The 1,153,433-nt window shown below is 39.5% G+C and overlaps 28 protein-coding genes across 58 annotated transcripts in view; 13 read left to right on the top strand and 15 right to left on the bottom strand.

Annotated features, from left to right (window-relative positions):
- Window positions 1-6,991, top strand: part of LOC137276876 (insulin-like growth factor-binding protein 7) — a 20,795-nt gene extending 13,804 nt beyond the window's left edge. The window contains exons 3-4 of the mRNA XM_067808523.1: window positions 1,804-1,999; window positions 6,923-6,991. Of these exons, the coding sequence (XP_067664624.1) occupies window positions 1,804-1,999; window positions 6,923-6,979 (253 nt within the window). The 3' untranslated portion in view covers window positions 6,980-6,991. The remainder of the gene's footprint in view (window positions 1-1,803; window positions 2,000-6,922) is intronic.
- Window positions 6,992-39,019: 32,028 nt separating this feature from the next.
- Window positions 39,020-58,457, top strand: LOC137278099 (potassium channel subfamily K member 18-like). 3 transcript variants are annotated; one of them, XM_067810216.1, is made up of 3 exons: window positions 39,020-39,176; window positions 53,497-54,082; window positions 54,998-58,457. In XM_067810216.1, the coding sequence occupies exons 2-3, from the start codon at window positions 53,662-53,664 to the stop codon at window positions 55,828-55,830; spliced, it is 1,254 nt and encodes a 417-aa protein (XP_067666317.1). In that variant the 5' UTR covers window positions 39,020-39,176; window positions 53,497-53,661; the 3' UTR covers window positions 55,831-58,457. The 3 variants fall into 3 exon arrangements, with proteins under 3 accessions (XP_067666317.1, XP_067666319.1, XP_067666318.1); XM_067810218.1 differs by having other exon boundaries at window positions 39,042-39,176; window positions 53,592-54,082; XM_067810217.1 differs by lacking the exon at window positions 39,020-39,176 and adding an exon at window positions 50,144-50,200.
- On the bottom strand, window positions 40,238-43,683 carry LOC137278903 (nuclear transcription factor Y subunit gamma-like). Its single transcript, XM_067811403.1, has 2 exons — window positions 43,085-43,683; window positions 40,238-42,767 (listed from the first exon to the last, which is right to left on the bottom strand). The coding sequence occupies exons 1-2, from the start codon at window positions 43,681-43,683 to the stop codon at window positions 40,238-40,240; spliced, it is 3,129 nt and encodes a 1,042-aa protein (XP_067667504.1).
- A 3,641-nt stretch (window positions 58,458-62,098) lies between the features above and the next one.
- LOC137276875 (solute carrier family 22 member 6-A-like) lies at window positions 62,099-73,115 on the bottom strand. The gene is made up of 10 exons (XM_067808522.1): window positions 72,985-73,115; window positions 70,082-70,479; window positions 69,601-69,831; window positions 69,086-69,282; window positions 68,461-68,694; window positions 67,769-67,903; window positions 65,260-65,348; window positions 64,404-64,524; window positions 63,278-63,350; window positions 62,099-62,852 (listed from the first exon to the last, which is right to left on the bottom strand). The coding sequence occupies exons 2-10, from the start codon at window positions 70,463-70,465 to the stop codon at window positions 62,673-62,675; spliced, it is 1,644 nt and encodes a 547-aa protein (XP_067664623.1). The 5' UTR covers window positions 70,466-70,479; window positions 72,985-73,115; the 3' UTR covers window positions 62,099-62,672.
- Window positions 73,116-74,385: 1,270 nt separating this feature from the next.
- Window positions 74,386-108,049, bottom strand: LOC137278098 (protein lingerer-like). Of its 4 annotated transcripts, none has more exons than XM_067810212.1 (25): window positions 107,970-108,049; window positions 104,563-104,714; window positions 99,728-99,802; window positions 98,443-98,559; window positions 97,369-97,819; window positions 93,124-93,160; window positions 90,410-90,528; window positions 89,059-89,126; window positions 88,200-88,414; window positions 87,103-87,217; window positions 86,214-86,426; window positions 84,944-85,098; window positions 84,348-84,558; window positions 84,035-84,143; window positions 83,129-83,775; window positions 81,909-82,056; window positions 79,992-80,092; window positions 79,549-79,617; window positions 78,876-78,969; window positions 78,034-78,209; window positions 77,266-77,350; window positions 76,396-76,482; window positions 76,081-76,136; window positions 75,703-75,873; window positions 74,386-75,262 (listed from the first exon to the last, which is right to left on the bottom strand). In XM_067810212.1, the coding sequence occupies exons 2-25, from the start codon at window positions 104,677-104,679 to the stop codon at window positions 75,170-75,172; spliced, it is 3,729 nt and encodes a 1,242-aa protein (XP_067666313.1). In that variant the 5' UTR covers window positions 104,680-104,714; window positions 107,970-108,049; the 3' UTR covers window positions 74,386-75,169. The 4 variants fall into 4 exon arrangements, with proteins under 4 accessions (XP_067666313.1, XP_067666315.1, XP_067666314.1 ...); XM_067810214.1 differs by having other exon boundaries at window positions 78,034-78,206; XM_067810213.1 differs by having other exon boundaries at window positions 79,549-79,614; window positions 107,970-108,045.
- Window positions 108,050-114,044: 5,995 nt separating this feature from the next.
- Window positions 114,045-117,762, top strand: LOC137278902 (dentin sialophosphoprotein-like). Its single transcript, XM_067811402.1, has 5 exons — window positions 114,045-114,063; window positions 114,984-115,279; window positions 115,689-116,174; window positions 116,346-116,432; window positions 116,863-117,762. The coding sequence occupies exons 1-5, from the start codon at window positions 114,045-114,047 to the stop codon at window positions 117,760-117,762; spliced, it is 1,788 nt and encodes a 595-aa protein (XP_067667503.1).
- Window positions 117,763-129,229: 11,467 nt separating this feature from the next.
- Window positions 129,230-182,722, bottom strand: LOC137278097 (microtubule-associated protein futsch-like). Of its 3 annotated transcripts, XM_067810209.1 has the most exons (5): window positions 182,467-182,656; window positions 139,232-139,330; window positions 137,316-137,342; window positions 133,166-135,772; window positions 129,230-133,123 (listed from the first exon to the last, which is right to left on the bottom strand). In XM_067810209.1, exons 1-5 carry the CDS (start codon window positions 182,612-182,614, stop codon window positions 131,292-131,294), a joined length of 4,713 nt encoding a protein of 1,570 aa, XP_067666310.1. In that variant the 5' UTR covers window positions 182,615-182,656; the 3' UTR covers window positions 129,230-131,291. The 3 variants fall into 3 exon arrangements, with proteins under 3 accessions (XP_067666310.1, XP_067666308.1, XP_067666309.1); XM_067810207.1 differs by having other exon boundaries at window positions 129,230-135,772; XM_067810208.1 differs by lacking the exon at window positions 137,316-137,342 and having other exon boundaries at window positions 129,230-135,772; window positions 182,467-182,722.
- A 22-nt stretch (window positions 182,723-182,744) lies between these two features.
- LOC137278100 (ubiquitin-like modifier-activating enzyme 6) lies at window positions 182,745-261,397 on the top strand. The gene is made up of 35 exons (XM_067810219.1): window positions 182,745-182,802; window positions 184,453-184,511; window positions 186,597-186,691; window positions 187,411-187,439; window positions 190,785-190,879; window positions 200,637-200,748; window positions 207,191-207,271; window positions 209,475-209,597; window positions 226,535-226,658; window positions 227,177-227,286; window positions 231,666-231,728; window positions 241,873-241,949; window positions 242,664-242,730; window positions 243,482-243,628; window positions 246,107-246,171; window positions 246,438-246,516; window positions 247,638-247,715; window positions 248,272-248,349; window positions 249,787-249,835; window positions 250,206-250,235; window positions 250,918-251,023; window positions 251,324-251,429; window positions 251,593-251,682; window positions 251,887-251,967; window positions 253,437-253,565; window positions 254,138-254,189; window positions 254,346-254,409; window positions 255,294-255,363; window positions 255,713-255,784; window positions 256,352-256,472; window positions 256,894-256,973; window positions 257,402-257,643; window positions 257,775-257,862; window positions 258,557-258,651; window positions 259,011-261,397. The coding sequence occupies exons 2-35, from the start codon at window positions 184,471-184,473 to the stop codon at window positions 259,129-259,131; spliced, it is 3,060 nt and encodes a 1,019-aa protein (XP_067666320.1). The 5' UTR covers window positions 182,745-182,802; window positions 184,453-184,470; the 3' UTR covers window positions 259,132-261,397.
- A 2,106-nt stretch (window positions 261,398-263,503) lies between these two features.
- Window positions 263,504-302,901, bottom strand: LOC137278095 (uncharacterized). 6 transcript variants are annotated; one of them, XM_067810205.1, is made up of 20 exons: window positions 302,465-302,901; window positions 295,827-295,910; window positions 294,740-294,853; window positions 292,916-292,972; window positions 291,003-291,236; window positions 288,024-288,067; window positions 287,468-287,611; window positions 286,225-286,294; window positions 285,297-285,450; window positions 284,403-284,444; window positions 282,978-283,052; window positions 282,524-282,628; window positions 281,689-281,742; window positions 280,687-280,722; window positions 279,970-280,011; window positions 278,421-278,474; window positions 274,879-274,974; window positions 270,417-270,593; window positions 267,371-267,427; window positions 263,504-266,222 (listed from the first exon to the last, which is right to left on the bottom strand). In XM_067810205.1, exons 1-20 carry the CDS (start codon window positions 302,534-302,536, stop codon window positions 266,044-266,046), a joined length of 1,890 nt encoding a protein of 629 aa, XP_067666306.1. In that variant the 5' UTR covers window positions 302,537-302,901; the 3' UTR covers window positions 263,504-266,043. The 6 variants fall into 6 exon arrangements, with proteins under 6 accessions (XP_067666306.1, XP_067666303.1, XP_067666302.1 ...); XM_067810202.1 differs by having other exon boundaries at window positions 267,371-267,643; window positions 302,465-302,660; XM_067810201.1 differs by having other exon boundaries at window positions 267,371-267,643; window positions 278,421-278,516; window positions 302,465-302,650.
- A 13,787-nt stretch (window positions 302,902-316,688) lies between these two features.
- LOC137276873 (rRNA N6-adenosine-methyltransferase ZCCHC4-like) lies at window positions 316,689-333,072 on the bottom strand. Its single transcript, XM_067808521.1, has 12 exons — window positions 332,956-333,072; window positions 326,922-327,132; window positions 326,282-326,471; window positions 325,378-325,469; window positions 324,828-324,909; window positions 323,712-323,928; window positions 322,610-322,713; window positions 320,830-320,945; window positions 319,853-319,928; window positions 318,655-318,778; window positions 317,895-317,961; window positions 316,689-317,119 (listed from the first exon to the last, which is right to left on the bottom strand). Exons 1-12 carry the CDS (start codon window positions 333,026-333,028, stop codon window positions 317,035-317,037), a joined length of 1,437 nt encoding a protein of 478 aa, XP_067664622.1. The 5' UTR covers window positions 333,029-333,072; the 3' UTR covers window positions 316,689-317,034.
- Window positions 333,073-337,076: 4,004 nt separating this feature from the next.
- Window positions 337,077-417,376, bottom strand: LOC137278094 (fibrillin-2-like). Of its 2 annotated transcripts, none has more exons than XM_067810199.1 (66): window positions 416,892-417,376; window positions 408,969-409,057; window positions 407,017-407,109; window positions 406,555-406,647; window positions 405,239-405,436; window positions 404,442-404,567; window positions 402,157-402,282; window positions 394,883-395,038; window positions 387,179-387,337; window positions 379,174-379,296; window positions 376,931-377,053; window positions 376,308-376,433; window positions 375,743-375,865; window positions 375,371-375,496; window positions 374,621-374,827; window positions 374,099-374,224; window positions 373,857-373,982; window positions 373,222-373,344; window positions 371,947-372,087; window positions 371,097-371,150; window positions 370,222-370,350; window positions 369,900-370,046; window positions 369,333-369,395; window positions 368,259-368,384; window positions 367,429-367,557; window positions 366,773-366,898; window positions 366,357-366,482; window positions 365,454-365,576; window positions 364,982-365,107; window positions 364,241-364,372; window positions 363,680-363,799; window positions 362,194-362,316; window positions 361,413-361,538; window positions 361,071-361,196; window positions 360,768-360,890; window positions 359,935-360,111; window positions 359,459-359,527; window positions 359,091-359,216; window positions 358,308-358,433; window positions 357,027-357,194; window positions 356,506-356,553; window positions 355,832-355,957; window positions 355,056-355,184; window positions 353,481-353,606; window positions 352,714-352,836; window positions 352,370-352,495; window positions 351,848-351,973; window positions 351,319-351,444; window positions 350,327-350,479; window positions 350,100-350,165; window positions 348,021-348,146; window positions 347,423-347,542; window positions 347,022-347,144; window positions 346,781-346,900; window positions 345,464-345,589; window positions 345,089-345,238; window positions 344,652-344,735; window positions 344,118-344,243; window positions 343,797-343,919; window positions 343,370-343,489; window positions 343,054-343,182; window positions 342,413-342,526; window positions 341,878-342,000; window positions 340,526-340,628; window positions 340,030-340,351; window positions 337,077-339,620 (listed from the first exon to the last, which is right to left on the bottom strand). In XM_067810199.1, the coding sequence occupies exons 1-66, from the start codon at window positions 417,014-417,016 to the stop codon at window positions 339,255-339,257; spliced, it is 8,598 nt and encodes a 2,865-aa protein (XP_067666300.1). In that variant the 5' UTR covers window positions 417,017-417,376; the 3' UTR covers window positions 337,077-339,254. The 2 variants fall into 2 exon arrangements, with proteins under 2 accessions (XP_067666300.1, XP_067666301.1); XM_067810200.1 differs by having other exon boundaries at window positions 344,682-344,735.
- A 30,864-nt stretch (window positions 417,377-448,240) lies between these two features.
- Window positions 448,241-482,927, bottom strand: LOC137278901 (eukaryotic translation initiation factor 3 subunit A-like). Its single transcript, XM_067811401.1, has 3 exons — window positions 482,542-482,927; window positions 453,937-454,129; window positions 448,241-448,483 (listed from the first exon to the last, which is right to left on the bottom strand). Exons 1-3 carry the CDS (start codon window positions 482,925-482,927, stop codon window positions 448,241-448,243), a joined length of 822 nt encoding a protein of 273 aa, XP_067667502.1.
- On the top strand, window positions 464,547-976,578 carry LOC137278103 (organic cation transporter protein-like). The gene is made up of 10 exons (XM_067810221.1): window positions 464,547-464,606; window positions 961,072-961,417; window positions 962,810-963,041; window positions 965,058-965,247; window positions 965,848-965,980; window positions 967,294-967,394; window positions 969,124-969,341; window positions 970,507-970,621; window positions 972,599-972,671; window positions 973,069-976,578. The coding sequence occupies exons 2-10, from the start codon at window positions 961,106-961,108 to the stop codon at window positions 973,306-973,308; spliced, it is 1,614 nt and encodes a 537-aa protein (XP_067666322.1). The 5' UTR covers window positions 464,547-464,606; window positions 961,072-961,105; the 3' UTR covers window positions 973,309-976,578.
- Window positions 533,584-568,712, top strand: LOC137278105 (uncharacterized). Of its 2 annotated transcripts, XM_067810224.1 has the most exons (4): window positions 533,584-533,823; window positions 534,619-534,691; window positions 549,741-549,841; window positions 567,395-568,712. In XM_067810224.1, exons 2-4 carry the CDS (start codon window positions 534,668-534,670, stop codon window positions 567,774-567,776), a joined length of 507 nt encoding a protein of 168 aa, XP_067666325.1. In that variant the 5' UTR covers window positions 533,584-533,823; window positions 534,619-534,667; the 3' UTR covers window positions 567,777-568,712. The 2 variants fall into 2 exon arrangements, with proteins under 2 accessions (XP_067666325.1, XP_067666326.1); XM_067810225.1 differs by lacking the exons at window positions 533,584-533,823; window positions 534,619-534,691 and adding an exon at window positions 549,577-549,655 and having other exon boundaries at window positions 567,395-568,707.
- Window positions 594,383-696,238, bottom strand: LOC137276872 (kelch-like protein 9). Its single transcript, XM_067808520.1, has 6 exons — window positions 696,105-696,238; window positions 691,845-692,404; window positions 681,926-682,097; window positions 606,331-606,513; window positions 596,277-596,429; window positions 594,383-595,076 (listed from the first exon to the last, which is right to left on the bottom strand). The coding sequence occupies exons 2-6, from the start codon at window positions 692,130-692,132 to the stop codon at window positions 594,622-594,624; spliced, it is 1,251 nt and encodes a 416-aa protein (XP_067664621.1). The 5' UTR covers window positions 692,133-692,404; window positions 696,105-696,238; the 3' UTR covers window positions 594,383-594,621.
- Window positions 707,831-721,510, top strand: LOC137276871 (organic cation transporter protein-like). The gene is made up of 10 exons (XM_067808519.1): window positions 707,831-707,880; window positions 708,367-708,685; window positions 710,931-711,161; window positions 711,672-711,868; window positions 713,778-714,092; window positions 714,770-714,904; window positions 715,599-715,684; window positions 716,189-716,309; window positions 717,071-717,143; window positions 721,247-721,510. The coding sequence occupies exons 2-10, from the start codon at window positions 708,377-708,379 to the stop codon at window positions 721,397-721,399; spliced, it is 1,620 nt and encodes a 539-aa protein (XP_067664620.1). The 5' UTR covers window positions 707,831-707,880; window positions 708,367-708,376; the 3' UTR covers window positions 721,400-721,510.
- On the bottom strand, window positions 728,851-738,915 carry LOC137278093 (organic cation transporter protein-like). Of its 3 annotated transcripts, none has more exons than XM_067810196.1 (10): window positions 738,642-738,915; window positions 737,540-738,000; window positions 735,588-735,818; window positions 734,818-735,014; window positions 734,274-734,609; window positions 733,848-733,982; window positions 732,740-732,825; window positions 732,123-732,243; window positions 731,666-731,738; window positions 728,851-731,437 (listed from the first exon to the last, which is right to left on the bottom strand). In XM_067810196.1, the coding sequence occupies exons 2-10, from the start codon at window positions 737,861-737,863 to the stop codon at window positions 731,237-731,239; spliced, it is 1,704 nt and encodes a 567-aa protein (XP_067666297.1). In that variant the 5' UTR covers window positions 737,864-738,000; window positions 738,642-738,915; the 3' UTR covers window positions 728,851-731,236. The 3 variants fall into 3 exon arrangements, with proteins under 3 accessions (XP_067666297.1, XP_067666298.1, XP_067666299.1); XM_067810197.1 differs by having other exon boundaries at window positions 737,540-737,876; window positions 738,642-738,807; XM_067810198.1 differs by having other exon boundaries at window positions 737,540-737,871; window positions 738,642-738,807.
- LOC137278092 (ARL14 effector protein-like) lies at window positions 744,784-749,762 on the bottom strand. The gene is made up of 3 exons (XM_067810194.1): window positions 749,472-749,762; window positions 748,770-748,891; window positions 744,784-748,411 (listed from the first exon to the last, which is right to left on the bottom strand). Exons 1-3 carry the CDS (start codon window positions 749,646-749,648, stop codon window positions 748,195-748,197), a joined length of 516 nt encoding a protein of 171 aa, XP_067666295.1. The 5' UTR covers window positions 749,649-749,762; the 3' UTR covers window positions 744,784-748,194.
- On the bottom strand, window positions 755,789-761,342 carry LOC137278091 (ARL14 effector protein-like). Its single transcript, XM_067810193.1, has 3 exons — window positions 761,155-761,342; window positions 759,700-759,830; window positions 755,789-759,175 (listed from the first exon to the last, which is right to left on the bottom strand). Exons 1-3 carry the CDS (start codon window positions 761,323-761,325, stop codon window positions 758,959-758,961), a joined length of 519 nt encoding a protein of 172 aa, XP_067666294.1. The 5' UTR covers window positions 761,326-761,342; the 3' UTR covers window positions 755,789-758,958.
- LOC137278090 (uncharacterized) lies at window positions 764,264-784,060 on the top strand. Of its 2 annotated transcripts, none has more exons than XM_067810191.1 (8): window positions 764,264-764,371; window positions 767,184-767,265; window positions 776,952-776,987; window positions 778,375-778,480; window positions 781,417-782,350; window positions 782,856-782,994; window positions 783,222-783,278; window positions 783,572-784,060. In XM_067810191.1, the coding sequence occupies exons 2-8, from the start codon at window positions 767,238-767,240 to the stop codon at window positions 783,697-783,699; spliced, it is 1,428 nt and encodes a 475-aa protein (XP_067666292.1). In that variant the 5' UTR covers window positions 764,264-764,371; window positions 767,184-767,237; the 3' UTR covers window positions 783,700-784,060. The 2 variants fall into 2 exon arrangements, with proteins under 2 accessions (XP_067666292.1, XP_067666293.1); XM_067810192.1 differs by lacking the exon at window positions 764,264-764,371 and adding an exon at window positions 764,714-764,775 and having other exon boundaries at window positions 783,572-783,772.
- LOC137278088 (amyloid-beta A4 precursor protein-binding family A member 2-like) lies at window positions 792,345-928,671 on the bottom strand. Of its 12 annotated transcripts, XM_067810179.1 has the most exons (19): window positions 928,596-928,629; window positions 927,290-927,380; window positions 922,865-924,477; window positions 913,418-913,605; window positions 900,509-900,618; window positions 899,296-899,421; window positions 895,567-895,650; window positions 894,952-894,966; window positions 888,334-888,639; window positions 885,620-885,732; window positions 882,816-882,861; window positions 872,467-872,618; window positions 853,521-853,607; window positions 851,918-852,082; window positions 813,141-813,323; window positions 812,339-812,551; window positions 802,306-802,425; window positions 800,669-800,809; window positions 792,345-797,114 (listed from the first exon to the last, which is right to left on the bottom strand). In XM_067810179.1, the coding sequence occupies exons 3-19, from the start codon at window positions 924,410-924,412 to the stop codon at window positions 797,043-797,045; spliced, it is 3,669 nt and encodes a 1,222-aa protein (XP_067666280.1). In that variant the 5' UTR covers window positions 924,413-924,477; window positions 927,290-927,380; window positions 928,596-928,629; the 3' UTR covers window positions 792,345-797,042. The 12 variants fall into 12 exon arrangements, with proteins under 12 accessions (XP_067666280.1, XP_067666279.1, XP_067666283.1 ...); XM_067810178.1 differs by lacking the exon at window positions 927,290-927,380 and having other exon boundaries at window positions 928,596-928,671; XM_067810182.1 differs by lacking the exon at window positions 927,290-927,380 and having other exon boundaries at window positions 882,831-882,861; window positions 928,596-928,671.
- LOC137278102 (eukaryotic translation elongation factor 2-like) lies at window positions 934,799-947,642 on the top strand. Its single transcript, XM_067810220.1, has 15 exons — window positions 934,799-935,160; window positions 936,431-936,645; window positions 937,609-937,805; window positions 938,061-938,287; window positions 938,855-939,100; window positions 939,215-939,328; window positions 939,729-939,867; window positions 941,631-941,826; window positions 944,143-944,281; window positions 944,388-944,507; window positions 945,158-945,409; window positions 945,590-945,799; window positions 946,267-946,449; window positions 946,571-946,703; window positions 947,141-947,642. The coding sequence occupies exons 1-15, from the start codon at window positions 935,158-935,160 to the stop codon at window positions 947,332-947,334; spliced, it is 2,568 nt and encodes an 855-aa protein (XP_067666321.1). The 5' UTR covers window positions 934,799-935,157; the 3' UTR covers window positions 947,335-947,642.
- Window positions 976,579-1,017,540: 40,962 nt separating the features above from the next.
- LOC137278900 (type I iodothyronine deiodinase-like) lies at window positions 1,017,541-1,017,888 on the top strand. The gene has a single exon (XM_067811400.1). It carries the CDS (start codon window positions 1,017,541-1,017,543, stop codon window positions 1,017,886-1,017,888), a length of 348 nt encoding a protein of 115 aa, XP_067667501.1.
- Window positions 1,017,889-1,024,728: 6,840 nt separating this feature from the next.
- LOC137278086 (dolichol kinase-like) lies at window positions 1,024,729-1,045,001 on the bottom strand. 2 transcript variants are annotated; one of them, XM_067810175.1, is made up of 14 exons: window positions 1,044,951-1,045,001; window positions 1,044,130-1,044,280; window positions 1,043,414-1,043,495; window positions 1,042,940-1,043,040; window positions 1,042,313-1,042,402; window positions 1,032,723-1,032,896; window positions 1,031,643-1,031,809; window positions 1,030,684-1,030,731; window positions 1,030,100-1,030,297; window positions 1,029,496-1,029,711; window positions 1,028,812-1,028,974; window positions 1,027,565-1,027,663; window positions 1,026,493-1,026,570; window positions 1,024,729-1,025,701 (listed from the first exon to the last, which is right to left on the bottom strand). In XM_067810175.1, exons 2-14 carry the CDS (start codon window positions 1,044,245-1,044,247, stop codon window positions 1,025,568-1,025,570), a joined length of 1,668 nt encoding a protein of 555 aa, XP_067666276.1. In that variant the 5' UTR covers window positions 1,044,248-1,044,280; window positions 1,044,951-1,045,001; the 3' UTR covers window positions 1,024,729-1,025,567. The 2 variants fall into 2 exon arrangements, with proteins under 2 accessions (XP_067666276.1, XP_067666275.1); XM_067810174.1 differs by having other exon boundaries at window positions 1,044,130-1,044,276; window positions 1,044,951-1,044,991.
- LOC137278087 (uncharacterized) lies at window positions 1,035,308-1,040,963 on the top strand. Of its 2 annotated transcripts, none has more exons than XM_067810176.1 (3): window positions 1,035,308-1,035,560; window positions 1,036,865-1,036,930; window positions 1,040,350-1,040,963. In XM_067810176.1, exons 1-3 carry the CDS (start codon window positions 1,035,308-1,035,310, stop codon window positions 1,040,700-1,040,702), a joined length of 672 nt encoding a protein of 223 aa, XP_067666277.1. In that variant the 3' UTR covers window positions 1,040,703-1,040,963. The 2 variants fall into 2 exon arrangements, with proteins under 2 accessions (XP_067666277.1, XP_067666278.1); XM_067810177.1 differs by having other exon boundaries at window positions 1,035,310-1,035,542.
- Window positions 1,045,002-1,046,355: 1,354 nt separating the features above from the next.
- LOC137276870 (eukaryotic translation elongation factor 2-like) lies at window positions 1,046,356-1,070,171 on the bottom strand. The gene is made up of 15 exons (XM_067808518.1): window positions 1,069,986-1,070,171; window positions 1,065,250-1,065,521; window positions 1,062,596-1,062,780; window positions 1,059,854-1,060,047; window positions 1,058,738-1,058,971; window positions 1,057,874-1,057,987; window positions 1,057,438-1,057,576; window positions 1,056,157-1,056,352; window positions 1,055,247-1,055,385; window positions 1,054,817-1,054,936; window positions 1,054,199-1,054,450; window positions 1,052,066-1,052,278; window positions 1,050,676-1,050,858; window positions 1,049,629-1,049,761; window positions 1,046,356-1,048,777 (listed from the first exon to the last, which is right to left on the bottom strand). Exons 1-15 carry the CDS (start codon window positions 1,069,986-1,069,988, stop codon window positions 1,048,587-1,048,589), a joined length of 2,568 nt encoding a protein of 855 aa, XP_067664619.1. The 5' UTR covers window positions 1,069,989-1,070,171; the 3' UTR covers window positions 1,046,356-1,048,586.
- A 9,648-nt stretch (window positions 1,070,172-1,079,819) lies between these two features.
- Window positions 1,079,820-1,122,080, top strand: LOC137278085 (fanconi-associated nuclease 1-like). Its single transcript, XM_067810173.1, has 16 exons — window positions 1,079,820-1,080,316; window positions 1,081,423-1,082,664; window positions 1,083,849-1,084,055; window positions 1,084,606-1,084,746; window positions 1,085,402-1,085,606; window positions 1,086,399-1,086,533; window positions 1,087,237-1,087,335; window positions 1,088,153-1,088,287; window positions 1,089,706-1,089,934; window positions 1,090,603-1,090,764; window positions 1,090,951-1,091,110; window positions 1,117,357-1,117,553; window positions 1,118,052-1,118,150; window positions 1,118,450-1,118,578; window positions 1,118,858-1,118,963; window positions 1,119,600-1,122,080. Exons 2-16 carry the CDS (start codon window positions 1,081,428-1,081,430, stop codon window positions 1,119,647-1,119,649), a joined length of 3,291 nt encoding a protein of 1,096 aa, XP_067666274.1. The 5' UTR covers window positions 1,079,820-1,080,316; window positions 1,081,423-1,081,427; the 3' UTR covers window positions 1,119,650-1,122,080.
- A 6,987-nt stretch (window positions 1,122,081-1,129,067) lies between these two features.
- LOC137278084 (uncharacterized) lies at window positions 1,129,068-1,150,569 on the top strand. Its single transcript, XM_067810171.1, has 15 exons — window positions 1,129,068-1,129,187; window positions 1,133,858-1,133,951; window positions 1,135,451-1,135,564; window positions 1,142,442-1,142,668; window positions 1,142,966-1,143,168; window positions 1,144,286-1,145,292; window positions 1,145,415-1,145,579; window positions 1,146,563-1,146,727; window positions 1,146,895-1,147,074; window positions 1,147,332-1,147,482; window positions 1,147,776-1,147,946; window positions 1,148,246-1,148,409; window positions 1,148,561-1,148,683; window positions 1,149,096-1,149,278; window positions 1,150,447-1,150,569. Exons 2-15 carry the CDS (start codon window positions 1,133,904-1,133,906, stop codon window positions 1,150,495-1,150,497), a joined length of 2,952 nt encoding a protein of 983 aa, XP_067666272.1. The 5' UTR covers window positions 1,129,068-1,129,187; window positions 1,133,858-1,133,903; the 3' UTR covers window positions 1,150,498-1,150,569.
- Window positions 1,150,570-1,153,433: the final 2,864 nt, after the last annotated feature.

Raw genomic sequence — 1,153,433 nt, 5'->3', positions numbered from 1 at the left:
ACATGTCCTAGATATAGGAATTACCCCGTGTTCGTGGATGTCAACCCCAGGTAACAACAGTTGGCCATCGATCAGTTGGACAGACTGTCCTTGATGGGAAACATTCAGAAGTTCTTGGACCTTACATTCTGAACCCATACCCCATAACATTTCATTTTCTTATCGGTTCGGTTCACCCGTATTACATTAAAGGTTATCGATAAATGTGAAGATATATCTGCGCAGATGTTTCTTTAAACAAAGGGCATTCTCTTTTTGTTATTCAAATCAGACTCCACTGACATTTTATGCGTGATTTCGACAACAGGTGGGATTTAATTTGTGTCCGATTAAATACCGAGTGTTCGAGTTCATGCTTTGGTCACATACGTATTTAAAGTTAGAGCCTTTTGAAATGCACTTGTGTTCGGTAAATATCGTGCCTGACTCTAAGACATTAATCAATATCATGTCTGAAACTAAGACATTGTTTTTGTGTAATTAATACCATTCCTGAAACTAATTAAGATATTATATCTGTTTGATTAATACCTTTTCTGAAACACTTGTCTGTAACTGAAGCATTGTTTCTGTGTAATAATATCATGTCTGAAACTAAAGAATATCTATTTTATGCGTAATTAATACCTTATCTGAGACTAAAACATATTTCTGTGTAATTAATACCATGAATTAAAAGGCAGGAATCTTTTCTATCTAAATAATACAACGCATGAAACTGAGATGTTGTTTCTGTGAAAGTAGCTTGAAACTAATACATTGCTTCTTTGCAATTAATCCAAAGTCAGAAACTAAGACATTGCTTCCGCGCAGTTACAATCTTGTCTGAAACTAAGACATTGTGTCTGTGTTAAATACCTTGTCTGAAACTAAGACATTGTTTCTGTGTTATTAATACCTTGTCTGAAACTAAGACATTGTTTCTGTGTTGTTAGTACCTTGTCTGAAACTAAGACATTGTTTCTGTATAATTAATACGATGTCTGACACTAAGATGTTGTTTCTTCGTAATTAATACGACGTTCGAAACTAAGATATTGTTTCTGTGCAATTAATACGATGTCTGAAACTAAGGCATTGTTTCTCTGTAATTAATACGATGTCTGAAATTAAGATATTGTATCAGTGTAATTTATATCATGCATTAAACGAAGATACTATTTCTGTGCTATTAGCACCTCGAATACATTACAAAATCTGAACTAGCAAAGTGTTTTAGATACTTTTCCCGTTAGGAATACCAAGTCATCCGATGCCTAGCTCTCACGAAAGCGTTCCTAAAAAGGCATTTGGCTCGCTACGAGGCAACTTCTTCTATATATTATCTACGTCTTCCCTATATCCTGTTGGCGTTTTACATTTAAAATGGCTCATGTAAGCTTTCCTGAATGTGACTGATGATGTTCCTGTGCTTAAGAAACACCTAGCGTTATCACTTATTTCCAGTGATCATTCTTAAACTTGTCACTGTAACTTAGCCTCAATGTTGGAATCAAGTTTGTCTGATTGTAGAGACTGCTTGTTATCTGGCACCAGCGTTTTATATGTAATGTCTATACATGTTACATTGACAACATGTGTACCCGTATCCTTCTTCCTTCCTTCTTAACTGGGCTTTAGAAACCAACGTTAAAAGAATTGTCCTAATAATGTCAAATTCATTAAAACCATTTTTCAAAATATTTTTTAAACATCATATAGGAATGAAATACAAGAAACCAAACATAAAAATCCCCTTATATATTTGACAGTTTAGAAAAAGGCGTTTATATATATTTATCCTTATGTCTCTGTATGTTGCAGCGATGCAGCGGAGGTCCGGCGTGACTGTCACGGTGACTGCCAACACACGTCCTGCAACGCTTGCACCTTTCAGCGGGAACCTGAATGTCCAGTCTGTCGGAAAGATGACTTCAGATGTCTTAAAAAGTTTGGCAAATGTATAAAGAAGCAAACCTGCTCAAGGAAACGATATCCCTGCAAATGGAGGAAATTGAAGGTAACCCTGTCAACATAGTATTATATTTTTAATTAATCATACGTGTAGATGCCGAAAAAAATATGCTTTGATTATTTAAGAATGAATTTCAGCAATGAAAGGAAAGAATATCCCTAGAGTCATCGAGGAGAAAACCGCCTCAAAGGCGTTTAATTAAATGTTTACGAAAACATATTTCCCGAACTGTTTGACGACAAACTATGTTCCGTAATCCGTGGAATTGCTGTCGTCAAACATGAAAGTGAGTTGTCCTACAATCAGTCAAACCTGCCCCCGACCCTTGCCATCCCCGCTACAAAACGTCAGTCCACTGTGATGGCAAGAAGCACAATCAACACTGAGGCATACATGGATGAGGTATTCGGTGTGTGCTAAGTGATGGAGCGGTAGCCCCGTCTCATTCGATATACTCTACTCACTCTCTAGTGTTTACCTGAACGTGAGAGGGGAGGAGAAAACAGGAGTCACTCGTTCTCAGGGTACACCCCGAAATTCTTGATTCCGATCAAGCAATGATGTCTAATTGGCAGGACAAATACAAAAGCCCTAACCAGAAACGCCAGTGAAGATTCCAGACATTGCTGGAATGCGCCACGTCTCGCAGTGTCAACAGTTGAGTAACAAGGCTCGTCGTGTTCTCACGATGAGCAGGTCGGTCGAGAGAACAGGTTGTCGTCTGCTGCCCTGGCGATGTCGTCTGCTGCCCCCAACAATGTCGTTTGGCCCTTGGACAACGTGGAGTTGACCACGACAACAAACAGGGGGAGCGGCTTTCATTCAAGCCGTTGTTGACGGACATGGGGTTGATTTCCCTTCGAAATGTGTTTAACATGTTGAAATGGATTTTGTACCTGTTTTGCCAGCTAAACTCAAAAAGACCTAGGCTCGTAATGTTAGCTATGGCCAGAATACTCTACAAGTGTTAGAATATTGTTCCACGAGATTATACATTATCATTGGTCTCTTTATCATTTTGAGTGGCGAGGGGAAAAGTATGTTGTACCGAACACGAGTGATCATATTGATACACTTTCGAACTTGAACCAGACAGGTAGTTAACTGTAAACGCAACCCCTTTAAATACTAATACAGAGTTTCCCAACAATTTTCTGAAATTAGCCGACATTAAGTGAAGTTGATGATGCAACCATTAATCACTATATGACACAGAGTGTAACGAGATACGTCTCTACCGTGCCACCCCAGCCCTACTGCTGTCATCTGGTCCCTCTAACACAGCAGCAGACCAGATTACTACAGCTGACCTTTAATGATCAGCCAATTCTAAACCCAGGTGGGGAGTCATTCCTCTTCATCCCGTGGTACTATTCAAACTTCTATGCAAATTTTGCTTTGTCAGCGTAATTTCTATGTTCAGTATCTTCACTGTTTTTAGTTCCATCCATGTGCATCACTGTGATTACAAGTTCACAAAAATAATCTGTCCTCGTGTTCTAAAGATTTGAATAAAAGATTTTCAGTGTTGTTAATAAGTTCAGATTATGTATGTTGTCGGGTATAATCAACACTACCGACGTATTACAGATTTAAGTCTCATGAGTTCCGTTATGCCTGTACATATCCCTGGAGCGTAGCGTCTCCAGAATACGTCCGGGGCTGTATCCGGTGTCGAATTAGTCACTTGTTCCCCATGTCTCTCGTAAACGACTTAATTGGGATCGGATGTCCAAGTAACAACGGGTATGCTTCTCATTTAACAGTATTGATGTGCCTGTTCCACATAGACACTGTTTGTAGAATCTGTTTGTAAAGGTGGTTGAATTCCCGAAGTTGCCATGAAGAGAGCATATTTGGATGTTCGGTGCAGTGCTTCAAGTGTCATTGAAAGAAACGTCTTGTGAAGTATTTCCTCTCTAGATATGAAACTAACTGAAGTAAATAGTGGAAGTAAGGTTTGCTCACAACCAAAAATTTAATCACTTTCCTGTGTATGTAGAGCTTTGCTACAAAGGCTGCATTTTGGTTTTGTGCGCGCATTGTTCAGAAAGGAACAAATGCAGATATACAGTAACCATGTAAACATTCTTACATATTGATTCACGATTAATCAACGATGTAAGGGAATATTTAGGTTTTTCTTATTATTGATTTAATCGACATTAACAATTAAGCAGCAAGGTGAGCAGAAAGGATATGTATTGTAAGAAACTTTCATGTCGACTCAGCCATGTAACACTATTTGTGTAACGTATTATTATGTAATGCAGAGCAGTAGAATAAACACATAACTAAAGCATACAAATCTCAGTACCATTTGTCCTTGTGTTGTGGAAATCGCAGTTAATTGAAAATTATATACACCAGCGGAACGCACCTTTTGTATTTAAGAAACGGCGAAAAGGATAGTGAAAAGAAAGAATATTTCTCAGTGTTTCATTGATGAGAAAGTATTTTCCGAAATGATTTATTATACTAAAAACAAAAGATTTAGACATCAATAAATGTTATTATTTTAAGCCATTTCAAAAGCTCATTTATTCACTTTACTTTAATTACTTAATGATTTATTTGACTGTTGTTAGATCAATGTTTTGGTTTGTGAATGAACCAACAAATATTATTTGGATAATAAATACTAACTGAGGGAGGGACGGGTTCACGAAGAAAACTGCGGCTATAGCGAGACGTTATGTACATGGCTGCAGCGTACCTGGCAATCAATCAACATGTTTCAATTTAGTTTGGCAGGTTGTATATAATAGGACACGATACATGTCCTCGTTGTAGTCAGACAGGATTGTAAACATTTCTGCAGAAAATGGAAACATGGCCTTTTCTTTGGCAAGAAGAAGCTAGTCAAGGAGTCGCGCCTCCCAATGTGCTTAGACAACACTATCCTCCTCAACATTGAGCAAATACTGCCTGCGGTGCAAGTCGTTGATGTTATAAACACATCTGTGAAACACAGAGTTTAATTACATTGTCATGTCATCGTCCCCTTCTTTTAGATACGACAAATTAATTATTTTAGGGTTTTAAAATGTGATTTCATACTCAATGTCCACATTTTTATTTAGTAAACATTCGTGACTGTTAAAACCCGTTAATAAGGACGATGGTGTCCACACTGGAGTTTTATGTTTCTAGATAAAGAATTCTGCTTTCGGAGTAGTGTCTGGTAGTATGTGTTCCTGCAACAGTGGTCCCGAAGGTGGGGTTTTCTGTGTAATGTATGGATATGTACTGCGTATTATATATGTGGACATAAGCGAAGATCAATTTTATGCGTGTTCCAAAGGTGTACCTTATTTGTTAGTCCCGTCACAGTTTATTGTGTACACCATGTATTGTTTAAATTCGTAGGTTTGGGATAAAGGTAAAAGTCTGTCTCACAGCTCCTGAGCCACAATCTATTCCCCACAGACTAAACCTCTCTGCAATGTTAAAGCTCCAAATGAAGCAGGTCTAAATTTCCCAAGGTTCGATGTTCCTTCTCAGTGGGACACCTTTTCAGTTTTAATAGAATTATTTTTGTTTCTATCATTTATATATATACATCTGTATACATCTTTTATATATTCGGAGACTACACGTCTGTCTATGCAAACACCTACACATGATCTACTCATATATTTACCAAAAGCCAGTGACCCGTTGACAATGATTTGTACGTTGTTTCACGCAAGTGACTTAAAAAGTGTGGGCTACGTGAAGCAATGGCTGATAGCATGAATAACAATTTACACACTCCAGTATCATCTCACGCGTCAGGGCACACGTTTTATATAACCGGACCCACATTCTGATAAGGAATCCACAACGTTATTGTGTTCCTAGACTGGAAGTCGCGTGTCTTGGGCCTGATCCATGGCAACGTTGCCAATAACGTGTGCAGGCCTGCCTATCGTCGTCAGCTAAATGATGGGCGTTGTAACTATAATAAACCATTACATTGTTTAAAACTACATAAAGCCTGTGAGAGATTAGTTTACATTCTCGGCTAAGTTACGACACGTAAATGATGGCTTTTGATAAGTTTGGCTATGATCAAAGGCTGGTGGCAAATCTGCCCCTCCTCACTTGCCTTCCTGTAACTTCATGGACAAGGTATGCATAACCAACAGGTTGTTGTCTGATATCTGTGAGCGAACAGTGGCACCATCCATAGTACCATTGACTGTGTACTGTCAGGGGACAACAGGTCATTCAGACCAAGACTATGCTCGTGGTTGCCAATGCAACACTATTTCAGAACTGGGTGGATGAATGAATGAGTGAGTGAGTGAGTTTAGTTATATGCCACCCTCAGGGATATTCCAGCTGTATGACAGCGGCCTGTAAATAATCGAATCTGGACCAGACAATCCGATGATCAACAGCATGAGCATCGATCTAAGCAATATTGGGAACCGATGACGTGTCAACCATGTCAGTAAGCCTCATCACCCGATTACGTTAGTCGCTTCTTACAACAGGCATGGGTTACTAAAGATCATTTCTAGCCCCAATCTTCACGGTTATTTCACAACTTAACTACAACAGTAACGGGCATTCCACTTTGTTCAAACTTTCCTTCAGCCTTCCTGAGATTTATAATGTTCTGTACTCATGTCATGCTCATTTGTATCTTGTCTTTATTGGTTTTTCTTTTTACTTGTCGTTTAACACCGCACTCAGCTATTTCCAGCTACGTGACGACAGTCTGTAAATAGTTGAGTCTGGACCAAACAACCCATGCAGTAACTGACACCATAACCATCTGTACAACTGGGATCCAATAACGAACCTGACCACCCAAACCCGTCATCTGCCTCTTGACAAACGTGTCTTCAATAACCTGGATCTTCACCTAAAGACGTCAGGCCAAGAAACCAGAATCATTATATTCATGTTTAATAAACGTACTAATATACAATGAAAAAAAGTATGGAACTTAGGTTAATATATTTTATTGTTTTTCAGACTCCAGAGAAGGGCAAGTTCGTGTGTCAAGTACCTCAATGTCCAGACGCTGCTTGAAAGAGGTGTGGGGAATGCGTGTAAATCTCCACTCTCGCTTGGTGCTAATCATGTGAAGTTATTGGGCTCACCGCCCACCAAATAACAACGCATTTAAGTTGGCCCAAATCGTTGGCCATGGCTACAAACTTCAGTTCACGTTGTCCCTTTCATGCTTAGCCATTGTCTTATTTGTCGAATGTTATGCAGTTTAGATCATTGCTCGTATGAACAACTTTGCTGGGACAAGCCATTAATACAGATTTCGTGACCTCCTGCCAGATGGACTTGGATGAAGTGATTATGACATCTCGGGAACACCTGCCAGATGGAGCATGTAATAATTACGTTCCGATGCATCTGACACGTGGTACTGCTGAACGATGAAATGATGATCACATAGATGGCGGACCATTCACATAGCTTGCTGAGGGGTGAAGTCATCCTGATGGAATTTCAACTCTTGGACACGTATTTGCATAGGGGACAACAGTAGTAGATCTAGTAGATCTGTTACATGGCATGACCATTAGAGATAGACCCCACTGCCGTAAATTCTCCTTAAAACATCCTTCAGCAACTCCGCTGTCGGAAGCCTTCTATTAACATTAACTCCCCACTAAACTGCACAGAGAACCAACTTCATTTGAGGACCATTTATTCCAATGCTTTTATCACGCCATGCCATGATGTGTCGTTCAGTGTCGCATGTGCTCCCACGCGGTTCTAAGCTGAAAGGACCAAGTTCAAGAATCAGTCGACAGTAAAATGCCAGTCAGACAAACGCAGAAGGGGCGGACATTGTGAGATGAAGTAGTTGGTATTTTGTTGTTATTGTTTGTATTTATTTCAGAGTTGGCCCGTTCAAACATTAGATGAACATTTGTGGTTATTGTTAAACGCTGTGTTCCTTGTTTTGATTGTGTCCATTGTAAGTGGAGGATATTTTGTTTTCGTGATTGTTCTACTGGAAAACGATGGAGAGGTATCCTTACAATAATCATTTGGAATCAAGTATAAACAAATCTCTCTGTTCTGAATCGAATGGTACGTTCGCAATTGGAACGTTACCAATACATACAACCAAGGATATTTGGCATTTCTTGTACAAGGAACATATTCCGTGACTGAGTGATCTGGCATGAATAGGTGTTTGGTAGGAAGCATATATTAACGGATCGTAATCTGTAAAGGTCAGTAAGACTTTAAATAGGTCCGGCGGAAGGTCTTTTAAAATAAAAATTATTTTCATGTGTAAATACACATCAATTAATGGTTGATTTAATTATTATTTTCTTTCACAAATTGTGACTGGAGGTATTATCTGTACCAGTGCCCCCTATATACACCTCCCAACAGATGTTACCGTGAGGTCGACATATGGTATGTATCACAGACACTTTAATTGACACCTGTAAGTACAATATCATAAACATACACTTAAAACGTGAAGGTTGATTGAAAGTGTGCTAGTCCATAATAGCACGATATGATGTTCCTGCCCGGGCTATTTCTCAAATATCTTCAAGATATCATACTTTGTTGTTTGACAGCATTAGATGCATGATAAATTCACTATCAAATATTTCCTGAACGTTTTGACAGGAGAATCTGAAAGATTATGCTTGCCCTCCCCATCCCTGTTCTTGTGGAGGAGAACGTCCTGATAAGCCCCCCGCTAATTCCCGTTAGCTAATGTGCCAGCGCTAATAAAGTGCCACGACAGCAAGATTATCACAAGTTTAGATAAAACATTCTTTGAGGACATTATCGGTTCTGAATCACCCTAATGCCGGGGTTTTCAGTGAACTAGACTATTTATAAGCTTTTATCAAATGCTGGGGACTGGGGAAGCAGCCATTACACATTCTTCAACGCCAGATTAACAGAAACACGGAGGGGTAGACTTGCTTGGCGTCTTACGTGCAACAAATCAATTTCAATTAGTATTGTCGCCTCTTGTACTCTGTTTCATCGATTCCTGTCAGATTGTGCACTTTTTTACTTGACCTGGAGACACCATGTCATTCTGTGTTTCCTGAGCTGCCAACTGACTGTGAAGGAGGACAGGAGTTGAACAGAAGAGTGGCAACTCCTGACTGAAGCGTGACACTTCTGTACAGTGGGTTCATGTCGAACTATCTTGAAGTTATGTGTTGGGGGATCATACTGTTATTGCGACATCAGCTTCATTTCTCCTTCAAGGAACACTGATATACTGTGATATGTAATTGCTTAGCATACTTATTACCAAATGGTTTGTAACTGTTCTTATGTTTTCTTGCCTTTAAAACAGACAATTTCGTTTTTAATTATCAGTTTGTGATCTGATTATTGGACTTGGAGTGAATGGCGGTGTAACAATTTACCTGAGTATTCAGATGGGTTTGGATAATTCCACACTTTCTTCTTGTGATACAGTTCTTGTTTTCAGTGTCTCAAGAGTGACTGATATGTCCTTTTGGAAAAAGGTACATTTACGGTATACTTGTATTTAGTACATGAGGAGGATAATTAACAGCAAACATAACATTGGAGATGCCCAATAACCAGCGCATTGCACCCATGTAGAATCAAAATTATGGAATGCGTCGTTAGTTCGAAGGGCTTAGCCTCCAGGCGTTCCCATTTGAACTTTACAGAAGAATGCAACTTATAATTTCCATGCGCTTCGAAATGGCTCTGAGAATGTAAAATTTAATGTTTAATTTTCATAACTTGAATACACTGAAATCGTTTGTAACCTGACCTACCTTTATTTTATGTGATGTATTATAATTATTCACAAGAGTAACACATCTTTGGTAGTTCTGTTAGAAGGTTTTCGAGTCATGTCTGGTTTTGTTGGTTGTTGCAAGTATGTACATATGTCTGCATCAACAATGCAAATCTGTTATATATTTCAATAAATCATGCTCCATTCAATTTCAATATTTGTGTTCTATTTCACGATTAACGTGTCTTTATACGGTCCATTTCAATCCACCCTGGGGTAATTTGAAGTGTCGTCATTTTATGTGTGCACATATTCATATATACATGGAAATAAACTGCAGCCTGTTCGAGTTCAACAATTCCCCGTGATGCACGATTTTGTATTGCTACTCTTCGGCTAGGAGATTTGTTAGAGACAGAATGAGGCTTGACATTTTTCACGATAACCAGTCTGTGCAGTCTGGATAAATTTATCTAGTCTTCAGCTTTTTCAGGCACAATATTCGCTTTCCAAAGGCCAGGTCCATAGTAGTGTCCCTCTTTAGCGCGCGGAATGGAAAACGTAAGACAACCTGAATGTTGGAAGTTCGGTTTTGGTGGGAACAGCCAGCACAGACAAAGATTCGTATGCCAGTGATTAAAGAGCACAGCTTCAACTGATAATGGCATTCAGAGATGCATGTGTGAATGAGTGTTATACACTAAACATTTGGTTCTGTGGGGCTACCACATGGGCAGCAACGTGGCCGTGTTGACCCTGTGCATGCACAGGCCAGATAGGAATATACACACACGTGCGTGCTATCTGTAGGTCGGTTTCTTGTAGGCTAAGGCTTAGTCCCTGAATATATGTATAATTATGATAGTAATAAATACACCCATTTAACTGAAAAGGAGACCCAGGGAGACCAGCTATTTCAAGCCCGAACCTGAATCTAAGGAAATCTAGACTTGCTTCATTTAAGGCTTTAGCACTTTAGAAAAGGCTTGGCAGTAGGCACAATAATGTGGTTCAGGGTCCAGGTTTCATGTTGCTACGCTCCACACGGAAAGACACGACGAGAGAACTTTAGTCCATCCTGAACAGTTGTCTTCTAGGATAAAACATGGGTCATCAATATGACTCCTAGACTGAGGTTTACGTAGTAGATCCATGAACAATGTCCGTTCCAAATGACATTTTGAAGTTTAGCAAGTAAATACTTTACTGTTATTTAAATAGGTCTGTATCGGTGTAGTATCGGAATACTATGTTAACAATGTGTCAGCACATGAAAACTAGCAATACCTTAACAAAGATAAATGATTAATGTCGAAGAAAAATGCTACGTTTTGACAAAAAAGCATTCTCGAAACTTTAGTTTTCACGGCAAATGCAGTAATTGTGGGTGCTCACTTTCCCTTGCCGTTTTACGTTACACGAAAACTGACACCCTGTGTACGGAACTAACCCTTTAAGCAAAAAGATTAGCTACCACCTAGGAGGTGTAAATTAGCTTAGTGATCTGGCAACACGACAGAGAACAATCAACAAGCAGCGAGTCGTGAATCAGACAAATTCCCCACCCGATCTCCCATTATCACGACCTCTAGGAATTCTCACCATATGAATGCGCCCCTCAGAACAGGCCTATTTAGCCACAAGGTGTTGGCTTAGGCCCTTAACTATTCACGCGAGCAAATCTAATTACAAGTAGATTAGGACCTACAGCGAGCATCATTACCGAGTCTATGACCATTGGTGTGACCATTGTCCACATGTGCCCGTAATGACCGGTTTGTCACCCACGTGAAGTAGGGGCGTGACCAAAGGTCATTTGTTGTCTGTTGGGGTGTTGGTAAATTCAATGGGACTTCAAGCTGGTGTGACTTCACAATTAGCTTAAGTTGGTTCGCACAGTCGATGTGTTATGCCAGGCCAAATGTTGAAATTCTTCCAAGAGTTAGCTTTACTTGGGTGACCAACAAGAATTCCGTATAATTTGCTGGGTGGATAATTGCAGTGAGGTTTAGCTTTGTTAACGAGAACAGACTTCTAGGCTAATTTTGTTTGTTCATTTCATTTACTCTGCCAGCACGTGTTATAGTGTGTTGTGGTTTCTGCGACATGAGAACGAGGCGTGGAAAGGGTGAGGTTACGTGTACTGGCTAGGATTTAAATCGTGTACATCCTTAACTGACGGCTTTTGTCCGGATCAGAATGTCCATTACAATACAACACATGAAATGTATGTTTTCTCAGTCGTGACACACAATAATCTACAATGATATATGTTGCATAACTCCAAATATTTAGAGCAGTTCTCATAATCAGATACTATTAAGATCGCATCTATAGGGATCAAAACGTTTCACTATCATTCTGATGACCGCGGCTACAAGCTCATAGCATAACCATCAGTAGACTGAAATCATTGAATGCATGATTTGAACCGTTTTAATCTTGCAAATATGATTTCCTTATTGTTTATGATTCAATATGAGAATTAAATAAATGATGAGGTATCCCAGTATGGACCTCAGCTGACCACAACATTTGTATGATAGATGCAGACTACACGTGCTTCTGGCATGAAGGCCGTAAATGTTTTCCTGTCGAGGATACCATTTTTGCCGACAGTGTGTGTCATATATGTCTGTCATAAATGTATATAAACAAACTCTACCATATATATGTCTGTCATAGGTGTATATAAGCAAACTCTACCATAATATATATCTGTCATAAGTGTATATAAACAAGCTCTACCACATAAATGTATGTCATAAGTGTATATAAACAAGCTCTACCACATAAATGTATGTCATAAGTGTATATAAACAAGCTCTACCACATAAATGTCTGTCATAAGTGTATATAAATAACTCTACCATATATATGTCTGTCATAAGTGTATATAAACAAACTCTACCATATTTTATGTCTGCCATATGTGTATATAAACAACTCTACCATATATAGTATTCCCAGAAATTATTGAGAATCATGTTGCGTCATGTAACTCATTACGTTTATTAACTTCTGGCGTGTTACTTACATAAACATGTTAAAACATCATCCTTTTACAGTCTCAGTCTTGTTTTAGTACTTTGTTAGACCTCCTCGCTCAGCAATGCATGCCTGAATACGCCTAGGCACACTACCCATCAAAGTTTGTAGGTAATCGTGTGACAGGGTATCCCAATATTGGACCACCTCGGCCTTCATATCTTCAATATTTCTCAGTCCCTTTTGGTTTATTCTGTCCTTCATGACTCCCCACACATTCTCAATTAGGTTTAGGTCTGGGCTGTAACTGGGCCAGTCTAAAACTTGTACATTTTCGGACGACAACCACTGTTTTGTGTAGCGCGCAGTGTGTTTTGGGTCACTATCATGCTGGAAAATCCAATCATCTTCATACAATGTTTGTGCTGTCGGAAGAAGGTGACCATTTAGAATGTCAACGTATCTTTCTTTTGTCAAGTTTCCCGTGAAAACACACAATGGCGTCACTCCGCGAGCCGATATGCCACCCCACATGTGAAACTTCGGGCTATGTTTTGGTCGCTGGTTGATAGGTTTGACAGTATCTTTGGTCCAAATTTTCACCCAATTAGGGAAAAGCCAAACAGAACTTTCATCCGAAAAGATAACAGTATCCCAATCTTGATTTTCATGAGCCCACACCAGTTTAAACGTTTTTCCTTTTGTGCATCTTTCATTAACGGCGAGGGAATTCCACGTTTTTTCACCCAATTAAGTCTCTGTAATTCCTGCCTAACTGTTTCATTGCATACCTGAGGACTTCCTCTGCTAATCATTTCATTTCTGATGTTCTCAACACTTTTCAATTTGCCCCTACTCACAATCTGCCCAAGTCTTCGGCGATCCACAACACTGAATTTCCTAGGCCGACCTGCCCCTGCTTTGTGCTCTATCCCGGTTCCTGTTTGAATATTCTTCAAAGTTCTGTATACTGTAGACAGAGGAATACCATGTCTACAAGCTAACACTTTAGCATCAGCCTCACCCCTTTCAAAATCATCTAGAATGAGCTTTCTTTTCTATCTTGCTGCAATTTCTGCCATGTCAACACAGGAAGCCGTCTGCTCAGACAAGGGAGATAACTCTTGACGTAACGAGCTGCCTTCTAAGCATTCAAGAGTTGTCTCCCTTATTTAGTATGCTTAGTGCATAGTGAAAGCCCTTTTTCCAATCTTAGCATCATTAGAAAAAAAAACAAAGATTTTCTCAATAATTTCTGGGAACACTGTATATGTCTGCCATAGATGTATATAAACACCCTACCATATATATGACTGTCACAAATGTGTATAAACACACTCTACAACGGACCCTTTTACCTAGGCAAATTTAGGATCTTTTACCGGAACTTATTTTTATGCTAGACATCTTTGCACTTTTCCACCAGAATCTGTTCTTACGATTTGCATGTTTACTGTACCTGTGTCTCCTAATACTATTTTCAAAAGTGATTGTGGCCATCGTGTTTTTGAAACATTTAAAAGACCACTTTATTAACAAAACACTGTGTACTCGCTCTAAGCCGAGTCTCCTATCTTTTTATATATAGTTACTATTGTTGACTTTTTTCCCCTTGATATTTTTCCTGTTACTTTCTTTCCTACATTCTAGATAATATGATACCCTACCAGACAGCATGTTTATTCATAGACACAAAAGTGTACTCAACGACATGTTTGTTGCAGTTCTACCCTAAAAGCCCCATCCACTTTATCAAGGGAGGAGCTTATACCTGGTATCGTTAGGACCTTAGACGCAAAAGAAATTGTTTCCTTAGCAGATGAATTGCTATGTATTCTTTTGCGATTTATCACAGAAAGACATGGACAATATATTACATTAAGCAATGACATGCTATTTCTATCAGCATATAACCAGTACTACAGACATGGACGTAGAAGATGGTCAACGGTTCTTTGAGGTTTTATTTATATTTTTATTGTCGATAAATATTTGGGGAAAAACGATAACGATATTTCAACGACAAAATGTCGGTCTAACCGTTAAGGAAAAATCATATCCTTTCAGAACACTTTCAGCATATCACAAGTAAGCTACGCGCGCTTGATAAAATTGTTTAATATACATTGTACGTGACACACTCATCAAATTACATGGGTAAAATTAGTTTTAAGGACACATTCTAGCAAGTGGTGTCAGATAAAACAGTTTCAATGGCCAACTGTATGAAAATAAAGTGTCTATGACATGATGCCTTCGATTGGATGATAAGGTGGCTAGTTATAGCCACACTGCCCGCAAATTTGAGGATGAATATGGTCAGTTAAATAGATTTTTCTCGTTCATGCAACATCTACGTAACATACGGAGCATCTTGTTCCGAACAGTAAAATCAGTCGTCTAAAGTGTTCCTTTACCCAGTCGTGGTGGTTAAACCAAGTGCAACATCATCCTCAGCCCAAATAGGATCTGACTATTATATAAATGACTGGGTATGCTCTGCTCGAGACGTTAATCTGGTGGTGTCACTACCCGACAAACTAGTTCCCCGTCATTCTGCCAGAACACAGACACTGGTCCACACAAATTCTCTCACCATCTGCTCTTACCAGACGTTCTGTGGGGATCCCTATGCCCTCTGCACCCCCACCCCCCCTCCCCCACAGACTACGTTCACAGACCTCCCACCACCCTGGCCAGCGCTACCACCACCAGCAAAACCTGCAATCTACAATTATCATTCCAGTGGGGATAAGTACGGCAGTTTGCGCGTAGCAGTGGCCCTATAAACTACCTGTATCAGACTGTAGATACTACTTTTGTTACTGAATAGGGTTTTATGGGATTGTAACGTTAGTCTAAGTGTTAGGGTCGACATTTGGCAGATAGATGGCCGATACTGTTGCTTTCTTGCTGTCCGTGTTTGCCTTTGTTGAGCGGAATCTACAATCCAATTACCCAATTGTTTGGACGTTTCTCACTGTTTAGACACGTGTATGTAAGGGTTGAAGAACCCAAGTCCTGATTTACTACCTCCAACTCCCAGAATGGGTTCTCAACGATGGAGCGCCCGTCACACAACCTTCCGGTGAACACACAGGTATGGGAAACACTCACAGCGCCATATAACAGTGCCAGACAGTGAGACAATGCTGTGGGCAGCCGGTGTATTCCGATCCTCAACCAGACCTGTTCAGGCATCTCTTTATTCCAGGTTCACTCACTGATATGTATTCTTCGCCAAATCCACAGTTAATTCCATTAAAGAAAAAGTCGTTTCTGATCAACTTATTTCAGTTTAACACTCTCTTTAACCCCCAGGGCAAGGGTAACGTTCTGAGTGAGTCAGTGAATTTTGTATTTCACCGTTTTTTGCTCGGACTACTGGAACAATCTAATTTACATATTCTAAATTGTTGCCAAGTCATTTTATTCAAATATTATCATCAAAAACATATAATATATATATTGTTTGTTTAATAAGCTTAAATTATATCCTGTTCAAATTCATAAGGGTACATTTTAAATTAAACGAACTCTGTCCTCAAACACCACACCACACCACACCACACCACACCACACCACACCACACCACACCACACCACACCACGCCACGCCACACCACACCACACCACACCACACCACACCACGCCACACCACGCTACACCACACACCACACCACACCACACCACACCACACCACACCACACCATCACACACCATGGTCCGTGGTCACAGAAGCCGGGCCAGCATTACACACTTTACGCACTAAGGTGTTAAGATATCCTCTCGTGAATCTAATACATGTAAGGTTCTTTTTTCTTCGGTGTTGGGCGTGTGAGAGTTGACTCGGTGTAAATAAAAAATAGTATTTTTTATTTCAGATCGACAATTAAAGTAGAGACAGTCAGGCGAAAATGAAAAAGGAGTGCCCTTAGATATATACGAAAACGCACGCCATGACATATGGTATGTCTGAACCTGCCTTTGCTGAAATAAAGGCAATCTTGTTGGTGTAGGTATTTTGTAATTGCACATTTATTACCTTTTATCTGCCACCTTTCTACAGTAGCTACACGAGGATTGCTTGGTAGATATTCCAAACTGTGACTGTACCCAAATACCCCATAGCTCATTCTGCATTCCGTACACTTTCCTACAATTAAATTTATTTGTTATTTCAATTTAACTGTGCGATCCAGGGCGGCTGACAACGAAATCACTTCAATTTATCGCTAGCGATGAAATAATAAGCGACTGGTTGATAAGCTTACCACTTTAAGAGTGGGTACAGCGCAATGTTCTTCTGTACCGGAAATAAACAAATTCCACAGTAGGAGCATCGCCCCACTAATTGTGCATCCTTATCCAAATAGATTATCGTACTTTGAGAATCTTACCAAAACTTGTTACGCATTTAACTAGTGTTTTTGTTCGCGGACCCCAATGATCGACCTCTGCCCCCCATCTCCGAGACAGGGCGATTCACCATACACCTACGTAATGCTTCTAATGGCAGCGATCACTTCCATTAACATCTCGTCTGGTTGTTTTATCGGGTGAAAACCGCTGTCAAGTTTGATATGTTTTCAGATACACTAACAAGAGATATGTTCAGGGAGTATCTCACACCATCATGGAGGTCCCGCCGAAACCTGCCAGTCCAGAGAGCACAGACCATTCCTATCCGCGATTCTGCCTGCGTAAGACTAATTAATTGGGAAGGTTTGATTGTAACTTTAGTGCAAGATTAATGCAAGATTAATTGAATGTTTTAAGATAAACTCTGTTGCTGAACAACGTGCTGGTTGTTTATGCAGCGCTCGCATCAAGAACATGGCGGCTGTCATCCTGCTGTCTCTCACAACAAATATGAGAAATTGTTGTACAGATGAATCAAATGGCATTGTCTGACTCAGATCCCAGCAGAAATACACTGCTGTGTTATTATACATTGCTCGATTTCGCTTCTAATTTCAATCATGAAATTTCTCTAACGACCTTAACTGCTCAGACTGCACTGCGTTGCCATCAGAATGGCAACATCTTTACATCAGCATGCTGCTTAATCACACAACACACGAAGTAAGTTGAAATGGGAAAAGAATTTCGACCAATGTCTAGCTGCCCTCCATGAACTGAGTGTAGCTGTTTTTAACAAGGTCTCAAATGGCATAACCTCCATATGTAAATCGATTTATAAGTGTTTTCATAAAGGTATGTCTAATATGACACCAGTCTATTAACGAAGGAAGAAATCTTGACTTGACATGGCTGTACAACCTGAAGCACGTCTATTTCCCATCAAAGTTCCATAACAATCCGGCAGGGAGATACGTAGCTTGCTCAGGAGCAGTCGCGAGATCCATGTCCCCTGCATCAACCACAATCTTTGCTGTGATGAACCAAGAGCATCTTGCATCTAAGACCAAAGGATAATATTGCAATATGGATTATCCAAGGTTTGAAGGACTTGCTTACATTTCCATAGTCTCAGAAAATAATCAAATCCAAAGCTGTTGACACACTTGATGCTGAAATTATCACCATTATCATATACGACACATAAGGGAAAACCTCACCCCTTTATTCACAGGGATATAATTGTAAACGTGGGAATCACAGACATGGTTACCTGGTCTTTAAGACAAACACGAAAGTAAGTATCTCCTGAAGTTTACTAAGAAAACAGTATGTGATATTTTAGATTTCCTGACAACATGGACGTGAAGATGGGGGTATTTTGGTTATAGGCCACTGCAGACCAGAGAGCATGGATATGGCGCTGATAAAGAAGTAGGGAACAGGAGATATGGGCACCTAGGATCTAGGTACCACACAGATATGGAACAATACACAGCGGACTGCTGTGGGCACAGATGACTACACCCACCACACGTATCTCTTACAGTGAACACACACACACACACACACACACACACACACACACGTATATATATATATACGTACGCACGCACACACACACGCACGGTCACATTTGCACATTGTGTAAAGCTTGTTTCTTGTGCCCTCCTTCGTCAGGTCCGCATAAAACCATACCCGCTTGCTCGCTCGCTCACTCACTCACTCGTTATTGCATGTACACCGGAGGCACACTATGTTTGGATTGTCATTTTACTACTACAGGTGAAACCCACGTTTATTTGGGCGATACTGGAATGGTATAGGTTCCATTCGACTCCAAGGACCTGCTGATCTATGGAGGGGAGGAGATCTGAACAGCGAGGAGTTTCTGTGTCTACAGCACTACTTCATCCCTCCTTCGTTAGCACTTTCAACAACAATGCCATACACTCACTATATACGCTTTAAGCATTTAGATGGGATGTTTATAGATGATGATATTCTTTGTATTCATTATGAAAAGGTAAGTAAATATACATATGTATATGCGTATCTTTTGTATCATCGAGAATACATGGTAAGTTCAATAACTGAAATATGTTTGTAAGAGAATTAATAAACATTCTTTAAATGTGTTTATTGTATCGTATACCGCAGTACTTATCAGTTTATTTCATCTGTTACTGAGAGATAAAACATAAACCACAAAGACATTTTGACATAATGTTATTTGGGAGCTCAAGTGGCTTCCAGTAATTTCACTGGGGGGCTTCGTAGGTAGATTGTGCCTACGGTGGCTGCTCCGAAATCAGACCTTTAAACAAAATTAGGCGACTTCAGGTACCGGTTTAACCTTACATTTAGTGATCGTATCGGTAGATCCTATTTCGGAATTTCATAACAACGTAATTTTACAGTTCCCCAATGCACGTTTTGCTCGACATTTACGAGAGGGCGCGGTATCACGATCAATATTGGCTCGGCATGCTCCGGAGGAGTGTGGGAGGGGGCAGCTAATATTTGCATTCTTAACATTTAGCAAACAGCGGGTGAGAGCAAAAGTTGGATTTGTTCCGAAAACAAATGGGAATTAGGTGTATTGTTCTGTTCCCCGTTCACTTCTGTTTGCTTAAGTCCGATTTTAGAATTTTCCAGTCATGTACTGGATGCAAATATGATGATGATATGATTGAAATATGATTGGTTTACATTTACTGTCCCACTTTATCAAGCTGCGGCGGGTATTTTGTTTCAAAAAGAAGACTGTACATGTTACGCTACTTTGTAGATAGCAGTTTCTTCATATAGTTCCTGGACATTACAGTGCTGGTTGTTGGCCTTCTCATAAGGCGAATACTGAGTGAATATGGTGATGTGTTGACAAAAGGTAGGTTTAACATACAGGGACAGCACCATAAAAATGTTCAGTTGGATTAACGTGGGATCAGAGGATATGCTGATGACAAAACGTTAGAGCGAAGTTTTAATGGTGTTAAAGCCATAGTAGAATATCTCATCCAGCCCCATCACCACACCTTCAACGTACTAGATTTAAGTTTAACAAAACTTACAGAGGTTTGTAAAAACAGAAATAATCACTAAAAATAAACTACCAAACCTGTATCGAATATGACATCATCAAGTAACCATTTTCACACATTGCTTCAATATATACCGCCTTGAAATAATAACATGGTTGAGTCGATTCCACGATATTGATCGAGTGTTTTCTGTGAGTAACTTTAAGCTAATAAGTTATTAATTATTAATATTATTGCCCAAGATCTTTTTTGTATAAATCTTCTTTTAATCTTTTACACACAACGTTTCGGGGTCAGTTCATATCCCTTCATTAGGGAAAGCTGAAGATACTATCAACTGAAATGACCCCAAAACATTGTGTGTAGAGGAATAAAAGAGGATTTATCAATGAAAGATCTTGGTCATCTATGACAACTTCTACATGCCTCTAAAAGACATTAATATTATTGTTCATTATTCAAAGAGATTCTGAACGTCTGTATTGACAGAAACGACCATGTTATTGATGGATACGACAACTACGACGATACGACATTTATTGATAGATGAACTTGATATCGCACACCTGAGACTGCTGCACGAATGCTCAAGTGTCTGGCAAAATCACAATAAACAGACAAGCTGCAAGAGCGTTACTTTCAACACAATTCAGTAATGGTCATGAATAAACTAAATACAGGCCTGGAAGAACCGGAAACGATGGTCAGGAATAAACTGGCATAATGGTAAGGAATAAACTAGAATAATGGTCAGGGACAAACTTGAACAATTGTCTGCAATAAATTAGAATAATGGCCAGGAACAAACCACAATAATGGTCTGCAATAAATTAGAATAATGGTCAGGGACAAACTAGACCAACTGTCATAAACACATGAGAATAAACTAGAATAAAGGTCAGCAATGAATTAGAATAATGGTCAGGAACAAACTCGAATAATGGTCATGAACACATGAGAATAATGGTCAGGAACAACCTAGAACAATTGTCTGCGACATAGTGGAACAATCACAGTGGTCAGTCATCACATATCTCTTTCTTGTTTTTGTTAGAGAACATTTAGCAATCTGTTTAACAATCTTGGTATATTCTTGAAAAAGCGATTCTTCTAATCACAACATCAACAAAAATTATGAAACTCTTTCAGTTTCATTTCAGTTTCCTAAATTAATTATAAAAACATCAGTAAAGAATATAATATAATGCTTCCTCATTAAATATCAAACATATTTCTTTCATTTTCCGAGTCAGCTGTGTTTTTGACTGATTCAAGTTTTTTGTACTAAAGAGGCATTATTCAATACACTTTTGTAGCCACAAGGATGGACAACTGGCACCAGTGCAAGGAGCCTTGACTATTATAATACAGCCTATGGTGTGAACGTGCCGGCTTTATTTAACAGACATTTAAAGTGGAGTTTGAGTTCAAATGTGGAACTATCAGTTCTGCAATAATCAATATTTTTTAATCAGTATTTGATTGTTTTTTCAGAAAGCGGAGACAGGCAGCGTCTAGCTGGCCACAGTGCCCGGATGTTCTCACGGAATCCCAACACAAGGACTTCACGCGGCCATTTTGTTCTACATCAGACACACGCTCGAACCTTCAACCCACTATTGCCCTGTCACTACCTAATCTACATCATGTGAACCACAGTCGGCGACCTTGTATCAGTCAGACCTTGTAATAACTTTACCCCTACGAATTTGTATGGTACAGACTCCCCCAAACAGTTAATACCGGAAGACATTCTCCACTAACAGACATGTTTCCCACCACTTCCGGTACAAAGGCCCCAGCATATACTTTTTGATCGTACTGTTTATTTCTCTTGGAGGACACATTCAAAGAATTACAGAATATCGTACTGGTCGTTTGTAGGTTAATGTTGTACTCAACATTATTCAAGTCATATGAAAGCGGCAAATTAATGATCGAAGCGGTCTTAGTGTTAAGACATTCACAAGTGCCATACATTAACATTAGCTTACGGCTATCTTAACGAATAAGAGCTTCGAAAATCTAGGCCCTGGATCTTAACCTTTCAACATTGTGAATACCGATGCGTGTCTTATTTTGGAGAGTATATAATTCTGGTATTATATCGGGGATGGTGGGACACGCAGTTGACAATCATGTACTATATATAGGTAGATGTCTGTAACTCATACTAACCTTCACTTTGTCGTTCAATAGATAAATGATGTCCATATCATTGCATGTAATACACATAATTATGTCTCTACCCTCTCCAGTGAGTCCAGATTTATGCATTACTTAGCGTTCTTAATTTTATATGTGATCTTCCTCCAAAAGTTGTATATAAAATGTCTCCAATAAATGTAATTTATACAAACCATTCTCCACCTAAAAACAAATACGGATAGCCCGTCAACCCTGAGAGTGGAACGTCTGTGGTTCGATTCTGGCCGCGTCTTAACCAAGAAGATGGAACTTGTTTCGCGGGTTGAACAAGTGAGGATGCAACGATTGAGCGTGATATCATGTAAAATCATGTGTGATATCAGCTGAGAATGATCATGAATCTCAGCTTTTAGTCCATTATGTTAGTAAATATTCCCTGGGGCGCCATCACAAACCAGACAGACACAATACGTGTGGTTTGTTTAAGAAGACTTCTTCAAATTGGCATTTGATGGATGTCCCAAACGATTCAAATTTACATTGTTAGTCTCGATATTTTAGGCCTGGTCACAACGTGTAAAGGCATTTGTTTTGTTCAGTTGGAGTCAGATTTAATTAGCTTCTATTTTAGCAGACAATGGTGTAGCACACACACGCACACAGATGCATACACGCGTGCGATCACACAAAGCATCACGCGAGCCCTCTATCCAGGACTACATAACTCAATCGTAGATTTTCTCATGTGTATATATATTTGCCAGCGCGATCATATTCATCGTTATGTAGAGACTGATGAATAGCGCATGAGTAAAAGAAAGTTCTGTTTTTCAAATTGTCAGTAAGACACACTCATTTTCAAGAACAGACACGTGCGGAGTCTCATGTCACTGTTACCCTCCTAACGAATTCCTAAAGAGAGTGAGTATTTCTTGGCCCCTGCATGCAATCACGGGGAATAATACACAATATTAATCTACCTTAGATGGATCTACTTGCATATGGCCAACCGCAGTGCAACTTATGACTTCCGCGTCTGGAAATAGTTCTCAGTATAAATATTTGGTCCCGTTAACTACCAGCCCAAGCCCCAATTTCCCACGAAATATATTATCACATGACTCCTGTGCTTATTCAAGAACCTGGGATTTGTTCTCTCCCTTGGTTCACGTCAACATGTTGCTCGCCTGCCCTGGTGGGGTGGGAGTCGCCGGGAAGATTGTGCAGTATTGGCAGATGAGATCAGTGTGGTGAGCTTGGGGCTGGCCGGGTCATGTGTTAAAGAGGAATCTTAACGTCAAAGTGTTTATCAGACGGTACGAAAGAAGACCATGGATGTAAACATGATTGCAGAAAACACAGTGCCACGCAGGCGTCGTTCGAGGAAAAGTTCCTCGCTCTCATGCCACACTATGGCCGCCGCTAGTAAAAAATTTTACGTACGCCTCTAGGACGTCTGTTCGGGGTGTGACTAACACACTGTGGCTTCACACTCCCTAACATTCCAGTTACATAGCGACAATCCATATATATTCTAGAGCTAGTCTTATAAACCAGTGAACGATGTAATGAACAGTATTTAATGCACCACCGGTAGGTCGACACTGAGTCTGAAGCTGAGTCAGCCTGGGCTCATTAGTGGTCTTGTGCGATAAAACAAATGTTTCGAGATTACGATAGTAAAAAACTGAGTATTCAGGACATTTCCAGTTGAATTTGAAAGATCGTTATTTGTTGGAGTGCAGTAGCATACATACTCGGGATACAGTGACAGAAATAGGTCTTACTTCCAGACATGCATGACAGTCACCATTGTACTAGTTCAGCCTCCATCGTTCGTTTTCCTAACTTGGCAGATTTCTTGTTCTTGAAAGTAAGCTGATGAAATGGCTCTTTTTGTTTTGTGCCAGTGGATTCACGAAGGGTTGAGGAGATTGGATCTTGACTATTATTTATAGCTACAGTATGAGGACGAAGACACACGTGACTGAAGCCTGTTTTACACATATGCTTCATTGACAGTAAACAACCCTTTGGGTTTCGTTCTTAAATTCCACTGTATAGGGTTTATCTTGAGAGTGAATTACGCCGCCCTTAGCAATATTCCATCAATACCACGAGGTGGAGGAGGGAGGGAGGGAGTATGGGTGTCACATCAAGTACCCTTCCTTGTGTGGAATAGAACCCAGGTCTTCGGCGTGCCGAATCAAAGCTTTAACCACTAGACAACCCCACTGCCTACAGTAAGATGAAACACTGCCAGACAAAGGGAAGTAACCACCCTCGATAGACAGTTGCTGAAACACTGCCAGACAAAGGGAGGTAACCAACCTCGATAGACAGTTGCTGAAACACTGCCAGACAAAGGGAGGTAACCACCTTCTATAAACAGTTGCTGAAACACTGCCAGACAAAGGGAGGTAACCACCATCAATAGACAGTTGCTGAAACACTGCCAGACAAAGGGAGGTAATCACCCTCGATAGACAGTTGCCGAAACTAACCAAACAGGAGATTCAGCAGTCATGGATTTGATTGAAGTTGTGTTTTGGAAATATAGTGTGCAGTTTTTCATAGTGTGCATCTGTTTTCAGCATTGTAAACTTTTAACACCATCTAACTTTTCAGTCAAAAAGTCAATTCCATGTTTCAAGCGTGTACCTTTTTTGTCTAACTACAGGGTAACCGTCTGTCAAAGTAGATGTGAAGGATGCAAACCAGTCTGAGTGAAGATTTAAAGTTTCAGTTTGAAACATTTCAGTGTAAGTGAATTCCATATAACAATAATATTGATGTTCACCCAAAAAGTAAATGTTGTGCCTAGGTCCACCTAGGTTCGTCCAACAAACATGGTGCTACTTGCATACGACATACGAGATTGGCGATGATGGACTTGTCATGGTATAGCGACACATCAACGGTTCTCATACTTCATTTTATAACGACGTTCCAGTAGGTCATCTCCAGTAATCAGAGTTGGTCTTCAGAGCAAATTCTGGCTTGTGTTTCAAACAACCAAATTACCAAGTTAGAAAACGATATCTAAGTTTCAAATTTTGCTGTTTTTTTCCCCCTTTTTCATTCACTCGTCATTCACTCGTCTTTCATGCATTTACCTGTACATTTAGCTAGAAGCTAGATACTTTCATGACTGATGATTTTAACAGTTATACATGTACTGCCTTCTTCACAAAGTCGACTGCAGATTAAGCCAATCAGCAGTTACACGTCTGACTTGACAATGTGGCATAGCAACGTGTTTGATCGGGAGATTTTACGACGCTTGGTATTGAATCTAATAGCAAAGTATTGTTGGATAGATGTAGAGGTTGTCGTGTTTCTGTTTCATATACAGGTAGGTCTGTTGCTGGTTTAATGTAGAGGTAGGTCTGTTACTGTTTTGATATAACGGTAGGTCTGTTACTGTTTTGATATAACGGTAGGTCTGTTACTGTTTTGATATACAAGTAGGTCTGTAGCTGGTTTAATGTGGAGGTAGGTGTGTTGCTGGTTTGCTATACAGGTAGGTCTGTTACTGGTTTGATATACAGGTAGATGCCTTGCTGATTGATATACAGGTAGGTCTGTTACTGTTTTGATATACAGGTAGGATGTGTTGCTGGTTTGATATGCAGGTAGCTCTGTTACTGGTTTCATATACAGTTTAGTGTGTTCCTGGTTTCGCATACAGGTAGGTGTTTTGCTGGTTTGATATACGAACCGATGTGTTGCTGGTTTAATATAGAGGTAGGTCTGTTGCTCGTTTAAGATAGATGTACGTGCTTCTGATACAAACCGTCCTGTGCATCAGTTATCTTGTGTGGTCCATGTGCTGCTGATACATACCGTCCTGTGCATCAGTTATCTTGTGTGTTCCATGTGCTACTGATACATACCACCCTGTGCATCAGTTATCTTGTGTGGTCCATGTGTTACTGATGCATACCGCCCTGTGCATCAGTTATCTTGTGTGGTCCATGTGTTACTGATACATACCGTTCTGTGCATCAGTTATCTTGTGTGTTCCATGTGCTGCTGATACATACTGTCCTGTGCATCAGTTATCTAGGCTGTTCCATGCGCTACTGATGCATACCACCCTGTGCATCAGTTATGTAGTGTGGTCCATGTGCTTCTGATGGATACCGTCCTGTGCATCAGTTATCTTGTGTGGTCCATGTGCTTCTCATACATACCGTCCTGTGCATCAGTTATCTTGTGTGGTCCATGTGCTGCTGATACATACCGTCCTGTGCATCAGTTATCTAGGCTGTTCCATGCGCTACTGATGCATACCATCCTGTGCATCAGTTATCTTGTGTGGTCCATGTGCTTCCCATACAAACTGTTCTGTGCATCAGTTACCTTGTGTGTTCCATGTGCTTCTCATACATACCGTTCTGTGCATCAGTTATCTTGTGTGGTCCATGTGCTGCTGATACATACCACCCTGTGCATCAGTTACCTTGTGTGGTCCGTGTGTTTGTGATGCATACCACCCTGTGTATCAGTTTTCTTGTGTGGTCCATGTGCTGCTGATACATACCACCCTGTGCATCAGTTACCTTGTGTGGTCCGTGTGTTTGTGATGCATACCGCCCTGTGCATCAGTTATCTTGTGTGGTCCATGTGTTGCTGATACATACCGTCCTGTGCATCAGTTATCTAGGCTGTTCCATGTGCTACTGATACATACCGTCCTGTGCATCAGTTATCTTGTGTGGTCCATGTGCTGCTGATACATACCACCCTGTGCATCAGATACCTTGTGTGGTCCATGTGTTTCTGATGCATACCACCCTGTGCATCAGTTATCTTGTGTGGTCCATGTGCTGCTGATACATACCGTCCTGTGCATCAGTTATCTAGGCTGTTCCATGTGCTACTGATGCATACCATCCTGTGCATCAGTTATCTTGTGTGGTCCATGTGCTGCTGATACAAACCGTCCTGTGCATCAGTTATCTAGGCTGTTCCATGTGCTTCTGATGCATACCGCCCTGTGCATCAGTTATCTTGGCTGTTCCATGCGCTACTGATGCATACCACAGTGTGCATCAGTTATCTTGTGTGGTCCATGTGCTGCTGATATATACCGTCATGTGCATCAGTTATCTAGGCTGTTCCATGCGCTACGGGCCTTCGGGCTCAGGGAACATAAACAAATACCGAGGGTACATCAACCCATGCCCCACTCGTGACCAGGGAACAACTCACAAGTCGTTTTCGTAAGCAGTGTTTATCTCTTGTCATCTATCACAAATAATTGAAACACAATAAATATGATTCTCTGAAAATATTGCATGTTGATATGAAAAACGATTTATTGACTGATTCTGTCAACGTTACCTAGGATATTGAGTGTTTGTTTGAAATTGAATAGGGATCCGATTGTAAAGCTGGGCATTGATCCGAGCTACCAATAAGTATATGCCAAGGGACAACATCATGGAGAACGCTGAGATACACTCGGAGGAAAAGATGCATGCATAAATAGGTCTCGAAACATTAGATATATAGAAGGAGGATGGAAAAGTCCACTTGTAGCTTAGGGATGATCTGTCAGATATATACGAGCAGGGAGAAAAGATATGTATATGATTAAGGGGAGAAATGTTAGATATATAGGAAGGCGGAAAGATAGATATATAGGAGGAGGGTATAAAGATATATATGACTAAGGAGACAAATGTTAGATATATAGGAAGGTGGAAAGATAGATATATAGGAGGAGGGTATAAAGATACATATGACTAAGGAGACAAATGTTAGATATATAGGAAGGTGGAAAGATAGATATATAGGAGGAGGGTATAAAGATACATATGACTAAGGAGACAAATGTTAGATATATAGGAAGGTGGAAAGATAGATATATAGGAGCAGGGTATGAAGATACATATGACTAAGGAGACAAATGTTAGATATATAGGAAGGTGGAAAGATAGATATATAGGAGGAGGGTATAAAGATACATATGACTAAGGAGACAAATGTTAGATATATAGGAAGGTGGAAAGATAGATATATAGGAGGAGGGTATAAAGATACATATGACTAAGGAGACAAATGTTAGATATATAGGAAGGTGGAAAGATAGATATATAGGAGGAGGGTATGAAGATACATATGACTAAGGAGACAAATGTTAGATATATAGGAAGGTGGAAAGATAGATATATAGGAGGAGGGTATGAAGATACATATGACTAAGGAGACAAATGTTAGATATATAGGAAGGTGGAAAGATAGATATATAGGAGGAGGGTATAAAGATATATATGACTAAGGAGACAAATGTTAGATATATAGGAAGGTGGAAAGATAGATATATAGGAGGAGGGTATAAAGATACATATGACTAAGGAGACAAATGTTGGATATATAGGAAGGTGGAAAGATAGATATATAGGAGGAGGGTATAAAGATATATATGACTAAGGAGACAAATGTTAGATATATAGGAAGGTGGAAAGATAGATATATAGGAGGAGGGTATAAAGATACATATGACTAAGGAGACAAATGTTGGATATATAGGAAGGTGGAAAGATAGATATATAGGAGGAGGGTATAAAGATATATATGACTAAGGAGACAAATGCTAGATATATAGGAAGGTGGAAAGATAGATATATAGGAGGAGGGTATAAAGATACATATGACTAAGGAGACAAATGTTAGATATATAGGAGGGTGGAAAGATAGATATATAGGAGGAGGGTATAAAGATACATATGACTAAGGAGACAAATGTTAGATATATAGGAGGGTGGAAAGATAGATATATAGGAGGAGGGTATAAAGATACATATGACTAAGGAGACAAATGTTAGATATATAGGAAGGTGGAAAGATAGATATATAGGAGGAGGGTATAAAGATATATATGACTAAGGAGACAAATGTTAGATATATAGGAAGGTGGAAAGATAGATATATAGGAGGAGGGTATAAAGATATATATGACTAAGAAGACAAATGTTAGATATATAGGAAGGTGGAAAGATAGATATATAGGAGGAGGGTATAAAGATACATATGACTAAGGAGACAAATGTTAGATATATAGGAAGGTGGAAAGATAGATATATAGGAGGAGGGTATAAAGATACATATGACTAAGGAGACAAATGTTAGATATATAGGAAGGTGGAAAGATAAATATATAGGAGGAGGGTATAAAGATATATATGACTAAGAAGACAAATGTTAGATATATAGGAAGGTGGAAAGATAGATATATAGGAGGAGGGTATAAAGATACATATGACTAAGGAGACAAATGTTAGATATATAGGAAGGTGGAAAGATAGATATATAGGAGGAGGGTATAAAGATGTATATGACTAAGGAGACAAATGTTAGATATATAGGAGGGTGGAAAGATAGATATATAGGAGGAGGGTATAAAGATATATATGACTAAGGAGACAAATGCTAGATATATAGGAGGGTGGAAAGATAGATATATAGGAGGAGGGTATAAAGATACATATGACTAAGGAGACAAATGTTAGATATATAGGAAGGTGGAAAGATAGATATATAGGAGGAGGGTATAAAGATATACGAATGTATATGACAAAGGAGAGAATTGTTAGATATATAGGAGCAGAATGGCAAGATAGATATATAGGAGGAGGGTATAAAGATATATATGACTAAGGAGAGAATTGTTAGATATATAGGAGCAGAGTGGAAAGATAGATATATAGGAGGAGGGTATAAAGATATATATGACTAAGGAGAGAATTATTAGATATATAGGAGCAGAGTGGAAAGATAGATACACAGACAGCTGATAGTAAGAATAATACATGGCTAGGCGTATTCAAAGGCGGGTTAAAACATGAAACGCTTCATTCCGCTTGCCTGCACCATGACTGTTACTCATGGTTACACACATCGGCCTGCCCATCTACCGTGTTTACCCAGTGCTTTGCTGCCGAGGTACAAACCTGTACTAAGTCATGGACACATTTTGAAACAAAATAACATTAAAAAACATAGTAGCATTCATACTAGAAAATTTATTTCCTACTCTGTGCATGAAACCTGAACTGATTAACAGTTGCATGCACCGGAACGCTTACACCGGTAATCCATTAAATTGCTTATCGATCTAGATACCCCTTTCATGGTTTGCGACAGGAGTGTTTTTGTTTTCCGGCGAGCACAGAGTATCAATCAAGTTGTTTTCATATTGCGTGATAAAGAATGGACACTAAACATTCCTTTATCAAGTTCTATATATCGCTCATGGATATTCCTTCCGTCCACTCTCCATCAATGATTCATTCAGTCTACGTTCGTCGAAACAATATATGTTTGTGTGTGTGTTTATTGTTTCGTATTTGTTGTTTTTGTGAGCGTGCGTGGACGTGTGCGCGTGTGTGTACATGTGCCTGTGTGTGTGTGCATGTCTCTCTCTCTCTCTCTCTCTCTGTTTCTCTCTGTATGTATGTGTCTGTGTACATGTGTTTATCTGTCTGGACAGGGTGTGGGTGTGCATGTGTGCGTCTCTCTCTCGATGTCGCTCTGTGTGTGTCTCTGTTTGTGTCTCTGTTTACGTCTGTCTGTCGCTCTGTCTGTCTGTGTCTCTGTTGTGTATGTCTGTGTGGAGACTTCACCAACCCGTCTCGGTGGCCACTATTAACTTCATCATTGATCGTACAATTTCAAATTTAGATTTATCATTTCTGATCTGATTTTCTCCCGGCAGACGGAAGCAATGAAAGTTATGAACATTATAAAACGGTTCATTGCAGCATTTCCTCGCGGCACGCCGACGTCATCTGCATAGTGGCCGCCACTGAGATAGTGTTAATGTATCGAACCAACGTTATATCAGGAGGTCGTCATTGGTATTTTAATCTAAAGAGATACACTATATGACTGCAGTTCTCAGTGTGAGCAGCGAAAGTGTGAGCTCCCGAAAGCGGGAGAAAGCAATGCTATTGATTTGAATGTCATCCAGCAATTATATATTTATCAACACCCCGTTTTGTTCTATCACAAGTTTTGTTCTCATAGTGACAGGTCTGCACAGCGTTTCTAATCTCGTGGACTAGTGTAGCCGTGCATACGCCATCATAGTTAGCCTGTCTCATAGTCGTTGAACCACATTATTTTCCCTACAGTCTGGCCCTCCCTGCAGTGATAAGGCTCTAAATAACGCAAGTCTACATTTCCGTAGATTCAGGTGAACCTCTGATCTTTCTGGGGTTTTTTTTCAATTAAAATGGTTCATTTGTTTCTATCAAATTTATATACATGCACACACACACACACACACACACACACACACACACACACACACACACACACACACACACAGAACATAAGATAAGATACATAACATAAAAGTTAGTAAGTGAGTATGGTTTTACGCCTCTTTCAGCAATAATCAAGCAAGTTCAGAGCAGGGGACACACATTCATACATACACACACGCACGCACGCACGCACGCACGCACGAGCACACACACACACACACACACATACATACGTACATATTTATTCAGAGACTTAGTCTACATCATCTCAGTTGGTACACCGACACCAGACATTCTCAATATGAGCACAACGAGCGCCGCGCGCATCTAACCGTTGTCGTCATCAGCCAGATGACGTCATTTTGAATCTTTCTCGCTGTTTGCGATTCTTTAGTGTATAAAGGGCGTATTCTGATCTGAAGACCCAGAACAAAACCATTATGCAAGGAGCGTTTTTGTAGTGATATATTCTTGCCCAGTGCTGATCTCGATGTTGACGTTCATAGATCAAGGATATTCCACTGAAAACCTTCGAAACAGGACATATTTGCGCAGTGCGTCGACAAATATGGCGTCATGTGTACTCTGCCTGATCTTGCCAGTTTGTTTGTAACGACATTACAATCTAACAAAAGTTGCAGATCTACAATCACATTTCTGTTCATCACAATTCTGAATGTTGATGGCACAACCGTAATTTTAGCTATTCCTACGCTCTCTCACCCTGTCGTTGCGGACCACTGCATATGCATGTGTAGATAGATAAATTGAATATGATTTATACCCACTGAATCAAATAATGTTATTGTTAGATACGAGCTACATATGCGACATGGAAAAGATTAATTGCGATCACGTTGATCAGGTAAACCAGGCCATTGCCGTGCCCGCTATGTATTTGCCGTGTCAGATCGTGTAAATAGAATAATCCACCATACAATCCACCAGTTTCATCCTCGGAACGTAAATAGGGCAATAATACCCAGTGTATGGAAACTGCTAATTCTGGGCAAGTGTGATATTAATTTTCTCCCCTGCCTCCACAGCCGCATGCATTGTGCATGGTGTAAATGAACCTTGACAAAGTCCATTCTCTTCCAACACACGTGACACAACCATGGCACGGCAACTGACAGCATGATTGATGCTTCGAAGCCTGTCACACTATCGAGTGAATTCTCCCCAGGTTAATAACATTTGATAAGGTGATTAGACAGTTATCTAGCTGTTTGTTGTGTGTCAGTGCTGTGATGCATTGTGCAATCATGTCACGTATAGAACATGTAGCGCACTGACCAGTGGCCTGTGTAATGTGTCATACAGGATGACAGTAATGACTTAGGCTGATCAGTTTCATTGACTTTGGTTTGTAACTAGGTTGATCGTAAACGGGATGACTCCTGCCAGGGATCTACTTGTATGTACACTGGACTGACTACTTTACGTACCCACAAAAGATATATGTGTGTATGTGTATATCTGGGCTGTTTCTGGACATGTATCACAGACCAGTAACGCTGCAGTCATCCACCCACACATGTATACAAACCTGCGAACGTTCTTGTATACACACCTGCCAAAATTTGTGTGTACACATTTGCCCACATTTGTCTGCGGTCAGCTACCACCAACATGTTTTTGCACATGTCTACATTTATATATTTATTCAGTCCAGTGCACACACACACCAACATGCGCACACATGCTTTTAGATCAAACACTCCTCACATACGAAAACAAACGCATACGAACACACACACACAAACACACATAAACACATTACTAGACTTGGGTCATTAAGACAAATCAGTCACCATCAATTAATGTCAGGAAAGGTGGTTTTTTTCCATTCAGTCAGCTTTCAATGATATTGTTGGTCCAGCAGCTTACCATATTGTAGGATGCTTCTGCAATCCTCCACACAGTATGTTCGAATACATCAGTCTAAATATTCCTCACTGGCTGTGACAGATGCCTTATGATACTGTCACCGTCTCTACATGTCCCCTTTGGGGACGTGGCTGCCGTAGCCATGATGTCAACGTACGTTGAATCAATAGCAGCATGATGAAGTCCGAAATGACACGGCACCGAGGCGACCTGCTATCGATCTTTCACCTATAGATATATCGTGTTTCTCAATTCATATTTAGGTCCACAGGAAAACAATAAATCGGTAGTGTTGTTTAACACCAATCGCTTGTCAAACATACGCCACATTTAAGAGGATTGAGCAGCCAATAGGGTCAGTCGATAATTAGACTATTTACAACAGTCTGTGTGCGCAGTGTTTACCTCCATGCACATGAAAAGGTTCACCTTATTTATTTCATCAAAATCAACATATGGGCGTACTTCAAACGGTTAGCAGGTAAATAATCCCGCTGCCTATATGTCACCCACCTTGGTCATCTCATCCATCAGATGTAAGGTACCTTCAATGCATCATCTCCAGGTAACTATGATCCAGTGATTTCATTAAGCAGTTGCCAGGTACCTTTATTAAATTATCGGGTAACTATGACCCGGTGATGTCATCCGACAGTTACCAGGTACCTTTATTAAATCATCAGGTAACTATGGCATGGTGATGTCATCAAGCAGTTGCCAGGTACCTTCAATAAATCATCAGGTAACTATGACCCGGTGATGTCATCAAGCAGTTGCCAGGTACCTTTATTTAATCATTAGGTAACTATGATCCGGTGATTTCATCCAGCAGATGGTAACTACCTGTTTTACCATCCAGCAGATCAATGCCCTGTAGATAGATGATGGTGTCACCCACCAGTATCATTCTGTTTACATGCAGCCGACGATGCACGAACCGCCAAGGTGTCATATTCACTTTGTACAAATCCTGGAAGGAATATGCATGTATCACTACATCTCTCAGTGTATGGCAACGGGAGTAAATCGATTTAAAATAACGAGTGATTCATTGCATGCAACTGGAAAAGTGTTAAAGTTGCTGCTGAGGATGAGAAAACGGGGGCTATATCAGACAAAGACTTTAAACATAGTTTGACCTGCAGTAATAGAATTCATATCAACGAATATATCTGTATATCTATTCAACCGAGAGCCCATCGACTGTCTTTGGTCCGTATCGGAAATGTGCCAGGTAACATCTCCCCTCTCTTCCGATTCAACAGCTTAACCTGGCTTTGTTTTCCTATAGAAGTAGATACAGGAGGGAGGCAAGTGGTCGGAAATTTGAATACCTAAGACTAGACAACAAAAGGGCAAGAAGCATTCGTGTTCATCTGATGATTCAACCGTGAGGAGCAGCAGCAATGATTATTACGTGCAAACATTATACAAATTACTCCCACAATTCTGTACATCATACACACAAATTGAGCCACATAATTCTGTACATCATACACACAAAATGAGCCACACAATTCTGTACATCATACACACAAAATGAGCTCCTCAAATCTGTACATTATACACACAAAATGACTCCCACAAATCTGTACATTATACACACAAAATGACTCCAACAATTCTGTACATTATACACACATAATGAGCTCCACAATTATGAATGTTATACACACAAAATGAGTCCCGCTTTGTTGTATAGTATACACTTATACATATATATATATATATATATATATATATATATATATATATATATATATATATATATATATATATATATATATATATTCTGCAAATTCTTTGTTGTTTTATATCTCTGTATTGACATGGCATAGTACATCTATACAAATATCTGTCGTTTACCGTGACAACCTATTATGCAATTATGTACTTCTGTCCATTACAGAAACGAGTCACGAGTAATGAGCAATGGCGGTACTATAATGTTAACGATAGTGTTTAAGAACATATTTTGGGGACTTGTACTGAAATATGTACGTATATATTCTGTTTACTCATTTTGTATGCATAATGTGCATAATTGTGAGGCTCATTGCCCAGTTGTTAGAGGCGGTGTTTAGAATACTCTTTTGGGGATTTGTACAGAAATTTGTTATTTATATATTTTTTTTAATATTGAAAAAGAGGAAAAGCGTCGCAAAGATTCATCAACACAGATGATTACACTATCCCTGTGTCTGTAAGTAATACAACAAACTAGAAAAAATGACGTTCCATAGTCCAGTGTTAATATTTAAACGGTATACGGGAGGAATCACAATTAAACGATTTAAATCGATATGTAGTTTAGGTACAGTATGTATTGTTCTGTTACACAAGACGTGATCGTGAATAAGAACCAACCTATTGGACTCTATTAGTCCGACCGTTTTTCGCTACAGAAATATACATGTGTAAGCACATCGACCCTACTGATAGACTATATTTCTTCAGTAATTAACATCTAAAACCTATAGTCAAGCGATCGACTTTTACACAGAACACAAGACGGCAGACCAGCACGTGGGATGTGTATTAGTGACCAGGCAACCGGTGTACACATCGTGTCCTATACGAAGACAATGGCCCAGGGGATATAGAATGGCATATCATAATAATGAGGGACTTCTATTCATAGAGACCGTACATTGTTACTAAACTGCTACACTGTAACCTGGAAAATTCGTTTTATTTCGCATCCGTTTTTCAGATTGTCAAGCAAAGTATAAACAATAAATGTTTATATCGCCTGTTATCCCGCTGTCGTCCCTCACACAGATGAAGGCTTCTTATAGGTCAATAATTGATGAAGAGAGTGATGTCCGAACAAGGATATATTACTCACTTCCAATATTAAAGAGTGAAGGTATCTTGAGGCTGTCAATCGACACTTTGTATCAATAAACATCATATCTTGAATGTATGGAAAACATGTTTAAGCAATGTTCCTTACATTAAATGAACGATTTACGATTTTACATTTAAGAGAGGCACCCTTAGAAATCAGAAGAGTCTTAAGATGATGAGTATCTTGTGCACTCACCCCTTTGGTCAGTGACACTGTTACTCTGTGACCTTGTGCTTCGTATAAAATTCATGAAAAAGGCTTGTGGAATCTACTGCCATTCATGGATTAAGAGTCGTTAGAGCTCCAGGACAGTCCGTGGTCGATGTTGTCACCTGTACACTCTCATATCCAAATCGTCCTATGCATGTTCTATTGGATTGAGGCCAGAACATGCTGGCGAGTCCAAGTGGTCAACACCTTGCTGTTGCAGATAAGCAGTAACTTTTCGTGCCCGGTGTGGTCTCGCATAATCGTGCACACCTGACGACACTTTTCATGTGCAAAACATGGAATGATGTTGTGTTGGGGCTTATGATTTTATGGCGTTTTGCTAACAATGTTTCGTTTTAATGACAAACTGTAAACATTTATCCTAACCTAAATTGATTAAACATTTCAAATTCTTTTGTCTTTGAGTTTGGTGAACAATTGTTTGCAAGAATACAAAAATAGTTATCTACAGAAATGACGAAACTTTAAAGGTCACATGCAACCTTTATGCATGCCCGGAGTATGAGGTGGTGAGCATCAGTCTAACCTTGGTGGTGCACACAAACAAGTAAACAATCTACTGGTTATATATAAAAAAACTTGTTGGTCATGGTAAGCAGCCTCTGTCACAGTGAAAGCTCAATGTCTGGTTTATTGACATCTATATGTCTGCCTGCCTGTCTGCTAGAGACAATATGCAATACACAGCTTCAGTCATTGACCACATCCAATTTTAACTTTACACATGACTATACGCCATAAACAAAATAAATTGATTTATGACTCGTGCACCCGAGTCCTGTCTCTGTCACATTATGTAATTAGGCAGGTGTGATTCTTGTACACATGACATGTTTTTATGTCTGTGGGCTGCAAACAAATTACATCCATTTTTTCGGATGACTGGATCTGACGGAAACTGGTGCAAATTCTTATCAGTTTCAAGTCCATACTTAAACGGCGCATCAAGTACAACAAAATAAGTAGTTATCCATAAAGAATCTTACTTTCTTGTGACTCGACATACTTCTAAAATGCCCATCAAACAGATCATCTTTCTGTACACACAATGAGCCCTCAGCGTATCAGCAAATGAACCAGTCAATCAGAAGCCTTCGTTACACTTGAGTGCACGCTCACCCGCTATGACTGGGTCTTCCGAGGGCTTCGTTTCGAGGGAAGTAAGCCCAAGTAGAAAATATTGCACTTTTGAATCGCGATTGTACGCTTATAATTTTGTTTATTTGTATTTTTGTCCACTCCATTGAGGAAACGGGCACATTCCATCCTTCTCGACTGAGGCATGCACAAAATACCAACCTTCTCCCTGATGAATTAAACATGTACCAAACCATCAACTCCCTGATACATCAAACACGTACCAACCACCAACTTCCTGATACATCAAACACATACCAACCATTTCTTCCTAATGCATCAAACACGTATTAGCCTTCTTCTCCCTGACGCATCAAACACGTATCATTCTTGTCTTTCCTAGTGCATCAAACACGTACCAACCTTTTCTCCCCTAATGCGCCAAACACGTACCAACTTTCTCCTCCCTGAAACATCAAACACGTACCAAATATCTCTTTCCTAATGCTTCAAATACGTACCAACCTTCTCCTCTACTGGTGAATCAAACACATCACAACCTCATCATCCACTCTCAATGAAGCACCCTTCTTCTCCTCTGAGATACATACACATCCAACTCTTCTCCTACCCTGAGACATCAAACACATTCCAAACTGGTCCTCTCGTAAGGAATCAAACACTTCCCTAGTACCTTCTTCACTTTCAATAAAGCAAATTCAGACCTTCTCCTCCACTCTCAATCAAAAACATCCCAACCTTCTTCTCAAGTCTCGATCAAATACATCCACACCTTCCCCTAACTTGAGGCATCAAACACATGTCAAACACATCATTCTCCCCTTAATGCATCAAAGATATCCCACCAATCCTCTCCTAGCGCCATGAATTACATCACGCCTTTTCCTACCTAGACATCATGTCACGCCTCAAGAACTAATTCAAAGTATTATGTTTTTACTGTTTTTGAGTGTTTTCAGTAATGTATCGCTGTGTAAGTCTATGTTAAGAAATATTTAGTTAGGTTATGGAGATTTCAGTAGTTGTGTATAATATCTGTGTTTTACGTGTTCCAACTATCTATAAATAACGCCGATTACATGAACTCACCACTTACAGAATGCATTGTGATCAACGCGACAAGGTAGTCAGCTGATGCCGTAGAAAGCAGTACTGCTGGTATACTGGAAACACTCTCTATATCTGCCACGTCTATGCATGATGAAAATGGCTGACAATTCCAAAAATCGATTTAATGATAAAATGCAACCAACAAATCTTCAGGTGTCCAAGCCACGTATTATTTCATCCCTACCCCGAGAAACACACTTTCTCTTAAATGCTCTCTTATGATGCAAACTTTCCCATGGGACATTAGTTTTGGGTAGATGAGAGCCTTGATGATTGTTTGTCAATTGTGGGAACCGGTCTTTGGAATCGATACATCTGGTGACGTCGTCGGCACCAAGGCGACCGAGTCGAGCTCGCTTGTCGGCAGCAGCAACATCGCGGAAGGTGCATGCCAGCTACCCCGGTAACACTGTATTAGAGAGGGTGGACTTTCGCAGGGGAACCAGCAACAACCCTGTGATTTTATATAATTTGGGGAAGGACTTATCGTTATAGAGCCTTTGGTAAGTATAATTAAAGGAATATATTCACGGGTATATATATACATGTTCTTTACGATTACGGGTAGACTCACTGTAATGGCGCATTTTCATACGAAACAGTTCGTTCTTGATAACCGTTTCTCTGATTCTGTGATACTGAAGGTATCAAATAATTGAATTTTTGCCCACAAACTATTTTGGTAATGTTTCTTTATTTTTATTTTCATTTAAGAAAATACTGATACGTCGTAGACAATATTTATAAGGTGTTTCATGGTGCAAACTAACTTCTAGCTTTATATGATATGCAGTTTAAGAGTTCCGGCGTCGTTTATTCTTTGCTTTTGGACATTCCTACCTTACTATATATATATATATATATATATTTAGTATACATGAGCAGAGGTGGTTAAATGTCAGTAGAAAGGTTTGGTTGTCTCAGAATCCATCTTGAATACATTAGATGTTCTTGCCATGTATCTCTTTGAGGATGTCTCATTCTCATCTTGTCCTGGATGGAGACCACCAATCACACCCGTTTAAATTATGACGTCATAGTTGACTTCAGAGAGAAGCGATGTGTTGGTATACTGTGGACACTTTATATTGATATTTATACCTTACTTCGCGCTACTAATCTGAAAACACTCCAAAAGGACATGAAGAGAGAATTGGTCAGTGGATGATAAAATCTTACGTCATAGTGATTGTTTTTCGCTTGGACAGAAATGTTGTACTGATCTTTATTTCTTCAATTAGTTCTAGTATATAGCCCAAACCCCTCTCTATAAAACTGTATACCCTAACCAACAGCGTTGGAGGTGGTGTTTTTAGCTTTTGGGGGTGGGTGGAGGTGGGTATGTGAAACCACCATATGTAATTATTGTGACAAGAGCGTAACAACATCAGAATTGTTTTGGATACAAGGACATTAAGTTGTGTTATGTTGACCGTAGTATGAAGGTTTTGAACTACTTTGCTTCATTGTCAGTGTGCCACGGATAGTCCTATCGAACACATGAATAAAGCATACACTTCAAAATGTATAGACCGCCTCTACACTGACAAAATGCTGTACAGTGTTATCGGCTCATGTTGCAGTGAGGTAGTGTGTAGGTGTAGTTGTTGCGGTGAGGTAGTGTGTAGGTGTAGCTGCTGCGGTGAGGTAGTGTGTAGGTGTAGTTGTTGCGGTGATGTAGTGTGTAGGTGTAGTTGTTGCGGTGATGTAGTGTGCAGGTGTAGTTGTTGCGGTGATGTAGTGTGTGGGTGTAGTTGTTGCGGTGATGTAGTGTGCAGGTGTAGTTGTTGCGGTGATGTAGTGTGTGGGTGTAGTTGTTGCGGTCATGTAGTGTGTGGGTGTAGTTGTTGCGGTGATGTGGTGTGTAGGTGTAGTTGTTGCGGTGATGTAGAGTGCAGGTGTAGTTGTTGCGGTGATGTAGTGTGTAGGTGTAGTTGTTGCGGTGATGTAGAGTGCAGGTGTAGTTGTTGCGGTGAGGTAGTGTGTAGGTGTAGTTGTTGCGGTGATGTAGTGTGTAGGTGTAGTTGTTGCGGCGAGGTAGTGTGTAGGTGTAGTTGTTGAGGTGAGGTAGTGTGTGGGTGTAGTTGTTGCGATGATGTAGTGTGCAGGTGTAGTTGTTGCGGTGATGTAGTGTGTAGCTGTTGCCGTAAGGTAGTGTGTAGGTGTAGTTGTTGCGGTGATGTAGTGTGTACCTGTTGCCGTAAGGTAGTGTGTAGGTGTAGTTGTTGCGGTGATGTAGTGTGTAGGTGTAGTTGTTGCGGTGATGTAGTGTGTAGGTGTAGTTGTTGCGGTGAGGTAGTGTGTGGGTGTAGTTGTTGCGGTGATGTAGTGTGTAGGTGTAGTTGTTGCGGTGATGTAGTGTGTAGCTGTTGCCGTAAGGTAGTGTGTAGGTGAAGTTGTTGCGGTGATGTAGAGTGCAGGTGTAGTTGTTGCGGTGATGTAGTGTGTAGGTGTAGTTGTTGCGGTGATGTAGTGTGTAGCTGTTGCCGTAAGGTAGTGTGTGGGTGTAGTTGTTGCGGTGATGTAGTGTGTGGGTGTAGTTGTTGCGGTGATGTAGTGTGTAGGTGTAGTTGTTGTGGTGATGTAGTGTGTACCTGTTGCCGTAAGGTAGTGTGTAGGTGTAGTTGTTGCGGTGATGTAGTGTGTAGGTGTAGTTGTTGCGGTGAGGTAGTGTGTGGGTGTAGTTGTTGCGGTGAGGTAGTGTGTGGGTGTAGTTGTTGCGGTGATGTGGTGTGTGGGTGTAGTTGTTGCGGTGATGTAGTGTGTAGGTGTAGTTGTTGCGGTGATGTAGTATGCAGGTGTAGTTGTTGCGGTGATGCAGTGTGCAGGTGTAGTTGTTGCGGTGATGTAGTTTGTGGGTGTAGTTGTTGCGGTGATGTAGTGTGCAGGTGTAGTTGTTGCGGTGATGTAGTGTGTAGGTGTAGTTGTTGCGGTGATGTAGTGTGTAGCTGTTGCCGTAAGGTAGTGTGTGGGTGTAGTTGTTGCGGTGATGTAGTGTGTGGGTGTAGTTGTTGCGGTGATGTAGTGTGTGGGTGTAGTTGTTGCGGTGATGTAGTGTGTAGCTGTTGCCGTAAGGTAGTGTGTAGGTGAAGTTGTTGCGGTGATGTAGAGTGCAGGTGTAGTTGTTGCGGTGATGTAGTGTGTAGGTGTAGTTGTTGCGGTGATGTAGTGTGTAGCTGTTGCCGTAAGGTAGTGTGTGGGTGTAGTTGTTGCGGTGATGTAGTGTGTGGGTGTAGTTGTTGCGGTGATGTAGTGTGTAGGTGTAGTTGTTGTGGTGATGTAGTGTGTACCTGTTGCCGTAAGGTAGTGTGTAGGTGTAGTTGTTGCGGTGATGTAGTGTGTAGGTGTAGTTGTTGCGGTGAGGTAGTGTGTGGGTGTAGTTGTTGCGGTGAGGTAGTGTGTGGGTGTAGTTGTTGCGGTGATGTGGTGTGTGGGTGTAGTTGTTGCGGTGATGTAGTGTGTAGGTGTAGTTGTTGCGGTGATGTAGTATGCAGGTGTAGTTGTTGCGGTGATGCAGTGTGCAGGTGTAGTTGTTGCGGTGATGTAGTTTGTGGGTGTAGTTGTTGCGGTGATGTAGTGTGCAGGTGTAGTTGTTCCGGTGATGTAGTGTGTGGGTGTAGTTGTTGCGGTGATGTAGTGTGCAGGTGTAATTGTTGCGGTGATGTAGTGTGCAGGTGTAGTTGTTGCGGTGACGTAGTGTGCAGGTGTAGTTGTTGCAGTGATGTAGTGTGTGGGTGTAGTTGTTGCGGTGAGGTAGTGTGTGGGTGTAGTTGTTGAGGTGATGTGGTGTGTAGGTGTAGTTGTTGCGGCGAGGTAGTGTGTAGGTGTAGTTGTTGCGGTGAGGTAGTGTGTAGGTGTAGTTGTTGCGGTGATGTAGTGTGTAGGTGTAGTTGTTGCGGTGATGTAGTGTGTAGGTGTAGTTGTTGCGGCGAGGTAGTGTGTAGGTGTAGTTGTTGCGGTTAGGTAGTGTGTGGGTGTAGTTGTTGCGATGATGTAGTGTGTGGGTGTAGTTGTTGCGGTGATGAAGTGTGTAGGTGTAGTTGTTGCGGTGATGTAGTGTGTAGGTGTAGTTGTTGCGGTGATGTAGTGTGTAGCTGTTGCCGTAAGGTAGTGTGTAGGTGTAGTTGTTGCGGTGATGTAGTGTGTGGGTGTAGTTGTTGAGGTGATGTGTGTGTGGGTGTAGTTGTTGCGGTGATGCGGTGTCTAGGTGTAGTTGTTGCGGTGATGTAGTGTGTGGGTGTAGTTGTTGCGGTGATGTAGTGTGTAGGTGTAGTTGTTGCGGTGATGTAGTGTGTAGCTGTTGCCGTAAGGTAGTGTGTAGGTGTAGTTGTTGCGGTGATGTAGTGTGTGGGTGTAGTTGTTGCGGTGATGTAGTGTGTAGGTGTAGTTGTTGCGGTGATGTAGTGTGTACCTGTTGCCGTAAGGTAGTGTGTAGGTGTAGTTGTTGCGGTGAGGTAGTGTGTGGGTGTATTTGTTGCGGTGATGTAGTGTGTGGGTGTAGTTGTTGCGGCGAGGTAGTGTGTGGGTGTAGTTGTTGCGGTGAGGTAGTGTGTGGGTGTAGTTGTTGTGGTGATGTAGTGTGTGGGTGTAGTTGTTGCGGTGAGGTAGTGTGTAGGTGTAGTTGTTGTGGTGATGTGGTGTGTGGGTGTAGTTGTTGCGGTGATGTGGTGTGTAGGTGTAGTTGTTGCCGTAAGGTAGTGTGTAGGTGTAGTTGTTGCGGTGATGTAGTGTGTGGGTGTAGCTGTTGAGGTGATGTGTGTAGGTGTAGTTGTTGCGATGATGTAGTGTGTGGGTGTAGCTGTTGAGGTGATGTGTGTAGGTGTAGTTGTTGCGGTGATGTAGTGTGTGGGTGTAGCTGTTGAGGTGATGTGTGTAGGTGTAGTTGTTGCGGTGATGTAGTGTGTGGGTGTAGCTGTTGAGGTGATGTGTGTAGGTGTAGCTGTCGCGGTGATGCAATGTGTATGTGCAGCTGTAGTAGTTGTTGTGGAGAGGCAGTGTGCCTATGTACATAATGCACCCGTGCTAAGATACAGCTGTAGCTCAAATAGAGGTGTAATGCGGAAGTGAACCTGTAGTAATTAGAGTACAATATAGATGCGCTGAAAGTAATATCTGGACCAGCAGACGAATGAGTGATTAGAAGTATGGATGGTCACTAAACGCTGACAAACAATCAGCACGAACTTCCCGGCAAGATTCGGGTCAGAATTGATCTTCAGTAACCCATGCTTGTGTTAAGAGCCGAATAACGGGGTCGAGTGGTCTGTTGTCACATGTCATCGTATCCCAGTTGTGTAGATTGATGCTCCTGCTACTGATCACAGGCTCTATGATTTACAGGCCCCAACCATATAGCTGGAATGCTGCCGATTGCGGCGCTAACCAACAACCAACCAGTACGAGTTAGCCGATACCCGTCAGCACCTTAGACTAGGAGCTTCTTGACTGGTGGTCAAGCGGGATATCACCTGTGTCACTTCACTAACAAAATGTGTATTTACCACGCCCATCCTGAAGCAATGCCTACTTGAGCTGCATGCATAACTTCCTCTATAACAGTTTATGTTTCTGCCCTGCAGTTCACAGCCTATCTCAACATTGTTAATATAGATCATTCAAAAAGACTAATCCAAACAACCTAATGATCTGACATTAATCAATCCCATATTCAATGAACCGGATGTTCTAATAATCGATTGTGCATGTAGCTAGCCCGGGACCTCCCTGCACGAAAAATATTAAAGTGGGGTATTGATTGCCAGTAATTGCCCAGTAACTTGTTGTCTGTGAATTATATCACAATAAGACAGCAGCAATGTCCTCATACATAAGATGGATATCTTTCAACTTTGACACCATATAAGAGGACAAATCATTCATAACTGAAATTATATTGACGATAAAGACTTAAACAGATTTCTTTAAATACACCTAACGTTCAATCAAATTATTAAAAGATTGAATAAGTCGTCAGTCAAAACGAATTGCCGTATGTTACTAGTGAAACTATTCCTAGGAGGAAGGACGGGTGTGTCATGTTGGGGTGTCTGGTGGGAAGCTTTGTGGGTGTGTTTGGGGAGCTGGGTGGCTGTGTATGATCTGTGTTGGGGTTGTAGGGTGGGGTCATGCGTTAGGTGTGGCATTTGGTAGTTGGCCCACTTGGTCAGAAGCCAAAGACCCGCCAAGACCACTGATCATGGGTTCGATTCCGAGATGTCTCTGCGTATGACCCTTGCGTTACGTCCCTATCGTCTGCTGTTAAGAGGTAAAGCCATATCGAGTTACATCAGTTCGCTTATGATGAATACAAACTACACCTGAAAGAGCAGAAACAGCTAGTGACCATAACACTGCCTATTTACTAGCGCACACATAGTCCAGTGTGTGATGTCTTCATTCAGCAATATTCATCACACTGGGGTTGTTGTTTATTAATGTACTATCGTGCCGCTACTTCAATGCTTTATGTTATGTATGTTTATTGCAATATACACTTGCCTTAGTGGCGTCTGACACTGGTTGAGCAGGCCATGCTCACCAGTGAGTGGCGTCAGGACATGCTCACCATTTCGAAGTACAGTGGTTTATCCTATGCCTTTCACTACTACTTCGGGTTGAAATGATTGAGATTGGTTATAATCAGACTTCGGCGGGTTTTGTTGTACATCACAGTTATACTTCACTCACTTGCACATAGGATTTGTTTCGAAAATCAACAACTCATTCGATATGGTGAAACTCAAACCTTATCTGCACCAATTATTTAATATTCAGTTTTCTTACAAATTAGAGGTAGCAATGTTATAATGGAGAAGTTCTATCCTCGCAGTTCGGTTATAACGCGTGAGTGACAGAAATGGTTTTAACTCACCAATAAAGAAGATGTCTGGCACCACCGAGTAGTAATCGTGAGATCAAAAATAATGTCCATGATCTTTCATTGCACCGCGTTAAGTAGGTCAGTAGGTGGCGTCTTATACGTGACAGATCTGTCATAAACATAAACAATATCCACTCGATTTCCAAAAGAAACTTGCAAGTCATTTCCTGTCATAAAACACCATCTGTTCTATCTAAGGGTAAATTATGGGTCGAAAACAACTCGAAAAAACACCAGTATGACACAAAAATGGAAAGGAAAACATATCTTTGAAGAGTTCTCAACTGTTTAAAAACATGATTATATATACCTTAATATCCTGAAACACTGCCACAAAAATCAATGTTTTATTGGACCTAACGATGCTTTTAGCCTGATTACGTACTTAGGAGGACCTTTGTCATTTTGTCACCTGTTTTAATGATTCAATTTATTCTTTGTATAAAGCTCTCGCCTATGATAGGGGAATGTGTGTTGTGATGCGTATTTCGCAGAAATAATTTACCAGGGGACGGTGAACGGCAAGCCTTTAGCATTTGTTTTCATTGTTTATTCCTGACTAGTTGATCAAACTAAACTGGAATCCTTTTATACAGTTTGACAAAAGGTCCTACAAAATGCGTAACCCATCCTTTTGTCACAAACCCTAGGCCTACGTCACACTACCATTTCAATCCGGAAGTCCTGTTACAACAGATTCTGATAATCACATTTGTTGCATATCATGAATTATTCTGCAATGTTTAGGAACAATATATCCCTCGTCGAACCTACACGTGTTGTTGAATTGCAACAGACGCGACAACTCATTCACAGTTGTCGAATATCAAAGTCTTGGGTGAGCCCTGAACCAGTTGTTTCGGCCCTTTTAACATCCATCACAAAACCAGATTCAATGTAAGTGCATGATGTGTCCTTTCACCTAGGATGTAGGGGTACATGAGTTGGAAATACTAACAGGGATGGTGTTCGTCATCGTCTGGAATGAATTAACACCCGCATTGTAGCTAGTAAGTTTATTTTTACGTCACGACGCTTGACTGCCATTCAAGGAACAGATTCTAGCCTCAGGAGCTGACGGGGATCGGGTCGCTCCTGCTGGCTGGTTGATTGTTGGTGGCACCACACTCAACAGTATTCCAGGTTAATGCTGATGATCTGTAAATAATCTAGACTGGAAAAGACTATTTAGAGATCAACATCATGAGCATCGAACTACGCTGTTGGGATACGATGACATGTGTCAACCAAGTTAACGAGTCTGAACACACGATCCCGTTAGTCGCCCCTGACGACAAGCATGAGTTCTAACCAGGACCTTCACAGGTCACCTACATCGTAAATGTGAGTTTTGTTGTAACGAGTCATCATAGTAGACATGTGTCGATCGAGTAGACAAATAACTGTACTTCGAGCATAAACTAATAGATTCTTCTGACAGTTACTAGTATTAAATTAGCATCTCTTCGAGTTCGAAATGCTAAAATGTTACATCAGTATCGGAGTGTGACTGATACTTTGCTTACCCATGAGGATGATAAAGCCAGTTAACTTTGAGTGACGTGCGGATAATAGAGGGTATGAACTATTGGGCTTTCGTGTAGGCATCATCCAAGATGTACGCATGACCAGTGTATCAACATTTAAGCGAAATGACGTAAATACTTAAAGAGTTGTTTCTTGGCATGTATCACCAGACAAATTCTCCAGTGACGTGCTCAACAATGAGGCATTATTTCCTCGCAGAAAAACAGCCCAAACAAACCAAACCTTTTCTTTCAGTTCCACTGAATCGCTGCGTCGTATGTCTCTTCTCTCTCCGGTGTGACACTGTTTACTGGTTGTCAAGTCAACCATCAATATTTTATTGTTTTCTTTTCTCTTCGAGTCTGTAAAGATCATGGCAATGTAAAACTGTTTTCATTGAACCTGGCTCCTTATAATATAGTGTAGTTTGTCCGTATTTTTTATGAAACTGTTTACGGGTAGTGAGGTCAATGACTATTAATAACCATCTTATAGTGGGTACAATGTATCACGTGGCTCTTTCAAGAATTATAGGAATGTATATGTGATATTCGGATATAAGCCAAGAAGAAATATTCGATGAATATTATACCGGTTTGATTCGATTTAAAGATGGAAGTCGGGTTATAATGTATTCTGTGACGTTCTGAATCTCTTGTACCACCGCGACACTACTAAATACTGAAGACAACATGGTACCGTCAAAGAGTGGCAAAGCTGCCTTAGCACACCCCTCAATGTAATACTGAAGGGTGCCAATGTTTAACTGCACAACAAATAGACAGGGTCGAAGAAATACGAAAACGGCGTTTAAACACAAACAAACAGTAAGACAACTGTACACGACAACGTCGGCGGACTCTGTGAACGTTACAGACTTGCCGTACACCGGACAGAGTAAAATCTTTCGAACCTGCTTCAGTTCCGTGAACTGATCTTGACACATTAACATGAATGCCAAAGACACCAGGCATGGGTAAAGTAACTCTGGTAGATCGGTGACTGTTAGAAAGTGGTTTTAGTAGGTTTGATGAGTAATGGCTGATGCTAAACTGTGGCCAGGATGTGCATCAATGTACAGAGTGGGGTAACCATTTTACGGGGAATTTATGGCAAGCAATGGTCAAAATGGGTCATCATCCGTGGCAAACTGAAAGTGCATCAATGTATTGGCGGTCGGGTAACCGTTTGGAGAGTAATTTATGGCAACCAGGGACCCAATTGTGTCATCTTCCATGGCTATCTGAAAGGCCGGTTCCAAAGTTGACGTTATTCAATCCCTGGTTGTACCAGTCCTTCTCATACAGCCATGTGGAGCGCTCTTACACCACGACTGCAACGGTTGCACGTCACTTGAGATGACGTCAACATAACAGAAACGACAGCTGCAGTCATAGCCACTTCTGCAAATATCTGGTGTCTGTGTACCAGCTCAGATCAGACCATTGGAAAATACCCGCTTTACTCACTCTCAATGATATTTGCTGTAAGACTGAGACCCCCACATTCATGCATGTAATATCGCGACTAATACCTCTTGCCACGATCAAATACGGATCTGTGGCGACTGTGCATTGTAAAGCCAAACTTCTTTTTCCATAGTCATATTACCGGTATTGTCATGACCCGGCGTCGATTTCCAACACGGGTGCAATGTGTGAAGTCCATTTCTGGTACCACCAACATGATATTGCTGGGATATTGCTAAAAGCATTGTTAAAACGTACTCACTCCCTGCCATACAACTGACTGCAATGATGTCACGTTTATTATGGGTGAGCGACCCTCTTGAGTTAGTAGTAGGCCAGTGTCTTCGTATTTCCGTTGTTCCTCTAGTTGCACAGTCCCGGCCGGCATTTCAACTGTTATTCATATTTAATGACGTCGTCAAGGTAACAAATTGAAAGTTTAAATGTCAAAGAGAAATGTGGAGGGTTTAAGGTCTCGTATTTACTAAACGTTAAGATATGACCTTCAAAAAAGTCTTGTGTTACCGATCAGTAACGAACACCGTCTGGTACACCTATTGGTAGGTTCGCAGAAGCATTCACGTTAAATACTTTGTATTCGTCGCCTTATACCGGGTCTGCTTAAAAGCCAGATGCATTCAGAACACACTATGCCTCTACGAATATCTGACAAAGAACCACACAAGAAACTGTAGTCTAAAGGCGTATCATTTATTAATATTTAAACTAGATATCCCACTGCAAAGCCAGTCACTGCCCGGGTGCCTGGGGTAATGATTAATAGTTTAGATGAATATTTATTTTAAAATATGTAAATAACAGACCGGGTCGTTTATCTAGACTTGCGTTTATGGGAAGGCTACAAATCCATGGGTTTTGCAGCCAGCACAGTCTTGGAGCAAGGCTGCGCCACTCAAGACTGAAGGTAACCTGTGTGTACTACGGTTCATGCACTACGCTGAGTGCACTTTTGTGTGAAGTCAAAAGGGTAAAGTACAAACATGACCAGTGAAGTGTAAAGTGAATAAACCTATCGACAAAAATCTTAGCATGTCAAGAGATAAAAATCTTGTTAGGATAAGAATGAAACTTCCAAACCTTAAAAGCGTCTTTCCAGAAAAAATAAACCTTTATCATTTGGATTCTAAAACGAGCACATTTTTATTGTTGGTATTTGACATATTCTCTGTCCTTACAGTTACGGTTTCGAAGCAAATGACATGACAATTATTTGACAATGCTATAAGTATCATTCGTTTAGGTAATGTACCTAATGATATTGTACATACATCTGAAAAGAAACCAAATAAAATAGCAGTCGTGCCACCTGAAAACAAACCATGATAAGAATTCATTTGAAGCTAATCCTGCATTAGCATCATCCATGTTCTCCATCTTCTGCGCGTGAAACCCCAACGTCAATACTGTATCCCACAGATCTGTATAGCAGGGACGTGGTATGAATATTAATTATGGATTACAACTCCGGTCCGCGACAGACTGTATGTTGCGTTCTGTTGCTATGTTTAGGCCCACGGTGACATGCCATTGCCTAGTTGATGGTAGTAAATTCCCTTATATACTCGTAACCTTGCTGTGTTTCAACATGGACGATGTACACAGATCAAGGGGCATGCCCTGAGAAAGATGTGTGAGTACCATCGACGTTTATCACATTATTGTAAAGAGAACTTAAGGGAGTAACTTCTTGCCTGCGAACACTGTATAGCATCTATCAATATCAGGTAGTCCGGGCGTGGAAAACAAGACGGCGTGTTTCCAGGGACAGAAGCAAGTAAACATCATCATATCGTTAAGTTGTGTTTGACGTTGGTTATTTAAGTTGTTAAGCTTCACTTTCAATCGATACTTTTTTGGCCTCGTAAGAATACTTTACATATGTTCAATAATATTTTGATGCATGAGTGAGTATGGTTTTACGCCGCCATTGGTAATATCCAGCAGTATCAGTCAGGTGTGGAACTGCAGGAAATGGACTTTGCTCATTTGAGACAGACAGACAGACAGACAGACAGACAGACAGACAGACAGACAGACAGAAGGGGGGCGTTGAGGGATTTTTCTGCTCGTTTACGTTGTCTAATAACATGGTCTGGCACTAACCAAAACTGTTGCATTTTGTTTCAGTAATGGTAAAAACAACACTACAGTTTCACACAGTTGTTCAGTGGTAATCGATATCTAAATGATTCAAGACTTTATTGATCTTTAAAATGCGATGTTTGTTAAACATGATTTGAGTCATGTTATTTTTGCATGAATAGATCGCGGTGATCGGACAAATGCGAACACTATCTACAACTGCAGAATAATCCTCTTTTCAACAAAACCGATGACAAATACTTCTCGCCGCAAGTATTCAACCCAGACGCACGCAGAAATGTTACACGACACTACAAAACCGCCTGATCTAATTCAGGGACGTGGATAAATGGTGTTTCTTTCTACTACTGACAAAGAAGATCTTGCAAGTTAGTCAGCCAGTTAAAGTTAAACAAGCAGCATGCCCTGCACTCATCCTGATTCAAACTTTAATCTGTATAAATTTTTCATCCAGCTCAAATTCGTTTTAAAATATCGACGTCAACGTTTCCAAGACAACCAGTGATCCGATTTCGTTCTATTTCTTGAATTCAGTTGTGTTTCTTGCTACCAGTTGATATATGATCAATTGTACGGCTATAGTTAGAAGTATCAGCCCGAAATGTTTCATTGCGAAGAGCTTATGTCCTCCTTGTAAAGAAATAATAGTTTTTCGCGTTGATTTAAAGCGGATTTCTTTAAAATCACAAATTTTTGCTTTCAAGTCTTGTGAGCCCCGCAAACACTGTCGTCCGTTTCTTGTACACATTGCCAAGCTCGGTGTGTGCCTGTTCCTCTCAGATATAATGTACTTCGTGCTGCAGTGTCGATCCCTTCTTGTATAGACTAGCCCGCCCTTATCTCTGAGCACATGGTAATGATGGCATATGGCAGATGGTGGCTCTGCCTTTAGGTTTCAAAACTTAAAATAAGCATGTCGGGTATTACGCTTGCAATATCTTCGATATATATTACTGATAAGTGGCACCCCATCCCCACACTACACACATCTTCATGTCATGTTCAAAACCAACGAACACTCATCTCCCAGAATTTTAAGCATAAAGTTTCAGATACTGAAATATACAAAATTGATTTTCCAAACCCCCACCTCCCTCGTACACGTGTACAAAATTAATGACACAACCCTTAAATTCATCACCACCACATCCCAGTCATAACTGATGAACGGTCCCTTATATATTATGCTGACAAAATCTATATCTAGATTAATCTATAATATATCTAGATTAATCTATTATTACGTTTATGATCTGTTGATGTCAAATGTTAAAACAGACAATGTGTCCAAGTTATGTACTTCATGTATACATATTACGTGTAAAGATAAAGACTAGACATGTCATTTCTTCATTTTTGTGCCGGTTGTTAAGTACAGATAACAAGCACAAACGTGAAGCCAAGTGTATCTACTACCAGGATGTTTGTACGTTTATCAGAAAATCAGAGCAAGAAATATCAGCTACTGACCTGTCTCTACCAGTAGGAAATAAATACAGTGTAGTTAAAGAAAGAGATAGTCCATGGACTCCTGTATTTCCATCTTTTATTTGAAATTCTGTATGTATTTTTCAATGTGGAATAAATGCAACTAGAGACATTTATACGAATAGACCAGGAAATGATGTGTTTATATCTTTTTCGGTTTTCCGTTGTTTTCTTTCATACCTAAACGTAATCAAACTGGAATTTGTGCCAAGGCATAATTCATTATTCTCGTGACACAAATCAAAACGTGTATTTGTAAAAGTTGCACAACTAAATATTTACTCTTTTTCTACAAAACGATTAAAAACTCCAATGAAACTCCTTCTGCTATGTTACTGACACAGACAATGTGAAAAAAGTGATGACTAATATGGTCTGTTGTTTAGTTGAATTAATGCATAATAATATTTATATTCCACGCCCGTCATTCAATAATCACTGTAACATAACACATGCATGGTCTCTTGAAGTTCATCTAATTACCAGCAGCCTTGAGAATGTTTATTACATTGCATTTATGACACTGTGTATTCACATTTCTTTCATTCAATTTATTTGATCATGATACATTCACAATAACTAGGTACATTTTTATTATCAAATACACGTCATGATACAAGTGTTGGCAGACATAAACATTATCTCAACAGAAGGCCATTTTGCACCATGCATCTGAAGAAGAATAACAAGACCAAATATATTAATCAGACTTTCTTCACGTTATTTCACTTCTACATCTTCTTAATAGTAAAAATCATTGACATGAACAAAACGAACGGAAGCAACATGGATTTGTGACCAGAACAACATAAATAGCGATCGTGTTTGATTTCTTATTTGACCTGTAGCTGTATCAAGCCCTTAGATCGTATCCTGCATTTACAACAAGCAATATAAACGTGTGTATTCACGCGTACCCTTATGCTGACATCATTGAATACTATACAATAATATTCACACACAAGGAAAACGGAAACACTCTAAGTACAACTTCGGCCACCTTCGGCGTTGTTCGTGGTGTGCTGCCGCTCTGATTGTCGCCATTTGGCCTCTAGTGTTGTTATTGCCATGGTGAGGTATCGTCGTTCGATCCCATCTATTGATTGCTTTATCCCGTGCCACGGGCCTAAACAATATATGTCTCGCTTGCCTTGATGGAAAGATGGTTCACAATAAATATTTATCCTTTGATAAATTGGAGCTGAACAAACGGTTCCAAGGGAACGGAATCGATATTCTCTTGTTTCTGCGTACAGCATATTAAATTATTCAGGACATTTCCTTTAGCGTAAGATGTTTAGCTGTACAGGTCACCATGTGTATTCTCTTCTTCAGGTGTGATCGGAATTTTCATCTCTGGATGTAGAGGTTTACAGTATGAAGGACTGACTATCAGTAAGGTATTTTCAGTAGTTGGATTACGTTGGCAGGTAACATTTGCTGTGTCCGGGAGCTGTCAGGCGCTGTGTCTAACATAAAGATCACCACAATTCAGTGAAGATGGGTACGAAAAAGAGGGACGGATGTTGCAAGAAGTTCATGAAATTCCTGTTCTCCCACGTGGGGTTATGTGCCATGGTGATATTATACTGTGTGGCAGGAGGGTTTATCTTCGAGCATCTGGAGAAGAACAACGAGCAACAAATCTGCTATGAATCAAGAAACGAGTATACACCGATGGAAAACAAAACCATCGACTCCGTCCTGAAGATCTTCTCCGACTACGGCTTTCCCAACGACAACAATCGACTCCTCATGGAGGTCCAGATCCGCAGTGTGCTGGAGACGTTCCGGGACAACACTCTGGCCATCGGCTACGACGGACGAGTCTGTTCTGACTATGGCCTTCCTAATGGCCCGACATACCAGTGGTCCTGGCCCGGGGCTCTCATGTTCTCTGTAACTGTCATTTCAACCATTGGTGAGACTAAATTTCATTCATATGAACTCCATGTCCAAATGCTCATGTACGTTAAAGAAACTTGCCTGTTATATAAAGTTAAAGATGCATAGAGGGTGCTATGCAGCATTTTTTTCAGCAAGTACAAATAGATGTAAACGTTCGAACAATGCAAGTAACTATATAACAATTAGTAACCAAAAGAGATGATGGATACAGCTAATCACGCGAGTGGGCTTTGGATGGTAAGTGTCATGTACTGACAATAAACAGTGTATACCATAGTCACGTAGTTTTATTCCTTTTGAACCAGGAATGCTGAAAGTAAGACAAGCGTTGATACAGATCGAACTGAAATTTGGTTTTAGAGAGTATATTAATTACTGTTGGAAAAAATTAGTTTACTCATAGGTTTTCATGGCGGTGTTTAAAGTACAAAACTGACTCTGTCCTGGAATGGCTTTTCTAGCCTGTGAGACCGGCATAAAGGCATGAAATGAAAGTTCTATGCCTCATGTAGTGACAAATAGGAACGTGTTAGGTCGTATTTTGAGCTAAGTATTGACATTAGTGATCTGCTAGCACAGTACAGTAACATATCCCTACCGTCCTCACTATAGCGCTCTACTAAAATACTCACTAATAAGACAACGATATTGAAGAATAAGGACCAACTTTTATATCATAATTTCATGAAATGTATCACTTACACCATCCATTTGCACTATATACTTTAAATATATACTTTAAAGTGGTGGTTTTGAATGGTTGCCAGTGGTTGGATACCCATAAATGTTTGTTTATTGTAAGATATTTTACAAGATGGTTTCAGAGTAGTATTTTCCATGCTCGGAATAACTTTTAAAATGTGAAACGTTAAGACGGAATGCATTTATCATACGAACCTGCGATATATATAATCCTTTTTCTGCTTAGGGTATGGTCACATCGCTCCAAAGACAGTGTGGGGCCGATTGGTATGCATCGCCTATGCAGTTCTTGGAATCCCACTCATGTTGCTGTGTCTCGCCAACATCGGAGACGTCCTTGCAGACATCTTCCGCTTCATCTACGCAAAGATTTGTTGCTGCGGTTGCTGTCGTCGCAAGAAGAACCCCAGGACAAAGGTCGTCCAGATCAAACCGATGCAGCGAGGGGGAGAGCAGGATCCAGCATGGAAGACGGATAAGTCTAGTGAATTCTCTCGCATTCCAACCAAGTCTCCGACAGGCAGTACCGACACCAATGGCAACGACAAGAGCAGACCTCCTTCCAAAACCAGTCGACCGGGGTCACGGGTTCCAAGTCCCGGAGGCAAGGCTGTAAAGATTGTTCCTCTCGACCTTAAACACATGAATCGCCCACCGCCAATGAAGAATGACCCCGTAGTCCTGGACGACGACAGCGACGACGATGACGATGACTTGGACGAGAAGAAGATAACTGTCCCACTCACCATCACAATGATCGTCATTGGGGGTTACATTTTCGGAGGGGCTGTACTCTTCGGTCTGTGGGAAAGCTGGGACTGGCTTCAGTCTGCCTATTTCTGCTTCATCACTCTCAGCACCATCGGCTTTGGCGACGTCGTTCCTGGAACTGACTTCGAGAATCCACAAGCCCAAGCGCAACTAATTCTCGGGGCTATCTATGTCCTGTTCGGGATGGCCATCTTGTCCATGTGTTTCTCGCTGATGCAAGACGAGATCATTGCTAAATGCAAGTGGGTGGGTGAGAAGCTTGGCATCCTGGACAAGAACGAAGACTAATACTCTTTTCTTCTCTGAAAACTTTTCTGTAGCTGTATACATCAGCTCTCAACAAAATCTCAGAACTTTTTAACATTGAAAGCGGTACTACTCGGGACAGCAGCTTGATGGTCGTTATCGTCCTCACAATCATTGTGAGGATCAAAGGGAATCTCTTTGACTGGACAAGAAGCGCAGGATAGTGAGTACCCGCACAATGTCCGATGTGCCTCAAACTGTGGTCTAAGTGATTGGACAGAAAAGCATTTTTGTGATTGAAGATCTGTGAATTAGAAATCCAGAGATATGTACTGGAGTTCGCCCAAAGCCCCTTATCCGTCCATAATGTGTATAAAACCAGATGGAAGGAATTATAATTTACGTGAGCTGTCTCGGGTCAATCCCCATACCCTGATTTTTCCTGTGCAACTCATTACGCCGCACTTAATGGAAACTAGGAGTACCTCACGTATACCGCTAGTAATTATCTATGACTTGTAAGCCTATTCCCAGAATCACCCCGGTACGTCTCTGTTTTCTGTTCCTCTTTCATTAAATATTTGTTGGATCCTTTAGACAATTCAGATTTGTAATGGAAAATCTGCGAACTTGTTAAAGACAAATTGTAGTGAGGGAAAGAGCATGGTATGGGTTCATCCTTTCGTAAACATGTTGTATTTGATTTTCATTTCATAATTAGTTGTGTGTCCATTCACAAGATATGCCTAATCAGATATTACTCTTGTGTGAAAGGTAAATGAATAATACATTAAGCAATGCTGGAAAACACACCAAATAATAGCCTTATTTTGAAGACGCTGTTTCTGATATCGACCTTGGCAGCTGTTTTTTGTTGAAACGGTTGTTCTCGGTTTCGTAATGCACAAGTAACAGTAAGGAAACAATGCTCGGGCATAACTACAGGATCTCGAGAAAACCATCATCAAGAGATGAACATAAAGCAGCTTCGGTAAACACTTGAATTGAGTGCACAATTTTGTTACGACTGTTGGACATCTTAGTTTCATCACATCGAAAATGTGTTCTGTCCTTACGAACATTATAAGAGTATCAACTTTGATTAAGATTTCAACTTTGTAACTGGAAATACGTCTTATGAGGACACATGGCATAATTATACATTCGAATAATACACATCCATGATGGTACCAACTGTAACAATACACCATGGTATTCTGCTCCGACCGTGCCTCAAACCACCTGTGTTCGTTACGCTCTATGTATGTTTTACATAGCGAAAAACGTGCGTAAGATATATTCCATTACACTTTGAAATAAATTGTTAAAGAGCTACACGACAAATGTAACGTGTGTTCATATATTATTGTAGTGTTTCAACGTTTAAGGACACATGATTAATGCCGTGTGATTATTCTCTGTCAGCTGAGGACTCCGATTGGTATTCTGGTATAACAGAATACGTTCTTTCTATCTGATAAACATTTCATTCCATAGACCTTTTTATGTACATATTATTTACATCGTAAGAGAGGTATACCTTCAAACTACTGTATGAGATTGTGGCATAATTTATATTTGCCTCTGTACATAAGTAATACATTGTTTGAATTCCTTAAAATACAGACATTAAAAGAAGAGATATCTATTTTTTAATTGCAAATTCTTTATATACTTTGACAACCGTCCATATTGAAACATTTTTCTTTTAACTTCACTGCTTCGTACGTTCCTATGCACATGTCATGCGATTTTAAGGGCTTGCCTCGTTTTGAATACTGCTGGAAAGGGAGATGACTGCTATCATTTTGTGGTATATCGTGCTGAACGCTGACAACTGACGTAACTGTTTTATAATCACGCTACCATGGATATAGCGGTATTATTGTTATTGTTAAAACATATCCCACGACACATGAACAAGACAAACAAGTAACAAAATGATGTTGATAAAGTGGGGATTTAGTTATATATGTCCCAAGTTTGCATTCATTTTAACTTATCTGATTTTTTGTTCAATACATGTTTCGGACTGTGCTGTAAGTAGTCTTGTACAAAGTGATCATGTTCCCTGTAAATGTGTACACCATGACTGTACTCTTTTATATTTTCACTGCTTATTGAACAACACTTTATATTGATACCTGGTCGCAGACTGCTGATTTTACTGTTAATCGTCAATGCGTTACACTCGCAGTGTGGTATTGTGTATAACGTCCATTCCTCTACTTCGATATTTAACATTAGAATTGTGTTCTTGACAGTGGGTTCATGACTAACCCATAAACATAAGTTGTTTTTCACCCTGACACTGTTATTTTTACACGTAGTTACCCAAACATGGTTAGTAGGGTGTGCAGGTAATACTGACCTCAATAACAAGAGAAAAATGGAATTTGAAAACGGGATCGTCGGTAAGACGTTATATTATTCAAAAAGTAAACTCCTTCAATGTGTGGTATAAAATTACAAACCGTCGGTTTTAGAAAAAGCTTTGCACATGTGATGCTAATTTATTTCTCATTTAGATTGTTTCAGAGTGATCAGTATATGCCTCCGTGGGTGTTGCATCTGTGAGACAAACCAAGCTGGTTTTATGCCTTTCCCGCAAACCTCTTCTGTCTGTGATACGTGTGTACAAATGTTACAATAAAGTTCATATAACATTTCATGTGACGTTAGGTTGGTTTTGTTTTGTTTGATTGTTATGATTTTGTGTTGTTTTGGGGGGTTTTTTATGTCACGCCCTTTAAACGGGTGTCCGCTTACTGTGGCAAAGTGTTGTCTTTTTCTGACAACTTTCTGGCTCAACCGTGCCTAGAACACAAGAACATTGGTCCAATCCTAGATTACTGGTGAGCAAAATCAACCATTTCCACTATTCACTCCTGGCATCTCGGTGTTTTGGAGAGGAGAAGATACGAGATATGTCCCTATATGTCCTGTTGGAAATCTGTCAGCTGTACATTTGAAAAATACACATTTTTCGTACAAACGAACACAGGCTCCATTTTAAGTGCTAACTTTATAAAAAGATAGTAATTATTATTATTTTAAAACGAGTTTATACAATGTTCATACTTGACGGAGTTGCCGATCCTGTGTGGTTAAGTAGTACAGGATCTGGTATACATGGCACAAGATCAGGTGACAAAGGATCTGTTTGGGAACAAAACGGTAAGTTCTGAAGGATCTGGAGTGGCCGTCGAAACGTTAAGAAACAAAGGATCTAGTGTGGAACACAAGAGCTAGTGACAAACGATCTGGAGGACAGGAATGGCGATAATCATGATATTGGACACAAGGGTAAGTTACAAAAGATCTAATGTGGGCGGCGAAATGTAAGAGACAATCAATCTATCTGTTGTGGAACAAGAGGACAAGTAACAAAAATGCTGGTGTGGAGTGTAAGTGACAAAGGATCTAGTATGGACGGAGGAAGGCTACGTGACCAAGGATCTTGTGTTGAACACAAGAGCGAGTGACGGCTTAGAGGACGGTGTATTGTATCCTGCTCACAATCTAAGGTGTTTTACTTTCAATGCAGAGTGACAAATACCATCTCTGTCTGGTAAATGTACCATAGCAGTATATAAAATATTGACTATGAGTGTGATTGTGCTTACATCAGCTACTTAACATCGCCCCGTTTTGTGTAAATATGAACTGGCGGAAGTGTAAAGTTGAAATGGGAGTTTCCTAAAACGTTGGACTATTTCAATAAACGAAACTCAGATTTAAGGCAATTAACAAGGAAGTTAATCCAAATCGTTTTTCGAATCAACAAATCGCCCTGTTTCAATATCACTGTTATAAATATTTACATTAATAGCCCATCGATAAAATGCTAAACGTCTTCCATGAGGTTCGGGTAAAATACACCAAGTTCAACGTGGCTTTTCAAAAGAGATGCATTAAACATGACAGCACCTACACACCGTCCTTTACAAATACTGAAGTTCAATACGTATACAAAAGCATATTGATTTTTGGTGTTTAGTTCCATCAGAAAGGCAGGTATACGCAGACCGGGCAATGGTACGTAATATTTAATTGCCTTGAACTGGAAAAGACTTGAATAATTCAAAGACAGTTATGTGTCGCTATGACAACATGTGCTGAGGGAAAATCAATATATACAAGGGACATCACTGAATACCCGGATATATGAACAGTTTGAGTCCGGATGTGACATGAATATAAGTGACATCTGAAGACTAACGAGATTTGGACGAGACTTGAGCTCATGTGGTTCTGAATAGATCACGTTTATCGTCATTTGATAGTAAAATAGATATCTATGGTGAGGTATATATTTTGGACAGTTTCTGACGCTGTTTTATTACCTGACTTCACTTTTGTTTCAGTTAGGTTTTCTCTCGCAACGCTAATCATTTCCCTCCAGTTACAGTTTGTTACAAAGTTTATCATTTTTCAGTACAAACGAAAGACAAATCAGCAGCGTGTCTCTATACTTGAACAAGTGTTCATCACTGATGCAAAAGTATTGGAAACATGTGTGAAAACCTCCGGATATGGAGAATCATTTATTCAACCCCGGTATCTCGCATCATAGATGGTAGCCCTCGCTGAAGACCTTTAGGTTACAAAAGCATTACACTAAATAGACCCCACTAAAGATCATGTACGATCCATACGTATTCCGCTCGGATATAGAGGATCAAATTCATCACCCAGATGTACAGGATCACAAGCACCATCCCGATATAGAGGATAATACATCGTCCAGATGAAGAGGATCATTTACACAACTTTCATATAAAGAATCACATACGCAACCTTCAGAAAAATGATCATATAAACAGTCTTCAAAAAAGAGGATCACATACACCACCTTCATGTACAGGATCATATACATAACCTTCATGTAGAGGATCATGTACACCAACTTCATGTAGAGGATGATATACACAACTTTTATGAAGACGAGCATAAACAAAACCGTCATGAAGAGAATCATATACACAACTTTCTCGCAAAGAATCACATTCACTTTCAATTAGAGGATCGTATACACAACATTCATGAAAAGGATCATATACACGACCTTCATGTTTGAGAATATATACACAACCTTCACGTAGAGGATCACATTCACAACCTGTGTGTAAAGAGGTTCATATACACCACCTTCATGCGGAGGATGATATACACACCCTTCATGAAGAGGATCATATACGAAACCTTCATGCAGAGGTTCATATATACAGCCTATTTAATGAGGATCATATACACAACCTTCATGTAGAGGATCAAATACATAACTATTATGTAAAGGGCAAGATATACCACCTTCATGTAAAGGATGATATACACAAACTTCATGAAAAGGATCATATACCCAGCCTTCATGAACAGGATAATACATACAACCTTCATGCAGAGATCATACACACAGCCTTTTCAAAGTGAAACATATACACAACCTTCCTGTAGAGGATCATAGGCATTGCCTCTATACGGCGGATTACATGCACAACCTGTATGTAAAGGATCATATACACACCCTTCATGTTACGGATCATATACACAACCTTTATAAGAGGATCACATACACAACCTTCATGTAGAGGATCATATGCACTACTTCTATAAAGCGGATCACATACACAACCTTTATGTCAAGGATCATATACACAGCCTTTATAGGAGGATCATATACACAACCTTCACGCAGAGGATCATATGCACTACCTCAATAAAGAGGATCATATATACAGCCTTTATACAGAGGACCTAATGCACCACCTTCATGCAGAGGATCATATACACCACCTTTATTAAGAGGATCATATACACAACCTTCACGTAGAAGATCATAACACACCTTTTTCTTGCAGATACGATAACCACACTGTGGGTATCACCGAAATCTAATACAACCTACGTCTTAGTCAGTGAGTGAGTTTTATGCTACTTAAGAATAATTAGCGAGACAGTGTGCCAATTTTTAGAAATTGCTTCCACTGGGACATTCTTTGCACCTTCGTTCTGTGTCTATAGACAAGCTTATCATCGGCTGCATATTGAAGGGGCTGGTCGAGCTTGACGAATCCATTACGCAAGGTTTGCAGAATTGTGGCATTATATTGTATGCAATCAATCGTATAGTGATAGAGGGTAGAGGAAATTATCAGCAATCAATGACGATGTCAATAATCCATCACAATGCCTGGACACCATTGTTTGTGTTGCCAGTCCCCGAGGCTGTGTTGGATGTAACAGAATTCCATCCTCATCACAGCTGCTGGGATAAGATGAACCAACTGAAACTTGTAGTCACAAAAGGTTTGAAGTGCACAACATTTAATTATCACAAATCGCAAACGCAATACAGAAACAGATCAGATGCGGAAATTTCGTCTCAAACTTCGGGTATTCAACAATCGGTATACACAGCACACACATGTCGGAGGGGAGACAGGTATTCTATATACAATATAATACGGTCAACAAGAAGGCAACAACAGTTAATGTAAACAAGAATGGTTGGAGGAAAACATTACCGAGATGTCATAATGTCATGTCATATATAATGTCTATAGATTACTGGATGTGATTAATGCATATCTTGACATTTCTCATACGACACCTTTGAATCCCTGATAAGCTTGTAGGCGTCACGCTTGAACCCTTTCAGTCGAATATCAAATTAGTCTTTGTGACTGATTACACAGAAAACCACCACCACAGCAAAACAAATGAACTATTCCACGAAGAAATAAACATGACTAAGAAAATGCTGTTATCATGAAGTCGTTATTGTTAAAAAAGGCAACAAGCCTGTACAAATGCCAGAGTGTTATGAATGTCTCCTCAAAGAGGTCAGTATACAAACATACAAATGCAGCATCCTACGACTGTCACATCCTTGTTTCCACAAAGACGGGAGTTCGGGTGATTCCGCCTGGGTGCTCCACTTCTTTGATGGTATTTGGAAGTTTCTTCTCGTGGGTTTCTGGTAGGAAGACGGTGGCGACTGCGACGATGAGGGTCATGACGCCGAACACAATGATGGGGGCAGTCTCGGACGTGTGCTGACCCTGTACACAGGTTGTGTGACTAATTCATACACCTTCACAAAAAACCATGGGTACTGCTATTTTTCACTACGTGTTTATAGCAAACATGCCCAATATCAGTCTTTACACTCTTCACTTGTGGAATCAGGAAACCCTGACAATCAGGAAAATCGCTGACAGTGAGTGGATTTAGGTTTACGCTGCTTCCAGCAGTATTCCATCAATATCACCCGTGGGACACCAGACATGGACTTCACACACTGTATCCAGGTGGGGAATCGAACCCGGATCTTTAGCGTGAGGATTGGACAATTCGAGCTTATGTGAACATACATCTTACACCTATTTAGTTTTGCTGTGCCTGTGCCATACGTGGTATTTTTGCTCATGGAGTCTTAAACATACAGTGAGAGAACTATATGGTTGTATTTAAAGTCAACACCTACCAGTCTGTTTATCTGTGGTGCAACAACTCCACCCACACGAGTCCAAAATGCGCATGTGCCCATACCAATATTTCTACAACATAACGTTTTGACAGCAATAATTATTTCAGACATGAACACATAATTAATAGTTAATGAGAAGCAGTGTTATATGAAATGGGCAACAAGTCATAATTTAGTTACCACCAGTGAGAGGAAGGATGAATAACATTGCAAGAAATGTATATTAGGTGTTCTGTTAGTATTAAATTGTATATCATGTTTCTCTCTACTCGCCATCTCTTATGTCAGCCTCACCTGATGACAGTCGTGTACACTTCAGATGTATGCAGACGTATAAAAGCAAAGACTGAAGACAACTTAAGACATCGTTCCACCTAATGAGCCACTCAAGACGCTCAAGGACAACACATCCAGACAGATGTCGAGACAATGAAGAAACAGCTAGGAAATCAGTTCGGAGAGCACACAGCAAACTTGTCTTCATGGACTGCGTCTTCATTTGCGTGCACGACGTGCACGTGTCGTCCCACAGTGCCATGTACGTCACTTGATCAGAGGTATAGGAAACGTCAGAACGGAGATAATCGATCTCATGTTTTCTGACGAACAGTGGTTCGTTATTGACTTCCATGACGGATGAAATCGAACACGGACTCGACTTTCACTGTTACTTATCGTGTTAATCAGCAAACTACATGCGTCAACCATGACCTTTCCCCTTATTCAATCTGTCAATATGTTTGGCAGCGTACTGGACAACGACAAAGTCAATCCACCTGAGTGTGAACTGAACAAACAAGGTGCTGCTCTCACTGATGAGTGGAACACCATGGGTCAAGGCCACATTGTCTGGCCAACGGAAGTGATCTTACCCGATGATGTTAGTGGCGTGGCTGCAAAATGCATATTCTGAATATGACACCTTGCCTCTTTAACGACCTACTGCGCCACCATCTCATCACACCAATAAGTAGAACTATCAGATCTGATCGACTACTCCCCAGCTGATATCATCATATCATGTCCATGAGCTAGTCCTCCATGGACAGAATATATGTTTTGACGATACTTGCAATCCCCTATGTTTAGCACAGTCTATATACGGTTAAAGGGACCCTCTCACCTGATTACAGTTGGGTACACTTCAGACGTATACATGAATATCAAACTGAACAGTCCGCCCACAGCGAATCGTCCAACTATGGCGAAACCAGTTGATAAGAGTGTCATGTCAACACCGGAATCTTAAAAACAAAAATACGTTTTGTGCAGGCGATATATATTTACTCAGCAATTTCATTTATTTTAATTCAGTTATAAAAGAAAACACGTGTCTAAAGATATATTGATTAGTGGTGCTTTATAATGCATAAAATAAACATTTTACCTTTTTCCTTCATAATGACATATTAAAAGTACACTTTGTTGGGTTTGATTTTCCTGTCTCGATGGTTATAGCCCGGGAAAGACACACATAAGAAAGTTGAAAGTTGAAAATTGTGTGGCCAACCGGCCAAGGTCATGGCTGACCGAACGTATAAATGTGGCTCTCCCGATAATGCGCTGTTAGCTAATCCATGTAACGGTTAATAAAGTGAAATATTCGTTATGTAAGATTTTCAAATCAAGGCTTTCCCGGACGGACACCGTCTCGATCATTCCTATTGCTGTCCATTAGTCAGCTCTGCACTGGTGCGACATCACTACGCGTGATGAACTACTTACCAGTGAGTAGAACAAGTGCGAGAAATACACCGTAGGTAGTTGCGACTGAGCAACAGTTTGTCTTTTAACTGTCTTCGTGTTATTTGTTTCTAGGCCTCCATTTTTAGTTATTTTTTATTGATTTCTCAACATATCGTATGCTTTTGTACACAAAACTAATTGGTTTGCATCAACACTGTCTGTATACTGGCAAAATATGAGGGAACAATGTGGGTTTCATTAATTCATGTTACAAACTAATGTGAAAGTGTTACCCGTCTCTCCTGGGGGCAACGCCCCTGCTATGATGCACGTCACAGCAGCCAGCAAGGCGAAGGAAGTGATCGCAACTCGTCGCTTTATTCTGCAATGTACAACAAAGTCAATCCACAAAATATGTATGGCCAAGAAATAGGGGTATATACTGACTTCATTGATATCCCAGTGATGGATATGAAGTAGACCTATGGGGTAGTAAAAACACTGATATCCCAGTGAAGCATCAAGGTAGGCCTTTCGAGGTGCATACTGTATTCATTGATATCCCAGTGAAACATTAAGGTACACCTATCCGGGTGCATACTGTCTTCATTGATATCCCAGTGAAGCATTAAGGTACACCTATCCGGGTGCATACTGTCTTCATTGATATCCCAGTGAAGCATTAAGGTACACCTATCCGGGTGCATACTGTCTTCATTGATATTGCAGTAAAGCATTAAGGTATACCTTTTGAAGTGCATATTCACTTCACTGATATCCCAGTGAAGCATTAAGGTACACCTATTCGGGTGCATAGTGACTTAATTGATATCCCAGTGAGGCATTAAGGTAGGCTTATCCGAGTGCATACTGACTTCACTAATATCCCAGTGAAGCATTAAGGTAGACCTATCCGGGTGCATACTGTCTTCATTGATATTTCAGTGAAGCATTAAGGTAGACCTATCCGGGTGCATACTCACTTCACTGATATCCCAGTGAAGCATTAAGGTAGACCTATCCGGGTGCATACTGACTTCATTGATATCCCAGTGAAGCATTAAGGTAGACCTATCAAGGTACTTCACTGATATCCCACTGAAGCACCAAGGCAGACCAATCAGGGTGTATACTGATTTCACTGACATCCCACTTATGGATATAGGGAAGATATATCGAAACGTATAAAAGAGTAATTTAGTTAATTAATTAGGCACAAATAACGGTTAGGTAATTCTTTTGCTTTCAATCGAGAGTGACTGAGTGACTTGTGCATGGACGGTATGACGTGATGTGATACTGCACAGACAACGCCAACGTGTTAGATCGCTTTGAGTTGTCGCAGGTCGCCGAATTGCAGTCGGTTCCCATCATATACCCTTGCAGATACAATACCGGGATAAAGCTGGGGAGATAAAAGTTACCAGTGTTCGCGTGGAAGCAACATCATTCACAGAGTGTGTCCTTTCCTCACTAAAGTACATAGTAGCAGCTTTTGAAACGTGTAAAATCTGGTACGATACTTAGATGATACATATTCTGTTATCTACCTGCTAAAACATTTTCAACGAATTATATTTGGCATTTGGAAGTTGGTATTCAAGTATAAAATATTGATGGCGTCAACAAAGAAAAAGCCCAGAGACTTCCTAATATTTTGTCTTATAAATGAATACTTGATGTCTCAAAGTGTCCTGAAACTACATTTGTTATAACTGATTAATTTAATGTGCCTTACAGTTCTTTACCTCTATCACCTCACTGCTAAAAACAGACATAAATCAATGTTATCACAAATATCCAGTACAGATAGCTGAATCAGTCGATATGTACCTGTATCAATGATTGTGATGTTACAAAACATGTTACGTATAGTCCAAGCTGAACAGCGAGTCTATGCTGTCATCCTTGCAAGTGTTTGTATTAACTCCCTAGAGTGGCAAGAAAACCGGTTTAACGTCACACACCAGCGACACTTTTACTCCAGCATGTTAGCACTTTGTTCAGTTTTACGATAGGAGACATAAGCCGTCAGTTGTATAAGCCATACAACGTATAAGCCATCTTAATCCTGTTGTTCATACGACAGGCTGCCTGCAGGAAGGTCGTACATATAACACATTAACTGAGACACTATTTACTCCTAGCATAAAGGCAATATATATAACGGTGTATTACCTGTAGCTGCGTAATACATAGTCTGTAGTGTATCAAGATATATCTGCCATTCCTAAATCAGACGATTTAATTCATTTAAGATCTGAGTGAAAATGGTGTGATTAGTAAAATATGAATAGAGAAAACACTGGATCTGATACTCTGCCAAGACGTTATGAGATATAACCTATAATGCAACACAATGATTTGGAAACGACAACTAGTTACCATACAAAAAATTAGTCCTATTAAATCAGGTAATCAGTGTCACAGGCAGGCGCGGCTAATCTTCTGGCGGATCGCCGTAATGTTTGCGTTGCTGCGCAGAACAGAACATATAGATTTGGCGTTGTGGTGGAGCTGTTGTGATAAATAAGGGACTCGCATGTCATGATTTGATGACTTACTTCACCACGACATACACGGTTGGCCCGGTGCTTAATCATGACAGGGTTGGTGGGGTAGCGTAATGGTTAAAGATTCCGCTCGTCCCGCTGAAGACACGGGTTCGATTCGCCACCGGAGCACAATACATGAAGCCCCCAGCCGTGATATTGCAGGAATATTGCTAAAAGCAGAGTAAAGTCTTACCCACCCCTAACTCATCATTACATATATGTGACACACAAAGCTGTTTGAACTTACTTCACCATGACATAAATATCCATGAGGTAGGCAAGCATTTCCACACAAGCTCCAATGAAGAAACTGAGGTACTTGTTGCCAGCCAATGATGTGATCTTGAACGTTAATCCATAGTAACCAACTGCAACTGCAAACCTAGATCCATAAAAAACAGCATTGGTATAACCGATTAGATTAATGACTGATTGAATATTCCGTCCGATAAGAAATGTCAACGAACCTCATCAATCGTGCGACAGGAAGATGTTAATCATGTTTAAGATGTTTATTCAGATATTCATGGCAATATTTTATATTGTTTGGTGACAAATGTGGTTCGAAAGAGCATTATAATCTCCATATATAGAAGAGTTAACAAGTTATAGCGAAAGGTGGTAAACATTCGATTCAGACCAATGGGCGAAATAGTTCCCACATTTTGCTGCATTTTGAATGTAGACACATGATTCATTATTAAGTTGCTAATGTGATGAACATATTTATCAGACCAATCTTGCATGATTTACAAGTGTGGTTTAACTAAACAAGTTGGAGAGAGTGATATATTTACAAAATGACTGGTCAGTCGGTCCAGTCTCCATGGATATTTACTGTCCCGACTGGACTTGTACTAGCCGCAGACTAGCGGGGAAGCGAATATTTCGAACACTGAATGCCGGAGGTCAACAAGTTCGAAAGATAATTTTAATCACCATATGTAGAAGAGTAGAATACTTCGCTTCCTTATCTGAGGAGTCTTGAACAGATCTATGAAGGTGTATTGCTGTTGTGAAGAAGCTTCTTTGGTTTCCGCCACAGAACGCACCGATTCCCAGGATTCTGTGGGGAAGACCTTCCTGTTGAAGGTGGTTACCTTTGTGACGTACTTCTCCGCATCCTCCAGTCGTCCGTGCATGATCAGCCAGCGCAGGGACTCATGTATGACGCTGAGGTGTGGCAATAACAAGTGGTAATCCGTTTAAGATGATATTCATTACCCATTATCATCTTAAATATAACATGGGTTTGTGTGTAAAAGGTCTTACTCCTCACTGCTGTTGATCTTCTTGTCACTACATATGAATACAGACTTGATCTCGTCACTATATGGCTGGAATAATGCCGATGTGACGTCAAAATCCAACTCAACTCGTAATGTATATGGTAATTAGTGGTGGCAGATTTGTGAGGGGATAGGGTATTGCTATTTTTTCATCTTGACATGAGTTTTTGTTTGGTGAAACCAGTTCTTTCTTTTGTAAAGGTTCTATCAAGGTTATACGTCAGCTTTCAGTCAGTTGATGCCATGTATGAGGGTAACCGTCTTCAGTCACCTACCATATGTAAAACAGCGCCAAACTGCTTGGGAGGCTGATTGCCAGCTGAATGTAGCGCCAATCGCGTATAAGATATGCAAGCGCTGCAACTGCAATGACACTTCCTCCCCAAAAACATTCCAGAATGGCACCAGCAAAAGACCTATAGGCCGGGACAAACATCTCAGCTACAAGAACGTAAGTACTTATCTGAAGTCCCTGCAAAGAAATTGCGCCAATGACAATGACTATTGGAGACAATTAAAGATGTAGTGTTTACCACCGAATGGAATAAATAAGAGAGGTCTTGTATTTTCATCCTTAGCATAGTACTAACATGTTCTTGGTGAGCAAACCACAGTCAGAAGCTTGCAAATAATTAGGTATATGCAAGTGGAAGTAATTAATTTGACCTAACCATCAAAGTTTCCAGTTAAAGGTAGGGTACACAAACACCAACGGTGTCTATGCTTGTGTGGACTAAATCTTACATAGTGAATGTCAAGACAAAAAGTATTTGAATGGTTTTTCATGCACCTGTAGAAAGATGCCTTCCACAAATCGGAGACAGACAAACCAGGTATAGGACGGCACAAAGTGTATTCCAAGACCGATGGCCACGGGAGCATACAGAGTGGCAAGCATTATGGGTCGGCGGCCAAACCTGTCAGACAGGTACCCGAACAGTAGTCCTCCAACCATCACTCCACAGAAATAGATTGTCGTGGCCAGGCTTCGTAGGCTGTCGTCATCACATACCAAGTCCCACTGTCAATAAAGTGGGTTAATTCTACATGAACAAGAACAGAAATCATTGAAAAGTTTTAACTCCACTAGATTGTCTGGTCCAGACCCGATTATTTTAGTGAAAATACAAAATATTTAGCTATATTTTTTCACTAGCTGTCAGGGTTTTCTCACGCATGTTGAGTGGGAGATGAGAATTGAGAGAATGACGGGTAACATGTCAACCGCAGCATTCCTACTGTATGATAAACGTAGCTTTCCTATCCCGTACCTCCGTCCCAATAGTTGTCTCCCGTCCATCCGGGTCATACGTCCATTGGCCTGGCTTACAGTCCAGGGTGAGGTTGACACCATCTTCCAGGAAGAGTTTTGTGTCACACTGCCCATATTCTTGACCAATGACGGTCTTATTGATTGAATTATGAGTAAAGAAAGAGGTATTTCCGACGGCGTGACAAGTGTGTGCAATCCGAGCGCCAAAGAACGCCATGATGACGTGGTTAAACACCAGTGGACAGTAGTTGAAACAGAGCAGGATGAAGACAAGTATTTGGAATCTTCCTGTTTTTCCCAACTCGCCAATCAGTTCGTCCATCTTTACACTCAGTGGCGACACCTCGTCATCTGTGGCTCCAGGTTTATCCACGGTGGCCATTTCTAGTGTGTTTTCTACAAATATAGAGAGCAGTGTCACTGCATTTACACTAATACCATTTACCAAGAAGTGGATCCTGGCAGCACGTAGCTGTTAAAACGCGTTAAACCTTTGTGCATAGTTTGCCCTGTAAATACGTCACAGCCTGCCGTGGCCATGAGAAACCCGGAGATCGTGGTAACGGAATGAGTGAGTATGTTTTGATGCCGTTTTAGCAATATTCCAGCAATTTCACGGCGGTTTACACAGGAAATGGGCTCAACATATTGTGCACATGCAGGGAATCGAACCGGGTCTTGAATGTGACGAGTGAACGCCAGCACTAGGCTACCCCATCGCCCCTCTATGTAATCGAAATGTACTGAGCAGAGTTGTACCAGAAACTAATGATCTCTGAAAATATTTCGGTTCGTAACAAAATATAGATGTATTCAGACGATGTATTCAAATCTATGTGATTGCTAACGGATTTTCATATCGACACATCGACATGTACACCTCGTAAAAAGCAACGCACCACACATTTTAAAGTCAAATATGAAAATGTAATTTCACTTTTTTTTAAACTACAAGTATATATTTAATATACTACACAATCTGTGTAATATCAAAAACACACCATGTTCCAAGCTGCACGTGTATGCTTGCATTCACCATGATTATACCGGGAGTCTTGTTTGCTAAAAACGCAGTATGGACATAGCCTCTTTTGGTGCATGTCATGTTGAGATACACAACTAAAATCTGATATAGGACATATATTAAGCTTTATATTGACCAACCAGTGAAATGGTTAAGCGCCCAGTGCCTCTGAACCAAAGATGGCAAATTACTCATTGGAGCACAACTGAACATTAATCACGCTGTCACCAACAGGCTCATACGTGAGTGGGTGAATTGAATTCTAGGCCTCACTAAGCAATATTCCAGCTATATGGCGGCGGTCTGTAAATAATCGACTCTGGACCAATCAATTCAGTGATGAACAACATGAGCATCGGTCTGCGCAAGTGGGAACCGATGACATGTGTCAACCAAGTCAGCTAGTCTGACCACCCGATCCCGTTAGTCGCCTCTTACGACAAATATAGCCGCCTTTGTGGTAGGCATGGGTAGCTGAAGTCCTACTCCACCCCGGATCTTCACGGGTCGGCTCATAGGTATTACTTCCGGTGGAAAAAACCTAGAGAGATCTGGTTGTTCCAGAAAGACCAATGACAGGTGGTCGTACCCCATTCCAGACGAGGCCTAAATTCTACCTTTTCACAGTTGCGACATGCATGGCCAATAAACTGCAGTCAGGGGAGGGGAGAGAGAGAGAGGGGGAGGGGTGGTTTTTTTCACAGTACAGTAAAATTGACCTCATAACAGTTCGCGGGACACTAAATGGACAGAGGCACTAGAACTTGAACCTGGACGGTACTATTGTGCCTCGTTTGGATAACTATGGTCTCGCCACACGTGCAGTATTCATGGACGATATTTGTAAATCAAAACGCGGTTAAACTGTTGTTCAGCATCTACAACCCAAAGCCACTGAAATACCAATCCCACTGCGCATTTGTTGGACATTTTGGGACGTAGGGTGAGAGCAAGGGATCCTCCAGTTCAGAACCTTGAGGAATTGACCCAATCATTACATGAGCGACAGAAGTTCCCTTTAACGTTGAATCAGATGTCTGGAGACCAGAATGCGAGTGTAAAATGTTATATAAGTGTGAGGCGGTTACACCAGATACCGTGTTTGCAAGTCGTGGGATATATGCTCTACGTCGTTCGTGTTAATTTTGAGGATAGTTCCCTCCAAAGGAATGCAAAGGAATACTAGAATGCATGTAGAAGCTTATAACTGCAACGCCTGAACCTCGCCAGTGTTGGTGTTTTGAACCAAGTATGTATTCATTCGCGTATTTTCTTGGTGTCCGTTAACCCACAGGAACCTTGCCGAATCGGAGATAATGTCTGTTTTCTCTTATAAACATGAACATTCCGACATAATGAACTGCTAGCATACAGGAGAGACTTTATTAGCTGCACACTGAAGCAACCATATGCTAAACATACCTGGATTGCTTCGTTCACTATTGCTTCCGTGTACTTTGTGCGATAATGGTTGCCATGTTCCTTTTTTCGACTAACTTGAAAATGGTTGCCATGTTCCTTTTTCCGACTAACTTAAAAAAATGTCAACGGGGAGACTTTCTTCCATGAACTGGTAGTTTATAGCACTGTAAATACTTTATAAACTACCTGTTGTCAGGTAATATAGTGATTTCTAGGTATGATGAAGGCTCTTCATTTCCATTTTTTTCAAGGAAAGTTAAGAGATTATGTTAAAATCTCTTATGTATAGTTTTATATAGAGACAACGGATGTCTTACACTGCTGTAATCAGTATCGTTTTTGTCATTCACTTAGTCATGACTACATACATACACTTGACACAACAAAAGACTAGTTTTTGCTAATAATGCGACACAGAGATGTTACAACAGTCAACTTACTGCAGTTCAACTTACCTGCCAATCTACAACCTCACGGGCAGCATTGAATGAAGCTGTCTAGGTTATTGTGTTGAGATATAACAAACACTTCAAGTGCGGACACTTACTTCTGGGGCACTTGCTTACACAATGTAAACACTCATATACAGGGTTACAACTCTTATCTGGAGTATAAACAGCCAATGTAAACAAGGTTGATGAGTCACCAAGTCTGAACAGCCTGTGTTTTAAGTCCTTTCTCGCATCCAGCATATGTTGCTCAAGGTCATTTCTGAACCTGAACCATATAAAGAACACTAACATTTTGGTAACATATGCTGTCAAAATGATCTGACCGATATGCTCAACATAGAAAAACAGGAAAATTCAGGCCTCACTTCATGACATTGTTCATGACACTTTCCAAGAGTTTATAAATCGAAACACATAACCTCCATAGGAAGATTACATAGCATGACTGAAACTCAATATATTTCAATTTGAATATTTCTTACATTGGAACACAAGCTAGTCCTCTATAAAGGAATCTATGTAGATATATTCAAACCCAAAGTCACCAATTGTAGGGCTTATAAAGTACTGACACTTCAACAGCAAGCGACCTTTAAAAATTTGAAGGTGGTCTGTTCTCATGACAAAATACCCCAATCACTGCTGTAAAGACAAAAACTTGCCCTACCCTTCCCAACATCGAACTGAAAAAAGGGGCTTCACTTGAAAATGCTTCCAAGTTCAAGCACAATGAACAGACGAACAGGGAGTATACTACACCATCGAGTGATGACTGAAGGAGCAGTTTGACCCTTTAGAGAGTACACTTAAAATACAAGTAGCACACACACATGAATTACTTTCAAATGATCATCAATTCTAAAATAATTTCAAGAAATGTACAGATACATCTTGTACTGTTTGATTAAGTATGTAATGTCTGACTCAACTGTACTTACTGCAACCCAAATGATTCTGTTCAACAATTCAACGTGCAAAACTAACTGAAGATGAGACCATCAGAGTAGGACACATCACACCAAAACATGTGATACATATGTTAGCATCCAGAAGTTACCTATTACATCAAGATGATACTGATTGTTCACAACCCTTCCCATGTATGGTCTTTCCTGCTTTTACAATTTGGTTGGGTTTTTCGAAGAAAAGATACTTTATGGATAACAATTTGTTTGCTGTATAACACGATGTGATGATTCAGCAGATTCCTGTGCTTGATTCCTGCACAAGTGGATGTAACATTACAAGATAATACAGAAGTTGTCATCCATAAAGTAGCTCACCTTTCTGGTTTCTAACTCCAAAATGCTAATAAAAAAATTACACAGAGTTAGTTTCCATGGAACTATTTACAATGAACACAAAGGACTTCCAATGAAGGCCAAGAACACAACACAAGACAGATTTGTACACACATTTCATATTTTATTACTGACACATTTTGAAATATTTATACTGTAGCTCTCTTTTTTAAAAAGCAAACCATTCAACAAATGATATAAGACAGATACACATAGTGGGATGACTCAGGGCTAGTGCTAAAATTCCTATGTTCAAAACTTGGCTAACGTACAGACACATGCACACCAGAGATGCCAATGTTTTTATACACAGTGAGCTCTTCAATTCATCGAGACGTGACCCTTTTAAGTATATGATTTAAGGAACTGGGCTGCACCATGAAACAGGAGGAAATTAGGAGCAAAGCATGTATAATATTAATACTTACATCATTTTTACAAAATTTATTAATGAATAGGTTATCAAACTCAACATTGATTAGGCCACTTTCAACGTGGCTACACACACAGTTCATGGTTCTCAGTCCAGATCCATTAAATGCGATTCTTGACGACAATGTAAGGCACCATCGCACAAAATCTACAATCTTCAGAATTCCTCATGCTGTAGTGACATTTCCATGAAACAAATAAAGTCAGAATCACCACATAAAAAATATGCATAAACTTGGAAAAAAAAAAGCAAAAATGACTGTACATACGAAGTAGTTTATGAATGCTTGTGCCTACAAGAAAGTATTGCTACAACAGCGCTATTCAGATATGACTCACAGCAGTCCTCAGGATATTACATGACGTATTTCGGTACAAACTTTTCCACAGCTCAAGAGAAATAAATTGAAACAGGAACCAGACAGATCCTCAATATCCAGGGTTGACTGTTCCTCTCAGTTTGACCCCCAGTATGTTGTGTATGGCTTGGTGCCCCCTTTAGCCTGGGATGTAGCTTGCTGCGCTCTGGCTGACCCACCAGTTGAGTCCTAGCGAGCAGACATAACGCCAGCATTAGTTACTCATGCACTAGGCTGTCAAAAGTCACAACAGAAAGCAGAAGTAAGTTTCATGTATAACTTGCTATACCTCCACCTGATGTGATATGTTACAAACCCATAAATTTTTAAGTCACTTACTACTATATCATCAAGTCTAATAGTTAATTTACATTAAAAAAACAAGAAATCTATAAGTTAAACTTATGTCCTTAAATTGGCATAAAGTGATTAGCTACAAGAATCAGAATAACCAATTCCATGGGTCTCCCATAAAACTTAATTAACTTTTCCACCTTCAACACAATTTTTAGAGTTAGATATAAAAGGGAATATATTTCACTATATTCATTTCAACATATACAAAGGCTGCCAATATAAGAAAAGCTTTTTCTCAAGTGGTTTCACAAGTCAGAAGATAGTCTGCTTACCTGCTGCAGAGGATGGTGCAGCATCTGAGAGTGCGGCTGATGTGGCATCATGGGGACAAAGGGAGCCGCTCCATATGGCGTTGTTGGGGCACCCATGGCTCCAGCCTGGGTTGCCATTGGCAAGTTAAACGGTGGTGGAGTGCCAGCATGGAACGCTTGCTTATCAAAACCCTAAAATAAATATAACTGATTTAAGTTCTTGTGAAGGAAAAATTAAGATGACAACACAAAACAATACACACCTTGTCAAAACATGACATATTTTGTTCAATGATATGTTTCAAGAGGGAGAGATGATAACACTTATCACTCAAACGTGATCATTAAGGGGAAGTAACCTTTACTATTTTGTAGAACATTCAAATTTATCAAACTAACCTGCGTGTGAGTTTTGTTATAGGCTGAAGAGGCAAGGTCTGCCCCTGTTGCTGACCCTGTAAAGATGCAAAAATCAAAGTCAGTTATCAATCAGCAAAAGTGCAATAGTTTTAAACTTCAAAATCCTAAACTTTGCATGATACTATGTCCTCAGGATTCAACGTTGAAGAAGGATCGTGTGACTGCAAAAGATTTCATTCAAATCTTTCATTCTCTCACAGCCTTTAACTTCAACTTAATTTTGAACCTTGACCATACACTGAATTATTTTATCCAAAGCAAAAGCAAATTTCACAAAGTAAAACAAATGCCCACTTGTGCCTGCTGCTCCCTTTGCCTGTGTCTGTGTGGCTCCATAGCCTGTCTTTGTGAAGTCTTGTGCTTGAGTCAGATCATCGTAACCTGAAAGGATTCAAACAACACTGTTATTCATCAATTATATTTGCTAGAGTTCTCCAAACACAAGAATTAAGAATTCAGATGCCTGATACACATTACATGAGAGAACAGCTGCCATTGTCACCATGAAACAAAATTCTCTAAAACAAAATTGGTTGGTAAACGAGGTTGGATAGTTCCACAAATCAGACCAGCTACATTCTAAAGGCATATTTCCAAAAAGCGTTCAGTCAGTGTAGAAATGTAACTAACTTACAGGAAACACTTTTGAACTCATGCAGAATTAGCATTTTTCTGCTGCACATTATCATATGGTGCAGGCTAGTCAAAAAGTTTTCATTGTTTAAAAGTAGCACAGCTTTTACTGAAACAAACAGTAATTGTCTGAATTGGGCAATGCTTTCCTCAAATAATTCCAAATATATATATCTTAGGTGTTCGTATTCCAAGGATATTAATTAAAACAATTTTCTGACAATTTTTTCAACATTTTACTTTTTGAGAAAAGGTAAATGAAACCAATACATTGATTTCATTTTGATGAATAATTGCTTACTCATGTCTCTATGATTACAGAATTGTAACCTTCCCTAACACAATTTACCGGACAGATTGAAGATACACTCAAGGTCAGGTAAGTGAGAGCCACAGCTGGTAGCTGGATCAAACTAGTTTAAAGTCTCCCCTAAACTCATGACTAATTGTATGTAAGTATTAACTGGTCATGCTTCTACAAAGTCTTTTCTCTTGTAACAGAAGTCACTGACTATAAATGAAAGCACTTACCCTTTGCTGTGTTATAACCAAACGACTTTTGGAATTGGTTGGTTGCTGTGGTTCCAGCATGAGCAGTGTTGGTCACAGGAGGCATCTGGAATACAACATTCATTTGACCACAAGAACATTTGTTACTCAGTTATCTAGATAATGATGTCAACAGAGTGTGCAAGTTACAACATTAAGTCAAAATACATTTGCAATACTTTGACAAGAACCAATTACACAATTAAACTCATTGTACAGCATTATAATACCTAGTGGTGTATCACAGATGGTCATTAAACTTGTTAAAACATCTGACCCAACATGGTTTATACTAAACATCCATCATCTGGTCATAGTCAGGAACATTACTCTAGGAGTAAGATATTCAATTAAAACCATGGAAAGAAGCTACACTGAATGGTCTGATCCTACACTAGCATGGAGACTTGGAATAAGCAAGAACAGAACTCGTCAAAATTTGAGGATAAAAAAAAAGTCACACGGATTCATGCGCTTAACATGTTAACGTAAGCATTCCTGAAACAGTCTGAAATTCAGTATTGACGATCATGTAGGAATACATCTCATAACAGACTAGATGAGAGCACAGGGGAATAAGCTATGCAATAATCTGACCTCTAATTGACCCCGTCGAATGAAAGGTAAGAGTTGGTTAATCCCTAATATCCAATTTCTATTCACTCTCAGTACCCATTATGACCATTTCAAGCTGCTTTATTTTTACAACAATCAGAGGGTGCTTATGAAGTTGCCTTGGACTGTACTCACTGGAAACACAGTAGGGTACTGGAATCCTGTTCCAGGGAGCATCGAAGGGTAGTAGTATCCGTACTGCAAGTTGATGAAGGGATGGTGAGCAGACTGGGTGGATTGCTGCTGAGACGTGGGGTTTGGGGATTGAGCATCTACCCGGTTCAACTTGCTGCTGTCTGTTGTTCCTGCTACTTTCAAATCAAAATAACAATTTGTTAAACAGCATTGTTACTTTTTAAGAGGAGGTATTAATTGAGAGAGATCATATGACATATCAAAGGATATACAATACACAAATTTTCACAATATCACAACCAAAGGAAGTCACAAATATCTCTTCCAAAGATGCTAGTTTGCAAACCTGAGATGTGGAAAATCTTACAACTTTGATAATCAACCTTATCCATACTTATCCACCAAGTCACACCTTCATGAATGTTATTTGCCATGTTATCAGAAGGCTCAAAGAGTGAGATTCTCCCAGGATCAGATAGCTGACGTTATATGCCTTACAATGGTTTTATCTCATTGGGTCTTCTGGTTTTAAAGGATTCTCAAACAAAATTTCTGTAATCAATTTTCAAGGTTTTACTAAACATAATGAAATCTGAACTCCACTATGTTGCCACCAATTAATATGTCTGATCATATTCTGTTATTTCCAGTACAGTAACAGGGTGTTAATGGAAGGCAAGAGGCAAAACATCATTTCAGAACCTCAGAAGGGTACTCTGACATGACCTTTCTGTGCCACAGCAATAAAACTATCTGCTCCACAAACTCATTTACAGAAAATCCATTATGAAACATCAACAATTAAGCTGTTTATCTCAAATACGAGATCCACTGCTACTAACCTGAGTATGGGACACTCCCAAGAGTTGCACGGTCCTGTCCTCCTATTGTTGAAGGCACAGGGAACCCACTCATATCATAGTAGCTGTTCGCAGCCTGAAAGATCATTAATAGTGGTTACTCACTGATATCCAGTTTATACATATGCATGGATGGCAATAGAAAAAACCTATCTTCAGGTGATAACTTAATACTGTGTCATCAAATGAAGGTGTTGAATTGATCATTTGAAACTAAATTAACTGAAATTGGCAGGAAATTGCCATCCCTCCATACGCAACAGAAGGCGTTTCGTCTGAAGATAACCTTTCACTACTGGGTCTTTGTCAACTTACTGACAAACATATTTTGTAGAACATAAACTTTCTTTTCCTCCCAGATTTTTGTCAATATAGCTTCAAATAATCATACAAGTTAAATTAAATGAAAACTAAATCAAAATGTAAAGGTTCTATGGATGGTTGTCATTTAAGACTGCTTGGCCATAACCTATGTTAAAAATCAATCATTTTTGGGCTAAACCATTGCAAAAAAACAAAAAAAAACAAAAAAAACAAAACAAAAAACAACAACAACAAAAAACAGAGAAAACCTTAAAGAACCATACGATCCAACTTAATTTCAAGCATTAAAGAGTTTAGGGATAATTAGTATGCAAAGTGTTTTCAAACTGACCAGTGGAAGTCGCTGCTGCAAGAGCTGGACATCCTCGTACCCTGGGTACAGTGGCTGCTGGATACTCTGCTGTAAACACACACACACAACCTCATCAGTACTTCCAATACTCCCTGGCAGAATGTGCATCAAAAACATAGGGCCTAATAGCCACTAGCAGAATATTACCATGGCTACATGGAAAATTCTAAGGTGACAGTTGTTCATGTTCGCTTAGCCATGTTAATCTAAACACAAAAATGATCAATACTGACTGATAGAAACTAAATTTCTACCTGAATCTCAACACGCTCAAATCAGGCACTGCCATGAATGTACACCCACCATTTTCAAGCAACTCGCCCATTTCAATTCAGGAAAACAATTTAGGAGCATTGGTACTGAGACTAATAAACAAACCCACACTGACAGATAGTATAAATGTAATCAGGTTTTATACTTACACTTGGGTTACTGACATAGAAAGGAGGAATAGCACTCTGTCCAACTATGTACTGATGACCTAGGAGTGGAACACCAGGTGGAAGATTGGGAGGGGCTTTTGCTGCAAAAAAATGGTAGCAGTTAAGGTCTCACTGTAATTCATCAAGCAAATTTGATTTAGGAAATTTTTCTATCATGAATGACTTCAGAATTACAAATGACTAGTTTGACTGTGTTTGACTATATTAACGCTACCTTGGACTATCCTAATACTTAGAAAGGTTGTACTGTCATTCTCTGATATTGAACACAAATCTACCTGAAAGCATACCATGTTATTCTGCAATTGCTAATTCTATTGACACCACTTATGGTATCACAGTGTTTCATTTTGGTCTTCATGCCTGTGAGTCAAAATGACTCACTACAACTTGAAACACCGAGTCAAATTTGATCAAAGTGAGTGAATATAGTTTGCCTTGAACCTTTGGGGAAAAAAAACCAGAAGTTTTACTTGTATCATGAACCTTAATTTCTGGCTGACCCAGACTGTCAAAGATACAATTTCAAACTATTTAGTTACTTGAACACATGAAGAGTTCAATCCTTGCACTTGCACAAATTAGATATTCGATTATAATCGAAAATTCATTGGTTACCCTTTCCCAATGCGATAATCAATTGCTTAGTTTCATAATCGATTGTTGCTAATGATTCTTCCAACATCAGTACTGAATAGTGAATACCAAAATCAGACCACAAGACATTAATAATAATTTCTATCTGTATCAGACACAGAAATCACAATTATATTGTGTCAACTCGCGCCTCAAAAAGAGGTGCAGTTGACAGAAAATTGATACGTATATATATATTTATATTGTTTTGCTGAATGTCACACCTATTGGAGCTGGCAATCACAACGAACAGGAATGTGTATTTTTGCATTATTCCATGTGTGTACAACTTCTGCTACCATGTTCATGTGGGTGCATTTTTCGTTCCAATAGCGATAATGCCAATTTCACATTATTCTCAATAATCATGATTATCACCCATAGTGTATGGTCTAGTTTGTATTAACATTGGTGAAAACGTGTCAAATGGCATGTTCATTTTACCTCATGCCTCATGCATACAATTTCTGCTTAGCATGTTCACAAGGGTCTGCATAACCTTAGTGTTGATATTACATAATTTACATTCATGGAACAAAACCTCTAAGTAAAATTACACAGTGCTATGACAGATTTCTCTCCATAAAATAATACTTTTTGATATTATATTTCACTGATCACTGCCTGAGAATTCATACTGTTGTACTGTTGGGTGTGTTTTAACAAGATTGCCAGGACCCATATGCATCTCTATGCCATCTCTGGCTCTATATACAAGACAAATACACACAGTATTCTTAATCACTGCAAATAATACAATCCATAGCAAAAATGTATTTGAACTGAAAAGGTAAATAATCTTGTCTAGTGATGTTTAACTGCAAATTTTACATCTTCACTGAAAAAGTCATTCTCTCTTGTTGACAATAAAAGGAAATGCATATTGTTCATCAACGGCTTATTGATTGAAGATTGAAGAGCAAAATCCCAAGTTCATGGCAACACTGATACATGTACAAAATTTAAGAAAGATTTGACGACTTTGACATATGTTACTGAAGAAAATGCTGCTCTTGTGTGATAAAACTCAAGCTTGGACATATTCCTATTCAGGAAGGATTCATAACAAACAAAAGCATAATGGACATTATTGGGTCTTATAAATCAACATGGTCGTCCTCTCTATTCAAACACCCTTGGTACAGCATTTAACTCACAACCAAACATGTCTTCACTACTTGGGTTTATAAAACTACTCATTGCTCTTTTCGATCTTTCCTCCTCCCACCTACCTACAGACTGTTTTCTGAAAGTACTTACTACTTGACGGCAACGATGTACGCGTTGAGCCTGACACAACTGATGAGATAGTTGTTGAAGCTATCGTTGACGTAACATTTGCAAGCGAGGTGGCGGAAGTCGTTGTCGGATGGCTGGCAGCAGTTGTTGATGTTGTTGTGTGATCAAACTGAAGGAGCAAATTTTTCATCAAGTCATGTTTCAGGCACTGTACCTACCTTTGAGTAGTAGACAAGGAAAAATGCCACTCATGTCCCATTCTTTTCAACAAACTGTTGCAAACTCACTTTCTGCAGTATACACAAATATGACAAAATTGCCATGAGTATCTATTGGTCAATCACATTCAAACTTCAAAATCAAGTGAACAAAGAAAGCTATGATTAAAAATCTAACGAGTAAACTTGAAAAAAAGGCCACCATGAGTCATGTTTCAGCTACTGTACATCGTGGTGTGTCAGTGTCAGGGTGAAAACCACTAAGATGAGTGTGGTGATTAACAAACGGGAAGCACAAGCAAGGTCAACTAGGACTGTACCCATAATCTGTGGTTCTGCACTCCTTAGGGACTTGACTGTGAATTGCTGTGCCATAGGCTACACATCCCTTTTCTAAAATACACTTCAATGTATTCTGAACTCTTTCAGTGAACAATGTCCCTTACGTATGTCAGCATAAATGATATTGTTAACTATCGTACAGTAAGTTCAATTTGGGCTACAATATTTATAGTAACTAAAGCCCATGTCATAATCTTAAAGCACTTGACTCATTTTCTAGACTATCTATCAGCACTGTTAAATTCTAAAACCATCATTTGTTTGCCTAAACAATTCTGGAGACCTATTTGGCCCCAGAATCCCCTCTGGAAAACTGAAAGGTAATTGTCATTTAAACAGACAAGATTTATCTGTCAACAGACTACTGGGATCCTTCTGAAGCAGCATGTCGTTAACAACACGTTGTGTGACGATGCTTTATATCAACACATACATATCCAACTGGCTCACTTCAAATGACTCTTTGTAGACAGGTATCCAGAATGCAAGGTGAACTCCAGGGATTCCATTATCTTAAAGGTACACATGTAACACCATTCACCATACTGTGTCGAACACTGAATATAGGGCACTGGGACACATGAATGATGCTCCTTTCTCACCAACACATGAGGGACACAATGACTCACAAGACATTCACCGAGCAGGTTACGCACAACACTGTTACATCCTTAAACTTACCTGGGCGCTCTGGTGAGTGTCAGCCATTGAGTCTTTAATTGACATGTTAGACAGAGTGTCCCCAAGTTTGTTTGCAGTGAGCGGCGAGGTTTGCAGATTGGACTGGTGTCCAGATGAGGTGTAGGACTTTGAGTTGTAGCCAGACACTGATGCCGACTGAGTCTGTGAAGGGGGGGAAGATAGGCTTGAGGCCTGGTTCTGATACGCATTGGATGAGTTCGTGCTCGACTGCCGTGCAGAGGACGGTTGCGAGTCTCTCAACTGGTACGATGAACCAGTCTGCTGCCCTTGATATGAACCTGTTTGTGTTGATGAAGGATAAAGAGAGTTCTGGGTAGCTTGGCTTGACGAGTAGTTCGTTTGACTCTGGAATGATGCTGCACCGGCCTGGTAGCTTGGATACTGGTTTGATGCAGATTGGAACTGGTTGGATCCAGATGAATACTGGTTCTGTCCAGTTTGATACTGATTCTGACTAGGCTGGTACTGTGATGGAAAGGAGCTACCTTGTGTACTTGTCGTATATGCCTGTGTATTGGACAGTCCAGAAGGCTTATGTCCCTGATAGCTTGACGACTGGTATGTTCCTGATGACTGCACAAATGAACCCAAACTTGATGAATCCGATTTCACAGTGGAAAGTGAACCTAGAAAAGAAAAATAATCCAAGATTTTGTCATACACTTGGTGTATGCAGATGGAAATACTTGGTTGCATTTTTCAATAACTGGCTGCATTTGCACATGCCTTAAAAGTGAGTCCTGATGTGCGTTTGCAAACAACTCGATGTTTTTATCACACTTTTCTTTTCTTGCATCACAATGGATACATTTTGTCAAATTTCAGATAACAGTGTGATGTTAAATACAGATGAACCGTCTGTACAAAGATGTAAACTGTAATTACCCTGAGCCAGTGAAGCTGCTGTCTGCCCCTGTCTCTGCCCTCCCATCAAGGGGCTGGATTTCATATCAGTCTGTGAAGGAGGGAATGGTATAGGCTCTGGGGGCGTCATCTGAACAAATACCATTTCAAATATTAGTTAATGATACTTAAACATTAACATACTGCTGCGTACACTGAATTAATGAATTAAACGCATCTATATGATAATATTTTGAGAGAATGCATGGGAACTAAACCAGAAAGATTTTATTTCATAAGTTTCAGAAATGTCTCTCTCTTGAGGTTATTTTCTAATCACGACAGATGGCCATACCTTTGTAGGCTGACTGAGTGGTGAGGGAGCATCTTTCTTTGGTGGTGTTGTATTGTAAGCTGTGTTTTGGAACACACTCGTTCTGGGTGAGGAGTGATCAAGACCACTCATTGCAGGTGGCTGTTTGCCAGGGGACGACATCATTGTCGCAGACATCACAGATTCAGAGGATTTGCTCGATTGAGATAAATGGTTATTCATTGAAACAGCACTGAAATATAAACATGATAAATAGATATGGATATAAAGAGAAGAAAAAGATGACTACGATTAGGATAAGACAATTATGACTTTTATTGTTGGTAGGTTATTTTCAAATATGAAAATATCTATATTTACACATGACACATGTACTGCTGAGGGTATAACCCAACCTTTTTGGACACTGAATTTTGGACCTGATGTCCACTCAAACAGAACTGAAAAAAAGTCCAACAAAAGGGATTTTATCTCAGCCAATGACTGTCATTACTACCAGGGAAGCACAAATGACCCATTTGTATTTTTTTATAAGTGGCTTAAGTAAATCAGTTCTCTATTTAAATAAGGTTACATGTAATAGAATAGACAGACAAGAAGTCAGATCCAAGTTTTACCTATTTTGGGTAGTTGTCGTGTAACTGCTTGCAGTAACAGAGTCTGAGGACCCAAAACTGAATGGAGATGAGGAATCAGCTCCAAAGTCTACTCCAAACTGAACATCCAGCTGTGGCATCACATGGCCTGGCATTTCTACTGCTGATGCCGGAATCTGAAACAAACGCTCCAAATAGTAATTTTAACGCTCTTGCTTTTTGTCTCTGTAGAATGGACCCATGAAGGTCCCGGGGTAGAATAGGCCTTCAGCAACCCATGTTGTACTACATGTCGTACTACTTTTTAAACTTATAATACACTATCATCTTACACAGAGAGCAATTCTATACCCCAAAATGTATATAAAAGCATGATAACACAATATAACTTTTGATTCCTTTTCTCAGTGCAAGAACATTATCAAGGATGAAAATCCAGAAATAGCAAGTCACAGAATCCATATTAATTACGTATCAATTTCTGTCCTTGGGAATGGCTGAGACATTGCACATATATGGTGTTTTAGAAGTTTATTCAAAAGTATTAAGATACGCAAAATATATGCTTGTGCAAATGCAGTATCAAAGAAAAAACAACTGGAAATGTTCCCTCTCTGGCATGTCTAAAACATGCTCGTGGCTGGTTGTGTTAGGACATAGGGAGCACCAAAAGAATGTAACCACATTTCTTAGAACTCATTATAATAATATCTTCTATGTAGAGTCGTTTAATATATAAGCTGTGTCAAAATGGCCATTACCATCTTGTATATTGTGCAATGATGCTTTGTTGATTTGAGGGTATTCCATATGGAACAGTACTCACTGGACCTGTATCAGTCCATAACATCTCCCAAGGGTACTCCCACAGGGTACTGTCTTGCAGGCCATAATCATTCCTCAGTTACGACTATTGTAGTCAAACAAAGGACTTCTTAGAAAACCTGTGTACACCTCATTCATTGCCATTGCCAGTTTACTTTGTGGAGAATAAACTTAGTGAATGTGCTGCCACTGATCATTTGGTACTCAAGATGGTGTATTGAAGCATCACTGAAATCTTTACATCTTCACAAGAAATTACAATTATCAAAATTTGACTGAAAGATGTCCTTGGGGCAAATAGATGATCATGTTTCAGAGAATCAAGGCAAATTACAACTGAAAACATGTTATTATCAAATCATACACATTGAAAACAATGTTATTATCAAATCATACACAATGACAAAAGACAAGAGAAAATATGAAAATATGACATATGCCCATTAAATGTAAATGTAAATAGTACCTTTGATGGAGGAGGCAGCTTGCTTCTCTGCGGTTTAGGCCGCTGCTGCAGTGCCTGCTGTACATGCGGAGGCTGCGATGACATCTGTTGTGCTGCCAGAGACTGTGCAGATATACTGCTTCCCTGCTGCAAGTTTTGAGAATATGAGCTTAACCCACTAGGTGCAGCCTGTGATTGAAGATTCGAAAGGTTCGACCTTGAAGAGGATCCAATCTGCAATTACAAGAACACTTCTTGTAAACACAAAACAAATACGAAAATCAGTACATTTCTTGTAGAGAGTATTTGAGACCAGATGAATTAACATAAAGTGGACATTCTAAAGCTTTCTAAAACTTTAATGAAGGTTCTGGGGTATCAGAGTGTCATTAAACAAACATGGCTGCCAGCATAATGTTTGAATGCAAAAGGAAAGACAGTGTTATCAGACAATAAATATCAAAGTGGTTAACAGTCATTGTAAACCAAAAGTCACTGTGTTCTGTAATCTGATTGGTTGAAAAACATGATCAAATGGTATTAGATTCCCGGAAACTGCAAGACTATTCACTGTGTATTTACACGTAAACAATTGTTTTGTTGCGTCATCAACAGTGGTGACGTCATTCAAATCATATTGTGACGTAAAGTTAGAATGACGTCACAAATGAGCAACTCCAGATGCTACCATGGGAACCAGCTGAAACGGCCAGCTGATGACACTTCACTGCTGTACCCCTACTCGATGTAAAGGAGTGCAGACAGTAAAACCCCTTTAGTTTACTTTTTTGTTTACAATGTCGATAAACATCATGTGTTGGCCAATTTCCGGGTGTTATTGAGTATTTGAAGCATGGGAATGCATTTGGAACCGACGGCGTTGATGTTTATATCCTAAATGCATACACACCCCAATAGTGTTCTTGATAGACTCTGTGGCCTGTTGGTTATACTGGGCTATCAAGTTATCATTTGCTTGCTGTTGTTGCTGTTCTGCCGTCTTTAACAAAGTACCAAGGTCCAATCTGTGAAAAATCAGTCAATAATCATAAGTTTTGTGAATAAAATGACATCCCTTCTCGAATTCAGTTGTTCATATCAGATCACTGGTATCAAATATTCATGTTTTTTCTTGCTCAAAATGGGATGGTTTACTTCAATTTGGTTGTTATTCATCAAAACAAGACATGAACAATGGTATATATACAGTGACAGCACACACATATTGGAGTTAGTTTTAATGGTAATGTGGCAGGGATTGGGAAAGATAACTTTGACAATGGGCCTTTTTCAGGATTATAAGCCATTTCCTGAAATTTAGAATGGGCCACTGCCCTTGTATCAATAGTAAACTTCCAAGTTTTAATGGGCCATTTTTCATTCTAATGTGCAAAATGGCCCTTGGCCCCTGCCTTTCCCAATCCCTGATGTGGTAGTGTCATAATACACGACCACAGTCCACAAGGCCACAAATGTCAACTATTTTGTCAGTGTTTCACTCTATATATTAAATAAATCACCAGTTTGCTTATTATTGTATTCATTATTAAATATTTGTAACATGTATCATATTAGCCTCATAGTGGATTCACTCCACATCTATTATTCATGCAATTTTCCTGCTGTTTACAACCTCAATTTCTTTAACTGTAATAACATATCATTAGCAGGTATGAACTTTGAACTTTGTAGCAAGTTTACAAACCCATAAACATTTGTAACCTTAATTCAGTTTACCTTTTCCTTAAAAAAGTATTTTGATAATATGAATCAACAGTGCCAGATAAACCATTTCCTGAAAACCTGCATGGTTGAACATTTCTATTTACAGTTATAAACAAAACCAAGCTCTCGAAATCTTTTTATCACAGTAGAAATTGCATTACAACTTTGAATGTATGTGGGAATTGAAAATGAAAATAGTTTTGATATTGGTTCTTCATACACATTTTTTACGAAAAAAAAATCATTGAATTATGAGGGCAATTTGAAAGCAAAAACCCTGACCTCTGTCCCAGTGTACTAGGCTGTCCAAGGGAGTTGGAAGTCACAATTGATCCAGGCTGTCGAAGAGGGCCTTGCTGTCCCATTGAGCTTGGCATTGGACCAGACTGTCCAAGAGAATTTGACTGACCCATGGAGCTGGTGATATCATTGAGTGGAGAAGGTGCCATTGGTTCCTCTTTCACTGTTGATGCTGTGAACACCTTTGACTCTGTCAGCTATGAGAAACACAGATAATCAAATATCTTACCTTGAGACAAAATCCACAAGATGATATTAATCGGAACAAAGGCTTGTCAATCACATAATTTGCTGTCTTCAGAAAAAGGAAACTAATGGTAACAGTAAGCATCAGAGCTATGGATAACATTTTTGGTCATTGAGTTGTGTACCCGTTTGTGTTCATCTCAAATGGGTATCCTAATTTTCCTTTGAGTAACCAAATAAACAGCAAACACTGTAACTGGGTATCTTTTTGCCATTTTCCAATAATTGTAAAACTATAATAAATTTAAATGTTGGATAAATGTTTGTTTTTTGTATCTGATCTGTAATATGAGAAACAATAAGAAAAACTGCAAGTTGCTTAGTTCATGAGTTGAAATTTAGAGAACTCAATATACCTCAGTTATTTTATCAATCAATGCATAAGTTTTGACATTTTTGTGTGTATGCATGCAAGATCAAATTTATGAAGTATTTACAAACTTTCAAGATAGACTGAATAGGAACTTACATAATAGACTTAACAGGAATTGAGTTTCACATAAACATTTGCATAACTTACACAGATAATCTTAACCTCTGAAAAACAGCATTTGTATCAAAACAAAATCTGGTGGCATCTGATGTTTCCACTTACCGATCCCTGCCAAGTATCATCATTCCAGTCTTCAGATGCAGGGGCTGACTCCCAGGTTTCTCCCCATCCTAAACAAACCAAGAGTTAAACGTATGTAATGGATAGTTTATCAAATATCAATGCAATCAACGCCAAAAACTAGCATTGTAAGTTTACAGGTATTGAATAGGAAACAAATGACAGTTTCTAAACATTAGTCACAGAGAGGTCTGTTGTATTACCAATCCTCTAAAAATTGAAATTCTAATACATATGTATCCAAAGAGGTAGAGAATACCAATGAATAAATAACATGGAAAAGTAGTCGTCCAAAGTATGCTGACACCTACCATAATACATGAAATATTACTGCAAAAATACCCACTGCAACCTTTCAACCCTTCACAATGTTTTTCAAATTATGCAAAATGATTATGTTGAAGTCAAATAGCAAGAAAAGCATTCTCAATCCCAGAAAAGGACACTATTCACTATGATTACCATACTGAGAAAATAGTCTGGTTTGTACAGAGATACCTGCAGATTGGGAACAATAACCATGGCAGGTGCCTTGCAACTTCAGATACCGGTGCCAGGGAACACGTCATATTTGGGATTTCACTTTCTTAGTAAAGTACAAATTCTAGTACTTTTTTAGGTTGTTCATTTCGAACTCGCACCCTCAGAGTCAGGCACCTAATCACCAGCACACAAAGTCAGCCACCTAGCCCACTCAACCACCACGACTTTACTAAGAAAGTGAAATCCCAAATATGACCTATGTTGCATTTGCCCACTTTCTAAATGGCATCGTGTAATCACCGGTGTCAGGGGTTCAGATAATTTCAACATCAGAGTACATACTCCTTATTTTCTTAGAGCACAGAAAGTAATTTAATGGAGTATCAGTGATCTTGTGTTTTGTTTCAAGTATGTACCACAATATTGCTACTTTAGTGTAAACAGGCCAATGAACAATACAGCAAGACTTTTTCAGATAATCAATGTAAATGATTCTCAGACAGTACATAATTGTTGTGGTGCATGTGGTACATTTTCTAAATTATTTCCGACCACATTGCCACTATCATGCATATGTTTTATCCATGCATATGCTGGTACAGCCATTATCTGGAACCCTGAAGAATACTGCCAATCTGAATAATGTCTACAAAGAGTTTTGCAGTGAAACAATTCCTGCTTCACTGAAATTGCTGGAGTGGTAAGGTACCTCTTCAAAAAACACGACAGACAACTGTGTCACACTAGGCATCCTCTAAATGCTAACTGACACCAACTGTCACATTTAAGTTCAAAGCAGACATCCATTTTTGGATTCCAGTTTTCTAGCTATTGCTTTTATTAAACAAACCTGCTGGTTCCTTGTCAGCATTCTCTGCAGTTTCATTCGTCCACGTATCAATCTGAGGCCCTTTATCAAATCTCTGTGGACGGCCTTCAGACTTAAATCCTCCACCACCTCCTCCTCCCCTACAATGTTAATTTTATCACTTGCAGACACTAAAAAATAACAGCATATATGTACACCTGAAGTTAAACCTTCCTTCTCATACTACCTCCATCAGCTCCAGGTAGACAGTCTACTGATGAAGGTCAGGCAAACCATGTACTACAGTACTAGCCATATCATATCTGTGAATTATATACAAGACAAAATACTCATTTAACAATTCCACAAACTATCATATATACAACTGGATCTGCTGATCCTCTAAAGACAGTACAATGCTTACATACACACATGAAATTTCGACTTGATTCTTTTTTCGGTCAAAACTTTGGTTTTATGGCCCTCATCATTATTTCACACGGTACACATGGTAAAACATGGTTATCCATTGAAACATACATATTGTTACATTTAAAAAAGAGATTGGACAAAACATTTCGGTAGTCACATGCATGTGTTTCTGTATTTACACAGTTTTGCAATACTATCTTTAGATGTGTTTGTTAATAATTCCAAAAATTTCAACATACTTGGTTTCCTCCAAAAACAAGGTTTAATCAGATGTTTTTTAAGTACTGTATGTTTTGGACAGATTAAAACAAAATGGTTTTCATCTTCAATTATATTTACTTTATTTTTCTTACAATAGATACAGTATCTTTTTTCCCTCTCAATATTTTCTTAACACCCAGTTTCAATTTTTTATTTATGACACAGAATTTGTAACAGTTAAATACCTAACACTATGGATGTAAAGCATTGACGTATAGTTCATATCCAAATTCACATTTAATTTGATTGTATAGCCAAAATTTAATATATGAAGCAATGTCATAAAGCCACTTTTGAAGAAAACAATCAATTAAACATTGCTTAAAAAGACAACAACTACTAGCGTCAACACATACTAGGTCACACCAAAGACATCCAAAATCACATATAAATTGAACATTTTTAACATGGAACATGTTTCTGACCCCATTATTACACTGTGATAACAATTCATAAGTTAATTGAGGAGGCAATTTGATGTACTTTGCAGTTTGAACTAGTATTTTACAACCCTTTAATCTATTAATATGTACAAAGGAAAACGACCTAATTCATCATATACAGCCATAATAGTAACATTGTGATGAGCTTTAAGGATATTTTTACAAACATTTCAATGTACACAGTCAACTGCAATTGCATTTTGCGAACCCGACTTCACTACCACAGTGCATAGTAGATGTAACAAAAGAATCAAACAGACCACAACATGTTTTAGCAGAGAAGTGAACATTTCTAATGTTATGGAGCAGAACATTCATAGCTATTAAACCTTTACCAGCAAACAATTTGAGTAAATCCAAAATTACCTGTGTATGTAATCATATTACAAAAGCAGATAAATTTATCTACCACCTCAAGCAGCATAATATTAAAACACCTATGTTCATCCTGTTTTAACTTTTCGTCTCTTGCGGAAAACCATCACTTTTGCCTTCATACTATTAACTTGCAGGTATCAGTGACTACAGCATTCATACAAACTTTTCAGAAAATGTTAAAGTCTATTTGGCGATTCAGTAAGCAAGAGTATGTCATCAACAAACAGTATAAGGAACAGATTAACATATTGAATCCAAAGTTCACTATCAACATTTTCTTGGATTTAAATAACAGGCCATCCCTATAGAAAAACACTATCAAAAGCCTTTGATAGGTCAAAAAAAAACACAATAAAGGCGTGCAATTTCTTGTGAGTGAGTGAGTTTTACACTGCACTCAGCAATATTCCAGCTATATGCAGTGGTCTGTTAATAATCGAGTCAGGACCAGACAATCCAGTGATCAACAACATGAGCATCGGTCTGCGCAGTGGGGAACCGATGACATAAGCCAACCAAGCCAGCTAGTCTGACCATCCAATTTGGTTGGTCACCTCTTACGACAAGCATAGTCGCCTTTTATGGCAAGCACGGGTTGCTGAAGACCTTTTCTACACCAGGACCTTCACGGGTCACAATTTCTTGTTGATAAATAATTTTATAATCCAAACTGAGCATCTGAAATGACGTTACATTCCAGGGGCTCAAATTAAGTTTTTTTCAAGCGTGCCTCATGGGCATTGTCATGAAAATATAAGTGTGCCATTTCAGTTTTAGGTGTGCCATAAATTCATCATCTATTAAACAGAACTTCAAATCATTATACGACTTAAAGTGATTGTAAAAGTTGTAACATTCACTAATAAATCATGAGTAATGAAACAATGGTAGGTAAGTACTTTTGTTTGTTTTACTGACCTCAAACTTTGAAAAGACATTGAGCATTAGCTGGCTGTCCAGTGTGTATATTTATCATTAGTCATTGTTCATAATGTCACGTTAAACCATTTGAAAATAAAGGCATAAAGGCACACTGGTAAGAATTTAACTGTGCCATTTCAATTTTATATGTGCCACCACTGGGATGGCACAAGTAATTTCGATCCCTGCATTCATTAGACCATAACATTAGTCTCCTATTCAATAGGGAATACATGTTTGCAAAGCCACAATTAATTGTGATAACATAAATAGTATCACTGAACAACTGAGTTGATGCACTATAAGTATTTAAATGCTCACCTTCCTCGACCTCCTCTTCCTGCAAATCTGCTGTTACCTATGGGAGACAACATATTAAAAAAATGACAAAAAATTTCTTAAAGTCCAATTTAAAAGTTTTACAATTTTCTTTTTCAAACTATATTAGAGTAAAAACAAAAAAAAAGGCAAGTCTTGTGACTAAAAATGTATCTCTATAAGTAAGCAAAAATTAATGTTTTTACTGAAAATAAAGTAAAGAACAGCTATTATGAACTTGAAGGGACTAATAACATTAGTCTCAACTGTAACTTATAGAACACATCTTACTAAAAAAAAGTACAAGTGGCGAGAATCCAACCTATTGTTTGTTACAAGTATGCTATTCATAAACAAAAACGTCTTTTAAATTCCTTTAGAGTCAAGAATTAAAACAAACTATACTGAAAAAAATGTTCTGGATACTGTTACGCCAAATGTATCTTGCAACAATATTTCAACCATTACATTATACATAGTGTGACAAACTTTGTAAAGCAAAATACTAAAGGTAAACCAACCTGTGGTTTTAGTAATATTACTGTTGACACAATTAGCCATCAAATAGGCAACAGCTGTAGTTAATGAGTGAGGCAATATTTCATCTATACATCGACCAGAATGATTAATAGTACATTTTAGGCTATAATATCTGTCAACAAAGGACAATACAAGAACTACTTCATCACAGATTTATACACAAAACCATCATTGAAAAATAAAACTACCAGTGAAACGTAAAACAATACATAACACAATACAAAAAAAGATTGCTAGGTCGTAACACAAAAGACAAAGGTGCCTTTCAATAACTTTGCATGTGATCTAACTGGATTTACACCGTCATAGCACAGACAAACATAGCTTTGGATTATAACATATATTCTTTGATTAAAACACTGGTAGAGATGAAAATAGTTTGAATGACATCATATGTTGTTCACTGGTCACAAGGGTGGCACTGGTTGATGTACCATTGATATTGTTTATACAAACATTGAGGGTACAACAACCCATGGGCCCCAAGGGACCAGTGATCAGCATGTTTATCTTACCGAACACCTCACTGTTAATTTTAAACTTTGAAGCATGGGTATTGCATTGTACGCTTCAGTCAAGCGGTGTCATTAAACAATTCGAATCTTGCATCATCCTGGTTTGACTACAAACGTCGTCCTGGTTCGACTACATTTGAATGTTTTGTCAAAATTTATTTAATGGGATGCAAGTCGACACAAGAAATACAGATTTAGAGTTATCTCCCTTCTATCAATTTGCATTCACGAAAGATCATGCATGATTCAGTGTTACTTGACATAAAGAAGTACTACCGAGAAGTACCAAATGAGTTGCCATTGGCAGAGAAGTACACCGCAAATTACCCCATTTGAAAGAGGGGTACATCGAAAATAATAGAAGAGCACTTCTTATAATATATACCTTCATGGGGAATAATAATATGGTACTTTACTGCTATAAACAATCAGTTAATAATCATATAAAAAAGCATGCTCTGTATATCCAATTTATCAACAAGTCAATAATCAAATAAAAACTACTGCTAATCATTCACACATGATGACTAGAAATATTGATCCACTGTAACTGAAAAATCAACAGTCAGGCAGGAACATTCTCTGATCATATCTTCCCATGTAACCTCTGTTCTAGTATGACCCTTTCATGTTGCAAGCATTCAGGATTTGTGATTGTTGCAATCAGATATAGTTGTACAACCTGCAACACTGTTTTAATAGTGATTTGCAAAGACCTGATAATTTCCATAGGCTTCAGGTGAACCAAAACCTCATCACTTACACAATCTGCAAAGATTCTTCCAGATAGAACTGCTGTAAATTGTAATGGCACCTAAATCACTATCTGTGACAATGAAGAAACTAGCAGTCATGTCACTGTAACATCCACATAAGTAATCTGCAGGGGAGGGATATTTGTGGCCCTACTTTCTATTGCTAGTTTCTGATTTACAGTTGAAAATATTGCATACTGATCAACTAACTCCATGGTGGCTACCATACTGGATCAAAGTCAATAGAAGATATGTTCTGATGGGATAGAAAGAAGGGAGATAATTTGTGTTGCGATATTTTGCCGCCAAGGAATACAATATGGGAAAGTATACAGTTGAACCCCGTTTACTCGGACCCCACATATCCGGAAACCCTGTCTTAAGGACGATTTTTATGTTTAAACGTAAAACACAACTTTGCAGATTCTGGTACCTTTCGGTTTGCACTTACCGAAACAAATCATAAAAAATGCCAATTCAACCTATAAAGTTGAAAAAAAAACGCGATGAAAAAAAAGCCCGCGAAGTCGGAGTTCAAACGTTTCACTAAATTCCCCCCAGCGCTGGGGGGGGAAACTGGTTTCAACAGCTGTGCTGCGCTGTGTCCATAACGCATGCGCAGTGAATAGTTTCGCGGAGCTTGAAACAGTATGCATGCCCAACGTCTGAGGTCGTGAGCAGTAGTCTAATCTTGGTTGTGTACACAAACAAGTAAATAATCTACTCGTTACGTAAAAAAACTTGTTGATTGTGGTAAGCAGTCTCTGTCACAGAGAAAGCTCAGTGTCTGGTTTATTCACACATATATGTCTGCCTGCCTGTCTGCTAAAGACAACATGCAATACACAGCTTCAATCATTGACCACGTGCAATTTGAACTTAACACCTATCAGACAATACGACATAAAGACAATCTGTTGATTTATGACTCGTGCACCCGAGTCCCGTGCCTGCCACATTATGTAATTAGGCAAGTGTGATACACATGACATGTTTTTATGTCTTTGGGTTCCAAACAAACTACATTCATTTTTTTCGGATGACTGGATCTGACGGAAACTGGTACAAACTCTTGTCAGTTTCAAGTCCTGCTTTGTACTTGGACGAATGACAGATTCCCGCCACACAGTAGTTTACCATCTCTACTGAGATGAATTTTTATTGGATCGAGCGCAAATTCAGAGGACATGTATTTTCCAAACCTAACATCTCTATATACATTCTTCATGGATAACGACTTTGAATTCTTTTAGTCTATATGATTTTGTTTGACAACAGTATATGAATCCATACTGAAACGACACATCAAGTACACAAAAAGAACTTGTTATCCATAAAGAATCTTACTTTCTTGTGATTGGCTATACTTCTAAAATGCCCATCAAACAGATCATCTTTCTGTACACACAATGAACCCTCAGAATATCGGCAAAAGAAACATCCAATCGGAAGCCGTCGTTACACTTGAGTGCATATCCACCCACTATGACTGGGTTCGGTCTCCCGAGGGCTTCTTTTCGGGGGAAGTAAGCCCAAGTACAAAATATTGCACTTTTGAATCGCAATTGTACGCTTATAATTTTGCTTATTTGTTTTTTGAAAAGCAGCAATGTATTTTATATGTCATGAATAAGTGATAAATGTGTTTTAATTATGTTTGATTTTTTGGTTGCATGTGACCTTTAACTGGTCCCCACGCTTCTGGACCCGAACGGCGAATTTTCAAACCAATCCCATATAATCCTTATAAATCGACCCCTGCTATCTGTTGTGATGCAAGTTAAAAATAGCCTCCCACATGATCTAAGTCATGTGATCCCACCCAGAAGTTTACTTTCTGCAGTCAGTATGAGTTCGACGAGATGTAATATCCCAGTGTTAGGGGTTTTAACACGACGATATAAGACAAAAACATCATCTTTATCTTACCATCCAAAGCTCCACATGCTACATGATTACATCTGAGACAACCTGACAAATGGTAACCTGCGTTCCGCCTTCCATGATTATAGGTACACTTATACGTTATGATGATTCACTGTTATTACTATTGACTGTTGATTTACTGATAGACGCACATGAACATTTTTTGCTTTTACTTAATTTTCACATTTTGCTTGTTTGATTCAGTTAACCGGATGTCTTTTTGAGTGAAACAAAACGTCCAGATAAACGGGGTTCGACTGTATCTGCTATGGCCAATGGAGCATCTTCTTAATATGACATCCTCAAATCTTGACTGACAGCCCCAAAAGAGGTCCCCAGTCTGTAGTTGGATTTATTGCATGTACTTAATTAATGGTTACTTGGCTGAAGTTGTAAATTATGGGGTCAAGCCAGAAAATAAAATCAAAACTTGGCACTCCAAGAAACTTCTAAAGATATTGCTATGAAAAAATAAGAAGAATGTTTCTTACAAAGAGAACAGGAAGTTTTACCTCTACCCCTGCCTCGTCCTCTGTCTCCACTTCGCTCACGCCCAAAACCACCAAAGCCATTTTCCTTGTCCCGGAAACCATCCTGGTCTCGGTACCCATCATGATCTTTATACCCATCACCATCTTGGTAGTTGCCCTTTCCACCACGGTCACCAAATCCATCTCTGTGCCTAAATCCTTCATTATCGCCCTCTGCGTTTCTTTCACCATACTGATTGTTCCTGTCTCTCCCCCGACCACGAGCCAGACGTGGAGGTGGTCCTCCATTACGACGTCCACGTCTAGGAGGGCCATCATGTCTGTTGTCCGGTCGGTCATCATCACGACTACGATCTCTTTTGCTGTCTGATTTGTCTGACACATGATTTGCAACTGGTTCTGTTTTCGGAATGGGAACTGATGCATTATTTGTTCGTTTCTTCTTTTTACTTTGCTCAACTTTCCATTCTCCCTGCAAAAAAATGTTGATGGGTTAAACGTGGGTTTATGGCAATTCCAGCCAGCAATTTATGCAGAAGGGACAAAAATTTTAATAGAAGGGAATGTCATAAAATTACAACTATTATCTGTATCTTGTACTTATGCAATACTGAGCAATAGTCTCGCTGCAGTATACCTGTTGCCTGTAAAGTACCAACCATCATAAACATGGACCTTGCCAGAACAATGATGACAATATTGACATACATGTATTCTTTACACAAATGAGCACAAAGATAGGTTGCTATGATTTTTTGTTGAGCTGGGTCTGCATTACTGTCATCAATGTCAAATATGTTCTGTGCAGACACAAAACAGAGATATCACTCAACAATGTCTATGCAAAATCCTCTGTGGTCTACTAGTTTGAAAATATCAAAAGGCATCAGCTTCTTTAGCAGTAGGAACACTAATATTATCTATTGTAGTATACTCAGGTAACTAGTGCATGTTACAGACTGATGATTCCTAATCCATACTTGGCAAAATAATATGATAAACAGTAATTTTGTTCTTGTCATTGAAAAGGTCTCCCCAAGTATAAGTTTTGCCTAAGTTTCATTGTAAATCTGAACATAACTGGTTCCCTCCTACCTGAGGCTCATCATCCTGTTCTTCCAGCAGCATGATAGCAGCTCTTTCAAGATCATTCTCGCAGTCATGAAGGGCGACAGCCACTGTGTCCTCAGACTTACCAGTCATCTCCATCAACTGAAGAATTCAAACACAATTGAATGCCTCAACAAAGTTTATGCCTCAAAATTGCATAGTACTAATGGGCCTGCTGTGATAACACAAAGCTTCAACATATCTAAGTTTTTAACTAAGTTCAAAGTGTGGGGAAAATACACGGTGCCTCACCTGATTTGTATAATCGCAGTACAAAATGGCAACAGTAACCCACTGCTTCCAGTGTTGACAACTAACAAAAATACCACTGTGAAACATAACTAAATCAAATCTTCAGTGAGTTTAAAAAACAACTGTCACAAGGAAAAGAAACAACTAACCAACTTGAAGTGAACAAAGTCATTCATATATAAACCTATTTCCTGCCATTGAAAAGAATGACAACGAAATGAGACATTGGTAAATATCAACTGCTTTCACCACCTGCTTGGAAAACTCGTGAGGGCTATCAGAATCAGCTGCAACATAGCCTTGATCAACAGAAATCAGGGGTATTGCAAAACATTTCACCACTAGACCTAACCAAGTGCCAAGTTTCATATCAAAATATTGGATAATTACTAATTAACAACATTTATATATTATAACACAAGGAATGTGATGGGCAATATCCAAATTCATCTTCAAACCTCTTGAATGGAAACAGGTGAACAACAACCAAATTATGTAGCACACTGACTTATGTCAAACACTGTCAAATCAAGGTCAAAATACAAAATATTCCAAAACGGAGTAATGCTGAGACCCACTACTAAACTACATATCTACTCAACTTCGCAACACTTTAAACATACGATTAACAACAGCCTTTACCACTGCACTAAAGTGTAATAACATAACAAAAGTTTGAATTTATGACAACACTTTCTTCCAACAAAAAGTCCTGTTTCCCTCCAATTTCAGACGAAGTCAACCTTGCAATTGAAACGCCAAAAATATTTTATTCAGAATTCTGAAACTATCAAAAGGAATCACTACACCACTAGACCAATCTATGTGTCAAGTTTGGTGAAGAAATATTGAACGGTGTTAGAGTTCTGCTCCGGAAAAATGAAATGTGCACGGACAGACACATGGACGGACAGGATGCATTTTTTATACCCCCTGCAAAACGCATTGTGGAGAATAATAAAGGCTTATCGTGGTTCTTATTTATCAAATGACACACTGTCAAGAACAGAAAACATACCTGGCTTATGGCGGCCAAGTCTGCATCATCCTGTCCAGAAGTGATCTGTGCTATTCTCATTTGCTCTTCTGTGGGCTGCAACAATTTCACAAGTTGAAAATTAAGTGTTCAAAACAAAAAATTTGTTTGTAACACATATCTCTTCCCTGATGTGTTTCGATTATTCAGTAAAAACATATGATCAGATATTCTGGATTTCACTGCAAAAATGACTGAACGCATGCAGAAAAAAATTAATGTTTCAAACTGATAGATTGTGTTATCACACAACATTCAAGTAATTATCAAATCTTACAGTTCACAAAACCACATCATTTGATTACTTTAAAGAACTCCAGTTTGTTGTTCACTTATTGAGAATCCCAGACCCTTAGTTTTATAGGTCAAGTTAACAAGTCATAATGATTACTTCATCTGGAGACAAGGAAAAAGTCCACATTCATATTACCATGGCAACTGAAATCCCTACAATGTATCTAGGGACAGAGCCATATATGCCGCAAGAAACTTGCAAAATTACAGGCATGAAACTTGAGAATGGATGCGAACTATTGTAAGGAAAGCAAAAAGGAAATGTTTAATCACTGATACTGCTTCTGAAATTGATTATAAGTTGAACTATCTGACACTGATTCTGTTAAAAAATACCCTGACATGATTTAAAGATGATTCATGCTGGCTATTTGAGATTTCAAACAATAACATCCTGTGAACATGATATTTTTCACACCAACATCTAAAAACAATTCACACCTTCAGACGAGGTGTCAACATCCCTTCTCTAATAAGATAAAAATGCATGGCTGCACAAACATATAAATTTTCGTGAAAGATTATCAAAAGATTAAGCACAGATAGGGTAAGGTCTGGATTTGGAGGGTTAGTCGACTTGAAAAGAGTGATCAAGTTTAGTTTTACACCACAGTCAGCAATATTCAAGCTATACTGGCAGCAGTCTGTAATTTTGTAAATAATGCAGTCTGGACCAGACAATCCAGTGAGCAACAGTACGCGCATTGATCTGCAAAAATGGGAACCGATGACGTGTCAACCAAGTCAGCGAGCCTGACCATCCCAATCTCATTAGTAGCCTCTTAAGATAAGCGCAAGTCACCTTTTGTGGCAAGCATGGGTTGCAGAACACCTATTCTACCCTGGATCTTCAGAGGTCACACTTAAAATGAAGTGTATCCAAGTTCTGTATAACCTTCTGAAAATGTGTGTTATGTCAACTAACCACATCTTGAGATAATTATATACTTAAAGGAGGCCTATTTATTTGTTCTAATTTAAAGAGTTTTAAAAGCTGCAGTCAGTATTAAACAAATAAAACACTGTCCAAAATTTCCACTGTAAATATAGTGTTGATGAATCACTTTTTCTTGTATTTCAGAACACTGCTGCGTTGAATACAGGAGGTACTTCAGTACAAGTCAAGTAAATCCTGAATGTCAAAACTGAGACTGCAATTTGGTAGAATCTGAGATTCTGCCAGAAGAAATTGCAATCGGACCCTCTACCAGCAGAGATTGTGACTGGAGAGTCTGGTGGTTAAGTCTCCAATCCTACTAGTACAAACTACAAGCAGAGGCTCCATTAAATTGTCAATTTCCAATTCAGCTGGTAGAAATGCTACTTTGTCTGTGGGAATAATAATATGAATTTTACTCAGGTATAGTTACAGACACATTTATTACACAATTTTCTGATTGCAATCTCTACCAGTAGGATCGGAGATTCTACCAGTTGAGACTCGTATCGCAATCTCTACATGTACAGACTCCGATGGCAATTTCTATTGGTAGAATCTCTGATTCTACCAGATTGCAATTACCCTGACACTGAACATATGCAACATGTCAGTATGTAAGTTGTTCGTAGTCACTAAATAAAATCATTCCTTATAATCATTCACTGTCAGGGATTGGGACAGAAAACTTCGACAATGGGCCTTTTTCAGGATTATTAGCCATTTTCTGAATTTAGAATAGGCCTCTTTACTTGACTCAAATGGTAAACTTCAAAATTTTAATGGGCCATTTTTCATTTAAAAGTGCAAAATGGCCCGTGGCCCCTGCCTTTGTGAATAACTGAAATTAAAAAATTGTATCCAACAGCTTAATCATGTATCAAGTACATCAAGCATGCATGGACTACATGTAACATGGCAGTGTTGAAAACATGGCTTGAAACACAATGGGTCTAATAACACAATTGTGAAAAGGTAAAGATTTGAGCATCATTTGCTATTAAGAGAACATAAGAACTTTTGTTAAAAGCAAGTGTCAAGAACTCCCTTCCCATAAAATTTCAAAAACTTTGGTTGGTTTGTGTGTAATTTATATCTGATCTATAATGAGAAAGATAAGAAACTAATGAAAGAGTGCAAGTTGCCAAGTTCATGTGCATGTGCAGTTAGTTTATCTGTCCTCAATAATCTCAGTCTGTAGCACATTGTGACATGGGTCTGCTTACTCCAAATTCAAGTAGGGTTGGTAACAGCAGGGATTGGGAAAGGCAGGGGCCAAGGCCATTTTGGACATTAGAATAAAAAATGGCCCTTTAGAATTTTGAAGTTTATTATTGATACAAGGACAGTGACCCATTCTAAATTCAGAAAATAGCTTATAATCCTGAAACTGGCCCATTGTCAAAGTTCTCTGTCCCTATCCCCGTGACTGGAACTAATTAACCTGTATGCAAGCTAAGAATTGACATTTTTGTATGCATACATGTAAGATCAAATTTATAAGACTACTGTGGCAAGTGGCTTTTAAAGAAATGTTTGAACCCCTGGTACTTGTACGTAATAGATTTAATAAGAATTGAGGTTTCACAATTAACACTGATATACAGCTTATCTGTACCTCTGTACATGCTATGTTGCATCATGTGTATGAAGCATGTTAAGAGAAAAATTATAACCGCATGCATGTATAAAACATGCAGACTTTATTGTTAATTAAGAGTACAAATTACAGGTAAACATGGGAACTATTTGACAATAGTCTTCTGCATTACATTACCCAGCATGCAATTTCACCACATGATGGCATTATTTTTCAGGGTTTTATTTGACCTACGAACTATGGGTCCATGAGATGCACATTGCATCACTTTAAGTAAGATGGTCTTGTTTAGTCCTAAAATGATGCAATGTACTATCCTCTAAAATTTCATAAATTCTAAGGACCAATAAGAAGCAGTCTGTCAGTTTATGTATGGGTTACACTTTCATCAAACTTGCTTTTCTGATGAGCAGAAAAAGTCAATGCATCACTTTAAGTGAAAGAACAAGAGAAAAGGACTTTTGTTGAAGACATGAAATCTGCAATTAAACATCACTAGACATGATTATTTACCTCTTGAGTTCTAATTTGTTTTTCTTAGACGTAGTATTAGATGCAGGGATTAATATTACCGTCTCGCAAACAGCGATTTAGTTAAAACAAATTCAAATGACATGAAAGAATTATTTTGTAAAACAGTCAGTAGAAAATATATTATCTGCACTGTTATTTTACCAAGAGAATTACTGTAAATCACGAAATTTTTGTGCCATGATATTTTTGCAAGTGGCGACCACCATACGTTTTTACGTCATGATATTTTTGCAACTTGCCTAATTCTCAAAACATAGATGAGGGACCAGTTTAGTCAGTGTTGGCGAAGCTGTTGATATCCAAATAAATGTCAAGAAACCTATCCACGCAGACTGGATGGTCTCGGCCTTTCAAACAGTCTCTAAGAAATGTGTGTTGCGTGGTTGGTGCCTGTCTGGACTATCGGGCGTACTGACTGAGTGACTTTTGTTCAGGTATCCTTGTTTGACATGTGAGTACAAGTAATGCTAGTAATTGGACATTTTTGGCGTCGTTGTCATTGCTTATGGTATGCATTGTATAGATCTATTGTTAATTATATGAACTGGTGAATAGTAAAGCGAAGATAGGACAGGTTGTTTGCTGATTATTCATTGCATTCTACCAGTGAACTGCGTCATATTTTTGCGAGCTCAAGTTATTCGCAATTTTCGCAAAAATATCATACTTCCAAAAATTTAATGATTTCGGTATATTGTTGCTATGTGACATTTTAGAAGGTTTGTTCCATAAATGTAGCCATAACCATGGTTATACTGCAGCACTTTGGGGTGTTATCACAAATGTTTATGAATGATTTCACATGGTTTCACTATTTCCATCATGAAAACAGTATATGTAGTCACCCGAACCTTACCGTACCAGCTGTGAATGTAAAAATGCTGGCATAGAATACATGTGTTTGAGTATTAGAGGTAAGGATTATTGGTAAAAATGATAAAATAGTTACGAAATAAGGTGGCAAACTCATAAAATAAACATCAAACAGTTTACATGAAATCGCCCAGTTACAATAAATGTGACTGGATATCAAAGAAATTACACATATATATCATTTCCTATCAACAATACTTTTTCCCCTCAAAGAGTTGAGTGGATGCACTATGTGGTTGCTTGGAATAAGATAAGCCGAAGGAACAGACTTCACGACAATCAATATAAACATTACTTCATGACATTTTGATAAAGATTCATTGACTAAATTACGAACATAAGATCAGATACACAAAGAACATATTACTAGACAGTGTTAACTAGAGTATCTACTTGCATAGTTCAGTATGGATTTCTTGACTTCTTCTGTGAACTGATCATGACAAGATGAACAATGATTAGTGGTTCAGCTTATGTATGTAAATATCATTTTGAAACTAGTTACACAGGTTAAGTTAGAACCTTGGTTAAGCCGCGAGATCAGCTTGTGTGATGTATGAAGCCAAGCCAAAATATTACCTGTACTTTGGAGGGTGGTCCATCTGATTTGGTCTGTGTCTGGTGTGCTGTGGCTTTAGATTTGTCCTTACTAGTCCTACTGGTGGCACGCGAGGTGCTCACTGCTGCACTCATCATATACAGTATGTACAATGTTTATGTACAAGAGGAATCTGAAAGAAAAAGAGCCAGGTTATAAGCTATAACAATTGAATCAGTTAATTACTGCTTGAAGTTGGTTGCAAGACCATTATGAAAATAATTTTCTCTTATTTAATCTAGTCTTTCTATTTGCAAATGTATCCCAGAAATGCTTACATTCAAAGCCCTATTCTTTGAATGAATGCATTACTGAGAAGTAACACAAACGTACAAAATATACAGAACCTATAAATTCAACAAGAGAACCCCCAAATGTTTTCAGATGATTCTAAGGTGTGCCATGCTACTTTTCTACTTCAAGGAGAATTCATTCAGTGAAGACCAGCAGTAACAGATGACCATCAGGCAGGGGAAGTGTAACACTGTTTTCATAAAATACTCCAAAAGGCAAAATGGGTTCAACCTGGACTGGGATTTTTTGTTTATATACTACCGACAGAAAATAAGGGAACCAAGAAATTGAATGTAGATGACTTTGACTGTGACAGGGTCCGTTATCGTGGCGTATCTCCCAAACGCAACATCCAATGACAATGGAATTTCGCATAATGCATACCCAGCACGTGCTACACGTGCATACAGAAGTTAACTCCTGTAAATGTGCTACACGTGCATACAGAAGTTAACTCCTGTAAATGTACTGGAGAAGTCGCAATCACTCATGCAATAGAGATTGACACTTACTGACAGAAATGCCTCTGAGGCAGTATCTTGGTGAAGCAACAAAATGGAGAATTGTGGGGATGATAGAGGAAGGGGGGGGAACATCATTATGTGAAGTTGCCCGGCAGATGGGTAAATCAAAAAGTGTAATTTCACGCCTGTGGGATAAGTACCGTCAAACGGGTGGGGTTGCAACGAGACCTGGGCGTGGTAGACCAAAATCAACGACACCACGACAGGATCGTCTCATTATGTTAATTGCTCTACGCGATAGGTTTAAATCGGCCCCTGCCATCAATAGAGAATTCCGCACACTCACTGAAAGACGCATTTCAACCTCAACCGTTAAAAACCGACTCTATCAAGCTCGCCTGAAAGCAAGACGGCCTTTTAAGGGTGTCACCATTTCAGCTCACCATAAGCGCCAAAGATTGGCATGGGCTAGGCAGCATCTGGGATGGGCTATGCGCCACTGACGTTACACCATGTTCTCTGATGAGTCAAGGTTTTGCCTACGATTCACAGATGGCAGAAAACGTTGGCGTCGGAGCGGGGAGCGATATGCCAGAGCAGCAATTCTTGACCATGATCGATTTAGAGGTATAGTGTCATGGTGTGGGGTGGGATTACACATGACAGACGATCAGATTTGGTCATCATTAACGGAGCCATGACTGGTCAGCGATACGTTGACCAAATATTGCGTCCTGTTGCGGCTCTTTTGGCTAGAGTTATCGGCCGAAATTTTGTATTCCAAGATGATAATGCAAGACCACATCGTGCCCGATTTGTCTCCGCTTATCTCAGACAAGAAGGTATCCAGACATTGGACTGGCCCTCTGAGTCCCCAGACCTGTCCCCAATTGAACATCTCTGGGACGTTCTTGGTCGAAGGGTGTATACCAGGGACCCAGGACCCGCCAACCTGGCCCAGCTTGGTGCAGATCTCCAAGAGGAATGGCGGGCAATACCACGGGCAACCATCCGGAAATTGATTAACAGCATGCCATCAAGGTGCCGTGAATGTGTTGCCCAACATGGTGGACACACCAGATATTGAACTTGACGCCTAAAATTAATTTAGTGGATATTTAAAGCAGTTTCAAATTCGCTATTATTTCATTAGTTCCCTTATTTCTTGTCGGTAGTATAGTTCTTCCTTACATATTATCAGGGGAATGGTAAGCAAGATTCCAAATTGTGGGTTTTTCACTAGCTAATTTGCATTTGACTCTTTAAAGTTTGTAGACATGTACAATGACAAGGCTTTCATCAAGTCACAAGTTTATGCACACCAGATATTATTTGCCCAATGGTACTGAAATAATACCAGGTAACGTAATAATGGCATTAAAACAAAAATGACCATTTCAAATACATTAACACGTTGAAACATGTTACACAAAATGTTATCAATGTGTGTGACATAAGGTAGGACTTCAGCCCATATCCCACTAAATTTTAACTGATGAAACACTTCAAGTGGCAATTTTAGAAGTCTTTCAGTATGTTAAGATACAATTAAAAAAAAAAAAAGTCTCATTGTTGTCAGATGAGGAATATATGTACATGTATTCAGGTGTCATAATTTTTCTAGAATAAAATTTAAAGGGGGACTACGGGTGGAAATCTTTCCTGACATAAGTCTGGTTAAAGTATGATGCTGTAACTTGAAAGAGCAATCAAGCTTAACGACGGACACAAGGTCAAGAGGTAATGTAACAATTCCCAGCTTATACATCTTCTCACATCACTATTTGCCAGTTTAAACACAAAACAGAAAATGGAATCACAAGACAGTAGGGCACTCTTTCACATCTGCTTCCTTGTAGACTAGACTAGTGTTGATTGAAAAAGATATATCCAACGATATTACTTAAAACTAAATCAACAGAACATAATAGTAACATCAGCGTGATACATGAACCATTTTCTCTTCCATCGACCTCAATCGTAGGCAGGTCAGGTGGGTGAATGATATATACACTTTTCGATTTAGCGTATCAGCTGACGAGCAGAGATTCAATGTGATGTACTCCACGTGCTCATTGATATTACGGGGAAATCCCATCCACGCAGTTTACATATTGCAGCACATCGACTAGCTTTGATACCTGGAAATTTCGTGCAGTAAATATGATCATCAATCATTTAGTCTGGTACACAAAAACATATACTGTGAAATTCAATCGAACATGGATTTTGACATTTCCTCCATGGATTGAGCTACCGTCAGCAGAAAATAGTTCCTTCAAAACACTGTGCGACAACTGACAGTAAGGCGGAGGACCCTTCGTAATTTGTATAATTTAAAAAGTTACACTGGAAAGCTCCACACCTATGGTCTTACAGTTCATCTAAACGTCCTTCAATGTATAAATGTCCGTCGTCAGACAACAACAGTGATGCGTGCCACCATGTGACGCCATGCTGGATTTTTACACAAATTTCAATCACGCACAACCTCAAAAATTGAACACATATCTCCCAACAAATAACCAAGGCGTAATCTTTGTGTAGTGAGGTTTCGTTAAAACCCACAAACATGTATCAAGATATGATGTTTACCAAATGCTGCTTATATGAAAACAGAGGAACTCTACCTGGAAATGCGCTCACAGAAAGAAGAGGGGTCACGTGACTCAAGCAGAATTCGCGCCGCCATATAATATTTGTCGGAGATGACGTCATTGTGGAATTCCCTTATATATGTTTGTTTTTCGTTAAATAAGACAATCTTTTTATTCAATTTAACAAACAGAATGCCTTCCATTCAACTGTCGATTGTACCCATTTACTCATGTACCGCGTATGAATCGATTTCTCATTCTTCACATTTTACGGAAATTGTCGATCCCAAGAAATAGTTCCCTGTATTGCCACGAGGGGCGCTATAACAGGTGCGCCTTTGTTCATACATGCAACATCGTCTGCTTGTTGCAACACATACTTTGTCATTAAGCCATTAAAACGACAATGGGGAAATAGCAGCTTTGTGCTAACGAGGCATTAGAAATAAATAGCACTCCTTTAACTGCAGACTGAAAGTTAAACATTTTAATGATTATTAGGCGCTCTCTGCGCGTATGAACATTCTTAGCCATCTTACATAAATTTTTAAATAATTAACTCCTCAGTGGCGGTGCTTATGAAATTGAAAGGTATCGATTTCTATTTTATTCCAACCATTTTACCGAAATATCTGCTACCCTACTGCCATGTACAGCTAATATGTGTATATCACATGTGTATATAAATGGTATTTTTTAATCGATGCTGGCTTTAGTGTCTTTGCCGTACGTAAATATATATTTATTTTTCCTCAAAAAGAAATATTTTGTACTGTATGTCATAAGAAATTCATACAGTATGTCCACAAGTCAAGCATCGAAGATTGTCATCCACCCATTTGACTGACAACTAGTTTCTTGGTTGAATAGAGCCAAGCCCGCTTATTCTTCCCTGGACAGCAGTCCACGCCATTGAAGCTTGTGTAAGCCATGCAGTCTCTCAAGGCCGCCATGCGACCGACGGAGGCAGAACCCAGCAATAGCTCACTAATCACGAACCTCGTCATGGTTCCCATTGGTGCTACTTAGGTCAGCGTAATTAGGGCTATTGAATGTGGGATATTGGAGTTAGGTGTTACGATGTGGTCGCCGTTGTAAACACGTTGTATAGATTTCATTGTTGGTTTGTGTAGATCTCTTGTGTATTCATTTTTAATCTACACTTTCAGACGTGTTCATTCATGCGTACATACATACATACATACATACATACATACATACAATACATACAATACATACATACAATACATACATACATACATACATACATACATACATACATACATACATACATACATACATACATAACTTGCTAATATTGTGTTGCTATGGCGACAAAATGTATATGCATTTATATCTCACCCGATGAGATCACGCGCCACGCACTTTGTCCAGGGACAATTTACTATGCTGACAACCGATCGAGTGACTTAAGGGATGCAAGTTGAGCTACAAATCAATAATGGACATGCCGCTACCCTCCCCCACCCTCCACCGCACACACGCGCCCTTCCCTTGTTACAAAAAATGCTCTTTGAAGAAATTTGTTAACGTGAGGTTAAACTGTACTGCCGAAGTTGTTGGTTATGTATGGTTATGTGGATCATTTACATAGCCATGATGTTGTTCAGGGGATGTGCACACACGCACACCATTTCTGTCACACCCCTTCAAACACCACCCTACACTCTTTTTGTCCTGAAAGTTCTTTACATATTACCATCGTCATGAATATGTCTACAAGTTATGATTATGCCAAATGTTTTGGTGAGTATATAGAAAAGTGGAAGAGAATAATGAAAGAGTTTTAAAAGTTCTGTTCCTAAAAGGAGCACAGGCAGAAATTTTGGTTTCAGTCAAACCTGTTGCCAAGGGAATGCCAAAATATTTTATTCAGAAATACAAAACTACCAAAAGGCACCAGTATACCACCAGATCAAGCTATGTACCAAGTTTGGAGAAGAAACTGTCTTAGACTTCTGCTAGCACCACCACTAATTTCAGTCGAAGTCAAGCGTGTTGCCATGGAAACACCAAAAATATTTTATTCAGAAAGCTAGAACTACCAAAAGGTACCCGTACCGCAAAACGCTTTGCGGGGAATATTTACCGTTATCACACGCATACATGTGGTGCGTCTAAACGCGGAAGTAGCGAGGGTTCAGTATACAAATGTAGCCATTGTATGTGCATCGTTTTGCATGACGTTTTTATAGCGCAACAGCCCTTGGTGTGTCATCCATTATGGCTTCCATACAGGAGATTCTGCTGATCTGAACTCCATTAATCTTTGTCTGTCGTCACTCATATCATACATATTGTTGTTTAACATACGATTGCCCGGAACCAACTCAGGTGATGGCCACGAATATTTGCAATAATGTCTAGTCTGTTTATGGCGCACCAAGTTGTACATTGAACAAGTGTATGATGGTGACTTTTACACAGGTCTTTGGATCTGTGTTCTCATCTTAGTGGGGCAGTGTGGTAGCCCAGTTGTAATGCATTCACTCGTCACGCCGAGGACCCGGGTTTGATTCCTCACATGGGCACAAAGGGCATCGAAGCATGTGTATTATTACTACCTGTTTTAGCACGGATATAAATGGATAGTGTCAAGACCCCAGCAGTGACAATATCAGCCCGTAGCTCGATGCCCGTTTCTGCGTTACAAGCCCATGTGGAATTTATTGTGCCAGTGAGCATATGAATCTCCCGACAGGAAACTTGCTATCCTTATGCATCTGTTTATGCAAACACGTTCTGTGCTGATGTTTCACATCCTGCATACAAATGTGCTATTGTCCTGCATGTATATATTACGCTCATACATATATCCTTATACTCCACCCCTACACATTAAGAATATATGCCGCTTGAGATTAATTGACTGGTGACACGCTGGAAGGGAGATAACCCGTCCGAATTTAGGCACACGTCAGCCTGAAATCTGCGTCAAATGAATGTTTTGTTACCTCTGGTTTTAACACTTTATACACGTATAACATAATCATTTTAAGTAAGTAATGCTTTCATTTTCTTTCTGCATTTGCTTGAACAATTACTTATACTATATTGCCATCGAGCCGTGTGAGATCCGCCGATCTTGGATTCCTGTGTCAGCTTCGCCCAATCATAAATGAATGAATGTCTTTACTTCCCCTAAGCTGAATCCAAAAAGACAAATACCTCATTCACAACACATCACATGCATTAAACAAAATGAACAACGTTTACTGTAACATGAAGCCATGTGCTGCGCTGTTCTTTAATGAATAATGTACAATGTACAATTTGTGAGCAGTAGGTAAATTGTGTTTAGTAGAAGTACATCAAATGTTTCTTTAGATTCTTTACGAAGTGAGAAAATGGCAGCATTATGTAATCCCATTAGTCATGGTCAGTTGTGTCAGTGAAGGCATGTATATCAGTGCCGAGAAACAAGGACAGCTTATCATCGTCGTCTAGCACATCTATTTTTCTATATATACCAACATCAAGTTTGTCAATGTGACAGGAGAAGGAATTATTAGTGTCAGACAGGGATGATTAGCAATGCACGAAACTATTGTCAGTTATAGTCATGGTAGTGCTACATTGAATACTGTTACAATCTATGATGCATTATTTGTCTTAAATGTCATTTGTAAACGTTTCTAACTTTCGCGACTGAGGCCCATGCCCCAACACAAAGCTGACAAGGCCTGAATACCCTGGTTCGATTCCCCACATGGTTGCAATCCGTAAAGTCCATTTCCGGTGTCCCCCGTCATTATTTGCTGGACTATTGGTAAAGGATGCATTAAACGTAACTCACTCTGTCTGGCAGCTGATCTTCCTTCTGACGACCCTTCATAACATGTACATTTCTAGGTCCCCTACATATTCTGTATGTATGTAAATGTTTTTCTTAAATTCAAAGAATTATAGTCTGGATTACAGAAAAAACGGACAAGATGTACCGAACAGTTTCTATATCGACAAATGCTTGGTGGTCAATGATACGATGAACTCTCAGGCCAGAAGCTGACAGTTAACTGCATAATGCTGTGTGTGAGATGCGATATGGGACACAGTTGAAAGCTGTGGTAACTACCTTTTGCATGAGTGTCCATTGCTCTCCTTCAACAAACTTATTGATTACTCACGTTGCCTCTGTATGTTACCAGTAGCTCTCCAAGGAATATACATGATCACATCCTGTCTTAAACTGCTTGTGATTCAGCTATGCACATACAGAACGTCTGACGAATATGCACTTTAACATAAACGTTTATTCTGCGAGAATCCTTCATCGATCACCGTCTTTATATAGATTGGCATATATAAAAAATATATTTATGCCACTAGTTACCGTTGGCTCTTGATATATTGTGTTTGACTCTTACACGAGACTGAGAGAAAGAGAATTAACCACCCAATATACAATCCGATTACTGGGGGATATTCTGACATCCCTCCTTCAGTAACATCAAATCGTGCTGGTCTGCTATTGTCGCATACTTCGATGTTCCAGCTTGATGACGGCTACTTCTGTCGCACAAGAGATTGATAGTATGAGCAACTATCCAACGAGGGGCATGCAACCTGCCTGCATGCTTATCCGAGTTGGTCAGGGCAACACTTACCACGGATCAGAGGCGACAAAACTGCTAACGCACTCTCTCACTTATATTTGTATCAGAATCCATATGTTAGTCACCTCAGAGAGTTTCTTCATGTAGTACTACACATCTGTTGACATACATTAGCTACCTCTGTCTGAGAAGTCCTATCGAACGTCATATATAGTCCGTTGTGGGTACCCATATGTACATGTGACTTTCTGTATCTTATACTTGGGCGTGCGTAATATAAATGAACATACATAAACGAATTAGTTCAAGATAATTATAATACAGAGAAATATCCATTCACAATTGCTTGGACATCCGGAAATGGAAGATTATCACAACAGAAGTCGACCATTGATCAAATTTTCCCTCATACGCTGTAAGAAGTTCTGCACACATCATCGACATACATTCCAGCTTTCGAGCAGCTTCACAAGGATACTTCATGCACAGTGCCAAGTGCCAAGACCCCGCTGGACCCACCTATGCCGTACAAAGGATGTAAAATCGTGGAATTTTACTGCTAATAATGAATGCTTAAAAACATTATAGTCTCGATGTTTGTTTGTGCCGTGTGTAGTCTGTGACTCCGTAATCTGAGTAAATGAATATACGAGTAGATGTGTATAGTAAAGACTGACATGGCAGCTCCAGTGAATGGAATCGACCACACTTGCAGTATACAGATCCCTATCTCTAAGCTGAATATGTATTCACCATGCTGTCTGAGAAAGGAGAACAGGCGCTAGATATACAACCGCAACGTGTGCGTTGGTGATAATCGTTTGATGTTGGGGTTTGTCCTTTGTTCGGTTTTCCTTTTGCTTTGTTTTTCAGATTTTTATCCATGAGGTAGCAAAAATAATCACAAACTGACCATAATATTTGATTATTATCCTACGTGTTTCCCTCTTTTTCCTGCAGTAATAGCAATATTTGTGTCGTATCATGGGTGATTGGGCTAATGTACTTTCCACTGGTAACTAGCGTGTCTGTATTAGTTGACACTGTTGCACAAGAAACCAAGAGACCGGGTAATTTTCGCCTGAAAACCCGTCGGAAAATGATCACTGCCGATTGGGATATATGTCACAGTCTATATGACAATATAAGCAGATATGACAAGACCCTTCGGTATTGTTAACACTAGATGAAAATTCACATCATTACAACTTTACACGATAACAACGGAATGTGTTCATACTAAAGTACGTCACAACTAACAATATCTATAAGTTATATGTCAGTAGGGAAATATGCAGGGAAGTAAGAAGAAGCATACATGTTTTCATGTCGACAAAATTATACATAAAGGCCGAATTCAAATTTGCGGGGTACGCAATTTCCCGCAGTTACTTACCCTTGGCATAGGCTGCGTTGAACAAAAGGGGTCGCCCTGGCGACGTTACTGTGGAACATGATGTCGCGCTCAAGAAGCTGCATAGTCTTCTCCCTACAGGTTATCTGTACTTAAACTAATTACAACAGCTTGGTGATGGACAGACAAGAACTCGGTAAGTCTCAGTTCTGTGATCTTTTAAAACTGATGATGATGATGATGATGATGATGATTTGGAGATTTTACGTGCGCCTTCCGTGTTTACTGTAATCTTCGCTAGTCTTCACATTCAGTGCATCTTCTCGCCTATATCTCTATGCAATGTATTGTGGATATACTGGATATATACTAGTAGTCTTTTCATGATTGAAATAAAGGAAGAAAAGTATTGTTAACCATCGTTGATCGTATCAGCTAGACGTCGAACAAATCTTTGGATTTATTTTGAATGCGGGTAAACTAGACCGTTTTAAGAACAGAAACATATCTGCATTAATTCTGCGCAAAGCCTGTCGGATATTATCCACAGTCTTTGATCGATTTAATAAGGTGTGGCACACAAACTCAGAGAATGAAAACGGTTCAATTTGCAAAAGAAACCTTATGATGCCCCTTATCGACCTCGACACTTGTCTTGTTAACATTGTCTTTTGAAGGTCGGTACATCCACTATAGCTTGCCTTATCGACCTCGACACATGTCTTGTTAACATTGTCTTTTGAAGGTCGGTACATCCACTATAGCTTGCCTTATCCACCTCGACGCTTGTCTTGTTAACATTGTCTTTTGAAGGTCGGTACATCCATTATAGCTTGCCTTATCGACCTCGACGCTTGTCTTGTTAACATTGTCTTTTGAAAGTCGCTTGCTTGCTGTGTTTTGTATATTACACAGGTGAGAGACAGTTTTACGCCGCACTCAGCAATATTCCAGCTATTCTACACCTCCCCACTTCTCAAAAAGCTGTATCCACCCCTGACGTGGAGGTAAACATACAGTTGTTCACACGCCCAGGCCAACATATGTGTAATCAAGTCGACAATGCTAAAAGTTATGGTTTGTTTCAAAACAAATTTTCGTGTTTTTTGTCGCCAGGAAATTCTCCGATTCTCACGGATCCAGAACTGCCACCAGATTTTGTGTGGAGTGTACAGACGCAGCTCTCCTCCCAGTACCGTCCTCTGTCAGTCTCTTTCTCAACGAGTGTGATTTGTAACCCGCCAGATGACTTTAGCGATAACTGTACCTGGCCCAGGATCAGTCAACCTGAGTCCATTTATGCACCCGCTGTGGAACGACGTTGGACGTCCCGGGAACAGCCCGATATCCACAGTACAGCAGCTCAGTGGCCATTTTCTGGTGACGAGTCCGCAGTTCACTTCAGCAGCCAGGTGACGTTTACAAAATTAACATTTATTTCAGCAGATCTATGCGTCCCTAACTGTCTCTTACTCACACATATCTAAGGTACAAAACGCTCACACACATGCATGTAAGAGCTATGCACTTAAACTATCACACATAGTCGAGAGATTGTAAGTCTCCATATTCATTCATACACAGGGTTTCGACCAAACAACACATTACCGAATTAGGACAGAGTAAAACTGCCAAATAAACTTACAGCCAGTGCTACTCCAGATGTTACAACCAGCGACTTTACCCAAAAGTTATCCAATAGTTGATAGTGCCCAATACATACAGATCAGTGTCTACAAAAATTACTTTGACCCAAGTAAGCACTAACGTTTTGGGCACTTAAAAACTTAAAGAAAAGAATAATACTCCAAATTATTTCAGAATGGCCCTGGAAGTAACTCCTTCCGTGATGACTATGCATCACCTTTTCTGTCATCAAGATATCAGGATATGTATGAACAAGCAAGCAGAGATTTAGATCATCTTGCTCCAGACTCTGAATCTGCGAGTTGCTCCAGGCATGGTCAACCATTGCCTGTTCTGACAACTGCATATCAGGACCTGTATGAGAGAACCAGATCAGAACTGGATAATTATTCACCTAGTGATCAGTCGGACTCAAGTAATGGGCTACAGCCATCATCTTCCTCACGAAATGACAGCAGAAATAATTTGGAGCGTGACTCCAGACAGGGGCATCAGCTATTTGCTCCTGGTGATTTCCCAGAGGAGGAGGATTCGTCCGGATCAGACTCAACCCCTGAACAAGCTCCTTACTGTGATAGTGGCTATGATGACAGCGTTTCTGGAGATCACAGACCTGAAGTTAATGACCAAGGTGTTATTCTACATCCACACCAACCAGGTGTGAGTATGGACAATAATGTCAAAAATAATCTGTATCAAGTGTTTACTAATTTACAGAGAGAGAGAGGGGGGGTACTTCAATACAGCCTGTAGGCTAAAACAGTTATGATGAATAATATGACACAGTATAGGATATTAGTTACGTATCCACATCTCTTGATATTTTTTCAGGCAATGTACAGATGTGATATTGAGCAAGTCCTCCTGCTAGAAGTAATCCAAGTTGTGCCACAAATCGAGGAAGTGCAAGCCAGCCAGGTGAGAGGAGGCAGTACACGGGGTATATAGCTTGACGTAGCTTGTGAAGACCATGACTCCTTCACTATTCCTGTGGCCATGAATTCGTGACTTCAATCAGTATTTATGATCATTGGTGTTCCATGTTATTGCATGAAACCAGTAACAAAGAATTTCAAAGTACTCTATCAGAATTTCTAACCTCGTTTTTTTGTTTTTGTATGAGAGTATTTATGCATTGGTGGACTGTATCAGTAATTATTCACTTTTCAGATTGCATGGCATGTACCATTAATACAAAATCACCCTTTTCATCAGAGAAATGCGTCATCACAGGTAATTAAGACACAAAGCATAAAATAATGTTGCAATGTTTCACTAAAACTTCCTTCATTTTCCAAAAGAATTGCTCTGATTAGGCTGCCACTCAAAAGATACATTGCATTTGCAGACCTCCCAAGTGGATCTCACCCTCAACGGGACAGCATGTGAGTGCTGTTCGACACAGGGTGCAATCGAATCCTCCCTTCACAGCTTCAACAGCTCTTCAACCTGCAGATTGTCCCATGAACATAGCATTGTGAGCAATGGCCATTTCACTGAGAATATCAATCTCAGAAGCTTTAAGGACACTGCGCCAGCAACACAAGAGCACGAAATCTCTCCCATTATTATCAGATCTGATAGATCTGATAGACAAGACGTCTCCACAAGTACGAGCAGTGATTCCAACTCTGTTGCTTTCTTTCCACCCCAAAACAATACATGTTCAATTACACTGTCTTCTCAGAGATGCCATTTTGGCGATGATATGACAAAGATGGTCCTTTCAGCTAAGGAGAACAGTGGTATAGATGGAGTCTATACTGATTCAACAATGTCATACACCCCTCCAGAATCAATCTTTGCAAAGAGAGCTCACTCTGAGATAGAAGCTGATGATGAGGCAACGTTTGATGGATTTCCTGATACTGGCCGAGGTGACAGAATGCAGAGAAGAAAGAGCAGAGTGAGAAGAAGTCGGAGGGACAGAAATGAGATAAGGATCATCAATGGAATCAATAGGCACATACAGGAACCCTGCAACAAGCTCCTCCTGCCTAAGAGAAAGAGAAGTCTGTCCCCCTCTCAAATGGATGTCAAGAGAAGAAGGGCAGATGTTGATGGATATCAATGGCCACCTCCAAAAGATGTCAGAGCTGAAACAAATGATTGTCACCGGACACAAACATCTCGACATGCCACCGGATCTAAGAGTGACTCAGATAGAAGTATCCGGAAGATACTGGGAGGTCCAGAGTCATCAGCCTTGCAGTCAAGGAAAAGGAAACCCAAAAGGTCAAACTGTTGAAGATGCAGCAAAGAGGTCAAACAAAGAGGACGTGGCCAAAAGACCAAAGGAAACAAACAGACGTCTTTCACAATTTGCTATCTTAAGCATTATAAACTATAGTGAACTATGCAGGTTATGGTGTAGTCATTCCAGTCAATTTGATACATCTAAACTAGAAATACATTGTGCATATTTTTAATTCATTCTACTAATTTACTTCCTTGTGTGTGTGTGTGTGTGTGTGTGTGTGTGTGTGTGTGTGTGTGTGTGTGTATCTTTGTATACTCCAAGGCAAAAGTTTGTGATTAACTTGAAGAGAGATACTGTGTAATCGAATTAACAACTGATATGTTTATGAGACTTTTTTAATATTGCAAGAAAATCACCCCACAGTAAAATTGCAAAAGGCACATATTTAAACATTTCTGGGGAACAATTTTAATGAATTTCACAGTGAGAGAGGAGTCGAAATGAGCATTCACTCATGCTGGACACCCGCGCCTAATAGAGCCAGCCAAACGTCGCCAGATTTCTTGTGGAATGGCATTCCATATTTGTGGAAGCAAAACGTTTACACCCAGCATTCGTTATCCCACCCCAAACGACCATTCCACCGCTGTCAAAACGGTCGGCCTCAAGGACACAGTTCCTAACGTAACACCATGTCAAGTTTAAGTTCAAGTATGTTTATTCATGCGTTTAGGCCGTTGGCTCATCTACATGTACATTGCATTGAATACTTCTTACATAATTTTGACAATAATCAGATATTCAATGATGTTTGCCTTCTTTTAAGGCTATGTAACATATATTTATATTCTTTAAATATTAGGGTATCATTGTCTGTTGTCATGAGGAGTTTAAACTTGAAGATATTTGGGTTACTAAAAAAACACAATGGGAAATATCATTTTCTTAAATCATTATAATGTTCGCACACAAGCAGAAAATGATACTCGTTTTCCACGTCTAATCCACACAGTGGACATATTCTTAAACAATAGTCAACATTCGACCATCTGCCTTCATTCACGTTTAACTTTAGTAAACCAGCTCTTAATCTTGTATATAAGGTACGATATTTCTTTATAGTAATGTCACTTAAGTATTTTTTCTGGAGATAGAAGACTTTTGTACTCTTTATATAATCTATATCTTGTGCTATTTTGTAGAACTCCATTCCAATATTGATAAAACATGTTTATAGCGTTGAAGAAATATCAACTTATTTCCAACTGATTGGCCAATCCATACAAAACCAAATCTATGACTGAACAACAAAGGACGTATTGATGAAGCATAGTTTGTGTATGAATGTTTGTTACGGCCATTAGCGCTGTGCAAGAGGAATCCCGACTCGTCATGTCTCCACACAAGTGCTCTCCACCGCAGATGTTTACAGCACTGTAGACGTTGGTGACGTACTGTCAAAATTTTGTCAGGCAGGCCGTCTAGCACGTATCCCGTGTGCAGTCAGACGCCATCGAATGGCCTTTGGTGATATGCTGGTGACACCAGAAACTGTTCTGGCTATCAGTTGGACTGGTTGGTATCTTTGAGTGGTTCGAATCCAACGATTGCTGCGTGGCGTGGTTACGACCGCGTTTTGCTGATAACGTCTCCATAAGCCGCATATGGTGTTTCCTGTGCATGGCTGTGCAACGTTGCGCTTGAGTGTTCCAGTTTCAGGAATTCCAATTGCCTTTCACGTTCGTTTTGACCCTTCGAAGCCTTAGCAATGATTTTGGTGACAGTAATTCAAGAATTAGCTCCCCACTTTTTAAAGGCACGTTTTATGCCTTTTTTCCAAGGACAGCAACAACAACAACAAAACAGGGTCCAGTTTGGGTTATGGATTACGTGTATCATAAAGAATATGAAAGTGCGTTCAATAATGTTTTTCATTTATAGAAACAATTGTGTTGATCACACTATCCTTTGCCTTTGAGTATATTAGAAGCTTTCAAAATCGTTTGAACAGATCTACATTTGAAAGCAGGACAAGCTGAAAAAAAATTGTTGTAATTTTGTTTATGATATCTGATAACGTACATTGGTTTTGTTTTATATTTGATTTAACAAAGGTAAACCGTGCAATACAATGAGTGCAAGCATGTTTGTGTGAGTGCTGGCTAGTGTCTGTGCCACTGTTTTATATACTAGGCAAAGTAAACCATCTGAAGCGATTACTGCTTGGAATTTTCAAAAGTGCCTGTGAAAAATGTGTGCGTTTTCAAATGTGAATGGTACCAAGTGTTCTGGAAATGTTAGAACTTTAATTTTTACAATAAATGTGAGATACATAATGGTCATGTACACAATGAAATAAATAAGCAACTTACAACTTAAATGTACAAAAACATTTAAAATAATAACTTCAGAAAAAATTACAACTGTTTATCAAGGTTTAATATATTTACATATGTCATGAAACAAAGGAAAAAATATTCTTACCCTTTACACATTTTAGTGCTATACTTGTCGGGGTCTATTGCTTCAGACAAAAGTGGCTAAAAAGTTAGTTGCATATAATGGATTGTATACAGTCCGGAACAACACGAATAAACCTTTTCTAAGTGTAACGTTGTGTTGAATGTTGTTTTCTGAGGATATGCTCATTCTGCTTTCACTGCCGCATTTGACAGTCATTTGGTTGCCTTGAAGGTGCGTGGTTTTATCTGCAGGTTTATAGAGGAGAATAGCCAAAATACGAATGTCTGAGTCACAGTATCATACTGGTCCCAGTCATGTGTCTGGGTCAGTCTTCCCTTTAGCAATGTTCCAGCAGTATCATGGCGGGAATCACCAGAAATGGGCTTCACACATTGTGCCCATGTGAGGAATCGAACCCGCGTGTTTGCCGTGACGAGCGCCACTAACCACCAAGCTATCCTGCCGCCCCTAGCCAAACGTGAAAAGCCACAGGCACGACATACAAAGCTGGTGTAATGTTCCCGCCTATATGAGATACTTTCACATCACATATCTCCTTATCTGAAAACCGTGTTAGACTGTGCACTCAAAGATATTTTCAATTGTTAAAGACAAAGGTCAATATATGTAATCCAACGACTGACATCATGAGCATCAATACATGTAATTGGGCTGCAATGACATGCAGTCACCCAAACCATGTACACACCTCTTACGACAACAAGATGAGTACAGAACCTAACCGAAACATGTCGAGGCACTGTATCCATTAGCTTCAACCTCCTGCGATGTTTAATGTTCATTATCACACCCCACGGTCAGACAGGACAAACCGTCTTGGAAACCACTTCCCCTCTTTGAAAAACAGCAATGTTTGAATAATCTCTACATGAGTGTGATGAAGCAGTGAAAAATCACTCGAATTGCAAGAGACCAAGAGTTCAGCTGAAGGATGCTTATCTTCCTTTTCACATGATAAAGTGAGTGAGTTTTTACGCCGCTTTACGCAATATTACAGCAATGTGACGGGAGGGGACAAGGGAAATGTCTTCACACATTTTACCCATCTGAGGTGAACCCGGTTCTTCGGTGTGACGAGCGAATGCTTTAAGCCCGCTGCCAAATTTCCACATTACAAGTAAGAGCTGTTTGTAGGTACAAAAATGCAAAACTTCCCTCCCTTTGTATTGAAATGGTAAATTTGGGACTTGCAAACTCGGCGAAGTGTGTTGAGTTTTACGTCAGTGCATGCCAGTGGTACAAGATTTAACCCCACACAGTGTCCCAAGCCGTTTGCTCTTGAAGGGAGTTAAATACTAAACATCGTTAAAAAACCATTGAGTTGTCTCCCTTGGACCTTTAGCACAACGCGCACCTTCACGGTACATATAACTGTCACAACTGTTCCGTGGAAGGCAGTAGATAAACGTAGCTAGAACTGGGTGTACAGAAATCTAAGCAACTCAAGACTAACGTGGGCAACTCCGTAGCATACATTTTGTCCGGCATGAATCCTTACTGAGGGGACGCCAGGGTAGCCAAGTGGTTAAAGCTTTCGCACGTTACACAGAAGCCCCGGGTTCGTTTCCTACATGGGTACTATGTGCCAAGCCTATTTCTGGCGTCCACAGCCGTGATACACTGACTTCTAATTCCCTGTTTCATAAGAAAATGGTATTTACAAATGAATTTTAATTTTAAACTTCAGTAATACCGTATTTCTATACTTTATGTGGCGGCTTATGCAGCATACCTCAACTTTGGAATCACGGACTGTGTTTGATGAGGTCGTGAAATGATTCACAATGCTTCTAGCTCACTGGTCAAACCTGTTATGTGTATTTAGCGCTTTTTCAGCGAAGTTCATTGACGCACAATGACGTTGATGTAATATCAGTTCCGTACCAGACCGCCAAACTTTTCTAGCGGCAGAGCCTCATTTTGAGATTTCCACGATTTCCAGGTTTCCGTTTGTTAGAGCTCGCTGTACGACAGAGCACGCTGTACGGCGTGTTTGCAGGGATTTTGCAGTATACAAGTGCTTCGACTTATCAAATCAAAATGGCATAGTCTAAAAATTCTGGACTGGTAATCGCATTAAGTTGCGCAATAGAACGGAACCCAGTAAACAGGTAACGAGACTGTTCTGTAATCAATATTTTGACATTAATGTGCGGATCCCGGGTCAGGCCAAGCACGCTCCGCGTGATTCCGTCACCTAGATGACTGCGTATACCTCATCGTATCCCGGCGACATGGAACGCTGGTCATAATATCAACCACTCTTTTGTCTGGATCGAACTAGATTATTTACGCAGTAAATACGGATGCATATTGTGCAAAACACGACATAAATAAATGCCATACTTGTTCATATAAGGTTTTGCGGATGGAATATTGCTAGTGTTATAGTCTCATACAAAAGCAACAACTCGAATCATTTTAGTGTAGGCTAGCACCCGTAGTCTGTTCCTCCGCGAGTCAGTGCGGATTATTCACCGTTTCCCTAAAAGGTTTTCGTAATTTGTGCCCAAACATAGTTTGACAGGTCACAGCTAATGTCCTTAGCAAGTTCTGAAAGGTATCTCAGTTATTTCCCGGCTTTGACGGGACGAAAGACATACGCGTCGCTACGTTATTTACTAACCAAGGATTTCTTGCCAAAAACGCTGGCTACTCTTTTACAGCCTGTCTGGTTCCTTGTGTTCAACAACAAATCACGTGTTTATAAAGAAGTAAGAAGACACCATCAATGTAATCCATTGTTATGTTTTACTCAGGTTCTGAATAACCGATCGGCTGGAAGACCGAAAATACATTAACAGCTTTTTGTTTTCATTTCAAAAAAGTCAGCATACATGTCTAATTCAAATGTTCACGACAGCCAATTTCCCACAGTTATTTATCCTTACCATAGGCGGCGTAAAACAATACGGGTCATCTTGGCGAACAAGATGTCACGTGTGGAAAGGTGCTCGCTCTTTATTTTGCTCAAATTTCAAACCGAGTTTAACGCAACAGCTTTTACAAAATAAAAACAGGACAAACAGCTATCCACCAATCTCACGTTGTCTCCTATGTGTAAGTTTACATCACTTTCACCTCATTCTGGGAAATGTATTTTCCTGCGTTTTCTCCAGTTTGAAAAAAAACTCTCTCTCACTTACGTCAGAACTCATGAGTTTGTTTCGAGAAATCGGGGCCAACTTATCGACTTTGTCTCCTTTTTTGTCATACACAAGTATGGGTCATTCCATTCTAAATTCTTATGGTAGTAGGAAGGACATGGGATGTGCAATCATTTGTAAAGTTGTTTCTGTAAGGGTGTGCAACTAAGGGCACCTGTACCTTAAGACACGTGTGACAAATGGGAGGATACCCGATGAATTGACAGGAAGTCGGGAAGTTCCTCATCTTCTGAAAAACATTTTCAGTGAACGATCGTCACCGATTCAGAGATTTTACGTGCGCCTTCTCACGTGTTCTGTGCCATTTTTATAACTTTTGCGATTCCAACATCCTAGTGCCTCTCCTCACGCGAGTACATTGTATTGTAAACTGAAGATCAACTACATATAATATGTCGAGATTATGTTTAGATAAAAAATGCCGTTTTGGTCACGTCATGGAAGGGACATTTACACAAATGAGTTATACTTCCAGCCATGACACCGTTATTGCGATACGTTTAATTAAGGTACACCGTGTATTTACTGTGCAGACTACAACCAATGCGTCAGTGCGATGCGATGCGATCCGATGTGATTAAAACAGATGCTGCATCTATTTTCATCACATCGCATTTAATTCGAAATCGCATTGGATTCTAGTTGTATATAATACCTTATATGGCCTCTGGTTATATATAAGTGTAACTCCTATGGCAAGTAGATGTATGTAATTGATGCTGTCCATCTGAAGCAGTATTTATGTATAAGGAGTATTAATTTTTTTCAATATTACAAATGGTGTGCAGTCGTGAAAACGCAACAGTAAAACGCATGTACTGTGGAGTGAGCACAAAATCAGACATCGATTCACGTGTCTTAGTGTGATTGTCTCCCTTAGACCACATCCCAGTCCAGCGAATATCGTCATAGTCTGAATCAAAAGATTACGATCAATATTTGTGGCAAGGAATGCAGAATGAGGGACCCCAGGCACGGTGTACATAACATCCGAAGGTGGTGTACACGTGACTGACTGTATAATGATAGATACATTAACATCACACATCTGCTTATACGCATTCAACACCACATTCTCTATAGATAAAGAGAGAGGTCAGTGCATATAATTTCCGTGGTCCAGATAATCCAGTGATTGACATCATGAGCATTGCAATTGAGTTGCAATGACACACAGTCACCCGATCCATTTAGACACCTCTTACGACTACAAGACGAGTACAGAAATGAACTACAGTGTGCCGCTTCACCGCCATCTGCATCATATGTTCATTAGCTTCATCCTCCTGCGACGGTGTCCGTTATGCAGTCTGTGTTCCGTCATGAACTACGGGTTACTTTGACCCCCACATCCCGCAGTCAGACAGAACAGACCCTCCCGGAAACCACTTCCATTCTTTGAAATGCTGTAATGCTTGAAATAACACACGACAGATCTCAACACGGGTTTGATGAAGCCGACAAACGTCATATTACAAGACAACGTACAGGAATCCACAAATGACGCTTATTCCGTCTTTCCGACAAAACTGTCTCCACGCACGGTGAGTAACACCAGGAACCTGCGTCTTGTTATACGTCTGGCTAGCTATTATCAAAACGTCCGTAACTCTACGAACTTAGACTACACGTAGACTACGATCAAAGTTAACAATTCTTAGGGTCACGAAAGTTTCGAGAATAAGGGCCCTGTTGACATAAAACACCAGGTAAAAACGAAAGCAATATCAAACAGATCCGTTTTCATAGCAATGTTTCAGACCTTATTCTCGCTCGGATGGAACGTTTTGATGCATAAAAATGTCTATTCAAGACAATATTTAAATCGTATTAGTTTCAGTCTAGGTCTTAGTGTTTTCCCAATGTTTAAAAACAGCTGATCTTATTCAGGAAGATCTAAAGATCTAGCTGGTCTCCTATGTTGGAACGTAGTTTCTACATCACAGGCGTTCAGTAGGCCTTGGCTCGGTATTCGGGAAGGTGTAAACGAGTGTATGTGTTATCATGTCAGATGTTTAGCTGTCCAGATCTGATAAAGCTTTTGTATGAAGCTGGACATATCTGGCTTGGAACTGCGTGTTCGGAGTGTTGGAGTGTACGTGCAAGTTCAGGTTGGATGTATATCTCTTTCAAATACTTAATACTTTTATTTCGTTCGTTACGTTTTGGGGTCCATGCGTTTTAATGTAACACCACCATTTACTGTCGCCGTTTGTGTTTCCAAACATGACGTGCTGTTCTTAACCACCCACGTTTCATATTAATGGGGTTCTGCAGGGAATGTACTCGCGAGTACAGCGTACATATCCCCCATATTCTACTGGATCTCAAACTGGCTGTAGTTACGTCTGCTTGGTGCTACTTTACAGCCGTGGCAAAAAGAAAACATGTCTGCAAGCAAGGAGAATATGCATGCCAGATCAAGCCGAGATAGGGAGTTGTCTAGGTGACGATGCTGCAGGTATTTCTGTCTGAATGTGTCGGCTAGTTGTGTGTTTGTTTGTTGTTTAACATCACTCTCGGCAATATGTCAGCGATATGATAGCTGCTTGTCAAGTATTGGGTCGGACCAGAAAAACCTATGACTTCTATAATAAGCATCGCACATTCCAATGTGACTCAAGCCATGTAGACCGCAAGGAATTCGTTGTACTGATCTTTTTGTCAGTCGGTTAAAGCATAAAGATAAATGTACTATTTTTGGAGGGATAGGTATTTTAGGGCTTTTGACATTAACTCAATGGGCAGGTTGAATTTGAAAACAAACCTGGCCTTAAAGCTTTCGCCTTTAAGATAATGCAATGTGTCTCTTTTCAAGTATAGCCCTCAATGCTTCTTTTACTGTTGGGCATTTTAACCGATGGCAAATATTTTCATCATAAAACCATTTGTACTGCCTCTTCATAAAGGCAACTAACAATATTGATGATATTTTACTCCCAGTTTATTTGTGGACCAAAACCAGATTATTATTGTTGTTGTTATGACAAAATGACTTTACTGTCTCCGGATCATAACAATATTTACCTGAAATTTTCCTCCCGGTTTGATGTTTGAAAGGCTTATGAATCGTTAAAGGTCACATGCAACGTGAACACAACTTTGCAGATTCTGATACCTTTCGGCATGCACATAAGTACATATGAGATGGTAGTAACCATATATATATGTCGCCAGGCTAGGGTATATTGCTTCAGTGACATCTCTGTAGTGCTCCATAGCGGGAACTCCTGCCACCAAGAGAAGGCATTACCCACCAGTAGTCATACATAGCTCAAGGAGTCCACGCCAGAAGGCATGGCAAGTATTTCGCATGTAATCACTTCGAGATAATCAAATACTGTGGACATGACTTACAAGGACAACCAATGAAATGCGTAAACAAATCCCAGTGAAACGTGTTTAACATAGGAACCGGTGTTGAATTGTCGAAAAAAGATTCCCTTCAAAATAGCCTTAACTGTTACAATACCAGATGACCTAGACTAACAACTGGTCTCTGAAATGAGCATATTTTGCAGCAAAAAGTTCGTAGTAAAACTAACATAAAATATTATGAAAAGGAGCCCTGAGACTTTCTTCATCTCCTGAAGCTGTGGAAATCTAGATTTGCCACATTTTCTAGACTTGCGTAGGCCCTCTTGGATATATTTGCTTCAGGGCCTGTATGACAGACTGCATTTGACCCTTCAGTAAGGTGACCTTGCCCTGAAACGCTTGATGGTTATATATAAACAGATAAAACGTTTTCTTGATGAATAGGTAAAGATGACGATGACCTCCCAGTTGGCGATCGTGATTTCAGGTTATAATTAGGACACAATAAACAATTTATCCATTTTCTTCTGCACTGTGAGACAGGACCAATTATACAAAATTGTATTTGTATTAAACATTTATTGGACACCAATTGAGTGGATATGAGCAGCAAATCGGCAAGTTTCGTGTAACACTGTTTCCACGTCTAGGCCCTGTTTCATCCAATCAAGAATAAAGCGATCGCATATGGCGAGTTTCTGCGCCTGCTGTTCATGCAATGATGGGACACAGGGTTTTTGTTATGTGGCAGGCAGGGGGTGAATGTGCAATTTTCAATGCACTGGAAATTAGCTAGAGTAGAATCAGATGGAGACGGTTCAGCAAGTATGTTGGCAGATTGAGTGATTGAGTGAGTATGTAGTTACACACCGATTTTAGCAATGTTCCAGCGAGGACGGGCACACCCGGAAAGGGCTTCACACATATACATGTACTCGCAACAGTGAAAACGGGACCTGATGAAATCCCATTGAAGATATATGGATATATGTCTGTATTGAACTACCAGATCTGGCGTTGCTTTGTTGTTGGTCAATTGATGCACTCACCAAGAAGGGTTAGAAATGATTGACATGCCATCCTATCCCAGATCGATGCTCATGACGTTGATCACGGGATTATCTGATCCAGAAATTACTTCAAGTCCATCCCAAATAGCTGAATATTGCTGAATGTGAAGTTAAAATGACATCTAGAAACATCTATTCTGTGACCAGTGGAGTAATTTCCAGATATCCCAACAGGCTAACGTGGTTTACATCTACAGACCTATCCACCTTAACCATCCTTCATTGTCTCAAAAAGAAAATGGTGACTTGAGAAAAAAAGAACAGTAGTCTAGGTTGTTATTCAGCACTTATCTATATCACAACTAAATAGGACCGCAATGGTGAAGTATGTAGAGCGTCCACAGTCCGCTCTGAGGCAGAGTCGCATAGACTGAGCTTGATACCTCATCCTTGCTTTGCGCCCTGCGGCGGGGGATAATTAACTGACACTTGGTTACAAACGGAAGTAGGCTATCTTTATGTGTAATCAGATTTCTCCTGGTATCTGGTTGGAAAAAATATATATTGATTTGAACATGTATCCCAATATCACGAAAAGAAAAATACACAAACACATTTACTGAACCTGTGTTAACTTTAATGGTAGACATCTGAACCAGGGTCCTCTTCCACAATGCGATCTTAGCCATACAATGATTGTAATTCCCATTCTCCAGCACAGGCTTAAGATAGCCGTAGCGCTAAGATCGGTTTGTGCAAGTGGGCCTAGGACAAGTCATTTCTTCATGAACAAGTACTTAATCCAAGCGGGTGGAGTGTTGGGATACTTGGGTATGCTGTAACCAACAACTAAATAGACTGGGTGGTCAGGCTCGATGTGATTGATCATCATAGCCAGGCCCGTGTGGACTGTTGATAAAAATGTAACTGACTGGATGATTTACATGTTGATACACAGTGGAAACGTTTAAAGTTTTTGCATTATATAATATGAAACGAGCCCTACACAGCCATATCCACACAGGATATAAGGCCAAACCACTGGAGTTCGAATCACTGTTTGGACAATAACTTTGAAAAACAATAATCCAGACTTTTCTTAAGTTGTTTTGATATGTTATGATTACCTGCTGTAGTACTGATAACTAATGTTCACCCTACAACTGCTCAGAAGGGTTCAGACAACAAGACAATCTCACTCAATTTAGTGATTCCCTGAATGCACAATGCCATTTAGACAATGCAGCATATGTAATATCTGGGATTACACATTCTCAGTAAATTACAGATCCTAGAACTTTGTACTTCTGTTAGATCCAGAACCATCCTCGATTCAAACTGACACTTTCCAAACCAGACACCTAAACTGAGACACCTTACTGAGAAAGTGTAATCCTACACATAACATACCTAACAGGGTGATTCTCATAATCTCATAATAAACAGATCAAGGCAATCCTGCACTGGCTGTTCATAATAAACATCCAGCTGTTGTCACTGACATTATTCTCAAAAATGAAACAAAGAAGCTCTAAGTAATTTTTCGAGCATCTTTATTTGTCCGGCATTAATAGCCATACACTGATGCAGAAGAAAAATTCAATAAAAGTACACAAAACAACAATGCAGAAAAAAGCTGTACATCACACATTTACTATCCATGGAGGTATGAAAATAAACAAACTGGCACATATGAATAAAACAAAATCTACAGCCTTCACAAAGGAATTGATTCACATGAATGAAACTGAAATACAGGCAGGAAAACATAATGGTCCATGAGTTATCCCCCCTTGTGGATTTTGTCTCTGGCAGTATGGTAAATATGATTTCCTTGATGTCTATAATTAGAGTTAGGATAATACTGTGTAAATTCTAATACTATTCTACCCCTGAACTGCTTTTGGTATACCTTGGATATGAATGTATTAGCTGTAAATATCTTGATCTTGGATGAAAGGGCACATAAAGTAAATGCCACTTGTGCAAAGGGAGACAACCCAAGAAGAACAACAATTACTTAAGTAAAGTGTGTATTGAATGGAAGCACATAAAATGTGTTAACGCAGAGTAGCACATAGATGAAACTGAGGGATAATTGCACTATGTTGAAGGTGAGAAGAAAACCTAGATGTCTTCTCCTATAATACCTGATCTACAGTTGCTGTTACATGATTCAATCAATTTCAAGAAAAAGAGAAAAAAGTTAAATGAAACCCTCACTCAAAGGACAAGTTTCCCTATTACCATTCTTTCTAATTTCTCCAATCCAGACATGATGTAAAGAGTTTTTGAAACATTAAAATATACTAAATACTTATGTTACAAATAGTTTTCTAGATGAATGACAATTAAGGAGAAAGACTTTGGTGTCACAAAAATAATTACAATAAGAGGACAGGTTAAATGGTGTCTGCATATTAAGTACATAGAACCTGTTGAAACACATGAAAAGAAACATTTTATATTTTACAACTTCATGAAACAGTAGTTGGACATTTCCCCTTTGTTTGGAATTTTATACAATATACATTTTCTTTGCACTAAGTCAAAACTGACATACTCAGTAAATATCTTTCTCCCAACTTTTAACTACCACTTAAAATATGATGTTAGGTTTGTATTTAAGATCAACATAAAATTGAAATCAGTTAACTTTTACTCAATCACAAACATACACTTTGACAAGTAACCAAGGTTACAAACATTCATCTCAGACCAGTAAAACAAGAAAGTATTTAACAATAGTGTGGTGAAATTCAGTATGTAAGTTAAAAGACAAACGTTTTACAGATAGATTAAACTAGAAGTTAAAACTGCAGACTCAGCAATGTTGGCATATATTGCAGGGTAATCATTGACTATGTTGCACTAGAGTAGATTATGATGAACATATGGTGCCCAAACATGGTCAGATTACAAAAAGGCATCACAGATGTGCAGAATATTGTCTGTACAAACAAGACATTTGCGTTGTAATCAGATATTATTAGAGAAAGCTTGAGGTCACACCATCAAATCTCCAGGGTTAAAATGGCTACAATTCACCTACATCCCAAGTTTCGCACCAAAACATACTTTTCAAAACTATACATTTCTGCATATAGATGGCTCAAAAATGGCTAGCATCTTCAAAAGCAAGGTTTATACAAACAATGAGCAAACTCTACATGGCACTTAAAGTCTTGAACTAAAAACAATCTCTGGTTTTTCGTACAGTTCAGTTCTTTGCTCCCATTCTTGCAAAACATGACTATATCGTGGCATAATATGTTGTGTTGAACCTGTTGTATTGTCTCACATAGGCAGACAGGTGTCTACAGCTGACCAAATACAAACAATACAGGCTATAAATATATTAAATACTTAGGCAAAGATAAAAGCCAGGAATATTGTGTCACAGCAGCATTTAGATCACATAATTTGAACATAGCAAGTCACATACAACAAAGGGAACCAAAGGACCTCACACCCATGTTCACATCTGGCACTCGTACTTCCCGCCAGACTGCAGACGCTCGTGGCGGACATATTATGTCATGTCTGCCCAGTGACATCAACCTCCTATCTCTAATTCAAGTCTTGCAAAGAAACTGCTTTAGAATTCAAGTCTGTAAGCTGAACAGCTGGTTTCATGGTCCTGTAACTGAATGGTGCAACGACTAGCTGAAGGGGCAACATCAATCTTCAACTGTCCCAGATCTTCCTTGTGGAGTCCCATCCAATGACGAAGGGTCTCATTGTCATAAGTTGGAATGACTGTCACTTCTAGGTCTTTGTCCTCCCAAGTCTTCTTAGCTTCCAGCAAGGAATTAAGGATCTGAGGATTAGGGGACAAAGCGCTGAGAACATAATAACGAGCACGGATCCTCTTGAAGAACTCTACATCACTGTAGGCAGGGTCTCCATGGTTGGGGATATAGGTGAGGTCGACATAGAAGGCAGTGAGAGGGGGCAATGGTGGGCCACGACTACCTGAGGGTGATGATCTGCTTGTAGCAGTGGCAGGACGACGGGAAGGGGCAGGGGCAGTACGTGTTGTCTTTGCAGGTTCAGCTCGAGCAGGTGCTGTGGCAGGGCGAGTACGGGTAGGTGCTTTGGTAGTGGCAGGGGCAGGTTTCTTAGGCTCTGCTTTTTTCTCTGTTGGTCGTGCTGTTTTAGCCTTGGGTTCTGCTTTGCTTGGGCCATTTGCTGTTTTATTAGGGGTGGTTTTAGTTGTAGCTGAGGCTGGACGTTTCTCTGGGGCTTTCTTTGCTCCAGTTGAAGATTTTGAAAGATCTGCCTTTTTAGCTTCTGCAGCCTTAACTCCATTCTTGGAAGTTTTTGAAGCTTTTGTTGTCTTTCCATTGCTAGGACTAGCTGACTTACTGTCATCAAGAGGAGGTGGGGATGGCAGACCCATAGGTTGTCCCCATTCGCTGACAGGATCAAATCCTTCTGGTTGCTTCTTGTTTTCTGGTTCAAATGGACTTTGATCACTGAAAGGATTCAATGAACCTTGTGTTTGTTCTGCTTGACTGGTCTCGTCAATTCCAACAAATGGGTTCTGTCCTTGTTGGTCTAGGCTGTCAAAGGGGTTTGATGATGCCTCCATGCCCCTCATATTGGCAGGGGGGCCTTCCACACCAATTAAGTCCTGATCAGATGAACCATTAACGACTGCATCTTCACTCTTTTGTGAATTACACTCTCTTGCAAAGGACTCATCAATATCTTTATCATCATCTGGTGTTCCACCATCAATTGAATCAGTGTCATCTCTGATATTGCTGTCATCTTGTATGTCACTAGCTACTGCCGAGTCGGTTGCTAATGATTGTGGATCACCTGTTTGGTTGTCAAAGGACAAACTCTCACCTGGTGTTGGTGTTTCATCCTTTTCAAATGCTTCTGGGATGTTAGAGGATTCCTGCTGTTCCTGTTCCCTTTCAATGCTATCTCTCTGAAATTCATCATGCTCTGGACTCTCCTCAACCCTTTGGATTTCATCAGCTTCCTTCTCTGGTGATTCTGATGCCCTGGATGCTTCTTGCTGATCAAAATCTGCATATCTCTCATCAATAGGAGTACTTCCTTCGGGTGGTGCTTGATCAACAATACCTGTTAGAATTTCCTTTTCAAACCCAGACACCTCAGCCTCCTGCTCCTCACTTGATCCTCTGGTTTCTTGTGGTCCCTCTTCATCTCCTAGATCAACATCTTTCTCATACACAAAGGCATCTGGATCCCTCCCTTCAGCTTGGTCCATGTCAACTTCCTCCTCCTCATCATACATCCCCACCTCTTCCATGGATTGTTTATCAATGTTAGGTTTCTCTTCTGCAACGGGAACAACCTGTTCTTCCTGTCTTTCTTCAAAATGGTCCTCTTTCTCTTCTGCTTCTTCTGTTTCTGGAGAGGAATGAACAGGTTCCAGTATTTGCCCAACTGGTTCTGGGGACTGTACAGGTGACTGTACAGGTGACTGTACAGGTGACTGTTCGGGCGACTGTTCAGGCGACTGTTCGGGCGACTGTTCGGGCGACTGTTCGGGCGACTGTTCAGTTGGCTCAGGGGACTCTCTCACTGGATCAGGCAATTTATCAGCAGGCTCTGGAGTTGGGTTCTGTTCTAGCTCAACTGATTCTTCTCGGGATGGATCTTCTGCAAGTTGCTTTTCTACAGAATCACGTCCTGACTCTACTTCTTCATCCTCCTCTTCTTCCTTGATGCCTCCCATATGTCTTCCATTGTCATCGGTGATACCATACTGTATGCTTTGTTCAAGAGAAGCATTTTGACCTTGCATAACAGGAACAACATCTGGCTCTTGAGTGAATTGTGGAGTTGGTTCCAGAGGGCTGTCATCACCTTTAGAGAAAGAAAATCCTTGTAGCTCTTCAGTTGGTTCTGGTGAAGATGGGATTTCTTCTGCTGGGTCTGTATCATCTTGTACCACAGGTTCTTCAGAGTTGGGCACAATGTCTGGATCAGCTGTAACTGTATCAGCCTGAGATTCTACTTCTGGTAAAGCCTCTTTCTGTGGAGTTGTTTCCTGAATAAGATCGGGCTCAGAAACAAAATGGGCTTGGTCAGGTACTTCAACTGGCTCAGGTAAAGACTGTGGTTGCTCAATCTCCTCTGGTTCCTCAGGTGTACCTGCTGGTGACTCAGTTGCAGGTTCAGTTGGTAACGATCCATTAGCCTCTTCAGCTTCATCATCATCATCTTCATATACACCTAATTCAGCCAGTTTCTGTCTGTCGTATGGAGGCTGGGCATCAACCGGGGTTGTATCAGGGGCAGAGTTGACTGGTTCTGCTTCATACTGAACTGGGTTAGGCAGAGGTTCTGGTGAATCAGTTTCTCTAACTTCTGACTGAAGTGCTTCAATTTGCTCTGGCTTCATTAAAGGCATCTCATCAACCTCTGGCTTGGGTTCTGGTACTGCAGCATCACCATTGATATGGTTGACCAAAGGTTCTACTGGGACAGATGTGTCAATCAGACTACCTTCTTGTGGTGGTGTATTCACAAGGGCAGCTGCAACAGGGACAATTGGTTCCACTGGACTCTTAGATGGAGAACTGGCACTCTTGACTGAGCTCTTTGAGGGGCTGGATGAAGTTGAGGATTTTGCTTTGTCTGCCTTTTCTCTCTCCTTATCATCCTTTTTAACATCCTTTGACTTGGCAGTCTTTTTATTGGTATCCTCCTTAGCAACCTTGTTCCCTTTTGAAGCAGGGCTAGTCAGAGGTCTGGATTTTTCTGGTTTAGGGGTCTCAGACTTTCTTGGAGATTCTGCTTTGACAGGAGTAGAACGTGCAGCAGGCTTAGATGCTCTGACACCTCCAGTGGCTTTCTTTGGTGGCTGATTTAGATCCTTCTGACAGCAGCTTGGATGTTTCAGGAAATTCAGATGCTTAATCCTTTCTAAACCCTCAATGATTTTGTTCTGGGGTGCATTTCCTGGGAAAAAAATTCTTGTGATTTTCTCAGTAGGATTAGCAGGCCTCCACACCAGCAGGGCACAGATGGACAACATATTGGGCAGGGGGAATTGTTGGTTGCTACCAAAATTGCTGACCTGTTTATTCCACTGCTGGTAGAACTCCTTAAGCTCTTTGCTGTCTTGGACTGGGTTCAGGATGAACATATCAAGGGAGCCATGACCAACTTTATGGTAGAGATTGACTGGATCCTGCTGCTGGCCAGCCACACTGCGTGAACATGGGTGTGGGAACTGGCCCAACTGCTTAGAGTACTCAATGATTCGATTTCCTTCTTCAGCCAAATTGATTAACAAACTAGGCTCTTTGTCTTTAAGATTTTCAACACTGGGTGCAGGTGAGGACCTAGTCTTCTCACTGGAATTCAGATACATAAAGCCTATTTCTGGATGTACATTCTCAACGCTCTTCCTTTGCAAAACTGACCCAAGCCCAAACAAATTATCAGTGCCCAAATGGGTTAACAACACAGCATCTATCCTATCCAAGTGTCTGGTGAAATCCCAAAAACAGGCTTTTCTATTGTATCCTCCATTGACAAGGAGACTGAATCCACTGATACCAAAGAGAGCAGAGTCTCCTTGACAACCAGGGAATATGTACAGAGTGGGTTTATTGAACCTAATGTTACCAACAACATCAGATGAAGACAGCAAATTGTTGAGACTCTGAGCCTTAACAAAGCTACTAACATAGGCAGTAAACTGAAGGACTCCATGGACACTGTCTAACTTCTGGGGTGGGTTCACCTTGATCTTTAAAATCTTAGAAAAGTCCTGTTTGTTGATACTGGCACTCCAGTCACCATCTGCCAGACTGTAAAACACAAGGTTTACATCCTCTTGTTGTTTCAAGGCATTTTCCACATCAGTATCTTTGAAGATGTGGACAAAGTTGCTGAAGGTGAAGACATCATCTTGCAGGACCCAAGCTCCAGATCCCTGGAAGGCATGTCCAGCATACAAGAGAAACTTCAGCTGACAGGCAACCTTCAGGAAGCCTTTCAGGCATCGGCGGACTGTCTGGGCCTGCGGGTTTACCAAGATCTCCACAGCAACATTGTCAGAGCGATGGCGGATCGTCCTCTCCCCTGAAACACATGGAAACAATGGTCAGATAAGACGGTTTCTGTTAATGCAACACTGGATGCTGCATTCCATTACTGCAAACCAAAATTCTTAAAGAAATTTTCTCCCCTTATCATGAATAGCAAATCTGAAATAATGAAATGCAGAGTCAAACATTAGTGATATGACCTAACATGTATGATTGAACAATGGCATGATTTGTTTGTGGTTTAACAATGCACTCAGCAATATCCTAGCAATGTGGTGGTGGTCTGGACCAAACAATCCAGTGATCAACAACATGAACCTCAATCCCAGAATCGGGAATAACACAACATGTGTCAACCAAATTGTTGTGCCTGACAACCTGATCCCATAGTTGCCTTTTATGACATGTGCGGGTTGCTGAACACCAATTCTAACCCAGATCTTCACAGGCCAGTCCTGGCATGAAATAAATTTAAGTACTAAACAGTAAACAAAAGTAACTATTTTGCCAAACTTCCTCCAGATTCCATAGTTATATATATTTTTTTTTTTTTCATGTAACATTTAACTTGAATAACCCAATCCTTTCAAGGAGCACAGAACTGATTAATTCCATGGATTCCATCTTATACTATATGCGGTTTGAAGGAAATAGACACAAAAAATGATGCATATGAAATGACATTACCAGACAACATACAGTTGAAAGCATTTCACTCTCACACTCAGTATTCTCTATAATAGAGAATAATATCTTTCAAATATCACTTAGCATTTCACAACACCAAAAGCAAATTGTCTCAGTTTTGGTTGAGATTCAGGTAAGTAAAAAAAAAGAAGATGCATTTTCTGCAGTTTCGGCTAATAACTCAGTGACTGTCCACGATTTGTGCTATGACAACATATACTAGTATAGAACTTAGAATTAAACCGACAACACCAAGTGATTATATGAATTAATCCAGTCCACATATTGATTGATTTCTTTGCACACAAAAGCTTTAAACACATTGTAAACGGACACTGAAAAGAGAGTAAGAAAGCATATTTTATCATTTTAGATGGCATCACACTTATCCCTTTCACAATCTTGGAAATTACTGGTAATGCAAAACAAAATTTGTTTTGATTAATGACATTAATTCGGGAAATCTGAATTGTTAGTTGGACATTGAGGGTTTTGAGATAAGAAGCTTCAATATGAGATGATGTTAAAAAAATGAACATGAGTACTTTCATTGAACATAAGTACACAAATAGCAGAACATGCATATTTGAGACTCAATTTTAACAGACTTAAATGTGACAATGCTACAAATATGTATATAAATGTAAACACATTCGAGAACACTCTATTTTAGCTTCTCAGAGTAACTGACAAATCAAAAAACATATTGTAAACTGAAGGCTAACAGATGGCATGAAGTCTCATACCAACCTGACCAAATTACGTAGATCATACTAACATTAGACCCTTTCATTTGTACCCACAAGAAAAAAAACAAAAAAAAAACCATGCTTAAGCCATGCTATACTTGAGTCTTGTAACGCGTGCAGATGTAGTCCTGACTCACTTACCTCCCTTTACCTTCCCTGCATCGTCAGCTGTTTAAATAGGGCAAGGCAAAGCTTAGCGCTTGATACTAGTTCATAACTTCACATGCTATTATAAGTGATGAGGTGAGCAGGAAAAGGCATCAACAGAGTTATCGGAATTTGTTTCTTCCACATAACCATGTTTGATGATTTTTGTAACAATTTTCAGTTGACGCTGTTATCAATTTCTTCATAAATTTTGAAAAAACATTTTGATGTTTCAAAAACTGTCCCATAAAGAGCAGAAACAGCTTCCAATTAATTCTTTTAAAATCATTCCAATAACTACTTTGGTTTTCCTTGTTCCTTGATCACATGCATTCAGAATCTGTAAACTTGCAAGAATGAACATGATATAATGAATTGTATTGAAAAATGGCTGATATTACCACTCAGAAAACAAATATCCTGTACAACCTGCAGCCAAGCGAATCTTGTCCCATTCCTGTACTCCCAGGCACCTGCATTTGAACTTAGTTCACCCACACCCAACTGGGAACAGCTATTGATTATACCTGTTTACCTATGTTAGATCTGTACAATGAGGACACAACAAATAATGTACGCTACTTTTCATCAGCTTCCATGTCAACAGTATTGATTCATGTTTTCAGGGCCTCGATCTCTGGAGTCACATGTAGCTTGCAAGTGTAATAAAGGTCTGTCAAAAAGGGCAACACTAACTGTGTAGAAACTACTTTTAAAAATGGGCAACACCAATAGTGTAGAAACTGTTTCATGAAACATAAAATTGACAACCCTTATTGAATACTGTTCTTTTAAATTCAAATGAAAGAATAAATACCAGTAAAATCAACTGCTTTTAACTTTCCCTAAAATGGATTAGAACACCCCAGATGCAATAAGGCAACCAAAATCAATATAATAAACACAATTTTTTTGTTTGCATCAAACCAACATTTGTGGTTCAAAAAGATAGCATAAGATTATTACATCTTACAACAACCAGGCAAAGATATGCGACATCCTGGGATTATCAGTACCGTCATCCATTGCTAATTTGCTTGGAAAGTATTTTTTTTTCCAAAAGAGTAAAAATTCCTTTTGTAATTTGTCCATCTGTGAAAGTGAAAGACATGAAAATGAAAGGGGGTACAAAAACTATAGATGTATACTAGGTGAACTGTCAAGACATGTGATAGTATTTCTTCATACACGGAGACTAACTAGTGGGCATCCCAAATGTCTGATGAAACCGTCATAGGTTGCTGCAACAGCTGTCAGTCTCAGGTTAAGCATATACAGTGCAAGCTGTCTAAACCAGCACTTGTAAGGACTAAAGAAATACTCTGGTTTAGATAGCCTTCCCGACTGTAAAACTGACAAGATAGCTACAACTAGAACTGAACCAGTTTTGTCACTCTCATACACGTTGTTTTATCACATTTCTCTCATTTACAGCACACGTTGACAATAAAGCATGTCAAATCGCTAATTACTTGTACAAGTATAACCATACTGAACTAAGATATTAAATTTTCTTTGTTAGCAACAATGTAGTTTTAAAACAGGATCAATAGGTGACAACACACATCCGACTGATTCCTTCCATTGATTACTGTATTTAACACATATTCAGTCAACTCATTTTATGCCAAGATCCGGAAATGACAGCTGCTCTGGATTGCAGAGCTTTTCAGTGATAACAATGTACTTGTAATAAACGGGACTGAGACTTAATGCCAGTGTTGACAACTTGCTGCATTGGATACCTGCCTTTTCTGACAGCTTCTATTCTAAATGAAATCCCAGATTTTCAAAATGTCAACTTCAGATCTGCACAATCCATTCGTTTGTGAGACTTGACTGACAGTTATTGCTTCAACCTATGACTAAAACTCCATACACAGTTATCATTTCATGGGGAGACAACTCACCATTGGGACCTTCCTCTCCCAATGAAGCCCTGTTGGCTATCTGTGAAAGCTCTTCATTGATATCAATCCCAGTGGTTTCAGTGTCCCAGCATTTGAATCCTGCAATAAGATTGAGAATAGTTAGAGATATTCATAGACTCTGTGTAATCATATATTTTGCCCTAATAGACAAGAATGAAGTGCAGTGATGTAAAGTTGAGCTGAGCTGAAGAAATATTAGCCCTACTATTGAAAGTATGATAAAATGTTCGCTGAGATACACAAATTAACTTTGTCCTATTGACAAGAATGAAGTGCAGAGATGTAACATGGAGCACACCATTAGAAGTATCATAAAATGTTTGCTTAGATACGAAAACGAACTTTTCCACTTCAAAACAATTGTCTTTTGCATGAAATATGCGAATCACACCATTTGTTTGCAGGTGCTGAGATATATCACAATGAGGAGATCACAAGACAAATAAGCTATTTGAGAGCGGACCCTGTAAAGAATGATGTGCACCTGAACATCAACATCACGCCGACTCCACCAAACATTTCACTCACATCAGACATAACAGTTTGTTGCCAGTTGCTATGATAGACCTCACTTGATAAACTAGCTGACTGAACAGCTAGACGATACCACAATTCATATGTTACAATGTCTGACTAACATTTATCACATTCTGAGGAACTGGGAAATATTATTTGCATGTATTTCCCCCCATGAGGCAAATGTACTGTATGTTATTCTCAGCTACATGGTTTTGCAGATTGTTAGTGAATTTCTGGAAGTGTTATCAAGATAGAAACATGTGACACAACAACCCACATGGCTGTCAGTGAGTGGGATACACATTGATCCTGAGCAGTGACTCACAGCCAGGGAATTTCTATTTGTGTCCGTTTAGTCACACGATGGTCCTTAACAATGGAGGCTACCTGGGACAGATCAATACAGTCACTCTTTACTACTGGATTACTGCATAGTTAGATTTCCATGACAACAAATTGATGAGGAAAAAAAGAGCAATCAACATTAAGTAATGCAATGATATTTCACTGTCTAGCAATGCTAAGACATTTCATATTTACCAGGAGCATGGAATATTTCAACAAGACTCTCACTGAATAGATTTTCATAAAAATTACAGCTTTGAATTTAAATAATCTAATCTAGCCTATATAGTTTCAGATGGAAGTATTTGTGTTTTTATTTGTGTCTGACCCTCAAACAAGTCTATATAACAAGGCATGAGGTAGGAAGGAAACAACAACAAATGTGATATGCTAAAGCAAATACGTAAGATTCAACTTAAGCATGTACGAAACAAACATTTCTAACTGACTTCAATCCAACATTGACCAATGTTCAAAACGTGGACATAAAACCAAAATGAATCTCACTGTAAATATGTATGGATTCCAGCCCACTAGATGCATGATCAACACATACAAGACAAAAGCCAAATGTTACACTTGAGATTTGTTGAGTGGAAGCCCGACAAATGACCATGATTGATGGCCACATTGTTGATCCCTGTCCTGCCATATGCTACCAGTGCCTATTGAGGTTTGTGTTGTTGTGATATCGGGACAATAATACCACAAGTTTTAATAGTACTAAAAAGATAAGCGCCATGTAACTTCTGAGAAAGCCATTATCTATGAACATCTGCAATCTTTCAAGTCTAATGCAAGATTCGATATATGTCAATCTATCAACGTCAAACAAATCTGTATGAAATCCTTGTGTGAGTCACTGTTACCCTGCCCCTTTAATCATTACCTGAAGTATCAGTTATATCAAGGACTGAAAGCGTGAAAAATACACCATTATAACATTCAGCAATCTCAAGTTTTAAAGACAATCCATGAAGTTTCTGATTCTCCCTACTGAATATGTCACTGTGATATTAATGTCCTGCATCATTTTGTCAATATGTGACTAGACAGGTATCATATAACAGATGTTGATTTGAATAGACTGACATCAAGAAGTACTTAATGTTTGTAACAAACTGTCTCAGTGGATCTGTGTATCAAAGTACTCAGTATATCTCTGCTGGAAAACAACCCCTGTAGAATATACACAGGGAAGAAATGTCTCCTTTACATCCTTCATCTCGTTACTGTAAAATACAGCTCATGTCCATTTGAAATCAGATATGTAGAAGTGCAGTTTCCATTCTGACTCATACATGATGACGTAAGAGCTCAGTCAGAGAAAGTCAGATATGATTTCAACGACAACATTTTGCTTGTATCCAGAAGTCTGTCGTACTTCATTTCCATTTCTTTATCGTGTTTATGTATGTGTTGGCTAGGACAATTAAATGATCATTTCAAGGCTAATCAGGTGTTGATATTTATACTGCTAGCAAGCCATCCCAGGTAGGTCATGTGTGACTGACTCCTGATGTCACACATAGCTTCCAGATAATCATCAGTTGCTGCTTGTATGTTAATGCATTATCAGTCTTCAAACCCTACAAGCACATTCCGGGACTAGTCACTGTTAACCACCTGTATGTCTGTTAACGCCCCTCCTCTGACAGCCTTTCCCCAAGAAAGTTTTAACTTTCACTTCATCATACAGTCTCATGTTTCTATGGAAATTACATGTTAAAATAAACCCAAATGGCAGAGGAGATGATCTTTGAAACAAAACATTTTGAGCGCAAAAGGTAGGAAGAGTTTTGCGATGAAACATTGAATGTTTTGAGCTGTGGTATTAAAAAGGAAATATACTTCAAGACATTAACTATACAGACAGTTTTCACTTCAGTGAGATCAAATAACAACTACCCTCCATACACTTTAACAAAGGATCATGTTCAATGAATGTTGAATAAACTTCTTCAGAATGGTACTGTTTGCATGACACCATTACACCCCACAAAGTCATATCACACCTAGGGAAGTATATGTTGACAAGTATACATAATTCATTCTTGGAGGGCTATAGAAGAAATTCTACATACTGTCTGTTGGCTACAAGATAGGCAGGTATATACCTCCTGCCTGACACTGTCAATGATCTCATGTATTGTGTATATGACTGACACTTACAGAATGAGTCCATTCATATTTATGGAGACATAATTGCACGATGGTAGAAACTACATCCTACAGGAAGTGTCTCAGAAATGCAGCATGGCATTGCATTCTTTTCCAGAAATCAACAGAATGTCTATACAGTAGGTGTGATTGTGCTAGGTATATACAAACTGTCAGATGCAAATTCCTGTCAACACAAAAGGTATGACTACTTATACGGTTCATCTAGACAGGCCACACAGACACAGAACGTGGTGAAAGCAAACTAGCATATACAGAGCCCTTTAATTCCTGTCTTCTTCAAACAACTCCCAAACAAAAAGCAAACTTTGCAAGAAGGAGAAAAAGCTGAAAATAAGGTCACTTAGTTGTGCACAAAAAGTCTTTTCATGTCTGGGAGACCTGACCTAACTCTGAAGACACTGGCTCAGGCTAGATGACTAAGGCTTGTTGTATCTTCAAACTCGTTTGTTATCAGACAATTCCTGTTATTTTCAATTCAATTAACCCACACAAATTGTACAAAAAGAGGAAAACAATCAATCAAACATTCACGTCTGATTCCATGAATGGAACCTGAAACCAAACAATCCTGGATGAAACTGACTGGAGGAACATGATACACTTTCAGCACTTGGCTTGACAGTATACTCAGCTAAAGAAGTTAAAAACCACAGTTTGTCATGATGACAAGTTAGTCTGTCAAGGCTGGTGGGTACTGCGCCACACAGGCTGCCAGGTGGGTAAGTTCTTTGTGAGTAGTGCATCGCTGGTAAGTGTGATACTGGGACGGTAACATAACAGCATTTCTCCAGACCCGACAGAATAAATCATAGAGGAATCCACATAAAGTCTAAAATGCTTTGGCAAGGACAGATCTCAGTTTTTGAAAGCTATCGCGGGCTCAATTTGGATTTTATTTCCTAAACATGACGAGATACACTTTATAATAAGAAGAATATATTTCTGGAACTAAACATGATGATATATACTTTATAATAATAAGAATATATTTTTGGAACTAAATGTGATGATATATACTTCATAATAAGAAGAATATATTTCTGGAACTGAAAGTCTAACAGATTAGTTATATAGTTTGTCATTAAGGTAGATAGACCACATATCATGTGGAACACTTAGACTGGACCTGGGAACCAAGCAATCAGATGTCGAATTCATCTGGTACATCATGACTAAATCAGTGTTACAACTGCTAATCTTACGCTCTCCTTCTTTATAGCTGTACAGAATATAATGCAAAGGGTGGAGTTGTATGAAGAAATTTTTTTCTTTTTAACTGTAATGACAGACAACTAAATCAATTTGTGTACTGCGTCATTGTGCACTGCCACCATCAGGATGTCCTTATCAATCAGCATGCATAAAGGCACTATGACCTTTCTGGTGTACAACTGTAGGCTGTTTGCCATGGACATACTGTGTGTACTCATCTCATAACCTGAGGCAAGTCATGCAGCATATGTCATCATAGAGTAATGTGACATGTAATTTGGTGCAGCCAGCGTGCTATTACTTTAGAGCCATATTGTCATTGTGACTTTGATTATGATATCGTTATTGCATGTGATGACTTTGCTTAGGCCAAACACAAACTTCTTGTTTGTTTCAGAAAACGCTATGGAAAAATACACTGACAAGGGTGTGTAGACATTCTTGTAAAACGATCTATATTGGACAACTTTTGATACATCTTTTCAATCCCAAGAAAAGTTTCAGTTAGATGGTGTTACCAGTAAGCAGACTGTTCAGCCCCTCCTGATCCATAGTAAGAAGATGTGGCAGAAGAGTGAGTGAGTGAGTGAGTTTAGTATTACGCCACACTCAGCAACATGCCAGCTATATGGCGGCAGTCTTTAAAATAATCGAGTCTGGACCAGACAATCCAGTGATCAACGACATGAGCAACGATCTGCCCAATTGGGAACTGATGACATGTGTCAAATAGGTCAGCAAGGCTGACAACCCGATCCCGTTAGTCGCCTCTCACGACAAGCATAGTCGCCTGTTATGGCAAGCATGGGTTGCTGAAGGCCTATTCTACCCCGGGACCTTCACGGGTCTGTGGCAGAAGAGGTTGTCACACTGGTACTGAAATGAATGCCCTACCTACCTTGGCCACCTATACTTGAGACTAAATGTCATCTGCAGGCAGTCAGGTTAGAATATAATCATCATTCAGTTAACTTACGGGTACTTTCTTGAAAACAGTTATTGTACAGCTATAGGTTTGATCATTTAGAACAAAGGAATAGTCTCACCTGCATCTCACAGTTAACGCTATCAAAACACAACAACACATACCTAATATAACTACAACAAAGGTACTAGTATGGTTTTACTCCTTCTGACATTTGACATTTATACCAAAGGAATATGAAAACACCTGGTATTCACATACATTCTTAAAAATCGATCTAGGAGGAACCAAGTCAATCACGTTGCCCACTTTTGGAAACTGCAATGCTTACAGGATGAGTGTGTTGACTTAAATCACCTTAAGTAGGTGTAGAAACCTATCTTGTAACAAAAAAAGATGCAAATCTAAACAAAACTGACTGAAAAGGAAAGCTGACTAGTTGTTCACATTCAGAACTGTATGTATCATGTAGATAGATATAAAACATCTTAGCCACCTCTAGCCATGACTGAAGTTGTTGATATTTAACAAAGGAGTAATTATAAAGGATATAACTTGTTAATTGCAGTTACTTCTAAGGAATACATTACATAAAATAAAATTACATAAAATTCTGAACAACAGACATTTGTATGCCAAGTGATGTGATTCTTCATTGCTGTCTCATTACCATCCCCAATGAGTCAAAGAAGAAGTCATTATGAGGCCATTTTCTTTCCTCAGCCAATTGTTTTCCACCTGCATGCCACACACTTCCTGCTGCCTCATCACCTGGTTCTTGGCACTACGTCTGCTATTTGGCCAGACTCCCAGAAACTGGCCTTCCATCCATGCCTGCACTCACACTGCCACGTAGCAACATGGCTTTCATCACTCCCATTCACCCAGCCTCTCTTCCATGTGGTACATGAGGCAACTACCACAAGGGACAACATGGCTTATCTGACCAGAAAACTATCTAATTCTGACAAAATTTATCAGGAGATGTGTATTTTGAACTTGGAAGCTGCGCCTAAGATTGAGTGGTAAAGACAGTGCTACAATGGCTGTTAATGTTGTATAATGTACGAAGCACTCAAATGGTTCACTTTTCAACCTGGGTGCTTCAGACCTCTGCTTGTAATCAACACAGATCCATGAAGGAATCTAGAGCAGTGATTAACAACATGTGGCCGTCAGAACCATCTCAAGAAGAACTAAAACTCACTGATTTAACAGAAGCATTCTCTTTCATGAACAAATCTAATTTCACCACTTAATCAGTTAAAACAGTTTCAAAGAGTTGAAATCTTGCATACCTAGTCAGAACTTTAATGTTCAATCCAAGCCATGGACCTGGCTACTGAGGACATCACAATAATGTGATTGACAAATGACATTAGTGTAAGTGATCACATGCTTACGTAAACTGTGGCTTGTTTGGTGTGTTGGGACTTTGCTCACTATTCCTGATTCAGTGTGTCAAATTCACAAAACTCAGTACACAACTACTTCACTGTTGGTATATAGCTGCTGCCCAAAATAACAACACTTACTTCAACATCAAAGGCTGAAGAAGAAACATCTATTCACACACTCAAGAATCAGAGATGTTGGAACTCTGTTAATGCATTTTCAAATAAAAACATCTACAACTCTGAAATGAAATAATGGACATCTTTGAGAAAAAACATATGGCATTTGCATTCTGAAAAGAACCAAACTGTTTTTGGTTAAGTAGCATCATACAAATGGTGAAACTTTAAATGTTCTTTATATAAAGTTTGATATTATTGAGTGGGTTTTAAATAAAAAAGATTTATCAAATTGTACATTAACACTTTCTGTTTCAACCGATAGCACTGATAACTACATAATATCATTCACATGGTGAGTATGTTTAAGTTAACATGGACAGTCACCACATTTGCAGAGAGTGCTGTTCTCAGAATCAATGACAATCTCTATAACTAGACACATGAGTTATATATAGTATAGCCACTACCAACACAACAGCTTGATACACGTTGTAATGATCTATTGTAAGCATAGCTTCAATGGGATAATAAAACATCCATCGTATATGACTAATGTGCTAATATATGATATACAATACCCATTTTTTTACATTTTGAAAAGCAATCTACCAAGCATGTACAATAAAGATTTTATGAGCAATACCAAACACTGCTGATGGCAGAATATATGGTTAAGTCCAATATATCTGAACAATCATAATTAAATGCACATGGAGCAGCGCCACCTATATGTGTGTCATGCGTTATCCTGATTATCTGACTGCATCTAGACTTGCATCTAACTCTTTGAAATTTGTCACTAATGTAGGGGAGTGTGAGTGAGTGAGTGAGTTTAGTTTTACATTGCACTTTCACAGGTCCACTAATGTAGGTATTCTTCCAAGTGGGAAGTTCCTTCTCCAGATACTGTAGTAACAGTTTGGTACCCCTATTGACATCAGTAATCACAGACAATAATTTCACACTTGATGATGAAAACCCAGTAGGTGAGGTATATTCTGGCACAACGCCTTTGGTTTGGTGTGTTTCTGACATGAACAACATAAATATAATGACTCTGAAACAAGGAATGCCATAGATATTGTCAGCAGCACGTGTATTTCCTCATGATTCTTCTAATACTAGGTTGATAACAGTGAGCTGCTACAAAATGTCTAACAATCTGACAAGTGTGGTGTAAGTAGTGTCAGTACCTGAAGGAACACATGATTTGACAGAGATTGCATCTGTGAAGTCATTATTACAAGAAGACAAGACATCAATATCCCCCTCAATGGCAAACATCCTTCATGAATATGTCTACAAGTTATGATCATGCCAAAGTTTTGGTGTGAACATAGAAAAGTGGAGGTTGACTAATGAAATTTCTGCTCCTGAAAACAGTGCAACCACCAATTTTCTCTAAGTAAAACTTGTTGCCATGAAAATGCCAAGATATTAATCAGAATTAAATAATTTCCAAAAGGCACCAGTACACCATTAGACCAAGCTATGTACCAAGTTTGGTGAAGAAATAGTGAATGGTTTTATAGTTCTGCGTTATAAAAGAGCACTACCAACAATTTCAGTTGAAGTCAAACTTGTTGCCAAGGAAATGCAAAACATATTTTATGCAGAATCCCAAAGCTACCAAAAGGCACCAGTACACCACCAGATCTATCTATGTGCCAAGTTTGGTAAAGAAACATTGAATGGTTATAAAGTTCCGCTCTGGTAAAGAGCACTACCACCGACTTCAGTTGAAGTCAAACTTCTTGACATGGAAAAGCGAAAAATATTTTATTCAGAATACCAAAACCTATCAAAGGGCACCAGTACACCACTAGACCAGTCTACGTGCCAGGTTTGGAAAAGAAATATTAAACGTTTTTTTTAAAGATCCTCTCTGGAAAAGATACATGTGCAGGTACCGATGGACAGACGGAGCACATTTTAATACGCCCCCACCCGGCAAAACACATTGCGGGGATACAAAGCATGATTTTCAACCATAAAACATAAATATTTTTGTACTGGTTACCTCGGGTCAAAACAGATGCTTAATAACTGTCACTGTCTTGAAACCCTCCATTAAGAAAAATATTTCAGATTATTACGTCATTTTCCAATTTATCAATTAACAAACAATATATCACTGCATTATTTCGGTTCTCTGAAAATCACCTGCTGTCATTAGTGTCATTAACACACATATTTTGCACATATCACAAAATAGACACATACGTTCATGAAAATGGCAAGACCATAGCTATGTTTTTCTAAGGGAGGGATCAAGCAAGAAAAAATAATGACATACAGTATTTGCTGGATATTACCAAATAATGAAAGATATGAGTTATATTCATAGATTTGTGTTAGCTTTGCACAACATACAAACACTTGAATTATTTCGGATAAACTACATGTTCCTTATTCACTGTCCAGGAGATGTTCTCTGCTTGGCTCAAACTTTTGGCCTCAGCCATGACCTAGTCCACAATTCAGAATGAATGGGATGACTAGCATGTCATATAAGCACAATACAGACAACCTTGATAGGAAAAATAATTCCTTGCACACTGAACAGGCGCCCCAGTAAGATAGGAGACTCTGGACCTGAACCTGAGAAAATGTAGACTTGCTTCATTTTATTATCTCAAGAGATAATGAGAAGAATGATGCATTTCTAGGACTGTGAGACAGACTTAAACCACATTTCAGTATCATTTCCACTACCCATGATCAGGTACAGGGTGCAGAGTAAGCTGGGTACCAGACACAGGAACACTATCTTCTGAAAAACCTCTGGAATGGTTTACAAATATAATGTGGAAGGTAAAGAATACAAACTTTCTCTCCACAATAATAAAACTCATAGATGTTGCATATCTCTGTGCCTAACATACATAGTGTTTGAAACTAAGCAGGGTGTTTGGGCTTGCTTCTGTAGTACTTCAATGTAGGAACCCCTCACATCTAGAACTTTACCACCGAGGTTATGAGAATGATCTCTTGACTTTCATTCATAATTTCAACACAGACTACATTTGCACACACTACTGTTTGAAACCTAGTCATTATCATATCAATCCATTTATTTTGTGTTATGTGTGACTGTTGGGGGAAAAACCCCTGATTATGTTCTTATGAACGTCCTGCATGTATTTCTTTCGACACAACAGCACCTGGTGCCCATAACCGCTTACGCTGGATCCCTCATAAAAATCAGATTGGCCAGAAGCAATGTCAGCTACTCAATCAATGACATAATTGTCACCTGTTACAATGCCCAATTTGAGAGAACACAGGGAAGACAATGAAATATTCATACTGCTGACCACTGCTTTTCTCCCAGTGGCAAGACACAATGGAGGGGTTAATTTTCTCTATGAATAAATAATCAGTCCTTATGTTTAGGGTGGGTGTCTATCCTCCATTGGAGACTCTAATTTATGCCATTTAGGAATTACCTCTGATTCCCTTGATGTTCCCATAACAGACATAAAGGTCAACTAGTATGGCAGCCATGTTTAATGTACCTCTGGACTGTCAGTTCAGGCTTGTAGATATAGGCGTGATAAGTTTGCCTCTGACCTTTCAAAGACTGTATCTATGAAATAGTAAATGCAGACAATATGTCTCAGTTTAGAATGGAGGATCTACAACCACAACTGAATCTGAATCAATGAATGTAGAGCAATCCATCAAATATAACATGTTGTTGTTCCACAACTGATTATCAGGAGCACATTTATCTTGGCAACAGATGGACATATCCTAAGAATGAAAAGGTAAAATCTCTTACTGTTGGAAGACCAAGATTGAACTGAAATCATTAGATGTAAGTGTGTCTAGTTTGTTTATTTCCACATACCATTGCTTGTGGAGAAAGCAGTTTGCAAATCAACCTGCATCGCCAATGTTATGTCCTACTGACAGAAACAGCACTCATAGACACACACTGAAGTCTATACTTACCTAATTTCATCCGGTGTAATTTGAGGATTTCTGGACATAATCTGTGATTTACATTCCATTTCCATAATTGTGTTTGGCAATGACTCCTATGAGGGCCATTTGCTGAATCTCCTGAATCAATTGTTACTCGAAACTAAAACCTCAGCTGGGCAAAACTGCACTTCAAAAGCTGATTAACCTTCATTTCTTAATGAGCATAAATCTTGATTAAAGCAACTCTTTGCTTCAAATTTATGACTATTACAATATTGTAAATTCAGCATAAATCAACCATCATAACAGTTATAATATAGTTAGAGTGACGGAAGAACTCCAAAATTGGTCACCCACCTCACACACTATTGGCTCATTCAATTTCAAGGGTTATGACTCTCATTTACATTCCATATCAACAAATTAATCAGTTGTACACCAGTTTGAAGCTATTACAAAGACTTGGCATTTGACTTGTATTGAATTAATAATGTGAAAAACAGCAGCGTCCAATTTCCTTAACATCATGTCCATTGTTTGACTGGACATCAATGGACATGAGACCGGTGGTCACAGCTGACACTGCCTTTCACACCCAGACTGCCAGACACCAAGCTCATGCTAATAGCACCTTCAATTCCCAATCACAATTACCACAAGATTCAATCTGGACAAAAGCCAAGTAACAAATTACCAAATCATTTACTCACTTCTGGACAAAGAATTAACTTGACCAATAACACAGGGCAAACTGATTTCATGAATATAGAAACACTATCAACTGAGAGGAGGCACACGGGAAAATTTCATGAATAACTAAATCCCGATGGTCTAAATTGCAAGCGTCAAGGTGACAATCACCATTTGCTAGCAGAGGAAGGTGACAACATAACAGATATCTATGCATACAGATAGCCTAATTTCCACAATTAATACTAATCAGAAAATGAAGTATGCAACATTACACTCCCTGCTAAGTAGGTCATGCTTGACCAGTGGCTAGTAACCTGAGAGGGTGGAGTCACACTAACACCTTCATGTGGAGAAATCAGGACACGGTGGAATAGGCACTAGGTATACACACTAGATTACTTTGCGTAATGTCTACCATTTGTACAGCTGATACTGATGGCAACAGATGTGAGAGAATTAATATTCAGTTAGAAATGGATACCAAACTAACCAGCCACTGAACAGAGACATGGTGATGGATATCATGGAGCACATGCCAGCCTCATAATAAACCAATCCAACTTCTCCACCAAACCTGCACATATCCCTATAGAACATCAGGAATTTGAGAGAGCAAACTGAATTATTTCCACTTCTGAAATGCACTCATATATTAGTACATCCTTGGATTGTTGTTATAATGCAGCCAAGCTACCAACTCTCAAACATGTGAAATGACACAATGCTCCACTGAAGCAGAATTTATGTTTCAAATGTTAAATTTTGAAATCCCAAACACACAAATTGATCATCTGTCCTTAAGTATCTTCATTTGTCCACGTTGGTCAGCCACTGTCTTCACATTTTTCTTGTTTGGTTGAAATGGTGCAAGTGACATTTCATTAACTCTAAATTACACAGTGGCCCAGTAATGAGAAGTTTGCTTGATGGCCTCTTATTACGATCAAGGGTATCATCAATATTTTATGAAGGACAGCAATTACTGCCCAAGGCAACCACAACTTATCTTGCCATCTGTACAGATATTAGCTATTTGTGTGAAACACTATACTTCAAGTGGAAAACAATGGCAGATGGCAGAGGTATGTCAGCTCTCAACATGTTCCAGGGCTCCTAGATATCAGACTTTGCTTCACTGACCAGGGCACCATTCTTGCAAGACAAGTGAAGCTACCATGTCCAGTGATTCTTGCAAGTGAAGTGCAGGTATCATCCCTACCAATTCCAGACCAGCAAGTCCAATGAAGTTACCATGTCCGGTGATTCTTGCAAATGAATGGAAGTTATTCAGCAAGTCTAGTGAAGCTATCCTGTTGAGCAATTCTTAGAGTTTAGTATAACTATTGGTATTAAGATCAATAAAGTTATCGATATTAAGACCAGAAAATCTAATAGTGAACGAACCCATTAATCCTTGCCTTTTGCTTTTATGTCCTTCGTTGAAATGATACACTTGTACTGTAGACACTGTTAACATGATTAAACATCCTCACAACTATGGTCACCATGTTGTTTATGAACCAGACATTAATTTTGTGATGTAACTTTAATTGGACTATGTGCAGACTTCTTAGGTCAGCCACAGGACCATTATAATCATTTATCTCTAGTGAGTTGAGAAGATGAATTACTAACAACTGGGGCCTCATTTGTGGCTAAATATCCAGCATCAGGTACTGACAATTAAGCATGGTATCATTATTAATACGAGTTCATGGCCAAGCATCTGATCAGCCCAGAAATACAGAAAATCATCAGGTACATTTGTCAAAATCTGGCCTGTGTCCAGCTCCACACACTAGTCCACTCTCCAAAGGATGCAGGAAATGGCTTTCCAGTAAAACTACATCATTGATGAATGTTGTCTTGTCATGAAGGAGGTTGTATAAAATATTGATGATCAAAGTTCTCAGGGAGTGAAAGAAAATAAAGCAACAGTCACTGAGGTTAAATGGCATAATCACACACACAATTATCCTTGGTTCCTTTTCCAATTAATTAGCAGCATTGTAAAATAATAACATTTTCTTGGGAGATTGCAAGGTTAAACACTACTTATATTTTGAACTATCACGATCATGTATCTAACACAGATAACCTGTAAAAACTGTCGCCATGAAGTGTGTGTAGAAAAATTTCCCCTCCTGTTTCCAATCATTTGCTGAAAGGATGATTTATCTTTGTAACTCAGTTGAGTTGGAAGTACTTGGATTTGATCAATCATGGCAAGCAATTTGCTTCAAAACTACTTCTTTCCTGAAACATTCACTCAACAGAAGTTCCTCATGGAAAAGGAAGGAATTGTTGCAAAAGTCTGTGAAAAGTGATCACTCATGAAAAATTTATAGGACAGAGAGATCATTGCAGTTAGATTGTTGCTTTAGAATCGCATCCCAGGATCCTATGAACTGACTCTAGCAGACAGGATGCTGAGAGTACATGTTCAGTCCTGGCTTGACACAAACAGGAGAGGAAAACATACATAAGAGTTATTGAAGCCAGATGGGGCACATTGGCTAGCACCAGGTTAAGTCTTGCAAGGAGATAGATTCAGGGCCACTGGTCTAATGAGACTTGCTTGAGATTTCCTTGACTGGTGCAATAACATGTTAGAGAATAGGGCAGTCACAAGGCTTGGTAAATGGTATACCAAGTGACAAATGTCTCTTACACATAGACTTCAGGCATGCTGAAGATGTGTGCAGTGCAGACCGACAGCTATATATGTTACATCTAGACACAATGTTGACCTGATGAAGATGTTAGTTTCAAACCTGCTGTAGGCATGGTTGCATACCAAGTGACAAGAGTTACATGTTTAAGGTAGACTTGCTGTTCTCCTGTGTTTGTCAGAGGTTCAGTCAACTTGACCCACCAACTGGTATCTTGCGTAATAGGTCTTCCAGTGGCATTTGTTGACATTGTTCTAATTCTACACAGTGATGTTGACAACGTGTAGGAAGGATAGGTATTTGTCTTCTGCTTCTCCTAAACATGACGTCTGCTCATTGTACCACTTCATTCACAACAGTCTGTGGCAAAGAATCAGTCTTTCAAAACTGTGTTTTCAGCTTACCATGGCTGACTTGGAAGGAAACAACTATTCATTGAAGGGGTCCAAACTGAACACAATAGCCATTACTTACATCACAGCGGCATCTCCTGAATGACATTCCTTCTCTTCACCCTGTAACTGTTCGGCTGAAGTATGGTTCGCTGGGGGTTTCAGCTTCATCTCACTTACTTTCACACATCCGTAGCCATATTTCTCTGTCATCAGTTACTTAATTATTGAACTGGAGCTGACATTATGTTGTAACCAACCACAGACAGACCTTCATATCTTCACAGACATCCAGAGGGTCTTTCTCTCTGCAATCATTCTATGTCAGCCCTAACTGATTGAGTACAACCGATTTAACATAGAGGATTCGAATATATTACACCCTAAAGTGAAACAGTACTATATGACCCATGGTCATTGAAGGCATGGGTGAGCTGAAGTGCATGGGTATTTGTGCCTGACATGTGGCAGATGAGGTTGTACTCTGAGGTCTTGATGTCACTCCTAGCCATGGCAACCAACCACTGAGCTGTTTTCCAGCTAACATTGCAATGATCAAATTTGTTCCAAAAAGCAAAAAGGTAGGTCTCAAATATCCTGTTTCTTTGCAGCTTGTGAAGACTGTGACCTATATTATAGCCATGAAGTGAGGGGAGATATAACATGCTGGTTTGGGAAGTTACATGCATCAAGAAGCACAGACCCTGGCAGAGAGATGGCTGCTGCACAATAAAACTGACGAGTAATAAAATCCGAGCAGAAGAAGAATCCTGACCAGAGAAGACAATGACAACAACACCATTGTTTCCAGATTTTACAGTTAGCCTTGTTTGTAAGCAGTGATCTCTATTCATAACCTCCAACTATTCATAGCCTATGAGGTACTGTTGGGGTGTGCTGCATATCACTAAACAGCACTAGGCATGTTTATTGTAGACCTCCAGTTTCGACACAGCATGACAATGTGGCAGACATGTGTAACTGGTGCCTACAAGACGTATACTCTACCCTCTACTGCAAGGAATTGCTTCTTTCTTCAATACCAGGCTGTAGGTTGGCAGAAATGTCAACCACTTACATCAGGCTATTTGTGATGACCTGGGTACCCATGTTCAGCCCCTCTCTAAAATGTAATCAGATCATTGTGTGGGTGGGTCTGTGAGCTACATGGAAGAAGGGAAGGGGAAAGTTTGAGTGCGCTGCCATAGACTAAGGCTTAGTCTCTGAATATATATAACTTTGATAGAAACAAACAAACCCATTTTAATTGAAAAGGAGCTCCAGGGAGATCAGGGATTCAGAACCTGTACCTAAGGAAATGTAGACTTGCTTTATTTAGAGCCTTAGCACTGCAGGGAGAGCTAGACTGTAGGCAAAATGAGGTTCAGGGACTGTGAGACAAGGTAGAGATGCCATTAACATCTACTTTTATCATGATGATAACTAAAATGGGCAGTGGCTCAGGACAAGGACTTGAACACAATGACCTGAGGTACCCCATTACAATACAACCTTATAAGATTACATAAAATCTGAGCTGTTCATTGGGAAAACTGACCAGTCCAATCTGGACACTTCCAGTCTGAACACCATCCACTAGGCAGCTCTTCTGCCATATTTTCTACTCTAGCATATGCCTGATTTGTGAGTGAATCTGTTGTAGTCTTTCCTCTTTTGAAAAATAAATCCTGTATTCCTCTTTTCAAACTCACCTCCATAACGATTTTGTCAAATAAACGCTCTATTTTTAACAGAGTCAGAATTAAATATTTTCAATTATAAAACAAAATACCAAGGGTTTCTGAAATGCAGTAAAGAGAAAGTCAATGACAGCCAACACAGCACACTCTCCCTGAAACAAGAGTCATTCTACCAGTCGGGCATCTCATGACAGAAAGGTATCTTTCATGTTGTCAGTAGCGGAACCTCCAGAAATAACATAAAGTATGTAGGCTGGTCATTAAGATTCCAGGATCCTTGTACTCTGATGTGCCACAAGTATTTATTTATTATACCGGAAACATAAATGAAAAACACTTTGATAAATAAACACAACACCTGCCATTGGCCATGGCAGATAATGAGTAATCGGATGGCAAATGAAGACACATTTATCTTGGTCAAGACAGCCAATGTGATACGTTTGTTCTAAAAGTCTGATCACTGAGAATGGATATTCACCCAGTGTTAGCAATCCAAACAGTATGGATGAAGTTTACAAAACTGTACAAAAGCAGCTGGTGCACCAACTATAGCATTGTATTATCAACACCATCAACTTTGTTAACATTACCTTGACTCTGGGAATAATATGATGCATAGCTGGATAGATACTGGACAAAAATAGTTAGGGATATTTGTAAATTTTGAAATTATGAACAATGATGCATTTATTGATGACATACTGATAAAATAGCAGTCATAAAAATACCAATATCCCTAACTTGTTTTGTCCAGTATATCAATTTGGCTTCAGTTATAAGATTTCACAAACACAGGAACAGATGTACATGGCTTTACATGTATGTAAGTAAAATAGGAGGTGAAATGGATACACTGATGGCGTTCTTTGTATATATGATATTGTTGGAATAAATATTTGATAAACATTCTGGGCATCTGATAGGGTCTGTGGCTGTATGAATATGTGGTACCACATGATATATTTCAAGATGGACCAGCTGGCCAAGAGTTTATTTCCTGAGACTTGATGGAAGTGTGCCACATTCACATTCTGCTGGACATGTTAACACAATGCACAACAGTAATGTGGAAACCTTAGCATCTACCTGACTGACAAAACAATTATTTCAGAGTCTGGAATTTAATTCAGTTCAGATGAAAACAATTTTATCCTGAAATGCAATATTTATATTAACAAGAATATCTAGTGCATGACCGTTGAACATACAAGACAAACCAAGTGAAAATACAATTTTGTTAAACTTTTTGTCATAGCATGAGCAGAAATATTAAGTACATTTAGCCACAAAAACACCATTAGAATTTTCTGCTACATGTTAAACATCATACAGTTTATACTCCTACTGGATTTACAGCCACATTTCTGATAAATTGTTAAAAAATATACATGTTCATGTATCTCACAAAGATTAATGCTACTGGAAAACATTTTGATCATGTTACCACACAGACTGGAAAGATAAGGTCCTGGTTCAGGCTAACCTTGAACTATCAATCACTGGACCCAGCATTCTTTTCACCAGCACAGCCAAATACCAGGCACATAATGAACTACACCTAAGTACAAGGTGCAAGTCTCTGGCTGCCCTCTCTGGCTATTTTCCACCTGATTTATTGTGACGCACTGACATGCCAACCCTATGTAAAGCCTGTCCTTGACCTAATAGTGGGAGCAAGTGACCCTTTCACCATCCTGCTCAATGATTCCCAATGCCCATACCTGGGGAAGGTTAACACAGAGTGACACGTCAAGCATCAGCCCTGCTCCCAGATTCCTCCTCCGTCCAAGGTCTGTACCATGAGAGAGGGTTCACCACTTACACCAGCCCTGCCTCCAAACTCCCTCTGCCCAAGGTCTGTACCATGAGAGGGGTCAATACATACACCCAAGGCCTTCCCCCAGACTCCCTCTGCCCAAGGTCTGTACCAGGAGAGGGGTCAACACATACACCCGCGCAATGCCTCTAGATACCCTCTGTCCAAGGTCTGTGCCAGAAGAGGATTCAACACATACACCAGAATTGCCCTCAGACTCCCTGTCCAAGGTCTGTACCAGTACTCTGTACGGGAGGTAGCATCAAGGTAGGGAGCTGCTATGCTATTCATCAGATCCCCACTAACGACACATAGAGCTCTGTACCAGGGAGGGAGAGGTTTAACACCTTCAGCAGAGTTTCAGAGATACCTCTTGGCCTGTAGATTCTGCTGATTACTAACAACATGTGTGTAAGTGAATGCCATGCTGCCAAATTCAACTGTTCACTTCATTAGTTTGAAACTACTGATAAAATACTCTTTGGAAAGCATTATAATTCCCTACAATCAATGTAGGCAAGTTCAGGTTTACAGTCTGGAGCTATACACACACTGGCAATGGGTCCACATTAGAGTTGTCAATGAACAAAGAATAAAAATGATGTTTCAAGGACATAATCAAATAAATTGAATAAAGGAATAAATCAAATGAACAACTGTACTCATAAACATTGTGAAAATGTACATTATAAATTATTTTTTTTGTGTGCAGTAACATAATGTAACACAAGTGACATCCCTGCTTTCAGTGCATTGAACTTCACACTTAATATGTTAATACAGTAGAATATTTACATACAGCATTACTGTCAAAGGTCATAACCTAGCACAATATGTCCTCTTAGTTCAATAATTTACATACAGGTGGTGATTGTTTACTTAACACATTAAAAATCGCATGATTATACCCAAAACGTTTGTCGAAATCTTAAGCTTTTGATTACGAGGGCAGTATCCATTGCCGTGATGTGATTGGCTGCCTTAGGTCACATGCATGATTTTGACTAATGATGATCCCTAAAGCAGACTGTACCGAAAAAGTGTCATAAGAAACCAATATTTATGCGACAAAATTGCTTCTTACAATTCCAAAATACTCCTGGCAATTTTGCAATGTATTATTGATGTTCAGAACTTTCGAACAAATTATGCTGTGCTCCCTATGACTTCCATGCTTCTTGAAATTCTGTTTTGTTCCTAAGAGAAAAAGGTTAGAAGCATGCATGAGTGGCTGCGTGTTGTCAAGGTTAAACGTGTATCAAGATCAAAACCTTTCAGATACCCATTGTATTTCATACCCACTGTTTCCAGACAACGCTTAGAGGGCACTGTAGTCAGGGGCGCTTAACTCTTACTTGTTTACGACATCTAAGAGAATGATCGCAAATGCCACTTGAATTTCCTAAACAGGGACAAAATTGCAAACAAATATGTCACTGTTTATTCCATTTTTTTTTCTCCCATGTAGTGTTTGCAGAATAATAAGCAAATATCAGACCAGTCTGCTGGAAACAAAAACAGCAATTCCCAATTTTTTTCTATTTCTAATTTCAAGAAATGTAGGGTCAGTGGGGGTTGTAATCTAAGCTATTAAAAAACGGTGGTCTAATAAATATTTTACCACCATGTTGATCTTTTTTCCACCAATAATCCTTTCCTCCGATACTCAAAGGGTTATAGTTATAGGTTAGGGTTGGGGTTATGAGTAGGTTAGAGTGGAAACATATTTTGGTTGTGTGAAACTCATCTGACATGAAACAGTCATGTTCATGTTCTAAGCAAATGATCACTGTTGTTGTTCCAAAGGTTAATGATAATTGTCTTCGGTTTATGTTGTTCTTCATGTAGAATTCAGCAATATTTTGACAGTTCTTATTGACACATTTTCTCATGTTATATGGCATTACCAAAACAACTGACTAATGTGTGTCTGTGCAGCCTTCACTACCTGGTGTTGATGCTATGTAACAATGGGGACCTTGCTGTCAACACTGCCCAGCTGCCAGAGCAAAGTGAACTCCTGCAGGGTCAACACTGACAAGTCTTTAACTCCACAGTCAAGAGCAGGCACAAACTGTATGGCTGGGAAGGTACCAAGTCAATATGCTGGCTGTTTTATTTGCCACATGGTCTGAGAGTTCAAGCATATCATCAGTGTTTGATGTAATCCTTTGGTAAAGGTCTTGAGACTACAAACACAGAATACTATTTACATCCCATTGAGAGGCGTGCACTGCTTTTCTAGATGCTGAGAGGCATTTTAGATAATCTGGTAGTTACAAGTGATCCTGTTAGGCTCTCAGGACGAACAAGTCTTCAGTATCAAATGCTTGTCATTAAGGAGAGTGTAAACAAGGAGAGCATAAAGGAGGATCGGGTGGTGGTCTGTTTGACTGAATCTGCAGTGTCTTGCTCTGATGGGATGATCTGATATTCATGAATATTTCTATCAACGATTTGCTTGGTCCTAGCCTCTTTTTCCCCTGTCTCATGTTCTTAAGGTTGAACAAAAAATACATTCAATTGCAGAATGAAGGCAGACATACACAGAAATAGTTTACTGAAACACACATTACATTTACGGCATGTTTACTTAAAAACGAAAATTAACAAAATATATGAACACAAATATGTATGTGAGTACATACACGGTACATCTGTATTTGATAATTTGAGTGCATTATTGTCTAAAAGTGGAAACATTGTGACATACATTATTTATAAAAGTTGATGACAATGTCTGCCAAAATGTACAAAAATCATTTTCATTAATTTTTTAAAATCTTTATCTTTAATTTTATAGTTTTGAGGACTGTTTGTATAGTGATTTTATTAAGGTTCTAGAAGTCTGGAGCAGCTTCCAAATTTTGCATCAACTTTGGTCACTGTCTAGTTGTAGTTATGTCTGTGGTAACTAAGAGCAGCAATGATTCCTCAACCAAGCATTTGCCAGTGCCTCACTGGACTTTTTGCGTGCGTTAGCCCCGTTTGTTAAAAGGTGAAAAATGTTTTCAGATCTTAATAACTGACTTAATGTTAGGTTTTTTAATCCTGTAGTAACCTACCAAGCCTCTCTGATGCTGTGGTTTTGACAGGGTTTACAAACAGAGTCCATGTTTGTGAATGATGATAAATACATTTGATAATCACATTGGCTGTGTGACTGTTTGCCAGCTGCAGGAGGCAGCAGGAATGTTGGCAAGCTTCCAGGAGGCACTGCTCCACTCAGTCCCTACCAGGACCAATCCACTGCCATCCTCATGCAACATAGCTTCTGGCCGACCCACAAAAACATATCTTGACTGAGAAGTAACTGAACGATTTCCTAATGCCAATATTTATGTACTGAATATTCCAAGCTAAGTAGATGAACACAGCTTAGTCTACAAGCAGGATAGTCAGTCAATGAAGCCAACCCTTCATTGATGAAGAGAACATGGTGACTTCCACAACAAGGCAGCCTAGCTGTCTACACAAAGGAATGTGGGATGAGGCTAGTGTGCCAAGTCACCATGAGCCATGTGATTAGCATACATACACTTCTTCAGAACTACTCAGTGTTATACAAGATGGAGAGGTTTAAAACCAGATAGCAAAATGCTTCTAGGCAACACTAATAATAGTAATATTCATGACAAATCTCTTTAATATTTACTACAAACTATGTTCTCTAAGCTCTTGTTGATATGTTATGTCATGACTAACCTGGAAACTCTTTTACTTGTATTAACAGACTGATTTTTCACAAGCTGCAGCATATAGCATGGTGGACAGTGGCCATAATGATCATATCTAAGACACCTTGACTATGACCTCACATCAGAAGTATTCTCTATCACTTTACCTCACGGATTTAATCTTGACAATGAGCTATTCATCCAATGTCAGAGTGACCTCAGGAAAAGATGGTAATGTGTGGGTGCGAACAAGGTATTGTAGGGGCAGACAGAGGCTCGACAGGAATCAATATTTGGGGTCACTATGATCTGCTTCTCTTGTAGTCAGAGAAATACTGCCAGCTTCTCAGACAATAAACACGCTAGCCATATCGACATGTTTCCACCCTTCTTAAACATATAAATTAACTGATTTATTTCTATCACAGAACATGAGACGGACTGAACATTCAAAACCTTTCACAATCAAATTCCTAACCTTTAAACTTTCAATTCCTTGAACGTATTAATTCACAAATAAAAATAAAATAGGGAATAAGGAACATACATCTGCAGAAATCATGAATACAATTTTTTGTTTTGAATGACTGCACTATCTATGTTTGTAAATCAAACAGTGTGTGGTCGGACATCTCTCTCTTCACTTGTCATCAGAAGGCATTACATTGATGTATAACCTCTACATGATGTATAACCTGACAGCTTAATGAGAAAATGTAATACAGACATGTTTTCCTTCACTGGCATAAACACACAGATACTGATAGACATTAACCTGAAACAGAAAGACAATGTTATTCATGAGATATGGTCACCATTGTGATGGTAGTCGTCCTGTCACCATGATAATTCCCTCTCACACCAACACAGATTTAAATGTCAACTCCAGATGACATGGATGATTGTGACTGTCATTATGAACAAGCATGCAGATCTCATCATATATGACTAACACATGGTCACTATATTGTTTGGTTTATGCTTAACTGCCTTGTATATTGACAGCCTATTATATTATGACTTACTGTATCCTGAAGTGAACATTTGACGACAATAGTCATATTTGAAAATATGAAAAAGCATCTGGAAGCATTCAACAAAGACTACAGTTTGAAAGCAAATGTTCCACAGCCTAATCAAGTGAGAACACATATTGAAAATTTGAACATAAATTAATCCGAGTACACATCAACCTAGCCAGGAGCCTGATTCAGGGAATGGATTCTTAAAGGCAATAAATCTGAAATGAGTGAAAAAAGACTAATTTTACAGATAAGACAATATCCCTCATGACCCATTGAGAATTTTGATCATTACAGCTTTCAGTTGTACTGTCTCTTAATGTACATTTGCAACTTCACCAACTATTGATATTATCACACTGCTCAAGAATGGGTTTTTCAAATATTATCAATATGTTGCTATATCTTTGTATTGAACATATTAAAAGCCCATAAATTGCCAGCATACTACATGTATGTATATATGAAGATTCCTCTACTACAACTGAGTCAAAATAAAATAAAAAATTAATATACTCTCTGATTGATACATCATGCAATGAATATGCTTTCCATGTGATGAATTCAAACATACATGATATCCATAGATTGTTCCGTCATTTCACTGTTGAGTTTGACATGCTTTCTATAGTAATAAATGCACAAGTTCTTTCAATATCTTCATGGCATCTCTATGGACTGGTCCCTACTGTCCTCTCTGGCATCCTACATTACATTGCGTCATCATGTGCCTCTACTTACACATTGATTATACACTTTCCCAGGATGCATGTAAGTGTATTTCTATGTACACCGATCATTCAAGTCAAATGTCATGGCATAATTATAAAGCCTGGGAATCCTAAGGGATGATTGAAAGCAATTTGATGAAGCCCTGAGCATTATTAATTCAGAAACTTCCAAGATATAATAAATCATGTTTGCATGTGCCAAGTGTTGTCTTCATAAAAATCATTAAAGAACCTGAAAAATTTACTGTGCAATGAAACTTGAAAGATAATTTCCATATATTTCTGAACTACTAGACAAAAGGTATAGTCAGCTAACTTCTTACAGAGCTGTGATTTGGACCTAATGAGCTAATGTCACATATCGCAAATGACTATAACATGTTAAAATGCTGATTTTAGTGAATAGTTTACAGACAGCAGGAAGTTGTTATGAGTAGATGTTGACATGCATGAAAGTGGAACTTTCTGGCCCAATTCACACACTACAGTACATGATGGAAAACTTTTATGTGAATTCTGTGCACAATACACTGTCTTAGTAGTACACTACATCTATACTGGTTTCCATTTTGCAAATACAGGGACAGATACTAATATGATATAGATACATGTACCATTAACACCATTTTGTAACATGACATATATAACATGTATATGTAAACAGCTTCAAAAAGGATGTGGAAGACAGTATGACCTATCATTATTGCATCATAAAAAGCTGTTGACATGTAAGGAAACACTGTTAGCAAAAATTGGTAGTGCTGCCTTGCAAAAGGAAACAGAATGCCTTTGTACAAGAATACCCAGGAATGGGATTAAGTGCTACAGTCTATTTCCTTGAAGTTGTCAAAAGAAAAATTGGAATACCCTCTACAAGCAAGCTTTTATGAGTGTACTGACTAAACAAGTCCAAGGGTTTTTACTTCCTTTTCCTTCTTTTTCAACAGCATGATTTCCATCTTCTCTCAAATTTAAAAAATATCTAGGAAAGAAGTTCATTTTCTTCATGAATTGGTCAAATAGAAAATAATAATTGTAACACATTTCATAAAGACAGCTGTACAATGCAAAATATCAGTATAAGGCATGTGATTTCTTCCTGGCCTCATCTGGACTGGTATTTGTGAAATACATGTGCCGTGTGATGTAAAGTTTTAGACTACAGATGGCTGAAAATGGCTTTCTTCAGCAGAACATTCAAACAAGGTCCTGAAATATCTCTGCATATTTTAACCAATAAGGTATATACTCAAGTCATATCTCCTAAGCTGACACAATGCTCACTATCAACCGTTATGCACATATATTACCTCACAGTGGAGGAAGCACCTGCCATGACACAAATGTTTATCAACTAGTTACTTCTTGATATAAAGATAGCGTCATGACACTACTCAAGGACTGAAGAAAAAATGATTCACCTACAAGTGCTGTACAACTTTGATGATTGGAGAAACAATTCCTTGTACCTTTGATTGTGAAAGATTGTGAAACTGCAGTAAAATAAATGACAATTTGAATATCAGTAGTTTACACTGTCATGGATGGTTTCAATAGAACATAAACACACACAATCAAAAGCACTATCTATTAACTGTCTGACATTATTCAGATGTACATTAAGCACACCCAGGAACTATATGATCCTGAGAGTTGCTATCCTTAATATGTGACAAAATGAATTCTTAAACAATCTATTGATCCTTCAAGAGGTGCACCCATTAGGTTTGAGGTCATGTGGATTTAACCAGTACACTTGCATTATAAATAAGGAAAATGGCATTATCATGCTATTGTAAATCTCTTAGAATGACAACACTACTATTTAGTAGTATCAACCTGTGTAAGGTAATCTTTATCATAGTTCTATATCCCGCTGGCCTGGCTGAACACAAATGTCAAAAGACATGTGTCTACCAAGGTAGTACATGTATCAGTCGAGATGGCACATGTATCAGTTGAGATGACATATGTATTAGTCGAGGTAGTACATGTATCAGTTGAGATGATATATGTATCAGTTGAGATGACATATGTATCAGTCGAGATGGCACATGTATCAGTTGAGATGACATATGTATTAGTCGAGGTAGTACATGTATCAGTCGAGATGGCACATGTATCAGTTGAGATGACATATGTATCAGTCGAGATGGCACATGTATCAGTTGAGATGACATATGTATCAGTCGAGGTAGTACATGTATCAGTCGAGATGGCACATGTATCAGTTGAGATGACATATGTATTAGTCGAGGTAGTACATGTATCAGTCGAGATGGCACATGTATCAGTTGAGATGACATATGTATCAGTCGAGATGGCACATGTATCAGTTGAGATGACATATGTATTAGTCGAGGTAGTACATGTATCAGTCGAGATGGCACATGTATCAGTTGAGATGACATATGTATTAGTCGAGGTAGTACATGTATCAGTCGAGATGGCACATGTATCAGTTGAGATGACATATGTATTAGTCGAGGTAGTACATGTATCAGTCGAGATGGCACATGTATCAGTTGAGATGACATATGTATTAGTCGAGGTAGTACATGTATCAGTTGAGATGACATATGTATTAGTCGAGGTTGTACATGTATCAGTTGAGATGACATATGTATTAGTCGAGGTAGTACATGTATCAGTTGAGATGACATATGTATTAGTCGAGGTAGTACATGTATTAGTCGAGGTAGCACATGTATCAGTTGAGAAAGCATATGTATCTGATGAGACAGCACACATATTTGTTCTGGCAGCACATGCACCAGCTATGTAAGCCTAAGAACAGACTATAGTCAGGTGATATGTAAGTATTTCAACAGTCATCTGCCTGCAGAGCTGAAATAACTTGCAGACTTTCAAAACACCTGGCACAACTGTGAGTCATTCCACAAGCTCCTCGTACCAGCAAAGATAAATAACACCCAGTCATTTAGTCTGGTACAAAATTCTCTTGCCACAGGTAAATAGAACTTAAACCTCAAGCTTCATTCAGTGATTGCTGGAGGCTGCAGACATCAAGTGATTGAGATCTGTCATATGAGTAGACAGTGTGCAGGTCTCTCATTTGGCTATGCTTCCACTAATGACTTGTCAGTATAGGTGCCTAAGGTTAACACTCTTTAAATACAGATAGTTGGGAATGCAATTTCAGAAGAGAGGATAAGTAAAGATTTATTAAATTTTTAGCATGGGCTTCATGTTAAACTGCTATGGTTTAGTACAGAAGTCAGCTCAAGTTGATTATTTACAAGCAACAGCAGTTCATGTATTAAAAGATTTTGTATTTAGTTCACCCACCATGAACTGTTTCAACAATTGAACATTTGACCTTCCAAGTTATCAACATCTCACTATCTGCTGCCTATTCAAAGCAATCACAGAACAGAAATGATGGAAGGAGGGGTGGGCACAGCTGGTGGGCGACCATACGTTCCAGTGTGTGCTCCAGTGCTCTTCTAAGCCCTTGCCTGGCTATGTGAATTAGCCATGTAATGGTGATAGCCAGATGCACAATGCTTTCTCCTCTCACCTTATGCCTGTACTGTGACCTGACCTGAAGGTCAGACAGGGTCAACAGCCAGGTCAGAGGTTAAAAGCCAGCCTCAGGGGCATTCGGTAAAGGACTGCTTTAAGCAGGAGGAATTTAACAAATGTTCCCCTTCATGTTTGTGAGTGAAGCAGCCTTTTCTGAAAGTTTACCACAGAACTCTGTGTGCATGAAGATATTAATCAACTGCATTTGATATAAATTAACACATCTAACATAACACTTCCCTGTGTGTAACTAATGTTGGTTTAACCATAACAAGCAAGCAATGAACCAGTACAATTCTCCATAAGCAGTATATAGGTCAGTCCTCTGGAAACAAGGAAGGAAAAATATCGGAAGCCACTACTTGCATTCAGTTTAACTATCAACTAACTTGCTGCAAATATCCATGACTGATCATACAACCTCTTCCGAACAGGACATGGAGTAATCAGCTGTCTGCTTAAACAATGGGATTTTTAGATGACTAAGTATAAAGGTTGTTTGCAACAGTCATGGGTTTTGGTCACCATGCAGGGAGCAGCATCATCTCTTTACAAGCACTCGGATAATAGCTGTTAATTATCACTCAACAAGTAAATGCACACCCAAGTAATGAGATCAGATTGCTCCTAAAGTTAACCTCTGCCATACTAAGGGTCAAGGTCCTTAGTCAGAGGATGTTACAGACTTAGGCAGGGTCACATTCATTGATGGTGTTTGTAGTAGAAATGTTAGTCTTTTTGTGATGCTGACTGTTTCAGTATAAGCAATGGATGTAGCTGTGTCAGTATAAGTATTGAATGTAGCTGTATCAGTATAAGCATGATAAGTAATGGATGTAGCTGTATCAGTATAAGTAATGTACATCTTTCAATGCTTCCTTGGTTAAGAAAATCTCACATAGTGGTGTCTGCTTTATGGTGCTATTAATGGTGATATCTGTTTATATATCCATGACAAAATATCAATCATAGTGTGATCACATAAGTACATAAGTTAACATCCATGCATGGGACTGTCATCACCCCGTGTCCCATGAAGTCTGGTGGATGATGATAATAATATACATCATCTTTCCAGTATAGTCAACTTGTTGCTGCCTTGTACCATCTCTCTCTGGACCCTTATTCTAAAAACTTTCATAGCCCTTAGAATTCTTAACTTTGATCAAACGTTTGGAGGATAAAGGCCCTGGATGATAAATACCAGTGATGATGTAACATGCATAATGACCACGCACAGACAGGAGCTGTATGATGTGACAGACATCAGTGGTTGTGTGAGAATCAAATGGGTTGGACGTGAATGGAGGCAGTTTCCACCACAACCGCTGACCTTCAATTACAACAGGCAATTGTTGTGTGTTACACAGTCTGATCCTGAAGTGAAAGCAGCTCATTCTCACAAGCAAAAGGCTGGTGTAGAACATATAAAGCACTGTTATTTAGGGCTCAAATGTTACAGAGATACTGTATACATTTTGAAGATTTTTGTCCACCTGAAAGAAAGCACTGCTGATATCCCCTGTGCTGTGGGCATATGAACAAGGGTAAAGAACTGAATGACTATCAGCATGAAATGTATGTTCTGTCATGCATAGAGTACAAGTCATTGACAAAATATGAATGACCTTCATTTCTATCATTTAGCTGAAAGCAGAAGCAATGGGCGACACCTCTATTGGCAATAATAAAACACTGATTCCTCTTAAATGATGGGGTTTGTTGTAAACACCTGCATAATCCTTGCATTAAAGGTTGTGTACTGTGACAAATTATGATGCAGAAACATTTCTACCACCCATATGTTGTCCACAAGGAACATAAGCTTAAGTCAAAAGAATTTCAAATGAAGTATACCTGATTCTTGTGTTAATGGTAGGTAACAGTATTGCATTTCATCTTATTCTCTTGAACTTATCAAAGCACAATACTGCCATTAAATTTTTCACATCATAACGGGAGTTTATTACACACAAAATTACAACACATATAGCATGATCAGCAAGATAGAGTTCAGTCAGGACATTTCTGCCTGGAATAAAATTGTGCAACCCACAATATATCAATACCTCCATGACAACTATTGATTATCCTGGGGAGAAACTAGACAGGAAGTACAAAGAATCATGAATGAGGTAGTTGAGCAACAGATATTGTTATACTGTTAGCTCACTGTAATACCTTTACCATACATTGTCAAAATGACAATGATATTCACACACATTGTCCATGCAGCAACTTATTGCTGTAACCTGTCTTCCCACATTAGGAGTTTCTATGTATGCTTTTCATAAATAATGCATGAAAGTTGACCTAGTGCTCAGCCATGTTATGACATTGTTAAGGCAACTAATTGCTGATCAAAGCAATCAGGCATAGCCACTACCAATCAATATGTCTGAACTAATATAACCCAGCAGCTGGTCAAATTGCTGTTGCTCACCCATTGATAAATTGCTACCTAGGATGTGATTAGTTTATCAGCAACTGATGGGATCTATTGAAGTGAAGGCTTGGAACTCAACCATGTGAGGTGTAAAACTTCATGTTCTGACAGCATTACATCATGTCAGTTTTAAGTAAATGGAATAGTGTCTTCACTAGGTGACTTTCCAGCTAGGCATAAACAAGTATTTTTCTTAACATGCACATAGGGATAGAGCTAATAAGTGATTTATGTAAATATTGAATGGCAGTCAGTCATGTTGCTCATTGGAGACTTTAAAATCACCTACACATATCAGTAAGGTTCTATGTACTGCCAGATGTACTGCTTAATTATCCAACAGTGCCACATACTACCAAAAAATCTAATTATCCAACAATGCCATGTACCCATAAGAGTGAGTGTATTTTTATGTCGCATTCAGCAATATTCCAGCTATATGGCGGTGGTCTGTAAATAATCAAGTCTGGACCAGATGATCAACAACATGAGCATTGATCTGCGCAATTGGGAACCGATGACATGTGTCAACCAAGTCAGTGAGCCTGACCACCCGATCCCGTTAGTCGCTTCTTACGAAAAGCATAGTTGCCTTTTATGGCAAGCATGGGTTGCTGAAGGCCTATTCTACACCGGGACCTTCACGGGTCGTACCCATAAGAGGGTCAAACAGTGCCATGTACTACCCACTTAATTATCCAACAAAGCCATGGTGCTACCCCGCTACAAGAGAATCAAACAGTGTCATGTACTACCAACTTAATTATCCAACAGTGCCATGTACCCATAAGAGGATCAAACAGTGCCATGTACTACCAACTTAATTATGCAACAGTGCCATGTACCCATAAGAGGATCAAACAGTGCCATGTACTACCATCTTAATTATGCAACAGTGCCATGTACCCATAAGAGGATCAAACAGTGCCATGTACTACTGCACCCAACACATCAGGAACATATCTGTCTTCTCAACTGCTACAAGTCCCAAACCTTCTGTGTTTTTACACAACACAAGGCATCATCAGCTGGGCAGGCCATCTCCAGGTGTTAAGGAGAAGGTAACAGGGAGGGGGAAATTCATCTGTGAGGGTTCTGCTAACCAGGGAAAGTATGAGTCGACAGATCAGGTATCTGGTGATACCTTATCAGCCACACCAGCAGCAGTCTTCTCTCTGGGCTTTGGCTTCATTCATAGTTAAGTGAACATCAGTATAATGCTCCTCTTCCCCAACATATCACTAATCAGAAACACTATTGACAGGACTCTGCACTCCATTTCTCTTCATGGCATCTTTACAGTTACATCTTAACAATGACCGGTGACAGTTTTTCCACCAAGATGACTTTGACAATATATCTTCGCACATTTATTCTTTTTACAGATGAGGACATACTTTATGGATGAGCAGCTTTTTCATTCCGGTGATGACTCTTGTATCGTTGTCAAGTATCGTTGTATTGAAATGTCGCATCACCTTAATAAAGAGGTTGTTTGTCCACAAAGTTTGTCTTTACCTGACTCTCCAACGAATAAAAGTGTGACCCAAAGATGTTATTCTTACAGTTTGAACACAGTTTCTTGAGAGCTAAGTGAAATTACTAGAGCCAGCTGTGCAACTCTATTAAAAGAATTCAATAATATTGATGGTACTCTGAAGTCAAATTATCCTGACAACTTCCCTCTCTAAAACATGTAACCAGCAGAAATATCCATTAAGGCTCTGAATTAGTGAATATCCATAGACAGCCATACTATGAGTAATAGACTCTTAACATGCAAAGCGATCTATCATCAAAAATGATTCACTCTTTTCACAATATTTAATGAATTGCATCCAGCTCAATGAACATGCTTAAGGATATTTGTACCCTCTTCAAGTGTACCTGATGGCATTTTTATCAGTATATTGCTGGAGATGTGAATTATACAGAATCACCACATCTCAAACTGTCAAACTTAAACCTCTATCAAACAGCATAGCGACCTAACAAATTTAAAATCTTATTCAGCTCACAGCTGTTATACAAAGTGTGAATCTGGCCTTACTGAATAAATCTGTTGAAAAAACTGTACAAAACAGGGTTTCAGGAACAAAAATTTGAACTGCAGGGACCAAGCCGAATTAGAATGATAAGTCGACGTAAGTAAACAACTTGTCTGGGTACAAAGACTGTCACACAATGGTCCCCTCCAGGCTTTAAACTCGAATTGGGGGTAAATATTAGACACCTTTCATCAATGGTGCAGGAGTTGGTTGTATTCACCAACAACTCTCAATTCTTACATGCATCAGGTATTCTCATGCGTAACCCTTCAATTCCCTAGCTTCTTCTTCATCATGTGACCCGTGAAGGTCCCGGGGTAGAATAGGCCTTCAGCAACCCATACTTGCCATAAAAGGTGACTATGCTTGTCGTAAGAGGCGACTAACGGGATCGGGTGGTCAGACTAGCTGACTTGGTTGACACATGTCATCGGTTCCCAATTGCGCAGATCGATGCTCATGTTGTTGATCACTGGATTGTCTGGTCCAGACTCAATTATTTACAGACCGTCGCCATATAGCTGGAATATTGCTAAGTGTGACGTAAAACTAAACTCACTCACTCACTCTTCATCATGTATTCCTGTATTTTGAGGGAGCATCAAATGAACTAATTTCTGAGTTCTTGAGGCACTTGGATACTGATCATAATGTTCACTTACCATAACCAGACCACACATTTTCATCCTCATGCAGGATATACACTTCAATATACAGCTGATTTACAGGTATGTTCACTACATCAAGAAGACCTATTAATGTTGACAGATATACATTTTGTTAACTTGATATACCTGTGATATGCATGAGGTTTCTTTATAAATAATAATACTTTAGGCTTGTTTGGAAAAACATTTTCAAAATCTACAAACAATATTGCATAAAGTTCCCCTAATCAGGCACATTAGATTCTAGATTGTGCTCATTCTTTGCATGCAGGTATGACACCAGCTGTAACACCACCAGATTTTCTTTCCAGAAACTTTTTTGACCACACTGTCATCAAAGATATCCACTCGCTTTCTTTCCATCAAATTCTAAGCAGTTTCAAAATATTTCTATCTGTTGGAGGCAATTTTTCCCTGTCTGACTATATTTTTCCTGTCTGGGCTGGAGTCTTGTTTCCTAATCTGGTTCAGGTATGTGACGAGGCTACACAAAGGTGTTGCAGTCTCCCTAAGCAGACAGGTGCCTTGTGTTGTATTGCAACATGTACTGCCTGCACTTTGGTCAACAGGAGACACATTTTAGACATTGACAAAGTCTTTAATAGAAAAATATTTGATGACGCTTAAGTGTGTGTGAGAAGTTTTACACATTTTGAAAGCACTTTTTTTTTAGTGAAATCCAGTATCTTCAACAAGTTGAATCTAAACCACGGGTAGGTGAGGCTCATGTCATGAAACTGGTAGTATGATACAAGTATAATAAAGTGGAAATATATGTGATAAGGTAACACTTTATGCATGATATATATGCAAGTGTTTCCATCGCTCTATTAATTAAGGTACACATAACAAACATACTGACCAATACTGTGTACAAATAATATAATGAGTTCCACTCATATTATACTGAATTATGAATGTACACATTTCAAATAATTCAAATCCATCTTTGTATTAATCAGCCTGAATAGTATGTAAATTCAACAATCATGATGATTAATATACAGTGTATTTAACTATGCAAGCACATTCCTTCACATTTGACCAACATCCTATCAAACTCAAATATAGTCAATCTCATTTAGACTAGAGTTTAAAACAAAATACTAATATTATATACATTTTTGTCTGTAGCATTACCTTATTGCTGTTCATTAAAAAGTTTCTAAAATGAGCACAGAGGACAAAATTTTATTGATCACTGTTTCTCATGGTATAGATGTAATATATTTGGTATCTAGTACATATACCAATTTCTCGTCAGGAGGACTTTAATGCAGGTTGATGCTACAACAGATTAAGAGCCCAAAATACAAAGCCTCAGGCATATCACAGTGAGAATCCAGCATAGATGAAACAATTTGAACACCTCTGTCTGTATGAGTGGGGAAATCACAACAGGATACAAATCCTCACCTAACTTCATCTTAAGCATAGATGTACCACCTACTGGCATCCATGAAAAAGCCACAAACATATTAACATTGCTATCTTGAGTTATTCAAGAGCAATCATACCTAAATTTCTCAAATTCAAATTGGATTTAAGTAAATCTAAACAACAACATTCCACACACACACAAAACATTGGTACACCGATGTAGCTGTTTACAAACTGCATTAAGTGCACAGTGTGGTGCTGCAATCTTACAGTCTGAGACTACAGGAAGCTTTTAATGAGTCACAGAGAAGGAATCTGGGCTATCTGTAGCTGGCTCACAACCATACAATGGCCTCTTGTGATCAAAACAGCTAAATATCTGGTATTTAGCACTTACATGGTTATTACCAATCATTAATTGCTAATTGCAGCCCTTGTTTGTGGCCCTATCTGCATATTCTAACATTATACCACATACCACTTGCTTCATGTACACGCGTACACATCATTATATCTGCAATTAAGATTCCTGTGATGTTTTTGGACAAAGTGTGACATTCTAACTTTAACACAATTATTATCCTCAACATGGGACAGTGACAAATTTGTTTGAGTCTGACACATTAGTTCTAGTACCAGAAGCTGTACAGTATGCATTCAGAGTGAGTATGGTTTTACGTCACTTTCAGCAATACTTCAGCAATATTACAGCAGTGGACATCAGAAATGGGCTTCACACATTGTACAAACGTGGGAAACTGAAGCCAAGTGACAAGTGAATGGTATAACCATTACCTTTCCCCACCATCCAAGCTATTTCAAAATCTAATGGACAACATAACCCACTCTTGGTTTACAGGTTTCATTGATAGACATGTGTGAGGCTTGAGGATAATCATCAAAAGCAACACACATCATTACAAGCTTGATGTACTCAAAATGTAAAACATAGTTGACCTCGAGGTAGCCTACTGAACCTTTAAACAATTTGTGACTCAATACTGATAGTCTGCTGGGATGATGTGTGATTATTAAGTCAAATATTCTTGGCTATAAACTTGAGGTGAACACACATTAGGACAGGTTGTTAATGGAAGCTTATCACCAGTCCACTGTGAGGGTGGGTCAGGGTTGCTCTTTACCTCCCTGTTACTTCCTCACACTGCCTGTGAACTATCTTGACCACCTGAGGTCATACTATCTGGACATACAAGCATCGGGTTTCCCTTCCTGTAGATGAATACCTCCCACCCCCACAGCTACCTAGCCTTGCTGCAAGGCTGTACAGAATGATAAGTATATAGATTATAGCTATTCCATAAAAGAGACAAGTTTAGATAAGCAGACAGTTGACACCAGTATGTAAGAGGGATAATTCTTTGGTTTTACATTAATTTTAGACTTTGTGTACGCATGTGCAGAGCGTGTAAAAACATCTTCTGGTGAAATTCCGCACTAGTCATAAGACTCATATGCTTTACCAATAGTGAAAACACATTCTAAAGAAAACGAAAATCAAAACAAATATACAGTTTTATGTTGAATGCAACTTATCTTAATTCTTTTGTGAACCAACCACAGGGAATAGTGAAATAAATAGCTTGAATTATGTCAATAAGTTCTTGTATGAACACATTTCGCCACCATTTTCCCCACATCCCCTTCTCACAACTAACAAACACACATTTCTGATGCAGTTGCAGCCAAAATAGGACATAAATAACTGAAAAGCATATGCAGATCGATGTATTTAGTCAGCTATGGCACGAAAATAATTATTATTGAATTATGTTAATCACTATCTGTAAACATAAGACCAAAGTGGAAGTCTGCCAGTAGATATTTTCACACGTTCTGCGCATGCGCACGGCGAGTCTAAAATGAATGTGGAACCAGCGAACGCGTTCTTTTCATTTAGAACTTTTTTTTTTTAGAAATTTTCCTTTAAACTATTATGCATTATCTTAGTTACATGTGCAAGTCCAACAGTTACCCACCAAGACAAATTATCAGATGAATATGTTGTAGAAGTCAAAGCTACATATGTCCGAAAGACGAAAGAAGCTAAATTAATACTTATAGTAACTCATTCGCAAGGTGAATAATATCATTAATACATCCAATTCTTAGGTCATTCATTGTTCAATGAACTCAGTACAGTTTCAGATTTGTACAAGATAAGCCTTACAATACTTTAACACTGAATTATGACATACTACAAATCCCCTGGAAATCTCATATTGGATGGAAAACACATTTTTAATACTGGGGATAACCTTGGAAAAGCAATTACAGAAATACATCAGCATTTTATTTCACAACGATTGCCCAAGCATCTTTCATCAACCAAGCATGTATGGAGAAAAAGCACCCGCAGACTTGGTTGTGGCCAATGATGGTTTATGCTGCTGCCGCACCAGTCATGTGGGCAAAACAACTCCCAACACTGCTGTGCATCAACATATGTGTCTAGACCTAACTTTGCAAAAACTGACTAAATGCAGAACAGTGAAGACAGACTCTCTTTCCAGAAACTCAAGGCTCTCCTTCCCTTGCGTCTCCTCCAATACACTGATCCTTCAAATACATTTGAACAGATACTTCATTGGGCAGCACTAAATACCATATTGTAATGAAAGCGCCACATTTCCTTGACATTCTTAAGCACAGGTAATACATCTCCATTTGAGTATAATTTCAAATGCCAATGATACTTGAGAAACAGTCCTCCACCAAACTGCATCAAACATCTAAGGACATGCTCCGCCATCCCCACCCTCATCCTTTCTCCCCCTCCCTGCAATAATCTCTACCAGATGTTAGCTGGCCTCCACTGTTGACGAAGCTGAAACTAGAATCCTTGTGATCACAATCAAATTGACAAATTCTCTATGTAAAACCTGATACAGGCGTGATCTGTGAACTACTAATGCACAAGAGAATTGCTAGTAAGGAGAAGTAACTGCTCCCAGATATTTACATGTGTTTTATTCTAGTGTACGGATTCAGCTTATGACTTCCGACCTCACGGAAATATACACCACAACCATGGCAAACATTTGCACTTTTTCAATGCATTTCGTCTCTCCGCTTTGAGCCCAGAAACGAACCCTGGAAGCAGTAGAAGCAGCAGTTAATAAGCTCATAACCTTGGTCAGCATACTTTCTTAAACTTTGAGTATGTCTACCACTGTATGCTATAATTGTCACTTCTACATCCTACTTCTAAGAAATATCAAACTTTGTCTTCATGTAATGAAATTCTATAAAAAGACTCATCAAAATTGTGTTCACTTCCCACACTAAAAAAGCATTTATGCCATGCACTGACACCTCTTCTCACGCTGTGCATGCAAAGTTCAAGATCAAAACAAATATCTCCTCATCTGTATTCTGTGCAGATACATGGTGGGTGAGGTTAGTACATTTCAACCCTGAAATAGACAACTATCTTGTGGCCTGCGCTGCCAGTCTCTCAGGGGCTGAAGAAGCAACCGAAACAATATCCATGTCTTTGCAAAAAGTGATGTACTACTACAACATTGGCCTTGAAGCATATGAGTGAAATGCCTTGATCTTGACCCCGATGGTTACTCTGTGTTTTACTATGTCTCTGGCAAACTGCACTGGTTGTACTAGAAAGTCTAATGCATTGCATAGTGATGCTGGCTTGATAGATTGCTTGGCATCCTAATCAAGTGGCCTTGGACAATGGGAATAACATCAATCACCAGTTTGTCTTCTTACAACTTTATCATGTGCGTATCACTCCCATTGAGAAGATGTTAGTGTGCAAGGTACTGAACAACAAATGTGAACATGAAAATCGTACTTACTGGATTAATGATTCATTTACAAATGTACTTTTCAGAAAGCTGAAACCACAAGTTTTGACAGACTGCCATGATGTACTATTAGAAACTGGCTCCTGGGTACAGTTATATATACCCCTGTTTTATGGCAGGTGTAACCTTAATATATAAGAGGTATCCCTCACTACAAAGATTATCCCACTGTATAGATATGGCCCACCCTGCTTCCCAGTGAGTCATAGCTGGCTGGGATACAACAATCTCCTCTTCAACAACAGCTCTACCCTACAAATCTGATGTACTCCTGACAGATAGCTGCTCAGCCATAAAAGGAATGCGGTACATGTTTATAGACTGACATTTCCCAAACATGGCCGGGTGGGCAGTGTTTCTTTCTTATAAACCTGCAATATATTTTCAAAGTGTCCAATAAAATAAAATGTTTCACATTTCATAATGCTGTTAAAATGTGCCATATTAAGACATGCTAAAGAGAATATTTTGCTTGAAATTAATGCTAAAATGACTTCAGTAAAAATTGAACTGGATTAATCTGTGTAAATCTCCCAATAGAATATAGAAAAGTAGACAGAAATTTGAATGTCAGCAGTTGTCCATGTCTTGCCACTAAAATCTGGCCAGCACCCCTATATTGTAGTGTGCAGTATGAAAATCTCTCACTGATTGATTCGTGTCACAATATACTGTGAAGTAACGCTAAGCTATCTCTTTCATGATCACAGGTGAAAGTAACATTATGCTGCAGGTGTGGTATGAACAAAAAAAATGTTGGATGTCAGGGTGACATGGTGCCATAATTTCAATGGGTGCAATTATCAAGCCCTTGCCTGCTACTTAGATCTAAATGGGCTTACAAGAGTAAGGACACAATGACCTGGGACTTGGAGAGAGGACTACACCATTGATAAGGTAGAGGTCATCGAATCAAGCCCTGCAGATAATGCATTTCCCTAGGAAAGGATACAACAGATATGTCCTGTACTACAATATTAGTCACCATCTAGCTAAAGAATAGTATGAGCGGTTTCCCCGTTAGAGATTAAACAAACATGCATGATCCTTAGGCACATGATTAACACAAAGAATTAAAAGACATAAGCAGCAAGGATCATATTGCTCAAATGGATAAAATATTATATTAATGCCATCATAACAATATTAATGAAAAGAAATGATCAACATTAATCTTTATTCAAATTGCACTGCATTGCAAAAAACACATCAATGACATATGAAAGTTATGAAATTAGTCAGTTCTGATGTGCACATGAATTGCATGTCAAAGGTTATACCTTAAGGACACTTCTCTGCCCTAAATGAAATAAACATGCTACTGGTCCCATTTGCACAGCAAAGTTACAAGAAACAGAGGAAATAGTTGACAACATGTATAAAAGAAACGGCAATCAATTTGCATCATCTGTAGCAAGCCCTGTCAAACAATGATACAAACGACCACTTGATATGAATGCTCTTGCCTCAAATCAATAATTGTTACTGCTATTGTTCCCACAAGGGCCTGTCTAGACACTCAGTCACCAGGGATACAAGAGAGATGGGCATGGAAATATAAAAAAATACCCCAATATTGATTTTAACTATCATCTGAATTTACTGACCAGGGTGCTTGGTATCAGAGTTTCTATTTTTGTTGAGATAACTGACACTGACGTGCAGCAGACTGGAAAGGGCTAACTACAGCTACAGTCCTACTCAGGAAGTGCATCAATGAAGGGTTAACTACCAGTTACAGTCCTACCCAGGAAGTGTATCAAGGAAGGGTTAACTACCAGTTACAGTCCTACCCAGGAAGTGTATCATGGAAGGGTTAACTACCAGCTATAGTCCTGCTCAAGAAATGTATCAAGGAAGGGCTAACTACCAGCTACAGTCCTACTCAGGAAGTGCACCAGAGAAGGGTTAACTACCAGCTACAGTCCTTCTCAGAAAGTGTATCAAGGAAGGGTTAACTACAGCTACAGGCTTACACCGGAAGTATATCAAGGAAGGGTTAACTACAGCTACAGGCCTACATCGGAAGTATATCAAGGAAGGGTTAACTACCAGCTACCATCCAACTCAGGTTTAATTGGCATTAAAGGATTCAGATGAAGTGAACAGAATCTTGGGATGTATGCAAACAGACAAATATTTTACTTCAAGTACTAGTACTTATAATACTTGCCTGATTATTTTTTTCCTCTGATGTCACAAAAGTCATGAATCAAATGGACAAAAAATATCACTTCTTTATGCTTAACACGTTAATGAAATTAAAATAAATAGTATTTCAAGTGAAAAATGTTCATGCACATGCCAAACTGAAGCGTCACATCCAAGTCTGTTAGTTCAGCTTCAAATGCATTAAGATGCAACTTAAGGCCTTGCCATCAACACAGACGTCAAAGAAATGATGCTAAGCTTAGCATCACGCTTGCATTACATTCATTTGATATATGCACCTTGAAGTTGATTTGAGAATGAACCTTCAACACAGAAGTCATGAATCATTCCCTAAATATCTGTTATACATAGTTCATTAATGAGAAATTTCCTCAGTGAATTCCAGAACAAAGGCGTACACCTCATATTTCACATATTGCATCATTGGGCTGCTGGATCTTTTACATATATACTATTTGCTGAAATATGAAACAATAAATCCAGTCAACATTAGCCTGACTGGTGTAACCAACATCTGTTCATTTACATCAGGCAGCATAAATTACCCTGCTAAACTTGTACATATGGCTAATACACTGTTATATACTACCTGCTGATTGCTTCACCATGAACATGGGGTTTGAAAATCACTGATGCATTGCTGACAACAATGCTGTCCAAGGCTTTAATGACACAGCTCATGAATTCAGCCCCCCTGATAAGACTGATTAAGTCATTGTGACCCAACCACAGTTTTCAATTTCACCATCTGCTCCTTGATCCAAATCTGTTTGTGAATTAGAAATTTGGAAACACATTGGACTATACATAGAAACTCTTGCTTCCAAGTACAACCCAACATGGATGTCACTATCTGTTAAATCAACACTTTAAACATGCTATCAAACCCAATTATCTAATCCGCTTGGACTGTTCACACAAGACATCCCTCATAAAGCAATTAGCTGAAATCCTGGCAATGATGATGCCCATGATACTCTAACTCTGAGCTGTCAGAGGCTACTTAAAGTAGCAATATACACCAGTAATCTGATGTTAATCTCAGTGGGGCTTATCTAGTCCTGATATACTCCCACCCAGACTTCTCAAGACCTTGGCCTCTTTAGAAATGATACCAGTAGGTCTCCCTGCCTGCTTCTCCGGGAGTCAGTCAAGCCACATTGAATTCAACCACCAACAACTTTTCAGTATGCCATGATCTTTTTTTCAAAATTGACTAGTCTTGCATAGATCTCAAAGGTTTTGATTAATAGTTTAAATTCTCATACATAAAAACTCTGAAAGAAAAAAAAAGAACATATTGCTTTCAAACAGAAGGGTGTCCCTAATAAAACTAACAACATCATATATCCCATCTAGGCAGGTCAGTGTACTTGTTCTGTTAGGGCAACCTTGCAAGCTGCACATAGTTGTAGCGTTCATGCTTTCCAAGATATATACATTGTCTCATAAATTCACAAAACATTGTTGCACAACAGATTTATGGTGTTGGCTACAGTGTTAAAGTGACATTTGGTGGGAAACAGAAGGGATAACAATCACCTTCTGCATAATGATTGTTTGTGAAAGGGAAACACAATGTCACAAACAATCTCTTCTGTGCACACAGTGGAAAAAAAAATCAATGTTTTCACAAATTTCAAATTTTAGTAACAACTCCATTAAACTGAATGAATCATGCGATTAACATGGCACATTTTCAAGGTCATCAGTGGTGATTAATATCAGGATGTTATCACCCCTTCCCTCTCCCAACTGAACATCCTTCTGACCCAAAAATATGTCACTGGTAAAACAAACACTCCACTCCCCTCCCTGCCTTTTTCTGAGTCAGGATAATATTACCGGCAGGCTTCCAACTGCCAGCACTACAATGCAGGGCTCCCTTGTCTGAGTGAGTGAGTGACTCATACTTGCCATATAAGTACTATGACCTCATACCGGCAATCTGTAACAACAGTTAACACAGGAACAGGCAGGCCTCCATGCAATGCAGCACATAAAAACTTGTCAGTTGCAAACTGCAGAGGATCAAAAATGTATATTTCATTCTGTAATGTTGTGCTTGTCCACTGATAATGACCTCTGTTGCTGATAACCATATCAATATTGACAGAGCTTGTTTTTTCCTTTTAAAACAAGGCTGCTGGGTGTGTAAATATTTTATCTCTGGAATGAAGCTGCCTCCATAATCAATGGTAATCAGGGCAGCAATCAGAATACATAAATGACACATTGCTATAATTATCTGTTACTCAGAGCTGATAGCACTACATGAATGCAGTAGCTGCCTCGATTCCAATGTTGTGTGCCAAATGTTACCACCAACAATATCACACATGTCAAAATGCATCAATACCATAAACATCTAACTGATACTGATCACAAGCTAGCTTCTTGACTCATTAAAATGGACTTGACACAAGACTGAAAATTTAAATTGCAAATTTCCAGTTTTGGGTAGTATTTCATCTAAGAAGTTGTATTTTCTGAGAGGTACAGTCAATATCTGCAAGCTCTGGTCAACAAGTACACAAACACTGCAAGCAACACCTTTGTCAATTTCCACATGGCACACAGTTTATTCAAATAATGAAACTCAAAATTCAGACATGGTTTATCCTTTGAGCTTTGAAAAATTGGTTCAAATGAAATAAAATCTGACAACTGATAACAGGAGGAATTTGAATAAGATTTCAATACTAAACAAACCAAAAGTTGCACTGAACTAATTATGACAGAATCCCAAATCATAATGATCACAATTTCCACTTCTAAAATTAGAGGAACTTGCAAGAATTATTTACTGCTGTCAGTGTGAATAACCAATATGAGGTACATGAGGACAGAGGTAATTGTTTCATTCACCTAGATATTATTAATGCAGATTTATACAGGATCCTGACAGCTGGCTCAGATAAATTGAACAGAATTGTTTCCTATTTATAATGTAACAATGACTATTGTACTTTGCACCGGAGCATCCACTCGAATTTTAATCAAATGATAAATATTAACATGGATAATGTGAATTATATAAATATGTGAATACTGAATAAGTAAAAGAGATGATGAAATAGAGCCAATCACATCTGTCTTGTCAAATATCTTGAAAACTGCAATATTAATAGTCAAATACTTTGATACCTACTTACTAATTATTGAAAATATATATTCATTTAAAAAATATTATTACAAGCTGGGTTTGTTATTATTAATAATATGTTGTGTCTGTACCTTGGCAAACTTCAACGTCTGTGCCCTACCATAATTATCTTGGGTAGGAGAAACTGAATGGTGCAGGAGAAATAATAAATTATGATAATCGCCTGTCTGTTGAAATTCTGTTTTTCTCATTCACTGAATAAATGTCACTTCTTTGCAAAAACATGCCTCAATAGCTGACCCATTTCTGTGTAGCTGCAACAAAAGTGGCAAAAGGAAATATTTCGCTAAACTGGTTTGTTTCGACCATTGTTCGCATGATAGTCCCACTGAATTAAGTATCTGGGATAAATGTTATGCGTGACGCATTTACCGGTTTCTAACTGGCCTCTTTTTGAAAATTTAAAGTCTAACTCTACATTTTGTCAAAAAAGTAATCATTTCAAACACATTCTGTAAAATCCCTACTTAAAAACTACTGCAGTCTAGCTTGCCATTGTGCGTCTGAAAACCGACACCATTCGGCTGGTGCTTGCATGCTTGCCGATTCCTGGCAGTACTCAGAAGCGGCTGTCAAACTCGACAACACATTTTTTAAATTCCTACCTGTCGTGATTTCGGCCAAAATCAAATTCCTGTGTTCATCGGAAATGGGTTCTCCAATAACCAAAAGCAAAGCAGCTTTGGGTGGCTGTGAAAAGCCCTGATCATCCGTTTCGGACATCGACATGCTATCCATTGCATCCGTCGCCATTCCTCCCCACTGAATGTGAAGCCTCTTCGCTCGCCGGCTGGAAGGACGGACACCTTATTTGTAACGGAACGTTTCATTGGATATAGAATCGACGGTAGCGAATCGCATAAGGCGTAATCGATTTAGGTTTCACTTCCGTTACCGGGAAATTACGGAAAGAAGCGATAGCTGGAGTGGAAACACAGTTGGTGTGTATGACTATCTTGATGATCATGACATCGTGTCTAACAATTTATCAAAGTTGTGCGTGTGAACCATGTCTTGTCAGGCTACATGTGATGTAACTTCAACGACACCTTGCGTGCCGTCTTGTTACAAGTTCCAAGTCACTCGTCAATACCACTGGCACTTCGTTATGTCTCTTGCAGTTGTGCAATCGGTTGTACTGTTATATCAGGGATAGTCTATATAGGCTCCCTGGTTATATGAACGAACTGGCACACATCCACAAAATGAAATATAACATGTTATATCTTATTCAAAATATCCAGATATTTTATCATTTTAAGGTACAATTTGTCAAGCTGGTAAACACACCCACAACGTGAAAACCCCGATGTGTGACACAGGCGGATACTACAGTCGAGCTTGGGGATTTTTTTAGGAAGGAAGGGTGGGGAGAAGAATGTGCGTGTGAGAGAGAGTTGGGGTGCACAATTTCTATAATTGTCATGTATATGCATTAAGGTAACTGTGCTGAAATTTTGGTGGCAATTAGACAAACACAAATGCAGAAATATTTACCGTCACATTACCTGTCATCATGATTCCATTCTTTCTTTATTTATGAATATTTGAAGGTAGGTGGGACGTACACTCAGGCACATCCCATTAAATCAACCCTTGGTAAGCATCAAAGTATGACCACATCAGATGCACAGTATCGGAAACTATGAGAGATTAACAATACACATAAAGCCTGTCCTATAATGGCTGATGGCAACTGAATTAATTCCCGTAGTTATTTACTGAGTCAGCACTGAAGTGATGAGTAATTTCATACAGTTTTGAATGCCTTGGTTTCTGTGCCAGACACATTTTTTTTTTAAATATTCGTTGAAAAGACGAAGAAATGTCACCTCATGTTCAGGAGGCACATTATGGTTCTTTTTTTTGTCTTTATTACCATCAAGGTATAAAACCAGCCTCTGGGCTGGTTGGATGTAAAATTTGCGGGCCCTGACCAAAATGTACCTGCCCACCAAATATCTTCATAAGCATGTCTAAATTTTACCCTGACAGTCAGGCAGACCCATGAAGGTCCCGGGGTAGAATAGGCCTTCAGCAACCCATGCTTGCCATAAGAGGCGACTATGCTTTTCGTAAGAGGCGACTTATGAGATCGGGTGGTCAGACTCGCTGACTTGGTTGGCACATGTCATTGGTTCCCAATTGCACAGATCGATGCTCATGTTGTTGATCACTGGATTGTCTGGTCCAGACTGGATTATTTACAGACCGCCGCCATATAGCTGGAATGTTGCTGAGTGTGGCGTAAAATTAAACTCACTCACTCACTCACTGACAGTCAGGCAGATGAAACTGAGAAACTGGCAGTCTGTGATGAAAATAACCTGTCCTGTGCGGTCATTCAGGCAGGTATTTCAAATGCTGTTTTCACTTGTAACTGTAGTAAGACAGCAGAAACATTATGTACCAGTTAGTGTTAAAAAATAATGAGGTTATCTTTGTCTCAGATCCATGAGATTTACTCCTTTAATATTTGACTCTTGGCCCCCTTCTTAAATCTTGAATGTTTAGTGTTAGGTTTTTACAAGAACCTGTATGCCATGTGATGTCTCTTTACATTTTTATTATACTGCCTTTATGGTTTACAGGTTGAATACAAAGAATAGATGATGGCATCAGAAGTTGAGATTGATGATACGCTCTACAGGTAGGTCCTATATCAATGAACTTAACACTGCAAATTCATTTGTTCAATAGTATTTGCCCTTGAGAATGAGTGTCCTGATTCATCCTGATGTGTTTGGTAATGAAATTTGAATTTTGCATTCTGTTGGTACTTGTTAGAATAAGTCTTCAAAAAATTATTCTTGTCATAGGAGGTAACTGAATGGATTTGGTAGTTAGACTAGGTGTGTCAATATACCCCAGTGGTGTATGACATTGGTGTTATATTGGTGCTGTTTGCCTGGTCAGGCTTTATATACTGCTAGAACATTGAACTAGAATATTGCTTAGTGTTAAGTAAAACAACAAACTAACAGAACTAAAAATAATTTGTTATTTGTTTAGTTTGTTGAGGGATTCAATACATATGTGCATTTTTTTACCATGCTCTTAAATCTCTACAAATATACATTCAAGCCTAGGTATTGTCATTTTGTTTGAACGGAAGATGGAAACACTTTATCATGCATATTTCTCCTCACGATGAATTTTTTGTTGAAATCATTATTAGTTTTCTAAATGTATATTCCAAACAATACCTCTACAGTTGTTTACAAAAGATGAGGTAAGAGGGCCACTAAGTAAAATACTTCTTTATTAGAACCATGCCCATCTTGTAGACAAGTCATGTATAAACAATGATAATGTTTTAGACTTACTACAGGAAACAAAATGGCTTATATTTTGGCTGAGTTTACTTTATTACTAGTTCAGTGTTGCATCCTGGCTGTATGATTGCAGGATTCCCCCCTATTAATGTGCATCTCCTGCAAATAATGAAAATTGCTGTGTTATCTGGCACGCAATATTTAAAATTAAGCATCTGGGTAACATGTATGTCTTGTGGTTGCATTTACATATCACAAATCAAAAGTGTCTATTCTAAATAATCAAACAAGACAGAATTTAATGTTGATAAACACTTTTGTTAAACCAAACCAGTTTCATTACTTTCTCCCTTTTAACGACAGATACCCAAGCCTGTTTCTTCACCTATGCCTTTTTATCCGTTTTGGATATGTTAAGGTGCAGTATAATCCACAGGTTTACTTCAGCCATTAAGGTGTTGCATATTAAGCAGCTCGGCAACTTTCGTAATTTCTTTAGATTGATGATAGGTTGAAAAAATCACAGTCTATTGTCAGACTAAAAATAGCCTGGAACACAAAGGGTATGTTTCATAATAGGGTAACATTGTGAACAATACACTGAAGTGCTTTCAAATAATCCATATAACATGTTATATTTTTACGATCATTGCATCAGAACTCATCTTGAAAATCATGTGCGTGTGTACAGCTAATTACTATTTCCGCAGCTGTATCTGAGACAAATACACATGATAATGTCAATGCCTGCATATATTACAATGCAAGGCAAAAACAAATTAAAACTGAAATGGTAGACAGTCTTATCTAGTGATGTCTAATTGCAAATTTACTGTCTTTACTGACAAAGTTGTCCTCTCTTGTTCGTTTATGCAAAGTGCTTTGTATTGTCATTTTCTTACCCCATGAAAAAAAGTTTCATGAAAGTGTAACTGGTAGATAAGCTTACCCCTTTGAACAAACTGCTGTTTTTTGGCTTATGTACGGTAAAATGCGTTAACTAGAGTTAGACAGCCACGTGACATGAAAGCAATCTATTGTGGTAGTGGATAGTAAGCATCAACAAAAAGTTGCGCTTCTGTTATGAGGATTAATACCTATCTTTAGTCAGTTTGTGTTCCCATATGTTTGGTGTCAGATCCTCTCTTTTGGAACAGTTAAGGGGGATGCCCTTCTTATCCCCAATTCCTGGATGTCTCTAAATATACCAGAATCAGAGCAGTGTATGGTCATACAATATTTATAATTATTATGAGGTGAAAAAGAGAACTTGTAAGCAATTGAAACAAAATGATGAGGACAAATTTATGAAAGGTATCACCCAAATTTAGTTGTTAAAAATTGTTAAACAAAGATGTTTTGACATGATGGTGAGTTATACACATGGCCTGAGTGATGTATTCGGGTTAACCACAGTAAAATGTGAAGATTTGATATACCCTGAGTAACTTATATTTCAGTCGTCAGCGTTATGTTCTTGGAGACAGTGCCATGAAGAGGATGGCCAAGGCAGCAGTGCTCATATATGGCATGGGTGGACTTGGAGTAGAGATAGGTGGGTACAGATAGGATCCTCATCTGAAAGTTGTCTGACTTGTGGCAATAACATTTCTAGCGACTGTTCAATATTGATATCCCCCCAACCAGTACAGAACATATTGCAGTACAAGGCCTTCGGTTCGGTTTTCGTGAGATGTCATCATAATGTAGAAAGGAAAAGAAACGCTTAGATTTTGACAAAATGAAAAGGTTTAAAAAGGTTAATAAAACGTTTGTTCAAAATCTGAAAATTAGATTTTTAATTACATTATGGGCAAAGGCAAATACCAAAGTTTTACTTATACTGCGGTATAACATTTTACCTCTACTCTGGACACCTGCAAATGTTTTGTTTTCCGTGTCCATTTTTGTCCACTTGTGTGTGCAGGACACACATGTACATGCTAGCTGTCATCTATATCTCTTACATTGATATGGCTGACAGTTTGTTTGGCTATTATATCTGACTTTTCAGATCTTCATGTTGGTTTTCCCATTTTGTGTTGTATGTTTTCATCCATTGTGACGTTTGCAACACAACCTTCTGAGGACTGTTTGGAATATATCGTGAAAGAAAATGTTAAAGTTGACTTCTTATGAAGACAGGTGATTTATGCAAGGACCAAGTGATAAGGAACATACGGAAGTATGCATCAGGACTCAAGTTTTGTGGTATATGTACTTATATGTGGCACTGATTATAACATCATTATAATTGTCCATTTTTTCTTGCAGCAAAGAACATTGTGTTGGCCGGAGTGAAGGTAAGAAATCTGACAATTTAAAAATCATTTTCTTCATAAACTCCTACGAATGACTGTCAATTTGTTCAACTTGTTCAGAAACCCCATTTTTTGTCAAGGGACAAGTTAAATCTGAATTTATTTGGGTGTTTTTTGCCAATAATGAAAAGTTGATTAGACGTTAGAACAGTGGTCGTAGATAATCTAAATTATCTCACTGATTGCCACATACTCCTGTATGAAGATTTGAATGCTTGGGTCGGGACAGGAAATCAACCTCCAGATATGCAAAGTGAAAACTTAAATGACTATTGTCCCGGGGATCAAGCAGTCCCTGTAAATGCTAGATTTACAAATGATGTTTATGTAAACAGATGTGGGAAATTTTTGTTAAATCTATGTGTCACTTTTAACTTGTAAATTTTAAATGGCCGGATGGAAGGAGATACTGTGGGGAAGTTTACTTATATTTACTGATATTTCCGAGAAGGGTTGTAGTTTAATTGATTACGTTAAATCATCACCTGGACTATTTAAGTATTTCTTGAACTTTGATGTAGGAAATAGAATAGAGAGTAAACACATGCCTTTGATTCTTAGGTTTACTGGTCTACGTGAAAAACTGGAAACTAAAGACGTACGTGCAAGTACATTCAAGTACAGATGGAATAATGATCATGTTAGCATTTTCAGTGAAAACATATCAAGCATGGGTCTGCATTTAGACACTTTCATAAATGCCTTTGAGAAGGATGTAGATTTGGCCATAGAGTCATTTGTAAGATATTTACTTGATGCTGCAGACTGTATGCAAAAGAGAGTGTCTGTCATTCCAAAAGTATTCACATTTTATGGACCAGAGTGTCATAAGGCAAAAGAGGAACCTAAGCACAGTCTACGCATATTTAGATGAAACGGAAATTCACTGTGCGAAACCCAATACTGCAGACTCAGAAATTTGTATAAAGGTTTATGTAGACAATGGAAACGTAAATACCAATACCACAAAACAAAGAAACTATATCTTGCAAGGAACAATACCACAGTATTTTGGAGGGAGCTGAGAAAGATTTCAAAGCTTAAATGCTATCCGAATAGTAAAACTAAAGGAAGATGGTATGATCATTTTTATGCACTTTTCAATAGGACAGATAAAGCCGAACCAGATGCATTGCTCAATTTAGACCAATCTGTAGAAATGGGTGAAGTTGATAAGGTGATGCTCGAATCCATCATAACCAAGGATGAACTTCACAAGGCTATACAGCATATGAAAAATGGTAAATCTCCAGCTGGTTTTCGGAAGGACTATTCAGCTGTTGACCTCATCTTCACATTGTATGCCACCGTCGAGAAAAACCTATGTCGAAGAAGAAAAAAGATATACTTGGCTTTCATTGATTTTAAAAAAGCTTTTGATTTTGTAAATAGAGATAAACTATGGACATTACTCTCACCATACGGTGTAAACGGCAAAATGTTACAAGCTCTTAGGAGCATATATAAAACAGTAAAATCGTGTGTCAGGGTACAGTCTGAGCTAACGGAACATTTTAACAGTCTATTTGGATTACGGCAGGGTTGTATGCTGAGTCTAAAGTTATTCTCATTATTTATAAACGAGCTTTCTGTAGAAATCACAAAATACGGTAAGCATGGAGTCCAACTGTTTCCAGTATGCTAGAAACTCTAATGTTGTTGTTTGCAGACGATGTAATTCTTGTGTCAGACACCATTGGTGGTCTTCAGTGTCAGCTAGACACTTTAAAATTGTATGCAGATAAGTGGGGATTAACTGTAAATTTGGATAAATCTAAAGTCCTTATTTTTAGGAGAGGTGGGAAATTAGTGGTCAAGGAAAATTGGCTTTATAATAGGAGAAACACTGAAACGGTAAACAGCTACAAATGCCTAGGTTATAAATACATGTAATTGTAAACCAAAAGTTACTGTGTTCTGTAATCTGATTGGTTGAAAAACATGATCAAATGGTATTAGATTCCCGGAAACTGCAAGACTATTCACCGCGTATTGACACGTAAACAATTGTTTTGTTGTGTCATCAACAGTGGTGACGTAATTCAAATCATATTGTGACGTAAAGTTAGAATGACGTCACAAATGAGCATGGGAACCAGCTGAAACGGCCAGCTGATGACACCTCACTGCTGTACGCCTACTCGATGTAAACGAGTGCAAACAGTAAAACCCTTTGGTTTACTTTTGTGTTTACAATGTCGATAAACATCATGTGTTGGCCAATTTCCAGGTGTTATTGAGTATTTGAAGCACGGGAATATTTCATTTGAAACCGGCAGATGCCGTCGGTTCCAAATGCATTCCCGTGCTTCAAATACTCAATAACACCCGGAAATTGGCCAACACATGATGTTTATCTCCTAATTGTAGTCTCAGGCAAGCGGTCTCAGAACTTGCATCCCGTAGTAAAAAGGCTTTAGTGGAATTAAATATAAACATAAGGAAATTAGGAACAATACCCTTTGAAGTATTTTTTGAAATATTTGACAGCCAAATTCAGCCAATATACTTGTATAGGTCAGAAATATGGAGATTTAAAAGATACGACAGCCACATACTTTGCTCGCATGGCTTTGGATTTGTCTGGTATTCACAAGCAGTCGGTGATCCGTGTGCTTTTATTCACATTTGTAGAGAAAGCTTGATCAATATGTTTTGTCAAGATTGGACATCTACACTTGAAAAAGCTCATATTACCGGTTATGTGCTCAATACTTTTTTTTACAAAAAATACAGTACCGACACACTTGTAGATATATTTGCTCTGCTATTTCACTTTGGTGATGTAACTAAAGGAACAATGAACTCATGCAGACTGGTAAATGCTGAATCCTTTAAGAACTGTTTCATGTTTTTATACCTGTTTCGAAGATGTATATTACTATGTATATGGGCCTGTGGCCTTCATACGTAATAAAGACTTTGATGATGATGATGATGATTATGGTTGTTTCTTTTGTAGATGGATGTAGATAAAGCAACTAATAAGCACCAAATGTAGCTGCTTATTTGGGTGTTTTTGAATTTAATGTACACTGATATATAATACTGAGATAACTGATGAATCATAAAATCAAAGATTACAATTTCTAACAGTTAACCCCTAATACATTCAGACAGATTCTGTAAGTATTCCAGTGTCTTCAAATGTTCCCCAGAGTGCATGATGTCAAGACAGCACCTTGCATAGATTGTGGTTGTTTATCTCTCCAAAGCTGGTATATTCCATCAGGATGTCCTCCAACAGAGTCTTTATGTCCTGTTTTTACACCCCACAATGAGTGTATTCCTCCAGCTAGACATTACAGATGTCTCATTTGTTTCCAGTCGCTGACCATCCAAGACAGGAAGACAGCCACTGTAGCAGACCTGGGAACTCAGTTCTTCCTGAGAGAAGAGGATGCGAGAGCTGACAGGAACAGGTGAGACTTAGTGGCACTTGTTTCCTTGGTGACAAGTGTAACACTCTTACATCACACACTGATTGATTCTTAGTCAGTTCAAGCGGAGTAGAAAAATCAACAGGATGCATCTAAAGTGTGTTGTATTAAGATATATTCAGATCTAATTCAAAGCTTCTTGTGAGAGCTGACTTGGTTCCTCATCTATGAGGGAAGAGGGCTTATTTTTCAGTAATGACCATGGGTTATGTTATATCCAACATAAAAAACGACCAAAGATATACTTTAGATAAAATTTCAGTACTTGGTATTCATCAATGAAATCAGCTGGCAACTGACGCTACATCTTGCATGCGCTACCCGTGCCCTGTATGTGTCTTCACTACCCATCATGTAAGAAACACATGGTTCATACCAAGAAACAATCTCATTCTTCACAGTGATCCTTCTTAGCTTAGTGGATAAAACCGCCAAGCAAAGGATTGGGGTTCGAAACCTGGTGTCAACACTACATGTTGAATATTGTCAATGATGTCATATTTTACAATTATGTTCAGTGATGGTAAGACAAAGTCATATCAATCTTCAAAACAAGTAATAATTCAAAGTTCCGGGGCAGAGGGACATGACTAAGATAATGCACGTGTCAGATGGACATAATTTAGATAATTGCCCGAGGAAGCAAGATTGTATCAGATTTGAGGTATATTTCAAGAAAAAGTATCCGCAAAGAACAGTAGAGTGATATCACTGTCAGTTTTTAAGTGTATGAGGATGATGTTCTGCACTTGGATGCAGGAAGTGTCATTACGTACAGATATTCAGTGCCAAGGTTCCTGCATGTGATGCACTGGTGCATATGATGATAGCTTTCTTTTATATTCTGAATTATACTCCACACAGCAACATGCTACTTATTGTATCATAATTGATCTGGCAATACTTCAGTCACTCACTGCAAAACCTAATACTGATGGTGCCCCAACTGTATTGTGATACTGACACTACAGGAAATGACAGGACACTGTGTGTGCACTCTGGGGCACCTTGACCATGGCACCTTCAGGTGCTTGGTAAGCATTGGCTTGTCAGGCATCTAGTCATTATACCCACCACAGATGGAAATATTACAGAATGTATTTACTGTTTTTTCACAAGACTTCAGCAAAAAGAACATGATCCGTTGATTTTGCACACACCCTCTATCATCTCATGTATAACATGCACAAAATGTTCAGAAATACAGAAGACAAGACCATGTGTAAAACAGTAATTCACTGTACAAGGCTGGAAACTTCAAATGCAGATAGTGATATTTGTGCTCTACATAAAGCAGCCTTTGCTGTTTGTGTCTGAGAAGTGGTCAATTATTCCTTGAACGTTGCATGTATATGTCTTTGTTAGTTCTGCAGTTGACTAGTTTCTCAGGCTGGAGTATTGGTGGTTAAGTTCGAAGTACTGCAGAAGAACCCAGCTGCCATGTGAACTGTTACACCTGCTACCTTCAACCCATCACAATCAATGGACATTTACAACAAACACCAAAATGAATAAAGTTATTTGATTTCCATTCCATTGTTATTTGATTTCTATTCCATACTATTGTTTGCTATTTTATGTACAAACATAGAATGCTTCCTACCTCACATTTTCCAACATTTGAATGGCAAATCAAGCAATTTATTGTGGCCTCCAGATGATTTTGTAATGTGTGTTTGCATCAAGTTTCATGTGTATCAAGTTTAATGTTACAACACATGTCATTGTCAGAGTGAACACATCTATCTAGCTGAAACTCAGTCTGTAGGAAAAGTGGTATATTGCATGCATTTATACAAAATATGTTTTCGGTGTTTTCGGAGTTTTCCATAACTGGTTTGTTTGCATAAATTACATTTTATGTTTGTAGGATGCTTCATGGCCATTTTCATATCTTGACACTTTTGTTGAAACAAACAAAAAGACAGACTTCAGATTTGCTGTAGTCTGTCAGCATGAACTGTGATGTCTTGTCCTTCTTGCTATTGTCCAATGGGCTTTGTTTTTATTGGTAGTATGATGTACTGTCATACCTTGAACAAGTAAGAATATAATCTGAAACATTGTGCCCATCACAGTAAAGAAGTTGACGTTGGCCTTATGTCGTACAGAGTGTTTGTACTTCCACATGTAAGGATGCTGAGTTGCCTGCATCCAGTCTGGACACCAGACATTGATTTCTGACAGTGTTGTGAGACTGCTTCCACCAGTGGTTTGCACGGTGTTGACACAGTGTGTGGTGTTGGCCGTTTCCCACAAAGCTTGGTCATGCAGTTGCATGCTATGCATATTGCAGTAGATGTCTCATCAGACCAGCAACAACATTGCTTCAGCCAAAAATGTCACCATGCCACAGATCATATTGTGCAGCAGTGTCAACACTTTCGATGGAATAAATTTGTAACAACCCAATTAACAAGTAATCAGTAGAGTTTTACCATTATGTCATTGAGCATGTTGAGTTTTGTCTGTTTTGTCCACATCACACTCATTCATCTGTAGCAAACTTTTGCCTTTTCAAAGTCTCCACTGAATTGATTTCATCTTGAAATAGAACCTGAAATGTTGCCAGTTTACCAGTCAGCTCTACTTCCAATAAAGTCCTGCATAATAGAATGGACTGACTGCAAACTGGTATTGTGGCCAGAAACACACTCATATAGTTACCTGTGTAGTATCTTACTGAATGTGGTTGTAATGGAGAAACGTCATGTAGTTACATTTTTTATCATATTTTGACATCTTATTGTGTAAATGATTAATAAAGAATATATCTACAACACTAAATGGTATGCAGGTGATGTACAGACCGATGCCCAAGTTAGTGTAGTAACTGGCAGCAGCACCTACTGGTAAGCTGTCAAAACTATTTTCTTGCAGAATTTGTCATCAGGGTCTAATAGAGACTGTAGTGAGGCCTTGGGGCAGTAAAAGTCATCAACATCTTCCCTTACTACCAACAGAATGGCAAGATCATTTGGAAGAATATCCATTCGCTCAGACATCTCTGCAGAGACTTAAACCTAGTTTCTCTGTTGGAGTGTAACACTTGGAGCTAACACCCTCAACATTGTTCATCTAGCCGTGTATGGTGGGGTCATGTGGGAATGGTCGTCTTCACTGCAGTCAGCAACATAACAACTGTCATGTCAGTAGCGAAAGCTGTTCTGAAAACTTGAAGGATGCAGTGGTCAGCGGTGTGAGCAACTGTGGTGTTAGAGCGATACACATGCTGAAGCGGAGAGTTATTCTTTCATTGTGGTCACCCATCCAAGTGACTTCTTCGATCTAGGGTAGAATATGCCTTCAGCAAACCATGCTTCTCATAAAGGGCAACTATGCTTGTCGTATGAGGCAACTAACAGGATCGGGAAACCTCGCTGACTTGGTTGACTCATGGCATTGGTTCCCAGTTGAACAGATCAATGTTCATGCTGTTGATCACTGGATTGTCTACACCAGACAGGATTATTTACAGACTGCCGCCATATAGCTGGAATATTGCTGAGTGGGGCTTAAAAGTAAACTCACTCACTCAAGTGAGTTATTCATAGCAGTCTGTAATACCTCTCTAAGATCAATCAAAGTTGAGTTCCTTTGCGAGAAACATGTAAACATATAATTCAGAACCACCACCTATCTCTATGACATCATTGTCATAGGTCCTGCATTTTGTCTCTCAGTCATAGTACTCATACAACTATCCACTGTCTCTATGACATCATTGTCAAAGGTCCTGTATTTTGTCAGTTATACAATTGTCCACTATCTTTTTGTCGTGATATGTGTTCACACAAGAAGCATAGCATAGTGGCAACCAGAGATCTATCCCAGAAGTGTGTTCATCAAACAAACATGGCATAGGGGCAACTTGGTGTTTGCCTGAGATGTGTGTTCACACAAGCGTGGCATAGTGGCAGCCTGATGTCTACCCAAGAAGTGTGTTCACACAACAAGCATGGCATACTGGCAACCGAGGTCTAGCGAAGAAGTGTGATCACACAGCAAGCATGGGATGGTGGCAGTTGGATGTCTACCTGAGAAGTGTGTTCACACAATAAGCGTGGCATACTGGTAACCTGATGTCTACCAGAAAAGTGTGTTCACACAAAAATCATGGCATACTGGCAACTGGATGTCTACCGAAGAAGTGTGATCACACAGCAAGCATGGGATGGTGGCAGTTGGATGTCTACCGAAGAAGTGTGATCACACAGCAAGCATGGGATGGTGGCAACTGGATGTCTACCGAAGAAGTGTGATCACACAGCAAGCATGGGATGGTGGCAGTGTCTTTAAGGTTTAAAAATATTCATACTATGTTGGAAAATCACATGATTATATACCTCTGAATGACTTTGATTAACCAATCACAATCCAGTATTTACTCAAGTCATGATAGAATTACTATTTACATGGACCAAGGGAAATGTTGCACAAATATTCCCGGATGGCATCTGTAGTGTGTTAGTCTCACATTGTATCAGTTAATACTAGAAATGACTTACAGTACTCTGAACAACAGCTTCTGCATTGTTTCACAGCTGATGTTGCAGATACAGCTTGGTAGAATGTCCATACCAGTAGAACTGTTCATTTTGACAGCCAAAATTCTGAATCTCATTCCATGATAAATATAGATATACTTTCAACCCAGTGTGTCCAAAATGACTTGAGTGCTCCTGGAAGTGTTCCAACGTGTGTGATGTGCAGGATGACAATGGGGAATTATTTCAGTGTTCTCTTTTCTATCCTGAGACACTCAAGGGGTTTCAGCCTTGATTAATCTATCACAAGTTCACTCAAGATAATGCATTGTGCTTAATGTTCTGGGATAATTAGGCCATTAACAGTGCCCATAATTATCCTCTTATAGTAGAAGTTGAGGAAGCATCAGCATATGAATACAGACTTTGGTAATACTTTGGTAGTACAAGCACAACTCTCTGCATGAAGTGTGTCATTGCCTGTCCTTGTTAATCCTACTTGTACAAAATCATGCCATTTCCACAGGTACTCATTTTAATTTTGTAATATGCTGGTTTTAGGAATCATGGTTTAAACGATGGATGCTTTCATGTTTTGATCTTGGTATACATTACCAATTATTTCTCAAGCGTTATATGTGAGCTTATTATTGTTCATACTTTGTCTAACTTGGATAAGATTTTTGTGGAATATCTACCCCACAGTGAAGTGTAGGGGATATTTGATGCATGATGAAATAAATTTACATCAAAACACATTGATACAAGTCGCAGGAGATTTAGAGATAGTTGTTACGAAAATGTAGTGATATCAGTCACCCTGGTCCATAGTGTCTCAGTCTTCCTAGTCAGTGACCTTCTCAGTCACCCTGATCCATGGTGTCTCAGTCTTCCTAGTCAGTGAACTTCTCAGTCACCCTGGTCCATGGTGTCTCAGTCCTCCTAGTCAGTGACGTTCTCAGTCACCTGGTCCATGGTGTCTCAGTCCTCCTAGTCAGTGACCTTCTCAGTCACCCTGATCTATGGTGTCTCAGTCTTCCTAGTCAGTGAACTTCTCAGTCACCCTGGTCCATGGTGTCTCAGTCCTCCTAGTCAGTGACGTTCTCAGTCACCTGGTCCATGGTGTCTCAGTCTTCCTAGTCAGTGACCTTCTCAGTCACCCTGATCCATGGTGTCTCAGTCCTCCTAGTCAGTGACCTTCTCAGTCACCCTGATCCATGGTGTCTCAGTCTTCCTAGTCAGTGACGTTCTCAGTCACCCTGATCCATGGTGTCTCAGTCCTCCTACTCAGTGAACTTCTCAGTCACCCTGATCCATGGTGTCTCAGTCTTCCTAGTCAGTGACCTTCTCAGTCACCCTGATCCATGGTGTCTCAGTCCTCCTACTCAGTGACCTTCTCAGTCACCCTGATCCATGGTGTCTCAGTCTTCCTAGTCAATGACCTTCTCAGTCACCCTGATCCATGGTGTCTCAGTCCTCCTACTCAGTGACCTTCTCAGTCACCCTGATCCATGGTGTCTCAGTCCTCCTAGTCAGTGAACTTCTCAGTCACCCTGATCCATGGTGTCTCAGTCCTCCTACTCAGTGAACTTCTCAGTCACCCTGATCCATGGTGTCTCAGTCTTCCTAGTCAGTGACCTTCTCAGTCACCCTGGTCCATCCATGGTGTCTCAGTCCTCCTAGTCAGTGAACTTCTCAGTCACCCTGATCCATGGTGTCTCAGTCCTCCTAGTCAGTGACCTTCTCAGTCACCCTGGTCCATGGTGTCTCAGTCCTCCTAGTCAGTGACCTTCACAGTCACACTGATCCATGGTGTCTCAGTCCTCCTAGTCAGTGAACTTCTCAGTCACCCTGATCCATGGTGTCTCAGTCCTCCTAGTCAGTGACCTTCTCAGTCACCCTGGTCCATGGTGTCTCAGTCCTCCTAGTCAGTGACCTTCTCAGTCCATGGTATTCTGAGTCCTCCTTTCCAGTCTTGTTATTTTCACTCATTATCAACATTTCATTTCTTCACATAGGTAGAGTGTGTGAAGCCCATTTCTAGTGTCCCTTGCCTTGATATAGATGGAATATTGCTGAAAGCAATGTAAAACCAAACTTGGTGACTGACTCAATGACCTTCTTGGTCTCCCTAATCATGATATTCTCAGGTTCATGCTCAGTTGTAGTCCATGTCACCCCAGTTTATGATGTTTAAATGTCCCTGACTGTTTCTGAATCTCCCTAATATATAATTATTTCAGTCTCCCTGGTGAACAGTATTCTTATTTTCTCTTGTCTGATATGTTCCATCTCCCTGGTGTGAAATATTTTCACTCTTCCAAGTCAATGTATTCTGTCTTGTGGTAAACATATTCTTGGTAATATAATAAGAGATATTCCCAGTTATCTATTCATAAGTTAGTATGACCTATTTTTCTTGCTTCAGTTGTGTTTGTAACAAATTAACATTGTGCATGTTGTGTGAAAATTCCAGATATGCAAGTTAATCTGAATTATTGACTGGCCTAAATAGCCACATAAACACAAGGATGTAGAAGCCCTGAATTTCAAATAAGCCTTTTTTAGACATTTTATGGTAGACAAACTGACTCTGGCAAGGTGGCTAGTACCAGTTCGTGTGCATAGATAAGCTACTTGGTTTTATGTTGTGGAAGATGAGGATTGTGGAGGAGCATCACCCATCCTGTTGCATCAATTATTTTTCCAGACAGGAGGTTATTGTTTTTCTATTGATTTTAGGATGGGGATCAGTTTGTAATGGTGTGAAGGCATTTTAAATTCTGATATGGAGTTGAGGAACATGGACATTAGAATTGGTTTTGCATGTTTACACCTTGATTCCACGTTCTTTAATGTTACAGTCCTGTTCAGTGAATGACAGAAAAATAAAGTTAACATATGCATGGTTGTTAATGCAATTTTTCCAATCGCTTTTGCAAAAGGAAATAAGATGGCCAGAATAGTGTGGCGTTATCTGGAGATGTTCTCAAAACTTGGGGGTTAAGTAAGTTAATTGTAAAATACCAGTGATAATTTGCTGAAATGCAGAGATGTGAAGACTAACTGTGATGCTAGACAATGTGTAGAAAGATACAGATGCTTAATTTTATGTTTGTATGGAATTCAAAGTCAAGTTACACAGTGAGATATATTTGACAGAAAAGTGGTACTTCATCTGTTCTTCTAAGTCTACTGCTTTGTTTTATTACAAAAAGTTGTTTGTGACTTGTATTTCTAGTACTTACAGTCATTGTTGATATCCAGGGTCTGCAATATTCAAGGAAACTACTTAATATATAATGATCAAAGCAGTGTGCAGATTCTGGTCGACTAAACTTTAGGTTTTACTCAAATTCTACCTTGACATTTTCACACTCAGCTTTCCTGTACATATGATCAGCACGGATTTACCAGATCCATTGCATGTCCACATGCATAAGGCATCACATCTTTTAGTATCAACATCACTGATACAGTCACGAGGACACTCCACTTTTAATGTTTGAGATTACATTCATTACATATCCCAGTGATCTGCAAAGGTTTTCTTCAAGAAAAAACTGGTTCAAGATTTGTTGCATATCTGTGTACCTTTTTCACAGCATTTATCATCCTGTTTGTGCATAACTATCCGATTTTCATCCTGGTTTACATCTGTGAAAATGCTTAGATCTCACTTGGCTTGAGAATAACTGTCTTTACATATCATATCGCATGCTACAGATATGTGGATATCTTGTTTACATCTTGCATATCTGATTTATAGCCAGGTATGCATATTAATTACACAATCAGTATATTTCTCTTGGGAAAATAATAGTTTGAGATTTTGCATCCAAATTCTTTTCTGTTATATTTTCGGCATGACCTTGATATGATCAGCTTGTATGCTACTGATACCAGATATGAATTATATTTTAGTTTACATCTGTGGTCAGCCAGTATGCTACTGATGGTTGATATCTGGTTTATATCCTGATTTACATCTACAATAAAGCTTGTATGCTACTGATATCTGGATACCTAATTTACATTCCAATATATGGGGGAGCACCACATGGCTGGAACGTGATAATTCATGATTGCCAGTCATACTCCTATTAAGTAGTCCTACAGTCCTGCCAGAACAATTACTCACCTGTAGCCTATTTTGGATGCCACTAACATCTATTATTTTACTCTGGATCAGGCCAAATTGGACTTCTGTATAATCTGTAATTAGTAATCAATGTTGGAAAAGCTCGAACATCCTATAATGGCCACACGGAAGCCGTTACCTAGTTACTGTGCTCTGGTCTGGGTTGTGTTTTTTACCTTATCATATTTGTGTGAGATAATGTGATTATTGGTGCTGGATTGACACATTGTACAAGTGTACATCAAGATGAGGCGGATCTGCTGCAAGGTGCTTGACACTGGACAGAGGAATACCATGTAGTTTGTGGTCTACAGCTGGGCAGTGTCCATGATTAGCAGGCCCTGGTGCAACATCACCTCTTTGGCAATCAACAATAGGAGTTTTCATCATAATATGTCTGTGCTTTTAGTTTCAATGCTAGATGTCATGTGAATTAAATGAAAACACATACATGATCCAGTCTATTACAACTTGTTGTCTACCGTTTACTGTTAATGGTATGTAAATCATCACGTTATAATAGATCATAATTGAGCAACTACACTGCCTCCCAAACAGATGAATATTTTGGTCACACACTAATGTTCACAGTAGGATTCATAACTACTGACATATTTGGTACAGTTCATTAATGAAGGAGGGTCATGAAGCATCATGTCATATTGCAAATAACAGAAACCAGTTATTACACAGAATACAGTGGATGTGACCTGACTGTGCCACATCATATCCTGATGTCATTGATTGCTGCTCATACTGTCCACCACTGGGCTTCTGGCCAAGGGTTAATGATTAGCTACACTCACTCTCTCGCTGATGCAATGATATTCTCTAGTCCTTATGGGTAATGACCTTGGGGAAGCATAGTGGTTCTGCTTCAAGTGCTTGTCATGCTGAAGACCTTGGTTCAATTCCCCACATAGGTACCATGTGTGAAGCACATTTCTGGTGTCCCCTGCTGAAATATTGCTAAAAGTGGTGTAATACCAAACTCGCTCAGCTCAGCTCAGCTCAGCTCAGCTCAGCTCAAGACAGCTCCACTCCACTCTACTCCTCTCTACACCAATTCCACTCACAGAGGAGAATGCAGAGTGTTGTTTTTTACCCACAGAGCTGAGGCCTGCTGTTCCCGCCTGTCCGAGCTGAACCCCTATGTCAGCGTGGACACCTGCACTGACAGTCTGGATGAGAACTCTGATTTGTCCTACTTGAAGCAGTTCCAGGTGAGTGCCCAGACTTACCATGTTTGATTGTACAATTAGTGATCTGTCACCAAGCAGAGACCTGAATACTCCCAGTGAACACTCATGAGGATTAATCAATGCTAATAGGTCCAGTTATTGAATATTAGCCCATTACATAGAGGAATTCTTAATGGGTGCATTGGTGTTTTATTTTGTTTCATTTTAATGAACAAAAAGAAGTTTGTGGATTATGTATCTAAATATTTTTTACGTTGTTATGATGTACTGCTGGTTTCTTTCAGACACTAACCAATACATAGATACATAGACAAAAACAGTGTCATTGACCATTGGTCCATCAAACTATGCAATTTATTGAAAAGAATTTCTTCAGTTGTGTGAGGAAGATCTGCTAATTTTTAGACAGGCCTGACTGTATTTGATAGAGTCAATGTCATTTGTTCCCCTTACTGAAAGTCAAAAAGCTTTTCAGCCTGGTGTTGACCTCAGACACCACTGAAACTTCATATGCTTGTCCCCCATGCGAATGTACAATAAATACACTCACCCCTTTGGAGCATTTCTTTCCTGCCATTATGGCCACATGACCAGCCATGCTTGTCTGTCTCTCCTTCATCGCCCAACAAGGATGGTTAGAGGCACACTTGGGTCCCAATACGGCGTTAAGTTTTTTTTGTTATTTTGGTCCTATAATCCAAATTATGTCGTATTCGGTTTTTGTATTGTATTTATTGTTATCTTTATGTAAAATTTATAAAATTTCTTGTGTTGTGGACACATTTTTCCATCAGCTAAGTTGATGTAAAATATGGCTGTCAGTGGTTGATTCGCATGTAGTATGTCCTTCATGTGAACCTATTTGTTCTTCTAGTTCTACTATTCGCTGTGAACTTTGCAAAAAATTATCTGATTCAGAATCTGCATCATATATATATATTCTGTTCAAAGGTGTGCAAAGGACAAACGAAATAGGCTCTCACTAGTCTTGTTTAAATTGGTTTATTCTGCGTCTTGTAACCACATGTTGTTAACAGCTGACATCCATCATTTTAGTGATCAGCTAGACATACCCTGGGGGCATGGTCAAGATACCAGTGAATTGTCCTCCAGATCTCAGACGAATGGAGATCATTTCAACTTAAGAAATTGAAGTCGTCTTCGTCAAAGACTAAATCACTTCCCGACTACTTCAAAGTCTTTCAGCGATGAGATTATCCCTCCTGACAGATGACATATCTATGATGAATCTCCACTGCTTCTCGCTGTACAGATTTTCTGCATGCAGGTTCAACGAGCAGCGTCTACTAGACCTTCAGGAGCTATGTCTACTACACTGCATCCTTCAGAGAGTCTACTATCTACACAGACATCATTGTCTACTCTCAACACGTCAGATGCTTATGCGAACCAACAGCCACTACCTGCACCACAGTCACTGGACACCAGCCTCTGGATGTATAGATGAGTTTGGTTTCATCAACTCACGGAGTGCTCGCCCTCACCAATTGCAGTCTACAGCTGCAAGCATTCACTGTCTGCATTCCCGGTTCATTGGAGACACCGTCATTCATAATCTTCATCAGATACAGACTCATGTAGGAAAGGGTGAAAGACTCTCATAGAATGGTAGTCATTCCAGGGATACTTACAGACAGGAGAACCATGATAACACTCACTTCCCACTCACACATGCATTCATGGAAGGACGGAGATGGACATCGCCAATCTTCATCACTGGAGGAAGCCCTCTTTTCAGACTCAGAGATTACATCATGGATCACGAATGGTTTGGACTAAGTCACACCTTCGAACTATTCCAATGAGGCTCATACCTACATGATGAGTAAAGAGGACATTGATACTTTCTCGTTTCCTCCGAATCTGCCGATATCCACCATCCTGGAAACTTTGTCTACAGCCTTTCAGAGTATCAACAACAACACATCCTGGCCTTGGGCGCTTGTCGATTCCCACTTCAGCATATGAAGCCCGTTATGAAAATGTCCAAAGTAGATGATTCATACAAGTTCATCAGTGAGACTTGCAACAGATCCTACAAAGTAGGATACAACCTCTTGGCATACTTTCTTTAGACTCTCACATTCCAGGGCATTCAATGAGGCTCTCATTTCCAAATTCAACAACCTGGAGAATAATCAAGAAAGGGTTTCAACATCTTAACATGTTAGATCTCATTGCTCTGCAGGACAATTTGAGACCATATCTACTATGTTGGACTTACCGATCAAATGTCATCACAAGGACCTATTTACTAGAGTCGTTCTATAACATGGTCGCACCGTACTGGCCAGCGAGAGATTAATTCCCAATACTCATTGAGGAACTTGACTTACTACGATCGTTCAAGCTGGAAGACCAACAACACAGATTCAAGGCTCCAGCTTCGGATTTATATGTCCTACTACAACACCTCACGAGTGATGTCTGTGAGCCATTAGAACGGGCATCGCTTGCATTATTGACACAGAAAATGCTTTTTCTACTCACCTTACCTACAAGTCCACAGAAATACATGCTCTGGACTTAAGTCGCTCATGATTCGACTCCAGTCATTGTGAGATTGTACATTTAAGACTGAGATGGGATTTTAATGCTAAAAATCAACTGCCTGGACAACCAGACAGACAGTTCCACATCCCTTGATTATCTACAGTCCATGGGCCACATGATACACAAGAATTATCATTATGCCCAGTCAGAGCGTTGAAAATATATCTCTACCTTACTAAGACAAAGGGACAACACTTCAAGTGCCTGTTCATCCCAGTATCTGCTGAGACACCTACAACATCCTGTAACACTGTCTCAGTATGTATGAGAGCCGTTATACTTAGGGTCTACAAAGCAGCAAGACTCAAGCCTCTGCAAGCCTCCAGTCCACACAAAGGGAAAACATTAGCGTCGACACTTGCTCTACACCGAAATTGCTCATCATCAACTATAGTGGAAGCTGCTTTTGGAAATTGAACATGGTGTTTGCCAGTCACTACTTACAGGACATCTCCATGGAGGACATTGCTGGCATTCACCACTTTGGGCCACTTCTTTCACAACAACTAACTGTTCCACAAAGGTGCCAAGTTTCACTCACCCTTTTATCACGTGACTTGTTGAGACCAAGACTTTCAACGGAGTATAGCGGTTGACAGTCCATGCACACATCTTGAACAGGCTAGCATGAGTTATTATGACCCTGTACTTGTAGTGAAGATACTTGTACATGAATTAGGGTCGTGATTGGTCTTAATTGGAAATCTTGACATACAGTTGCATTAGACACTAGCATGACACTAGGTGCTGTTTTATATATCATCATGTTCCAGTCAACGAATGCGAAGAGACAAGTTTTACTGGATTTGATCACCACCATCTCAAAGATGAATATTGGAAGAACAGGACCAAACTATTGCCGTTATAGTTCCCGAAAGAGCGGGAAGTACTGACCGTACAACAGAATCCAGCATGGCCTGACCCACTGCTGTTTCCGTAGGATTCTGTGATCATGATGTGCATGATGAAGATAAAGAAAAATAGATAATTTTCTGAATAACATTGACATTTTATAGTTATCCTCTCAGGCACACTGAATTCCCAATAATTCTTGTGTCGGGCTTATGAGATTCGGAGAGAGTGGCAAGCATGGCGGGTCATGTGACCATAATGGTGGGAAAGGGAGGCTTCTGGTGGGTGATTTTATTGTATGTCAGCTTCAAATAGAAGGGAACTTATGGGATTTCACTTCAAGTGTTCCACTTTCTTCGTATAGAAGGAGGAGATAAACATAATAAGCTAAGTCAGGATAAGAATAAAATATCAATTTTATTCAGAAAATTACATTGTAAATGTGGTTTGTAGTGTTTAGTGGGACTAAACATAAACATTCTGCTCTGTACAGTACTGCCCTTGTCTTGACTAAGGTCTCAAATTCTATTAGAATGTATGTTTGATTCTGTGAACTTTTGTAAAACTGCCTGACTGAGGGATCTTTGACATCATACTTTGTACAAATTATGACAGTTTAGCATTCATATATAGAATATTGAAATATCAATGCTGCCAACAAGCTGGCATATGCAGGTGAACTACAGTACTATGATAATGTGATGATTATGCTTAGTGAAGTGGTGACAGTAGTGAGCAGACAGCCTCTGCAGCGAGTGTAGCATAAATGTCAGTCTGGTAGATAATGCTTATTAACATGTATATCTGCATATATGCCAGTTTTGTTCAGTACTTCATTGTCAGCACTTTAGAAATGTACATGTAGTACAGTGGAGAGTGTTAATTGCAGGTGGTGTGATCATTTGCCTCATGAATCATTCAGCAACTTTATCCTGTAGTATAAATAGACATCAATGTTTCTGTTTTTAGCCAGATACAAGAATAATTACTTTGAAGAGCTTTGGGCAAAATATTTCTAATTGCTACAGTTCATTAAATTTACTTACAATATGCACTTTAACAGGTGGGAATTGACAGGTGGTACACTTCTGATAAACAATGCCTTTCAAGAATTTTGTCAGTGTTCCATGGGGCTTACTGCAAACAGTTTGACCTTGTTCTAGTTTTGTTGGGCTCATTAATCCCAGATCCCCTCTCTTTGCAGTATGGCACAACTTGCAGTAGTTGTGAGCATCTTGCCTAACAGGGATGGCAGACTAGACTAGGGAGTTGTGAGTCAGTGGTCAGCAAAGACTCTCATCCATCGCTCCTCTGTCTGGAGGCTAGCATTAATGCTTCAGTCAGGCACCATTTGTTGATTACCCTGAGAAGTCCAATTCCCACCACAGGTTGTACATTACAGATCAATGTCGACAACAGACCCACAGATCATGCAACACTAGTAATTAATGAGACTTTGACTTCGTTCCAAAATAATTTCTCTCATCCTTCAGGCAACTTCTTAATTGTATCAGAACAGATGCTTTGATAGCTTGTTAAGACGATTCCTAGTTTAAAAATTCTTGGATATCTACTGCTTTTAGTTTTCTTTGATGTCCTCAGGAACAGTTTGAAGGAAAGCATGATTTGACTAAACTTTGATTATCAAAGTTGTTTATTTGTAAACATTTTACTACACCATTTTCCCAAATGTATGTGATTGGATCACCTTGGCAGCTTCCAAAATGCTTTTGAATGCTGAAATTTAAGTCATGTGATATCTTTATCAAGTAAATTTAAGTCAGGGACATCAATCATCATCAATGGGGCTGATTTGGTGAGCATTTAGGGCGGAGTTAAATATGCTGGCCTGATGCTCGAAACAGTCCTTGGTAACTGATAATGTTCCTTCACCGACCTTGTTGATACTGGCTGTGTTGTAATTAGCATTTTGTGGAGATGAGTCACTTTGTTTAACACACCAGGTCACTTAATGATCAGTTGATAAATCTGGTGAAAAGTAGCTCTTTAGACTTGTGGGTATGTTGTAATTTAAGTAAACTATGCTCTGCTGCTCTAATGTCAGTGCTGCTTGTTATCATGTTATCATTGATGAGACTAGGATGTTAGTTATTGTGATACCAATTGAAACTACGGCAACAAACTATCGTGATGGCCAGTGTGATATCATCGCATGAATTTAGTGATGGAGGTTCATGAATTGTGGTGATAGCAGTTATGACGTCAGTTCATGAACTTTGGTGATGGCCATTCTGACTGCAGTCATGGCTGGGATGATATCAAAAGTATACAGTAGGCATGGTCATTGTGATATCTCGTAGTAATCTGTACTTAGGTAATGATATCTTTTGTTAACTGTGCTGACACTCAGTTTGATATCACTGAGGATGCTAAGTATGGTAATTCTGCTCTTTGATAAAAACAACTCTTGTCCACTTGTCACTTGTTAGCATCCCACATTTTGTATGAGTATCAGCTTGACCTGGCAGACACGGTATAGAGTTGTGTCCCTTGGCTATCAGGATCCTACAGCTGGGACAGGTCCACATTTTTTACCCAGGTACCCCACCTCCTACAACCCTACCTTACCTGTTATGTTAATTCCTGACAGGAGGACAGGAAATTTGCAAGAAATGGTAATATATTCATCAGCTCAGAGGCTTAAATATTGTCGTGCTGTTCTACTCCCCACATGGACACAGTGTGTGGTGTGTGCCCATTTCTGGTGTCTCCCATTGGGAATTTTGTTTGGAATATTGTTAAAAGCAGCATAAAACTGAACTCACTTTCTCAAAATAGCATCAAAACAAAAATCCTTTTTTATTTTAATTTCCTGACTACACTTCTCTTTCCAAACCATGTTAGTATCACACTAGATAGCCAGGGTAGACACTAGATAACCAGGGTAGACACTAGATGCCAGGAAGGGGTATTCTTCAGTTTCAGCAGTTTTTGCTTAGTTCTACCCCCTGGTATGTGCAGGGAGTTTAGAGACTACTTTGGTGTGTTTTCACCTATATTTGTTACGATTTTTCAGTGCATCATCCTCACAGAGTGCCCATTGCCTGTTCAAGTGAAGGTCAACAACTTCTGTCGGGAACAGACGCCTCAGATTCATGTGAGTGTATTTTTTCTTATCCCTGGACATGATAGTCTAAATGAAGGATGAAGACCAGGGCCCGTTTCACAAAGCCTTCTTACCGGTCCGACCTCGTAAAGCAGGTCGTAGATCACCTCTTACTTTTTTTTACCCCGTTTCACAAAGACCTCATACATTTACACGGTGTTGTAAACAGCCCAAAATTTAGGACCTCGATTGACCTGTCGTAAATGCTTTAGGAGGTTGTAAACACTATTCAGTACAAAGATGGCATCAACGATTATGGTACTGCAAGTAATTAAAACACACCAACTTTTAAAGCCTGAGAAATTTTGAGACCAGTCGAACGTGCTCGACACTCTGGATGATTTTGACATGATGTCGAGATATAGATTTCCCAGGCATGTTGTTTTCTAAATGTGCAGAACGTTAGAGACCCACCATTTTTGACACAACATGAAATCATGATTCACAGCATTATTTGATGTACAGTATGATTTCAAATGTGAAAATCGGTCAATTACTATGACTGTTTAATTTGAAAAATAACATGCTATTGGTCACTGATATAAGTTTTTCATGATATTACCACTGAAAAATCTGAAACACTGCCGATGAATCCAGAATCGGTTCGGATGCTTTCGAAAATATAGTCACACGAACTCCTGTGTGCGCTTTCTGCCATATTGGATAGTGTTTACAAAATCTCGTGTCACGAAGGCCGGTATTGAGACGCCGATCACATCACGAATATTCCATAGTCAGCTGTGACAAATGCATCAGTGAATTCCCCATACATGTTAGGTGGATATTACATCTGGTCTTTGCCACCAATACCAACAGTCTAGATAAAATAATACGAAACATATTGGGTGTGAAAACAAAGACTGCGCTAGTTCCAAATGTAAAGAAACAAAAACTCTGATTTTACAGTGTGTAGCAGTTTATAAAAAAAAATCCGACATCCAGCTGGCTATTCATTGCTTTGAATGGCTCAATATGTATGTATGGAAAGAGTATCATAGCAGGAAAGAGGAAATTGAAATTAAATATAATGCAAAGATTTGACATAAGTAATTGTCAAAATTCCTGTGCAGCGTGACGCCTTAACAGAACCAAAATCATGCAGAACAACTACAGTAATTATCAACATTTCTGGCTTCTTCTCTTACAATGAAAACGATGAAAACATATAACAACACACAGATAGTCAGAGTCACTCTGATTACTTACATATCATATTTATGTTCAAACGATCCCTGAATCCAGGGAAGAATCCTCGCAAAATCCTATGCACCCTTCCTTGTCAGCAAAGTCACCATTTTGCAAGAAATCAGTCATCGGTTGTCATGTCATACGTCAACACTGTTGTACATATTAGGCGATTTCTTTGAGGTGAAGGTCGGATGAACAAGAGTAAACAAAAAAGTTTCCGATTACACTTTCAATACTATGATGTATATTTTGCGTATGGTTCAGATATTTTTTCATGAAGCCAATTTCAGTATCAACCTTTATCCTTGTTCAATATCACAACATACATGGATATAGGGTATACATTTTCATTCTTTGAAAGGTTTTGATTGATTGAAAACAAGTTATGAAAGAAGCTGACACATTTAGAGTAGCGTATTTAAACCTTTACACAAGTGTTAGTAGATCAAATGTGGTCATAACGACAACATGTACTTTTGTTCCTCTGATGTGCAATATTCAATACATTGGGACTAATATTGCAGTTTCTATTTGGACAAAAACCTTGGGAATAACAAGGTACGCAGGTGCCTGTTTGGTCTCGCTGTATGCGTTGCTATGCGACAAGGTACCTCTTAAACGTGTACAACATGGATTTAGGGCACCGTGGTACGACATGGATGTGACGTCTTTGTGAAACGGTCGTAAAGGAGTTCGGAAGACGGTCTTAAACAAGGTCGTATTGGCTACAACCTCCTAAATTTAGGAGACTTTTGTGAAATGCAGCCCTGGTTTAATTTTCCACATGGGTACAATGTGTGAAGCTCAGGTCTGGAGTCTCGAGCAATGATGTTGCTAGAATATTGCAGAAAGTGGTGTAAAACCATACACACTCACTCTTTGATAGAGAACTCTGACTGCAAGAGAACATTTGTTATTTGCCTAGAGTTGCCTTCTCATTAGGAATTCACATTTGTTTAAAGAAAACAGACATTCACATTGTTTCATGGGCAGTGCTCATTTTCAGTTCATCTCGTCTGACGTGTATGGAGTCTTTGGCAGTGTCTTCGTTGACTTTGGGGATGAGTTTGAGGTTGTTGATGCCACTGGGGAAGAACCTAGGGAAGTGTTTGTCAACAATATCACCAAGGTAATACTTTTTTCCCATTCCTTTAGCCTGGTTGGTAGCCAGGTAGGTTGTGCTACCCTAACCTACTCTAACCTCTAAACTTTGTTGACACATATCATCATATGTCAGTTTGGATAGATTGATGCTGATGCTGTTGATCACTGGATTGTTTGGTCCAGCATGGATTGTTTACAGTCTGCTGCCATCTTGCTGGAATATTGCTGAATGTGGCGTACAACTAAACTCTCTCAGTCACTCATTTCTGGAAATCTTAAGTAATGTGTATTTACATGTTGCTGATTCAATCTTAGACAGTGTGTTTATATGATTATTATTGAAATGTATCTATTTACCTGTTGATGATATATTATTGAAGTACATCACAGCTTGAAAGTTTCTACCTATTAAGTAAGTAAATGATACAGTTAATATGATGTCCTGATTTATGCTGTTCCACTGTAATTATTTTGTTTGGGAGTGTGACATTAAGACTTGTGATCAATCAACTTGGCATTATCAACCTGCATCTCTGTGTAATAAGGCTTGATAACAAGGCTGACATTTTGGAAGGGAGTTAGGCTTCTATGGCCCAGTCAGTGGAATATATATTTCGGGCACATTTTCGTGATCTGTCTTAAACATTTGTTTGTGTATGTATACTCTCAGATAAATGTATTTTTAATTAGAAAAAGTATATTCCCACAAGTGAACATGTTCAGCACAGGAACAGTGGATTCTGTCTAAACTTGACTATTGGTGCAATACATGACACAGAGGTCCAGAATAGTGAAAAGTTGTGTCCTGTGCTCATGTGGCATGAACATATTGGTTCACAGAGAAAAGGCACTCCATATTATTCCAGAGTTGGCTCCAGTATTCATAGTGTTCATAAGTAACTGAAAGAAGCATCTGCCATGACTATTGATCATTCTTATGCATCCCTTCTAACTCATGTTTTGTGAAAATTGTAAATATTTACTCCGAGTAATAGATGCAAACACGACTGAAGATTAGTGATTGTCCATGCTTCTTGTGGAGCATTGATTGTTTTACATACATTCCATGTATTTATCAGGATTGTCCAGCTGTCAGAGATTGTACAAAGAGCTAGTGCAATGCTGTGTCTGGCAGCACCAAATAGTTTGTCAGAGTTTATTGACGAGGACATCCTATAGAGGATGTGTGAGTGAGCTGCGTGACAAGTTAATCTGGATTAGAGAGCATCATTTGGGGATTACTGTTCCTGTTTCCTACAAGTTAAGTCTATAAGCTATAGTGAAGAAAGTCCAGAACAGATTATTTAGATGTTTCTCGATGGTGAGTTAAGATGGTGAATTTAGGGACTGTAAGTTCCTACTGATATATTGACAGAGATTCTAATTCAACAGAATCCGCTTTTGACAGATTCCACTTTATAAGCGAAGAGGTTTTATGGCTGTCGTATTTGCCAAAATCAGAGGCCTGCTCCAGCAGACACTCATTTACCAAATTTAGACCAATCTGCAAGTAATCTTTGTTCCAATGAACTTTATTATTTATATACAGAAACAGGCAGATAATTTTCAGGAACATCAACAGAGTTTTGCATCAGAAAGGTTTCAGGAAACCTTGTTATGAGGTTGAATCCTGTATCCTTCCGCACTCATCATTCCGGTACTTGTGCTTATGGATTTCACTGAAAATGTCCAAAACTTCCATTTCCAAACTGAGTCAACAACTGAACACTTGTTTCCACAACCCAAACTCTTCACTAACTTACTCCAGAAGTCAGTCTGATGTGAGAGATATATAAAATCAAGGGGATTGTTATATATCCTACTCACACAATACAATGTGGAAAACATTGCCTCGAAATAGTTAAACCAGAATCAGAACATATCATGATGGGAACAACCTTATCTCAAAATGATGGCCCCTGGAAACATGGTGTAAATGGGATTTATAAATGCTGTTGTTCACAACAGCAGATCTGTTGTCACATCTGTGTAGTGTTGTCAATAATTCATGAGATCAGGAGACCGTACATAGTGTTAATTCATCATATCCTGCATATGCCATATTTATCAACTTTAGAATTCACTTGAACACAAAGCACATGCCATCAAGGTGATTTAGTGTTTTGGGTAAAAACAATTTATATCAGAATTGAAATATACCAATATTGTGTTAGTTTGGTTGCAGCCCATTTCTGGTATCCCATGTGATATTACTGGAATATTGTTAAAAGCGGCATACACTCCCTCACTCAATCACCAATCAGTACATCAATTATTTTGCACATTTAAGATTGTTATAGTGTTACACTTTGCTGCAGCTGATTGCTATGGCCAAATGTTTTTAAGTTATGAGAAAGTTTGAACAGTTTACAATTGAGGTTTCCTGCTGCCCTCCTTCTTCAGTTTCAGAAACATTTTCTTGATGACATTTAACAGTCAAACTGCAACAAACAACACTTTTAACAAGTCAAGTGTGTGGTGTATGCCTCTGTTGATGAAGTTTGTGTCAGCGCATCAACAATGTTGACTGGATTGTAGTTGCTGTAAATATAGTTTGTACTCTGCTGCAGAAAATATTGTATGACCTCCGCAGATGTTGGGAGACTTCAGTCCCTCCCATCACAGAGGAGTCCAAGGTGTCCATGTTGTAGCTGGCACTAGACATCAGTGTACAGATCTTCATCACTAGGTCTGTCAGAAACATGCAATCATATCTCCTGTTCCTTAACATATACTTAAGATAGCTTTGTACAGTGGTACCCTGGTCAAGTTTAGTTATCTTTGTACAATGGTACCCAGGTCAAGTTTAGTTATCTTTGTACAGTGGTACCCTGGTCAAGTTTAGTTATCTTTGTACAATGGTACCCTGGTCATGTTTAGTTATCTTTGTACAGTGGTACCCTGGTCAAGTTTAGTTATCTTTGTACAATGGTACCCAGGTCAAGTTTAGTTATCTTTGTACAATGGTACCCAGGTCAAGTTTAGTTATCTTTGTACAATGGTACCCTGGTCAAGTTTAGTTATCTTTGTACAGTGGTACCCTGGTCAAGTTTAGTTATCTTTGTACAGTGGTACCCTGGTCAAGTTTAGTTATCTTTGTACAATGGTACCCTGGTCATGTTTAGTTATCTTTGTACAGTGGTACCCTGGTCAAGTTTAGTTATCTTTGTACAATGGTACCCAGGTCAAGTTTAGTTATCTTTGTACAATGGTACCCTGGTCAAGTTTAGTTATCTTTGTAAAAGTCTTTGTATCAGACTCAGACTATTCTGGAAAATATGTGATGTCAAGAAGTTTGATATGGTCAAGGTTAAAACAAGCATGGGGTCATCATGCCATGAGCAGGGGTCTGTTACCATGCCAGCATTAGTTTAAAACACTGAGTGGATGTTGTTGTACTGCCAGATCAGCAAGATATACTACTCTAGTCATTAGAGTCTGATCTATTAAGCCAAGGTTTGAACAAACCTGGCTTTAGCAATGATCCACATTGTCTGGGTGAGATGACACATGATGAGCCAAGTAACACTGTAAACACCCAATGTTAGTTTCATTTTGCCCTTGTGATGAGGACGATGTTGCCAGATTCTGATCCAGAATTGCAAGTGATGACAACTTGTCATGCCAGTTTGGGAAGTATTCAGACACTCCATGAGTCACACTTTAATATGTACTCTGGGAAAGAAAATTTAACATCAACTGATAAAAACATACAGCTATGTTCTTAACTACCTTAGGGCTCAAGGATTTTTTGGTTGATGTCCTACGTGTTTCTTCCTGTTTAGGCATTTTGCAGGCACTGTGGTATTATAGTAATTGAAGTAGTTCACTAATCACATGAAAGACCTAGCCTCAATTCCCAATGTATGCAATCTGTGAAGCCCCTTTGTGACAGTGATATTGCCATAAACTGCATACAACTATTATCTAAGCATCACTCATATATCGTACCTACAAGCAGGAGTAGGCAGTCTTAAACATTACAAGATGCAGGACTTTTTGACATATGCGTGTCTCTTAGTTCTCAACATTCGTTGATTTTTGTTGCTATGAATATTTGATAATTCTGTTTCTATGGTACTTTGGGCACATGTGGCCATGTATCATGAGGGGTCAAAACACTGTCTTCTCCAGTCAGGATACACCTTAGGTTTGAATCCTAGTTTTATCTTTATTCTGACCTTACGTTTGTCAGCACCTTTATTCATCACTCTGGTTTCATAACTACCAATTTGCCTGCAAACAGCATCTCTTTGTTCCCTGAGGTAACTGAATGTCATGTAAGTGAAGTAAAGAGGAGTTAATAAACCATCCCCTGTTTAATGCTCATAATTGTCTTGTTCTTCTATTCTTTACCTCATGTTCCTTCAGTTCCTTCATGATGTGTATGTGAATGTATTTAAATATTATTTGCTACCTAATGAAATGCATGTCACCAATTATAACAGTACTTTGAGCAAATGCATTGATTGTGTCTGTAGCCCACAGTTGTGGACTAGTTGTTTTGATAAACTGGAATCGTTCTGCCCACACATTTGGCTGTTTACCATCCTTGAGTAGTCAGGTGACATAGACGTAGAATCTACATTGCAATCAATAACAGACTGAAGGCGAGTTAAAGAGACATAGATTCCATTGACAGATCTCTCTGGAAGTACTGGTCTCAACAAACTGAGTCTGTAATGCCATTCTCTACTTCACATGATTAGACACCAGGAGCCACAGCGACACACAAGCAGCTTGCAACCCTTGCCCCATTAAGTTTTCTTTGAAAAAATGTACAGTTTGCCCAATTTGATTCAGCTCTTGAGGAGACTGCAAATTAGGTTAAATGTGGTGATTTAGGAAGATAATTGTTCAAAACTAAGTCCGTTTTGTTCATATGTTTCTTATTTTGTTAATTTTATCATCACTAATGAGAAAAATAATAAATATTGCAGATAATTCCAGCACAACATTGGTTGATACTCAATTTCGATTGACTGAGAGCTCATAAAAAAACCTATGCTTAAATGGCAGTTTCAGGACCGCTGATTAAAGTGAACGATTCACCGTATATGAATGCAATCAATTTGTTGACCCTTTTCTTTGTAAACAAACATGTCTGCGATTTCTGCCTCAGCAGTATGTTTGAATGTTTTTGAAGTAAAAAGCGAATTTCTTGCCCCACAATCCCATTGAAGAACCTTTGAAGCAGGAAGGTTTGTCAAGAATGCAAAGGCGACAGTATTCCACAATACTTCAGACCCGGTCTAGATCTAGCCGGCTTGACATCTACAACACAGTGTTAACCTGTCTACTTCCGTTTGGCTCATAGTGCCCAGTCCTTCCAATTCCACTGTCCAAGTTTTCCATGTCAGGTCTCTTCCAAATTGGGAATAGCAGTGTGGTTATCAACAATTATTTCTGTGCATAAAGTTAGCAGCAGCTAAATTTAGTGAGTTCTTGGCTTGAATTGGGGAGAGTCTATTGTCATACAATACAAGGGAGAATAATGATTCTCTTAAGAAAAGTCTAATAATCACATTTGCTCACAGTATAAACAGTAATGTTTTTATATATGTGTGTGCTACTTGCCACAAATACAAACATACTGGTTCCTGAAATCAAGCATTTGTGTTGGTGGAAATGTCTAATTTTGTTCATTGCACGACCTGTCCCACAGCAGGATGATTCTAAGCCAATTCCATTTTACGCCTTGTGTTCTTCTGCAGTTCTATATCATTGATTTAAGACCGATAAATAGTAAATTTTTGGAAACAGTAATTAATCTTCAAAGTACTGGTGTATTTACATCTAAACATGAGGTCACAGTTACATGAATGATATATGGTTCAGAGGTACACAGTTGACTCTAATGTGTGAACATGAGGTTACAGTTGGATGACTGATATATGGTTCAGAGGGCACAGGTACACAGTTGACTTTAATGTGTGAACATGAGGTTACAGTTGCATGACCCTGATGTATGGTTCAGAGGGCACAGGTACACAGTTGACTCTAATATCCGAGCATGAAGTCACAGTTACAGGATGTAGCATTGTGGGTGAACAGGTACATTGTGTATTCATGAGGTCAAGGCTACAGAGAATCCATTGAAATCTGATGAGGTCAAAATATGCTTATTAAACACTGATATCTGATTTTTATGGCACAGTTAAATCGTGTAATCATGAGGTCACCAGTGTCGGGAATTGGAAAACAAATTTTGATTATTCTAGGACTTGTGGTGAACGATTATTAACTATCATAGAAATATCTACGTTTTTAATGTGATTGCTAATTTAAGAGTTTTTCTCCAGGTGTTTTCTAAGTAATGTTTTTTATAGCTAATACCATCACTGTTTATTTACGCAACCAATATTTTGAGTATGTCTCATTATGTTCACAATAGATGTAAAATTTATTTATAGTGAGTGAGTTCAGTTTTACAAGTCTGGACCAGACAATCCAGTGATCAACAACATGAGCATCGATCTGCGCAATTGGGAACCAATGACATGTGTCAACCAAGTCAGCGAGCCTGACCACCCAATCCCGTTAGTTGCCTCTTATGACAAGCATAGTCGCCTTTTATGGCAAGCACGGGTTGGTGAAGGCCTATTATTACCCATGTGGTACTTCGTAAAGGTGTTTCATAACCTTTGAGTGATACAATACAAGACACTATTATGCATGACAACTTCTTTAATTCTTTAAACACGACGTTTCAAGGCTAATTCTTGCCCCTTCGTCATCACCTTCGAGTGATTTGATTGGCTAGTGCGTGAACTTTGACATTACTGGTACTACTTTCACCACTCATTCCATTCATGATTTTTAATCAAATTTTCACACCTGAGAGCATGTAAAATGAAAACACTTTATGGAATTAGATAAAATTTTATTTCATTTAGTGTGGTTACTAGCATTATTTTCAATTCTATAATAACTCAAGTTTCTGTAATAAAAACAAAAATAAAACAATCTATAAAAATACGTAAACAAATACGTCTAGTAGGCCTCTCATGAGTGTAAACAAATACGGTGTCGCGGGTAAAAGTTATTGATTTCGTCAAAATTGACGGACAATCGGTTGGAAGAGTTCTGAATGTTATCGTGTATGTTGTCAGGACTGCACAGTAACACACAACATCAAAAGACGAGCGGCGCTCTTGCATCTCTATCACTGCCACTATCAGCCGCATCCATTCACGTGCTCCCGCACAAACATATTGTCACTGCCATGCCTCTCGTGGTAATCTTATGTAGGGGTCAGAAGCACTTCCTAGAATCTGAACACAATAATCTTGAAATCGTGTTCGTTCGAGGTTGTAGGTTGTAGGATTCAGATCCAATTTTCGGTGGAGTCTTCAACATAACCATCGAATCTCGACAAGTGGGAATTCTAAGCCGACATGAGAAGGCGTCACTGGCATCCTGTGCAAAGCGTCACCGAATTATTTACAGTAACTCGTCCTCCGATGAAGAACATTAAGTTAAACTATTTGAGACATACAGTTCCCTATTATTCACATTCATCTTTGCTGTTGAGTTTGCCGCTCCTAATTAAATGCTCTCTATAATCTTCTTCTTTGTGAACACTTATCAACATGACGACTAGCCCGACAGTGATGGCTGACGAACGTTCAGGCAAGATATAGGTCACCTAGTCAAGTTCAAAATATTTACACTTCGCAAGTGTTTTGATGAATTGTTTTTGAAAACAAGTCCTCAACTGAAAAGAATTACATTTTGATTACGACTTGATTCTGTCTTAATGTGTTTATTTTCTTGTGATTAGGCACCATATAGGCAATACATTGCCTCTACACAGCGTACATTTTCATGGAGTGAAGTGGTTGACATTCCTATCACCAATATGATGTATTAATCCAAGTTACATGGTTCTATATAGGAAAGCAAAATATTGCTTTATTTTAACGATATTTTCACTTTTGAGAATGTGGGTAATAAATAGGATACAAAACTCGTTCCCCTTTCATATCTAAAGCTAAAGCTCGTGACAAACCAAAATTATTTCACTCGGGACATAAACTTGATATGAAAGGGAAAGCTAGTTTAATATCCTATAATTCTATCTTGGGACCTTCACGGGTCAATTTGTTCATAGACAGGTAACAGTAGTATTTACCGTAGTGATGAATACAAACCTGAATACAATATGCATAGCTTTATGCAGTTTGTTCATGAATGTTTGTCAGATTGAATGGTCAGTTTACTTCAAGTGTGTTATAGTGAAATGACAAAATTCTGATTAATCAAAGATGTGTTTTTTTGCAATCAATAATCGTTTCTAATCCTTCTTTTGATGGATTTTCAATTATTTTCGATCATTGGAACACCAGTAGAGGTCACATCCTTGGGTTTATATTAAAGGAAGTATCATCACAAAAGCTTAGGTTCATTTTCAAGATTTGCCATGGTGTTTTGACTTCCTGTACACCGGAGGTATATAATGAGCTTTCCATCAGTGCTAGACAGTGACTATCTCAGTGTCAGGTGTGTCTCATTATCAGCTGTTTCAATGATAGCTGTTCTTGTCCAACATGTCACTGAATCCCATTATATGTTCCTCTACAAATAGGTCATGTGGAATAGAAACAGTAGGGAAAATTCATTTATAAACAGTTATTGTAGCTGAAAGTGAAAGACTCTGGATGTTTTCAAAACAGATACATAAGAATGATGCTATAGTTTCTGTTGTCAGCACAGGCAGAAGACTGACTCCATCCAAGATTTACATGACTCAGATCAAACAGATTTAACCTTGAAGCTATCTAAGATATCATGTGCTTTTTGTTTGAGTATCACATTAGTTATTGTGTGTATCACCTTCCTATTTTCTAACCTTTCCCTGCACGCGTCACATGACTTCCAGGTAACTTCTTTATTACAGTAGATAAAAATAAATTACAAAAACAGCAACAAATAAAGGAGCTTGTGGAATACATTGCTGAAAACTTGGATTCCTGTTCTCATATTATATTCGTGGGATAGATTATTGCTAATGGTATCAACTAGGGCTGGTCCAAATTTTCAACCCAGGTATCCCCCTTCCTTTTACCCAACCCTACCTGGATATCTATTATCTCAATTCCTGACATGAAATTTGTAAGAAAAGGCAATATACTCTTCAGCTCGGAAGCTAGAATTCCAGTTTTTCAAAATCTTAACCATGTATTCTCTTCCAATGATGTGACTGTATTATGTCTAAATACTCAAAGAAAATAAAGCCTTTTAATCATGAAAGAATAACATATACCATAATCTGTTGGCCACATGATCATAACTGGTCTGGGTATTTAGATGGGTACCTGGGTCCAACTCACTAACCACTTGTCCAGGGTATCTGGGTTACCCATCCAGGCTGTGGTATCTAAACCAGCTAAATGTGTCTCAAGAAGGGTAATACTTGCATGAATCCTTGATGATGCTGTCGCTATATTTGTGGAACTACTCATTGTGAAATCTGGCTCATGACATTCACCACTTGATGTAGAGCAGCTGTCATATAACCTGAATATAAGCAATTATTGAGTGTAGCAATTTAAACAACAAACAAATGAATTATGAGGTTCCTGTTTTATGTCAGGATTCATTATGTAGGTAGACATACTGAGGATTATAGGTAGACTAGAGTCATTTGTCCCTGTGTGTTTTGTGTAGAACAAAGATGATTGAACAGTCTGGATGTTTGAATCCTATCTGTTAGTGTGGAACATAATTTGTTGACAGTTTGGACATTATGTTCTGTCTTTTGGTGTAGAACATAGATGATTGAACAGTCTTGATGCTTGAATCCTGTCTGTTGGTGTAGAACATAGTTTATTGACAGTCTGGACCTTGGACCCTGTCAGTTGGTATAGAATATAGTTTATGGAACAGCCAGGACCTTGGACCTTGTTTGCTGGAGTAGAACATAGTTTATTGACTAGTCTGGACCTTGATACCTGTCTGTTGGTGTGCAGTAACAATGTTAGAACAGTCTTGATTCTTGAATCCCATCTCATGGTATAGATGATTGAGAAGTCTTAACCTTGAAATCATCTCTGTTGGTGTAGAACATAGATGATTGAGCAGTCTGGACTCTTGAATCAGCATGCAGCTGTAGAACAGGATGTATTAATAGAGATATTGATCACTCAATCTGTAACAAATGCACTACATTGTCTTTGCTGCCACAATAATTTCTGGTTCTCTGTTAGTATTACTCAAGAAAAGTTTCTGCAAAATATGATCCACCAATCAAATACATTTCTTGTTAAGATCTCTGTAGACTGACAATGTCCTTGTTTATTAATTTGACAATCTAAATATAGACATGACTCTACATACATGATTACTAGGTTTCTTTATTTACAAAGCATTACTGCTGAGTGGGCCATTTTTTGTTTAAGGTGGCCTTTCCTTGTTTGGCATCCTTTACACCTATCTGTGTCAGCAACACCTTTGGTGCCATTCTCACAGACATGATTTCATGGACAGGTGACAGTCCATTCTTACTGTCATGATTGATCCTGTCTTCCAGTATCGGGAATGTAAACATTGAAATAGTTATACATTCAAGTTTCATTATTTTATTAAGGTTTTAAGTAACTTTCAGCTTTATTTCATAAAATGCATCCTCTGATTAAATGAATGCATAAAGGTTTAGTATGATGAATATCTTCACCACTTCGGAAGTCAACAAGTTTGGTCTCACTACTGTAATCTTCTGAAGTACCCTAATTTCGTTAGTGTATGTTTTCAGAGTACGTGTATTGTGCAAAATATACATAAAATGTAAAAAAAAAATATACATAAAATGTAAAATTATAAAGATCGTGTAACCTCCTTAACAGTTGATAATAGGTATGATAAAGAAATATAGATGCAATAAATTCTGACAAATTCTTACTGTATCATTCTCTTCAACTGTCACCTAGTGAAAAAGAAATTTCATCATTGTGTTACAGTAGTAATGTGTAAAGTCTGATCTGTCTCCAAAAAAGACCAGTGATCAAATCAAGAAACCAGCACACAAAAATTAAATCAAGTAATTTATTTGCATCCAAACTGTTTATGACAAAATAATGTACACCACATGTACTCCAGTATCAGAAGGCTAAGGATTGTGTCCATAAACTGGATGACTGATATAAGCCTAAGAAAACAGGATTGCTCTCCAATAACATGTGACATGGTGGTGACTGTCATGTGGAAACATTTACCATCTGAACAAGTCGGAGGATTTGAACAGAGCAATACAATAGGCCTTAAGACCTGAGACACATTTAGTTTCAGTTCACAGGATCGACACATATACATCATTTCATTTTATGTCTTGATGTCAGTGAATTTACCAATTTCTCTTTACTAGTTATAAATGAAAGTGTCTGGCAGAATATCTTTGAAAATTAACCTGTTTTGTCATGCAAGTCTGTAGACAGAAAAGTGTTTCTTCTCAAGAATGGCCCAGAGTAGAAATTCCACTTACTGCGTGAATAAATTTTTCATTCAACCAGAGACATTGTGTAACACAATTTCAGTATTTTTTGTTATGGCTACCATTACAATAAGTTTCTTTGTTAAAATGCACAAATACAGTAAGTACTTTTCTCTTAACAAATGCTTAGAGGAAAAATAAATATGAGGGTTAAAAATAAGTGCTTTTACAAACAAGACTTAGTGTTGACTCATTAGTTGGAGAAAAAGATGAGGTGATAGGAACAGTGTTGTTTTTTCTTTCAACCTGGAGTGTACCAGTTTAACAAAAGGGAAAAAAGAGGCAAAAATTATTGATTATCGGAATTATATTTACCATGGGTTGGTCTCTTGTTCTCTGGCTTGGCCTCTTGGTTTGGTCTTCGGGGTAGCTGATTGTCTTCTTAGGATCTGCAGTGTTGGTCACTACTAGGGCATTTAGGCTGTTTTCATTTAATATGAAATGCTGCCATGTACATCTTAACAAAAGTAACATTTTTTCATTTGCCAATACAAAACCCAAAACCATAAAAGTACATTATCTGATTTCCCATTTTTGAAATAGGGTTAAAAGTAACCTACATATACAGCTGCCATGATGTTTTTACATGAGGTTCATAAATACCAAGTGCAGAACAGTCATTTTTATTCTATCTATTGTACAATGCCTTTAAGAGAGAAAGTGTGAGAGCGAGTCAACATTTTAATGCAGTTGCAAATCTGCTCAAGTCTTTGCTCCCTGAAAACTGCAATACCCTTTCAGAAGTAATTCTGTACATTATTATTTCTGATAGACTCAGAGTGCATATTGTTTCATCGTCATGACAGGTGTTATGCCTGTGACATCTAATGTCACCCGACATGTTGTACTTGTGCCAGCTAATATCACCACAGGTGTTGTACCTGTGCCAGCTAATGTCACCACATGTTGTGCCTATGTCAGCTGTTACCACAGATGTTGTGAGGTGTACCTGTGTCAACTAATGTCACCACAGGTGTTGTGCCTGTGCCAACTAATGTCACCACGTGTTGTGCCTATGCCAACTAAAGTGACCACAGGTGTTGTTCATATACCTGATAATGTGCCTGAGCTAGCTAATGTCACCACAGGTGTTCATGTGCCAACTGTAAGCATACGTGTTGTGATTGTCCTTACTCATGTCGTCACATTGCTGAATGCTGCAATATGTTGAACTAACAGACCTGCCTATGAGTTATCAAGAATGTTTACAGTCAAAAATAAGCGCTTTATGGTCAGTGCTTTAGTCTGAGCTTTCATGGTTTGACAACCTCACTTACCGTACAGAATATAAGGTCATTCAATAATGTTTTGTAGAAATATTGATCCACATGTAAGATAAATCTTCTCAATTTGATGAGACTGGAAGTGATGTTGAGATCGAATTTGTCAGGAATTTCCTGTTTTGGTATTTAGATAGGAAAGTAAATAATTGTATTAGCCAGATTAGCACTAAGTCCATTATGTCAGACATCATGTTTGTGGGATTGTCTACTCAGGTGCCAGTATTGGTCGCAGGATGATGTATTTCACCTGATATACGCACAAGCTGATCATCAGGACCAGTGTTGTTTGTGGAGATCACGCCAGACAGTACTCCACCACCATGTGTGTGCCTGTCTGCAGCACCAGAAAATCACACAGATCAATTACATTGATGACTCACCTGTCAAACGTGTCGATTTCTTTGATTTCCCAGGTGGTGGCTTTGATGCAGTGATATTATGTTTGAAGTATGTCACAGAGTAAATTTAAGTCGCACATAATTTTTGACAGGTAAGAAGGGTGATGTAAAGGTTAATTACTACAGACACAATCGGGTGTCTTGGCAATTACCTTTTCATGTTTCATGGGTGTACCTTGTGTCAGTTTTAGGCGTTTGTTTTGTTTTCTTTGAAAAAACATTAATAATGTCTTTGAAGGTTAGATGTTACTGTAAGAAGATTACAGTATCATTTATTCTTTTGCAGTTTTATTACATGTTGAGATTTTTGCTTTGCATTAGACCCACATGGCTACTCCAGATTATGTTCCTTGAACACTGTGATTCTGTGGAGATCTGGGGAAATCCTCCTTCACTCATGATTCAGTTGAGATTCTTTGTCATCATTCGCACCTTTGACTAATGTGATTCTGTGAAGATTACGGGTCAGTATTGGATAATTCTGGACATTGGAATCTGTGTAGATTCTGGGACAGTATTTAGATTCTTGTGGACTTGGGAATCTGTGGGGATTCTGGTGCAGTATTAAATCCTTGTGGACATATGAATATGTGGACAGTCAGGGCAGTATGACATCCGTATGGACATGGGAATCTCTGGAGATTCAGGGTAGCATTAGATCCTTCTAGACATAGGAATCCATGCCAGTTTTGGCAGTACTGGATCCTTTTCCTCAGAGGAACTTGTGGAGATTCTGTGTCAGTATTAGATTCTTCTGGATATAGGAATCCTTTTAGATTTGAGGATTGCCTTTAGCTCCAGTGGTCACAGTCATGTATGTCCCAATGTCTTTTGTTTGGGATAGCATTGACAGTCAGTTGTTTGTTTACCTGTTCATTCCCTCCACTTTTCCTGGATGGAGTTGACATATGACTGACAGGATAAAAGAAGTCATTCCTCCCTCTCCTCCTTATGCACAACCCATGAATCAGTGAAGTTATAAACTCCATGGTTGTCACATGTAAGGTACAGATACAGGATTTCATTACCCATAGAAACTATCAAATTTGTTTTTGAATTCAAAGAAGACACATTGATGATTCTCTGATAGATTCCTCATTGAACAGTATGCCATGTTTTCCATTACATACAGTTGATTGCAAGTCATTATAACATTTGTTTTTCAGATGATTTTTGTGTTCCTTCTAAGACAAATGATGCAACTATTGAAAGCTGTTAACTCCCCAGAGTTCATCACAATCTATGATAATGTGTACAGTAAATCATGGATAATTCAAATGCATGGCACTTACTGTATAACCCATTCATTAATTGCATAGAACTGGCTGTCATCAATAGCAGAAAATCAATAGCGCACAATTGTAAGCATGAATTATTTAATCATAGAAACAGATAAAACCAAAATTAATTACATAGATATTAAAGAAAGTTGTGCTATGTTATACATACTAGCTACAGTTAATCACCAAAGTGTAAAGGTCCCACATTCTGAGGTTATGTTATGGGCTGTTTATCCATAGTGATATTGTTCCAAGTATGTTGTCAATGTGTTGTGGTAGCCATAATCAAATGTTTTCTCTTAAAAAAAACAACAAAGTCAGAGAAATATGGTGTCACATTGTGTTCCATCACCAGAAAGTAAAAATTATGTTTTGTGCTTTGGTTCCTTGGTTTATGCTGAAGATTTCTTTCCTTGATGCAACTTACTTGGATGACATTCCAGAGATTTTGTGTTGTTTCAACTGTGACAAGTACTACATGACTCTAGGCTTGTTGTGCATCAGCTTCAGGAGGCTTGAGTTGGTTGATGTATGAATCATCAATCAGGACAGCTTCATGAAGAATAAAACACAGCGTCTGCTTCAGTCAGTGAAGGGATGGTAGTACAAGCCCAGATATGTTGAATGCTTCAGGCTGATAAGTGTACTCAGTCAGAACTTTGAAAAAATACACTGAATTAATGCAATATCAAGCTGACCTGTTTGGAATTGATATATTGGTACCAAGATAACACACTGGTAGCTTTAGGAGACCATATAAATTGATCCATTGAAGTCCCTTCCAGAGCCTCCATTCACAAAACATGAAGATGATCGTAAGTCACATAGATAAACTCAGTGCAGTGTTAAAGAATGGGAGTTAAGGTTAACCTTAGTACAGATTACTTTGAGAAAGGACCTCCTGGTCAAGTAACTTTCTAACTTCAGGAGATGGGTTAAGTTGACTCAGTGGTAACTTCAGGAGATGGGTTAAGTCAACCTATTGGTAACTTCAGGAGATGATTTGAGTCGACTCAGTGGTAAGTTCAGGAGATAGGTTGAATCAACCTAGTGATAACTTCAGGAGACGGGTTATGTCGCCCTAGTGATAACTTCAGGAGATGGGTTGAGTCGACTCAGTGGTAAGTTCAGTAGATGGGTTAAGTTGAACCAGTGATAACTTCCGGAGATGGGTTGAGTCGACTCAGTAGTAACTTCCGGAGATGGGTTGAACTGACCCAGTGGTATGTATAGGAACCTGTTGCATATGACCCAGTGGGGACTTCAGATAGAGTTGACTCATAGGTAGCCCAGGAGCATAATTCAGGCAGTGTTGAGATAGTTCAGTGGTTAATTCAGGAGACGCATTGAGGTGGTGTTTGTGTTGGCAATGGAAATGACAGACACCTTTAATTCTTTCTTAAATTTGATGAGGATAGTTAAACACTGATGTCTGAGGCTGTTCTGTCTGGTGGTAATAACATGTGGCTTCAGATTGGTGTCATGGAATAGACCTTAGGCAGACAGTTACAACCTTCACAATTAAACAACTGAGAAGGATATGAGTTACTTCTTTTCTGTTCAATTATTTTCATGACTAAATAAGTATCTGTCCATGCTTTTTATCCCCTGGTTTGATCAGCATGATCCATCTGTCCAAAGTCTGTTTTCTTTTTTGTCGATCTGTTGAATATTTCATTTTGATATTTTTATATGGAGTCAGTTGAGTGGCAACTGTAAAATGGTGCCTTTCGATGCTTAGGGATTTCGGATGTTTTTGTGTATTTTTTGTTTTTGTTTTCATGATAACAAGTTATACTTATGCTCAAAATGAGGATAGAGGTCATTTCTGGAGCAAAACACTATCACTTGGATTTTTAGATTTTAGGGCTTTTTTCACTTGTTGAACTTTCCTGAACCTAATTCCAAAACAGCTGAGTATTTTTATTCAGACTGGTTGTCCAGCCTGGTGATGAATTGTTAATCTTAAAACTTGTAGGGTGTGTGACCTGAACATGTTGTAGGTTACCCCAGGTGTGCGACCTGTACATGTTGTTGGGTACCTCAGGTGTTTGATCTGTACATGTTGTAGGATACCCAAGTTGTGCGACCTATACATGTTGTAAGGTACCTCAAGTGTGCAACCTATACATGTTACAGGGTACCCCAGGTGTGCAACCTGTACATGTTGTAGGGTACCCCAGAAGTGTGACCTGTATATGTTGTTGTGTACCACAGGTGTGTGACTTGTACATGTTGCAGTGTACCCCAAGTGTTTGGCCTGTACATGTTGTACGGTACCCCAGATGTTTGACCTGTACATGTTTTTGGGTATGACTTATACATGTTGCTTGGTATCCCAGGAGTTTGACTTGTACATGTTGCAGGGTACCCCAAGTCTTTGGCCTGTACATGTTGTAGGGTACCCCAGGTGTTTGACTTGTACATGTTGTAGGGTACATATTACATATGTGTTATTGACCTGTGCATGATGTAGTCTTCTTCTAAGTTAGTAACATGTGTTTCTTTTGTAGGCTACCCCGGGCGTTGTGACATGCCTGGACAACCAGATGCATGGCCTCGAGTCTGATGCCACAGTAACATTCAAGGAGGTCAAAGGGATGACCTCACTCAATGGTCAGCTTTTCCAGATCAAAGGTAAACTTCACCATGTGGAACAGAATAAGACTGTTCTTGTTGATTTGAAATAAGACTGTTCTTGTTGATTTCTCAAATTTGTGATGGCTTTTGGAATGATTCTCCTACATGCCTAAATTCTTGGAGTGCTGTTCAGATCAGCTTGGAAAGATGTTTTAATTGTTTGTTGAGTGGTGGAGTAGCCTAATGGTTGAAGCATTTGCATGTCACACTGAAGATTGGGTCAGATTCCCTATGTGGGTACAATGCGTGAAGCCCATTTCTGGTGTTTATTGCTGGGACAGTGCTAAAAGTGGCATAAAACCCATTCTCTTTCACACAAGTATGCATGCACATACACTCTCACACACACTCGCCCTTGATTGTTACCATGGTTAAAACTTAGAATTTGAGATTTTATTATTATTTTTTTTTGTCTGTACATTTGGTTATTCATGAATTGGTTAATTTTCCAACATCGCAGCAGCATTGGCAACATTGTTGTATGACAGATTCAGATACTGACTTTTGTGTTCCAGTGTTAACACCATACACATTCAGCATCTGTGACACATCTGGGGAGGAACACAAACCATACGAGGGCGGAGGAATCATTGTTCCTGTCAAACTGCCAAAGAAATTCCACTTTGTAAGTTTTTCACCAGGACCCATGTGACAAAAGTGTCATTAAACTGGCAACTTATGGCACTGTATGGCAAATCAACATCATCTAAATTATTAAAATTATCTTAAATAAATGAATCGATTGCTAAATCATTTTAACTCCAAATCTGATCCAGTGGATGCTATAATGCTCCTCGGGCCTGAAGATACTCCTTTACTGCCAGGGGCTTAGGTAGCACAACAGTCCTCATGCTGCATCCATCAGACATGCCAGAATCACAATCATCATAGGTGTCATTCCTTGTGCCTTGAATACTCCAGTATAAGCTGACACATTTAGACAAAACTGAAATATTTTACTGTTCATACTGGCCTTAAACCCAAATCACCCATGAAGATCCGGGCTAGAGTTGGTCTTCCGTAACCCATGCTTGTCATAAGAGGTGACTAAAGGGATCACTCACTGCCTTGACTGCCACATGTTATTGTATCCCAATTGCTTAGATTGATGCTCATGATGTTGATCACTGGATTAGCTGGTCCAGACTTGATTATTTACAGACCACTGCCATACAGCTAAGATTTTGTTGCATACAAAACTAACACTCACTCACTTAATAAACCCAAATCATTCAGATTCACCACTGTAAGCTCTTCAAGAACATAAAGTCATTTTTCCCAATGACCAGGTGAACCAGTCCTAATTATTCAAGCTGCATCAGGCCAACATTGATCTATAATAGAGTACATTGTGCCAAACAAACGGAGTTAGATATGCCCTGAACACATTCAGCACTGAAGTGAATGAGTGACTTAAGTGAATGGTTCAAATTATGTGAAGTGTGTAGTTGCCTGTACATTTACAGTGTAGAGGGTTGAGCCTGCAGGCTTATTCTCTCTGTCCTCAGGCCTTGAGTTGTCTCTGATAGAACCATTTACCTTCACCCTTGGCACTCACACCATTTAGCCATCTTGACCATCATTTAGCTGTAAATTGAGGACATACTTCTAAGAGGGTTTGTGTATAGATGAGAAGCTGTTGACTGGGAACCTACCACTGAGAGTATTATGGGCCCAGATAATCGAGTTGATGCATTAACTGAAACTGTTAGCAATTAGTGACTTTTGAAGTATGTTATTAATTTTATTTGGCCAGAAGTAAATCACTTTAAAGATGTTGAAGGAGACTTTTGACACAGAAAAGCTTCTGTCAAGGATAAGTTATCAACTGTTTGTCAGAAAGCATTCTTAAGACTTTCTTCGAAGGCATCTGAAACAATTATCTGTAGGCTGGACAACATTTTGATGATAACAGTTTTGTCCCCTTCATCCCTGTTCCTTAGTGACAGAATGAGTTATGACTAGACAATTTGACATCATATCTGTCCACCCCAGAAACAGTTTGCATTGAGAATGAAAATGTGAACACACAACGCCATATAGAAAGAAGTCAAATGGGTTTACATTCGGGATTACTCTCTCTCAGTAAAGTACAGATTCTAGTACTGAAATGGATGCACAAGTTCATCTTTTTCCAGAGCAGAACGTGAAAACCATTAAATACTTCTTCACCTATCTTGGTATATAGATAGGTCTGGTGGTGAACTGTGCCTTTTGTATATTTCTGAATTAAACTATTTCTTGCATTTTTGTTGAGGTGGACACCATAGTGATACTTTCTGGACCAGAACTTTCAAACTGTTTATTATTTCTTCACCAAACTTGGCACATAGATAGGTCTGGTAGTGAACTGGTGCCATTTGGTAGTTTTGGAGTTCCGAATAAAATGTTTGTTTCTCCATGGCAAATTGACTACGACTGAAATTGGTGGTATTGCTCTTTATCTGGTGCAGAACTATGAAGCTGTTTAATGTTTCTTCACTAAATTTTACATCTAGATAGATCTAGTGGTGAACTGGGTATTTTTTGTTTTGTATTTTTATAGTTTTGGATTTCTGAATAAGATCTCTTATTTTTTTTTTGCATTTCCATGGCAACAAGTTTTACTTTGACTGAAATTGGTCATGATCCTTTCCAGAACTTGAACATCTTTCTCTAGTCTTTTCCCACTTTATGGGTATTCAAAAACCTAATGACATAAATCAACTCAAGTGCCAGTATGAACCACAGTGATCTACATCAAACCCCCCATACATTTGACAGTCATAGCTAGCTGACATATTCATGAAGAGTATTTTACCATTGCAGGAGAGACTGATGACTTATCTTGTTACATTTCCTTTTGACTTGAAGAATATAACTTTCTACAAACCGATTACTTGTTGCTTATGAATGTTTCAAATTCTGTCAGCATTGTTATGCCGAAAGTCGAAGTTGACATCAGTTTCTTAGAATGCAGGTCTTTGTTCAACCACTCCAAAATTTATCTAGACATACCGGGAAGTCAATACTAGTGAGGTAGTCACATTTTGCTGAGTGACTAACACCTTTTTTATGTCATTGCTTGAATATTTGACAGCCAGCTGTGGCCTTGTGCTATAAATGTAGCTGTTACACCATGTTCAGTGGCAGTTGACGATGGCCTCCAACACGGATATTGGGAATGGAACGTGTGAATGGTAGCTGGCATTGTTATCCAACAATGACATAAACGTGCTGCTTCAAGGATGTCATTGGTTTCCTACGTACATCATTGTACTGTCCTTCACATATTACAGGAGTGTTTGTTGACAAGGGTCACCCTGACATGGACTGTGTTACCTGTTAAATGCAGGTCCAGATCAACAAGTATGGCCAGCTAATGCAGGTTTACATGAAAAATATACAAACAGCAGAATATTTACAATCACTACTGTAATTTGAGAAACATTGCATGTCCATATTACATCTTTTATACATGTACATTACATTTGGCAAGGACGTTTTCTAGAAACAGGTAATAATTGTGTGGCACATAGTTAAACTGTGTTCTCTCTCTTTGGCGCAATTATGTTGTCTTGGAAGAATATCATCATGATCTGCTCCAAACTACAGATGACTCACCATAGTCTCCATGTTGTTATTTATCCACATATCCATTTTAGAGAAAGTTTTCTCAACATATTTTGAAGCTAGCTTGTAGGATATTGTGTGTGTATCGGGCTGTGTATGTACCACAAAAATAGGGTTTATTTACAGAGAGACATTTTATTTGAAGCATGCTGTAGCAATATTACCAAGACAGTGTTCTGGCGCTGCTAATTCCCTGCTACTCTGTTTACTGTCCCTGTCTGCTTCTGTGGAAGTGGTAGTGGCAAGGTAGCACCCTAATCCTCCCTCCTACTCTGTATTGATCCATGGGCTTGAACCAAGGGTTGCTGTTACATGTATTTTTACATGTCTGTGATGCATGAGGCCGTATAAGTGTATGTTATTCTAACAACAAAATTGTGGAGTGGGTCTCACCTTAGATGATATTATGATGCTGACAAAATAGTTCTGGAATAGATAGTCATTGTAGGAGAAGCAAGATGTTTACTGCATCAATCATAATCTTTAAAACAAATACATCTGGAATAAGATGCTCAGTATGAATTGCCTTTACTATCACAGAATAGCCAACTATGCTCATTATGAATTGCCTTTACTATCACAGAATAGCCAACTATGCTCATTATGAATTGTCTTTACTATCACAGAATAGCCAACTATGCTTAGTGTGAATTATCTTTATTATCACAGAATAGCCAACTATCTTCAAATGAAATAAAGTGAAGCTTAACTTCATTGAAAAATACATTCATTAGTGGTAAAAAGAATTACAGGCTTATAGGCCTTGGGTCACTGGGAGATGACACGGAACATTTGGTCTATAATAGAGTACAAGTCCCAAACCTGCTTGTAGATCTGATAAAGGAGCCTATTAACGCTGATGACAACAATATCAGACTGATTTTGGACAGCATAATTCAGCACTGTATAATCCAGTTTCAGTATGACAGGACATGTTTTGTTTACGAAAGCATTTGAGGTTTGAACAAATCCTGTATAATCAAACGTGAATAATAATGGAAAATTGTTGAGCTCTGTTTTATGTACAAAATAGGCTTGGTCACTTTGGGCACCAAACTGGATCAGGTATTATGTGATGCTGGTTGAAACCACAGCAATATTCCAGCAATGTCATGGTAGTCTGTAAATATTGAGATCTGACAGTCAACCAGTAACCAGTGCTATACCAGCAAGAGCTGGCACTTGTCCTATCAGGGCGCAACAAGTCACCAAGCATGTCTACATGATCGTCCTCTCACAGTCATGGAACCAAGACCTATTTCCCCACCAAACTTCCCCCCAAAAGACAAGAATGTTCCCTGAATCCAGTTTAGGTTTAGTTGTAATATTTGCAACAGATGAGGGTTTATTTTTTGTTTATATCCGCTCAGACATGTGTCTTTCCCTTTCCAGAAATCTTTAGAGAGCCAACTCACTTGCCCCAGTTTGACCATTCCAGATCTGTCCAAGTTCCAGGTGAGTTGTGCATAACTTTGAAGAATGCTTCTTAGGTTTTGTAGATAGAGTGCCTGCCCACATCATCATCAAATATGTCAGCAGATAGTACATGTTGTTATGTTCTCTGGATCTCAGTGCAAAGGAGATAAAACAAGGACTCGATGATGTGGATTCAAGTTTACTATGTGTGGTAAGGTATCCATGACATGTCCATGTCATTAAATGTTTCATCTCACCTTGTTGCTTTAATACCACCAGACACCATTCACCCAGAGTAACAGCTCACATTTACAAGAGACCCATGAAAATCCAGGATAGGTCTGATCTTAGTAATACATACTTGTCGTAAGAGGTAATTAATGGGATCAGGTGGTTAGGCTCGCCGACTTGGTTGACACATGTCATTGCATCCCGTAGATTGATGTGCATGCTTTTGATCACTGTATTATCTGGTCCAGACTTGATTATTTATTGGTATTGATAATATTACATCTTCACCATATGGCTGAAACATTGCAGTGTGTTGTAAAACTAAACTCACTCACATTCACACATAAAGCAGTTGGATTCAATAAAACAAATAATTGAAAGATACATCAGATGAAATGTAAATGTAAATATGTGAATATTTCAGATGGGAATAACCAGAAGTTTCAGCTTTAAACCAGTGGCTGAGTGAACATATTTTTCCATACATCTGACATGAAAACCAAATTTTTTTTGGTCATTTCACATCTAGTAGAATTTGTGCATACATCACTTCATATAGATCGAAAACTATTGAAGTATTAGTCACTCTTGATTAGTTTTGACAGGAGGCCCAGTGGTATGATGATGGAGCATGCATGCTGTTATGGTTTGAATACTGCTGTTCATGGATGACAGGACATAGCATATGATTGTGTGATGGTAATGGTGGGTTGTGATGACCTTCCTTCAATGAGCAACAGATGCAATATTTTACTTGTTACACTCTATTCTACCTGGAGATGTTTGGATCTTGGACAGATAAATACATGGTGTTTCTAGTACAATGTCCACAGCAGATGTGGGTTGATACATACTTTTTGAGACAGGTATTTTATAGGATATATACTGTCGACCAAATATAAGGGAACTAAGAAACTGAATGCAGCAAATGTTGAGGTTACCATAGTGTTACATCCAACGCAACAATGACAATGAAATTCCACATAGTGCATTACCAACACGTGATGCATGTGCACACAGAAGTTAACGTCTGTAAACGTATTGGAGAACTCACAATCATTAATGCAGTAGAGTTGAACATATGCTGAAAAATGCCTCTGAGGCATTATCTCAATGAACAAACAAAATGGAGAATTGTGGAGATGATGGCATGGCAGACATCACCGGGACATTCTCAGTCGAAGGGTGTACGCGAGGGACCCCTCTCCCGTCAACCTGGCCCAGCTTGGTGCAGCTCTTCAGGAGGAATGGTGGGCAATAACATGGGCAACCATCTGGAAATTAATCAACAGTGTGCCATCAAGGTGTCGTGAATGTGTTGACACGCCACACCAGATATTGAACTTCATGCCCATATTTGATTTAGTGGACATTCAGAGCAATTTCACATTCACTGTCATTTCATCAGTTCCCTTATGTTTTGTCGGTAGTATATATATGAAACTCTTATTGCATTTTATTGTTTGCTGTATCCTCCCCATGTCTGTGATCTGCTACACTGTGTCCTGTCCCTATCTGTGATCTGCTACACTGTGTCCTGACGCAGTCTGTGATCTACTGTGCTGTCCTGATCCTGTCTGTGATCTGCTACGCTGTGTCCTGTCCCTGTCTGTAGTCTGCTACATTGTGTCCTGACCCTGTCTGTGATCTGCCACACTGTGTCCTGACAATGCTGACAATGTCTGTGATCTGCTATACTGTCTTGACCTTGTCTATGATCTGCTACACTACGTCCTGTCCCTGTCTATGATCTGCTACGTTCTGTCCTGTCCCAGTCTGTGCTCTGCTACGCTGTGTGATGACCTTGTCTGTGATCTGCTATCCTGTGTCCTGACCCTGTCTGTGATCTGATACACTGTGTCCTGACCTTGTCTATGATCTGCTACACTGTGTCCCGACATTGTCTATGATCTGATACACTGTGTCCTGACCTTGTCTGTGATCTGCTACATTGTGTCCTGACCCTGTCTGTGATCTGCTACACCGTGTCCTGACCCTGTCTGTGATCTGTTACACCGTGTCCTGACCCTGTCTGTGATCTGCTACATTGTGTCCTGACCTTGTCTATGATCTGCTACATTGTGTCCTGACCTTGTCTATGATCTGTTACACTGTGTCCTGACCTTGTCTATGATCTGCTACATTGTGTCCTGACCTTGTCTATGATCTGCTACATTGTGTCCTGACCATGTCTGTGATATGCTATGCTGTGTCATGACGCTGTCTGTGATGTTACTCTGTGTCTTGACCTTGTCTTTGATCTGCTACTGTGTCCTGACCCTGTCTGTGATCTGCTACACTATGTCCTGACCCTGTCTATGATCTGCTACACTGTGTCTTGACCTTGTCTATGGTCTCCTACACTGTCTCCTGATCTTGTTTGTGATCTGCTACACTGTCCTGACCCTGTCTGTGATCTGCTGTACTGTTTCCTCACCCTTTCTTTGACCTGCTACACTGTGTCATGTCCTGCCTGTGGTCTGCTGAAGATAAGTAAATGAACATATGAGTTACACACTAATGCAGACATAAATGTTAGGGTACATTTTTCTGTAATAGATTGCACAGGTGTATGTTACATATAGCTAACAAAAAAATTCTAAGATGCTTCGTGAAGTGATGGAAGGACTTGAGAGTACTTCAAGTACATTTTTTGACTTTATGTCACACTGAACTGATGTCACTATGCCATTTGAGCCTGATGAGACATACCCTTGGTAACTTGCCACTTGTCATTAACAGCCTCTAACATTGCAACTCCCCCCACCAGTTAACACTGTTTCATGGCCTGCAGCTGCTTCAGTCAGCTAACTGGGCCTATGTCCACAGTCCCACAGAGCATCCGTAGAATGTCATGTGACATCTCAGTTTAATGCTGATGTACAAATCTAAACTTTCAGAACTTTTTATCACTTGTTCAGTTGGAGGGGCAGACACCATCAGCATGTCTGAGTGTTTTAACCTTATAAGAGTCCAGTGTTATTTTGTGCTTTATTACAGTATACCTGAGGGTAGACTGAATTGTATTTGTTAAGTCGAGACTTCAAGTCATCAAACATGTGACGTTGGTTTGTAAAATGGGTCAAGATCATATTTTTATTTATAGTTATTTGTAACACATCTTATCCAAACCTAGAAATAGTATCATTAAATGGGAAATGTCTTGAAAAAGATTGCAGGGGGCACTAGATTTCATGTTTTAATGTCTTGCAATAAACATGTGCTCCCAACTCTCTCTGATGCAATTGAACAAAAAGCCCTTTAACTCCTGTGTTAAGGTAGCCAGGGGCTTGGGATTTTATTTTCAAGTTGCCTGATGTAAAACATGAAGTCAAATCTCAGATGATCCCATAATATTGGAATTGATGTCATAAGAGTGGAACACATATAATTTTGGCTAAGTGACATTAAGTAACATTAGCCTGGAGCCAAGTACTGCCTTCCACGATTTTGTTTGCCCAAACTAAAGGTAATGGTTTTGCATTAGAAATGTAGTAGTATGTTATGATCTAGAGGGCTTTCTGGAAATAGAAAGTTTCTTTAGTTTTAACATGAGGTTTTGTTACTTACTGCTAGTTATGCATTAGGCCAAGTAAAGAAGATGTTGTGGTTAGGAGTACATTTCTTTCAAATTTAGGGTTTTGTTTTTTTGTTTGTTTGTTTTTTCACAGTTTGTTTTAAAGTAAACTACAAACTAATAACATTTATCAACATGAAATTGTTTATTCAATCAAGCTTGCAGGCATCATGTCGACTTCTCTATCAGAATGACTAATGTCCATCAGTGCAAGGAAAAAAACATGGTATCTGAAAGCTTATTTTATTCAATCTGAAATAAAATAGGATTGGCTCCAGAAGTCAAGGGTCTGTTAGGTAATCAGAGCCACAACAATTTTTTTTATGGCATTAGGTCTTTTGTGTTCAGGATGGAATGTTATGTTACAATCAAGAGGATGGGTTACTTAGGGGTGGATGTCATTGGCAAGCGTTGTGACTTTACACACGTGATAACAGAACATTTTAAGTGTGGTTATTGACATATATCAACACACTGACCACCTTAGCCTTGCAGAGAACATAAGTAATGGAAATTGATATATGTTTACACATTGCTCACAGAATTCTATCTGGTTTAACAGATACACAGGTAAATTTTCCAACCAATAACCTTGTCCTCTGTTCATCATTCTAGTGCAGGTAAAATCACTGTATGAAATGTGAGTGTGTTTGCTGGGGCATCATCCTCTACAGACTTTACTAAGGAAATGTATACTCAGTTTGGGCCAGCCTTGATCCAGTGCGACATGCTAGGGATTGTGGGACTCTGACTGAGGTGGTGTCCACTGCTGTAACGTGGTGCTTGCGAGTGCTGACATTGTCGTTGGTGTCAGTTGTATGGCTTACGGTCATTAACAATGTAGGGGCGGTGGGGTTGAAGACCCTGTTCGATCCCTTACATGGGTACAATGTATGAAGCTTATTTCTAGTGTCTCCTGCCCTGGTATTGCTGGAATAAAAGTGGTGCAAAACCACACTCACTTACTCAGTCACTCTCTCACTCACTCACTTTAACATTATACACATTCCATGTACTTTTTCCCCTTTGCCCTTCACTAAATTTGGAGTAACATGTGTTTTATGCCACGTAGCAACAGAAGTCAGTGGTATTGGTAATTGAGTATAATCGCCAGGTAAGGTTTTTGGACACATCAACAGAGGTCGAAGCTACTGGCAATTGATTATAATGGTTAGGTTATTGGACACATCAACAGAATTCGGTGGTACTGGTAATAGAGTATAATGGCCAGATAAGGTTTTTTGGGGATAGCATCAGAGGTCGGTAGTACTGGTAATTGAATGTAATGGCCAGGTAAGGTTTTGGGACACATCAACAGAGGTCAGTGGTACTGGTAATTGAGTATAATGGCCAGGTAAGGTTTTTGGACACATCAACAAAGGTCAAAGGTACTGGCAATTGAGTATTTTACCCAGATAAGGTTTTTAGACACAGCATCAGAGGTCGGTGGTACTGGTAATTGAGTATAATGGCCAGGTAAGGTTTTTGGACACATCAACAGAGGTCAGTAGTACTGGCAATTGAGTATAATGGCCAGGTTAGGTTTAGGGCACATCAACAGAGGTCGGCAGTACTGGTAGCTGAATGTAATGGCCAGGTAAGGCTTTTGGACACATCAACAGAAGTCAGCGGTACTGGTAATTGAGCATAATGGTCAGGTAAGGTCTTTGGACGCATCAACAGAGGTCGGCAGTACTGGCAATTGAGTATAATAGCCAGATAAGGCTACTGGACGCATCAACAGAGGTCGGTGGTACTGGTTATTGAATGTAATGGCCAGAGAAGGTTTTTGGACACAGCATCAGAGCTTGGTGGTTTTGGTAATTGAGTATAATGGCCAGGTAAGGTTTTTGGACACATCAACAGAGGTGGAAGGTACTGGCTATTGATCATAATGGCCAGGTTAGCTTATTGGACTCATCAACAGAATTTGGTGGTATTGGTAACTGAGTATAATGGCCAGGTAAGGTTTTTGAACACAGCATCAGAGGTCGGTGGTACTGGTAACCGAGTATAATGGCCAGGTAAGGTTATTGGACACATCAACAGAATTTGGTGGTATTGGTAATTGAGTATAAGGGCCAGGTAAGGTTTTTGGACACATCAACAGAGGTGGAAGGTACTGGCTATTGATCATAATGGCCAGGTTAGCTTATTGGACACATCAACAGAATTTGGTGGTATTGGTATCTGAGTATAATGGCCAGGTAAGGTTTTTGGACACAGCATCAGAGGTCTGTGGTACTGGTAACTGAGTATAATGGCAAGGTAAGGTTTTTGGACACTTTAGTAGTATCAGTAGTGACTGATACAAGTCAGGTCAGGTACAATCACAGGAACAAACATGAAACCACAGTCACATGTTTGGGCTCCATGAAAGAAATCTTTTTCACTTTAAACTCAGTACCCATGAGCTTCAGCTGTGATGTGTGAAACCTCTGTCACAAACAAACTTCATAGATCTACAGCTATCATTAGTATGTTGCTGCATCAGGGCTACCAAATGATGAACAAATCATTGAAACTGAACTAATGTACACTGAAACAGAACAAAAATCACCAAAATAGGAAACTCTGAAAACTGCAACAATATACTCTAAAACTGAAACAAATGCTCTGAAATGGACAACTAACCATTTGAAATGGAAACAAAACTACAAGAGAGCCCTACAAGAGACAGTTGCCAAGTGTACAAAACTGCAGTCATAGCATCCTAAAACGGGTGGCGGTGGGGTAGTGTTGTGGTTAAGGCGTTCACTCGTCACGCCCGATTCCCCACATGGGTACAAAGTGTGAAGCCCATTTTCTGGTGTCCCCCTCCCCCCCTCCACCCTCCCCACGTGATATCACTGGAATATTGCTAAAAGCGGCATAAAACATGACTCACTCACTCACTCACTCATAAAACGGCATAAAAAGATGTCGAGGGGAGACAAACAGTGCTGGAGTATCACTGAGAATGTTTGGTATTGGTGAGTTGCTTTTTGCCTGCGATATGGACAATGCAACTCACTCACTTGAAGCTGTGCAATACAAAACTGTATGTTAAACTATATGTTTATATATGTCTCGCACACAAACTCTTTCATGTGTGCATAACCTGAAACCACATTAAAAACAAACCTTTTAAGAGTTAGCTAATATGTGAGTTTTGTTAAGAGTTAAACTTTGTTAAGGGTTTATGAACTAATTTTCACAGTACCCATGTGCATATAAAGCAGAATCAGCCATTTCCTTGAAGAAAGGGGGTTATTCACCAAACATACCTGAGTTAAGCCAAATTTCAGAATACTTCAGTCAGTGTGTGTCTGTGAACTGAAGGGCTTTAAAAACAGCATGACTGATAGTTAATCACATCTAGGATCACAAGGATGGCTGTGCACAAGATAAACAATGCTAGATGCTTGGTGAACATGGGTGATTGATGGAAATTGAACCAGTGAGATTTCACTTCCAATGTCACTCCATGTAATGTTGCATGGACAGTCGTATTTCAGAGGAAATCAATGGCTGAGGTCAGTCTGACCTGACGCTAACACCACTTCCAGGAAAACTGTTGAAGTTTCGGATGTGTCTGAATGGTGAAATATGTTTCATGATCGATATCACTGAAGGCAGGACTTGTGCATTACTCCATGTATTCAGTGCATTAAGTCAGTATGCTTAGTGCTTTGATTTGTTTTATTGCTTAAGACTGGCAAAATATTTCCATAATCCCAAATATTTTCAATAAGTAGATTTGAGGTCTTTTATGAAGATGTTGAATGAAGTATCGATGAGGGGTAATCATCATAGAGGATTGTAATACTGGTTAACTTGGATTAGAGTGCCTGGTCAGTCAGTACATTATATATGGAACATCAAAGTGATAACGTGCAAGACCAGCGTCACTGGCACGTTAGATGCGGGATAGAATAGGTCTTCAACATCCCATGCTTGCCACACAAAGCAACCATGCTTGTTGTAAGAGGCAACTAACGGGATAAGGTGGTCAGGCTCGCTAACTTGATTGACATGTCATTGGTTCCCAGTTGCACAGATCAGTGCTCATGCTATTGATCACTGGATTGTGTGGTCCAGACTGTTATCTACACTCTGCAACCATATGACTGGAATATTGCCGAGTGCAGTGAAAAAGTAATGTAACTCACTCACTCACTCACTCACTCACTCACTCACTCACTCACTCACCCAGATCAAACTGACTTGACTGAAACACCGTTCAAACAATAAACCAAACTCACCGTAAAGGATAAACTTTGTGCCATTCTGTTTCATCTACGGTCGTGGGTGGGGGGAGGCCCAACTGATATTGGTGGCCTTACATCAACACAGCACTGAAAAAGTGTGGCTTCTGGATGATCCTGTGCCAAGAATATATGCAAGCTTCTATACTGTGACTAGACAACTGGTACCATTCTTTATCATCAATTACCTCATTGTATGTCACCACAGTAAACACCTTAAATGTTACCTCTGATATTTCTCTAATTTCAAAACCTTTATTTTAATTATGTGTCATATTAGGATCAATTCCTTAAACAACTATGAATCAAGGCTGAAATGAACACTAATAACTATCTGTAATATAGATGATGAGTCTTGAAATTAAGTATGGCTTCTGATTTATGATCAGTTCTGTCATGTTAATTGCATAGTATCAGAATAAACCAAATGGATTTGCTTTCAATGATTTATGTAATATGGAGGCATATAGCAATGGTACTTCATACTTTACAATGGGATTCTTCCTTGTTTTATTGATTTTGTTAAATGCATTTTATATGTAAACTAGAACACGAAACACTCATTTCTAAGCTGTTCTTTGTGGATTTGGAAGACCCACATTCCACATGGACAAACTACATGCTGCTTATCTGTCACTGTTTGTGATGGACATGTAGCTGAGTGTTTGAACCTGTCAACCACAGGATGATCCACTTGGATAAGATGTCGAAAAAACTACAGATGAATTTAATTACGAACAATAGAGTTGTCCTTTTTCTCTTTTTCCAAGTTCTTTGAAGCTGGATATTGCTTCTGGAATAATAATTGACTGTCTTCTGTCGTGAAAACATGTCATTGATATGGACAATGTGTGTTTTGTGTTTTCAGATCAACCTGACATATTGCCATGATTAGTCTCCGTAATATGAAATTGTTTTGGCCCAAATAACTGATTAATCTGTCATTGGTGCACTCTTTGCAGCTGTACAGATATCTTTTGCAAGAACAATTTCCATAGAAATCAATTCCTAATGTCAAGATGACTTTGGTGAACTGTTTCATCTGTAGCTCACTGGAATCGAGTTCTGTTTGAAGAGCATCATTGTCCCAATACTGCCCATATACTGGGCACATGTCTGTGTAACAGTATGGTCCTTGCAGGGCTAGTAGATTGTCGGAACTGGGAATCCCTTTTCATGCATGTAAATGTTTCAGGATAATTAACAAGTTTAGTATGAACTGTATGGTTTCATTTGTCAAATGAATTGGGAGTTATTGTGACAGAAATTTTACCTTAACTATTGTTTCAGAAAATATATTTGTATTTGTCCTATTCTGTGTGTTTATAGAAGCATAATGCCTATAAGTGTTGTGAGGCTCTACTTATGGTACTTAACTGTTTCCTGGCTCCCTTTGCATGTGCCAACAAACATATATTCTAGAACCATTCTGGTTCCAAATTGTGCGACTGCCAGTTATGACTTTACTGTACCGAACCAAGTATACAACCATCTTTGGCTGTCACAACTGTCATAATGGTTCCCTAATTTAGTGATGGTTTGATTGGAAATTTGTAATTATTGTTCCTGCAAGGATTATCGGTTCGTTATTGTCAGCTGATAACCTTATGATCATCGGAAAAGGTACGAAACATTGTTCGTCACCTGAAGGACTGAACAGCCTTTATACACCCTTATCAGTGTTATGTTTACAAACCATTCTGTTCTTATTCACCATATTGAGTGAGTTTGGCAACCTTTGGTTGATACCATGAGTATCCATGTTAGGAAAGTTTCAGGGTAGAATGTAGTTTGCCAGGTAATAATGCATGGGAACCTGAGACCTACGTCTGTTTCAAGATGAAACCTTCCACTCAAGCTTAAGGCCCTATCACTGTGTGTGACACAGGTGATTACATTGTGTTGTATTCTGTGAAAGTACAACATTCTTCAGTCCAGTTATTAGCTTGGATAATCCTGTTGTCAAGAGTTATCCTGAATTGATGAATTAAATGAATGACATCCAAGATGTATGAAAGCATGCGGCTCCTTACACACTCATCTTTATCAGTTGGGTTTTTGTGAGACTTGTGACAAGATCATTAATGTTGACAGATGTGCTGATTATTGATGCTTCTCTGCCTTCCAGGCTCCTCCTAATCTCCACCTTGCATTCCTTGCTCTAGACAAGTTTCTGCAGATCAACAAACGACTACCCCATATCTGGTGAGTTGAAGCTAAACGTACATGTTAACTAGTATGGAGTCCTACATAGATAAAAAAAATTAAGAATAAAAACAATATAATAATTCTCATCATTCATACTTTGCTGTCCATTTTTAGTTTCATGAAGAATATGTTCAAGAATAGGAATAAACACTACACTGACCACTGACATTATACTGGCCTGGCTGAATCCAGAAGTAATACTAGATAATCAATACCATTCATATTTTACTGATTCCACGGACCTACAACAAACATCAGACAGTCAACACCATCCTTGCATGTTTTACTGATCTCAGAACCACGACAAATGTCAGTCAACACCATTCTTGCATGTTTTACTAATCTCACTGCTCTACAGCAAACATCCGTTGACGCTATTAATTGTAGACATGTCACTGTAGTCTTTTGTGTTCTTTAACCTCTTTTGATCGACCAATACATTTAGTGTTTGTGTTATATTCTCGTTTTATCTATATTTGAGTTTTGTTGTTTCACCATGCTCCAGCAGTCGCTCAAAACACCTTTCCCCAGCACAGTATAGATCTCCTCCTCAGAACGCACCAAACCAGTGCTACCGAGACCACTAGGTCAAGATGCTTGTACCCACCAATGTCATCTGAATTTCTTCAAGGGCCCTGTGATTCCACCTTTTTGTCAAGTCTGATCCAGGCTATTTACACTAATGCAGTCTCCCCATTTACTCTGTTGTAGGTGTGCTAATGATGCCTGTCAAATCATCTCCATGGCAACTGACCTCAACAAGCAATTGGAATCCAAGGTAATATTGCTTTTGGGACAATGTCTAAACACAAAGGGTCTTGGGCTAGCCTAATGGTATAAGCAATCACTAGTCAAGCCAAAGAACCGGATGATATTCCCAACGTGGGTACTGCCATGTTGTTGCTAAAGGTGTCTTGAAACAACACTCAGTAGTAAACATTGTATAGAGAATGTCTAAGTAAGTATTTCTACATTTAACCAACCCCATGTAAGTGAGGACATTTTTACAGTGGTGTAGCTACCATTATGCTCATGATTGTTGCTAAAATAGTCAGGCAAGCCCTCAGTGCTACCTAATATTAGAGCTTTGCAACCTATCGTGTTCACAAGAAAACAATTGGCTTGCTACGCACCTGTTTAAGGTTTTGTGGCATTTGTCTTCACTGTGAAGATCTGGGTGAGAATTGGTCTTCAGAAACCCATGCTTGTCGTCAGAGACAACTAACAGGATCAGGTGCTCAGACTCGCAGACTTAGTTGACATATGTCATCTTATCCTAGCTGTTTAGGTCAATGCTGGTGCTGTTGATAACTGGATTGTCTGGTCCAGACTTGATTATTTACAGACCCATGCCATATAGCAAGACTATTGCTGAGCTTGGCATTAAACAATCAACTGACCGAACCCAATTTCACAGTAGAGTGAATTTCTTTTGAGACATTGATTCGTCCTGTCAAGGGACAAAGTCATCCATCCCCTAGGTCATAAACTGAAGACAAACTGTAAGTTTAATAATCTGCATGTTGCAGGTTGCAGTCCTTGATGAAGATATTCTTCGAAGAATGTCCTTCACCTCTAGAGGCTGCTTGGCAGTGCTATGTGCAGCTATTGGAGGATTCGTGGCCCAGGAGGGACTCAAGGCTCTGACGGGGAAGTTTACCCCCCTTAATCAGATGGTTTGTTGACGCGCATTGACCTCGTCATTTCTGCTTAGTACTGTCCAATATTGTTTAAAATAGTGTAAAAGAATTCATATTGTCTGTTGTAATGGTTTGAGATAACAGAGAGAATTTTCAGAAACCAAAGAGAAATACGAGAGATATTTGCTTGTCGTGAATGCAGCACTATCAGGGTGTATGTAAATATCAGTGCTCATGCTGCTGGAGGTGAAGGGGTGACAACTCAGATCTTCCTCATTGATCTCACTGTCCCCATGGGGCTCTGGGATAGCCTAGTGGTTAAAGTGTTCACTGGTCATGCAGAAAACCAAGGATTGATTCCCAAATAATGTGTGAAGCCCGTTTCTGGTGTCCCCCTCTGTGATATTGCTGGAATATTCCTAAAAGCTGCGTAAGACTAAATTCCCTTCCTGTCCCAGTCTGGGTGGGTATCGGTGTAGCAGTCACACCTTGAACTATACACTGACTCCATTTTACTCCTTATCAACAGCAGTGAAGTGAGGAATCTTCAGTGGTTTGTTGCTGATATGTAATCAGGAGTGAGCTGACACCTGTGATGTAAGATGCATGGAAATAAGACTTGATTTGGGTATTTCCAAATAGTTAGTTAGCATCCTGCCTTTGTAATTATGGAAGTTGCAGTTTAAGTGAGACCAGTGTTTGTGAAGTGAGATGAAGCTGTTGGTTTGTAGATGTTATTCATTATTTATTAACTGTTCAAGTCATCAGGGATATTTTATGCCAATCTAATTTGGATACTTGGAACCCTCGAGAGTTCAAGATAACTTGTAATTCTATTTACCAGTTTGACAGATCCGAGTGCTAATGGTGATAAAAATAGATGAAAATTTCAGTGGAACTGATAGGTGAGTTCAAGACAGCCCGGAATTGGACAAGTACAACTTTTAGGTGCAACAGGTTTTTGTTTTGAGGTATTCAGTGAATAACGGGGGTAGTCTTGTTATCGGTATCAGTTAATCAGGATGTTTTGCAGCCATGACTAGCAAGGTTATTTACCAGAGAAATTGCCGTACCAAAATACCCCTTCAGTATGTCTTGTACAATTCAAAGAGAAAATAAAAAAGAGGTAGAATTTAGATTATATTTTTTAAATATCTTTTTCTAAGAATGTGTTTGATCTTTTCTGAATCTTTGATTCGTAAACACTCTGGTTGCTGTGTTTGGTTTTAGAAAAAAAGGATGAATCGGGAACTTTACACTAGTAACCTTGTCATATTTTTCTGATCTTTTGAACATATATATGGTTTCTCCTTGATCCATGTATGTCATGAATGAACTCCAATTTTTCATTATGACAAAAGATTTGTCTACAAATAGCCTGTGTTTGATGACATATGATTGAATTTCGTCACAATTCATCTGAGTGGTGATCCTGGGAACATGTTTGCAATGTTGTAGCATTAGCTAACATGGTTTGTAATGAGTCCACATGTAATTGGGTTTGGGAGTTTGTTTACTGACAGATTACATTAATAAACCTTGACCACAGCTTGCACAAGCAGGATTTTTTTAGGCACTGTTATAAAGATGGATGTTGTTATGAACTTTATCTTCAGAGGAGTAATGTTATAAATCTCAAATATTTTGTCATAAGCACCCAAAACATACCAGTAAATGTTTGCCAAATTCAGAAGGAAGGCATTTTGATTGTTTGTTCCAATGTGACTTATGGAAATATCACCATAATCGACCACCATAATCGAAGCTGTCGGAGGGTTTGTGTTTTTTCAGCCTGATAGGAGCGTACTGGTAATTAAGTTGTCAGCTGCTTGATAGACTTTCTTCAGTTATGGATGTAAAAGTGTGTATGGCTTATACACTGTATGCATAAAGATAAATATTTTAAATACCTTGATTACATCTATTAAACTGTCATATGACATTTGAATAAAATACTTCTCTATGTCTGTCTGTCAGATAAACAAGATATATATATATATTATATACTGTACAAATGAAGCTCCAGAATCTCTAGACAACTGGTTAGGCATTGAGTCATACATCCTCGATATTTCAAGGGTATACATTTCAATAAATCTCCACGGCGTCCTGGATGAGTTTACTTTTGTGATGAATTTATTACCTTCCTTGGCTGACTTTTTATCCAATCAGGTGTCTATGCTGGGAAATTGAACATACCAATCACAACTCATTTTCACTTCTTAAATTATCTAAATGATTAATCTTTGCAACACAAATCATGCCGAGGTATGCTGAAAGGGGTAGAAGGAGTTCTTCCATATATTTTTAAAAGTTGCAGACCTGTCAATTTGTCTGTATGATTTCCCCCCAAATCTGAGTTGCACTGAAAACAAACCTTCAAACGAAGAATCTACAAGTTGGGATGTTTATTCATTAATGCTGTATTTTGTTTACCTGAGTAAAGCATAAATATGGCTGATATTCCTGTGGGAAACCTTGTTAGTAAATCGGTGCTAACTTGTTGTCTTGCAGCTCTATCTGGATGCCATGGAGGTGATGCCTGGCCTCGATGCTGATAAGCAGCAGTTTCAAACAAGGTATATACTGGTACTACACAAGTCCATACAGGGTATATATGTTGTATCAGAGCTATAAGCATGCATCAGCTTTGCACTCCCAACCACATTTACAGTGTCCTTTCTTGTTGCACCTATTGCATCTAGTCCCCTGCTGCGATATTGTTGGAATAATGCTAAAAACAGCATCAAACCAAACTGACGGGCTGGCTCCCTCCCTCCCTCCCTCACTCACGGAATGTCTCATTCTTCTAGTTTACACTGAATGCTTGTATCTGTTCAACCAGGGGAGACCGCTATGACCTGCTGAGGGCTTGTGTAGGAGAGGATATATGTCAGAAGTTGGCCAATATCAAACTATTCATGGTGAGTGTGGTCTTATATGTACATAATCTTTGTCTTTCACATCCCTAACAAGAGAATCTTGTCAGAATAATCTCAGTGCAAACTAATTCGGTCCTCAGGCAAACCTACTGGGGTATTTATATATGTGAAGTGATGTTTGATCTCAGATCCACTGATAGAGTGAGTTGAGATTTGTAGTCATTCTGGCAATACTGCAGCAATGTCATGACTAACACATTTCACCCATTTATAATAAGTAGAACATTAGGTGTTAGGAGACCCTTATTGTTTGTGTTCCTGACGCATGCAGTTTCCTTCTTCACTTTAACACATGTTTAGGGCTATGTGTCCCATGATCAAAGAGAATGAAGAAATTACAATATTTTGTGTCAGGGTGTGTATACCAATATCATGATTATACTAACATGTAGTTTGCTGTAAGACGTGAACAGTAATCTGATGCTCTTCTTCCATTAAGTCCTTGTTATTATTGTCACTGTGATTGGTGTTGAATTTAGATTGGGAGACTCATTATAGCACTAAGACTGCTATGTGGCATGCACTTCATGAGTATTTAAATTATTTCTGGATATGTCTAACTATTGATTGCTGTTTTCTTGTAACATGAATAGTCATCATGGAACTAGGAAATACTTGTGTCAGGTCATTCAAGAACTGTCTTCAGTGAGGGACTTACAGTTAAACCATGATTTCGATGAGATTATCCTGTAAATTTCTGATTTCCTTTACTACCTTTTTTGAAAAATAATCAATATATGACATCATCTCAACAGTGATGCATATGGGCAGCATTAGGAGGCACATGTCCAAATATGCCAGGATACACGTCTCCCAGTGCAGGAGGCTTACCTTTACACTTTACTTTGTAGCACCTTTAGTGGAATATGTACTGGAGCTAAAAGATGACCACTCAAGTGTGAGCAGAATTACAGATATAATAGAAAGTAATGGCTTATGTCGAAAGGTCTGGCTGCTGGCAAAGGGAGATAACACATGTGGGAACACATGGCCTGGAATAATTGCTAACTGGACCCTCCAGTGGGGTGATTAATCTGTCTATTTGTTGTTTATTACTATGATTAATGTTATATTGCAAAGATTTAGCCTGTCAATGTTGCCAGATTGGATGTGGAGCTATTGGCTGTGAGATGCTCAAAAACTATGCCTTAGTGGGGATTGGTTCTGGAGCTAAGGGCAAGGTAGGTCAACACACTTATCTTATCTCAGGTCTGTCTTATCCACACAATTAACTGTCTTGAATCAGATGATATAATTGAAATAGTGATCAGTGCAGTATCAGCTCTTGTAATCTAATGCTAGTATTTTTATGTTTTATCTGTAAAACTGCCAGATTGAATGTACCAATTTCACAGTATAAATTCAGAGGTTGATATATACTAGGCACCATTAACAAAGGTTAAAATGTTATATAGCACATGTAGATAAAAGATTCTCAGAAATAATGGAGTGTCATCATAATGTTTAATGTTTTGACAAACATGACACATCATGACATACAAGCAAAAAGTTTAAACAGCTCTGACAAACAACAGTTATAGAAAAAAAACTCCCAAAAATGAACATTTTGCTGACAAACATGAACCTCTTTGCAATTTGTTCTCATGCTCCTTATCAAGTTGAGAAAGCTTGCAGAATCACATTCCATTGCTCTGCTGAAGCTCTGTGGAGTCCTAGGAGATCCTATGAACTATTCTTCAGATGTTAAAGATAAGTAAAACATATTTCTCTTTCTAGATAACCATCACTGACAATGATCTGATAGAGAAGTCCAATCTCAACAGACAGTTTCTATTCAGACCTCATCACATCAGGGTAGGTGGCAGTGCTCTCTCAGGTATAGTCAAATGTCAGTGTGCTGGCTGGTGATATCTGAGACAAGGCATAGTCCAAGCATAATCCACAGTTCTACTTATGTTGTATGTGTCTGATATGCCTTAAGAGTGTCACTGAATCTCAAGGAGATCTGTTTCTTGTCAGTTTCTTAGGCAGTTACAGACTGTGTCTGATGTTATTGAAGATGTAATACAAGTTCTTTGTATTTACAGCCTGTGTCTGGTGTTATTGAAGGTGTAATACAAACTGTTTGTAGTTACAGCCAGTGTCTGGTGTTATTGAAGGTGTAACAGAAACTGCTTGTAGTAACAGCCAGTGTCTAGTGTTATTGAAGGTGTAACAGAAACTGCTTGTAGTAACAGCCAGTGTCTGGTGTTATTGAAGGTGTAACAGAAACTGCTTGTAGTAACAGCCTGTGTCTGGTGTTATTGAAGGTGTAATACAAACTGTTTGTAGTTACAGCCAGTGTCTTGTGTTATTGAAGGTGTAATACAAACTGTTTGTAGTAACAGCCAGTGTCTGGTGTTATTGAAGGTGTAACAGAAACTCTTTGTAGTAACAGCCAGTGTCTGGTGTTATTGAAGGTGTAACAGAAACTGCTTGTAGTTACAACCTGTGTCTGGTGTTATTGAAGGTGTAATACAAACTGTTTGTAGTTACAGCCTGTGTCTGGTGTTATTGAAGGTGTAATACAGACTGTTTGTAGTTACAGCCAGTGTCTGGTGTTATTGAAGGTGTAATACAAACTGTTTGTAGTTACAGCCAGTGTCTGGTGTTATTGAAGGTGTAATACAGACTGCTTGTAGTAACAGCCTGTGTCTGGTGTTACTGAAGGTGTAATACAAACTGTTTGTAATTACAGCCAGTGTCTGGTGTTATTGAAGGTGTAACAGAAACTGCTTGTAGTTACAACCTGTGTCTGGTGTTATTGAAGGTGTAATACAAACTGTTTGTAGTTACAGCCTATGTCTGATAATATTGAAGGTGTAACAGAAACTGCTTGTAGTTACAGCCTGTGTCTGATGTTATTGAGGGTGCAACACAAGCTCTTTGTAGTTACAACCTGTCTTGTGTTATTGAAGGTGTAACAGAAACTGCTTGTAGTTACAGCCTGTGTCTGATGTTATTGAAGGTGCAACACAAGCTCTTCGTAGTTACAACCTGTCTTGTGTTATTGAAGGTGTAACAGAAACTGCTTGTAGTTACAGTCTGTGTCTGGTGTTATTGAAGGTGTAACAGAAACTGCTTGTAGTTACAGTCTGTGTCTGGTGTTATTGAAGGTGTAACAGAAACTGCTTGTAGTTACAGCCTGTGTCTGGTGTTGTTGAAGGTGTAACACAAGTTCTAGCTTGATTTCCATTATCTTTTCTTCTACATGGCAACAGGAAATGTTTGATTTGTCTGTTCATGTTTCAGAAACCCAAGTCCACAACAGCAGCACAGTCTGTCCTGGACATTAATCCAGGTAGGTAGAAACCGATGACAGTCTTAAGTACTTAGATCTTGCTTCGGTTTCAACCAGCCTGATTTGTGTCCTGCACATTTTACATGTCACTGCAGCAATGAGACACATGACCTCGCCCCGAACTCTGACATGCTGTTTGTGAAATGCACTGTCAGCACTGTTGTTCAATTGACCTAACAGTGAAACAACAGCAGCTGGGAATTACCAGGTGGTTCTAACTTCTTGTAAAGGAACGAAATGATACAGAATATACAGGCTGTGCATCCAGTCTGCAATGGTTAGAACTGATATAGACAACATTGATAGCTGAAGTGTCATCAGAATTATGCAGTCAGTAAGTCTAATGCTCATCTTGCTTTGTTTTCTACAGCATTGAAGATAGAAGCACAGCAACAAAAAGGTACGTTTTGTCCAGACTATTACTTTGTATATCCTCTTGGAACTACAGCATGCCTTCATCTTACATGAGTTCAGGCTAAGTCATGCTTCTGTTCAATGACACCTCATGCGGTATCCACATTTGACTGTGACCAGTGATAAACATACATTTAGTGTGGGACAAACAAATTAACTGATCAATCAGAAGAACATGCTTGATGATATTCGTGATACTGTGTTTATGTATGAGTTCTTTCTTGGTTTTGATTCCCTTATTTACAGGTCCACAACATCTCTGTGGAATATTGCCATTAAAACCAAAAAACAAACAAACAAAAATTACTTCTTAAACTTTTCTAACCCAAGCTTGTGGTTTTCATTTAAATGGCAAACATCTCTCACCTTCAGATTTGCTTTCTTTCCTCATTATGAAGTTGAGTGGTGTGACTGTAAAGATGTCCATAGTGATATAAATCTCCCTCCCTCCATGTCACATGACACTTCTCACAACATTGTGAAGCGTAAATGACTTATAATCATCGCAAACTATGTTTTTCATTCCACAGTCCTCCCACCTAGTCTCTCCAACATGTCCTTCCCTCCTTTTGTTAAATGACAGTTCTGAATGAAAGCTAGTAATATTGTCTGAGCGACACCCAGTGGAAGCAGCATCGGAATGTATATGTTGTCCTGTATCTCCCCAGTGTGCCCCCAGACAGAAGAGAAGCTGTACAATGATGCATTCTTTGAGAGTCAGGACATCGTGGTGAACGCCTTGGACAATGTGGAGGCCCGTCGCTATGTCGACAGGTGGGACCTTGCACTCATGTCTCCAGAATGGAGCATTTTCAGTCATGGCACATTTGCCATATCACATACACAGTAGACTCATATGCCGAAAGTGGTATTTTTGAAAGTTTCATTCTGAAGTGTAAGTGTTTGCAGAAATTTGAATAGCATTTCTGCAAGATTGTGTCCATAGGCATCGATGAAATGAAATGAACAGCAACGATTGAAGAAGATTATGTGTTTACTTTCTTGTATCAGTCTCAGGCATTGTACCACATGTGATATTTCTCACATTCTAGGACATAGGTTATTTCATTTCAGCCGCTGCGTGACAACCCAGAGACCTCTCTTAGAGTCTGGTACAATGGGAACCAAGGGTCATGTACAAGTGATTGTACCTCATCTCACTGAGTCCTATGGTAGTCAGGTGAGTATCTGACTCATAGTCTATATATAAGTCATGTAAGTCATATAAATCACTCAGCTCTCACTTCAAAATGGCCTGTCAGCTATTGACTTACCCACACTGTCAACACCTTCCATGGTAAATATCTTGTTTGATTCTTGTGTGATTTCCTTGTACATTACAGAGGGACCCGCCTGATGAGGATTACCCTTATTGTACAGTCAAGTCATTCCCTGCCACCATAGAACACTGTATACAGTGGTCCAGAGATAAGGTATCTGCTATATTGACACTGTCAGCAGGAAAACACACAATTGTAAAGGATGTTTTAAAATCAAACGTCACACAGTGTACACACATCCTGTTACAGTAGTGATGTATAAGGTCCATGGGTCCCGTGTCTACAGGTTGGCCCGATAGGATGATCTGTTGTCTTACATCACAATAGAATCATCAGTATTGTTTTCTTTCCTTTCAGTTCGAACAACTATTTGTACAGAAACCTAACCTATTTAATAAATTCTGGTCCATGAACAAGAATGTGGAGGAAGTTGTAGAGGTGAGTTACTTGTTAATGCCTTAGTGAACATAGTATTGAGATATGCACATGGTACAGCTGTGTTATTGCCACTGTACAATGTGTAGGCTGATATCACCGCAGTATTGAGATACGCATGAGGCAGTGGTACAGCTGTGGTATTGCCACAGTATGATGTGTAGGTCTGAAGTTACAGTATTGTGATACGCATGTGGCAGTGGTACAGCTGTTGTTTTGCCACAGTATGATGTATAGGCCTTATGTTAACACAGTATTCAGATACACATGTGGCAGTGGTACAGCTGTTATTTTGCCACAGTTTTATGTGCAGTTCTGTTTTGTCTTTTCTACTGGGCTGCTCAATATGTTAGTCCCAGGCAAAGTACAACTGGCAAACACGGACAAACAAAGTGGAGCATCAACCAGACATTTGACCTGTGTTAGCAGGTGTAGTGTGACAGGTGAAGCACATGAATGTCTTATGAGCAAGGCGCGCACAATCAATTTCATCGTCATGGACTGCACATGAACCAACCTACATCTGCTCTCCCTTTCGCAAACCAAATGGGATTGTTCATTGCCATGCACTGCCTACTTTTTGTAAACACCTTCTCTGTGCTGGTCCAACTTATCCTTGTTTGTCGGTAGTTACAGGCTGTTGTAGGTATATGTTCATCAAAGTGAAGGGAGTAGTGTCATATGACTCAAATTCTTCCAACCTGCTGCTGGTATCATCTGTATATGGACCAGAGGCCAAACATGCTGAATAAAGACATTGAACTAAACTGAATGGTGTCACGCTGAAAAAGGGCAGGGGTGTGTCATGAATTCCATGTGTTTCTGTTTATGCAGGTATTTGACTTGATGACAAAATGTGACACTTTTGCCAAGTTATTTCATATTTCATTCACGTGACAGAAAGTCATCTGAGCACATGTCATACTTGTTGTCAGTTGTTTTTGCCCTCTGTATGCAGAAGAATATAATTGGTACTTCATGTGTCCTTTCATCCTTCCGAAGTTGTTTTGTTTACAGAACAAAATTGAAAACTGTTCAATATTTCTCAACAAAATTTGGTAGATATATCAAACAGATTAAAGTGGTGCCTTTCGCTATTTACATAATTTTGTGATTTATATATTTCTTGGTTTCCATGGAAACATTTTGGTTTTAGTCTCAAAAGTGAGGGATAGGCTTCATTTGTGGAGCACAACTCGAAAACCATTCAGTATAATACAAGAAGACTTGGCAGATATATCAAACAGATTTTGAAGTGATGCCAGTTGCTATCAACAGATTTCAGACATTTATATTTTTCATGATTTTTCCTTGGAAATTATTTGGACCTCATCTGAAACAATCAAGCTAGAATTTAAGTAACTGTCAGATGAGTTGTTCTTTCAAATGTGTTTCAAATGTGTTTTGTTATCTTGTGATGACTGTTGTATCAGGAATACATTGAGTACTGATGTCTTCTTCTTCCTCTGCAGACACTGCTGCAGGGCAACAATATAGAGAACTCCATCAACATAGCCAAGCTATCAGCTCAGAGGGCCTACACCTGGCCAGAGTGTGTCTCCCTAGCTAGAATCAAATTTGAAAAATACTTCAACCACAAGGTCAGTGGGTGAGTGAGTGTGTGAGTGAGAGAGTGGATTTAAGCTTGCTTTATAGAGTTTCAGTTTGGTCCTGATTGTGTCTAGGTTGATTGCTTGATATGGTTGTATGGTGCAAGGATAATAAGGACGATTGTGACCAGCTCACTCCAGCTCTTTGTGTGTGTGTCGGCACCTGAACATGACTATGTCACCTCCATACCATAATCAGTGTACAGATTTGAACAGTTTCACTATTTTATTATTAATATTTGCTGATTAGGTTGGTCTTTTCTGCTCTTTGAAGAATAACCCAAATTTCAGGTTATCATGTTTTTGTGTCAAATTTCTGCATGAGTTTAATACTAACAGCAGTCCTTATTAAGATTCAATACAAATTGACATTCTGAACAAAAATATATCTTTGGTAACTTGTTTATAGTGTAACTCTTGAGTCCATGGCATCCCATGCTTCAAACTGTTGATCAGCTGATAACAATGTCGGCTGACTGTGTGTCATGGTGTTCTGATGGGGTGGATCAATATTGTATAGCAGTCAGTCATTGTCAGATATAGTCATATATTGTACATTGCAGGCCAAGCAACTACTGCATGCCTTCCCACTAGACACCAAGCTGCAGGATGGAAGTAAGTTCAGCTTGGACAAGGAAATACATTTCTCAGTTTACCTATCTCTTCAATGCAGTTGTTGCTGATCCTATTATTTTAGATGATAAGATGATTCATACGAGCCAAGCCATTAAAGTTTGTAGTTTTTGTGATGCATATATGTTCTGGTTGCAGGCCCATTCTGGCAGTCCCCCAAACGCCCACCAACACCCCTGGAGTTCAGCCCTGACAATGAAGAGTAAGTGCCCCTGACTAAAGCCTTCTCCATTGTACATCTGGACTGTAGATCATGAAATTATACAACATGCTTGATATCCCTACAGCTTAACACATTATTGATGAGTGTAGCAATAAGCAACTAACACATAAAATAAATGGCAGGGTTCAGATGCAGAAGTGTTTGGTTACCAGCAACTGATGCAAATCATGCTTTGACATTTTCAAATACAGCGCACTTTGTCCAACTCAGACTCTGCCTTTCTCGGATTGCTGTATAAACGAGACTCTGTCTTTCTCGGACTGCTGTATAAACAAGACTCTGTCTTTCTTGGATTGCTGTATAAACATGACGGAACTTATGGTCCCGAAGTAATCCTCCTTTGTTGTCATCATGAAAAAACCCTGTGTCTCGGATTTTCATTATTTCTGGTTTTGGACCAAGGTGTCAGCCCATAAAGGTAGTTACAAGTAAAAGCATTGCTTTAGAATCTGGACTGCACAGGAAGTCTGCTTGGCCAATACACCTTAAACAAACTACCCATTGATTGGTTTTGGTATATTGTCTTATCTACTAAGTCCACTTGGCCAATACACTTTGACTAAACAGCCCGTTGATTGGTTTGCGTATTTTGTCTAGCAGTAAATGCGTTTAATTTACCTTTGATACTATTAACACCAATTTGTAAACTGTAATTGAGATGATCAGACATTGATGTAGGAAATTACTTTGTAACTTGGATCGGTGTCTAATTGAGAGTTCTTACTTCATCCTAAGCTGGTCAGAAATAGACAGAGTGCACTGTAGTTATATTTTGTAGCTGACTTTCCATTTAGTTTCTCTCTTAATGTGTGAACAGATATGTGAGATACAGGACCATGTAGATGCCTGACGTCTGTTTGCAGGCATGTGCTGTATGTGGCGAGTACAGCTCGTCTGCTGGCGGACATCATGGGGGTGCCATGGCGGAGAGAGGTATTGGGGGATTCATGCTATCTCTAGATCAGATATATCCAAGTACACAACCCAAGAGCACATCTCAGTGCAGCTTTAATATTCTTCAATTCTGTCTTTTAACTTAACCATTCATAAAAACAATAATCGGAATATTTTGAAGTAATTGTTGATTCTCCATTTATAGACAGCCCTCTGTTTGACCAGATCAACCAATACAGAACTTGAAAATGATATGTATGATCCAAGACAGGGAAAATAATTGATATCATTAACAATTTAGGTTTGTATCTCTTAATAGAAATAATTGACCTGCTGTTCTTGCAGACATTGATGACCTAGTTCTCTATTTCACTGACCACTTTTGCAGGACTTGGAGGCAGCCAACATTCTGCCATTGATTGCCAGTGTGACAGTCCCACCATTCTCACCATCCAGCAAGGTAACAAAAGTTACCTCCCTTTATCTGTTTTGCACTCCTTCATAGGTTTATATTTTCAAGACATGTTTCAGTAAAAGTAAACATGAAAGCGTTACATTTTAAAGCAGTTATGTCAGTTATGCATGATTGAGAGACACTAAATGCTAATGGCAGGGTAATTTGGAAAAAGATTACGTTGTCCAAGATTGTAAAATCTGAAGTTTACATAGATTTCAGAGAGGTTTGTATGCATCACATTCTCTATAGAAAGAGCAAACTAAGGATTAGTTTCCATTTGGACTTTCCATTTATTGAGAAATACCAACCACTCTTTAGAGCAAGGTAGAACATAAGTGATGATGATAATACCTTATCTGGTGGTTGCTATAATGGCCGGACATGCTGAAGGCCCATTCTTGGTACCTGCCTGTGTGATCAGGTTGCTATAATGGCCAGACATGCTGAAGGCCCATTCTTGGTACCTGCCTGTGTCATCTGGTTGCCATAATGGCCTGATATGGTGAAGGCCCATTCTTGGTACCTCTATGTGTCATCTGGTTGGAATAAAGAGACTTTGGATGTGTTCAGAGGATCGAGACTGATGAGACTGCAGACAAGTCAACTGCCGAAGAAGATATCAGCGGTGATGAGGTTGTGAAGGCAGGTCAGAGGTTAAAGGGTGTATGTCAAGCTGGGAAAGTCACAGAAGGTAAGATTACAAGTGTCACTTCAGTTAAAATGTTCATAAGATTGTTCTTCCTTGAGATGTATGGACAGTGAAGCCCTGTTAGCCCGGACCCCGATAATCCGAATGTCTTGCCTCCCAGAACATTTCTGCTTGTTACCAATGTATGCCTATTCAATTTCCTTGCTAATCTGGAAATTCGTCTTTTTGTAACCGGATGCTGAGTAGCTGTAAGCCTGTAACCAATCAGTAAAATAAACAGTAAATTACTTCACAGTCTGTCTGTTACTTCTGTAAACAACACCTCCCAGTGCTGTTTACTTTACTGGCTCAGTCAGTGGGAATAAGCTTCATGTTACAGCCCTGAGCAACATGTTACCTGTAACCGTGTTTCATGTTACAGCCCTAAGCAACATGTTACCTGTAACCGTGTCTCATGTTACAGCCCTAAGCAACATGTACCCTGTAGAATTTGAGAAGGATGATGACAGTAACAGCCATATTGACTTCATTTCTACCTCAGCCGTGAGTATCCTGGGATGTCAGTTTATCAGTTTGTTGACTAATCAGTCATGAAGAGAAATTGTCTGGATTTACATATTATGGGAGACAGCTGCCCTGGAATCATGACGTTAGTAACTGATTATATTTCATAGAAAATTTGAGAGAATGTATTATGTGTATAATGAGGTATGTTTCAAAGAGGACCAAAACGGAATTACTGATTATGGAATGAGTTTCTTGTAGTTCTGACTGACAGTCTTTTTCAAAAGGTAACCTGTTAGAAGCAGACCACTAGTAACTAACGAATATCACTCCTAGCAACTTACTCTGTCAATATTACTTTACAGTTTTATAACATGATGGCTGATTCTTTTCAATTGATTTGTACGGTTTAAGAAGTGACTCACATCAAAATTTAACAGGAGACTTTAACATATTTTTCTTTGTAGAACCTACGTGCACAGAGCTACAATATAGAGACTTCAGACAGACTGAAGATAAAGCGTATAGCTGGGAGGATTGTGCCAGCCATTGCCACCACCACTGCTGCCGTGTCAGGTCTGGTTTCAATAGAACTACTGAAACTGATAGAGAGGCCATTCATAGAGAAGTACAAGAACTGTTTCCTGAACCTTGCCCTCCCTATCATGCTGCTGTCAGAACCTGGACCAGTGGAGAGGACAGTCATCAGGTGACAACACACATAGTGCACTTAAGCTTTGTAGGAATGCTTTTATTTCTGGCCGTTTGGAAATGTTAATGTTTGTGTACAGCCTGTACTCATGCCTTATATTTTGTAAAGTGACACTTGTCATATTTCAGGGAGGGGGTGTCCTTCACCATGTGGGACAAGTGGGAGGTCCAGGGCAACAAGGACTTTACACTTCAACAGTTTCTTCACTACTTCAAGGTGAGTGAGAAAATGAAAAGGAGTTGTGATCTATCATGATTCCAGTAGATCATAGCATGTCAGTTTAATGTAAGAGAAAGGGATCCAGGTCTCAGGAACACATCGTTTGGTAAAACCCAGGAACATGGGTATAGTGATGACAGACATGGAATCCGACATGGGAGAACCACTTTATCCTTCGGTCGCAGAGGTCAGTAGCCGAGTACTCAAGTGGATCTACTCTCTCAGTCTACATCAAGTGGCACAGGAGGACCTGTAGTTGAAGGTGCTGCAGTAATTGCAGAGGTGTGTCCCACAGATAGGTCAGAGTAACTTGTGGGTTCGAGTCTCAAACTTGCCTGATCATCATCCTTGATCTGTCAGCCAGATATTACATTAATAATCTATATCAACTCTTTGGACTTTTTCACCACACTAAGCTGACACATTGTTTTATCTTATGCACAGGGGAATACCCATCTCACTCGCTGGCCTGGCATAATTATTGGGCTTTGGTATCAAGGAATACACTAAGATCACTCCTACAATTAGTAAAACTCCAGCTTCTGAGTGTGGAGCTGCAGTGATCCTGTTTTTTTAAGGAGGATCATCTTAGTGTAGACAGACTGGAGTGTTGATGTCAGGTCAACCCTGTTAGGTGCTTGTCAATATTTAAAACATGATATGAAGCTAGACATGCTATATTTAATTCCAGGAGACATATGGTTTTGAGGGTTCCTCCGTGGTGCATGGGGTGAAGATGGTCTACATGCCAATCATGCCTGCCCACAGCAAGCGCCTCAACATGACGTGAGTAACAGTATCGTGAATGTTGGCAAATGAACCCAGTGTAAACAAGGTTGTTTGCTGTTAAAAAATCTAGTGTCTATCATTCTAGGGGCAATGGAATGGCTGTTATCTATGAAACTACTATTAGTCTAGTCAAGCAGCTACAGATGTGTGTACATCACTATGTTAGTGGAATAATCTGAAATGTGACAGTTAGCGCCCAAAGTATTGAAGCTAAACTATAACTGATGACAGTGGATAACATGCCCATCTCTCTGATCTGATGGGGAGATGAGAGACTTAGACGATTATGTACACTTAGTATTGCCTCATTAAAGATGGTGTTGATTGTGAATGTATGAACCAATTCTTCACTACAGCATGGTGAAGCTGCTGAAGCCATCAGCCACCCAGAAGTATGTTGACCTAGTCGTGTCCTTTGATGATGATAATGATGAAGATGTGCCCGGACCACCTGTCAGATACTACTTTGGATTGTGATCCTGATGCAGTCTCAGGTAGCTTCTTGATAAGCTCCTTAACAATACATGACCATAGTGGGATGCTCTGTTACCGGTGTGGGACTTTCTGTTGCCAGTGTTGGACACTCTGTTACCTGTGTGGGACGTTCTATACCATGTGTTGGACGTTCCGTTACTGATGTGAGACTTGGGGATCGTCATATCTGCTGTGTGATATGCAATGTATTGATAGTACTTGACACATTATTAATAATATATTGTGATATTTGATGAGGACTTCTGTTGCATGAAATCATTTCTCTCATCTAACAAGAGTATCCTTTTTTGCTTATTCTAAATGTTTACATAACACCAAGTCAAGTAACCATCAGACTTGATGGGTTATTGCAGCCTGGTAAATATTCCCTTTCCGAAATCAATACAGAATTATCATGAATCGACACATGGATATGTATATCATGTGCTCTGTGATCAAAAGATGTTTCCAGTGCATGCATAAGTAAATGAGAACATCCCTAGTGAGAAGTGAATGCCACTTCCAGCGGGCCAGTAGTTCACCAAGCATATGCCAGGTGGTGACTGCAGGACACAAGGGTATATGTCATTAAATGAAATGGATAGAAACCTTCAAAAGAAATATCCAGTGTTTAAATATTTTCTTGAAACATTAATTTAAACAATCTTCATCATTAAGTTGCTGATCATGTTTTCAAATCCCAGTATGTTTGAGATTTTCATCCTTAGCACCATAAGCCATGCTCATCAGTTTCAGTGTAGTGGTAACATTACTTTAGACTTTATTGTCAGATATTGAATGTACCATTAGCAAAGACCAAGCTATTCACACACTTTGTCACTGTAACTGGACCTATGTCCTCTCCTTATGTGGGTGGTCATACCTTTACATGGCCTCATCAGTGCAGTTGCCTCTACCATCATATGGTGATGGTAGTGATGGATTGTTCCTGTGATACATGTGTACTTGTCATCCGGAGTATGATGGATGACTAGTGAGTAAATGTATATTATTGTTATAGAGATTTTGATATTTTATAAGCCTGTTGACACTGTAGAGAATCATGCAAACAAAGCGTCATGTGCAAGATGACCTGCGTTAGATTATCATGTAATGCAACTCTGAAAAGCGTTTACAAGTTAGAACACTGTCGAGGAACAGTATTCCATATTTGCATTTTTGTTATCCACCAACCTTAGACTTGTCTGACAACAGCTTCATTATCTAAAGGTCCTTGTATAATTTATGAGAAATTTATCCCTGTAGCATGTGAAACATGTCAATCATTTCATAATATGACTGAGTTTTATGGATCATGATTTGAAAAATGCATTCAAGGGAACTCTTTCCCAGTTTCCAAAAGTCTGTAGTTCTGTCTAAAGGGAACATGTATACCTCTGTAGGTTTGTGTCTTAAGACATTCGTGGGTTCCATACATGTCAATAATACTTATATACATGTTTTATTCATCACACTCTCTAATGTTTTTTTTTTATAAATATTACTTTTCAAAATATAGACCATGTGTAAATCAAATGACAGTGGAACTGTTTGATGTAAAATTGCCATTGTTTATTTTGGCGTTGGTGACAGTACTGTTTTCTATGAGTATACTTTAGGTGTTTAAATGCTTGTATGTTAAACATGGGCATTAGTTAATGTATTTCACGTTCATGTCATATTGATGTAGTTATATATTTTGTCTTTATGACATGAATATTCTTTCATGAATTTTTAGAGTTGTACCATCCTTATCCTCGAACCTGCTCTACAGTACAAGGTTCAGTTGGTCCCTGTTGTTGCACTATAGATAATATACAGGCAGTCCCACGTTCAGTTGCCAAGATTGTGATTCTGTGATGTTTGCAGTGATACATGTACAACCTCACTAATTGAAATATATTCTAATCTCATAAAATAGCCAAGTTACCAGTACTTCAGAGTTGGATTATTGGGTATTGATCCGCATCGCTGTGTGTGTTATTTCTAATATGTTGTGTCCACAATAGTTTTTAGGCAAGCAGTATTGAGTGTTTAGTTCTGTAAAAGTCCAGTATAGATACTGTGCTTTCCATACAGTCAAGTTCCACTTCCTTCCAGTACAAGTTTTATTGTTATGTAAGAGGGATGCTCAATACAAATTGTGTAAGCTGTTACTATTATTATTCTCACTGTATTTGCCAGAATGTGCTTTTACAGAAGTTGTCTCTGGATGTGTCTCTGTATGGTTTTGTATTGCAATGATTGTTGTATAAAAATCTAAGCTAACTGATCTGCTTCTGTTGTGGTACCCAGTCCTTCACCCTGAAAACCTAACAGCATTCAAAAGCTACACCCTTCTGCTTGAAGAAACACTTGAACAACACTCTACAAAAACCACTGAACTGCTCAGCATGTACAACTACATCTTGAGGCTTTTCAAGACCCTGTAGCAACAGCCTACTAGAGCCTAAACAACACCATACAGCTTGAACAACACCCTTCAGCATGAACAACACCTGACAGCTTGAACAACACGATACAGACTGAACAACACCTTACAGTTTGAACAACACCCTACAGCCTGAACAGTACCCTACAGCCTAAACTACACCCTACAGCTTGAACAACATAGCACAGCCTTAACAACACCATACAGCTTGAACAACACCCTTCAGCATGAACAACACCCTTCAGCATGAACAACACCCTTCAGCATGAACAACACCCTGCAGCTTGAACAACACCCTACAGACAGAACAACACTCTGCAGCTCGAACAACATCCCGCAGACTGAACAACTCCCTCCAGACTGAACAACTCCCTACAGCAACACCTTATAACTTGTACAACACATTAGAGCTGTAACAACTTCTTGCAACTAGAGAAGCAACCTACACATTGAAAAAAAACACACCAACTGGAACAACATTCTACAGCTTAAACAGCATCATTTGAATGGTTAGACCGCATCATTGATGGTTCTAGACAAGAGATAACTTTTCTTCAACTGTAAGTGCACAGTATTTTCATGCCACACAGTTCAGAATGCAGCACCAGCTTATATGGAACAGTCCACTGTCTTGGTGAGTAGCGCAGGATGAGCCTGAAACAGGTTCATTACTGAAAAGTAACTTCTTCCCTTTCAAAATTGTTTTTACTATCAGTTACTACTGAATATAAAAACATGTTTGTCACTCAGAAGTTTTTGATTGAAACATACTGTATTCATTCCGGAAAAACTCTCGCCCAATCAAGAAAGTAATGACACATTCTTACATCCATGATCACATTGACATTAGTGCTCCAATCATTCTTGATGTCTCTTTGACGAGAATGTTAAACTCAAGTGTTTATGAAATTCAACTGTTTTTATATTGCATCAATCGAAATTTCATGTTTCAAAGTAACTAATATAGCTTCAGTTGTTTTTTTTGTGTTATTATTTGGACTATTCCATTATAATGTGTAGGTATTATTTGGACTATTCCATTATAATGTACAGGTATTATTTGGACTATTCCATTATAATGTGCAGGTATTATTTGGACTGTTCCATTATAATGTGCAGGTATTATTTGGACTATTCCATTATAATGTGCAGGTTTTATTTGGACTATTCCTTTATAATGTGTAGGTATTATTTGGACTGTTCCATGATAATGTGCAGGTTTTATTTGGACTATTCCATTATAATGTGCAGGTATTATTTGGACTATTCCATTATAATGTGTAGGTATTATTTGGACTATTCCATTATAATGTGTAAAAGTAGTAGTTTATCTGTTCATTGAACCATGAATGTTGTTGTTCAAAGGCGAACTGCCTGTCTGCGTAAGGGAAAGACACCATATGAAATGGCACATTTAACATATTATGCAAATTGCAACAGTCAAATGGCAATTTAATTCTTAAACATTATTGTGGTATTCTAAGTTAAGTATTTTGATTCTTGCTACTCTGCACTTTAGTAACTTATGCTGTGTGTGGATTGTTTCGTATCAGACACACACAGAACTGTGTGGGTCCATTGGAGCTGTCAAATTTTAAGAAATTTAGTGTTAAAAATTATGACAGTTGTGAGCCTCAGGATTTCAAATGCCTGTTTCTGGTAGGTAGGCATTATTTGTATTAGACATGTCCTTTTGTGCTAAACTGACATAATGCTGAATGTGCAGCGATGTGCAGTGTTTCTACACAGCTTGCAGTATCCAGCTTGAGCTAGTTGTCCAGTGTATGTTGAATAAGAGCCTGTCCTCAACCTTGAACGTAGAACAAAAACTGGGATCTGTACTTGGAATTCCTCATGCCATCTCAAAGTGATTCAACAGTCATAGCTTATAAATTTGTCTGGGAAAATTTTGGAGACTTTAAAACAAAAAACAACAGTATGTCATTGGTTTCAAGTTTTATTTATTACAATGTTTACACATAATATGCCCCGTCAGATTTTTAGAAATTATGAGACACAATTCTGTATTTACAATGATGCACAAAGTACCCAGTATATGTACATCGGAGTACAAGTTTTTACACATCACCTTTTCATTTAATACAATTCTGATATTTCTATTTATCATTCAAAACTGACTCTCACAGTAGATCAAGCAATATCTAAATTGCAGATACTACAACAACTGAATTGTCATCGAGCTACTACATTGTCAGTTAGTGACTTCAGAATGTTTTGACGTCACTAAGAACCGCTGAAACTGCTAAGCCATCACAACATTGATGACGTCACAATGCCATGACCTCAGTGAGATCACTGCTCAAGAAGCGAAATGGCAATTATGTGTTCAGATAAATTCATTCTTTCACTGATGAAGAATGATTTTGGATGACAAGTAAAATCTCAACATCATGTCTTCTCATATCAAATATATCAACACTCATAGATTAAAGTAAAAGGACCCTCAGCATGCCTTGATATCTGTAACTTGGATCAGGTCATTTTGATATACTAGTATTTGAAATCAGATGACTCCTGGTTGAGATTCTCTATCTCACCGTGACAACATTCCTGCATATGTGGAAGTATACGTGCATCATTACAACATATTTATACAAATCAACTTACCTAAATATATGTGCTATTTCAGTCTCACTTTAAAAGTCATGTAGATGATAGTTTTGAGTGTGTATTTGGTTCGTCTAGGGAGACCTCCATCAAGTAAAACAAATCTGGACTTACTGTATACATATGGGTTACTACAGTATTTAGCAACCCACTCACTCAATGTAATTACTATTCTGGATGCTCTTCTGACAAACCATCATTTAGAATATTACTTGAGACAAATGGAACAGAAATGTTGAGAGGTGATTCTGACAATGCTGGAGATGTGGCTTGGTTGACTCACACACAAAAACATCACACACACTTTACCAATCAGTCGTGTGTATCAACGTCACACAGTACAGGACACACTTTACCAATCAGTAGTGTGTATCAACGTCACACAGTACAGGACACACACTTTACCTGTCAGTAGTGTGCATCAACGTCACATAGTACAGGACACACACTTTACCAATCAGTAGTGTGTATCAACGTCACACAGGACAGGACACACACTTTACCGGTCAGTAGTGTGTATCAACGTCACACAGGACAGGACACACACTTTACCGGTCAGTAGTGTGTATCAACGTCACATAGTACAGAACACACACTTTATCAATCAGTAGTGTGTATCAACGTCACACAGCACAGGACACACACTTTACCAGTCAGTAGTGTGTATCAACGTCACACAGCACAGGACACACACTTTACCAGTCAGTAGTGTGTATCAACGTCACACAGTACAGGACACACACTTTACCTGTCAGTAGTGTATGTTAACATCCAGTTCCAGGACAGAGTAAACTGATGCCAGTTCAGCCAGTGATATTTCAACTGAGAGTGACAGTCACTTATACCATGAAGTGACCCATATGGCATCTACTCTACACAGTAATCCTGGTTGTGTCACTGTGCATATCACAGAAGTTATTTGTCTGCATTGTACTACAGACTATAAAATATCAAATTAAGGTCTCTGTACACAATATACAGGGTTACCTATAAAATACACTGGAGAAGAGTACTGTAAGCTTTTATATGTATACCTATCAAGATATCATCACTTGATGAAGCCTTATTCTCTTGCTAAACTGAAATACTAAGATTTCAGACATTCTTTCGTGTGTGGTGGCGACAGAATCAGGAATAGGATTCTTATATCTCCTTCACAGATATTTTTACAAAACTGAGTAGTGGAAAGAATTAACAAACTAATATTTTTTATTATAAAAGTGCAGTTAATGAGTCCACTGCAGTCTGATGACAAACATTAGTTTTTTTTTGTGAACCATTATCACTGTATACATCTTGAAAACAGAACAACCAATTGAGCAGCACTCTGGATGTACAGTTGAATACAAAAAAAGTCTTCTTTTTTAATCATTTTCTCACCTGAGTGATAATTTAAGAGATTTCCACATAATGGTGCTCAGCTCTACAGTTTGCATGTTCAAATGCAACGTCATGATAATGACTATATAAATTGACATTTGAATCCTCAGAGGTGATGATATGTGCTCATTTTATCCAGCCCTTTCAGGACTCCTTGTTTATCACAATACATCACAGTCCTTGATACCATCAGTTCAAGGATGATCTCATCACACCTCAGGACCTCCTCCCATATGGCCATCCTAGGTCCCACCTCAATGGGAAAGTCAGTCATGCTTGAACCACCGTGCTTCTTGTGATGACACAAGTCATGAACTATATACAGGTTTATACCCAGATAAATATGGTTCTGCAGATTCTTCACTGATGAGATGATTTGCCTCAATCCATCTGTAATGGAGGTACTTGGACTGAGGCAGCTGTAAGTGCTGACTGTGAGTGACCCATGTTGTGCACTGGCAATGTACAGAAATCAGTTACAAATGATCTATGGGTTCATAGAGGACATCGTCATACTCCTCCTCCTTCTCCATGGGGCCTTGTGACACAGGGGATGTAAGTACAGCCGACGTTCTTAGGGCTGGATTAGTTGGTCTCGGTCCACCAGCTAACATCATCTCAAGACGTGCCTTGATTCCTTCCTTGTCTGTAGCCCCTGTTGCAGAACAAGGACACACATACAGTATTGTAGACAAGGACACACACTATTGTATACAAGGACTCACATACAATATTATACACTGGAACACACATACAGTATTGTACACAAGAGCACACACAGAGTATTGTACACAAGGACATACATACAGTATTGTATGCAAAACACAGAGTATTGTACACAAGGACATACAGTATTGTACACAAGGACACACACACACTATTGTACACAAGAATACATACAGTATTGTACAGAAGAACACAACAGCTCACTTTTAACATCATGGAAAGGTTGGTTTGTTTGCTGTTTAATGCCCCACTCAATTTTCCATCTATATGCTGGCAGTCTGTATATAGTCAAATCTGGACCAAACAGTCTAGATGAAATCTGTACCAAACAATCTAGTGACCGTGATTTGGATACAATTACAAGTGTCTGCAAAGTCAGCAAGCCTGATTCTGTTAGCCGCCTTACATGGGTTGTTGAACAACAATTCTAATTTGGAAAGAAAGGCTCCTAAATAGCTGAGTAAATCCATATATTCACTTAGCCTTGGAAAACTCCATTTCATGTGACTGATGAAAGGCATAGGTTCTACACATGACATTCTGTGAACCATTGTACATATTCTCTTTTGATTTATCTGTGTAAGACTTGTGTTAATATATGTCATTAAGATGTCATAGACATTTGCAGAAATGGTATATGACATGTTTCATATGACCCTGCCATCTTTGAAATGAGACTACACCCTGATATTAATTATGTCAAATTGGAGTACGTTGGAAACACAAAGACTCCTCTAAAGCAAATGGTACAATTGTGGCACAAGCCCATTGTATAGCCACTGTTTGCCAGGAACTATTGAACACTGTGTGATTTATGCTTGGGGAAAGAAACACGACTGGGGAACACTTGGAACCCATTTCAACATCTCCATCAAAACATCAAAGACAATTTGCGATGTTGCTGCAATGACAATCATTTTGTAAACAGGCTCTGAATGCTGTCAGCGTGATGGATACCTTTGCTGGGATAATTTCATGAACAGGTGTCATGAACACATTTCATGTGTCATGAACAGGTAGGAGGAACTGGAGGTCCAGCAAGTTCTGCAGAAGACTTAAGCAGAGATCTGTACTCACCTGAATCTACGGAACCATCATCAGAGGCTGTGTTGGCAAATGATACACTCTTTCCATCTGAAAGTTGGAGAGCAACAGCATCATCATAGTATTCTTGATCCACAGTGTTGTCAGACTCAGAGTAGGAACGCTGACAAGACGAGTTGGCCCCAATAGGCTGGTAATGCTGGTCTCGTGCTGAACTACTGCTGTAACTACGCTGAGGTACTTGTTGACGGTGAGATAGGCGAGTTTTGTTAGGATTAACCAGTGCTCCATGACATGTTAGTGGTGCTGTTAGAAAACAGGTTAAAGCATAGCAGTGCTCAATTGTGGATGGTAGTGTTGTTAAGAAAACAGCGCAGTTAGTCACTATCTAATATTTTCTTGTTCTAATTCCTGATTTCCAATACAAGAAACATTCCATATAGACACAATAAAGGGTTTACACATGGACAGTACAGGGTATACACTGGATATCACATGGACAGTACAGGGTATACACTGGATCTCACATGGACAGTACAGGGTATACACTGGATCTCACATGGACAGTACAGGGTATACACTGGATATCACATGGACAGTACAGGGTATACACTGGATATCACATGGACAGTACAGGGTATACACTGGATATCATATGTGCAGTACAGGGTATACACTGGATCTCACATGGACAGTACAGGGTATACACTGGGTATCACATGGACAGTACAGGGTATACACTGGATCTCACATGGACAGTACAGGGTATACACTGGATATCACATGGACAGTACAGGGTATCCACTGGATATCACATGGACAGTACAGGGTATACACTGGATCTCACATGGACAGTACAGGGTATACACTGGATATCACATGGACAGTACAGGGTATACACTGGATATCACATGGACAGTACAGGGTATACACTGGATCTCACATGGACAGTACAGGGTATACATTGGATATCACATGGACAGTACAATGTATACACTGGATCTCACATGGACAGTACAGGGTATACACTGGATTTCACATGGACAGTACAGGGTATACACTGGATATCACATGGACAGTACAGGGTATACACTGGATATCACATGGGCAGTACAGGGTATACACTGGATCTCACATGGACAGTACAGGGTATACACTGGGTATCACATGGACAGTACAGGGTATACACTGAATCTCACATGGACAGTACAGGGTATACACTGGATATCACATGGACAGTACAGGGTATACACTAGATCTCACATGGACAGTACAGGGTATACACTGGATATCACATGGGCAGTACAGGGTATACACTGGATCTCACATGGACAGTACAGGGTATACACTGGATATCACATGGGCAGTACAGGGTATACACTGGATCTCACATGGACAGTACAGGGTATACACTGGGTATCACATGGACAGTACAGGGTATATTATTGCGTGGAAAGTGCAGGGGATACATATGTTCACAAGTTAATTTATTCCCATGATTACATAGGTTATATCTAATGTTATGGTAATTCATGATGTCATCCAGTCTGGTGCTCACTACTCACACTAAGGGTAAAGTGACATACAAATGCTTACCTGTAGGTTATCAAGGCAAAGATGATAGCCAGATAAGACTATCAATACTCTAACAGTGAAAAGTATCAATATAAACAGAGGGTGATGAGTGCACTTTGAGAAGCAATCGATCTTTGATTACTGATTACTCACATCACTACACTTTATTATACAAGCATGAACAAGGAAAACCTTCATCATCCTGCACCCGATGAGAGACGTGAATCATTCACCATCTGCACCTGATGAGAGACGTGAATCATTCACCATCTGCACCTGATGAGAGACGTGAATCATTCACCATCTGCACCTCATGAGAGACGTGAATCATTCACCATCTGCACCTGATGAGAGACGTGAAGTATTCATCATCCTGCACCTGATGAGAGACGTGAATCATTCACCATCTGCACCTGATGAGAGACGTGTAGTATTCATCATCCTGCACCTGATGAGAGACGTGAATCATTCACCATCCTGCACCTGATGAGAGACGTGAATCATTCACCATCTGCACCTGATGAGAGACGTGAAGTATTCATCATCCTGCACCTGATGAGAGACGTGAAGTATTCACCATCTGCACCTGATGAGAGACGTGAATCATTCACCATCTGCACCTGATGAGAGACGTGAAGTATTCATCATCCTGCACCTGATGAGAGACGTGAATCATTCACCATCTGCACCTGATGAGAGACGTGAATCATTCACCATCTGCACCTGATGAGAGACGTGAATCATTCACCATCTGCACCTCATGAGAGACGTGAATCATTCACCATCTGCACCTCATGAGAGACGTGAATCATTCACCATCTGCACCTGATGAGAGACGTGAAGTATTCACCATCTGCACCTGATGAGAGATGTGAATCATTCACCATCTGCACCTGATGTGAGACGTGAAGTATTCATCATCCTGCACCTGATGAGAGACGTGAATCATTCACCATCCTGCACCTGATGAGAGACGTGAATCATTCACCATCTGCACCTGATGGGAGACGTGAATCATTCACCATCCTGCACCTCATGAGAGACGTGAATCATTCACCATCTGCACCTGATGAGAGACGTGAATCATTCACCATCTGCACCTGATGAGAGACGTGAATCATTCACCATCTGCACCTGATGAGAGACGTGAAGTATTCATCATCCTGCACCTGATGAGAGACATGAATCATTCACCATCTGCACCTGGTGAGAGACATGAATCATTCACCATCTGCACCCGATGAGAGACGTGAAGCATTCACCATCTGCACCAAGTTTTCTCAAGTTTTGGTGACAGTAGTCTTCAGACACTTCAGTAACAGCAGCATTGGCAACAAACTACTCATTTCTTTCAGTTTTGACAACAAACCCTCGTCTTGTCTATCGCGTGATAAACAAACAAATGACTGATTGGTAAAATAATAATCTCTGTCACAATTTCTTATATCTACATTAGCCAAAACACTTCCTGTGCTTCTACATGTGAGTCTACATGTAAACATACCCTTCTTGTTGGGTCCCCCAGTAGGTTTTAATTTAATATCAGCAAGCTGTCTTTGGAATCCAGTCATGGGTGAAGTTTTCTTCTTCGTGTTGTTATCCTGTTCTGGAGGTTCTGGGAGAGGCCGTTGTGGTGTCTGGCTGGGTGACACGAGGGTTGGGCTTTCACTTGGAACTGGCACTTAAATAGTAGAGTGACATTACATACAGAAATAGTACAGTGTATGCAAGTAAAATGACATAATAGTCAATCGACTTAAGAATATAAAACATGCAAATAATCTCATATTCAGCTAAGAAATGCACAATGAAGAGAAACTTTAAACATTATTCCTGTTATGGATGTATTATAAAACTCAGTTACCTTCAGTGTGAAAAAGAGTTGCTTGATTTGAACTGGTAGTATGAAAGTAACAAGTATGCGAGGCTGTTTTCATCCGCCACAAGTTTACAACAATATTCCATCTATATGATGCAGGCAAATGACTTATTATTATCAGATCATCCATAGTATGAGATCAGGAGGGTCAATGACACAACAAGGTAACAATGCCATAATTGAACCTAGTCATCAAGGCCAACTGTTCAATCTTGTTACCAGTAGTCTGCATGCATGAGTTGCTCTAATCCAGACCCTCAGGAGTTGATAGCAAACAAAGTTGAAATGAACAAGAAACAGAATAGATTATCAGGATGTGTTGTCACTTATGCACCACAAGATATTTAGTATTCTTTGTGCTAATTTTGAGAGGTGAATGTTTAAACCATTTATGCATAGCGTCCTGGATTTTCAATAAATTTTGTGAGCTGGTTTCTTTCGGCAAGCTATGAAAGGAATAAGGTGTCATTTTGCCAGTAAATAATTTTTTCCATACTCTTTTACACTCCAAAAGAGTGTCCCATAAATGGTACAATATGCAGATGAGATGAATTAAATTACATAATTTATTAGGTTTAGGTCGTGGGTGATCAACATCTTAACTCTTAAAATTGACTTTTGATGGAGACATTAGACACAAGATATTACGTAAGTTTCACCTAGCTGACACCTAAAGTAATGTGTACAAACATCACTGTACGTGATCGTTATTATATTGACACTGGCATGAATCAAATGATTGCAATATTTTAGTTAGATAATTGTTAGAATTCACAACACTTCACAAACAACTAAGAATAGACACAGTGAAGAAGAAATCTAGTCACATATCAGTGGGATATACAGCAAGATAGTTGACAGTTAAATAAACTTCATAAAACCAAGGCCTGTCTCACAAAGTCAATGAAGCTAAGAACATCTATAGAGAGAATACTCCGGTAATACATTCAAGAAGCATACACAATTATACATAGGATGAGAAGAACATTGTGCTTTTAAAGATTCATGCTGATTCCAAGACAGTTATTACAGAAGTCCAAGAACATTCATGCAAGGTGTAGTACAGTGTATGCAAGGTGTGGTACAGGATATGCAAGGTGTGGTACAGGATATGCAAAGTGTGGTGCAGGACATGCAAGGATTAGTACGTGACATACAAGGTTTCGTACAGGGCATACAAGGTGTGGTACAGGACATACAAGGAGTAGTGAAGGACATGCAAGGAGTAGTACAGGACATACAAAGAGTAGTACAGGACATGCAAGGAGTGGTACAGGACATACAAGGAGTAGTACAGGAGATGCAAGGAGTAGTACAGGAGATGCAAGGAGTAGTACAGGAGATGCAAGGAGTAGTACAGGACATACAAGGAGTAGTACAGGAGATGCAAGGAGTAGTACAGGAGATGCAAGGAGTAGTACAGGAGATGCAAGGAGTAGTACAGGACATGCAAGGAGTAGTACAGGAGATGCAAGGAGTAGTACAGGAGATGCAAGGAGTAGTACAGGGCATACAAGGTGTAGTACAGGACATGCAAGGAGTAGTACAGGACATACAAGGTGTAGTACAGGACATGCAAGGAGTGGTACAGGACATGCAAGAAGTAGTACAGGACATGCAAGGAGTGGTACAGGACATGCAAGGAGTAGTACAGGACATGCAAGGAGTAGTACAGGACATACAAGGAGTAGTACAGGAGATGCAAGGAGTAGTACAGGACATACAAGGAGTAGTACAGGACATACAAGGTGTGGTACAAGACATGCAAGGAGTGGTACAGGACATGCAAGGAGTAGTACAGGAGATGCAAGGAGTAGTACAGGAGATGCAAGGAGTAGTACAGGACATACAAGGAGTAGTACAGGAGATGCAAGGAGTAGTACAGGACATACAAGGTGTGGTACAGGACATACAAGGAGTAGTACAGGACATACAAGGAGTAGTACAGGACATGCAAGGAGTAGTACAGGACATACAAGGTGTTGTACAGGACATGCAAGGAGTGATACAGGACATGCAAGGAGTAGTACAGGACATACAAGGAGTAGTACAGGAGATGCAAGGAGTAGTACAGGAGATGCAAGGAGTAGTACAGGACATACAAGGAGTAGTACAGGACATACAAGGAGTAGTACAGGACATACAAGGAGTAGTACAGGAGATGCAAGGAGTAGTACAGGACATACAAGGAGTAGTACAGGACATACAAGGTGTGGTACAGGACATACAAGGAGTAGTACAGGACATACAAGGTGTGGTACAGGACATGCAAGGAGTAGTACAGGAGATGCAAGGAGTAGTACAGGAGATGCAAGGAGTAGTACAGGACATACAAGGAGTAGTACAGGACATACAAGGAGTAGTACAGGACATACAAGGTGTGGTACAGGACATACAAGGAGTAGTACAGGACATACAAGGTGTGGTACAGGACATGCAAGGAGTAGTACAGGAGATGCAAGGAGTAGTACAGAAGATGCAAGGAGTAGTACAGGACATACAAGGAGTAGTACAGGACATACAAGGAGTAGTACAGGACATACAAGGTGTGGTACAGGACATGCAAGGAGTGGTACAGGACATGCAAGGAGTAGTACAGGAGATGCAAGGAGTAGTACAGGACATACAAGGAGTAGTACAGGAGATGCAAGGAGTAGTACAGGAGATGCAAGGAGTAGTACAGGACATACAAGGAGTAGTACAGGACATGCAAGGAGTAGTAAAGGACATACAAGGAGTAGTACAGGACATGCAAGGAGTGGTACAGGACATGCAAGGAGTAGTACAGGACATACAAGGAGTGGTACAGGACATACAAGGAGTAGTACAGGACATACAAGGTGTGGTACAGGACATGCAAGGAGTAGTACAGGACATACAAGGAGTGGTACAGGACATACAAGGAGTAGTACAGGAGATGCAAGGAGTAGTACAGGACATACAAGGTGTGGTACAGGACATACAAGGTGTGGTACAGGACATACAAGGAGTAGTACAGGACATACAAGGAGTGGTACAGGACATACAAGGAGTAGTACAGGACATACAAGGTGTGGTGCAGGACATGCAAGGAGTAGTACAGGACATACAAGGAGTGGTACAGGACATACAAGGAGTAGTACAGGACATGCAAGGAGTAGTACAGGACATACAAAGTGTGGTACAGGACATGCAAGGTGTGGTACAGGACATACAAGGAGTAGTACAGGACATGCAAGGAGTAGTACAGGACATACAAGGAGTAGTACAGGACATACAAGGAGTAGTACAGGACATGCAAGGAGTGGTACAGGACATACAAGGAGTAGTACAGGACATACAAGGTGTGGTACAGGACATACAAGGAGTAGTACAGGACATGCAAGGAGTAGTACAGGAGATGCAAGGAGTGGCACAGGACATGCAAGGAGTAGTACAGGACATACAAGGAGTAGTACAGGACATACAAGGAGTGGTACAGGACATACAAGGAGTAGTACAGGACATGCAAGGAGTAGTACAGGACATACAAGGTGTGGTACAGGACATGCAAGGTGTGGTACAGGACATACAAGGAGTAGTACAGGACATGCAAGGAGTAGTACAGGACATACAAGGAGTGGTACAGGACATACAAGGAGTAGTACAGGACATGCAAGGAGTAGTACAGGACATACAAGGTGTGGTACAGGACATGCAAGGTGTGGTACAGGACATACAAGGAGTAGTACAGGACATGCAAGGAGTAGTACAGGACATACAAGGAGTAGTACAGGACATACAAGGAGTAGTACAGGACATGCAAGGAGTGGTACAGGACATACAAGGAGTAGTACAGGACATACAAGGTGTGGTACAGGACATACAAGGAGTAGTACAGGACATGCAAGGAGTAGTACAGGAGATGCAAGGAGTGGCACAGGACATGCAAGGAGTAGTACAGGACATACAAGGAGTAGTACAGGACATACAAGGAGTGGTACAGGACATACAAGGAGTAGTACAGGACATACAAGGAGTAGTACAGGACATACAAAGGGTGTTTCAGGCCATGTAGTGTGTATATAAGAAAGCCAGGAAGTAGGTAGGGGAGACAAACGTGACAAACCTTGTTTGTTCAAATAGCTGAGGTCACCTAGAATTCCCAGATTGGGAACAGATTTAGCTCTACTTGTCCATCGAGGGTGTAACTGTTTAACAGCGCCTGAAATTTGATAAATGACCAGAATTCTTAATGTTTTATTTCATCACAACTGATGTCCTTCATTTGTCACAAGTTGAGATATATACTTGAAATAAGAACTGTTCCCTCAGGATTATGGTTGTCTTTTATCTGTGGGTACCAATGAGTTATATCAGGGACTATTAAATAAAAATGGATGTTTTAACAATGTATGCTTTTCCTCCATCTAAATGCACATAGTCCTCCTCTTCACCTTCGAATTCTACTTCATCGTAATCAAAGAGTAAAATCACAGGCTTCATCTGATCAGACAGATTTTGCAAAACTCTTCAAACAAAACATTAATGCCTCTAAGAATAAGTCCCTCCAAGAGATATAGCCACCTAACTGACACTCCATAGTGAGGCACAAGAGTTTCAAATCCACAGTAGCAGCTAGATCAGATGGTTAAACCTAGCCAATCATTTATGAGCCGTAAAGACAACTTGAAGGCTGTTTGGGTGCTCTGCTCTGAAGAGCCTGTAACACCTACTACCTGAAGGTGGTGGCCGATTTCCTCTGGTGGGAGACACGAAAGGCTTGGAGCGGACCAGATAATGTTGAGTCAGTTGGCAGGTGGCAGGAATTGCCTATGGCACAACATACATGGGCCCTGCTGTCAGTCCCTACCGTTTCCAAGACAGACAAATCGCAGCAGCAAGTGTCCAATTTACAGATTGCTACCTGGGCACAGGTTCAGACCTCAATCTTCATCTAACCCTGGTGGCTCAAACAACTTCAAAGGCTGACGTAAATGATCTAGACTTTTTCCTACCTCCAGGCCAGGGGGTAAGGAATATTGACTAAGATCAGCCAACCGTTACTCCTCTTCCTTACAACATGGACTTGGAAAGAGATTATGAATTCAGATACTCATTTACCCCTACATAGCAGAATACAACAGAAATGGATTCTCTCGGTCATAGAACAGGGCTACCTAACACCATGGGACACTCTTCCGACATTGACTTGTAGCCCCAGGGGAGGCCAGAAATTTCAACATTTAGACCCATGCTTGACAGCATCACCTCTGGAGATAGAACAGAAGAGAGCTATAATCAAACTGGCCACCCAAGACACATCCACGGGCTTTTACTCTCCAGTTTTCCTGGTACCCAAGGACACAGAAGAGATGCACATGATCCCAGATCTCAAGATCCTCAACAAAAATAATCTCAGGACCCTTCTGTTTGGCAATTTGCTAGCACCACAGTGATTATGAACCTGACTATAGAGATTCTAAATCACAGACAAGTGACTATCCATGATTATGTGGACGTACTCCCCAGCAAGGAACATCTTGACTCATGTTCCAGAAAAATAGGCAAGATTTATCATTCGTATGTTCACCCATCTAACAGTCCATCTGGACAAGTCCAAACTTAAACAATCAAGTTTTTGCCAGCGATCCTACACGGTTATCCTTTATCTAGTCACCACCAGAATGTTGGATAGCCATTCAGGGCAGGACATACTCTGACTACTCAGTTCCCCTCAAGTGTCAGTATGATCATGGATGCCACAAATAGGATCACTAACTCTTTCTGGACACTATGGGTGGATCCGTCTACAAATTTTAATAAACCAGTACAGGAACTGTTTTTCTGGAGTTGAGAAAGAGCCTCTATGGAGGACAAAGGATTCCAATGTCCTGTCAGGAGCCCCTTTCGTCCATTTCTTCTAAGACAGTTTATGACAAAATGAGGAACAAATACATGTATTGTTGATAATTATTATTACAGTTACCTTTGGATTATGGGATCTAGGTGATCCTACCTCCCTGGTATCTATTGCAAAAGATCATTAAGACAAATAATGGGGTTTTCAAATATTCCTGTTGTGACATCACAGCTAAGGGAGACAATAACTCATCTACATAGGAATGCCATTAGGAATAACTATGACCTTTTCATTTACATTTCTGTATGTGTCAGTGGTACCCATGCTCGGACAAATTTAGGCAACCATACTCCAGAGGCAGGCTTACCATAAATTACTACCAATAATGTAATTGTTCCTATATACATCATCTATTTCTGAAATAAAACAATTTACAATACTGTATTCACTATACACAGAGGTAATATATGACAGAGGCAGATATATACAGATGTGCATTAAACATGTACTGGTGCGATATTAGTACATTTAGCCCATTGTGTACATGACAAATAAGCCTATACATATATATGAGCAGTCACATCATGTGCAAATACTTATGAAGTAACACAACCATTTAACCAATAAGGAACATACAATCTACAGTGATGAATAAAATTCCAACATGAGCTTTTAATAATATACCCACTGTCCAGAAACATCTCACTTTTGAGCATATGGTTACAATCTGTATAGCAGTTAGGTATTAGTCAGAGTGTTTTCCCAAACTATGCATTCCTTTTAATAACTAAATTGATCACTTGTACTGTACATGTACCTGAGTCAAATACCAACAAATTGGTTGGTATTCACATGGGCAAGTGTGCAACATCATATGCATTGTATTAATTGATTGATGGTTCACTATTAGGTGTAAGCGTTGAAGTATAGGTACAGATTAGATCCAGGAATTCTAACACTTTCACACTGGACACAGCTGAACTGGGCCTGTGGTTACTTGGGTGTGATGTTAGAACTGTCGTCATCACTGATGACAATCTGATAGTTGTTGAGACTGCAGGTTTTCATGAAACCAGGTAATTTGAACTGTCACCACATATAAGCAATATGGGACGTATGCATTCTAAGATACTAGTTTTCAGAAGACGGTAAATGCAAGTCCAGTGTTAATTATTACATCTATTATGAGATATATATACATAATAAGATACTTAATGCATGATAACTTCTTTATCATATGTGATGCAGTATTTCGGAATAGATTCTGATTGTCACCCTTGTCTGATAACCATATCTTGTGACAAAACAATCTCAAATGCATTACGTTGAGTTCTTCATCTCATCTACCTGTCCCAGACACAGGATTAAAAACAGATACCATAATAAATTTGTTAATGCAGTACCTGACTAGCATAGTTAGTGTGAAATCTGATGTAAGTAAGCATGATTATCCATTCTGTGTTTGTAAGTAATCTATATTTCTACTGATCACTTGGTTTACGGTTCACAACTGATATACAAAGAATTGGTTGCCAAAACAAAACCATTACATTAGAAAACACTTTTAATTGATCTGTAAAATATTTGGCATTTGTCTGAAAAATTAGATCACAGAAAATGCATTTAATGAATTTATATAATTCCCTCCCTCTAATTATCAATAATCTGATGACTTGCCAAACCAAAAAGAATATTTTTTCTAAAGTTCTTTATAGGTTGGCAAAACCATAAACCAAGCACTGTAAAAAGTAGTTAGGTTTATGGGAAAGTGAATGGTGAAGAATTAATTCGTGCAACTGCAGCACTACCTTGTGTTCTGATGTCTGCTGCAACATGCAGGTCTGGCTGGCTCTGTCGACGTCCTGGCAATGTAGTCATAGTGTTTGAGAGAATTGGATTGGACACTGTGTTGAACAGTATTTCAGTTATTTCACAACATTTGATATAGAGGACAGGGACATGCATGGTGATATTGGATCCATGTGCGTTTCATGTAATCATGATGTTGTAGTCCCCCATTATAGAATACAAGGCTACCGTGGGCTGGGTATTCAACAGCACTTTCAGCATGTTTCTTGGAGGATGACACACAGAAACCTGATCACACTAAACACACCATTAATTCACTTAAATACATACGAGTACATGTGTGGTGAGATTTGATTGTATGGGAAGCAATGTCAAATTGGTATTGATGCAGTGAATCCCTGGATGGGAAGTGAACCCCAGATCTTCTCATATGAGGTCAGACACCTTGTCCACATAAGTACAGAAATAAACACTGTCAGCAGACAGACAAGGTAAGGATATCATCTGCAAATAAGAACTGTTCCCTCACGATTATGGTTGCCTTTAATCTGTCTTACTCTGGCTCTCCAGTGAGATATCACTTCTACCCATCTGGTTCTCTAGAGAGATATCACTTATACCTTACTGTCTCTCCAGTAAATTATTCCTGCCTCTCCACTGAGATATCACTTATACCTCTCTGGCTCTCTGGTGAGATATCGCCTATATCCTACAGGTTTTCTTGTGAGATATCACTTATACCTTACTGGCCCTCCAGTAAAATATTCCTGCCTCTCCACTGAGATATCACTTATACCTTCCTGACTGTCTGGTGAGATATTGCCTATATCCTACAGGTTCTCTTGTGAGATATCACTTATACCTTACTGGCCCTCCAGTAAAATATTCCTGCCTCTCCACTGAGATATCACTTATACCTTTCTGACTGTCTGGTGAGATATTGCCTATATCCTACAGGTTCTCTTGTGAGATATCACTTATACCTTACTGGCCCTCCAGTAAAATATTCCTGCCTCTCCACTGAGATATCACTTATACCTTTCTGACTGTCTGGTGAGATATTGCCTATATCCTACAGGTTCTCTTGTGAGATATCACTTATACCTTACTGGCTCTCCAGTAAAATATTCCTGCCTCTCCACTGAGATATCACTTATACCTTCCTGACTGTCTGGTGTGATATTGCCTATATCCTACAGGTTCTCTTGTGAGATATCACTTATACCTTACTGGCTCTCCAGTAAAATATTCCTGCCTCTCCACTGAGATATCACGTATACCTTTCATCCTCTCTAGTGAGATATCACCTCTACCCATCTGGCACTCAAGGGAGATATCACCTCTACCCTACTGGATCTCTAGTGAGATATCACTTCTACCCTACTGGCTCTCTAGTGAGATATCACTTCTACCCTACTGGCTCTCTAGTGAGATATCACTTCTACCAATCTGGCACTCCAGTGAGGCATCACGTCTACCCAACTGTCACTCCAGTGAGATATCAGACCTACCCTACTGTGTCTACTGTTTCAGTTCAATGTTTCTTACCACTAGGACAGGGAGGTGGTGGTGCCTGCCCAAGCTTGCCAACTGAAACACAGAAACAAACAGTTGATAGCTTTGGACATTGTTGCAGTATATTAACATGATCTACAGGATGTATCATAAGTGAATACTGGATATGCAGTGATAATATTGTGTGACAAAAAGCAATAGAGAATTACTCTATACAATACCCACTGCACACCTGAGGTGTGAAGATGAGGCTGAGAGTGAGACTGGACCTAGCTCGGTGACTGCGTCTGTTTGCAGTCTACAAGAAGCCTAGGTCATATGACCAGGAAAATTCATATCTGAACACAGTTGCCAAGCTTGTTGCCATAGCTAGGCACACATCAGTGCAAACGTACACAACAATTCACATCATGATTTGGTTTTATCATTGGTAAGCAATGACGTGCTCAAGTAGATTCGACTTAACTTGGCATAGCTACAGGATAGGCTAATGTGTACCTACCCAAAATAGGTACAAGATTAATCTTGGCTCCTAAAATGTGAATGATCGTCAGGTCTTGTTGAAGCTACCTGATTTAAAATGCAATAGTTTTCATTACAGCTGCCAGGTAACAATCTGGTGGTTAACAGCATGAGCAACATACCACAGTGAGGCTAAACAAACCATCAAGTTTCCGGTTTGGAACTGACCATTCATTTAATTGTAGAGGTGTTGTCATTTTGCAAGCTAACTTTGTCTACTGTACCTACCTTCATCAATTTCATTGTCGCCACGCCGATGGTGATCTGGGACAGGAAAAAGTTTACCAGCTGAGTATATCTGGCATACATGTGTATAAAACAAAACAGTATCAAACAGCACGAGCATATTATAATCACAAGCTGTTTTGTCAGCTTGTGTACCTGTGTTCACTCATCCTATACATACAACGTTACTGAAGAAATTATGCACAAAAGTCTTGCCTGTTATTTTCTACCTTACTGTTGTGAAATAATATATCCCATTGTTTCTTGTGTCAAGTCACACTCACAAAACAGTTATATCTGGAACACACTGTCCAGTGATATGAGTACCTGTCTAAACATTTGGAATATGATAACATGCATCAACCAGGTCTGTCAGCCTGACCACTCAGTCGTATTAGTTGCTTCTTGTGACAAGTGGGTGGTGGGGTTGCCTGGTGGTTAAAGCAGTGGTTCGATTCCCCACATTGGCACAATGTGTGAAGACCACTTGTGGTGTCCTCCTGTGTAATATTGCTGGAATATTACTAAAAGCAGTGTAAAACGCAACTCACTCACTCACTCACTCTTGTGACAAGGTCCGGATATCTTCTGTAACCCATGCTCGCCGTAAGAGGTGAATAATGGGATCAGTTGGTCAGGCTCTCAGACTTGGTTGGCACATGTTATTGGTTCTCAATCACACAGATCGATGCTCATGATGTTGATCACTGGACAGACTCGTCCAGAGATAATAGATAATTTTCAACAAATTATCTCCCGTGATATATAACCTTGGTAAACCACTGATGACACTTATGATCCAAGGTCACCTCCTGACCTCTACCATACAAGGAAAACATTTCTCAACAATTCAGCAATTAGGTCAGCTGATTCACTTTAATGCCATGCCATTGGTGAAAGATGCAAGAGGGTCATAAGATAAAGTGCAAAATCAATTACAATTTTGGGTTGTTATACAATGATATTGATACTGTGACTCAGTGAGCCTACCAGTTCTGTCCTTACCATATCTGTAGGGGTCATACTGGTTAATGGCGGAGTCCAGGTCACTCATCACGTCTGGAAAGGAAATAGATTAATATAATTTTGGGGACAAGTCCAGATTAATCAATTCTGGATCAAATGAAACAGTGAAGAACTGGATAAGTTCTAACTTTCATCTGGGCAGGATGGCACACATGCAATGAGCTCAAACCTAATACTACTATCGTCATCAGACCTACTGCGATTCCACTGGAAAATATATTCCACATTTTCCCTTAGAATTCATACAGTGATAGTTGAATATAATAATCATTTTGATACCCATTGTTAGTACTGCCTTCAATGGTGTTAGAATGAAGCAACAGTTTACAGCAATATCTTGCCTTCTTGAACCCGACTCCAAAACGTGTGCGCTGAGGGAACAGTGAACAATGTAATTATCTTACAAAACGCCTCAATATTAATTTTGAACTATTTGAAGCACAGGCATTGGATTATAATAGGGAGTACCAGAGTTGGGTAACAGCCCAGACATTACTACAACGAAGTATTAGTATCAGCATTTCCAGCAGGTAACATTAAAAATGTTACCCACTTGTAAGGGGGTGCATTGATTGGCTCAGCCAATCAGAAAACAACATTTGTTGTGAGAGTTAAGATAAAACTATAAGTCTAAACTACTACTTTCAGTCTGACCCAATGTTTTCCAGTTGTCACATAGCAAGTTCAAACCTCATCTTGCGGCTTTCATGTTATGTGCAAATACCAGTAGTAGTGACTAGCAAAATGTCCGACAAGTCGCTTGAAGCTGTAGACATGATGAGGTATCATGCTACATGTACAGTGTGTCTCTCACTTGCTGCTCTCACTCCTTGCTGGACATGGTCAATGCTGGACCGGGGCCGGTGACCATAGCCTGACACTGTTCTGACGCCATAACCACTCCCTGGACCTCGGTTCCCTAGAAACACAACAGCTCCATTTTAGTTGCACAACCAGACCTTCTCTCTGCTACACCACAGTGTATCAGTGACCGTAATTAAACAGAACTCTAGTGCCCCTACAAACGTGTTAAGACTTTACTCCATCCACGGGGGATGAGACGTGAGATTCAGTAATTATATGCCACATCAGTGTATAAACTTATCATTCGATCCCGTTACTCATCTCCGTTATGACAACCATGGATTGGAGATCAGTTCTAACCTAGAACTTCATGGGTTTTATCTGGAAGAGCATAAAATGAATAAGGAGCACATCTACTGAGTGCATACTGAGAAACCGTGAAACCGAGTATGTTTGTTACACACCTGGGAAGGACTTTTGGGGACTCCATGTTGAATGTCTGTCCTTTAGCTGCATGTTTCTTTCTGGCTCTTCATAATCTGGACAAAATAGTAGACTGTGTTAGATTATAGCCACATTCATGTCCCCATCCACACCACACCCTCCACAACATCCACTTCCAAACCGCGCCCGCCACACCCTCTACATCCAAACCATACCCACCACAAGAAACACACCACACCCTAGACAACATCCACATCCAAACCACACCCTCCACAGCCTCTACATCCACATCCAAACCATACCCACCACACCCTCTACATCCAAACCATACCCACCACAAGAAACACACCACACCCTCCACTACATCCACATCCAAACCACACCCTCCACAGCCTCTACATCCACATCCAAACCATACCCACCACACCCTCTACATCCAAACCATACCCACCACAAGAAACACACCACACCCTCCACTACATCCACATCCAAACCACACCCTCCACAGCCTCTACATCCACATCCAAACCATACCCACCACACCCTCTACATCCAAACCATACCCACCACAAGAAACACACCACACCCTCCACTACATCCACATCCAAACCACACCCTCCACAGCCTCTACATCCACATCCAAACCATACCCACCACACCCTCTACATCCAAACCATACCCACCACAAGAAACACACCACACCCTCCACTACATCCACATCCAAACCACACCCTCCACAGCCTCTACATCCACATCCAAACCATACCCACCACACCCTCTACATCCAAACCATACCCACCACAAGAAACACACCACACCCTCCACTACATCCACATCACATCAGCTACATGCAAAGCAAAGACGATGTCATGAAAGGTCAATAAGAGTTATGGTCATAACATCAGTGTGGATGAGGTATAAATTTTCAAACAGAGGCAAGAAAGACAACACTTTCAAGGATATTATAACCAGATAAGCACTAATGCTGAAACAATTACACAATGATTCACTCTTTGATAAAATGCTGTAGCATTACTTACAAATCAGAAGAAACATATTGTCAGTGTCATTACAATCCATATGCCATGAAAACCATTTTCAGTTTTTGACAGTTCAGAACTACATTTCACATACATTTTCTTTATTGAAATATTAAAATCAACAATGTGTTCAGTTAAATGCAGTATGAAGTGATGGTGATTCTGACATGATCAGTAGATAATACAGTCAGTATATCTCATACAAATATCGGTGACCTGCAGATGGACAAGGGAGACTGCCTATGCGGGAAGAAAATGTAGAAAAGGTGTGCACTGATCTGATGGCCCTCTGTGCAATGATCCCGAACTGAGTAACAACAGATCAAATGAGAAAATGAGCCTGAACCCTCACCTTCTGCCTGTACAGAATGTATGGAGGTGGGGCGATGGTAGGACTCCACTTACCTTCAGCTTGATATTCCTCCCCACTGTCAGGATTTGTCTTTTCTGAAGGGTAAAACACACAGAGTAAGATGGAAACATCAGTAACTAGATGGCCTTCTAGTGAAGTGTGAACACTCTTGCATGAACATTAAACAAGAACAGCAGATCACCAACTGCAACTGCAGCACAGGCGACTACAGTGCAGCACTTCATTGTCCAAGGCCAAAGAAACCCAAGTAGACAATAATGTCTGATAACAGGCCCTTCGACTCCATAATGGGGACTCATCGAAACATATATTGTTGAAATCCAACCTTCTTGACAGAGGTTACTTGATAATGCGGAAAGGATTTTGCTATTATACATGACAAAGAAAAAGATATTTCTAATAGATATTTTAAACATTTGTTGTTATGATTAAAATTATTTGTCATCATTTACTTATATGTTACAATACAAAATATATTGGATGATACCTTGATGGGACTGGACTTGAAACTTGACACATAAAAAACCCCTCGAAACTATCTTCCTTAAAAAATACATAGTTAAAGAATCTATGTGAGAAAGACCTGTTGACCACAGTGATGGAGATGTCTGAGTGTGTGATACAGACCCTGAACCAGATATACCCAAACAGCCCATGCAAGTCTGTAACAGTTGTCAAGTCTACGTTACATCATGTTTGTAATGTATGAACGCAAAGAGCCTGTGGGCTACTGGTTACTGCATGACATTAAGATATTGTAATAACTGACCTTATCTGAAATAATTTCATTAGAGACACAAGTCAGTCTGGGCAAAGACAGTGGCGTATCTAAACGAACCTAGTGTCTACAGCTACAGTATGAGCACAGGATAGTTTTAGTTGATTATGATATGCTGTATGAGAAAACAACGATGTCTTTCACATACTCCTGTCAATATAAATGGCATAGTCTGGTGGAAACTTTGGTGGCTCCAGTCCCAGAATCTTCATGTCGTTAGTGATGAGGGGCCGAGTGACAGCCTCTCCCGACATCATGACAAAGTAGTCCATGACCTCCGACAGGCACAGGATCGACTTGTGCTGAAATATCAGTATACAGGTACTAGTATATATTGCACGCATCACCATCACGTCTGAGTAGGTCCAGTTTCATTTACCAAGCTCCATGTGTGACTTGCTTGTTATATACATTAGGTACATGGCAAAACAAATAGTTTTGATGAGTCCATGATCCACTGTGAAATTATTTTCAATGTGCTGCTATTAATTTGATGTTTGTCACCACACCTTAAATTAGTACCAGAGAAAGAACTTCTAGTGGCCGTGTGGACTGGGCATTACTTAAATGATACATGTGAGTGAATGAATAGTACCAAGGTCCAGATCACAAGAGATCGTCATCACTACTCTTCCGGAGATAAAGGATGATCACGAATAAGAGCACATGACGTATTATGACAAATCATCTGCTGGTCACACTTTGTCCATAATGTAATGGTCAGTCATCATACATATCACTTCTTACAACGAGCGCGGTGGTAACGTGGATATATTCATCAGCTGGTCATACATTGTCTACAATATAATGGTCAATCTAGTCACTTCTTATAACAAGCATGGTGGTCACGTGGACATATTCATCAGCTCGTCACACATTGTCTACAATATACTGGCCAGTGTCCAGTAACTTCTTACAACAAGCACGGTGGTCAGGGGGACATCTTCATCAGCTGGTCACACATTGTTCACAAGATAATGGTCAGTCTAGTCACTTCTTACAACAAGCACGGTGGTCATAGCGACATATTCACGAGTTGGCTAACATTTGACATCAGTACGATATCTTATACTCACTGCATTTTCCACATTGATCTTGAACCCTTCCGCGATGCGGATCACCTCGAAATGGTTGAATGGGTTCCCTCTGACAAAAATTAAAATATGTAACATCATTATTCGAAATATAAAAGTCATTATTCATAATGTAATTTCTGACAAACATAAAGCAAACTCATTATTCATGATATATAATCTCTGGCAAACATGGTGTAATCTCTGAGAAACATAATTTAATATCATTATTCATAACATAATCTCTGACAAACTTAATGCTATCTCATCTTTCATAATGTAATCTCTAAGGCAAACACGCCCATCACGCTGAAGAGCCGGGTTCCATTTCCAACATGTATGAAGACCGTTTCTGGTGTCCCCCACTGTGATATGACTGGAATATTGCTAAAATCATACTCACTCACTCTAACAAACATAATGTAATCCCAATATTCATAATATCTTTGACAACCATAAAATAAACTTAATGAACGAACAAATATGTTATCTCATTATTTATAATCTAGTCGTTGACGAACATAATATAATGTAATCTCTGACAAATATGTAATCTAATTATCCATAATCTAATCGTTGACAAACATAGTGTAATCTCTTTCATGATTCATAATAGAGCTTCACAAAAAAGTCTTCACATTGAGAGCGACATGGTAATCAGACAGCATATACAATATTCCAGCAATATGACGGTGTTAACACATTGTAGAGGTTTTATCTAGCAAGTACATCGTATATCAGCCAGTATATCAACATCAATACACTGTTTGTGAATAGCATTTAGAAGTGACACACATGAAGTTTGTCGTCTAATGGAAATCAGTTTCTGCAATATGAGCTACATGTTTAGGAGTGCATTCGCATACCTCCATCCCTTGCCCGTCCCTTTATCACTCGAAACCATGGTCTGCTTGATAAGGAGCTCGAGATGAGCAATATTATTTGTGAATTCCTTGATATCCTTGTGCCTGATCTGATTTTGACATGAAATTACTGTTCAGAGCAGCACGACACCTACAGAGCATATTTCACATGTACCTCAGTAGTCTGTCTAACAGTCCGAACCACATTATTTTCCCTACTGCCAATCCCCCCCTGTAGCGCTAATTAGCCCTAAATAAAGGAAGTCTGCATTTCATCTTGTACAGGCTGAATCTCTGGTCTCCCTGGGGCTGCAGGGGCTCTTTTTCAATTTAAATGGTTTTTGTTTGTTCCTATCAAAATTATATAAGCGTTAGTGTAGTACCTCGTGTGCTCCATCTTCTTTGTGATGACGTAACTGCCAGTGTTACGGAAGGTGACACTCTCTCTCATCAGTGTGTTGCCATAGTTGCCACCACTGCTAAGAATCTTCTCAGCAATATCTCTCGTGATGCCAGAAAAGAACCATCTTCAGAAATTCAAAATAGTGTAGCCAAAATTAAAACAATACCAATCATGAAATAAAACAACCCCTTGAAATATCTAAACAAATCCCGATATATTCACAAAGACATGGATCAAATGATTTCATATACTTCCCTACTGCGTGAAAACATAAAGTTTTACTTTCAGCGGAAATGAAAAAAAAAATTACTTTCACAAAATTATTCCACATCTTTCTGCAAATTCAAAGGCATTTCCTGAGGAAGAACACATAAATAAGTGTTAAATCTCTTTTTTAATATTTGATATCTCATTCACTGAAAGTTACCTGTATCCTGTTTCAAATGAACACTGTTGTCGCTTATCAATGTGGGTTATGTTTGTTCAGGTTCTTTCAATAGTTTATGCCTCAAGTAGGTGAATACATGTATACTCACGTTGGTATTTCGCTGTTGTCTGGATCCCTCCAAAATCTGTGCCTCTGAAAGATCAGGAATTATTTTAGTCACAGCTACCTCAGTGTCAAACAAAAGACACGAAGTTTCATCTAACAATTTATGAACATTACGATTGTTAAATAATATGCCATATATTTCATAAATACACACTGTGTGAGTCAGTTGGATGGTTATAGAATTTAAACACTTAAATGCCTCTAGAAGAGTCTTCATAATAAATCTACTGGGTTTCTTAAGCAGGTCGGATCTGAACAAGACAATCCAGTGATTGTCACCATGCAATATAATGACAGAGCAAGTGTTTATAAATCATTATGAAACGATCAAGATACCAGGTTACCAGGTATTCGCGAAGAAAACGTGAGTGTATCCTGCCCCACCCGTAATACACGTCATAAACATATTCTAGGTCTAGTCATTTGTTCCGCGGCAATGATTCGGGAATATATGGTCTAAGACAAAGTGGGGAATCGCATCGGTTATCATTTCACGATGCACCAAATTTTGAAACTTCCTCCACATGTCCACACGAACAGAGCACTTTGAACCAGAGTGGCATGGCGCTCTCGGAAATGCTGATAAAAAGAGCATTTTCGATTGAACCCCCAAAAACCACGAAATGCGAACACCAGACGTCGAAGCTGTTGGAACATTGCTGGACACAACAGGGAAGTTGTAAATGATAAAATATACACCCAGTCGTATAAACTGAACCAACTTTACTTTTGTAGCTCTGGTGATTCCAACCATTCTCTTCTACTTACTGAGTTAGTTTAAGATCGATTGTTCCATAGTCTAAAATTAATAACAAATGACACAAAAAATCAAAACAACGTCAGTGCAGATATTCACAATGTGCTTCAAGTCATTTTGGAACAACGGGAAGCTGTGCACAGTCGGTGAGTGAGTGGATGAGTATAGCCTTGAACCACTTTTTGGATAAGGCTTATTCCTACAATATCACAGTGGAGTACACAACACTGTACATGACGTGTTTATGGACAACGTCTCTATACGAAGTTTCAGAGCTAATTCTTACTCCTTTATCAGGTGAATGCTGAGTCAGAAAGCATGGACATGAAAAGATAGCAATATAATGACAAAGCCAATTAGATATGGTTAGATAACAATATATTGTGATGTCAAATGGAAGAGTGGGGGTGAGGTATGTTAATGTACAAAGATAACAACAGTGTACGAATACATAAAGATGAAGTAGAAGATGTTAGCCTTTAAAGAGTGTCATGTATTCATGTTGGTCTAAATTCTAAATGCCGTTCAAGAACACCAAATATGGGTTTCAATATTGCGCTCATATGTGGAATTGAACTAGGTAATCGGTGTGACTAGCAGGCACTTTAGTCAGCGGGCTTCTTCACTGCCCTGACCTTCGCGGGACAGCTTACGTAACGAATTGTTCTTTTACAAAACAAACAAACAAACAAACACCAGTAAAAAACAAACTATGACCATCTATACCCTGAAGTGATCTTAACCTCTCATAACCTTGTTTTAAAAATACATATGACATTCTATACGCTTAAATGACTCCGACCACTGAACAGTTTAGAATGAAACAACTATCTGTGTGCTGGATCTGCCTTTAACAGCCTGATGTTCATAAACTTATGCTAATCGGACAATAAGCCCGTTGTAGGCCTCTTCACAGGGCTGTCTACACCATCAGGACAAGCCTAATACACCTAATGGCATTGCTTAAAATACTGATTATACTTGTGCTAATGATTGCTGGCCTACTCATCTAGTGTTGTGGGAAGTACTACTCAAATTCTCAAATCTGCAGTTGTCCAGTTGTTGGATTGATACTGAAAACAATGTGCTGATCTGTGCTTTACAATTTAACGCATGCAACCGTCATAATGTTTTTGTCCGCAGATATTACATAAGGTATACAAACTAGTCTATAACAGGTTCTTATGTTCCATATTGTTTGATTTGAAACACGCCTGTCTGTTCCGAGCCATAAACTAGTCTTGACGTGACACACTAAAGCTACCCAGCAACAGGCAACAGCTAGCAGCAACAAAGCTGTATCACTGCACACACCAATCGAATTGTTTTCAGACTTTATATTGTCATGTTTTTGAGTGGCCACATGTACATGGCTGTTACTGTGTCCAACCCTATATTGCCCAATCCCTCAATCTTACCTTACCCCTCCTACCACTAATTCCCCATTACACCCCACTCTACCCCTCATACATCTATTACCAATCTCACCCCACTTTGCCCCTCCCACATCTATTCACAATCGTACTCACTCTGCCACACCTACCACCGCCACGCCGCCGTCTATCCACAATTTCACCCCACTCTGCCGCTGCTCCCTTTCTAATTCTATCTCCCACTACTTTGCCTCTTCCATGTTTGACCACAATCTAACCCCTCACTCCACCGTCCATCCATTTAACCTATTTAAGGTACTTTCAACTTCTATAACTTTACCTTCCACTTTACCCTTCAATTAACTTTCAGGGGTCGACCCAGTTTCCTACACGTTCTCCTTGCCCAGTTCCAACACGGCCTGAACTTCAACACTCATGTTTCATTCCACCACTTTCGCTAGGACACCGCCAAGTCCTTACCCTTATGTTATTACCAAACCCCAATTGTGCATCTCACAAGGTAAAGATCTTACCTGTTTCTCATCCATATTGCGAATATGCTAAGGAAATGAAACAGGTTGAAAGTGCAACCAGGTTAAGTAACTATAGACCTGCGACAACATCTCAAGAATGAATACTAAATGCTAGGATGTGTGCAAATGTAAATGTATTGTGTTTTGCAATGCATAAAACGGCTGCCGATTCAGAACAATACACAATCGTCTAAAATATTTGAGTTACCCCTGCAAACAGTGGGTCACGCACGCATAACCATCCTGCAACGAGGAAGTAAACACGTAACAAACATCTCTGTTATGACATGCTCACTCACTATCATTGGTCCGCCATTGTCCAGTGACAATTGCGACTGGCTGTCGGGGAAGATAGAGGTGATGCTGTTGTCTGGTGAGGAGAAGCCTGTGCCCACACTGCTGCTGTCAGGGGGCATCCGAGAAGAGGAGATTGGAAGAGGGGGGTTCTGGGACTTGCCCCTCACGCGTTGTATGTCGTCCCGAACCTTCTTAATCTGACCCGGTAGAAGGTCAAGATTATCAGAAACATCGCCCTTCAAAGAAAAATAGATATATTAACAGCGTGCAGTTGTCTGAACAGTGTCTGTCTGGCATCAGGGTATTGGGTCTGTGTAATACAGGGCGACAGTTCACATTGTAGGATTGAAAATGATAATTATGTATGCGATAAGGTTAAAAGGACCAATATAGTTTGGTTTGGCTGCTCAACGAACAATTAAGTCGCACTGATACAGACTTTGTTTGTGATCAGTTAGTAGGGAGCCCCCGTGTAGCCTAACCAAAATGAGTGAGTGAGTGAGTGAGTGAGTGAGTGGGAGGGTGGGTTGAGTGAGTAAGTGAGTGTAACGCCGACCAGTAAAGTTGTTAATGAGTCAAATGCACATATGAAGTACACTAGACTTATGAAACATTTTATTTGGTCACAACAGGTAATTTCACTAATATTTAAAGACCAGCATTTACATTTAGTGAGAATGCTGGTCGCCATGACGTTCTTGAGGCAAACACTGAAGTAAGACATACTGGCGACCACAGTAGTCATACAGTGGGGATCTGTCTGTGTCCATATGCTACTACCAAACACTGCCACTTCACAACTTCACAACTTCCCCATATGTGCACATGGGAATCTTTCCACAACGTTACGGAGCCATTGTAAATCGCTGCGGCGTTCCTTTCGTGGACTGTTTTGCTCATATGTGGGTAAGCCATGACAAATGTGAGGTCTTGAAACAATCTATAATCTTACACACAGCAGGTGCATTTCATTTCTCTTGGTGAAATTTGTTAGATCGGTAACTATTTTATGGAATAGACAGGTTCTACGGTCCTGGCAGAGTCATACTGGTTAGGTTCAACAACAGCTCAACCCATGAAGAATTCAATAACCCATGCTTGCCGAGAGAGGCGACTAACTTGGGATGGAACAGGATAACAAGGGCGAGTTCTGCATATTTATCAGGCTTTTTTGTGGACCACATTGCTGCCAAAAGGCACAACTTAAAGTCATTAACTAAGGTATAGTCATTGTCTTTATCACTATGAGAAAAGGAAAAAAAACAGGTGTTTAAATTGTTATTTTCTATGACACCCAGAAAATTTTCATGGTTGTACCACGTGAGGTCCTAGGAATCAAAGTCACAGGCATAAAGTAAAACCGCATGTAGAAACAATGAGACATGACCTCATGTCTTTTAGATACGCTGTGTGTGCCTAGGAGAAACCATTTATAGTGTCCTCCGCTGTTATGTTCCTGGAATATTTCTATATTTCTAATTTCTCACTGTCTAACTCGCACTTAAAGCGTTTCTATAACATTTTCCTGAATGTATTGAACCAGAGACGGAAGAGGATGTCATGAAGTGTCATGTGTAATTGAATGTGTATTGAAAAAAAATTGTTCGTTGGATAATTTTCTGCATATTGATTTCTTTTCACTATTTTCCTGTTGACAATCAGTAAGGATGTGTGTGCATACGTGTGTGTATGTGTGTGTGTGTGCGAGCGCGCGCGCTCGTGTGTGCTAGTTGGGTGTGGACGTGCATGCCCCCCACCCTTGTCCTGACACATTGTGAAATGACCATTGAAACACGGGTAACAATGAAGTGTGCAACCTCCCATCCCCCCCTTACCTCAATAGTGTGCGTCCCCCGTTTCTCTAAAAGCTGTACCCCCACCTGCACTGTGTTGTAAAGCTAAATCAGATTCCTACCTCCGAGAGTCCAATAATGTATGCCTTCCATAACTCCCGTTCGCTAAACTTGGCTGTCTGAAAGAAAGGATGGTAAATACAATACTAGTCAAAGATAAAGGCTAGAAGAACAGGCTATACCGACGTAATTGTTTTTTTTCAGATCTGTCCTTAAACAACCAGAGGCTGTATCGAGGAATGGAACGAGAAATAATTTACATATGTTTTGTTATATCAACAGTTATTTATTCACAGCCCTGTGACGTTTATAATAATTCTATTTTATTTGTTTGGTAAGCAAATGCTCCCCAGTCTCTCAGGTATGGTCTAAATGACCACGGGAGAAGACACTATGACAATACCACTGTTGTTATTGTGACAGGTGTTGTTGTTTTGTAATTCTCAAGAAAATCAATAACAAACGTTGTGTTCAAAAGAAAATGAAACGGGTACTCCGGTTACGCGACCCCAATCATCCCAACTTCCTGGATGCACTGAAGTAAGTAATATACATGTATATAAGAAGACAGGCCCGCTTCTTCCTGGTTCGCTGCAGCCAACGTTTGAGGGGTCTCCACTTCCTGCTTAGTCTACAGGAGAATAGTGTCATCTGTGTGACGTCTGCGACTGCTGGCCTACTGAAGCTTGTCCTCACACCTGTGTAGGGGTACTTTGTAACAGATCCCCTTTAAGGTTTGTTTTGCTATCCCGAGGAAATACGATGCCTTGCAGGAGGGGACTCGCATTTTTTGGAATGAATACCATATTATATTTTCGGCGTCCACTGACAAACCAGAATATACTGATCTGCAACGCTTGAGACTCTGATGGACGGTTAGTTGTTGTATGCCTCACAGAAGTAGTGACTCTTTAGCTGTAATTTGAATGAGTCCAGGTCATGATTAGATCTCAGGTGTAGCGGAAGTTCATTCCACAAGTTAGGTCCGGCAATTTGAAAACAACGAATATATCTGACAGGTTATCATGTTGGAGATGAGGGGCTTGACTGTGGAGACACTTGAAGACAAGCAGGACAGCTTTGTATCTGATTCGCTGTGGCGCTGAACAGCAGTGTAGATGTTGGAGAAATGGTGTGATGTGGTCATGTCTCGGCGTTCTTATCCATTATGTTATCTCTTCAATGCATGTTTCCAGCACTGTCAAAAGGTGATAGTGGATAAATGGATGCTTTCACCGACGTAACATCTACCATGTATGCGTGCGTGCGTGCTTGTGTGTGTGTGTACCTCGTTAATCGACGTTCCAGAGGGGAAACAAGCAAGCATCTATCTTGGTGAAAAGCTGCTTCACCTCACACTGATTTTGAACTGGTGCGTATATCCGCCACCCGATGAAGTCTCAAATGTTCCCCTAGGGGCCAGGCTGGACTTATGGCGGACCACGAATGTAGTCGATCCATTTTCACTGATTTCCGTGCCCTGTATGAGACTGGTTACCGTCAGTGGTTGTGCTAGTTTGGAGTTTTCTTAAATATAATCAAATCAGTAGCCACGGTGATATCACGGAAACCTTTTATACGGGGCTGTAGGGTAGCCAAGTGGTTAAAGCATTCGCTCGTCACGCTTAGTACCCGGGTTCGATTCCCCTCATGGATACATTGTGTAAGCTCATGTCTGCTGTCTTTCGACGTGGTGTTGCTGGAAAATTGCTGAAAACGGATCAACACTCAACTATTTAAAAGGGTAGTAGACCTCTTTTCACGCGTTCACCCACAGTGCTTCATGAGGGATGTGATTAAAAACAGCAGACACGACATATTCGGTAGTTGGATCGAAGATTCGAAGAGCTACGATTTAGCAGTATTTTGCCCAACATGATACTCACCCTAAACTTGTTCAGCCGTTTGGTGGTGTACAGGTCGAATCTGTAGCCCTTCCTCTCATCACTCTCTCCTGTCCTGTACTTGGTATCAGAGCCAAGCTGAAGCACGCCAATATGCTGCAACAAAGGAAAAACAGGTCATCTACACCCTCATCATGTTTGTCTGTGGTCGGGATATATTGCCTGGAAGTGAACCACTTAGCATTGTCTTGTTTCAAACAAACGCAAACATTGTTATGTACGAACATCTTTTAATGGATGAAAACATATGTGGAAAATCTTGAAGAAAAGCAACGATCTGAATGTCGGTGGTGTTACAGAAATATAAGAAGAGTGATATTTTGGAGGTGATTTGGAACATATGGAAGCTTTTAAACATATGAGATGTAGTCTGCTTTTGTGCAAAAATAGCAAAATGAAATAAAGTACACCTAGAACTGAAAACAGCCTTGAATTCCATATACACAGAGTTAGGCTGTAAAAAGCACCTGACACTAGCCATGCTCAATAATGCTCGCAAAATATATATCTGGGTTAGTTTGTTTTCCGAAGTCTCACTTCGAGCAAATATACAAGAAAGTTATGATTCATGTCACTATACTTCCTCTTTATGTAGTTCCTTTGAATCTTGCTTTAACGTTATTCGGTTATTGGGTCAGGCGAATTCCGTTTACATATATTATCCAGGTACTTATGTATTGTCATGTACACCTGCGTCCTCCTACCTCTACACGACCCGTGTAGACCCGATCTTCTGCAAACCATACTTAAGAGGCGACTAACGGGATGTGGTGGTCAGGCTCACTGACACATGTCATCATATCCCAGAGGCGGAGATCGAAGTTCATGTTGGATTGTCTTGTCCAGGCCACCTGTCCGATTACTAACAGACCACCGCTGGAATAATGCTGAGTACAGCATAAAACTAAACTCTCTCATTCACTATGTATACACAAGGTGCTGTATACTGGTGAAAGAGTCGTAAATATCCACCAAGTCCAACCTATGAAGCCCCAAATACACCGTTTACAAATCAATGCTTCTTGCAACGGATCCTTGTACGTCACATGTCTTGTGACATGATACTTACATTTTCTCTGCTTGTCTCCTGGTTTTTGAAAATATACAGGGTGAATTCCTTGATCACGCACCAGTACTGGACCCACTTGGAATCCTGGAAGAAACAAATGCCCTTGAGAATACACAGGTACGGAAGGATCGCGCGGTACAGAGTAAAGTGGTGCCAGCAGTAGACCATTTCAATTATTTGAAATAAAACACCTGCATTATAGCAATCAAAGTCTTATTTGACAACACAACACTTGAGTCGACTTCTCCCTAGTAGGCTAGAACCCTAGGTGTACCCGAAACCATACATGGAACATTATTATTCCCCATTGATCTATCTTGTTTCCTTGATATTAACACGATGTTGATATGAGCTACCCGAGTGACGTCAAGAGTGCTCTGCACGTCAGGGCCTCGTACAATCTCAGCGTCAAGACGATAGTAAGTCGAGGTTAATCTATTGGAGTTAACGTTTTGTAGGCCAGGGACCAGCGTTTTACACCACTGAGGACAGCGCTTGTACTACTATACTTCCATGTAAAGCATTACCATATCTGATACAGCGTCTGTAAAATATTGTAATTACGATACACAGAGGCGGTGGGTAGCCTTGTGGTTAAAGCCTTTCCACACCGAAGACCCGGGTTCGATTCCTAACGTGAGTACATTGTGTGAAGTTTCTAGTCTCCACAGCAGGAGATATTGCTGGAATATTGCTAAAAGCGACGTAAAACTAAACTCACTCAAGTTGCACTTTCTACGGTGAAATTCTATAACAAATCCAAAAGGCTGTTTACTGTCACTGAAACATATGTGTAAAACAAGCTTTAACCATGTATGTCTTCGGAGATAACCTCATGTGTTCTTGTAGTGCCAGTTGTAATGGGTATAATCTTTGGCTACACAATGCACTGTTCCTATATCCTGTGATTTTTACTCATGTTTTTGATGAGCCCCACATGACCTGTCATCCGGTTTTCCAGCGTCAGTAATATTTGGGCCTATATTTAGAGTGCATTTCAAGTTCGTAGAATTGAAATGAAAAATCGCAGAATTCTCACTGACACTTTGGGGTATAAGCAAATCCTACTTGGCAATGTTTCACAAACCCGGTAGAAGAGGCGTCAACATCTATGGGTTAAAAAGTGAAGCAATTGGATTGACTTGGAATGAAAACTTTGAAACACGGCAGCGTTAACATTGGATTATTGAACAGTTTTGGGTGTCGTCGGCAACAGCCCGTACACGATATTCATGTTCAGTGAAGCTTTAAGGTATCTGGACACTCCCCTGGACCAAATCACTCAAAATGAATTCATTCTGGGATCAAATCTTGAGAGTGGTTTCAACGTTAGATCAAGTCACTCCCCTCGGGATAGTAACACACACCCTTTGCAGGATGAAAACACTCCCCGTGTCGCTCTCACGACTCCCTGTATAATATACATGTGCATTATAATGTACAGACATATGTTTTCTTCTTTTTATGTATGTCAATAAACACAACAACGTAATTTGTTGTTACCGGAAGACTTAGTTTAACTTATTTGTATACAGTGTGTGTATCGTTAGTGCTGTTGACATTTTCAGCGTGTTTATGCCACACGTATTCCTGTTACGGGCAAGCTCACCTGGAGCAGGTACATATCACAGGTAGGGTCGTATATTACGCCATACCGTTATCGTCGTGCCTCGTGACGTTACCCTCAACACAGAGGTCACGGGATATTGTTTCCGGAAGAGAGCATTGCTCCTCCTTCAAGACAGATCCTGTCGTAAAGACAGTGGAAACGTTGATTTATATGTCACCTTTTAGTGTTCCCAGCCGTGATAGTGCATCTATACTAACAGACCGTATATCAGTATGTGATAATTCACTATCTGAACAGTCAGTGTCACGTTAAAGGACACTTCAAAGTCAATCAGCTGACAGGTTTATCAACGTAACGCGTCCAATACACGACCCTAGTTCTCTCCACTGTAGACGTTGGTGGAACTATATGATACCACGATATTAAGGTGCCCTACTTGACAGACGAATCACCCTGCAACCAGTAAACTCTGTTGTACTCCCTCAGTCTACATGTTTGCTTTTCTCACGGACGTCGATGCTACAAATACAAGGGCTGGCAAAGATGTATTCCCAATGAAGGAATCATAAGAGTCAAATGATGTTTGCTTCAGTGGGAAGGGATCCATACGGATCGTGTGTTGGATGCATTCCATTTAAACAAGAATAATTATATTTCCATTTGAAGCAATCGTATATCATCGGGGTTATGCCCGCTCGGTATATTTTTACAGTCCAAGTCTGACGTCTGAAAGTTTGAATGTTTATCACTTTGTATAGTGATGACCAAAGGTCATAATCGGACAGTCTATGTGTGTGTGTGTGTGTGTGTGCGCGCGCGCGCACGCGTGCGTGTGCGTGCGTATGTGTACGGAGGGATGCATGCAGCAAATATACAGAATGTAAAGTTAAACGGGAACATATATAGCCAAGCAAACAAAACACAGGGACATACTGGTATCCGTACTCCATATTTTTAATTTAAAGGAACACAATTGTTCTAGAACTCGTCTGAACATGAATGTACAGTGACAAGGATGGTTATTGGTATGTTTTCAGTGCAAGTTTTAGATTTCCAACATCTGCTTGGGAGAGAGCGGTAAAATACAGCTTCTTTGTGAACACAGTAGTGAAGAATTCAAAACAAGAGTAGTTAAACTTCACACCTGACGTCGTGTAAATGGTACTAGTTGTTCGATTGTGGTAATGTATTGTCGGTGTCATACGTGGACATTGCGACACTGTGTATAGTCTCCCTGGTACAATTAGTTGTCATGGCGCGCGACAGTCGACCTGTATCGGTACGGTCTACTAACGCCAACAGGGAAAAATTGCTATAGCTGAGTAATAGCTGAAGTTTGTTGTGACAGCGATACGTTTACCCGCACACAAGTGGACTGTTCCATTTAGTGTGCACTAATGCCTACATTGAGATTAGGAGAGTGAGAAATAGTTGACCAGTTTTATTTTGAAAACATACATGCATGTGATTTTAGATGAGCCTTCTCACAGGAGGGGGAGACTAAAGAGTAGAATGAGCGGGATTATTCAAAGTGAGCAGGAGCTATACTTGCACAAAGCGGTTTTAGTGTTGAGAAAACTGTAAGCCTATCCTAAACTATCCTGGCGTAATGTCAGGAGTGAAGCGTGAATCGCAGAACACGGAGATTTATCTCCCCTGCCCAGTTCAGTTATCTCCCTTTCTTAACAAATACCGCTTAAATTAGTTCTGTGTCCTAGGACCTGTATGATGACATAGTGACTGCGACGCAATTATTTACCTGTCAACAGACGCGGTACAAATCAAATGCACAATTTGCTGTATTCCGTCTTCATTGTGAGTGTGTACAATGACAAACATGCATCTGGCGCTCAGACACTGATCTGTGCTTTCCTTATCAAGTGATGACAGCATGACTAACCTCCTTTGCTTCATTAACACGCCAGACTGTACCAGTTTTATAAAGCTGAAAGCACCTTCATTTTGCTTTAAAGATGTTGTCACATAGCAGTATTTTAATTATTGAATACATTATCATAAGATACAAAAACATGCTTTGTGGATCGGGAAGACTAATTGTTGATGGACCCTTTTGCCTACAGCGCTTGATTGGATTGTTACATTAGTGGAAATACACTCAAAGTTTTATTAGGAAAAAAATCTCAGCCCTACTTATTTCGCCATCCGCCAAATCCACATCCCTTTACCTACGTATCTGAACCCACCTCACCCCATTTCTCAATCACATTTCCGCCTTCATACTCTCCCCAGAACCTCACACTCACTTATGTTCCCCATTCACTTCTCATCTCCATAATCAAGTTACACTCCTCTCTCTCACATCTCACTGCCCACCCCTACCCGTTGTCCAAGGACTAATCCCGACTAGCCCACACCTACCTCTCCATCCTCACCCACAACCACATCATCACCAAGCAACAACCGCATCCTCGCTCCACATACAACCACAACCTCTTCCTCGCCCCCCCCCCCCACCCCCCCCACCCCCACAACCATATCCTCCTCTTCGCCCCAACAACCCTCCACACAACCACATCCTCTTCCACGCTCCCCCCACCCCCCACACAACCATATCCTCCTCTTCGCCCCAACAACCCTCCACACAACCACATCCTCTTCCTCGCCCCACCAACCCTCACACAACCACATCCTCTTCCTCGCCCCGCCCCACCAACCCCGCACACAACCACATCCTCTTCCTCGCCCCACCACACACACAACTACTGTTATAGTAAACAAGTTTTATATCGAACATAGAGGACCACTAATTCCCATTCGTTACAACCGTAGTTTGTTATAAACGTAGTTCACGGTATACCATTTTTCATATTTTAATGTAACATGACATGCGCATGGGATTTGTGATTGCAGGTCTGACTGTCAAACTCGGAAGGATATTCCAGATAACTGAATCAAATACTATACAGTAAAATTAACCTAGGGTAGCCTCGTGGTTAAAGCGTTCGGTCGTTGCGCCGAAGACCCGGGTTCGATTCCCCACATGGATAGATTGTGTGAAGCCCATTTCTGGTGCCCCCCAACCCCCACGTTATATTGTTGGTAAACCCACTCATTCAACATCATAGTATGTGTGTGTGTTCTGTGGACATGTGTATAGGAAGCCATGCTCTTTTATCAGGGCCGGTGACCTTTGTCACTTTGTAACTTTACAGTCCTTCAGTCTGCAGTGTATTCAAATATACCAGATATTTAGTCTTTACTTTAAAACTACAGTAGAATCTGAATATCACCACGTCTGCCGTATACTGCTACAAATATCTCCCGTTTATACAGCAAATCTTTCTGTTGTATCCCTTATTAGAGTGAGGATCATGTCTTCAGTGTCTAATACTCACATGTGTGAGTGGTATGCTGAACAGGATAGTAATCGTCACTGTGTTCAGTGAAATACCTACACCCAGAACCGTCGTCGTAAATATAAATAAAAACATAGGTGGTAATTTTGATAAATTACAATGACATTTTATAGCCTTTCAAACAAACAAATCCCTCGTCCCAAGGACGGGGGTCGTTATGCCACCCGAGATATTTACAGTTAATCTCTACCTATAATTTATTATACCTGTGCTGACATAATCAATCAATATTTATAATGAGCTTATATAGATACATATCTAGCTACATGCATGAACTGTTCTGATTTGTGAAACGGCGGAACTAACTGTCTCACTTGTCAGATAAGACGATCACTCACAACAAGAATCGGTGTCTCGTCAGAACAAATCCCTGTCACACCTCCCCCAATGTCTCCCGCATACACACTTTGTGCTCTTATACTACAATTAGTCCCTGGTAGCAAAAACCAGACTGATTTTTTTTATTGAAAAGGAGTCCAGGTGAGTTGGAAGATTCAAATGAAATCGAGACTTACTTTGTTTACGGCTTTACCATTACAGCGAGGTGTGTGTGTGTGTGTGTGTGTGTGTGTGGGGGGGGGGGGGGGGGGGGGGGGGGGGTAAGGCAGAAGGGAAATTAATGTGTTTCAGGGACCGTGAGACAGACTAGCCTTATACCTACAGTGGCTCATGTAACTACCCCAAGTGTCACGATGTATCCTGCTATGTTATATCACCCAATGCTATGGTATTAGCGAAAGCTCAGTGTTTGTCTGAATGACCCAAGTAGGTAGGCTGTGATATCACATAGATGTCAACTGTTATTACAGAGGAATTTTCCGGTAGATGAGAAAAGGAACGTGTACTATATACCGCCATTATTCAGTCATCTTAGTTCTTAACAATAGGCTTTGATATCAACGCCAGCCACTCCGCTCACCAAAACAGGTTTCTCAACTGTTGCTGTCCCGTAGCCTATTTTTCATGTCAAAGGAGACAAGCTTATGTTTTCAGACAGACTTGAAAGCTGGTGTGTAATGGTTCACCCACAGACTGTTATTAATCTCGCTCAGTCAACATAGAAACATAGGGTCAGCTCTGGGTACACACGAACTATGTACAGTATATAATTAGACGGGTGAGTCGGTAAATGTTTAACAGAACTAATCATGATCAAAACCTACAACAGTATAATGCACTGTAAACGCATTGCCTTAGGTATAAAACTACGTGTAAGAAAACGGCAGAAGATGGATCGTCCTGCATGTCAACGTTAACATGTTGGAGTGAGGCTCTGCTGTCATACACTGATAACTGTGGTACAGTTAATATTGAAGACATACAGATATCCATGTTTGACAGTCGGAAAGGTGTACACATTTCACGTTGTACTGTTCATTAAGATGAACATATAGACAAGAGAGATGGAAGTCGTTGATGTTTGTAGATATCCAACACTATTACTTGTCAATATTAACACGCAGCTCTTTGACACGTATGTGAGAGAAATACAGCAGATACAATAACATCGATGTGTGAAACGGTCTCAAAATCAAATATTATGTGTCATTGGTTTTCTTCACTCATTTCTAAGACACAAGTTAACAGAGTTCAAGGGTTCGACGTTAAACATGCACCTTTAGCGCTTCCCAGCCAACTGCTTGCCACAACATAAACAAACATATACCTGTCAGATCCTGCGTAATACTTACATATGTTCCCTTGTGTTGCAACCATCCCTCTATCAGCTTGTAGGGACTGGTCGATAAGTTCACGTAATCCATAGTGTAAGAAGCTGCCCGACTGAATATAATATCCTCACTTGTTAGAATAGAATCCCAAGACTTGCGGTGACCGACGTCGCATGTTTCTCAATGCGATCCACTGAGCGTTTGTTCAACGTGAGCTCACGACCAGGAAGTGAAACGCCGAGAATAGACCTGAGCTCTAATCGCACCTATGAGCAGGTAGAGACATACCTGCAATGTTGGAGGAACTAGGGACAGATCGAGACCGTCCATATCACCACCAATCGGTCCAGGTATGGTGGGTGTTAGAATAAAAACGTGGGTATCATAAAAGGCACGGAGAAAGAAGATGTCCTTGCGGGATCGTCACCTGCGTTGGAAGTCTCAGGCGGAAGATATCTAGAGCGGAACTTATTCAATATGTAGATCTTTAACTGGAGGGCAAATACCGTCCGCTCGTGTACTCGTTATAAGTAGTACTTCGTGGTAACGCCGAGCACTTATACTTTGTTTCATGTCATAGTTGTTCTGGTAGACAAGTGTTTGAAGGAACACGTGCTCCAGTAAGTCAGAAATTAATGTGATTTTGTGATTTCATAACATGGCTATTAATCTCCTATCTAGAGGGTATACTGTCACAGTGTACCGGTATATCAGTTCATATGATCAGCGACCGGGCACGCCTCCAGCACATTAACAAAACCATTAATAGCTATTAATTAGAATAGACAAACACGATATATGGAACAAATTAAAACTTCCTCAATAAAACACATTAGAGTATCAGATCAGGCATGGCGTGTGAACCAGCTTGCCACCATCTGTGTGTATATGCTTCATGTGGAAGTTCAAAGTGCAAGCTACATGCTATATAAATTGTCACGTGTCTATAGTTGCAGCAAAGCTTTGAATGTGGATATAATGAATGCTCCTGATTTAGTCTGTTTCATTTTCATTTCAGCTTTAATTTTTCTTGTTTTCTATTTCCTAGTGGCAGTCAGTGCATGCAAATAAATGCCAGTCAACCTTTGTTATGATCAAGCACTTACACTGGATCAACAAAACGATTCCCTGTGATAATTAACATCAATGGATGGACAAGCAATGAGGATCTGTTTTGTTTCATTACCCTTTCCGTTTTTACCCAACTTCCGTCACTGCGGTTAATCACCTGAATATCAACAAGGCACAATTTTATTGCAGTTAATCTGACATTGTTGACTGGCACAATAAAGTAGGGCCCACCCTGAGCTTACTACTGATCATACCCTTAGTTCCAGAGCATTGGAACAGAGTGAGTGAATGAGTCAATGACTGAGTTTAGTTTTACGCCACACTCAGTAATATTCCAGCTATATGGCGGAGGTCTGCAAAAAAATCGAGTCTGGACCAGACAATCCAGTGATCAAAAGCATGAGCATCTTTCTACCCAATTGGAATACGATGACATGTGTCAATCAAATCAACGACACCGGCCACCCGATCCCGTTAGTCTGTCTCCCTTTGCGACAAGCATGGGTTGATCAGCTATGCCCCGGATCTTCGTTGGTAGCTTACAGAAGGTGACAGAAAATACCGCTTAACCTGAAATTACCTGACATATTATTGTAGACCGTGTTGAGTACAGTACCATCCGCTAAATCGATTCAAAGTTTGTCTTGGTCTTCACAAACATTACCCCATTTTGACACATGATAACTATAGGCTGTCTGTCGGAATCTGACATTACTGCAGCCCCTCTTATCTGAATCTGGTCCACAGTTTGCAGACTGGACAATCACATATTAATAACAATTAGCTCATAATATATGTAACATTGTACTCTGACAACAAATAATGTGTGATCATGTTTGATGAATGTAAAAACAGGTTTTGTAGCTGTGCCTAAATCCGGTGTATGTTTGTTAAGGGACAATATGGATAACAGTGAACCGCGGGCGACGGTCAGTGACGATCGGGCTAAACACGTACATTAACAATGTTCCTTTAGAATTGTGTCTGCTTTCTCTTGTTACATCTTTCACCTTCTCTCGGCTTTTCGTGGCTTTTCGAGGTCGACCTTGGTCTAATCAAAATCTAAACATCTACAGTACAAAATCTGAACACGTTGGGGATAAATAAGCGTTAAGGGAAACTGACAGGGTGTCTCGAATTACGAGCTGTAGTGTTGCATGTACCCACGCACGAACACACACGCACGCACGAACACACGCACACACACACACACACACACACACACACACACACACGTACATGCAACGTACCATAAGAATTCACACATAGATAAACCTGTAGCATTTGATGTGAAAAACGAATTAGCCGATATTCCGCACGAATTAAGTTTTGAAACAAGCTGCCAGTGTTCACCAAATCCCGAGTGAAGTTATCAAGACGAGTGGACTGGGCTTACACACTGTAGCGGTGGTGCCTGTCGGTATCTTTTGTAACTCAGTAACATTTAGAAATCTATGTGTTTTCAACGTTCAATATGATGAGTGCACAAGCAGTAACTGAAATATTCAGATGGACACGGCAAACCTTTAAGTGTACACCCATCTGCGGGAGAAAAGCAAATGTACTTTTATTAGCTATATCCAAAGGACAGACTGAAATGAGCCATAAAACAGTAGTTCACTGTTCACTTCCGTCCAGTATTAAACGAAAGAAAAACATTTCTCCACATTTCTGCACAGTACATCTGGGGTTCTTTTTACTATATATGGACTGTAGACGCAAATTGCAAGTACTTTTATTTCCAAGTCCGAGTTAAACTACAGTAACATGAAATGTGTCATAAGAATTCCCGCCGGTGGTTCCGTTGGGCAACACAACACAGCCTGCAGTAGAGTAGAAAAAGAATTTAATTCTGCGTTAACCCTGAAACAACAGAGTGGCGTTAGTCACTATTTACGAAACTGAAGACATATTTGTAGTTTCCAATATTTAGCAACCGGAAGAGATTTGTCGATTTGTTTTTCAAGGCTACCGAGCAAAGTATGCAGGCAAAGTTTAAATTGCTCCAATCTGATCTCATTCCTTGACGTCAGGTAGGCACAGATTGTTTACTAACATGTGTGAAATTAGTCTTTCTTATCTGAAATCGATATAGTTGTTCCGTAATTGCAACCAATAAAATACAAGGTCGAGCGACGTGGATGATACCATGATGCCTGTATATCCTACCAACTGGAGAATGATTCACCAGTCTGACGAAAGCCCTTGTCGTCTGCACGTGATTCATGGCAGAACACGTGAATATTGTCACTGTTGTACAGCTACGTTTTTGACAACCATCCTGTTTTCATATGGCTGATTTACATCGATGACATCGCTGGATGTCACACAAGGCGTGTTTTATCTCCAACACTATGATCCTGTCACAACGCTTCTTGGCATATTGGACGTACTGGGGACACTTTAGGACGTCGTGTACGTCAAGGTTTTTCCTGAATCAATCACCTTGGCTATACGCTAGCCTACTCTCTTTACCAGCTGGTACTTTTGGTTAGTTTGATTCAAGGATGGGGCATAAATATGTGGAAACACATCCACTGGCTGGCTATCCCCACAACTTCCCAGTGTTCGGTTTACCTAATTTTACTCCACTAAAACATTCTTGAAATCATTGAAGTGAAACTGAACTTGACGTTATTCTTATCATATTCTACTAAGCTACATATTATTTTCAAACTTCAGTGCGATGCATTTCAATTGGCTGCCAGAGTGCTAAGGAACATACCATCGACAACAAGAAAACAAGATGTTGTGGCATTGTCCACATGTATGCTTTCTTAAGAAGCGAAGATAAAATACCTAGGGATTAGTTGTCAACAGAACTGACTCATGCTAAACATTATGACGGCAACACAAGTATTCCGTTGTTTATGTCGTGTCGCACGCAACCTGTTCATATTCAGCTGACAGGTGTCACGGGTATCTTCCCAGGTGTTCCATGTGTCTGATCCTGGGCCCCGTTCCTCAAAGCGGACATAACACCAAGACTGTCGAAGGTCCACGTTAAAGTTTGAGAGTTACGATAATCTTAGCTCTACGATCGCTGAAGCGATCCAATGAAGCAGACCAGCGCTACTAGACTTTCGACAGTCATAGAGCCTCGTTCGATTTGTGAAACGGGGTCCCAGGCTTTTCACTTCTTACTGTGATGTAGCTGGTGTTCAATTACTCCTTAAACCCTGTATGTACCTGTGCTTCTATTGGCGCATCTGGAGCAGTCGGCTATGCAGAGTTGCCTATCACAGTCTTGCCAGCATCCGATGATGAAGGTATACACATGTTAAAGCAACATTAACCAACCCGCGGAGAACGTTTGCAATGGGGCTTGTTTTTTATAAACAGTTAATGTTATGAGACAGTATACATGTATATCTCACATTCTGCATTCTAGGATTACATGTTATGGGGTATTTTATGCGAAACGTGTTGTGTCTTCAGTCATGCCTGGCTGACAACAGACTGTACATGTATGTTAGTTGTTGACAACACAACGTGAACACAACAGACGTCTTGAGTTTCACAAACAATGCAAGTCTGTGCTGAGTGACCCACTCTACATTTACATACTGAACACACTGGAAACATAAGAAATGCAATTTGATCAAAGCAAACTGTTGGTTTACGATCCTTCACTGCAGATCAATGGGAGCCGTTGTACGCATGGGTTACCCGACAGCAAAAACATCGTCTTCAATGAAAGAAGACATTTACTGCAGACACAAATATGTGTTCACTTGTGCATGTGTTAGTCATAACGGAGACCTTTGAGGAATGCTACTGTGCACGTTGATTGCTTGCATGTAAGAAATTGGAATTAATTCTTCTATTAAATATGGATAAAATATTATCACAGATATATCCAGGTTTTCGGAAATGACTGTCCATATTTCATATCAATGGTATGAAGACTAAGACTGAGAGTGTCTGTAGGTCCTGGAGTCTCTGCCTACTCTCATGCTCAGAGATTTGGAGCGATTAACTATTGACGTTTTTTAGATCTAACCGAACGTTAGATAGGATAGGCAACCTAGCGGAGACTTGATGCAGTATATATTGTCTGTCACACAACCTTTCCATAACCATTGAACTACATCAGTGATCGAGACAACTCCAAATATGGTTGCTCGAAATGAGGAGACAGAATTGGATGACACGGCCAAGCTTGGTTAACGTGACCCAGAAAAATGGACCAAACCACTGGTCGATATTAGAAACAGTACCCACGCTGTCAATGTCAACGAACCTGACAGCCCCAGCCATTTTGTCGTAGCTCAGGAACATGGAGCCGTTTCACAAAGTTATATTAGCACTTCGACTGTCGTAAGTAAGTCTGTGGTACAGCATAGGGGTTACGATCATCTTAGTGCAACCATCTTTGTGAAATAGGACCCAGCACGGGCTGATCCGGGCGATTTGTAAGCCTGGACCCCACTGTGGTTGTTCGACAGAAGTCGATAATCGTCTGCCGATATACAGAGGAATGGCTTGTCTGGGTGCATCTGCCTCAGGGTTACCGGACTATGAACACCGGCTATTGTATTCATGATATATAGGCATTCACAGCCTTTATACAAATACAAAAAAGTAAAAGATTTAGCATTGGAAATGTGACTAATTGACAGCACCCGGCACTTAAAACACCTGACAATATTTCTACTTCTCCAACAACCGTTTGACTAGGTCCTGTTTTACCTTAATGAAATTGTAAACATTTTCTAGGTGTGATACACAGCCAGTGACGACAAATAAACAACTACGCCGCTGGAGACGTGACTGTCTTGGCTTCAGATGGTCGCCTATGTGACAAAATGCTGAAGTGACAGTGGCCGTCCCGTTACACAGGAAACTATTCCAGTGCTGGCTCGGCGGTTTATCTCTTACATAGTATGACTCCTGTAGAAGTAAATACTGGGGGAGAGGGAACACAGTGACATTGAGACAAAATAACATTACACACACAGACGTGCAGCATTCCTCTGAGAAAGCTTCAGCCAATCCACAGACGGAGAAAAAGATGATTCTCATTAACAGGTGTTAAGCAGTATACCAATAAGTACACAACATACTAAGCCTGACACGGACTTGAAGAACAACGTCGAAACAATAAGCTGAAACCAATCATTAATTTCACATGTGTCTTTATCCTTAAATATACTTGTACAACACTATTTCTGTAGTTTAAATGCCTCGGTAAATTTGGCTAATATTACATGCTTAAACATCCCCACTGCATAGGATCTTAAGTCAATAAACAGGTAGGAGCAGGTAATTATCGTTGCTGCATGCATGCAATGAAGTTCAAAGTAACACGCTGCAAATGTCACAAATTTCCTAGGTTTGTCATAGACGCCCCTCACAATCACCATAAAAATACACACAAAAAAAAAAACTAACATCAGCTGATACAATTATCCTCGCTAAAGCGCCGATTGAAATAACCCCAAACTATTAGACATATTGTTTAGAAGAAAAAGATATAATTAATGAAGATTTTTATGGATATCAACTTCTTTATTATGGGGACACAACGTTTCCGAGTTAATGCTTACTCCTTCATCAGGTGAATGAGAATGGGGTACAGAGCTATATTTATATGTACAGGTAAACAATAACAAAGTATTAAGAAGAATGAGTTAACATTCATTAGTGTTTACACAGTCCACCCGTGTACATCCTTTATCATCATCCCTATCATGTACATCATCCTTAATCCTCATCCAATCAATTGTATGTCATCACCATTAGCCTCCTTAATCCCCAATCATGTACATCGTCCTTAATCATGTACATCGTCCCCATGTGTGTTATGTAAACATAATCTTACCATTGGCTTCCATCATTGTTATCATAACTGTCGGCTCCCTATCAGTGCTTGTTTATATTGGCTTCCACCTTTTGTTAACTCATTCTACTTGTTACTTTGTTATTGTTTACCTGTACATATAAATATAGCTCTGTACCCCATTCTCATTCACCTGATGAAGGAGTAAGCATTAACTCGGAAACGTTGTGTCCCCATAATAAAGAAGTTGATATCCATAAAAATCTTCATTCTTATGTATTTCACTTCTAAATGCCCTTAAAAAACTTGAAAAAGATATTGTTTTTGATGAACATTTGATCCCAATGTGATCATACTGACGAACAACTTTCGTCGGTGTTGATGTGAAATTGGGCATAAACGTCCCGGATGCTACTTGGGGTCAAGTCTTTCCACAAGCCAATTATGAATGTGTATCATTATGAATGAGATTATTGGTGTATCTGGACCTTGATGTACGAGATTATGACCTCTCTGGACCATGATGTATCAGATTACCATTACAGTGGTTAGAGATTGTTGGTGTATTTGAACCTTGATGAACCAGATTGTTGGTGTATTTGAACCTTGATGAACCAGATTGTTGGTGTATTTGAACCTTGATGAACCAGATTGTTGGTGCATTTGAACCTTGATGAACCAGATTGTTGGTTGTTTCAAAGGCATTTAGAAGTTGGAGGAATCAAACTAAAAGTGCTTTATCCAAATTTTGAACTGATGCTTTGCGTTCTTTTAACCTGATAGCCAGTGGTCGACCAGTTTCACCAATATATGTCTCTTTACAATTGCATTGGGTCTGGTAGATGCATCCTGCTGGATTGTTGCTTTTAGGTGTTGTTGGCCCTCGTCCATTAGCTGATAGTAGCGTTTTCAGGTTGGTGTCGCTACGGAAGGTGACGTCTATTCCTGTTGTTTTCTTGATGAGACGGCTGATGCCAGGACATTAGTTAGGAACGCCAATGGCTTAAAAAAACGAAAGCTCCTAGAAGCCACTGCAATCAAGCGGAACAATCCCTCAATCAACAGAGATGGAGGTGTTTACTTACCCAATGCATGGAGCCACCTTATCCTCAGTGACTAATCCTTATCCAAACATCTTTACCTGTAACTCGTTAACCTAATCAACAAAAGCCTGCACACCAATCAGTTGAAGCCTGTACATAAGTTGAAGCCTGTACATCAATTAATAGAAACCTGTATATCTTGTTACCCATTGTTATCGGTCTACTGTTATGTGTATATATACTACAACCCTTTAGTTTTACCCTCACCTCACCTGAAGAAGAGACTAGAATCTGTCTCGAAACGTTGTGACCTTGTATAATAAAGAAGTTGAACCATAAAGCACTCTTAGTCAGATTGTTGGTGTATTTGAACCTTGAAGAACCAGATTGTTGGTGTATTTGAACCCTGAAGAACCAGATTGTTGGTGTATTTGAACCTTGATGATCCAGATTGTTGGTGTATTTGAACCTTGATGAACCAGATTGTTGGTGTATTTGAAACTTGATGAACCAGATTGTTGGTGTATTTGATCCTTGATGAGCCAGATACTTGGAGTATATGATTCATGATGTAGACTGGTGGTCTGGACCATGAATTCCAGACTGTTAGTGTATTTGAACCAGTGTGTGTGTTAACCATGATACCCAGATTGTTGGTGTGTTTGAACCAAGACACCCAGGATGTTGGTGTTTGTGAACCATGATACCCAGATTGTTTGTGTGTGTGAACAATCATACACAGATTATTCGTGTGTGTGAACCACAATACCCAGATTATTGGTGTGGGTGAACCATGATACCCAGGTCTTTGGTGTGTATGAACCATGATACCCAGATTATTGGTGTGTGTGAATAATGATATCCAGATTATTGGTGTGTGTTGACCACAATACCCAGATTATTGGTGTGGGTGAACCATGATACCCAGGTCTTTGGTGTGTATGAACCATGATACCCAGATTATTGGTGTGTGTGAATAATGATATCCAGATTATTGGTGTGTGTTGACCATGATACCCAGATTATTGGTATGGGTGAACCATGATACCCAGGTCTTTGGTGTGTATGGACCATGATACCCAGATTATTGGTGTGTGTGAATAATGATATCCAGATTATTGGTGTGTGTTGACCACAATACCCAGATTATTGGTGTGGGTGAACCATGATACCCAGGTCTTTGGTGTGTATGAACCATGATACCCAGATTATTGGTGTGTGTGAATAATGATATCCAGATTGTTGGTGTGTGTGAACCATGATATCCAGATTGTTGGTGTGTGTGAACCATGATATCCAGATTGTTGGTGTGTGTGAACCATGATATACAAGATTATAATCAGTATGGACCATAAAGAATCATACTATGATCTCCCTGGAACATGATGTATTAGATTATGATCTCTCTGGACTATGATATACCATGTTATGATCACTCAGGATCATGATGATCAGATTATGATCTCTTTGGACTGTGATGTGCTAGGTTATGATTTTTCTGGATCATTTTGTACCAGATTATGATCTTCCTGGATCATGATGCATCAGATTCTTGTTCTATCTGGACTTTGATGTACGAGACTGTTGTTAAATGTGAACTTAATAATTGTATTTTGAAAAGCATATCGTTATTGATTATAGAGTTCTAGCACACAAAGATCTACCACATCTGATAAAGCAACAAACTCATGGTAGAAAGAACTGGCACATCATAATGTGGTCTATGTCTCCAGCACCAAGGTACATGACCTGAAACCGCGTCAAGGCACACCCCTGTTGCTAGAATATGTGTGGCACACTTTGTCACCTTTGTTTGGAATGTCAATATATTGCACATCATCAGACGTCACCACTTATTACGTCAATATTTGGCAGCATCAAGCCTTGTTGAGCTAGTGGGCAGATGCAACCCATCCCTTGTATGTCATCCAGTAGATCAGGAACACAAGACGACACATGATGTAAAGGCAGTTACCATGAGACAACCATCAAAAACTATCCAGTCATTTTCACTGTGACTTGGTACATAATTAAGAGGAACTGCAAACCTTATATGTCACCAATTTATTTACAACTAATCTGTTTTCTCTGACCTTCACTTAGAGAATCTGTCCAATGTCGGGTGTAGTTATACAGAAAACAAAATTCTTTGCTTCACCAACCTCTGCCAGCCTGACATTTGATTGATGACTGACTACAGGCGACAGACTACCTACCTACAAGGACATCACATTGCTCCTACAGGGGTCAGACAGGGAGTATTACATGTCTCCAGCACAAGTCACAGTAACACTATACTGTCACAAGGCAGCTAATTTCATGGTTGTACTTTCTATGTATCCCTGTTGTTGTTATTGTATGTAAAATGATGAAACAAATGTTCACCCCAAAAACTGTGTGCCCCTTCACAATAGTTACATGTGATCTTTGTACCGTTGCACAATTGTTGCAACACAATGTGATCCTTGTACCATAGCACAATTGTTGCAACACAATGTAATCACTGTACCATGGTACAATATGTTCGACAACATGTGATCTTTGTACCATGGCACAATTGTTACAACACAAATGTGATCCTTGTACCATGGTACAATTGTTGCAAAGCAATGTGATCACTGTACCATGGCACAACTGTTATCCTTGTACCATGGTACAATTATTGCAACACAAATGTAATCCTTGTACCATAGCACAATTGTTGCAAAACAAATGTGATCCTTGTACCATGGCACAATTGTTGCAAAACAATGTGATCTTTGTACCATGGCACAACTGTTGCAACACAATGTGACCCTTGTACCATGGTACAATTGTTGCAACACAATGTTGCAGCTACAACACAACATGACATGTATTACAGATATTTCCTCTGTTGCAGTCCACTCAGCTTCACATGGTGAAGTATGGCCAAGACATACTGGAAGCTGATTGTACCACATAGCACAAAATAGATCATTAATACCACACATAGTGATACTTTTTTCACAGATACTTTTGAAGATATATTATGAAGTGCCCAAAACAAACAACAGAAATAAACCCTCTATCTTTACATGACAGCCATCAGAAACATGACACACATTTAGTGGCATCAACTATTCACATCAAGCACACACTGGGGAATCAAACTAGAGCAAAACTGTAAGCTGATAACATCTACCTAGTGCAGTTCCAAGAAAATAATACATTTATATGGTGTCACAGAAACAATATCGTTTTCAGTCATCCCTTGTCACATCTGACATATCAGTCATGATACGGCTAAAATATTGCCAATATCACTTAAAACTGTCACTCATTCACTCTGATAATGTAAATCAATAAAATAATGCTTGATAATAATAAGATACTTATTAATGTGAAAAATGCAGCCCTATCTGAAGTGCATTAATAAGTCTTGCATTATTATACTGTCCTTTGCACTCATATTGTCATTTGGGTCACAAAAGCCTAGTGAACAAAGACAAATAATTGATTCACAAATTCCTTTACTGACTTTGAGACACTGACATTATATTATGTGGAAAATGCATTCCAGGACTGAAAGATTGAGCACTAATCACTTAAAGGGGCACTGATGCGGAGCCAATAATGCTTCTCGCCAACGGTCTAATTACGAAAGCAGACCGCAAATTGGTCAGCGCCCACTCCTTCGACCGTGACGGACAAAGGAACTGGGCTCCTGTCCATATTAGCAAAATTTCTTCACCCAAAAGAGTCAGGAGGCCGGATGCCCATCACATGCCATTTGTTTAAAAATATCCATGGTATTCCTTGTCTGATCGTAACCATATATCCCAGCAGTGTAGTTCTTTTCGGATGCTTGGATGGTATACTTACTGATCCAATTTGATCCTATTTCTGTGTTTTTAACCTCGATATTTAATCATGTTACATGAAAATATGATGTCTACAGGCACGTAGCAAGCCATTTGTTTCAGTACGGAAGATTGCAAAGCTTTATATTTAGGTAGTTTTGAGTGTTGGTTGAGCTGTGATAGCAAATAGCATACGTAAATTTTGGTAGCTGTGGTAGCTACAATGGTTTATTATTTATGATAATAAAACACACAGTTGATTTATTTGAATTCGTAAACAAAAAACGATGACCTTGGCTTTGGTAGAGAAATCTGAAAATTGTCTTACGTAAAAAACACCTTATTTCACTTATTTACCAAAGTACACAGCAAATGCCGGTGTGTATTCCTTATGTAACGAAATTCCGTCGGTATCCTCAAAACAGTTTCGGCCCATAACTGCTTTCAGACTGCATGCGACACAGAGATTACATCTTCCTTGCTGTAACTCGCGTCTGATGGTGTAAACCTACACGTGTTATTTGTCATCATTCTCTTGATGGTCAATTCATGAATTTATAAGAGGTATAATTAGTAGCAACACCACTCGGTTACTCAACAAAGGTTCCCATTTGGCATTTCTCCTGTCTGGAGTAAATACTCAACATTATAAATTAAGGTCTGTAATGGCAAATTTATTGTATGTTATGTAATATGTGCATGTAAGTGATGCAAGAGGGTTTATCAGCTGAGTTACAAAAACAAACATCGATCAAAGGATTAACCGATAACACACTGATTGATTAGTTACTTTTATCTTCTAGCGGATTTGTCAAAAGGCAGTGTGTGTAGATGACTACACCCTGTCGTAAAGTGTGAGTGCAAAAACAACATCCTCCCTTCAAAGAATTAACCACCCTTGCGTTGATTGATTGATTGCTCAATATTGGTCAATTAAATTACTTAGAATAGTGGACATCATACAATTAGTTGCCAGGTGTGCTATCTTGGGAGACCAATGAGAGGTTTATCTAGTTTTCACCAACGAAAGACGTGAAACGATGTGTTACTTTTTCGCAAATGAGACAGTTGTAAGACACGAGACACAGAGCAGGATTATTTACCAGCTGCAGATGAATGGAATACGATTTCTTTTACGTGGATATTGATGGATACATTCCTGAACAAGGTAGTAGCCTGACACTGTTGCTATAAAATTAGTCTGTTTTACATTCATTATTTGCATTTTGTTTTAATTTATTTGTTGTAGCATTCAGCAGAATCTGTATGACAGAAAACACACACTATATCGCATATGTGTGTGAGATAGGATCCACATTAGCAATCTATACAATGTATAAATGTTGTTGTTATGTTAGAAATTTACTATGAGTATAAACAAATCGTGTGTTCTTTTATTAATTTTCAGAATCATACAAATATGACAATAAACTAATTAGGGTTATGAGACAAAATATAGAGACGTACATTGGCTTCGTTATTTTTCCGTCCTAATAGTTTTTTACCATTTCTACCACTGGCAGATGATTAACCTTCAAAGTGTTTCATTTGTTTTCATAATACATTTGTAATGAAGTACAAATGACTTCACCTCAGTTGATCTGTCTATAATTAAACTATCAATTGCGCTTACGGACTGCGCAGCAGAGGTCACGAACCAGTCACGAATTCTGGGATATCATCCGGGTACTCACGGGAAAAAAACAATAACAAAAGTTTACACCAGTCCACGGAAATTGCTCCGCATCAGTGCCCCTTTAAGTTGAGTTACTAGTACTCTTTGAACAACTACTTTCTCCTATGCTAAACTCCAACTCTTTGCTTCGAAGTGCATGTGTGTTCATGTTGAATAGTGTACTTTGCTATTTTTGCTCTGGTTTCTGGAGAATAATGGTTGTTGTTTGCTTCATTTTGATGCCACGTCTGCAGTGAGTGAGTGAGTTGAGTTTTACGCCGCACTTAGCAATTGATCTGCGCAAATGGGAACCGATGACATGTGTCAACCGAGTCAGCGAGCCTGACCATCCGATCCCATTAGTCGCCTCTTACGACAAGCTGAGTCTCCCTAAATGGCAAGCATTGGTTGCTGAAGGCCTATTCTACCCCGCACCTTCACGGGTCCACGTCTGGAGATTACATGATCTTCTGAAAAGCAGGTGAGGTTGTAATAACATTATTTGCTGCCTCTAAACGAGCAGACTTTTCCCGGAGTATCTGCAGTAGCCAGATCAGGAAGAGCGACAGTTACATGCTTCAGCATAATTGTTATGTGCAGTATGATGCATGATACATCTTCCAAATACTTTTGTATGCTACTTGAGTCTGAAACATCACAAACAGAGATCATCCTCTCTACTGTCAATTACTAGTACTAACAGCTGAAAGGAAAGCTGTCTTTGATCCAATGCCCCAGTGTTCAGGGGGATTAAGATGGATCAATTATATGTCCGAAATCAGTGAGCAAAGTCATTTGTGAGTCAACAATGTCCTGATTTGCCCCTTGCAATAACAAATGCATGAATTTTCGCTTTTAGGTTTGCACTCACATTATTTAATACATGCATTATTTTATTGATTTACAATATATCATTCACATCAATAGTTTACTGAAGTTTTCATGTTAAAAACAATTTGAATATAAAGGACCCAATATTCACAGAACCATTTGCTCATAAAACTGTCAACAGTTTATGGTTTAAGTTAACAACTTTGTTGTGGTGGGGGATAATAAACTCTGTTCAAAGTATTACGATGAACTGGAAAAACTAATTTGTATTTTTTTGCATATTTCTTAAATTACTTCATGAATCTTTGAGGAACATGCATAAGTCAGTTGAAATAATCCTGAGACTAAACAAAGAGGTTCTATTTAAATTACTTTCTTTTTCCTGTCTTTTTTCTTTTCTTTTTTGGTGACATTGCAGATGATGACTGGGATGATAATTCTTTCTTTCTTTTCCTGGGAAACAAGAAGATTAAGTGAAACAAATCTCAACAGAAACAGCGTGTAAATGTAACATGCAGTTTCAAAGATTTTACTCAGACTATAAATATTGATAATGGTCTCCTGCTGGCGACACTGTGATGACAGACTAGGTCATCTACTGTTGATGCCATCCTTCTGATGATGTGTATAATGAGAAGCCTGATCACCTATGCATACTGGTTTCATACCGGTTTCTTAATTCATGTGGACACAGCATGTCACTCATTTTTGATGTAGTGGTCAGAGCGTCCGCTCGGAGAATAGAAGGTCACGTTTTCGATTCCCCTCCACATCATACTGAAAGACTGTAAAATATAGTACTTGTTGGTCCCTGCCTGGCGCTCAGCATTTATGGGTACAACAAGGACTGGTCACCTTGAAATCAGTATGATGTGTCAGTACAACTGCGGCATGTTACCTCAGGGAGGTAGCAGATGTTTAAGTACGACATTAAACCCCATTTCTCTTCACCACTACACTTTCTGAAGCTGACAGTCTTGTGACTGAAATGGTCACCTTTTGATATTGGCCCTTACTCTTGAAACATTCGTAGCCCTCAGAAATTCTTAACCTTGATCATAGTCAATGTGTTAAGAATAGGCTTATGAAATTTGTCAGGGTAAGAACGTTTTGAGACCTGTGATTGTGACAGGCCTCTGACACACCATACCAACTACTAATGACAGGCACATTAACTACTGGGAGTAAGTTGCAGCAAGCTGAGTACAGATATCCCCCTCTCCCTTACCTGTTTGACAGGTGTCTCAGGGGGCAGTCCCTCCTCTTGTGACCACTTTGTCCACATATGTGGCACCCTGCAATAAGACCAGGTCAATGAAATATTGTCTAGATATTAATAGTAATAATAATATGGGCTGTAACTCCTTCCAGATCTGGTATGGCATTCATTGGTCCAAGTTATGCGTCAATCTGTCTGGAATTCTACTTATACAAGCCTCTTTCTCATCATAACAAGAAGCATGTCACACAATGGAATTGAAATGTGGTCCTCTAGCTGATATCTGACTCACTTTACCTGTGGTTTTGTACCTGACACCACAACACTTTACCTGTGATCTTGAACCTGACATCTGACACACTTTACCTGTGATTCTATACCTGACATCCGACACACTTTACCTGTTCCTGACATCTGGCTCACTGTAACTGTGATCTTGTACCTGACATCTGACACACTTTACCTGTGATCCTGTACCTGACATCTGACTCACTTTACCTGTGATTCTGCTCCTGACATCTGACTCACTTTACCTGTGATCCTGTTCCTGACATCTGACACACTTCACCTGTAACCCTGTACCTGACACCTGACACACTTTTCCGGTGATCCTGTTACTGACATCTCACTTTAACTGTGATCCTGTTCCTGACATCTTACGCACTTTATCTGGGATCCTGTTCCTGACATCTGTCTCACTTTACCTGTGATCCTGTACCTCACATCTGACTTACTTTACCTGTGATCCTGTATCTGACATCTGACTCACCCGACTCTCTGTTTGCTCCACACTTGTGGTCCTGTAGCTGACATCTATTACATGTACTACAGTGCACCCAGGAGGGCTTCACACAGCGTTGACAGATATCACAGTGAATATAGCTTGTTCCATCCTACAAATACAAAAACATACTGCTGTGTCTTTGAATCACTGATTTTGCAGGTATAAATTGTATTGCATCAAACAGATCAAGTTTACCTGACAGCATGGCTTAACAATATCCTATGAAGGTATTTGTACACTCTTTTTGTTGACTGCTATTATTATCAACACAGCATGCAACTAAAGGAGCTTAACTGACACACCCAAACACTGCATACAAGTAAAGGAGCTCCCTTACACATCAACACACTGCAGGCAACTAAAGGAGCTCCCTTCATATATCAAAACACTGCATCCAACTACGGGAGGCTTCTTGACACACCCAAACACTGCATACAACTAAAGGAGCCAAGCACTGCATGCAACTAAAGGAGCCAAGCACTGCATACAACTAAAGGAGCCCAACACTGCATACAACTAAAGGAGCCAAGCACTGCATGCGACTAAAGGAGCCAAACACTGCATACAACTAAAGGAGCCAAACACTGCATGCGACTAAAGGAGCCAAGCACTGCATGCAACTAAAGGAGCCAAACACTGCATGCAACTAAAGGAGCCAAGCACTGCATGCGACTAAAGGAGTCAAGCACTGCATGCAACTAAAGGAGCCAAGCACTCCATACAACTAAAGGAGCCAAACACTGCAAGCAACTAAAGGAGTCAAGCACTGCATACAACTAAAGGAGCCCAACACTGCATACAACTAAAGGAGCCAAGCACTGCAGGCGACTATAGGAGCCAAGCACTGCATACAACTAAAGGAGCCAAGCACTGCATGCAACTAAAGGAGCCAAACACTGCATACAACTAAAGGAGCCAAGCACTGCATGCAACTAAAGGAGCCAAGCACTGCATGCAACTGAAGGAGCCAAGCACTGCATGCAACTAAAGGAGCCAAGCACTGCATGCAACTAAAGGAGCCAAACAATCCATACAACTAAAGGAGCCAAGCCAAGCACTGCATGCAACTAAAGGAGTTCCCTTGACACATGCAAACACTGCATGTAACTGAAGGAGTTACCTCAAACACATGCAAACACTGCGTACAACTAAAGCTCCCTTGAGAAAAGGGCAACATTTATACCTTAGAGGGACAGCGGCCACACTTGTCACAGTGCTTGTTCTCCTCAGCAGAGTACCGCTCACACATCTCACACCACCTGAAACACAGTCACGTCTTGGTAGTTAGACGCCACCTGCACTCTGGGGATACTCAGTAATCCAGCTTTACATCCATTACATGTTGACAAATAGCACTAACCTATTCACCACATGACTTTTCTGAAACTATCTTCAGTCTCAATTATGCCTAAAAAAGCATGCCTTGCGCCTACACCAGCAGTTTGTATGGGCAACTATTTACAATGCTGTTGTACTGCAATCAAAAGCAGTCCTCATGGATGTGCATGTAATACCAGCCAACTATTCAGTCTCAGCAAAATGGAGGCCTCACAAGTTTGACACAGATGTGGAAAACATTCTGTAATACTTGGCCAACTGCCATTTTTAATACATATCCTTCTGGCAGTGAAAATAATCCTAATAACGCTGAAGTAACATCTTAGTTTCAAACATGACACAACTTAAGAACACAACACACTACTTCATATTCATGACATATATGTTTGGGGGAATCTTAATGCAACAAGGATGTATAATTAGAGAGATCTATAGATATTCTTCAGATGTGTTACTATCAGAAAGCTAAACATCCAGGGAACTCTTCTCCCTAGAGTTCTGCTACACAAGTATTCCAAGTTATCACAATTCCTGTATATCAGACCCGTGAAGGTCCCGGGGTAGAATAGGCCTTCAGCAACCCATGCTTGCCAAAAAAGGTGATTGTGCTTGTCGTAAGAGGTGACTAAAGGGATTGGTTGGTCAGGCCGCTGACTTGGTTGACACATGTCATCGGTTCCCAATTGCGCAGATCAATGCTCATGTTGTTGATCACTGGATTGTCTGCTCCAGACTTGATTATTTACAGACCGCTGCCACATAGCTGGAATATTGATGAGTGCGGCATAAAACTCAACTCACTCACTCCTTCCTGTATATCACCTGTATCCCTGGTTGCTAGGTAGCGGAATCTGCCTTGCAGGTAGGTTGGTGAAGATCCTCACTGGGGATCCCTTCTTCTTTTTCGCTGAGAACAAGCTGTGGTTGTCATAGTCAACCTGGAACAAACTCACACTTGCTACTCATTACAATCATGCCAATGTGAAAAAATAAATCTCTCGCACTACACATGAATAATGACATCCATAGAAACTTGTCATGTAAATATATTATCGGACTGGACACAAATAATATCAGTAACAATGCATTTCTGATTAAAGAATAAAACCATTAACCAATGTTGTTTGGTCAAGAGTGAGTGTGTGAGTTCAGTTCTACGTAGCACTCAGCAAGATTCCTGCTATATGGTTGGAAATAGCAGAGTCTGGACAAGACAATCCAGTGATCAACAGCATGAGCATTCATCAATGCCAATGGGATATGATGACTTGTCAAGTAACTCAGCAAGTCTGACTACCCAATCCCATTAGTTGCCTTTTATAAAAAATCATGGGTTGCTGAAGATGAAATATTACCCAGATCTTCAAGGGTTCTGCTTCATTTTGAATAAAGACACGGCTTATGTTAAAAATTTGTTTGAACTGAATGATTTCAGAATACAGCATTGGAATGGCCTGAGCCTTAAACCTTTCAAAATGTCGAATTTGTCAGCCTATTTCAACATTCACAGCCGTAACCACAAAATCTATTCAAGGACAACACAATATAAGCCATGCCTGTCATGCTGGAATGCACCATACACACATGTACAGGCCAGATCAGGGTATTATCTGACTTATCACAAAAAGTGATATTGCAATGTGTAAAAGGAATCAAATTTAAATTTCAGTTTCTAACACAAACATAGAAGGTAGTGTCACATGAATGAAAAGTGAGGATCTGCAAGGTAGTTTTATTTATCTCACAGTGTCTCCTCAACAGTATCTAAAAGATACAGAGATACACAGAAGTATGTATTCAATAAGAGAGTAGGACAAAAACCCATACCAACCTGACAAAATCCTATAGGACAAAATGTCTGCACACTGCAGACAAAATCTCAATAGTATGAAAAATGACATTAAATTTATTTTGAAATAGATATTTTCAGTTTTCTTCATAAATAAGCAGTACTGACAATAAACACTAATAACATGATTCAACGAAATCTCATTAGATAATGCTTCACTCTGGTATACTTCCATGGTGCGTGTAATCATCTAATCATCTTCCTTGTTTATCTTAACTGATGTACACAAACTTCTTATGATTCTTATTTCATTGGTTTCTGTCCTGAAAACATGCTATTTAAAACTGATAAAAAAGGGTAGCAATAACATATAAAATGGGATTTTGTCATTTTGGAGTGGGAATTTGTTCAAAGAAATTTTGTCCAGTGGGTCTTTGTCTGGATCAGATTTTCTTTATCCCCCATTCAATAGACTGTCCGTGTTACACCTCATACAGCCCACTCGAGCAATCTTCAACGCACGTCTTCTACAGGAGACCCTCAGCCCTACCTATAGTCTACCATATGCAGGGCAGTGTTCTACAGGAGACCCTAAGCCCTACTTCATAGTTTATCATATGCAGGGCAGTGTTCTACAGGAGACCCTCAGCCCTACCTATAGTCTATCATATGCAGGGCAGTGGTCTACAGGGGACCCTAAGCCCTACCTTATAGTCTACCATATGCAGGGCAGTGTTCAGCAGGAGACCCTAAGCCCTACCTTTTAGTCTAACATATGCAGGGCAGTGTTCTCTAGGAGACCTTAAGCCTTACCTTATAGTCTAACATATGCAGGGAAGGTATAGCATCTGTGATCCTCTTCTCCAGGAAGTAAGGGAAGAACCACAGCACCGGAACAGTGACAACCTCTTCCTCACCTTCAACAAGAACCAACACATCATAACTCATTGTTTAAGAAGTAATTCACATGGCAAAATTAATCAATGTGTAGTATCATCAACCAATACAGAATGTGAGCATCTAAGGGAGGTAACTCTGTAATACAAATCGCAGCATCTTAAATCAGAGGCTGTCCATTCCATGAGCTGTTGTGATACATCTGTACTAGGTGCCACTCAACAACATCAACACGATAGAATTGTTTCGGTATCTCTGATATTCAAGGATATTTTAATTGGAGACAAAAAAATGGAGTTCACAGAACACGGTCCATAGAACAACAGCAAAGATTTTCTCCACAGAAAGCTGCAACAGTAAAACACTTGATGGCTTCTGATACCAGATTTCTCAAGAGTAATACTCTGTGTTTCCGTGTGTTGAGTGATACGCATAAAAACCTTCATCAACAACCTGCACAGGGTTGGAAGTTTATCAATACTTTTACATACAGGGGTGACAATACAGAAAATTCAACATACAATATGTATCGCAATGTCTTGGAACAACACAATTTTATGCACATCACGATATGTTATCTTCAGTTAATTTCTTAAAAACATACTTTCTTATATCAAGTAACAGTGTAAATTTTGACATTACCATCATTTTCTTGTGAAAATTAACAATTTTAAGGTCAATGATACTTATCATTATACGTAAAAAAAGGTATTGACATATTTATCATCCAATAGAGTATCACCATTATCAGTACTACAATATATTGTTAGAACTCTACCTTTACATGAATGTACAAAATGAAGTGAGATAGTGGTGTATAGATGCCTGGTCTTTCAGTCGCATCTAGTGTGTTCACTTGACGCTGAAGGAACAATACACATTTTACTTTGCTATTTTCAACTGCAGTGAAAACAACAAGAAGTCTCAATCTGGGATTTGAGACCCAAACCAGTGGATGACAACTAAACTGACACCTGTGAAGACTGGATGACTTCATGTGAGACATCACTGAACCCACCCTCGTCCTGAAGAACACAGTCAGACATGATCCGAGACATGGTCCTTGCCAGAGCTTCTACCATTCCCCCAAATGGAGGATCTGTTATTATGGCAATGTGTTTTTGGTGGCTTGGAGTTACAAAGTCTTGATACACTTGCTCACTAGTTCCTGAGTCAAAGAAATGAAAGTTGAACATATTGAAGCGGCAGAACTGTGAAGATGAATACACCTGCATCTGGAACATACATAAAGAAACAATGTCATCAGCACACATGAGTCAGTCAAGTCACTGCAGTCATTTCCATGTGTGACATTGTCTCTTGGTAGCCATTTACTGCTGGATTTATATACATCATACGCATGAGAATACCCACAAACAAAGATGGTCTTCACATGTCTTCAATCTTGGACCACCAGTTGGTTTGGGCCTTACCCCACTTAAATCCTGGTATGTTACATAAACTTTCAAGCATTTAACCAGTAAAGCAGGAAACACAAGCTGCGTTCATAAATACCATATAATCGCTAACTGGCAGATTTATTGGAATGAATTTGGGATACCTACACTTAATACATCTTAACTACTTATTCAAATTACACCAACAAAGATACATTTATCTAAATTAGCTTTGAAAGTTTGATGGACTTAAACACTTGCTGGAACCATCAATATAAGGGATAAGGGAGGTAACCCAAGAGCATTTCTGGTTTTATCCCAGTTCTCAGCTGTATGTTAATATTGCTGGAGAACACACTGGGCTTAATTGGCAGTGCTAGCAAGTGTGAATAATCATTTAACATTTATTTTGAATGAAAGTCTAGAGCATGGACCTTTTCAAAATTATTTGTTTCATATCTAAGATGGAGATATACAACAAACTAACAATTTGACAGGCATCAAAATATTCATGCCAGTACAATATCGAACAGGGAATAGAAATTCACATACTATTTTTTATTATGTCAACCTACAGATATATAATAAACAAGCAATTTCTATGCTACTCAAAAAAAAAACCACAGGTAGAGACATCTATCCCACATCACAAATTGCCTGATTTCTGCTGGATAGCTGGAGTTCAGTTTTACTACTGAAGTTCATATCTAACTTTACATAAATCATTCTGCACATACATATCTTGCATCCAGATCTAGCAGCAGGGTCTTTCTTGAGTGGCCCTTGGATCCACTTCTATTGATGATCGCTTCATGTATTCTGAAACAATCCAACAATCAGCACCTGTGAATCTTGGTTAGGCTTGGATTCTGCTGCCTATTGTTGTAAGAGGTGACTAACAGGATTGGGTGATGAGATTTACAGACTTGGTTCATGCATATTATTGTATTTCAGTTCTGAGAATTGATACTCATGGTATCAATCACTTAATTGTCAGTTCCAGGCTTTACTATTTACAGACTGTTGTCATACAGCTGAATGTGGCATTAAATGACAACCAAACAACACAGAACACGAGTCACAATATCCCTGCTGACATCAGACTGTAATTCAGTGGGGAGAGCTAGGTGTGGACAAAGTACATGAGAGACACGGGCCTGCCAGAGCCTGCACAAATTACATCACTTAGTGAGTGAGTTTGGTATTACACTGCTTCTAGCAATATTCCAGCAATATCATGACGGGACTACACATTGACACATCAAGTGATTCCCCTTATCAGCGTACCTTGGAGCCCCAACACAGAGTACATGGGTGACACCAAGTTTGTCCAGGGTCTGTAAGGTGAATGTGACAGCAGAACTTGCAAACAGGTATTGCTGAAACAGACAATCTCAAAAATGTTGAAAGTAACCTACAATATACTGATACACAATTCTGTCTCCAGTGCTAACAGTGACCTGCAGCGTACTGACGCACCCCACTCTAAAATGCTAATACATAGTGACCTACATACTACTGACACACACCCCTCTCTCCAATGTTAACAGTGACCTACAGTCTACTGACACATACCACTCTCTCCATTGTTAACAGTGACCTACAGTCTACTGACACATACCACTCTCTCCATTGTTAACAGTGACCTACAGCCTACTGACACACCCCTCTCTCCAGTGTTAATGGTGACCTACAGCCTACAGACACACCCCTCTCTGAAATGCTAACAGTGACCTACAGCCTACTGGCACACACTCCTCTCTCCATTGTTAACAGTGACCTACAGTCTACTGACACACCCCTACAGCCTACAGACACACCCCTCTCTGAAATGCTACCAGTGACCTACAGCCTACAGGCACACACTCCTCTCTCCATTGTTAACAGTGACCTACAGCCTACTGACACACCCCTACAGCCTACAGACACACCCCTCTCTGAAATGCTAACAGTGACCTACAGCCTACTGGCACATACTCCTCTCTCCAATGTTAACAGTGACCTAGAGCCTCCTCACACACCATGCTCTGAAATGTTAGTGCTGACCTACAGCCTACTGACTCACACCAGTCTCTCCCATATTAATGGTGACCTACAGCATACTGACACACCACTTTTTCAAATGTTAATGGTGACCTACAGCATACTGACACACCGCTCAAATGGTAACAATGGTACGTTGCCTACTGACAGCATATGTCTTGTTGTTGTTGTGTGGCTGGAACAGCTGTGTAGGATGCTGGAGTAGAGAACATGAAATATTTGTCTTCAGTGTGTGACCCTTATGTTCCTTGTGTTCCTCTGGCAACAACAGAAGATCACATGTGTGGCAGTAGACACGGGCAGAATCAAGCAGCTGTGTGTTTTGCAGACGCTGACATCTGTAACAAAACACTGGCTACAATAATGTGAGTCCTACTTCTCCCATAAGTTGCCCACATCAACTTCAAGACAAATCTGTAAGTAATCTTCATAAATCACTACTTCTATGTTTCAAAATTTACATGACCACCAATAATTTCTTCTGTATATAGGATTATTAACACATGACAGGGCAGATGATGAATATTATTAACCTAGTAAATATTAACTTTGTTCAAATATGGATGAAATTAAAAGAAATGTTTAACCTCTGCTACAGAACGAAAACACATTATTGCCAGGTCCCTGACTTGAAGTGGTTATGATCAAATGCTGCAAATCATACACAATATTTACAAATATGTAGGAACCATAATGAACAATGCATGCTGGGAAGTGTTGCTGAAGAAAACCAAATCATTTACATATCCTATAGAATTTTTCAAATTTTGTTATGAAACAGCACATACCGATTCCACAGATCATCATGGGAATATCTGGTAGAATTTCCCTTGTTAATTAGCTTGCGTTCCTCTATCTTCTCTTTTGATATCTTTTCATCAGCATACTGGAAGAATTGACATTGTTTTCTGTCTCTGAAGGCCGAGCATGCGAAGAACTTTCTCTGTTTGCCTGGCTTCTCTCCATCCTGGTCATACTTGATGAATAACAGTGCAGGTCCTGAGGGACACAATCAACATGACTTGTAATGTGAACTTGGATGCATCCTGGTTACCATGTGAGTGTGTTTTGTATATCAACTTTGTTATGTAACATTGACCATGGACTGGTATATTAATGCTTTGTCCCTTGCTGTACTGGTCCAGGTCTCCTAGCAAATGATGCAACTGTAGCAGCGCTGGTATCAAAATTGTTGCATATCTACGTAATAATGTAAAATTTGGCAGCATCCATTGTAGAATGGAGTATCTTCCTTGTCCCTTGTCGTATTCATATTCATTCATATTACGTATCACACTATTAATACAGGTATATGTTCCATCCCATAAATATCCCTTTTAAAACTTTTAAAATATTTTGACTTTGGGGTAAATGGTTTGCTATATCTTCCATGCCCTGATCCTATTGTAAAAGTGCTTGATATAAATATGTATCATTGATGGTGATCTGAATATATCCTCCATGTATAAAACTCTTATCTCTATGCCATGATGCACCTTGTTAAAGGGGCACTGATGCGGAGCGAATAATGTTTCTCGCCAACGGTCTAATTACGGAACCAAACTGCAAATTGGTCAGCGCCCGCTCCTTCAACCGTGACGGACAAAGGAACTGGGCTCCTGTCCATATTAGCAGAATTTCTTCACCCAAAAGAGTCAGGAGGCCGGATGCCCATCATATGACATTATTTAAAAATATCCATGGTATTCCTTGTCTGATCGTAACAAAATATCCCAGCAGTGTAGTTTTTTTTCGGATGCTTGGATGGTATTGTTACTCAATTTGATCCTATTTCTGTGTTTTTAACCTCGATATTTAATCATGTTACATGAAAATATGATGCTTGGATGGTATAGTTACTCAATTTTATCCTGTTTCTGTGTTTTTAACCTCGATATTCAAATATGTTACATGAAAATATGATGTCTACAGGCACGTAGCAAGCCATTTGTTTCAGTACGGAAGATTGCAAAGCTTTATATTTAGGTAGTTTTGAGTGTTGGTTCAGCTGTGATAGCAACTATCATACGTAAATTTTGGTAGCTATGGTAGCTACAATGGTTTATTATTTATGATAATAAAAACACACAGTTGATTTATTTGAATTCGTAAACAATAAACGATGACTTTGCCTTTGGTAGAGAAATCTGAAGATTTTCTTAAGTAAATAAAAAAAACCTTATTTCACGTATTTACCCAAGTACACAGCAAATGCCTGTATGTATTACTTATGTAACGAAATTCCGTTGGTATCCTCAAAACAGTTTCGGCCCATAACTGTTTTCAGGCTGCATGCGACACAGAGATTACATCTTCCTTGCTGTAACTCGCGTTTGATGGTGTAAACCTACACGTGTTATTTGTCATCATTCTCTGGATGGTCAATTAATGAATTCATAAGAGGTATAATTAGTAGTAACACCACTCAGGTTACTCAACAAAGGTTCCCATTTGGCATTTCTCCTGTCTGGAGTAAATACTCAACATTATAAATTAAGGTCTGTAACGGCAAATTTATTGTATGTTATGTAATATGTGCATGTAAGTGATGCAAGAGGGTTTATCAGCTGAGTTACAAAAACAAACATCGATCAAAAGATTAACCAATAACACACTGATTGATTAATTACTTTTGTCAAAAGGTAGTGTGTGTAGATGACTACACCCTGTCGTAAAGTGCGATTGTAAAAACAACATCCACCCTTCAAAGAATTAACCACCCTTGCGTTGATTGATTGATTGCTCTTTATTGGTTAACTAAATTACTTAGAATAGTGGACATCATACAATTAGTTGCCAGGTGTGCTATCTTGGGTGACCAGTGAGAGGTTTATCAGCTTTTCACCAACGAAAGACGTGAAACGATGTGTTGCTTTTTTGCAAATGAGACAGTTGTAAGACACGCAACACAGAGCAGGATTATTTACCAGCTGCAGATGAATGGAATACGATTTCTTTTACGTGGATATTGATGGATACATTCCTGAACAAGGTAGTAGCCTGACATTGTTGCTATAAAATTAGTCTGTTTTACATTCTTTATTTGCATTTTGTTTTAATTTATTTGTTGTAGCATTCAGCAGAATCGATATGACAGAAAACACACACTAGATCGCATATGTGTGTGAAATAGGATCCACATCGGCAATCTATACAATGTATAAATGTTGCTGTTATGTTAGAAATTTACTATGAGTATAAGCAGACCGTGTGTTCTTCTATTAATTTTCAAAATCATACAAATATGACAATAAACTATTTAGTGTTATGAGACAAAATATAGAGACGTACATTGGCTTCGGTATTTTTCCGTCCTGATAGTTTTTACCATTTCTGCCACTGGCAGATGATTAATCTACAAAGTGTTTCATTTGTTTTCATAATACATTTGTAATGAAGTACAAATGACTGCACCTCAGTTGATCTGTCTATAATTAAACTATCAGTTGCACATACGGACTGCGCAGCAGAGGTCACGAACCAGTCACGAATTCTGGGATATCATCCGGGTACTCACTGGAGAAAAACAATAACAAAGGTTTACACCAGTCCACGGAAATTGCTCCGCATCAGTGCCCCTTTAAACCCATAGAATATTGATTATGAACCACCTTATTTCTATGTCTTGATGCCCTGCATGAGTAGCATTTCATAGGGCCTGTTATATTCCATTGGATTCCAGTCTTTACCTTCAAATGTTTATATATCTATCCTGTAATGTAAAATTATGCATTGTTGTTCATGGAATGTTACATCTCTTCTGCCTGGAACCACCTGTATAAACATTCTGCATAACTGACGATATTGTACATAGCCTTGTTGTACCTGTACTATAAGTTCCCATGTAATGTAGGGGTCATATTGTACAATGGGCTCTGTCTTAAAAAACTTTTGCATATTTACTATAGATTGCATAATTAGGCATTATTGACCGTGGAACGATGAATTTCTCTTGCCTGCATATACATGTGTAACTATTTTGTAAACCGTCATATAACTGTATTTGTAAGCTTCTGTATATTGTATGGACCATGTATACACAGGGCCGATGGCCCATACCATTGTGCAGAATACAGAGAATAATAAAAATACATCAGAAAACACACTTGAATGACAACCCATTTACAATGTATATCATTCTTAACTTCTAATATAAATATCATTTCATCTGCCACAAACTTAAAACATAAGCATTGTAAGTGCATATGAACATGCAACATCACACAAAATATAAAGCTGAATTTTCAACCAATTACACTTGGTTCAAATTAGCTTTGATAAATCTATTTGTAAATCATAGATCTATTTTGAAGATAGACTTGTTTAAAGGGGCACTGATGCGGAGCGAATAATGTTTCTCGCCAACGGTCTAATTACGAAATCAAACCGCAAATTGGTCAGCGCCCGCTCCTTCGACCGTGACGGACGAAGGAACTGGGCTCCTGTCCATATTAGCAGAATTTCTTCACCTAAACATTCGGGAGGCCGGATGCCCATCATATGCCATTTGTTTAAAAATATCAATGGTATTCCTTGTCTGATCGTAACAAAATATCCCAGCAGTGTAGTTCTTTTCGGATGCTTGGATGGTATAGTTACTGATCCAATTTGATCCTATTTCAGTGTTTTTAACCTGATATTTAATCATGTTACATGAAAATATGATGTCTACAGGCACGTAGCCATTTGTTTCAGTACGGAAGATTGCAAAGCTTTATATTTAGGTAATTCTGAGTGTTGGTTCAGCTGTGATAGCAAATATCTTACGAAAATTTTGGTAGCTATGGTAGCTACAATGGTTTATTATTTATGTTAAGAAAAACACACAGTTGATTTATTTGAATTCGTAAACAAAAAACGATGACTTTGCCTTTGGTAGAGAAATCTGAAAATTTTCTTACGTAAAAAACCCTTATTTCACGTATTTACCCAAGTACACAGCAAATGCCCGTGTGTATTCCTTTTGTAACGAAATTCCATTGGTATCCTCAAAACAGTTTCGGCCCAATAGTGTTTTCAGGCTGCATGCGACACAGAGATTACATCTTCCTTGCTGTAACTCGCATTTGATGGTGTAAACCTACACGTGTTATTTGTCATCATTCTCTGGATGGTCAATTAATGAATTTATAACAGGTATAATTAGTAGTAACACCACTTCGGTTACTCAACAAAGGTTCCCATTTGGCATTTCTCCTGTCTGGAGTAAATACTCAACATTATAAATTAAGGTCTGTAATGGCAAATGTATTGTATGTTATGTAATATGTGCATGTAAGTGATGCAAGAGGGTTTATCAACTAAGTTACAAAAACAAACATCGATCAAAGGATTAACCGATAACTCACTGATTGATAAATTACTTTTATCTTCTAGCGGATTTGTCAAAAGGCAGTGTGTGTAGATGACTACACCCTGTCGTAAAGTGTGAGTGCAAAAACAACATCCTCCCTTCAAAGAATTAACCACCCTTGCGTTGATTGATTGATTGCTCATTATTGGTTAACTAAATTACTTAGAATAGTGGACATCATACAATTAGTTGCCAGGTGTGCTATCTTGGGAGACCAATCAGAGGTTTATCTGGTTTTCACCAACGAAACACGTGAAACGATGTGTTACTTTTTCGCAAATGAGACAGTTGTAAGACACGCGACACAGAGCAGGATTACTTACCATCTGCAGATGAATGGAATACGATTTCTTTTACGTGGATATTGATGGATACATTCCTGAACAAGGTAGTAGCCTGACATCGTTGCTATAAAATCTGTCTGTTTTACATTCATGTTTTGCATTTTGTTTTAATTTATTTGTTGTAGCATTCAGCAGAATCTGTATGACAGAAAAAACACACTTGATCGCGTATGTGTGTGAAATAAGATCCACATTGGCATTCTATACAATGTATAAATGTTGCTGTTATGTTAGAAATTTACTATGAGTATAAACAGATCGTGTGTTCTTTTATTAATTTTCAGAATCATACAAGTATGACAATAAGCTAACTAGGGTTATGAGACAAAATATAGAGACGTTTTCCGTCCTAATAGTTTTTTACCATTTCTGCCACGGGCAGATGATTAACCTTCAAAGTGTTTCATTTGTTTTCATAATACATTTGAAATGAAGTAAAAATGACTTCACCTCAGTTGATCTGTCTATAATTAAACTATCAATTGCGCTTACGGACAGCGCAGCAGAGGTCACGAACCAGTCACGAATTCTGGGATATCATCCGGGTACTCACTGGAGAAAAACAATAACAAAAGTTTACACCAGTCCACGGAAATTGCTCCGCATCAGTGCCCCTTTAATCTGTCTAAACAGGCTAATACATTACTTTGTTCTAACCTTTCATGAAACATAAAAGTTAGTATTCTCAACAAATGTTTAAAAAGACTGCTTTTGTCTGTCTATGGTGAAAGAAATATTTCACTGCTATGTGTCGATGTACATGCAGATGTACAGAGCTGCTGGCTGGGTTTGAAGCTTAAAAAATGACTCTTTCATTTCTTAGGATATAGGAATCAAGTTTGTCTGACATGTTTTTTGAAAATACTGAAGAAAGTTTGAGCTATTCGGTCATAGTGTATATTCAGTATGCCAGTTTCTTATCAAATAACAAGAGAGTTTTTTTCTTCTTCCACAAATGAGCATGGATGGTTGGTACTGATGTGTATGATTCCCAGTGTATCATATTTCTAAGTTACCATATTTACTGTAATTTGTAAAGTTTGAGGCGGATTGAACGCTTGATTACATCGATAATCATAATGTCGATTGCCTAGCCGTAATTAGCCTGTATTATACAGGCCTTACCATGTGGACAGGACGGTACATCCACATCCACTGTGTCTAGAATAACGTCAACATTGCTGATGTTAGCCGACATCACAAGCGACCAAACACACGTGTTTTGACAGAAACTTGTAAACTTCCGGTAAGGGAAGTCACTCTCATTTCATGCTGTTCAAAACAGCAGACAAGTATGCTACTGGTTCGTAGTTCAAATCTTAATATATGCTTTTTTCATTCTTATTCCACAATATATTCATGTTTCATGAATTTCAGAATATGTCGATAACACACAGCACTTTTTATTGCCTATTTTATTTAGATCTATTGTTTTTTGTATATCTACAAAAATAATTATGAAAGAAAGTCAGTGGATGAATTTACGATCTATGAGAAAGTTAATTGCGAACTCTCAATCTCATAGCAAATGAGGGCTGAACATTTGCTTGCTTAGAATATTCCAGGAAAAAAAGTTTTATTAATACACAATAGTGAAATCCAGAATAAATGAAACTTACAAGTATGAAACCCAGATTCTACAAAGTTCAAGACACAATTGTTGATTTTTGCCTTGAACTTACCTATGTTATACTGCATATGAGGAGCTTGTGTTATAACAGGTCAAAAGGCCAAAAGGGATGAAACTGGAAAAATCAAAAGGGCCAAAGAAACGTCAAAAAGGGCCAAGGGAAAGTCAAAAGGGCCAAACTTTCAGAAAATATAAAGATAAGGAGAAATTACTTACATGATGTTGCGGTAGTTCTAAACATCTCAGAGTGTCTCAATGTTGTTTAGTTAAAACATCTCAGAATCTTTTAGGTGTATAATAGTCAACCATGCAACTGTTTATTTAATGTTTACAAGAGGTTTAACAGGCACTGGTGAAAATTACACGACTCAGTAATCTAAACATAATTAATGTTTTAAATAGTTGTGAATGATTTCGTGACTCAGAATGCTATTTAAGACAAACATGAATATGTGTAAACACCTATAGCCTGTTTGCAGTGAAAACATACTGATGAATTTCACGCTGAACCAAAAATTAAATTGAATAAAGTGAAATTAAGATTGTGAATCCTCATGATTTTTTCTTGCCAGCTGAACATGTAAGTCTCAGAATGTTATTCAACTTAGGATAAAAGTTGTTTAACAACCAATCAATGATTTTAATCGCTAATACTAGTTTGTATTAGAAGGGGATATGCACATAAATGAAACACGGAGAACAAGTACGGTTGGTCTAAGTTAACACTCACCATGTACCACAAGTGCAATTGTTTCCCTATTCCAACCACCGCATTTAACACCTTGTAATGCAAAACAATGACAGCCATTTGCATCTATGATCATTTGTTAAACAATTTTTATCATAGGATTAATAAAACTTGGAGATTTAAATGTTCAGTTGGCAAGGTAAAAATGTGAGTATTGGCAATCTCAATTTCATTTTGTTGCACTTTGTTTAATTTACATTTTTGTTTAAAGCGAAATTCATTGGTACGTTTTCACTTCAACAGACTATGCTTGTGGTTACAGGTACATGCAGTATACATAGACAAAGTATTGTTTCTGTGTATGCCTCGTTCACCACTGCTGTGAATGGGTACCTTGTAAGGATGGGTAAGCCACGATAACTATGTTAACTCAGTGCACCGTGTAGCCCCAAGAATTGTATGATCCTCAGGGAGATGAGATTGATAATATGAAGTCCGTTGAGATTGACATCCAGTGATCGAGGGAAAAAATACCAGTGCCATGAGCATGTATTATTGTATGGATATATACACTATTAAAATATCCTATAATAATTATGAGCATTTGAATTACTTATGAACATTTCAACACCTGAATGTATGATGATTACACTGTGTTTTATTCCTACATATTGCTACAGATATAATAAAACATATAAAATATATATTAGGTTGTATGTTCTTATTTGGATTTGATCTATGGCCCTTTGACTTAAATCTATGGCCCTTTTGACTTTCCTTTTACCTTTTCGACTTTCTTTGACTTTTTCAATATCCTTTGGCCCTTTTGACCGTTACAGCAATGCAGAAAATGTTCAGACTCTGGTTACTTTTGAACAAAAAGGAATCGCAACTCACATCTGGCCTGCATGTGATGTCTTTAGGTAATATCTACAAGTTTTATCTCATAAAAGATTTAAAAATTTTTTTAGATCTTATATTTCACTTTATGTATGTAATCTGCATCTGGTATCCCTTCCATGTGTTAAAAATACTTATTGCCAAGACTTCTGACCTGCAGTTTGATAGTACATTGTTTCCATAGATATTAGGTGACATTGCTGATTGTGCTTACCAAGTTACGCAGCTTACTAGCAGCTCATGTTTGTTATGATGATGTTATGTTGAGATGAGGGCCTTCCTGTTTCATCCTCGTTATCTCCAGGGTATATGTTCCAATGAATCTCCACTATACTCTGGATGCCTCAATGGCTCAGCCCAATAAATGTATTACCTCCCTTGGCCAGTGTTTTATCCAATCAGGTTTGTTCATTGTGAAGTTTAGCACACAACCAATCACAACTCACTTTTGCTTTTTAAATTATCTGACCAATTAAACATGGCCACACTAACCATGCAGAGGTTGTTTGAAAGAGATAAAAAGAATTCTTGTATATATATATTTCTAATTTTTTTTATCTATCAGTTTGTATGATTTTCCCCAAATCTGAGTCGCATTGCGCACAAACTTTCACAGCTGCTACCGCTATCTTTGTTGACACTAGCATGCATGGTTGAAATTGTGGCTTAGCGGACTGGCTACTGTGAGAATGCAGAGCCAGCAAAGGGAGGTAATAAAATTATTGGGCCGAGCCATAGATGCATCCAGGATGTGGTGGAGATACTGAGGATATTCCTTCTTGTGAGGCCTTGTATATCACTAAAAACAAACCATTACTCTTGCTTCAAGTTCCCCAAGCATGAAATTGCTAGTACAATGCAGATGACCGATTGGAAATGTTTTTCTTTTACTGAGACTGTAACAATGTAAAGTAGTTCCTGCAGCAGCTGCCTTTCGAATATTGTTACTGATTGTTATTGATTCAGCAGATGTAGAAAATTTTTACACATGTGATTCCATAAATATAAAACTTGAACTCTTATAAGGGAATATCCGGTCATAGTTATCATACAAAAGGTGAGGTAAAATGGGGTTTAATGTCGCACTTAAGAATATTTCATTCATATGACGATGTGCATGTATGAGTGTGTATTTGTGGCTGTTTGTACTAGTCCAGATTTAAGCTGGTTTTATAGTGCCAGCTCACTGAGATACCTTGTGGCATTTAAGTATGAATATCCTACACTGTACTGACTCCGAGCTGACCAGTCCTTGTACCTGTTAGTGCCGCGTGCCGGGCAGGTACCAACAAGTATCATGTTTTAACGTCTTTTGGTAAAACAAACCCATGACCTTCCGCTCTCAGAGCAGATCTAACCACTACACCAGTGATTCACCACAAAGGCTGTAGTAGGGCAGTCTTATGAAACTTACTTAGTGACTGGTGTGGAAGTTGTTCTAGGGTGAGGCATGTCTGGGAGGTACTATATTCCATGTAATGAGCTCCCTGCTGCAACAAGTGTCCCGTCAATGTTATGCCTCTAGAGCAATACTTATATGATATTTATAAGAGAGACAGTTTGGTGTGTGGGGAAGCTTGAGGTTATGCATGTCTTAGATGTTTTCCATTTTTGCTAAAACCATGTACATGGACATGGTGCATGCAATTTAGATATATAATCAAGATTTCTCATCCATCATCATAGAATTCTTCATGGAAAGGGACGCAACCTTTGAAGATCCCAGTAAAAATTGATCTTCAACAACCTATACTTGTCATAACAGGCAGCAAACAGGATCAGATTGTCAGACTTGCTGACTTGGTTGATACATGTCATCTTATCCCAAATGGGTAGATGAATGATCTTGCTGTTGATCACTGGATTGTCTGGTCAAGGCTTGAGTTTTTATAGACTGATCAGTATATACTGTAATGTTGCTGTGTGTGGCGTTAAACAAGGAACCTACCAACCAGTGCAATTCTGCATGGCAAACTGATCCCCACTGTTCCTCTGACATTCAGTGTATAGTAAGGACAAAACATGACATCCGTTTTTCAAAGTTTATTTGCATAATGATGATGGTTAACTCGCATCCTCTTTATATCACTACATTCTTACATTCAACTAATACAACTGGATTAGTATTGTACAACATCACCCATGACTCTATCACAAGGTTTGTAAAGCTGGTATAATCTTTGGTCCAATTGGGTAGCATTGTATCAGCATGGATGATGGAATGCTAGGGTTTCCATAGCAATGTATATTATTCTAATTTTGGCCAGAACAATCTCTTTACTTTTTATTGTTGTGTGATCAAGGTTGAGGTTTGAAATTCTTGATAGGCTCTTTTAAAAGAAAGAAATTGTTTATATTTTTATCTTTTCTTTCTGAATGCTCTAATGAAAAGCCCCCAGTCCACCAAATAGAAAACGTAAAATAATCCGTAAAAATTCCAGCATTGATTATTTTACTTAATTCTTCTGTATTTACAAGGTATTGACTTGATAAATTTGTCCTGCCCTTATTGAATAACATACTTTATAGACTGAGTATCTGAAAATCACAAGTCTGTTTGGCCAGTATGATTTGTAATGGACTTCACTTTGAAGTTTTTGTTAAGTCAGAATAAATGCATTTTCTAATATATGATGATATTATTAGGACTTACACAAATGTTGATAGTATATCAAAGAGTTACAGTATTACAAATTGTAATTATGGCATAGCTTTGAACAGTACTGGTATCGTGTGTTATTTTTATACAAAGAAGTGTTAATATTTGACTTCATGGAAGCAGTATCTAATGAGAAGGAAATATGTATCTTGCATTCATGCATTCATGCATATCATTAAGGCACATGAGACATCTTGACTGTAATAATCAAGTTTTAAAGAAGTGTTAAATTTGAAATGTTGTCACTCTCAGATGAGCATGGTCATCTGTTCTTGCAGGAAATAATGAAAAACTAAAATTTGCGCATGAAATCTACAATTTCATATCACAGATTTTACTGTGACTCCATTTTGTTTTGCACAGTGCTTGAAATATTCCGTTAAACAGCTTAGCACCCTTACACATATGAAACAAAGACATAAATACTTGTGAATGGGCTATCATCTCGAGAAAGTACTTCATATATATATCCATTGAGACACAGGGATATGTCCATAAACTGCCATGTGGGTGTATACCACTAAAACTATTTTTCTATTGCAACTGAACAAGATATGTATAACTATGAAATAACATACACATTCTCAATGAAAATTGCAAAGTCTATAAAATGTTTATACTCAGGTTCTATGCAAGCTAATGTTTAGGGAATATGTACAATAAAGATCTTAAATGGCTACTTATAAGTTTTTTGTATAAAACTTACTCATCATAAAGCTAATAAGGTATACATATATATGTATAAAAAATCACTATATAGACAATTTACAAGAAAGCATTTAACTATAAATTATCTACAGTATATACTAGTACAGTTGTATAATCATGCACTAAAATTGTCAAATGTCTTATAAAATGTGTGATCTGACATTTTTGTTGTGTCTTTTCATGACATTTTCAATTTCATTATAGTTTTAACTTTTTGTATCACAACATATGTTAAGCCTAGATTTCCTGTATTGATCCAAAAAATGCTGGAATTGATTAACAAATTTTGTATATCATACAAAATGAAACTGTTTGTTTGGTCAAATCAGGGTGTATTTTTATGCAAATCCAAGTAAACTGTAGTTTTTGACTGGTGGAAATATTTAAATTCACTATGATGGTATAGACTTGACTCAGTATTAGAGAGCAGTAACTTCAGTAAACATCACGTGATAATAGCAGCAGCAGTTGTTGTAATGTTGTGCTGACAGGGTCGTGGAATCAGTTTCTCATTACATTAGTAATGAAACATTCAAACAATAATATCATGGTTTGATGGCAGTGATAAACTTTTGTGGTATATTGGTGTCCATGCTTCTCAAACAGAGCCTTAAGTCTGTTTGGGTCAACTTTGCTAAGCTTGCAAGGTTAAAATCTGTTTGGTACTTAAGTGCATAAACATTATTGTAAGGTCAAAACATGCACAAAATATAGATTTCTTTTTTAAACTTAGTGTTGCAAAACGCTTTATAGGGTGTTATATTTCATTAAAATATTATTCTGATATCTTTTTCTTTCCTAATTGATGTTCATACACCCTAGTCCAATGTTGTAGAGGCTCACAGCACATGAATTTCAACATGTATTGAATAGGGCTCCAATTGTACATCCTTGTCCTTGCTGTCCTCTCTGTGCTTGGGCTTACATTCAATTACTAGTCTATACTCTCCTTTCTCACGTAACCGACGAGTAAAATGTAAAGAGCTAATTCCCTTCTTTTTATGCATTGAGAATATTCCCTCGTCATTTCCACTCATGATGGTATACACCACATTGTTCTGGAGAGCCCGCATAGATGGCAGGACTTTGATGACACGAGCCTTCGGTCGAGTTTGCTTCCGCTTCAGATAAAGGATTATAGGTCTGAACTCAGGAGTCTTGACGTCACCGGGTGGGGTTGTCACATTGACAGCTTTGTGCTTGTGCTGAAACAGATTGGAATGTAAAGCGTAGGGGTCACAAATTATTAGTCATGTCAACACCAGTCAATGCTTCAGTCACTTCAACTCCATGTCAGGATCTAGAGGAGAGTAGATGATTCGTCTCAAAGTCAACTTGGATTTACCTGGTGATGATTATGACTGTCACTGTAGCTGGAGAGACGGACTTCACTCCTTGTATCACGTTTACTTATTATACTTAACAGACATAACAAATTAGCTGCAGGCTTGTTAACTGGCTCCAAATATTATCACCTGAAGAATGGGCAACGAAAAGCCCAGAAACATTGTGCACACAATAAAGAGAAAAACATTGCTATCCATAATATTGTCTTATACATAAGTCTCTATTTCCATTATATTTTTCTCAGTTAAACATTAAAACTGGACTCACGCTTCCGAGTTTTCTACGTTGTAAATATATATCCCTCTTTTGCCTGGTTCTATATTTCTCCATTTCAGCCTCAGGATTCATCTTAAACTTGTGTATGTGGGCATCCAAGTCTTCTTCCTCATTGTCAAAGTCTGGCAAACTTCTCTTGGCTCTCTTGCTGAGAGGAAGATCACCAAAGTCATGGTCACACTGGTAGCATCCTTCTCCTGGAGGAAGCTTCCCATCTGAGGGGCCTGCCTCATGAGGCAGCTGCACCCCCTCAGGGTACACCCTCTCCTCTCTGCCACTGCTGCCAGGAGGGGTGATCGTCGAGATGCAGTGACTGAAACATCACAACCATTGCTTACAGACAGTTTGGCAGCACGGAATCTGGGCAAATTTTCTTATGTTACTCTATTTCACTCATCTTAGATAATACTAATAATAAGTAACAAGGTGACCTAATTTCAGCTATATCTTGATTTTGTTTGTGCCTGGATGCTGTGTACATACATACCCTTGTCCAATCGGTTGGTATCCATTAGGACACCCACAAGAGAAGCCCTGTGCGGTGGGAGAGCAGCCAAACACACATGGGTTGCCGCCACAGGCATTGGGGTCTGAAACATGAGCAGTATTGGACAATAATGTTACATAACATGTAGGGAGGTTGACCAAATATGTGTTAGTACCAAACCACCACACTTCCATCATGACATGACCAGTCCCTTAAACAAAAACCCAAAATGTCAATACTGTAACATGTTTAAGTACCATTATCAGTATTACGATCTCCTGGCCTGCTGTTGATCTTGTATGAGAAACAAGTACCAGCTGTATGGTGTCCAGTCATAGAGTATACTTGTTGAAATCCATAATCCTACCTCTAAATAATATGTGATGTGACTAGCCATTGACAAAGTCACAATCAATTGACAGCCAGGATAATCCTGGAGCAGTTAATAGGTGTGTGAGTGAGTGAGCTTAGTTTTACGCTACACTCAGCAATATTACAGCTATATGGTGGGTCAGTCTGAATAATCAAGACTGGACCAGACAATCCAGTGATCAACAGCATGAGCAATGATCTATGCAGTTGGAATACAATGACATGTGTTATCCAGGTCAGCAAGTCTGACACCCTGATCTCGTCAGTCGCCTCCTAGGACAAGTATGGGTTACTAAAGATCAATTTTAACCCAGACCTTAATGAGTAAGTAAATGGCTACTGTGATGTGACTGACAGAGGGACATTCTGTCTGATACTGCCAGTATAACCCACAGCTGTATCCTGTTTTAAGTTGCAAAACAAGTGACTTTGCAAAAAGTATCCTGTTACATGTATTTGATTTGCCACTTTTTCAAAAAGCATATTTCAATCTGATGAATGGTGCGCCTTGGTCTTTCGACTTTGCCATTTACCGAGGCACTACATTCCTAATGGTTTGTTTCAACAAAACCAATGGTGAAAGACACAATCAATAATTTCTTAATGCTGTATCAGCAATTTTTCAGAATATGGTAAAATGCTATCGCTCATGTGGCTAAACATGGACTATTTACTTACCACTTTCATTTCTGATCAAGCTGCTTGTATGAGACCATTAAGGAAATATTCCACATAAACATATTTCTATTCAAACAATTCTAGTTTTCCAGTGTCAAATGATGATAGTGTTTAACGAAAGAAGATATGCAGGCAGGACCCAACAAAAAGATCTTCTACCAGTTTTTGAAGTCATCTCACAGGTGTACTTAATGGTTACTTTCCCAGTAGAAGCATTGGATAATGGGTTGTATGTTTTTAACTTGTTTGTACAATGGAGTTACGTATTGTATAGTATTTATATCTCCTCCTATGACACATACCAACACAGGTAGACATCTGCATGTCAAATGTCTGTCCGCCCTTACACTGACAGTCGAAACTGCCGGGTAAGTTGATGCAGATGGCGACGCCACACAGGAATTGGTCCATACATTCATTCTCATCTATAGGGACAACAGTAACATGGCATTAGTTCATGTAAATACTTCTTCATACAGATTCCTTTAGTCTGATGTATGTTAAAGCATTAGTTAGTGGCTCAATGAAGACATGGGCAAGACTTGTTCCTGTCTCAACTGTCACTGTCTTCATCATTTATTTGTTCATAGTCTGTCTATATGATACACAATGTCACATGAGTGGCACATATAAGTAAAACTGGTGCTATGCTGCATGATAAATTGCTATGTAAAACATACAGAAAGGCTGTTGTTAAGAGTTTACAGATAAATTGCTACGTAAAATATACAGAAAGGCTGTTGTTAAGAATTTAAAGGATAAACTGCCATGTAAAACATACAGCAAGGTTGTTGTTGTGAGTTTACAGCTAGTGTGTTGGAGGTAAGTTGTACTAACCGTAGCACTGTCCACTGTAGTGTTGTGTGTAGCCTGGAGGACATTCACATCTGAAGCTGCCTGGTATATTCTCGCACTCACCCTCACACTGTCCATCCTCACACTCGTCCAGGTCTGGACACAAAGAAAACATATCTGCTCATCGCTTGTATCTTGAATAGTTCACAGTCAATGCAATGCATTCATCAGGTTCATGGACAAAGCACTTGTGATTATATCATCAGTGTCAGGGGAGTAGCTACCATTATGAAAAATGCCAGGTCTTACACATGATTCCTGCTAAAAAGGTTGGGCAAGTCGCCAATACTATCTCAGTATAAGATGTTGCAAAATATCTGGCTTAGATGAAAAAACTGGCTTGGCATGTACCTGACTTTACTATAGAAGTATTTTTTAGGTAATAGTCTTTCTGTTATCACAGTTCACAAATATTTCCATGAAGGAGCGTACGTTCAGTTACTCATCACCTGAAACTCAGTTTCTTTAGAATGTTTGATCAGTTTTGAAAGATGACTGGAACGATAGTTTCATCATGATGGATGTTAAGTATTTTAGGCAGATTATATATGGGTCAGATGTCGTTACTAAGTTGCAATGCCTTTCCTAATATCTTTGATACCTGTTTTTGACAAGATACTGACCAATGCACTTGGTGCCATCCTTGCTTGTCCTGTAGCCCCGTGGACACTCACAGCGGAAGCTGCCATGAGTGTTACGACAGGTCCCAACAGGTCCACACAGGTTAGGGGAGTCAGCACACTCATCAATGTCTGCAAAGAACAGAATTGGGGCTTGTGAATCTGATCACAGATCTGTGTCTGCTGTTTGTAGTTCTATCAATGGGTTATCTCACTGATGCAGTCTGATAGTTTAGTTCACTTAATTTTTCATTTTATTTTAAGAGTAGTTGATAAAGTTTTGATATTTTTTTAGAAAGGAAATTTATTCCTGTATCACCATCACACTGCCTGGTCCTGCCTTTCCTGTAGCCTGTAGGACATTCACACTCGAAGCTGCCAGGAGTGTTGACACAGCGGTCCCGGCAGTTGTGCTGCATCATTGTGCACTCATCAAGGTCTGCAATGGAGGTCACTATGGTACCATTATCTGACCTTACTTTCAGTGGGATGCATGTAATCTTCTTTGAACATTATTTTAGCAATACGACAGCAAGTAATCTATCAATGGAAGGAAGATGTGAGGAGGTAAAACCTACGAGTACAGGCAAGGAGCTGATTACAAACGGTCTTAGCCAGCTTCCGCCTCTGTCACCGGATCCTGGCTGACAAATCTGTTTTCTTGTGAATAGTAGTAATATATATGCAGATAGTTAATGGGACAGTAACTGAATTTATAAATCCTAGAAAATTGTTTGTTCCCTGACCTCTGCACGTCTTGCCATCAGGGTTGAGAACATATCCACGAGGACAAGTACATAAGAAGCTTCCATCTGTATTCTGACACGTGAACTCACATGGCTTGGGATCAAGCCGACACTCATCAATATCTGTAATCAAGGGAGATAACTTTGAAATAGTGTTACTATTATAAATACTTAAAATGATAATATATATATCTGTATAATGGGTCAGATAATAACCATTTCCAAGATTCCATAGTTTGAATGTGTTTGTCTATCCAGATTCCTCAAAATGAACAGACAAAATCTGTTCTTACTGCATGAAGCTGTGAACTATATACCTACCAATACATCTCTTGCCAGATGCATCTGTCTTGTAGCCTTTGTTACAGACACATCTGTAGGAACCCATAGTGTTCAGGCAACGGCCATTGGCACATGCATCGGGCATATCTGCACACTCATCAATATCTGAGGTAAAGATGTGAAAATACAGAAAGAACAGTCATCAATGATTCACAAACATCTATGCCTATAATGGAATATATACATAATATACTAGTTTCAACAGCACGGACATTCTCCTGTGAGCATGTATAATGACAATAGGTTTTGGTAAGGCGACATTATACTGAGAGCTGAAGCACCAAAGGTTCCGTAAGCCATCAACATACTCAGTTGCCCTAAATGGAACATCTAAAATGATCAGTTGTAAATCACCCTGTAAGCTATATTGGCAGCTGATCCTACCTATAAGGTTCCGTAAGCCATTAACATACTTAGTTGCCCTAAATGGAACGTCTAAAATGATCAGGTGTAAACCATTACTATACTCAGTTGCCCTAAATGGAACATCTAAAATGATCAGTTGTAAATCACCCTGTAGGCTATATTGGCAGCTGATCCTACCTTGTCCATCTGGAGTGTAGCCAGGGCCTTGGGGACACAGCTGCTTGTACTGGACTGGAAGCACATTGCATACAAAATGAACATTGAAATAGACAGTGTCCAAATAATCATGCAAAGAGTCCCTCAACAGCAATTAATTCAAACCAGTCATCTTAATACACTCTTGGATCATCAGGCCATATCACTTGGGCAAAATGCAAGATACTTACATTCATATCTGACTTACATGACAGACAATTCTTGAACAGGATAACAAACAGAAAGGACAATAACTATTTAGCTATAGTGATCGTGTATGCAGTATCTTAAGTGCATGTGGTTAAAAGTGAGTGGTCACTATTGTTCTGCTATTTAGGACCCTTTACACAACCTGTGCCCCACCCTCCACAGGAAGCCCTGTGACCTACTTGTGTTGACAGAGGGGCACCTCTCACAGCCTGCCCCCCATGCAGCTGCCATGGCACAGCAGCACTTGGCCTTGGTTGTCCGAGATACGGTTGGTGTACGCACACAGCGGCCAGCAGTCAAGGACGGGTAGCAGAAGTCTTGTCGGCGATCTGTTTCAGAGGATACTATCTGATATTTTGTCTCAACTTAAGATTATCAACTGTTGACACTGTAATATTCTTGAAGACTTTAACATCAATGCTCATTTAGGAAACTCAACCATTTTAGCCAAATCAACCATCACATAATCTGTCTATGAACAATTGCTACACCTTCTACAGGAAGAAAGCTTATTATCTCAGCAAGTCCAGACTCAAAACTGAATAACATCTCACCAAGACAAGCCCTGCCATTGGCACTAGGTTCATATCCACGGTTACACCTGCATCTGTATCCACCCCTTGTGTTGATACAGCGGCCATGCTGACATAGACCACGCTGAGTGGCACACTCATTTATATCTGTAAATACAAATAATCAAGTTACAGATACACAAGGTGGTAGTCAAAGGAATTTTTCCAGATAATTCTAGTTCAGTACATTATCATGACACAGAAATACACTATTCTTATCATTCTTATTATTATCATGCATCATAATTAATTACCTGAGTAAAGCATGTGACTGAAGTGTCTACAAATCATTATTCAGCTGAACAATAAAATATTCATCTTAACCATGTATTGTTCAGGTAGATAACCTTTGTACTTGAACATAGATCCATTGAACAACCACCTCCTGTGCATGTTGATCCCTCAGTAACCATCCCACCTGACCACAGATCTTTCCACTTACCATCATACCCACCACATTAAATAAGCAACTTGATCATCTGGCAGTTGATCTGTCTGGCCTAAACACTGTTCAATAGATTACAACATCACATGTAAACCAGTGTGTCAGATAACCAGCTTACCTCAACATTTATGTGTCAGATGACCATCTTACCTATACACTTATGAATCACATAACCAGCTTACCTGTATAGTTATGTATAAGACAACCAGCTTATGTGTACATTTATGCATTGGATAACAAGCTCATGTGTACACTTATGTATCAGATAACCTGCTTACCTGTACAGTTATGTATCAGATAACCAGCTTACCTGTACACTTATGAATCAGATAACCCACTTACCTGTATAGTTATGTATAAGATAACCAGCTTATGTGTACACTTAGGCATTGGATATGCCGCTTATCTGTTCACTTATGTATCAGATAACAAGCTTACGTGTACAGTTATGTATCGGATACCCAGCTTACCTGTTCACGTATGTATCAGATAACCAGCTTACCTGTACAGTTATGTATCAGATAACCAGCTTACCTGTACACTTATGAATCAGATAACCCACTTACCTGTATAGTTATGTATAAGACAACCAGCTTATGTGTACACTTATGCATTGGATATGCCACTTACCTGTTCACGTATGTATCAGATAACAAGTGTATGTGTACACTTTTGTATCAGATAACCAGCTTACCTGTACAGTTATGTATCAGATAACCAGCTTACCTGTACAGTTATGTATCAGATAACCAGCTTAGCTGTACACTTTTGTATCAGATAACCAGCTTACCTCTACACTTATGTATCGGATAACCAGCTTACCTGTGCACTTATGTATGAGACATCCAACTGACCTGCACACTGATCCATGCCGACCTGTTTGAATCCCTCCGGACACACACACAAGAAGGAGCCAATTATGTTCTTACAGTCATATTTACAGTTGTTGGCAGGGGTCAAACACTCATCAACATCTGGAACAAGTCACATACTTGTGTCAGTACTGTTTTATGGAACAGTAAAGTGTAATATGTTTCTTTAGTGATAGGACATTGTCTGCACATTTACTCCTTCATCACTTCTTCACTTTCTCACCTTCACAATGGACACCGTCATCGGCCACTCTATATCCCATGGGACACACACAGCGGAAAGACCCAGGAATGTTCAAACAGCGGAAAGCACAGGAATTCAATGGACTGCTACATTCATCCACATCTGGAAGTTTTAAAACTCATATTTCACTGTACAAAATGATACAGGGAGTCAAAAACAGAAAAAAGATACTTTTGATAGACTATATTTTACATATCTTACACAATAATAACAGAATAACTTTTGAATGTCTTCAGCAATCAGCAACCTCATTTTACAGTATATGTTTGCCAATTTACGTCTCAGTACCAAACAGATAGTACTTCAAGAAATAAATGTGATACACCATATGGAATTTTCTGAACTTTTCATAGGTTTCAAGTTGGACAAGGAACTGATACCTTCACAAGTCTCATGGGGCCCTGCAGCAAAGCCCTGCCTGCATGAACACTGGAAGCTGCCTTCGGTGTTGGTGCATGTACCATTCCCACACATAAATGCATCCTGACACTCGTTAGCATCTGTAGTGGGAACATTTAACTTGTGGAATTAATTCCAATAATCATTTTACAGAACTGAGTTCAGACAATTTTACTGATTTAAATTCTTCTCATATTGCCTAGCCTTTCATGAAACAAATAATAAAATAAACCAACGTAACAATCTCTCTGTAACTTCTTTGCATGGCATTTTGAGAAGCAGAATTGACAAATTCTTTTATTTCATAAGTGCGACGTTTTGATACAGATTATTATACTGTTGTCATTTATCTGTATGTGTTAAGTTTGAATTCAATCTACTCAAGTCTCATAATTCTAATAGGTCAGAAAGTTCAAATGACAATAATTACCACTGTCTATACTAGTTGATGTGATGCCCCTGCCTTGTCACTGTGCTATTTGAAGTTTTTAGTAAAGTATTTCTTTCATAATCATTGTTAGCATTGTTAAAACACATCCATGATATGTCCTTTTTCTGAACATGTGCTGTCCTACTTACCAATGCAAACCAGTCCTGTGCTGTCCAGAGTGTAGCCAGCACGACACTCACACCGGAATGAACCATCCGTGTTGACGCAGATACCATTAACACATACACCGGGGAACTTCAAACACTCATTCATATCTGAAAAGAAACACCATCACTTTCTCTTCTATGCCATATCTGTTTATCGAACATGGACTTAAATAACTAAATGGGTTTTCTTACCCCAAAATATGAAAATTTACTCATTGGTGTTCTCCACAAATACATATTTATTTATTTATTTAACCAAATTTGAGTGATGGGGTTTAAAGCTAGCATGAAGTGAGACTAACTTTTGTCAATTCAAAATTAACTACTTCAAGATCCTTAGATTTGGATGTGATAAATACAGTTTGTACATATTTAGTATTCAAATGATTCACACTCTAGTTGTTACAAATATCGCACATATGATGTTCAAAATGTGTGATATTTTGACACTGTCATTTATCATCCATCATCAGTCACTGTGTTTATCATTCCTGACAATATAACACAACTTACCTTTCATGGAAGGTCAGATGGCATAACCAAGTGGTTAAAGTGCTTGTTTGTCACTGGGTTCCATTCTCCACATGGGTACGAGGGGTGATTGATGAGTTTTGAGCCTAACAAAACATAATCCATTTGATATGATACCTGTTTATTTCTCAACATAATCACCTTTCAGGTCTACATACTTTTGCCAGTGATGCTGAAGTGCCATTATGCCACTTTTGTAGAAGTCAACTTCTTTGCTAGTGAATAAGTTGGTTACTGCTGCAGTGACGTCATCATTGGACTGGAAATAAGTTCCCGCTAAATGTCTTTTCTGCTGAGGGAACAGATGATGGTCTGATGGGGCCAAATCAGGTGAACAGGGTGGATGTGAAAGAAGTTCAAAGCCCATTTCATGGATTTTTGCCATTGCAATCATTGCCGTGTGAGCTGGAGCATTGTCATGGTGATAAAGGACTCGTTTTGTCAACTTTACACGTCGTGTAGCTTTGATTTTCTCTCAACTGTTTCAAGAGTTCCACATAGTAAGCCCCGGTGATGGTATGACCTTTAGGAAGCCAGTCCACCATGATTACGCCTTCAGAATCCCAAAAAACAGAAGCCATGATTTTCCCAGCTGCAGGAACTTACTTTGCCTTCTTTGGAGTAGGAGATGTGACATGTTTCCATTGTTTCGACTGTTGTTTTGATTCAGGCTCAGAGTGATGGACCCATGTTTCATCCATGGTAACAAATCGTGTGAGAAAAGTCTCTGGATCACCTTAAAAAAGCTTGAGATTCTCCTGCTCTCTTTGGTGCTTCTGATCCGCTGACAAAAGTTTGGGGACCCATCGAGCAGAAACCTTGTGCATTCCTAAAATAACAGTCAGAATGAAATGCACTCACTCCTGAGAGATGTCCACTAAGTTGGCTATCTGTCGCTGTGTCACTCTTCGGTCATCAATAACTGTATCCAGGATTTGCTGGACCATTTCTGGCATTGAAGACACAACACTGTGGGCCAGGACGGGGTTCATCTTCAATGCTCGTTCGCCCACAGTTGAATTCTGCCATCTTTTTTCTGTTGCATATGATGGGGCATTGTCCCATAGTGTAGATGACATATCCTAAAAAATCTCAGTTGGTGTCAACCCTCTCTTCCAAAGGTACTTGATCACAGCTCGTTTCTCTTGTTTTTCCATTTGTAGTCACCAGGTGACCCCCTCTGCAGTCTTTCCCTCTGCAGTCTATACCTTGCTCTCTCTTAAATAATGCGTCAAATACTTCCACCTTTTGTGTTTGTGGCTCCTCTTGATTGCTCTATCAGCACACCAAATGATTTCATCTGTACCACACTCCTTCAGTGGTAGGCTCAAAATCACCCCTCGTACAATGTGTGAAGTCGATTTCCAGTGTCACCCACCGTAACATTGCTGGATTATTGCTAAAAGCAGCATAAAAACTCACTCACTCACTCACTCACTCACTCACTCACTCACTCACTCACTCACTCACTCACTCACTCACTCACTCACTCACTCACTCACTCACTCACTCACTCACTCACTCACTCACCTGTCATGACCTTCTCTGGAGTAATAACATAGCCTTGACCTTGAGGACATAAGAATTCGTAGCCAGCTGAAACACAGAAAAACAATGGATACAGAAGCCTCAAAATCCCTTCAGTTAATGATACACAGTATAATTATATGTTAGAAACCCAGGAGGTATATTCCTGCCTCCTGATCCTCATCATCCAATTTACTTACGTTTAACTTATAAATAAAGCAGAAGATTACCTTCTCCAGCACGAGGACACACCTCACAGTCAGAGTATGCTCCCCACGCCTGGCCCATGGAACAACAGCAGTCAGCCTTTGTCATGTTGAGTGGCTTGGGTGCCAGACAGCGACCATTGTCAAACCGAGAGAAGCAGAGTCCACTTCTCACATCTGAAAAATGTTGCTAAGGAAATGTAATTTTCTTATTTTTCTTCTACCCGACCTTTACTATAAAAGAAACCTTTCAAAATGCCTCTTTAGACCACAGGACCAGTGAGTGGACAATAATTAATGGCCCAGTCTGTACTTCACTGGTCCGAAATAAAATTTGTAGATTTACTATCAATACAAAATTCACTGGTCACTGTGACCACTGCAAACTTTCTTGGTCCTGATGATTTTTTTCTAGCCAGGGACCACAAGATCAGTGTAGCTTTTGCACACTGATATAATGCTACAGTCCTATATCCTACACGAGACAGATTGTCATGAACTTTCAAATCTCTCTTGGGAGACAAAGATATTTTAAATGTATTTTTTTATCCATAAATATAGTATATTCTCATTAAATAAGCATTAGTCGAGCGATTCCTGTCTAGTTTTGAAATACTTCCATTTTGCATGCAAGGCAAAACAACAGCTTCATATTAAAAATACATCCTGAATAAGTAATATGGAGGTACTGTTAAAAAAACTTAATATGTAAATCCCATCATGTCACATTTCCTACGAAAATATCTGCACCCTGGCATTTGTGGTTTTAAAGAAGAAAACACTTTCCAAATTACTTGAAGAATGTATATTTGTTTGAAGTTTCATATGGTAATATTTCATCCAGTTCAACTCTCTTGGCTTTGTTTTCTCTTAAACAAATTTTCTAAAAAATTAAGACTTTTACAAATTCTCATTTTTGGAGACCCACTTAAAAGAAGTCTCAAACAGAAGTTCGGGTTGACAACTCTGTCTCTGAACAAGATGACCAAGCTACCAAGCTGAATGTGTGATCTCACCTCTGCACTTCTGTCCATCCTGGCTGAGGACATAACCTGGTGGACAGGTACAGACAAAGCCACCGACAGTGTTGCGACAATCACCGTTGTAGCAGATGTTGGGGATAGTGCGGCATTCATTAACATCTGGAACAGAGGGGAAGAACAGTGATGTAAAATTGTCTTATGAAGTTTCAGATTTAAAACTTTCTAATGATTCACATTCAAACCCTGTACTCACCTACACATTCATTCTCTCAATACTGGCCACATGTTCACCTCACTATCCTCACTTACACATTCAACCCCTGTTCTCACCTACACATTCAAACCCCGTATTTACCCATACATTCTCATCCTGTTCTTAATTACCAACACATTCAGTGCCCTGTATTTACCCATCCATTCTCATCCTGTTCTCACCAACATGTTCACCACCCTGTATTTACCCATACATTCTCATCCTGTTCTTACCAACACATTCAGTGCCCTGTATTTACCAACACATTCTCATCCTGTTCTCACCTACACATTCAACCCCTGTACTCACCCACACATTCATCCCCTCTGCGAGACTTCTGGAAGCCTTCTAAACACTGACATAAGTAGGAACCCTCAGTGTTCTGGCAGGTGCCCCGCCTGCAGGTGCCACTGATCTCTGCACACTCATCAATATCTGAAATGAACACAAGGCAGAGGAGCATGTCAAACACATCCACTTTGAATAAATGATGCACGTTTGTAAGAGAAATCATTTACATACTACAATAATATCAAAGGTCATCCAAAAATGTGTGCATTAAATATCAGTTACTTACTGCTAAGAACTTTTGCCAAACAGACTGGTCACCTTTACTGAAACTAAGAAGGTCAAGAAACCCCACATCTTTTTCCTGATTTATTATCATTGACTCAGACTTCAATCAGACCACTGTGAGAATTCTGAAATGATTTGCAGTCTATCCACCAAATCTTGATACGGTATGTGAATATTTTTCAACAGTAATTCCTTTAATAGTTGAGACCTGACCTGAAGCACATTTTGAAACCTGTACAGCAGTAAGTATCCTACCTCTACAGTTCTGTCCATCAGAAGACTCTGTGTAGCCTGTCTGACACTGGCACCGAAAACTGCCAAGTGTGTTCTGGCAGCGGCCATTCTGACAGATCCCCATCAGCATGCGACATTCATTCATATCTGTGGAGAAAGTGTGAGAAAATATCATGTAAAAGGCGTGATCTGAGGAAAACACTCTGATTTCAGTTGTTCTTACTATTACTAACATTCAAGGCAAGCAGATGCTGATTGCTGAAACAAGATACTTGCTTGACCTAATGTCAAACTTGTAAAATCTGAATATGTATAATTTAAAACATTAGAAACAAGCCATGTTGTGAAATGTTTGCATCTATTACCAACGCAGTCTCCTGACTCTGTAACCTGGAATCCTCCATTACAGGTACATCTGAAGCTGCCGATTGTGTTTTGACAAGTACCGTTTCTGCACCGCCCCGGCCACACCTGGCATTCATCAATATCTGGAAGAGGTAACATGGAGGTGAAGTTCCATACAGATGGGTTTCAGGAACTGCTGATGACAACACTGACAGGTTAGCTTAGGTGAGGTAGAATGGAGTTAAGACCAGATAGCATTCAGACGCTGACCCAATATTGGCCCAATGTTTACTAACGTTTGTACCGTTTTGTACTCGTCATTGAGATACCATACTGCTCTTTAGCGTAGATACCTGTCCAGTCACATCAGACTGCCACCAAGCCAACCAATCCTTGTCTTATCCCATAATTCCTAGTGACAAGGCAGGGTAACAACAAATAGCATCTTATACCATCTCTTGGCATGACAGACCAGTTTGGTTTAGCTAGGCATTGTATATTATGCTGGTGTTAAGATCACCATACTTACTGTAGTTGAACATAAAATTATATAAGCATCTCATCATTCTTCTTTAATCTTGACTTCAGCTTTTGACTGGCCAGTATCTTATGCCCAGGACTATATTCCACCATGATACATATGTTGTTCAAAAGTATATTGGAATTTGAAATATACCCAGTGTCAGATGAAATGGAGATTAATGACCTACTTTACATCTGATATGTTGACGTGTATATTGTCATAGGAATTGAATTAGGATAACACATGAAATCCTTGAGGACATACCAGAACAGGAGTCTCTGCGTGAAGACAGTCGGAAGCCATCGTGGCAGATGCAGCTGAAACTACCAGCAGTGTTGACACAGTCACCATTGCTACAGACCTCCGGATCTTCCAGACATTCATTTATGTCTGTAACAGAGAGGTCATTTTCATCATAACACCTCTATCACCTCCACTACTCTCTTTAACTTGTCCTTGGTGAAGTAATAATGATGATAATAATATTGGTAAAATGGCCATTTATAAAGTGCCTGTTTCCACATGCCTGAGCATGTGCACTAACACATTATTATCCCAGAAAACCCAAGTTGCCTGTAAGGCGCTAGAAGGTTATAGTCCATCCCACCAGGTACCCATCTTTTGCTAATGAACAGAGGCAATTTTTAACAAACTCATATGTTGAGATGGAACAGTACTTTGAATCCAATGCCCATGTTTAGGAGGGAAAATTAAACAAGAAAAGAAACATCTTGACCTGATTTCTCGAAACAAGCTTAAGTTTTAACTCAAATCTCAAACTGAGGCTGACAATTTGAAACAGTTGAATTTTTACCTCAACTGCATTTTTCTGGCTAAACAACTAAAGAAATCTGTCCACCAAACTCAAATTGTCTACTATGTTTGAGCTGGATACCACTTTCCTTTCATTCTGTAAAATGCATGTTCCTGCATTTTCACAAATTTGAGCAAAAACTTGAACTTAAGTAAAAACTCAGACTTAAGTTTGTTTCAAGAAATTGGGGCCTTGTTCTATACTCACACGCACAAGAAATGCAAGTGTTTTTATCCAAACAGGAACCAAACTTGGACCTAAATGGATATGCGTGCTTGGCATACAGTGAAGCCTGATGGTGTTATCAATAATTTTGGCTGCATTTTGAAAGGCCCAAGCAAAAACACATCAATAGAAGGAATCACCATAATACACCATATCAATGAACATATCTCATGAAATCCAACTTGCATGATTTCTCACCATCATTAGTGGGTACGAGGCTGCACAAACATTAGGTCAGTTACTCCTTGTTTAACAGTACAACACTTAACTCAGATTGACATAAACCAGGCTATCAGACATTCAGAAGTTGGAATCTCTGCCCAAAATGGTGCCCGTTGTTCTGATATACCAATAACCATGATATACTGTATCCAGCATCAGTACAACACTTCAAAGACCACAGATGACCTTCATTGGAGCGGTCATCCAAGGATCACAACCCCTCAACAAGTTCAGCACATTACACATCAACACCAGTGAGATCCATTCTTGTCAACCCCTTTACCTTTTAAAAACTTAATGATGTCATCATTCTTGGTAGCCAATGAAATGCCATTTTTGTTTATCTGATCCTGTTTGCATTTCTTGTCTTTAATACTGAAAATAACATACATATCTTCTTTATTCTTGACTTACATTACTTTTGCGTGCGAGTATAACACAGATATAAAATGATCATTATCTAATGTGCAAGGTCATCTGCGACCATGTCTCTTGAAATGTTTAGTTCCGGGTAAGTCCTGACACTGGCATGGCCTTGTAGAGTGATGTTGCCTCAGTGGCAAATCTGTGCTACTTACCCTGACAGCTTCTCCGATCCGGCTTGAGTCTGTAGCCATCACCACAGGAACACTCAAAGCTACCTTCCGTGTTCACACACACAGCATTGCCCACACAGGGAGACAGAGCACCACGGCACTCATCCTCATCTGAAGAACGTGAGTGAGTGAGTGAGTGAGTGAGTGAGTGAGGGAGGGAGGGAGGGAGGGATAGGGAGCTGTGATGCCCCAGCTCTGAGCTGTGATGCCCCAGCTCAAATTCATGTACTTTCTTACATATGGATGACTGAAGAAGAATTAAAGCTATAAACGGTCGCACTACAGTAAGTAAGTGAGTTTAGTTTTAACATGCACTCAGCAGTATTCCAGCTATATGGCGAAAGTCTGTAAATAATCAAGTCTGGACCCGACAATCCAGTGATCTACAGCATGAGCAGCCTACAACCTGATCACCCCATCTCATTGGTCACCTCTTATGACAAGCATGGGTTGCTGAAGGCCAGTTCTACCCTGGACCTTCACGGGTGGTCAGACTACAGTTGCAGGAAAGTCAGACATGGCAAAGATGGTGAAACTCACTATGACCAGCAAGGCAATGGTGGCAAAACAAGGATAACATTCAATGTGAATGTGAGATTTGAACCCATGATTATTCGATCACTTGCTAGCTAAGTTTGCATGAAGCATGACCAATTGAAAACCTTTACAGGTGTATACAATTATATGTAAACTCAGATTTCAGATGAAACTAACTGATAAATCTTATTGCCTGTATATCTTCTGTGGTGGTGATTTACCTTCACAAACATGGGTTGTACGGTCATACTTGTAGCCAGGATAACACTGACATCGGAAACCAGTCTCTGTGTCAATACAGCGGCCGTTCTCACACAGACTGGGGAGTATCCGACACTCATTGATCTCTGAAAAACACAACAATATTCTCAGTCTTAACTGAGAGTTTGATAAAAGTGTGACATTATGTGTTGTGGGAGATTCATCTTTATGATGTTTCTTTCTTGACATTAGTTTATGGAAGGAGAAGTGAACTTCGGCCATCGTGGGGATAGGCTGATGTGAATAGCCACAGTTTAATACAGTACTGTATCAAACTGATGAACAGCTTGCTGTTGTTTGGTTCCAAGTTGGAGCTTTTCATTTTCATTTTCAGAAAGGGTTTACTTGTGGTTCAATATTCAGTGTTTTTTCATGCAACACTCAGTGAACTTTCTATCCAGAATGAAAAAATTCTATCCACAAATCATTGTTAAATACCTTTATACAGACTTACTAATTTTTGAATGTGCAAAGTCTCTGTCACTTGATTTTGCAAACAGTCACTTAAAAAATGTATTTATACACTGTGTTATCATAATCTGTCTGTGTGTTTTATGGCTTGGGTGAAAGTTGATCAAATTTATCTGTACATGTATGTGGCAACAACTTTTGTTGCTGAGTATATATAACTTACTGTCCATTCCTCCCATAGGGCTTTCCACACAGAGTTGTCTGTATTCTCCTGTAAACAATGAACACATCACAATGTCAGCCATGTGGTATTGACCTGTGGACTTTCAGTTCTGAAGATATTTGGAGTCGAGCTGGGCTCTTTGCAGGAAAGGCAACTGCTTTACTACTGGACCTCCTCTGATGCTATATTATTGCAATGTCAAGCTTAACCAACTGGACACTGCTAATGTTTATCACTGATATACTATGTGTTGTTATGTTGTCCTCTATTAGAATGATAGATCAACAACTAATATCACTGTTATCTATGTAATGCTAGCATCACTTATGGGTGTTCCTCAGTGGGCAAGGCTACAAATAGCATCAGTGTGCAGGGCTACTAACAGCATCACGTACAAGTGTTCCTCAGTGGGCAGGACTAATAACTGCATCACTTATGAGTGTTTCGCAGTGGGCAGGGCTACTACCAGCATCACTTACAAGTGTTCCTAAGTGGGCAGGGCTACTAACAGCATCACTTACGAGTGTTCCTCAGTGGGCAGGCCTCGCATGGACCATTCCAGGCAACACCAATGGTACAGCAGCACTGTCTCTTGGTCAGCTGTTTGGACATGGGCTTCTCACAGATTAGGTGATATGGTGGCCGTGTTGTGTTCAGGTACTCCATGTAGCAGTTGCCCTTCCTCATATCTGAAACACACAACACACAACACCTTGTCAGTATCATACAGATGCACTTCCTCATGTGTGGAATAAACATATATCTTGTGTGGTAATAAAACTAGTACAGCAAATCAGTATCACATAGGTAGTGTATACACCCTCCTTTTTAAATGAAATACATATAGGTGATCACGTGAGTGTGTTTTGGGATGGTTAGTATCCTGCACTGGGAATAAACATTGTATTTATACATAGTGTCATTCTTACAATAAAATAAAAAAACAATATGATTTCACTAGCCACAGACCATGAAACTAAACTTCCCGAGATGTACCTGCATATCTATGACATCACAAATATGTAATACGTGACGTCACAAGCTTGGTGACACAGTTTTCTACTGATCACTCATTTGACTGCATTACGTCATGTAGTTCCCAGTCAGCTTTTTTGCTAAAGAGCGTATTGTTGTAAACAAATATTAACTTCGTTGGAAAATGACAAAAATCGTTTGGAATTTGGGAATATTTCAGTTAAACTTTTGAACAACAAATATTATGTTCGCAAGGCATTTTGCAAGTGCACTTGTCAACTGACAAAGTGTCAAACAGTTTGCTCGTTTGCAGTCAGTCGGGCAACTGGAGTTGGTATCTTCCGGCCCCTGTGCCATTCTAACTTCGTAACCAGTCCCATCTATCATTACGATACAACAATTTTCTCTCATCAAGGCACTCGCAATACTATAACCACGGCCGTCAATCTGGACATGATCGCCATAATAGATGGGCGTGACACCACGTTTGTTAACAGTGTGAAAGTAGTCCCTAAAATTTGCATATGACCTCTCTAATTTGCATCGGTATCCATATATGACCCCAACGGATACCGAAAATATCCATTGGTTTTATCCTGCCGAGAACACTACCCATTGTATAATAAATACATGATATCTTGTCAATATGACATAGGTAGTGTATATACACCCTCCTGTTCAAATGAAATACATACATGACATCTTGTCAATATCACATAGAAAGTGTACATACACCTCCTGTTTAGATGAAATATGCACATGGCATCATGTCACTTAGCGAGTTGAGATCACATGCCAGTATGTTAAAAATATTGTTCAGTTCTTACCGAGACAGTCACGGCCCCCATCCATGGGTTCGTAACCTTCAGGACAGATACATGTGTAGTTGCCCGGGGTGTTGACACACTCACCCCTGCCACACTTCCTGGGCCCTGTCCGACACTCATCAATATCTGCAGCACAACAGTATAGATGTGTAAGTAAATACGTGTTTCCTGCAGTTTGCAACCAGTAGCATGCAGGGTTTATACTGTAGACCTGACGGATATCACTAAACAATGAATGTGACAGTCTTAGTACCCATTTCTGTTGTGGTACTGATACAGCAGCAGCAGCAACTTTTAACATAGTTCTGTAGTATGAAAAGCTATTTTGTAATGTGTAGTTCACTGGATGAACTTGTCCATGGCAAACACACAGTGATTTATACATGAGCTGGAAACAGATATCATTGAATACAGCAGCATTAACAATGTATCATGGACTGACAAATAATCTGGTTTCTTATATTGATTGCAACAATTTGGATGTTAAGGCAATTGTTTTGTTGTATTAACTGCTTTACAGAATCTTAAATTGCAGTTTGAATTTGGGAACAAAAGAATATGACCCTATCTATTTATTCACATTCTTCAAAGTGTCATTTGCATCATTTGGTTTGAGGTCTTTCCTTCATCAGTATTGTAGTTTAATGGTTTAGGACACACATGAGAAGGAAGGCCAGCGCTAGGAGTGCGAGGTACATCATTATCAGACTAGATAATGTGTCTGAAGCTTAAGCAACACATATGTTCAGAGACAATGAGAGGACAATGGACAACTGATCGTACCCACACATCGGTGCTTGGTGCTGTCCAGTTCTAAACCCTCAGGACACACACACACATAGCTGCCAAATGTGTTCTGACATCGGCCTCCATCACAGACATTGTCCACTTCGGCACACTCGTCAATATCTGCATCATCAACCATTACATTATACAAGTCATACAGCTGCTCACATGTCCAAAGAAACATTGGTCGACACTTTTCTTTAACCATTTTAATTTATTTTTATTCAATTTGAATATATTTACAACATACATTTTAAAATAGTTAATTTTGCAAACTTATGGTTATAGTTTTCCTCATTCTCTGTTAGAGCTTCTTAAAAAGAAAGGAGATTCCACTGATGATTGTGTGCTGAGCATCCACATACCTTCCACCACCAATGTGATGGTGTTGGGTCTAAACCCTGGGCCTCCGGGACACAGAGCATTGTATTCACCTGCAACACACACACAAGTTGTCAAAAAACATGACTGGAAGCAGCTAGTACTTTCTGTTAGGTACGTCATCTGCATTTCTGTATGTACATGCGTTTCAACATTAGTTTTGATCAGTTCATACATCATCTAAGAAATTCAACTGTCATGTTAGATAAGTACATACATACCACAGATCAGTCAGTTCTGGCAATTTCATTGTGTTATTATTAGATTGAGTAAACCTATGAATACCAGTGGCATTTATATGATTAAAAGTGGCCTCTTTGTAACTTGTGTAGCCAATGGCTGGCAGAAGTGAAATAAGACACAATGCAATGTGGGAGATCAAACTTAACATTTGAATCATATCAGTACACTAAAATGTTTAAGACGCCAAGACAAGAGTGAAGAGGTTGTTACAACTAACTTGTTCCATTCCTGGGGCATATCTCACACAGTCCGGGGACATCACCCCAGCCCTTCCCCACAGTACAGCAGCAAGTTGCCCGTGATATGTCCACCGCAATAGAATCTGTACACACCACCATGCGGCCTCTGCGGGAAAACTGGGGAACACCCATATAGCAGGAGCCCAGTCTCTTGTCTGGAGATACAAAGACATGGTCTATTATTTGTCTGGACATACAAGGACATGGTCTATTACTTGTCTGGACATACAAGGACATGGTCTATTACTTGTCTGGACATACAAGGACATGGTCTATTACTTGTCTGGAGATACAAGGACATGGTCTATTACTTGTCTGGACATACAAGGACATGGTCTATTACTTGTCTGGAGATACAAGGACATGGTCTATTACTTGTCTGGACATACAAGGACATGGTCTATTACTTGTCTGGACATACAAGGACATCGTCTATTACTTGTCTGGAGATACAAGGACATGGTCTATTACTTGTCTGGAGATACAAGGACATGGTCTATTACTTGTCTGGACATACAAGGACATCGTCTATTACTTGTCTGGAGATACAAGGACATGGTCTATTACTTGTCTGGAGATACAAGGACATGGTCTATTACTTGTCTGGACATACAAGGACATCGTCTATTACTTGTCTGGAGATACAAGGACATGGTCTATTACTTGTCTGGACATACAAGGGCATGGTCTATTACTTTTGCTTAACTTTTGCAGAATTCAAGGCTGATTATTCCGTTATCCTTGCATACATATTCTGTGATGAAATGTTACATTTAAAATTAGAAACACATACTACAGTAGCAATTCTCACCTACACATCCTGTGCCAGTGGGGTTGAGTTCATAATCTGGGGGACACTGACACAGGTACCCTCCCTGGGTGTTGACACAGGTACCATACTGACAGTTGTCTATGTTCTGGCACTCATCAATGTCTGAAATATGTACAATACACAGAGTGGCATCACAGCTCAATCAAATTGAAACAACATGAAAATGTGTAGCCAGCAATATAAAATAAAATGCAGTTATAGTAAAACAGACCTATGTGTGAACTGTGCATGATTTCTGAAAGCACAAAATCTCATCATTAAAACAGAATGACTCGAACTTACCTGTACAGTTTCCTCCTGAGTTGTCTAGCTGGTAACCTTGGTTACAGACACATCGGAACATTCCAAACACATTTTCACAGCGGCCATTGACACATAAGTTGTGGAACATGTCACATTCATTAATATCTGGAAAACAGGAATTATCTGTTTGACAACAAAACACACACTGTTTACCTAATCATAAATATTGGCTTCTGTATGAAAATATGGATATATATTACTGACTCTAATGATGAAGAAAATTCACACTGACAAACATTGTTTTGAAACAATAATTTCATGACCTATGACGAATGTTGAATCACCTTACCAGAACCAGTATCTGCATGCAATCTTGCTTACCAACACAGGCACGTTCATCTTCAGTGGGGGCAAATCCCATGTCACATTCACACCGGAATCCTCCAGGGTAGTTGTAGCACTGACCATTCTCACAGAGCGTCACATCCAAGCTGCACTCATCGGCATCTGAAATGAGAGAATTGCCACTTGACCTACTGAAACTCCCAAACTTCTGAGTTCCTCTACAGCAGCATGATTAAAACACAAAGATTCCTTCCTTATTACACCCCAACACATCTACTTCAGTCCAACACAATCTCATCTGATTAACTGCTCCTCAAAAACTCCCACTTTGGTACACCCTAAACTCCCCTGGAACAGTCTCAACTGCCCTATTTTATTACACCCTAAACAGACCACCTCTTGTATGATCATTAAACATAGGGGTCAAGATTGGTCAGAGATGCGGGAAAGGGTCTCAAAAAATGCACATATTTCTGGTGGGTCATGAAAGAAATGAACATTTTATTATAAAACATAAAGAAATATGCATTCAGCCTTGTCAGAGAAGGTCATGCAAAAATGTACAAGGACAGATGGAAGGTCATCCAAAAATATGACAAGCATTTGGGACGTTCAGCATTTTCAGTCCATTAGACAAACTCTCCCTACTCTCCCTTGTTATAAATGTACATGTCAAACTTGATGATGTTAGTACAAACTAATTTCACCAGCTTCGCTTATACACAACACATCCCCCCACCCCTTCAAGTACATAATGTTTAGAGTTTAGAGATTCAGCCTCTAGTTATACCCATGACAAAGAGTGATATCTACTGACCGATACACTGGAAGCCATCACCAGAAAAGCCTTCATCACAGACACAGCGGAAACTGCCTGGCATGTTAATACAGGCTGCATCACGGTCACATCCACCATTTGCCCGGATACACTCATTGGCATCTGTTAAAAACACATATTACTGATGTAAACTTAATATATAGGACATATATATTATTCTGTGTTTTGGCTCTGTTAAAAACTTGATCAACCATTATATACTCCTGTAAAATTCCCAGATCTGTATTTACATGTCATGAGTCACTTTTCTCAAGAGTTGCTTGATAAATATCTCTCTTAAAAGCCAGGAATGAATGTAAATATATCTTGATTCATATTCATTGTACACTGAAGCACACTCACTGAAATTATCTAATCTTTTTCCGCTATTTTAGCAACATGTGACAAACTCTCACCACATAATTACAATCTTACACTACAATCTTTGTATTTGTCCATGCTCAGTTTTATTCAGCCTGGGTTGAATGTACTTATATTTACTGCTAGACACATATTAGATGATCCTGCCCACTAAACGCATTTGTGACAAGACAGGCGGTACAACAAATTGGGCGAGTACACTTGACTGCTACAGGTAGCTTGACGATTATGCACATGCAATACATGCTAACCGTGACATGAAATCAACACCGCTACTGATTAAAACCTGTCTCGCTACTGTGTAATACGTGTCTCGCTACTGTACTGTTTGAATACTAACCATTTCTCTGGAACCAGTTATATAAATTTCCAAGACATGTATTCCCGGTCGATCACCAGCGGAATTATGGACGAAAATCAGCCCGTACAGAGAAATAGGAACAAAATTATGGGATAAAAATATTTCCCCCTTGCAACTCTGATTTAGTCACCACCATTCAGTAACAGATAACTTTTAACATATTAAATAGTTAAATGAAACACAATTAACTATATGTAGTTATTATCTATCTAATATTTAGCAGACTAAAAGTCAACTTTACCCATTGAAACAATACCACATATTCCTTCGAATGATAAGACTGCAATTTCAGGCATAAGATACTGATATTCCACGCTAACCTTTAGTTAAGACAAAGACAAGTAGATGATTGGGACATTGACAAGCATTTTAGATATTCAACAATTTTGTTAAAAAAACCCCAGGAAAATGTCATTTGCATCGTGAAATGGATTGGTGGTCCTGAACATATTTGCTCAGTATATTGTGTTGATTCAATTCGTTGGGATTGTACCTGTTCCCAAATCGAGTGTGCTATAACAATTCATGCGTGAATTGCACGGGGAAAATGAACTTCTCGATATTTATCAGACAACCTGTCTCCCTCTTGTTTCAAGTGGATCGTTCTCTGGGGCGTTCCCAAGTATGCAAATTGGGGTCATTTTCCAGGTCGTGGATCATCTTATATGTGTTTGCCAGTACAGCATGTGTGGAATCCTTGAATGTCACATTTTGTTTCTAGTGAACATATACTTGTATGTATACCTCTACATGTGAATCCATCCCCTGTGAAGCCAGGCTTGCAGTCACACTTGAAGGAACCTCGTGTGTTGATACAGACAGCGTTACTGTCACAAACATTACCCTCCAGACACTCATCGTCATCTACACAGCATCACCAAACAAAAACATTGGATTCAAAACTGTCATGGGCCAGAATATATAGAACCATATTGGCAAAGTGCTGGTTCATTTTATCTTTTTCCATTGTAAACAGTATATGGAGGTTGAAGCATTAAATATGGTGATAAAAACAGTTAAGTATACTGATGATGTAAGGTGGTGAAGGTTCTAATCTAAATACTTTCAAAGCATCATTCAGACACAGGCACTATTCAACAGCTAGAACAGTGTGCCCCAACTCCACACCATAGCCTCCGGTAAGCCTCAGACTGGGCCTGTACTAGATGAACACATTTTACAGAAATATCAAATGTTATATACTGACAAAAACTAGCGAAATCTACACTTGCCACTTATTTTGGACAAGCATAGGCTTTCTTGTATGTGTTTGTTTTAGGGTCTGTATGACAGACTGGGTGGTACCTGTACATCCCGGGTTGCCAGTTTCCTGCTTGACGGAGAAACCAGTGTCACACTTGCAGGAGAAGGAGCCTTGGGTATTCTGACAGACGCCAGTCATACACAGGTTCTTGTTCAGCTGACACTCATCCACATCTACAACACAATACCACACTCTGTAGACACTCCATCACAGGAGACATGGTGCTGAAGTGAACATGTATTTGAAAAGAATATACATTATTTAGGTGAAATTAGTCTACGATGATATAACGGAAAATTAGAAGAGGTGTATTCAGACAGATCTCTTAAGCCCTTTGATTCAACTGTAAAGTCAGTATCTCAAGAGAAAACATGTTTTTAATAGATATCAATGTGTATTTCTCTTGGCAAGGCTATAGATCCAGACATATCACATTAGGAAAATCATGTATCAAAGAATATTCACATTGACAGGATATACGTTCAGATGTTTAACAATAACCATGACATCAAGACATATTCATAGAGACAGACACATATCAAACCAGATATATAACATATTCACATCTGGACTCCAGACACCAACCTTAATGAGGTACTGCTTCTTCTCCAGACACTTCTCCAGGGACAAAGGCAGATATATGAGCACAATACAACTCAGACTTTCTAAATGGTATTGTGTATTAACAAAGACACTTGCCAAAACTCCAAAAACTACATGCCTTGACACAAATAGGCACATACATGAAGACAAAACACTTACCTTGACACAAAGACACTTACCAAGACATTGCTTCTGGTCCCGGGATGGGGACAGTCCACCAGCACATGCACACCTGTATGAGCCTGGCTCATTGATGCAACGACCTCCTTGACAGATGTCAGGTGTTTCTTTACACTCGTCAACATCTACAACATCCCCATCACAACATCGTCAGTAAAACAATGTATTTGAAAGGATTTTGACATACACCAAAGAACTTTGATACTTTTTGTCTAAATGAGAGAAATATTAATGAATGCACCTTTTGATTCATTCAGAATTAAAACCTAAAAAAGTATCATTCAGCTTTGAATCAGGCAGGGTCAATAATGATCAACTCAGAAAGATTCTGGAGAGGGACGAGGTGTGAAGTCACCTATTTTTGATAAATATCCTGAATAGATACAGTTTTAGTTGACAGATGTAATTCTTAAGGATGATTTCATGTTCTTCTTCACAATGAAACAAAATGCAGCACTGTTTTGAGGGTACCTATGCAGGTTTTGCCATCTATCATGAGGAGATAGCCACTTTCACAGCCACAAGAGAAGCTGCCAGGAGTGTTAACGCATCGATTCATGCACCCTCCATTACGTTCACGGCATTCATCAATGTCTGAAAGAATACAAAATCCACTGACATTAAATAGTCCTACATATCAGGTCCATACATGCTGGCTATAGTATGACTTGAGAAAATAGTACACAGTTATAGGTCAACTTTAATGTCAACCTGCATATTCTTCCACTTGCTGATATAGCTGTGAAGAAATACAACATTGCTGGTATTTTGGCCAACAATTTTCACACTCACATATTGGTAAATGGTCACTGTCCACACTCTCATTGATTCCCAAGGTCAAGGTTTTCATGTACTATTATGATGTTTAAATTTCACCTATACATCTGGATCTGTGACTGGACTAGGATGATTGTCCTCACCTATATTAATACATACCAGGAAACCAGGAAACCTTCCAAAGGCACAGGATATCAATTAACATAATAATCGTTAATGAAGCCCCACATTGTATCAGTAAGAAGTGCTAAAGTCAATGACATACTGCCCTCTAAGAATGAGCTCTTCTCTTTCTCTACTATCCATCTGAAAGTGTCATGAGTTTCAATTAGGAGATAAACATCATGTGTTGGCCAATACGCAGTGAATAGTCTTGCAGTTTCCGGGAATCTTATACCATTTGATCATGTTTTTCAACCAATCAGATTACAGAACACAGTGACTTTTGGTTTACAATGCCCCTTCAGCATTCTCTCAACCACAGGTAGAGCGGTGTCCTATATGTGATCTTGTCTACATTACCTCTGATGCTTAGATAATGAGGTCATTGTGACAATCAGAGATACTTGTCATTGTGCCTGTGAAATAATTACTGACCAACGCATGTAGTCTTCAGGTCATTGGTCTTGTAGCCTTCAGAACAGATGCACTGGTAGCCCCCCATGTAGTTCTCACAGTGGCCATTGGAACAGATTGAACTTGCTGATCCACATTCATCCACGTCTGAAACAACATGGCACATGTTAGTGCTGAACAGACACTATGCCCTGCAGGAAAAAGGCAAACATGATGATAACCTGAGCCATCAGGTCCTGTTGATTGTCAGTACAGACCTGTACAAGTGGCACCATCAGGTCCTGTTGATTGTCAGTACTGACCTTTACAAGTGGAGCCATCAGGTCCTTTTGACTATCAGTACTGACCTTTACAAGTTGAGCCATCAGGTCCTTTTGACTGTCAGTACTGACCTTTACAAGTTGAGCCATCAGGTCCTTTTGACTGTCAGTACTGACCTTTACAAGTTGAGCCATCAGGTCCAACTTCATGGCCATCAGGACAATCACATTCATAACTTCCCGGGACGTTGCGACAGGACCCTCCCAGACACAAGCCTGCATTCTCCTCACATTCATTAATGTCTGGAGAAATTGAATGGTAAAACCATAAATATTCTAGTCACATGAGTCAGCATCTGTTTTTGAACTGAAAACATAAGTTAATAACAATGATGAGTTTTATTCCAGTAGGTGTATACATTGAAATACTGGTAATACAATTTAATGAATTTTTCATGATGGGAGCAACAAATATCTAATGTGAAATGTATTCTCACATTAAAGGATGGTTATGATAAACTCAAATACAACAATCTTAGCTTGTTATAACTGTTCTTTTCAATACACGCTTGAAATACAAATCATGTGGCCAGGACAAAAGAAATGTTTGTTTTGTTTATTGTTTTACCTCTGTCAGTTCATTATAAGTATGTTAATTAGAAACAAAGTTTACCCTACATATATTAGAATTTTAAGTGTCTTTGATCAAAGATACCGTGCTGATACAGAAGAAGATGAGAAGGTTCAAGATGTGAGTATTTCAATAAACCTTGGTAATCTACAATTCATTGAGTGACTGACAGAGACACCTGTCCAGTTTGACAGAAACTCACCAACACACATCTGGTTCATCATGACACCCCTGAAGCCCTCAGCACACTCACAGCGGAATGTCCCCGGCATGTTTATACACTCGCCTAAACCACAGATCTCCACAGAGGATATCAGGCACTCATCAATATCTGGAATCAGGAACAACACAAACAGGTATATGTAACAGAGATTGGAAATGATATGCCATAACTGGATTTGTTTCAATAAAATCTGATCCACCACCTGAAACTGATTGCATTGGAGGAAAGTTTCTCCATTTTGTTTGGACACAATGCAACCCCCCTGCGCTTCACCAGTGCAGACTCAGTTGGGTAACCTAGTGGGCACAATGCAACCCCCTGTTCCACACCAGTGCAGGGTCAGAGGGTCAGTTGGGTAACCTAGTGGGCACAATGCAACATCCTGTTCCTCACCAGTGCAGGGTCAGAGGGTCAGTTGCGTAACCTAGTGGGCACAATGCAACATCGTGTTCCTCACCAGTGCAGGGTCAGAGGGTCAGTTGGGTAACCTAGTGGGCACTATGCAACTCCCTGCACCTCACCAGTGCAGGGTCAGTTGGGTAACCTAGTGGGCACATTGCAACCCCCTGCTCCTCACCAGTGCAGGGTCAGTTGGAAAACCTAGTGGGCACAATGCAACCTCCCTGCTCCTCACCAGTGCAGGGTCAGTTGGAAAACCTAGTGGGCACAATGCTTCGACCAAGGTTCGATTGCCTACATGGGTACAATGTGTGAAGCCTACTTCCAGCGTCCCCCATTGTGATATAGCTGGAATATTGCTAAAAGCAGTGTAAAACCATACTCATTCACTCACTCACTCACTAACTCACCAGTGCAGTTGAATCCTGTGTCATCCTTGGCAAACCCAGGATTGCAGGTACAGACGAAACTTCCCATCACATTGCGACACTTTCCATTCAAACACATACCAGGAAACATTCGGCACTCATTGATGTCTGAAACACACCAAGCAGACTCAAAAGTGGTCAATACTAAAAACGAATAAAAAATTCATAAACAACAAAATGTTGTGATGAACATGTCTTGAAGCAGCGTGCTTGTTATTCACCGAGTGGCTACATACTGACATATCTAAAGGTAATGAAACAGAGGGCAAGTCACTCCTCCTCCTCATTATTTCCATGTCTTGGCTTTCTTAGTACTGTAAATACTAGATTTATTCACACGTTTTCTATACAAATGTATGGAATTGTTTATTGATGTGAAACATACATCCACAATAAGACATATTTTTACAGGTACATTCAATGGAAGGGCACTTCCTGAGTAGGTATAGCTGTAACAAACATCTTTTGGATGTTAGTGATAACAGACTGTATGAATTAATGATATTTCTGCCTCCATCAGAAGTGGGTATACAATTTCTGATGTGGAATGTAATATGGACTTGGTACTTGCATGTCAGACACATGGTGTCAGGCTGTGTCAGTTTCAGGAATAGGAAAAAAAATACAGTATGTCCATTTGGGAGACTAGATACTAGATATTAAAAAATGTGAAATGTTTCTCAGGCATTGGCACATCACGTTTTCATTGCCATTTCAAAAAATAATGATGACTTGGCCATCCCGATCATCCATTTAAGTGTCTGTAAGAATGAGTGTGACTGAACTCATTAACATGTTCTAAACTTCCCAACTGTATTTCTGAAAGAAAAAAAATAAAAAGGGTTCCTCCTTTTTCACCACTTTTTCTATCAAAAATACATAAAAAGTCCTACCGCTCCCCATCACTTTTGAAGAAAATGTGCCTGAGAAACATTTAATTTTTTATGCAGACTTAGTCTATCCAGTGTGAAAGGTACCGAGGTCTGACTGTGAGCAACTTGTACTTAACTCATGGTATCTACCTCTGCCATAGACTCCATCATTCCACTGACCTACCTGTTGGTTTGTCAGGGTCAGGATACATCCCTGGGCCTCCATTACACAGCTCCTCATACTCATCTGCAATATAGACATCAACTTGATGAGGAGTCAAGTCATGACGCATGTCACCTGCCAACTGCTTTCCCTACACCGAACCCACCCAAGTCATCACACATGTCTCCTGCCAACTACATGTTCCCCACACCAAACCAATCCAAGTCATCACACATGTCCCGTGTCACCCACCTGTTCCCAAGCCATTACACCTACCATCTGTCACTCACCTGAACTCCACACTGTACCCACCTGTCATCATCAAGCCACCACACATACCACCTGTCACCCACCTGTCATCATCAAGCCACCACACATACCACCTGTCACCAACCTGTCATCATCAAGCCACCACACATACCACCTGTCATCATCAAGCCACCACACATACCACCTGTCACCCACCTGTCATCATCAAGCCACCACACATACCACCTGTCACCCACCTGTCATCATCAAGCCACCACACATACCACCTGTAACCCACCTGTCATCATCAAGCCATCACACATAACACCTGTCACCTACTTGTTCCTTTCCGTGGGCATGCTTCACATCTCTCTCCCCAAGCTTTTCCCATGGTACAGCAGCACATATGTTTGTTAAACAGGCCCATCATTTCACGGGCACAGAGGCCTCTGTTGTAATCCAAGTAACACTGAGCCTTCCTGTTGTCTGAAAGTTCATGTAAACACAGAAAATGTAAGAAATTGAAAAAAATGACTTTCATAATTCATAACATTCATGAATCAAGCTTAAAGGTATTAATATATTGAATGAGATTTAAAGTCATAAGATACTGAATATTTGAGTATTGACATTGATGAAGTGTTGCATCTTCATTCCTCACCTACACATCTGCGTCCAGTAGCGTCCAGATCAAGGCCAGCTGGACACGTACACTTGAAGGAGCCCTGGGTATTGACACACTCGCCTCCACTCCTACAGATGTTGGGAATCACCTCGCACTCATTCACATCTGTCATAGCAGATATAATCATTTAAACTACCATTAGGCAAAAATATGACAGATCTACAATATCATTTCTGAAAATGTTTAAGACGGTCAATAATGACATAATGGAACACATGTATTAGAGAGACCTCACTTCTCTATATTTCAACAGACACACTCTCGTCTTTGCTTGACACACTCTAAAGCCTCATACACTCAACATTTGACCACTGACTGAAACGTGGGTGAGTTAGTGAAGTGTTTAATTCAGTACATCTGTCACAAATAATGAATTGAACAAAGCAGAAAAGAATTGAAATGACACTCATAACTTAGTGTCATTGGAGATTCACCAGACTGGTGAAATATCATTCTGGATGACATGTTTTGCTGGTTCTCGTCATCAAACACACAGTACAGATATCTCACTTCTGAGAAGAATAATCATCTAATGAAATGTCTTAATTTATTGATTTGAGGCATTTGTGTCTGTTTTATTTCATGTGTATCCCATGCTATCCCATGTTGTCAGACTAGTTGTCAGTTTGCTGTCCAAACTAGACACCTGTCTTCACACAGTCCATCACTTGATATAATCACAAGCTCATAGATTAGGAGATGTTGCATTTTTTCTCTCTCTATACTGAAAATAATTTTACTTGGTAACATTGGTAACACAAATCTTCACAAGTATGTACTTTGATTGCTAGTACTGCAGTAATTCACCAATCACAGAGGAGGAAGATGTATGTGCACAGATGTGTACTCACCACCACAGTTCAACCCATTCGTAAAGGCATACCCCTTTGGGCATCGCAGTCTATCTGGAAAATCACAAAATAACATTTTACATTTCATAAGTGATGTTGTTACTAGTATGGGAGAGATTCTGAACCACCTCACCTGAGGGAGAGATTCTGAACTACCTCACCCAAGGGAGAGATTCTGAACCATCCTAAGCGAGGGAGAGATTCTGAACCACCGCACCCGACCACATGTGAGTGAGTGAGTTGTGTTTAATGCTGCTTTGAACAATATTCCACTTATATCATTGCCTAATGCAGGAGGAACATGAGTCAGGTCTCCTACATTTACTACTTTGGCATAATGCTGACAAAACATCAAACCCACAATGATCATGGTCTGGTGTCTCCAAGGGAGGCAACTCTGTACAGTGAATTGTGGCACCATATGTTGCACCATGCATATATCCCATGCTTGTAAAAAGTGATAGTGTGACTATGTCAGGTGGACACAACGTATCCCAGGTACTAGTAGTTGCTGCCTTACTGTATGAACTTATAACACAAAGAATATGTGATCTTGATTACATAGTTGAGAACAACATAAAGGCACAGTACTTTGCAAAGTACGTCATACCCACATCCCTTAGCTGATTGAAACAGTCAATGGAATATAATGTCTTCTATTTTTTGTGTGGCTGCACATTAGTTTTGCGGTTTAGTTCAGTTCTGTTATACAACTGGATCTGGAATTGTAAGTGAGTTGACTTTATTCTCAGCCATTTCTGTTTGTGTATGCTACATATATTGAGTCACTGGTACATAACAGCCTCAGATCTGTGCCCATGATGACCATGAGATGTAAGTGTGTTCTTACTGTCAGGTGGGCACTGCTCGCAAGGACTTCCCCAGGCCTTCCCAATGGTACCACAGCATTCAGACTTGAGCATCATAGTGCTGAGGCTCCTCTCACATACACCATTTCTGTACTTTAGCCAGCATGCTCCACGTCGGTTATCTGTACAGGCACAAGTGGCACAGGTAACTGACAGTGCACAGATACATAACACACAGACAAAACTAGATTAATGAACATTATTACCCTTAGACAAATTTGTCGAATTCTGGTTGTCAATAGCCAATGCATATGAAAGTCATGTAGGGGGATTTGCCAGGGTGTACATGTTGCCAGGTTTTTGTGTTTCATTTCTCATTTAACAATCAAATTCAACCTTTTATCATAAAGTAAGCAATCATGAGTTATCTCCAGAAAAAATCATGGTGAAACATTTTGAGTCTCAATCTGCTGAAGATTAAATATATGGTTTTAAGGATAAGCTAAATAACGATACTTCAAGATTAATAAATTCATCACATGGTGTTTTGAAAGTGTGTACAGGACTGTAAGACTCCTCAGGAAATATGGAATTTACAAGGGTCTTACAATCACATACACCCTTTTCAAAACACTGTGTAACTAATAACAGTCATAAAGTGCTCTGCAGCTGATTGTAGGATGACAGTCACAGTTCACAGTAAACAATCACTTTGACGTAAAGTCAACATATGACACCTTAAATATCAGATAAACTCACTCTCAAAGGCAGTTGGCAGTTGGGATTCTTTTTAAAAAAATTAAACTGAGCACATGTATTTATTACTGATTTTAGTTTAAATGATGTTTGGACCCAGAAACCTATTGAAAATATATTTCATATCAACTTAGTTGCAATGACTACATGTTACAATGGACAGAAAAACAATGAATCAGCTCTCCTATGCTTCAAAGGGACATTGTTATTATCATCATTTGGGTAATTATATTGCATTATAGTCCATCCCACCTACATGCATGCTCAAAGTGCTTTGTTTTTCCCTCAATCATTTCAACTCCATGGGGAACATACAACTGCTAGGCTGTGTACTTTACATTAGGAGTTGGGACAACACTGAAAGTGTAGGCACACAAAGCTAACTCCAAGGTTTTTACACCCGTCACATGTGGGCTAGAACTTGGCACCTTAACCTCACTGGAACACTGTAAAAGTCACCTTAGACACCTTAGTCACCCACCATTGTGTCATAGATACAGATCCTGCTGTAGTTTTTCACCAGACAAATCATTACACCCAGTTTGTACAGCTGCTCTTACCAACACAGATCCTCTTGGTGGAGTCCAGCATCGTGCCTGGCCTGCTGCATTCACACCTGAAGCTCCCTACAGTATTGATACAGTCACCCCCAACACATGGGGAGCTTTCACACTCGTTGATATCTGAAACATGAAACATGTAACACTAGGTGGATCTGTACAGCAGTAGTTAGACAAAACTGAAGAAGTCAACTTGAACCACCTACAGAGACGTATACTCTCAACACCCTAGAAAGAAAACATTTGATTTAATTTCTGCTTTGAGACAGGACAGTAAATGCACCATTGTTTTGCATGTTTTGTTTTACATACCCATTACCAGTATCAGGCTCAATTAGATCTTAAAATCTCCTCACTGCAATCAGTCTTAGGGACATGAGTTTGTCTGCATATGTTTCTCTTGTTTGGAGGGAAACAATAGCCATAATTACTTCCATAAAGTTGCTTTAAAATCCTACAAAATTGCTCCTGCTCCAGTTCCTTTGGTTGGACAATATTAAAAATGGCAAAGTTATGTTAAAAACATATTCTCTCAATTCTGGTTCAAACATGTGAATACCTTTAACAATGTTACCCAGCAAAGAGGCAATGTCCCCGACAATGCTCATTAAAAAAAGAACTGCCTTGCCACTGACCTTCACACATTCTTGAGCCATGGTTGAAACGGAGTCCCTCTGGACAGATGCACCTGTAGCTCCCTGGCACATTCCTGCACTGCCCCCCATCACACAGCATCAAGTTGATGTCACACTCATTTATATCTACAACATAAAACACACACGGTTTCAATGATTATTTCATTTAGAATATCTTCAACATGTTCACAACATAGAAAGAGTGTGTCAGCCAACAAGACATACCGTACAGCATGGCCTACCTGAACATTTCCTGCCTGAGGCATCAGGTCTGTAGCCATCATTACAGATACACCTGTAGCCCCCATCCAAGTCTTCGCAAGCCCCGTTCTGGCACACGTCTGGTCGTAACTTACACTCATTGATGTCTGGAAACCATGGAAACAAAGCCATGACATATCCTGCAACACCTAGTTCAGGACATTCAACTGAAGAACAGACTACTGATGCCAGCATTATTTAAACCATAACAACAGATGCTGAAATGTTTACTGAAAAGGGGAACCACAAACATGGTGGTTAACTTGAACCAGTTCTACTGCAGCAGATCTTATTGACAGAAGAATATTTGTTGAGAGGATAGTTCATGGTTGCTCAATGAAACACTTTCAAGTCTGATAAAACGAGAGAGAGAATGGTTTCTGTGAGTCTGGAACATGTCCTCACTGATGGCAAAAAGGAAGGTATCTCAGATGATTCTTTTGTTTGAACCTACAAACAGTTTTGTATATCAAATCATTGTGTGTCAGTTTACTATCACTCACTCTTGCCGTCATGATCCCTGCCCTTCCCATGGGTACACAGTTCGATGAACTCTGGGTCCATCATGGTGGGGCATCTCTCACAGTTCTGTCCCCAGGCCAGGGATTCGGCTAGGCCACAGCAACATGTGGACTTGGTGACCAGCACAGAGTAGGGATTCAAACAGCGACCATTCCGCACCTCAGGGTAACACATGTTCCTCCTTGTATCTGAAGGAATACCAGGTAGATAAATCACAGAATATGTACATATGTAAACTATTTGGTTACACTACATCTAGATGCTTTTGTGAAGTCTATGTAACTAGAATACTGAATTTGATAACATTGTCCCAATGTTGTTTGACTGCTAGGCCTTCTCATGTATAGTTTTCTGTTTTGGAAATAAAAATTATTGGTTTCTGTGAGTCCTTGAGTCTTTTGTTCATTAGATAGAGAGGTATAGTGACAATGTTTATGTTTTTTTCTCACTACTTTACAATTACATTTCTTTCAACAGAAGGTCAGGGATTTGATCTCCTACCATGTCATACTAAAAGATACATCAGGGGCCTGTTTCACAGAGTGCTATGACTGTTACGTCTAAGTTAAAGTACGAGAGTAAGATGACTTCATTGTAATGCAAGTTTTATGGAATGGGGCCCTGTAAAACTTTTCACACCACATGTATTGCAGTATCTTTTGTGAGATTAGATATACTGAATAATACAGAAGGCGGTGTGTTGAGAAAGCTGGAGAAATAGAAGTAGATACCTCTGCAGGTCCTTCTGTCTTCTCCCAGGGTGAAGCCTCTTGGACACTCACAGCGGAAGCTGCCCTGGTTGTTGATGCACTGACCATTCACACACTGGTCAGGGCCAAGCGAGCACTCGTTCACATCTAGAGATGAAATAAAAAGGTCAAAGTATTATCCTGAGACGACAAACTGTTCCATTTATCGGTTTAGCAAATAAATACTGGTACATTTTCATATATATTCTCATATCTACATATACAATTGTCATTTGTGTTACACACAGTTCCCAAAACAGTTACATGGTAGATATATGGAATGGGGTTGCACACACTCACCTATACAGACCTCCCTACTGGGATCTATGATATAGCAGAGATGCACACACTCACCTATACAGACCTCCCTACTTGGACCTAATATATAGCCAGGGTTGCACACACACTTGAAACTGCCATCCATGTTGATACAGTTCCCATTGGTGCACATCCCTGTTGTCTTACATTCATCATAATCTGCAAAGACAAGAACACAATCAATACATCACTAGGTATAATGATTAAAAGTACATAGACAGTGTACACTGAGCTCTTCAGCCACCATGTAATTGTGCATACGGTCATGTGCAGACATGGAAGTAAAAGCTGCTTTAGAATGAAAAGGCAATGATGTACATTGAGACTTAATGATCAACCACATTGGATAGACTTATATACGATCCCTAAGATCAGACACCTGCGCGTAGATTTACATGACTTCAAACAGTTTTCAGGCTCCATCCTAAGAAACAGCTTGACACATTTAGAATGAGTTGTCTGCACATAACTAATAGATATATTTATGAAATAATTTTCAAAATTAAAAGAAACCTTTTACCAAATATATATGCCATACCTGCACTTTTTTCAGTTCTTGTAGATGTTTACAAAATTGATATCTCCGTCTGCCTTAACTCACCTAGACAGAAAGCACCATCTGGTGACAAGCGATATCCAGGTAAACATTCACAGCGATAGCTGCCCTCAGTATTCACACAGCGACCATTTTTACATAGTCGACCATTTTCTGTGCATTCATTAATGTCTGCAAAGAATTTTCATTAATAAAAGGTAATTACATGTATGTATGTATACATTCACCAGTGACCATAAATGATTTACCACAAGAAAGCTTCATTCTAAATATGATAGTATTTCAAGGCATATAATAAGTCTTGTTCTCATCGACTGTAGATGTATATTTATGTGAACCTCTCCAGAGACATATTTAAGACCCAAGTATGCAGCAAATAACTAAAAATTACTAGTAATAATTCAACATTTTGTCATTTCTCAGAATTCTTAAAATGGCATTTAAAAGAATAACATTTCTAACCATATCATGCTATATTTTATTAAAAAGCCTTCCCAAGGTGTTTGGTTCACAGTCAAAGATGAATCCCTGTTGCTGTTTTGATGGTATCCTCGAAAATAAAGTACTTTGACGGTTGACATGTCAGTGTGTCAGTAATGGTAATGCTATCTTTCAAATTCATATCAAAAACATCTTGTTTCTACAGATAATGTTTATATGACATATACCATAGCAAACTTGTTGGTTTGGTGACTGTTTAAATCCGGCATTACAGCGACACTTGTACGATCCATCCATGTTGAAACACACCCCATTGGGGCACATACCCTCCTCAGCACATTCATTCATGTCTGAAACACAAGTCAGCAAATATACAAAGGATGCATAAATCCTATTAAACTCTTCCGAGTTCAAAGTGTATTTGTCAAGTTGAAATTCGACTCTGTGGTGTAAGGAGTATAATACATGCATTATTCAAAATATACAATCTATAAGATACAATAACATAGTAATCTTTCTTCATTAACATGTTATTGCAAAACACAATATTTTAAAATCAAGATTAGCTAACAGACATCCCTACGGCGGTGTATTAGGGCCACAGTGAACAATTTTTTGGGTGTCACTATCTCCTACGTAGCACTTACTATCTCCTTCATAGGACTTACTGTCTCCATATGTAGGATTTATTATCACCTACGTTGGACTTAGTATCTCCTAGATAGGACTTACTATCTCCTACATAGGACTTACTATCTCCTACGTAGGACTTATTATCACCTACGTAGGCCTTACTATCACCCACGTAGGACTTACTATCTCCTACTTAGGACTTACTAACTCCTACATAGGAGATAATAAGCCCTATGTAGACGATAGTATTACTAACTAGGAGATAGTAAGCCCTACATAGGAGATAGTAAGTCTAACATAGGTGATAATAAGTCCTACGTAGGAGATAGTAAGTCCTACACAGGAGATGTTAAGTACTAAGCCCTACGTAGGAGATAGTAAGTCCTACATAGATGTTAAGTACTAAGTCCTGCGTAGGAGATAGTAAGTCCTACACAGGAGATGTTAAGCACTAAGTCCTACGTAGGAGATACTAAGTCCTACGTAGGAGATACTAAGTCCTACGTAGGAGATAGTAACTCCTATGTAGGAGATATTAAGTCTTACATTGGAGATAGTAAGTCCTACGTAGAAGATAGTGACACCAAAAACATTTTTCACCGTGGCCCTAATACGCTTCCGTGCATCACAGCATTTTATATATAAAGATTTCAAAATTTCATATAAGGCAAGACCAATTTTATTTCTCGTTGTATGAATCTTGCCTGCTGTAGTTTTTAAAGAATTAGGGGAAAAAATCAAAATCAATTTACACCACTCAAAAAATTAAGTCCTGATGTTTTTATTGGCCAAAAATGTAAACTTACAAGAAATCTTTTTTTCTACTGTATTCTGCCCCTTAAACACTTTATAAATTGCCAAAAGTACAATACTGTAAGTATTTAGAAGGAATATTACTTTGACTGAAGATTTTATTTACATTGTTTGCCCATTCTTGCCTTTAAGTTTACTGAGGAAGTAAAATCTATAAAATTGGTATGACCTCATGAAGATAAATACAACTTGAAGATAAATTGTAGTTAAACATGTTTACAATCTTACTCTACAATTTTTGCCTTCATGCCATATGCATTTTTAGTTGAAACTGATATCTATTTAGTTCATTTCATATTCTCTGTACATCTGGAATATCATTATGAATGTTCCAGGAAATGTCTTTCCATTATCAAGTGGAATATTCATTGCGTGTTGATTTTGTAGTAGTTGATATAATTAGGGCACCTTTTGGCAATGGGAAATTTCTTATTTCAAAGTTATGTGGCAGCATAAACATTATCTACAAAGCTCAAGTGACTGACAACTATCCTCCTTCGGTATGATAAACAACAAAAGAATTAATAAAACAAGCAAAACATGGCAACTGTGCAAGCTTCAATTCAAAATGTAACACAGATAATTTTTGACCAAAATATATACTCTACCAGATGTATACTGTGATGATCAACACCACCACTATAAAATACTTGGTCATGTTAGAATGTAAAAAGTTACAAATGAGCCAAATGAAAAGTATTGCATTTAGGAAGTTATGTTGATGTTTGTGCAACCTGCTTACATTATTCCTGACATATGTCTGTACTGTTATTGACTGAGACACCAAGTCAGGGTTTAACTTACATATTCCACTCAGGCACATTACCCTAGGTTGTTAGTGCTTGTTTAAAACTCTCACTGTTCAGTGTCTGTCAGAAAGTAGTAAAACCACACCAATGTACACTTGGTGTAATCAGGCAGGATCTTGTCACCAACATTTTGGTGTCTGGTGCTCTATGACAAGCAGATGGCAATGGATTCAGGCTGTCCATAAATCTGCATGAGGTGTGAATGATTCGCTTACCTGTGCAATATGAACCCGTCTTTGAGAGAACAAAGCCTGGACTACATTCACAGGTGTAACTTCCCTGGGTGTTGACACAGCGTCCATTGCGACAGATTCCCTGCTGCTCACATTCATCAATATCTGTAGAAATAGGGAGAGATTCATCAATATCTGTAGAAATAGGGAGAGATTCATCAATATCTGTAGAAACAGGGAGAGATTCATCAATATCTGTAGAAATGGGAGACATTCATCATTGTCTGTAGATTGGTGCACATTCATTCATAGCTGTTGAAATGGGGAGTCATTCATCAATAATTGTAGAAATGGGGAGTCATTCATCAATATCTGTAGAAATGGGGTGACATTCATCAGTATCTGTAGACATGGGGAGACATTCATCAATAGCTGTAGAAATGGGGAGACATTCATGAATAGCTGTAGAAATGTGGAGACATTCATTAGTGTCCATAGAAATGGGGTGGGGGGGGGGTCACATTCATCAATAAGTCGTCCATCTAACACATTTTTATTTTTGCAGCAAAACAATTAGTCTTGGCAGCCACATGAGGTGATCTGCCTCAGCTACATTCTACAAGACATTTCTATAGTTGATCAACCAGTTTCATCTTAATCATCCAGGATGAAACTGAGCTCATAAAGGAATAGGATTTTGTTGCTATTTCCTGAAATCTGCAATATTTTGGTACATTATTCTTTCTTCTCTAAATCAAGTGATTGAAATCCACATTATAGTTTGGCTCACACTTCAGTTTTGAATGCATGTAAAACTGTCAAGCCAACAAGCACTCCAAAAAACATACACTCCCATAACACCTTGAATACAGATCAAGTGAAGCTGACATTGCTCAAAGAAAGTGACATTCTAAGCAAAGCTGACATAAGAAATATGTGTAGCATTCAACCCCACATCATTAAAAAGACCTGTATTTTAATTCATTTTTATCATGTAAGCTATAAGAAATGATCACTTTTTACAGCATTCATTTGTAGCTAATAATATTTGAGATTCATTATCTTCAGTTTTGTTATTGAAGATTTATGCTTTTACCTGATTAGAAACATTACGCTAATGTCAGTGATTCTGTAATACACATTGAAACTGAGATATGTCATGTTATCCTCCCAGACAGCTAGCAATATAAATAGAGTTTCCTTTGAATGCATGACTATTTTCATGTGTAAGAAAATTAAAACCGAAAATATTCATCCATTCCTCATGGATGAACAAAATCTAAATGATGTTGTTTGTGCCGTAATTCAATTTCAACTGAAATAAATCCCTCTATATAGGCTTGAATCTGACACAACTATCGACAATAATAATTTGAAAAGAAAGGAAATATGTTCCTTAATCAGAATCAAACACTTTAGGACAGACCTGTGTCAAATATGTTCACATTTTCTGTTATTTTGCACGCAGATGAGTCTAATATGTCTAGGACTGCAGCACTAAGGTAGACATTATGTCAAGGATGTCACTGAAATAAGACACATTACAATAGATATACTTTGAAGAGGAAACTTGAGTTTTCTTGGTTCTAGTTCTGGAACTTAACTTGAGACATATATTGCAACTTTCTCCAGTAAACAACTTTTTCCATGACTGAAATACTCCTCAGTTCATGATATCTATGTTGTTGTAGACTCAGTTACCCTGCAGGTCTTTTCATGACTTAACAACAGTTAGGAAACAACACTTGCCATAATCAAAATAGGGGGAAAGTGTGTGCTGTAGGTACTGCATGTGATCAAACATTCATGGAATTAAAGCATTACTGGCGATGGGTCCAGGGAAATAAACAATGAACAGACAACTATCCATTCTTAAAAACAGGAACTTGCCACTACACATATCCAGTTACCGGAAATGAAACATGTGAACTCTACATAATAATCTATAGAAAATTCCAGGAAATGTTGTGTATGTATAAACTCTACATATTGAAATAATTCCCAAAAAAGTATTTTGGTCAAATGCTTCTAGTTTGGTAACAAGACATCATTATTTACTGCTGCCAAGATCTGTACACCACTGGGGACTGATCTCTGACAGTCCAGCCAGGCCGGTTGTTCCCTTTGTTGTGTGTTTGCTGTGGGTAACTGAAGGATACCCCAGAAATCTCTGGTTGTTGCCTTTGTTGTTGTGTTTATCATGAGGGTAACTGAAGGATATCCCAGAAATCTCTGGTTGTTCCCTTTGTTGTGCGTTTGCTGTGGGTAACTGAAGGATATCCCAGAAATCTCTGGTTGTTGCCTTTGTTGTTGTGTGTTTGCTGTGCATAACTGAAGGATATCACAGAAATCTCTGGTTGTTGCCTTTGTTGGTGTGTTTATCGTGTGGGTAATGGCAGGATATCCCAGAAATCTTGACTGGTTGACAATTGATGCTAAAAATTCCATAAGTGCAGTTTTTAGCATCAGGTCTTTCATCACTCTAATCAACAAAGATGAAATAGTTTCACCTTAGCTTTCTAAGATCAGACCAGAATCATCTGGAATATCTGTAATGGCATCCAATGGTCACCAGCTGTCCTTTTTGTCTACTTGTTTAGGTTGATGTTAATTAATTAAATGTACACCTTGTGCCTGCTAACAGTGCCTCAAAGTCTATGCCCACTGTCCTTACTGACTGTAATCAAGTGTTGTCAGGCTGCTGTGTCAGTGGTCAGCTGATGAGACCAAGTTGTTGGTGGTGGTGAGGGTGGATTGAAAAAAGAAAGGTGAGGTGAGGTGAGGTGAGGTGAGGTGAGGTGAGGTGAGGTGAGGTGAGGTGAGGTGAGGTGAGGTGAGGTGAGGTGAGGTGAGGTGAGGTGAGGTGAGGTGAGGTGAGGTGAGGTGAGGTGAGGTGAGGTGAGGTGTACAGAGAAAATTAGCTGGGATGTCAAGATGAACGACACTTACAAATATTAGTTGTTGTGTGACGTATGGCAAAAATATAGATAAGCTGAAATCACTATACAGCCCAGGTGTATATAGAAGCATAGTTCAGCTGAAATCACTCTACAGAAATGCGTCCCAGTGTATATAGAAGTTTACCCAACCTGAAACTGAATGAAGAGTAATTTGAGCCACCTGACACATGTGTTTCTTCAGGTAAAACAGCAGGTCTGTACAACAAAAGCTGTTCTGGAGTGCTGATGTCTGTTGCAAGGAAACAGATGCTTGTGTCGTGTACTGCACAATAGTACTGTCTAGACACTATGAACCTGATTACAGGTGTTAAGCAAGGCCCAGCACGTGGGAACACTGACAAGCAGCTATGCATGATAAATGATGGTCTGTCACTCCAGACGAAGCTCAGACCATAATTAAAACATCCACAAAAGTAGCAGTAAAAACTAGCAAGCTTGAAGATATTCCACATATTTACAAAGGGATTACCTCATACAGCAAGCAGACACTTTGCAAAGAATTATTGTATGTGGTTACCACCTAGTGAATGAAACTGTGCAGTGCTTGGTGTCTTCCATTCCACAGGGATAAGCATAAGGAATGCACACAGTATTGAAACATATACACAGTATAACAGTTTGCACACTGATTTTAATTTGATATATAGAAAAGAAAATGGTTCCTTGAATACTCCTTAAATTTCACATTTGAAAAACTGTCTTACATTTAGATGTTTTAAAATATGAGTGAGTGAGTGAGTGGGTGAGTGGGTGAGTGGGAGGGTGGGTGGATGGGTGGTTGGGTGAGTGAGAGTGATTGAGTGTCTGCATGTCATGGGCTGGTGGCAACAGAATTTGATTTTACTTACTTCCATCTAGCCTTAGGATGAGCAAATGCTTTATTCAGCATTCCATAAACCAATTGTTGAATGTAATTGGAAAAGGCCAAAGAAAAGATTGGAAAAGAAAGACCTGTGTCTGTTTAAAAACATCAAAGAGTGGTTCATGTCACCAAGACCATCTGGTAGAGTGGTTTGTGTTACCAAGACCGTGATAACTATGTCTTGGTATAGTGGTTAGTGTCACCAAGACCGTGATAACTATGTCTTGGTATAGTGGTTAGTGTCACCAAGACCGTGATAACTATGTCTTGGTATAGTGGTTAGTGTCACCAAGACCGTGATAACTATGTCTTGGTATAGTGGTTAGTGTCACCAAGACTGTGATAACTATGTCTTGGTATAGTGGTTTGTGTTACCAAGACCGTGATAACTATGTCTTGGTATAGTGGTTAGTGTTACCAAGACTGTGATAACTATGTCTTGGTATAGTGGTTAGTGTCACCAAGACTGTGATAACTACGTTTGGTATAGTGGTTAGTGTCACCAAGACCGTGATAACTATGTCTTGGTATAGTGGTTAGTGTCACCAAGACCGTGATAACTATGTCTTGGTATAGTGGTTAGTGTCACCAAGACTGTGATAACTATGTCTTGGTATAGTGGTTAGTGTCACCAAGACTGTGATAACTATGTCTTGGTATAGTGGTTAGTGTCACCAAGACTGTGATAACTATGTTTGGGATAGTGGTTAGTGTCACCAAGACTGTGATAACTATGTCTTGGTATAGTGGTTAGTGTCACCAAGACTGTGATAACTATGTCTTGGTATAGTGGTTAGTGTCACCAAGACTGTGATAACTATGTTTGGGATAGTGGTTAGTGTCACCAAAACTGTGTTAACTATATTTGGTATAGTGGTTACTGTCACCAAGACTGTGATAACTATGTTTGGGATAGTGGTTAGTGTCATCAAGACTGTGTTAACTATATTTGGTATAGTGGTTAGTGTCACCAAGACTGTGATAACTATGTTTGGGATAGTGGTTAGTGTCATCAAGACTGTGATAACTATGTTTGGTATAGTGGTTGGAGTCACCAAGACTGTGATAACTATGTTTGGGATAGTGGTTAGTGTCATCAAGACTGTGATAACTATATTTAGTATAGTGGTTAGTGTCATCAAGACTGTGATAACTATGTTTGGGATAGTGGTTAGTGTCACCAAGACTGTAATAACTATGTTTGGGATTGTGGTTTGTGTTACCAAGACTGTGATAACTATGTTTGGGATAGTGGTTAGTGTCACCAAGACTGTGATAACTATGTTTGGGATAGTGGTTAGTGTCACCAAGACCGTGATAACTATGTCTTGGTATAGTGGTTAGTGTCACCAAGACCGTGATAACTATGTCTTGGTATAGTGGTTAGTGTCACCAAGACTGTGATAACTATGTCTTGGTATAGTGGTTAGTGTCACCAAGACTGTGATAACTATGTCTTGGTATAGTGGTTAGTGTCACCAAGACTGTGATAACTATGTTTGGGATAGTGGTTAGTGTCACCAAGACTGTGATAACTATGTCTTGGTATAGTGGTTAGTGTCACCAAGACTGTGATAACTATGTCTTGGTATAGTGGTTAGTGTCACCAAGACTGTGATAACTATGTTTGGGATAGTGGTTAGTGTCACCAAAACTGTGTTAACTATATTTGGTATAGTGGTTACTGTCACCAAGACTGTGATAACTATGTTTGGGATAGTGGTTAGTGTCATCAAGACTGTGTTAACTATATTTGGTATAGTGGTTAGTGTCACCAAGACTGTGATAACTATGTTTGGGATAGTGGTTAGTGTCACCAAGACCGTGATAACTATGTCTTGGTATAGTGGTTAGTGTCACCAAGACTGTGATAACTATGTCTTGGTATAGTGGTTAGTGTCACCAAGACTGTGATAACTATGTCTTGGTATAGTGGTTAGTGTCACCAAGACTGTGATAACTATGTTTGGGATAGTGGTTAGTGTCACCAAGACTGTGATAACTATGTCTTGGTATAGTGGTTAGTGTCACCAAGATTGTGATAACTATGTCTTGGTATAGTGGTTAGTGTCACCAAGACTGTGATAACTATGTTTGGGATAGTGGTTAGTGTCACCAAAACTGTGTTAACTATATTTGGTATAGTGGTTACTGTCACCAAGACTGTGATAACTATGTTTGGGATAGTGGTTAGGGTCATCAAGACTGTGTTAACTATATTTGGTATAGTGGTTAGTGTCACCAAGACTGTGATAACTATGTTTGGGATAGTGGTTAGTGTCATCAAGACTGTGTTAACTATATTTGGTATAGTGGTTAGTGTCACCAAGACTGTGATAACTATGTTTGGGATAGTGGTTAGTGTCATCAAGACTGTGATAACTATGTTTGGTATAGTGGTTGGAGTCACCAAGACTGTGATAACTATGTTTGGGATAGTGGTTAGTGTCATCAAGACTGTGATAACTATATTTAGTATAGTGGTTAGTGTCATCAAGACTGTGATAACTATGTTTGGGATAGTGGTTAGTGTCACCAAGACTGTAATAACTATGTTTGGGATTGTGGTTTGTGTTACCAAGACTGTGATAACTATGTTTGGGATAGTGGTTAGTGTCACCAAGACTGTGATAACTATGTTTGGGATAGTGGTTAGTGTCACCAAGATAACTATGTTTGGGATAGTGGTTAGGGTCACCAAGATAACTATGTTTGGGATAGTGGTTAGGGTCACCAAGATAACTATGTTTGGGATAGTGGTTAGGGTCACCAAGATAACTATGTTTGGGATAGTGGTTAGGGTCACCAAGATAACTATGTTTGGGATAGTGGTTAGGGTCACCAAGATAACTATGTTTGGGATAGTGGTTAGGGTCACCAAGATAACTATGTTTGGGATAGTGGTTAGGGTCACCAAGATAACTATGTTTGGGATAGTGGTTAGAGTCACCAGGATCATTATAACCATGTCTGGTAGAGATGTTACATTTTATAAAGACCACAAGAATAATATCTGTGAGAGTAGTGACATATTGCTAGGACCACAATAACTTCAAGTAAGCTATAACTGAAGTTATATTTTATGCATGTATTGTCCCTGGATATATTATAACTTTGTATCTGTAAGTAATGATGAAAATTGGTATATGTGATAACCTATCAGAGCAGATTGATTGACAAACTTAAAAATAACTGACTAATCTGTGATTAATATGTGACAGTTTACAGGAAATAAAGGTTCCATTCAAGTACTGAGTGAGTGAGTTAATATTTAATGTCACATCAGCATTATTGTAGCCATATTGTGACGAGGACAGTCTTGTCAAACAAAGAAATATATGGATATTATAGAAAAGCCTGTCGACAAATATCAGCAAAACCACCAGAATATCACAATTAGAATTAAAACTAGCATGGAAAGTTAAAACTAATACCACTATTTGGACAGTACAATATATAAAGAGTGTTTCCTTTTCAAACCTGTTGCATGTACACCATTTACTATACACAAGACATCTAGTTTTCATCTCAGCTGAGAACCTATTCAACTGGGTGGAGCAGTTTCTCAGGCAAAGTATATTTGGATTAACATTGGAAAAAATAAATAGTGAAATAAGTTTTACGAAAAGAATGTTCAAACAATTCTGAGGGAGAGGTGAAGTTTTGTGAAACGTGATTTACTACTGAACCATCTGATGGCTTTGATAGTGAATTTACATGGGAGACAATGACAGCTCATGAAATCCATTACAATTAAAAAAAATTAGGGCACTTTTGTTATTACTTGAAATACTTCTAATGTTAGGTCTGTTGCATTAACTTACACACAAGAGTGTCTCTATTTACAAACATCTTCATAATTGCAGTCGAGGCCATAAGAAATATGTCAGATATATATGTTATTGGATTGATAATTTCTGAGCTCACAGCGTGTCTGGGATGGATAATGTCATTTCCAGTATAAGTCTAGATTTTGTATCCTGTGAAATTTACAGATTAACCCAACAAGGCTTGAGCTTGACTGTGTGACATACATATAAGGGCTTAGATTTTCGGAGCTTTCATAAGTTCATGTTAATGTATGGCATTTATGACTATCTTAGCGCTAAGAGAGCTTCGAAAATCTAGGCCCAGAGTTATAGTAAGCAGACAAAAAATGTTGTTCACGAATTGCTTGAATCAAGTCTGCCTGGATTTCCTGGAGATACTACACCAGTGAACCTACCTATACAGTTGTCATTTGACTCCCTGTAGCCTGGGTTGCATTCGCAGCGGAAGGAGTTTGGTGTATCAATACAACGGCCATTATTACACAGCATGGTGAACTTGGCACAGAACTGGTCAGTGATCGGGAGACCTTTTCGGCACAGTCGGTCATAGGAATCTGAAGAGGAAGAATACTGGTTAAATATGCCCTAGGATAAACTGTACCTAACAACAGAATCAGTTTGCCATGAAACAGAATTACATGACCCGGTTCAAAAAATCTAAATGAGATGGGTGAGAGAATGGTACAACAAGGCGAACCAAGTGTGCATAGCTTCAATCAATGATTTGGGGACCTCTTTGCTAAATAGATAATTTCACAAAATAGAGATGCAAACCTTCATGAAAATCAATTTTCCCATGCTGGCTAATATCTGCTCACTAGGAAAAAAACTAGATTGAACGAACAAGAGTAAGTGATAATGTACTATTCTTCTTTAACTAACACTGTTGAGTTGAGATCATAGCACAATGTAAGCAAGTCAACAACAACTGATGATTTGTCCTACCACTAAGAATTCTGTCTTTTAGGCCTGATGGCTCAGTAATTATATATATTTTTCAACTTGCTCCTTTTCATCTCTTTGTGGTCCGGAAGCTGAATTTCCGGATGATGAAAGTGGTTGCTTGTGTAAATAACTCCTAATTGTTTTGAAGATGAGTGTTCAATCTAACAAGCTTGGAGCTAATAAGCCTCTCTGTTCCATAAAGTCTCTCTTACAGCATTTTTGTTATGAGAACATATTCAATAATTTGCAAAAAAGAGAGTTGGGAACACCAACATGTGAACAATTACAGGGTAACTGCTATCAGATGAAATATGTCTCAGTCATTGTACGCTAGTTAATGAAGATCCCGAGCAGTTCTTATCAAAAGATTTTAAAAATCACAAAGTTTGTTATCAGAACCACAAAAGGGTTTGCAAATACTTGCAGAAACAGAGGCATCAGAAATTATACCATGGCACCACATATATCCTGTGTGATAGGATAGCCAATGGTTTTCTCAAATGCTTGTTCAGATAAAAAGTACCTCCCCTGTGTCTGTGTTAATGAGTGTTGTGCTAGTATGTATTTCAAGTGCCTTAATTATATCTAACCAACAACATGTGTATGAAGCTCATACAAAGATGACAGATAAAAACATGGGCACAAATGTGCAGAATATTAAAAATAATTTCAGTGAACTTGACCTTCTGTAAAAGTTATGAATATTAAAGGGGCACTGATGCGGAGCGAATAATGTTTCTCGCCAACGGTCTAATTACGAAATCAAACCGCAAATTGGTCAGCGCCCGCTCCTTCGACCGTGACGGACAAAGGAACTGGGCTCCTGTCCATATTAGCAGAATTTCTTCACCTAAACAGTCGGGAGGCCGGATGCCCATCATATGCCATTTCTTTAAAAATATCCATGGTATTCCTTGTCTGATCGTAACCAAATATCCCAGCAGTGTAGTTCTTTTCGGATGCTTGGATGGTATAGTTACTGATCCAATTTGATCCTATTTCAGTGTTTTTAACCTGATATTTAATCATGTTACATGGAAAATATGATGTCTACAGGCATGTAGCCATTTGTTTCAGTACGGAAGATTGCAAGGCTTTATATTTAGGTAATTCTGAGTGTTGGTTCAGCTGTGATAGCAAATATCTTACGAAACTTTTGGTAGCTATGGTAGCTACAATGGTTTATTATTTATGATAATAAAAACACACAGTTGATTTATTTGAATTCGTAAACAAAAAACGATGACTTTGCCTATGGTAGAGAAATCTGAAAATTTTCTTACGTAAAAAACCCTTATTTCACCTATTTACCCAAGTACACAGCAAATGCCCGTGTGCATTCCTTATGTAACGAAATTCCATTGGTATCCTCAAAACAGTTTCGGCCCATAAGTGTTTTCAGGCTGCATGCGACACAGAGATTACATCTTCCTTGCTGTAACTCGCGTTTGATGGTGTAAACCTACACGTGTTATTTGTCATCATTCTCTTGATGGTCAATTCATGAATTTATAACAGGTATAATTAGTAGTAACACAACTTCGGTTACTCAACAAAGGTTCCCATTTGGCATTTCTCCTGTCTGGAGTAAATACTCAACATTATAAATTAAGGTCTGTAATGGCAAATGTATTGTATGTTATGTAATATGTGCATGTAAGTGATGCAAGAGGGCTTATCAACTAAGTTACAAAAACAAACATCGATCAAAGGATTAACCGATAACTCACTGATTGATTAATTACTTTTATCTTCTAGCGGATTTGTCAAAAGGCAGTGTGTGTGGATGACTACACCCTGTCGTAAAGTGTAAGTGCAAAAACAACATCCTCCCTTCAAAGAATTAACCACCCTTACGTTGATTGATTGATTGCTCATTATTGGTTAACTAAATTACTTAGAATAGTGGACATCATACAATTAGTTGCCAGGTGTGCTATCTTGGGAGACCAATCAGAGGTTTATCTGGTTTTCACCAACGAAAGACGTGAAACGATGTGTTACTTTTTCGCAAATGAGACAGTTGTAAGACACGAGACACAGAGCAGGATTACTTACCAGCTGCAGATGAATGGAATACGATTTCTTTTACGTGGATATTGATGGATACATTCCTGAACAAGGTAGTAGCCTGACATCGTTGCTATAAAATTAGTCTGTTTTACATTCATTTTTTTTCATTTTGTTTTAATTTATTTGTTGTAGCATTCAGCAGAATCTGTATGACAGAAAAAACACACTAGATCGCGTATGTGTGTGAAATAGGATCCACATTGGCATTCTATACAATGTATAAATGTTGCTGTTATGTTAGAAATTTACTATGAGTATAAGCAGATCGTGTGTTCTTTTATTAATTTTCAGAATCATACTAGTATGACCATAAACTAACTAGGGTTATGAGACAAAATATAGAGACGTTTTCCGTCCTAATAGTTTTTTACCATTTCTGCCACGGGCAGATGATTAACCTCCAAAGTGTTTCATTTGTTTTCATAATACATTTGGAATGAAGTAAAAATGACTTCACCTCAGTTGATCTGTCTATAATTAAACTATCAATTGCGCTTACGGACTGCGCAGCAGAGGTCACGAACCAGTCACGAATTCTGGGATATCATCCGGGTACTCACGGGAAAAAAACAATAACAAAAGTTTACACCAGTCCACGGAAATTGCTCCGCATCAGTGCCCCTTTAAAGCTCAAGGCATACGAATTCTTATGAACTGTGACTGCTACTGCTTGGGAGTTAATGCAATATGTGAAGAGTAAACGCTCCTACTCTGAACTTGGTTTCCAAGGTGGCACAGTGCTTTTGTCATGTGGCAGACATGAAGCAGCTCCACATTTCAACTCACACTTGTACAAATTATGGAATCATATCCGCCATAACCCTCATGCAGATGTTGAGGTTGATGATACGGACAACCTTGTTCCTTGCTGTCATAAAGATTAAGCAGCTTTGGACCTCAGGCGTAATAGTGTTAAGTACAATATCTTTCAGTGATGTGTCTGTGAATGTTTGAGATCCGCTCAAAAACATCAAATATAAAAACAACATATATAGCTCACTGGACTAAGGAATATGAGTCCTTTTTCTAGATCAGGGCCTGCTTACCATCTGACTTGCAGATTCAAGATACACTGTCTTGAATAGGTATATACTGGGGCTTACACACACAACACTGACTTGTACACCATTTGGAGCAGGGCATATACTGAGGCTTACACACACAACACTGACTTGTCCACCATTTGGAGCAGGGCATATACTGAGGCTTACACACACAACACTGACTTGCATACTATCTTGTCTCATTTATTATTATGTTCTTTTAATCATATGGTTTACAAACTGATCTTACAAACCCTTTTTCCCTATCTGATCGAAACATTGTTTTTCAGACGAAAAATAAGTCAAACTGTCATTTCTCCTCCTATAGCACTAATGTTAGATTTTATTTTCAACAGACCATGTTTCAAAAGAGCAACTAACAGTATCAGATGGTCAGGCTTGCTGACATGGTTGCCACATGTCATGACATCCCAGTTGTGTTGGTTGATGCTTATAATGTCAATCCCTGGATTGTCTGGGAAAGACTTGATTATTTCCAGACCATTGTCATATAGTTGGAATATTGCTGAGTACTGTGTCAAACAAACCATCTCCACCTCTAGCAAATTTGTCTGGTTAGGAAATATATTTGATGATATGAAAATTTAATTGATAACCTATCCATTTTGCCAAAGCTGCTGGCATGTTTGTTTTAAAACAAAGATGATACTTATCAAGACAAGTATTCATTTTCAGTGCTTGTAAGGTCCAGGTGATGTTCAAGCATCCATGCACACTTCCCCTGTTGTCTGTTGCAATATAATCCCTTCATTAAAATAAGCCAAACACAAACACTCAACAGGTCACAATTTAACATAAACAGATAAGAGAAAACAAAGGGAGATAATTTCATTTCAGTGTCTCCAAGAGTGATCTCCCTTGATCAACTCTCCAGAAAAAGGTCCTGTTCTAAAGGTAGCAGAAGACAAAATCAAAGACATTTGAAAAGAATGCAACAAGTGTTTTAGGAAAAACAAATTGTCTACATGGTATGGACTTGCTTGACAAGGTAATGGATGCCGTTATATCTTGTAATTGTCGGAAGATATTTAGAGTGTTAAATAACTCAAAAAGTACATGTGTCATACAGATAATCTCCGTTTCAACCATCATGAAACCAATGCCAAATCAGTAATTAACTGCCTCAGAAACATTTAGATTTATCAAGATTAAGATGGTTAAGATGGGGGGGATGATGGCAGAAAACTCCATTTTTTTAATATGGCATTTAATGGATCAACCTAGGTCATGTTTAGCATAAATTGATGAATTGTACATCATTTGTATCAATGCACTTACACAATGATGAATTTCATTAACAGTCAATAAACTTACATATGGTACTTTTGATAAATGAATGCAGAAAATTTTTTTATCATTTACATATGACTGTAAAATTCAGTATTCTGCAGACCATTCAAAACTTTTTAATCTCTCAAGAAATGACTATCATTAAATTACCATGTATTGTTGGGTCTGGGCAGTCAGCCACATATGAGAAATGTGACATAGTGACATGAATTAATGTTAATCCAAGCCCTTTTGTGTTTTATGAGAAACAACAATCAGTTCTGCATTACATGTTACATTTGTATAAAGGAAAACAGTAATCATTACATTTCAGCTTACTGGGTAAATATGCTGCAAACCTGATTTTAAAAGGTGGTATTATCTTTAAGTGAACTCTGATTATCAGAATTGGTGAAACCTGGTGAAACCAAGGACCATTCAGTAGTTTATGCAAAGCATTGTCTTTTTATGAAGGTTTATGTTAATTTTTTTCATTGTGAAAATTTTAATCATCTTATGTTTAAGATTTTAAAAATACTTTCACACTAATCATCATTCTTATGTAACTGAATAATCTGTAGGCCATAAAATACAGAACATATCATGCACTACAACATGTCATGTTAATTCCTAATGACTCTAAGACTTACAGCTAGTGTCTGAAATGAACATATTTTACAGAAAATAAAAGTTTTTAAATTGAAATTATAAATGCAATAAAAAAGAGCTCAGAGGTTTGAAGTTGGGGAAATCTAGACTTGACACATTATGTAGACTTGTGTGGGCTTTCTTGGATATATTTGCTTCTGTGGCTATATAACAGACTACTAATGACTGTGTTTAAACAGCATAAAGCAACAGGGGAAGTGTGCAAGGCCTCACAGAGAGGGTCAATAACGTCCATGACCTTAATTTTAGAGATACCAGTAACAAGAGATTAACCATAACCAACCTTTAACACAAAGTTTTAAGTGATTTTTTAAGAGACAAATTATCATCTGTCTGAGTAAACTAAATTCTTTTCAATTCTTTTGACACAAGTTGAAAGAGGATAACATGGCACATCCATATAGAATGCCAATTCTACATATTGTATAAACTTAGATTTTGTAGCGATTTATCTGTCTTCATAATCAGAATTTCTTTCTGGCTTGTTAACATTTATTTTTATACCTGGCCCTCAAATTTGCTTTCATAATAACTTGATATATATTTAGGTTACTCTATGGTAGGAGTACGAATCTTTGATTTAATAAATGAAAATAAGATATTTCTCAGTTTGACTGTAGTAAATGCAAGCGTGAACAACTGTCACAACTTTAGGGTTTCCAGCTATAACAATAATGCAAGCTGAGGATAACAGGTTAGTGTAGGAAATGTGGAGCCAGTTTGTGAATGTCAGTTCTACATATAAACATGTCAAGTTATATCTTAAACACAGATGGCTCAAGGGACTTAAAGGGAAAATGGGGGACAAGGGTCAGTGACACACTGGGCACAGATGTAGTTCTGTTGCAGAAATTTTTATTTTGCAGAATGTCATTCACATCACATGCTGTGCCTATAGTGGTGGGCAATCTTAGCATGCTGCTGTGGTGAAATACTGAAATTATTTCCACATCTCAGAATGTCATTGTTGAAAACACCTACTCATGGTTGCCCTCATGTATAAAGATGTAGAGCTACAAGACACACATGTTTCACAGACATGGTGCTTGTAGTGACATGAAAGAACAGTAGTGGAACGTATGATGCTCTGAGAGACTGGGGTAGCCACATGACCGACACTGACCACTCAGGTTATACAGGTTTGCTACATTTCACCAACTAACAAACACATTGTCCCCACTGAAGACTTTACTGTGTCTTGAGCTTGCTATGAAACTTTTGAAATGTTTTCTGAAAACATCAGAACACATTTTGTGCAATAAATATTGCCACATGATGGGGATGAACAATACTTTTAGTCACTTGCAGTAAGTAGTTTGTCCTCTAAAATGGGAATGTTCACTTCAGTACTGCATTGGACAGTTTTCTCACAGTGTTGCACTGGACAATTTTTCAGCTTCCTCCACAATACCTAAAGGGATAATGCTGTTACTACAGCAGTGCCTCTCTGGACAAGAAAACCCTGTTGTTGCCATCTCTTGTCATGGAGCAGAATATAGTTGGGGATTGTTTGGAACTTAATTCAAACTATAAAATAAGCCTTCAAATAAGATAGATAGAAGTGTGGCTTGTGGGTCATCAGAAACTCTGATTAAATGTCAAATTAATACACACAAAAAGTCCCTGCATTGGAAAATGTTATTTATGGAACACATTTTACTTGTTATGTATCTCTTAGATAAGACTGCAAAATATCACACAGGAAACTTTTAAGAAAACTTGACACTGCACACACTATGCCATTGTAAAACATGAAGCAAACCTAGTTTGTAGACCAAAGTGTCACGAGCCACCAGTTCAGCCTGTGTTTGATACAAATGCAACGTTTCACCACAAAATATTATACAGAAATGCTCTAGAAATGAAAGAGGGCAGAGAGATGGACAGACAGCAGGACACAATGAAGGAAGGATGGATTGAAAGCTCCCATTCCAATATCACCCTCCTTCAGGATATGGTGTAATAAACTAAGGGGAAAAAGAAAGAATGTTGAGTGTATTTTATGTCCGATTGTGAACTGTTATTAAACTTGATAACATATATTCAACCATCAGGAGATATGGCACATCATGCACTTACTTGTGTCCTTAAGTGGGCAAGGCTGGCAGTACTGCTCCCCTGTTCCCCAGCCTTTACCCAGCATACAGCAGCAGTCCTGGAATGATGTCTTCTCCGAGATGCGACTCTGACAGTTCAAGTTGATGACACTTGTGTAGCAATAACCCTGTTTCACGTCTGGAAAAAAAGAATTTTAAGTACCAATTACAGATGACATGGGTACCATTACAATGACGCTACCATTATTACTACCTACATCAATTGTTTCAGTTGTATCATTGAGTGACTGCTTGGTGTGAGAAGAAGGCAGAAACCATGAAATGTAACCAGGGCAACCAGGATTCTAGCCAACAGTGATGGGTTTCTGGTTCTCCTGAGTGATGCAACTCCACACACCAAAATGGTTGTCTTAAGTAAATAGTTATGCCTCATCATGATAAGTCACTGATACAACTTAAAGAATAACTGCAATGTGTTACTATTATTATCACCTTCTTCATATTCCAAAGTCTTAAATGAATACTATATAATATATAAATGACGAAAATGGACACAAAAATCAGAAATGATGAAAATAGAAATAAAGTTTACATGTCTGTAATGGTGAGATTCTTGTCAAATACCAGCTGATGTGTACATAATGTGACTGACAAGCTACTCCATCAGTGTTTGTTTCAGACAAAAGGACATGACAGAAATCATTCATTGCCAGGTCTTCCTCCTCTCCTCCATTATTGTGTCATGTCATCAGGTATTGTGATAAAAAGTCTGAATATGATGTACTCAGTTTCAGCTCAGTCACTGGTTTTTAATGGTTTTTAGCAACATTCCAGCAACATCATGGATGGAGACATAAAAAATAGGCTTCACACATTGTTCCCATGAGAGGGATCATGCCATGTCTCAGGCATGATGAACCTTTGCTTTAACCACAAGGCATTTTTCAGTATTCTGGAACTTTTTGTTTTGATACTATTTTACTAGGATGAAAATGTTAAAACATGTTTTGTTCCCACAATCAGATAAATGTCTCAGAGGCTTTGTTAATGCCATGAAACCTGTTTAATTTCACTTTGAAAAGGTGTTGAAAGTTGATGGGCAAGCATCAGACAAGCAACACTCCATGTTATAACTTAGTTAGGCCCTCAGTTCTAGTCAGATAATACTGAAACTGATTTGTTTTTAATCTAAATTTACATCAGTTTGTATTTCCAGGATGGTACCTCACATATTATTACTTTAAACAGATATTCACAAACTTAGATTACTTGAAGAATGTCACTAACATTCCCATCTAACATTGGAGACAGTGTAGAACATATCTTGTGCATGTCATCTTCATTCTAAGTAAAAGCTGTAAATTTACTTAATCTGAATATCTTTCAACCTATACCAATATTTGATACATGTCATCGAATCGCAATTGTGCTCGATGTCAAAACTGGAACCATATGTAGTTGTTCCTGTTAACAGATTGTGAGTGGTATTGTGTATCGTGAAATAGTCATTACTGTGTATGCTTGTTTCCTTTACAACACAATCAAGTGGATCTAATACAACAGTATGACAGTTCTGTCAAGAAAATGACACAATGCGGAATGGGATATGTTTCTGTATTGTAATTTTCACCAGCATAGGTTTCTGTATATAAAAACATACCTGAGTCACTGATCTATTGTTCCCATGCTGACAATGACCTCTTCAGCATTATTTACAGACAACCAACACATAGATGGAATATTGCTGAGTGTGGCATTAAACAACAAACAATCAATGACAAACTTTGTCATATATTAAACCTATTGCATATTATTTATGTCTTCTGCAATCATAACAAGTCAGAAATACATGGAATACAACTAAGTTACTCTATTTGGCCAACCCAGTAATTCGAATACAAAACAGACGTAGAATATCAATAGCATTGTGTAAAAAAAATAATCTTGGAACTTTTACTTCATCTGGAAGGATCTAAAGATGTAATAAACTTCTGTATAAGAAAGGATGAGGAACATGACACATACACCAAACTAAGTACATTAAAGATGCAGACTGTTAGAGTCACTAATAGGATACATCATTAAACACAAAATGAAATTTGGACATTGACACGTCTCTTAAAATATCCAAAATATTTACTTATTTACTTCTGAAAACTTTCAGGTGACCCTCACCAACAGTTTATCATTAGTCTATTATATGGTCTCTGCTTGCATCAGTAATATCTGTTTCCCTATTTGAAACAATCAATCATGACACATTACATAACAATCAAAATATTTTGTTAGGGATGTGAATTAATAATATTTTATAATGTTTTATCCTTGCCTTTATGTAGCATGTCTAACATGTTTGTGTAATTCTATATGGAACATGTTTTTCACATTGTTTGTACTCTTTAATGGAATGTATTGCAATAAGCATTACCTGTCTCATCTTACATGCATACACAAGGTAAAATCTGACAATTACACAATGATGGATGAACTGTCAACACCTCCGCCCACCCTGCCCACACATTCACCAGTATTTAATCATTACAAGTTTGGAACAATTAACTGGTAAATATGATACATGGAAATACACCCATGCACTTTGCATTCCTTTATTTCAAAGTGGGAAGAAGATCACTGCAGTGTATTCATATGGAATGTTCCTCAACCTGACATGACTGATGGTTTGTGTCTTGCACAGAACCATGTAAACTGGTCAACACCACAATGGCAGTGGTGAATGAAATGAATACCATTAACAGCATTAAATCATTCTAATCCTTCTTACGAGAATAACACTAGCTGAGAATTTACATTCCAGAGAAGACATATTTGGGAAAAAATTGAACTTCAAATGTTTTCCATGTATCAAATGATATTGTTGTAATGGAAGGAGAAACAAGGTTAAGAATGTATCTAAACTTTGCATTGCTACAACTACAAAGTACAGCTGCTTAGATTTTGTGTACTTGCATATATACTAGCAGACGAACAAGTTACAATGCATCATATATTGTGATGAATTGTCATTAACAATCACAACGTAATATTTGGTTATGTGTCCGATCAATGTTTTATCTGAACAAATTCATTGACAAATGAATATCTGATTTTGAAATGATAAAGAGACACTCCCTGAAAGAAGGATGGTGTAAAAAGTCAGTATTGGGATTGACAATCAGGCACTGATACAGGTTAGGCAACTGTGGTGAAATGAAGACACCAGATAATTGAAAACTGCTTGGGGATGTTGGTCTCTGACAAACTCATGCTTCCAAAATTGTTTTGATAAATACATATTTCTTTACCATACTGCATTACTAATGTGAAATACCAATCTCTTCTGCCCATCAATATAATCATTTGCAGAAAATAAAGAAAGCTTGTACCATTTGTATAACTTTTTCAACCCAGATATTTAAGTTAAAATATATATATTAACAACAAAGCTATTCTAATTTGAATCCTTATCACAAGTGTGGAAAGGTGAAAATGAGTTAAAACATATATTTGTTATTCTGTCAATAATTTTGCAAAAGTAATATTCTAGTAATTTTAGTTTTGAATGGGGGATCTAGTTATCAAATACTGATTTATATTCGTGTCTTCATATAGTCTGTGGCAGTGTTTTACATAGAGTTGTTAAGAAGCACCAAGAATCTCAAAGAACCATTTCACTAAAAAAAGTGCTGTGTGCGGCTTGCAACCAATTGTTATCCTGTATGCAATACATTAGACTTTTTTAAACCCATATATAATAGAATAGGATACATTGTTTATTTTGCCATTGTTGCTAGCTGCATTGTTTTAAAATGAAACATTGTCTTGTTTGTTTAATAAATGGAAAAGTGTGGATGAACATAAAACTGGTTGGCCTTGTATGACCCATTGTTTTAACTTACGCTTTATAAAACATACCTATTTCCTATTTCAGTGGGTGGGATTGAGAAACAAAGGCACATTCATATATGAAGTCTTATACTAAATAGCCAAGGTTGCTGTTAATATGTTTGGAATTGAAAATCAAGAGAAACCTAAATGGAATGTTTTAAAATCCCAAATTTTAATGTCAGTGCAGGTCAAACACAATAAGAAATATGGCGACAATAATAACTTAGGAATGTTTTTAGTCTTGAAAACCATGTCTACACTGCAGTGTCGCAAACTGTTGACAGCTTTTATGTAACTATGCCAAAGGGTATGACAGGACACTTATGAAAAAGCTGAACTCAAGATTCTACAGAAATGCTCAATGGAAACAACGTCAAGCTTTGCTGCAGTATCAGGAAACTCCACCCGTGATAGGTTTTGTGCCACACTTAGTAAATATGACACAGGAAAATAGTATGAAATGGGAGGTTGAATTGCTGCCATATGCTTCTTCGGTGTATCCAGCTCAGGGATACAAAGCATACAAAATATCAAAGCACTTCCAATAGAGCAAATATGGAGGTTAGAAGGTCACAGCACTGTGTCGTACTTCTCTGAAATGTCACCCTACATAGACCAACCCTTATAATGGTCTCTGTATTAAAACACAAAGGAAGGGCAAATTGCAAAGTTTTTGCCAATATCACACTATCAACACAAGAGCCACTTTGCTACTTATACATATCACAGGACAAAACTGTTATGTGTTCATGGTGCCTGTATGGACAGACATTCCAGCTACTCAATCACAGTTTCATGGAATTGACTCAAAGGTTTAAAACAATCTTAGAATGAACTTGAATGTATCTCTTCCCTGACCTATACCTGTAGTGTAAAGCACAGTGTGACCCTACTTAAAACTGGTTTCACGCTTTGAAGGATTTACCATATACAAGGGGGTATTAAAAAGTTCCAGTTATCACCAAGAACTTATTGAGCAATCAGGATAAAAATTTTGACTGTAACATCAGTGATCCTAGTCTAGTTAATGGACCAAGAACTATCTATTTCACTGTATCCAGTCTTGTGACATTTACTCCTACACACCAGTAGCCCAAATATTGGAGAAGATTGAGACATACAGTGCAATTAAGTTTCTTGCACTTAAAGGGCTGCACTGCACCACAAACTCCCGATGAGATGGAATCTGTTTATGGTTATGATAGTCCATCCTATGACACTGTTGAGAGATGGAAATGGAATTTCCAAACTGGTCACATGTCCCTCACAGATGCGCCAAGAAGCGCATGCCCCTCTCTGACTGATGATATGGACATGGAACAAAGTCAAGGAAGTGGTTTGCCATACAAAACAAATGGTTATGCATGAGACTGACTTGAGTTATAGAACATTATTCATAACGTTGCCCGACTGTACATGTCCAAAGTGTCAGAATTCCTTGCTTACTAACTCTCCTTCAAAGACAGACTCTACGGAACATTTCACAACAGGCATTGGAGCTTCTTTAGCAGGATGAAGAGGATTTCTTCAGAGTTTTGTAACCATGGACGAATGTTGGGTCTATTTGAATGATCCAGAGAAAAAGAACCCACTTCTTGGATGTCATTTTGGTGACACAAAAGGGGTCATTCAAGAGGTAGAAGGTTGGTTTTCTATGAAATCAGGGGACTTTTTTTCAGCCAGTCTGTGCAAGGTCATGAAACAATGGGAGAAATGTGTAACTCAAGATGGTGGCTATGTGATAATTAGAACTTTTTGATATCCCCTTATGTCATGTTCTATGCATTTGGCCTGTGCCCTTCACACACAGATACAGTCTTGCAATGATGGCCTCAGACATGAAAAGGGCACAGAGAATTTAGGTTTAGTTATCATCAAAATATGGAACTTGGAATATTGTTAATAAACAAAAACCATATATGATGCTTTTATAATGAAAGATGACAAATTTCTTTGAGTTGTAGACAGTGAATATGTGCTTGAGAAAAACACTACCTTCTCCATGAACTTTCAACATAAGAGTTTCTAACATACACTCCCTCACACAATCATAACCTTTTCTTGTAAGATATGTGCATTCATAATTTTCCCACATTCAAAATTTCTTCCCCTTCCATGAAACATTAGAATGTCTAAAGCCCTGTGAAAAGGAAATAAAGTTTAAAGACACTATAGTCAAAAATATGTCTTTTTCAACCTGAAAGTCATGAAGATCACATACTACACATACAAGTTGTATCTCATTTCTGGAAAACTCATGCAATATGTGGCAATGTAGGAAAGCCAGTGCCCTCAAACAAACCATATGCTCCTAACATGCCCCCATTATTACAAGGAAAGGTTCAGTGACACGTAATGACTAACAATCTAAGAACTGGAAGTTTACATCATGAAGTCTGTGAATTAGTTCTGCTTAGTGTATTTTCATTGAATCTGACCATGTTCAGAATGGAGCTACACAACAGAGCATGTGTGAGCCATCTAAAGCTGAAATGGGTTTCCTAATTTTATTTGACCTCTGACCTGGATGTGTCACATCCCTCCATTGTAAAGAGCTTCCCCTAAGAGCCTGAGGTTTAACTCTTTAGAACCATATTAACACATTTTCAATGCAACACCCAAATCACAAGACCCATGGGGTTAATGTTGTTTTTACAATCCATGTGTTTCCAGTACAGGAAGTGAAAGAAATGAAAACAGCATGCACAATTGCATGTAGCATGTATCCGCAGGTGTATACGCCATATGCACTTTGCCTTGAAAAATGCCATTAAAATAGCTGAAATTGTTCCCCTAACTCTGACTGCCCACACCTTATGTAGTTTTTATAAGAAGGGGAAATAACCAATTTTTCAACACAAGTAATACACCTGAAAAGAATCACCGGGGGTTACACAGGCAAGGGATAAATGGAATGTTGCAATCCCTTAGCGGAAGTATGCAGTTACTTACCCAGTTCACATTTCAAAGTCTGGACATGCAAAGCATGAAGAAAGAATCGGGAAAGCATAGCATGATTGTCAGAATTTACTATGAATTGCCTTGAAGTATGAGCTAAAGCATCACAGAAATTCTGGTGTTTTCACCATCAGCACTATTCCTTTGACAATGTTGGGAAAGTGGAAGATATGACACTGCTGCATACCCAATTTAAAGTTTACAGTTCATTCAGTTCACTTCATACAACAATGCAGGAGAAAAATGCCCTTAAAGCTGTACCAGAAAGTCATAAGACCAAGAGATTTAATTGACTAAAGACAATTATAACATACTGTCTGATGAAGTAATTTTGAGGAAAACTTGAAAGTCTGATGGATAAAAAACAAATTTGAATGGGTAGATGGAAATAAAATCAGTGGTTTGTGTTTCCTATTTCTTCCTTGATCAAGCATTTAGGAAAAATTTACTTACCAATACAAGAAGAACGGTCAGCATTTGGTTCATATCCACGGTTACAGGTACAGAAGTAACTCCCTTCTGTGTTTGTACACTGTCCATTCTCACATATCCGTGGAATGATCTCGCACTCATTTATATCTGAAAATAATATCACAGTGCTTTTCATTTCCGACATTTACTTGTTGTAGTTTCTGGTAATCTTAACAGATTATGTGGCCCTGATAACCATGGAATCAGTTTATCTTTACCATGGTCATCTGGTTGTCTTGTTTTCTTTTTATGTTTAGAATCAAGAGAATCACATTCTTCCTGGAAATGGTAATTGCAAAAAGTGTTTTACTTGTGTAATGACCATGGTATTCAGTAGCAAAATTTCATCTGCTAATTTTCATATTAAATGACAAGAGGTTTTACATAAATTCAAGGCTAAGGTAACATCTTCAGTTACAAATACTAAAGAATTCTTTCACAGATCATTTAACAAATTCCAATTCTAATGAGATCATATTAAGTTTAGACTTTTGATCATTGCTTTTGGGGGTTTTTAACCAATGACTTTAGGAATACAACACACACACATAGATATTGGTTTTTAACGAGATTACTTTAATAGAATAATTTTCAGCATTATTTTGACATGCTGTGAAACAAGAAACATTAGCAACTAGACGAGGCCATTTCTGCTTGTTTGAGTGATGTGTTGCTACAGCAGCACGCACTTTAAAGAAGGGCAGTGGTGACAGTGATTGAAGACCCTGTTGAAACTTGTACATTTTAATCTGCTAGCAGTTCTAGATGTATTTAAGAGGGAAACATGAATACCTGTGAAGATTATGAAGACTGATACCTGTTGCCATTGGAGATAAAGAATTGTTAGCAGTGTGTCTCTTAGGGAGGATATGGATGAACTAATTAACTCTCTAGTTACCTGTATTTACAGTTAAATACCATATTACATTTAAGTAAAAGTATGGAGAAAATGAAAAAATCTTTCTATTGCTATATTTTGAAAGAAAAGTTCACATAAAGAGAAACTGCAGGGTAAATTTCCTCACTGTGAGGAAAATAAATATTCATTTATACCCAAAACACTACATAAACCCTCAATCCATGGAAATCATAGTAACCCAATCTTTTGCATTTGATTCAGTGCACTCCAGATTGTGGGGTCAATGTCTTGAGCATGCACTTGTGTATACACTCCACACAGAGACGCCCGATTCCAGACTGACTGTAACATGTGTTCCACTGCAGCCTACAGGCAGGTTCCTGGCCTTATCTGCATTGCATCACTTGTATGACATGCAGATATACATTCAGTTTGCAATGGGTTTTCCAGGATAGGATCCATTAGGATTGTCTGTTTATACAACAATAAATGGCTTTTGTTTTTCTATATCAACAGGCATTATTTTTGGAAACACTAAACTATTACCATTAAATCAGCTTTGGTAAATAGAAAACAATATCACACTGGGTAGGGTATTGCTTGTAGTGGGTTTTCCTTACATGTCAAATAACATGGGAATACATGCATGACTGGTACATGTCTCTTGTCTCTTGGAGGCTTGGTTTAAGGCTTATGTTAAGGATATATACAACAGTTAGGATTCTTCATACTAGTGAAGGAGGCATGATTACCTCAAAAGATGTCCAAATATTTGTTGAAGTGGCACATATATTTCCATCAATACATGTAAAGAGACATTCTTCACTGTCTTAATTCTAAAGAGTTCTGCCAAAGCAGGCTTTGAACAAAGGTACATACCAAACGTATCCCCAAAACAATGTTCTGATTTTTGCTTTTGTAAAGGTTGTAGGATGCACTGAATTCAATGTAAATTTGTAACACAAGATGTTTGGAACAGCAATACCCTAAACATGATTTGTTTTCACATTTCACAAACCTGTCTGGCAGCAATAAAAAATGTATCCTAGTGCATATACCAGTATAAATAGTATAGGTATTGTTTAACAAGAATTGAACTCTCCACACATTTTTGTTAGCAAGTCAATGTGTTCAGTGCCATTTGCTTATAGTTTATCAAGGACTAAAAATCCATGAATCCATAATGAAAGCTTGCATTACATTTGATGTGATATATCATTTGAAATGTGACTGAGAATATAATGTTTTCTCTTTCACACAACAGATATCTAATGTGTGTCCTGCATGACTCTAATGAACAGGTGCAATGCCTTCTTTATTCACATTGTTTTGGGTCATATTATTTCATTTGGAGTCTGCAACATAATCTGTGTCACCATTTTTGGTGTATGGAACCATTGCCTCTTACCTTCACAAACTTTAGTTATGGGGTTCTGTGTCTGTCCCTCTCGACATTCACAGCGGTAAGACCCCAGGGTGTTGACACAGTTGCCTCCCACACACAGACCAGGGATAGCCTGGCATTCATCAACATCTGCAACAATAGGAATCCTTTACTCCTGCTCTAGGATAGTGGTGAAACTAATAGCTTTCATACAATATTGTTCTTCTTCATTGTATAAATCATTTTAAAAACTGTAAAATGAAGCCCCGCTGAAGTCATTATTTTTCTGTTGGGTGCAACTTGCTTTGTGTTCATTTTCAGCATTTATTAATTAATCTGATAAAAAATGGACAAAACCCCAAATGAATGGAAACTTTCTTCACTGAAGATATGAGCAGAAGGGTTTATGAAAGGCTTAAGATAACCACCAGTATGTCATATGTATTACATTACCAAAACGTATGCCAAACAAAACCAAAATTTATCCCTGAATTGACGAACATTATAAACAACATTAAAAGAAACTTTTGTATGGATTTATTCTTTCATAAGCACATCAATCTCAAATACTGTCAGGTCAAATATGATGTAGTAATTTAACAACAAAGCAATTATTTTTTCCAAACTGGAAACCAAGTTTAGAGACCTGACATATCAAGTTTTTGTGTGTGTATGTTGGGTCATTTTCAGTCCTAGACTGACTGTTCTATTAGATGCATAAGATTCCTACTCTCAACTGAATTTATTTCTTTGTCTAAGGTTCCCAGAGGTTGTCCAAGTCAGTCATCACCCTCCCAACAAGTACATGTGCATGTACTCACCTATACAAGTATCTCCCTGGGGGTTGGGGATGTAGCCTCTTCGACAAGGGTGGGTTGATGTTGGGCACTGCTCACATGGCCTTCCCCATGCCTTACCAATTGTTGAACAACATAGCATCTTTGTGCACACAACACCAGTTAGCTGTCCCCGACACATGTTGTTGGATATCTGGGTGAAACAGGGCCCGGTTCGATAATCTAAAATACAGACATAGTAGAAATGGAACAAAATATCTGAGGACCAAATCTTTACTATTATTTCACAACTATAGCTAATCTGTTGAAATGTTGTTAGTTAAAGAAACTAAAGCAGCAACATAAACAAATTGTGCTGTCAGCAATCGTATTCAACTGTGCACTGATACTAAACTCTAGCACTGGCCATATGAACTTATTATATCTAGTCCTCATGAGAAGATACAAACAAGCGGTTCAGCTCCACCAGTCTTAAAAAGGAAACAAATATACAGTCTGTGGAAACTGTGGATATATTGCCAGTTGTAATATTATTAATAGGGACAGCTCAGTGAGATGTACTGGAATATGCCTAATGACATAACCTCACTTTGCTTTCAGCTTTACACCTTCATATCAATGATCCCATTCATTCTTGTACTGACAAACCTCATACTGAGAACATTTAGCGTTTATAGAGTGTAAAGATTGAACAGACAGTATTTCAGGGATTTACTCAGAACAGGAGGCAGTAAAGTGGACATGAATGGTTAACTCAAGATAACTAATATTGCCAGATAACAAACTTAAAGTTAAAATTTAATAATTAATGATTTGTTACAATCTGAAAATAAAAGAGATTTACAAAATGTACCATGTCAGCTAAACAGCTAACAGGAAAACACTCTAATGGGTTATTAACTTGTGTATATTATGCATTCAGGTCCACCCTCTTTTAAACACAGATGTGCACAAATATGTGAGAATGTGTTGAACACTTGCAGTGAAACTCTTTATACATTTAATGCACTTAAGGAAATTAGATCTTTGCCCACATTACCTACGACAGTATTAGAACCATGGAAAAACTCACAATGCTCCATTACAACATGTTTCATACACCCACACTTACGAAAAGAGCACAGGCGAATATATAACTTTACATATACACATTACTTAAGCTGTGTTACAAAAACTGTCACAGTGTAAAGATATCAGTTTTAACATAAGTGCAAAACTTGCAAAACTTGCTGTAAAAGAAAGGACTTTTTAAAGTTCCACAGCATTTGGACAACAGTTTCACAACAGGCTTCCTGCATATTTATCGTGGTTATATGGTTGATGCTAATTGATAAGCTAACCTTGCTGACATTGCTTTCCAGTAAAACCATATGGACATGAACACCGGTCTTGCCCAATGCACCGTCCACCATTCATACAGGGCTGATTACAAGCTGTAAGGGAAAACCAAAGGAAAACATGTTTATGTATTCTGTAAGAACTCCATAACTGAGTGGTGGTTAAAGACTTGGGGTGGTGATTATGAATCATAGTGAGTGTAGTTCAATAAAAAGTGTTTTTTGTAGGGTTAAGCAGAGATTAGGGACTATCAAAATGTTAAAACTTCTCAATTTTGAAAAAAATTAAATAGAGATTAGAATGTGCAAAGAATTTTGTAATATATCATGGAAAGAGACAGAAAGAAACACAGAATTTATTAACAAATTCAATCATTTTCACTAACAGAGAGCAAAGCAGAAATATTCCCATACATGTGCCACATCCTGACAGAGCTAACGCATACATCTGAAAGTATATCTTACGTGAACAGGTAGGTCCAATTTGTCTGTTTTGACACAAGCAGACATTTGGCCTCATACATCGACCACCAGGTCCACAGCCAGAAATGCAGATAGCTGCAATACAAACACACATTACACATCATTGTCAGTTGAATGGCTGTAGTTATGTCAATGCTGTCTTTCTTTAGGTTGGATTGTTTTTTTTTGTAATTCATATTATTTGTTTTATAAAAGGGAACACTGTTTTTGAAAAGCATTGTTTACTCCAAGGCTAGAGCATAACCATCATCTGTTGCAGTGATGACTGTCTTAATCTAATGAAATCTTATCATTTTGACAAAGAAAAGAGTCTGATAGAAAATACAGCTAAGTATCGGATGAGCCTATAAGAAATAGCGTGGCAAAAGTTGTATTACCCTTTCACTACTTACCCAAATGAGGCAAGTGAAAAATAGAAAGCCCACAATACATTACATATTACTTTACTAACTGACTTTAGATGACTGTAATACTATATAGCTAATAGTCCTAAGCTGTATGTTGGTGAATGTTCGACAACTATATATATGATTGGTGTAACATTCCAGTATATCATTAGGCACCTGTATATAGTGACAGTGAAGGTAGCTCCTACTAAATCTCATTAGGTGTGTTGTCTTGGATGAGGGAAATACGTTTCTTATGCAGAGTAAACACTGTGGATCATGTCACATTTGTCATGAACTGTATTGTGAGTACAAAAATTGCAATATGTGAAAATTCATTAGGATTCTTAAGTTTGTACTGGAGATAAGCGGGCTGAAACAAGGTAAGAATGTGTGAAGTCATTACATGCTTCAGTCAATTTTATTTCAGATTAATTCATCCAGAATACACATTTTGTGCAGGTTCCATGTTCCACATCTAGTTTCATATGTAAGCATATAGGAGTTACTGTATTTTCAGTAGGAAAATATCCCTGAAAGAAGAATGAAAACACAACCTAATGCACAAGCCAGTTGATAATGTTTAGCACTTATGTTCCATCAAACTGGTCATTGAGAGACTATACTTTTGTCCTTTTGAACATGGATCATTACCCACCTTAATAATGTGTATCAATATGATCTGGAGTAATGACCATAGATTTGGACATTGGAATGCTTATGAGAGTAAAATTCTGTTAAACAAGTTCCCCCTTCTGTGTATACCATTAAGAGAGACTGGCCTTATTTTGCTATTTTGCTTGTTCTCCTAACATAGGGAGAAGTCTCAGAATATGTTTTGATTGCATTTCTTTCAATGTATACTCACAAATATATTTTGACATATGGAAAAAAAAAAAAGTACATTCCAAAATCTGACAATTTCATACATGAAGTTTCTTCATTTTGAGAATGAAAATATTTTAGTCTATGAGATCTCACAAGAAAAGTCCATCAGATGAAAAGTAGCTATTCCATGTGGTGTTTTGTAGGTCCCAAATACCTGGCATTTGTGTGGTGGACCAGCGGTCAGTGATTGCTAGTCATCATCATGGTGCCATGTTTCACAAATCTCATTTTCTCTCAGTCTCAATGAAATCACTGGATGGGTATTTGCCAGTTCAGATCACAACTTGACGAATTGCTGTCGAGGGTGTACAAAAGACTTTACATTGGCAGGTGATTTTCAAAACCAATAAATGAGAAAGGAAACTGTAATTCTAGCTTGAGAATTCCTTGTTGCAACTTGGTTAAAATTGGATTAATATGTTTTGTAGAAATTGGAAATACCAGTCTTCTGTTAATTCAGTTTCATAAGATACATTTAGTATGAATTAATTCACAACACATGATGACAAAGCCTGCTTCAGAGGGTAGTGACCACAGGGTATGTCGTCAGTGCACTCAGCATTCCAAGTCAGGAATGTGGACTACTTCACAATGGCTCACAGAGGGAAAATGTGTGTCGTGATAATATTGATGTTATGACTGATAAACATGTGTACTCACGGACAATGCATCTCCGACTGTTCTGGGGCTGAGACCACCCTGGGCAGCACCTTCTCTTGAATCTACTGGGGCCTGGACACGTGTTCCGTCTGAAATAAGAACAACCTGAATTTGTTGTTGAAACAAGACATTGTCCATTCAAGATCACCATGCCAAATTCGAAAGCCAATATCATATTTTGTTTAGAAAGATGTACTCGGGATGCTGTTACAAGTGTGAAGGATAGAGAGGTAACCGGACTGAAAACATCACTGATAAATAGTTTGCCAATAGTTGTACTCAATTCACTTGACTGGTGAAAGTACCGTGTATATTTTGGTTGCCATTAAAGTGCCAGACACATACACTTTCCACCTACATACATGCAAATAATATCATTCATATGGCTTTGACAACTCATTGAGTTGTGAGAATCTTGGGAAAAGGATGAACATTATTCATGTTTGGGGACCATGAACATAAATCTACAGCATATGCCACTCTTCTGGATTTGCAACACTAAAACATTACAGAGCTTACATTCCAAACTGGAGATTAATAAAATGTAAAAGTTTCGAAACATCCAATGCTTCATAAAAGATAGGCCACTTAAAGTGAATGAGTGAAAACTGCTAAACGCCTGATCAGCAATATAGCAGCAATTCGCAACAAATGTTTGTATTTCACAATGAACCGAACAAAAGAATCTCTCAGTGTCAATATGAAAGTTTTTCTTTCAAATTCAGTGCCTGGATAAAAGTCAAAGTTGGCCGTAAAATTGACTCGTAACACCCAGTACATATATATCTCTTCAAAAGACAGCCAAGGCGTAACTACCGAATTTGACACGTTGATATTGTCGCGATGATCAACCTTGGGCAATACCCATAGACAACAGATCTCACGATCCGTATATATATATATATATAGTTGCTGCTTGTCATTTTGGTCAATCTGTTTGCGAAAGAGGGAAATTCAGAACAAACGAGTTGTTAAGACGTTACACATAGATATAATACGTGGGAAAAACTGGTCATTGAGGATTTGATCGTAGTACTTGCAATAGGTTTAATAGAAAACATTGCCCAAATCATATCAGGAGAGGTTCAAAGCCCTACTGCTTCTGAGAAGACTTGACCTAAGGGTCTGTAGCCATTAAAAGGTACTGAGACACAATCCCAATGCGAAACTTTTACATATGTTCCGGCTATGTCAGAGCTTTTAGAGTTTTGACATCCGACTTTCACTGCACAGTTGCTTAAAATCATCCATTTTGTTGGTCAGATTTGTGTATTTCAGTACTACTTCAACGAATCCTTGAAAACTATACAGATTCAATATATACACAGTTTTGATCATTTAAAACGATCAGATAAAACAACGTTCGAACCGCCCTCATCCTGACAAAGTGGGTGATAACAGAGACCATATAATATATGGTCTCTGGTGATAATTATTATTTATATATTTATAGCTGTAACACGCCCCCCTATGCACATAACAGACTTCAAGACAATATCCTGGTAAAATGTGCATGTCATTGATATGACTACATTGATTTTTCTCGATGATAGTATTATCGAGGAACGTATACGTTGGCTGAATGGAATTTATTGAAGTTACGGCTAGGACACGGCTGGAAATAATGAAAACCTTACAAAGACGTTTCTATCTGCACCTCACGCTACGTTGTGTTCGTATATCGTTCGGTGAACAGTTTAATTCTGTATTTGAAGCGGTAGTTTAGACAACAAGGAATAGTATGCACCTGAAATAGATTTTATGGTAGTTGAAGGCTTCGATAATACAGCGCGACCGTTCGTGACATGATGCTAATTTAATTCGGTCCTTTACGTTTAGTCTGGAGATTTGGAAGCAGGTGCTCCAAAATTAGCCTTAGTTTGTGTATGAAAGCACCAGCTTTTACATCCCTATACAAACAGAATTAATTACAACGTATGTGCTTTTCCTTCAGTGTTTTATCGTCATTGTGTATTTACATCAATGTGGTATCGTGTCCTAAATAATCTTATGCGTAATGGGAATGCTGGCGAACAGCTGGCAAAGCAATGCAACTTAAATGGAATGAAACGTTACTGTCAAGTGTCATTAAAAAGTGCTAAATTTATTGCATGCCAAAAACAGTTACGCGGAAATGTCGTCAATATTTGCGCCAATTTCACGCTTTTTCTAAGATCACTTTACTGATTTCCTTTAGAATTGGAGCATTGCTATTTTATCAAAGAAAAGGTTAACACTGTCACACATAAAAATCCAAATTTGATTTCCTTAACATTCTACATAAACTTCCTCGTCTAACTCTTCAATACCAGGGAATATCATAAGCTGGGATTATCAACATAAAATATACAAATCTGTGAAAGATAAAATCAGTCTTAGTCAACCCTTGTTATGTTGACAAATGTTGTAATTTCGTAACATAACGCAATACAAATATATGTAATTCAACAAAGTGATTTGTAAACTTCGCTAACCAATTTCACACAACTTCATTACAGCACCAGAAAAAATGACCAGATTTTATCATGGCCGCTGTGCAGCCACATTTCTCCTATTTCCTGGGCTAGCCTTCTCACACCGGAAAATACTTGAAAACAGCAATCAACCACAGAATGTATGCCGTTCAAATAGTCATGCTGACATTTTGTTTATCAGGCTATGATATACAGAGCTTTAAAATACGTATTTATGAACAGAAGGGTGGATTTGTATATATGTACGGGATCTGTCCAGGCAAAACGACAGACAAAAGTTTGGCGCCCAATGATTAGGCATATTGCATTACATTGCAAGAAACCAGTTCACAAACATAAAACATATTGTCTGAATGTGGATTAATGTTATAAAGAACTGAAGAAAACAAACGCCCTTTCATTTGATGTTCAAAATTTCAATTAACTCTGGTGATAATGCACAGGATGGTGGTTAACAAATGACATCATTCCTTATTTCGTGAAGATAACACCATACCCCTGGTAATTACACACGCCTTCGCACACTAACTGTATTATTTCTTAGCGACTTGTGCTGTTTGGTCACACCCTTTTATAATCAGTGTTACATAGCATAGACAGGTGTATTAGTTCTTAATCGTAACAAGTCCGGCAAAAAATTCAATGAGTATACAATTCTGTATTGGGATTTACGAATGGCATCATGTCAACAACTATATCTTTTTGTCGATGCAATGTCATGATATTTAAAATCCTGTTACCACGAATGAATAGGTGAATGTTGTTACACTGCAAGATTCATGTCTTTAGAAAATCATATATATTCAAGGTTAGATAAACCACTGGTGGATGTCATAGGCAGCCATCTATTCCACCACAGTCGATGGCTCTAAATCAGCATTGTCACACGTTCAAATTTCAGTCCTCAATGACGTCCCGCTCATGACAAGAAGGCTACAGCCCACGGAGGCCTGACATCCTTATCGGGCCCTTTTAAGTGTGCGGTTTCATTACATATAGGTGTAAACTTCAAAATCTGAGGAAGTAATATTTGTATTGTACATGAAGTCAAACATTTGGGCATACGCGAGATAAAATCATTTCCTATAACGTCCGTTGATACTGATGACTTCTAAGAATGGGGTAACTAGACCAATGAAACAGACCAATACATTTCATAACCGCGTGGAGCGTGTGAAAACATATTCTATTGAAAAACTAACCAGGTGCAACATGTCACAGTGACCTTTAGACGATATAAAGTGAACCACATTCTGACCTACTTCACTAGCTTCTTTGGAAGTCATTTGCACAATTTTCCACGCTCATTCTGAGAACAATGTCAGGATCAAAGACCTGCCCCTCCCCTTCCTCATAGTTTCCTTTCTGACAAAGTACGTATAATGTCAACATAGTAATAATATCATCGTTCGACGTATTCGTGCCAAGAAAACAAGTATCCTGCACGCCGAAATATACTTTGGTGGTCCAGAGGCACGCCTTTGATAATCGGGATATACTGTCTTAGTACGTAATGAAAGACGATACACCTTTGAAATGTACCCCGCAATCTCAATATCACATTACCTTTAAAATCGTGGGAAATGTCCATAGCATTAGTTGGTCATCTTGATCCTTGAGTGATTCTTATAAAACAATAAATGTGCCTACACTGAACGGGAATTTCCTTGTGATAATGGTAATGCCAATAGTCATTTAGGCAGCTCGGTGTACCAGCAATTACCGTATGTATTATTTCAGTTTTTAAACATACAAATCCATCAAGTAGAATGTCGGCTACACAATGCAGGAATTTGTCCGTTCATTCATTAAAAATGTGACCAAAGAGTGCGTCTTAGATAGGCCAACAAAGATACATGTTAATCCTTTTTTGCAAAATTAGTAATAATTAAAAGGCACGACGTAGAGGTATGCATGACTACGTGTATGCTGCAAGTTATGTTGATCTCATTTGTAGACAACAGTGACCATGTATTTGCTAAACTGTCAGCCATTTTGTCCATACATGACGTCCTGACAAAAGGCCGTCGTCCATAGACAGGCATACTATTCAAATATACAATGAAACTAATAGTAGCATAAAACAAATGTGTTACTGTCGTTGTGGTATTTGAGTGAGCTAATATCTAACGCAATATCGGCAATATCTCAGTCATATCGTGACGACAACAATTCATAAACTAAGAAATTAAAACATTTGGAAGAGTAAATCATGTCGACGATGGACAGTAAATATACTAGTGTATCACACGCATGAACATAAAACTAGCATGCAAAACTAAGAATTTCAGTAAAAGAAGAAAATACGATATAAAGCACGGGCCATAGATCGCCAAGTACTTAAGGTGGATCACCATACTAGGAACCATGGGGACGTACGTTACCTTTGTTACCTGCATGGACCCTACCTGGACTATGGTGTTTGAACCTTTACTACCACAATGATCAAAGATGAGAAACAGTTAAATGACTATGTTTCGACCAGATGTGCCCTGACAATGCTATGTGAGCTCTAATAGTTTTCTCCATAACACGCCTGACTTTTCAGTTGACGCCAGCAGGGTTCTGGAAGCAGACTTACATGCTGGTCATAAGGCTGGCACCTGTTGGTCATCGTGGAGTAGTTGGTCGGTGTTTATATCCCAGCATTTAGCATGAGTACCCCCCGGGGAGAAATACTGGTGTCTTGTAACGAGTCACGAACACAAGATCACACGGTCACTTAAAACGGGCGACAAACACAGGACTGGGAGGTCAGTCAGATCGAGACCTGGGCTTGACTGCGTCGCCGACTACAATAACCATCTCAGAGTAACATTTCGCGTGGGTAGCGTCTTACTCTAGTGTACGAGGAGTCCACGAACTTCTCACTTTACTGTTTGCCTAAACGTGTGCTTGTACTTTTAGATTCAGATTCAGCAAAGAAAACTGAGTGTTATTTGAAATATACTGGCGCTGAGGTGGAAATGTGCGAGCGCATATTACATGGTGATTTGCGATTAAGCATTGCTCACTATACGTTGATGCGACACTGTATGTTCACATTGTGATGATGACACACAATGCTAAAGATGTCGATACAGAAAGAGGTGAGTGAGTGACTTAAACTTTATCGTCACATGGGCAATATTTCAGCCATTTTGTGACGCGACAAATCGATATTATACACAAGAGTGTATGATAAGTGGTAAAAATCTGTCAATGAAGGACAGCAAAACAACTAGCTTATCACAGATAGGCAATTAAATCTAAAACAGTTTACCTACAGAGGACGAAACAACTGAAGGTAGATCACCATACCAGGGACAGTTGGGACTTATAGTACCTGTGCTACCTGAATGGTCCCTGGTTGGATTTACACCATCCATTCAGCCCCTGGCGGTTGTAGGAAAATGTCGCCATAATTAAAAGAACATATATACTACGATTAAGAATAATAGGTGATTTAAATTGAACTTGAATGCTTTGGGATTTACGTGCCCTCTCAGGAGGACAATAATTTTGAAATACTTCAACCACCCTTTGAGGGCACAGCCACTAACAACATAAGTTACTAATGTAAACTATCTATCACTAAAATACATCGATCTAGAGAAATTCTTATATGAAGGTATTTTGAAGCGTATCTTTGGTAAGATATCAATAAAGTTGTAGACTGCTGAAACAAACTGTAAGAAGTTATTTTCTGTTGGACTTTTTTTTGACACAGAAACAACATTCCATGCATATACACTTCAAGAAAATCTCAGGTCAACAGGAAGACGCTAAATCAAAGTTTAATCTCACTACAGATGACTTGACCTTCAGGCTGTAAACTCCGAAATGCGAATCTATTGCTGGGGAATCACCCATTAATTGTTCCAGCACAGTTATGTTTCCATAGCTGAAGAAATGTTCCTTTCATGAAAACACTTCAAAGAAAATTGGAACCAGATCTCTGTAATCTTTGCAACGCGGTAATGTAAATATTTATAATAACATCTTGCAGCTTCTTGATTATGTTTTATGTGTAAAGTTTGACCCTAAACGCGTTGCTCACGGTGTACTAAATACGACGCAGTGTTAAAACACGAACTCATGTTTTTAAGTCTCACTTCGACCATAACAAAAATAAGTGGCAACAAGTAAGGAATTACGCTCAGCAAAACAACAGTGTTTTTAGGGCAACACACAATTTCATGAATAACAATTTCTTGTTTATTGCATTTGGCGACGTTTCGAGGCATATTATTTTGCCGCTGGAGTGACTCAAACACTGTGATAAGAGGGTATACATGTATGGCGCTGTGACAGGATGTATGTACATCATAACTCGTACAATACATCCACCACTGACGATCCCAAGACAAATACAACAGACATACAAGATCCATTCTGTTGGGGGTTTGGTCCTGGTTGTACGTAGATTGTAATTATACAAACAATGAAACCTGTTCCATCGTTCTACTTTAAAACATGATATTTGCAGGATTGCCAAGATTGTTTACGACAGAATCTTTTCTCATGTTTGGTGTCACACACCTGAAAGGGACTGTGGTCATTAGTTTAACCTTTCCAGTTCTCGACAGGAGGAACTTGAACTTTCCTTACTCCTTACGTATAAACAATTGGAATGTTTTAATCTTAAAAAGTAGGAACTATTTTTGGCAATCAGCAATCTTTCTACTGAAAAAAATGTATCGACGGCATCTGTAAACGGTTATGTGAAGTCGTTGGAAGATGACAATCACTACCATATGATACGTATTCTGAAAACAAACGGGACATTAGGATATGACATCTTACTCTGAATGGACATTAGCGGAAATTATCATGTTATCCTCTATAGAGATATCATCCATATATGCTGAGTCAGCTTGTATAGGTAGGCTAGGACAGAAGCTGTTAAGGCTACGAGAATATATATACATGTACTTCTTCTTGACGTGCAACAACACTGCGGAGTCAAGTCCTGTCTAAGTTTATGAAACAAATAAACGACAAGGTCCCTCATGACGCATTCGTACATACAATAACACTCACAACTTTTTCATGATGTGTTATCAATACAATAAGACAATACAAACTGCATGTATAAAATATATGTGAAATGTAGCCCAGTCACATCGTTTATGTTTCTTGCATGATTGTCCTGGTCGATACGTCTTTCGGAACTTTCGGTAGAAATTACAAAAAAATCTTTGTTTAGCTTCGATGCATGTATGAAACTGTCAAAGATTGGTAAATGAACACCATATGGTCATGAAAACAAGATTCATGAAAACAGGTCTGACATGTAATACTGTATAGGTAATGTTATGTTTGCCTGCACGTAAGAGAAGCGTTCACTCAGCTGATTTTATTATCTCCAGAAACCCATAGACGTTTATTTAAAGTTTTTAAATATTTAATGATAACATTGCTCCGTATATTAAGTAGGTATGCCGTGTATAATTTCCTTGATGCTTACCCTGAGGGGCCATCGTTCTGAATCTGACTTCTTCGTTGCGACGATGGTTTTCTGCCTTCAACTTGCACCACGACCAGCAACAGCAGCAAAACGAACATCGTCACATCTTCCAGCAGCTTCATCATTTCTTACACAGATGTCGAACACTCAACTCCAAATTGAACATCAGCGAAGTTCCAATTCTCATAGACTGTCACCGTCAATCATAAGGGGCCACTGTGGCTAGCCAACAAGTGTTTGGGGGTATAACCTATCGACACCTGCTAGCACTAGAATAAGAACCTAAACAGAATGTCTGAAGAACCGAAGCACCCCTCTACAGCCAAAGAGCCCAGTAGACCGTTGGTTAGAGAAGGAAGCAGGACTCCCTATAGAGGGAAACCAAGCGTTCAGTTCACCGCAAAATGCCCCAACGACGATAAGATGAAATTCCCCCACTTGGGATGTGTAAACTTCTCCGCTGGAGGCCTGGCTGTTATCAGGGAGACTTTCACTGAGGTGGCATGCACGCAGTTAAGCTGTTCGTAGGAACTTGCCGGAGTAAGACCCCTCACTGCACGCTCGCTAGCCCAACAAATTTGAGAATGGCTGCGCCCTCAAAATTTGCTGAGGCCCGTTTCTTACTCTTACCCCCATGCCCTGAATAGCCGAGTCGACTGGCTTTCCACATGGAGTAGATTAGCTGATAAATTACTCGTAGGGTACAGCGCATTATGTCAACATAAGCCTATTCCCCCGTTCCCCTTGAGGAATGCGAGCAGGGGGATTTGCAAGGGGAACTTTTAAGAACAAATACCGGGTAAATTAAATTGGTTGACATGTTATTGAAGATAACCACTAAGAATCTGGTTGAGAATGTTGACTATGGGAGACCCGTACGTATGATGTAGACACATGCGCTGATACGGTATATGTATTGTTACTGAATCCACCTCTGTGATTATGATAATGTCACAAAATAGGGAGTTCAAGTGAAATTCCTGAACGTGGTTCCATAGGTTCATTCTGATCTGTTGTTAGCAATTAACTTTATCGTTCTGAACTCGTAGACCATTAATTAATAACCATAGATATTCCTATTCGCCTGCAGGCGCTAACGACAAATTACATTTAAACTACCTATTTTTGAATGTAGATGTAAGTATGTGAGTGAGAAGGTGAGTGGGTGAGTGAGTGCCCGTGTGATATGGTCTCCGAAGCTTTCAGCAATATCCCAGCAATATCATGACAGAGGACACCAGAAATGGGCTTCACTCACTATACCCATGTGGGTAATCGAACCCAGGTAGTCGACGTGACTACCGATCATGGTTTAACCTCTAGGCTATTCCACTGCCCTATGGGGATGCAAGTGATACACAGGGACGCAATCACCCATACAGCAGACAGAAACACAGTAGCACCAGGTTCAGTCAAAATTTGCTTATCAATATAGCGTTATACATTCTCAAATATTTGAGTTTAAGTTTAGTTTACATTAGTATGCTCCCAGGACTAATTTTTCAATCGGAACAAAGCCTCTTCAAATAAGTTTGGTAAAGAGGCAGTTTGTCATACAAACCCTGAGACAAATATACTCATGGTGAAATTATGTTAATGAACACTTGTACATTCATGAGTTCCTTTGTTCGTTACCATGAGTATATATATGCAAGTTTAGAATGCGCGACAAGTCTAATTTTCAACGAGAGATAATATACTGAATATTTATGGTTTTCACTTTTTTCTAAACGCATAATTTGTTAATTAAAATAGAAACGAATGCACAACAGCCGATGACCCTGTGGTAACATACGGCTAAGTTCCCGTATATGGAATTGCGTCTCTTTTGACAGATCATATGTTGGAGTTTCAGTTTCGATATAAACAGATCCATGTCTTGGAGCACAATCCCCATGGCAGGCGTAGTCTGCAAATTGATTATTGTCTATGGTCTGCGTACGTTTCGCACACATTTGCTAAAACCCGTTTAAACACAACTCGCGGACGCACAGACGCACTCAAGCAACAAAGCCGTTATTCGTTATTGTTTCTCTACTACTGTTAATCTGGCACTATATAATTCGAACTCTGTACTTTATAGGTGCTGTCTGTCAGGTTTTCAGTCGGTTCTTTTTCGGCAAACTCTTACTGTACGTAGAGAGGCCATATATAAAGAAGTGTCATTTACAAAACAAACACTCACTTAATCATTAAAAAAGCATCAACACAATTATATAGTTTGAAAACAAATTTGTGTTATTTGAAATGCAATAATAACATTCAACAATCAGCAATTAATCAAGGGTCACAATAACGAAACTTACCGAGTAAGTGAATGTGAAATGGCGCTGAATAAAATGTCTTTCCTGTGTATGTCCTTGGAATGATTTGCTAATCTCTATACTGGACACTCTAGAAGACCCTCTGGTCCATCCACATACATTGTAAAAGAAAATGCATAATTGTTCTGAATTGTGATTCTGATGGAAATTCAATTTGGATACATTGGAGCATTTCATGGTTATCCAACACAAGTATAATAATATTGGATTGAGTAATTCGTCCACTAATTATCCCCGCAACGAGAAATGATATTATATGTATGTACACACGGCACTGTTATGTGCATTGCATCTGTACCTAAAAAGGAGAACTAGCGGAGGTACATGTGGTGAATGAATGAAGGTAAATGGAAGAATGAAAGTAAAAATGTGTGAAGTCCGTTATGGCACTACTTTATCATTCTCAGCTATATGTATGTGTGGCATGAGGTACCGTAACCAAACATCTAGTCACTGAAATGAACATGTTTTATAGAAAAACAGTTCTTAAATTATAATCATAGTATGCAATGAAAAGGAGCACAGAAACATTTTTTTTCACTTTCAGAAACCGTGGAAATCTAGGACTTATATATTTACACATATTCTAGACTTGCATGACAGATTAGAGACTTCAGTGCTGAGCTCAGTATGGCAAGACCACCAACTGCGTCGTATTATTTAATACGCGTGTGGACTGCTTGTGTATATAATGGTGTACATTTATATCTATTATAATATAAACCTTATTTTTGGCTTGTTTCTCTTTCATTCCGAATCTGAATGACACCATCCGCCAATGACGGACACAGCGTGTTTTCTGTGCTGCCTACACATCTCTGCCACACTATTTAAGTGTCTTGGACTGCTTTTCAAAGAAAACGATAAAACGAGTGAGTGGGTTTAGTTTTACGCCGCAATCAGCAATATTACAGCTATATGGCGGCGGTCTGTAAATAATCGAGTCGGGACCAGACCATCCAGTGATCAACAACATGAGCATCGATCTGCACAATTGGGAACCGATGACATATGCCAACCAAGTCAGCAAGCCTGACCACCCGATCCCGTTAGTCGCCTCTTACGAAAATCATAGTCGCTTTTTATGGCAAGCATGGGTTGCTGAAGGCCTATTCTACCCCGGGACCTTCACGTTTTGAAAACGATAAAACCACCTATTGAATTGGAAATGTTTTTTGAAAACCGTTCGTTTCTGGTATATCACCTCTAACAACAATGATTAATGCAATGAAACACATCGTAGGTCCAGCAGGTGGGTCTTTACAGCACAGCAGCACGGTGATGGTATGGACGTATTACGACCACCACAGACCGGCCAAGTCACGACGTCCCATCGATGTGGTGAGCCTCTAAAGTTCCTGTGTATATGTCCCCACTGCTGTCTATTGATCGACCGGCACAGACTCTGTCTTGTCTGCCACATAGATGACCATAGACATTTGAAGATGTTCTATACGGTGGCAGGTCGAGTGAGCGTGACGGGAAGGACACCATGGATATGTCATGAACGCTGAGTTCTGTTTCACCCCAGTAGGGTTGAATATGATATTGACCTGTGGGAACAGCGTGTTACCTTCTTGTTTGCTGATGACGCATGGTATCGTCCCCTGTTGCCATGAAATCTTTTTCCGCAGATAACTCAGACTGTTTATCTCCCGGTGTTGATGTTTCATATTCTTTGTATATTTGACTACCCCAACTGTGTAATGTTTGACGAGCATGGATGATAACAACTCGTGTCTTCCTTTCACTTCACTAACCAACCTACTGCATGGCACCTGCACCGTCTCAAAAGAGTGTACATCTTTGATGCTTTATAGAACTTTTTGTTCCACTCAAAGTCAAGGTCATTACGAGATGGGTTTTTCCGATCCTGTAACTGTGAAGAGTCAATGACATCACCACCGGACAAACTCACTGACACAGACAATATACCTAGCCCTACACTTTCCCTCTCATTCACTGAACTGTTTTGGACAAATCCCCTTTCCCTGTTGCTGTCGTAGTTTTCGGCCTAACAGTTTTCTTTAAATATTACCGATGCTTTTTCTCCCCAGTATTGTTATGTACACACCACTGAAAACCAGATGTTGTTGGGTGTGTTTTGTTACCAACTTCACTTTCCTGTAGGCAGGTTATTAAAACTCATTCACAATATCGCAATGTTTACGTTCCTCTGATCGGTGAGTTTTAAGATAGTTAAGGAAACTCAAAGACTATATTGACAAAGAATCCTCACATAAGATGATGATAGTATGGGTTCTGATGCGGAATAAACATATAGTGCTTTCAGTTTCGAAATTAGTTACAATTTAACTGGACTAAATTCAGTATTTCAAACATCACACTGCGCGTTCAGTTCCAAAGACAGGTTAGCTACCCTGAGACAATTTCCGACAAACTTTGCAGAATTAATATAAATCCACGATCTAACTTAAAGTTAATTGTGTGAGATATCCCAGTTACGCTATATTATTTTAACAATGTTACATTTTAAAGCAGTTATAATTATCTGTTGGTTCGTATCAATCTCTCCGAAACAGAAGCTTTGGTTATTGCCCGTTTTACCTTGAGCTTCAGTGGCAATTGACCTTCTGATACTGTCTCCCGATAGCGTTTCTTTTCAATCAGACAGGTTGCTTGGTAAGGAGGCATGAACCTTCATTGTTACTATCCGAGTGACATTGGTACGCTTCTGTGTATGAGACACGTGAAGGTCCCGGGGTAGAATAGGCCTTCAGCAACCCATGCTTGCCATAACAGGTAACTATGATTGTCGTAAGAGGCGACTAACGGGATCGGGTGGTCAGGCCCGCTGACGTCTTTGACACATGCTACCGATTCCCAATTGCGCAGATCGATGATCATGCTGTTGATCACTGGATGGTCTTGTCCAGACTCGATTACTTACAGACCGCCGCCATGTAGCTGGAATACTGCTGAGTGCGGCGTAAAACTAAACTCACTCACTCACTTCTGTGCATGAAATGCACAGTGACATGGCACATAGATGTAGAATATTGCTATACATTATCGAATGAAAACAACATTATTCAATATGATATTAAAGTCATCTACCCATAAAGCTGCCTGCTATGAATAGAATATCACCTTTATGTTATTTGGAGCCCGAGTTATGTTGGAAAGCACTGGTACTGAACGCGCGCTAAGATCAACCTGAACTATGCCATAAGCCAAACAGAGGCTATATATAACAGTTGTGGCGGTGTTAGAAAGCGTCAATGAACGTCGACATTAGTTATTTTCAGGCCGCTTCAGTAAGTCTAACGGACTTAAAACGAATGATCGTCATAGTACAAAATCAACCACAAAATAGCAATTTTTGCCAATACGATAATCTGTGCATAATAACGGAAAAAATAGAACGATTTGCAAAAACATATCAAGTCTTGCAAGTAGGTGCAAAGGAAATAATGGCTGTGAAATGTATCATGAATGGAGCACTGAAACGTATTGATGACACAAGTGTAAACATAGCCTGTCCTGCTGGTGACACAAGTGTAAACATAGCCTGTCCTGCTGGTGACACAAGTGTAGACATAGCCTGTCCTGCTGGTGACATAAGTGTAGACATAGCCTGTCCTGCTGGTGACACAAGTGTAAACATAGCCTGTCCTGCTGGTGACACAAGTGTAAACATAGCCTGTCCTGCTGGTGACACAAGTGTAAACATAGCCTGTCCTGCTGGTGACACAAGTGTAAACATAGCCCGCCATGCTGGTGACAACAGCCATTCACCAAATTTGCCTGAAACACTATTTAGTGTCTAATGCTACACAGCAGTACTCCTTTCACACGACGGCTGCCTGTAAACAAACCAGACAATCAGGTGATCGATGGAACAGATTCATCTTCAGGGGTGTGGTATTGTTTTGAGAAAGTAACAACAAAACATCTGTTGATTCGTCTGTTTTATCATAAAGCAATACTAACTATACTAACTGTATCCAGACGCTAATCTAACCAAGTGGCAACATATCTTGGCTGGCAGTTGTACGACTTGCACAGGTAATCAAATCCCCATATCTTTGGTTCCTGTTCTCTTGCACACTGAGCATTCTGTAATGGATGAACTGAGTGTGCTTCAGATCTAAACACATAATGCCGTTTAGAAAGTGCTCAAACGTAACACATGTTTGGGTTTGGGTTGATCTCGATGAACGACCGGACATCTGAGGCGGGCACCAGGACAGACCAGCAGTGGAGCCCAAATTTTACATTTTAATGTTTTGATTTGGGTCAGATATTTTCTCGTTTTGATGGTTAATTGGGCTCCTTGTTGAACAGTGAGTGAGTGAGTTAATATTTATCGTTACATCGGCAATATTTAGCCATATCGTGACGAGAAAAAGCAATAATGACATAGTAGAATGAACGAATATAAGAAACTAAAACCCTGTTGACGAAGAACAGTAAAACTACTAGTATATATCAGAGATATCCATTTAAGACTAGTAATTGAATATAAAATAGTTTCACTATAGTGGACAATACAATCTAAAAATGGGCCATAGATTGCCAACAACTGAAGGTAGGTCATCACACTAGGGGCACTTTTGAACAGAATGTCTGTTGGCACTGTGTGGCTAATTTCAAGAAATATTTCCATTGGGCATTTCAACGGATGCACACAGTTTGATTTATTACCTTTTAAAGAGGAATTTAATGTTAATTGGTGTATGTTTTGTATCGTCGTAATACAATTTGTTCATTACTGACTGATCTTGTACATCATTTTGGATTAAAAGCATTCTACCTTATTGTACTGATCTCAGTTTCAGTATTCCCTCTTGACATTCTTACTTGATGTTGTTTATTTCTTGGAACGTACCGTTATGTCATATATGTCGTCGCAATACCGAGGATTCACTGTCTGGGTATGAAATGTCATAGGTAAATCTTTCTAAAAAGTTCAAAAACGTGAGATGTTAAGAATTAAGATTCTATTTTTTGTACACATCGCATTTCAGCTTCAGTACACAATTGGTGAAAAGGACACAGTGTGACAATAATAGCATATCATCGATCTCCCGGTGACACTATACTGACATAAAGCACTTCTAGCAAAGGCCGTTACCAGGGGATTAGACAGACCCTATATCTCTCTAGAAATGGTCGATACAGGAATGTCAAGGTGTATAGTACTGTAGGAAATAGACCAAAAAAAACCCTTTTTTTCAGTTTATATCTACAATTTATGTAAATTTAGTTGATATGCGCCGTGTGTGTAATAGGAACCCTCTGGGAGGCAGCCCAGTGACAGTTAAATGCAGGAGTATATCTCAGTGTTTTCCTGTTCATGCTTTATTATGGACTTTGTGTTGTGTAATTTTAATACATGATGGAAACCTACAAACCAGCGGAACAGTGTACACTCTTCTTCGGTTCAGTGGTATTTGTCATCTCTTTCAACAAAATATGACACAAGGCAATAATGATAACTTATTCTGTTAGATAAAAAGTAACAAAAATAAGTAAAACAAATTATAACAAAACTGAACAAAAGTAGCCCTTTCAAACTCACTTAACAAAAACTAAACCTATTTCCTACACTACATTCCTACATCTCCTTAATTCCTAACGCTAATTTCTCCTCCAACACACACTACCTACATATTAATCCCGTAAAATATACTATATCGTAATCTATTTTTCCCACCCGACTACAGTATAAAACTACATAACAATACGAGTCCTAAGAGAACAAACCAACCCTAACGAGCCGTAAGGAACATCCCCGTATAGGCAGTGGACTTACTTACTGGGAACACCGATATGCAAGACAACGATATCAGTCGCGTCACGCGCTTATATACCCCGTGAGCTAACCTCCCAAAAGTCACAACAAAGTGTTATTATTGGCATGCAACAATAAACAAGTTCACTGCGGCACCGAGCACCTTCCGTTTCCGCACCCAACATCTTGTCGTTCCTCGAGAGACCAGCGGCTTGATGGAAGGGAGTGTCGGCTTTTCTTCTCCATCTCCCTCAGACGGATTCTCCCTGGTGACAGTGGTGGTGGTGGTGGTGACGACTGATGGTCGAAAGTGGAAGATGCTCCTGGTGGACAAGTGGCATTTGCAGTGGCATGATCCCTTTTCCACGTAGCAACTCCTAACTGGTCTGAAGCAAACTGAAAGACCTGCTGCATAATTTCCTGTAACCACTTGACATATTCAACTGGACAACCTGGACCCTGTTTCCCTGGTGGTCATGACATCATTGGGAACCCTAATCTCCCGTTCCTGTTCACTACAACGGTATGCCACTAGAAGATAAGGAAGATAACCATCCCAATCCAAAGTTCATGATCAGCATAAATGGATAACATCTGCTGTAGTGTTCTATTAAATCTCTCTACTATACCATCTGACTGTGGTCAATAAAGAGTGGTTCTAGTCTTTTTTTATTTCCAACAACCTACAGATTTCAGCAAACACATTGGACTCAAATTCTCTTTCGTGATCTGTATGCAACTGTAGTGGACAACCAAAATGACAAAAGACAAAAGACAACATAAAAGACTTTGGAAATCAATTTATCTGCAACAGTGTCTGCTGTATAGTTTGGAATTGCAAACGCCTCCTTCCACTTTGTGAAACAATCCCAACAACCATGATATACTCATTTCCATGACAACTGATGGACAGAGGACCTACAATGTTGATTGCCACACAATGCAAAGGTGAGCACATTTTAATGGCTTCAGGGGAGACTTTCCTTTTCCAGAACCTGGCTAACACCCAGCACAATATGAAGAAGACTTGCACCAACGTTTGATGTCCTTAGACATTTTAGGCCAGAACAACCTGTATTTGATAGCTTTTAGAGTTTTGTACCGTCCTGATCTGTTAGTATGTACAATGGCAGTAGCAACTAACTGTAGTTGGGAACCAAAGAAATCACACTCATTTTTCCTGTACAGGAGCCCATTTTGAACAATGAAGTTATGCCACTGTCTCCAAAGATTTTTAGCCTCAGCAGAATAATCTATTTTTTCTCCTTTGGATGGTGAAACAGTGCTCTTTTTCAATAATTTCAAAATAAGTTCTATACCTAAATCAGCTTCTATTCCTTCTCTAGTTCATCTCTAGTCCAAACAGGTAACCAGTTTGGAATGCTATAAGATGTATCAGCATGAGATGGTGGCAAGATACACCCACCCGACTCATCTGAAGACTGGCCCCTTTCACTAACAGAAAGTGGAGCAACTCTGCTAGTTACAACAACTCTGAAACTGTCAACGTCAGTGGAACACTGACTTTCTATAGAATCAGAACATTCCTGAAAGCCACATTTCCAGACTGGTCTACGGGACAAACCATCAGCATTGCCATGCTTAGTGCCTGAACAAAATTGGACCTGGAAGGTATATGTTTCAATGACATGTAATCCTCTCACCAAAATTCCCTCTGGATCCTTAAAGTTGTTCAACCAGTTGAAGTGGAACATGATCTGTACGGACCAAGAAACGTAACTACAATTAGCAATTCCCTCTTTGTAGTGCAATAATTCCTCTGCACTGGACCCAGCCTTTTACTGGCATATGCTAAGACTTTTTCAGTCCCATCATGCACTTGAGAGAAAACAGCTATCAAGAATAAATAAGCCTTCTTCCCTTGGAAATGACAAAATTTATGCATCCATGAGACACTGTTTTACCCGGGTAAATGCTTTATCACATTCCTTACTCCACAAGAAAGCAACACCTTTCCAAGTGAGCCGATTCAAAGGAAAAGCTATTTGGGAGAAATCTGGTATAAAGTGTCTGTAGTACCCTGCAAGTCCGAGAAAACTACAAACCTCAGTATCATTTTCAAGAATAGGCTAAGTTTCGATGGAACTGATTTTATCAGGATTACGTCTAATCCCTTCTTCTGACACAACGTGACCTAGATACGCTACCTCTGTTTGAAAGAGTGTACACTTCTTAGGTTTCAACGTCAGGTTTGCCCGTCGTAATTGTATGAAAACGATCCTCAGATTTGCTAAGACATCATCAAAATCTGACTCAAAGATGATAGCACCATCAAGGTAACACACGCATTTCTTTCACCTAAGGTTTCCCAAGAACTTTGTCCATGAGCCTTTCAAATGTAGTGAGTGCATTAGTTAAACCAAATGGCATAACATTAAACTGGTACAACCCTACATGCAGAGCAAATGCAGGTTCATGTCTATCCCTAGGATCCATGCTTACTTGCCAATATCCACTAGCCAAGTCCAGCGTGCTGAACCACTTGGAACCCCCTAGAGTCTCAAGCGTCCCATCAATATGAGGTAAAGGATATACGTCCTTTGTACTGACAGAATTCAACTTTCTAAAGTCCATACAGGACCTACTACTTCCGTCTTTCTTAGTCACTAAGCAAACTGGAGCTGACTATCACTAAGCTCTATGACAACATGTTACAACATTCTGTCAATTTCTTCCTCTATCACATGTTTCCTACTCAAGACACTCTTCTAGCAGGAAACTGCTCCACGTGTGTCTATTTTATGAGTTTCCACACTGGTTTGCCCTAACTTCCCATCCTAACCATCAAAGATATCATCAAACTCAGAAACCAAGTGAGTCAAAGCCTGTTTCTATTCAACTGAAAGTGTATGTGAAGTTCTGTCAATCAAAGTGGGCCGCAAGTTCCTTTTTAACTGTTTCCAGCTCTTGATCTTGACTCTCTACCACCTGATTAACAGCTCTAACTTGACCAACTAATGATAAGCTGTTCAAAGATATGCCCCTATTACTAGGGTTTAAAACTGAAACCACAACCTTATCACCCTTTGGTCTGACTAAACTCCTAATCAACAAAAAGACCTCTACTACACGACTGGTTGCTTGATTCAATCAAACCACACTCATGAGAAAATGAACCTACCATTTATCACTCAATAAACCTCTCTGCACCTTCAGGAACAACAACTTTGTCTGTATGCGAGATATTAAGTATGCGAGAACAGCTGTGAGTTTTCTGTTTGTGAAGCTTAATCTTTCCCTGTGGAGTACTAAGTACCTTCTTTCTGATCTTGATTTCACAATCATATGTCTCAAAGAAATCCATACCAATGATGTCCTAGGTCTGCAACCAAAAACTCTTGCACAAACTGTGCTCTACCAACAGTAGACTCAAATGTCGCACAACCATACACATTAACAGGAGCACCATTCGTTGTAAAAATGTCCCTCTCAACGACATTCAAAGTGGAATCATCAAGACCCAACTTCTGGAAATCCTGATATGACAGTCTTGAAACATTCAAACCCATATCTACAAGTACTGCATATCTTTGACACAATCTTTACATCCAGAAAAAGACAAGATTTACCTCTAGTACTACTACTAATACAACTGGCTCTCTACACTAGAATGACTATCATGACTACCTCGATTCCAGCCTCACTCAGTTTCCCTCATTAGCTTTAACTACAGCTGATCCAGGTAAACCTAATTTAGCCTTTAGCAGTTATCTTTCAGGATCCTGACAAACACCCAAATCTCCAAGGCCTCTGAAGTGATTTTGCAATTTTTCCAAACACTGATCTATCAACTTGACCACAGCATCTACAGTTAAAACCTCATTTGACACTGGATCAATAACCATGGCAACACAATCACACGTTTCAGGTTTCTTACTTTTGTATCCCTCAACTGCCTCAAATTCTCCACCATGAGCAATAGTTTCCTCTAACGTTTGGGGATGTACAAGTGCAATGTGTCTATTCATATTGAAATTCAACAGTCCTGTCAGAAACTGATCTATGAAATGTGGCTCAAGAGAAACAAAGGTGTCTTCCGGGTACGCCAAAAGTGTCAACCTACACAACTGGCAACCATAGTTAGATATTGACTCATCGTTACCCTGTCTAAGATTTCTAAACTCGCATCGAAAAGCCACACTTCTTTCTCTAGGGCTGAACCTTTGAGTAAGTACACCTTGTCACTACAGAACTGTAATAATGTATGGCTAGTAGGAAGTTATTGAGCAGTACCTTGTAAACACATGGTTGACTGTTGTGCACTAGACCAATCATTCCATGCAGCAACTTGTTCAAAAGGAACGATGAAATCCGACCAATGACAACTTTTACCATCACAAGTATCTGGTCTAACTTCATGATGGATAGGTTTTGCCATGGGTGGTTGCCAAAATGGACTACAAGTCACTGATAAACCTTATCACCTGCCAAGCAAGAATCAAGCAAAGTGTATTTGACAGCCGACTGGGAACTAAACCTGCTGCTGAAGATGCCCTCTGGTTGTGTCTAAGGAAATCATTCTGTCTGTGAAAACCTGTATTTGAAACACTAAAATGTACAGAACGACTATCTGGTCTATCACTTCTACCATAATCAGATCCTTGATGGAAATCTAAAACTGGTTCATTCACATTTCTACTAACATCTACTAACACTCGGGAGTACACCAGAAGAAGCAACGTTTTCTCCCAAAGGAGGCTCAACCTGATCATGAGATGTGCCAAAAAACATGTGACCTTTCAGATGCCATCATGTTTGACAGCAGATGCTGAAATACCAAGAAAACTATACAAATACACTTCAGAAAAACACTCTACAAGCAATAATCTGTGTCAACAGGAAAAATCTGTTTGATGAAACAGACGTTATTTCCCTTCAATAAAACTAAAAATACCGCAACACGTTACCAATTCTGTTGAAGAATTTTACTGCCAAACGTGAATAGTAAGTAGAATGAATACTTCTGTCAATACAGTACAATAGGCAAAGATGTAACTATAAGCCACCTATTCTATTTGTTTACATTATCAAAACCGCGTGTATAAAAAGCCACTCAACCCGTTGATAAATAAACAGAAACAACCCAAAACACCATAACACTATTTTTATTCCACCCACCATCTTGCAATTGTTTCTAAAATATAAATTTCCCGATCTCCTACATGTGTAATATCTGTTAAAATAAGTTCGGCCTGACTGCAGTTCCTGTGGTAGGGAGATAGGAAACGTGAGAAAAGAACTTCACTGAGAGATTAATGCAGAAAATTCAAATGAGCAATGCGGTCTTTTTCAAAGTCCCAAGCGGCTTATTTGGAACAGACCATGATCTTATGCAAATTAGTGTGCGTTGATACTGTATTACAAACGACACTCTTTAAAATGGCCATTTTGACATTAGACTTCATTATAAACGATATCTGATGTAAAATGATAACTTTCATGTTGAAACAATTAAGGATGTAGCCATACCATAGAGCTTCACTATCACTATAAAATGAAACAGGCAGGAGACGTCGTCTCCAAAGCAAAACCAGGACGGGTATAGCAGAAGATGATTGCGGTCGATCTGGGGGAGAGAGATATCCTCTAAGATATGATATATGATATGAATATGATATGATATGAATTAAAGTAGTGAAGTAAACGGCTTATCCTAGCATATATAACATTATCTTACCTCACACATAAATGTTGCTGTCTGATTGGTTGAGCGCTGTTCTAAATATATTATTTTCAATGTACCCCCTGTACAAGCGAGGTGCATTGCAATACACCCCCTGCCAATGGCAACTGATCTGGTACTTTGTGGTAGTTATTCTTTTATCTCGAATAACATTAAATGAGGCATGATTCACCGAAATTACCGATGTTTTGCGATTGGAAATCGATGGAAGGGAGATAACTCTAAATCTGTTTTTCTTGTGCTGTCCGAAAAATATAGCGATGGCTACGAAAACATTTGACTCTCTTTCCAATAAATAAAATTTGACAAAACGTTCAAATGTCCCTGTGGATATTAAGGATGACAATTACATCGCCGGGACAATACCTGAGCGGGAAAAACAGCAAGATGCAAGAATCGTTTGATTCACACAGGTTGACTGAAGTGTACAGCCCGATACCCATGCTTCAAACAGTTCAAAATCAACATTGAGATGTTCGGTAAGATACATACGTTGCTCCCTGGTCCCTCGGGGACCATGAGTTGAGGTACCCACGACGTTTGTTTTCGCCCCTCATATACACAAGTAATTTCACAGAAAAATGTTTTGCTTAGTATCAATAGTACTAAATTTCTCCCGACATTAGGAATTTTAGAGACCAACGGAAATCTGTATTGGAAAACGTTGTGCAAGAACATGTAACGTTCAATCCATGTTTTACCATGTACCTCTATGTAACTGCCATGTAAATATCGGCAACATTACTATGTCTTACAATGAGACAATGATCCGTTGCATACTTGCAATGCTCTTGCTGTGATGCTATAACATGATGAAGTAACGCGCGTTGAATCGAGTTATATGAAGCTTGTGCGTTGGAGTTAAAATGCCGCTTCTTGAGATTGCTGCATTTTGGAAACAGTGAGTGAGTGAGTTTAGTTTTACGCCGCACTCAACAATATTCCAGCCATATGGTGACGGTCTGTAAATAATCGAGTCTGGACCAGACAATCCTTCGGAAACAGTGGACACAGTAGTGGTAGTTATAGTCATGGAGCACGTGCCGTACAATGAAACTTATATTGAACTTAGGGTAAGCCTCAGTATGGTTTTACGAAAGGCAGATGTAAAAAGTAATCAACCAATATCACTGGATGTAATTGAAACTGTTATGTGACAATAAACTTTCGATGGTAAATTTGTAATATAGAAGTTATCATTATAAACGATGCTCAATCGGAGCATAAAAGAGTATTATTTCAAGTTGTTTTCCACCTTTGTTTCTCTTTTGAGAAGGTATTTAGCTCTAATTAGATATATTTGCCATTTGTGGTAAATCCATATTGTGATGAAAGGAAGCACGATGCATACTTCTGCGAGGAAATTTCTGAAATTACGATCATTGTATGTTTTGTTTTGCAAAGAACAAGTTAAGATTGCAAATGATTTAAATTAATAAACGTAATTGTTGAAGCAACTCGTGAACACGTTTCCGTTATATAGAACACTTTGAGATGCCTGTTATCACTGATATGTTGTTATTGTGAAAAAAGTGTGGCATTTTTGTTAACTCATTTGTGTTCGGTGGATAATGAGACTATTTTCATTGAAATTCAGTATTCATTGTGAAGCTTTATCGATGCAACAACAATCCTGGCAAAAATACCACGACCAACAATCTCTTATCTTTTGTAAGTGTTTGATCTATTAACCTACAGCTACATTGTAATCGAAACTTCATTCTGAAAATGGACAAATGAACGTGAAATATGAGGAATTCACATTTCGAAAATGTTATAGTTAAAGGCCAATGCCATTTCTGTAATCATATTAAACTTCTGGTGAAGGCAGAATGCGACTGTGAGACTATGTGAGAGTCAGGTGTTTATTCCTCACTATCGGTCAGTGATGATTCTAGCTGTTCGCGATATTTTCCGCGCATCCTTCCTGTTCTGCTACACACATACAAACACATACACACGCACTTCAATTGTCCACCCTAAAAGGACATGACACCTTGATTTGGGGGATGGAACTTACTGAAAGGATCCATAGACGCATATGACATTTGAAGGCCAAGATCACGTTGATTCATTCAGCTAGGTATACCCTTTCAGGGCCACCTTGTTTTTAGCAGTATGTTCCTGCCTCGAAACAGTACATGACAGTGTCGCAGAGGCCCAACTGCAAATGCACTACAAAGGAGAACCATTCCTAAGAACGGTCGTTAACTTCCCCAACGGCCGGACCACGACACGACGGTATCATGCATCACATGTGATGTTTTGGTTTTGGTCAGGTTTGTACCAGATTCAAGAGCAAAGCATCTTCCCGACGAAAAGTGCTATTCGAAACGCGACAATGCGACAAATGGCCGAAATGTCGCGTTGTCGCATTGTCGCGCTTTGGTTAATTTTCGCCTCATTTTGCTTGTTTTTGAGAGGGCGACAACGCGACAATGCGACAACGCGACAATGTCCATTCTCGGATTCCATACCAAATAGCCTTGGTTTTCACAAGTGGAACACAGTTATGGATTATGAAATGAATTTACTCAAAAGAATTCTTTCATGGAATCTTATATAAGATTCGGAGAAACTATATTAATGAACAACTTCATTATTCAGGTAATGCGACATTTCAATACAGATTCTTGTCAAACGTAGTCACACTCAGATAACAACACACACACTGTATCGGAACGTCCCATCACATGAATAAAAACTCATTCATCCATGAAGTGTCTCCAAATTTGATTCACCAACTTCTAAATATGCCACTCAAAGAAGAATACTGTATACGTGTGAATCCCGCTTGTTCCAAGTGATATACGACAAAACTCAATAGCAAACAATCCGACCTCCCAGATACAAGAAAACATGCAAATGCCTCAGCTGCAACATTCACTGTCAAATATACAGACAGAAAGAAATCTGACTGGCACCATTGCATGTGCACAACCCCATGTCGTTCTTTAAATATATAAAATGGCGATGGTTTTATATGTCAATCTACAAAGATGAATAAGATTACGAAGGAATTAATTGCCCATTGTAACTGAGACACTTCAAATCATGTACCGAGATATTTTGGACATTACATCCGCAAATGTCAAATAGCCTGTCAAGTTAAAGAACGCATAGCTGCGATACAATCAAGACGTCAATAAATGTATTGTAAATTGTTAAATCAGAAATTGAATAATCATACGACGGCAACAGACAACCAGTGATGATGGCATATCAAACAGCACAAACACGGCAACTCATTTTGACTAGAGTAACGATTAATGGCAAAATGTTCTTATCAGTGTACTTACATTCATAACTTATTTGTTTTCATTTACCCAGGATATCTTTCAAGTCCCTTGAAGACTTCAGATATATAATTATTTTTCACATTTAGTATTACCAATATTATGCTAAACGACTTTACTCAGATGGTATCCTCATAAGTGAAATCTCCCCACTGAAAAAATGGAACGAGGACAAAATCCCTTGAAGATATTTTATAAGGTATTTGAGCAAAAAATTGTATTCTTTTCACTGTCACATGGAAATAATGACAGCTGAGATTGTCTTCAATTTATTGAAATAGAATGTTACATGAAAATAATCGGGCCTAAACCAGACGTAAACCAAACTAAAAACGATACGTTAACTTTTCTTGCAACTGCTGTGTGTGCGCGCGCGTAACACACACGCGCACACACATAAATACACTCACTCACTCACACGCACGCACGCACAAACGTTTAAGAAATATATCAGTTTTACTCGGTAAAAACGCCAATGATAAATGCTACTATATGACCGGTACCTGTGGTTGAAACTCGACGGCTTCAGTCAATGAGCAGAAATATCTGATCAATCCAGTATAATGTGAAACATCAACTGCAGTTTTTTATTTTGTCTCGAATGAGGCGTCCTTTTCAAAATGCAGCGAAAGACGGTATGATAAAATAATGTCAGAAGTATTACCACCATTGTAGTCACAGTGCCACTACTGACATTTTTAAAAATCAATTTTTACCGTTCTCGTACATGTAACCAGCACTGGAGGCGTGAACTGGCAACATTTTTGTTTCAAACGAAATATTGTTTGAAAAACACCTTGTGATATTGTTACATTTAAAATATACATTTTCAGATTCCTGTTACATTTCCTTTCTCACATTCAGGTTTGTCGTGCACATCGTGCTGGGTGCCACTGATTTTCAGCCATCCATTCCAACAGTATCTGTACGTTTCACGGTGTAGCCCAATCGATAATGTTTCGGCAAGTAATCAACGCTGTTTACTTCATAGTACCAAAAATATATGTATCCTAAACTTCTGCACGTTTCTACAGTGGCTTGTTTAAGACCTTTTTTCTAATTTTTGTATTTTGATGTGTTCTAATGAACTAAAAATTCCAGACTGCCTACGTAACTGACAAACGTGTGGCAGAATATGAATGTAGGCTTAAGAAAATCTTAAGTTTATGAATTAACGATCGTAACAAAGTCAAAGCAACCACTACTTTTGTTGTGCCTGCCCTCTGGTCTTGCTGGTTGTACTGTAATTGTCTGATGATCCTCTTGTGAAGCATCCTAAATTATATGATGGAAACAAGGCATTTCACAGTTGTCTACAAAGAACCAATGGTGCTGGGCAGAGTGCCAACGTGAATGTGTTTTGTCAATGGTCTGCACAAGTGGACAGTAGAAAAGAAAGTGTGAAATCATGCCAAGTGCCAAATCATGATGGACTCTGTGAACGACCGCTGAACACACTTTAGGTGCAGCGCTTTGAGAAGACTGTACTGTACGGCTCAGAATATGTAGACGGAACATGGCAATTTCAACTTTATCAGGAATATGTCGACATAATCAGACGTGCCACAGACGTATCCAAGCCAACAAACTTGATATTATCGAATAAATGGACTGACATGAATATGTTCCGGCTCTAGGATCTGATGTTATGTATGCTTGTGGTTTTGATTCAAAGTCCCACGGTACGGGCGTCATGGAGAAAAGCAAATTGAACAGTCTTAGATTTCTTCGCCAACATGCCAGACCTTTTTAAAGATTGTTTTCAAAATTTTATAAAACAAAACCATATTTATATCATGAACTTTCTATTTTCTTTGATCGACAAGGTTCGTGATAAACAAGGTAAATATGCAGACCTCGGTTATCAGATGTCACGCTTGCACCCCGTTTACCACTTTGACCGACGTTCATATTGTTCTTGGTGCTTTATGTTGGTACCTAATTGATCATATAATGTCAAAGTTATTTACTTTACAGTATTAAGACCTGTCCTCCTTTACGGGAGTCCTTATCATCAGTTTTCAGGGGGTTATTATAAGTATTTCTCTTAATAAAAAAAACCGAATCTGATTATTTCAGTTTTAAAGCAGTTTGCTTCCCTGTCATCTTGTAACTTCATACTTTTCAGAGTTTTATAGCTTTGTAGAGTCAGGTGTACGCTTTGAATTGTACGAATAAACAAGTAGATCTGATGGCCGCAATTACTTGTTTAACTTCGGGAGAAGCCATACGCATGGTGTCATCGAGACAACTAACTTCCAAGATCTAGTGTAGATGTTGCAGCTAGTTATCCCCGAAATTAGATACTGCAGTGTGGTGTAATCAGACGCAGTGCGATAGAGTAACTATTAAAAAGGGAACATTTTTCTGTTTTGCCTGGATTAATTCCAAAATAGTGTATCATATCCAGGAGGAGATCAAAGGAAAGAAAAATCCAGAGAACTAATATGATACGTCAGGGCATTTGAAGGTTATTTTATGCCTAAGTCAGGACCTCCGACTTCATTTATAACAAATAACATAATCGCCTGAACGAAATACCCACGTCCAATATCTAGACACTGCAAACCAGAAATAACAAAAAAACCAACACAAAAATATAGATCACTTTATTTGATTACTTTTGGTCTTGGTAGACTAAAACATGTAGCCAGTAAAATAATGGATTTTCCATAAGACATAAATTTCCAAATCATTAATCCCGTTAACGTACACCTGATAATACTAATAATATTTCAGTGTCTTGGTTCGTAATGCTCCCTACTGGTCTTGGCTTCACCTCAAAGGGGAACGCATTCCTGCTGAAAATAAAACAATAATTACGGAGAAGGGGAAACCAATATATATTCGCAAGGTCTGAGAAAGCTCGACATAGTTTAAGAGAATAATAATATATGTGGTCATTAATTTACGGTGAGACAATCCTAGCTCTTCTTCCATGATGTCACAAGAGATACAATAGTTGTGTTCATGACGGAAGTTAGTCTTACAGCAGCAGTACCAAAGTTGGAATAACCCTCTCAGTATTAACATAATTTGTGGATAATATGCAGTCGAAAGTAAACCTAAGTCACATCCCATTATTCATGTTATCCGTCCTCATATCTTTGTTCTTACCACAAAATCGGCAGGGCAAAACATTATATTTGTGGCATAGCTCAAGAAATACACTGAACATGATGACTACTAATTATGTAAGGACTTGTATATCCGATTAAAAAATAGATTTCAGGAAGAATAATACCAAAATGCTTCAATGTACGTGAAAATGTATTGTACGAAAATACATCAAATATACATAATATATCAATTAAGTTACACATTTCATGATTATTTTCGTCTTCTATTAATACATCGTCAGCAACGTCGTTTGATACAGATTATATATTTTATATAAATACTTTTCTTGTCTGAGGAACTTATACGCCGAACATATACGAATTCTCTAGAAGCCTCCACTACCAAATGTAGCTGATATGCAAGATATCAGGCTCCGCCTGAACCGAACTCATATGGTACACTTGCAACCAACTTGGACAAGGATATTTGTGAATTCCCACGATGAACGTAGCGGATGGGGTACTCTATGGTCATTGCAGTAAGACCGTCTGCACATGCTGAGGACAAGGGCGCTGTAGGTGACAGTGCTGCAGTTGTAGTGACTGAACAAGCACGTAGAAGAGATGCATTCAATTTCCCGAATTCTGCTGGGGAAAAACTGTTCTCCTAGTATTCTCCACCCATCTTGCTGAGCACAGTGCCAAGGCATGGAAGACTGTGATGAATAGTGTCCTTGTATCAATGTCCGTTTCGAAACCACCTGGAGATCATCTTCATCATAATAATCCCCTACGTTGACACTGGGTGCATGCTGGGCGGTGTTGTTTACTGGGAGTGCCGACGTTCCAAGTATTAGCAAGATGATGCACACCTGTGGCTGCAAATGGAAACAACAACAGTGATATTTAGTGTTGCAATCGATCTCATTATCTCATAAGCAAACTACTATTTTATTTTAGTGTTTAAAATGCTTGTGGTGGAAGAAGAAGAAGGTCCGGGGTAGAATAGGCCTTCAGCAACCTGTGTTTGCCATAAAAGCCGACTCTGCTTGTCGTAAGATGCGACAAGTCGTTTCTAAATGTAACAAAACAACAGAACATCACATTTTCTTTTCTTTTAGTACTCACATGCATCAACAACCTGAACAGATGACTCAGATGAAAATTGACTCTAACCAATTGTTGTCGATATCAATATTTGTGAGATTTCACCCAAGTCCCAACACTAGTGAAAAGTCACCAAAGGAAATGTCTTTCTTGGGATGATAAGAACATAGTTCATACAGATATGCATCTTTTTCATAAATCAGCTTTAAAGAGACACCTTTGGAGCATATAAATACACAATGTGTGTGCAGTGACCACAATGTCATGAACCCGTGACTATTGCAGACATCAGGAGGAATTTGCAAACCTAGCCCATCAGTGACTAAAATCACGCTGTATGTTCTTGTTTTTCTTCAGGGGAACATTTAAGACAACCTTGTCTGAATATATGTTCTCCTATCTGGGAACATCTTGGAACAACACTGTTGGTTGGTGAGACATATACCTTTCTTACTGGCATTTTCGTTATATTTGTATCGTTGTCTAACATTCAGATATTTGTTTCATCTACTAGTTGGAAAACAGTTTGTCATACACTATGTAGTAACATAGCTGATGTAGTGACTTGAACTTTTCCCACTCTCACGATATAGCAGGACTGATAGAGCGCAGGTACGAGTTATTGTTTCCGCTACCTAGGCTTGACACACTGAAAGGCGATACCTTTTTTTATCGTTCTCCACAAATGTATTGTATCAAGCGCCAAAGATCAAGGTTTCACTCGTATCACTGGATAAATTAAGGAAACGGACTCATGCTCTGGTGAGTGGTAGTGTATATTAATGTAGAAACGTTAACTCGTCCATTGTGATATGCAGCCAAGCGATCATCAACGTTCATTCTATATCCATTTATGCCTTAACAATGCATTCCAAAAAAAGGTTAAGCACTATTCATCTGAGATAACTCATATGATTAATGGTGATAGTAGTCCTTTTTAGTAGATGGTTCTCAATATATGTGGCTGTTTAAGCAATGCCACTCAATTTAGATACATAACCCTTTAGTTTTTTCATAAATCTCTTAATATAATTCAGTGGCATTCATGTTTTAAATTATAAATTTCACTCAGGGGGGTTTAACTGGTGTTCTCGAAAAGGTGAGCGTATTTTGCACACAAGTGAAACTGATCACAAACACATGCAAGGACAAGGCAATTGTTCACCCAACAACACATAACTCAGGTCAGTTTTGAGAATTGCACTGGACATTGTCTTTGCACTAATGGGTCAATTGGCCGTGACGTTTTCCACGTGTGTTCCATAAAGCGCTTTTGAAACTTTACTGGGACTTTTAGTTTAGAAATAAGCTTTTGAAGAAAGCTTTTGAAGAGGAGTTACATGACCCTCTTCGTAAACATTTCAGAGAGAGTTTGCACCTCAAAAGGTGAAAAATGTAGACTCCAAAGACAGATGCTGCTGGAATAAAACGACATAAAAGGAAAAGTGGTTATTAGAAGGTTAAAGACATTTCCCTTATCATGCAGTTACTGGACGCACAGTCTTCATGCAACTGTGATAAGACGTGGTGATTTCGTTCGTCTCCTGTGTTTCAGATTCACTTGTTGGTAATCGTTAATAGCTTAATCAATCCCTTCTTTCGAGTTTAGCAATCCTCCCTGAAATGTTAGATTATCAGTAAGCTCTCCGTGCTAACACACTGCCCTAAACCATCTGAAGATACCGACGTAGCAGTACCTAGCGTCCCTGCGTTTAGTAGTGTGCAGCGTTTGACATAATCTGGCTCTGTAACAATGCTGAAATGATAACAAGCAAATTTTTCAGGAATATAATATGAGAAACTACATGGTAATAATTCAATGAAGTCAGAATTAATATTTATGAATTTAAAAATGCCCAAATCATTTAGGTTCTTTTGGGGATAATGGTTCCTTTTTATTATAGAGATTTGGTGACAAATTTCCTGAACACAATAAAACATCTTTCCTCGAAGTGATTTTTGAATCCTGTACAAAAGACCAATGTATATACAGTCAGGCCGCGTTAGTCCGGACCCCGACAATCCGATTCCCGCGATATCCGAACAGTAGCTGGCTGTAACCAATCTTGTTTACTATATAAACTCATTACCTGTTGATTCATTAATCCGATGCTTCAGTCTCCGTATCCGAACGTTAATTAGCGGTAACAGATTGGCTAATTACACATGGTTTTGCTTCATTAATCCGGCGGTACATCAAAAAGGTTCGGATAATAGTCTTACCTCGTGCGTGTCTGTGATTAGCGCTGGTCGACATTGGCTGACTTCAATTGTATTTGTTAACTGAGGTGACACCTCTGAGTTGAGCATGTCATTAGTTTGTGATTTTAATCAGTTAATAGGTTTCACTTTTGTTTAGTTAGAGTAATACCTGTCATCTTTCCTTGCTGTATAAAATACCGATCGAGACAAAATGAGGTCAGCTGCACTTGTCACCTGTCAGTCACAATGGCAAGTCCCGCCCCTAAGCGTAAACGATGTGAAATTACTGCCGCACAAAAAAGAGAAATTTGTAGATACAAAGAGAAAAATCCTAAAGCCAGTTTTGATCTGATTAGTAAGCATTTTGGTCAAGAATTCGGACACTTTATCGGCAAGAGCACAATTCTTTGGAGATTTCTTTCAACACAAGTGAGTATCTTGAGAGTATATAATATTGATGCATGATTTTGGTAAGATTTCAGCCACAGTTAACATACTGGCCAAATTATTTGATCAAACTTGTCGAAATAGAACTTTCATCAAAATTTGGTATTAATGCAACACACGTTGTCAACTTGCGTAAATCCCGTTTTATGTAAGCTCAGTTTGTACTACACTCATTGGCGGGATCTGTTGTCGATAACATACAGCGACTGAATAAGAGCCTTGGATAGGTGACCGTGTGACATCTTGGCTCCTGGGGGTTCCTTGGGCTTCGGTCCTCCCCCACAACTAAGCACATGTGATACATGTGGCTTCACCTAAGGCAAGTGAGAGTGTTCAAAATTGCCTCTGTTCACCCAGCAGAAAGTGGGTATCCTGTGAAATAAGTCGTGAGACTATTTACCTTCCACCGACCAACAAGCAGCGAGGATTGTCCGCAGTAATAAGGATCAGATTGTGTGCTTTGAGCAGGATATCTACCCTGGAAAAGGCACATTAAAACTACTCCCAATATTGTTATTGTAAGAATTGTTTTCTTTGTTCACAAGCAAATAACGAAAATCGAAAACACGAAAAACGAACCCACTGGAAGTTTCGTATCTCATATTTGTTTATCCCAGTATCAAAAATACTAAATTGGCACATTATGACTCTGTAAATATTATGTTTCAGAATCTGGTGGGCCTCTGGTGGTGATTAGTACCAAGTGTGCAAGTACATCGACATGCAAATTGTTACTTATTACTACTTTGTGTTGTATGTATACACTGTATGTATCACACTCTTTGACTGTTTACTTAAGAGATCGAAATATAGGTTGTGTGCAGCTAAGCTTCAATTCATAAATGGAACCATAAAGATCCGGGTTAGAATTGATCTTCAGTAACTCATGCCTGTCGTAAGAGGTGAAGGGGTTTGGGTTTGGTTGACATCGACCCCTGAAGGTCCCGGGGTAGAATAGGCCTTCAGCAAACCATGCTTGTCGTAAGAGGAGACTAACGGGATCGGGTGGTCAGGCTCGCTGACTTGGTTGACACATGTCATCGGTTCCCAATTGCGCAGATCGATGCTCATGTTGTTGGCCAGTGGATTGTCTGGTCCAGACGCGATTATTTACAGACCGCCGCCATATAGCTTGAATATTGCTGAGAGCGGCGTAAAACTAAACTCACTCACTCACTGGCATATATCATCGTGTGCTGAATGTGCAGGTCGAGTGCTTGTCGTAAGAGGCGTCTAACAGGATCTGTGGTCAGGTTCGCTGACTTGGTTGACATATGTCATCGGTTCCCAGATGCATAGTGTTGATCACTGGATTGTCTGGTCCAGACTCGATCACTTACAGACAGTCGGCATATAGCTGGAATATTGCTGAGTGCGGTGTAAAATTAAATTAACGTACTTATGGTACCTTCAGCAACGTTTCAAATGAGGTTCAGCAGGGAATATGCTACACCGCTTGATGGTTCATTCACACAATACACATATGACGAATGGATAAGTGAGTTAAAATTTAAAGTCACGTCGGTAATATTTCCGACCTATCGTGACTATTCCTAGCTATATATTACGGATAAAGTTTAGACTAAAACGTCAATCGACAAAGGGCAGTAAGCGAACTAGACCATCACATACATTGAAACTTAAATCATTACTATACAGACCAACACAACAGGAAACGGGCTACCATAGGGACTTACATTAGTTCTGCTTTCTGCATGGATCCTTTCAGACACTATCGATTTAGACACATTTAATAATGTATTGAAATAACACGTATTCCACGATTAAGCATTTGTATATATGAAAGTGTTTTGAATGACGTACCCTCTTGGGGATGGTGATGGGAGTTGAAACTGGGGATGACGGTCAGTAATATCGAGGCACAGCAACGAACAATAATCATATACTACCTGTCAGTGACACCTTTCTGTATATTGCCATATCTACTTTGGACAATGCACCAACGTCTGAAAACAATGTCTTCAAAATCTGGTTTGAAATCCCAACTACGTACCACCAGCAGTTGGTTTTACTGCATGTAAGTTATTAATGCCAACCTGAGTGTCCCACATCTTTTGCATTCGATCCTGGATGTAACTTCTAATAACAGGTTTGAAATCACATGTTTCGGTAAGGTGTATCAGAAGTGGTGTACCAGATCTGTTGAGTGCTGCTTTAGCAGCAACATAAGCCCAATCGTTACCAATTGCAATGAATCTAACATTACACCTACTACGACAGATGTGGACACTAGTGAACAAATACAACTAGGCGTGTTTCATGTTCAGAGGCGAAGGTCTTACCACATCACCGATAAATCTGCATTGCAATTGTAGTCAGAAAATATCTTTCTAGATAGGCTGGAAGGTCATTTTTTATTAACAGTGATATTTTTGGTCTTTTTCCACCAGAAGCAGAACTCTTTGAAACGTTCATCCAGGCAACGGTCGATCGGTGAAGGGTTACCTTAAACCCCTTCAACAAGGAAAAAAACCAACCAAACAAAAAACATCATATATTCATACATATTTTGAGCCACATATGGACTCGGTGGGGTTTTGTGATCACCTACAGACTTGTATTATTGTATCGCACATTACACATTGTGTTACACGGTGTCAAGAGATAACGGAGGGGAAACGTTAAGATCATTTGCACCATACATGATCCATTTGTGTGACTTAACAGGAATCGTGGCACATTCACGTTTATTACGATCAAAAACGAGGATTAACATAACCGCTTCCAATTATGTGCTACACATACACAGTGTGTTCTTGTGTGTGAAATCAGAACCTGGAATGATAGCTTTTGTCTTATAGTAAAAGTGTTGCCAAACTACTATGTAATAGCTAAACCATAGCACATAGTAATAGCTAAACCATAGCACATAGCAATAGCTAAAACATAGCACATAGTAATAGCTAAAACATAGCACATAGTAATAGCTAAAACATAGCACATAGTAATAGCTAAAACATAGCACATAGTAATAGCTAAAACATAACACATAGTAATACATAACACAATCTGACAAACTCTGATACATATTACCGTTTGAGTATTGCATAAAAGAATATATAGAACTTTTATCTGACATACCAATCATGAAAGTTATTTGGATCTTACCTCAGTGCAACCGGCCATTCTGAAAGACTGCTATGGACAACAGATCACCACGACGATTGTTTAGGAAGCATTATATATGCTAAAACATGGTCACTTGACAAAAGAAATTCGACCCAAATCTACGCCCACTTTCGCCCACTGACAGACAATAGCAGCTGGGAGACGGCATCACTTTTAATATATTCACTTAATAAAGACTTTTATTACCAAACCTGATAATGTCACCCATGCATTAAAGCGTATGTAATTTGAACAAAGTATATCTGGTCCATGAATATCTTGATGCGTTACATGTCTGCGATAGTGTCTCATGATTTGAAAGTATCAACTTAGACAGACATTTGACCTTGTCGCTGTTAGTTTGCAAAACATGATACAACAACATGTAGATAAAGACTTGCTTGTATCAAAACGTGGGTGGTGCTTGATTAATGATTGGTTTAAAACGGAACTGCGAACGTATCAAACTATTTCTTTTTTGTAGCAAACTTCATAGAATTTTTTACTGAAATCCCAAGTGAAGATTCAAGTCTGATGTGGTAACGATTCTTGCTGTGAGAGGCGACTAACTGGATTGGGTGTTTTTCCCTCACGTGACTAGATAAATCTTCATGATTTCCATCACTGGATTATCTGGTAAAGAACATTCGATTCGTCATACAGCTGAAATATTGCTGAGAACGAGCAAAGTCGTGTTCTTAAAGTAATGAGGGAGTGAGTGAGTTTAGTTTTACGCCGCACTCAGCAATATTACAGCTATATGGCGGCGGTCTGTAAATACTCGAGTCTGGACCAGACAATCCAGTGATCAACAACATGAGCATCGATCTGCGGAATTGGGAACCGATAACATGTGTCAACCAAGTCAGCAAGCCTGACCACCCGATTCCATTAGTCGCCTCTTACGACAAGCATTGGTTACTGAAGATGAAAATTCTAACCTGACAGACTTTTCAGTCTATAATTTATACCTAATGTTAATGTATGACTTGTAATAGTCACGACAGGACAGTTCAGGTGTATGGAGTGAACGAACCACCACACAGTGTGCCCAGCCACATTTGATGTGTTTGTGAAGGTACCATAAGTGGATGAGTTTAGTTTTACGCCGCACTCAGCAATATTCCTGGTACATCGTTGAAGCTTAGCAGCACCCAACTTATATTTCAGCCTTGTAAGTGACCAGACAAAGAATGTGGCATATATACGTACATTAAAAGCAGCTATAAGTAACAAATTGCATACCGATGTACTTGCTGTTGAATTATGCAATTGATACGAATTCACATTTCTTATAATAAACAATCAGTTAAAAATGAGTTCGGCGAAAACTGTTACCGAAATCGGTATCAGCATGAATAACTCAGGAACCGTGTTCAAGTAGAAATTAGTACAAATTACACAAATCCCCCTCTAAAGCCTTACAAACACATTACTAAACATCAAAGAGCACAGTGTTTTGCCTTCGTGCGAAAAGCTAAATCTTAAAGATCGCCCTCCTACGAATGAAGCTTTAGAACACAAGCATAGGTTACAGAAAATCAATCTAACCCGGGTCGTTAAGGGTTAAGCAATGACACCACCGAACACTGTTGCAAGTACCTATTCTGATATGAGAAGAACATGGTCAGGAACCGTAAACATTAATATTTCTACTGCTTACGATTAGAAAGAAAGAAAAGAAAAATGCCATCAGAAAGGAGTTATTACAGAACCCGGCATATGTCACTGAAAATGGGATAAGAATGTTTGTTTATGTTGCCACACGCAGTCCAATGCATTTTCGACTTGGTTAGGTTGCATAAATATACCACTTGTTCAACTGTTTGTAAGAGTCGATGTTACTAATGTACAGCCTCTACGAATCATTTATATTCTCAAACTGACAATACGCGCCATAATTAATCGGGCCTTAAGTGAGCTTCTTTGCCGCTCGAATGTCAGTTTACGCAGAGTGTACATTTAATCATGGCAGTTCAGGTAGAATGAAGTTGCACTCAAACGTAAAATATTACATGTGTGGGTGTTTTTAGTTCAGTCATATATAGCACAAAAGGGAAAACACGACCCTTAGGATGAATTAACACAAAAAACGTTTCATCTGGGGCCAAATTTAGACAAATAATGTATCACGGTATATACAGTGAACATTTCACATGTACGGACTTAAGTCCCTTGATATCAAATGTGCAGGTGTTAAATTGATACAGATGTCCGGGCAGCATGTATTTAGTTAACAGAATTAAGGAGTAATACCTTTAACTCTCTCTCTCTCTCTCTCTCTCTCTCTCTCTCTCTCTCTCTCTCTCATGATTATGAGATATATAACCGTATTCGTACATTCCATACGTGAACTGACAATTCACGGTGACAGTCTCTGTGATGACAGGCACTCCTGTAGTGTTGCAGCGAGCACCTGTTTGTCCACCAATGATAGACAGGTGAGCCATATAACACATACAATAGCCGCATGACGTTGGAAACTTCCGGTCTTGAAGACACTGGTGCCTCTCTTCCCCTCCAATTTATTAAGTAAGGGCAGTTTTCTGGTAAATGGCAAATAGTACGTTTGACACATTGAACGTCACTGGCAATAATAGGTTGTAGATAACATATTGAAGAACATCGTAGCCAAGTATGCTAGATTGCCCATAGAACGTTATTGCGCTTCAACATAACGCCCACAAAATATCGGAATGGGAACATACTCTCTCTCTCTCTCGCTCCCCTGTCTCTCTCTCTCCGTGTCTATAACAATGTTCATCGTCATTCTTATCAGCTCTTATCAGTTCGCATGTACCACGTATACAAACGGTGGCACACAAGCTGAGGACATTAGCTAATTCACCCATAAACACAACTATCAGCAATACCTTCATGAAAATAAACCAAACCACGCGATTCAGTAAGACAGAGGGACTACAGTTCACTCAGACAACATTATTGCAATCTGTTGATAGAGGTACCCGAAGAAGCTGGAAGTAGTGGGTAACCAACGATGACAGAATCTTGGATTCCTGCATATTTGGATACCATGGGCTCTGGTATTGCCATACTGGAATAGTCTTCATTCTGACTGTTTTCCGAGAAACGACCGAAGAATAAACTTCCTGTTAATCTGAGCGTTCACGTTTCCACTCATGTCAAGACGTCTCGAACATTGGAAACATTTATAGGCCATGTTAAGTCAATTGCTATAGCAGCGTCTGGATGACACTTCAGAGCACATTCCGTAATCGATTTACTGTTCCTACATGCAGCAGACTATGGAACACAACATATCCTATCGTGTTGTTGTCAGTGAAGACAGTAAATGCTCTGTCACGGCATGTGCTGCTCCTTTATGTGATAATCTGGTGTGTGTGTAGGCTGTCCCTGTACAACACGAGCGGTATCATGGAGCTTCAGACGCTCTAACAGCCAAATGGGGGCAGTAATGATAACATAGTGGTTAAAGCGATCGCCGTTCACACTGAAAGCCCGGGTTCGATTCCTCATCTGGGCACATGTGTGAACCCCTTTCTGATGTCCCCTCGAGGTGATGGTGCTAGAATATTGCTATAAATGACATGAAACTAAACTCACTCAAGCATCTGAAGAGCATATTGTGTGAGTAACAGGTACTACGGCGGGTAGTCGCGAACACCTGTTGCTATCTATGATTTTAATGATCCATTTATAAAAAACCCAAGAAAACAAAACAAAAACACCTTATTTGTGAGTTGTTCATGGCTGTTTTACATCTGCCAACAAACAGCTTATATTTTCTTGTGACATTTGAGCTTAGAAATAAAGCGTTAATGAAATGTTGTATTCATATTATACTACACCTATGAACATTTGATACAGTGCAAGCGAAGCACATAACCTCACGTTTCAAATCGCTAGTTGAAGAAACTCTGAGATGTTTCTGTGTTACAATTTGGCTATGAGGTTAAGTCTCACCATGAGTGGAAGAGACTGTCATTGCATAATGCTGCATCAGCAACTTTGTTAGAATAAAACAAAACTGTGTTCCTTAATTACACGAGCGCATTGTAAACACATTTTGAGCCATGCGCCAACTTTGGAAATGTCCTTCACATCTGAACTAATAAATCTTTTCGAATGGTTTATTGGGGCTTAAATAACATGTAGCCCGAATCAAACTGAACATGACACGTCCTTTGAAAATCTTAATGCTTAGGGCATACATATTTTGTCAGTCAAAGTGGGCTGTGAAATATATGCACAATAGGCTGGAGATGATGGAATATGTTTCCGGTTGAAAGGACAGTTGAAGATACCGTCATGGAGCTTTATGGATAGTGCTAGACAGACCGGTTAGGCATACGTCAGTGTCTCCTGTCTTGTGTCTTCTGTCTCCTGTCGTCTGTCTTCTGTCTCCTGTCTTCTGTCTTCTGTCTTCTGTCTCCTGTCTTCTGTCTTCTGTCTCCTGTCTCCTGTCTCTTGTCTTCTGTCTTCTGTCTTCTGTCTTCTGTCTCCTGTCTTGTCTTCTGTCTCCTGTCTTCTGTCTTCTGTCTTCTGTCGTCTGTCTTCTAACAATCGATATAATCGATTCGCCTCCTTAACCAAAAACAGAGATTCATTTAGATATAGAAATAGACCTACCAGCAGCATGGCGTTCAGCGTGTAAGGAAATACGTATAGAAAATCATGTTATATTCAAGCCTCACTGATACAGGCATAAACCTGAACGCTGCCACATTTCAATATCTTAAAACTGATACAAGCACACATGCCCTTAAAACGAGGAACTAATACTGACACGCTGTTAAAACGGGGAACTGATACAGGCACACATGCCCTTAAAACGGGGAACTGATACCGGGATGCCCTTAAAACGGGGAACTGATACACGCATGCATGCCATTAAAACGGGGAACTGACTCAAGCACACATGCTCTTAAAACGGGGAGCTGATACAGGCACACATGTCCTTCAAAACGGGGAACTGATACAAGCACACGTGGCCTTAAAACGAGGAACTGATACAGGCACGAAAGCCCTTAAAAAGGGGAACTGATACAGGCACACATGCCCTTAAAACGGGGAACGTGTGAAAAAGTTACCAGAAGGTGTAATGGTAAATGCATGGTTCCCTTAACAAAATGTATGGTGATGCATTGCTATCTGGACACCTTCATATTTTATAAGCTCCTCGCGACATGTTTGATTGGAACAAACATTCCCATTGTAGTTCATGTGATCCATCTATGCCAGTATTCCTGACAGTTTTTATCTCAAATGCTTAACCGAACTATGTTATTTTGACCTTGACCTCCATAAAGATTCATTTGACACGAGATTTGTTAAGAAACTTGTCGATGTAAGCATGCTTCAGATACTAAATTTGACAAATATGTGAACTAAACTCTTGGCATTGCACTTAATACAGAAACTAACCTGTTATACTCATATGTACTATTCCATAGCATGCTTGGCTTGACCTTCCTATCAAGTAAGTAGTCACTTACAGTCGAGATATATGGAGATTATCAAGTTGTGATATTGTACCCACAATTTTCGGGACATTGGCACAAGGAGAAGTATGTAAGAATACACACTTAAATAAAAGTGGAAATAAAGGAATGGTAACCGTCATCCAACGACACAACTGCCACTTCCTCTGACTAGTATTTGATACTGATATAAATATCTTGACATATTTCTGTGGGAATAAGAGCAAGCAACTTGATTTAAACAATCGTATGTCGAGGAATACTTGAAGCTGTTTGATCATCTGACAGCGCATTATCATTACTGCTGGAAGACTGGAATGTCATTCCAACAAAGCGCATTTCGCTTCATTTAACGTACACAAAAGCCACTTAATCAGTTGGATACTGCGCTGTAAACAGATGTCTGCACATATAATAATGGTAAGAGAAAAAGATCACCACTGTTAATTGGATTTTTTATTACGGTAACACCTCCACACATCCACTGTGATACACAAAAGGTATGTACTTTTAAGTTGCTTCTATACTTACAAGTCACAAAATCTGTTCTAACGTTATTTAGTATTCAGGTTCGCTTTTTTTAATTTCAAGATAATAAGTTTAATGCTCTATGGTATCATTGGATTTTCTGTTCATCACTTGGTTTTAGTGTTGGATCCAACAACAGATACTTATCTTCTCAGGGGAAAGGAGTGGCGGGAGGTATCGGTAGGACGGGAGCAGTGTTTGCAATATTTTAATTTCCCAGTTGCCCATTAGGGCCTGTTGCCGCCTGCAGGCTTTAAAAATCTACAGGCCCTGAATGAAATCTGGAGGCCCATCTTTGTCAAACTACTGACAAAACTCAAAGCAGACTACGCTGTGTACAGTTGAATGTCTACACAATGAATGAGCAAACCTTCTGGCACAGAGAGACGTTTAAGATTTGTTAAAATCTGGTTAAAGATATACCTATGCGCAATTGCCAGGATGTGAAACTAAGTTATCGTAACAAGACGGATCATCGATCATTCCCGAACATTCATAAATGGGAAAAAACAAGGGAGTGATTCCACATCTGAAAAAGAATACAGAAAATTTACTGAAGACGACACGGCCCACAGATGTTTGAAACTGCCGGGCAGATACAATAACTTGCGCCCCGGAGGCCCTGCGATTTATCTTCTGTAATCTGTCTGTCGTTAAGGTTATCACTCATGTGCAAAGAGGTGTGAATACCTAAAAGGCTTTATGTGCATTGATGATAGTTATGAAACTCCCCACTTGTTGTTTTTAAATATTCACTCTGATGCTGAATCTGTTGGTACATACAAATTAGGGAAAACCAGAACAACACATTTTGCAACTCTATTGCAGTTTGACGGTTTTTCCTGAATATAAATCGGTGATAACTGGATTTGGTCAGAGAGAGAGAGAGAGAGAGAGATGGGTAGATAGATAGATAGAGAGAGAGAGAGAAGAGAGAGAGAGAGTATGTTCCCATTCCGATATTTTGTGGGCGTTATGTTGAATCGCAATAACGTTGTATGGGCAATCTAGCATACTTGGCTACGATGTTCTTCAATACGTTATCTGCAACCTATTATTGCCAGTGACGTACAATGTGTCAAACGTACAATTTGCCATTTACCAGAAAACTGCCCTTACTTAATAAATTGGAGGGGAAGAGAGGCACCAGTGTCTTCAAGACCGGAAGTTTCCGACGTCGTGCAGCTATTGCATGTGTTATATGGCTCACCTGTCTATCATTGGTGGACAAACAGGTGCTCGCTGCAACACTACAGGAGTGCCTGTTATCACAGAGACTGTCACCGTCAATTGTCAGTTCACGTATGGAATGTACGAATACGGTTATATATCTCATAATCATACGTCTGGCTTGAGATGTGAGTGAGTGAGTTTAGTTTTACGCAGCACTCACGTATCGCATCATAAAGTGAGTGAGAGCAATTTTCTCGCTATACAGCAGGATACAGAAAAGGTTTGCAAGACACAAAACTCATAGATTTTCAGTATAGATTTCTACAAGGTGCTATTTATACTAAAAGAGAATTGCTTAAAATGAAGAAAGTTGATAGTAGTATATGCTGTTTCTGCAAGGATATAAATGAGACTGTTTGTCATGTGTATTGGGAATGCCAAGTGACACAAACATTTTGGAGAAAATTACAAATTTGGCTCAACAATTCATTCCCTAATCCATTTCACTTTACAAAACATATGGCTTGGTTTGGTACTCTACACCGAAATACATTACTAAACCATATCATCATTGCAGCCAAAAGACACATTTACATATGCAGTATTAAGAATATACATCCTGATATGACTTCATTTACAAAAACCCTAAAAGAAATATTCTTTGTTGAGAAACATATATGCCAAAAAACTAATAAGATAGATCATTTCAGTCATAAATGGGGCCCTCTTTTCGCAGTACTTGGATAAATTTGAATCTTCCTATATACCTACCAATCACCTATATTAACCTGTATATGCCCATTACCAAAATGTTGATATGATTTCTGTATATCATCCATCGATATGTACCTGTGTTTTGTACTATGTGTAATCACATGAACCAATAAAAAAAAAAAAAAAAAAAAAAAAAAAAATTCTCGGTATATGATGGCGGTCTGTAAATAATCGAGGCTGGACCATATAATCCAGTGATGAAAAACATGTACATCGATCCGCGCAAATGGGAACTGTTGGCATGTATCGCCCAAGACAGCATGCCTGACCACCCTATCCCGTTTGCTGCCTCTTACGGCAAGCATAGGTTACTGAAGATGAATATTCTAACCCGGATCTTCACGGGTCGGATCTTCACGGGTCCCTGAGATGTTTTGGCTCGTATTTATGTGTTCATAGATATGTCTCTGTGTATATTGTTGCATATGTGTTAGATGCATGAAGTTAATGCATTGATAAGATATATTTCTATTAACTAGTAGGTCATGACTAGTATATATATATTCAGTTAGTATATATATGTTCAGTATATAGTATATATATTTTTTCAGTTTAACATTAGCTACCTTCCCCTTTCCGTATTGTTATTTCTGTTTTGCTTAATAACTGTTTCTGCCGATCGGCTGGGGTGGGTAGTTGTTGGTTTTATTCTATGCTGAAGCTGAAGCAGGTGTTGAAGTTGACTGAATGTTTCTATTCAAGCACTTTGCATTCAAATGACGATTCGAGACTTGCTGAAAGCCTTGTGCGAGGGAAGACCTGCTTATCTTGCGACGAAAGTTGGTGAATGTGGGGATCAAATCAGTATCGTGTCATGTGGTAGGTCTGTCCGAGCACCACATTCCTCCTTCTTTTCTGCCCGAGCTCTCATTTCTGGTATCAGTGAGTGTAGCCAAGGGAGGATCTAACAGATGACCTCAAGAAGCCATGATGAAATCCCTGCAGTGTTGGGCAGCATTGCTGAGTCAATTTTAGTACGACGTCGAAATAAAAAAATCCCCAGCAGATTGTTTGCCAGATTGTTTGCGGGAAACCGAGTGTGTCTGAATACCTTAGCAGACGTTACTATGAGAATCCTTGAATCTAGACCAGATCGGTGGACACCAGTCCTGATCAAGGACTCCCATTTCTCTGAATGTTTGTATTACACACACGAAGTCTTTCCAACTCTGCTGATTGCAGCTAAACTAGGCACGTGAAACCCTCTCAAGTAAATCTTGTCCTTAGTACTAATTCGGACTATTTGTATTATCAGGATGGATGGATACCAGGGGTTATCTGTTTGTCTTCACCTTAGTGATAACAACCACTGATTGGTCCCTGATTGGTCTCACATGGAGACGCCAACCACAAGGCATGTCAAATTCAAATCAGTGATCTACCTTCTGTTATTGGCGATCTGTGGTCTGTTTTTATATTGTATTTGTCTTGTGATATTAGTTTTAACTTTCCACGCTAGTTTTAATTCTAATTGTGTATTCTTGTTGTTTTGCTTCGTCGACAGGTTTTTACAATAAACATATATTCCATTTCAGTTTTAAATGTTCTCGTCACGATATGGCTAAAATATTGCCTTTGTGACGTTACATATTAACTAACTCACTCAATGTTTCTTCGAACAGATCGGACACTATAGTAAGGTAATAACACACAAACAGGATGACAGATGACCTCAGTTGCCCAGTCCTCCAAAATCAGATATAGCAAAATGCAAAGTCAAATTTTTCAAGACTATAAGACGATAATAAATACTTTCATTATCTTCTATCATTCCCTTTCTTTAAAGACTGTATGTGTACATAACATCTGTAGTTTCCTGTTTTGTCAACGTATTGTCAGTTTAGTCACCTTACAGCCTGATATCCAGACATTAATTCAACACCGATCTTCGATTTGTATCCAGTTGCTAAAGTAACAGCACCATGGCAGTTACCACATCAGTCCTCCGCCTTGCATCTTGCCATGACCAGAAGGGAAAGAGGAGAATATACTGCCCGCCCAGACTTGTGGACTTCAAATGAAAAAAATATAATGTATTTATTTTAGAATTGTTTTGATGTTCATTTAGTTAAGGACACTGACACCAGCATCTACCGAGTAGGCGTCTTGGAACTTCCGGAAACCAGTGCTGATTGTGGTTTCTACAGCAGCTTGATTAACCAAAGCGGAATCTGTCCGCAGATAGCACAGGACAATGATAATTGTGATTTGAAGCCTCGTGGATTGTGACAGTGTACGGATTGTTTCTTTTTCGATGAGACGTTGAACTGATCTTCTGGAAAAACATGTGGCTCTTCATAGCCAGTTGTGCACTGTCTGGTCGGAGATTCGGAACAGTCCAGGGATTTGAGTTGCTGTGGATGATGCGACCGTGTTGTCTAGACGAAGATGCCACACCTCATGCTACGACGCTTGTCCTTGTAAACGACCGATGGCGTTGTGTCGTTGAGCTTCTGTCGGTTTCCTAGTGGCTTTAAGTAATGTTGGGAACCACTGATGGGGCTTTTTCAAAGCCGACAGTCACAGGCTTCAGCTCAAGGTATTACATAATTTCATGATGCATTTCATGTAGGATGCATTTTAGCGATTGACTACAGACGTGAATGTAACGTTATGTTTTTGTTTAACGTTTCTTTTTCAAACGTTTTGATGTCGGCAACTTTTCCTCCACATGCTGGGATTCTGCGTGGATTGGTTTGCGTCAAATATTTTCCTTAAATTCATTTGTTTCTTACAGCTACATAACAAACGTTCGTTACATTCGTTCATCAGGCTTTATTACTGGCAAGAACAGCTACACATTTTGGCATAATACCGATAGTTCGTCTTAGTGATAACGACAAGATTCGTTTGAGAAGGGTTCAAGGCCCAGTTTAGTCTGCAAACAACAGTTGACTTTACAATGCATGTATTCTGTACACGTGAAGGTCCGGCGTAGTATAGGCCTTCAGCAACCCATGTTTGCCATAAAAGCCGACTCTGCTTGTCGTAAGATGCGACTAACGGGATCGGGTGATCAAGCTGGCAAATTTCATCGCTTCCCAATTGTGCAGACCGATGCTCATGCTGTTGATCACTGGATTGTCTGGTCCAGACTCGATTATTTACAGACCGCTGGAACATTGCTGAGTGCGGCGTAAAACTAAACCCACTCCCTCACTATGTCAATGATGTACAGTTTACAGAATTCGATAAGCGTGTTAATAAGGAGTATTTTCACCCTTGGACGCGATGGTAGCTTTAATGCGTGGGGCACATGGTATAATTCTCAGAGGATCTGATTTGTCAGAGAGTACCAACGTTTTATAATCGATTCTCAAAGCTTGATATAGGTGTGCCTATGGCAACTTTTGTCACCAGTGATATCCCAGAAGGACTCATGAACTCATGTCAGGAGAATTTCATGGCCAGTCAAGCAGCGGTACCCCTTGGGTAGCCAAACAATGCCGTGTGGATGTCGAATTATGGACAGGAGCGTTATCTTGCTTGAATACTATATTTGAGTGAAAACGAGACACTCACAGCGTTGCGTGATATCATTTATGATTATTTGTTGGTAACTCAAACTGTTAAGGGTACCAGGGCCATCAGGTGACAAGAGGCCCCACGCATGGACTTGGGGGTGGATGCTTTCACGTGCGTTGAAAGAAGTAATGAGGATACCTGTTACTGAAGCATCTAAATCTGGATTCGTCGGTGAATACGATCTGGACACCACAATGCTTATGTGCCATGGCCCAGAGACGTCCGTTGACGTAGACGTGTGTTCAAAAATGGTTTCCGGCTGGGTACGTAGCATTTGAACTCAAACACTGATGTAAACGTCTTAACACAAACATATGACTGATACGTCGGCCTAAAATATCCTGCAGCCTACCCATGAAGATGTTCAGAGTCACAAACCTGTCTCTCAGGCACAATCTTCAATGCTAGATGTATATCGGGCCTGTCGAGTCATTTATGATAATTTGCATTACCAGTTGCCTTGTATTTCTGGTAGAGCTTTATCATGCCCTGAATGAAAGCAGTTTGAATTTTGAAGCCATGATCTGTAGCACATTCTCCCAAGCCGTTCTCAACTCTCTGAGGCTAATTATTAGAGTCCTTTCAGCAGTTGTTCAGTATCACCATCTGGCCATGATTTCTGATGAACAGAAGCTTTGACGATACAGTGTACCCAGAGCAAGATACAATATCAGTAAACCTTCAAGCATTTTACATTACGTGACATGGTACTGGGGCTCTATCAGTGTGAAGAGCTATGTGAACCATATGTGAACCATTGTGATTACTGAATTCCATTTATTTCGTGTCTCTGTGCGATAGCCAGTGATATAATTATGGATGTTTTGGTCATGCATAATAGGGTGCTTATTGCAAGCTAATACCAGCCGTGGTCAGGTTCGCTGACTTGGTAGGCACATGTCATCGGTTACTTGATTGTCTGTTCCAGACTCGATTATTAACAGACCGCCGCCAAATAGCGAGCCTTACCACCCGATCCTGTGAGCCGCCTCTTGTGACATTTTTAAAAGAAACGTCGACGGTACCCCGTGATATTATTATGTTTTCATCATAACACCCCTACACTCTTGTTGTCGTATATTAGAATACCGACTTCTAAATGCCCCTCAAGAACCTCACTCCTACACTCTACTACTCATTATTATGTGTGTATATTTATAAGAAATATAAACATATTCCTGATTCGTGAATAACTTTCTATGTAGGCATAGGTATACACGCCAATGTCACGCCTAAAGCATGAATATACATGTGAAGGAAACTCGTTTATGTTGGAAGTGGGGTTACATCAGCTTTTATAGCACTATCTGAACTCACTCAACACATTGTTGAACATAGAAAGAACATATCATCTGTCGGATCTCTCAAATAAAGTGGATAAGCGTTAAGATAAAACTGAAAAGGATGTTGAAAAGTGATGGTTTTGGTATTAGGAATCGTGTTTCTGATCAAAATATACGAATAACGAATTTGCAGATGCGTTTAAGAGATCTGAAACATATTCTCTAAGAAACAATCTCATCTTCTTTTGTTATCTTGGTGATCCTAAGGAGAGTCGTGATAGAATATTGTAAATGACCTTTGATATGAAACTCTGAAATCCACACTGCTTCATCAACAAGTTGTGACCCGGTCCACAGATTAAGCCTGTAGGATTCGGCCTCGACCCTGGAAACCAACACAAAACATTTTATGGATCTTTCAAATCAGTTGCAGACGGGTTTAGAGAAAAATGAAGCGCGAACATCCTCCCTTGTGATTTGGAACGTTAGTAGATTACACAATAAGCAAGTAAGTCTTCTGTAACATTTTAAAGAAATTTGGAAAAAATATGTTTAATTGAAACCTGGGCAAAGGATAATGAAGATTGTAATGATATCTTCATGACATAAATGCTACCAATCAATACGCTCTACTTAAACACTTTTATCGTTAAAGTGGGGTTAAGCTGTGTATATTAAGAGTTCGTACAAGTTGGATTGACTCGGTATGTTATAACTCTAATTGTCCATTTATTGCAAGTTAGATCATATGTTGTGATGTCAACTCCAGGACTGGCAGTGAGTTAGACGATAGTGAAGATGACAGCATCACACACCTGCCTCGGGAAGATTTTATGTGCGATGCTACTCACCCATCACCTCCACCTACCAACAATAAGGATGGTGTTGTAAATATACTGGCCAAAATAAGTTGGGCATATTGGTACTTTTATGATTGATATCTTATCGGTGTGTCAATAAATAAATACACCACTATTCATGTTTTAAAAATTGACATATATTCCTAAATATCTTTGTCCACTTATGGAAAAAAGTTTCTAGATTTATGCCCACTGTTCAGTATCCAGATCGTCTACTTGTGTTAACGTTCCATTCCTTTTATGGACAGAATAATAATGTATGTTCTCTTGTGTTAACTTCCCATTCCCCTAAGGGAAAGAATGATAATATATATTCTCAAGTATTACAGTACTCTGATAGACTGCAGTATAGATGGATAAATATGAATATCCTAATGCTATGCAGTCAGATCCCGTGAATAATCTGTGTTTATTGCTATTACTTTATTATTTTCACAAATATTATGCAAATATAGTTGCATAATTACTGATGTGAACATGAATTCCTACCCGACGCGAGTGTACATACTGTTTAGTTCATTCTGTATTGCCATTGCATGTCGATGTACAAACACACTGAAAATCATTAACAAACAATTAAAAGAACGGTGTGGCATCTGTGATTAAGATAATATTGCTCTAAAACCGGCTTAAACATAACACAACTGATTCAGCCCACACTGTCAAACCATATATATATATATATATATATAGAGAGAGAGAGAGAGGGGGGGGGAGAGAGAGAGAGAGAGAGAGAGATAGAAAGATAGATAGATAGATATACATACACATATATCCATACACACACACACACACACACACACACATATATATATATTATATATATATATATATATATATATATATATATATATATATATATATATATATATATATATATATATTCATATATATACAAACACGGTGATCCACTCAGTTGACAAAATGGCTAGGCAACAAAAATGACTACTAGTGACGGGCAAAAAAAGTGAACGTTACAGCAGTGCCATGTCTTCTGTTCTCTTCGAGCTCGGGCTGTCTCGACCATCTGCAATGGCTGTATTTAAGTGACCGTCAGCGTTATGAAGTCTTTGAACAGCATATATGATTCCATCAGCTTTTCGTTTCATTTATGCTTAACTATTTTGTCTGTATTTTAGTTGTTCGTTAATTAAATTAAAATTGCGAAATATATGTTCATTCTACAATGAAGTGTTTGGCTGATGTCATAGTTTCAGGAAAGGAAAGTTATGTTTATTGAATTTTAATACTGTTAAAGGCAGTTACATCCTGACAATCCTTGAAAAAAAGAAGTTGTTTTGTGAATAGTTAGTGAATGATTTACAAGTCGGCCTTTTAACCCAATTTTATAATTACTTAAAAGCCAAATGCACACATATATTTATCATTCTAAAGTTTAATATCGTAATATTAAAACTTCGAAATACACGCTATTCTTTCAGTACCTGAAAACCATCGTAGAGACGTACTGAAGTTGGTGAAGCGTCTTCAGAGGCAGATTGTCTGGTCGAAGGGAAATAACTCCACAACTGTGTATCCTTTTAACGTATGCTTTGTGAATAATGGAACGTGACTGCTTACTGAACTGAACGTGTTCAAAACAGTCATGTGTTTGTGTTTGTGTTTGTGTGCATGTTTGTGTGCGTGTGCGTGTGCGTGTGCGTGTGCGTGTGCGTGCGTGCGTGCGTGTCTGTTGCTTCCTGGCATTTTCAGCAAGATACTGTTCCTGTGCAGTATATCCTTTACCTGTCATAGTATGCCTTTCATCACATTTCATTAAAAAAATTCTGTATTACGTTTATCCTGTTCTGTTCAACTAAGGTCGCGAAGATTGCGGACAGCACATCTGACAGATGATCAGTACCAACATACACCTAATTACATAAAATTACAACAAACATTAATAAATAAAATAAGGATTGCCAGGGCAATGACATAGACTATTTCGAAACTGAAGGCATATTGTGCAATACCTAATGATAATTAACAATCCAAATGACTCCAAAGGACAAGACAGGCAAAATAAAGAATAACATACGAAACAATAAAAAAAATATTCATTGGTGAAAAGATAAAAAATATAGCATACACATGATCGACTTTGTTTGGGGTTTTTGGGTAGCATGAACTGCTGCTACATCATGAATCATTCAGTCATCTTCATAATCAAGTGGTCTGGCAATGCTGCACACATACAGATGCACACTATCTACTCTAGGACGACAGACTGGAGAAATGTCAAGCATAAAATCATTTTTCCTTGGAACTGTAAATGTGTTGATGTCATGGCTGATCATAAAGATGGCAATCTTTCTGACTGACTTATCTTGTTAAGTTGCAATGAGTAACCTCAGTGAGTGAGGACCTGAAGACATCGTGCAGGCCTATATTATGTAAATTTCTGAACTGTCAGATAAATTTGATAATACAATGTTGTATGTTAGGGCTTCAGCTGAACAAAAAACAATGTACAGATGCATATATAGAGATATATCTAAACATATTTATATAGTGTAATTCAGGGCATTATGCACTGATGCTAAATTTTAAACAAAGGAAAACATGAGAAAAACATTTGGTAAAAAAAGCAGGAAAAAATAATATTTCATACAAAATTGATGTTAAATAAATCAGAAAGCAGGAAATAGAATCTGAGGGCATCTAATTTAAAAAAAAAAATCTAAATGTTCTAAATGTTCGGATGGTGCGCGGGCCACAACTCTAAATTGATACGATCATGGTAATTCTACCTGCATTGTTGCAGTGGCCACAGGGTGGAATGGTAGTTTGATTCACCATTTGATTCAGTTGTCAGCAAATAGAGATAGGTACATTTTGAAAAGAAACTGTGACATCACTATTACATAGTAACGTAACAGCCTTAAAATATATTAAGTGACACCCCAAATATGAACAATACATACTTCATTCAAATTCTATTCGTGTCTTTGAGCTATTAAAAACCCTTCTTGCCACCATCCACTTTTAAAAAAGAAACTGTTTATAATCTTGCTACTGGTCAATACGACATCGTCTTCTGTTGGTTGCCCGGCCATGATGGCATTTCTGGCCGATGGAGGAACTAATAAATCTGTGACACTGCACCTAGTCCGGATTTAAGTACAATAGGAAACCCTTGGGATGAGATTCAAAGAAGACTCAACTAAGGCCGAACTCCATCAAGCTCTTTGCAGAGTATGGACCCATGTCCCTGTGGTTTCATCAACCGGCTAATTTAGCCATGTACAGACGATGCAACGTCGTCACCTGAGGCCACACACTATACTTACTTTCAGTTATCTTATTGCTACAATTTTTGTGCAAGTCTAAATATAATTCACAAAACTAGGTTAGCCATAATTGTCAGGTTTGAACCCTATCCTCCGTTTTGGTTGTTATTTAGAGCGACTTAAGGTGTGTGCTTCAAGAAACATCTTTCGGTGTGACCAGAGAGACAATATATGTGACGTTTCTTTTTTGGATCTGCTTAATTTACAGGATGTTGCTGGCACCTGTGCGTGTAGTTCAAACATTGAGGCTTCATCAATTTATTGTGACATCGAAGGCCCTGCAAAACAAACATCTGCTGGGTTGAATTCACATTCTTGAAATGAATCATATGGCCACATGGGGAGTATTAAGGCCCACTAGGCTAAAACGAAAAATATGTTACATCTATTTCACCAAATACTACACAAACTCTACGCTTCCATTTCATCGCCAATCATTTTTCGTGAGTATTCTCCCTTTGACCATTGACTGGCTCTTCCGGTATTCTGTTGTGAATGTCTCTGAGCACGACTCAAATCACATTCACCACTACACTGAAAGTGATTTCGTTCTATGGGCTATGTTATGTATGAATTGCTTTCTATCATATTTCTCTCATATATGATATGTTCTAAATAGGAGATAAATGAAAGTGTTTGTATGAATACTTGTTTTAGAAAACAACATATGAATAACATACTCCCAATGAAATGAACATCTTAATCATGCGGGTGCATGGACATCCACGTGAGTATGGAAGATCATGACCTCAAAATCGAGGAGACCTTTTCACGAATATGTATAAAGAGGTGCTTCTTTCCAAACGTGCTCTAATCGGATGACATCTCCTCGGCATTTTTTCATATACGTGTAGTATTGAATTCCCTTCACAAATACGCAAGGTTCAGCGATGTACACTGTTATAATGTATGGTCATTCATAGTAGATGTTTCGTTCTCGTGACAAACTTCAATATAAGTCCAATGTTTAGTGTTTGAGTGCACTGTACCTATTCGTGACACTTTCAGTCCACAACTGAAAGATCGTGGAGTAAATACCCACCAGAGTTCTGAATGAATCACATTTTGTGTGATACAGCAAAATGGTTATCAGTGGATGTTACTGAAGCCACCTGCTACTATCAGGTTGATTGAAAGCACGATGAAATGTGTCATGGGCATATATTGCGATAAATATATGATGCAAAGTTTACAGTGGAGTCCTTTCAAATATCATTTAATATTTGTAATGTGTTTCAGGTGTAAACTGTAATATGGCTTAAGGGTGTACTATCTATTTCATCTCAGATGTGATAAGTTAAATGTTAGAAAAGAATATTTCCGTTCTTTTGTGGGCATCTACTGACAGTGGAATTACGTCCATTTTCCTTCTGAGAAAGTAACTGTTATGTAAGCAATAGATTCACCACCCGAATTTGCTCTAGACATATGTCATACTTTCCTTTTGCATTTCATTAATCGCGGGCAGAGTCTACCATGATCCAGCATTAAACAGCGGAAAAGTCATTAAACATGGAATACGATTTTTTCAGCAAGGTACAAATTTTAGCACATATTTTGCTCCCATCCTGGATTCAGTACCAAAACTTTTAGTGTGAGGCATGTAATCGCCAGTACACAGTGTCAGCAACCTACCCATCCATCCTGGCTTCCATAAAATTGGAAGTATGACAACTAGTAGTCCATATCTAGACTTTCTGCTATCCAAAATGGAGTACATGTTACATTTGGACACTTTCTAAATGTATTCATAGCTATAGGCCACGAGAAAGTGAACTATTTTGGCATGACCGCCCTGTTTACATAATGCACACACTTTCGGATAATGGAATTTCTTGGCCTATACTGGGTGGTCTTTTGGGGACCAGAGTTGATGCCAAATCGTGATACTGAGGAAATCATTACTTTCACTTCCTCTGATGAACAGACTTCTTGATCTTGAAGAGACCCAAAGGGTTCGGTATGTTTTCCGGTTTCAGTGATGCAAGAATGCGAGGTCATATCTGCCATGTCTTAATCTTGACAAGTTTGTCAACGTGAATAAGTTGCAACCCGGTGAGAACAACACTATTTTAAAGTGATGGGAATTTCCTCCTCATCTGACACTTTTACGCCATGATGGGTAGAGCCACCATTGTACTAGAAGAGCTCGCCATATGAATTCTGTTGAAGTATTTTGATATAACTTATTGGCAAGCATGAGTTCGAACATATTCACATTTGGTTGTGAGGCATGTCTTCCAGCCTCAGGAATTGCTTTACCATCGTGAACAAACTTTCTGAACGGGGCATTTTCTTCCCATGCACAAAGCCGTTTTCGAGAAATGGGGTGAGGATCTACCCCAGAGTTTACTATTCCCGAAAGAATAACCCAATAGACATGTGCCACAATAAACATGAGTGAATCGGCGGTGCCAACAGCCACAACCATCCAGGAACTCTCGGAGACACATGTTGAACAAGGTTTACTTCTCAGAGAGATACCAAATGGAAGTAGTTGCCAAGCAGCTACAATGTACTACAAGACGCACAACTAGGCATACTGGCGATGTTTACCCACGCCCTTCCTCGTGTGACATGTGGAAAAGTCATATATAGTCTGGTTCATAATTATTGAGAATTTTTCTTCTTACTTTGAGCTATCCTAACACCTCAACTAATTCACTGATACTTAAAACTAAGTAATGGTATAAGGGAGGTAACTCATCTTGGCCTACTGAGTATAGTACAATTAGAGTTACCTCCCCTGAATTTGTAGCAGACGTCATTTTCCTCAGCACTGTCAACAATGTCTGCTGAAGATAAAAGAAGGTTGATTTTTGAGTTGTGTAATCAAGGAATTGATGATGTAAATACACTGGCAGAGAGAACAGGAACTCCTCTTTCTACTGTGTATAGGATTAGGAAGAAGTTTAAAGAGGGAAAGGATTTTGGGCACCAGAAAGGAGCAGGCAGACCCAGAAAATTGGACTTCTCAGATCGCGTCCGGCTGGGACTTTGAGCGTCTAAAAAGCAAAGGGCAAGCATCTCCAACATCAGGTATGAAATGATAGAAAGGGGATCAACAGTTGTATCAAAATCTACAGTTAGAAGAAATTTGATTGATCTTGGATGGGAGAAAAAGACTGGAATTCCTTCTCCTCTCATGAAACAAGAACATAAAGACAGGTGTGTTGAGTGGTGTTTGACACATGAAAACTTTGACTGGGAAAATGTGATTTTTACTGATGAAAGCTCAATATGGGTATATCCCAATAATGTGAAAATATGGACAAAGTCTGCGTCAGCACCGTTGTATCGACGACCTAAATACAGCCCAAAGTTTCATGTATGGGGAGGGATATCCTTATTAGAAACGACCCCGCTGTGTGTGTTTGAGGGAAATCTGACAAGTCAACGCTACACTAACATATTAGATAATTTTCTCCTTCCAAGTGCACATGTGTTTTATGGAAATGACTGGATTTTGCAGCAAGATAATGATCCTAAATACACCGCAAAACATGCCAAGCAGTGGTTTCAGGAGAAAAATGTAACTGCATTACCATTTCCTGCATATAGTCCTGACTTAAATCCCTTTGAGAACATTTGGGGGATGATGAAGGAATGTGTGAATCAAAAGGGGTTGACAAAAATTGAAGACATGAAGAGATAAGTGGTCCGATACTGGGACAGCATAACTCACGAGACACTAACCTCTCTGATAAGAAGTAAGCCTACCCGTCTTAGACTGTGCCGTGAAGCTCAAGGAGACTTGATAAAATATTAAATTGTTACCTACACAACATGAAAAGGTCAGTTCACTTTCACAATACATTCAATTTTATCTGATTTGTTCTCGTTTAATGATATGAAATGCTTTAGCTATTCTCAATAATTTTGAACCATACTGTAGTTAATGAAATGACCCCAACTGTTTATATACTCCTTCTCTCATAATTCTGATCATTCTTCTTCTTGCCAGTCACGACCTTCATTCAAATTTACGTACTTAAATTTTCTCTGTGTTATTTGTAGTCCCTGCATTCTGATTGGCTGAATTGGGTATGCTGTATTGCAGTCATTTCCCATTGACAGCAATATTTGAAATGTAATCTGGAACATTATGTAGAGCCATTTTGTACGCATTATAATGAAAACCGATATGCAATAAGTAATAGGTTTATGACGGATATGTGATATGCGGTATGTGATAAATAGAACAGCAATGGCACGTGCTGCGTTCCTGCCTGTTTAGAGTTTACCATCGTGTAATCTACAACTCAGCCTGTGTAGTTACACTGCCCTCCAACGTCTCCTTATGGGTTTATTAAAAATGAAATGCTCTGAATATGACACATGTGGGACAGAATCCTTATTCCATAATCATCTAACCCCATGGTATGTGCCTCCAAGAACCTGTGGTAATCGTAGGTGGCAAACAAATGGGTAGAGCCGTCAGGAACGGTAACTTACTTGTTTGACTGCACACACTGTCAGTCACATGTTTGTCAGGTCCAGCCTTTAATACAGTTAATCTTTACATATTATATATCATTCGAAAATAGTACTTGCTTTCAAGTAAAATGATTATGAACCAGGATCACTGAGCCAGGTTCAGCCGGGCATTGTCGTCTGTCATTATTATCATGTCATCATTATTTTTTTGGTCTCAGTTACCCGTCATGCGCTGTATTTTTATTACACGTGAGTAAAGAAACTAAACACGATGCCATTACAGATGAAAGTGTTATGTGTTAAAGTGATTTCTTATAGTAGAATTTCCGTCGTGACAGCGCGTTATCTGTATATCAATTCATCCATGGGTAATAACGTTTTGCTCATTATTCGTGTTAGCTGAAACTTTGTATGTGAGCTACGTACATTTCAAAACATGTATCAACTATACAAGACATCTGATTACGTCTTCCATCAGTAAAGTAAGAATATTGTTACAGATCATATATTCATCGACGTGAAATGGAATCGCATTACACGGGCATGAGCCGAGAGCAGACGTTTAGACGAGTCTCAGATTCCACAGATGTAACTATGTTTCAGGTATTGAGTTTCGAGTTCTAGTCGGCTGAAAAAATATATCATAAATTTATTTAAATAGTAGGCAGTACGTCAGAACCGGCAGTGAGAAACACGAAATGAGGCAATGGTTTCCTGTTCCCGTTTCCGTTTCCAGATAATTCCGCCTCTGTGTTGTACACTCTTTGAGCATTCAATACCACGTTTTGCGCGGTTTTTCCGATTGTGAACATTTTTAAGAATAGCCTTATCGTCAGATAGTCAGTAAAACTTCAGTTTTAGTATTGTACATGGCAGTCTAACTTATTGAAAATAAATCTGTGATTATATTAAACCGTCTCACTTAAAATGTCTCACTTCAAGTGTCATACATTTGGACAGGGCAGTTCATCCCCTGTTGACAAGGCGTAATATTCTACTCATACAGTTTCTTATGAACTTTCTGGATTTATGTCGGTGTCTACATGTAGATTTTGTCGTAAGCCATGCCATGTCTGTTCTGTGTGTAGAAGACACGCTCGTGAAAACAGTCATTGTTTTCGTTTTTGTTGGAAAGAATAACTTACCTTTGTAAATGATCTGTGCACTCCATCAGCTTTTGGTGGCGGTTCCAATGTTGAACTCATTTGGAAGGAAAATGGTCTCTTTAAACTCATGACAAGTCATCAGCTAACAGGTTTTGGTAGAGGATTTGTGTGGGTTTACTAGTTCCCCTCTTCGTCTTGCGATGAAGTGTCTGGGTGTCTGGGTGTCTGGGTGGGAGTATGTAAGACATTCTCCCGGTGAAGATGAATACTAGATTATTGGAAATGCTTTGGCCTGAGCCTAAAACTACGGTGTTTCTTGCAAAATGATACATTGCACGTATGTGTTGTTACTAATGCCACGGCTAGGCTAATTCCCTCCTTATTATGATTGTCGAGTTATATGATGATCTGTCTACATAAATGTCTAAGTGAGAGTACCCACAATGTCGATAATCTGGCTGCTGGGGAAGCAGATCGTGGTTTTATCAGACCCTCAGCAATATGATAAGGACTTATTGTTTAGAGACTCACAACGATTGGGATGAAGACCTGTTTTGCTGCAATTCTCAAAAAAAAAAGAACCTATAGATGCTGTTATGGAGTTTGCTTAATGAGTGCATATAACCGGTTCAAACAAGACAACATTGCTCAATTACAGTAAAATCATCACTTTACAAATTTCCTGAACATGATTATTCCGAACGTGTTTGGTAATTTCACAGAGGGCTATTACAGCCACTTGGTCAGGGTAACATGTCAGTATCTGGTGTAACAACCATGAGCTTGGCCGCGCGGACCCTTAGAAGAAAGGAGATACCGAATGCTGTCTTGAGGAATGTTTTCATACTTTTGCCGAAGGTGTTGTAGTGTCTTAAGTGACGGATAACGCTGGCGTAAGCGTCGATCAAAGTATTCCACAGATGTTCAGTGGAGGACAAATCGGGTGATCGAGAAGGCCAAGGCAACACCTGAACATTGTTTCGCTGGAGGAAGTCCTGTCAAACACGTGCAACGTGAGGTCGAGGACTGTCATGTTCTAAAGATCAGACGTTAACGTCGACAACGGGAACTGGTCTTCTTGCAAAACGTATGACTGTTCATAGCCACTTGCGCTGTGTCTGGTCGGAGATTCGACGCGGTCCGGGGATTTCATTTGCTGAGGTTGATGCGGCCGTGGTGTTTGATCGAAGATGTCTCGACCCAATGTAACGATCCTGGGCGGCGGTGGTAAGTCTAGGTCGACCTGACCTGGGTCAGTCATTAACACTCGAAGTATTGTTGTACCGGGTCCATGGGTTTGGGCTGGTCTGTGCCTTGCCACCTTATGTAATACCCGTCCTTGTAAACGGCCTCCATCTAGGGCCCATACAGGAAGCAAATGTCCCCATGGACCCTGGTATGGTGATCTACCTTCAATTGCTGGTGACCTTTAGCCCAATTCTGTCTTGTAATCCAATTCTTGAGATGCATGCTCGTTTTTCTTCAAAAATACTGTGATTTTCTAGTTCGTTTTACTGTCCTGGCAGGTTTTTTTTTTATAATTTATAGTATTTATGGTGAATTTACAACATGTTTTAGTCGTCATATGGCTGAAATATTGCCGATGTGACTGCAAATCTTAACTCTCTTACTGACTCTACACGGCCGTTGGCGTTATCTCGTTGAGCTTCGGTCAGTCGTTTCATTGTCTTGTCGTCTACAGTGGCCAACAGCAATATATGTGGAGTACCACTGATATGAAGTTGTAAAGCCTACAGTCACAGGCTCCTGCTAAAGTGATACACAATTTCATGATGCGTGTGCATAACATGTGGTGTCCGGTTTAGTGTAAGGTTTAGTTTTGGTTCAGTGTTTCCTTTTCCAGACGTTTTGTCGTCAGCAACAATTCACCCATATGTTGAGATGCAGCATGGATAGGTTTGTTTAAAATATTATCCGAAGATTCAGAATTTTCCTATGGACATTGTCTCTTTTTGAAAAGGATATATACTGTTTGAGTTTCTGGAATTTTAAAGCACATGAAGGACCGTTGGTCCAGTGGTAGGTTGGAGTTTTTACAATCTTCTTGCTAATGAAAGGTCTGTAATCAAAACGTAAGACTATGAGAAATCCTAGTCCTGGAGATACAATTCGAATGTTTTGTTCAGTTGCCGGTCAAGCTTTACAGTCTAGGTGCCAGGGAGCAAGTGTTATTGACAGGAGAGGCAGTGATACTGATTATGTTGAACTACCTTTGTTTTGTGGACAGCTATCATGGGGAAAGTGGCAATTTACCTACTCAGAGAGCTGACACATTTTCTCCTGTAGATACATCTGTGACATCTGTTATTTTGTGACGTTTGATGACATTGCTGACTCTTCTAGGCCTATGTAATGTAGATGACAGATCAGTACCCCTATCTGAGCTAAAGGCCCAAGTGTCAGAAATACTTTAAGAACTTGATTATTATTTCTCGCTCGTACATGCGTAGATACATGGACACTGTACCTGTGAAACATTACCCCAACAGTCAATCTTGCACCCGAAAAATGCAGTCTGGACACACTGAACAATATCATTATTGCACCATGTCTGAGTGGCTGGAGTTTACTCAGCATTCACCTCGTCAATTGTGTATCACAACTGTTAATTGCACAACATTCTTTGATTGTTTTAGGAGTTTGAATGACATTTAGAAGTGATGCACACGTGGCAGAGAAGGATTTGGAGGAAAGAGTAAGTATATACGCGAAAACGTGGGCTTCCTGATGAAAAATGCTGGCATCCATAAAACTCTCTTCTTTTGTTGTTTGTTGTTTTCACGCTCAGTTCTGATGCGTGTAGAGTTCAGGGTTACATTGTTGTTTTATTTTGAAAATCGAAAAGAAACAATGTCTTGTGTCAACTCAATATCACATGTGCCTATAACATACAGTTACGTTGATAGATTAAATCTCAGAAAGCGTATACGAAAAAGGGTGATACTTTGTTGACGATAAACATTCAGACGACAAGGAAATGTATACATGTAGATATGACCAAGCATCATTTCATAACACAAACAGTGGGTTGGAATGTGTAATACAATTGAGCCCACGCTGTCCCCACGTTACATGTGTGATGGACACGTAAAACGTGTCACTAGCACCCCCGTCTACATCAGTGGAGTCCCACGCATACTACAGTTGAGATGAGTCTCAGGAAACTGGCCTTGTATGATGCAGTTGGCACGCTGTGTTGACAACAACTTCAAACGTCATCTATTAAAACATCCTGAAAATAAGGCTGGGAAATACAGCCGTTGGGCAGAATGTATTTCACCATCAACGATATTGAGTAGAAACGTTGAAATTTATCAGTAACTTCAATATGTTCAGGATACGCTGCGCTTTACCTTTCCTAAAACGAAACGTTTGTTTCAAGATTGCTTTAGGGGAACAGTCCATATCTTAGAAACTTCTAATCCAAATTTGCTGAATTTGCTGGATGTTGTCATTTTCACCAGAATGGACTGTACAGGTTTCTGGAGTGTTTCTCCCAGTAAATGATTACAATTAATTCTAAACATAAATGTTTGTTCACATTGCTGTCATCTGTAAAGCGTCACTTCAAAAGAGTGCGTGACTGTTATACCATTACTTCCCGTTAATGAGAAGGGCTGAAACACGAAAGTCAAATAATGGAAAAAGGTTATCCGTAAATACAATTGTGGTGATGAATTCTGTCATCAGCTGTTGAAATGACGCATCTGTCTGATCACATTGCGCTGAACATGTGGATGTGTATTACTTATTTAAAAGAAAGGGGACAGACACATTTCCCGTGATCACATTGTGTAAATTGAAAGAGTTGGACTAGTTTTGACGTCAATAAACAGACAGGTTTCCGGAATCACGCAGTATGGGGCCACACAGAGTAGATGAATTGATCCCAGCTATGATAGGGCCGGAACTAAACGGCTCGGGATCCGGAGTTACAAACCCATTTTTGTCCATCAAGGGGTGGTGTCCGCAAATATACCGAGAAATATATGTGTACGCCATTTTGTTAAGATGTCTGTCGCATATTCGGGTGTATTTGTCCCATTAACTTCCCAGTGAAACAGTTTTATGAATTTATTCCCTGTGATAATATGAAAATCACGCGAATTAGCATATCAACATTTTCCCTTTACAAAAGTTACTTGACTATGTCAAATAATAGATAAGTTTTTTGGTGGTTGTTAATAGAACTAAGAACAACAGTGTGTAATGTCCACTAAAAGAATGCAGTGTTATGATTTTAGATACATGTACATTGTAGGATCATCATCACAAAAACAATGTACAGAATCCATATGACTTAACTACGTATCTTCTATATCTATTATAACTGATTATATTACGTTCTATTTAAATAAACTTTGCCTGACAGATATAAATCAATAATTTCCTTTCATTTGAAACATGAGGTTGGTTTGAAAAGCTGCAGGAATGTAATCGTATACTCTTATATTACTTGGGATAGGTCGAGTTCGCAATCGTCACGAAAATGCCATTTCAGTGTTGTTAGAGTCTGTACGTTTCTCCTCGTTAATATCTACACCGCATGCAATACCGGGGCTTAGTGTCGAAGGCAGGTACCTGGAATTTACTGTCCTTCTGTACGTTGCACATGTGTACGAACAATAAAACGTAGTACTTTGCCAACGACTATCTCAATCCTTCTTGTGCGTTTTGGGAATGAAATATACAAACATATTGTGAAGGTCTTTGAATTACTCGGTGAACATATGCCTGATATTTATCATAAATAACAAATCCTGCTAAGCACAGAATGATGCGTGAAATATGGTATGTGCCTGAGCAAATGTTGAGAATTTTAATCCATTTTATGAATCCATGGCAAAATGGCGACGTGAAGCATATCCTGCAGCTGCCACACTAGTGGCACCCGTTAGGAACACATGCAAAGGCATCTGAAAGAAATGAACGTACGGAGAAGTCAGCTTCGCCAGTTGGGTCGAGCGTAATGTTTTTCTCTGCACTTTAAAGCATATACATTATGAAGTCATATTGACTTTTAACGTATACAATAATGACTTTGTCTAGCATGTACATCCCCGTGACGATGCACGCCAGTGACATCACGGTTTATACAGTGCATTCCACAGTACCTGAAACATCATTCGAACCTTTGCGTTTCCTGTTGGGATCTATGTGTCCTCTGTGATGTGTACTGAGATGTATTCCGACTGTTTTGAAGTTCAATGACTAGCGAGCACTTTAGCCTTTAATCCATTAAAATGAGCCATTCACTACAATGGTTCGAACAAGAGTAGTAGGCTTTTGGAAAGTGAATTATTATCTCTTACAGGAGAGAAAATATGTTGTTCTGGGAGACTATTAAAACAACGCTTTATGATTATGAAGATGCAAATGAAAAGGTTCCCTCCAAATACCCCATTAATGATCATTTGTCATAGAAAAATTACTTCTAATGATTTGGGGTAAGGCAATTTATGTTTCATGCAAAACAATCACAGACGTAGTAGACGTAGACAGGACCGACGGCTTCAAGGATGTTGATGTACCTGTCAATAGCATTACGAAGAATGAAAAGTGAAAAGCGTTGGCCCCGATGGGCAGAATTTCAAAACTTCTTTGAGAGATCTGGGCTCATTTCTGCTAAATTATTAAACTACGGATATAATAAAGGCAACTTGTCAGTCGCCCAAAAGCAAGGTCTTATAACGTGTATCCCTAGGGGAAATAAGCCTAAACAATCCATAAAAACTGGCCACCAATATCACTATTGTACACTTCTCATAAATTGGTTCAGCAGCAATAACCAATAGATTGAAACGAGTTCTGCCAAGTATTATTAATGAAGAGAAAAAAGACTTTATTAAAGGGAGATCCACAGGTGAAGTTTGATTAACGATCTCATGGAACACACAGAGACCTATCAGATACCAGAACTAAGTTTACCTGTAGACTTTCCAAAACATTCGACTGGACAGAATTGTTTTTATTTAAAAAAAATATTTTTTTTCTACAGATTTTATCGTTTCTTAATTTTGGTTCAAGCATTATAAATAGATTAAGACGCTTTATAATGATATAGAATCTAGGATAGTAGTCAGTAGTTTTGCTACACAATTTTTTTACGATTGGACGTGGGGGCGTCGTCAAGGAGATTCTGTTGCACCATATTTGTTTATTCTTTGTATGGAAATATTAGGTATAATTCTAGGTAACAATGATAACATTAAAGGATAAAATGATGAAAATTAAAGTATCGGTATCAAAGAATATGTTCTGTCGCAATTTTCCGACAAAAATCTCTATGCACTTTTGAACGTCTTGCAAATATTAAACGCTGACAAGAGAAAACTCATTTGCGTTAGTTCTGAAAAGAGATCACCTTACAAACTATGAAAAGAATATAAACATGACTATTGTCAAATAGGTCTTTATATCCTAGAAATTAAATTTGATATCGGCCTTGAAACTATGATTTAAAGTAATCATAGAGACAGAACTGCAATCAACCAACCAACCATTCATTCAATCAATCAATCAATCAATCAATAAATCAATAAATCAATAAATCAATAAATCAATAAATCAATCAAGAACATGGTGGGGTCAGGATACCAGAATGTTCCTTCCAGAATGTGTAATCCAAATGTATTTCAGATTTTGGACAGATGTTTTTTTTTACAGTATGGGAAGTCTTTATTGCAAATATAGTATCAGAAATCCAAATTAAAATCAGACTATCTGGAATAATTCCAACACAACTATTGATGACAAACCGATAGCTAACGTAAATTGGAAGACTATAGGTGTAGAGTTTGTTGATGAAATTGTACACGAGGAAGGTAGGTTATTAACGTTCGAATAATTTTCGAAAAATATCAAATAATAACAATTTTCTAATTTTTGAAGGAATGTAAGCAGCAATAAGGCCATGCGCACACAAACATAAAATTTTAGGCATTTTCAGAACTCCCTTTAATTACCAGCCCTTAAATAATTCCTCAGAAAATAATCATTTATATAATACTCTTTTTAATTCATCCTTCATCACACTACCATGCCATTCCAAATGGGAACGTGCTGTAGACAGATGTTTCACTGACAAAGAATGGATGAATTATAATATTATCCAAAACAACGTACTAAATGTACCGACCTTAGGTGGTTACAATACAGGAATATCCACAACAAGAAAATATTTTCTCTACAAGATAAAATATGTAGACTTACCACTCTGCTCCTTTTGTGGAAAAGATCAAGAAACTACTGATCACGTATTTTGGAAATCTCAAGTTGTAAACATTGAAGTGAAGTAACAAAATGGCTTCATACTGTTCAACTATCAGTAAACTTTGTAAAGGTTTTGTTTAGAATTAAAGGTGAAAATAATAATTCTATAAATGTAATCATCCTTCCAGCCAAATATATTCAAGTGTGCTACTGGACACTATTTGCCTATTATATACTATATTAAAAAAAAAACAAGAAATTTTTACTTAATGTCTCCATTTATCAAATGGTACGGCACATTTTTTAAAGTTCTGGCCAACGTTACAGTTAATGCTGTTAGGATAGATATATTTTAACTATATTACCATGTACATGTTTACTGTGTACATGCTTACTGTGTACATGTTTACATATCATGTACCTCAGATGAATCACAATGTACTGTTTTCTGCTTGCTAGTGTGCTCCTAAATATGCTTGCAAAAATATAGTCAATATTCAACATAGAAACAAACAAAAAACCTTTATCTGCACAATGTTTGAGTGGATGGGGAAGACCGGTCTTGATACCTGGTGACTCACCCATGCATGTACTCTTGAAACAATTGTCTCAAGTTAGAGTTAGCTAAGAAATCAAATTCCATGTCATCCCAAATCACATTCTGTTATGCTGATCTAAAAGATATGATACAAGATTTGTACACTACTAAGTAGTTACTTATCAACTATTCAATAATTTTAGGAATAAATATATCAAAATAGTAATGAGAATTGGTTAATTGTCTCACCTAATATATAAAGTGTGGATTAACAAACCTATAAGAACTCTTGGTGCAAACGTAGTAAGAAAACAACACACAAGCTAAAGTCGTGAACTAACACAATCGCTCTATGATGCATTAATAATGTCAAACACATATTCTCAGAAACGTCTTATCGGAGACGTAAGGTTCAGGTGTGTGTAATATGACGCATCTAAACTAGAATCCAACTGAGTCAAAAGTTTTTGGTGTTCATATTAATCCTAAAAAAAGAAACTGCAAACTGGAATATAAGACCAATCGACAAAAACACATTTCCGTTTCAATAATGATCAATAACAATATACAGATGTTGTACTGAAATACTGCACATTATCTTTAATACATTTTATTCAAAACAAACCTCGAAGTATAAGTCCTTGACATTGAAGACACGGTTCAACTCGTGCTTGTTTAAGAGGCGACTGGTGGGATCGGGTGGTCAGACTCGCTGACTTGGTTGACAGATGTTATCGTTTATCCAAGTTGCGTAGATCGATGCTCATGCTATCGATCTCTGGATTGTCTGGTCCGGACTCGGTTATTTACACACCGCCGCCATATCGCCGTGAATGCTGTGATAGACAACAACCAAACCAAACCAACCTTCAGGTTATTCCTGACTTAGGATGAATGCTTGGAGCTTTTGAAGGTACTGCTGTGTGGGTTTGCAGTATACAGTTGGCTGGAATTCGTTGTTTTTGTCTTTACGTACATTAAGGAAGGGCGGTTCGAGGGATAGAGGAGTTGAGGTTTTCCAGTTCCGCTCTAGCAAAGGTGTCATCTACAAGTAAATAAAGAAGTCATCGCAAGACGACCCCACCTCTGTTCTACTTAGTTAAAAATGGCACTGACCGAGATCATCTTAGACAGGATTGTGCATAGTGCAACAGCTATCCTACACAGCCGTTGCAACAGACAATAAAAAAAACACCCATCTACATATAAACGAAGAAATTTCAGTTCCCATCCCACTTATTTTTTAATCTTTAGCTGTAAATTCTGTGTCAAGAAACTTTCAACATTGATTTAGCTGTCAGAAACAATATTTACAATAGAATTAAAGTCATATGAATCCCGCGGTACACCCCAAATAAGTAACACCGGGGGCAGTGTATCACTTTCAGTGTAACTGTGAACATGCTAATATTGGCTAGGTTACATTTTTAATAATATCCCAATACTGTCACGGCATGGGACACTAGAAATCGTAGCCAGGTCGGACGTTAGACCAGAAATACTAGCCTTCCCCATTGCGCATACTGACGAGACGTCAAGTCAGGGAATTTGGGAATCACAACCTAATTTCCAAAGTGTACACAAAGTCAACTATATCAGACTAGATCAGTGACAAATTTGGAAAGGTTCGAGAAGCATTTAACAGTCAAGAAATTACACATCTTCTGCTTGCTATCAACCCATGAAAGACTGCAATCAGTCGTAATACTCGTGTTTATAATAATGTTTGTATCTTTTGTCACCCGTCTTGTGTTTGACAACAAGCTTCTTCACTTCATAGTAACTGTACCCAAATCTAAGAACTGTTTGAACACTATCTCATACAGCATGCTTCTAATCCGGTCTAAGGGCATGAATCAACGGTTTAAACATTGTCTCATACCTTATGCTTCTAACCCAGTCTATGGGCAGGACTCAACTGTTTAAACATTATCTCATACCGTATGCTTCTAATCCGGTGTAAGGGCATGACTCAGCTGTTTAAACATTATCTCATACCTTATGCTTCTAATCCGGTGTAAGGGCATGATTCAACTGTTTGAACATTATCTCATACCTTATGCTTCTAATCCGGTCTAAGGGCATGATTCAACTATTTAAACACTATCCGATACCGTATGTTTCATTCTATGGACATGGTTTGCTTGACAACGGTATTAGAAGCTGCTCAGGTACGATGCTCCTGTTGGTTATGAAGTTGTTCGCCCCTTTCTCCACAAAGTGCATCAAAGACCCTTGTATACAAATTAAATAGCATGTGTTATTTTATACATTCTATTGTTACGAGTGTGTATTTTCTGTATATTATGTTATTAATTCAGCAATAGTCATTATTGGGCTACAGTGTTTAGTGTTTTGAATAATAAATATGGTAGGTCGCATTTCGTATGATAGATGATCCGCGTTTTTAAGATTTTCGCAGCAGACTTGTCCGGGAATTATCTGCCCTTGGCTTCTTGTTTGTTTATTTCCGGGAGACATTGTTTCGAGGGCATTCTACAGTGTTGGCGATGGCAGTAAGTGCTCGTATTTTCGGGAAACGACTGAAAATGTATATAAATGCTAGCTGCCGTGTTGTGAGGGAGACAGACACACATTCGGACATTCACTGGAGTTACATTGCCAACGTTCTATCCGTCAACGCCTGAAACTGCTGTCAGACTGCTCACTGTTCATTCTGCACGACTGCTCCTCTCTCTCACTAAGACTTTGGTGAGTTTGCTATACTATATATTTTGTGAATCACTGTCTTAGATTTTGGCGCATTTGTATTGTATTTGAAATCTGTATTGTATACCTTGCTCTCGTTGCATAATAATACAATATTTGAATGTTTCAGACTTGTCTTTGTTCTGTTTCGCTGGTTCATAGGGTGGTTTCTTACATTGTTTTTCACGGTAAATTCTTAACCGTATTTTATTATATATTAATGAAATGACGAACTATACCTCCATCCCTTTAACCCGTGATGATGCTGGTTAGAACTGATTCTCAGTAACCCTGTAAGAGGCGACTAGCGGAATCGGGTGGTCAGGCTCGATTTGGTTGATACATGTCATCGTATTCCAGTTGCATAGGTCGCTGTTTATGCTGCCGATCACTGCCGTTGAAACACTTTCATCTTCCCCAAAATTCAGGGGGTGTTTAATTAAATTAAATTAAATTAAATTAAATTAAATTAAATTATATGTTCTGTATATATGCTATATAGCTGGAATATTGCTGAATGTGGGATGAAACTAAGCTCACTCACTCCCTCCAGCCCTTTACTTAATGTCACGCACCCACATGTACCCTGATACAACGTTCAACTGAAACTTTAAAACAGATGCGTTACAAATAAATTGTGTTGCATGCTATTAAATACATTACCACGACAGTATACAATATACACAACTATACACAGAAGTGTAACAAGATATCTTTTCCGTTTGGTAAATATTCAGATGGAAAGTTTTTCTTGATGATTATCTTCCGAAAATATTTTCAACTCTGACTACATTTTCTATTTTGTAGTAGACTGTTATTATGACATTCCAGTGTATACGTAAAATACAATATCGTTTCATTCTTGTGAATAGGGTATCTTTTCTATCTATCTACCTAACGTAGACTTTGATTTTATTGTCTAAAATAATATCGGTTTCATCACTTTTCCATTTTTCATTTTAGCTCATTATAGCTCATTGCAGGTGCTATTTTATCATTGCTTTTACATCACTGATAATTCTTTACCAGCTGACAATTCTGTCGGTTGACAAAGACAGACCCTTCGTGATTAATGTGCATGTGTGTTCGTGCATGTGCGTGCTTGTAACATACCATCAGATGATACCTTCATGCCTGTGCGACTGATTGTCATTGTTCTGTTAAGTGTGGTTTGCTGTACATGTTAAAGGTCAGTGGATAAAAATATTGTGTTGGGGAGCTACAGACAGTTCCGATATCTTGATATCACGGCTATCTCCATATGTGCCCACAGTACTCCAAATCACCAGAACCTTTAAATTATTCTTTATGGTATTAGGCCATTTGAGAAGAAACAGGCCTCCTTTACGAAATACCACCCTCACCAGTTGGAAGTGCACACGTACTGCGAAGAGAAAATTATTGATCTGTGGATCCTTCAGCTGTTTTTGTGGACACTTTTTCATGAAAGATGTTTCATGTAATTTATAAAATATCTGAGAGTATACGCACTTGCTAAACCCAGAATGAGCTAATGTCAGACGTGTGTAATATTCAGCGACTGATAGTGCGTTTCGTTTGGTTGGTCGTGGACAACTTGGGAGCTGTACATCACAAAACATTTCACAGCCACCTAGGATTTTATGTCAAACGTTTCGACAAACACATCAAGGGTATTTCAAAACCTCCACGCCATATGTCCTGCATGATCTCATTGTCGCTAAATGAGTGTTGGGAATATATCTCCCATACGCTTTATTGTTCAATGCATTCGCTTACATCCATAAAAGTAATTTAACAGTTGGAGTCATTGTATCTAACATCAATCAATCGAAGAGAGACACATCTATCAGACACTCGGATGTAACCCAACGACATGTCATAGCTACTCGTCTGAATAACGCGTTTGGAAATTCACTCGTCGTTTGAGCTTGAACATGCTGGATTCTAAAATGACCTCAGTTAGCTACGTATACGCAGCTACGTCTGTTTACGGATATAATTGAATTGTTTGACAAATGAAAATGGTTAAATTTCGAAATTGATGATCAAGAAAATAGGTTAAATATATGTCACAAAACCGTTTTCGAACAGAATTACGTGCATCTGAACAGTACTTCATTTTGTATGTCAACTGACTCTCTAATCAGTTGATACTCGAGATTTATCGTTCTGTGGTGATGAAATTATGTCAAAATGACATAAAAGCAAATACTTTTCTTAATGACAAATTATCGTATGAAGTGAGTGTTCAATATACATGTTTGTGTACTTTTCAAAGATTCACTTGGAAATGTTGAAACCAAACGTATTCTTTCAGCCCGCTGACATATCCCACGACTGAATGAGCCTTAACCCTTTGTTTTACTCGCGGAATGGCGTAGACGGCCCCTTCAAAGAACCACGAGACTGGCGGGGCGTATGAGGAGGAGAGTGCTGGCTGTCATACAGTCACATGGAGGTTACACGCGGTATTGGCCTTGAGTCGTGTATGACAATGACATTTAGAATGTACTCATTCCCAATACATTTAACATTAAACGTTCCATGGCCACACGTTTTACATGGTTTTAAAACAGTGTTTTTTAAGCGAGCAATTACTATCATAAAGTCAACATGGATTCCAAGCAGTTTGGATCATACGGATTAGAAAAAACCTTTCCATCACCATTTGACGTTTTATGTACTTGTTGAAAACCTAACTTTCTAAAAATTCAGGGGGTGCTTAATTAAATTATTTGTGTATATGCGCCATATAGCGGGAATATTGCTGAGTGCCGCATAAAACTAAACTCACTCACTTTGTATGTATATATGACTGCGTTCTGTAAATAATCTGGACATGATGGTCCAGCGATTGACATCAAGGGCAAGCGTCGATGCAGTCATTACCCGACTATCCAACAATCCTATCAGCTACCTCTTACAACATACATGGGTTGATGAAAACAAAATCTGGACGGAATCATAACTCGATACCAAACATACCCGGTTATCAAACAATATACATTGGATGAAAAAGCATGTAAAAACTGTTTTGATTATATGAAACGCATGTAAGCATGCAGTTTTGACGTTCAAGAAATCAGCGTGCACGAACAATTCCACATGCTGCTGTGTATATTTCCGGCTCGAGAGAAATATCAGTGAGTTAGTTAACTGTGTGAATGAATTGTTGACTCAGCTATTTATGTTTCAACAATCAGTTTATTACGTGGTCTTATACTCCAATTAAAACGTCAACAAGCAGAATATGCATGCCCAGTGGATCGAAAGTGACGAAGGTAAATATTCACAGCGTCAGGAAGAAGAATTAAGTCTACAACCCTCTAAGGAGGTCCGTGAAATGTGACGCGACTTTAACGTCACTAGTGAGGTGTGGTGTCGCTTGACATTCACCAGCCGTGAGATTGACAGGTATATTCATTTATTTTCATACTTGTTCATTCTCATCACAACTGCCATGACGGTGTGTCCTTCTAAAGAAAGTTATCCTTTCTCGTGAATACCATTAATTACCCTAGTGATCAAACGATCGCACAATAAAAGAGCACAATCGCCTGTAATTAAATACCAGAAATAACTATACTGATCTCCCTGTGGGATTTCTTACGAGATATTTTGATCTTTGGAGACTCGGTCAGTCAATTATTAGAATGATTAGGATAAACCATTCCTGTTCGTCCCAAGGGGATTAGTTTCTGGGAATGTTCACTGCTCCTATGGTGTATGGTGACAGTTGACGCAAATTTGATTACTCCGTTGCCCTTGCATTGAAATGTAACGTTTTGCGTAATGCACATTTTCTTGACCCCCTCACATTTTCGAAAGCGGGATGAAATGTAACGCCATGTACCGAACATTGGGATAGTATTTGGGCTTTTCTTTGAACTATTCCGGGCATCCAACACCAGGCAAGCAAAGCTCATATGACGCTCCCAGACATACAGTATGTAGGTGGAGTCAGTCAAAAAGTGGAAAATTAATGCGCAAATAGTTTTGACTTGTTTCTTATACCTGTGTTCCGATATTGATTGTTTCGTATTTCAATTATTCCGGAGCTATGATTAGGGAAATATGACGTGATATGTTCATGTAAGATTGTCTGAAGGCAACATTAGTATCCCGTTCTTCGCATGATCTGAGACAATGTCAGTATGAAGAAACCTCCAGAACATGATCTTGGTGAACAAGAGTTGTGTTATATGTTTGAACATGTGATTGTGTAAAATGAGGAACTGTCCATGTATTGCAAAATGACAGTTTGAGATAAGTCGAGTGTGTTCACACAGCAAATGTATTAGTATAAACACACACACAAACACACACACTCACTCATTTCAAACATACGTATCTACACCTGTGATCACATTATTAAAATGATACTTCAAACAAGCTTTACTAAATCGCCCTCTAAACCAAACCTCAGTCTGTCATACAGACCTTGAAGCAAGAAAGGCCACGGAAGTCTTGAACTGGCAGCTGCATCTTAGCAACTTGAAATGAAAAGTCTCAGGGCTCATTTCAGAGACTAGTTGTTAGTCTAAAATAACCTTGACTGGTAAGGCCAACTAAGTGAAATGCTTCTCGTGCATCGTTGTGTCACTTTTATTTGTGCGTGCAACAATGTTTTTATTACCATTTTTAAAAAAAATAATTTTGACTTGGCTACGTCCCGATCATCCATTTGTTGACTATAAGAAGGAGTGTCTGTAAAAACGAGTCAGACTGAATCTACAACTCATTTACACATGCTAAACTTTCCAGGCTGTATTTCTGTTCCTCCCTCGTCACATTTTTCTATCAAAAGTTGAAAATAAAGTCCTACCGCCCTCGTCACCTTTTGAAAAATATGTGCCCGAGAAACATTTATTTTTTCATGCAGTCTAACTAAACAGTGAAATGAAACATGACCTGATACACTGAACCGAAAAATAACCACCCCAAAAGAAAACGTCACTCCCTTTTTCAAACTGGTAATAAGTTTAATTCAAACTCGTGTAAATATAATAATTGTCGGAAATCTGAAACTTTATACGTTTGATTATCAATACGTAAAAAACGAATTTCGGACAATTAAAAATCAAAATGACGACAGGTGACGCTACAGTGCGATCCGAAAATCATTAACGTGTGTGACTTCCTTGAACGTTGAGAGCAGCGTTGCATCATCTGTACATGGGGTGGATGAGACGGCTGATGGAACTTGCGCTTAGACTCGCTGATACGCCTGAGAGAGATCAGCTGCTGTTGTCGCTGCCTTGGTCGCCCATCACTAAGCCTCCGCTGAATCCCACAAGTGTTCTATCGGGTTTAAGTCTCGGCTGAGGGCAGGCCACTGAAGAGTTTAGATGCCGTGTTGAAAGAGAAAGTCTCTAGTTGCTCTGGCAGTATGGACACGCGCATTGTCCTGTTGGAAGACGTGGTTTCCATGACGACAGGAATGTGGCGCCACTAAGAGTCTCAGCGCTTGATCAATGTATCGGGCAGATGCTACACCATATCCTCTACCAGGACCAATGTTATGGAACACCATAGAGCTTACTTTGTGATTGAGAGGAATAGCATCCCACAGCATCATGCTCGGACCTACTCACGAGCCTCTGCAAAACGCTCCCCGCGTCGACGCCACACTCTCACTCTGCCACACAATACCGGCTTTCGTCGGAGGAGAAACCTAGAGTTTGCCACTCTCGGTGACGCCATTTCCGATGATGTGTGGCCCACCGGAGACGAGCAAGACGATGTCGAGCAGTGAGGATCGGACTCTGGTGTGGCCTGCTTCCTCTGACGTTTCTCTGCCTCAAACGCCTCAAGTGTCGGCGCTGGTTGGTCTCTAGTGATCGCCAATGCTTGTCCGTGCAGTCCATAGCCCTAGCGAAACGATTTTGTAGGTGATGACGGACAATCTGCCGATTTTGCCGCAACGTTGTCACAAGCGTTCTTCCACCGTGAGGACGGTCGGCTGTGCTTCCAGTGGCTTGGACTCGTTGCTGCAGGCGGTATATTGTTCGAATGTGAACAGAAAAATTATTTGCAACATGTCTTGCAGTCTGGCCAGCATTCAGTCTTCCTAAAGCTAGGTCCCTCTGTTCCCTTGAAAATCGTGTCATGTCGCTACGGTCGAACAGTGAATGATTAGGTGCATGTTTGGTAGCCCTTCTTATAGGGATGACACCTCGGGATGCACGTGCGTTGTCATTTTCATGAAATAAGCACAAAAACCTCGCCCCACCATTATCTTAGCTATTGAGTTTTGACATGTTTTGTTTTCTATCAAATACAGAGTTCTAAACAATATTTTCTTGAACATCGGCGACGAACCAGGTCTATCTAACATATGAAAAGTAAAAACCATAATTACAATTATGATGAAACATATCTGGCAAAAGTTTTGGTAGTGTGACGGGTTTTTTGCTGTTCAGTATACTATACTTGTTGACCCATCAGTTTTACAGATGTAGTTTATCATACTCTGACTCAATCCTCTTTTGCACTTGTATGATGTGTACCACCAAATGATAAAATAATCTACAAGCCCAGCATTGTCCTGTGGTATACACGTAGGCGGATAGGACCCACAAAGCAAATCAATCGTAGCTCGAACAATATTAAGCTGCAGGTGTATGGAAATGGCATGTATGCATTTGTCATTCATTCCTAGATGGGAATGTGCCATCCGGAAGTCGCACCTATTGTAAAACTAGCTATCAACGTGTAAATGAAATCAATTCCACCCCCGTGTACATTCATGAACAACATCCGCACACACAAAAACACGCCAGTCAATCCACTGCGCAACAATTTTCATCGACATTTTCGCCACCCGATATTAACATTGATTTTCCTCTCTACAGCTGCTGACGGTGTTTGAAATTCCAAGTCACAGGCCAAATTAAGCACCGTACCTGCTCGATGACGGGGCGGCTTTGTTCGTGGCAAGACGTAAAACAATTCGGGTATTTATTTGGGGTTGGTGGCACGCGTGTACTATTCTCCAGAAATGTAACCCAGCTATTATTAGCATCAAATTACGGAGGGGACACATTAAACAGAAACCTAGAGCACGCAATACCGGTCCGAACCGGTCTGGTCGATGGAAATAGGCTGTTAGCGTGAGCACCAGAAGCAACCGGCCCGGTCTCCAGGGAAGGTTTGACGACATATAGGGTTACATTCCAAGCCAGAATCATGTTGGTAGAAGAGAATCTTGTTTGCCAAAGAACGGCTTTAATATCTTGTTGATATATCGATAATTACTTTAGTTGTCAGTCAGCTGTTACTGGGCACTTTTCGACATCATACAAGTAACGTAATTGGCACGAATGATATTTTCCGTAAATGTCATGTGCAAACATTTGAACAAAGCTTTGTCTTTCACAGATGATTTTTTATGGGTGACACATGTCAAGCGTTTGCCTTCTTTTCAATTAAAATGTGCTTTCGGTGTTTTTCGGCTTCATCGTGTTGGCAGATTGAGCTTCATGAATATCACTTCCTCACGGAATACTTTGGTGAATGTATACATCAGCCTGGCATGAAGTACCCTTTTGGAATATACCTGTCATGAAGTACCCTTTGGGAATGTACCTGGCATGAAGTACCCTTTGGGAATGTATCCACCCGCCAATTCGACAAGTAATTTGAAAATGGAACTACCTACCTGTTATGAGGTGAACGTATCTCCATGCATGATATGAATTACCCTTTGCGAAAGTACACTCTATTATCTAATCAAATAACAGTTTAAAAAATGAAACTAACCGTTTGTTGGACAGGAGGTGTTTTTTAGCACATCCCTATCTGGATGAGATAAGGCACTCTTTCAGAATTGTTTCAGGTCTGACACGAGATACACTGAAGAGAGTGCTTACGTGGCAGGACATATCTTGTGCGTTCAGTTCATTTAAGGATTGACAGTATGTAAAGTGCACAACACACAATAAGAAAATTAGTCGCAAACGATGTTGTTATATAAGTAAAATGGTCATAAAACAGCATTGTTTAATAAGTAATTTGGTAAGCCTCGATATGTCATTTCAGACACTATGTACTACAACACGCTATAAACTATATGTTTTGCATAAATGTATCTATATTTACATTCTTTCTTTGTTTTTATGCTGTCAGCCTAGACAAGATGCCGATTAGAATACGACCTGCAGATGCAGCGAAACTATTATTAAATGAAATCTTAGCAACATGACTTGCATGTAACGCAATTCATAATATTTATACACTGATTTGCTAGATTTGGGCTATGTACTTGAGTTGAATTACAAAACTGCACTGAAAAGCGCAGTAAACAGGTAGCACGTATGTTGTGTCCTCAGCACTGACTCAAATGTAACATCACATGAAGGCGGATTTGTCCATGTGTGTGGGACAGGGCGTTCCTCTTCACTTTCAATAATGCATTCTACGGCGTTGACATCTTTCGCTAACAAACCATGGCAGATCGGACAGATATATGAAAAGGAAAACAGATGATGCCAGAAAAAGAGACAAGCGAGACCGTCTCATCGCTGTCATATTTAGATTTACGCATAGAGATTAAGAATGACACAAAACAATATCCATAAGATTGTATGATAAAAGGACAGACTTTATCTTTCAATTAATCTATGTTTCTCTGTGTCCAACAATATTGCATGAGCTCTAACATTTGGTGGGTACATTTTACGACTTTTGAGGTACATTTCTGAGAACGTTGTAGGGATTTAGAAAACATTTCCAAACTTGTGGCATCATTTGCAAAAAGGCAATGACTGATACAGTTCCCTATTTTGACGTGTTCTCGTGTTATATTTCAGGTGAACGATTGATCTGGCTTTGCACGTATTTGTGACAGATGCGACCGGCTGGGCAGAATACGAACACCTTTTCGCGTACACTATTCATTATCGATTCATAAATACATGCTTTTGATAGAATTGGAATCCCTCAAAGAATTAATCACAGCTGCACAGTTGAACGTTTGTCTTTTTGTCCCGATTGTTCATAATAGCAATCGTAATATTGTCTGTTTCAGTCAACAATATTTTTGACGACCTACAAATAGCTGGAATACTGCATGTAGCTGATGTAAACAACAAACAAACACCTCCGCAAACCTTACAGAATGTTTTCCTTATTTTACAGGGGAAATGTGAAATCTCACATAGCATCCGGCAAACCGAAAGCACTTGCGATCATTTGTATGTCCTACAATAGCTCTGTAAAACACAGTATCACGTCAATTGTCTTTTCATATCAAGTTTTCATCTCACGGGGTATGTATAACGTAGTACATTTTAAGTCAGCATACGAGGAATACATATGAGCAGTCAAAGCATTGTTGTGACAGGTTCTCCACTATCAATGAAACAAATTGGATGATGTTTTAAACTTCTTGAAAGAGAGCTGTGGATAAGGGACGCGCTGTTAGATACCGAGGACAATCCTGGTTGTCGTGATTTGCGGTGACACCTGAGACACATGCAGTTTCTACAAAGGAGCCATTAGGTGACACCCGTGCTGTGTGTGTTGTTGGTTCTCTAAGAAAACCAAGCATTCAATGTAATAAGTATGATAACAGCCAGGTTAAAGTGGACGCATTCATCATCCAGAAAACAATTAACTAGCTGATTATATGACATGGGTTCGATCAGAATATGAGGTCAACTGCTATCCGGCTTGTGTACATTGCTGATGAAGAATATGCAGAGCTACTTTATATTGGTGACCTTTGTATTTGTTCATACAAAACTCGTTATGTAGAGATTGAAAACTTGTTTCTAAAGTAATTAACGTTCTTGATCTTCTTGCTTAATAGTGGCAAACCTCCAACGAAGACATGGAGCTGAATGCTTGTTATTTGTTGAAACATGGCAGTTTGTACCTAGTACTCCCCATGATGTAATTGTATAAAGGGACATTTCAATTTTAGCATCATGTGACGTCTGACAGATACCATTAATCACAGCTGTATGGGTTGTCTAGATCATTCACCAGTCAACACGGTTTCTCCTGCATGTTGCACATGTTACAACCAGTAAACGGTACAGTGTCAATTGAATTGCTGCTGGTATATAACTTTCCTGCATCAATTAGTGTCTGGGGCATACTACTTAAAATGGCTGTAACACATATTGCTGAAATGGTAAGGTTTGACATCAGAAGATTTCATTACATAAAATTCTTATGTTTGTGTATTATAAACAAATCCCCTTCGTGTAGACTCTTCAAAGAGAAGAAGTATATAGGTTAACTTTGGAAAAAGTTACTGTATTCAGTTTATTTTTCAAATTACATTTCAACCCGGCGGAATTCTCCATTCTGCCAACCACACGTTGACTTGTTGAGCTTGTCTGGCGAATGTTGATGCTGGTGTACGCTTTTGTCGACGTCATCCCATAGATGCACTGTTCAGGCCGGAGATCTCGAAAGCCATGGGAAGATATTGACGTTTGAATTGTGAAGGAAATCAACAGTCGCAGGAGTTGTGTGTCATGTTGCGTTATCATATGAAACAACTCCCTCTGCTGGTTGATAATCAGACGACGGTGACATTGAAGGATTTGGTCGATGTACGGAATTGCTGTCAGCTTCCTTTCACCACCAGCCCCAAGTCATGTGTTGCCAGTGTCGGGCATGGCTCCCCAAACATCCCCGCCACTGAATCTATCCACCGTGCCGAGGAGAGTTCTGTAAAAACCTTCATTTTGATTTCACTAGCCCCGGTGTCTTACCACTCGGCTTTGAAGAAGAAATTATTCATCACTGAATAAGATTCAACTTTGGGCAGTTCCTCATGGCCGTACGGTGTTCCTCCATCACATTCGTAATTGTCGTTGAGAACGTTTCAAATGAGGGAAAACATCGTGCTTCTTGGTCTGAATGGCCCTTGGACTCTTTACCTTTATGGCATCCTATGACGGTATTGCCATTAGGAGCAAATCAGCCTCGGCACTCTCCACCAACTCTCCTTCGTACAGCACGTTGACTGACGTTTACCCTTTACGACGCTTATATGTAATACCATGTACTGTCTATTTAAAAACCTTTTGTAAACCAGTGCCTTGTGCGAATAAGCAATCTACGTTATTATCTTTGGGTACTTGAAAATCATAATAACAATATGAAGTGAATGATTTTAGTTAGACACCAATCACTGTCTTGTATCCATTTCTAATATGTTCCATTCTATAAATAGTATTATAATGTTTGTTTCATTAAAGAAAGTCTTTAAACTCAAAACCTTGTGAAAATCCTTCTAAAGGGTTAAAGTATATCCTCGCTATATAGTCAAGCAAAGTTGTGTCAAGGGAACCAGGATATATAGTTAATGAAATCACATTCACCGTAGTCGAGGAGTCACTATGCTTAATAAAATATGCAAGCAACAGCACGAGTGCGACATGTTGATGCTCTAAGGCATGCACGGGAGGCGTGGGCAGTGCTTCGTGGTCGGCTGAGCTGAAACAAAAGCGACAATATAAATTCGGTTATTTCTGATCAAACAGACTTATTGCATTAAATGTATGCAGTTTACTATAATTTACTCTCATCACCAGATGTTCGCTATCTTGCTCAGATGCAAATGCAAATTAAGGGTCATGTCATAGGTATTATTTGTCCCGCAAACGCTGTATGTCTTCTACAAATCCGCTAAGTCCTTTATAAACACTTACCTTGGCCCTGTTGAAACCTTTATCACACAACTTTATGAAATATTCTTAGAAAGACCATGCTTATTTAGTCTTCAAATGTTGTGAAATGTTGATGCCAAGGTCTGGAGCCCAAGTTTGAATTGTTTTCGTCAAAGAAGTATTACACGTGGCTTCAAGGTCCTGTGAAAAACACTCTGAGATATAATTAATGAAATTAATTTAATTTTAGGTCTCTATTTCAGTAACCATCATCGGACGCTGTGTTAGATTGGTTACATGTAGCTTCTAAAAATATTTACAGACGGAGTCAAAAAGACAGACAAAATCAAAGGATTATGCCAATTAGTGAAAATCCGATATGTCAAAACATGTCGAGCCAAACTGGTCGGCGTTAACGAGGATCTAACGATTATTGTCTTTCTCATTGTATCTAAGAGGCTAAACACAGACGTTGTGAAGATGCAGAAAGGGTTTTGTCATTCATAGAAAATATAAAAGTGCTGACATTTTCTGGGCAATGTGTATCATTATCATCCACAGTTGTTAATGTGTAATTTCGTTCAAAGTCTGGTAATCATTTACAGTTAAATAAATGTGCAGTGTTAGAATTTACAGACAAACGATTCACACTTGAGATGCGAGGGCTGATCTTTGAATATGGTTGATTTCATATTAGTTATGTGTTGTATATATGAAACCAGCACAGTTTGTGCTGAATAAATACTCATAGCAGCCAATAAGTGGACACATGAAAATAAAGTGTTGCTTTATGTAGTTCCCGAATTTCATCCACGGTGCAATGTATAGCTTTGGAAGAAACCAATGTACTTTCATGTTTTCTCTTATTCGGTTCCATGTGCATATTTTAGTTGTGCAACGTTCGAAATAAAACTTCTCTAAAGCACACAGGTGGTTGTGATGTTAACTTCAAAACAGATACTTCTTTGTGCCGGTTGCTATATGGCTGCAGCATTGCCGGTACCTGAGTCAAATGGCCGATGACTCCTCAAACGTTGTATAAAGTAGATATCAGGACCATGTGCTCTGGTTATTTCCAGCGATATATGTCCACAGAGCGTTGGCAGATCATAAAACTGCCATGGGTGAGACTGCATTGAGTCACCTGACTTACCTTCATTTGAATACTAGACAGCGACATAACGACTGCCCCATTGTCCGTGGTTCGTACATAGCCCACTGGCACAACATTTTACACCCCATGAGAAAATCACAAAAGGTCAAGAGCGTCTTGATATGCTGGACATGTCACTTCAGTAGTAGATAAAACGTAATTCATTTACAAGTACGCTGTCATCAGACCACCAAATAAATTATGTATGAGATGCAGATGTGTATGGCGCATTTTAACGTCGGTGTTTTTGCATTTAGTGCATGTGAATTTTGTTCTATCTTCCTATATCGCAATGCTTTCTGGTACATGGTATTTGAATCTTTGGACCTGAAAAGAAAGGCAGATAGGTCATCCTTGTAATAAACGGAATGTTAGCATCTCTCAGTAAATGTCAGTTACGTGATTCGAGACATATTGTTACGTATTGATTTCCAGTTTGAAACAACACGTTGACGTTGAATTCTGTACATAAAAGAATGTTGAGTGAAATCAACAAACAACAAAGGGAAGCTATACTATCAACAATGGCATCCTCAAATTAACCGTGTTTATCAATTTATACAAATTGCTGCCAGTAATTGCAGTGACAAGAAACATGGTTAACATATCCATGAAAATACCTTCCATACAACAGCACCTGTATCTCGACGAGATATATGCACACCTTGACTGGAGGTAGACAGAATTGCCTGCTTGACCAGCGAATGGGTTGCAGTTATATATTTATTATTCTCTCAAATCAGTAGATACAAATATACAGAATACACCATGCAACAGAACAAGTACACAAAAAGAAAGATGTTCATATGGGTAGACATACATATTGGAAATTCCATTAATATTATGCGTGAGTATATTTAATATTGGTGACCATTATCTGTCAAAATGCATTATTTTATTATTCTTAATGGCAATAAACTCTTGGTTTTGGAAATAACGACAACAATTTTAGAAATGTATCCAGTGATAACTTGTTTTCTTTTCAATACTTGATACATGGATGTACGTTTTACCAGCAAGACTTATATGGTTCATTCGGCATTATTTTCGCCAATTAAGGCTGTATATTTTGTCAGGGTAGATTTTTCTTTTGATTTATCTACAATGTATTCTTTGAGCTTCTACCAGAATGTTCACACACATTCAAATTCCCAATAAAGATGTATAAATATTTCTGAAATGAAATGACCAAAGAATCAATGAATTTCATTGTCAGTAATACTTTCTTGGTATAGACAATATAAAGGATACATTTAAATTGGAACTCAATCAGTTCAGTATCTTTTGTACATCTTATATATTCTTTGAAAATATGTACCCGTGGAATCGCAATATCAAAGACATCTTGCCATTTTTCACATGCAAGAGGTAGGTTTTCAGTGATGTGTTAAGATGCTGATTCTGAACAATCAATAAATTATATTTAATAGTATCTTTCCATTTGTTGGATATATTTGTAAGAACCTGATAATAATAATAATCAAACATTGTGCCTTTGATTTGGTAAGTTTTCTTAAGTTCACAAAATGACAAAATACCTGGATCATTACACAAGTCTCTTATAGAATGAATTGAAAAATGTCTTATAACTGAGATGTCTAAAAGTAAAATTACTATTTCTGAATTGATGATTGAACCAAATGGGTTCAGATAACATTTGATCAACATCTGCAAAGTAAATTTTATGTGTTTCATAAAATATTCCCCACGCAGTCAACGCATCTTGGCAACAGGCATAATATTCACTTAATTTTCAGTATTGGCTCAAAGCAGAAATATCTCCTTGAACGAAAAGGAACTACAGCTAGTACTCTTGTTTTTAAGATATTTATTTAATACTGACAGATGTAATGAGTTCATGAATATCCATTAACTTTAAACTTGTTTTTAAGATATTTATTTAATACTGACAGATTTAATGAGTTCATGAATATCCTTTAACCATTCTGAGCCCCAGTTCTTCATATTTTCTAATAAGTGTCATTCGTTTTATCTTATCCTACTTATCACTCCAGATGTTTTTTAGATATATCATTTAATTTGTCAGTGAATTCATTTGGACGATTTGGGGGTGACGTGAATATATGCACCATTGATGAAAGCGCTAAAGTTTTAACAACAGTTATTTTCCCCATTAATGTTAAATATCAGGGGGTATCCTTGGTGCTGCAAGTCGGAGATACGCTTGTGTTGAGCATTCTCGTTGTGATACTCCGTGGTGGGTGGGAAGCTAGCATTATGAAAGAATAAATACCCTCCATGGACTACGAAGCCCCTTCTAAGAAAACAAAACGTTCCCTTGACGCAGAGTATGAATGACGGCTCTCCACAACTGTTGATTACTGGTCACGTTTCTTGATCACTGAGACATTGAATAAGACTCCCTAAAAACTGAATGTTTTCGCGATTTCAAAAGCAGGAATAGCAAAGAATAGCAGAAGAATAGCGCTTGCGTTCAGGATCACTGTTACTCGAACGTAACAGGAAACAGCAAGCAACCAACCTGCTATCAACAGATATGTTTGTTGGCATTCCTGTTAAGATCTCTGCTCATATAACCTTGAGCACTAGCAGTGGGATTGTGCGAGACTGATTTCGTATCCGAGTTGAATTACTAAGGAGTGTTATATGTCAGGAGATTTACAACCCGTAAGAATAATGAAACATTTCCAACACATGTCTCTATTCGTTTTCAGCGCCAAATCCTCCTAAATCAATCAAGACAGGTTACTGCAATATGAACGTTGATGTGTGCATATCCAGTACTCTGAGGTGTTTCAAATGTGAAAAGTACAGCCATGGAGTGAATAATTGTACATTGTTTGTTACCTGTGATCACTGTGCTGTAACACATGTAACAGAAGATTGTGACAATAGTTATGAATATTGCTCCAACTACCACGGAAGTCATTCATTCTTTTCTAAAGACTGTCCTGTGAGGAAAAAGGCAGATGGAAAGAAACAGGATTAAATATACCAGAAATGTCAGCCTTGCTGAGGCAAAAATATTTGTTCAATCCACAAAACACACTGAAACGTATACCTCTATCGGCTGCACATCAACCGAAACAACCCATAAAGAAAGTCCTTCCGCAAAAAATATAACTTTTTCCTCACACACCTGCCAAACAGACTCTGACACCCCAAACGCTTTTCTCCTGTTCAGTCAACTCAGACGGCGAAATACTTCCTGCACAGCAGATCCTCTCACAGGAAACGATCTTCTCCTCTTCCACAAACTCGTCCTCAACCTGATAGAAGTGAGAAACGGGCCGGAAAGACCTTAATCAAACCAAGAACAGAAACTAAATCGAGCACCCAAAGGTTCAGATAAGATAAATATATTTAATAAATGTGGATCACTAGAGGATATGGATGTTCTGATATCCATCCAAGGGCACATAGCTTGTCGCCATCCAAGAAAGTTTGGGGTAGATCCCCAATCAATCCACCTTTCCAAAATAGAAATAATAATTCAGTGGAATTGTAGGGGACTCAGAGTTAAAAATTTAGTGAATTACAACTATTAGTCCAAGATTCTACACCATCAGCATTCTGTAGTGATATGTGTAATTTACGTCAGTTTGATACATACCATTATTTTCACCTGCGGGTGATAGGGCCAAACGAGGATCTTCAGTATTTGTTCAATAGGATGTTATCCATAGCCCTGTAGCACTTAAAACTAATCTCCAAGCTGTTGCAGTGAGACCCACGGTTCAAGTTACCTTTAAATTGTATTCTGTGTATATTCCGCCTTCTTTAGTACTCCAAGTCTGATCTCCAAGCTCTCTATGACCAACTCCCGAAATCCTGCATTATAATGGGTGATTTTACATCCAGTTATGACTTGTGTATGTACAATGAAGATTCCAGCATTTATCTGCATCCTGCAACCGGCACCTACTTTTCTCTGGACTTGTCTCTTGCAGACTCTAATCTGCTTAATGAATTTTATTGGTCAGTCCATAACGACCTCTGTGGAAGTGACCACTGTAAAACTATCGTATCAGAATGTTATCCTTCTGATTCTCCACCTTACACAAGATGGAATTTTTCCAAGGGTGATTGGTCCTTAATTCAAAATTTATGCACTACTAAATTACGACCTGAATGTTTCAGTGATACCCCTGACCCTTTTGTTTTTTTTACCCTGATGCTTTGAATGAAATAGCTGACGAGTGTATACCGAGGTCCTCTACTACTCCACATGTACGGAAACCATGGTTCAATTCAGATTGTAGAAAAGCCAGAAAAGCGAGGCAGAAGGCAGAGCATTATTTTCGCCACCATCCAACTGTCCACAACTTAAAATAAGTTTATAATACTCAGTGCGAATGCTTATCTTTAGTCAAAACAAACCACAATCTTGGAGGAACTATGTCTCCAGGATTAATTCACGGTATGGAACATGGTTCAAAGAATTAAAGGCAAAGGTACAAAATCTGCTGTTCCCCATCCCAAAGATGGTGATAATGTAACTACTGATCAGTTTATAATTGCAAATAACATCGCCTAAACTTATCATCGGCAAATTATGTCCCTGAGTTTCAGAAGTATCAGAAACACCAGGAAAAGAGGGAACTTAATTTTGAATCATATAATGGTGAAGTCTAAAATGAAGTTTTTTTCATTACATGTGCTACGTACTGCATTTGAGCAAGCACATGACACTGTAGCGGGTGATGATAAGAAACATTACCAGCTACTGAAACACTTGTCTGAACCATGTGATGACATTTGGGATATATTTGATGAAATATAGACGTCTGAAAAATTCCCTCTTTTATGACGTAATACTATTGGTAGTTCGGACTAACTACAGTTCCAGTAGAAGGGAGATGTGAAAACTGAAAACAAATGACTTTACTGAGAAGAGATCAGAGCAGAAATGAGCAATGCGACAAGATTAGAGCAGAAATGAGCAATCCGACATTTGGAACCGACCATTATACAACTTAGTGTGTGATTAAACGTGATTTTCTGGATATGTTCTCACGCATCCAACCGAATGTCCAATTAGGTCGAAGTGAGTTATTTCGACATATCCTATTTGCAGTTGTGTAAATTTTAGGGATACAGAGTAACAGCCTAAAACATTGCTTTTTACTATTTCTGACAGTACTTTAGTATGGTGATCTACCTTCAGTTGTAGACGATCTATAGCCCACTTTTACATTGTCTTGTATGCATTTGAAATCAAATTTTAGAGTTCGATGCAAGTTTTTTTCTTGGTTTTACTGTCCTTCGTTGACAGGGTTTACAGTTTACCTGTATTTATGGTGAATTGACAACTTGTTTCAGTCACCATATGGCTGAAATATTGCCGATGTTACTTTAAATTTTGACTCAGTCACTTAAACCAGGGATAATCTACAACAAGGGTAAGTCACTCGCTTGCTTTCATTAGCATTTGTACTAATTAACGGGCGCCTCCTCATGCTCCATCGCACACATTGTCGTGGATCGTTCCCAGCGCTACTTCAGCTGTGTTTAAGAGGACTTCAGCCAGTTTATTGTATCAGTCGAAATTTTACAATCAGTGAATGAATGAATTAATTATAACATATGTGAATGAATGAAAGAAATACAGAAAAAGAGTAAAAGAAAGAAGTACATATGGGAATGAATGAAAGAATAAATGATGCACCACGACCAGGCATGTTAAAGGCATGGACGTTAACAAAATGTCACTCCGGCCAAAAACGTGTTGTAAACACCTTTCCGGTTTTGTCAAACAATAAGATCAACAACAAAGAAAGAAGTTACAGAACTATAACCCTCAAGCATCACAAGCATTAACGGCGGATCAGATCAGATGGGTGATATCTCATATTTTTCACAAAATCACATACACCCTAACGATTTTTATAAAATCATAAGGCACCCGTGAACAGCTACCTCCTCGTGGTGGGTGCTGGGTAACGCTAAGAGCTGTTCAAATCCCCGTGTGGACCCGGGTCAGCTAGGTCCATAGCAACCCATTGCTGGTCGCAAGGAGCGACCGAATTGGGCAACCTGTTTGCCGTGGATTGCGTCCCGTGTCGGTGGAGGAAGGTAGTCTGGTGGTTGAGGGCAGTGGGAGCCTGAACCGTGTTTCTTCTGCTCAACACACCACTTTGGCCCTTACTTCACCTAGACGGGTGGTAGAATCGGCCCGATTCTATCAATCGGCTGGTCACGTCGTGCCCTGTGCATGGATATTATTTTTGATAACTGGAAAAGGGTTAGAACAATTTTGACTGTACTGTACTGTAACTTAAGAGTAGACGCTTTCATTCCGAATCCCCTGAGATGTTACAGCTGTCAGAAGTTTGACCACGGATCTAAGTCATGTCGTAATCCAGCCACTTGTCATCGATGTGGTGGAACATGCGAGGATGGCAAGTCATGTACAAATCCTCCACCGTGTGCCTACTGCTCAGGTAGCCATCCGTCCTCGTCAATGGAATGTCCTACATGGATACTTCAATCGAAAATCTCTCGAATAAAGCATGACCGTAATGTAAGTTTTCTGGAAGCACGGAAGATTGTTCTACCTCAAGAACAGCCAGGATCTACTTATGCCACCACTGTGTCTACACGACTTTCAGACCAGAAGACAAACCATGTATCTCTTCAAACAATTGCTTGCCAGACTGACTACACATGGACAAAGACGTCTGCACCCCTTTGCCATCCACAGCAGTTCAAGCGAGGCCTTCTCAACAAAGCTCTTGTTCATTCCTTTAAGTCAAAGAATCATTCAGTCTGAGGCGTCTTATGATAAGGATTCAGCTTTATCTCAAGTACAGTCATTATCACACTCAACTCAATTGTCCAAATCTGCCACAAATGTGAAACAAATTACAAAAACTACATCGAAATCTAAAGCTGAATCTGCAAAACAAAACCCTAGTGGAAGAGCCCCAAAAGGGTCAAATAATCAGGTCCAACTGTTCAGTAAGTTTGGATCACTCGAGGACATGATGTGTCTGAAAGCAGCCATTTTCGGACACGTAGCTTGTCACCCTCGAGAAGCGCGAGGGGTCGTTCTGCTGTTAATCCCCCGAAGAGATAGCTTCGTCACCCGTAGTACAGTGGAACTTCAGAGGACTCAGGACAAATTTGAATGAGTTACAAATTTTAGTTCAAGATTTTAAACCGTCAGCATTCTGCTTACAAGAGACATATCTAAAGCAGACAGATCACTTTGAAGTACGTCAATATAATGCATATCATTTTTTTTCTCCTCCGGGTGATAAAGTCATTGGAGAATCTTCAATCCTTGTTCGGAATGATGTAATTCACAGCCCTGTTCTACTTAAAACAAATCTCCAGGCCGTTACAGTAAGGCTTACTTTGCATGTTGTAGTTACTCTTTGCTCTTTGTACATTTCGCCTTCATCATCTGTTCAGGCTCAGTATGATGAACTCCCTAAACCCTGTATAATCATAGGTGATTTAAATGGGCACAATCCTCTCTGGGGCAGTAGTAATACAAAAACTAAAGGTGAATTACTGGAGGATTTCATTTCAAATAATGATCTCTGCATTTATAATGACGGTTCAAATACGTATTTACACCCTGGCACAGGAACATATTCATCTCTTGATTTATTTATTACTGACTCTAACCTATTGAGTGAATTTGAATGGTCAGTCCATGATGACCTCTGTGGAAGTGACCATTTCCAACAGTACTAAAGCCTGTGACGCCATCCGATGTTCCTCCATCATCACGATGGCATTTTAAAAGGGCCAACTGGCCATTGTATGAAGTTCTCTGCACTGACAAACTCAAACCTGAACTTTTTAATGATATTCCTGATGCCATAAAATGCTTTTCAGATACATTAAATAAAATTGCTGATGAATGTATCCCAAAGTCCTCTCCAGTTCCTCATGTCAGAAAACCATGGTTTACAGATGATTGCAAACAGGCTAGGAAGGCACGGAAGAAAGCTGAACATTATTTCCGTCGCCATCCTATGGTCCACAACTTAGATAAATTTAAAATTATCAGTGCTAAAGCACTGTTTTACTTTCAAGCAAAATAAACGGCAATCTTGGCGAAACTATGTATCAAAACTCAATGCGCGTACGCCGATATCAAAGGTGTGGAATATGATCCAGAATATCAAAGGTAAGGGTTCTAAATCTAGCATTCACCATGCAAAAGATGGGAAACAGTTATTAACCACCAAATCAGATATTGCAAAAAAGCTTGGTGAGACGTTAGCCAAACATTCTTCCTCTAATTTTGGCCTGAATTCCAAAAATATCAAACACAGCAAGAAAAGAAAGCTATTAATTTCAATTCAGATAATGGGGAAGACTACAATGAAACCTTTCCGATACATGAGCTTCATACTGCTCTTGATCAGGCCCATGACACTACTTCTGGAGCTGATAACATCCATTATCAACTCCTGAAACACTTACCTGAATCATGTTTGGAGGCACTCTTACATATTTTTGATGACATTTGGACAACTGGAACGTTCCCTTCGTCATGGCGCAATGCCATAGTTGTTCCGATCCCCAAGCCTGGACGCGATCATTCTGATCCTTACAATTATAGGCCCATTTCACCAACTAGCTGCGTTTGCAAGACCATGGAAAGCATGATAAATACTCGACTTGTTTGGTACTTGGAAACCAATAACCTAATAACAGATATACAATGTGGTTTCCGTAAAAACAGAAGTACTATCGATCATCTCGTGCGTTTGGAATCTTTTGTTAAGAATGCCATAATAAATAAGCAGCATGCAGTGTCGATCCTTTTTGATTTAGAAAAAGCGTACGACACGACATGGACACATGGGATTTTAAAAGATTTAGATGATTTTGGATTACGAGGCCGATTGCCTCAATTTATATCCAACTTTTTAAATGACAGGCCATTTCATGTTAGATTGGGTTCAACCCTGTCTGATCATTACAGTCAGGATCAGGGTGTCCCACAAGGTAGTATTTTGTCTGTCACATATTGTTTAGTATTAAAATCAACAGTTTATCAAAGGTTTTAAATGATTCAATAGATGGATCACTTTTCCTGGATGATTTTAATATTTCTTGTCGTGGCAAAAATATGCATACCATTGAACGCCAACTACAGGTATGTTTAAACAAAATACGTAAATGGTGTCTTGAAAACGGCTTTAAATTTTCTAAATAAAAAAACTAATTGCATACATTTTTGCCGCAAATATAAACCACATAAGGACCCAGAACTGTTCTTAAATGGCACTCCCATCAAAGTTGTCAAGGAGGCCAGGTTCTTAGGTCTGATTTTTTACTCACATTTAACTTTTCTCCCGCATATCAAATCCCTAAAAACTTGATTTATTGAAAGTCGTCTCTAATTCAAAGTGGGGAGGTGATCAATCTACCTTCCTACACCTAACAGATCACTTGTCCGTTCGAAGCTTGATTATGGCTCAATTGTATATGGTGGAGCCTGCAAAAGCATCCTAACACTATAAGATTCTGTTCATCATCAAAGTCTAAGACTTTGTCTTGGCTCCTTTCGAACCTCACCCTTTGACAGCCTGTATGTCGAGGCTGTTGAACCATCTCTTGAGCAGCGACGTATAAAATTAGCTTTACATTATACAACAAAACTATATTCCATTGAGTCAAACCCTGCATTCAACTGTGTCTTCAATCCTTTGCATGAGGATTTATACAATAAGAAATCTTCTCTTGTGCCACCTTATTTCTTCAGCCGGCATTGAGCTGGATAATATAGCTCCTTCCCAGCTTCTTTCTTCTCCTCCTTGGCAGGTGGTTAGGCCACAAGTTGACCTAACATCAACTTCATTTAAGAAGTCAGAAACAAATGAACTACAGTATAAACAAGAATACAATTAAAACATAAATATAGCAATTATAAATCCTTATTTACAGATGGGTCCAAGGACGGCAGCTTGTGCCACTGTCATTGGATCCAGAACAATATCTACTAGAATAACAGATAACAGCTCTATTTTTACTGCAGAAGCACACGCCATATTAACGGCTCTTAAATATATTCAAAGACACCCTAAATATAAACAATATATCATATTTTCAGATTCTCTCTCTTGCCTTCAGGCTATCAAAAATCTTTTTTGCAAACAACCCCTTTTAATACAAATTATTGAATTGTATAATGATCTTGCTACTGGCCAATACGATATCGTCTTCTGTTGGTTGCCCAGCCATATTGGAATCTCTGGTAACTCACTAGCTGACCTCAAATCTGTGACACCACTTCTTATTCCATACACTGATTATAAAGCTACCGTTAGATCTCATATCCATGATCTGATGCAAAAGAAGTGGAACATCCAAGTGGGCATAAATAAATTACATGAAACAAAACCTTATGTTGGTTATAGCTACTTGGGTTGTCAGTCCAGATCACGCGGCGATGTCGTATTGGCCATACGAGATATACCCATGAATACTTATTGAAAGGTGAGGATCCTCCGTTCTGCATCCCTTGTGATGAAATAATCACGGTCAAGCATATCTTGCTTGACTGTGTCGAATATTCCATCACAAGGGATAAATATTTCAAATCACGAACTATGAAGGATCTCTTTAGTACCATAAGTTCTCGTTTAATTCTAGCATTTTAAAAAGGCTTAGATTTGATAGCAGACTTGTAAATAGATAAATATTTTATGATCGGAATTTTAAATATATAACTAAGATTGTTAGTGGCCGTATCCTCGAGGGGGGTTGAAGTACTGTAAAATTATTGTCCTCCTGAGAGGATACGTAAGTCCACAAACTTTCAAAGTAAATTCAAACTCTCCGCTATTTTAAAAGTAGCAAAAGTAATGTAAGTCCCCATGGTTCCTAGTGTAGTGATCTACCTTCAGTTGTTGGCAATCTATAGCCCATTTTTATATTGTATTGTCCACTATTGTTTTAGATTCAATTACTAGATTCAATTAGATTTAGATTCAATGGCGGATTTGTCACACACCTCAAATACACCCCAATATTTTTTTTAGATTATGAAACTATCACTATTACTTGCAAACACATTTCACCTGATAGTATATTCCCCCCATAAGAATTAAACGTGTATGTGAAAGATGTTTTTGAAACACACCTACAACGCCAATGGTATTTCAATGGCGGATCAGGACTGATCGGCGAAATGTCATATTTTTCACACACCTCAAATACACCCTAACAATTTTTTAAGTCATACAAAATATTACTATTACTTGCAAACACCTTTCAACAAAAGGTACGTTTCCCTTCCAGAAATCAACGAATGTGTGAAAGAAGTTTTTATCGACACAATTTAGTCTATCTTCGCGGTGAATCGAGAATGGAGGCCAGTGAGGTATAACATACCGACTTCAAACTTTACTACAAATCTACTGTCCTAAACCTGACACCAATAACAATTATTTGACTTAAACTGAAGTGACAAAATAGTCAACCTGACTTCTACATGTAGATTGTCAGTGGTCACAACATTCAGCGAATTTAATCAGCTGTTGAAAATAAAGCAGGCTCAATCTTAGATACTATGCTACCTCTACACTGGTCACGTGACGAACTAAGGGATACGTTCAGGGGCTTATCGAGGAGTTTCCTCTCCCTCTGTATATAGTCTCCCCTGCCTAAACTTTCTTCACATCCATCAAGAAATAATTCAGCATCATCTGCACATTTTGCAATTTTATGTTTATCTGTATTATTCAATATATGGCCTTTATTGCACTGTTGTTACGGATCATTATTCTTAAGATTACAGCCACTAATATGTATATGTAGGGAGAGGCACTTCAGTCCCTTTCATTGTCAACAAATTGTGACGATGACCATGCTGTATAACACATGATGTAACATTATTTATAAATATTTTGATCCATTTTTCCATCTTTGGTCCAAAGCAAAACTTTGCAATTGTTAGAGTTATTAATTCTTTAGAGACAGTGTCAAAAGCTTTTTCATCGTCAATAAGTAACAAGAGTCCATTATTACCTTGCAATTTTGCTTCAAACATAAAGTCATATAATAGTCTAATGTTCTCACTAATACATCTTCCAGGCATAACATCTGTCTGAATTTCATAAATAAGTGTATGCAATGTTTGTTTTTATTCTACTGACTATACATGCGCTGAGAATTTTTACATAGACTTCAGTACAGAAATTGAACGCTAGTTTTCTAACAACTGTCTATTTTCGCTAGTTTTTGAAATGTTTGTCATGACGCCTTTGTTAATTGTTGGACGTAACATATTTTGCCTGGACGTTTCTGATATATACCTTTCAAAGATCTTTCCAAAAGTTATAAAAACTTCTATTGGGAAACTATCTTTTCCTGTGCTTTTGTCGTTTTCACTTCCTTAACAGCTTGTGTTATTTCACCTATCGTTATATCACCTTCGAGAGTTTCAGGATCTACAGTGCTTAATTTCAATGTAATAATTTCATTAAATATATCAATATAATTATCTTGTATTTTACCACCCGATTTCGAGATGACAAAAATAGTTGGTTGGTTTTCTCTTTCTTCAGACCACTGAATACTGTGTCCTCTCTGTATACCTCTTATTTCATCTTCTTTTATTTTTTAAATTCTAATTTATATTTGGATAGTTCAGAAAGTTTATCTTCTATGATTTGGAAATTTTCTCTGATTTCTTCTTCCATTACCAAATATTTTCTTCTAAATTTTTGCCTTTGTTAGTTATGATTTTTTTCATGATATTTCCCCCCTCACTTTAATAAAACAAATGTTTCCAAAAAACAAAGTGTCACTTATATTAAGTTGTAGTTGCAGTTTAGGAGTTTTTTTCTACCACGTGTATTTCTACACATCACAATTTCTTTCCCTCTAATTGTCCATTAAATCATGCTTTTCTATATTATCGAACACTTCCTTTCTTGCTTTTGGATTATTAATATTTTTATAATTGTCTAAGTCAATGGAAGGATTAGGAACAACGTTCATGTCTCCACATATTACATAACATTCATTTTCAAATTAATGAATATTGGAAATATTGTGAAATTAGGCATCTTGATTAGGACATTGTATATTAACCAGCGTGGTTTTCATTCCTTCTATCGTTACATCTGTTATTATATAGTTTGCATTGTTGTCAGTAGTGAATTTGAGGGTATGTACTTCCAAATTCTTGTTAAATAGGAAAGCAATCTCTCTTGCGTTTGATTTTTATGGTGCTATAATGCTTGAAGACCCCATTAATTTCATACAATAGCTTCATCCTCCGTGGAGATATGAATATCTTGCAGGCATATCATTGAAAACTTTCTTTTACGTCAAAGAATGATTATTTTCTGATGACCATGGTGTGAATGGTTCAACACTCACTTTCATTGGTCATATTGAACACCTTGGGCTTCTTTCTCTGAACTAAGTGTTCATATCGCTGTTGGACTAAGTGTTCACGTTATTGTGGCTTACCTTCCCATACATCGAACAGCTCCTTCATTATAATGTTTTCCAGTTTGGGATTTCCTTCATTGAATTCATATGAATTATGCAGGATGGCGATTTGTTGGAACCAGTCTCTGTTTATGTAACTGATTAATTATTTAATAAAATGTGTCGTTGGTACATATATGTCATGTATTGTTTGGACATCATTGCTTCTGTCATATAATACTGCTACTGAGTCACGGCTGTGAAGTAAAACAGTTGTCATTGAAATAAATGACGTTCCAGAGGATATTCTCAGTCTGAAACATAGTCTACACATATTCCAGAAAGTTATGTTATCTGAATCATTGCACCATTTTGATCTGACACAGATGTAGTACCCAGCCATCAACCCTTTAGTAAATGCTCTAACACACACACACACAAATATGCACTAGTCATGGTAACTGCAGCGAGAACCTTTCATCTGCTCAGCAGATTACCTGTGCTTCAATTCCTTTTCCGCATGGTGCTGTACATGTAGCTGTGTTTACATTAACAAAGAGGCGAAAAGTAGATTTACGGTAGAATAATGCTGATAGTTTGTTTTTGACATTTGATAAGACATTTCTCCTATAGTTAGCTTATTTTAACAACAGCTATGATTCCTGGAATACATGTCGCTGTGCCAAGTAACATAGATCGGGTTATGCGGTTTACAAAATTATGAGCACAATTGCTTCGTAAACATGACATAAAGATCTGTTTTTCTTGTTCAAATCAATTTTCCTGCCCTGCTGTGCATATTTAGAATACGCAAAGACTCTAATGAGACCCTGCCGCACGCTATTCTACCGCCAAATATTCAGGTTAAATATTATTTTGCTGTTTTTGGAGGGAGACTGGCGAATAGGTAATTCGGACAGCTAACAAAAGCACCATCTTTCTGCTGAAAATATGAAAGAATCTGTCGAAAAGATCAGCATTTATAATGTAATGCAAACGTAGAGAAGAACAAATTAAGACTTAAATAATGTATGTACTTGCACTGCGGCACTGTTCGACTTGTCTGAAAATATGAAACAATCTGTTGAAAGGATCAGCATTTAAAATGTAATGCAAACGTAGAGTAGAACAAATTAAGACTTAAATAATTGATGTACTTGCAATACGTCAATGCTCGACTTGTCTGAAAATATGAAACAGTCTGTTGAAAGGATCAGCATTTATAATGTAATACAATCGCAGAGCAGTACGAATTAAGACTTAAATAATTGATGTACTTGCAATAAGTCACTGCCCAAGATTGGCTTGTCCACAACATTCGTGCCATGAGACAGTTGGCAACTTTGCCCTGAAGACTATTAATGAACGTGATAGTTCCTCTGCATCTGGAGAGAGTATGAAAATGCCTATACCAAATACAGTGAATGCTATATATTGTGTCTGACACCAGGTCAAGCCAAGACAGGTTGCAGATGCTGGAAAGCAAACTCGAGCACCATTATACATAATACTTTCTATAACATGTTCGGTGATGATATAATATGGAAAACGAACAGGTATTCCTTAAACATCTTAAAACAGAAACACTTACATACTAGTAAATATAATGAGTAGACTTTAATAGTTTTTTAAACTCTAAAATATCTGGCATGTTTCTTATAATTTGTTACGACACGCGACAAGTGTGACTATTATGAAAAGTCATACCGTGGTTAAAAATGTTCATAGCAAAACGGGGTTTCAAATGTTTCAAATGTCTGCTTGATGATTTGTTTAATGCATAAACAGACCCCTCCGTGAAAACGTAGCTGCCTACTGTTTCTACCTGTCCTTTAAGTAGTATGTATAGTCATCTTTAAATGCCAGATCCCGCGAGAGGGTTGCTGTCTCCAGCTGAGAAATAGGCCTATCGAGTAAATGCGTCAGACTAACACAAATTAATCTGAAATTGCACACGCTTGTGTTGTATCTGATCTATTATAGAGTATTCCTCGTTTGATTAAAAGATTTAATCACGCTTACACAAATACTTGACTACAAATGATGACACGATCACCATCTAAGATTTACCGGCCTCGCTTTTCCAGGGGGCTTCAGCGCAAATTGCATGTATACATATTTATAGAGTTTATATCTTCGGATTAGTGTTGGCCTTCAGCAACATATGCCTACCAAAAAGAGGAAATACCGGGATCCCGTGGTCAAGCTATCAGACTTTGTTCCTAAAATCGATGCTCGTGATGTCAATCACTGGATTATCTGGTCAACACTCAATGCATACAAACCACTGTAATTATATTTCTGACAAATAAATAAATCAAATCCCAAATCAGAATGGAAAAATAGGCAACACAGGGTGTGTAGTAACTAATGTGCAGCATAATTAAAATATCTCTCCAAGATCTTCATACTTATTAAACAAATAAAGACACGTATTTTCAAGTGAAATTAAATAAAATATAAAACACGTGACAAAATCATTGTACGTGGACATAATTTACACGTGTACAGATACATATGAATAGATGCCATATGGTATACGTACCTTTCACAGTACATACGCATTCCATGTCAATTTCCTTGTATATCTATAGCATTTCCATTCACGTTATATTCAGCGACGCCTGCTTCTGGATGAGTGGCATGATGCGCGTGATGATTGAAAGGAGCTGCCACTTCTTGTGTGGGTGGAGTCGGGATATTTATGTTCTATGTTGTGGGTTGAAGTCTGTTGTTTGTGTTCAGTTGTATAGCAGTAATGTAGAGCCTCTGTCCATGACATTAGGGTATACTGCTCAAAAGGGATAATAATTCACAGAAATAGATCCAAGAAAGATGAACAGGAAATGGCGTTAGTGATTCAAGAAAGCACGACACGAACAAAGTGAAATAAAATACTCAAGTATGCAGTCAGTATCATGATAATGAAAAGGCAGCGGGAACTCTTCGAATTTGAAAGACAGTTTTGAATGGTTTCTTTATTTGTCCTCTTAGAGAATAAAGACAATGCGCCCTGGTTACAATGTCACCCTGGTTATAATGCCATATTGTTGCCAGAACAGATTTCCTATCTATATAATGCCACCCTGGATATAATGCCATGTTGATGCCAGAACAGATTTCCCGTCTATATAATACCCTGGCTGTAATGCCACCCTGGTTATGATGCCATGTTGTTGCCAGAACAGATTTCCTGTCTATATAATGCCACCCTGGATATAATGCCACCCTGGTTATGATGCCATATTGTTGCCAGAACAGATTTCCTGTCTATATAATGCCACCCTGGATATAATGCCATGTTGATGCCAGAACAGATTTCCTGTCTATATAATACCCTGGCTGTAATGCCACCCTGGTTATGATGCCATGCTGTTGCCAGAACAGATTTCCTGTCTATATAATGCCACCTTGGCTATAATGCCACCCTGGTTATGATGCCATAATGTTGTCAGAACAGATTTCCTGTCTATATAATACCCTGGCTGTAATGCCACCCTGGTTATGATGCCATGTTGTTGCCAGAACAGATTTCCTGTCTATATAATGTCACCCTGGTTATAATGCCATATTGTTGCCAGAACAGATTTCCTGTCTATATAATGCCACCCTGGATATAATGCCATGTTGTTGCCAGAACAGATTTCCTGTCTATATAATGCCACCTTGGCTATAATGCCACCCTGGTTATGATGCCATGTTGTTGCCAGAACAGATTTCCTGTCTATATAATGCCACCCTGGCTATAATGCCACCCTGGTTATGATGCCATATTGTTGCCAGAACAGATTTCCTGTCTATATAATGCCACCCTGGCTATAATGCCACCCTGGTTATGATGCCATATTGTTGCCAGAACAGATTTCCTGTCTATATAATGCCACCCTGGATATAATGCCATGTTGATGCCAGAACAGATTTCCTGTCTATATAATACCCTGGTTGTAATGCCACCCTGGTTATGATGCCATGTTGTTGCCAGAACAGATTTCCTGTCTATATAATGCCACCCTGGATATAATGCCACCCTGGTTATGATGCCATATTGTTGCCAGAACAGATTTCCTGTCTATATAATGTCACCCTGGTTATAATGCCATGTTGATGCCAGAACAGATTTCCTGTCTATATAATACCCTGCTTGTAATGCCACCCTGGTTATGATGCCATGTTGTCGCCAGAATAGATTTCCTGTCTATATAATGCCACCCTGGATATAATGCCATGTTGTTGCCAGAACAGATTTCCTGTCTATATCATGCCCAGATTATAGTGCCACCCTTGATATATTGCCATGTTGTTGCCAGAACAGATTTCCTATCTATCTAATGCTCAGGTTATATTGCCAAATTGGATATAACTCCATTCGCCAATCGCTTTGGAATAAAAGTCATTGTCAAAGTCATTTTCCCGTGGTTATAATGCCAATCACTCTGGATGCATGTTGTATACATACATTAATTGTTTAATTGACATGACCGAAATTAATGGATCAAACTCATTAATGCTTGATGTAGTCTTGTTTTCCGAGATGGGATAACACGTGACTGTACATTATAACCAGGGTATGCTGTATTTGGCAACATCGTTATGGATACGAACTGTTGATATGGTGCCAATGTTTCTCAGAAAATGTAAAGTATTCAACGAACGAACGCTAAAAGAAACACATTGCAAATCTATTTGAAAATATAGTTGGGTTGATTAGGAGCACAATTACCTAGTTGCGGCACACCTGGAAGTGTGTAAGAATCCATATTATTGACATTTAGGTATAATGTCAAACTTTAATAAAGATGTCATAGGCGTTATTGGTATTGAGATAATCAGTGAACAAGAAATCAGGAACTGAGCATGTTAATAAAGCATCCTGCGCTGGAAATAAACATTTAGCGAGTCTACCGGAGCTATTTTGGTGCTGATTTATAGTATATGACGTTTTCCACCCGAAACTAAGAAGCCCGATACCTCTTGAATCTTATCATGTCATTATGTCAAAAATTATATCATTGAATAACTATTCTTATCTCATAGAACCTGAACACTGCAGGTTTTACAGGTTTTCCAGAGAGTACACGTACACATTGTACATGATATGTCCCGTGATTAGTCACTACCTCATACCTAACATATAGGTAAGCACATATACTACTTATACATATTTTTTTCCATGTATATGATCCTTTCTCGCGGCAATCCATAGGCAATGGAGTAATTGCCCTTTGCTAGACGGGACTTTCCTTAGTCTATGAAATGTCAGATATATGCAGTGTTTAAAACTAAATCTCAAGCCAGACAGCCGGACTAGTATATAAATAACCAGTCCTGATGCAAACGTACCTGTCCGGTTTACAAACGTTAAAAACAAAACTAATCAGTGAAGTATTCAGAACTTTACTGATGGCAGGCATCGCAATTAACTGCATAGGCAATGCACCGAGCCCAATCAGAATACCTTAAACACCTCCAACTGATGACAATAGAACATGTCTGATATTACGAAATTTCTACTTTTAGAAGTAAAATATCTACCAGACCACTGGACGGGCTACTTTTGAAATTTGACGGTTCTGGACGGTTGGGTAGGTTGGAATTTTGAACGTTTGGTCATGCACGTTTCCTGCTTGTTCATAAACATTACTGGCTAGCGACCAGTTATCGCCACTTTTAGCGGTTTTTAACGATTTACTTCATTGGTTCTAGACACAATGAAACTTGATGATGGATTACCTATTCACCGACGTTTCCTGCTTGTTTACAGTTGCCGGTAGTGTATATTGTGCTTTCCCAACAACTAACAAGACCAGTTATCGCCATTCACCAAATGTGACATAAGTTTGGCAGAAAGACTACTGTGTTTCAAAATCTTGACATACTGAAGACATTTTTTGTTGCTTTTTGTTTTGTTTTCTTTTGTTTTGTTTTTTAAAAGAAATTTATAAGACCAAAACTCGCTAGTTTACTTTTTAAGTAGTTGTTTGCAATTCGGATAATGTTTCTTTTCTCTGGGAGAAAAGTAAAGATAAAGGTGAAATCTGACAGTTATATTTTGTCGGTATCGTCTGTTGAACCAATGAAACGGAGACGGAAATGTAGGTCAATTCAGTGTTTAGTGACTGAGTTTTGGCGATTTGGGTGTGTTTAGACAAAATTACAATCTGCACTTTTTATGGACTGAACTGTAATGTCATAGATTCGCAGCCTAGCCAGAATCATTTTCATGCAATTCTCATCATTTACTAAATTTGTGCCGACATACTAATGGTCAGTTGCCATTCCCTCGACTTGTTGGGGTCTAGACTTCCGATTCATGTTCGTAACCTCTACAATGTAAAATACTTACGATTTAAACCCTCACAGCCTATCGCCTTTGTGATGTTTCAGTATGTGAAATACTACGGAAGTCAAACTGTCTGTGCAAGCACTACAGTCGGATGTTGGCGATAACTAGTACACTGCGGTAAGTGGTCGCCAGCCAGTACAGATTTCCCACATGGTATTAAATGAAGAAAAGTGAAACATACTTCCTATCGTAAGTTTAGACTCAACTGTTCTGAACTAAATTCTGAGAAATATAATTCCATACTGTTTAAAGGTACTTTTCACACATGAACTGACGTTGAAAAGATTATTGACATGAGTTTAATAAATGATAAAAATCAGTGAAAATTGGCGACTTCTTAACAAAACTTTACACCAAAACACAGCTGCACGATATTTGCAAAAGAAAAGTCAAATAAGTAAGTGACATTCAGGACGGATGTGCAAGCTGAACTAGCTTTTATTGTTTGCAAGCTTGTCTCGAAAGCTGACTCCATTTATAAACTATATTATAAATGGCTACGCTAGAGCTCGACAATGATTACCAGTCACTATTCTTGTTAATGGTAACAATTATGCTCAGAAGCACACAGGGTGGTAATTACCCAATCAACTATAGAGGAAGAAGAAGAAGAAGAAATGTTTATTAACGTCTCACTCGTATAAAAATAAAATTCATTATAACATATACATTTTGACAAAATAAAATTGTATACGACCAATCGTACAACGATTTATGAGAGACACCTAAAAAGACTACAATAAATATTAAAATTCATATATACAAAGAATACAATACAATATGAAAGGGTAAAAGTTATTTATATAAAATTCTTCTTCTTTTAAAGAGAATGTTATTGCAGGTTCTGGTCGTCTCAAACATCACACTTGGACTTGATAATATATGATAAAATGTATCACAGTCAGATAACATGTTAAAGGTAGGACAGACAGTCATGCAAACATTAAGCAGTCTCTTTCTTTCACTCTCATACAATGGGCAGTTTAGCAGCAGCATCTTCAATCTCATCAGGGCAATTTAAACGTCTTTCACAGTGGGATGTTTTCATAGCATCCGGTCTAAATCTTAAGAGGGTCACTTAATAGGAATAGGGCACTTAAGATATTCCTCAGTAGAATATTCAGATTTAAAATGTCTATATTGACGCAACGTATTCCTTCCTTTTTGTGTGGTTTCAGGTTTAACCAGATTGTTCCACGTTCCACTATAGACAATGGTAATGCTTTGTTTATTTTAAAACTGGAACCAACATGAAAGTACATATTTCCATATTTACCATGTCCTATAGAGAAACATGTCCTTTGTGCGATAAATACACATATTGGTGGCATGCCATATATATGTTCTCTTTGAGTGATTGGACTTTTTGAAATGGTACCTTGAGCATTTGTCTTTTGACGAAAGGAAAAAACCCAGGAATATGTACACGCCAAAGACAACAATTGTAACGATTCATGGGTGGTTGCATCTTTGTTGTTTCCTACCAGATACAATAATTCTCCAGCTGTTCACAAATAATCAGTCACGAATAGAAATTCCAGTCATTGATATCCTTCCTCGAATTTGGAGCGTGTGAGTTAAACATTACGTCGCAATCCATATGGCTGCGGTCTGTGAATAATCGAGTCTGGATAAACAATCCACTGATCAACAGCATGAGCATCGATTTATACAACTGGTCCTCGAATTACGTGGTATGAACGAACATGTTCCCTTTTGTCACCTCCTGCAATCAGCACAGGTTGCAGGGGACCTATATTGTATAATTTAGTTTTAAACAAAGGTTAATTGACATATATTACCAAGACTGGCATTCTCATATACACTCATCCAAATATCTTTCTCATTATTCGCTTGTAAAATCGTTACTAGAGACAGAAAATATTTAACTGTATTACATGACAAATCTTTCAGAAGAGTTTTCTGTAACTTCAGAATCTTTCTGCATGATTTAAATGTAAACTCTGATCGTAAATGTAATATCATGTGTTATTTGCGGGTAAGCACTATCGAGACCTGTGAAAGTAATATCTTCCAAACGTATGTATAGGGCGTACGAATCAACATTTTATGATAAATCTTATAAATTTTTATAAATTCAGAATGAAGGATGAAAACGAGAGAGGTGTGTTAATTTTGAAAATATGTAACAGTACTATGGATCGTTCGGCATAAAATATTGTATAAACTGTCTGTCTGTCTGTATGTATGTCTAAATGGTTTCCCGGAATTCACAACAGATTACACATACCACAAACCACATTCGTACAGTTCAAAACACGCTTCATTTGCAGTGTACAGACTTGTTTACGGGACATCCTGCATGTTGTCACTGATCTGTTGGTCAAGTCCTGTGTGACGTAATAATGGTGGAAAACACCGTAGACCACGTTGATGTAAAGCCACGTTCAATCAGCGTACAAGATGGATCTTTTACACAAGTTGGACCTCCGTGCCTATATCATACTTATCCCTTGAAAGGTTTCTCTTGCAATCACAAATGTATCGTGAGTGAGGTCTACGTTTATTCTTACACGTAGCATCATGCTGGTCAGAAACGTCGATGTGTCCAGAGAACGTTTAGGCTTTTAGAAACGCCAACCATGAACAAATACAATGTACATGTGGGTGACGTAGCATAGATTGCTGAGTCACCAGTCTGCGAGAGACAAATTTATGTCCAGATTGAAATCGATATGAATTCCTTTGATAGATTGCTGTTTCCAATCCTTAATAAGTCTACCACAAAATATGACATTTCAAACGCTGGGCATCAATAACAATACACTGTAGCTTGCCAAGGCATTCCCTTAGCAAGTAACAGAGTGTTGGTATGTTGTACGCTACGCGGATTATTCCATCACGTGGGGTGCTATTATTCAGTGCACTTATTTCGGAATCTAATCTGTTACGTGTCCAAATGTGGTAGCGCAGTCAGTGAAGCCGGGGCTATTCATCCGATCATACTAAACACAGAGTTATTTCTTATCTCAACGCTGACCTCACACAATAAAGAGTCGAGCAGATATTTGAATGGCATCTCGAGTCACGTGCAGGGAACACAAACTGAAGACTTGATGACACAAAGTACAGATACATGTGAGCATTCGTAATGCTGGAAAATGAAACAATGATTAATTTGTTTTGTGATTACTATCATTTAATAGTCATTAAGTCATTTATGCATACAAATATTGACTTTAAATTTAACAGAATTGGGTTGGGTTTTTTTTTCATTATATTTGTGTATGTAAGGGACCGTTCAGAATTTATGGCTGGGGGGGGATGTGGTGAGATGAGGTTGGGTGGGAACCATTATGAAGGAGCATGTGCAATGAAAATTACACACACCCACATGTACGAGATCAATGACGACACCCCCACCAACCCTAGTACTCTCCTGAACAAAATGGGCGATTCCCACCTAAAATTCTCATCACCTCCCTAAATTATGAACGGTTTCTCAGCGCGTCTCTGTGTTATAAAAGGATGTTCGCCCACACACAAAAATACAAAACCATACATAATATTCAATTATTTACCATGAAAGAAACGATAACGTTTAAACTTTTCTATGAATAAAAGGTATGGTAAACGTTGTACCTCGTTTCACCTGGTGGTTACATAACACTTGGGTTGACCCAGCAAAATGCATTGTCCCCTTTAGACAATGGGAAACATTTAAATACAAATTTTAATATACTGGAAGTCTCAATGGTAGAAAATTGTTTGAATGAACTCAGGTTCAGTGCAGAAACACCAATGAGTCATCGTTAGACATACGACAGATTACCAATTAGAGATAGTCTGTGCTGTTGCCTCCTACTTTCTACTGAGCTCTAATGTATTGCTCCCCAGCCAGTCGCGACCAACCTACCAGTGCCAACAATCCTATTCTCGTTGAAGCCTGACTATGAATACATTTATTAAACATGTCTCACCGATCACTTCTTCTAGAATGAATGAATGAATGAATGATGGATGGATGGATGAATGAAAGAGATAATGAATGAATTAATAACTTAATATGATCAAACAGTTTAGTATCGTGTCTAGTTCATATCATTTAGACATTAACAATTATTTATGGATTTATTTCAGATTTCTACTGCGAACGCTTTGGTTTTGTCGTGACTGACAACCTTCTAAACCAGTCTCTGACTTTAATTCCTTATTTTCATCACTTACTACTATTTGTGTGGTGGCGTGTGATCCTGTGATTGGTGCTCAGGTTAGAAATCAGTTAAAGTTAAGCACCTTTGAGCTCGAACATTCCTTAGATGGGTGACTGTTTTGTCAAGATTGGCTCTTGACAGTGTCTAGGATTTCAGTCCTGCCCCTCTACGAAGCACATGTGACACATGTGGTCTCACCTCAGGCAAGTGGATGTTGTATACTATATGTACCTGCCTCAAAGATAAAGCCATATTTCTCTATGTACACCGTATAAACGTACATGCAAATCTGTCGGTAAACAAAATTATGTTTTAATTACTAGTACTTAGACGTGTTACATATGCCAGTTTTTGTCTGCATATGGCGGTGGTGTGGGTACCAGATATAGTTCAGTTATGCTTAGTGCTCAGTGTTTGCTTGGTTGCTTACTCTTGTTATTGGAAGGATTATGATGTATTCAATGTGCATGCTAGTGTGTTGCATTTAAGATACTTGAGTCTTATACGTGTAGCATATTAAATTATATATATTTTAACATACTTTGGTTATTTATACCTCGTAAAAACTTTCAGCTGACACCCTTTATTATGACGTGAAAGAGGCCATAAAACCTCACTTGCTCCGCCATTGGGGTTGATGGGAGTAGTGTGTCTCATCAAAACGTTAGTTTATTTTTTCATGTTGCAAAGACACATTTGTTTTCTGTATTGAGTTTGATCTATGTAAATTTATATGTTTTTAAGAACACACGTCAATATTCTGACGACAACATTGTGAAGGTGTTCTCATTCTGGTCAGCTACTGTTATCCTAACGTACTCACCGGGTGAGCCACACCAAGGATGTCTGTCGGATACGGTTTTTTTTAAAAAAAACAACAGGGTTTAATTTGTAGGATAAATGAAGTAATGCAGTACTCTGTTTGGTTGATAATTAATGAATATTTTGTCATTTCTAAAATTCACTTTGGCGTATTAATAAATATTAATCTTTCATGTCTTTCATGACGTCATAGGGCAACTGCTTACCATCCTCAACATATTGTGACCTGTTTCCTCAATATCTGTGACCTTTTCAGGCCTTAATAATAATGAAAACTAGGTAAGATCAAAGAACATGTATTACCACTTCATAGCCATAAACGTTCGACACAGACGTAGGTGAATTCGACCGAAGCGGGCGTAACGTGTTACAATCGAATTACTGCCGGGAAATAGTCGATAATGTGACCTCCGGTCATCCCAATGGAGTTGCCAATCTTACACATAGGTTTGATAGCAGTTATCGCAATCAGGTTTCTCACACAGCGGTCTGTAAAAAATGCAGATATGACCTTCAAATTTCCTTGGCTTATGTTATTAAAAGTGAATCCTAACGCCAATGATTATACCTCGGAAACTATATTTGTATTTTCAGAGGCACAACATGTTCGGGAGAGTAAACAATATGACTACGCCCACCGGAGAATTTGCTGGCTGAATTAAAACATTTACTACAAACACTAGTGCTACACCAAAGATTTCCACATATACTCCAATACGTAATTCGACATTCAAATTTCATGACGTCGATACGAGACATCGTAACTGGTCCCACCATGCTGGCATAGTTTGAGACTGGGCGATGAAAAAATGAAACATATTTGGAAGAAGGATCTTGTAATTGTACATTGTACCTTCTGCATGATATCCACATTTTTCTGAATTGCATCCACATATGATTTTGTACCGCTCGGAAATGCAAGCCATGGCTGTGTTACATATGATATTGCAATATCTATGTCAGCCTCCAACGTGATTTCAAACCACATATTCCTCCCTGATTCTAATTATGTAGGCACGACTTCTTGAGGCAAAGGAAATTTGGTCTACTAAGGAGCTTACCACTTTGGAGACAATATTGCGCTGCAGCTGTCTACCACGTGGCAGACCTAGGGCAGGGTGGCCTGTATTTATTGACCGATACCAGGGGCAGTTGTACACAGGATGGTGACAAGGCCATAGTAGAAACATACTATTTGCGTTCTGTATTGTACTGCTTTTGATCACGAGGTCTTTCTGAATAGATACTTATATGTATCTGTGGATTTGTGGGAATGGTCCTCTGAAGTTACAATGGAGCATGAGTAGACACAGTGTCATTATCATGGCAATCTGCGATGATTTTGACAGTGCCTCAGTAATCCTAAAGACCTTTACTAAAGCTGTCCACACAATGATGTGTGTGTTTGAGTGTGTAAGTGTGTGTGTGTGTGTGTGTGTGTGTGTGTGTAAACTAAGAGGGAATGTTAGTCAAATGTCCATTCACAATAATCAGATCAGTTCGCTTACTGTGTGTGTGAATGCCCCCACACGTTTCTGGCTCCCAGTACTATGTCTGACATTGTCGAGTTTCACGAGAATGTTTATTCTACACTTTGTACCACTGCTCACGTCTCACGGTACGTGTTTAGGCCTTCTACACCTTGATTCCACTCCTCACGTCTCACGGTACGTGTTTAGACCTTCTACACCTTGGAGCCATTCCTCACGTCTCACGGTACGTGTTTAGGCCTTCTACACCTTGCAATTGGAGCCATTCCTCACGTCTCACGGTCCGTGTTTAGGCCTTCTACCCCTTGGAGCCATTCCTCACGTCTCACGGTCCGTGTTTAGGCCTTCTACCCCTTGGAGCCATTCCTCACATCTCACGGTACGTGTTTAGGCCTTCTACATCTTGGAGCCATCCCTCACATCTCACGGTACGTGTTTAGGCCTTCTACACCTTGGAGCCATTCCTCACATCTCACGGTACGTGTTTAGGCCTTCTACCCCTTGGAGCCATTCCTCACATCTCACGGTACGTGTTTAGGTCTTCTACACCTTGATTCCACTCCTCACGTCTCACGGTACGTGTTTAGACCTTCTACACCTTGGAGCCATTCCTCACGTCTCACGGTACGTGTTTAGGCCTTCTACACCTTGGAGCCATTCCTCACATCTCACGGTACGTGTTTAGGCCTTCTACACCTTGGAGCCATTCCTCACGTCTCACGGTCCGTGTTTAGGCCTTCTACTCCTTGGAGCCATTCCTCACATCTCACGGTACGTGTTTAGGCCTTCTACACCTTGATTCCACTCCTCACGTCTCACGGTACGTGTTTAGACCTTCTACACCTTGGAGCCATTCCTCACGTCTCACGGTACGTGTTTAGGCCTTCTACACCTTGGAGCCATTCCTCACATCTCACGGTACGTGTTTAGGCCTTCTACACCTTGGAGCCATTCCTCACGTCTCACGGTACATGTTTAGGCCTTCTACTCCTTGGAGCCATTCCTCACATCTCACGGTCCGTGTTTAGGCCTTCTACCCCTTGGAGCCATTCCTCACATCTCACGGTACGTGTTTAGGCCTTCTACACCTTGGAGCCATTCCTCACGTCTCACGGTCCGTGTTTAGGCCTTCTACCCCTTGGAGCCATTCCTCACGTCTCACGGTACATGTTTAGGCCTTCTACTCCTTGGAGCCATTCCTCACGTCTCACGGTACGTGTTTAGGCCTTCTACCCCTTGGAGCCATTCCTCACGTCTCACGGTACGTGTTTAGGCCTTCTACCCCTTGGAGCCATTCCTCACATCTCACGGTACGTGTTTAGGCCTTCTACATCTTGGAGCCATCCCTCACATCTCACGGTACGTGTTTAGGCCTTCTACACCTTGGAGCCATTCCTCACATCTCACGGTACGTGTTTAGGCCTTCTACACCTTGGAGCCATTCCTCACATCTCACGGTACGTGTTTAGGCCTTCTACACCTTGGAGCCATTCCTCACATCTCACGGTACGTGTTTAGGCCTTCTACACCTTGATTCCACTCCTCACGTCTCACGGTACGTGTTTAGGCCTTCTACACCTTGATTCCACTCCTCACGTCTCACGGTACGTGTTTAGGCCTTCTACACCTTTGAGCCATTCCCCACATCTCACGGTACGTGTTTAGGCCTTCTACACCTTGGAGCCATTCCTCACATCTCACGGTACATGTTTAGGCCTTCTACACCTTGGAGCCATTCCTCACATTTCACGGTACGTGTTTAGGCCTTCTACACCTTGATTCCACTCCTCACGTCTCACGGTACGTGTTTAGGCCTTCTACGTCTTGGAGCCATTCCTCACATCTCACGGTACGTGTTTAGGCCCTCTACACCTTGATTCCACTCCTCACATCTCACGGTACATGTTTAGGCCTTCTACGCCTTGGTGCCATTCCTCACATCTCACGGTACGTGTTTAGGCCTTCTACACCTTGGAGCCATTCCTCACATCTCACGGTACGTGTTTAGGCCTTCTACACCTTGATTCCACTCTCACGTCTCACGGTACGTGTTTAGGCTTTCTACACCTTGGAGCCATTCCTCACGTCTGACGGTACGTGTTTAGGCCTTGTACACCTTCATACCACTCCTCACGTCTCACGGTACGTGTTTAGGCCTTCTACATTTAGGTACAACCCATGACGTTTTGCGATACGTGTTTAGACTTTCTACATCATAGATACAAACAGTGCCGTTTCGCAGTACATGTTTAGGCTTTCTACGCCTTGGTGCCATGCGTCACATTTCACGGTACGTGTTTAGGACTTTCTACACCTTCGAACCACTTCTCATGTTACACGGGACCAGTGAAGGTTCCGGGGTAGCATATGCTTTCATCAACCCATTCTTGCCATAGAAGGCGACTGTGCTTCTCGTAAGAGGCGACTAACGGGATTGGGTGGTCAGGCTCGCTGCCTTGGTTGACACGTGTAATCGGTTCCAAATTTGCGTAGATCGATGCTCATGTTGTTGATCACTGGATTATCTGGTCCAGACTGGATCATTTACAGACCGCCGCCATATGGCTAGAATATTGCTGAATGCGGCGTAAAAGAAAACTCACTCACTCATGTTACACACAGGCCTCAATCTTTACGTTTCATGGTACGTGTTTAGACCTTTTACACCTAGGTACCACTCCTGACGATTCACGGTACGTGTTTAGGCCTTCTACACCTAGGTATCACACCTCCAATTTCATGGTACGTGTTCAAACCCAAATGCTTGACTGTACTTGACCCACGGTTGAAAATGCACACTCTAATATTTGTCATATTTTCACACAAGATCACACGCTTTGGCGTCCATGTGCATTAAATACTTTTGTTCGTGTACACTACGAAATTTGTGTGTGATTTGTTTTACGACCACATGCAAAAACCTCTGTATTCCAAATGCACAATTAATACCTATATTTATTTTCGATATCGTGTATTGAGAAATCCAAGGTTTGTGAAGATCATTCTCATATCAAGACTGTGTACATATTGATAAAACAGTAAGATGCTGGTCGTGACCAATTTGACATTACAAAGGGACGCTAAGAACAGTATTGTGTGACCGTCTTTCGCAAACCATTCTTTTGCTTGGACGCAATAACAAACAGTTCTGCAGTTTAGCGGATTGATATAATTTCCTCCGCGATCGCAGACACGAAAGGTCCCCACCCGCGAAGGCGGATCGAGATTGTCCACAAGGAAATGAAAGACTTACTCACAACAGGTGGAAAAGCCATAGGGCCTTATTAATGAGCTCATCTGCGATGGTGTAAGGTTCTTCAATAAGTGATGTCTGGGCCATGGATAAGCACATATCATTTTACAAGGAAATTAATGTGTTTCTCAAGTGTTAAACAGAAGGAGCGACCTTACTTTATGGGTGGTGGGAGTTGATTTAGGGACAAAGAGTAACAATTGGCTTGCCCGAAAAAAGTGGTGAAGGAAAAGATATTAGCGAATACAAGTCAGAAGCGTCAAGGGAAGGAATCATCTCTTTCAGAGGTTCTTTTCATCTTTTTGCGAGTCTCTCAGCGAAGGATTACAAGTTATAAGGGCGAAATGATCACTTTCATATTTGCCAATGATTTATCAAGAATTTCAATCCCTTAAGTGTCATATATCACTGCATAACGAAAGTGAATTTATTTACAGTGAAGGTTTATTTTTACTGCAGGAGTTGGCGGGAGACTATTGAAGCAACCCATGTCCTTTCTCACTCGAGTTCTTTTCCACAATGCACCAAAGCCATTCATTCCTCGGGTGCGCGGTGGATGAGATGGCTAAAGCGCCAGGCTAGTGATCCAGCGAGTTGTCTGGATCGAGCCCACCTGTGACCGGGTGTAAAAACCTAGGAGTCAACATTGTTCGCAGACTCTTTCCGAGTTGTCACAATCCCTAGTGTGCATTACATAACTTTGTGCACTTAAAAGAACCCATGAATCCGTTGGTATATGACCAGATGGTGGCCACATGAATACGTGCATACACCTAGTGGCGGGTACAGCAACGTGCAGTAAACTTGGACAAAGTAATGTGACTATCTGTCGAAGTCCACCCAGCAGGTGAATTGGGATGAGAGAGACACAATAAACTCGGTGCGCCTAGTGGCAGGAAGAGTTGTATACTCCTCGGGGAGTTGAGATTGATAATACGATGTGACGCTGAGACGGACATCCAATGATCGAGGGAAACAAACACCAAATGACAGAAAGGGAGAGACAGAAAGAGTGTGAGAGATAGAGAAAGCATATATCCTTATTAATATTTACACACATATATGTCTGTGTGGGTTTGTACAATTATTGTTATTGTCTTGACACCTGATTTTTTTAACTTTTAGGATGGATTTGTTGGAAGAACAGAAGATATTCATTCGTCGGCTCGTTTATTACCTTTACATGTATACCTAGAACACACGTAATTGTAAATATTCATCACGTAATATATAACCTTACACACGTCAGCGTTGTTATAGCCCGCTTTTCTATATTCTCACCTTCCAGCCATCAGCTTCCAACAGTGGTAACAATAGACCACGTTGCCACCAATTGCCAACATAATATTCTGAAACATCCAGAGTCTGCACGACCAGAAACAAAGTGCGTCCAAGCTCAGTATCAAAACTAGCCTGAGTCTCAAAATCAGTCTTATCAGACCACATCCGTGATAAACACAGCATCCAGTGGAACAAAGTCATTGTCATAACAACCAACACCAAAGACTTCAAAATCAGAGACCTCCAAGAAGCAATCTACATCAAAGGGCTCCAACCATCAATCAACCGTGATCAAGGCTGTTACATACCTCCAGATTACCATGAACTCATTCAAGATTCCCATCAGTCATACCACTGTTGTTATAAACTACAGGCTTCACCTAACAGCGGTTTAGCTCTGATCTGTGTAGGTGTATCCTAGTCAGCCATCTAACCCACACCAAATTAGCCATCTAACTCACTCTTCCACACCTAATCACCAACACTCAAAATGAACCACTGACTTTGTCACCACGGCTTCCACATCTAATCAGCAACACTCAAAATCAGCCACTGACCTTGTCACCACGACTTCCACACCGAACCAGCAACACTCAAAATCAGCCACTGACCTTGTCACCACGACTTCCACACCGAATCAGCAACGCTCAAAATCAGCCACTGACCTTGTCACCACGGCTTCCACACCGAATCAGCAACACTCAAAATCAGCCACTGACTTTGTCACCACGACTTCCACACCGAATCAGTAACACTCAAAATCAGCCACTGACCTTGTCACCACGGCTTCCACACCGAATCAGCAACGCTCAAAATCAGCCACTGACCTTGTCACCACGACTTCCACACCGAATCAGCAACGCTCAAAATCAGCCACTGACCTTGTCACCACGACTTCCACATCTAATCAGCAACACTCAAAATCAGCCACTGGCCTTGTCACCACGGCTTCCACACCGAACCAGCAACACTCAAAATCAGCCACTGACCTCGTCACCACGGCTTCCACACCGAATCAGCAACGCTCAAAATCAGCCACTGACCTTGTCACCACGGCTTCCACATCTAATCAGCAACACTCAAAATCAGCCACTGACCTTGTCTCCACGGCTTCCACACCTAATCGCTATCACACAAACTCGAAAGTGGAAGCCGCTTTGGCTGAGTGGGTTCGATGGCAAATTTGGTGAGTTGTGTGTGGATGCCGCGTTGGATTTGTGCATTCATGTAATAAGTACACAATATACAATATCCACCCAATTGCAAATTGACCATGAGCCTTAACAGTTCATAGGGTATTGTAACTTACACATACACATATTCTTCCGTTTCTATTTACAAAAAAATGAATCAACGGGATAAGAAAACAAATCTGTTCCCAAAACGTTTCAGTGTTAACGAACAACAGCGAAGAATTGGTTCAGAATTGACAACATATGGTAAATTGACTAAGTTTACTAAGCAATACAACTTACTGGGAAGAAACGACTGTCAGTACAGCGTCGGTACAAAATACAGTGTAGGTACCAATGCAGCGTCCGTACATTATCACTGACAATACATGACATAATGGCAATGACAATAGCAATAAAGTCACTGTTAGTAATATGCACCTAACAATCTTCCAAAAGATCAACCCGTGAAGGTCCCGGGGTAGAACAGGCCTTCAGCAACCCATGCTTGCCATAAAAGGCAACTATGCTACGTCGTAAGAGGCGACTAACGGGATTGGGTGGTCAGGTTTGCTGACTTGGTTGACACATGTCATCGGTTCCCAGTTGCGCAGATCGATGCTCATGTTGTTGATCACTAGATTGTCTGGTCCAGACTCGAACATTTACAGACTATGGCTGAAATATTGCTAAATGCTGCGTAAAACTGAACTCACTCACTCACTCCAAAAGATGAAGCTGTGATGTGCCAGTGTCAGACGTAACACTGCCATGTGAGATTACAAAGGCATGAACCTATATATGAAACAGTTTTCAAAAATGTTTTACAGGGCTGGGATAAAGTATTATGCTCCGGGTTACTCGTGACTAAATATAGTAACTGGTAACGGAAACAAGACAACATGCATGTAATTACAGCTCTATTGTCAATTAATTACACTGCAATATGTCTTCAATTTATTCAAAAGGTAAATTTTTGTGAAACTTGACTCTGCCATGGAAGATAGTAATGGCGGTGATATAACTAAATAGCTTCTCTGGTTGCCATAGCAACAGGTATCCAAAAGTCGAAAATGACCTTGAAAGGCAGAAAAGACTGTTTACACACTTGTAGCATATATTATTCATAACGCAACATGACGATAATTGCACTGATGTTTGCAAGAAAACACGGAGTTCAATGCTACTTGGAGACTGTTCAAAAAGCCTGGTTGAACGTGACGTTTTGTGTGTATCATGAATAGGTAACGTCCATGAAAGATCGATAGCAGTGAATATGTATCATCAGATCACTTCATTCCTGTCGTTACAATGACACGCCTGTTCAATTATCTATATACCCTACATAGGTATCTCGTTTATCAGTGTTCTTAAATTATGACATTACATTAAAACATTCAACGAGCGGAAAGCGAAACTATCAAAAGCACCGTATGTCGATGAAAGGACATTATGTTTGGACTTATCAGCAAATATAATTAATAAATCGTGAGTCGGGCATGTTATGTTTTGTTCTGCAAAATGTTGGGATCAGTAAACATAAACGGACTATAGTTTCTAATCTATGAACAGTGATAAAGAGACACTGTATGGAAATTGAACCTGCAAATATGGATAAGCAGGCGTATTATGTAGGCATGTGAAAACGGTGTTTTTGTTCTCACAAAGTGAGATATTACCAGATGTTATGCACAAGCTATAAAACAGTTACAACCGAATAGCACTTAAGAACATGTGCAAAGATAGATTTTATTTCGGTATAAAGGTCATTGGCCCATGTACAGCAAATGCAAGGTGATATATGATGCATGTACGATATGGTTTAAAGACAGACTTCAGACTAAATATGTATGTGTCGTTTATCTCTGGATACAATTCCTTTTATATGGAGCATGTTTAATAAATAGCTCAATTTTTAAGTAGATTCCTATTTTTGCATGTTAACAACTTATAATATTTGCTTACGGTAGATGGACAATTTAGTTCTGGTAAATATTTGCTTCTTAGATTGGAATATGCATCACAAACAATTAGAAAATGACTTTTATTTTTGTGCTTCATCTTCCAAACTATTACTGTTACACATTTTAAATATTTTGCTGATTCCACTGTCAACTTTAAATCTTACATTACAGAGGATTGGCTGTTGTTGAATACGTAATAAGCATAAATGAAGTCTATGTTCCTTTAGATGCACATTGGAGATAAAGTACTCAACATCCAGTAATGACTTTAGTGATTTATAATAAGATACATGAACTGACTCATTTATTTTGCTGAACATATTTTGCTTTGCAGAATCTATAAGTCTTTGTTTAAATACAGCTAGAAAGTCATTGCCAGTACCAACTTCTTGGCTTACCCAAAACAAAACCAAAGCACTACATGTTTAAGAATGTCCTAATATAAGATGCCCAGGTAATTCTGTTACAATTATCAAGTTTTTTCATAAGAATATAAGCTTGTTTGGGATAGCTATCAGTAGGCATACATAACAGTTTACAAGAGAATCGGATGAATTTAATCTGATACTCAATACTAATGCAACATCTACCACATTCGGCTAATACTGCGTTACTAGACACATGCTTACCTACTCCGAGTACAAATTTATAAAAAAATAGTGTGGAATTTGTTAATAACTTCTCTTTCCTGATAACCCGATACTTCTGCACCGTAAAGTAACATTGCTTTTATTTTATTGTCTAAGAGCTTGAAAGAACCCTTGCAGACATATTTGGATATTTGTAGGATAACCGTTTGATAGCCATTACAGCCTTAGTAGCTTTACTGGTAAGGGTCTCAGTATATTTAGTTCAAGACAGGCGAGTGGAAAACATTATTCCGAGATAGCTATAATACTAATAATATATACTATTTCTCATAATTTCGTAAGAATCCTCCGTTTCGAAATACTAGGATTTCTGTTTTCTTCATGTTGCAAAAATGTTCAAAATAGACGCTAGTGAGTGAGTCTCGTTAACGCCACGGAGCAAGATCCAGCAAGACCCTGACACCAGAAAATGACTTTACGCGGTGCACACATGTTGGGAATCGAACGCGGATCTTCGGCTTGAGGAGCGAACGGTTTAACCACTAGGCTACCCCACAGCCTACAGAGAAGCTGAATGGGGATCTGAACAGTCAGGTGGTAATAAACATCCCATATATGTTTTTTCTCTGAAAAAAATAAACATAAATGGACGTGAAATCCGGATCTGATCTTAAACTGATATTTCTAACGAAAACATCTCGTTAAATCTCACCTGCTAATGTCAGAGTAGTTTTAGAGTGAAAAAGAGAAAATGTGCTATCAGTTTAGCCTCGGGACATTTTCGGTGCATTTTGAGTGTGATAGGACACAATGCTCACTGAAACGCATAACACAGTACAGGAATACAGATGCTTGGTCAGAGTGTGTCAACAATTAGTCATCTCAAACTACCTACAAAATGATGGCGTCATCAGGTGGTACACGTGTGCATCGCACTTTTAATCATATAACAAAGAGCTTTCCCACCACGCAATGACGGATTGAGTAATAGCCCATTCTACCCCATGACAAACAATTGACTCATCGAGGATGATAAACTCGTCACAATGTAGAAATGGGGTCGTTTTGGTGTGGAGTCGCAAATTCAGTCCTGAAATGATTAAATGAAACTCATTCAACGAAGTTTCATGTGTGTAGCAATTACTCCATATGTCATCCCGACAACCATCCCAAACTATGGGTGACTGGACCGGACAAATTAGCTCCTCGCTCAAGGCCATCGGACTACCAGCATCGCAGTGCCAGTGATTAATTGGCAAATGCCGATCAGCTTATAACATTGTCATCCTTAACAGGACTGTTGCCGATCAATGAGTAAGACTACTGGTAAACGGATCATAGGTTTAGTGGTTTGATTACCTTCCTATATGTCTGTCAACTTTGCAGGTTATTTCAAGCTTCTTTATTGCAGTTTATTTTTATCGTCTTATATCCAGCATCACAGAGTTGCCGAGGGAATAGAGCAGAAAATTCTGTCCTTAAATAGCGATGTAAAATAGGTCAATGTATATTCATGTAAACATTTCATAATTAAATATGTAAAATGGCAGTCTCGTTCACTATGTCCTGCCATTAAAATGTAGTAGTGAAGAATGTTTTTCGTCGCTAAAGAGAAAAAAAATAAGTCTGCACAAATTACACATCAGGTAAAACAAAACAACATTGTATTGGCGCACTAACTCTCATTTCTGATGTCAGAAGCTTTTGTTGTGCTTTTCACTCTGGTTCATAAGTCGTGCATAAAACTGCGTGCATGTAAGCCATTTTTAAAATAATCAGATATAACCTCATATCTTCTCTTTAAAATTGTCTCCGAGAAAGTCGGGGAAAGAGGAACCACACTGGACGCATACAAAATGAATTATGAAAAACAGGGTGGGATTAAGACATATAGCAATGTCCAAACGCCCACGCGTGGACGTCTTGAAGCACTGATTGATTGCACACATGTACGTATGCAGCCAGTGAGGTCACTCGCCAGCGTTGTGCCGTACAGACGTTGGGCTTGGCGTGTAGGATCTACAAAGGATGTCGTCAAAGAGTGAACTGGTGTGGAATAGACACTGGCAATGCATTATCAACTTCGATGTACTCTATCAAACCCATGAGCGTTACCAACTTCTTGGTCGTGGAGGTTTTGTCCTTCTAAGCGTCACTTCCTAAGATAGTTAGGGGGAGATACAAAATAAAGCAATCTCAATACTTAATATCACAAGTACAATTTAGTATCAACCGTCTTGATCTCACATCATCCATTTGTAAAAGTTCCCCTGTGCAATTTTGAACAAAGCATTTGTTGTAAACCATTTTCAACGTTGAAACGGTTGTGCATACCTCAACATTTGACGGCATCTTCCACTTATGCATATAAAAAGAACAGTGAACATGAAGGTATACAGTGTAGCATTATTCAGTCTGTCGTGACAGAGAATGATTAGCGCAGGTGCTGGCATGCTGCCGTGAAACACGTTTAAACAAATGTCTTGCTCTAATGTCACTTTAAACTGTAACATTCAATTATGAATAATCATACAAATGCATGAAGGAGAAATTTACGATCATTATATGTGTAAATAATATGGAAGTAGGCAATCACAAGTATTTCTTCAGCCACATATTGAGTGTTATGTGTTAACATTTGAGATATGTTGCATAAAAATAGGCCTGTGTGATGGGTACTTCAAAACTGTGTGTGGCAGGTACTGCAGGGTTATGTGTGACAGGTACTTCGACGTTGTATGTGACGGGTACGTAGAAAATGCTAACATTTCGATTGCCAACTCCACATTTACCAAACCAGGCCATCCTGTATCCAAGCACCCTGTTTCAAGACACCCTGCACGATGAGATATGTGTTGAAGATGACAACTGATACCTGATTCATCCTGACAAAAGAGATATCACAGCTTTTCAGAAATGTTCACATGCGTGTAATTCATATCTAGATTATCCTGCTTTTGTTAACCAGGTCTAAAATAAAAACACAGGGTTTTTATGTCACAGTTATGCTGCTTGTTTTCACATATTCGTAAGTAAAATACATCACGCATTACATAGGTGTATTATATAGGTAAATCATATCACCACCAATACATACATATGTATTAATACACATTAATGTATCTGATACCAAGTGTACTCTGCTAGGCACTGAACCGGAGCGGAATGACCAGCCAACATCTGTAATATATCAATATTAATATTGTAATATTAGTTGTGATTGCAGCTTCATTAGCAGAAAGTTTCAGCCCTAACGATAACAGCGTCACAAATAAAACTTTGTGAATCAAGCTATAGCTATCCTTCGAGTACAGTTCTTCCCTGGAAAGTCAAGTGTGATCATGTCTAGTCTCGTTGAAGCTTTGTGTCGGAGTTCCACCGGCACGACTGCTGCACGACGTCCTGGACGTCAATGTATGTAACAGAGAGACAGAATGAGGGAACATATGGGCGAGTATATGGAAACTTAAGTGTATTTGGCATTTCAAATGTGTTCTCTTTTAGCCACTGAACCGGAGTGTAAGGACGAGCCAACATCTGTTCATATTCAATTACGTTGGAATCTATTTCTGAATGTTCAGTGCTATTATCACGATACGGAAACAGGTGGTTGCCGTTTATCTTATTAGTCTCCAGAGACCACAGACAACCGTTTAAAATTAGTTGACTTAGTTCGTTCCACCTTATGCAGATACCGCGGGTGCCTCAAGTCAACAATACCTAAAATGTAAAATAAATCTCTATATCTGTTTCAGCATATGTTCTCCTAACCACTGTAAAACAATCTCATCATACAAACATTAAACATTCCAGCAAACCTTCATTAGATCGAACACTGACTTCCGGTATACGTAATTAGTATTGACATTGACTTTTTGTCGACTATCATAAAAAGACATTCCAAGAAAATTAGCGTTATCCAGACAAAAACGTCAACATCAAAGCTAACTTTCGACTTCGTGTCCTTAAAGGCACTACTTCCCAACAATTCTCTTAAAAGTACATCTTGCAATTCTCTCAATAAGACTCAGTCCTCTGGGAGGCTATCACATAATTTACTCTAAGAAATATTACTTGCTTGTTTATTCATTCAAGACAATGGATACTAGCCCATAGGACGTACATAACCTGGCGAACAGCATTTCAAATACGAATATCCTACGCATAAAATGAAATCAGTTCGGCATACACCGACAACGCCGCATGCGACAATTTTGGACACTACAGAGCAATTGTTTACATTCCACATACGGCACGTGTTCTCTGTTTGGAATATGTTCGTCTCCAGTTATGGATCTCAGATAAGTCGTAAGGGACAGGAAGTCTTCCATTGCATCAATGCATGTATATAAAATATTGTTGAAAATATATGAACTGGGCCTTTCAATGTTTAGACTTCCTTCTGACAATGGTGAAGCTACTAGGTGTTGACCACAAACCTGGATGCACCACAATAATGAAAATCAACACGAAACATATTTCTTTACTGTAGAATATATATTTGATATTAGGTGTGATATTGACAGGTAATGGGAAAAATATAGGTAAAACATTCAAAGCTTATTCACAGTTATTCTTCTTCGGTAAATTTGATTCTACAAACTGTGTCATAAAGTGCGTTTCTCGATGAGGATGAAGGAGTATCTAAAGGTTTTGCAGCAAGAAGTGACAATCGACTGCGTCACTGGCACCGTTCCTGCTTGATGTTTTACTGAAACGTCCAACGTTATTTCCTCATTCCTGTATCTGTCATGCCTCGTTTTAAAGTAGTGTTTGAACAACTGCTACAGTAGCTTGTGCAGCAATATGTTGGTGAATATAGGAACAGACACAAAATATGTGCTTACTTAAGCATACCACACACGGTTCACGAATATGAACTGTAACAGTTAGTGATATAAATAAAATATGGTATGTTTCCAATCTGTTATACTACTCAAAATTTCCTAAGGGTAAACAGTAAATACGAGCCATGGAAATGAAAAATCATTTTAGTGAGCAAAAGAATAAGCGCAAGGTTCTTACTGGTCTTACAAGACTGTATTACTGGTGATGCGCGTCTGGTCTACCTGAATCGAGAAAACTGACGGTTGAATGTCAAAGAGACCTTCAAGGTCAGCAGTACTCGCGCAATTTCTGTCGGTGGTGTGGTGGTATGATGGTTATAAGCGTTCTCTCGTCACGCCGAAAGGCCAGGTTCGTTTCCGTCATTGGTACAATGTGTGAATCCAATTTCTGGCATCCCCCAATGCTGGATATACTAGAATTTTGGTACAACTAAACTATACTCACTCACTCACTCACTCACTCACTCACCAACTCTATCAGTCGATGACTACACAGTCACAAAGAAGGTTGGTCATACATAAAACAAGTCTTCATTTTGATAGTATGATAACTGCCAGGCATATACTGCTGACTGATTTGTTTCTTCTTCAGTTCAGAACTGACAATAATCATGATGTCTTACTGAAACGTCACACACCATACTATTTGTCCGTTCGCTATGAGATCTGATCGATCACTTGCTCGTGTCCAGGGCAATGTTGTTTAATGTAGCACAAAGCTTTATCAAACTTTATCATTCATCTTAAAGAATCAAATGTATTGTTTCATTGTCTTGTTCCAAACGTCTTCCCACCGTGCAGAGCTGTCAGACTCTTCGTTTGCTATCCATTCTGCAATTCAAGACGTGTAAGTGCTTTCCATGAATGCTTTATTACGTGCATGTTGTTTATGATGACATTCTCGATGCTAAGTCCAACTATATCGTCCCATCTTCGGTCCATTGTGATATTTCTTCTATTCTGAGTTGAGATATAGGTTACCACTTGGTCTGTAAGGGCTTATGACCATCATCTTACTTATGACATTCTCAGCGGTTGTATTGAGCCCTAAGTTCAACATTGTATTCTCATCTCCTGCTTTACGATAGGCTTATGCGAACTATGACCTTCTGATCGGTGGCATTTAGTCTAGGGCTTGATTGCAAAACCTAAAACTGCTAATATTTTACATCGATGTATTATTTCAAATGTGTGTTCGATTTCTTGACTTCTTTTGCTTTTTAATGACCACGCACGTGGAGATAATGACATGCAGTATCAAATCCTTGTGACTTTTTTGCCCTCTGTGACTATTTTGTCCACACGTTATGGTGACAATTTTCAAGTATATTTAATAGCAAAATCGCATTTAGACCACTTGTATATTTTTCATCTTACCTTGGCTATATTCATCTTGACTGAACCAATAATATCTATTGAAACTGTTAATGAGATATTTTCATAAACGTGCTGTGTGTCATTAATGATGAAATGTACAGTGTAAAGCATATATACACGCGATAAATTAAAAACAAAACGATCAAATGATCCTACCAGTCGACCCGTGCGTGGTCCGCAGCAACCAAAGATCTGCAGTAACAATTAATTCCATACTTGGATGCTATGGGAAGTGGCGATGACGCTGGCAAGCTGCTGTGCCTGCGGAGATGATGCTTGCAAATCGAATATAGACTGTGGAGGTCTACACAAGTCCCAGGGCCAACGTAAACGTTGTGAAACCACCCACGCCACTATGCCACCTTCAGGCCAGGCCACGGCACTCTCTGTGGGCAATGCATTTTCTCTGTTAGAAATATGAAGGTAAAGTCATTGTGAGAGGTTAATGCCAAGGGCCCGTGTTTCGTTAGCACCTTCGGTTCAATTTGAACCAAAGGTCATTGGACTGTCGGGGAAGAGTTGTAAATTGTTCCGCTATCCCCGATGGTTTGACTGTCGGGGCTTCCTGCATACACAATGGCCGTTAACGGCGAGCCGGATGACGGGTCAGTCCGGGAAGCATGGTTCGTGAGCTCAGTAATACATGAGGTGAAGCAGCTAGGACGAGATTCAAGAGCGAAATGAGTACTCAGATATATGCCATTGGGCTGTAATGCCGAATGTAAGAATTTGAGACGAGGGGGTGTGGGATTTAAAAACTATGAACAATAGCCCGACTTGGCACGCGACCAACCTTCTATATATATATAGTCCATTACTGTTTGTAGGACAAGACGGTGATATGTATGAGAAACCTGTTCTGAAGCGAAGGGACGTCATCTCATCTAGAGCCAATTAACACCTAGACGTTTGTGACATGATCGTTAGAGCCATTATGGTTGTGTTTCAGACAAAGTTTCCTGAATAAATCTCATTATACATCCAGTCAGCGAGGAACACACGATGTCAGCCAACTACCAGAGCGACTGGGAGAATGACATCATTACTGACGGTTAATACAAATACCTCGTAATGACGTGTTAATATGCAATCCATACCGACATCAACTGTTCAAACGTTTGGTGACGATGTTTCCGCTATGCCCAAGTGCATGACCTTGCCCAGAAGGAGCTGACAAATCATGATCATGGTTGATAATGTGAACAACGATTCCTCCTCCTCATCATTAAAACATTATATAGTACCAGACCTAATTCAAAAGTACTGCATTCTACACTGACTTGAAAAAAAATGACAACACAAAAACTCACAGGCGATTCCTGGTGGTCACTGATGCTCAGTAGCTGCAGTGGCCCACTTTCAGCCGGGTCTTGGACAAAACAAAAATTTCTGTTCCTACGAATGTCATATATAAGTCCTACATTTGATACATATGTGGCTCTGAGTGAACGCATGCAAGGTAGGACAAGCTCCTGGAGATGTCACCGTTTGCCCATACAGTAATCAGTTAAGGAACAAATATCATAAAATAAACATGAAAGAGACGGGTGTCTTGTTTAAGATGCGGTGTTTTTGTCTTTTGTGTTCAATGTTGCTTCGAGCAATCTCCCACTTGACTGATGTACGAGGGAAACCTGAAGTGGCGCTTATTTATATTTAGGGCACACACCAGCAGGGATTGACCAACAGGGCTTCCGGGTTTGAATATATGTCAACAACCTACGCTTGTTTCAAGGGGCAGTGAATTGGGTGTCAGGTGATTCCAACACGGGACGTTGCGCGCAGCTGGTTTGTCTGGTCCAGATCCAATCATCGACAGACTTGTATGATGGACTTTTATAATTGGACTAACTGAGGGAAACATATAAGAACACGATAACTGAATCCAGGCACAATTCAGGGTTCCAAATATCCACACTGGCTCCCCACACATCGTGTAGGCCTAACGGTAGCGTTTGTTATTATGGTCTTTCCTCCCACATTAAGCAGACCGATATAGTACAAATGAATCACACTGAAGACGGTTTGTTGCACACCACCATCACGAATCCATACATATATGTCTACATGTTATCCTATCACTCGCAGTGGCTGTTATCCAGCTAGAACAATTTCCGCGTATATTGTAGGTGTATTACTAACCAAATATGGGCATTTCCACTCAATGGTTATGTTTGAATACAATTCTCTGTCCCTGCCTTCGATCTGAGCGCCACGACCCGCCCCCTTTATCACGCACAGTTGCCGAGTCCTGTTTTCCCTGTACACTTCGCCAAACACTATTTCAGGAAACATCTTTCTTGTTGTCATTGTTATCGGAGTACCGAAGCTGTGGAAAATCGAACTGTATTCAATAAATTCAAAATGGAGCATAAACCCACATAATGATTTTTAACATACATTGTCTTCGGGACAATGTTGGGATAGAAAGAAATGAAATCCTAATGGAGATGAAATTATGTAAATATGATTTTTTACTACTTTAAAATTCAGCTTGATATTGGCTATTACTGTACTTGGTATCTTACGAGCAATATTAAATAAGTGAACGCTATTTTGAAGTACATTGTTATCTTAAATTCACATTTCATACAGAGTATTTTGAGACAGATATAGTATTTGCTATTTTACATGTTTAATATGACACGTCAGTGTAAATTCGTATTTGCTTCAGTATTCAAATGCATTGCTTTACATGGTCATCCTGTTTCTGTTTCAAATAACGATACCGGTAGACATTACCCCGACACGGTTCCTACATGTCACTGACCAGCAGGCCAACGCGAAACTATTTTGAAAAATCACGTAAAGCAAGTTAACAATAGCACCTAGGGTTAAGATCATGTTAACAGTGTCATCAGAAAATGAACACTCCGCTGTAGAAATCTCGTGCAAAGGTATTGTTCTGTCCAATGCGCCATTATTGTACACTCTTGACGGAATTAATCTGTTAACGTTGTTTCTGTTTAATGCTATCACCAACAGAATCAATTAATCCACAGCAAATCCATCAATAATACATGATATAGGAGCTCGTCGTTTGAGTCTATCTCACAATACGGCGCGCATAACTAACATATAATTCTGTTATTGACGAGAGAGCCAGGGTAAAGGCGGCCCGCAACACGCTCTGTTAACAGGAACCTAAGGGCGAAAACACTACTGAGCCCGCCCTTAATAAATACGGTCTATATTACAATCAATGTGATATGTGATTGACAAGTAGGACGAACGGCTCTTTAGCGAGGTGGGGGTGGTTACCGGTGGACCAGTGACGTCGTACCATAACTTCGTGATACATCTTACGCAGTTCCAAATCATTTGTGTTGTCAAACCGTCACTAGGATAACCCTACAACCAACACCTTCGCATCGGAACACAATATCTCGGCATATATGGGTGGACAGTCCACTGCAGTGCACTTGTAGAGGCCAGGCGCAAAATGTATAGAGATCTACCAAAAATTGGTAACTTGAATTCAGGAGGCGAAAGCAGGTGTATAAAGTGCTGAGATTATCAGGCAAGTGAAACCCTTTCTCTCTAAACCGTTTGTACTTCCTTACTTTCTCTGCGCTGCTGTCTTCTAGGTAGGCATGGATGGGATGAACAGTTTGTCTTCTACTGCTTATTACGCTAAGAATATTGATTTAACGCTTCTACCTGATTCACAAGGAAAATAACGCGTCCTTAGATTATTCAGCGATAAGCATCCATTAGGACTCACCCGCATTTTCCCCCTTTCCGATGATGAACCGTTATGAAACTGCACGCTTGTTATGCCCAGTGCTTACCAATGGGTGCGCTATTCTTAAACTATGTGCAATTCTTAGTATAGCAGAGAAAACAGCCCTGGACTCTGTGATTGGCGCTCATTTTGGTTCTATTCATACCTGGCTGAGTTCATGGACTTTTATTTGAAAAGCAGGTTGGTGAGAGTGATGAATCCTATCTATTTTAATAACACCCTCAACCCATACCGTTACATTCGTCTAAAAGTGAGCTTTATAGCCTGTACCTTACTCGCCCCGGGGAACCCCTCCCTCTGATCTGTATAGAACTAGCGAGTGAGTGCGATCTGTGCCAAGTCGACGTTGTTTCACCACCCACACCATCACTCTCGCATAAAGCGATGTACGTGTATTCTAGCTTAGCTTACGTGCGGCGACCAGCCTTTGGAGCAGAGTGTCCTGCCGAGGCTATAGCATCTGACTGCGACACTGTGGCAAGATAGTGTACACCTTCACAGATGCTTGTCTCACGCCTAACCTGCATCTAAGGACTAAGCCTATGATCGCTCTATCTTTTTATGTTGCAGGCCTTTCTAGCCAAACGCTTCAAAGAGCGAGTGCGCTCATGTGGAAACTATGCAGATACTGACGTTTTCATGGGTGAGTGATATACTTTGAAATATTTTCTATACTTATTTTTCATAATTTCATTTTTCATATTGCCAGTCATTCATAACATTTTTGTGATCACATCGCTTGTTTTTTGTTTTATCTGCAAGAGCAATTACTCGCGCTATGTCAATTTGATGACTGTTTCACTGATCAAAGAATATGTTTTGTGAATGGCGCCTGGTTCCTAAATATAACCTTCGTAAATATGATTAGCGACACAAAGCGCGGGAAATATCTGATTCAATATTTGATCGTAATTCCATCCAGGAGAAAGTTAATGGATAATGTAAGCTGTCTCGCTTCACGGGAAGAGCCCCTAGTCCTAATGCCCGCCTCAATGTTATTTGTTGGATCAATAAGCATCGAGTAAAACATGAGTTAATGCGTTAGTTTCAGCGGCACGAATCCCCATACGTCCCCCTACCCATATAATTTCCCAACAGTAAGACATTGGGTAAGCTTGAAGGAGTACAGCATGCCAAAGAAGCTTTAGGTATTGGCAGCCTATTGATCACAAACACCTTAAGCTCCGATAAGCATCACAAGGCTTTTCCTTTTGACTGAGGAGCACATCCAATACTAAGTTAACAATTTGTCTGGAAAACAGATGAAATGTCCATCAAGCCACGATATGTCAGCTTCTTATGAGGCAATATATTTTAACAGATTACATTAGCTAGCGTTTCAGACTTTGTCACCTTCCCAATACCATAAGGATACTACAAAGTCCTCTGACGTGATCAGTATTAAGCTGGCTGTTGAAACGCAGTCCCCCTATGATTGATATTAGTCATGGTAAAGTCTGCTTTACCTTAACTCTTTGCTTTCGCTAGGACGGCAACCTGTTCCAATGTTACAGTTTGCCATTTACTTGAAACTGCGCCTTCTCTCGGAAGCTAAAAGAACAATCACATCCTACCTTTCTTCACGGTTCAGTGTTGGGCAATTTATGAGACCTGACGGTTGTCGATTCTTCAGGTAATTTGGTTCTCTACCTTTAACGGATTGTAATGTTTTATTCACATCAACCATATCATTTAAAGCCTACCCATCATTGATCGAACCATCTCAACATAGAGCAAGCTTTATCGATTGCCCTTGTTTGAGACTCGTGCACATGCCTAAAAGGGACACCAAGCCGTTCATTCCACATGTGCTTCTGTAGAAATTTCTAGCGTGCCTTCATTAGTTCAAACCTATTGTTTTGTACTATTTTTGACAATGCACTGCAAGACCTTTCCCCAAACAGTGTTCTATCATTGAGTATATGGTTCATAGGGTGGAGCAATGTTAATGGGTTTGACTATTACCGGGAGGAAACATACGGCAGAAAATAAGGACAGTTGGGAGACAATAGGTTGGCTGTTTCTGCATATCCTATTTAAAGAATTCGATCCTTAGATTATTTAAGACGTCATTATTGCCGTCGACATACAACTTAATAATTGATTTCTGTGCAACAATCACGAGTGTCTGTGGCGGTATACTATAACACTGCGTCTTATTTCGATCCTCCACTGTGTCCCTCGGGTGATTCTAATAGAATGAAAATACAAAACAAATGAGAGAGATATTCTATTAAACAGTGCTGATACTTCTTTTGAAACTCGAGTAACGATATATTTGCATCCCATATCTGTACAGGGTTAGGACCTGAGACATTTGGTTATTATTTCCACATATTTTGGCAAATGGACTTACTTTCATATGTCACACTGGGTGTTCACACTGCTGAAATTATGTTAAGTTGCTTCTACAGTGAACATTGTCGGCAAACGATCCTCGTGTTCATTTATGGTTGTGTCCAGAGATATTTATAGATATCAAACCATTTTATTTATAATTTCAGTAAATGCATTTTGTCCAACAGCTGAACGTTCAAGTATTGCTGACCAGAACCGCCGGGTTCTCAGAGCATCGATACTGTGCTTGTAGCAATAATACCTGGAAGTCATTCATAACTTGCATCTGTGTTACATGCATTCATGACAATATGCGGAATAGGATAATGCCCAGGAACCAGAACGTTGTAGTTAGCAGTTCTTTAACCGCCTGCTATACAATGCTGATACACAATTCAGCATGTGAATGAAAGCGCTCTGCTGTCTATTGGCAATGCGGGGGAGGATGTGTGATGTTCCTCCATTACCACTGAAACATCATTGGACATTGATCGGATCATTGTCATACCATGTTTGGTGAAACAACAAAGCGTGAACTCGTGTAGGATGATGCCAAGTCGCTTGGAAAGACCTATTTCAATATTAAACATTGGTTCTAGTTTCCGTACAGTCGAAATGAATAATGCATTATCAAGTCGCTGGGAAAGACCTATCTCAATATTAAACATTGTTTCTAGTTTTTGTTCAGGAGAAATGCATAATTTATTGTCACCGTATATATTTACATATTTGGTAGTCATTCAAGATGGTATAAGCTTTTTATGTTTCTCTCACGAACGTCATCGTAATGTGACCACCATGACTAAAGTCTTCCTCCTCTTCACACCTGCAAAGAAAGGACAAGCTTAAGTCAGCGTAGGGTAATCATTTGAAACATTTCTGATATATGTTTCAATGCCTTTGTAAAATCACAATCATCCGTCTCGGGGGTGTTTATTTTTCGCGCCATGACTGAGGCCCTAAACTTCATTACTGTTATGACGACGCTACCAAGGGATTTATTGAACAGGGGTCATATACATAAGAACAATCATTCCGGGTGATATTTTTTCTACCTTTGCCCATTTCATCTTCTCAGATAATTATTGTATATGAACTGCGACCATGGTACTACTGCAGTAATCTGTGGACAAATGTTTTTGTAAATATCATTTGATTCCTTCATAGCATTGAATGGGGCATCATGGTATGGCGCCATGTCATGTGATTATATGGTCTGCTCTATGGGCCCTGGTCAAAAGAAACTGGTTATTCTCCAGCTTTGATGCTTAATATCATTATTTACCTTACTTATATTATGTAATATTTTCTTCTTTTTTTGGATAGTAATAACAGGAACAGATGATTGAAAAATGTATATTTTGATGGGAATCGACTGAGCGCAACAAGAATCAGTTTTAACCCAGTTATAAATGTCATTTAGGTCTATATTTGCACATTCAGCGAATACGCCAATATTATAACCCTGTTTTTTCCAATGTATTTTCTGTATTGCATTCTAAATGAGTAACACCATCCCTGTTCAAAGGTCATTTGCGCAGATTTGTTGTTGCAGAATACTATTTATACAACCACTTCACATTGAAAGATGCATTATTGCACTTTGATGCTTTAATGGTACAACAGCCCGGTGTAACCACTGACCCAAATGGAACAGCAAATTCCTTGTTCACCTGTTAAGTCGTGCAGTTTCGAAAGGAATACCCTGTCCACATATATCTACCTCCCTACCTGCCTGTCTACCTACGTACCTACGTACCTACGTACCTACGTACCTACCTACCCGCCTACCCACCTACTCGCACGCATTTACGCATGTACATATGAGTATTTGTGTGTGACCAATTACGTTTTCACATCTGACACTAAGTACAAAACATTCAAATGGACATCATCTTGACTGAGTACGTGGCTGATGCTACCCTATGGCACTCAGCTCAAATGAATAGTCGGGATAATGACATTTATTCCTCTGTGGATAAGGCTTACGTAAAATCATGCATATATATGTAGCGATCGGGGGAAATTTGCATCACAATTCGCTGCAAACTGATGAGACGACATCGGATACAAAACGTCATATGGCATTACTCTCGATGAAGCTGGTTAGTTTTTCACTCAAGAAGTGAAAAGAATGATCATGGATACATGTATAAATTTTGTGTTGCTTGTTGACAAGACAGTTCTGACACTCTGTATATCCAATAAAACGTTGAAATACTGTGGACTATTAAATATTATCAAAGCCCTTCAAAATTTCCATAAATACAGACGCGCTACAGAAAAGGTGGTACTCTTTTCGTTTAAAATGTAGTGCAATGGCATATCTTTATAACATCACCATAAAGCACAGTAAACGCGAAATGTCGGGTAGAAACGGTTTTGAATCTTCAATTTGCGATAGTTGGTGACTTCTCTTATCTCTGTCGTAGTCTCATCCTTTTATATATTAACTATATATATATATATATATATATATATATATATATATATGTGTGTGTGTGTGTGTGTGTGTGTGTGTGTGTGTGTGTGTGTGTGTGTGTGTATAGACTGTGCTTAAGTGTGCTTAAGAAATGACGATTTCAATAGCTACTGGCATCTGAGAATACATAACATTCAATATATTGAACCAGACGACAATCTCTTGCATCCAAGTTCCCTTTTGATGTTTTAAATTATATTTTTCCTGTCACTAAAGTTACATTTTTATGGCACCCCTAGTATTAATTTGTCTGAAGCCAGTCTGGGTTAACTCAATGTGCTATTAATAGGTCATGTCTACAATATGTTATTGAAAATAGTGACATATATGTTCCCGTAAGCTTCACAGAGTAGCCATGGTGGTCCCCACTGTAACGCTGTCCGCCACTGGTGAATGTGATACAATTATCTATTATTAATATATGTATTCAATCAAGCTGTGTGTAGGTGGAGTATCATCGATCAGGAAAGGTCTGCTTTTATACCATCTATTATTGGAAAGGTTTTTATCGAGCGGTATACATTTTATTTCAAAGTAAACATTCCGATAATTGATTCAGGTAAAGCGCTTTAATGTGTAGCGTGTAAGCTTTGTATGGGCTTTGTCTGATGTTATCGGTGAATATCTGTTTCTGAGTTGTCCAATATTGATGTATGATATTCAGTTTGTAGGTAGATTGTAAAGTGTTTCAATTACATTAAGCAGATATCATTGTATTCTACAAACTAGTCGTACTACCTCCAGTGATGCTCACAATTCGTGACACTTCATCTCTACGCACCATAAATTCTAGTTCCGACCTGACTGTTAATCTGCCAAATTGAAATGTGTAATGCGATCTAGAGTGTGACCTGCTTTGTTTCTGAGGAACCGGTTTCAAGTATCACGATGCAAATATCAAAACGGCTGTCTCAGTGCCCCGTGTTTAGCTTCAACAGACATAAAGGGCCATAAATACTCAAAACATTTTCGTTATATTCACTAGACACACAGTTTCATGGTTAAGTTAGTATTATTTTTCCTCCATTCCACTTGTACGCCCTTCTTAAATTTGAAACATTTTGCAGTTCCAAATCACGGAGTCCATTGCTGTCTGTCTTCTTTCAAGATGACTTGTTGAGTCTTTCCCCAAGTGATATGGCTTGCTCCAGGTGTAATGTTAAGTAAAAGATAGTAAAGTTCAGAACTGCATGTTTTGAATGCACTCTGGTATATTTGAGTTGGTTGATGTGAGGGTATTAAAAACCTGACTATGAATTTAACTGCGCCGTATCCAGTTATGAAGACTTTTGACATTTGAAACACAGGCAGCTTTCTCTCTTTGTCTCTATTATTGCTGCTTTGTGCACTGTATTTAGATATGAACCTAAGCGAGAAACAATAAAACTTCTAAATGACCTTTCATTAATGATCACCAGGGCCTAGACATCAATGAACAGCTGATCTTCTTTGGATTTTACGACTTCAAGTTGTATTCACAGTTCAGTTTGATATGGAAAAATACATCTCTCAGATAATCATTTTATACATGAGTGACTTTTTAACGGAATAAAGAGTTTTGTTATCAACAAAATTAAATTTGCAATGTCCCTTTTTCGTTATGTGTGAGTATATAGTGTTTCCTTATATATATTAAACAAATCACTTACTAAGGTTCCATTGTCAGATGATTCTATATTCTTCTACTAGGTAGCATCAAGGTTGAAAAATACATTTCTATTGGCTTTTGTACTGGTAAATGCTGTTGCTCCACTTCTTTTCAAACATAAATGACATGGTACCCAAAACGTCTGTCATTAAATCACGTTTTTATTGCTCCTGATTGTTGGGGTATGTGCTAGTTCCTGTATAAACACAACTGACATTCAGAACCTCTGGACCATTCTATAAATCTATTACAGATATGGATTCTTGTGTCCCCCATTGCCATTCAGTTATGTTAATCGACATCAATTCATGGATCGAAGTAAGCAGCACGTATTGTATTACGTCAGAGGCTTCGATTATAGAGAAGGGTTAGTGTTTTCAGACAGGTGCTGTGAATACGTAATACTCGTATCGGAAATTAGTGGGAATATACCTTCATAAGGAAAAAGCGAAAGACGATTGTTAGGCTTCACAAAAAGTGGATTTTTTCTAGTTATCCAGGTAGTAATGTATGTACCATTCTTTGTCCCACGCTTTAATATTTTACGATCACCGTTGTTCTTTCGGCATGGCACAGTCTAACAATGGCTGGTCTGACCTTTTTCCTATGTTAAAGTAGGGATTACTGCAGTAGTTAGAAATCTTTGACCTTCTTGGGCCTTCTAATCATCTCCTTTACACGGACTTAGACCTCAGTGGCTTTTGTTAACACAGCTTTAACTATGCTATTAACAAACCGCTTGTTCACCTTATGTCCGTTACTTAATGTAATATCTATAGCTAAATTGCTCTCTCTGTACCTTCAGACCAGTTGTGCCAAAGAATAGATGTAATTCGGTTTATATTGTCACAATTGGTGGTCTTTAAGCGTACATGACACAACTTTGTGCGATATTCCACACATTGGATGTAATATAATTCTAAGTGTAATTGTGTATACTAGTCAAGGTAACGTTCACGTTGGATCGCTATATGATCGAGAATGGACCAAACACACCAGAGCTTCTTAACCACTGCAGAGGTCGCGTAACACACAATCCGTCAGGTGACGAACTGTATCTCATCCGATTTCTATTCTACTCTAGTCCTACAATTACGTGTATGACCAACAATTACGTGTATGACCAACAATTACGTGTATGAACTGGTGATCGATATATGCATTCTAACTCAGGCACTTTTGAGTGAGGCCATCTGTACAATTATATAAGTGATACAAAAATGTTCATCTTGCAATTCAGAATTGCTCTGGTAAAATGAAATCCACATTAGATATCTTCTTAAGATATATCATCTCAATCTGATTCACTTAACGGGACATCAATATGCGTGACAGTGTTTACTCTGTCAAAGCCTCTGCTGTCTCCATTAAAGGGCGGATATTTGCAGATCTAGTGCTGAGAGATTGTACTGTTCTGGCACGTAGTGAGCGTCCATTTGACTACTGTAAGTGTGGTTATATGTGGTTATACCAGGTTTATGACAGAATCTTTCATGTGTGAGTATTGCTTTTGGAACTGTGTCTTGGAGTAGTTATTGTTCGTATGTAGATTTTATAATAGTAATATGTTATAGTCATTAAAGTATAAACATAGAGAACTTTACCAGGGAAAAAAGACCTCACATCCAGACATTACATTTGGTACATCAATGAAAGTGATTACGATGTAATCTATGCTATCTCTTTCGTAAAGTATGATTATATAAATTCAATTATTTTAACTTGTGCCCAACGTGTCAGTTTGAAATAAACGGAAAGGGTCTGTGAAAGTAGGAGATATTTCGGTGATTGTAAATGGCTTAATTTATAACGCGTTGGCATTTGATTGACGGTTGTTCATAGAGGAGCGTTTGTGAAGAGAATAGGCATGACATATCTGTCTATTTTAAGGCTTGCCCCTCTGTAAATATCGCCGTTGTTCCATGCCTACTTACTCAGTGTAAGACAAGGCCCTTCCAGATGTCATAAGCTTAGAAGTCGAGCTACACTGCTTTGTCTTTCTCAGTAGTTCACCACGAAGGTTTGTTCAGTGACCATGAATATGAATTCGTTTGAAGAATCAAATAAAGAAGTATATGGAAAGAGAGCATCCTCGAATATCGGTGTTAAAGAATGTAGGTTCTCTTGTCAGGTGATCCGTTGAATCAAATCAACTATTTTATAGTACATACTAAGCGCAAACCGATTGGTGCAAAGGCGTGGTAACAAGACAACATCTGTCACAAACATGTTATTGCTACATGTACCATAATGATGAAATGCAACAAGTTTCGATCCGCGTTCTAATGTGTGATGCATTTTGACTCTTGATGCAGTTACAATGAATAAACTGAATAATAGTACATGTTATTGCAGACCAATAGGTACAATGATACCTTACAATAGGTACGATATCGGCAATACTTGTTACCAACTCCATGCACTGTACAAATCTTATCGTTGTGATCCTCATACTGCTGAGGTAACGAATCCGATTGTTGAAAACTTTTTATAGAAATGTCAAGTGCCTGTGATGAACTAATTTGTACAAACTCCCACCTTTTTAAGCCTGATGCCTAAAATACCCATACGGTGACGAACACGTTTGTTTAAAATCGTTCGATGACAGTGACATTAAGGCCAGAAACAGCGACTCAGCAATATTTCAGCAGTTTGACGGCGGTCTGTAACAAATTAAGTATGGATCAGACATTCCAGTGATCAACGCCACGAGCATCGATCTACGCAGTTGGAATAAGATGACATGTATCAGTAAGTCAGCGAAACTGATCACCCGATCCCGCTATTCGCCTCTAACGACAACCATTGGTTACTGCAGACCAATTCTAACCCGAATCTTCACGGGTCAATGTCTGAAACACCCGGAGGTGGCCAGATGGTCTGCAATCCTTGAATGACAATGATCAGAAGGCCTAAAAAACCAAGGTGGCCAGATGGTCTACAATCCTTGGGTGACAGCAATGAGAACACACGAAACACGCTGTGTGACCAGATGGTCCATAATTCTTGGATCCCAGTGATGAGAACACCTGAAACACCTTAAAGTGGCCAGATGGTCTAAAATCATTGGATGACAATAATCACAACGCTTGAAACACCCCCAAAGTGGCCAGATGGTCTGCAATCCTTGGGTGACAGCGATGAGAACACCTGGAACACCCTAAGGTGGCCATATGGTCTGTAGTCCTGGGGTGACAGAGATCAGAATGCCTAAAATGCGCCAAGATAGTCAGATGGTCTAAAATCCTTCGATGGCAATCATCAGAACGCTTGAAACACCCCAAGGTAGCCAGATGGTCTACAATCCTTGAATGACAAAGATGAGAATGCCTGAAACACACCAAGGTGGCCAGATATGTTCTACAATCCTTGAATGACAATGATATTGAAACACCCAAAAGTGGCCAGATGGTCTACAATCCTTGGTTGACAGTGATGAGAACACTTGAAACACTTCAGGGTGGCCAGATGGTCTACAGTCCTTGGATGACAGAGATCAGATTGTCTACAGTTGTCTTATTGTCTTATATGACAATGACCAGAACGCTTGAAACACCTTAAGGTGGCCAGATGGTCTACAGTCCTTGGGTGACAGTGATGAGAACACCTGAAACACCTCAAAATGACCAGATGGTCTACAATCCTTAAGTGACAGAGATCAAAACGCCTAAACACCTTAAGGTGGCCATATGGTCCACAATCCTTTGATGACAATGATCGGAACGTTTGAAACACCTCAGACTGACCAGATGGTCTATAATCCTTGGATGACAATGATCAGAATGCTCGAAACACCCCAAGGTGGTCAGATGGTCTAAAATCCATGGGTGACAATGATCAGAACGCTTGAAACACCAAAGGTGGCCAGAAGGTTTAAAATCATTCGTTCATTAGTGTCGACCCCTGGCGGTTTTGTACCCCAACAACTCATTAATCCGACATCTCATTCCCCCAAGCTGATAACCGTTGTGCCCAATGTACAGTGGAATGCATGGTGCTCAGTGACTGAACAGTGGAATGAACTCAAACACACCCTTTGTTTTTACCTTGATTGTCGTATTTAAAGGCTACGCTACAGATTGTATCATCGATGTCCTTCGTAATTTTTACGACGCCAAGATATCGCGAGATGACTAGCCAGTGACTAAACATTCATCGGAATAACTGCAAGTGATATGAAGTTGTTTTACAAACCATCATCAAGTTACAGTATATTATGTAAAACACCTGGGCCCAGGTTTTCAAAGCTGTCATAGCTCTATAGCTCTAAGATAGTCGCGAATGTTTGGCACTTATGACTATCTTAGCGCTAAGAGAGCTTCCGATTTCCCTTATGAGTCCAGTGTGCGGAGCCCTTTTCTGGTGCATCCTGCCGTGATATTGCTGGAATATTGCTAAAAGCGGCGTAAAACTAAACTCACTCTTTCACTTACTCACTCTCCAAGAGGATGGTAAAACATCAGGACATGGTCTGTGGTCCTCGACTACTCGAATTTGCCATTTGACTTCTTATTTCACTCACGTCACAGCGGTAGTATAATCAATATACCTTGCACAATATACCGAAGTTAATATGGACTCTGTCCCTGTTGCACATGTTGTGGTGTCAATGGCAGCGTGCTGCAGATTAATACTTTATAAGCCCAATGATCTATACCTAAATTCTTCTGAACTCTAATGATAGCTCTAAGTATTACTCTTAAGTCTAATCAGTAGGAAATGAAATAGTCTTCATCTCTGTTGAAAGTATTGTTTTGCAGTAATTTCAGCCATGGTATTGTTGCGGTGTCAAGTTTCCCGTACGCACATGATTAATTTGTCCAGATGGCGCGCTTTTATTGCGACGATAAGATGCATAAATGGAAATTGCCAACCTCGATTTTATGCTCTCGTAGATACCTATTATATCTAATTAAGTAAATGTTACTATAAATTGTTTTTCGATTTGTGTGTGTGTGTGTGTGTGTGTGTGTGTGTGTGTGTGTGTGTGTGTGTGTAATCATTCCAAATTAATACTTTATCTATATGACACCAACGATGAATTGAAACTTCACTTTTTGAAGGATTTCATCTGATGGTTTATGAATTTTTTTCAACACACCTGAACAATGAAATCTTTTTTAATATATTACCGACTAATCTATGCAAACGTTATTATATTCCAGTCACGATCGGGAGAACATTTGCTATAAACAGAAGTGTAGCATCGACCATGTTGTTTCGCCATTTATTTTGCATTAGGCACTAAGAATAGCTGCTTAATGCTAATAGTAACGTAAGGCTGTCTCGAGTATCCTTGTTTGGTGACAATAGCTGGCGTATTGATTAACTGAGATTGACACTAAGTAATAAGAAGGTAAATTCCTATCAGTTCTTCACTGCAGATAAGCGATCTGCAATGTCCAGTTGTTTTCCCTGTTCGTCAAAAATAACTAGAAGCTATCTCAACCAGTACCTCCAGTAAATCGAGTGAAAGGCATTTGTCTGGTGCTTCGATTTATTTTGCTAATAATACCACATATTATGTCAATATTGTTACCTTTATCATATACAATGTACGTACACAATTTCACCCATGTTTGAGCACTTACGGATACATCTGGCTTGATAAATGCCTGTTTCTTCTTTTCTTTGAAGGTGTTTTTCCGGTGGCACGAACGCACGTGGATATTAATTTTCTTTATTGTAGACACGTCATCAATAGATAGCTGTTTCAGGCGAACGTTTGAAGTTAAGATGATGGCATGCAGGCGGCTATTAATAAACATGTTTACACACATGAATTTTGTATATACCACCCCATTCTTCTTCTACGTTCATCCGTTTATTGATCCTAAAATCTGTTTATGTGTTCGCTGTATCGGAAGGTGATTCCATCGCTAAATGTATCAAGTCTTAACGGATTAAGGTAACACACATGTCGTATCTTGAAGGTTCGGACATTCTATGAGAAATTAATCTAATATTTCACACGCAAAGAACCATGCTTAAATTTTGCTTGGTAGTGTCTGTCGTCGTAGAAGCAGAGCGTTGTCAATTATGTGAGAAGAAAAAATACAATTTTATTAACTTGATGATTCTTCTTTGAATTTGTCCAGTGGACTTTGTCAAAAAGTGTTAGAACATGTTTGCTATAACTGACATAATCAAGGCGCAAGATGCACATTTGCATATTTAAGGAAGGTATTAATCAGAAATGGCAATACGGACTTCATGAACTCGTTGGTCTCTCATCACGTCCAGTATACTTAACTAAAGCCACAGGAACATTTAATACCTATAATAATGAATGTTGCTCCCTGTACAAATGTTTATGAGAAAAGAGTTGATTTCTAATCTCTATAATGCCAAACATTATGTTACTGATGATCCAACACTCAATTTCTCTCAAATGATGTCTGTTGACCCTTACGGCTTCAACTTGCCTACCCTATACCTACACTGCTTCTATGCTTTCAAAATTAATTGTTTACTAAGTGTTGCGATATGTTGTATTGCCTTCATGAAGCTAGTCGACAATCTGAGATAACGAACTGTTCCATGCAGAAGTATAGAAGTTTTCAGCTCCTGTGTAAGACACAATAAATGATTATACTGTCTTGATATTTGCCTCACTGAGACCAGATTGTGAATGTGAAAACGAAAAATCGCCATGCACATAATAAAAATATTAAAGCGATATCAATGGACGTCATCACTTGAACTGGAAACGTTGGATACAAATCGTGTACTGTCTTTACTTTCGATGTGGACCTATATTTCTCATTTCTCGGGCATTTGTGTGTAAAATGTAGGCTTTCACGAACTGGTGCTACATGCACTTGTACTTACCGATATATGGTCCCCACCTGAACAACAAATGAATTGCCTGTACGCTTACTCATGCTGCGTACGGACACGACCACTACGCTTACTTATACTGATACGCACACGACCACGACCACGCACACGCACACGCACACGCACACGCAAAAATATCTGTAGGCACGGCACGTATCCAACCTCACCTGTCTGACGCGGCACATGTTATGACGCTCACGCTTGTGTAGACATGTGGCACTGTTGTTCAATGAATCCTAATTCATGTATCATCATCTTAATGAAAACACAAACTTGAAACAAATTCAGCACACACAGGTCCAATTTATGAATCTTAGTATTATAAACATATCGTTACAAAAACAGTGTCATTTTTTAAACAAAAGTATTTAGGCTCATGCATATATTCATTCAACCGCCAACATGTGGCATCGCCTCGCCTAGGCTATATATACCCGATGAATAAGTCGTGCCTGAAATGAAGAAAATCAATGGAGCAATCAGGATACGGTAACTCTAAATCAGATTAACTCTTGAATGATTGTACTACGAGTCCAAATTAAATAACTTCGTGAATAATCTTCTGGCCCCTCCACCCACACCAGTACCCCCCTCACCACAGTCAGATCAATGGGAGTATGTAAGAGCCATTGATAAAAATAACAATGAATGGAAGACCAGAAATAGATTTCCAATTGAACAATCATACCATGAAATGTGTAGGAGGAGGGGAAATTGATCGCAATCGATCAATCAATCAAACTTTTTTGGTGGCCAAAACTACATTTCAGCATGGTACAAATACTATTATCCACCTCACTCTCAGAGTCGTCCTCAGTTCCAGCTTAATTTCATCGAAACTCTAAATGCTGACAAATCGTCTATTAATGAATAGAATTTGTGTTGAGAGTAATGGTCTTCACGTTAAACCGATCCCGTCTGTTTAAGATTCCTGATCATGTCGGTCGTCTGATCGCCGTTGAACTATCGGCAACTACAAGCAATGTTGTGTTTGTCTTCCTGATTATCACCCACGACTGTCCGGACACAGTTAACCTTTCCAGACAGGTATCAGTTATGTTTCCTCTGAAAACAAAGTCCTACACTGTATAATTTAGCCAAACCAGTTACATCGGTGAAACATAATTTGTCTGGTTAGCACTACGACTGTTCCTGATGCATGGTATTAAGACCTCACGGGATGGAGACAGATGATTAGCACAACCTCTGTGTACCTGATGTAACTGTATACGGTGGACTCTTGAAATGAAGTTCTGGCTATAGATCTCCACCGAGCTTGAAGAGATTCCTTACAGTCGCCAAAGGAACATGCTACAAATTATTGTGATGATCCACCCTGTTCTATCTGTATGACTAATCTGTTCTATCACTTGTTCTGGGTCATATTTTATTTTATTTTATTTTAGCATGGAATTGACCAAAGAAACAAATGTCATTTGGAAGGAAATAAAAATTAATATAACAGCAAGGGAAAACAACTTGACATGCCTTTATCCATAATGCATGGTGGGCGTGTCCAAGGTTGCAATTCTAGGTCAAACAAACTGTCTATCAATCAACTCATCAACAGATCGTACCCAAGGGTTTCGCGCAAAGGAATACGATTTCTATGACAAATGAATAAACAGGCTTTTATTGACCTCAGGTATTATCGTCGGCACATTCAATCGCCCTTAAGAGATAACAATCACCATTATAATGGAAATGAATACGAGATTATTGTTGAAATGTTGTACTACTGGTACACCGGAGTTGTGAACGTTGGAGCGAATTTAACATTAAAACAAATACTTATAAATGATTTCACCGATGCAATGCCATTGTGTTCGAGGTAGATATTGGTAGCGTCTTATCTTCATGATAATTCTTCTTTGTACCTCATGATCATTATTTCACGTGGTCATTTAAATGCATAGTTATTTGAAAAAGATTTTAAGAAAAATTCTGCCAGTGTATGTTTTGCATTCCTACCACCAACGCTGAAAATCATGCGTCAATGTGACTATGTAACACTGGACCAAATATCCTTCTTAAACCGCCATTCTTTTACAAAGGAAAACATTGTGATGGCGTCCGCCGTCCCAGATGACTAGGTTGCTAACAGGACTTCGTTGCACGACTGTGAACTCGATCATTCCATGGACTCATAGCCTCCATGGAGGACTACCCGATCGTCTGCTAACCGTATAACGTGGCTTGTCCCCGCAGCGTTGTAGATCGATGGCTGCTGTGACAGACTAGCTTGTCCTGTTGTATATCCAGCCTTTGGTGGCTCTTTAATGTCTCTCTTATGTTGCACGGTATGCATGTAAATTAGACATCTTTGAGGACGACAGTAATTTCCTCCACCATACCATGAGTACTCATTTGATTGTTTCTTTTCAGATACTATTAGCTGTGTCCCCTGTTATCATAAGCGGTCAACTTGAAAAGCAGATTGGCAGTAAACGAAGTGTAATACTCACGTCTATATTATTGCAAGAAAGGTGAGTAAAGATCAGGTCACGTCTTAAAGTGTCCTCTCCTGTTTTTCTCTGTATAATAGACTCATTAATTTGCGAGCAAGGGTGATGGTTACTGAATAAAATGAGAAATAGGTATCGATCATTTCTATCCAGCACTGATCAACACGCGTTGATACATTTATGTCGCTTTTGAAAAACATTCCGCATAAATGTATTCTTTTTGGCTCATGCCTTCAGATGAACTCTTTGTAAACGTAATGCAGGGATGGGATCAACATTAGCAATCGGGCACAAAGCTGATAAGACGAAGACGCCGCTCAAATCGGTAGCCATCAACATTAATTAACTAATGCACTTGATATAAATAGACCGGACGGATTAGGCAGATATGCTCATTACATCCGTTATGCATATTGGCATTCCGTGTAATGACAAATGCCAGACAAAAATAGGTAGCATTGCTGTGGTCATAAAAATTGATTCCTGCCCAGGTTCCTTTCAGAACGGAGCCATGGTTCTACAAAATTTGAATAACAAAAAGGCTAATATGAAAACAGAAATTACATGTGTTTTCAGAAACACATGCCAACGCCTGTTAATCTAATGTGTCCTCGAGACCCTGAAGGATCAAGACTACAGATGTTCATATACAAATTAAGAACATACAAATTTATGTTAATTCAAGGTGATTTAACGACGGAAGATATATAATTGGGAATGCGTATTGTAGCAGGTGGAGTATCAGACCCTTTTCCATTTTTGGACATTTAATAGCTGTGAGGGTTGCCGATGCTCTGCTCTTATTTTACTGTTATGTCAGACAAACCTACTACTATGGTGTATTCCTGGAAGCCATGTCATTTTATTGAGCAGAGAAAGGTCGCAAGAATCTATTTTGGCTGCTTGTTCACATGTTTGCCGGCTAGCAGTAAATCACTGGTTTCATGTGGACATTCCTGTAGGATAAATTCCGAGTTGCAGACCAGTATGGAAGTACGTTACCCTTTGCACCTGCCCAATAAGAGGGATGTCCAAGTAATTGCAATTCCCGGTGAAATACGACAGCTAGCAGTCAGCCATTTGAGCATAGCTGCAGCGATTGAGAAAACCCATGCAAGCCAAGAATAGCTGATTAGATTTAACGAAATATTCGTGAAGTTTATTATTCCATTCTGTTACTTGAGGAGAAGAAAGATACGCTTTTAGACACCTCCGGTGGATAACGTATTTACTACTAAACAGATCTTACGGACTTCTCGTGAATCTGTCTCCGAGAGGAGGCCGACCAGAAAGATGGATTATTCAGGAGTCGCATGTCGACCAGACAGCAGTATCCAAAATGTCATCATTTTTCGGATATCGATTCATTCTGTTCGCGATTGTTGTTTTAGGGAGTTTGGATGACCACTTGCTGTTGTCATTTTCCACTCCTATCTGTTGACATTCAGAAACCGTTCATTCGGGCCATGTTTCTGACATTCTGTAAATGCGTCTTTCAGTGCTAAGACTAAAAGCTGTTATCACAATTGATGAGGACTACTGCTCTTGTTATATCTCAACATCTATTCGCCAGTTTAAGATAATGCGCGAAAATGTACGCATTTAACGTGTATAAGATATAAGTAGCAATCATGGTGAATAGACTGCAAATGTCTCTTTCGACGAACTGATATGTATGTTTCATGACTTCTTTAGCACCACAAGAAAACGGCACAAGGTCCACTTGAGTCTGTATTAAAGATTTGGTACAATGCTTATGTAACCTTTGATCTTCAAGATCGTCTACAGCTTTTGTTTGTATCACGTCTCATTGCAGTCTATTGCCTAATATAGCCTCTTCACAATGGTTCTGGCAGACAGATTAGAACAATAATTGCTGTCTACTTTCATAAAAGCTACATTCCTCAAAGAATATCTCCTAGTGTATCATTAGCCTAACGTCATAGCATATGTTACCTTTTATTATGAGTTTAGTGGTACTGGTCTTAAATTTATATGAAAGGTCATATCGAACTGTTCCTTCCTTATCATTGACTCTTTGAGTCTCGCTGGTTTCCTCAGCGGGGAAATGGGGCTGATCTCAAAACAACCTGAACTGGAACGGGACGTCAATCACAAAGAAGCAACTAGAACACTGACGAACGTGAATAAGACTTTGTGATGACACGTAAAATGTTACAGTCCACTGACATGGTTGGTGAACAGTTTGTATGTTCGTTATCTCGCTAGTTACTTTAAGGCGAACAACCGCTTTGGAACATTTTGAAAATGTGTCCTAACCCCGTGTGTAATATCATCTAACATTGCGGTATCCACACATACCCGTCTCAGTGTGGAATGGTCCCCAGATTAGAGGTGAAAATTCCCTGCAACCAAGGTAAAAACTGTCAGTATAATATATTATAACATTTACTTTGCTGAGAATAAAAGATGTTTGAAAACACAGGCATCGTACCCAGATTTCGAGATGCATTTCAGGTGTTTTCGGAAAGAACAAAGGTTAAACCACCAAATGTATCTAGTGTTTCATTATTGATTTTAGTAGTATGTTAAGTGACTGTCCATCCATAAATACCTCTATTAAAAGAGAAAGATGTAATGTCGCCTTAATATGTAAAGTGTGTTAATTCGTTTCTCACAAAATGAGCCCGCCTACAGGTTGGCGCCAACAGGAGTTTATCTAGCCAAATCAGGTTTTATCTGACAACTGAACTGAATTCATAGATGTTAGTTTTCATCTATTATCTCTTTAACCATTGGAAGTGATGGCTTGGGATGTTTATCTTTGATGAAGCTCACCGAGAGTGAGTTAAAATCCCCGTGAGAGTGATACCGCAGTAGCAGCGATATTGGATCCAAGATGGAGCCGGCTTGGTTGTGAATCTTTTATGATAAACGCGCACTGTCGAAAAGTCACAGAGATCACACAGAAGCAATGGTACTGTTCTGAAACATCAACTATATAGATGTAGTAAAGTTTGCTTTTCACCAGGTTAGATTCAAACGATGTCCATAAATGTCCATCTGGATAAGGTTATAAAGATGTAGGTTTTGGCATGTAGCGTGTGTATTATCATTGTCAGCACATGACTAATAACACGTGAAATAAAAATTTAAGAAAAAATATAGAAGTGTATTCATGATTTTTATTTTTATGTTATCAATATTTGAGTTCTGAGACGTTTTAGGAATATAAACATACAATGAATTTATTTCAGCTGTTAATGTCTATATTTGGCATTCAGTTACGAGCAATTGGAGAAGTAAGACGACTTAATGAACATCTAATCTCTTCACTAAAGATCACAATCATCTGTTACGCCCCTTGGCGTATTAATATTTAGTTTCTGCATCTATCATTAGCATTATTAATATGAACGTCCTCAGTGTTCCCGAGGAGAAATAGACAGATCAAAGAATTTGCCGAACACGCCCAGTATGGCGAAACGTCACATGAAAGGGATGAAATGCTGCTGTATACGCCTATGTATTACAATATGATACTTCGTGTCGAAATATATCTGTGTCTCTAATGTGTGTGAGGAAACTATGAAACTCTATTTTCACCTGTGACACGCTTATGCCCGTGACAATATGTCCATTATCCACGTTGCTTCCTAATAATAGCCAATAACTAATTTGAAATTACTAATACTTAAATAGTGGTCTTGATTTTCTGTTGTTACCTTGTAAGACGGAGTGATCATCACAGTTAGATCGTGTGATTATCTACGTCACAGCTGACTTCGCGCTGATATTTTAGTTCATCAATGCAAGTTGGTTGGAGACAGTTCTCTGAGGTAATCAGTTCAGTGCACCACTGGCAATGTTATATAAGCACTTTTCTAAAATAAATATTGTTTCTTTGTTGCTTCAGAAATCATAACCATGACAGGCTTTGCTTCACCATGTTCCATACGTATGTGTTTGTATATATCATAATAGAATAGAATACAAGACACGGAGCCTAGATGCGCCGACCGCATTTCGTTGTGCAATTTAGCGCCTCTGTGGATTCTTGATTTGATAATGTTTTTGGATTTCTCCAACCCATATCCAAGTTTGTTGGTTTCAAGTGTTGCAAGTCTCCATTATGGTTTAAACATATTTATCTCCAACTGGGGAATCGGATTGGTAAACAAGTAGTATATTGCTTATGTGAATACCGCTCCGGGATACAAATAAGTTAGATATAACAGTCGTGAGGAAGAACGCACGATGGTAACAAACAACTCCATCATTTCGGGCTCTCTGCATACATTAAGTTCATTGAAACTGAATCACTGTTGAAAATTGCGCTTACTTCAGCTCACTCACAGATAAACAAAACTCAATGCAATACACATAACATGACATACACCGCACACACCGCACACACCGCACACACCGCACACACCGACACATGCACTACATAGACGATGCCATACATCTCACACATATATAGTGACATGCAATACACAGAACATGACAAACTCCGCCCACATCGTGACATGCGATACACAGAACATAACATGCACCTCACACATCGTGACATGCAATACACAGAAAATGACATACGCCTCACACATAGTGGCTTGCGATAATCAAGTAAAACTATGTCAGACATTAAAATTTTGCATGTAATGCAAGAAACATGACATAGCCAAAACCATTCAAGGTGTACAATATATGATGCAGTTGAAACGAAAATGGACTGGACTATTTAAAATCTTTGGTCGGTTGTTGTTTAAATTTGATTTTACTAAAGGTACGATATTCAAATTCTGCTGTTATTTCGCCATTTGACCATGAACTATATATCATTTTTCAAACTCCAATAATAACGGTTTGATTGAATTTGTAACACTATATTCTTCAAACCATCAGATTTAAATAAATGGAATTATTAAATTATTAACGTTATGAATACTTTACAAATATATTAACTGATTTACTTGAGACAGCCCACTTAATAAATCAACATACATTGTCAGTCTGAGTGAGCTACGAATGTGTCAGACAAATTTATCGACAGTGAGTTTCTGAAGATCAGAACCACTCATAACTTCTGGAGGATTGTGAATATACCTATTGAATTAGCGTGACTAACGACGTCACTGGTTTCGGTTTTCTGTCAGTGTGATCTTTTAAAACATTTGATAGCAACAGAATTGAACAAACCGTTTCTCTTAACGGTGATTTGAGTAAAGAAATCTTCAGCGCGGATGGGAATGACAAACGATGCACTTCATTTAAGGGTCACATGCAACCAAAAAATAAAAAAATAATTAAAACGCAGTCGTCACTTTTTCATGATATATAAACTGCATTCCTCATTAAGACAAAACTAATAAACAAAACTATAAGCGTATAAACGCAGATCAGAAGTGCAATATTTTGTCCTTGGGTTTACCTCCCTCGAAACGAAGCAGCCGCGATACCGCACCCAGTCAGAGCCGGTGGGTGTGCACTCAAGTGTATGGAAGTGTTTTCTATGGTCACTAGTTCATCTGCCGATACGACAAGCCGGTTCATTGTTCATGGCTTATAAGCCCGATAGGTGTCAATTGCATATGGTCAGTCATTGAAGTTGCATATTGTCATTAGCAGACAGGCATTATGCTTTTCACAATCAACATGCTTCTGCATGTACCCATCGATTATTTACTTGTTTGTGCACACAACCATGATTAGACTACTGCCCACGACCTCATACCCTACTGTTTCAAGCTATTCACTGCGCGTACGTTAAGCGCAGCAAAACTGTTGAAATCACCTCCTGAATTACTGAATCGTTTGAACTCCGATGTCGAGGGCTTTTTTTCATCGCGTTTTTTTTTCAACTTTATAGGTTGAATTGGCATTTTGATGATTTGTTTCGGTAAGTGCATCCCAGAAGGTATCAGAATCTGCAAGGTTGTGTTTTACGTTGCATGTCACTTTTAACAAGACCTGTGTTTTGACCCAAGGAACTACATATATTACACTGTTTGTGATTTATAATGGTCTTTTTGTGTTTTTCGTTATTGGTTTCTTCCCTTCAATATCCACGGGAAGATACGGGGTAGGTCTTCACCAGCCCATGCTTGTCACAAGACTCGACTAACGGGATCGGGTAGTCAGACGCTCTGACTTGGTTGACACTTGTCAACGCATCCCAGTCACGTAGATCGATGTCATGCTTTCGGTAGCATGCTTTACAGCTGAAAGAAGTATTGAGTGAGTGAGTATGGTTTTACCCGCATTTAACAATATTCCAGCAATATCACTACGGGGGTCACCAGAAATGGGCTCCACACACTATACCCATGAAATATTGCTGAGTGCTCGCTAAACAACAAACCGAATCAAAACCTTTAAAGATCATGGCGATGAGTGTCTCAACATTGTAGAATCATCATGTGAATGGTAAATATGTCTTGGAAATATCAGACTACATCACAGAACATTCAACGCCACGCCATCGCCGTTCATGCACGCATTAAGCCTTCAATGAGATGTACAATCCGTCTGTTAAATGTTTGTGCGGTCTGATCTACTTCAAATATTAACTAGTTTAGAATATTCCCTCGACACCTAACAAATCTGTTTCGGAGCCATTGTGATAATAGACGTTTTTGTGCCTCGGCCTTACGTGAATGGACCGAGCGTGGGTGGTTACTATTAGCAAATAAATAACATAATTTTTCAGGTTGATATTCATTAAAAGCACGTACATGTATTGGAACTTGACAGCCCTCATTCCGTCAGCCATGACCATTTGCATAATAACCCTCCAACAATGACTATGCTTACGTGCTACACGAATATAACGTCACCTCAGCATTAGACGATTTCCACAATGTCATGTGACCGTTCTCGCGCCGACGATACAGTACGGCTCTGTGGGATAGTGCATTACGGACTAGAAATGATATCGTGGTCATTTAATTATAACTGGACTTAAGACGTTATCCTTTCATTATACCGGGGCTTTTGCCTACTGGTGAAAACTTGTAGTTGTCTCAGCAAGTTAAATGGCATTTTCCAAAGGGCACAGGCCGGACAGTGATTTCGTAGAGTACGCCAGGACTGAACACGTATGGGAGCATTGCAATGTATGGTTGTAGACGGTCCCTAGGGTTTACGATGCTTGATTCAATTTCCGCGATTAAAAAGGGTAATTCTATCAAAGACTGCGGTGTGGGCGTTGGGAGGCGTGACAGTTAATAATGTCTGCAATGCGAGGTCGAACCGATCCATAGATGTCTTTGTGCTTCCATAGTTTACAATGTCAACTTAATGCTTATAGCTGAGAGTGAGAGCTTGCCTATTGTAACATTGCCCATGTCTTTTAAGCCAAGACTGTTTTATGCATTATCCACGCCATAAGCCAATGTGGGTTGTTAATGAGCAATTTCTAATATTGGAGCATTGCTTCAGAAGGTTTGTTGACCCAAGCAGGACCATATAAACTGTGGTCTAAATCTGTCGTGCCATCACCTCCGGGCCTCTCCAAGTAGCTTCCCAAATAAGACGAATCCTTTAAACAAGCAAACTTTCAAAGCTTAACCAGGGATCAATTCAGAAGTCTTGTAGCGCTGACATCAAACGACCTAGTAGTTCCATTGCTGTCACATTATCGTGCTTCAGATGAACCTGCGTGGTCACTTGAGGGACGTGATGGTTCTTGTACGGCTACAACCAAACATAGTTTCATCGTCACCTGTTGAATGCTTCTTAAGTCTTTTGATTCTCTTGGCTCGTGATGAACATAGTTAAATGCCATTCGTATAAAACACTACACATGGACACTTGGGCTGTTTTAAGTATTTTCTTTTAAGTATTTTCTCATGCAGTTGGTGATTACCGAAGGACCACTGCCCGAAGTTAAAGGAAGCTTTGAAAATCAGTGGGACAATGCCCAACGTATATAATCAGGATATGATCTTACTTCGCTTATATCAGTTCCAGTCAAGTTTGACGTTATAGTGTTGTGGTGGTACGTTTGCAAATAAAACTGCCGCAGAGCTTTTGTACTAGTAGGAAGGTTACACAGCTGAAAGTAACATATCAGATTTGACAAGAAGAGTGACACTGTTTATTGGAATATGTTGCCTTAACAGAAGGATGGTATCATCGCCTAGTTATGAATGGCATACATATGAACCATAGAAACAATCACCTGCGATTGTTACGCCATCAGAAAAACAGGCGTGCACTACTTATACGTAAAAGTGTCGAGGAAAGTACGATCAACTTTATTACGGTAATTATATCACAGTGTGGTTGATATCTGCAGAAAGGATGTTAAAGGTTATTATTCCATCAACATTGCCTAAGGCTCAAAGCTGCATTTTATCGTTGATTTACTTCGGTTCGATAAAATGTTGGAAACAGCCACCACCATTAATAATAGAAAGTGTGGAGACAGGAACTCTCTAACACACACTGTAATAATCAGTAGAAGGATTTGGATCACTCCGGTTCATCAGTGGCTACTTCTGAATGGTTACGACGCATTTAAGCTTATAGAAATCCGTCTGCAGTTACTGTCTGAGACAGTCTTTAATAACGTGTCTAAATATCAATACATTGTTCCATCATGACAACTGATTTACATGTGACGTCACGTAGCTGTGAAGACAATGAATCTCTCTCACTCACGGCCTTGACGAATCACGACCCACACGTAAGTTACGCATCCGCCCTCTTTCGGTATAGACCTTAGAGTGAGGACGTAGATGCCTTTACTGCAGAATTACGGCCTCGTAGTTAGCCTCATGTTCCCTATTCCTCAGTTTCTCAATATAATTCTACTACTGACATTACTATGGCTGTGTTTGAGAATTCCTCGTGTTTTAGACCCCGATGTTATGGAAATGTTTCCACAATGGTGATGATAGGATTTGTGCAACAAATTAGCTTGCACTTTAGAGGATCCTAGCACACTCTGTTGTTCAGATATTGATGTATAATATATGGTAGATAGGTTTCGTTTTTCGTTGGATTATATAAACAAGTGTCGCAACATTTGTCTGCTGCTGTTGGAATACCTAAAGAGCATAACGGTTCACCATACACAGGAACAGTTGGATATACGTGCTGCTTTCTCCATAAAGTACGCCTCCACGTTGACGATGGTCGCGTGTAATGTTGTAAATTAATCACTAGAGGACACAGTAAAATGTATATTTAATCAACAAATCACCATTTCTCCATCTGGGTCGGGCAAATTTGTCGTAGTAGCTCTTCATCTTGAAATGCGTGTACATATAGCTTGTACATTATTAAGTAGTCCTTTATGACATGGGGAAGTTGTGTGTTTTCCTTTGAAGAAGGCTACACGTGACCCCTTACAGATGCATAACGCCTAATTTGCTGCCCAAGGCAACCCAGGTCCACACCTCCAAATGATCCTGCATTAATTAACAGGTAATCCAGAGGTCGCAGTCAGAGGTCATGTTCCATCATGTGTTCGTATTGAGAAACTAGAGAGCTGAACAGTCTTGCTCTCCCTTTTAACCTGGGAATTTGGGAATTAACGAATCAGTACATACACATGGACTTTTGAGGAAACAATTAACAAACCATTATAAACTAAATCTATTTTATGTTGTACGCATACATTTCTTGAAAACTGTCTGTTAACCGTGTTCATTATTCACAGCGGAAGAAAAGGAAGAAAAATCTTATCTAATGCACACACGAATGTCATAACCCAAAAGAGGCTAATATGGAACAAATTCATTTTTTGTTCATTCTCTCCACAGACAGGTAAAACTATTATCTCAGCAGCAATGAACGCAAATGGGTTCCAGATTCCATATTTATGGACTATTTCTGCGGGGAGTGATGCTATTTCATTTGCTGAGCTATGGCGGGCTGGTCCTAAGGTTATGAGAAAAATGAAATTTATTACGAGACAAAACAAATATTAGCCTTGCGGGAAGTGAGGGTCACTTAGTGAATCCACATAAGTTGATTTGTCCAGAACTGTGTTCGAAAAACAGGTGGATTAATTCGGATCAGATTTACATGTTCCGACAGCTGAGTGAGATTGCTACAAGTTGGCACAACACAACTTTGTCCATAGCCAAAGGCAAATTATTGTTCGCGTATTGATTTAGCGCAGCAGGTTGTTTAACAGGGGAAGACTTAGCTATCAAAAACCCATGTGTAGTTTGAAGATTGTTCGATCAGTCTGCTCAATGAATTTTATGAATAAGACTCTGCCACTAAATCATTCGAATCAATATGAAGGAAATGTTAAATGTCTTTAAAACATGCGTGCTGCGTTTAGTTGAATTTTATTCATAATTTAGTACTCCGTGTTTCATTTTGTGATCAATGTATTAAACACGTAAGGTATTCTTGATTTAATCTACAGCACAAATAAATTCTTAAAAGTGCATATTTCACAATACATTCGAGAGGTGTCAACACTTTGTTTATTCTGGCATTGTCACAAAATTATTGCAACAACTATTTAAGCGAGGGCCTCCTGTGGTTCGCGTTTACGGGCGAAGCATGGATTTACCTAGGTCATTGCAAAATGGCGCTTCTTCAATTAAGACGTTTGTCCAGTTATCCATAATCACTCACTGTATGCATTTACCACTCCTAGTGATTCACCACGTCTGCTGAAGTGTCATCCTTTTTGGATTTGCAATACTGATGTTTTCTCTGTGTATTCATAGTCAGAAATGGTGATTTGGTCATCTTCAAACTCGTAATATCAGACCGAGACATGCGTACACTATTTTCAGAGTTAAACTACCCCGATTCCGGGTTAGAATAGATAATCTGCAATCTAGGTTGGTTGAAGAGCAATTGAGCAATCGAATCAGGCTGCTTCCGTGTACCCCAACGGCTTGGATAGCTGCTCATTATATCAATCTCAGGTTTATCTGCTCCAGATTGTATCATTTGCTCGATGCCTTCAAAACCTGGAACGTTGTTAGAGCAGCATTAACTACAGATGGTATGATCTTCTTTCACTAAAATATTGGAATATTGAAATATTATTGTTATCCTTCACCGGTTCATTTTCAATTATATTTGATATCTTCTTTGCTGTCCTTCTTGTAGCGGTTTAATAGAAACAAATTAGATTTGTTATCAGTTTGCAGGTCAACTGCTCTCTGAAATTATTCCTGCACTTTTCAAATTGAAATAATTATATTCATTGGGCAATGAACGACACTGAATGTTATTAGTCATATTTTGGAGTTAATTTAGCGCATATTTGATGGATCAGTTTCAAAATTGATCTCCTCACTTTGAAAGGTCTTGCTCCAGAAATAGCTATTTCAAGTGTCATAAGTGATTCCGCCAGGTTATTGTTTTACTCTGGAAGATACACGCGCCTTCTCATTTAAACAGCACGTAAATATGAAAATATGAAAATGCTCAGTACCCTACCTACCTACACACACACACACAAACACACACACATACATACATACATGCATGCATGCATGCATGCATGCATACATACGTGCATACGTACGTACATACGGCATACACGCACGTACTATGAGTACTAACTTGGCGGTACATACTGCGATAAGACTGACAGCTACACGATGTTTGTAGGTGGTGTGGAGAACATACTGTCTCGCTATGGATATAGGTCGAATGCATTGCTGTGTATTGCTTGTCTGTTTGTCCATGCAGGGCGTTACTCCATACAGGAGTGTTTAGGTATCTACGTCTTTTGCAAATTGTATTAGCATATGTTTTAGCATTGCAAATTGTTGATAGTGGTGCATACGTCACAAATTGTTTATAACTTGCAAGTTTTGGGTACAGGTTCTTGCATTGCAAAGGTACATGTATTCCACAGTGTTGATACGGGCCTGTGTATCTCAAAGTGTTGATACAGACCTATGTATTGCAAAGTGTTGATACAAGCATGTCCATTGCATGTCCAAAGTGTTGATGCAGGTGTTGAGGTATTAGCAAAGTGTTGATACAGGTGTTAGGTGTTAGCAAAGTGTTTGCAATGCCCATAGACTTTCTGTTTGCTTGTGCTGTTTCTGGTTTATTGGTTAAGCAATAACTAAGGTACTTGAGGGGACTTAAAATATTATAACTTTTCATTCACGTTATATTTTATGAAGATGTTCATATTTAGTTTGGGTTATTCGTAAACCCCGTCATTCTCCACACGTATAAATGACAAGAAACCAGTTTCCAATTCCGTTTAAGATAAATCATCCTGAAGCAGTTCATCGACTCAAAACGCCCACATAGAACTTCTTTGACTGTTGGTGTGAATAAGAGCACCTTTTCTCAGAACGGCGGTTTACAATACATTGATAACAGAGAAACAATAATTTCACATTCACTAGCTCTGATATTTGAAGTAAAATGATCAATAATCCAGAAAAGTGCACATTTCAAATCTAGTCTTTAAACGTCCAAATATGTGCTATATGTTACATTGTCTGTGTAGTCGAATCATTTACAAATTGCTAGATTCGTGCACTGTTCATTAGTACCGGTTTTGAAAACCGTGCCGAGAGTGCCAAATGGACACGAGCCCAGTTCCTGCTAATTAGAGAATCATTACATTGTATCCCATCAGATCGGTCATGACCTCGCTTTGCAACAAATTGCATGTGGCAGGTGCTAGCCACTGAAAAGGCTCTGGGTATTCTTTTCGCGATCACATGGAGTCATCACCGATTGTCAGTAATCCATTCATATACCTTCTACCGCTGTTTTGCCTTTAATGCCCAAAGGAAGCTAATTCGGCAGATAATTGAGACGATTATCCTCTGGCGTTGACATTTTAAATTATACAGCAAGGTGAGCTCCAGTAACAAAGTGTTCTGGAAAACCATATTCCATGCACGCCTTGAATAGACAGTGTAGGCGTTGCACGTATTTCTTGATGAAATTATGCGTTTTATATAAAACTTTCATCTCCCTAATAATTGAATAACACAGATAAGTATGTTTGATCAGGATCGCAATAAACAGGAAACATGTCCATCCTGCTAGAATCACACAGATGTACGTCTAGAATAAGCAATGGAGCAATCGTTATTATACCCTTTAACAAATAAACAGGAAACATGGAAACACATTTCAAAGCAATTTATAACGGCAGCACACTAACGAGTTAATTTCTATTTCAAACAAACACATGTTTATTTCACATCAATGTTGCTCATTTCGGGATCAGTGTCTCCCTCTGATAACACTAACCCGTCGTGTAACCCACGCTATACTTCATCACTGATGGAGTGGCATCGATCGGCGACTATCGCATTCATAATGGTTCTGCATTGTCCTTTTAACAAAATATGCGCCTTTTGTCTGATTGGCCCTTCTTCAACATTACAGTGTATGTCGTAATTTGCTAAAGTCGTGTATGTAAACGATATGTTCGAAGTTTCTCCTTGGAATTACATTATTTCCGTTGTTTCTTTACATTCAGTTAACGAGACTCTAAGACACTTATACATCAATAAAACCTGCATACTTAGTCATCGAGTATACGCCCATCAAACTGGTACTTGTGAGCATAAACTGTTTTCGGAAAACGAGAGATTTTTAAGTATTACTATACCTTATGATGGCGAAGACCGTCGTCCTTGGCTTGACTCTGAAAATTGTGACCTGATGGCAAATTACTAGCAATTGTCCCTGAATATTCAAAACAAACTCAGACTTTCTCGGAAAGGCGCACGAAGATACTCACACCCAAATACCCTGCAATGTATGTTCCACATACATGGGCTGGTAACCCTTTTGTTACCTTCGGAATAAGTCATAACACTATACATTAATGTTTGGGCACAATAGTTGTGCATCACTTTGATTGGCATTTGAAATCGATTTTGATAAATGACTTGGCTCAATAAGCCAAGCAATATATTGCCGTCAGTAAAAGTATGTCACCATGCGACTGTCATCCTTGGAAGAAAAGGATAACAATCTTAATGACAAATATTCAAAATTTATATCCCATAAATTCTTACTTTCTAGGTCATGGTTTGTAAAGTGCTAATATAGAAGATAGTTTGGCAAAACATGTGTGTTGAATGTGTACAGTTTGACAGTTTGACAGTTTGACAGTTTGACAGTTTCTCGACAGACATGTCTGACATAGTTTCAGCCTTTCAGTTTCAACAAATTTCAACAAGTTTCAACAAATTTCACTCTCGATTGACTGGTTTTGGCTTTACATGAGAACATTGTGATCTAAATTAGTGATCTCAAATGTTACTACCCGGTACATGACGTTTTCGGAGTAATACGATCCTGACTAATAATCCTTCAGTGTTGATGATGGTTTTCCGGGAAGACGGTTCTTGCAACTTACGGTAGTGTCATTTCTACCCATTAACAGATGGAACAACAAACACCAAACTCCCCCCTTTTCCTGTGTTCTTTAGACATCTCCCGTCTGTCCGCGAAAGGGCAAACAACTAATACATTCCGTGTAGATTCAATCCGCTTGCACGCGTCCCATCAATTATACATCACAACGGGATAACGTCATTCTGAATACGAGGTCTTAACTTCACGTTACTGTGGCACATTCATGTTTCATGATTTAGTTTTATTTTTGTGATGTGGTTTTATTTTCAGCAAATTCAGACGGATTAGGAGAGACATAGACTGATAGTGGGGAGGCAATATTCGATTTGTTGTTTTGTTTTGAAATAATAAACTCTTCCTCATAAATAAGACGTCCACCATCTCATTGAGATTTACCCACCCCTTTCTTGTATTGAATGTGGATTTGCGCTCAAGCATTCAGGTGTTTTAACGGTTGACGATTTAATGTGGATCAATACACGATGACTAAACGTTGCTATAATATGTATTTGTTTTGTGAATTCATGAAGTTTGAAAACAACGCATTTGTACCATTTCCAGACTGAACTACTTTGAAGCATAGTAAAAGTGTTTGAAGGCAATTTTGTACTGAAGGTTTGTGGCAATATCATATCTAAGCAACTTAACTGAAAACGATTTTAACAACAGTATGTTAATATCATACATGCCAGTATGTTTCACCGTGAAGCAATTCACGCAAATTTCCTGTTAGTAGAGGAAGCAGAATGTTTTAGGGCATCCTCAAGATATTTGGTTTAAAATGCACTTTTGAAATGAGGCTGTAGGGCCAACATTTAAAATCAATCGATAATTGATGGTTGTAGGCGATTACTCTGTTTGGTAAAATCCAGATATGAGTCTCTTTACCTTAAGCACAATTGAAAGTTGATAAAAGAGACACACTTTTATGTAGCCTGTCTATACAAAAAGGTCACTAGGGTTTGCAAGTTCCTCCTGAATAATAAAAAATCTAAATTGGGAGCCTCAAATTGATTATTCAACGACTTTGATGAAATGGAGTGCAGTATGTCTCGTGGAAAAATATTCTAAAGCTATTAAAAGGGTTCCACCATAGATTTGGCCATTTGGCATTTTGTTCCAACTTGTTCGAAAATGGCACAAATTTGCAAACGCATCTATTGAGACTGGGATGATAGCCTTTGCAAATGGTTAATGGCAATTGAATGAAATGGATCCGAGCATTGAATACAAAAAGCCATGATCTTATGCGGCGTGGTGTAATAGTGTCAAACAATTTTGCCATACAGCTTATCCCTGGTGGGATGATTTCATTGAGGGCAGAGTCGGGCGCTTTTTCATTCAAAATCTGCAACGTCAGACCTTAAGATACATCATCATCAATGATTTATCTGATTCAGTAGATCGTGTTGGTCTGACGACTGTTAATGTTTCCGGCTGTGACAAGCAACTCCAAGCAGACGGAATTCAAAGTAATGGGAGTAGGTAAATATTGACGTTTGGCCACCTCGAGACGATGCTGGTCTAACTATAGTCAGTTGTAGGGTAAATATTTCAACGAGACTGGTGTCAGATAGCGATAGTTGTAACTGTGGGATAGTTGTCAGTCAAATAGCTTAATCACATCACCCTCGCCCCAACCACCCCCGCCGCCCTGTCAACGCGTTAGGATCAATATGTGACTGGGAGCCGAGAAGGATATTGGACCGGTTTGGCTTTTCGGCAGAGAACACTAAAACTTGATTAAAACATGAGAGAAACGTGCCAAATTAAAAGGTGGATCGGTTGCAGTAGACTATATGCATGTTCCACAGAATTAAGACCCCTTGAATGTTGAGATGCCCAAGGATGAAAGCTTTGCCTCTGACTTGTCCATATATTGCTAGTGTTCAGAAGGGAAACTCAATTTTCAGGGAGTGAACACATTCTCTTCTAACGGTCCAAATTTGCAAGTCTATCGCCAAGATTAGATTCTGGCAAATAAAACGTGCAAAATGGCGTAGAGAAAGTTAACCAGAATGGTGAAAAACAGCGACTAAAGCTTGCATCCTCATCCATGTTAAACAGACACTCAGATACATCAACGCCCCCTACTTCCGGTGTGTCAGTCACCAAAACAGATGTCCTTCCTATGGGCTTGAAACTTGGTTTCAGTTAAAGGATCTTTAATGACATGTGTCTGATTTACAGTTTTCCCATCGTCATTCCGAGTTATTTATGCGATGCAAGGTGTCTTTATTAGCGTTCTGAAACAAGACCATGTCCATTACATGCATAATGTAATAACGGTGTAATGAGGAAGCGTGGACTGACTGCTGTTCTGTGCAGTTTTAACCAATGTGCCTCTGAGGAAACACTAGAGACATATTGAACAAAGAAGAAGGAAGCGTACGTTACCTGGGAATGAAAATGTTATATTATCAGCTCCATTCTTACCTAATCGGTGACATTGTGAAATAGGTGGCTGTGGACGCACCTTTCATTCGGTATGGTAAAGTGATTCATTCCAATCTTAGACTTACAGAGTCATCTGCTCTTTCTCAATGATCTAATCAATTGTAAGCAGGACTAAATCTATACTAATCGTTTTAGGAAAAACCCAACCCAATCCAAACTTGCACACAACCTTATTGTATTTATTTGTAGAATTTTTTTCAAACCAGTAATAGTGTCTGTTGCGGTATCGATGCATGGGGCTCTCTACCAGTTCATGGAATAATGGTCGATCACTACTATTTTGTTACTTGTAATGATCAGTTCAAAGCTAAACTGTAAGGAATCAGGACTGTCTTTAGTCATTTGGAATGTTTGACAGTTTTGAGCAGGTGTTATAGCTGAAGGTGTATCAATAGCATTAGTAGGAAGAAACCCACAGAAATCTGAATGCATGGCACAAAAGACAGGTTCAATCACCACTGTCTTAATAGCACAATCTGCCAATTTACCTTTGGTCTTTTGGAGAGAGCATTGTCATTGTCGTAAGTGACTTAATGAGTTGGATGTCACGCCGCTTTAAGCAATATTTCGAGGACTTCATGGTCCGTCGGCTTAAAGAGGGAGGAAAGGCAAACTGACACTCGTAATACGCTAACTACTTCTATTTATTCTGAGCGGGTGATTACAGAGTAACTGAGTGTTTATCACGGTACGCATCAAATACGGCTCACGATTATACAATACACAACTGCTTTGCTTCAGTTATTTAAATGGCACTGATCTATTAGCGTTGGTGTAAACGGTGTTGGGAAACGACCTTCATTGACATCGTCTATGTTTCAGGCGCTATGACAGAATGTCCAAAAGGAGAGACTCGGTTGTCAGCAGGCCGATGCCTTACGAATGTTGTCCAGCGCTGAGGGAACGTATCGAACCATATGGCGGAATCTCTAGAGAGGGCAAAGTCCTGGAGTTGTACAGAGACTCGAGAACCGTACAGACGTTTTACCAGACAAGGTGCCGTCCCTGGGTCGTCAACGGACACTGCCACTATCTTGACGTCCGGGCGAAGAGGTACTCTCGGTGTGTGCAGAAATACACGTATATGTACGGTATTGTAAAAGACTACAACGTGACGCAGCCATACAGGGTGGACTACATTAAAGTTAAATCGGGGTGTACATGTGAGCTGGATTTCCATCGTGATGCCACCAGATATGGTTAGCGACACTGCAGAACCTGTGTTTAAATCTTGTCTTTCAAACCACGGTTGTGTAACTGGCGGCTCACCCGGCTCAACAGACCGATTCGTATGACAAACGAAAAGATTCCATCAAGTGCAAATGGCGTCACTCCATCACCATCTCTATCAATGTAATTTGCTGGCGATTTAAAGAACTTGTTGCAGATGGTTCCATAGCCATTGGAGCTTGTTGCTTGCCGATACACGGTCTACGAATCACCTTAGTGCTTACACTCTATGATGCGACAAGGCTTTCAAAGAAGAAGCCGTCATCCAATGTATCGAGAAATTAACCGGCGGAGCCTTTCACTTCGCGAAGACAGATATTCGAAATTTGGCGCCGACAAAACAGTCAAGGCTAAGGAGATGTGCCTGGGGAGTGATTGGTGGCAAACTAAGCAGTTATCAACATATCATCCTTATTGACCTTTTGCTGAAGGTGATTCGCGAGGTCAAACAGCGACCTCTTTACAAGGTCATTGAATTTCATTCATGGAAATATTCTATAAAAACCTTTGACCGCCAGGTGATGTGACGGGTCATCTCTCGGCGGGCGGTTCTCATCTCTTGGTGCCCACAGCCATCACCTCAATCTCACTGTGGACTCTTCTCATTACGGCTGCTCGATTGGAGAGTTTGGGGTCGCGGTTAACCTGACTTTGACTGTATCATGGGTTAAGCAGTCAAACTTAGTATTGACCAGACTGTTGTTAGATTGTTGAACTTGGTCTACTGTGATGTTGATCCCTCCAAACGATCATGTCACGATGTTTTAACCGTTGTACGCGGTAATGTACTGAAATACTTTCTCTATTGTAAACTTCTGTAAAACAAGATGTAAATTTTCTTATCCATCCAAGGCTTTACAAATTGACCAATATTAAGTCATCTGCAAATAAAATATTTATGTGAATATCAGATTTTGTCATTTGATTGAAGAGCCCTTTGTCCTCCTTAAACATAACAGGTCAGTCAATGAGACCTCCGTCTTGATCAAAATAAGATCATGACAGCTGATATATATTTGTATGTGCATGATCCATGTCACTTCAGACATCGAGGAAAACTCGGCATTAAGTGACTAAGTGTAACGATTCATTTTTTCTCATAAAGCCAGTCCTTTACAAATTGATAATCGAATACGAAAAATCCTAAATGAGCTTTTGGGATTTATAAACTTGTATTTGACTTTGGAATTGCAGCGTAGATATTAGATAGAAACCTTTGCTAAGAGCAGAGTCGACTATGTAATTCTCACTTTACAACATGTTTGGCGCTGTATTGCGCAGTATTACAGCTGTACGACGCGGTCTGTAAATAACCCAGCCTCAACTAGACAAGTCAGTGATTGACACCATGAGATACGATGACAGGGTACCTGTGTATGAATCGCTATCAAACAGTGATGCTACCAAGTGTTGGCGAATCCGGCCCCACCTTTGGCACCTGTCATAAGCATATGCAAACGGTTGTCAACTGTTCACATGAAACAAATCAGGAAAGGCATCGACCTTTCTTTTTGTCACTGTTATATCAATTTTTTCCAACTTTTAAAAATGCATTTCTAAGGTTTTGGATGTTTTAACCATAACTCGTAATTTGTATGATGCTCTGTGATATTGTCGTAGAAAGGGTTTGCTCGTTTGTACCTCCAGCGTGAAATCCAACTCCTGGAGCTGTTCGAATATTGCCTGAAAAGACACAAGGTGATTACTCGAAAGTTCTGATCATCCCTTTTCTCATACAGCCTTGTGGTGAGCTTGTATTACTCTGAATCTTCATGCATATATCTAGATATTTATCCGTTGAGGCGGTCTCACGGGCCTCCGTAATTTCAAGTTCATTAGGGTAAATCAGCGGACTGGAACTGGCTCTCGTATGGTTCTTAAGCGATAGTAGATCATCAATATACCATGGACTTAAGTCAAACATTTTGGCAAAAGTTCCTAGTTTTTAAAACTCGAGGAGAAAATTCTGATTCAGATGCACAAAGAAACTGATTCTGAAAGAGGTGAGCACATGGTTTTCAAGGGGGAAGTCTACATTTTGCCTGAATATTTCCTATCCAAATTCTTTCCAAGATGATATTGAAGAGGAACTCGAGCATTTCACATTAATGTTTTCCTTGTAAACCTCAAATGGCATTTGCTTTCATCTTGAGATATGTTCCTGAATCGCTAAAGATAGATGTGTATGTATACCTTTGTTCACCAAGTTCATTTACATCCAAACATCGGGGGATCAAGAAATAAATGACTTTAAGTTGGCCCTATGGAACAGTGGTGTACAACGTTAAAAGCATCTGTTTTGGCAGAACTGAACTGAAGTTCGTTTCTGAGATTGTAAAAAGAAAGGTTTTGAGTTCTTGAGTATCCATTTGGTAGTAGATGCGCATGTCTCAAATGTTTCTTTGAATGTAGAGCAGGCCCGCGGGTGATAAAGATACCATAGTACAACGTTCTTAGTATGTTTCTTGACTATGTCTCTCTTTGTAGTGAATGTTTATGAAGCTAAACAGACATATCTTCAGGTTTCAAAGTCAAGCCAAATGTTGATACAAACATGGTTTGTCCTTGCGGAAGTAATCACTTTTCTAACCATTGCATGGACTAAGAAACTGAAACAAGCCCTATCTCCGAATTCAATTCAAAACAGCTGAATAATATCAGATATCTGCATTCTGGTTTAGGTTGGGGAGGGCCTTTTTCTGAAACTAAATTTATTTTGTATGTAGACATATGATATATTACGTTCCACACGCATGTACCTAATTTGTGTCTGTTTGAAAATTTATGACATGACTTACGTTCTAATCCACACCGTAATTCAGGTTTAAGCTTCAGTGTCCCTGACGGGCAGCATTCGTCATGAACGTCCAATGGCTTGACTGCTTTGATTTAAAAACAAAAACAAATCTAATTGTGAGACATATGTTTTTTATGCATCAAAGTCCATTTAGTACTGATGATTATGCACGCCATGGACACACACATACTGAACAAATACTGTCATTGATGTTGCAAACAATGCTCAGTTGCACATACCGATTTCGAAGTGTAATAGTCGTAAAAACGAGCTCCACCTCACATAAACATTGTAAGCAAACAAATTTATAGTCCATCAACTTAGATGATTACAAGCACAATTGTCTTGACAGTTGAACATCTCTTGTGTTTTCGCGATAGGCGTGTTACTTTACCACCCTTCCATCAATCCGGTGGGATCTTATGATCTGACGTCGTTTGAACTGCAATCATGAGATACAATCATAAATGACAAAGCAAACTAGTTATGCGCGAGGAAAATTATAAGAGGCCTTAAGTTACTTAAATAGGATACATAAATGTTTTTGTGAGCGCAGTCCATTCCTTCCAAAACGTGGACTGTAAACGTGATTGTCCAAAGTTATTTTTCACAGTGCACGAAACAGTTTTTAAGTACATGTCATTTAAAAGCCAAAATTAATTTACAAAGTAGGTGTTTCTTTGCCAATCCCATAACGAACTTTGCAAGTGACTATCTCCATAAAGGTATGCGTTCAATAATCTCAAATGGTGAAACAGCGCTTTGAACATAAAATATAAACTCAGTTTTGTGAAATTCTTTCTGTACACGATATTCCACTTTGATTGAATAGATATCGTCTTTTAAGGGTATTTCCAGTGATTAGAAAGTTCAACTGAATTCATTGTGTCGCCGCCCCATTACACGTCATTCAACCTTTACCACAGAACATTATTTGGAAGGTTAATATCCGGAGAGACTATTCTATTTTCCTTAACTGTGATCTCATGAGGGACATTGCACGAATCATCAATCACAACATTCACAACACCTACACCTCATGGCCTAAAAACTGATATGATAATCAAAGTGCTGAGCGATCTGATCCTCCCACGGAAAGGTGCATGTCTCTGAACGACCTAAGATCGTGGCGCATGTTTCACACAATTCAGAAGCAAGTGAAGGCAGATATCTTATTTCTACTACAAAGAGATGAATAAATAATATGTACTCTTCAGTATGATTCTAGAATGTATTGTCGTCATAACTGCACAACCTGAAAGGTTTTGTGAAGAAATATGTCTTCCTTTTTAGTGATTACAATTATAGCGTAAGCCGTTTATAGTCACTATAAAGTCACTACCTTAAACGTGTTGCGAAGGGAAACCCCTTCCAGTTAAGCAAGTACTATTACAATGCAAGCCGTATTAGTACTTAGTAAAGACATTGTAATGGTATATATTTTCCCATTTAGTGATTACAATTACAGTGTAAGCCATCTGTATAGTCATTACAACCCCAGTACCTTAGATACATACTTGAAGGTGTTACGATTGAAACACCTCTTCCAGTCAGCAATTACAATACATTCAAAAGAACCTACAAATGAAACACTTTGTACTAATGTAGTTGGGCCTCCACGCTGTAGGAACCTATAATGACGTGGATGCACTAATAAATATGTTTACGTATATCTTCTTCACTGACAGAACATAATCTGTAGCGTCTGATTCCTTACGTCCTCTTTTGTCGACAGCAGATGTTACGATTCTAGTTGTAGCCAGTAATCATTATTTTTTAAAGCTTTGACGTCAAACTCTTTTTACAGACCAACATTCTCCAAAGTTTGTCAAGATTCACTGGTGACTGAGACTAAAGCAGTACTTGGTCGTTGTGTCTTAGAATGAAAAAGTCAAACGCCTTTTACTAGAAACAAGAAATATTTTGCTGCGGAGCTTTCGGATCAATCCATATCCTTAAAAAGACCCAGAGGACATGTTCACCAACATCTATTTAGCTTTTACCTCGACTCGTCACAGATCATCGAGCTTACACATCGGGCGTTCATCGACCGTCCGTTCACTGTTAATATTTTGTTTGGTTTCCAGATGACATCTCAAACACGTATTGATCGATTTTGACGAAAATTGGTTTATGGATAGTCTCTCATGAAAAAGGTCATGCTCGATAAGTTAGGCTCACGTGACCAAAGCAAACCTGATGTGATGATTCTGGGTTGAAAATGTAACTCAAAATGAAGAGCCTTTTTCAAGCCAAAAAGAATGATATTCAGATATCAGAAGAAATTCAAAGTATCAAATGTAAATATCGCTCTTTTTCTGCTACGCTTAATTTTTGAACTCATTCGAATAAATACGTGCAGTGTTTTATTTTATTTAGGTGTGTATAAATGGTAGATAGTGATGATAAAAAGAACAATTAAAATATATTTTGATATCAGGGATGATGTTACGAGGATTTTTTTTCATTGAGCATCGTGCCCGAGCTTGAAGATTGAGGCGATGAAAGCCGAGATGTCACATGTCACATGTCAGAGACATGATTTACATGACATGGTCGCACAGTAATATGGAAATGTTTTAATTTGTTGCACAAGTACAAAATCTCAAAGTCATTACAGAGATGAAGAGAATTACGAGTGTCAATGGCAGCTATGTTGCAAAATGGTCGACTTTGTATAAACCGACATTTTTATTTCGGTCTCGAGGGATGCCGGTTTAGATAGGTTTAGCTGTATGTCCTGTTCCAGTCCCTCTTTTTAACACTGTCCTGTACCAGGCCCTCTTTTTAACACTGCCCTGTTCCACTACCTCTTTTTAACACTCCGCTGTTCCACTCCCTCTTTTTAACACTGTCCTGTTCCAGTCCCTCTTTTTAACATTCACAACGTCACATTACCAACTGAAATTGATTATTTGGCAAACCTATTGTGGTCAAATTGCTACCTTTCAAGACTGATTGCATACCAGAAAGAGTGTCTCCTGGTATTCATTCAGTTGCCTCTACTCACCATACTTCATATAGCCAACGCAAGAGGCGTTTCTCACGAGTGACTTTAAACATTCTGAGAAATAACCCGGGAGTGATAAGGGTTTCCAGAGCTTTTGACATCTGATCAGAAACACTCAAGGTTCATCTCTCATGAGAATTTAAGTCGTTTTTCAAATAGACCCATCTGATTTTGTGGAGCGATTTGAAACTCTAGACGAGTCTTTGGTTCAATGACTTTGTCTACAGCAGTTGCAATATAAACCGTTAACAACTAAGGATCATTCATTCTTAGGATAGACTGACTTGTACACCTTCTAGTGTGAACTATGGGTTGTGAACCAGTTGTTTGATTTCCACTCTCTATATAAGATGCTTTTAGCGAACCTGAACGTGATTAAATTGCGTGTTACTACTCGACCTGTGGCATCGGTGTTCCAGGTGTGTGCAACAGTGAACAGGAAGGCGTGCTGGGTGACATCATTTCATGCACTGGTTTAACATTTCCAAATCAGTTCAGAAAATTGGGATGGTTCCACTTTAAAAAATCAAACCATTTGGCACTTGCATTTGTTTTGCTGTGGAGAATATGCCCTAGTGACATTTCACCTTGTATTTTGTTTTATTTACACGTTAATAAACAAAAAATGTCGTGTTTGTGTTATTCAGTTTTTAAGGGCAACAGGTCCATGGATATGCATATCACGTGCATTTCATGTTTGTGGGAATCTTTCTTAAAATATTGCGGCTTTTAATTGGCTCAATGGATAATCTGCTTCCATGAGATTATACTTTGTCATGATTTCCGGTTTCCTTTGCATTTTGAGAGCTGTCCATGTGAGGTCCGACTAGAGCAGTCACCAGGTGGAAGCTCAGGCTGCCTTCTTGCGGAGACAACGGATTCTCCTTGTCTTGTAGACGGGTCAGCTAATTTTGAATATAAATATACATGTTGCATGTAAATGCTTGCTGTATACCCTGTATTATTGTATAAGTGAAACAAGTGAAAGGGAAAATTGTTTGTCATCAAAGTATCTATATATTGTTCAACATGACCATGTGTCTGTGATATGTCCCTTTCCATACGTCTATTAATGACTCTGTGATGTTATTCTGTGATGTTCTCATGTATCATATCAGTGTTGACAGAGTATTCATATTCTTCTACGTATCTGAATGAGACTGAATAACCTGAATAAACACCCCACAGCAAATCGTTTTCGGTTTTGTGAGCTGTCACATATATTATGCTAATCTGCATAGACAGCTGCATGATAATATCAGGTCTTGAAGGTTAAAGGTGCGTTGTTTCACAATAATGCATGACTCATCAGCGTCTTGAACTCATTGAGCACCTTCCGCAGATTTCCTGGCTCTTCCCAAATCTGTGGAAAATACTGGCCAACATTCTGCCAACGATGACATTATTTGTGATGGTGTGGACTTTTTGCACCATCTAAAGGAACAAACCTTCTGCACATTACGCTAACTATGCTCGAGTCGTTGGCAAATGTATGGACCTCGGAGTAGAAAATAGGGAAAAGAATTACTTGTCCACCTCTCAGACTTAACCCACATAAATGTGGTGCTATTACTATTTTATCACTCAGAATTTAAACATATTGATACACTTCAAAGAACATTTTCTACACATAACAATGTGTCCTGTCTCATACAAGAAGAAAATACATATGTTGTAGACTTTTGTACTGGTGAAAGACTCCAACAGGGCTACTCTCCCGGACAAGAATCATTAGTGTCGCTAACAGCGGATAATTCGGTAAATCTTTAAGTACACTATAAATGTCAAACGTTCGATGAATTATATATTGTTAGACACGCTGTCAGTCAGATTGCCTGAATCTTTTTAAAAGACTGAGGTGAAACCCTCTTCGTTGATCAGTCTTTGACTTTTACTGTTCAACTTCGTCCTTCATGAAGTGCCAACATTCGAAATGAGATTTAGATTAGGCTGCATGCTTTGGAACATACGTCAGCGTTACGTCACTGGTGTCTCGCCACGTATGCATGGGTGAATTGTCCAAAGGAGACGATCTTAATGCAATTATTGATCTGAACAGGATAATTTTCATTGTATTTTAGTAAATGTACGTACGTTTTATGTATTATGTACCGTAATCCATCAAATGTGCGCATGATCAAGTTGTCATTAGGAAAGATATCCCTTCAGTATGTATAGATAAAATCCCGATACTTCATGACTTTCATCTTCATTCCAACACTTAGCCTTCACACAGTCTAGTTTTTTTCCTTTATTGTTTATTCCACTACACAGTGGGCACCACATTCTCCCCCAAGGACTCCAAGAACTGTCGACTAAAACATGGCTGTGTACAGGGTAAACTGGAAGATGTACAACAGACGTTATACATGTAGCTGTGTACAGGGTAAACTGGAAGATCTACAACAGACGTTATACGTGTAGCTGTGTACAGGGTAAACTGGAGGATCTACAACAGACGTTATACACGTAGCTGTGTACAGGGTAAACTGGAGGATCTACAACAGACGTTATACATGTAGCTGTGTACAAGGTCAGCTGGAAGATCTACAGCAGACGTTATACATGTAGCTGTGTACAGGATAAACTGGAGGATCTACAGCAGACGTTATACATATAGCTATGTGAGTCCCTGACGAATTCAATGCAGAGGCTACATATGATCATGGTTGCAAAGTAAGGATTCCACTACATTACAATGTATAAGGTTTTGAGCGTTGACAACGTTATTGTTTAATGTTGGCTCGTTGCGCTTCTGCAACGTTTCTAAAACATAACGATTATATTTACCAAAATGATTTGTTTTCGGCCCGTGTGATGTATGAAAAACTCGGCTTTCCATAGCATTTCAGATTTGTCATACATAATTATAGATCAGTGCTGAAAGATCTCTGTATATAGTTGCTGAAATAATGCTAAATGTCGAAACCGTATCTTTGGATGACCACAGCCTCCGAATCCAGGTGCCTGTCGTTTGTCATGTTCGACCATGGGGAAAAAGGGGTTTTCATTAGAATTTCAATCTGACACTGTTAGTGTGGTTACCAGGTCACTCCTGTCTGCTGACATACACAGCATCATAAGCTCACTGCACTGGTTGCCCATCGCTTCGCGATTTTGTGTTTGTTTTTTGTTAGGTTTTTATTTTTATTTATTTAGTTTTTTGCCTTACTTACCAGTGTGTTCACGGAACTTCTCCTGTGTATCTAACACACGTGGGCGAAAGAAAGTGAACACCCTTATGATTGATAATATCAAAGCAAAACATACAATGCTTTTAAGTTACAGTACATTTCATGAAGCCAGCATTTGGGACAATGCACCAATAGTGTCTATGAGAAACTTATCACAGATGAAAAGCACGTGTCATGTAATACACAAAGGGGTCGTTATAGCACAATTCATAGATACGACAAGAGTCAGTGATGGAATGTCTCAGCCATTTCAAGTCAAACACATACACATCCTCTGTAACGAGTGTGACCACCTCTAGTAGCAAAACATGCTCAGACTCGCCGTCTCATTGATGTCCTCAGCCGACGTTTGGCATCATTCGGAATTCTATTCCACTCGTTCCTGAGAGCGTCTGCAAGTTCTTGTCGGCTCGTTGGGGGATGTAGTCGTGGTCTTCTCACCTGGCGATTCATGTGATCACAGAAATGCTTTTTGGGGTTTAAAAATGGTGAGCGTGCTGGCCTTGGGAGAATGTGGATATTCTGGGCGTTCAAGAAGTTCTGGACAATATGCGCTGTGTGGGGCCTGCAGAAGTGGTCCCTATTGTCTCTGTATCTCTCTCAAGTGTCCACGTATTACGATCGCTCGTATACGTTGATTCCAACAAATTTCTCCCCACACCAGCACACCGGCCTCTCCAAAAGGATGCATTTCTTGAACGCAGTTCGGCGCTGGTCTTTCTCCCTTGTGACCCAGTCATCATTACAGAACAAGCTGAATCGACTTTCATCTGTCAAAAACACTCGCTACAAATTTCGTTCCAGCCATCGACGTACAGTCCTTGCCCACTGTAGCCTACAACGACGACGTTCCTGAGTCAATGCAAATTCCACGCAGAGACGTCGAGCTCTGACACCTGCTGCACGTTGACGTCGTAGCACAGTACGTCGACTGATGACATGTCCGAGAGCCGTTCCCGTGATGTCGTGGCCCGCCTTGGGTGGTGCTAACCTGCCTGTAACACTGGAACATCCTGATGATGGTAGCACGTGTGCAGTTAAGGGCTCTTGCAATCTCTCTGTCTCTCTCTCTTTCTCTCTCTCTCTCTCCCCCCTCCCCCCCCCCCTTTTTCTCTCGAAAGTGTGCTCTCACGTGGTTCTACATGGCCACCATGCTGCATTTGGGCGCATGATTAGTCAGTTTGTGGGCGAACCGTTTCGGCATATAAGGATTTTACTGATTTGACCAAATTTACGAAAAATTAAACATAACAAGTGTTCATTCTCTTTTGACCGTGAGTTTATGTTAACTCCTGACACAGTGCCAGCTAGCTAGACAGATAGCTAGATGTCTCAGGTCCAGTTCATTGACATTCCCCGATTTCTGCTGAAAACATTCGGAGGCAGAACTTTCAGTGTGACAGCAAATGAAATTAGCACCCCCACACTTTTCTTTCATGCGAATCCCACCTGAAGACTTCTCTGTTGAACAATTATTTCTGACTCTAGACTCTCTTTGCTACAGCGCTCTGATGAGTGAAAAAGATCTATTGAGATGAAACTGTTATTATTATGTTTTACAAATTAAGATGCAAATGCAGCGAAAAGAGATAGGATGATCCTGGCACAGTCAGGCCGGTAAGGCTCATCAACAGCTCAGGTCCTTTGCCCCCTCTACAGGCAAGACCAGACAACGAATGGGACTTCTCCCAGAAAACACTGCCTAGTCGAAACCCACCAAGACTCAAACCACTGCAGCCCTGTGCATTACCCCGAGTATCGGAATGCCTGCTCCTCATCTCCGTCAAGAGATCAGGAGGTACCAAACCATGGTCGTCGGCTACCTCCATCCTCCTTACGGACGGTTGTCGTAGCAACATCCCCTTGGCTAACTCCCCAATTTCCGATGCACACTTGTCATACCTTGACAAGAGGCTCAGTGTGTCTTAGGTTCAGCCAATTACTTTGAGTATCAGCAACAGCTAACAGACATTCGCAGCCATGGGAGTGGTCCAACCGAACCCCCCAAAAGACGGAGTCTACTCCAAAAAAAAACCCGGACAGGATAAGTGTCCTTTCGGAAGGGAGGGGGGAAGGAAGGCCACAAGGGGTCCCACCCCTTCCTCCACTCCCGGGAAGAAACTTGATGGGCGCAAGCGTTGTGGCAAACCTCCCCGAATCCCGGGGCACAATTGACGGATGGGTCCCGCCAGTCCTCCCCGCTCCGATAGCAGATCCTTCCATAGGGCCTGTAGGGTGTCGTCTCTCGAAATATGTACCAAACTGAGTTCAGCTCGGACTGGACAAGTTCGTACGTCTGATTCTGGAGTCGGGCTTTCACATTCCTGTCTCCTCCCCTCCACCTCTCACCTGCAATCCGGTCAAATGGCTTCCCGATCCGGACAGGTTCGAGTTGCTTTTGGAACAGGTGGAAACTCTCATTGCCAAGGAGGCAGTAGAGTAACTCCCTCTTCAGAATCTGACTCCTGGCTATTACTCTCCAGTATTTCTCAGACCCATAAAGAACACGGGAAAATGCGGCTTTATTCACGATTTGAAGGAGTTATTCACGATTTGAACGGATCTCTGTCCCTCCGTCAGTGACAGAAGCTACTGGATCAACTGACGTCCGCACAAGACCTAACGGTCAGGGGGCGACTTCTCCTCCGACCCCTTCAGGTCTTTCTGAACCATCGCATCAGGGAGGTGCACTGCACCCACCCCATCAGACTCCCCGAACATCTTCTCCAATTCCTCAAATGGTGGAACCGAGACGAGAATGTGTTAGGGGGTGTCGCCCTCGTCCTCCAACCCCGTCACTCAATCTCTTTGTGGACGCCTCCACTCAGGGGTTCAGGGGTTGAGAGCACACATGGGGACTGAAACCTCCTGGAATCGGATGCAGTATGGCTAGCAATCCCCCACTGGAGGGAAGCTCTCAGGGAGCAAGTGGTACTGGTTCACACGGACAGCTTGGTAGCGGCCTGGGCGATCAACCGCCAGGGTTCGACCAGAGCGGGTCCACTTCTAGAGTGGACACTACAACTGTTTGAGCTGACGGACAGCTTGCGGCTGACCATTCGGGCGGTGCACATCTCAGGGGCCAAGAACATCTTGGCGGACGCCCTCTCTCATCCGGACATCCCTCCATTTACGGAGTGGCAACTGCACTCTCGGACCTTCCAAACGCTGTGCCTTCAGTTCGGCAGGCCGCTGGTGGACCTGTTTGCCACCAAACTCAACCACCAACTGCTCACGTACGTGTCCCCTGTACCAGACCCAGAGACATGGGCCTTAGACGCTCTGCCCTTAGACTGGGAAGGGATGGACGCCTACGCTCGACCCCCCCCCCCCCCCCCAGTGATACTACAACGGGTACTAACCAAACTACAAGAGAGCTGAATCTCAATTTTCTGCTAGTAGCTCCCAAGTGACCGGCTCGGACTTGGTATGTACCCCTCCGCAGACTTTGCAGTCAAGATCCCGTACTGATACCTCTCCGGAGGGATCTTCTCCTAAGTCAATCTGCATGCTTGGCTGGTATACAAAGGAGTCTGAGGAGGGGTGGGTACTCCAACCAGGTCGCTTCTGCCATAGCGGGGTCGCAGAGGGTGACAACTAGGAAACTGTATGATTTCCAGTTGGAAGCGTTTGTTTCCTTTTGCGAGGGTTTGTGCTGACACTGCTTCCCTTCCCCAGATAGCGGAATATGTGGTCCACCGACGTACCGCAAGGGGCCTCAAGGCCTCTTCCATCAACACCAGCCTGGCGGGCATCATGTTCGTCATCAGGAAACGGTCTCCAGGGTTGGATATGTCGGTACTCAAGGAGCTCATTAAGAGCTTCAGGCAGGCAGAGGGCAGACGCAAACCCAGGGCCCCCGTGTGGGACCTGAGCATAGTCCTGAACCACCTAAAGTCGGACTGTTATGAGCCCCTAGAGGAAGCTCCCATCCTCAGGCTGACGGTCAAGACGGCCTTTCTGGTAGCTAGGGCTTCAGTCGCTAGGATCAGCGAGATCCACGCACTTCATGCGGACATCTTGAGGTTCGAACTGGCGGATGGTGGATCGGCTATACTAGGGCTCGATCCCACTTTCGTGTGTAAAAATCAAGAGGCGGGCGAACTCGGCTGCATTTTCCACATTCCCTCTTTGACTCCACTGGTGGACCCCAATGAGGATGGAACGCTTGCATTGTGTCCAGTCAGGGCGATGCGCATATACACGGACTGCACCCGCACCTTGAGACGGGGCCAACGCAGGTTGTTTCTTCCTCTTTCCCAACGGAGCACGAGGGAAATTGAAATTGACAAAAGGACACTGGGAGTCCAGTGGTGATAGAAGCCTACAAGGCTGCTCACCTCCCAGCACCCACGAAAACCAACCCACATACAATCAGGTCAGCATCGGCTACCTTGGAATACCACAGCCAGGTGTTTCTGAAGGTCAAGGTCAGTCTTTGCCTACCACTATTTGAGGGAGCTATCAAATGAGGATTTGGCGGGAGTGTCCCGGTTAGGACCCAAGGTCTTAGCACAGCAGAGAACTTCGGGGTCACTGTTCGTCAGGCGACGAAACACACAAAGACCTATGTGGGTCTCCTAGTGGTATACGGCAATCTTCCTCGGTTTTTTGAGATTCTTTGTTAATAAACGTTCGAATCTTTCCTAATTCTCGGTTATCCTTTCAGTTGGTTTTCAGTTCCCTCCTAAGTGGTTCCTCCCTATGCGGGCTCCTCAACACAGATGGAGTCATCTACAGGGGTGAAGGGAACGAGTCGCTCTTCCGTACCGGCCTTCAGTCTCCCTCATCTGAACCGCTTACACTATTTCAGGTTGAGAGACGATCTGGGTCTTAACCCCCTCTAGCCCTCCTCCTACTGTGGGATCCTGGGCAATTGTTGGCTCTCAACAATGACAAGTATGTAAAAAATTGTACATTATTGATTGAATGCGCAATACATACCTTATAACTAAACCTGGAAAATTATAGGAACACTTGTGTTCCCTTATCCGTTTCCTTGAGTATATGTTAAATATATAAATATGCAGACATTTGCTTTTGGCCGTATACTTGACAGTTTCGCTTGGCGCGTAAAAATTCAACAGAATTCACATGTGTATAACTGATGTCAAGAATATAACCTGGAACAAAGTAGGAACCTTGTTTTTGCTCGACATCGTCACAATGATCCCAAAGGCACAGTTCTCAAAAGTCCCCTGGTGGCATCTTCAATTCGACAGACATTGGTTTTGTGATTTTTACAAATTCTAAATTCACGATATCATGCAGCATTTTAAATGAAAGCTGTTCTTTTTGTAAGCCATGAAACGTTTGTTTAACACTGTGCTATAATTAGCACTTGAAACAATGAGCATTTGAAGTAACAGTATTTTGTTAACATTATATAGCCAGTGATCGTCACGATGGAAGAGAGATCTATGGAAGAAAAGAAGAAAGAGGAACTTCTGAATTTACAATGATTCAAATAGATTCAAATCCCCTTTTCCCTCACGCAGTCCGTGTACGAATGAATTCAATCACCGGGAACTATGTCCAGTGTCATTATAAAATGACGTTTGAGCAGTTGTGGCCACTGGAACAGTATATATACAGACAGACACATGTCTGGACGTTATATTCCCTAATAATGAGTATGTCTTTTTTCTTTAAATGTTAATAATATTATTTTCAATGACAACAAAACCAATATTTTAAGATCAGAGAAAGAGCTTTCCTTTGACAAAGTACATGACATCATAAATATTAAACTATAAAACAATTTAAAAAATATACAATATAGAAATGGTGGCGACATTTTGAAAATGCCAGTGGAACCTAGGAGAAATCTGTGCCAGATGCATCAGCATGCTAGAAAGGTAATCCAGTATCCCGACTAGTATATTCACCACGTAGTGAGTGGTCTCACATGATGCCTTTACAATATGCGATATATGAACCCGGTCCCCCTCTTGAAGAGACATTACCAGTGGTGTTGTGTGATATAACAGTTTTATAGTACCAACAACTGTTATTTTATTGATTTTACAGGTTTCGCTGCTTTGTCTGAATGTGAGACTTTACATTCAAATCTACTAGAATATGTCACCAGAGCACAGTACCAAACCATTCTACAACTGTAAAAATAATATATGACAACGTATCTTTTAATTGTTCAATAATTCCTTTTGGTTCTTTTCGAATGAAACCAAAACAGAGACAGCTGCAGTTGCATGTTGAAGTCCAATAAACCCAGTGTAGGTGCTTCTATAAATAGTATTTGTTGAATTGTTTTCTCGTGTTAGTGGCGTTTATCATGCTATGGCGTTGAGAGCAGAGAGGGTTTCGTCCGCTGAACACAGAGGCAGATGGTGGGCGGGATCTCTAAGGACTTTGTACCTGTTAGTTCACTTGTAGTGTTCAAATATGGTATAAAAACTGACAGAGAATTGGCTGTACCAGAGAATAATATGCATTCAGCAGTAATGGCGGTGACTACAACTGATGTCTGGTTCTACATAACAAATAACATCCTAACTGATAACATCCAAATTTACATATATGGCAAACGTTGCCGACAGTTATTATCGTTGTTTGCTGACTAGATGCGAATTAGCACATGCTTTTAGATAATAATGATAGAACATCGTTTCGCGTGTATTTGAATGTCATTAAGCCCACCAATAAAGCAACGCTTTTTCGATCTGCAAAACGTATGTAGATGGCGCATTACCAATGTAGAAGAAAAGTTAACTATACAGGAAGAAGGCTGTATTGTCTGAAGTGTTGTTTATAACGATGGCATTAGAATTTTGCATGACTCACTTTCTTGAGACGGTCATGGCTTTGGGGGTACGAGTTGCACATACTGTAGTGAGTGAGTTGAGTTTTACGCCGCTTTTAGCAAATATTCCAGCAATATCACAGCGGGGAGCACCAGAAAATGGGTTTCACACATTGTACCCATATGGGGAATTGAACCCGGGCCTTCGGCGTGACGAGCGAACGCTTTAACAACTAGGCTACCCCATCGCCCCCTGCACATACTAGTACTGTAAACCTTAAACATGTACAGTATTCAACATTGGAATGTTACGTATTAGAAACTGTTGTGGTTCAAATAACTTCAGAGCAATGCTAGAATACAACTACCATCATTGCTTATTCTATTAGATACGATAAACCATGATGCTTATATTGAGGCACAGTGGTATCTTAAGTATAACAGTGGCATTTGTCACTGCAGGAACGTGTGAGATCTTTGTCCAGCTACTCTCTTAGTACCAAGCAACATTTTATTAACCCACCACGTTTTCTTTTTATCACCACCCTAAACACAACGCACTGGTGCAAACATTTACTCTTTGAAAAAGTAGGAGAACTTCATTTTTAATTTACAATTGAGATTTGTGAGTCGATTGAGTGGATCAAATTTCACATGATAATAACGAATGCTTTGAGAGTGCATCACCAAACGCACTTCTTTACGAGCATAGCTGTTTGTAAAGTAATCGCTCTTGAAAAATGATTGGTGTATGACATGAAGTCGGTAGTTTTTTTTCATTTTCAAGCAAAAAGACATTTTGGGATTTTAGGAATGTGCATTCGAAGAATGACAATGAAGAATGGCTTTATGTTTCTCAAGAAGGTTATGCCAACCTCGAATGCATGAAAGGAAGGGTTGGGATGAGGAATGACATGCATGTAAGACTTTTTTTCAGCATATGAAAGGATGAAAGCGTTTGCAGCATTCGATCAAATACAAGCTACACAGCATCGTGAAAGCGTTTGCAATACATACTCAGGTTCCATCACTGGATCAGTGTCTTAGCTGAATTGTTATTTGGAGAAAGGAAAGCTTTTTCAAGCCAATACTGAAAGGACTTATGTTGTTTGAAAACATAGCATTCCATAGAAATCATTCTGATGCAGCTCGCCTAATAGTTTCATATCCCATTTTTCTTTTTGTTGTATCTCGAGTGAACGACGGTGTCTTTCTCTTATTCCTAATAAAACATTCCTAGAGTTTGTTGCAACAATAACCGTACTTTTGACTTGGCTAATTGCGCAACAGTATCGTTTCCGCAGCCGTTCTTTCAAACTGGTATCAGATCATGGATCAGATGTCAATTGGCGGGATTGGGTTTTGCAGTGAGCGAGTCATGTTGAATTTAAATGTCACATCTCTTGACGGATCGTTAAAGTTAAAAGCACCTGTACCTCCTTTGTTGTTGCAATTATAGTCCATTAATATAATATAGTTTAGAGATAAATGTGTTTCCCTTACACATTTGTTTTTAGTTGTGCGATATGTATTGGTTTTCGTTGTCTTGAGAAAATTGCCAACAGGGTCATTTGATGCAGTTACGTCGTCATTAATTATTTCATACAGCATCGATCGGTGTTTTGTTACATCTTGGTTTATTCCGCATGGTCGGTTCAATACTTCACACATAGAAATTTCGGAAATCAGTAAATCTTATGATAATAATTATTTAATACAAAAACCTATTTAGGGTACACCTAGTCTTTCTAATCCTAGTAGGGAAGGGCAAGGAATGGATGTTGTGCTTTTTGTTGTGCTTTTCTACTATCAAGCTTGGCTGGGATGTCGATAATATTGTTGGAAAGGCCGGTCCGCTGGTAATATCACCTGCAGCTATCCACCCACATGCAGTTAAACAAACTGTAACACATCTGTAGCATTTCAGTCCAGGATGAAAATGTTTACCTAGTGTCCCTCAGGTTAATGGGTAGATAATGTATCTTATGTACAACAACACGTCACAATTTAATTCTGGACTCACAGAAGTCCAGAAACTCTCCGCACTCTGGCTACTCTCTGACAAGGGATTTGACAACAATAATCATGCAGCTGTTATGAATATGTGCTAAGGATGAAAATGTGCAAAAAATATTTTTCGGAAACTCAAAATTTACATTCGCTCGCCCATTGGCGAGAATATTTGATTTCGTCCAGATTGAAAGGTTTGGAGGTTGTAAATGAATACAAGTATATTCATAAGTATCATGACACAAATTTTAACTTATTGTGTCCAAATTCCGGTAATTTAGAACGATTTTTTAAAATCTCGCCCATGGGAGAAAATATTTTGGCCCGTGAGAGAGACTATTTACTTTTACATGTGTTTTTTTCCCCGTGTTTTGGAGGTTCAACTCATTTTGACGTAAATCGGCTGATTGAGAACGATTTTATCAAAATCTCGCCCATGGGCGAAAAACATCATGGTGAAAATATTTCCTTTTACCAAAATACAGCTTTTTTCATGTCTGAGAGGCTGTAAATGAATGAATGTATGTCTTTAAGTATCGTGAAATAATTTCAACTCACTTTGACTTACTTCGGCTAACTGAAAGCAATATTTAAAAATCTCGTCCATGGGCAAAAACATTTAGGTCCATAGCCGAAAATATTCACTCAAAATACTCCTTTCCCATGTTTTGGATGTGGTAATTTTTATTGTTTTAGGAGGTTGTAAATGAATGAAAATGTGTTTATAAGTATCATGATAAAAAAAATGAAATCATTCTGGTCTTAATTCGACTAATCTCACTAATCTCTTCGTAATTCAATTAATTTCTTGTCAATTACACAAGAAACAATCTTGTCACAATATCATCTTTCGTGTACGCATTTAGCTCTACACACATTTGCGTGAGATGAATTGATATTCAAATTAAAATGAAGAATCCTAATTTAATGCCACGTATGCAATGTATGCCAATGTCAGATCAGTTCAATCGGTCCTTAGCTTGAGAAGATACATCATCAATCTGTACTTTGATACTTTCTGTATGCATAAGTAAATCGTTGTCGTACACATGCACAGATGCACACGCACACATGCATAGGTTTAGATGTCTGTTCCATTTATATCTGTATTCCAACTGACAATAAACGCCCCAGTTGTCAATGTAACACTTGCAGAGGAAAAGGAAATATGCAACACAGAGAGTCTTCATAACTGATGGCTAAGGGGATGATTTTATGGAGATGCATGTTAAACGTGACCAACCCAGCTCCCTCCTAAAAGTTAGGTTCATGGACATTTAAAATCACCATCCCTACCCCCTACCCCCTACCCCCTACCCCCTACCCCCTACCCCCTCCACTACACACGCGCGCGCACACACCCCACCCACCACCTTCTTAGAATCATTACCTCACACTTTCATGGGAACATTTTCTTTACCGTCATAAATTTATAAACTTATGACATGTTTGGTATACACCTATTAATAAGTCAACACCCACACATTTAAAGGTAGAATCAAACGCTACATCGTGCAACATGAAATGAACACCAAGAAACCGAACAGACACTGAATTGCTTTGATGAACTAGGTATGCTGTGTCTCTGCCGCCATGCACACTGTGAACGAAGCCGTTGAATCGTTCGCCGTTGCTATTTCTCCAATTCTGTTGGGAATCTTCGGTATAAGATGCTGACATATTAATCCTATTTTCGCTGACACATGATACAAAAGATATTATAATCTGCGAGGTTGATGAAACTACTTTATTGCGCATTAAAGTTATCTATTCTGAAAATCGCTGCGTGGGTGGATGTTTCGTCAACTGTGCTTGATAGATTTGAAAGATTTCTTAGAGTTAGTGTTTATAAGATTCTAAATTCAAGCCAAGATAAAAGTGGGCAATTTATATATAATTTCCAGACAATGTGAAGTGTTCGGGATGTATGGACACGCTTATAAACAAACTCACATAGCCCAGGGTGTTCCACACTATGATGAACCGCTGATGCATGTTTCTATGAATTGGATTGCTACAAGGATGAAACTTTAAAATAGCATGGTCACGTGTTCTGTGGCCATAACGATTACGAATTTGCGCACTTAAGTGAACGATGGGGGGGGGGGGGGGGGGGGGAGGGGACGTTCCCGTGGGTACCGCCGTGTGCTCTCATCACTGCTCAGCACATCATAGTTACCGACTGAATAGGTTTACAGATTCTCTCATGTGGAGTTCTCCCCCATTCTTCCATCATTGCATGCTTTGACTAGTTATCTAAGTGTCTGTTGTCATTCACGTCTATCGATGTCCTCCCACAGATGCCCAATCCGGTTCATCCCACAGATGCCCAATCCGGTTCATCCCACAGATGCCCAATCCGGTTCATCCCACAGATGCCCAATCCGGTTCATCCCACAGATGCACTATCGAGTTCATTCCACAGATGCCTTGCGAGGTCAACCCACAGATGTCCTGTCGAGTTCAACCCACAGATGTCCAATCGAGTTCAACCCACAGATACCGTATCGAGTTCATCCCACAGATGTCCAGTCGAGTTCAACCCACAGATGCCCAATCGAGTTCAACCCACCGATACCGTATCGAGTTCAACCCACAGATGTCCAATCGAGTTCAACCCACAGATGTCCTGTCGAGTTCAACCCACAGATGTCCAATCGAGTTCAACCCACAGATACCGTATCGAGTTCAACCCACAGATGCCCAATCGAGTTCAACCCACCGATACCCAATCGAGTTCAACCCAAAGATACCTTATCGAGTTCATTCCACACGTGTCCTGTAGGGTTGATCCCACTGATGCCATGTCGGCTCCGTATCCGAAGATCTGTATTGAAAAGGCAAACATTATCAGTTTGAATTAAGAAAGAAGTCAGCAGTAGCAAGTGCTGTAGCGTTTTTTATGTTGAAACATGTCCCCTTCTCGTGTGATAATCAGAAGAATCTGGTCGATGGCTTGCTGTCATATCACCCCGTACCACCACGAAGGCACACCTCTCATTCCCGCCATGGAATCGGTCGAACTGTTGAACTGTCGAACTGTCGAACTGTCGAACGTTGATTTCGATGTCGATCTTTTGCTGAACTGAGGCAGGTATCTCGACCCCATGAGCACGCTGTTCTTGTATACGTTGGCATGACGTGCGAATGACGTACGCTTCAATGCATCCTGTGGCGGTTTTGCGATGGTGCGACTGGCAGCATTCAGTCTCGGCATATTGAAGCTTCCAATATGTCAAAATGCTGGTTGACATTTGACTTTCTATAGTCAGTGTCAGAGCAAATGATACTCTCATCTAGCAGTCTTATAACATTTGCTGTAGGCACAGCAAGTGAAAACTGTTGTGTTTGTGGACTACTCGAACGAACGTCACTAAAATCGTTAAATCAGTTCTTTCGGATTTGTTTTGAATAAATGAAATCACTATTTTCATGATCTCCTGTATGCGTTTCTCATTTTGATTTTGAAAGAGTGCGTTGCAGGATGTAGCTACTGCCGATGATGATGTCAGTGACAAGTTAAGCGCTCCTTCCATTGATTTCATCATGAAGTCACCGATTTACTACGTCTTCTGTGTAAACAAGGCGAATAAACATGTACAGATGTGCATAACATCACCTTTACGTCAGGGTGTGAAGCGCATTTCCGGTGTTCTCCGCCGTGATATTGCTGGCATATTGAAAAACAATGGCGTAAAACTCACTCATAGTATGTCAAAAGTAAAAAGAGAATAGTTTAATTTACAACGTGAGTCTGGTTATTTTTACCATTATGGCTACTAATGTACTATATCATCATGTTGGTTTCTTATATGTGATTCATTTTGTACGTGGATACATACTTTCATTGTATGAGTTACTGCAGTAATAAACACTGAAGAAGATGCCAAGTTATGGACTTAAAAAATAGTCAGAAGGAAACGGACATCTTAATACAAGCCATACCATTAGACTGTTGACATTTGGGTTTATAAATATAGCCTGAAAGTTGAATCCAACTTTTATTTCGCAAACGTGTCTGTGTAATGTAATGATAAAGCGTCAGATTCTAAAGTAACATTTGCAGAGATCCTTTCTATTGCGCGTCCGATTCTGCATATTTTCAATTTCAGAGATGTAACTGTATCTCAGCTTGTCTCGAAGGAAAGTGCGAATTTACAGGCCTTGGATTTTTATCCAATAGTACAATGCTGGCAAACCATGTAACATAATCTACGTGAATTTCGAACTCGCAAAGATACGTTCCTGACAAGATTCGCATCGCTTCCGCCTTATTTTTAATTTGGTATATACATCTTTGAATATTCTATTTATGACTGTTTAATCGCTGCAAAAACGTCAGTCCACCTGCAGGGTGAAATGATCCGAGGGATCCAGCAGTATGGCAGAGTAGGAGCAATACATGCTGAATATCGCAAACAAATCACAAATCTTCATTAATCAAACACGACCATCGTGAAACTCCAAACAGGGACGTTACACATCTGTGAACATAATAGATAGTATCTGATTGGAATTTCCATTGTCTGTGTATCCAGACAGCACAGACAGAAAAAAAAACTGTTTGTGTGGACATTGCTACCTCTTCAGCACCGAATGAGACAAAAAACCTCTTTTTTGATTAAACTTTCCGGATAATTATGTTGAAGTTGTCTTGTTTGGCCGACCCGTGTCCCATGCTTGTATGCCATATATCTCTATACCTATATCAAACCGTGAAGACTTCAGAAACTCAGCTTTGTCGTAAAAGGCTACTGATGTCTTCGTGTTTCACAGAGCGCTGTTCATCATGTCTGGCATATGATTGTCTGGTCCAAACTTAATTATTAACTTGACGTTGTGATGGGTACAGGGGTAATGGGATTCTAGTAATCTTCAGTTCTATACTGGACAAACTAAGTCAGGGATATTAGTATTTTTATGATTGATATATTATCAGTGTGTCATTGAGTAAATAGATCATTATTCAAAATTTCGAAAATTGAATATATCCCTAACTGTTTTTGTCCAGTATAGTTTTCATCTTGGGCGGCAATTTGTTGGGAAGAATTGGAAACTTAAATTGCAAAGGTTAAAATTTTTAAAAACCCATCGGGATGGCGAAAATAGCCTCTAATACGAGTAGAAGTGTTCTTAGTGACATTTCAGAGAGCAAACTGCTGTGGATGCAATACGTAACAGCACTGTTATAACTTTCATTTATCGTGGAATACGATCAGGTTGTCACAGCTCAACGTCGTTTTCATATCTCCACCTTGCAACAATGGCCGACGCGGTATCTGTATCCTTCACTCAGATTCATAGTCTAAATGTATGGAAGCTAAGCTAAGGTCAGTCATCAATGTATCAATGTTCCTTCAGCAAAGTCAGTGATTAATTCTGTTGTTCAACACGAGTATATCATTATCATCTAGATAATGTCTGTTTGATTGAATACAATGTGCAAACATCACAAAACAGTCCTTTGTCTACAGGCTTGATGTAAGTAGGAGGACGATTATTTCAGAGGTGTTTAATGCCAAGCTCTTTAAAACTACATTTTGTATTTTTTGAATGTGCCATGGGAATATGTCACCTCATTAAAGATATACCAAATTAAATTATTTTCAACGCTCCTGCTACTTGAAAGGTAACATTGTTACAAATCGTGTGTAGGAGGATGTTTCTGTCAGCTTTATCTTCACACACATTGAAACATCCTGCTTATTTATGTACACTCTTCATAAAATGAAACGCAAAACCCAAATATAAATGAAAATTTGGTGTTATTCAAGGACGTGTAGATCAGCGGAAAACAAAGATACATGAATGAAATTTTGTGGAGCAATGCATTGCTATCTTTTCCATATTTCATGAGAATAACAGTCATCACAGTCATTACTGCTGTCCACCAGGTGGTGTTCAAGTCAGTACCTCGTATGACCACCTCCAGCTGCTACCACTGCCCGACACCTCCTTGGTACAGATCGAATCAGTCGTTGGATGTTTTATTGTGGAATCCTTCTCCATTCCTCCGGAGACGGTTCCTGATTGTCGGATCTGACACTCTTCGGGCTCCAAACTGTTCTTGTGCTGTGTCCTGAGCGGTACGATGGCGGTCACGTAGGTGGGTTACCCGGATGTACCGATCTTGGGCAGGGCAGGTGACTCTAGGCCTTCCTCATCTTGGACGGTCATTTGCCGAATTTGAATGACGAAATCAATCCCACAATCGAGTGCTTCGGTGAACGTTGAAGATCCTTGTCACCTCACTCTTTGATTCGCCAGCTTGCAATCGTCTGATTGCCTGATTTCGATCAGCAGCGTTGAGACGTCCCATTTTCGTGCACAGTACTTGCAAAGATCATGGATGAAATTGTGAGATTCATTTGGGTTCCATATAGTCACATGCCGTACTCATGTTTTGCACGTGAGAAACAATCATTGTGCCTGATATTCGTGCTGAATGACAGCAACGCACATCATGGCAATCCTGATTGAACGTTCAAAATAATTTTTGGTTGCGTTTGGTCAAGCATGATCTTCTAAAACATTCCAGAAACACCGTACAATCCCCCCCCCCCCCCCCCAAATACATATGTGTACAAACGTGAAATTTTTGAATTTAAGTTTCATTTTGCGTTTCTTTGTTTGAAGAGTGTATTTACAGTCAAGGATTTCTCTGCTTTAATAAGAACTGTTCGATCGTACACTAATGTTTCATGAAATATTCTGAAAAAAAACATTCAAAAGCTATGTTTTATGAGTGAAAGAAGTTACTCGTATTTGAAGAAGACGTGTTTTCAATGGCCTTTAATGCTTTTCGTGATGACTACTTTCTGATGTGAAGTGTTCAGTCGACAGCTTTGTCAGTATCTGTCATTAACAGCAATAATCCTGAGAATAGCCAACTGCATGAATGATTAAGGAACGAAGGTAACAGGTGGATATATTTGTGTTGCAGCATGGTCTTGAAATTAATGACTTTAACATCCTTCTTAACTTGTTGCATTATTTTAACAGAATTGTTTCATTTACTCTGACTCAAACAGCACTGTTATTGTGTTGTAACAAAACATAATCCAACAAAAATGAATCATTTCACTAAAGCCGCTTGTTGTCTTTGGGCTTTTGCAGGGAACAATATATTTTTCAGCTACAGATGCAAACATGTATATTTGTTTACAAGACAATATCTTCTGTTTTCAAGAGTGTGATGCATAGTTATGTTCCGTGGATCTTCTGGATCAATTTACATTTTTCGATAAAATTCCAGCAAGAGCTTCACAAAAAAGAAATATATATGTTTAAACATATACTTGTCATTACCCATCTACCATTTATGATCTGTCTTTCAGTCATTCATTCATCTGTGCATCAAAGTTAGATTCGGGGTCAGTTTTACTTTAATTCACCATCATTCACCTGGGTTGTCATCACTTTTTCATCCCAAAACTATTCCTGATTCGAGTTTGTTGCATTATCAAACCGGTCATTTAGTTTGATGTCATCCATCCGTCCACAAGAGCTGTGCAGGTTACCGTGGCAAGAACAGGAACAACTTTACTGGAACGAACCGTCATGTTGAATTAATCCAGATGATGAGGTTAAATTTTATTACATCGAGAGATATACATGTCGACTTGAGTGACATTAGGCCATATCCCCATAGCGTACTCATTCAAGCCGAGGAAAACAAGAAGGAGGGACACAATTCTAAGGGGAAATTGTTGCTCCAAGAATGATGACGTTTTTTAAAGAGGTTGCCATGGAAGTATGTGCAGAGTTAAGGTTTTGATCAATTTGAAACGTTATCTGAACAGTCCTCCTCTGGACATCGATTGACGTTTGGTGTAGAGTGTATTATTAAATTATCACTGCGCAGATGCAAAAACGACATACAATCATAGGTAGTGATCACCTTTTTAAATGATAATAGATTTCTCTGGTAACTTTTTTTATTTTGCTATTTTCGCCATCCCGATGAGGTTTTTTTTATCTAACCTTTGCTTATTTAAGTTTCCCATTGTTCTCGACAAATCGCCACGATGGAGAGGAAAGAAATTATGTTTGCGCCCACTGAATAGTCCCATGTCAATCGATTGGAGCATATTAGTCTCAGGCTCAATCAGACATTTGCAATGACAGTGAATGACATCACTGACATAGAATACATGCAGTTCTGAATATATGCCACCCATGCTAAGTGCAACAATGTCTTAATACATATTTCAAGATGAGTAACTTCACATCTGACAAAACTTAGACGATCAAGTCGATGGTTTAAAAAACACAATTACAGATGCCTCAGCACCTGTTGGTAGCCACAGACCTCAAGAACTGTAGTCTTCAACAAGAAACCTTAGAGTGAAAGTATACACTGCCTCTTAACCTTGTTCTCTTGGAGAATGGATCTGCCAGTGGGTTAATTGATGCGAAAAGCAACAACCTTTCGTGATCTATGACATTTAAGTTTCAATGCCGAAGGAGAGTTAGACCAGACACGAATTAAATCAAGAAAATTAGACAAGCCTCTTTGCTCTTGTAACTTTAATTCCCTTGGCCTTTTTAAGTGCTGTAATGCCCAAAGCAACATCGGTGAACCCTGGTCATCAAATAGTTATCTCTGACCTTTACTGCCTGACCCCTGGGACAGGTGCTGGACAGTTCGGCCAATGACGGCCAAATATATATTTTCTGTGCAAGAAACGGTTTTGACATTTTGATGGCTTCATATCAAGGATAAAACAGAATACCCATCAAAGGTCGAGGGTTATGTGAGCCTGGTCATTTGAATTATGTATCTGTCAGTGACCACGAGATAAAGTAAAATATTCCATATTTATTATTTTCAAAGACAAGCCTTTGAGCAAAACGCTACCCTTAATTATACATTTACAGAATGTCGATGACATTGCAATAATATTAACTGTTACTATAATCTGTCCACAGATATTAAGTAAAGTTGTTGAAAATATAATATAAGTATTAATGGTTTGATAAAAAGGAATAGTGAATTGTTTGCATGTTTTCATTACCACACCATATTTTATAACGAGGGTCGGTTCATGGTGGTTCATAATCTGAACGGTTCCTTTTATACAGTGTGATTGTTGCACCCGCTAACCCCGTGTACGGATTGTTCAACATGCAGCAATCTGACCACAACTCTCGGGAGGGACTGAACGACTCTACGCTGTACAGTCGAGTTCGAGAGTCCCAGTTATAGCCTCCAAGAATGAATATCTTGTCCGCAATGGCAGTCGCTGCAAACTCGGCCCTGGGGGTCCTCATCCTGCTCACAATAGTCCACGTATCTGTTGTCGGTACGTATCTCTCAATTGTGTCCACGCAGATGACACGACTGTCCACATCCACAGTGGCACCACCAACCAAGAACAGAGCACTACCTACTTGCTGGAGATGGGCAAAGAACCGGGGTATTGACAAAGGTGCTCTAATCTCCCACTTGTTTTCGGATGGAAGGAACCTTTCCACGCGACTCGATACGAATTTGGTACCTGAAAAAATAGCGAAGTGATGTCTTGATTCTAGAACTGCATATATACGAAAAGCAATCGCATTTTCGAAAATGAAATTGAATGCAAAAAAAAACTGGGAAAAATATGGTCACCAGTGAACTCTTTTCGGTCGACAAATAATTTCAAACAATTTATATTTCCAAAGAGGTACCATCAGGCTTTTGTACATTTTACACATAACATGAAAATGTAAACAAAAAAATCATAATCAAAACACACAGAACAAAAATAGAAATCACAAAATCGGAAAACATGTCTGCATGAAATCTTGTTGAAATAATTGTCCACAGTAATCAGATCTCTTTGGACATATATTTTCGGATAATGGCACAAATGTTTAGGTACTGAAGAGTATACCAAAAATATTGTAAAATATTGTATTTTTAACCGATTCACATAAAAAGAAATTATATGAAATCATCACAGCCAAACGGAAATTGGATCATTGTGCAAAATACATTCCTAATTTTACTCGCAATGTCTCTTTTGGCAGTGGAACATAATTAACGTATTATTTCAAAATTGATATTACTGCACAGGGTGTATTGTGTGCCACTTACAGAAATGTGACGTTGGGTTGAAAATAAAACATAACATCAGTAACATATAAGTTAAAAAACAGAGTGAGTGAGTATTGTTTTACATCGCTTTTAGCAATATTCCAGCATGTTCACTGCGTGGGACACTAGGTGTGGACCTCACCCATGTTGGGAATAGAACCTGGTCATCGGAGTGATGAGCAAACGCGTTAACGACTAGGCTATCCCACTGCTCTCATTTAAACAGATACGTTACCACGGTAATATAAAATAATTATAAGTAAAAAAAACAACTGTACCTAGACAGCTGTTTCTTTTACAGTGAACATAAAAAATAAATAAATAAATGACCTTTCAGACAGGCAATTTAAATTTTATGAGAAACCATTAGCGAAAAATTAGAATTGATGCCGACACTGATGACAGTTACTTGATATCTGCCAGAGGTATAACTTAACCATATGAGGTGCCATGTCTGTTCAAAGGATATGCCAAGTGTGATTTGTCAAGAAACTTCAAATTTCTGGTATGAGTGTCGTGTTTGAGAACGTATCTGTAACGTTGGAAGCCGCAAGCTGCTGCGTTACTTCATGGGCTTAAAGTCTTACACTAAAAGATGACTGACGGATTGCCATGTTACCTGATCCGCCTATGGCATACAACTTTCCGTGCATGGCGGCTACCGCCACGCTCCGCTTGGGTGCCGAAATTGGTGCTACTTCCTCCCATTCATCTTTACTTGGCGAATACCGCTCAACAGATGATAGAGATTCAGACTTGTTCACCCGTCCACCTGTCAGAAGGAAGTGTATGCGGCTGTATTCCTTGTCAGATGAATCAAATCATATAACCACTCACTTCTTGATTAGAATATTACGCTTTAAACAGAAACTACTGGTATTTAGTGTTACCTGACCGGATTCAGATCATTTCTGCATGTATCCAGCGAGCCATCCTCGATATCTCCAGGATTTGTGTTACGATAAATCTCCACTATATCCTGGATGCGTCTAGCACTACGATAATTTGATTACCTCCCTTGACTGTCTTTTTATCCAGTCGGGTGTCTACGCTGGGACGTTGAGCGTACCAATCACAACTCGCTTTCGCTATTTTAAATTATATAACCGATGAAAACTGGCAACACAAATCATACTGAGGAACTCTGAAAGAGGTAGAAGTAGCTCTTTTTATATATATATTTTTAGAGTTTCAGACCTGACAATTTGTATGATTTTCCCCAAATCTTAGTCGACCGCTGTCTTTGTTGACACTGACAAGCTCGGCTTTAACGGCGGCTTAGCTGTGATGCCAACCCAACGTATTCCCTGGAGATATCGTTGATGCCAGCGAGCATGAGGTGCCGGGATCGAGGTCACGTGTGACCGGGTGTAAAATCTTGGAGTTAAGTTTGAACGCAGACACTTCCGGCCTTGTAACATCCACTAGTGTACAGTACACAAACCTGTGCGCTTAAAAGAACCAACGAATGCGTTGGTATATGACCAGATGGTGGCCACGTGAATACGTGCAGACCTATGTGCGCGTACGGTAAAGCGCATTAAACATGGACAAAGGACTGTGACTATGCGTCTTACTCCACCCATCTGTGAATGGTTAGCTCGTAAGGAATGGAAAGCTGCAATAACTCAACGCGCTTTGTTGCAGAAAGAGTTGTGTGGTTCCTAGGGAGTTGAGATTCATAAAAGCCTGTGCCGTTGAGATTGACATCCAATGATCGAGGGAAAAAGCACTATCGCCTTGAGTATGCTCTAGGGCTTTTATATGTGCACAATATCCAATAATAATAAATGAATAAATCTATCGTCAGCCATACCGGAAGTTGGAAACAGTTTGCATATTTTATTGCAAGATACTATTGCCCTGGAACTTATTTTCCATTCTTGTAGATTTGATCTGTTAAATGTTGGGTGATTTGCTATTTCACTCGTCCCAGGATCCAAAGCAATAATCCAGCTATATGACAGTAGTATGAGATTGAGACCATGAGCAAGGTCTGAGCACGATGGCACACAGTCCACCAAACCTACCACAACTATCAATAGCATTGACCCGTACGACAAGTTCAGGGTCAGTCCTAACTGGGAACCCGAATATAGCATGTGTCATATATGGGACTGCCTGAGGAATATCATCAATATATTATTTGCTTATAATTTTCTTAATTAAGTGCATTGTCGATTGAATCTTGACTTATGTTCTCAAGTTAGTGGTGGCTACTTATTGAATCCTAAAAACGTCCCCAGCCCACCCCCATACAGAACCAAGCAAAACGTGCGTTTGGAACTGTTGCAACTTTGTATGGAGCCATCAGTGTTCTTCACCAAGCAACACAATGATTAGATTATCGTTTTCTGAATACTGTAATTTACGTAGACAGTGTGCATTCTATCAGTTTGTGCATGGTCTTCACTTTTTACAGAAATATATACAATGTATTTCAGAAATATTACCCATGCCATTGCGCTGACCATCAAGAGAACGGCAGTGTAATTTCGAATGCTTGATTTCATCTGACATCACTGGAATCTCGGTTTCTTACTTTATATTAAATCCAATACAATACGCGGCATTGAGTTTCAGAATTTTATGTAACTTTGGATTCCTTGCGTTATTTCTACATTTTGTATTGGATTAAATGAACGCAACACCAACTTCTACATCGGCTGAGTAATGACGAAAAGGTAATTCGAAATCTTTAGATATATGAAGATACTTTTTAGGCAGTGGGCCATGTCAAAGTCTGGAAAGCAAACAGTCAGTGTACGCATGGTCATTTAATACAATAGATATATAACTCTAGGACGTTTGACCTTTAAAAAAGGAAAACCTTCTACCAACGATCCATTTCAGTTGGACCAGCAACTCCGCCACACTTATATCTGATGTTTGGTAAACGCAATCTGTTTGTGAAATAGTTCATGGCCGTCTTAACTTCTACTTTGATATTCGGTCAGCGGATCGATGTGGAGTGTTGTCTCCACAGATAATTTGCATCTGTCTATGCTAAACTAATTAAAAGTCCCGTTGAGGCCATGGGCTAGTAATTGAGAAGCTTAAATTAATTTCATTACCCAACATGTATCAAACAACAAAAAGCAGAAAAAAGCACGCATGACGCTACTTCCACTCTGTTGGGTAGTCTTTGAACCGGCGACATCGGGTTTTGTTGATGTACATAGCAGCCTGACATTGCTTCAGTTACACCCACGGAAAACATGATAATGCACATGAAAACATAACAGGTTCAACAATTAAAAAAACACATCAGTAGCGAAAAACCCCATAAAGATGTTTTCATCTGTTCCAGTTTATAAGTGAATATGTGACACAATATGTATTCGCCTGTCTTGTCGAAATGATCGTACCTCTTCACGCTGGGGGAAGTCGAAAGTGGGCTTCGGACAGTGCAGTCATGTTAAGACTCTAGCCCAGGTGTCTGAATAGTTTGACCACAACGGCACTCCATCCTCACACATGCCTTCATGAAATACTGCTTCCTAGGGATAGGTCATTATCTAGACACGTCTGAGGCTAACAATAAACTATCCCAATTTCCATATTTCTTCTTTCAAAAATGTTATGTTCGCACAGGTTCACATAAACTTTATAACACCATTATTCATCATGCAAAAACAGACAAGGTCTGGTGCATGTAATGAAGGCACAAAGTGATTTCTTCCATCTTGTAATTACATCACAGGTCGCATTAAACAAGGCTATTAACTTAGGCATCCCCGATTAAAGCTGTCAAGACAATAAACCATCCGCGATGAAGGGTATCAACGTAACAGAGCATCAGTGATGGGGCCTGGCAGCATTGTGAAGCACCCATCATTGCAATATGTTAGCAATATAAGATGTTGAGAAATAAACCTGTCAACATAGTGAGCATCTGAAAGATAAACCTGTCAACCTAATGAACATCTAAAACCAAAACCTGTAAACACAATCAAGCCCCAAGGCTGCCAAGCTCTAACAACCAAACGTGTCATCACAGTCAAACCCCAAGGCTGCCAAGCTCTAACAACTAAACCTGTCAATACAGTCAAGCCCCAAGGCTGCCAAGCTCTAACAACTAAACCTGTCAATACAGCCATGCCCCAATGCTGCCAAGCTCTAACAACTAAACCTGTCAATACAGTCAAGCCCCAAGGCTGCCAAGCTCTAACAACTAAACCTGTCAACACAATCACACCCCAACGCTTACTTTATATTAAATCCAATACAATACGCGGCATTGAGTTTCAGCATTATATGTAACTTTGGATTCCTTGCGTTATTTCTACATTTTGTATTGGATTGAATGAACGCAACACCAACTTCTACATCGGTTGAGTAATGACGAAAAGGTAATTCGAAATCTTTAGATATATGAAGATACTTTTTAGGCAGTGGGCCATGTCAAAGTCTGGAAAGCAAACAGTCAGTGTACGCATGGTCATTTAATACAATAGATATATAACTCTAGGACGTTTGACCTTTAAAAAAGGAAAACCTTCTACCAACGATCCATTTCAGTTGGACCAGCAACTCCGCCACACTTATATCTGATGTTTGGTAAACGCAATCTGTTTGTGAAATAGTTCATGGCCGTCTTAACTTCTACTTTGATATTCGGTCAGCGGATCGATGTGGAGTGTTGTCTCCACAGATAATTTGCATCTGTCTATGCTAAACTAATTAAAAGTCCCGTTGAGGCCATGGGCTAGTAATTGAGAAGCTTAAATTAATTTCATTACCCAACATGTATCAAACAACAAAAAGCAGAAAAAAGCACGCATGACGCTACTTCCACTCTGTTGGGTAGTCTTTGAACCGGCGACATCGGGTTTTGTTGATGTACATAGCAGCCTGACATTGCTTCAGTTACACCCACGGAAAACATGATAATGCACATGAAAACATAACAGGTTCAACAATTAAAAAAAACATCAGTAGCGAAAAACCCCATAAAGATGTTTTCATCTGTTCCAGTTTATAAGTGAATATGTGACACAATATGTATTCGCCTGTCTTGTCGAAATGATCGTACCTCTTCACGCTGGGGGAAGTCGAAAGTGGGCTTCGGACAGTGCAGTCATGTTAAGACTCTAGCCCAGGTGTCTGAATAGTTTGACCACAACGGCACTCCATCCTCACACATGCCTTCATGAAATACTGCTTCCTAGGGATAGGTCATTATCTAGACACGTCTGAGGCTAACAATAAACTATCCCAATTTCCATATTTCTTCTTTCAAAAATGTTATGTTCGCACAGGTTCACATAAACTTTATAACACCATTATTCATCATGCAAAAACAGACAAGGTCTGGTGCATGTAATGAAGGCACAAAGTGATTTCTTCCATCTTGTAATTACATCACAGGTCGCATTAAACAAGGCTATTAACTTAGGCATCCCCGATTAAAGCTGTCAAGACAATAAACCATCCGCGATGAAGGGTATCAACGTAACAGAGCATCAGTGATGGGGCCTGGCAGCATTGTGAAGCACCCATCATTGCAATATGTTAGCAATATAAGATGTTGAGAAATAAACCTGTCAACATAGTGAGCATCTGAAAGATAAACCTGTCAACCTAATGAACATCTAAAACCAAAACCTGTAAACACAATCAAGCCCCAAGGCTGCCAAGCTCTAACAACCAAACGTGTCATCACAGTCAAACCCCAAGGCTGCCAAGCTCTAACAACTAAACCTGTCAATACAGTCAAGCCCCAAGGCTGCCAAGCTCTAACAACTAAACCTGTCAATACAGCCATGCCCCAATGCTGCCAAGCTCTAACAACTAAACCTGTCAATACAGTCAAGCCCCAAGGCTGCCAAGCTCTAACAACTAAACCTGTCAACACAGTCACACCCCAACGCTTACTTTATATTAAATCCAATACAATACGCGGCATTGAGTTTCAGCATTATATGTAACTTTGGATTCCTTGCGTTATTTCTACATTTTGTATTGGATTGAATGAACGCAACACCAACTTCTACATCGGTTGAGTAATGACGAAAAGGTAATTCGAAATCTTTAGATATATGAAGATACTTTTTAGGCAGTGGGCCATGTCAAAGTCTGGAAAGCAAACAGTCAGTGTACGCATGGTCATTTAATACAATAGATATATAACTCTAGGACGTTTGACCTTTAAAAAAGGAAAACCTTCTACCAACGATCCATTTCAGTTGGACCAGCAAATCCGCCACACTTATATCTGATGTTTGGTAAACGCAATCTGTTTGTGAAATAGTTCATGGCCGTCTTAACTTCTACTTTGATATTCGGTCAGCGGATCGATGTGGAGTGTTGTCTCCACAGATAATTTGCATCTGTCTATGCTAAACTAATTAAAAGTCCCGTTGAGGCCATGGGCTAGTAATTGAGAAGCTTAAATTAATTTCATTACCCAACATGTATCAAACAACAAAAAGCAGAAAAAAGCACGCATGACGCTACTTCCACTCTGTTGGGTAGTCTTTGAACCGGCGACATCGGGTTTTGTTGATGTACATAGCAGCCTGACATTGCTTCAGTTACACCCACGGAAAACATGATAATGCACATGAAAACATAACAGGTTCAACAATTAAAAAAAACATCAGTAGCGAAAAACCCCATAAAGATGTTTTCATCTGTTCCAGTTTATAAGTGAATATGTGACACAATATGTATTCGCCTGTCTTGTCGAAATGATCGTACCTCTTCACGCTGGGGGAAGTCGAAAGTGGGCTTCGGACAGTGCAGTCATGTTAAGACTCTAGCCCAGGTGTCTGAATAGTTTGACCACAACAGCACTCCATCCTCACACATGCCTTCATGAGATACTGCTTCCTAGGGATAGGTCATTATCTAGACACGTCTGAGGCTAACAATAAACTATCCCAATTTCCATATTTCTTCTTTCAAAAATGTTATGTTCGCACAGGTTCACATAAACTTTATAACACCATTATTCATCATGCAAAAACAGACAAGGTCTGGTGCATGTAATGAAGGCACAAAGTGATTTCTTCCATCTTGTAATTACATCACAGGTCGCATTAAACAAGGCTATTAACTTAGGCATCCCCGATTAAAGCTGTCAAGACAATAAACCATCCGCGATGAAGGGTATCAACGTAACAGAGCATCAGTGATGGGGCCTGGCAGCATTGTGAAGCACCCATCATTGCAATATGTTAGCAATATAAGATGTTGAGAAATAAACCTGTCAACATAGTGAGCATCTGAAAGATAAACCTGTCAACCTAATGAACATCTAAAACCAAAACCTGTAAACACAATCAAGCCCCAAGGCTGCCAAGCTCTAACAACCAAACGTGTCATCACAGTCAAACCCCAAGGCTGCCAAGCTCTAACAACTAAACCTGTCAATACAGTCAAGCCCCAAGGCTGCCAAGCTCTAACAACTAAACCTGTCAATACAGCCATGCCCCAATGCTGCCAAGCTCTAACAACTAAACCTGTCAATACAGTCAAGCCCCAAGGCTGCCAAGCTCTAACAACTAAACCTGTCAACACAGTCACACCCCAACGCTTACTTTATATTAAATCCAATACAATACGCGGCATTGAGTTTCAGCATTATATGTAACTTTGGATTCCCTGCGTTATTTCTACATTTTGTATTGGATTGAATGAACGCAACACCAACTTCTACATCGGTTGAGTAATGACGAAAAGGTAATTCGAAATCTTTAGATATATGAAGATACTTTTTAGGCAGTGGGCCATGTCAAAGTCTGGAAAGCAAACAGTCAGTGTACGCATGGTCATTTAATACAATAGATATATAACTCTAGGACGTTTGACCTTTAAAAAAGGAAAACCTTCTACCAACGATCCATTTCAGTTGGACCAGCAACTCCGCCACACTTATATCTGATGTTTGGTAAACGTAATCTGTTTGTGAAATAGTTCATGGCCGTCTTAACTTCTACTTTGATATTCGGTCAGCGGATCGATGTGGAGTGTTGTCTCCACAGATAATTTGCATCTGTCTATGCTAAACTAATTAAAAGTCCCGTTGAGGCCATAGGCTAGTAATTGAGAAGCTTAAATTAATTTCATTACCCAACATGTATCAAACAACAAAAAGCAGAAAAAAGCACGCATGACGCTACTTCCACTTTGTTGGGTAGTCTTTGAACCGGCGACATCGGGTTTTGTTGATGTACATAGCAGCCTGACATTGCTTCAATTACACCCACGGAAAACATGATAATGCACATGAAAACATAACAGGTTCAACAATAAATAAACATCAGTAGCGAAAAAAAACCCATAGAGATATTTTCATCTGTTCCAGTTTATAAATGAATATGTGACACAATATGTATTCGAACGTCAACTAAACCTGTCATCACAGTCAAGCCCCATCGCTGCCAGGCTTTAACAACTAAACCCTAAAGCTGTCATCACAGCCAAGCCCCAAAGCTGCCTACCGTAAGAATACAGCACCACAAACTTTAAAAACACGCTAGGCTAGGCTAGGTTCTGAAAGTGCTCCCCAAACGCCGCCAAGCTCCAACAACTTGTCAACACAGTCAAGCTTTAACAACTAAAAAACGCTGTTAAGCTCTAACAAATGACATCATGGATCAAGTTAACCTACCAACACATCTAAGCTTGTTTGACTTTTTTGTTTGTTTATTTGTTTAACGCACCAGGGAAGTTACGTGTGTATGAATGTAGCATGTAAATAATTGAGCCTGAACCAGACAACACAGTGAGCCCTATCCCCCTGGGCTGCCTCCTGCAATCACGAGTTCCCGAAAACCAATTCTGATCTAGATTTTAACAACCCGACAGCGTAGCTGTGCTGTAACAACTCATTAATGAACCGTGTAGAAGTTTAGTACTCTAAAGAGAGTTAGACTACAAACAATGTATCTACTTAGTGTAGCAACCTGGCATTGCAGTGTGTACGACTCGCCCCGTCAGTATGATGTCTTTACGACCAAACCAGTATGCATAAACGTAGGGATGTTTCAATGTGAAACCTTTAGATGATACAAAGCTTTTATGTCTCAATCTACAAAATAGAGACTTTTACAATTCAACCTGTGAATATAGAAAGCAAAAATTACGAAGAGTCATATCGAATCAGCCTTTCAACAAAAGTGTACGTAAACGATTCTAACTGAAGAATGCTAACTGGCAACTGCCTAACACATCCCTGACTAAACATAAGAGAATGTGTACAGATCCTAATGAGCGAGACGTAGAAATCGACATTTTACAACATTTTGGCAACCTGACAGCTTCCACAGATAAATGAAACTACCTGCAAAGCCACAGACACGCACGCACAGGCGCACGCGCGCACACGCACACGCACACGCACACGCACACGCACACGCACACGCCTCTTGCCGCCACAGCACTCTCTTTGACAAAACAGACATTTATATTTGAAGCTGAAGTAAATGATCCAATTCCATTACATTTTAACCCTCATCCCACCAACCGGGATGCTTTCAAAGCATCCATCACTTTCCCAATATCTTTATATTATCATTCCTCGGGCAACGTCTCAGCTACCTGCACAACATTCCTTGTTCATTTTAACAGCTGTACAAAAAGGGTTTTTGAACCTCGTTTGAAATCTCTGGACTATTACTGAACATGGGCCTCAGAGGACCCGTCACCCCTTCCTCTTCTTACAAATGATCGAACTGGGCATCGTGTAGGGCATCGTTAGTGAGGAGAATGATGAATTACTTGGAAATCGGAAGAATGCCCATTGGACACAAACACTGACGTTTTGTAGTACCAGAAGTATGACAGTAAAAAGACTGATGTCAGCATTGTACTTTGACGATAGAGCAGATCCGGGGCTTTGTAAAGTGACCAAACGTCCAGCAATTCCAGAAGTCTGAGATGTCTTTCAGTCTGCTCTGGGTCACTGCTACATGCCAGGATCAAACCTCACGGTTGATGAACAGCTGGTACCGCTTGGTGGATTCATCCAGTTTATACCAATGAAACCGGATAAAGATGGATTGAAATTGTTTGGACTCTTTCTACAAACTGAAATGCATTCTGGCATCTTGGCAAAGAACGGAACTCAAGAAGATGTAATCATATTGTTATGCGTTCAGCAGCGGCAATATTATTGGTTGGTTGACCATTATGTTAAGGTATTGAACAACGAAAACCAGTAAGTCGTTTTGGCTCCAAGTTTATTAAAACAGGTTTCTTAGATGTGAGGGTTGCTAGTAGGGTTTAGTCTTGCTGTTCTTGCACAGCTGGCATTTCCTAGGTGGAGCTGTCAGTCCAGCATCTGGCGTAGACTAAGTTGAAGCCATGGGCTTCACATAATGTACCAATGTGGTGTGACGAGCGAAAGCTTTATCCACTAGGCTAGCCAACCGGCCCGAATGTAGCGCGACAGTATGAATGGATGAAGAAGCCATACCGTTTGAGTGAGTGTGAAGTCGGACTACAGGAGCTAGACTCTGAGTGGGCGGACATGATCGTATGTGTGTGGAAATGACGGTCACACGGTCCAGCTCCAATCACAGACACCAAGTCCAGTCACCCACACGGTCCTGCTCCAATCCCAGTCCTGCCACCCAGGCAGTTCTGCTCAACTCACTGATGCGATCAAGCTTCGCTCACTCATTCTGCACATATCCTCCCCTCCTTCAGACGGTTACTCTACTTACCCACCGAGTATAGCTTGCCATTCAGCACCCCGATTTGGAAGCTCTCCCTGCGATACTTCATGCTAGCTATCTGGAGCCAGGTTCCGTGGCGGGGATCAAACCTATAAGCCGTGTTGAGTGGGGAACAATGGTCGTTTCTCTTCTCCCCTCCGACTACATAAAGGAAGCCATTGAGTACCGCCACTGTAATACAAAATACAACATTTTGAACTCAAACTGACAAATATGTAGAATTTTTGTGTGGCCTTTGGGTCACATGTGTTCTGTCTGATGATCCTAAAGTACCGTATGCATAGCCTGAGCATATACATCTATATGTCATGTATGCTTGACATTTCCTATATCATAGTGCACCAACACGACTCGCGTAGTCACTACAACCTAAAACTATCATCCAAACATGAGCGAGATGCCATGTAGAATGTAGAGTTTGACGATTTGTTGCTACTGTTGCTGTTCCAGTCGAAAAGAACCGAGATTCAGACATGTTGGTAACAGTAAAAATGTTTTGAAACTTTAAGGATGCTCAATGTAATATCATTGGAAGAGACGTGAACGCGTTGCTTTGACCAATAATGTCTAAATTTCGAACTTTGTGTCAGTCCTCGCCATTGAATAACACTGGTCTAAGTTTACCCATGAATGTAACTCGTTCCGAAACCCACTGAACTGTTCGTCGGTGAAGTATAAGCTTTTGCTTCAGATGCTGAGCAGAGTACGACTAGTACTTCACATGTAGCGATAGTATGATGATGACGCATAGCACGATCAGCTGGATTACTCTACGGTGAACGAAGGCTGACGAGCTAAACAATATTGTCAAAGGACATCGAATTAAAATCTGTCCAAGATATAGCATATGTCTATGAAATGGATACACAGTTTCACACATATCGGTGATTTTATAGACAGCGTTCCTTATTTCCATTATATGTGTTACACAGTTGATGAACATTGAATAGCTGCTGATTATTCTATAAAAATGGCTATGCATCTTGTGCGAGAGTAAATATATCCGCTACGATCTATCTCTACTGCCCACACCGACATTGGGGAGATGTAAACATCTGCTAATCACATTGATTACTTGGAGGTATCGTTTCTGCAGTTTTACCAAACTCGAAGGAAGGTTTATCTCTGAGTGTCTACAACAGATATCTAGAGAGCAGATATTTATCTGAGAACAGGCGTTGGGAACATTAATATTAACAACGTTACACAGTAAGTAAGAGAACCGGAGATATGAACGCATTATCTGTGACACCGTCACATAAGCAAGATGACGTTTAGAATGAATACATTAACAGTGAAACCGTCATATAACCAAAAGGACAGGTAGGGAGAATACTTTAACAGTAACACAGCATGAACACATTGACTTTGATACAGTCACCTTGTTGGCAGGTCAGTTGAGAGGATGTATTGACTGAGAGTCTGAAATACAGTCATTATATTGGCAGGCCAGTTGACAGGATTAATTGACTGAGAGTTTGAAATACAGTCACATTGTTGACAGGCCAGTTGAGAGGATATATTGACTGAGGGTCTGAAACACGGTCACATTGTTGACAGGCCAGTTGAGAGGATATATTGACTGAGAGTCTGAAACACGGTCACATTGTTGACAGGCCAGTTGAGGGGATAGAGAGACAGAGATACAGTTTTCCTTGTTGACAGGTCAGGTGAGAGGATATTTTTTTGTTGACTGAGATATAGTCACACTGTTGACAGGTGAGAGGATAATTATATTGACTGAGATACAGTAACCATGCTGACAGGCCAGGTGACAGGATAGAGTGACTGAGACACGGTCACCCTGTTAACAGGTCGGTTGAGAGGGCATACTGACTGAGACATAGTTGATAGGTCAGGTGAGAAGATATATTGACCCAGGCACAATCTCATCCCTCACAGAACACACTTCATGGACCACTGAAATTGTGTGCGTGCGTGCGTGTGTGTGCGTGTGTGTATGTGTGCATATGTGTGTGTGTGTTCATGTGTGTGTGTGAGAGAGAGCGCGCGAGAGAGTTGTATGGTAGTGCTTATCCGTTTAGTGACGTCTCTTCACTTCCTTTGGTATGAGACCCGTGAAGGTCCCGGGTTAGAATAGGCCTTCAGCAATCCATGCTTGCCATAAAAGGGGACTATGATTGTCGTGAGAGGCGACTAACGGGATCGGGTGGTCAGGCTCGCTGACTTGGTTGACACATGTCATCGGTTCCCAATTGCGCAGATCGATGCTCATGTTGTTCATCACTGGATTGTCTGGTCCAGACTCGATTATTTACAAACAGCCGCCATATAGCTGGAATATTGCTGAGTGCGGCGTAAAACTGAACTCACTCACTCACTTTTGGTATGACCAATGATCGATCCTCCGCTCTTTCCCAACTTGAACGTGAGAAACTAAATCTTGCTGCCGAGGAAGTCGTTGCATATTACAGACACGTCAAAACGCTTTGGCCACTGGACTAAAGCTTCCAGAATCACAGGGATAATATTCGGGAGACAAATCTAGACAATCGACTGACATCGAATTGTTTCCCTCCCACTATCTACAAGTACAAGGTAATTCAATTGGTCCAAGGCCAATGATTAGGAAGGAACTTAACATATGCCTGTAACAGTTCGCCCACGATGTGAAGGAATTACAATTCCCCAATGTTGTGGTGAATTAGTCGTGCACTCTATCCTAACACAACGGAGCCGCTTCCGCTGACAGAAACCCTGAGGTTAATGAGATTCTGTTGATTAACAGATCACGTATTGCTGCAACTGTGGTGGTGGGCAAGTCGATGATATTTCAATTTCAGACTGGGTTTTGTCTGGTTACGAGTGCGGATGATGCTTCCTAAGGACCCTGTCCCTTTGTGTCAGATACCAGAAAGTTGGGAACGGGACAAAATGGAAAGGTTAACAAGCAGTTTATCCTTAAAACATAAAACGCATACAGATTTCGGTAAAATATACATTTGATTAAACATATATTTGTTTGGTGCACTTCACCTTAATTACAAGATGAAGACTGCAAGAAGGTATGTATAATTTCGTGCATACATTTGTTCTGTCAGCACTTACTGAGAGGAAGCAAATCAAAAACGTTCAAACAACAACGCATCTGGTTACCGTATCAAAGTGCTCGTAAGGTATTCCATGGCCGTACACTGCATAAGTTTGATCAAAGAAACATTGGGTGGGTGTGTCTTTATTACGTATGAAGGCCACAGGCCCATATTCATAGTAATATACGAGGGGATGTCAATAGGTTTTGAGCCTTGAGCATTTTTCATACCAAGGTGTCACAGCCTATGGTACGACATTGAACCTTGGGGTGTAGCTGATGTGATATATAAGTTTGGGTATCCTACTCTCGGAAGTTATTCAACAGCTCACATTGACAGAAAGAGACCCCCCTTACGGCAGTGAAAATGAATAAAATTGAGTATAGAGCAGTAAATAAGTTTTTAGTACTTGAAGGAAACTCGGCGGAGAACATTGAAGAAAGGCTTTCAGGAGTTTATGGGAAGGTTTCCCCTTCATCTGCTACCATCAAACGATGGGTCAATGAATTTAAGCATGGTAGAGAGAGTCTTGAAGATGACCCCCATCCAGGTCTCCCAATAACAAGCATTAGTCAGGAAAACATTGATAGAGTGCATAGACTTGTGCTGGAAAATCGTCGAATCACAGTCCACGAGTTAGAGGAGACCACAGGCATTTCACACGGATCCATCGAGACAATTCTTCATGAACATCTAGTCATGTCTAAGGTGTGCGCAAGATGGGTGCCAAGAATGCTGACAGATGAAATGAAGCAAACAAGGGTCACCATAAGCAGCTCCATGCTAACCAGATACAACAAGAATCCAGCGGATTTTCACTTTAGGCTAGTAACCTGTGATGAAACCTGGAAACCTGTGGGATAGCACAGGCGTCATCCACATAGATTACTTACCAAAAGGAAGAACAATGAATGGGGAATATTACGCTAACTTGTTGAGGCAAGTGCGACAATCAATCAAGGAGAAGCGCCGGGGCAAGATCAGACGTAGTATTCTTCTACATCAAGACAATGCTCCAGTACACACCTCTCGCGTTGCAGCCGCTGCTGTCCAGAAATGCGGGTACGAAATCTTGCCGCATCCCCCCTACGCATCTCTCCAGACCTTTCACCAAGTGATTACCATCTGTTCCCAAATCTCAAGAAACACTTGCGTGGTCGTAGACTTCAGGATGATAATGAGCTAATTGCTGCTACTGAGGCTTGGTTTGAGGACCAAAATGGTGGCTTCTACAGAGATGGCATCAGCGCCTGGCAGAAAAGATGGAACAAGTGTCTTGACTCACAAGGGGACTATGTTGAAAAATAAATTTGGTTCATACCAATATTTTGTGTTTTTCTAAGCAAGGCTCAAAACGTATTGACATCCCCTCGTATCAAAGACGTTACATTGCACAGATTAGCGTCAAAGACAGACCACGTGATCTTGTATGAATATCTTGCACAGTATCAAGTAGTACTAAGAATCGGATACCTTATTCCCTAGCTTCAAATACATTACACTTCATCTCACGGCATCAACCATCTTAGCTTTCTTCCCCTACCATCAAAGAATAATATACTCCATATATAAATCTCCAAAGATGTTATACTGCATCTCCCTGCGTTAAGATATCACACTGTATCGCCTCGCTTTACAGATATTGTGGTGCATCTCCAAGCAATGGATTTCATATACGGCAGCATCTGGCATCGAAGTATCTACATCTCCTACAGGGGTATTTTTTGCGGATGTCAGTTTTCTGTAATTTGAGGAACTAGGCGTATCCGAGTATATTGTTACTTCTTCATTAGGTCGTTACTCACATTACAGAAGTTGACCTCCATGTTTCCTCCTTTGAAACGTGTCACTTCTACACTGGCATTTAAAGACTTTATCTCCCAGCGTTAAAAAGTGTCCACGAGCATCAGATATACCGTATTACCTGTAATATTCATAAACATTAACCGCATTTTCTATCGACATTTACACTTATTAAACCAACTTATCGCATCTCATTCAAATGTATTTTATTTTAGCTCTGCAAAGATACATTATGTAGATCATATACATCTGTCATGCACGATGACAGATAGACCGTGATTCCTATAACAGTGAAAAAACCGACAACTTTCAATTTGATATCAGGCGAAAAGTTGAGCATGGCGAAATGAACGCAGTTTAAAGTATTTCAACTGATACCAAGACTGATGTTTGATTCTCCGAGTGTGCAATCAGCTCTCGTTTTGAGGCATATTTTGCTGTAGGCGTTTCCGCAGAGTGTATGTTGTGGCAGGATCAGGTAGCCCAGGTGACTGATCCCCTTAGAAAGACCTGGTTTAAGACGTAAATCTCCAAAGCGTGAACCATTCTATCGACATTCCGATTTCGTCTTGCACAACAAACGCTTTGTATTCATCATGGTTTTCGAAAGTTCCGATAGTCACACTGTTCTTCGTTCATAGTGATTTTGGCTTTCAACAATATGGTAGCTATATCATGTCGGAAGACACCAGAAATGGGCTTTACACATTGTACCCATGTGCTGGATCGAACCCGGGTCTTCAGTGTGACGGGCGGACACTAGAACAACTATGCTACCCAACTGCCTCGTTCTTCGTTAGAAGCTGTCACTGGCTTTATGTGCAAGCAAATTCGTCTTTGCTGGTTTTCATGTCTTCGGTAAAAGGTCGTTAGGCCTAATATGATCGCATGTGAATATGGGTTGAGAAGGGATGAACATATGCTGAAAGGAGATGGGTATGGGCTACAAACGAGATGATGGACATGGGTTGATGGAACAGAAAGTGGGTGAGCATGGGCTACAAACGAGATGATGGACATGGGTTGATGGAACAGAAAGTGGGTGAGCATGGGCTACAAACGAGATGATGGACATGGGTTGATGGAACAGAAAGTGGGTGAGCATGGGCTACAAACGAGATGATGGACATGGGTTGATGGAACAGAAAGTGGGTGAGCATGGGCTACAAACGAGATGATGGACATGGGTTGATGGAACATTGTTAACATCCCAATCTCGGTTCAAACGCACCTACGCGAACTACGTTGTGAGGTGTTTGTGTGCTGTTATTGATTAATGAGGTAATTATAAGATAAGTTTTCCTTCGTATCAGGAAGGAGGGATGTGCCTATGTAAGAGCTTCATGAGGGTGACTTGGACGCCTGATAGAAAAAATACGGGTTAGAATTGGTTTTCAGTAACACATGCTTGTCGCAATGGTTGACTAACGGGATCAGGTGGTCAGCTTCGCTGCTTTGGTTATTACATCGTATCTCAGTTACGTAGACCGATGCTCATGTTGCACTTTGATTTCTTATAGCCAAATTGGTTCAGACAAAATGTAGATAAATTCCTTTTCAGCGCCAGAAGATAATACCCATACTTTTTAAGCTCTAACAACCTACTCATGTACTTTCAACTCCAGCATCCCATGTTCACCCACTTTCTGTTCCATCAACCCATGTCCATCATCTCGTTTGTAGCCCATGCTCACCCCTTTTCTACTACAAGAGCCCATACCCATCTCTTTTCAGCATATGTTCATCCCTTCTCAACCCATATTCAGCCCACAACCGGTTAGGATTCATCAGCCCCTTTCAGTCTATACCCATCCCTTATTAACACATGCTCATCCCGCATCAACCGGTTAGGATTCATCAGCCCCTTTCAGTCTATACCCATCCCTTATTAACCCATCCCTTATTAACCCACACTAATCCATTTTCAACCTTTAGTCATCTACGTTAACCACAAGCAGCCCATCTCTTTCCAGTTCCAGCAACCACGACAGGGCAACTAGGCCTGTGTTGTTCTGTACAGACTAGACCTCCCAGCCACACAATTCGCGTGTTTTCAGGGGAAAATAATCTGCAAATAATATGGCAGGTGTTTTAAATGTTTTCCCGTGAGGATTTAATAAAAAGACTCCCCCTTTTCGAATGGATAGCGCCAACTAAAGCGCACTTCCTAAAACCTCTGTTCTATCTCACATGTCATATACTTATGTTGACATGACATAACTGTGCTCTAGGCATTTAACTACTAAACACAACAAACATGCTGAACAAAGAGAGAAGAAATGAAAATTTAAATCCGAAAGCTTCATAATATTTGAATAAATGAGTGTTCATAATCATTCAGTTTATAGTAACCCATAAGATGAATTTATAAGGTATATCTAAATATGTTTGTTTTAGAAGTTGCATTTGAAAATATGCGACCTTCCAGTAAGGTGCTAGATCTCGTGTGTCTTAAGATTTACGATATGAAGTCAAAAACACTTTCACTGCAGCTGGCAAAGCACAATTCACAGTAAGGTCATTCCTAGAATGTAACTACACCATTAATGAGTGTATTCATCAATACAACTACCGGTTTAGTCGTTACAATGTCTTTCTCTTGACACTAGAAACCATATTGGAAATAATTATCTCAACAAAAGCCCTGCACACCACCAACAGCTAGAAGTGCCAGCGAAATAACATTTTGTTCGCTAATACACAATTGGGGTTTCTTTCTCAAAACACTAACTCGAAGAGATGGAAATCATTTGACATTTGCTTTTTAAGGGAACCCTCTGAAAAAATGAAAATTGAATGGAGGTCCTAATAGCACATCCCTGATACTGGAACTAGATGTGGATAGCTTTGTAGATATTCATACTCATATCTCCAGCACACGGACTGATGAATGAATCCAGCCTAAGTGGGAGTGTAGATGCATGGCTACCTACCTTGATAATTCACTGTAAATTGGCATCGATGGCGTGAAGTGTGAGTATGCGAGTCAAGGTTAACGTCAAGGAAAAACTGTCAATTAGCACTGAATAAGTTATTATATAATTTCTCGTCACGTTTTCTTTTTCAGCCATAACGTGACTCAAAGTGTTTTGTTTGTGTTTTTGTAGTTCTGCATTGCATTACATTTCTTTCGAGAAAGGACACCCACATTGACACAACGTGTTAAACTAATTTATGGTGTCCCTCGCCCTGATATTACTGTAATATTGCTAAAACTAACGTGCGCCTTACTCAAACAATCAATCAGTCACTCTAGAAAGGACAGTAAAGTAGCCGTTGTGTATAGACGGAGGTTCGTCTTGAAATACATGGTGAACATTCGAATATTGCTCTTTAACGTGGGCATATCTTCACAACTTCAGCAACCATAGTCCGACCTACCTACCTACCTGGTGCCATCACTGATTTCCAGGGATCCATACATAGTTGCACTTCTGGTTTGCCTTTGAGACCCAGTGGAGTCAGATAATCGAGACTGTTTATTTTCTGGAGTTGACTGTACATATGTATCTGGCACTAGTTTATAGTAGGCGTTACTGCAGATTTTCAGTGGCAGCAAAATGAAGTATTCATAAAATGTCAACTAGTCTGGATGCCTTTTGACGATACTTCCACGACAGCCTATAAACTAAAGTGACCTCCCTTGTCTATTAACATCCCAATCTCGGTTCAGACGCACCTACGCGAACTACGTTGTGAGGTGTTTGTGTGCTGTTATTGATTAATGAGGTAATTATTAGATAAGTTTTCCTTCGTATCAGGAAGGAGGGATGTGCCTATGTAAGAGCTTCATGAGGGTGACTTGGACGCCTGATAGAAAAAATACGGGTTAGAATTGGTTTTCAGTAACACATGCTTGTCGCAATGGTTGACTAACGGGATCGGGTGGTCAGCTTCGCTGCTTTGGTTATTACATCGTATCTCAGTTACGTAGACCGATGCTCATGTTGTTGATCACTGGATTGTCTAATCCAGACTCGATTATGTACAGGCCGCTGCCATATGGCTGGAATACTACTGAGTGCGACGTTAAACAACAACAGCAACAACAACAGCCATGTCTTAGCTATGACAAAATGCCTAATGGGAAAAAAGGAAACGATCACCTTTCTTCATGGATAACAGCTTCTTTTATAGTGTTACCTTTGGAATCTTCTATAATAACACACAAGGAGGAAACATGGTCTAATTGCCTGTTTCCAACACAGCTCTGGCTTTAAGAAGTGCCTCATTCAAAACAGTTAACAATGAAACACTTTGCACACTGGTGAGAGGTGAGACCTATGTGAGAGGGACTATTACTAACTGCCCTGTCACTTATCTAACAGTTTAAACTACGAATACAATGTTGTTTGCTTCGACATATTTTGTTCATTACTTTGGGTGATTCATTCAACTTGGGAATCAGGTCATGTCAGATGACACCGTACCCTTTCAACCCGTATGGTGTTTCTGGATCAGTGAGTTGTGACATACTGAAATACATGTATTGTCAAATAAAAGACAATATATCATACGTTATAACCTGGAAAACACGTTTACGAAATATTCTTGAAATATATGAACCAGTTATATATGATGTCCAATTCTTACATGTTTCCGAATGACAATATTGTTTGTACACGAAAGGAAATGTGTCAAGGAAGCTGATTTTATCTCGTTCCAGGAAGCGTTTCTTTGATTATACATTGTATATCAAAATGAGTTCTTGATAAAAGGCGAATTTGTTTGGGGAAGCAGATAAGGAAAACACTATGGACACCCGTTTTCCTTCGTATCAGGAAGGAGGGATGTGCCTATGTAAGAGCTTCATGAGGGTGACTTGAACGCCTGATAGAAAAAATACGGGTTAGAATTGGTTTTCAGTAACACATGCTTGTCGCAATGGTTGACTAACGGGATCGGGTGGTCAGCTTCGCTGCTTTGGTTATTACATCGTATCTCAGTTACGTAGACCGATGCTCATGTTGTTGATCACTGGATTGTCTAATCCAGACTCGATTATGTACAGGCCGCTGCCATATGGCTGGAATACTACTGAGTGCGACGTTAAACAACAACAACAGCAACAACAACAGCCATGTCTTAGCTATGACAAAATGCCTAATGGGAAAAAAGGAAATGATCACCTTTCTTCATGGATAACAGCTTCTTTTATAGTGTTACCTTTGGAATCTTCTATAATAACACACAAAGAGGAAACATGGTCTAATTGCCTGTTTCCAGCACAGCTCTGGCTTTAAGAAGTGCCTCATTCAAAACAGTTAACAATGAAACACTTTGCACACTGGTGAGAGGTGAGACCTATGTGAGAGGGACTATTACTAACTGCCCTGTCACTTATCTAACAGTTTAAACTACGAATACAATGTTGTTTGCTTCGACATATTTTGTTCATTACTTTGGGTGATTCATTCAACTTGGGAATCAGGTCATGTCAGATGACACCGTACCCTTTCAACCCGTATGGTGTTTCTGGATCAGTGAGTTGTGACATACTGAAATACATGTATTGTCAAATAAAAGACAATATATCATACGTTATAACCTGGAAAACACGTTTACGAAATATTCTTGAAATATATGAACCAGTTATATATGATGTCCAATTCTTACATGTTTCCGAATGACAATATTGTTTGTACACGAAAGGAAATGTGTCAAGGAAGCTGATTTTATCTCGTTCCAGGAAGCGTTTCTTTGATTATACATTGTATATCAAAATGAGTTCTTGATAAAAGGCGAATTTGTTTGGGGAAGCAGATAAGGAAAACACAAACATATGGTAAAACATTTATATTCATAGGAAGGCCTACATCACACAGTACAGAAACAACTTTGAATTGCGTATTGGACAAAGTCATTACTGCTGTCGACTACAACAACATTGCCTTGCTTGTTACGCTGGACCTTTCGTCTGCTATTGATACAGTTGACCATGACAGGTTGATGAATCGACTACATACTGAGTTTGGTATCTCTGGAACTGTTCTAAAATGGTGCCTAACCTACCTGTCTGACAGGTCTCAGTATGTGCAAATTGGTGATCTCCAATCATCTCCCTCAGTGCACAAATGCGGGGTACCCCAGGGTTCCGTGCTGGGGCCAGTCCTCTTCGCGATGTACACCAAATCCTTGTGTCACCTTACTGCACAGTACCAGGTCATTAGCCATTTCTATGCTGATGATTCACAACTAATTGACAAAATGTATTTGTCAGAGAATAATCAAGCCTCCACCATACACAACATGGAGTTGTGCCTCAGTCGCGTCAAGTCTTGGATGACAGCAAATATGCTGAAAATGAATGACAGTAAAACAGAGGCTATACTGTTCGGTCCACCAGCCAGGTTGAAAAAGTTTCGCTTTGATCATCTTCAGATTGGCGACATTTCCATCCCTTTCTCCACTGCTGTGAGAAATCTGGGAGTCTACTTGGACAACAGTCTCTCCATGGAAATTCAAATAAATCAGCTGTGCAAAACTATTCACTATCATCTCCGTATTATATCCAGCATTCGCCACCAACTCACCCAAGACACCACTGCTCTGCTTGTTTGCTCCCTCATTCTATCAAGATTGGACTATTGCAACAGTCTGCTGCAACGTGCCTCCAAAACCCAGATAAAGCGCCTGCAGTCTCTCCAAAATAGAGCTGTCCGTCTTGTTGCCCGCTCTAGGCCCTCCTGTGACATACATTTTATTCTATATTCCTAGCACTGCTTATGGATCCATGAAAGAATTGATTTCAACATATTTACTTTCTCTTACCAGTGTGTTAACTCCACGGTGCCTTCTTACCTATGTGATCTTCTCACACCATACACTCCTGCTCGTGTCCTCAGATCCAGTAACAAACACCTTCTGGATCCTCCACTATTCAACCTCAAGACATTTGGTGCTCGCTCTTTTGCTTCTGTTGCAACTGCACTATGGAACTCACTTCCACTTAAACTACGTACAGCTCCATCTCTTCAAGCATTCAAGCGTAACCTCAAAACACACCTTTTCAGCTGATTCAAACCGTAACTTTCTCCAAGCTCGTATTTACGACTCTCTTCTCATGTGACTTGATGTGTTGTTGTTTGTAATTGTTTTGCGCGCTTTGAGCATGCCCCTTAGGGGCATGGAGTATTGCGCAGTATACATACCCTCATTATTATTATTACAGTTTTTCTTGAAGTTCGACAAAGAAGTCATTTTTACATACTCGCATCCTTGACTGTGGTATCAGTTGAAATCTTAATAAAGTACAGTTGCATGCCATTTGAACAAGTTGATAATTTACTTGTCAATATTTAGAATTTGTCACATACAATTGGTCAAGAATGACTTGTCCCACACCGACCTTCTTGGACACCACATTACAGGAATGTATACAGGTACACTGACAACAATAATACGACCGTTGGATGGAACTTCAGCACAGCATCTAGCACCAGTATTGTTCTTGTATTTATTACACCTTAAATACATACCGCAAATGCTGCAAGAAACGTTCTTCGGGATCGTACAGAAAATGGAATCAATAATCCTTCAAACAATGATCAACGAGACACTGACACACAATGTTGAATATTACGACACTGACACACAATGTTGAACATCACGACAATGACACACAATGTTGAACATCACGACACTGACACACAATGTTGAACATCAGGATAGTGACACACAATGTTGAACATCACGACACTGACACACAATGTTGAACAGCGAGACACTTACACAAAATGTTGAACATCACGACACGAACACACAATGTTGAACATCACGACAGTGACACACAATGTTGAACATAGCGACACTGACACACAACGTTGAACATCGCGACACTGACACACAATGTTGAACATCGCGACACTTACACACAATGTTGAACATCACGACACTGACACAATGTTGAACATCAGGATAGTGACACACAATGTTGAACATCACGACACTGACACACAACGTTGATCAACGAGACACTGACACACAATGTTGAACATCACGACACTGACACACAACGTTGAACATCGCGACACTGATACACAACAACATTGACTGAAGTCGGTAAATCTGTATTGTCGTGAATAACACAGCAATGCTCTTCAATTATATCAAATGTTTTCCCCAAGAAAGGCAATGCACTTAGTGTAATGACGTCACCGTTAGTGCTGTATTCGGTCCGTTCTGTTGAAGATTCTGACAAAGACGTTTGGTCAGCTATTAGTCCACGCGCAGCTGCGCTCGGGGTAATCATTTTGCAGCTGCAGATGGCGGCCCCTTTGATGTCCGGGGTCAAACATAATAGACCAAAAGCATAGAGGATTACGCTCCCGAGTTATGTTCAGGTAATGAAATTTCAACATTTGTTGGCCTCGCAAACACTTCACAGAGTCTATTAGCACGATAATGAGATACAGTGCATGTAGGTAGATAAGCACTGGTATCTGAGACACACCCAACATGTAATACACGTAACAGTGTTTGGACAGTGTCCTCTTTTGTCTTTAAGGCTGTGAGGTGTCAATTTGACTATGGTAACGTTGTAACAGCATTGTGTCTGAAATATGAACGGTTGCGTAGAGTCATCAGTGTCGCAGTGTCTTTCGGTATCATTTTGTATCTGGATAATGCAATGTCATTGTCTGACAATATAAATCATTATGCAATGACTTCTAAACAATTGGACCTGTTGTATATCTTCAACACTGTGCATCAGAGTGACTATTAGTGTCGCTGTTCAGCATTGTGTATCAGTGTCGCTGTTCAACATTGTGTATCAGTGTCGCTGTTCAACATTGTGTATCGGTGTCGCTGTTCAACATTGTGTATTGGTGTCGCTGTTCAGCATTGTGTGTCAGTGTCGCTGTTCAACATTGTGTATCAGTGTCGCTGTTCAACATTGTGTATCAGTGTCGCTGTTCAACATTGTGTATCAGTGTCGCTGTTCAACATTGTGTATCAGTGTCGCTGTTCAACATTGTGTATCAGTGTCGCTGTTCAACATTGTGTATCGGTATATCGACGTTCAACATTGTGTATCAGTGTCGCTGTTCAACATTGTGTATCAGTGTCGCTGTTCAACATTGTGTATCAGTGTCGCTGTTCAACATTGTGTATCGGTGTCGCTGTTCAACATTGTGTATCGGTGTCGCTGTTCAACATTGTGTATCGGTGTCGCTGTTCAACATTGTGTATCGGTGTCGCTGTTCAACATTGTGTATTGGTGTCGCTGTTCAACATTGTGTATCAGTGTCGCTGTTCAACATTGTGTATCGGTGTCGCTGTTCAACATTGTGTATTGGTGTCGCTGTTCAACATTGTGTATCGGTGTCGCTGTTCAACATTGTGTATCGGTGTCGCTGTTCAGCATTGTGTATCGGTGTCGCTGTTCAACATTGTGTATCGGTGTCGCTGTTCAACATTGTGTATCGGTGTCGCTGTTCAACATTGTGTATCAGTGTCGCTGTTCAACATTGTGTATCAGTGTCGCTGTTCAACATTGTGTATCGGTATATCGCTGTTCAACATTGTGTATCGGTATATCCACGTTCAACAATGTGCATCAGTGTCGATATGTTCAACTTTTTGTATCACTCTTCCTCGGTGGTGAGGGTTGGCTTTGGAAGCATCAGCGTGTATCAGCCAAACATAATTTATCGATGTGTATCAGTGTTTATGAAAACCGTTAAAGTGTGTCAGCGTGTCGTGACGTTCAACATACATTTGCCCGTCTTTTTCGATGCCAGTAATAGTTGATGTACCACTGCTTCCAATCCCATTGTCGTGTATCACCGTGTATAGATTTGTATCAACGCCCACGATAGAGTACCACCATCATTGTGTATAAATGTACAACAAAGCATCACCCTCGGGCATTGAGCATCAACATACATCACTGCCAGTCCTTCATGTGCAACTGCCCTTAATGACGTTACTTCATGTGTAATAACAGGAATGGACATTGGCCCGTAAATTACCAATTCCTCTGAATAATTAACAACCCACAGGCAAGAACAGACGTGGTGACTCCTCATGGTATGGAGGATGCCAACAGGGACGGTACGAGCTTTCCATAATATGATACTCACCGTTTGTATGTAGCAGAGCCATGTACAAAATATGCTGATGCAACATCAAATTCATGGGTACTTCATGAAATAGGTACTGTGTACACTGGCGTACATAAAAATGCCACACAAACTCACTAATTACCATGCCTAATCAATAACACATGGTTTGGTGAAGTTAAGCTAAAATGTTAGTGTCTAAATAATCAATTTCGAAAGGTGAAACGGTTACAGCTAAGGTATGTCATGTAAATACGTGATATTTGTGTTTGAACATTCGTCCATGTAAAACGTGCAGGTGCATTGAGTATAGGGCATTTGTTTCAGATGTTTTAAAATACTTGATATTTATGTATTTATACTCTGACATGACACTTTCCAAAGAAGATATCAACGATTGGTGTTCTGCAATGAGAATTTAGTTCATGAAGTAAATGGGTTACCTGACCATTAATTAATGATAGCGCAGGGGTGCTGTATATGTGAGTGTGACAATACTATTTACAGTTGAAATTCTTGATTTCCATATTAACATGAATGACGGTACCATTATCTAAACCGCCTTAGTCGATATGATGTACTGGCCCAAGAAAGCCCATTTCTGAGACAGGTATAGTTCTGTAATGTTAAGAATAAACGCCGATGTTCATTGGGGAATGTATAATTCTCAAGCACCAATCAGCCGTTACACCCCTATCTCAAGATCGTTTACGGTAACGGGTCAGTCTTGTGACTATTAAAGTAATTCCGCTGGAGAAAATATAAAACACATTTGAAACAAAAGTGTTCTGTTAATAATTCATGTATACTGCCAGCCATTCGGGTTCACCCGAAATGTTAATACAAGAATGCAATCAGCTGGGGATATCATCATACGAAGCATCACCTAACGTGTTCTCGGGCATGATTTCCCGACTGTCTAGGAACACATCGCTCTCAAGGTTAGAGATACGTATACGTACTCCGGGACAATGATCTCAAGGTTAGAGATACGTACTCCGGGACAATGATCTCAAGGTTAGAGATACGTACTCCGGGACAATGAAACAATATTCCAATTTGTGAATTATCAAAAAGAATATAGCGTGTAGTGATGCACAAATTTTGTGTCCCCTTTGCTGGCTGCTTGGTTGTTTCAGACTTCAAAGGCAACTTCCCTTATGTTGAAAAAGTGCTTTTGTCTGAAGTTGTATCATATCTGTTACCCACAGAATGATTGTATTTGCAGCCTTGTATATATACATATACATATATACTGAGAGAAAAAAGAAAAGGAACACAGGAAAGTTCAAGCGTACCTGAACTATTTTCCATATTTCAACAGTGTTGTAGGAGGAAACCACAGAAGATATAAAGGAACACTGCATCAAGTGGTGTTCCCTTATTTGTTTTCCTCAGTATATGATGAATTTAATAATACTCAGTACGCATGTCTCTTGGTTTTCATTAGCTCTGTGTACCTCCGTTTCAGATGTTCTGATGGGGGTTTTGGTGGATAAATTGTGTCCGATCCTGTTTAAGCTTGCATAAAAAGATACGTTTATACATTTCCTGTCTTTAAGTCTGATTATCCTGTAGTCCTATTAGTTTTAATGATTTTAAAATTTATATATCTGTATGCATGGTTTTGAGACATCCTCTTTCAACCCGATGTAAGCAGCATGTTTGAGAAAGTGAATCATGACTACTCGAACCAAATAAAACGCAGAATAAACCATGATGCTAACAAAGAAAACAAGTTTACAACGAACGTTAACAAGGAACGTTTACAAGGAACGTTTACAAGAGAATCAGAATTATGCCCACTCTTTGTAATCATCGTGACCAAGAGTGAGTGGCCTACCTATATTTGTAATCATCGTGACCAAGAGTGAGTGGCCTACCTATATTTGTAATCATCGTGACCAAGAGTGAGTGGCCTACCTATATTTGTAATCATCGTGACCAAGAGTGAGTGGCCTACCTATATTTGTAATCATCGTGACCAAGAGTGAGTGGCCTACCTATATTTGTAATCATCGTGACCAAGAGTGAGTGGCCTACCTATATTTGAAATCATCTTGACCAAGAGTGAGTGGCCTACCTATATTTGAAATCATCGTGACCAAGAGTGAGTGGCCTACCTATATTTGTAATCATCGTGACCAAGAGTGAGTGGCCTACCTATATTTGAAATCATCTTGACCAAGAGTGAGTGGCCTACCTATATTTGAAATCATCGTGACCAAGAGTGAGTGGCCTACCTATATTTGTAATCATCGTGACCAAGAGTGAGTGGCCTACCTATATTTGTAATCAACGTGACCAAGAGTGAGTGGCCTACCTATATTTGTAATCATCGTGACCAAGAGTGAGTGGCCTACCTATATTTGAAATCATCGTGACCAAGAGTGAGTGGCCTACCTATATTTGTAATCATCGTGACCAAGAGTGAGTGGCCTACCTATATTTGTAATCATCGTGACCAAGAGTGAGTGGCCTACCTATATTTGAAATCATCGTGACCAAGAGTGAGTGGCCTACCTATATTTGTAATCATCGTGACCAAGAGTGAGTGGCCTACCTATATTTGTAATCATCGTGACCAAGAGTGAGTGGCCTACCTATATTTGTAATCATCGTGACCAAGAGTGAGTGGCCTACCTATATTTGTAATCATCGTGACCAAGAGTGAGTGGCCTACCTATATTTGTAATCATCGTGACCAAGAGTGAGTGGCCTACCTATATTTGAAATCATCTTGACCAAGAGTGAGTGGCCTACCTATATTTGAAATCATCGTGACCAAGAGTGAGTGGCCTACCTATATTTGTAATCATCGTGACCAAGAGTGAGTGGCCTACCTATATTTGTAATCATCGTGACCAAGAGTGAGTGGCCTACCTATATTTGTAATCATCGTGACCAAGAGTGAGTGGCCTACCTATATTTGAAATCATCGTGACCAAGAGTGAGTGGCCTACCTATATTTGTAATCATCGTGACCAAGAGTGAGTGGCCTACCTATATTTGAAATCATCGTGACCAAGAGTGAGTGGCCTACCTATATTTGAAATCATCGTGACCAAGAGTGAGTGGCCTACCTATATTTGTAATCATCGTGACCAAGAGTGAGTGGCCTACCTATATTTGTAATCATCGTGACCAAGAGTGAGTGGCCTACCTATATTTGTAATCATCGTGACCAAGAGTGAGTGGCCTACCTATATTTGTAATCATCGTGACCAAGAGTGAGTGGCCTACCTATATTTGTAATCATCGTGACCAAGAGTGAGTGGCCTACCTATATTTGTAATCATCGTGACCAAGAGTGAGTGGCCTACCTATATTTGTAATCATCGTGACCAAGAGTGAGTGGCCTACCTATATTTGAAATCATCGTGACCAAGAGTGAGTGGCCTACCTATATTTGAAATCATCGTGACCAAGAGTGAGTGGCCTACCTATATTTGTAATCAACGTGACCAAGAGTGAGTGGCCTACCTATATTTGTAATCATCGTGACCAAGAGTGAGTGGCCTACCTATATTTGTAATCATCGTGACCAAGAGTGAGTGGCCTACCTATATTTGTAATCATCGTGACCAAGAGTGAGTGGCCTACCTATATTTGAAATCATCGTGACCAAGAGTGAGTGGCCTACCTATATTTGAAATCATCGTGACCAAGAGTGAGTGGCCTACCTATATTTGAAATCATCGTGACCAAGAGTGAGTGGCCTACCTATATTTGTAATCATCGTGACCAAGAGTGAGTGGCCTACCTATATTTGTAATCATCGTGACCAAGAGTGAGTGGCCTACCTATATTTGTAATCATCGTGACCAAGAGTGAGTGGCCTACCTATATTTGTAATCATCGTGACCAAGAGTGAGTGGCCTACCTATATTTGAAATCATCGTGACCAAGAGTGAGTGGCCTACCTATATTTGTAATCATCGTGACCAAGAGTGAGTGGCCTACCTATATTTGAAATCATCGTGACCAAGAGTGAGTGGCCTACCTATATTTGTAATCATCGTGACCAAGAGTGAGTGGCCTACCTATATTTGTAATCATCGTGACCAAGAGTGAGTGGCCTACCTATATTTGTAATCATCGTGACCAAGAGTGAGTGGCCTACCTATATTTGTAATCATCGTGACCAAGAGTGAGTGGCCTACCTATATTTGTAATCATCGTGACCAAGAGTGAGTGGCCTACCTATATTTGTAATCATCGTGACCAAGAGTGAGTGGCCTACCTATATTTGTAATCATCGTGACCAAGAGTGAGTGGCCTACCTATATTTGTAATCATCGTGACCAAGAGTGAGTGGCCTACCTATATTTGTAATCATCGTGAACAAGAGTGAGTGGCCTACCTATATTTGAAATCATCTTGACCAAAAATCAGAATCCATCCTCGCTCTGAAATCATCCCACACTCTGCAGAATGCTACAAACACTTTGACGCCATTGCTTTTAATGAAATTATCTCATATTCTACTATTTATGCTTTGACCAACCTTGGTATCACCTCTGCTGGCACAGTGGCCAACTATCCCAGGACCACCTGTATTATGCAGACATGGTGAGCAATCGATCCCCAACATTGACGCGATCTCCATCATTACAAGGACAGTGTCATCACTGATTTTCAGTTATCCGATAATATGAACTTCATCACAATTTAGCCCTGCGCCCAGTGGGATCTATTTTAGCCGATAATCTCTGATATGGACGATTTTTATTTCATTCTTGCATCAACAAGTCATCAATTATCTGAATAAAACAGGAATTGTTCTTGAATTCCTTCACCCAATAACCGCGAAATGTCAGCTCGGTTGTATGACGCCCCATAACTACCGATGTTATTAATCAACGGTGTAAGCCGCCAGCAATGGTTGGGACTGCTCGGATGTACGCCACAGCGTGAGTGTTGCCGAATGGATTGTCTCCTCAAACTATTTCCATATGAACCTGTAACGCCCCCGCAGATTCACCACAGCAGCATCCAACCTGAACAGTCTGTCGTCCCCCTTGTTCTAACACCTCTGATACAGAGCAAGTGTTCTCCGATAGCGCCCGTCGACGCTGACCCAGGTCGTCCGGTGGCTGGTCAATGGCACTCGGTATAACTTGGCATTGTAACGTTCATACCCTGTCCTTGTCATGCTGAGTAATCTTTGATTATTTTCCAGACACTACCAACTGACAATAATCCATACCATGGTACAATGTCTGGGTTTGTATCCCAAAGTCGTTTATGATCCGTCTTCGTGTAAAGCTTTTAGTGTGACAGTACACCGTAAATAATTGATCAAACGTACAAGCCTTTCCATGCATGTGTGATGTGGGACAATGTGAAAGAAATGTTACTGAATACTATATCTAAAGACCTCACTTTCAACTGTAACCACAGGTTAAAAATATTTTTCAGTAGGGATTAATTCGTGGATGTTTGTAATGTGAATTCTTGTTCGTCAATATATTTTACTTTACAGCCACTATTGCACTAGAAAATGTACTTCAGGACCTGCATCATACTACAGATTTAATATCTTATTCTCAATGGCAAGAGAATCCATAATAACATATGGTATGTATATAGAGTCTTATTGATGCAGATAATGGTATTTAATTGTTTGCCATATATTTTAACTATGCAAACCATTTTTAAAAGAGAAAAGCAATTTATATATGTTAGAGTCATATCACAAATCTAATGAAAACGTTTTGGATCCATGTTGAACATAATACCCTTAGTTGTATGTGTGTCTATGTCACTGATACTTTAATCACACTTTGTAAGATTTTGTGCTTTTCTGAGAATGCTTTGTAAAATATAGTGTTCCTTTCATTTCTAGTCACTTCACTCTGGATTCAGCCATGATCATTTATTGATCCATTATTACCCGATCACCAGTTTAATTACAAAATACCTGCCTCGCCGTCTTGATTCGAGTTTGTAAATGCTCGTCTAAAAAAGCAATGTCAGAGACAAGGTCTATCACGTGCTCAAGTCAATGCATGTAAATGGCGGTCAACTTGAAGTCAATGGTGACTTCTTCAACTCCACACGCTCTATCGAAAAGACTTGATGTTAGTATGTCCCCCCCTCCCCCCCCCTCCCCCCCCCCCCCCCCCCCCCACCATGTCCTTACCTAGAGAACAAAGTTTTGCCAAAATATATTGCATAATGTGTATACATATCCTACATCGGTCATTCTGCATACGACGAAAGCTTCAACATGTTACTTTCAGATATGTTTTTTTTTCATTATATCAATATTGTGCACTATCAGCAAATTATGAGTCTTTACCACGCTACCTAGGCACGAACAGCCATAGATCCGCTATAAAGCCCCACTCGTCGTCAGCGTGTACGGGATAGTCGTAAAACATACATTTCACAAGGCAACCAGTCAAGTCATTTTCAGACATGGTGATATAACTATGCCTAGTCTATAATCCCTGTCGTCTTAAGATACATCGGTACATCGATGCAGAAACACCCAACTGGCTTGTATGTTTAACGCTAGTAATGCATGCTTACGTAGTGAATCACTGCATGTCTAAATGATACAAGACCAACAAGGGAGGGCGCGGTGGCGATGCTTGAAGCATGAGAGTTATAATTCCCCTCGGTCATCAGGTGTGCTAGCTCACTGAATATTTCAAGAATAGAAGTCAACCGTAACCAAAACAAGGTTTTCTCGTGATTCTCAGTGTGACGTCTCTGACTTGCAGTCGAAGGAATTCAATCTCAAGACTACGGAGCTTTTAAGCCTCAATCTTAGCACTGCGATGACTACCTTTAGGCACAGCACAAATGAATAACCCAAGTAGGTTTTCATTGATTTTTGTAATTTCTTTGAAAATGTCGACCAAAATATTGTATAAGGTAAAAGGTGAACGAAATTACACTTCGTAGGGTAGCCATATAACAAACACGGCAATCGATTTGAACCAATGACTTTGGTGTATGCAACAAACATCGAACCATAAACAGGGTAATTACTGGTGTTACCATGTATTCCAGTACTGAGTACAATGTACTGAGGCCAATACATGCTGTGAATACATCTCTTTAGACTGCAATGTATATAATGGATATCACCTTAACGGAGGCACTTACTGACTGCAGCTATATTACTGACATCCAACAATAAAGTATTTGAGTCGGCTTTATATTAGTCCACGGGGCAGAGTAGGAATGAAGGGCAAGGATGTTGAACAATTAAGTTATCAGTAGGCTACACAAACCTTGATAAAGCAATTGCAGGTATAGAATTTGTTGAACTACGGTTAAACACGTCTCATACGTTCACCCTGACCCCAACCGCCACCCCACACACCCCTCAGTCAACTACGTCGGTGTCCGCAAGATGTGACCACCGCTTTAAAAACAGCAACGACGTCAATAGTCACCCCTGTTGTCTCAGTAAGCCTGTTGAAACACAACTCAGTCAAAAACAACTACCACAAACTGACTTTTCCTCTTATTAAAACATCCACCAGACACAATAAGACCAATGGAAAAGAAATATGTGTTGTATATCTTTCATGTATATACATAATAGTGTCATATAATTTTTAACAACAAATATTGCTTGCACATATGGTTCCATGAAATAAAACATGAAATAGAATCATTCAGTACTGGCAATAATAAGATATAGAGGTTGGCCTAGTTTAGGATGCCTATAAGTCGGTGATGTCCTGAAGACCACAGACATCATCTGTCCTTGACTACAAGACGAAAGCAACGACCCACGGGCATAGGTTCAGGAGAGAGCGAGGATCTAGTAAGGCGGCATTCATTCGGCCTTGGTACTGAGCAAGCAGGTACATGTTGAGTAACAGTTTTCGTCGGAACTCGTAAACCGTGGTGGGGAATTCCTGCTATGTAGAATGCCATCCATCGGGAGTATTCCGAGCTATATTTCCTCATTCTCATTCCCATCCATGACCAGAAACAAGTACAAAAATACCGGAAATATTATCTATGTAAACAAATATACACCACATACTTCCACTTCGCCTGTTCAGAGAAGGGCGTCAACCAAACCAGACAGTAAGCGATCGCTGAAATTCCGCTTTTAACACTGAGGTAATAACATAGCTGTCGACATTTCTGATTCATTACCCAGATAGAACAGACTGTGTGTATGGAGGGATGCCGAGGGGTGTCATTTATATATTTTTTCGCGCAACGGCGAGAACGAAATGCTGTAGCAGGCTCACATATATTTTACTGACGTCAAAATGTTTCATTGCTGAAGCCACGTTTGCATGGTCCACTGACCTAGTTCAAGTGGTTTATGTGTATTTTATGTGAATTGCAGATGAGTGCATTAAGACACAACTTCAGCAAGATGAGACCTTTTTCTGATGCAATTACATCATTATGTGCAATTCTATACGTAGAAGGTGTTTGCCTGTCGCATTTAAACTTGTCGGACAGTGGAATTGGTGGAATGTGTTTTGTCCTAGTGTCATAGTTTACGATGTTGACTTTGGCACCTATAGGCATCATTACACGAGACTTTCTGATTGCTATCACAGTCTTCGGGCAACCTTCACACAAATAGGCTCATTAGTGCGCGTCAACACACAATGCCAGATAAAGAATTTTCCAAATCGAACTGATTGTTTATTGTAATAGATGAAATTAACCGATATCTACGAATCTCTATTTACGTATCCTTGTCAAAGAACATGTACCCTTCTTTTGGTAGGATTTGGTGTTGTTGAGGGTCAGTGATCTAAGGAGCGGACACAGAGATAGCCCAACTTCCAACAGCGCCGTGATACCTGAGTTACCTCCCTTAGCCAAGTGAAGTGTTCGAATGAAGAATCGCCGGATCGTATACTTGGTGTACCAGTACTATCCATGTATGCTGTACCTTTATGCCTATTTGATTCCCATCCACGTAAAGCAAACACGCAGTGACGTAACTAATATGTCCTTCAAAGAGAATCAAACAAAACCTTCTAACCAGAGTGAGAAATGGTGTTTTTTCAAGCACAACTTACAAACCAACCACATTGTAATCAATACTACGGGTTACGTGACCACGCCTCCACGGCCAAATCCATACATACATTGGAGTTGACACACGTTCAATACCCACGCTACTCCATGACACTTGCTTCCTGAAGCAAGCTTGCTACATCTTTTCTCAACTGGTTTGATCAAGCTGCTTTTTAATATTTCATTTACCTCCATGTCATTCCAATGTGATAGGTTGCAAAGAATATCAAGGATCGTTTGATCGCTGTAAGTGGCAGATGTTCAACGCCTTGTCCTCCTTCAATGAATGAGGGTGAGAATGTTTGCCAGGCGCTAGTCATACTTCTCTGCTTCATGTCGTCAGCAAAGGAGCAACACGTAGAATTTATAACCGAATTACTTCAACAACACCCACGTATCATCGGGAACTGCCATCCCAGTGCGATTTCTCAGAGAAACCGTAGTGTTATAAAGTCGATTAAACTGCTTACTTAAGATGTGAAACACTTAGCGTTGACTTACCTACACAAGCGTTTAACCTCACTTCTGCTTTTCTGATGAGAAAGCTCGCGAGCAACTTGAATTTCCCTTCACGATTAGGAAAAGCACTCTGACTCTAGTACACCACTGTCTGTTGATGATCAGGTGCAGAAACAATAATAGCTAGGCATCGATAATTGATACTGGCAATACATTACATTGTTCTGAACGGTTTGACTTTTCAAACAGCAGAGAGCAGAGAAACGTTTGGAATCTAAATTGTTTTAACACATCAATCAAAATATCTTTCGTTGGTATTACAAAAACATATTTGTGCGTTTTCAATCACAATTCCTATCAGTATTCATCAGCAGATAAAAACTGCGGTTCTCTCTGGTCATTAATCCTACTCTGGAAGTGGCAACACCAGGCGAGAGGCTCACGCGTGGCAAACACCCTTGGGATTAAGAGGGACATCATGAAATACCATCTCACGACAGTGTGGTGTAATAAGTCTTAATTAATGACAACGAAAACTTTAGTCTCAACACGTGCGATATCATAAAACATGTAAACCTGCATTAAGCAAAGCAAGCAATCAAATTTTGTTCAAATCTCCTCAATATGACATTATTCCTTTGAGGCCATGCCGGAGCCACTGCTCCCGTAAAACATCTGACACTGCTGAAAAATTCAAAGTAGGTATGGCGTATGTATAATTATACCCTGAAACAGACTTTACAGTTTGGGGTAGGCTTTATTTCGTGAACCTAAGTTGTTTAGTCATGTGATCTCCCTAACTGTTTTACTTTAGCAACCTTTGAAAGGTCACGCTCGGCGTAAAACGTGGAACTAACAAAAGTAACGAATACTAGTGACCCATAACTTGATAACTGAAAGTAGTGTGTCCTAATGTTCCAAATCCAGGTGCACACGTTCAACTAAGGGCATAACACAAAGCAGCACACAACAGACTAATGACATAGCTTTAAGCAGCACACAAAAAACACATAAGATATAACTCAAAGTAGTGCTCACGTGCAGCAGACTAAAAGTATAACTCGAAGTAGTGCTCACGTGCAACAGACTAAACGTATAACTCAAATTCGTGCTCACGTGCAAGAGACTTAATGTATAACTCAAAATAGTGCTCACTTGCAACAGACTAAACGTATAACTCAAATTCGTGCTCACGTGCAACAGACTAATGGTATAACTCAAAATAGTGCTCGCGTGCAACAGACTAATGGAATAACTCAGCGTAGTGCACGCGTGCAACAGACTTAAGGTGTAACTCAAAGTAGTGCTCACGTGCAGCAGACTAAAAGTATAACTCGAAGTAGTGCTCACGTGCAACAGACTAATGGTATAACTCAAAATAGTGCTCACGTGCAACAGACTAAACGTATAACTCAAATTCGTGCTCACGTGCAAGAGACTTAATGTATAACTCAAAATAGTGCTCACGTGCAACAGACTAAACGTATAACTCAAATTCGTGCTCACGTGCAACAGACTAATGGTATAACTCAAAATAGTGCTCGCGTGCAACAGACTAATGGAATAACTCAGCGTAGTGCACGCGTGCAACAGGCTTAAGGTGTAACTCAAAGTAGTGTTCACGTGCAGCAGACTAAAGGTATAGCTCAAAATAGTGCTCACGTGTAACGGACTAATGGCATGGTAGAGTATACACACCACAGAAGCAAGATACAACTTATGTTAAAACATGCGTACAACAAACTAATAGTATAACTAGAGCACACGTGCAACAGACAAAGGCATAGCTCAAGGTGGTGTACATGTGCAACAGACTAAATGTGTTATTCAAAGGAGAGCATAGGAGCAATAACATACTTAAGGTATAACTCAGGTAATGCATGAGTGCAACAGTCTATATGTAAACTCGATGAGCTGGAACTGACAAAAGACATAATTCGCAGCAGCATACACGTGCATAAGGTTCAAAAGGTGTAACTACGTAAAGATATGTCTCAAACAGGGGCAAAACGGGTCACCACGTGGAGATATGATTCATATACGTTTAAACGTGTAATGATATCACAATAATATAGTGTGTGGTCCTGTTCATTGAGCTCAGGTCACAATTCAGGTGACGTTAAGCAAGTTTGGGGAAGGGAACATCATGAAATACCATCTCAATGTGGATGGGAGTTTGGCAGCTTGATTCCTTACACTTTCCTGGACTTCAGTCCAGCCCCACAACGAAACACATGTGATACATAAGGTCTCACTTTAGGCAAAGTTTCAACCATATAATGATAGGACTGTCATATAGGAGATACCCTTTAAACACTAAAGATCTGCCTCAACGTCGATCAGCCACTCAAATCTTAACTATTAGTGTTTCGCCCATGTAACGCCGCAGATCTGCCTCGACGTAGTTTAACCACGTAAAATGTGTCTTTAAGACAATATTTACAAAGCTGGCTGTCTCCATATATCAGGGCGTCATATTTAACAACTCATTCTCACGAGAACCCGCACCAAACAGCACCACCGTCGGTGCTGAAGGTGAGAGAATCTGAAGTACCCTACCAGGTTAAACAGATGCCTGCTGATTGATATATCAAGTCCTTCCCCTGGGACAGAAGCAAATTATATAAGATTTCCCATCTAATCAGTTATTTTGGTGTCTGCAAGAGAACACCTTTGATGCTCAATCTGTACATAATCGCCGTCCGCCGAGATAGCAGCGAAAGCTATCTGTATGGAGGTATATAATAACTTTGAAACGCGTTAGACGGATGTGCATACCAGTCGGGCTCATAAGAGATGAGTGTCTCACGTGCCTGGCTAACAAACATGAAAAGGTCGCAAGAATTAACTACTGTAAACTGAATGTTGTTTGTCTGAGATAACTGATTATTAGATGTCGATGATTCTTTTTAGGTAAATATTCCACTTCGTTGAAGTAATTAGACAATATGCTGTGTTTCTCGGTTTACAAGTATGTGGCCGGTATATCTGTGGTGCTAAATCGAATAGGAATTACAACATCAATCACGGACTCTTGTTAGCTGAGATCATGTGTCATCTCGGGTGCGTTCTGTCAGGAAAGGTTGTCGATTTGAATTAGGGAATTACCGATTATCACCTTTGAACAGTCGGGGAGTTGTATATCGTCAAACATTTGTCTTGGAAATGCAATTTAATGACACATATGAGAATTGTATGGACTAACTAGTGTTGACGTGTCATATTTCTTTGTCAGAGCTAAATGATTATTTAACCAACTTATACATTTGGGCTTCCATACCGAATGCCTCAATATCAAGCCTTTTTTTCTTCTACACAAGTGAGTTACATGTGAGTCTTCATAAACCCATGCTCGTCGTAAGAGGCGACGAACGGGATCGGGTGATCTGACGTCGTTAATACATTTCATCGTATCCCAACTGCATAGATCGATGGTCATGATATCAGTCACTGGAATGTAGCTTAGAACGGCGTTAAACAACAAACAAATTACGGTTATTTTCCCGTATGTTATTAACCTGTCAATAGTACATGATCATCTTCAAACACGGGCCTTGATGCGTTATGATCCATTACATATGATTGCACTGCATTACCCGTCGTTTCATATATTGTCAATAGTTACATTATGACACAACTCTCCATTTAAGACATTCAAATTAGTCTCCCACTGGACTAGTTCCTGATTACATTATACACACTGGTCTGATCCAAGGATTTACTGTAGGTCATTCGTTGTCGTGAACTGGGTACACGCAAGTACACAATCATACAACCATTCCAATCAAAAGCATACCCTACAAAGCAGAAAATTCATGCATGCCTTCTTTTGTCTCACAACCGGAAAGGTTTTATGCTATTAATAGGGTTTCCTGATAACATACCAGAACGTGGACATTGACCTATACATCACTATGTCTTTCGCGTAAGTGTTCTTCCTCGGGAAGTGGTAAATCTTACTGATGGCAATGTACATTCCACGTGATACATACAGCAGCTCCTCGCGTGGGAAACACTGTGGAAATGGTAATCAATAGTGTGTTGCAAGGTTAGATTGTCTTTAGGTGTAACTATGGTATCTCATAAAACGTTTCTGGGAGAAAATATTGGTTGAAAGTGAACATTCATAAAGCTAATATCTGAATTGTGGTTTGAATAGTTCAATGTAAATATGACTGGACTGGTCCCAAGCATCCAGGATGTACACCGATTTCGGAGTTAATGTATTGTTCATTGAGATGCATATACAATGATGCACAAAGAGCTCATCTTTTCCTTTCCCATTGATGAGAATTTAAGGCATGTCATGACAGCAAACGATACCGCACTCATGTTTTAAATGATCTTTGATGTTATATTGTTTTAAAGAGAATGAAAATGCATCGTATGTCATTTAGAATTTAGATTACAGAAACTGTTGTGATTTTACTAAAATTAATCGCGTTGCAAGTGGCTGGTGGAGTCGGTGAAGTACAGGGCAATGTATGGTAAGCACAGTCTTGACATACGTGTTGCCAGTGATAATGACAGAGACTCTGACAATATATAACTTTTCATGGTAACAAACTAACAAATATAAACTGAAAAGGAGCCCCAGGGAGACCAGACATTTAGACATTTAGAGGAAAACTAGACTTGCTTCATTTAAGACTTAACATTGCAGAGAGCGCTTCGCTTTGGGGGAAATAATGTGGCTCAGGGACTGTGAAACAGACTCAGGGGCATCAACAGGAGTAAAGTCCGAAACAAAAGCAGTTTCTCCCCGACAGATCTAGACATAAATTGTCTTTTGGGAGTGTTACCAGTTTCAGTACTTTTGGCGTGAGAGAAATATATCGTCTTGTGTGAATGCTTCACGAAATGTCCAATTTCATTAAAACAATCCTGATCAGTATAAATCCAATGTTTTTCATTCACTTGTTTATTCCACAGGCAGCAGTTGTTTACACCGCGTTCACCTCTGTGTACCGGGGTTGTCAAGTCCATTCTGTGCGTCAGAACTGATATTGATCTCACCTGCAACAACTGTTTTTACCCTAGGTGGGTGTTATTAATATTAAAAATTACTAGGCTAAATGTTTTTTCTCCATTGTCAGTATATTACGTCGATGTCTTCTTCAAACGCTTTGCCGATGACTGTGTACCATCAAACGCCTTCATCCACATGAGTCCACGACATAATTGTTTATGTTCCTTCGGGAGATAGTGATGAATCGTCAGTGTTTTCATGCTTACGGGATAGTAACGTTCAAATCAAAATTAACCACACACAAATCTAATGTTTTGACCTTCCGGATTCAATGATATTTGTAACCGGGACTTGATATTTGCCAGATATTCAGCAATATGGATTCTTGGCGGCAAGCTTTACAGTAAACATTAGCAATATGGATGTAACACAGATTCTTGACGACAGGCTTTACAGTAAAAGATTGCAATATGGATGAAAATAGCATCTTCACGTAGAGCTTTATAATAGAAGTAAACAATTCGGATGAACATAGCTTCTTGGCTTAGATCTTTACAGTAAAATCTGGATGTATGGATGAAACAAAGATTCTTGACGGCAAACTTTACAATAAAAATAAGCAATATCGGATAAACATAGCGTCTTGTTGCTCAATTTTACATTAGAAGTTGACAATACGAATCAGCAGGGATTCTTGACGGCGAGAGTGGGAACGAAAGGTAACAGGAGAGCTACATAAAAACGTCTGACGAATTAATTTGGTATAAATTCGGTATTCGTTGACATTATCGTTCCTCGTACACTCATGACGACCCAGCGCATTTACGTTAGCAGGATCGCCTTGCATGGATTCATGACGCCTGACGTCATCACTGTGAACGTTAACAGTGTCGTCAATGCTGATTAACGCTGCTGCGATGGAGTTACACCAGATGTATTCAGAACCAGACAAGAAGTAATCCGAAATACTTTACGCGCAGATTAACTATGAAAAACTAATGGCGTGTGTCTAATTATTGCTCCAAACCTTTAACGTTGGCACGACAGGCTTGACTCGAGTAGGTTCCTGGTCGTACGCCGCTTAGTCTGCTACAGCTGGAATGAGGAAGGTCTCCACACACTGAATGAGTCGTGGTGCCATTAATGCATATTGTCTCACATATGGTGTCTCCAGCGGTCATTCAGTCGTGGAATAGTCCCGTAAGATTAGCAGTTAAATGTGATTCCATCCCAATTTCTTATATTAATCTGTTGAAGAATACTTCAGTGGGTTGACAACCTGTCTGATCGAGCACTTCCTCTTTTCAACACCTGTTTCATGCATTCTCCGAGACCTTATTCATTGTTTGATATTATGGCTGACATAAAGTCAATCGTCATTGACTGACATCCTTGTAGCTGGGCTTTGGCTACATGTTTATGGAAATAATGCTAATACTATTAAAGATGATCTAATGTATTTTTTAATCTACCCAATAAGGCATAACCACGGTGTTGCATCATTATTGCCTTATTAGCAGATTAGTGTGCTCTCTGTGATTCTCTGTTCTCTGAGGAGTGCTCAACTGAACAGAAGTGTGTGGATGTTCCAAACAAGCTTACCTCAAATTTTGAACCAGTTCTATTTCCCGAGTCACGTGTCAAGCCTGTCGTACACTTTATAATGTCAGAAAATATTCACTTGCTAATTTCACAAATACAGAAACATAAAAAATATGCGAAGCCCTTGCAAACTTCAAGTACTGCTGACGTCGGACATTAGTTTGAACCTCAACTCGTAATTCACTTCCCTCGCGCTATTCACTGCATACCTGATACATTACGAAACAAGCCAGACTAATCGAGTGACTAGATAAAGTAAGAGGTTAAGAATTACTGACACAGCTGAACTAACTGGATTCCTGGCTTCTCAGACGATGAGAGATAAATATCCATAATAGTAGGGTTTAACTTCCATTCATTTCTACTGCAAGTATTTTAAGGTGAATGTTTCAGAGTCTGCAGAGCCACTGATTGGGCTTGTCTTCGTGCCATTGTCTCAAAAGCTCGGTCGTAAATGGCAGCTTTGTGTACAGGGCTAACGCCAGTTCCCCCGTAGTGCACCAATTCAATGCGAGTTAATCTCGTCGACACATACTCTAGCTGGAAAACCATGGAAACTGCTCGCCTCTGTTTTTATAGAATTTGTAAACATCATCACCAAACACTGTATCCTGCAGCGCTTAAAGGTCAGGTCTATTGTCCATTTAAGGCTGACAGCAAAATGTCCATCAGAGATGATTTCATTACCTCCCACATTGCCGGTGTAACCGGAAAAAGTCCCTCATGAGAAATCCTTGCCTACTTGATTGTAAAAAAAGATGCCTCCTCTGTAATGCACACAGTAAGCAAGACACAAACAGAACCGGAGTAATTTGCCGGGTTATACACATATTTTCTCATGATGCTGGACAGGACAAGGCGTGTGCAGATTCTGCAAGGATGTTTCACTGCAAAGGGCCTTTGCTGATTCCTCAATGCAGGGCAGGACACGTCCTCGTTTGATTCCCGGGGATTACTAGGGGGTTTGTGACAGGGCATCTCCTTTCCAGATTCAGTGAGGCTGCAGGGAATAACAAAGACACGGCCTTGGAAGATGCAACAAGGGTTCACGACAGGACATGGTTTTTGTACATTCAACTGCTTAATAGGACGTAGTCTTTGTGCATTCAACGTAGTTGCTTGATAGGACATAGCCTTTGTGCATTCAACATAGTTGCTTAATAGGACATAGCCTTTGTACATTCAACATAGTTGCTTGATAAGACATAGCCTTTGTGCATTCAACATAGTTGCTTGATAAGACATAGCCTTTGTGCATTCAACATAGTTGCTTGATAGGACATAGCCTTTGTGCATTCAACATTGTTGCTTGAAAGGACATGGCTTTTGTACATTCAACAAAGGTGCTAGATTTGTATGATTGTACATGGATTCTCGATAGAATAGCACGTGTAAACAAAAGTTTCTCACAAATAATAGAACTAAGAATGTCATCATAATGTTTAAAGTTTTGACAAACGTGGCACATCGTGACAGCAGCAGAAAACATGCGTTTTATAGGCTACACACGTCGACCAAGATCGTCCCATGTATGCTCAACTAGGTGGGCACTCCATCCGCTCTACACCCTACTGCCTAGGGATTCAGGGACAGTTTTGGCCCAATGGGGCTTAACGTTGTCGTCTTGTAGTAAAGAGGGTTAACCATAAAAGCCACGTATAGCTTGCAGGAATCGTACTGCTATAGAATCTCGACCCGATAACGCTGTCCGGCAACATTACTGTCGACCTCGTGCAGTGGAGTACGTCCAGTTGGAGTTATCCCTGCGAAACCATCACCGACCCTCGCCAAATCGGTTATACATCGGCATAGTTGAATCTGTGATTCGCTCTCCTTTCGGCCGACCATCATGGAAGGGCGAGTAGAATCTGCGTACATCTATGAAGTGCACAAGAGACCACTGACGTTGCTTCCAGAGGTCATGATGTCTACTCCATCACAAACGCGCCTGCCTGTGACGTGGTGTTAGTGGGGGACCAACAGGTCGCCTATATCGGAGTCCAGCTGCGCTGAAACGTCGACGAACGGTGCTCCTGGATATCCTTACATTGGTAACACTGAAGTGGTCTCTCTGAAGATCTGCTGCGTTAAGAAACATGTTAATTATGTGCCTATCAACTCGGGCCATTGTGAGTCTGAGGTGATCTGGTCGGCGTGCATATTCAGCGAACCGACTGGCTTGAAATCTCAGCAACCTATTTCTGAATTTGGTCACAGATCGAGCGACTTGCATATGCAAAACATTGACATTAACTGGGGGGACAATGGGCAATTTGAATAAACAATGTAACGTTTGTAACAGAATTATCGGATGTTAAAGAACATAACAATGAAGTGTTTTCATTACTGTTAAGAAAGTTCATTTATATGTTCATTCCTTTGTACAATCAGTCAGTGAGCTTAATAGGATATAGCCTATAGATTAAACAATAAAGATTTATTGTAAATGGCCTTTGTACATTGAACAAAGATGGCTGATAGGACATGGCCTTCGTACATTTAACAAGGGTGAATGATAGGACATGACCTTTGTACATTTAACAAGGGTGAATGATAGGACATGGCCTTTGTGGATTCAATAAATGTGGTAGACAGGTCAGGACCTTGGTAAAGTGATGTTGCGCACATTGCATGAGTGACCTACTGTTGCTGCTAGTGTGAATAAAGGGACAATGTGTGCTCCAGAAAATGCTGAAAAGCTATTGCTTGAGAAAAAATTATTGTGTGTGATAACATTTCTGAATTCATATTTAACAGATTCCCCTCACATCCCGCCCACAGCGTTTAAAAAGTCCACAAGAATTTATATATGAAATATGACAGTTTAAATAATATTCAAATTAGTGGAAGACTGAAACTAATCTAAGCCATGATGTTTTACCCGCCTTGAATATTTTGTGACTCAAGCTTTAAAAATATACACAATGTAGAGGCATTATACGCAGAAGGGTTTGCAATATCCGTTACAGGAGTCACACCTGTACATCGAACTTTGTATTCACATAAAGGGTGCAAGCTGAGGGCACTGAAGTAAATTCAATTTATCAAAAGGTATTAAAATATCAAGGACCTTTTAAAGATATCATGCACTTACCGTGCATAGAAAACGTGTCTGCAAAAGGGGGTTGAAAAACGTCTATCTAGTGTCAGTAAGGTTTATGAATGAGTCCAAACTGCTAACAACATTGCCCGGCGAATGTATTCATAGCATCTTTATGCCACGGTGAGCTTTTCCTTTACACTGTTCAGGGGCTTTTTAGTGCTAATATCACTTAGGTCGTCTTATCACAGGCTAGAGGAATCCTTTGTATCATGTTAACAATACGCCCAGTTACATGGGGTACAAAGAAAAGGGACAGTTTTGTGAGATCCAAGACAATTAAAGTTTCTCGAAAACCGAAATCTAATTTCACCTGAGCATGATGGCATGTCTTCAGCTCCTATGAGAAGTGATGGGCCCGGTCAAATTGATCGTGACCCGCAGACTGATGACGAGGTACTGCGTGGGCGGCTCGGTGTTATGTAATTACGCAGAAGAATGGAGAGACTGTTAAACAGATCTACTAGGTTTAGCAAAAAAGCGAGCCACACTGGTATGTTTTTTTCCACAGTGCTTCTAGTCTACGAAGGCATGAATGAACACATCTGCGGGTAATTGAGAAACAGCTAACGTGGAGTTAAAGAGATGTGTTGACTGCCGATCTATCAAACGAGCCGAAAGTCGTTCATGAACGTAAGTCTGTGTAACGACAAGAACTGTTCTGCCTTCAATGGGTGTTTCTTTCAGCAAGAGGAATATCAAATACTGGTTATGATAGAAAACAGTTGATGGGGTAATGAAAGCAGATGAAAAAATACACAAGTGTACACATAAAATGTTTGTGTATAGATTTTCTATGCCCTAAAAATGGAAATTTATACGCTACATATAGTCTTTTAAAAACGCCCCCGAAGGGGTACTTAAATTCCTAAAGACAACATACAACGAAACAAAATTACATTATGTGGGCTCATAGGAAGTAGGATTTTTTCAGTTCATTTAGACCCAAATCTTTAAACGTTATTCACGTTTGTCACGTGGTTTTTGTTAGTCTCCTGGTGATGAATGGAAACATTAATTCTACCAGATGCCCGCCCGCCTTTCGCTTCAAGGCACGGTGAACGTTGTTATCAGGGAGGCGTTCCATGCAGAGCACATCTTCTAAACATTCACACGTTGATGCTGTTTTTGACTATTACTATCTTTCCCTTTTTTCCAATCTTATACTTCTTATGTGTTAATCATGCTGATGTCGGCTTCTAAACCCCAACATGTTGTCTTGTTGTTTAAACGGGCATCTATCCTCTTGATCTCCAAATGATGTCATGACAGTTTTCAGAAGACATTCTGAAGAAAATACATGTTGTCTTATTAGTGTCCACGAGTATACATCCTCTAGACTTTCAAATGATGTCATGATAGTTTTCAGGAGAGGACATTCTCTAAAATCCTACATGTTGTGTTCTTAGTTTCCATGAGAATAGGACATCTGGCACCTCCAGATGATGTCATGATAGATTTGAAGAGAGGACATCGTCTTTTCAAATGTTCTTGAGTTCCTAGGCCCGATTTCTCGAAACAAACGTAAGTTTTAACTCAAATCTCAAACTGAGTTTGACAATTTGAAACAGCTGAATTTTTATCTCAACTGCATTTTTTAAGCTAAAAAAGTCCAAACAACTAAAGAAATCTGTCCACCAAACTCAGACTCAGAATGTCTGCTATGTTTGAGCTGGATACCAATTTCCTTTCATTCTAGAAAATCCATCTTCCTACATTTTCTCAAATTTGAGCAAAAACCTGAATTTAAATCAAAACTCAGACTTCGGGGCCTGGTTTCTTTGTTGAAAGAAAACGATTCGTCAATGAATTCTATTCCTTGACTTAGGTTTCCGCCACGTCTCGCCGAACGTCCCCTGCGACGATGATGATTCCAAAGCATAGAACACTCGATCAGCCCTCTTGACCCAACATCTGTTGATTACAGTCGATGTCCATGATGGCAATTGTCTGTGGAACATTCAGTTGTCCTTCAGAGAAGTGGTTATAGCCACAGGTTGTGGCATGTTTTCATATACACGTCATGTGTCATGTGTCATGTGTCATGTGTCATGTATACATGATGACGTCAAACGATTGTGTCCAGACGCAGGATGGCCTTTTACCCCATCAGTTTTCCCTATTTCTGCGCCCATCTGCTCATAGCCGTATGTTGATCAACAGCTTTGTAGGACATTCCTGCATTTGTCAGATCCATCATTTCCCATCCCTATTCGTCAGATAATCTCATACGAACAAGACCTAAGGTACATCCCTGAACAATTTCAAATTGTGCCAGGATTTAGTGTCGACTGATAGAGCGTTTATACAAGTGGTAACTTTTTCAGGGGGCGCTAAACGTCTTCCCAAGGCGTTTATTTAGTGCCCCTAGTATGTCATAATGTAAAATGTCTATTCATATAAGAGATAACACGGGCCTACTTCCTCATCAACATGGGATTAGGATTGCAGTGACCACAAACCCTTTTCTTTGGTTAAATCATCGCATTTGTTGAACCGTCTGACGAAGAGAGAGTTAACGGGCTCTCAAAGCTAGCATCAAACGCAGATGAATACACGTTAAATACAAAAGCTTAAATGGATCCTTTGCCGAGCCAGTCAAATGCCTTTTCGATCAACTTCAAACATTATCAGATGTTTGTACCAGCATTTTATTCCAGTCGTCAAGACAGCGCGTTCACCTCAATTCGCAGTTCTTACAAGTAACATCCAATTTGCTGTTGTGTTAGGTAAATATATCGTTAGAAGACATCAAATATATAAGTTCAAGAAAGGAATATCCCTTTAAATACTATGCTGTGCTTCCTGCATAATACAAATTCGTCTATATGAAGAAGGGCTGAGAGTGACATTCGAACAAACGCTGATGCATAACAGAAACATGGGAACATTCGTAACATACGCTTTGGAATATAACATTTTCAAATTGAAACACAAGGAGGAGATAACAATCGGTTTTTTAATTGTGTACTCCTCTTGGTATTCGAGACCAGACAGTATGAGAAAACAGGAAAGCAAATGTTAACCACAACGTAATGTAGTTCTCTGATAGGTGTAATACATACCCCTGGACAGAAATAGGCACGACCCCATGTGTAATTATTGTTTATGTTATGATCATCTGCATAAACTTCCCTTCAAAAGAACATGAACGCCCATGTTTGAAAGTGGCTCAAGTTGAAACAAACGGATATTCTATGTAAAGTGTTTTATACGTGTATCATACTTGTGTTTTAGACGTTAGCAATCATTGTCAGTCCAGTAACTGCATCATTACCTTTGTACATTGCAGTAGGGTATTGTTTGCTTTTGCTGAGTTTCCACTGAGAGCTGTCAGTTTGAAACAAAACATGCAAACATAATAAAGGGTACGATTTCGATTGATTGATGTAGCTAATTGGAATTTTCCGTTCTTATACATAGCACGAGGTGCTTAACCTCTTTTGTGTTTGTATGTGTGCATGCATGCGCGCGCGCGCGTGTGTGTTGGAGTGGGGGGGTGGGGGTGGGGGGGTGCTGTGCCTGTGTCTGTATCTGTGTGTGCATTTGTGTGACCATTTCCTTCAATACAAACTCTTCTCGCTTGTTCCATGAATTTCCACCCGTGTAACACGAAGTTATTATTGGAACATTTCCAAATAGTCTAGATGTTTTGCATACAGAAGCTACTCATCTCTTGGTGTTTCATTCACGAACTCTGCTAATTCGAAAAACACATGATAGCAATTTCGCCTTACAAACTTCAAGCAGATACTCTACAGGTCATATGTTTTCTCGTTTGCGCAGTAGGCATAACTGACAAATGATGGCTGGCGTTTTAAATATACACTAAAACACTATACAATGCAAACATTTCCTGGACCACATCATCCAGCAGCACTACAACACTATTAGGAGCGTTATGTGAGCAATGAATATATTACACAGGGGTACATGACGTCAATAGGCCAGTTTAGTAAACATTATAGAGCACATGAATATTTACAGCGGTCCCAATGACCCGATCTTGAAGTCAGTCGCGGATTGAGGGGCATTACATGGCTCTTTATGAAGTTTGTAACCTCTATATGGAGCCGAGTTATATCTAATCATGTATGTTATTGTGTTCGTGTCATGTGAGTGAGAGTGCTTGAGAAATGCACATTCATTTTAACATTCTAGGAGTACTGAGCATACTGTATGTATGCTGCGGCTGTTCCATTCGGCTGTGTTCCTTGTTGCCTACCTGTTATAGAATTACATTTGGTTTCACTTCGAATGCCTAATGCATCTGTTTGGTATAAGCGATTACATACTGTTTCAGTATAAGACATGTTCTACAGTTTAGTATGCAAACTCGATCTTATTGATATTAACATAAACACATGTGTTACTGTCTATGACAGTTATCACAATCAGAAAGAACATGTAAATAAGGTAACATTGGAGAACAGGAATCTCTAACATCAGTGTAGTATACACGGAGAGTCAAGCGCGCACGTACGCACACACATGGCTATAGTATTTGTTTGTTTTGTGTGTGCGCGTGCGTGCGTGCGCGCGTGTGTGTGTGTGTGAACATCTCATGTCTTACGAATAATTATAAGAACCTATTGCCTTCGCGTGATTCCCTAACAGATATCATGCTCACTATTGGTATATCAGAGATGACAAATTCCTCGTATTCACTGTTTTCTTTTTATGATATTTAGTATTTGGAAACACACTCGGCTAGTTAAGAGCATTTCAATGATAAACAGATGTCAGTAATACAAAGTATTTCTAATTTCGTTCTGCATGTCCTGTGTAAGTAGTTGGTATTGTTAGAGAGTGCTTGGTTGAGATCTTATCGGAGGATAGTATATGATACACTATTCTGAACTATTCAAACAGTCTGAATAAGCAGATTTACTGGGTGATCACTATCTTTATAACTAGTTCGCCTCTAAATTTACCAATGACAGCATATTGTAAATAACCTCACAAAAAATACCACTGTTTTAAAAAAGTCTAACAAAGTCGTTGACTGTCGATTTGATAAAAACTCCATTGCATCGTCAAAGCTGTTATATTTCAGATTTCAAAAGATGTAGACACATTAAATATGACTTCTTCAATCTGTGAAAATCCATCCCTCTGGAATAAAGTTTTGCATAACGTCTTGAGAAATTGAAGATTATGTCATTAAGAGAGATAGTATATTGCTGACTCCAGTTGGGAATCGGTCACGATTTCCTCACACTGAGTTGAAATTTGAAAAGTAAGACATATATAAACCCCGTCTTATGTAACTTTGGCATCGACTTTCAATACGAGTAGACGCGTTTCCAATCTTTATGTAAATGGCACGGCTATGCTCTCACTCTTCCTTCATCTGGCAGATGAAAACCAGATTGTTCCTATTTCTGGAGATGTTTTGCAGTTGTAATTACCTGTTCTGTTTAGCATCTCCGTAAATTTTCTTTCAAAATCTTTCATCCTCGAAATGAAATAACACATTAATGAACAGTAGGAATGGCACATATATAGTTGTCTGCTCGACTAGATAAGCCGATATCTGATTTATTCCGGAGAGTTTAGCTTTGTGTAACACTCTAGAAGCCATCTTGCTGCTTCATCACGAGGCGTAAACTGCAAGTCGACATTGCACCCTGGTTGACAATACGCTACGACAGAATTTGTCATTTTTTTTAAACATTAAGGCGTACACTACAAATACGTGTCGCACTGCAAACTCTGAATAATTAATTGTAGGATCGCCTTCCGAAAAGGAAAGACAAAATACAGCTTCTGATCTGGAAATAAATATTGTCGCACACGCTTAGTGATCTGATGTCTGTCCACCCCACGTTAAAAGACTGTTCGCATCTAATTATAATCCACTGGAAAGTATTTTCATCTCTGACTCTACGTCTGCATCGTGTCTGTCATCGGTGTACTTTCCTGCTAATGCACATCGTCTGTACATTAAATTACTTATTTGTGGTTAGGTGTCTATTTTCTCCACAGCTTTTACAAAAAAATGTCAAAACTGATTGATATGCATGAGTCACATAAATACAAGTGCAAGCATTCTGTAGGGGCTCCCGCGTACGGGCAGTGTTAATCCACCTTGGGCAAGCTAAACTGATAAGCGTTAAGCCGAACATCAAGAAAATAGACCTTATACGAACGTCAAACGTAAATGTCCGTTGTTTCCTAATCATAATGCGGATAAACTGGGGACGACTCGCGTGACAGTGGGGTAGCCTAGTGGTTAAAGTGTTCGCTCGTCACACCGAAGACCCGGGTTCTATTCCCTATATGGTTACAACGTGTGAATCCCATTTCCGGACTGACATGCATCACGTCATGTGCCCCTTCTTCGTGAAGTTGGCACTCCGTGTTGCGAGTGAAATACCTCTCAAAACAGGGGCAAATCCAACTCCAATCCGATTTAATCTTAAAAGGTGCTGACTAGATCATAATGGGGTGGCCGGGTAGTCCAGTGGTTATAGTGTTCACCCGTCACTCCGAAAACCTTGGTTCGACTCCTTACATGCGTACAAGTGTGTGAAGATAGGTCAGGGGATGGTCATTAGCAGAAGGACGATAACCTGTGTGTAAAATGTTACATAATGAAAACGAAATATGAACAATACGACCACTATTGATGGGACCAGAAATAAATATCGAAATCAAAGTGAATAAGACACCTGGTTCAGTTGGGATTTGATACTTTAGAAAGGACCACCAATTCTAAGTCAATGCACGTGATCAATTATTGTTAATTCTAAGATACTTCACTAAAAGATCAAAGTGGCCGACGGTACTTTATCAGTGCACCTTTTGCATTACGTCATCTTGTATGGACATCATTGCGGCGTTCTAGTCATGAAAAGTACCCTCGGTAACCAACGTCCCGATTCATGTCAGTTGTCTCTGCACATGACAGTCTCCTGCAGTGCAACTGACGCCCATTTCTAGGTTTCCACCTGCTTTAGTCGGCTAACATCACTGGTTGAAACAATGCCTTTCGCTTTTCCAACGAAAAAAAATGCCCTCTGAGCTCGACTCAGCTAAACAGCGATGTTCGCTTACTAATGTTCGCTGACTAAGCCTATGTCCACAGTCCCACGACGCATCTGTGGAATGTCGCGTGACTCACCTTCATCTCGATGTACTGATCTAAACTCAGCGCTGGAACTAAAATGCCCCATACGGTTTACGATAAACACAAATTTAATTACAACAATAAAGAGAAGATGCTAAACTTTTAACCTATTAAGCCAAAGGTAAACCGTCTTCAAACTGTTCATAAATTGTAACCTTGGATGCATGGGTCTACACGTGCGTGCATGCGTATGAGTGCGCGCATGTATGTGTAGGGGATGGGGGGAATGTGTGAGGTTTGTTTCTTTTTTGGGTTTGGGTTTTTTTTGTTTTGTTTTTTTTGTTTGTTTGGGTTTTTTTTGGGGGGAGGGTTTGGTTTGTTTTTTGCTTTTTGGGTTTTTTATTTTACCATTTGTTTTGTGTGTGTCTGTGTGTGTTGAGGGGTTTGGTGGGGGAGTCTACACGTGTGTGCATGCGTATGAGAGCGCGCATGTATGTGTAGGGGATGGGGGGAATGTGTGAGGTTTGTTTGTTTTTTGGGTTTTTGGGGGGGGTTGTTTTTTTGGGGGTTTTTTTGGGGGGGGTGTGTTTTTTGCTTTTAGGTTTGTTTTTTTTACCATTTACCGCGTGTTTGGTTCTTGGTGTGTTTTTTTTTACAATACGCTCTACCCTTAAGTACACCGGTATACCGTACTGACATTCAGGTTTGTCCTGCACTATTATAGTTAAGCACGAATGTAGTTCAGGGCAAAACTGTACTTTATTACGCTCTACATCGACTTGAGTCCGCTTTAATTTTTCAGTATCTGACAAATGAGAAAGTCAACGACCCTAGTGAGAACACGTGAAGACTCGTACATTTTGACACAAAGTGTAAACTGCTTGGGGACGTTATACGTATGTGATACTTCTTCGTACTGACGGAAAAGAAATTTAATTTAATTAGAATAAGCTGAGCTTCAAGAGGATAAAAATGTAGTATATCTTGTTATTCAACTATGATCGGGTTGATGCTTCTGCTGGGAGAGATGTAAGGTTAGGATTACACCGTTTCGTAGTGAAGAGTGTGTGGTTTCTCGCTGTCTCTCCATAGAAATGTTCGCATCATTATGTTCAATCATCGTTAACATCTGCCAGGATATATCTTCTATTTTGAAAGTAGGGAAAGCTATGCTCGGGTGTCATATGTATCCTTATGTACTCAGACATGCTCCGACTGAATGTCTGGTCAAGTATAACGTGGTGCATGGTGCATAGAATGGACTATGGCCCATGTGACAGAATGGATCATGAAGACTATGGTACAAATTAATGTCAAAAAAGTATAAGACCGTAGTGTATTCAATGACAATATGAACCGCAACGTAGAAGAATGTACAACAACACAATGTTAAGTTAGTGTCGGGTTTAGAGCAACGGCCACCTGATATACCGTGAATATCTCACTCAGACACAACCTGGTGTCTCCATTCTTGTTATTTTAGGTATACTGACACGTTGATTTTCAATCCCAGGCTTTATAGGGAGATCTAGATATGAAGCAGAAGCGGTAGTTTCACACGCGTTGTTCCAGTGGATACAATTAATCAATGGAACGTACATGGCTATTGGACTCTTATTGAACGATATCTCATGATAGGTATGCAATTCATTTGTGACATTTGAGCCAAACTCCGGTTCTCAAAACGTTGCATATCCGACCAGAACTTCCGTAGTACACGCTGTGGTAATCGATTCCACCAACATCTGATATCTCAGCACACTCTATGGCAATTGATACCCCAGACATATGATCAGGAGACTCTATGATCAGGACATGGTAACCTATTCCACCAACACCTTGTATATTAGGACACTCAAAGGTAATCAATTCCACAGACACGCCGTATATTACAGCATTCCATGGTAATCGATACCCCAAACATATGATATATCAGGACACTCTATGGTAATCGATTCCACCAACACCTTGCATATTAGGACACTCAATGGTAATCAATTCCACAGACACGCCGTATATTACAGCACTCTATGGTAATCGATACCCCAAACATATGATATATCAGGACTCTCTATGGTAATCGATTCCACCAACACCTTGCATATTAGGACACTCAATGGTAATCAATTCCACAGACACGCCGTATATTACAGCATTCTATGGTAATCGATACCCCAAACATATGATATATCAGGACACTCTATAGTAATCGATTCCACCAGCACCTTGCATATTAGGAGACTCTATGGTAATCAATTCCACAGACACGCCATATATTACAGCATTCTATGGTAATCGATACCCCAGACATATCATATATCGGGACGCTCTATGGTAATCGATTCCACCAACACCTTGCATATTAGGAGACTCTATGGTAATCAATTCCACAGACACGCCGTATATTACAGCATTCCATGGTAATCGATACCCCAGACATATGATATATCGGGACGCTCTATGGTAATCGATTCCACCAACACCTTGCATATTAGGAGACTCTATGGTAATCAATTCCACAGACACGCCGTATATTACAGCATTCCATGGTAATCGATACCCCAAACATATGATATATCGGGACGCTCTATGGTAATCGATTCCACCAACACCTTGCATATTAGGACACTCTATGGTAATCAATTCCACAGACACGTCGTATATTACAGCATTCCATGGTAATCGATACCCCAGACATATGATATATCGGGACACTCTATGGTAATCGATTCCACCAACACCTTGCATATTAGGAGACTCTATGGTAATCAATTCCACAGACACGCCGTATATTACAGCATTCCATGGTAATCGATACCCCAAACATATGATATATCGGGACGCTCTATGGTAATCGATTCCACCAACACCTTGCATATTAGGACACTCTATGGTAATCAATTCCACAGACACGCCGTATATTACAGCATTCCATGATAATCGATACCCCAGACATATGATATATCGGGACGCTCTATGGTAATCAATTCCACCAACACCTTGCATATTAGGAGACTCTATGGTAATCAATTCCACAGACACACCGCATATTACAGCATTTCATGGTAATCGATACCCCAGACATATGATATATCGGGACGCTCTATGGTAATCGATTCCACAGACACGCCGTATATTACAGCATTCTATGGTAATCGATACCCCAAACATATGATATATCAGGACACTCTATGGTAATCGATTCCACCAACACCTTGCATATTAGGAGACTCTATGGTAATCAATTCCACAGACACGCCGTATATTACAGCATTCCATGGTAATCGATACCCCAAACATATGATATATCGGGACACTCTATGGTAATCGATTCCACCAACACCTTGCATATTAGGAGACTCTATGGTAATCAATTCCACAGACACGCCGTATATTACAGCAGTTCATGGTAATCGATACCCCAGACATATGATATATCGGGACGCTCTATGGTAATCGATTCCACCAACACCTTGCATATTAGGAGACTCTATGGTAATCAATTCCACAGACACGCCGTATATTACAGCATTCCATGGTAATCGATACCCCAGACATATGATATATCGGGATGCTCTATGGTAATCGATTCCACCAACACCTTGCATATTAGGACACTCTATGGTAATCAATTCCACAGACACGCCGTATACTACAGCATTCTATGGTAATCGATACCCCAGACATATCATATATCGGGACGCTCTATGGTAATCGATTCCACCAACACCTTGCATATTAGGACACTCTATGGTAATCAATTCCACAGACACGCCGTATATTACAGCATTCCATGGTAATCGATACCCCAGACATATGATATATCGGGACGCTCTATGGTAATCGATTCCACCAACACCTTGCATATTAGGACACTCAATGGTAATCAATTCCACAGACACGCCGTATATTACAGCATTCTATGGTAATAGATACCCCAAACATATGATATATCAGGACACTCTATGGTAATCGATTCCACCAACACCTTGCATATTAGGAGACTCTATGGTAATCAATTCCACAGACACGCCATATATTACAGCATTCTATGGTAATCGATACCCCAGACATATCATATATCGGGACGCTCTATGGTAATCGATTCCACCAACACCTTGCATATTAGGACACTCTATGGTAATCAATTCCACAGACACGCCGTATATTACAGCATTCCATGGTAATCGATACCCCAAACATATGACATATCACGACACTCTATGGTAGTCGATTCCACCAACACCTTGCATATTAGGACACTCTATGGTAATCAATTCCACAGACACGCCGTATATTACAGCATTCCATGGTAATCGATACCACAAACATATGATATATCAGGACACTCTATGGTAATCGATTCCACCAACACCTTGCATATTAGGACACTCTATGGTAATCAATTCCACAGACACGCCGTATATTACAGCATTCCATGATAATCGATACCCCAGACATATGATATATCGGGACACTCTATGGTAATCGATTCCACCAACACCTTGCATATTAGGACACTCTATGGTAATCAATTCCACAGACACGCTGTATACTACAGCATTCCATGGTAATCGATACCCCAGACACATGATATATCGGGACTCTCTATGGTAATCGATTCCACCAACACCTTGCATATTAGGACTCTCTATGGTAATCGATTCCACAGACACGCCGTATATTACAGCATTCCATGGTAATCGATACCCCAGACATATGATATATCGGGACGCTCTATGGTAATCGATTCCACCAACACCTTGCATATTAGGACACTCTATGGTAATCAATTCCACAGACACGCCGTATATTACAGCATTCCATGGTAATCGATACCCCAAACATATGATATATCGGGACACTCTATGGTAATCGATTCCACCAACACCTTGCATATTAGGAGACTCTATGGTAATCAATTCCACAGACACGCCGTATATTACAGCAGTTCATGGTAATCGATACCCCAGACATATGATATATCGGGACGCTCTATGGTAATCGATTCCACCAACACCTTGCATATTAGGAGACTCTATGGTAATCAATTCCACAGACACGCCGTATATTACAGCATTCCATGGTAATCGATACCCCAAACATATGATATATCGGGACGCTCTATGGTAATCGATTCCACCAACACCTTGCATATTAGGACACTCTATGGTAATCAATTCCACAGACATGTCGTATATTACAGCATTCCATGGTAATCGATACCCCAGACATATGATATATCGGGACGCTCTATGGTAATCGATTCCACCAACACCTTGCATATTAGGACACTCTATGGTAATCAATTCCACAGACACGCCGTATATTACAGCATTCTATGGTAATCGATACCCCAAACATATGATATATCAGGACACTCTATGGTAATCGATTCCACCAACACCTTGCATATTAGGACACTCTATGGTAATCAATTCCACAGACACGCCGTATATTACAGCATTCCATGGTAATCGATACCCCAAACATATGATATATCGGGACGCTCTATTGTAATCGATTCCACCAACACCTTGCATATTAGGACGCTCTATGGTATTCAATTCCACAGACACGCCGTATATTACAGCAGTTCATGGTAATCGATACCCCAGACATATGATATATCGGGATGCTCTATGGTAATCGATTCCACCAACACCTTGCATATTAGAACACTCTATGGTAATCAATTCCACAGACACGCCGTATATTACAGCATTCCATGGTAATCGATACCCCAGACATATGATATATCGGGACGCTCTATGGTAATCGATTCCACCAACACCTTGCATATTAGGACACTCAAAGGTAATCAATTCCACAGACACGCCGTATATTACAGCATTCCATGGTAATCGATACCCCAGACATATGATATATCGGGACGCTCTATGGTAATCGATTCCACCAACACCTTGCATATTAGGAGACTCTATGGTAATCAATTCCACAGACACGCCGTATATTACAGCATTCCATGGTAGTCGATACCACAAACATATGATATATCAGGACACTCTATGGTAATCGATTCCACCAACACCTTGCATATTAGGACACTCTATGGTAATCAATTCCACAGACACGCCGTATATTACAGCATTCCATGATAATCGATACCCCAGACATATGATATATCGGGACACTCTATGGTAATCGATTCCACCAACACCTTGCATATTAGGACACTCTATGGTAATCAATTCCACAGACACGCTGTATACTACAGCATTCCATGGTAATCGATACCCCAGACACATGATATATCGGGACTCTCTATGGTAATCGATTCCACCAACACCTTGCATATTAGGACACTCAATGGTAATCGATTCCACAGACACGCCGTATATTACAGCATTCCATGGTAATCGATACCCCAGACATATGATATATCGGGACGCTCTATGGTAATCGATTCCACCAACACCTTGCATATTAGGACACTCTATGGTAATCAATTCCACAGACACGCCGTATATTACAGCATTCCATGGTAATCGATACCCCAAACATATGATATATCGGGACACTCTATGGTAATCGATTCCACCAACACCTTGCATATTAGGAGACTCTATGGTAATCAATTCCACAGACACGCCGTATATTACAGCAGTTCATGGTAATCGATACCCCAGACATATGATATATCGGGACGCTCTATGGTAATCGATTCCACCAACACCTTGCATATTAGGAGACTCTATGGTAATCAATTCCACAGACACGCCGTATATTACAGCATTCCATGGTAATCGATACCCCAAACATATGATATATCGGGACGCTCTATGGTACTCGATTCCACCAGCACCTTGCATATTAGGACACTCTATGGTAATCAATTCCACAGACACGTCGTATATTACAGCATTCCATGGTAATCGATACCCCAGACATATGATATATCGGGACACTCTATGGTAATCGATTCCACCAACACCTTGCATATTAGGAGACTCTATGGTAATCAATTCCACAGACACGCCGTATATTACAGCATTCCATGGTAATCGATACCCCAAACATATGATATATCGGGACGCTCTATGGTAATCGATTCCACCAACACCTTGCATATTAGGACACTCTATGGTAATCAATTCCACAGACACGCCGTATATTACAGCATTCCATGATAATCGATACCCCAGACATATGATATATCGGGACGCTCTATGGTAATCAATTCCACCAACACCTTGCATATTAGGAGACTCTATGGTAATCAATTCCACAGACACACCGCATATTACAGCATTTCATGGTAATCGATACCCCAGACATATGATATATCGGGACGCTCTATGGTAATCGATTCCACAGACACGCCGTATATTACAGCATTCTATGGTAATCGATACCCCAAACATATGATATATCAGGACACTCTATGGTAATCGATTCCACCAACACCTTGCATATTAGGAGACTCTATGGTAATCAATTCCACAGACACGCCGTATATTACAGCATTCCATGGTAATCGATACCCCAAACATATGATATATCGGGACACTCTATGGTAATCGATTCCACCAACACCTTGCATATTAGGAGACTCTATGGTAATCAATTCCACAGACACGCCGTATATTACAGCAGTTCATGGTAATCGATACCCCAGACATATGATATATCGGGACGCTCTATGGTAATCGATTCCACCAACACCTTGCATATTAGGAGACTCTATGGTAATCAATTCCACAGACACGCCGTATATTACAGCATTCCATGGTAATCGATACCCCAGACATATGATATATCGGGATGCTCTATGGTAATCGATTCCACCAACACCTTGCATATTAGGACACTCTATGGTAATCAATTCCACAGACACGCCGTATACTACAGCATTCTATGGTAATCGATACCCCAGACATATCATATATCGGGACGCTCTATGGTAATCGATTCCACCAACACCTTGCATATTAGGACACTCTATGGTAATCAATTCCACAGACACGCCGTATATTACAGCATTCCATGGTAATCGATACCCCAGACATATGATATATCGGGACGCTCTATGGTAATCGATTCCACCAACACCTTGCATATTAGGACACTCAATGGTAATCAATTCCACAGACACGCCGTATATTACAGCATTCTATGGTAATAGATACCCCAAACATATGATATATCAGGACACTCTATGGTAATCGATTCCACCAACACCTTGCATATTAGGAGACTCTATGGTAATCAATTCCACAGACACGCCATATATTACAGCATTCTATGGTAATCGATACCCCAGACATATCATATATCGGGACGCTCTATGGTAATCGATTCCACCAACACCTTGCATATTAGGACACTCTATGGTAATCAATTCCACAGAAAAGCCGTATATTACAGCATTCCATGGTAATCGATACCCCAAACATATGACATATCACGACACTCTATGGTAGTCGATTCCACCAACACCTTGCATATTAGGACACTCTATGGTAATCAATTCCACAGACACGCCGTATATTACAGCATTCCATGGTAATCGATACCACAAACATATGATATATCAGGACACTCTATGGTAATCGATTCCACCAACACCTTGCATATTAGGACACTCTATGGTAATCAATTCCACAGACACGCCGTATATTACAGCATTCCATGATAATCGATACCCCAGACATATGATATATCGGGACACTCTATGGTAATCGATTCCACCAACACCTTGCATATTAGGACACTCTATGGTAATCAATTCCACAGACACGCTGTATACTACAGCATTCCATGGTAATCGATACCCCAGACACATGATATATCGGGACTCTCTATGGTAATCGATTCCACCAACACCTTGCATATTAGGACTCTCTATGGTAATCGATTCCACAGACACGCCGTATATTACAGCATTCCATGGTAATCGATACCCCAGACATATGATATATCGGGACGCTCTATGGTAATCGATTCCACCAACACCTTGCATATTAGGACACTCTATGGTAATCAATTCCACAGACACGCCGTATATTACAGCATTCCATGGTAATCGATACCCCAAACATATGATATATCGGGACACTCTATGGTAATCGATTCCACCAACACCTTGCATATTAGGAGACTCTATGGTAATCAATTCCACAGACACGCCGTATATTACAGCAGTTCATGGTAATCGATACCCCAGACATATGATATATCGGGACGCTCTATGGTAATCGATTCCACCAACACCTTGCATATTAGGAGACTCTATGGTAATCAATTCCACAGACACGCCGTATATTACAGCATTCCATGGTAATCGATACCCCAAACATATGATATATCGGGACGCTCTATGGTAATCGATTCCACCAACACCTTGCATATTAGGACACTCTATGGTAATCAATTCCACAGACATGTCGTATATTACAGCATTCCATGGTAATCGATACCCCAGACATATGATATATCGGGACGCTCTATGGTAATCGATTCCACCAACACCTTGCATATTAGGACACTCTATGGTAATCAATTCCACAGACACGCCGTATATTACAGCATTCTATGGTAATCGATACCCCAAACATATGATATATCAGGACACTCTATGGTAATCGATTCCACCAACACCTTGCATATTAGGACACTCTATGGTAATCAATTCCACAGACACGCCGTATATTACAGCATTCCATGGTAATCGATACCCCAAACATATGATATATCGGGACGCTCTATTGTAATCGATTCCACCAACACCTTGCATATTAGGACGCTCTATGGTATTCAATTCCACAGACACGCCGTATATTACAGCAGTTCATGGTAATCGATACCCCAGACATATGATATATCGGGATGCTCTATGGTAATCGATTCCACCAACACCTTGCATATTAGAACACTCTATGGTAATCAATTCCACAGACACGCCGTATATTACAGCATTCCATGGTAATCGATACCCCAGACATATGATATATCGGGACGCTCTATGGTAATCGATTCCACCAACACCTTGCATATTAGGACACTCAAAGGTAATCAATTCCACAGACACGCCGTATATTACAGCATTCCATGGTAATCGATACCCCAGACATATGATATATCGGGACGCTCTATGGTAATCGATTCCACCAACACCTTGCATATTAGGAGACTCTATGGTAATCAATTCCACAGACACGCCGTATATTACAGCATTCCATGGTAGTCGATACCACAAACATATGATATATCAGGACACTCTATGGTAATCGATTCCACCAACACCTTGCATATTAGGACACTCTATGGTAATCAATTCCACAGACACGCCGTATATTACAGCATTCCATGATAATCGATACCCCAGACATATGATATATCGGGACACTCTATGGTAATCGATTCCACCAACACCTTGCATATTAGGACACTCTATGGTAATCAATTCCACAGACACGCTGTATACTACAGCATTCCATGGTAATCGATACCCCAGACACATGATATATCGGGACTCTCTATGGTAATCGATTCCACCAACACCTTGCATATTAGGACACTCTATGGTAATCGATTCCACAGACACGCCGTATATTACAGCATTCCATGGTAATCGATACCCCAGACATATGATATATCGGGACGCTCTATGGTAATCGATTCCACCAACACCTTGCATATTAGGACACTCTATGGTAATCAATTCCACAGACACGCCGTATATTACAGCATTCCATGGTAATCGATACCCCAAACATATGATATATCGGGACACTCTATGGTAATCGATTCCACCAACACCTTGCATATTAGGAGACTCTATGGTAATCAATTCCACAGACACGCCGTATATTACAGCAGTTCATGGTAATCGATACCCCAGACATATGATATATCGGGACGCTCTATGGTAATCGATTCCACCAACACCTTGCATATTAGGAGACTCTATGGTAATCAATTCCACAGACACGCCGTATATTACAGCATTCCATGGTAATCGATACCCCAAACATATGATATATCGGGACGCTCTATGGTACTCGATTCCACCAGCACCTTGCATATTAGGACACTCTATGGTAATCAATTCCACAGACACGTCGTATATTACAGCATTCCATGGTAATCGATACCCCAGACATATGATATATCGGGACGCTCTATGGTAATCGATTCCACCAACACCTTGCATATTAGGACACTCTATGGTAATCAATTCCACAGACACGCCGTATATTACAGCATTCTATGGTAATCGATACCCCAAACATATGATATATCAGGACACTCTATGGTAATCGATTCCACCAACACCTTGCATATTAGGACACTCTATGGTAATCAATTCCACAGACACGCCGTATATTACAGCATTCCATGGTAATCGATACCCCAAACATATGATATATCGGGACGCTCTATTGTAATCGATTCCACCAACACCTTGCATATTAGGACACTCTATGGTAATCAATTCCACAGACACGCCGTATATTACAGCAGTTCATGGTAATCGATACCCCAGACATATGATATATCGGGATGCTCTATGGTAATCGATTCCACCAACACCTTGCATATTAGAACACTCTATGGTAATCAATTCCACAGACACGCCGTATATTACAGCATTCCATGGTAATCGATACCCCAGACATATGATATATCGGGACGCTCTATGGTAATCGATTCCACCAACACCTTGCATATTAGGACACTCAAAGGTAATCAATTCCACAGACACGCCGTATATTACAGCATTCCATGGTAATCGATACCCCAGACATATGATATATCGGGACGCTCTATGGTAATCGATTCCACCAACACCTTGCATATTAGGAGACTCTATGGTAATCAATTCCACAGACACGCCGTATATTACAGCATTCCATGGTAATCGATACCCCAAACATATGATATATCGGGACGCTCTATGGTAATCGATTCCACCAACACCTTGCATATTAGGACACTCTATGGTAATCAATTCCACAGACACGCCGTATATTACAGCATTCCATGATAATCGATACCCCAGACATATGATATATCGGGACGCTCTATGGTAATCGATTCCACCAACACCTTGCATATTAGGAGACTCTATGGTAATCAATTCCACAGACACACCGCATATTACAGCATTTCATGGTAATCGATACCCCAGACATATGATATATCGGGACGCTCTATGGTAATCGATTCCACAGACACGCCGTATATTACAGCATTCTATGGTAATCGATACCCCAAACATATGATATATCAGGACACTCTATGGTAATCGATTCCACCAACACCTTGCATATTAGGAGACTCTATGGTAATCAATTCCACAGACACGCCGTATATTACAGCATTCCATGGTAATCGATACCCCAAACATATGATATATCGGGACACTCTATGGTAATCGATTCCACCAACACCTTGCATATTAGGAGACTCTATGGTAATCAATTCCACAGACACGCCGTATATTACAGCAGTTCATGGTAATCGATACCCCAGACATATGATATATCGGGACGCTCTATGGTAATCGATTCCACCAACACCTTGCATATTAGGAGACTCTATGGTAATCAATTCCACAGACACGCCGTATATTACAGCATTCCATGGTAATCGATACCCCAGACATATGATATATCGGGATGCTCTATGGTAATCGATTCCACCAACACCTTGCATATTAGGACACTCTATGGTAATCAATTCCACAGACACGCCGTATATTACAGCATTCTATGGTAATCGATACCCCAGACACATCATATATCGGGACGCTCTATGGTAATCGATTCCACCAACACCTTGCATATTAGGACACTCTATGGTAATCAATTCCACAGACACGCCGTACATTACAGCATTCCATGGTAATCGATACCCCAGACATATGATATATCGGGACGCTCTATGGTAATCGATTCCACCAACACCTTGCATATTAGGACACTCAATGGTAATCAATTCCACAGACACGCCGTATATTACAGCATTCCATGGTAATCGATACCCCAAACATATGATATATCAGGACACTCTATGGTAATCGATTCCACCAACACCTTGCATATTAGGAGACTCTATGGTAATCAATTCCACAGACACGCCATATATTACAGCATTCCATGGTAATCGATACCCCAGACATATCATATATCGGGACGCTCTATGGTAATCGATTCCACCAACACCTTGCATATTAGGACACTCTATGGTAATCAATTCCACAGAAAAGCCGTATATTACAGCATTCCATGGTAATCGATACCCCAAACATATGATATATCACGACACTCTATGGTAGTCGATTCCACCAACACCTTGCATATTAGGACACTCTATGGTAATCAATTCCACAGACACGCCGTATATTACAGCATTCCATGGTAATCGATACCACAAACATATGATATATCAGGACACTCTATGGTAATCGATTCCACCAACACCTTGCATATTAGGACACTCTATGGTAATCAATTCCACAGACACGCCGAATATTACAGCATTCCATGATAATCGATACCCCAGACATATGATATATCGGGACACTCTATGGTAATCGATTCCACCAACACCTTGCATATTAGGACACTCTATGGTAATCAATTCCACAGACACGCTGTATACTACAGCATTCCATGGTAATCGACACCCCAGACACATGATATATCGGGACTCTCTATGGTAATCGATTCCACCAACACCTTGCATATTAGGACACTCTATGGTAATCGATTCCACAGACACGCCGTATATTACAGCATTCCATGGTAATCGATACCCCAGACATATGATATATCGGGACGCTCTATGGTAATCGATTCCACCAACACCTTGCATATTAGGACACTCTATGGTAATCAATTCCACAGACACGCCGTATATTACAGCATTCCATGGTAATCGATACCCCAAACATATGATATATCGGGACACTCTATGGTAATCGATTCCACCAACACCTTGCATATTAGGAGACTCTATGGTAATCAATTCCACAGACACGCCGTATATTACAGCAGTTCATGGTAATCGATACCCCAGACATATGATATATCGGGACGCTCTATGGTAATCGATTCCACCAACACCTTGCATATTAGGAGACTCTATGGTAATCAATTCCACAGACACGCCGTATATTACAGCATTCCATGGTAATCGATACCCCAAACATATGATATATCGGGACGCTCTATGGTAATCGATTCCACCAACACCTTGCATATTAGGACACTCTATGGTAATCAATTCCACAGACACGTCGTATATTACAGCATTCCATGGTAATCGATACCCCAGACATATGATATATCGGGACGCTCTATGGTAATCGATTCCACCAACACCTTGCATATTAGGACACTCTATGGTAATCAATTCCACAGACACGCCGTATATTACAGCATTCTATGGTAATCGATACCCCAAACATATGATATATCAGGACACTCTATGGTAATCGATTCCACCAACACCTTGCATATTAGGACACTCTATGGTAATCAATTCCACAGACACGCCGTATATTACAGCATTCCATGGTAATCGATACCCCAAACATATGATATATCGGGACGCTCTATTGTAATCGATTCCACCAACACCTTGCATATTAGGACACTCTATGGTAATCAATTCCACAGACACGCCGTATATTACAGCAGTTCATGGTAATCGATACCCCAGACATATGATATATCGGGATGCTCTATGGTAATCGATTCCACCAACACCTTGCATATTAGAACACTCTATGGTAATCAATTCCACAGACACGCCGTATATTACAGCATTCCATGATAATCGATACCCCAGACATATGATATATCGGGACGCTCTATGGTAATCGATTCCACCAACACCTTGCATATTAGGACACTCAAAGGTAATCAATTCCACAGACACGCCGTATATTACAGCATTCCATGGTAATCGATACCCCAGACATATGATATATCGGGACGCTCTATGGTAATCGATTCCACCAACACCTTGCATATTAGGAGACTCTATGGTAATCAATTCCACAGACACGCCGTATATTACAGCATTCCATGGTAATCGATACCCCAAACATATGATATATCGGGACGCTCTATGGTAATCGATTCCACCAACACCTTGCATATTAGGACACTCTATGGTAATCAATTCCACAGACACGTCGTATATTACAGCATTCCATGGTAATCGATACCCCAGACATATGATATATCGGGACGCTTTATGGTAATCGATTCCACCAACACCTTGCATATTAGGACACTCTATGGTAATCAATTCCACAGACACGCCGTATATTACAGCATTCTATGGTAATCGATACCCCAAACATATGATATATCAGGACACTCTATGGTAATCGATTCCACCAACACCTTGCATATTAGGACACTCTATGGTAATCAATTCCACAGACACGCCGTATATTACAGCATTCCATGGTAATCGATACCCCAAACATATGATATATCGGGACGCTCTATTGTAATCGATTCCACCAACACCTTGCATATTAGGACACTCTATGGTAATCAATTCCACAGACACGCCGTATATTACAGCAGTTCATGGTAATCGATACCCCAGACATATGATATATCGGGACGCTCTATGGTAATTGATTCCACCAACACCTTGCATATTAGAACACTCTATGGTAATCAATTCCACAGACACGCCGTATATTACAGCATTCCATGGTAATCGATACCCCAGACATATGATATATCGGGACGCTCTATGGTAATCGATTCCACCAACACCTTGCATATTAGGACACTCAAAGGTAATCAATTCCACAGACACGCCGTATATTACAGCATTCCATGGTAATCGATACCCCAGACATATGATATATCGGGACGCTCTATGGTAATCGATTCCACCAACACCTTGCATATTAGGACACTCTATGGTAATCAATTCCACAGACACGCCGTATACTACAGCATTCCATGGTAATCGATACCCCAGACATATGATATATCGGGACGCTCTATGGTAATCGATTCCACCAACACCTTGCATATTAGGACACTCTATGGTAATGAATTCCACAGACACGCCGTATATTACAGCATTCCATGGTAATCGATACCCCAGACATATGATATATCAGGACACTCTATGGTAATCGATTCCACCAACACCTTGCATATTAGGAGACTCTATGGTAATCAATTCCACAGACACGCCGTATATTACAGCATTCCATGGTAATCGATACCCCAGACATATGATATATCGGGATGCTCTATGGTAATCGATTCCACCAACACCTTGCATATTAGGACACTCTATGGTAATCAATTCCACAGACACGCCGTATGTTACAGCATTCTATGGTAATCGATACCCCAGACATATGATATATCGGGACGCTCTATGGTAATCGATTCCACAGACACGCCGTATATTACAGCATTCCATGGTAATCGATACCCCAAACATATGATATATCGGGACGCTCTATTGTAATCGATTCCACCAACACCTTGCATATTAGGACACTCTATGGTAATCAATTCCACAGACACGCCGTATATTACAGCAGTTCATGGTAATCGATACCCCAGACATATGATATATCGGGATGCTCTATGGTAATCGATTCCACCAACACCTTGCATATTAGAACACTCTATGGTAATCAATTCCACAGACACGCCGTATATTACAGCATTCCATGGTAATCCATACCCCAGACATATGATATATCGGGACGCTCTATGGTAATCGATTCCACCAACACCTTGCATATTAGGACACTCAAAGGTAATCAATTCCACAGACACGCCGTATATTACAGCATTCCATGGTAATCGATACCCCAGACATATGATATATCGGGACGCTCTATGGTAATCGATTCCACCAACACCTTGCATATTAGGAGACTCTATGGTAATCAATTCCACAGACACGCCGTATATTACAGCATTCCATGGTAATCGATACCCCAAACATATGATATATCGGGACGCTCTATGGTAATCGATTCCACCAACACCTTGCATATTAGGACACTCTATGGTAATCAATTCCACAGACACGTCGTATATTACAGCATTCCATGGTAATCGATACCCCAAACATATGATATATCGGGACGCTTTATGGTAATCGATTCCACCAACACCTTGCATATTAGGACACTCTATGGTAATCAATTCCACAGACACGCCGTATATTACAGCATTCTATGGTAATCGATACCCCAAACATATGATATATCAGGACACTCTATGGTAATCGATTCCACCAACACCTTGCATATTAGGACACTCTATGGTAATCAATTCCACAGACACGCCGTATATTACAGCATTCCATGGTAATCGATACCCCAAACATATGATATATCGGGACGCTCTATTGTAATCGATTCCACCAACACCTTGCATATTAGGACACTCTATGGTAATCAATTCCACAGACACGCCGTATATTACAGCAGTTCATGGTAATCGATACCCCAGACATATGATATATCGGGACGCTCTATGGTAATCGATTCCACCAACACCTTGCATATTAGAACACTCTATGGTAATCAATTCCACAGACACGCCGTATATTACAGCATTCCATGGTAATCGATACCCCAGACATATGATATATCGGGACGCTCTATGGTAATCGATTCCACCAACACCTTGCATATTAGGACACTCAAAGGTAATCAATTCCACAGACACGCCGTATATTACAGCATTCCATGGTAATCGATACCCCAGACATATGATATATCGGGACGCTCTATGGTAATCGATTCCACCAACACCTTGCATATTAGGACACTCTATGGTAATCAATTCCACAGACACGCCGTATATTACAGCATTCCATGGTAATCGATACCCCAGACATATGATATATCGGGACGCTCTATGGTAATCGATTCCACCAACACCTTGCATATTAGGACACTCTATGGTAATCAATTCCACAGACACGCCGTATATTACAGCATTCCATGGTAATCGATACCCCAGACATATGATATATCAGGACACTCTATGGTAATCGATTCCACCAACACCTTGCATATTAGGAGACTCTATGGTAATCAATTCCACAGACACGCCGTATATTACAGCATTCCATGGTAATCGATACCCCAGACATATGATATATCGGGATGCTCTATGGTAATCGATTCCACCAACACCTTGCATATTAGGACACTCTATGGTAATCAATTCCACAGACACGCCGTATATTACAGCATTCTATGGTAATCGATACCCCAGACATATCATATATCGGGACGCTCTATGGTAATCGATTCCACAGACACGCCGTATATTACAGCATTCCATGGTAATCGATACCCCAGACATATGATATATCGGGACACTCTATGGTAACCGATTCCACCAACACCTCACATATCAATCGATTCCACCAACATCTTGTATATGTGGACGTTCTATAGAAATCGATTCCACCAACATCTGGTATATCAAGACACGTCACGAAAATCGATTCCGCTGATAGAACACATGGTTTAGTTAAGGACATTGTATAGCTAACCAGCCGTGGAAACGTCATATTTTCCGAATCAATGATAGGACTTCTTTCATTTTTAAATTAGAGATTTATATGAAGATACATCAGACCATTGCACAGGACACATTAACAAATTTGGATACATACATGAATGTCATGTCGGTCAGAGCATATGAGATTAACTAGGTCATTGAGAAACTACATTCAGAGGGTTCCGGGCCTGTTTTTGAACACAATCGCTGGAATTGCTGATAATTGATCGGTAATAGCATGCCACCAAGGACATGGCATTCACAACCGTATTAATTATTTGGCACTGCTGTTCTAAAGACTGCTAAAGCAGCTGCTAAGGGAGTAGAGACTTGTCAGTACCCTTTGGGGATTTTTGACAAGTGAATTGTGGTGTTTCTTTGGTTTTAATAATAAATAGAAAGAAGACACAAGCGTGGCATTTGTTCGACAACCTCTTTCCGCTGTGATACAGTGGACTCTCGAGCAGGAACTTTGCACCAAAGTCAACTCTATAGATTTCAGGTGAAATTTATCTGCATAGATTTAGTGAGGCTGAATACCTTGGAAGATTGAAGAATGTTCAATTTGTAGTATATGTTTCAGCTTGTTATTATCACCATGTGTATTCCAGTTACGTTTGGTTCGAAAAATGTCATGACCTCGTGATAGCCATCGGCATATGATGAAATAAATGATACAAGTTTCAGATCTAACGCAAATACTCAGAGTAGCATCACTGATTTCTTTCATCTCCGTGTGCTTTAAAATGTGATTAGGACCGATCTTGCAAAGAACATCATAGTTCAGTACTGTTCTGTTAGTTCTGTACATTATCTCATATGAACATGAGGCAGTAACTCAGCTGGGTAATGGTGCAGCGCAACACCCACGTGACAGTCTTCCCACAGAGGTGATTTGTATTTACTTTGACGTGGGTGGAAACAACATCTTATTACCATGAGAATGCCATTATAAAGTCATAGTGAAAGATACAACAATGAAGAACTCCAGTAGAAGACACTTCCCAGTGTACTATTCTGTGTTCTGTCTTGTGTGTACATTCCTTTGCTTCTCTGTTTACTATATCATACGACAGTAACATCAAGTTGATTGATGCCATTTTAAGGGATGATCACACATATCTGAAAATATTAGAATAAGTTTTCTCATCACACGAGTTGTAAAGTTACGTCAACCATTAAACGAGTTTGACATTTTTGAAAGAGTGAATTGAGATACTTAGAATATCTTCCTCGTGAATTGGGTCCGCAATCTGTTCAAATCTAATGGCTTCATGTACAAGCAAACATATTAGACTGGGTCAATTACTGTTCTGTGGATCTATCAAATCCAAATCTCATATTGTCGTATAATGTTTTTCTTCGTGAGTTAAGTTTCATAAAGCAGTCTGTACATTCTTTACGGGCAAAGATAGAGTCAATCGTGTTTTTCAGTACGCAAGGAAAAGCAATAACCGACTCATCCTTACCGAACAATTTGTTATTTTTGCTGTGTTTCCCAAACCTGACATTGTGTCATAGGAATCTTTGGTTGCAAAGATGTTTGGGTTCGACATTCATGACAGGTCTAAAATAATCTGGAGCTTTTCATCTTACAAAGAGAAACCATGCAAAACTGCTCAAGGCACTGCTGGTGCAATACATGCTTTGTTATCAATCACTTTACAAGTTCAATTATATTTACTTATAAGAATAGCATTGCATGTCTTTGAGCCAGCTGTTTTTTGCAGTCGAAAAGCGCCTAAATACATTTCTAGAGAAAATACTTAGTTGTAAATACATGGAAACACGTGTTCATTGTTGAATAGTTTCATTCAAAAAATGTCATAACTTAAGTTGACTGATGAAGATAAAGATGGAGTCTACAGTCTGATACATGATGGCCATGCTGGAGTTGAGTGAGTGACCACAGGTCAGAGACAAATCCCTCTTTCAGTCATTGGGTACTGTGCTGGCAGGATTATTATACATCATGTCATGTTCATAGAAACATGTTTACAACACACGTTTACAAGAGTTACAGGAAGGCATCTGATAAAATGTCGCTTTGGAACTGCAGTCAGCCAGTCTCACTGACACAATGGAGTAAGAGCATGGTGATCTTCAAATTAACCTCAGACAATAAGTTTGGTACTTTCTTGTCAAATGAATTGTTTGTGTTATGGTTGATATTGGTTTATTTATGGGTGAAAATGTCAATTTTGTCACATAAGAAAATTTAGCATGGGTTCTTCACAATGTCCTTTGATAACTGGGGTTTGCCTTATACATTAATCACTTATTTTAAAACGCAGTTAAAAACAAACCGTTTTCAACCTGAAAACTGATTTGATTTAAACGAAAAGTATGCACTAATTAGTGAAATATTATATGGTATTCGCTAACGATAAATAAAACATATGCGCTAGACAAGACGTTTGTATTCTTAAAAAGTACTAAACCAAATGGATTTCGAAACCACATTTCTAATTTCTGCATTACATGTATATGTTTCTATCCAGAACGTGAAAATCACATGCATTCAAATGTAGACTGGCCATTAATATATTTGGTTGTTTTGTTTGATCTTTGTTTCCATAATATGCAGGACCTTTTTAACAATTCCACAAGTAATATTTCCAGCTATAAGGCGGCGGTCTGTAAATAATCGAGTCTGGACCAAACAATCCAGTGATCAACAACATGAGCATCGATCTGCGCAATTGGTAACCGATGACATGTGCCAACCAAGTCAGCGAGTCTGACCACCCGATCCCGTTAGTCGCGTCTTACGACAAGCATAGTCACCTTTCACGGCAAGCATGGGTTGCTGAGGGCCTGTTGTACCCGGGACCTTCGTGGGCCGGCTCATATGTAAAAGCTGACAAGGTTACTGCAGAAATGGTTTACGAGTACCACACTTGAACTTGTGGAGGAATGGTATTAATTTGTGATTATCCTGATCAAGCCAAAGGTCATACAAATTCTTAGTTTAAGGTTCTGCATTCTCGATAAACTGTCCAAACTCTCACGCCCGAAACATTAGTGACCATGAAATTACTCCGAGTACGTCGAGATTCCTGATTCTCAGAATAGGTAATTTCCACAGTTATAGTAAGTTTTCTAATCCTGCTTCAGTGTTACTGCGGACAACAGCAATAATAACGTTCTCTGTCCTAACGTCAAATCATCTGTGAACAGCTTGGATGTGGATCACCAATGCGAACGAAAAAGGGCTATTACCATGCTCATAAATGATCGAACTCAGCAAGAATAAGCCAGTGTGTTCAACATGTCCCAGTGGGATTGTAGTCTACCCCTGCACTCTGCAATACTGGAGGTACATGACGGCCGTCTGGACAAGACATTGCTTTGACTGTCATCATGAACGTCGATGCAGGCATTTAGGGACACGATGGCATGCATCATCCAATCAACCTGATTCCTGCAGTCGGTCCATACCATAGGCATGGGCTGCTGAAGACCAATTCTAACTTCACAGGTCGTGAACATTCTCAGAATGTTAATGATTGGCACCGCACAGGACACACAAGTCACGGATCCAGTTAGCAGAACGCACGTTTTGAGAAAGAGCGCCCATGAAGCCAGTCAAATTTCTGTTCACTTTCACCAAGCCAAGGGAGTTCAAGTTACTTATTATCAATGTGCACGCTCATTGTCCACGTGCTGTAGCACGTGAACAGGTTGACACAAACGCCAGACGCCAGTGGTGTTTAGAGCGCAAAAACTGGGGGAATTGCCGATGGTCGCGTGTAATGTCGTCGGAGGCGTCCCGATTCACTCCGGGATTTCTTGACGTGGACATGTCTGTAGGCGTCTCAGAGAATTCTATTCATGGATGTGTGTTTGATATCCTGGGATCACCAGGACTGCCAGGAAGAAACTGCATACTTCCCGCGGAAGGGTCATTCTACATCACCACCGAGGCATGAACTGGAGACAAACGCCGAGACCAAACTCTACTTGGCCAGAGGCTGGCAAAGAAGTGGCCAACATTCCTTCAAATCGTCTTTTGGAGATCGATGAGGCCATGCTTACGTCGCATGAACGACTGTTTGAGCAATGGTAGGGTTATGACCCATTATTGATCCTGTCAACTCAAACGTTCATGGTTTTACTTCACACTCCTGTTGTCTTTCTTGGTTATTTTCATCTTTGCAAGATAACACCAACGTCTTACACCTTATTCCTTTGTTCTTAACCATCCATCCCATCAATCGACACTACTCAAAATTTCTGTCATAATCTGTTATTTTTGAACACCTACTACATTTGCGGGGAGTGTAGGTTAAATTGCGATAGATATAATCTCACCCCCACCTCTCTCTCTCTCTCTCTTTCTCTCTCTCTCTCTCTCTCTCTCTCACACACACACACACACACACACACACACACAAACACACACACAGACACAGACACACACAAACACAAACTGGCTTCGGCTTAGACATCCTTCTTGGTGATGTGGCATTGTTCTTGAGCCATGACACGGTCCTCTCCTCCTAGTGTGTGTCTTAATGCCTTTCAACATACTATTTCTATATCGCTTAGGTTGTCTCGTGGCCGTAGCCAATATTCTACATACGTCATATACCGTGGCTCGAGCCACAGTGACATGAATCGTATTTCTAATTTAGTGCAGTTACGATGTGAGAGATTCGTGAAGATCGGGGTTAGAACTGATCTTCAGTAAAAGGTGTGGTCAAATACAGACTTATATGTCATCGTATCACAAATGAGTAGATCGATGCTCATGTTGATCACTGGATTGTCTGGTGCAGACTCGATTACATGCAGATCGCCGCCACTTATAGCTGGAATATTGCTGAGTGCAGTGCACAACTGAGCTCCTTAGCTACAATGTGAGATCTTGTTTCTTATGTCAATTTACAAAGTGTCATCTGGTTGAATGTGTCTCGTTTCAATTTTTAATAATCTATGTACTTTTGTGCTATCTGGTCGGTGTTCACTAACACTGTGTAAGCTTGCCGACTGCTGCGAAAATGTGTGGATTGCGTGCACGAGTACTTCGAAATGCTTACTCTATCAACCACTAGCAATTTTGGCCATTCAGCTATCATGTTTAGTGTGGTGTAGAGCTGTTCACAGTCACCCCAATAATCAAGCATTCACCCTCACAGACTTGTGTAGTTAGGTCCACCGAGTACTTGCCTAGTGGTGGCAAAGAGCCTTATCTTCTCAACGCATAAAAGCAGTCATCGCCTTAATAAAATCATAAGCGTAGCAAACGTTGTATTGGATGCTCGCACCACCATCCCAAGAGAGATCCCAGTCTCGCTTCCCTAGAAGTATTTCACCGGCCGCCCCTTGAGCTGAAGGTCGAAATAACGACGAACAGTATTCATGCAAATAATAGACTGGACAAATACTGAAATCAAACAAATTGACCGAAAAAAGAATCACGCGAGGTGTCATTCTTCTATTCATATCTAATGTAGAAAATATCAACGGGATAGTTTTTACACGACAACTTGGTGCTTCTCGAGCAATGGGGAGTGTACACGAGTTGAAAATCGAAGTAGACCATGTTAGCTTGCGTGGGAGGTAGTCAAACAAAATACATTGAGTTTGTAAACCGAGGCTGCAGGTACTTGAAAAAGCTCCTAGTCAATGGTGCGTTCGAGCTGTACGTTCTAGTGTTACAAACTGCTGTTCTGGAAGACATGCTGCTATAAGAAATAGCTGCACACCCACATTAATGACATGATTTGACGCAACGATGACAGAACACACTTTATAAACGTAACACATTGCTATAAACATTTAACTGCGTCATAAAATAGGCTTGTCCTCTGGGGACTGAAGAAGGGAAACGTCAACTTTTATACACAGTCTTGTCTCTTCTTGTCTCAATACGCAAGGACAACAGAAGCCATTTACCACTGTCAATGCGCTTGCATTCGTGGTTTAGTAACTAAGGAAAGCAATCGATAATTTAAGAGGTAAAACATACGCAATTACAAGACACCGATAACATATACTTAGTATGAGATCTACTGGGACGTGCATTTGAGATATATTTTTGCCATGATTGCTACTGTTCGATGTTTAATGAAATACCAGCAATACGTTTACTTGAAACACGACCCAACTGGGGATGCAGTTTCCAGTAGGGAAGACGCGGAACCAGTTTGATTCAGTAACGCGTTCAGCTTCGACGGTCTTGAACGCTCGTATATTATTAAGACAATGCGACAGGTTTACCTCTGAGAACATTATCAAGTAGTCTTCCATTTCTGTCTCGACAAAATCATTCACTTCAACACATCGCCTCGGTGGTTGAATAGTGAATGGATAGCGACACCATACACGGTAATTCGTTACGTTGTACCTCACCAGAACGTCTGTACCAGCAATGTGAAAATGTATCACGAAATCAGTGCAGTTATCACCTGCTCTTTGTAATGCCTCGGGTTCCTGATGTACATACATGACGTGAAAGAACGTCAGTGAACAGTTCGTCCAAACGCTACCTCGGGTGAAAATCCTGACAAATGAAGGATAACAGTCGCAACGTTTTCAATATGTCACGTTTAATCTGATGTTGTATCTGTCCAGCGCGGCTTCTCGGAACATCAATTTAATATCCCGCTCAAGTCTGCCGCCGCAGCAGCTGGAACATTTTCGTCAGGAGATGCAAATCTTTATAGAAACTTAGCATGCCTTGCAGAAGGCCCCTGACAGAAGGATCATGTGTAAATGCCCCAGGTTGGAGAACCGATATCCCACCCATTGGTGGCAGTGAGAAGTAGTTAGGTCCGCTGTTAGTTGCTCCACACACCAATAAGGTGTACAGTTGCAAGCACATCCCTAATACATATGAGAGTAGGTGGGCATCTCACCTTTGTCCATTATCAGTATTGAGATTGTGTTTCTAGCGTTGGGGATAGAACAGCGATATAAGCAAAATGTCAAATGTCAATGAAGTAGTTGCTATAAAATGTCCCTATTGACAAGTACGGACATCAGCCGAGCTGTCTACTCAATGAGATGAGTTGACAGAAAGAACGTTAATGTCCTCCTTTCGCTAGAATGTCACTGTCGCCTGCAACGTTCCCAGCGATTCGGAGAAAAGTTGGAATCGTCTCATTTTTGCATATAGACAATTCAAACTGAAAATGATATATTCAGGTATCAAATATAGGCTGGATCATGTAAATCATTTTGGTTTTTCCATCTTCGCGACGTCTTACTAAGATGTTGGAAGCACAGTTGGTAACACAGGTTGTTCATTTTCCAGAGAACAATGAGATGCAAACAATAAATAATGTTGCAAGTGCAAGTACTAACGGTTTCTTGCAAGTGTGATAAGCAACGTAACATTGCAAGGCGCATAAACAGTGTGTTTCTGCTAATGCAATATATAGACGCATGCGAGTGTAGTAAGCAACATGTTATTGCATGCACAGTTCTGCAAATACAATGTGTAACGTGTGTGCTGCAAGTCCAATGTGTATCGCGTGTGTTGCAAATACAATGTGTAACGTGTGTGCTGCAAGTCCAATGTGTATCGCGTGTGTTGCAAGTACAATGTGTGATTCGTGTTCTTCAAGTGAAATGAGTAACGTATGTGCTGCAAGTACAATGTGTAAAATGCGTGCTGCAAGTACAATGTGTGTCGCGTGTGCTGCAAGTGCAATGCGTGATTCGTGTTCTGCAAGTGCAATGAATAACGTGTGTACTGAAAGTAAAATTTGTGTTGCAAGTACAATGTGTATCGCGTGTGCTCCAAGTACAGTGTGTATTATCAGTGCTGCAAGTACAATGTGTGATTCGTGTTCTGCCAGTACAATGTGTAACCTGTGTTCATGCAAGTAAAATGTGTAACATGTGTGCTGCATGTAAAATGTGTATCGCGTGAGCTGCAAGTACAAAGTGTGATTTGTGTTCTGCAAGTGCAATGAATAGCGCGTGTGCAGCAAGTAAAATGTGTATCGCATGAGCTGCAAAATACAAAACGTATCGCGTGTGCTGCAAGTACAAAGTGTGATTCGTGTTCTGCAAGTGCAGTGAGTAACGCGTGTGCAAGTACAGTGTGTAACGTGTTTGCCGCAAGTACAATGTGTAAGTTGCAAACAAACATTTTTGTTGCAAATAAACTGAGTAACCCTTTTTGTTGTGTAATGTTGTGTTGCAAGTGTCATATGTATCATTTATGTTGAAAGTACAGTGAAGTATGCAGTGTTTGCTGCATCTGGTGTATGTAATGTCTGTGTACTAGCTCATGCCGAGCAACACGCAGACAAACAAAACGCATCAAATGCCACGATGACAGGCTTTCGTTCGCACATCACCATGGCAAAACGGATAGATACCTCCACATCGATCACAACCTGCAACCACATCACTGCAACAGTATGTCTAATGTATAGGTTCATTTTCTAACGGTGACAAGACACGCGCTTCAAATACATTAGTTTCAATTAACACTGGACAAAATAAATACTTCTGCCATCAAATAGAGACAAATATAATGACACGAATACACATTTCATGTCAGCGTGTCATTTTTTATGGAATTGAATGCAATATGACCAATGGATTTGAAACGTTCATGCTGTACCTTTGCTGCGATAAGCGGCAGTTTGACCTATGAATATCCCTAGTCGCCTCTATTGGTCTAACGCATGCACATATTTGACTAATTAAGTATACAGACAGGTTAATGTAGATTCCATTGTGGATATTCCGGTCCAGTGTACTTGCCGATAGATTACCGTCAATCTCATCAGTGTCCCGCGGGAAAATCCTACAAACACGTGCCATGAACCTTTGTGTAGCCCCGTAATACTGCACTCAGCTCTTTGTGATTTTGTGAAAATATACTGGTAGATTTCTGATTAACAAGAGATAGATGTGTAACCTTATATTCTGTTTCTTCATTCATTTCGTAGTGACCACTATAAAGTTTGAATCAGTTCACATGCTCAGTAAATATCGAATTATGAGTATTAACTCAATGCTTAGTTTTCTTTGACAAAGAAACATGTTACTGAAAGGGAAAATGACATCAACGCCCTTCCCGCTCCCGAAGAAAACGAGACGATCTAGTGCACAAAGTATATAATTTATATTATATGTTGTTTTTTTTCTGTTGGTGATGTCGCCAATATGTAGGTGCAGTTCGGCTTTACGGTTCATATCGGCGGTCTGTTTGTTCTCATATTCATAGGTCAAAGCAGTAAGTGCCTTTGTGCTGTGAAAGTAACGACAAGCCACTGCCAGAGTGGTCGTTTTAGGGTCTATCAGCAAGCATGACGCAGTGTATGTTAATAAGGGAACATTAACGTCACCCATATCGGCGGTCTGTTTGTTCTCATATTCATAGGTCAAAGCAGTAAGTGCCTTTGTGCTGTGAAAGTAACGACAAGCCACTGTCAGAGTGGTCGTTTTAGGGTCTCATGGTCTCATGGCCTCATGGTCGATAGCCCATGCAATAGTCCGGGTATGTGGCTAACGTCTGTAAATAATCTGGACCAGACAGTCCTGTGATCAACAGCATGAATATCGATCCAGGTAAGTGGGATACGATAACAAGTGTCATCAAAGTCAGCGAGCCTTATGACCCTGTCCCGTCATTCATACGCAAGGACTGGTTGCTGAAACCGGGATCTTTACGGGTGTTGACAACAGAACAGTTTTTATAAAAGATTGACCCATGGGTGAATTATAGATGAATCCCATCCACATCTTCAGCGAACGTCGGTCACGCGTGAAGACAAGACAGAGAAATGAGATGTCAAAAGATACACTTGACAAGATACAGGTCTACTTTATGCAGGAAACATATTGTTCACGATATTTGATTAGCATCAACAATAGCGATGAGTATATAAACATTTGACCAAACTAAACCAAACGATTTCAAAGCGTTACACGGCTGAAAACAGTTGCCAAACACTGCAGACTGAGAATCCCAAACACAACTATGGTATCGTATCAATACACCGATGTCTACTTCAGCATTTTGTTTGTTTCAAGTTCAGACAACATTAAACATGGTGTTTACTTTCATCCGTCTGGCACTTCATATTACGAGAATGGATTGACGTCAGTCCTATCAGCAAGCATGACGCAGTGTATGTTAACAAGGGAACATTAACGTCACCCATATCGGCGGTCAGGACTGTTGCGAATGACAACAGTTAGTGATTCATGTCATTCCTGTCGGTAACGTTGAGTCAGCCTGTGTCATTGACAGTGGACGAAGGTCACTCGTGAAGCTTGGTACTGTTCTAGATATAGTTGGACAATTGCATATAAGAAAGCCGAGCATCGCCCCGCCGACAAAATATCTTCCACCAATTGCATAACACAATAAAAGGTCACAAACAGCAACATTGTCTCTCCCACGCATATGGGGAAAGTTTAAGGAAGCAACAAAAACCTTGCATTTATGTAACTATATGTGGGGAAATAGTCGATAGTCTAAATAATCACGGACACACTTCCCAAACACCAGACAACAAAGAAAGGGCAGGATAATAGGAGGGTAAATAATACCGCTGCCGCACTTGATTGTTCGCTTTTCGTTAAACAAACGGTCACGAGGAACCAGCACAAGAGCACACAATCATGCACAGGACGACTATATTAACGTCACGTCACTGACATGAAATAAACAGCGGCCGGACCGCGTGTGTCCGTTGAACTACGGACCAACTACGTCACGAGTACGTATAGTCGAGCTTATCGGCAACTGACGAGTGTGCCTGGTGCGTCTCCAACATGATTCGACGTCATAACCGGCAGTTCATATGCGTCGCCTGTGGCATTAGTAGAGACCGAAGAAAGTAGCCTTCGTTATTTTACCGGGTACTTCCATCCGTACACTACAACGTCATTCGTGAGGGATGGAGGGAGTTTAGTTTTAAGCTGCTTGTAGCTATATTCCAGCAAACAACACGGCGGGCGACACCAGAAATGAGTTAGAGACATTGTACCCATGTGGGGAAACGAACTTGGGTCTTCGGTGTAACGAGTGAAGGCTTTAACCACCAGACTACCCCCACCGTTCCACAACGTACGTCGTCCCAGGCTTGCCTCAAAGGGCGACTAAGCTTGCTGAAAGAGACGACTCACGGGATCGGGTGGCCAGGCTGCGAGGTTGCGCAGATTGATGGTCACTCTCTAACAACGTCATTAGAGACTTATGGGCGTAGACTAAGACATTGTGTAACGTTTAACATAAGGTGGATTTACGTTGTCTATGATATTTTCACGCACAAATGTTGTTTATGTGACTCTGTACCATCGAAGGTTGATACATGTAGACTACAGCGTGTTTAAATACGTGTGTGCATCTCTATAACGTGCGCCTCGCCCACAAAACTGTGATTCTTTGAGAATAAGAAATTGCTTGAATAAACAACCTGTTGAAAGGGTGTTTGCCTCATTATCATTAGAGGCATTATTAGATAACTAACTTATGGGACTCAAGTCGAGACCGACCTTAAAGTGAGTGGCCTTTAGCAATATTGTAGGAATATGACGGCGAGGGACACTAGATTGACTTCAGACGATGTACCCAAGTGACTACTTCAGTACGGTCCCTCGGCGTGGCGAGCAAACGTTTCGACCACTGGGCTACTCCACTAACCCTATCTCAGAGCTATTCTCGTTGAAATATGAAACAATGACGACGCGACATCCAACTTCAATTCACCATCATCTCAGAGTAATTGCAACGCCGAGACCTTAGGACTTCTCTGTATAGGTGACGTGAGGACTACGTTTCGTGAACCTTGACCAATGAATACGAAACATTACGGCATAAGTTTCAAAATGTCTCATTCTAGGATCCACTTTAAAATGTTTTGGCAAAGTTCTCAATTCCAGGTTCGAAAACTCAACAACAGAGAATCCTTGAATGTGTGATAGATGGCCGAGATTTAAATGGCAGTACTTCCCACGGGCTATGGAAAGTCTCTTTTGTTTCAAATGTTTATCTCATTGAAGCGAGATGTAGAGGAGGACTTTCACGTGATCAGTCGTAGTGTCGTTCGGAAAGCCCGGTGTTAACCTTTTCGAGGTTGCATGATTAGAAAACTCATTCAGGCTTTCACTTCGCGATCTCGTAAGTGACGCTCTGATTGTTTTGATGGAAGGTCGTCCTGACGTGGCCAGTAACGGAATGTCCACAGATCGCTGAGTGTAGTAGCAAGTGCTGAGGCCTGATTTTAATGGCAGTAAATGCAGACGCCTGACGGTGCGCCTTCAAACATAAATACACCATTACGATATTTAGACTACCGATATGATGACGGTGTGGGAGCCCTGACCCCATCAGTGCTTATCCAACACGCTCTACGACGTGTCCTGGGCATGTTGTATCACCTTCCACCAGGATATATGACAACCCGTCCACTGTGGATTGCAGAGTCGCATAATTCCGATAACTTGCCAACAATGGCGGATATGAAAGATGACGACGGGAGTCACTCTAGTGCGCTGTTTTACGTTTAATGTTATTGCAAAAACACCGATCAATCACCTCGATGAGTGGATTGTCGGTGAAATGAAAACCCTATCGAATTTCAAATTCATAATTATGATCCCTGTGAACATCGGAGAAGGTCAGGCAATCCCCGGGTAGAGTGTTCTTGTCACATGGGACGTAGTAATCAATTAGCATATTCTCGCGTAATAGTAATGACACTCGCGAGACTTGAACCGGCGTCCAAGTGGAACGTATGTCAGGTTCCACACTGGTGCGTCTGGTAATGTCACATAAGCTCACAACTAGTTCATATATTTTTTTCCGAAACACTCGTCACGCAAAAACTAAGTCTGTTTGGCTGTAGTTTGATATATGATGCGTGGATCTGTCTATCTCTAAACGCGAGTCACCATCCCAGTTGCCAGAAATCAATAAACAAAATGTGATGATCGCGACGTCGAAGACATACAATACGTGTCCTTAAAGTGCCATTGTCAGTATTGAAACAGGACCACATGCTAGTCAACAATGATGAATTACCCCATTTATGTATGCCTGCGTTCTGGCGGTGTCAGGTACATGATCTCAATAGTTTAAACAATAAAGGGAGATGCAGTTAGCATGCCCACACGTTGATAGGGGAGCGGCTGTAAGTGCAAAGTCTGATGTGGCCTACAGACCCCGAACACCTTATGCCATATGGCTAGACCATTGATCACTTAAGGCCCCATACTGCCCCACTGATACAGTCAAGGCTGAAAACGTAAAATATAAAATTCTCGTTAAGGTCAATGCCCTAAAGGTAAAAGATGGCTAGACCATTTATGCGGGCAAGGTCCAAAAATACACAGGCGTTAAGACGGAATGATGGACACATTTCCTAGACAATCCAATCAAAGTAAAGGCAGGATAAACAGCTATTCCATGGGATTGACAAATGGTAGATCTTACTAGCAATGGAACGCAAGAGGGGCACAAGAACTAACCCATGTGGGCACCATATTCTCAAAGGATGGAACATTTCCTGGACCATCCAGTCGAAATAGCCACGGGAAATCCGATCGGGGCGTGATGAGCACAGGACTGACACGCGGTAAATCTTAATAGCAATCTAACACTTGATGGACATAAGAGCCAGACCATGTAGACGCTGTATAGCCTGTAATGTCCAGGAATGGTCACATGTGCTGGACCATCTAGACACTGTATGCTCAAAGGATGGTCGCATTTAGTAGACCATCTAGACGTTGTATGCACAAATGATTCTCACATGTTGTGGTCCATCTAAACACTAGATATCCAAAGGATGGTCACATTTACTGGACGATCTAGACAATAAAAACTCCATCGATGTTCACATTTAGTGGACCATCTATACGCTGAATGATTAAAGGATTGTCACATTTGCAGTATTATGTAGAGGATGCTCACATTCATTTGTCCATCTAGACACTGTATACTCCAAAGATGGTCACATTTGCTGGACCATCAAGACGATGTATACTCAAAGGATGGTCACCCCTGGAGTCATCTACCCTCTATCCATCGAGTCAATATAAATACAGGCTGAGGGCTTGTGCTAGACAAAATGGGGACTATTGGAATGACACACATTCTAGACCATCTGTGCATCATCTGTGCAACACAGGACGGACGCTCTTGCTTGAGCATCTTTTCACGATGATGAACTCGACCATTGATTCACTATAGAAATACATGTTAGATAACCGCTGCACTGTAAACACATTAAGCTGTAATGTTTGAGGCCATCTTAGCACTACAAACACAATATTGACAGATGTGATACACCGTACTTAGAATATATACACATGATTAAACACGTGTTAGCCCATCCAGACGTTTGAAATAAACGATGGACACACATTCCAGGAAATACAGGCATGGGGATGGATACGTGTGATGAACTTTGACAGGACTGACAGTCAATGTAGGTCTACCATCCAGGCAGAATTGACACAGGATGAACATGATGGGTGCATGTACAGGTTTTATTAACAATACAACACAGAATGGGTGCACACGTGGGAGACCATCTAAGCACTGACACAACGAATGGACCAATATTCTGGATAATCCAAGAAATATCGACAAATGGATGGACGCGTGCATCAAATGGACGTGTGCATCATCATATAGGCGTCCATCTTGGACACGTGTGCATGACTAATAAGGCACCAAGGACACATGATGGGCACGTTCTTGGATATTACGGCAATAAGGACACAGGATAGACACTTGTGGTAGACTATCAAGGCACGAAGGTCACAGGATGGACACTTGTGGTAGACTATCAAGGCACGAAGGTCACAGGATGGACACTTGTGGTAGACCATCAAGGCACAAAGGTCACAGGATGGACATGTGCGGTAGACTATCAACGCACTAAGGATACAGGATGGACACGTGTGCTAGGCTACCAGGGCACTATGGACACTAGACCACTGACTATCACTAGACACTAGGCTATCACACAGTTGACACACAGGAAACAGAGGTGATGCACATCCTCGACTATCAGTGATACGTTGAGAACCATGGCACAGAATGAACACATACTCTAGATGGAACAAACAACAAGGATACAGTTTGAACATACGTGTTGGGCTGTGGACCCAACATGGACACATGGCAGACACATGTGTTATGTCTCTAAAGCAATACAAACACACGCATGAGACACGTCACCAAAGGCAAGCAAGTCTATGTAAAACCTCCCACCTTCTACAAATGGCATCGAGTTCAAAACAGTACACCTTCGATTCCCCACCTCCACACCTTCATAAACCTAGAACAGTACCAGCACACTGATGACAGCCTACATCCCATGTATCTCCAAGCACTTAATACTCTCCTTACCAAGTGTCATATCAGGTAGCAGTAATAAACCAGTCGCCATTAAAAACTTTAGCCTAAAAACAGATCATAATGGGATTTAGCATCACGATTTAAAGCTGAAATAGCTATAGTTAGAGCACAGAAAACGATTAGCCCCCGTAATCAATCAGTACTGTACACAAGTATTATATCTTGGAGAGACATTGGAGACGATAATAATGTGCGTCGGAAACTCTTCATGATGTGTTGCATTGTTTCTATGTCTGTTTTATGCCTGTGCTACTGATATTCAACTGTCTTGAGAATTATTTAGAAATAATTGCTCATTAGGAAGCAATCACACATTGATTACTCGGAGTCTATTAACTGATGAATCGGAATCGGAATATAAATATTAAGCTTTCACGACAGGGCGGGTTGGTGGTGGATTCGCTTCCGTTTGTAGGTTTACAAATAACTATTTAAAACGAAATATAACTTGGAACATTCCGGCTAAATATGAACGATTCTCTTTAAACTGAGATGAAAACTGTTTGACTGTTTAAATGCTTTCACTTCAGTGTCGGATATACACACCTGCGTGATGATGGCGCGGTTCTGGTAGCCTAGCAACGAATTCCCAAGACCCTGTAACGTCATCCAGCACAGAGATTTCATCACATACTGGCTCTGACTTGAGTCTTGGAGCGCCACCTACGACCACAAGGCAATCTCTATGAGCTGGAGCCCTGGGAACAGTGCGCGAAGTCTGCAATGAGAGAAGAAAAACCTGTACAATAAATATCAGCTTGAACACTTGTCAAAGAGAAACAAAAATGAGATTTTTTAATGTCGGAAATAAATAACTGTTTGAGACAGAATACTGCCCTTTAGTAAAAACTTCGGGATTTGTGAGACATACTATGAGAATATGCACCCAGCTGTAAACATGCACGCACTTACACTGCTAATGTAATTAAAGCTCGCGAACACACTGAACAGTAAATGTCACTAGATATGTAGCCCAGTAGAGAGTAGGTGTACAGTTCTTTCATTGAAATCACTTGCTATGTAGACCTTCATCGACAAGTCAGCCAGGTTCAGCTGGTATGCAGTCATTGCTGGGATTGAGCGGCCGCTTCAGACAATACACTGAAATTCCAGTGGTATTATGGGCAATATTTAATATTATTTTGTTGTAAGAATAGTATATTGTACAGGTATATAAAATGGTGTAAAGTTTCATTAAGCATTGGTATTAAATCTAACAATGTTTTATAACAGTAAAGAGGAATTGGTGTTGTCTGGAAGGTCACGATCATTCATCAACATCTGAAGTCAGTCGTGATATCACAATCTTGTGCACCCTACTTCCGACACGTATGAATGTTATGTACTCGGCCGAAAGCCGAACTAATATTTCACGGTGGTGCAATGAACTCGAAACTATTCTGGTGCAACCCGTAAAGATCCAAGTTAGAACTGGCTTTCAGTAACCGATGCTTGTCTTAATAGGCGACTAGTGGGATCAGGTGGTCAGACTCGCTGACCTGGGGGACACATGTCATCGTATCCCCAATAAGAAGACGGATGCTCATGTTGTTGTGTTGTTGATCACTTCATTTATTGGTCCAGACTGGATTATGTACAGACCGTCGCCAAATCAAATACCTGGAAAATTGCTTGATGTGGCGTTAAAGGAGAATTCTAACGAGGAGAATATGTATGTATGTATGTATGTATGTATGTGTGTGTCTGTCTGTGTCTGAGTCTGTGTCTGTGTATGTGTGGAAAAAGGCTTCCTAAAAGTCACCTTCCCTTATAAAATTCCACAGAAAGTTTGTAAAATTGTAATAAACGCCATCGAGTCTCCATCTGTTACGGAAACACCCAACAGTTAAGAAGCCCAAACGGATATCACGAGACATGACGTCGGATTCTGAATCAATAGAAGATGTCGCCGATATCATTTTTACCTGGATGTCAGACCGGATCAATGCGAGCTGATTTTACATCATGCAAGAGAAACTTCCAGTGAAAATGACAAAAAGAATGCGTCGAAAAGGAGGTACCACCTGATTCAACTCAATTCAATTCATTCGGTATTTTGGCCCAAAGTACAATTGATTGTGACGACATAACCGTAATACGTGTCAGGAAGAACATATGTACATCTTCATGATAAAGAAAACACATGTTTCATGAACACTGCGACAAAAGTTATGGTTTGGATATTTTTTAAGAACAGAAAGACGTTTGTAATTCATACGATGTAAATATATACAGTATATTTTGTTCGGAGATCCGCGTACCTTTCAAATATGAATAATACATGGTACTCATTTTCGAGAACTCCTAGATTACAGTTTTTGCATGCAGGAATATTTTCATTAGTACATTTTATTGTCTCAGTAGATTAACTTTAAACAAATGCAATGCAATACGTAATTTATAGAATGCAAGAATCAATATCTTATTTCGTAGTATTGTAAGCTATACTCTAGGCTCTAATAATGATTTAAAAGTCGAGTTCTTTAAAAATGTGGAAGCAGAAAGTGAGTCATGCAGTCCGAGAAATACACCAAAGATTCTCTTTGGAAAAGTACTGACAAACATTTGTATGTTTCCTGCATCTATCCAAATATGTGAAGACCCAGTTGTGAAAGTAAGCGACGGACATCTGAAACCCATGTAGATTTACCATTTTCATTATTTCTTGTAGGAATAGATAACACTAGTGAGGATGGCGGTATGATTCAATACTTGATTTTTAAAATTTAACCAAAACTGTATGTCAGGTCTTAGAGTAGACACATGCACTGTGCGCCTTATTTGATGAATACTTGCCAACATTTAAACATACAACTTTCACCCAACAAATTATAGCAATTCTCTTTTATTCTCAACCATCTATTCTGTTGTAAGAAGGTTGATGGTTGCACTTAAGCTGCGTCCCTCTTCATGATCTTCTCAATATCTGTTGGCATTGATCCAATTGTATATGTTTCCCATATGAATTAGACGTATATACATGTATGAATATATTTCTAATATTTTGAAAAATGCACACTCCAGTCTGATGTCAGGCGACATATACGACCGGTTTTCCCTATCAAAACTGAAATATATGAAATATTCGTTAAGAAACCTTTTCAGAAATCACCAGTATTCATTTGTTGCTGAGTGCGGAGTAAAACTAAACTCATTCACTCTTAAATGCTTGATACCATATGCATCGCGTAGCAAACCGACCATCACTGCTAAACACACACACATCAAGAAAAATAAGAAAGAAGAAAAGAGATGTATTACTTAAGATTTGATCCCGCTTGTTTTGGATCGGAACGCATGTAGATGTTCACTACTGCTATTATGACGTCACACTACAAGTGAAACATTGTATTACGTCACCACATTTCTATAACATGAAAAAAGTCCTTCGGCGATGCCTGACACAAATGTCATATCACACGTGTTTTCAGTACTTTAGAAGCCCATTTTACAAACAATAACTGTACTTGGCATGTCGAAACATGTATGTCGACGTTAAAACTGTGACTGTTGGGCTTGTTCTCAGGTGAGGTGGTAATGTCACTTGAAATGAGCGAAAACCACAGGGTTTCAACTTCCATTTCTGAAAGTGAAGTATTTTTTTGTCAGTGGAGCGAAGCTGTCTGCATGGAAGATTCTTTGAGATAGGCAGGAGTAGTGGTATATTGTCTCTCGACTTTACACATCTTGCTCCCAAGTAATATAAGGCAACTTGAAAAAAACTCAGGTACACACGCACGTACTAACAAACATACGCACACGCACGCACTCACACACACGTGCACGCACTCACATATGTACATTTGATCCGTTTCCATAAGTCTCTCGAGGCCTGGCTTCACATCTGCTGACTGTGCAGAACGACTTAGGATCACGTTTTAGCTCGCGTGTGTTGCTGCATTTCAAGATACTGTCTTTCACATACAGATATATACTGTGTACATATGTCTGCAATATGTCCAGATCAATTAGCTCAAGTCAAGATAGAGTTCATCGCCCGACGTCTGAAGCTAAAGTAGAGTGAAAAAGAATAGAAGTAATGCAACATTACAGACATTCAACTACAAATAACCCAGAAAGGCCCAGACGACGACGTCTCAATGTGTTCAGTGTGCGTGCGTGCGTGCGTGTGTGTGCACTTGCGGGCGTGAGCGTCTGTCTGTTTGTATGTGGAGGTTGTCTGGCGAGGAACGGCCGCTTTAACCATGTGTATACGTTACCGCCCCTGTACAATTTATGAAGAAATAGATGTGTGAGCCGTAGATTGAGAAAAAACGGAGAAAAAACGTGTACGGTGTGTAAAGGCGATTAAGAACAGGATGTACATTTGTACATATGGGGGAAGGAGAGACGTGTGACATGTACAGATGGTGAAGGGGCAGGACGTGTGACGTGTATAGATAAAGATAAGATGTCTGACCTCAACAGATGGATGAGGACAGGACATGAGACCTGTACGGTGGATAAGGACAGGGCGTGTGCCCCGTACAGATATATAAAGACGTACACTTATATAAAGACGTGTACTGGCGGATAAGGACAGGAAGCGTGACCTGTACAAACATACAGGGACAGCATATGCAGCATGTTCAGATGTATGACAAAACGTGTCACCTGTACAAATAGATAAGGGCAGGATGTGTCACCTGTACAGGCTGATAAGGACAGGACATGTGACCTGCACAGATCGATAAGAACAGGATGTGTCATCTGTACAAATAGATAAAGGCAGGATGTGTGACCTGTACAGATGGATAAGAACAGGATGTGTCATCTGTACAAATAGATAAAGGCAGGACTTGTGACCTGTACAGATGGATAAAGGCAGGATGTAGGACCTGTACAGATGGATAAAGGCAGGATGTAGGACCTGTACAGATGGATAAAGGCAGGATGTAGGACCTGTACAGATGGATAAAGGCAGGATGTGTGACCTGTACAGATGGATAAAGGCAGGACTTGTGACCTGTACAGTCGGATAAGAACAGCTTGTATGTTTGTACAGCCAAGTGACTTGGGAAGGAAGGGTCCCAAATGAGGCATGCACTGGTTATCCACGTACACAGTATAGATGGAAGAAGTCTAATACATTTCTCTTTTAATCTTTTGCTCAGTGATACCAGTGTTGCATGAAGAAATGAACAGATCTATTTTAGCACAAATGTGTTGTTTTCGTAACCATGGTAACAGATGCCAGGTATTTAACTGTTTTGTGCCAACCAAGATGGATTTAATCAACAGAACTAGAGCACAACTCTAAGATACCTGAGTAATATCCAGATACCTGTATGCATACATTTTTACCTGCTGAATTAAACTAATTTCCTGTTGTACACGTTATAATCTGCAGAACACTGACGGTACACATCGTGGACAATTGTGTCAATTATGTTTGAGAGGATTCACAGAATGTGTCGTGTTATTTTGAAAATAAACAATTACACTAGAATATGTAAAATATGTGATGCCTGCCGTAAAATACCGTGTTTTGTAAAACACCCATGACAGTTGATAGAAGAAACACAAACGACGCCTACATCTTGATTTCACCACACCATAATTTATCTGCATTTACTGAATGTCGCATATATCAATTTGCAGTTGTATGTATATTATACTTGCGTAATCGCTTGATGTAAAAAATCTCATTCCGAGATTCTGCTCACCTGTCTACAAGACCATGTTTCAAATGTCCCAGGTATACTTAACTATACCATACATTGAATTTACATAGACAAACAAAAAGTGTTGAAAATCAGTTTTATAAAACAAACATTGTAAATTTAGGCTTGAGAATTAAATTGACGCACAAAAGAAAGTACTACGTATGCGTGTTATTGCCCTTTAATAGTAAGTATTTTTAAGTATTAATATTCGCTCTTACAGTTCACTCACTGACCTTCCGAATGACATTATAGCATGAGTGACAAAATGACCCCTAAAAAACTTGCTTCTTGGTGACGTCACACAGTACTGTTTCCCGGGTGTATGTTGCCACCAAGGCAAAACCAGAGAAACCGGTGTAGTTGAGACTCGGGTCAAGATTCGCAAAATGTATGTTTCAGAAAGTAGTTTCTCTTTCCAATAACCTTTAAATCAAATGTACCACGTGCCCGGAAACCAATTGTTCGTTCATGTTCTAACGTATGAAGTCTCGAAATATGCAATTGCTCTTTGAAGCTAGAACATTTGTCTTTTGTCCTACATATAGATATTTGTACCATATGCATGACGGACACCATCTGCACTAAACTACAAACGATATGCACTCGTTGTTGACGACTTTTCAAACGAAGGACACTGCGCGATCCCCCGTGACTGTTTTGTTTGTTTATTGTTTAACGCCCCACTCGGGAATACTTCAGCAATGTCTGAACCAGACAATCCAATGATTCGCATCATGAACATCGATCTTTATCTTACCTCACACATAAGTGTCGTTTTCTGCTCGGCTGAGCGCTCTTCTATTATTTTCAGTGTTCCCCGCTTACGAGAGAATGGTGATCTCATTTGGTACTTCGTGGTGGTAATACTTTATCTCGAATAACACTAACTCAAGAATAACATAGAATCAGGTATCATATATACAGAAATTACCGATGCTTTGCGAATGTAATTGGGATACGATGACATGTGTCGACAAAGTCAGCGAGCCTGAACTCCAATCCAATCCAATCGCCTCTTATGACAACCGAGGATGTGGAACATCAGTTCTAACGTAGATCTTCACCGGTGTCAACAGTCACAGTGTTAATGTGAGGCTGAACACTTTGACGAGATTGTTGCATGCATAGGTCAGCACTGAAGTCGGTGACACGCTCATGTGTCTGTTGCCTGGCGAGAACAGTGAAACGAATGACGGATATGGCCCATGGTGGCCACACCAGAGCAATGAAGGGCTGAACACCATGGTGGGTGAAACACAAAGCGGGAGATCATTCAGCAATGTCCGAACAGAGATATGTCAGTGGAACACATTTAGTTCTGTCCTAAAACACTCGAATACAGAGTTGAAAATGAAACACATTCAGCTCTGTCACAAAACACCCCAATACTGAGTTGACAATGGAACACATTCAGCTCTGTCACAAAACACCCGAATACTGAGTTGAAAATGGAACACAATCCGGTCTGTCACAAAACACCCGTATACTGAGTTGACAATGAACGCATTTAGCTCTGTTACAAGACACCTCAAGACACAGTTGACAATGAACGCATTTAGCTCTGTTACAAGACACCTCAAGACAGAGTTGATAATGAACGCATCTAGCCCCGTCACTAAACACCCTAACAGAGAGTTGACTGACCATGAAAGCATTTAGATCTGTCAAAAAACACCCGAATACAGAGTTTAAAATGATCGCATTTAGCTTTGTCACAAAACACCCTAACACCGAGTTGACAGTGAACTCATTTAGCTTTGTCACAAAACATCCTAACACAGAGTTGACAGTGAACGCATTTAGCTCTGTCTCAAAACACCCGAAGACAGAGACATTAGTGGACCGTGTTTTGTTGTGTTAGAAAACCCGCATTCAACTGCTGCTGACGTTCCCATGTGTCACTATGTACACTTATTATAGACACTGAGTATAAGCCCGCTCTCAGGCCTCAGCAATCATGCTGCCAGGATATATGAACAAGCTAGCACGGTGCTCCTGAGACGGGCGTGGGCGGGCGGGCAACTGCATCATTGTCACAGGGAGCACCTTACACGGGCCCGACCTTCCCTCTGTGCGGGGGTGTCACCAAGACAACCTTTGTTCCAACCCGAGACGTATTACTTGGTCACGTCGTGTACAAGCCCTGGCGACAAACGCTGCTCCATGTTATTCCTATCGTGTGCAAACAATACCCTCTACAGGATAGACTTGAACGGTATGTGAAGACATGTCGATATCCATGGCACGTCACGCAAACAGTCACATGTGTGTCGTGTGAGCATCGCCCATAATGTGCACCAAACATGCATTTACCATTTGCATGCAATCACATGAAGAAAAAACACAAGTCATTCATAAACTAAGGACACTCCCAGCACTTTCTGCCCAGACCATACACGTGTTCGTCATTTCATGACGTTAAGTGTCCATACTAAAACTAAACGTCTGTAATCATGCCACCCTGAAGGTTAATGTAATCCCACTCTTTCTTTAACACCCGCACGTATACATGATGGCATATCATATGCTAAAGCAGGAAGCGCATAACACTGTCATGACAGTTTATGGTTAAATGTCAGGATGCTGAACAATGTAGGTGACGTTTTCTCCACATTGATTGTGTACATCCCTGCGACTACATCAATCCATTCTGACTCCCTCTATCTCCCCTGTAGTGCGCACTGTACCATTCCACATTGAATATTTTAATATTGGTTTAATATTGGTGCTTAGACATATATAGTGAGCTGTACTGGAAATATGTGTGGAGCCGGGCTATAGTTCTAGCTGCGGCTGAAAAAGCACATCTTATCTGAATGTACATGAGTGTTCTTTTAATAAATTGTCTGATGCATGTTAGGATAAAAGGCAAACACACACGCACGTGCACATGCACGCGCGCACACACATTTGCAAGCATTCTGTCATCCTCAATTTTAGATTTTCAAATGGGGAAATGTTTGGTACGTCTTGTAAAACATCAGATTACACTGGTGGAAACGATGGCAACGCAGTAAAACACTGAGTAAACTGTTGTCAATAGTTTCGTTCTTTAGCAAGTCACACGAATGCAGTTCACAACTGTTCATGCAACAACAACAAAACCAGAAGAGTTTATTCCACAAGTAACTGTCACTAGGGCCATGTTCAACATTCAGAACTCTCCCTACATGTTCAGCGTACTAATGAAATGATAGTATAAAATAATGTATAGGCAATACCCAGTTCTTCGGTCGTTCTGGACAGCGTGTGACTGACATTTAAATCCACTTTAGCAAAATCGCATATTGCAAGATAGAAGTAGACCGTGTATTAAACCACGTCAAACGTGACTGTTGAGTGTTGAGTGTTTATCATATACCTGTCTTTGCAGATCATCGTAGATGTAATAAAGTATTTAACGATGTCCGTTTTGTTTTTATCTGAATTTGCTATTTGTACTCGTACGGGTGATCTGGAGTACCACTCTCACGTCAGTATCTCGAACTAGGCCCGGATAACAGGCTTTGACTTTCGTCTGGTTTGTTGCGCAGCTTTTAGGAACCTCATTGCTTGTATGCAAACATCGGTCTTGATGACTTTATTTAATGACATAGTGCTCATTGTGTGCAAGCATCCGTCTTGAATTGCGTTTTTGTATCAACATAGATCGCACTGCATTAGCACTATGTGCAAACAACTTTGCTTTGCATATTGGCAAAGAGCTCATCATGTAGTCATTGGGTGGAAACGTCTGTAACGAATAACGTTACTTACTGACATAGAGCGCATCCTACATACATTGTGTGCAAACATCACTTTACTTACTGACATAGAGCGCATCGTGTAAACATTGCGTGCAAACATTAGTTACTGGCAGTGCATCATGTAAACGTTGCGTGCAAACATTACTTACTGACATACAGCTCATCCTGTAAACATTATGTGCAAACATTACTAACTGACATATAGCGCATCATAAAAATTATAAACATTGCGTGCAAACATTGCTTACTGGCATAGAGCTCAGTTTGTAAACATTACTTTACTTTATTGCCATATAGTTCACACAATAAACATTTCATGCAAACATTGGTTTTGAACTACGTGCTTGAACTAATGCTTTAAACATTACCATAGTGTCTACACACCAGTCTTGGATTGCTGTTCCGATCAACACAGAGCCAATCCTATTCACATTGTGTACATAATGCCGCAAAACACATTACTGATTCTCATAATAATTCAATCGCCGATCCATCGCCACTGGCAAATATCTAACATCGCACGCTTGCCGCAAAGACACGTTACGATGGTAGTTACGGCAAAGACTTTCTGGCTCTGTCCCTATGATATGTGTGAATGTAGTGTGAAAGTTTCATGTACTTGGCTCTGCAAATATATGCAAATATATAGGCGAAATCGAAGCCCAAGAACGATCAAATTTGTGTGCCACCTCATAAACAATCCCACAGAGCAAAAAGACAGTGAATGAGGCGTTCCAGATTTTGGGGCACACGTGGTTCCAGATGATTACCACCAGCTGAACGGTCACGAACATGGGTACAATGCTAAACATCGGAGAGAATTCGTACACCCGATTCCAGCAACCGTTCCTATCTTGTAGGACCGGTCGATTCAAGGTCAGATTCTAACCCTAGACCAAAGCTTCCTGTCTAACAGATCCGATTCTTTGTCACATTCAAGCCCTAAACAAAGCTTCCTTTCTAATAGAACCACTCCTATGTCAGATTCTTGCCCTAAACAAAGCTTCCTATCAAATAAATGTAAGATTCTAGTGTCTGTGCAAGACTATCTACCTGGAGCAGCGTCTGACGGGCCGGCATACAGTGGTAATGGAGGGCCTCCTTCACAAGCTTCTGGCAGTCTGGGATGTCCATTAAGAAGGTAACAGACTCGATTCTGTCCACGATCTCAGATGGACTCAGAAGTGGGAGGCGGACTGTCTTCAACAGGTCGTAGGCGAACTCCAGACGGTGTTGCCGATCCACCTCCATCCATTCCAAGACTCGATGGAACACAAACACCTCGCTTCTGGTCACGAGGTCGTCACGGGTCAACAAACAGATCAGTTGCTCTACTGGCATAGACTTAAATTCTGCTTTCCTGGAAACTGTTTCAAAATGTCTGGCTGCAATTGCTGACGATATTTCTGTCAGACGATCAAGGACGTGGGTAACCGATAGGTCTAATAGTGACAGACAGTTGTCCACATTAAGATGGTCGCTTAGGTATTCCTCACACGCTTCGTGGATTCCAAGAAACCCCAGAACTGATGCTGCTGCCAGTATATCACGGACGTTCACGTCAGACAACTGGAGTCGCCCTGTGTACAGACACTCCAGAATAGCCTGCAAACCTGTAACACGGAGATGAAGTGGTTCACTAGTCGGCCTGTATACAGACACGCCAGAACAGCCTGCAAACATGTAACAGAGATGGAGCGGTTCAACAATCCACCTATATACAGACAATCCAGAATAGCCTGCAAACGTGTAACACAAGTCGGCCTACACAGAATCTTCTGATTACATAGTACCCAAGCAACGCGCAACAGACGGGAGTGGTTCAGCAGGAGGAATGTATACAGAATGCCAAAATGCTGGATCAACAGCAGCCCTGAAACACAGATGTGGGGTGGTAGCCTATATACAGAAGATTCGGATGAAACAGCAGCCCTGAAACACAGATGTGGGGTGGTAGCCTATATACAGAAGATTCGGATGAAACAGCAGCCCTGAAACACAGATGTGGGGTGGTAGCCTATATACAGAAGATTCGGATGAAACAGCAGCCCTGAAACACAGATGTGGGGTGGTAGCCTATATGCAGAAGATTCGGATGAAACAGCAGCCCTGAAACACAGATGTGGGGTGGTAGCCTATATACAGAAGATTCGGATGAAACAGCAGCCCTGAAACATACATGTGGGGTGGTAGCCTATATACAGAAGATTCGGATGAAACAGCAGCCCTGAAACACAGATGTGGGGTGGTAGCCTATATACAGAAGATTCGGATGAAACAGCAGTCCTGAAACACAGATGTGGGGTGGTAGCCTATATACAGAAGATTCGGATGAAACAGCAGCCCTGAAACACAGATGTGGGGTGGTAGCCTATATACAGAAGATTCGGATGAAACAGCAGCCCTGAAACATACATGTGGGGTGGTAGCCTATATACAGAAATCCCGGATGAAACAGCAGCCCTGAAACACAGTTGAGGGGTGGTAGGCTATATACAGACATTTCGGATGAAACAGCAGCCCTGAAACACAGAGTGGTTCAGCAGGAGGCCTGTATACAATAACTGTAGATTAACAACAACCTGCAACTCAGAGATGGAGCGGTTGAGCAGAAGTACTGCTTTCAAACAACACTCAAATACATCGACACATGGATGGTTTGGTGGTACATGCTGCAACACTGGGGAGGGATCCAGGTGGTTAGAGGGTGCATAAACCTTTTCTACACAAGAAGGTTTTTTGGTATTTAAGCCAATATTTCAGCAAATTCGGGACAGTAAACAGGCCGCCCCAACTCTCCTGATGTATACAAAATAAATCAATGTTCTTTGAGGTCTTTTTTCATTCCATGGAATATACAATGCGGCTATGAATGCATTCCGAAATGCATTATTTAATATTTTAGGTCAGAAACAAATGTAACAGCACCAAATGTAGAGACATGTCTATCTGAAGAAATAGTCATACAGAGAGGGCATGTGATAGTAAGAATAAATTCTTAAATATGTTTTGTTTCTTAAAACTATTCACATAGGAAACTGGAATTACTTGAAACTAACAAGTATACGTGAGAATGGCATCTCATCATTACACTGTCAGTAATGATGATTAAACCTAAATGACGTCAATTAAATATAATAAGTTGTGAATGCATTCCGAATAGCATCTTGACTAGGATATCAAATACCATCTCCACTTGCATCACCTGCCACTGTATTTGGTGTTTTTCTTGTCATTGAGACTTAGTGTTAGGACAAATCAGAGTCATTTCTACTGGTATTTTAGTACTTTGAAACACTCAAAGGTCTTGAACAGACTGTACAGTTACAGATAATACAAGGTATGTGTAGAGGTATTGAAAAAATTCTATAGCATGTGTCACATCGCAATGGTTTCAGATTGAGGACGACGTTTGGTTCCCGGAGAGATGACAGCTGACAGACCAGTTGTGCAGTCGTCCTTATGTGATGCTAAATTGAGATCATTCATCTGGCTGCATGTCTGAATCGGAGGTGGATTCCAAATAATCGATTCTGGATACCAGCTCTCAGGCTTACATGCATGATAAACTATCAAGGCCATCAGGACAAGATGACAAACTATCATCTAGGTCACACTTTGACCTCAAAATTCGGCCCACGAATATTCTACATCTGAAGCATATTGTCGTTCAGTAAATCAACGGTTAAGGTACAAATCAGGCTCTCTCATATTCTGATGACATTGCAGAGATAACGTACATGAGTCATACGTACGCACATTCTGGTTACTTCGTGTGCGAATACCACATTTCGAGACATCCCGAGCTATTCCGAAAACGGCCGACTTTGTAATTCACGGAAACAGACAAATGGTGATTATCTTTGTCTGCATCGATTTTATACATGGTCATTCCTTAAAAGGTCAACATATTCTATATGTTCCTGGGAGCAGGAAGTTGTCACGAATGGCCTTTAACCACCGAGGGAAGATAAATGAATTTGAAAGATAAGCCTTTGATATCATGAAAAGTCTCATTTTGGCATTGACATACACTAAGGAAATTCCTTGATCGCGTGCTACGTTAACCAAGTGATATTTGGCCCTCACAGACAGAGGGTTCGTCTTTCATCCGAAGGTATCGGCTATATCGTTTAACCATTCAATGTTTAAGTCGATGGGACTGCCATTACCCCGTGCATTTCAAAGAACTGAAATTGTTTTTGTTACAATGGATTTTAAAGTAGAAAAATGAGTTTCCGACATTTTCAATTTGGGAGGATGAAATGCTAAAAATATATTTAATATTTTAGGTCAGAAACAAATTTAACAGCACCAAATGTAGAGACATGTCTATCTGAAGAGATAGTCTCACACAGAGGGCATGTGATAGCAAGAATAAATTCTTAAATATTTTTTTGTTTCTTAAAACTATTCACATAGGAAACTGGAATGATTAAACCTAAATGACGTCAATTAAATATAATCAGTTGTGTCTCTGTCTTATAACAGACACTTTCGAAGGTACTTAATTACTGGGAGATGTAACATCTCTCCACTTTAATTTTTAATTTGATCAAATCGTGTACATGCTCACACCAATGACGAAAATTGAATATGTTCTTATCAACGTGTATGAGACAGACAGAGCGCAGGAGAACTGAAGGTTAAAACCAGCGCTTGCCTACACAAACTGGCCTTAGTGTTTTGCGTATCTTGCGTGTTTTCACATAAATACCATCGTTTTGTGCTAGCACGCCCAAGGCAGCAAAGCTGACAAAAAAAACAAGAATATTTTAACAGCCATGGCTATATGTACAATGTCAGGGGCCCACAAAGACTGGTGGTAATCAAATAAGATATTGTCTAGACTATGTTAGTTTGCTTATACATTCCTTTCTACAGAAGACGAATGATCGCCGCACCATATCCCTACCATACAAATATCTATCTATCTGTATGTATATATCTACACCTATTCCGCTGTAAGTCATGTATCCTTGTAAAACTGACCATAATCGATTTCGGAGGCGTTCGTGCTGTGTTATCTTTATGTATGACAACCATGCAGTTTTTAACACAGAGCTGAGTTAATGATAGCTAGCGTTGTGTGGAAGGCAAATCACATTTCAAATGTAAAGTAAATTATTCGGACGTCACAGCAGGCGTTTGCAGTGGGTTGATTTCTTTAAATACTCCTCTCATGTTTTCATGCAAGAACAAAAGCAAGAGATGTTATTGCATTCAAGAAGGTACGTGTACAGCTGCTTGTACTAGTCTACACTGTAAAGAGCTAGTTCACACAGAAACCATACAGGGGTTTAACAGACTCACAACTCGCTCACTGTTGTCTCCCACTGGGTCAAACAGGCTGCGCCAGACATGCAGGTTTGGTGGCATGCATTAGGTCTGAGGGTCACACAGTGTCAACCACTGGTTTATACGTCCCATACAATCACGTGTCTCTTGATTGTCCACATGATCCTCGTGTCGTCACAACTAGACCCTCAAACGTTGAACGGGCGGTGGAGTAGTCTAGTAGTTGAAACGTTCGCACGTCACGTCAAAGACTATTACGGTTATGTGCGATTACATAACCGGTAAAATGTGTGAATCATATTTCTGGCGTCACCTGTCGCGATGTTGCCCGAATGTTGCTAAAAGTGGTCTAATTAAACTCACTCACTCAAACGTTGGAAGCTTGCACCGTCAGATCAACCGTAAAGATACAAATTGGGGAACGAAGAAACAAACTCGCCGAGAGTCCTACGACAGAAGAGATATACCCCATGTTGCAATATGTGATCTTCGACCTCGCAGGATGCAGGGCTCATAAATATCAGATTTCCGTACTGCTACAAATTCTCGTTGTGTGCGGACTGGGAAAAGGTCGGTGCGAAACATGTTTGTTTTGCATAAGCCAAAACGTAGCAAAGTTATAGGTACGTGTGCCTCATAACACGTATTTGGTCTTCACTGCCTCTGTTTGATCAGGAAGACTATATACAGATTATCCCCGGTTTGATGATGCATGATACAGCATCACCATGGAAGTCAAAGCTATGCTCTTACCCCTAATTCTTTGTCTCATGTTGCCTTTGAAACTGGCCTGTGCATGTGACACTGACAAAATGACGATATGAACTGACGATTTGTTAGGACAGCAAATTGGATTTGCAACGGTTGTATTAAGTGAAAGTACGCTACTACGTTCCGCTACATACTTTAGCCTCGTTTCAACACTCACCCGTGGCCTTGACATCATTCAGCTCCACCCTGGTAGCTTCTGCGTCGTGACCCTTGGTGAACCTGTCGTAGAAAAAGTCGGAGCAAGAAGCCAAGACCAGTTTATGAGCCAGGTAGGTTTTATTCTCGACCACTACGGCGACGTCTGTCATCTGCTTGTGTTTCCATAAGGTCTCCAAACCCGACAAGATGCACTCTCCAATATGGGGGACAGTCTTACGGTTTATTTTGTAGTCTGGATCTGCCCTTGACCGTCGACGGTTGAGAATGGCTCGGTAGCTGTCAGTGGAAGCTACCGAAGTAAGCGCACCCCGGCTGGGGCGTTTATTCATCCCTGCTCTTTGACCGTAGCCATCCGCCCAGCACGGTTCTTTCTGACGTCACAGAGTAGTGACGTCATGGAGGGAGACAAACCCTCTTCACTGTTCAGACTGACGTCATAGAGTAGTGAAATCATAGAGAGGATCAACCCTCATTCGTAACTACTCGGGTCATTCCGGAAAGCCGCAGGTTACGGAAAAAGGCGAGTAGTTACGAATGGATCAACCCTCTTTTTCAGCTGAGCCCTGACTCTTCTTTCCGACAAAGCCCGTTGATGGGTCGATCATTTATTTATTTATTTATTTATGTATTTATTTATTTATTTATTTATTTATTTATTTATTTATTTATTTATTTATTTATTTATAAGTTTTCGTTTGTTTCAAACTTCCTGTTATTATCTACATTTCTATTAATAGTGTACGTCCAAGGACAATACATTTCCATTACATTCAGGATACATATAATGAATATGTGCAACTAGTGGTATAAACTATTCATATAGTATACGGAATAATAGCCTATGGAAACTATAAAGACATCGATATACAGGAAAGACAAAACCAAGAATTAATTCCATTCACAAGTCTCACGATTGCAAGTATGAAAATCGATAAAGATATCCGCACAGACATTATCTTTCAAATATCAAAGATCTATCATCGAAGTAGATATACAAGCTTGATACTCGACATCTTGTCAGGTGGAGCGTGTTTACAACTGTCAAAAGAAACTATGTCCATTTCAGTACAATGGGTGTTGATTTCAATGTTAATGTTATTTATGCCAGAGTTGTCAATATCACTGAAATGCTTTCCTCTGGTGTGAGATATCAATCAATATTGTGTCAGATGTAACCGGGTACTAGTAATTAATCATGGATGTCTGCCAGGCGACATTTAACCTTCGCAGGCATTTTAAACCTTCTGCGTTTGATCCGTTAATCCGGCAATCCAGGCTCTCTAATAGCGATGTCGTGTTCGTGTTGATTACACTTTGTTTAAAACAGAATTCAATTTCTTGACTTAAAAGAGATTGAGACATAATATTATTTCAGGGCTGTCGCAACAACAAAGCTACCTAAACATTCATCATTATGGGCAGAGTCATATGAATGACGGCGACGGGATACAGAGCAGCACATGTCTCTACTGGCTGTGCGATTGACGGGCAAGGGGCGGTTTACCGTCACCATAAAAACTGACCTTTTCTATCAATTTTGTTAAAATAAACGTGTCCATAATTTTCTCATAAAGTTCCTTAGATCACAAAGTTCAGGTCTTTTAGTGGAGACACACAAGGCGTTATACTATATAGTGGTGAAAAGGTTAAAGTGTGTGTGGGCAACATATTCAATATTATTTAGATGACAAAATATGAATAAGGTCATTTAATAGCCCAGTTCAAAACACTACATTCCGAATGATTTCATAAAATCATAAGCTAATTCGTGGAAAGAGAGATTCATTATATTCAGACAAGTAAAACATCCAATTTGCCCTTCCATATTTGTTCTCTGAGAATACGGAGGATGGTTTTGATGACAGGAGACAAAAACGATATTTTCTTTCGAGATAATGTTACTGCAAAATCAAATGTTGAACACGACAGAGAAGTGCACGAATAACACACGTATTTATTGATCATACAGAATGTTCATGAGCTAATGCTGAAGCTTTATCTATTTCCTTGAAATTCAACTGATGACGGGAGAACCATCAGGCTTGGTAACATCTGTAAATAGGTTCATACGCAGACAGACACACAAACACAAACGAGGACAGACACAGACGCGCACACACGCACACGCACACGCACACGCACACGCACACGCACACACACACACACGTATGGGTGGATGGATGCAGGCAGGCAGGTAGGTAGGAAGGTAGGTAGATACGTAGGTGGTTAGGAGATGATGGCCAGGTTGAAAGTACGATCGACAGAACAAATCTCTGTAGGTTTGAAGGATATCTAAAACTGTTGTTTGTTTGGATTTTTTAAATAATGGGCGTGTTCAAAGACTGAGACTTAATATTTTAACTTAACTGGGTTTTATGACTTCATCATTACCTTGTCCACAAGGATCTGTACTATTCATTTAAAATCGATTTCAAACACACTTAACTTTTTCGAAAAAGCGAGAAATTCATGATAAATAATTTCAGCTCAAATTAATTCTATTTGTTAACATTTACTATTCGCATAAATATTGATGAAAATATATGAATTTGTGTTATTAGATTTCTTATTTTTTTCATATATATATATTGGTATTTCCCTATTTGATTTTAATTGATATGACTTATTCGTGTATTGAATAGCATAACAGTGTTGTAACATATAACGAGTGTATGAGTAGGGTGTATATGGTGGTTCAGACGGTGTATATTGCACTGAAACACATGTTGCTGTACGTCTGTCTATAACGACATGAAACCCAGTTGCTGTAAATCAGATTGCTTTCAATCAGTATGACGATGGTTATTACCCACTGCCATGTACTGTGAGTATATTTATCTCACTTCACGAAGTGCATTCTGTCCGTCCGTCCGTTTGCTGCGTCTCGTTTCCAGAATATAACATATGTTTCTTATTACATATCCACCTGCTATAATGCTATAATGCTATAATACTACCTGTTATAACGGTACCTTTTCAATATTGGGGTAATTTAGCTTCCTTGCCTTACTTACAACACAGACTCGAATATTTACAGACCTCCGCTATTTAACTGGAATATATACTGCTAAACTCACTCACTCACTCACTCACTTACTCAGTGCCATAAGACAGTAAATGACTAGGCTATCACAAATGTTTACAATCACTCTACGCCATGAGGTACAACATGTCCACCGTATGAAATTGCCTCCAAAACATAACCTGTTTTTTTTTTTTTTAGTTTTTTTTTTATAAAAAAAACCCGTTGTATGTACTAAACATAAAATCTAATGTTAACATTAAATACCTGTACATCAGTGCCAAGTTTTATAATATTCGTCGAGGTGACATAGATTTCGAAAGCAGTTAAAAACATAGTTTTTCACCCAAGGAAATCGATAAATAGTGGCTTAAAATATCTCCAAATACCGACTGAAAGCTGAAGGGAAAGTATTCGTGATACAATGATGTCATTTTCATGTTAATATCATGGAAAGTGTATGAAATGTTTAATTTCTGTTATTCAGCAGTCATTCGTGACCAACTCAAGTTAATTAATCGTGTTAATTGCGATTTCGTAATGGCGTTTTAAGAACAAAACTACTGCAAACAAGAACGATACGTAATAATAATATGCATACCCAAAGCACTCGCACATTGCTGTTTATGTAGAATTGAACGTATTTGACAAAAATGCTACTGAAAAGATATTTTGTTGAAAGCATCTTCTATTCAATGGTTCTTTGTTGCTTGTATATTTCTAAATATGGTTTATAATAAAAGTATAGAGAGAGGAAATTATCTGATACACACAATATTAACTTCTTCAAATTTCCCTGACATTTGAAAACAGCAAATGTTTCCTTGAATAGTCACTTAATTAAGACATTAAATCATACCATTCTTTATGACCAGATTGTAACGAAAATTACTTTCTGGTATTCAACTATTATAAACCTATTAACGTTGTTTCATGCTCTTTTCAACTGATGTTTAACCAGAAAATAACGATTCTCTTAAATTTCATTTTCAGTAACAAATCTAGCATTTGTAGCATAAAAATGAAGATTTAAGAGCCGTCATAAGAAAACAATACTATAGTGATCTCCCCTTACAATTAACGTCTTTCTCGTTGAGTCATATATGATACACACTTGTCACACGTGCTAATATAAAACTAGAGTAGTTTGTGTGTAAATAACATGATATACAGATACACCAAATATAAAGCTTAATTTCACTTTTACTAGCGTGCAACATCCAATCAATCTAGATCTCGCTCGGGAAATACCAACACTTAGGCACTCGGGTTGTAAGCATAGTATGACATTGGCACTCATATGATATCCTGTTTATTACAGATGTCGTCAAATTTAGGAAAATAAACATAAACCTACTTTTAAACATAGACTGGCTACCTATCGTCGCCGTATATAGAACGCAACGTCACAGAAGAAAAGTGACGTCATAACATTGTTTATGACGTCATGTCACCATGACAAAGAGATATTTTGCCCTGAGGCACCGTATACAAAAATATGAACCCCGATATTTCCTCCCTCTTAGGTAATACGAAACTTAATTTCACCTGTACCAGCGTCCAATATCCAGTCTGAGCGCACACGGACATGTGTTTTTCGTGGAGGCTGCCCTCTTGGATGATCTTTCTGCACTAAACATGCAGAGCTAATATTTGTACGAAACTACTGAATGACTTGCAAAATCGCATGGATCAAGGCACTACACGTGGGGCACAAGAGGGCTAACAAGCAGACCTAAACTTGGCTCCATCACCTTTTTCCAGATCTGCGTACCCTGCTACATGTCTGTTTATCAAGGTAAGGTCCTTCTTGAGGTGGTAAGACTTGTCAATATATGTTGTCCTATAAAAAAACAGAAGTTTCGTTAATAGGATCAGTTAAATTAAAGAATCACGTATTCCTACGCACTGTCTGGAGCCCCTCTAAATAAAGATTTTTTACTTCATTTCTTCGTGTCCTGTTTAACATCTGTCGCACATGGTTGTCCAAAATCAGAAGATTCCTACACAAATCTTAGCTTCAATCAGACTATGTAATACTTTAACACTTGGGTATTATGATACATATATATTCGGAGGTGTTTAAATTTTTATTGAATGTTAAATGGCGTACTAAAGAATATACATACGTGGTGTTTGGGGGTTATTTTGGATTATGATCGAAAAAATGCAACTTAAATATACTCATGGAAACAAATTAGGGAACACCTCGAAACACATATTCCTTTATTTATTTCCCGAATTTCTCCCGTTGTGTAACACATACCTTGTAATTGAAAAGATAAAGGAAGACTTGTACGTTCTTTTTATCCTTTTTTTCGCTTGCATGTGTATATTTTCAGAAGTGATTTGATTTTCACGATCATTGTGATCATTGCCAACACAACAAATAACGACCTAAATGCGATCCTGTCGATCACTCTCACTTTAGATGTTGAGGGGTTTGTGACATGCCCCGAAATGGTCCATGTGCCAGGCTGCTGACAGCAACACCTAGTGTTTTCATCATTGTGTCGAACAGTTCAAGCTGATGTAGTCTGTCTCACAGTCCATGAACCACAGCGAGTTCTGCAGGGCATAAGCTTTACAGGACGTAAGTCTAGATTTCCTCGGGTTCAAAATCTACCATCTCACCGTGGCTCTATTTCGTTTTAAAAGGACTTGGGTGTGTCTATCATTACATGTTGCAGGGTAGTCACTCTCGATCCTCAAGTTCTAGAACTGTCGGGTATCTGACCAGTCTGATTGTCTCGACTCATTAGTATGACAATGCCTGGTGCAGTCAAACAGCTGGCAATATTTGTTTGTTGGTTGTTTATCGTCGCTCTATGGCGGTGATGGCAACTTGTAATGGACGCGACATTCCAATGGCTCGTTCGATGGCTGATAATTTTGCTGTATGCCCTTAGCACAGTTATCTCAATCGACTGTGTTTAACACTGTTGGCGCGTAACGCACACGCTCGATTCAACAAAATCATGATTCTTATTATATCCCAAGCACAATTCTGTTACGGATGCCTGTATTGTTTTGACAGCACGAACTGCAATGTAAACACTTTTCAAAATGTTACATCATTTTCGGAAAAATGATAATAAAACACTAGGTGTGTACGTTCTCCTGTATGTCAGTTTACCATTGTTCAGTAGCCACCTTAGCCAATATAAGGACATATCCTCTCCTTTGGACTTCGATGGGGCCGAAGCCAATGTTTGATTGTTCTACACCTTTGTTGGATTTCAAACAAACCTTTGGATAGAAACGTACGTGCACTGCGTACTACCCATGTATGCCGCACTCCTCCACATTTCTGGTGTTTTGCACCGAACCTGAACGCGGATGAGACAATGGGGCAAGATTTTACAGACGCTTTAGTCATGACAGTCTCAAGGTTTCCCTGAAGTCTTCACAAGCCACTTTCCTCGTTGGCCTACACATTATCGTCAAGCAAGACAGCATTTCCTGACTGCCATTTGCAGTGTGGTGGTTTCGGTATCATCTGGGCCCTTTACGTACGGTTTGCGGTACCTCATCTGTCCAAATACCCATTGTGCACGTGAAATACACGAAGCCGTGAAACAGGGTGGTCTGCCGTGCACAGTGCACGTGAAATGAGTCTAATCTGAGTTAAATAATGCACGTGAAATCATGAGCCTGTTCTGATCTGCCATGCACACTGACATGCATCAGCCTGGTTTGCTATGCGGAACAAACAAGACCAAAGTGTCTGCCGTGTGTGAGAGACGTTATCCTGCACGGGAAATGGTCCTTCTTAAAGGATTACCTGTAGACTACTCGTGGTCATAGGTTGAAGGAAAGATAAAGGAACTCAAGCGATGAGCATCACTCCATTGGTTTACCCACCGATGTAGCAGATGTATTGTTGTATTCCCATCAATGAACGACTACCATGTGATGCATGTCACCCTTTGCTCAGACTGTCAGATAGATGCCAACACTTTCCCCACTAAGCTCTCGCTTATACGTATATACGTGCATGCATTTATGCATGATGTTTCAAACTACCTTCGCACAGCTCTAATATTGCTGTTTGTGGCGTTAAACAATAATCAAACAAATGCATAACCAAATCATAACAGAATCTAAATAATGAGATTTAGGAGCCATGCGCATTCACATTCTCAAAGAGCTTGACTCTTTCTGTGATCGTGGAGATCAATATACTGCGTGCATACAATACAGGTGCACAAAAATATTTGTAAGTATCCGTTATATGATAGCAATATTATAAATAATCATTTTGTACTATTTCTTTCTTGATATATATTTGATATATGAGTATGTGTATATGATGAGTAATATTTCATCATGACCAAAATAGTGCACGCATCGACCTCAGGTAAATGTGACTATGAAATGAGACACTGGATTTCATAAACAACAATAAAAGTATATAAATATCGTCTTCGTTTTGACTAACTTCACGATGCTGACACCTACATGCGTAACGTGACTCCTGCTCATCAGCTGGAATGTGATTTGTTGACATTTAAATGACTGGTATTGTCTGCTCCCTCTGTGCTCAACTAGGCTCGCTTCTCATGAAGACGGGTGGGAAAGCTAGGTATGGGGGGGGTGGCTTTAGACGGGGGGTGGTAGCTGTAGGAGGTGGGGGGAGGGTGGTTTCCGAATAGGCAGGCAGATCCGTAAAGGAGTTGGGGGAATGTTTGGACACAGTGGCTGGGAGGGAGACAGCTGCTTTAGAGGTGATGCTGGCTGGTTGGCTGGGTGGGCGTTTTGGAATAGGCAGTTGAGGCGGGATGTCGTGGGGACGGTGGCTCGGTGAGAGGGAGTGTTGGGAGAGGAGGGCGATGATAAAGATAGGCAGGAAGTACATACAGAGATTTTGAGTGGTGTTGAAAATTGATGCCCATGGGGCGTAGAGAGGGCGTGTCGATACGTGTGGAGGGGTGGTCTTATGGAATAATTACTTCATGCACCAAAATAGGAATGCGTGTGTGTTTTGGAATAGTCAGGGATTGAGAATCGAAAGGAATTGAAGGGATGGAATTTCGTCACTGTAGTACCGGGATTAAATCCGAATTCCTTAACTCAATCCAGACACGGTCAAATAACCGCCGAAATTATTTCCGTGGATCTGAGTAAATATTCAAACTAATTTCGTTTGTGGAATGATAAAACAAAGTAAGATTATCTGATAGCCAGCAGCCGGTGTTATGATTAGAAAGTAGATTGCAGTCAGATTGCTTCCGTATGTCTTGATTGCCCACATCTAAGCCGTTGATTCATGCAAGCCAGAGGCCAATCACAGGGAAAAGGTTCTAATCAATCGTTCACATTACTGTACAGTCTGTATGTTAGGCGCTGTTCAGTGAGTGGGTTAATTTTGACGTCTTATAGTATACCCTGCTCCAAAGCAGTTGTGAAAGCTAAGCCCATGGACGTGCAGTACTGCTATCATTTAAAGATGCAAGTGAGTGAGTGAGTTTAGTTTTACGCCGCACTCAACAATATTCCAGCTATATGGCGGCAGTCTGTAAATAATCGAGTCTGGACCCGACAATCCGGTGATCAACAACATGAGCATCGATCTGCGCAGCTGGGAACCGATGACATGTGTCAACCAAGTCAGCGAGCCTGACCACCCGATCCCGTTAGTCGCCTCTACGATAAGCATAGTCGCCTTTTATGGCAAGCATGGGTTGCTGAAGGCCTATTCTACCCCAGGACCTTAACGTGGCAAGTCTAGATAAGCAGACAACACAATTTGAGGACGCTATAGTCTGTTATTTATGCTTTTTAAGAAATGTTCATTCAAACTGTTATACGTTTCCTTATAGACTTTGCAAGTTTATATTTCAGCCATAAATTGAGTGTGCGTGAGTTTGGTTTCACTTCGCTTTTAGTAATATTCCAGCTATATCAGGACGGGGGACACCAGGAATGAGTCTCACAGATTCTACCCATGTGGGGAAATCGAACCCAGTTCTTTGGCGTGACGAGGGAATGCTTTAACCACCAGACGTAAAAGCTTTAAAAACTGTTGGGTTTATTCGAAAATATCACCATGCTACGACCTGCAATTGACAAAACTTTCCACAGCGATGCATCTGTTACATCGTCCTCCTATAACGTTTGTATCGCACATGTGGTCAACCAACAGTTGGTATCGAGTGACGACGACTGACAGCCCGTGACAATCAGCTGTACAGCCGATGCGGCTCAATAATAGGAAGGTTTGTCAGTACCGGTTTTATGTCTACCTCCCGCCCTACAACTGTTGGAACTAGTCAGGTATCAAATCTCCTGATGTTTGTCGTGCTGAAAGAGCACATGCGTGCGTATTTCCTATCATGTAATCTGGGCTCACCTGGACACATTGACACCTCGTCCATTTAACGGTAGGCTAAATCAGACAGGTTTAATTTCTGTCTACGAAACGCGTCGGTGATACAGGAACACCATCATTCATTGTTCAATCGATGCCAACGGAGGTGGAAGCTAGTGTGTAGAATCCCTTTTTGTTTAGCATTTGTAGTTATATCACCCTGGAGGATTAAATTGGATCTGTAACAGTATGGGATATCCAAACTTGCATTATCATATGCTGAAAATGTACCTAAAACCTGTTACTTACCATATTTCCACTGCACTAAAATTCCGCCCGTTAAATATTTGTTGATGTTAATCTCAGATTCATATGCCACATGAACAAAGGATATATTCATGTTACTGTTACGTTAGGGACATATTATGTTAAGCCGATAAGAGCTCATGCTTGAAACCAGACATTGCTTCGCCACCAAGGTACACGTACGTAGTACATGATTTTTTGTGGATTGTTTCAGAGCAAAGATTTATGTATTTTTTTTTTGCAATGTATGGCTCGCGGATGGAACATTTACAAATCAGTATCTACAGGCACGTGCGTTGATTGTGATACAACAGAAATCTACCCGAAATATATTATCCCACGTTCATTTACTTTTAGTTTTGACATCAGGTATGCCTACATGCAATAACAATTACCGTATGTCCTCCAATAAGCGCCGAGTCTTAATAAGAGCCGGGTAGGATCTTTTTTGTAAATGTATTCTGCCTTGATCCAAAAAAAGGCTGATTGAGGAATCGTGTATAATATCAGGGAAGAAGGACATACAGCTGAAACAAACGGAGCATTTGCTATTTATTTGATTATGTTGTAGTTTTCATGTCAGTGAATGATTTTCAGTGGTTATTTTTGAGAGAACCCAGAAGTAGATATACTGGAATTGTTTTTCCATTGAGTAAACTGTAACGCTCATGTTCGGGAAAACCATGCATTGCTCCCCGTCGAGCGCTACCTTTGACGAAACGTTAGTGGGGCAATTACGACTATCTTAGCGCTACGAGAGCTTCTAAAATCTACGCCCAGGACTCCCAAAGTGCCGGGCCTCTAATAAGCGCTGGGTCTGGAAGTCTGTTGAAAAATATAAGCTTACGGGCGCTTATTGAAGGAAATACGGTAAGTTTAGTGTACTCACTGACGTCAAGCGTGACGCTACGTGTTATATTGTTCAGGTTACATTGCTGATGTTAGAGAGGACGATGTTGCGTCAGAACTGATGCAACTTTGTTTTAACAGAATAGTGTATGCCGTTTTTTTCTGAATGCTGTGTACACATATCATATAAATGGTAGTAACACTGAATCTGCCGGGGCCACCAGCTGAATACACGGGTACGTAATACGAAATTGTTGAATGAAACTAGTATTTTAGCGGTGTGTCGGTACGATATACACTGAGAGTTGTCTACCTTTGAACGGCGTGTTACTATCTAACCTTGAGAACACTCAATGGTTCTAATCAATTTTAAGGTGACGAGTGAGATATTCATTTTGTTTAATCAAACTGGCTGGTACAACCATAACAAAATGCTTAGAATTTATTCTCATTCAACATGCCATTCGCAATTTGCGGATATTTAAATAAATCAGCGGAACAGTAATTCACGTCACACATGCTTGGTTTGTGTATGCTAAATTTGAGAACAGTATAGTGCAACATGTGATGAAAAGTAGAGACAAGACTGTGCATGTGCATATGGCTGGTTGGCATTGTCATAGGATGTTAACTTTTTAAAACATACTTGTAGATCCGCCGCCAATAGGACCTACATATTTCATCACCCTGTACAACTCATGGAAGTGCTGAGAATATTTTAGTAACGTTTGTGGTGTTCCCTATATGAAATATGGGGACATCAATAACATTGTTTTCTGTATAACAATCTTACCCTTAGAGGAAATGTAGTTTAGCAGTTGAATGTTGTTTAGTACATTTTCATTTTACCCTTGTCTCAGAATCATCGCAATGGAAGTTGAGGCTATTCAACAGAAACTCGGAGGTTATGGCTACTACCAGATGCTTGTATATACCCTCCTTGGTTTGTTGTACATGAGAGGCGCCTGGCACACATTTAGCATCATATTTCTGGGTGCAGTTCCTGACCATACCTGCACAATTCCAAACGGAACAGTGGACGAGGATTATCAAGTTGTACCTGGGAAGTGTGATATTACATTTACAGTCTCAAATGGAACATACACTTTCAATGAGACAGCTGCATGCAGTACATGGCAGTATGATAACATGCTCAATGGCTCCAGCATTGTAGAAGAGGTATGTTGAATTCAAATGCTTAGAATTGTCTTGTCAGTCTCGCAGTCCATGAACCACATTATTTTCCCTTATTCCATGCCCTGTCTACCATGCTAAGGCCTTAAATTGAGAAAGTCTAGATTTCCTGTGTTCTTCGTGGGCCTTGGTTTTAGCTGAAATGGGTTTGTTTGTTACTATATGATATGATATATATTCAGAGCCAAAGCATTAGTCTAAGAATTGTCATGAAAATAGATGTAGCATGTGTTTAGCTATTATTGTATTCAGAACTTTTCACCTAGTAGAAGAAGCGATGGTGTTGTGATAGTGAAAAATAATTAACACAAATAATGGAAATAAGTTAATCAGCTGATATATTTTAAAGAAAAAACAATCATCTTTCATTCTGTATGTTACTGAAGCAATATGTCAATGCAATATGATTGTTGTGTTTTGTTTTCATCTCAAAGATCTGGCACACATTTTTAAGCATGAAATTTCAATGAAAGGAGTTGACAAGAGACCAAAACAAAGCATATTAACTTGAGATGCTTGAGTCAAGTAGGTTAATAATTGTTAAATTGTTTTTTTAAGTTAATCAAGATATTTGTCAGAGATGTACCTCATGCACCTTGATTCTTACTGCCTAGCATGAACTTTGTGACCCTTCTTTGTGGACTACTTGTAAATCGATTGATGGACACTATCATTGTAGGACTTGATCTTTCATTATTCTTGTGACACTACAATGGAAGCTGTCTAAACCGGCACTCACTGGGACTGAAGAAATAATCTCGTTTAGACAATGTGCTGCATCGTAGAGCCGATTATAAATGTGCAAGCCACGGATAGGACTGAGCTTTTATGCCAGTGTAGACTACATGCCGGATTGGACAGATGCGGTTTTTCACAGCTTCCAATGTATATGTCTGCAACAATGATTTTAAAAACTCTCATCTTGATTTTTTATCATCCATTTCACATGTTAAATCCAATGCATTATTTCATGAGACTGTACAAGGCATTTTGCATTATGCATAAACCTGATATAACTGTAATACGTGCTACAGCTTTTCATTACAGTGGGTCTAAATGGTTATCTTTTTTTTGTCCTGCTGCGTTGTTCTTACAACATACACACTGACGTTATGAATCAGTGTGTATGTTTTCAAATGTTTGCTACTACAGGTTGTGATGTTTACTGCAATGTGTACACCAATGAGTGCACCCACTGTACTATGCCTGATGCAGTGTTCCCTGTGTATTATTGTTGTGATCAGACTTAAGGAAGTGTGGTTTGAATGGACATGACAGAGGTATTACTTAAACATTGTAACTGGAGCTAGTGAAAGTATTTCTTACATTATTCATAGTGACTTTACCTAATGAAGTGTGAAGTATTGTGGTTAGGCCTAATATCCCTTACACTGTTTATTGTGATTTGACCAAGTGAAGTGCAAAGCATTGTGACTGGGTCTAATATTCTTCACACTATCCATTGTGACTTGACCTAGTGATGTGTTGTGACTAGACCAAATATTCATTACACTATGCATTCCAACTTCACCTAGTGAAGTGTGAAGTGTGAAGTGTTGTAACTGTCACCGGGACTAATATTCCCTGTCCTATGCAAGCGACTAGACCTAATAAAGTTATTCATACACCATGCATTTGACTTGACCAAAGCATAGAGCAGGGGTTCAAAAAGATTTTAAGAGCCACTTGCCCTTGAAGAAAGTAACTTGTCCCGACTAATTTCCCACATGCCCTGATTTTTATGTCATAATCATGGTGATGACATTATGAAAGAATAAATCAAGATGGCATTTGGTGTTAATGTTTACTGGACTATTTATCGAAAAGTGATAAACAGCCAAGAAAGATAAGGCTACTTTATTATCACAGCATAATTTAATAGCTACATTTGAGCAGACATGAAATGAAATCCAAGTTTATTTGCAGATTGAAACTGTAAGCAGAAATTATCTAGTAGCCCACGGACAAGCCAGATACCATTATTTGATTGCCCGAAATGAAAACTGACTTGTCCTGGGCGTCGGGCAATGGGATTTTTTAACCCCTGCAGAAAGAAAGGCAGGATGCCAAGTAAAAAGGACAGGTGCTGCACAATGCTAAAACTGCTATGGAAAGCAGTACAGAGTGCCATGACTAGACTAGAGAGGGTATTCTTACACTATACATTGTGACTCAACCTAATGAGGTGACATTTTGATGTTGTTTGAGACTTTGGAATGTTTGCTTCCAGTGGGACCTGGTATGTGATAGGAACTACCTGGTGGATCTGTCCACAACCATCTACATGATTGGAACAGCAGCAGGAGCAGTCATCCTCACTCCATTTTCTGACCGATTTGGCAGAAAGATACTCCTCTTGACCTGTCTTGCTATTCAAGCTGTCATCGGCTTTGCTGTTGCATTTGTACAGAACTATGTTGCTTTTACACTGTTACGAGCTGTGGTGGGATTTCTCAATATGGTAAACATAAAACATCTCGTCATGTTACAGTCTTTATTTTATCCACTTATCTATATATTGATGCCTCTTCTTCATCGGTTTCTGTCAAACCCCAAAGTAGGAAAGTAATGCTCAGCACTGAAAAGAACTTCTGACTGTCCAGTCGAAATGGATGATGCCTTGTTTTTTAACCAATCAGGCATCAGATTAACAAAACTATTGAATTTCATTGTCAAATTGGTTGCTTTGGACATGGTGTGACTTATATGGAAGCTTTATCTGATCGTAGAATAGAAGGAAAAAGATACTGAATCATAGTAAAGATTATTTTCAAAGGGGCTTTATTATTTCAAATTATTGTGAAAACCAGCTATTACGGTACACACCCAGAAAACATTGCACCCCAATGCACCACACCAATGCACAAGTGTACCAGTCTCCCATGTGATGATCCAGTGATTGTATCAAATGTTTATTGACTTTTAAATATTTAATGTGTAGACTTTGTCACCTCCATTTGTTTGTTTGCAGGGTATAGCACTGAGTGCATATGTCATGATGACTGAGGTGTTCCCAGCCTCGCATCGCACACTTCCGTCCATCGCCATGCAGATCTTCTGGGCTGTTGGGGTCATGTTGCTGTCTTTGTTTGCGTACCTAGTCCGAGACTGGCGCCATCTGGAGATGCTGGTGTCCCTACCTAATGTGTTGGCCATTGTCTATATATGGTAATAACTGTCAGTTTGTATTTGTGTCAGTGTCCAAAATTGATGCTTGCCTGCTGTACTGTGACTAGTAGTGATGGACCAGAATTTGGTTGTACTGTAAGGTATGAGGAGAAGCCTTGTAATGTAATCATTCAGCTTTCTGTGTGTTGCCTGTGGATAACACTTGCACATTTTCACTCTCTTTCTGAATCCTCTAATCCAGGCAAGGTTCTGAACCTGTGTCCACCATCATGCAGTGTAATATATCTATGTTGTTTGTTACAAACACACTGGACCCGTTTGCAACAGTAGCAGCTGTATTTGGAAGTAGTGGTCCAAGAATTCAAGTCAAAGGATAAAACGTCAACCAATACTGCTGTCTCCAGGTTTGCAGAGTGCACAGAAGATATCAAGACCTATAATTTCTTACAGCTGAATGAGGAAATGACTGAGATGCTTGTGATTATGTCAAAAGCCATTAGACCAAAGTTAAAATTTTCCATTCTTTAGTTGTTGTCTTGTGTCATTGAACCTAACCAAGAGGCTAGAAATCTTGGTGTCATGTTTGATTCCACACTCAGTGCTGAATGTCATGTAAGCCTGGTCTGCAAAAAGGCATCCGAAACATCAGTCATATGCAACAATTTATCAGCAACAAAACTACAGCTTTGCTGATTCAAGCCTGTGTAATCACTCATCTGGAAAATATTTTCAACTCCCTTCTTCCTGGGCTGCCAACAGGTCTTCTCTTTAAACTTCAGAAAGTCAGAGAATTTTGCTACAAGACTAGTCAAAGAACAAGAAGATCAGAACATATCACCCCAACCCTGGTAGATCTCCACTGGCCAAATGTAGAGGACAGAATCAGGTTTAAAGTGCTATCATCTGCGATGTTCCCCTATACATTTGTGAATTCATCCAAGAATACAAACCTGAGAGAACTTTGTATTCCTGTAACCGGTGTCTTTGGAATCTTCCATCAGTTCATACATCATTTGGTGAGAGAAGTTTCAAAATCACAGCCCCCCACTTGAAATAAGAAGTGCCCCTGAGATCATTCAAATCACTACTGAAAACTGATTTTGAGCAGTCGATTATACTGGAAACAAGCACTATACAAATGTATATTTATTATTATATGATGATTATGATCCTCAAAATTTCTCAAGGGTATGTAAGGTGAATGTATTAATCAGTGGATTGTCTTTTACTAACATGATCAACCCGTGGTGATCATGAACAACACACACTTGTCGTTAAAGGCTGGTGGTGAGGCTCGCTGACTAGGTTGGCACATCACAGTATTGATAGTTGATGCCCATGTTGCTGATCACTCAACTGTCTGGATCAGACGTGAATATTTAGAAACTACCACCATATAGTACAACATTAAACAACTATTCAACCAACCAACCAACCAGCCTAACATAATCATTTACTGAAAATAACAATGATAGTAAAAGGTTTATTCAATCCATGCTCAAAGCGCTGTCAAATACCTGGAATTAAGCTGAGTGTGGAGCTCATCAAAAGCATATGCATATATATAAATATTATACTCTAAAAGTGTATCATAGAATCATAAAAATAGTCATCTGAACTTAAATCATCTTTGAAATAGTAGACAGTTTCAGGAAACAATACCTAACACACCCAAACACTCCCTAACATCCCCAAAACATTTAGTGTGGGCTGTGGAGTCCATACATGAACGAGAGAAAGGGCTGTCATGTTCCCTCTCTGCCTTTCGTTACCTGAATCATCCATCACCAACACTGGGATCCCTTGGTATATCAGTAATCATCTCAACTCTTTTGTATATTACTTTAAATGCCCATTTACTTGCCACCATAGGATACCACCAATTTGGATTGTTCTTGCTTGTTTGTCTAGTCTACACATATGAACTTTTGAAATATTTCCACTTCAGGTGTCTCCCCGAATCCCTCCCATGGTTATTATCTCAGAAGAAAATAAGACAAGCCAAAGCTGTGATTAGATGGGCAGCCAAGTTAAACAGGCTTCCATCTAACCTGGAGGTGTTGCTTGATGCCCCCAGTTCCTCAGCAGGTCCTAGTGGGCATGCTCAGGTTGATAGGGAAGGGGAGACTCAAGCCTCAGCCCTGTTGCATGCTCAGGATACTAATGCTGTCAGTGGTAGCAACAGTAAAGCTCAGCCTGGGATTCTGGATCTGGTGAAGACGCCACGAATACGACTCTATGCAATATTGCTGTGGTTTTTATTGTAAGCATTGAGTTCAGTTACCAACATTTTTTCTGAATTTGTTCCTGCTTTTCTACTGTAAGGAATTATCTTGGAACCTCATCCATTTTCTACGATTATAAAATGTTTTTATAGTCTCCAGCCTATCCAGCAGCATCTGTCCACATATACGTCCATTCATATCTCCCTCGACTCATTGGTAAATAACACAGACACCTGTTGAGTTGGTTGACCTTGACCTTATTTTCAAGGTCATTACAACATTTTGGCCACTTTTCAAACTCTTGTCAGTGTGTTATCTCATAAATGTTCCACCCAGTTTTGGCCTCTGCTCTGAAGAAAATATTGTCATTTCTTAGAAACTTTATGTCAGAAATTAACTTAGCATGTACCAAGGTAGGGAAGTTGATAGGGGGTGGAGTGCTTGTGTAGAACACAGCCTTATACCCAATGATACTGACAGTGGATATGTAATCTGCATCTATCCATTCAAATATACCATATTCATGAAATTTCTTCAAGGATAGGAGAACATATGAGAAGTGACCATAACTAAAAACTGCATCACTCAATGTAAATGTGTGACCAAACGATAAAAACTTTGGTGGCAGAGGATGTTAGCGGCAAACTTGTTAGCTTGTAGTTTGTAGTTAGCATGTTGTGTTCATAACATTCACAACCTGTTTTCTATTTTTCAGTTTGGTGAACAGTTTAAGTTATTTTGGGTTGTCCTTCAATACTCCAAATCTCCATGGCAACCCATACCTCAACCTTTGTCTGATGGGAGCTGTTGAGATCCCAGCGTATGTTATATGCATGCTTGTCATTTATTGGTAAGTCCAAGTTATGTAACCATTCCAATGAAAATGTATTGAAAATACCTTTAAATTCTTGCTTATTAAATTTATTCATTCATTCATTCAATCATTCATTCATTCATTCATTCATGTGACATTGATACATGAGAAGACATATTATGTGTTCTATCATCAGTTGTATATTCATGATGCATCAATACTTTAATCAAATCAGTAACTTACCAGTAAGATACAGATACCATTATTTGGTTGCCCAATATGAAAACTGACTTGTCTTTGGTGTCAGACGATGTGATTTTTTAACCCTTGTTGTGTGATGACAAGTATCTCTACTCAAGCCCTTGTATTAATGAAGAGAGTCTGTATAGTTGTGAGTACCTCATGGCATTTGTGGGACCCTGTTTTTTAGATATCCTCTTAGTCAGATTCATACTGAAGTTAATGGTTGCTACTAAATATGTCTTGAATGATAACTTCACAGACTGAATATTTAATTATCAACACAACAATGACTGAAGGTCAGTGTGCTGTGATAATTCACCACAGAGACTGCCCATTCTATTATCACCTTATCAGGAAACAGTAACAACACAGAACAAATTAATATGTTTGTCAGTCAGGTGCCATGCACTTTATTTGTTCATGCAAGACAAAGACAAGTTTGATGAGGTAGCTATGAGAGGCTGATGTATCACTGATACTTTGGCAGGATGGGACGTCGAGTGCCTGTGTGTGTGTTTCTGCTAATCTGTGGGGTGACCAACATAGCGGCCATCTTTGTCCCAGTTCAAGCAGGTATGTCTGTCTACAAGGAAATACTGCATTTATATAGTTACTTGATTTTATTGATAAGTTAGAGATATACAGACAGAGCACTATGCAGGCACTTTACCTACATGAAGTGGGGCAGTTGTGTTGATATGTGCACTCACAAGCTCTCAATCTCCTGTGTACATTTCACTTTCTGACCGAGCAATCATAGGTGTCTATATAATAGGGATGCAAAGAATACACGATGAGGTGAATGCAATGTTTTCTGAATGTGTAGCAGTGAATACAAATAATGAATTCATGATTACTTTATGTTTAACGTCAAGCAGTTAAAATAACAAACATGCCATGTAATTGCACAAGTTGAAACAAATTAAATCATAGTTTGTTTGAAACCAAAATATGCATTACATCATGAACAATGCTGCTTATAGCCCTGGCAAATAATATTTTGACTATGTTCGACATTATTAACATAGTCTTAAAAGCAGTAGTGTTTTTGTGTGTAAAGTATGTTCATGTTTTCAGAGAGTGGAGCCAATCTATCCCATCTGAAGCTGGCCTTGGTTATGATTGGGAAGTTTGGCATTACTGGCTCCTACTCAACGATCTACCTGCTTGCAGCCGAAATATTCCCGACCTCAGTCAGGTAGGGTGTTACAAGTCTACCTGCAGCCTGTCACAGAGCAAAATGCATGGGATCAGTCTGAACATGCTTAATTTAACCAGTCATGCACTGAAACGGAAGGTTTATAAATGTTGTCACCATAACCTGTTTGGTGTGGTCATTGCACTGGTGAGTCGCTTTGGTCCCTTCACTGTTGTGAGTCAGTTTTGCCCCCTGCACTGTTGTGAGTCAATTTTGCCCCCTCCACTATTGTGAGTCAGTTTGGTCCCCTACACCGTTGTGAGTCACTTTGGTCCCTACACTGTTGTGAGTCAGTGTGGTTGCTTCATTGTTGTGAGTCAATTTTGCCCCTTCACTGTTGTGAGTCAGTTTGCTCCTTTTACTGTTCTGAGTCAGTTTGGTTGCTTCACTGTTGTGTGTCACTTTGATCCCTTCACTGTTGTGAGTCAGTTTGGTCCCTTCTCTGCTGTGAGTCAGTTTGGTTGCTTCACTATTGTGAGTGAGTTTGGTCCCTTCTCTGCTGTGAGTCAGTTTGGTTGCTTCACTGTTGTGAGTCAGTTTGGTCCCTTCACTGCTGTGAGTCAGTTTGGTTGCTTCACTATTGTAAGTCAGTATGGTCCGTTCATTGTTGTGAGTCAGTTTGGTTGCTTTACTGCTGTGAGTCAGTTTGGTTGCTTCACTGTTGGGAGTCAGTTGGTCCCTTCACTGTTGGGAGTCACTGTGTATCTGTTGATTCAGGCCTGATGTGTTGACCTAGTGTTGATGTTTTTCTGTTTCATCAGGAATCAGGCGGTGGGGATTGCATCATTCTTTGAGAACATCGGTAGCATTTCTGCTCCTCTCATTGTGTATGTGGTAAGTGGATTTCTTATTTTGATATCTACATCTCTACATCAGTGTTTTGAATGACTCTGCATGACCAAAGAAAACATTGAATATCTAAAAGCAATGGCAGAGAAACTACTCTCATTCTAGTCATGTTTACAGTGTCCAGTTTTATAATAATAATAATAATAATAATGAAAATCCACGAATTAATGGCAAGTCGCTTAAGCTGCGTTAGGACAATGCCATGCCCATGTATGCTTACCTGACGGAGCAAAATCTCCGAGACCAACTCCGGCGGCTAAAACATCTTATGCCCCGTGAGCCAGTTCAACCCACAACTGGTGCCCGTCAGGAACCTTTGCAAGAGCAAAATGCTCAGGTGGCAGCAGACCCCAAACTTCTGATGGACGTCAGTGTCAACCTCTTTCCTCATCCTGGTGGAAACTCTTCTGAGAAAGAGCCAATTGGCCCCGAAATTTTGGATCCTCACTCTTCCTCTTCTTCATTTGCAGACCTTACCGAAAATCCTGTTTATATTTTGTTTACTTTTATTTATGAGGAAATTTGTGATTTACCTTTAGAGAAACGGAGGCCAATTAAACAACTAAACGTGTCTTTTCCCCAAAATGAAATTGATTTACTTAATGAAATTATCTCTTTAAAACTTCCTGCGGACTGTTCATTACAGGAAGTAAATTGTTGTGTCTATGCTGCCGCTCGAATCTTGGAGGAACTTCACACAGTTTCCAAAGAACAATCTCCCAATACTAAGAACAATAAACCATAGAAAAACCGGTTTCAAGTGAAACTAACAGAAACAAGAAAACACATTTCCTGGATAGAGCTGTGCCTGAAATTAAGATCATCAGGGAATCCCATGTCTAAACGACAAAAGGCAATTTGGAGAAAATTAAAATTACAGTACAAAACAACAAAAGAAAAGGTACTTCTCCAAATTGTCGATTCCCTTAAGGCAAAAATAAAAATTTGGACTGAAAGAAAGAAAAAATGGGAAAAGAAAAACAAATTTATCAAACAAATTAAACTTTTCAAAAATAATGAAAAGCAATTCTATAGGCAACTTAAAACAAGTGGTGATGGTGAGCATGATAAACGGCCTCCCATGGCTGCCAATGAAAGGTTCTGGAAACAGTTGTGGTCTATACCCGGCGACTGTAACCTGGAGGCACCATGGGTCAGTGATTATGACCATGCAATGCATGAGAAAGTAACTAGGTCGTTTGTCTGTTACATCTCACCAGATTGCCTGAAAAGTGTCATTAAAAAGTCCAAATCTAATACAGCTCCAGGGCCTGATGGCATTCGAAACCGGTATTGGAAACTGTTTCCCTGTGTCCAAACACCATTACTTCACTGTTTTAATTCTCTTGTGGACACAGGTGATGTTCCTCCATGGTTCTGCAAAGGTTGCACAATACTCTTTCCCAAAAAAGGAGACTTGACTGATCCCAAAAACTTCCGCCCTATCACATGTCTGAATACTCAATACAAATTATTCACAGGGTGTTTGACAAACCTCGTGTCATCTTACTGCTCTTCCAATGAGATAATTTACAGAGAGCAGAAGGGGGCGAGAAAGGGATGTTGGGGGTGCAAGGATCAACTTCTTGTACAGAAAATGATTCTGGAAGAGGCTAAAACATACCACCGCAACCTCTCCATGTCCTGGATAGACTACAAAAAGGCATATGACTCTGTCCCTCACGAATGGATTCTGAAGTCTCTTCAGTGTATTGACCTCCCTGAACGACTACTTGATTTACTCAAGTCTTTAATGAGTTGCTGGTCGACTCAACTTGAGATGTACTCGCAAGGGCTGGTGCTGACTTCGGAATCTATTCCAATCAGAAGGGGAATATTTCAGGGAGACTCCTTCAGTCCTTTGCTTTTTTGTCTGTCCCTAAATCCTTTGAGTTTTCTGCTCAACAGGGAGGAAGGGTACCATCCCGGATGTCCTCAGCACAGATCCCCAACACCTCTTACTCATCTCTTCTATATGGATGACATCGAACTCCTTGCCAAAGGAGAGACCAATTTGAAAGAACAGGTTCTCCTTGTCGAGTCCTTCTCTAATGATATTGGCATGACATTTGGACTCGACAAATGTAATACTCTCCATCTGAAACGTGGCAAGGTAACTAATGATGGATCGGTCAAGTTACAAGGGGGAGGAGTTATTGAGCCTCTTGTGGAAGATCAGGCCTACACCTATCTTGGAATGCAAGTTTGAGACAAGCTCCAGAATGCCCAGATTCAAGATAAACTTCGGGCCGAGTATAAATCTCGTTTAAAGAAAATCTTGAGTTCAGAGCTAAATGCTCGAAACAAAGTCAAAGCCACCAATACTTTTGCTGTGCCAGTCCTCTCCTATTCCTTTGGAGTAGTTGATTGGACAAAACAAGACATCCAGAGTCTTGACCGCCTGACCAGAAGAATCATGTCTGATAACAGAGCACACCACCCTCATTCCTCTCTTAATCGTTTATACATGCCAATCAATTCTGGAGGTCGGAGTTTGATTAATGTGGAAGCTCTTCATGATAGAATTTTATTGTGCACTTTTGCACATATTTATTTATCAGATGATCCTCTGGTGATGCACATCAAGACTCATGATGAAAGCAAGGAATTCCACAGCTATTTTAAGCGTGCCAAGGTTGTTGGACACAATCAGAAATTTGAAGTTGATTTTGTTGATGGCGATGTACTGCTGGACGGTACAGTGATGGGAGTAAACCAGGTGAAGTCCTTCACCAAGTCAGCCCAGAGTCGGTCCTTTGTGGAGAAGCTGTCTGAGAAGCCACTGCACCGAGTGTACATGCAGTGTGTGGAACAGAACAGCAATCCAACCCACTCCTTCGCCTGGATGAAGTCAGCTGGTCTCAAATGTGAAACTGAGGGCTTCCTTTTTGCAGCTCAGGACCAGTCACTTCCCACTCGCAGTCGCCAGAATGTTATTCTTAAAGAAAACATCAATATGAAATGTCGTCTTTGCAATGAATTTATAGAGACTGTCCAACACCTTGTCAGTGGATGCCCTTCCTTGGCACAAACAGCATATCTTAAAAGACATGATGGCATGGCTCGCTGCTTTTATTATCGTGTCCGCCATGCCTGTGGCTTTGACTCCGAGGTCCATCCATGGTATGACAATGAACATGTCCAGGGCGTCCTGGAAAATGATGCTTTTAAGCTTCTCTGGAATAGGCCAATATACAGTCTGAGACAAATTCCAGCCAACAAACCTGATCTTGTCCTTTTTGATAAAACCAATGAAATTATTTATATCATTGAATTTTCTGTCCCTTTTGACAGCAATGTGATTGGTAAGATTCAGGAAAAGCATGATAGATATGCAGACCTCGCCTTTGAAATATCTCGCTTGCATCCCAAGTACACTGTCATCAGGCTCCCCATTGTTCTCGGTGCCCTTGGTTTGGTACCTCCTGATCTCTTGGCGCAGATCAGGAGAGTGCCCGGGTTCTCCACCGGGAGCACAGCCCTTCTGACAATCTGGGTAATGCAGAAGGCTGCAGTGTTGGAGAACCTTCATATTCTCCGGAATGTTCTTGGTGGGTTCGACTAGGCAGTGTTTCCTGGGAGAAGTCCCATTTGCTGTCTGGGCTGCGTGTAGAGGGGGTGAGGGCCCTGAGCTGATGATGAGCCTTACCCGCCAGACTGTGCCGTGATCACCCGAACCCTCTCTGCTGCATATCTATCTTAATCTGTAAAACATAATTTTAAGAAAGAGAAGTGGACGATACTTCAAAATGCAGTTTGAAAATGCTTTTGTGTTGTATTATCTCGATGTCAGTCAATTGCCAGAGTGGTTGAACCCTAGAACCCATGAAGACTTAAGGAGAAGGTGACAAGAGGTGATGCAGTTTTCCCCATTTCCTTTGTCTTTGGACAATAAAAGATGTTTAAAACTTTGGGTCACCATTAAGTTATTAAATAAAAACTGTGCCTTAGTTCATTGTTAGTTGTGTGATGCTTATTAACTTAGTTATGGGTTTATTTCAGTTTGACAGAAGTGTAGTATACATGGGCCGCTGTCTGTTTGTATTAAGGACTTTCCAAACCATTTCTGATTGCAATTTTATCCCCAGGCCAAGAAGATCCCTGAGGTTCCTTTTGTACTGTTTGGTGTGCTGACAATCATTGGAGCAGGCTGTGTGTTGTTGCTTCCCGAGACCCGGAACCGGCCCCTACCTGAAACCGTGGAGGAGATCGAGGGCTGGCACAAGAAACCAGCGTCTTGACCCACCACCATGTCCTCCAGTACAGCCTCCTTCATGACTAGAGAATGACCCAACATATCTTTCTACAGAATATATTTTGATATTGTTTATGTTTAACATATCTCATTATTCCTCTCAGTTTGGGGTATTTAAGTGTGTGTATGAATACGAGAGTGTCTTGAAGTGTTATGAAGTTAATTTTTGATGGAGAGCTAGATTTAACATTATGTTAGTCTACTGGTAGTCTGGTTCTATGCTCAACAGCAAAAGAAACACAGGTTTTGAAAGAAAGAAATCTCATAAGCATTCATGTTTGTCTTCTGTTTAAAACTTGACAAAAAGTCAGAGTTGTTTCTTTTGCAGTTCAATATATGTGCAAGAGACAATATGCCTGTCTTCATTCAACCATGACACCTGAAGACAGAACTGTATGATAATGCAGGTATTTGGGGGATGAGCAATGCAGTTTTAAGTGAACAAGAAACAGCATTCATTCAAGTCTTTGTGTACTTGGTACTTTGCCTTCATGGATGGGTGGACACATTTTCCTTTCTCCTTATGTTTAGAAGAAGTGGAATGTATTCACATATGATTAAATAAAACATATACCTTTTAGGTAGAAATAAAATGACTTGAATCATCCTACACTCACAAACAGAATCTGTGGGAAAGTCAGCTACGCTTACATTACTTACATATTTTTGTCAGAGGCAATATGTGACAATACTCAAGTATTTAGTATTTGCACAGCCTTACAAACCATCTGTGATGTTTCTTCTTAAATACAATCATTTTTTTAGCACTATAACTACTCTACCGAGAGGCAAATGATTGTGATTGTTTCTCAAAATTTATGAAAATGTGAATCACTGAAGTCATCCATTGTTTGATGTTGAGCTAAATGATGATAACGAATTTGTGAGAAAAGCTCTGAAATGGAAAAGCTTCATTCCATCAGTGCAAAGTTTTAGGTGTGAAAATGAGTGTCCAGTCAATTTTTTGGATGAATGGTTGGGTTTTCATTTCATGCAGTTTATTGATAAAATCAATGCTGGATATTTTTCAAGTTTTAATCAGGATTGCGTCTAGGTTTATCTTGGAATTTGACTGGTAGGGATTATTTTGGTAAGGACTGCTATGTGAAGATTACTGATTTTCCCATGTACTTCTTTCAAGTAACCCAGGAACTGCTTTAAGCAAATGTCATGAAAAGGTCAAAGGTGAAGAAAACGAGAGATAAAAACAATAGATGTGGTTTGTTTCACTTTAGTTTAGCATATTCCTTCTCTGGAGTAGTGATTTATGAATAATGTTTGTTGTTTTTTCATTAAGATTAGTTTAAGATCAAGGTCAGCATTCAATTTTTGTGAAAGGGGTATGTCTTTGTCACATTTATGGGCATGGTCTCATCAATCAGCATGAAACTTTATGTTTTTGTCTTTCTGGACTTTTCATATGTTAACTGCATTTATGTCAGAGGTGAAAGGTCATTTTCATATGACAGGAATCTTTAAGCTGGGGCCTGATAAAGAGAAGGTTGAGGTCTGAAGTCAGGTTGTATCTTTGGTACTGTTTGATTTGTTTTAGCGTCTGTAGACTAGAGTGTTTTTTGTTGCATGTATCTTTACAAATCCTATGAAATGACAATATTCACAGATATCTGTCTATGATCAAGGTATCATTCTAGAGATTATTGTGAAGCTGTTACATTGCTCATTGCCCATTACTGTTGGACTTTCGCTTTACAGTCACAAAGCTTGTAGAATTGTTCAGTCATGAGACATTGTCTTGAAGGTCAAGGACTAAAGGTACCTGGAACCGTATTGTGTTGGCAGCTTTGGGGAACTACAGGAAACAGTGAGTGGTTCAGGGGCTTTTGATGCTTTTTGGTGAACTTGCAAATACCCACTTTTGGTTATGTCTTCGGGATAATAAGATTCTGTGCAATAACACTTGAAATTTCCAGAAATCTTGCTATCCCATTGCTTGTGTTGCAAATGATGTGGCTTTTGATGCTTGCAGGAACTTGCAAATACCTATTTTTATTATGTCTTTGGGATAGTAAGATTCCGTGTGATAACAGGTGAGATTTCAAGGAATCTTGCTATCACAATGCTTGTGTTGTAAATAAAGAGGACTTAGTTCAGGGTAACATGAAGTATAATTGGAGGGGTTTGCTATGTTTTTTTTTATTGTTATGAACATGTAAAATAATGAGAAGATGTATGTTTTGTTGATGTGAAGATGGTGTCACTTTGGTTTCATGTTAAGATTTTGTATCATGAGTATCAGTGAGTCTGAACGATGCACTGGATCTGAGAGTGTTGTCTGCAGGAATGTGATGATTGAAGAGTTGGACATTTATTCTGTTTTATGGGGTCTATAATACTCGATGTAAAGTGTTTTGTGTCCAAGCTGTTCCAACGTTGCTAAACATCCACTAAATGTGCTAGTATTGATTTCCACCCACCATAAGGGCGCTGCTAGTAAACTTTTGTGCTCACTGCAGACAGTGTCTTCACCATAAAATATTTTACATTTATTTTAGTATTTGAAGTTTGTGTCAATATGTAGCACTACAGTAAGAAGACTCAAAATTGAATCATTATATGAATTAGCACCCATGTATGGGTTTTGTTGGAATTTGTCCTGTGCTAGTGACTTTCACACAAGGATTAATGACTTAAAAAGGTAATGCTTGTGGTTACACTTTCTTCAAAAATATTAGGGGGCGGTGGGGTAGCCAAGTGGTTAAGGCGTTCGCTCATCATGCTGAAGACCCGGCTTCGATTCCACACATGGGTACAATGTGTGAGGCCCATTTTCTGGTGTCCCCCACTGTGATATCGCTGGAATAATGCTAAAAGTGGCGTAAAACCAAACTCACTCACTCAGAAATATTAGTGCAGTTATTTTCATACCAAGTAATCACATTGGAATGGTGCACTCCTTTGGAAAGGTTTTGTAATTAGTCTAAGGTCAAGTTCATGATTCATCTGTTTGTAACATTGGGTTGCCCAAGTATGTCATTGAGAGTTTGCTTAATGCCACAGCCATGTTTCTTCAGAAATCCATCCAAGGTCGGTTGCATATATTTCAACTGTCTTGGACTGGCATCTTTGAGGAATTTTTCAACAGTAGGTTTAACATACTTTCACATCAATATGACATGTGCCTCATTAACAGAGAAAGTCCTACTTTGCTCTTATTCAATGTGGACCTTGGAAATTCTTTTTATTCCCATACACAATGAACATCAAAGGTGTAGATCACGAAAAGAAAAATCTCATTCAAAGGCTCTAATAGTATGTAATGACCATCATTAAAGTTGGTGTTTACCTTCTAGTGGCTGGTGCTCAGTAAAAATGGTTGAAATTAAATTAGTCAAAGGTTTAAATCAGAATTTAGATTTTTTTGTAAACATAATTGTGAGTTTATGTGGAATGGGTATGCTGTGAATCATAAATTTGATGCTTGTACGTGTCTTTATGAATCCTTGCTATTGTTGGCAATAGGTCTATCAGAGGTCAGGGTTATTGCAAAACATGGTTGTTTATTGCCAGGTACTGTTTTATTCGTATGGAGTGTGTGCAATTGTTTGATTTGGATGAGGTGTCTTGACTATGGTGAATGTCTAGAAGTGTATGGTGGTGCATTTTGACTTTGTTCTGAGGAAAATGGTAAGTGCCTTTAGAAAAACACTATGAACAGTGACCCTGGCTATTTCGATAAACTCTTATAGATGTCTTTGATAATTGCCCAAGTAAAAAGTTCAGTGTTGACATCCATGTCCTGCTGACAGTGCTCAGCTTTAACATGGACGATATCTTGTACAGTCTTCTCATGGACATGAGAAAAACTTTCACCCTGTCTTATGTATTGCGTCAAGTTTATGTTGTTGAATCAAAACTATCAAAATGTATGATATTTTATGAATATCATATCATCATGTTTTTTGAAAGACATTTAATGTCTTGACATCTATAATTGTGTATCATATCATGACACTTTGATAGTAATGTAGAACCCATTACATTGATGATCTCAGCAAAGCTGTCATGAAGATGGAAGTTTTTGTTGCATCATATATAATATGTTTTGTATTTATTATTTGATTTATTGTGCCATTAAATAGGTCAATATGAAGATGAGCAACAAAGCATCATAGATCTATTTTTTGACATATTATATTGTTTGTTGACCTTTAGAAGCTTGCCGCTCTTTGTTTTATTTGTTATTACTGTATTATTTTAGTTATTTGGAGTTCATAAATCTCTTATTTTACACACCAGTATATTGATAGTCACTCACTCACATATGCACAACAGCTAAGCTTCCTTTATATCTTGTAGCTCTTAGCTGCTTGTGCATATAAAAGCTTTTGTGAAACCTTGGCCAATCAAATACAAAAAAAATATTTAAAAACAAAAAATAACAAACAGAAAACAGGCCCAAACAATGTTGTATATTTGTTTCCCTCATAATTTGTCTTGTTTATTAAATCATTATTATACCTATTCATTTTACATCAGTACATTCATGGATAATTGATGTCCATTCGGTGTTAAAAGTAAAATCAGCAGTATGGCTGGAATTTCATAAACTCGGGGGCTTTTAACAGGCAAATGCAAATATGGTATTTGTTTTGAGCAAAGAAATCATTTTTAGCAAAGTAAACTACAATTTTAACAAACGTATTTATTATGATCTGACGGATGGAACAAACTGGGTTTGGGGTTCTAACCAATTGACATGTGTTAAACTATGGTCGTAACAAACCAGTGACCGTTTGAGTTCTATTTATTTGTAGTATGCAGTATGTATTTCTTGACATTCCTGTCTGTTTGACACTACTATCATCCTCCATAACGTATCAGTGTTTAGATCAGTACAGTGACCTGTAGGATTTCAGAGGAAGAATGTGTGGGAGTATACAGTGTATGATATCATCAGTCTTCTGGATTTACTCCACAGATCAGATGTGACTTGTTTATGTGACAGTATTTATTTCACATGAATGCACTCACTGTATCTGAATGAAATGTGAAAGGGTGCTTATTGTGTGTCAGCTACATGTTAAAGGACATTTGTATTCATTGTTTATCTGTTGACAGCATCCATCAACATTTCTTGTGTGCCAAAGTTTTCTGCCCAGTCAGCATTTTGTCAGTCAGTCAAATTTCAATTAGATGGTGACATTTTTTTCTTGGATTTCTGTAAAATGTGCTATATGGAAATAGTCAAGCTGGGACTAGAAAGTCACTGACATCACAGGCATTGATCTGTGCAGTTTGGATATACTGACATCCATAAGCTAAGCCAGGGAATCTGACCACCAAATCCTCTTTAAGGAGATGAGGACATATTGACCAAGCGATTGATGAACAGATGGTCAAAGCGGATGAGGAACAGATGGTCAAAGCGGATGAGGAACATATGGTCTTAGGGGATGAGGAACATATGGTCAAATGGGATCAGGAACACATGGTCTTGGGGGATGAGGAACATATGGTTTTAGGGGATGAGGATCATATGGTCTTAGGGGATGAGGAACATATGCACCTGGGGGATGAGGAACATATGGTCTTAGGGGATGAGGAACATATGGCCTTAGGGGATGAAGAACATATGGTGTAAGGAATGGTGTTAGAGTAAAGAAGTAAGGAGTAGGGATGAAGGGAGTGTGAGGCAGGTGGTTGGTGAACAGTAAAGGGGTAAGGAGTAGGGATGAAGGGTGTTTGAAGCAGATGGTTGGTGAAGAGTAAAGGGGTAAGGAGTAGGGATGAAGGGAGTTTGAAGCAGGTGGTTGGTGAAGAGTAAAAGAAGTAAGGAGTAGGGATGAAGGGAGTTTGAAGCAGATGATTGGTAAAGAGGTAAGGAGTAGGGATGAAGGGAGTTTGAAGCAGGTGGTTGGTGAAGAGTAAAGAAGTAAGGAGTAGAGATGAAGGTAGTTTGAAGCAGGTGGTTGGTGAAGAGTGAAGATGTAAGGAGTAGGGATGAAGGGAGTTTGAAGCAGGTGGTTGGTTAGAATGAGCAGGAAGGTTTAAGGTGGGGAATGGGCAACAGGTTGACGGGGAGAGTAGAGATATGTAGTTGAAATAGATTTGGAAGTTGATACCCACCAGATACTTCTCTTTTGTTTGTTTTTTCTTAATATTACAAATAATGTTTTTATCATTTCTTATATGCTTTTTATTGCTCATGGCTAATCATACTTGTGAAATAAATATGCTGAATGTGGGAAAATGTTTTGCACTCTTTTGTTCACTCATCTCATGCATGTATAGTGAATATCAATATATGTCATGCCCCATCTTGTATTGCCTGGGGCAGTAGGGTAGCCTAGTGGTTAAAGCGTTCATTAACTCGTCACTTGTCTGAAGACCTGGGTGTGATTCCCCACATGGGCACAATGCATGAAACCCACTTTGGGGGTTGCCTGCCATGATGTTGCTGGAATATTGCTAAAAGCAGTGTGAAACTAGACTCACTTGCACTCTTGTCTATAGCCTCTGATATGAAAAGCAGTTTGTCTGTTGGTGTTTTCAGCCAGTGCAGTCATGTACCATGTACTTTGATGTGTTGTTTGTTGGTTAACATTATGAGAGTATCTCAGCCATGTTTCAACTTTCTGTAATAATGCACCAGACAAGCCAGTGATCAACAGCATAAGCATCGGTTTGGGATACAATGACGTGTCATCAAACTTAGCGAGTCCACCACCCAATCCCGTTAGTAGCATCATATGACAAGACCTTGTAACACAGTTTGCAATTCTAACTCAGATCTTCATGGGTCAGTTCGTATGTAACTTGGCTAAACTGGAAGTGTGGTTGTCATCTCCCTGGTGGATACAGACCTCATCAGTGCATTTTTCAGTTTTCTGATGTTTTATCTGAAACTGCAACACCATTGCCATAGTAAACAGGAGTCCATGTCCCTACTGAGGACACAAACATGCTCTGATTAAATATTGTGTCTTTAAACAAAGTATTTTACCGTGAAAATAACAGTCACACGGTTCACTGTTATGACCATGTGTTTGTGTTACACACTGATGGAAAAAGTAAGGGATCACATGAATGGACAACCAATGACCTTGTGTTTATGTTACACACTGACAGAAAAAATAAGGGATCACATGAATGGACAAGCAATGACCTTGTGTTTGTGTAATATACTCATAGAAAAATACGGGATCACATGAATGGACAAGCAATGACTTTGTGTTTGTGTTACACACTGATAAAAAAATATGGGATCACATGAATTGACAAGTGTTCCTTTTTTTTCCCCAAGTTTTCTTCACAAGCTTTGCAACGGATAGCCGGTGAAAAAATTCAGGAAAAATTGTTCTTTCATGTGATCGCGTATTTTTTCGCTTCGTATATTTCACACCTTGGTGAAAACCACTTATGACATTAGTAGATCCATTATATACTCAACTGGTATACAGAAGAACGGAAGTAATATCATAAATGTCACATTTATTTTCCGTGAAATCAAACTGTTGTACTAAATTATAACCTCGTTGTAAGAGAAAATACAAATGAAAAGTTTAAGGGTTTATTGCCAGAAGAAATGAATAGAGACCACACCCCTTCTTCCAAGAAGTGAGAAGTATATACAAGAAAAAGGAGACTGTGAGCTTGAAGGGGTGTGGTCATAACGATATATAATAATGTTGCAACTTACATAATATATGCTTACATCATGCATAAAGGAAGTATGAAAAATACATGCATAAATGGGAATTAATGCAAATCAAATAATAAAGGCTGTTTTGCCTTACATACAGAATTATACTACTATGGATCACAACATGCCAATAAACAAAAGGATAAATACAATAAAATAAAATAAATAAAAAAGGGGAAACCTCATTTTCATGTCTATGGAGAAAGGATGTGGGTGGGTGGGATCAAAAACAATTTTGAAAAGTGAGAGCGCCAGACCGAGGCAAAGCTTATATAGCCCCCAGAGAGTTGACCCAAAGGCCAAGCTGACCTCTGATAGTAACTCGAAAACGAGGTAGCAACAAAACTTACAAAATAAAACACCTCGGCATAATTATATATTTTGTAGACAAAATATTACGTTCGTACGTTTATTTCAATGGAAGCGACTTCACAATGTGCTTTTCTATGTACAGTGAACTACACTTTAAAACAAAATGATACATATAACAAACTGTTTTTAGCAACTTGGTGGCTAGTTTAGTTAAAAATCGTAGAACGAACTACGATAGTCTGTCGTACAGACCCTGAGGTATATATATCCAAGAAAGCCCACGCAAGTCAGAAAATGTGGCAAGTCTAGATTTCCCTAGCTTCCATAGCTTGAAAATGAATAAAGTCTCAGGGCTCCATTTCATTATATTATTTTTTTCACTATGAACGTTTTTTTTCAGTAAAACATGCTCATTTTAGAGACTAGCTGTAAGTCTAGAACTATGGCTTATACCGGACAAAAAATAGACCCCTTTGTGTATGTTGTAGTTTACTGCAGATAAAAATAAAGTGTCTTTTAGTCCCTGCAGAATGACAGGTGAGTACATGAGAAACCACAAGCAATGGATAACAATTTCTGGATTACTGTATGAAATGAAGTGTAGATATGGTGTTCCACATCATGCCCTGAGGTGGCATGATTTCAACCAGTATCTATGTGTACATGTTGGTGATGGGCGGATAGCAAGAGACACACACGTAACCGGATGAAGCCAGATATACGACAAGAATATCATGCGGTTACTACAAGCACACAGTTAACGTACACTATATATAATCGGGGTCAATCTACAACAGGGATAGGTCACTCGCTTGCTTTGTTTACCATTTGTACTCGTTAACGTGTGCCTCGTCATACTCCAACTCATGGCTCGTTCCCAGCGCAACTTCATCTGTGGTTAACAGAACTTCAGCCAGTTTATTGTATCAGTCGGAATTGTACAATGAATGAATTATACTAAGAGCAAGAGTTATAAGTGAATGAATGAAAGAAATAAAGAAAAAGAATGAAAGAAAGAACAGAGCCTAAAACACGTTAAAGAACGGAAAAGTATCGCTAGAACACAAGTGTTAACATCAGCTGTCCTTTTTAAAAAATCTGCCATGAGACATATACTGCTTTGTTTCGTTTTTGTTTTGGGTTTTTGTTTTGTTTTTGTTTTTCGTGTATGTGTACCCCTCAAAAACAGAAAGTTATAAACTATCACAAAGCGTTGTAAACACCTTTCCAGTTTCGTCAAATAATAAGATCAACAAGAAAGAAAAACGTTACAGAACTATAACCATCAAGCATGACAAACTTCAATGGCGGATCAGATCAGATCTGCGATATGTCATATTTTTCACAAACATCACATTCACCCGAACAATTTTTCTAAAATTATAAAACTATCTCTGTTAGTTGCAAACACTTTCAACTAGAGGTATGTCTCCCTTCTAATAATTTAAACGAATGTGTGAAAGAAGTTTTTATTGACACAGTTTAGTCTTTCTTCGCGGTGAATCGAGAATGGAAACCAGTGAGCTATAACATACCTAATACTGACACTAATAACAATTATTTGACTTACACTGAAGTGACAAAATAGTTAACTTATTTTCTACATGTAGGTCTTCAGTTGTCACAACATTCACTGAATTTAATCAGGTGTTGAAAATATACCGGACTCAATCTTAAATCCTAAGCTCTCGCACTTGACGAGCTGAGACATACGTTCAGGGGCTTTTCGAGGAGTTTTCTCTTCCTCTGAACATAGTCTAGGGAGTTAAATCATTATTTTGATATACAAATATAATCTGTAAAAAAAGATATGTAGTGGGGAGCAGCTGCCTTCGGCCCTGGTTCCTGTCAGTTTTTCGAGTCAAAGGCATGGTTCACCGACCCCGTCATGGACCTGAGATAGTCCCTGCCACGCCCCCAACTCTGCACCTCCCTCACAGTTTGGGGTAGGGGGCGCTTGTGAGTTTCCGGCAGTCCCAGCACCAGCAACCCACTCACCGCGGTCAGGCCACCGAATATGGATAAGGGGAGGTAAGTCATTTTCTTTGCCTGTGGAACATTCAACCGTTATTCATGGGATCACATCTGTAAAGACATTCTTCTTTAGATATAATCTGTATCGGTCCACAGAGAAGTTGAATCCTTTAGGCGACAAGTTCCTATTTGAAAGTCTGGACGTGGTGTAAGCTAGATTTATTGGTAGCATTGCTGGCTCTCGCGGTACATCTAGAATCATTAAGAACTACACTTTGAAATTAAAAGCGAGGATGTACTCACCGCTAGGACCATGAATGGTGCTGCCATGCTACCGATGTTTTCAAAAAAGGAACACATTCCCAGAGCGTGGTTCCTGTAAGAGGCATCATCGAACAGTTAATAGGGGAGGAGAGTTCTTGCCGAGATACATGGCAGTTTGCCATCATCTCGCTTTCCACCAGTCAGTGGTCAATTTTGCAACAGCTGATTACTGGCGAACTAAGAATTACGAATCAATCGTGAATGTCATGTTAGGCTTATACTTGCCCAAAATCCCAATACAGTGCCTAACAAAATAATGAGACTCGCTGAAACCTCGTCCTTTGTATGACATCTGCTTATAGACGGAGTATCATTGCATCGATCGTTAATGCAACTAACACTCACACCTTTAAATCTCCTCCCATTAAAATGTGTGCATATATGTCAATAGAAATTTTGACAACATCCACTGGTGACCATGACGACGGAACGGTACCTGACAGACGTAGGGAACATCTCTGACGCATACAGATACACGGTTGAGTAAGATCCGGTAATGCCGAACTTCCCAATCATCACCAAGGTTGTCTTCAGCCAGGCTATGTCACTTCCGTCACCTAGAAACATTGCAGTACAGTGAAAATGATGCAAGACCGTCCCAGTCCATAACCCTTCGCACACATTTCATAGTCTCTGGCTAGATGAGCGTGTCCAGTGGTCCAACACGGCTTGTTGGGGTGAATGAGTTTAATTTTATGCCACGCTCAGTAATATTCCAGCTATATGGCGGCGGTCTGTAAGTAACCAATCTGGACCATACGATTCAGTTGTCCATATCATGAGCATCGATCTACCCAACTGCGATACGATGACATGTGCCAGTCAAGTCAGCGAGCTTGACCACCCAAGCCTGTTAGTCGCCTCTTACGACAAGCGTCTGACCCGGATCTCCACAGGTCCAAGGCTTTTAGGTTTCATGGATAATGTGTTTAACGCCATGAAGCATGATATGGCTTTACTAATGCACAGAGAGTGAAATTCTACCAAGTGACTCGCCTACTTATTTTTCGTATGATATACACTGAACACTTGGTTGATCGAAGGCCAACGTACCGGCAGTACTTGGAACAAAGATGGCGCCGATGTTTGCGACGGCGCAGACGAGGAGGAACACACTCATAGGAATTCGCCGGCCGATACTGTGGACAAAGGGATCTGTCTGAATTCAGAAATCTATATCATGAATCTATTACAGGAATAACCTCTATTGCATCTATATATTTATGGTCTGGGGAGTGCACGTTCATCGGCTGAGTACACTGTGACACCTGTGAATATACATTGCTGATGGAAAACTCTAGATATGTAGGTACCTACAGATAGGTACCCTTGCCAAAATCAGAGTCATCGATGTTTTCTTTCGGAGACTCCTTCGCCATTCCTGCTGCCATGCGTTGGCATGTTCTGGGTGTGTCTGAGGACGATCGATGGTGACATTTACGGACACATCGATGAAGTTCGTCTCATAGATGCTCGATAGGATTCAGATCAGGCGTTTTCGATGGCCAGGGAAGGACACTGAGGAGCTCTGAATCAGCTTCCTATGGCGGTTACAAAGTGGGAGGAGATGAGGTCGCAGGATTTGGTTGATGTAGCGATTTGCTGTAAAATTGCCTGGAAGCACTACTAGCTCTGATCTGTAGGATGTGGCTCCCCACACCATGGCGCTTTATTACCGAAAAGTCCACCTGTTCGTTGCAAAACGTTCGTGTTGACGTCGATACACACGTTGTCTCCCATTCCGTCATTGCAGGAGGAAGGGCGATTCATCGCTGAATCAAACGCGTTCCCTGAGTTCCCTACGTTCCATGTCTATACCATGTTGCACCATCTGACACGGCGTTGTCGGTGTAGTTGTGTCAGGACAGGTCCAACTCTTGGTCGATATGTTCGAATTCCCAGTTGTCATACTGTGTCTGTTGCTGTAGCAAATCGATGACACAGGTGAAACACCAAGATGACTCGAGTGTCATTCTTGTTCATCTACTTATGGGACGATTTGAAGCGGGTATATCAATGGCAAGATCAAAATACTGTACTGTGGTGGACTTTAGTGTGTCTTGCAACAACGTTAACAGACTTCAGACTCCGAAGTCTAGGCATTTCGGATTTTACGTCATAAATTTCGTAATGAAAAGATGAATTTGGTTTGGCGGCCTACCATCGGTTACTGGTGTAAGCGATGATATATGCTGGTATCTCCACAAGTGCACTCAAAAACAGGTTCAGGAAACGATCACCGTTCAGAGTTGGTGTCAGGAATAACACTCCAAAATACCCCAAACTGTTGGCCAAACTGAAATACAATAGCATTGCTATTACTGATATCATGTCACCTATAGTTAATATATTCCCGGCACGACCCGATACCACAGAGGAAGAAAGGTTAACAAATGAAAACTGATATAACACTTCAAAAACGTACAAAACGTCTTGCTAGATAAAACATTATGTGAATCGGGCGTTCTTGAACGTATTTAAAAGAACGAATGTGTTTTCTCTTTTTCTCATAATTAATTGTTTTGGTTTTTTCCTCTAACCACTACTTTATAATATGCAAATCATTTGCATTCTAAGAATCACTTACAATAAAAAGAACATGATGGAACAGTAAATATTAATCTTTGGTATGCATAGAAGACCAAATGCTGCCAGATAGGATTCAGAGTCTTGGCGCATCAGTGATCCCTCCTGTCTGTCCAGTTCCGGCTTTGTCGCAGGCCATTCTCCATCAAGACTCTGTTTCCGAATGCCATCTGAACTCTCCGCCGTGGACAGTGTTCCCCGGGCTAGATTCTCAAGCTTGCTGCGGATATCAGTGGGTAGAGCAATGTTGTTCATCTTGGCAGCGCGGTAGAGCACTGACTCGGCCTCGTCAACTTTTTTCTTTGAGACCAACCAGGGAACGGACTCCGATAATAAACTGATGAGAGATGATGACATGGGTTGTTATTGTTGTTACATCGGAGTCAGTCATGTAAACAGAGAATATGTAAACACTCGCAAGGTAAGAAAACAAATCTAACAAGAGGGCTAGAACAATATATCTAGTGTTGTCTTGAAAGTCGTAACACCCAGCGGGGCCCAGTTCGAGGATTACTCATTGTCCAGACAAACGCCAAATGTCTCACCATATGCAGCCAATGCTGAGGAGGTTTGGCAGCGAGATGAGCATTTCAAGATGGCGCCAGTTTCTGACCAGATAGCCGAACAAAGCCAGCAGCATTAAGCCCATAGCCCAAAAGAACTGGACACTGACAGCGGGCAAGAGGCGGTGTGTTGAGGCGAACGTTTCGTTGAGTAGTACAGACACACAGAGAGCAATTGTCTGAAACATACATATGTTATTGTACGAGTAGTAACTCTCACTGAAATACATCTTGCTTTAGGTTTGGCTAGGCTTTCATTCCGCTCCTAAGTCAGATATCAATCATGGTGAACCTTATGATGATTACTGTCATTACATTCCGTCCCAGCATGAGTTTCTGAATTTTCATCACATTTAATAGAGAGAAAATGCCGCCACTGTGGTCGATTATTGTATCCCTACTTTGATATGATCATTACTTTGTACGTTGAAAGGGATGTCATCATGAGATAAGATGACGAATACTAAGAGCTCGGTATCAGCTACCAAAGAAAATGGCTAATCCGAACGTATTTAAAAGACTGTCACTAACGATGTGTCACAAGACATTCCATTATATAGGGTCATGGGTCCAGGGTATGCATCACAATAGAGTGGACATGACAGCTGATGCCAGCAAACCGTCACCTTCTCTGCTACCCAACATACGTTTGGGCTGCTTTTCTCTCTTTTTAAATATTTTTGAACAGGTGAAACGCACATCAATCTCTAGCACATGTTTGGCGGATTCCAAATACAACTGCCACAACTTACCATGTTCAAAAGTCCGATGAAGAATCTGACAACTGTGTACGTGATGAGATCTGTCACCCAGGCCAAGCCGAATCCTAAAACAGCCTGGGCCCACAGGCAGGCTAGCATGACCTTCTTCCTCCCAAACACATCAGACAGCGGAGAGAGGAACAACGCTCCACAGGTAGTGCCCACCATGTAGATGGTTGTGGACAGCTCCACGAGGTACTCCTTGTCACACACCAAGTTCCACTGACAACAAATGCATGCACTGAACATTACGGCAGTGAATAATGACACGTGTATACTGGCAACATGTGTTCCTGATGTTCAGCTGGCACTCTCTGGGATCAGTGAGAGTGAATAGGGTTTTACGCCGCTTTTGGCAATATTCCAGCAATATCACTGCGGAGGACACCAGAAATGGGTTTCACACATGTACCCAGTGTCTTCAGCGTGACGAGGGAACACTTTAACCTCACCGTGGTAACAGGGGTCATCGCGGGAGCATGTTTATTATCAGCCAGATATTGCCTTCCTTCCTGCATAAGTATATAAAATCATTGGATAATTCATCATTATACAGAGAGGCGATGTTTAGTGATGACGATGGATCTATAAATACATTTGTGGTGCATGTCAGATGACGGACATTCCGGCTGTATTCAGTATCACCGGAGGGTTGGTCCTGTTTTTCAGGATCTTCGTTTTGACACTGACATTGAGACACTCGTCGTTATTTGCAACATAGCCTTAGCTCCTCGATATAGAGGAGTATGAGCGATGACTCAGCGAAGTGTAGTTCTTGTTTTTCCATGCGCGATCACATGCTTCCGATCAGATCACCCGTCACAATGTCGATACCTGGTAAAACTTACAGGTCAAATGATCATCCAAACAAATTCATTGTAGTCTGTACGGGATCCGCGTGATGCGATCACAGTGTGGCGCCGACGTTACCCGTATCAAAAACTTCCCTGCGGTAGATTGTTCCAGTCTTCACTAAGAGCATCACCGAGTTCATCACAAGTTGCTGGAAAGACATGACTTCTTGTGAGGGCGATCCATCGCTCGTTCCACATGTGTTCGACAGACTGAGATCCGGGGAAGATCTGGCTCCATGCTAAAGGACTTCATGAAACGGTGTGGTCCTTGTCTAAGAGGAAGACGTCCCGTCCAATACAACAAGCGCATGGTTTCACGTACACATCAAGAATCTGCAGCGCACAGAGGTCATCGTGCCTGCTGTAAAATCCTGCTGTAAAATTCGGTTCAACCTGCTTCACTGAACCCAACACACATCATGACTGAGTCACATTCATTAATATTCCTGGTAAGGACAAACTTTATGAATGAACAATTTCTATGATCCATACAGATTCTACAGATTGTATAGTCAAGCAGGTATCACCACTTGCTTAGTGATATCACTACTTGCTTAACAAGTATCACTACTTGCTTGACAACGATACAAGGATCTATATCGAAATGCCGCATCACTTGAATAAAGAAGTTTTTTTCCCTTATCTGGTTCCCCAGTTTCTAAATATGCAACTTAAGGAAAGTAATAATCCATTTATTTGAACCCAGAAATCTTTCTCCGTCTCCATCCTACATTAAACACGTTCGATCTGTGAGATCTTGCCAAAATTCTTATTCATAGATGAAACGTTTTGGAATCCAATCTTGGTCTGTTCAATTGAAGGAATTTTCAGCGCAACCAGAAAACAGCCTGTCTCCGGTCTTGGCCCAGTGGGATGTGAATACGGGCAGTGGAATGAGGACATACAAAGTTACAAAATGCGAGTAAATGAGCAATTAAAGTGAGAAGTCAGGGATGAAAAGGGATATCAAAAGCACAAATCCTATGCTAATACAAAATATCTTTAAGAGTTAAATGTTCCGTTTCCTTTGACAGCTCCTCAGGCTAAACAACCACAAATCATTTGCTGTGGACTACAGTTACCACTCACCTCAGCTAGGAAGGAAGTCTCTCCTGGCAGAAAGCTGTATGTCCACCCATTCTGACAGGCCACGGTGGCATTCCTCTCCCCCGGGGTGGCGTACATCTTACACTTGTCCCACACCCACACCCCATCCTCGTCCTTCCCGGGGATGGTACGGTTGAGCGTGGTGTTGGCGGCTGGTGTACAGTGATGGCCTGGGTCATAGCCCAGGTACATTGGACTGAACACATGCCACGACCCCCTCATGTACAGCAGTCCCAGACACACGTAGGCCACAAGCTGAAAGAGCTTGTAGCCCCCCAGTAGCTGCATGATGTCGTCCACCTCCATGGCGCTACCTTAGCTTCCGAAGATAAGCAGAGTGAGTGTCAAGTTTTATTACGCATTTAACTATGCCAAAACTGTGTGGCTGCAATATGCGGGTGAGCTGCTCGGCTCCACTCGGCTTTCTCCGTACACGCGTAAAGCTGGTGATAAACAAAGAAATGAAAAAAACGTGTTTACCGTTAGATCAGTTTGTTTCGAACGCGATGGCTGATTACTTCCGTATATCGAAACAAACAGGCACGCATACACACGCACACATGCGCATAATGACTCTCCGTTTATAGATGATTATTTAATACAAAGCATGTGTTAATCCGGTCGATTTCATAATCAGTAGAAACGAGATGATCCGGATTAACGTTCGTCATTTCTTTCTAACGGCCAGAATACAATTTCCACAAGTAAGATAGGAGATTTGTAAGAAATTCTGAAACAAACGAAAGAAATGTGAATGCGATTACACTGCTTCCTTGACGTTCAGGTCTAAACGAAGACGTCCAAGCAGCGACAACAACGTAGGGTACAACGACACTCAATCACCGCTCTCGGCCACGTTGAGATCTTTCAACACAGTAATACAGCCTACAAGTATTATATCACATACATGGGGATATCGATGTTTGGATGTAAAAGACATAAATGTATGAAATTCGGAGATCTTCAGAAAATGTGGAGATCTGCATAAAGTTTACCCTCGTTAATCCAAACTGTTGGGACTGAAGTGAAGTCATTGTTTGGAGCATTTTCCCCGTGTGTATGAATAGGTATGCAAAAGTCTTACCTTGACGGAAATAGGGCTGTCTCGTACTTGTGACAAAGAGGTTTCAGTACAACAAAGATAGCTTGTAACTCATGTTTCTGGTTGAGAAGACAGTATGTTCGTTCTATGACGCATGCATGCACACGACATATAATGCACGTTTCAGTCGGACACAAGTCCCATAACCTTGTCGACAACAACCACACGCAATACGTACGATATACTTGAAATATATGCTAATACTGTGGCTTACTATATAAAGCGAGAAGGTCATGTTGACACGTGACCCCCTTGTGAGCTTCATGTCGTGTTTGTCTGCATTATGTACGTATGTACATGACCCTCGGCCTCACATAGATGGGTGATGTACGCAAGTACATGACGCTCCACTGTATCGGAAAATCTGGCATTTCCCGTTGTACATTGAAACCTATTCCTTGCTTATTATCGCACTTTCCTGTTTCTGTAATAAGCCATGAATTCAATGAACCCCTATCTCTCGTACGTGTAATCGCTTAAAATTATTAATCGACAATACAGAATATTAGCATAACATACATTCACGTCAAAGAACCTTTGGAAGAAATTGCCAGTCCCTCTGTCTGTGTTTAGCCAGTTTGGCGCGATGACTAGCAGATCTTGTAGGTGGTCACACTCTTAAACTCTGAACAGCATCCAGGATAGGAAACCCTATATACCTCCCAGGGCTATCTTCTGAGTCTTGTTGAACCCGTCTGAACTTCAGACAAATGTACAAACATTGTCGTTGCTAAGGTATGTAAGTATTTACGTTATTTACAGCGGTAACAGACTGACCACGAGCTATGTCCACTCATACCCCTACAGTTCCGTCACTGTCAGTGACTGCATTGTGACCACACCGAACCCTTAATTATGAAATTTTGGCAAAAGAGTTCAGTGGTATTCTATATTTACGTCAGAATTAATATCTCTCCCTGTTCGTAAACACACTTTCGTTCGCCTTATTCACATTGTGACATACGACGCCAAGCAAAGGCGGGTCATTTAATTTCGCTCGCCGCTGAGGAGGGTGTTTGCCGTTAAAACAAATGTTGTTGTTTTGCCACACAGATCCTTCATGTATAGGGTAATAAACTGGACAGGTGATGGCTACTGCAGGCGGACCCCATAATACTTCGAGTAGCAAGCCATTTTTGTCGTGTAAGCCTGATTGGTTGCAAAGCTTTATGTTGTAGTGAGGGATTGCCAACCTTTTTAGCAACAACCATGTGTAAGCCCGGGCGTTTTTCATAATGGTAGTTACGCCCCTGAATACGTGAGTACATGGGGTACACACACACGCATGCGCACACACGCACGCACGCACAGGATATGGAGTAAAAACAGACATATTGCTACGGAAAATCCTCAGATAGCTCCATGAACAGGCTGCTTTAGATTACCACGTGTACATCATGGCACTGCGACGTCTTGGATCGACGTCTTGCTCACAAAACAGCAGGTCGTGAGTTTTAAAACATTCAATATTTGAACGGAATTCCATTTTCTCCCTATCTTACTTTAAGGTACAACAAAGAATACTGTGTGACGGAATGATTAACACTGTGGTCGTCTCTATGAACACTACTATATTCCGTATTGCTGTAAACCTTGTCCATGTACGCTGCCCAAAGTCCCAACAACAACATCCAGTGTTATTAAAGCGTCCCGTTTCAATATGGTCAGTGTTGCCTAAAACAACCCGTCATCTCAGCAAGACACACATTTCGACGATCAGGGACTGGTTGGTCAGCTTGGGGGTAATGTGAAACGACGTAGGCCTATCGTGTGTGTAAACATTCTCCCGACTATAAGTGAAAACATATTCTGTTTATAACACGCCCAGACCGTGTGGAATGGGTGGCTCGTCCGTGATCAGCAATGTGGACAGGTACAAGTGGCCTGGTCGCCAGTATCCATGAGAGGACACATACCCCTTGGGGCTCGGGAGCAGTGGGGTTTTATACACTGCATTCTTGGAGGTTGTTATTTTACCGAGGCGGATGATACCGACGAACGAATTGTATGTAAACACAAATCGGGACAACGTACACAGAGTATATGTCTCTGTTATCTAACTCCTGACAGTTCATTGAGGAATGTATGTGTTGAGGAGTTTTATGACTCTTAACTGTCACGGATATAGAAATATCGTGATAAAAAATTCATACCGTTATTTTAACGCTCGATGTCAGACAAATAGGGTGCAGACGATCCCTTCAAGACAGGCCTCACACAAATAAACCATAAAAATTGTACTTATGTCTAAATTGACGCTAATGGTGACAAAATTAGAACACGTAACAGCCAGTTACGATGGAATGATACACTGGCATCAAAGTATAGTTAGACGGCATCGCCAGTCACGGTGGAATGATATATGGACTTTAAAGTAAGAAGGCATCGCCAGTCACAGTGGAATGATATACTGACATCAAAGTATAGTAAGAAGACATCGCCAGTCACGGTGGAATGATATATGGAGAGTGAGATGGGTTTTACTCCGCACTCAGCAATATTCCAGCCATATGGCGGCGGTCTGTAAATAATCGAGTTTTGACCAGACAATCCAGTGATCAACAGCATGAGCAACTGGGAACCTATGACATGTGTCAACCAAGTCAGGGAGTCTGACCACCCGATCCCGTTAGTCGACTCTCTTGTTTAAAATCGACTGAAGAACTCCATGTGGAATTTTAGAGGATTCTGGTCATGAAACATAACCCCAATCCTCTAGAGGTTGCACTGGCTGTCGGTTGAAGCCAGTATTCAGTTCAAGATCTTCACTCTTGTTTTCCACGGACACGTCCATGCGATGTTAAAATTGTCAACTATTCTCTCCTCTCCCAGATTCAAGATCTTCTGTCAGTTTCCATCTCAAACACTTTGAATAGAAATCATATCGCAGATCAAATCTGCAACACCAGTCCTGTGGAACAGTCTTCTTTCTTCCATAAAAATACTTCATCTTTAAAGCATTAATTCAAGCCAGGACGAAAACCTAATTCTTAAAAGAATTCTACAGTCAATAACTGTCATATATTCCAAGTTTTTTTAATGAACTGTCACATTTTCCCTCGTGAACTCTTATCACTATTAACGCTTTGAAAATGCTCTGGGTGGACTTTGGCGCATAAGAACTATCCATTTAGAAGTAGCAGTAGCAGCAGCAGCAGCAACAGTACACTGGCTGACGTTAGTAGTGCTAGGGTGGCATTGTAGTCTATTCCTTCCAGGTTGCAGGTAAATTGTTACCAAATTTTAATTTCAGTTGTATCTTTATTTAGAAGAGTGAAGTATGACAGTTGCCATTTTATGTCCCGGAATGTGGTTTTCAAATCATATAAACAAGATGTAGAGGTGGTTGCCTGGATAATGCTAATGTGGTATATTGGCAAGATAGGAGTTAGTAGGAGACTCAGGCCTTGGACACCTGACAAACACACAAATACATAACGTTTGTTTGTAAATACAGCGCGAGACGAAATGCCACATGCAATTGTAGGGACATTTAGGAGTCGTCGCTTCCGTCATGAGGAAAGGTATTGTTATAACCCTACCGCCACATCAAAGAGGTGCATGTGATACCTTGATGCCTATACATAAGATGGCAAACTTCCTACTAAATGTAGATTGTCCTTCTAAGCGTAATGAGAAGTCATGTGAATGTAAGTCATGTATAGAAAGCAAAAGTTAATATAAGTATAGCAAATACTGACCTTGCCTCTTCCCTTGCCAGAATCAGCCATGTTATTTAAGTGCGAGTGTGTGTGCGTGCACATGCTTGTTATTGAATACATATCTATGCAATAATGCCGTTGTATGTCTATGAGTATTTAGGTTGAAATCGTGTGTACATAAAGGAATGTTGACTCGTTTAAATATTATACACACCAAAAAAGGCAACTGACACAGGAAGAATTTGAATTTTAGGGAACAAAACCAAATCCATGCTGAATCCCAACATGTCGGGAAATCGGCAAACCGGTTGAAAAAGAAATGCCGAACAAAACAAAACGTTATATACTCATGTCTGTAGCGAATCTCTAAAACGGACCCCACGTGAAATGCACGTGCATCATGAAATTGTGTATCGCCCTGTGCTGAAGCACATCAACAGTACTCCTCGTGCATAGCTTTAAGCCATCGTAGACAAGAGAATGAAATAAACAACATAAGCTCAATGACACAACGCCATTGGCCGTTTACAAGGACGGACATATCAGCATGAGGTTGCAAGGCAATTAAGCGTCTCTAGGAAGATCCTCTCAAACCTGTGGACCCGATACAGCAGTACTGGGAGTATTAATGACAGACCCAGATCAGGTCGACCTAGTGTTACTACTTCCGCCCAGGATCGCTACATCCGGTTGAGACATCTTCGTTCAAACACCACATCATACACAACAGTGTAAATCCCGGGACTGTGTCGAATCTCCCACCTCGCACTGCACTGTATTCTTATGAGAAACCAGACCTTTTACGAGAAGAGCAGTTCAAAGTCACGTCGTTCCCTTCATCATCGTTCCAAGTATAACACCCATAGATCCATTTTCACTGAGGGATCCAGGGATGATGGCCAAGTTGCCAGTGCAACAGTCATTGGATCCAAAACTGTCTCATCCAGAATCCCAGACCACAGTTCCATTTTCATCTTCAACACCAGACCCACTCGAAAAACGTCGTGTTTACACATTCATTATCCTGCCTTCAACCACTTTAAATTGTTACTTCAAGTCACCCTGTCAACCTGGACATTTAAAAACTTTACAACGATGTTTCTACTGGCCAATGTGACATCGTCTTCTGCTTGCTGCCGGGTCACATCGGCATAACAGGTAACACAAAGGCCGATCCCGCAGCTAAAGCAGCTCTTGACAAGCCCTTATCTCCACTACTCATCCGTAAAGTGTCTTCAAACATACTATAAAAAGTTATACTCATGCAAAAAAAAAGGTGGGACATCCAGGTTGGAAGAAATAAACTCCATGAACTGAAGCCCACAAGTGGTTTTACCTTCTTGGGTTGTCAATCAAGACGTGATTAAGTATTTTTACGACGATGTCGTATTGGCCACAACCATTTTATTCATGACTATCTGCTGAAAACGGAGGGTGATGGACCTCCCATGTGTATCTCCTGCAATGAGATGTTCACCATCAAGCTTATCTTGCTTGACTGTGTGGACTTACCAACTGAAAGGAACTCACATTAGATTGCGAGAAATGTAAAAGGTCTTTTCACTCGTGTGAGCGGGCACCTGATCGTACCCTTCATCAACATCAACGGTTTATCTTTGGAATATGACAATGCTCGACCTTACCTTGCACATGTTTTGACAGTACTTTCTCAAGCTAAACAATCAGGACTCAGTTGTTACTTTGGCCTACTCAATCATCTGATTTGTGCCCCATTGAACATCTATGGTATACATTGATCGACGCTTGCGTCAGTGTAATCCACCACCTTGGACACAACACACATCACTTCACAACGAGTCATAACATTCAAGACAGCATTCGGCATCCCCTTTCTTCTATGGTTCACCACTGCCATGCTGTCATCAGTGCTCACAGAGATCACACCAGGTTCTCTCATTTTACTCTGACCAAGTAGCTTCGATAGCCGTCTAAGGTCTTACCAAATACTTTCTGGATAATCACGTTTTGGAAAGTTAAAAGTGATGTTTTTACAGTGATTGAGCAATGGTGTTATGTTTGAATCAGTTATATGCACTTTAATAAAGAGTTACAACTGGCTGTGACAATGCCAAAACCATGGTCATCCAGATCTATCTATCTGTCTGTCTGTCTGTCTGTCTGTCTGTCTATCTATGACGCATTAATAAATTTATACATACATCATATTAGCACAGTCTCAGAACACTAATGAAATCAGGATGGATAGCAAACCTCTGAAAATTAAGTCCTGGGATAGAAGGTAGGTTAATTGTCATTTAACTGTCCCACGTAAAATGACTGCTTCAAGCAAACAAAAATTTCAAATTCACACATCGTATAAATGGGTTCAGAGATCAATTTCAGAGATATCAGAATAGGAGTTTCACTACATTCCTAGGGACTGTTAGACTAAGACATAGTAGTGATAACGTTGATCACAAAAATGAATAAGTAACACATTGTAAAACCAAGTGACACTTGTAATTGTATGACTGTTTTCATCTATTTCAATGCAGTTACATATGTAACAGCTTGCAAAGCTCCATAGAAAATTCCAAACTGAAATTGAACAATTCAGACAGTTCACAGGAAAATATGATATGTCTGCTACCTTTAGTACAATAAATCTACCTTCATGAAATAGACAATACAATAGACAGACAATGCACGCCTTCACAATATCAGGAACAGTGAACTGGACATAATTTTAAACATTCCCAACTTTCTCTATGTAGCATAAACACAAACTAATGTCAAACAATCAAGAACCATAACTACATTTAGATTTCTGATTTAATGGTCATTTACTTGATTAAATATAAATATTAAATATCACCAAATAACTTCACAGCATTTAATTCAGAAAATTGGCATAATTATCTGGTACAAAAACACTCATATCTATACATTTGGTCACCCTTTGCAGAACAGTCTTGTACTACATGTGTTCACAAGATATTTATCTTATTATGTCTGTTCACTACCCATGAATATTATTTGACTATTGAGCCACAGCACTGAAACATACCTGGATGAACTCAGTGGCTCAAAATGTCAACAAGTAAGCCACTTAGCACAGCCTAAGAGCAAAGGTCGAATTAACATCAACATTTACAATATAGCCCAAAATGGACATAAACGGTTAATTCTTACAAATACTAAAGCATACTTCATATCACGCTGAAAGAAAAATGGCTAACTGATGGCAATAATTTCGATTTCTTGAGAATGTTACCGCAGTGACCATGAAAATGAAATTCGAACCATTTCAACAAAGTACAGGGAACATATTGACATTGCATCACTGGAACAACCTTTTCTGAGTACAACATTTTTACAATGCAACAGTTAGAGATAGAAAACTTGTTAGTTATTGCGTTCATTACTGACTCAGTGGCATGCTATACATCCTCAGAGCTAGGTATATCAACCACTCAGACCATATGTCTACAGTTGTGACACAGTACTTCATATTACAGCTAAACAATATCTGAAAGTTTGGAAGCATTGCTCAGCTTGAAGCGTGAACTAAGTCACCTATCTGGTACACAATACTGTAGTTTTAAGTCCTTCTAGTGGCATAAATAGCTAACATAACGTACAGTCAGACCTCGTTTATCCGAACACTTTGTTCGGATAAACGAATCATTCAGGTGTCTGAATTAGGACCTAGGCAGTCGGCTACACGTGAAAACAAAACAACATTGAAGCGTAACTACATTGTACACATGTACATTCTTTATTCAACATAAAATCTTTTCCCCGGCTGTAAATGCAGATCGTTTACATTAGCAGGTGTCCTAGCCATCTTGCTCAAATGCATAACGACTGACACCCCCAGCAGTCTTCATTTATGTTTACCCAATCAACGATTCGACTCAGTATCAAGCTTCAATTGTTTCTTCTCTAATTAACCTACATGCCCGGTGATAAATACATGTCTTCAATATACGATAAATTAACTAGCTAGACACACAGAGAATTGGCAAGCGATAGACATGATAGACTTCATATTTTGATATCTCGCTGACAACAAAGGTAAAAGCAGTGATCACTGTTAACAAGTGGTAAACATCCGACATGTGGCCAATGTCAGCTTTGGTGTTCGGATATACGCGGCAAATTTGTACACATGTTGATGTTTCATTAGCAAAAATGACTGTTCAGATACGGAGACAGAACATTGGATATACGAAGTAAATTGTCACTAGAAAATTCCTTTTTTTATGTGAAGAATGTTCGGGAACCGAGGTATTCGGATATCTGAAGTTCGGATATACGAGGTCTGACTGTATTTTCTGAAGCCCATTCACAACATTCAGCACCATACAAGTAATATATGAAAATACCTTCCAGACACATGAGTGCCCTCCATCCCACTTTGAACTCAATTAGATAGCACCATGTTATCAAAACATATGTAGGTAAATATACATGCGATTTTCAGGCAAACACTGTAATGGTGACTTCTAAAACCCAAACTTGACTAACAAAAAAGCCACATGACCGATCTTATTGTTTATATAAACATTTTTCACCATGTGTTCGTCACATATGACAGATCGTTCTTTTTGGGGGGGGGCAATGTGTTTGTCTAATACTAATTTGGGGTGTTCAAATCAGACATTTCTCTGCCAAGTAAACTCTGGCAACATGTTTGTAAGCACTGAAAACTACTTCTCAATGATTATGAGGGTTGCTTCACACAAATCAGTGGTTGTTATTTAGAAGTTCTCAATAAATGGTATTGCATACGATTTTCACACATGTACATATATCTTGAGAATCTTTAGCCTGCAGATGTGCAACAAAAAGTCGGGGAAGTCGGGGAAGTTCTGTTCATTTTTTCCAGCACCCTTGGTAATATTGTTGGAGAACATCTGCTTAGGTGTGACCTAAGACTATGACATATGCTCCCAAAGAGCTGTAAAGAGATCATGCAATAGTAAATTCTCACATGAGCACAACTGAAGTAGCAAAATGCATATCCATGAGTCACCACAACCCTTTCAGCTGCAAAAGATTTTCAACATTGTACGGAAGAGGACAAAAGACATAAGGCACTTCTCAACAATGCATGAACATTCACAGTATTATGGAAAAGTTTGGACCAAACAAGTGATTCATTTATGACCTAAAGACAATGAGTTGTACTTTGTGATGCAGAGATCACCCTTCAAGATAATAAGGATGACACTGGAATGTAGCTTTGTGGAAATTGTGACCTGTGTGACCCTCAGATATACTGACAACATAAATGGCTTACAGTGTTTATAAATATATATATGAAGTCAAGTCAGGCTTGTTGTTACCTCATTGCAACAGAAAAAATAAGCTTTAAATGTCCCCTACCAGGTATGTAGCAAAGCCATATCTTTCCTGTAAATCAAGTAGGTTGCAAAGTTGTATATTTTGATTGTTTATATTTAGACTGCCCATCTTTCATTTTCAAACTCATGTGTTAGCATGTCCTTTTTTCATAATGGATGCTACGCCATGCCTACAACAATAAACATGCATTTTTCTTGGATAATTATAAATGAATGATTATAGTTTAATGTTATATTTAGCAATAGCTCAGCACTATATGACTGCTTGATATAAACTGATGATTAAACTCAAGTGTCCAGCATGATGAACACTTTAATCACTAGGCTACCCATCATTCACCTCAGGCTTGAAAACAAATATAGTACTCCTTACCTACAGAAATAATTCACTTGGGATAGACAGAGTAAGCATTTCAAACTAATCCGGAGAAAAATTTAAGACTGGTGGTAAATGGAATTAAGCTCAAGGGGAGACAACTAGTCCTCATCAACTTCACAAGTTTAAGACTAACTATCTAACTGCTCAAGCAGATGTTTCTGAAGTTATGTTGGCCATTTAAACAAAATATTTGTGCCTTCTACATTGATGTGTTCATACGTCCATTTTCTGTTACAACGACAGTCAGTTCCACATTTCTCTGATCCACACTTTGGGCATGGGAAATGACACCCAGGGCAGTGGACGTCCAAGCAGTCACACAAATCCTTGTTGTTTTCTAGTAAAATCCCAGCTTCATCATACAGCTGGTTTTTCCTCACACTGAAACAGGCATTCAACATTAAATAGAATGTTAAACATTTTTAATAAAACAGGCAAATAAAACTACTACCTCAACAAAGCATACTGTGTTGCTTTAACTAATTCGCACAACTGGTCTATTTTAACCTTGAAATATCTATGGGTTACCTCAGCTCTGCATTTGGAATATAACGTCAATGTCAAGGACATGAGTAAACATGCTGTTCTGACATTCATGATTGTCAAAAAGGATCACTTTATCCAACAATTAAATTTTAAATAGAAACTTTTCATCATTATTACTTTTTCAAATTTAGAAAAAAAAATTAAAAATTAACAAGTTCTTTTTTGTAGATAGAATAGTTTCTAAACCAGTTACTTTTCTCTGTAGAATTTCCTGTTCATCTTCCTCATCTCTCTCCCACTACTTTCAGGGTGAAAGTCTTCCATGAACTTTCCTGGGTTTTCAAATGATAGTTTCTTCAATTCACATTCAACACTCTGAAAGAAAATAATGTTTTTATAATATCCTGACTCTGAGACTAATAAGTGATAAATTTAGTGCATGTTAAGCTTATGATCACTTTTGCACATGATCTTTTTTACAAATTGGCCCAAACATAATCAGATGGATAAACTACACAGCTGCTGTGCATGTTAAAGAGCAGACTATGCTAAAGATGTTTGAACCATTGAAGTTGAAAGGGTTTATCAACAAAGGTTGGCAAATGACAGATAAAGATGTTTATTTTTTTCGTTCAAGCTGAACTCAGCCATATTCCAGCTTTATGATGGTGAATAAAGATGTCATAGGGTGACAGCAACTGAGCTCATACATATCAGTCCACACACTTTAAGGACAGCAAGCTATAATCAACGCACAAATCAACACACAAACAAAACAAGAACAACTGGTGTCAATTAAGTGTTTAGGATATAAAGGATAAATTTAACGTTAAGTAAATGACATTTTAATATGTCAGTCACAATCGAGGCTAATAGAGTATGAGTGTAAGACAAGCAAGATGACAACACATTATTCTATGCCACATATATTTTAACATAGAACGTGTGAAATTACTTTTACTCCCGCGATTTCTAGACGGGAGGACCTTCTTGGTTCAATACGAGAAGAGTTGTTTCCCTTCTTTTCATTTGTTGTCTGCAAGCCTTGTTTGCCGTTTATGGATGCATTTTCCTGTACACGAGACAAATGTTCATTTGATGGCTTCATTTTGTTGGCCATCATTGATTCCATGTTCTTGTGTGTACTTGTTTAACTTTTTCTCTCACAAACACCATTCTATCAATAACAGTGTTTCACGGACCATCTCAAACCCTCTCATAGATGGCGCCACACTCAACCAAATGTGTAAAAACATGGAATGAGAAAATCATGGAAACATAAACAAAAAATGTACATACAAATATCGTCTTTTTTATAAGAAAAATTACTTCTGGGTAGTGATAAAGTACAGAGAAACATGTGAATACAGCAAAGTCTCTGACACAGTCAAGGTCATCGAATAGTTAAGATAAGAACAGTTAAAAAATTCGACAAGCCTTGGAGTTGTTATCAATGCTGATACCCTACAATGCATCAAAGTACTGCTATTTAACACTCTTTCAAAGTGGATAGTGCTCCCCTATTATGAAAAGATTACTACGGTCCTGGATATATTCAATCTAAAACACTCGGGTGAGAAAACCTTGCAGAGAAACGGGTCACAACAGCGGAACTAATTCTCCAGAACAAAATTAGTTCTACCACTATCTGGACGATGTTTGCATCGTGTGCGTGGGTGGAATTATACAGGTGTACGGTTTTCAATCCAAATCTGTGAGACATGCAAAACAGTTAAAAGTCCCTTCTATCAACTGCTGTCTGTGCATGGATATCTAAAAGCCGGTCAGTTGGTGAAGACGATGTCTGTCTGCCACTCCATGCCCAGTTCCCCCATGATGGAAAACTCACAAGACACTTGCGAAGAAATCAGCATCTGCTGACAAAACTGATATCTCTGCGACTTGGCGGATGCACAAAGAGGGACAGCTCTTGAACAGCTCTATGAACAAAATCTGTGTAATTAATGGACGAACGCGTAAATTATGAACGAATGTGTGTAAGTTGTGAACGAATGCAAACTTGTGTAAATGTGTAACGAATGTGTAAATTATGAATGAATGTGTGTAAATGTTGAACTAATGTGAGATTGTGTGAATCATGAACGGATATGTAAATCATGTGAACACCTTATATAATGTGGCACGTGCAGACACATGCAAAATGTCATTCTTATCATTTAGGCATTTGGTTGTCTCTTGGGGAATATTGTATCGTAATTTGTGTGTGCGTGTGCACCCGACTTTTTGTCGTAGAAGTTTATTAAATGCTCATGAGTAAATGATCGGTTCGTCCAGCGTACATTTCGTCCAAAGACCATCAGTCAGCGAGACGAGTGGCTGAGAGGAGATTGAGAAAGTCATGTCTGGAAGTACACCGTCAGATGCACTGTAAAGCCAGAAACAGGATCAGCATTGTTATCAAACAAGCTAAACAGAAGGACACCCAGAAAACACTGCCTAGTCGAACCCACCAATAACCTTCTGGAGAATATGGAGGCTCCACAACTCTGCAGCCTTCTGCATTACCCAGATTATCAGAAGGGCTGTGCTCCCGGCGGAGAACCCGAACACTTTCCTGATCTGCGCCAAGAGATCAGGAGGTACGAAACCAAGGGCACCGAGAACAAAGGGGAGCCTGGCAACTATGTACTTGGGATGAAAGCGAGACATTTCAAAGGTGAGATCCGCATATTTATCATGCTTTTCCTGAATCTTGCCAATCACATTGCTGTCAAATAGGACAGAAAATTCAATGATATAAAGAATTTCATTGGTTTTATCAAACAGGACAAGATCAGGTGTGTTGGCAGGAATTCGTCTCAGGCTGTATATTGGCCTATTTCCAGAGATGTTTGAAAGCATCATTTTCCAGGACGCCCAGGACATATTCAGGGTCGTACCATGGATGGACCTCGGGGTCAAAGTCACAGGCATGGCGGAGACGAAAGTAAAAGCAGCGAGCCATGCCATCATGTCTTTTAAGATATGCTGTTTGTGCCAAGGAAGGGCATCCACTGACAAGGTGTTGGACAGTCTCTGTGAATTCATTGCATAGTCGGCATTTCATATTCACATTTTGGTTAAGAATCACATTCTGGCGATTGCGAGTGGGAAGTGACTGGTCCTGAGCAGCAAAAAAGAAGCCCTCAGTTTTACATTTGAGACCAGCCGACTTCATCCAGGCGAAGGAGTCAGTTGGATTGATGTTCTGTTCCACACACTGCATGTACACACGATGCAATTGCTTCTCAGACAGCTTCTCCACAAAGGACCGACTGTGGGCTGACTTGGTAAAGGACTTCATCTGATTCACTTCCAATCGCTGTACCGTCCAGCAGTATATCGCCATCAACAAAATCAACCTCAGATTTCAGATTGTGTCCAATAACCTTAGCACGCTTAAAATAACTGTGGAATTTCTTGCTTTCATCGCAAGTCTTCACATGCATCACCAGAGGGTCATCCGATAAATAAATATGTGCAGAAGTACACAATAAAATTCTATCATGAAGAGCTTCCACATTAATCAAACCCCGACCTCCTGAACTGATTGCCATATATAAACGATTAAGACAGGAACGAGGGTGGTGTGCTCTGTTATCAGACATGATCCTTCTGGTCAGGCGGTGAAGACTGGATGTCTTGTTTTGTCCAATCAACTACTCCAAATGACTGGCACAGCAAAGGTATTGGTGGCTTTGATCTTGTTTCGAGCATTTAGCTCTGAACTCCAGATTTTCTCTAAACGAGATTTATACTAGGCCCGGAGTTTATCTTGAATCTGGGCATTCTGGAGCTTGTCTCAAACTTGCATTCTAAGATAGATGTAGGCCTGATCTTCCACAAGAGGCTCAATAACTCCTCCTCCTTGTAATTTGACCAATCCATCATTAGTTACCTTGCCACGTTTCAAATGAAGAGTATTACATTTGTCGAGTCTAAATGTCATGCCAATATCATTAGAAAAGGACTCGACAAGGAGAACCTGTTGTTTCAAATTGGTCTCCCCTTTGGCAAGGACGTCATCCATGTAGAGGAGATGAGTAAGAGGTGTTGGAGATCTGTGCTGAGGAGGTCCGGGATGGTAGCCCTCCTCCCGATTGAGCAGAAAACTCAAAGGATTTAGAGACAAACAAAAAAGCAAAGGACTGAAGGAGTCCCCTTGAAATATTTCCCTTCTGATTGGAATAGATTCCGAAGTCAGCACCAGCCCTTGCGAGTACATCTCAAGTTGAGTCGACCAGCAACTCATTAAAGACTTGAGTAAATCAAGTAGTCGCTCAGGGAGGTCAATACACTGAAGAGACTTCAGAATCCATTCGTGAGGGACAGAGTCATATGCCTTTTTGCAGTCAATCCAGCACATGGAGAGGTTGCGGTGATACGTTTTAGCATCCTCCAAAATCACTTTCTATACAAGAAATTGAAAATCCTTGCATCCCTAACATCCCTTTCTCGCCCCCTTCTGCTAGTACATTTTCTTTTGTTGTCTTGTACTGTAATTTCAATTTTCTCTAAATTGCTTTTGTCGTTTTGACATGGGACGGATGATCTTAACTTAAGGCATAGCTCTACCCAGGAAATATTTCTTCTAGTTTCAGTAAGTTTTACAAGAAAACGGGTTTTCTTTTGTCTTTTATTCCTCCAAGGTTCGAGCGGCAATAGACACAGCAATTTACTTCATGTAACGAACAGTCTGTAGAAAGGTTCAGAGAGATGATTTCTTTAAGTAAATCGATTTCATTTTTGGGAAAAGACACGTTTAGCTGTTTAATTGGCCTCCGTTTCTCTAAAGGTAAATTATTATTATTGTTGTTGTTGTTGATTGCTTGTGTGTTTTAAGCTCACAAAAAGTTGCATTTACCTTAGAGTATAAATGGCGTCATGAACGTAAAGCTTGTATATGACTATCACATTTTAGGAGTTTCTTTGTAGTATATATTACAGCAAGTATTTTGTTTTTTGTTGTTTTTTTGTGGAAAGAAAGGAAAGCAATACGAGTAACTACGTATGTGTGTATAAACGATTAATGCCCAACAGACGACTCCTGGAGAGTTCCTCAACCACCCCACACCCCTTTTTGTGTTTAGGCGTTTATGCAACTAAAATGTATGTAAACGACGTTGATGACAATATGGTAAATTACACGTAATACACCTCATTTAAGTTTTCATTTTTTTTCATTTTTGGAGGATTTTTAAATGAAATCAAGGATACACACGTTTAAAGAGTTTGTAAAGCATGTTATCATCTGTTGGAAGTACTTGTGAGCTTATACGTTTTAAACATCAGGACGGCAGAGGTTATGACACACGACGTCAGAATCCCCAGAACGAGCTGTACCGACGACATGTCCCCGACTGTCCTTCAAAACTGCAGGGACAAGTCAATACACGTGATATATCAATGAAGCAGTATGACATGTCTACTACATATTACCGGTGGTCAGATAGTAGTTATCGCCGTATCTACATATATTTAGATTATAACGCCTGTTAACGATAACTTCAATGTTTAGAATTGTTTAATCGACATTCCAGAAGTTGGAAACTCAACAAAGCAGATTAGAAGATTATCTAAATTCATGTTTTTAGCATAAAGGAATGTCTCGTGTCAGTGTTTTCAACGTGATAAGAACCTACACCGAATTGTTGCTCTTTACAATATAAAGGTCATGAAGTTGTCTTCGAAGTTGTAATCTTCGTTAAGTTCTGTTCTAATTGTTTTACAATGTTATTTGCTTCTTCTCTTTACACGAATGGTCAGGATTATCGCTTTCCAGAGCGCTCGTAATCAACAGATTAAACGATCGTAAGTAGGTCATACTATAGTATCCAGCTACCCATAGTTAGTTTTAGAACAAGCCCATACAAAGGATATTCTTCAGCAGAAGCGAATCCCCACGGACTACTCTTTTGAAAAACATGTTTCTTCTTACAGACAGAAGACACCGTGTTGTAGCGTTACGATTGAAACTGCAAACAGGTTTGGTGATGACAGCGTACTGATATTGTCTGAAATCTCCTAGAGCGCAGGAACACACTTGTTACACGTCCCACGGGGCAGTTTAACGAGACTACGTTAAACATATCCAATTATCCAGTCACACGTCTTTCCCATTATGTAATATACGGGTTTGTCATTTTTAACAGAAAATCTAACTGACTGACAATGTGAACAACATCCAAGTACTGAAATGACCCTCAAGGTCTCCGGATCTACACCTCATCGTATACAGATGACATGCTCTTGATCAACGTCTGCAACAGCCACAGAACCTGGAACACTTAGCACAAGGAAGAGAAGGTGAAGCTTTCCCACGCCACAATTCCTTGACAGACTGGTTCCATGGTGATTCCATACCAGGTAGTAATGGACTCTAACGGGTCCACACAAGACACTGAGATGAAATTCACCATGAAATTCAGTTGTTCACTGTGGGTCATCATGACGTGTGTTTGTTGTTTAAAGCCACGCTCCAGTGATCAGCATCATGTAAATCATTTATTGGGATACGACGCCATGTGTCAGCGGCATGACCACCCAATCTTCTTAGTCACCTCTTAGGACAAACATGGTTGCTGAAGCCCAGTTCTTAACTGGAACTTCGTATGTGTGTTATGGTGAACTTTATGTGTGTTATGGTGAACTTCACATGTGTTATGGTGAACTTCACGTGTTATGGTGAACTTTATGTGTGTTATGGTGAACTTTACATGTGTTATGGTGAACTTCACATGTGTGTTATGGTGAACTTCACATGTGTTAAGGTGAACTTCACACGTGTGTTATGGTGAACTTCAAGCGTGTTATGGTGAACTTCACATGTGTTATGGTGAACTTCACATGTGTGTTAAGGTAAACTTCACACGTGTGTTATGGTGAACTTCAAGTGTGTTATGGTGAACTTCACATGTGTTATGGTGAACTTCACATGTGTGTTATGGTGAACTTCACATGTGTTATGGTGAACTTTATATGTGTGTTATGGTGAATCTCAATCAGTTACTATGACTATGTACAGTTTGATTACAATCTCTGCTGGTTATTTACATAATACATAAAGTAAACATCTTAAAAATTACTTCTGTGTATCAGTATATACTAACAATTGTACGGTTTTGCAAAGTTTACAATAATGTGATGCACAATGTTGAAACAGTCTCTCTCAATCAATGACATTCCAAATCCCACACCTCTACAGTTGGGAGTTCCAAATACCAGTGAGGTTGTCATTTCAGATTCCTGTACCAATATAAACTCAACACTACATCCATTCACACATTTTATTACAACTTTCTTATTAAGTAGAGTAGTAGTTATGTAAAATTACTACACCTCCCATTTACCTAACTACAAACACCAATGCCTTCATTCATGTAGAGATGCAACACAACCAACAACTGCATCGACTTTGGAGTATTATTAAATCCCTCAAACACATCAATATTCAGTGTTTGGACTAGGTTCAGCTGAAAAAAATAAAAACCATAGCATATCAGACAATGCCAGTTAAAAGTTAAAAATAAAAACCATAGCATATCAGACAATGCCAGTTAAAAGTTTTGTGTAGGAAGTGGGCCTGTTCGCAAAATGAAAAACCTTGTAGACTATCTCAGATACTTTCACAATATGGTCCTATATCACAACATGTCAAAAAACAAAAAATGAGAAACTACATACTCACTAAACTAACTGAAACACCTAAGGACATGTGTTGAACCGTTCTTGAAGTCGTGTGGACCATGCTGACAGACAGGGACAGATACAGCATCATATTTATACCTTTCAAGGTGGATTTAGAAACTACTCATGTCTGGCTGCTTGGGAACGCAGTTTTTCAAATTACAAGTTACATTTAATTTCTAATTTAAATATGGAATTGCATGTGCATGATTACTATTATCTGTGGTTTAAAAATAAACGCATAGAAGTTCTTCAGCAACTGAGCATCCATGATGAGTGTCAGTTGTAACAATGACCATCCATTCACATCCCCACCACGCCCCCCAGTGAGTGAAGTCAAGGAAGTAAAGATTTAGATATTACAGCAACAAAATTATGCAACCTTAGTTTTCTCTGAGATATGACTTCCAGCAGTGAAAATCAACAAATATTTGACATCAGTACTAACAAGTCATGATCAATGACTACAGTGTTCATGAATATCATCTGACCCTGTGACAAATCTAGCAGATTCACCGACAGTCTGGTGGACGTCTATAACCCGCCAGCCCCAGTGTATGACTGTATATTTGACAATGACTTTGCCTGAAGTCATTACATAGGACACGTAACACTTGTTTGCTTTTTATAAATTTGATGTTTGTTAATAATTTTAATGACAATTATAAGAAATGTTAAATATGAAAAGTATGTTTAATTTTTTTTCGATGTGTCAAGTGAATTTACAGTGGGTCAGACATCTGCAACTTATAGGACCCAATGTCCAGTTACTTTGAAACACCATTTGTGAATACTGTAGCCATATATTCCGTTAGTAGCAAATGTATTACAAAACCAATTCATGAATACTGCTTTAAATTGCATAGCCAGTGTGAACATGCTTAGTTTTATGTCACTTTTAGCAATGTTCCAGCAATATCACAGCATGGGACATCAGAATTGGGCATCCCACACATGTACACATAACCCCGGTCTTCAACGTGATCAGCAAACACTTCATCCACTAGGCACCCCAACCAGGGGATAACCAAGGATAACAATATGTGGATGAACAACTTCTATACTATACTGGGAATGACTGAAATAAACAAGTTGTTCATCCTTGTACTGTTATCCTTCCCTAGAGACCCAACTTCTAAATGCCCCTAAAAGTTTGCAGGTACATAGTTTTGTCAAATGTACTTGTCCACCTAGCCAAAGAGACATTTCTATTGATAATAACAGAATAAAATATAAAATACACAAAAATTTTAGATTTCCAATAAACCTCAATATAAACCTTGTCATGAATGCTAAATCAACAAGAATTCCATAAAAAGAAAACCCATGTTACATACCATGAGTTAAAAATGAAAGTTGAAAACATTGTCTCTTTGCCTTTCATCTAGATTATGTACATAAACTGACATCAACTGACATCAATAACAACATACTAGTACTAGTAACATCAACAACCCAGGGCAAGATACAGGTTTCATTTTGATTTAATTCTACCCAGGGAGGGTAACCATGAGGAAACAAACATGGCAGTAACATACTCACAGCAATGTGCTGGCTTGGAAGTCAGTCATGGGGTGGATGGACACAAGGAAGGGGTGATTTAAAAAAAAATTCGTTTTCAGGGGATGTGTAGGCAATTTGGCAATCTTTCAAGATTATTAAACTGCTTGGCCACAATAACTTAATCACTAATAGCTGTGCAAGTATTCACCCTTCATCATATACATATAAAGAATATGTTCAATTATTTTATATCAAACTGAAATTAACTGTCATATTTAGAGATCAGATAAAATCACAGTTGTTGAAAAGCTATGTATTTTCAGATACATCCAAGTTTAGTGAGCCTGGTTTATTGTACATCTCAATTCAAGAGATGCTAACCTACTTGCACCAGGTGCAACCTAAGATAAAAAACATAGCTGCACCAGACAAATTCCAGATGCACTTCTTTTATTGCAATGTGCAATGAAAGAAATATGCTTTTGAATTATTTAGATATTTATTCAAAAGTTCACCCACTCAGAACCTGACTTACACCTGGTGCAAGTTAGACTAATAACTGGGTTGCATTTTTTTTATAATGAGTTGCACCAATGCAAGTAACAAAGCTCTAAATTGAGCCCTGTATTGTGAAACTTGAGGATCTCCTCAACACAAATTCACTCCATATCATTAATATTGTAGAATATTTCCATGGCAGACACATCCTTGTTTCTATTAACATGCTCAAGACGCTGACATGTTGGTAGGAAATGTTAACAACACTGTATTATTATGTGTTCACTCAAAAATGTGATATTTATGGTTGATATTGATGTGAGGGTCCATATTGCCAGAACAAAGTGGTGAGCATTTTTTCCATGTAACATGTGCAAAGACTTCAGAGGGTATGAAAACTTTGCATGGTGAATTGACTTTTTATGATTTCCAAAGATGTACCGCATAATGTCCATACAATGTTTCTATGCAATTTCGAATGTTTTAAGTAAACATAATCTCTTCCCCATTTCACTTCACCAGTTTCAAACTGACAAAATGCATAAACAGAAGTATCAATGACATAACATTTGACATGAACTTCTTATGAAAATGGTGGAAAGCTCGTAAGACTCTTTTGGCTTTCTCTTGTAGCAACAGCACATATACAGAAAAAGTTTCTCGCTTGTCACAACTTCAGTATGGAGTTGAAGCATTCACAGACAAAGAATCCCCATGAGAATGATCTGGTGAACATTTATGATAAAAGATTTGAATCATGTTGGCCACTTGATGACGATGTCTGTGCCCTCTACCTCCACACTCTCATAGACCCATTTACGATTACATCGACACTCAGATCCACATTTCTCAGATCCGCACTTGGAACAGGGAAAATGACAACCTGGACAGTCAACTTCTAGACAGTCACACAGATCCTTGCTGTTCTCAAACAAGCGGCCTGTCTCATCGTACAACTGGTTCTTCCGAACACTGAAATAAGAACAATTACAGATAACGTGGTTGTGTTCTTCTTGGACAAAGAATTACTCTTTTGACATGACTGAGAAAAGATTTTGGAATTTTTAAATTTTGTTGCGGGGTCAGGATCCCATTACAAGCAAGATATAATATGCGTGATGACAAGAATCACATGACTAAGGCAAATATCATACCCTGTTCTAAAGCACATTTCATTTTCTTAAATATTCATTCAAAATACATTCTCTTCCAAGCAAGTAAGACATCCATTGCATAAGTAACATATATCTACGGTCACTATTGATTTTGGATCTGAGAATGCATGCATTAGAATGAGGATTTTTATGGATATCAACTTCTTTATGAGAGAACACAACGTTTCGGAGTTAATGCTTACTCCTTCATCAGGAGTAAGCATTAACTCCGAAACGTTGTGTTCTCTCATAAAGAAGTTGATATCCATAAAAATCCTCATTCTTATGTATTTTCACTTCTAAATGACATTCAAAGACTTAATGCATGCATTGTTGTAGCACCTTTCTCTGTAAATCCGACGGTTCATCTTCCTCATTTCCCGTCCACTTCTTTCTGGGTCAAAGTCTTCCATGAATTTACCATGACCTCCTGATGGACCATATGACAACATCTTCAGTTCTTTGCTGACACCCTAGACAAAATTCAAAGATGTGTGACATGAACATGCTACAGGGAACAGATGCCATCTTTACCCTTGGGGCCACATTACTAATAGTGGTTGCAACAGAAATGACTACACCCTACTATACTCTTAGGTAAGTACGACAAATTGAGTTGGATTGAGATGCAGATGCTAGGTTTGGGTCAAACGAACTTGGAGAAACCTGCTTTCAGTCCTAACTGGCCTTCCCAAGTGCATTCATATAAGCCATAACAGTACTTAATTCACATTCAACATGTTCAGGTTATTGATACCATAATATAAACATGTTAAATGTTTGTGTCAATAAACTAAAGGTGGTCAGGATTGTGCATGTTACCATCTTGATTAAACTAAAGATGAATAAAGCTTACAACCTTATTTAGTGATTAACAGAAAGTGCAAATGAATCATTTGAAGGACAGAGCTCAAACGTAAACAAAGATGGGGTGTGCAAAGCAATGCAGTATTCAAGTACATTCCACGAAAAAATTACAGTTCATGATGAAATTAAGCCATAGGTGAGGTGAAATGGGATTTAACGTCATACTTAAAAATATTTTGCTCATTCTATGATATGCATATGTGTGGTTGCTTGTACTAGTGCTCTAGCGTACTGAGATACCATCCCACAGCTAAGCATGAATACAACACTCCCACACATTATATTGTCTCCGAGCTGACCAGTCCTCCTTGTACCCATTAATGCCAAGCTGTTAGCAGTGACCAACAAGAACCAATATTTGAATATTTTAATGGAGACAGGGATCGAAACCGCAACCTTCCAGGCTCCAGGCTGACACTATAACCACTACACCAAATCATGTAAAGAAGTATGTTATGAAGGCTCACAGTAAAATATGGATGCAGATGGCCTACAAAACACTTTTTGAAAAGATATTTCTTATTCTAAAATCCAGATCTGAATTTCCCACTGTATCAGTCAAGTGGCCAGAGGTGTGTTTCCATGGAAACAAGCCTGTGAGACAGTGTAAGTAGGTTAAAAGTTTCAGTCATGGTTTCATATTTTAAACAGGCTGTAAAAAATAGATCCCTCCCCACTCCCCTTACTGCATGCAGTGCATGGTTAAGGTACATGAAACTGACACTAACATCATCATGTTAAAGATTATATTTTCCGAAAATAAGTAAAAATTTGAAACTTCTTACATTCTGACTGAATTGGTCGCGTGGACAGATAACATGTACACTGCTGGGGAGTAGCCGATTCGACTCGGATACCAATGAGCGTTTTTTGTTGTGTTTTTTTTTAATTTTGTTCTGAATGTTTGCATCCCGATGTAAGAAAACTCACGTCTTCATCTTCGTTTTTATCGCGGTCAGCTGAATCATCATTTCTTCTGCTGCTGTTACTATTGTCACTACTGTTGCTTATCTCTGAGTGAAATTGTCTGCTGTCGGTGCTGTTTCGTTTACTCTCTGTTTTTGGACTGTTAACCGTTCTTAGCCTGGTTCTACCTTCCATTGTAAAATTAACCGGAAGTATACAAATTATTAGGTTTATTTAAAACGTGTAGCCGTTTGTAACCCGAAACGAAATATATATTACGGAACTTAAAAACAATTCTCGTTAAAAAATAAGCACGGGAAAAAAGCTCCGGAAAATAGTTCCAGCGGAATACAACACATTTAATCATCAATTTTGATTTCAAAGATTTTAGAGAAACTTTGATTACTCACACACAGGGTTTATTAAATAGATAAATTGATATTTTCTCTTGTTAGTGACACTTATAAAAATATGAAGTAGTCACATACAAAGAGTGATTAAAAGGACGTATATATATAGAGAGGTCTTATTCTTTTAAGTGACAATTAGAAGCATGAAGCAGTTACAATACATGGCGTGGCAGTGAACATGAGAATGAGAAAGGCTCAACAGACATTCCAGACCATTGCTGTGTGTCGTGGCGAGGCAGTAAACATTAGAATGAGTACGAGACATAAATGTTCATCAATATATTCTGTAGTCGGAATAAATCTGAAAACCTCTGTAATGTATACAGGATCTGTCTATTTTAATTTGCCATTCATACTCACTACATGAAAGTAAACAAACGTTAAGAAAAAGTATATAAAACAAACAAACAAACAAAATTACTTCATATTTTGTTTGTCCAAAATTTCTTTTTTAAAATAGGACTTTTTACGGAGCATTTTTATCCCAGGGCAAAGTTAGGACTTTTTTCCAGTACGAGAACTTTTTTCCGCACACCGTAAACATAGCTTTGTTGCGCGTTTTCTAAATATCGAAAATTTTAAACAAAAAGAACACACTGTTAATAAGAAAGTCACTTTGGATGTATCGACGCGATTTTGCTGAAATATTGCTTAAAAAAAAACTAAACTCACTCATATAAATATAGATATTTCGATGCGAGACACCAGAAATAGTTTACTGACCCTTGTGGAGATTTTATTGTCCATTCCTAGATGTAACTGAATGCCGCAATATGACCATAACCTATAAAATATATTTGTTTGCATTTACAAACGTTCTAAGTTTTACAATTTTCTGATGCACACTCCTTCTTTTACAAGCAATAGATTTACTTTAAGGACATTATAATATTTGTTCACATGTCCAAGAGTATCAGCTAGTCTGCATGGGTGTTATGACATCTTATCCCATCCCAGATGGTCCTTGGATTAGTCCATTTATTGCAGAAGATCCGATTATCTGTATGAAAAGTGGCTCACGATACGAGGGCATCCTCATGTAACACTGGACCCGCGAAGACCCGGGGTAGAATAGGCCTTCAGCAACCCGTGCTTGTCACAAAAGGCGACTATGCTTGTCGTAAGAGGCGACTAACGGGAACGGGTGGTCAGGCTCGCTGACTTGGTAGACATATGCCATCGTTTCCTAATTGTGGAGATCGATACGCATGCTGTTGGTCACTGGAATATCTGGTCCAAACTCGATTATTTTACGACCACCATCATATAGGCGGAATACTGCTGCGTGCGACGTAAAATGAAACTCACTCACTCATTGCTGATAACGATGGAAAGCAACATTCAGTGAATAGTGTGAGTGTGTAGGGGGGAGGGGGGCTGTATTGTATGTTAACGTTATATCTGATCGTTTACAGAAAATCACACATGGAATCTACAATATCATATACAAATTAATAATTCTTTTTGATCACGTCCTTTTACACAGTTCGCTTGCAATTGGGTTGTACTTGATTGGCCATATTATGGAATGACGAGTAACATGAACAAACATTATCATCGTAACCATCGAGAAAAATATGCAGAAACCAGTATCTCGAAAATAACATTATTGCCAACCTTAATCGAGTGTACTGAACCAGTAATAACGACTAAGATTTGACACGTTTGGTCTACTAGATGTTCTTCCCAGAGGCTGAAATCGAAAACAACTCGTTCTCTTTATAGATGGAAAAATTTCCGAACGCCTATGGCAAATTTATTTGGGAGAGGTATCGACTCATAACTGTACTACACTCAATCCGAAATCTAAACAAATCACAAGGCTGTGAGCATTCAAGACGGTGTCAGTGCGATACTGGTTGTGTTCGAAGGACAAATAATTGAGGTTTTACGTTTGTTCATGAACTGTGTTTCAGTGATGTGGAAACAACAGATGCATTGGTTCCGTGACTCCCGATGATGCAGGAAGTGAACTGAGTGAATAACACATTACGAAAATGTAGTTTTCGATTTTGACGTGGGAAAAAAGATTGTTTGAGAATTATTGTTAGAGAAATTAAAGCATGGTTACAACAGCGTCTTACAACTCACTCAGTTAAATATAGGCAACATATGTACATGTAATTCAAAAGTCTTGTTTATAGCGCCCGACAGTCCATATTATAACTTGATTTATTTTGTATCGTATTTTGATACCCCACAAACATTTTAAGTAATATTGGTGGTTGTAACTTCTCCATGTAAGAGTATTTCATAGCAAGGTAAATATGCAATTTCGATTTTGCATTTTGGGGATATTGTTGTCTGAAATGAAGTTGGTAGTTACAAACTTCAAATTTCTACCATTAAATTGCATCGGTGGACAGATATATTAATGTTAGCTGTCAATCGAATATTGATTTTTCTTCCTATTCTCATTACTGGAGTACGTATTCTCATTAAGAAGTAAATGAGACTCTCAACAACATTCCAACAGTTTCACGGAGGGGGACAAACATAGAGGTTTCGTGGACTGTGCCCATGGTGAATTTCGAACCCTCGGAGTCACTGTCACCGCTTCAACTACAGCCCGGTCAGCCTTATCGAGATCCGTTTGTTACACGTTTACACAAACAAACTGAAAATGTACCGTCAAAACGCAATAAAAGCAGGTGCCTAAGATGCCACAAAAGTTCTTGTGATTGGCTAGTTTTCTCCATAAGCAACCAATCAAAGGCAGCTACACAGTGGTGACGATGTGACAACTATGATAGGGATACACTGTACTGTTGGTGACATAAATTTATGATAGATGAAAGTTTGTTTCTATTTACAATGGACATGGGAATATTGTAAGTATAATGGACAATACTTTAATTCGTTGTTTACCAAAAGGTGGTCAGTTTTTGTCTCAGTTTCTCTTGGAAATGTGTGGAGACAGGAAGGCCTTTCGAGCCTAAGCTTCGAAGCGGAAGACTTTTTCTTTGGATGATGGCACACAGTTGTACCTGTATATTCGCAGTATGTCGCTTGCTTGCTATGACCCCGCCGTGTTCTCTTGCCGAGCAAGCCAGGTAGAAACAACAGTGTCACAGTGGGCCTGAAACAACAGGCCAAGTGACGTAACCGTTACTCAGCTGATCTGCAAACACTTGACTCACTAAATCGATTTGAAGGTATATTTCAGCTTTGTTTGTAAACAACACTGTCTGTTTATGGTTGGATCATACTTCACAATATGCAGTTTATGATTAAGGTAGGAATGTGTATTATTTATTTCTTAGATAAAATGGCTAAAACGTTCAAAACTTATTCCCGGACGATGTGTTATTGAGGACAAGTTTGCAAATATTATCTTTCATTAATACAACAGTTTGCGTAATTTGTTATTGACATTGTGAAGTCAATTGTACTGTTTGTATGTATGGTTCATATATGTCAGTATTTGATCTAACAGTATGTGCAACATATTAAACAAACCTTCCAAACTGAAGGTTGCACAGCCGATTCTGTTAAAGTTGTAGGTCATTTTGATTTAAGCATGTTATGTCAACATTTTTTTAAATATAGCATGGTTCATGATCATGTAAAGGGGACCTATCAATTAGGCTTTGCAGTCGCATATGAAAGGAAACCAGAGTTACCAAAAGAAATAAACATTAAGTAAACATCCTTAGATGGGAACAATGACATTGTTAAATTCATTATGAATGAATTTTAATTGTAAAATAGACATTCTAGCTAACATTTCAAACAAAGGTAGCTGTGTCTTTGAAAGGTTGCTCTGTGTTAAGGAATATGTACATTTGATATGAAAATATTGTCTAATTTGTCAGTCTTGTAGTGTCTTCAGAGTATTTGTGTAAACATGAGGGTTTTACCTTCACCAACAAAACTAGGGATCAAGAGGACCCCTTATTACTAATATTAAGGGTAATGTTATGGTCTAGTGTAATTTACTTGAACCATATATTTTTTGTGTTTGAATGTCAAGAATTTGGTATACTGAATATTATCATGTGGTCCTCAGGAATCAATGTATGTATTTTCCTGTGTGACCATTCTGTATAATTGCATGTAAAGGCTATACATTTCTTTAGTGAATTAATTGCTGTAAACGAGTTTATTAAAGTGTAATAAGATGAGTATATAGATGACAACTTCTTTTTATTGCCTTTTATTCACCAACTTCTAAATGCCTCTCAAGAATCTCAAGAATCTAATGATGTGTAGCCATTTACATAATTGATCATTCAGTCTATGTTACAGGGTACTTGTTACAAAGTTTATAGTGACCCCATTCATGAAAAATGTGGAGAGAAACCATTATTCTAACAGTGGTGAAGGATAAGCCATGTTTGATGTATTGCAGCAATGAACTATTGGTAGTTGTTGGTGACTTGTGAGTTTGTGGCAGACAGTAGGGAGTATACTGTCATGTATTATTCTAGTACATGTACATCAAAGAACATCTATATGCTTCACTGCCTGAGTGGATTGTAGGAGAGGCAGTTAACAGGTTGTGTATAGAGAACACAGTTGATCCAGACTGACTATGTCTATCACGTCTGGTTACCCTCTATAGTTCAGGGTTTCAGTTTGTTATCTCAGATAATGAATGTCTATTTTACTGAATGTTTTTAGGAAAAGGAAGGATTTTTGATGTCTTATTGGATATGTCAGTTTTGTTATTGTGAATAACATCAGGTCAAGCATACACTCCAAAACATCATGCTATTCACAATGAAGTTAACATCCTTTAACTTTGGAGAGTGTATGACATGGTATACGAGTATGAATATTGAAACCTGTTATGTATATGGATAGAAATAACAGTCACTGTCGATAACTGTGGAATATTTTGAGGACAAAACTTTGCACTCTTTGTCATGCTTTAGCAAAACAGTACTAGGTTACCTCCCACCCATCCATTCCCTGTACATCCCGAAGTGAGATACTGAACTCTCATCATGATAGGACATCATGTCATGCAAAACATTCGTTTTTTTAAACTGATAATTTCCTCCAATAAATCAACAGATAGAACAAGTAAAATATTGTCATTATATTTTTTAATTTGGAAACCATTACATCACATAAAAAGGTCAGACTTTCGAATATTCAAGCAGAGGTTTATTTGTGAAATATTACGGATTGAAGTTGTGTTATGTTGTGAACCTTTGTACTAATCCCCTAGAATAGTCTACTCTATGATATTTAACATGTGCAAGTCATTGCTAACAACCTGTTTAGATCCGGGATAGAATTGTTCATCAGCAACCATGCTTGTGGAAGGAGTTGACCAAATTTGGAATCAGGTGATCAGACTCGCTGACTTGTTGACACCATGTCATTGTATCCCAAATGTGTAGGTCGATGCTCATGCTGATGATCACTGGATTGTCTGGTCCAGACTTGATTATTTACAGACCACTGCAATATAGCTGAAATATTGCTGAGTGTCACATTGAACAACAGTCATTCAATCAAAGGAACAATGATTGTCTTGTCCAGACTCAATTATTTACAGACTGACTCCATATGGCTAGAAAATATTGCTGAGTGCTGCATACAACTAAACTCACTCTCTCAGTCAATCAGTGGTGCTAACATGGCCACAAAGTATTCATTCTATCCATTTTAATACAGGTATTGTTGTTCCAGGTAACGTTCACCACTACATCAGGTCGAGGTAACTAAGGAGTTCATGTCGTTGCCATGGAACCTGACGAGGTCACTGTAGTTGGTAAGTATATCTTTACATATATTAATGTCCTATCATAATAATGGCTAGGACAGTGAAGTAGCATGTATGAGATGCATAATAAGCTGTAAGGTCAATCCACTGTTTGAATGAGGGGACGGGAGACTTCAAAGCATTCAGACAATGCAGAATGTATTCTTTCTGCTGCAAAACATTTTTAGCATTGTTCGTAAGTGTCCTTCACCCCGACCTATTTGATGTGATACACCCACTTATACAATGTTAGGAACAGCTGATATGACCTTAACCTTTCACATGAAAGCTATCTGTGGATCAGGATATATCCTTGCTATTGTTGAAAGGCTTTTGTTGAAAGAATTTTACAAGTAAAACCAACAACGAAATCATTAATGTGTCAAAAGTTTAAGTAATTGTTGATGTATGAAAAAAAGGCATAAGTAGTTTGTGCATTAAATTTACAAACTGAAGGGCTGAACTGTAGTTAAACCCAGACTAAGTCTTGCTACAAGGATAAACTTTTGGGGTAAACATAGTGATATTTGACTAAAGGTTAAGAGTTCATTATGGGTCAGTGTCATTGCAAAGGTAGTGATTTTGGTTTTTAACAGGCTCTCAGTCTAAACACTGAATGGGTTTGAGTGGATTACAGACTGTCCTGGCTGATTCTAAAGTAAACATTCAGTGATAATTACCAAACCTATCGGACATGACAAGACACAAATGGTGAAGTTATACCAACTGTAATCACCAGTGGACCCTTGTTTGTCCGGAAACCCCTTAATCCAGATAGTAGCTCTTTACATTTGAAGGAACAAACCTGTTGATAATAGATAGGTCTGGTTATTAGTTGTTGAGTGGAATGTGAGTGAAAATGTAGTGGGACTATTTGTTTTCTCCTTATATACAATTGATTTTCATCAGCCAGTTGTTTGATACAAAGTGCAGACTAGTTCGATGTGACCATTAGTGTGTGCCCCTGCTCACTGTAGCTCTATTCACTGTGGTATTGTGACTTGCAAAACTATTGCTGAATAGCCGGTATTTTTCGAGTGGTCACAGGTGTACAGTTCAATTATTTGTGATTTCTGTATGAACTTGGTTAGAGGCAGTGTGTTGAATGTTCAGAATGGGCATAAGTTGCATATGAAATCTAGTATATCAAATTAAAATAATTTAGTAGAATTAAACCTTCTAATCAGAGACACTGATAACATGGTCAACATATAAACTTGTTTCATGTCTTGTGAAAAGGTGAAATATTTCCTAATTATTTATTTCCAGACAGTTGACAGTTATAGGTATCATTATCTGATTCGATATCCCACAAGGGATGAATCGGTAGCCCAGTGGTTAAAGTGTTCGCTCATTCTGCCAAAGGTCCGGGTCCGATTCTTCACATGGGTACATTGTGTGAAGACCATTTCTGGTGTCCATGGTGTTGCTGGAATACTGCTAAAAGCGGAGTAAAACTAAACTCTAAAACTGTATTGCTTAAATAAAGACTTGCAAAGTCTTCAAGGTAACCATGAACTCTCACTTACTCCTACAAAACATGGAAAAATTCATGCAAAAATATACCATATTGATTGTCACAAAATGTATCCAAATAGGAAGTAATGATAGCAAAATGTATTGATACATGAGGTGGGCATATTTGACATTCCTTGTGGATTCATTCTTCAGTACTGTTCATGACAGTTAATTGCTCTGTTTTGATGTTATGAGTAGGGTTTTCAAACCTGTGTATTGATGTCTTTCTAGTGATGCATTTCTGAACTCTTGCCATGGATTCTTCTAGTGGCCATGTGTGTTGCAAGTACCATTTGTTCATTTGCTAATTAATGTCTCAGGACATTATCTGGAAATATTCTCGCGAAGAGAAAGTGAAACACTCACTTGATTAATGTCATTGTCTGTGAGAAGCAGAATTAGCTTAGGAGGTACTGGAATTTGTTCAGCAACTGTCACTGTTGCATTCAATCAGCTTGGTCCAGCAGTACTGGCTAAAATTACCTAGCTTATTAATCAAAGACAGATGCTGATGATGAGACCAGAGTGATAGTTATTGTCTTCCCTTCAAGAAACAGTTTGATGAATTACCTATCTAGAGTTAAGTTCAGAATTCTGATTGTGCATCACTCAGCCTGTGTATCACTCAGGTATATGATGGCCTCACTGACAAGTGATACACTTTTGTTACTTTATCCTTTACTTGAAGCCTATGTCCACCAATTTGTTGTAGTTCAAATCTAGTAAGTTTGATTAAAGTCAGTACATACCTGCCCTATAAGTAACATCCACCTCATGAAGATCCAGGTTAGGACTGGTCTTTACAAACCCATGCTTGTTGTAAGAGGTGACTAGCAAGATCGGGTAGTCAGGCTTACTGACTTGGTTGACATGTCATTGTATTCCAGTTGTGTAGACTGATGCTCATGATGTTGACCACTGGTATGTCTGGTCAAGACTGTTATTTACAGACTGTCACTGTAAAGCTGGAGTATTGCTGAATGCAGCATGACACAAGCACACCAGGTTACATCCACTTAATTTACAGACTCCAAAAGAGACTCTGGGGATTTTCAAACATAAGTAATTATCTCCGCTGAATCATATGGCCATGTCTGGCAAGTTCCTGGTGTATGTCTTCAGAGAACAAAGTACATTTATTCTGTTATGTTAATCTATTGTTAATACAAAGGACACTGATGATCAATTAGTATATTTCCCAAGTTGACGTCTGATTCCCCACTTGCATTTTGTATTCGTTTTACAGAAAATTACACTCTGATGAACATGGATCCATCAGACAGATACGCTTCCTATTGTATGTTGGATAGTAGGAATGTATACATATTATTTATAATGCCCCATTAACATAGCCTTGTCTTTATGTCATGGTTACTCCAATAAGGTCATACCGTGTGGTCACATTCGTCATTTATTTCTTGTGTTAAGTGTACAGCTCGAGGCTGTGGGCCTTGAGTGCACGTACATGACTGGTGATTTGTGACATGGTTGAACTTCATGTAATTGGGATATTCTGGAAGTATTCAAGATCTCTTAAATTAAGACAAATGATTCAACAATGCAAAGACATATGTTACCTGATACTTGTATAACCTATATGTAGAGAAACATGAAGGTTACCTTTGACTCCTGTATTATATGTATTATTGCCAGTCAGTGAAGCATAGGAGGAATGTTACTACCAGGCAATATAACTGTAACAGGTGACAGATGGTATAAATCTTAAGTCTTGGGGACAGGTGTGAAAACGGTTCGTGAAGTGAAAGAAGTGAATAAGAAACCTTGAGTGCTACAGACTTTTTTCCTTTTTTTTTGTTATTACCAATATTGACCTGTTATATTTAGAGGTCTGAACTCTGGTTTCCTACGGACCTCTTTATAGCATATAACGTATTGCAACATAGGTATGGATTTTTTAAGGCATCACAAACACTCAAACACACATACATTACTGAATACTGTTTGAATTCACATCAGAAACAGTCTGTTGACTGATCCCTTGCGAAAAAAAACTTGAAAATTGTTACTATACTATGTATTTTTCCAAACCGTCCCTATGCCATCTGATCCCACCCCCTACATCACGCCCCATAGCCAAATGGAGACGGACCACAACAGTAACTACAGACCTTTTCATTCCATATCTACAGTTCTCTACATGCACATGAATCCTATTGGATGTTTAGAACAGGAATGTGTTAGATTCTACTAAGAATATTTTATTTAATGTTTTGGAATCAAAGGGAGTCCCCCCTGTTAAATGTGATCTGGCGTTGTACATTATGCTTTCTCATAATTCCCTCCTGTATTTCTGCATATTGTCATAGAAGGTCTATAAAACAAGAAATAATTCAAGAAATAATATCAAGAATGAACTTTTGTAGTCATGTATGATTTTCAGAAATGAGTCGTCATAGGTTCAATGTAAAGTACTCTGAAAGTCATGACATCCTTGAATGACATTTGTGTGCTTTTCAACGAATGATTTGTAACTCCCTGTGTGTTGTTGGTTTACAGCTCAGATTGAATGATTAAGACATTGCATGAACAAAGAATTAAGCACTATTTGCCAACTTTGAGTAAATATTAATATCTCTCTATTCAGTTAATCACCCCATTATCATTTTTTTCAATGTGAAGTGATATATAGCGTTTCAAATATATGCTACTGATCAACTGAATTTCTGTATTGCCAAGTGTTGTTACAGATGTGATGTGATGCGAAAGTAGTTGTTGTGGTGCTGCCATGTCTACTTCCCAAACAAACATTCTTTCATTGACATATCTTGGTCAATAGAGTCTTCCATGGGGAATGTAGACCAGCCGTTAGACATGTTAGAGGGCCTGTAGCAGGAAGACAATTGATAATAAATCCTCACCACATGCACAGTTCTGTTATGTAAGAAACACAGTCTTTGTGAACAGTGAGTGAAAAGTCTGATGTAAGAAACAATACATGACTATCACTTCAGTCAAACATGTGATTGTTTTGAGTGAAAACATTGACCTGAAAACAGGGATGGCCATGTAACAATACAATCTGCCCAAGATCAGCATTCCTGGCAGGTCATTAGTGTGTACAATCAAAACAAATGGTGCTCATTAGCTGTCTGTTGCCAGGAAAGGGCTGGGACAGTGTACAGATAATCTTTGGGCGGGACCTGCTTGTTTGTAGGTGAGGTGAAGTTAGCTCAGCCATGATTAGACACAAATAATCCAACGGAGTTTGGGAGTTTGGCGTACTCTCATGCTCTCATGTGTATCAACTGATTGAGAAACATGGCTGGAGTGACGCAGTGTTTACTTTCTTCATGTGTGCTGTTGTCAGTATATAGTTAATAATGTCACTGTGAATTATAATTATAACTAAGGGATTATTTGTGGAAATAGGAAACAAACGCCATATTGTTTCTTTATGATCGGATTGAAATTAGTCATGTTCTTTCTTGTAAAATCTGTATTATCAATTCTCATAAAAAATAATGTCAGTTATTTTTTGGCACAAAAAGTCTCATTGACAGTACCATTTAGTGCTGCTTCTCAGCAGACATTACAGTCCTCAGGTGAAGTAACTAGCACTTCCCTGTTGGTAATCTGCCTGTGAGGAAGGGTGTGTACATCACAGCGTATACACCCATCACATCATAGAAGCTGTATTCATACCTGTATCATGAACAAAGTCACACATTTTCCTGCCTGTATTCACATGTGATGGGAGTTTCTGAAATGGAACATTGTAAATGTTTACCGGATTATGTTGCTGTAGTAGAATCAAGGCACAGATGCAGCATCATGTCAGTCAGATTCCTGTATAGTAACTGATTGTTATCATCCATTCACTAACTGGTTATTGTAAATATTTGTCAAGAAGAAGACTCAAAATAAGAAAACGTACATTAAAACAGATTTGATAAATCGATTTTACTATCCTACCTATGAATACATCTACCTACACAGTTTATAACAAAGTGTTATTGTTTGAGGGGTGGTGTTTGAATCGTATTCATGATTCTGTATGATGTAGGTTAGAGAAACATATCTATCACCTTAGTAGACCAGTCTTCATGGAGGCTTGAGTGTATCAGTGTGGCGTGATGTTTGGTGTACAGTAATCTGAACCCACTAATCCCACCCAGATGGAGAAGCTCTTGTACTGTTATCTATTGCAGCTGAAGTATGTCAGGTAGACTAAGCAGTAGGCTGTCATAGCTCTGCTGATATCCCTACTCATTTACATGTATGAAACAGTCATGGGTAGAGGGGAAATTGAACTTATTAATAGTTCTTTTGAACACTTGAGACACGAGGGTTATTAAAATTCTTTTTGCCCATTTGAGAAAAGGATTATCTTCAATGCCAAACTATGTGTAATTGCCAAGTAAATTCGAGAAATTGTATAGCTACAAAACTTTGAAGTTTTCTTATGATCAGTGTAGTTGAGTGTTTTGTTTTAAGAGTTCATTGGTAGTGGCATCAGTTATATACAAGTAACCGCCTCAAAGATATGATGTTTGTCACACAACTGTACTGATCTAATTGGGTACATTTTCAACCTTAGCCTCAATGCATACACAACTGCATTAGTGTTTAATATCAGGCTGTAAGCAGGACTGGGTGAATCCCTGACAGGTTTTGAAAGTGAACATGCTGGCTCGTCTGCAAGGCGGTGTTACCTATGAAACAAGCCAAGCAAGTGCTTCACTATTCTTTAGGTTAGTAGGCCATGGTCAGACTACTATCTTCAACAAACATTACTCATCTGCACAATCATTTGATTGTGAATCGGATGCCTCATTTGGACACATCTCATGCAGCGAAACGTTACATGCACAAAATGAAAAGGGTCTAATTAGCTGCATTTTCTGCTTGTGAGTGAATCTTTCTTTAAACACCAGTTGAGTGTACAGTCCCCGCATATTACATGTTGGAGACGTGGAAAGATTGAGAAACATTGTGCTGTATGTGGTATAGAATACTGTTGGTCAGAATTGTAGACACTGGATTGGTTTGTAGTTTTCCATTCAATCACAACGCAGAGGAAATGTCAGTATTAAGTTTGTGATTGATGTGTCATGTGGAGAAAGGGCTTTCTATAGAGCTTATGTAGAAGGTATTATTCTGAATCTGAAGACCACTGTCTGGGACTCAGTGGGGAACCATTCATACCATCAGTTTTATTAAGCGTTTGGGGGCGCTAGAGGCATCAGTAGATTCTTGTCATGGGTTTGAACTGCCGATTCAGCAGGCGTTTTGCTAGAGTGAGATAGTTTAGTTTTGTGTCACACTCAGCAATATTCCAAATACATGATAGTGGTTTGTAATTAATTGAGTCAAGACCAGACAGTCTTGTGATCAACAGCATGAGCATCAATCAACACAGTTGGAATACAATGACATGTGTCCACTTAATGAGCAAGACTACCCAATCCTCTTAGTCGCATCTTATGACAAGCATGGAAATGAAAATAGATAAAACACACATGTAACATTTGTAAATATGTAATGCAGGATTTAATATTTATTTTATTTTGTTGCATAGTAACGCTGGTCTCACCATCTGATGATGAGACTGTTTACAACTTTAATAGCAAAACAAACTGGTAGTGCTTATGAAATTTAAATGTAATAAATAACACAAAAAAGCAACTGTAGAAATATTGTTCATCCCAAAAAGTGTTTCCAAATCATTTGTTTGGGTATGAGTGAACACAATTCCTTCTTGTTTGGTCTCTGTATGCTTATTTCAATTAACTGTGTCTCCACTATTCCACAGTAGTGGCTATATTAACTACTGGAATTCTCATTTCCTACTCTGATGCTAAAATAATCATTGCCTGTGATAATGTGTATTTGAAACTATCCTTGACATTTGTAAATGGCATGGTGTTGTTCTCAGGTGACGAGTATTTCTGTCTTTGTGAATTTAATGTCTCTTTATTTAAATGTTAGAAGTGTTGCAAACTGAAGAAGCTAATATGCATCAGTTGAGGAATAAGTAAACAGAACTAAATACAACATAAAAGTGTCAGAAACAGAAGGCGTTTATCACAGTATATGTGTAACAGAGGTCATCCACAGCCAGAATGGGCCCCACCTGATGATGTGTCTGTCCTAAGGCTAAGTTAACCATTGCTCTTAAGGGATGGGTCATCAGTCACTGGGGTCAGGGGTCAGAGGTGACTTGGGTGAGGTGTGTGTCAGATGTAGGTACAGACTGGCCTGTGACAGTCTGTGACAGATGCACTGCTTACTGGGATATCTGACACACAAATGGGTTGTTTTATGGCAGGCCCTCGATAACTGGGTTGCCTCAATAAGTCAAACTTAATTGTGTTGTAGTAATACACTTGTCAACACTTGTTTTGAACTTACCTTTGACATTGATATATTTGACATAGAAAGTCTGCATGTCCCAGTTTGGTAGTGGTTCTTGGCATCCATGTAGGACTATAGGTCATTGTTTATTGCTGCACTGTATTTCAGCTGTGGTAGTCTGTAAATAATCACATCAGGACCAGACAATCCAGTGATCAACATCATGAGCATCAATAGAAGTATATGGATATGGTTGTGGAAGCAATGTGTTGTTTAAACTCTTTCATGTTTTAGTTCAATTTTCTAAATGTTACATTAGTACCAAATGACCAAATATGGTCTATTTACATGTGCCTATTTACAAGAAAACTTTATTTGATCAGCTTTCATGGATTAATGTTTTTCGTATATATCTAATATGTATGCTTTATTTTATTTAGTCTGCAACAAGTGTGTTGTTTTCAAACCATTTCAATGTGATGTTTCATGTAGAACCTAAATTATAATGTTTTGGGAAATTAACCAAAAATGATGAATATAAGAAATAACCAAGTCACTAAATCCACGTTAATGGAAGATGTCAATTCAGATTTTTCCCAAAGTCTTCACAAGGGTGAAATATGAAGTATATTTATAGCATCTAGAATCCAGGTTTAAATTTCTTCCCACAAGGAAACTGTCAGTGATTCATGTGGAACACTTTATGAAGAAATTTGAAACTTGGAATGAGTCATGTGAGAGATTTGCTTTGTCAGGTGAATACTAGGCTCTGATAACAACCTGTCAACAGGTTCCCATGATGTCTAAGAGCGTGTGCAAGTGGCCTCATTTCACTGCAGCAGCGGACTCTTTTTCTTTACGATGTTTGTCATGTTCAAGAGACAAGCCAACAACTGATTTTCCCAGCTAAATTCTGTTTCCTGAAGAAATTTGGAACCTGTGGCATAGGCATTATCATAATGCTTAGTCTCTGAATATGTTTTGATAGTAACAAAGCCATTTGAATTGAAAGGGAGCCTTGGGAAGACCAGAGATTCAGAGGAAATCTAGGCTTGCTTTATTTAGGGCTTTAATATTGTAGTAAGGGGTTGGCAGTAGGGAAAATAATGTGGTTCAGGGACTGAGAGACAGACTATGACTAACACTGAGGGGTACAATACAATGGTTTTTACGTGAATCAAAATATGGCTTTTTAAACTAGTAGCAATTATGTAGTGCTGTTGAAATAAATATTGAAATGAATGGTAGTAATATCCTCTTGGGTTCAAAACAGTATGGAAATAATTAATGCCATTTGAGGCATATAAGCTGGATACAATCAAATCTATCCATGTCCAACATTTGAAAACTCATCTGATGTTGCAGTAAAATATAATGCATGCATGCATACATACATCCCTAGTTTTCAGAGTGCAACAGTGTGATTAAGTGTATTATAACATGATGTACACCAAGATTAACCTTTTACACAATGTTACAGTGTGATTCAGGGTGTGTGATATGTAGTTATATGTCTCCTTGCCTGTTACTGGACACCAAGGGGACAAAAAAACGGGCTGGTATGGATAAAACCTAAAAGTTAATGGCCTGCACAGTAAAACTGGTAGTAGTTCACACAAATACAAACACCCACATGCATACAAGTATGTCCTAGAAGGTCAATAATCTGGAATGTGATGATAATCCCAATTTCACCTCTTCTGCGCTATGAGTATTATAAACACAATATATTTGAGTGTGTTACAGTATCATACAGTGTGTTACAGTATGATACTGTGTGTTAAGTCATTGTGTTGTGATAAAGTAACATACAATATGCTGATCATTATATATATGTCAGTGTTCTATTTTCTTCATTTCAGTCCATGGGGCTCGAGGTTTACAAGGGAAAAAGCCAGGTAAGATATTGAATTCTAAAATCCAGTGATGACACCAGCATGTTAGTTTGTCTGCCTCAGGTATGATGAGGATCATAGCACTGTCTGCAGCTGTACAAGTCACACTAATAGTATAGCTGTGGATTGCTGCTGAGTCAAACTCCATTGTATCTCATACTAACAGCATCTGTTGTTTGACATCTAGTCCAGGGTGTCACTAAAATTCTTAATATCACTCAGCTGTGAGATTGTGTAGGAGTACTATGTGGACATAAAGAACTGTCACTAGGGTGTGAGTGAGTGAGTTTAGTTTATGCTGCACTCAGCAGTATTCCACTTCAAGCTATATGGCAGAAGTGTGTGTGTGTGTGTGTGCGCCATGACTAGACTTTGTAGTAGCAAGTCAGTCGGATCTGTCATGACTGTCAGGAGATGTCAGTATTGATCTTAAACATTCCCTGTGAAACAGTTTGCTGTAGCTGACAAGTTTACTAGGTCAGCTGGTAAATACAAGGTGTTGTACTCTTGTATGATGATAACAGATACAACAGACATAGTTGCCCACTGACCACAACGCATACCAGTAGCCATATCCGGAAAGCTATACTAACATTGATATGAAATAGAGCATGGTTCACAAACTTGTTACAAACAGGCAGAACATTTGTAAGTGTAGTCTGATATAGGAGTCATGGATAGGTGATCAGGTGGGATAAACTGTGTTAAAACTGTATATATAGACGCTTCCTTGCTGGAAAATTCCCAGCTTGTTAAATCCTATCTCAGAGTAGGCTATTTCTCCACACCCTCATTTATATTTTGTTTGAACTAAAGGAAGGTTGGTGGGTATCCTCCCCACCCTGCCCATTTTAGGTTTGGGGTCCTAAAACTGACTTAAGAAACAGTAGGGCTGTCTTGGGGAAAATCTTTTCACTTTAACAGTGGGAACAGTTGGGGAAAGTGGAATGTTCTTTGAAGTGGTGACATCATGAACTTTGACTTGTTTGTTTTGTTGTCACCCATCAGTTCTTCCTGCTCCACCTAGCTGACAACAGCCTTATCTTCTACATGTAATAGAGTGCTGGATTTAGGCTGTGCTACTAGCTCAATTCTGGCCCTAACTGATGTCAGTTTGTAAACTCTAGTTAATGAAGATCGATGAAGATTTGGACTGGTTTTCAACAACCCATTCTTTTCATAAGAGGTGACAAATAGGATAGAGTTGTCAGGCTTATTGACTCGACTGACACATTTCATTGTATCCCAGTTGTATAGGTCGATGCTCATTATGTTGACCACTGGATTGTCTGGTCCAGACTTGATTATTGACTGCTGCCATGTAGCTGGAATATTGCCTTGATATAACTGATAGTGGCTGCTCATTTTCACTTTTTCTCTATTTTTGTAGGGAGGTGTAAATTCTCTGTGATATTTGGTGTTGGTTCCAAGAAATATCGTACCAGCGTTGTGAAAGACCCTCCAGGAAATCCTGACTGGAATGAGGAATCAACAGTGTGAGTTGAACATTCATGAGCTCACTGCAAAATAACTGTCACAAGCTAATATATTGCGGACACAGTGACAATGTTGAAGTGTGCTCTCATGATTATTCTTTTATTGATTTTAACTAACAGTACTGATTAAATTCCAGAAGGCTTCTCTGAAGTAGTGGATTTTTGTAAAGGGTTGCACTTTCATCAGTACCCCCATTTTTATACTGTTAGAAAAGTTTTTATATGCTAGGTTTTAAAGAAATCAGCATTTTTTTCCAGTATGCATTCCATGAATAAAGAAAGAAGATATAAATTGATTGATGACTAAAATGGAACTGACAGCTTGTTGAAGATATAGCACTGTTTTAGAGTGGTTTCTGATTGCTGGTGTTCTGGTGAATTACATCAACTTTTGTCAGTAATATGTCCCCAAAGATAAAATAGTCCTGCCTGACTTGTGAAGGCCCATTGTTTTGAGTAACCAGATAAGATAGGTTCTTGACACCAGTCAGTTGCACATCTTTGTATCTTATTTCGTGATGAGTAAACAAATGTTCAGTTTGAGTCAGCTTTTGTTCATGCCATTGCTATCATTCATTCAGTAGGATAATTTGAAGGTTTGTCCTTAGAGAAGGAATAAACTCAATTTTTTGGTACTCATTTTACCACTTCATATGAAAGACTTCCGGTTAGTCATAAATGGAACACCTTTTTTTTTTAAAAAAAACTTGTTAATTAATACCAAGCACTTAAAAGCTGCTAAAAAGCCGTCTGCTTCTCTCTCGCCCGCAAACGAAACCACAGACAGGTTACGAAACTCTGTCGCCAGAGCCCTGCAGTGACGTCATAGAAAGAACGATTATCCGTTAGTTGTGTTGGAACTTGTCAGACTTGTGTGAAAATGTGTTGGAAGCTCATCATTTTGCTGATTTCTCGACGTCACCAAAGACATGCCGAATTGTTTTGTTACCGTCAATTGCTCGTTTGGGTCAGGTGATGGTGTCACTATGCACAGATTTCCACCGGACCCCATAATTTGTGCTTAGATTGGTTGTTTGTGTGTGCGAAGCAAGTGTTATGGAAGCCTGTGGTATATACTAAATCGGATGGTTCGCTTACCACGCTTTCAGGATAGAAAATGGAGTTCAAGTTTCATCAAGTTTATAAAGTCAAGACTGCTTACTACACATTGCTGACCAAAAGGATTTTGCATGAATATAACACTTTCTTCCTCTGAAAGCGAGGTTGTGGTCAAAGTGACAATATTATCGTAAGTAGTATTATATCGACCCCCGCCTCGCTTCCAAGAGTGAAATTGTTATGTTATAAGCAATGTCATGTAAAATCCTAATGTCCATCAATAAAATACATATTTTACTACCAGTGAAAGGTAATTTTTATATTGTAAGTCGGTGAAAACAAACTTAAATAGCATTCATCTTGAGACAGGGTGTCGTCATTTTTTTAAATCGTGAAGTCACAGGCTAAAGTCCATTTGAATTAATGAGATTATGGTTTGTTTTCATCAAGTTAGAAAATCAAAACAACTTTCCACTAGTAGTTAAATATGTATTTGAATCATGACCAAAAGGAGTTTGCATGACACAACCTGTAACATAACATGAGCGAGGTTGGGGTTGAAGTGAAAATACTGTGCTATAAATTTCTTCACTTGCTAAATTTACTTGGTTTGTAAATGTTGACTCACCAGTATGTAGACACTTGGCAATGTACGTCTTTATATTTGGTCTCATAATCTTAATTACTTTATAATCATACTTGTATGCATTTTGAAACTTAATAAAAAGAGGCGATCTGTGAATGTATAACAGGAATGTATAACAGGAATGTATAACAGGAATGTATAACAGGAATCATAATTAGCACACACTCCCTAGTGTATGTCATCTGTATCATTACACTTCACGACGAAAACAATGATTCTGTTGAAAGCTACAACAACATAATAAAAACAAAATGCAAATATTAAAATTAAAGGAATTAAAGTTATAGGCGCAATGTCAGGTTATTACCTTGTTCGAGGAATGTATCCATCAATATCCACAAAAATGAGTGATATATAATTCATCTGCAGATTTCCCAAGTGATGTATTGTTTCAAGTTTTTCACATTGCTGTATAGTCTCATTGGTCACCCAAGATAGCACACCTGGCAAGTAATAGCATAATGTGCATCATTCTTGTAAAAAAGTGATTTAGTCAGTCAATAATGAGCAATCAATCAATGTATTGGCGGTTAATCTTTTGAAAGAAGGGTGTTGTTTTTACATAGACACAGACACGACACAGTGTATTCAGTATAGATTAGTAAATGTACATACATAAACACTACCTTTTGACAAATCCCCATTTAAATCTGCATAAAAGTAATCAACCAGCATGTTATAGGTTAATCCTTTGATCGATCCAGACACAAGAAATGCCAAATGGGGACCTGCATCACTGACTCACTTTCCCACACTATAATGTAAACATGCAAGACCTGTATCACTGATTCACTTTCCCCCTACTATAAGGTAAACGTAAAACCTGTATCACTGACTGACTTCCCCCCCCTACCATAAGGTAAACATGTAAGACCTGTATCACTGACTCACTTTACCCCTACTAGAAGGTAAACATGTAAGACCGGTATCACTGATTCACTTTCCCCCTACCATAAGGTGAACATGTAAGACCTGTATCACTGACTGACTTTTCCCCTACCATAAGGTAAACATGTAAGACCTGTATCACTGACTCACTTTACCCCTACTAGAAGGTAACAACATACTGTGACTTAAGGCAAATACTGAACAAAGTGGCTTAAAACTAAACTCATTCAGGGTTATTCATTCTCACCTTTCGAGGCTACTTGGAATCTGGGTAACAACAAAGATGCTGGTTTTAAATCAGGTTGGTATAGTTCATGTCTTCATGCCTCTTCTTTCTCCACAGAAATGTTGGTTACACTGGCGACCATGTGTTCTTCACAGTCACAGAGAAGGAGGACATCTTGGGCCAAATACTTGTGCCCCTGTCAGGACTGACAACAACCCAGGGCCAGGTGAAGCGTGTGTTTCTTAAGAGCCATAAAAAATGTCTGCATCCCCAAGGGGAACTCATCTACCAGTGCTATGTGTCCAAACAACGCCCAGTCTCCCAAACACCGCTCATTAAGACCAGTACCCCTAACAATAGTAGTGGGGCCACGCTGACTGGGTTCGCTCGTCTGCGCCACAGCCTAGCAGCATCTCCAATACTACCCCCACGAACAAATCGGGAAAAGAGGGAGAGTAAGAGTAGTAGTTCCTTGTCCAACTTCAACAAAAAACTCTCAAAATCAATACACGATATATTCAGTTTCGGCAAGTCATCTGAGGATGATGACACCAACTCGAGAAACCAGTCCAAATTCAGCTGGAAGTTTAAGAGTAATGCAGAACTCGATGCTTCAAGTCAGCCGCCAGTCATCAGTGCAATTACTCCAAACAGTGCCCCAATTGAAGGAGGAACCAAGCTGAGGATTACGGGGCAGCATCTTGGAATCGGCAAGTCAGACTTGATAGAGCTCCAGCTATGTGGATGTGATTTGCTGAACAGTGTTGAATACGAGTCTGAGAATGCTGTAACGTGTGTCACAAAAGCAACTACCCCTGGGAAGGGAGATTTGTGGATTGAGACAGTATCAGGAGGTCAAAGTGTTCTGAAAAATGTGTTTACATTTGTGGATACTTCAGTTAAGGTGGAAGAAGATGACACAGGAGAGACAGGCCTGCCAAATGACAGTGGGACAACATCGCTGAGTCTTGAAGACAGCCATGTGCCCACAGAAGTCAGTATACCAGCTCAGCCAAAGACTAAACCACCAGCACCTCAGCCCAGGAAAGAGGTGAGTGAAAAGTCTCAATTCTTTCATGTCAGTTTATGTCCGCTGTCGGAGTTCGAGTATTGAAGGTAAACATCATTTGTGCAACGTTCAAGAATGACATGTTGATGTTGAGTAATAACCACCTGAAATACTCTGCTGGAACCAAAGAATGGAACAGAAAGACCTATGGTGGATATTCATGTTTGTGGCTGTTCTTAGTGAAATGTCCTACATAAAGAAAACAGGTCAATGCACAATGATAATATTCAGTCATCCTAAAGATACACATGGAATAATGATACACAACACATCTCCTTTCAGAACCAGTCTCTTTTTCCTTTCCTGTGGTATATTTTGATGAGAATTAGTTAAAAAATTATTTTTCCAAAGTAACATTTGTTGATCAATAACAATCGATCAATATTTGCCCAAGCATCTTTTTCTCTGGCATGTGCTCGAATATGTCATCGAAAGGGGAAAATGTGATTGTGACTAAATGAAGAATGCTGTTGGCAATCTGTTACAGTCTCCCTACACTTCCAACTCCCTGCCTCGCATCAGGAGCTCAGACAACATGGAGGGAGGGCGCTTCAAGAAGAACTTCATGAAGCATGTGCGTCGCTCCAGCGAGTCCGCTATGTTGAGGGATGTCCCAGAGAGGAGAAGTAAGAGTTCAGATGATTCTATAGTGCTTCTTGCTCTACATCAGCCATACTTTTTAATGCATATGTGATCCTGGGTGCAACTGTTTAATACTTCTGGTACATTCAACATATTCCCAAGCCTTTCAAACATAGCCCATTAGACTTTATTATGTGTTCTAGTACACTGCCTGTTATTTGTGCTGGCATGAGTGCTTTCTTGTTCAGTAATTAAATCTCTATCCTTTCAGGTATATCGAAAGCAGAACTGAAAGAGCAAGTTGAAAAGTTACAGAAAGAAAATCTGAGTAAGTGTGGATTTGTTCTGCTGTAATGTAATCTCCATGACAACAACGAAAAACAGACATATTAACCAGGAACTATTTATGCTGATGCTGCTGTGATTCATCCAGCAAGGTTTTTCCCCTGAATTCCCTCATCCAGTTTATACATTTCATGTGCTTCAGAATATCTTTTAGCTCTTATGTGTAATTACTACATGAAGACAACACACAGAAGAAAATTATTTCATAGGTAACTAAAAGTGCATGCACATTTGCTTTTGTATCGAATTCCAGAAATATGTTTTGTTTTATTTCAGCTCTGAAAGAAAGCTACACAAAACTTCAACTTGAGAACAAGGACATGCGTGCATACATTGATCGCCTTCTGACCAAGGTGCTGGTACACTGTCCTGAGGCACTGGAGTCAGACCCTCCCACATTTTGATGATGTTACTCCCTCCTCAGACAACAGTTAGTACACGAAGAGGAATTTGAAAAGGGTAGCTGATCTCTTTACTTTGCCAAGGGCTGGCATTACTATTTTGAACTCTAATGCCTAAGCCAATATGTGTGGAAAGAACTTTGAATGAGTTGTCTCAGAACCATGTAAAGAGGATATGGAGCAGATGATGACAGAGCTTATCTGGCTGAAGACCGAGGAGAGCTATTTTAAAGTATTTTTAATCACCAGGCTTAGTCAACTGTAGTCACTGTGGCAACATTGGGCTCTTTGGCATCACCACAGCAAACTGGATTCATTTAATGCAAGTTAACCTGTACATAGTTTTTGGCATTTGATGGAATAACAGTTCTGTTATTTGTTAGTTGAATAGTTTACTAAAACATCATCTACAGAAAAAGCCTAGGATGACAGGGATGAAGATATTAACGTTCAGTCACCCACAGCAACATAGACTGTCATCTACCTTGATGCTTCATGTACAGGTGTGTTGCAGCATAGTAGTATAGGGCCTGTGGAAGTGTAAAATCTGAAAGGTATCCAAATGAAGTGGAGATTGGAATATATCAAAGCATGGAATGTGTACTTGACACAAGCATGTTTAGATAGGATTTAGTATCTGTTTCCATCTAAAAGAAGGAATGTATCAGGATCAGAAGACAGACAGCACATACCAAGACAAAACACACAAGACAAGTCCCTTTGCTCCACTCTCCACATCCTCAGTACTGACAGCAGGTTCAACCTGAAGAAGTATTGGCTTGAGAGGTGAATTGGGTGGATTTGTTAATCACTGATTGACTAACTATTTGCTCAGATTGCACAGGACATTGTTTGGGTGAGGTCTGAACCATTACTCAAGACATATCATATTGTGAATTATGATGGCAGCAGATTATTTGGCTAGTGTGTCATTTCCAGACATCTCCTGTCTGACTGTCTTTGCTGTATGTTACAAAGATCATGATTACATTCACCTTGTTGTGTGGTGTGCTGAAGTTCATCTCATTGGATTTGTCTCCTCAACTCAGGGACAAGACTTTTTCTATGGATTTCTGCAGATTTGTCATGCACTGGTTTTATTTATTGACTCACTGTTGAAATTGATAATGATTGAAATATTGATTCAGTCGAAGAAATGAATGGGGTCATAAGTAGGCAAATTGACATGGTATGCTATCATCAAGGGAGTGTCTTCACCCAGGAAGTGTAAGTGAGAGTTGTCTCCTTGTCAACCAATATAGCTGAAGAGTTTCTACTTGGAGTGTGCTGTTTTAAGTAATTTTAATATCCACTTGTTTGACATTATTCTACACTTCAAACAAATAATAGCACATTGAGAGCACTGCCAAGCACATGCCAGTTTCATTGTGACTTATGACAGGTTCATTGGCTCAGCATGTTGTGAGGTTACTATGCAAATATGTCGGCCACTTGTTAAAGTAGTGCAATTTATATAATATTTTCTGTCATTGAATGTCAGGAAAGAGCAAAGCCACTTGACACATTGATTGAATTTCCGAAATAAGATTATGGAGGATGTATATGAGACAGTAATGAATCTCATTACTATTGAAAATGCTAGTCATATGTTTCAGATTGTATGTAACTAATATTGTGATTTGCAGGTTGGCAGATTAGTCAATCTCTTCATGTATAACTGTCACATTAATATATGTATATTTTCATCCTGCAGGACATAATTTTTTATTATCAGTACCTATCCAGTCAGCTAATATTTGTGATAGATGAGCAAATAAGTGTTGATCACAGTGAGACCTCTGTGGCAACATGAAGACAATAGCATGGCCATTGGGGACTGTAACATTTTGCCATGATTGTCACAAAGGAGACTACCAGGAGTTTATCCATGGTGTTATTCAATCCCTCCCAGAGATCTTACTGTGAATTTCAACAAGTGTTGATATTAGAGGTATGTAATGTCTCAGCTAGCCCACCAATATCATTACTACTGGTATAACTTGTACTTCATATTTTAGAGTTATAGTTTATATCTAAATAACAGGTAAAGAAGCTGGTCACAGAAAAAAACGCTCTGTATAATTATTTATTCAAATACTCCATACCAGGTTCTTTCTGTCGACTTGTGACAGATTATTGAATGGTACAAGCAACAGGCGTGCATTTGTAATCTGTTTTATATTGATCACAACATAATTAATATATTTAATTCATAGTAGAAATTGAGTTTCCTTCTATTCTAATGTTTTGTCTTTTGGGGAGGATTATTTTCAGTTTCAAGAGCTCATAACTTACGTGAATTAGTTTGACACCCCAATATATTAATATGGGGACCTTACACATTGTTTTCATAGGCAGGATGTGTTTTCAGCCAATGCTTATGCCGAAATAAAAGGACGAAAGGAGGAATAGAACTGTTTGCTTTTTCACTGCAAATTTCATTTCAAAACTTACTGTATGTCCAGTATGTCCACTTTACCCAGGTCTTTGTTTGTTCAATCTAAGGAGAAATTGTTATGAAAAAAATAATTGCTACCCCCCACACCCCATGAATATTAGATAGTTGAGCTCAATTGTGATAGAGAGTGATAGTTCAATTACTCAGAGCAGGTTAACATCCTTGATCGTTGAGCTCTCCCCCAGACTATAAAGAGAACTATTTTACAGAGTTTTGTACATATATGTGTATAATTTGTGTTTATTACAACCAAATAATTTCTTGTGTTGACGTTTATCCATATCAGAACACAGATAATGGCTGTATCACCTATTTATTCTTGAATGGACATATTTACCTGATCAGTGTACACACAATTTACTGACTTGTAACACATACATGTAACCTGTAACAGACAGCCTTGTCATTTTGTTACCATGATTACCGATTCTGTTGTCGGATCCCATTGTAATCCATCATGAAACTTACTTGACATTCATTATTATGTTTTCTAAGATACACTTTGTTGATGATCCACATGTTAAAAGTTTCCTTACAATTACTTTACCACATGGCAAGCAAGACTGTTGTCTCAAAACACATGACCACATTTAGGGATCTCTATACTGTAGTTGAGGTGCCTCATGACTCATAAATTGGAAGATGTGGACTGTCCATGAGTTTAGGTTGTGATGTCCAAAGTATATTTTCAGCATTATTTATTTGAGTATTTTCTTTTCTAGAGTAGAGATTTTATGTTTATGTCAGTCATAAGAGATGCTTTGGTTCATTGTTTTCTTTCCTACGTTGTTTTCATTTTTCCCAGACTGGAGTTTGGACAGATCTGTATGCACGAAGTTGTGATTTAGTTTGACTCTGCCTCTGGTTTAGTTTTATGTTTTTTCGCATATTGTTTAGTCATATAAATGGTAAGCTTAATAACAAATTATTACCACTGATAATTCATTGATTATCATACAGGAATATTAATTAATTTTAATTATTAAGTGATTTTTGCCAATTTAGAATTTACCAGATTTTTCAGTGTTCTCAATTGTTTTCTGATCTCTGAACTTTTCAGTCAAATAGCCTAGCTTGACAGCTGTGTTGAGTGCACATCTTGAGTGCAACCTGCATTTTTATCACTGGTTCTTTGTAAACACTTGATCAGTGTCTTGCATCATTTCTTGTTGTGAAATAATAGTTGAAATGATTTAGCCTAGGAAATCTTTGAGTTTGGTTGTCTTTGACCAGTTGCTTGCCGTTTATGTTGAGGTGCCATGATAATGGAATGTTAATAGTATTGAGGACATATACATGTTTAGGGCAGTTATGTATGGTAATTGAATCCTGTAACATGAATAACTGAGGACTAATTGACATTTGATGTATATGGTGCATGATGAGAAAGATCTGATTACTTTTTTCTTCGATTTATTGGTAGTGATTTTATTATGAAGCCACTTAATGAACCCAGTCGTCTGAATGTTGTATGATTTATATGAAACCAAGTGCTACTTTTTACTAAGTCTGGAAGAGTATACAGAGGGTTGGTATGGTATACATAGTACATGTCAGTATTATTTAAGAGATAACTAATATTTCAGGATATTGAAATACTTTGTATGATTATTATTTTTGATTGAAATGTTAGATACTAGAGACAGAATATTGATTTAAGAACATTTTAATGCAGAAGAATTATAAATGCAAACTGAATTGCCAGTACACTATTTCTCAGTTAGTGAAGTGTTTTGCAGTGTTGTCTGTGTATAAGAGTAATTTGGTTCTTTTGTAGTCATTGTTTGTATGAACTTCAAGATGAAGGCCAAACCAGTTAAAATACATTCTCATTTCTCAAGAATATATATGTTTTAAATGTTTAATGGAGTGCTGTGTCATAATTCTAACAAGTATACATGATATATACATATGTGTGTGTAGTAAAATATTTCAGCAGACTGGTCTGTGTAGGCAGACTGAGTTGTAAGTGTAGGAAGTTGTCACATAGAGTGACCCTAATGTTGGTTATACGCACAATCTGCATTTAGTGATCGAATCTCATCATGTCAGTTCACATGTCTGTTCACAGCTAAAGCTTTGAGTGAGGAACACCTAGCATCCTTTGAAGTATAGTATCAGATGAGATTACAAGTTCTATGAATGATGTATTTAAAGTAAAAATTGTACTTTCAGTCAGATGTTATTGTTTTAAAACAGACACAGATCACACAAACATTGTATTTGGATAAAATGTTTTCTGATTATTTTAAATCCATCCACACATTGTCCCACTGAGTGAATGTTCCAGCTGCAAGATAGGATGCTTTAATGCACAAGATCTACAATGTGCTCTGCCAACTGATTTGTTAAATATTTACATTCCATCTGTTTAATGTAGGTATTGTATCATAGGGATGGTTTATTGGCTGTGGAGATGGAAAGTCATGAAGTGATTAGATCAAATCTAACCCTCACCTTGATGTTTGGGGAACACTGTACATGGACTGCCTCTTTCCACCTCCCCAGAATCCAAGTTGCTGAAGTACATTGGGCATTAGGACATATACATGGTCTGATCTAGGACGTTTTCACCATGACCCATGTCTACACTGTTATTACCCCCTGTATACCAGTGGGTCCCCACCCACCTCAAGTGGCTGTACTCCCCTTGTATCTACTGAATCAGGGGTGCTGACCCAAGTAACCACTTACGTGATAGCAACTCATCTTTAGTATTCATTGACCAGTTTGAACTGTCTGGGCTGTACAGACATGATGGTGTGTTTCTGGGGGTCAGTTCAGTTCTGAAATTGTTTTATGTGTTAAACTTGCCCAACTGGTCAATCCTGAGTCTTCCATGAAGGTGCATCTGTGTGTGCTTTGGCTGTTGCACATGGGATGCAGTGTCTGTGATATGGTTAAACAACAGGATGCATCTTTACATGTTTCAGTTATATCTTCACAGTTGATTTGTTGTTTTGGTCACATTTGTTCAATACAGCCCTTATGATTAGTATCTAAATGTTAACATTTTTTAGAACTTGAAATTTACTGAAATAGCTATGGTTGTGGTTTTGGCACAGTTTTTGCACACTATAGGAGTTAGTTCAGGCATGTGTTTTCACAATGTTGGTTAAAGGAAGCTTAAAGCTTTGTCAGTATGAAGTTAAATTTGTATTGCTTTAAGTTGAGCATGTACTGTTTGGACTGCAGAGTAGAAGATTATGACAGCCATTTTCCAAAAGCGACAAACATTCCTTTTATTACAGAAATACACAGGACTTACACCATCTTCCATGATAACCTTAAACTGTACATGTCAAGTCAATTGCTTAATGTCAGAGTGATTAACATACTCACTGTACAAGAAAGTTCTTGTTGAATAGTTTTACTTTAGGTAGAGGAAGGGGATAAATATTGATTCAATTCTTGAATATGTGTTATTTTGTCTTGACTGTTAGTAAAAGGCAAGGGTATATAACTGTAATAGTTCTTCAGTAAACTGACAAACTTGTTATATCATTCACAGTGTAATTATGAAATGAACAGTTGTCATTTTGGTGCCTGCATCTCGGTCCTCGCCCTAAAAGGTGATTGGAGCAGTAGGATTGACATGGTAATTACCCAAACATACAGACATATGTCCGTGATGTCAGTCATGTGTGAAGGCAGTTTTCAGCTGGTCCCACTGATGTCACACAGTGTCAGTAATATTGTCATGATATAACTTCATTCAGTTTGGAATGCTGCATTGTAATGCATTGCTTTGGAAAAAGCCTAGAGCAACGACTTTGGAAGTTCATGTATTTTAGCAGACAATGTTTCCTGTAGCTGTTGTGTACTACTTTGATATATTGTGGGTTAGTCTATATCGGCTGTGGGTACTGTATGTACACTCACATAATGGACACAAGTATCATGGCATCAACATTCATATTGTTCCAATACTATTTATTTATATAAATAAAGGTATTTTACCATTGCAGCATTGTCATGTTTTACTTCAAAATAGAACAAGATCACATGGTCTGGTACGAAATGGGTATCTGATTTTAGTACAGAAATTACTGTCATTGCTTAAGATCCAGTCAAAATCTGCATGTTGTGTGTATTTTACTGATTCGCTGTCATAATATTTATGTGGCAATAGTATTTGGAAGGTTCTCCTTCCGTCCCATAAATTCCTTGCTTATCTTTTTCAATCCAAGTGGAAGCTGTTAAGATTCACAAGGGACATTTGACAATATGAACATGTACAATTTTAACACTCTATATTGACAAATGCTGGCTCATTCCCACATGCCCAACTTACTGGGGGGATTACACACGGTATGAAACAGCCTCAGCCCAGCAGTCTGCTGCTTGCTAGTTACATGGCAGGCTTACAACTTTACATTATACCCAGCCCAGGGGGCCAGTATATTTTTCTAAGGTTATATATGTAAACATGTTATTGACTATGAGAAATATTTTGAAAATAATGACAATTGTGGTAGTTAGACTACATCTGTATAGTTCATGATCAATCAAACCTAACTTATCAGCCATAACTTATCACATATCAGCCTGCCCATTTATCTAACACAAAATTGGTCAAGAGAATGCTTTCAGTGACTAAGTTATATTTGTTAAAAGAGCTGTTGCACATGCTGTTCCTTTCAGAGTGAGAGCTGCACACTCCCTGTGTTCATTGCATGAAGAACAATTATGTCTTATTCATTCTTGCCAAAAACTGATTCTGACTCTGCCTGTTTTTTTCTGATTCAGATGACGTTAACACTAAATATATCAACAGTGATCAGCCAGTTGTCATTTTCTTTTTTGACATATATTTTGCCTTTGCATGTTTATGTTTACCCCCACTACAAGTAATTCATTAATTAGATTATTGTAACAACCATGTCTTGGTTTCGTGTTAAGAGGGTTGGCACCATTTTTCAGTTGTCAGCCTTGTAAGCTTCCAGATTTTTTTCGAAGTTGCATACACCGGAGGAGTGCAGAGAACGGCACAGCCACTTGTTCAAGAAGCATGTGCACAAGTGCTGTGAAAGTTATTTATTCATTAACCTGAGCTGTACTGTTTCCATGCTTTCTTTCACACCTGGCTGTCCCTTTCTTTGCATGCCTCCCTCGTAACAAATAGTGAACTGTGTCAGTATTTTAACGATAGTTTGTGAAAGAACTTTTATATAATAAGGAAAAATATTCTGCAAAAACCTCACCGAGTTGGTATGATGTTCTGATTATGATCGCTTCTTTGAGTGTGTTATGTTCATTAGTTTTCCAGCCAGACTGCAATTCATCAGTCCACTGTTGAGCCACATGGACTATAGCAACTGGTGCCAGAACTCTAATGTCATACAGTGACTCTGTATCACAGTTAACTGGATATTTAGTGCAGTGTGAAGTATTGATGTTCTATTCATGTAATGTAAAATTTTATTAATTGCATTTCCCAGTACTGATGTTGCATTAACTTGTATCAGTGGGTAACTTGTGTAACTGGATAGGTTGTATATGTATAATTATTTCATAAAGATAAACAGTATCACATTTGGTCGCTGATACCATTTCACATGCAACAAAATAAAGGATTAAATATAATTATCACGCCTCAGGAGTTGGGTAAAGGGAAAACCCCCAAAGGCCAACATTAGAAGTATAATATAAGTTATCACATCGTGTCTCGGGAAATATGGGATTTCATCAGTCCCAAGTAAGGTTGTATTCCCCAAGCTCGGTGAATACAACCTTACAAGGGACTGATAAAACCCTGTATTTCCCGAGACACGATGTGATAGCGCATTTATATAGCTGAATGTTTTCACTAAATCAAAACAGAACAACACGCATCGAATCGACTTGCTGATCATTTGACCTCAATGCACCGCACATTACTAAAGGCTTGTCGATGCACGCTTTTCTCACTTTGCATCGTCACCGAGGCGTAGCAGGGTGATATGACTTTCGCAGCGGGAGTATACGACTTTTATACTCCCGCTGGCGGATCGTGATGGATGTACATGGTATTTTATCAGAGTCACGTGGACCAATCAAATCTCGACATTCTTACAGGCTAGATAATGTATTTGGAACCACACCAAATAAAAATGGCTAGCAGTAACTTTGATGTTTTCTTACCCACATCTACCTTAATTGTTTCAGATATGAGCTGTAAACTAAAATTAAGAAAAGACAGAATATAGAATTACATTAAATATGTTTTATTCAATTCTTTCATATCCGAGAGTAGCACAGAATACATATATAATGGCTTACAGTCTTTCGTATCATACAGGCACACAGAATCACAGAACGTAGAGAGCAAGCACAACAGTTGGAGGAGGGAGGGACACTGGGAGAGTGCTTTCACAAAGTCACTGTTTAGGGGTAGGATTGGGGGTGGGTGGAGAACACCCATCATTACAGGGAGACACATGCACAGTTGGTTCACATGTACATGTCAAATCTTTAGGAACAAATCTGTCAACACTCCACATTTTGTACTATAAAAGCAAAGATGAGGCTGTCTAAGATGCAGGACAAAATCACATTATCAAAGAGAAAAAATGCAAGTTGAGACTTATGTGACTATTATCTCCCCTTGTAAAGGGTAGATCCATTCTGATTAAACAGTTCAGTTTGTGAGGAATATTCTATGAAACTGGACAACACCTGCTTTTTGAACAAGAAACCACTAACAGGAAACAAACGTTTGTTTCCGGATGTTTTCAATAACTCAGTCTTCAGACACTCCCATATATCTTAAGACACAATGAATAAATAACCAAATTCAACTTGAAAACTATCAACAATTTGTGTAGTCTTTTATGCCTGCTTCCATGAAAGCAGGACATTATTTCTGGCATGGAGATTTCAACATCTATAGAACATGGTGGTTGGGAGTTATCTCCCTTGGACCACAACAGAGACACAACATAGACATTGTTTTCAACAGCATATTCCCATTGAGTACAATTCTTTCAATATTTATCACTTTCTAATAAATAATATGTCATAATCTTCTGAATCAATTGCACACAAACAGAAATGCACTTCAAAAATGTGTTAGTTAACAGAGCACATTGAGATAAGATAGTGTTTGTTAGTGTATTGTTTCAATTTCCAAAGAGAAGGGACAATTGAAATTGTTCCAGTGAAATTAATATCCTCAAACAACGTTCGCTATACATTTGCATCAGTAAATGAAGAATATACCTTGAAGATGTAACTACAGTTTCACGGACAAATGCATGTCTTCTAGTCATATATACATCAAACTGTGGTCTGACTTCGTGTCAATATTATGCACACTCTAAGAACATTATCACAATGGGTGGAAATACAATCCCTTTACAGATTTTGTTTTGTCAAGTGGACTGATTCAAACATTCTTTGCAAATACTCTTAAATTCCAATTTCAGAATGTCCTCCTTACCATATCAATAACTTTTCTGAATAAAATGGATATTTATTCCTCTGATAATGTATTCAAAACAACGGTAATATACCAAACTCATCCACTAATATCTTTTGTACACATGGAGGCAAGCTATGAAAAGCTTGATTAAGAATTCAAGAGATTCAATATGTTTATATACTAGTGAAGATACAGATTGTAAATACATATGTTATAACACAGATCAAATTAAGTTACACCCAAGTACATATCATACATTGCTCTGTATTATTACAGACAATACACTTATTATTCATGATTCGGAGAATATTATGTCTTTTACACAGTGGCAACTAAAGTAAGGATTTTGGGGGGAAGACCATCTGTCTATGGACAAAACATGTTTTTCATACCATTGAAAGTTTAATATATGGGTCCAAAGATAATTAGAATCTGAAAGAAATGAACCAGCCTAGCATATCTATAAACCTTTGGAAGATGGTGAAGACTTGGGAAACACCAATCAATTTGGGGGCAAAAAATCTTCTAGAATCTTCAGTGTTCAATAAATCAAACGTGACTTGTCAACTTAACCTTTTCAGATCAACATGAAGACATATTATCAATATGCTGAGATGAAATACAAGGAAATCTTGTGGCAAGTGTTTGCCTAATTTCCACCACTGTCCCATGTTTGTAACTCATTCTTCAAGAAGGATGACCCTTATTCCTACCACAGATTGCCCCATTTGAAAGTGGGACAACTTTCAAGCAAGGAGCGTCTCCTGTCTTTCATTGCCACTGTGCCCACATGAAGATGCTTGTGTGTAACCATTCTGAGGAAGTGTAAGTGTACCAGGCCTATTTTGACAGGGAGTTAAGTATCTATAGCTCAGTGCCGGCAATATTGTACTGTAAGATCACATGAGCCAGGGTCAGGAGGTGAGAATGAAAGCACATCAACACAATATTATTGCACATATATCATAATTCATACATGTTTTTTATAACAAAACTGAAACCTAGGTTCAGTCATGTTCAGGCCTAGGTTCCCATCAGTGTTCGGTCCTAAGTTGGGTCTTGTTTTCAGGTACTAGCAACAAAAATTATTTACAATAGCAAGCTATCAAAATCAACATGGTCAAAAACTGCCAACTGCACAGACAGCCCACTGTACATATTTAAATGTGGTCAATATACAGTGTTAACTGCCTGAATATCAAATCAGAGCACACTACCATTCATATGTGCAATCTTTAAGTGAGTACTACCGGGTACACAATTGAACTCTTCACAATTCAAGAACAACACATATTATAACTACAATGGTGAAAGAGCAACATTTTCCCCAATCAAAAACATTATATATCTGGATGTTCATAAAAATCATCAAAAAGCATCTGATGTTGACAGAGGACAGGGTTTGAGGTCAGTATCAACATAAAGCTCAGTTTATCCAGACGTATGGAGCAACATGGTCAAGTGATGAAAGTGGGTGGGGGCATTTGAGTTTTTGGAATGTTAGATTGACAGAAGAAAACACAATATAATAAACACTTCCTTAAAATTGAGATTTTATGATTAAATTTGTAAAATTTGATTTAATGAAATGATCAATGAAACCCATAACCTTTAGTTTTGAAATGCAAATCCCACTTCCAGCACTTCTTAAAACAGAAAACCAGAAATAAATACGAAACTTAACTATCATGTCAGTCATCACTTGAACTGAAACAATGTGCCACTATTTATGAAGAGCATATAGCGGTGAACATGTATTTCACTTATCAGCTAACCGAATCTGGAATTATGTATAATGTTTAAGTATTCAGATAAAAGCTTCCCAAAGATTACTCATGACAAAATGACATTTAACAATCTCTGTACAACTGAAATGATTCTCACAAGACTACACTACACACTGGTAAAAAATTGTTCCACAACTTGACAGACTAACTGTGGAAGAACTAGTTGTTCTCTTACCTGTCAAGGTAACTCTAGCATCAGGTGACAAGAAGACACTTTGTAAACTTGACAGGGAAGGCAACTCTAGCATCAAGTTAGGTCACAATTGTCTGCTTTAGTCCAACTCACAGAAAGCAATTTCAACATTTGTACATATGCTCAAATTCAACACTTTTACCTTCTAAAGACCAGAACTACAAGTACCGTCCATTTGACTAAGAGCTGTGTTACAATATCATGTTTCTTGGGTACCTGTCTCTTAGTTACTTCTTGACACTTCACAATTGACTTCTTACCTTAAAGCAACAGCTCTCTACAAAGCGCTAGCACAGAATACTGAACAATATCACATGTAACAGTTACCAGTGAAAGATTGGTTATGACCAGAAGTGTGAGCCACACAGAATTCTCCTGGTTGAGGGAGTCACAAGAGGTTTGGGTACTAGTGGGACGTCCAACAGAACAATCAGTAGAGCTCACTGACCATACAGGGCAGAATCAACAACCTTGGAAAGACTCCAGTAGTCTTCTTCGCAGTTTGCAGTTGCATAATCAGATGGTCAGCTTCTGTTGACCAGTGGATACTCCACAAACAAGATTTAGTCTACAGTACCTGCATCTGCAGATGGGAAGATTCTATGAACACAAATTCAATAATTCTATATATGCTTCTGACAAATGCTATATTTTCATGCTGTGACATCCATGAAGACACACACTGTTCATCACATCCTTTATCACTGGCAAAAGAACTTGCAGCAACGTCATGTGGAATGTTCTGCAGCTTTTGACAGACTGCTTCTCGACACAAACATGGAGGTACACCGTCCAACATGACACTTTCAACATTTTTGGATATATCTTGTAGGTTTGTATAAATGAACAAGTAGGAGAAGTTGCCCTTAATAGCCTGACAGTCCATATTGTACAACTGTGGCCTGTAATATTCTGAAGGACAAAGCATCAATGTAGGCCTCTCTCACCAAGAGTCTGATCGCTGATCAGACTACCATACGAATCACTTCTCACAGATCCAGATGTAGTGTCCCCTTGGCCTTTACTAATCAAAGCACCATATGTCACAAATTCATGAACATGCACAGAACCTGTTTACCCTCAAAGATCCTTCAAAGTATCTTCCAGCACAGCACCATTCCCATGACAGAATACATTTGCATATTGTGAAGATCCACCAGGCAAATCATGCTGAACAGTCCTCTCCACACTGCAGGCGATGGGGAAGATGGAACTGATGCTGCCCAATGAAGTTCACAGAACCTCATCATACAAGATGCCCATCTCCAATTTCACAAATTGTTCAAAGCAGAGCTTGATGTAGGTATGTTGGCCCAGATGGTACACATCAGTGGGCCACTCACAGTCAAATCACAATGGTCAACAGCGGTCAGCACCTTCAGGCTGTCTCTGTTCTTGGTGGGAGAGTGACCACTGGTGACCACACTGACTAGAATGGCGTTGCCTCCTCCATTGAACAAGGCTACAGTCGTGTGAAGCAAGTCTTGGCATACAATACTGTTGTGTCTATAAGTAGTGAGGTGTGTCCTGACCAGTCAGCAGACGGTAGATGGATGTAGGCATGGTCTTCATGTGGATCTGGAACAACACAAACAGGAAGTTAAATACATCATACTCAACCATTTATCAAAGATTCATTTGCACATTTCTTCTGCCATGACATACACTGTATGGTATTGATCTATGGTATCTAGAACTGGCAATAACAATGGAAAAAACTTTTGGAAAAATTCACTTGACGACAACATTATTTTGTTATGGTTTAATGTTCGAGTGCAAGTCCATGTAGTGAAACTCTTGTTTTCCAGACTTGTCCTAAAAGAAAAAGCAATGTGGAAGTAGTTACAGCATCATGTGTTGTCTGCTGTTTGGATTGCATCAATATACAAACTAAATGACACACAAATGATAGAGTTGTGATCAGGGGGTCTACGATCTACCAGCAGAATTGTTGTAACACCACCAGGTGCAGTGAACAAGTATTGACAGTGATAATATTCAAATGGAAATATGACAAAATAGCCAATATCGCCTGAAGCTATGTCCGAACATTCTACATCTGTCTTAATGTAATATCACATTTTTTATCCAAACTGTTACACAACCTTCCGAACAATTTAGTTCAACAGAAAAATATATAACTTCTTTCCTCAGTCACTTGCATATTCCATTATCACCATAGGATTAAGATTTTCATTGGATCTAAATCATGCATTGTCACATTATCAGCTTGATATCTTGGGCTCCCAGGACTGACTAGAGGAAAATCCATTGATTTGGCAGTTTATTCTTGCAGATAATAACGGAAAAAACATAATAACTAACACCTTAAAAAAATCAATGTTTCCATCCTCACCTTACCTTGCCAGTCATTATTATTGATTTTCTGTGAACTGTTTGTCTCAAACAGTGCACATACTGTTTTGTACAAGTCTTGTCAAAGAATCAATAGGCATGACTGTATAAACCAGTCTATAAAAGCTTCATGAAACAAAATACCATTAGTCATTCATTTTAACATCTGAACATGTCCTTACAATAATATCTCAACATGTTAATCAACAAACACAATGTCTGTCAACCTTTTCCATCCCCATTGTCGGGTGCCATTGTTCCACAATCTGCACCGGTCACACTTCTGTGCACACAATATTTTTTAGTTCCATAACAGAAGTTTGTATTGCTACCTTTTCATGAAGGCCAGGTCATGGAATTTGACAAACATATCGATGAGACAAACATAGAGAATAGATCTACAGCCTTACGACATGATGAGACAAGTAATATTACATACATACAACTGTATTGTGAGACCTAGAAACATTTCTGATATGAGGCCATTCCATGCCAGAGGAAATGTCTACGGCTACCTTATTAAGTATAGTTTCATGAGACATTACATTTTTCAACCTTACATCCAATACAAGCTATATTTTCAGCACCTTGTCCGGAAATAGGTTTCATCAAAAAGAGGATCAATGGTTCTTTATGCAAGTATTTCCTGCCCTGATCACACAAAATTGATTCAGTCTGCATCGAGAATGCAAATAATAATGTATAATTGATTCTCTAAGACTTGCTGAAGGTGGCAAGACTCCTAAGATTGCTGGCTGCTTTAGGTGACCAAAGTCATGAAACCACCACGTAATCTGGCAAATGACTTTCGATCATGTCAAGGCTGACCCAAACAATGACAAACTAATAAAGCAGTGACTCACGACAAGGTTTGTCAGACTTTATTCGTAGGTGGAGCATTTGTTTCTGGTTGTCCACGTTTCATCTGATATTGGTTTCCGTGAAGCAACAGAATCCCATAATTCTATACAACCCAGAGGATGCCGTGGGAATTAGGTGGTAGATCCAAGACAATTTGCGACATTATTACAGTTGTCAATACAGCTCCACCAGAACACCAGACAGGTCTGGGCAAAGCCCAGTTACTACCTGGCCAGCTCTCAGTGTGGACAGTCCATCTAATTTTTGAAACAAATGACTCATACACAGGTCATTAAGCCAGGAATCTGTTTTCCCAGAACAAATGAGATTTTTTTCATAGCTCTATATACTTTCTTACTTTTGTATTCAATGAAATGAACCAATAAAAATATCTTTATGTTTATGACTTATTGACATGTATTATTCTGCTCCTTTATACTGGCACTGATCTTCATCCTTCAGGTAGGCTTAATAACAGTAAAAGGCAAGCTCCTCCATTAATATTCATTGATATTCATCAATATTTCTGTTCCCACAAATGAAGCTAAAAGCAAACCATGGCTTACTACCCTTTCACGCTCTTTCTGACACTCTTATAGTTGACTACCATGAGAATAATCTTCACCCACTGTACACATGTAGGGATTCAAACCTGGGTTAGCAGCATATCAGCATGGCAACCCCAGTGCCCTGGCTAAGGTAACTGTCACAAGGTCAGCGTGTTTGTGTCAGGAGGAGTAGGTCACCTCTCTTGGTCATTAACGGCAGTGTGCTTACAACATGTATGGACAGCATCATTGTGGCAGTACATGTGACCCCTGCATTGTACAAAACATAACTAAGTTACATCTGTCAACTTTAACTGTTCCCTCAACATCTTCCAACTTTATTTGACTACATTAGTTTATTGAATAACATATTTCATGACAACTATTAATTACAAAATTCATGGAAACTTCCTTCACCAACAGAAACAGCTGAAAGGAGGGATGAAGTCATCTATATGTACATCCCCTGCCCCTCAAATTTGCATGAAATCATGAAAAGTATGTGCCATACATGCGTATGATGTCCTCCAACTTCACCCAATTTACATCTATCAGGAATGGAAAATTAATTAGGTAATATGGGTATGTCCAGTGAGACGCCAGAGTTCAGTGCTTACATATATTAGGTGTTCTGGGCTCTCTGCTAATTACCAGTAGGTGATGGAGAATGTTAGGCAGGAAAATTAGGTGATGCAGGTACACCCTTTGAGTAAACCGAAACAGGTTAATCCAAAACCTTTCGATGACAACTAACACACTTCATGATCCAAACAAATCATTTCCTCTATTATTTAAATGCTTTTTATATGTTCCAGTGATGTGAATTAGTAATGGTACTTTCGCAGCGCCAATGAATATTTCTTGATGTAAGCACATCAAAGATCATGAATCATACAACCTTGGGAGTTCTGGGATAAATTGACCTCCAGCAGGCAAATCTTATATTGAGATGAGACTATATGGTTCAGGTTGTCAGACTGGTGACTACGTTGAATCCTTGACTCCCCTATCCTTACCATCACACACCAGTGTCCTACATAACTTCAGGAATGTTTTGTCAGCTATGTGATAGTTTGGTTTGTTTGTTGCCTAACAACCCACTCAGCAATATTCCAGCTATATGGCAGACCTCTGTAAGTAATCAAGTCTGGACCAGACAATCAAGTGATTAACATCATGAACATCGATCTGTGCAACTGGGATATGATATAGATATGTATTAATACTAACACTTTAGAAAAGAGTAAATGTAACAATACTATCAAATTAAATGCTCTGGTGTTTCTGCAAACCAGAATTTGAACTTTAGTTTATGAGAGCACTCAGGATCTTGCGTATTGATTGGGCACGGAGCAATCCTGTACTCACCTCTCCTACAGAGTTGGCTAGAAGTGCAACTATCTTCTCATGGGGTACTGCTACCACACTCTGATTGTTGATCTCGATGATTCGATGTCCGACCCTCACACCACCTCTCTCAGCTATACCACCACGTAATAAACTGCAGATCTGGAGAGGACAGGCATAGCATTAGTGGAACATCAAGTTCTTATCTCAATTCATCTAATCTGTCAAAGTTTATCAAGCTATATAACAGTTTATGACTGGCAATCGTCAGTCATTTAGAACATGACTCACACATGATTTCAGGTTTGTGATGGTATGTGGGATAGTTTACTCTGAACTTACATCATCTGGAGGAATGCTTCCTGATGTGTACAACACCATAAACACAAATGTCACATAGTGTAGCAAAATCGTTTATACAGATTTGATTAACCAGTTCATGGAGTACTCTCATCGTATACAAACTCAAACAACTGAGAATGACTCGACATCACTCCAGAATACAATACTGTCATCAGTTATCGGACATCATCATTGTGATCATAAACTTAATAGATATCGATTAATATCATTAAAAGGTCATGGTTTGTGTTCTGAATAGGTTTTGAAAGTTAAAATATAATGATTACAAAATTCATGTTGTCATGTCCGATACCGTAATAATATATTAGCATTAATATGCAAGACCATAATTCTAATGCTGACATTTATTATCAATCAAACTTCACCACATGACTATCTCATGTTAAGTAGTTATGTTCTGTGAAATAATTATACAAAGAAATATAAAAAAACATCACTTCATATCCAAAAACAAATCTGCAGAGCAAAACTGTCCTTTTCATCAAACAAAAATCATACGCTAAACTCAGGAGTGAATAATTTTTGTTTCAGGAAAGTCTCATAAATTTAACATGATGATTTATTTTGCACAACATGTTTCAAATCACATGCTGAGAAAAAACTCAGAGTCTCATTTAATGGAAGAAGGCTAAAAGACAGGCAATAAATCATTACAGCCTATTTTCTGCCATATATAGTGATGACTAGAGAAAAGTGGTAGGTACAGATGGCTCCAGGGACTGGAACTGATTGTAGGTTTAATGTGGCATAAACAGTACTATTGGAAGACATGACTTCTGGGCTGTATTTTGAGGTAGTATCCAGCCTTGGGGACAGCAGGGCTGAACTTGACAATAGATAAAACTTGGAATGAGGTCAGCATGGGGTTGTGGGTGAAAATTGGTTGTCTGGTTATTTGATGCCGCACTCAGCAATATTCCAGCTATCTGGCGGCAGTCTGTAAACAGTCAAGTCTAGACTAGAAAATCCACTGATCAACTTCATGAGCATTGAGTATCATCAACCAAGTCAGCCAGCCTGACCACCCAATCCTGTTAGACGCTTACTGTGACAAGCATGGGTAACTCAATACTAGTTCCAATCCAGATCTTCATTGGTATGTCAGGATGGGGTAGCGGGTGGAAGTTATACTATGTGTGCTGCAAAGTTTGGCAACTGGTAGTTAGGATTGTAGCTTCAAGGTAAACACTGAGCAGGATGACCATGCACTGAACTAATGGTATGTGTTTGGATCACTAGTACACTTTTAATCATCTAAGAGTACTATCTACACGAATCTGTAAGCTGATACTGACCACCCCGTTCTGTACACTGAAGCCCAGCTGGTACTTGACGTCCGGCCGCTTGATGAGGACCTCCACTACCGGTGGACATGGCACTACGGTCAGCTTGACCACCGTCTGGGGCTTGGACGTCTGCAATACAACACAACATACAGTCCTTCCTCCAACCACAAATCAGACATGGTTTATACAACAGAAGACAAAGAAAGAGATAAAGACACAAAAGTTCAATGGTGCCAAGATATTTGAAAAAAGTCTGATTAATTCTGTGAGTTGATTTTCAAAACATACACAAAGTATGCACACCATATGTTGCCTAAAAAAGGACATGCACAAATCTGGACCATATTTTAAGTTGTTAATTTTTAACACTAACAGCTATCAAAATACCTGCCTATTTTTTAGCAAAGAAAATATTGGTTTGAACTAATGAAATGTGGCCTATACTTCACCATAGACCTACATCAGTCGCAGCGCTAGTCTCATTTTGAGCATATGGGTTGGGGACAAAGATGTACAACCACTTAGCAATGACATGACAGAATACAAGAGCTGGCATAGCATAGCCTTTCAAAGCAGGCTCTCCACATCAAGGGGCCTCGAGCTGACTGTAGTTTGCCTACACTGACATTACTTGAAACAGAGCAAGTATGCACATCATGGCAATGATGGGGTGTTGCCAACATCATTGGTCAAGTAGGTCTCAAATTAGAATATTTTTGCTAATTTCCAGGAACAGATATATGCAAAATGAAATACTAATATCTTTCTACTTTATGACAGTACAGACAAACTGTATCTGTTTGTTATAAAAGATCAAGCAAGGTCATAATTTCACAAGAATCTAATTACACTTTAGCCCAGATGGGTTTCTAGACAGATGTTTTAAATGTCAATAAATAAACACACTCAGTGCTGATGTTCAAATATTTTATATACTGAGAAGCAAAAGCGAAGAGAAATTTATAGAACCAACATTTCTATGAAAGGCTAATCATTTCAAGGCATGGTCACAAAACTAAAATTTAGAAAACATGTCATGAATCATACGTCTTACAAGAAAAACATCAAACTGGACCATATTTTCAAAAAAAATGGCTGACCAGTGGCTGAATAATGTTTAAGGATGAATAAAAGTCAAAATTTGAAATATCTCAAAAGAGAAAACATGCACTGAGAACCATTCATAACTTAAATGTCATGAAAGATGTGGCATTACATGAAGACTCAGAAAAAGAAAGAAGAATCATCTTTGGGCTATCACAGTCTTTCGCTTGACTTCAACGTTGTTAGGTCTCTACATCTTCAAGGACAAAACTTTCATATTTAGAAAGGGGGATCATTCTCTGTGTACACATCAACTGACTGTGTAGATGAATAAACCATCACAACTATGTCAATCTTTGCCCCTCCTAAAAGAAACACCATTTCCTTTGATATGGAACATATTCTAATCCACAGATTCAATACTATCTAATTCTGTTTTCTCTATACAGTTTCAATGAATAATTAACTGATTCACTTCACACATGCATGGTAAGTGTCCCAGCTAAGATGAGTAAACCCTGCCATATTTCATCTAACAACCTCAATTTGCAACACAAATATATCGCAATCTAAAAATCAACAAACATTCAAACTGTACGTGGTCACAGACTGAGATAATGAGATGTATGTTTTATAGGAGGCAATGCTGCTGCTCCCATTTCCCCAGAGTATCATACAGGTTTCGTAATGTGACTCTGTCCACTAAGCACATCGAGAATAACACATCAAATCTCTTAACAGATATAGATCATGTACAACACTGTAAAGTAGCACTGACATTTCACATTCCACCATTAGTGCTTCAGCATTAACAGTCTATTCCAGCAACACCCAATTCCAGCTTCCCCCAATAAGTTGATACCAAAACAAGTAAAGTTATTAGCAGTTTGAACCTTCCAAACACTAGAACTAGGGAAGAAGTAAACTTTTACAGAATCTGAAACAGAATAATGCATTAGCAGTGTTTGTAACCCACAACATTCAATGTAAGCTGGATGTAAAACTTGTGAAATCCATAGTCTTCATGTAGGGAAAGTGCAGCTGTGTTGAGCAGTGTGAATGATGGGAGAGCACAGTAAACTTTAAAAACTTTGTTTGGTAACAAACATTCAGGCAAAGACTGCATTTAGTGGAGCAGCTTCTCAGATGGAAGCAACATTATTTTTACACCACTTGATACGGGCGGAAACATGAGCAGTGGACTTAAAGAAACAAACTTTCTGTATTTACACAACTGTAAGACAACTTGCTCTAATCCTTTTAAATATCTGATTTTGTTTTCAGTTACAGAATAAATGCTTTACTCTGTATGCCTATGTTTTCAATTTCAAGAAAATGTGCTTTGACTAAGTCCGAACAATATTGTAGAGCTTAATATATGAGGGTTAATCAAATCATTAAAATGATTCATTTTTTAACATAATCCATTTCCATATTGAATGACTTGCCAGTTACGACGGAGGGGTTTTATCCAAGTTTCACAGAAGTCCTTCTCCTGGCAGTCCCAAAAATTCCCTACTGCTTTTTTTACGTCATCCTCAGTGTTGAAATGGGTTTTTGATGGAGCTTTGTTACTGTTCAGGAAGTGATGGAAGTCTGGCTGAGGCAGATAAGGAGAATATGGTGAGTGAAGGTGTTCAGAGGAACACTCCTGTATTGTACCCATGGCAGTGACAGATTTGTGCACTGACACATTTGTCCTCATGGACAGCACAACTTTCACAGCTATCCTCTCTTTGTCTTAATTTCATCCTGTATTAACTCTAAAAGTGTATTATATGTTACGCTCTGTGTCTGGTCTATTGGACGATGACACCATCATGAAAGTCTGTCATTTACCAATTAGTCATCATCACCGTATGGTCTGTTCTATGGATCATTTTTGGTGTTGCTGACGTCACAGGGCTTCTAGCACATGTGAAGTCAGGAATCTCTGGTATATATACACTTTTCTTGCTAGCATTCCCTATACTTAATTAGGGTTGAGGGAGGGGTAGCCTGGTGGTTAAGGTATTCGCTGGTCACGCCAAAGACCCAGGTTCGATTCCCCACATGGGTACATCGTATGATGCAAATTCCCGCTGTGATATTGCTGGAAAGTTGGTAAAAGTAGCACAAAACTAAACTCCCTCAATCACAAGACTTACAGGTTCTACACAAAAGAAGCCAGTCTTTCACATAGAATTTTTTCAAGAACAACCTCTGTGGAGATTGAAGCCTCTGGCTGCTCTGACTGGATGATAAGGCCAGACCAATTGTATTTCTTGTTTTACGGATCCGCCTGCCATAATTTTTCAAGAATTAGAAAAAAAATAAAAATGAATTTTGCTCGCTCAAAAAATAAAATCCTATTGTTTTTATTGGAAAAAAATGTAAACTCACAAGAAAATACTTTTTAGATTGTTTTTTTTTACCCATATTCACTTTATAAATTGCTGAAAGTAAATTACTTTGAGTATTCAGAATGGAAATTACTTTGATTGGAATTTTAAAAAAAAAATTTTTCCCACCAGCCTTTAGGTTTTAAGAGGACAGAAATCTGAAAAACAAGAAATGAAATTGGTCTGGCCTAATATAAGATTGTAAGGTTTGTAATTGTAAATGTGAATTAGGACTGACAACATTTTTAAGTCTTAGCTTAATGTCCGCAGAGCTTGTCTGTGTGTTGTTTAACACTACATTCATTAATATTCCAACTTTATGTCAGCAGTCTAGTGATCAACAATATGAGCATTGATCTATACAATTGGAATACAATGATACGTGTCAACTAAGTCAAACCTGACCACCTGATCCCGTGAGCTGGTGCGTAAAACAAGCTTGGGTTGCTTAAGACCAGTAATAACCAGTAATAACCTGGAACTTCAACTGTATTTGGTGAAGTTGACCAAACATTTTTTAACAATTATTTTTGCTGGTAAGATTGTACATAATACACCTGTTGCATGCTATTTATTTTTTAAAATATAATACTACTATAAAAGTTGATGGGAAAACATTTGGTTTTGTCTTTTTCAGAGCTTCACACCATTCAATTTTTTATCTATACTAGTATTTCACTGTCATGAACAAATCTGAGCTCAATGTGCTGTACATCATATCATTGATTACAATGCCTTGACCATTTTGCTTCTTAGGGGAATGTCTGTAAAGTTCAAAAGAAAGAAAGATGTAATTTTCTGAATAAAATTGATATTTTATACTTATCCTGACCCATGACAAAAGCCCTCCCAGCCGCCCCGCAGAGGCACGCTGAATTCCTATATTCGCATGTCAGGCGATATACAAGGAGAGAGAGACAAGCATGGCCGGCCACGTGGCCTAGGGTGCGAGAAAAGGGAGGCTACACATGGGTGAGTGTATTTTACGTCTGCTTCTTTCTAGAAGGTAACTTCAAGGGATTTCAGGTGTTTCAATACCTTCGCCAGGGAAGAGGAGATAAGCAATTAGCATGAGTCAGGATAAGGAAAAATAAGTACTGATCTCAACATACAGGACAGTACTAGACATCCTTGCATTGTTTCAGGCTTACTTCTGGCATGAAGAAGTGAGAAGCTTTTGGATGGAGAGTTAACGTACCACAGCGCATTTAGTTTAACTGGATGTATGCTCATGGTGAAATAAATATACAAAATACCAACATTGTACCACAGTACTTCACAATTTCATGATCCATGTGACACTTGATGATTGCAACTGAAGGGAAGAAGTTTAACTGGCCACTGTCAAGTAAAGTCTATGACACATTTTGTGAAAGATCCATACAGCAAATGTCTTAAAACTGGAACAAATTCATCTGTGCATCCTGGTGCAAAACAGTCCCAAGAATATGCATTTCTAGTTATAGGCACAATGACTAAATTTCTAGGGGGTGCATATTCAGATGGATTACAGAATACAACAGACACACAACAGACTCAATCACAAGCACAAAACTATTACATTTCTGATACATGGCTCCCAAGACAAAGATCAATTTACGAGGACTTGGATGATTATATTTGTGGGAAATTGTTTTACAATACAAAGTCAAATCAGCATTTGTCTTCTTTTTGTTATAAAACATAACAAAATGACAATTAATCACGTATTTGGTGAAGGGTAAACAACTCATGGTTGCACAAGGTAACTTGATTTGAATCACATGTGTACATTCACACATTAATAGTAAGAACAAGGACCAATGCATTGAAAGTAGAGTTTAATGTTAAGTGTTTTGCCCTTGGTGACAACATGTAAGATGAACGCTACTCTCAGTGTTAATCCCCACTGTCACACCAGTGCATGGCAGAAGAGACATTGCACATTGCCAGTAGAAGACAGTATCATGTCCTATTATAACATTCAGTTCCATCCCATTTATACACAATGCCAAAACCTGTCAAACAAACGCTCAATCATCTTTCATAATGGAAATAAAAATTTTCTCTGTATTTCTTGAATATATTTATAAACACATTCACTAGTTATAACAGGAGACATTTTATATCATTCAAATGATTTGTCATTGTGATACAATATTTGTCCATGAATCTGGGTTTAATCATCTGTTCAAACACCTCTGGGACATTATAAAGAATGAGGACTTCCCATGGAGAAGTAAGTTAACACATGCAGCACGAACATGATGGGGACTCCCCTTGATGTCATCCCCCTGTGGATAGTAACACATTCTCCATCCCCCAACCTCATTCTGCATCACACTACACCCTCCTCAAACCACTGTTACAAAAACATATTCTAAAACTCGCACAAATGGGAAAAGTTTCCAGATAACACTCTGCAATATCTCTTCCTTACGGAAACCTTCAACACTATCAAGCATGCATGATTTTATGTGTCTTTTTCCCCGTTTACAGATCTGAGCTTTGATGTACTTTACCACACAATTTACCACCGCTGAGAAAAGCAACCTTTTGAAGTGTGAGACAATGAAATTAGGTGCCATTTGGCCTGGTTCTAGCTTGTCTTGCTCAGTGGATTAAGGAAACTCATTGTGAGAATGACTGCACCAAGGAAGCTAGTTACGGGGCCAATTATTGTAGTCCTGTCTGGCATTACCTTTAGCCCTCTATGACACCATACTGTTCTCTTTATTGCTAATTCATGTATCCAAGTTAACGGAATTCTGAAATGACACCTGATAGAGAACTCTATTTCCAAGGCATTCATGAATCCATACTAAGCTGGCCATAGCCATTTAGATATAACATTGTGAATAAAAATTCAATAATTCTTTACAGCCTTTTCATCTGGGGTCTAATATGTTGAGGAAGCACATTATGGGCACCTTGTGGTGAAGTGTGGACGGATAGGGAATAATCTGCGTCGATGTTGTGTGGGGAGTATTAGGGTCACATCCAGACGAGGTGGACAGCTACAATCTCAGGCTGCGATCTCAGGATCAGACACATACATACAACACAAGAGGTTTCCCTGGTGATGGAATACCTCTTCTCTCTCCTCATATACATACAATTTTCCCTTATGCAATAAATCAACAGTTTGCTTTTCTTGTAATGAATCACAGCACTGAAGGAATAGTTTCTGTGTCTACTCAGACAGCAAGTCGCTTACGAGTATGGACCAAATATAACTTCCTGTCAGACAACATTTGATAATGTTCAGTCAGCTATCTTCATTGTTTATGGTGCAGATGACTGAGTGGGTTGGAATCAGTTTCACGGTGAACAGTATGTCTCTGGATGTCTCCTGGATGTGACAAGGCAGGCCAGAAATGCTGAAGGTATTTAACACTTCACCTAATGATATAGAGAATAAGACCATAAAACAGAATAATGGCACCACTCCAATATCGTTGACAATCTACTCTTCACCTGATCACCGAGAATAGCACAATAAAACAAAATAATGGAGATGTGCCTATATAGGGGACAATATACTCGTCACTTGATCACAAACAATGAGACAATAAAACAAAACAGAATAATAATTTGGGACAATTTCAGTCTAAGTAAACTTATTCTCAGTATTATTTGTTACAATTCTCTACTGTGACAAACAGATGTAGGAGGTTGCGTCAGGTCAACTTTGAGATTGACCAATCAGAACACAGCTTACCGAATCATGAAAGTGGACATTCGCATATAACTTTTGAAAGTTTACCTCGAAAAGTTTTGTACCCAAACGATTCTGAATGCTATTTTCTATACGACAGCTTGTAGGTGATGCACACGGAGCACGCTACAACACTGTCAACTGTCGGTAAACCCTCGCTGAAAATCACGTTTTTGTCAACATTCAAGGATGTCAGCTTGCAGAAATATTGGCTTGTGGTAGGCATGTAATCAGAAAGCCTTAAGCATATATGCTGCAAGTCAAATATCTGTGTTTTATGCATACTGTCATATGTTGAGGGATCAAGAGTAATTGATCTACTAACATTTTGGGGATAATTTACCATTCACCTGATCACTGACAATAGGACAATAGGACAATATAACAAAACAAAGTGATTGAGACACTCACATTTTGGGGACAATTAACCTGGCACCTGACTGACTGCTGACAAGCAAAATGGCAGGAGCCATTTTATAGAAGGTTTATATGTAGACAGTCAATCAGTTTAGATCAATATTCCTGTTCACATCCTCCCAATCCTGGTGTAATCAGATCAATGGTACTGTTAGATGCAAAACCAATCAATGTTGGATCCATAATATTTAATTCCCTGGTAGGCAATTTTTTTTCTTCATGTATTGTTGTCAGTGTTTATGTCGATAAATCCTAAATCTCTTGTTTGTTGTAGTAATTAGTTTTGGGGAAAACTGAATAGGATTTCATCATGCAACTGACCACACTGTCAATAGAATTCAGTGTCTGACAAACAGACTCTTTGCCACGTCTGTTTCTTGATACATTTCCATAGTAATGTATCATATACAGACATCAAGACAATACAACTAGACGTGTGTGAAGTCACACAATAGATGCTCAACAGTACAAAGGTTTATCTATCCTATCTGGAGCATGGTCTGAAATGACAAACATCACATTTGCCACACATCCTCAGAACCTTGAAAGCTTTACGGTTATTGACCAGAGGATCAACTTGAAACTCAATTCAGACTTTAATTGAAAATAAAAACAGGGAAATTGGAGTAAAGTAGTGTTGGGAAAGTTCAAGATGCATGGTGTGTCACGAGCCTGGCAGTCCTGGGATACAATAAAGACAACATCATCACTGCCTGGCAAGCAAAAAAAGATTCACATTCAACGATAACATCACGCCTGTCAATCACTTTGACATGGAACGTCCAACCAGCCATGTGACAGTCAGGAATACGTTTTCAATGCATACCAAATCAAATTGTCTCTTTTTCGTGTTCACTTGAAGAGCCAAAACATTCTCTGAGTACATGAGCCAGCCTCCAACACAGGCAGTCAATAAGAAAGGCAGTAACCACAGGTTTTTATCATGTCAGACGTTTTTGATTTATCACCTTTTTGCTCAATTTATCTCCCATTTGTGTTTGTGCAAAGAGTGCAAGAATCAAACAGTGATGGTATCTCCCTGTGTTATGCTGGCCAACAGAGAGCTTCTTGGCCTGTTCAGCTTTCTCAAGGACTTGGGTACACAGTGTTTATTCAACGATATGAATATGTACACAATGCTGTTGAAGCTACTACACTGTCCACACAACATCGTCAAATTATGGCTCCATACAAAATGGACCATTCTTAACTTTACATTTCTCATTGACCTTCAGCTGTGATTACAAATCTGTTCAAAATCTTTGAATAATATCATGTACTTGGATTCTTGATTTTGTAAAGAAAATAAACCTGTGTGTGCATCTGAATGAAAGTTTCATTCTGAATTCAGATGAGACCTCTAATCAAACATATAAGCAGAATGGTATTTTACTAAAGTTTCCACCACATGGATCTGATAATGAGGTTCATTCAAAACGCCTTACAATTCTAAACATGTTCCTGGGACTATGAAAATATTTTGCTTGCATCAACTTCTGGTGTCAATTCAGAAACTACATACACATGAAAGAACTGAAATTGAGTTAAACATTGAAGGAAAAGATTTGAATCATACATTTCTGTGATTAAGAGAAATTTGCAAGTTAAGTGCATTACTATCATCCTCCCAAAACATCTCACAGCTTCCTATTAAACATAAGATCCCACCACTTTCACCACCGAGTTCTTTACTTGTACATTTTAACTCCAAAATTGCCTTGCAAGCAAATCATATTATGACACACTTCACACAGACATATTTCAACATGCATCTTAATTTGATTTACAATGTCCAGACGTAAAACCGCATCTTGATACACCAATCAGTTCCTTCAAGGCTTAAAACATTACAAAATGTTTTGGCTGTCTAGATTTAAATGTATATCTGGGAATCCAATTACAATAAGTCAGCTCTGACTTGTCCATCCTTGTCTGGAGAAAGACTGGCAGATGTCTCTAGCCTGGCTCGCCCAGATCTGGACATGGTCCCCATCTCACACAATTCTGATGGACAGGTAATACCCAGAGATGCCCATTATGAGTGGCATTACAACAGGAGATGTTTCAAGACTTGCAATAATTTAGTTGTGCTGCAAGACAAATCTACTCTCGTCTGGAAATGTATTGACAATGTATGTAACATTCCTCTGAAATCTAACAGCATTTCTTGTCATATAAATACTGCCTTTCTTCAGTTCAGTAAATCACTAATTGTATGGTATGCCATTTCATTAAGCAATAGAAATAACCAGTACCTCCATGAGAAAGATTTGCTGAAACCTGTTGACAACCAAACAAGGCATCTGGACACACTGATGAAAGGATAACCACAAACCAAACATACACCCGGCAACTTTCTAAACCAAGAACTGCCAGAATGAAGCTTCTTAATGATGTCCTGGCCTTGTACCACACACATTCATAAATGTATATTTGCAGTTGAAATGAAACATCTTCATCACATCTTTTCATGACTATATCGGGAAGAGCAGAAGGTGCTTACCTTGATCTGATTCTGACATGCTGACAAGGGCAGGCCGACCAGACTGATGCCATTGATGGAGATGATCTGGTCGCCAATGTTGAGTTGACCACAGCGTGCAGCTGGACCAGTTGGCATCATGTTGGCCAGGACCACCGTTGGCACCATGGATCCCCAACCAGACTCCACAATGACAACACCCAGGGGTTCACCTTTTGTCTTTGGTACTATCACCTGGTGACGGAGGCAGATGCTAAATACTAAAGTCAAATTTGGTGCACCGGTCATTATTACAAATGGTTGATATAGGTGCAAAAGCTGTACCTTTCATATGTGAAATATGAGAATATAATAATAATTTAATCTATATATGATAGGAAAGGGCAGGGACTGGACGTTTCTTTCATTGACTGAAAAGTTGGATAACATAGTCATTAACACTGGAAGTGAGGCTAAAAGTCAATGGTTGATTCCTCCAGCAGGTATAGTGAGTGAGGCCAATATTGGTGTCCCCTATCAAAACATTGATGGAGTGAATGAGTTGCTTTTTAACATTGCTTTGAAGGTGTTTTTTCCCATGAAGGAAAACTGTGGAATAAGAAGGTGCCTTAATATGTGAGTGAGTGAGTGAAAGAGTGAGTTTAGTTTTACAATCCAGTGATCAACAGCATAATTATCAATCTACGCAACTGGGATACAATGATATGTGTTAACCAAGTCAGGGAGTCTGACCGCCTGATCCATTTAGTCATCTCTTTCGACAAGCATGGGTTACAGAAGATCAATTCTAACCCAGATCCTCACAAATCACTTTCACATGTACCTCTTTATGATAGTCCTTGTTGGCAAACAGGTTGAGCTCCTCCCCATAGATCTCCTGCTGGTTGAGAACATCCTGGTAGTCCATCTCCTTCAGGATGCCTGGGTCCTCGATGCCATTGGCCTTCAGGAACTCCATGTAGGCCACCTGGAAGGCCTGCCCGATGGACTGGGCTATCAGCTGGGCCTGTAATACAAAACACACACTGTTATAGAAAGCAATGCAATGGAATCATTTTCAAAAATGTATTATTCTTTCAACACTGAAATTGTGTCTTCCTTTGGAACCAGATGTACCTGTAAGAAGAAATTTGTCATCAGTGGGACAAGTCAGACATTGTTATGTAACCCACTGTTCTGAAAAAGGATCATCATATGTATAGATCATAAAGCTGTTGTTTGGAGAGTCCATATAAATGAGTAATTCTTTTCAAGAATGTTTGAGAGGCATACTACGAACAAATACAAAGGAAAGTAAGTAACGGAATGGATACGGAAAAACAGGAAGTCATTTTGAACATGAATCTATTTAAAGGTACTATAACAAAGATCTATCATATGTGATACAATTTATTTGGCAGGTGACTCCCTCACAAGGATATGTAACAAAGAAGTTAAAAATGGAATCATCCTCTTTCACTCCTTCAGACATTTTTCTGAACTGAAACATGCTTCACAGGGATGTTAAAGAAGGAACTTCAATAGTTAGGCATCAGAACACAAACATTTCTAAAAACATAGGAGATTTTATCTGTACCTTTAAAAGCCTCTATGTTTATAACCTTTCCTTTAATCTTGAGACAAATCTCATTGATTTTAGAAGTGGAGAAATAATAACATGCAACCTGTTCAAACAAGTAAAGATCAGACAACTTCATGAGTCAGTTTGTTGAAAGGACAAATACTGCAGTCAGTCCTATTCCACAATTACTAGTTAAGTAAACCCTGATTGTTTTCAGGTTACATACAACCAAAGACACAAATCAGCTAATCCAGTTACTTAGCACTTATCTGTATCCTATAAAGTTTGTGCTGTCTGCAGTTTGTGGATTTACCCAATTGTAGTTGGTATCATGATAGTTTGTTATTCTTACATCTACATCCTAGCTGACTGTGTGCAAGCAGGTGTCAGCATTATAAGCATTTCACATTCACCAGGTAAACAAGTGGAAAATACACCTTCCAAATGCAAACTTGTGCAGAAATGTCTTTCTAACCAACCAGAAAATATCTGAAGTTTTTTTCCAAAAAAACACTGTCGAAGTTCAGTTATCAAACACTGTCACGATTGACCTAGTCACGATTGACCTACCAAACACAAACACTCCTAATGTCCAGCTACCAAACACTGTCAATGTTCAGTTCCCTAACACCATTGATGTCCAGCTACCAAACACTGTCAATGTTCAACTACCAAACTCTGTGTTGAGAATGTCCTGGTCAGTCCTGGTCAGCTTCCCATCACTCAAACATAAGGTTATGGCTTGATACACAAATACTTTGTACATCATTAATTGCTGGTACAGTCATCACCCATGGACCTACAGGTTCATGATTAGGATGGACAGCTAAAAATATCGCTGCAAGACCAAAAGACTCAGACAAAGATCATGGACCGAGCAAATCCCTAGTGAACAATGTCATTTTCTGTGACATGAAATAACCTTTCTCTCTGGAGGAGGTAAACATCACTTTTAGATTAGTTAAATTCAGTTAGATTTCCATAAGATCGTCCTTTGATTGAATTACACTGTGATATGCCTGTAAAACACATTTAGCTACATGAGGACAAACAGAGTTTGTAGCCTGCAGTATACATTCATTAGAAAACATTCAACAGGGGAAAAACATACTGAATTCACAAAGCCCCTGGCCAAACAGACAACAATGATTTCAGGTTTTGTCAACAATTCCCAAAATGACACTTCTTCTAGAAAGCCAGATGTCCAACTGGTTTGGCATCACCAGGACAAATCACAAGTGCTCATGCCCACATATGGGAGGGAGTAACGCAGGCTGGTTAAACAGACAACAATGATTTCAGGTTTTGTCAACAATTCCCAAAATGACACTTCTTCTAGAAAGCCAGATGTCCAACTGGTTTGGCATCACCAGAACAAATCACAAGTGCTCATGCCCACTTATGGGAGGGAGTAACGCAGACAATTGTCTTTACAACAGATATTCCCATCAGTATACATACTTAGTCTAAACTCTTGAAGGGGAGGTTTAATTTAATTATCAAAACATTAATTATTATTACCATCTACATGGCATTTTTCACCTTGAAAAATTATGCAAAGACATAAGAGCACATTCTGAACATTGCTCCTGTGGATGACAGGTACCTGATCACACTGAACTTCCCTGTAACCACCCACAGAGTGTTTCAGTAAGAGGGGATCCCATCCTGAACATTCTGAACACTGCTCCTGTAGATCATATGTACCTGATCACACTGAACTTCCCACCACCCACAGAGTGTTTCAGGAAGAGGGGATCCCATTCGGAGCATTCTGAACATTGCTCCTGTGGACCACAGGTACCTATCACACTGAACTTCCCACCACCCACAGAGTGTTTCAGTAAGAGGGGATCCCATCCTGAACATTCTGAACACTGCTCCTGTGGATCACAGGTACGTGATAACACTGAACTTCCCACCACCCACAGAGTGTTTCAGGAAGAGGGGATCCCATCCTTACATACAACAGTATCATCACCAGCTCATCTGCCATCGCTGTCCACCTCTACACACACATAATGGGAAGTAAACTCATTCCAACCATTAATCAATTTCAAATCCATCACTGTTAATTACATTTACTTTGTGTGACTGGGAACAATACCGACCTCAGGCCAGGTTTAACAACCAAATCCGTCCATCTGCTCACTTGAGTAAACTCTTACTGCAAGTTTAAGTGATGTGGGCAATCAAAACAATATTATCCTGACACATGATATTGGATCCAACTCAGATAAAAACATTACTTCCGGTCAGATCTTGAAATGCACAGCTGAACATGTTAATTTCACTCTTTTCGACGGATGCAGTATGTCAATATCATCTGCAAACATTACACCATCCATGCATTCTTCTTCAAGGATAAAAAGACTAACTTCAAAGAGCCTGGTGTAAAATATCCATGGCCACTGAATGTCAATCATCTTCAATCAGACTGTCAAATATATTTTGAAACAAGGAAGATTAAACTACCATTGTCAAAAACCTGCCGAACATCTCAAACCTTCCTTCTGTCTTAAAACCACCTTCCATCTTGAACCTGAACCACATCTGAAGCCAACAGCAACCCATGCTTGCCATAAAAGGGGACTATGCTTGTCGTAAGAGGGGACTGACGGGTTCAGGTGGTCCGGCTCGCTTGGTTGACATATGTCATCGGTTCCCAATTGCGCAGATCAATGCTCATTTTGTTGATCACTGGATTGTCTGGTCCAGACTTCATTATTTACAGACCGCCGCCATATAGCAGGAATACTGCTGTGTGCGACGTAAAACTCAACTCACTCACATCTGAAACCAGCCTAATACACCATAAACCTGCCGTAGACCTTAAAGCTGTCCTACATATAAAACCAGCCCTACACCTAAATCATGCAACCTCCTAAACCTGAGCACATGATAAGAGTCACCTGCTACACTGTCAGATTAAAAACATGGATGCACCTTCGTAACCAACAGGAATATTATCAACATACTTATCACAAGATACAGGTCAATTCATATTTTGTATATCATTCATCTAGATAATTCATAAACATTTCAATCTTAGCTTGTGTCTGCAATGCCTCATGGCAACAGTCTAAACTGAGTATCATGTCACAGCCAACAGAACCATAAAAGGAGATGCTGACATTTTAACAACATTGTGATGGCATACAGATCCACATCGCTTTTTTTGAAGAATGAATAGGACATCAATGTCAGATGACCAACAGAATCAGGGACTCTTTTAAGCAACATAAGGTACCTACGGCTATGCTGAGACCACCCATCGTCACGTAGCTAGCTTTGCATGATTCCGCAACCATCTTGAAATCCTTTCAATAAGACAACTGAATACCTACAATGGCCTGGCGTTCTAAGGTGTTTATTTATATCTCAGTGCCACTGACATTTACATGACTCAATCTGCAAGTACAAGACACCAAAGACAGGGCATTACTGAACTAATATACACTGTATCAGGTCTATCAACCTTCACATTCCTTGGGCACCAGCAGTAGATAATGTCATTTGGATAAAATTGCCAGGTTGTAGCCTTAAACCACAAATATGTATTTTTCCCCTTTTCAATTACCGTATATACATCATGAAGCTCATTTGTTGAAACAAACAATTAAAAAGCTATTAAAATTAATCATATATCTGGCATATAACTACTTAAATTGAACAATGTGCATTTTATTAAGCCTAATTGATACCTCGACCAGCAAATACCCAAATTAACAATGTCATGCACAGATCTAAGGACTAGTTAGTGAGTTTAGTTTGATGCTGCTTTTTAGCAATATTCCAGCAATAACACCCCATTTACACCAGAAATGGGATTCACACACTGTATCTATGCAGGGAATCGAACCCTACATGACAAGTAAATGCTTTAACTGCTAGGCTACCCTACCGCCCAGCTAAGTAGCAAGTACATACACAATCATGAACAGTTAGTCCATCTTGACAGCCTGCTACACCGTAGAATTTTAGATTGTTCATATATCTCTCGTGCAATATACGCTATTTGAAATATTAGCTCTAAGACATACCAGTCATGATGACCTATAAATAACACAGTCATAACCAAACAAACCAGTGATTGGTATTAAGAGAAATATCCAAGGTGACTGGGTTACAATGGCACCCATAAACCAAGCCTGGCCACTGACACATAAGATCCTAAACAATATAAACAGGTATGACCCATCATGTCCATTGCTGACGTATGTGCTGTGTTGTTGCACAGACTGGGTCAGCACAACACTTGTCCAACCTAAATAGGTAACTTACAGCTGCCTCAGCTTAAAACCTTGATGTAACATGTAAAACACAACAAAACGTCTACATGAACAACCCAAGGTTGCAGGATGCCAAGTCTGTGATTTCACCAAATAAAAGTCAAGTGTAATTTCAAAAACCTGTCACTTTCATTGTATACACTATCAGAAAGAAAACAGCAACATGAAGTCATGTATCCAAACAAGTTCAGCTTATCAAAAGTCTCAATGTATGGATAAATAATGACTGAACTCTCAAAAAATATGATTAAATGGAAACAATTATTAGAGGAAGTAATTATTAACATGTGAGAGCTTGACAACACATCAAGGACATTTAAATAGAAGATTCAAGAAATTATATTTAGTCTGATGCATCTTGTCGAGAGTGTTTTCGACACTTGCAGACCTTCTAGAAGCATACTGAAGCATGTACAAGGATTAAAGATAAATAATCTCCTTCTGAAGCAGCTTCGCCATTATTGCGCAAAAACTGATCTTCATAAATCGGCACATAGGACTTCCCCACAGTAAATCAATGACAAGTTCTTTTCGTCTGTGTAGAAAATATGTTTTGCTCAAAAAGGCATCTTGGACACATTTTGGAGATTCTGACAAATCTCTGATCAATATTTCCTTTTGAGATGATCAATACATCTGGATCAAAGAAAGCAAATATCAGGCCTAAATCTCACGTGTGATAATATGCAGCTTAACATCATTGCTACATGCAGTCTTATTAATGGCACTGTACAACACTTGGCTCTTATTTCTTGACAATTTATTTGGCTATGGGATGTTTACAACATTGCGTGCCTCTTCCCACATGCACTAGACATGCCCTCCGCATCAACTCATGCTAATAAACCTATTAACATGATCAATCAATTCTTGAAAGAGAATGGTGATATTGGGTGTCTAGCCATTTTGAGCCTGAATCGTGAGGATGAGGCAACTCCAGGAGAGGTTTGAGTAGATTGGAGCAAAGTAAACGCATTTGCATCACAAGGAGGCTAAATATTGAAAGAACTCAAGTGTCAAACTTGATATATCCGAGCATTCAGAAGTCTTTCTTGTTTTAATTTAGAACCTATTCCCCTGATCGGCCCCACCTACTGAGGGATAAAAAACTCATCCAATCAAGCAATAGTTTCCATGGCAAAAGAAAAGTGCTTGCTAGATATAAATCTGATACCTCCACTTTGTTTTCAGTGTAATATGTGTGTTAAGAGAGTTAAAGCTGTTTCTATAACCTAATTGTTCACTCTAGCAACTGAAACAGGAATAGTGAACATGTTAAGCCATTCATCAATGGTCCAATCATGTATGAATCATCTATCTCAATAAGACCTATGTCACACAATGACATGAGCCATAAATACTTGTTACTTTCTTGCCTGAGCTGTTGAGCACAAACAACACATTAGAATTCATTCAGAACATATCCAGGACGAGTGAATGAGTGAGATGGGTTTTACATCACTTTCAGCAATATTCCACCAATATGGAACGAGGGCCTTTGCATGACAAGCAAATGCTTTAACCACGAGGCTAGCCCACCACCCCTAAGATGAAAAAAGGGAAAAATGTTCAATTTAAAATTTGCATACTTCACCATGTTCTAAAAGGCATACCCTGAAAATCAACACCATGCTAAAGCCTTGAGTCAATTTTGCACTGAACATAATCAAATATAAACTCAACTGCAGAACGCTTTGATGATAAAGGCATGGGCTGACAAAAGTCCTTGGACTAATTCTTCGAGAAAAAGTCTCCTAAAGAAGAAAAAAACCCAGTGATGACAAATCACACACACACTATGCTAAAAAAAAACTTCTTCAAAAGACTGGCCAACAGCCAGAGATTTCCTGTTCCAAATCTAGAAATCTTTGCTGTCAGAATTATTGTTGACTAGACAGAATTATTCCGACGAGACAGCTCCAAATTACTGCAGCACACCTCTAGAGGGCTCAGAATACAAATCAATGACTTGCCAAAGCTAGCATATTATTTTGACAGATTTTCCAAGAGACTGGGTTGAGTATTTCACCTGCCTACTCGACTCCCAGTGTAATGTGTGTATGGTGGTAACTGGGCAGCAATCAGTCAGGCTATGCTGATGAGGAGGTGGCTCTCACACAGGATACCGACTATACACAGGCAACACTGTGGACTACAACTCTCCCCACTATATATACCCCTGACATTTAGGCAAGATTAACACATGGTCACTACCAGTTCTCCATCACAGTCTATTATCCACAACTCTTAAATCTCTCCATGGCAATAAATATAGTTAACATTCACATTGCTCCGATTGCCATGAATGCTGGTTCCTCAAGAACATAAAACATGTCTGGAGAGTTCACTGGAATCAGGATAAATGCACACTTAGAACAGTAACAGTATACAAAAGAGGGTTAATAAACAGTTACGTCACTGGTTAGTCAAACTGTTGGTCTTGTTGGTACCAAGCTACTAGAGCAAATTTTGCAGAAATCCTGCCACAAGATGAACTTAGATACGTGCAAATTAAGATGAACTTTGACATGACTGTTATGAACTTAAGTAAGAGAATTTATACTTGACTACTTTTGGGATTACAATGACTTTACCTACACTTAGATAAAGATGAAACTAAGTACACTCAGAGGAAGAGGAAATTATATTCTCTTGATTCTCCTCAAAGAACATGGAGGAAGATGAACTTAGATCCATTTGCAAGAAGCACAATCTCCAGAAACCATGACCTCAGATACTCTTTCAAATACTCTTACAGGAGATTGGACAAAGGAATTCACTTAAATAATATTTTACGCCTTAATTCATCTATGAGGGAGAGAAACACTGGGGGCTGATATCAGACATTTTGAAATGATTTTGTGAAAGAAGATAGTTTAAATAAACAAATACAATAAATTACAAGGAAGGAAAAAGTAAATAACTAATTCTTAACTGAATGGAATATAATATTGGGCAAAAGGGTGTATTTGTCATAAGCATGTTCACAAAACTTCTGTATAGACTGAAAATTAAGTAAACTCTATTACTGGTAAAATCACATCATCATGATAATATATCTGTAAGAATACGTATTCATATTCTGATGTATTTTCTGAATATCTGATGTCACTGACTTCCATCTGTTTATGTCCCTCATTATCTCTGTTCCCTTTTGACTCAAGAAGATCTGGGTTAAAACTGGTCTTAAGCAACCCATGCTTGTAGTAAGAAGCAGCTACTGGGATCAGCTGGTCAGGCTTGCTAACGTGGTCATGGTATTGTGTGGATCCATGCCCATGACTTGATCACTGGATTGTCAGGTCCAAGCTCGTGTTTAAAGCATGCCGTTAAAGAACACACCAATCAGCCAACTCCTCTCCCTTTCAAGACTTTCATCCAACTTGATGGCTGAAGTGAACAACCAGCTTGGCTTATTCTAATTCAAGGTGTCCCTATCTAACCTTCATTAACAGATAGCTACAATGATGCAGGCAATCCCTCTCCATCTGATATTACAACCATGTCCATGTCCTGTATCATTACTAAAGTCACCTATTATCAAGGCATAAGTATAATTGATGTAATGAAAACATATAATATTGAAACCAAATTTCCTGAGTAGATTCTATTCAAGATGTATTAGTTAAAATCTGTTGTGCTTTTCAAAGATTAAACCAGATCTCTGAACACAATTACAACGACCAAAAAATGGGCAGCTGTGAATGTAAACAGGTATTAAGAGCTTTTCGGTGGTGTGAGTATTTTAGGACTGCTGTTACCATTTCCTCACCCATTAAACCAATGACCTTCTTCCTCCACTATTAATCCATCTCATCATCGAATCAACCTGAGAAGTGCTCCTCAAGAAACCAATCAATATGATACCTTGATGTATCTATTTATAGTTAATACTTTAGAGATTTTGCTGAAGTCTTCGGCAAGGAAAGATCAATAATTAGACATCTATATTCTGATCCTTGCCCGCATCCCATCATGAGATTTCTTTTGAAATACATATATATTTAATAAAAGGTTTTCAGGTTATCTGCCTCAACAAACAATGAATGGAAATTATATGACCAGGGGTGGTTTCAAATTCTAATTAAAGTCATTCGTGTAAAAGATACGACAAAATGCTCCCTTTTGTATTCAATAGGACAACTCAAACAAAGGAACTTTAAAGGTCAGTTACTGGTGAAAACTAAAGCCTGTTAAAACAGATGTCTTGAAGATTCTATCCTCATGTATCAGGATTCACGGAAGCTAATACAGCAACAAAGTTGACCAGTCATCATTTCTCTGGCATCAAACAACTTCAGATGTTTAAAGAAGGGCAGACAGTCGCTGAAAATACCTGCTCCTTAAAATCAATGAGTGAGACCATCCCCATATGACATTTGGAGTAACATCACAAAATCTCCTATAACACCTCGTTTGGGTTGTGAGATCATCCTCTGATTGAAGACATCTTGATGTTGAAGACGATCAGCATTTTATGACATCCTTTCCAACTCAATGTAAAGGTGGTTTGTCAAGTCAGGGGGAATAATCGGCGTCTGGCCTAACTAGATTACTCACGCAAGAAATTGCTTCATAAAGATTTAGTAATGTGGAAATCTTGATGAGGAGAGGCCAAGCCATCCTGTTGCTTTATGCTTCTCTCAGACCGTTTAAAACCTAAATCTGACCCTGGCTCTGCCACAATTTTATGACAGAACTTTCTCATTTTCTCCAGCAATATATGCAAAAGAACTGGATCGGATGGACTGGCCTGTGATAATACCCCTGACACAGATCAGGTGGAAATCTTTCCTGACATGACCCCCTGGGGGCTATTTGCCCCTTCCTCACCATTATCTTCACACCAAGGAATACCAAGCACCAAAACAAGCATTTACAGTTTCAAGCTATTCATCATCTGGATGTCCTCACTGCATTTAGTTTATTTATAAATATTTCAAATCTGTGAACTATCACAGTCAGTCAGTATCATTGTCAAGGTTATAACTACACGCTATTCTAGGAGGAAAGATGATTCTGGTCATATCTTGTTATTGGTAAACGTGATCTATCCAGTTGCAATCACTGGAAATTGAGTGACAAATCAGAATTGGACATTCCAAAGATCAACACTCATTACATGAAGACTGAAGAGTGACCAGAACATGCACTTGCTGAACAATGTCAAGAAAGAAGCCAGAATCAAATTATACATGAACATTTTCTCACATGACATTATTAATCACAAAGGCAAAGATCAAAACCCATTTCCTTGTCACAAGAAGTTCACATCAAAGTTCATGTTTACTTGCAAATCTCAAGCTTTTAGCCACAAATGCCTCTGACAAATATACATCAGTGCCCAATAATTTGTCCCTGAACTCCTAAAATAACTCTCAAACTAAATGCGGTCTTCAGTACAAGAAAGTTTGCAGCTTACAAATAACCTGCTGTTCGCAACCTAGCACTGCAATTAATGTAGTGTTAACACTAATCCTCGGGTTCCCTACAAACCTGTAAAATATGACCATGATTTAATGAGATAAAATGCTGTTAAAACTGAACTTATCCAAACATGTGCTATCTGTGGAGGAAACCAGACAACAGAATGTTTTCCTTTGCTTTCATCTCTTTCCACGAGTTTCCTTTCCACACTTGAAATCCTACACATTATGTAAGTATAAAACAGTTTCAACTTCAATAATGCCTGGCTTATTACAAAGAAGCACAACTGACACAATAGATTGTCAACATCTAGATGATGAGAATAAAGTGAAGTGAGGTAAAATGGATGTTAAATCACATTTAAGATTATCATATACCCCGAGTCCGAAGAGATACCATGCTTCAGTTACACATGGATGTCTTACTCAGACACTGACTCTGAGGATAAAACTTCTTGTTTCATCCTTACTGCTAAGCACTTCTCAAGGTAACAAGAAGTACCCTGTTTTTCAAAGTGATATGTAATTCGGCAATGTGACAAAATAAGAAAACAGTTCGAAGTTGTGGAGTACAGAAAGGGATGATTGTCAAGTCAGATTTGTATTTCTGTTGTCATGGAGTGTCCATTCTCATCAGCAAACAAAGTCAGAGACATATATTTATGCAAACTCATTTAGGACATTTGCAGTCAGAAACTCATGAACAAGTTGATAATACATTCCCACCTTCCTTGTCACAGTCAATACAGCAGATATTATTCCATACCATTAACCATTGTATTTTTTCCCACTCATCAAGTGTCACAATTCTCTGCTCAGTAACCATATCCAAATTAGCCCATGGATACAAAAATACATTGTCTTCAGACGCTTCCACATTGTAAACAATTCTTATGCCCTGTTTGAGAATATGCACAAGAGCTAAAGCAACGCAAGCCCAAAGCAATGTCTAAATACATCCCAAAAAACATCTTCTGACCTCTGCCTCCCTCAAGCCATAAAACACGGTCCATATTGCTGGTGGGTCTGACTTTCACGTTCCTGTTGATTACCAAGTTTTCCATGCATACGTTATAACCACAGGGTAACGAAGATGTCGACTTGACAAATATCATGATTATCTTCTCGGGCCTAAAACAATGCAGAGCAAACAAAATGTTCTATATAACTACAAACTGGACCATAAAGATGGGTGTCATGTTTGCTCTTCCTCAGACAAATTACTTTTATCTATAAACACCACAAACAGTAGAGCTGATGCAATTCACTTGGGAATTTTGAATAGCAGGACATCCTAAAAGGATTGCTTTGAAGGAGGGGTAGTGTTTTTCTGTATGGAAAAAGAATTATGTCAAAATTGTCAATTTCAATATTTGAGCAGTAAATCAGTTTACTGTCTTACTTTTAAAGAAACTTCAATCAGGAGTGCACACAAAAGTCTGAACAGATCAGATTCACAAACAATAAGAACCTCCCTTTCAAGCAAACATCTGACAAGAAGCCTCCACCGTAACCTTTAAAACCAGAAGAAAGGCTTTACCTTTGGGAACCTTGACTGTCATATTTCAAGATAAATTGTTTCTCAGCTGAATCAATGGCTTTACAGCAGTAATCCTAATGGACATATAGATTATATGGAGTGATGCAATGAGACAACTTTAAGATTCCACATCATTTGGGATAATGAGCTTGGTAGGAGAAATCCTGAGCTTGATGACATTACTATTACTGTCTCTCAAAATCTGGATTCCTTTCATGGCCTTTGTATTTTTGGTTCATGTTTCAGCTATTATAAATGTACAAGCAAATGTTTCAACAATGGTCCAGGATTAACAGATGCCTCACCAAGATGAGATGGGAGATAGACATATCTATTGAATGTAACACAGCAGACGGTGTTCCTGTCACCACAAAGTTGGTCCCGCCGGGATTGCAAATAGCAAAATGTAGCCAAGAAAATGAAATATGGGAAACTTGTTACATAAAGATTTTCACTCCATGTAGTATTTGGAACATGGTCTTCAGCTGAATGGTGTAAAAATCCTTGACATTCAGAAGGCAAAGAAATAATTTTACTCTTTTCATATGACTATAAGATCATATTATCAGGAGTATCTTTCCAGTTTGCACTGGTACTTTAGGATGATGGCATGAAAACAAAACTTTCAGAACAAATTATTTGGAAATATTAAATAAAAGACCAAATTCGGAAAATCTGTGTAATAATATTTAGGCAAACATGAAAGTTCCCGTCATCTAAAACCTCTCTGATACATGGGATATAGGCAAGGAAAGAACATTGTTTACAACCAACATTTGACAAATATGGGTTCAATGCCTTTCAAATATCTAATACTTGGCTAAATTTAGTGATCAAGACATACACAATAGCTACTGCGCAAACAAACACGAAAAGGGTCTGTCAAGTCCCCATTATATAGTCCAATGTGGCTTATTAGGTACCTTTGCATCACAAAGTTACTCTTTGATGAAGATGACTGAATGTCTATACAAAAACATTAAAAATATGCTAGGAACATTATTGGGGTCATTGTTTGGTATTGGAGACTAAAGTTCCTTTAATCTGTATGTCACATAACAATCCTTCACGATCCAGGACATACATGTTCAGTATATCAGAGAGCCAAACGTATGCTCAAAGACTTGCTTACTACATAACCAAATATGTAAGGTCTCTCAGGTACCTTAAACAAGGCAAAATGCATGAGGATCGTTGTGCACCTGTTACACAGCCAAATGTGTTCAACCTATTTATATGACCAAATGTGTGTCCAAGAGAAAACTAAGTCCTAGGATGGTGATATCAAGATGGCGCTGTCTATATTGGTGGAGCAACAGCACTTGGAGTGCCTACAAAAGGGGACAGAGTGCTCCCTGTAGCCAGGAAAGAAATAGTACCACTTAATACAAACAGCTTGGAGTATGTAGAACAGGCCAGCTATGTGAGAAGCTGCAGATGCAAGGCTCCTAGAGCACAACTATTCTCAAACATCAATAGTGTGCATTGAGGCTGTTGATACATGGTGAAGAAAGGTTACTTCTCTCTTCCGCAGTCAGGTCCATGGTGTGGAATGGGGTGATGTGGTGCATAGAGTGGCATGGTGTGGTGTGGAATGGGGTGATGTGGTGTATAGAGAGGCATGGTGTGGTGTGGAATGGGGTGATGTGGTGTATAGAGTGGCACGGTGTGGTGTGGAATGGGGTGATGTGGCGCATAGTGGCATGGTGTGGTGTGGAATGGGGTGGTGTGGAATGGGGTGATGTGGTGCATAGAGTGGCATGGTGTGGTGTGATATGGTGTGATGTTATGCAGTGCTGTGTGCCACAGCATGGCGTGTGTAACACTAATGTACCAAAGTCAATGTCCACATTATTTGTTTGTGCAGGATCCAAGCACTGATATCCATGAGAAATTTCTGCTGATCTATTGTTCATTTCAGAATTGTATTTTACAGAATTGTAAAATATTTATGCAAACACTTTGTAATCACAACAATTCAAAACTTGTTCTTTGAAGTAAGAACTTCAACATACATACTTGTTGCTTGGCATTACACCTTACAAGGCACTAGCCTCAACATCTCTGCAAGATTATAATGTCTTAAGTATTTAACAGATATATCCAAGTAACGTGTTATATGAAACTAAGAAACATGGCACTTTCCTCAACAGCGGTCGAAATAACTGCTGGCCCGAAGGCCCAGCACCGCTTGTTATTGTAATGGGCTGGCAGTTTCAAATATGTCCCGGCCCTTATGGCCTTCAGTAAATTATTGGTCAATTTTTTTTCTGCGGGAACGTTTCCCCTATTTTCTTAAATAACGTTCGGGAATCACCCATGATCCATCATGATAACTTACAGTTTCACGTCCTGGTATTTTCATGTTTTTTTGTAGGAATGTCAACACCAGTTTAACAAATTATGAAAAAAAAACCTGTGTGCCACAGGCTTTGCTTGATTTTGTAGGAACAGTGTGAAACTGCTTACAATGTAGTAGTCTGTATTGTTTTAACTGGTTTGACTTGGTTTGACAAATGGGCCTGCTGATTTTATTCAGGTCCTGCAGATTTGAAAGCTTGCAGGTAGCAGCAGGCCCTGATGGCCATCTGGTAAATTAAAGCATTGCAAACACTGATCCTAAGCATCTGTACATGACTGTAATGTGTGTTTAACAAATGTAGACAAGGTGACATGTTATATGCCATTCCTGTAAAGCAGATTGCATGATGATCAAAAGCTAAGGAACAAAGCAAAGAGACAAAAGTCTCATCTGACTACGCTTTCACTGAAAGTGTATAAACTGCCTCCAGATCATCAATTGCTCAAACTGACAGCATTCTGTCCTACTGATAGGAATGTTTCTCCATGATAGCATTGCTTCATTTCCCCTACAACGTATCTGATAGCGACACCATCAATCCTTATTTAAATCTCCTGTTGCATGGAGCCAGACATGGGAATAAACTTCAGTCCCTACTATATCAAAAAGAGCAGTTCATTAGAAAAGCAGCCCAGTTGGAGTGTACCGTGACAACTGCCAGCTCCACACACCATGCCCATACCTACAAAGGGTTTGGCAGAAACATACTTGTGTCGTCTGCTACATGACAACTGACTCAGGATTATCTCACAACAACATGGATATCTGTCTGCAGATCAATCATCCTGCAGAGTAGAACGTTTGTGACATATTGAAGCACTTTCATCAAGGACAATGAATTCCCTGGGCAGACAAGAATTAATCAGTTTGTAACTCCATGGGAAATAAACTTCCTACATACAATCAGTACCCTAATTGTTGTCAGGAAAATAAATATTTTTCAGTGTACAAGCACAATGGCTGTAGATGGTTTCATTTGCATGAACAAATACTACAAGGTTTAATATTTGAAGGATGTCTTCTGTCCTTACAAATTTCTGTCTGACATAAAATAGATGTGTTTGCGTATAGGCATGTTCTTTAAGCCAAGTTTCCCATTAGGACATGGAATCACAGCAATACTTCAAACTTATTCAAATCATGACATCATCTTCTCTTCTCACAAAGAGAATATTTGACATTCACTGTTCATTCAAAACAGTTGTCTGTATTACTTGGAAAAAAACAAAAATTCCCTGAGAAAATGCTATCTCTTTAAAAAAAATTAAAAATTAGATGGAATCTGAAACCACAGATCACACAGAGAAATGAAAACCAGATCACAGTCCAATATTCAATACAGCTTATGAAACAAAGAAAAATCTTTTCTCTCAACAGATTTGTAAAATCCATATGTTTCAACTGTCTTTGTTAGGAAAGAACCTTGAACTGCTTGTGCGTTGAAGTGACTGAGGAGAAATCTAACAACTATATCCAGTGTTACAAGACAGGTACAGATCAATGACACCAGACACAGTTAAAAGCAGATGCACAAGGTGAATCACAATGCAATGGCACTGTTTTGAGGACAAGCCTCTACACTGATATGAAAAAGAAGAGAAAAGATGTTAATGTACCAGCTCTCTGAATGTATTTAGCTAAACAGTGCCTTTGTTGCAATTGCTATATGGATCCCAAGACAGAAGACTAGTACTGTAAACTTTCCCACCTCATACATTTCAAAACTTGAGACTGCTTGGAGAGTTGCATAGGTTCTTAATGTCCTTGCTGGAACTCTCCATGGAGCATTTGTCTCGCTCATGAAACTGGCAATGGAACTTTCCAATTGAATGTCAAGATGAAAGGCTTATCAGAGTAACATATTAACACTATCTTACGTCCACTAGCTTCTAAAGGGCAATATATACTGACCTGTCTGTAGAAGTTTATACCAGTGTATATTGCAAGAGGCTTATAACACCCATATCAGATCTTAGCAAGTTGCTACTTAACAAAGTTATGGCTAGTGTGCTAAAAAGCTTTTATAAAAAAACTGGTGACTGGTCACCCACAGGGGGTTGTGGGGTAGCCTAATGGCTAAAGAGTTTGCTCGCTATGCAGAAGACCTGGGTTTGAAATCCCCACGTGAGTACAGGTTGTGAAGACCCTTTCTGGTGTCCCTTGCCATGATATTGTTGAAAAAGTGTCATAAGAACACACTCACTTCACATATTGGCTGGACACAAGTAACAGACACAGACAAACTAGGACAACTGGGCAGCATGTGCCACTTTGATTCTGAGTGTGAACAAATGAATAAATGAAGGCATAAGCACAGAGTTAGTGTTGTTCTACTTTAATTTCACAATAATCCAATCTTTTCAACAAACAAGCCAAAAGAAAAGATTCTTCAAACAAGGTGTTTGGCATGACACACTAACCTTTCAGTGACCATCCACTGTCCCACAGCCTAAAACATTATTGACAGAGCATGTCTAAAGTATACTGTCCTTCTGATATGTAAGGTAAACAGATATATCTTGTGATGCTATGCAAGCATATAAATAGGACTAGATCACAGAGGCTTTGGGTGTCCATGAGTGTAAATGGTTGATGGGTGTGTGCTTTGCAATTTGGAGAAATTATTGGTTTGGATGGCGCCTTTAAACCATCTGATGTTTTACAATGCCTAACCATTTCTGCACATTTTACCTTGTTCACAGAGACAAATGCTTGAATTCTTCACCGCTTTAAATCATTGGTTTTAACTTCATGACCAGGTCATACATATTTTTAGATATTCCCATTGTCTTTCAAGGAAAAGAAACTGTGACCTTGCCTTGAGCATTGCTGATCCTCCAACTGGGCCAAGCTTGCCCATAATAAATATACTGACTTACCCTGAGCTTCCACTTTTATGCTTACTGTTATGGATAAACTTCACACAGGACATTAATTTAACTCACACACAGGATTAACTTCAAACCTCGAACCCTACAACACAGAGAAGAGACTAAGTCTGTGGTAGAAAAATCATTAAGAAAGCTGGACAATAAAACGTCTGGCTCAATGCATAGTGAACCCAGAACTGAAGTAGTAGATTTACATATACATACACAAACAATCTCTGATGTTTCAGCTATCCATTCTTATTACCATGTAGCACTTCGTATGATAGCCTGCCTTGACCACTTCCATCTATGTCTTCACCATAATCCCAAAACCAACACTTGTCTGTCAGAAATCACTGCGGCAAACACACAGTATAAAACACCTAGATTCTGATATATGAAATATTCATCTTGAATTAACTTCCATTTCCTCATCTTGAACATCTCTACACAGTACAAACAACAGACTAACATCAAGACAGATGTTATATCTGGCGCCAAATAACCAAGTACTTTTCCTCATATTTGTGTGTTCAAACATGCAATGCATTTTGAGAAGCCCAATTTACTGCATCTAGGGCAACCTTTTAAGAAGAATCATTATGACTGTCTGTGGAAAAAACATCCTTCTGAGGTATTGTACATAAAAGCAATAGCCTCCAGCACTGCCAATTTAGACCAGAGCTGCTTGCAGGCCATTTTCTCAGAAAGGAAATGAAAGCTGGGAGAAACATTTGTGTTTGCTAAAAAGTCAGAGTGTCTTAGTATGTTTTAAGTTTGAGGAATAATTTGTACAATCCCTAATGAGATTGCTTGATGCCATTCAAACTTGTCTTTTATGGAATTAGGCAAGATATTTTTAAAAGACTTTTTAAACAGTTCTGCTGACATTACTCCAAACCAGGGAGCAGTCACTTTTAGCCATACAGAATAGATCCACCTGTTACTGAGTAATAACATCACCACTTAATCAGTGGGATATAAGTTGGAATGCCACTTTTAGCCATACAGAATAGATCAACCTGTAACTGAGTAATAACATCACCACTTAATCAGTAGGATATAAGTTGGAATGCCACTTTTAGCCATACAGAATAGATCAACCTGTAACTGAGTAATAACATCACCACTTAATCAGTGGGATATAAGTTGGAATGCCACTTTTAGCCATACAGAATAGATCAACCTGTAACTGAGTAATAACATCACCACTTAATCAGTGGGATATAAGTTGGAATGCCACTTTTAGCCATACAGAATAGATCAACCTGTAACTGAGTAATAACATCACCACTTAATCAGTGGGATATAAGTTGGAATGCCACTTTTAGCCATACAGAATAGATCAACCTGTAACTGAGTAATAACATCACCACTTAATGAGATGTACTGTGAAGATGACAACAATCATACATCTCATTATACCTGGTAAACATAATAAATGAAAGGACAAAACATACTTACTTTCTCCACACACCTTAGAAAATATATCCATACATATAATATACAGTGTATGAATTAATCTGAAAAGTAACTGGCCAGGAGGGCTAGTGTGGTAACATTGTTGCAAGCCCACATCATACATTGGTCACAATATGGCATAAATGTTTCTCAAGTGAAGATGGTAAGTTATTGTTGGCTTGTCTGCGTGTTTATGGTGTTAACATTTTTTTATATAGTGATCTTCAAGGCACAAGAAATAACAAATATCATGAAACTTTTGCAGACAACTTTTAATGCCTAATAATTAACTTCACCATATTATCCGAGATTTTCAGCTAGCCAGTTAGGGTAACTTTAACAATATATTACTAGCCCGATTCACAATCAGTTAGCATTGGACTAGTGGGCTGGTAGCTATTTCGAACACTGCACATGCACAGAGACAGATATTCACTAAATAATATTTGTCAGACAATGATGAGTCACACATGTATGTTGGTCAAATTAGAGGTAAATTCTGTTACTGTCCTGAATACATATGTTACAATCTGTTTGTTTGTGCACTTCAAAATAAACACTTTCTTGAATGTTAAGTTAGTCAATGAGAAAAATGAAAAGTGTATTTCTTTCAGCTAGAGGCATTTCACAATGTGTCACAGTCAAAGGCAGTAGCAGACAATGCATTTCTTGAAGAGGTGATTGCATGATGAAATCTTCCCTCTCAGCCTAAGCCTCAAGGTACAGAGAAGCTCAATGCTAGAATGTGGTATGTTAATTACTTATGAATTCTTTATAAAACCAACATGTTTATGTCATTTGATGAATTTGTCAGTCATAATTTTAGTATTAGTTTCATAAACAAGATGTTTCCATTTCAGTATTGGAAGAATAGGAAGGCAGTACAAATGTCCAAGTTATGATCATCAAGTTCTTCTGTGTTTTGATAGGGTATGTTACTGATCTACAAAAGAACATTTTAAAGTTGTTACAAGTGATGAAGTATTGTCCAGTGTCCAAAATTGAGTACTCTGGAGGAAATCTTTTATCAGGAACCTGTCCAATGCATGCAGCTTATATGAAGACCCTACGTGAGCAATGTATACAATTTGGTAACTGCGACACTATGTGTGGACAATAACAGCCAGTGACTTACTAAATCAAGCCCCTATTAAGCCTTTTTCTTAGACCACATAGTATTTATCCACTGATTAAAAAACAGCTAAAAATTAGAAAAACAAACAAAAATGACTTTGGACATTATGGGGAACGTCGTCACAATTCACAATCATCCATGGTGTTTGTTTCTTGCGTGAACTACAGTGACTGGTCAAATACATCACGACAAACCTGCAAACTGCTTTTCTTTACTTCACTACTGGAGGACATATCCAACTGTTCCCCAGCTATGCTGACAGTATTTTGTCCTCTCTTGTGTTTCACCCTTATATATCCATGCTGAATCTAAACCTTCTAGGTAGAAGATGAAGGCTTTGTAACACTGGGCATGTTCAGGACACTAAAAGCCCTTTTGGAACTTTATCAATGTTTCCCCAAATGATTCATCGCCCCTTAAACACATTTCAAACCCATTCAATATTCTCAATATTCAAACATATTTTCAAACAGGATAATTTTTTAAAGGTTACATCAAAAAGTAAAATTTTAAAGAACAACTTAGATATACAGAAAAATCATTAAAACTGATCCCTTAGTCTGAAGCTATTCATTATTGATGATGATGACTCCAAATGAAGTCACATATATTGCATCTCAGGCAAACTCTGAATGACGAATCTAAATAAGGAGGTTGAGGTTCTTTATGTATACATTCTTTATTTTTCAACCCTCTCCATGATTCTGAAAGTTTGATTTCAGATAAAAAAATTCACAACAAATACACAGCAGTAAAGTCTTCTTGTGTGCAGACAGCATGGCGTTCAGAAAATGACTGTTTTTATAAAATATCCACAATGTATCACATTGCTTCTTATTTCCAATCTCAACTATTTCTATTTGTTTGTGTGATATGGAAGATAGCTGTGTTTACTGAATGCTTCTGTCACTGTTATGGTGACTGGCTGACACCTGATGCGACCTACACTGGAGTACTCAAACTTCATACAAGGAGGCACACTATGAACAATAAAGAATCTAATTCAGATATGTGGAAAAATACAACTCCCCTGATATATGTATACACTACTAGATGTCATACTTACAATAGCAGTATACATGGAATAGCTGATAACATTTTATACCACTAACCCATAAGTGAAGCCAAGATATGAACAACGATGACTTAAGTTCCATAATGAAAAATTACAAGCAACTCAGTTTGACACTGAAAGGCCTACAAAATGCCTTGTGACAAAACTGAAAGTGAACGACAAAGTCCAGCAGATTATGAAGATTGGTCCACAAGAATTATGTTAACATCCTGCCATCAGCTGAATCACGAGGGAGCAGAACAAGGCTTGTGATATTTCATGAAAATTTACCTTACGCCACGTCAACACTGTTTACAATTAAGCTTCTTTGATTTCTCATGGATTACAAACAAATCCTTCACTCAACACTTCAGCTTTTTCCATGTACAGGAGAATGTTTTTGGATGGTATTTGTGACAAGCTAAGCTGTTTTCTTTCTCCAGCTGATATTTGTGAGCTGTTGCTTTCCATGTTGTCTTTTCACAACAGGTCAGCCTCACTAATGATGTAGATGTCAGTCAAAGCATTGATGCCACATGAAAATATGTTGGCCATCAATATTTTCTTTCCAGATGTGCTGTTTAAGCCTCATGTGTGAACAATTTCCTGATTACCCATCACTTCTTTGGAAGTAAATAACGCATGAAGCACCACATGATAAGGCTGCAAACATGGCAGAAATTCTGACAAAGTATTCAAACATTTTACAAGACTGTTCTTGCAAAGGACAATAATAACCATGAAAGCATATCAACAAACGCACAACCATTTTTAAAAGATGTATTTATGTATCATTTTCTCACGACTGAAAAATTTAATTTGGACAAAAACTAAATTGACACAGCCTGCACTTTAAGCATGATGGCAACAGCTCCACTGAATGGATGCATTGGGACTAGGCTGTTGCTAACAGACGTTGTTACTGGGATTAGCTGTTATCCGACCTAACCTCTAAGGAAATTAGAGTAAATAATTTAGTTGGGAGTATCACCCCTGTCCCCGAGGGAGGAGGAAAGTAATGGGTGTATGTCATGCGTGTGTGTCCCTGTCCTGTCACATCACAGCACATGTCAACCTTCCTAGACTTCACAACATGACATTGGAAAACATGGAACACTTCCTGAACGCATCATTATTCAGAATTATTTTTACAAAGTACTTTGCAACTTTCATGATTTTGTCCTTGTTTAATCCTGATGGACCCGATTTTGTGCATTAGATCTTTGATAAGATGGGTGACAGTAATATGTGGAAAGACACATTTGTATTACACATGTGATAATGTGTGCATGTGTGTCAAAGGGTTCACAAATGAGTAGTTGTATTTTAATATGATGAGTCAGCTTTGTGATACACAGCATGGAAGATTATCATCTTGGTAAGTATTGGGATGGTGCGGGATCAATTGGGTCAACCAGAATATACTCACAACTACTAGACATAAGTCTAGGGTAGAACCTTGCATAGCTCCTTCTGGCATTGGCAAAGTACTAAATGGAAGTTTAATATAGAGTTTTAGAGTGAGTGAGTGATTAAGGTTACTTTAAACAGTAGGTTACACAACCGCATACTCTATGTAGTCAAACTGGTTGATAATTACTTTCTTATTTCTATACGTATGGCACATCCATAAATTAAATGACTAAAGCACATAATTATGAAATCTCACCTAACATACACAAACATTATCAAATTGAAATTCCTTTCTGAAGTAAACTTCAAAACTAACACAAAAATTCCAAACAATTGTCAAAAATAAAAATACACATATATGCAGCATGTTTACACAAGAAAAGTTCACCAAAGAAATGTTCTTGACTTCATAATTTAACAACTGTGATAGCTACGATCAATAAATAAATAAATAAACCATAATATAATAAAATGGATACCAGGTGAATACCATAACGTAACATACTTACTCTTCCAGATAATATAGTTCTCACAATAACAATTTTCACACACTATAAAAATACAGTCAAGTCTATAAGTAAGGAAGTATTTGTTCTGGTTTCCAAAGCTGAGGGAATGAATGGCAGCAACTCACCTCTTTATGCGTTTCATAGAATACATCCAGCGGTTCATATTTAGTCCCCCTGTAATCAGGGATCCTCACATTTCCCCCTATGGCAAACATTGTTATTGTACGGTATCCAAAATATGCCAAACTCAAGTACAGTTACTTCTTGTGTCACACCATCCTTGGAAATCCCCACATCAGTAGCAGAGTCAGGCTTCAGTACTACATGCTGCTATTGTTGTGCCTTCAGATCCTTTGAAAAATTGATGACTGTCTAAATCATAAATTTAATGACTAAGTCTTACTCAGTTTCCATGGAACAAGCATCCTGTTATGTTCCTCAGATCATTTATATTTCATGAAGCATATCCAAGTTATTTCTCGGGTTGCGGCCAACCCACTGACTGTACTAATGAATGACAGAGTCATCCTGTATGCTTGAGAACACCTCTGTACAGCCAAGTCTCCATAGGTTCAGGCATTGTGCTGAAACTTGTCCCAGGAGTTGTTACCTTCAACTTGGCACATAATTAAATCATTCTTTGAGGCTTTGTTCACCAATGGAGGAACACATCAACACAGTATCAGAACATATGCACTGGTCAACTTCACCATATTCCTCTTGTCTGTGAGAGAGGGTAAAAACAACACTGAAGCATTTCAACTTGTTTTTACAGGACCAATTAAGGCAGCTGTCAATTTGTTTGTGAAGCACACATCAGTGTATAGCTAAGTAACACACCGTATTCTGGAGAAGGAGGAGCAGCAGACATCCCACCTGAAACATCCGTCGCTTCTAATCACCAACCCTACTTTCTGCTCTCATTGTGGAAATGCCAGCGTGAAACTATAATCAGCGTGGAATAAGTCTATGGAATCCCGTCAAGTGTGGATGGTATTGTTTATATATTGATTCCTCGCAATTGGTTCTCCTCGACTGGATGTCACTGCCGATAGTAACGGGCTCTTGTGTTTGTCCATCACAACTTTCATTGTCTGTGTTTAATTACAAAACTATGTTTGTCACAACAATCAGGCTATCACATCTCCTGTCATGACCTGTCTTCAGCTGGCTTCAACTCTTCACAACAAAAGAGCAAAACACAAAAACACTCTCCGCCTATTTTTCTAAGGAACCTAATTTGAAAAACTGAATCCTCCATTAGTTAAAAACGGTGTTATTGGCAGCAAGTCCAGCATAAGGAGACGATGATTGTTACTGGTCCACCCTGATCCTTCCTGGATTATCCACAGCGTTGCTAAAGACGCTGCTGTAATTAACTGTAATTGAAATTGATGGGGAATACTTCCCCATTAAGGCTGTGTGCAAACCCTGAACCATGTCACCAGTGCCAGTAAAACACGTAAGCTGTCAAAGTATTTGGAAATACGCTGCAGAAGGCAGAGGAGTAGGAGAACAGTCAATTGTGATCCAGCAAACTTTTCTCTGAAGCGTTAAGTGCAAGTCATGACAAGGACCGAGTTGTGAAGCCATAAATACATCTCAGCAAATAACAGTCCAGTAGGCTGACCAACTGTCTCTGTACTATTCACATGAAAAATTAATTAGTGAGGCCAGCCCCTCTTAGCATCCCTTGCACTCCACACCATGGCAGTGGCTCAAACAACTAGCTTGCCCCAAAACTTTCAATCAATACATTTCGACAAGCCCAACCCGTCTGCTAAATCATAACCACTGAGGCAAAAACCCTTACAATAAATATATGATGCCAATACTCCACAATGACTCAATCAATGCTTCTGTATGGATTGAGCGAGAGAAAATCGACTTCATTGAATCTACTGTACCTGGTCAGGCATAGCTCAACTGAAAAACCTGATTCGTAACTGTTCTAAGTCTTTCACGTCAACAGTTTGTGCATATCAAAGTCATGTGAAAGACCATGGGGAAACACAGCAAAACTCGCTTAGGAGGTTTCAAGCATGGGTAGAGAAGATTCTTCCTCCAAGATTTCTTTAAGGATTTTACGACACAAGGCAACAGAGGGTAGTAAATTGCTTATGCTTCCATATACATCATAGCTGTTAAAGAGGTATTTCAGAGCAGACATTTGTAAAGTCAGGATAGGCTGTGTTTTGCACTTGATCACCATGAAGTAACAGCATTTTAGAAATAACAAGTGAAGCTTAAAGTTAAGTTGGAATCAATCTTCTGTCAGTGGTTCTCCTTATTGATAAAATGGAACACAAGAACGGAGCTCTGGCTGGCAACTTACACTTTGCTGGAACGTGAATCATTAAATTGTTACATACAGCAACGTTCCATAATATTTTTTCTTCACAGTATCCTGTGATGATTTTCCTTAGATTTCAGAGCTTCCTATTAGCAAAGTCTACAAGTCTAGCTGTGATGACATTGAGTTCTTGATCCCTCCAATTACCTACTTCTTACATTTTCGCAATCAAACTACAGAAATAAAAATAATTTTTCTGTATGAAACATGACCTCTGATGCATAGGCAAGCCTGCTGGTTGGAAAATGGAAAATAAGTTAATCCTAAGAAAATTTCTTTAGTCCGGTCAGCTTTTGTTTACAAGATGCATAAGAGGTATGAAATATGTATTGGTGATGCTGAGCTTTTTCCAAGTGAATATTAACTCAGTAAATACAACATTTAAGCAAATAGAAACATAACAACTCCCTCCCAACCACTAACAATATAGATTATGAAAACATGCCACTTTCAAAAAAGAAAAAAGATCTTCTTCAACAATGACGTCAGTATTTAACAATCCATTGAATATGTTAAATTGGCTTGTTTGATAAACAGCATCAAAGGTCAGGAGCAAAATCAACTTTCCATAATAAATTACAGTTTTAATTGCTAGCCTTGACTTAGGCAATAAACTCCAGAGAAAGAACACACCCAAATACATGAATGACAATATTAATATTGTTTCTTCAAACTCCATTGCTGCTGCTAATAGGGTCTTTACAAAAATACGGAGTCCGTAGAGTAAAATACAGCACTGAACTCAACAGTTCTCGTAGCTTGATCTCATTACCCTAACGGACAAATCAATAATGAAGATGGCAGTTCTATGGAATGTTGGGTCAGCAGCAAATTCATTATTCATATCCATTTTTTTTTAAATTGGGCTAAATACTGAAACTTGCATAGCTCGAAGACTGAAAATGTCTTGATCACATTCAGGAAAATTGGGAATGAAAATCAACTTTCATGGTGTCTTGGTTTCTATACTTCATTATCTCCAAATTGGACTCTTGTGACAGAAAAAATGCTATCTTAAATGTTAGCAGTTGTATTCAAACATTACTAACACTATTATTTTCAAAAAATGTGTTGAAAATGTAAAAATGTAATGAACAACTTACATACCAGTTTGGGAGAAAATGTAATACAAAATACAGTGAGTGAGTGATTGATGAGTGAGTGAGTGAATGAGTGCGTGTGTGCGTGCGTGTGTGCCTGCGTGCGTGCGTGCGTGCGTGCGTGTGAGCACCCACATAGTGGTTGGATTTCAGGCTATATATATTTTCAGTTTTATCATTAAACTGCAACCATCCTGTGTCAGCACTTTTGACAAACACAGGTCAAATGTTGACTGTTCTGTTGTCTCATTTAGAGTTAGTGAGTTTAGTTTTACATTGCTTTTAGCACCATTCCCGCAATACCACGACAGGGGACACCAGCAATGTCTAATTAAGATGGTCTGCTCACATTCTCTCACAACCTGCATAAACCAACACCTGGAAAGATTCAGTGGACAATATGCTCCTTCCTGATCATAAAAGAATGTGAATCATGCAATGCAAACAAATACTTGAAGTCATAATTCTCAACTAGTTTGAAATTCAAACAAAACAACACAAATAGCTACATACACCCCTTAAATCTAAAGTTCCCATGCTGAATAAGAAAGAATAATATTCAGTTACTCTTCACAGTTTGCTTCCTCCAATCCCACACATGTTGGGAAGCTTGATAAAACTCAGAAGTTATGTTCATATTCACTAGAACACTCCATCCTGTTATTTTTGTATCAGTTAATGTTAACATATCCGTGGGACGATGGCAGAGTGAGGGCCTATAAAGATGGCTGATCCATCCCTGTTTGACAGCAGGCTGGGTTTTTTTCTGACAGGAAAATTAGATGAATAAGAGCCAGGATGAAGATAAAACATTCAAGACTGACATCATTTTAGCAATCATCTATGCTTCGTAAAATTTATCTCCATGTAAGCTAGCACTTTGGAGCCAAGAATCTCTGTTTTTGCAGTAAAGCACCAATCATTGGCAATTTTTTCCAGTGTCTGAGGATTCCAAATAACATTCACTTAGCAATCAACTGTTCGTTAAGAGAATTTCTATTGGAAAATCTGAAGATCTTACTGTGTAAAAACACTGAAATGTACTAGAGGTAAGGTACACACACAAAATTTAAGTTAGAGCCCCTTCAAGAACAAATGGTCTCTTTGTGAGTGAGTGAGTGAGTGAGTGAGTGAGTGAGTGAGTGAGTGAGTGAGTGAGTGAGTGAGTGAGTGAGTGAGTGAGTTTAGTTTAGTTTAGTTTAGCGCTGCTTCTACCAATACTCCAGAAATATCACTGTGTGGCACACCAGAAATGGGCTTCACACAATATACCCATGTGAGAAATCAAACCTGTGCCTTTGGCGTGATTTTAACCGCTGAGCTACCCAGGGCCCCAGATGATCTCCTCAGTTACAACACTTCAATGTTGCTACTTGGCAGCACAGATTCAAACAAACTTAAATTAGTTGTAAACGACTAATGGCCAGCCATCAGAACTGATGACCATGAGACAAAATACGGTTTTATGAGGACGCTAAGGGTGAATCTGTATTCTGAAGACTTCCAAGTTACAATCACAGGCAGAAATCACTGGCTGAAAAACAAAAATGTCTTCTTGCGCTTAATCAATGATATAAAATCAACACAACTGGAATAAATGGTTGGAGGGGCCAAATGAGAGATGAGAAAACAGGATGCCCTAAAGACATAATGTCTGCATTCCGTTGAAACATCAGGGCACTTCCTTCCGCAAAAAGGCATGGTGTTCGCCTTGGGAGCGTGTGAGATAGCCACTTTGTTAAGGAATCAGAGTAAATGCTGCAGGCTTGGCAGTAAAGAGGATATGTTTTAAAAGGGTGTTTCTCTTAATTTGAGGGATACAGTTCTGATTCCTTAGAATCTTGTTTATTCCAAATTGGTACAATGACACTTTTACGTTGAAAAAATACAAGGTATTTTTTCCCCTTCACCTTAACTTGGACCTCAAGTCACCAACAGGCAACATAATTGTACTCCAAGATTCTCATGTTTTCTTCTACTTCCCTCACTCAAGGACATGCTTCTTCCATTACCATTATTCTGTCAAAACACACACAAATTGCCTTCTAACAAGTGAGGGGCCTTTGAGGCCCTTAGGGCAATGTATTGCCTAGAAACAACTGATAACGAAAGGACATATATCTCAGATATTATAACAAAAGTTCCAAGCTACTTGTGCCAAGTGTGTGTCAAGTAATATTTCTCTTAGTGTATTAAGCTTAACCAACCATGTCCATATACTTAGTGCAGGTTTAAGTTGCAATGACAACTCTCAAAATATTAAGTTTGAGCTACAGATATCAGATACGTTCATCTGAATGCTTCTCTCATATGTGTGGTGTTAAGATTGCTCAACTAATGGGACCTATGGCTGTGTTCTGGGATCTTCACACAGCCAGGTTTGTATGGAATACAAGATCTGATTTTGCTAACATCTATTAATAGAACTACAATGATTGGGATTACAGTCTGTTTTCATCGCCCCTTGCTGGTCGCAAGAGGCAATCAAAGAGATTAGGCAGTGAGGATTGCTGACTTCTTGTTGCTGCATCTCCATAGCTGAGATAGATGCTCAGTCACTGGATTGTCTGAACGTATTTACAAATTGACATATAACTGGAATTCTGTTAATTGTGGTGTTAACCACAAATAAATAAACTACTTGGAACTCGATCTAAGGAACTGAAGGTCTGCACCGGTAGACTGAAACATCTGTTATAGTCTGGTCTAGTCATTGTCACAGCCTGATCTTGTAACTGTCAGTGTGGTCTAGAAAAAGTTAGCCTATCAACTATAAAATTCCACGACTGTAATGCTAAGAGACAAACTGGGACTGAATGATATGAAGCCATTCTTGGTATCCCCTACCGTGATATTGCTGGTATCCCCTACCGTGATATTGCTGGTATCCCCTATCATGATATTCCTGGTATCCCCTACCCTGTTATTCCTGGTATCCCCTACCGTGATATTGCTGGTATCCCCTACCGTGATATTGCTGGTATCCCCTACCGTGATATTGCTGGTATCCTCTACCGTGATATTGCTGGTATCCCCTACCGTGATATTGCTGGTATCCCCTACCATGATATTCCTGGTATCCCCTACCGTGATTTTGCTGGAATACTGCTGGAAGTAGCATAGAATCCTAATCACTTACTCTCTCATTGTGCTTCCTTCACTGTATATGCAGGTGCCTTAAGGTTAGGCCTGAAGTTAACACAGTCTTTAACATACTTCAAGTAAACACTAGTCCTGAATACATACAAACTTTCACCATACATTTAGTCATAAATACACACTGTCAGTGAAAAACCACGTAGGACATTAATAATACACCATGTCTTACTGACATACCGTATATACCAGTGTAAAAGTCATGTGCTGACCTAAACAAATACTAAATATAATTTAGTTAAACTTACATCATTTGTGACCAGTCATCACATAACAAAAATAAATTTTACAAACATTTATTTGAATTTCAAATAACAATTGTACAATATTTTTGAAACAACTGCACTGAGGAAGACTGAAGGTACCAACCTCTGTTGCTACAAAGCCACATGTCTGTCACATGACTACACTGGTCTAAAATTAGCACCTTTGCTTAAATACATACTGGATATAATAGTCTAAAATTCACATCTTGACTTAAATACATGCAGAATATAATCATCTAAATGCACATGTTGGCTTTAATAAATACTTAATATACACCTGTCTCAGAAAAAAACTGACTATACACCTTGTCTTCAATAAACAATAACTGTACCCCTCATACTGAACAAACATAGCCTCTAAACCTTGCAGTAGATAAGTTACATTTTACACCTTACCAAAATACACTTCCGAATCAGAATGTAACATATACATTTGGTATCACTGTTTCTAGACACCAGAAACATGGATGTACAAAGTGAGACAAACGTGATTTCTTTACAAAAAGAATGTCTTTTCAAAACAGGTAAAAAGAAATGCCACAATAAATGAAGTGTTACTATAAGATTGGCGAGTACTGACTACTCATTTAGGTTTGGACAGGAAAATACAATCCCTTCTCACAACTTGTCCTTGATCTTCCACAGGCTGTGAGGTTTCACTGATGGACAAGACAATGAAAAAAAACAAGCCTCAATACAGATCCTCCCAATTAAACAAACAAGCCAGGACGCTTCAGAGAAAACATCATTTTCCCTGGTTAAAAACACAGTATTCAAAAGATGACGATGGATGAGACAAAAATGACCTAGATCTCTCGTCTCCTCCTAGTTGAGAGAAACCTTGCAACAACAAAGACGAGGTCTAACTTTGGTCGTCAGGGCCCACAGGCCTCCGTGGGGAGTAAGGCAAGAGGTAGGCCAACACTGACAATAGAATGTCAAGAGGGGGAAATTTCTCCATCACTTCTGTGAGAGCTTCAGGATATTAAATGGTTTATCCCCAGGTTGTATGCTGAATTGACAATCACAAAGGGAAGTCGTAGAAACTAATCTACGGCCTCACCACTCGATTTGATTATCAGAGTTGGCAGACAGTGAATGCTCGTTGTGGCAGTCTAGCATGGTTTTGGTACTACAAGGCTGGACATGGCCAATGAAATATTCCTAAAATTTACAGCTGGAAATGTACTCATGTAAGAAGCATCTTCAATATGACTCTTTCAAGTAGAAACTAACAAAGCCAAATCTAAACTTAACTGCATTGTGTTACATGAGGAAGCACGTCTGGACACTCAAAAAAAGTCTGTCCTTGGCAGCCCCTTTATGCCTAACTAAAGAAGATTTCTTTGTAATACAAAAGAATTAGAATATAAATGCTTTTAAGTACCAATCTGCATGCATGCTCAGTTGCAATGCAACTAATTGCACAGATAAATATGCAAATGACAAATTCTTCAAACTAGAAATAACAATTTAATCCTTTGAAGAAATTAATATCCAGGAATCATTTGCTTTAGTTGAAATCAATCATTGACAGTAATCAAAAGGGTCATATAATCTGAAAACTGTTCACTAGACCAAGAGAAGTTGTGAATAAAATATCAATTGTCCACCAAAAAAATCCCAAGCCCATGTTTCTTATCATTAGATGCCTTCCATTCCAAATCAATGAATTACTTGGCTGTGACAGTGGGAGCTACACACAAAAATGTTTTCCGTTTTTCCATAGCCTTACTATTATAGAATTGTTCGCTGAAAATTACTGACAGTTTTACTTAAATATCTAAGGCATATCTAAATGGTAATGGCAGGTTTCAAGTGCCCTCCTTGAAATTCAAGGTCACACAAGTGTGCAGTCACTGCCATTGATAAATATTGATCTTACTGACAGTGTCTTTGGTGAGCACAATCTAAAGCAACAAAATTGTCTGAGTTAAATCACATGCTAATATCTTTTGATATATAGAGACAAATTGCCAATGTCAACAAGAAGAACTAACAACTGACTGTTTCCAATATGGCAGACCATATTGGATGCTCAATACTTATGTTGCTCAAATTCCCAAGAATTTACAAACAGTAAATGATCCATATTTTCCAAACATCAACTGTAAATAAATGATAACTCTGTTGACCCATGACCATCTGGGTTAAGACTGGTCTTTCGCAACCAATGCTTGTCATAAGGGCAACTAACAGGATTGGGTAGTCAGATTCACTGACTTGATTGACGCATATAATCTTATCCCAACTGCATAGATCATGCTGGTCATGGCTGGATTGTCTGGTCAAACCTCGATTATTTACAGACCATCACCATATTGCTTGAATATTGTTCAGTAAGCCGTTAAACAACACCCAAACCAACACAATGCTAGTTATAGCTTTGGGTTTTGAACTTATCAAAACATGTATGCCATAATGACGTGTTCAATATATATATCATCATAGTAAAAATGGTGGTTTCTTAGAAAACTGGACAGTCCTATGCAAACACTCAAAACAGTGTTCAGAACAAGTTCTGAAAAAAATATGTCCACTTGGGAAAAATACAACAAGTCCCAAAACATCTGGCAAGGGCCCAAACTGTAAAATATCAATTCTTGATGCTGTTTTTTTCTTGATCTACAAAAGTATCCCTTAATGATTTATGCAAAATGTTATCCTAATGTATCAACAGTCCCCAATGGATGCCCTGTGCACATGTTCAAATGATCAAACAAGTGTCATAAATCTGTCAAATATAAATTTTGATTGCACGGTTGTTTTTTCAAAAGCATGTTTAGACCTAGCTCTCTATGATGTATGCAAAATTTTATTTTATATTCCTTGCACTTACCCTATAAACTTGTCTCCCAAATGGACAGTACCAAAGCATCGTCACAAAGAAGGAATGTAATGTAGTGCGAGGCACAAACCGATTTAAATATCTTCCTGCTTGCAATACAGGAAATCATCTTAGGGGAATAATTTGAGAGCTAATAAAGTCTCAAAAATATACAGTGACTATCTCTGACTAGAAAGTTTCATCATAAAGAATAAAATGACTCAGAAATAAACCCATCTGCAGAGGTAGCAGAGAACATTTTCTTATCCATCAATTTGTAATTATATTTGAAGAACTTAATGCAAAACTTTTCTCTTTTCCCTTAGGAGTTTTAATGTTTAATGACATTTAATTGGGCAGAAGGAAGACCCCTTACCCTTTCTAAGATGAGAATTTTTAAAATCTTCAAATTCAAATTCTGCCTCACAGTATTTGTCTGTCTTACACTGAATATGGTAAAATGCCTGGATAGTTTCAGTCCACAACAATGAAGGATAGGAAACAAAATGTGTTGAGCTAGGTTCCTTTTGATTTGATCAAACAACACTTGTTTGCATTGACAAGATTTTTTATTTTGTACAAAGTCTAATGGTTAGATAAATTTTTAAAGCTATGCAGTCATCATACCGTATCATAACAGATATAACTAATTTTGTAATCCTAAATGCAATGATGACAGTTCCTGTGATTAAATACTACACATCAGTTGCAGGGTTGGGGTGTGTATGTTAATGAGTGAGTGAGTGAGTGAGTGAGTGAGTGAGTGAGTGAGTGAGTTTTACGCCAAACTTTAGCAATGTTCCAGCAGTATCATGGCAGAGGAAACCAGAAATGGGCTTCACACACTGTACCCATGTAGGGAATTGAACCTTGTTTATTGGAGTGATGAGCGAACACTTTAACCACTAGGCTACCCTTCTGTCCCCAACTTCAACTGGAAGTAAGGCTCTGGTTGGCTTCAGCTGTACATCAAGATTACAAACCAGGAAACGTAGGGGACAAATCTAGTCACCATAATCTGATTTTAGACCTCAATAACAATTTCGTCAAGCTTCATTTCTAATCAGTTGCATCTACGAAAGAAAGCTGTCATATTGGGTCATGACGACACTGACAAACCATTATGTTTTCCCCACTGCTGCAGTCATTATGATTAGAGAAACTTCAGTTTGTGTTGTCAAAAGTAATAAGTCACATCATGCAGATCAAGAAGGATTCATAATCTTACCCAAACAGAAACATTTTGAGAGGAAAGCATCATGACCTCCTCACCATTATCATTGAGAAAATTAGACAGAAATAATGTGAGACAATGCTTCATAATTTACTCACACTGACTGCTTTTCAAGGAATGAAATAAGTTTTGACCATTTTATGTTTTAACGCCTTGGAAACAAAGCAACGTCAAGTTTAACACTAACAGGCTTCAATTTCCTGAACAAATAAAAGTCAAGAAAAAGAAAACTGAAGTCACAACCTACATCCCCCATCTCCAAAAACACTTATTTGTTTTATTGGAAGATATTCTCTTGGTAAATCAGTCATATATTTCCCCGTTTCTGGTTCAGTTTCTCAAGTACAAAAATGATCTCAAATTCAGGACATTTCTAACCGGGCCAACAAAGTGCTGAGATGCAATTTCCTTAATCAATATCCACCGCAATTGGTGTTTTTGCATCATGAACCCACCAATTATGAAAGTAAGCACAAAGAATTTTTGCCTTCCTTAAAGGGTCTTCGCAGGCAATATATCGAACATTTTGCAATAAAGTGTTAACATAAACGCTGCTATTCAATTACTGGAACAGTTTCAGTTCACTGTCTTGACTGTTCATATGGAAGTGTATTCTTGGAAGCAGGGCGGATCGGGTTCTTTTGAAGAAAGTAGTAATTAATTGAGAGTAATGGAAGATAGTACACGCTTGTGGATTTACTTCAAGACACTAATGAAAATCAAATTATTTTATTTACATTTCAAAGGGGAGATGAGAAAGTTATTAAAAATCTCCATACTTGACTTTGTACATCTGACGCACTGAAGCTATGATCAAAGCTTTGATGACCATTCATAAATAAATTCTTTCTAATTTTAAAACTGACAATGTTGATGACTGATGCTGTGTTCAAAATCAGGCATGAAAGTTAAGTGGTACTTGCCATAATCCCAAAGCAAGTTCACGATGTAGGATATAAGGCCTTCACACACTGCCAAAAAGTGTCAAAATTTAAGACCCTCTGTACATGCTGACACTTGTACCCTATTTCATTTTAGTAATGATTATTTAACCCCTACATCATCATCACTGCCTTCAGAAAATGATGATTTATCATGAAGGAGGATTCATGACCATATCTGATGGACAGAAGTGATTCAGCAGCAGCCTTGTGACTCCTGGGCCTAGATTTTCAAAGCTGTATTAGCACTTAGATAGTCATAAGTGCCATATATTAACACTTACTTACAACTATCTTAGCGCTAAGACAGCTTCGGAAATCTGGGTCCTGCACTTTACACCAAGAGTAGTGCTGTATTTGTACATCTACATCCACTGTATGGCCAGCAGCTCCTTAAGACTCAGGATGTGTCTCTCATATGGGTATCTGCACCAGCAACATTCAGAGTTGGATGAACACAAATATGTTGAAATTAAACACAGACAAGACAGAAGCCATATTGATTGATACATGTGATAAGCAAAACAAGGCAAACATCTATTCTCTTAGTGTTGGAAAGTCCTATGTTCTTCTCACTGACAGTGTTAGAAATCTCAGAGTTATCCTGGACAATGACCTGTTGATGGATCAGCACATCACTATGACCTGCAGAGCTTGTCACTATCATCTCAGGAACATCGGCAGCATCCGGCACCTGTTGTCTGCTGCTACTGCTCACATGCTTGTCAGGAGTTAAGTGCTACCCAAGTTGGACTACTGTAATAGTCTCTTATGCAACATCACCAAAGAACAGATGTCCAGGCTTCAGCACATTCAGAATTCTGCCGCAAAGATAGTTACACAATCAAAGAAATCCGTGCACATCACACCCATACTGATGAAACTGCACTGGCTACCTGTTGAAGCACGTGTTCAGTATAAAGTGCTTTCATTGGCCTATCAGTGTTATTACTACTCAGCACCTTCCTACCTGTCAGAACTCACACCAGGCTACCACCCATCTAGAGTCCTCTGATCTGCCCAACAACATTTATGCTCTGTTCCAACCCCACTTCTGAAATGATTTGGTCAGAGATCTTTTACTTACAATGCCACCACTCTCTGGAACAAACTCCCACATCATCTTAAAGGAATCCAAACTCTCCAAATGTCTAAAGACAGTCTCAAGACATTTCTCTTCACCCAGTTCTATAGGCTTTAATCTTTCTAATTGCAATCTCTTAACTTGGTGATGTCTGTATCTTTCATGTAGCACTATAAGCATACACTTTTTGTGTCTGGATTTGGCACATTATAAATGTACTTATTACTGTTACTATTATGTGTACACACTTGTGCTCAAGCAACATAGGGACACATAGCCGGACACTGCTCAAGCTTGCAGTACGGCATCTTTGCAACAAATTGGCACAAGGACCTGATGAGGCAGCAAGTGGTATCTGCTCATTCGTGAAATAAAGGGTAAGACATCTGGAGATATAATCACTTTCAGACACATAAAAGATGGAAATGTATTATTCTTGAGTCATAACCATTACACATCTATGTTACTTAAAAGCAATGGAAGAGATGATTAAAATAAAGACCAACTTTCTTATGTAGTTGTTTCATTTGTCAAAACTAGCCACATATGCCTAGAGCAATGTCTCCGTCACGGGCCCATACATTCTTATTGGTAAAAAGAAGCAAAAGTGTTTGGTTCACATGGAAACATCTTATAAGACAGCTTTTTTGAAAATAGATCAATTTAGATACATGACATATACAGAATCAAAAACATGTCATGCTTTCATTTGAAAGTAGCATATAGTAATTATTGTGAGTGTGTGAGCTAGGTGTAACACTGAAACAGTATTTCAGTTACATCATGGGGATATCAACTTGATGTGGAAAGAAGCAGAAGCAACACAAGTTATTCTCTTGTTCTGTATACCACAGTGGTGAACACATGAAATACCCCCTAGGATTTAAGGGACATGCATAAGGGACACAACTGTGCAATATGCACAGTGACACTTGGCCACCTGGTCCTCCTCTAATTATTGTGATGAAGCCAATCAATATCCCAGCAACTTGAAGCTATGTTGCCAAGTAAGACAAACACCTCCACAATATTTCTATTCTAATCTAACAAATCAGTATGAGCACATCCAGTCATGATAAGCAAGGACAGTTTGGCTGACTGGACAGCATTCAAACTAATTAATTCATTTTGTTTTACGCTTCTGTTACGTGTCAACCTGCATAAAATCCATCCTGGACCACATAGTGGTTGACAGCATGAACAATAAGTACCATTGGTCAAAAAGCATACACTATAGCTTCACAAATACACTTTCCCCACAATCTGACTATTTTTTCACAAAGCAACCTTTACTATGGTTAACGCTAACTCCTATTCGTTACATCGCACTGAGGTTACCTCAGTGACTTACAATCACCTCTGTGCCTTGTGCCTCGTTTATTTGTGTTCCATTGTGGTACAGAATCTTCCCAGAAGTCATGTCTGAACACATGAACTGGAATAGCCTATTTCCTCATCTCAAACCAAATTATTCCCAATGTTTTTCCGTATCTACAAGTCAGCACTGAAAGACCAATGCTAGGTTGTGGTAAAGGTGCAGGATTAACTCAGTTCCCAGGTCAACTTGATCTGCAGAAGTACATGTTAGAAATGCAATGCTGCCAATACAAAGATTTGAAAAGATATGTCAGATGTTCTATGAGATTTGTATGAGATGAAAACAGTCCAGCATTTGATGTAATCCTTGCACAATCTTAGTGCTTCAAATGAATTGTGTACAAGAAAATGTCACGGAGAGACACTTTGGTCCTGGTCAATGATCATTCGAGTCTCTCTGGTGCAGAACATGGCCTTTCAAAGCATTATTTTCAAATACTTAAATACATCTGTAAGTGATGTGTTTGATAAGCCTTGCATTAATTACAAAGAAAGCATAGGAATGACAGGCAGTTTTTATAATGAACTGATGAACGTATCAACCCTCTTGGCATCGTTATAAGACGACCATAAAACATAAATATTGAAAAAAGTATACCATAGTCATTTAATGTGGAGTCAAAGAGATATCAAACAGAATTTAAACACCAACAGGAAACATTTTGTAGCAAAAATGTATTCAGTGGAATCAGTCCTAACTGGTATAAATGTCATATTAAGGCCAAATTCAGCTTCAGGAGTTGTCTGTCCTGTGGACTGGGTGGAGGAATTACATATACTGACATCTTTTATGTTTGGTTCTTTGAAATTCAGAACCTTTATTTGCTGAAAAGAAGATCATGTACCAGAAACAGCAGCAGGAAATCTGTGGAAGAAGTTCAGACCATTCACAGGCAGGACACAAACAGCATCGAGCAGATTGGCAGTACCCAAGAATAACAGCTACTTGAATAGATCCATCTTTGCAAAGGTTCTTACAGGACAAAAAGTGTTGGAAGTCAGGGGAAAAGAAAAAAGATCACACAAACAGCTATAATTACTTGAATGAAAGCACTCCCACAAGAAAATATTTCAAAATTACATAGAAAGCATCCCTTGATGTTCTACCATGAACAGGTTAAGAGAATTTTCAGGCCAAAATAAATTCAATCATGTAACACGCTTATGTACAATCATGTGCATCAGAGTGAGTATGGTTTTCTGTCACTTATTTGAAATATTCCAGCAATATCACAATGTTGGCAATCGAACCTGGAATGTCAGCGTGGCAAGCTGACACTTTAACCACTAGGCTGCCAACCACCCTTGTGTTTCAGAAGTGACTGAAGTCTAGAATGTTGATGACAGCACAGAAGTTCATGTACTTGGATGGCCGTCACTGGCCTGTAAAATTGAATGAGATGGGTGGTTTTGCAATGGGGCTGATGGAGAAAACAGTCTCATGAGTTTATCATGGCCCAAGGTAATGAACATAAGATCATAAACTGGGAGATTTCTTCCAGGGATAGATGACGTGATGCTGAGCATATGAGCATCTCCACTGAGTGAGTCCAAGTCCATCAACGAAGACCTAATATTGGCATGCACTGGAACATGGTGTCACTTCTCCAGCAAATGGGACTAATTTGATAGCACTTACCTCGTCCGACTCGAAGACATGACACAGAATCTTTGCCTGTCGTCTTCTACGTAGAGATTCGGAATCAGGACTTGTGATGAGGCGACGTCGTGCCATTATCACCAGAATATCACCAATATCCGCAATATAGGATATCGTCCTTAACGAATGGTCCATCATAATTTCCTGGATAACAAAACATGATTCTAAGTAATTATTTGAAAGTGATTGTAAGCAACCACCTGTTCAATACTAATCATATCTACTTTGATCATATGTTTTTGCTTGTTATAATTGTAAGAGGTTTTAATGTTATTAACTTTATCATAATGACCTCATTTCCTTTAATGAACATTCTGAAAAACTCAGGCTGTAATTTGATGCTAAACAAGGATGGATCCAACCCCATTTCATTTTCTCGTCTTCGAAGCTAACAAGATATTCAACATCTACTAATGTACCAGCCACATCAAGTTAAGGGCAATTTATTACAAAACATGTTACTTTGGAAGTAATTGGTGACAGTAATGTGAAAATGTCAGACAAGGCGTGTGAAAACTGTCAAGACAGTGGAGAGGTCTCCCGATAGAAGAATAGGGTTTCAGGACGATTATAGACCACACAGCCCAATCCCAGTGATTGTGTCCCCCTTTCTCAGTATACAGACACTTCCTGCAGTAAACAAGGGTGTTGGTTTACATGGCTACAGGGCTTCTGTTACAGGGGCTAAATGACTTGATGACAATTACAACAACTCTATGGAAAACCTTGCAGTGTGCAAGAAGAGAGAGCAAATTACATGATTGTCAGCGATATGTTTTATAGGAAATTGATGCAGTAGGCTAAACTGGGTCTGGGAAATGGCCAGGATATTTGAAGCCATTATAAAGACGAACAATAATTGCTTGTGGGAAATTAAGCCGAGGATGTTTTCTGAAGGAAAGAACATACTTCCACAGATTTCAGGCAATGGCCAATCCTTCCTCCTTCAGTAGGTTTTGTTTTGCTCATAGTTTGCGACACATACAAACTACAGTGCACTTTTAATATGGGAGTCTTTCAGTATAATACATGTAAGCCCTCCAAATAAGACTGCATTACATGAGTATTTTGGAAGGAGATGGTTGTATTGTCCTCAAGGAAAGAGTTCAGTTCTGAAAAATATGTCCTAGGATACTGATGACAGGAGGTTTTGCCAGTCACTGGTCACTTTCTACAGTAATGCATTGATGTTAAAACTTACAAGCAGAGTCATTTCGTACATTAAATGTGATAAGGGTGAGGACATGTGGGTCAGCAAATTCAGTTATCCATCATGGACATGTTATTTTTGTTGTCTGAATCTTGTAAACCAGTGGTTGACAGTGTGGGCATAAAAGGAAAAGTGTTACCAAGAGATCATTTGTTTTTATGACAATGACATGATGACTGATCTATTCACATATGTGTTCCTGAATGTCAGAATCAACGATATTGCAGCCAAACAAATCAAGGTATGATGATGACATCATGTCTGATAAAAAAGATCTAATTAGCAGTCCAGTGAGTGTGTTAGTGCAAGACAGGCTTTCTGAGTATGGAATCATCCCTCCAAATCCCCATGTGGTCGGCAGGATGAACTGACCTGCAGATCGGTGTTCAGGACCATGATCTTCTCAGTAGACACAAACAGATCCACATCTGTGCTGGGCTGGTTCTCCCCTTCCGGTGCCTGGAATGTGGATCAAAGTGAGTCAGATACAGAGTCCGTCAAACAGACACAGTAGGTTACGGAGTGAAGGTGGGATCACTGGCTTCGAGGCCCAGCTACTGGAAGGAAGCAATCAAACATTAAAAGCACAAGGTCTTCACTGCCGTACCCTTGAAGGAAATAAGATTCATCACTGTTGGCAACATTCAGGTCAAGAAATGTCCTTTCATGGAGGAAGCTGTGGGTTAGTTAAAATCATTATTACATGCAATCTCATTAAATTCAGATCAGATTCAATACATCTCTCCTTCCAGACCTGACAAACAATCCATCAAAAGGCACATCAGGGGTACCTTGAGTCAACTTCGGCCCTCCAATCAAAATGATTCTTGAAAACTTTGATTCTTGATTCACTCAGATGTAAAAAACAATTTGGCTTCTTTTCTTTGAAACTTTAGATTGGAAATTTTAAAAGAAAGAAAACTAATTCAGAAAATATATTTGTGCTAAAACCATTTGCTTGTCTGCGCCATGAGCAATGATAACATATGTTCATATGTCCCATAACATCATATATTTAGTACTAGTTTTGTGACTAACAAGTCAGATATGACATGCCACATGATTTATTCACTCAATCACAGAATTTTGAAGTTCCAGGGCTGATTGGCTGATTAGAAAGTTCAAGCAATCATCCTCCAATGCAGAATGTCAGAATTTGATGGAGAGAGTATAAAAATCATGTTGAAAATTCAAATTTTAATGAGCTTGTACGTAAGAAAAAAAAATCAACGAAAAGCAAAAAATAATTGAAACTGAGGTCAAATTTATGACACATTGCTACTCAGGAGGCACTGTGAAGTTAAGTCCAGTCTAATCTCAATAATGCAATATGCAACAGATGATGGCATTCTTCACATGAAGGGTTAATGATGAATGCATTCAAGCTGCAATTACACTGCTTGTTTAACAATGACTGAAAAATGGAAGAAAGTAGTAGCAAAGATTAACTGTGTGTAAATAATTCACTGGAAAACATCATCGAAACACATCAGCCAAAATTATCACACATCATTTAATTTTTTAGGCATAATCAACATGAAACTCTCAGGAAACTATGTTTTTTAACATACCTTTGAAAAATTGTCTGGGTTCTGTATAAATTATCAAATCATCAACATGCTGTTTCTATTATTTTTTCATCACATAAATATTCCATCAAAATTTAAATCTGGAATGAAATTTTGATCTAATATGATGACATTCTGGCCAGCATATCAATTCCAGCAGAGACCATATAATAGATGGTCTCTGATTCCAGCATTCACACAGAAACATGCTACTGGGTCAGCTCTTTGACATCAGAGATGCATACACTCTCATTCACACTCAAGTCTTATTTACATCTCAAACTCAATAATTACTTCATGAATAATTGAAGATCAGTAAATACAAAATGTTTTGTACAGCTTTATAAAAATTGAAGCATTAAAGTCCTATGTAAAAAATGTGAAGTCAGTTTTACGCCCTGTGGATTGACATGCATGTGATTGACAACTGCACACAGGATGTCAATTATGCTGTGCAGGGGGTACAGGCTAACGTGATAATCAATCATGCAGCTTTCTACCATGCCAACTGCACATCACAACCATATATTTCTAACCCACCAGAGCAACAATGTTGATTATTGTTTTCCTGCAAAAGCCTTAAATTATTCTCAGTAATTGCAGGTGCATTTGTGTTTTCACTGAGGAACTCTAGAAGCAGAAGGTAAATTGTGAACCTCTAATGGGATAATGACACATTTGTCAATTTCATTGCCCAAAACCAAACTGGTCATGCAGGTGCTATTCATTCTGCACGAGGCTGTTTTCATGTATAAATCTTTGTTTTTCATGTACCTAGTTGATCAATTTTGAAATTGCTTTCGGGTTGCAAATTAACAGGAAGTCCGCAAATGAGGTCCATATTTCTTCATTTATGTAGGAAAATGTGACCTTTCTCAGTAATAACTGTTCTTGTTGGAGCAAACAAGTATTCCTCACAATTGCAGGAGTCATACAATTCTTTGAAGTATTCTTTCGACAACAAATTACGGTTGGAGGAAAGGGTAAATGCTGGTTAACTCGTAAGAAAATAATTTCAGAATGCTCCAAGTGCACTGTCCCTGTTCCCTGGAGTTGTGTGCTATCTGTCAGGATCCCTGAGACCACTTTGTAATTCTGGCACTTAGTTTGCGTTAAGTTAGTTTATTCTGTCAAAACAACATGGCAATTCTGGGTTCAAGATCTAATTCCAGTGGTAATCAAATATAACTTGACTTAATGCCACCTGTAGCTGTTTCTATAATGAGACTAATCATTGATCAATTTACACTAATGGCACAAGGTGGTCTCACTCTGCATTCTTAACAACACAACTACAGCTTCGACATCTTACAACATTACCTACAGCTACTGTGAAAGTCAGAAACAATTGATATTTTGTGTGAAAGTGAAAAACACCACTGAATTCAATTTCACTTTGTAATAAACTTCAGTTTCTAAAATCACAAGTGATGGTCTTTCATACAACCATAATCATTAAACAGATGCTTGTGTTTCCCGAAATAGCAGCCTTACTTATAGCATTAATACAAACTAATATGGATGGATGTCTCGACACATACGAAAAAGTTATTGAAGTAAAATACACATCTTTTTCAAAGGATATCTAATACTGTTTTTATTTATCCTCAGTGCATTCCATAATCCTTTTATTGAAAACAAACAAGAAAAACCTGTCAACTGTCACAGTTTGTAGATTGCAAACATTACAGGATAACAATTCAAGTGAACACTATTACTATAGAAATTCACAGTGAGGCCTGCAACCTCAGCAAGAAAAGGCAATAATCATGAGTTAAGTATTCAGCATTAAGATTAAGGGCTTAATCAGCCATGGTTCAGGTCAGAGTTCTCTCCTAGGGTCACATGCCCCAAGTGGAAATAGTATAGACAGACTTAAAGGGATCACCCAAACAACTCTATATATAGCAGCCATTGTGGCCACACTTGTGGTCAGATTGGCGTCCGCCCATGATGCTTTCTTTGCGAGTTCTTCTACAACTAGTGTTGTTTTCCTGCGTCACCATCCTCAACAACCTGTGTCACATACTTGCAACATCAGCAACACGACACTCATATAATGCATTCAATCATCTCAAACACTGTGCAGCAAACTGGAGTGGACTGTACCAATGATTTAACAAATTGGGAAGAAAATCAACTTCGTAGTAAGAGCTTGAAAATGGTTTCATTTAAGTTGAATGTGACTGAAGCAATGAAAAAAAGTGTGTTTCAAAACAAATTATCCATTGAACTGTTTGTTGCTTTGTAAAATTTCACTTTTAAAATAGATTGATTGTGTACCTGAAGACTTTTCAAGAATGTTCCAATGCCTTTGTCATGAAGAAATTGACGAGAATGATAATGATTTTTATTTCATTAGGTTCAGTGATATGTTGATAAAGTGTAGGCCGGGATGAATTATTTTCCATGAAGGTATGAGATGGACACAAATGGGGACATGTATGGTGAAATGTCAGCCTGACAGATGTAGCTACACCATCTCATTCCTCAGCTGTTACAGTTCAGTGGATATTTGGCACAGTAATAATTTCATATTTTACCTTAACTTCATTAAGTTCATCTACACTGTTAAGCTATTTATTAAGAAACAAAGAAAGACATTATGAATATTCAAAGAGCATTCAATTCACATTATGAATATTCAAAGAGCATTATAATAAGAATGCTTTTTAATGAGGTCCAGAGACAGAATCCAATGTCATTCAAAATAGTTTGAATTAACTGCAAAATTATCAAAGAAAAAGTCTCTCATTTGAAAATAATTCATACAGTTTGTCATGAACATGTAAATGGTGGTATTTGCTAAATCCAAATATATTTTGAAACATATCTAACATTTCAATAAAATTTCGAAAAATGCATTATCAAATTTACAAAGTTTCATGAAGAAAGGAAAAAAGGTTTTGAATGTGATACATTTGTAATTGCATGATATAAAACACATTTTGCAGGATGTGAGAACAGAGACACACATACAAGACACGAATAGCAAACTGTCGATCTGGCAAGTGTAGCAAGACATATGGAAAACATGGACAAAGGAAAATAGAGAAATGCAAAACAATGGTGGGGTTTTCAAAATACCTGATATTTTTCACCAAAATGCAAACTGCCCAAGGTCTGAAGATGAAGTTGACACCATTAATCAAACAATAAGCAACAAAAGCACTACAATCAATGGACGTGACAAACATGTGCTTCACATGGCACACACAGAACAGGGATGTTATACTGATCTCCAATTTAACAGCACGGAAATTATGAAGGATGGCGTTGAAAAAGTCTATATATCAAAATAAACTTTACACATCTGCTCCACAAAAACTGACAGCATGTCAAGTGACAAATAACGCAAGGCTACATGACAACAAAACGTTTTTCAAAATGAATTTGTGACTAGAAATGGTATCATTCTGGCGAATTTTCAGAAAATTAATAACCATTAGCAGGTTTAATACATGTCTTGCTGCTTAACAGTAAAGAAGAAAAGCAAAATAACTGAGTTTACCAATATTTACCAACAGAATAAAGGAAGTGTAAAAACTACATATGAACATGAATGTCCCACATTTCTGTCATACCAGAAATGGTCTTTACACACTGTACCCATGTGGGGAATCAGATCTTGGTCTTTGGCTTTAAAAGCCAATGCTTCCACCACTAGGCCTCGAGATGATAAAGACTGCTAATACTTCATCATTCCATTCTACTTACACCTCACTGCATCTTTATAGACTAATGTCCATACATAAAAATCTCAAATATTACAAAAATGTATCTACTAAACAAGTGAATAATCTTATAACATGCTATGAAAAACTAACAAAAGCTTTACAAAGAAACTTTCTTTAAAACGATACAAACTTAAGTCAAAATCAGTGATCTGTTTCAGATGACTTAAAGCATGTTAGATACACAAAGCATGTCTCTTAACAGAATCATCTATAGATGTTAATAACACTACAAGTGACAACACAAACAATACAGGAAATACTACATGAAAACAAAAACTGTAAACAAACTACAGCAACACATGATATACTGTTGGTCATAAGTTGAGCAACGGTTGTGTACATATTTCAATCTATATTAATAGAATATATGTCTTGGGCCTATAACTTATTATGACACACTGCATTAAGTGTCACAGACGTGACCACCAATGATGACCAGTAGCAACAATGACCCATACTTGTATGACATCAGTTTCAAACACTACACAATCACAATCTGGTGAAATTTCACCTCACAAGTTTTTGTTCCTATATCATTTCTTTTATGGAATTGAAGTCATCAGCTGATATGATACCTATCAAAGTTCCGAAATTGCTTGACTTATGACTAGTGACTGATGTGAACACATAACAAACTAGATTTTCAGTTCTAGACTAAATAAATAATATTAAGAATGAAGGACAACAAAGCATATTATGACAGAAGAAAACAGAGACAGGCTTACATCATTCCATCATGTACAACCATTTCTTTCTGTTTCATATGATAACATGCTATACTACAAAGACAACTGAAGTCATTAATGGCATCAGATACAATTCTTTCACATGCAGTGAGTATATTTTTACACGCTGTACCCATGTGTGTAATTAAACCCCAGGTCTTTGCCCTGAGAGGCCAGCTCTTTAACCACTTGCCTACCTCACTGTCCCTCTATCACATGGAAAACTTGCCTTGTGTAAATGATATGACATAACAATATCTCCTTTTAATGTTCCAATCAGGTTATAATTGAGGCTAAGGTGACACATTAAGCCCTCAGGGAACTGTCTCATATGTATGTCAATTGTTTTCAAGACCAAAAATATGGGCTGTACTTTCTTGACCAAGATGTGTATTTGCTTTCATTAAATAGCGCACATAGTTAAAAAATATGCCATTTCAAATAACCTTCCTCCTGTCAATTTCTCCACCACTACAATGAGAGTCTACTCTTGCTTCCAGGAGTTTGTCTGCAACCCGGAATAGTTGACCGCATTTACTGGAATGAAATACGTTTAAGGGCATTTTCATGTCACAGATAAGACCATAAACTATTCCTTGAATCATTGAAGAGCTGACCCCAAAATAATCAAAAGAGAACAAGGTGGAAATGACTGAGACAAATTCCATAGAAATCTTCTCAAACAACAAATCAAAAGCTAAAGGAAAGATGAAGGATTTGGCACTTATATTCTGAAACAAGTGTGAACCAGTAGCATGGAACCCTCCTTAATTTCACTACATGTGGACACCACACAAGCCAGGTGCAGATGACATCAATGTTAACATGAAGCGGACACACCATCAGCAACAACTGATGCTCATATCAGTGTTTTTTGTGCTTCTCTTCATCTATGTTACTTTTTTGCTTGGTGTTATTGTATTCACAGTTTTCAGAATAGTTGATCAAAAGGAATACTGATATGAATAACGCTGCATCGCTGTGAAGCTGACCAGATAGAGTGATGCTGTGTTGGTAAATGAAAAGCCCAAGGCAACCATATGTCAAAATCAAATTGGGAGTTTGTTTGAGGTACTTTGCAGTACTGTCACCAGATTTCATACACATGTTTCTGCTTTGTATCAGTTAAGGTAAACATGATTATCAGGGTTCCCTTTCACTGAGCACTAGGATGAACACATGTCACTAAGGTGACCTTTAGCTCAGGGCAATGTTAAAGAATTGGAGTTAAGGTTAACCTCACTAAAGGTTACTTTGGGAAAAGGAGCCCCAGATTGTCATCCAGACTGTATAAGATATGTTTGCTTAATTTTGAAGAAAGACATTGTTCAAGGCATTTGTGTACACTAACTGTTGACTCACGTTAAAAAAGAATGTTTTGTAACACATGATCTTCCATCATTGAGAGAAAGGGAGCACAAACCACTCTCATTTTCTGCAAGTTACTGCTGACAATAAAACAATGTGTGCAAGTGTGGCAGCCCAACAGATTGGGATGAAAATCTTATAATTTTCTTATGGTGAGCTTAGGTCAGTAGCTGATATCTCACACTTAATAAATTGTTCAACTGTTTAGGAGAAAAATCAAGCCTAGCCCTTGAAATAAACATGAAGTTTGCACTATGACCTATTTTTGCTACGATTCTTGCTCCTTATTCCACCATTAAAACTTTGCAAAGTCTTGGTTTGCTACAATTCTTGCTCCTTATTCCACCATTACAACTTTGCAAAGTCTTAGTTTGCTACAATTCTTGCTCCTTATCCCACCATTACAACTTTGCAAAGTCTTGGTTTGCTACGATTCTTGCTCCTTATTCCACCATTACAACTTTGCAAAGTCTTGGTTTGCTACAATTCTTGCTCCTTATTCCACCATTAAAACTTTGCTACAATTCTTGCTCCTTATTCCAACATGACAACTTTCCAAAGTCTTGGTTTGCACAAGGGAGTTCATATCTTCACAGCTTTAGTTATGCTCTGTGAAATGGGGCCCTGAACATGTTTTTCACAATACAATTTAACAGAAGGAGAGTTTAAATAGCTAGTTTTGATTTAAAAAACAAAATTCAAATATATATTGATTCAGTTGAAGATCTTCGGGCCAAACTGAAAAAATATATTCATTAAAAACACACTTAAAATGTTTGTTTTTCTTCAAACTTCATGTCCTTAAGATAAAGTGTATTGATTCGATTCTATTCTATTCTGAAGCAAATGGCCAACCTTATACTTTTTGCACAATCAATCTCTTCATGCAGACAGAATTTGAGATAAATGTATTTACATTCTGTAATTGGAACACCGAACCAATATTTTGACATTTTTTGGAAGAACTATGTGGTTATTCAATAGATTAAGTCTGGAGATTAACCTGCTTTACTGGTTGACGACAGGCAGTGAAGAGTTGACTCAAATCAACCAACTGGATGCCCTCAAAACATGTGTCAAAATTCAGCATGAAACAGTACACCATAGACAACATTCAGGCTTTTCAAAATGTTATGCCCTGGGTAGGTTTGTTTGGAAAGATGGCTACACCGATATATCATTATTCGTGTTTTCATAAGAAAACCAATCACACACTGTTACCATCCATTCAATGTTCATTCTATAGAAAGAAATATCTCTGGTTTGTAAGAAATCTCTTTAAAATGACAAGCAAAAATGAATCTCTTGTTTTCTGACCATGATTATGACACACTAGTATTCAAACTGTAACTCTCCTAACTTTCAGTGGTAGAAATTGTAACTACCACACAGAAATCGAGAAATGATTACCCTGTTCGATACTTTTACATATGGTGCACGACGTGACGCTCCATATGAAGCGCTATGTAGCCAACCCAATTCTCTCATACCATGCAAAGCAAGAAGAAACTTCCCTAGAACTCATATTCCGAGCAAGCAAGACAGTAATGTTCCCAACTCTCACATGAAAAGAAAACCCTGACCTGCCACAAATCTAGCATACATCCACATGTCCACAAGATGCAACTTGAACTGGCAATGACAAACATGAGTGGATAATGAAAGAAATATTTCAGTCAGATTCAGAAAACATTCACCAAATGCCCTTAACATAAATTAACTTGTATACCACCACACTTGTGATCGTCAAGCACCAAGTATTTCCCTCAACTACAAACGAACCAACCACCCTACATCAGTCTAGCCTCCAAAGTGACACAAAGGTCAAGAGGTGTTAGCTTCTCCAAGTGAGGCCCAATACTAACAAACAATCTAGAGTTAATTCTATCTGATGCAGCTATTCCAATCAAAGCAAAGTGAGCTCCTAGTAACAAGTGAAGACACAACAGCAGGATGAACTACTGAGCAGTGCGTGCTGAGAATCAGTAAGGCCTGTATTCCAGACGTTTGCAACCAAACCCAAGAAACAATTAGACAACTATTATTCTTTCCAGGGATATAAATTACTCAGCAAATTTTGGCGTCTATTTGTAACACATGTGGTTGGATAGATTAACAGTCACTGGTGGAGTGGCTTGGCATAGCTGATTATCTATAGTAATTTCTCTACCGAGATACCTTTAATGGGCAGTATTTCATTGGCTTCCAATCTTACTTTACGGAAATGATGTCCACTTTGACCGATTCATTTTCCTCCTGAGTGGCTTGTGATGATGGTGTTTAACACAGCCATGGTAGTATCTCATTCCTCAACCTCAGTTTGTTCACTGGGGATAGGCTATCTTATAGGATCTTACAAAGACTTGTGTGAACGGAATGTGGTAAGTTTGGGTTGATGAAGTTTCTGAAATGTACTTAAAATGAAGTACAGCCTGACATTGAAAATGATGGTCTGATTAAGTTATGTCAAGTTGATCTGATGCCCAGATTTTGGAAACACTGTGCAGTTACCTTATAAGTTCAATTTGACAAAAAATAACCAAGTATATATGAAGGTAATGTCCTTATCATGAGAATTTGAATTCCTGTCATTTTTTTGCACAACTTAAATGAATGTTTCAGGGTAATACCAGATCGGTATCTAAATAGAACTATTAACAACATCAACAACACAGAGAAAGGAATCCGTGTCACATTACAAAGACTCTGTTTACATTTTTCCTACACTTGCAGGTAGGACAAGGGTCATTTTATCTGAAATTGTTGTGTGAAGTGTTGAGAAAAAAATAGCTGAAAATCTGACTCTAGTAATTATACTTTGAATGACATGACTGTCGAGCCATGCTTGTTTGGGGAGTTGACAGCATCGTTGCAAGAAATCACAAATAGTCACAGCAAAGTGAAAAATAATCCTAACCCCCAAATCCTTGCCAATCATTCCTCAATCAAGCCATGCTTCATCCATTGTGCCTACTTCAGTGGTTGTGGATTTCTACTCCAACTGGTCCTCTGTCACGGGTCAGCTTCCCCAGCCCTGCTGCTGGCCATCCCCAGCACTTGACAGCTTTCATCATTAGTTTGTTAAATCACCCTCATGCACACAGTTTCATGCCCAGATTAGAACCAAGGAAACACTAGTTAGTGCGAACTGAACACAACACACATAGTCAGGGCTGTATATGTTCATGAAATCTGGAGCGCTTTACACTGATTAAAAACAAAATTAATATGATTTGTTTAGTGGCACTAAGTGGTGTCTTGGGTGTAGTTACTGGGATATCGAATGTAAAGATATTTCCATAGTAATTGTATGACAAAAACATACATCTAGGTTTGCCATAAAGCTTTTACGATTGCTGAAAATACATTTTTAAACGTCAGCTTGATAGTCATAAGGCTAAAAAGGGATATTATTCAGTGCATGAAAAAACCTACTTTCTAAAGATACGGGAAGAAAATATTGATGTACTCAACCCTGGGACATCAGAACTTGTCTTCAAATCCTCACAGTTCTTGGACACACGAGTGACTTACACAATGGACATTAATTCTACAAATGTGACCAACTTACACCAAACCTGTCTACAAAAGCAATGATATCATTGTAAGTGACCTACAATCAAATAGAAAAGCCATAACACTGTCCATTATCACTGCCTGTATCCTAAATTAATACGACCAATGGAAAGTCTAAATGAGACAACAAAGGATGCAGATGTACACTGCCTCAGCTAGTATGGCCCACCAAACCCTCAATATGAAGCATGAATCTTTTCACCAGTCAAGTCCAAGCCAAAAATCAAGGAGCACTTAGGTTGGAATAAAGTTAATAAAAGTCCTTCCTGTCCAGACGTAAGACAGTGCGTCAAGATGTGGCACAGAGGCTGATGTCTGGCTCCAGGTCTGTGAGTGCCATTGAGGAGTCCTAAGCAACTATGGTAAACAATTAGATCCTTCATGTCTAACAGGGGCTCCACATTACCACTATCATATAATGACTTGGTTTTCCACAGAGCACTGATTGCAACCAAATTTAGATATAGGTGTGCTGAATCAACAGACTGTAATTATCTGGGGATTCCATTCTTTGGTTTGGGAGAAGGGGAAATTGATTGTTTCAGAGAGCATGAAAAAGGTCGGAGTTTTCCCATCTCTTGATCTGCAGCAAGGGATACACTGAAAGACTTCAGTTGTTACCATCAAACCTCTCATTATCTGACAGAAATAGCAAGCCTAGTATGTCCATCGTGCAAGGTTTTGTGCTATTGTAATTATATTTTTCTATGCGAAAAGGGTAATTTTGAAGATGCAGTTTGACTGACAGGTTATCAGGGACAGGTATATTTTATAACTAAGTGTATATTATTTCATATGTCAAGGTCTCACAGGGGAGGTAATTAGCATGTGACAAAGACATTACTGTTCTTCCAAAAGTGACAAGCAAGCAATGGCAAGGCTTTTTAAACAGCAAGTACTGTTTCCACGAAAGCTATTGGTTTTCTGTGGATGTTCTGATTGAAACTGTTGAATAAATAACTTCTCATGGAGAAGATTGTCAGGGGATATTCATGAAATAACTGGCACTGGAAACAAAGCTTTTAAAAAAGGAAATTGGTAATATTCAAATGTTAATTTGGGCATGCTTGCATGTTACAGAATATTGTCTGCATTCTAACAAAGGTGGCAAAATAAACAGAGTGAACGAAAATATGCTCAGTTCTATGTCCGATTGTGGATCAAAAGTAAACTGATGCCACTGATATAATAGTATTTGATGACTGAAGAGATTCAAAAGAGAATATGAATTTCCCATTTTCCTAGCAATAATACTTTTCTATTTCATTTTTCTCATTTATTTACTTACTTATGAACAGTTTATAAAATGTCTTCTAAGTGAAAAAGGGGTTTTGGGTCCTGAATCACACTCTTGCTATTTTGAAAATGTACGCACAGAGCTTAAAGAACAATTGGAATTTCAGCAAATTGATACAATACCATGTGTCATATGTGAAAACTAGCTTCAGTTCATGGTGACGATTTTAAATAAGTCAGTGACTGTCTTGAGACTGAGAAGACAGAATATGTTGTCAACTGAGCAACAACCTGCATGACTTGAGACTGAGAAGACAAATAGGTTTTTTACTGAGCAACCTGCATGACTTGAGTTTGAGAAGACATGTGCTGGAATATCAATAAATATCAAGAGAAAGACTGGAGAAAAAGGGATTATATGCTTTCAAACACTTTTTACATTGTTGTGAATATAAACCTTGAATATTCAAGGTGTGGTTACATTTGTAAGACTGCAGCAATCAAATGATTTGTGTCATGTTTGTCATTACCATTCACAAACTATGCATAACAGTTTATAAAATTTTCCAAGGCTACAACAGGATACATTCAACTCAAGACAATCAATATCCATCAAAAGAAAATTGTATGTGTTTTCACACACAAACCTGTGTTATTAATTCTTGGTCAAACTGGAGCCAATGATTGATAGTGTGTGCAGATTGTTGAATGTGCATGACTGAATGAATTTGTTCATCCTAATAGGAAATCATGGATCAATTCCCCACTTCAAAATTATATCAATTTACCTATGGGAATATCTACATATGCCTATAAGTAATATTAATATCTATACAATAATAGGCACAGTCACATACTGGATACGAACCATTTATGTTTAAGACAAGATACTGTGGATGTTAACTCCTTGTATACACATTGTCTGGTGAATGACAAAGGACAAGGAAAAGCCCAGTAATGTGTATACAATAAAGAAGTTGTCATCCATAATATTTTGTCTTACACTTGAAAACCAACGAGACCCTCATGTATCAATCAGTTAAGTACCTCATGTACCTCATTGTATAAGGCTAACGTGCATAGAAAGTTGGACACTGAAATCAAATACATAAAGCTTGCAATGTATGATACAAATTGTGAGTTAAAGACAGCACACACACACTGCAGATGAACTTAAGGTCAAGGACAACATGAAGGTCAAAGACAACATGAAGGTCAAGGACAACACAGAGGTTAAATACAACAAGTTAAAACACCAGGTCAAGGACAACAGAGTGGACTTACCGAGGCCTAAGAGAGAGCAAGATAAATAGGAAGGGGTACAGATGAAATTAATACATAGATATGAGGGAAGTACATGACTGAAAATGTAAACATTTCATCAGTTAACAAAAGAAGTATTTCAAGTGTAATCCATTGTGCTCCTTCACCACACAAACATATTCCATCATTTGAGTGTAAAATAAAGTGCACACAAAATACCCTTGCTAACCACAGTAATGACCAATGAATTACTGAAATTCGAGAACAGTACTACAGCAGAGTGGTGAGGCTGAAATCAGGTTCAAGGCCAGCATGGTGTTGGTATTACTTACAGTGAGGACATGGGCCAAGACACATCACAGAATTGTTAAACTCTGTATAGCAAACTGTAAAAATATTGATGATGTAAAGCAGGTCTACCCAGAGATCATGTGAAAGACCTCAGTGACAAATGAAGATGCCTTTCAGCATGTATTTGCTTAGTCAGCACACTGAAACATTCTACACTACCAAAACATGGTCAGCATCTATCAGCGAGTTCAGTTTTATGCCGCCTTTAGCAATATTACTGCAATATCACTGCAGGGGACACCAGAAATGCGCTTCACACAATCATGTGGTCAATGTGCCCATGTGGGGGGAACTGAACGCGGGTCTTCAGTGTGATAAGCGAATGCTTTAACCACTAGACTACCCCATCACCTGGAAAATAACTGTACCCCACATACTGCTTTGGACTGATTTGATTTTGAATTAATCTTTCCAGCTGTAACATAACTTTGAACATCTAACTTTGAACTTAAGAAAGTTTCACATTATTTTGTTTCTAAACATTTAAGATCCATCATTGAAGTGTGGATTTAATCCAATCCAATCACAGAATACCTCCTCTTGGAAGTACTTTTAAACCTGTCAGTCTCCAGGGGGCAGTGATGTCTGCTGACAGTAGCAGCTCTGATCTGTAACATTCCACCAGCATCTGTCTTGGCACTCTGTAGTCATATGTCATCAACTCTGTGTGGCAGCTTCATCTTGCGCTTCTAATAGAGATGCCACTCTCAACATGTCCACTCTTCCCCGGGCTGTAGCCCATCATTACTCCCAGTCATGAGACTTCCACAGCTGGACTCAAAACTCATTCATATCATCATCCAGCTACACCAACATCATACTTAATCATGAAGACCTCATCAAAACATATAACCCCTATTTCAGTCTTTTATGTTAACTTTCAGGCTATAAAAATGTTATAAATTTAATTTTATTTTGCAATTTATCATAAATTCAATCAATGCTGCAAAATTCCATTCCCTAATGGGACATCAGCACTATGACTGTGATACTTCCCTTTATTAACATGGACCCTCAATGACTAAACTATGTCCTACTGTGTATCAAGGTTTGCAAGCTTCATGTGAAAATTAAACCCATGGTGATGTTATTTCTGATGTCCACCACTCCAGTAAAACCAATGGCAATATGTATGCATTGCAAGCCAAAGATAATAATTAGTGTTTTTTTTTTGACCCTGGGACTTGGTTCGGTGAGGTGAGGTGAGTCGTGGATGCATGTGTATGTATGGCTGCTGCTGTATTACCCGAGGCCTAGCTGGTTTTATAGTGCTAGTTCACTGGGATACTATGCAGCATTTACGCATGAATATCCTACTCTGAAACATTACACACACTGCAGACACCCAGCCAACCAGTACTTGTTGCATCCAAGGCAGGGACCAACAAGTACCATATTTAACATCTTTTGGTGTGACGCGGCCATGGATCGAACTCACAACCTTCCGCTCTAACCACTACACCAGGGAAGCAGCTCTTGAGATTACAACTCAAGGATCAAAACCAGGACCTGGTTATCTTGGTCCCTACCAGTGACATGAAATAAGAGCTCATTGTCCACGGTGTTCTCACTGCAACGAAGTACGTATCATTCCAATGAACTTTCACAGATATCTTATCTGAGAAATATTTTACACAAATATAAAAACATGAATCTTCAACAATGTTGCAATGTCCATAGAAGTTGGTTCAAACTTGGCCTCTTGTCACTCCACACAAATCTAATTGCTGCCAACCCCATCCACTTCTGCAAAGATTGGGTCTAAAAGCTACTGCAAGTGAGGGTTAGGACCAAAATAGGGTGGAAATAATCAAATTTAAAAGGAAATTGACCTTTCAGCTGTTTATCCAAGACATCAATATCTGTACAAATTCAGAATCCTTCTCAGTGGTGAAAACTTTCAACAATATTGTTGCTGTGCATTCTGTATCACTCAACAGTCCCTGCACTTTACACCCACTTCCAAACACAGCTGCACTTTACTTCACATTCAAACACTTATCAGTTAAACATTACAGATTCTTCCACAGCGGTAGAAGGGGACCAGTATAGGGTGTCAACAGTAAAAAAAATCTCAGCTTGAAATTTGATTTTGAAATACAAACTGTGATATTTTTTTCTTGTTTAATGCTCTTCATGTTTCTGGCTCAGTTATGTTTTCCTAACCCCTAAAACATTTTTCGATCTGTTTCTGCTTAATTATTCCAGAAATATTCTTCTCAATCTAATATTTCTCCTTTCTCCCAATCAGTCTTCTGCTGTTCCTCGACATCCCCACTCTTTCTCTCCTTCTCTTGATTATTTGTCAACTCATTCTTGTCCAATACCCCCTCATACTGTCATAACCCCTTCTTGTTCCAGGAATCAGCAACTCTCTCACCTACACAAACCACCATACAGTGACATCAGTCATTATACAGTTGCATCAACCACCACACAGCGACATCAGTCATCACACAGTCGCATCAACCACCACACAGCAACATCAGTCATCACACAGTCGCATCAACCACCACACAGCGACATCAGTTATCATACAGTCGCATCAACCACCACACAGCGACATCAGTCATCACACAGTCCCATCAACCACCACACAGCAACATCAGTCATCACACAGTCGCATCAACCACCACACAGCGACATCAGTCATCACACAGTCCCATCAACCACCACACAGCGACATCAGTCATCACACAGTCGCATCAACCACCACACAGCGACATCAGTCATCACACAGTCCCATCAACCACCACACAGCGACATCAGTCATCACACAGTCCCATCAACCACCACACAGCGACATCAGTCATCACACAGTCCCATCAACCACCACACAGCGACATCAGTCATCACACAGTCCCATCAACCACCACACAGCGACATCAGTCATCACACAGTCCCATCAACCACCACACAGCGACATCAGTCATCACACAGTCGCATCAACCACCACACAGCGACATCAGTTATCATACAGTCGCATTAACCACCACACAGTGACATCAGTCATCACACAGTCCCATCAACCACCCACAGCGATATCAGTCATCACACAGTCACATCAACCACCACACAGCGACATCAGTCATCATACAGTCACATCAACCACCACACAGCGACATCAGTCATCACACAGTCCCATTAATCATTATACAATCACTTTAACCACCATACAGTGACATAAATAATAGTAACATCAACCACCACACAGTGACAGGCCATGATAGTGCTCGAATATTGCAAAAGGTGGTGCAAACCTGAACTCTCTCTCCAATTACCTCCCTTCTTAATTAACTAGTTGTGAGACCTAATAATAATATATTGATGCTATGGTCAATCGTTGATAACCATACACATTACAGTTTCTTTACATGTGTGTGTATGCTGTTACCTGCGGTTTTATGTCTCACACCAAAAACTAACTTTCTACTCAATGTCATTTTGTTTTCCAATCATGTAACTCATATCCAAACATGCACAGCCAGAATAATCTCATAAACTGTGCTCACATCAACTGTTAAGCTGAGCGGTGACAAACAGACCTTGGCCACGATCCTTTAAATCAATGGTATTATGGACGACCCACAGGACTTGGGCATTAAAGTTTACTTGAGTTAATTCTTTCTGCTGTGTTATTAGAGGAGCTGTCAAGCCTTGGTCAGTGACTTGGAGCTGTTGTTTCCTGTGATGGATAGTGCACCATTCAACCCTCCTACAGGAGCAACCATGACATGCCTCAGCCAGTACAGTGATTTATTACTTGATGAACTTTGATAATTGATCAACACCTTTGTGTTCTTTTCAAGGCAAATTGATGGATGAAAGGGTTTTACATCAATTACCTATAGTAAGTTGATGAATTGGCTCTTTTAATGACTCCTTGCTCTAAAATGTCAAGGTGTCTTCCTGAAAAACACTTGCTCATGTCCATGGGGGAACAAAATGCATATGTTACTTGAACAATGGTTTTCGTAACTGGGTGTAAATGGGACAGTCACTAGTGTTTTCATGAAGACTCAGCACTATGTGATGGCAGGTCACAGCAAGACTTTCATTCATATTTTAAATCACAAAATATTAAAATGTGGCTATAAGAAAGTAATTCAACCATTTAAGACAAAACAGTCGTGCTTGTCCAATTTATTTATCTTCACCATCTAAAATTCTTGTTCTAAAATTAACCATTACCATCTCTTTACTCAAAAATAATGCCTTGAAAAAAAATCTGGTTACATGAAGCTAAAATTGACATGTCTGTTTAATGCGATACCACCATGACACCAAAGTAAGACTATAGAGCGGGAAAGATCTGTTTAAACAGCTTTTGGTAAACCAGAAAGTAATACTCAAAAACTGAAATATGGCTGTCCTATTAAAACATCCCTTGGAATCTCTGTTTCAGTGTTAACATGAAGGGAACATGATACATAGTGGACACAACAATACCAAGAACATCTTGAGATCTTGTCCACAAGGTCGAAACTACATTGCAGATGTCTCTTGGAGACTTGTGCTGGTCAAGTAAACAGCAGAATACTGCTGTGTCCTGGAGGGTGCTTGTCCAGGTGAGACAACTAACAGGTATTTAATATACATACACAGTTGGTGTCTTCTGGAGGTTCCAAACACAGGAGGTGGGCTAAGCATATACATTTCAGGAAGATTTCACAACATGAGCTAAACACTTTTATAATGGCCTAAGTCCTTCTGAATTAAATACTACCATAATGGTGTATGCTGAAAGGCCTCAAGGTGAGCTAAACAATAGGTTTGGTCATCTCCTTGACCAACTGCCCTCCCAGTCATAACTATTTCTTCATTTTGGTTTTCAAAAACATCTTCTTCAGTAACACTATATGGTCCATCAACATAACAAGTAGACCAAAATTGTTACCTGCAATGTTTGGTCGACTATAACTTCACATCTAGAAGCACCATCAACAGACAACATTGTATAGAAGTACACATTAGAACATGAACAGTTAGCAAAGTAAAATTTATTGTAAAATTTATTATATCCTGATTAGTGAATATCTGACTGTGGTACCAAGCAAAAATACATGATTCCAGCCAGTTCTTGATCACATCCACAGTATCTGGCACTCTTATGCTCAAACAGGATCTGGCACTCTTATGCTCAAACACATGCAAACATAATAAGTTTATTGTAAGGTTCAGGAAAACAATTGCAGAGTAGATGCCTGATCCTAATGAATACATTTCAACCACATTATAACACAATCAGCAAGCATCTAATCAGGCCATAACAACCCAATATATAAAGTGTTATTATTCCTTGAGAAATCTGGAAACAAGAAATTTTAGTATCACATTGGAGTGGTAAATGTGCATGTAAAGAGACCAAATTCTAAAAGGGAAGTTCAAACATACCAACAATAACAGGAAGATTCTTCAGAAACCAATCTGGAGATAAGATACAGACATCAACAATAAATAAACAGACAGGAAGTGACTGAGGTTCTTAACTCACCTTGATTCTCCCTACAGCTTCCTGGGCCTGCATCATCCTCATGGCTTTTGATGGCTGGCCTTCTGAAACGAGCTGCGTGGAGCCCAGGTATCGAGCTCGGAACAAAACTCCCTCGATTAAGACTTCAGGATTATCCGGATCACGAACATGTACTGTCAACAAACATACTTGTTACAATGATATTTTCTCATTTCCTCTGATGTATTCTTTCAAAGACAATAATTAGTAACTAGACATCTGATCAAACATTTATCTTGAAACATCTTCAAGATGCTTAAAAAGCTAAAAAAAAAAAGCTCCAAAAAATTAATTGAATGCAAAAGCATGTTGAAGGAATGTGGAGAATGAGTATCTTTGTTCTATGTGTTTACCAGTTAAATATAAAACAAATTGCATTTGAAGTTATTAAATGTAGTTCTGTTTACTCTACTGATGCAACATAGGGCAAGATTCCCAAGACAATGATTGAAACAGATGTGATAACGGCTGCTCTTACAGACATGATAGGGACACATGGAAAGAACACAGAATCTGGTACTAAGAAACCAAAACAAAAGCCCTTTACCACAAAAGGTACAGAAGCTCACATTCTGAAGGATACCTTCTTTTTTCAACACAAATAAAGTACAAAGTCTTTAAGTCAGCAGAAACCACTGAGAAATGAAAAGAAATAATTAAATCTTAATACAAGTGTTCAGGTATTAATAACTATTAATGTCTGACAATCTAATTAAATTTTTACTTCTTATCATTGGCCTTTAATTTGTGAAGAAAGTCACTTCTTTTTATAGCATTCTGAAAAAATGTGTGACACTTTGAGAACAACTCTCAGACTGTGAAGTAAAACTTCTCTCTGTCAGTGATTTCATGAATCTGAATTTGACAAATCCTGAAATTTTGCTTTGATAATGAGCTCTAGCTTGTTACCAAAGCGGGAAAATAGTCCTAAATGTCAACTTGGTCCGAGAATATTACATTTACTTCCCAACTAACGATGACATTTATAAAGAATATAAACCCAAAGCCCCTAAAATCTAATAGCAGACGCGCTTACTGGTGATTGACAGTTTCATCTCATCTACAGAATATATCATCCTGATTTTGCCTTCAAGAAGGATTTTAAACAAACTGAGGCAACGGTTGGATGTTGCTCATGAGAAAAGAAACCCTGGTATTTAAGGAAGTAAGAATCATAAATATTGAGTAAGTGATGATTTCAGCTATTTTCTCTCTTCACAAGAAAGAACTCAAAAATGAAGTAATGTAATTTTTTATTGATTCCAAATAAAAACTCTTTCACAAGATATTGAATGATGGACAGGATTTCTATTTCTGAAATTTTCCTTTTTCAAAGTCCATAATAGAGATCAAATCAATATGATTTAACCCCTGTGCTGGTATCACTGCAGACAAATCAAGCCTTGTCAAACATACAAGCAATATCTTGTAGACATTTCAATTATCATTCTCATAAAGATATTGACCACATCTGTAACATGATTGCACTTACTCAACATGAGGGACTTACGCTTAGTTTTTACATTCATCAGCCATGTTCTCCCATGATATTTAATGATGTGACAAGAACAAACCTCTTCAGAATGGTGCTCAGTTCAATACTTTCACGTTAGAACATTTTGCCCATAAGAGGGAAATCTTAAAGATTCAGGTCCAGCCCATCCCCTCAAGACACAGGATGTATTCAGAGAAAGAACATAATCAAAAATCTGTTGTTCACAACTGTGCCTTAAAAATAGTAGATCACTGTTTAGAGGGCTCTGGAACCAAAAATATTAACCCTGCAAGGCAGAGATTAGAGTTCCAAGTGCATTTAAACATTCGTTCACATGGGTTCACTGCATGAAGCTATTTACACAAGGTAAATGGCCGACATGTTTGCATGTGTCTCTGTGTTAGGGGGTTACTTGTGACATGGATACAGTTGGTTCATATCAGTAGCAGAGTATGGATCAATCACTTGATCCAACAGGCTGCAATTTCATGGATTCATTGATGTCACTGTAGGTCTGTGCCCTGACTATGATTTGCCACAAAAAATGATCATAGCTTGATATGCCCTAGTAGAAGCTGGGTTATAGATTTCATCTGCCTGCTCCAACCAGGCTGTATTGGTGGAAAATATTAACAGAAGTGGTTTCAGTGCCGTGTGATAGTAAACATCTGAACGGAACCCACAGTTAAGAAACCTCATATGTTCATGCTTCATCACCTTAACTAATGGAACTTTTACTAGTGGAGGGTCACAAAGCATTGATGATGGTTGATGAGCTGAGGTTACATGACAGTCCATGTACCTGAGAATATTTCACTCATATGACAACATGCATGCATGCATGTGTGTGGCTGCCTGTACTAGCCCATAGTTTTGGTTTTCAGAGATAGCTCACTGAGGTACCATGCCAAAGTTAAGCATGAATACCCCACTCAGGCGCATTACACTGACTCCATGCCAACCATTTCTTATTTACCCATTAATGCTGAGTGCCTATTTTAACATCTTTTGGTATGATCCAGCTGGGTATTGAACCCTTGACCTTCCGCTCTTGGGGCAGATATGCTAACCACCACACTACAGAGGCTGTCTCTCGACAGTGGCAGTGGCAGTGGACTGGATGTTGCCATGCAAATCAGGCCCACTTTTACAGATGGGTATCTTGCCTATCCACAGTTAGAGTCAGGCATCCTCCCTGTAGCCAGGACACTTGGCTAATGCTGGCATACACACAACAGTGTAGAAAACATTGTCATCATCCCAGTCACTGGTGAAAGTGAATCATCCCCAGATGAGTCTCAGTCTCATGCTGGCCCTCAACGCAGCCATATCATAAATGACATGCTGTAAAGACCTCTACTGTGAGAACTCAATACTGACAGAAGGTGTTAGCCAGATGTGGTCAATTAATTTTGGTTCATGACAATATGGCAGGAATCAGAAAGTCACTATGGCCAACAAATCCCATGGGTGTTCCCTTTTCCTACCTGCTTCCACAGCCAGCAGAACCCTCCATATTACCTATATTTGTTAATGATGTGAATGCAGAGACAGCAGTGACCACTGTGATACACAATACTGAGGATGGAGCTGTGGTGGGTGATGCTCACAGGTGAGAGCTGATGGGAACTTGGGAGTCAGAACATGTTGATATTTGTGTATTTGTACATACTGAGCAGAACATAACAAACTGCACATCTTTCAATTAATATTACCTTGTAACTATCAATTTCACAGCCTGTCTTAGAACTGAAGATCAATTAATTAAGCATACCCATTCACAAACCCAATATTAATCGAATCCTTCAACCTGATGTGCTTGTGCATGGTGCTCAGCATGTCAGTGAATGTGACAGAGTGAGAGAGCAGTTTCTTCTGGTAGATCAGTGGCAGATCAGCTGCAGATCAGCATCACCTGACTAAGTATGTGCATGAGTGAGTGATGACAGAATGCAATCCATGGGATCATTTACTTGCCATTCACTGAGTGAGTGAGTGAGTGAGCATGGCTGTGTTCATACGTGGGAATAGAACCCGATCCTATAGTTCCAGTTCAATAACTGCCAGCCTACTCTACAGTCCCAGTCACATCCACAGTAGTCCACACATGGCCTCAGTAATCTGTGTCATGTGAAGTGCTATTACAAGCAATATTACTACTCCACATGATTACAGACCATCACCATTAGTGGGCCACAAAAACCTACGATTAATGCTCAATGACCTTCTGCCAGTTAACCATCTGTCCAGGTGGTCACCAATCCAAGTGGTGTTCATATCTAGCAGTCAACCCATCTCAAAATAGTCCATTTAATGACAATCATAGGAATTGGGAAATTAGTCTGCTCAGGAGTCCATCGCTTTCAAACATCCATGACACACTGAGGAGGTAATGAGAGACAAAAAGACTAACCCATGCACCTGAAATGAAGGTTTCCCCACAACCCAAAAATGCAACCTAATTTCCTCTGCAGAAGAAAGCAAAGAAAATTTCTCATGATTTAACGGGGAAAATAAGGTGAACTGAAGCAAAAAGAAAATGTTTTCCAAAGAGTGTCTCCCCACAACAGGACACCACACCAAAGCCCAGTGAGCTGAATCTGTGGTCTGCAGAGTAGTTGTTTATTAGTCAAACTTACCAACATCGTTAGTCAAACACAAGGAAGGTGTAGGATCCATGCAGGGCGTGAGAAAAACAACAAATAACAACAAATCACGTTAGTACGAGGCACTTAGTAATACATGTGTTGTCTTCCCCAGAAATCTCAACAAAATACAGCAGACAAATGTCAACTGACTTCATAAAGTTAATGGTGTTTACATATAATAATTTCCAGAGGGAGCATCTTTTTTAAGGCTATATGACTCCAGTCAAACAGAAGTTCTCCAGCAAGTCTTGTGCCCAAATATCAGTTACAGTGACATAACGTATCTATATTTTCATCACATTCAATTTGTTAATTTACCTCAAATGCAAACGTTTAACCTTTTCTTCAGTATTGTCTAGATTACAAAGCTTCTATACTTTTCAATTTTTGTCACGGACATGTTCATAATTTGGTTCAAAAGGAATAAAAGTTCCTTCAAACCTAAGAAGTATTGAAGACCTATTCAATTACTGTCTATTATTTCTCAAGGGAGCCAATCCTTGAAGAACCTGAACATCTGGTATTCCACTGGTACACATTAAGTACCATCCTGCTCACAACTTCATATTAATATATTTTAATAACTACCAGCTGCAGAATTTCCAAGCAGCTTGTGATGAAAATCTAACTTCTTTACAAATCAGATATCCAATATTAGACGAATTCATATTCCTTTCAATAGCGACCATCCATCATTGTGTTTTACTGTCCTCCAGTAACTTGATAAAAGTAACAGATTCTTGTAAATTGATCAAGGTATGTCAGATTATTGGTTGTTTTTCAAGTGTGATTGATAATCGCTGTGTTGTGGCATTTGAAATATGTTGTCAATAGGAATACAACATTGTATAATTTCTACCACAATCAATTCAAGATCACAAGACATATATGACAATGGGGGGAAAAACATATAATACAAATTACAATTAATAACTATCATGTCTTAAAAAAGTTCTCGACAAACTCAAAAAAACAAGTGATAATAATTGCTTGAAAAATGGTCACTGAACTGTAAGTTGAACTGAACCAACACAAATCACATTATCCGAGAAGACAAAAGGATCTGTAGCTCACCCTCATGATACTGACTGAGAACATACTTAACATCCCTGGCAAGTCAAACTACTGATTTCTTCTCAGAAAAAAGCAAGCTTGTAATAATGACTGTAGTTGCAGTCTGTCATACACTACAAATATCCAATGCATAGGCCATACCCAAATTAGTCATTATCATGTCCATCTACATGGCCACCTTGAACAATACCATGCTGAATCTATGGATGATATCACACATATCTACATGGCAACTATCTGACCACTACAAAGCTGAATCTATGGATGATATCGCACGTATCTACATGGCCACTATCTGACCACTACAAAGCTGAATCTATGGATATCACATATATCTACATGGCCACTATCTGACCACTACAAAGCTGAATCTATGGATATCGCACATATCTACATGGCCACTATCTGACCACTACAAAGCTGAATCTATGGATATCACATATATCTACATGGCCACTATCTGACCACTACAAAGCTGAATCTATGGATATCGCACATATCTACATGGCCACTATCTGACCACTACAAAGCTGCATCTATGGATATCGCACATATCTACATGGCCACTATCTGACCACTACAAAGCTGAATCTATGGATATCACATATATCTACATGGCCACTATCTGACCACTACAAAGCTGAATCTATGGATATCGCACATATCTACATGGCCACTATCTGACCAATACAAAGCTGAATCTATGGATATCGCACATATCTACATGGCCACTATCTGACCACTACAAAGCTGAATCTATGGATATCACATATATCTACATGGCCACTATCTGACCACAACAAAGCTGAATCTATGGATGATATCGCACGTATCTACTTGGCTACTATCTGACCACTACAAAGCTGAATCTGTGGATGACATCACACCTGTCTACACTTCCCACTATCTTCAACAGTACCATACTGAATCTATGGATGATATCACATCTGTGTACATGGCCACTATCTGACCACTACAAAGCTGAATGTATGGATGACATTGCATCTGTCTACATGGCCACTATCTTGAACACTAGAAAGCTGAATCTATGGATGATATCACATATATCTATTTGGCTACTATCTGACCACTACCAAGCTGAATGTATGGATGACATCACATCTACATGGCCACTATCTTGAACACTACCAAGCTGAATCTATGGATGATTATATATCTACACAGCCACTATCCGACCACTACCAAGCTGAATTTATGGATATCACATCTATCTACACTTCCCACTATCTTGAACACTACCAAGCTGAATCTATGGATGATTATATATCTACACTTCCCACTTTCTTGAACACTACCAAACTGAATCTATGAATGAGATCACATCTATCTACATGGCCACTTTCTTGAACATTACTATGGTCAATCTATGACTGATACCATATCCATTTACATGGCCAATATCCTGAAAACTACCTTGAAATCGCTACAAGACTTACATCTGATCACACAGCTATCCTTTGTATTCAGAAATCCTCCTGAGCCTCTCACATTTGCTACCACATATCCCATAACCAACATGGCAGCACCAGCTACCACAAGGCGTTTTAAACAAACTATCATGGCCACATAAAATACCACAACAACATAGCTGCTACCATACCATCGGTGCCTTCTTTTCTCTTGTATTGAAAATATCCATGTCCATCAAACTACTGCACTCTAGAAGACACTGTATATACTCAGACTATATACAACGAAAGACGGACAACCAACCATTGCCTTGTGATGTAAGCTCACATAGGCCTTTGATCTTTGTGAGCTGAAAACTGACCAATGTCAAAATCAAAAGTGACAATCAAATAACAAATTATTCATCTTGCCATGGCATGCTGGTATCTCTGAACATATTTAAATACTCCATAATGCACATCATTTCCCACCAATTAGAGCCACACAGACTTGAAGTTCAACACACAATGCTGATAAAACAATCACTTTACACCAATAACATAACATCAAACATTCAAAAGACTTTGGAAACATTGGGCGCAAAGCAAATGTTGTTAATGTTAATGATTTTTATCTGTTTGAAGCCTACTTCAAGGTGACAGACAGGAAGTTTTCAATCACACACAAAAGGAAAAAGGAGGTTTTATTGACAGTAACATGCTCCTTATTGCAGGAGCTGATGCACAAGTGTCTCAGAGAACATTTGTTGAGATTTCCAAAGATGACATGTTAAAGCTGAAAGACACACTCTAACAGAGTATAAAAGTCTCTAGACAAGTAAAGAGTATATAGCATCAAGTATCTACATCAGAACCACATGTCCTCAAATGATGCACTAAGACTTACTGATACTAATAACAGATGACATATACTGAAAGTAATATACATGTAAGGAATGTTTTATTTCGCATCATTAATATTTTCCTGTTTTTATTCATTATGTATGATCACAAAAACATTTTAAGAGCATTACAAACATATTTTGTCAATCATACATCACAAAGCCTTAACAGACTTTAAAAAATCGCAAGAATAATAACAACTCTCTGTGTCTTCCAATTTATTTTCTTTTGAATATTAATGTTTTATTTTTAAATCACAAATGTATAAAAATGGTTTCATTGTCCTGAAATGTGATGGTTGTTTGAGGAAATATGGTATTTGTACTTGAAGAAATAAGCAAGCATGTGTGAGACAGAAGTTCATGAGAGATAACACTCACTGCAATCTTATATAATCACATATACTAAATATTTTCAGCCATACTGTGTCTCAATGGCAGAAACTGGTGTTCCAATATCACTGACAACATGTATTGGTGTATCACAGAACGCCAAACAGCAATACAGGAACAATGGGAATGCAGGTGGAACAGAAACTGCTGTGGTCATACATACAAACAAAACATTTGTTTCCTTAAGACGTCCTACTTTACTGTATACCAACACTGAGTGAAACAACATGGCTCGCCATACTTGTTCTGATACATACAATTTAAATGCTAGTCATCAGACTAAAAGCTTGAATGCATTATACAGGACAACGTCCCCCACATTCCATTATCTGATTCCTTGCAACCAAAGCTGTTGCCATTTTTCACATGCAAGTCTCTTATCAAATGAACATCACATGATCAAATCCACATGGCTGCTTGGTGTCCAGGGTACCTATTAGACTAAAAACAATTTTGTTAAACTATTTTGACATTTGGACAGTATATTACAGGTTTTCACCTAGTTTCTGGAAATGTGACAGTGTGAAAGAAGAAGCAAGGAAGCACAACAGCATGCAAGGCAACACAGCAAGGAAGATAATGCAGTCAAGCAGGACAGGAAGTGAGGCAACAGAGACAACCCAGAGTTTCACCATGTAGTACCACCACCAGTTCAGTCCTTAACATTCACAGTCATCACGTCACCAACTACAGGTGACATATTGAGAAGGCCATCACCTTACCTGGTACTATATAACCACGCCAAATTTGGACATAAGTACCCAAAGCCAAATCAGTAGAAAGCAGACATTTGTGAACAAATATAAAGTGATGTAAATAGCATCTATTTCTAAATAAAGTAAACATTTGTAAAAACATAACTGAGATGAGAAAGTGGTGCAAATTGAATTTGCATGCACTCTACCACAAAACTTATTGAATGAACTTCACTGAAGCAGGTCAAAGTTATCTCCCTTGTAACTTATCATTGCTGCAAATGAGGACCTGTCATTGAGGTATTAATAATAGTCAGACAGCCCCATGTTATCCCTTAACTTCAGTGGGTTGTGTTTCATGTACGATACAATTTCACATTATGTGGAATCACTGGACATCCCAGTCTGATCAAGAACCATGAGTTCATCAAGTGCTTATTTACTGGTGTAAAATACAATTAACACTTCAGAAAGGTTTTCCACATAATCTATAAACCCATTAACCGAAAGCCCACCCAAATTTTACATGTTGAAATAACTTAAGTCCACTATACTATGCTGATGAGAGCATCTTGTTTCTGAGGGTAGAGAAGCGGGTCTGTTCGGAAGAACTTAAATAAGAGTAAACAAGGAGATGAAGATACAACTGACACCACCAGCAGCACTTCTCTATCATTTCGTCAGCCATACTTGATTCAGTTCAACCATAACTGACATGGAAATCAAGTTCTGTGCACATAGGCCAGATATCAGTCTAAATGTATCATCATCTGCCTGAACACAGATGGCTGTCTATGTATGTAACATGTACGAAAACTGTTGTAAGTCACACAGCAAAAGCATACCAGTGAAGCCCTGACCAGACAGGACACCAAAGCTACCCACCCTGTTTGTACACTCTTCTTAAACATGACCATATTCAGATAACAGCAAAACTAAATCTCTATCCCTCATACCTCAAGAGTAACATTACTGCTTTAAAGATTAAAGTCTGCCATTCCCTCTTAGACAAGGATTCCCTGTCACATACACATCCTAGCACGGATTCTTGAAGCTGCTCTGCCTAGACTTACAATGGTTGAACTGTAACATGGCTCTATTCAATCTGACCCCGTTTCTCTCCAAACATACAAATAAGCTGTTTGTACACATGTTATGTTTTGTTACAGTTTCAGAATTCCCCTTTTATCCCAGAACAAAAGAAATCATTTGAGGTCCACATCATCTAATGGGTTAGTCGCACATGTCATCTACTGCTGAATCTATGAGGGACTGTGTGGGGACAGGAGGGAGAGTAGGCTACAGACACCAGGGTAGTGTATGGGTATGTGATGTGAGTTGCTTCACCTGCTGCAAGTGCACTATCCAGTCTAACAGGCACAAGCCTACATGGTAGGCATGTCAGGTACAATCTAATTACTCTCTAACAGAATCATCAGATCATCTAACAGATCAAATTAGAAGACGTTCAATTACAAATTGCAAACAGTCCATAAATAGAACTTCTATTGTTAACATGGAAAATCATTAAGTGGAACCAAGCTTATACCATATCATTTCATTTATCCATGTGCTACAAGATGTGGACGTTCCTGTGTGGTGGCTTACGTGACTGGTTCAGGCCGCCATCTTGTTGGCCTCACCTCGAGAGGAAGTAGGATGGATGCGGATGACAAACAACACCTAGACAATGAGGTAATAAATTGATTGCTTACATGACTCCTGCTCACCTTCTTTGGCGCGCGAACGACGCTTCTCAGCCTGAAAAAAAAGAATTAAAGAATTAATCACTTATGGACTAAGCGAAATTCGTATAACCTGGCAGTTGAAGAAGTACTTTCAGTACTTGATAAATCTGGCAATATGATATCATATATTGGCAGCTGCATTTATATGATACTTATGTGTAGTTTGGTCACACTTCTCTTATAAGTTGAAAGACCAAACATCATTATCAATGACATGGCCTGTCTCAATTGGCATTTGTTACATAAAGTCAATCAGAAAAAGGTTAATCCACCGATTTGCTGGTTTTACAAGTGAAGAACAAAACAATGTAACAATGTTACATAGAAACATAATCTGGAAATAATTAAGAAGTTTGGTTTCAACTAATTATCTCCCTTGGAACATGAGGCAAAGTGGAATACACACTGCCTCCTTAAAATATCTGCCAACTTTGTCACCAGTATGCCACCTGCAGTATTTGAAAATCTGACTACACAGTGATTGACAACCTGACTACACAGCATTTGACAATTTGTTTGCACAGTAATTGAAAACCTGACTACACAGTGATTGACAACCTGACTACAATGTTTGACTACATTATGGCGATTAGGATAAGAAAGTGCAACCCCAAATATGACATATGTTACATTTGACCACTATCTAAATGGCTTTGTGTAATCATAGCTTTCGGCCATGGGAGCCTTGCCAATTTACACTTATCAGAGGGGTACACAAAGTCTGCGGTCTAGACTACCAGTTGTGTGACTCCATTTTTGTGAAAGTTGCAGGCTAGACAGCTGACTTTGTGTGCTGGCGATTAGGTGCCTGACTCTAAGGGTGCGGGTTCGAATCCAGTATGGGACTCAACCAAAAAAGTACTAGAATCTGAACTTTACTAAGAAAGTGTAATCCCAAACATGACATATGTTAACCGAACTACACAGCGTTTGGCAACCTGTATGCACGGTATTTGAAACCCTGACTATACAGTGTTTGAGACCCTGAACAAACAGTGTTTAACAACTTGACTGCACAGTGTTTGGCAACCTTTTTACACAGAGTTTGACAACCTGACTACCCAGTATTTGACAACTTGCCTGCAGTGTTTGACAACATGACTACATGCTGTTTGACACCCTGACTGCCCAGCATTTGACAAACCTGACTACACAGCTTTGACAACCTGCCTACACAGCATTTGAAAACTTGACTACACAGTGTTTGACATCCCTGAGTATACAATGTTTGACAACCCTGACTACATGGTGTTTGACAACCTGTCTACACAGTGTTTGACAACCTGACTATACAGTGTTTGACAACCTGACTATACAGTGTTTGACAACCCTGACTACACGGTATTTGACAACCTGTCTACACAGTGTTTGACAACCTTACTGTACAGTGTTTGACAACCTACACAGTATCTGACCTTGCAGTGTCTGACAACCTGAATTCACAATATTTAACAATCTGACAGCACTCTGAGTACAGATTCAAGAACTTTTATATTTTCTAGCATACGTATTAGAAGAGATTTGAAAGTAAAATCCAGATGACACTCAGCTTGTTGGCCACTGTTTTGTTGAAACAGCAGACCCAAAAGCATATACAGTCAAACCACATTTACTCGAACCCCACATATCTGGAAACTACACCTTCCGGACGATTTTTACGTGAAACGAAATTTAACGTTAATTAATTGTACTCGCTTAACTGGACCAGGACGGCAAATTTTCAAACCATTCCCATAGATTTCCATTGAAAAATGATCCAGTTATGTGGGCGAAGAGATCTGTACAACATGCATGTGTATGTGCCACGCCAATACAGTTTACAGCACAACTATGTGATTTCATTCTTAATCTATCGGAAGGCAACTGGTATGAGTTGATTAATTAGCCATCAAAACACTGGTGACGCGTGACACTCAGATTGTTCCTTAGGATTTGGCACGTGCGAGAACATCTCATCAGTAACAAAAACACATGTTAAGTAGGATTAAGGTAAAGTACACTGTAATTGTACTGTATATAATGCTTATAAATCAACCCTTCCTATCTGTCGTGAAGCACGTTGAAAATAGCCTGCCACGTTTTAAAGTCATGTGATCCCGTCTGGAAGTTTACTTTCTGCAGACAGAATAAGTTTGACATGATGTCATATGTTTTAAGGGCATTTAAAATTTCAAAAAAAGAATACGTAATTAGCAAAATATATACTTTTTGTCATCGACTTATGTTTTTCATCTACCTTACCATCTGAAGCTCCACACGCTACACATTTACATCTGAGACAACCTGACAAATGGTAACCTGTGTTCCGCCTTTCACGTATTATCGGTACACTTATATGTTATGATGATTCACTGTTATTACTATTGACTGTTGATTTATTGATACACGTAAATGAAATATTTTTGCTTTCACCTAATTTTCACGTTTTGCTTGTTTGATCCAGTTAACCGGATATATCGCTATCCGGACGATTTTCGAGTGAAACCAAAACGTCTGGATAAATGGGGTTCGACTGTAACACAATTTATGGGACAGTTTTGGAACACAAACAGAAAAGAAATTTTTTGGCTAACCAATTCGAATATAATGGACTCACTTGTATTGACGAACAGGAATAATTTCAATTTTTCAGATATCAATACAAAGGAATAATTTAAATATTTCATGCAACAATAAATAAGAACAATTTAAATCTTCATGCATCAATACATGGGAATAATTTCAATCCCTGATGTTTTCTCCATACACAGGGAGCAAGGTTGGCATAATACCTGAGCACTTCTATTAACTGGCGGTTCACTGAGCTCGGGAATCTCCACATACTGGTCCCGTCTCTGATACTGCTTCTGCAGCAAGCGGTCTGTCTCCTCATCAGTGTCCGAGTCTGCAACACACACTCACGGGTCAATAATCAATAAACATGTTATCATCTTTGACATATGGACACCACTGGAAAAACACTGATGCCTAATTATTTACAATTTTTAACAGTAATCAAAAACAATGACATTTATAAGATTAAAGTCAGAGTTATCCCTGAAATCCATAATTATGGTCAAGATAGATTTTAGTTAATTGAAAGGACTATTTCACTGAACTATAATTAAACACAATAAACTTTCATTATTTGAAATTATCGGTGGCCTCCAGGTTTTTCGGATATGAGCAGGATACATAAAGATTTGTCCAGTCACAATCTAAGTTTTAGTCTTCTTATAAATACAGACTGTACAGTACATTGTTTGACTGTAAGATCAAAATTGGGTTTGAAGTTTTACATTGATGCTTGCAATCTCACATTACGTATCCAGTAGCACAGACACAGACATATTGTCACATGTAACTGTGAATGTGTGAGTGAAGTATTCTACAGTCAGCCATATTCTAGCTCTGCCACGGCCATATGCTTGAGTCGGGGCTAGGCAAACTAATGGTTGACATTGTGAACAATGATCTTTGCAACCAGCTGGCTGTTACTACAAGTAATGGGTTTGTGGGTGTATCAGTATGTGCTAAACACTTTATAGTCCAATTACTCAAAATAGGCTAAACCTATCATTTCTGTATTACTTGATACAGAATTTTACTAGAATCGACTTATGGTGAGTACCTTAAGTTGTAGATTGCTGTAAAAAATGATTACTGACACAGAGATACATACCTTATTTTGCACTTGAAATAATGCAGTCACCAATTATTAAATAAATTAATCATATCATTGAGTTTGAAAGCTTTATACTACCTTCATTTCTAACCCTACCTTCTATTTTGCCTTGTAATCAGGTAACTATGCGATTATATATTCACTCACTGATGAGTACTGCCCAAGATATCTGTTCAGTAACTGCCAAGAACAGAACCTCAATCTCATATCCCCTTGAGAGTTGTAATTGATCAGTTTTGTTTAGTTTATTCATCACAGCATGTGTAAAAAACACTTTTCCCAAAATGAGTTTAAATTTATAAAATATACTGACATTTTGAACTTTCTAGCCAGAGACTTTATCAGAACAACTGTTGAGAACATAACCAATCTGCAGTCCTTGTCAAAGTCCATTTTCATTGTTCAGTGTTTCCCAAGTCACTTCTCAGTCATCGGTCGGTCACCAGTTTCTACACCTGAACCCATGAACCGTCCGTTCATCTTGGACAAGCCTACGTTTCAGTTATTAGTCATTCATACCCCTCAGGCCCCCTCTCATCATCTGTACTCCTCACGCCCCCTCACATCAATCTTACTCATCAAGCCCACTGCCCCTCATCATCCATACTCCTCAGACCCATCTGTAGTCATCAAGCCTCCTTTCATCATCCACACTCATCAAGCCCCCTTTCAACAACCACACTCCTCAGACCAGCCCCCGTCAACCGTACTCCTCACTCCCTCTTCTCATCCATACTCCTCAGGCCCCTCTCATCAATCTTAGTCCTCAAGTCCCCCCATCATCATCCATACCCCTCAGACCCGCTCTTGTAAACTGTAATCCTAGGCCCCCTCTCGTCAACCATACTCCTCAGGCCCCTCTTGTCAACAGTACTCCTCACGCCCCATCTGGTCATCCGTACATGCTCTGGCCCCCTCTCATCATCCATACACCTCAGGCCCATCCCTACTCATCAAGCCCCTTCTCATCATCCACACTCCTCAAACCCCTTTCAACGACCACATTCCTCAGACCCACCCTCATCAACCGTACTCCTCACTCCCTCTTCTCATCCATACCCCTCAGACCTCCTCCTCTCATAAACTGTAATCCTAGGCCCCTTTTTGTCAACCATACTCCTCAAACCCTCTCTCAACAACCACACTCCTCAGACCCACCTTCGATAACCGTACTCCTCAGGCCCCTCTCATCAACCTTAGGCCTCAAGCCCCCCATCATCATCCATACCTCTCAGACCTCTTGTAAACTGTAATCCTAGGCCCCTTCTCATCAACCATACACCTCAAACTCTCTCTACACAACCACACTCCTCAGGCTACTTCTCCTCATCCATACTCCTCAGACCCGCTCTCATCAACCATACTCCTCAGGCCCTTTCTTGTCAGCCATACTCTTCAGGACCCCTCTAATCAAAACCTTCAAATTGATATTATCTGGTATTTAGTCACTCATCTGTGGCCCTTAGATAACAAAACCTCAGTCTTGTTCTTGCTGCTCAGTGCATCTGTTTCACACACCAAACTCCTCTCAAACTCCAACACTTCAGCCTTTTGTCAGTGAATCAGTTAGTCCATCTGATACTAACCTCTCTTAAGCCCAAACCCATCTAAGTCCTAGACACTCCAGCCCTTTGTCTGTCTTGTCAGTCTATATACCTCAACCCTCACAAGCCCCTGCACTTCCATCAGGCACATGACACACCGAAGCTCCATACTTCAGTCCCAAGCCAGTCTTTATACCTCACGTCTCAAGTCCCTATTTGTACTGCCCTTCTTGGTGTGCATTGTGCAGTATTTGAGTACACAAGGTGCCACTTATACCTCCATGGGGATCTCTCACGTAGGCGTTTTTGGATGCGGGCTCGGTATCACTCCCCACCTCGTCCGGAGATGAATACTGAGTTTCCGAATTATGCCTTTTTTCAGATTGGTGGAAAGAACTGGAGTTGCAGCTCATATCTGAGCCATGATTAGTATGGTGCCCGCCATTGGTCCGAATGTTGCGGGTCATGGGGCTGCCATGCTCTAAAGAATCGTCTTTTTGGAGCAGAGCATATTTTTTGCCTTTGTTTCGGCGAGTGTAGCGAATGCCCTCTATTTCTTCATATTCATCATCAGACTCATAACCTACAAAGAACCATGCAAAAGACATTCAGCATGCACTGTTGGACAGGCCACAAGACAACAGGTTCTGGCTTCAATGCAACGCTAGTCAAACTGCGGCACATACAGACAGCACAACTACTCTACAGGGCAAGAGTTATCCACTCCTCATTAAGTCAAGTATGCTAGTTCTTTATACAGACTTTACAGCCAAAGTATAAAAAACATTACGCAATGCTCTGTTGCAACAGAATTGTTTCTCAGACACATATGATAAATATTTTTGTTACATTCTGAAAATACCAATACAAAAATCCTTGGCACTGTAGCTCACCAAACAGGATTATTCAACTATCAGGCTAAAATACATCTGTTACACCAAACACTTCAGTCTAAAGACACAAAGATTTGGATAATTTTCTTGAAGATCTAGACGAAATTATTGACATGACATAACCTAAACCAGTGCCAACAATTCCATTCTTGTTTCATTGTCTACTGTCGTGCTACAATAATGGGCACAGACAATCAACTGTGTTAGTAGGCCACAGCTAGTTTCATCCTGATACTATCATTAGATTAGCATACATGACCAAAGGTACATTAACACCATCAAATATGATTACTATTTTATCACTTTTGTTATTTTGGGACACCCTAGTAAATATAGGATAAAGTGGTTAATAATACATAGACAGTGATCGCAGTAATGCACTCATTTCACAACACTTAAGAAAATGTTTTGAAACTCTGCACAACCCGAATAAATGTTATTTATCCATATACCACAAGCATACATTTCAAAACAATTTATCAGAACTCTGTTTTTCTATTTAAAGAGTGATATATTCATAATAATGAAGTTCTACCTCACAGTTTACTTTAGATGGCTAATTTCAAAAATGGAAAACTGGTGATGTGTTAGTTGTGTTATAAATACAAAAAAAGGCAGAGTTCATTTAGAATTTTCGGACAGAAAATCTAACTTTCTGGAACAAACTTTAAAGATATGCCTGCCACACATTAGTATGTGACATGTGAGGCAACCAGCTCCAGCTGACTATGTCAAGAAGAGCAACATGAGTTCATCATAAAGGCTTTGAGTGAATTAATTTATCACCTATAGTTTTGGGTCAGACATTCTCTGAACTCTTTGACCTCATAACTTTCAGGTTTTGTTCGTCACAATTAAAGAAACCAATTTTTCCACTTCAGTAATAACTTCAAGTTTATCTTACATCAAATGATCTTACTATAAATGTCCATAGAAAAAGGTCTGACTAACTTAGTCAACCATTTCATCACATTCTTTGTCAGCTGTCAAAGATTTCATTTTGCATCATTGTTTAATATTTCACCTTGATTGCTCTTTTCAATCAAAAAACACAAAGGACAAGACTAAAGACAAATTTCTTGAAGATCAAAAAGTTTTGAAAATAATTGATACATGTTGTCTCTTACTCAGATCTGGCACAGAGCATTGCTAGTCTTTGGATAGAATTTCAAAATATCTTATTTTAGTTGTTGCGCTGGCAACAGCTTCAAGATAACATGGAGTCGAGTTTTAATCAATAGTGTGTTTACATCTGAATGGCTTGTCTGTAGATGCCTTGATTCAAATGTTAGACTTATGGTAGATCAACTAATTGTATACTGATGCAATGCACTTTAGCATTTACAACACTTGTCATCACATTTCTAGCTAGTTACAATTCAAAGTTTCAGAGAGATAAGTAGTTTCAGAGACATAAATAGTTAGAGAAAGAGTGAGAAATCAGTGTGATATACACATATATCACGTTTCAGAGTGGCATTTAGCAATATGGGTGAAATCTGAAGTCAGATCTTAATACAAGAGAACTGTTTATAGACTATTGTGTTCACAATCATGGGTAAACCTTTCACAAATATATTTCAGTATTAACAGTATGAATCAATTTAACATTTGTATCACTTTAACATATACTTAATTGCACATGATTACGTAATCTCTGAAACTTTGACTGGCGAATCTTGCATTATGCAGAACAAATCTAATCATGAAATTCTGTAGTTCAAAGTAAGTAAATTAAAGTCATGCCTGAGAGTCAGCAAACTGAAAGAATAAGGAAATCAAATGCAAAACAAAGTGATAAGGAAAACAAAAGGATGTGAACATACCTAGGGGTATCATCAGAATCAAGGTTCACAGATTCAGGGGTTAAATAAAGAATATGTACTTCTGGAAAAACAAATATTAACTGACTTTCTGTGAAGACAGGCATAATTCTGATAATTAACATAACGGTAAATGTCAAAAATGAAATGAGGATGCTGCCACTATAACTAAGATGATAGCATGGAAGGATGGAAACAAAATCATGACAAGTGCAAACCACAGATGGAATGTAAGGGAAAATGACTCAATTTGACAAAGGTTCGCCGCTGATTGCACATCAATGAAATCCTATATTCTAACACAACATGATAAAACTATTTTCAAATTGACATGCTAACCTTCACTTAACAGACTTACAGCAGTGAAACACATTTTCTGTTGATTAACATAAGGTTGTCAAAATTACATTTGCACAAAGCAAAGACTCAAATGAAATACTTGTAACACCTACCTTCCATAGATTTAGCAAAACAGATTAATCATTACTAATATAATTGTAAATGACAACAGTGTGATCAGAAGTTATCAAGATATGTTTTTTTTCTGGAACAGTTACATCTAAAATATTTTCATAATTGTTGTTATGCATGAATGAAATAATGCATCTTGTACAAAACAATGCCTGATGCATGTACAACACTTAACAACATGTAACAGACACCTGACACTGTAAGCCAGAGCTAGTCATGGATGCACACAGAAAACATGATAGACTGAAGGAAAAAGGAAGGGAGGAAGAAAGTAGCAGAGATGACATCATGTCAGTTTCTCATGTAAAGGTTTTCTAAATGTAGAGTTTCATCTATGAATGATATTCAGGAGGTTTTCATTCAAATAATTTTGATCTCATTTAACACATGCAATTTTAGTTTTTGAATCTACTTCGATGAAATTTGGATTGTGTTTTTCAAGATTTCATTTCACAGCCATGCATCAATATCAATGCATGCACATTCAGGATGCAGTCATGGCAGGGGGGTTGTCTAGTTTCATCTCACGATCATGTCATGTCATTCTTCTTTCCAACAGACTTCGAAAATATGTTTTATTAACCATTCATCCATTCTGATTTTCATTTCAGAAATTCAGGAAATATCAATGAATCTATTCAAAACATTTTCCACATGATCAGAAGAATAGATAATTGCAGGTTCATCTTTCAAATGATGCTGGTTAGATGGTTGTAAATGACCAAGGACTGACTATCAACAAAGAGCAAGCCACAGACAAAAGATGAAAACAGCAACTGCTCTGGGACACAAAAGCTAGTCCAACAATCTGATGATGATTAAACTTCAAAGAAATTTGCTCTCCAAACATAAAATAATGCCATTTTTTCAAGGCTTGGGAAATAGTATCTCATATGTGATAAAATTGTTCATCGATATTTGTAAGTGTCTCCGGAACAAATTTCCAATACTGTTTCTTTATGCTTCCATTCGGAAACCGTTCTGTCAAATCTTCTTTCTTTAGACACACAATAATGCCTCTTTTCAGCCTCAGCCATGGACATATTGCTGACATACAGTTTTCCCCAATAGTCTCTGATTGCAACACCTGCACGATGCTATTTTAGGTTACCTTTCAAGCAAATCACTGTTGTCATAGTAACAATTTAACATTAACATGTTTATTCATAAGCAAGGACATATCCTCATCAGTTGTATTGTACAAAATACATCTGCTACCGTTGCCATAGAGATATTAGGTCCAGTTTTCATGGCTAACAATCTCTAATTGTAACTAAGACACTTTATCAGAGAAAAATGAAAGACAGAGGAAAAAAGTTTAAAATAGCTGAAATCAAAAGGCAAGGATCTGCATGAAGTTCCATATAAGATGAAAGAACATGAGGCTGTGGTGGTAAATGTGAAGCAAGTTTAGAAAGGCTTATAGTTTCAAGAATCCATATTAAATATTTCATTCACAGATGTAGCCATGGGTTTTAGCTTTTAACACTGAATGTAGAAACTTTGTGAACTGACTGAAAACATCAATCATTAACCTTAATGCTATGATCAATACACGAAGTTGAACTACCAATATATTTCAGGATAGTCACATCCTGTTAATCCAGAAAGGTTTTAAGAATAAATCATCCGCATCAGGCAAGTTGGTCAGTCAGTCTGTTTGGAGGGTAGAATGACTAGCTGATAACACATGGCTATACCGTGTGACAGACAGGTTATGGTTGTCCATAGAAAGCACACTACAGATTGGCTATGGGTATGTAGTCCTATCTCTCCTACACAGCCAAAGCTACACAGCCATGACTATAAGGACTGATGGGAAGCAGGAACGTCTTCAGTCATTCAGGCAAATATTTAACTGGAGCCATGGGTAATGTGCTCCATTACTGTGTTGGTCATTAAAGCATGCTGCATGAATGCATTGTTAACAAGACAATAAGTTTGTTTGGTTTTACGATTTTAAAGATTGTTTTGAAATATACTGAGGAGCTACTTTTCCACGCCAGAACTATATGCCCATTGATAGTTCATATGTTTGGTTGAACTGTATATATGAGTATAAACTGAGTGTAAAAAGAAAGAAAAAGTAGAGAGTACAGAAGCAAGTTTTTCTCATACACTGACTGAAATTGAACTAACAGGTGACTAGAACCAGAGAACTTAATACGTGGCCCAAGAAGCAGGAATTCAACATAGCAGAGATCGTAGTAATTTAATTTAATATTTATATTTTTTCTGATGTCTTTTCAAATATCATAACAGCAACAAGGAAGCAATAGATCAGCCTTAAAGGATTGTTTAATTCAAAGGGCATATTCATCACAAGGGTTCCTATCGTTTCCCAGGATTCTTAAACCAACATATCCCACAATGCTATAACAGAAAATCCTTTAGTTTTGTAATGATGATAAATATCACAAATTGAAGGCCCTTCTGGTTGATGCATCATTAGATTTGCCCATGTCAGTTTTCAAAATACTGCAAACACATCAATGAATTCTGTTTGTTTTCCTCCAGGGAGTTAACTAAGAGTGTTAATTTTTGCATTAATTCCAACTTGTGGCCAAACGTTCTTTTGGAAAAAAATGTAGTTCCAATGATCAAATAATCATTTTGTCATAGCTGAAGATTCATCCTGTTATGGCTTGAACATATTTGCCTGGATGTGTGAGGAACTTGAAGGAGTGATGTAGCTCTGTTGAGTACACAAGTATATGTTTATATATATATATATATGATATCAACAGCAGAGAGTCAGATGTGGAAGCAGATATACCACAAGCATAAGGACACACATGATGACTGGTAGCCATAGGCGCCCTCATCAGATCTGTTTACCCCTACAGTCTAGCCCAGTTTCAGAACTCCATGTAAACTCTGTGGTACCATGAAAGTATTTTTATGGCTTTAACTGAACACAAGTGAGACAAAATGCTAACAAATTCACTGTTTTTAATGATTCTAGGAATATTACTGATGTTTCTCTTTGAATGGAACTTAGATCTGAAATATCACCAAAGACAGGATAGACTTCTGGAATTCAACATCTTTCAACTGTTTCAATGGGATGTTTGAGTGCAGATGTCAGTACACTACCAAGCAGTTGTACCCATACCAGCACCAAACCATACCACTGAACCAAAGGAAGGTGAAATCCACAACCATCCTATCTTCCAGGCCATTTATTTGACTATGGCATGACCTGTGCCCCAGACTTAGAGCCTGATACAAGGTGAACTTCACTGACAAGGGCACCTCAAACACACGGTGATCAATACTTGGGTGTCATGACAAGTCAATAGTGTGGATGTGATGGAAGATGCATGTTATGTGTTCTGGCAAGAGTGTTTTCAACTGGAACAAAACATGCTCTGATATCATACACTGATTGACAAATTTTGAAAGAGATGAACGTTTGATATAAGGTGTGAAATATTAGTTCAGAGTCATCAATTCTTTTGTAATTTCTCTAGCCAATTTCATTTTGAACTGACAGTTAACATTAAGATTAGATAAAGAACCAGTAGTTTACAATTAATCAAGATTTTAAAAGACATATTTTTGCAAATGATGTTGATTTGAGTGAGTGGAACGAGCGTGCGAGTAGCTGGTATTAGCCAGGTGAGACAGAGTATATAGACAAGTTATAGAGTGCTCCACAGCACAGTCAACACGCTAACTACGGCAACACTACAGCAAGTTTCCTACCGGTGGAGCGTACGACTGGAATGAGAGTAACATGGAGGTATCAGTGTAAGGTTGTTATAGGGTCAGGATGGAGTCACTGAGCACATTTGGACATGACAGAAATCACACCACTTGTGGCATCTATCAGGGAACCAGATATTATCAAATGAGTTCTGTTCACAGAAGAGACATAACGTCTTAACCTTTTAACAGTGTAATGTTGATATTGGTGTCCAATCAAGTCCTCATCTGCACAGAAGCAGACATGTTTAGCACAGATTATTTATCAAATGTGTAAGAATGCAAATTATTGATTTAAATAAACCCTGATGTCTAAAGTAGCATGATTTCTGTCACAAGATGAATCTCAAGGCGATGCTCATATTCATCCATCTTGAGATTCATCATCACCAAATAATGCTATGACTTGTAAGTGATGAAACTTTTTCCTGAACTGCATTCCTCTGCTCCCTGAAAGAAAACTGGCCTCCACCAGACTGGTAAGATCAGGAAAGCTCAATTCCACACACAACCCCACCACCAACAAAAAGAACCCAAACATGAACCTCAATGGCAGCCACAAGATATTTCAAAATGGCCACCACTAGCAGGTGACAGGTGATGTCTGTCAGTTACCTTTGGGTGCCTGATAGGCCTTCCCATTGTTGTTTGTATACTGGTTGTCAAGTAATCCATCTTTCTCATCGTCCATTTCATAAACTGTCAAGAGAAAACAGCAGTTGAGAAGCGAAAAGATGAAGCATGAAGGGTATAAAGCACACAATGGCTCCACAAAAACTTCAACACAAATGGAAGGTAGACATTAATTCAATGGAACACTCACAGGTGAATTTAAATCCTCTACATAATCGTGACAGAGTGAAAGAGGAATGAACTACAAAGCTATGTGAATTCTGTTATGATGTTACATATTGTCGTCACAGATGTTCACAGCCAAACCCTACTGTCAGTATGAATATCACTTGCTGTGACATAAAAACCAAATATTAATTAACATAACTGAATATTTGCTGGGGAGTCATTCAGCCATAGAACTGATGCTTTTCCATGCTAATAGGTATATGGGGTTTAAATAAAGATAATAATAGGAAGAGTTAATTACAGTTGTAACATTTAACCAATAATAAGCAAATAAGTCATCTACAACAGTACAAACTTCTACATGTTGCAACAGCATGCCAGGCTAAACAGACAATCATGTTTAAGTGAATTTATTAGACTATAATCAATTTAGCATGGTCAGTAAAATGAGAGAGGCTTTTTAGTCAGGGGAGAATGCATTACCATTAAACATCATAAAAGGACAATTTCAGACAGAAAAACAAAACAAAATATGCATTGCATTAAAAAATAATATTAGTCTACAAATTAGTACATTGAAAGTAAACTTCTGTGAGGTTTGTACCAATTTAAAGTATGGAGATTTTGAAAAACCTTCTCTCATACCATGAGCCACCCTTCATTTGTTGTAAGCCATCTCAATGATACTGACGGCTTAAAGAGCATACACTCCAGCAAATCTATTGCAATGTTCCAGAACACATGTTTCATGTAAACATGTAGGCAGTCATGTTCATTGTGAATGAGGAGAATTTATTGGTATATAGAAATAGAATAACCATAGATCAATAAAACAAGCCAACTTAGCAGTGTTATTGATATTCTCCAGATATTTCAGACAGGTCTTTTTTAACGACATGAGCAGCCTCAATTTCTTTCTCAGCACATTGCTCTCCTACAATTTTACAGTGGTAAGTACCCAAACAAATTTGTACTTTATTGACTATCATCAGCATTTGAGGCATGCCCGACCATCTAGGACAGGTTATTTTCAACATGGACTGCTAGGTTCTCAAATTCATTTGCTTGACAGCCATTTTATAATTTAGACAGGTACATTTGAAGATATTTGTGGGCAAGTTATTATTGGTCAGATCAAGTTTTATGTCAACAAGCATGTGGTCTCTCTAAAATTCCTGGGAGTTTCTTGTAATACCATCATTCAAAAACAGTGCTGTAATGGTACATGTGTAGAGTGAGGTCAGCTGTATATTTCACTAGAATCAGCAAGTAGTATGAGTGAGTGAGTTAGCATCAGCATATAGCTATAACACAATGTGCAGATTCATGGAATGTTGGAAAGGAAGTGGGGTAGAAATATGGCTTATTTTGTGCAGAGGCAAGCAGGATTTTTTAAAATGTCCTACTATATATATATTTACATACTGTACAAGACAGACTGATTAATTCCAGTTAATGTAAACCCTCAACCCTTCAGTTTACATGATAGTTACCAGTAAAGAAAGCTTGCACATCTGAGAAAGAGATTTCAACTGTTACAAAAGGTCAAAAGCAAAACTTACTGAAAATATACATCAGCAACAGACACCTATTATCACTAACATGTCAGTTTCAATGATTGATGACTGAGTACCATGTAGGCCACAGCAGACTCATTTACATTTTGACCCATACATTGAAAACAACACAACTTGGGAGTCATTGCTTTACTGTGTATACAAACGTGTATAAATAGAGAATATAAAGCTGTAACAAGCTGTTCATACCAGCTTTACATTAGCTGTCTATGGATGCGATTCAAATAAAGTAATAACAATTTCCTTGAAGGGAACATAAGCTTGATTTTCAAAAGGGGAGAAATGAATCGTTCTGTTTTGTGGAATGTATCTTAACATGGAAAGGGTTTGTGTTAACAGCAAACAGGAACACACAGTTTGACGGTGCTTAATAATAAACAGTCAGATACAGCTTCAGAGAAATATTGTAAAACGGAAGAAGTTGTTATCCATAAAACATGTCATGTATTCAGAAAATCGCTGCTCCCCTCCCCTCCTCACAACCCAGCAGATGATCCCTGAAATGAGTCTACACACAAAGCGATGACTGCTATTTACTCCATTTGGTAGTGAGGCTGGCAATGATGAAAAGGACTTAATGTAGAATGACCATATTTATGTATTTGCATGATTAGATTGTAATGACAAAGATTACTTTACTGTAAAAGTTCACCTATGCCACAACTTTACAATGACAACTGATGGTCTAAGGAACCTGCAGCCAGAGGCATGCATTAGGAAAACATTCACTGATGATCTGCACCGCAGGAGCAAATGAACGAGGCAACTATGCATATCAAAGGAAACCTAAGATGAAGAGAAAGCATAAAATATTAAATATCACTGTCTCCGTCAAGGTCAAAGGTCATCCAGTCCCAGGTGTTTACGGGACTCCATCTTCTTGCAAAGGCCAGTGGTTAATTCAGGTTTCATAGAGTACATAGGACCACATGAAAGTCACATGTCAGCTGTCAGGGTAGATCGAAGGATTTCATGAGTTTTCTGGGACAAAACAGAAACAATCATTCCTGACACAGTATTGAAAATGAAAGCAATGTTGTTACCTTGGTGTCGTTGCAGAAAACAACCTTTGTTAAGTTTGTGCTAAGACTACCTAAGCCAATGCCAATGTATGGGAGTTATGGTCCTTAGACCATGTCTTGACTTCAAGAAAACACAAAAACAGCCTGTTTCCTTTGAGAATGCATCTTCATCAGAAATCAGTAAATTGATAAACCTAAATTAACCTTGCTGAAGTGTGTTTGGGTAGAAAAGCAGTTTCCTCTGCAGTCATAAGCATTTTGAGATAGAAAAAATACTTAAAATTTGGAACCTATCTACAAAACCTGCTCTGATGAACACCAATAGCATACACAGTCTTAAGGTTCAAATGTTTACGCATATGAGATCAAACTCTTAAACAATTTTTAGCTGAATATTAATCATAAATTTTAGGATCCATTCAAGTTAGAATCTTTTTGACAAAATTGTTATCAAATTCTGGATAATTAACACCCTTTCTGATTATAACAGCATTTTCCATATTTTTTGTGCACATCAATGACCAGAGGCCCAATCTTTCCAGTGTTAGTAGCATTAAAATATTTGTTAGCCTGTGATAGAACACATAGTTCAAACCGCAACGGACTGGACCCCAGGTTATGTGATAAGGTTAGAAAATACAACACAGTCAGCATTTAATACAATCTCCAGACTTCATAATGTTATTCAAAAACACCATAATTGTGAAAACAGCAGGTACACCATTGTTTCCTTTTCAACACAGTTGACAGAATGCATATAGATTCTTTACTTGACTCATCAAGAAATGATTAACATAGGTTTGGATAAAACTCTCTAAATGGTCGGTAAAAGGCCTTACTAAATCCATAACCCTAACAGAGTGACTGTGACTTCCATTGGCAACACCCGAGGTGAGGCAGTTAGTGGGTATTCCAGGCTGGACGTTAGTGGATGCAAAACTTGCCAGCAAAAGTTGGAATTGCAGATCGCGGTTTTTCCTCATCAGGGGACCCCTGACCTTCACCCTCGTCCTCTGCACCATTACTGGCATTACCTGTGTCCTCTGACCCACTGCACTCAGCACCATCTACTGGACAAAACAGGAACCAAACTCAACAAAGGGAGGTAATAAGTAATGTGTTTCCTTCCTACCTCACCTTCGAATATCTGTGCGATATCTTGTGCATTTACACAGGAGGAAGATGCTTTTGTTAAACATTCCAGAGAAAATAATCAGACATTGGCCCAAATTATTCATGCTTGAATGCATTTTCACAGTCAATACAAGTCAATAACTATCTTAATCAAGCAAAATACAAAGACTAAAAGTAGGTCACAAACTTTTGATCAATGTACCCATCTTTAGTACAAATGAACCCGGAAAAACATGTTAAAGTGTTTTGAAAAGATTTTAGCTGTAACATATTTGCATTAAGTAAAACCCTTTTATTCGTGATTATGCAAGTAATGGGTTAAAATACCATCGCTTTCGTCAATCAATAACGTTACAGAGGCCTATGTCAACATAAATAGCAGAGTTTACCCTGGTTCCAAGTTGGACATAACAGTGTTATACCCACCATTAAGTAACATCATGGCCCAAACACAGCTCCACAATCCAATTATGTCCTATTTCCAAAACAGAAGCATCTTACACATCTAATGTACAATAATGTAGCTAAATGCACTTTGTCTCGACTTGCACCTTGCCAACACAATGGTTGTTGGCCAAGAATAGAAGAGACCCTAGAATTGCTCTTGGGTAATCAATGGTCAAGACAGGTCAATGTGGCCACAGTCATAACCTTTCCTCCTCATCGTGCATCTTTTCAAGATTTTTTCCTAATGCATTGAAAAAAAGTAGCATCTGGTAAATTTGTGGAATAAAAAGTAAGTTTCACCCATCTAAATTCTGCAATACAAATGAATAATCATTGCAGTATAATCAATAAATACTACATAAGTCTGTTTCAGGCTTTCAAACAATAATCGGTGTCACCAAAGGAAGGATGATGTTTTATTTTAATGATATGCAAAATAATTATGATCGAAACAATGTTTGAACTGGCATAAAAAGCTGAAATTTAAAGAATTCTTAATTAAAATACGCATGAAAAAAAAGAAACACAAATGAAACAATATATGACTAGAAATAAAAATATCAACAAAATCTCTACCTTTTTCCTGTTCTTGCTTGGCATATTCTTCCTCCTGTTGACGTTCAATCTCTTCTCGTACTCGGCGCATCTCTTCCTGTCTCTGTTGCATTTTCTGTATGTTTGGGTCTCTGAAAACACCAGCGGGAAAAATCAGAGTGGGAAACTACTTCCATATATAGGTACACAGCGAGGACAAAGTGCCTGAAATTTTGCCCTGGCCTGAGGCAGAAAGCTGAAATGCTGAAGAACAGTGAGATATGCTGCAATGTAAAGCTGTTGTGTCAGTGCATCACTGTACATAATTGATAACCATGAAAGGATAACAAGGTTCTTAAAGTATTTTACAGAACCTATTTCACAAGTGATTACATTGTAGGGCTTCTGTATCCTGTCATCTTTCTGTACTACAAAGTAACTTTTTCAGCTCAGGGGAAACTTTTGCATTTATGGAGTTAAAAAAAAATAATGCACAGTGACAAAACTGCAAAGCATGGCAATGTCATTTTATGTAAAAAATTACGTAAATGCTAGGACCTCAACACGCTGATTTATTTAGTGATAAGATAAAAAAAAAATGGGTCCTTCATATGACAAGTGAATTCTTTAACCACTGGGCTACCCCATCGTTTTGTCAGAATGAAGAACTTTCCATATTCAAGCATTTGTGATCTTAAGTTTTGAGACAAACCCTGAAAGTCTTTCTCAAATTTATATTTTCTGATTATCATGAAAAGTCATGATATGAAATCTTTCATAACTGACATATCTCTTCTGGTCAGAACAAAACCCTCAAGGTGTCAAGGGATGATGCAACTCTGAAAATGCAACCTACAGAATAACAGTTCCCTGGATTCAACAACAGACACACCCACAAACATGCAACATCAGTGTACTAGAATCTTCTGACGGACTAATATTCAGGCTTGGAATGGGTCAGTATAGAGTACAAATTGACACAGAATTTCCTTTTACATTTGGACTGTAGTGAATAATGAGAAATCAGTGTTTATTACAAATGTGCTGAAAAGAATCACACCTACGAACGAAATCTCACAGAGACCCCCACACAGTAACACAAACATCAATGTTGGCATGATTGAAATAATATTAGAACAGTTACATTATCATTATCATTCTTGACAGTTACTGACTCTGCTGGCCTGAATAATTTCATTGACTGCCCTGTAATAATTAGAATAACGGATCCATATAATTTGAATAACGGCTCAGTTTAAAGACATAAATTTCAGGTTCAGTATCAATATCCATGCCAAATACCTCTATTCCTAGCTCCCAAGTGCATTACGTATAAAAGCATTGGTTAGCTGTAAAGCACTATGAATCAACCCAAAATGGAAGTTCAATAATCCAAATGATCAATCAATAGACTAGTTTGACAGACACTTGGCAGTGCTTCAACACAATTCATGACAGTGTTTCCATGTATGATCCAGTCTCGTACTATGTATCATTACCATACCCAGTTTTTTACCTGTCTTCTATTTACAGGAAAAAGAATCTGGCATACAAGCTGACACACACGTAAATGCTAACAATGTATGGTCATCAATGTAAGCAGTGTTTCTGACAAAATAAAATGACTGAATTTTACTTTGTGTAAGTACATTTGTTTATGAACCGTTACAGACAGCAGGCCAAACTGTTGTATTCATAATATAATGGTTCCTCAAGAGGAAAAATGGCCTGTGGTAACATCGTAATCCCTTCACACCATGAGACCCATTCAGTGGTAATTGTTAAGTGACACTTCCGAGTTGAAGATGTCGTTAGTTTGTGATTTTGATCAATTAGTAGGTCTCACTTTTGGTTAGTTGGAGTAATACCTGTCATGTTTACTTCCTGTATAAAACACTGATCGTGGCAAAATGAGATCACCTGAAGCTTGTCTGTAAAAATGGCAAGTCCCGCCCCTAGGCGTAAAAGATGTGAAATTACTGCCACACAAAAAAAGACAAATTTGTAGATACAAAGAGAAAACCCTAAAGCCAGTTTTGATCTTATGTGGAAACATTTTGGTCAAGAATTCGGACATTCTATCAACAAGAGCACAATTTCGGACATTGGATATGTTTTGTGATCGGCTATGATCATTTGACAGACAGATGCAATCACATGGTTGACACGTGATCTTACTTTGTGACAGTACTGCCTGTCACAAGTGTGCTAATGTCAAACTGACCAACGTGAAACTTCATTTCTTGCCCCCAAACACCACATCACGCATTCAGCCAATGGATGCTGGCATCATGCGAACTTTCAAGGCCCACTACAAGAAATATCTCATCAAGCATTTTATCCAGTGTGCCGACAGGCCACAGACGCTTAATCTCCGAGAAGCACGAAGAAAACTGCCTGATCTGAAGTAAAAGCTCCACCATTCAGAACTGTTACCGTCATGTAGATTTCTTTCACAAGTGATTTTTCTTACGTGTATGCATAATCTATCCAGACATGATTGTATGCATTGATTGGTTATTATATGAATATTCAAGTTGTTATGTCTACAAACTGTAATAAAGTCTTTTGAAACTTGTATACGTCCGTATGTTTTTGTATTGCCATGTCAAAGGGAAGTAACTCTACTGTAGTTGTGTTCATAAACTTAGTTCGTTTCAGTAGTCCGTACGTTTCACTATCCAAACATTTTTGATGAAAAACAGAAGTGTACGGATTGACGAGGCCTGACTGTATATGATGAAAATCTGGAACACATCTGGAACATGTTACAAACAGTAGTTAAGTACATCAGTGGATGCTATGACCAGGAAGGATGACAGGGTTAAGTTTGGATAATATCTCCACAGTATGTCGAACATTCATCCTCACACATACCACTGAGCTTGTTCCAATGGTTGTTTGAGGGAGCCTGTGCCACTGCTTTAGGAGCACCTGGCCAAAGTCAGCCCCTGTGCTCTTAGTCGGACACTAAACGTCAACCAAAAGTCCTTGCATTTGGATGTCATAGGTTTTCTTGATGAAACTGTTCAGTGACACTTAGTGAACGTGACGTGTTGTTCTCCCAGTCATAACTAACCCACAACCAAATCTGTCATAAGGTCTCAAGTTGACACTGACTGGTTGTTGACCTGTGCTGCCCCGAACATTGACTGTCAACATTGTGGGTTTTGTAGGTAATCACTGACTGTGAAACATTAGACAAAATGGCCACTGAATGCTGACCTATACTAGTTTCCACCATGCCAATATTTTACAGAGGCTGCTTCACTGAGGTGCTGCATCACTAGTGCCCATGTTGACAGTGAGTGAAATCAAGTATATCAAAATTCAAAGATAAGAGGAATCCTCAAGACTGATAGTAATAATTGTCTATAAATGACAACTGACTTTCCATGTGTGGTGCCGATGCATATATCACTTGAAAACTATAGGATGTGATATATATTTATGCAAAAGGGGCATGTGCTCAACACTTTTCTTTGTATCACTAATTGATCTTAACATTTATGCTTCCTGATGTCTGCCTTCATGAGGATTCATTCATTCATTCAAAGTCCAAGCAAGAATGATTGGGTCAGAAGTATTTTACTGAGTTAGTCAAAGTGACATCCAGCCATCAAAACTGCTGACAAAAAAAAACAGGATGGAAGAAATTTCTGATGTTGATAGTTCACAAGTGGCAACTACACCTAGCTCCCACATGTGTCAAATAGACACAGAGATAAATTCATAAATTATGTAAAATTCTCACTTGAAGACCATACACAAAACATGTTCATACTATGTTTGGATATGTAGTTCCTAGCTGTGTTTACACTATGTAGTTACATTGCGCTGACCTTCAAATGACCCTAAGCTTCTAAAAGTGACACACAGACCCACACACTCAATAGATGCAGTTTCAGAATACATTCTAAGTTTTTTGCACTCATACATCAAACATTTATTCATTGTCAAAGGTAACTTTTAGGAATATAAATAACATTAAAATATGAGGGAGTATGTTAACACTGATTTAAGATTATTTCATCAAGAAAGAAATTTTGGCATCCAAAAGGATTGGTAATCCAATACGATTGATGGCAGAAGTATATTTCAGAAGAGACAGGTCCCTTTCCAATTAAATACAAAAGATTATTAAGTAATCTAATAACTAATGCTATCCTCTTTTCAGAACTGCAGATATTTGACCACTAAAAGTTTGAATTTCCAGATACAGTAACACAAGTTTTCTTATGGAAAACTCAAAACTGGATACAAAAGTCTACCGTTTTTAGTAACAGCCACAGAAAATACTGCTGCATCAACGAGGATAATATAATGTGTTGTCCATTTCTTCTCATGGCAGTATCAGAGCATCAAACAACTGATAAAATATGGCACCAAAACACTGAATTCAGAACATTTCCAGAACAAATTACTGAAACACAGGCAATACCATGTAAAATGAATGAAGGCAACTCATCTTACCGATTCATAATGTATTTGCAGGCCTGGCTGTGGTCATGGTACAGCCGTATTTGTACGTACATCTCCAGGAGCTCAATGAGGTTCTGGAAAATCTCACCATTGAAATGGTTCACAGTTGATGTCGACATTGTCCCATAAGTTACAAACAACACTTGTCTTTCACAGTAATTCCAACTTGAAATACAGATTCTTCTCAAAACTGTAGCACTTTATAAATCCCTAACATCACATGCACAACATCTTGCTCTGGTTCCTTGAATTCAGTTTTCCATTTAAGACATTTCTCAAGAAAATGTTCAATGCTTACATCACTTATTCACATTGAAACCAAATATCGATTGACCTAAGTTAACGTATTTCACAACCAAAATATCCACCAATTGAATTTTAGAAATCCACTCAGAAAAATATCCTACAAATGAAACAATTTATTATCATTCATAAATGTAAAGTAACAAAAGACATTACTCCATGAATAACATCCACCAATCATTTCCAACAATTCCAGAGCATTTTCCAATTTCTTTGTCCAGCTGTCTGGTCAATGAATGTACACTTGTGTCATTGTCTTGTCCAAACACAATACATGACTAATCGCGAAAGATGCAACTTTCGGATTAAGATCAATAACGCATAAATAATTTAACCAAGACACAGTCATGAAAATCTAAGTAGATCTGTATCAGAAGACAAAGGGTCTGACATGCTGCCCAGCTTGGCATCAACACTAAAGCTCAGTCCCAACTGACTTGGACATCATTTCATCACCGGTAACATTCATGTTGGAGAGCTCTTCACATCAATGGCAAATAGTGGCTTCACAAACCATTGAATTACTATTAGCTGATATCAACAATCAGTTTGAATTTCTTTTTTGTACAAACCTACCATTTCATTTTGTCAATATAGTTTCAAATTGCACAGAATCCATTTTCTACTTATTTTCACAATGTAAACAACTCTGTATTACAATTTTGTCTTTCAGACTCAGACAGTCAGATCATCTGAAACAAAACTGGCACATTCGATTCACATAATTCATCCAATAAAAATGCATTTTTCCGTAATAAAAACTGTTTTGAATTCTCATAAATATTTGAGTCAATGAACCAATCATAACCACTATTGTCATTAAGAAAGCCAATACCAAAAATTATTTTCAGCCGATCAAATGCAGGTTAACTTGCAAATCGATGATTTCCTTCAGAAGCAGAGAAACAGAAACATCCCATCTGAGGTGCATATTCCTTATCAAAGATAATCAATGCTTGGCACGATACACATATTCACCATAAATCCAAGAATAGGCACCATGAAAAACTTAAACAACTATGTATTCCAACTTCCACGTCCACCAGCAGCAGAAGACAGGCTCATCAGGATCGCCTCACACATAATCAGAATTTTGAGAAAAGAAAAATGTTGTAAAGTAATGGTGATCAATTAGTTTGCCTGCTTGAGGCAAACGAGGTGTATGACTAGAGATAAGGGATGATTTGGAAGAGCTTAGTGAAGCCTTACCAAAGTGGTCTTACATTAAACATGTATGACGTTTGAAGACAGCATCAGAGTTGGCCTGTGTGATAGATTAGACACCAGTTACGAGGAGAGTTATTGTGGCACAAAATACCATACTATGCATACTGATTAAGCTCTTGTCTGAGGAAAACAACGCACTTAGGCCACGGCCTTGAACTAATTTGTTTCTCGTCTGTGGGCATGAAATAAAGGCTTTTGATATGAAAGGAGATCACTTTCATGCTAAAAAGGTATGAATTTCACTTCAGCATGACTTTTTCATGAAAAGGATTTCCTCTCCATTCTATATGCTGATGCCTGTGAAAGTTGAAAGGTTCTTGTGCTAACATGTGTCCCATGGGTTCATGGTGCTGTCATGTATCAGGGCTGATGTTTACCCTTTACAAGCAGACACAGACAAACCTGGAAGTGTCTGGTCACTAGGGGTGACTAGTGGGCATTGTACTGTAATAGTCACCCACATCTTTGTAACAGTGTTTTGGAGTGAGTGAGTGAGTGAGTGAGTGAGTGAGTGAGTGAGAGAGAGAGAGAGAGTGAGTGAGTATGGTTTTAGACAGCTTTAGCAATGTTTGAACGAAATGATGGTGGGGGACACCAGAAATGGGCTTCACACTTTAGGTGAAGAGGAATCGAACCCAAGTCTTCAATATGACGAATAGATAGATGCTTCAATGACATGGCTACCCAACCGCCCCCTAACAGCAATTTGAATGTTGTCAGCTTTTGCAATAGTAGTGAGTAAACCAACTATAATGTTTTATCAATCAGTGTAATAGATATGAATCAAATGTTAATGACAAAAAATGAACTTTAATCTTAAGTTGTTGAAATCCTTGCTAAGCCATGTACAGGCAGTTTTAAAATTCACAAAATATTTACATTGTTCATGATGAAACTAAAAATGCAACTATCAATGCAACTAAACAATGTGGATTGTTATGTATTCTATTGATGATAACCAGGCATTTGAACATTCTTGTTGATATAGCATGATAGTTCTAATGGATTTTTTTGCACATCCATAAATAATTAGGATGAATTTGATCATAAACATAACCTAAAATACATGCTACACTGACATGGAAGAGTGAGTGAGTGAGTGAGTGAGTGAGTGAGTGAGTGAGTGAGTGAGTGAGTGAGTGAGTGAGTGAGTGAGTGAGTGAGTGAGTGAGTGAGTGGGAATGAGTCAAAACTAAATTTATCATATCAAAATAACCTGAAGAAAATATTCTTCTTATTCTCCAAACATGGAAAAGCTTGCTCACATCCTCTATCACCAACTACAGAATTCTGTATTTTGAGCAGTTTCCAAAAGTGAGTTTGTTTGTTTGCCTGCTCTTCTGTTTGTTGTTAAAGTCATTGTCAACAATTTCCAGCTATACGGTGATGGTATGCACTATGGCTGCAACGAGTACACTATGTCCTGAATATCATATGTATTATGAATGTTGGATACAGAATATGAATAATTACTCATAAATACAATATTATAGTTAAGTGATTGATACACAATATGGAACACCCATGTTAGCAGTGTTAATTTGTCACAGCAATAACCAGTGACCTCATGACACTCAACTTTGGTATGTTAAGTTATAGTCTACAGTACCATGTGCATCCCTGGCAAACTAACATCACTTGCCCTAGTGCTGTATTATAATATCGCACTTTGAAGAAAGTACATAAGTTCAAGTAAAACATACTCCCGTTAAAAAAATTGTAAATTTTCATTAATAATCGGTTCTCGTGTCCATGAATAACGAACTGAATTCATGAAGTGCTAAGGTTCAATTCACTGAATAAGCAAGTGAATCATAACAGCCTTAATATGCACATAACTGAATCTGGACCAGACAACCAAGTGGTTGATATCATGAGCATCAATCAATGTAATTGGCATCAACCAAGTCAGCAAGCCTGATCACCTGATCACGATAGTAGCCTCTAGTGACATAAGCATGGATAGCTCATATTCAAGGGTTGCAAATACCGAATTCCAATACTCTTATACACCTTCACCTGAAGGACAGTGTGATAGCCAAATGTCAATACTCCTGTCTGGATTTCACTATTTTCAGATTTGCAGAAGTGTTCTGCTTATACTGAAGACTGACATTGTCCAACAAATCCACAAAGACTATGTTGGGTGAGGGCAAAACTGTCACTGATGTGGTGTGTAAGAGTCCAATGCGTTGACATAATCACCCTGAGATCCACCCACAACAACACATTTCAGTTGTCTGTATAGACAGCCATGCAATAACGGTATACTGTGTTTCTTGGAAACATTTTCACATATATACTTTGAAGCTACAAAACAGTCATTTTCACATTTATTTTGGTGCAAGAAATCAGTCCTTAAATTGTCTTCGTCTTTGTTTGATTATTGCTTTTTCCTTGAGGAAGAATTTACTAATGGAAAGAGGAGGATAGACGTACTATATGCTGTCCCATATTCACCCTAAAGCTCTTCTTTAGGGAGAATAATTTCCAAAGAATATAGAAATCATGGCAATTCGAATGATGAAAAAAACATTTACCATAAAGAAATCATATTGGGACTACATTGCAAAAAGCAATATACAGATTTAAACACATGTATTAAAATTTCTGTTCATGACAAACTATCATTTCCTGGTAGATTTAGTTTATATTTCCTTTCCAACTATCCCCCAAAACTGTCTGTTTACCCAAAATGGGCAATCAGCTCTGCACTGCTCAATTCAAATTTGGCAACTCTGCAACAAAAGCTCTTTGCCAAACATTCCTCCCTGAACACAGGCATCTGCTGATGGAACCCTGGAATCAATACCCCACAATAAGCAACTGCCAGTCAAAGGCCTCTGGTTCAATACAAATTCAAATTCGTCAAAATCTTACCATGATTGAAGATATGTCGTTTCATTTGCCATTTAAACCTGTGTAGTAACACAAACTGTGCCTGAACCCCCCCGCTCCCTTGTGTTTTTGTTGGGGTTTGTCTGACACATCTCCATCAAGACCTATGGAATCCCTATAAGAGAAGCAATTTGACAGAAGTATTGGTCAAAGGACCACCAGATGCTTCCCCCAAGAATACAGCTTACACAAGTTCAATACCCAGAGCAGTGTGATTTGGTCAGAATTTACAGAAACCCTTAGCTTCTGTTCTGACGTTGTTGTTCATATCTGGGTATGGAAGAAGACATTATCTGAGAAACAAGTAAAATCATTCCACTGGTAACGCAAACTAACACCAAACGGTTTGACTGATCACAACGAGGAAATGATTGTCACCAAGCAAAGGTCACTTGAAAACATGAAGCTTAAAATATTTCTTGGCATTTGCATTATTGTTTGAAAGCTGATCGATCTCAAGCAAATGTTGACTAAAACGAAAAAATCCTGAAATATAATCTTCCTTGAAAAATCTTCACAAAGGTAGAATATCAGAGATCCACAGGCAACGGATCCTTGTTGGGGCGAATTATTTAGGGCACATTGTGCTTAAGAAAGCTATTACTTGCATATGAAAAATGTTTTTGAGATATAATAATCTGTCAAACATACCAACATAAAATTACAGCCCTGACCAGTCAATTACTAAAAATATGAGCACAAATGTATTAACTAATTGATTTCTTTAGGTGAACTGACACCCTGGTAATATTATTATAGGTGAACTGAAACCCAGGTAACATTTCTGTAGGTGAACTGACACCCAGGTACATTTCTGTAGGTGAAGCGACACCCAGAAAATCTTACTTTAGATGACATGACACCCACAAAACATTTTTGTCGGTGAACTGAAACCCAGGTAATATTTATATAGGTGAACTGAAACCCAGGTAATATTTATGTAGGTGAACTGATACCCAGGTAATATTTATGTAGGTGAACTGATACCCAGGTAATATTTATGTAGGTGAACTGATACCCAGGTAATATTCATGAAGGTGAACTGAAACCCAGGTAATATTTATGTAGGTGAACTGATACCCAGGTAATCTTACTGAAGGTGAACCAAGACCCAGGTTCATGTCTGTAGGTGAACTGATAAACCTGACACCCTGGTGCCATTTCTATAGGTGTGATGAGAAACATTTTTCTTGGCAACCTACAGATGTGTTAAATATTCCAACATGGAGTCATCTAGAATCACCTCCCTAACAACATCTGAATCAGTAGGTATATCATTGTGTTTTCATGGATAGACAGCATATACAAAGCGTATCAAATGCACTGCTTATTCAATTTTATGTGTGCGTCAGACTTTCATATTCCCATGTTGCATAAAACTGCATAATTCAAGGCATAGCAACACATAAATATAGCAGCACAAAGTTTACAAAGCAAGACAAAAAAACACACAATATTTCTGATAAATGTTTGACTGACAGCTATCAATAACCTTATAGTTTTCCATAAAAATTCCAAGAGAAACATACTACTTCAAAGTTTGCACATTCTATTTTTAAATTCAAGCCTACCGCCTTTAATGCCTAACACTGTCTAAATGATGGAAAAAAGTGTGCAATGGCTGTGCGAACCATAATGATCATTATCATGTTGATGTAGAACAACAAAACCACTTCAGGCTAGGGTAGCCAATATTGACTACTAGCTGTGCAAATTGTAACTTCTCTGAATTAGAGCCTCTATGGTTATGACAAGAAAGTTCATTTCATGATTATGTAGCACAAGCTGATTAGTAATACTCAGCTTCATTCTAAACACAACTCAAGAGCCTATTATCATGAATACCTCAATTAGTATCAAAGGAATGATTTAAACAGTTTCACACATTGGTTGCTGTTAATGCTTACTTTCAATAAGAGAAGATATTGATGTTAGAACGTATTGAAAAACAGCTAGAAGCCAGTTTGAGAATGGGTTGATGTTAAGCATCAGCGTTTGGGATATTCTGTCACTATCACAGGAACTTTCATCCACAATGGGTGTTAGGACCTTCATTGACCATGGGGTGCTAGAGAACTTCATCAACCATTGGGTGCTGGGGACCTTCATCGAGCCTAGGGTATTGGAGTCCTTCATCAAGCATAGGGTGCTCAGGACCTTCAGCGAGTAAAGGGGTGCTGGTGACCTTCATCAAGCATGAGATGGTGGGTACCTTCATCAGGCATACGGTGTCAGGGACTTTCATCAGGTATAGGATGATGGGGGCCCTCATCTAGCATGGGGTGGTGGGGAACTTCATCAGGCATACGGTGTCAGGGACCTTCATCAGGTATAGGATGATGGGGGCCCTCATCTAGCATGTGGTAGGGGGTACCTTCATCAGGCATACAGTGTCAGGGACCTTCATCAGGTATAGGATGATGGGGGCCCTCATCTAGCATGGGGTGGTGGGGAACTTCATCAGGCATACGGTGTCAGGGACCTTCATCAGGTATAGGATGATGGAGGCCCTCATCTAGCATGGGGTGGTGGGGAACTTCATCTGGTATAGGATGATGGGGGCCTTCATCTAGCATAGGGTGGTGTTTACCTTCATTGAGCATATTGTGCTGGGGACCTTCATCATGAATGGGGTTGTGGTGGGGACCTTCATTAAGCACTGGGTGGTGGGGGTCTTCATCAAGCATTGGGTGCAAGGCGCCTTCATCGAGCATGGGGTGCTGGGGACCTTCAGCGAGCATGGGATTTTGGGGATCTTTATATAAACGTAAAGTGTGCTTCTCACTATACATTAAGTCATCTCTTGTTTTCCCCAAATATCCGCATTTGAGGCTTTTGTTTTGGAGAAAGACCGCTTCCCAAGGTTTACCTTTCCTAACTTTATATGAACATCAACATTCAAATGATCCATGAGTGTTTGAAATCAATTGAAAAATATCGTTCAAAATTAAAGTCAATGCAAAGGTTTTCGGACGCGGGATTCCAACCACAAATCTCTCATCCGTAGGCAGACGCTCTACCGCACGGCCACTGGGCCAACGAAGGTGGAGTGGTTAAATTATCTAATTATAGTTACTGTCATTACATTGATTTTACGCGCGCTTCAGTTTTTGTTATGTAGCTTCATTAAATGATCATCTACATTGTGATTACCCATCATTGACAGTATATATGATTGAGAAAACACTTCTCCTTGGTTTTGGTAGACAATGTAAAACCATCGGGGTCGGGAAATCCCTCCAGCTCCGATTTTACATTATCTCCCAAAACCTCAGAGGCATGTTTTCTCCTATACATCAAATGTAGAGTGTGGCAGATCTTCAAGCATGGGTTGCTGGGTACCTTCATCAGGCATAGGAGATTGGAGAATCTAGTCAGTTCTTTCAACTTGCATCAAATATAACACATGCAAAGACAATTCTCAGCCACCAATGAAAACAGATCAGTTCTAAAATAATAGAAGAACTTGCCAATTTACTGATATACCTAAAAATATTATAGAACATTTTTCTTCTCTATGATGAATAATCGAGAATAGTGACCGGACTTTAGAAGACTAAAAAGAGTCATTTGGAGGAGCTAGGTTTATGAACATACCACAAATTATTATTAACAACTTAATAATCTCTTATTCATTAACATTAGATAAGCCTAAGAGACAAACCTTTGACAGCCATATAACTTGCATGTAATCTCATCCTCAAAGTTAATGACCCCTGAAGGTCCCAGGGTAGAATAGGCCTTCAGCAACCCATGCTTGCCGTGAAAGGCAACTATGCCTGTCGTAAGAGGCGACTAATGGGATCGGGTGGTCAGGCTCGCTGACTTGGTTGACGCATGTCATCGGTTCCCAGTTGCGCAGATCAATGTTCATGTTGTTGATCACTGGATTGTCTGGTCCAGACTTGATTATTTACAGACCGCCACCATATAGCTATAATATTGCTGAGTGCGACGTAAAACTAAACTCACTCACTCACTCAAAGTTCATCATTCCAGTATTTATGACATGATGAAGTACTATTTTGGGTATGAGCTTACCTTTTTACCCAGACTGGTTCATTGGTGCTATCCTCCTGTTGATATGACGACTGCAGGGCCACACCCTTGCTGCGCTGGATGGCCGATTTGATGTCTGCAATAGCCATGTCCAGGGCTTCACGCTTGGCCTTCAGGTCATTCATAATAGCCTGAGCATCCATCTCCTTATTTCGACTCTCAGAATGTTCCTTCAAAGAAAAGAACAAAATCTTCACTAGATGCAAAAAGCTGTTTTTTCTTTATTGATTGAATAATTGTCAACATTACACGTAATGAAATGTCTCAATGGATGCAGCATAAACAAAGTTCCCCTGCAAACATCAATATTAGACATCACATTGTTTAGTATTAATCCCCTTTTCCTCCATTAGCACAAGGAAACTAATTAAACATTTTGGTTGTTGGTAAAAACTAATATGATTCTTATGTGGTAATTAATGATCACTGTGCCTAAGGATTGGAACTTGGACTATACAGACACAACGTTAGATTTTATCCATTTCATCACTGGTAGAAATATCTTTCCAAGTTTGTATTGGGTATGGATCATACCACTTAAGATATTAGAACTCCTGAATAGGAAATAACAACACACAATAGCTTCAAAATGTTTTGCTGAGGCATTTTGTTTATAAAAAATCCAATCTGCATTGCTTAAAGTTGGTATTTTTTCTGTTTCCTGAAAAAACCTACACAGTACAGTGTAGTTTTTGGATGCTTTGCATACAGACTTGACCTGGGTCCACTTGCACAGTACAATCTTAGTTACAATCATTCTTAGGCTCCCAACACTCAACTCTACAATCACTATACACTTGTAGTTTACTAACTGTTCTTATGCAGCCTTGGCCTGCACAGTAGAAAGTACTTTACTGATTGTTCTAATACAGCCGTGGTCTGCACAGTAGAGAGTACTTTACTGATTGTTCTAGTACAGCCTTGGTCTGCACAGTAGAGAGTGTACCTTACTGATCGTTCTAATACAACCTTGACCTGCACAGTAGAGAGTACTTTACTAATTGTTCTAATACAGCCTTGGTCTGCACAGTAGAGAGTACTTTACTGATTGTTCTAATACAGCCGTGGTCTGCACAGTAGAGAGTACTTTACTGATCGTTCTAATACAGCCTTGTCCTGCACAGTAGAGAGTACTTTACTGATTCGTCACGATATGGCTGAGATATTGCCGATGTGATGTTAAACATTAACTCACTCACTCACTTTACTGATTTTTCTAATACAGCCTTGGTCTGCACAGTAGAGAGTACTTTACTGATTGTTCTAATACAGCCTTGGCCTCCACAGTAGAGAGTACTTTACTGATTGTTCTAATACAGCCTTGGTCTGCACAGTAGAGAGTACGTTACTGATCGTTCTAATACAGCCGTGGTCTGCACAGTAGAGAGTACTTTACTCATTGTTCTAGTACAGCTTTGGTCTGCACAGCAGAGTGTACTTTACAGCCTTGGCCTACACAGTAAGTATACTTTGATGATTGCTGCAACAGGTCTCCTCATTGGTCAATTCTTTATGCTAAGCCAATTGTCATTTCACATCTTATTAATGTTAGTTCTATTCAGTATTTAGATACATGTATAAAACAATGCAATCATAAATACATTAAAGTTATTTCACTTTACTGCCCAATTCATTATTTAAGTCACATTGTTAGAATTGGGAATATCAGCAGCTTGAAGTTTACCCACAGAGTTACATAGCTATTTAAACAATATATCATGTGACTACCTCTAGATCCATAAGGACCTCACTTTGTCAGTAGCTATGACAACCCAGCGCAAACACAGACATTATGTCCCTCGAAAATGCCGTTAAAGTTGGACATCACTCTCTCAATACAATATTTTACATTCATAAACCAATTCTACACACTGCTAATCATGCAACACAGGTCATTCTGTAATATGAACCACAGACATCCAACACAATTTGCAAAAGGCTTCCCATCTGCTGGGAACTTTGCTGTTGGCATGCAATTAAAATGAACTTTGATCATAGTTGGATCAATATAAATTTAATGGAGGTTAGTTTAACATACTTTGCAATTCATTTCTCTTTGGTAAAGCATGATACTCAAAGATGCCACAGCAAAACGCTTGTTGAAACAAACACAAAGGAACATATGTACAGGTTGTTCAGCTTGACCTGATCAAGTGAATACTAATGTATCGTGTGACCGTGTAAGAACTGGTTGAGTATTATTGTGAAGAGGTGCACCTTTGTCAGGTGATTGTCAACATTTCTGAACAGCTGAGACAAGGTCTTCGTTGACATCTCTGTGTCAAGAAATCGTCAGAAATGTCATAACTTTCACTAAACAATTAGCTACAGAGATTTTAGGCAGTGAACAGCAGCAGTGAATTGGATGCTAAAAGTAACTGACTTTACGTTGTAAAGTTACAAAACCAAACTAGGTACCTTATGATTGTAAACACAATTCAATTAAAACATGAAATGATAGTTTCAGAGGAGCTGTTTTCTGGGATGTTTCGCATGAATGAAACAACAATAATAACATCCCCTATCCAATGAAGTTGACCAGGCAAACCCTTTGTGCCATTTGACCTCATAGGTCATGCGTATGTAGAGTAGCTCAGGTCAAGCTGAAGAAAATGTCCTTGGCATGACCAGCAACTGCTTTAACCAGTAGGCTATGCCATCACCCACACACATATAGAATTATTCGTCATTTCAATGACTTACTGAAGAAAACAATTGGTCAAAAGTGAGATGCAAACAGTCTCTTGAAATAGGACCTGCTACTCATGTTGTTAGTTCATCAACATCAAATTGAAAGTTTACCAGCTGAGCTCATTATCATATTCACTGCAACACTGGCCATGTTTGAGAGGCAAATCCCTGATTACTGGGACATTAAAATATTAATTTTGTCTAAAATATTGTAATATGTGAGTTCAAGAATACTTGTGTGATAATTTCTAGCACATCTGAGACTGACGTAAGCTTCACTGGTGCTTCACTGGCTTGTATATACAAATTGGCTAATTTAATATAAATGATCTTGCTGTTAGTACTGAGGCATATACCAGCACCCATATTAAATCATAGCAGCAAATACATACAAAATAGCATGGAGAAGTTAAAAGAGCTTGAGATCTCAAAATAACATATTCTCTTAAGACAATCTAAAATTCTTTGAAAAGTTTACTTACATCAACTTTATAATGGTCATAACAAAGTAGTTATTTAATGAAGGGTGCTGTTATCATGACTATGACTTGACAGAGTAAGTAAGTGAGTTTGGTTTTACATCACTTTTAGCAATAATATTCCAGCAATATCATAGTGGGAACACAAGAAATGGGTTTCACACATTCTACCAGTGTCGGAATGGAGCCTGGCCTTCATCGTGACAAGCACACACTTGAACCACTAGGATACCCTAGTGTTCCTGCTAGTTGTTAAAACCTAGCTTTATTGGAAATTGAGCATCATTCCTTAATGTTGCCCCACAACCTGTCTATGACAATGTCCCTCTCCTGACGAAACTGATGCCCTGTACTTTGTTGACTGCTGACAGTACCTGAACATGCTACAAGAGACAGATGTCTATACAAATCTGAATGATTCATCACTACTGAACCAAAAATGCCTTCAAATCTTGTAACCAAAAATGGATAATGTCCCATCCTGCCCAGGTTCCCATCGATGATGATTACTGATGACCTTGATCTTCCCTGGAACTAAGCCAAAGACTCATCCAAAGGCAGCTACCCTTGGGCCTATACTAGTCGTTACCAAGTGAAATAGATAAACTGAGAAAAATTCAAAACTTCATCTTCTTCATTTATGCCTTAGGTGGACATATATATCCAGGTTAAAAGACACTATATTATTTTGTCTGTAAACATGCTCAAGACATGAGACAAACTGCTTATTAACAGCAATATTTCATATTCCAATCAAACATCAAAATAGATGATCATAACTTCTGGACATAAAACATCCTTCAGGCAGCTTTGGAGGAAGCGTGCAACATAATGACTTATACAGGATTCCTAAATAACTGCCTGTCAAGCTAATCAAGGAAAAACAGAATTTTGTGAAAAAGTATAAATATCTTAGTATTTGTACATGATAAAATATTCAGTTCAGTAACATGAAAAGAAGTTTTATGTTTTTTCTGTTCGGTGTTAGTGTTACTGCTGCTGCTATACAACTTTATGGCAAGCCACCTTTGTAACATTCTGAAATTCATTACAAGACACCTGTCACATAACTCACATTACTAATTTAGTTACGTTTGTACAAAGTGTATTGTAACAAAATGCAGAAGGTTGATGATAAGAGATGCATGCTTTCCCCAATGTGAAATAATCAAGGAGTCAACCAGTGCATGCTGGTGTCAGGTGAATATCAAAACCCTGCCGAAACATTAAAGCAGGAAGCACGTTATTGCAGCAATCACCATAACGATATTAAACATGATCAGCATCTAGTGGAGATGATGGATGTTTTTGTTTAACTGCTTGCTTTTGTTTATTTCCATATATACAACATCAATATCAAAATAAAAATCTAGTATTGTTCAAAAGTAAAACCTACCAAATCAAAAGTCAACTTTAAACCTAGTTTCAAACTCAGTTTCAGCTCAGTATATTAAATAAAATCAATATTCCACATGTAAGCGATCCAACACTACCGATTGTTTGAGGCCATCAAACTATCATTAACAAAACAGCCTTCTCTAAAACTTTGAAATCATGTGGCAGAGCTACTTAGATCATCAAGTCATGATACCATTACAAACTTCCTGTTGCCCAAGACAGATGGTAGTTGTTGGTGAATGTCTTTACCATCACCAAGATTACACATCCATGAACAGCACTGATCACCTGACTTGATCACCTGACTTAGGGAAGTAACAGTCAATGGTTGAATGGAAAAACATCAAAAATATATGAACACACCAGGATTAGTAAAATATTGATGAAAAATGTAACAGAAACAGTAGACCAATGCAGACTTTGACAACATGAACATCAGATACAGAATCATGGTAAAAGTTACTGTCAGAGGTATTTGAATGACATGAACCCTGTGCTGATGTTACTAAATTCTGACAGTGACACAAGCCCAACATTATACAGCAAGGTCCCCTAAAGCAGTATTTGTCTCATCTACGGTGAACACATGAAATTACACATGCTCGCCCGCCCAAGCCCGCCCGCACGCCCGCACGCACGCACGCACGCACGCACGCACGCACGCACGCACGCACGCACGCACGCACGCACGCACGCACGCACGCACGCACGCACGCATACATAACATAAAAGTTAGTAAGTGACTATGGTTTTATGCCTCTTTCAGCAATAGTCAAGCAACATCAGAGCAGGGGACAACAGAAATGCGATCAACACATTGGCACCATGTGGTTAATTGAACACTGGTTTGGGGGTGATTTCCAAATGCTTTAACCAACAGGCTACCCTACCAAAATGTTTTCATAGCAAATATTGCGAATTGCTCATTCTGAATCTAAATAGCTAAACACCCAACATTTTCAAAAGGCTTGAAAGTGCATGTCCTTGGCAATGATAATTTTCTACTTTTCTGCAAATGAATGCAATGCACTCTCAGTTTGTTCAAAATGTTTTCTTATTTTAAAATTTAATGCAAATGTGTTGTATGTCTGAAATAGATGGAGTCTATTTATAATAAACAACATAAACATTTTGGTTTACTGTAGTCAAAAGAGCCCCAAGGGTTTCGTTTGGACATGACACGAACCTTGTATTCTCATAAGCATACATCATGTTACACGTAGAAAAAACATTTTGCCATTCATAGTTTAATAAACTTTGTTGTGTTTCTGAGGCAACAAATCTGACTTAAGTCGGAATGAAGATGTTTGGGTTATTTTCAGAAGCATAATTCATAAGCCACTCAGAATTGATTATATAGTTTTGTTCATTTCACATGGACATTCGGCAACAAGCTTTATAAGACCTGCAAAACAAATTATCATTTGAAATTAAAAGGTAAATTTATGTTGACTGCAGTTTCATATCTGGTGCTCATAAGCTGTTCAAGAAGCATCAGTTACATGAGAAGTGGTTTATAAAAGTAAGCCCTGAATGTGGAACTGGAGACTTCTTAATTTTCAGAATATCCATTGAACTGTTTGATTCACTTCTAAAACATTTATCATTAATCATTTATTTGTTTCATAAAACTTTGTAAATTCATCGGGCAACATTGGTCACATTTTGGTGCCTCTTTGTTCTGGCACAAATTTCAATAAAAGGTAATGTTTGTGCCTCAAGACATACTTGCAACCTCATAGTATACACAGTAATCAATAACCATACACCTTCACACTGTGTTAATAAATTGTTTATTTAATCAAGCTTGAGGCTATCATGTTGACTTTCACTATCAGAATTACCAATGTCCATTGATGCCAGGAATAACTATGGTATCTGAAAGCTTATTTCATTCATACCGTTTAATATAAATAGGATTGGCAACAGAATTCAAGGGTCAAACAGCTAATCAGAATCACAATATTTTTTTTACCTAAGATAAAATATATGACCTAAATATGATCTAAAACATAAAATCTGTTTCTCTGAGAGTATTAAGTGGCCAACTGTAAGAACTTCACTTCACTTCACTTCACTATAAGCGTACATTAACATGACCCCGATATAAAAGTGAAAGTTTTGACAACCTGCTGAGTGACTACTTCCTGCTTCCTGGCCCTTCCTGGCCACATGTAACGATTATGGTGCTACAACGATTATAGTGCTACAACTATCGTAGTCTGTCGTACAGACCCTATATATCCAAGAAAGCCCATGCAAGTCGAGAAAATGTGGCAAGTCTAGATTTCCATAGCTTCAGGATCTGAAAATGAAGAAAGTCTCAGGGCTCCATTTCATTATATTATTTTTTTCACTATGAACATTTTTTCAGTAAAATATGTTCATTTCAGAGACTAGCTATCAGTCTACAACTATCGTATCTCCTATACTTAAATGTTGAGTGAGAACAGCAATAGTGCTGAGACTGCTTTGTGAAACATGACCCAACTCTCTCCAGCAAATCCCAACAATACTACCATAAGAACTTTTGCTCCAAAAAAGGTTTCCTGTACTTTTTCTGTACCAACTATTGTCTTATATCATGTTACTGATGCTTGGAGGCAACTAGATCTTAATTCTCTGCATCAGTATTTTCTTGTTAACATCTGTTATTAGCATGATCAGAAAAATATTTTGATCTATATCATGATGCACTACATGTCCTTTTACTGGCATCATAAGCCATAAGATCCTGTGTTGTCACTAATTTTCATAAAACACAAGTTTCCGCAATACTTTTTTGAAACAAAAAAGCATGATCTGTTTTATTGTTTTTAACACTGCCCTCATCAATGTTGCAGCTATATGGTGGTGGTGTGTAAATAACCAGATCTGGACAAGACGACCCAGTGATCAAGAGCATAAGCATCAATCAGAATCCACACGGTTGGGATATAATGATATGTGTCAACCAATACTGCCAGCATGGACACCCTTATCCCATTGGTCACCTTTAACAAACAAGCATCTGTTGCTGAGGATAAATTCTAATCCGAATCATCATGGGTTTAACGCATGAGTAATGGGCCGGATATTACAGACATGTCAAATAAACCCTGAACATATTTCAACATTACATTTTCCATTTTTAAATCCTGACTCATGGCATAGTGATAAATCCAAATGACCATGTGCAAATTGTGTGAATACAGTAGATTGCTCTGTGAGCTCTTCAGTCAACTTCTTTATTTGAAGAACACAACGTTTTGGAGAATATTCTTACTCCTTCATCAGGTGAATGAATAAGAACATAATCTAAAATGTTGTGCTAAATTGTGTACATAAAGATGTTGACATTCATAAATTCTCGCCTATATGTGTATTACTTCCAAATGTCGTGCAAAGACTCCATATTCAATCTGACATGAAGGTCAAATCATTTTGATAATGATTGTCATTTTCTGCATAAGCGGACCGGACTAAAAAGTAGAGAGGTTTACAATTACATATTATCGGTTTGACAAATATTGATACAGGGTATAAGGTATCTTCCACCTTCTCTCAGACAGTTTCAAAGCGAAAACATATGTTCATTATCAAAAAGGCAATCATGCTTTCACCCCAATGACTGACACACTTTGAGCTAGAAACTACTCAGTGAACATGTTCATTGTGACTTGCAACAAATTCAATAATGCTTGAATGTAAAGCTAAATGTTGTTAAAAATACATCACTTTATGGAATGATCGCCATGAAAATAGTTGTGGCACTGAACTCACTTGAATATGCAGTCAACAGAGTAAAATGCCAACAAGCAGAACCATTAATACATTGATATTCAAGACAAGAAACGTAGAATTTTGAATAGTTTCAAAAAAATAAGGATTTTAGAGATATTAAGAGCATGAAAATTTTAAAACAAGCTCAAGGTTTAATTGTTAGATGAAAAAAAGAACAGAATTCGCATTAAGTCATACTTCAAACGAAAGATGGATGCTTCACACTCATTTGACCCAAACAGTCATAAAAAATACTTGTTCAATATGAATACCACAGTGACCATGACTTTAGCTGGACTTGGACTTTTCAATCAGGTGGATCTCATCATTGGTGGGAACAAGATTAAGTTTTATCTTCATGCAACTGTTGATTGAACATTTTGAGGTGACACTGTATACAAACAGGCCTCAGCATGAAGACACTTGACCAGTGTTTGTTTGACACAAAAACCTGCATGTTTCATGCAAATAATGCAAATAGATTTCAAGCACGATATTTTCTACATGCGTGTTTTGCAATACAAGGCATTTTAAGCTCTGGGTAATACATTTCTAAATTACTTCCTTAATTTTCCTGCAAAAGTGACTATATATCACCAATTCATACCACATATAGCTCTACAAAGATCAGAGTCTTTAAGAGTGATGGGTAGAATGGGTGAAAGTCAAGTTCCTTCTGCTTCAAAACAATCATGAGGAATTGGGGACATCAAACACTACAGGTAACCCCAAGAATGTGTTTCCCGCAGGAAATCTCAAAATAACACGCTTCTCTCAATTAATTTGATTTGCGAATGATGATGAAAATGCTCTGAAATGAAACAAACTTTTAAAATTTTCTGGGGTGTTATGCACCCAGACACCCCTAAAGACCCTGCCACTTCGTGCCTATAGAACAAATGCATGATTCCAAGGGTTATGCGTTTTAGGAGCACACAGTTAATGTTCAGTCATGTGAGCATAAAATCAGATCTTCTCATCTCACTGACACAGACAAGAGTCTTTGTCTGACCTGAAAATATTATTGCACACAAGTATCAGGCAATGGTAACTTCAATGATATGATCTGAACCCTACGTTTCACACACTACTACCTTACCTTGTCGTCACTGTTCTTGAGCTCCTGCTCAATGTCCTGCTTCTGCCTCTGTTTGAGGATCTCAGAGGGGATGGAAGGATCATGGTTGCACATATCCTCCACATCACTGGCCTGGCTACTGGATAGGCCATCATCCACCATAGGCATGCCTAGCGTTGACCGGTCACCATCCGACATCACACTTTCTACTTCCACACTATCACACTCCGTGTTCTCAGGCGACAATGTAAAGCTCTTACGGTCATCAACCATATTACCATCAGTCCCATTCAATGGAATCTCAGTGAGAGAGTCCTCATTGACTCGCTCAGTTGGTGCAGGTACTCCTAAATCCTGCAAGATCTTTTGTTGGAGAATCTTCTCTGGTGATGTTTCCCTGGAACTGTCCAGGGACCCACTGTCCTGACTATTCATACTGTTTCGTTTCAAGTTCAAAGAATCATTGGAACTTGAATATGCTAACCTCATGCCTACATAGGAATTACCCTTCTGTACACGAGCATACTTCACATAGTCATACTCATTCTCAATGTTCAGATTTTTCCTAGGTGCTATAATTTGAATGCCATCCTTGCCATTTTCTATAACCCCAACTGGTGGCTCCCCTGACAGTTCCAATCCTAATGCACGTGGTAAATTTGGGTCTAAATGGTTTTCTATCCTCTCCATCTCCCGCTCAGAGCTTGAACCTTCTCTATCACTCCCAGAACCCATGGGATGATCACAAACTCTTCGGGCAAGGCCAGGGGACTGTTTTCGGATTTTTGGCTTGGCTCCCTGAGCGTTATATGTTATGTCATCAATATCCTTATCATACGTCTTTATCTGCCCAATTGTGGGAATATTATTCCGGATTTCAAGACTGTTTCTTTTTTTCACTGCATCCATTACATCATTAATCTCTCTAACATTTTCAGAAGATGATGCCTTCCTTCGAAGTATCACATTAGTCTTGCTATCATATGATCCATTTTCAGACACATCCGCATCATTTTCTTCACCAGTGATCATAATGGGAACATTGTCATAATGCTTGTCTGAAGACACGCTCACATTCTCTTCTCCATTCTCCTCGGGTGGGAAATCAGACTGTTTGACAGTCTTATTAGAACTCTGGTTGGTGGATTCAGACTTCCGTGCAACAGCATAATGCTCTGACAGAGGAAGATCGGAAGACTCAAACCGTTCTATATCTTCAGGTGGAAAGTCAGCAATGCCTTCTGGGTCGTCAGGCTGATATGAGTCATTGCTGTCCTCACTATCCCGACGGGATAAGGATGTGCTCACTGCTTCACCATCCTCAAGGAGATTCTGGTATGATATGGAACTTATCTCGCTGGGATGTCGGGAACCCTCTTCACCCATTTGTACCTCCATACTGATGTTATCAGCTCCATCATCGATCATCGACTCAGAGAATTCAGAAAGACTGACCATGAGTTGATGTTTGGGGGACCCACCACCTCGGGCACCATCTACAGAGTCACCTCCATCCATTTCGCAGTGTATGATGTCTTTCACTTCCACATATCCTTCATGGGTTGTCATGACAACTGCAGATTTAGGAGATGGGCAGACAACTTTGATGCAGTCACTCTTGTTTGGTCAATCATCTTAAAAGAAAATATATCAAATGATCAATAAATAACAATTTAAGGCAAAACATTTAAGTCTTTATAATGGTAAATACCTCCCTACTTCCCTATATTCGAATCATTTACAACTCATTCAGGATAAAATCAAGGACAAGTTCAAATAACATTCACTACTGGCCAGTGACCAGTTATCACCATTTTCTAGCAGATTTTAAGGATTTGCTCCATTGCTTCTTAACATAAGGACACAAAATTTATCTTCATGATAGATTAGCTATTCTCTGATGATTCCTGCTTGTTTACAGTTGCTGATTGTTTTTCTCCAAAAAATGGTCAACAGGAAGCATGGTGGTGTATAATGCTAACAAGACCAGTTATCGGCATTACTGAATTTTTCATGCTATTCACCAAATGTGACATAAACTTGGGAATAAAATTATTGTATTTCAAACCTTGACACAGTGAAGAAATTTCATAATTGGAATTTGTGAAAAAAAAACAATACAAAATTCGCTCTCATTGTGAATGTTGACAGATGCTGATATAAGCTGACAGGAATATGGAGATGTCGCAGCACAGTTGAACTTCAAAGTTGACTTTTTGAGGAGTTGTTTTCAGTTTTCGTAATGTTTGTTATCACTGGGAAGAAAGAAGAGATAAATGTGGAAACTGACAGATATATTTTGTCAGTATCATCTGCATGCTATCTGTCGAGTTCATAAAACAGAGATTGAAATTTAGGTCAATTCGAAGCAAAGTGATTGAGTGTTGACATTATGGGTATGTTTAGACAAATTAAAATCGGAACTTTTTATGGACTACACTGTAACGTCATAGATCCACAACAGGATGATTTCCATTCAGTTCTCATCATTTACAAAATTTCATGTCAACACACTGATGGTCCCAATACATCCCCTCCAATCCACCCTGCAACCAACCAAACAGTGTTTGGGTTTAGTCTTCTGATGGAATTCATATTCGTAACGTCTTAGATGTAAAATACTCATGGTGACATTAACTCTCGTAGCCTGTCACTTTTGTGATGTGTCAATGTGTGAAATACTATGGAAGTACAAGTCAAGCTGTCTGTGCAAGTGCTACAGACAGATGTTGGTAATAACTGGTACATGGCGATAACTGGTCGCTAGCCAGTACTTACAATACGAACAGAAACTTCATTACCTTCACAGATTTCAAATGAATTCACAGAAACATATACCAGTAAAAATCATACAAATAATACAAACTGATAATGTGAACCTAACTTGACCCCACTAGCCCTAGAAAATACACTTGACATCAATCAAAGGGTCTGTCTATAACAGAACTGTTCCTCAATTTAGCTGATCAAAAGGATTTCATGGTCATATACACAGATTTGTTCCATGCATGTCACTGACAACCTATAAACCTAATGGCTCAGAAATCAGGGGCTCAAAAGTCCCATCGCCCGACACCCAGGACAAGTTGGTTTTCATTTTGGGCAAACAAATCATGGTATTTTACTTGTCCGTGGGCTACTAGATAATTTTAGCTTAAGGTTTCAAAGTGCAAATAAACTTGGATTTTTTTCACATCTGCCCAATATATTTCACAAAGATAATGAAATATAGTTACTTTTCTTTCCTATTTATCCCTTTGAGATATATAGTCCAGAAAGCATTAACATCAAATACCATGTTGATTTATTCTTTCATGATTACATCATCATAATGTCATTCAAATCAAGCAATTGGAAAATTAGTCAGGACAAGTTATTTTGTTAAGTGACTAAGTGGCTTTTAAAAAACTTGCTGGATCCCTGCTGAAATACACACCAGTAAAAACTAAACGCAAAAGTACAAGCTGATAATTTAAATGACTTGCCCCAGACAATATACCAGACATAAATCATTGGCTGACAATTCAGAAGAATTGTTCCTAATAAAAGCAGACCAACAGGATTTGATGGTCATAAAAGCGTATATGATCATGGCATATAATCCAAACTAAATCCAAACTGCATAGATCGGTACTCATGATATCAGGCACCAGACTGTCTGGTTCAGACGTGATTATTAAAGAACACTATCATACAGCTGGAATATTGCTGTAGACCATGTTAACGACAAACACAATAAACATAACATGGAGGTGATATGATCTCAATTGCTAAGCTATGTTATGTTCACTCCTGCTAGACACGAATCCACAACATCATGAACTGAAGTCGTACAATCAGAGACATCAAACACTACAACTACTGACGTCCATTTGAGCTGCACCCTGAGGACATTCCTGGTCAGAGTAAGCGAGGGAGTTGCGTTTCACGCCCCTTTCAGCAATATTCCAGCAATATCATGCATTTGAAAAAGAAATGAGGCTTGAACCTGGGTCTTTGGTACGATGAGTGAACGCTTTAAAGTTTAACCACTTGGCTACTCTATCACCCCTTTCCAAAGTGAGTATTTGTCAGTGTGGAAAAGATCTGTTAATTCTAACGAGCATCCCTTGCCCCACTACCATACAACAGCATACTATCATTACAAAAAACACAAGGAATAAATATTTTCAACATCACAGTGCACATTTACATCATAATCTTTGCTATCAGGTTTGGGGAAAAAAGTGCACTCTGATAATACAACATATGCAATTAAGAAATAATGCCAAATAAAGTCAAACTTATTTTAAATGCATCTGTACCCTTCTGCATTGCTGTTTTTTCTTGGGGGTGTGTGTTTTGTTTTGGTTGTTTTGGGTGGTAGTGGTTGTTGCATACACTGTAATACACACGAGTACATGAATTTTCAAGTAAATTTTCATGTCTTGAAGAAAAATGGCTTACTTATAGAAAGCTTTAGTATGATGTTCAGTTCAGCATGATGTGTTGAGGACAGAAACAAGCTTGTTGGCAGTTGGTAGCAGTTGACAGCTACCTTGATTAGATCAAAGAATAAAGGAATGCTTGTGTTAATATTTGGACTAACAGCAAGGACTTATGACCCTATATTTCATACTTCACTGTTCTCACATATTGTAACAACATCAATATTCAGCCAAACCTGCCAGATCTGACTCCTAAAAGGCCATTACACAGACTGTTCATAAGTAATGACTGCAAACAACTGTTGATAACATACAAGCAAACTACCTCTGCTTACCTCTTTCTAAGAAAGAGTCAGTATGGTATTTTTACTCCGTTTTTAGCAGTATTCCAGCAGTGGGCTTACACATTGTACCCATGTGGGATACCAAACCCAGGCCCTCAGCATGACTACCAAAGAAGTTTCTACTGCAGTGATAACACTTATGGGTGTTGGCTCATTGCATGGCCAGACTTTTTTCCGTATTTGTAAACAAACACACAAAATTTCACTGCTTTGGTTTCAATATTGGTATAGGAATTGAAAGTTAGAAACTAGATCCATCAATTTGGCACTCAAATGACAATATGTTGATATATGTATATATATATGTGAAATAATAGTTAGTTATTTATCTCTATCTGCATTGTGCAGAGTATGTCCAAGTGAACCTGGACCATAAATACATCAACCTGTCTGTAATATCACCAACCTGACTTCAGACTAGGAAGTCATTTAATCAACACATTATTCAAAGTCATTACAAATGCATTAGTGAACAGGGTGAACATATTCCACAGTATACAATGCACGTCCCAGATCATCTAGCGGGCTGTTACACATCGGCAGCAAGACACCAACCGCTGACCAGTATAAGAGCTAGCGTTGGTTTATTCCTAACAAATCCAGTGTATTGTACTATACTGGAGACAAAGTAACACGACATGACATATTACACCATGATTGCACGACAACATTACATGACATTGTCGTGAAGATAGTTTTGATAAATTAGTTCACAATTCTCCCGCAATATAATGCTTGTTAAAAATACGATACAAACCATGCAGATACACAGAGTTTCTCAATCACTAGGTATCGGAAACAAAACCCTATGAATCACAATGTGTTGGACCTGTCTTCAAGGATGGAATGGTCCTCGAAGCACCTGCTTTTACAAACATCGCGAGTTTCGACTTTTCCAGGAAGATATTCTCACATGATCTTCATGATAGATTAAGTTTGTGAAAAAAAATAAATAATGTTCGAAATTCTTCCCCGTATTACCTGCATCTGATTACGGATGCACGATTCGCATCACCATCATAAATGTCAGACATGATAATAACGAAGCAGCAGAGCTGGCATATTTTGGGTTAGTTTCGTACATTTATCTCGGAACATTGTGGTTTACATAGTCGGAAATATTTGTTTATTTGTAATTAAGTCATCCTCAATAACACCTAATGTGATATTGTTTGTCTATCACTGGCAAAATTTAGTACTTGCGAATGTGTGACTGGTTGCATTATATCAGTACGAAAACACGTCAAACACCAAGGACGCTGATTGGTAGCAAGACCTATCCCAGTCACAAGTGTCTACGTTGACCGGGTGACGTTGCTAATAGTAGACTTGAAAATAGTCTCCATTGGCTCCATATAATGACCAGTTTGTGAACAACTATATGCACTGTTTCTGGACCTAAGACATGCATATATTCTTTTCACTGCTCCATGTCGAATATCTTTTAATGAATGAACGCCACTAAAGGGAATTTAGACAATAATTGTTTCATAGAGCAGAGTGCACTTTTTTAATCTATATTGCTATATTAATCCATGAAATTTCAGTTTATAAGGAAACGAGTATATGACCAGGGATAATCTACAACCTCTATATATAGTCTCCCTGATATGACCAAGACAAGAAAAGAAAATTCCAATCTGTTCACACAAAAAAACTGAATTGGGTCGTGATTTGAAACTTGAAACATTGTTTGAGGTCAACATGCATAACCTAACTTACCCATATTCACATTTATTGCCACGTGACCAACGTGACACCTATCAAGTTTGACTTTATAAGCTGAATTATTCAGCCACGTTAGCAGGGGTCTTGGCCTCATTTACCGCTCTGCTAAACATCCGAGTTTTGGGAGTCAGGTACGTGTTCCATACAGAGGACGTGCCCCCATCTTTAAAACTCATTTGTTTCACAACAACCACCTTTATCTTTTTCACTCACCGTGACTGTCAGGGACAGTGCGGCAGCCTTGTGGGTAAAGCGTTCTCTCGTCACGCTGAAAACCCAAGTGCGATTCCCCAGGGTCTTCCTATCCACCTAGACTAATGCTTAGTCTCTGAATATATGTTTGAGTGAGTTTACTTTTACGCCGCTTTTAGCAATACTCTAGCACTATCACGCGGCGGGGGACACCAGAAAATGGGAATATATGCTTGATAGTAACAAACAAACACATATAAATTGAAAAGGAGCCCCAGGGAGACCAGAGATTCAGAACCTGAGGAAATCTAGACTTGCTTAATTTAAGGCTTTAGCAGTGCAGAGAGGGCTTTGAAGTCGGAAAAATAATGTGGTTCAGGCATTGTGAGACAGACTACCATCCACCCAGCCCTATAATATTGAGTTAATGAACCAGTCAAGGTTAATAATCCCCTGAAACAATAGATGTTGGTTCAAACTAGATACCCATGAACAAAAGACCAAATATTTTGATACAGTGAGTTCTCTCTGATCTGTGTTCACTTTGTTAAAAAACAGTGTGATTTATGATTGAATGTGAACTCATACTCAAGACTGACTACAATCATACAAAACTGCGAAAGCGTTCATCAGTCCAAACTAAACTGCTGTCAACGTTCATTAATTGAATTGATATCAATGATCTCACCTGCTACAGCTGTTCAGTTTCATATATAAACTTGAGCATGAATTTTTAAAAACAGCATATTAAAAGTTAACTGACAGTTCTAATTTGTGTTCACCATTAATTTTAATATCCTTGAAGTAAAATACTCACTGCCTCAGTCAGTCTAGCTGTCACTCACGGGAGTAAGGGAATTAACTCGAAATAAAGCTGTAACGGGTACAGATCGGGTGGTGTAATGTTACCTCCAGTACCCAGGCCAAAATGTCTATTTGTCCAACATACATGTATATATTGAACTGTTGCATGGATTTGTGAGGTTTGGTAAATTATAAAATTTAACAGCAGTTAATTCATTCAGTTGTCAAGCACATAATAAATAAATGCATCATTAATACTTTCCCATTGATGAAAATATGGGAATGTCATACTGATGCTTGGTATCCATATCTACTTATGCGGACGCCTGAAGTAACTGATATTCTCTGAATCACTTCTCTCACAACCATTTATGCTTTACTTATTCCTGGAATCAATTCAGCGGAAAAGTTGGTTGTGTATTTACTTATTTATTATTTTATTTTATTTTATTTTATTTTATTTTATTTTCTTTTGTTTTGTTTTGTTTTATTTTATTTTATTTTATTTTATTTTATTTTATTTTATTGTATTTTATTTTATTTTATTGCTATATGCGCCGTTTCATTGACTACATCCATATTGTGTTCTTTCTCTGGTGAACGCTTCAAAGAACTTTGTTATCAGTTCCAACACTGTCAATAAACAAGTGAGACAGAATTATCTCCCTTATGTTTATCCCCAACTCTCTCGCTGTGTTACCAATCACAAATCTGCCTCGTTGAAACTAGCTAGAAACTATACACACATTAGAACACCTATTGCGAAATCGGACAGATCAAAATTCAAATATTCATTTTTAAACATGTTTCGTTATTGATTTTAGCTGAAAACACACAGCAAACAACGAATTCCATTTCTTTTGTTATGGTTAAATCCATAACATTCTTCATGACAGACACACACCTCCTAATTCATGTATCCGTATTTTGTGAAGTGTAATGCATTTTATGTGAATACACTATAGGGATGGCGACTATGCCACTCGTAAAAGGCAACTAACGGGATTGGGCAGTCCGGTTCGCTGACTGGATTGACTCATGTCATCGGTTCCCAATAGTGCTCATGCTGTTGATTACTTGTCTGGCCCAGACTCGATTATTTACAGACTGCCGCCATATAGCTGGAATATCGCCAGGTGTAGCGCAAAACTAGAATCACTCACTCACCTACTGGGGATGGACACAACCAGCCGAAAAGCACAAGCTGAATTTGACATTAGATAGAATTTGTAAGAATCCGTATTTTTATCTTTATATACTAGTATACACATGCAAAACATCCGACTGCATCATTCCCGACAAGAACATACTATTTACTCTCACGAAACATCAGACTGCATCATTCCCGACAAGAACACACTATTTACTCTCACAAAACATCAGACTGCATCATTCCCGACAGGAACACACTATTTACTCTCACAAAACATCTGAACTGCATCATTCCCGACAAGAACATACTATTTACTCTCACAAAACATCAGACTGCATCATTCCCGACAAGAACACACTATTTACTCTCACAAAACATCAGACTGCATCATTCCCGACAAGAACACACTATTTACTCTCACAAAACATCAGACTGCATCATTCCCGACAGGAACACACTATTTACTCTCACAAAACATCTGAACTGCATCATTCCCGACAAGAACATACTATTTACTCTCACAAAACATCAGACTGCATCATTCCCGACAAGAACACACTATTTACTCTCACAAAACATCAGACTGCATCATTCCCGACAAGAACACACTATTTACTCTCACAAAACATCAGACTGCATCATTCCCGACAAGAACACACCATTTACTCTCACAATGTATCAGTACGGAAACCCAAGTGACCCTGCAGTTTGTTTTGGTTTTTTTTTTTGTAAATCACTGTCCTTTTCATGAACTTAATTATCTCTCTCCAACTTATTTTGATTTTTTTAAAGCCGCATCGGCATTTGAGCTTTTCGGAGGCATCTATAAAACGAAACTGTCAATCAGACAGTCCAGTGATTGATATCATGAGCATCGATCCACGTAAATGAACAACTTAATCCGATGACATGCATTAATCAAGTCCCTGTTCCTGAACATCCCATCCATTTAATCTCATGTGACAACTGTCTGGGGACATTCTTTCAAGGAAACCTCATGACTTCTCACATGGAAAACATATACTTTACACACGTCTATGTACGTGGCGACGCAAGCTGAAGCAAATGGAGGGCAAGAGGAAACAACTGGACTTCACATTAATTACCAATGCTTGCGTATACTTTTAAAAATCAAATATGTATTTGCTATGGGAAATAATACACAATTATACATCAGACACCGTTTAAGCACCCGGGTTTCAACGTCTCTGTTTTATAACACAGGGCATTTCCTAAAAAAAGAATAATTATAATTTACCTATTGGGTTGTGACGGTATGTAACGTACGTGGCTGTGAACAATAACACAATGAGTTATTCACCATGGAACTTACGACCTGTGTTTATATGAGCTTATTTAATCAGGTTACTAACTCACTTATTTACAGTAGACCTAGCGGGTCAGTCAGAGGTCGACAGTCGGTTCCCTGTCTACAGCAAAAGTTAGTAAATATTCCCAAAAGGTAATTCGTGTTACATGTATTGTTAAAATATCGTGAACCAATGTTGCCTAGGTGACATGTATTTCGAAAAAACTCTACATGGTTTATCAATACCTAGTGTTACATTTTCCCGTTGATGGCATTAAAATAACACCTCCGAATGTAAGTAAGAAAACATAAACTCAAGCTAAATAATTGAAGGAAATGACGATTTCAACCAAATGTTAGCCAGTGACACTTTGTTCGGAATCCCACTAAACACACTGGATACTAGTATCTGAAGCGATTGTGTAATCACAATTACTGAAAATAGTGTTGATAAACTGTGCGATCTTCCACAAGTACTGGCATATCTTGAGGTAAATCCCACGATACAAAATACGGATAGCTGTTTCAGTATCATTGCTTCCTTCAGCTCACGCGATCACGAATAGGTATTATAGGTGAGAACGTGACAGATTGGATTGCATATTTCTATTCACTCATGTCATGCCTTAAAATAGATCTGTACAATATGCAGTGTAATTTTAATCATGCCCTATTTAACAACCATAACATAACTAAACATAAAATTTCTGAAAAGCGGACGATGATCTTCTGTGTAAATTCCTCTTAAAAGTAGGTTGAAAAATGAACATGCAGCGGTATTTGTCAATCACGTGACACCCACAGATGTCCCAACACAAGGCACGCCTGTCGGTTGGTTATACTTCATTTACTGTAAACATAGTCCCAAACCACACACTTCAGGGTGAAAATTTTTGAAGCTCGGTTAGCACTAAGATAATCGTAAGTGCCATTCATTATCATTAACTTACGACTATCTTAGCGTGAAGAGAGCTTCGAAAATCTAAGCCCAGGCATTCGACTTTGCAAACCGTTCACAGTTTTCTAACATGCTTCTAGTTTATTGGAAACGTCTTTTTTTCTTAATTTCAGTCTATTTCCTTAAAATATCAACATCGTGTTTTCTTTATGGAAAAAATATCGAGACAACAGAGGGGGATGCCGTTAAAAGCAATACCTGGCAGTATTTCTACTTTTGGTTGCTTATTTGGTTTCAGGGTTTGAAGTGAAGAGATTTTGCTTGAGTTAATAAATAAGTATTCAGGAGATGAATCATTTTATAATATAACAATATAACAAGGTGGACACACTTTATTTTCAAATAATAATGGATAGAAATAGCGAAACACGACAAAAGTTAAATGGTAGGTCCAGTCTTTTATTAAAAATCCAAATATGAGCAAGGCAATCAATGGTTAATTGCACGAACAAGCGGACTGAGATAGATCACAATCACCGATGGCTTACATTGCTTCAACCCGTGACTCTTGATACTCGGGACTAGAACTGGCGACAAACGGAGTTCGGTGGTCAGGCGCGTCGACTTAGTTGATGCATGGCATAAATGTTACGTAGATCGATGTTCATGCTATCACTGGATTGTCTGGTCCAGACTTGCGCGTTACGCAACAAACGGTCCAACCATATCAAAATGCAGTATAGTAAACTGAAGTAGATTGCTATGTTGTTTACAGAGAATACAAGACCATGTGATCACAAAAGCTCAGGGACATTTTATTTGTCTCTCTTTCAAGATAAAAGAAGAATAGTGTATTTTATGTATATTGTAAACGCGGCATCCATGTACCAGATAAATATTTGATGGCAGCAAAAGTACGCAAAAGTGTTGAAAAGGTGTCATCTGCTTTTAGGTTATATCGGCGCTTTCCATTAAAAAATAAGTAAAAATAAATAAAATTTAGAAAACAAACAAACGAAAAAAACAAGCAAAACATTACTTACCTATCTTACTAATACCTGCATCAAACAATTATAATGCTGAAAATTATATTTTTTCAGATACGTACACGCATGCATGACGTTGCGAAAGGATTTGACTTCATTGGCAGTTACTAAAACCAAGACTTCATGAAGCAGCAATTAGAGTGTATTGCGTACCTCACGAAACATTAAAGTTTCGTAATTTTGTACCAGTGGATACGATCTGTTAATGTCACAAAATATACTGAGTCTAATAACATAATATTTGAAAGATTTTGTGAATCCTCGCGCCTCTCATTCTGTAATTTCTCCCAAAACGTGGCACCGGAAATTTCACAAGTGACGTCACGTGAGCAAGATTCTGCCTTTTCCATTCGGGTTCCCCGAAAAGACGACTGTTCAGAAAGCGGGGTTGTCTAATCGAAACTCGATCCAAGATGGTAAGCTTCATCTTATGATATTTTAGCCTTATATTGAAAGTTTAGCCTCTGATCACCATGTTTGCTGTATTTAAGTGTACTAAAACCTATAATTAGTGAGATATAGCTATCCATATTTTGTTGTGTTGTCAACATGGTCAGACTCTTACACAATATTCCGAAATGACGTAGACTGATGGATTTAAACACGATCGTATACACAATTATATATTAACAATGACAACTGACATATATAAAACGATCGTTTACGTGTTACTTATTATGTAGTTCTAGATGTATACATTATCATAAGTGCGACATTATCAGATCTCAGGCCTGCGTAATGTCTGCCCCAGTTACATGAAGTTAACATGTCTTCAGGTTATGAAGATATCTGCGTACTTACCCACTTACACCCCCCTGTCATAAAGTTAAGCATCCAAGTATTGTTTTCTATGATAGGTATATGTACAAGAAATCGTCTTAGTTACAGACATTTTATGGAACCACAACGCTTCAGAAATGCCAAAAGGTCACTGACACTTGTTAAAGTTGATCTGTGGATAAAATTAGTCCAACACTGTCATCTGTCATCAGCTGGTCACTTAAAGTTTAAATTAATTGCACACACACACCTGACTAACTTTTAATGGGTAAAAGTCTTTTGATCTTATTAGTAGGGACTAGTAGTTAGAAACTAAAAACCTTGACAGTATTTAATATTTTGCAAAGTCACTGTGCACTAAGGACCCACCCAACTACCAGGACTAACTCCCTCAATGTACTGACGTTTTGTGTGAAACTCAAAGAGTTTTATGACAAACACTGTCCATCTTCAAATTACAAGTAGCCATAGTAACTTAACAATTAAATACTATTGGCCTTTTTCACACAAAACTGCTTCTGCAAGTTGTAGATCACTCTGAATATGAGTTGTGAAAGAAGAGCCAATGTCGTGTAGTTCATGAAAGTTGGCAGTCCAATCATTTACCAATTTCTCAATAAAGTGTCCCATTTGATGACCTTGACAAAGGAAAAATGATGTTGATGTTGACAAGGCATTCAAAGTGTTAATTGAAATTGTGTAAAACTGAGCATGCAGGATTTTAATTTTCTTTGTTGATCCTGTGAACACTAGTACATTAATTATTGCCAACAAAGTCAATGTGGGAAGTAGTTTTGGCTATATGGTGTCCCATAATTTTTAGGTCTTCTGTCATGGTGTCAGATATGTATGCTGTTGTAGCTACATTGTGACACTGTTGTATGTTGTTTCTCTAAATATTTTCAGGTGAACTTCACTATAGATCAGATCCGTGACATCATGGACAAAAAGAAAAATATCCGAAACATGTCTGTGATTGCTCACGTTGATCATGGCAAGTCTACGCTGACAGACTCTCTGGTCAGCAAAGCTGGTATCATTGCCAGTTCCAGGGCTGGTGAGACCAGGTTCACCGATACCAGGAAGGACGAACAAGAAAGATGCATCACCATTAAGTCCACGTAAGTTTGTAAATGATGAATGAAGTTTGAAACATTGTAAGTTTGGTTATTTTTGAGTTGGCAAAGTGAACGATATTTCAAGTCAATGTGTAGGAAAATGGTGTTTAATATACTGGACAAAATAAGTTAGGGATATTGGTATTTTTATATTTGATCAGTATGTTAGTGAATAAATAGAACATTATTCATAATTTCAAAATTTATATATATCCTTAACTAGTTTTGTCGAGGATATTTATTATCCCAGATTCCCCCTCAATGTATGGAAATGAGTTCCGTCCATCCGTGGGTGTGTCGCTCTTTGTCCGAAGCATATCTCCTAAACTTTTCATGATAAGCTTGACCAAACTTGTACACATGTCAACTAGATTTACCTTTGGGGTTTCGACCAGATACAAATTTATTGTTTAGCTGTTTCTGAAGAAACATGACTCGGGTTGTGACTTTGAGGACAACATCTTGTCTGGAGCAAGTCTCCCAGACTATACATGCAGGCTTTATCAAACGTGCTACACAGGTTCCCATGATTCACAGATGTGTCCTTTGGGGGTTACTCCAGTGTATGAATCTAATATTTTGTTTCCTTAGCAACAAGTTTGACTGACTGAAATTTATATTGGTTATTCACTATTTCTTCACCAAACATTGCACATATGTCTGTTGGTGTACTGGTGCCTTTTGGTAGTTTCGGATTTCTGGTTAAACTAATTTTTTTTTTGTTTCTATGGCAACAAGTTTCGACTTTCACTGAATTTGGTGGTAGTGCTCTTTTCTGGAACAGGACTGTGAAATCTTACAGTACTCTCCCTCCACTTTGACATGTTCACACCAAAACATATGACAATATCATAACTAGTGGATCATGAAGAGTATTTTGCAATTGTAGGGGATATTGATAACTTGGTCTTCTTGTTAGTATTCATTTTGTTGTGACATTGTGATTAAGTATCCTTTCCTATTCAGTGCCATCTCCCTGTACTACGAGGTTGCCGACAAGGACACATGCTACATTAAGAAGCCTGAAAAGCAGTGGGAGAAGGACAGCAATGCTTTCTTGATCAACTTGATCGACTCACCTGGCCATGTGGACTTCTCCTCCGAGGTCACAGCTGCTCTCCGAGTAACAGACGGTGCTCTAGTGGTTGTAGACTGCGTTTCAGGTCTGTGAATTTGACATAAACACTTTCCTGTCAGTATGACTTAACCTGTTGAGTATTATGTAGCAGATAGTATCTCTGTCCTTGCACATGTTACAATGGCTGCAAGTATAAATACCAGTTGAATTTCATATACCTGTAAATTCAAAGTGCTCTCACTTTTGTTGGAAGAGTCATCTGTCTTTACTCCTCTTGCCTCAGATTAAGAAACTAGAGTATGCCAGCTTATTAGCTTGTAAATGGCTTTATTTTCTGCAGGTGTGTGTGTACAGACTGAGACTGTTCTGCGTCAGGCCATCACTGAACGTATCCGGCCTGTTCTCATGATGAACAAGATGGATCTGGCCCTGCTGACACTCCAGCTGGAGACTGAGGATATGTACCAGACCTTCCAGAAGATCATTGAGGACATTAATGTCATCATTGCGACCTATGCTGGGGAAGAAGACCCTAATGACCCTGACAACTTCAACAATGAACTTCAGGTATGTTTATATTTGTGTACACAATTATCACAGATTGTAACGAGTATTCTTAATTTGAATGAATAGATTTCAATCATTCACCAGTTTGATATTCATGACATACTGACCTGCTATGATTACATTGTGGCTGTTTGTGTTGAGGAATAAGTACCATCCTTTTTCTGTTAAATTAACCATACTCCCACAATTAGTGTGACTGTCAGTAAATAAATATGTTTGAACTGGTAATTGGAACATATTGACTGTTCAGCTTGCTAACAGTGTTTCATGTGATCTGTCATACAATCCTGGGGCTTCACTTGCCTCAATTTTAGACACTGTTCCAGAATCCTAAGTGTACAAGAATGATTTTCTTTGCTTGAAGTTTTACATTTGGCAATGGTGGGAAAGCAACAAATCTTAAACTTTTAAAATCAAGCAACATAAGTGAAGCAAATTTAATAAATGATCAATCAGAAAAGTTAGTGTCATTGATCCATAACCTTGATTTACCATCAGCACCATGGGTATAAATAAAAATGGAACAGAGAATTAGTGGTAGTAGTAACAATAATCATCATTTTGTAGGTGAGTCCCAACAAGGGGACAGTAGGATTTGGAGCAGGTCTTCATGGCTGGGCCTTCACCCTGAAGGACTTTGCCCGCATGTATGTGAGCATGTTCAAGATCGAAGAGAGACAAATCATGAAGAGACTCTGGGGTGACCAGTTCTACAGCAAGAAGGAAAAGAAGTGGTACAAGAAGACAGATCAAAGTGTACCTGCAGATGCCAAGAGAGGCTTCACCCAGTACATCCTGGATCCAATCTACAAGGTGAGTGGAAGATAAAGAGCCTTCCATCACCATTAAGGAAATTTACTTGGTCTTTGTGGCGGTGGGTGGGTCTAGCAGAATTAAGAGAAAATTGACAATGTTTTTGCATTTCAGGTGTTCAAAACATGCATGAACGAAACCAAGGATAAAGCTTTGGAACTGGTTGACAAGCTGAAGGTGCCCCTAACATCTGAGGAGAGAGACTTGGAAGGAAAACCCCTCCTCAAGGTGACCAAACAATTTTTTGCATGTCATTTTAACAAGTTGTTGGATCGTGTTGTGGAAAAAAATTCCAGACACAGTATTTTTCTAACTTTGCAGCACTTACTGTATGCTTCTATTTTCTCAAAATGGTGGGTCCATTAATTTAACTTGATGTGCAGTGCCCATCAGTATTGAAAAGGTTTTATTCAGAAATTTCAAATCAGAAATTTTATTGCTACCAACTGAACAAAGGATTTGCTGAACGGAACAGTAACAGCAGAACTCCCCCCTATCATGTTCTTACCTTAGAGATACTTTTAACACAGGAAGAATCAAGTGGCCAGCTGAGTAGTACAATACTCATGTCTGATCAGTTTCTAGATCTTGAAGTGATGTAATTGTTACTGTTAAATCATTGTTCCAGACCTTCATGAGGAAGTGGCTCCCTGCTGGTGACGCCATGTTGCAGATGATTGTGTTCAACCTGCCCTCTCCAGTGACTGCTCAGCACTACAGAATGGAGCTCCTGTACGAAGGTCCCCTTGATGATGAAGCTGCTTCAGGTGAACAACTAAACACATTTAGACTGCATTTCATTTTCTGTCCTGAAGACGAATTGAAACTAATATTAATGGTCAAATTGACTAACATGTCGTTTACCCACAGTACCTCTGAGAAGGACTTGAACTTGAGTTGTGGGGTAGCCTGATGGTAAAATGTCTGTTTTTGTAGAAGACTTGGGTTTAATTCTTCACAAGGGTACTGTTTGTGAAGCCCATTTCTTGTGTTCTGCCATGATATTGCTGGAGTATGGCGAAAAGTGACATAAAACCATAATCACTCCTTTGCTGAGGACAACTCCTTAGAATGTGACATCAGCTTAACCTTGATTGAACTTTGACTGCCCTATTGAAACCTTGATTGACTTGACTCATCGATATCAAAGCTTCAGGAGTTAGGTGTTGACTTCAATACACTTCAATCTCAGCAAATACTAACTTCCATAGAGACCTGTGAAGGTCCCGGGATAGAATAGGCCTTCAGCAACCCATGCTTGCCATAAAAGGCGACTATGCTTGTCATAAGAGGCGACTAACGGGATCAGGTGGTCAAACTCACAGACTTGGTTGACCAGTCATTGGTTCCCAATTGCGCAGCTCGATGCTCACGATGATCACTGTATTGTCTAGTCCAGACTCCATTACATACAGACCGCCGCCATATAGCTGGAACATTGCTGAGTGCGGCGTAAACCTAAACTCACTAACTTCCATAGAACACATACTACTCTTTGTGTGTAGCTGGCAATGTGCACATAACCTCAGGATGTTGACATTTCTGTATCGATATAAGAACTTCAAATATTTTTCTTTCATTGAATATTATTATTATGGTTGAGGTGTTTGCTTGTCATGCTGAAGAACCAGGTTCCATTCCTGATTTAGGTACATATTTAGCCTGTTTCTGGTGTCCCCTGTCATGATATTGCTGGAATATTGCTAAAGGAGGCATGAAATCATAGTCACTTTAATGGTGTCAATACAAGCGTTCCCACAGCATGTCTATGGGTGAGATTTAATTGCCGATTTCCCTAGAGAGCCTATTCTATTGTCATTACCTATGATATTGTTTTCATATGGCTAAATATGGTGTAAACTCATAATTGCTTACTGTACAGAACTTTCTGGTGATCTTTTTTTAGAAGAGAAATGTCATTGTTTATTGTATCAATCTTTTAGAAAAAGTGTCAGCTGTTGGGATTTCTCCTATGGGGATCTGATTTTGGTGATATTAAGTTGAGACTGTCAGTCATTGCTGAAGGTTGATGGTGATTCATGCATGCTTACTTTTCAGTGTTCATTCCAGTCCACACCCATGCACCATTCATGCACTGAAACTTTATATTGCGCACTTTAAAAATACTGGCGGGCCGTGTTGGCACACTCAATCTAAAATATGACATGTTGCATTTGACCACTTTCTGAATGGCATGTAATCATTATCTAAGTGAACTCAAATTAGGTACTACTAGGTACTGTATGTCTATCAAGTCACAGCAATTTGACATGACACACTCTATTTCTAAATGGCCCTTATAGCTGATTACAGGTTGGCAATGGGCCCACTTTTTCTTAAGGCTAGAATGAACACTGACTTTTTAAAATGTTAGTTGACAATGTCGACAGATTTTGCTATGGTAGGCACTGTCTTTAATTTATGAAACCGATGAAACCAAGTGAACTTAATTACTACGTCATGAAATGTTTGAGTAGTTCATATGAAATTGGCAGACTTTTAACACATGGTTTTTAAAAACATTCTTCAGGTATCAAGAAGTGTGACCCGAAAGGTCACTTGATGATGTATGTGTCTAAGATGGTGCCCACCTCGGACAAGGGGCGCTTCTATGCCTTTGGACGTGTCTTCTCTGGTACTGTTGGCACTGGTCAGAAGGTGCGCATTATGGGACCCAACTATGTCCCTGGCAGCAAGGTGGATCTGTACTGCAAGAACATTCAGAGGTGAGAAGTTTAGAAATAAACTCCCAATTCTTGTTGACACAGGACCAAACAATAAGAATTTCCAAAAGGTAGGAAAGTACATGTTGACAGAACTTGGAAACAAAACTTTTATATTGGTGGAAAAGTAATTGTGCTGTTATACGATATCTTCATGGTATGTCCAGTTCCTGTCCATTAGAATGGAAAATTGTCATCGAAAATGCACTGAACATATTTTTCCAGGTTGGTTTAAAAACGTCCTCAGTTGATAAAGGGGCACTGATGTGGAGCAATGTCCATGGACTGGTGGTTACTTTTGTTATTGTTTTTCTCCCGTGAGTACCCGGATGATGTCCGAGAATTTGTGACTGGTTCGTGATCTCTGCTGCGCCTTCCATATGCGCAATTGATAGTTAATGTGTAGACTAATCAACAAAGATGAAGTCATTTTACTTCGTTATTATGGAAACAAATCAAACACCTTGAAGTTTACTCATCTGCCTGTGGTATAAAAAAAACCCCGTTAGGACTGAAAAATAACAAAGTCATTGTACATCTGTATATTTTGTCTTATAAACCTAATTAGTTCCTTGTCACATTTGTATGCATTTTGAAAGTTAAAAAAAAAAAACCCACATGGTGTGCTTATTCTTACAGTGAATTTCTAACATGATTTTAGTATCTAAACATTGTGCAGATTGCCAACATGAATCATATTTCACACACCCTCTATTCGCGACCTAGTGCATGTTTTCTGTAATACAGATTCTGCTGAATGCTACAAGAAATAAATTAAAACAAAATGCAAATATTCAATTTAAGACAGACTAAACTTATAGCAACAATGTCAGGCTATTACCTCATTCAGGAATGTATCCATCAATATCCACATGAAAGAACGATATTCCATTCATCTGCAGCAGGTAAATAATCCTGCACTATGTCTCGTGTCTTTCAACAGTCTAATATGCAAAAAAGTCACACATAGTTCGAGAATTTTTCACACTGGTGTATACGTAATCTCACTGGTCACCCAGGACAGCACACCTGGCAACTAGCTGTATGATGTCTGCCATTAGTTAGCCAATAAATGAGCAACAATGAATCCATCAAGGCAGTGGTGGTTAATTCTTTGTAGGAAGGATGTTTTTACACTTGTACTTTGCGACAGGGTGTATTCAGTATAGAGTATGTAAATCTACACTCATAAACACTGCCTTTTTGACAAATCTGCTGGGGAAGTAATTAATCAGTGTGATATCGGTTAATCCTTTGATCGATGTTTGTTAATGTTACTCAGCTGATAAACCCTCTTGCATCACTTACATGCACATATTACATAACATTCAATACATTTGCCACTACAGACCTTAATTTATAATGTTGAGTATTTACTCGAGACAGGAGAAATGCCAAATGGGAACCTTTGTCGAGTAATTTTAGTGATGTTACCACCATTTATACCCGTCATAAATTTATTAACTGACCATTAAGTGAATGATGACAAATAAACTGTGCACGTATATACCATCAAACACGAGTTACAGCAAGGAAGATGTAATCTGTGTTGCATGCAGCCTGAGGAACTTCGTTGTTACACAAGAAATGCATATAGGTATTTGCTGTCGTTGTTATTAGTTTACGAATTCAGATAAATCAACTTTTGTGTGTTTTTTTTTTTTTATTATCATAGATAATAAACCAGGGTCGTAGCTACCAAAATGTACGTATGATGTTTATGAAGGCTGGGCCAACCCTCAAAACTCTATAAATATAAAGCTTTGCAATCTTTCGGACTTATATGAAACAAATGGCTTGCTACGTGTATTTGAGACATCATATTTTCACATGACATGATTAAATATCGAGGTAAAAAACAGAAGTAGGATCAAATTGGATCAGTCACTATACCATCCAGGCATCAGAAAAAAAACTTTGCTGGGATATTTTGTTACAGTCAGATAAGGAATACCATGGATATTTTTAAGTAACGGCATGTGGCATCCGGCCTCATCACTTCTTAGGGTGAAGAAATTCTGCTAATGTGGACAGGAGCCCAGTCTCTTAGTCCGTCATGGTCAACGGAGCGGGTGCTGACCAATTTGCTGCTTGGTTTCGTAATTAGACCGTTGGTGAGAAACATTACTCGCTCCGCATCAGTGCCCCTTTAAAAAAGAAAGTCTTTATGCCATGTTTCAGTGCAAAAACTCTGGTATTATGTCAGGTTTCTTTTCTATGTGTTCTTTGTTTGGATTTTTAATGTCTTAATATGCATGTGCATTTACAAGTGATCTTGCTATGATGTGGATGCTTGACCTTGTGCTTTATTTTCCTTAGAACCATCCTGATGATGGGGAGATACACCGAGGCTATTGAGGATGTACCCAGCGGCAACATCTGTGGTCTGGTTGGAGTTGACCAGTACCTGGTCAAGACAGGAACAATCACTACCTACGAAAGTGCCCACAACTTGAAGGTGTGCAAATCTGTCCAAACTTAAAAATGTGTCTGTGGTGAATTTAGTTGTATTGTTTGTGCAATGTTTAAAGTAACTTGATCAATTCAAAGAACTTTTTATTCAGGTGATGAAATTCTCCGTGAGTCCTGTTGTGAGAGTAGCTGTGGAGTGCAAGAACCCTGGTGATTTGCCTAAACTGGTAGAAGGTCTCAAACGTCTAGCCAAATCAGACCCTATGGTGCAGGTATGTTTGCATTGACAGTTACATTTTCTATATGTGTTACCTTAATATTTCATGTAAGCAGAAATATAATGTTAATTTGTTCAGTACTTGAAATACTAGAGGTCATAGAAGCCAGTCTTGTTTAGAATTGTTTTCTGTCAACCTAGTTCTGTTGCCCAAGGTGGCTTCATGGTTTGGATGTCCAAATGACAAACTCGAATGATTGTTTGTCAAAGTAAGCACACAAATTTGGCGTTGTTTAGGCATTGTTTATAATATCTGTAACAGAAGTGTTTAGTTCGAGCTATTTACTTCATACCCGTGAAGGTCCCGGGGTAGAATAGGCCTTCAGCAACCCATGCTTGCCATAAAAGGCGACTCAGCTTGTCGTAAGAGGCGACTAATGGGATCGGGTGGTCAGGCTCGCTGACTTGGTTGACACATGTCATCGGTTCCCAATTGTGCAGATCGATGCTCATGTTGTTGATCACGGGATTGTCTGGTCCAGACTCGATTGTTTACAGACCGCCGCCATATAGCTGAGTGCGGCGTAAAACTAAACTCACTCACTCACTCACTCACTATTTACTTCAAGTTAGTACATTGTTGATATAGTGAAACAGCTGGTCTGATTGAGCACTGTTCATGCAAATTGTTATGGTTGTTTCCAGTGTCAGATTGAAGAATCTGGGGAGCACATCATTGCTGGAGCTGGAGAGCTGCATCTTGAGATCTGCTTGAAGGATCTGGAGGAGGATCATGCCTGTATCCCTATCAAGAAGAGTGACCCAGTTGTGTCCTACAGGGAAACCGTAACTGAGGAGTCCAGTGTCACTTGCTTGTCCAAGTCCCCCAACAAGCACAATCGACTTCACTGTAGAGCTGCTCCTATGCCTGATGGTCTACCAAAGGCTATTGATGATGTACGGTTTTAGCTCTGTCTTCATTTATCAGCAATACATTATGGTTAATGTTCTACCTGGGGAAAGAGAAATAAATGTAAACATTTGAAGAGTCTCGAGTCTTTGGTATGAAAGAAAGGGGTGGTTTTGGGGGGAAGTTAGTGAACTCATTGTTTTAATCTTGTTCATTTTCTTTTATAGGGTGTTGTTACACCAAAACAAGACTTCAAAGAGAGGGCACGTTTGCTTGCAGACAAGTTTGATTTTGATGTGACTGAAGCCAGAAAAATCTGGAGTTTTGGACCCGAGGGAACTGGCCCAAACATGCTTGTGGACTGCACCAAAGCTGTCCAGTATTTGAATGAAATCAAGGACAGTGTTGTGGCAGGATTTCAGTGGGCCACCAAGGATGTGAGTTCAAAATTCAGACTTCTTACCCAGACTTCTTAGACCAGATAAACATCAAGCAACTGTCTGATGATATGTTCTTTCTAATATTTGAGAGAAAGACAAAATATCTTCAGATGACTCTTGTTGTTGAACTTAGATTACTTTGGGTGGGCATGCCACTAAATTGAATTTGAAGCCTGTTACTTAATGTTCAATAACATGGGCTGTAATAGGATTGTACTGAGTATATATTTAGTAAAACATTATCAAAACAGTTAACTGAATATTATTGGGTGAATCTTGGCCATCCTGAATTATTCAGGGTATGGTATCTGTCGGGACAGATTCCCAGTTTGCCTTGATAGTCTTTATTGGAATGACTCTGTCATGAATTACTTAATGAACTATCTGAAGTTTACTTTTGCTTAACTGCTAACACTTTCTCGTGTGTTGGAGTTGCCTTTATCACCATACATTCCTGTTTGCAGGGAGTTCTGTGCGATGAGAACATGAGAGGTGTACGTATGAACATCCACGATGTGACTCTCCATGCTGATGCCATCCATAGAGGAGGTGGTCAGATCATCCCTACAGCCAGGAGAGTGTTTTATGCCTCTGCACTAACAGCTGAACCCAGGCTTCTTGAACCAGTCTACCTTGTGGAAATCCAGGTATGTACTCTTTACTGAAGTACTAGCAGTTCAGTTGATGGCTAGTTAATTTGGTTGGCTCTTAAGAGTAGTTCAAAATACTTCTTTCATGAAATACATTTAAAAACATGTTATATTTCAGTGTCCCCGTATTGCGGCCTCTGGAATCTTTGGCGTGTTGAACAAACGACGTGGTCATGTGTTTGAAGACAACGACGTTACTGGCACCACCATGAGCCAACAGAAGGCTTACCTTCCAGTAAACGAGTCATTTGGTATGTTTCTTACGTTTGGGTTAGTGGTTAGCCATTGGGATAATTGTTTAGTTCTAATTGCTTGATTGAAGGGTTCATGGAAGAATATCTAGAAACCGCTATCACAGACTTGATATATTGCTATGTGCAGTATTAATCGAGACATTTGAATGCTACTCATTTGTACATGTTCACATCTTTCTCAAACACAAAATTTGATAAATTCATTGAAGTCAGAGTGAAGCCTGCCATTCACGAGTGCTTGTAATAGATCAACTTCCAAGTCAAGTGAGGAGTCTATCTGATGTGAATGGGTCCATGCTACCACTGTTTACAACATTCAGTAGCTTTGAAAGAAAATTCTGTGATTAGTTATTTGGCAACTGGGTAGGAAGAAAAGTGTTTTGAATGAGACAGTCACTCTCAATATTATTTGCTTCATTTGCTTCATTCCTCAGGTTTCACATCAGCCCTTCGTGCAGGAACAGGTGGTCAGGCTTTCCCTCAGTGTGTGTTTGATCATTGGCAAGTTATGCCTGGGGATCCCTTAGATTGCGCTTCTAAACCAGGCCTCATTGTTACTGAGACAAGGAAACGCAAGGGTCTCAGTGAGACAATACCACCACTTGACAAATACCTGGACAAGATGTAAATTATCGTTAATCTTTGCTGCAACAAACTTTCTCATGTATTTACCTGTAATTTAAATTCTGATCAGTGGTACTGGGACATGAAGCAACTTTATTGCCAACAAAGTTGAAAAAAAAAGTGCTAACTAATGTGTACGATCACCAACTGTGGACCGAGGACTTTAAACAAAGATGACCAAATAAAACAAATCCGCTTTCTGATGTCATCTGGTTAACACTTGCAAAATGTTTGCAATCTAGGAAGTGATGCTTGCTCACCATCACATTTTAAGAGAAAAATGACAAACCTGGAATAAATTGTGCTACACTACCTGTTGTGCATGCATGTCTTGAATTTGGAGATACATTGTAGAGGAATGAAAACATGTCCATTCTGTGATACTAATATAGTGTTGTTCCACACATGGCTGTTTTTTTTTTTGTTTTTTTTTTCTCTCTTTGAAGCTTGTGAGGGACACCTTTGACAGTCTAAATATTTTAGTAGACCAAACCTGTGAAAATCCGGGTTAGAATTGGTCTTCAGCAACGCCTGCTTATTGTAACATTCCTCAACCAAATGGAAGGAAGTTGTCAGGCTCGCTGAATGGTTTACATGTCATTGTATTCCAGTTGTGTAGATCAATGTTCGTTTCGTTGATCACTGTATTGCCCAGTCCAAACACAGAGGCTTGCAGACAGCTGCCACATGCTGTAATATTTGTGAGTGCAGCATTGAACAACTGACTCTGCAACCAACCAGTTATGTAGGTAGACTCTTGATTTTGATCACTAGATTGTCTGGCCCTGACATGATTGTAGGTAGAAATCGCTGCGTTTTGCTGGAATATTGCTGATTGTGGCTTTTAACAAAGGACTAAGGATTCGCAAATCAAGTTTTTGCTGGGTAGATGGGAGAAGGCAAAGTACTGTGTTTGCGATAAGCCAATGCGGATTTCATGGATGAAACAGTGGTGCCCGAGAGCTAAGAATATTGTGCCATTGTAATCAAAAACCGTAATAATTGTCGCATTGTTCGCATTAAGTGTTATTTATGAAAACCAAAACTTCTATTATGTGTGAATTTTATTGAGAAGGCATATGAAATTAAGAGGAACTACATTTACCCTAGCCTTCTGTCAAAGGAAATATAACAGTTGCTGCAGAGTCGCACACATAGGCATCGGAGACTAGCACAATATTTGCCTTGTGGACCACGATGCAACCTGGTCCGGTCATCCCAATAAAGGTGACTGAACAAATTTTATGGATGATCAACTTCTTTATTTTCAAAATTTTCACAATAGCTACGAAGAATCCATACCAAAACTTCAAATTTTTAACTTACCTTACCATAGGTCTTATGCATATTACCTCTAGCTTCGCTAAACGAGATCAGACAGTCGTTGATTCGCCATCCCCTCGATGGCTACCTCATATTGAATATTGTGAAAATAAAGAAGTTGATCATCCATAAAATTTGTTCAGTCACCTTCAGCTGAGCAACCTCAAAAATGTCTCTAAAACAGTTTGGTCATCCGAATACATGTACCATTCTGAGTAACTTCAGTCATCTATAAAATAGATCTGTGAAGTGCCATGGCACATACGGTTGTATGGATAATTGTTTGAAAACTTCATGCTATTGTAATTTAGTCTGCAACTGCCGCTGAGACTTCCCTTTGAAAACAATATTAAAATGCATTTGCAGTTTGCACATTCCCTTGTTTAGTTTTCCAGTTTTATTTATTTCAAATACACTTTAGACATGTTAAAACAATGAAGGATAGACGGTGAAACATGTATATGCCTCGCTTGGGATACTTGACCTCAGTCAATATATAAAACCTTTTTTTTTCTTCGGAACGTCAGTATTTACGTACAGCATTCCGGGTAACCCTTTTTTATTGCAATCTTGTAAGTAGAACTTTTCTGTTTAGACTGTGAGTTTCCGACATAGCTATAACATACTAAGTTCTAAAACGTTTCTGAGACTATAGAATATAAAGCGCGCGCATTTCAGGTTGTTTTTTGTTTTTTTTTGTTAAGTTATTTGAACCTTTATCAATCTTAAGTGTAATAACCTTTATTTCAAATGAATGGATTGTTCTATTCAGTTTAAAAGGCCGTACACAGAAGAACAGGGCCATGATCTGCCAGTTCAGTCATGGGCTTATTGATCATCATGTTTCACAGACACAGCTTAGAGTTTGAGAAGTGACAAACTGGACAAAACGTCTTTTGACCAAATAAATAATGTATATTATGAAACATCGGTTATTGTCTGGGATCTGCTTCCTCTTTTGTGCTCGTAGGTAACGTTTTATGCTCTCGTTCTATACTTTTCGAAATACATACTCTGCAATAATGTACAGTTAATAAACGGCGAGTAAACGATCTGCACGTCACGCTATTCCTGAAATATGCGGACGTGACTCAAAATCTTATCTCACTCAATCTTTTTAGAAGAATCAATTTTAGTAGGATGAAAAGCAAGGTACAGACATATAGTACACATTCAATTAGTGTTTGGGTATTCCAATATTCTGAAATGTTATTTGAAACGTGTTCTGAAAAGAATATCCATTGAAATATAACAAGGTCATAATGACCAATATAAACTGGGACACTCTCAATATTAATATTCTTGTCTATGTAATGAAATCCGGCATTACAAACAAAACTTAGATGTCAACGCAAATAATCGAAACACATGAATAACAAATATCACTGATTAAAACCTAGAAAACCCCAAACAGACCGAGACCAAACTATATATAGAAACAAACTATATCTGTTGGTATGGCGTGGTTAAATGAGCCACACGTGAAACAATCAGCGACAGCTTTTATACACCGTCCAACACCTGTTGTAATTTACTGATCAGGCCGGTCTATAGGAGACCGCTCATTGCCATATGACTCCAAGAGTTGCAAAAACCGGTCGTGCATCAAGCGTTGTACATGAAGACTGTGCACGTCATGCAGTTGGGTCCTCACGAGACTGAATGTGATGTGCTCAGGCGGTTTCCTTTGAGTGTAAGTATGAAAATATGAATGTTTTTCTGTCCCGTGTGCGTTATTACTGAGCGTGTTCCCAAGCCAAAACAGGTTACAGCCCCAAGTACAAGTGCGGGGCTCCCCTAGTATCAAGACCAGCGACGAAGCAGTTAGTACACCGACATATGTACTGGTTGTGTATACCAGAAACACAAAGTATCGCTTCAAACAGTAGTACTTGAAATCAGAAAAAGTAAAATCAAGTAATGTATAAAATAATTTGAGTGTCAGTTCACTCTAACTGCTCTACTAGATAAGTTAAATTTTCGATGTTACTTTTAGTCACACCTGGATACACGTGAACAAAGCTGCCTTAACAATAATGTGCAAGTGCATGTGAAAAGAAGAGTCACGATAGAAGAGTTTATAGTACAAAATTCTACCAACTGCGCCCTCGATAAACGCGGGAGTAAATGTACTGTTATATTTTGCAGAATTTAATAACATTTTGCGTCGACAAAGGACTTTACCCTCTCTCGAAAACAAATACGTAAGGCAAGAAATTCGTATTCAGTATGTACATTACATAAATCTAAAAAAAACCCAGAAACGTGCTTGTTTGGGTTTAAATCGCGCGTGTCCAGTATGTACCGTATTGACAGAATCATGAATGAGTAACACGTGGTCCTTTTAATGCGGAAACATTCTGGTACGATTACAGATTTAATAGATTTATGTATGTAATATACTATGAGTATACATACTTTAATAAAAAGTATGTAGAATTCTAATCTTTTGGAAACATGTCCATGAAATTTCTACGAAATAACCCAAGGAACTGGTTCCTGTTAACTAGACAAACAGCTAGTCTCTGAAATGAACATATAGTCTGGTTCATAATTATTGAGAATTTTTCTTATTACTTTGAGCTATCCTAACACCTCAACTGATTCACTGATACTTAAAACTAAGTAATGGTATAAGGGAGGTAACTCATCTTGGCCTACTGAGTATAGTAAATTAGAGTTATCTCCCCTGAATTTGTAGCAGACGTCATTTTCCTCAGCACTGTCAACAATGTCTGCTGAAGATAAAAGAAGGTTGATTTTTGAGTTGTGTAATCAAGGAATTGATGATGTAAATACATTGGCAGAGAGAACAGGAACTCCTCTTTCTACTGTGTATAGGATTAGGAAGAATTTTAAAGAGGGAAAGGATTTTGGGCACCAGAAAGGAGCAGGGAGACCCAGAAAATTGGACTTCTCAGATCGCGTCCGGCTGGGAATTTTAGCGTCTAAAAAGCAAAGGGCAAGCATCTCCAACGTCAGGTATGAAATGATAGAAAGGGGATCAACAGTTGTATCAAAATCTACAGTTAGAAGAAATTTGATTGATCTTGGATGGGAGAAAAAGACTGGAATTCCTTCTCCTCTCATGAAACAAGAACATAAAGACAGGCGTGTTGAGTGGTGTTTGGCACATGAAAACTTTGACTGGGAAAATGTGATTTTTACTGATGAAAGCTCAATATGGGTATATCCCAATAATGTGAAAATATGGACAAAGTCTGCGTCAGCACCATTGTATCGACGACCTAAATACAGCCCAAAGTTTCACGTATGGGGTGGGATATCCTTATTAGGAACGACCCTGCTGTGTGTGTTTGAGGGAAATCTGACAAGTCAACGCTACACTAACATATTAGATAATTTTCTCCTTCCAAGTGCACGTGTTTTATGGAAATGACTGGATTTTGCAGCAAGATAATGATCCTAAACACACCGCAAAACATGCCAAGCAGTGGTTTCAGGAGAAAAATGTGACTGCATTACCATTTCCTGCATATAGTCCTGACTTAAATCCCATTGAGAACATTTGGGGGATGATGAAGGAATGCGTGAATCAAAAGGGGTTGACAAAAATTAAAGACATGAAGAGAGAAGTGGTCCGATACTGGGACAGCATAACTCACGAGACACTAACCTCTCTGATAGGAAGTATGCCTACCCGTCTTAGACTGTGCCGTGAAGCCCAAGGAGACTTGATAAAATAATAAATTGTTACTTACACAATATGAAAATGTCAGTTCACTTTCACAATACATTCAATTTTATCTGATTGGTTCTCGTTCAATAATATGAAATGCTTTAGCTATTCTCAATAATTTTGAACCATACTGTATTTTACTGAAAAAAAACGTTCATAGTGAAAAAATAATATAATGAAATGGAGCCCTGAGACTTTCTTCATTTTCAGACAGGGCAGGGGGTCTTAGACAAGTGTGGGGTCATGGGGGAGCTGTGGATGAGCTTCCCCATGAATTTATACTAAACACCAGTGACACCTAGAGTTCAACTGATAATTACTAGCCATATAATGGCTATGAATTCGGCAGATTGGTACAGACCCTGAAGCTATGGAAATCTAGACTTGCCACATTTACTAGACTTGCATGGGCTTTCTTGGATATATATACTTCAGGGTCTGTACGGCAGACTACCAGCTCTTAACCTACTTTTTGATCTAACATACATAACCAAACTCATAAGAACAAATGACAAAATGAATACTTGATACCAGTGTGTTACGCCCAAGACTGTCTTGGTGACATTACATTTGATAAGCTTTCCAGGGGAGGTCATCTTCGTGCAATCCTAACATTTTAAACCTATATTTCAGCTTTTGTACGGAGTTTCGACATAGGTTAGCTTCCACGCTGACCACATACAACACCATTCAAATGGGTGATAATCCAATCTTCATAACACTTTTGACGAACATATAAGTGCCTTTACTGTGTTTGGCCATAATGCCTAAAACCCTGAAGTTCTGAGTCATGTGGCCTCAAGATGCCCATGAGCGTCCGCAATGCAACAGGGCTTCGGAGCAGTAAGAGGCGGGAGGGATGTCTTTTAACAATAGGGGGAAATACCATGAATTCTCAAATTCGATCGGGCGATTCATACCAACATCGTTCACGTTCAAGCCCATGTGTAAATATGTATTCCATTCATGCAGTTTAACACACAACACTGTATGTGCCTGTATTTCTTTATTTGGAAAAAAAGGTTCATCTCACAATACTACGCATTAAAAGTTTCATCACTAGTGTTAACATAGCCACTTACAGTGATCCCAGAAATTATTGAGAAAATCTTTTTTTTTTCTTATGATGCTAAGATTGGAAAAAGGGCTTTCACTATGCACTAAGCATACTAAATAAGGGAGACAACTCTTGAAGGCTTAGAAGGCAGCTGATTACGTCAAGAGTTGTCTCCCTTGTCTGAGCAGACGGCTTCCTGTGTTGACATGGCAGAATTTACAGCAAGAGAGAAAAGAAAGCTTATTCTAGATAATTGTGAAAGGGGTGAGGCTGATGCTAAAGTGTTAGCTTGTAGACATGGTATTCCTCTGTCTACAGTATACAGAACTTTGAAGAATATTCAAACAGGAACCGGGATAGAGCACAAAGCAGAGGCAGGTCGGCCAAGGAAATTCAGTGTTGTGGATCGCCGAAGACTTAGGCAGATTGTGAGTAGGGGCAAATTGAAAAGTGTTGAGAACATCAGAATTGAAATGATTAGCAGAGGAAGTCCTCAGGTATGCAATGAAAGAGTTAGGCAGGAATTACAGAGACTTAATTGGGTGAAAAAACGTGGAATTCCTTCGCCGTTGATGAAAGATGCACAAAAGGAAAAACGTTTAAACTGGTGTCGGGCTCATGAAAATCAAGACTGGGATAATGTTTTCTTTTCGGATGAAAGTTCTGTTTGGCTTTTCCCTAATTGTGTGAAAATTTGGACCAAAGATACTGTAAAACCTATCTACCAGTGACCAAAACATAGCCCGAAGTTTCACATGTGGGGTGGCATATCGGCTCGCGGAGTGACGCCATTGTGTGTTTTCACGGGAAACTTGACAAAAGAAAGATACGTTGTCATTCTAAATGGTCACCTTCTTCTGACAGCACAAACATTGTATGAAGATGATTGGATTTTCCAGCATGATAATGACCCAAAACACACAAAACAAAACACAAAACAGTGGTTGTCGGGCGAAAATGTTCAAGTTTTAGACTGGCCCAGTTACAGCCCAGACCTAAACCCAATTGAGAATGTGTGGGGAGTCATGAAGGACAGAATAAACCAAAAGGGACTGAGAAATATTGAAGATATGAAGGCCGAGGTGGTCCAATATTGGGATACCCAGTCACATGATTACCTACAAACTTTGATGGGTAGTGTGCCTAGGCGTATTCAGGCATGCATTGCTGAGCGAGGAGGTCTAACAAAGTACTAAAACAAGACTGAGACTGTAAAAGGATGATGTTTTAACATGTTTATGTAAGTAAAACGCCAGAAGTTAATAAACGTAATGAGTTACATGACGCAACATGATTCTCAATAATTTCTGGGAATACTATACTTCAGTCAACTGTTCTAAACTAGATTTTGTAAAGTATTCCATGCTGTTTAAAGGTGCATACATATAAAAGGATGTATTGTAAAACAAATTCGTAACGTTGAAAAGGTTATTGTCATGAATTCAATAAGTGATGAAATTCAGTGAAAATTTGTGAATTCTTAACGAAACTGCATGTACACCTAAACGCAGCTATTCATATGCACGATGTTTGCACATGTTTTAAAGCAATTTGATGCATGATCCACATGCAATATCTGCGTAAGGTTTGCATTTGGTACTCCCACGTTAATGTAGAAATAGAGCTTCGACGTAACCGCACACACACGCACACATATCATATAGCGATTGCTGTAAGTGAGTAAACCGTTGATAGACATTACATATTTATTCAGGCAAATAAAATGCATTACAACTACTTTTACTCCAGTTTCTTCCTGTGGTAACAAAGTTAACTGATTGTAAAAGCCCGGTTTCATCCTGAGGTAAAGGAGTTAATGGTTTTGTAAGTCCAGTTTCTTCATCTTGGATGGGGGCGGTGAGTAGCCTAGTGATTTAACCTTTCGCTCGTCGCGCCGAAGACCCGGGGTCGATGCCTCACATGGGTACAATGTGTGAAGCCCATTTCTGGTGTGCCCCGCCGTAATATTGCTGGAAGATTGCTAAAAGCGGCGTAAAACCACACTCACTCACGCTTCATGGAAGGAAATGAACTAATTGTCAAAGTCCATTTTCTCCTTGATGTAAGGGAGTTAACTGGTTGTAAAGTCCTGTTTCTACCCTTGACTAAATACGCTGGAATTTGGTTTTTCGATCGGACTGCCATTTATATGTCCATATAGACCAATACCAGTTAAGATTCTGGCTAGAATTAATCTTCAGTAACCCATGTTTCTCATAGAGGCGACGAACGGTATCGGGTGGTTAGGCTCCTGACTTAGTTCACACATGTCATCTTATATTAGTTGCATAGATCGATGCTCATGCTATTGATCCGTGGATTATTTACAGACCGACGCCATGTAGCTGGAATATTGCTGAGTGCGAGTGTAAAACTAAACTCACTCGCTTTTAGTAATTTATCAAAATATTAGATCCCTAGTATTTGCTTCAAGGGCATTTTAGGCTCTACCTGCCCTGGAATCTCCATGGTGACTGACACAAACCCACTTTTTAGTCAATTATCAGTTTTGGACATAGCTGTGTCGTAGTGGTTTTGACAAACGTGGTTTAGTATGTATAGAACTAGACTAATGCTTAGCCTATAATTATATAACAATTTTGATAACAACAAACTAACCCATAAAAACTGAAAAGGAGAGCAAAAGAAGACCAGAGATTCCGAGGACATCTAGACTTCAACATTGCAGAAATGACTTCAGAGTAAGGAAAATAATGTGGTTCAGGGACTGTTAGACAGACTAGTATAGAACATATGAATGACTGAACAAGGTTTTGATATTTAATTCATTTACATTATCAATTAAGAATTCACTCAAATAAAATAATTGAATTGATGGAGACTGCTTTCTAAACATATATTATTTACTGATTTGCAACTCATTATTTGTACCACACTAAGTAGAGTGTGTCTATTTCATAATTAATATTCACACACAGCAATATAGTCTGTGAACCGCCCACAGATGGGGCCTGTGCAATCAACTCCTCAACTGTATCCACCCCGCGTGTGTTCAATAACATACAGAAGAAGTCAGGTGAGTTGCAGGGCAAAGTCCAACAACTGCTTTTAATAAACGCCATTGAGCCTGTGTGGGGGCTTGGCCCTACGCCATCAGCAGTGGAAACGCAGGTCAGGAATTCGGACATGTTTTGCTGTGATCTTGTATGTTCCTCTAGACAGCGAGACCCCAGGATCGGACCGCCGAAATCCTATTGCTACATACTGCACTGGTATATAAGTATTTATAACATACTGCTTTCATAGATGTTAAAAGATGTTTAACAGTGGTAAATGTGGTATTGCAGTTGGAAATGAATGGGTGTAGATAATATTGACACTTGTAAGTATTATATTTAATATGCTTAGAATGACACAGTGCGATTCAGCAAAGCTTCCACGGTATATTACAGAATGCATATTACATTTCGAAATGTATATTGTAAAATGCCAGATTATCTTAATGCTTATTAGTGTGAGTGATTGAGTTTAGTTTTACGCCGCACTCAGCAATATTCCAGCTATATGGCGGCGGTCTGTAAATAATCGAGTCTGGACCAGACATTCCAGTTACCAACAACATGAGCATCGATCTGCGCAATTGGGAACCGATGACATGTGTCCACCAAGTCAGCGAGCCTGACCACCCGACCCCGTTAGTCGCCTCTTACGACAAGCTGAGTCGCCTTTTATGGCTAGCATGGGTTGCTGAAGGCCTATTCTACCCCGGGACCTTCACGGGTCTAATACTTATTATGTCAGTTTAACGCACGTGACACCGAAACACCATATCCGTTCTTATGCGTTCGACCCGTGAAGATCCGTGTTAGAATTGATCTTCAGTAATCCATGCTTGTAGTAATAGGAAACTAACGCGATCGGATGGTCAGGGCCTTTGATTTGATTGACACATGTCATGTATAACCCACCTGAGTAGATCGATGCTCATGCTGTTGATCCCTGGATTAGCTGGTCCGCACTCGATTATTTACAGGCCGCCGTCATTTAGCTGTAATATTCCTCAGTGAGATGTAAAACTTAACTCACTCACTCTTATGGGTTCAACGAAAGTGAAGAAATCCTCACTTGAGGTGATTAAACCGCAAATATAGAACGGTGTTAAAATCATTCCCGTTTAACTTGTGTAATTTCGTTGACACCTCTCCAGCAAATGGAGACATATCCTTCTCTGGTGTACCAATGTTAAACCACGCACTTACTCTATAATGCCACCAGTCTCAGCGCTGTAACAGTGCCATTAGAAGTACATTCCACCGAAGGGATCGGTCCACTGATCCAAGGTTATATTCCGTTTTCGTTTCCAGACGGGTAGCCACTACTTTTAACATCCGGTTCAAAGCACATGGCATTGTTTACGTTCACAACTTGACGAGAAACCCCTTGATTGGTTTGTGATTTATGCATTACACAGCCAAGTCCGTAAGATCATAAAGTGTTGAACGTCGGCTTTCATTTTTGTTAAGATTGAATATTACCACTCGTTCGATTAATTTTGGATCTCTGTGATCGAAAGTCGACAGGTTATATTTTAGCGCAGTGGGTTTCCGATTTCGCAATGTTCTTAAAATTGTTGTTAAACACTAGTATGTTGCTAAATCCGTGGATGAATCAGACCAGTATACCGAGTCAGTGCTAATTATGGAATAGTGTGTAAGGACATGCGTGGGACGGGTGGTATAAATACAAGCAGCAGTGCGAGCGGTGCAGCCGAGACTTGAGAAGCGCTCATAGAGGCCGTTGCCATTGAGCGTACGTGTATTGTAAAGGGTGCGCAGTGACAGGTCTGCTAGCAGTTTTCAGTGTTTAGTGTCTAATGGTTTAAAATATATCATGCGAGTAGTTAAATTGTTCAGACCTAGGAACCATGTAAGTCAATCCGATTTAGTGCAATACAATTTCTGAAGTATATGCATTTAAGTATAAATTTGCAAATGAAATCTGGCGAAAGTGATTATGATCACTGTTTCTAAGTTTTGAATTTTGTTATCAATAGTTACACTGGACAAAACCAAGGACATAGCAGTTTTTAAGCATTTTGTAAGCAGTATTGCTGATTATGGAAGTTCCTACAGTTAACATTTGTATAAAACCCTGCTAACATCACATAAGTGGGCCAGTACTGGCATAGTCCTGGCCTGTGCCATAATGGTACTGGCACAATGTATGCCAGTACACAGCCAGTACTGGACTAATGCTCGTTTCCTCTTAGTAGCTGGTTACAGGCAAAACTGTACTGGGCCACATATGGGTGCAACCATATTGTAAAAACTACACTGCAATACTGTACCGGTCCAGTACTGGCCCAGTACAGACAGTGCACTTCCTGTCTGGGGAATTGTGGGGGATTATCTCAGGATCATGTCGTCTGCACAAGAGAGGTGGCCAAAAGGTAGAGTGGCATTTTCCACATTCTAAATGTAAATTGCAAAAGTAACACAATAATTACTGTGAATCACTGATAGAGACTACTTTTTCAACTAATGTCTGGTGTTGAGCTAAGTTTTGATCCATAACATGCAATATGATTTTCACTGGGACAAGGGTGGTTTGAAATATTCATTATGTATGTCATGTTGTTAGATCATGGAAAACCCATTCACGTGGCTCATTCAGAAACAGAGATTCAGTATGTGGCCTTGATTATAGTATTGATTGAAAATCATGTCATACTGGACAAAATGTTGAAAAGTTGTATAGTAAAATTGAAAAATTGAAAATACTTTAAAAAAAAGACTGTGTCAGGTGAGTTGAATTTTGAAAGTTCTGTTGAACAAGCATCCAGGACAATGAACCGTGAATAAATGAAAGAATGACGTATCATGTTTTCATCTGGTTTCACAGATTAAACACATATGGATAAACTTGTGATTTCTTGGGGTTTTTTTTCTTTTCATTTTCAGAGTTTGTTTTGGTATCAGCTTGTTTAAAATTGTAGAAAATGTATTAAACTTAACTTGGCCAGTACCAGTTAAACTGTGAAGGGCCAATCTGCAAACGTTAAAATCTGCAACTGTTACTTGGCCATACTTCATTGCCTGTACTGGGCCAGTTGCAACGCCAATGTGCGAAGTAGTACAGGCCAAGTTCCGGACTGCCTTAAGTGGGCCTGATTATCTGACTTGACTAACATACCCAGTTACGTGATGTTACCTTGGAAGAGTATGAAATGAGAGTCACTGGTCTGCAATTTATCCTGTCAACAAAAAAGTACATTTATTTGGTGGGATTCAACAGAAACATGTAACCCTGATGTGGCACAAACCATGTGTGCCATCGTTCTGAAGGACAACAATATTTAAGCTTCTGTTGTCTTGCAGGCATGGCTATAATTAGCCTACATAATCACCAGATGACAGTATGGACTGCGCCAAACCAGTCCTGTATTTAGAAGAAAATATGAAAAATTTAGCATCCTTGAAGAAAAGGTCATAAAAACATTACTGTGAAAACACAAGGTCTTACTCAGAAAGGGAAAAGATGTGATAACAAATGTCACATTTGTAATGTAACATACTATCTTAATCGAAAAGAATGAGTACTTGAGAGTGTGTGTGTGTGGGATGGGGGTGGGGGGAAGGGGTTGTCAAGCCCAGTCTGGAATGGATCCAAACTCCAAAGTTGCAGAATTTGTACATTACTCAGGCATGACAAATGTGGTTCTGGTTACCTGATTGACCCATACTTGGTATGAATAGAATAAGTTTTCAGATACCATTGTTTTCCCCAGCACCAAGAGACATCAGTCATACTGATAGAGAAAGTTGATGTGATGCTGCAAGGTTGATTGAATAAACAATTACACATTGATAAATGTGTTATTAGTTCGTACTTTACTCCTTAAACAAATGTAAAAACAAATCTCCTGCTTACCTACCTGCCCTGAATTTTAAACAGGTGTAATTGGAACCACGTCATTGTTTATATTTGCAAAGAGAAAGTAATCACGAACATAACATTTGTTTCATATGTGAATACTATAAGTATTGGTGCATGTTGCCCATGCAGGCCAAAAATGAATGCAGACTAAAAGAGAGAAAATTATATGATTATCCCTTTTTCTGCTTCTTCTTTTCATATACTCACAGTCATCTTTTCATATTCACATGTAATATATGTATAGGAAGTTACGAAAATAAAGTATGGTTGACCAGAGTTGCCTTTGTCAGTTCCTTCATTTGAAACGGATACAAATCAATTATCTTTAGACAAAGCTGAACATTAAAGAGAGATTTTAATGAATAAATGTGTTACTTGAAGTATTTGTAATTGGTGTAATATTTGTACGGATATATATACCTATCTTCTTCACTATAAATATGAAAAGAAACTGGCTACTTTCATCTCTGTAACAGGAAAAACAGACAGTAGGGAAATACCTGTAGAAGTGTAATATGTCATGGCTTAGTAGTGTGTATTCTTTTGTGATTGTTTTGCCAATAAATGCTGTAAATTGTTAGTCATTTGTCAGAGGGGCAAAAATGGTCATGTAACTAAACATACGTCTTCTAGAAGTGGATTTAAAAACAATGGTATTAAATATTATTTGTACTGAAGATGACACTAGGTAAGGCTGTATGCTTTAAACAAATAAAGTCATTTCCAGTGTTTGGTAAATGCTTTCCTCTTCTTTTATTTTTCAGTCATCCATAGTACATCTATCCCCAAAGTCTGAAAATGTCTGAATATGAGGCAGTATTGACAGACCTCCGTCCCTTCGGACCATTCCAAGTACAGGTGTTCATACTTGTATCTGCGTTTGAGACACCTCTGGCCTGGGCGATGTTACTGCCGATATTCACCTCAGCCAAGCCCCCCTGGACATGTGGATCAGTCAGTGTGGACACAGGGCAGTTAGTCAACTCCTCACTGCTCAAGGCATTAAATTCATCCAATATGTCGGTGGTGCAAGAAGCAGAATGCCTACCAAGTGGAGAGCTGTGCCAGGGAATGATGTTCTCCGAGGAATTCACGTCTATTCTAAGTGAAGTAACTACCTCTTTTGGAATTGCCCTATTTAGTGGTAACTGAACAGCAGTGAAAAGTTACATCCAAATACACTTGGGACAGGACCTGAGGAAAGGTTCTGTTGAAAACTACAGTTTGGTGTTTATTCCTTTAAACTAAGATCCATTTGTTTAAACTCTTGGCCGAGGATATACGTGCATTTAGAACTATAGACTTGATCTACAAGTAGATGAGGGAATAGTGGTAGATACAACAGGTGTATGCTGATTATAATATGTCCTGGCCCCAAGTGGTTCGACTTTATGATACTAAGAATTATATTGATTTTGTCATAATTCATAGTATATTATCAGTCATATACTATTATCCTTTAAATACCAAACCAGCATACACATGGGAAAATGTATGGGTTTAACCTCCATATGTGACTTATGTTTATTTCATACATTTGTTTGCTTGAATTATTATTCTGACCCTTTGAGAGCGCCAATAGTTGATTTTAGATAGGATTAAATAGGATAGGAAAGGATTAAAGGATTAAGGGTGAGCATCACATCACATTAAGCAAATATACTGAACAACTAAAGAACTGCAGCTGTTTTCTGGGTTAATGTTCCAAACAGAAGGCACAAACATGAACACTTTTATGAGATTTTATTATTTTTTAAACTTGCAGGCTTTGTGCTGTTTAGTATATCAAGTTTCAGTAAATGTTCTTGAAACTTAATAATTTGAAGATGGCAAGATATTGGTATGCAATATCTCACATCAAATTCCACTTCTGATACAGTCAGTGAGGGTGAGGGATGTTTTGCTATTGGTAGAGGTTACACCAGATGTTGACATTGTGCTCAGTTATTGACACTAACTGATTTCTTGAGGTTTGTACGCTTGGAAGTGACTGGTCTTATTAACGTCACACGTCACACGTCACACGTCACACGTCACACTACCATAGTTATCAGCACAACAAAAGAAGTCAATTTTTTGCCAGGATTGCTTCGCCGAGTAAGCTAGGTTTTGTTCTTTTTGCATTTAGATTAGCCATCTGATTATTCTGTTGGTGTCATTTATCCAGATAGCAAGCTGAATTTTGGTTTGGATAAGTTCATTTGCAATGGCTAATTAACAAACTTAAACATATATATATATATACTAGTGTATGAAGGCACTGCCACAATATTTTATGCCATATATATCAGTAGTTGAGTGATGTTGTTCCAGTAGCTGACATATATTGATGTTTCTTTAGCTGAGTGATGTTTATGTTTCAGTAGTTGACTGATGTTGATGCTTCAGTAGGTGAATGATATTGATGTTTCAGTAGGTGACTGATGTTGATGTTTCCTTAGCTGAGTGATGTTTATGTTTCAGTAGTTGAGTGATGACAGAGTGGTGTTTTTGATGTTTCAGTGGGGCTTGATGTGTTCTCTGAGCTACATCCCCAACCTCATCACCTCATTACAGATGGTGGGTGTCCTGGTGGGGGCCGTGATCACTGGACAACTGGCTGACATGTTTGGCCGCAAGAAGATGCTGTTTGTAGAGTATGCCCTGCTGCTGGTTGTGTGGTTCGCTAGTGCCTTTGCCAACTCCTGGGAACTATATGCCTCTCTCCGGTTCATTTTGGGCGCTCTTGTTGGAGGTTGGCAGCTATAATGATGGGATGAAATGTTTGGAAATTAGTTGTGAAATTGGTGTGCTCATACCAAACACAGACTATACAAAATGCTCAATGCCATTTAGAAAGTGGCTAAGTGTAACATATGTTATATTTGGGATTACATTTTCAAGTACAAATTCTAAATATTCTAAGTATTCATACCTTTTGACTCTGGGAACCGTGCCAATTTACACTTGTCAGAGGGGTACACAAAGTACAGTCTAGACTGTCAGTTGTCTGACTTCCATTGTTTTGGAAGCCACAGTGGCTGTAGATTAGGGGACTAACTTTAGTTGCTGGCGATTAGGTGCCTGACTCTGAGGGTATGGGTTCAAGTCCCGGATGGGACACAACCCAACAAAGTTATAGAATATGTACATACAAAGAAAGACAGACTGTATTGTACAAGAAGCTGTACAGGGTTGTTGCAATAACCAAGAATACAGTGTTCCCAGAAATTATTGAGAAAATCTTTGTTTTTTCTCTAATGATGCTAAGATTGGAAAAGGGCTTTCACTATGCACTAAGCATACTAAATAAGGGAGACAACTCTTGAAGGCTTAGAAGGCAGCTGATTACGTCAAGAGTTATCTCCCTTGTCTGAGCAGACGGCTCCCTGTGTTGACATGGCAGAATTTACAGCAAGAGAGAAAAGAAAGCTCATTCTAGGTGATTTTGAAAGGGGTGAGGCTGATGCTAAAGTGTTAGCTTGTAGACATGGTATTCCTCTGTCTACAGTATACAGAACTTTGAAGAATATTCAAACAGGAACCGGGATAGAGCACAAAGCAGGGGCAGGTCAGCCTCGGAAATTCAGTGTTGTGGATCGCCGAAGACTTGGGCAGATTGTGAGTAGGGGCAAATTGAAAAGTGTTGAGAACATCAGAAATGAAATGATTAGCAGAGGAAGTCCTCAGGTATGCAATGAAAGAGTTAGGCAGGAATTACAGAGACTTAATTGGGTGAAAAAACGTGGAATTCCCTCGCCGTTGATGAAAGATGCACAAAAGGAAAAAACGTTTAAACTGGTGTCGGGCTCATGAAAATCAAGATTGGGATAATGTTTTCTTTTCGGATGAAAGTTCTGTTTGGCTTTTCCCTAATTGTGTGAAAATTTGGACCAAAGATACTGTAAAACCTATCTACCAGCGACCAAAACATAGCCCGAAGTTTCACATGTGGGGTGGCATATCGGCTCGCGGAGTGACGCCATTGTGTGTTTTCACGGGAAACGTGACAAAAGAAAGATACGTTGACATTCTAAATGGTCACCTTCTTCCGACAGCACAAACATTGTATGAAGATGATTGGATTTTCCAGCATGATAATGACCCAAAACACACTGCGCGCTACACAAAACAGTGGTTGTCGGGCGAAAATGTTCAAGTTTTAGACTGGCCCAGTTACAGCCCAGACCTAAACCCAATTGAAAATGTGTGGGGAGTCATGAAGGACAGAATAAACCAAAAGGGACTGAGAAATATTGAAGATATGAAGGCCGAGGTGGTCCAATATTGGGATACCCTGTCACACGATTACCTACAAACTTTGATGGGTAGTGTGCCTAGGCGTATTCAGGCATGCATTGCTGAGCGAGGAGGTCTAACAAAGTACTAAAACAAGACTGAGACTGTAAAAGGATGATGTTTTAACATGTTTATGAAAGTAAAACGCCAGAAGTTAATAAACGTAATGAGTTACATGACGCAACATGATTCTCAATAATTTCTGGGAATACTATATGTCTCCTTTCATTAGTGATAAAAGGTATGATTATGATGACAGATACTTCAAATGCTATTTGGGCACGCTCAGTGGTGAAGGTCATGCTGAGAGTTATGCCCCTTTCCTGCACCAAAATGGTTGGCTCAAAAACCTCCACTATAATCTGACTAAGTGTTGAATTTGGTTCAGTGAGCATCAGTTGCTAGAAACAAAAATCTGGAAGATGATAGCTGTTGATATGCAATGAGCTGAATGTCTTGATATTACTTTCAGGAGCGCTAGTGGTCAACTTCGTTCTGCCGCTAGAGTTCGTCACCCCAGCCTGGAGAACTTTCTGTGGCTGCATTGGGTTTTGGGCCGTGGGCCTGATGACACTGGCGCTGTGGGCATTCTTCGTGCGAGACTGGCGTCACCTCACCATGGCAACGTCAGCATCAAGTGTCTTCTTACTCCTTACATGGTGGTAAGCATGAAATTCATTTGCAGAATGGAAAAAGAAATGCATTTTCTGTTTTGTGATGCTCTATTCATGGATGTGGTGCCAACTGTATGAACTGTAGTCTAATGTTCCTGAGCGTGGGTAGGAGTGTCCCAGAATAGTGTATGTAAACAGGCACGACTGCAAACCAGCTTGTGTTATTTAACAGCAATGCATATCAACTTTAGCACTATATTCAAACAGGTTGGCAAAAGGTGGTTTATTGAGTGGCAATACACCTACCTTTGACTATTCCAAGTATAAGATCAAGACATTTTCACAACCATGTGTAAACCGTCAAGTATTAGAAATAAGACAGATAGTAATATGTTAGATATGATGTTCTCCTTGTGGAAACGCACTTAACTTGCCATGAAGAAAACATGTTCTGTTAATCACTGACCATTATGACTAGTGACTTCAGCTTCAAGGTCCATATCCAGTGAGAAAGTGCTTTGTGAAACATATTTGCCTGTATGAACGCATGTCTTGTTCTGTGTTGTGTTGTTCAGGACTGCTAATCTCACCTTGATATGCCTGGACTATTTCTACCTGATAAAAGCCTTACTCCCCTCATCTGCACAGGTTCATTCCTGAAAGTCCAAGATGGCTGCTTAGTCAGGGAAGATTCCAAGATGCTGAAATGATTTTAGCAAGAATGGCAGTCACCAACAGGCGGCCATTACCTGATCTTTCTCCACTCAAACACTTTGTTCAGGTACAACACTGTGACTTCTCCCTGTGTAGGCCTTCCCTCTCCTGTCCCAATCTACACCTTCCTTACCCTGTCCCTGTGTAGGAATTCCCTCTCCTGTCCCTGTTTAGGCCTTCCCTGTCCCTGTGTATGCCTTACCTTCCTTGTCCCTGTGTATGCCTTACCTCCCCTGTCCCTGTGTAGGACTTCCCTCCCCTGTCCCTGTGTAGGACTTCCCTCCCCTGTCCCTGTGTAGGAATTCCCTCTCCTGTCCCTGTTTAGGCCTTTCCTGTCCCTGTGTATGCCTTACCTTCCTTGTCCCTGTGTAGGCCTTACCTTCCTTGTCCCTGTGTAGGACTTCCCTCCCCTGTCCCTGTGTAGGACTTCCCTCCCCTGTCCCTGTGTAGGACTTCCCTCCCCTGTCCCTGTGTAGGAATTCCCTCTCCTGTCCCTGTTTAGGCCTTTCCTGTCCCTGTGTATGCCTTACCTTCCTTGTCCCTGTGTATGCCTTACCTTCCTTGTCCCTGTGTAGGACTTCCCTCCCCTGTCCCTGTGTAGGACTTCCCTCCCCTGTCCCTGTGTAGGACTTCCCTTCCCTGTCCCTGTGTAGGACTTCCCTCCCCTGTCCCGGTGTAGGACTTCCCTCCCCTGTCCCTGTGTAGGACTTCCCTCCCCTGTCCCTGTGTTTGCCTGTCCTGTCCTGTTTCAGTGTAAGCCTTCCCTTCTCGGGCCCTGTGTATGCCTGCCCTGTCTTGTTTCAGTGTAAGCCTTCTCCTCCTGACCCCTGTGTAGGCCTGCCCTGTCCTGTTTCAGTGTAAGCCTTCCCTTCTCGGGCCCCATGTATGCCTGCCCTGTCCTGTTTCAGTGTAAGCCTTCTCCTCCTGACCCCTGTGTAGGCCTGCCCTGTCCTGTTTCAGTGTAAGCCTTCCCTTCTCGGGCCCCGTGTATGCCTGCCCTGTCCTGTTTCAGTGTAAGCCTTTCCTTCTCGGACCCTGTGTATGCCTGCCCTGTCCTGTTTCAGTGTAAGCCGTCTCCTCCTGACCCCTGTGTAGGCCTCCCTTGTTCCTATCCATTTGTCTTGTGTGGGTTTCCCATACCATGTTGACTTCCTCCGTTCTTCATCTCAGGTTGATTTTCTCCTCCACACACTTTGTGAAGCATCATACATGCTCCTGCTCGGTAGTCCAATTATTCTGGGCTACATATGTATGTACACGCACTGCACTGTTTTTATGCACATTAGGACATTTAACTGTATCGATAATCTGCATGTTGTGCTAATAATTTACCTTGTACGACATACACATCTTCTCATAATGATCATGTCAAAATTTCAGCGAGAACAGAGAAAAGTTGCAGAACAGAAGAAATATTCCTACTTTCATTTATGCAGTTCTTGGAAGATGACGCGAGGGTCTCTCTTCCTCATGTATGCGTGGTATGTGATTTCACTTTCTGAATTGTTTCCCTTATTTGTCTGAACATGGACAATGAGGTAGAAGGACATGGCTATACAAGTGTTGGTTTCTTGCAGAGTTATGTCCCTTTAGCTGTTCATGATCCTCTGGCCAAAAAGTGGTATTCAAATCTGTCTGTCTCTAGCTTTAATATATTGTTTTCCTTTACACAGCCATATCTCTGTGTAGCATTTGGTATCCGATATTATAAATCTATTCTTTGGTAATATTTATATTCTTTCATCAATCTATGGCCCATTTCTATCTCTTACCAATGTTTTTGTCACTGTGGCATGTAATGCTGGGGGAAACAGTTGACACCTCGTCTGTCAGTTTGTCCATCCTTAATCATTTCTTTCCAAGACATAACTCCAAAAAGTTCAATAATTGGCAGTTATATCGAACAGAAACTAAAGTAGTGCCTTTTGCTATTTACAGATTTCAGTCATTTTTATTTTTCTTGGTTTCCATGGAAATGATTTGGACTTAGTCTCAAAAAGGAGGGGTGGGCTTTGTTTCAAGAGCACAACTCAAAAAGCTATGTACACGACTTGACGGATATATAAAACAGATCTTCAACTTTGAAGTGGTGCCTTTTGGCATTTATATTTTTATCCCCCTGGCATGTTATGCGGGGGGATATAGTCGATGCCTTGTCCGTCCATCCGTCTGTCCGTAATCATTTTGTTTCCGGAGCATAACTGAGAAACCATTTAATATAAGTAGACCAAACTTGATAGATATAAAAATCTATATAGTTGTGCCTTTTTCTATTTACAGACTTTTGCCTTTTTCATTTTTTTTTTGTTTTTCCATGGAACATTTTGGTGTTAGTCTAATGGTGGGGTGGGTTTCGTTTCCGGAGCCGAACTCAAAATCTGTTCAATATTTTTCTGCAAAACTTGGGTGATATATCAATCAGAACCTAAAGTAGTGCCTTTTGCTATGTACAGGTTTTTGTGATTTATTATTTTCTCGGTTTCAATTTAAACATTTCGGACTTAGTCTCAAAATGGAGGGATGGGATTCGTTTCCGGAGCAGAAATCAAAAACTGTTCAATATATTTCTGCAAAACTTGGCAGATATTTGAGGCAGACTACAAAGTCATGCCTTTTGCTATTTATAAAGTTTTGTCTTATTTGTTTTTCCTGGTTTCCATGGAAACAATTCAGACTTAGTCTCAAAATGAACGGATGGGCTTCGTTTCTAAAAAAGAACATAAAGTAACTGTCAGATGATTTGCCCTTTCAAATATTTGGGGGGATATGTCATCTTCTGATGACTCTTGTTCATAGTTTCTATTGAAAAGATTTGGACTGTAAGTAAGTGTCAGATGATTTGTTCTTTCAAATTTGTTGGGGCCGGGCAATCTTCTGATGACTCTTGTTCTAATGTTTCGACATTTAAGTCATCTCCTTTTCAACATTATGGCCTATGGTATTGCAAATGTGTACAAATGATCTCTGCTGTGTGTATAAAGGTGCAAGTCCTTTGTTAAACACAGCTCATCATAGTGGATCTATTTTTGTAGCTTCTTTGCAAAAACTGAACTTTGTCAGTGTTGTTCAAACATGAATTGTGAAAGAGAAAAATATCTGTGTCGAAAAGATTGTGTTGAAAGAAAGATATGTATATCTTCTCATTGTTACGTATATTTTCACCTTGCCATCACCAAACATTGTCGAATTCTGGTTACACGTCCACTTCAGGTTTGTGTCAAGCTCTGTATACTATGGTCTCAATTTCAACTCCAAGAACCTGTCAGGAAATCGCTATGTCAATGTCTTCCTGTCCGGCCTGGTGGAGATCCCAGCTCTCATATTTGTAGCCCTGGTGAACAACCACCTTGGTCGATGCCGGACAACCACTGTCCTCATGATGCTGGCAGGAGTGTTCTGCTTCTGCATCCTCATCCTAGATGTTGCTAGTAAGTGCTGCACAGATGCTGTTGGTATATGATTTAAAGTGGAGATCCTCGACAGATGCTGTTGGTATATGACTTGAATGTAGATTCCAGACAGATGCTGTTGGTATATGACTTTAACGTAGATCCCGAACAGATGCTGTTGGTATGTGACTTTAATGTAGATCCCGAACAGATGCTGTTGGTATATGACTTGAATGTAGATCCCAAACAGATGCTGTTGGTATATGATTTAAAGTGGAGATCCTCGACAGATGCTGTTGGTATATGACTTGAATGTAGATTCCAGACAGATGCTGTTGGTATATGACTTGAAGTGGAGATCCTCGACAGATGCTGTTTGTATATGACTTGAATGTAGATTCCAGACAGATGCTGTTGGTATATGACTTGAATGTAGATTCCAGACAGATGCTGTTGGTATATGATTTAAAGTGGAGATCCTCGACAGATGCTGTTGGTATATGACTTGAATGTAGATTCCAGACAGATGCTGTTGGTATATGACTTTAACGTAGATCCCGAACAGATGCTGTTGGTATGTGACTTTAATGTAGATCCCGAACAGATGCTGTTGGTATATGACTTGAATGTAGATCCGGAACAGATGCTGTTGGTATATGACTTGAATGTAGATCCTGAACAGATGCTGTTGGTATATGACTTGAATGTAGATCCGGAACAGATGCTGTTGGTATATGACTTGAATGTAGATTCCAGACAGATGCTGTTGGTATATGACTTGAATGTAGATCCGGAACAGATGCTGTTGGTATATGACTTGAATGTAGATTCCAGACAGATGCTGTTGGTATATGACTTGAATGTAGATCCCGAACAGATGCTGTTGGTATATGACTTGAATGTAGATTCCAGACACATGCTGTTGGTATATGACTTGAATGTAGATCCCAGACAGATGCTGTTGGTATATGACTTAAAGTGGAGATCCTCGACAGATGCTGTTGGTATATGACTTGAATGTAGATCCCAGACAGATGCTGTTGGTATATGACTTGAATGTAGATCCCAGACACATGCTGTTGGTATATGGCTTTAATGTAGATTCCAGATATACGACATGACTATGTTTTAGGCATATGTTTTTCTGCTGACTCAACTGTTTATCAGTTTTCACCATGATCATATACATGTCCATGTGTTCTAGATGTTAAGTTGTCATCACTCACGTTGGTGTTTGCCCTGATCGGCAAGGCTGGTATATCTGGCGGCTGGGCTGCAGTGCAAGTGTTCTCAGCAGAAACTTTCCCCACTGTAGTTCGGTAAGTCTATCAACTATAGGAAGGAAGCAGGGTGGAGACTGGGGTGGCTTGTGTGTAAGGTGATACAACTGAAACAAAGATAACTTGTTCTGTTTCACTGCATGAATGCTATTCAGTTGTATGTCTGTCAATATGTAGAATCCGATGATCACTGGTCTGAATGCATGGCTTCGTCAAAAATAGGATCTTTGAACAGCATCATATGTTATGAGTTTAACTGAACACTAGCTGAACGGTTTTCTTACCACAAACTGGCATGTTGGGACATTTCACAAATACCAAGCTTCAGTTGTTTCATACCGATTCTGAAAAAAAAGTTGAAATGGTGCAGTGGATTCTGCATGAAGAAGAGATTTCATAATACTTCTTCTAGATATTGTTCTGACAATGATACCTTACTACAATATTGGGTTTCATCAGGTTCTTCGCAAGAAATGTGTGTATGAATTGACTTCCAAACAGAACAAATCTGTCTGTAGTCATTCAGGACTAGAAAGCTGAATACAAATGAAAACGTAATTATCAACATACATTCTAAATGAGGAAATGCGTTGTCTCTGGCCACCTCAGCCTCCTCTGCTGTTCTCTGGTTTAGTGAGTGAATGAGTTTAGTTTTACGCCGCACTCGGCAATATTCCAGCTATATGGAGGCGGTCTGTAAATAATCGAGTCTGGACCAGACAAACCAGGGCTGACCAACATGAGCATCGATCTGCACAATTGGCAACCGATGACATGTGTCCACCAAGTCAGCGAGTCTGACCACCTGATCCTGTTAGACGCCTCTTACAACAAGCAAAGTTGCCTATTATGGCAAGCATGGGTTGCTGAAGGCCTATTCTACCCAGAGATCTTTACGGGTCTCTCTGGTTAAAATACATACACATGTTATTGTAAGAATACTCAACAACCTGCATTTCACTGTCTGTTCTTATTCAATATGTTTTCACTGAACATCAGTCCAAAATGCTGTGAACAATGTCATGCCAAAGAAACCTGGTAACCAATATTGACTTGAATTTGAAAAAAATGCATGATCAGAATAGTTCATTTCAACAGTCTTAAAGCATCTTTAACAAGAAAGATGTGAACATTGAACACACTGTAGAGTCACTACATAGCATGCATGTAAAACAGCACACCCACCATGCAAACCTTGCTGAAGCAGCAAACTACGAAGCATGCCAACATTGTTGAAGCAGCACACCCACCATGCCAACAGTGATTAAACTGCTCAGTCACTATGAAGCATGCCAACATTGTTGAAAAAGCACACCCACCATGCCAACAGTGATTAAACTGCTCAGTCACTATGAAGCATGCTATCATTGCCGAAACAGCACACCCAACAAGCCAACATTGCTGAACAGCACACCCACCGTGCCAACATTGCTGAAACCGCACACCCACCATGAGAGCATTGTTGAAACAGCACACCCACCATGCCAACATTGCTGAAACGACACAGCCACCATGCCAGCATTGCAGAAACAGCACAGCCACCATGCCAACATTGCCGGAACGGCACAGCCACCATGCCAACATCGCTGAAATGACACACCCACCATGCCAACATTGCTGAAACGACACACCCACCATGCCAGCATTGTTGAAACAGCACAGCCACCATGCCAGCATTGTTGAAACAGCACAGCCACCATGCCAACATTGCTGAAACGGCACAGCCACCTTGCCAGTGTTGCTGAAACAGCACAGCCACCATGTCAGCATTGTTGAAACAGCACAGCCACCATGCCAACATTGCTGAACAGCCGCACCCACCAGGCCAGCGTTGCTGAAATGACACCATGCCAACATTGCTAAACAGCCGCACCCACCATGCCAGGATTGCTGAAATGGCACAGCCACCATGCCAGCATTGTTGAAACGGCACACCCACTATGCCAACATTGCTGAACTGTCCCAGTGCACAGAGTTTATCTGCAAAATAATTTGACAGACACTTTTCCTTTTCAGAAATATTGGCATTGGAGCATGCTCCATGGCAGCCAGGATTGGAGGGATAGTGGCACCACAGATTGTTTTCTTGGTAAGATATTCTAACACTGTTCCCAAAGCAGTGGAACAGGCAACAGGTTTACATAAGCGGCCTGACAGGTGTCTTGAGCATTGTTGGTGCCATTACAAATGTTGATACCTGTGTTTAATCTGTGCATATCTGGTGTATAGTTTGGGGATGTTTGATATGTTTTCATCCATTAGGTTAAAATGTTGATAAGAAAGTGCTTCTATGTTGTGGATTATTTTCCAAACATACAAAATGTGAATCAAACATTTTACAAGAATACAAACTCTGGTGGTGAAAGACATATCCTAATCCCAAACAGTAGTTTATATTTACTAGCATAAACTTTGTAAACATCACGTCATGCCATGTTGTTGTTGTAGGGAGACATATACAAGCCCATTGGTTTTTGTTCTTGTAGGGAGACATACACAAGTCTGTTCCGTTTGCCGTGTTTGGTGTTCTGGCCCTGGTGTGTGGTGTTTTGATGGTGTTTATGTCGGAAACGGCTGGGGTTCCTCTACCTGACCAGCTCAATGTGTCCTCGACTCTCTCAGTCAATCAGACAGTGGTCACTCTCAATACTGATCAGGATATAACTGGAACAGAACAGCAGCCACTCACAGGAGTCAACAAAGAAAACGGTTTCAGTATTGGATGAGAAGTGTAATAGGCATTGAAGCCGTCCTGCTTATCATTTCATGGACTAAATATGGAAATATTTACATATTTGTCATCCCATTGTATGCACTTCTAGTCTAAACAAACACCACAGATAATCTCAAACGTGGAGTACAACAAGTATTGCTACAAGTGTTACCTTCTTGTGTAGACCATACACATCACATTGATGAGAATCTCTCAACACACAGATGTGTTGGAAACCAGACTTATTAGAACTGACTTTCCTTCAGACCTCTCATGTTTAGCTTAGTTTGAATGGAAACCTAATATAGTCAAACACTGATTTGTCGAACTTAAACACAAACTTATTTGGTATTTAGTGATATTTCATGGTTCTGCTTTGATAACTTATGATCACATGCTCCTATGCATTCAGCAGTTGAAAGCAAACGTAGAATCTTCACACAGGGACAGTTAAATTATGCTTTGTTTAGAAAGTGAAAAGGAACAAGTTCTCACAGCTTCTAAATTACCTCTTGAAGATTGTTCGCAACAACAAATTACATCACAAGCAGCTTTTAGAAATAGACTCCGAGGATGACTGACAGTTAACGGGAAATACATGTTTTATAATGCAATTTAATGTACACTTTAAGGAAAGAAAAGAGGAGCTGGGGTATTTGATTTGAATTTTTTACAATGAAGTACTGTTTCTTACTTCTGAAGGCACATTGATATATGCGCCATGTCTCTGACTGAAATCTCCTTTTATTTTGCTTGTTTTTAGTTTAGTGAGTCCAAGACATATTTACACATGAGGATTCTATTGTATAAATGTGCCCATGCTTCCCCTTCTCCTCATGTAAGTAGTGCAATGATGACCACAAAGATGAAGAACGAGTGACGGAGAAAATGAATGAACATATTCCTTGTGCATCATGTACAATATGAACATACAGATTTGTATTACTGAAGCAAGCATAGTCACATGTCAAGGACAATCACCATTCATCACCAGTATTCAGATTCACAGATGTTGCACAAGTTTTGAAGACGTGTGTCTCTGTATCTGTGTAGTTACATATGCTGCCTTTGTAGCGATGTGGGGCAGAAGATGGGTTCATTATTAGACAGGGTTATGAGAGGTGTGGTACAGGATGGATTCATTAGGGATAGTTCATAATTCATGGATAATGGTGATTTTTATGTGTTGCATGTACAGTTTGAATCAACACCCATCCCACCCCACCCCACTGCCCACCCCTGCCAAAACAAAAAATTATGTACAAAGTAAGTGACCCCCCTGCAAAATCAGTGACACCCCCCCTACCCATAATTTCATAATTTAGACATAAATGTTTCACCTTTGTATGTAAAAAGTTTATGTTTATTGTTTATTTATTTTCTTAGGAATAATTTGTTGATTCGTAGATACTGCTCCCTTTCTTTGATTTTATATTAGTTACCATGACAACTGTTGGTCCTCAGTTATTCCTGGCAATAAATCTGGAAAAAGGTTGCACCAGGTTGTAACTGAAAGCATTTAAAAGTCCATTGCCATGTTGTATTGTTCTGCAGGATAATCTAACTTCAGGACACAGGGACTTAGATGACGTTTTCAAACGTCACATTACCATAGGACAGTGAATCGGATTTGTTGGAATAACCCGTCATGTTACATATATATTTCAATGTGCTTGAATCCAGTGTTAATGAGGTAATTCTCAGTGTGTCATTTTGAAAAAAATGTGTTGCCATCCAAATATTGTTTTGACAACTTGTATACATGTGTGGATTGAGTTGCTGTATGAAGGTAAAAGAGCTAGATAAACTCATTTCCATCTGTGACCCCGGACACTTGTTTTGATGTTGCATTTGTTTGTATGATCACTTGTGATGTCAGTGGTTGCAGAACTGAGTGTATGATGATGTAGATTAGGGATTAAATTACTTTGTTCATGTACCCATGTGTAATTTCATGTGTAGGACATAGGATTTTGTTTATGTTCTTTCACTTGGGACCTGTTAAACTATATCCACCTCTCTGTATCAAACGAATCCAGTCATTTTCAGAACATCTTCTGAAGGAACTAGGTTTTGATAGATTTGACTTTCAGTTTTACATCACCAAAATGTCATCTCAGAGTTTTAAACATGGCTGCCATCTCTTTCCTATATGTCACATCCTCCAGCTGTTGAACCTGATTTTCTTAGGTAGGCAATGAATATATGCAGATGAGTGTGTGACAGATAGACGTTTGAGTATCTTAAGTCTTTTCATGCACGAATTGCATTACCCTTAAGGTGGTGAATCTTGCTAATCAGATCAGGGCCCCGTTTCAGAAAACTCTCGTAAGGCTAAGGTCCCGTAACTTTTCTCGTAGCATTCGTACCTCCTATACTGTAACATAGGAAGCAGGAATGATACGAGAAAACTTACGAGACCTTAGGCTTACGGGAGTTTTGTGAAAGGGGGTCCAGATCTGCATGACAACCCCAGCAGGTAGACATTCTGCTTTTAGTTAGTTTAAGCTTGAACACTCAAAACACAAATAACTTATATTTAGGGCTTCAGGACTTCAGATGACAGTAATACAAAGATGTACTTGTATGTTTATCAAGAGTTTGTATTTAATGTATATGAAATATATGATATTTCTGATTTCATATATTTTTGTTAGTTGCAATATAATGCTTTACACCTCAGTTGTAAGCCAAATGATGGCAATCTGAAAATAGTCATATATGAACCATAACAGCCAGTGACTGATACTGAGGTAGAACTCCTGTCATGGGCTATAATAACATTAACTACACTTGAGTCTGACCAGGTAGTCCATTCACTCGCTGTCTGTCCAGCGCAGGTGACTGTGGGCGTGCACAGGCTTGGGGTCCCCACTTGGAGGTATATTACGGGAGTAAGACAGTAATTACAAATCATGACACACGATACAAAGTGCATGACTGATTAATGCTGATGTACCTTGATCTGGGACAGTCTAGAGCACCCCTTGTCATGATCATCATTATCACGAGACTTCAGAAATCGGGTTGGAGTTCGGAGAGTGCATGTTTTTAAATGTGTATGTGCCCTTGTATTTTCTTCAGTGGGTTGTTGACAGTCAATAAACCCATTAAAAACAGTTGTTATCTGTATCCAAACAGATTCCTATTTACATTATGTTATGAAACATCCATATCTGTAAGTATATTTTTGTTGTGGTGATTATTTCCTTTTACAGATAATTCTTGCCAGTTTCATTTCAAAAGGAGTGAAATTAAATGGAAAAATAAATAATACAATACCATCATGTGGTTTGTGATATATTATTTAGACATGTTCTCTGTAAATCATGTTAAAAGAGTCAATTAACTGTGTCCTCTGCTAATTGTTATTGCTTATTTTTATATACTTTTATTCACATGAGCAGGTACATTTAAGGGAGATAGAACAGGTTATACATGTTGTGAAGATATGACAGCTTATTCCATACTGCGAGTTGTAGTGTACATGAATAGGTATATTCTTTAAGGAAGGGATATTTTTAGGTTGTGTGTGTTGGTAAGGTACATTAACCTAGCCTGTAGGTACATTCATTCTACGAAAAAGATAATATAAGGTTGGCACCACAGCTGATGCTGCAATTAATGTTAGTCTTCACAAGAGTAAGTGCTCTTGTTCTACAAAGATATAATACAGTCTATGATGTTGTATATGTTGGTAAGTAGTGTCCCCTCAGTCGTAAGTAGAAACATTCACAGAAGCAGATACATTCCTTCTACATACAGACGTGAACAAACATATACTTCTTCTTGTCTTGTTGTGGAAGTATACAGACGTATACAAACATCTGCTTACTGTTGTCTTGTGTGAGTTTGGTTTTATGCTGTTTGTAGCAATTTTCCTGCAGTATCATGCCGGGGATACCAGAAACGGACGGGCTTCATGCATTGTACTAAAAAGAAAAATCAAACCCGGCTTTTTGGCATGAAAAGCAGACACTTTAACCACTAGGCTACCACACCACCCTGTTGTGTGGACTCACCTAAACCAGATATTGAATCACTGAAATTTAACCACCTTTGTTATAGTCTTGACAACCAAGATATGGACGTGCATTTTCAAAAAAAAAAAAACACTTTAAATTAAATTGAAAGATTTTATATTTGGGGGTCATAATGTGAGCTTATTACAACATCTTTTCAGTCACTTCAAATCATATTTCTCCTTTTGTGACAATTTGGATCTGCTTTTTTAAAAATGATATGTTCGGTTATTACTGTTGAATCGGTCCAGACTAAGTGTTGTGATAATATGTATCGAAGTCACTGTTTCAAATTTGTATTTAAAATACATTATCTTCCAAAGACCGCTCTTTCATAAATTATGGCCGAAGTAATTCAAATTTAAGTTCATGCATTGAATCATATTGATATAGATATATAGACACGAAAATATTTAACAAATTTTAGTCCGATTGAGAAGCATAGATTATCTGGGTTAGTTGAAGCATGTTCAGTGGACATCACACCCCTGTTAGTGTACGGTCGTCAGCCATAACGGGTGCTTCACCAACGCGCACCGTTAAGTACGACAGCACTCATGAACAAATTACAGATCAACAGCCTTCTGACTCAGCTCCTTCACCGAGAAGTGTCTACAGGTTCATATTGCTCAGGTATGTGTCTATTTCAAACATAAACTGTTTATTCTGTTGTTAAAAGACAGACTAACATTCGTTATCACAGTCTTCTTGAACGATATGACTTGCGTGATTGATCACCGTCCGTATGATCAAATGGGCCAGTACAATATCTGCTCTAGATTCAGGACGCGTCTGTATGTGGGACCTAAAAATCAGACAGGTGGGTGTTGTGTACAAAGGGCGTCTCTTGTCCGGGATTTACGTGTAATATATGTACGAATTAAACCATGTATTGCTTAGTATCATTGTTTGAAAGGAAGGTCTTCAGTGACTACACATACATAAAAACTGACCTTAACCCTTGAAAGAAATCCGAAAATAGCGAGATTAATACTTTACAGTGCTCGTGTACTAGACTTTTAACATGAAGTCATGAAAGGTATTTCGGCTATAAGATATATTACCTTAGTAAAAACAAAGACTGTCAAGTACGCTTTCAAGTAATACCCATTCGTCACAACACTATTGAGTTTTGTATTGGGTTCAATCCGCCTTATGAGCGGCCATCAGACGAATGCTTGTGGTTTTATTCGTTTATCTAGTTTAGCAGCGTTGCTCATGTATATACTGCATTTTACCTCCCGTTGCTCTGTTTGTACTTAATATCATGGTGTCATGTATACTGACAAGAACATCAAAAAGTCAACGAACTGAATTTTGGCTACGTATGTCGGTTTCAAAACCAAATAGTGTTGCAGAGTGGTTTAGAATCAATCAGTCACCTACATACAGCCCCAACAGTGATAACTAGATCATTGGAGCTGAGTTTGAAGGGAAACTTTATAGTAGCCATCAGGTATGTGAGTATAAACAGAACTATGAACTGTTCATTCACACCTTAACAATAGCACTGTTACAAGTCAAATGCTTAGATTATCAATCAGTTGGTATACATACATCAAGAAGCAACGCGGAATCAGTATGCCAGGAGTCTGACGATATAGGTACAATATCAGAATTAACAGACAGCCAAGAGACACTGACCCCGGAACGCCATCGGTGGAATCGAACACCGAAATTTATAGCCTTTGGAACAGAAACAACAGGGCTTAGATTTTCGAAACTCTCTTAGAGCTAAGACAGTCGTAAGTTAATGTTAATCTATGGCAGTTACGACTATATTAGCGCTAAGACAGCTTCGACAATCTAGGCCCAGGTCACATTGCACAAACTGATCGTAGCACTGAGATGATGGTAACTCCTATACTTTAACAAAGACTTACGACTATCGTAGCACCGAGATGATGGTAACTCCTATACTTTAACAAAGACTTACGACTATCGTAGCACTGAGATGATGGTAACTCCTATACTTTAACAAAGACTTACGACTATCGCAGCGCTGAGATGATGGTAACTCCTATACTTTAACAAAGACCTACGACTATCGCAGCGCTGAGATGATCGTAACTCCTATACTTTAACAAAGACTTACGACTATCGCAGCGCTGAGATGATGGTAACTCCTATACTTTAACAAAGACTTACGACTATCGCAGCGCTGAGATGATGGTAACTCCTATACTTTAACAAAGACTTACGACTATCGCAGCGCTGAGATGATGGTAACTCCTATACTTTAACAAAGACTTACGACTATCGTAGCGCTGAGATGATGGTAACTCCTATACTTTAACAAAGACTTACGACTATCGTAGCACTGAGATGATGGTAACTCCTATACTTTAACACAGACTTACGACGATCGTAGCACTGAGATGATGGTAACTCCTATACTTTAACATAGACTTACGACTATCGTAGCGCTGAGATGATGGTAACTCCTATACTTTAACAAAGACGTACGACTATCGCAGCGCTGAGATGATGGTAACTCCTATACTTTAACAAAGACTTACGACTATCGTAGCGCTGAGATGATGGTAACTCATATACTTTAAAAAAGACTTACGACTATCGCAGCGCTGAGATGATGGTAACTCCTATACTTTAACAAAGACTTACGACTATCGTAGCGCTGAGATGATGGTAACTCATATACTTTAAAAAAGACTTACGACTATCGCAGCGCTGAGATGATGGTAACTCCTATACTTTAACAAAGACTTACGACTATCGTAGCACTGAGATGATGGTAACTCCTATACTTTAACAAAGACTTACGACGATCGTAGCACTGAGATGATGGTAACTCCTATACTTTAACATAGACTTACGACTATCGTAGCGCTGAGATGATGGTAACTCCTATACTTTAACAAAGACGTACGACTATCGCAGCGCTGAGATGATGGTAACTCCTATACTTTAACAAAGACTTACGACTATCGCAGCGCTGAGATGATGGTAACTCCTATACTTTAACAAAGACCTACGACTATCGCAGCGCTGAGATGATCGTAACTCCTATACTTTAACAAAGACTTACGACTATCGCAGCGCTGAGATGATGGTAACTCCTATACTTTAACAAAGACTTACGACTATCGCAGCGCTGAGATGATGGTAACTCCTATACTTTAACAAAGACTTACGACTATCGCAGCGCTGAGATGATGGTAACTCCTATACTTTAACAAAGACTTACGACTATCGTAGCGCTGAGATGATGGTAACTCCTATACTTTAACAAAGACTTACGACTATCGTAGCGCTGAGATGATGGTAACTCCTATACTTTAAAAAAGACTTACGACTATCGCAGCGCTGAGATGATGGTAACTCCTATACTTTAACAAAGACTTACGACTATCGTAGCACTGAGATGATGGTAACTCCTATACTTTAACAAAGACTTACGACGATCGTAGCACTGAGATGATGGTAACTCCTATACTTTAACATAGACTTACGACTATCGTAGCGCTGAGATGATGGTAACTCCTATACTTTAACAAAGACGTACGACTATCGCAGCGCTGAGATGATGGTAACTCCTATACTTTAACAAAGACTTACGACTATCGTAGCGCTGAGACGATGGTAACTCCTATACTTTAACAAAGACTTACGACTATCGTAGCGCTGAGATGATGGTAACTCATATACTTTAAAAAAGACTTACGACTATCGCAGCGCTGAGATGATGGTAACTCCTATACTTTAACAAAGACTTACGACTATCGGAGCGCTGAGATGATGGTAACTCCGATACTTTAACAAAGACCTACGACTCTCGCAGCGCTGAGATGATCGTAACTCCTATACTTTAACAAAGACTTACGACTATCGTAGCGCTGAGACGATGGTAACTCCTATACTTTAACAAAGACTTACGACTATCGTAGCGCTGAGATGATGGTAACTCATATACTTTAAAAAAGACTTACGACTATCGCAGCACTGAGATGATGGTAACTCCTATACTTTAACAAAGACTTACGACTATCGGAGCGCTGAGATGATGGTAACTCCGATACTTTAACAAAGACTTACGACTGTCTTGGCGTTACGATTGGTTTGAGAAACTGGGGCCTGGTAAAGACAGATCATATTAAACTTTCTGGAGTAGACTGAAGAATATATGTCTCTCACCGACGATTAACCGAACGTCACGTTGTTGCGGTCAAGATGTGGAATCGTTTGAAGGTGACGTGACGGTTTTAGGTCTGCTTTTGAGCCAAACGGACTAGTCGGTGTTTTGAAACATGCATTTTTCAGTCTTCAACTCATTGATACGAATATTTCCATGATTAATACAACCTTTAGCCAGACCGACTGACATCCACGATAATACAGAAGTCTATCTCTGTCTCACAAGATTTAACAAGAAGGTTTTCGAGGATCCGTGCAGAATCCCGACCTATAAGGTACATCCTTTGCCTGGGTGTAATATCCTGAACTGAGTTCACCAAACACCATTAAATACACCATTGAAGGAGTCACAACACTACGTCATACACTGAGAACGTGCATGACGACCAATCAGGAGGGTCATTGGGTTGTGGTTTGAGAGTATTATATTGGCACTCTGCGTGTATGACAAACAGACGAGTGTCAAAATAATGTATAAATATGAATAAAATATTCTTTTCTCTTTCCCTCGATTAATTTCAACAGTAGTCAAAACAGGATTATGGGTGGCGGTCTGACCAATCACTAGATTGTCAGATCGGTTTGCATGATGTTCACATGGCAACAACACTGATGTGTCTTGAGGATGATATGGCAGAATCATAAAAATGGTACTCTTTTTATGTTTTGATTTGCCATTTACGTTTGTCATGAAGGTCAGATTATCAACACAGAAACATTTAGCTAATGTTGCTAATAGAAAATATTGTTTTTAACAGGACGGAAAAGTTGACGAAGACATGAAGATGCCATGGACACTTTCAAAAATGTTGGCGTCTGTTTCCAGTATTATGATGTTCGCTGTTATGTTTGCTTTTGTCAATCTCTCAAGAATATGCCCACCTCTACGAAGAAAGTTCCTGGAGACTTGGAGAGCTGTTCTTGTGGGAGCATCTGTGAACGAAGAAGAATTTTATGAGAGTTTACTGTCTCTGAAAACCTGGAAACATATTCTGGCTATGGTGGGGAAACAGCAATTTTCGAATCCGCAAAAGAATGACAAAGCATTTAACCCTTACGTCTGGTCAGCAGACGGCAAAACCAAACATCGTCTGCTGGACTTCATGAAGAAGGGACGCCCTCTGGTTCTCAACTTTGGAAGTTGTACCTGACCTCCCTTTATGGCCAAACTGGCCAAGTTCAACGACATTGTTCAAAAGTATGGACATATCGCTGACTTTCTTCTTATATATATAAAGGAAGCTCACCCTACAGACGGGTGGCATTTCGAAAGCAATGCTTATCATATTGAATCAGCTAAAAATATGATCGACCGGGCCGAGGCGGCAAAGTTCTTGCGAGATGAGAACGTGAAATGTCCCGTCGTTTTAGATGATATAACAAACGAGGCTGCGAAAGTATATTTCACTTTTCCCGAAAGAGCATGTATTGTGTTGGATGGAGTAATAGTATTTGTTGGAGGACGAGGCCCACTCAAATATGACATTGAACCGGTGAAGGAGTGGCTAATCGCCTACAGTGGGCAGGAGTAGTTAACGTGCCTGAGGGCTGACGATTTGGTGAACAAAAATACTGTGTTCTTTGGCCCCTTGCATCTGCTGAAAACTTGCTGAAGACAGGAGTACGTAAAGACTCTGTGCCCGGGGTATACTCGCTGTGGTATAGATAAGAAGCATCTGTTTGGGGGAAGACAAGTTATTTTTCATTATCAGTCAGTTTTCATCATTAGCCATAACTGAAACTTTGCTTTATATTCTTCATGAATACTGACATGTGAGAAGGACACGGTTTCTTCAATGACGACACAGACTTAAACTTGTGGTCTGTGTTTGATGGACAGAAATGTTTGGACCTCGGTTGTAACGAATAGGGAATGGTCGAAATGCATACATCAAGCATCGACAGGGATTCGATACTGGAACCGCAGCGACTGTTAGAGTGTCGTGGTCTTTGATCAGTGGCAATATGCCAAGCAAATGTAAAACTCGTTGTGTCCGAGGTCCGCTGAAGATGACCTTCTTGACATGACACTATTGGGGACATTGATGTGTAATAAAGATGAACAACTGCAGTTATTTAATTTCTTTACCGGCTTCAGGCTTCCTGAATGTCTTACGGACATAAATCTTGGTCCGGTCGGTGGGATGGCCTTGTGGTTTATGCGCTCGCTTGGCATGCTTTCCGAGTTCGATTCCTGACATGGGTAGAATGAGTGAGCCCATCTGTAGTGTCCCTTACCGTGTCCCTTGCTGGAATATTGCTAAAAGCGCCGAAAAATCATACTTACTCAGTCGCTGTTTTTAGTCCCCGCAAACGCCGTTCAGGGCTATAAGTCATTTTACTGCATCGCGGAAGTAGTTTACTTGCAACACGGCGAAACAATATACATATATATCAAGTGCACCAGTCAAAATACCTATTTCATGACATCAAAACAGTTCATTCGTTCATTCGTTATTTACCAAAAATAGGTCACATTAATGGCACTGAACATATAAATGAAACAAAACTGACCAGACATCACTAAATTAAGGTAACAGAAAGATAGCATCTGGACAAAATTCACACTTCTCCTTATGCATCAGATTTGAAAAAAAATAATCAAAATGCTGTATATTTTCAGCAAATGAAAACCGTGCACAAGACAATACATATGGCCTAATTTACATTGGCTTCTTTGCAAAAGAATTACTTTTGTTCCATGACCACGTTTTGTCTATCGATATTAATTGTGTGTGTGTGCGTGTGCGTGTGCGTGTGCGTGTGCGTGATTGTAGGGTAACGTCGTGTTAGGGTGAAATTATCTATTTTTGAAAAGGCGTGTTTGTGGGGTCGACTCAGTGTCAACTTTCTAACTGTGATGAGTATATTTACACTGCTTTCACAAGTAATCATGAAAGAACCAAATCCTAATGTGGGTGATAAGTTAATTTGTTTTATAATTTTGTCTATAATTTTGTTTGTATTTCAGTTAAATCAACCTGGTTTGGATATGGCAGGGAAGCCAACACCGAAGGTGATCACAGACGTTTATCTGCTTTTTCGTGTCACAGTCAGGCCAATCATGGTCAGTCTAGGATTCCCGCCCCAAATGATTTTTTCTACGGACGGAATAAATCGAATTCTCTGACTACAAGAAATATTATAAAGTGTAACATTTATGAAAAGCAAGCACCTTATATATTCCATGAACAGATGGAAGGACAGAAGGAAATAAATCACATGGACGCTGTTAAGCATGGGTTCTGATGGGCATCTGTTAGTACTTTCTATTACGGTCATTTCATAGGAACACATGGCTCCGTCGAATCGTTACGTCCTTGAAACTCATCATTTTGGTTTTGAGACTGGCTCTCAAAATTCTTTTCCTATTCATTATTTAAAATATGAATTAGGTGTGCAAAACTATTTTGATTGCATCACTGTGCAAGTTAATCAACTGCCGTATATGAACTTTTCACCTTCAGTAAATACTGGAAATGCAAGACTTTTCATCATGTGATGTATGGCAATCCTGTTGAAGCACATAATGAGCTCTAACTGTGAACTCGGAAAACATATGAATCTCTTAAGCTCAATAAAAAAAACATGTTCCCTGTGATCAAATATAACTGTGCATATTGTACTTATTAGACAGAGACAACGCCTGCACGTATTGTAGGATCACATTGCTCGTTGACACTGTGTCAGTTTTACACACTGCAATTTTTGCATGCTGACTTTGTGTAAGTTTAACACATTTCACTTTGACATTGTGTCACTTTTACACACTGCGGGTATTGCATGTTGACTTTGTGTCCGTTTAACACACTGTACGTTGACACTGTGTCAGTTTTACATACTACACGTATTTCATGCTGACATTCCTTCAGTTTTACACGCTGCACTTTGACATTGTGTCAGTTTTGCAAACTGCACGTTGACATTGTGTCAATTTACATACTGCACATACTGCACATACTACACGTTGACATTGTGTCAGTTTACACACTGCACACATTGCACGTTGACATTGTGTCAGTTTTGCTCACTGCACGTTGACATTGTGTCAGTTTACACACTGCACATATTGCACGTTGACATTGTGTCAGTTTTGCTCACTGCACGTTGACATTGTGTCAGTTTACACACTGCACATATTGCACGTTGACATTGTGTCAGTTTACACACTGCACACACTGCACGTTGACATTGTGTCAGTTTTGCTCACTGCACGTTGACATTGTGTCGGTTTACACGCTGCACACATTGCACTTTGACGTGTCATTTTTACACACTGTAAGTTGGCATTGTGTCAGTTGTACACACATCACGTATTGCCAGCTGACATTGTGTCAGCTTCACAAAATGTAGAAATAATACAGAGGGGTCGACTCGGGTAAAAACGTTATTTACTTATCGCTCAGAAACAGCCCGATTTCACATACAGCGTCACAGACAGTAAATATGCACCCCTTTCTTTTGAAATACCCCCTTCACCTGGGTAAAACCACGTTTCCTTAGTTCAATACATTGTTGTAATCAGCCTTGTCAAAATAACTTGACTCACAAAGCGAAGATACACACTTAGACACTGGCGTTACCTGTTGCTAAATCCGTCGTGGAAAAAAACAAGTCTGGGTCCTAAAGAAGTTGGTTAAATAGAAAACACCATGTATGACAGACTGATGAGGCACACACCACTATAGACAATAAATTGCCAACCAATCCATTGTCATTTGATATGATTCTTATTTATGCGTATTTTGACTGACGGGCTGATGCTGAAAATGAGTGAGCCAATGTTGTGTGATGCTGCTTTCACTAATATTCAAGCGTTATCTCGGCAGGTCCCGGGCACGGGTCAACGCGCCCTAACCTTCGCACTCCGCCCCAGAGACATTGTATTTCCTGTCAGACAAGAAGTAGGCAATCTGTGACTTCGTGGGGAATGAATGGGGAGCTTGGGTATGGAGATCACTAACACCTCTATGGCGCACTCCATACTTGTCTGACATGTAGTTTCACAAACACTCTTCATCATTGGGAATTCCATCAAATATTGTAAAACCAAAAGATGATTGAAACCCAAGCGTACATTCAGAAGGCAAGGTCATGCAAAGAAACTAAATTCACTATTCTGATGTCATAGAAGCTAAGCGTGTAAACGCAGTGATTCGGCGATACTTGATTGTTCTGCAGTCACGGGAAGTTGTGCACAAGTTAACGCAGTGACTTCGCGACACTGGGTTTGTTCTGAAGTCACGGGAAGCTGTGCACAAGTTAACGCAGTGACTTGACGATACTGGTTTTGTTCTTCAGTCATAGGAAGCTAAGAGTGTATACAGGATTAGGAATTCGCACGACAAAACTAAAATGAAAATCATTTCTTCCAGTATTTTGACAACGAAGAGATAATCCTCCAATGCCAGTGTCATTTTGTTTCATACCCTCACTCTTTAATACTATATTTGGAGATGCTTAGACAAAATTATAAAACAAATTAACTTATCACCCACATTAGGATTTGGTTCTTTCGTGATTACTTGTGAAAACAGTGTAAATATACTCATCACAGTTAGAAAGTTGACACTGAGTCGACCCCACAAACACGCCTTTTCAAAAATAGTTAATTTCACCCTAAATTGCGCATAAAACAGCATTTACTCAGGAAAAAGACACACACAATGTTGTTCTCTAGATGATTCTTAATCGACGAAAAGGGTAAATGTATAGCGACTGTCAGGAAAGGAAATCACAATGGTATCAAAGGCAATCAAAGTAATGTCAGTATTGTGTGTGACCCCCGTCAGACGCTAGTACCACCGCACAACGTCTCCTCACAACTTGAACAAAGAGTCGTACCGGAAGTCGACACTATTTGTTCACCAAATCACGTGCCAGATCCTGCAACGTCTGTGGTGGAATCCTTTGCATGCGTGTGTTTGATTGGGTTGAGATGAGGTGAGCGAGATGGGTTCTCGATGACCGCAACACCAACATTTGCAGAAAGTTTCTGGTTAAAAGCCCAATGTGATGTGTAGCGTTATCATGCTGAAACTTAAACCCTGAGCCATGCTGTCTGTAGAAAGAAAGAAGAACGGGAAGAATCTGATCTCTGTATTCTCTGGATGTTAGGTTGCCATGAACAATCATGAGTTGAGTACGTCCATTTGCCCTGAATTTACCACACACCGTTATGATTCCACTCTTGAACCTGTCAACGTCTCTGACGCAGCACAGAGCATTTCGTCCACCCCCCACCCCCCCCACCCCCCCACGATCCAATAACCTTACTCATTACTAAAGATGTCTCTGTTCTAATGTGTTTGGGTAAATCTCGTGAGTAATTGTTCAACATGGGGTTGGAAATGTGAGAGCACAACCCAGTGAAGAAATGGGTGTATACATTTGATGGTGGCGATATTTTATTCGGACATGAAAAATATTTGTCGAACTGAAGCGAGGAAAGTACGTTGCCAACCTCTGCTCCCTTCGCTCGCATGTAAAGAAGACTAGTCATTTTCTCTATGCTGCGCAGCCTATTGGCGCTACAGTTTGCCTGTGCGCAGCCGTACTGCAACGTCACCGCGTTATGACGTCACACGGGGGCGCCCTGGGCGTGGGCGTTGAGCTGTTGATTCTGTTCGAAGCAGGCGTGCCCTGAGGCTATGAATTGTCTGTCTACTGCATACAAAGGCGCTTGCAACATCCGCGACAGACTGTCCTGCGTTCGGCATACCATATTCAGCAACAATTTTCAAATGAGGCCAATTTTGAAGCGTTTTCCTGTATGAAACAATGACATTCTACCGCACAGACACACAGACATTTCCTGATTGATTGCAAATTTGTTCGGGTAACACCAAGGGTAGTATGTTTTTCAATTTGCACGTGCAATAAAAGTATCTGGTGAAAAAGCTTTGCTGTGTTGCAGCGAATGTTTACTGATGAATACAATATTTCGAAAGTTATATTCGATTTTTTTGTACCTCAGAAAATTGCATGTGTCAGGTTTCTGTCTACAGAAAATGTTTTTATCAGGTATGTGTCCATTTAAACATATTCATTCGATATTTTTCCAGCTCAGATAATACGTGTCAAGTTTCTGTTTTTGTTCAGTATAGATACACTGTTTGTATCCAAATACATTGTCCAAATATGCTTATCAAAATACATACTTTCTTGAGATTGTCTTTTTTCAGGTTCTTTTTATAGCAGACTAAATTTATTTCAAACATCAAAAGCATGACTTGTATTGAATGAGATTTATCCTAAATGTCTGAAGATCTGCTGTATGTTATCCTATCACAATGTGTCGGGCACCATTGATAACTCAAGCTATTGTATACAAGTGGACTGATAACAACAAGGTCTGATAACAAGACAATCACACCTGCATAACATTACATTTCTCGGACAGTGCGGATGTTGCACCAAAACGCAACGCCAAGTAAATATACACCCTTAACCTCCTGACAAATATAATTTGCGGGGTCGGCCACCTACTGACCTCAACTGGGAAATGTCTACAGATTGATGATTTCACAGGAATGTGTCAATTTCAAACATACACATGTTGTTAAATGCAGATGTAGAAAAATAAATGTCTTATAGCATTTTTTTCATGGCGTATATGAATTCTTTTGTTGATCAGTGTTGCACAAAAGGTGGTCTAGATCTTGGACAGGTCAATATATGGGATATCCCATATAATGACCTGTGCATTGTGGCGACCGGATCAAATAATTAGGTACTATTTATAACACAAAGCCCGGGGTTACACAGGATTGTTGATGTGCAATATCTAAATATCTACATATAAAGCTTTGCAACCATTGGTCTTACACGCAAATCCTGGCTTGCTGGCTTGGGGTGACCTAGAGAGTCAGGGACCCACCTGTGCATTGATAACTGGGATTAGTATGACTGCGAGGCAGTAGCGTTCGTGTTCGGCTTTTAACAGGACGCAAATGAAAGCATGGATCGAACATGGATCGTTTCGAACACGCTCGCTGCCATATCCGCTATTCTGAAGTTCGTCACTATGTTTATCACTATCAACCTCACTAGAATATTTCCATCTCTACGTAGACAATTTCGGGAGACTTGGAAACCTATTCTTGAGGGATCATCTATTGAGGAAGGAGAACTATTTGATAGTTTACTCTGTCTGAAAACCTGGAAATACCTCCTGACTGAGTTTTGGAACGCGCGACTTCCGAAGCTCCAACAGAATGACAAAGCTTGTAACCCTTACGTCTGGTCAGCAGACGGCAAAACCAAACATCGTCTGCTGGACTTCATGAAGAAGGGGCGCCCTCTGGTTCTCAACTTTGGAAGTTGTACCTGACCTCCCTTTATGGCCAAACTGGCCAAGTTCAACGACATTGTTCAAAAGTATGGACATATCGCTGATTTTCTTCTTATATACATTCAAGAAGCCCACCCAACAGACGGGTGGCATTTCAAGAACAATGCTTATCAAATTGAATCAGCTAAAAACCTGATCGACCGGGTCGAGGCGGCAAAGTTCTTGCGAGATGAGAACGTGAAATGTCCCGTCGTTTTAGATGATATAACAAACGAGGTTGTTACAGCATACTGTAGTTTTCCTGAAAGACTATATATTGTCTTGGATGGTGTGGTTGTGCTTGTTGGAGAGAGAGGCCCGGTGGACTATCACCTTGAGCCCGTGGAGGAGTGGCTGATCGCCCACAGTGGATAGGGGTAGATATCTGACAAATATGGACAAAATATGCTGCGTGTCCTTTAAGGTGGACAGACGACAAGCAAATGACTCGGTAATGAATTATACTACAGTATCCAGTGTATGATCTCTGTGTTATGTTCTAGAAACAAATATATATTTGCGAAACACGTGCTTTAATCTATTCATATTAACAGCAACGTATACATTTCTACGTTTCATTACTCATGAATACTGACATGTAGGAAGGAGACTGTTTCTTCAATGACGGCACAGACTTAAACTTGCTGCCTGTGCTTGATGGACAGAAATTAATGGACCTTGGATATAATGAACAGCGGCGTGACTGAATTGTGTTGATTTGTATAATTTCAAATTGGAATCGTAGCAATGATGAGTGGTTATATCATCAGCATTGGTGAGAATAGCAATATGGTGAACAGATATAAAGATCGTTATATCAAAGGTCCGCGAAAGGTGGCCTTCTTAACATGACACTATTGGGAGACATTGATACACAATAGAAATGTTGAACTGTTTGTGTTTCTTTTCTTTATCTTTTGTTTGTTGCTTGTTTTACGCCGCACTCAACAACAATCCACCTATCTGGAGGACCGCGGCTGTACTGTACAGGTTTGTGAGGACAATTATCATTGTTACCATCGGAAGAATATGTCCTCCGATCAAACAATGGTTTATAAGATATCTAGACAAAATCCATGAAGGCTCCTCAGTCAGTGGAACTGACTCATACGAATCGTTCGTGAGGGTGAAAAACTGGAAACTGATTCTAGGGGAATGGCTACTGGATGCAGGTTTATACCCTGAAGAGAACTGGAGAAGCCCCGACGCGGTTGTCTGGTCAGCAGACGGCAAAACTAAACATCGTCTGCTGGACTTCATGAAGAAGGGGCGCCCTCTGGTTCTCAACTTTGGAAGTTGTACCTGACCTCCCTTTATGGCCAAACTGGCCAAGTTCAACGACATTGTTCAAAAGTATGGACATATCGCTGACTTTCTTCTTATATACACACAAGAAGCCCATCCAACAGACGGGTGGAATTTGAATAATAATAAGTACCAACTTCGGAGCGCCCAAAGTATGGACGATGGATAGAGGCGGCCATGATGCTAAGTGACGAGAATTTAAGATGTCCCCTAATACTGGATGACTTAACAGATGATGCTTGCACGAAGTATCTTTCCCTCCCAGAGCGGCTGTACATTATCCTGGATGGCGTGGCTGTGTTAGCTGGAGGAAGAGGCCCGGGCAAATACAATACACAAGAAGTGGACGACTGGCTCAGTGCCTACAGAGGGTGCTAGTTAAAACATGCGCACTCCAACATTTAGTTTCTTTTTACATCTACCAGCGCATAATATTGAACAGCTAATTCCGTTCTCGGCGCTCGGTTGAAGTTACAAAATTCGTTGGTGCCTTCATGGATTGTTTTATTTAATCGTGATCAGATATTTGAGGTAGTGTTATGCTAGCATTCCTGAATCTCTTCGCTAGATCAGCACATACCATTGTTGAATATGCTTGACGGTGTGGATCACTGGAGGTTCTTCAGACTGTGTTCTGGCCGTCCGAAAGAACGTCCGGTCTCTAGAACCAACATATTTTACAGAAGGAAAGAAACTCCTAAATAATGTTTATTAAAGGGAGCCAAGAGACTTTCATCATTTTCAGGAATTGAAAATGATGTATTATAGACTTGCATAGGGTATATTTGTTTCAGAGTCTGTGTGACGGACTATCCGCTAGGATATCATTGGAATAGTGGTAACTTTGGAGTCAAACAAACTCAGCAATAAGGCTGATTTTTTAAAAATACGTGTTAGGCAGGTTTCACTTAGAAGGCTTATAGCTGTGTTTCTGTACGATTTCTGATGTTAGCTGACAGCACCGCGTATGATCATGTGACCGGAAATACTGGGGTCACGTGTGATGTCAGGAAAGCTGTCACCTAGGATCACAAGGTACAAAAGATTATCAAGTACTGTATCTGTAAAGGATAGTGTGTGCATCTTATATGACGTAAATACTGTTGAACATGTGAATGGTATTAAAAGTGAGAAATCTCCAAATCCTTGCTCTCTCTCATTTGTGTCAACATGTATTACAGTAAACTTCTTGAAAACTGAGCAAAGCTTGACAAGGTTATTCAGCATGAGGGTGTTATCGTGTTTTTCGTGGGACTGTAATCTGAACTGCGAACGAGCAGGAAAAGTAAAGCTTTTGAGGATGCTTCTTTTCTTCTTTTATAACTGTAGTCATTTGTATAGTATAACTCTGGAAGATCCCACTGAGAATTGAGCTTGAACAGCCCACGCTGGGCTTAAGACTCAACCAACAGGATCGGGTGGTCAGATTCACTGACTTTCCTGACACATGGCAGTTGCAAACATCGACGCTGATGCTGTTGATCATTGGATTGTCTGATTGACACAGGCACACGGGCATAAGATGACGTTTTTCGGACAGTGCTGATGTTGCGCCAAAACGCAGCGGCAAGGGAACATGTATGTATACCCATACCTTCCTGACAAATTTGCGGCTGGCCACCTACTGACTTCAGTTCCTTGGCTGGAAATTTTTTTCTCAGGTATATGTCTATTTAAAAAGGAAATTCCTAAAACGTATTTGTTCATGGCATATATGAGTTTCATGGATCATCAGAGCTGTACAAAAATGGTCTAGACATTGGGCAGGTCAATATATGGGACATCGCAAATAATGACCTGCCAACTGGTGTCAGTCAGTGTATACAATGTATAATAACCTTGACCTTATAGTAACCTTTTTAAGGTTAATATTTGGTCTAGGATAATTATAATAACTAGACATGTTGTTGGGGAACTAGCATGGGACCGCAACACCTTCAAAATAACCAAGAGAAACATCGATTATTGACCAGTCTTTATTCGTTGCATGTCATTAGTCATTACATAATAAAAAATAGCAACATTTCAGGCTCGTACGATTCATACATATGAAAATCATGTGAATTAATAATTAGAAAAACCTTACTGACAAAATACCATACAACAAAGAATTGCAAGGATTACACAGAAGTGAGGACAGCACAGCTGAGAAATAAGCATAGAGACTGCCGAGGTAACGCTACAGTAAGACACGTAGTACATGTATTATCAATTACTAAAGTGATCATCTGTTTGTGGAGTTCGCAAATGATACTTCCCAACAGAACACAACTTTAAGGGAGTAATAAGAACACACAAATAATATACACGTCAGTGTGTTAGTTGAATCATATGACGACATCTTTACATACAGACTACCGTGAGATACTAAAGATCATACGTCGAACAGCATGTTACTGAAAGTGTTCAACGTATACATAATTAGAGCTTAACAACACTGAAAACGGAGCAATATTGAGTAGCGGAATGAAACAACAAGGTTTATGCGCGCTCCCGAGTTTTGCGCGTACAGTTTAGTTATCTCATGTAATACATTTGAATTAAACGCACACAATAATCATATAGAAATACATTCACTGATATACATTTGATTTCAAACACGCAATAAAATATACAAGACGTGCAAAAAAAGATTTATCTGCTTCCACGAGCCCGATTATATGTAAATGTGATTCACTAAAGTTATGTTATGCCTGACGCTACTAGATTATACTGTAAACTATTTTGATGTAGACTAGATATTTAGGTTGGTGCTTCATGGTCTGACCTTGCTGAAATATTGCCTGGTGTACATAGCCAATAGTACATAGTTTAATTGGCAGTATATCGTATGAACTTACAGTATGGAACGCAACAGAAAACGGAAACTAAGAACATAATTTAGGAACATACAATGAATAAAATGAATATGGCTTACCTTCAAAATAACCAAGAGAAACATCGATTAGTGGCCAGTCTTTATTCGGTGCATTTCATGAGTGAAGTACCCCGAATAAAGGGCTTTATATATACTACCGATGCTCTCAGAGTTCGTGATATGGACACACGTTCACCTGACTAATCCTTAAACAATACTTACAGATGCTGCCTATCGGAATTTTGAGATAACCAGCGTAGCTTCAAAGACTTGAGAATGCAGAAATGACTAAAATTATCTAACAGTTTTCTCGGCGAGTGTGTTATCATAGAGTAATCTTTACATTTCTCTCTGGACATGTAGTCTTAACGATTAGTGCATAGTGAGTGAGTGAGTTTAGTTTTACGCAGCACTCAGCAGCAATATTCCAGCTATATGGGGGCGATCAGTGCATACCGCTTATCAAGTAAACTTAGTAATTAATACGAGCGCATATCTCACTGACGGATTATATTCTCGGAACGGACCATGCATGTAATCTTAAAGCTTAACACGCAATGCTAATTATCTTAACTTGGAAAATGAACATCACCAATAACAGACACAGCATTCAGTACTCTCGTTTTTTGAGTAAAATATACAAACTGGGTCGCTTAGTTCTATTCTATAAACTCACAAATATAAGACCGAGGGAAATACGGCGTATTGTACAACTGTATAAATGTGTTAAGATGACGGAAGAGGATGCCATTGATCCTTTCGTTAGTGCTCGCTGCCATATCCGCTATTCTGAAGTTCGTCACTATGTTTATCACTATCAACCTCACAAGAATATTTCCATCTCTACGTAGACAATTTCGGGAGACTTGGAAACCTATTCTTGAGGGATCATCTATTGAGGAAGGAGAACTATTTGATAGTTTACTCTGTCTGAAAAACTGGGAATGTATCCTGACTGAGTTGTGGAACGAACGACTTCCGGAGCTTCAACAGAATGACAAATCTTGTAACCCTTACGTCTGGTCAGCAGACGGCAAAACCAAACACCATCTGCTGGATTTCATGAAGAAGGGGCGCCCTCTGGTTCTCAACTTTGGAAGCTGTAGCTGACCTCCCTTTATGGCCAAACTGGCCAAGTTCAACGACATTGTTCAAAAGTATGGACATATCGCTAGCTTTCTTTCGAGATGAGAATGCCTGATGTCCTTCTAGAAGATGTGACAGACGAGGCAGTTACAGCAGTTACTGAAAGACTGTATATGGTCTTGGATGGCGTGAATATATGGTCCGGGATGGCGTGATTGTGCATGTTGAAAGAGGCCCCGTTGACTATCACCTTGAACCAATGGAGTGGCCGATCGCCTACTGTGGATAGGGGTAGACATCTAGATAATCAACTGTCATTGATCTTGATGGACAAAATATGCTGGAGGTCCTTTAAGGTGGAAAGACAAGCAAATCACAACACTCGGTGGTGAATTACACCACAGTTTGCAATGCATGGTCTCTGTGCCATGTTCCAGACAGAGATGTCTATTTATGACACATGTTTTAACGTGATAAACCTGTTTCTATTACCAACTACCTATAAATTTATAAGTTGCATTTCTCATGAATACTGACGACACAGATATACGCTTGAGGTCTGTGTTTAACTGACAGATATTTTTGGACCTTGAACGTAACGAATGGTTACGTGACTGACTTGTGTTGAGATATATTGTTACGGTTAACAATTTGCCGTGACAAAAGGTGTAAGAATCCCCTGTGAACCAGCAAAACAGAACAAAGACAAGTCTAAAACATTCAAATATTGTATTAGTCAGTCAAGTTATACAAAGTCTCAAGTCAGTTTAACAATACCGATTTCAAACACAGTACAGAGGAGACAAAATCCAAAGCAGTGAGTCACAAAATATATAGCAAATTCACCAAAGTCTTGATTTACACAGAGAGTGAGAAACAGTTATACAGAATGTAACACAACGAGCAGTCAGGCAGCGGTTATGTAGATCAAGCGTTGACGGCGATTATTGATGCTACTCCAGAAAATGTGTGTCTGTGTCCGTCGACAACACCGCAACTAGCATTTATATATACATTCAGTCATTTCCTGAAGGTTCCAGTACATTCGAATATCGCCACTAACGCGGAATGCTCTAGAACAGGAGTAGCCTCGTGTTTATGTTCTTTCAAAGGGAGGTAACTCTAAAGTACTGCCTTAGAGGCGTGCCGCTTAAATACTTCTCTGTAGGAAATGTGACCCATGATACCTATCACTAAAACCTTAAATAATGTGACCCAAATAACAACTACCGCAATAATAATGAAGAACGACTCAAATCACGGAAAATACACTCTCGTAACAATATATAATTCCAAACTAGAATCGCAGCAACGATGGATGTTATGTCATCTGCATTGGGGAGAATAGCAATATGGCGAACAGATATAAAGATCGCTATAGCAAGGTCCACTAAAGATGGCCTTGTTAACATGACACTACGCCGGAATCAACAGTATTCCAGCGGCGGTCTGTATATAATCCAGTCTGGACCAGTTAATCGTGTGATCATCATCATTGCCATCCATCTCTGCAGTTAAGATATGATAGCGTGTCAACAAAATCAGCCAGTCTGATTTGCAATTCTTTCTCTATTAGCTTCTAGTCTCCCGTCATGATATTGCTTGTATATTGGTGTAAAACCATACTCACTCACTCACTCACTCACTCAGTCACTCACTTTATCAGCAACTTTTAGCAATAAGGATTCAACTGGTCGTAAATTTGGCCTGATCGAGAACAGGTAAATACCCTTGTTTCTATGGGGATCTCGTCTCGGTTGTGAGCGAGTGGAGTTTAAATTAGCGTTTGAGCTGTATGATCACCGTTAGCATTATGTATTGGTAAAACCCACAGTAAGTATGTATAGTGATGCAATCAATGCATATTTGTGAAGAAGGAAAACGATTTTGAGCGTCAAGTTAGTGAAAAAGTATTCCTGATGCTACTATATTACCAGACACAGTGTCATACGTTAACAAAAACTACTGCCTTAACAGATATAGTGTCTTACTTTAACAGACACCATTTCCTTAACAGACATAATGTCTTACTTCAACAGACACCATTGCCTTAACATACACAGTGTCTGACTGTAACGGGCACTACTACCCCAACATAGACAGTGTCCTACTTTAATAGACACTACTATCGGAACATAAATTGCGTCTCGATTTCAATCACGTATTTCAAAAGATAGAATTAGAGTGCATGTTTGCACCATTCAATCGTCAAACACCCTGTTAACCTGTGACATGCCTGTGTCAACATAACTTTGTATGGGAACGGATGTAACCATAGTGACAGTACAATGGTTGTTTAACCAGGTGTCCTCCAAAGCCACATACATAACAAGCTACATTGCAGTGTTTGGTTTGTCGATATGTCATACGAACCTGGTCATACAGCAGTAGTGACAAGACAACACTGATTTTATTCTCGTGTTTTAGAAAATAAGAGGCTCCACGTTAGAACATGTCGCACGAATTCAACACATGCACACTGACATTCTACATCTTATCGCAGAAAGCCTCGGTCATCTCGAAACAGTGTTTGACATATACCTGAAAAAACCCGAAAAAATACTAGCGAATCAAGTTCTTTATGCATAGGTCCCGTTACCTGTATGTCGGTTGACAACAGTTGAGTCATGATGATATAACGATAGTGAACAAAGTCTAATCAGAACTTCACAGTTCAGGCGCAGTCGCCACTGGGTAAAAGCCCTGATTTGTGCGTTGTTCCATTCAGTCTTACGCCGTCAGGCTGTGCAGTAACTACAGGTAACTATGTGGGACCACAAATGTTTAGCTCATTATAACGGCGTTCGTTGTTTCGACTAGGATATGCATCAAGTGGACGGGCCAAAATGGAGTTTGATACAAATCATTTAGGACTTGCAGCATACATCTGCGCCTGTTATTGATTGCAGATTATAGAATACGTCAGGTATTTATCAAGAGGTTCTAACAGTTCCTCATTTCTCGATCCGTAAGCGCAGGGGTAAGGGTTTTTAAAACAACAGAAACCAAAACTGTGCTAGTTCTGTGAGGCATGGTATAATGCACGTTAGAAAATAGCCATAACAACTCTTCGCCGCTACATCGTGTACGTGCAGAGTGTCTGGTATCTGCAGGGATTCTAGTTTGGAGCAGGTCCTTCAACTCCAATGTGTGAAGCTAGGGATGACTTGACTGACCGTGTACTCGAGCTCGCTGACCGTGCCTCGTTGCTCATGATATCTCTCACTAGCTTTTCTGGTCCAAATGTCACTGGGATTTGTCTGGTGCTACTTTAAACAACAACTGTATATGTTCCTGGGGTGTAGAGGAACGTCTACGAACATTTGTGGACAACTGTATGAGACTGCATTGTCATTGATTCAAACTTATCACCGTTATATACTCCATGCTGTTATAGCCATTTGTTTCAATGTCTCTGTTAATAGGGGATTCCAAGATAAACGTAATGACCGAAATTGTTATACAGACGACCATAATCCCTCTGTAAGATCGACTATAGAAATTTGGTTCCTCTGTTTAACAGAATGAATGGTTGTCTTCTTTCAGGACCAAATGTCATCATCTCAGATACTGAAGACGATTTGGAGGATCGCGGCTGTACTGTACAGGTTTGTGACGACAATTATCATCGTTAACATCGGAAGAATATGTCCTCCGATCAAACGATGGTATATAAGATATCTAGACAAAATCCATGAAGGCTCCTCAGTGAGTGGAACTGACTCATACGAATCGTTGCTCAAGGTGACAAACTGGAAACTGATTCTAGAAGAATGGTTTCTGGATGCATGTTTATACCCTGAAGAGAAATGTAGAGCCCCTGACGCAGTTGTCTGGTCAGCAGACGGCAAAACCAAACACCATCTGCTGGATTTCATGAAGAAGGGACGCCCTCTGGTTCTCAACTTTGGAAGTTGTAGCTGACCTCCCTTTATGGCCAAACTGGCCAAGTTCAACGACATTGTTCAAAAGTATGGACATATCGCTGACTTTCTTCTGATATACATACAAGAAGCCCATCCAACAGACGGGTGGAATTTGAATAATAATAAGTACCAACTTCGGAGCGCCCAAAGTATGGATGACCGAGTAGAGGCGGCCATGATGCTAAGTGACGAGAATTTAAGATGTCCCCTAATACTGGATGACTTAACAGATGATGCTTGCACGAAGTATGTTTCCCACCCAGAGCGGCTGTACATTATCCTGGATGGCGTGGTTGTGTTAGCTGGGGGGAGAGGGCCGCACAAATATAATACACAATTAGTGGACGACTGGCTCAGTGCTTACAGAGGGCGCTAGTTAACTGAAGTTACAAAATTCGTTGGTGCCTTCAAGGATTGTTTTATTTGATCTTAATCATACTATTTGAGGTAGTGTTATGGTAGTCTTCCTGAATCTTTCTTCGCTGGATCAGCATATACCATTGTTGAATATGCGTGCTTGACGGTGTGGATCAAACCGATGTAAAAAGCAAATGAAAGTTAAGTAATCTAGGCTTGCCGCATATTCTAGACCTGCATTGGGCATATTTGTTTAAGATTGTGTATGACGCCCTTGTCGCTCGGATATCACTGGAAAATTGGTAACTGTGGTTTCAAAGACGCTTCACAATAAGGGTGAATATTAAACTATACATGTTATTCAGGTTTATCCTATTGAAAAGCTTTCAGGTGTGGCGTCTGTACGTTTTCTGATATTAGTTGACAGCACCGCGTATGATCACGTGACCGGAAATACTGGGGTCACGTGTGATGTCAGGAGAGCTGTCACTTAAGATCACAAAGTACAAACGATTATCTACTTGTGTTATGTTAGTCTTTCTGAACCCCTCTTCGCTATAGTAGCATATACAATGTTGCTTGACGCTGTGGATCATTGGAGGTCAGACATAGTGTGCTTCTTCAGACAGTCTTCAGTCCGATCGTTAGGCGATCGTCTGGTCTCTCAAACAAACATATTTTACAAAATACAGTTCATAACTTATATTTATAAAATATAATTGAAAGAAAGTGAAAGTGAAGTAATCCACATATTGAAGACTTGCACTGGGTGTATTTGTTTTAGAGTCGGTATGACTCTACAGATTTTGCAGGTTTCATCAACTTTCAAGGCATACAGATGTGTCTGTACGTTTTCTGATATTAGTTGACAGTACCGCGTATGATCACGTGACCGGAAATACTGGGGTCACGTGTGATGTCAGGAAAGCTGTCACCTAGGATCACAAGGTACAAACGAGTATTAAGTGCTTTAACTGTTCAGGATAGTGTGTACATCCATGTAAATACTGCTGAAAATGTATGTGAATGATATTAAAATTAAGAAGTCGCCAAATCCTTACTCTCACTCACTGGTGTCAACGTGTATTACAGTTATTTTTGGAATCTGAGCAAGGAACCCGCTTTACATGTTAAATAACACCTTTTCCGCGGGACTGTAATCTGAACTGCGATCCAGCAAGAAAGGTTAAGCTCCTGTGGATGCTGCTGTTATGTCTGTATCCACTTATCTAGTATACTGAACAGCAAAATAAACGCAACTCTGTTTTTTTTAATCGAAGACAAACATAAAGGCTTACTTCATTAGATTTGATTTTTTTCGAAACTTGCGTTTCTTTTGCCGTTGAATATATAAGTCGTGAAGGTCCGGTTTAGAACTGGTCTTCAGCAACCCATGTTTCTTGTAAGAAGCGACGGGCGGTCAAGTTATGAGGTTTGGACAGTGAGGGTGTTGCGCCCAAACGCAGACCAGACTTCACGAGCACCACCTTAAGAGACACAGTGTCTGATTTTAACGGACACTACTACCTGAACAGAAACAGCGTCTTACTTTAACAGACAGCACAATGTAAACAGGGATAGTGTCTCAGTTGAATAGACACCACCGCCTTAAGAGAGACAGCGGGCACTACTATCTGAACAGACACATTGTCTTACTTGAACAGACAGTACTACCTAAACACGGATTCGCACCATTCGCTCATCACACATCCCCTTTACCTGTGATAAGCCAAGTAGATTACTGAAAAGCGTACCTGTGTCACAAGTACTATGTAGCGATGGGGCAATGCTTGTTTGTCCTAGTGTCATCCAAACTACAGATATAACCACAGTGACAGTACAGTGTTTTGTCACTACATCATTCGAAACTATACACATCGCCACAATGACATGACGATGTTTTGTCATTGTGTCATTCTAAATATACACATCGCCACAGTGACATGACAATGTTTTGTCATTACGTCATTCTAAATATACACATCGCCCCAGTGACATGACAATGTTTTGTCATTATGTCATTCTACACATCGTCACAGTAGGAGGAGGCAGTACAGGAGGAGGCAGCTGAAAAATCTGATGTCGTAGCCTCCCCAGTACTGATTTTGTTTGACACTATTTTCAGTTAGTGTGATGTCTTGGGCTCATGAAAAGGCCTGTAATACTCTCAGATTGTGGTATTAGTTTTTTTTATTCCACGGGCCATTTTATGTGGTGGGGGTTTGTGAACATTTTCATGGCATTTGGTTTTGCTGCCTGACAACATCTCAAGGTTAATCATGGATAGTTTTACTACTATCAATCTGATCACTTTCATTTTGACTTTTGTGTATTGCTAAAGGATGAAGAAATTTCTTGACATATTTTTTGCTTTTGAAATTAAATTTTGAATTAAATGCAAACAAATACGTCGGGTCGTGAAAAACAAAATGTAATCTAAATATTAAATTGCAATATTGAAATACTTCACCAGCAGGTGGCCAGTACACTGACCCTCAAAGTGACCATCCGGGACTTGCTTTGCCTCGAGCTACCTACTGAAGTGAGTGAGTGAGTGAGTTTAGTTTTACGCCGCACTCAGCAATATTACAGCTATATGGCGGCGGTCTGTAAATAATCGAGTCTGGACCAGACAATCCAGTGATCAACAACATGAGCATCGATCTGCGCAATTGGGAACCGATGACACGCGTCAACCAAGTCAGCGAGCCTGACCACCCGATCCCGTTAGTCGCCTCTTACGACAAGCTGAGTCGCCTTTTATGGCAAGCATGGGTTGCTGAAGGCCTATTCTACCCCGGGACCTTCACGGGTAAGCTACCTACTGAAGGACGGAATGGTGGGTTAAACTAAGTTATGCCATCTATAGATAGCATCGTACAGGGCATGCACGAAGGGGGCCCTATCTACACTACCACCTAAATCTACCAGTCAAGTGCAGTCAGCATTGGGCCTACTGGGGATGCTGAAAAGACTGGGGCCACAGAGTGTGCCAACCCTAAACTAGCTGGGTTGCTGTAACAACCATCCTGACTGTACAGTCAGGCCCTAGCACCGAACCTACTCCATGTACAGTCGGCGGGGGGCTACGCGGAGAGCGGATGTACGATGGAGCCACCATGAGACAAAAGCTCATCCCATCGGTCCCTCGGAAAGCCAGTGTACTAAAGTCCAGGTGCAAGAGTTTAGAGGGACACAACATCAAATCCAGAATGTGCCAGGGTTCCTGCGTCTGAAAGAAATGAGTCATGCATAAGGATCAGAAATCACATTTCTAGCGTATGTAGACTGGTTTAACAACAGCGAGTAAGTGTGGTTTTATGCCGCTTTGACAGTATTCCAACGACGGGCCTCAGAAGTGGGCGTGAGGCATAGTATTTAAGTGGGGACTCGAACACTTGCAATGAACATGGCGTGCCAACACTTGAACAACTAGGCTACGCTACCACTCCGTTTACATGCAGAAACCAGAATCAAACTTTCCCATCTATACCTAAATGGCTGTATACTGTGAGAGAATGAGTGTGCACTGTAAATTAAACAAATATTCATGAAGACGCATATCCTTTTCTAAATAGATTTGGAAACACCTGCCTGTCTGGTCCTCTGTCGCCCTTCCAAAGAATCCTTGAAGTCATCCTACCTCTACAGGATTTCAAGACTTTCTGTCCCCACGACAAATATATCACATCATTTGAGTCGGTGCTGAGACTCCAAGCGGGCTTAAGTCGCTCGCTTCGGTCGCTCACTTGAAGTGTGGAGCTGGAAACGACAAAGGGCAAACCAGCCACCTTACGTAACCTAATCCCAGTAGCCAAACCCGACACAAAGGGTTAAAGCTATTGAAACCTCAATCACAAGTGTTTGCACAGAGACATGTTTTCTGATTTAGCGTGAGTCAAGTAAGGCCTGGTAATACTCTTTATTGTAACAAAAGGAAACAAAAATTTCTTTAATTAATTACAGATTTATTTATGTAAGACAATATAATTACATAATCAACGGCTAATACAATGCAAGTAACGCATTGTAAATTTAAAATTACAAGTTAAACCCAAAGTGACATAGGTGCATGGATCATTCACTGCAAATGACTTAAGACAAACTGTCGTCCGTGGGTGGGAATGTTGTAAATTGTGATGTGCTTGTCACTGCTCATCGCATTCGTGATTCACTAGTGTTATTCCGCGATTACAGTCGGTTTGCAGTGAAAACGTACCGATGAATGTCTTTTTTAACAAAAAAGTAAATCGAATAAAGTGAAATTAAGATTGCAAATTCTTATAATTTTACCTTGCAAATTGAACATTAAATCCTCAGAATCTTATTCAACTTAAAATGAAAGTTGCTTAACAAGCGATCATAAATTTCAAATTACTTTCTTTGTATTACAAGGGGGTATGCACATTACATAAAACGCTGAGACGAAGTTGGGTTGGTGTAAGTTAACGCTCATCACGTACCGCACGTGCTCTTGTTCCACTGATCTAACTGCAGCGCTTACCCCCTGGCAATACAAACCAGTAATAACTATTTGAATCTATGATCGTTTGTTAAACAACTTTTATCCTAACTTGAATAAAATTCTAAGACTTTAATTTTCAGTTGGCAAAATAAAATTACGCTGATTCGAAATATTAATTTCACTGTGCCTGGTTTACTTTTTGTTTAAAGTGACAAATCCTCTCAACATCGGACACCACCATACATGTACATGAGACACCACCATCACATTCACCAATACATGGCGCACCACCACCGGCATTACATGGGACACCACAACATCTACCAATGCATGGGGCACCACCACCACATGCACCACTACATACAGACACCACAGCTACCGACACAACATGGGATGCAACACAGCCACCACTAATTACGACACAACTACATCTACCACTACACAACTGGAACACCCAAACCACGTCTATCACATCATGATTTGGTGATATGGTGGACACTGAAGTGTTTTAGCCCGTCATATTCAGTGGTGGGTTTGTTCAATTTTTCCTTGTGCAAACTAGTTCTAAAGATGTGTTGTGATGCGACATGCATCCAAGAAAGACAAAGTAGGATACTATCTTTTGAATGAATTAAATCTCTCGATATGGATGAATTTGACTTTAAAGGAATGTGCATTTGAAACCACAATATTGACACCTAGGTGATTTACAAAGTACATATGATATACTCCCAATTTTGCGATATTCTAAAAACAACAACAACAGTATATCTTTAAACACATGACACGTTTTATTGATATAAGTACTTCTTTTTTATTCTTTATACCACGTTTCAGAACCACTTCTTTTTTATTCTTCATACTACGTTTCAGAGCTAATTCTTGATCTTAGTCAGATATTTTTCCAGATCATAAGATGTTATATTTACTAGCCAGTGTTTAGAATACCTCTTGGCTTCATTTTCAGCTGCATGTACTTTTGCTGAATGAACTGTCACGTAGATGCAAGTCATGGTGTGGATGCATCTTCTAGTCATCGTATATTGTAGGTTAAATATCTGTTGATTTAGATCTGGTTTTACATAATCGTAGACTGTGCATGTGTTTATTCAGATTTACATGTAGATGATCGAAAATTGTACATTTATGGATAAATTCTGGTTTTGTATAATCATACATTGCCTATGCGTGTATTAAGTTCTGGTTGCAGACAAAGGAACATGTAAATTAATAATGTTTTATATAATTGTATCAAATTCCGATTTAGTCCCTTAGAATTTAAAGACAATCGAAACTACACTAATTGTCAAAACGCTTCACTCACTCACTCAGCTGTTCTGGACGTTGGGATTTAATGGCCGCGTTGTAATCGTATACAATCTTGAGCATTCTCTTGTATTACACTGAAGTGTTTTGACCTGTTTCCAAAGTGTGTTAATAAGACGATGTCAGGTGTAATGGAGATCTGATTTGGGACGGCTTTATATGCAAACTGCCCACAAGATATAATGACCGAAAAAATCCTGATTGACACCTAATTGTGTGAATGTAGTTGATGAGTTTCAGATGAGTTCAGTAAGACAATTCCCATTGTCCAATGTTCTACATGTTCTAAAATTGGACGGAGTGATAACACACCTTAAACACGATTGCCATATGACGAACGGAATAACCGTACTTCAAGCTTAATGGGGATATGTGCACACTTATGTAGTTGGACATCAGTACTCTTGCAACGCGTTTGTACACAGTTACCACCAGAACAACTCCGTTCGCAGACAGACGAAACTCGACCGCATTATGTTTTTAGTTTCTTTGGTATTCCGTGCAAATATTCTCAAAACCAAATGAATTGTTCTTAAGAAGTTTGTAGTACATTTGTACTCTGTTCAGAAAGAGCGCAATGGATTCTTATCAAGTTTCACTCGTTCTACGTGTATGTAGGTCTCACACAGGTCTCACTATTTCCACACTGTGTGTATCACGATATGACACGGTCGGGTATACACACAGGGTATAACATGTTCTCCATTTGTTATAAAAATTCTGCCTGTGAAACATGAACAAATTTGCAGCTGTCAACATGCTGAATGCTTATTTCCTGCAATTTTTACTGGAAGCAGAACAAGAGTACAATGGATTGCTAGAGCAAGAAAGGAGGAAACGAGTGTTGGGTGAGAAACTGGCTTTAACCTGAGAGGCCAACACTTTTGGAACATTTCATCAACTGACACAGGATCTCCGCTTTGATGATCATGAGGCCTACAATTTCTTGAGAATCCCCCCTCCCACGTTTGATGACATTCTTGAATGCACCACCCCTTCATTAAATAAGATGTCTTTCTTGGTCCACCCTCATTTTTCTTTGGAGTCATGGTGATGTCGATGTTTCCAGCTTAAAACTGATAACGGAAATAAGAATGGGCTGGGTACTTACAGAAATCAAACCAGGACATGTCTGCTATTACCACTGCACACGCTAGAATCAGAGTGAGAATGTAGTGCGAACGGGAAGAGGTGTTTGAATACGAGCTGGCTGGGTTGAGAAAAAGTTAGAGCTGGAAAGTGATAGGTCTAATTCAGAACGGATATAAACTGACTAAAGACGGGTTTGAACTGCTTGAAAACGTTGTTCACATGGGGTGAATACGCATTTCTCCCCAGTCTATACGTAATACCAACTGTCTGGGGATTGGGGACGTATGAGGTAGACATACTGACAACTGTTTATGATCAAAAGAGGATCGTAATTTATATAACCACTACACGTTCTTTCCCGGTCAGTCTCTTTTTACAGTTATTGTTAAGACAGGTCAGGACGTCCTCAGAACTACTAAAGTACTTTGGTGTGCCTCGGACCTACCAATAGGTAGCATGGCCGGACCAACAGAACGCCATCGTTCGTTCGTATGTGCGACAAGACCAGACTTGTTGAGAAGACCGCTGATTTGTCACAATGTCTTGGTTTTGGTGTGTTTTACCAACAATATTGACTTCTTGCGCCGTTGACGATCATCTTTGATTCGCTCCCCTATTTTGACCGACCCTTGCCTGGAATACCTGTCTTAAAGAGCATCAACTCTAATACAGTCAGTTCGATTCCGAATTTATCTCAATGCGTATTAGCCAAGTCTCCAAATTTTGAAGCAGTTCCCTTTCTGAACATTTGCAATTTTGTCATTCCATTAACTATATGAAGAGCTAGCATTCTCCCCTCTGCTAGTGGGCAATGAAGGACCAAACACTCCCGTTTTAAGTTCCTCTTACAATACCTGTGAAGGTCTTTAGGTAGGATAGGCCTTCAGCTATGCGTGCTTGCCATAAAAGGCGACTATGCTTGTCGTAAGAGGCGACTAACGGGATCGGGTGGTCAGGCTGACTGACATAGTTGACACACGTCATAGGTTTCCAATTGAGCAGATCGATGCTCATGTTGTTGATCACTGGATTGTCTGGTCCAGACTCGATTATTTACAGACCGCCGCCATATAGCTGGAATATTGCTGAGTGCGACGTAAAACTAAACTCACTTACCCACTCACTCCTCTTACAAACTGCATTTGTTGTTCCATCTGAATGAGCCATTGTGAAAGGAACACCAGAAATGTCAATGTGCTAATCAGGATTGATGGGAAAATCCATTCAGTCTTCCAAATTCATGGCGTGTCATGTCTGTATCATTGCAAGTGGAGTTGTTGTCCCAAAGGATATTATTCACGGCTTCTTGCAGTTGAACAGAGGAAAAGGTTTAATAATATTATCATATATAGTCATTTGAACTCTTCCAAAACAAACGTTTGGTCACCTTTACATCGATTGAACCTGAAACTGAACATCTCCTCTTCTACACTGATTCCCAAAACGTCTGTAAAGCCCAGTACCCACAACTACCATGTGCATGTGTGGATACAACCAGTCATGAAGATTCCTTCACCAACTGGCCCTGGTTGAAGCATTTGTGATGGTCAGCTGATCCCTTTTCTGATGTCTAGAGATCCTACTCCCCTTGGATTGGTTGAATTGACGTAGAGTAAATGCAAAAGGTCAGTGAAGAGGAGAGTTAATTGTAAGCTTCTGAAAGTATCAAAAGTGATTAAGAGTTATCTGACATACCACTTTGAATAGCTACAACAGGGTCGAAGTTATCATTTCTCAATTAAGGGAGAACTATCAACATTAAAAGAATGTAATATCAATGTGTTCATGCATAAAACGTAACCTATAAAAAAGTACAGGGGTGCAGATCGGCAGCCATTTTGAATTCTGGGTAAGACAATTCCATATAACATGCTGTCACTCTAGAAGTTAACAGGAAACAAAAACAACTGATTCTAGTTACAAGAATAATGTAAACTTTCAATAAATAAATCACCACCACACATTTCCATGAAAAGTTGGACAATCGCTAAAATCCCCTGTCTCATAGAATAAGCTGTAAAACATATCACCACGACATGACCATACAGAATTACTTGTTTTGTGCCCAAGCCACAACTCTAGAAGAGACAAGTGTAACAAAAACAAGAAAAGTGTCAACATTGGATGGACACATTCGGTGTTATTTTTTTATATACCAAACGTCATGAAAATGCTCACAGATCACCACCACATAAAATAGACTGTGAAAAAACTGAGCCCAATACATCATACTAACTGAAAATAATGTCAAACGAAATTAGTACTGGGTAGGCTACGAAATCCTATTTCTAGGCCCTTTTTGAGATTCTCCTCCTGGACTACAGTGGCATGACAGTGTTTTGTCATTATATCATACGAAGCTATACGCATAACCAGAGTGACAGTACAATGTTTGTTTTCTCGTTATATCATACGAAGCTATACGCATAACCACAGTGACAGTACAATGTTTGTTTTCTCGTTATATCATACGAAGCTAGACATACAGCTGTAGTGGCAAGGCACAATCGATGAATGGTGTAGACTTGCCCTTTACCAGATCACGAGGCTGAAAGGGGTATGAGGAGGAGGGCACTGGCTATCATACCGACATGGAGGTTACACTCGCTAGGAATCGTGTAAGACACGCAAAATAACATTTTGAACGTTCACATTCACCCCAAAATTCGAACTTTAAATATTTCAGAACCAGACTTCTACAGACATGTTTTTTGCATGAAATTAGCGTGTATTCTTTTTTAACTGAGCAATTATCATCATAAACGCAAGTGGATTTCAATCATTATGTCGGTTTTTTAAGTCGAAGGATCACATGGGTCAGAAAAAAATCATGTTTTCCCTTCTTTGTCACCACGAGAGGTTTTATGTACGTGTTGAGGCGAATCAGGTTGTGTGTGTATAGCTCCCGTTACCCGTACGTCTGTTGATAACAGTTGAGTCATGATGATATAACGATAGTGAACAAAGTCTAATCAGAGCTAAGCAATACAGGTACAGTCGTCGCCACTGTCAGTGCACTTGGTGAACGAACTGATTTGTCCGTTGTTCCATTCAGTCCTACGCTGACAGGCTATGCAGTAAACTACAGGTAAATATATGGGGCCACTAATTTTTAGCTCATTATAACTGCCGTTCGTTATTTCGACTAGGATATACATCAAGTGGACGGGCCAAAATGGAAAGGGGGCGACGTGATTGTGTGTGTGTGTGTGTGTGTGTGTGTGTGTGTGTGTGTGTGTGTGTGTGTGTGTGTGTGTGTGTGTGTGTGGTGTGTGGTGTGTGTGTCTGTGGTGTGTGTGTCTGTGTGTGTCTGTGTGTGTGCATAAGTTGGGCTTGATCCATTTCGTATAAGAGATGTCTGAAATAATATACAGACGACATCCTGCTAGCTAATAGTCCCTCTCTGAGGATCAGCTAACGATCTTTTTCACCTGTTAAACAAATTAACTGTTGAACGACGATTGGAGTTCTATGGATATACAACTACTTTAATATTAATACAAGCGACCTTCCTGTGTAGGTACTATCACTGATATCAAGCAAGTGATTACTGAATGCGTGAGTAGCTATACGGAAGCGATGCTTATATTAATACGAGGTTGTATATCAATAGAACATCCCTTGTTGTTCATCACCCAAACTTCTAAATGCCACCCAAAGAAGTTAAAATGAATGCTTTTCATTTTTCAGGGCCAGATGTCATCTCAGATACTGAAGACGATTTGGGCGACTGTGGCTGTTCTGCTTAGGTTTGTGACAATAGTCACTATCGTTAACATCGGAAGAATATGTCCTCCGATCAGACGACAGTTTGAGAAATTCCTAGACAAGGGCCTTGCCGGGTCCTCGGTGAGTGGAGCTGACGTGTGCGAATCGTTCCTCCACGTTAAAAACTGGAAACTAATTCTAGAAGAATGGTTCCAGGATGCAAGCTTTCATCCTGAAGAGAATTGTAGAGCCCCTGACGCAGTTGTCTGGTCAGCAGACGGCAAAACCAAACACCGTCTGCTGGACTTCATGAAGAAGGGGCGTCCTCTGGTTCTCAACTTTGGGAGCTGTAGCTGACCTCCCTTTATGGCCAAACTGGCCAAGTTCAACGACATTGTTCAAAAGTATGGACATATCGCTGACTTTCTTCTGATATACATACAAGAAGCCCATCCAACAGACGGGTGGAATTTGAATAATAATAAGTACCAACTTAGGAGCGCCCAAAGTATGGACGACAGAGTAGAGGCGGCCATGATGCTAAGTGACGAGAATTTAAGATGTCCCCTAATACTGGATGACTTAACAGATGATGCTTGCACGAAGTATCTTTCCCTCCCAGAGCGGCTGTACATTATCCTGGATGGCGTGGTTGTGTTAGCTGGAGGAAGAGGCCCGGGCAAATATAATACACAAGAAGTGGACGACTGGCTCAGTGCCTACAGAGGGCGCTAGTTAAAACATGCGCACTCCTACATTTAGTTTCTTTTCACATCTACCAGCACATAACAGCTAATTTCATTCTCAGCGCTTGGCTGAAGTTACAAAATTCGTTGGTGCCTTCAAGGATTGTTTTATTTAATCTTAATCATACTATTTGAGGTAGTGTTACGGTAGTCTTCCTGAATCTCTTCGCTAGATCAGCATATACCATTGTTGACTATGTTTGATGGTGTGGATCATTGGGGGTCCGACATAGTGTACCTCTTCAGGCAGTCTTCAAGCCAGTCGTTAGGCGATCGTCTGGTCTCTGCAACAAACATATTTTACAAAAATAAAGTTCATAACTTATATTCATAAAATGTAATTTAAAGAAAGTGAAACTGAAGCATTCCAGACTTACCACATATTGTAGACTAGCACTAGGTATTTTTGTAGAGTATGTATGTCAGACTAGCTTCTAGGATATCACTGGAACATTGGAAACTTTGCAGTCAAACAAACTCAGCAAAAAGGGTAAAGATTAAACAATACACATTTTGCAGGTTTCATCAACTTACAAGGCATGCAGATGTGTCGTCTGTACGTTTTCTGATATTAGTTGACAGTACCGCGTATGATCACGTGACCGGAAATACTGGGGTCAGGTGTGATGTCAGGAGAGCTGTCACCTAGGATCACAAAATGTAGACGATTATCTAGTGGTGTACCTGTACAGTATAGTGTGTACATCCAGTGTCATATAAATACTGATGAACATGTGAATGATATTAAAATTCAGAACTCCCCAATCTTTTTTCTCGTTCATTTGTGTCAAAGTTTATCACAGTTATTCTTGCAAACTGGGCAAGACACCAACTTGACGGGCTTATTCCGCATGAAGGTGTTATCGCTTTAAGAGTGTAATCTGAACACTGAACGATCCAACAAGAAACGTTAATCTCTTGTTGGTGGCGCTTTTCAGCCTGTATTCACTTACATAATAACACTCGTGAACATCCGGATTAAAACTGATCTTCAGAAGCTCATGGTTCTCGTAAGAGGCGACCTACATAATCGATTGATCAAGCCAGCTCACGCGGTTGAGACATACCATTCTGCCCAAGTGCTGTTGTTCACGGGAGTGTATGGTCCAGACTCGATTATTTACAGAATTCCGCCATACAGCTGGAATTTTGCTGAGTGTGGCGTTAACCAAGAAATCAGCCAAGCAACCAACATATTGTCAACACAAGTATGGACTACTATATATACCTGAACACACACAGTCGGTCAAAGTCTATATGTTCCATATCGGTAAAGATTCGCTGGTATTGGGTTAAACATGTTGAAGGTATTTAGAGATCTCACAGTTGACAGTCACGATGATTTGGGGAAATGTTCGCCTGGTTGCCATTACAATGACCTTTATGACCCGGCTGTGCAGTTCCACAAGTGCAGAAACTCCCTTTCAAGAACCTCTATGACCTTGGACGTTTGCTGCATCTGACTTGAAGTTAAATTTACCAACACAAATCCAGTGACCTAAAAATCCCATGGCATGCTGTACCACGTACGTGGTGAGGTATGAAAAGACAACAATTAAATGTCAATATTTATGCTCGATGTTGATCTCAGTATTGTTGGGTAGAGAATCCATTACTTACAGACCGCCGCCATATAGCTGGAATTTCGCTGAGGGCGACGTAAAACAACTGACAAACAAGAGATAAAGAAACAAGGTTCGACATTTCTTTGTCACATATATGAAGACCATGAGGCCATTCTTGCACATCTCCCATTGTAACCAAAACACTTTTACACAGAAGATCAGCTGCCGTCAGTCTGAGCGTAATCTACACAAAGAACTTTAACAGGCGACTCTAGTCAGACCAGGACAGATTGTTTTCGATCCCTCAGCTGATACATTTTTTCACATATATAAAGATATTTTTTCTATGTTTGTCTGTGAAGACAGCGGACAGCACTATTAGAGCTATACCGTGTACACCTAGTGCGACACTTTGGTAGTGAAGCATCTCGAATGGCAGTGTGTCGTAGTCAATATAAAACCTCAAGGACATCGGTTTGGTGTATACCATTTTCTGTATGTATACCATTTTGACCTACTTTCAGTTTAGGCTGTGGGTCAGCCCATAGAAATATGTTTGCCTAGGGGGGTCCCTGATCTCCAGACTCTTCACCTCAATCGATATGATGTTATTGTCACTGCAAGATAACGCGTACATGAAATATTGACGATCCATTATCCCAACACACTCATTAACACCTAATTGATAAATCACTAACTTCATGGGCGGATAGAGCTTTTTGAGACACGAGGGTGGGTGGAAGTTGGATGGGAGGTGGGGGGCGGGGTGCACATAGTCCACTGAATAAACTTTCAGGAGAAAAGGGGGAGAGGTCCCCTGCTCACACCACACCACACCTCGTTGCATCCAGCCATATGTCGGTCAGTTTATAAATACTTCTTATGCCCCTTATCGATGTTCAAGATGTTCAGGATGAAGCTGCTGAAGGTATGACAACTTCTGATGTCAATAGTCTGCTATATGAACTTTACAATGACTGTGTTGTGTCGACATTGTTTGTTTGTCGTTTCACATTGAGCAATATTTCAGCTATTTGGCAGCGGTGTGGCACAACGACCCACCAACATAGCCTAGCTGTTGTCAGCTCAGACTAGTGGCCAATATACCAAAGGCAACCATACACAAGTTAATCAACAGGTAAGCAAGCTGTCGTGAATTTATCGCCCAACATGGTGGACACACTAGATTTATCTACATGCTCTAACATATTTGTACAGACATGTATCGTCATACACCGTCACTATATTTGTATGTATCCACAGTGTTCCTGATACTACGTAAACTGTTCATATGTCCTTCCCATCCATGTCTTACTTACGACCCGCCAGACCCGCTCTGTCCACATTCTTCCACAGGATATATTTCCGCACGGTGATATGTTTCCCGGTGAACAGTTTAAGTGTTCTAAATTTCTTCTTCATGACATTTCATGACATAAACTCACTGGACCAAATAATCCAGTGATCAACAGCTTGAGTATCGATCTGCGCCACAGCTGACCAATGCCGTGTGTCCATCAAGTCAGCGTGCCTGACCACCCGATCCCGTTAGTCGCCTCTTATGACCTGCACGGGTTACTGAAGGCCAGTACTATAACCCCAACCTTCAAGGGTCTATTACATCACAGAGGGAGCAAGGTGTTGATGAACGGTGTGCAGGATGTACATGAAGCCAAATGTCAAAAATTATATTACATCGGAAAAGTATGTCAGAAATATGAATTTACTTAAATGTGATTGTTTTTATTGATTTCCTTCGGGTTTACAACTTTTATACCCAGTTCCTAATTTATAATGAATAAATAAAACACGAATAATAAACCCCTTAAAAAAATGATTCGGTCAGTAAAGAGGATTGGTAAAATGATTCATTGTATCTGTACGCAATAACTCAAAACAGTTGCGCAAGCCATGTCCTGTGATTGGGAACACACCACACTGTCACGTAAAGTCTGATAAAGTCTGTTTGTGCTTAAAGCTCGACACCGTGGGATCAACAAACGATGAAGATCCTACAGGTGCTACACTGGCTTCGGGAACTTCGTGTTATCAACCTGTGGACCTGTCATCTGACTGCTGGTACACTTACAGGATATCTGATAATATCCATCATGTACCATGAGTTTACATAAAGTCCTCTACCTTTGCTTTGACAAAATTCGGAAGCCAAAATTGTCTATTAAACGCATTTATACATTTTGTTTTTCATACGAAATGTGAACATGTAATATCAACATTAGACAATGTCTGGAAATAATAAAATGTTGGTATGATCATAACCGTGGAATTGTTTTAAATAGAACAATTGCAATACAAAACTTTGGGTGTAATTACAAAAAACATGAATAAAATAAACAAATAAATATAATGTAATAGTAAAAGATAGAAAGAAAAAAGAAATATCACATGTTAAACATATCGTATTTGTATAAATAAGTATGAATCTCACTTCGATGAACTTAGCACGCCTGGTCGATGTCTAAAATTGATATAAACGTTATTTACACGCGGTTACAGACAAAATAAACACTTTATTACTGACATATGCTTCGTGTCTGAAATGCATATTAATTAAATCACGTATTGGCTATGGTTATTGAAATATACGTGTCAGTGGGTCGGCGCATCACCCACGAGACTTTGCCCTTGGTCAAAGTGTCTTGTCGGAGAATTGGTGGACTTTAGGTAAGGTGAGATCTGAGTGGTCGATTGGTGCACACGCCTTCATATAATACCCCCACACAGCGAGGGGGGAATTAAACTCATCCTGAATCTGAGCTGTAGCAACTCCAGACGTGTGGACATGTGAGTATTTTCTGACGACTATTTGTGCTAAGATTTAATTGAATTTAAAGTTAAATGTTCAGCGACAAATTTGGTAATGCTGAAGCAGACATTGTGTGTAGATGTATGGTTAGATAAAATAAAACCAAATTACAAACCAATTACCTACCCCACCCACCTACCAAAACAAATACAAAAGCAAGCAATACAAGAAAGACATCCCACTCTCTAAAAAACAAGCAAATACACAATAAATACAAAAATATATTAATGCATGACAATTTAGTAGAGAAAACAACCTAACCAAAACAAACCGTTTCATCTTAATTTGTGTAACTTACTTTGTCATTTTATAGTTTAGACCATTTCAGTGTTACTCCAAACAGCAAAGAACCTGTATGTTACAAGGTAAAGTATCTCTCACACTTTGTGTACCCATTAAACTTAAAACTAAATTACTAACTCCGTACACACCACTGACTGGAAAAATCGTGTGTATGAGGTCACCAACGAACATATATTGGTATTATTTGGTGAATTCAAAGGACTTCAAATGTTCAATACTACCCCAGTTATACTCTTTCCATATTCATGAGAGGTATTTGTTAAGAGAAGTGTTTCGGAAATGTCCGTACCATGTGCTCGCGAATCACTATCAAAAGGTCATGGTGCAACGCCTTAGCCCAAAACTGCCCCACAATAGCAAGTCGTCTCTAACATATGCAGCGGCAAGCCGGGAACAGGTGCTACACGTGAAATTAGAGACATACATTTTGTTAATTCACATCCGGAAATACCCTTCACATATTTACCACAAAACCTTTACTGGGGCCTTGAATATTGTAGTGAGTGAGTTTACTTTTTCCCTAACCTTTAGCTGAATTCAAGCAATATAACGACGGAGGACACCAGAAATAGGCTTTACATATTGTACCCACATGGGGAATCGAACCCGGGTCTCCGACGTGACGAACGAACGTTTTAACCACTAAGCTACCCCACCCCCCTTGAAACCTTGACCAGCATTTGACACTCTTTGAAATCTTCATAGAACGTTCATGCATCGTGGATGGAAGTTTCCCCCGTGAACCACAGTCTTCACCAGCTGATGACCGTGAACTGTAACAGCCCTCGCTTATCTCAAACTGTTTGACCTCGCTGATGCAAATATAGATTCTAGCATGATGAAAAAAATGACAAGCGATAACATCGTGCATTGTCCGCTGTCATGACTAAAGCTTTCCTTTCATCGACAAATAGTACATACATTTTATATGCTTTATCAGGGAGCCTATATAGAGTATCCCCGGCCTTATCCAGGAATGTCATATACACAACAACTAGGAATGTTACTTGTTTGGGGGAAAATATTACATTGTAGATACATTTGACAAATACGCGAAAATTAAACCCCCGCGAATAATAATGATTTTACAGTATATTTGCGTTTATCTCCTTGTTTATGCGATATTACTCGAAATCGTATATATATGAGTCATGATCCCTTGCCTCTCGAGCCCTTTCCAGCATTGATAACCTTGGATGATTCAGCAAAGGTCATTTCGGATTTTTGGTTAAAGATCCCAACCCCCCTGTCTAAGTAATGTTTGGCCCAGTATTAATCGCAACAAACCCCAGTACAAGGTCGCGTCAGATAACCCGTCCACTCAAAAGCGACCGAGACGACCAAAACGATTTCACAAATCACACAACGGCAACTATCTGGGGTTCGGCGGGACTCAGAAAAAGGCTGTTCTCTTCCCCGGTTGCTAACACTGATCTTTCAGCAAACGAAAATCCGCACAAAATACAGATCTTTCATCTACAGTATATACGCTCAGGGGACAGCCTCCACCCAACTCCCCACCCCGCTCCCAGTCTATCCCCCTGTTACGCTGGGCTCCTTACCTGTAACCCCTTCTAAAGGTAGCTGTCACCGGAAAAACATCATTATTCAATTACATGTCTTTCGTGACAATGTTCTTCGTTGTTCTTTCATTATGGCATAAGTTAAAAATTCATGTGTGTATAATTATTTTATATTTATAAATTTCAGCTGAAGTGTCACTGCAGTTGGTGGTGAGGTGTCCAGCTGAAGCTGAATCATGGCTGAAGAAGCCATTTGGATTCTCCGTAAAGTAAAACTTCTTTCGTCTTTACTCGCATGGACATTCCTCAAGTTTGTTGTGCTGCAATTCTCTCTAGTATGTCAGCCTCTGAAAAGAAAGTTAATAAGTCTCGCTGATGAAATCATGGAAGGCACAACGGTTTCCGGGGAAGAGGTCTTGTGGACAATGTTGTCTTGGCAATACTGGAGTCTGATTCCCTACCACTTGCAGCTTGAGATTTTCAAAGAAAGTGAACAGGATAAGAGACCACCTGACGCAATTGTCTGGTCAGCAGACGGCAAAACCAAACACCGTCTGCTCGACTTCATGAAGAAAGGGCGCCCTCTGGTTCTCAACTTTGGAAGCTGCAGCTGACCTCCGTTCATAGCCAAGCTGGGCAAGTTCAACAAAATGGTTGAGAAATTTAGTCACTGCGTGGACTTCCTAGTGGTTTACATAGAAGAGGCTCATCCAGTGGATGGATGGCATTTTCGCGGGAACAAGTACCACGTGAATGGATCTACCAAGCTGGAGGAGAGAGCGGCGAGAACCAGTTTATTGAAAGCTGAAAATGTAACATGTCCCATGGTTATTGATGACATGTCGAATAATGCCAACAGAAAATACTCTGCCCTGCCAGAGCGCCTGTACGTGATTTTGGATGGCATTATAGAATATGCAGGCGGCTCCGGGCCGATGTCGTACAGTCTACCAGAGCTCGAACAATGGCTGAACAGCTACTGCAGCCAGCGTAACTAGGTCCAGTTAACTGACATATACTGAATTCTTGAGTGAGTGTTCAGTAAGTGGGTGAGTTTTTAGTGAGTGAGTGAGTGTTTCCACCCCACCGCCCTCATTAGTGATGGATAAGTTTGTTGCTGGTGTATGTTACATACTAAGAGGCTTTTTAGTGACTGAGTATGGTTTTACGGCGCTTTTAGCAATATTCTAGCAATATCACAGCAAGGACACCAGAAGTGGGCTTAACATGGGCTTAATACTACTTTCACACTATAGCTCAAATTCTGCTAGTTAGCTGAATCCGTTTCGGGGTTCGATTCATACTGTTAAAGAAAGGCACCAAAATTGCAGCACACAAAGTCAGCGATCTAATCCCCTCTTCTCAGCCTGTGCCGTGACGTCCTCAACAATTGAAATTCTGACAACCTGTATACAACATTTGTTACAAGCCATGCCGTTTGTAACATACTGGACAAAAATAGTAAGGGATGTATGCAAGGTTTGAAATTCTGAATAATGATCTATTTGTTCATTGACATACTAATACAATATCAGTCCTAAAAATATCAATATCCCTAACTTATTTTGTCCGGTATATGTCCTGTTACAGCTAGGTAACAGCTAAGGCTGGCATGTGCACGCATCTCTCGAAATATTTTCTCGTGTATGCATCTCACGAAATATTCTCCGCGCCTGTTCTTCAATACGATCTAGAATCAGGACGGGGCGGTTTGCACTTTTATCTTATCTTTATGAAAACATGTCCTACTTTAGGTCCAGACATGTCACTTGGGTTATCTTCCCGTGTCTTCGATCTGTCTACTGCTTTATGATTCATACAGTATTCTGTTGGCCCACTTGCTGCTATTTACCTCAAGAGGACTTATTGTTCAATGACAGGCTCTTGAGACAGTATAAATATATTTATATTAAAATATGATAACTTTCATTCGAGGGCTAAATGCCAGTCTTTATCAACAGTAGAGGTACTAGGCCTAGAATCAGTAGGAGGGGGCGGCTGTAGTAGGTCTTGTTTGTTTTGTTGTTCAAGGGCATTTCACGATCAGGTAATGACAGTACTGGACTTCAGGTAAATGTCAAGTTGTTGCAATGCGAATGACGAAATAGCAGAGCGTATGATTGGTTTTCCATGTCAGGCTATCACCCAGTGCTCTGGGGTCTGAGAGCCAGGTCATTAAATGGGACTCGTGCTCTTGATCCTCGGAGATACAGGTCACTTCAAACGGCGTTGTCAGCTCAGTAAAGCTCTAGAGGTTATCCCATCGCTTCTCTGTCCTCATTCATTATATATGCCAGAAATGAAACTTCTTTTGCTATGTGAAGCCCCCAAATTCCCAGTAGCAATCTGCAATACGATGAAAGAGTGTGAGAGGCTCAAGGTGTATATATTAATAAAGACGCCTCAAGATGTCTTCCCGAAGGCCACTGTCTACACTCTCCTGTTGTACTTACATATTTACATATTTATGAATGAGTTATCTAAACTAACATCAAGGACTCACTTTCATCATTGAAGTCCGTACTTGTGATATTAACACATTAACAGGAAGATGTTCCTGTTGTTGTGTAGCTGATAACATGTCACGTGTTAGATAACGTTGGTTAACATTAATATTTACCCAAGTCATCAAGTCATCAAGTGCTGAGAGAAACACGTGTCTTCAAATTTGTCTTTCCATTGGCCGATCTAATCACGGATGCACCTTTTGATGTGGAGCGAACTGGAGTAGAGCGGTGTGGAGTGGTCAGGAGCGATGCGGTGTGTTTGTGCGTGTGCGTGCGTGCGTTAAGGGAGCGAGTGAGTCAGAGACAATTATCGAATTATATTCATGTGACATTCACTTTGTACTTCGTTTCGTTTAGAGCAATTCAAACATTATGCGTTATGTGTTTTAATTTTAATATTCATTGCGTTTCGCTAAAAGAACAGACGTGTATAGCGTAGTGTATCACTGTTAGTGAATGTACCACACGTTTCCGCTGACTTCTCAATGACGTTTTTCGGTTTCGATGAGGAAACGGTGAAGTTCGAGCATTGTGTCAGACGTTTAGACACTTGGAATGTTATCTGGCAATGCACAATTTTCATTCATTGATGTTATTACAAGCCATAAGAAATCATACCGCTCTTTCTACCTCTTGCGGGTTTGCTTGTTGGACAAAGGTTGACGGAGTCGACAATGATGACATGACCATAAACACTGCCGGTGATGTCGGATGCCGTGACTGCTGTCAATCTTGGTCAGACGAACGGCCGGTCAACAGCTGGTCATGCTCTTGATGTTGTTTACTGTTTTGTTTGATGTATGGCTTGTTGGACTCGTAGCCTTGCTGGCTCAAGGCTCGCCAATTTAGATGTTTGAGAAGCTACTCTGAAACTAGCTGTTTCTTTAGCAATAAACGTTGAGAAACAAAAGTCAGACCTTGTTGTAAATGATTTCGTCATTCAAAGTATAGTGAAAACTCTTTCGCCTGTTTGTCATGGAGCTGAAATTGTGATCCATCCTACGCGGTTCTTGCTGTTTATTTCAGCCGGGTATGTAACTGGCATATATGTGTATAGGAGGGTGAGTTTAGTTCTACATCGCACTCAGCAACATATGGTGTCAGTCTGTAAATAATCATCTCTATGCGAGACAATTCTGTTATCAACAACATGAGCATCGATCTACGCAAGAAGGATACAATGACCTGTGTCAACCAAGTCGGCGAGCCTGGCCACCCTATCCCGTTAGTCGCCTCTTACGACAAGCATCTTCGATATCTCCAGAGTATACGTTCCGATAAGTCTCCACTATACCCTGGATGTATCTACAGCTAAGCCCTTTAAATTTATTATCTCCCTTGGTTGGCTTTTAATCCAATCAGGTGTGTACGCTGGGAAGTTGAGCGAAACAATCACAACACACTTTCACTTTTTAAATTATCAGGCCCCCCTAAGTAATTGAAGGAATTACAGCAAATTTGAAGGAATTGCATCTCAAATGTAAACAAACGCAGCCCACTCGCGAAACAATTGCAGCGATATCGGTAGTTTAGCGGTAATAACAGAAACACATCGGCCCTATCGGAAGCAATGTCGGTAATACTGGAAACACGATCGGCCATCTTCGGAGATTTTTCGGTCGCGAGCGGAAACTCACGCAGCAAAACATGGCGTCGTTGGAAGAAGCACCCGTCTCGGTGAGATTTGTTTTTAGTTCCTACTATTACATTTTCATACTTATCCATCTTTGACCACCCGTGTTGAATGCGTTTAGGTATGAGGTGTTGTCGGGGCAATAGCTTATATTTTAAGGAAAAGATTGTCACTGCAGAAGAGTGTCACAAGTCATGCCCCTGGAGATTGTTTACATCTGAACATCGAAGTCGTGCCTATGATTACGAACATCATGAACGTGCGCCATGAAGAAGTTTAAGAGCCATAATTTTTCTTGCTACGAGGTGCAATTGACAAATTTAAACACATTTTACACCAAAAAAAAAAATGATGTTATATCTGGCGCACGTTCGTAATCATCGGCACGACTTCGATGTTCAGATGTAAACAAACTACAGGGGCATGACTTGTGACGCTCTCCTAGAGTGACTTTCTTTTCCTAAAAACATAAGCTATTGCCCCGACAACACCTCATACCTAAACGCATTCAACACGGGTGGTCAAAGATGGATAAGTATAAAAATGTAATAGTAGAAACTAAAAACAAATCTCACCGAGACGGGTGCTTTTTCCAACGACGCCATGTTTTGCTGCGTGAGTTTCCGCTCGCGACCGAAAAATCTCCGAAGATGGCCGATCGTGTTTCCAGTATTACCGACATTGCTTCCGATAGGGCCGATGTATTTCTGTTATTACCGCTAAATTACCGATATCGCTGCGTTTGTTTACATTTGAGATGCAATTCCTTCAAATTTGCTGTAATTCCTTCAATTACTTAGGGGGGCCTGATTATCTAACCGAATAAACTTGGCAACACGAACCATGCACAAATTCTCTGAATGAGGCAGAAGGAGTTCTTGCATATATCTTTTTAAATTTTCAGACCTATCAATGTGTCTGTATGATTTCTCCTAAATCTGAGTTGCACTGCGAACATACCTTCGCTGCTGCAACCGCTATCTTTATCGACACTGGCAAGTTCAGTTGTAACGACGGCTTAGCTGATTTGGCTGATTGTGAGAATGCAAGCCAGCAAAGGGAGGTAATGAAATTTTCGGACCGAGCCGTAGATGCATCCAGGGTATAGTGGAGACTTATCGGAACGTATACCCTGGAGATATCGAGGATGGACAAGCATGGGTTACTGAAGATCAGTCCTGACCCGGATCTTCACAGGTTTACACATGTCTGTGGATATTTCATGGCAAGACTCACATGAACGTTAAATGATCTATCAGGTAATTGTTTAGCCCTGTTTCTGAACTAGCTATTCTTAAAGGTCACATGCAACCAAAAAATCAAACATAATTAAAACACATTTATCACTTATTCATGACATATAATATACATTGCTGCTTTTAAAAAAAAACAAATAACATAATTATAAGCATACAATCGCGATTCAAAAGTGCGATATTTTGCACTTTGGCTTACTTCCCCCGAAACGAAGCCCTCGGGAGACCGAACCCAGTCATAGCGGGTGGATCTGCACTCAAGTGTAACGACGGCTTCCGATTGGCTGTTTCATTTGCCGATACATATGCTGAGGGTTCGTTGTGTGTACAGAAAGATGATCTGTTTGATGGGCATTTTAGAAGTATAGCAAGTCACAAGAAAGTAAGATTCTTTATGGATAACAACTTCTTATTGTGTATTTGATGCGTCGTTTCAGTATGGATTCATATACTGTTGTCAAACAAAATCATATACACGAAAAGAAGTCGTTATCCATGAAGAATGTATATAGAGATGTTGGGTTTGGAAAATACATGTTCTCTGAATTTGCGCTCGATCAAATAAAAAATCATGTCAGTAGAGATGGTAAACTACTGCGTGGCTGGAATCTGTCATTCGTCCAAGTACAAAGCAGGACTTGAAACTGACAAGAGTTTGCACCAGTTTCCGTCAGATCCAGTCATCCGAAAAAAGTGAATGTAGTTTGTTTGCAACCCACAGACATAAAAACATGTCATGTGTATCACACGTGCCTAATTACATAATGTGGCAGACACGGGACTCGGGTGCAGGTAAATCAACTTATTTTCTTTATGTGGTATAGTCTGATAGGTGTTACGTTCAAATTGCACGTGGTCAATGATTGAAGCTGTGTATTGCATGTTGTCTTTAGCAGACAGGCAGACAGACATATAGGTGTGAATAAACCAGACACTGAGCTTTCTCTGTGACAGAGACTGTTTACTACAATCAACAAGTTGTTTTACGTAACGAGTAGATTATTTACTTGTTTGTGTACACAACCAAGATTAGACTACTGCTCACGACCTCAGACGCTGGGCATGCATACTGTTTCAAGCTCCTCGAACCTATTCACTGCGCATGCGTTATGGAGGCAGCGCAGCACAGCTGTTGAAACCAGTTTTCCCCCCAGCGCTGGGGGGAATTTAGTGAAACGTTTGAATTCCGATTTCGCGGGCTTTTCTTTCATCGCTTTTTTTTCAACTTTATAGGTTGAATTGGCATTTTTTATGATTTGTTTCGGTAAGTGCATACCGAAAGGTACCAGAATCTGCAAAGTTGTGTTTTACGTTGCATGTGACCATTAAAGATGTGGCTTAGAACTGATATTCATCAATGCATGAGGGTCGGTGGAGTAGCCTAGTGATTAAGGCGTTCGCTCGACACATTGTAGACCCGGGTTCGATTCCCTACATTGACCCATTCAAGCCCAGCTCTGGTGTCCTCCGCCGTGATATTTCCGGAATACTGCTGAAAGCTCAGTGGGGTGTTAAACAGCAAACTAACAAATATAAATGGCAGCATGCACTTGCAAAGATGCCTGTTGGTGGACGAGGACGTGCTGGCGTGGCGGCCACATTTTTTCCCGAGTCCCGTTTCCGTGTGGGATTCGAACCGTGGACCTTCTGATCCGGAAGCAGTGGAGTCTGTAGCTGTACCCTACTGTTTCTCAATAAATATGTACTCACGAGGCGTGAATGACGGGGCGTTCATGAATTGACAGCCAAGCAGAAGCCTAATTGTTGGTGTTTATTTGAGGGTAATTTAGCGGTAAAAGATTCATATACCTAGCTCACCACCAGTAAGTTTCTTTGTATCACATCGCTCATGCATCATTGACATGGCTCACACACTGATGGGTTTTGATGGTGGTATCGGTGACGTACTGAGACTACTACTCCTTGTCCACATGACCCCGTCATCAACCTGATAAGGAAAGTATGTCATCTGTTGGATGACTCCACACCCTGCTACTCTGATTACATGTTTTCCTCGTGAACACGGGCTATATTCAGTACCGGTCGCCTAAGGGGCTGTGTAGAGTTGCGTCCCCTGGGCACATCAGAAACCTGAGTTTGTGATCGTGGGTTGGGTTCAAGGTTGCCTGGACTATGCCCGCTTCTCTTTCACGAAAGTTTCAACAGTCCTTCAGATATACTTTCAGGAGCGAAGAGGGTGGTATAGGGGGATGTGGGCCTGCACATCCCTCCTCTGAATCGGCCTATGATATTGCTTTCCTCAACAGTAAGATGGCTCGATGTGATTATCAGAATCTAAACCGACTCCACTCACTCACCATTACAAATCCTGCAAGTGTGAGGCTCTGTCTTGGTGCGCTAGGGAAATGTCTGAAACACTGGTAAATCTGATACATGGCTTCATTCAAGAAACCTCCCTCAGATACAATGACTGAAGCATTATTTGTAAAATTTATTATTGGATTAAAAATAAATGCAACAAGTGTAAATGATCTCCATGTAAGTATGATCAATACATATTAACAATAACGAAAACAACACTGGATTGTATTGATGAGGGAGAACTGTAATGGGTCGACTGACAGTCAGGACTTTCTGCAGGACCTCATGCATCAAAACACAAGGTATTATGCATGACATGAAATGACATCCAGAAAAATACTAAATCGGAAAATGAGTGCAAACAAGCTTGAGGAAGAAAAACAAGACTTATTGATGTCAGCTTCTTTATTGTGAACAACAGGACGTTTTGGGGTGCATGCTTGCTCCTTCATCAGGTGATGAACACACACACTGAAACGTCCTGTTATTCACAATAAAGAAGATGACATCAATAAATCTTGCTTTCTTTATGCACTCCACTACTAAATGCCCTTCAAAGATTTAAGTTTACTGTATACAATGGCATGGCGATGATGGCATGACAAACAATATGCTCCTTCAGCAGGATTGGAGAAACAGTGATATCTTACAGCCTGACCACATAAAAATTAATTCCATTATCCTTCCATAACTTCCACAGGATGCATAGTGTACAGAAGAGTTTGACTCTAATGAACTGATGAATGTTCTCATTCTGTCATGGACCATGTAGATCAGGGTTGGAACAAGCCTTTGGAAACCCAGAACTAATGGCAATGCCAATACATGTCATCATATCCTAAGTAAGAAGATAGATTCTCATGATGTCATTCACTGAACCTGACTCAACAGACAGACTGCCCTCATATAGCTGGAATACTGCTTTGTGTAGCATTAAATAACAAACAAACAAATACTCGTCATGACATGCAAAGCAGAGAATATGTCAGCAAGGGTAGAACCAGGTTGTCTACTTGCAGCGTAAAAGCTTCAAACAGCGATGACAAGATGACTGCTACCACCAGGGACAGGCTGAGAGGACTTGACACTACTCCTGAAAAAGTAGGTAACACTGTGGACAGATATCTATATGGAATGATGGACGAGGATACTTACTGGTTGTTAAGTGGCTATTAAAATATTTTCTAGTTATGCAGACAGATAGCTAAACTGTTTGCCCCTAGGAATCAGACCAGTCATGCCTGTCACACACGAGAGGCATCCCTGGTGTGCATCTTTTTGGTGTTGTTCACACGAAACAGCCTTAAAAAACAATTTCATTTGTCTGTTCGACAGACATAGGCATGTGGATTCAACACATCCAAATCTTTGACTAGCCAAACTCATAACTCATAGAATGTACAGAGAGGAAACCTGCTCTTACATATCATTGTTAACTAGGGCTGTTCATTGACAAATACTGCGTTTCTATATATTGACTTTAAGTGGCACTTATTGTCCATGCAGACCCTATTTTGTACATACCAATTCCCGAATAACAAATGATATGGTTCTAACACAGAAATCCGAAATATAGGTTGGATAGTTGAGTACTTTCTGTTTCATACAAATAATTAATTAACTAATTGTTAATTAACTACAATGTCAAACATCCAATGTGAACAAAAGTATATGTTGATTAAACCATTAAGTACTGACAAAACATTTCGTTTAGGACAGCTAAGGAATCAAAGCTAGGTTCCTTGCCTAATTGGGACAGTGAAGACTGAATTGTAAATGTAATAGAACAAAACAACTGATAATCTTTATGAGGTCATTATGTAAGAAACTATAAGACTAGGTTCTGGGGTACTTGATACTACCTATCTGAATAAAGTATCAGACCTGTGAGAATGAGGCTGCCCAAGACTAGAACCTGGCTGATGGCACAGGTGACTGTTCCTTCCAAAGACTTGTTACTTCCTGAAAGCAAAGCATCACCTTGGAATCTCCCACAAGGAACATGTTTGATTATTTTCTTAGACTTCTGCTTCAGGAGTGGAAATATCCTTATGACTGCTAGTAGACTCTGGTACAGTGGCACACATAAAATCACTTACCCTGATAATTTTTCCACTCTACCATCCAATTTTCTTGTTGACTTTTTTTCACAAAATAATGTAATTAATATTGGAACATCAACTAGACATCTGTACAGTGAGATAAACAAAATTGCTTTCCCAACAACAAAAGGAAAAATGGCCTGGGTGCGTCAGACAAAGGGTTATTTCCACCCCTGTGCTTTTGTTTAGTGCGAATAAGTATTTCACTAGGGCACCTTCAATAGCTTACTGGAGGTGGTAACATGGCCCCTTTACACAAATGTGGGAAATACAGTCATAATTAATAATAACTGTAGACACAACATCAGTCATGAAAGCATCTAGCCCCCCGTCTCCCATCCTCAATATATCCACTATCCCCTGATAGATCTCTATTATCTACACCCTCGATTCATCAATGGATTTATTACCTCCCTTGGCTAGCTTTTTATCCAATTATAGGTGTCTATGCTGGGAAGCTGAGCATACCAATCACAAAAGAGGTAGAAGGAGTTCTTGCATATATTTTTTAAAGTTTCGGACATGCCAGTTTCTATGATTTCCCAAAATCTGAGTTGCACTGTGAACAAACCTTCGCAGCCGCGACCGCTATCTTTGACACTGACAACATTGGTTGTAATGGAAGCTTAGCTGATTGGCTACTGTGAGAATACAGTGCCAGCAAAGGGAGGTAATAAATCCTTCCAAACTGTTATGGGGAAACACGTTCGCTCGTCACGCCAAAGACCCAGGTTCGATTCCCCACATGGGTACAATGTGTGAGGCCCATTTTCTGGTGTCCCCTGCCGTGATATCGCTGCATGGTTTATGACTGAGTTTAGTTTTTGCGAACAAGGATGGTAAATGTGTGTTACCTGGCCACTTGTGTTGACCAAACAGAACTCCCCCTACAGAGGCTGCAGTGTCACCCACACCAAGGGAGATAACTCCACTGTACATGGGCAGCAGAGCACCTGAAACAATGTGAAACAGTTTGGCGAACAGTGTTCTCTTCCTATATTACCTTCTTGTTTCTAAAAAGTAAAATGTTTGTTTTGTTTGTATGTTTGTTTTATAACTCCACAATATTCATGCTATAGGGTGGTAGTTTGTAAATAATTAAGTCTGGACCAGACAATCCAGTGATCAACAGTGTGAGCTTTTATCTATGCAGTTGGCATACAATGACCAACTCAGCATGCCTGACATCCTGTAATTCCCCTCTTATGACAAGAATGGGTTGTGGAAGACCAATTCTAACCTAGAGTTTCACAGGTCTGAAGGCACAATAGGTCTTCAGTGGAACTCAGGATTCTTTCAATCATGAACCAAGGTAAACCCTGAAGTGCAGACCCAGGTTCTATCTATACCTGCATCAAGAAGATAACAACACATTTGTTGAAGGTTCTGGTATGTATGGGTCAAACCATACAATCCCATGACATTCCACAAACTGTTTGATATCATTTAGTATAACATAAATGTTAACACTCAGAAATATTCAAGCTAAATGACTCCAACATGTAAATAATGTCTGGACTAGACAACCCAGTGACTGATGTTATGAGCAACAATTTCTGCTGTTTAGTTACACAATCTATAGTCAGTCAAGCCATGGACTACCAGATCCAGTCAGCTACTTGTGTCTAAGAACATAGGTTCTCAGGGACCTATTCCAAACTGGAATTCCAACTGGGGAGAGTCTTTTCAAACTATGGATAAAAAATACACGTAAATTCATGTAGACTGTCTAATATAATCCTTTTGTGCACTTATATATAAAGTAAACTATGATAATGATGAACATGCTTATAATGAGGTGAGTGAAATAATGGAATGTATTTGTCCTGTCTATTTGTTGTATATTTGAATGAAAATGTACATCGACTAAACTAAACTTTCTGGTACCTTGAGTTACTTGTAGTTTACTGCATATAACACACTGTGTACTCCAACTGCATAGATTAATGCTCATGCTATTGATCACTAGATTTTCTGATCCAGCCTCAGTTATTTACAGACCTATGTCATATAACTGGAGCGCAGTGTTAATCAACAAACTAACATTGGTCATACTGGATGTGTTCACACTTTGTGTAAATTTGTATATCCCTATACCTACCATTGATGGGCCGGATGCTGGTGATCCAGAGAGGAAGAGAGAGGCCCACTAGGAGGTAGATATGGGTCAGTATCACACGGCCTTCATCCTTGTCATCCACAAACATCTTGAATGAGCTGTCAATATACTGGCCCAGTGGCGGAATAGTGTGAACTCTCACAGCCTGGAAGAAGAGTCACTGCAAGCTACACCACTATCAGAGGAAATGAATAGACAACATATTTACACAAACATATATATTGTGAAAACTATCTCTTTGGTCTTAGGAATGTTTAGCATAACAGCACACATTTGTCAATTGATGCATGCTCTTAATGTTGCAAGTACTGAGAACAGTGGTGTAGTGGTTAGCATGCTAGCAGTTTTCATGCCAAAGGCATGGGTTTGAATTCTGGTGGAAATGTTCTTTTCCTGGGCAAGATACTTTATCCACTCAGTCAACCCAGCTGTATACAATGGGTACCTGAGATGCAGATGTACAAACGCTTATTGTCTCGCTTAACGCTTAGCAGCAGCTTTGAAAGTACAATTCCTTCAGGGTAATAATGTATCGCCAGAGAGCAGCATCGTGTTGGATTTTAAGTGCAAAAATTAGCATTATAAATATCATTACTATTACTGATGTGACCTCTAGCCCTCGCTGGATGGATCTGACATGTGCTGGGTACTGGAAAGTGGACTCACTTCAAGCAGTAGGAGGAAGGCGCCAGCACACACTGATGCAAGGTGTAGAAACTGTGCATCCACTATCAGCCCTGGAATGTACACAGCTACTATGACAAGATGGAATGACTTGCGGGTGATGGTGTTGCTGCGGTCTCCCTCTGTGTCTGACCCTTGCCACAAGCTAAACACTGCCGCCACAACGGAACATACCATCCAGTACATCAGCAGACTCACCTGCAGCAGAGCACATAGCTTAACAGATCCCACAGAGCTCACTCTGGCACTGAAGTATCTCACTTAAATATCATTCACCCTGATACCACTCCTCTCTGCCTGATGATATTTGACCCATACCTCCATTGGTTGGTTGGTTGGTTGGTTTGTTCGAAGCTGCAATATCCCAGCTGTTCTTCAAGTTGTACTGGTTGGATCATAACTGAACTTTTACCACTCAACCCAAATGAAAGATTCTTTGATTCTTCAGACAATCAGATGTCAGCTTACAAAAATGATAGACTTTATCTCTATTATCTTTTTCAATTTCAACAAAAGAAACCCTACATAGAAAACAAATACTCCCTTCCTGGTAAAGACACTACCACAATACCCTCTCATCACCTACCCTCTTGGGATGTTTGAATATGCTGGAGAACATCCATGTGACAACATCTGTCCCAAGAGCCATGTATGACGTGGGGAGAACCAACACTACTGACACACATGTGAACACCACATAGAACACCCACGGACGTTCTCCATGGAGATGTGCAGGAAGGAGCACATACAGGATGATGATCACAAATATGGCAACATATATAATCTGAAACCAACACCAATCAAGTATGTTTGATTGCCATCATGACAAGGTAAGTTGTTGGGGGAATTTAAAACTGGACTACATGTTTCTGTATACAGTACTAACAAGGTCGAGATCATTGACAATAGGGTTTTACAAATTATGATTCGGTTTCACAAGACACCATTAATAGCATAGTATCACAGTTGAGTGAAACAATGTCTTAAGCTCTGAGTCACACCTTAATCGAACTAGGGTGTACTTTCAGAGTGTGTGATCCATTTTAATCAAATCACTCTCAAAATTTGATATTTCAGTTGCAAAGTGGCACTGATTAAATAATTGGTCTGAATGCCTATTTTCATTATGTTATCATCCTTTGGTCTGCTCTCTGGGAAAGATGAACTTACTGTTTGCAATGAATCGATGCTGTATATTTTAAAGTTGGTAATATCCGTCTGTAAAACAAGAGCAGTGTGAGTCACTTTAAAAACCTGCAAGCAATATTGTATTGCTGCTAACATTGTCATTTTACTTTTATGATACAAACTGCTTAATACATGTAGATGCATCTAAACAGATAGAAACCTTGAGTTGAATAATGACTAATCTTGACAAACATACAAGATTTGTTTCTTCCCTGTGAACAAAGAACAATTACCCATATCTGAAAACAATTCATGCAATGACTGTGAGGTTTAGGGTTGGACAAATTTCACATGGAACTTTCCACAGTTCAAGACATGTAACACCTCTCCTGTAGAGTGTGATCACCAAATAAAAAGAGACAATCCTTTCAAGTAAATTTATTTAGTCTTGAACAAAAGTTCACTTGAACTTTTTAAACTTCAAAATATGTAAATTGACAAAAAAAACTCTTTCAAAAATAAGAAAATTGGATCCAAACTTGCATTGCTACTCCTCTTTCGACAAATAAGCCAGTTCTTTTTTTCCAAATTTTAGAATACCAGGTTTTTGTTACTTCACATTTATCAATTAAACTTATTAAAATAAAATGTATAGTTTTTAAATGATGTACAAATAAGGCTTAGTCTGGATTTTTAACAGAGGAATTTTCCTCCCAATTGTCGCGTTGGGCAAAAATGAAAAGTGCAATGAGTTATGAGGATGTTCTTGAGCATGTGCATGGAAATGTGTGTTTGGGTGAGGTGTTTTTAGTAATCTTGGGAACATAGAGACAAAAGTTTCCGCTGTGTTTTGGGCAGAAGGGGAGAGAAGCAATACCATCAGTTAAGAAAACTCTTAACTACCATGACCAAACTTTGGACTGCACCTTACAGTCAAAGCAACAACTGTAAATCTCTGTCGCTGTATAAGTGAAGGAGTGAAGACATACGACAGAACTCACAGTTGTGTAGACATACACTGCCTTCCACAGGAGCGCTGCCATGAGCTGGACGCTGCAGGACAACTCTCCCAAGGTGAAGGTCCTAGGGAGGTGGTTTGGAAGGTAGAAGGTGACAGAAAACACAAGGAGGGACAGCACTAGAGCAGCGATCGTTGTTGCTATGGTACCTGCAATGTCAGAGACAACATATTAACCATTATACACAAACATAAGTACATGATTAATGTCCAGTTGGGCAAGCGTTAGACGTGGATAGTTATCTGTCAGTCATGATCGGTTGTCTCCCTTGTCCCTGGAAGCTGTGGTGTATGAATGTTGCAGTTATCAGTCATTAGTGTTATTTACTTCATACACATGCAAACAGATAACAATCGTTATTCATAGCACACACAAAGAAGGGCAGGTCTTGGTACAGTCATTACTTGTTACACCAACTTGGCCCTAAAACACTTGCACCTACTTGTCTGGCACCTGACAAAACCCTACCCACCAGATATGGATGACATGGAAACTACTTGCAAACTCAGTAAACAGAGAGAAGTAAACTATGACAAGGAAGATGCCAACCAGCTGAAGCTCTACTTCTACTGCTCTCTTGGATGACGAGGGACAAAGGATGCTGAATGTGGTGAGATGTTCTTTATCATATATGTAGGATATAATGAACAACCATTTCAGTCAGATAATGTAACTTGCAGGACCAAATTTCAGTCACCTCATGAAATGTTTAGAGAATCCAGTCCTTTCTTGAACTGACTGACTGATAATACAGCTGGACTGTAAGATTCACATACTACTTCAAGATTTAGAACATTACATTGTCTCTAGACAGTGACCAAATCTCCCATGTCCTTTTCAGATGATATGATGACTGTGTATGTACAACATTCATAACATGGACTTGGGCCTGCTCTGTAAAGACACATGCAGCATCATGGATATTTATGAGATTCTAAGTTATCATTTGAAAGTAAGATCCAAAATGTCATGATTCAGATACAGTAGTGCTGAAGTTGTGGAGCAGGAAGAGAAGAAAGGAGACGGTACCCAAGCAATGTTGTGAAAGTAAATGCCACGCACCTGCCATGGACAAAATGACACCAGCTGCAATACCCGATGCTGTGACAAGCACTGATGTGGTCCACAAAGAGCAGGTGAAGGGTAAACGTTTACTGCGATCTCTGTTACTTATGACCCCCAGGGTTGCCAGGTAGGACACCAGGAAGGCACAACCCAACATGGAGTGCATGTAGTCTACAACAAAAAGTATCACCTTGTCTAGTTCCATCAGTATACAATGATTTCTTGAGTTTTGTCCAAATTTGCAATTTATACGCTACATGGGTCTGTAAATGGAAGGCAGAGGAACCATTACCTGAAAGCATGAGTAATGATATGGTACAACAGGTACTGGTAAACTATGAAACATGTAATATACATGCATACTTAGAACCGGTGTATTCCTGGGCTCCCTGTGGCATCAGTTCAAGGTAGAATAACAGCTACAGTTACTGCATGTACAGGTATTTCAATGTTATTTCAGTGTAACAAATATCTTTGTTCATTCTTAACTTTCTCAAGTACAATTAGTATGAAATTAGTAAGACATATTCACTGTATCACCATAGTGTATTCTTGCAATATGCCTGTAGGGATCAAATATATGGGCTTCACACATTGTGACAAGCTGATTTGAATGAAGGTATTCTGTCACAAATGATCATTTTATTAATTAGGCTACATTCAGTGTAATCATGATGGATTCATATGAATATAAAAAAAGATTAATTATTTAACTGACGATGCATTGAAACACGATGCATCCTGATGTGCACAATTTGTGTGCATTTATATGTACAAGCGACTAAATGAGATATGGTTAAATGCCCTAATATAAGCTACAAATGTACCTCCCTGTCAAATCATACAGTTATCTGCTCTACCTAATGGGTTATTGATGGGTAATCATTGAACAAAGTCATTGGATCACTCCTATCGAAGTGTAGCTGTCAGGAAATGGTTGCAAACTCATGATTAGTACACTGGACTGGATTATCGGAACTGACAATCGACACTAGTGTTTATGAACCAACTGAATCTGCTGACATCATTTGTCTGTTTTCCAGAGTACTAGCATCAAATAGTGAACAGGATACACAAGAACCCAATATCGCACTGTACGTTAAACATAAACCATACATCTACACCCATGTGTAGATATTAATATATATGACGTGCATGTAGATGTATGGTCTATGTTTAACCTACAGTACGATATCGGGTTCCTGTGACAGGATATCTCAGAAAACACAACTATCACAGAGGCTTTTTTAAAATCGTTGACAACACTGTCTTTCATGAAAGTAACATATGATAACTCGGCCGCGGACGAAAATGGTGATCTTACGATTGAGAAGTCGTTTGGATGTTCAGGACTCAGACTATTCCAATCAATCGGAAAACCACAAATCGAAATTACATAGAGAAATCTCGATAACCATAGGACAAGTATCGTAATTATTAAGCACTGATCAAGGTCCCCTTCAGAAGGCCAAACGTGATCGTTTGTTGTGTGGAATGCACCGCCATGCAGCTGGACTATTACCTACTGATGAGTAAAACTAAAAAAATCTCACTCACTGTATGAATGTGACACAATGGAATAACATTGCGTCAGTTTGCGTGATAAGGAAATTGGAAAAACAGATGTAAAATTTTCGTGTGCTCTTTTCTTTGGGGACATAGAACGAAGTTCTGTTTCATCAGAGACCATATAATATTATATGGTCTCTGGTTTCATGTTGGACGTTTTTTCATGAGTAGTGCCCGGAAGTCTACTTGGATGCCGTTTACGACCATCTAAAGGTTGCCATGGCAACACCTTCTACACCATTCTTCAACATGGGCTTAACATAGTCGTAGCGCTAAGATTGCTTTGTGCAAGTATAGGCCTAACTCCCCTTTTCACAGATTTCATATACACATACACAAAAATTTAACAACAGGGAGTTTTTTCACACTTACTTGCAAAATAACAAACAGGCTACATAGCAAAAGGGACATTCGACTGTGATAGACGGCTACAGCTTAATTATCACAATAAATCGCGGCAAGAGACGACGCAATTAACAAGAAAATAACAAGCCAAAGCCGTTAATACATTGGACCCGACTCAGTCAGGTAAATACATTCTGCTACAATATATTAATTTATAATATATTATCGAGGCTACGCTGCTGGTGGGTCCGTTCTAAGTCTCGCCATAACAAAGGCAACCCTTACATCAACCTGAAAGAGAGACCTATCTTTTCCCCTGAGGCTATGGGTATAGTAAGCAACTTAGTGGCGAGTTTAAGGACACGGAGTTGTGTCAAAGTCATGGGCCAGTGACTACCCCATTCGTCGTCTGTTACCAATAACAATACGCGAAAACACTGAACGAGTTATGGTCAGTTGCACAACCCTTCTCAATTATGTATAACACCTGTGACGTAACGCCGACGACTCTTAAACACAAACACCGCTAAAACCTGCACGGCGACCGGTTTCTGGTTACATGTGGCTCTGTGCTGATGTAGAGGAGCGTTGCACGTTCAGTCGATGACCCACGCCTGACCCTGCGTACATCTTCAAACCTCAAGCGAAAGCCAGACGATAGCATCAAGATGGAGATGGATTTCTTGAAGGATTTCTCTGACAAATGGCAACTGAACAAAAAGACTGTGAAAAGTCTCGAAACCAACAACATTGTCTTGGAAGAGGATTTCTTGGATTTGTCCGATTCGGACATAGAAAATCTCGGTTTGACCATCGGCCAGAAGAATGCGCTGAAGAGGGGCATATCCATTGTGAGGATGTCGACAACGATGACGCAGGAGTGTGGAGAGGACATAGCACAGCGTGAGTCACGTGTCCGAGGTTAGATTACGTTGCAGCCATGTCAAAAACTAATCCTCTGGTAACTGTTTACCTCATCCATTATCGCATGATTTCCGCGATTGGTCTCAAGAAGTTTATTCAAAAGCATTGTAAGGTTTAAACTGCTTGTCTCAAAAACCATAAACAGACACCATATTCACTGATATGTTCATTATCCTTGCGTTAACATAATGAAAGATTGAAACTGGCTATCTCACAAGCCTCGCTCCATCCAGACTCCATACATATATGTTGAACCTAACGTAAACGTGATGAATTACCCTGTATAACGTGAACTACGTTATTGCTTTTAATGGATACGATATGGATGAGTGCACGTCGATATGGGCAGAACTGCAAACACAACCCAGATAAATGCCGCACTTGCATGGAAGCTTTATTTGTCCTCAAATTTTGTAAGATGACAGTCGAAACTGGTGATAACGAAGTGCGCAAACAACCCGCATCCCCCACCCCCCGCCTCAAAAGCTGTATCCGCCCATGGGAAACAGTTAATCCTGAATAAAACTGCGAACTTACCTAACAGGTATCAATTATACAAACACCCAGTCCACTGGTTGAGTTACGTTTTCAGTTAAGATACTAGAATCTGAACCGAAACTTCACGTTTACGTAAAGTAGTCCAAATGTTGTCTCTATTGATGCGTGTAGTTTGGAGGTGTAGATGTTTAAATCCTGGTAAAGGTATTTGGAACATCACACGATACTAAACCGATCAAGCAAACATTGCATCGACGTCGGGAAGTTCGAGTGTAAATTTATCGGACTGATACCAATATTCTCGGTCCGGTTTATCACAACGACTCTGACCATTATGTGATTTCACCCATTTTCGTCGCTGTAAGGCTGATCTATTGCACATGCGACATCAAACGCCCACTCCATTTTTAACGCAGCCTCTAAAGTACAGATGTCCTCTGTATGGGATGCAATGGACATTTCAGTACGCACAGACGTCCTCTGTAAGGGATGCTATGGACACTATGGTACGTACGGATGTCCTCTGTTCGGGATGCAATGGGCATTGCTGTACGTACAGATGTCCTTTGTACGGGACGCAGTGGACATTACGGTACGTACAGATGTCCTCTGTACGGGACGCAGTGGACATTACAGTACGTACAGATGTCCTCTGTACAGGACGCAGTGGACATTACAGTACGTACAGATGTCCTCTGTACGTGATGCGATGGGCAATACAGTACGTACATATGTCCTCTATACGGGATACACGACCTTCACGTTATTCACATCCATTCTCTACATGCGTGCCTCTGTTACAGATCTGTCCAACAGCTTGACCAACATGTCCTTCTTTTCGTGCATAGCCGAGGACCAGACTGATTCAAGTGAGTACGCCTGTAAAAGTGTAGGTCCATGGAGGGTAGAGTAGCGACGCGTTATCGCCATAGCCTAACGTTAGATTTAGCATTCAAGGTGATCATAATAAATGGCAAGGTAACAAGTGAGTGGTTGTTTGACGCCGGTCTGCAGTAAGTCAGCTTGATCGGCATGATAATGTTCGCGTCTCGGTCACTTAAACCAACGGTAAACAGCATGAATGAGAGAGTGAGTGAGCGAGTGAGTGAGCGAGTGAGTGAGCGACGTGCCAGCAATATCACAGCGGGTAATGGGCTTCACACATCGTACCCATGTGGGAATCGAACCCGGGTCTTCGGCGTTCTACGTGAACACTTTAACCACTAGGCTAACCCACCGCCCAAAAACCATTAAACCCGCGTTCTATGTGATACGACACACTGATCGTGTGAGGTCTGTATTACATGGGGGTACTGGGGACCTACCCCAGGTCATCGCGTGGGATCATTCACTCACAGAACACACGTCTAAGTCTGTTGATTCCATAATCATATCACGTGGTTATTCTTGGAGAGGCTGGAAGGGTGTCATTCCGATAGTTTCAGCCCCGAGTTAACGATTCTTAACTCGAAAAGTACTCACCACGTAAATATATTCACCTGCCTTTTGATTACCTGGTATGTGGATACAGAACTCATGCCCTGTTTAAGTTGAATCCTGTTACCAGAAGCACCATCATGAAGTAACTGCTTTCTCCATCCTCGGAGGCCCGGTTACCATAACATGCGAGACTTGTCTAAAGCTAACTGAGGAATGCATAAATCTTAAACTGAAACATTTACGATTTCTAATTGAGACATGTCATAATGAATACACTGTTTTAATATGCCGCCATGTAATATAGTTTTAATACCACCTTGTTTAGATCAAGATTAACGATGTGTCAATTTTAGATGTTTGTTTTTTCCGAGTACTTGTTTCTTGTATAACGCCGCACTCAGCAATATCGTTTCTATATGACTGCGGACTACATACAATCGAGTCTTTACGTGACAATCCAGTGGTGAGTATCATGAGCATCGATCCATGGAAATGGGATACGATGACATGTGTGAACCAAGTCAGCAGCCTGACCACCGATCCTTAAGTCGTCCTTTCCGACAAACATGAGTTACTGAAGAACAATTATCACCCGGATCTTCACGGTTTTTACCACAGTACATAGTTTGACATACAGTGGCAAATATAGTCTTTTTGGGGAGAAAATGGCAAGTTGAATTAAAATACAGTACAGCAGATTCGTAAGTGTTTGCTTGTATTTGAACTAGATATTTCTTCGCGAAACAGTGCTTCGTTGTTACGCCAAGTGCCAACTAACAGTGTCTTCTCTTTCCTGAAGTTTCATTTCATTCAACTAAGCTAAACAGTTCATTGTGACATGTAGAATCCATACGTAAGTCCGAGTCCTGTATAATCTATGTTCTCTAGCTCTAGAATACATGTATATGAACTATATATTATATCAACGCTGTTGATAATATTACACATAGCTTTGTAAAATGCGCGTGCGGCCTAAAGCAGTATTCACTCACTCGCTGAACACCATTCACGTGCCGACCGAGTGACACGTGCGTTTCGATCAGCGAATGCCATATGCATGTTGACGGTCGTCTCAAAAACGAGGTCCGAGGCAAAATGCAACCATTATTTCAAGTAAGGGACAAACAAGTGTCTTAGAACACACGGTAAAAGGTGACAAACTCTTGAGTCAGGTCTCTGGATCAGGGTCCATGATAACGTACCTGAATCACCGCGGAAATACATGTAGTTAGACATACACCACCAGCGACATGCAAGGCGGCGTGTAGACTTGCAGAAGTCTCAAAGGTAAAGATTGATAGTTTAATGATAATTTCTATTAAATGATAAATAACAGACTGAGGTCATTGCCCGCTTATCAAGACTTGCCACTTTCGTATCGAAGGCTAGAGTTACTACACATCCATCGACTCAGCATTCAGTACAGCCTTAGGGCAAGGCTAGGTGGCGTGTTTCTTGCATAATTATCAGTTGATCCAACAACCCTTGAGAATTTCGCCCTACGCCAATCACATGTCCAAAGTCCTAACTTGGGGTCAAGTCCAGGAAATGCGTCTGTTGATCAGGTCACGTAAATAGGACGAATAACGGCTTTCGTCCATTGAAATACTACATCATGCATGACTTCATAAGTACCAGAAATCATGCAAATACCGTCTGTAGATGGAAATTTGATGTATTTTGAAATCCTGTAATCAGCACGTGCTAGACATGTGCACGTCCTCCACTGGGGTTGTATGTGACGTCACTAATGGTCACTCCCCGGCTGAAATTGACAACCCGGGCATTTATAATGCGTGTGGCTCGGAGTTCAGACAATCCTGTCGTGCTAAAACAACTATAAATACCCAACTAACGTTATCGCGCTCAGTTCCTTCCCAATCTTTGCGGTCATAGCAGAAACAGATTTCATCTGAGGTAAGACTAACTCGTACATTACACGTTCTGTTCTATAATGGCCGACGAACCGATTTTGACGTAGAGGGTAAAGTCTGAGTAACCCTTCATTCCTTAAAAATAATTTCAACTGGCAACTGGAAACTGGAACACATCGTTCCATTACTTTTCTGGAATGGAGGAAACAAGGGAATAGCATCACAAATATAAGTCAAGTATCATCTGAATATTTATAACTATCGTCAGATATGATCTAAAGATGTATAGCACTTTAATGACGGTGGAGTTGTCCCTGACATAATGCCCTCAGTAATCGTGTTATCTTGCACACCTACGGTAGTGAATTCTGAAGTCAGCAGGTTTGAAGAGCGGCAGATATGGCTTATTCTGACCGTGAGAAAACTTGTTATATTATACATTGTATTTCATGATTAAGTAACTTAATCCGTCATTGAAACATCGGGCGTATATCCGTCGATGTCTTTAGTAAGACCGATACTACAACGTCGGTGTTTCTGTATTATTGAAATGCACCTTTTTTATGTTTCGACTATCGAACAACCGACCATTAATCAACTATCGCACGCATATACTGTTGATGTTTTACTAATACGACTCTCCACCACTGTCTGGTTCTGTTAGAACTCGTACAACCGCCAGTCTTTGTTCAGTGATCTCGCACTAAAGCCCACGTTCCTATGTCGAAGGGTCATTGGACTCCCTATTCTATTATAGTGTCAGGAGTTCGTACAATAGGGTGGCAGGATTTTATCGCAAACTAGAATCCAAACTATTTGTCTGGGCGATGCGTTTCAAACAAATTCATGTAGGTACACATACATACTTAAATTCGACTTGTCAAAGGATGTCATAGTACAAATGCAATGCCCAGTTGTTATATATTGACATACGGTTTCAGAGAATTAAAGTTGAAAACGCCATTTTGTTTCAGAAAAAGAAACAATGGGTTTCATCAAGAGCACATTCTACCTGGGGCTCAGGTACGTCTTCCTCTTCCTACTGTTGGGCTACCACACACTAGCCAAACTGTGGCATTCGATGTTAGCACCATTTGAAGGTGTCCAAGCTGAAGCCAGAAAGGTCCCACCCCAAGACGTGTCATTCCAAGGCATTGTGGCTACTCTGAAAAGGCTACTTTTCTTGGCACTGCTGGTATGGGCGCATGTGGTCCAGTCCATCTTGGACAGAGTGATGCAGCCAGTGTATAACATCGTAGAGAACATGTCAGACTTTGTGGAGAGATATGGCCCTCAGAAAACGTCCAGAATGGAAAAGGTGGAGTGAACAATACAGAACTGACGCAATTTGTACACAGGACAGAACATCCACACACATACACGTGACTGTCAACAATGTGACTGAGAAATGTGACCGTTGTCTTGGTTACACAATCCTGAAACTGTCAAAATACTATATGCCATTGTATATATTCATGATAGGTTTCAAGTTGTTACTGACGACCAAGACAGTTGTATTTATTAATGCTGAGTGTTGTTTACATTGTTTGTTTGAATGGAAAGTTGTTTGTAAAATAAACATTGTTATTTTATATAATAATCTGTTGGTCTTGTTTTTGTCTCACAATGGCATCGACAACAATGTCAGACCACCGTTTGAAGCTTCAGAAGCTACACTAATGGACTTTTAGGAATTTGAAAACACGATTAACACATGCATTTTCAACTTTGGAATATATAAATCATAAAACATACCTGCTGCCAGAGGTATCAAATAACCTCCAATGCAGGCCACAGTAGATTTGGGGTCATTATCTGAACAGCCTGATAGAGGGACTGGTACCAAGTCTGCAGTTAGTGCTCAGCCAAATGCTAGAAAAGTCCTTATCTTTTAGGATCTCTTAGGAGCAGTCAGTTGTAAATATGACATCCCACCCTCCAAAAATTCTTGTTGATATGGAACTAGCCACAAGATGTAACAGGTTACCAAAACAAACTGGGTTCAGTCCATCGTTGAAACTGTCCACATGTTCATACATCAACTGCAGGAGTATGGCCACATGGTCTAATGGACGGTGACAACCACTGGTGTTCAACATGATCAAGAGATGCAGTAAGGGTAATAAGACCAGCTGTATCATATTACTCTTCATCTGGCCAAGGAGCACTATGCTACAGATACTATCATGTTGCTCACACTATTGACCATTGGCCTGAATGACTAAGGCTTGTGGTCACCTCTTTACACAGTGTATCCTCCTAACAGCAACAAATACCCGAATCCATTTTCCACAAACACTTCCATCAGCATTCTTTGCTCCTAAGTTTAACATCAATTCATCTGAAGTGAACTCACAAGGAAGTTTTGCTGATGAATACTTCCAAGGTTCTTATCCAAAACTAAGAAGTCATAATAACCTTAATTAAGGAAGATGGAAGGGAATGTTATTATTTCTTGACTATACAGGGAGTGAATGAGTGTGCTTTTGTGCTGCTATTAGCAATATTCCTGAAATATCATGGCAGGGAACATCAGAAATGAGCTTCACACGTGTCCCTGTGGCTAATCAAAACCAGGTCTTCGGCATGACAAGCAAACCCTTTACCCACTAGGCTACCATCAGTACCAAAGTGCCCCCTTGACTATACAGACCAGTGTTTGTATAATATTAATAACAATCTAACAATCCTGTATCTTTAAAAATAACCATCAGGTTCAAAGTATTACTACTTATTTATTTGTGGTTGAATGCTGCATTCAGTGATATCCCTGTCATACGATGATTGTAACCTGTAAATAGTCATGTCTAGTGGAGCAGACAATCCAGTGACTTAAAGTATGAGCAATGATAAGACACATTCAAATCTGACTAAAATATTCAAGAAAAACACGGTAGATAGATATAAAGAACATTGCATATGTCTGCTGTTACCCACGGTCAAAAACTTGAGCCTTGTGCCGATGATCCAGCCCCCAGATGTCCACGATATCGTGCAGTGTCTTACGATACTCATCCAACCATTCAACTGACATGTAAAGACAAACAGAAATAATTGACCAACTCAAACCTGTGAACAGTTTATGTTTTCAAACATTCAGGCGATATAGCCTTCATTCAGAATAAAGATATAATGACGTGTGTCAACTAAACGAGCAAGCCTGACCATCCTATCCCGTCGCCTCTTGCAACAAGCATTGGTTGCTAAAGACTAATTCTCACCCAGATCTTTGTGGGTCAGGTAAAAAGTAACGCCTAGTATGAAAGTAGTTTGGTTCCAGCAGAACAATTTTTTGGTTGAAATATAGCCAAAGGTTTCCATCAATTTGGAGCTAGAATTAGACTGTGACTTGAAATGAGACAGACTGTAATGTGAGTGGATGAGGGAACAAATTTTTTACACTTCTTTTCGCAATGTTGCACCAGTATCACAGTTATCGACAAGCTTCATTAACTGTACAGGTGAGGAAAAGGATCCTGGTCTTCAGCTTCACCAACAAACACTCTATCCACTAATTAAGCTACCCCACCAGGCTATTATGGGATGAAAAAAGGCCATACTCACGCATGTCGATGAAGACATTGTGTTTAGTTATGTAGACCAGATCAGCTACAACAGTCAGTGGGACCAGAATCGAACACACATAGCCAAGGTCAGCTTTCGATCTGAAAAACGTCACATTTACACACCTCTAAACTATAATCTGACTGTTATAATCAGAATGAACAGCTGATTGTCAAGTCTACACATACAAAAAATGAAAATGGAGACTGGGAAAGTCATGAAATGCACAAGTCTAGCTCTAATGCATAACACTCTCAGGTGTGAAATTCTCACAATACCACAATGACATTTCATCGCACTCATAAAAAAAAAGATGTAATCTATCAAGTTTGTCAATATTGTAATTCTCAACTTCTAAACTGCCACTCAAAGTGTCAGCACCACAGCATGAACTAAAGATAAACTGGTCATACACAGATACAACAGGGATAGACAGAGACAAAGACACACACATATGAGGAATTGATTGTTTACCTGAACAGTTGCCTGATGTGAGGTTGATGGTTGTCCAGAAAGGTTTTCAGTGTCAGTGTCAAAAACTGACAACAGAGGCACACTAATGAACAAAAACATTTGCACTGAAATATGTTTTTCAACAACTTCAATTTAACACAAACACAGCATTGGCAATATTTGTTAGAACAAAAACCACTCTGAAGAATATATATTAACATAAAATCCCCAATAATCATGCACATAATTCCAAATAATTTGACCAAATATTGGAGACTTGGCCACATATTCTGGAGCTGCAATAATTGGACTAAGTAAAGCAGTCATCCAGGGCCAAAATAATCGCTGGTTGTTATTGTATCAGGCCTTCAGTTTCAAATATCTGCTAGCATTTATGGCCGTCAGTGAATTATCTGTCAGTTTGTTTTTTTAACCAGAATCTTTCCCATATATATTTCATCGACGTTAGAGAACCATCCATGATTCGTCAATGGCAACAACAATCTTTACTAAAATACAAACCTCTCCCTGCACCATAGTCTTTGCTAATAGATTTTGAAGATACAGTGTGAAACTTGGTACTGTGTAGTGTATTTTGATTTTATTGCTTTTACTTTAACAAAATGGGTCTGCAAATTTCATTCTGGGCATGTAGATTTTAATACCTGCAGGCAGCAGCAGGAACTGATGGCCACCTGGTAAATTAAAGTATTGCAGTCAGCTGCATCATGTCTTACCTGTAAGACATACTGATAATTGTATACTGAAGGTGTTCCAGACTTCAAACAAAACATATGCTGTTACTGCCAGTATCACCAAGATTTCAAGTTGTATTCGTCGAGTCACTGTTCCCATTATCACTACATCAGGTCTCGGGGTTATGTCTGTCTGAAGCCAAAACAGGAAAAACATGGCATGCAGCCCAATGTGTTCCATATATCTACCAAAAATACAGTTTCTGCATTTCATCTGATTATATCTCAAATTCGAACCTGTGTGAATACTATATTGCTGTATTCCATATGCCATATATCTTGGCGTTTCTCCTTGTTTGTACTGATAACGTTAATATTTGTTATATTTTTTGAAAGTTCTTGTGCGCTTTTGTAAGCTAAAACAATGCTCCGTATTTTCTCAATTCGCTTTTTAGTATATGTGCAAGGAATAAATAACATTGAGCTGGCAGTCAGTAGGTGTATAAGCTTAATGGAAGTGAGGATGTTGTATCTATTCTTGCGATCCTATAAATCCGTTGGCATGGGCGGTTTTGACGTGTTTCTACTGCCTTTTAACCTCCCTCCGTGGTTATCACCACCAAATGGAGCCTTTCCAGCAAGGTGGACGTTTCAGCCTCTTATTGATCAGTGACTGGAGTGGAGGTTCTTCCGTGCTTGTGTAAATAGGAGACATTCAATTTGTGGTACTGTTGCCTTGAGCAGCATACCGTTACTAAATTTAATCATCATCCCAAAATTAACGAACGGACATATAGAATAACTGACATCTGTCACTGTGATCTACACTGGTAAAAACAGTTTAAGTCGTGAGTCGTCCCCACCTTCACTCGCTGTCGCGATGGGCGCGGCCATTTTGGAATATTTATGTAAAGCGACTTAGCTTGTCTAAGTAAATATGCATATGACATGGCCCACTCGTCACCGTTTTCTATTACGCTCGAAAGATATCTTAGAAAGTAAAAATCAGCTGTCCATGAATCGTCGTAAATACAATAGTTAAATAATTGTTAATACGAAACCACAAAACCACATACCTGTAAGTCCGATAACTCTTTCATGATTGATCAAGTTTAGGTGGTAAAACGACCGTCCAACATTTGGCAATATCATGACCAGTAACTCGAAAAGTAACTTTATTCAGAATGACTACCGGGACGATACCTCCCCCACCCCACACCGCCTTTCAAAAAGAAATAAGCTAATGGTAGGATAAAGCTGGTAAATATATGAATAAAAGAACATGAAAAATGTAAACCGTTGTCATACAAATCGGTTGATCACGAAAAGAGTTCTTTATGAAAAGAGAAATAGAACATTTTGACCTTCCCTTTGAGACACCAGAAGTCACTGACGGGTTGTTAATTTAAAGAGGAGGATTTTGTCTGATGTCAACCATGCATGTCAATGCAGCCATTCCACACGGAGTCCTCCGTCAGATGATATCCTTACCTTGACAGCTTGGTGACAGGGTCAACCTCTTTGTTCATGCGGACAAGGTTCCCCACTTCGGATAAGGTCCGCACTAAATTTTATGGCCTCTACATTTATAATAATTTAACAGACAACTAAGTGCTTTAAATTTCTCACTCTACACTTCCCACAAATTACAACTCTGTACAATAAGATCCAGTCACCTACATATAATTTGGAATTATATGGTCACAGTGAAGTGGAACCAAGAAGTAAGTCTCCCTAATAATGTTTTCTGCCACGTATTTAGACGCTAAATCTGAGGCGTGAGTCATTCCAACCCTGTGCCCCTGCGAGATGGGCGCGTTAATTTAACGACAGTCTTAATGGTCAAAGTCCAAGCCTCCAATGCCTTAGTTTATATGAACCCGCCGTACAAAGTCCGATAACTGTGTTAAGTTGCACGTGTAGTAAACCTTAAGTCCCCAGCTTTCACATTGTACATTTGCCTCTAATATTGTAGGGGCGGTGGGGTAATTTCGTGGTTAAAGCATTCGCTCGTCACGCCGAGGACCCGGGTTCTATTCACCACATGGGTTATTGTCTGAACCCCGTTTCTGGTGTCCGCGGCCGTGAATAGTGCAAAAAGTGGCCTAAAACCATTTTCACTCACCCCCATTCCTGGTGTTCGCCGTCATGATATTGCTGGGACATTGAAAACACTTTCACTCACTCTTACTTTGTAATTTGTTAAACGTTGCGTGTTTTTCGCCGAAGAAATACTTCTCTCTGCCAACAAAACATTCAACAATGCAATTCCAGTAAAACAAGAAAATGATTTATTTAGCAGCACACATGATATCCCTTACCCGAATGAAAAAATGTTGACTGCAAGGTGCATTATAATGGCATGACTTTGACATGGATTCAACAGTGATGTTTACATTAATCATTACATACATATATATTCCATATACATGGATATGATGTTTTGCTGTGAGTTTAGTTTTACGCCATACTCAGTGATATTCCAGCTATATGGCGGTGGTCTGTGCATAATCGACTCTGGAACAGACAATGCAGTGATCAACAGCATGAGCATCGATCTATGCAATAGGGACTCGATGACATGTGTCCAAGTCAGCGATCCTGACCACCCGATTCCCGTTAGTCGCCTTTTACGACAAGGGTGGGTCAATGAAGATCAGTTCTAATCCAGATCTTAACAGGTGCTTGATGTGAGAAGACGTCCCAGTGAGATGCAGACTTGGAGAATCATAATCAGGGTGAATCCTGGGTTCGAACCCATTATGACAGGCGTCAGGCATGTGCAAAGGACGTAAACACTTAACGGTGTATATTACAACACTTTAGACCAACCGTGTTTCCATCGTGACAATAACGATGCCTTGTTGAGAACCGATTTAACTTGGTTTGTTTTGCCGTGACTTGTTTTGGGAACTGTATGATTACTTAAACTATACATTATCTCATAAGTCATATGTATATACAGTTTATGGTAAATTGAACATGAATACTGTTGACAGTCGCGTTAAACCAAACTCTCACCCATTATCTTAACTTAATCTGTTCAATGTTTTCATCACAAAAGCTTGAAGCTCAAGCCGTTTTATAAGCCACACATGGACAGACCTAAAGCTTCTACCCCAATTAGAGGTGAAATCGGTGTGCGAAATAGTTTCCACATTTTGCTAGCCAGTCAGTCTATGTGAACACGGGGTTTAGCATTAAGCTATTAATATGATGAGTATTTTCATCAGGCCATAATCTTGCATGATTTAGAACTGTGTTATAACATAACACGTCGGAGGGCGTGATATGTTAACAAAGTGACCACACTGAAATTCACTAGCCATGCAGTCGGGCCAGTGACTGTGGATATTCACTGTTCCGACCTGATTTTTACTAGTCACTGGATATCGCGCTAGCGAGGCAGTGGCTACTAGTATTTCGCACACTGGGTTATGAATACTCTGTTATCGGCTCGGTCATTCACTGGCACACTGTGCACTGATCGCAAGGCTAGATAGTATATCAGAGTCGTTATAGTTTGTTGATATTATCAGGAAATACTACTGACCTGTCATAGTCTGTGAACCATCAAAACACAACTTCGTAAAATCCCCGGTTTAAAACGAAATTTAGAGATTATCAATTCTGTCTAACACTGATGTAATTTTTACACCTAATTATAAACGGAACACCCCCGACAAAGACAAATACCTCGTGTCGTTATTACCCCTGTCTCAAATGGTTCGACTGCATACTACAGGTATATTTGTGATAATTACATATTTGGAAGTTATGCATGTGAATGCATAATACATACACGTGCACATTTAAGGAAGGATCATTTTGGCTTTCATTTATGTGTAAAAATTTTAAGTTTGGTGCAGGGCTAGATCTAAGCTCGCTTAACAGGTATGTTGTATAAAAACACTAGGCGTGTGAAATAGGTGCTTCGTTTGACCATTGAAGTTTACTGACGGTTACATGGAATTGGGACTCACATCAGTTGATAAACCAAACAGCACGGTACAGCAAATCAAGTCGCCCAATACAACTGGGTCAGTCCTTCATGATACATGTACACGCGTTTATGGTGTGTCGCAGTGAGCGGGGGCTAACGGAACTGTTAATAATCTGCCACAATAACTAACCGACTGACAGACTGAGAGTGGTTAGATGTGGCACACCACAAATAGGGGTGAGATAACATTGCCATTGACAATAATATCCTTCTCAAGTTGCACTCGGCGTGACACTGAAAACGTTTCAACCATTTGACTCGCCAGTATGTCATACATAAAAGATCTTACCCAAAATACTCATTTCCAAGAGATATTCTGTATGTTTGTTGTATGTGGGTTTATGATGTATTACTGAAAAATGAAGATGTGATCCGAAAGCACAAAAATCGCCTTTTCTGCTCACAAAATCTCTTCCCGAATATGTCCAATGGCATGATGTCGTGACTTCGAAGCCAAAGGTCTGCTTGCTTCCTGGAATCACTCCATGGATGTTTCTCAATCCAGGAAGTCTTCCACTGACGGCATTTCTGGGTCCAGACCTTTACGTTTCCTAATGGCCCTTATAATAGCTGTGGTCTTGGAGCGGTAGTCCAGCGGACTCCCTGCCAGCGTCTCCCACTGACCAAAGGTGCACTGTACCAGCTTCGCGGCGTTGTTGGTCTTCGACGACAGCTCCTGATCTAAACCTGAAATAAACAAATTGTTGCTTCATTGCTTCATATATCGTGTGAATAATATAAATGTTTCCTATCTGATGAATTTGCATGCATCTGTAACACCACTTTGTTCAGAATTCAGGTTATACCAAAGACCCGTGAAGGTCTACCCGGAGTAGAATAGGCCTTCAGCAACCCATTGCCATGCATAAAAGGCGACTATGTTTGTCGTAAGAGGCGACTAACGGGTTTGAGTGGTCAGGCTCGCTGACTTGGGTGACACACGATTCCCAATTGCGCAGATCGATGTTCATGCTGTTCATCACGGGATTTTCTGGTCCAGACTGGATTACTTACAGACCGCCGCCATAGCTGGGTTACTGCTGAAAACTAATTTCACTCATTCACTCACTACTGAAGTGATTTCATATATAGATGATACTGTGACAAAGACATCGTATTCCATCAAGACAGGGAACGTTTCACAGACTGCTGATGTCAACCGTAGTCACCGTTATTGTGATAACGTTTTCTGGTGTACAAATGGAAAATGCTCTAGAAGGTAGATAAAACCCAAAGCCTAGTACAAACAGTGATATGGCGTTAACCCTGTTTTCTACATCAAACACACCATTGTAGTCTTTGTATCATGAACTACAAACCGTCATACAAACATATGGCCACGTATCCACTGCAAGAAACACGTTTGATTATAAGCTCCATTTCCATCATCACCACCCCCGCCCAACCCCACCCTAGCCATAAATTATGATCGGTCCCTCAAAGGAAGCACCTTTCGTCTTTTTTGGGAAGCATCCAATCGCCAGACCCTACTGAGGGAAAGTAGACATTGTGTTATACCGGGTGTATGCGCCACCCACCAAAGGCCTTGCTAACGGGTATGTCCGCCTCCATGTAGTAAGTGTCCCAGTCCTTGACACTCCTCTCCTTGGTGACCCGTCCTTGACGGCCACTGACCACCTCGAACACCACCGGGGAGACGGATTCCGGGCACTGGAACAGGGACAAGAAACTGCTGCAATATCATCAAGCTATTGACGTTTGGTACTCAAGGTCAGCACTTGTCTACTTTGGAAAAAAATCCTACCTAAAAAAATTATGTTCGTTCGGATTTCCCATTGAGTGCATACGTTTTAGGGACCCTATTGTCCCATGTAGCATAAAAGGAGTCACTGCGTGTGATTGAGGTCGAAGGCAATACTACTGGTGCGTCTCAACCACAGTCGGTTAGTTGCTATGAATTGGGAAGAACATTGCTACAACTTGATCCATATCGTTGTCGGGACGATGGGGGTAAGGTTGTTGTTAAAGCGTTCACGCGCCACGCCGAAGAATAAGTCTCGATTAAAAGCATGGATAGGCGTAAAATGTCTGAAGCCCATTTTTGGTGTCCGCCGCCGTGATATTGCTTGAATATTGCCAAAAGCGGCGTAAAATCGCACTCAACTATTCACTTACGTATATCGTCATTTTGAACTGAATGGCAAAAGAAATTAGACACGCGAAAACAGAATATGAAATTACGAGCCCCATGTTTCATATGCCGTCATATAGACAGCATGTATTGCGAGATACTTGTGATTATGATGCAACATAATGTAATATCGATTTATACCCGACTGAAGCATATCGCTGTGATTAAACATTTCTTGTGTGTTCAAGCCACTATGTAACATGGGTTGATACTTTATTTTGACTCACAGTTTGCTCTACAGAAGGTTTGTCACAAAAGTTTGAATTTCCAGTTTTAGCCAGTTCATGACCTGGTTTCTGGTTTCAACAAGCACCAACATGGACAAGGAGGGGGTATTCTAAATTGGAGAACCTGTCCTTAATCCTTTTCTCTGTGAATAAAATATCCTTAAATCAAATCATGGACATCACTGAACAGAAGTGTATGGACGCACCTCTAGGTATGTCTTGAACATAGGCTGCATGAGTCTTGGTTTGGCTCTGAGTGTGGCTGCACTTAGCGCCCTGGCGGTTGCGGGGAATATCTCCTTGTTTCCGCGTTGTTCCTCATCGGCGTGCAGCAGGACCTCGTACAGGTTGTAGCGGACTCCCCGCATCTGTTCCTCGCACAGCACACCCTGCGAACAACAGCTCCAGTCAGGGAACGTGTCCCAACATACAATGTATACCCGTGTTGGGTATAAATCAGCATTTGTCATGTTCGGTTACCATCATGTAACAGATTTCGAACGCGGTCACTGCTGGCCAACGTTGCGCACATTAGTAAGGGACGCTACTCTGCACTGCTTTTTATGGAATATCTCGAAGCCAACTGTATGATCGTGGGTTTGAATCCCAGATTCAAAATGGTTATGTTTCTACGCTAGTCAGCCCAATACCTCAGCTCATTGGTTTCAAGAGCTACATGACCCCGTGTTTTACAATTAAATCTTATCGTAACCAGTTTTCACATATATTTACAAACTACTGATATCTTATCTAAATTGGAGAAATCTCGATATGAATCAAAGATATCTCGAACTGAGATATTTAAAAGAATATAATAATAAATAATTAACTGAGATCGTTTCAATAAAATAAATGATGTAAATGAATTGTGGCCATGATGACACATATTCGTATTTATTTATCTTGAAGAGAATAGGTTATCCTTTCAATGATATCATAATTTCAATTCCAGATAACAGGCAGTTAAATGGATATTTAATTCATAAATAATAGATTACTGATAACTCGATTGTGTAATTTCATTCGAAAGGGCGATAATTCTCCCTTTGAAATGATTTCCCAACAACTTGTGAGATGGAAAGACACAGTCAAGCTCACACGACACGTTTGCCGGAAGCGTTTACGGATGTGTAGCTGTAAGTATTTCAAGACATCTGTAAACCATTTCTTGCCCTCATGGGGATCGGAATAACGTGTTTGCTGTTCTTGTCTGTTAATTGTATTACATACATCAACAACTGATCTGAAGACATCAGTAGCGATCAGAGCTGAAGGTATCTTGAATATAAATAACGACATCTCTATCTGAATCAAATACATCTTGTATGAATTAAGGAAATCTGCAATGCGCTTGTATATATGAATATATTGTTTCAAGTTAGCCTGAATTCTTTTATGCTAGTTGAAGATACGAGTTACTGAACATTCACTATCAGACATGACGTAAACATATCGTCAGCTGTTTACTGATATCTTAAAATATAGTATTATGGTCTTTCAATAAAATACCGATATGTTTAAAACAATTGTTGATATTAGTAATAAGATACACTTGAAAAGGACATTTACACATCATGGTCTTGTTAAGCTAGCTACCTTCTTCGTGGTCCACTGAAAAGCAGCAATCACCGTGGGTTCTATGTCCTGCAGGTACTTGGGCTCCCCCTTCGTGCAGTCCATCAACAAGTTGGGCCCCACCCCGTCCGGCCCGAAACACCAGATCTTCTTGGCATAAGTAAGATCAATACCATATTTACTGTCCAAGTACAGGGCGCGTTCTCTGGCATCCTGGAATGGGGCGATAACTCCCTGCAAGCAAAATAATAGCTAGTCAAGAATAAGAAACCTCCCTGAAACTGCCGAAATACGTTATGTTTATATATTCGCGTTATAAGTGTCACAGAGTTTTGAACAGCCATAGAATCGTTGTTTTCAACCTATACCCATCCCGCCGAAGTCCGGGTTCACTTCCCCAGATATGGAAAATGTATTAGGTCCATTTCTATTGTTCAGCGCGAAAGGTTTGGTGAAAGAAGCTTAAAATCCAAAGTTCATACACTTTAAAGTGTGGGCATTTCCACCATTCCATAAATTGATCTAGTCATGCAAGATGGAAATATTTATAACCAACCCACTGCAGTAAGGCTACATATTCTTATACATGTTACAAAGACCAAGACTGAGCCCATCAACATGGGGGTGACACATAGTCGGCAGTTTCTGTTTCTGTTTTTTTAATAAACGTGCACGCCTTGGAGCCAACTAATGTCATTGTCTTACGTCCATTGGCTTCACCCATAGTGTAACTGTTCAGTGTGCCTAACTGAAACTGGACCGTCAAGATATGGCCTTGTGTGTAAAGTAACCGCTTATAACTGCAACGAATAATTAATAAGATGTGCTTTTAGGGTATCGCTTTATGAGTGTAAGTTTACTAGTTGCGGGAGCATGACAACAATGGCGCACAATTATTTTCTTTATTATGTATGCTCTCTTTCTGCGATCTCTTTTTTAAGCTGTAGGTGATGTAATCGGCATCAAGAGTCACAGCAGGGCCCATACATACACGACCTCTCCAGTCTGACGTGGACATATACACGCAATCCTTCATCCAGTCTAGCATCTGTACTATAGAATGCGTCTGTTGGTCCGTGAAATTACATTCAAACCACAATGAAATAATCATTTATTGATTTAATTTCTCCAAGTAAACAACCACACCGCGATTACTATTGTCTTCTGCTCGATGGTTACCTGGGGTTTCAACAACTGCCGAACGGCGGTATGGGTTTGGGAATTGGACTCATAGATGCCTACACAGGCATGAAACCTACTGCAACACCCGCCATTGTTCCTACCATAGTGAGATCACACTGACTTGGAGACCTGCGGTATCCCCCGTCAGAAATCGATGAATCGATTATGCCCGTGTTATACATGAGTTGATGATACGCCGGAAGTGTTCTAATTGAACTAAGTATTTCAGTTACACTTTAAAATGATCATGCAAAGTGGTGTCCTCCAAGGACAAATGGTAAATCTGTTAACGCTCCTGAACCCCATTGGGAAATCGACTGACTGAAAGATATCGCTGAGTCCAGGTCGATTTTCCGACACATAAACAAGATTGCTGTATAAAAATACGTTATTATTTTGTTAAGTGTCACGTTCAATGATAAAAGCAATATTGGCAGTCAAAGAGAATTTCCCATCTCTCTCCCATTCCCACCATATGAAGATGAATAATACAGCAGTCTTCATCTTCTTTTTTGCATTTTATGAAAACAGATTTCTTCAATCGTGTACACAGAGCAGAAGACCGCCTCCCAATGAGTGAGTGAGTTTAGTTTTACGCCGCACTCAGCAATATTCCAGCTATATGGCGGCGGTCTGTAAATAATCGAGTCTGGACCAGACAATCCAGTGCTGAACAACATGAGCCTCGATCTGCACAACTGGGAATCGATGACATGTGTCAACTAGTCAGCTAGCCGGACCGCCCGATTCCGTTAGTCGCCGCTTACGACAAGCATAGTCGCCTTTTATGGCAGTCACCTCGCAAGGCTTATATTAATCGCACATTAAACAGTGTCGGGACATCATGTTATTATCATATTATGACTATCATTATGATATGGGTATTTACATGTCTGTTTAGGAAGGAATCTGTACCTCAGTCTGTATGAGGAAAGAACTGTCTGAAACAGTATGTATTAACGATGGCATTACATTTTCAATGTCTTCCGAAATACCGTTGGGCAGGTTTTGAGCCTTTAGGCAAAGGTAGTTGCTACCGTTGGGGGACTGAGATCGGCACATTTCTGTGGACTCTGTCGTCACAGTTTCCCTGTAAGGAAGAAATGGACCCTTCGTCTTCACTTGGACTTTGCCAAGTAACTGGTTGAGCTGTTCCAGTGCTCGGTTGATGTGGGCCTCGTTCACGCCGCTGATGCTTAGTTCCCCTTCCTTGGATAGATCAGTCTGCCGAAAACATCATCATCATCATCATCACCATCATCATCATCATCACCATTTTTTTTAGTGCACAATATATGCATTAAAGATATTATGAAAAGTAACCGTTCATTTTTTGTTTCAATAACTGATCTGTATTTTCAGAATCATCACCGTACCCAGTAGTATGGGTCGTTGGTCTCACCATCTTAGTGTATTTGGTCTGTTACCAAAAATTTATCGGTCAGCCCGGTAGAGCTGGAGTACTGCTAGAGGCAAAGCAAAACTATACTCCTCATTATCATCAGCAACAACATCACTATCGTTGTCTGACATTTTGACTAAGCGAAATATGTACTAGAACGCCCCCCAGAAAGCGTTTTCCCTATCTACCTCAAGCCGGGGGTCTATCTTCTCCAGCTGTTTGATGCCATTCATCACTGTGGGTAGATGCGGCGGCTGTCTGGGCTCTATCACCATGGTTACCACTGGGGGAACCGTGTATCGTATTGGCTGTGCATGGAAGACGGGTGACAGCGTTTAAACACTTCCTAGCACCATAAAAACTCTTTAACATTAACTGTGGCAATGGTTACTGCATAGTATACTACGTCCGATTTTGACGTAAAATATTTACAAAGTCAGCACAATAACTGCCCTGCCCACATTAAACAGATTATTTAGCATGGGATTTACTTCAATATGAAGCAACAAGTTGCAATGGATCAGCACCTACCTTGACAACGTCTGCGTGCTGGTTCGTAGTGATGGTCAAGCAATAACTTGATAGTGAGGACCTTGGTCGTGATGGTCAATCACCTACCTTGATAGTGTCTGCGTGCTGGTTCGTGGTGATGGTCCCCGATTTTGTCAACTGTTTATCTACTCCCAACAGGCCGCAGATGTTTCCACAAGGCACCATGTCCATGTCCATTGGCTCATCCTTGTAGATCATGACTACACTAAAACACAGCCCAATGGAATAATAACCAAGTGGATTTTGACCTTGGATGTTGAGCTGGAATGTTGGAAGGAGTATCATCAGAAGGGATACGGATGAAGTCTATGTCATACGTGTTTGTTCATTACCTTGCCACGTAGTGGACTGTATGCTCAACCAGTCAGCCTGGTTCCAAGCGAACGCTTTAAACACGCGGCCCTCCCAACGCCTTGTTCATAATTACTCTTCAGCAGCTACCAATTAACAACAACCTCGATCTTTCCATGGGCAAGCTGAGGTATCACATTTTCTGTTGTTTATTTCTTCGTTTTAGAGATGTGGAAATGTATAAACAAATCTCAATAAATTAAAAAGTAATCATTTGCTTAGTGTCAAGGCGACCTTATTGGTTCACAATTGTCCAATTCGCCCTTTCCAGAAAGAGAAACTAGGACACAGTGTTACTATAATATAGTGACCTGGAGAGACACTCCAGAGAAGCACAATACCAAAAGGGACACCGATCATTTATCATTTATCACAGCTCAGAAAAAGAAAAAGAGAACCTATATCACATATAGAAAACCGGTGCTGTCCCTGAATAATGATCACAACTTTTCCAGAAGTATAGAAGAGATTTCTTTTTGAATTGACACTACCTACACACTAAGGTGGCATTACAGCCGCCACTCCCCAAGGATAAACATTTCAAAAGCAAGATAACGATCTCTGACTGGGCTTACGATAGACACTAGCATATGAACAAAAATGTCTGAACCCTATACAGAAATACCTCTCTACGGGCTCTTCTTTGGGTTCGTTTTTCTTCCCTGTAATTGATTTCGGTCCTTTGACGTAAACCATCTGGCCACAACGAACGGTACCGGAGAAGATGCGACCGAAGGCATACAAGCTTCCGTCCTCCTCCGAGGGCACAAGACGGGTGATGTACATCATGAGGCAGCCTTTAGGATCACATAGCTTCATACCTGCAGAACACAGACACTGCTTCATATCTGCAGAACACAGACACTGCTTCATACCTGCAGAACACAGACACTGCTTCATACTGGTAAACACATATAAGATGATCCACGACCTGACAAATGACCCCAATTTGCATACTTGGGAACGCCCCACAGAACGATCCACTTGAAACAAGAGGGAGACAGGTTGTCTGATAAATATCGAGAAGTTCATTTTCCCCGTGCGTTTCACGCATGAATTGTTATAGCACACTCGATTTGGGAACAGGTACAATCCCAACGAATTGAATCAACACAATATACTGAGCAAATATGTTTAGGACCACCGATCCATTTCACGAGGCAAATGACATTTTCCTGGGTTTTTTTTAACGAAATTGTTGAATATCTAAAATTATTGTCAATGCCCCAATCATCTATTTGTCTTCGTCTTAACTAAAGGTTAGCGTGGAATATCAGTATTTTATGCTTGAAATTGCAGTCTTATCATTCGAAGGAATATGTGGTATTAATTTCATGTCACGGTTAGCAGGTATCGCACGTGCATAATCACCAAGCTACCTGTAGCAGCCAAGTGTACTCGCCCATTTCGTTGTACCGCCCCTCTTGTCACAAATGCGTTTTGTGCGCAGGATCATCTAATATGTGTCTAGCAGTACGTGCATGGCACATGCCATCTAATATGTGTCTAGCAGTACGTGCATGGCACATGCACGCATCTTTTATGAATGACATGTACATAATGCTTCATCTTCATATAAGAAATGTTTTTGACAAATCTGGATATGAATGAGTCAAGAAGCAGTCAGCGATAGTGCAGCTGTATGACGTTTCCGTGGATATAACTTTGTCGGGCAAACAAAACATTAGTAGCGACGCCTGGCACGGGAAACATTCACTCTCTTTTGCACAACGCATATATCCAGTTCTGGGAGCTGTGGACATTTTACTCTATGAGTTCTATGTGCAAACAGCTTGCAGATTAACAGAGCCCAATGCTAAAGAATCACAGGATTAATGTATTGATGAACTGTAAAGGGCGCCCAGAAGAATTGAAGAAGCAAGAAGTGACAAAAGAAGACACATACTGGCGGCACACTCGTCCGTCAAGTCTCCCTCATACAGAACCTCCAACTTCCTCGCCTGGGCCGTGACGGGGGAAGGCAGGTGGAACACTGTCATGTCCAGGAGAGTCTGACCAGCGGGAAGCCACTTCTTTAGAAGTACCTGTAACAGGTCTTCATGTGATTAAAGTCTTGGATCAAAACACCAAAGCGCACACACCAAATACCTGAAGTGCGCTGCCAAAACCACGTCATATCTTTCGAAATAATGATCCCCTATGTATCACAGACGGCGAGGCTTAGCTTTACTTCTACACATGCTGCGTTGAAGAAAACATCATAGGATTATAACTTTACAAATCAAACTGGTTAATGCATGCAATGACTGCTGGTTCTGTCCCTCACTCAAATTATACCAACTTAATTTTTTTACTATTATACAATAATATAAATCACCTACAAACAAAAGGTCATTTCTTCTGAGCTGTTTTTCAGAGTCGGATAGATAGAAGTTCATGGTGACTGCGAACTTGATGATATCATCTCGGCTCTTCCTTGTACATACGTTGAATAACTAAAACAGAGGAGCAACATACGGCAGGATCCGGTATACCCTGGCTGTGTGGAAAAGAATATGGCATGGTGCCAATATTCCAGAAATATTACGGCGGAGAAGAGAAGGGATGGGCTCCATGTACTCAAGCTGGCTACACAGCATTGCCAACATTACAGGAGGAAGATAGAGGAACACAGACTTTATGAGACCGTGTAGAATTGATGATTAAGAATGGCGCCGGTACGGAATTCATAATCTTTGAGGTATTGTGAAACATTGATGATTGATTAAAATGACACGTGGAGGATGTACATAGCAGAAGTGTGTATTACCCCGTGAATATTGACGACAAAGTCACGGGCACTTGAGAGAAGTGTGCACGTGAAGTGCATATGTGGGGATCAGAAAAAGACACGTGCACGTGATACAGGTGCGTACATACCTTATTGAAGATCAGAAAAACACATGGACACATGCGTTATATACATACTTGAAGCATTGGAAATAATGCTCAGGCATAACCGTAAGAAAGCAGCACATGTATATCTAAGCTCGTGAAATATTTACGGTAATATTACACATATTTATATTAAACATTGGGAGAATATAACGGTTTCAAACCTGCTTAACATGGTACCTTGGTGACTTAAGGATTACAGAGAGAACTGAAGTTATGGAAGAGAGAACCAAACATTTTAAACTTGCTTTTAATTAATATGACAAAAAAAGCATTTGTAATTTTCAGAGAGTTCTGCATGAAATGCTCACCGTGTATAATGGCGTCAACACAAACTGTATGAAACCACGGGTTGTGTTAGGGGTTTCGGTGGTAGTCCATTTTTTTTCTCTTTGGTTGTAGAAGTTATTTCCCCACAGTTTTTGCTTCATGTCATCCAGCTCGATCCTGAATTTCTCCGTGTACATGCGAGCAAATTCGTGAATGGTGAACGCCCATCCTTGCAATGCCGAGCCAAACGCTACTGACCCTTCGCCAGGGGATACCTGCAGACGGAAGTGTGCAGAGGTCGAAAATTACGTGGGAGAAAATATCTTTTCAAATGATCTAGCCTGGTTTGATTCATGTCCCTCTTACCAGCACCACCAGCGAACAATGGCAGTGTTCACGATGGTTTTACAAAGTAACAGGACATTGGTTCCTGTAAGTTTCAGATGTCTGTCTGACCCACTGAAAATTTACAGGACCCACAGAATAAACTTAAACAAAAATTTCAGATTTGACATTTCTTACAATTGGCACTGAAAATATTAACATTATGTGACAGCAAACATAAAATTTCTAAACAGCAAACAAGTGTCACTTGCTGCAAATAACAACTTCACACAAAGACATTATGAATTTTTCATTCACTGGGGCTGGCAGGTTGGTGATATCTATCTGACCACTGGTGAATCTGCCAGATTTGTCAGAGGGTCAGACGTTATTCGTGAACACTGCAATGGTACAGGTAGTGTCACATGTGCGTTTATCACATGCAATGGAATCAATGAAGCAATATTCGCACCACAATTGCTATGGAATAGTTATTGTTGTAAACAGAAAGCAACGTGTTTCATCTGAAAATTTAAAGAGTACATTATACTGTTTGGACAACCAACTTGTCACCTAGGTTATATACCAATGCCGTGGCGGGCTTTGTGAGCTTGTTTGCTCAAAGAAGTATAAAACCATACTCACTCACTCACTCACTCACTCACTCACTCACTCACTCACTCACTCACTCACTCACTCACTCACTCACTCACTCACTCACTCACTCACTCACTCACTCACTCACTCACTCACTCACTCACTCACTCACTCACTCACTCACTCACTCACTATATGCCTAGCTATGCTTGACAGGATGATGTTTGACTGTCTACCTTGTATTCCGGTCTGCCATAGACCTCGACAATCCTGTTGAAAGTCCAGACATACTTGGTAAGCAGCTTGTACAGTTCCTCAGGCTCCAGGTCCAGGTCCAATATGGACACATCCAGACGGTTCAGCAACAACAGGGGACGGGTCTCCTCCACAAACGCCAGCTTCAGTATCTCCTCGGTCGGACTTCCGATACCTACACATCAATTTTATGTAGTAAAGAGGCCATGTGCCCAGTGTGACATTGTGATCTAGTTCAGCAAGATTGGAATTTCTTTTCGCTCATAACACATGTCGATTTGATTGTGATATATGTGGGAGAATAAGATATGGCGCAAAAATGCGAGAAAATGGGGACATTCAAAACCGCAATCATATGGGACCTCACAGGCCAAAACACACCAACATGAAAAGAAGGTGCAGCCTGAATTGTTGGAGTATGAAAACAATGGTTTATTGTTTGTGTGCCATCACTATTGTACAGCAAGTGTAAAACATGTGACCACATGCCACCATCTCGCATACTAATAGAGCACAGTTGATACACATCCTGAGCATTTAACGGCACGACGTTACACAGATGAAATGCTTCAGCCACGTGTCCTTCCACCTATGCAACAAGCACACGTCTCTTTCTTATGACGAAACCGCCCTATGCAACACGGTGAGACTGACAATGGCCTCTTAGAGGAACCACAAGGTCGTCAGATCTAAACCCCATGGGGTGGTCTTTACCAACCTCTGCGATCACGTCAGGAACAAATACAGAAACTGTAACAGGTGGCACAGCCTGAAACAGTTGGCATAACCTCCAACACCCGGGAGAGACTCCAATAGTCGGCAGAGCTTGCAACAGTTGGCAGAACCTCTAACAGTCGGCACAGTCTTCAACAGTTGGGAGAGTCTCCGACAGATGGCAGAACCTCCAACAGCTTAGAGAGTCTCCAACAGTTGGCAGCACCTGCAACGGTTGGAAGAGCCTCCAACAGTTGGTAGAACCTCCAACACCTGGGAGAGACTCCAACAGTTGGCAGAACCTGCAACACCTAGGAGAGACTCCAACAGTTGGCAGAACCTACAACAGTTGGAAGAGCCTCCAACAGTTGGCAGAACCTCCAACACCTTGGAGAGACTCCAACAGTTGGCAGAACCTGCAACACCTAGGAGAGACTCCAACAGTTGGCAGAACCTACAACAGTTGCAAGAGCCTCCAACAGTTGGTAGAACCTGCAACAGTTGGAAGAGACTCCAACAGTTGGCAGAACCTCCAACAGCTTAGAGAGTCTCCAACAGTTGGCAGAACCTGCAACGGTTGGAAGAGCCTCCAACAGTTGGTAGAACCTCCAACACCTGGGAGAGACTCCAACAGTTGGCAGAACCTGCAACACCTAGGAGAGACTCCAACAGTTGGCAGAACCTACAACAGTTGGAAGAGCCTCCAACAGTTGGTAGAACCTGCAACAGTTGGAAGAGACTCCAACAGTTGGCAGAACCTCCAGCAGCTTAGAGAGTCTCCAACAGTTGGCAGCACCTGCAACAGTTGGAAGAGCCTCCAACAGTTGGTAGAACCTGCAACACCTGGGAGAGACTCCAACAGTTGGCAGAACCTGCAACACCTAGGAGAGACTCCAACAGTTGGCAGAACCTACAACAGTTGGAAGAGCCTCCAACAGTTGGTAGAACCTCCAACACCTGGGAGAGACTCCAACAGTTGGCAGAACCTGCAACACCTAGGAGAGACTCCAACAGTTGGCAGAACCTACAACAGTTGGAAGAGCCTCCAACAGTTGGTAGAACCTGCAACACCTAGGAGAGACTCCAACAGTTGGCAGAACCTACAACAGTTGGAAGAGACTCCAACAGTTGGTAGAACCTGCAACACCTAGGAGAGACTCCAACAGTTGGCAGAATCTACAACAGTTGGAAGAGACTCCAACAGTTGGCAGAACCTGCAACACCTAGGAGAGACTCCAACAGTTGGTAGAACCTGCAACACCTAGGAGAGACTCCAACAGTTGGCAGAACCTACAACAGTTGGAAGAGTCTCCAACAGTTGGTAGAACCTGCAACACCTAGGAGAGACTCCAACAGTTGGCAGAACCTGCAACACCTAGGAGAGACTCCAACAGTTGGCAGAACCTACAACAGTTGGAAGAGACTCCAACAGTTGGCAGAACCTGCAACACCTAGGAGAGACTCCAACAGTTGGCAGAACCTGCAACACCTAGGAGAGACTCCAACAGTTGGCAGAACCTACAACAGTTGGAAGAGCCTCCAACAGTTGGTAGAACCTCCAACACCTGGGAGAGACTCCAACAGTTGGCAGAACCTGCAACACCTGGGAGAGCCTCCAGCAGTTGGTAGAAGCTGCAACAGTTGGAAGAGCCTCCAACAGTTGGTAGAACCTGCAACACCTGGGTCAGATTCCAACAGTTGGTAGAACCACCAACACCTGGAAGATACTCCAACAGTTGGCAGAAGCTGCAAACGTTGGAAGAGCCTCCAACAGTTGGTAGAACCTGCAACACCTGACATTTGATGACTTCATGTATGCCATGATGAACCGCGACCAGTGGCAACTTAATGATCTGTTCATTTCTGATATAGGACATAAAGTATACATCTAAAAACAATTAGAAAATTGCGTTTCTATGGATTGCGAACCAATGGATTTCAACCGTGTCATCCTGTTTCCCGCATATTATTGAATAATGTAATGTTCGATCTCGTCATGCACATGTTACCAGAAACGCAGTCGGCAACAACAATGCATCCATCTGTGATTCTGAGAGCCGAAGTGACCTCTGATATGTTGTCCACGTGACCATCTGGGTCAATGAGTGTAATGAGAAACTCTTTGCTGTCCTGGCCCCAGTCCGTTACCAGCTTGGTGTCGCCATCCCGTATGTTGTAACTGACGGTGGTGCACCTTGAACAAAGGGTAGCAACTACAGTTGATGTGACAGCGAGTGAGTTTAGTTTTAGGCCGCATTCAGCAATATTACAGGTATATGGCGGCTGTAAATAATTGAGATTGGACCAGAAATAGTGATCAACAGCATGACCATGTTACTTCGCCACTGGGTTACGATGACACGTGTCAAACCAAGTCAGCGAGTCTAACCATCCGATCCCTCGTCCCTTACGACAGGCACGCTTACTGAAGATCAATTCTAACCCGAATCTTATCGGGTGATGTGACAGTGGTAGTGAGGTTCGTTCTGCAAACAGAAGCATCTAAACCCTTCCCAAATTTTAACATGACATCTCTAACAGGAGCAGAGTCGACTATAGAATGTGGACTATTAAATATGTGCTGATTAACCTCTATCAAACAGATACTAAAGAACTAACCGTTGTTTGATTCGTGAAATATTCATCCATAATATTTGCAAGTTCAGTGCTATCGACATGAAGTTGATCATTATTAAATACTGGTGGAAAGGAACTTAATGAATGCTTGCCATTTGTATAATTTTTAATCGGACGCTTGTCATATATATATACAGTTTAACGCATACAGTTATACAGTTATATAATCATGTTATATAATTTATCGAACACCTACGACTGTCGTAAGTCTATGCTACAGGGCCTAGATTTTCGAAGCTCTCTTAGCACTAAGATAGTCGTAAGTGCCACGTATTAACATTAACTTACGACTACCTAAGCGCTAAGAGAGCTTCCCTGGCCCTGTATTATAGGTAAGAACAAGAACTTACAGAAGTGCGCATTTTGATTTTGGATACTACTTGTATATGTTGAAATTTCAACATTCATTTGAATGGCCCAAGTGAAGCAAATGCCGTCACAGAAAAGAAAAGGTAAATGAATTATGATCAAATATTATAATGAAAAGGGGCCCAGAGACTTTCTGTATTTTCAGCCTGAAACTGAAGTGACTAATTACATATTTTAGACTTATTTGAGCTTTCCTGGATATATATGTCTTAGGGTTTGTATGACAGATTAATTCAATAATGGAGACGTCGTTTTCACTGCCGTGTTCTTCTACCCTAAAACCATTCATTCATAAATAGAAAACAACGATAAATGAATGCAAAGGTAGGCTTGGTAGAATGTACAATGACGATTAAACAGGACCGCCATTACTGTTTCTTATCTTGAATTAATCAATAAACCTTTAACGCTAAACGCTGCGTTGTTTCAAACGATGTTATTGATTTGTGTCTCTGTAACGAGCAGATCTTACCGTACATTCATCGACGCTCCTATTGTTTCAGATATCGATCACATTAATCAATCAGACGTCGTATTTGTCTGCTAGTGTGTTTAAATTAAACGCGTTTGTCGATTTGAGTTTGGTATTTGATTACAAGCGATACGGAATAATACACAGTAATGATTCGTATGTTTTAGTCAAGCCTATTAATTACTGGACTATTGTCTGTGCGTGAATCGCTCAGCTGGCCAGGGGAAGGGAGCAAACACTATATTACTATTTAGCAAGTTAACTCCCTTGTTTTCGGGAAGGCGTGAATCTCTTGGAATTTAGGTAATGGCTGATAACGGGGTTTGTCATATGTGCCAACTAGCACGGCTCATAAACCGCTGACTTCACATTGGCGTGCACCCTACCACAGCCAAAATTATTTCACCAGGGATCCAGATTCCTTTCAATACACAGTTTATCTCCCTTCAAAACCAACACATCAACATCTCTCTGCTGAGCTCGAGTTTGGCACGTATCGTCGTGCAAAGTCGCATTCAATGTAATGACGATTTCCTGATTAGTGGGGCGGTTGAGGGACATGTTTGAGTCGTCAGACGTTCTTGTATTTGAGACAGAATACGGAAGTCCAAAGTGTATTGGTGATATCGCTACTTGTTCTAATCCTGATAGAAATGATTCTAGCGACATCGCGGTGGTTGAGTGGGTTAAATCGCAGACTTTGTGTGTTGCAGATTATGTGCCATTCATCCACTATGAGTCTGTGAGTTCGAATCCTGGATAGGATGCAACTTAACAAACGCACTAGAAAATGTAATGCCAAATATAGCGTGTGTTACATTCGACCACTTTCCCGCTTTCTAAATGGCATTGCGTAATCTATTTTAATGTTATTTTGTGTTATTTTCCAAAACCATAGCTTAAATATCGAATGGGCCAGGGGTGTATATATTTTAAGAACGGGTACAATGCATCCGATAATGGGAGAATAGTTTGAGAACATTTGGGTTTTGTTTTTGAGTCGATGTTTCTGTCACTTTGATATCCATATAGCCGATATCATGCATTGTCTATTTGCATTTACGTCAATCTCAAAGAATCATTCGGGGTCTTAAGATAAAATGACAGAAAGTATAAGCTACAAAAAGATAATGATGCTTTTTCCATTTTCCAATGAACATGAATGAAACTTAATAACAAGCTTACGTTGTTTCTCCCTGTGGTATGTCTTCATCTGGCTTATCCTCTTCATCAGTGCCACCATCATCGTCATATGTGGACGAATTCCATCCTCCATCCCCTCTCCTTCCTCCCCGCCTGTCCCCATCGGCACCGCTTCGAGAACTGTCATTGGCCTTGTTGATGATGTCCCTGGCGTACAAGGTCTTGCCTACACCTACTTTGCCTACGATGCAGACATTGCGAATGTTCTTTGTTCGACAAAGAAGCTGTAGTACATCCGTTGAGTCCAGCTTTGGCTGTTTGAGATAAATACTGAGTAATTAGTTACACGTAGCCCTCCTAGGTAAGTATTTAAGTGTTTGGTATTGTTACAGAATGATTCGTATTATTGTACGTCCATTTGGCGCATTGTATTTATGTATACTGCCCATCAAAAGTTCCTAACTTCTCCCTCTCTCTCTCTCTCACTATCTATTATCTATCTATCTATCTATCTATCTATCTATCTATCTATCTATATTAATCGGAGGAACCAACTGCAAGCCCTATGCAGATGAATTGCAGGAGGATCATTTTTTCAAATAGCTGAACCGCCTGTGCAGATATCGTGCATGTGAACAGCTGCGTTTTAGTGTAAATTGCGTGTTGGTGTGCGGTTGTTAAGAATTCACACACTGTCATTTGTCGAACTCGTGACAATAATCTTTCCATCGCTACGAATTTGTTTTACAATACATCAGTTCACGTGTGAACCGTACCTTTAAACCGAAGAAGTGGTTACAATTAGAGTGGTGCCTCTAAACTTTTGATGGGTAGTATATACATGTATACCATGCAGATTCAGACATAAGGTTTCGCGGTGACACGTCCATAAAATGTCTGTCGTCATGGCATGGAAGAAATATTGCCGATGTGACGCTGAATATTAACTCACTCATTCATTGGGGTGTCACTAGTGCAAATATATATGACACGCATTAACCTTCTGTTAAGTAATATAGATAGTCATTAGTGAATACAATATATGCTTCTGCTCACCCTCAACTCCCCAGTAACTTTTCGCGACCTACGAAGAAGATCAATAGCGAAGTAACGGACTGATTTCGACACACATCCTCAGACTCATACCCATACGAAGAAACTTACGCGTACGAGCACGAGCGTGCGCACACACGCGTGTAGAATATTTTCATAAATCCTGGTTAATGGTATTCTGTAATCCTGTCATTGTCCATGCATATTTTGTTTGGTACGTTGTACATACCATTAAACTTTGAATGAAAGTCATAGATTCACCAGGCTGTAGAGTGCCATCATCGATGTACTTATCAGCATCAACATAGTCACTATACACACAGATACAACAAATCCTAATACATCCGTACAACACTCGACTGAAACCACAGGCATGGCATATATGCAACCTGCAAACTACTCATAGATACAAGAAACCCTCATACACCCATACAACACTCGACCGCAACCACAGCTGTAGCAGATACAGAACGTGCAAACTACTCATAGATACAAGAAACCCTCATACATCCATACAGCTCTCGACCGCAACCACAGCTGTAGCAGATACAGAACGTGCAAACTACTCATAGATACAAGAAACCCTCATACATCCATACAGCTCTCGACCGAAACCACTTATGTAGCAGATACAGAACGTGCAAACTATTCATAGATACAAGAAACCCTCATACATCCATACAGCTCTCGACCGAAACCACAGCTGTAGCAGATACAGAACGTGCAAACTACTCATAGATACAAGAAACCCTCATACATCCATACAGCTCTCGACCGAAACCACAGCTGTAGCAGATACAGAACGTGCAAACTATTCATAGATACAAGAAACCCTCATACATCCATACAGCTCTCGACCGAAACCACTTATGTAGCAGATACAGAACGTGCAAACTACTCATAGATACAAGAAACCCTCATACATCCATACAGCTCTCGACCGAAACCACAGCTGTAGCAGATACAGAACGTGCATACTACTCATAGATACAAGAAACCCTCATACATCCATACAGCTCTCGACCGAAACCACAGCTGTAGCAGATACAGAACGTGCAAACTACTCATAGATACAAGAAACCCTCATACATCCATACAGCTCTCGACCGAAACCACAGCTGTAGCAGATACAGAACGTGCAAACTATTCATAGATACAAGAAACCCTCATACATCCATACAGCTCTCGACCGAAACCACTTATGTAGCAGATACAGAACGTGCAAACTACTCATAGATACAAGAAACCCTCATACATCCATACAGCTCTCGACCGAAACCACAGCTGTAGCAGATACAGAACGTGCAAACTATTCATAGATACAAGAAACCCTCATACATCCATACAGCTCTCGACCGAAACCACAGCTGTAGCAGATACAGAACGTGCAAACTATTCATAGATACAAGAAACCCTCATACATCCATACAGCTCTCGACCGAAACCACAGCTGTAGCAGATACAGAACGTGCAAACTATTCATAGATACAAGAAACCCTCATACATCCATACAGCTCTCGACTGAAAACACAGCTGTAGCAGATACAGAACGTGCAAACTATTCATAGATACAAGAAACCCTCATACATCCATACAGCTCTCGACCGAAACCACAGCTGTAGCAGATACAGAACGTGCAAACTATTCATAGATACAAGAAACCCTCATACATCCATACAGCTCTCGACTGAAAACACAGCTGTAGCAGATACAGAACGTGCAAACTATTCATAGATACAAGAAACCCTCATACATCCATACAGCTCTCGACCGAAACCACAGCTGTAGCAGATACAGAACGTGCAAACTATTCATAGATACAAGAAACCCTCATACATCCATACAGCTCTCGACTGAAAACACAGCTGTAGCAGATACAGAACGTGCAAACTATTCATAGATACAAGAAACCCTCATACATCCATACAGCTCTCGACCGAAACCACAGCTGTAGCAGATACAGAACGTGCAAACTATTCATAGATACAAGAAACCCTCATACATCCATACAGCTCTCGACTGAAAACACAGCTGTAGCAGATACAGAACGTGCAAACTATTCATAGATACAAGAAACCCTCATACATCCATACAGCTCTCGACCGAAACCACAGCTGTAGCAGATACAGAACGTGCAAACTACTCATAGATACAAGAAACCCTCATACATCCATACAGCTCTCGACCGAAACCACAGCTGTAGCAGATACAGAACGTGCAAACTATTCATAGATACAAGAAACCCTCATACATCCATACAGCTCTCGACCGAAACCACTTATGTAGCAGATACAGAACGTGCAAACTACTCATAGATACAAGAAACCCTCATACATCCATACAGCTCTCGACCGAAACCACAGCTGTAGCAGATACAGAACGTGCATACTACTCATAGATACAAGAAACCCTCATACATCCATACAGCTCTCGACCGAAACCACAGCTGTAGCAGATACAGAACGTGCAAACTACTCATAGATACAAGAAACCCTCATACATCCATACAGCTCTCGACCGAAACCACAGCTGTAGCAGATACAGAACGTGCAAACTATTCATAGATACAAGAAACCCTCATACATCCATACAGCTCTCGACCGAAACCACTTATGTAGCAGATACAGAACGTGCAAACTACTCATAGATACAAGAAACCCTCATACATCCATACAGCTCTCGACCGAAACCACAGCTGTAGCAGATACAGAACGTGCAAACTATTCATAGATACAAGAAACCCTCATACATCCATACAGCTCTCGACCGAAACCACAGCTGTAGCAGATACAGAACGTGCAAACTATTCATAGATACAAGAAACCCTCATACATCCATACAGCTCTCGACCGAAACCACAGCTGTAGCAGATACAGAACGTGCAAACTATTCATAGATACAAGAAACCCTCATACATCCATACAGCTCTCGACTGAAAACACAGCTGTAGCAGATACAGAACGTGCAAACTATTCATAGATACAAGAAACCCTCATACATCCATACAGCTCTCGACCGAAACCACAGCTGTAGCAGATACAGAACGTGCAAACTATTCATAGATACAAGAAACCCTCATACATCCATACAGCTCTCGACTGAAAACACAGCTGTAGCAGATACAGAACGTGCAAACTATTCATAGATACAAGAAACCCTCATACATCCATACAGCTCTCGACCGAAACCACAGCTGTAGCAGATACAGAACGTGCAAACTATTCATAGATACAAGAAACCCTCATACATCCATACAGCTCTCGACTGAAAACACAGCTGTAGCAGATACAGAACGTGCAAACTATTCATAGATACAAGAAACCCTCATACATCCATACAGCTCTCGACCGAAACCACAGCTGTAGCAGATACAGAACGTGCAAACTATTCATAGATACAAGAAACCCTCATACATCCATACAGCTCTCGACTGAAAACACAGCTGTAGCAGATACAGAACGTGCAAACTATTCATAGATACAAGAAACCCTCATACATCCATACAGCTCTCGACCGAAACCACAGCTGTAGCAGATACAGAACGTGCAAACTATTCATAGATACAAGAAACCCTCATACATCCATACAGCTCTCGACTGAAAACACAGCTGTAGCAGATACAGAACGTGCAAACTACTCATAGATACAAGAAACCCTCATACATCCATACAGCTCTCGACTGAAAACACAGCCATGGTAGATATATATACAATATGCAAACATACCATATTGTTGATACTAGTCCTCGCGTCACCTCGATGCCTCACCCTCAACAATCACCTATAGTGTAAGGAGCTGATTGTCTGGGAATCAAGCTTGTACCGAAGGTCAACGCGAACAACAACACTTCGTCTGACAACAACTTCAGCGAATGCATGCGTGACCAACGGCCTCTCGTCAGTTTCAGAAAATGACACTGTTCAGACAAACGGTTGTCGATGGAGGATCAATACAATTTGTTTTGCTGATGAATATTTGATCCCTTGTTTTGCCACATGGGAATGAGTGTCACTGAAGAGGTAGATCTTATTACAACGTGCTTTTTTTATCGGGGGTCACCTGTGAAGCAAGGTACACTCGCCTTTTAGTCATGTTATCAATATATATGCGATGGTAATCAATAACACACGCTTATGCAGTCTCAAAAAGACTCACTGTTACAGAAAATAGTTTTCTCTCAGTGAAGCATCTGGCGAATAATTACACAATATCATTTAGAAAGTCATTTATATAGTATATGTTATATCTGGAAATATATTCGTGGTATAGTACAGATTCAGTACTTTTCTCACTGATTCGAACGCACAACCTCAGAGTCACCTGATCGCCAAGTCAGCCACCTAACCTGATCAGCCACCGCGGCTTCCACAAACAATGGAAGGTGGACAGCTGGTAGTGTCCTGTGGATTTTGTGCATCTCTCTTATGAGTTTAAATTGGCACGGACCCCAAGGTGATTCAAAAACGGTTTTATCAATTGAACTTTTAGTTAGAGTGTAGAAACAAACTTCTCTAACGTATCACAGTGAACCAAATGGGACAAGAAATAGCTAATTTCAGTACCTGTGAATTCTAGTGAAAGTTGGTACGTCTGCTTGGTTCCACAAGGAGGTCCTCTACACCGAGGAAAGCAAATATATATTGACCCATGGGTTAATGAACAGAAATAAGTGGGTATGAACGGCCAAATACCATAATTACTGCAATATTTGGAACGCCTCACTTAACACGGTGACCATGATGCCTTTATAAATGGGGCACTGAGTGAATGAATGAGTGAATGAGTGAGTGAGTGAGTGAGTTTCACTTTGAGCCTTTATACAATGATATCACGTAATATATGGACAAACGTTATGTATGAACAACTTCTTTATTCAGATGATGCAGAAGAAGTTCATCCAAAAAGCTTGTCCATATATTACTCTCCAACTTCTAAATAATGCCACTAACAGCTCACGAGCCTATTGCAAGAGGAAAGGACGAAGTGATCGTGTCTCAGACGTTCAACACTCCTGTCAAATACATGAAATATCAGTATGGTCTTGACAAATCTAGAAACATACTTGGGCGAACCAGGAAGACAGCCGACGGTTACAGGATTCTGACTTACCCAGGGGACGCAACTCTGCAAGTTCAACCTAAATGGGCGCACGCCAGGGTGCATCAGGGCGAGAACCTGGCCAGTGTTTTGACATTACCACATATACCATCACAAACCATAATGTCGATACTTTCAAAGGCGCGACGCCTTGCAACACCGTGACGTTCGTTTCCCCTTGCGGCCAGTTGAGACGAGCTCTTCAGTTCATGTTTGCTCTTCTTTTAATATCTATTAATCTTTCTCGTTAACTTCATTTGTTGTAGTAATGCTAACTTTGTCATCTGTAAATATCATACTATTTTCTTTCAAAATACATCCCGGTGGGCTGTCGAGTCTCAGCAGATCTAGCCGTTGATGTCTCCACTTCAGATCAGTTAATGTATAGTCCAGCATGCTGTTTCTCGAAACAATTTAAAAATAGATAATACGACTCCTCTCAAAATATGTTACGACATGAAAGACCTCAGTAAAACTTCCAAAGAGGTTTTATGGACATGTGACGGGTGTTTTCGCGTGTTCAAACATCTCCGATGCATTTTCTTAATTTATACCATGTATTCTGGTCGTTATTTTCACGGTGAGTGTTTGACCTTCTTCCTCGTGTGTTTGACTGGTGCCACAGGTGGGGTAGGACAAGCTGAACACCTCGTCATCAAACGGTATCTTCATTGTTAGATAGCAATTTGTAGGCTTAGAAGGCACCAGTATATTAAGCCCTTTGAGTTCGCTACATGATATAACATTACGTTCCACTGTTTCCAAGAAGACTGTATACGTCCCCATGTCTGTTCTTTGGTGATTTACGTTAACGTGCATAATGAAATATAAGGAATATTTATAACATGTAACATATTTTGGAGTTCGACTTAAGCAGAGTAGCAAATAAATGTAGTTAAGCTCTTTCAAAAGTTATTTAAATTTAATTGTCAATTGTCAAAATAAATTTCAGTTCTTGCTTACACCGTTGAATATTTCCGTCCATTCTCTTACTGGCTCATGGAGCCCCCCTGGCTCATTGAGCCCCCCTGGCTCTTCTCGTTGTTGTGAGTGTTCGACAGAATACATCCCCACCACCTCGGGCTCGTCTCATTGTTGTGATTGCTAGACAGACTATATCTCAAGATGTCTGCACACTTATTAGCCAGCCTAACAATTTATTGCACGGCCGTAACACCAATGTGTAATAGCTGGATATTGCTGAGATGCGTGTGAAAATGCGTTTCAGTCAGTCGTTATTGTTGTAGTTTGTTAAGAGGCACTTTCAACTTTTTGTGCATTCTTGACAGTAGAAGCATACAGTGTGATGTCGACCGTGTTCATTCTATGATTACATGCGATTATTGCGGTAATCATCTAGGTAGGGAGGCTAAGATCGATATTTGATTGTGACACATGTATGACCTCTTATGTTTGGGACAAGGAAGCTTGCCTGACCTGGCCTCCGTGGCAAGTCGTCGGTGATGATATATATTGATTTTAGAATAGGTGATTGTGATGATATTAAGTATATTAAATAATACAGTAGGGATGTACAAAGACCTTGTGTTGATGCCTGGGCGTATAGACCCTAGTCTCAGGGGTTCCATTAACCTAGTGCAATCTTGAGATTATGTCTTACAATGGGTTGATATCCCGGGGAAGTGTGACTTTGTCTCAGTGATTCTGTATAACCTTACGATGATATCCAAGTGTAGTCACCACGGTCTCAATTATTCTGTATAACCTTGCGATGATATCCAAGTGTAGTCACCACGGTCTCAATTATTCTGTATAACCTTGCGATGATATCCAAGTGTAGTCACCACGGTCTCGGTGATTTTTATAACCCTGTGATGATATCCATGTGTATTCAGCAGGGTCTTAGGGATTAAGTATAACCTTGCAATGATAGACAGGTGTATTCAGCAGGGTCTTAGGGATTAAGTATAACCTTGCGATGATAGACAGGTGTATTCAGCAGGGTCTTAGGGATTAAGTATAACCTTGCGATGATAGACAGGTGTATTCAGCAGGGTCTTAGGGATTAAGTATAACCTTGCGATGATAGACAGGTGTATTCAGCAGGGTCTTAGGGATTAAGTATAACCCTGTGATGATATCCATGTGTATTCAGCAGGGTCTTAGGGATTAAGTATAACCTTGCGATGATAGACAGGTGTATTCAGCAGGGTCTCAGGGATTAAGTATAACCTTGCGATGATAGACAGGTGTATTCAGCAGGGTCTTAGGGATTAAGTATAACCTTGCGATGATAGACAGGTGTATTCAGCAGGGTCTTAGGGATTAAGTATAACCCTGTGATGATATCCATGTGTATTCAGCAGGGTCTTAGGGATTAAGTATAACCTTGCGATGATAGACAGGTGTATTCAGCAGGGTCTCAGGGATTAAGTATAACCTTGCGATGATAGACAGGTGTATTCAGCAGGGTCTTAGGGATTAAGTATAACCTTGCGATGATAGACAGGTGTATTCAGCAGGGTCTTAGGGATTAAGTATAACCCTGTGATGATATCCATGTGTATTCAGCAGGGTCTTAGGGATTAAGTATAACCTTGCGATGATAGACAGGTGTATTCAGCAGGGTCTTAGGGATTAAGTATAACCTTGCGATGATAGACAGGTGTATTCAGCAGGGTCTCAGGGATTAAGTATAACCTTGCGATGATAGACAGGTGTATTCAGCAGGGTCTCAGGGATTAAGTATAACCTTGCGATGATAGACAGGTGTATTCAGCAGGGTCTTAGGGATTAAGTATAACCTTGCAATGATAGACAGGTGTATTCAGCAGGGTCTTAGGGATTAAGTATAACCTTGCGATGATAGACAGGTGTATTCAGCAGGGTCTTAGGGATTAAGTATAACCTTGCGATGATAGACAGGTGTATTCAGCAGGGTCTCAGGGATTAAGTATAACCTTGCGATGATAGACAGGTGTATTCAGCAGGGTCTCAGGGATTAAGTATAACCTTGCGATGATAGACAGGTGTATTCAGCAGGGTCTTAGGGATTAAGTATAACCTTGCGATGATAGACAGGTGTATTCACCATGGTCTCAGGGACTGCTTATCAAAGTCTCAGAAATTTTATTATCCTTGTTACGATATCCTGAGTTACGAAACAGTCTTAGGGTCGTGAACGTGTCCAACTGGTCAATATGGTTCTTTATTGAGTGTCGGTTTGGCAAAGAAATTTGGTTGTCTAAGGTTGTCGAGTTAGTTTGTTTTGTTGTTTCGTGAAACTTGCAAATGGTCTGTCAGTGTCATGGCAGTGAAAACAGTGTGAATAAAATGAGAAAAATGATAAACCATAAATTCTGAAATACCTACGGGATAGTTTTCTTCACCAGTATAACTACACTATTGTTACAGGTACTGACTATAAACGATTCCAGACAGAACCATAATATAAATAATTATATAGAACTAAATGTTGCATTGCAGTAAACGTCGCGCTATCTACCTTGACAAAGGACGCGATCGATATTGACAGATACAAGTTTGCACTGAATATCAAAGGCTACAAAAATCAGCGAGATCTGATAAAAAAGTTCATAAGGATGCGTGCAAAGGTTGTTAGCTTTCCATAGAATCCACACAAACATCATCATGTGTTTGTATGAAGTATACGTGCAAAAACGCTGCTTTATTCATCACAATGTAACTAGTTTCGATCTTCTGTCTGCCATGTTTACTACTTACATTTGTCCAGAGATGAATCAATACTTTTCAATCGACATGAAAGCGCTCGAGTCGACCCTTCGTTTTTCTTATAATCTGAGTGTCTTAGTTGCTAAGATATTGCACGCTGCGAAAAACGAATGAAAAAGGTGTGATAAAAGATGGCGGTGTGGCGTAGGGAGAAAATCAGGTTGAGATCCATGCAGGAATAGTGTGTAAGCAACAATGTAGAGGATATACGAGGATATATTATATACGAGGATTGATGGTGGTTTTGCTTTTATTTATTTTTGAAACCTATTCCAAAAGGGCTTTTGTATTTAAAAGAAAACAATCAGTGAATGAGAAGGATAGTCGCCGCTTTTACAAGCTTCGCACGTTGCCTCCATCATGTGAGAAAACAAACCCTTGTCCTCGTCCTACAAAGTAAGCACGCTATTTACCTGGATACTGAACTTACCACGTCTCCCAGGTATATTTATTTCGGCTGAACACAGGCTATCAAAAAACCAATGTTGGAAATGTGAATTAGAATTAAGGTTTCCATTTATAATACCTGCCGGTGTGCTCGGGTAACATTGACACAAAACACCCTCGGATGAAGCATAAAACTGATATTTTGTCCAACCACACCCAGTCACAGAGGGCAGAGATACAAGGCAGTGATATATTCAGTCTTCATATTTGCCTATACCAGCCTATGTCCAACCACACCCAACCACAGAAGGCGGTGACACAGGGCAGTGATAGATTCAATGTTGATGGTTGTCTGTACCAACCCTTGTCCAACCACACCGCACCCAGCCACAGAAGGTGGTGACACAAGGCAGTAATAGACTCAATGTTGATGGTTGTTTATACCAACCCTTATCCAACCACACCCAGCCACAGAAGGTGGTGACACAAGGCAGTAATAGACTCAATGTTGATGGTTGTTTATACCAACCCTTGTCCAACCACACCCAGCCACAGAAGGTGGTGACACAAGGCAGTAATAGACTCAATGTTGATGGTTGTTTATACCAACCCTTATCCAACCACACCCAGCCACAGAAGGTGGTGACTCAAGGCAGTAATAGACTCAATGTTGATGGTTGTTTATACCAACCCTTGTCCAACCACACCGCACCCAGCCACAGAAGGTGGTGACACAAGACAGTAATAGATTCAATCTTGATGGTTGTCTATACCAACTCTTATCCAACCGCACCCAGCCACAGAAGGTGGTGACACAAGGCAGTAATAGACTCAATGTTGATGGTTGTTTATACCAACCCTTATCCAACCACACCCAGCCACAGAAGGTGGTGATACAAGGCAGTAATAGACTCAATGTTGATGGTTGTTTATACCAACCCTTGTCCAACCACACCCAGCCACAGAAGGTGGTGACTCAAGGCAGTAATAGACTCAATGTTGATGGTTGTTTATACCAACCCTTGTCCAACCACACCGCACCCAGCCACAGAAGGTGGTGACACAAGGCAGTAATAGATTCAATCTTGATGGTTGTCTATACCAACCCTTATCCAACCACACCCAGCCACAGAAGCGGTGACAACGCAGTGATAGATTCAGTCTTGATAGTTGTCTACACCAAGCCTTGTTCAACCACGCCACATCCAGCCTCAGAAGGCGGTGACACAACGCAGTGATAGATTCAATCTTGATGGTTGCCTATACCACCCCTCGAGAGAGATAATGAGATTTCGAGATTTCCCTCATTTGGTGCTTGCGACTGAAATATATTCCTTTAAAAAAGCTATACGACCCCGCAACGCAACGTGTTGTATATTTTACTAGTGTTTCAAGCACAAAATTATCCCTGCATTGTAACCACACACAGATTACGAATCATCCAGGGGAATGTGACGTTGCTTACATTACTGAGTGTGGCAGCTGACATCAGAGGTGGATCAGATACACGGACAACAGGACTGAGTGTGGCGGCTGACATCAGAGGTGGATCAGATACACGGAGAACAGGACTGAGTGTGGCGGCTGACATCAGAGGTGGATCAGATACACGGACAACAGGACTGAGTGTGGCGGCTGACATCAGAGGTGGATCAGATACACGGAGAACAGGACTGAGTGTGGCGGCTGACATCAGAGGTGGATCAGATACACGGAGAACAGGACTGAGTGTGGCGGCTGACATCAGAGGTGGATCAGATACACGGACAACAGGACTGAGTGTGGCGGCTGACATCAGAGGTGGATCAGATACACGGAGAACAGGACTGAGTGTGGCGGCTGACATCAGAGGTGGATCAGATACACGGACAACAGGACTGAGTGCGGCGGCTGACATTAGAGGTGGATCAGATACACGGACAACAGGACTGAGTGTGGCGGCTGACATCAGAGGTGGATCAGATACACGGACAACAGGACTGAGTGTGGCGGCTGACATCAGAGGTGGATCAGATACACGGAGAACAGGACTGAGTGTGGCGGCTGACATCAGAGGTGGATCAGATACACGGAGAACAGGACTGAGTGTGGCGGCTGACATCAGAGGTGGATCAGATACACGGAGAACAGGACTGAGTGTGGCGGCTGACATCAGAGGTGGATCAGATACACGGACAACAGGACTGAGTGTGGCGGCTGACATCAGAGGTGGATCAGATACACGGAGAACAGGACTGAGTGTGGCGGCTGACATCAGAGGTGGATCAGATACACGGAGAACAGGACTGAGTGTGGCGGCTGACATCAGAGGTGGATCAGATACACGGACAACAGGACTCAGTGAGTATGGTTTTACCCTGGGCCTTCGGCGTGACGAACCAACGCTTCACCGACTTGGCTACCCCACAGCCCTTGGAGAAGAGAATGCAACCTGTCACCAGAAGTTCCAGGCGGTACGCAGGAGGTGGGCATATGTGCAGACTGATGGTTTCATAGTACAGGTGGAACATCATGGCTCATGGAACTGTTTCATTGCCGGAATAATGCTAAAAGCGGCGTAAAACCAAACTCATTCACTCACTCACCCATGGAACTGTTTCCTTGTGAAATGTAATTAAACTATGTTGAACTCTGGGTAAATGTCTTCTGCTTTTACAACCAAGCACAGACATCAGTTATCAACCAACAGCCTGAAACGTCTGTAACATCGTCTGAACACTCGGTGTATTAGACGTAATATTGTGTTGGAAGGTATCTTGGCACCAATTCTGACACTTTTGCTTTAGTTCCAACGTTTACCATGCAGATGCACAGGTATCTTGGAGGAAGCGGACAGCAATTCTAGATAACTGAGAGTTGATGTGAGACAGGACACAGGCAGTCCGGTTCATCTACCAGCATTCAGTCAGAGACTGGCAGCAGTTCCTCTGTCTCAAGACCAGTCTTTCTGGATCGGGTTGTTTTGTTTGTTTGCTGGCTGTGTAGCCAGACATATTCCAGCTATATGCTAGCGGTCTCTAAATAATTGAGCCAGGACCAGCCAATCCTAGTAATCAACATAATGAGCATCTATCTACGCATTCTTGGAAACGATGACATGTGCCAACCAATTCAGCGAGCCTGTCCACCTGAACCCGTTTGTCGTCTCCTTAGACGAGCACGGTTAGCTGAAACATCCCGACTCTTCACGGCTTGATCAGGTTGTAGCCTTTATTGCTTATCTACCAGTCACCGCTAATAAAGCAGAGATGACTACGGTGTCTTCCTCTCAGCATACTATGGCTCAAAACAGACATACAAATATTGCAGTGTCGAGTAAACTGCTGGGAGAATTATACAAATGTTCTTACTGACTGTTCTAACTGACCACTGCAGATATTGTCTGCTGTAGAGAACTCTGTGCAATCACTGACTGTGCCTACCGTGGTAATTTCAAGTTATATGTAAATATGGCATTTGAATGGCATCTAGAAGCGATACACTTAGGTAAGGTGTTATGAAGCAGTAAGGATATACACACACGCCTAAATGTTGTTTGCCTCATAATAAGAACAGACATCCATAATCCTCTCCTCCTTGTGTAAGTATGGTGTTAGTTAAGGAGAAAGCAGGACACTACTGAAGTGATACACATCACTAGCATCCCGTCTCCATGGAATAGGAAACGAAATCGAAATAGTCCCTTTAATCTGGAATATACTGGAACTGTTATTAACGCTCTCTGTCTCAATAGGTCTTCGGAAAATACAACCAGAGAAGAAAAACCAAAAATCTTATTTTCAGGAATAGCAAAATGCATTATATTAGTTCAGAAGTTACGTTACTTGGTTTGTATTTTACGCTTACTATGTGAGTGTGGTTATTCGGCATCCGAATCAACGGCATTCCCTTCCCACAGAGGTTATTTGTCATATCTTTCGTAGGAAGTTATGACAAGTAGCCTCTGTGTGAAGAGAATGAATCAACGGCGGCAGACGTCGATTTTGTCGAGGAGATTTATTTATGCTCGAACATACCTATCGATACACGCCTCTTTCTGACCTTCCTTTCCTTTCCTTAGGCAGTGTGTCATCTGTGGTCATGTTATCCACACTGATCATATGCTGTCAGTTTCAATAAATCTGTATTGTCTTCGTGTAAGTTCATAAAAGAGGTCAATTTCATAACATCGATTTTGTGAACAACATTGTTTTTGTGATTGAGTTATTGAGTGCATGGCAGACTGCAACACATGTTTCTGATCTGATTAATGATACTGGTTTTGATCCAGAAGTCTGATGCAAAAGTTGCTGTATGTGTAGATATCAATATTTGGTCCGGTCTGGTTTAGCCTGCCCGTATTTTATCGGTTCAGGGGAGGTAATTCTCTCCTACTTTTCCCCAAATGCAAGTCAGGGGTTGCACAACTGCTTATCGAAGGAAGCACCAGAATCAAATAATTACAATGATTTTGTATCAGTTAAATCAAAAACAAGAAAACGCCGGGAATGTTTTCTCTAAATATAGAGTTGTCATTATGGAAACTTTTATTATTTAATGTGAATACCTTCATAAATGTGTGTTTGATTCCCACTACTATATTATTTAGTAAGTTTCTATGGACACTGGACAGTCATATTGTGACACTAACTGGCATCAATCGGCTGATGAAAATTAGAAACACTGAGACATGTCTAACTGATTTATTTCGTGATGACCAGCGTGTGGTAGTGATTACTTAGGACGTTTTTGCACGTCATCTTGCCCATCGCTGGATTTATCAGTCACTGATCTGCTCCCTTACTTGTCGCAAGTGGAAAAACAACAGGTGTAATACCAACGCCTTAGATTCTGTCTGAGGTTGCTCGCGAGATTTACAGTAAGTATGTTTTACTATTTTTGTATATTTTTAAAATGCATTATTGTGTCAAAATAGTCGAGAAATGCTATGCTGTCCCACAAGTCAAGACATGACCCTGGATGACCATACAGGGTCATGTCTTGACTGCATACAACTGCAAGTCTGATAATTGTTTCGGGTTGTTTAGACACATGAACAACATTAAAGGACCTCAGATGCCTTTCTTTTTTAACTCAATTTGTTCCAGATCCTGTCAGTTTCATTATAAATGGAAAAACATGCCTCTGAGTGAGTTCATATGAAAAGTTGAAGTGAGGTCAGTCAAAAATATTTACCAACATGTTTTGCTCTTTGAAAATCAGCTTTGATAGAATAAAAGAATAAAAGGACTCAATAATATCTCTCGACTGACTGAAAGGTTTGTCTCATTGCTCGTCCAAATTTAGTCACAACATCAATTTCATTTGTAGGAATGGCATGTGACATAAAAGCATAAATTTGAAAATTTATCAAAGAAGAAAATATTGCAATTCACTGGCTGTAAATAATTTATTCTGCAAAATATATTAAGAACTAAGCTGTTTCAAATTTAAATTCTTAGATTTTTTTTGTTAAATTGTGCTTAAACTGAAAACTTTCTGGTTTATTATATGTACACTGGTACAGTAGGTTAGCCCAGCGGTTGCAGGGTTTGGTCAGCATGGTGAAAATAGGGGTTCCATTCCCCATGTGAACGTAACCTGCAATGATATTGCCGGAATATTGCTAAAACTGCCATAAAACTATCCTTGTAAATCAATATGGACCCACATCAGCAGGGAATTTATCTGGAAATGCATTATGCATTTGCAAAAGAGAACTGCAAATATTCAATCCTGCTTTGTTTATTAAAAAAAATAATGTGTTAGCTAAGTCAGGTAAGCTATCTTTATACTGGTATAGCCATTTGTTTGAATGTTTCTTTTGACTTGTGAAAACATGGAATATCTGACGGTACATATAGAGTCCAGACTGATTTAGCTTGGTCCATGTCTTTGTGAGTCCTACAATCCTTGATCATACTGTTGTGAATCTCACAGGCTTCTAAACTACCATTTGTACTGACAAGTTTGATTTTTCTTCAGGGAGAATGAGTTCAAAGCAAAAAGCGAAGCCTTCAAGACGCTTAAAATCACCAAAACAGACAGGGAAGTCAAAGAAAGGACAAAATCAGACCGTTCTGTCAATGTTTAAGAATGCTAAAACTGTTCCAAAGCCAGGAGATAAGAGGAAATCAAGTGAAGGGAAGGAAGTTGTTGTACTGAGTGATCATGAGGATGATGATTTTGTCACTGTGAAAATACAATCAAAATCCAAATATTTTAAAAGCAACATTACCAATGAAGATGATCCTCTTGAAGGTGGTACAGGCATGGAGGATGCTGTATCTAGTAATAAGGGTCCTGCTCAGCAGCCATCAACATCAAAGTCAAGAAGGCTAAGTCTACGATTACGGTCTGCCAGTCAAAGAGGTCTGTCAGATGTCGGTGACCTCCAGCGAATTAAGCTGGAAAAAGATCCTAAACCTCAAAAGGATATCTTAGGTTCATCTCAGAAAGAAAATGAAACAAATCCAGCGGAATCTGTTGGTTTAATGAGGTCAAAGGGGGATAGTGAAACTGTGCCCAAACAAATAGCAGCCTCAAAAGAATCAGGCAGTCTTCAAACCCACAGTGCTCTTTCAAGCAGTATACAAGGATCTGACACAAAGTTAAGTCCATCAAAAAAACTTTCATTGATGAAAAGATCAACAGTGAGTGGGGGAAACTGTTTTCCTAAAGAGGAAAAAAAACCAAAGAGACGATCACTGTCATTGCAACAAAACACCTCCACAAACCCTGTTATAGACTTAAGATATGAGTCTACTGGTAGTTCAGCCTCCATCACTGACGATGGCAGTGATGATGACTTTGCTGATTCTACAAAGAAAAGAAAATTAAGTCTTCCTTCTTTGCAAAAATCAAATTCAACAAATATTCAGTCACAGCGGAAACTGAAGATGAAAAAGTCTGTGTCTAGACAGTGTAGCAGTTCTGACATATCTGAAGTGAAGGCCAAATTTGTTTCAAGTGATTCAAGAGAAAATTCAAAAATGTTGTGGAACAAACTCTTCCAGAGTAAAAAGAATGTAGAGGAGAAAACTGATGATGATAAATTGTGCGATAAAAACTTGACTGTGGACAAAGGCCACAGTGCAGACACTGCCAGTTTACTGGGTGATGGAACAGTGTCTGAAGGCCAGCAGCTGGGGACAAAACAACCACCATCCACAGAGCAGCAGGCACAGGGTGATGGAGCTGGTCTGCAGGAGAAAGATGAAGAAGATGGTGAGCTTGGTAGGAAACTTTGCTGTTCAACTTCCTCTCTGTAGTGATTGAGAGGTGGAAGGGTAGCTTAGTGGTTATGCCAAAGACCTGGGTTCAAGTCCCCACATATGCACAATGTGTGGACCCATTCCTGGTGTCCCCTACAGTGATATTGCTGGAATATTTGCTAAAAGCAGTGTAAACATCGCTTACTCATCTGCCATTGAAATTTATTAAAGAAAGGGTCCCAGTAAGTGAACTGGTCTCAGGTATGCAATACATTGTAACAGAGGTAGGAATTTGGGTTGCAACATATACACTGTTAGGCATGTGCAATATGTTTTACTAACAAATGGTGCCAAATGGAAATATTTATTTATGAACACATATTGCTTAACTTCAAGGAATAGAAATAACAAACATGTCATGTACTTGAAAAATAATGATATCTGTGAAGAAAAGAGCAGTATATTAGTAACAATGCTACTTTCAGCCTAATGACAGCGCTGTGTTCTCTTATGCATTCTACACATGAACCACTCCCACTGTGTGAAGTGAGTTTACCTGTGGTGATTAATAAAGTAGGTTTGATTATGAACACCTACTAAACATAGAAGCTTGGTGTTTATTGATGAGCTACTTGAGATGTTTGAGGGTTACAGTACCCTCAATAATGTGAATAGTTGCCCAGGGGTTTATCAGGTTCCACTGAAGCCATTTGTATTCCTGGCCCTCACTTTAATGCCAATAGGCTGATTGGACTGGAGGTATATAGTTGCCCAGGGGTTTATCAGCTTCCACTGAAGCCATTTGTATTCCTGGCCCTCACTTAAATGCCAATAGGCTGATTGGACTGGAGCTATATAGTTGCCCAGGGGTTTATCAGGTTCCACTGAAGCCATTTGTATTCCTGGCCCTCACTTTAATGCCAATAGGCTGATTGGACTGGAGGTATATAGTTGCCCAGGGGTTTATCAGGTTCCACTGAAGCCATTTGTATTCCTGGCCCTCACTTTAATGCCAATAGGCTGATTGGACTGGAGGTATAATCAAGGCAATCTTGCAAACTGCATAAAAGACCAAGATGCATCCAGTTTTAATCTATACACATGCTGTTCGATTTCGGTTCAGTGTTACGTGAACATTCTTGAAACAGTAGTTCATGATCATGTTGTGATTCATTCCTCCATTTCCCTGTGATGAAGACAGGACAGGAGCAAGTGAGAGGACAGTAGATGATCCTGCAGCTGACGCAGAGGACACACAGGACAAGGGAGAGGTGAAGTATCGAGTGCCGTACTATCTGGACAACTTTCGCACTGTCCTCACTGCAGTGCTGGCTGATGAAGACAACTGCAGGTTGTTGGACGATGCTGACAACAATTACATCAAGACATTCCATACATTATCAGGTCAACTGCTTTCAAGATTGATGATCCTCATGTCTATTACAATGGTGGAACTACCAGTCTATTCTAAATGCTTGAGTTCAGAAGTCACCCGTTCAAATTATTACTTAAAGGAAAGGCTAATGTATCTGAAGTATATCAACAAAATTGCACCAATCGAGGAACACTTAAATTATTTTAGTGTTATCTTAAAATAAATATTCTGTGAATGCCACATCTAGACTTAGGCTTTCACAGCATATCAGACAGGAGCTCACCCTGACAGGTGTATATGAAATATTTGGTCACACGGGTGGAGATCCCTTTGATGATGTCCACCATAATCAAGCCTGGTCATGTATATAAAACATGTCTGAAGAGCTTACATATTCTACTTTCCCCTGTCCTGTTGATATATTGTCAGGGTTTTGTTGGGGTTGTGTGGATCTGCTTCAAGCATAAAATCCAGTCCAAACAGGGTGAAATCTTGTGAAAAATCACTTTATATTTTGTATTCAATGACTTCAGCATTTGTTTTTGTTTGTCTCTTTAATATTTTCTTTTGTTGTTTCAGAGTCAGGCCAGAAGTTGTATGTTCGACTTTTCTCACGGAAACTGTCATGGTTACCAGTGGGTAAGATCTCGTACCCAGAGATCAGCAATGATCTGACCACCGTCCTGCAGGAGCTAGTAGATGCTGGGATGGCCATATCTGGTGAGGAGTCCTGTTATCACTAAAACATTGTCACATTTCTAAAGATTGATGAATAACTTGGTCACATAATGATCGAGGAACTCTCTTGCTTAAACTTACATAATGTTGATTTATGAAAACTTTCTTTTAGCTTATAATTTTTTGAAAGGATGTTCTATCCAGTTACTTATATACGCTTCTGGAAAAGACCCTTTGGAAAAGACATGTCTGTATCTGCTGTCTGACATTTCCAAATTGTCGAGTTAGGTTATTAAGAAAGTCAGTATTTTTTTGTTAAATGCAGCTGTTAGCAATATTGCATTTCATTCCTTTGAAAGCCTCCAGTAACATTTTTCTATCCCCACCTATAGATGTGGACTAGTTAGGATCAAAGTGCTTTTCTAGTAGACCCTAAGCAGTGTTTGGCACTAACCCTGAAAAGCTGCCAGACCCAAGGACCCACACCCATAAGAAGCAGAGGGTCCTGATCAGAATGTGCAGGTCCAATATTTTAATATGGAAATACTACTCTTAGTTATTGGTGTTCAAAAAGCTGAAAACAACAACCAAGGGTCCAAGAGGTTTACAGCCGCCTTCAAACCAAAGGACTAACATTATTTTCAAACATTGACCCTGAATATGTAGTAAGCAAAGTGTTCGTGTGTTTATTCTGCAGAGTCAAGCCTTGCTGACCTTGAACAGACTCTGAAGGTCATGTCTGCTGGAGATCTGAAGACACTAGCCAAATCTTTCCATATCAATGGGGCAGGCCTGACCAAGCCACAGATGTACGATGCCCTACTGAAGAAGAGCAAACAGAGCACAGTGACTTCCATGTTCGGGGGAGGAGGGAGAGGGGCAGGTGCAGCCATGTTGACAAGGTAGAGCACAGCAGTTATATACACATGTGCATTAATCAAGCACCACCTGAAAGACATTTTACCCCAGAATACACATTGAAAGTATATACATCAAACAGAATTTCAAACTATATGGGTTGCATATGCAGGTGCCAAATATGAGCACTACAGTTTTCTGAACTAATGGAAAAGATCATAGTACTGTTTCAAACATGGTGCTGACTTGAACCTTAACCACATGGGTATTAGTTGACTTGTGTGGGAGTACATAGCCACTTCTGAAGTAAAGGATCATCCAGAACGTGAAACACCAAGGAAGAGCACTGACATATGGAGATATCGAGCCATATTACAAGGAGGTGATCCAAGGGGTTGAATCTGTTGTGTCTTAGTGATATTGTAGGGCTGATTTTCTTAATGATATCGTTACACCACCTGGGATTGTAAGTGGGCAACGTTATCAACAGGGAGTTCTGGATACTGCCATTGTGCCACATTTTTTAAACCATCCACTGACTGGTGTCCAATATTCATGCATGCAAGCTGTAATCACCCATTCATTGAAACATTGCTATGGCGTGCTATGTCTGGAATGGGATTGATGGGATTGTAGCATCATTTGAAATGCCCCTAGACAAAGTGTGTCGTATAAAAGGAAAGGCTCACATGATGCCGTCATCACAAAACTGTGTTAATAGTTGTGGAATGAAAATAGTTTTGCCAATTAGACATGTCATCTCTTATCACTTTTTTGTTGTTTTTGCTGTACATCTCATTGCATGATAAATTGTAATCTTTTTATACTTATAACAGAGCCAAGAAGCTCCTAGGGCGGTCATTCCGTCTGCTGGATGGACCTAGACGGGTGTTTGTGAGGTTGCTGATGTTGTTCTCGGTCATCCATTCTTGGCTTGAGGAGGACCAGGGTAGTGGTGGACAGACACAGCTGTGAGTAGTTGGTTCTTGTTGTTAATTGACACTTCATTCAAGCTGTATGACCAGGATGACAGATCAGTTCTGTCCCCAGGCTTTGAGCTCTGAGCAGTAATCCATATTGTCAGGATAAGGCCATCCACCTCATGAGAATGTAATCTGATGACATTCCAATACTGGTCATGTCAGACTGACTGAACAGAAGATTGTTTAACAGATTGGGAAAGTGACTTTATGGGTGTGTTTTGTAATTGTATCACCAAAGGAGATTAACACAGGGTAAACTGTTATCATTCACATATTTCTGCATCAAGATGACAGATGTGTTGTGAACAGTGACTGAGTGAGTTTAGTTTTATGCTGCACTCAGCAATATTCCAGCTATATGGCGGCTGTCTGTAAATAATTAAGTCTGGACCAGACAATCCAGTGATCAACAACATGAGCATCGATCTGTGCAAATGGGAACCGATGACATGTGTCAACCAAGTCAACGAGCCTGACAACCCGACCCTGTTAGTCGCCTCTTACGACAAGCAGAGTCGCCTTTTAATGCTAGCATGGGTTGCTGAAGGCCTATTCTACCCCGGGACCTTCACGGGTCTGTTGTGAGACAGGCCAAGCAATATCCTAACGCATATATTAGAATATCATGACTCCTGCTGTGTTTCCAATGCTGTACAGTTGCAACAGCTATCCCTGCAATGCTGTGTTTTAGTTACCACATGCTGCTGGTCAACATGGGGAAGGTCGTATATCCACAATTCAAGGTCAACAAGCAGACGTCTCTCATCAGGGACAGGGAAGGGCTGCTGAGGTAAGACACAGGTACAGATGTAGAGCATGATGCATCAGTATGTGGTTTTGTTGTATTTGGGTGATGTGACCATGGGTGGATCCAGAGACGAGGTGCAGTGGTGCAAGCCCACCACCTTTGTCCTGAAAGTTTATGAAATGCCCATTAAAACTATCATGAAAACACATGAAAATGAACCGTGCATCCCACATTATTCTAAATATGCTATTTTGTATCTTCAAAGTGGGAATACATTTGATCTCAACACATATCCAAAGTGGTGGTATATTTCTTTAATGAGCATTCTAGAACATTGTGATAGTTAAACATTGCGCTTTGTATGTGTTATTACAAGAGTTATGTCCCTTTAAATATCAGCCATCAGAAAAATGAATGAAGATATTCCAGAAAATGCACAAAAAGCACCAAAAATACTTATCATACTAACTGGCAATTAGCTATGTAACTAATGATATAGTAACACCTATTTAGTCTGATATACTGCCTCACACTGCTTTGTTTCTGTAATGCAGAGACCTAACAGTAGCAGCCTTGATACTCCTCAGGTGCTGAATCTGCCATTTATCTGGGCTGTTTTTCACTATCTATTGAGTTCCCTATCAAGAATAGGATGTTAGTGGACAGGTAATGGTACTGACTTGGTGAGTGGGGTATCACTTTGCAAATCATTGTGATATCATGAGTTACCTTGGTAACCAGGTACAATGACCATAATGACTTGATATGCTTTGATTGCTAATAACACATCTTGAGAGACACTGTTGAACAGATATGTATAATAAACAACAAAAAATAAATGCAATGATGTCTCTTCTAGGTTTGAGCGAGCTATGCAGTGTGACAATGACCTGTCTGGATGTGTGGAGAAGAACGATTGGACTGGGGCATACAGCCATTACCTGGAGGCCAGGAAGGATTACCTGGCACTGATGAAGGACAAGCAGTTGGTGAGGTAGGGCATGTACCATCAGATGAAGGACAAGCAGCTAGTCAGGTAGGGCATATACCATCTGATGAAGGACAAGCAGCTGGTCAGGAAGGGCATATACCAACTGATGAAGGACAAGCAGCTGGTCAGGTAGGGCATATACATCTGATGAAGGACATGCAGTGGCTCAGGTAGGGCATATGCCATCTGATGAAGGACATGCAGTGGCTCAGGTAGGGCATATGCCATCTGATGAAGGACATGCAGTGGCTCAGGTAGGGCATATGCCATCTGATGAAGGACATGCAGTGGCTCAGGTAGGGTATACAGTATCTGATGAAGGACATGCAGTGGCTCAGGTAGGGTATACAGTATCTGGTGAAGGACATACAGTGGGTCAGGTAGGGTATACAGTATCTGATGAAGGACTTGTAGTTGGTCAGGTAAGGTATATTGTATCTGATGAAGGACTTGCAGGGGGTCAGGTAGGGTATACAATATCTGATGAAGGACATACCGTGGGTTAGGTAAGGTATATTGTATCTAATGAAGGACTTGCAGTGGGTCAGGTAGGGTATACAGTATCTGGTGAAGGACATGCAGTGGGTCAGGTAGGGCACATAGTATCTGAGGATGATCCTCTCTGCACTCACCACTCAGAAGAAGGATCATTGAATCATTTCGGACCATCTGGCCCTGACATCTGCGGGATTGAATCTACTATGCCGGCAAGGTCTATTATCAGCATCATCTTGGGACGACAGCTTTAATTTACTGAACCCCTGTATTGAGCTCCCAGATGAGCATCTACGGTATTCGTTGGCAGAATTGAGGACGTTGCTAAATCCGTCACCTTGGACTCTAAGGGAGTATTGATGATAAAATTGATCGACACTTTGACTACTGTCCTCAAGCAGACACTGGATGTACTTATATGGCAGTCAACAGAATCCTGCATGGCCTGACCCACTGCAGTTTCCATTGGATTCTTGAAGCATAATAAGCATGAGTCAGAATAAGGAAAAATATGTAATTTTCTGTATAAAATTGATATTTTATACTTATCCTGACTCATGGCATCCAACCCTCCCAAACTCCCCTCTCAGGCATGCTGAATTCCCAGCAGTTCTGATGTCAGGCTTATGAGATTCAGAGAGCATGGCAAGCATGGCTGGTCATGTGACTATTATGGTGGGAAAGGGCGGCTCCTGTTGGGTGAGTGTATTGTATGTCAGCTTCAGTTAGAAGGGAACTTCAAGGGATTTCACGTGTTCCACTGTCTTTGCATAGAGGGAGGAGATAAGCATAATAAGCGTGAGTCAAGATAAGTATAAAATATCAATTTTATTCAGAAAATTTCATGCTGGTGTGGGCATGTTTTCAACATGGTCTGCTAGAACTGTTGATGTTCATATTGCAGGGACTAAGGTGGTCTGTTTCAGTTTTGACAAGTCGCTGCCCTTCTACTTGCGGTCCTGTACAGCAGGGTCTGTCCTGACTAAAGTCCTGAACCAAGGTATCGAGATCTTACAACGCAGGAAGGACTACCCTGCCGCTGTGGCACTCATAGAGGAGCTGCTGGGACAAGATGTGTACTGTAACGACTACCGGGGGCACTGGTGGGAGAGACTCGCCCTCAACCTGGAGGTCCACCTCAAGAAACCCCAGCAGGTGTGTTGATGGAAAGCCTCTAGGTTGGAGGGAACTTGCAGGAGAACATGTTGTATTGGACATTCTCCTCATCATACCTGTAGCATGTCAGTAATCAAGTCCGACCAGATAATCCAGTGACTGATGTTATGAGCATCAGTTAGCCCCACTGGATGTGATAACACAATCCAGCAGGACCCAGGGGCTGAAAATGTGACACAGTGAGTCTGCTTACAACAAATGTAGATGGCTGGGAATCTATTTAGTTAATATCAACTGGCACCATGCTTGTTGTGTAATGCCACACGCAACAATACTCCAGAGATATGACAGCAATCTGTAAATAATGAAATATGGACCACATATGTCGATCAATGCAACTGTGATACAGTGATGTACATCAGCCAAGGCACTGAGCATTACCACCTGTTAGTGGCCTCTCATGATGACATCTGCTGAACACACTGAACCTCTGTAGGGAGCTGGTTCCATGTATTTTGAGAGTAGACAGATTATTGAATGGTCCAGACTCGATGTCAAACTGCCACCATATAGCTGGAATATGGCTGAGTGCGGCATTACACAACCAACAAATGAAATCCTTGGAGGTTGTTGGACAGATGGATGGAAAGCTTGCCGTGTGTAATGACCACTGATGTCTAGCTCCTGCAATGTTTGATATGTTTCAGGCCCTAGTGGCTATAGCAAAGGGTCTGGCTGACCCTTGTGTCAAGGTCGGACATCGCCTGGCCTTGTATCTAAGAGCAGAGAAACTCTGTACTGGACCCAATTCCAAATACAGGCACCGGATGAAGGAATTCTCCCATGATGAAGTCATAGAGGCACCAAAGGTTTGCTGGATACAATTTATTCCCAAATGTTTCACTTCATAGACTTAGTCTTGTGGCTGATATATAGTATATTTGGCTATCAGGTAGATATTAATGATAAAGATTAGAAAGCAAATGGTACAGAGGAATGGATACATTTCTGTTGATTGGAATGACATGAGTGAATAATTCCCCATTCCTCTGCAGCAAACTCTAGAAGGGAGAGTGTTGCCTCACTCCATCCCAGGGCTCAAGTTCAGCTTTATGACGGAGGACTCATACACTGACGGCAACTCCGAGGATGTGACCGTGTGCGCAGTGGAGGAGCTAGTCCTCAGCCACTACAAGAACCATGGGTACCCGGAAGGTAAGAGATGCTCATGTCTACAGACAGAATATATTGATCCGTGTGTTTTTTCTTTTGTTTCTGACCTTGTGTTTGTCATTGGTTGCAAGTAAACTAAGTATTAGTGGTCACAATGGCTACTCTTCAAGTTTCTTTGATGGAGGGTCCATAAGGTATTGGTCGTCTGGTGGAAATGGATTATTGTTGTGTGCATTAAACATGCTGCACTCACTGATGCCTCATGCCTTCATGATCTGATAGGGGCAGTGGGTGGGGTAGCCTAGTGGTTAAAGTGTTCACTCGTCATGCTGAGGACCCGGGTTCTGATGTCCTCTGTAGTGATATAGCTGGAATATTGCTAAAAGCAGTGTAAAACCCAACTCACTCACTCACCCATGATCCGATACGTACTTTTATCAAATTGTAATCAGAAACAATATGTATGTGTATTTATGCCTTGCTAGGTTGATTTACATTCTGAAATATGAGTTTGTAAACTTGCAGGGATTACAAGTGGTCTCAGCATATTTTCTATATAAAACTAACTTTGTGCCACAACTTTCTTTAGAATGAGTTATGTTTCATGAGACAGTCACAGTATCATCTCTTTCAACATCCTTGATATCTCCAGGGTATACATTCCGATAAATCTCCACTATACTCTGGATGCATCTACAGCTCTTCCCGATTATTTTATTACCTCCCTTTGCTGGCTCCGCATTCTCACAGTTGCCAATCAACTAAGCCAGCATTACAACTGATCTTGTCAGAGTCAACAAAGATATCGGTTGCAGCTGCAAAGGTTTGTTAACAGTGCAGCTCAGATTTTGGGAAATAATACAGACAAATTGACATATCCGAAACTTCAAAAATTGTATCCAAGAACTCATTCTACCTCTTACAGAGTACCTCGGCATGATTTGTGTTGCCAAGTTTAATCGTTTATATGATTTAAGAAGCGAAAGTGGGTTGTGACTCAGGATAGATACAACACGTCACAATTTAATTCTGGACTCACAATAGTCCAGAAACTCTCCGCACTGTGGCCACTCTCTCACAAGAGATTTGGCAAAAATAAACATGCAGCTATTATGAATATGTGCTAAGGATGAAAAATTGAAAAAAATTTTTTTCGAAAACTGAAAATTTAAACTCGCTCGCCCATGGGCACGCCCATGGGCGAACAGCGACCCATAGACAGGCCCATGGGCAGGCCCATGGGCGAGAGTGTTTAATTTCGTCCAGAATAAATGTTTTGGAGGTTGTAAATGAATGAAAAAATGTTAATAAGTATCATGACTCAAATTTCAGCTCGATTTGACTTGACTCCGCTAACTGACAGCGATTTTTAAAAATCTCGCCCATGGGTGAAAAACATATTGGCCCATGGACGAGAATATTTACTTTCACTGAATATACATATTTTTTCCCATGTTTTGCAGTTTGTAAATAAATGTAAGTATATTTTTTAGTGTCGTGACACGAAAATTAGCTTATTGTGACTTAATTCTGATAATTTAGAGCGATTTAAAAATATCATTTGGCCCATGGGTGAGAATATTCACTTTTACTCAAATTACATTTTTTGCATATTTTGGGTGTTGTAAATGAGTGAAAGTATGTTCATAAGTATCATAATACAAATTTCAAATTATTTTGACTTAATTCCATTAATTTAGAGCGATGTTTAAAAATCTCGCCCATGGGTGAAAAACATTTTGGCCCATGGGCGAGAACATTGCCTTTTACCCCAAATATATGTTTTCACGTGTTTTGGAGGATGTAAATGAATGAAAGTACATTTATGAGCATCATGACAGAAATTGCAACTCATATGACTTAATTCCGCTAATTGAGAGCGATTTTAAAAACTCTCGCCCATGGGCGAAAAACATTTTGGCCCATGGGCGAGAAAATATTTTTTCACTCAAAATAGATCTTTTTACATGTTTTGCAGTTTGTAAATGAATGCAAGCATATTTATAAGTATCATGACACGACATCCAACTCATTTTCATTCTGCTAATTTAGAGCGATTTAAAAACAATCTCGCCCATGGGCGAGAATATTTCCTTTTACTCCAAATACATCTTTTCCAATGTTTTGAAGGATGTAAATGAATGAAAGTGACTTTACGAGTATCATGACACAAAATCCAACTGATCTGATTTAATTTTGCGAATTCAGGGGGATTTTAAAAATATACGAGAATAATTACTTTCACTCAAAATACATCTTTTCCTGTGGTTTGGAGGTTGTAAATGAATGAGACCTGCACAATCGGGAACCGATGACATGTGGCAATCAAGTTAGCGAGTCTGACCACCCGATCCCGTTAGTCGCCTCTTACGACAAGCATAGTCACCTTTTATGGCAAGCATTGCTTGCTGAAGCCCTGTTCTACTCCAGATCTTCATAGGTCCGGAACGCAGAGCTATGAAATTGAAGTTATTTGTGAAAGTCCTTACTCCAGTGACACAAAGACTATGCTGGGACACATAAATAAACAGCGTTGTGAGATCTTTAAGCTGTTTTGAAATATGTCTTGTCAATCCCACTGACATTCGCCAATAACCACTTAAATATAGAATATATAGTCCGTGCTCCTTCAGAACAAATAAGTAATTAAGAATCCCCAACTGGGTAATTAAGTAAACAACTCAAAATACTGTCACTTTCTGCCCAGGACATCACGCGTCACCAGTCGTGAGGTAATGACCTTGTAAAACCCCTCACAAAGGAAACACAAAGCATCAAAACTGTATTTCTTTCTAGGTGACACACGGTATACTGTCAAAATTTTCGTTGTGGAATACATTCTATAGTGGGCAAAACCTTACGCTTGGAAAGTGTACCTACCCAGTAGTTTTAAGTGTACCTACCCAGTTTAGTATGTTTCGTTTTAATATTGTGGGATCCACTTTTAGTAATTCCCGTTTGCCCGTCCCAGGTTTTCTTCGACCGAGGTTTTATGGGGTATTCTCCTGTTTGTCAGACCAGGAATAATCTACAACAGTGATAGGTCACTCGCTTGCTTTCTTTACCATTTGTACCAATTAACATGTTCCTCGTCATGCTCCAGCGCACACAGTCACGTGGTTCGTTTCCAGCGCAACTTCGGCTGCGTTTAACAGTACTTCAGCCAGTTTACTGTATCAGTCGAAATCTTACAATGAATGAATGAATGAATGAATGAATGAATGAATTAAGAGCAAGATGTATATGTGAATGAATGAAAGAAATAATAAAAGAAAGAAGTACATATGTGAATGAATGAAAGAATAAATGATACACCACGACCAGCCCTTCCTAAACATGCTAAATAATGCAAAACTATCGTTAGATCACATGTGTTAACATCAGTTAATTATAGTCTCCCTTGTCAGACATAACAATTTTCAGACAGGTTTAAACAACAAACTATCTGCTTGACTGCACAGCTGCCTGTTGACGTAGTATACCAACCTCACCTAATTTTCCTGCGTAATCTTCATCTACATCACCGTAAGCAGAGAGCACAGAAGGCCGAATATCTGTAACCACTGAACCGTGGCGTCTCACTGGAACAAGCTAAGTTCCCAAGTGCGGGTGTCCTTCTCTACCTTTTCCATTAATCTTTAAAACATCTAACAAGCTCAACGCATGCAACGTTTAACTAAAATGTGATGTTATACATATAATAAAGGTAATTTTTAGGTATTATTCAGTGGATAAATTATCGTTTTATGATGCATATATGTATGACATGCTGGACGGGTATTGGGCATTTTGTGATAATTTACCATTACCATTTTCATGATGCATAAAAAAGACACTCATTAATCTATCACTGAGTTTTGTCATTCTTTCACTCCAATACTGTCGCTAAATCCCCTCTGATCATAGTATATGGACTCTCCCATACCAAATTCACCTGATCCTGAGAAATCAACCAGGCATGACATACCCACATCACCTAATTAATTTTCTGTACCTATCGATAAAAAAATACATAAAACGGGAGGACACCCTGTTCACTAATGGGAGTGAGCCTTGTAGGGAGTACCCTCACTCTCACAAACCAATCGACTGGGGAGAAGCTGCCGTGTTTGTCAGGGATTCTTCTGGCTTTGCTAAATAAATCGTACATAAACATGTAAAATATATTGCTTTGATTGTGTAACTACCCACATTAGGACATTGAGACCATTCTGATTTATTGAGTAAAATACGATTGTATGGTTTAGAGTTTGAATCTTGGCATATCTTACCGGTTTTGCTACTTTTGCACTCTACCCTTCTACCTGGGGCGAGCATGTTTTGGTTGTTTTTAGTATTTCATCTATTTGTTTAGATTTATTGATTTTATTTTTTTTATAACTGTAAATTTATTCTGACGTTTGACTAGGTTTGTGTAGTTATCATGTATGTTATGTATTATTGGTATGGAGTGGCTTTGATATGCATGATTGTGCTTGCCAATCCAGTCACGATTACTTGAAGAGATTAGTTTAAACTATAGATTAACGTATCCATACTGTTAATGTGTAATCTTTATATTGGGCTATGGGGAATACGTAAAATATTCAAGATTGATTTTGAGTTTACTTTTCTATCTTTTTATAAATTTTCGCTATTTTTGCTACAGTCGAAAAGATTTACCGTGGCTTCGTTGTGTACAGGTCCATGGTTGTGGTCTCTAAGTGTGTTAGAAATTATGTTGTTGAGACTGTTGGAACTGTTGATCTGCAGTCTTTCAAAATTCATTTTTGACGAGATACATTCTCCCTTTTTACTACAAAAATATTCTCACAATGAACATATAACAGTTTACAAAAAGGTGTTTTCCCGTAAAATAAGTAGGAGGAAACCCAAAGTATAGCAGCGCATTTGCCGTAACTGAAGTTGTTAAAATGATAAAGAAAACAAAATTCACATTGCAAGCAATTTTATTAAGAAACTGAATAACTCATTACTAACGGAAGGGGTGAACTGAAAGTTCATTTTATTAACTAAAGTCACTGGGTGAACTCGCTAATATCGGTTCAATTACATTGGCACACGTGTCTTATTTCGTTTCCTAAAGAAACACATTTTCTTTTGTGTTTTTTTAGAAAACCAGTGTCTAATCCCTTAAAACAGCACCGTTGTCACTACACCAAACGATTTTGACCTTGACCCAAAACAAAGGTTTAACTTACATAACTACCCCGTAGACATCATTCGCAAAGGCAAGACCACTGAGCGGAACGATGACGTTTTCTGTTTCCGCGTTCAGTTACGTAATTTCCGCAAAGCGCCTGCTACAATTTGCGCGTCGTGTCTCGTCCGCTGGTCTTGTGTATTGGAATAAACCAGCTGCCGCTTTCAAGTGTATTTTACTTGTCATATAGACATCTCATCCATGGACTACTCTAGGTCATTAGGTGACACCAGCTTTGAAATGAACAGGTGTTCATGAGTGTATATGGATGAAAAAGACTGACTGCGCATGACGCGCAGCCAAATATCTCACATTCAAGGGAAATCTCGAATTAATTGTTTTATAAGGCGTTGAGCTGACCAATTGGTTTCGGTTTTGTGTATAAACCTCCATGTGAACTTAGAGTCTAAATACATTGTTGTTTATACTGGGAATGCATGCAGACCTTATATATACACATGAATAATCTCGAATTTCGACCTTTTGTAAAATTCTATGTGCATTAAATTTTACTGTAAATATATATTGAAATCAGTATATATACATGCATGTGTGATTGAACAATCCTATTTACTAAAACAGGGATGGGGACTTTGTCCTTCTTCAAGACCTGCACATATTAGTCTGTGAAAGACAATGGCATTTATGTGCATGTACTCTGGAAAACCTTCTCCTGCACGAAATTCTTTTCAATTTAGTTATTGTGTGTATGCTGTATTTCAATTTTGAAAATGTAGTTAAAACATCTTTTGATTCTCAAAGAATCTCGTTCGATTAATACTTCACTAGTACTATACAATATTACAGAATGCACAAAACCGGATACGCAAAGCCGACAAATTATAGCATTGTGATGAAGGGTATACGGGGTTATAGGAGTCCCTGTTTATCCACCGAGCCAAATTGTCGCTGACACGGCCCCACAATCCTATACGCCCTTGTGGGGTGTGGATTCGGGGGAGGGGGTAACGGTGGAGATGACCAAGCCAAGGAAGACACAAGTACTCCATGCTCTATCGTGGTCTTCCTTACTGCTTGAAGATGGACCTTTTCTCACGGTGGTCTGTGATGACTTCGGTGAACGGAAACAAAGAACTTATACACTGTGAAAACCAGAAAATAGTTGAATCCGTCAATGATTTTATCATGAAAACACAAAGCTTGTTTTTTTTTACAGAAAATTAATTAACTTATCAATAACCTTCTCACAATTGTTCAGTGTTTCTACAAAGAGCTAGTCAGACACAACAAACCGTAACTCTTTTTTATGTTTACTTATATGATAGATGTGTATTTGATGTAATAATATGTATGCATATGCTATTATGTGATAGTTCATATGGATGACGACACATACTGCATTTATATTTTGTATTATATGTTGTATGGCTGAAGTACTGATATAAACTGTAAAGCTTGTTCACCAGTCCCAATCAGTGTTTACGAAACACACAAAAAACACAACATCTTGGAGATGTGTTGAGAAAATAGAAACATATGGAGAACAGCAATGTCATAACTGAACAGAAATCATTCCCTCTATTGGTGAAGGCCGTGTGGGATTAGTTAAACAAAGAAACCTAGTCGACCATGCCTCAAAATCCTCTTACTCCGTAAATAAACAACGCACCTGGGCTGTCGAAAATTGAAATTTTGTAAATTCGATGTTTCGGCCAATATGTAAGGAGGTAACCCGACGTTAACACTATGGCGTTAACACACCGGACAAGAAGGTAAACAAAATACGTTAACAGTACATGTTTTCATGTGGCCACTATGAACGAGGTAGACTGTCTGATCAGCACAGCTTATTATGGAAATCTCTTGTCTCTGAAGCTGGTCCTTGACATGCTGAAACTTTCTGTCTTCTTTACTGTGGCCACTTTGTTACAATATGCAGTTTATAATGCTCGCAGATTCTTGATTCACGATGATGCCAGCTTTGTCGATTACTGTTCGTGCGACGACTATCAATCAGGAATTGGTTCCACACCTAATTTTTTCACCGATGTCTTTGTGTATGTGTTCTCCCTCGTTAATTACAGCCGAGTAGAGCCGAGTCTTCTCCTATTCTTAGGTGCAAGTTCTCCAAGGCAGTCGACACTCACACTCCGCTGCTTCTCGACAGCCCAGTTGTGTATTCGATCAAACAGTTGGCACTCCGGATGTGAACCAAAAGAGGATACTAACATTCGGATCGGTGGATCACAATGCTACACCGCATTTACCATAACGAATGTTTAAATCTCACTTTATGTAAATATAGCATCAAAACAAACTGAAATAATGTATTTTATTAACATGGTACTGACTATAGTCGATTCGAATCACTGCTTCACGGTTCACTGACTGCCATGGATGCTTGCTTTTCCCACGTGGTGGGGTAAAACTGATACATTCTCCCTCGAAAGGTCACGTGAAGCAATCAGAAATGGACATTCTTAAATGGAGTAGGATAAATGTGCCCTCTACGTGCATATGAACCTTGAACGCGCAGTTTCATTTCACCAGTTATGTACAAATATTGGTCTAGAATAATTTTATTTTTCAAAACCTTTAGTCTTAAATATGTATTGATGCAAGGGCTCTATATATGTTCTTGTTCATGTCCCTCTCGTCAAGCGTCAGAATAAACTTACAGTTATCAAAGCAGACTCACTCGCTTGGTCACTAGCAGTAAAAAAACACAACAAAAACAAATAAATCAATAAATCTAAACAAATAGATGAAACACTAAAACCACCAAAATATGCTCGCCCCAGGTAAAAAGGTAGAGTGCAAAAGTAGCAAAACCGGTAAGATATGCCAAGATTCAAACTCTAAACCATACAATCGTATTTTACTCGATAAATCAGAATGGTCTCAATGTCCTAATGTGGGTAGTTACACAATCAAAGCAATATATTTTACATGTGTATGTACGATTTATTTAGCAAAGCCAGAAGAATCCCCGACAAACACGGCAGCTTCTCCCCAGTCGATTGGTTTGTGAGAGTGAGGGTACTCCCTACAAGGCTCACTCCCATTAGTGAACAGGGTGTCCTCCCGTTTTATGTATTTTTTTATCGATAGGTACAGAAAATTAATTAGGTGATGTGGGTATGTCATGCCTGGTTGATTTCTCAGGATCAGGTGAATTTGGTATGGGAGAGTCCATATACTATGATCAGAGGGGATTTAGCGACTGTATTGGAGTGAAAGAATGACAAAACTCAGTGATAGATTAATGAGTGTCTTTTTTATGCATCATGAAAATGGTAATGGTAAATTATCACAAAATGCCCAATACCCGTCCAGCATGTCATACATATATGCATCATAAAACGATAATTTATCCACTGAATAATACCTAAAAATTACCTTTATTATATGTATAACATCACATTTTAGTTAAACGTTGCATGCGTTGAGCTTGTTAGATGTTTTAAAGATTAATGGAAAAGGTAGAGAAGGACACCCGCACTTGGGAACTTAGCTTGTTCCAGTGAGACGCCACGGTTCAGTGGTTACAGATATTCGGCCTTCTGTGCTCTCTGCTTACGGTGATGTAGATGAAGATTACGCAGGAAAATTAGGTGAGGTTGGTATACTACGTCAACAGGCAGCTGTGCAGTCAAGCAGATAGTTTGTTGTTTAAACCTGTCTGAAAATTGTTATGTCTGACAAGGGAGACTATAATTAACTGATGTTAACACATGTGATCTAACGATAGTTTTGCATTATTTAGCATGTTTAGGAAGGGCTGGTCGTGGTGTATCATTTATTCTTTCATTCATTCACATATGTACTTCTTTCTTTTATTATTTCTTTCATTCATTCACATATACATCTTGCTCTTAATTCATTCAGTAGTATAGGGAATGACAGTTCTAAAACACTTTCAAGAAAAGTCTCTACAAAGCCTTATTTACTAAATGAGGCTTTGGTTGGGCCCTTAGTTCTTGCTACTATTACCCCTACTACATAACGTGTGTTGGAGGTAACACTGTGCCGTACGGTACGATCAATAATTCTTCTCTTACAAACCCCCTACCCGGCCCATCCCTCAAGTAGTATAAGTTAGGTTCGTCGGCTTTCATATCCACTTTATCTATGTTGTAAGTTTTGACTGACCATATAGGATCGGTGGCTCGCTTACGGCTATCACCCTCGTGTTCCCCCGGCTGGTATAGATACCTCACTAGGGCCCTATCTGGTATCTGTTTCTCCTTCCCACGCAATGGAGCGGCCGACTCTGCAACTATTGATTTTAGTTTGATAGCGTCTGCCGGTTTCTTACCGGTGAGACGGGTGACTTCATGGTTGATTGCCGACACCACCTTGGGTAACCTCGTGACCCATTCAGTCGATCGTTTTCCAGGGGTGGCCATCTCCCTAGCATACTGATGGCCGAACAAGCGCTCAGCCAAAGTCCTATTAAATCTCTCAACTATGGCTTGGCTGCGATGGGCTCCGGCCGTGCCACGCCTGACCTTTGTATCGTGTTTGGCTAGCAGTTTTGACACGACACCCATGAACTCCCGTCCGGGGTCAACTTGCAGCTCTGTTGGCCACGTCAGCGGGCTGCGTTTGTATATGCGTTCGAATCCTCTGGCTACCTGGGCCGAATCTTTCGTGGTCAAGGGTCCGGCTTCCTTGTAACGACTGGCTACGTCCACTACGGTTAAGGCATACTTGTACCTCTTGTCGTGGGGTAGGAACAGTAGGTCTGCCTGGTGAACGCTATTAGGTATGTTAATACCGAACCTCCTTCTAGGCACGTAGCGTGGTGCCGGTAAATAGATCTGCCACAGGGCTTGTTTTTCAAGCCACGCTTTGGCTTCTTCCGGGGGTACTCGCGCTATTTTAGCTAGTTTATCTACTGCGCTAGCTCCTTTCCAGTACCCACGCGGGCTGTAGTAAATAGCCTCAAATTTTTTCATGTCCATACGCGTATGTGTTTATCCCATCAATAGCTATCCAACGTTTCGTGTCCATAGGCGACAGGGACGTCTTGTTTATAGTCAGTCCGTATATCTTATGCCCATCACTTCTAAGTGTGTTCATTTTATGTCTAAAGGTACGGGTCTTGAACAGGGCTTCCTTGAATCTGGCGTGTTTGATGTGTTGTTTCACCACATACTTCTTAACCCCCTTAGCCTTCCGGATCTCACTATTGTCGGCTTTCAGTATGGAGTACATCTTAGGTCTCAAACCTATGTACTCGGCTATGGGCGTGCCAGCACACTCGTCCTTCATCTTACCTAGGACCTTTTTATTTACCGTACTGTGTATGGTATGGGTCTTAGGGTAGTCGCTGGTGTCGTATAAATCGAGGTGTTTTTTCATGTCCTCGTACACGTCCTCGGTTCGAATCTCCATCAGCAGGGAATCCGTGTCAGTGTACAGCACTTCACACCTGTCGCCGTACTGTTTCTTGAGCTCGTTGTAGTAAAAGTCGTACATCAGGTGTTTGGATAAATCGAGGATGCTCATCCCCACGTAAACAGGCCGGTTGAATTTTATGTGACTTTTCTTCATGTGTAAGGCAACCAGGTTGTCTGTGAATATCTTACTACGGTTGAATGCCGGACTGGCTATCAATCTCCTGAGCTTGTCTTCCTCACTCGACCGAACCAGCTTCACGGTCACGCGTTTCCTCAGGTTCTCCATAGTCTTACCAAACACCGAGTTGTTCATGAGCTTGTAGAGATTTTTCTCAAAATCACTGGTGGCTTTTTTTCGTAGGTCTGTGTTCATTCTGATGTAGGGCTCCATCCATGGGCTCTGGTCGAACATGAGCACCCTGTGTATTTTGGTCAGCCTCATACCCAACGACAGGTACAGCTGTAGGTTGCGATAGTGAACGATGTACTTGGTCTTATTCATTAAGTTAGGCACGAGTTTTTCAACGTCTGTCACACGCCCACCTAACAAGTTATGTTGGTACTCAGACATCCAGTCTGGGTTAACCCTCATACGTTCGGGGGCCAGGGGGTAGCTGTTGTGCGATGTGTGTAATTCCTTGGGGTACTCTAAGTCAACCTCGAGGATATAACCTTTGTTTGAATCTGGTGCAACCCCCATAACATCAACGTGGGGTACCCATTCGAATCCCCCTGTAGGTAGATACTGACTCATGGCCCAGCCGTACAGGTTGTTTGCGTCGAGGTAGAGAATGTGATTGGTTGGTTTGTTAGGATCGTAACCTTTCACGTATTGATTATTTGCTTTCGCGTATCGTTTGGATGCCATGGAAATCCCACCTCGCAAACCTTTCTCAATGAATAGGTGCATGTCGTAATCTGTGAGCAATTCCAAATTAACTCCGGTCTTTTTAAGCAAGGCGTCCCACGACAGACCTGGGCTGGTGTAATACCATGCGGGGTCGAGTTTATACTGCTTTAAACATGTCCGCCTAAACGTTTCAAACACGTCGGCTAACAGCAGCACATCTGTCCTCAAGTACAGGTCGTGATAATCACCCAGGTTCTTACAACCCAGTTTATTCCATACGTTAGTCGCGTGCGAGTAATCATCTCGTGAGACGGACGCCTCATTCAGCTTGCTATAAAAGCAGTCAATAGGGGGTAGTCTGGTCTCGGTGAACTTGGCCCAACTATCCATGTACTCATAGGGGTACACACCCTTCCTCATAAGCAGGGGTCTAGTCTCGGCGTCTGTGTATCGATCGGTGATAGGGAAGGTATTGTTGGCCTTGACCAGACTGTCGAGTGACGACAGGAGGAACTGAAACGAGTCAATGAACCTAAGTCCGTTTAAGCTGAAGGAGATGTATCTCTCCATGTTGTTGGGGATGCACGTTATATTACCATCGATTTTCGCGATGGCCTGCATGATCAAGTGTGAGTCGTACCCTCTCAAGTTGTGAAATACAACGGGGATGTTTATTGTCTTAGGGTTGATTTTAAGCTTGAGGTTGCACGCGTTGTGAGCGGCGCCTCTATACTTACCAGTTATGTGGCAGTGATCTCTCACCGAATCACCGTTAAGTGATGAGTCACACACGTGACAGTGAGTGCTACTAGCGTGGGCTAGCCTGTCGACTCGGGTCAGACGCATGGGAGCGATTTTATACAATGCATTCCTAATAATTTTTTCTTCCTCCTGCAAACACTTTAGAAACCTTTCAGCCGCGTCAGGGCCCCTATATACTACCGGAGCTTTCGTTTCCCCGTCACAACGGACGACAATGTATCCAAACGAACAGGCTTTATGCTCTTGTGTTTTGTGGGTAAAGGTACCGGCGGCACCACTGGGGGTATCCCCCACAACTAAGGCTTCGAAGTCGGCGTATATGATATAAGGCACAGATATTTGGTTCTTGTGGTTACTGAATTTTAGGATATTATCACCTTCCTTAGGCATGTCGACTCGTATGGCCGTCTGCCCCACACCTTGGCAATCATCCCGGTGGGATTCTAATAAATCAGCTCGACTGAAACCGTGTAGGCATCGTACACAAAAGTGTTTTTCCCCATCGTGTTTCGACTGGTCGTGCAACAACCGGCTGAGATGTTTTATCCACGTGTAGTGATACTTTTCACCTCGTTGGATCATGAATATATTGATAACTTGGCGATCCTTCACCGGGCTGACCCTGTGTACTATTGTTGTGTTACCTTCGTGCCCAAAGACATTTATAGCCAGATTATTCTGTTTTTCTACTTTAGTGATCTGGGATATGGGGGTGGGTTCATCTATACCATCCCAGTTGAGCCCATCGTCTTGGGGATAATTAGAAGGCCTGTTCGGATTAGTGTCAGCTGGAAATAAGGCTGACCTGATAGCTAACCTCAGGCAATCGTTTCCTCTATTCTTAACGTTTACTATGGCATGTTTGTTCCTATAGTAGGGAGGCAAGGCTAGGTATGACCCGCCTCTGAACGGCACGTAGTTAGCTACGTCTAGATAGACATTATCGATTTTATCTACAGCCCACCCGGACCCCAAGTGTGTGTAGCGTTCTAGGTATTCTCGTATCTGCTGAAAACTGGTATCGATTGATGCGTCAATGGTCTCTGTATGTGTGGCGACCTCTTGTTGACCTCGGAAGTAAGGCTGAACATACTCAGTGGTACTCCCAACCTGCTTATCGAGTGACATTTTCACTGTGATCTGAAACTTGATACTTCCTAGGTTATTTAGTTCCTGGTTGACCTTATCAGCTATCAGAGGCTTGATATCTGTAATGTCTATGTTTCTATCAACGTGCATGCGCCAACCTCTCAAATAGTTGCCTACAGCGCGCTCAGTGCGCACGAACTGTAGGTCAATAGCTCTATTCTGTCGTAATAATTCTAAAAGCTGTGGTTTTCTCATACGGGAATACCCGCCTAAACCCAAATCGTGTGCCTCGATTTTCAGTTGTTTTACAGTGGGAGGTTTTGCTACGGGGGCATGTGATAACAATGCGGTTAACCCGGCTCTCCCCAGGTTTGAATAACCCGTGTATCCAAGCTGTTTTGCTTGAGCTTTTAATTGTTTTACTGTAGGAGGGGCTTCTAAACCTAGTAATCTCAACAATGCTGACTTCCGCATTCTAGAATACCCGATCACACCTCTCTGTTTTGCGACCCGCTTGAGCTCGCTTACAGTAGACATCGTGTTTACACCTAAGAGAACCAATGTCTAATTGGTTCACAGTAAGGGGAGGTAACCCTTAAGTGGCTATCTTGAGCAGTCGCCTACGTTCTTTTATGTAGCCTTTTTTATTCTCGTAGATGAGTTGATGTCTGACTACGTTCGCTCCGTGAGCTTTACATAGACAGTAGTGTCCTTTAACCCCGATACCACACACAGAACACGTGTAGTTAGGACTTCCCATATGGAAACAACAGAACCCCTGATTCCTGCATTTCCTACCACAGGCCTCGGTCTTCCCCATAAGTATATATTCGCATCGGTATGGAGCGGGTCTCATGTTTACTTATATAGGTATTTTAATTTAATTGCTTCGCAACCAACGCAGTAGCTGCTATACCCAACACTATGAAGCCCAGTTCACGATTCATTTGTCCCTTGGATGGTGTGTAGTACTGAGCGAGTGTGGGTTTATTGAGCGGTTCCAATTGTTTACCAGTTAGTAGGTAGTATTCTTTCATTGCTTCATCGACATCGTAGAATGTTTTAATGGCATGGTTTTCACGCTTGAGTTGTTCGTTAATAAAATCGATCCTCTGGAGGCGTTTTTTAACGTACTCGTCCTGTGCTCTTTGTAATTTCTCAGTAGCGAGATCGTGTTGCTTCCTTTCTTCCTGTATTTCAGCCGCGTGATCATCTCGTAGTTTCGAGAAGAGGAAATTACTCCCGGAAAATGCCAGGGCATTCACTAACGCCCCACCGACCATCATAGCTATCGTGGCCATCCCTATATTTATTTCATTATATTATCAGGTATTATTCCTTGTTTTACTAGGATGTCTTTTGTGGCCATCGCCATACCAAGGTTCATTATGAGCATACCCATATCCTGCAGGTTGAAATCTAGCTTGATAGTTGGTTGTTTAAGCACCATTTTAGTCAACCGAGCGTACCCTACGGCTAGACTGGCTACCACTGTGGCGTGGTATGCGTCGTTGACGAACGTTTTCCCCTCAGACATTATGTATATGATATAAAATATTAAAATTATAACATGATATGCGGGTCAATAGTGGGGGATACCCCCACACCCCCACTGTTGGGGGTTACCTCACTGTTGGGTGGTGGCTCACTGTGGGAGGGTACCCCCACGTATAACCATGTTATAACCACGTCAGCAGTTACGCCTACAGCCAACAACAGTCGGGTTGGGTTGGTCACTTTATGTTGGTTACACCACCGTTTTTTACCGGCAGCTACTCTCTTAGGATTCTTCTGCCTGGTCACTTCCCTCACTGGTTCCTGTGAAGGGGTCTCTTCCACTGTTGGGGGTACCTCCTGTGCAGCATCCATCTATACTATTATTATTATTCTTTCTCTCAAATTGACAATGTTTTGCTGTGATAATCGCCGCCGTCACTGGAGCCAACAACATACCATATTTGTGGTACAGCCCGCAGCTGATAGAGCTCACGGCGTGTTCGATAAAAGGGTCTTTCTCGAGGTCTTCCCACAGGTAAAGTCGGCGCTCTGGTGGAATGGGAAAGAAGTATGATACAATACCGGTGTATATCTGGGTCATAGCCGATCCTATTGTCTTTGTCATTTCTGCTCCGAGCCGGGACTCGTATCTAGCGTACAGCTTATCGATTTCTTCGGCTGGCATTTTGTTAATTTTATCCGGAGTGTAGTCTCCAAAGTAATGTTTGGCTTTGCCGCCAACAGCCAACGCCACCAGTTTCTCTCGCTTGGGGGAATCCCCCACACCCCCAGTGGGGCCTGCCGGCGGCGTGGGGGAACCCTCCACAGACAATTGTTCGAGCAATTCCTCACACTCCATCTTATAATATAACAAGTAAGATTTAGTTTTAACTATATAATACCCGATGCAGACAAAACACAGAGAAATGAAGGTTAAGTTGCACACGACAAATACTTCAAATATCATAGCTATGCTTAGCTTTGCTTAGCTTTGCTTAGCTTTAGCTTAGCTTTAGCATACTATATATGCTACTGGTTGGTCGGTCTTTAGCACGAGCTTAGCGTGTTTAGTTTCAGCGAGCTGTTTCTTCACCCGTTCCCGTTCTAATTTACTCATCACATCGTTCTCTCTCAAACACTCCTCGAACGAATCCCTGTCCTTGCAGTGAAATAAGGCCACCCATCGCGTCTGCTCCCTGAGGTCTTTCAACACCGAGTTGAACTTCTGCGTTAGCACCCAGACGCTGTGATTTGCATGCCGGCCGGAGAAGGCCAGGTACGATAGCATGTCTCTCTTTTTTGTTATCTCGCGATTAGCGCTGCAGTCGTCTAGTATGAACAGCGTCGGTTCCCCTTTAAATTTCTCGTGAAGAGCTTTCAACCAGTCCTGCAGGCGTGTTCCAGGGTCGATTTTGTGTACGTCCGGGTCCGTCATCACCCAAGGTCGCGCGTACGTTTTATTCATGCTCAGAGTAGGGCACATGATAACGATGTTATCGAACACATCCTTGTAGTAACCCTCCAACATATCCAACACGAAAACGGTCTTCCCACAGCCAGTCTGCCCGCACACTATGGCGCAGTGTGGGTCAGTGGGGAGGTTGGGCAGTGGGGGGTACCCCCCATCAGTAGATGGCTTGCACGAATCTCCCATTGTCTATATTAAGTTGCGCGTCCATAATAACGTACAGATATAATTTCAACTTACCAGCGGGTTGAGCCTTCTTAGTAATCTGGATGGTTATCCCTTCGCTGCCGTTATCTATACGGCGCCCGCTACCGTGCAGTTTATCATCATCCGTGGATCGCATGTCCAACCATAGGGCGTACTTGGTGGTCAGGTATTCACCGATCTGCACGGAGCCGAGGTCCAGGTCCTTTGTTATGTAATCCCCCACTGGTAGCTTTTTTATCTCATCCCACTGCTGGTGTGGTCTCATACCATGACTGAACAGCTGGTTGGGCACGCCCTCGATGGTAACTTCCACCTTTTCAATCTCGGGGTTGAAAAACTTCTCGCTGTCCCTCCGGAATGGATCGTAATCCTCCACGGGGACGACCAGGATACCTTTCATCGATCGCGCCGGCACGTTCAGGTTGATATTCCACACAGTGTCGCTCTTATCTCGCACGACTGATCTATGCCTCAGTACTCGATCGTACAGGATAGCCATCTTCCCAGAGTACTGGCTTCGAACCTGCCTGGCCAGCTCCAGGCTAGTGACCATGTCGAACTCTAGAGAGATGTTGTCTATGGTATAACTGGCCTCATCACCGTTCGGCGTACGCACTACTTTGCTATAGTCGTTAAACGTGAGCTCGTATTCGAGCCTATCACCCAGCGCGGCCTGGTAAAACGGCGCGTGTCCCGTGAGCAACTCGAAGTCGAGCGGCACGCAGAATCGATTCCCGTATGCTCGAGCGATGGCCTTTTCACCGTCCGATAGCTTGTCTAGCTGGTCTTGCGTGAAGGCATACCCTATACGCGACCGGGTTGATTTGCTGATACCCTGGTACACATCATTGACTCGTTCTCCCTCGCTTTTCCAGAGATCCCTGTAGCAGTGAAACACGTCGCTGTCGTCGATGCTCAGCACCTCGTTACCGCTGATCTTGACGGTCGTTTTCTTGATGATAGCTCGACCCACGTTCCGCACTAGCTCGCGTTTGTCGTTGTCGGAGGTCAACGTGATATTGAACGCCAGTCGAACAGTGCCTGGTACAATGAGGTCATTCTCACCAAGGTTTGGAAATCTAACCAGCAGAGTTTGATTCTGGTCTTTCTTGCTGGGATTGTTGGTGATGGTCACCGACTGGCGCACGGCTCTGGCTCCTAATGGCTCTCTCAATCTTCTAAAAGGATCTAATTTTCTACCGTACATTGTTATATATAAATAAAATATATTTAAATACTAATGGATGAAGACATAGATATGACGGAGATGCCGGGCGCTAGTGCCCAGGCATCTGATGAGCAGGAGACCTCATTTACTAGTTCACCATTGAACCAAGAACTTTTAGCAACAACGGTAGATGATTATTACGAAAGTTTAAGAAGTGATAAATACTACGTTGATCCACAGGGCCGATACCTTGATAATTTTTTTATTGATACAAAGGGTGTTCTACGCCTTAAGGCTAAACCAGAGGTTGACCTCTTTAACAAGCGCAATAAAAAACCACTGGCCTTGTCAACTCTAGCCAGCCGCCATGGTGTCGAATTTATCCGTGAACATCTAAACATGAATGATTACGTTGGTGCAATACCTAAGGCCGTTGTTGAAGATCTGCAAGCTACCAGATCCCACCTCACCACTAGAGATGAAATGACACCACAGCGTGCTACAGAAGCCTCGGACAGCATAGAAAAACTGTTGAGCACCTACTGGGACAAACCGTTACCGGGGTTTGACTTTCCGGTAAGGGAACTGCGCGGCTTAGACGAAGCCGTGAAACGCGTGCGTGGAGAACTCGTGAACAACATGGGAAAACTGAACGAAATCGACGAGCACATCGCTAGGGAAAAAACCAAACTCAACGAAACTGAAAACGATGATATTAAGCGTCGTATCAATGAACGACTACGCGATTTAGAAGACGAGAGACGTACACGATTGGAATCCGCTTCCTCGAATCGTGAACAGCTTCGATCCCAGATCAGTCGTATTCGGGAAACAATCGATAGAATACTGAATGAGGATACAACTTTAGCCAACAGGATTCGGATATTGTTCCGGGAGCAAGGGATCACCATCGCCAGTATTCTGACTGCATTGGGTTTCATCATATCAACCCTGGTGGTGTCACTGACAGGGGGAACCCCCACACCTGCCGGCGGCGGGGGAACTCCAAGTGGCGGTGGTGTTAAAGACTGGATAAAAAAACTCGGGGAAGGCCTAGCTAAACTGGCTGGTAAAGCCGCCGAAGCCCTTCCCGGCATCCTGGGTAGCATCGTCTCGTGGTTGTTGAGCGCTCTGTCTAAAACTGCCATGTGGCTCAGTCAAAACCTGTGGGCAGCCATCGTCGCCGTGGCGGGTCTGGTGTACGTAGCGGCTAAGAAATCTTTAACCAAATAAGTCCCAAAGTTACCCCACCAACCACCAGGGCCGTTTTATTATCGATGTGATTCGAGGCCTGAATATGGGGGTGTGTGGGGGGTACCCCCACATGAACTTTAGGCTCCGGAGGTGGCGCCACTATACCCTTTTCACGTGGTGGGATGTGTGGGATATAGGGGGTGTTAATATCGGGGTTGATACCCAACTTTTGGTCCGCCGTGGCTATGACTATTTTGTTGTTATAACCCACCACTTTTTTTATTCTCAGTTGCATATCACTCGGAGCCATGTACAACCCCACGCCGAACACGTAATTGACTTTCGATCTGGCGTATTCTAACACGTTTTGGTAACGGTCGATAGCCCGCGGGAGATCAACTGGAGAATTAATAGCATCCTCAACGTTGGCAACGAACTGTTTCTGAGCGTCGTAAGCAGTTCCCTTACCGATGATGTTGGAACGCGTTTGCGACTGCGCACCCAACAGCGCCCACACGTACGTTCGAATCGAGTCGTTCAACCTGACTACCCCGGCACGAGTGAATCCTTTCGATGTGTCCAGCATGAACATTTTCCACCCGTCTGCGGTTGACTGCTCCACTTTCTGGACTGTGAAAGCAACACCACCTTTAAAGTTCATACGATCATCCCTCCATTCATTACTCGACAAAGCAAAGTCCTGGCGTAGTATATCTCGTTTCAGTAAATCATCACTGACTTCTTTCACTGGTCGCGCGCCATCATAAGGAATACCCAACCCGTGGTTCGACCCCGGCAAACGCCAATCCGTCTTCGGGTTTATTTCAAATTCATTGCAAATACGTTCGTAGACCCGTCTATCGTACGGGTTGTTTGTTGCGTCCCACGCTTTGTCCTGTGGGAGGGGGGCGCTGATCTCTTTAAGGATACGTCTGACCTGGTAGTACACGTGGAACTTGAACACAGACTGACTCAGCGGTCCACGCCGAGTGTCGGCCAATGTCACACCACACCCCGTTGTAGCGCACCACACGGCAAAGTTGAATTGATTCTGCCAGAACTGCATAGGGTTGTTGAACCAAGCGTGGACTGCCTCAATGTTAGTCACCGAAAGCTTATACTTATCGAACACATCTAAAAGCTGGGCATTGAAATACAACTCAGGAGCAACCACGATCTTCATGGGGGAGAAATCTACATCCAGTTTAGGGTAAAACACACCAGGGGAATACATTTTAAAACTATTATATAATGAGCATATATACTCTAACATGTACATAACACTTCCAGGAATAACGAGCGGTGAGGCCGTTCAGCTGACGCACGCGATCGATAACACGTCAGGTCAACTCGAAGTCGCACTCTGCGATATCACCTACCTACCGCAATGGACTAACATCAACATCAGCAACAATAAGCTGTTCGTCAGTGGAACTCGCAGTCAAATAACTGACGGCTACTACAGCGTGTGCTCTCTAAACGACGAGGTCTTCAAACCCCTGGGAGCCGAACTCAAGATGAACGACTCAAACGGCACAGTGGTGTTAATCAACAACGGAAGAACCTCATTGAGGCTAGGCCGACCATTAGCGAGGATACTCGGTATGTCTCCTGACGAGATAAAACCAACAACAACCGTCACAGGCACGAAGTTACCCGATCTAGTACCGTACCGAGAGCTGTACATTCATCTCGATCAGGTGAGCACAACGTACAACATTCAAGGAGGTCACCCTTCCACTATACTGAGAGCAGTGCCGGTGAAAACTGAGAAATTCAACGACGGTAGAACCGAGTCGTTTTCACCACGGCAGTATAAGAGATTAACCCAGGGCAACATACCTGAGCTGACAATATCGGTGTTAGATATAAATCATAATCCTGTAAATATAGGATACCTCAGCTTAACACTTCATGTAACATGACCAGCGCACAAGGGCCCGGAGTGAAAAAATGCGTCAATATCGGGATCTCCGACCTCGGAGACACACGCGGTTTCGACGCTCCCGGAGTAGATGGTAAATCGTATGCCTTGCAACTGAAAAACAACATTTACAAACGCGTTGAAATCCCCTCCGGTGGAACCCTAAGTGATATGATAGATACCACAAGAGCAACAGTCAACACTAAGTACGCCCTTGTCAACACCGGTGATAATAATTGGGTAATATACCCATCGTTCGGGGGTAAACTGTTCGACTTAGACGATGTTGAGAGCACTACCGTCGTCAAAAACAAACCATATATACTCGTCTTCACCGAAGATGACAAGTGGGTGTTGTTACCCGATAACGACGACTGGTTTCTCAATATTAAACTCGTCTCCCCTTACGTGTTCACGGATAACAAAGACAACCACCTAAACAAAGTCGTGAACAATGGAATCCTGCTCGTGGCTTACGTCCCAACTCAGAGACGTAGCGTAGTCGTCAGCCCCGTCAACAATATAGCAGCCCACATGCTATCGAGTAAACCGGCCATACAAAACGTGAAATTGCAGTTGGTGTCTGAATTCGAAGGCGTGACCAAGATACTAGAGAGTCTACCGGCAAACTCAACACTGTTCATCAAAGTCTACCTAGGGGAACCATCGGTGAATGATGTCGAGATCGTGAAGGGGATCAAACTCGGGTGGGTGAAACGACACCAGTTTCAAGTTTGCAATGTTTACGTGCGGACGGGTGTCGACTCCAAGACCAGTCTGCAGGGGGTCAACGTGATCGTGGAAAATAAGATATCACTAACCAATATCTTCCTGCCTGACAACATACACTTCATAGGTATGAAGTTAACCCATGAATTATTATCAGAAAACCAGTTGGAAATTATATCGTAATAGTATAATAATGACCAGTCATCGTCCCAACACTACGCTTAACGACCTAGGAGACACGGAGGGATTCGATCAGCCTGGTGAGGAAGATGAATTATACATCCTGCACTTCAAAGACAACATGTACAGACGGGTGTCGTTATCAGATTTAAAAGAGCCTGAATGGCTGATCAACTTAACACTCACCTCACCTTATATCACATTAACCGAACATGGGACAGTCGCTAAGATTAGGAACAACGGCATCTGGGCCGGGGATTTCATTCCGGATAGTGTATCCATAGGAACTACTAATACCGAAAAAAATAGGTTAAGGAGTGAAGTAAAAAATAAATTAACATTTAGCAATTATCCTACTAACTTAAGGCCTGATATATACACCCCTTTCACACTCATCATAGAAGTCTTATTTACGTTTTTACAACATGAAAACATCTCAAGAGTACACCAAATTTTACCCGGGGTGTCAATACACTGGTTTGACGAACACAAAAACAAATATTGTCGTATTGTTATACAACAGGATACCCACGGGGGTCCTATAAACCGCTTAATAAACCTCAGTGGGGTTTTTATTACAACAGGAAATTCTATTAGCCTCTCACCTATTACCCTGACTAGTAATCTAGACCTTATAGACTTCAAATTAATTGATAGAATATTAACTGAACCCCAATTAAAATATCTTTCAAAATATATATTATAGGATGGGTCTGTACCCAGTCGTAGAGGAAGTAGCGAAGACGCTGGAAACCGTAGATGGGTTCCGCTTGAGGCAGTTATGTGATGTGAAACGTCAACTAGAACAAGACCGTGACACGCGGAAAGCACTATGTAAAAAATACAATAGAGCTTTCAATATCGTGGACGGGGCTGACACTACCCTTATGGCAACCAGCATGGGACTAGGGGTGGCAGGCGTTGGGTTGTTGGCTACCATCGTGGCTGCACCTATAGTGCTAGGTATTGAAATAACGGCTGGGGTGACAGGGTTGGTAGGGTTGGCGCTTAAGTTAGTATCACGCAGACTTAATCGTAAGGCATTGAAACACGACGAGATCAGGGTTCTGGCCGAAGCAAAGCTGAACACAGTGAGTGAGCGAATTTCCACGGCACTCTCTGACAGTAAGATCTCAGAAGAGGAGTTTCGTTCAATCCTATCTGAACTCAAAAAATATAACGGAATGAAACAAGATATTCGGTCCAAGTCTCGTAAGTCTGCTATCAGCGAGGACGAGAAAAAAAAGTACATAGAACAGGGGATACAAAAAGCCCAGCAAGCCTTTATTATGAACACCAAAGAGATCGTAGGCGGTTCACGTTAAACTGTTTCATCGATATAAACGTGACATAGGCCGCCAAAGTGAGGTATCTATACCAGCCGGGGGAACACGAGGGCGATAGCCGTAAGCGAGCCACCGATCCTATATGGTCAGTCAAAACTTACAACATAGATAAAGTGGATATGAAAGCCGACGAACCTAACTTGTACTACTTGAGGGATGGGCCGGGTAGGGGGTTTGTAAGAGAAGAATTATTGATCGTACCGTACGGCACAGTGTTACCTCCAACACACGTTATGTAGTAGGGGTAATAGTAGCAAGAACTAAGGGCCCAACCAAAGCCTCATTTAGTAAATAAGGCTTTGTAGAGACTTTTCTTGAAAGTGTTTTAGAACTGTCATTCCCTATACTACTCATTCATTCATTCATTCATTCATTCATTCATTGTAAGATTTCGACTGATACAGTAAACTGGCTGAAGTACTGTTAAACGCAGCCGAAGTTGCGCTGGAAACGAACCAAGTGACTGTGTGCGCTGGAGCACGACGAGGAACATGTTAATTGGTACAAATGGTAAAGAAAGCAAGAGAGTGACCTATCATTCCTGGTCTGACAAATAGGAGAATACCCCATAAAACCTCGGTCGAAGAACTGACAAACGAGAATTACTAAAAGTGGATCCCACAATATTAAAACGAAACATGCTAAACTGGGTAGGTACACTTAAAACTACTGGGTAGGTACACTTTCCAAGCGTAAGGTTTTGCCCACTATAGAATGTATTCCACAACGAAAATTTTGACAGCATACCATGTGTCACCTAGAAAGAAATACAGTTTTGGTGCTTTGTGTTTCCTTCTGAGGGGTTTTACAAGGTCATTACCTCACGACTCGTGACGCGTGATGTCCTGGGCAGAAAGTGACAGTATTTTGAGTTGTTTACTTAATTACCCAGTTGGGGATTCTTAATTACTTATTTGTTCTGAAGGAGCACGGACTATATATTCTATATTTAAGTGGTTATTGGCGAATGTCAGTGGGATTGACAAGACATATTTCAAAACAGCTTAAAGATCTCACAACGCTGTTTATTTATGTGTCCCAGCATAGTCTTTGTGTCACTGGAGTAAGGACTTTCACAAATAACTTCTCTGCGTTCCGGACCTATGAAGATCTGGAGTAGAACAGGGCTTCAACAAGCAATGCTTGCCATAAAAGGTGACTTTGCTTGTCGTAAGAGGCGACTAACGGGATCGGGTGGCCAGACTCGCTAACTTGATTGCCACATCGGTTCCCGATTGTGCAGGTCGATGGTCATGCTGTTGATCACTGGACTGTCTGGTCGAAAATTGATTATCTACAAACCGCTGCCATGTTGCTGGAATATTGCTGAGTGTGACATAGAACTAAACTCACTAAATTAAACTGAAATTATTTGTCATTATATTTTCATTTGAATTTTAACCATATGCTTGCAAAATAAAGAAAACAAGCAAATGAAAATATTTTCGTCCACGAGCGAGGTTAGTCGAATTAAGACAGGAGTGATACTTATAAACACACTTTCATTCATTTACAACCTCTAAAACAATAAAAAATCTATGTATTTGGAGTGGAAGTGCAGATTCTTGTAGTTAGCGGAATTACGTCAAAATGAGTTGAATTTTGTGCCATATCCTCACTCAGTTACAACCTCCAAACCACAGGAAAAGATGTATTTTGAGTAAAAGTAATTATTCTCGTATATTTTTTAAAATCCCCCTGAATTCGCAAAATTAAATCAGATCAGTTGGATTTTGTGTCATGATACTCGTAAAGTCACTTTCATTCATTTACATCCTTCAAAACATTGGAAAAGAATGATGTATTTGGAGTAAAAGGAAATATTCTCGCCCATGGGCGAGATTGTTTTTAAATCGCTCTAAATTAGCAGAATGAAGTCAAAATGAGTTGGATGTCGTGTCATGATACTTATAAATATGCTTGCATTCATTTACAAATTGCAAAACATGTAAAAAGATCTATTTTGAGTGAAAAAATATTTTCTCGCCCATGGGCCAAAATGTTTTTCGCCCATGGGCGAGAGTTTTTAAAATCGCTCTCAATTAGCGGAATTAAGTCAAATCAGTTGAAATTTCTGTCATGATGCTCATAAATGTACTTTCATTCATTTACATCCTCCAAAACACGTGAAAACATATATTTGGGGTAAAAGGCAATGTTCTCGCCCATGGGCCAAAATGTTTTTCACCCATGGGCGAGATTTTTAAACATCGCTCTAAATTAACGGAATTAAGTCAAAATAATTTGAAATTTGTATTATGATACTTATGAACATACTTTCACTCATTTACAACACCCAAAATATGCAAAAAAATGTAATTTGAGTAAAAGTGAATATTCTCACCCATGGGCCAAATGATATTTTTAAATCGCTCTAAATTATCAGAATTAAGTCACAATAAGCTAATTTTCGTGTCACGACACTAATAAATATACTTACATTTATTTACAAACTGCAAAACATGGGAAAAAATATGTATTTTCAGTGAAAGTAAATATTCTCGTCCATGGGCCAATATGTTTTTCACCCATGGGCGAGATTTTTTAAAATCGCTGTCAGTTAGCGGAGTCAAGTCAAATCGAGCTGAAATTTTAGGCATAATACTTATTAACATTTTTTCATTCATTTACAACCTCCAAAACATTTATTCTGGACGAAATTAAACACTCTCGCCCATGGGCCTGCCCATGGGCCTGCCCATGGGCCTGTCTATGGGTCGCTGTTCGTCCATGGGCGTGCCCATGGGCGAGCGACTTTAAATTTTCAGTTTTCGAAAAAAATTTTTTTCAATTTTTCATCCTTAGCACATATTCATAATAGCTGCATGTTTATTTTTGCCAAATCTCTTGTGAGAGAGCGGTCACAGTGCGGAGAGTTTCTGGACTATTGTGAGTCCAGAATTAAATTGTGACGTGTTATACCTAATTGGATAGAAAGCCAGCCAAATGAGGTAATAAAATCATATAGGGCTGTAGATGCATCCAGGGTATGGTTTATCAGAATGTACACCCTGGGGATATTGTGGATATTCTTACAGCAGGACATTTCGTTGCACACCAGTTTGTGTTAGATTCGTGAGTGCATAAAATCCTCTTTAAGCCTCTCTTTGTCGTGGTGAAACAATCACACTGAAACACATATGATGTCTAAATGTGCATATCTTTATGTTTCATAAGAGCATTTTGATTGAAACTTTGTTGTACCAGTGTTATCTCACCTCTCTGATACTGGTTGAATCTAACTGTCCTGCTGGTATTCCTCTATTAGCACTTCCATGTGAAGTATCTGAGCATCATGTCCCCAGGTCTCCATGCCGAGGGCTCCATCATCAGCAACCTGTTCAACCTCTACTTCTGGGATGTAGTCTTCATGGACGTCCCTGATGCCTTCCATAGCCCATACCAGACTCAGCCACTGGACTTCCACAGTGATTTCTTCTACACCAGACGACAGGAGGCCATCGACACTCGTCTACAGGAACTGGAGGAGGCGACTGAGGAGGTGACGGCAATACCAGCATTCTCCTTGTACAAACATCTGATAGGGTCTCCTTATACAAGCATCTTCTAATAGGGTCTTCGTATACAAACATCTCCTGATGGGGTCTCATAATACAACCATCTTCTGATAAGGTCTCCTCAGAGGGTCTCCTTATACAAATATCTCCCAATAGGGTCTCATTATACAAACATCTGATGGGGACTCAACATACAAACATCTTCTAAAGGGTCTCCTTATATACAAACATCTCCAGATCTTCTGATGGGGGTCACCTTATACAAACATCTTCTTATAGGGCCTGCTTACACTAACATCTTCTGAGGTCCCTTCGTACGAACATAATCTGATGTGGTCTCCTTATACAAACACATTCTGATAGGGTCTCAGCATCCCAACAAACAGATCTCCTACTGAGCTTTTCCTCTGCACAGGAATTGATCTATCACTGAATTAGCAGTAGAGTTACATTTTCGTCACTCACCCACTCTGCTTGTCCAGGCTCTACATGACATGATGGCGGCCACCTGGAATGACCACAATGGAGAGATGTGTGCAGGCCTCAACTGGGAGAAATTTAAGAGTCTTGAACATGCTCAGGTACTCCCAACATGGTGTAAAGCCCTTCATCCATGATTGTTGTGATATTATTACAGGATATTTATATAGCGCACATATCCATGCACCTTGCTTGCCCAAGGTGCTGGTATATGGTTCCCTCGATCACTGGATGTCAGTCTCAACGTGACATCGTATTATCAATCTCAACTTCATGGGTGTATACAACAGTGAACAACATTATCCATCTCATGAACTACATATGGATGTTAGTGTTGTTAAAAATCTTCCCCCAGTCTTGGAACTAGAGCAGTATGTAGTGTATGTCTGTCTCCCTGCAGGGTCTGGTGAGCTGTATTGGAGGGAAGAAGTTGGCAGGCATGATGAGACGGTATGCCATGGACCCTCGACATACACGCAGTGGCTTCCCCGACCTCACTCTGTGGAACACAGATACTAAAACATTCAAGGTACTGTTTCCATTCCTACGGTGTCCTGGCGCTTGTCAGCTACATCACCTTCATGTTACTTTTCAACGATTTGTGATAAAAAAATGTGGAATTTAATCTGAACCAATTTGTATTTGTTAATATTTGTATCAATATACAGTGCAATTCTGTAATATTTTGGTAATAATTCTGGAAATATATGTTCAACTTTGATAAGTGTATGAAGATATATCTAACTATACATGTACTGTGTGGTGCTCACTTCAGTGAGATATTTTATAAGTGCCTGATTCTCCTCAGATCTGTGAGGTCAAAGGCCCAGGTGATCGTCTGTCACACAAACAGATTCTGTGGCTGGACGCCCTGCTCAAACTGGGCGTGGATGCCGAGGTCTGCTATGTTAAAGGTAAGGTCATGGTGGATGGTGGGATGCAGTACTCTGTACACACATGTACAGTTTCCTTGTGTTGATGCCCTGCTGAAATATTGCTTAATGCAATGTTAAAACAACACACAAATTTGGTAGACAGTACTGTTGTCTGTTCAGTATTGATTTTATATAAATGATTTTATTGATATTGCTGGTAAATACTTTGTCAAGCAATCTGAAGAGTGTTTGGGTCAAGTAAAGATACTATGAGGATATGTTCCAGAAATGTGTAATGTAATCATTTTCAGACATTTCAGCTTGTATTAAAGTGCGTATATGTGTTGAAATAAAAAAGAATAAAATAAACTGGCTTCAGTTAATGTCAAGTTGCTAAACTTGACTTAGTGACAAGACACTGACTCTTGCAAAGTTAGCAGAACAGTTTGACACTTGCATCAGCAGAGTCTGTTATTTCTCTCAGTTGGTGTGACCAGGACATTGATTGCTGGCTCTTAAATTGTTTCAGTTGCTACCTAGTAATCATGTCAGCACCATCTCATGAAGTACATTGGTTGTTTGAGTAAACCACTCAAGAAACATTAAAGGACCAAAGTGTAGATTTAAATCACAAGTTAGGGAGAACATTCCACAAAGATATGTTTGCTGTTGCAGCTGTTGGTGCCAAGAAACTGAAACCTGTGGCCAGTACTTCCACCTCCTGAAATGTCTACAGAGGTTGAACATCCGACATCGGATGCTCTCACCATTCTTCATTTCATCATCTACAAGTCAACTGTGATAGGCCTCTGAAGTAGAAAACTTAAACTTGCATTTAGTTCTTAGGTGACAAACCCAACTGCAGAAACTTGACTACAATGTGGCATTATGTATATACAGATTGGTGTAGCTTATTGTGTTACAGTCATCAGATTTTGGATGGAAGATTACAAACTTTAGCACTAGGTGGTGAAGAATGGGTAGGTGTTGGATGACAAAGTCCTTGAACTCAATTCATGCCTTGTGCCAAGAATTTGATGAAAGTATATCTGAAGAATATATCAAATATAACAAAAGAGTGTGGAGGTGTGGACAAGCAGCAACTGTTGAGTTTTGTACTTTTGTGGCTCTGATACATCTTCTTCTGGCCAGTGTGTGGATGTTTGAAGAATGAATGTCAACCTTATTGTGAAGTTCGAGTCCTTGGAGGATGCTCATGAAAAAGTGCTTGAATGTTGTTGCCCAAGAACATTGTGATAAAACTCTGTGCGTGCATGTGTTTTTGCATGCATGCTTGTGTCTATCTCTCGTATGGAGCTGAACTTTGTGGAATTTGTTTTTGTTGGAGTATGTTTCCTATGATGATCTATGTATGTTGTGAACATGGAACAAAGTGACGATATTATTATACATACAAATGATTGAACTATTGAGTACTATCATTGAACATGACGCAAGTCACTGTTCAGCAGGTAGACTGTGCTCCGGAGCGTGCCTACAACCAATGTGGTAATTCTCTATACATTATGTATGCACAGTGTGAGAACATTTGTGAAAGCAGTTATTATAGAAATATACACTCCACTATATTGGCAGCCCAAGGAAAACTTGTATCAGCTGATTCAAGTAACTCTTTTACTCTCCACATATTTCAGTTCTTACATTAAGTATAAGTAAGATTTTTGAAAAAAATTCTAGTTATGTTGGACATGAGCATCCTCGATATCTCCAGGGTCTACGTTTCGAAAAGTCTCCACTATACCCTGGACGCATCTACGGCTCAGCCCAATAAATTTATTACCTCCCTTGGCTGGCTTTTTATCCAATCAGGCGTCTACACTGGGAAGTTGAGCGAACCAATCACAACTCACTTTCGCTTTTTAAATTCTCTAACCGATTAAACTTGGCAAACAAACCATGCGTAGATTCTCTGAAAGAGGTAGATGGATTTCTTGCATATGTTTTTAAAAAGGTTTCGGACCTATAAAGTTGCCTGTATGATTTCCCCAAATTGTGAGTCGCACGGCGAGCAAACCTTCGCAGTTGCAACTGCTACCTTTGTTGACACTGGCAAGTTCGGTTATAACGGCAACCATTCTGATTGGCTACTGTGAGAAAGCGGAGCCAGCCAAGGGAGGTAATAAACTTATCAGGCCGACCCGTAGATGCGTCCAGGATATAGTGGAGACTTCTCGGAACGTATACCCTGGAAGATATCGAGGATGGGACATGAGATGAAATAGAACGAATGTATCAAGTGTATAAAGTTGTGATTAAGGATTGATTATTCATGATATGATTGTTCTCTTTGAGAGGCATTGTAGAAGTTGTAAAAGGAGGGACAAGACTTTATAGATCAGCTTCTTTGTTGTGCAAATAGTGAAGTTTCAGTATAGATACTTACACTGCTTTCAAGCATTAAATGTTTTTGTTGAAAATTTGAGAGTCTTGAACATGGTACAAGTATCTATGCTGTAATGTCATTATGGCACAATAAAGAGGTTGATCATTCAAAAGCCTTGTGATTCCTGTGATTCCTGATGGTCAGTATGTCATTGGGCATTGTGTGGCACAGCAGTATCTTGGAAACTATGGAACAACAAGCTATACCTCTGCTAATTATACTCAGTCATCTAAAGTTCAAGAACAAGTCAAGAAACCAAAAATTTGTTGCAGATCCACTTGTTTGTCTTTCTTTTATAAATGTAAGGAATTGAATATGCATGTATTTTTCATTGTCTATTTTTTTTTTTAAAAAACGTGGAAATGAAAACAACTGGGTCTCCACTGGATACAAAATGGAATGTATTCAAACAGTATCTGTGAAACTACTGAACTGTAAATTTTTTGAATGAACAAAATTGACCATGTACAGATGTTTCAGTGTAGATTATAAACAGGCTGAAAGTTAAAAGAACTTCGTCTACAACAGAGTGCAGATACAATGTATATGTAAAGTAGCATTACGACTGTTAATGGCATGTTCAACTATAGTTGTTGTATTGATGAACATATTCATTCCCTTCCTGATACACTGCGTTGACAGGAAATACTTATTGTGCTTCTCACTGGAATTTACTGAATATTGAAATAGGGTATTTTTTTACTAATTATGTATAAGAAAAACAAAGGCGTGTGAATAAACCGTAGCAGTTATATCAGTGTGTTGATTTGTTCTTTGAGAGAGCATTACTGAATAAGTTATGTAATTTAGTGAATGCACTCTCTAGACGTAATGCAAGACTGCATCTGTACACCAGAGATGAGCTATCCTGTCATAACCTGGGCGGTTGAGCAAGTGCAGATTGTTATGGATGCGTTGAGGTGGCAGGTGGGACATATTGTTGGGAAAGCAAGTGTACTTGAGATGCCTAACAGGAGTTAGTGGCCATAGGTATATTTAATGAAAACATGTCACCACTTGATTTAGGGAGGGTTTTTCTTCTGTGAATCTGAGTAATGCAGTATGGTATGCATCCATACGTGAGATGCACATCCGTGCTCCCCAGTGTAGTACATCTGGAGTGGTGGGTATGTCTAATCGTTAAAGCCCTCACTCATCATGCCCAGACGGATGTTCGCTTCCCCTTTTGAGTGTCCCTTCAAGACTGCTAGAGTATTGCTGAAAGTGATATCACTCTCGCACTGTAGAACAGGGCATGATAGGGGAAGTTACAAATTTCCCAGATAATGGTGCATCATTGACCACTGTCAACCTGGCAAATTGTCACCAGGTTTTTGAGAAAGGACTATCATGACCTGCTACTCTTATTCTCCCGATGCCTTGTTTTGGAATTCAATTGAAGTTTCCGTGAGCGTGGTCATAGCAAAAACAAAGGTGACCATGTCGCAAACATGTTATATTTGTGTCTGTATAATTGTTTGTCGGCAGCATCCTCAGTATCGTATCGTATCGTGTCGGGAGTAGTATCGTATAGACGTGAAAACTCCACATCAATATCTGTGATCTGTTTACATTCACTTAGCTGGTGGACATCGATACCTCGGGTACCACACTGTATTGACTTCCACTTCGCCCTGTTTCTGCTTCAATGTTTAACTGCCGTTTAACAGCTTGAGTCAGGAGATAGGAGATTTCGTGTTGACCGTGTTTTATTGACTTCTGCACTTCTTAAAACGGTTATGAATTTATTGAATGGAAATAATTTTATAACAAGCGACCATTAAACACTATCTCTAGTTCAAATCCAAACATTCATCTATAACCAACGAAACAATTACGTGTCAATAACTCTTGTCTCGGAATATATTTATTAAAACATAGTGTAAAAGACCTTTCAAAATGATTTATATCAGTCAGCGACGGACGAAGAACAAAATTTGATGTCATAATTGCATATTCTGATAACAACAAGAAAAACAACAAGAAAAACAACAACAAGAAAAACAACAACAACAACAACAAGAAACACACACCTCCAACAAAATGACACCACCACCCCGCCCGACCCCGTATGGACCTTATTCCCTCTGCAACCAATTTAATTCTCCTGTGTACAGCAGAATACATGCTTTTTACGCTCCAAATCCCAAACATCCTTACCAACACAAATAAACCCCAGAACTATACAGTTCCTTTTTATAATTCATTGCAGGACCTCATGTAACATATTTACCCAAGAGGCGTGAAATGTCTGCCTCAAAAAAGCTACATCTTCAAACAAACCTCATATCGATCGTTCTGTAGTGTATCTTGGCGACTGGTGTGACAAAGTCGTATTCCTTGCATGCAGCCACGTAATACATGACTTCATGGTCTGCGCCAGGAAAATGGTGATCTTTGTGCATCGCTTTCAATCATTGTTTATTGTTTGCATCATCCCTGGGGTCTGAAATACTCAGTAAGACTTCAGTATGATGTAATAGTAACAACATGTCGATTATTTTGTAATGTTTGCCAATACTGTATTGTTTGAATGCTGATCTGAATAACATTCTTTCGGGCATTGGATTTCAAGGATTAAGATAGACCAAAAGTATCAAACCTGTAAGAAATTGTTGAAAGTGACGCTGGGTGGTAGGGTTTAATTTCATGATAACTAAAACCGTTAATGTTAACATAAGCCTGCTCGCAGATCGTTGAACACAATTGAAATGAAAGCTCAAATGAGGTCGATACGTCTTTATGATTTGATTGCCATAGAAATCTGTGTTATATTATATATTATATTGTAAAGCACCTCATAATTAAATGATCTCAAAGATACTGAATCTCAGCATCAGTGTTTGTTTTCTTTTCACTGTCACCCACGCAACGTTAATTTAAATAAATCCCAGTACCGTGAGTACTGTTGTACGGCGTTAGGCACACAAACACTAACGTTTCTGCCAGTTGTCTCAGATACAGGCACTTTGGAAAGGTCAGTAACTACTTCAGCTGATTTTCTGCGACCCATTCAAATAAGCTTCGAATTGTTACTTAGTTAGTGTTGGACCCTCCGTTCACAGTAATTGGTGGTAATGATCTAGAATTAACATTGAGAAAATGGTCCCATAGCAGCCACATGATTGGGCTTTCAATTGCATGGGGTTCTTCAGGAAAGCAGTATCATTGTATGTCCGCTTTTATCTACATGTTTGTAGCCTTTATATCTCAGGATAAAGGGAAAGATCCACTTAGTAAGAAATCGATCACTGTAGGCGGATTGATTTCTTGTACCCTAGATCCACTAACCTAGAGTGGTATGTTGACAAGTGCTTCGGGCGTGCTGTTGCCGATCATTGTTGTGTTCAAAATTCGCCATTTTGATCCATCTTGGAAAGGATGCTATTATGCATTAGTTTTTTAATGCACATTGAAGTATCTGCTTCTGTGAAGGTCTGTCGGTGTGGTTTCAATTGCTACTACTCACTGACAATGCACAAATCCATCGAGGTTCTTCTGTTACTCACATTAAAGCGTTAATGTTATACTGCTAATATAAATGAACCGGTCCTACCAATACTACATGTTAAAGTATCTATCCGTTGGGGGTCTCCGAAACTAATGTGAATGCACCAGTCCTAGGTGGTTTTTCTTCTAATATGAATGGAACAGTCCCCTGATGTTCTCCTTCAACTAGTGTCAATGTACCAATACAAGGCTGTTCTCCTTATGTAATGTAACAATCGGCTGATGTTCTCCTACAACTTATATCAATGGCTACTGTTAATGTGCAATCCACTCACAGTGTATGAGAGCAGAAGCGACCATGTTCTCCCACCACTATGTATTAGTATGTAGAAGTGTGTACTACGTAAAATATACAAACCAGCTGAAGTTCAGGCACCAATCCTTTGTTATACTCCTAGTGTTTTTTCTATAACCAATGCTAATGTACAAAATTTACCAACCTGCTAATTCCGATGTTCTCAACTTCTTATGTTAAAAAGTCACTCACTGATGTTTTCTTTGTTTGTTTGTTTTAAGCCACGGTCAACGATATTCAGGTATATGTCAGCGGTATGGACCAGACAATCCAGCGGTCGACAGCATGAGCATCGATGTTAATATACCAGTTCGTTGACTTCTCCAACAGTGACGATATTCAGGTATATGTCAGCGGTATGGACCAGACAATCCAGCGGTCGACAGCATGAGCATCGATGTTAATATACCAGTTCGTTGACTTCTCCAACTGTGACAAATGTTTACACCATGAGAGAGTTTCGCACATTATTTCTTTGTTCCGATATTCAACATTGTGTGTATAAAAGTGTAAAATAAAACAGTGCAAAATCTGACCTACGATCATCTTACGTCCACAAAAAACTTGACCGCCGATTCGAAAAAATCTAAGAAAACATAAATGATCAACATAAACGGTATTGTAAACATTAACAAAAAAATCATGTAAAACATGTGCAAAATGTCATAACATTGAACAATGAATTAAATATGGTTGGTAATGTCCATGTGGGGTACAGTGTTTCAATACATGTCCAAATGGTAAGTTTGGCGTAACATGACCATAGGTTGTGGTCACTCTGGTAACATGTGTAAACCTCGATTGGTTTGAATGCTGGCGAACTCTCCCATAGACCCCCCTCCCCCACCCCACCCCACCCCCCACTGAACTGATGCTCGATGACGTCACGCGGGAAGCGTCGCCATTCTTCTAAATGAGTTCATCAAGGTGCATGTTTCGAGGTAGTTGTCGCCGTCGAATTTATTTGTCCATTATATCCCATTGGATATATATATCCTATAGGATTAAGGTTTGTAGAGCGAGTTGGTCAGGGTAACACAAACCATCTGGCTGTTGACGAAGGAATGGGAACACAACACTAGGACCTCTCTCATGTTACCGTCAGTGATGACCAAAGGCAGCAGAAATGCCTCGCAACACCACGGCACTCATATCCCAGTAGGGCACGGCCTCGTATAGGCTAAAAGGGGTCAAGACGATATACACGCTCTCTGCCATCAGAGTTGAACATGCAGAACATGCTCGGTGAAGAGGTAGCGCTGTCGATTATGACGTTGCCAACTTCTTACTGTTTTCTCTCATCTCAGCCTTCGACGACGGTGTTCACTGGTCAGCACTTTGCTGCTGTATGTATTGTCTGATGGGTCTGTAAGGTCTGATACCGGCTGCACTTACTCGTCCTGCTAGTGTCTGTCTGACCACACGACCTAATGCGTTCGACCCCGATGGCGTCACATGAAACAATCTGTTACGCAGATGTAAGGTGCTTAGCTGACGATGTTATGGGTCGTTGTCCATTACCAGTCTGTCATCATCATCATCATGCTGTCTCTTGCCCTACCTGTTATTCTGCATCACTGAACAAAATTGCCTTCTGTATTAAGGAATCAGTTCAATGTTCAACTTAGTCTGTTTTGCCCCCATTTGCAGCATTCCTATAACCCCCTCAGGCTGTTCTTGGGTTAACCTGGGCATTTTGTTTGTGTTTTCGTGTGTTTTCAATACTGCATATTTAACATATGATTTGACTTTTTATATCGTTTGTGCACGTGCAAATTCTAAACAAGCAAATCCCTTTTCTATTTCGTTTTCTTTTGCTATTACACGGATTCGTAATCTGCGACATTTGAGGATTGGAACTGGCATGGTTACGTTGAGGTGATAGTATCTGTGTTTCACTACTTGAAGTTGCTCTTGGATGTTAGTTTGCAAACTGAAGCACCTGTTGGCTGCCTACTAGATGTTTCGATTATTTGTTTCAGGAAGTAATTGGCCTCATCTTCATGCAAGTCTTATGGAAATGAGTGGAGAGATTGGAGACAGTCACCTTACCCTTTGCTCAGTACAATAAACATTGAATCCATTTACGTTTTCCTCTGCAGTCGCAATTTTATCTCCGTAGACGTGCGTTCATCTCAATGACTGTCCATGACATAAACACATTTTCCACTTCCCCTACACGTTTGCTTTTATAACTGACTTTCTAATATGGTAACATTCCCCCAGATACGATTTTTTTCTCACTTTACACCACCAAGAGTACAAGAGCTTTTCCCACCTCGCCCCACCAGCTACAAGGCTTCCAGCTTTACAACACCAGATACAAGGAAGGGTCTTCGATCACTTTTCACTGCCAGAAACAAGGGTTGCCATTTTACACCACCATATGCAAGGGTTTCCAACTTTACACCACCAGATACATGGATGTCTCCACTTTACATCACCAGATACAAGGGTTTCCCACTTTACACCACCAGGTACATGGATGTCTCCACTTTACACCACCAGATGCAAGGGTTTCCCACTTTACACTACCAGATACATGGACCCTCCACTTTACATCACCAGCTACAAGGACCTTCCACTTTACACCATCAGATACAAGGGTTTCCAACTTTACACCTCCACATACAACGGTCTTCAACTTTACACCACCAGATACAAGGGTTCCCCACTTTCCACCAACAGATACACGGGATTCCCACTTTACACCACCAGATACAAGGGTTTCCCACTTTACACTACCACATACATGGACCTTCCACTTTAAATCACCAGGTACAAGGGCCTTCCACTTTACAACACCAGATACAAGGGTTTCCCACTTTACACCTCCATATACACCGGTCTTCCACTTTACACCACTAGATACAAGGGTTTCCCAATTTACACCACCAGATACAAGGGTTCCCCACTTTCCACCAACAGATACACGGGATTCCCACTTTACACCACCAGATACAAGGGTTTCCCACTTTACACTACCACATACATGGACCTTCAACTTTAAATCACCAGGTACAAGGGCCTTCCACTTTACAAACGCCAGATACAAGGGTTTCCCACTTTACACCTCCATATACACCGGTCTTCCACTTTACACCACCAGATACAAGGGTTCCCACTTTACACCACCAGATACGGGGGTTCCCCACTTTACACCAACAGATACAAGGGATTCCTACTTTATGCTGCTGTGTACAAGGTGACGCAAGGGTCGTCACAGCGGTCAGTATTTCACGGTCAACGTATGACATAAGTAAGGTATCATAGAGTGATAAGGGGAGGAGCATTCTTGCTGTGACATCGGAGATAGCTATTGATTACGAAAACGAATGTAATGCGTCACTCAACATGCTACTGAATACATTGTGTTTCGCAAAAAACTATATTACTATGTATCAACGCATCATCCCTCACGTGCATGACTGCACTGACATTTTAGTTCAAGGCAAATAGTAAACAATGCTTCTCAGCAACCGTTTTCAACTCAGATTGATTTTTGTCAGCACGTCGCGACAATGTTAAATGCTATCAACACATCAAATATGCACGAAGCCTAGTCACATATCTACAATATCTACCCTATTCCAAATGAAATCCATAATAATTGATCTGAAAGTGACAACACTAAAGACACTTTGACAGCATCTGCATGGAAGCCCCTCCCCTTCAGGTTTCTAAGCAGTAGATACACACACCGTTTGCAAGAATTCAACTAATCGTCGAAGCCTTTCACTTCACGCCTCGTCATCCCTTGCTATTTGATTAGTCAACTTTTCTACTGTTTTAGGAACTTTGTTTTATTGTTGCTCAGCAACATCACAAAGGGAACCTTCTGTCACTTAATGTTATATTTTGTCTGACATTGAACAACTGAAGAGGCGCGTGTTGCATAGAAGGTCTTGGAACAAAGAGAACGTTGTCGGGAATGATATTATTTCAAACTCGGTGTTCTTAATATAGGTTAAACCTGACAGAATATTCCTGGATAACCACCGAGCGTGCATGCAACAGCTCCATTCAGGATGTAACTTCGCTCTATGCATTATTGGTGAGTTTTTATTCACACTGAGCAAAATATTAAGTCTAGTCATTTTCCTCAATTATTGTTGATATGCGCATACAGAAACGTTTCATTTTGTCTTTACTAAACATAAAAAGTTTAGACCCAGAGAGAGAGAGAGAGAGAGAGAGAGAGAGTGAGTGAGAGAGAGAGAGAGAGAGAGAGAGAGAAGCATGTGCAAATATCGTGCTTGTGAACAGCTGCGTTGTGTAAAGTTTTGTTAAGAATTCGCCAATTTCTCTCAGTTTCATCATTTATTGAAGCCATGACAACATTTTTTCAACGGTAGAAAATTGTGTTACAATATATAAGTGCATCGCCGTTAAACAGTATGGGACATTTTGCAAAGTCTGGTTACAATAGTTTACAGAAGTGGCTACATTTACAGTAGTGAATCTAAACTGGACAGTATATCATTGAAAACAATTATCAAACAACATTCAGAGATATACCACGAGCTACAGATAAAGGCACTGAAAAATCACCACGTGCGATTTACAACGAAACCAAATTTCCAATTTTCGCATGTTAAACCAGTGTGAATACATGTGTGATCGGGGTTTCTGAAACTCGGATTTCAAAAAGGAAACATATTTCAATTAACTTATTGTCTTTTCATGTTTTACATTTGGGTTTATTCAATTATCTCGTTATTCCCTTTCACGATTAGCTGTCTATGAATAGATTGCTATGAAGTTTAGCGCCATCAAAATGTTCAGAAACAATGTGGTCAACTGGAAACAACCAATATTAAGAGTTTCACATTAATGGTATCCAGAATCATTATCATCAGAAGATTAATTTTATATATTTCCTAAACGTCACTGTAAGTGGAAATGTTTTGTCACTTTCTGCATAAATGTAATTATTTAATAGTAAATACAAGCAAATGTATCAGACCGTTTCTAGCAGTGATGTAAATGTAGAAACTATGATAAATCGCATGAAAACCCGTCACCTCAAACAAGAGTGGCGTTTAACCACACTTCTACAGTTACTTGCATGGCGTCAATTAGTTTTCTACATACCATGTAGCTATAGTCATGATGACCTTGAACAGTATTCGTGTAGCTTTAGACTTGCTCACTTCTTCATCTTCACAGACACGGTCCACCCTGGCGAGATTAGAGGAATAACCCTGTATGTGTTCATGCAATCTTAATCAACAAAGACTGAGAAAATTAAAATGGGATGAAAGCTAGTAGGACGTCGATGAAACAAAAAAGCCGAGGTCTAGGTTTGTTAATAGGCTTTGAGATTTTAAGAAGCCACAGTAGTGGAGTGAGTGAGATTGGTGTTACGCCTCTTTTAGCAATATTCCAGCGATATCACGGCGGGGAACATGAGAAAATGGTCCTCACACATTCACACATTGTACCCATGTGGGGAAGCGAACCCGTGTCTTAGGCGTGACGAGGGAACGCTTTAACCACTAACCGTTTTCGTAAAATCGCGATATTTCCTCTTATTTGTGCCAGCTTGATGGGCTAGTCTTGTGTTTAGAGCACTCGCTCATCATACAAGTACTATTGGTTCGAATCCCCAAGTGTGTACACTACATTTGGTTTATTTCTGAGGTCCTCCATCAAGAAAATAAATATGTGGTGCCCATTATGCTCAATAACCAAAGAAACACAAACGAAAATCCAATGAGTTATTATTAGTTAGGGTCAATAGACAATGCGAGGCAACGTGCGTCATTAACCATGAAAAGTGCGGTTTCACAACTGTTATGGGGAAATTGGCAAGAACGGTTATCCACGTTTCAGTGATTTCCTATAATTATCATCTCCGTTTCGTGTATAGAAAGTGTACTCAGGATTAATTGCTCCATTTACCTGACCATTTCTAATTTAGTTCTTGGTGAAAGAAAAACAACAGAAGACAAGGGTAGCCACGAAGTAATAAAATATTCAATGGAAACTAGGTGCAAAAATGTTAACAGGAAGCACTATCAGCACTTTTCTATACGGTGATGGTGTTCGGCAAGAACGCATTATCAGCACTTCCCTGTACAGTGAAGGTGTTCGGCAAGGTGAAACTTACGCCCAGCACATTTCAGTCCTTATCTGGATATATGTATGATACGTTGTGATATTTCTACATTTACAACACAGGTGCAAGCGGTGCGATCCATGAGAATCCGGTTAGAATTGATCGTCAGTAACAGTGTCATAATAGACTAATGGGATCGGGAGGGCAGGCCCGCTGACTCGTTTGACACATGTCATCGTATCGCAGTTGCGTAGATCGATGCTCATGCTGTTGATCACTGGATTCTCTGGGCCTGACTCGGTTATTTAGAGACCGCCTCCATATAGCTGGAATATGTCATATTCTGACACCAACATGAGTTTATTACATGCATGGACAAAGACAATAACACGGACACAAAGTGACGCACAGTTTGTGAAGGTAACAACCAACACAGAGCGATCCAGATATTTCGGGGTCAGCCATACAACCGCATAAATCTTTACGTTACTGCAAATAGCAACAGAAAGAGAAGCAAATATGTCATACATCAATCATCCGTCAATAACTACACAGTCTGGCCTAATGTATTTGTTGTTTCATTTACACAAGTCTCCAGTTTTATTCTATACGTCCCAATGGCAACCGACCACCACAGACCCAAACATTTTGTTTCCAGGAGTCCAACTGTCCATAGTTTCCTTGGTGAACCATAACATATGTATCTTCCTAACACTGATCAATATTTATGTGTGAAACAAGACACTGTCCAAGTTATATTGGCTCCATCTCGATGCTATCAAAACAAAACTTTTCTTGGCAGACTATTTATGTTTTATAAAGCAATGACATCGAGCCCAATGAAGTACGTTAAGGGGGTGAAAATGTGATAAGGGGTTTCTTTGTGTTTGTTGTTGTAACAAGGAGGAAACGGGGGCATTTACAATGTTGTAAATTCCATTTACAAACGTAGAGCTGCTGATATGACAGTTCTCCCTTATCGGTAACGGAAATCTATTTTGTGACCCAGCAAACATTTCTATATCTGCGCAGCTTTGCCTAATTTATTGCTTACATTTGAATGGATGTTTTCCCATGATCAGGCTTGATTGATCTGTTTAAATAACAAGCAATAAATCTAAATATAGAAGGTCATTCCTCAATTTGTGTTAATAGAATAATTTATAACCTAGATCATCGAGTACATAAATAACGGTATTTCAGTAACATAAGACAACATAAAACTATTGAGTCTTTGAAAGTACAAGTGTAATAATTAGCTAGTTTATCCCGCAGTGGACTGTATCAACTGATTGGGTTAACATACGGCCCGCATTCAGTCGGAATATTCTGTGTCAGTCAGCTCTCACAGAAGCCTGCACAAATATAAGGCCTGATGATGTGCTCATAGTTGAATGTTTATCCAATTAGTTTCTCTTTGCAATTTTAATACGCATAAATATTTTCAGCAGTGGTTGACAATGATGTTATCAAGGGAATGTGACGTAGGAATTCTAGTAGGATAATGATAAACATATTAAATAATTGTCTCTGGCGCTGTCATATAGAATGCCCACGACTAAACTTGAAGGGTGATATAGTGTGAGAGGATTTTCGAAAACTGAAATATAAACCCCATATAAGTGGACTTTTGATCTTGGGTACAGTGGAGCATATTCTTTAGTCAAAGATTTCAGTGAAAGTCACGAAGCTTTTGTCGCCATTGGTGCCAATGGTGGATCAGGATCCGCTCACCTTTAGACAAGTTACACAAAACCGAATATTTCAGAATGTTTCTTGAAATTAACAAAGATATCAACAGGTATTACATGCACATGTGTGCATAGTCTTGCCTTGAATAGAAGTAAAAATATAATACGAACATCTCATGCAGCTTCTTTTCAGAGTACAGGAAGCTAGACAAACCAGCCCAAAACTGTCAACTACTTAAAAATACCTGTGGTCATTTTCGGTATATGTCATCAAGACTGCATGAAATATTTAAGAAAAACGTGGTCGGGTTTAATTCCTGGATGAGATACACATTCGAAAAATGTAAAAATCTTGCATTAAACCACCCAATCAAAGCTGTCAGATGATTCAGTCTGCACTGAAGGTTCGAAACGAAAAGTTCTTGCTAAAATTCCGTGAAGTGAAATCTGCTGTGAACACTTGGACTCCATTAAGATATCGTATGTGAGTCACGGTCATCATAGCGCTCCGGTCGCTGTCTTCACTTCTGGAAGTATTTCATGTCTTCACTCCTGGAAGTATTCATGTCTTCACTTCTGGAAGTATTTCATGTCTTCACTTCTGGAAGTATTTCATGTCTTCACTTCTGGAAGTATTTCACTTCCTGAGTCATTTTAATGACAAAGTCAGAATTGTGTAATTGATTATTTTCTTATGAAGTTGGGACAAGTTTTGTCACTTATTCTGTAGACAATATGACTGTTGACAATGAATAAGGCCATCTTAAGCGCCACAATGTGGATCTCCATTAGTCAAAAGAACAACAAACATGTGGCACCATTGTCCCTAAACAAACAACGACGGAGAAAAATCTATCGGGGCCACCGTCCGCAAAGACGTGCGGGCAATAACCCTTGCAATAAGTGGTGACATTTTGTTTGAAGGAACACTGTAAGAAATTGTCGAACTAATCTCCATTATTTGCCTTTCAGTCGAACATGTCCTGATAGAGAGGTACTAAAGTGAAAGCAAACAGACATGGGTACAGCCTCCAGCACAGACAGCAACAAGTCGGAGATAAGTCCGGTAGGTGGAGCTAATACCGTCTCAACAGACGGTCATAAGTGTAGCAGGTTTGGTACAATCATCGTGCAATTCCATGTTAACTGAGTATCGAAATAAATATGTATATCATGATTATATTTGGAGTGCACTGGCGGTGCATACTATCATATAGCTTTAAATTATGATGATATTATAGGATACGGTGGTCGTCAACTGTGTTTGAATGGAATATAATATTTAACACAAACCTCTGCAACATGCCTACAAGGTGCTGTTAATGCTTCTCCTGTACAGATCTGAACTTGTCACGAGAGAAAGTCTGAACTTGTCATGGGGAGGTCTGAACATGTCTTTGGGAGGTCTATACTGGCCATGAGGAGGTCTCAACTGTTCATGGGAGAGGTCTGAACTTGTCATGGGACAAAGTCTGAACTTGTCATGGAGATCTGAGGTTGTCATGGGGAGATTTAAACTTGCCATGGGGTGGTCTGTAGTTGTCATAGGAAGGCCTAAACCTGTCAAGGGGAGGTTGAAACATGTCACTGTGGAGGTCCGATTTTGTCATGGGGAGGTCTGAAATTGTCAAGGATCATTGGGAGGTGTGAACTTGTCATGGGGCAAAGTCTGAACTTGTCATGGGAAGATTAGAACTTGTCATGGGGAGATTAAAACTTGTCATGGGGATGACTGAACTTGTCATGGGGAGTTCTGAACTTGTCAAAGGGAGGTGTAAACTTATCATAAGGAGGTCTGAACTTGTCATGGAAGATACATGTAGTCTGAACTTGTCATGGGGATGTTTACATTTGTCATGGGTATGAATGAATTTGTCGTGGGGAGGTGTAAACTTATCATAAGGAGGTCTGAACTCGTCATGGAAGATACATGTAGTCTGAACTTGTCATGGGGATGTTTAAATTTGTCATGGGTATGAATGAATTTGTCGTGGGGAGGTGTAAACTTATCATAAGGAGGTCTGAACTTGTCATGGAAGATATGTGTAGTCTGAACTTGTCATGGGGATGTTTAAATTTGTCATGGGTATGAATGAATTTGTCGTGGGGAGGTGTAAACTTGTCATGGGGATGTCTGAACTTGTCATATGAGAAAGTCTGAAATTGTCATGGGGAAGTCTGAACTGGTGAAGGGCCCGGGGTAGAACAGGCCTTCAGCAACCCATGCTTGCCATAAAAGACGACCATGCTTGTCGTAAGAGGCGACTAACGGGATCGGGTGGTAAGACTCGCTGACATGGTTGACACATGTCATCTGTTCCCAATTGTGCAGATCGATGTTCATGTTGTTGATCACTGGATTGTCGGGTCCAGATTCGATTATTTACAGACCGCCGTCATATAGCTGGCATATTGCTGAGTGCGGAGTAAACCTAAAATCACTCACTCACTCTGAACTGGTCATGGATGAGGTCTGAACTTGTCATGACCAAGTTTGAACTAGACATGGGGAAAAGGATGATCGCACCATGTTTACGATTATCATCAGATATCCCGATGTTTCAGATAAGCGTCCCCGACTCTCTCGACTCCTATCCCCCTCCCAAGCCTCCAATCAGCAGGAAAGCAGACGTGTTCAGAGGGGCGGACTATGCCCATGTCGACAGTCACGCCAGAGGGGTAAGTCTACTTCAGTTACTCACTGACATATCGCTGTCATCGTGAAAGTCAATGATTTCCGGTTGATGACATCAGTTGTGAATCAACGGATCATTGTCCCTAGAAATTGCTTCCAGTGTTCAACCGAATCAGTCTCTTAGCCGCTAAAACGATGTACCTTCAGTTGATTTACCTTCATCCTATCAGGTACTCACTTGCGTGAACGGAGGTACCTAATCATACACCACTTGCATGAAGTATACTCTTTGACAAAAGAAACGCACTGGAGATAATGAGGATACACACATGTATTCTGTTAAGTCATGAATGCAGTATTTATTATTGATCACATTTGACCCATGCTCGTAAACTGGTGTAGTAAAAACCGCAACCGCTGTAAACTTATGTAGCTTTATACAGTCATTTGTAAGACATCACGACAATGTCAATGAAAAGGAATTTAAAAGTCGAGTGCACGTGCAAATTGATACAAGCATGTGCAGGTTAAAACTCTGTGAACACGTTTGGCGACTTTTGAAGCGGCGTCCTCAGTTACACGTCATTTCATCGATGACAAGAGCAAATGATCAAGTTTGTGTGGTCGGTAAACCAGCCTTAACCCCAAAACTGCCCTTCACGTGGCAGAGCATCTCTCTCACGATATGCTGTGTTGCAGCTCTTGACTGCTCCTCGACTCACGGCATAATGACGATTTTAAAACCTACATCAATACTGTTTTTGTCAAGTTTAAACTTGAATATTTGAGGTGTGATTTAATGACTTACTGACTTTTCAAGTCACATTAACACATTCCATGTACCGGTTTGAGAATGTGGACACTCATGAGTAATGTGCCATAGTGTTTTACGGTTATCATTTAACTATAGTGTGTCCGGAAAGGCTATACGTGTTGTAAATACTAGTATACTAACGGAAAAAGTAGCTGTACATAAGATGTACAAATTATTTGAAAAGTTATAAAAATAGCATTAAGAACATGTAGCAAAGCACTTTGCATGAAATTTGATGTTGCGTATCGCGCGTGGCACGTGCATTTTGGGTACAACGAACGCACTCACCTTTTGCAAGCTTTTTTGACACCTGATGTTCACACATGTGGTATTGAAAATGGAAGAACGTCTGATTAGTCTCTAGCCTCTGAATGTTAAAACGCGTTAATGTCAACCTAAACTGCCCGTATGCCATGTCACGGCTTATAGAAAATCAGCTTCTCCGCTAATGGGTATGCTCGATACTGGAATATCCCAAAATGAAGTGGCCAGACATTATGGTGTCCATCGACCACGACTTTATCTTTATGGCGACGTTTTCAACACAATGAGAACACGAGAGATGTGTCTCGGACGAGAGATTTGTCACGTCAGCAAGACAACCACTTTCTGCTGACCCATTTAAGGAATCCAGCCAGTTTGACTGCTCGTGCCATTCCTGACATACGTCCGATCAGTTCCACATTACAGATCCATACAACGTTCGTAACGTCACGACCTGTCGTAATTCTATAGTTTATGATAGACTTACGACTGTCGTAGCGCTACGAACGTTTTGTGAATCGGAATCCAGGACTGTACTGAAGGAGCACAACATCCGGCCCCGACTGCCTGAAGTACGTCCAATTTTACTCTAACGTCATCGACAGGCACGTCTCGTCTGGTGCAGCTCAGGTGGCAATGAAAGAACGTATAGAAGGCGAGGCGAACGGTTGATTATGTTGATGCGTGCGTTGGTCAATGACAGTTTGGTGCCGTTGCGTTATGGTGTGGGGGAGCATCACATCTCATGGTGTGACAGAACTTATCATTGCCAATGGCAATCTGACAGGTCTGCGATACAGGGATGAGATCATTGGGTCTCATGCAGCTGTTCATTCAAGAACATGCACGTGACTTCACGCTTCAGCAAGATATTGCGCGTTCCTTCACATGCCTGTCATGTTGTATTCCCGAGACAGCAGAACATCCCAGTACTCCCCAACCGACATGACCAACCTCTTATGCACGGTTGTTTACCATAGAAATGTAATAATTATTTCATTTTATGGAGGAAATAAAAAATATCTATCTGTGTATTAGCTATTATCTTTTCGCATTACAAAATGGCATAACATCATATAATGCACTTACTCTGTTCCCGTAATAGGATACATACCCGTTCTTATGACAGCTATACTGTTATGTACTTTACAGATCTGATTCCTATAGTGCGTCTCACCAAACAAATTTCAGTTGCTCCTTCTAATCATACCACAAACATTCTATGTATTATTGTTACCTTTCTGGAACATCGAAGTAGGCCACATATTGAAGTTTTGAAAAGCTGCAGTGTGCACCTCCTACATAGTTAATCGAAACAAATTATCTATAATTCCATATTTTCTGTATAACCGGGAGTCGGGCAGGCGCAAAAATACCTTTACATTGTGTCCGATCACACACGAAACAGCATCACCAAGTTTAAATCCACACAAGTCGTTATTCTTCCCATTTCCCCGCGACGGCTGTTGCTATAGCAACAATAAAACATCAACCTTGAGTCTTCATACGCTATCAACACGAGTCTGTTTCTTTTTTTCCAGGAATATGTGTTTATAGTTTACTATGGGTACGAAAGGTAAACATCCACGCTCTTACACTAATGGAAACATGCATCGCAGACCGAGTAATCTTGGCAATTACTTCAACTAAAAGATCCGTTTGGGCGCAGACATGATGTCATTAACTAACCATCTAGTCACATTTCACAGGACGTTTACATGTGTATCTCACTTCATGCCAACTTGGGAAAGAAATGATTTAATCTGTTTTAAACGTTTCCCACTGGGTATAGTACTGTCAAATCTAGAAACAGATACAGGGTGAACAGCAGCAAGTACCTGCGATCACAGGATTCTGGCCCGACAAAGGGTCGCAACTCCGTAAATTACTGAACCAAACGTGTTCGTGTTCTTTGTTGTTCAACGCCACACTCCAGTAATATTCCAGCTATAAGGGGACGGTCCGTAAATAAGCGAGTCTGACCCAGACAATACCTTGATCAACAGCATGAGTATCATTCAAAGTTGGAAAAGATGACATGTGCCAACCAAATAAGCGAGCATGGCCACCCGATCCCGTTAGTCGCCTCTCACGACAAGCATAGGTTACTGAAGACCTATCGTTGTCCGAATCTTCACGGGTTTGTTGTTAATGGGGAGCGACATATCTATCATTATTGGGGAACAGTTGCATTGTTGTTGAAGAGCAGTTACAGTATTGTTGAAGAGCAGTTACAGTATTGTTGTTGAAGAGCAGTTACAGTATTGTTGTTGAAGAGCAGTTACAGTATTGTTGTTGAAGAGCAGTTACTGTATTGTTGTTGAAGAGCAGTTACAGTATTGTAGTTGAAACAGTTACAGTATTGATGAGGGACAGCATTGGGCTTGTTGTGAAACGGCATGTTGTATGTTAGATGCCATACTCTCTCTTACTGTATTGGTTGCTCGTCACGATATGGCTGAGATATTGCCGATGTGACGTAAAATATTAACTCACTAACTCACTGTATTGGTTCGAATCCCAGGTGGGAATGGCCCATAAAAGAAGATGAATTTTAACCCTATTAAGATAGCGTACTCACAGATACAACATATAATATATTTGACCACTGTAATTTTGTTTGAAGTTCTTCCTATCTGAAAACTTCAAACACATCAGTGCTAGTGTTTGTAAGAACCCGTTCAACCTGATAAAATGTGAGATGTCACTGTGTGCCGGTTGTTGTCAGTGCGATCAGCTGATTCCAACAAGAATCCATTAGACGCCTTGTGCTACAATATGATTTTCCTCTGAGTGTTTCACAACGTTCACTCACTAATTTAGTATCATGGTAACATGTATACACCGTGCAAGACGTTGTGAAGTGTGGGACCCGGATGTATCCCACGCACACGTTCAAGACAAGTGTCATTGTAGCCAGACATGGATAGATACCAGACTGAGAATACAACGTAGAATCGATATATAGTGACAAGTGATGGATATTTGTTATGAAAAATTAACCGATACCTTAACACTAATGTGTAAACTTCTTGAAAGTATGTCATCAACCACAACTGTCTGTCTGGAGCCATATACTCACAATCAACTAAGTTTATGATGAACACGTTTACAAAGGAGTGACGGATATAGTGTTTAGGGTCTCGACCACTATATTTGGTCGACTTCTTTAAAAGACATTTAGAAGCTGGCATGATAAAGAAAAACATTTTTTTTTATGGATAACCAACTCTTTTAATGCAATATATTCGAAGTTTCGGTATAGATCCTTTCAAGCATCATTTGTTTGATAAGCAAATTAGGATCTACCCCGAAACGGCACAACTGGTGCAATAAACAAGTTTCTATCATAAAAAAGTGTTCCTTTTCGAAATACACATAACCAACAAAAAATAGTGCTCCCTTTATCTTGCCATAAACATAGTCTCCTGTATTTTCTATTTCCCACAGTTTCTATATCCACGTGTGTTTTCATTCTCTTTTCGATAGCAAAGTTTGTTAAATTCTATTCCCGGATCGGGGGCATAATGAGTATGGGTTTCTGTGAGGTCTTTAGTATTGCAGTCTGAAAACAGACTTACCTGGGAAACATATATTGGTGTAAAAGCAAATAGTCTAATTGTAATGGTGTATTGAGTGTTGACTTCAAGCACTGCATGTATTATCTTCCCGTATCATATACCAGAGTTCTAATGTCTTGGTCAAAGGTTCATATGGTGCCCTACTACTGATTTCACGGAATGTATTATGTGTTGTTGGTACTAAGTATATTAAAAGTTTGGGACTGTAATTTAGGCATGAAGTAGCACATGATTGTCAAACCAGTTTATCACGTGTTTTATGTGAAAACTGCGTATCAAAGGATGCCGATATAAGAAACTCGTAAAGACGTGTGCTTTTAAATGGCAATTTGTGATATCTCCTCCTATGAATGTGTTTACTGCTTGTGCTTTAAGTGCTTCCATTTATTTGTTTGAATTCAGCTTAACACACCATAGGATTGCTAAAAATCTATCACTTTTTGATGCTACAGTACATATTATTAAGTGAAACACATGATTAAAAATGCACATTAAATTTTTGCACTCGTGACGATCCAGGTTAAAATTCATTTTCAGTAACCCATGCGTGTCATGAGAGGCGACTAAAGGGATCGGGTGGTTATGCTCGCTGACTGAGTTAACACATCTCGTATGTTCCCAGTTGCGTATACTGTTAATCATTTGATTTTCTGGTCGATTATCTACAGACCGCCTCCACAGTGCTGAGTGCGGCGTAAAACTAAACTCACTCACCCATTGATGTTATGTACAGTACACTACGGTTATCAATTAGTTCAATATGGACGCTATTTTTGTTTGACATGATCCTAGCTCGTAATATGTATTTCGACTAGTTAGAATGGAAAAAGGAAACAGGTCATTATATCCGACAATTCGTATTAACTATGTTCGTTATAAAACGCAGTTGGCAGTGACACAAACACACAGTATTTGCTGCATGTTCCCTTGATATCGGAAAAATGTTCTCTTTCTCGTGGGACCCTAAATCTATTTAATCACCCGTCTGGAAACATTTACAAAGAAGTGGCGTCGTTATTTTTTCTTAACGATTACGTTCACCTGAATGAACCTTTTATCCCCACTTTCACATACACGTTCCCAAGGAGACAGTTGAAAGGATGCCACAAAACAAAATAACACAGTCTCGGCAATGGCACGCTGACCTGATAAATGCCTACAGATGATTGAACTATGTCATCACATCTGTAACATGTCATGCTAATGTTAGGTTTTGCACAAGTCGACCGTGACAACGTTATCACTAAATGCATACATAATGCAGAACTAATTACATACACTTTACAGAAAAGAACATAAAGCCTGCACGGAAACAGATCTAATAAATAGAGAAGCTCTAGGAGACATAAACAACTGCCATGAAACTAACAGTTCAGATCTCTATGGTCTGTAGGGTGGCTCGTGGTGATATGGTTCGAGTATCATCAAATTTATACATTAAAGGGTTCCGTGCTAGCGAGAACCGTATTTAATGTCCAGGAGTTTGGTGTAATGAGGTTTGACAAAGCAATTTCTGACATCGTTTTGGTAGTTCGTCCCCTTTGGATGGGTCAGACAGATAGACAGACAGATGTAGTCGTGCAAGGATTCACTAAACATGGGTTCGATTGGCAGTCTTGTATTGGCATGCTTGGTTTATCAACACCAAACATCGAAATGGAATGAAGCCAGTATTGCCATTTCACCCTCATTTTGCTGACACACGTGCCGAAACATTTCAAAGTACCGTAAAACCTAATTCGCAAAACAATGGTTGAAGAAGGTCTATATGTGATGTATTCATTTCGCATGACCAAACGCAGTATCACGCAGTATCGATATGGGGACATGCGTACACCCAGTCACTTACACAAAACATTTCCTATATGTCGATTCTTGGAAACAAGCTGTCTGCTTTGTCAAACAAGACAATCACTTGAGAGTAACTTTCTATTTGATTTCTCAACCCTGAGATTATCTTTGTCTGAACTTTGCAGAGCACACGTGACCATCGTTAAATTTCTGAGCTCCATTATAAAATCACCCGCTCACCGTGTCATTTATGATTAGTGGGCAAAGTTCATGCAGTTCTGCCACTCTACTATACTGGTGTGCAAATAGAAGGCACTAATGAATTCTTAGTTTTGTATCACTCTAAAACAAATATTCATTTCAATGACTGTCAATAACATGAACAATGAGTTTACTGACGACCCCTTCATAAATGTAGTGATGTGAATCACAAAGTGACCCCTGATCACCTCCCCGTTGCTGGTATTCTAGGCGTCGTCCTCCGAAACGTCCGACTACGAGTCCCTCCTCAACTTCCTGTTTGAGGATCTGAAGACGGACCTCCAGATGGTGCGCGCCATCTTCACCTGGCTTGGGGCTCAGCGCATCGAGGAGATGAAGCTGGGGAACGTCAAGGACCCCAACACCCCTATCGGCTACATGAAGCTCATACAACAACAGCGGGGAAGCTATGCTGCTTTCTTCTCTCTGCTGTGCAGGTCTGTATTATACGTAACCTAAACACAACATCTCCCCACCAATCTAATGCTGCTAAACTTCATTCAGTTTGTCTTTTTGTGAACCATCTCACAAACCATCTCCTGGAGAAGTTGCCACCCTCGGCCATATGTTCAAGAAAACTATATTCTATAAAGGTTAACAATTATAAGCCACAAAAGTATTTCAGGGAGAGATTTACCCCTTATGATGAAGAGTCGATTCGTCTCGAATTGGTTTCTTACTGGTTCGGAAAATCATTAAGAATATGATTCACAGTTTCCTGATTCGTTTTTCAGAGCTGCCAAGATTCCCTGTGTTGTGTTGAGGGGCAAGGCAAAGGCCGTTGGGTATGAGCCTGGCGATGAGGACGTGTCTAAGTTCAACAGCAAATGGAACGCTGTACATGTGGGAGGTCAGTGGCGGTTGGTGCACCCTCTGTGGGCCTTCACTGGGGTAGAAGGCCATGCCAATGGCAGGTGGACAATGATAGAGAAAAAAGGTACGTATACAATACAGATGATAGCTTTAAAACGCAAATCCCGAGGTTCTTCAGAGGCATTTAGAAGTCGGTATTCTAATATACGACAAAATGTTAGGGATGTCAACTTCTTCTTTATTGTTTTCACAACGTTTCTGGGCTATTCCTTGCCCCTTCGTCATCCACCTGACGAAGGGGCAAGGAATAGCCCTGAAACGTTGTGAAAACAATAAAGAAAAAGTTGACATCCATAACATTTTGTCGTATATAACGCAAATCCTGTTCATACTATCCTCCAGAAAGGTTTTGAATGGCGGGATCGGAATGGAATAATCTGGGGAAAAGATGATCAGCGCTTCTGTTACATGGAAGTATACTCTTCAAAAAAAGTAGGGGAACCTGAACTTTGAAGTCTGGTAGAAAAAAAAAAACACTGAGGAACCTTACAATGACACTCATCTTGTGTATGCAGCAATATTTCACGTTATCACCACACGCAAACATAATGCATGGGAAGAACGTACAGAACGTGGGAGCCTCCTACACGTAAATCTGGTGTCATTATGAATCTTGACCTTTTTCAGGCAGGTCGATAAATCACTGTAGACAATTTTTCCGATACTTTTCTTGCATCTGTGCATGATCAGGGTTTTCAGGGAGAAATCACACTCCACTGACTGTAAATTGTAAACCGGAAATTTTCATGTCATAGTCTAGTCACCTAACAAGGGGATAGCTGAACGAACTGCTTTGCTTTGAATGAAATCCATGTGGTGATGCATTCTCAAAACATCCAGTATTATTGTATCCACAATGATTCAATCCCATATATCTGTCAGTTTCGACAATCGTACATTAAAAGTACAGTTCCCCTACTTTTTTTAAAGAGTACATATGTATCAAACCCAAACCAATGATACACATGGCACCAGTTGGACAAATACATACTGCTCAAGATATATTTGGGTGGCATTTTGTCACGCTATGAACATTCGAAGAAGAAAGTTATTTGTATGTTAGAGGTACCCAATAATATATGCAACAATAATACCGTGTTATAATCATTATTACTCTAGCTATTATTGTAGACTTTTGCATGACGCAAATCTGATGTTTGATTTCTTTCTCTTTATCCAAGGTGAAGGTCATCGAGAGAAAGAGATAGAATACAAGGGCAAGGATGTGCGAGCAAACGAGGATTTCTTCTTTCTCACAGACCCCGAGCTCTTCGTGAATTTCTGCCGTGCAAACAGTCAGCCATGGCAGCTCCTCAAGGAGCCATGGACCGAAGAACAGTTTGTCAAAGGACCTTATCTTACAACAGAATACTTCAACTCCGGCCTGAAACTGACAAGCCAGCAAACATGTTATCTTGTTGCAAAGGACGGCAGAGAAGCCATACGATTCGAACATGCAAAAGACAAAAACCCATCTCTTTCTTATGAGCTGTTTTGCGATGAAGATGAATCAGATGAAACGTTGCCAGAATCGGAGGACCTGGAACGTTATGTTCTTGAAAACACCCAAGGCACAACAAAGACACTGTTCCTTAGATTCCCGGTAAGAGGACTCTATAAACTCCGTGTGTATGGTGGCAGTGGACACAATCCACCCCATATCTGTGACTTCCGTATCCGCTGTGAAGAGGAAGGGAAGAACCCTAACCCTTTCCCTCTAAAGAAGGATATAGGATATGGTTACAGTCAAGAAGCCAGGGACGCTGGTCTCGTCACCACCTCAGCCTACAGCGGCATCGTTGTCATGGAACACGGACAGAAGATGACGTTTGAGTTTGATGTTGAGAAACCCTCCGAGTTTGAGACGAAGATGCATCACCGAGACAAGACACTGGATGAACTCGATAAATACGTGGAGAAAAACGTCACGGACAAAAAAGCTGAGATAACCGTGACAATGCCAGAGGAAGGCCTAACTAGAGACTCAGAATATGCTCTGGAAATCAACACGCGAGAGAAGGACAGCCACGACTCCTACAGGAACGTGTGCAACTACTTCCTGACTCCGGACAAGGCCCAGTGGAAGGATGACTCAGACGCCAAACCCAGTAACCGTGTCCAGCAGAAACCAGCCCATACACAGGTCAAGGTTCAGAGACAGCGACCACGGACACCAGTTAGATCTGAGGTACATTTATTCTCATTCAACTATATTATTGTATACATGACCAGTTGTAATTCTGATTGGACTAAAGTCATTGCATAACGTACAGATACCAGATATTTCTACCTGTCCCTTTCTGTAAACAGAGTCCCCGGTTCCGCATGCGAGCTGCCACGGATAAAGACTCCATCGACAATCTGGAGAGAACCATCCGGGACTTTGAAAAGTCAGATTTGGACGAGAAGGATGAAGATTATACCAGAGCCAAGGAGAGACTTGTGCTCCTCAGGAACAAGGCCAATAAAGATGAGGTAACACTTGATGTCGTCTGTAGTTCAGTTATATGACATCAAACCTCATTATGATGGGGGACATGGTGGGAGAGCTGTCTAGGGCGCCCACCTGTGACGAGGTGTAAAAACCTTGGAGTTAGCTTTGTGTGCAGACTCTTTCAGTGTTGTCACTACCCCTAATGTATAGTACACAACTCCGTGCACGCAAAAGAACTCACGAATCCGTTCGTGTGATTGACCACATGGTGGCCACATGAATACGTATAGCGGTATAGCAACGTGTAGTAAACTTGTGATTATGTGTCACAGTCCACCCAACTGTGAATGTGTGCTTCGTAAGGGTGGGAAAGAAATAATAACTTGGTGCGCCTACTGGCTGCAAGAGTTGTGTGATTCCCGGGGAGTTGAGATTGGTAATACGATGTGCCATTGAGACTGACTTCCAATAATCGAGGGACAAAACAGGGTGGAAATATGCGCTTTATAAATATCCTATGATTCTATACATTCATATGAGATACGTACATGGAAGGACACCCCGACGTGATGGAGGTCCCTCACATTTACGAGTATGTAATTAAGTCATACAGTATAACAGTATAGACCAAACTGGAAAACTAACTTGGGTAAACAGAGATTCAAACCCGGAATCGAGGGTTTCTTTGGAAGAGAAATCCGCAGGTCATGGACGTAGATCTCGTAGTATTTTTTTGAAGGAACAGTGGTGTGAACTGCGGTACTTTGAACGCGAGAGTTATGTTTGACTCACTGGAACATGACTTCAGTTCCAGATTAATGAAATCGATTACCAATTTAGTGACACCCTTGAGCACCAGTGAAACCGACTGAGGTTTAAAGATCTAAGCAAAGTATTCCAAACAATGCAAATGATCCAGATATGAAAATGATCCATTAAAGTATGGATCCTGACACGGCTAAAGAATGAAATACAGAAGGCCAGGGACAATTCTTCATGTGACTATGTTCTTCTCCCAACACAGGCCACAAGGAAGCGCATGCGTGATGCCACAAAGGAAGATTCCATCGAAGAACTTGAAAAGTCCATCAAAGACTTTGAGGATGGAGACCTAGATGAGAAGAACAGGGATCTCACCAAGGCTAAGGAAAGACTGAAACAGCTGAAGAAGAAGAAGGCAGAAGAAGATGTACGTGGTATTCTATTATAAACATTGGTCTGTGTTCACACATTTACATTGTGTGTTTTTCTTCATGAGTCATTTCAAGTTTTACCAGGTAATGACTAATATCTTTGTAAATATATTTGACGTAGAGGGTATTCTCGGTGACATGTCAATTTCAACAACTTTGGCAGGCTATCAGAAAACGAATGAGAGACGATACCGATGGAGATTCGATTGAGGACCTTGAGAAATCTATCCGTGACTTTGAGGAGGCCGGTATTGACGAAAGGGACAGAGACCTGACCCTGGCCAAGGAGAGACTGAGACAACTGAAGGATGATGCAAACAAAGAGCCAGAACCAAAGGACGAGGTGAGACAGCTGGCACTATTTCTATTACTGCTGATGACAAAATGGCCTCATTAATGATACTGAAGAGGCATTGACCATACAAGGATGAACAACACTTCAACTAAAAAGCAAGTTACATCCTTTAAAAATATTGTGCATATTTGTGTCTGATTTGAAGCCAATCATTTTTACAGAACATAACGTGTTTGAAGTATCTTGGGTCTGACAGTTCATAGTGGAATTATGTCTGATGGTTAAATGTTTCATCTTATCCTCAGCGGGCGCGGGAAGTGATGCGGGACGCCACTAAGAATGCATCTGCAGATGAATTGGAGAGAGCCATCAAGGAATTTGAGGAGTCGGGCTTGGATGAGAAGGACGAGGACTTAACTAAGGCCAAGGAGAAGCTTGTGAAGCTCAAGGCTAACAGTAAGTCAACTTGCAGACTATCGCGTGAAGGAGAGTCCAAAATATGGCCCCAAATACAGCCATTCAAAGTACAATTCAAAGGCGATAAATGTAGGTTCACGACCATCACTGCCGCCATGAGGGACATATAAAACGATAGTTGTTAAAATGAGACCAATAAGCATGCATATTTAGACGCTAGTTGAATTGTCTACAGCGAGGAGACTTACTTGTATAAGTAAAACTATATATTTAAAGTTGAGGAGAAGATGCATAATGGAATACATTATGGTATTGTCTGTAACTCCATCTAGAACTACTGAAGGCTGAAGAGGACAAACTGCGGAAGAAACTGGCCGATGCGCAGGCTAGCGACAACATGGACGCACTGGACAAGGCTCTGGATGAATGTAAGAGAGCCGGACTCGAGGACAAGGGAGATATCACTAAAGCTGAGGAGACCCTAATGAACATGCACAAGGAAAGTAGGTGGACTACTGGATCAGATTGTACAGCAATGCAATAAGTTTATTTACATAAACATTGAAAAGTCTGTATTTATGAGGGACATATTCACAATAGTGGTCAGTGTTTACACTTATATGATAGATCATTACGAAGTAGTTGAAGTAGTAGATGTCTCAAACGGTTTGCATGGTAGACAGAACACTCTTTTATGATAATTTGAATACTGTCTCGCCATCTTTCCATTATATGTTAACGTCTTATAAGCTTACCAAGACAAGATGAGCATTTAAGCATTTACTTTTTACTTTTACAAAAGAACTTGAGGAAGCCAGGCGTCAGCGTGATGCAGAGAAACTCCAGAAGGCTCTGGAGGAAGCGGAACAGTCGGCTGTGGCAGAGAAGCTGGACAACACTGAGGACTTCCATGAGGCCAAAGAAACAAACGAGCAGTTGGCCAGGGTCAAGAAGTTCAACAGACAGGTACTAAACATCATAGTCTGACGTTTCTTGTTGAACTTCACCCAAATGATTGTGCGGTGGATATTGAATTACTTTTGCAACCTTAAAACCAGCTATCTCAATCTCAGCATATGAGTCGTTTGTTGCACTAAATATCCCTTATTGAACGAAGGTGATGGACCTGAACCCACGCCTGGTGTCCGAGATTGCCAGCTACAAGAGACCTAAGCCATGTATTCAGGACGTGATGAAGGCGACCTATATCATCCTGGGCGAAAAGGAGGAGTCTCTGGATGTGAGTTGGTCGTGATGTAATGTGGAACTGGTGATGACAGTCACAGTGCTATGATACAGACTTTGAAAGGCTGAATCACACGTCCATACTCACTATTTGGGTGTTGTTTTAGAACATGGATTAACCTGCACTTTCAGCTCAATGAAAACGCAATTCCGGTAACCCTAAAGAATCGGTATATGCATAATAAAATGTTTTCAGTCACAAACACTGAAATCGGTATGTATGTAAAGCATCTAAAAAGTAACGTAAACATATTATAGTTTTCTTTGACGAAATTATTTTAAGAGACCGCAAGGGTTTCTTTTCAAATTAGGTCCTGATTAATGAAACTATTGCATCCTTAGCAGTGATAACACCCTTTTCGTTTATGTAGAGTAAAACCCCACTAATTTTGTATTTTGCTTTTCAGTGGCAGAGAATCGTGAAGCTGATGAAAACGATTGGTCAAGGAAATGTCATCAGGAGAGTTGGTCAGTTTGACATTGTCAGTGTGAACTCGGAACAAGCCAGTTCGGCACACAAACTCATCTCCAAGTACGACATGGCTGATGTTAAGAGAAACAGTCAAGGAGCAGGAACATTTTACTCTTGGGTAAGTCCAGAGGCTTGGGACGGGGATAGCTTACACTTAGATACATTCTGAATAGTGAAGATGGAATCGGGAAGGTGTTGAATTATGAAGGAGAGATAGTTTTGACGCTCAAACGGGAAGCTGACATAGTTCTTACGGCCAATCGTGACGGTTGGGGGTACTTTCACGCTGATGTCACACTTGAATAAATACTAAAAAGTTAAAACTGAGTTTTCACTTGGTCGACAGTTGAATCTTGGTGGGGTTGGTTGGGTTGGTCTTGAAAGTGGGAACTGAGATATTTTACACGTGAGTAAACTGAAATTACTTCGGCTTCTTGGGTACGTCCAGATTAAGGTAAGCAACAGATTCCACTGACTAGTTAATGCTGAATCGGATTTTGAACATCCAGCCCAAGGGTGTGTTCATCAAAAGCATATACTGACGTCATCCGTCAGTGAGATCTATACACCATACCCTTACTAAATATTTGCTTATATGATCACAATACCGTTCAGAAAGTGGTCAGATGTAGCATATGTTATATTTTGGATTACACTTTCTTAGGAACGTACAAATTCTAGTGCATTTGTGAGCTGAGTCCCATCCGGGATTCGAACCCATACCCTCAGAGTCAGGAGCTGTGGAAGTCGTGGTGGCTGAGCAGGCTGGGCGGCTGATTTTGTGCGCTAGCCATCAGGTGCCTGACTAGGGTGTGGGTTCGAATCTCGGATGGGACTCAACTCCAGAAAGTAGTAGACTTTGTACTTTGCTAAGAAAGTGTAATCCCAAATATAACACATGTTACATGGGCTTATAAATTATTGAAACGCGTTGCCACTGAACTATTTTTCCTTCCAACATTGTGGGGTTTTTTTTGTTTGTTTGGGTTTGGGTTTTTTTTTTGTAAAATAAAAAAAACACACCCGAAATAATCAATAAAGAAAGAACAAAATACAATTAGTATGCCAGTGTAGAAGACTTTGTTGTGTAAATTGATCATCGTAGCCTAATGGCTAAAGCGTGCGCTTGTTCCAAAGATCTAAGATCCAAGTTCGATTCCCCCAATTAACTCACCTTGCTCAGTGGTGTTACACTGGCTAGTCGGCCATGCTGTTACTGTCTTCCACTTTCACCCATGTGTCTTCTTGAGATTACATGAAGATAACGCGCGAGTTTTCTCTTTCAGACCGGAAATGTGGTTAACGAAGTGAATGGGCAAAGGGAAGACGAAGAATGAAACTCAACAATGACTGATTTAACCACACTGACAGCTTTCCACAGAGGAAACTGTATATAGAATGCATATTTCTCCCTTGTACTTCTGTATGTTTTAGGGCCTTATTAATGTATTATGAATGGATCCCTCGGGAGCCTCGTTCAGTGTAGGCCTAGATGCTGTAATGCATTGTTTGGAACTGAGATGACGTTTCTTTGTATGAGTATCATGGTTTTGTTTGTTTGGGTTTTTTTTAAAAAAATTCACTTTTCAAAGTCCAGCTTTAACATGTCGCAAAGTCACATAGCCATTGACACTAATGCACAGTTACACCACCAACCAAGAGCAATACATTCCTAAACTAAAGTGAATGTCTGTTATACAAACGCCCATAATAGGTAAATAGGAGTTTCACAAGCAAAACCATGACTAAGATATATTGGTGCATCTGTACATTGTCTGAAGCCCATTTCTGGAATATCACTACAAGTGGCGTAAAACAATACTCACTCATTGTAATCACAGTTGCTTTAGAGTTGCATTTGAAACAAATATAAGATATTTTTTCCTTATTTTTAAATGTTGAAGTACTAGTACTCAAGGAACTCAGTTTGAAATATAAAGATGTCTTACAATCGATATTACGTGTCTTACACAAACATCTGGTCCTATATTACTGCAGCTTTCTGTTTCACATATACTACACGGTGGTGCTGAGACCAAATTACACAGACCATGATTCCAAGTCACTGGATGAACTGAAACCCAGTTCAACCAAATACTAATATTATCCAATGCCGTCTTTAACCATAGGACGATAACATATGGCAATAAGGTGGCAATGTGTGTCTACGCTAATGTAATTCCAACGATACTTCGAACAAGTGTTTCTATAGGGCAAGCTAACATTAAGTTGCATGTGTTATCCAAAGCAGTACATTCCATCAGCTACATTCCAAAGTCTGTATTGGTTTTCCTATACACTTTGAACATATATTTCACATGTTTGATTGTAATGGTTGAACACATTTACATTCCATTAGATCGTAATTCGATTGCTTATGTTTCAAATAAGCAGCGGTTCTTCCTTTTAACATAGCTTTGTATTTTAGACATGCTTACTATTTCAGTTTTATGCATGTTTACTATTTTACTATTTATTTATTACCAAAACTCTAAATGTCGTTGCTGTTGTTGGGTCAGTCGTACATAATTCGATATCGGTTGTATTATACAAACGCTACTACATGTCACATTACCCACTTTTAATGTTTACCAAGCTTAATGGCTCTGTCAATGCTTCCTTAGGAAACTTTGCTTGGCTTTCACAGAAATGGCGGTATTTAAGCAATATTTTTGACATATATTATAAACATAAATTCGTAGGTACTTGTCAAAGAACACATCTGTTTATTAGGTCAATTTCAGTCCCCGTGGTTTGTTTGTTTCCTCTTTTGTTTATTTGTATATAGATGTACAGATTCTGACGTAACAGTGATGGGGTGCAGGAGACTCTCTACTCGTGTCAGATATCTCTTAATCGAACGGTTTACTGCTGAACGTGGAAAGGGTGCGTCTTGTTACCCTGCTGCCAGATTATCACATGGAAGCGTATTTTGTTGGGCATCCCTAACCCACGGGATTTCTTAAGTCTATTCGTTGCGATTGGACTACAGGGTGCGATGGGGATATTGTTGTTCTTGCTGTAGATAATAGCATGACACAAGTTGTAGATTTATATATCCGATAAACTTAGAAACAGTTTCCAAATTACGAATGATGGAAACATTCTTTGTTCAGTTAGCTCACCTGACCTATTCGGACATATTCCTCTAACCGATGCCACTGTAATTTAGTCTCGTGAATTTTAAATTATTATGGGGACTGTCTTTCAGGTGTGTACATAAGCCAGTGTGTATGTGATACTACAATTTGTTTCTTCAATATTCACCATTTAGGTTCTTGGTTTCCAGACAACATGCCTCGTGTCAGATTGTTTCTGTTAGATTATTATCGCAATGTGGCAGTCACACGCACAAAATGTACCATATACAAATCGTGCCTCACAGGAAACAAAAACCAACAACAACGAAAGAAAAAGAAAGGGTGTACCTGAAGAGGGAAAATTAAATATATTGTTAGTATAAAATTAAATGACCAGCGCGACAACTGACGTTTCTAAAACATTTTAAAGCGTCAATGTAAGTTATTTTTGTGTGTAAAACGTTTGAATTCATTAATTAAACAGACCTGCTTATTTTCTTATTTCTGAACAATTTGTAATGGCAGCCAACGGATCTTGTTCGAAATGACATACATTTAAGAAGCACGTCTACACCGTGACAATGAAACAGTCTGTCATCTGTTTGACTCGTTTGTTTACAGAGGGTTCCTAGGTGCACACAATATAAATAATTCACATTTTGGCACTGGAAATCAATTTCTAATATACATAGTGCTTTGGACACTTATCAAGCGGTTAGACCCATTAGTGTTGTGATGTTTTGAAACTTGTGTGCTACTCCACACAATAGCCCTTCATACCCTCAGTATCACACTAGGTCAGGAGTCTTTACTGTAAGTGATGTGCGTCATGAATACTGAAAATTAAGTAAACTAAACAAAGAAGGATAACACTCTCTGACATTGAGCCTCGATGACGTTTGAATGCCATTCTCAAACACCAAACTTTCTTTTTGTTAATCTGTATATTCCACCAAACTGTTTCATTATACTATGCAGCGGTACCGGGCTGAGTGGTGTAAAGATGAAAAGATCCTTTTCTTCTTTGTAAAAAGCACCGTTGACAGTGGGAAGATATTTCTGTATGAAACTGTCCTTTCATACATCACCGTTATTAGCTATGCAGAGTTAAGTCCCTTGAGTCCACCAGTTACCTATGATCATAGATCGAATCCCGGTGATAGGTTAGCACCATAAGGGTTTTCAGTGGTTTC

This window comes from Haliotis asinina, chromosome 3, assembly GCF_037392515.1.
Source record: "Haliotis asinina isolate JCU_RB_2024 chromosome 3, JCU_Hal_asi_v2, whole genome shotgun sequence".
In the NCBI taxonomy this organism is placed as follows: Eukaryota; Metazoa; Mollusca; class Gastropoda; order Lepetellida; family Haliotidae; genus Haliotis; species Haliotis asinina.
This window is presented reverse-complemented; position numbering and strand designations above follow the sequence as displayed.

Coding starts and splice junctions, on each gene's coding strand:
- LOC137278903 (XM_067811403.1), bottom strand. CDS start 43,683: ATGTACATAGGCACACTGCCTCTCCACAACAACTACTACAGCTGCACA. Junction 42,768..43,084: donor ACACTACCTTACGGCAACAG/GTACACACTACA, acceptor TTACGGCAACAG/CTACACACTACATCACCGCA.
- LOC137278099 (XM_067810216.1), top strand. CDS start 53,662: ATGGGTACGAAAAAGAGGGACGGATGTTGCAAGAAGTTCATGAAATTC. Junction 54,083..54,997: donor AACTGTCATTTCAACCATTG/GTGAGACTAAAT, acceptor TTTTCTGCTTAG/GGTATGGTCACATCGCTCCA.
- LOC137276875 (XM_067808522.1), bottom strand. CDS start 70,465: ATGGCCACCGTGGATAAACCTGGAGCCACAGATGACGAGGTGTCGCCA. Junction 69,283..69,600: donor TGGAAGGCATCTTTCTACAG/GTGCATGAAAAA, acceptor ATTTCTTTGCAG/GGACTTCAGATAAGTACTTA. Junction 68,695..69,085: donor TTGGCGCTGTTTTACATATG/GTAGGTGACTGA, acceptor GCCACACCTCAG/CGTCATACATGAGTCCCTGC.
- LOC137278098 (XM_067810212.1), bottom strand. CDS start 104,679: ATGATGAGTGCAGCAGTGAGCACCTCGCGTGCCACCAGTAGGACTAGT. Junction 97,820..98,442: donor AACAGGATGATGAGCCTCAG/GTAGGAGGGAAC, acceptor ATTTTTTTGCAG/GGAGAATGGAAAGTTGAGCA. Junction 75,874..76,080: donor ATAACAAAACTCACACGCAG/GTTAGTTTGATA, acceptor TATTTATTTTAG/GGTTTTGATAAGCAAGCGTT.
- LOC137278902 (XM_067811402.1), top strand. Junction 116,175..116,345: donor TACATCCACACCAACCAGGT/GTGAGTATGGAC, acceptor ATATTTTTTCAG/GCAATGTACAGATGTGATAT. Junction 116,433..116,862: donor AGGAAGTGCAAGCCAGCCAG/GTGAGAGGAGGC, acceptor TTGCATTTGCAG/ACCTCCCAAGTGGATCTCAC.
- LOC137278097 (XM_067810207.1), bottom strand. CDS start 182,614: ATGGCGACGGATGCAATGGATAGCATGTCGATGTCCGAAACGGATGAT. Junction 139,331..182,466: donor TTTGGCCGAAATCACGACAG/GTAGGAATTTAA, acceptor ATCTTATTGCAG/GATTCAAATGCTGGGACACT. Junction 137,343..139,231: donor GGGAGAGGAAGGTCCCAATG/GTGAGTTGTCTC, acceptor CTATTTAAACAG/CTGACGATGCAGGGAAGGTA.
- LOC137278100 (XM_067810219.1), top strand. CDS start 184,471: ATGATGGCATCAGAAGTTGAGATTGATGATACGCTCTACAG. Junction 207,272..209,474: donor AACAGACGCCTCAGATTCAT/GTGAGTGTATTT, acceptor GCTCATTTTCAG/TTCATCTCGTCTGACGTGTA. Junction 246,172..246,437: donor AAGCAGCAGTTTCAAACAAG/GTATATACTGGT, acceptor CTGTTCAACCAG/GGGAGACCGCTATGACCTGC.
- LOC137278095 (XM_067810201.1), bottom strand. CDS start 302,536: ATGGATTACGTGAACTTATCGACCAGTCCCTACAAGCTGATAGAGGGA. Junction 280,723..281,688: donor GTATGACCCCTACAGATATG/GTAAGGACAGAA, acceptor TTCCTGTCCCAG/ATCACCATCGGCGTGGCGAC. Junction 274,975..278,420: donor AGCAGACATCAGAACACAAG/GTAGTGCTGCAG, acceptor ATCAAATTTCAG/GCGCTGTTAAACAGTTACAC.
- LOC137276873 (XM_067808521.1), bottom strand. CDS start 333,028: ATGTCGGCTAACATCAGCAATGTTGACGTTATTCTAGACACAGTGGAT. Junction 318,779..319,852: donor GTGGCCGCTGTCCCTCTAAG/GTATAAATGTTG, acceptor TTGTATTTGTAG/GATGGAACAAGCTATATTCA. Junction 317,120..317,894: donor CTGAGACACCTGTCAAACAG/GTAAGGGAGAGG, acceptor CTTGTTTCCCAG/GAAAAGAAAGAAAGAATTAT.
- LOC137278094 (XM_067810199.1), bottom strand. CDS start 417,016: ATGATGAAGCTGCTGGAAGATGTGACGATGTTCGTTTTGCTGCTGTTG. Junction 402,283..404,441: donor CATAACTAAAGTTTGTGAAG/GTAAGAGGCAAT, acceptor TATTATTTTCAG/ATATAAATGAGTGCGAGATC. Junction 343,920..344,117: donor ATCTGGCAAGAGATGTATTG/GTAGGTATATAG, acceptor CCTTGATTACAG/ATATTGATGAGTGTCGGCTT.
- LOC137278901 (XM_067811401.1), bottom strand. CDS start 482,927: ATGACACGATTTTCAAGGGAACAGAGGGACCTAGCTTTAGGAAGACTG. Junction 454,130..482,541: donor CATCGTCTTGCTCGTCTCCG/GTGGGCCACACA, acceptor ATGTTTTTCCAG/AAGATCAGTTCAACGTCTCA. Junction 448,484..453,936: donor CCTACTCGGTAGATGCTGGT/GTCAGTGTCCTT, acceptor TTTTTGGTTAAG/GAGGCGAATCGATTATATCG.
- LOC137278105 (XM_067810224.1), top strand. CDS start 534,668: ATGCAGATACTGACGTTTTCATGG. Junction 534,692..549,740: donor AGATACTGACGTTTTCATGG/GTGAGTGATATA, acceptor GTTTCTTTTCAG/ATACTATTAGCTGTGTCCCC. Junction 549,842..567,394: donor TCTATATTATTGCAAGAAAG/GTGAGTAAAGAT, acceptor TCTATGTTTCAG/GCGCTATGACAGAATGTCCA.
- LOC137276872 (XM_067808520.1), bottom strand. CDS start 692,132: ATGCCAGTAGAGCAACTGATCTGTTTGTTGACCCGTGACGACCTCGTG. Junction 682,098..691,844: donor CCCGTCAGACGCTGCTCCAG/GTAGATAGTCTT, acceptor CTCTCATTGCAG/ACTTCGCGCACTGTTCCCAG. Junction 606,514..681,925: donor ACCGCGCCATCATCACGCAG/GTGTGTATATCC, acceptor TTTGTATTACAG/TGGCGGTACTCAATGGCTTC.
- LOC137276871 (XM_067808519.1), top strand. CDS start 708,377: ATGGAAGTTGAGGCTATTCAACAGAAACTCGGAGGTTATGGCTACTAC. Junction 714,093..714,769: donor ATATTGCTGTGGTTTTTATT/GTAAGCATTGAG, acceptor TCTATTTTTCAG/TTTGGTGAACAGTTTAAGTT. Junction 716,310..717,070: donor ATATTCCCGACCTCAGTCAG/GTAGGGTGTTAC, acceptor CTGTTTCATCAG/GAATCAGGCGGTGGGGATTG.
- LOC137278093 (XM_067810196.1), bottom strand. CDS start 737,863: ATGGAGGTGGACGACATCATGCAGCTACTGGGGGGCTACAAGCTCTTT. Junction 734,610..734,817: donor CTCAGCATTGGCTGCATATG/GTGAGACATTTG, acceptor ATCTCTCATCAG/TTTATTATCGGAGTCCGTTC. Junction 733,983..734,273: donor TCCATCATGTTCTTTTTATT/GTAAGTGATTCT, acceptor ATTGTATTTCAG/TTTGGCCAACAGTTTGGGGT.
- LOC137278092 (XM_067810194.1), bottom strand. CDS start 749,648: ATGGAATCAATGATGGCCAACAAAATGAAGCCATCAAATGAACATTTG. Junction 748,892..749,471: donor TAGAAATCGCGGGAGTAAAA/GTAATTTCACAC, acceptor ATTTTCTTTCAG/AGTGTTGAATGTGAATTGAA. Junction 748,412..748,769: donor AGGAAATTCTACAGAGAAAA/GTAACTGGTTTA, acceptor TGCCTGTTTCAG/TGTGAGGAAAAACCAGCTGT.
- LOC137278091 (XM_067810193.1), bottom strand. CDS start 761,325: ATGGAAGGTAGAACCAGGCTAAGAACGGTTAACAGTCCAAAAACAGAG. Junction 759,831..761,154: donor ATAAAAACGAAGATGAAGAC/GTGAGTTTTCTT, acceptor AATTTTGTCTAG/GGTGTCAGCAAAGAACTGAA. Junction 759,176..759,699: donor CGTCGGATTTACAGAGAAAG/GTGCTACAACAA, acceptor TTCTTATTTCAG/TGTTCGGAAGAACCAGTTGT.
- LOC137278090 (XM_067810191.1), top strand. CDS start 767,238: ATGGAACCTGACGAGGTCACTGTAGTTG. Junction 776,988..778,374: donor TTTACAAGGGAAAAAGCCAG/GTAAGATATTGA, acceptor CTATTTTTGTAG/GGAGGTGTAAATTCTCTGTG. Junction 783,279..783,571: donor GTTACAGAAAGAAAATCTGA/GTAAGTGTGGAT, acceptor GTTTTATTTCAG/CTCTGAAAGAAAGCTACACA.
- LOC137278088 (XM_067810178.1), bottom strand. CDS start 924,412: ATGACAACCCATGAAGGATATGTGGAAGTGAAAGACATCATACACTGC. Junction 882,862..885,619: donor CAGTTAATAGAAGTGCTCAG/GTATTATGCCAA, acceptor CTTTTTTTTCAG/GCTGAGAAGCGTCGTTCGCG. Junction 853,608..872,466: donor AAGCTGTAGGGAGAATCAAG/GTGAGTTAAGAA, acceptor TCCACATTCCAG/GCACCGGAAGGGGAGAACCA.
- LOC137278102 (XM_067810220.1), top strand. Junction 937,806..938,060: donor GGTTGTAGACTGCGTTTCAG/GTCTGTGAATTT, acceptor TATTTTCTGCAG/GTGTGTGTGTACAGACTGAG. Junction 941,827..944,142: donor TACTGCAAGAACATTCAGAG/GTGAGAAGTTTA, acceptor TATTTTCCTTAG/AACCATCCTGATGATGGGGA.
- LOC137278103 (XM_067810221.1), top strand. CDS start 961,106: ATGTCTGAATATGAGGCAGTATTGACAGACCTCCGTCCCTTCGGACCA. Junction 965,248..965,847: donor TTCTTACTCCTTACATGGTG/GTAAGCATGAAA, acceptor TCATCTGCACAG/GTTCATTCCTGAAAGTCCAA. Junction 972,672..973,068: donor CACCACAGATTGTTTTCTTG/GTAAGATATTCT, acceptor TTGTTCTTGTAG/GGAGACATACACAAGTCTGT.
- LOC137278900 (XM_067811400.1), top strand. CDS start 1,017,541: ATGGTTGAGAAATTTAGTCACTGCGTGGACTTCCTAGTGGTTTACATA.
- LOC137278087 (XM_067810176.1), top strand. CDS start 1,035,308: ATGGAGATGGATTTCTTGAAGGATTTCTCTGACAAATGGCAACTGAAC. Junction 1,035,561..1,036,864: donor GCGTGAGTCACGTGTCCGAG/GTTAGATTACGT, acceptor CCTCTGTTACAG/ATCTGTCCAACAGCTTGACC. Junction 1,036,931..1,040,349: donor CGAGGACCAGACTGATTCAA/GTGAGTACGCCT, acceptor ATTTTGTTTCAG/AAAAAGAAACAATGGGTTTC.
- LOC137278086 (XM_067810174.1), bottom strand. CDS start 1,044,981: ATGGCCGCGCCCATCGCGACAGCGAGTGAAG. Junction 1,031,810..1,032,722: donor TGTCATTTTGTCCATGGCAG/GTGCGTGGCATT, acceptor CTGACATTGCAG/GTACCATAGCAACAACGATC. Junction 1,026,571..1,027,564: donor TGGTCAACACAAGTGGCCAG/GTAACACACATT, acceptor CTTTGCTTTCAG/GAAGTAACAAGTCTTTGGAA.
- LOC137276870 (XM_067808518.1), bottom strand. Junction 1,057,577..1,057,873: donor GAAGAAATGACCTTTTGTTT/GTAGGTGATTTA, acceptor GACCTGTTACAG/GTACTTCTAAAGAAGTGGCT. Junction 1,048,778..1,049,628: donor ACCCGTTAGCAAGGCCTTTG/GTGGGTGGCGCA, acceptor TGTTTATTTCAG/GTTTAGATCAGGAGCTGTCG.
- LOC137278085 (XM_067810173.1), top strand. CDS start 1,081,428: ATGAGTTCAAAGCAAAAAGCGAAGCCTTCAAGACGCTTAAAATCACCA. Junction 1,090,765..1,090,950: donor AAGTCATAGAGGCACCAAAG/GTTTGCTGGATA, acceptor ATTCCTCTGCAG/CAAACTCTAGAAGGGAGAGT. Junction 1,118,964..1,119,599: donor CGAGGTCTGCTATGTTAAAG/GTAAGGTCATGG, acceptor TTGCTGTTGCAG/CTGTTGGTGCCAAGAAACTG.
- LOC137278084 (XM_067810171.1), top strand. CDS start 1,133,904: ATGGGTACAGCCTCCAGCACAGACAGCAACAAGTCGGAGATAAGTCCG. Junction 1,143,169..1,144,285: donor GACAATGATAGAGAAAAAAG/GTACGTATACAA, acceptor TCTTTATCCAAG/GTGAAGGTCATCGAGAGAAA. Junction 1,148,410..1,148,560: donor TCAAGAAGTTCAACAGACAG/GTACTAAACATC, acceptor TATTGAACGAAG/GTGATGGACCTGAACCCACG.